This window comes from Ambystoma mexicanum, chromosome 7p (assembly GCF_040938575.1).
Source record: "Ambystoma mexicanum isolate Mex_15411 chromosome 7p, UKY_AmexF1_1, whole genome shotgun sequence".
NCBI classification, from domain to species: Eukaryota; Metazoa; Chordata; class Amphibia; order Caudata; family Ambystomatidae; genus Ambystoma; species Ambystoma mexicanum.
In genome coordinates this window covers 663,660,219-664,676,043 of record NC_090939.1, presented here as the reverse complement: position 1 = coordinate 664,676,043, position 1,015,825 = coordinate 663,660,219, and the positions used below count along the sequence as shown (strand labels likewise).

General features: G+C 46.5%; 2 protein-coding genes across 3 annotated transcripts; one reads left to right on the top strand and one right to left on the bottom strand.

Annotated features, from left to right (window-relative positions):
• Positions 1 to 42,045: 42,045 nt before the first annotated feature.
• Positions 42,046 to 684,258, top strand: LOC138526243 (arylsulfatase H-like). Of its 2 annotated transcripts, XM_069636733.1 has the most exons (11): positions 42,046 to 42,211; positions 97,342 to 97,491; positions 161,936 to 162,057; positions 164,312 to 164,434; positions 269,742 to 270,165; positions 317,743 to 317,879; positions 450,085 to 450,219; positions 470,670 to 470,832; positions 568,720 to 568,841; positions 620,838 to 620,926; positions 675,781 to 675,941. In XM_069636733.1, the coding sequence occupies exons 1-11, from the start codon at positions 42,135 to 42,137 to the stop codon at positions 675,808 to 675,810; spliced, it is 1,572 nt and encodes a 523-aa protein (XP_069492834.1). In that variant the 5' UTR covers positions 42,046 to 42,134; the 3' UTR covers positions 675,811 to 675,941. The 2 variants fall into 2 exon arrangements, with proteins under 2 accessions (XP_069492834.1, XP_069492833.1); XM_069636732.1 differs by lacking the exon at positions 620,838 to 620,926 and having other exon boundaries at positions 675,781 to 684,258.
• A 117,001-nt stretch (positions 684,259 to 801,259) lies between these two features.
• On the bottom strand, positions 801,260 to 911,147 carry IL1R2 (interleukin 1 receptor type 2). Its single transcript, XM_069636731.1, has 9 exons — positions 910,963 to 911,147; positions 907,591 to 907,729; positions 875,184 to 875,445; positions 872,123 to 872,303; positions 858,242 to 858,416; positions 855,743 to 855,808; positions 853,817 to 853,952; positions 809,222 to 809,367; positions 801,260 to 803,697 (listed from the first exon to the last, which is right to left on the bottom strand). Exons 2-9 carry the CDS (start codon positions 907,670 to 907,672, stop codon positions 803,546 to 803,548), a joined length of 1,200 nt encoding a protein of 399 aa, XP_069492832.1. The 5' UTR covers positions 907,673 to 907,729; positions 910,963 to 911,147; the 3' UTR covers positions 801,260 to 803,545.
• Positions 911,148 to 1,015,825: the final 104,678 nt, after the last annotated feature.

Sequence of the window (1,015,825 nt, the reverse complement as noted above, 5' to 3'; positions counted from 1 at the left end):
CCATCTACAAACACACATGTATTTACATTTTTCCCCACATATATATTATAGGGTATCTGGTTCAAATTCTGATCTCCCAAGGTCCACATATATATTATACATTCAAAAATGATCATGACCACTATATCATATAGGCCATCTCATTCATTAAACTAAAGACCCTCAATGCATCGTTTATGAGAAATATATTCACACTTTTAGTCCAAAATGTATCTCTAAACCACAATCATTTAAATGAGCGGGGTTGTCTTGTTAGATGTACACATTGCAGCACCCATGTAACGAGTCCCTGGAAAGATGTTTAGTGGCATGCGACCAGTAGATGATGGTTGTCGTATTTGGTTTTGTGCAGAATAAGGCTACTGTAGATGTCGATCTGTATGGGCACTATCTATAATGTCTAAAGGTATTCTCCTAGATAGATTATGCTAGATAGGATGGATTGCCCTCCTATATTTGATTGAACATGAAGACAGGGACAATTCTGTTCATGTGGCACGCACTGATTGGCTCACAGCCGACAACACTAAGATAACTCTGTTGTTGTTCTATGTGTTTTACACATAGATGGTGCCAGATGAAGCAAGATTAACTCAACTACTTATGAGGCACTTAAGTCCTCTTGCTACTGAAGGAAGACAGTTACAACTAGATTCCCCTAGAATAATTGAACGGAGCACCTTGAACTGGGGGGTGAGCACTGTGGAGGAAATTCAGTAACTAAGGTAGAGATATTGTGGTAATGAGGAGTTAGTTACTACCCTATGGTAATTTGCTTGTAGGTACTCCGTAAGTACATGTTTGGCATAGAAGCAGAGCGGAAGATTTAGGTGTGTCAGTGTGAATCAGGCGCTAGTTAAAATGATATCCATGGCATATAATGTAAATTAAAGTGAGCTCAGATAGACCAGTCTAAACTTGTCAATTTCGTTTGCTTTGTGTTTTTTTCACTGCAAGTAGTCTAATACACACGAGCCCATGTTGGGGGGCATGTCAAACAATCCATAGTCCTGATGAAGGCTGTTTGCATCTTGAGCGCTATTTGGCTTGTCGTGGACGAAACACTGGGTTTTTGACTGTTTTGTGAGCATTGAAGATTTATGTTGATGTTTGAATAATTTCTGTATGTAATAACAAAGACTTGGCATAGACGCCTGAAATGAAATGTGAGGGGTCAATTGGAGAAAGAAATGGCTCCTAGAATCTGTAACTAGATAAACGTATGTGTTGTTGTTCCTGTGAATATAGATACATTTTATGATTTACATTTGTCCCTACAGACCTCCTTCCTTTGAGGATGTTTCTGTGGGGAATTTCCATCTGGCAGGGGTGTTATAGCCCTTTTTTTATTTTTTTTTTACTTTTATTAAATAATAACATGATGTGGGCAATTCCAGCTCAGAAAGGGTGGTCTGTTGAACAAACCCCACTTTTTTCAGAAGAAAGTTCCACGCCAAAAGCATAGTGAAACCTGTGTCCTGCTGCATCAGTCTCCTGACCTGCAGCGCCTACTCTCCGATGGCACAGAGCAATTCAGAGTTCACAGGTGCCCTGTTTGAAAGCTGCTGTGACAGCACAGTCACTGTAGTGCAGATGTTTCATTTAAGGGGTATCCTACTCCTTCCTTCGTTTTGGACTTCAAGGAGAATTCATTTGGTCTTCTACTGGGAGAGTAGTCCTTCCCAGAGTCCTCCTGCATTAAGCTGCAAGGCAGAGGAAGGCTCTGCTCCCCATCCATTCTCAGGGCACATTGGGGGTGAACTGCTATTGTGGACCAGATCTGTCTCTCTCGGCCAACTGCTCTGTTACCCAGGCCCCACACTGGAGATGAAGGATTCCAGCAGGTGTTAGCTGTCTTACTCTGGTTTGGGAGTGAATAGAACAGGGACCAACCTTGTCCCTGAGCCCCTGAGTTTGGTACTCTGAGCACAAAAATTAGCAAAGCAACTGGCTTCCTGTGTTCTACAATGTTGAACCACCATCGAACTGTGATTCCACTGTGTTTGACTACCTTCAAAGCACAAGGACCCTCAGTGCTGTCGTTGACACATCTTCAAACTCTTTCAACTGCTTTTGCTGCATCATCTAACCAGCTTGAGACCACATCGTGCCAAGCAGACCTTGTCAACGGTTTGACTCAAACCACCAGCTCATTGCTGGACCTTGAATGCATTGACTTGAACCAGCAGATACAAACATCTGGAACTGGCTCGCCTTCTAATGCTGCATTTGCACCACACAGATCGAACTAACTTAACACCAGTTCACTGCTTGGACAAACATGACGTGACCGCATCTGAACCTGGTTTGACCACTTGCACAATCTTACTAAGTCTGGTTTGCCCCTGTCGAACCTCCTAAAATATGGAATCAAGTACTATTGGGAGCCCCTGTGCATTTGCCCATTTTTTTGGACTTGGCCACTGGCTACATTCCTTGTTGTATCTTTTATTCTGAAGAACATATCCTTTTGCCACTGCTATATTACCCAAAGAGCTTGCTTCATCAAAATTATTTTGTAAGTGTTTTTCTTATGTAGTTATACTGGATATAGTGTGTTATATATATATATATATATATAGAACCTTAATTGGACATGCCATTATTTTGGATTGTGTCTCTACTGATATTTGGGTTGCTACTGTATTCACATTAACACTGCTTCTATGAGAATAGCCTTCCCTTGACCCATGTTACCATTAACAGCAAATGGGGTACAACATATGACTGTACCTGTTTTACCTTTTTATCTTCATGATTGTGATCACTGTTGGTTTTTAAAATTGTGATGGCTGAGTAGACAGTTTAAGCCCTACTTATCATTGTACTGCTGTCGAGCAGAAGTTATTTTGCCACAGTTACCAACTAGGCTCATCTTCTTAAATAAGCATTGTCTTTCTTAAACACCTCCTGTGACTTTCATTAACATCAGTCATTCTGGATCTTCAGTGTGCCCATAGTGTCCTTGTCAAAGCAATTGAAGACTCATATGATCAGTAGATATAAACAATAAATGCCCAGGAATGTAGCAAACACTAATGGAAACCCCTGAACTATTGAAACTCACAATGAGCCAATTAACCTGGTAAACCACGACCAGATACACCAATCTCTTGATGTCTTTTCTCTATGAAGAATAGCAGCAGAGCTTCCAATGTGAGAGATTATATCTATTACATTGTGAGAATAATTATGAACAAATGTACAAACCTCTGATCAGATGAAGTCACATAGACCACCCTGGAGGCTAGGATGGTGTCCACTGTCATACTGTTCTTCCGTACCATAGCGCACAAAGCCACTTGATCATGAGTGATTTATAACAGAGAATATGATGTATCATTTTCTACTTTCTCCAACAGTAATGACAGCTTATGAATCTTGTCATGATTTAACTTCAAGACTACTCTTGGGATCAGAAAACACATGCTTCAGCCAATGTCTCCCATTCTTATCTAAACTTAGGGAAAGACGGTAGATTTGTAAAGTGCCTACTGGCAGGTAGCAGATAACTCATGCAACATCTTCTACCCCAATTTATTGAATTCCATCTATAGGCAGGATGTCTACAAATTACCATGGTAAGTTTCATAAGCATATGTGGTGAAAGAGAATACTTTGGCAAAAGAGGAAGACACCATTAATTGTAGCATTCTTTTCTGTGATCGGTGTATTTCCAGGTGTTGATTTCCATAAATAATGTGCCATGATTAGTGTATGCGAGAAGGCATTTTGAAGCAGATGACAGTCTGATAACAGTAGCTTGTGTTGTGGAGTGGGTCAGTAGGGGGACATTTGGTAGACCAGTAAAAACCAACTGAGAGTAATGACCAGAACAAGTTTCCCGACAGTAGGATTTAGAAACAAATGTCAAGTAACAAAATATATCTCCCCAATTGAAAGGGACTGGTGACATACACACGCCTGAGTCAATGGCATAAGTAAGGCAATTGCACACCCAGCTTTCTGACACATTCTAGACACAGGCATGTTGCAAGGTGGTTGTCACCAGTCATACTCCCTGGAAACTGTTGGACTCGTGGAGGAGCCGCCATTAGCATTCCATCACGTTTCCTTTGCAGTGCTGTTGCCGGTCTAGTTTTTAGCAGGATCTCTAAGCCCAGAAGCTTTAAATTGTTTCATTGCAATGCCGACCCTCAGGTTGCAACTCTCGTCCTTCGGCCCCTGAGTAAGACGCTAACCCCCTTGCTTACTTATACTTGCCTCTGCTGCCCGCCTATGTATTTCTCCCGCTTCTGTCCTGATATTCTTCGCCTGTGTTCTGCTCCCCTCGCGGTCCAGGCTGTCATTTAGTGCCTTTCCCTTTACCGCCACTTGTTTTTTTCTCAGAACTTTTTCGTGGGTCTTTCCTCCTCTCCTCATTTTGCCTGCCTTTCCTCCACTCACTTATGGAGCCCCTTCTTTCTATTTTATGGCAAGGAGCTTTTTGCTGTTGCAGTGCATTCTGGTCCTAAATGTACGCCTCCTGTATTCAATTTCTGCTTCAAGACATTCTATACCTTGCAGCTTATTGGGGACTATGGAGCTTTACCATCAGCTTCCTTTACACCAAGAATCTACGAGCTCTGCTGAATCCTTACTGTGCATTTTGGAAACATGGTTTTTTGGCCGAGAAGACTTTTTCCCTGTATCGGGCTGCAACCGAGGGGTGACCCCTTGCCTCAGCTGGGCATAGTGGCTTCCTCTCGGGGTAAATCCTTTCACTACGAGGGGCAAAAATCCTCAAGAAAGAAGACTGCTATCCTGAATACGGAACAACACTCCTCCTCTTCTTCAACAAGCACTTCAGGTGAGAAGGATAGCTCTGTTAAATAGAAATTCGAGAGCGGTGTACAGAAAAGTTATATTTCTCTCAATCTAAGGATGTGCATCACAACCTTGTGATGGATGAAAGGAAGTGTTGAAAGCCTTTAAAATCAATGTAAAAAATAGAATCAACAAGTATAAATGTCACATGATAAACAGTTCAGTTCTTTTTCTGGGTTATTCTTATACAGGTTTGTATATGCAGTTCAGGAGTTCCTACATACTTTACAGACTTTAGAAAGTTGATTTGTAGTAGTACAAACTCACATGTAGGAAGAACGGCAATTCCACCATAATCACAGCTTATTGTCTTGATGTGCATTTGGTGGAATATGAAACTCAGCAGTGTCTTGTATTGTTCCGCTGCACTATACATACACAGAAACATTAATATGCCAACAGTGAATAGGATTACCCCTGTGATAACCATATAGCAAGGCAGGTAAAGGTATTGTGAGCAGCAGTGTTCCTCACAGCTTCACCTATTTCTTATGCTCTCTGTCATTTCAACAGCAATCATAACACAGGCCATTTGGATGTATTCTATTGTCGTTTTGCTATCAGTATTTTCTCAAAGAGCCACAATAAATAGACTACTGTTTCCTGTGTGGACGAAAATGATACTTGCAGCAAAAAGTAGAATAAGGGCTTTGGAGGGCAGTGGCCTGCTGATGCTTGATCTCTTCATCTGTGACAGCAATCATGGGAAATGAGATGGCATTGCTGACTGGAGATGGAGTCTGCATTAAAAGTGCCTAACTATCTGGAACATCCAACGAAGTTGAGGTGACAATGAGATTAGAAATCAGGCAACTATTTCTCAGCACATAAATGGGTGAAAGCAATTGTGATCATATACGTGTAGATTGACTGTATGCTGGCAGTTCACTGAGGGATGAATCTAGACTCTGGGATTGAATCTGCCCATTCAGTGGAGATGGCCCAAACCCGAAAGCAAATGAGGATTTCTGGGAATAACCAGCTATTGCGAGTAGTGGATATTGGCTATGCTTCATTCATTAAACCCCTCCAAACTCTTACCCATGAATCTGTTCACATCCTCCTACCCAGGCCATCTGAAACAGACAAGGCTTTTGCCAGAATTAAGCAAGAATTGCCAAATGCTCTGCTCTGGGTCTGCAAATTATCAGGAATCCTTCACTCTGTTTTGTGATTTTCTCCCTGTGTGGTGACTCAAATACATGGTGGCAAGCACCGCCCAATTGTATATGTAGTGCTGCATTAGATTCTATGGCTCAGATAGGCACAGCTTCACCTCACTGATGAGGCCCAACAAGGCTGAAACACGTGTATGGGGTTGCTGTTGGTACTCTTGTTCAGAGAGGAATTGCCATACCATTTCGGTTCTGGACTGCCCATGTGGGCGGGACAAAGACTGATATAAAAATTGATATTTCCCATCTGTAAAAGGTACAGTGAGCAAAAAGTGTGTGCTGCAAACTCTCATCTCAGAACAGGTTATCATGCCATGTTCTTTCTGGAGAGGAGCGCCTGCTACCTTTTTTGAACTCTTTGCACTCTAGCAGATCTGCAATGGAAGGAGGGTTGCTGGGTCTGTTAGTAGGGTTGAGAGGGAGAAGAGCAAAAAAGCTTTGACATGCTGTTGGCAGCTTCAGTTAGGAGGAACTGAACATTGAACATTAGTTTGTTTTCGGTTTGTATCTGTCATGTGATGTTGAGGTGTGATTGTGCATGGTTTGTTTTCATGTCGGGTGCTGTGAATTATGTGTGGTTTGTGGTGTGGTAGAGGTATGGTTGTGTTTAGTTCATAATCTGAGGGTGCGTATGCAGAAAGGTAATTTTTTAGTATGGTAAGTTAGTGCCAATACTTTTCCTACATCCTACATTCCATCTAGATGTGATACATTTCCCACCCTCAACCGTTCATTCCAGTGTGATGCATTTACCTCCAGCAGCAATTCATCCAAGTGATACACATTCCCTGTCCCAAGCATTCATTCCTAGTGCAGCATGGTTTCTGCCCCTTTAATCCCTCTTAGTGCCATGCATTACACCCCCCAGCAGTCCAGGTAAGTGCAATACATCTCCCGCTCCTAACCGTTCATTAAACCGAGACACACTTCCCAACCTCAACACCCCATTGAAGTGCAATACCCTTCTTGTCTCCAACAGTCCATCTGTGTGTAATGCATCTTCAATTCCCCACAATCCATCGCGGTGCGATCTCTACTGTCCTTAGAGGGTAGGAAGATAAGAGCTGAATATCAAATCCAATTGGAAAAATCACCTATCAAAATCACCATGGTGTCTTCGCAAAAAGCAACACAAAATTTAAAAATGCCTTAAAAGGTTCAGTATCAATTGGCATTGACCATGAGGTAGCTCGGCCAAAAAAAGTAGTCCTTCTAAAAAAACAAAAAGTATTTTTGAGACTATGCAGTCCAAAAATGCAATTTCAGTTACTTCAAAATGCATGCTGAAAAAAGGAGGGATAATTCCCCCTCCCCTCTCTACATGCTTTTATGGAGAGAGTGGTTCCAGCTTGCTCTTGGGCACTTCAACGTCTGCCTCCAGCCTTCAGTCTTGTCTCGTCCAGAACTCAAACTGCAGCTCTCTGACTGGCCCCACCGGTGGACATCTTTTTATAACATTGGAGCATCATTTACCTAAGCTGTCTCCTCCCCAGACGCCTCATGTCATCGGCAAGATGCTGAATTATCTCCTACTGCTCAAGGGCAACGACAAGATGCTCTGAAGCCAGAAGAGAATGGCAAGATGCTGAATTATGTTTAGGTTTATGTTTATTGAATTTATATAGCGCTTTAAGCCAAAGCGCTTTACAATATAACAACAGGTACAAAAGTGAGAGAAGCATATTTACAAACATGAACAGGTCATTAGAACAATAAGTAGAACTATTTACAAGGAGGGGGTGGGGGGAGGGTAGAGGAGGGGGAAGGTGAAGGGAGTTATGGTGTAGGATAAGAAGTAGGGGAGGGTGAGGGAGAGGGGACGGGAGGGGAAGGGAAGGGGGAGTGATCAGGTGTCCTCATTGCCCTTAAGTAGTATTTGTTACCAATTTAACGTCAGAGGGGAAGGAGAGAGGATGGGGGAAAGGAGGGGGGGCAAGGGAAGAAGGGAGGGGTAGGGAAGGGAAGTCAGGGGGGTGAAGAAGATGGGCTTTCAGGGAGTGGCAGAAGGATGAGTAGGTAGGGGCGGAGCGGATGGAGAGCAGGAGGGAGTTCCATTGTAGGGGGGCCAAGAGTTGGAAGGAGCGGAAGCGTGAGGAGGCACATGGGCTGGGGGTACAGTGAGGAGGTAGAGGTTTGCTCAGCAGAGAGAGCGGGAGGGGGAGTAAAATGAGAGGAGGGAGGAAAGGTAGGGGGGCGCAAGGTCATGGAGAGATTTGTAGACAAGACAGAGGAATTGAAATTTCAGTTGTGAGAGGAAGGGAAGCCAGTCAAGTTGAGAGAGAGAGGAAGGAATAGAGTCTTGAGGGTCGAGGAGACATAGAATACGGATAGAGGAGTGGTAGATGGATTTTAGGGGAGATAGGTTTCCCCAACAGTAAACAATCTTCCTCACGTGTGGGCTAGCCCGGAAACATTGTTGTCCATAGTAGTCTTCTCTGGCTTTCTTATTGTTAAAGGGGACACTCTGAAAGGTTTACTAAAACAAAGAGAACAACAGGAACACATCCCAGATGATTGAAGTGCAGCCCAGAAGTATTGTTATTGGTTTGTACGCATTTGCTCCAAAACAATCAATTAGTCTGGCTCACAGCCCAGACATTCAAACTGATTGAGAAACTCTGTTCATTACTGTTAACATATACTCACTGCCTGACGACATTTCAATGCATTTTACTATGTACATGCCAGCATGCCTAACAACTACATGGCTTGAGATATCGCTCAACCCCAGGCATGGCCAAAATGCATGTCCGAAAAGCCCAGAGATAGTTTGCAATAAACTCTCCATGTATCAAATTGCAAATGCTCAGATCTGCTTAACAAACCTTTTTTATTTTTTTAAGTAAATTAATGATAAATCAAATGGTGTCTCAGTCATATTTATTGAATTATGCTCTACAGTTTGGCTACTTTTTTTTAGGTAATATTCTAACTGTACCTATAAGGTTTTATGGACTGCATTGTGAAGGTGTACCATTCATAGAAGAGATTGTCAACCTCTTACACAGTGCTTATTTCTGCCTCTGGCCACTTGCAAGATGTCTGCACCCGGCATCATTTCACATGGGATCCTCTTGCTATCAGGTGTCAATGACTGGGGAAGGCCATTCGGATGGAAGCAGATTGAGCAGGAACTGAACAACACTTAAATAAGGTGGTGGAGTAAGGGTTCATCATGAAGTGTACTGTAGATTATTTCTGTTTTGTGTTTTATGTAGTATGCCCCATGCATGTATATGTACTGTAAAAACAGAACAGGATGAATACAGATGATAAGTAATGCTGCACAGTCGCTGCTGCTTATTTTCTACCCCGCAGAAATGCCACATGTGTAAATTGTACAATTACTGAACACTCCCTACCCACTTGTAGCACGCCTGTAGCCATGGCCAGCAAAGAAGGATGTGTCTGCTTATTTCCTGTTGAATGACATGAACCCTCTATTAATGAAATGATAATCAGTGACTTGGCATGCTGTACCCAACCAATATCTAAGATAGATGGGGCTAAAAACGCTTTAAGATCTGTTGCTGATAAAACAGATATGAAACATGCACAACTCACAGGTACTGTAATGTACATTAAACTAATTACAGATATGCAGGAAAAAGCCAGATTACACCCCCATTCGACAAAAAGGCACAGTTTAAAAATAAAATGTCCATCTTAATGATTAAAAGTGACTTTCTGCAATACAAATTGATAGATAAACATCAATAGCTCCTGACCCTAAGGGAATTTAACTCTCCTCTGTTAGAAGCCCTCACACCGATGATTACAAGAAATGTCTATAGTGGTCCCCGAGACATAAGTATTAGGTACAACTTTTATTCAGTACCTCCATGCTCAGCACAGATTTTGGGCTATGCATTTTCATTGGTTCACTGAGCACTGCACAAACAATATTCTCTCTAAGGTAAGGGCTGTTGTTCTACTGCTCAGCCCATGTGCTGCTCTCTCAGAATGTTTTTATATCTGCACTTGGGGGATGACTGAGACTTTATCGATTTTCTTATTATAATTGGTTCCAGCCAACTATGTGCTATGCTACGGTATAAGCTTGTATGCATTGCCCGATTGGATCTGATTCATATTACTACCAAGTATGTATTGGTTTATAATTTTCTTAAAATCCTTTCAGCTTTTGGTGTAAACTTGAATTATTTCTGATGATGGCTTGTGTTTTGTAGTTTTCTCCCTTTGCTCAGCCTTTTGGCTGTGCTGGGAGTACTTTTGGTGGTCGTGCACATAAGGTGGTGGTTGTGCATTAGGTTGTGGGAACTGTGACAAAAATTGCCAATTCATCCCTTCTTCCCAGGGGAAGCCACCACCTTTGAAGCTAGGGAGGTAAGCCTGCTAAGCAAGACCCTCCCTAGAGTTCTGCAACAGTGGGAACTATCTGGGAGTGACTCCCCTGTAGGGGAAATGACTCCCCATAGGAACTCCCTACAAAGAACACTGTGTCTGCTTATATACTAATAGAAAAGACTAATATTATTGCTGTGGATTGGCATACTCAACATACTAACATTAATCCCATATATTTGCCTGAAAGCAATGCTTGATCCTCGTAAAGTTAACAGCTGATGGAGAACAACATGCCCTGTGGAAATGCGGCAGTGAAAATTAAGAGACAAGGACGATGGAATGGAGAGAGAAGAATCTTACGCAGAGGCAAGCCTTTGGTAGTGAGAACGTCGTAGAGGGGTGGAGCCATGGGACACTGCGGTACCGTGCGGAGCACACAGCAGCGTGTAGAGAGGCGCCAGAAGGTTGGCATTGTGAAGGGTGACAAAACAGAGACAGAGACCGGGGACGAGAGACAGACTGTCTTGCCTGGTGGCAGGACCACACAGCAGCCATGGTGGGCAAGGGTGCCCATTAACCAACACTGACATGAATCCAAAATGGAGAGACCAAATCCCTGATCGTTGTGTGAGAATTTTAGCAAATGCAAATGCTGTCAGCCAAAGGGAAGCAAACATTCCCGGGAACGTAAAGCTGTGAAAATGGACAGACAATTACGTCCCTGAGTTAAGCAAATCCAAAGACACAAGGGGCTCAATTAAAGAAAGCGAGACAAGAAGCTGGAGAAGACCAAAGAGTTATGGGAGTCTGACACACCCTATTGCCGAACGCAGGCATACACGCAAGAGAAACCCTGCTGAGTTGAGCAAATCAGAGAGCCAGAAGGCTTTCGGAAGTCCTAGAAAAATAAGTACACTTCGAAAACAGGGAACATGGAGGGTTCAATTACTCAATCCTAAACTTGAGAACAATTTGAAAGACAATTTCCAAGTTGGTGGAATCGCACTAAGAGAATCATTTCTCCTTTTAGCAAACTGGAATCATTGGATTTGTGTAAAGACTTAAATCATATTATAAAGAACCTGAAGAGAGGACTGAAAACCGTACTTTGACAAACTATTGGAAACCCATGTTAGACTGATGAACAGTACTTCAGAGTAACCTAAGTAGCTTTGGCCAGAAGAAGCCAGAGTAGAAAGGCTATTACTGTGGCTAACTATCATCTTTAGTTTTTTTCAAAAAGTGGTAGGGCTTGACAGTGGTTAGGTTTCAGACTGAGGACTATTTTTTATTTACACAATTGACTAGCACACTTAGTTTAGTTTTCTGGGCAGGAAAAATCCATCATAGCCATATGGACAGGAGGCATTTTCTCTTTAATTAAAATAAACAACCTTGAAATGTTAATATCTCATCCAACTACTTCTTCTGGTTCACCACAGAACACTTAATTAGGTTTAGTTTCTTCACCTTTTCTTTTCTTCAGGTCAGTATTGAATTGGTTGGCCTTGAAGGACTGGGTATTCAAAGGATTTCCTTTCACAAAAAGCTGATGCAGTACTAGATAGCTGGTGCGGAGTAGATGAGCTTTACTCTAAGTGTAGTTTTCTTCTTTTCACTGTAGAGTTTTTGCACCGTGACAAAGACATGCTAATAATCTGCAGTACATGTCAAAACCGGTCAGTGAGTCTGGTGTTACTTTGAGGATGTATACACACATTTCCATTACATCTTTATGCAGAGATGGTATTAAAGCTATTTGAAATGGATGGATATATTGAGAATTCCTTCCAATATTAGATGCTCTGATTCATCAACAAGTTATAAATCTATAATTTTTTGATTTCACTTTTTGTGATTGTGTGTATTAGCTTCTAACAAATTGATCGTTCATGTTGATGTGATTCCTTAGCCTGTGCAACATGCTTTTTTGACTGTGTATTTTTCATTTTTTTGATTCATTTTTTAGTTTCTTCATGTTATTATGTGCATGTTATCTCTGTGACAATGTGACACTTGTTTCTTTACAGTGTTCTCAGTTTCCTTAACTTTAGGAAATTATTTCTGCTATGTGGTTTATATTATGAATTTGTTCTAATATGTATTATTATTAAATATGTTTCTACAATTGTGTGTTTACATTTTTACCATATGTGCTATCGTTTTTCGATATATGCTGGTTAATCCCAGAGTTGCCTGTGGGTTACAGGATAGATGCCTTTCTGGTTATAACCTGATACCAGATACAACTAGAATGAATTAATTACACCAATCTCCCCTCAGCTGTAATGCATGCAAAAGAAGAAAAATGTTGGTATATCTACATAGGCCTTTCTCAAAAACTAAGGCCACCCTGACCAGATAAAGGCTAAATAGCACTGGGGCAATAACATACTTAAATGGGTGGTTATTCCGAAGCTCTCTTTCATCTCATTGACTCGCATGTTACAAAAAAAAATTAGTTCTCTTTATAGAGCATCTTCAACTGCATTTAACAGTGCACTTCGATTTCTGCCTACCCTAATATCACCGACTGCTAACTTCCATCTATAGAGTCAAAGGCTACTGTGGTAGGTCAGAAGAAGGGAGATAGAACAGGTTCTTGCATCTTAACAGTGATTTATTCAAATAAGAAGAAAACGGCCCCACTAACTCTTAATCTATGGGTTGACCTGTCTAACAAAACCTAAGGTGCACGTCGTCGATAGTGAAGTTCAAAAGTAAACAGTCTGTCCTCTGTCCCAACACTAATCTACTTTACCACTAAGAGAAAACAACCTGAGGCCCAGGCGAAAAACTTCCTTCTCCTGGCTAGGCTTCCTCAGCCTCAATAGGTGATCTTCAAATAGTTTTGGGCTATTTCTTGTATTAGATTATGTAGTTAATCAAGGGGTCTTTTCCACCCTTTTGCTGCCCCAGTCCTTCTTTTTGCCAAACATCCTCCTGCTGCTATGTTAAGGTTTTGACCCTTTTTGATTACAGTCACTCATTGGGACTCTGAAATGTTTCTTCTCTCTGTTATCCTTAGGGAACTCACGTCCCTCTTTATTGGGCTATTTATCTGTCGGTTTCTTAGACTCTTTAATTCCTCCAGAACCATATTCATTGTAATAATTGCCTTTTGATAATTTCCACCTTTCACAGGTTTAGGCCAATCACTGGAACAAGGAGGAGAAGTCCCTGAGTGTTCCTCACTCTTCTATAGCTTTGACCATATGCTGGGACGAGTATGAGCAGTCCCTGAGTATTCTTCCCTCTTTTGTCTATTTGACCATACACTGGGATGAGTATGAGCAGCTCCGGAGTATTATTCACTCTTCTGTCTGTTTGACCATATACTGGGATGAGAATGAGTAGCCCCTGGGTGTTCCTCTCTCCTGTGTTCCCACCCGGGTCTCTCGACATTCCTGTAACCTTGCTTTTTACGGATAGGTGTCACCGGGTCCATATAACAGGTCGGGATGCCACTGGGATCTTAAACGGCTTCAGCATTCACGCGTTTGCTTTCTGATTCTTCTTCTGGCTCATGGCTCTGAAGAGCCAAGGCTGCAGTGGTCTCGATGTTTTTCGAGGACGGCACAGTCCACCCTCTGCGGGTCATGCCACCACTTTGCCTTGATTCCATCTGTTGGAGCTCACGTCCCCTGCACGGTTTGGCATTTTGCTCTTCCCATGTGTCCAGCCTCTTCCAGCAAGCTAGTTCCTCACGGCAGAGGATTCCCCAGTCTCGCCTTCAGCTTCTTAGACTGACTGATTTGAAACTCCCGGGTTTCAGGACTCTCCCATATTAGTCCTGCTTTGGTTTTTATATTATGCTGCTTGTTCCTACCCAGCGGGGGATTGTAGTCCTTTCTCTCTCTCAAGTGGGCAATCTCTATTGCTCTGTTATTCTTTGTCACGTTACAGTTTGGTGGGCTTCAAACCATTGAGTGATCTATATTCATTGCTCCGCCTTTCTTCTTCTCAGTGTTCTTTATGTTGAACATTGGAGGTTTCTTTACAACACCAAACAGCAGCTGGTTCTGGTAGATTCATGATGAAGCCCGGATGTTAAGGTTGGCACAGGAGAAAGGGTTGTAGGGAATTCATTTCCGGAACTAGAGTCCTTGACCCCAGAAGGGGAGTCTCTCCCTGTGATGTACCGCTTGCCGCCACCCCTAGGGGGAATGTTGCATAGTGGGTTCACCCCTCTAGCCTGACAAGGTAGGGCTCCCCTGTGGGGGAAATGACGAGATCACATGATTCGTCACACCTCCCTCAAGTAGTCAAAGGCCAGACAAATGGGCCCTGCTTAAAAACAACATATTTCTGAATGAAAACGAACAACCTAAAAAATTAATCTGTCCCCATTTGCTCTTTCCTTAACTCCGCCTGAACTTAAAAGACTATGTTTGTTCCAGATTTCTTCATCTAAGTGGGAGAGAAGTAAGAGGGCAATAGCTGGATGGAATATTCCTATCACTCTTATTATGGATCGAGAACAGTATAGAGTCCAGAATTTTGGGATAATATGGGGCTGGCCACTCCTCTCATCCAAGATTTCCAAAAGATCTGCTTGGTGTATATGATCATAAGAATTACATTATGGGCTCGTTGACTGCATTTGAGTATGCATTTGAGGTACAAGAAGTAGTGGATGATGATAAGATGGCATGATTGCACAACCAACTACCCCATTCTGGCTGCAGTGCTATTAGGGATAGGTTAAAGGCTGACAGAAAAGACTGTGAAATTGAAGCAAACTCTAGTTTTAAAGTTTGTGAAGACTCCTGCCAAATACTTGAAGAGATTCAGAGAATACAAAATAAAAGAAGGTAATACTTGGGTTTCCTATGTTGCTGATTCCTATAGAAACGTGACTGGTTGGGTGGAAGGATACAAGGTTACCACCTTTGAGGGCATGATGTATTTAGTCATGCTTGAACATATTTTTGCTTCTTGTTCCCCTGAGCTTAAGCAGCACTTGGCTGACTTTAAGGAGATAGATCCTAAGAAATTAGCCATTTCAGCAGATGTATGGGTGTCAAACAGAGTGTCCCACAGGGACAAGCCTACTTCTGGTAAGCAGGAGGAGGGGAAACGCACATAGATAAGGAGGGTGGGATCTGACTAATCTTCCTCTGAAAAGGGCTGCAAAATTTTAAAAAGGGTAAGTCACCTGAGAAAAGTCAGAGTAGTGGGAGTTACCCTCCCAAGCATAGCTTGGGTTAGAGTAAGCCTCCCTATGTACACAGACCCAGTTGATCTTGTGTGGCTTGCGGAGCAATTGACCATCTGAACGGGGACAAGAGATGTAAGGTCAAAACCTTGGGGGTCCACTTTGTGAGTCTGGCCTTCCCATCCTATGAGGAGGAAGACATTATCACAAGGGCTTCCTTCTCCTCAGATTCATTCCCCAGTGAGATAGAATCTGAGGTAGTCTTGGTTGTCCTGGGTTCTTGGGAGCCAAGAGTTTCAGAAGCTTATGCTAGGATACCTGACAACACCACGCACTTCTATAAAGACAGTGTGCTGATCAATGGAGTAGACACTCCTGCCCTTAGGTATAGTGGAGCCAGCAGAGCTGTGGTGGATGCCACACTGGTCAATCAGGAGGTGCTTGCCAGAGCTCCCCTGATACCCACGAGTTAGCTGATGCTGCCCCTCTCAAGTCTCCAATAATGCCTGTAAATCTAACTATCAATGCTACAGTAGTGAGGATTCCTGTGAGCACACAGAGGCAGGTCTGTGGAAAGGTCCTGCTGGGAAATGACCTCTTAGGTCTTGTGGGGATACAGCAGAGAGACCCTGCACAAGGTCTCAAACAAGAGCTGCCCTGGCCAAGTCCAAGGCTGAGCCAAAGCCAAAGGGGAAACCCAAGCCTAAGGGAGTCAGAAAATCAAAAAGAGAACTTTCCCCCAAACTCACCTACCACTGAGGTGGAGGTAGTTGTCCACGCACCTGAACCTGACGAAGGAAGAGGTGCTGCCTGAAATACTCAACCCACATGACCATCCTGAATTCCAAAGTTTATTGGTTGTAGGTGGTCCCGATAAGGAAAAGTTCTGTAAGGGCCAACATGAGTGCCCATCTTTGAAAGGCCTAAAGAGACAGGCCTGCTCCCAGCTTGAGGGTGAACCTCCTGGGAAGCATTTGATGTATTGGGAAGGGGGGCTCCTCTACAGTGAGCCCAGAGAGTCTACTGAAAGTGACCATAGGAGGTTGGTGGTTCCCCTTCAAGTAAGACCTTTCCTCCTGCAATTGGGCCATGAAGTTCCCCTTGCTGGTCGCTTTGGGATCAAGAGAACCAAGCAAGTAAGACCTTTCCTCCTGCAATTGGGCCATGAAGTTCCCCTTGCTGGTCGCTTTGGGATCAAGAGAACCAAGCAAAGGTTATCCATGTATTTCTACTGACCGAAGAGGGGGGTGCAATTAGAAGGCCATTGCAGGAGTTGTGCCACTTGCCAGATCTGTGGGAAGAGTGGCTCAACTGTGCAGGCTCCATTGATGCCACTCTCTGTTGTGGCAATGCACTTTGAGAGGGTAGGGATTGACATTGTTTGTCCCCTTGACCCTCAGACATCCTCTGGCAATAGGTGTATCTTGGTGCTGGTCAACCATGCCACCAGATATCCTGAAGCCATCCAATTGAAGACAGTGGGGGTCATTACGAGTACGGCGGTAGGGGGTTAACAGCACCTGTAAGGATGCCGGTGCCGTTAACCCCATACCGCCACATACCGAGGTCCCTTAGCGGGTCCCACTAGGGCCGGCTGGTTTTACCAGCCGCCCTTAGCGGGACCCGTTAAGGGACCATGAAGCTAATACTGGGCCCGCTATTTGCGGGCCCATTATTAGCTCCTTCCACATTCCCATTGAGCCCTATAGGGGCTCAATGGGAATGGGGAATGGCATTCAGAATGGGGACTTACCGGTCCGCATAGGTCGGAATGTCCCGGTAAGTCCCCATTCCTACACCACGGACCCGGACACAGGTTTGGAGGCAGCCATGGTGCTACTAGCACCATGGCTGCCTCCAAACTCGTAATGACCTCCAGTGACTGCCAAGTCAGTTGCTAAAGCTTCACTTGGCATATTTACTAGGCTTCCCTAAAGAAGGTGTTTCTGACAGAGGCAGCAACTTTATGTCTAAGTTTATGCAAGCCATGTGGAAGGAGTTTGGGATCACTTGTAAGTTTTTATCAGCTTCTCATCTACAAACCAATAGCTTAGTTGAGAGGTTTAATATAACTCTTAAATGCAGGATTGGGGCTCTGGAAGAATCCCAAAGTAGAACATTGGATCTCCTGTTACCATCTTACTCTTTGCTTACAGAGAGGTACCTCAAGAGGGGGTTGGCTTCAGACCCTTTGAGCTTCCCTTTGGTCACCCTGTAAGGGGACCACTGGCCATGGTCAAGGAAGGGTGGGAGCGCCCCACTGCTCCAGTAACTACCAATGTAGTAGACTATGTGCTGGCGTTGAGGAAGAGGATGGTCCTCCTGATGGCTCAGGCCAGTGACAAGTTGAAGGCTGGTCAGGCATTGGTCAAACATTGGTATGACCAGAAAGCTTCACTTCTTCACTTTACCCAGGTCAACAAGTCCTGATCATGAACCCTATAAGGCCTCGAGCCCTACAGGATAAATGGTCAGGCCCTTACACAGTTGTGGAGCAGCTGGGCAAGATTAACTATTTGGTGGACCTTAGAAGGTAGATACAGGCCCCAAATGTGTTTCACATAAATAGGCTGAAGGATTTCATCCCTAGGGTTGGAATAGCTACATTGCTACTGGCATCAGATATGGAAGAGGAGGAATCAGAACCTCTCCTTGACTTATTTCGGAAAGGCCCTTCAGATGGCTCCATTGAAGGTGTCCAAGTGGCCTCTCACCTTACTTCTGACCAACAATGAGAAGTAAGAACTTTGCTGAGGCAGTTCTCCTCCTTGTTCTCACTAACACCAGGTTTGACACCTAATAGCGTAACTGTGGAAAGTGTGAATAATATCATCCTATGGTATAGTTGAACTTGGAAACTGTGAATAATACCTTCTTGTGGTGTAATTGAACTGAGAAGTTGTGAATAATATCATTCTGTGCTACAGCTGAATTAGAAAGTGTCCTTAACTGCTGTATAACTGAACTTAGAAAGTGTGAATAATCTCACCCTGTGGTATAGTTTAACTTGGAATGTGTGAATAATATCATCCTGTGGTATAGTTGAACTTAGAAGGTGTGAATAATATAATCCTGTGGTATAGTTGAATTTAGAAAGTGTGAATAATCTCACCCAGTGGTATAGTTGAACTTAGAAGGTGTGACTAATATCATCCTGTGGTATAGTTGAATTTACAATGTGTCCCCAACTGTGGTATAACTGAACTTAAAAAGTGTGAATAATCTCACCGTATGGTATAGTTGAACTTAGAAAGTGTGAATAATATCATCCTGTGCTACAGCCGAATTAGAAAGTGTGAATAATATCATCCTGTGCTACAGCCGAATTAGAAAGTGTGCCTAACTGTGGTTTAGGTAAACTTAGAAAGTGTGAATAATATCTTCATGTGGTTCAGTTGAACTTAGAAAGTGTGAATAATATCTTCCTGTGGTACAATTGAACTTAGAAAGTGTGAATAGTATCATCCTGTGCTACAGCCGAATTAGAAAGTGTGCCTAACTGTGGTTTAGGTAAACTTAGAAAGTGTGAATAATATCTTCCTGTGGTTCAGTTGAACTTAGAAAGTGTCCTTAACTGTGGTATAGGTAAACTTAGAACATGTGAATAATATCTTCATGTGGTTCAGTTGAACTTAGAAAGTGTGAATAATATCTTCCTGTGGTACAATTGAACTTAGAAAGTGTGAATAATATCATCCTGTGCTACAGCCGAATTAGAAAGTGTGAATAATATCATCCTGTGCTACAGCCGAATTAGAAAGTGTGCCTAACTGTGGTTTAGGTAAACTTAGAAAGTGTGAATAATATCTTCATGTGGTTCAGTTGAACTTAGAAAGTGTGAATAATATCTTCCTGTGGTACAATTGAACTTAGAAAGTGTGAATAGTATCATCCTGTGCTACAGCCGAATTAGAAAGTGTGCCTAACTGTGGTTTAGGTAAACTTAGAAAGTGTGAATAATATCTTCCTGTGGTTCAGTTGAACTTAGAAAGTGTCCTTAACTGTGGTATAGGTAAACTTAGAACATGTGAATAATAACATCCTGTGGTATAGTTGAACCTAGAAAGTGTGAACAAAATCATCCTATGCCAACTGTAGCTTTGTTCAAACTTAGCCACGCCATGAGTCCACCATGCCCATCACGGTCCGCCGAAAGAGACCCACTCGCGCCCGCCTCCCTTCCCCCTCACCCTACTCTCCAACCCATCTTGCCCTCCACTACATCCTCAGCCCACTCCCTATCCAACTCCCAAGACAGAAGAACTAACCCATCCCAAACCATCCCACCCACCACCACAGTCTCAGCCCACTCGCTGTTCAACCCTCAAGCAAGAAGAACCATCCCATCCCAATCCAGCCCACCCTCCACCACGCCCCCACCCCAACCCCTATCCAAGCACCAAGCCAGAGGAGCCTGATGGCGAGCGAGCCGACCATCCTAAGACCCCTGTTCATCCCATCCCCTCCACCCAACTGCCCACTATCATCATGCCTGCACCCCTGGCCCCTCCAGCTAATGGCCCACCCAGCCTTCCAGGCACCTCCAGCTTCGCCACCACCCTCTCCCCTTCCTCTCATCCACTCCCCCAAACATCCTCCTCCGACCCCACTCCTTCCCCTCTCTAAAAACTGCATGTCTCGCCCTGGCAAAACAGTAGCTGCAAACCTTTCAGCCTCCGACTCTCTCTCACACACCAACTGCAACAAAAACCCTGAAAAGAAAAAGTACCTGGTCTCCCTCAATCTCTCATTACTCCTCGCCACTCCTGTCTCGACCCACCACCTCAATCTCCCAATCTCGATTATCACCACGCTCGGCCCTTCCTCACCCTGCCTTAAACCCCTCTACCTTTGAATTCTCACCAAACACAACTGGAACTCCTAACCCCCTACACCCCGCCTTCGAGTCCCTTGACCCAAATCCAACCAACCCGACCCCTCAACAACCACCACCTTGACCGCCTGCCTACTCTTCCCATCGACCATCAACCTTCCCCCCTCTCCCACCCACCAGTTTCCACTCTCTCCCCTCACCCCCCACCACCCAACTCCCCCACCATCCCTCTGACCCACTCCCCCACTCCTCCCAACCTCCACCTCTGCAACCTCCGCATCACCCTCCTGTACCGAAGTAAGATGCATCCTTTTTAATGCCGAATTGTAGCAAGAAACAGACACAGCATCTTTGACCTCCTCACCTCAGACAAACCAGACCTAGTCTTTATCACAGAAACCTGGTTCATCAATGACTTTGCCCCTATTGCCAATGAAGCCTTCCCTCCAGACTACTCCCTCATCCCACTCAACCGACCCTCTAGAGGTGGAGGAGTATCAATCGTCTTCAAGTTACACTTCACCTCAATCATCGACAGCCAGCCAACCATCCCTTCCTGCAAATTGCTTCTCATCAAACTATCCCTCCCCCCAACGTTCTCCCACAATTCTCAAACAACCTCTGCGATTTGATAGCTACCATCCAATGAAACCATCCCACCCTCACTCTTCTAGGAGACTTCAATATCTGGCTTGACATCCCCACCAACCCTATGACCCAATCTCTGGTCGACTGCCTAGACGTGATTAACCTCCATACCCGCCAAAAGGGCCCAACTCACTATAAAGGACACACCCTTGATGTCATCTTCAGCTCCCACGACCAGATACATCTAAACTCCCCCACCCCTAGCATCTGGTCCGATCACTTCATTGTCCCTTTCAACATTCTCTCACCCGCTCCCCTCCCCGTACCCAGACAAAAACCTCCAAATCTACGCAAATGCTGGAAGAAACTAAAAATCCTTCCTGACCTAGCCGATGCACTCCTTCAGTCTCCTCCACCTACCTCCCCACGCAATGAACACTTAACCACTGAAGCTTTTGACTCATGGCTCAATACCTCATTAATCCTGCTCACGCCCACTTGCCAATCATCCACTCGCCATAGCCCATTTCCAAGATGGTTTACACCAGAACTGAAGACTGCAAAACAACTATATAAATCCCTTGAATGCAAATTGCAGAAAGATAAAACCACCCTGAGCAGATCCATCTTGGCCCGGCACCATTGCCACTACAAAGCCGAAATCCGGAAAGCAAAAAAAGGCCAATACAACTCTCGAATCCTCAAGTGGGGAAACCCCAGCAAGGAACTCCACAAAATCATCTCTGAATTCACCAAACCATCATGTACCACCACCCAATCAACCCCTTCTCAGTCACTCTGCGACTCACTCTCTCTCCACTTCTATACCACTGCTCTCGAAAGAACAAATTCCCTAATCAACAAACTGGCCCTCTTACACCCACCACACAATCCACCCACCCTACCTGCCAACCCACCGCCTGCAACTGCAACCCACCCGACTTTCGACTCGTTCACACCAATATCAACTGACCAATTTCTCAAACTTTTCTGCCCGGAAACCATCCGGCTCTCCGCTAGACCCCTGCCCAGCCTCAACCCTCAAAGAAATATTTGCATCTACCTGTGCAGGAGAATACGTGAGAACCATCATAAATGACCCCCTCTCCTCAGGAATTTTTCCCGACGCGTTCAAAACTGCTCATGTCAAGCCCCTTCTAAAAAAAAACCTTCCCTCGATCCTCTCAACCCCAAAAACTACAGCCCCATCTCAAATACCAGGTTCCTTGCTAAACTCATCGATCAAACTACTTACTCCCAACTAAATGCCTTTGTCGAAGCCAACAATCTCCTACACCCCGCTCAATCAGGTTTCAGACCCCGACACGGAACCAAACCACCCTGACCTCAATCTGGGATGACCTTAAAAACACTGCAGACTCTGCGGGATGCACTGCACTGATCCTTGTTGACCTATTCACCGCCTTTGACACAATCAACCACTCGATCCTCCTCGACCGCCTCCACTCCCTAGGAATCCGTGGAAATGCTCTCAAGTGGATAGCATCCTTCATCAACAATAGGAACCAAATAACCCTCCTCTCCTCCTTCGTTTCCGGCGCCCGACCAGTCGATACCGGAGTTCCACAAGGAGCGTGCCTATCAGCCCTCCTGTTCAACCTCTATATGTCTACCCTCCCAAGAATAATCTGCTCGCACAATATCCTGTTCTACAACTATGCCGACGACACTCAACTAATCCTAAAACTCCTTAACTCAAAACCCAGCTGCCAGCCCGACCTCACTGCCTGCCTCCTTGACATTGATCACAGAATGACCACAAACCACCTCCTTTTAAACTCCACCAAAACTGAAATCATGGTGTTTGGCAACACCAAACTTCTTCCTCACCCTCTACCCTGGCCATCATCCATGGGCAATCCCCCGACAAACTCAACCTCAGTAAAAAACCTTGGATGCACTCTCGACTCTGACCTAACCCTCTTGCACCAAGTCAACAACGTCTCTAAGTCCAGCCACTACCACCTCAAAATTGTTAGGCACATTTTTCCATTCCTCTCCTTTCCCAACAGACTTGCCACAGACCAATCATTTGTAATGTCAAGACTGGACTATGCTAACTCCCTCTACCTCGGAGTCCAAGCATACCACCTGACTAAACTACAAAGAGCACAAAATGCTGCAGCCAAACTGCTACTAGTACTTGGCCCAAGAGATCACATCTCTCCAGCTCTCAAAACTCTCCACTGGCTCCCGGTTGGACGAAGGGTGACCTTCAAAACCTTATGCATCTCTCACCAAGCAATGCATAAAGCCGGCCCTCAATACCTTCAGGATAAGCTAAAACCCTACCATCCACCACGCACTCTAAGATCAAGCTCTGCCTGCCTCCTAGTGATACCAAACAACAACTCAGTCAGGTTAGGTGGATCATCATTCTCAGCCTTGGCCTCCACTCTGTGGAACTCACTTCCACCCCACATTCGACGCATCAAAGACCTCATGTCTTTCTGCAAATTACTGAAAACGTGGCTCTTCCCTTAAAAATCGACTCTTAGCACAAACAGATTAAACAACCACAATAAACAGAAACCCAAGGTTGTTGAATCAAAGATAACAAACCAGCACAAAGACCCAACCGAACAAACAGAAAACTAAAACGCCCATTGTAAATAAAACCGATAAACTGAGTAGAACGAATGAAGCGGATGAAGTGGATGAAACGGATGAAGTGGATGGAACGGATGAAGTGGGTGGAACGGATGAAGTAGATGGAACGGATGAAGTGGATGGAACAGATTAAATGGGTAAAACAGATTAAATGGGTGAAACGGAAGAAGTGGATGGAACAGAAGAAGTGGAAAGAACGGAAGAAATGGATGGAACGGAAGAAGTGGATGGAACCGGAAGAAGTGGATGGAACCAGAAGAAGTGGTTAGAACAGAAGAATTGGATGGAATAAAAGAAGAACTGAATGGAATGGAAGAATTGGATGGAACGGAAGAGCTGGAGGGAACGGAAGAAGAGGGGGAATAGAAGAAGTATCCTGAACAGATGAAATGTAATGAACGGATGAAATATAACGAATGGATGAAATATAAAGAACAGATGAAGTAGACGAAATGGAAAAGTAGTTTGAACGCATGGAAAGCATGGAGCGGATGGATAAAGTGGATAAAGGAATGAAATGGGTGGAAAGGGTGAATTAATTGAGCCGAAGGAGTAGATAGAACACAAGGAGTGGACAGAACGAATGAAATGAATGGAACGGATAGAGCCGATGGAACAGACTGAGTGAATGGAATGGATAGAGTGAATGAAACGGATGGAACAGAGAGCTGGTTGGACTAAGTCTGCTTGTCAGAATGAATGGATGGAATGGATAGAGCAGACGGAGCAGATGAAGCAGATGAAACAGATGGAACAGAGTGGATGCACTGGCTGGAGTGGATGGAACGGAGTGCTAGCTGGGGTGGTGAACTGTCTGGAACGTGTGGAACCGACAGAGCGAATGGAACAGACGAAACAGATGGAACGGAGTGGACGTTCTGGTTGGAATGAATGGAACGGATGGTATAGATGGAAAAAAAGGAATAGATGGAACGAATGGAAGTTGGAGCAGATGGAGCAGATGGGAACCAAAGACATGGATGAAGTGGATAGAACGGGTGAAGTGGATGGAAGGGATGGAATGGATGCAGCGAATCGAATGGATACATTAGATAAAACTGATGTAATGGAGGAAACACGTATAGTGGATGGAACGGATGGAGTGTATGAAACGGATGAAACGGACGGAGTGGATGGAACGGACGGAGTGGATGGAACTGGTGGAGTGGATGGAACGGGTGGACCTGTTGGAACAGATGGAGTAGATGGAACGGAAGTGTGGATGGAACGGAAGGAGTGGATGAACGGAAGGAGTGGGTGGAATGGATGCAACGCATGGAATGGATGGAGTGGATGGAACGGATGGAATGGATGGAACAGATGTGTGGATGGAACAGATGGAGTGGAAGAAACAGACGGAGTAGATGGTAGGGACGGAACAGATAGAACAGATGAGTGGATTGAACGGAAGTGACGAACGGACAGATCGAACGGATGGAAATGAAGAGTAGTTTTAATGAATGGAACAGATGGAATGAATCGAGTGGATGAAACGGACACAGTAGACAAAACAGATGGAGTTGATGAAACAAATGGAGTGGATGGAACAGATGGAGTGGATAGAACAGATGGAGTGGATGGAACAGATGGAGTGGATGGAACAGGTAGAGTGGATGGAACAGATGGAGTGGATGGAACAGATGGAGTGGATGGAACAGATGGAGTGGATCGAACAGTTGGAGTGGATGGAACGGATAGAGCAAATGGAACGAATAGAGCGGATGGAGTAGATGGAACAAGTGGAGTGGAGTGGATGGAACAGATGAGTGGATGGAACAGATGGCGTGGATGGAACACATCGAATGGATGGAACGGATGGAGTGGATGGAACGGATTGAGTGGATGGAACTGATGGAGTGGGTGGAACACACAAAGCTGATCGAATGAATAGGAAGGATGGAACAGATAGAACACATTAAACAGATCGGAAAGGATGAAATGGGTCTACGGAATGGATGGAGTAGATCATGTGGATGATGGGTTGAGTGGATGGAATGATGGAAGGACTAATAGATTAAATGGATGAAACAGATGAAATGGATGAACAGACGAAGTGGAATAAATGGACAGAGTAAATAAAACGGATAGAATAGATGGTACAGATGGAGTGCTCGATCTCAAGATCCTTACTGATAATCACCATATCACACCACCACGCTTACCCTCTCCTATACACCACCACTCAACTAGAACACAGCGATACTATGACACATTCGGTATAGCTGTTCTCATACTAATAACCGCCAAATACTCCTCATCATCCTAATTAAACACAGCTAGCTGAGCACACACCGCTAGCTTAAGCGTCTCCTCAGGCCTAGCACAGCCACAAATCAGTCTGGGTGTCATCCCTCCAGAATGAACACATATACCTGATCTCCCAACCAGCACAACTACCGCTAAGAAGCAGCTATCATGCAACTGCCACACCGGCTGCACACATATCCAGTGCACCCACGCACATTATGACTCTCTCGCTCTCTCTACTGACTCGAAATGCGGTTCCTGAGGGTGTTCAACCTACCAGCGCTTTGAGATCATACCAATGATACATAAGGTGCTATATAAATGGCAAGTAACATAACATAACATAACATAAACACTGGAAATAGTGTATCTACCAATGGTAGCGATTCCAGAATTTCAAATAAGGTGAGACCCTACATCAAGGCTGAGGTCAACAAGATGTTGGAGCTTGGGGTGATTGAGCCCTCCAGTAGTCCATGGTCCAGTCCTGTGATTCTAGTCCCAAAAGCTGGTACCTCTGAGCTTAGGTTCAGTGTGGATTACAGTGCTCTGAATGCTATCACCAGGACAGATGCTCATCCTCCTCCTAAAACTGATGGGCTGGTGGATACCTTGGGTGCCTCCAAGTACCTCAGCACATTTGACCTGCCTGCAGGGTGGCAAATAGCCTTAGCAGAGCATGCCAAGGCGAGGGCAGCATTCCCCACTCCAGAAGGCCTCTGCCAGTTCAGGTAAATGCTCTTTGGGTTAATAAATGCACCTGCCACTTTTCAGGGGCTTGCGAACCATGTTCTAAATGGGACAGATGAATTCTGCTCAGCATATCTGGATGATAAAGCAATCTTCAGTGCCTACCTGTGAGGAACATGTGGAACACCTTAGGATTGTGTTACAGGCTCTTCAGAATTCCCACTTATCCATAAAGGCCAGCAAGCACCAGATTGGTCAAGGATCTGTGGTCAACCTTGGGCATGAATTAGGTGGAGGGAGGATTTGGCCTCTAGCCAGTAAAGTACAAGCAGTACAAGACTGGCCTACCCCCACTACACAAACCCAAGTGAGAGCCTTCTTATGACTCACAGGGTACTATCAAAATGTCATGGCAGACTATGGCACCATGGCCGCCCCCCTGACTGACCTCACAACTCCAAAGAAGCCCAGGAAGGTCTCTTGGTCTGAGGAGTGTGAGAAGGCTTTGAATGGCTTAAAAGACTGCCTGTAGCAGGCCCCTGTTCTCAGAGCCCCTGACTACAAACGTGTTTTTATTGTGCAACACGTGCCTCTGACACTGGGATAGGTGCTGTACTATCACAGATGGATGAGAAAGGCAAGGGCCACCCAACTGGATTCATTAGTCGCCAGCTTAAGGACAGAGAGCTCAGGTGGTCCACTGTGGAGAAAGAATGTTTCTCCGTCATGTGGGCCCTAAGCAAGCTGAGGCCCTACATCTATGGGACCCACTTCACTGTGCAAACTGACCATAAACCCTTAGAGTGGCTGATGAACATGAAGGGAGAGAATCCAAAGTTGCTCATGTGGTCCATAGGCCTGCAAGGGTTTGACTTCACCATTGAGCACAGGCCAGGTGTCCAACATAGCAATGCGGATGGGTTGTCCAGAACGTTAAACCGACCTGAACATGAGGCCTATCCAGGGGTGGATTAGTTCCCCCTGTCCTTAGTCTGGGAGGGGCGAGTGTTAGGAAAGATTTCATTTATGTGTAATTTTCCCTCCATTTGTGGACCGCCCCAAACTTTTTGCTTTTGTTTGGCTCCTGACCTTTACCAGTGGAGCCTGGCGTTCTGTTGAGCTAAGTTGAGTAACCCGGGTTTTCCTTATTTGGACATGCAACCTCCCGCGAAAACCGATCTCTTACATGGGCTTCTGCCCGTCACATGTGTGTGGCCAGGAAGCGGGTTGGAACTGTCTGGTCCCAATCCACACTACTGGTGCCAGGATTTCTGGAGTGTCTGAATGTCTGGGACCATCGTGGACCGTGATTGGTCCACGATTGGAATTCCTGCATGAGAGCAGATCTTCAATTGGAAGTCCTCGATTTTGGCGCAAAGCTAATCCTGGATAAGAGAAGGGGCTCTGTATCCATTCCAGGTCAATCACCTGAATTCTCTCCAAACTACAAAAGGAACCAAGCCTCCTGCATGAAGAAACGGACTTGTGAAACCACCAGAGGAGCTTTAGAAGGTTTTGGCACCCTTTGCATTCTGCTGTCCCGTTGCACCCCTGATTTCTTCATCGATCAAGAAAAACTACCAAGGGGCTTCGTCCGTTTGGAGTAGTGGGACCAACTACTCTCGGCACCCCATGCCTACCCACCGAACGAGCCCCTTCCTAAGTGTTCCTGGGCCATCCAGTGAACTGTCCAGCTCTACCTCAGGGTATTCTGCAGAACCGCCACTGTCTCGAGTTGCAACCCGAGACTTGTGACATCGCTTGCTTTCGGTCCTGTGCATTGTCTCTCCAAATTTTGCATTTTTGATGCTCAGATTTAAAATTAATGGCACCTGCTATTGTCAATCATATAAGTGATGTAACCTGAGCCTGAACTGTCAACGTTATTGTGCACATGAAATTAGTTCATTTTATTTTCTCATTACAAAGTTTTAATGTATAAGTATGTTTCGCCGGTATGCATTGGAATTATGTTCACTTCTTCAGAGGGTATTGATGTTTATGCATACTTTGGCAGTAGTTTGGTTGAAGATTAGCTTGTTTTGTTATATAGTTTTTTTTACATGTGTATATGTTAGGTGTTCCATTTTATTAATCTACAGGGTATTTGGTGTTATTATAAGTAATGAAATATCTAGTGTAATTAACATTTGTAAAACGTCATTTGATTAATAATTACAATAAAACAAATGAAAAATGAAAAAAAAAACATTTACGATAGCCTCCAATTTCCCACTCAGCCCTGCTATATTCCATGGCAGGATCTTACTTCGACTATTATTGCACGCAGATTGACGAGTCCATCTGGTGGGGGAGCAACAAGCAACACTGCTTGGGTTCCCTCCAGTTCCCACCATTGATAATACAAGGAACGAGAGAGCATTTTCACGTGTTACTCTTAAGAGGAAAACCTGCTTGGCAACTATTATGCAATGGAACCTGCGTATATAGAGATATTCTTGGCATTTTTACACTGCTATTAACCGCAATTGCAGCATCTCTTTATGCAAAACTGTGCCCGGTGTAACAGTCAAATTAATGATCGTCCCGGTGTCAGTGATCAAATTATTACCTTTTATATCACTTCTTCTCTTCTCCTTTTGGGGGGTCAAGGGTACAGAAGAGTTCAGATGTTTATCTTCTGATCTTATTATTATTATTATTTTAATGACTAGATTCGGGAGGTTCCGAGAGGCCTATACACTTTCATTCACGATATTACTACTGCTCTTATGGACAGGCATGGATGGTTGATGGTGCAGAGCCAGTTCCTTGAGTGGGTGTTATAAGTCTTCCTACTGTTTTGTCGAGGATAACCTGTTATTGGTAGGTGGAGCAAAAATAATCAACCAGACCAATCTTACCTTATTGTGGGGTAGTAAAGATAGGTCTGGTCTGCGTGGCAGCCACTCCATCTATTATATTGCTATTATTAAAGACCACAACAACGCATTTCTCACCCGCCAGTCCGAGGTAGGGTGTTACTTATCTCCTTGAAAATCCTAGAACAGAAATTCCTAAGATGTATAAATCAATTGGTAAGCGAGTCTCTACTTTTATTATAAAGTTTGAATATTGCAACCCATTAATTTATTTTTTTTAAATATATTTTATTATTATCAGCACAGCAAATACATTACATTTTCTTTGCACTATAAATCAAATACATGACCAAAAGTTTTAAAATGTAACTTGACATCCCTTTTCTCTCCTCACACCCCCTGGCCCCCAACTTTAGCTTATTGGATTGTGGAGAGAGTCTGTGAGAAGCTTCTGATCACACATCTACATTGACGTGATGTCCGATTGGGAGTAGGCCAATCTGTTGCGTCTGTTGCTCCACGATGAGCTAGGCATGTTGGGCAGCCTAATAGGGTCTTTCAGGTCTGGGTGTGGCTTGGGGCTACCTCCCCACCACCCCCAGGGCAGGGGCTCTCTCTATCGTTTAGTAAGGTTCAAGGATTCATGTGGCAGTGTTGTTTGATTCCCAAAACTAGAGGAAGGGAAGCCACTGTGTATCAAATGTGTGTGTGGGACTCCAAGAGTGCTGCAGTGAGGCTTTCCATCGCATAGATTTCTTTAGCTTTACGCAGCCAGTCCAACTTTGCCGGCAGGGTGCTACCCTTCCACTTTATGGTTACATATACACGGGCTGCAAGAAGCAGGTTTCTGGGCAGGTGGGGCAGTACCAGGTATTGTCCCTCCACTAGTTCAACACCAAACAGCACCAGGAGAGGGGTGAGTTCTCTATCAATTCCCTCTGTCTCATGAATCCAATCCAAGATCTCTTTCCAATATATTTGCATGTTGGGACAATCCCACCACTGATGTCAGTATGTGCTAATCTGTTTGCATCCGCGCCAGAAGTAGGGGCTGATACCCGCATACATTTCTGCTAAACGCTGGGCAGTTCGGTGTCATTTCGTGAGTAGCCTACAGTTATGCATCTTGTATTGGACCGCTATTGATGACCTCCAGGCCGCTCTGAATATTGCGTCCCATTCTTCCAGGTTGTTTTCCCACCCCAGCTCCCTTTCCCATTTCAACTGAGTGCAGGGGGTTGGTAAATGACCTCTTTCTATAAGAGCCCGGTACATTTTAGCAATTAGCCCTTTGGTTCCTGATTGAGTGTTCAAAATGTTCAAGAAGGTGAGGGGGTGCTGTGGCTGCACTTTCCACTGTAAATCTGTGAGGACCCCTTTTAGTTGCAGGTATGGAAGAGGCCTAATCTTCAAGCCCTGTTGTGCATTTTCTAATTCCTCCCTGGACAGGAAGACTCCTTCCCTCCACATCTGGCCTGCTCAGACTAACCCCTGTTCATATTGGGGCTGGAAGCAGATCGGACCCATGATAAGGTCCCTAATCGGTGGAGCCCATATACAACTGAGGGGAAGGGTCAGGTCGTGATCCATACATGTTCGTGTTTTTTTCCATATAGTCCATAACACCCCCAAAACTGGGTTCTCTCTGGCTTTGCGTGTGAAAGATTTCAAGGGGGCCTAAAGCCATTCTCACAGGGTGACTGGAGCGAAACAGCTGTTCTCCAGGTGAATCCACTGTTTGCTCTTGGACTCCCGAATATGATCTACAAGCTGCTCTATAATATCTTTGGAGGTCTGGGAACACCATACCTACTTTAACTTTGGGGACAATCAAAGTGTTATATGCAATCTGGGGCCTCTTCCGTTCCCATAAAAATGCTAACAGGGTGCTCTTGGCCTCGGGAAGGGAAGAGTCTGGGAGAGCAATAGGGAGTGACTGAAACAGAAAGAGAAGCCACAGTACCACATTTATTTTTATAGCTGTGAACATCCCTGCCCAGGAAAGATTTAATTTTGCCCAATTTCCTATGTCACGCTTTATGGTTGTCCAAAGCGGTTTGTAGTTTGCCTGGTACAGATGTTTCAATTGCTTCGTTATAGTGATCCCCAGGTAGCGAATACTATCGTTTGCAACTTTTAGACCCCACTTTGCTGGGCTCGAGTCTGGGTGCATGCATTTGTTCTTCAGCGACATGACTATGGTCTTGTTTCGGTTTATGTGGAACCCTGAATGCGCACCATATTTTTCCGTCCTGGCCAAGAGCGGCTGGGTGGACAGCGACGGGTGAGTCACGTAGACCAGAACGTCGTCGGAAAACAGGGGCAGTTTATATTCTTTGCCAAACTTTCTGAGGCCTATTATTGAGTCATCATTTTGGATACTCCTGGCCAGTGGCTCCATTGCCAGGGTGAAGACCAGTGGCAAGAGGGGGCACTCTGGTCTCTCTTGTCAAGGTGAAGGGGGAAATTCTGTGCCATTTACCATGACTCTCACTCTCGTATTATTGTAGAGTGCTTGCGCTCCCTATGTCTACTCAGGTCCTAAATTGGCTTTTTCCAGGACTTGCAGCATAAACCACCACTCCACCTGGTCGAAAACCTATTCTGCGTCAACAGAGATCAAGGTGGGGACCGCGCCACCTGCCTCGACCAATGCCATTAATTCTAGAGTCTTATAGACATTGTCCGTTCCCTGCCTTCCCTACATGTACCACACCTGATCACTGTGCACCAAAATTGGGAGGACCCCGCTTAACCTGTTGGCTAGGATGCTAGTGTATGTCTTAGCGTCAACGTTCAATAATGAGATCGGCCTGTAAGAGCCACATTCAAGTCTATCCCTCCCCTCCTTGAATATCACAATGATTTTAGCCTCCGTAAAGGAGGGCGGGGCCTGTCTGGTGGTCATGATATCATTGAACAAGAGAGATAAGAAGGGTGTTAGGGCGCCCCTTAGCCGTTTGTAGAAGGCCGGGTTGAAGCCATCCTGATCTGGTGCTGATCCCGCCTTTAGGTTGGAGAAGGCAAACTCCACCTCCTCTGCTGATATATTATGGTAGACCCATCGCGGTCCAAGGTTTGAATTGGGGGGAATGTGACATTGGCCATGAATCGCGCTATATTCTCATGAGAGGAGTCGCAACCTGAAGTATATACCTGCTCGTAAAATTGAGCAAAGCAAGCTGTTATTTCGTTTGGGTCGTTTAGTGTGGCACCCGATGGGGATTTGATTCTGTTGACCTCCCTTTCCGCCCTCTGCTTTCTCAGCTTGGCTGTGAGTCGGGTGTGGACCTTGTCTCCGTTTTCATAGTTTGACATATCTGAGATGGGCTAGGGCCTTTCCCTGCAAGACTTCCTTGAGCTTCTGCCTAAGCTATCTGATCTTAGCTAAGGTTTTGGCTGCTTCCCCTTCACCCTGCTCTAGGGCACTTTCTTTCCCACTTATTTCCCTCTTCAACTGGATTTCTCCAAGCAGTTTAGTTATTTGCACTGATGCCCCTTGCACTATTAGTAAGCCCCTTATTGTTCCCTTAGCTGCTGCCCATACTGTCATGCGTGGGAGATCACCTGTGTCATTCCGTTTGAAAAGTTCCTGTACCTCTTCATCCAATGATTCTCTGAAAAGCTTATCCTTAAAAAGTGTGTCGTTGCATATCCGACTGTCTACAATTCTACTAGGGCCCATGTCCAACTCGACCACTACCATATAATGGTCAGACCACCCAACTCACTCAGTGATCGTGCTTTTTAAGTAGTGTTCAAGTTCCCTGTCTAGGAAGATATAGTCTGTCCTAGAAAAATGTTTATGTGGGGGGAATATAAGGTGTATGCCTTCTGTAGCGAGTGCTGGGCTCTCCAGGAATCGACCAAAAATGTTCCCTTGTCAAATTCTGAAAGGCTGCCTTATCCCAGGGGTGCGGGGAGAGAGGTCCTTCTCTATAATATGTCCAGTCTAATGCTGGGTTCATAACCAGGTTCAAGTCCCCCCGCAAATTAGGGCTCCTGTCCTCCCACTAGCCAGTAGCACAAAAGAGATCCTGCAGAATGCTAATTGCTGAGTGTTTGCGGCGTATACTGAGCACATGCTGAGTATGCTGAGTGTTTGGGGCATATTACCTCCCTTGATCTGATTGTTCCGTGCACAATAAGATATCGTCTGTCCGGGTCTCTGTGTTTGCGAAATCTGCAGCACTAGGGATCACGGTATAAGATTCCCACCCCTCTCTTCTTTTCTGGCCCAGATGCCCATATGGCTCCCCCCAATTGCTTGCCTCTCTGGGTACATTCCTCATTGCTTTTATATTTAGTTTGCTGCACAAATAAAATATCCAATTTTGCCTGTTGGCAAGCTTTCACCACTATTGACCTTTTCTGAGGTGAGTTAAGACCCTCGACATTTAAAGATCCCATCTGTACTAGATCAGCAGCCATGGTTTTTAAGAGGTGTGCACTTTGTGTTAGGCTGAGTGCGTTGCTCCCTCCCAAGCTCAAGTGTGCTTCTGCATCTTCGATGTGGCCATAACTTAGGGTCAAGTATGTTTGGCGGCCCCGCACACAATCTGCCACCCCTTTTGTTGTTTGGTGTGTTCTGACAAACTTTTCTGTATTTTGACCTCTCACTCGTTCTGCCAATCCCAAGAAAAAGGACTCCTCCTAACATTAGAGACGCCCTAGAAAAAATCATAGGTCCACACAACTGGTGTCTCTCCTAGGACCCATTGAACCTGTTTCTTTAACTTATCAACGCATAAAAAGCATAAGAGCTTTATAACTACTCGATACATTGCCCAGCCTGGCGAACAGAGTGTGGCGGGCCCCGGGGGTGGGAGTGGGGGGGTTTGCAGTGTCGTTCTTGCAGTGTTCCTCTTTCTTTCGTTGGTTAGTCAACTCACTGTCCCCTTGCCTCTGGCAGAGGGTCCCCATTGCTCCTCCCACGGGCCACTTTGGTTGAATCTTTCTTGTGATGCATCCTTCCCGACCAAGGGGTGTGTAGGCTCTTGTATTTTCTTGTGCCTTTTGATCGGCCCCTTTTTGGCCAGGGACCTATTGGCTTCCTGGCTGGCTCTGAGGAAGCGGGCAGTTCCTGGTTGTCAGCCGTTCCTGCCTTCTCTCTCAAGACTCGCAGCACGTTGGTCTCTTCTTCCCCTGAGACCACTCTGTATTCCTCGTTTGTATGCTCAAACAGGAGCACAAAGACAAAGCCCCATCTGCATCTTATGTTGTGCTCTCGCAGCCAGGAGGTTAAGGGACGACAGTCTCTTCTGTGGGCGAGTGTCGTGGCAGACAGATTCTGATATATTTGAACTCTTGAGTCATCGAAGTCTATGAACTCTCGTTCCCTGGCTTGCTGCACTATCTCCACATTGTGCCTATAGTGGTGGCATTTGGCTAGAACTGATCACGGGCCACCTGGGGGGCCGCCGGCTCAATGGACTCTCTCAAATTCTAGCTCAGGGGTCGGGGGGACGGGAAGAGCAATCAAACCAATGCTTTTACCCTTCTTTCCAAGCTGGCTGGCGTTTCATTGGGAGCTTCCTTGAAGCCTTGGATACGTATGTTTGCTCTTCTCTCCCTGTTTTCCAGGTCATCAACTTTTGCTGCTAGGTCTGGGGTACTTTGTTCTAGAGCTTGAAAATGACTTTCCGCCCTCATTTCTATGATGAGTGTAGACTGCTGATAGTTTTCCAGGGCCTCCACTTTGTCCTCTATCTTATGAACCCTCTCCTGAAGGGTGTTTACGGTCATTGTCATACTGTTCCTGAGGGAGCAAATCTCATCTAGCAGAAGACGTATGTCCGCTTTCGTGGAGGTTTCTGGTCACCCCCGGGAATAAGTGGGGCATCCTGTGGGGGGAGGGCCACCATAATTGGAAACTCCCGGCAGAACGCTAGTAACTTCTGGGCTGTGGATGGGTCTATCCCACTCTGCATATGCACTTGGCTATACTTGTCTCCCGGGGGGGGGCACCGTGAGCTAGACGTGGTTGCAGTGAGTGCATCTCCTATCTCTTCTATGTTCTGCCAATGGCTGCTTAAGTGCGCACGTGGGTTCCAGGGTGAGCTTGGGTTTCTTTTTGTTTCTGACCTGGTTTGATCCTGTTTTTGTGATTTTGCAATATCATAATGGCCGTACAGTCATGGAGGTGAAGACTGGAGTAGCTGTTATCAACCCTTATGCTTACTCAGCTTCATCTCAGGTCCTTATTGATTGTGGACTATTTACACTGGTTGTAACATTCTCCCCCTGGGCAGTACTGCATTATGTGAATTCAATTTTAGGCAAACTATTGCTGTTGGAAAAATAACTCTTGCCTTAATCAGCATTACTTCTTGAAGTTCCCTATTTGGCCTGAAACAACCTCATTTTAATATTTATTCTCAACAGACTCTTTTGGCTTCTCTGATACACCTTTTGACTTTAACATAGATCGCTTCTCTAAATGGTATGTTGAGATTTTTTATTGTTTATGCCATTAACCTACAAAAGTGGTTGATTCACCAAGGTTCTACGCTTGCCTGACATTCAGCTCCTTTCTAATTCTCCCCATTTCTTTCAATATCTCCATCGCACTGTTTCTTAACTTTGTGCTTACTTTAATCATACTTGTCTATTTATGGAAGTGTGGGGATTCCTTTTAGGGCATTTTCCTCATCACTTGGTTCTACATGGATAGCCTGATTCTGGTTGTTATGCTCACGATCTCCTACCGCCAAAACTGTAAAAGAATGTGTGTATTCAACAGGAATGTTTCTTTTTGCTCTCCATCTGTTACTTAAGCAATAATGTTAAAGAAGAAGAGGTGTGTTTGCCTTTGGTAAATTGGTTGAGTGGCAACTCCTCTATATAAGACTGTTGTGTTAAATTTGCTGATATTAGTTGACTGATGATTGTGTACTTGGAAAACTGTAGCGTCTTGTAGAAAAGCGGATACAGCCAGAAACCGCTATTATTATACTGATGTAATTTCTCAAAACAGCGCCAGCTAACAATTCAAACCACTCAATTAGTAATCATGATTTCTTTTTTATTTATGCAATGCCCTTATGCGACACGTGTTTCGGGTAGTTCAAGCCTTTCTCGAAGCTGGGCAAAATCTAAAAAACACACATATACAAGTGCAAGCAGTTGTGCAGCTGAATCAAAAACAAATTCAAAAAATTATTAAAACCATGTTGTTTTCGAAACAAAAGATATGTGGTCATGAAAAACACACAAAGCAATTGGTTGTATCCATTTTACAATAGTCATTAGGTATCAGTCGTCATATTAAGGCAGAAAATGAGGGTTGGTGTAGGGGAGGATGGTGAGGGGTGGAGAGAGGAAAGAACACCAATATTGTCAGAAAGGAGAGAAAATGATCAATTCAATCGTATTTACTCATTGGAATTCAGTATACTATACGAAAAGGTCATAGTAGTCTTAATATCAGATTAATTACGAATAGGATGGAGCATGTGCTTACCTAGTTCATGTCGTGCTCATATTTGGTGGGGTTAAATCCCATGTTTCCTGTAAAGATTAATGGGACTAATGAATGAGACAGTCATATGGGATTTATGGTCAAATGCGGTATATCAATAGGTCTGAGCGCCTTAGTCTACAGATTAAGGCGACAAAGGGAAAGTTTGTACGCTTGGTGGTAACTGTGAGCGTCCATAATATGCAGAGCGTGCTCTGTGAAATGATTTTTCCTGTTCCAAATTATTAGTCGTGCCCTGCCTGCAGGCCACGACTAATCATTTTTTCGCACGATCAGTATGCCCACTGCAGGGCAGAATCAATTAGTATGATTTATTTGACATTCGAGTTCGCATTAAACGGTACTAAAATGAACCTAAATCGTATCACTATATCTTTACCTTACATGGAACAGGAAAAATAATTTCACAGAGCGCACTCTGCATATTATGTACGCTCACAGTTACCACCACGCTTACGAACTTTATCTTTGTCGACTTAATCTGTAGCTTGTTTTGTTTTTCTTTTTGTCATTACAGTCAAAGAGAGTAACACGTATGAATACGTTTAGAACAAAATGAGACAAACTTATTAAGGCTGATGAAGGCTAGCGTCCTCGCAATACTTATGATGGTTCTCCAAAACATTCATATTAAGAAAGTTACATTTGTCAAATATCAGTGTGTCTTTTTCCCAGGACCCACACCTCAGCAGGAAACACAACTTGTTCAATGGGCTGACATAGATTCCCCCAACGAAAGTGGGGTCAAATAAATGCTCACTGTACAGCTGCCGCTGTGGCCCTCGTCCCAAGGTAAATCTCTTGCTACAGCGTGAAGCATTTAAAGCCCATTTGAACATCAACACTTGGACACGTAATCAGTTTAATAAGTTTAATCGGTCAATTATATACAGAGCTCTCAAGGTTCGAGTGGCCATGTGTGAGAAGGCTATCCAGTCCTGTTCTGCTTGGAATTCTGGGACTTGTTTTCCTAAATGTTATTGGGGGAAAATTTCCTAAATGTTAATGGGGGAAAATTACAAGTCCCAGAATCCAAAAGGGAAAAAAATGACCTTTTTGGTTATATTTTGACTCCTTGTGTGGGTATGCCCAGACGTGGGTCCCTTGCTCGCTGCGACATAGGGAGCCAAGCTGCACTTCACTGATGAGGCCCAACAAGTCCGAAACATGTCTGGGGTTGCTTGTGTTTTTCTGCAGAGGGGACTTGGCCTAGCAGTTGGGGCCTAGCTGCTCCCATTGGTGGCAGAACCTGACTGATTTACACACCGCTGGACCCATTTTACAATGGCACAGACAGGCAAAAACAAAATGGTGGTGTGCAGTGTTGCCCAGAGCAGTGCCAATGGTTCAGATTTAGAAAAACTTTTCACATGTCACTTTTTTGGTTATAGTTTGTCTCCATGTGTGAGAGAAGGTATGCTCAAACATGGGTCCCTTGCTCAGTGAACCGTAGGGAACCAAGCTGCACCTCAATGATGAGGCCCAACAAGGCCAAAACATATCTGGGATTGCTTGTGTTTCTGTGGAGAGGGGACCTGGCTTGGCAGTTCGGGCGGGCTGCTCCCATGGGTGGCAGTACCTGACTGATTTACATATGGCTGGACCCCTTTTTGCAATGGCTCAGATGGGCTACAAAACAGTGCTGTGGAAGGTTGCCCAGAGAAGTGCCAGTTTAATTGAAAACCTTCCACTCATCACTTTTTTGGTTATAGTTTGTCCCCCTGTGAGGGAGGGTATGCCGAGATGTGGGTCCCTTGCTTGCTTTGCCATAGGGAACCAAGCAGCACCTCACAGATGAGGCGAAACGTGTCTGGGGTTGCTTGTTTTTCCATGCAGAGGGGACATGGCCCAGGCAGACCTGATAAAGGGTCTGCGTGGCATGCAGTGTTCTTTGTGCACCATTTTTGTCTGGCCTGCTGCCCTGGAGTCCCCATCACCAGTCGCCCGCAACTAACACTGAGACGAGGGGAGGATCCCACACCCAATAAGAAGCCACCATGGCAAGGTAAGTGCTCACCCTCAGACAATACCTCAAACACTATGAACAATGTGCACAGGTGGCAGGCTCCTGGGGTAGGAATGCTGGAGCAGGCTCTCCTTGAACCGTGGTAACTGTCAATGGTGCAACATGAAAGCAAATAAACTATTTCGAGAGTGGAACAGAAACTGCATGTTTCCCATAGAGGGATGGGGCAGAGAGGAGTGGAGAGGGGTGCACGTGAGGTCACGAGGAATGTTTACTTTCTGGTAAATGGGATGCCGGAATACAAAAGAACTCATGGGTCTTGTGAAGTAGTGTTAGGGAGTTTTACTAAAGTTCACCTATTAGGACTAGAGAAGACTCACTCTTAGATGTACAGGGTTCCAATTTGTAGATTTGGCCTGAACTACCCAAGAGGTTTGGTAGCAATGACTGAGCAGCCAGGCTTAGTCTATGAGACACAAGGGCTGTAGGTAAGTACACAGAACTCAGGGCACACATATAGCCAAGAGTACACGTACACACTGCGGAATTATAAAACGATGTTATTTATTATAAATACTAAGGCAACTAACATAATAGCAGAATCTCAGGTAAGCAAAGTTATTCACATGTATACAGTAAGACAGTCAAGCATTACTCAAGCCAATACTAGACTGTGGATGAAGACAGGTTAGTAGTCAGAGTAGTGAATCAATTCTTGTAACCAACATTAAGTAATGAAACACAGTCAAAGGAGGCCCAGGGGAACCAGGGACCCTGGACGACAAAACAAAGGAAGGCAGATTCTGTCAAAGTTGTCACAAATAGCAGGTTTCTTCTGTGTTGCAGGTAAGTAAAATATTTAGTTAAAGGGGTGCTCAGGGAAGTCAAGTAGACCCCCTGAAGGATTGTAGACCAAAAGACCAGTGCCCTTAAGCCTGGGAGAACATACTTGGGTTGTCCACACCAATGTGTCTCAGAAATCTCAGTAGGAGTCTGATTCAACTCAACAAGCCCAGAGGTGAGTACCTAGGAGTGGGACAGTACCTATTTTTGCAGAAAGAACAGTGCCACCGGCAGGTCGCTAGGTGAGGTGACAGTAGCTCTGTTTCAGATTCTTGGCCTGGAGGCAGAAGGAGGAACTTTTGGCAGGAGCAGATGGTCAGTTTCTTTTGATGGGACACCGAGCAGATGATCGTCAAGATACTGGCTAGTCATTAGGATTCGACAGAGGCTTTGGTTCTTACACAGCAGACTTCTTTCTGTTTCGCAGTCCCCCACTTGGGAGGAGAAAGGTATCAGGGAGGAAAGAGGCACCGCAGGTCCAGCAGGATGTCCACGAAGTTCCAGCCAAAACCGCACTTCAGGAGAAGATGTGCAGAAAATTGGTTCAGGTGCCAGGCTATTGGGGAATTGCAGCCCAGGACAGTCGCAGCTCTTCGACGGATGGCTCAAAATCCAGGTTGTTTCGAGTCTGTTTAGACCCACCAGTCCAGGGGAGTAAGTTGTCCAGTCTGGATCTTCCTTGTTGGTCAGAAGAGGAGGCTGGAGTTGTAGCAGCCACTCTGCAGTCCTTGGTGTTTGCTGGCGTTGGCTGCAGACGTCTTGCTTCTTCCTTGGATTCTGCGTTCCATGGGTTGACTATCCCTTGCTGCTCCAGGACCCTCAGCTTGAGCTTCAAGATGCAATAAAACAGCTGGCACGTCCATTCACCATTTAAGCCTTAGCATGCAAATCTGGGGGCTGGCTTGTCCAAATGGACATCCAGCCTCCCAGTTTGAACTGGATCCAGATAGCCACACTGCAGTTAAAGACCAGGGGAGTTTCGTTCACCTCCCACACTTCCTGTCCTTTCAGGCACTTACAGAGCCTTGGCAGGCTTTTGCAAGGAAGCCCGCCAAAAATAAAAGAGCTATCAAGACTTCCCCCAACCACCTAGGTAGACGAAGGCTCAAGAAAGGACAAGTCTTCAAGAGTTGGTGAAAAAAGAAGACAGGCACCATTTTAGTACAATGGTGGCCCATGTGTCCCTTACCGCAGCTGTGACAGCAGCCTGAGTATAGGTTTCACAAACATCAGTAGAAAACATCTGCTGCTATCAGCCACTCAGATGAACTTGTCACTGTAACTAGAAAGTTACAGGAGAAGTGGAAAAGGGGATACATTGGGCCTCATTACGAGTTTGGAGGTAGCCATGCCCTTAACAAGGGCATGGCTACCTCCAAACTCGGGTCCGGCACCGGGTCCCGCGAAAGGGGAATTACTGGTCTATTCCGACCTTTGCGGGCCCAGTAATTTCCCTTGCATGGGACCTGGTGCCGGTAGGTCCCCATTCCCATTTGAGCCCCCGTAGGGCTAAATGGGAATGGGGAGGATGGTAGCAGCGGTACCGTTCATAACGGTACCGTTGCTACCATCCTGTTCTAGCCGTGTGTGCCGCTCTGCACGCACAGTCTGACCAGGCGTGCAGAGCGGCCCCAGCGAACAGAACTCGTAATGTGGCGGTAGAGTGATAACGGCGCCGGCAGCACTACCGGCGCCGTTATCACTCTACCGCCAGGGTCATAATGAGGCCCATTGTGTCCTCTCAGCACTCCACATAAGGTGGGGTGCACTGATTCCCCAAAATAATAGTACGGTAGGATCATAAGTATCCCCCTATCCTTGGAAACAGTAGTTATCACAAGGTATAATAAAATGCAGATGCCTTAAAAAGGTGGAAGAAAGCATTACTCCAAAAAGGTTCAAGCAAGAGGGTTGAAAAAGGTTCCCAGATATAAAGTAAACGACTTAGTGAGCGTGGAAATAGGGTCCCACTGCCTCAGGGATATTGGTCAAAAATCCAAGAGAACAGCAAAAAGTTCTGCAGGACTCACAAGTGGGAAGAATATTGCACAAAAAAGAAGGGCAACGGGCCCACCCTTAAATGCGCCACATACCACAGATATTATGGTGTGTATGTTATTTTGTGCCTTTCCATGAACCGTGAGTGTGTTTAAAGGCATGCAGCAAACCTATTGCTTTTTCCACTCTACTAATATTTTATTGACAACTCAAAAATGCAACAGGACCATTGTCACACCAGCACTATCTGAATTGCGCAGTGTTCTTGCGCTGCATTCATGTAAGTCCGATGGTAGACATTAGGCAACCTTCGGCATTTGCTCATCCTTTTAATTGAACAGGATCGTAAACTCGGAAGCAATTATGTGTTTCGCATTAACTAGACTTTGCAGTGCGTGTATTATGCCACGTGGCCAAACTGTATAAAATTAATCCCTCAGTTAGTTTGCCCTTGAATCATTCACCTGCTAACAAGCCAGGGAGAAGTAGGAATGTAAGCGCCGTTGAACTGCAGGTAAAGAAAACTGCTCTCTAACAGAAAGCGAGTGCGTTGCGGTGCCCGCACTGATGCAGAGTATGAGGGAGAAGGCAGCCTCGGGTTCCGCTCACCATCGACACAGCTGCAGCACTGCAAGAGCAAGCATGTGAGTGCTAGTGAAACCACATCATTCAGATGCCTTACAATGAGCTGTGTGCGCGCTTTTTTCTTGCCGTTTCTCGCGTTGTGCACGTATGGAGATCCAAAATCTCAGTTTGTTCTCTGGCCTGTGTTCGCATCGCATCCAATCATTGCGTAGGTAGTTGTGTTAGTGAAGTGGGAGGTGTGGGGCACATCTTTTAGGGTGATTCTGACAGAATTCTCTCAGGCGACGCTTGAACAGCCCGAGGCTTTTGGCTTCTTAATACTAACATTACAAGCGTTCTGCCAATTCTGAAAGCATGCATGCCAAACTTCAGCAATTCCATTCTGGAGATGATACTCCAATCCTAGTTATAACTTTTCATTCTGGGGCTTGTAGTCCTGGATTGATAATGGGTAACTATAGGACTACAATGCAAGAATGCAAAAGTATAACAAGGACTGGACTAGCATCTGCCAAACGGAATGGATAATGTTGGCATGTATTTGAAATGGAGGTCTGCTACCGATACCCCGCCTTTCATAAATGCTCAATGCAGGGGAGTTGCTAGGTCTGGAAAAGACCCGGGGCTATGCTGATGTCAGAACTGTTGGGATTGGGGGCTAGCTAGTCTTTTGGCTGTAGCTCCTGAGATTCTATCCGGGGCTACAACCAAAAGATCAGGGGCTATAGCCCCCTTAGCCACCCCCTAGCAACGCCCCTGGCTCAATGCCAAAATTATAGTGCATAAATGTGTCTTTGCTGTAACCAGTCTCTTGACATTTACAGCATCAGTTCTGCAATAGAACACAACTCGGTTCAAAGGTCACATAGGCATTGATGACAGCTCCTGGGCCACAAGGTTCCATCTGCAGGCAGTGGTTGTTACGGGTGTTCCTCCCACGTGTGTTGCCCCTTTAAGAGGGCCCATGACTGTGTCATGGCCCAAGCTAATAAAAGGAGCTCCTGCAGGCACGTGAGACAGAGCGGCTGCAGACTCCCAAAGAGGAACGACTGAGTCCGTGTCTCATTATCCATGTGGGCCACAGGCCTACACGTGGAGGCGCAGGCCTGCACGCCCAGACACTGAGGGACTCGCATGCCAGGATGGCAGTCGAGGTCCCCTCGGTCAGAGGCCTGGCAGGCTGTGACCCCACGCCAGGGTGCCAGAGGCCCAGGCACCCGGGGCCATGCCGGATGTCCATGGCAGGCCCCCACCCCCACACATAGTGGGACTGCACGGCGCTAGCAGAGATAGCGCCCGGGGCCGCCCGCCGGATGACCATGGCCGGCGACCCCCAACAATGGCGACGAGGACCACGAGTCCGCGTGGCCCCCCTGCTGCCAGTAAGTGGTGGGGGGGGAAAGAGGAGCGTCCGACCCCACCGCGGGTCCAGCGTGGCCTGCGCCTCACCGCCACAGCCTCGGCGATGTAGGCCCGGGCTGCCCTGCGGTGGGGCACACACACCCCGCGGCGTTCCGCCGCAAAGAAAAGAACGAGAGCGCCGGCTGCCGCGAAGAAAAGGTAGTTCCTGTGGGGAGAGGGTGAGGCCCCCTCCCCCAACGACATCCGCCGCGGAGCGCGGGGCGCTGCCCTGGCCTTGCGAGGATGAAGAAGAGGAGGGGCGGTCTCTCTCACGTGAGAGCTGTGGGACACCCGTCCCCACCCCACCAGAGGCGGCGTTGCCTGTGCGGTGTTCCGCACCCTGGGTATGTGACACCCGACGCTAGAAGAGAGGGCGGGGAGTGCCCATCACCCCTGAGTGCCCGATTCCCTTTCCGCGACAGGGAAGAATATGGAGCGGCCGCAGCCGCGAGAACAAAGGGGAGACCGAACCCTGCTGGCCGACTCTCCCTGGCCGCGGTCCTCTGTGAAGAGATTACTCGGGCGGCCAGGGGAGGGTCGGCCTGAAGTTTTCCCCAGCGGGTTTTTTTAAAAAAAAAAAAAAAAAAAAAATGATGACGCCTCCTGCCGAAAACAGCGATCGGCGCGTGTGCGCACTGATCCCGCCCGGGAGAGAAAGAGGTGGGTGCTCGCCCCTGCAAGCCCCAAGCCAGAAGCCTGCCAGAAAGTAAATGGGGGAGAGGCCCACAAGACTGACCTCCCGATGGGGAAGAAGTCGTGCTGCCCCAGGGGAGAGAATTATGTCCTGGGCAGCCGCCAGTGAACAAAAAAAAACAACAAAAAAAAAAAACGGTGCTCCAAACCGGAGTGAAAACAGGGCGGTGGATTACCTGTGCATCAAAAGGGAGCCTGTCCAAGAAGAGAGAGGAATACCCAGCTGTGACAACCGGAGGCCGTATTGCCTGCACGGCCCTCTGTGCTCAGCTGTGCAAGGTCCCACCATGCGGGAGAGCTGCGGCCGCAGGAAGGTGAGTGGCCGCCGCCCCATGGGCGGCGGCAGGATCCTCCAGCGTGCTGCCCTGCTGAAGTCCCTGTAAAGGTCCCAGGGCAGGCGTGGAAATGAACAGCTCTGTGTCAGAGCTAAATGAAAGTGCCTGGCGGCTCCATGTCAGAGGTTGGACACAGGTTCATGCCTGGTGGTGACAAGGTGCGGCGCTCTAGGTTGGCGCTATGCGAACAGAAGCACCTGGCCCTCACAGTTATCCTGAGCCCAACCAGCGCAGAACAATGAAGTGCCATGGGTCACAACAGAGGCAAAGAAGGATCGAAAAGGGCAATCCACCAGCCCAACAGTGCCTTCGTCATTCGTCTCCTGCTGTGAACTTGGGAGCAAATCTCAAAAGAACAGAAAAACAACTGGCCCCAAGCGTGCACCCTGCGATGCCGACACTCCCGGTCTACTGGCTGCCTGTGCAGTGAAGTCTTAAAGGACAGTAAGAGGTGTGTGCATCAAACAGAAGGAGCCCCGGCTGTAGCGTGGAAAAATAAATAAATGAATAAATGCTGCCAAGAGCTGGCACGCTCTGCCGCATCCTGGAGGCGCGCAGCTCTCTACAAATGTGTCAAGGCTCAGAGGGGCTGGAGGAGTCCTAAATGGGCAGTTGGTGCCAGACATCCCACCAAAGCACCATCCCTTGTGGGCTGGATTGGCAACACTAAGTTCCTGCTGTGGTAGACCGTGGGCCACCCACGTCTGCCAACTGAGCTGAAGCGCTCTCCACTGGGGCACCCTCAAGCATATCACACGGCATGAAAGCAGGTCGCTGCATGATGGGAGGGCACTCTTCGGTTTGCCACTTCAGGGTTCAGGGACAAGGACTGTGCTTTTGCCCCAGCATATCTATGCCGCAGCTAATAAGAGGTGGTCGTTGAAAGCCCTAGCACATCAGTAAGGGGACTGGTGTCACGAGGACATCTAAAGGGGGCTGGTTTCGTTGCTGCCAGATACTGTGGGTAGCTCCAGCAGCAAAGGAGAAACAACTTTCCGTTGCCAATGCACATGGGCACTCAGACGTTGGTTTCGGAGTGTGAAAACCTAAGTGGTCAGAAGCTATCACGCGCCAATCGACTGTCGACTGCTTTACGTCTGTTGTGACTCCCTATCCCCACATCTACACCGAGGCATGCAGCTTTTCCCCCCTATACTCCCCAAGCATGGGTGGCAGAGAAGGAGCCCTGCCACTCCAACTGAAGAGTGTTCTATGTTAGCACAAGGACATTGAGGAGCCCTGGTCATCTGGACCAGGAAGCAAGACGCTGCCCGTTCCACCGGAACTGAAGGGGACATTGATGTGCCGAGCCTCCGGGTCGGAATAAAGGAAAGGACGGACTCTGCACACTGAAGGCAGCAATGGGTCACCATAAGAGATGCTGCATGCGCAGGACTGGTCAATTGTGAAGGCCCCAAGCACTGGACCACGGTTGCTCTGCACCATCTGGTAACCCGAGGACGCCCCCACTGCTGTGGAGAGACCTAAGCAGCAGGCAACCCCAATACTGGACCGCCACGGCCACCCCAGGTGGTTTTGGCACCGAGCCACAAAAGGGTCCTCAACTGCCTGCCACGGTTGTTGCCCCACATGCCATGTCGTCACAAGGCTAGTCCAGCTTGGCCTTGGGGGAAGTACCTGCCAGCCCCCGAACTCAGCAAACAAATGGTGTCCGACCAAACCACCACCCAGAAGTGGTGCAGCGGACAGGGTATGGGTTGCGGCTCATCCTGAGTGCTCGTGCGCCCTCCTGCGGCCCTGGAGGAAAGAGACACTCCTGACTGGGGGAGCAGCACACAGAAGGGGTGAGTGATGTCCTGTCACCCGTGCCCGACCCACAGCACAGGGAGCAGCCTGGACGCCCTGACACCTGCGTCTCGCTGCCCGGCTCTGAACATCAGGAGACGAAGCCGATGTGGCCCCTGGCATCAGCCAGGTGCGGCTTTGCCGGCCATGGACTGTACCTTCCCTGGACCTGGACCCGGGAAGCCCTAAACAGACGCTGGTAGTAGAAGACGAACTGGTATCCGGCGGCCCTGCAATTGCTGAAAGAGGACCCTGTAATCCCGTGTGTTTGGCGTAAAGAGGACTCTGTGATCCGGTGCATTGCCGCTGTAGACCTGTATATTAGTAACATGCTTAGAGTGTTCTCCGTAGTGAGCCATAAGGTGAAGCGGTGGCCCCGCATATAAGAGGCGTACATAGCGCCAGCCGCAGAACATGGTGTTTTGTTAATGGTGGCAGGTTCTAACCCCAGGTTAATAAAGGGTTTTGTAAACTGTGGGGAAATGCCTGCATTCTGCCGGCAGCTTACCCCGCGACTGTTTCCCATGTAGCAGGTTTAGAAGTGTTTGGTATGATGTTTGTTATCATGTTGAGTTATTTATGCATGTGGCCGTGTCATAGCTTAGCATGTGGTTATTTCGGCACGGTCTGAAGCAAGAAGTAGTTTGTCGCTCTGTAACCAGTGGGACGCAAGCAGGTTAAGCCACGTTTGTTTGTTTGTTATGAAAAAGGAGGAGTGTTACGGGTGACCCTCCCAATGTGCATTGCCCCTTTAAGGGGATGTGTTCCTCCCACGTGTGTTGCCCCTTTAAGAGGGGCCATGACTGTGTTATGGCCCAAGCTAATAAAAGGAGCTCCTGCAGGCACGTGAGACAGAGCGGCTGCAGACTCCCAAAGAGGAACGACTGAGTCCGTGTCTCATTATCCATGTGGGCCACAGGCCTACACGTGGAGGCGCAGGCCTGCACGCCCAGACACTGAGGGACTCGCATGCCAGGATGGCAGTCGAGGTCCCCTCGGTCAGAGGCCTGGCAGGCTGTGACCCCACGCCAGGGTGCCAGAGGCCCAGGCACCCGGGGCCATGCCGGATGTCCATGGCAGGCCCCCACCCCCGCACATAGTGGGACTGCATCTACTCTTCAGATCAAAATTATAATAATTATGTAATCTAGGCAGTCTGGTGTCATATAAATCTGTAAAATAAGCCATGCCTGGGTTGGCATGGTGTCTTCAAGAGTCACAAAAATTGGTTGCGGGTGGGCATCACACCATCAAAAAAGTTTGTCAGTTTCATATACAAATGTCGACAATTTGTCTTTCCAGGTGTGTACATAATAAAGCCATTTACCTGCATGTGTTTATAAAGTTGTGCATGAGTGAAAAGAGATAACAAATAATAAATACATATACACCTGCTGGTTGGCTAAATGCACTGTCCAAGGCCGTGCTGCATTTCAGTTATAACCCAAGAATGTTTTATCTGAGGGGTTCGAGTGACATATATATGGTCAATGCACATGTTTTGTTCTGTAGATTTGAGCAATCCGAATGCAGAAGCAAAAACAAGCGTACAAACGGATGTTTCTTAATGCAAGAGTGCTTCCCAACCCTTTAACTGTCAAGGGTCCCCACCACCCCCAGTGCCAAGGCCTTTTTTGGTGATTTCGGTACGTCGCCATTGAATCCATTGTAACGTTTTTGTTACATGAGATAAATCGGCCAAACTTGGCCCCTTTTCTTCCCACATGTAGGCGTTAATACCACCACCAATACATCCTACTTTTCTTAATGGGGGTGAGAGAAAATAACCAAAAAGGGAGAAATGTGTTTTTTTCCAGAAAATGCCAATAAAATGATGTACAAAGAAGCTTGTGGGTTTTTCCATGTAAGAGCTAGGAACAAATGGTTTGTTGGGCTGAATTCACCATGTTCCCGGCTTTCAAGGACACGTTGAGTTGAAACCAAAAAAACATATTTTGATATGGTTACCAGCCGTTTTGTGAGAGGTAGGCGATTTAAGCTTTTTTTTCCCATAGGGCATGCATGGACGGAATGGAAAAGGAGGGTAGGAAAGCTGAATGGGAAGACAGAAAGGCACACATTTCTGAAAAGTAGACAAAATGGCAAGTTTAGGAATGGCTAATTTGCGCAGGTCGGGCAACAACTATGTAGGGAAAAATTCCATAGTTTGGGGAAAAATTGGAAAAATGACAGAAAAACAAGGTATGTAGTGGACATAGTTGGCCCTGTAAGGCAATGGCAGCAATGCTCCACTACATTCCCTCGACTCTTACAGTTAAGAAATTACACAGTTTTAATAATGTTTCACAAAACAAGCAATACCAAAAACGGAGCCATGGTACACAGGATTTTTTTGATTACGGCCTAAACAGACGTACTTAGCATGTTATAAATAAGGAAAACAAATGTGGTGAGGAAGGGCAAGCATACATTTTGTGAAAGCGCACAGTCAGACCTTTTGATGGGTAGGCGACTTGTGTAGGTTACAAAAGCGTATAATGCCTAAAGCAGCAACTAAATGTAGGTCACATTTGGGAAATGAAAGTGTTGCGTGACAAAGTGCAGCAGCAAATGTATGAAAACGTTATGAAAACCAAAGGAACACAACAAATGTACTACCTTCCCGCGTTCCCACAGGTGTCCGATTGACAATGGTACCTCACATGTGTGGGTGCACCTACCTGCGCGAAAAGGGAAAAGGCTAAACCACTGGTAACCCCAAGTCTTTTGGCAGAGCAGATTTTGAGGGATTTTGCTCTTAAGGACAACCTATAGATTTGGGCCTGGGATGTTGCAGCCACCAAGGAAAACAGGGAACCCCATGCATTTCTGAAAAGAAGACACCTGTGGGAATCCACAGAGGTCTGACTTGCCCGAATCGCCCCAGAATGTATTACCCACAATCCCTGGCAAAGTCCTAAATTTGGCAAAAAACCCACCATTTTCAAACATTTCCCACTGCCAACCCGCAGAAACACACCACCATCAACACATGTCATACCTTCTTGTGTTCCCACAGGTGTCCCGACGAAAATGGTACCTCACATGTAGGGGTGCACCTACCTGGGTGTAACGGCGCAAAGGGAAAATGCTAAACCTCTGGTAACCCCAAGTCTTTCGGCAGAGCAGATTTTGTGGGATTTTGCTCTTGTGGCCAACCTACAGATGTGGGCCTAGGGTGTTGCAGCTACCAAGGAAAACAGGGAAACCCATGTATTTCCGAAAAGAAGACACCCATGAGAATCCACAGAGGTTGACTTGCGCGAATCACCCCAGAATTTATTACCCACAATCCCTGGCAAATTCGGACATTTGGCAAAAAAACCACAATTTTCAGACATTTCCCTCTGTCAACCCACCGAAACACGCCACCAACAACACATGTCCTACCCTCCCGCGTTTCCACAGGTGTCCCGATGAAAACGGTACGTCACATGTGTGGGTGCACCTACCTGGGTGCAAATGGAAAACACTGAACCACTGGTAATCCCCATAGGGTTTGGGACGACAACCTACAGATTTCGGCCTGGGGTGTCGTAGCCACCAAGGAAAACACAGAACCCCATGCATTTCCAAAAAGAGGACACCCGTGGGAATCCACAGAGGTCTGACTTGTGCAAATCACCCCAGAATGTATTTCCCACAAGCCCCGGCAAATTCAGAAATTTGGCAAAAAACCCACAATTTTGTGACATCTTCCCACCACCAACCCACAACAGGTCGCCAACAACACATGGCCTACCTTCCCGCAACCCCACAGGTGTTCCAATGAAAGGCAGACCTTGTATGCGTGGGTAACGTCACCTGGGTGAGAATGGGTAAATCATCTGTATGGTAAGTACTCTGGGAAAACAAGAATCACTGTGTACTACCCACTGCCACCCTGTTTCTCCTCTTCAAGCCCATTCACAGGCACCTTTGCTCACACTCCTCATACATACAGTTGACAGTGCAATAGGACAGACAGGGTTGGTTTAGCACCTGCCCCAACGGTCATGTCAGCAGTAAAGCCACGTCAAGGCACCAACCGTTTTACTGGTCATTCATACACCTTTCATGTCTGCAGTTAGTAGGCATCCATTTCAGCAGTCGCACCTCTACCAAATCATATGCTCCACAGCAACCGTATCTGCCCATTTATAGCAAGTGGACATTTGCTCACAATGCAACTGTGTCTCTAGCGATATCTTTCATGCCATTTTCCAGTACTTGCATATCAACTTTGTCTGCATTCAAATGTCATGTGGCACCAACCGTATCTGAACACTCACAGCAAGTGGACATCTGTTCACATTGCAACTGTGTCTCTAGCGATATCTTTCACACCATTTTCCAGCACTTGCATATTAACTTTGTCAGCAATCAAATGTCATGTGGCACCAACCGTATCTGCACACTGATAGCAAGTGGACATCCGCTCACGTGGCTACCTGGCCTACAGGCGTTATCTTTCACACCAACTTCAAGTATGCCCATAGCAAGTATGCCTGTATTTACCGGTCATGTTGAAAGATTCACATCTACAACCTTACCCACACTAAACACTCATCCACTAACATGCTAGTAATTTCTGCAGTGCTGGGAAAGTGCATTCACAGAAATCACATCTGCATGTACTACGCAGCTTTACCTCACTCACACACCAATTGTATCCAAGTAATTCCTGCAGAAGACATTTCAGTCACAGCAAACATGACATTAGTTCAGTTAAAAAAATAAAAAAGGCAGGGTGGTACAAGATACAGAAGACACTGCTGCAATATAGATGGTGTCCAAGTACCATTTTCATGACACTTAGACCTGAAGGGAGGGAGTCAAAGTGGTGTGTATTAATTTCAAAAGACACCCCTTGAGTGGAGGAAATCGGAATGGTGTTCCCGTCTTATCCAACACAACCCTTGAGTAGAGGGAGCGGGACTGGCATTTCTTTGCATGGCAAGCCTCGGGTGGAAGGAGCCGGAATCGCATTCCTTTCCAAAGTATGCCTGAAGCAGAGGTAGCTTCACTGACATTTCTTTTTAAGGCAGGCCTCAAGTGCAGCGAGCTGCTCTAGCATGCCTTCACAAGACACCCCAAAGGGGAGCGAACCAGAGTTGTGTTCCCTTCTTCTCCAAGGCATGCCTCAAGTGGAGGGGGCAGGAGTGGCATTCCTTTCCAAGATATGCCTCAAGTGGGTGGAGCCTGAATTGCGTTCCTTTGCAAGTCACACTTCGAGCAAAGGGTGCTAGACTGACATTTCCTTGTAAGGCAGGCCTCAAGTAAAAGGTACCGGAGTGGTGTGCCTTTCTAAGTGAGGCCTGAAGTGGAGGGAGCAGGACTAGCATTGCTTGCCAAGGCACGCCAAAGGGGAGTGAACCACAATGGTGTTCCTTTCTTGTGTAAGGCACGCCTCGAGTGGAGGGAGCTGGAATGAATTTTCTTTCGCAGGCACGCCTCAAGTGGAAGGAGCCTGAATCGTGTTCCTCGCCTCGATCAGAGGGAGCTAGACTGACATTTATTTCTAAGGCAGGCCTCAAGTGAAAGGTACCAGAGTGGTGTGCCTTTCCAACGCAGGCCTCAAGTGCTCATGAAGACACGCTAAAGTGAAGTGAGTTGAAATGGTGTTGCATTTTTATTGAATGTACGCCTCCAGGGAGCACGAATGCCGTTCCTTTGTAAGGCATGCACGCATTGAGAGCCTATGGGTCCCATTCTAGGAATGATGGGCATTTCCAGAAATCAGTCGATCTCCCAATACTTTTCTTTTGTATGATACAAAAGGAAACAAGGCTGTAGGCAGAGGGCTGGCTTGGAATCGCATTGGGGACAGTACACCATAGTATCCCTCCTCATTCCTTGTTTTGTATACACCTTACATTATCTGTATGGTTGTGTCTTCATGGGTATGGCTGGAACATAATCAGCAAAGTGTCATCCTTTCAATCAGGCCACATCTTCTACCTCTGGAAAGGAGGGAGCTTGTACATGGACAATGGACAGAGATTGTACAACTTCTTTTTCAAAGTTCATGAATGACAGGTTTTTTTGTGGAGCAGCTGCACGGTATACAACATAAGCATTGTGCGTAGCTACATCCATAATGTGTACGGCCAAATTCTTGTACCACATGCACGACTTGCGTTCAGCATGGTATGGCTGAAGCAATTGGTCTGCTTTATCTACTCCACCCATGTACTTGTTGTAGTCTAGAATGCCCTTGGACTTCTGCACTTGCTGAGCCTGCCCGCGCACATGACTAGTGAAGTACTTTCATCATGAATCATACTTAGCATGTGCACATCCCTTCTGTCGCAGAATTTTTACTGCCAACAGTTCATCCCACCGCAATGCCATACATGCTCCCTTGTCCAGCTTCTTACACACAAGTTGTCTGGGAAAGCCTTTGCGGTCACTGCAGATTGTACCGGCTGCCAGTGTGCCCACATTGTACAATTCCTTGAAGAGTGGAATTCCTGTGTCGAAATTGTCCACATACAAATGGTGCACCTTATGGAGCAATGGGGTGACAAGATCCAAAACAATCTTCTCACTTATCCCTAAATGGGCTGGGCAGCTTGGAGGTTTAAGTTCGAGTCTTTTCCAGTGTAGACTTTCATGCTGTAAGCATACCCACTGGTACTTTTGCACAACATGTACACCTTGATCCCATATTGTGATCTCTTGCTCGGCTTTGAACAATACCAATGATTCATCAATGTATATGTTCTGGGTAGGAACATACACCTCCAAAAATCGCTGAGTAAAGTGCTTCAGAAATGGCTGAAGTTTAAATAGCCTCTCACAATTTGGGTCAGTTCTGGGTAATGCTGCAGAGTTGTCATTGAAATGCAACATACGTTGCAGTGCTTGAAACCGATTTCTACTACTTATTGCTGGATAAAAAGGGGTTGGAAATACTGCTTCAGTAGAACAGAACATTGAGATAGATGGCTTCAGCGATATTCCTATAAGCAGAATGAGATCCCAACATTTTCTCATCTCAACATCGGTAGTTGGAACCCATGATTGTGCTCTGGAATGGGGTTTGAGAGTCGGACCCTGTGACGTCAAGAATGGTGCAGCGTACACATTGGTTTGCTCAACCACATATGCAATAACCCCATCATCAACAAAATGGTTGAAAAAGTCAATAGGCTGAAACCCATCTGTATTCACTGTGCCCCCTGATATTCCAGCGAAAGGGGGCACACCAGACTGAGCCATTGCTGGAGGTACCCACTGTGACTCATGCCATGTCAGGATCTGGCACATTCCTTGCACGTCCTGCATGTGCCCTCACCCTTACAGGTACCCTGCATGTGGGAAGTGTCAGAGGAGGTGCATGTACTCTTTCATCCTCTTTGTCATCAGATGAGGAGGTGGAACTAGCCTCAATCGAAAACTCACTTCCCGAATCAACTTCCTGCTCACCCTCAGGAGCAGTGTCTGTTTCTGATTGTACATCCAGCTCTGTGCCTTGCTCCGAGCCGGACTGCATCAGTACAGCCAAAGCCTCCTCACCAAACATTTGATGAGAAGCCATGACTACTGTCGCAATGGAACCCTTCACTGCCCAAAGAATAAATAAAGAATGAAACAATAAGTATCTGTACTTCTGAAAGTATGGAACCTAGTAGAGTAAGTGGTATTGAATGCCACAGACCAAGACCACACAAGTATGCCAAAATATCCAGACCTTGCTCACAAACAGTAGCAGCCCTCTGCAATGTGAATGAATCTCAGCATGCTACATAAAATGGAGTACTATTTTGCAAACACTCAGGTGAAATGCTAAGGACCAGCTCACTGCTTTCTTACAAGTAGGTAGACTGCTACAACACACCTGCACCTACAACAAAGACAACAAAGAATGTAAGCAAGATGTCATCTTCAGCTATATATTACACAAATACAAGTGTGGGGACAAGGATGGAATCCACAGAACAAATTCACAGAGAGCCACCGTGCGTTGCACCCTCCCCTCCCCCATGGGGTGGAGGTGGATGGGAAATGCAGATGAGAAGCAACCATGAAACGTATTAGTGATTGGGTGAGGTGAAAAGGCAGAGGCGATCTAGACGCAGACAGTGAAGATAAGGAAAGTACATGGCAGGCCCTTCCAGACAATTGCTGGCACACTTTCGACAAAACCCCCTACTCATTCATATAGGGTCCTGTGTTCGAAGGGGGAAGGTCACAAGGACGGAACAACTGCAAGGGCCAGCAAGTGGAATTAGGCTGCTAAAAGTGGTGGTGGTTTGTAAAGAAATAGGTAGCACGGACATATTGAATACATTAACATTCGATCAACACAATGTACTATGCAATTGCTAGGAAGGCAGAGTCTCACTGTCAACATATTTACTCAACATTTTATTAGCATGCCACTTAATCCAGTAAATCCATCAGTTACTGGGCTCCCCCACCGCCAGACCATAGCGTGTGGGCAAAGTTCATAATGTCTGCAATGAAAACGTACATGCCTCTCTTTGAAAGGTGCACTCCGTCTCGGTGAAACAGCAGTTCACCTTTGCTGAAGCCATGGTGAATTGTCCAAAATCTGTCATTGCCCTTCGTCAGTCTTGCCAGCTCGCCATTCAGTTTCCTCACCGAGAAGTTGATGGCCTTTTCCTTCCCTGAGTTCTCCAATCCCTTCTGGGAATCATTTGGGACCAGGCCACCACAGTGTTTGGGAACCTCAGTGACATCCATTCCAGTTCAGCCATCAGTAACTCCCGTACCCCTTTCCGTCCCATAGACGCCATATAATTTCATCCCAGATACACCACTATAAGGTAATTGGGGACATCTCCTTTTGCGTGGGCATCGCAGATGGCTCCTCTGAGCTGGTGAAGGTGCATTCCCTCCAACACCAATCAGTGGACCAAGAGAGCATCCCTCTGAGACCCAGATGTGCTTGGCCATTTCAAATGTCCTGCATCCCTTTGGATAAAAGAGTGCCCGATAATTCATGCAACCCTCTTCCTCACTAAGAAATGGAAAAATGAAAAACCACCATGAATGTGGCCAGACATGCAGTTTATCAATTAGCACAGCTATTGCTTCAACAAATTTCTCTTGCAACAATCCCAGACACACGCTTCCCCCAATCTTACATGCACTTCACATGTGAGAGAACAGTCGGTCATTACGCTATTGGCACATACTTTTCAGGGAAAGAGGTGAAGGGCACACATGTCACCTTGTGCCAATGGCACAGTTGCGCTGGCACAAGTGTAATCAGTGAAGGTTTCTGTTCCTGCGGCCCACCAATTCTACTGCACGGTGGTAAGGTGAGTTGCACGTACTGCACTGTGATACTTTGGCAGGGTGACTATTCTGACAGAGGACATGAACTCCACAGCAAGTGCATCGTATGCTCTGTCAATATAGGCACCCTGACAGAATGTGTGCAAATCATCACAAATGGATATAATTTTTAACATTTTCATTGTGATAGCTTCGGCCAAATCTCCAGGACCACTGGTGAACTTGGGGGCAGTCGACCAACAAAGGAGAGAAGTGCCCAAGGTCAGGCATGTCATCCCCGCACCATCCTAGACCTCTGGCTGGGCAGCACTGCTACTTTCCCCTCCAGGAAAGAATGGGGACCCTGCCAGGCCACCCTAGGACCGCCGCTGGACTTGGGGACAGTCGACCCAGATGGGAGCGGGCGCCCAAGGTCTGGGACATCACCCCCGACTGTCCTGCACCTCTGGGTGGTCTGCGTTACACCTTTGCCCCTGGGAAAGGGTGGGGCCCCTGCTGGGCGCTCACTGGGACCGCCGCTGAACGTCAGGATGGTCCTCCAACATGGGAAAGAGGAACCAAAGGCCGGGGACATCCCCACCCTCCATACAGAACCTCTCGCTAGGCTGCATTACCGCTATTCACTCGGAGATGGAGTGGGGACCCTGCTGTGGCTCCCTGGGACCACTGGTGAACATGGGCGCAGTCGACCAACAAGGGAGAGAGGCGCCCAAGGTTAGACAAATCAACCCCAACCATCCATGACCTCTGGCTGGCCAGCGCTACAGCTTTCCCCTCCAGGAAGGAATGGGGATCCTGCCGGGGCTCCCTGCGACCACTGTTGAACTTGGGGAGTGAAAGACTCACATGGGAGACGGGCACCCAAGGCCAGGGATATCACCCACTACTGTCTTGGACCTCTGGGTGGCCTGCATTACAGCTTTTCCCTCTGCGGAGGGATGGGGACCCTGCCGGGGCTCCCTGGAACCACCGCTGGACTTGGGGGACGAAAGACCCACATGGGAGACGGGCGCCCAAGGCCAGGGGCATCACCCCTGACTGTCCTGGACCGCTGGGTGGGCAGCATTACAGCCGTGCCGCCTGGGAAAGGATGGGGAGCCTGCCGGGGCTCACTGGGACAGCGGCTGGAAATGGGAAATGGTCAACCAACATGAGAGACAGGCATCAAAGGCTGGGGACATCATCCCCAACCATCCTGCAATTCTTGCTGGCTTGCGTTGCAGGTTTTCTCTCCAGGGTTCAATGGGTACCCTGACAGGGGTCCCTGGGACCACTGCTAGACTTGGGGATGGTCCACCCATATGGGAGATGGGTGCTCAAGGCCAGGGACATCACCCCTGACTGCCCTGGACCTCTGGATGACATGTGTTACAGCTGTGCTGTATGGGAAAAGATGGGGACCCTGCCAGGGCTCACTGGGACGGCCACTGGACTTGGGGGATAATAGACCAGCATGGAAGACAGGCACCAAAGGCTGGGGACATCACCCCCAAACATCCTGAAATTCAGGCTGGCCTGCGTTGCAGGTATTCCCTCCAGGGAGGGATGGGCACGCTGCCGGGGGTCCCTGGGATAGCTGCTGCACTTTAGGACTGTCTTCCAACAAGGGAAACAGGTGGCCAAGGGCAGGACCATAACCTCCGACCAACCCAAAGATCTGGCTAGTTACAGCGCTACACTCAAAGAAGGGATGGGGACCCTGTCAGGCTCCCTGGAACCACTGGTGAACTTGGGGGCAGTCGACAAACAAGGGAGAGAGGCACCCAAGTTCCGACACAACAACCCCGACCATCCTAGACCTCTGGCTGGCCAGCGCTACTGCTGTCCCCACCAGGAAGGAATGGGGACTCTTCTGGGGCTCCCTGCAACCACTGCTGAACTTGGGGGACAAAAGGCCCACATGGGAGACGGGTGCCCAAGACCAGCAACATCACCCCCGACTGTCCTGGACCTCTGGCTGGCCTGCGTTACATTTTTGCCCCCTGGGAAGGGATAGGGACCCTGGCAGGGCTCAATGGCACCGCGGCTGGACTTGGACCACACATATGGTGACCATTCTAATAAAAGAAATGACCTCCATACAAAGTGTGCATTGCATACTCAGAAGAAATGAACATCTGCATTAGTAGCGCAAACATGTTTCAGAACATGGTAGCCCTGTTTACAAACATTTTATTCATAAAAAGCAGCCAATATCCTCTATTCAGGGCACACACATCATTGCCCACATTACCTCCCCACTACCCGTTCCCACCCATACCACTGACAATCCAGCCACAGTCCCTCCCAACACAGTAACCATCCACCACCACATTACAATGCATAATAAGAAAAGCACATTTCGTACTACTTACATAAGTCAGTGAAAGCTTTCGACTAGCCACAACTGCAAAGGAAACAAAAAAGAATTACAATCTCTACTCAGCCACCAATAACACATCCAAACTTTCAGGCTGCTATCTGCAAACTTTTCGATTCCTTCAACCAGATACACGGCACATCACAGTTGTCTACCACCATGTAAGGGTGAACTGCACACTAATAGGAAATGGGAATAAGACCAATGGGCGTATGGAAACCCCCACCACAAACTAAACATTGTACAGATGGCATAGTGGCAAACTGCCCTCCCAGGGGAACAGCACTGTTCAGCAGGAATGGGGGGCAAATCGTAGCCTGCCCCTGCAAGTGTGTTTTCCAGGCCACCACAATAACTCCCCCAAGCACCCACTCCCACTCACACCACCAACACTCCAGCTTGAGTCCCACCCACCCCACTAACAATTAGCCAACACCGCATAATATACAATGTTGAAAAAATGCAAATTCCATACTTGTATAACAATGGAGAAGCTTCAACTGTAAAAGACCTGTAAACGGAAAAAAACACATTTATTACCAGTATCAGCTCAGCAAAAACCAACCCACTCTGCCATGCTCCCATCTTAAACTTCTGTTACTGAGCAGCGGGGGATAGTTGCAACATTCATTCCTTCACAATGCCCAATGCACATTTACTATGGTGCTCACTTCCCCTGTCCGAATACTGTGCACAGGAAGTAAGCAGCACACCAATGTGCCGTGCCATTGCTAGCCACTGATCCAGCGATCCTCACCCAGCAATGCACTTGCTTTCCTTGCAAAGCAGCCAGCCTCCTTCCATTCATCATAATCCCTTGTGTCTAGTTTGCCCCCAAATACCCAAAACACCAACAGAAAAAAATGAAAGTCTTGTGTTCCTTGTGCCCCTTCACCATGGGACAGATGGGCACATTAGTGTACCCATCTGCCCCCAGGGTATCCAAAATGCACTGCCCCATGCCTCGGAGGGCCTGTGCCAAGTTTTCTACCTGCCCTCTCCCCCAACCCCAAATGGATGGGGGGCATCTCATGTAGCCCTTGCTATTGCCACATACGGGCAGTAATCTGTCCCCAGGAAGGGCTCCCTGAGATGCCCCCCTCCATTTTGACTGGGGTCGGGGGAGAGGGACACCCCCATTTTCATGACATAAATGACTGGTGGTTTAGGGTGCCCCCCAAATTCCAGCGTACTTTCTCAAATGTTATTTTCTTGTTTTACCCCTGTGGCATGGGGCAGATAAAACACACTGCCCCATGCTTTGGGGGTCCTGTGCCAATTTTTCTACTGGCCCTCTGCCCCCCCACCCCAAATGGTTGGGGGGCATCTGACGTAACCCTCTCTGGGGCCACATAGGGGCAGAAATGTGCCCCCGGGTAGGGCTACATGAGATGCCCCCCTCCATTTTGGGTGGCAGAGGGGAAAGAGGGCCATCCCCCTTACAATTACAAAAATCACTGGTGGTTTAGGGTGCCCCCCAGACCCCTAAAAGCATTTCATTTTGTTTTGCCACTTACCTAGGGGTAAAAATGGGCACATTACTGTGCCCATCTGCCCCCAGGGTGCCCAAAACCTACGGCCCCATCCATTGGGTGGCCTGTCCCAAGTTTTCTGGTGGCCCTCACCCCCCACCCCAAATGGGGGGCATCTCATGTACCCCTTCCTAGGGTCAGATATCTTCCCCCAGGGAGGGCTACATGATATGCCCCCCATGCACTTGGGGTGGGGAGAGAGGGCCACCTCCTTTTCAATACATAACTCACTGTTGGTTTAGGGTGCCCCCACACCCCATCAAACCCCTATTTTTTTATATTTTAGTTTTGTTTGTTTTGCCCCTTTCCTTGAGGCAGATAGGCACATAACTGTGCCCATCTGCCCCACGGGGGTGAGGGGGAAAAACATGCTGCCCCATGCTTGGGGGGACTGTGGCAAGAATTCTAGTGGCCCTCTCCCCCCACCCCAAATGGATGGGGGGCATTTCATGGACCCCTTCCTAGGGGCAGAAATCGGCCCCCAGGTAGGGCTACATGAGGTACCCCCATCCACTTGGGGTGGGGAGGAAGAGGGTTACTACCCCTTTCCATTAGATGGAATCACTGGTGGTTTAGTGTCTTCCTGGCCAGCACAACACTTATTATTTGTTTTAAAAAGAATTGGGCCACTTCACTAGGGGCAGATGGGCACCCATATGCCCCCAGGGGGGCCAGAACATACTGCCCCATGCTTTGGGATCTGGGGGGGAAGAGGGCCGCTTACATAGTAAGCAGCCCACTCACCCCCCACATCACAAAGAGATCCATGGTGGTCTAGTGGCATTGCTCGGTGCAGATCGAGCGATCCACGCCCGATCCGTGCCCGATCTGCGCCCAGCAATGCTTCAAATAAGGTGTCATTGGAAAGAAGAGAGTCTCGGCTTTCCAAAGACCCCTCCCTCGATCTCAACGACTCAATAATGCTGGAGATTGAGGGAGAGGGAGAAGCGAACTCACCTTCTCTTTTTACCGTGGCAGCCGCAAATCACTGCTGCAGTGAAATTACTTTCAGTTTCATGTCAGCATGCGTTATGCATGCTGACGTGAAACTGAAAGAAATCCAACCCCCGCACCGTGAGGAAGAAACCTCCTCCTCATATAGCCCGGGGGTTGGATTTCACTTTTGTGCAATCCCTGCTTTGCAAAAAATGCCAAAACGGATGAGCTATCTCATCCGTGGCAATACAAACATAATATCACATCCGTGGCAACAGAAACATAATGCTAAGGATGAGATAGCTCGTCCTTGGCACTTAAGGGGTTAATAGCACTGTAGCTCCAAGCCAAAAAATGGCTTACCTGCACTTGTAAACCTAGCTCCAAACCAGTAGCAGAACTCAGAGGTGCAGAACTGCGCTGACTACTTGGCTGTACCCTACCTTCTCATTTAGATGTCGCAGGTGAGGTGACGTCATGCGTGCAAGCACGTCATGATGTCACAAATCGTCCTGCTTCCCGTACAAAAAGAATAAATAGTCTGCACGGGAGATGCAGCATAAATGGTAACATTTACTAAACAAAACCATCTTTTTCAATGGTTAGTCACCACACTGTAAACAAATATACATCTTGCCTTCCATAGGGATTGATAAACTCATGTTCAGAGATAAAAACTCCAACAGTCTTATCAACATTAGATTTCCTGCCCTAGAGCTGTGGAAGAATTAAAACAGCCAACTGTTCCTGTTGTGAATAATAGGAACAAGAGTAAATAGTGATAACAAATCCCTCCTGGTGGTGTTATCTAAGCACCATCCAGGTTGCATCTTCTAAGTATGCATTGCCTAATGCCTGTACAGAAAGAACTCTAAAATATTACACCAATTAATTGTCGCCTAAATATAGACATTACTTGTAGCCAGCAGTAATGGCATCCAATCTTTCGATTCAGAAAGTTTCTTTTTAATCCAGTCTTTTGGCTAAGTCCTCATGGGGTTATCTTCTGACAATCACAACCACCACCAGAAATCGGATCTGTGATGTATCATGTCTTTTGTCCAACCAATGTCTGCCAAATTCATGTTCTTGGTCACGATGCAAGATTGATGCTCATTCCATCGTTGTTTACATTACCTTTAAGACTTCCCAGCATAATGTACCCCACCGGGTCAATTGATGGTATACATGACATTGCTAGCATCACATGTTGCAAAACTGCACATTTTGATTTCCTCACTTGATTTGGGATGCTTTACCGTGTTTCTCGTTGTAACAAACCCACAGTTTGTACAGTGGAAGCATGGAAAAGTACCTGTCCGTTTGGTCATTAATTCCTTCTCTGCGAGTCTAGTATTAACCAACTTGTCTTTAAGAGTAGTACTCCTTTTGTAGGCAAATGTGGGCAATTCCTGAAAACGATGTTCTACCCATGTTTTGCAGGTCAAAGTCCTCCAGTTCTTTTTAATCACCGATTTGATATGCCCACTTTTGATGGAGTACTTCTATACATACACCAATGAGGGAGGTTTCTTTACCTTGCAAGTTTCAGTAAGTAGATCTATTTGGTTGACTGTGGCCAAATGTTCCAGAACCGCATTGCCCTCCTCAGGTTTGTAACCTCGGGCATAACATTTGTCTCCCATTTTCTTAATTTCATCAGTGTAATCAGGGTCACTTACAATTCTCTTTACTCGAAGCATCTGGCTAAAGGGTAGGTTCTTAATTATGCTTGGTTGATGAAAACGACGCCTGTGTAGCTGATTGTTTCTTTCTGGAAAATGTTAGTTATTATATTTTATTTAGAGCACATCCATACACAAGTGTTTCAAAGCGCGACGAGGCATGGGAGGGGACCAAGGGTGAACAAAGCAACGATCTTACTAGGCCCAGTGACATTGAGATCACACAAGTGCGGGGGAGAGGAAAGGGGAAAAGTGCTGGCGGAAGGGGAGGAGAGACAAGTGCAGGACATAGGGTCTAAACATCAAGAAACAAGAATTAAAGCCAACAGTTGGCAGTGCAAGGTTAAGTGCAGACCAGCAAGGGATAGATAGTGCAGCAAGGGGGACTGTAGGGTTACAGATGCAGACCCAAGTGCAGGGTTGCCGGGATGCAGTGCAGGTGGGAAGCTGGGAGGGCCCATAATTCAGAGGTTTGCCAAGGTAACCAGTGCATAATCAGACAGGAGATCAGCAGGGAAGAGGAAGAGAGAAGGTGGAAGCAAAGAGACAAGTCTTGAGCTTCTTCCGGAACAAGAGATGGTTCTGCTCAAGTTTCAGCGAGGCAGGGAGGCTGTTCCAGAGGCAGGCACCTGCAGAAGAGAGAGATCTGCCCCCGGTTCTTTGCTTGGAAAAGCACCTGACCCTCAAGGAGTTGGAGGTAGAGGAGTGAAGGGCTTGAGTAGGAAGATACTTCGAAAGAGAAAGCTGGAGATATTTTGGTCCCAAGCCCCAGAAGGCCTTGTGGACCATGCAAAGGGTCTTGAATTTGATCATTGCACCCACTGGGAGCCAATGGACGGATTTCACTGCTGGAGATATATGATCCCTGGGCTTGAGGCCAAGGCCAAGTGTCGGATGAGTTGCAGAGGGTGGAGAGTAGAGGCAGGCAGATTTAAAGAGACTGTTAGAGTAGTCAAGCCTAGAGAGAACCAGGGCTCTAGAAACGGTGAGCCTCTGGGGGAAGGCGAGGAGAGGGAGAATACCTCTGAGGAGGTGCAGTTGGTAGTTTGACTTCTTAGAGACGTCAGAGATGTGAGGAGAGAAGGAGAGTCTGGAGTCGAAGATAACCCAGATGTTCTTAGCCTCGCAGATGGGAGCAGGAGGAGGGCCAAGGGAGGCCGGCCAGAGGGTGAGGGAAAAGAAGGGTGTTGGTGTGCCAATGAGGAGGATCTCCATCTTGCTGGCATTCAGGCAGTAATTGTGGGTGGCGCACCGCTCTTGGATTGCAGAGAGACAATACGGAATGAGGGAGGTAGAAGAAGCAGCAGTGGGGAGCCTGAAAGCGAGCTTGGTGTCATCTGCATAGCATTGGAAGTTGGTGCAGAAAGCAGCAATGTGGTGGGTGAGAGGTGCCAAGTATTGATTGAACAACCAATGAGAGAGGTTAGACCCCTGGAGAACACTGCAGGCAGAGAGAAAGATAGAGGAGGGGAAGGACCCACGTTGGACCTGGGAGGGTTGGTTAGAGAGGAAAAAAGTTAACCAGGCTAGAGCCTGATCTGTGATACCCAAATTATCACAGAGCCGGTTGAGCAGGATGACATTGTTAACCGTGTCAAAGTCAGAGGAGAGGTCAAGTAGGATGAGGACAGACGTGAGATTAGAATAAAGGCTAGAGAGCAGTTCTTCACGGATGTTCAGGAAAGCAGTTTCCATGCTCCTGGCTGCTCTGAACCCGACTGATAATCAAGGAGACAGCCAATAGATTCACTGTGAAGATTAAGCTGGGAGATGGACAGCTTTTACAGGAGTTTGCCCAGGAAAGGAGTGATAGAGGTTGGGCGATAATTAGCCGGAAAGGTGGGGTCGGCTGAGGGCTTCTTGAGAGGAGGGTGCACACGAGAGTTCTTCATGGGGGAGGAGAAGGTACCAGAGACGAAGGAGTGGTTGCAGAAGTCTGCCAGGGCTGGGACGAGGGTGTCAGTGTGGTCCTTGATTGTTTTGGAAGACCAGGGAAGAACCTGTTTAGATGAGGTTTTCATAGATCAGACTTGTCTAGAAACCTCATCGTGAGAGACAAGAGGAAAGGCAGAGAAGGGAGGGGAATGTGGCAGGGGTGCCAGCGGAGATGAGAGTGTGGGGGCAGAAACAGCAGAAGCCGAGAGGTTGGACAAGATGTCCTGAGTTTTAGAGATGAAATGAGAAGCAAGGGCCATATCGAGGATCTGGGAAGGGACAGGAGAGGTAGTGACTGTCACAGGATTGGCCAGCTCCTTGCAGATTTTAAAGAGTTCAACCGAATTGTTAGATGCCGCAAAAACGCGGGCTTGGATGGGAGCTCTCTTCTTAGTGAGGATAGTCAGTATTGCCTTTGGAGCAGACGACAGGCCAGTTTGTTAGAGGGTGTACAGGTAGCCAACCATTTCCTCTCAGCCACCCTACAGTTGCGTATAAGGATGACAAGGTCTGAGTCATACCAAGAGTTGCACTTCATTTTAGGCTTCATGCGGATCCTCATTAAAACGGGCAGGTACGTCGTAAACCTCTTTGACATATTGGTGCCCTTCAATGTGGGTGACTACCATATCCTCTTATCCTGAATTTCTGAAATTTGAACCCAACCATCTGGCGTACCTCCTTTCTCACTCTCATATGGCAAATTGTCTCCTGCCATATCTATCCAGCCCTCAACCCCTTTACTGCAGTGTTCTTACGGGGCTCTTCCCCAACCCCTCCTCTTAAATGTTTACCGATGCCCCCTTCACTTTGCTTAATCACACCTTGGATCTTGCTTTTTACTCTTATGCTGGTGATACCCAGCAATGTTCCCTCTAATTATTTTTTTCTAAGTGCAGAAATTATTTTTCTTTTTGCGCACATTATTTTCCAGTGAACAACTGAATAACGATGTAAGCCACTTTTTGAGCATGCATAGTCAGTGAGATACCATCTCTGAAGAGTGTGGAAGGCAATTTCCCCTCTAGAACCCCACAATTCTTTACATATCTGTGCAAAAGCAGCATTTTACAACTCTTTTTCTGAAAATATAGGCTAAATAAAAAAGATTTTATATGTGAGAGTCCATCAACCGGTCCAAGACTTCAAGACTTCAAGATATACCATAGTACCTAACTCCTGCACAGAGAGAAAAAAGTGCATGCACAAAAAAATCTTTGCATGCTCAGGATAAACAATAGGTTTAGTTGTGGCTATTCATTTGTCAGCACTGTTCAGTGAGAATACAGACATTGCTTAATGCCATTGGGAAACAAATCACATTTATGATACAAAAAAAACAAGTATAGCTAATCACTGATTTGTCAGAAAACATGCCAGCAACAGTTCATGTGCCACTTTAATGGAGCATTTCAAGGGCCAGGAGAAAATGCCTCATAATTTGTGTAAGGACGATAATTGCATCAGAATAACTGCACCACAGAATATGACAGAATATGATGATTAGAATTCCTAGGCCTCTGCTCACTATCCACATTATGTTGGTCTGTGAGTTGTGACAACATTTACTCAAAACCAGCCTTACAGCTAGGAGGCATATACACCATCCATTTTACTCCCTAAAATCAGGGCAATGTGTCCACCAAAAACAGGAAGCCATGAACATATAGGAATCTACTCACTGCTTAGATCCACAAAGGTCCACTGATATCATTTTGAATCAATGACCAGCAGAGCAGTGGCATTGGTAGAAACTTGAACAATATTACTGTCCGATCACAAGAGGAATTGTAAGGGGAAAGAACATATTTTAATAATCATGAAATATCGCTACTAGCAAAGCCAACTACTTTATTACTCCCTGAAAAATCTTTTCATTCCGTGTATGGAGTAAAATCGTGCAGGAACCCTGCTTGTAACCCTGACACAGGAAGTGAAATTATACAGCACATAATACAGCTTATAGTTTTGCCCACCCTTGCTCACCACAGCCTAGGCAAAAATCAACAAGAGCCGTACTGAGGTTTCTTTTGGTGCTATGTTGAAGAAAATTACATATATTTGCCCTTTAAGTCAACAGCAGCAATTCTCACAGGTACAACATATTGAGTACCTTCTTCTTTAACTAGGGACTTCTCCTCTGAATTTCACTGTTATCAGTTGAACAAGATGCATGGGGATGCTAGAGGCAATAAATGCAAACCAATGATTATATTGAAAAGCCCTCAGCAGCTGAGCATATGCAAAAAAGAAGGTGCGGCTTCCTAGACTATTAATATTGTTTCCTATCCTTTAGCAAACAAACATTTCCTTCACTGTACTGTACTGCTAAAACATCTGATTTGGTTTTTGAAAGTTGCTGATTTGTTCTTCACCCCAAGGGAGTGTTCTCCTGTTCCCTTCCACCTTTTCCCCTCCTCTTCTCCTGTACTAGCCTCCAATATTAGTTGACAGGGCTCTGTAAAAAGAGAGGGATTGTAGCAGTAAAACACTAACTGGGATATTTACATACCTACAATACTTTGCAAGCACATCCAATTTGAAACCTCACAATGATATAATCTGGAGTTTAATAAAATGTCATGAATCTGCATGTGCACAATTACTATGAAGTACATATAAGATTGTTTGCAACATACCCCACCTTTCAATTGTTGGGTAGGATTATACAAGTGCTCAGTGAAACCATTTTTGTATAGCAGTGAGTTAACGTATCATTTGTGAAGGTCTATGTTCCATGGAACTCTGAACATGAAAGGTTGCATATTGTGTGAAAAACATTCTAGTTATCTGAATATGGTGCACTTATTTTATATCTGAATAAAGCCAGGCCATACCAATTGTCCCTTGCAGGCCAAGTAAATGATATTGCAATGTTGCGCTGCACTTATAGAGTAGTGTTAGCAATGCTAAAGTAGGAGACACTGAGCATGACATTTGTCTACTCAAAATCCTTACAGGGAAAATTCATATTTGTGTTTTATAATGCGTTAACTTGCAAAGGGGGCTTTTCAAAGGGCGTGTTTGACATATGTACAAAGAATAGAAGCATGGGATGAGGTTACACATCCTAGTAGCCTGCTTACTTACAGTCAGTATCCAATATTTAAGCTGAAACTTTGGTAACATAGTGTGGGTAATGCTTTTGCTAAGGCACCATGAGTAACAGAAATTCTTGTGATTGAACGTCATTCATTTTATAACAAACATAAAACTAGACATGTATCTAAGTCTGGTAACCATTTGCAGACATAAGGTAGACAGAGTCAAGGTAGTCTGGTAATATCTGAATGTGGTCTTGGGCGGAGTTCGAATCAGGTGCAGAATCAAGTTTAGGAGTCATGGGTGGGGAGCAATGATAATTTGGTTAATATGTGCAGGCATATTTTAGTTATATGTTCTGTTCATGGAGCCACTTTTTCATATTCGTTTTTTAACCTCTTGTCAGTGTATTCTATTTTTAGGGGTTTTAGGTTTCTAAGGTTAAGCTTATACAGTAGGGCAATGCAAAAAGGTTAGAGCAGAACATCATGAATAGTTAGGATAATTTATCTTCATTTTGAGAAAAACCAAATATCAGGTAGCTGCTGTGGCTTGTCCCTTATTACTTGTTTTTCAAAAGGTGGGAATTGTCTATGTGCGCCGCTAAAATTCTTCTGAGCGGCACCCAGAAGGAAGTTGGGTACACATGCGCACATCTTAGAGGGAACATTGAGTATCAGAGATAGCAGAGTGGAGCATGGAAAGGGCTGTGTCAGGGTGTGTTTCAGGCAGCGGTGCAGGAGGGGGAGAGAAAGATGCAGTGAAAGCCTCAGCTGACACACGCTTCATGTGTCGAATGACTGGGAAGGTGGTGGCAGCGTAGGGGTAGGCTTGTCCTGAGGGGTAGAGAGAGAGAGAAGAGAGGAGAGGAGAAAGTGGTCACTCCAGGAGAACGGAGTGGTGAGAGATTCAGAGAAGGGAGTTCTGAGGAGATCAGAACATCAAGAGTGTTGCCTGCAGATTGAGTCAGGCCAGAGGGAAGAATAGAGAGAAAGAGGGAGTCACAAAGGTCGCAAAACAGTGCTGTGGCGGGACATGAAGCATCCAGGTGGATGTTGAAGTCTCCAAGGAAGAGGAGTTGAGTGGTTGACGCCAGGAGGGAGGAAGAGAGCTCAGCCCACTCAGAGAGGAAGGAGGTGATCAGACTAGGTGGACGGTTGATAGTAGCCACTGTGAGAGAGTGGCCAGGAGAGAGAGCGAGATGTCAGACCAGGCATTCAAAGGAGGAGTAGGCCTGCATAGGAAGAGGCTGCACCCCCACAGGAATGGTTGGATCTGGGTGCAGAGAGGATCTTGTAGCCATCAGGAAGGAGAGCGTCAAAGTTCGTGACAGAGCTGGCCACGAACCATGTTTTAGTGAGACCAAGGACATCAAGCTTGAGGTCTTCCATGAGACGGCAGATGTCAGAGGAGTGTTCGACAGCTGAGCGAGAGTTAACAGTGGTGAGGTGGAGAACATTGCCATCTTTGAAAGACTTCCAGGAAGGGGTAGAGATCAGAGATACTCCCTGCAGAAGTGTATAAGGAGCCCGAGGGAGGGCAGAGGAAGTAGGAGGAGGGGGCAAGGTAATCGAGGTGAGGGAGAGGAGGAGGGCGCCAAAGTGGTGGCAGAGGGAGGTGGCCAAGGGGCCAGAGAAGGTAGAGAAGGGACAGCAGGAGAGGAAAGGAAATTGATAAGGCGCGGGAAGTGTCAATCAAAGAGGAGGAGATTGGCTTGAGGACCTTGGACCAAGACAGTGCCATTGAGGTCAACATTAATGATGACACTAGAGGCTAGGAAGGAAGCCAGGAGGGCCTCCCACTGGGTGCTACCTTTAAGAAAGAGTAAGGAGATATCATAGACATCATATGAGGAGTCCGTAGGTCTGGTGAAGGAATGACAAAGAGAATGTCAGTGAGAGTCTGTGAAGAGGAAGCACTGGTGTAGGTATCAACTATAGGGAAGCCTGGGTTGGAGATCAGGATCTCCTTTTTGAACTTTTTCCTACCAGACCTAGTGAGAAGGGTAGGATAATCGATAGGGAAACAGTTGGAGAAGATAGGAGAAATGGAGAGCACCATAGTAGATGTGGAAGAGGGGGAAGAGGAGAGAGGAAGGATGGGGAATGAAGGAAGAACGGAAGTGGGTGGTTGTGGACACTATGGGAGAAAACAGGGGGGGGTGAATGAGGAAGAGATGGAGCAATACCGGACAGAAGGACAGATGAAGCAGAATGGAGCCACTGGGCACAGCTAAGTTCAAAATTAGCAGGGCAGATCAAATCACAGTAAAGCCACTGGGCATATCCAAATTGAGAATTAGCAGGGCAGATGAAATCACAGTAAGCCACTGGGCACAGCTAAGTTTAAAATTAGCAGGGCAGATAAAATCACAGTAATACCACTGGGCACAGCTAAGTTTAAAATTAGCAGGGCAGATGAAATCACAGCAAAGCCACTGGGCACAGCTAAAAACAAAGTGCAGCCCTGGGCCCAGATGGAGGTAAGAGAGTGGAAGTCCAGGTGAGACGGAAAGGAAGAGGGAAAGACAGAGATGATCGAAGTGATGGTTAGTAAAGTGACTAACCCCAAGGAGTGAAAGTGACATGATCATCACGCTATTCTCCGAGAGAGAGCAGGGTCACATCAGTCACATTGCGATTGTGTGTGGGTGTCAGGGCAGCCCCCTCAGGCCTGGCCAGGCAGCAGACATGACCTTAGATACAGGCCTTGGGAGGCGGTCTGGCTCGAACTTGAATTTGAGTTGGGAGTGAAAAGAAAGCCCGCCTAGTGAGGTACGAGAAGAGGAGATGGAGTTGTGAGGTGAGAGAAGCCAGAGGGAGCGGATGGCAGAGTGGTAGACAGATTTGAAGGGGGAGAGGTGAGTGGAAGAGAGACCAAAGAAAAGAGTGGAGCAGTAGAAAAGTCTAAAGAAGATGAGGGAGGTGATTAAGAGTTTAGTAGCGTGAAAAGTTAGGAAGGGTCTGATTTTACGGATGTTATAGAGATGAAAACGGCAAGATCTGGCAGTAAGGGAAATGTGCTGCGATAGACAGAGGTGGGGATCAATGTGAAAACCGAGGTTATGGGCATGAGGAGAAAAGGAGAGTTGGGAGGGGGGGAAGAGAATGAAAGGAGGAGGGGAGGGAGGAAGAGTGTTGGCAGGCAAGAATAGGACTTCGGTTTTGTCAGCATTAAGAGTAAGGAAGTGAGAGGACATCCAGGATGTAATAGTAGAGAGGCAAGAAGAAAGCTTATGATGGATGTTGGGAGAGAAGGAGAATGAGAGGAAGAGCTGGGTATCATCAGCATAGAAATGGTGTGAGACACCAAAGGAGGAGATAATGGGAGCTAAGAAGGAAGTGTAAAGTGAGAAGAGAAAGGGGCCAAGGACAGAACCTTGGGGGACACCGTGATTGAGTGGATAGGTAGGGGAGGTGCAGCCTCCACAAGAGACTGCAAAGGTGCGGTTGGAGATATAGGAGGAGAACCAGTTAATAAACCACTGTCTACGAATGCAAAAGAACAAAACAGTCCTTTCCCAGGAACTCATTAACTTCTTATTAACAAGGGATTACTCAACTATTCCATGGCTCTAAGCCATAAAAAGGAAAATTACTGAAATAAATGCACTGCACCTTTACGAAGCACCAGACATTTTAAATGGCTTTATGGCAAGAAACCTTAAAAAAATAGGTTGTCAGCCCACACTAAGGATAGATGCCAGCTAGTGGAGCTCGAGAAGTGATCTAATCAACAGATTGCGATGTGCAAACATATTTACTTCGGGCTTCCAACCCAAATCAGAGAATCGTTTTAACCAGGGCAAGATTTAATTGCTTGGCACCTAGCACTATAACTGCGACTTGAACAGGCCATAATAGCACTGCCAGTCCTGCCAGTTATGTCTAGCACCAATAGAACATCTGGCACACTTTTTTTTTGTCCAGTTTCTTATCAGAAAAACAGCCCTAATTCCCTCATTTTGAGAGACTGATTATATACAATAATGCCCGGCCGGTGTCTATTGACTAGTGGCTGGGGCAATTTTAACGTTTCTAAAACGTGCTTGGCACAAACGAAAACTGGTGTTATCGTGTTAACAAACAAACCTCTTGTGACTGTTTTCTATGCCCCATAATGACATATTTCTATGCCATCCAGTTTGGGAACCATTTGATTGCTCATTGTATTTACATGCTTTGGGTTTCATCTAATGTTCTATATTGGACTTGTATTATATATTACTGCATGCGGTAATATTGTATACAGGACTGCTTTTCTGTGGCAGGAATTTCCTATGCACAAAAGCAGGTCGTTTTATAGCGCTTCAGCTCTGAGCCTCAGAATATTTTCTGGAGCAGTAGAACATCCTGCCTGTTTTCTGAAATACCAAATGCATCAGCACTATCACCAAACTCTTAATAAGGCCCTTAGGCTACAGTCGTCTAAAACCCTATCTCTCCAGGAAGGACGGTTAAATAGGTACTATGGCATGATCCCATAGTAGGACATGTCCAGACTGCTTTCACATGGCATTTCTTTCCAGGCATTAAGGGTAAAGCCAACATGATGAGTGTTCCTAAATAGCCCTGCAAGCCTACATTGTTGCAGCCAGTCTTCTGGACATGTTCTCTTACTATGGCATAATGATAGTGAGATAATATGTTTGGACTGACTTTGGCTTGGCACATTTTACCGACAACCAGTGTAAAGCCAACATGAGGAGTGTTCTTATGTGGCTGTACTGGCCTGCATTGTTGCAGTCAGAGTGACCTGGTTTCTTAGTATGTCATTGCGTTCTTTTACTGTTAAAGCTAGCATGAGTATGTGCATATGTGGGGATGCTGGTCCATGCTGGAAGAGCAATCATAGGCATGTTTTATTATTATATTACACGGCCTGCGGTAGCGGCCGTGTAGTTATGGTTAAGTTGCTCATCTCATAGGAAGAGCACTTTTTGGGCGGCTTATAACTTTGCTCCCCCTGGACGAATTCTCACCAAACTTTGAAAAAAAGTATATGGCCCGCTCTGATTTTTTTTGCTAAGTTTGGTGAGGTTTCGTCAAAGGGGGGCAAAGTTAGAGTGAGGGTTGCAATTTTTTTTTTCCATAGTGTTGGGTGTCCTGACCCACGTTTGAGCTATCATGCTGCAACATTTGGTGCTGTGGGCTTAGAAAATCCAAGATGGCCAAAAAGCCCACATGTACGCCAGAATAGGAAAACTGTGCAGTACTGGCATGGAAAACATCATGATGGCCAGAACTTCCCAGAAAATGCACAGGGAAATGCATGAAGAATAGGCTGCCACCCATTTTTGCCTATGTTGTGAGCATAGGAGGGCACTGCCTAAATCCACCATTGGGCTACCCACACAGTAGCCTGAAACCATTGCAAAAGGGGCAATGCTGATTGCCAAAAGCAACCCACAACTATTGGGAATTCATTCCTTCAACGGGCACAAAATTATTTTACTGCAGAACCACACCAGTGCCATGTGCTGAACCTGAATAATATAGTTCCATGTAAAATCTCTTGTTTGGAATGCATTCATTCAAGACTGATCCAAAAAATGGACGCAGTACCGATAAATACCTCAAGGCGGCGCTAGCGGTCTAAACTCTGACAGGGAAACTGCATGTTAGGAGTTGCAGGAGAGGCCTTTACATCAAAGGCTGGGAGTTAGTTAAAATCTTAACCACATGCTGTTCCCAGAAGACAATCTGATTTGATTAACAGGCCAAAAGGCTGGGAAACCTCTCACCTCCAGAGATTCACACCAGGAGTTAGAATCTCACATGACCTCTTGATTGATAGAAGGCAGACTGGCTGGCAGCCTCCTGGAGACCACACAATAGGCTCTTGCACTTGAATACAATATGTTGATTTTGACTGTTTCCTGTCAACAAAGGCCTGCCTGCCAGCAGAGGCATGGTTTCTGACCCACCCAAGTTTCTAGGAGGAGGAGACTAACGCTCTGAGAGCTGAATTGCAGTAAAAATACAGTTTATAAAAATACCGATAACTCTTTGTAATCAAATGACAGGAATGTATAACTTTGAGAGCCTTAATTTAAAAAATGTACCTTCGATCCAAGCCCAAACTCCAATTTGTGTGATGTTCTGGGGCAAAACCCCACTATTTATTGACACCACAGACACTGTATTTAAGCTAGAGATATGGGAATTTACTGGAGTAGGTATGGACAGCCTGTGTATATGTGTATACCTTTTAATGAAGAACCAAGGTTGCTTAACCCACTAAAATCGAAAATAAATTGCCATTTTTGAATGCAAGCCCTCAGGAAGAGCAGATTTGGGACAGAGACTACCTCATGTGATAGGTAATATGTACATGCAATGACAAACCACTATGTATTTGAAAAATGTGTATTTTGATCAAATATAGATTTGTGTGCAATTTGACAGGGGAGTGTCCTTTCTGCAGGCCATATAATGACATCGCTCTGACACTCCACTTCTTTCCCCCAATCAAGAGAGAAAGGAAAGCTTGACCAATGATAAATTGAGAGAGGGGCTGGATTAGTGATGCTGCGCACACACCCACTTTCAAAACATATAAAAGGAACATTGAAACCCAGGTGGAGGGAATTGAAATCCATTTGCTGCAACTCGCTCTGCCGGACCACACAACATCCAGAAGGCACCAGATCCAACACTTAGACTTTAAAACTCCAAAGAACTTGATCCAGAACTCAAAGTAAGGGCCTAAACCCACAGACTGAGAACTCTTCTCAGCAGGCCTCAGCATCCAGCAAACCTAACCAACTATCAACAGCCGGGCGAGCTGTTTGAATTCCCTGCCTAGAACATTGCCGGGACCGGTAGCAGTGTCCAGGAGCCGTGCAGATCAGCGCTGTGTCTGGAGAAAGCGGGACCAGGAGCCGTGCAGACCGGTGCTAGACCAGACCAGCAGAACCCAAGATCCAGGAGCAGTGCCGGTGACCCAGAAAGCAGAGCTGTACTCGGAACTGGAGACCAGATCGCTGTGAAGTGCTGTGCGCAGTGACCGGATCCGTGACAAAGTCGCCTTCCTGTCCAAAATCTCTTGTGAGTACTCAGCAAAACTCAGAACATATCCCTTAGTTTAATATAATATAATTCAATCTATTTAACCTAAGTAGAACTGTCACCTGTCATTTTCTAGCTGCAAGCTGTAACCTGTCGCTTTGAACTTTTAAAATTTCAAATCCGAAAAACAACCTTCACAAAATCGTTCATAACTCCGTAACCGTTTGTGCTAGGAACTTGATTTAACTTTCCTCTGAAAGCTTAGAATCTAGGCTTTCCAAAGACTTGCTAATCCTTATAGTGCCTCCGTAATCACGATTCACGCACTCGCGAATTTTACCGCGATTTGCGATTTGGTCTGATTTCAGCCACCTGTAAAAATCAGCAGCTTTTGCCTGAACTGCTAAAATTTCGTTTGCCTCCTAAGAACCTTCCCTGAATCATTGCTAGAGTGAGCCTGAACTAATATTAACTAGATACCACTCACCCTGAACCTCCTGAAGGGAATTAAAAGCATTTTCAGCATATTTCTCACTGCATTGTCACCATATTCAAAGCATTTTGCCTGTGTTTCAAAACTCCTATCTGTTGTATAAGCTGCTGGGGGGGAATTGAACTGAAATCTATTTGATTGCATTCCTAAGAACTGTGTGCTCTCATCTTCATCTCCTTACATTGCATAAAGGGGGGGGGGTGAATTGTCCAAGAAAGTGATTACATCGTCTTTTGCTGAAATCCTATCAAGTTATTTTCTGTACTGCATTTTCATTCCACATTGCATCTAGTTGAAACCATAAAAGTATTGTTGCTATCTTATCCATCCTATACCCACTCATCATTGATTATAAAGAAGTGTGCTAGTGCCAGACTATCCATTATTGATTACTGCTCAGATTAAGTGTGATATTCAATTATTAATTCATTATAAAAGTGTGATATATATATATATACTGTTTCATTTTTTTTCAAATAAACCTTTTAAACTTGCAAAACAGATCTACTTCTTGGCTCAGTGGGGTGAGGGGGATTCTAAGAGAGGGGTGTTATACAGGGGTTGTCATCCAGAATATGAACCTGGACATAAAGATATATCAATAAGGGTTTTTCATTCAGTATCCCAGGCTAGGCATTGACTTGGCTGTAGTGCTGGATTGAATCTTCTTACAAATTGGGGGCTCGAGCCGGACGTCTGGGTTAGATCTATCACTTGTGCAGCTTAATACAGTGTGCTAACTGACGGGCTACATACATCCGGTCGGATCACCACGCTGTTTTACGCTGTAAAGCACTCTTCAAAGGGACACTCTAAGGAAAAGGTCTGTTTTGCAAAAATAAAATACTAATTTCTGTAAGTCAGGACAGAGATCAATCTCTAGAATGACGACCTTGGTAGACATGAAAATAGCGAGGGAGCACCTCTTACATAAGCTATTTGTGAGAGGTGAGTGGACTCACCAGGACCAAACGGTCTGGTTGCAGGCCATCGCGCAACAGGTCATTGAAACAGGGTCAGACATATGGAGAGATCAGGGTCCATTACATGTGGCCCTAAGTGAACTATATATGGCTCCTAAAGCCAAAGATGAACACAATAAGATTGCCAGGATAGCAGCATACCTGTACCTATATATGGGAGACATGTAGGATAAATGTACTGAAAGCCAAGATCTGGCAAATAGGTGACAGATGGTGTTAGAGAAGGTCCAATCTGATCTGGACTCTTCTGAGCAGAGGCTGCTCAGGAGCCAGAAGTCAGAAAAGGACAGCAGACAGATATCACTAAAATAAAGGAGGACATGGATGTGCTGCAACAGGAAAACGCTGACCAGGATACCAGAATTCTGGCTTTGCAGAAGGAGCACCAAGACAGTTTGGACTCCTTACTGCATTGCCAGAAAAAGCTGGAGCAACAGATCAATTTCAACAGGGCATGCACAGAGCAGGTAGCCACCCTGCAAATCCAACTAGAAAAAGAAAAAGAGGAGAACAATAAATTGATTCTAAAAGACCTGGATACCCAGGCAGAGTTTGATGAAGAACGCCAGAAAGCTGGTTCCTTTCAAAGGCAGAGGGACGACCTGGCATCACAAATGCAGGCTCTTGGTCAGGAAAGGGATACCTTAGGCCAGGAAGTCTGCCACTTAAAAAGGAAAATGGAAGAAAATCACCTGGCCCTCCAGGGACTGGGTGACCTCCAAAAAGAACACCAGAACTTGTTAGAGCACACCAGGAGGGTGGAGGATGCTCTGGCAAGAAAGGAGCAGGCCAATAGGGACACAGCTCAGGAGGTAAGCCTCCTGCAGCAAAGACTGGCCCAGTGCTCCAGGACCAATCAGGAGGCACAGAGAGAGAATGAGGCTCTCTGTCAGCACAATGATAGGCTCCAGCAACAGGTAGCGATGCAGGAGAGACTGATAGAGTCTAGTAAGGCCTTAACTGAGGAACTGAAAGCGCAGGCTCTTGCATTGCAACAGGGAACAGGGGCGGATAGAGATGAGGTTCGCTGGGAAAGAGAAACTCCTGAGCATAACCTCAGGAGCCCTAGTACCAGAGGCCTTCATCTCTCCCAGTCTCTGGACTCTGCCACCCCCATGCTGCCTGGCGCACATGAGCACGGGGCCACAGGGATGGCAGATTACTATCCAGCTAAAAGTATGGGGCTCATAGGCCAGTACCACCCAGGAATGGAGGGGCGGGCATCCGGGTTTGGGCACCCAAGCACAGTGCAATTTAGAGGGTAACCCCAGGAGAGTAGGCCCATTAAGGGCATCCTGAAAACTTCTGCCCAGTTAGGTCAGTGGGGGGGTACCCATCAAATCCTGGCAGCAAAGAGGAATCTGAAGACTCCTCTGAACGGCGCAGGACACAGGAGACCAGGTCCCCACATTCTGCCAGCCATTCCCAGGCTCGCAGAATCCGGGAAAACCTGGAAGATCAGACAGGAACCTCTGGGAGCAGTGCCTCTGAGTCAGAGGATGAATGGACCAGGGTTACCCGAACCAAAAAGGCCAATAAGGCAAAAAGGGCCTTGCTTAAGGACCCATTGAAGCAAATAAAGGCAATAAGGAGTGTTATCATGCCTTATCATAAGAACGCCAAGTATTCCGTATGGGAACACTTGGAGCTCTATGAGCAAATGATGGAGACTTTCCATTTGAAGGACAGCAGTAGCTGCATCCAGTACGTCAAATGGACATTCTCCCCAGAATATTCCAGTTTCTTTGCGGGGCTGGAGGACCAAAATCATTTAAGATGGTCCACCTATAAGGCGGCCATCTTGAAACATTTTTCTGTTCACAGAAATCCTCAAGAGGCTCGCAAGGCAGCCTACAATTTGCAATGTGGGGAGGATCAGGCCCCACAAGAGTTTGTGCAAGAATTAAAACGTGCTTTTGCTCAGACCACCAGAAGGGTGTGCACGGATAGCAGAGAATTTATCAATTCGTTTTTCCATGCCTTACCCAAATACATAATGACCCAGCTCGTGAGAGATTTTCATGAGAAAAGATCTTTAGACTGGGTCATTGAACAGGCTACCCGGATCTATGAGGTGCAGAAGCCTATCGAAAATAAAAATAACGCGCCGAAAAACCCCAACACCAACAGCACCCCTGCTGCTTCCAAGGTGGCAGAGGTAAAGGTTGCCCCCATTTTAGATTTGGAGATGGGGGGCCTAAAAACCTGCCTGCACCAAATAATTCACAGCTCAGAAGGCCCTCGGGCCAGTCACAGACAGGGAGTCGAGGAGGTAGTCCCACAAATGGGGTCCCCCTGCTCCCCTGACTATGTAAGTCCCCGCTACAAGGGAAACCAACCAATCCTGGGTTATGTGTGGACTCCTCCAGCCCAAGGGGGGGGTCCAGCCAAGCACCTGACCCGGGGAACTTCCCTCCTAACTTCCTCCAGGAGGGCAGAAATTCTCCAAATCCTGGGCAGAACTTTTTCCCCAGGTATCCACCCAATTTCCAGCCCCAAAATCATCCATCCTTCTTTCCCCAATTCCCTGAGCCCAGACAACCTAATCTGGGAGAGGGGAGGCCAAGGGTGGAGGGGTACCAAAATCTTCCCAACCAGGGGTACTACCAGAGAAGGGATAGCTACCCTTCCCGGGATCAGCCCAGGGGAGAAAATAGAGCCCCATATCAGCCTGAGCGGGTTTCACAACTTGAGCGCCAGGTCCAAAATATGGCACGAGATCTGGGTCACATACTGAGGGCTCAACAGAACCCTCAGATGAGCATGCCACCGCAGAATGCCCCAAACTCGGGACCTGGTGCTCCAGAACAATGACGGGGGCAGCACCCCGATAACCCACCGGTTCCCAGGGAGGAGGCACAAGGGGAAGGGGGTTGTAAAGCCTTGGAGGAAGCTTCCTTCCCAACTTGTAAACAGCCCCTGGAAAACCAGGAACCGGAAACAAAATCTCCTGCCCCTGAAAGCCTGCCTCCCAAGGAGCAGAGGGGGGGTAGGAGAAACAAAGGACCCAAACAGACCCACTTTGTGGAGGAGGTACAGGTCTTCCAAGTTGAGGGGGAGGGATCCTCAGAAGATCCTGGGAAAAGGATCTTCTCCTTCAGAGATGGGGGAACTCCTCCCAAGGAAAAATGGGTCCCAAGGGATGCCAATTCAGACTGGGGAGATGTGGAGACTGAGCTACCGCCGCCCATCATCTCATCCCAGAACCGACAATACCAAAATCCCCTGGTTCAAACCCATCCTGGTGACTGCCTCCAAAAAGGGCGGGGCGGCCCGGAACCGGAACCAGGGGAACCCACCATGGCTCTGATCTCCAGTTGCCAACTTTTTCTTTCAGATTCCCAAGACTCTCCACAGAATTCTGCCCAAATCTCTTCTCTAGCAATGTCCAAAACCAGAAAGTTAGCCCACCAGTTGTCCAAAAATGTGCATTATCTGTGCCCCCTTGAGGAGAAGGAGGGAAGATACTATGCCCCGGTACAAGTACAGGGGCAGGGTACAATTTTGGCACTGGTGGACACTGGATCACAAGCTACCCTTCTGTCCAGAGGGGCCTTTGAGGAACTAAATGCAGGAAGGGGGGAGAATTACCGTATTCCTCTCACCTCTCTTCCTGGACAACTGCAGAACTTTGACGGGAAGGAAACTCCTGCCGAGGGGACTGCAGACTTGGACATTAAAATTGGGCGACACAAGGTGAAACACCCGGTCATAGTAGTGACTCCAGAGGGCACCCCTTGTTTACTAGGGAATGACCTCCTGAGAAGGTTGTCACCCCTAATAGATTGTGTAAACAAGGTCCTCTGGACCCAGACTAGCCGACCAATAAAATTAAAACAGAGTGTCAACCATGTTAGTTTAAACGGCACCTGCCACATGGTTGAACAAAAATCTGACCAAGTAGAATTTCACTTCCAGAACAACCAAACTCCAGACGTGACAGTAATAGCAGTAGGACAACAGACCGGTGATGGGGGGTCCTCTCTATTTCTGAAAATCAACCTTCCTTCCAGTTTAAGGTGGTATTCCACACTGGAAGGAAACACCCTGAAATTCTTTACTAATCCACAATCAGAAACTCCCACTCCTATCGTCCAGAAAGATGTGAAATCAGCTCAGAGCCTGGCTGATGTTCAGCAAATTGGAGAGCAGGTGTTCATCCCTGTCCAGTCAAATGATGGGAAGGACTCTGTTCTCGCTCGAGTGTGTGTGAACAACGGTAAGAGCTTCATCAGCGAAGCCATGTTCCGCCAACTCCCAAAAGCTCCAGCCATTCCCACATTCAAACTGATAGACAAATGGGAAATGGACCTGGAAGCACCTAATTCCAAACATCTCCTGCCAAGCAGGTATATGCTCAAAATCTCCATTGGCAACAAGAGCATAGTCCATATTTGTTGGGGCGTGCGAGACGTCACTGCTGCCTTTTACTTAGGCAGTGACATTCTCAATCGCTTTGCCATTAGTTTGGACCTAATAAACTTCAAAGCTTGGTCCCGATTAGTGGATAATCCCATGGGCTTTGATGATCCAGAAAAAGCATTTAGGTCAGCTCAATTGCTACCTTATGCAGTTGAAATTCAGATCAAAGAGGAAGTCACCATCCCAGAAAGGACCCGACAATTCTCCCTGGAAGTGAAAGTTAAAAGAGGACAAAAATTGCAAAACCCTGATGCTTATATACATCTAAATGCTTCTCTCCAACAGCAAGGGTTGGGGGTAAACCCAACACCATTAGTCAACATAGAACATGACACCATTCCAATAGAGGTGGATAACAGCGACTTAAAGAGTATTACTCTAGCCGCAGGCACCATTATTGGAATGGCGGTTGATGACCGACATTTTTCCATTGATTTAGGAAATGAACTGTTAGGACCAATCCCCAAGGATTGTTTTGACAGTGACAGTGATGACAATACAACACCAGACAGGATTTTTACCCGGCATGGGGGGAACTCCCTGGTGTACACTTCCTGCCCTTATGGTAAGGAAGATGTGACTTGTGACTTCAGGAGGGATGAGGTGATTTTCCAGGTCCATGAGGATTGCCTTTCCCACCTGAGGCCTCCAGTCCAAATCAGCACTCTGACCAGGGACTTCTCCACCCAGCTGGAGGAGGCCGCTGAGATAGCCAAACCAGAAGTCTTTCCAGGCTTCAGGCAGATGGTGGAAGAGAGAGTCAACCTAGCTGATGCCTGTGTGACTCTGGAACAGAAGCAAAAGTTGAAACAAGTTTTCTTGGATTTCCAAGATCTCTTTGCGGTAGACTCATATGACTGTGGTTGCACCGACATCCACACAACAACAATTCCCACGGACCCTGGAATGACTCCAGTGTTTGTGAAGCAATATCGTTTGCCTCTCGCATCCATGGAGTCCCTCACTGAAATAATTAAGAACCTTGAGTCCCGGGGAATAATTCGTCCAATACACAGCACCTTCAATAATCCGGTGCTGGGAATATTGAAGCCAAACGGCCAGTGGAGACTCTGCGCCGACCTCAGGGAGCTCAACAAACGGGTCCATACTTCCCGATGGCCTCTGCCCTACATTGACCAAGGGCTGGCCCAGATCCAGGGGTCACAGGTATTCACTGCAATAGACCTGACCAATGGATACTGGACTGTGCCTGTCAGTAGGGAGGACCAATACAAGCTGGCTTTTACCTTTGGGGCCAGCAGTACACATGGACCCGGACTCCCTTCGGATACCTCAACTCCGGCAATGAATTCAACATTTTCCTACACAAGGCCATGCCCGACCTGGGTGCAAGGGGTAACCTGGCTTATGTAGATGATGTCCTCATCAAAAGTTCATCTGTGGAGGAACACATAGCAGAGATCCGTTATGTTCTGACCCAGTTGAGGGCCGCCGGAGCAAAACTTTCCTTTCAGAAAGCACAGTGGTGTAGAACCCGTGTTAATTTCTTGGGGCATGAGATTACTCCTCAGGGTCTCTGTCCCCAGGAAAAGAAAGTGGAAGCACTTCAGAAACTGAAAGACCCTACAACTCTGCGGGAACTAAGGAGCCTCCTCTGACTGACTAATTACAGAAGAAAGTTCATTGAGGGCTACGCAGAGATCACCAGACCCCTGATTCATCTCCTGAAGGGGGGGGTCAAGTGGGAATGGGGTCCAGAACAAGCCGAGGCAGTAAGGCAACTCAAAAGAAGCCTCTCACAAGCACCCTGCCTAGCTTACCCTGTCAGAAACAAGGAGTTCTTCCTGGAGACAGGGTTCTCTAATACGTGCTTGACGGCAGTATTATACCAAAAGCATGACAAGGTCAATAAAGTAATCTCCTATGCGAGCAAAACTTTATCCTCTGTGGAGGAAAAATTCAACGATTGTGAGAAGGCACTCCTGGCAACGGTGTGGGCATTGAAGAATTACCGCCCGTTCATCCATGGGGAACACATCATAGTGGAGACTCCACACCAGCCTCTGCAATATCTCCAAAGTGACAGAATCCGGGCCGGAAATGTGAGTAATTCCCAAATTACTTCCTGGATTCTGTCAATGCAAGGCTTTCCTGTGGAGGTCAGATATGGCCAAAACAAGAAGAGTCCCCTTGCGCAAGGTCTGGCTGACTTGCATGATTGTGCCAGAGAAAACTGTCTCGAGGACGAAAGTCTAAAAATCAAGGACAACATGGAGGCATACCTTAATTCCCCACACAAAGTCTTTGAAGAGGACAAGTGTGAGGGAATGCCCACAGTTTATGTGGATGGATGCTCTTACCATGTTGACAACAACGGGGAGAAAGAACTGGTGGACGGCGTAGGGAATGCATGGGTGAATGAGTCCCCAGAACCCTCTGCTGGATACAAAATTGGTCCCAGAAGTAGTCAGGTGGCAGAATTGATGGCTGTGCATCAAGCCATCCTCACTGCTGTCCAACATCAACTCCACGAACTGGTCATAATCACAGATTCTGATTATGTACGGAACGGGTTCGTGGAGCACCTGGTTAATTGGAAAACCAGAGGCATGTTATGTGCTAACAACAAACCCTTGAAACATGGGAAGTTGATCCAAAACATTGATGATCTGGTCACCTCGAATGAGATGACCATCTATTGGAAAAAGATCAAGGGTCATTCCAAAGTAGAGGGGCCAGACAAAACTGGAAATGACTTATCTGATCAGCTGGCCAAAACTGGGGCCATCCAAGGGGATCTAATTGAGATTGAGTCCCTGTTGGGGGAAATCCAGGTCACTGCTATCACTAGGTCCCAGACAAATGCTCACAATGATCTTTCAATTGCACAATGGAGTAAGGAGACCCCTGATGCTGATTTGATTACCGCTCAGAAGGGGGATCCAATAATTGGTAAATTTTACCAACACATTGAGGACCCTGAGAACTTTCCCCTGACGGATACCGATTACAACGGGAAAGAGGACCTTAGAGTGTTGATGAAATGTCCAAAAATGTTCCGGATCCAAGACGGTTTGTTGGTAAGAAAATCCCAAGCTGGCCATGATCAGTGGGTGGTTCCTACCTCCTTCCGAAGCCTGATGTTAAGTCACGCCCATGATGCGGCTACCACCGGTCATAGGGGGTTTCATACAACACTTGAGATCTTAAGAGAGGTTGCCTACTGGCCACACATGCGCCAGGACCTCAACTAATATTTGAAGGGTTGTCTTGTGTGTGCACAATTTCAGCCAACATCCCTCACACACTGGGCGCCTCTCCAAAAGAGGGGAATGACACTCCCATGGTCAGATTTACAAATCGACTTTGTAGGCCCCGTGATTCGCTCCGCTGGGGGGAATAAGTACATGTTGACTGTGACATGCTTGTTTACCAAGTGGGTGGAATGTCTCCCAGCCCCAAACTGCAAGGCAGAAACGGCAGCTGCCTTGATGATTAACCACATCTTTTCCCGTTTTGGTCTACCTCAAAGGATTGAGTCAGACAGAGGTAGCCACTTCACCACTGAAGTGATGACAAAGATGTGGGAGATACTGGGGGTCAAGAGAAAGCTACACATTGCTTACAGGCCAGCTTCTTCTGGAGCAGTGGAATGCTACAACCGGACAATTGTGAGCATCTTAAAAAAGTTTGTGGCAGATTCGGGGTCAAGTTGGGATATCCGATTACCTCTGGTCCTAATGGCCATCAGATCTACCCCTTCATCTGCAACCAAAATGTCACCATTTGAGTTGATGACTGGACGCAAGATGGTGCTTCCTCAGCATTTGCTCTACAGAACCCAAGAGCAAACGTTGATGAATGCCTCCACAACTCATGAGTATGTGGAGAATTTAAGGAAACACCTTCAGCATGCTTTTGCCTATGCTCAGCGGAATCTAGAAAGATCAGCCGAGAGCATGAAGACCCACTATGATTTAAAAACTACCCGAAAGGAATATAAGGTGGGTGATCGGGCCTATCTATACAATTTCCAAAGGAACCAGGCCAAACAGCGAAAATTCTTGCCTACATGGAAGGGACCCTTTGAGATTATAGACAAGATCTCCCCTGTGGCCTACAAGATCCGCATCCCCAAAGGCGGTTTGGCAGAGGGGGAAGACAAGTGGGTCCACATAAACCAGTTGAAGTGTTGCCATCCCAGGCACACTTTGCAGCAACTGGAGGAGTCCTCGGTAATCCCAGAGGGTACCGCTCCAGAGTAATGCAATTCCAACCCTAAAAGATCCTACATATAGCCTATCAAATTCTGTGTTTCTCAAGTTTATGTGTTCCTGTCTCTTAATTTAAAAAAATGTGCATGTTCATATCTGTTGAGTTCTAAAATATATATGCCACCCCACTATATCAATGGTGGGGGAGAAATGTCCATGAATAGGTATTGCCGCTCTTCCTTTGTCGTCCTAGGAGAAAGAAAACCTGGAGACTGGCCAAGGAGGACGATCCGGAGACCGGGAGCAGAGACCCGAGGGGCCCGGGGTACCGCCCAATCCTCCCATCAGGACCAGCAAGGAGAACTGATTGATCGACTGGAGGGAGGAAAAGATGCTGAACTGTGCCATTGCAGAATTGGAAGAAGATTATGCGGACATACCAAACGTGGGTCAAAACCTCCTGTGCACTCGACTCCCCATCGACTCAAATTCAAAGTGCAGTCGCATGGGGGGGCTTTGTTGGGTGTCCTGACCCACGTTTGAGCTATCATGCTGCAACATTTGGTGCTGTGGGCTTAGAAAATACAAGATGGCCAAAAAGCCCACATGTACGCCAGAATAGGAAAACTGTGCAGTACTGGCATGGAAAACATCATGATGGCCAGAACTTCCCAGAAAATGCACAGGGAAATGCATGAAGAATAGGCTGCCACCCATTCTTGCCTATGTTGTGAGCACAGGAAGGCACTGCCTAAAACCACCATTGGGCTACCCACACAGTAGCCTGAAACCATTGCAAAAGGGGCAATGCTGATTGCCAAAAGCAACCCACAACTATTGGGAATTCATTCCTTCAACGGGCACAAAATTATTTTACTGCAGAACCACACCAGTGCCATGTGCTGAACCTGGATAATATACTTCCATGTAAAATCTCTTGTTTGAAATGCATTCATTCAAGACTGATCCAAAAAATGGACGCAGTACCGATAAATACCTCAAGGCGGCGCTAGCGGTCTAAACTCTGACAGGGAAACTGCATGTCAGGAGTTGCAGGAGAGGCCTTTACATCAAAGGCTGGGAGTTAGTTAAAATCTTAACCACATGCTGTTCCCAGAAGACAATCTGATTTGATTAACAGGCCAAAAGGCTGGGAAACCTCTCACCTCCAGAGATTCACACCAGGAGTTAGAATCTCACATGACCCCTTGACTGATAGAAGGCAGACTGGCTGGCAGCCTCCTGGAGACCACACAATAGGCTCTTGCACTTGAATACAATATGTTGATTTTGACTGTTTCCTGTCAACAAAGGCCTGCCTGCCAGCAGATGCATGGTTTCTGACCCCCCCAAGTTTCTAGGAGGAGGAGACTAACGCTCTGAGAGCTGAATTGCAGTAAAAATACAGTTTATAAAAATACTGATAACTCTTTGTAATCAAATGACAGGAATTTATAACTTTGAGAGCCTTAATTTAAAAAATGTACCTTCGATCCAAGCCCAAACTCCAATTTGTGCGATGTTCTGGGGCAAAACCCCGCTATTTATTGACACCACAGACACTGTATTTAAGCTAGAGATATGGGAATTTACTGGAGTAGGTATGGACAGCCTGTGTATATGTGTATAACTTTTAATGAAGAACCAAGGTTGCATAACCCACTAAAATCGAAAATAAGTTGCCATTTTTGAATGCAAGCCCCCAGGAAGAGCAGATTTGGGACAGAGACTACCTCATGTGATAGGTAATATGTACATGCAATGACAAACCACTATGTATTTGAGAAATGTGTATTTTGATCAAATATAGATTTGTGTGCAATTTGACAGGGGAGTGTCCTTTCTGCAGGCCATATAATGACATCGCTCTGACACTCCACTTCTTTCCCCCAATCAAGAGAGAAAGGAAAGCTTGACCAATGATAAATTGAGAGAGGGGCTGGATTAGTGATGCTGCGCACACACCCGCTTTCAAAACATATAAAAGGAACATTGAAACCCAGGTGGAGGGAATTGAAATCCATTTGCTGCAACGCGCTCTGCCGGACCACACAACATCCAGAAGGCACCAGATCCAACACTTAGACTTTAAAACTCCAAAGAACTTGATCCAGAACTCAAAGTAAGGGCCTAAACCCACAGACTGAGAAATCTTCTCAGCAGGCCTCAGCATCCAGCAAACCTAACCAACTATCAACAGCCGGGCGAGCTGTTTGAATTCCCTGCCTGGAACATTGCCGGGACCGGTAGCAGTGTCCAGGAGCCGTGCAGATCAGCGCTGCCTCCGGAGAAAGTGGGACAAGGAGCCGTGCAGACTGGTGCTAGACCAGACCAGCAGAGCCCAAGATCCAGGAGCAGTGCCGGTGACCCAGAAAGCAGAGCTGTACTCGGAACCGGAGACTAGATCGCTGTGAAGTGCTGTGCGCAGTGACCGGATCCGTGACAAAGTTGCCTTCCTGTCCAAAATCTCTTGTGAGTACTCAGCAAAACTCAGAACATATCCCTTAGTTTAATATAATATAATTCAATCTATTTAACCTAGGTAGAACTGTCACCTGTCATTTTCTAGCTGCAAGCTGTAACCTGTCGCTTTGAACTTTTAAAACCGACTTGCTACTCCTTATAGTGCCTCCGTAATCACGATTCACGCACTCGCGAATTTTACCGCGATTTGCGATATGGCCTGATTTCAGCCACCTGTAAAAATCAGCAGCTTTTGCCTGAACTGCTAAAATTTTGTTTGCCTCCTAAGAACCATCCCTGAATCATTGCTAGAGTGAGCCTGAACTAATATTAACTAGATACCACTCACCCTGAACCTCCTGAAGGGAATTAAAAGCATTTTCAGCATATTTCTCACTGCATTGTCACCATATTCAAAGCATTTTGCCTGTGTTTCAAAACTCCTATCTGTTGTATAAGCTGCTGGGGGGGAATTGAACTGAATTCTATTTGATTGCATTCCTAAGAACTGTGTGCTCTCATCTTCATCTCCTTACATTGCATAAAGGGGGGGTGAATTGTCCAAGAAAATGATTACATTGTCTTTTGCTGAAATCCTATCAAGTTATTTTCTGTACTGCATTTTCATTCCACATTGCATCTATTTGAAACCATAAAAGTATTGTTGCTATCTTATCCATCCTTTACCCACTCATCATTGATTATAAAGAAGTGTGCTAGTGCCAGACTATCCATTATTCAGATTAAGTGTGATATTCAATTATTAATTCATTATAAAAGTGTGATATATATATATATACTGTTTAATTATTTTTCAATAAACCTTTTAAACTTGCAAAACAGATCTACTTCTTGGCTCAGTGGGGTCAGGGGGATTCTAAGAGAGGGGTGTTATACAGGGGTTGTCATCCAGAATATGAACCTGGACATAAAGATATATCAATAAGGGTTTTTCATTCAGTATCCTAGGCTAGGCATTGACTTGGCTGTAGTGCTGTATTGAATCTTCTTACAAATGACTGAATGGAGAAAAACGTTACTCATGCCTACAGCCCAAACCGCTTGATGGATTTTCACCAGATTCACGACAGGAGTGGCAGCTTGGTCCTGAAACCGTGCCTTTGTAAATTTGGTGGAAATCCGTCCAGTACTTTTTTAAAAAACGGGCAAAATGTAGGTCCAAATAAAAATGTGATATCTGGCTCTGCTCCGCAGACCCATTTCCCTGTTCAGTTCGTGGACAGGACTCCGATTGGTCCAGAGGGCTACATGATGTCCACGGACATCGGATGCGCCCACTGATTGGATGGTGAAAAGCGTGCAGTGCGTCAGATATTTGGAAACACCTGCCATGTTGGATTCGCGGACATTCGCCGGTGTCCGCAGGCATTTCAGTAAAAACATATAAAAAAACACATTACACTTGTCAAACTTTTCAAACAATCTCTGGGGAGGTGAGGGGTGATTTGGATGTGATGGGATATGGCCATAAGAAGCCAACAAACTGGTATTTTTCACCGTAAACGTCTGCGAGCGGTCCAGATGTTTGTGAACAGTCCTGTGAAGTTCAGGGACACTTCAGATGTTCAGGAGCGGTTCTTGGATGGCTTATAACTTTGGCACCACTCAATGAAACTGCATGAAATTTTGGAATTCCATTCTAGACCTGGTACTGGACCTGGTACTGGACCTGGTACTGGAAGGCTGTTCGAAGTGTGGTGGGAAGTGGGGATGAAATCAGAGGGGGTCCCAAAATAATGTAAAGTCTTATTGATGTGGTACCATTTGACAAATCTGCACAAATGTTTCCAAGACGATTTTAAGTCTAGATATATATGTTCTTGCAAAGTTTAGTGGGATTCTGTCAAGGGGGGGGCAACATTAGAGGGGTGTCCCAAAATATTGTAAAGGCTTATTAATGTGGTGCCATTTGACAAATCTGCCCAAAACATTGCAAAACGATTTTAAATCAAAATATATACATGTCTTTGTAAAGTATGGTGGGATTTGCTCAGGAGGGGGCTAAATTAGAGGGGGTCTCAACATTTTTAGATGGCTTATAACTTTGCTGCCGTTTGACGAATGTGGACAAAAGTTTTCAGAAAGATTATAAGTCTAAATGGATTTTGTCAAGTTGGGGGCTAGGTTAATGTTGCTAACAAGATGTCAGGAGTGATTGTGTAATGTTAAACATGTAATAACTAGCTAACAATTCAAGAATTACTACACACTTGTGCTAGTACAAACAGTACATATGAAGACCCATAATGCATACAAATCAGAGGCACATACAGGGAAACTAAAGTAAGGAAGAAATGAATTGTGTGCTTGAGGCCTGCTATTGCCCCATGTATGTGCACCATGAGCTGAGACCAAACCCTAAGGAAAGTACTTTAAGAACATATGATAAGGTTAACGTCTAGATATCCAGCACCTTTTGAATTTTAATATTCTGAATGTCAGTGAACAACACCACCTGGCCTAGATATTTTAGTGAACAAAAGAAGTGAGCCACACATGTGATGTCATCATTGATGTCATCAATGATATTTGTGATGTCATCTGTGATGTCCTGGGTGTTAGTCTTAGCAATGCACACTGGTGGCGCGAGTTATGGTTGCCTAGCTTACCATAACTGGTGAATTTCTGAGTTTTTTCGGTTTTACCTGTAACCATAACGTTCCTGTAACAACGTCTTTCCATTGAACATCATAGGTTTGTATCAGTGCATCTTGACCATAACGTCCCCTTAACTAAGTTTTTTCATTGAATATATACATATATATATATATATATATATATATATATATATATATACACACACACATATATATATAGCGCATTATGGGCAAGCAAATATGAGTTTGTTTTTGTTTCGGAATACTGGCATATATTGATGGTGCCAGCAAAGACGTCTATGGGCACAGCCAGCATGAAAATATATTATATTACAGGCAAAGGCATCATGAAAATGCTTTGGCAAATGATCCTGTGGACTATCGTTGACTTGGCATCTATGGGGTTTATTTTCATGTGCTACTCTATAAAACCAATTGCAAACTGTGGGACTTTTTACACAACTGTTATCCGAAAGTGTGCTGTAAAATGCTCCCTTTTAACTTATTATTTAAAAAAATATTCATGGGAGCACCTCTCTCAATACCCTTTAATACCCTTCAATTGGTACCCTTTAATTGGTTCAATACCCTTGTTGCACTCGGTTGCTCCTGCATAATCCTGGGAAACATGTACACCCTTCCAATTAAAAGAAGCCTGATAAGGAAAATAAAGAATTATTCAATTGCTTCCTAGCTATCTTGAACCAAGAGGGTCCGAACTTGAGTTAGGGCGATATCCCCAAAATATTTAGAACAAATAAAAATGCTTTCAACATGCCAGAAAATACACATTCACCATCAACCAGAAAAAACCACTGGCATTCATAACCATATTAACAAGGCTGCCATTAAACCCATAGAAGTTTTAGAAGCCTTCAAGAAACTAGTGAACCCATCCCAAGCGACCTCGTCAGGGCAACCCAACCAAGAGCTGATGGAGAAGATGGCTTCCTTCTTCGCCGCCAAAGTAGAAACAATCAAATACTCCATCCCCATGCCAAAAATCCAGCCGATCAAGCACACATCACCCTCTCATATCAGTGCAACCTTCAAAGAATTCCAACCATAGAGGATACACTGTACAACATGAAGCAAATAACATTTTCTAAGACCCATTGCTTCCCCTCCATACCTCACCTGACTAAGACCTTGCCTCCCTCCCTGGGCACACCCCTCAATTAAATATGCAAACTATACCGATGCACAGTTAACCTTCCAGCTCTCCTGAAGAAAGCAGTAATGCCCCTACTGAAAAAACAGTATTCTATCTGAAAGTCCTTGCCAACTACTGCCCGATATCCACCCTGCATCTGCAGGAATATTGCAAATAATCGCCACCCATTCCACAACCAGTAATCTGGCTTCAGGCATAGTAAAGACAGATAGCTCATTGCTAGACCCCAGAGAAGATACTGTGATTAACCTAGATGTACACTGCCTAGCTTACATAATTCTACTGGACCTGATCACTGCCTTTAACACCCTGGACTATAACACCTAGCTGGCAAGACCAGAATCCCACATGGGAACCCTAGCATGGATACCTTATTTCCTAACAAACCACAGAGCCACAGAGAAATGGAAGCTTTTTATGTCAAATCCTTTCAAGCTGTCCTGTGGAATTCCACAAGTGTTGCCACCCTATCAAAGGCTCTGCAACATCTACACCGTCTCCCTGCCAGCAGGCATCCTAGAGTTTGTTAATATGGCATTCAGTATCTGGGCCAACAACATACTTTTTAGAATCCCCCCTGTGCCACAACTTAGCTCACACAGGCATCCAAACCCTTTGAATGCATGTTGGTGGTGTAAGCATGGATGACAGTTAGTCAACTCACGCTGAAAACTATGTTTACCTAAATTCTCATGTGTACCCATTTGCCTTCAACTGTCATCCCAACCTTTCGCTGTTGGATGCAATTCCTGATGCACTACTAGCCGCCATAATCAGATTCTCAAGGTCGCCTTGGACCAACACCTTCATTTCTCCCACCATATCTCATCCATAGTGAGTAGTGGTCACCACACTTTGAGCTTACAGCAAATGATTCTTGCAATGCTTTCAATGAGTAACAGACTTCAGCTGGTCCATGGACTCCTCTCATCATAACTCAACTTTTGCAACAGCCTTCTGATTGTTTTTTATAAGAAAGACCTGTCAAGATCCATGCAATCTCGAACATCTGTTGTTTGAGCTGAAATAATAAGTGGTTGTTACAGGGGCCCTGAAAAAAATCCATTGGCCACAGATACACCAATGTACAGTCTAACGTCTCCTATATACCTAGGAAAGCTTTTGTGGAACCATGGATCCACATATGTATCTGACAATCAGTGCAAGTACATTCCCAGGTCGATCCAGCTCAACTAACAGCTCAACGAACAACTTAGCATGAACATCTTTCACAAAGACTAAATATAGGAAGAGAAGACTTGCAGTGTCCAGCCTGATCTTTACAACTCCCTTCCCATGAATCTGAGGGCTTGAGCCAAACCACCTTATTTAAAAGAAGGGCATAGCCCTCCACGCCTTCTTCAACACGCTTACCTGAACATAGCTACACTTCACTTTAGAAATGCTTATGGTCATAAATCCTGATTGGACCCTGCATGTCTTTCAGCCTTGTTATTTGCCCCTAACGTTCAAATGATTACATTAATCTGCGATGATGGTAATCAAAACTCACAAATCAAGCTGGAATAGATTTTCTGTTCTGTTAAACGACAAATTAAGCGGGTAAATATAAGCTGTATATTTAAGAGGTGTGAGGGATGAACTGCCCATTGCTGGTCGTGGGTGACAAAAAAGTTTTTGTCACTCCACTGCTAAAAACCTAACCTATAACCCTCCTGGTTGTAAGCTACTTAATTAAAAGCTGGCTTTTCCTTTAGAATAATCAAATTCAATATTGAAGCAAAAAAGAAATCAGTCAGATTCAATCTATCCAATTTTGATGCATTTATGTGCATGTAATGTAGGTGAGAGGCGTACAGTATTGCCAGGGATTATGGGAATCCTCTTAATTTTAAGATATTGTAAAATCCTAGAAAATGTCTATTGTTTTATTAATCCTGCTCAATCCCTCCTTCCTTTTTCCTTCCCACCATCTTTGATGCTCTGATGTTTCTGCGTACATGCAGAGTGATACAAAACACAAAATAATTACATTCAGGGGCTAACGTTGTTAAACCCGTCTTCCACCATTTTGAGGCTACAAACAGAGTCATAGAGATTAAGAATTTTGCACGGCGAAAGACCCAAAAGGAGATGTGACTGATTTATCCAAAGGGAGGAAAGCGCTTAAGGCATTGATGGAACCTCTGCATACAAAAATAGATGAGGTTAATAAAACAGTCTCCACAAATGAGTCCTTACTGGGTATGATCAATTTGAGGCTGCATGGAATTTAGATCAAGGAGCTTAAATTTGCCAGAAGAGATTTGGAAAGCATAGAACCACTGCTTATGTAACATACTGAGTTCCATTATTGCATACGTCATCCTCTGCAATTGGATAGCAAGATGGAAAGAATGGAAACTGTGAGTAGAGCACGGTATCTAAGGTGGAGGTGCAATATTGGAGGCTTCTGATGATCTTCACTCTTTAGTGGCTATCTTCTATTCGCAAGAGGTGAACCTGGGTGCTGAGGGGGCTCCAATTCTTTTCACTATGGTGCTCAGGCTGCTATCGAGGGGTCCAGAACAATTATTACCACATAAGCAATACACAAGGTCGATATTGAAAATGGTGACAATAAAATAAATTAATTGCAAGGCCATTGTGTACCTTTTTCTCAGACCAGTGATGCGAGACGCTGGGCAGCAAGAACGAGCGGTAAGATTTTCAGAAAAAAAGCTTTTCAAGTTGGGAGCAGATTCAACAGCTGCCATCCGGTGAGGCTGAATGTGTCCCACAAGCAACAGATTTCTTTTGTTGTCGTGAAAGCTGTCGGACATTTCAGAGAAAGTGTGACCGAGGTGATGTCCATCCAAGTCTTGAACTGTCATGAGTAGCTGTTTTTAACAATTGCCTTTTCAACATTACGTGTTTGTCCCCCAGGGTAGTTTTGTTAAATGTCCTTGCTGTTTATTGTTCTTTAGGACATTGTTATGCACTCCAATCATTGTATCCCTATTTAGACACTTATGTAATGGCCTGACCTGAGTAGGTGTTTGTTTTTACCAGGGCTTTTAGTGTCCACTTTCAAGGTGACACATTCTACTCACACCCACTCAGGGATACTTTAGCCTACAATGGACTAATTAGGCAGTATCTTAAATGGTCATAGATTGTGGATAAACAAAGAGTGCACTGATTGTAGAAAAATGTATCATATGTCCTGTGATGGTGATTTTATAAAGATGTGATATTTACATGTGCCTTTCACCATAAAAATGATTAAAACCAGATACATACTGTGCCGGGAGTCATTTATCTACTGAAATTCCTCTGTTTGGCATGTGGTGTACTCTCCCTTAGGAGCAAACCTGTCTTAAAACTTCACTGAAACCCTTTTGCCCCCTTATTCGAATTGGACAAAGAAAAAGGTGAAAAGTTGTAATTTAAATAGAATTGAATAAACAAAGTTGCATGTCCAAAAAGAAACAAATAAGCTGACTGCAATTTTAGAGAGAGCGCTGAGGAAGCTGGATATAGAACTACTTGGCATAGCCTAGGTGCGGGAAAGGGGACACAATGCATGCTTATGAAAATGTAGGTTTTTGTTTGTGGAGTTTAGAAAAGATGTGGACTACTTCCATAGCAGTTAGGTGATTTCATGATATGATATGATAGTTTTTTTATATAGCGCCTATTCACAATGTGTTTCAAAGCGCTTCGAGGCAAGGAAAGGAACAAGGGAAAAAACAATTACATTCTTACAGGCCATGAACAGTAAGGATGTGAAATTAACTATCGTACTAGGCCTGACGACATTTCAGATAGTGCAAGAGCTAAAACATAGATAAGGAAGGGAGGGGGAGAGTGGGAAGGAAATGGAAACAGACAGGCGACTACCGTACTAGGCCTGACGACATTTCTGGTAGAGCCGGAAAAAAAACAAGAGGTGAGGGAGAGGGGTGCAGAAAGGTAGGGGAGGAACAAAACAAGCGACTATCATATTAGGCCTGACGACATTTCAGATAGTGCTGGAGAGGGTTGGGGAGGGAAAAAACCAGTAAGGGGAGGGAGGAGGAGACAGACGAGGTTGCTATCATACTAGGTCCAGGGACAATTCTGATAGAGTAAGTGCATAGAAGAAAGTAAGGGGAGAAGATAAGGAAAAGGAGAAGGGAAAGGAGGAGAGAACAGAGAGTTAGCAGTCAAAAGAGTGGAGAAGCAAGAGGGGAGAGTGAATACAATTGCAGAAGTCAGTAGTAACACATAATGTTGCAAGCCAGGACACAAGATGAAGATGGGAACAGCATGATTCAGGAGTACACCATGAGTACAAGATGCAAAAGAAGTTCAGCATGAGAGTTGAGAGAGGGTGACGCACCATGAATGAATGAAGTCCATAAAAGTCAAATCCAGCATTGTCCACAAGACGGTGATGGTGAAACCAGAATGTATCAGGACAGACTCCTGCAGAAGTAGGCTTGAGGGGGGAGCAGGGTAGAAGAATCAAGCAAAACAGCAACACCTGTGTGCGAGAATGGGGGGGCACAAAGGAACATCACGGGGGGACCAGAGGGAGTGACACATGTTACTTGTCATCTGTTATAAGATTTCCACACAACGTCTTCATTCTTCCCTAAAGATTTTATTGAAGGTTATTGGAGAAGAAAACAGGAAATTATAGGAACATAATATGAATCAAGTCATTAGAACAAGCATTCTAGCAAAATATATCATCCTACAACAGCATTTGAAATCATTCATATACATTTTATTTTAATCTAAACCCCTTCTGCATATATTATAAAAATAAAGCAAAGCTGCATACTCTTCTGACTCAATGTCAGAGATCAAAATATAAATTAAAGGGGTAAAGTGGCACAAGGGACCAAAGAGAAAAGCAAATTGAGATCATTGAAAGGGGCGAGTTGTAAGAAGGAGACAGCACTGCTTAATGTGAAATGAAAGAACACAATTTGACAATTTGATTAAAGAGAGTGAGCATCAGACCTTGACCCGTGAGTACAGGAGAAGAGACAGGACACACATGATTCAATTGAAAGGGATCTCACCTATCCGCACAACTTCCTGGATCCCATCTCCCCATCTCCCTATCACCTTCAAGTACATCTCTAACAATCATGACAGCATTTCTTGAATAGTTTTTAGACTGTCTTCCATTCCAGAAGAGACTGTTTTTACAGCACACTGGCTAAAATCATTGAGCCAAGTTTCCCATTGAAGACTCCTGTTTATAATTCAGTGACCTACCAACCCTCTCTTTGCGCGAGACACTGCCCATGGACTACACATCATCTCTGCACACTTGAAGCATGAAGTAGTCCCAGCAAGACATCTAACCTTAGTTATTTGCTCAGAATACATTTTTTCTATCAACATTCTCTTTCCAGTTGTCTTCCAGTACAAAACCAAAACATTACACAAACCCTTCAGTCTTGAGAAATCCTATTGGATCTTCATGATGGTTTGAGAGAGTACTTGTAAAGACTTGATTACAAACATATTTTAGGTAGCGAAATGTGTAAGATTTCTGCAATTGTTTTTTAAATTCTTTGCTATTGCAGGTAACCGCTATCAGCCATACCAAATGGCCACAATGCTCAAATTAAGAAAGGAGCTCAGTAGGGTCAATTCCCCACAGTCCGTTTGCCTAAAGAAGCAGTTAAACACCTATGTTTTTTTTTAAATCTTCTACTGCTGAAGTTTACCTGCGCGAATAGTTTCAAAATTGTTTACCACTACTTGCTGTGGTGGTAAATATGACTCTACTCTTAGTCTTTATTCATTGAGTTTATAGGACTCATTTTGGGATTTATAGGAGTTGGCATAGGTGATAATTCTGCCTTCAATAATTCCTCAATTCTCTAGGAGTTAAGGGGGGGGGAGAACCCAAGACATATGTTACAGATTTTAACTCCACTTCCTCAAGTCTGAATTTTGCTTAGCATTAAAGTGGTGATAAATCCATTAAGCCCCGTATGATTTCGGCAGTTTGCTGCAAAAATACTGCCAACCTCGGTTTATTGTCCTGACAGTAAATCCCCCAAGATGACAAGTGGTGGTAATGCAGTGTTGGTCCCTATACATGGTGACGATGGTCACCATAGAACCCTCTTGGGGATTTGGAGGAATGTTCACATGCCATAATCGCACCTGCGATAATTCCTTATTTTTTTGGCAATGAAGTGGAGGAAAGACCCCCCAGTCATATGTCTGGGGTCTTTTCTCCACTTCACCACCCAAATCAGAATTTGATAACACACTTAAGTGACAGTAAATCTTTAGCTGCCACTTTTGAGAGAACTGCTAAACTTGTAATTAAGCCTGGCATTTTGCAAAACATCAAATATTACGTTGTGTTACACATTGGATCAAGGATGGCCAATAAACAGCCAGCAAAGTCTGATGTTTATTTGAAGTTAATACACTCTGGATTAACTAATTGAAATGTGGAAGGAAATAGGTTTTACCGAAACTGCCCCATATGTAACAGGAACATCTCACCCTATTCCTTTTCCTGCCCATTACATGCCGTGTGTGCGTATGGGTGTTCTGATTTGCTCACTTTATCTTGATAGTTACAGTGCTTAAGTATTTTATGTTAATTCTGAAAAATGTATCATATGTTCTTATGTTGCTGTTCTAACCGTAACTGGTGGTTTGTTAAGATCATTCTGCTTGTTTTTGCTTTCTTCTGCCTGAATAGATTTGTTAAATAAAAAAGAACCAGCACCTCCACAAGTGTTCTAGCCATATTTAAATGTACTTGTCCACGATTTTGTATTTATTGATCAGGAGGATGGCGAAAGCCATGATGTTCTCAATATGGAATACGACCCTGGTCTTAATAGAATATCTGCATGTTGAAAATGGGTAAGTCATGCAAAAAAGTATTAAATCTTTGTATATTTCAGGTGTCATTCAGCCATCTTTCTGGTTTGCTGCCTTTTCTTCAAGACCTGTGGATCAACGGCTACAACTCCCCCCAAACCGAATATTTTACTGATCATAGCAGACGATCTCGGTATTGGGGACATTGGCTGCTACGGCAATGATACCATCAGGTACATGCAGTTACTACGAAGAACAGATGTATGACCTATACAATAAGACCTTTTCAAAGGGGATGAATATCGCTAAATATGAATTGTCTTGCATACGGCTCATGTAGTGGTCTCATTTCACTATATCCCTAAAACATGTGATGTAAGCATTGGACTTAAAGTTCTATATGTAATCATGTGACTAGCATCAATGCATCTTTTTCGATCTGAGCTATCCAGTTTACAGTAACTCTGCTGCTTAACCATTCATGGTTCAAAATGAGTTCAGATGTCAATCCATGTGGTTATACAAATGCTACCTCTCGCATCAATTTACTTCCATAGTTATACTTAAAAGTAAGCTTACCTTGGTTGGGACACAAAGTCATGGTGCATTGTAGCAGCTAGTATTTAGAGTACTGTTAAACACAGCCATCTTTTAGCTAGTCATTGCAAGTCATGAGATAGCATTTGAATGGTCATTTAGAACAGATCAGTGAATGTGCATAACTTTATTAGGTTGATCTAAGTTCTTATAACAATTTTTATTTTTGGTATCTGTTTGCTAAAACAAATTAATTATATTGTTTTGTCCAAACCAAAAAAATCTAAATCTATTAAAAGCCGGGAGACTGACCTGTGTCACAAAGCCAAGATGGATCATCATCAGAAAGCCACACAGTTATACTATAGTAACGTTTATTCAGATCAATTTCAATGGTGCATCAATACAAGTAAATTCCTATATCAGAGGACCTCTTTGTGATTACTACCAGGGAAGATCAAAAAGGTGGTTCCTTTGGTGATAGGCCCATTAACATCATATAGGATGACTTCTCTTCAGATTTAATAAAACGTTGTTGGAAGGTTTCATATCCCTGCCTGCAGTGTTTCTTCCATATGTGTATGGTTCTTTCTGGCTCTCTGTTATGTAGATTCACTATGTTGCTTCTTGCCCTAACCTTCATGGAAACGCCTTGCCTGGAATTTGTGTGTAATGTGTGACTGCATGGCATGCATGGTCCGCGACAGAAACTAGACTGGTTTAATGCTGATACAAGTCACAAAGCTGCCAAAAAGGGGATGTCACACTGAGCTAGCCTGAAGAGATCCTCACCCTTTCTTCACCAGCTCCTTCTCTACGGGTCCTGACTCCTATCCCCAATAACCCATCCAATCTACCTCCTTGACAAGTGATAAAGTTCTTAAGCATCAGACAATCTCTAATGCACCTCTGCTCTTCTCATTTCACCACTTCTATGCTCCCATATCTCTACTCTTCATAAACACCAGGGGGACATAGGGTGCATCTGCTTCTCCTCAACTCCTCTCTCAATGTCCTCTTCTGCCTACTCAACTCCAATGGTTTCCTCTTTTGTAATATTTCCTCCATCCTCTTACTGAATACACACTTCTCTACGTTTCTCCTGATACCACCTTTAACCTCTTCATGAATGCACTCATCCTCCTCTTATCACCTGTTGTAACCCCAAGCCTCCTTCCTTGCCAATTGCTTCCTCCTTTCCCCACCTCCTCCATGTCAAAACCATTCTAGACATTCTCTTGCTAGCTGCTCCACTGATTTGACCTCTTGCAAACTTTATACCCCTTCCTCCTTCCACTCTACCTCTAGCTCCTCCAGCCATCCCGCCCCAAGATCTCTTCAGCCTTTTCCTCTACAGCCTTTTCCTGAGCTACGTTCTCCCCACCTTCTTCAACAGCTACACGCCTTCATCTCCAGCTATAAACACACACCCTAACCCGCTCTTCCCATTATATATCACAGGGTTCTGGCTCCTCCCCTTTGGGCTGGCCTGAATGTGAGTGTATGCACCTGTGCCCCTTGATACTTTTCATAAACTGATTGTGTCTTCCCTTCTCAGATTTCTGCCTCTACTGTTTTCAATAGATTATTACAGAGAGATGTGACTACAAGGGCCAAGCTTGCTTTAGGACGGTCTGTTATTTTGTATTTCATGGCATGTCAGAGATGCAACACGTGACCCGCCTTCGTGCTGAGCCTCTGTAAAAGTATGATCTAGCAGTCTTGCATCCCCAGAATCTTCATGTCCACTCTCATACCTACACCAAGGCACAAGAGGTGAACTCTGATCAATAAATATTGCACATGCTCAATAATTGGTGCTTGAGAAAATGGGGCAAAAAGGGGCTTTTCTAACATCTGCATATTTCCACTGGGCCCAGTTTCACACAATGTGGCAGCACCTGGTACTCGTGGCCTCCCCACCTTCTCCATTAAGGAACACGCAGGGAAGTTCATCACACACAACCCTCCACTGACCTGTATTTGCCAGCACAGGGGCCCAGCAAGCACCTCTGTACAGAATGGGACTCACAATACAGCAGAACTTCTCAGGCCGATAAGGAGCAGAGTCGACACCAGAGAAAAAAGGCAGGGGATTTGCCTCCAGCTGGTCTGCATTAGCCAGCACTAGGATCCAGGAAGCGTCTCCAGATAGAGCAGAACCCACAACACAACTGAGCCATGTAGTGCTCCTAAAAGAGCAAAGCTGACACCCAGGGATGAAACTGGGAAACCTTCTCACTTGCCTGTCTCCTTTAAATGGCATTAGAACCCAGAAAACTACTCAAAGACTAGGACCCACAAAAAAGTTGAGCCACTCAGTGCTCATTAGGAGTAGACCCACAATTCATGAGGAAACCGGCAATGCCACTAGGCAAAACCCTGGCAAAGGGCTGGCATGTTTCTGGCCGTTCTGGACTGAGGAGGATCACATCCTAAATTCGTGTCCATTCATATTAGATCCCTTATCACTCCCTGGGATACCTTTAAGGAGAGTTCTGGCAAGTTCATACTACGTGATCAATTACAATAAAAGATTAATGCTAATAGTTTTGTTCCTGATACGCATTGTTTTTTGCTTCACAGTTGTTTTCATCCACATTTGGCAAGACTGGCAATTATCCAAAGGTAGATGTTGCTGATCTTTAATTATTTTTACAATAAACCACCTACCTGCTTGACCACCACCACCACCACCTTGACTTCATTCTCATGTCACTGCAGTGGCCAAAGGTGCAGATTGTCTCAGGATTTCAGATGACACCTAGTTCAACAACATCGACCATCGACATCTAGAAGATGTGGCATCCATTCCGCATGTGTGGGGGCCTAGCCATATGCGCTGGCCTTCTTGGCTCTGAAGGGCCTCAACTTGGTGCAACTGTATCATACATCTCCCAATTTCCCACAGCTACCCCTACACAAGTTGACATACTCCCACCATGCATTTAAACCTCTCAAAAATGACATTTGTCTTTATGCCTGACCTCCTTACCACCTGACCAACTACAAAGTTCTACTCACCAACCCCAGTTATCCCTTCAGCACTCATATGCCTCTACCCATCAACCAACTGAGTTGCATCCACTTCAATGCTCTCTTGGCAACCTACCATGCTATAAAGGGCAAAATCTTGATCTTGTTAAACCAGATCGAGGTAGCCCATATTGTAGTCTGATTTCTGCAACCCTGTTCTCAATGAGATGCTCACACCAACCTCAACATCATCCTACAAATTGACCCACTGGCAGGGGAAGTGGCATTTTGTTTATCCTTAAAAAAAAATCCATCCTTGTCACCTTGGACGATCTCACTTTCCTTCGCCCTGCCCGAATGTCAGAATCTCTCATGATCACATGTGCCCCCCGTGGTCCACTGACGCATTCCAAAGCCTCATCATCTGCCACCCGAGACTCGGGTGTCTGCTGACACCTTTGCTCAACTCCTGGTTTTAAATTCCAACCTCCCAACATTTGGGTCGGCCAATTCAACCCCCAGATTCCATCTCCTTACACCAACGCATAGAATCTCTAGACTTCAAAAGACTGATATTCAATCCCACACACAACACAGGATACGTTATTGAGATGCTTCTCATCACCATATTCTGAACCACCTTGTGCTCTGACCGCTTCCCGATTGCTTAATGTAATCGTGTAGGTATTGCATTTTCCATTAGCCACCTTTCCCACCTTTCTGAACAATCCAGCCACCTCACCACCAGATGCTGGAAAATGTCTACATTTCCATACCTCTTTATGCCTGACACTGAACTCTACTTCACCCTTACTTTACACCAAACCTGACTTCAAACCCTCCTCTTTGGGCCCACCTCAACATCTCTGTCCCCTTAACCCTTCACAGAATAGTCCTTATTAAAAGAAATACCCCTGAATAAAATCAATAAAATCCAAGTAGCATGGCTCACAGCACAAATCCTGCAAAGCAAACACTAGTTTTGCTCCTTTCAATGTAAATGTCTGCAATGTTACACCCACACAGCCAAAGCTACCTGCCTTTTCCATGGAAGGGGCCACAAAGACCTTATCAGAAATGCAAAGAAGCCCACTTCACTTGGAATATGTTAAGCCATTAACAAACCGAAAAAATAATTTGAAGTTCTTGAAAAACTCTCCAATCCCTTGAACTCTTCCACCCCTCCTAAGCCTTGCGTGCTAAATGTGAAATGGTCTCCATATCCTTTATTGACTCTAATGTTCCCATTATTTCCTCAAAACACTGGCAAGCACCCGCCCCTTCTCTGCTGCACACAATTCAAACTCCCCAAATTGGTCCTTCACTTCCTTCTCCTACATCCTGTCTCCTGATCACCTTTCTCTATGTTCTAAAATCAGAAACCCAGGTTCAACTTTGGAGCTTTGCCCCTACACCTTATTCAAAGAACTCCTCTTTAGTTAATCTTCTCCACCTCAAAGTTCTACCCCCAAACTTCAACAAGCCATCATTACACCCCACCTCAAAAACAGTCTCTTAAAACTACCTTCCCTGGCCCTTTTCTACCAAATAATAGAATCCATTGTAGCCCACCAATTAAGTCCTACAGGGAATACCACAATGTTCGAACTGGCTATCAAGCCAGCTTCTGCCCCCTCAATGGCACATCATCTCCCAACACATCAGCCATGGATAACCTGCACATGATTGCTAATGATGGCAGAACAAATGCACCTTAACCCTCTGCTACATGTTGGTGCCCTTCAATGTGGGCGACTACCATATACTCTTATCCTGACTCTCTGAAATTGGAATCCAAGCGTCTGGCGTACCTCCTTTCTCACTCACATATGGCAAATTGTATCCCTTCTGCCATATCTATCCAGCCCTCAACCCCTTCACTGCAGTGTTCCTACAGGGCTCTTCCCCACCCTCTCCTCTTCAATGTTTACCGATGCCCCCTTCACTTGCTTAATCACACCTTGGATCTCACCTTTTACTCTTATGGTGGTGATACCCTGATGCTTGTAAGATTGTTCAAATTCTCATACTGGGCCCTTTCTCCTCCTCCACCACCCGCTCTACCTGTGGTATACCTCAGGGCTCTATCCTATTGCTTTGGCTCTTCAATATCTATCTCACTCCTTTTGTCCACCTGATTTCCTCCTTCTCTCGTCATTTCCAGTGTTATGCCAATGAAGCACAGCTTTCCTTCAAACTTCCCTCTACCTCCCCTACTTCCTCCTCTCTCATCCCTGACACTCTGTCCGCCATTCAGGCATGGTGTGCAGGGAACAATCTCTGTCTCAATGCCAGTAAGACAGAGATCCTCCTCATCGGGACACCTGTACACTCTTTTCCCCCTACCCTTTGGCCACCTTCTTTGGGTCCTCTGCCCCCACCATCTTGTGAGGCCAAAAACCTCGGGGTCATCTTCGACTCTGCTCTCTCCTTCACCCCTCACATCATGGACCTCTCCAGAAAGTCCCACTTCCAGCTCCACCTCCTCAGAGGCGTTCTGCCTTTTTTCACCTTTCCCCAGTGCTCAATGTCTCTGAGCTCTGCTCCTCCCCAGCTGGACTACTGCAACAGCCTCTTTCTCAATCTCCCTCTCCCCTCTCTCCGCCCCTCCAGCTAATCCAGAATAAGGCTGCAAGACATAGCCTTGTCCTCAAGCAAAGGGACCGTACCTCTCCAGCCCAAAAATCTCTCCACTGGCTCATTGTGGCTGCAAGGATCAAATTCAAGACCCCTCTGCATCACCCACAAGGCCTTCAGGGGTCTAGGATCACGCTATCTCAAACTTTCCCTCCCTAAATACTCCCCTGCTAGAGACCTTCGCTCCTCCAATTGCAATTCTCAGACAATCACACGCTTCTTTATGCAGATCTCTATCCGGGCTGATGCCTCCCTTTAGAACTGCCTCCCTGCCCCTCTCAGACTTGACCCAGACCTCCTTAAGTTTCAGAAACTGCTCAAAACTCTGCTCTTCTCTACCTCTTTCCCTTCCTTGCCAATCACACCACTGCCGATGTGAACATTTACCTGATCCTCATGAAGCTCACAGGATCTCAGGCCCTTCTCCCCCAGTCTTTACCTGCACCCCCGCACTGCATTGCCAGGCGGGTCCCTGTCTGGTGGCTCCACATACCAACCTTGAGAGCTGCCTGTTCTAGCACTTAGCCTGAGGTTCTACTCCTGGCTCCTCTTAGCACTTCCCTCTTGGGCCCTCCTCCTGCACTTGTCTACTCCTCTGCTCCCCCTTTCCATCCTCCTCCCCAGCACATCCCCTCATGAACTTACACGGCTGAATCCCACAAGGCCTAGTAGGAGCATGATTATATATCATTGTTGCTCTTTTGCTTTCTTATACTGTTATTATTTACCCTGTTCTTTTCCCATTTAACCATGTGGCACTTTGAAACACAATTCTGTTGTATAAAGTGCCTTACACATGACTAATCAAATAAATAAATAAATAAATATTCTGTGGGCAACAACTTCCAATGATTGAGACATGATCACCACAGAGTTCTGGGTGAACAATAATTGGCTACAACTAAAAGGAAATAAAATGGAGGTTCTCATCAGAAACCATCACACATCTCTACTGCTCCATCTATTTGGCCTTCACCCCTCCATTTTTACTCTTAACCCTTCCCGTCTGTACAGATGCTCCCCTCTAATTTAAAAATATCTTCCACTTTATCCACCTCATCAACTCCTTGCATCCAGAATTTCTAAAAAAAAACTCTTGTTGGACCCTACTCTCACCAACAACTACCAACAACTACCAAACTGTTCTAAACACCCCTTCTCTACCAAGATAATCAAACCCACTGCAGCCTTCCAACTCCACTCCTACCTGGAAGACTACAGCATTCTGCACCACTATCAAGCAGTCTTCTGACCTCTCAGTTGCATGCAACCTTCATCATTTCAGATCTGGAAAACCCACACATGATTGCTGACGATGGTGGAAAAGTGCCCTAGTCCTTCTCAACCCATTGGCGGCGTCCAATGCGGTTGACTACCAAATTTAGTCTAACTGACTTGGGAATCCAAGCTTCTGTGATTCCCTGGCTTGTCTCCTTTTTCAAAGAGGCTAAACATGCATGGGTTTGCCCGTAGTTTCATGCAGAAGGAATGTGAACTACCAATTCGGGCTGAACTGCCCCATTTGGGTGTGCCCAATCATGATTTGTATATAGCCTTTCCCCTCCTGTAATGACAGCATGAAAAACAATGGTCTGGCGGCTTGCTCAGAGCAATGTCAGTAGTCCATATTTATTCTAAGACTTACTGCCATCACTCAGCGTTATCTCTTTTCTCACTCAACATTGCCTAACTGTCTCCCTGCTGCCCTATCAATCCAGCCTTCAACCCCTTCGGCGCAGTGTGCCTCTGGTCCTCCCTTTCCCCATCCTCGTCAATGTATATCTATGCCGATTTCTCCACTTATCTGCACCTTTGGTATAATCTTTTACTCCTATACTGACAATACCCAGGTCCTTGTGAGGTTGGACAAATCCCCATTTGCTATATTTTTTTTGTTTTGCTATGATTGTCCACCTCCATCACCATCATAAAGCACTGGATGCGCAACAGCTAGCTAAAACTAAACAGTGAAACAAACAAGGTTCTCATCACAAACCACCGCCCACGTCTCTAGCCTCACTCCATCTTGCCTTTGTTCCTCGGGCCTTGCCTTAAACCTCATCAGTAGTGAAACATGTAGACTCCAGTATCAATGCAGATCTCCCCAACCTGCCATATAAATGATGCCATCAGCACCTGCTTCTGTGACCTCCGTTCCATTGAAAGAGTTCTGTCAATTTTAATGTTACCCCACAGAATCATCACAGTGGGGAACCCTTCTAGGCGGAATTATGGGAATGGCACATTCCATGGCCTTCCTTCTTTACTACTTGGGAGACTGTGAAAGGTTTAGAAAGCAGCTCATGTTGCACCTCAGGACTGACAACCACATACCCCTTGCCCTATCATCGCTCCTCTGGCTTTGTGTGCACAAACGGATCACCTTTATATTGATCTGCATCAAGCACCATGCCTTTAACAAGATTGTTGGTTCCCCCTTCCTTTCCTAGAAATGTGATCAATATATTGCCTCCAGACATTCCATTTTGTCATCGAGTTGGCAGTGGAGCCTTGGCTGATCTAGCTTCAAGACCTGGAAATAGCCAACCACTAAGGATCAAGATCTCCCATGTCTACGTAGCACTAAGAACTAGCTATGATAGCAGCTTTTAGGATATTGACATTTTAAAATGGATACATGTGAAGCGAATATGGTTCCATTTCTTTGCAGGGTGGCACTTGCGGCACTGCATTTACTGTGCAGGTGGCTATTTCTATGAACCTACTGTGCTATTGTTGCTTAGACCTCTCTTCCTGGTATCTGTTACTTTGGAAGGGGGGTGCTACCTTCACCTCCCTCCATCCCGCCCTTTCCTATCCTCTTTGTTCAAATGGCAGGTTCCCACCTTCACCTCCGTTGCTGCACTCATCGCCTCTGCACCCCCACTAATCTTAAGCTTTGGTTCTTCAATATCTATCTCACTCCTTTTGCCCACCTGATTTCCTCCTTCTCTCGTCATTTCCAGTGTTATGCCAATGACGCACAGCTTTCCTTCAAACTTCCCTGTACCTCCCCTACTTCCTCCTCTCTCACCCCCACTAATCTTAAGCTTTGGTGATGTACTGATCTCTGCGTCCCCCAATTCCAGATGCCACCCATGCTTCTACCCTTCCTTGTCTCCTACACACCCCTAAGATCCGATTCCCTGCGTCTTGCTGCTTCACCACAAATCTCCCTCTTTGACTTGCCAATGATCTGGTTAAACCTTTTATTAAGTGGTAAAACAAGACTTTTGCTTCCAGCCATAAAACCAGGAACTTGCCATCTTTTGGGAAAAGGCTGGTGAAGGATATTTGAAGGAAGCATTCTTTCATACTTAAAATCCTGATTGGTTTTAACCCTGTTCAAAGGAAAGGAAACAGGCTGTTTAAACCCTATTCGTAAAGGGTCTAGTCCTTAAGTGGGCAATGGTCCTTCTTTGCTGCCCTCCATATCACTCTGTTCCACCAAAAGAACAGGAATCAATGAATATACATTCATCTACAGATACGCTGGTATCCTTAGCATCCTCTGGATGTGGCAACCCACATTCCTCCTCAATGTCTGTTTAGTCAACTCTCCTTGCATTCTGACTCTTCTCCCACTATGGTAGCGAAGGGTACAGAGTTGAGTTCCCCTGTTGTCATCTGCGATCAGATTGTTTACTGTGCTATAGATCTTGTTAATGGACAGCAACAGCAAACCCTTTCTAACACAGGGGGATCATTGCAGAAGCTCAGGTGGAATACCCTTGGGGATAATATGGGCTCATTGTGCGAGGATCTGTACTTTGACTATATACACATGCAACTGTGGACATGCTCTCCCCTCCGTGTATTAATGACCATGTAAGATGAGGTGATAATCATACATGTGAAACAGGCTGTTGCAGGGTTCTGTGCATTTTTTCACCTCAGCATGTGCACAATTACAAATGCATGGTGGGAGGCATTTGCATGGATTCCTGCGGTATCCGCTTGCCTTGAGCAGGTGCAAAAAGAAGGCAGATTCCATAAGGAATCCATATAATTTTACCCGCATGACAGTTGCATATGGGTGTAGATGCTGTCAGATTCCTAACATGCAGAGGTTTGGGGATGCAGAATCATCCATTCCGATTCATGCCCCCCCTGCGCCATCTTACGCATCCATGAAAATGAAATCTTTCATTAAATCATTATTTGCATGCTTTTATGATCTTTTCAGCTCCAACACCTGAGGCACTGTTTTGCAGATTGCATTGTCTAAAGTGTTGGTCGGTTCTGCATGGAGTTTATTACCATTTCTATCATATTATGTTTTGTTATTGGGCTTTGTAACTGTTTTCATGTTCTGAAGACCTTCAGGTTAATGGTTTGAGTTGGGGGGGGCGTGGCCTGCAGGCGATCGATGCGGACGTGAGCCCGTGCAGCTCCGGCAGGCGCCAAATACATCCTGCTTAAATATCCTCATTCTGGCGGATTACGAACCGACTAACGGCTTGGATCGGACCGGCGAGGCGGCGGGTGCTGCCCGACCAAATCTGCTGTTACCATCTGGCTGGGCAACCGAGTACTTCGAGAGGCACAGAGGGCCAGAGCCCCAGGGACCAAACACCTAAAATGCCCACCGCCGCCTGAGAGAGATACCCCTCCAGCTTCTGGAAGTGCAGCAGCGACTTCACGCGGCCGCGAAGCAGAGGAGGCACCAAGACCTGTGAAATAACCTCCCCCCGAAGCTCGATCCGAGGGACAGGAGGTGAGGAGCTACAAACACCCCCCCCGTGGAAAGGCGTATGTCCCCAAAAATAGACTCCCCCCGGGGTCGTGCCGGCGGCGCGGAGTGCGGGATCCAGGAGACGTAGGGTAAGCGACGCACCTCCCACGGACCCCCCTCGTAGCACGATCCCGGGGACACGAGACGGGGAGCAACAACATCCACGTACCGGAGACCCGCAGGGAAGCGTACGACCCCGAAACAGGCCCACGGAGCAGCGCTGAATATGGATCCAAGAGGCGGAGGGTAGGCCCAAAACCCCCCGCCGGAGAACGAGTTTAGCACCCGCAGCGGCCACAACTACGGGTCGCCTCTCTGTCGGAGGCCCGGAGCAGAGGGACTAATTAAGGAAAAGACTACCGGACACCCGTGTAACGGAGAAAGCGGGACTGTATCCGTAACACCCGGCAGGTAACGGGGGCCCCCCTCTCCTCCCAGCTGCACGATCCTCCTGGCTGGACCTGTGACACAGAAGAGGAGATTTCAGGGCTGGGGGTGGCCATCCCCTTTCTGTAAAGACGCACAGGTGCAATGGGACTCCACACATAGTAATCAGGACAGGACGGCCAGCGAACAGCGCGAGGAGCCGGCTGTAAGGCCCTGTCCGGGAACACCACAGCCGCCATTGGGGAGAGAGCTTTCCCCACCAACCACCTCTGCCTGGAGTGGCCTCAATAACCCGCCATGTCAATGCCCATAACACGATACCGGGACACGAGGAGGTAATCCATAGTAGAGACAGAGCACATCCCGGCGAACCGGAGAAGGGTTAAAGCAGAAGGAGGGAGAGCTGTTGATCCTTGCCACCCTCGACCTGGCGGGACCGGTGGAGTAGGCGACCTCGCACCGATTTAGCTACCAAGCTCAAGCTTCATAACCTTCGCAAAATGGTCAAAGACAGACAAAAGAAAACTTCCACACAAAGCAGGATGGACCAGTTTGCGGTCGCCTCCGCCCCAGCTCCGACCGACCAACGCGATCTAACTCCCATTTAGGAGAAGAGGCTCTTTCACTCCGTGATGTGATGGCGGCGATCGCTAGTTCCCGCTCCTCGATGAGGATAAAAATGGAAAGCATAGCGGCGGATGTTTCCTTCTTGCGCCATGACCTGCAGAAATTAACCGCCAGAACCGGGGAAGCAGAGCACCGTATCTCTGAAGCTGAGGACAACATCACTGGGATCAACAGGAAGCTATCACAAGCCATAACCCGCCTCAAAACCCTAAAAGCAAGGGTGGATGAGGGAGAGGGAAGGTCTCGCCGTAACAATGTGCGTATCCTCGGACTACCGGAGGGAGAGGAGGGGCAATGCATGGAACTATTCCTCGAACAATGGCTTAAGGACCTCTATGAACCCTATCCCTTCTCAAAATTCTTTTCGGTGGAAAGAGCCCACAGAATACCCTCGGGCAAAAGGATCCCAGGGGCTCCACCTCGAACTATAATTGCCCGATTACTAAACTACTGCGACAGGGACGCCCTCCTCCAGATGTCACGCTCACGCGGGACGATCACATATAATGGCTCGAGAATCGCAATATTTCCTGATTATACCCGTGAAGTACAGCGAGCGAGACAATTGTTCGAACCACTCAAGAAACAGCTGGCTAACATGAATGTAAAATACGGCCTGCTCTTCCCGGCGCAACTTAAGATTTACCACAAGGGAACGACGGTACATTTTTCTGATCCACAGAAGGCCTGGAAATGGGCGGAAACCCACATCGAAGGGGACTGGACTGCGGGACCAAGGAGGCAGAACGGAAGACCCCGAAACGGGCCAAGAAGGGCCTCCCCGAGGAGAGACCCAGAAAGGGCCGGTCAGGACGCCCCAGAACAGGCAGCGGAACCAAATGCGTAAGGTCCAGGCCACAAGCCCACATAAAAAGGAGAGCGTGACCCGCTGCAGTTCAAGATACACCGACCCAAGACCTCCGGCCCTATAACACGCAGTAATCCACCAAGAACGACTCTAACAGCTGACGCAGGAGAAGGGACTCCCAGATGGGCTCCTCCCACCCCCCGGTAGGAACTCTCACTTTTTTGAGCTCTACGCACCGGCGCCAGCAGCGGCACTCCCCCCCTTGTTGTATTTCCCAAAGGGGAGCCGCCTATATCCCTAATAAGTATAGCAGTACTACTTGGGGAATAGTTCTTAGTTGATGAGTTGACTGTCCTTTGACAGTGTGTTGCATTTGTATGTTCGGGCGACAGGTACTTCAAGTTGGGGTGGAGTATAGGGAGGGGGATGAAAGGGAAAGTTCTTATGTTGTTTTGTTAGTTTGGATCTATAGCATGTCCAAACACCGACCTAAACACAGCCCTCTGCACACTATACCCTGCTGCACTACGTATTGGGACCATATTCCCGGCAGACACCAGGGGGAGGCAGCTCTCCCGACCAAAGTATCCTGCACACCCTCCAACAAGAAGTTTAGATGACACACCCACAAATACACCCACCACCGCCTGACCGCCCCAGGTCCCTTAAGCTGCTCACTTGGAACGTAAACGGAATGGGCTCTGGGATTAAGAGACGTCTGATTAAGCAGCTGTTGAATAGACACTCTCCCGATCTGGCCCTCTTATCAGAGACGCACCTAGCCGGGACACACTGCACCCTTTTCCACAGAACAAACTACAGGGCCGCATTCCATGCGGGGTACACAATGGGATCCAGGGGCACCCTTATCCTTATACACAAGAGGCTCCCGTTCTCTCCACAAGTTGTGGAATTGGACCCACGGGGTCGTTATGCACTCATCCTGGCTTCGCTCTGGGGAGAAACACTGGCCATTGTGTCAATATATTCCCCGCCCAGGCTGGGCCAGGGATTACTGGAGGATGTCACCACTCTCCTAGGTAAACACCACCCAGACCGGTGGATCCTGGGAGGAGACTTTAACGATGTTATGTGCAATACCATGGATCGTACCCACCTTAGAGGGCGTAACCCGGATGCTCCCACGAAACTCTTCAACTTTGTGTCCGCTCTAGGCCTCCGAGATGTGTGGCGGGAGCTACACCCCAAGGCAGAGGCTACTCGTTCCACTCCTGATCCCATGGCTCCCTCTCTAGACTCGATTACCTCCTCGTCCCGAACACAGACCTACATAGGGCGATATCCGCAGAATTCCTCCCTCGTGGAATCTCGGACCACTCCCCCCTAATGATAGAAATGCGAACGCACGCCGTGACCCCCCCCAGAACATGGAGACTAAACAACTACCACCTTGGATTCCCAGAATTGGTGGACCACCTCACGGAGGTGTCCGATGAATACTTCGACATAAACAAACCAGCAGTGGATGACCCGGTAGTGGTGTGGGAGGCTTATAAAACGGTGCTGCGTGGGGAAATCATCTCCTGGGTGGCGAACAAAAAGAGGGAGAGACTCCACAAAATAGTAGAGGCGGAGGCTGCAATGATCCAGGCCGAAAACACACATGTTCTTGACCCCACCCCACAGACTCAAAGGTCCCTCAAATTAACCACAGAGACCCTCAGAAATATTATGCTGGACAATGCCAAGCAGGCCCATTGGGACACCAGAGCGAGGATATATGAACTGGGGGACAAAGCAGGCAAAATGTTGGCCTTGCTAGAGAGGAGGGAGGAGGGGAGACGTCATGTCCGGGAGATTGTTAACCCGAATGGTGTCGGGTACCAGACGGATGCTGAAATAGCAGAGGCTTTTGCCCAGTTCTATGCGGAACTCTACCGAGTCCCGAAAACACCATTCGACCCGACCCTACTAGATGAAGTAACACTTCCAGCACTGACACCACAACAACGCGAAGAGCTGGACTCGGATCTCTCTGAATCCGAAATAGCCGAAGCCTTAGCGCAACTTCAAACAGGGAAAACACCAGGCCCTAACGGATTCCCGGCCGAGGCCTGGCAAAAACTTGGAGGGAATAAAATAGCAACCCCCCTCTACAGGATGTTTCTCGGCGCCCGCGATCAAGGCACCCTCCCACCTGACCTATGTAAAGCCACCATTGTGGTCATTCCAAAACCCGATAAGCCCCCGGAACTGTGCGCCTCTTATCGGCCCATCTCATTAATTAACAGTGAAGCCAAGGTTCTTGCCAAGCTCCTTGCCAACCGACTGCAATCAGTGATCCATACCTTGATCCACCCGGATCAATGGGGCTTTATGCCACACAAATCGACCCGTATGAACCTGCGTTGGCTTCACTTGGCGCTAGAGCGCGCCCCGATCATTGATACCCCTCTCGCTCTACTAGCAATTGATTTTGAAAAGGCCTTCGACTCGGTCAGGTGGGACTGCCTTTGGGAGGTCATGGGTATGGGGTTCGGAGACAGCTTCTTGAGATGGGTGAAATTACTCTATACTAACATTCAAGCTGAGGTCAGGGTGAACGGTTGGCCGTCCCGATCCTTCCCACTGGGAAAAGGCACGAGACAGGGCTGCCCCTTTCTCCCCTTCTCTTTGCCCTGGCAATTGAACCCCTTGCCCTTTGGCTTCGCCAGAATGCCGCATGGACAGCGTTCAGATGGCCTGAAGGACATGAAGACCGCGTCTCCTTGTACGCAGATGACCTCCTCATCTACCTGGGGGACCCAGCTCGATCCTGCCCCAGCGTTACACAGATGCTTACCCGCTTTGGAGAACTTAGTGGGCTAAAAATTAATTGAGGGAAATCAGTACTCTTCCCAGTGAAAGGCAATGTGCAGGTCGACCCCCAGGAATGCCCATACCGAAAGGAACCACAAGGGTTTCGATACTTATGGATCTGGGTGACTACAAACCTGACCGAATACATACTACACAATTTCCAACCGGTCCTTGATAGGTTTGTCAATGACGTCCACCACTGGAGGCCTCTCCCTCTTACGCCCATGGGGAGAGCTGCACTCTTTAAGATGCTGACTCTTCCAAGGTTTCTCTATGTTTTACAGAACGCCCCATTAAAGATCCCAGACTCCGACTTCAAACGGGTTGAATCCCTCTTCCAGGAACTAATATGGGGGGGAGGCCAGCCGAGGATAGCGCTAACCACGCTCCAAAGATCGATCTGGGAAGGTGGGATAGGAGCTCCCCGCCTCCAAACCTATTACTGGGCCGCACAGTTGGCAGTGGTAAATTACCTGCTTCATGTAGATAGGGAACTCCCCCACATCAAGGCCGAAGTTGCGGCCATGCACGGTACCGACCCATGGCAACTGTTATACCAAACCCTTCCGAGACCCCTTCCACCAACGACCACGACCCATATTATTGCGGTTTGGAAACAGGCGCATAGGTTCGTTGGGTGGGAACATAACGTAACTGTGGCACAACCCCTGTGGAGGAATTGCAACCTGCCCGAGATAAAGAAACTCCAACCATGGCCCCGATGGGTAACGGCCGGGATCCTGAGGGTCGGGGATATTCTTGAGGAGGGGGATATAGCCTCATTTGAAATCATCCAGCAAAAATTCCAACTCCCAGGCACTGAACGATACCACTATGTACAGCTGGCTCACGCCCTAAGAAACCACATACCTGCAGGCACCAATGTCCCGGACTATACACCAATAGAGCGCAACATGTTGCCAGCCTTCATCCCCACCAAATGCACCTCCATCCTATATAATGCTATTACATCCTTTGCTACGCCAGAACTCACGACCCTGAAAGCCAAATGGGAGGTGGATGTAGGGGTAATAGATCCAGAGGACTGGATCCAAGTATTAATGCACCCAAGGGAGGTGGCCATTTCTTCCAGGCTTCGGCTAGTCCAATGTCCCTGCACAGGGTCTATTACCCCAGGTCGATACTATATAGGTGGGAGAGAGCCTCAAACCCAAACTGTCTCCGATGCGGAGAAGAGGAGGGGACCTTCTTTCACATCCTCTGGACATGTCCCCGAATCCGTACCTTTTGGAATGAATGCTGTACTGTACTTGGCAATGTTTTGGCGTGCCGTATACCACTGGACCCAAAGATTCTCATTTTGGGTGTTCCGGATGAGATTGCACTTGACAAATGGGGCAAACTGCTCTTGAACACGGCAGCGGGATTGATGAAGCGCAATATAGCGCAAAAATGGGGAGCCCCGGAGTCCCCAATGATGGAGCAATGGGCAACAGACATGAACATTTGTGCAACTATAGAGCACAGAGTATATACTGCCAGAGGTTGCCCTACCAAGGCGGATAACATATGGGGGAGGTGGGAAGAAGATGGACCTTAGATCCTGTTGGACCCTGTTGTATGCAGTGAGGGGATATGGTTTAATCGCACTGAAGACCCGGGGTAATGTCATGGGTGATTGATAACTGATCTGTTAATGATGGAATTTTGAAAGGACATGCTAGTCCACATATGTTGTTGTTGTTTCAATGAGAATATAAAACAATAAAACATGTTTTATCAAAAAAACAATGGTTTGAGTTGGTTAGTAGAAGAGAGGGCAGTGCAATATTGATTTGCCATTGCATTGATGCATGAAGATATCAAGGAAACAGCTCTGTGTGCGTTGCCGCTTCTAGGTGTTTTTGGCGTGTAGTCCTTTGGAAAGTTGCTAGAGTGTCCCATGAGTAGGACACATGTTGTAAATCTGGTCCATGTCTGTTATGGTAAGTTTGAGCATTATGCAGGGACTGAGACTGCCAATAACCCAGGCAGCACAAAATAGTCTGAATAAAAAATAAGAAAAGGTTCACCGTTGCGTGCCATTGTGCATGTTACATGGTATGTTTTGGGTGAAAATTGGCAAAGGTTTTAAGGGTACTTCTTCTTCTTTTGCCAAACATAAATGCATACACACAATCATTTATTTGCTATGGGCCAAAACTGAGCCACATACTGGTCAGAACATCATCCCACACTGACTTGTCATTTCTTTCGGCAGTGGCTGAATGCCAGATTGGCTACCTGCATCCTAGTAAGATTACAGTTAGCTCATGGAGATCACTACGTACCAAGGACAACTAGACCGCACAATCCCTATTACGTCTCTGTGAATGTATTGGCAGGAGTTGTATTACTCCTGACATCATTATCTCACAGTTTAACTCATGAGTTACTCTCAAGGAATCCCACTGTACTGCTGAAGCTGGAGCAAGTCTCGATGTGGTGGAGTGATGATCCAAGGGCAGATTGAGTGCAAATCATCCAACCAGAGCTGAGGTAGATTTCATATAGATTGATTCACAAGGCACATATTTAGGCAGAAAATGCCATATTGACAGAGATCAGCTTCTGTTTGGAGAATGTTACCCTCAATTGGTAGACAAGACATGCCACTTGCACTGAGAGCGGGATAGGGCCACCTGTTAAAGTAGTGGAAATAGGAAAGAAGACCTGTGTACACCTTGCCCAGGCCAGACCTAGTGCAATTTCTTGAAGTCCCAACCAACACCCACAATAATGCACCACAAGGCTCCCAGCTGCATCCATGAAATACCTTCCCATTTCTTACGCCTCCACCTCCACTGATGTTGTCCAATTCAAATGTGTGTCTCTTTCTTGATTTGTTGTCCATGTCAGCCCTCAAATAAATGTGCAGTCTTGTATATGCTGCCGTTTGAGGATACTGTGCATTTATTGATGGTTTCCACGGGTCTGGTGTTAAGCAGCTAGGGGAAATAGGTCAAAGTGGGAGGACTCAGCATCAGCAGCATTACCCCCAGGATGAAATTGATGTTTCTGAGTGCCAGCAACCAGGGGCAGAGCCAGCCCATGCAAGGAAGCATTGAAGAGCCAGGCAGCTGCGTGGGGGGGGGGGGGTGGGTGAGTGAACTTTCTCAGTTGTTGAGAGGCCTCACGGTCAAGCAGAAGAGCTGAGAAGACTAGAAAACAAGCCTTCTCTGCCCACCCTCCAAGACTATGGAACCTCCTCCCCATCAGACTCGCCCCCGCGCTCCTGCAATTTAGAAAAGAACGCAAGACCCACCTCTTCAAGGAGGCTCTCCTCCTCAATACCTAGGCCATCACTTTGTCCCCCGGTGCCATCTGACTCACTAGACGCTGCCAGCCCTTCTCCTCTGTGCCACCCAGTACATCTGTACCTCTCGTGTGTGCCCCTCTTCATCCTACCACCCGCTGTACATGTTTTCTGTTGTTACCTCTGTAAAGCTCTCTGTTGCTTCTCGAAGCTGGGTCTGCGCTCAATAAATACAATAATAATAAAAGAAGACCTTCTGAAGAGAGAGCCCTATGTGGCCCCTGATTTCCGGCCCCAACCCAATCCAGGGAGCACCCAGGCCTGGCCTAGGTTCGGGACAGTTCCCATGAAATCTCCCCCAAACCCTCTTCACCTCTTAGGCCTGACAGGTACTTTTCCTCCTACTTCATATTTTACTTAATTTAAGAACATCTACCCAGTGTTTTACTGTTTTGAAATTGTTAAATAGGCACTTTTGAATAATTAAGATACCAACCCAAATAGATGGGATGTTCTGAGCTACAGAACGGAACTATTAAGATTGCGTATATTGCACAAGTATGAGTGGCGTTCTTTGTATGTATGGGGATGAAAGGGTATGTGTGGAATGATATGAGAGATGTGAGCCTTTTTTTTTTCTTTTTTGGTGTGACAATAATGTGTGTTTTTGATGATTGGTTTTTAATAGATGTGTTATCAATGTTATTAATATACTTCTTGTAAATGTTTTTCATGATAAAAATATGATTAAGTAAATAAAATAAGTGAATTTTGACATGCTGTCTTGTGTCCAAAGCATACACTTCTTAAATAGGGTCGGTGTTTTGGACGGATTTATGCAGCGTTTTCTTTACGCATGAATTGTATGGATTGACAATAGGAGGGTGTGCACTTATCCACGGATAATTGCGTTTTTGTCTGGCCTAGGTTCGGGACAGTTCCCATGAAATCTCCCCCAAACCCCCTTCACCTCTCAGGCCTGACAGGTACTTTTCCCCCTACTTCATATTTTACTTAATTTAATAATTAAATGTACGCATATAAATACTCATACATATGTACATATGCCCTCCACCCCCCACAGTACCTTCATGTGTCTGTCCCGGGGGTTCTGGCACACTAAAGGCTGACTTCAAGGCTAGTCTAGAAGTAGAGTCAGGGCTTTAAGTGGGCCGGACCTCAGCCCAGCAAAGTCAAGAAATTGGTTTTTGAGCCTGGTCCCTGTCACTACAGAGTATCAGACCTGATAAGACTCCCACAAGTCGTGGGAGGCTTTGGGTTAATCAGCAGCAGCAAGTCTTCTTTGAAGGGCTGCCATATGTCTGCTAGTCTCTGGCATAGCCAGATTACTGTTCTATGAAGCTTCTGGCTGAGAGGGGTCACATTAAGCTAACAATGTGAATAGTCGATTAAAGGCAGTGTATGGGTGATTTTAAAAATGGTATATTTCACAAGTAGGACGCTTACCCTTGCACGTGATAGTAAGCACCCCCGCCTATGCAATTAAGATTGTTCATTGGAATGGGTATATGCTAGGCACGTAAATCAAGGGGTGCTCGATTTACATGCCTAATATACACCCCTTCCATTAAAAAAATGTGAATACTGCTCACTCGACATGTGAACTTTCAGCCGCATTTTTAAAAGGGTGGTGCGTTAAAGGGAGGTTTAGAAGCGAGGGGGCATTTTCAAAGAAGTACAGTGGAAAAGGAAAACTTAAAAGCAAGTTGTATTGTCCTTTCCAAGGCATGGGAGGACAGCAAGGTATTGACTCTGTGATACCCTTGGCAACGTATACCTGGCTCTGGATTGATTGGCCTCTCTGACTGACCTTCCCAGGTCCAACTGGGCCCTTTTCTCTCCTCCATCTCACTCTCCACCTCTTGTGTCCCTGGGTGCTCTATCCTCTCCCATGGCTTTTCAACATCTACCTTGTCCCTCTAGCCGATTTGATCTCCGCCTTCTCTCCCAACTTCCAGTGTTATGCGGACCATACACAGCTCTCCTTCAAGCTTCCTTCCACTGCCTCCTCTTCTTCCTCTCTCATTCCTCACTGTCTGTCTGCTTTTCATGCATGCTGCACTGCTAATTATCTCCTCCTTAATGCGACTAAGACTGAGACCCTTCTCATTGGGAGCCAAGCTTCCTCCTTCCTTCCTACACTCTGGCTGCACTTCCTGGGTCCCCTCCCAAATCCTTGGTGTCATCTTTGACTCCTCTCTCTCCTTCTCTCCTCACAACAGGGACATTGTCAAGAAGGCCCACTTTCAACTGCACCTCCTCAGAGGAATTCTCCCTTTCCTCACCTTCTGCCAGAAACGCAATAGGCCTCATTACGAGATTTGCAGTAAAAACCAATCCTTACTGGCATGGAGGCAATACCGCGTTGGAGTAGCACTGACACCGCTAACAGCGGCCGATTACGAGAATTACGGCATGCTGTTAACGACCCTCAAACCCCATTAGCGGCATCATGTAATGCGCTGACACCTCCTCCCCTCCGTCCACCCCTAAATAACGGGCACCATCAATAACGGGTCCGGCAATACCGGGCCCGGCAATACCGGAACCAGAAGTAATGTCATCGCGCCGGAATGGGAAATGCAACGGTGGCCATCTTGAAAAACACAATCCATTGCAATCCTCTACACACAGGACCTGGATCCCCAAACCACTACATACATCTTCACCAGAATGCCAAAGGCTATCAAGAAAGGTGCCTCCCGTCAGCGCAAGGTGCGCTTTTCTGAAGATGCATTGAATATGTTGGCCGACACTTTGACCCAGAATGCTGATGTGGATTTTGCAGCAGACCTCAGGTGACCTGCACAAATCAAGAAAAAGGAGATATGGGAGGAAGTGGCCAGAAAGGTCAGTGCGGTTGACCTGCGCCTCGTGTTAGGAACATACTATCCGCTAATCGGAGCCAGGGTCTAGCAACAGGTGGCGGGCCCATTCCCCCATCAAGCTCACCAGATGGGAGGAGATATACACCAGTACCATCGGCATGGAGGGCATTGAGGGAGTCGGAGATATGGAGCGAGGAGTACCGTCATCGGCAGATGGAGGTGAGTGTCCACCCAAACCATAGGAAACCAAAGCATGATGATGGCCAACAAATGTGCTAGTGACATAAGGCAATGCATGGGTCATCACACACACATGGACACATCCCTGTCCAGATGCTGTTCCCAGCACTGTCGCATCAACATGCATGCAGCATGCCAATGCCATACCTGAAACACACCCCACAAACAGCTAAACAGCATGTGTCACACTGCACAGAGTCCACGACACAAAGGCATGTCACACAGCATACACCACCTTACACATGTGAGAACCTGACGTATGCCTGAATAACCCCCCCAAATAGCAAGCAACCTGTATGCCACAACTCCAAGATATCAATTCATCACATGCGTAAAACTGCACCAATACCAATGTATGCATGATGCATGTACAACCATCACTGATGCCTTGCCTCTCTCTGTCCCCCACAGGCACAGATTCCGACAGCGATGGTGAGGATACTGTGGCACAGGCCAGGACACCAGCAAAAAAGGCCAGGGCAAGGGATGACGGCACCAGGACATCCACATCAAAGGCCACTAGCAAGCAACAACTGCCACCCAAACCAAAACAAATACAACATACCAAGGCACAGGGATAGCAAACAACTGCCGCAAAACCACTAGAAGGAACATAGGAGGTATCCACTGATCCTGAGGCATTGGCAGATGGGACCCTGTCATCCGCAAACAGCTCCATAGGGGAGGCAGCTGCCTCAGCACCCCAGAGTGGAGACGAAGGACATTGCCAGGTTGAGGAATGCTTACCTGAGGACGACAACCTGTCCATGGATGGTGCACGCACACCGAGCCCCCAGCAAACCCCCCAGCACACCCACTGAGCACCCCAGATAGCACACCTCTGCACTAGTCAGGAGGAGAGGCGATCCAAGAGGCCTGGAGCCCCCCAGAGGACAGACATGCATTGGGCCTCTCGGCAGTTGTCTCGTCCACCTCCACAGCCATCCGGGACAGAGAGGGGCGCATGGCCCGAATGGAGGGGCGGCAGCAGGAGCTCATGGAGCTCGTCAAGCAATATGTTGCCGATGGTGCCTTGACAAGGCAGGAGGCACGTGACAACACTGCGGCCATGACAGGGGCCATGGAGCCAAATACCCGGCTGATATGCGAAGGGCTATCAGCAGTGACGCAGGTCGGGGCCAGGATTGCACAGGCTTTGGAGGTGCAGCGTCCTGCCCCAACAGTGGAACATGCGGGCATGGCATCATCAACCAGCTCAAGGCCAACGAGCCCCGTCCGTAGATCTGCACGCACCACGCGGCGCTCTGATATGCAGCCTCCGGAGGCCGACAGAGGCTGCCAATAGCAGGGGCAGTCTGCATGTGCAGACTCATATTGCATTGAATGACTTGCATTGCACATCATGTCTGGGGTGTTGTGGGGGAGGTTGGAGGGGGTGTGTGGGTGAGTTGTGGGGGAAGAGGGATGTTGTGTGTGGGGGAGTTGTGGGGGGGAGTGGGAGGGGGGGAGAGGGTGTGTGGGGGAGTTGCGGGGGAGGGGTGTGGGTTGTTCAATACAACCGTTGTGTTAAAAAAAGAAATCACGAGTGGACGTTGGTTATTTGGCGTGTGTCCATTCAATGCATTAGAGTGTACAGTGTCCATCTACCACCACACCCTGTGTCCATATGCACACGATCCCAGTGCCCAGAGTACAGCCACCATTCCACCTTCTGCATCCCTGTCTCTCATGAGAAATTGTCAAGCACTGATTGGCCCACCGCATGTCCATCTGGTGCATGGCGCCCTGCCCGTCGTGCAACATCTACTCCCTCCTCATCCTCATCCACACCCGGTGCTGGCTGGTCAATGTCGGGTGACAGAGGTACATTCCGCCGGATGCACATGTTGTGCAGCATGGCACAGACCATGATGATTTCATCCAGCCTCTCAGGCCCGTAGAGGAGTGCACCAAACGGCCTGCTGAGGCAGTGGAACCATACCTTCAACAGGCCAATGGTCTGCTTGATAACAACACGGGTACAGGAATGAGCCCGATTGTAGTCCTCTTCGTGCCTGTCCTGCGGATTCCTGACAGGGGTGAGGAGCCACGGAATCAGGGGATAGCCAGCATCACCTGTATGGCAGCACAATAGTGTATGAGTGGGGGTATCTCCTCCATGACATCTGTACTAAGGCTGCACATTGTTTATGCTGGTACGCAGGATATCACAGTTGTCAGTCACTGGCTACACATATGCGCAACTATCTGGCCTGTTCACTACTTGGTGATGACATGGTTTAGGGCAAGTGTGACTTACAAGCCTGAGGGGCCTTCATATCGGACTCACCACGCAACCAGATGGAGTGAGAGGGACCATGACGTGGTCACATGTGAGGGGTGTGGACTGATTGCAAGTCTGACATATTGGCATTGACATTTTCAGTGTCATGTTTAGGTTGGGATGTTTAGGGGAGAGTGTTTTGCAGTATGGGCAGTGTCCAGTCACCATCCCATCCTCACCCAGGTGGAGTATGCATCTCACCCCCCCACACACTGTCATGGGCCTGTGTGCAGACTCACCCATCAGCCAGGCATGTCCTCCAGCCACGAATTTGCACCAGCAAGTGTGATCATTTTGGTGTAGGAAGATGTGTGGTGTGTGGTTGTGCTCCTTTTGTGCTTGGCCAAGCTCCATTGCCTCCACCTGTGCTGATTGTGTGCACCTGTGGCAGTTGGATGCACAGCAGTTTGCTTTTAACATATGCTCCGCGATGCCGGTGATGCCGGCATCACGGTATCCCTAATTACCACCTCCGAGATGCCGGTAGGTGCATGTCCGCGTGACTTGTAATATCCCCCTGTTAGCGGCATCCCGCTATTGCCGGGCCCAAGGGGCGTGTGCCCGCGCACATGCCGGTACGGAGGGGCACAGTACCAGCGGTGGCGCTGATACCGGGATGTCTACTCGTAATAGGCCGGAGCGGAAGCGGTGCCGGTATTCCATTACCGACATCGTTTTACCATTACCGCGGATCTCATAATGAGGCCCAATGTCTCTAGAGCTCTGGTCCTCTCCAGGCTGGACTACTACAACAACCTCTTCCTTAATCTGCCTAACTCCTCCCTTCGGCCCATTCAACTAATCCAGAAAAGGACTGCAAGATTTATCCTGGGCCTCCAGCCCATTGACCGCATCTCTCCAGCCCTAACATCGCTACACTGGCTCCTGGTTGCTGCAAGGATCAAGTTCAAGACCCTCTGATTCATCCACAAGGCCTTATGGGGCCTGACACCCTGCTACATCCAACTCTCTCTCTCTCCCTAAATACCTCCCTGCTAGAACCATTCAGTCTTCTCACTCCAACTCTCTTCAGATCAGATGCTTTTCCAAACAGGGAGTGTGGAGGGCGGGGGGAGTTAGATCTCTCCTCCGCAGGGGTCTCACTCTGTAATGGCCTCCCTGCCCCTCTCAGACTTGAGCCAGAACTCCTTAAGTTCTAGAAGCTTCTCATGATGTTCATTTTCTCCTCCTCCTTCCCTCTCTCCCTCCCCTGCTAATGTTCCCCTCTGCCTCCTTTTGACTGGCTGCCTGGTTCCTTTAGATTCTTACAGGACACCAGGCCCTCCCCGACCAGTCTACCCGTGCACTTGTTCTCCCCTGACCTCCCCAGCCCCCTAACCTGCACTTGCCCTTCCGGGCACCCTTCCCCAGCACTAGCCTGGCTGGGCCTGCACCCCTTGAGTCCTTCCAGCCCCATCCCTCGCACTGAGCCTGTGGGCCTTTCTTCCCCTGCAGCCTGTATTCTCTTGGCACTTGTCCACCTTGCCTCCCTTTGGCACTCGCATAACCCATGGGCCCTTCCACCTTGTCTGGCACTTGCTTCTCCATTTTACTTTCCTCCTCAGTCTTGGAGAGCGGCTACTTTTACGCCTACCTGAAATCTTTATGCAGGCTCAAAACCAAAGGCTTCTTGTGGAATACGCCTTGGCTAGCACCATGTAGAGGACCATTAACACATGCGTGAACGCGTTGGTGATCCCTACATGCAATTCACGTTTCATGTCCAATTATACTATTTGTGTGCTTGTTTTAGAGTTGTATGAACATATTTAGCTTGGCAATCATAATTTTTGCGTTAGAGTTATGAAAATGCAACCTGATATTCGAAGATAAACTGTGGAAGAGATTTACAGGCTAGATAACGTGCTCTTCGCATACAGATGCAGCTGTGTTATTCATCCTGGTTGGTGGATTTTGGCAGCCGTCCCAGTTCCTGTCGTGCTGTAACAGAGATTGCTTTTTAAGCCTCCCCTGAGGGTGTTCCTGCATTTCTTGGGAATGTATAAATTCATGATGAATGACTTGCCACACTTGTGTAGCACAGCTAAGCAAATTCAATCTCAAGGCGCTACCTCTCCTGTCAACTTAAATCTTCTGTGGTAATAAATGTGTTGCAATCTGGTCCCCACCCACCAAGGCAACAATACGTGCTTCTGTGTACCTTCTACAATGTGTACCTGCACATCTGTGTGCTATTCAGATTTTATGGTTGCACAGGCAGACAACATCTGTGCTACCAACCCTTAAACATTTGTATTGCAGGTAGGAGTGACAAGAAGATTCCATGTCACCAAGGGCACCCTTTTCACCGTTATCAATTTTTATTTAATTAACAAATAGATTCTGTTGACTTTTAATCTGGGATTGCTTAAATTGACAGTGGGTAACATTTGCAAAAACAGGATTAGAAAATGTATGTTTATTGACACACCATGGTTATCCATGGTTTTCCGTAGACTGCTGAAGCATAGCCACGCTTTCAAGCACACTTTTGCGTGAAATGGAAACACAGAAGTGCAGTTACTCCCTATAACTAAATACATGCTTACTGTTGAAAAGCGCTGGTACTCTTACATTAAATGTATTGGCTTTCTGCCAAGAAGTGCTTGTCCTATGTGTCTTGTGAGAAACCTGAAGGTGTCTCACTGCTAGTCCCCGCGGAGCTGTCAGCCAGGTGGCCAGGACATGGCCATCGCTTTTGGATCCAGTTCTTGGGGGTGGACCAGTACGGGAGGATCACCTGGATGACAGGTTTTATGGGGGTGTAAGTGGTACACAGGAAGGCAAGACACAGTATCTCCTTCCCTGTAACACCCTTTCCCCAGGATATCTAGGAACTCAACCCCTGGAACCCTTTCCCGACATGAACACTTTCTCATGGACAGCTCACCGTGAGTGAAAACGGACTAACACCAGTGCTGTATACCTGACATGTCCCAATACAATGGTCAGGCAATGTCAGGCAATTACTGATCATTACACACACCTGACTTCCATCACACTTCCCCACACAGATAAAAGGCGGAGTATGAAAGCACACTCTGAGCGAGGCAAAACACACGAGGAAACAGTGGTTCTAAGATGGCAGTTTAATACAAGGAGAAAGACGCCAAGACCAGAGAGGGTTGCAAGGAGGGAAGTGCCCTTGACCTTTTCAGACCGTTACTTTTGCGAACCTTGGAAAGCAAGAAACCTAAGAGCGGGAACTAAAGCTGAACAAACCTGCATTCTGTGTCAGAGGTACCCAGGGTTCTCCTGTGTCGATAACTAAGGTGGGGAGTAGCGGCTTCCGCCGTGGTACTGTCCTTAGCTCCTACAACAAAGCAGTGCCAGTAAAGATAGCATTGCCGGTGAGTCAGAGAGACTGATACCAAACCAGCCTATGTTAAAATCAAGGTTGCAAGCGGCAACATTGTATGAAGAAATCTAAGGAGAATGTGTGAAACGTATATGACGAACAACGTGAATATAATTGAAAACCAGAGAAGTGATTGAACTTTGGGAGGTAAAATAAGATACCATAGACAGAGTGGTCCAGCACCACGTGGGTGCTTACTCGAAGGTCTCTGCCAGGTATCCAATTAATTGGGAAATTTTAGAGCGAAGTGTTCCTGCAATGGGTCAAGCTAAATCCTTTGCACATTTGAAAGTCTTCGATAGTTGATTGCGTGCTACAATTGGTCTGAGCCCGGCTGAGGGAGACTAATTGAAAAGGAGAACGGATCTGAGCCTGGCTGAGGGGCATCCGTGGTGAACCGTGAGATACCCGAGAAAGAGTATTCTCTAAACATTGGGAAATGGGGGTCTGACACCAGAAGATGGGGATACACAATACTGACTGTGATATATAAAGGGATCTGAGCCCAACTGAGGGGGACACAGGGTGAGACACCAAAATTGAACACTGTGGGAAACCCGGGGATCTGTCATCCAGGTGGCCAGGACACAGCCACCGCTATTGGATCCAGTAACTGGGGGTGGACCAGTGCAGGAGGATCAGCTGGATGAGGGGTCTTCAGAGAGTGGAAGTGGGAAACCGAAGGGTGAGATGCGGTATCCCCTCCCTTTATAACACATTTTCCCCATCCTACCAGGTAGGATACCTATAAGGTCAACCCCCCGATCCCCTTTTCCGACACAAACACTTTCTCACAGACAGTTCATCGTGAGCGACAACAGACCAACACCAGAGCCGCATACCTGACATGTCCCAACACAAGGGTCAAGCAGAGTCAGGCAATTTCTGATAATTACACACACCTGACTTCATCCTACTTCCCCACACAAATAAAGGCATAGCACGAAAGCACACTCTAGGAAAGGCAAAATGCATGAGGAAGCAGTAATTCCTCGTTGGCAATTTAAACCGAGGAGAAAGGTGGCAAAACCAGAGAGGACGACAAGGAGGGAATTACCCTTGCCCTTTCCAGAGAAGGGCCGCCTCTTTCAAAAGGCCATGAGGAAGAGAAACATAAGATCGGGAATTGCAGCTGGCAAACGGTGCAGTGTGTGTCAAAAGTATTCAGGGCCCTCCCGCATTGATAGCCAAGGCGGGGAGGAGTGATTGCCGCTGTGGTACTGCCCTTGACTCCGATAGCAAAGCAGCAACAGTGAGTTCAGCACAGCCAGTGAGTTGGAGAAACTGATAGCAGACTGGACTGTGTTATGCTCAAGGTTGCAAGCAGCAACATCGTATCAAGAAAGAAAACTTGTATGCGATTGAACTTTATGAAACCGAAATAGGTATCAGAATCAGTTTGCCGACGCTGCATGGGCTCTCACTTGAAGGTCTCTGTTTGATATCCAACTGAGTGTGTGAGAATTGTTGAACTGTGAAATCGAAGTGGTCCTGCAACGGGTTAAGTTGAATCCCATGCACATTTGAAAGTCTTTCGATTGCCTGTGAACTCAAATTGGTCTGAGCCTGGCTGAGGGCGACTAATTGTATAAAAGGGGATCTGAGCCCGGAAGAGCGGGATCCGGGGTGAACCACAAATCACCAGAGAAGATATTGATGTAGCAAGCGTGAAACTGACCCAGGGATGCCTGTGAATTGAAATTGGTCTGAGCCTGGCTGAGCAGGACTAATTGTATAAAAAGGATCTGAGGCCGGCTGAGGGGGATCCAGGGTATAGAGTGAATCGTCCGACTGAATCGTTGTTTCTAATACATATAATATATTAGGCCCTCTGAATCAGGAGACTTTGAATGTAAGAGACTTGGGCACAGAAGGCTCTGATATTAGTAAAAGGAACTGTGACCTTGTGCCGAAGAAGCCCAAGCGTGTGCTGTGCTCGAGTGAACCAACAGCCTGAACATCCTGACATATCATTTTGTGACCACTTCTGTCTTTTTCATGAACACTACCCCTCACTATGTATGTTTCGAGGTAAATGATTGTCAATAGTTTTTTTTAGTATAGGTCCGTTTATTTTGATGATACTCCACTAGGCCTGCATTATTATTGTTTGATGGTCGCAGCTTACTCCCATGTGTAGATTTAGGTCGAGATAGGCGTTCATCACACCCTTGTTAAAGTTCAATAAACACCCTTGAACTGTGGTCACTTGTGTCCGTCTTACTTGTCGATACCATGCTGCCTTCCTTACACTGTCCAATATGAAAAAGTGCATGCAAGGTCCGGCAAGTACCTGCACATTTAATGCATATATGTAAAATGGACTGTGCTAGGTTACTCCTTAAGTTACATAGGCAACAGGTTATCTAAAGTCTCGATAGCTGCATGTGGTTCTTAGGCCATCACAGACACTTCATAGGCTCTGCCCCAAATATTATTTTTTGACTTGTTAGGGATCCTCTTTGACTACTTATCCCACTTTAAACTCTGTATATAATAAAGGGCACCCAGGGTACATAACTCATCCACTGCCGAGAGTGAGCGAGGACAGATCCAGTGAAGCACACACTTTGTTTTAGGGGGACTGAACTACAGGCAGTGACTTGACAGATGCAATGTAGGGCCTTCTTACACTGTGGACTGATTTACAGAGAAAGTGTGGACCGAGACGGAGAACGGAACGCTCTAAAGGAAATGAAGCGAAGGGAATGATCAGATGAAAGGAGCACTCTGTTTGGCAGGTCTGACCAAGTAGCAGAGATGGTGAGGTGGACAGGCCCAGCAGAATTGAACAGGGAGAGAACTGGAGTGAGGGCGGCACATGAGACACTGAAGTAAAAACCACACAGATGGCAATTGGTCCAGTGGCGGTACAATTAATGAGGTGATCAAGCAGCAGAGGGGGGTAAGAGTGAAAGGTCCTCAGACATCACATAGTTATGTTGCACTGCTTCTGTCCCCCATTCCCATGCTATCCCAGGCCCTGTGGTACTGCAGCTTTTCCACTTCTGTGTTCTTATGGTACAGTGGTGGCAAGACATATTGGTACTTATCCAAGCAGGATAAACACCATCAGGACTGCCCGCATGAGATGCTCATCTTTTATTTATTTAATTACTTATAACGCACCAGTAGCCACAGGCATCACGCACACATTGACACAATGGACATGACAGATAAGAACAGGACAACCCTAATCTGAGAGAAGTGGACAAAGGAAGGATACTCTACTCAAATAAGAATGTTTTTATGGACCGCCGAAAGGCAGAAGGGTTTTGCTCTCGTCTAATACTCAGCGGTATCAAGTTCCAGGAGTTTGCCACACAAATAGGGAAGGACTTGCCCAGTCCACTCTTGCGTTTGAACCCTCCACATTTCACCAGAGCTAGGTCAGAGGAGCAGAGGGTTGTGGCCGGGATATAGCTGAATACTAGAGATTTAATGTATGGAATGTGTTAGGCTGCTACGTGTCACCGAGTGCACAATGGTTTGATGTGAAAAGGTAATCTTTCTTCATAGCTGTGTTTCAGCCAGTTTACGATCATCTGCCACTCACAATCCCACTTTTACTGTTCTCTCCACTCCCTGAATGCAGAGAGATTATTCAGAATTCAAAAGTGCCCACTACGTACATACCATGTATGTGCATCCTCCAATATAGTTACATGGCTATGAAAGGATAGTGCAGCACCTCTGATTCTCAAACACTCTATGAACCTGCTACTGTACAATTATCCTCCAAAGTATCTTTGTGTCGGGCCCAGGCATTCTGCACACCATCTGCATGCTTGGCCTCTTTAGCAGATCACCAGCACTGTGCCATACAGAGCGATAGAGGCAGATACCTTCCCTGATGAAGACTGATTCCATTAATCCGTCAGCAGCTCCACTTCTGACCACCTATCTCCCTTTCTCAGCAGTATGAACATGTATCTATGAGGACACGGCCTCATGGGAATACGGTGGCCGCTGTGACCTCGCGAGATTGCAGTGCGCAAGCACGCTGCTCGGCGTGAACAACGGAGAGACATCGCGATCGAAGGAGGAAGTGGACGCTCCTATGAGGGAGGCATGGTATCACAAATAGACACTGGCACAAAGTGCTGCACGTTTCAAAACCTTTATTGATGGTTTGAAAGGGGTTGGAAAACTTCTATCTTGACCTGTAACTAAGTATTCTTGACCATCAAACAAAAAGAATATGCAGTCCTAGTCAGTCCTTAGTCAAAATAAAATGGCCTATACTTATAAACATAATGCCTGCCCTCTTTCTAATACAATAAATGTTTAAAGGGAATGTGTAATGCAAAAAGGAAAATCAGTGTTCCAAAGAAATGTCAGTATAGCTGAGGAAACTCCCCATGTTGTGTACTGTTAAGGGCGGGCCCCCTGGTCCAGATGAACCGCTCTGGGAGCCCACAGGTGCGAGCCAGTGGAAGGCCTAACTCCTTCCATTTGCCCAATCAAGAACACCAGGTCCACACAAGAGGCAAGGAATTACTGCGATTAATTATAGCCAAAGCACCACAGGGATCACATACATGGAAGAGCGTCCACGCATCTCTCAACGGGCCCTGGCTCGCAGGCCAGTTTTGATGGCATCTGACATCACGATTGGCATCATTCTTTGCAACCGTCTCAAAAACCTATCTTCACTCGGAATAGGGTGTTGAGTAGTAGGTCCCATATGGAAATTTATGGAGGTGTTGTGTTTAATTGTTACTTGAAATTTGTTAAAGTGAGCAAGCGCTGTGGTTGGTCGGTGACCCCCACTGTCCACCCATAGGGTCCTTGGCTACCATTGAATGAGCCACAAGCCCCCAAGCCTGGGACTAACTCTGTTCCCAGCCCCCGGATCACTTGTGAATGTAGTCTTGTGCAATTATGTATCTGCAAGGTGCAACTATGTGCCAATGTCATAACGGTGTGTAGCGCATAACTGCCATGAGCACGCTCCGGTTCCCAACGCAGAACTGTAATGTGACTGTAACAACTTTGTAGCAGCTATTGTCTGGACGGCGCAACAGTTTGCTCTTCTAACACAGCAATCTTGGCAGCTCCTCAACTCGGCCAGATCACATTCTTGGAGACCACGTTTCTGATCTCAGGAGCCCTGAATTATTCTGCATTTTGTCGGAGAGCACACCTCTCTTGCAGATGCTGTTACTTTGGTTCGGAGTGAGGAATGTAATTTTCAACATTGCGACCTTGATGGTGGCTTCGCTCCTGCCACAATGGTTCTACTTGCACGGCATTCTGTGAGGCTCGGGGTCCCTTTCTAAGTTGATCGTGGCCTACTAAATTTCCTAAGCCATGGCCTGGCTTCTACTGTGCAGATCTTCCTATAGTCTGTAGGTTAGTACGTTATGGCTGTCAGGTCTCGTGAGTGTTCTGACACACAATGGGGTTATTTGCATATGAGCGTCTGCAAGCATTTACATAAACTCTTCTTGCTTCTTGCGTTACTGTGGTTCTGTAGCAGGCCTAATGGCAAAATAATAAAAGTGCAGACAGTATGTATATGTAACTGTCCTTTAACTATAAAGCTTACACCTGTGTTCTCCGTGTAGTTGACTATGTGTGTGTGTGTCTGGGGTGTGTCGATAGCATGTGAGCTTCATGCCTGATGTAGCTAAATCGTCATGCTGTCTCTAAAGACAAGTGGCTTGGTTTCTTAGTGCTTAGTCGAGTCTGTCCATGTAACCGTCTCCAGCTCCGTCTTGTATCTCCTCATTCACTCTGGGTAAAATCTGGAGGATTGTAGGGTCTGCTGGCAGGGTATCTCTCGTGATAATTATCCATCGTGGGAGCAGTGGGAATGGATGCAAGTTCATATGACCAGCGGCCATATTGTCGCAGATTCTTTTTCCTGTTGAAGGGTCTTCCGGGACAGAGGGCATGTTCTGATTCTCCCTCTTCAGTAGCACGGGGTAAGGTGGAACACTTGGACCGTGCGACACTCTTTGGGTTCAGACACAAGGATGCAGTTTGTTTTGTGGACCAGGGCCCAATTGACCTTCCACGAAAAAGTGAATAGTTTATCCGCTGGACCTCTCAGCTTTCTCTCACTCCAGCCCAGGATACCTCTTAGCTTGCAATACAGTTTAACAAAAGTGAGTTTCCTTCTGGTTACCACAATTCATTACAGGTTTCCCTACGCCAGGCTCAAGCCTTTCAATCACAATGTGTGGGTGTTCCCTTCACCAAGGTTCAATCACACCTTCATAGACTTCCCTCTATCAGGCTCAAGCCTCCTTTCACTTTCCTTCCGCTGTCAAAGACTTTCGAAACTGCAAGGCTTTTGCTCTTACCTCGGCATGACCACTTCGACATTCTTTCCTCAAACGTCACTTTTTCTCTCCTGCACCAAGGCCTCTTGGTACATGTAGTTTCAAGCACAGTACTTATTTCAAAGTTCAAAGATATCCCTCACATCCAGGTTTCCCTCTGCTGGGATGGAACCTAGCACTTTAAGGTGATGGTTGTGCCCTGGCCACCCAAGTAAGGATCCCAGGGTCTAGACAGTGAAACACCCTCTGGTTTTTCACACACCCTGGTGCTCCATGAATAAAGTGGCATGGGCCCCATATAAACAAAGTAAATTCGAGACTTTCAGAGAACATATAATTGACTCCTGGAGCAGTGAAGCAACTGCTGTATGTTCTCAAGTGAACTCTAGAAGCAGTGAATCATCTACTGAATGTATATAGCTGTAAACCAATCACTCCAACTACCATGTTACGTCTTATGTGAAGCTCTATGGGCAATTTTAGCGGAATTACCGCCGCAGCATTTCTGCCGATTTTCAGCAGAAAGTGGGAGGATTTACCTCCAGCATAATGCTGGAGGTAAATCCCCTTCTGCAGGGCCATACTCCTAGTATGGCGGTGTGGAAAAAGTGGTGGTAATTACATCACCGCCAATTTGTTCCCGCAGCACCATGCTTGTAATGAGGCCCAAATACTTTTTTTAACACATAGACGGTTGGTAAAAGACCTCTTTGACACTGCTCTAAGAGAAAATTCTCTACCTAAAACCAAAAACTACGAATTTGTCTGTCAGGATATCAAAATCAAAACTGTCCTTGTGTCCAAATGTTCTATCCTGTCCCTCACACTACAAATCAAACCATTAGGTGAAAAGGGGAATGTCTTTAACCTGGTGATTGCACAAAATAGTTCATGAAGGAAAATAGAACAGCTCCAACATAAAAGTTCTCGAAGGTAAAATAGCCCTTGGATCCAGAGGGTGATTTCTTTCCCCTGGATTATTCTTCAATGCCAAAAATTCTTGGTCTAAGATTTTTTGTGTCTTTGTTGGCCCACAACAATCCTGTTAGTTGCAAAGATGCCCAGCTGTGGAGTGCCTTCTTTCAAAAGTTCCTTTTTGTTCAGCAAACACAGATGTATATCCTTTCTTGGCACTTCCTGTAGATATGCAACTGCCTGGTATGCTTCCCTGCCAGGACTTCTCATGCACTTGTGATTTCCCGGTATACTCCCCTGCCAGGACTTCTTATGCACTTGTGACTTCCTGGTTTACTCGCCTGCCAGGACTTCTTATATTCACAGTTAACAGTTCTTCTTTTACTTCCATAATTGCATATATCTTCTCGGATATTGTACTTCTGATTGATTCGCCATTTGCTCCATGTCCCCACCCATATTTTCATTCCATACACTCATATATGGCTAGGGTCTTTGTCCGTATTATGTTGCCTTGATTTGCAATCAGTCTCTTTAATGCCTGTTTCTGCAGTTTCAATGTTTACAGTTTGTATTTGGAGTGGTCGCCAGAACGCCCCAGGGTTTCCACTTTGCTTTGACTCGCCGGCTCTGTGTGGCGTCTTCGGTCCAATTGGCGCTTACGCGGCAAAGCTTTGCCACCCGCATTCCACTATGGACTACCTTCCCATCATTCCGGTTTCTCTCGCAGCTTCACTTCAGCACTGCGGTCTTGTTTCAGGTCTCAGTAGGTGAAAAATCTGCCTTCTCCACTTGCTGACTCTGCGGCACGTTCTTCTCTTGCAGCGTTCTTCTGCCCCCTTGTTGGCAAGCCCCTCGGCTTCTCTTAGACAGCAGCTAGAACCTCTTGCAGTTGGTTTTCGATCTTTAAATGTATTGCGTACAGATACATTCTGAAAACGGCTAGCATGCTCATTGAGCTTGAGACTCTTTCCACTCTGTATCGTTCCCTTCTTCCTCCCCGTCTCATTACTTGGGTAATTGTGGGAGATGGAGTCCATTGATGTTAAATGATGCAGATTACTTGGGAAATGACTTGCAATCTTTCCAAATGATGAGCCAGTTCTACATGGATGATAATTAGAACTGGAAAAGACAGTCTTGGAGCTTTTACCCTTTTGTCCAGGGATGGAAGTTTGGCCTAAAGGGTTTTGGAAAAAGATTTCTCTATTTTCCCTAAAAGGGCATATAGATGCATAGAAATAGGCCATTAGGTATTGGGTATCAAGGGGTATTCTTCATGGGCAAATGGGGAATACCATGTCTCATCCTATGAAGCCATGATATCTCCCCGGAGGCTGTCTCCTGCCATGTGATCCTCCCTCATATAGCCACCCCCAGGGTCAGGATTAGGTAGCGGCTGCCGTCCCCTGGCCACATGGGAGGAGGTTCCACTGGGAAATCCGTGATGACTCCATTGGATTCATCAAACTACGTACTTGGAGGCAGTGGGTGGCATAGACTATGCAGCTGGGAGAAAGATGGCCATGTTGCTCATCGCCATGGGGTTTGAAGGACAAAGGAAATTCTCTGGCTTGAAGCCTGAACGAGTGGATTGGGGTGATGACGATGTGTTCAAGGAGGCCATTCACAGAATCTTTAGAAGGTTTTCGAATAAGGAGAATACAGTGCTGCACAGATTGAACTTTTACGCCAGGAAACTCGAGAATGTGGAGCAAGTAGAGGACTATGCCAACACATTGCATGAGTTGGCTGCGCTGTGTAGTTTTCGTGAGAATTCTGAGAACATGATATGTGGCATGTTGGTTGTGCATACCAACTGCAGAAAGGTGCAGGGAAATTCCGTACTCGAAAAAGGGGTTGCAATTGGATAAAGCCATCCAGATAGCTCAAGAAGAGGAAGAGACCATGTGCAGGTGCAAAGAAATGGCGGGAACGTTGCCAGCCACTGATGTGCATGCAGTAAAAGGGAAGGGGCAAAGAGACAATACCTGACGCGAATTTCATGACAAAAAGGGAGGGAAGAGAGAGTCTCTGAAATGCCACAGATGTACCAGCACATGAAAGGAGTAAAGAATGTTCAAACTGCAGGAGATATGGTCTTATCGTGATAGCCTGCAAAGAGCAGGGAAAGGAAGTTACCTACATAGAAGGCGAAGGGAGACATGAGAGGAGACGATGCGGGCGATGAAGATAGGCCTACAGTCATCATGGTGAACAGTTCGAGAGTGAGAAGAGCGAAGCCTCATTGTATAATAAAAGTGGACGGCAATGAAACTCGAGTGATGGCTGACTATGGGTTAGATTTAACCATCTTGCCCATTCATAAATAGTAGGACATTGTGGGGAAGCACAAAGTATAGGTAGGAAGGACCAAACTGTGTTTGGGGGAGCCTCAGTGATCAAAGTGTTCAAAGGCAGACCATCTATAACCAGAGTTTATTTTTCCAAAGAAGATCCGGCAGTCTTGAGGTGGGATGACCCGCACAAGATGAACATTAGGCTGGATCCCAGCAAAGATGATCAAGTGGTCCCAATCATAACAGGAGGAGCATCAGGGTCGATGAGATGAATTTCCCAACCTCTTTTCCGACATGACAGGGAAAATAAAAAACTACGCCCAAAAGATCAGTCTGAGGCCAAATGCAGTCCTAATCAAGCACAAGGTGAGACCCATAACCGCAACCATAATAAGCGTTCTATAGCCCCCAACTAGCGAAAGCGGTTAAAGAAGGTACCATTGGGATGGTGGAGTCCTCTGAATGGTTGAGCCCGGTGAACCTCATCAAGAAACAGTAGTCAAACGATATCAGAGTGTGCATTGACCTGCGCAGTCTGAACATGGAAGTAATAACAGACAGTTATCCGCTACCCTGCATAAATGAACTAATTCTCATGATGAAAGAAGCCAAATTCTTTTCAGAACTAGATCTGAGAGACGCTTACCACAAGATAAGCCTGCACAAACAATCTAGACTGTCAACAGCGTTCATCACCCCGTTTGGCACCTACAAACACACCTGCATGCCCTTTGGGTTGTCATCCTCTGCATCGATGTTCCGAAAAGGATGATGGACTCCCTGCTGTGAAACACAGGCAATGTGTCATACTTTCAGGACGACAATCTCATCTATGCGGAATATGCAGACAGTCACAATACAGTCCTAAGGAAGGTACAGGTGAAACTTCAGGAAGCAGGGTTACGCCTGAGATACAAAAAGTGCAAGATCAAAGCAAGTGAAGTGGAACACCTGGGGTATACAATCTTAAACAATGGCATCAGTCCCAAGAAGAATTTCTTGCAAATCATAGTTAAAGCCCCAGTATCAACCTCAAAGGATGAGCTAATATCCTTTCTCTAACTGGCGCAGTACTATGCAAAATTCATACCCCAGTTTTCAAAAACCACAGCCCCATTGAGAGAACTCCTGAGAAAAAGGGCAGATTATGAATTGAGACAAAGCAAAAATCAGCTTTTGAGAAGCTCAAAAAGAGAATAGTAAATGCCCTGTGTCTGAAGCCGTTCACCCCATCATGGGAAACTTGTATAACCACTGACGCCAGTGCTTACAGGCTAGGAGCCACACTGACCCAGAAGAAAGGTGACACAGAGAATGTGAATTTGCATCAAAAGCACTGTCTGATGCATAAAATAATTACTCCATTGTGGAAAAAGAAATGCCTGCATGTGCTTGGACAGTGGAGTATTTCGTATTTCGAGAAATTACGTATGGGGCACAAAGTTTCACTTGGTCACGGACCATAAACTGCAGATTCACATGTTAAGCCCAGGAGGCACAAAGACGTCCACTCTGAGATTGGGTCGCATAGCAGCCAAACTGCAAGAGTACACCTCCGAAATAATGCATGTAGCATGGTGGAAGAATGTACAAGCAGACTGCCTGTTGCGTCTGCCAGAGCACAGAGAATCAGCCACCAGACTCCTCAAAGATGAATGTCTGGTGGCGTCTGCGGGTGATTTAAGTAGCAGTGATTTTTTTAGAAATGAGTGAAAATCATTGGATGCGAGAGTTGGCAAAGATGTGATCCTGAGAAGAGTTACTGAATGGGCTCGAAATGGATGGCCTAGTGAAAGGACCATTCTGGACGGATTGCGCCCATACTGGAAAGTAATAGAGGTGATGTATGAGGTGTGAAGGCACCATGAAGTAGACAGAGCCAACAGGTTCAGGTTTGGTTCGAAAAAGTTTTATTAACTTGAAAGGCAGGATGGAGTAAGGCCTAACTTGCCCTATGCTAAGGTGCTATTTCAAGGATAGTCTGTGTCAGAAAGTGCAAATCAAATGACTGTCTGTGTCTAAAACCTATACTTGCCCTCACAACTAACTGTATACAATGTGTAGGGATGTCGGCGTCAAAATGAGTAGTATTAAAAAAAAAGTTCAAAGCTTCTTCCAGCTTTAGCTTGTAATGGGCTTCCCCAAGTTCAAAACAGTTCACAAGGCATCTGGGTTCCCTTCCAGAAGAGTTCAAATCTTCCAGCTTTTTAAAAAAAACAGCACAATTCCTTGGGACCCTTCGCAGCTCTTTGGATATTGGTACTTTTCGTTAGTTCACATAGTCAGCTCTGCTTCTTGACTTCAACATTACATAAGTGGTTGTTGTAAAACACAAGCTTCTTTATGGATATTTCCAGTGGCTTTTCCTTACAGTGTGCATTATTAGAACGAGGATGTGTTGCTCTAGTTGGTCTCTTCCTTGTCCCGGGAGATTACTATTGATTATTGGGGAATGTTTTAGGGAAAGACAGGGAAAATTCTGTCAATAGCCTATGAAGGCTTGTGGGATGGAGGGTTCATTATGAAAAGGAAAGGAGAATACCATGTCTCACCTAAGGATGTCCTCTCTCCGCTCCCCAAGTTCCCTCCACCTCGGTGATTCTCCCTCGCATATCCACCCCCAGGGTCAGAATCCAAAAGCGATGGCCTTTCCCTGGCCACTGAGAGGAGGATTCAGGGGGAAAACAAGTGAGGACGCCCTCAGGTTCCTCACAGAGGCTGATGGGTTATGAATGGGAGGAGATCCAGTGATAGCTCCTCTATGAAGGAGGAAAGTGATTATGTGCAGGGCACACCCTGGTCATTTTGGTAGAAATATGACCAGATGAAGAGTGCGAGAGTCATACATGGTGGCCATGTAAGGACTAAGACATCAGAATAATGAAATCTACCATGAAAGCATAAACAGCGACAAGAGACTCAATGTACAGCCAGCACTGTTGATCCCTCACATAGATTCCTGAAGGAATATGGAACAAGTTAGGTCTCGACTTCATTGGATCCCTTGATGCAATGTCAATTGACCACAGGTATGAAGTGGTAATGATAAACTACCTGTCAAAGTGGGTAGAGACAGAACGTGTGCCTAATATGTCCATGGCTACAGTCATACAGGTGTTAAACACAGTCTTTCAGAGGGAAGGCTTACCAAAAGAAACAGTAACTGACAACAGAGTCCAGCTAGTATCGAGGGAAATTGAGACATTTTTGCAAAACCATAATATCAAGAAAATAAAATCAAGTCTCTATTACCCCCAGGCTAGAGGACTAGTGGAAAGGACAAACAGTTTTATAAAAGGTGCCCTACAACTTGCTGCGGCCTCTGAGATGGACCCTTACAAAACTGTTAAGGAAGTTGATAGCTGACCACTGCCTCAGGCCAAATGCAACCACCAATGTGTCACCCTTTCACCTGTTGAGGGAGAGGCAGGTCGTCTCCACACTAGTACCCCTGTGGTTATCCAAAGTGAATACAACAGCAATTAGGGTACCTGTTTAAGAATAAAGGATGGCCCTAAGTGTTAGGTAGAGTATCAGTCATATCACACAAGAACACTTATGGGAGCAAGCAATAGTTTCTAGTAATACTGATTTACTTTTCATTTAATGTGTATACTACCAATATCCCTAGGCGGAAGAACACCCTATCCCTGTTGGGTGTTCTTGTCCCTGGGTCGGAGGTGGTGTGCCGTCTATCTAATAGTAAAGAGAAGAAAGGTACTGTCCCTGCATATACAATGTATAGAGTTACAGTATATACCAACATTTCAAAGAATTGAACCAAGTCTGCATTGCGTCCATGGACATTTCTTGGAGGAAGTGTTTCCTTAGGACACAGAGACCATGTTTTACCTTTTATTCACCCTCCATGAAGTGTGTGCATGGTGTGCAGACCAGATGGTAATGTATGGTTCAACACAAAATCATAAAAATCAATTCAAATGATTCAAGATAAGAAGAAGAATATTTAGATGATTGAAAAAGGTGTGACAGGACCTAGAGTTTCATATAGGCTAGGTACCCTTATTTATAAATATTTGTTCTTTTTTGACACCCAATAAAATTGGTCAAAAGACCAATTACGATGAGGAGAAGCTGTGCTCTCCAATACAGAATGTTCAATCGGATCCCGTATCCTGTCTTTCCTTCAGGGATATCGTGAATTAGGATGGTCAACCGGTTTCAATTACATACTGGCTCTGGTCATCTTCTTCAGGACCTGTCGTTTGGGTGCATCTTTTCAGATCGCCTTGTCCCTCAGATGTGGCGGTGTCTCCACATCCAACCTGGGGGAAACATTTCAAAAAGCTCTTTTGGCCTGGGTATCATGAGCATCCATTTCTTTTACATGCAGATGCAATAACACTTATGCAAGATCACATGTATCTGGTGGTGGTCTGTCGACTACCCCATGGGCGCCCCCATGTTTGGTAATGTTTTGTTTTCTTATGTAGTCTCCTCACAGTAAACGTAACAAATGATACTGACAATGTTCTGTATTAAGGTTTTTACCTTAAACCCAAATATGATACGAATCCATCTGAGCTATTCTTTCAACTTTACTTCTGCATTCCGTTTCACTATTCGTGGTGAAAAAACTTCTGCGTATGGTGGTTCACAACTGCATCCCCTAAAAAAGGAAAAGGCTGGTGTACTTTAATGATTCATGATGATATAGTCATCGCCTCCCTAGTTATTTGCTGTCTGTATGCGTATATTGTGTGCCACTTTTGAGATCAGATCGCACATTATCAGTTTCTCCAAATGGGCTGCCACCACTCCATTGCTGGTGGAGCTGTCATGTTTTCTGTGGTATGACAAATAGTACTACTTGCATGCGTGGTTGGTTCCTGAGAATCTCTCAGGGAGCCGCGCTGCAGACACTACTCTTCTGCGTTCCACCGGTCACAATTCAACACCATTCTATGCATAATCAGACATGCCTGCGCTTATACTACCTCTGATGCAATGTCGGCCGAGCCGGCGTTTATCAAAGGTGTATTGCAGTTCGATTCTGCCTGCGTGCATGTTCGGGTCACAGTTTTTTTGGGATAGCCGCGCTGCACGTGCTGCTCTTCTGCACCCTAGATGACAACAGTTAAGTGTGTTCTATGCATACACATACATTTCTAGAATTTCTTTGCCATCGCCGTTACATGATCGGCAGAGGAGGCGTGCTTCTTGAGTGTTTAATATAAACATCAGATTCTACTACTGTGCGCACGCGGGTCCGGTATTTTGTTCCGGAGGCAGCGCTGCATGCAGGACTACTGTACTGTCTTGATGTCATGATTGTGACCGAATTTCGTGTCTTACTTACAGTGAGTGCTGGATGTTCCTCCGAGCGTGTCGTGCTAGAGCAGTCTAACTAGCGCGGCCAGGATAACAAAGTTGTTGCTAAGGGACGGTCTGTTGAGCGCTGTATTTATTCATCTATTTTGATGCTCTGTGCAGGAATATGCGGAAGGCCATTTTGAAGTGGTGATATGTCCCATATGTGGCAGTATTGTTTCCTCAAAATTAATTATTGTATTGCAGTGTGGAATAAGCATTTGTAACAGACCACAACCTGTGCACACACTGGGAATAAAACCTTCTCATACTTTTTGTCAGCTTTTGTGGGTGCCAGCCTATTGCACAATTAGGCAATCCAAGCCTAGCATAATGGTCATGTGGGTGGGTTCTTGGGCCTACTCATTGGTTCAAACGTGAGTGTCTATGGTGACAAGGTAGTTTAGATGGGGCTGAGTTGGTGCTTGGTGGAGGCTAGACAAGAGGTATGACAAGAAGTATGAGCAGGTTTTCTTCCCAGTGTGTGCACAGGTTGTGTTAGTCGGATAGCAGGAAGGCAGATGCATAAATCTTTGGTGTTGATGGATGCAGATCGGAAGTACCCGTTACTTGTGTGCTGATAGGAACATCTCAGTTCGTGGTTGGTACCGACTGGCCAGGTTAGCCATAGTGACAGCCCCTGTATTGTGGAGTGCAAACATTGGCAGCATGGTTGTTTATAGGCGATGGATAGGGTCTGAATCTGTTAAGTATTCTAAATTTAGGAGGTGGTAAAGGAGGGTGGGAGGTGAAAGGATTCAAGATTTTTGAAGTGACGAGTTAGTTGAGCGATGGAGGGGTGGCAAGTGGGAGGGGTGAAGTTGTTGTCACTTACTGGCTCTTGGTGGTAGATTTCATTGAGATTCTGTTTTTTGAACCGGTGCCACGCTGCTTCGGTTTCATGAATCAAATTGGTTTCCCACTGATGGTAGTGCCATGAGTTACAAAAATTGCTTGTCATAAATTGGCCTAATTTTAAGGGGCACAAGTTTTAATTAGTTCCTACTATTTTTCATTTCTTTCAAAGTGGTTGGCTGAAAAGCCAAGATTGGAGCTATTTTCTGAAAGAAACATTTGTTCACTTCCATGCAGAGAGCTTTGGGTAGGGTGTTCTACAGTTTCATGCCCAGAACAGAAAAAGAGGATCTTTTGCCATTTCTTGTTGAGGTTTTGGACTAGTCCTAATTCAGCATTGCTGGACGTAAGTGTTCTGGAAGGAGTGTAGTGTTGAAACTTACTTCTGTAGGAGGAAAACCGACCTCCATGGTATGAATGGTGGGCGATGCACAATGTTTCAAAGTGAACCCTTTTTTTGATGGGTAGCCAGTGGAGAATATGTAATACTCGTGTGATATGCCCAAATCACTTAATTGTGAGATGTAGTCTTGCTGCTGCATTTTGAACTCTTTGCAGTATCCTCATTAGGTAATATGTGAGCCTGAGATGGAGGTTGTTTGCATAGTCTAGTTGGATAGTATTAGAGAAATGATGGTCTTGGTCCTGTGGGTGAATGTTAAGTAAGGTTAGATGCAGCATGGCATGCGGAGCTGGTAGTAACCATTTCTAATGTTTGCCCTGATCTGTGGATCAAGAGTGAGGTTGTTGTCCATTGTTGTTCTAAGATGTCTTACTATGGTTGATGAGTTTGGGCAAGGGCCCATCTTGTCAGGCCAAGGGATAGTGGTGGAGTTAGAACCTGCCGGATTACAGAGCATCAGTTATATTTTGCTAGGCTGGAGTTTTAGTTTGTTTTCATCCATGCGTCCACCTGTGAAAGGCACTTTTAATGTCTGGAGCATTTGTTAATAGATGGTTCACAAATGTATACGTTATTTGTGTGTCATCCGCATAGTTGTGGCAGGAGACACTAGATTTATTAATGTCTGGTAGGGGTGTCTAGTAGATGTTAAAATATAGAGGTGGGAGTGTGGATCCCTGGGGTACTCTGCAGGTAAGTAGGCGAGGCAGGGAATTGTAGGGTGCCCGAGAAAATGATTTCTGTTCTACTGGTGAGAAAGGAGGCGATCCAGTGTAGAGCTGTTTCTCTAATACCAATATCTTCCAGCCTTTTTAGGGGTGTCTTGTGACTGATGGTGTTAAAAGCGGCTGAAATGCTGAGCAGGATGATCACACTCCATGAGTTTTCATCTGCGTTGTTTTTAGGTGTACCCTATATGAAGCACAGAGCCAATTCTCTACTCCTAGTAGGTCTAAATCTGTGCAGTTGCTCATTCAGGATATAGTTTGTTCGACGAAATCCCAGAATTGAGGATGGTATGACTTTTTCTAGAAGTTTCCTGGCGAAAGGCGTATTTGAGCGGGACATTTAGCTGGCTGGGTCATATGGGTAATTTTGGGGTTTTTTTTAAGCAAAAGTCTGATGTATTCAGATTTGAACTGAGCTGGGACACTTCTGGTGCTGATTGTGTAATAAAATGAAATGTGAATGTACGCATAAGCACAATTTCAAGAAATCGAGCAATAAGTACAGTGGAGCTGCTCTGTGACATCAAACAATAATTCAAGCAACTAATGTATAATTCCTTTCAGGTACAGGAAGTAAAGAGTTTCATTAGAGTTTATAATAGTTTCAAAGTTACTTCACACAGAAGAACAGGAAAAAGGCAATAGTCATCTCCCCGTTTATGGGTTAGATCTGTAAACATGTACTGTGTGGGGGAGCCACAAAGGAGGCAAACTCTGAGCCGAAGTTGATCAGAACCCCATCTGAATCTGAGAACCAATCAAAAGCTTGATGGGTAAGGCACCTGGAAAAGAAGATTCCATGGGTGATAAATGAATTCAGGGGCAGACGATATCACAGCCCAGTGCCTTAAGAGGGAGATATTCAGATAGCTCCCAGAGGCACAGAAGATTCACCAATGATGAATATGAGTTGAGGGATTACCAAGATGTGATGGGGCTGAAATGTGTGGCTGTAATCCAGGCAGGAAGGTGCATATGCACAGGGGTGTCCTAGGATGGGGATGTACACTGGTCGCGATTATTGTCCAAGGTCAGGGTCTGTAGGCAGCGCCCCTGGCAATGTAAGGAGGGGACCAATGGTGCAAATTAAGCTGGTGGATACCCACGAGAGACACTCGAATCAGTGGATATTGTAGTTGCAGCAGCACATCACAATGCTGACCTTTCAGATCAAGTCAGCAGTAACTCCAGTCCTAAACTTACACTAAAGGACAGGGCAGTGGTGGTTCTCTCAAAGCAAGGACAGGAGGCGAGCCTGGCCAGAAAAATGCAGAGATAAAGCAAGTCATTTTTAATGGCCGAGCCAATGCCATCAGTATGTCAGAAAGAAAACCGTGCTCCCACTTCTGGTACAGTGGTATACATGGCGTGAAGTTTGAAGCAGGCACACAGAAGCCACATAGAGGAACTAAATGTTTCCTCCAGAAACTTGTCAAAGTAGCAGCTTTGACAAACATTGTCCTTCAGGTTTTGTAGCAGAAGACCTTCACCTTGCTAAGCTTTAGGAGTCCAGCAAATGAGTTCCAACAGAATAGTGTGTGAAGTCTTCAGTCCCCGTGTTTATAAGCAGTTCAAGGCAGTTGACTAATTAAGGATTCCAGGTTGCCAAAGATATACACTCAAAGTGGGTTCTAACATTTGTCAGCCCCCTAATCAGTAGAGGCCAGCCTTACCCCTGTTTTCATGGGCACATACAGGGGAGTGAATTGTGGTGTCTGGCAGAACTTCCCATTAGGCCAGGCTGCCTTTGTGAGCTGTAATTCATAGTTCATCTAAGCAAATGTCCAAATATGGTCATTCGAACCTTAAGAAAAATATAAGAGTGGCAGCAAAGTCAGTTGCATAGTGACAACCATTAGCATAAAACGGCCACACTGCAGTGTACCCAAATAAAAGTAAGAGCTACCATATCCTGCAACATAGACACTGGCTGGCTGAGAATACTCCCCCATAGGCTTTATGGGGCTCTTTGGTAGCCATTTGGGCTAGCAATGAAGAACATAAAAAATGTCAGTCTCCAGTGAGGCTTTGGATAGAGCCTTACTGTCGACAAACATAGGTCAGGACACTTAAATCCGCAAAACTGTTATTGGGTGCAGTTTGTTTATTAAAAATATCTTTCTTATCTAACACAGAGACTGATGGATGATCTTTTGGTTGAACTTCAGAAGTATGCAGGGGTATACTTAGATGATGTGCTAATTCACAGTTGAACATGGAAAAACTGTGAATCCAAGTAAATGTTTCTCAATCAAATAGTCACTAACCTATCTAGTGGAAAATGAGATAATATAACCCACAAGATAGAGACCATTAAGGACATACTCTTGCTTAAGAATAACAATTATTGGGGGGGCATGGCCAACTAGTGAGCAATGAGGACGTGAGTTCCGTGTAGCCTCCGGGGCGGCCAGCTGAATCCTGCTAAACATCCTGAAAAACGCAGCTACATTTGCACTTGAACGATGTCTGCTTGATGGGAACAACGGACGAAACGAGCGGAGGAGGAATGGTCGAAATCCATTGAAGATTGCCGGAGACATCTGCAGTGAAGTGAAGTGACCGAGCCCGCATCCAGGTGACGGGGGAGAGTAGGGGCGGACCACCGCCGCTCACATAGAGCTTCGAGAACCCCTGGTCTCCTAACGGACCAACTGGTGCCATTGTGCTATGAACTGAAGGCCCTGCCAGAGATGCTACGTGGGAAAGAGGAGTCGTCCCACCAAGGCCATCTTCGGTGACTCAGTAGTGGCGCAGACCTGCTGAGTTCACAGAGGCACGTCCGGATGTATAATTATCGACTGTCCTATACAATGCCCACGCCAGGATAAGTGCATGCCCCCACGAGTATATGCTGAGGCTCACTGTTGGCCCCCAAGAAGTGGTGACTCAGGCAACGTGGGGAGGCTATGACTGCAAACAGCACAGCAAAGGGCAGACCCGCTCCCCCCCCCACTCCCTGAACAAGACATACACAGTTTGCATCTATTGTGGCAGTCTGATCGCCTTACAGCATTTGAGTCATGGTAAGAGGCCGGTCCACGACCGCAGAACGCCCAACGACCTCTACCGCTCTATATGCACACTGAGTGGCCCTAACTCCCAGAGCAGAGCTGTTCTGCTTATGCAGCGTCGGAGAACACACACCACAGACGACACCGGCTGCTTGATTCCCCCACAGACACTGAGGCTTTAGCAGCGTGATCTGCAGTATATCACCCTGGGCCACCATGATTAGGCGACACATCTGACGCCACCCACAGCGATAGCCCAAACCTATATACAGGGCCATGGCCGGCATTGGCATCCTGAGACAACGGAACATGGCACAACAATAGGAGGGTGGATCCACAGCCCTGGCATCTCAACAGTACAGCGCGGCCTCCTGAAGCCCCCCGCCCATTGGCCGGGCTGGAATTAAAAATCGGAGGGTGGCACGACAGCCAAGGGGGGAGACACGGCAAAATAAGCCTGTGTCTGCAACATACCCCATCCCCATACCTAACAGAGAAACAAAGCACTGCCACGTCAATGAGTGAACTGACACCCCCCACGGAAATTAGCTGGGACCCACTACCGACACCCAGACTAGAGGAGAGGGCAACGCTGGCGGTGAGTACGGCAATATAGCAACTTGCAACGTCAAAAGGCCCATACCGACTCTGCCCAACAGTCACATACTGTGATTGTGACCACACCGCACCTAGCGACCTCCATCTCACTACCACATATTGCAAGGCTCTATTCACTGGCTCTGAACTACTCTGCCTTTACAGTACTGTAAGGGAGGAAAGAAACCAAGCTGGTATGCACAACATCAAACATCCCTACGGACATAAAGACAATGGCAGCTGTGTCTACCCTCTGCTACCTTTTGTTACTATAACTAATCTACACACTCGTAATTGCCCATTGCACTAGCCCGCACCAGTGCTGACTCCTCCTGCCACGACAAAACACAGTACAATAAGAGGGCAGAGTGCACTGCGATCAGCACCATGGGGCAGCTCTCTGTGAACAGTAGGGAAAGACACGTCATCGGGAACTTACAAAAATAAACCCCTGAAGAAGACACTGTCACAAAGGGAGGAAATGAGACTCTGAGTAGGATGAACATACCGAGTACCCAGGGTAACCAGGGTAATAGTTCTGTTGCTTGTCGGGTCGCTTGAGGCACGCTGGCAAAGACATAGGGGGAGACTGGAGGACGTGATCACTAACTTTCAAAACTCAGCTAAAAGCAATATCACACATGTCGGGACAAGACCAAAGAGAACAAGAACGGCTGGACACAGCTGGAGCCACTTTGTGAGCTTGATCATCCCTCGATTAGGCCACGCTGGCATCAAGTCCACGCACACTGAAGGCCAGCCACGAGAAGACGGACAAACAACTCATCATGGTCAAAGATAAGACCAAGAAGGTAATTATCCAAAGTAAAATGGAGCAGTACGCAACACTCACGTCAATCCCCCGGTGGAACAAACAAGATCAGCGGGCATGACGGGTACGGAAGGCAATATCTCCCTGCGGGATGTGATGAATGCAATCGCTAACTCACGAACCTCCATAGAGAACAAAATGGACGAGATAAGCGCAGGTGTGTCTCTCCTACGCCACGACCTGCAAAAACTAACTTCTCGCACAGGAGAAGCAGAACACCGTATATCTGAAACTGAGGATGGACTCTGTACCATGGGCCAACAAATGACCAGAGTGATGACTCATCTGAAAACGCTAGAAGACCGGGTGGAAGAAGTTGAGGGTAGATCGAGACTCAACAACATCCGCATCCTTGGTCTGTCCGAAAAGACAGAAGGGCCAAATATGGAATTATTCCTTGAACAATGGCTGACAGACTTGTTTGCGCCCAAGACATTTTTGAACTTTTTCTCGATTGAGCGAGCCCACTGAATGCCAACTGGGCGACCCACGCCCGGAGCACCACCACGCAAGGTGATTGCCAAACTGTTGAATTATAGAGACTGAGATGCCCTGCTCCAGATGGCTAGAGCCAGAGGATCTATCACATACAATGGGTCTCGGATTGCCTTCTTCCCAGACTACACTTGATAAGTACAGAGGGCAAGACAATCCTTTGATCAACTAAAGAGACGGCTACAGACCCTCAACGTCAAATTTGGTCTACTGTTCCCTGGACAACTCAAGAGGTACCATAAAGGCACGACTGTGCACTTCACAGACCCCATAGACGAATGGAGATGGGCAGAACAGCATCTAGAAGGGGACTGGCGACCAGATATGAACAATAGGAACAACAGGCCTGGGGCCTGACCCGAGGGACCCCCACCGGAGCAACCACTATAAGACCCAGAACAGGAGGCAGTGCCGCTCATGGACAATGACTAATCCATGATGCTGACGTTCCGCTGAACCAAGGCCATCACCTAGACCAAAACTGTTTCTATTGATACGAATGTACAACTTGTCGCTGAATCGCAGTGTCAATCACCACTTTTTCTACTGATGCTGAGCAGCCCAGTGCACAAATCACCACCTCCAAACACGCGACTGCCCGCGCGATCGCAGTCACTGTTGTTGTAGTTGGCCGCGCAAGTTGCATGATTTCTCTTGAGGTTGATAGTCGACTGATTCGTCTATCGACAAGTTTCGATTGGGGCGGTTTATGTTTTAGGTTAGTGCTGACAGTGTAGTTTCCACTGCCAGCAATGTTCGGGCGACAGATATTTCATGTTGGGGTGGAGTATGGGGTGAGAAGGGAGAGGATTGTTAAGTTTTGTTTATTGTTTGAGCTTGCTGTGTGCCAGCGAGAGAAACCTGATACGTTTACCTGCCTTATCCAGAACACAAGTCCACCTAATACGGCCCTGATACCCTTACACCAATCATGGCATGCACACAAGCCCTGTTAGGGACCACTAACCGCTGCAAGTCTCTCAAGCTTCTCACCTGGAATGGGAACAGCATGGGCTCCGGAATCAAGTGGCGCCTCGTCACCCAATTTCTCAATAGACACTCCCCTGACATTGCCCTCCTCATTGAGACACATCTCGCTGGCTCGACCTGTAACCTCTTCTGCAGAATGAACTACTGCACTGCAGTCCACGCAGGGTACACTATGGGGTCTCGGGGGTCTTGATCCTAATACACAAGCGTGTCCCATTTACGCTGCTCTCGGTGGAACAGGATCCAAGGGGCCTTTTTGTGGTGCTACAGGGCACGCTCTGGGGGGAAACACTGGCCATCCTGGCTGTATTCATCCCGCTGGGACTCAGAGATTAACTTATGGATGAGATAACTACCTTCGTGGCAAAGCACCAGCCGGAAACGTGGATTTTGGGAGGTGGCTTTAATGACGTGATGAACAACCCATTAGATTGCACGTACATCCGTAGCTGTAACCCGAACATCCCCACTAGACTAGCAACATTCGCATCAGCCCTTGGCTTTTGTGATGCATGGAGAGAACCTCACCCAGGGGACAGGGGCTACTCATTCCACTCGGGAGCCCACGCCTCCCTATCCAGACTGGACTATTTTTTCCACCCACCCACCCCCAGAAATATACAGAGTAAGCATGGTGGAATTGCTTTCTCGAGGCATCTTGGTGCCTATGGACAGACCCTTCCCATCCCCCTAAGATGTGGAAGCTAAATAGCTATTATCTTGGCTTCCCTGAACTCACTGAACACATACCAGAGTCGATAGCCCTTTTGTATTGTGAGAGGCTTATAAGGCAGTGCTCAGAGGAGAAATAATCTCCTGGACATCCAATAAAAAGAAAGAACAGTTGCAGAAAGTGACGCAGGGTGAGAGGGAAGCAGAGGAATGAGAGGCCAAATATATCCTAGACACCATCGCTGAAATGCACCGGTCCCTTCTCAAAGCCAGAGAATGCCTCAGAAACATTGCGTTAGACAATGCCAAACAAGCACATCGGGAATCGAAGGCTCGTATATACAAACATGAGGACAAGGCAGGCAAGATGCCGGCTTGGCTGCAGAGGAGGAATGAGGGACACCGACATGTCAGAGAAGTTATAGATGAACGGAAAGAACGGGCCCAATTGGACCCCGACATAGCGGAAACATTTGCTAGTTTCTATGCTGCCCTCTACCGTTGCCCGACATCCTCAATATTGCGCTCCCTCAATTGTCCGAGCAGCAACGTGCACCGCTAGATAGGGACCTTACGGAAACAGAAATAGCTTAGGCCATTGCCCACTGCACTCCGGGAAAACACTGGGTCCCAATGGCCTGCCGGTGGAGACCTGGAAGAAACTGGGTTGAAATAAGATGGCAACCCCCTCTTGACAAGATGTTCCTCCATGCTAGAGAACAAGGTGCTCTCAGTCCGGACCTGAGTGTGGCCAGCATTGTGGTCATTCCCAAGCCGGGTAAACCTCAAACTATGCACCTCGTATAGGCCAATATTGTTGATTAGCAGGGAAGCCAAATTTCTCGCCAAACTTCCCGCTACCAGACTACAATCAGTCATTTCCTCCCTGGTTCACACCGATCAATGACGTTTCATGCCGCACAAGTCGACACGAATGAACATGCGCCGTCTCCAACTGCTCATGGAACGGGCTGCCATTCTCGACAAACTGCTCACCCTACTAGCTATCGATTTTGAAAAGGCGTTTGACTCGGTGATATGGGAAGGCCTCTGGGAAACAATGAGGCGAATGGGGTTCAGTGAGACCTTCCTGGGTTGGGTGAAGCTATTAATACGAAGCACTGCATGCAGGGTCAGAGTGAATGGATGGCCCTGTAGGTCCTTCCCACTGGGCAGAGGGACACGACAGGGATGGCCCTGTCCCCCCTCCTTTTTGCATTGGCAATTGAACCGCTGGCCCAATGGCTTCGACAGGTCAATGCATGGACGGGGTTCAGATGGCCGGAAGGCATAGAGGATAGAGTATCCCTCTACGCCGATGATCTTCTGATATATTTAAGCGACCCTGCCCTATCCTGCCCGGTGGTTACACAGATGATGGCACTCTTCGGCGAGTTTAGTGGACTAAGGGTCAATTGGGGAAATCGGTTTTCTTCCCGATGAAGGGGTGGGCAGCATGCAATCCCCACGGACTGCCCATACAGGGTGGAACGCAAAGGTTTCCGCTATCTGGAGATCTTGATCTCTAGGAACCTCTCAGACTACATACCCCGAAACCTACACCAACTTACTGATCCCCTTACGGACGATGTTCGACACTGGATGCTCCTCCCCTTAACGCTGATGGGCAGGGCCGCACTCTTCAAGATGATGGCCATACCACACTTTCTGTATGTGCTACAAAATGCCCCGCTCAGGATCCCTGACTCTGAATTTGACCGGATAGAAGGTCTTCTTAGGAAATTTATATGGGGAGGAGGACAACCCTGTATTGCTTTAGCTATGCTACAAAGATCGTTCTGGGAGGGGTGTATAGGAGTGCCACATCTCCAATCATATTTCTGGGTGAGCCCAAAGGCAGGGGTTAACGATCTGTTCCACGGTGATTGAGAATTACTACACATTAGAGTCGAACTGAGGGAGGCCAGAACACATCGCCACTTGACACAATTCACCAGACCCTCACTAGACCACCCCCATAGACGATGGCAGCGCACATCGCCATACTCTGGAAGACAGCACACACACACATTGTTTGGGGGAACAGGGTGACCCTGATGCAACCCCTCTGGCACAACAGCACTCTTACGGAACTCGAGAACTCACTGCGTGGCCAAGGTGGGTGGAAGCTGGAGTCACCAAAGTGGGCGACATCTTTACCGACTGCAATATAGTTCCATTCGAAATAATGCAACAGAAGTTTGGGCTCCCAAATACTGAGCAATCACATTACATGCAACTCACCCACGCCTAGTGGAGACACTTGACAGCACTTACTGAGGCGCCCGAAAGCACATCTTTGAAGCGTAATCTCCTCATAGAATGCATACCCACCAGAGTCACTTCCATCCTATATAATGCTATAACGGCCTTTGCCACCACAGAGCTCACCAGTCTTAAACTAAAATGAGAAACAGATGTAAGTGCAATCGATCCAGAAGACTGGATACAGGTCTTAATGCACCTGCAAGATATTGCGATTGCTTCCAGGCTCCGCATGATGCAACTTAAAATCTCTATTACCCCAGGGTTGCGCTGCATAGGTGGATGTGGGCTCCGGATCCGAATTGTCTACGGTGCCGGGAGGGGGAGGGCGCCTTCATACATATCCTGTGGGAATGCCCCCAGGTCAGTACCTTCTGGCAACAATGCTGTGGCAAATTAGCTGATATTCTAGGAAGAACAATGCCACTTGATCCTAAAATACTGCTATTAGCTATCCCCGATGAAAACGCCACCAATAGGGGGGAAAGACTGTTTTTGTCCACAGCAGTGGGACTGATAAAACACAACATGCCCAGCGATGGGTATCACCGGAATGCCCGACCCTGGCTAAGTGGGTGGCTAACATAGATGTGTGTGTGTGTGGCAGTGGAGCACAGAACATATACGGCAAGAGTTTGTCCAGTGAAAGCAATTAAAATATGCAGAAAATGGGAAGCGGGAGGGGACTAACAGACTTCTGGGATGTCAGGAGATGGTTGGGTGGAGACCTGATGTGATTCAACTTTATTGTTTACATGGTTACTATATACGACCAACCACAGTCCAAACATTGTATTGGAAGGAGGTGAATGTAAGTTTGTATGATTTGTTTTGCAAAACAATAAAAAAAAATATATAAAAAAAGAACAACAATTATTTTAGAACTTAATGGGCTTTATTGGCTATTGCTGGCACTTTATATTATATATTTCTAAATCTGCCTGTCTGTGCTCTTCGACCTGTACAACTCATCCAGAACAGGACTGCAAGACTTGTCCTTGGTCTCAAGCAAAGAGATTGTATCTCTCCAGCTCTGAATTCTCTGCATTGGCTCCCTGTGGCTGCAAGGATCAGATTCAAGACCCTTTGCATCACCCACAACGCTTTCTGGAGCCTGGGACCACACTACCTCCAACGTTCTCTTCCTAAACATCTTCTTTCTCAAGCTCTCCGCTCATCCACCCCCAATTCTCTGAGGGTCAGATGCTTTTCAAAGCAGAAAATGGGGGCAGATCTCTTTCCTCGGCTGGGTCCTCTCTCTGGAACTGCCTCCCTGCCTCTCTCAAACTTGAGCAGAATCACCTCCGGATCCGGAAGCAACTTAAGACCTTGCTTTTTGCTTCCGCTTTCTCTCATCCTCTCCCCTCAGGGCGCACAATATCTCAGAGACTTGGCTTTCACCCTGCTACCTGGCAACTACAGCATCTATTTTGTCTCCCAATACCTGTTTCACACACACTCCACACCTTATTGAGAGGATGGATGGAAATGGTGTTCTATATCATTTTTCTTGTGTTCACCTTCCTTCTCCTACTGGACTAACTATATTATTATTCCTCCTTTAGTAAACATGATTTTACTGATTGCATTCTTAATCTTCATCCCTCCTGATCCTCTACTTTCATTTTGGTGATGACATTGATTCTCTTCCTTCCTTTTTACTTCTTTCTGATTCTCCTATTTTTCAATATGACATACATTTCTATCTTTCTACTTTCCATCATGCTGCTTTTCTCTCTGTTCTTGACTCATATTATCTTGATCAAATTCCATCCCCACTATCTCATCTCTCTAGTTCCTCCTCGGATCTATTTGTCTCTATTATTATTATTATAATTATTTATTTGTGTATATAGTTCAAGAAAACCTTTACACAAAGAACTTATAAAAATACAAATGTAAATCATTCAATTCATTTCTTTACAACTAATAAAATAAATACCATTATAAGCCATAAGGTTTGAGTTGGACAACAACATAAAAATAAAAAAATAAAAAATTGATATAGGTTAGAAATATAATCACATTCACATGTCACCTTTGCTATACTTACAGATTAGGCAACAATTTCACATCATCTTCAAAACCTAGTAAGTGTATTCTAACACATATCCAGACCTATGTTATTGCAATTGTAAGGCCACGACTATATCCAGATACATATCTTAGCCAGAATACTTCTCTAGTAATATTGTTCATGCTCTCAACTTATTTACTCAGATATTGCACATAGTGCACTTTCATTTTAGGACAGGGAGTAAGGACATGCCTAGCTGATTCTATCCGTTGTGTATCATTACAGATTCTACATGTCCAATTTTCTTTAGGTAGGCCAAGCCATGCACCCTTTACTTCATGTACCTCCATTCTATTAAATCATAGGTCCATAAACAACAACCTTCTTGTTACTGAAGAGGGGAGGAGTTTTAGATACTTTTGGGGATTTTTATAGGATAAATACATCCTGGCAAATGTACTTAAAGATTTCATAGCGGACATTTTCTCATGGCTAGGGACCCAATTCCATTTTTCTGCACTATTCTTTAGTGTTTTTAAGACATAGGGCCTCATTACGAGTACGGCGGTAGGGGGTTAATGGCACCGGTAAGGATGCCAGTGGCGTTAACCCCCTACCGCCGCATTCCGAGGCCCCTTAGCGGGTCCCGCTAAGGGACCAGGGAGCTAATAACGAGCCCGGGGAGCTATTTGTGGGCCCGTTATTGGCTCCTTCCCCATTCCCATTGAGCCCTGTGGGGGCTCAATGGCAATGGGGAATGGTTTTCAGAATGGGGACTTACCGGGTCCTCCAAGGTTGGAATGACCAGGTAACTCCCCATTCCGACTACCCGGACCCGGACACGGGTTTGGAGGCAGCCATGGCACTAATAGCACCATGGCTACCTTCAAACTCATAATGAGGCCCATAGCCTTCTCCATACTCCCAATGGGGTTTCCATCCGATCTTATTAAAGAACACCTATTTTTTTAATAACAATTTCTGCAATGCAGTACATTTGTTTTCACGCAGAGCAGACTTCCCAATATCCAGTAGGGAATTCTGTTTAGCAAAATTAGTCTTTATATATAATTTACCTCTATTTCAATTAAAGTTGCCAGTGATATCAAGCCCATTTAGAGCCTTATAGCTTCAATGGGAGTATAATTTGTAAGGCCCAGAATCCTTCTCTGTGTACATCTTTCTAATCGATCTGCCCAATTACCTAATTCATCAAAGGACGTTTCCAGAGAATATAAAAATGCTGCACATAGTTACTGCTTGTATACATTTATAACTCCAGGCATTATGATTGCGGACAGTGCAAACAGGTATACAGTTTCCACTTCTTATTTATTATTAAATGTAATATATTTATGTGCTGCTTTTTGAACATGTTCAGTGTTTTTATTGTATGATACAATAATGAAAGATACCCCCTGAGTTTTTGGATAGTCTTGATGTTGACCGCGTCCGTCCGCGGACTGGCGCACGGTCCGCGGACATCAAAATCACTAGCAGAGGGTTCAGTATGTTCTATGTTACATGTATATAAACTAAGTTAATCCTAGTAAACACCTATCAAATGCATGCTATCTATATCTATATTCAGTGAAAAAACTTTGTTAAACAGGTGTTATGATTAGTTTGAGCTACTAAAAACCTATGAAATTCAGTGAAAAAACGTTGTTAAAGGGACGTTATGGTTCCAACTAAAACCGAAAAACCCCTGAAATTCGCCAGTTATGGTAAGCCAAGCAACCATAACTCACACCACCACCGTGCACTGCTAAGACTAACACCCAGGACATCAAAGATGACATCACAAATGTCATTGATGACATCAGTGATGACATCACATGTGCATATCCTTTTCATGAAAAGTCTGTACAAAGAATTCTTATTGTAATGTTGATGAAAAACTGTCAAGGATCATTGGAATAAATATCATGATGTACGTAGTGCATTAAGCAATGCATTGGAGGTCATTACGAGGTTGGAGGTAGCCATGGAGCTATTAGCTCCATGGCTGTCTCCAAAACCCTACCAACTCCTCCATGGTGAATGGAGCAATTACCGGTCCATTCCAAGGTTGGCGGGACCAGTAATTCCCCATTCACCAGGGCCCCTCCCCATTCGCATTTCAGCCCCCATAGGGCTCAATGGGAATGGGGAAGGCTCTAATAACGGTACCGTAAATTACGGTACCGTTATTAGCACTAAAGTCCCTTTGCGGGTCCCGTCCTTAACGCCTGCTAAAAGTAGGCGTTAAGGAAGGACCCGCAAAGGGAACTCGTAGTAGGGCGGTAAGGGCTTAACGGCACCGGTCTCGTTACCGGTGACCGTTAACCCTTACCGCCCTACTCAGAATGAGGCCCATTATAGCATTCTATTATGACATTTTTTCCAGTATACTAAGATACACATGTAGAAACATAAGCATTGTGTGCAGCAGACAGGATGGAGGTGCAATATTAATAATCTTGCCATGCTAAATACTAAAATTATAAATGCTTTCTTATTAGAGTTTTGCATACTGTAAACATTTAATAAGTACCTAATAAAACCCACTTACTACATAATAGCATTATTGCAAACAAAACACAAACAGACAACAACATATACAAATATGAGCATATACAGGGAAAGTGAAGTAAACAAAAAAACAGCACTATTACCAGACAATCTTCATAACCTAACTGATTATCTTCATTCACAGAAATGATTGCTCTGCTTCAAAACTACTACTTTCCTATGTATAACTATCACATGCTGTGACTGGACACTAAAGAAAGTAGTGTGAATACAAATATGAGCATATTTATTTATTTTTTATTTTTCAGTTTATATAGCGCTACAAACCATCAGGCGTCTGAGCATTGCTTATTACCCAAGGTGTGTGGTGCTCATTTATCGACCTCGGAAGGATGAAAGGCTGAGTTTGGCCCTGCCGGGATTCGAACCTGCGTCAGCAGGCTCTGCACCTGATGTCAAAGCAAATGCTCTACCCGCTGTGCTATCTGATCAGCATATCCAGAGAAAGTACAGTAATAAAAAAACAGCAGAACAATAAGAAAGTGTTGATAACCTTACTGATTATCTTCATACACAGAAAGCATTGCGATCTTTCAAGTCTGTGTTTTCACCTATGTATGTGTTTCATATGCTGTGAGTGGACCGCAAGTGAATTAGTGTAGTAACATATTTGAACTATAAGTCTATAAATATTGTACTTTTTGATTTTTTAGTTCCTGACTATTACTGGCCTAGATATGTCAGTAAAGGAAAAAAGAGGGAGCCAGACATGTGATGTCATCAGTGATGTCATCAATGACATTTGTGATGTCATCTTGGATGTCCTGGGTGTTAGTCAGTGTACGATGGTGGCGCGAGTTATGGTTACTTAGCTTATGATAACTGGGGAATTTCAGGGGGTTTTCTGTTTTATTTGGAACCATAATGTCCCTTTAAAAAAGTTTTTTCACTGAATTTCATAGGTTTTTAGTAGCGTAACTTAACCATAACGTCCCTTTAACAACATTTTTTTATTGAATATATATATATCTGTATATATATTCACTGAAAAAAACGTTGTTAAAGGGATGTTATGGTTAAGTTGGACTAAAAAAAAGCCATGAAATTCAGTGAACAAACTTTGTTAAAGGGACGTTATGGTTACAAGTAAAACCGAAAACCCCCAGAAATTCGCCAGTTATGGTAAGCTAAGCAACCATAACTCACACCACCTCTGTTCCCTGCTAACATTAACACCCAAGGCATCAAAGATGACATCACAAATGTCATTAATGACATCACTGATGACATCACATATCTGGGCCGCTTCTTTTAGTTCACTGACATATGTAGGCCATGTGATTTTGTTTACTGATAGAGAGACAGTTTTACCAATTAAAAGGTGTTATATATGCACACATTAAACTTCATGTATATTGTTAAGGCACTTTGCTTAGGATTTGGCCTCAGTGGATGGTACAAATACATGGCGCAATAAGCAAGCCTCAAACACACAAATCATTTGTGTACTTCATGATAAAGTCTAATATTACTGTCATTTTTTGGTTGTGTTCTTTCTTTACTCCTTACTTAAATTACCTGGTATGTGCCTCAGATTTGTATGAATTGTAGGTCTTGATGTGTATTATTTGTACTAACACAAGTATGCAGTAAGTCTTCAATTATTGGCTATTAGCTATTTATTCCATGTTTATCATTACTAAAAACTCTGATAAGGCTCCATTCATTATTTTACTATCCAAAATTACCAGATAAAAAATATTCTACTTCTATAGTGCATCCTGCAGCCATTGCCTATGTGTATATATGATTAGGTTCCTGTATTAGCAACACAACTCCAATATTATGTTTCGTTGAGATGAGTACATTCTTTAATACATTAAGTAGTTCATGATAGATCTCCCGAATGTTAGCAAGAATTTTCATTTTAGTGCTGAATTCCTCCCACCTTAGAGACCACCAACTCTTTTGCTGCACTTTAGGACTTTTAGATTTAACCATGGAGTGAGTGAGCCCTTTTCCTCACTCTCTGGTGTTTTTACCTGATTTGGATGATGTGTTTCCTTTGTTTTTGGAGTCTGACAAACTCCATAGGCACCTACTTTATGTATGGTGATACACAGCACCTTCAGTGCAGTGTCAGAGAGAAATCCTTTTAGATTTCTCCTAAGGTTTAAGTAAATTTTCTTATGCGAACTACTGTTCCCAAGAATAGCAAAGTGAAATTGACTTTACTTACCTTTTCTCTTAGTAGTTCCAGCACACACCATTTTATGTGGAATGCGATGGGGGTTGGGAGGAGGGTTACTTAGTAGCCCCTTTTTCTACCTACTCATGTAACATTTTTTATGTTACCCTCAAGACTTAAAATGACTGGTAGCAGTGGTTTAATTTTCCTACCATTGTGCTTTTCTACCACAGGCTGAATCCTCAGCTGCAGTATAGCACCTATGGGTGACCATTTTGTCAAAATGGTCTAGTCTTCTTTTTTTGCCATTTTCTGTTTGTGAGGTCTTTCTTGGGTTGTACTCTGCGCGCCAATCCAGGTTTAGGCCCTTTTTAAATTTTTCCTTTTGCAGGCTTCAGAACTGAAACCCACCTCTGGCTCCAGTGTGTCTGTAAGGGCAGGACGTGAGGGATGTTCCTGAAACTCCTCTGTCCTTTATCTTTAGGCATGCCTGACTGCACCCAGGACAACCAAACTGCTGTTTGACTGACAGCTAGGCTGTGCATGAATAGGAGAAACCTGCTTAAAAGGTGAGGGTTTTGGGACTGAAGACAGAGTCGACCACTGGGAAGAAAAACCCAACGAAGTAATCATAAATGAAGCATGCTGCACCCTCCTGGACCTTTGAACTGCCCAGTGAAGCCCTGCTGCTGTGCTGAAACTCCTTTTTCTGATTGACAAGAGAAACTCTGGAAGGGACAACTTCTTCCCTTGGGTAAGTGGGACCAACTAACCCCAAGACGAACTCCACTGGACCATACTCCCCGACTGGCTGCACTTCTTTGCTGCTGCAGGAACTGGTTGCCAGGGGTCAAGAAATCCGTAGTCGAGTGCAACGTCTGTAAGCCGGCCCGAAGCTCCAGGATCCTCCCCAGGAACCCCCAGAAGCAGAACGACCAGAGCTCGAGTCCCCTCACCAGAGTGCAGGACTCAAGGAGTGAAGGAAGCCCAACTGGTGTCCAAGATCCACAGTGGTGCGGTTTACCGAGCACTGATACCGCAAATGCTGCTGATCTGAAAAGAGCCCGTAGCTGCCGCCAACCTCTGAATTGCTGCTGCAGGAATCCTCCAGATGTCCTCCCTCTTGTGCCTATGACTGAGGCCCAGGAACCCAGGATCTGCATCACTGCAACCAGATAGAAGCCAGCTGAACCACTCTTCTTCTAACCAAAGGTACTGTTCCGACTTGGGGTACTTACCTTAGCTTTGCTCTTCTCAGATGAGACTTGAAGTAGCTACTTTGCTAGAGTTGATGTCAGCTCTACCCTTCACAGGTGTAACAGCTTGTGATCCTGCAGTGATTTTTCTTCAACAAACTCTCTAACTTTGTGCAAGACTTTGCTATCTAAGAAGTTCCTTAGCTCCCTAGACTGTCCTCCAATTGACTTTGGCTGTCCTGGTTCCCTGCAGCCTCTTCTAGTCCACTTGACTTTGATATTTACTGTCCCCAGACGTCATTGGAAGATCTAAGTGCTCACATTCTCTGAGAACCTGTTAACCGTTTTCCTTCCCTTAACCTTTCCTTTCTACCAACCTCAGAATCTACAAAGTGTACTAGTGATGCATAAATGACCGTAACTGCCCTAGTTAGTAAAGTCACCTCAGGGTGTAGGAAGTGTGTAAAAGGCAACTCTAAAGCATATATACTAGTTTTGTGTTGATCCTGGAAAAGTATTTGAAAGTACATTTGGTTGCTACATACATTGCCCTGTTAAAGAATGCTTATTTAGAAACTGCTGTTCATTAAATAAATAATTATTTATAACTACAAACCTTGAGTATAAGTGTTACTTGGCTACTTGTATTGGTGGATTTCATTGCTATATCTCTACAGCTCACGTTTACCCCTCTAAAGAGAAGCCTGCCTGCCCAGTCACATTATCAACTTGTGTAGTACAGGCCTATAACCAAAGGTGGGTTACCTAATACCAAGAGGACAAGTGTTATGTAGTTTCCCACATGCTTACTTCATCCATTCTTGCCTAACAACGATCACCCCTGACATCTTGTTACTAACATTATAAACACAACCCCTTTTTCAAGAGTTTTTATCACAATTCATTTTATATGTGATGTCATCAGTAATGTCATCAATGACATTTGTGATGTCATCTTTGAAGTCCTTGGTGTTAGTTTTAGCAGTGCATGGAGGTAGCGCGAGATATGGTTGCTTAGCGTACCATAACTGGGGAATTTCTGTGAGTTTTCGGTTTTACTTGTAACCATAAAGTCCCTTTAACAAAGTTTGTTCACTGAATTTCATGCCTTTTTTTAGTGCAACTAAACCATAACGTCCCTTTAACAAAGTGTTTTCAATGAATATGAATATATGAGTATTAAGGGTTTGCCACCATGTCAAACTTCACCCTTCTAAAAGGAGCTTAGAGGGTGAAACTTATCCCAGTGCTTAAATCCTCTGGAAAGTATTTTTTCAGTGACAAATTGTAAAAAGATTAGTTATGTGATTATTCTTGTTCTTTCATTTGTATTATATTCATCTTTGGTACACGGTATATTCCCAAAGGAACAAAATGAAGTAGTGGCAGAGCAGTTGATGGACCAGAAAACCATTTCTTGTTGAGCCTATATGCAGCCAAAGTAGATAAGCTGCTTGTTGACAGATTGACTCATCAAGACCTTTACAGTAGTGTTGAAATGGTTCAACTCATACCAGACAGAGTTCGGACAGTTACCCTGGGGCCACATGAATCTCACAAAATCCCTTTCACGTGTCGTCAGAAATCTCAGTGCAGGGTACACTACTGTTGTTTACCCACTACTTGTCACTCCATGGGGACCTGGTTCAGTATTCTGCACTGAAGCTATGCAGTTGGAAGGTAGGGTTTCGTCTACCTAGAAGAAAACAGTGTTGACACAGCCAAAATCTTTGAAACAAACCAGTAAAACCAAGATCTTGCTAATAAACCGCGCTTCAAATCAATTTTCAGAAAAATACTACCCGCCTTGCACGTGCTTCTGGCCAAGCCCAAGGAATTTTGGGGAAATCCTGTGGGGGGAAAAAAACAGCTTGCTCTCCTTATCAGCGCACATTTCTTCTGTAATACAAGTGGTGTTTTCAGCTGGGGCTGCTTGCAGGGTCTCCAAATACTTCATGGGCAGTTCTCAAATAGGCTTGGTAAATGCCCTGGTGTTATTGAGGATAGCTTTAGGGTAGTGCATTTTATCTGAGTCTTCCGGGCTATGCCATTTATAAAGTCCTGAGGGTATAGAACCTAGCGGGAAGCGGGACACTCGTGCCCTGCCCTCCGTCATTTTCGCTGGTTGCCTGTAAACCTTACAATTCAGCTTAAAACACTCTGGGCCTCATTACGAGGTAGGTGGTAAGGGATTACCGGCACCGGTAAGGACACAGGTGCCGGTAATCCCTTAGCACCCTATTACGAGGTCCCTTAGCGGGTCCCTTCCTTAACGCCTGGTTTTACCAGGCGTTATGGAAGGGACCTGTTAAGAGACTTCAGAGCTATTAACGGTACCGCAAATTGCAGTACCGTTATTAGCTCCATCCCCATTCCAATTGAGCCCTATGGGGGCTCGAATGGGAATGGGGAATGGTTCCCAGAATGGGGACTTACCGGGTCCTCCAAGGTTGGAATGACCCGGTAAATGCCTATTTCGGGAACCCGGACCCAGAATGCGGTAAGGGGGTAGCCATGGTGCTTATAGCTCCATGGCTACCTCCTACCTCGTAATGAGGTATCCTACATAAAGCCAATTACTGTTTCAAACTTGTGTTTCTAGCTAAATAAAACTGCCTTGGGCCATCCCATCACCTGGAGTATGCACTACAGACAAGAATGTTATTGAACTCCCCCATTTATTTCTGTGTTCGTTTAGGTGGTCGGAGGTTCTCCTACCAGACCTCACCATTGCGGAATTATCTTAGGCTATTTATGAGAGCAACAAGTGACCTATCCAAATTCTGCAGTCTCCTTAAATAATTTTAATGTAATGTTCCAAAGTCTTGCTCTTATTGTTCTATTTTAGGGCCGTTGCTCTTAGCTCGAACATACTGCTAGGTAAATAAGTTCCTCTTAACACATATGAACACAGAAAAAGCAAGATCACACCGCTCACGAGCCTAGGTATATAAACAAATCAAAACGTATGTCCAGAACATTTCTATTTTTAGTTGACACAAATTTGAAAATGGTAAATGTGATGGACCTAAATTTGGTTTCTGCATTTTGTAATGACTTTAATTTAATGGGGGTGGCCCTCCATATCCCCTCCAAATTTAGGTTGACCAATTTACCACTTTCACATTTGTATCAACAAAACCACAACATACCGCATAAGCCCAGCATGGCTATACAAGTGTGTTTCAATAATACATGCTGGCAATCCTTCTGTATCCACCAACACTCCTATCAAGGGCGATCTATATATTTGGGTTCATTTCCGGTCCAGAGCTACAAGTCGGGCAACTCGTTTAAAATCAAAACTTTTGGAGAATTTCAATACGCATTGATTAAATGCTCTTTCTCTACACCCTTCCAGAGTAAAGTAATTTGTTTGGGTTTCTGTTTGACATTGGCCATGCTTTTCCTTAATTACACCTTGTCCAATCCTAAGTGTTTCAGTGCAAGAATACCAATTTATTTTCTGGTGCATTTCATTTAGGATGCTTGCTTTCCTTAGAATGAAGTTAGACTGTGGCAGCAACAGACTTTATGCATGCCGTTTCTTTTACTTTGTAGGACTCCTAACATAGACGGATTGGCAAAAGAAGGCGTGAGGCTTACTCAACATATTGCTGCTGCTCCAATGTGCACACCAAGCAGAGCAGCTTTCATGACTGGACGATACCCATTGAGATCAGGTGCAGTATTCCCGGGTGTTTTTTGTGCAAACTCCTAAAAAAGGAGGGAGAACAGAGATGCGCGATCATATTCCGGTACAAATGGGCTTGCAGAGCAAGTTTTGGGTAACATGAAGAAAGCCCTTCCTTAGTACTCCTTAGAGTAGTTTGGGGTGGGGAGCGTAGCAGAGCCCTATGTCTGGGAGTGAGGCTACCACAGACATGCACTGTTTTTTATACAAGGAGGATGATACGAGAGGGATCTGGTCAGTCCTCTCAACATTATGTTAAATGTTTTGTAATTTTGATGGTTACATTAAATGATGTCAAGTGAAAAGCCCTAGTCGGATTTTCCTCAAGTCGGAACACATTTTAATTACATTTATTACCCCCAACGTGGATTTCACAATTAATAAACACATGAATAGTAAAAGAATTAAAGGGCCCGATTACTAGTTTGGCTGCAGTGGTAAACCATGTTTTGGACCTCCAAACTAAACCTGTTATTACTGAAAACCTTGTTTTACGCCTGTTTTTGTGTGGAGGTAATTACCTCATCACCACAGCGTTACAGCATGTGGAATTTACCACATACGGTGATTAACACGCGCATAAAGTACTGGACCCCATAGAGTCCAGTGAGACTCTGAAATGGGGAATAACAAAAAGGGATGCATTCTTTGCAAATGTATTTTCTAATTACATGCTACTTGTGACATCACAACTGACCTGTAAAAAGAAAATGACATCACAACTGCTCTGTAATCATAACTATGCTTCAGTTGTGAGGTCACAATGCCTGTCGCTTGAGCTAGAGCTAGCACAGAGCAGAATTGGCAGTCTCTGCATCACCAAATTAAAGCAATAACAAGCTTTTAAACTAGTTTTCTATGACACTTTTTATGACACAAGAATTGCTTTACGGTAGTTTAACACGTGTGAGCAAGAATCTGCATGTTACTGATTATTTTAAAGCACAACATGAAAACGTGTTTCAATATATGTATTAAATTACTTAGGCTGTTTTTCTGCTAAATTTTAGAAGCTGCATTTTAGTTTTCTTAAATCCAAACCTATTCCACATTGATTATATTGATTATCAAAGGGAAGATCTCTTAAATAAAATGTAGCAAGTTTGGGGTGTGCGGGCCTGTATCATAAGGAATAAAATACCCCCTAATGGACGTGAAAAATATATTGCTAGTCTCCCTGGAGTAACGTGCCATTATAAAGAAACTTGGCCTTCGGCTTCATTCCTCTATTTGGCTCACGGATCACTCTCTAAACTGCAATATCCTTGTAATGCACGAAAGGGTTACATTATCCCATATATAACTGCCTCCGTCCTGCACTTTTCTCAATTCTATTACTGATTTTAACCACCACTATTCTGATGGGCAGTCCCATTAATGTACTGCACTTTCTGTGAAAAGGAACTTCTTTATGCCAAGCAGGGATCAAGTGGGGGGCTAGGGGGACTCAATAAAATGCCAGTTGAATGTGGGGTCACCAGAAATTAGCATATCAAGGTGCCCTCTGAAAAAAGTGTGGGGGACTTCTGAAAAAAGTGGGGGGACTCTGTCCACCCGTGTATACCCTCGACTTGAGCACTGAGTAGGCGTACTAGACACCTACTATCAAGAGTAAACTCTGTCTGTTTACAGTGCCAGAACAAAAGGGGTTCGCTTATAATGAGGACAGCCTGTGGGCGGATCATTGTCTGTCTAATTAATATAAGGAGCTCATGACATTGACAGGAATGGCAATGTTGCAGCATAAGTAGAGTGGCAATGCACATCTGGAACATGCAGAAAACTGCCATGTACCGCTCGATGTAATTTGTAATACAGCCAATGGGACCCTGTTAGAGCTCCTTTTTAGGTTCTCATTGAAAACTAAAACCAGAAATTAGATGAAAGCTGTTGTTATGTGTTTATGATGACCTTGGTCCTGACAAGAGCTGTTATCTTGCACTCTGCACTTTCAACAAAACCAGAAATAACTCAGGTTATTTATCACTATGCACTTTAACTAAAAAACATGAAACAAAATTCAGGTTATCTTATTGTGAGAACTGGTATTTTGTATTATGCATTCTAAACGAATTTGTTAAGAAGTGTACATTTAAAAAATGTGTGTTGAGTGTATGACTATTGTGTACTGTACTAATTTACGGAAAACATCCGAAATAAACATATATTTATTGACTGATTGACAAGAACAAATGTTGTTTTAGCCACCCTTCAAACAGTTCTCTGTTTTTGTTTATCTTCAGGGATGGACTACAGCGACGAGCACCGTATCCTTGTCTGGTTAGCAGCATCTGGAGGTATCCCTTCAAATGAAACAACCTTTGCGGAACTACTGAGGCAACAAGGCTATACTACTGGGATTATAGGTACTGTACATTTTAAAGATTCATTTTTCATTACCCATTGACAGAGACAGCTCTGCTGGGTTTGACTTTGAAGGCAACAGTGATTTAGGTGTTCCAACTACCATGGTATAATGATTTAAGTCATTTGGTCGTGTAACATGGTGGATATGTTGTTTTTGGTCAGATTTTCTTTCTCTAAAAATACATTGAAGAATATGTGCAATTAACATTATTGAACAAAGCCAATAGGTTTTGCTTTTTCATAAATTAAAGCATTATTGGTGAATGCGTTTTGGTTAATTACTGGACTGATGGATGGATGGGACTACCTGAAAGAGACATAAGGTTAATTCAGGTGCAGTATCAGTAAGACTGATCCAAATAAATAATTTCAATTTTGCAGTGTTGCTACAACTCTCAGATTAGGTAAGAATGCTCTTTTTAGTTTGACGCCTGGCCTTAAAAGTGTTTTTTTTTTCAGCAGCTGGACATGAACGTTCTTAGCGTCCAGCTTTGGGGCGGGGGAACTGTGTGGCGAGTCACACTTGGAGGGGACATGCTACACCAAGAGAGAGCAGAATGTGGCAAGACTTCCAAAATGTTGTTTTGGTGCTCAATCCTGTTCAATGTGCCCAGTGATAGTCGAACTGCAGAGGGTTCATTGATTGAGATCATATGATTGATTGAGAAAGCTGCTAAACAGCCATGTGAAATGCATTTGGAGACATTGGAACTCCTTTAAATGACTTGCATCATTAATGTGCCTACAAAAAGGAGTTCATTATTCATGATACACTGTAGAAAAGAGATGAGAATACGGCCTGATATGTACCAAACATCCACTGTAACAATGCTGAAGGTTAATAAGCTTTCTTGGGTAATCAAGGCAGTGTTTATCATTTCAACTAAAGCAAAGAAGAAGGCGCTATCAGGCACACTAAACATAGTCATGATGGGTGTCATTTTGGAGCGTAATGGGAGACGTTCACCAGAAGGGTTTGGGGGCAGTGCTTGTTTCTGTGCACCAAACACAATGGGCAAGCAGTGATAAGTGTTGGGGTCACATAGCACCCAGGCAGATGTTTTCGACCCTTTGATCCCAAAGAATCTGGAGAAACATGAAAATGAAGGGTGCTGTGAGCTCTTCCAAAATGGCGCTTACATCCTGAAGTCTACATGTCTATGTTCCACAGTGTGTGCCTATGATCAGGTCAAATTCATAGAATTTCGCGAACAAGTAGCGCACGCGGCGGCGCACAGTGTGCGCGTGCGAATGTCTGCGCCAGCCGCGTGCGCTAAAATCGATTTCCGCGCACAGCGTATTCATGGATTTCAGCCTCCAAAACCAGCCGTGGCGCAGAGTGGCGCAGCGACCCTGCAGCAGCACCAGTTACACCCCCAAGAACACCCTCGCGCAAGGAAAAGCCATCAAAATCCCCAATCCAGCGCAAAGGGCTGCGCTAACCCTGGACCAGTTTACAGGGCTACCAAACAACAAACGCCAAGCGGGGAACGTGTATTACTGGGGTTTGCGTGAAGTTTCACACGCGAAAGGGCCTGTGCGAGTGGGGTACGTGTATAACTGGGGTTTGCGTGAAGTTTCACACGTGATTGGAGCAGGGTACGTGTATTACGGGGTTCGCGGGAAGTTTCACACGCAAAAGGGCCTCTGCGAGTGGGGTACGTGTATAACTGGGGTTCGCGGGAAGTTTCACACGTGATTGGAGCAGGGTACGTGTATTATGGGGGTTCACGGGAAGTCTCACACGCGATTGGAGCAGGGTACGTGTATTATGGGGGTTCACGGGAAGTCTCACACGTGATTGGATGCGGGTAAGTGTATTTCGGGGGTGCGCGGGAAGTTTCACACGCGAAAGGGTCTGTTCGAGTGGGGTAGTATAACTGGGGTTCGCGGGAAGTTTCACACGCGAAAGGGCCTGTGCGAGTGGGGTAGTATAACTGGAGTTTGCGGGAAGTTTCACACGCGATTGGAGCAGGGTACGTGTATTACGGAGGTTCGCGGGAAGTCTCACACGTGATTGGATCCGGGTACGTGTATTTCTGGGGTGCGCAGGAAGTTTCACACGTGAAAGGGCCTGTGCGAGTGGGGTATGTGTATAAATGGGGTTCGCGGAAAGTTTCACACACGATAGGCCCTGTGCGAGCGGGGTACGTGTATAACTGGGGTTCGCGTGAAGTCTCACAAGCGATTTCAGCAGGGTACGTGTATTACAGGGGTGGGCGGGAAGTTTCACACGCGAAAGGGCCTGTGCGAGTGGGGTATGTGTATAACTGTGGTTCGCGGGAAGTTTCACACGCGATAGGCCCTGTGCAAGTGGGGTACGTGTATAACTGGGGTTTGCAGGAAGTCTCACACGCGATTTCAGCAGGGTACGTGTATTACGAGGGTGCGCAGGAAGTTTTACACGCGAAAGGGCCTGTGCGAGCGGGGTACGTGTATTACTGGGGTTCGCGTGACATTTTACACGTGAAAGGGCCCTGTGCGAGCGGGGTACGTGTATTCCTGGGGTTTGCGTGAAGTTTTACACGCGAAAGGGCCCTGTGCGAGCGGGGTACGTGTATTACTGGGGTTCGCATGAAGTTTTACACGCGAAAGGGCCCTGTGCAAGCGGGATACGTGTATTACTGGGGTTCGCGTGAAGTTTTACATGCAAAAGGGCCTGTGCTAGTGGGGTAGTGTATTCCTGGGGTTCGCGGGAAGTCTCACACGCGATTGGTGCCGGGTACGTGTATTCCTGGGGTGCGCGGGAAGGTTCACACGAGATTTTGCTGTCAGAGTGGGGTATGTGAATTTCGGGGTGCGCGGGGAGTCCTACACGTGACTTGGCAGTGTGGGTCCTCCCAGGTGTTCCCTCTACACCCTCCACGGCCCCTGCAGGCAGCCCACACCACAGGGGACTACCCTGCACCCCTGGTCATGTCCTGCAGGCAGGCCATCCACCATCGGCATGCCCCCCAGCCAAACCACATGTCACCTTGCACTACTGATCACCAACTCATCTCCCCTTGCACCCCCACCCCCAGCACTGTGGGGCACCTGCCAGCAGACCCCCACTTATGTCCCACTCATGTCCTCCTGCACCCCCACCCCCCAGCACTGTGGGTCACCTTACAGCAGGCCCCCACTCATGTGCCCCTGCACCCCCACCCCCCAGCACTGTGGGGCACCTGCCAGCAGGCCCCCACTCATGTCCCACTCATGTCCCCCTGGACCCCCACCCCCCAGCAGTGAAATGCCGATCTCATGACACAAACCAAAAGTCAACTATGTACATCAACACATGTCGTCACACAGATACACTGGTTGGCATTGCTTGTGTAAACCCACATTTTCACATGCATCAACCCAATGAGCTAATCCCACACATGGAACTAAAAAATGAAAATGTATTATGTACATAAAATCAAAAATGAAATGAAAGCATAGCAAAATATGAAACATGAAATGAAAAGCATGTGAAAAAGATGATTGAATGAAAATGATAACCAATCCAAAAAAAATAGAAAGAAAAACAGTCCAAAGTCACCCTCCAACAACGCAAATCCAAAGGAAATGTAAAAAAAAATCTCCATTGCTTCATGTTCATAATAAAAAAAAAAGAGAAATCAATCCATAGTCCAACTATTTACAATCCATTGTCTGGAAAAAATAAATCATTGCTCCATGCCATAATGCAAAAAAAAAAAAAAAAAATGAATACATGATGAAACTATATACAATCCATTGTCCAAGGATGTAAAGGGTCCATGATCCCAACCAAACAAATGAAACCTACCTAACAAACTACCTAAAAATATAACTATATACAAATTTGTGTGGCATTGTCCATTGACCACAAATAAAAGGAAAACCAAAAGGAAACCTAACTCTAAAAACTATTTACAGGGGCAGCGGGCTAGTCCGACGGCTCACTTTTGGATGTCCCGGGCCAGGGCATCATCAAACTCCTGCTCAATGTCCTGGAGGCGGTCCTCTTCCATGGCCCCGAGGGTTCGCAGGGACAATGACATGTTCTCCTCCAACTCTGCGAATTGCCTCGAGGCACTCGGCCCGCCTCAGGGCCCTCCGCATGGAGGTCTCCGCCCTGACCATCGTGAGCCGTGCCTCTTCTGCCCGCTGCCGCTCCGCATCTATAGAATGGCCTAACCGCTGCCACACGGAAGACACTTCCAGTCCTGGGTCCTCCTGCCCTCTGGCTGATGCCTGCCCCTCCGATGTCGAAGGCCCCGAGCCATGATGGCTCCCACCTTGTTGCTGCTGCTGCTGTGCCTCTGCCTGTGCCCTGGCTCTTGCTGCCTGCACATCCTCCTCCGGCTGGGGTGCAGTTGTTGAGGTGGCCACCCCCGCTGGACATCCGACTCCCGACTGTGGCAGGGATGTGTCCTCCACCAGCCTGGCCACAGGGTCAGAGGCAGCTCCACAGGGTACCCAGGTGATACATGGGTGGGAAGATGGCATGGAGGACGACTGGCGCGTAGGGGGTTCAGGTGAGGAGGAGGTCCCAAGGAGGTCCAGCACACGGAGGAATCCAGCACAGGTGACCTGTCCAAGCAGGTCAACGTGGTCAAAGAGGCACCCAAGATGATGTGCAGTCTCACCTCACATGCCCCGTTGACGCAACGCTATCCCGGCCAGGACAGGCTCAACACGGTCCCGGATAGCCACGTCTGCAGGGAGAGGAAGGCCAGTTGTTGTGCGCTCATCCCCTCCCTGAAAACGGGTCTGGACGTAGGCATCCCTGCTGGTGCCAAATGATGCAGCGACAGGATCAGGGACAGGATTGCACACAGGAACCTCCGCGGCAGCCTGTGCTGCCTCCTGTCCCTGGGCCTGCACTGCACGACTAGCACCAGTGGAATCCCCACCTCCAGACCCCATGTGTGTCCCTTCCCCGGCCTCCTCCTCCACCAAAGCCCCCACCAACCTGGATGACTCCATGCCATCTTCCTCCGTCGGACCCTCTGGGGTCCCAGCTGCCCCATTCTCCAACCTCTGCCTATTGGACCTACCCTCGGCAGCTGCGGCCTGGGACGCGGCACCAGACTCCTCACTCCCCGACGAGATGACAATCTGGGAGGGGAGCCGGGCCTTGCATCTCCGTCTGGCGGGACGATCCCTGCCGCTGTGCTCCACAGCACCCTCTCCCCACTCTTCTTCAGTTGACGCTGCAGACAGGGAGAGATAAAACACAGGCATCAGGGCACTGTACAATGGACTGATACACACATGACAGTTGCACATGAGTGGCAATGTTTAACTTCAGACACGGCATCACACTCCATGAGACACATGTCATTTTAACTCACACACATGAACATTTCAACAGCAATATTGCACCAGGCAGCACCATCCATACACATACAACAGCATGAACAGCCAAAGGTGAGCCTGACATCACATGAAACACAAGGTGTGCACTGGACATGCACACACGCCACACTTACATGCATGTCTACATCTCCTACAACTGTTGTAGTGATGAGATCACCATACATGTCACATCTGCCATTCATCCTTCTACATATCAGTGTCACGTGCATCCATGTTGCATCACAGTTGCACACTTGTCAGATACACATACATGCACATGTACACAGTGCAGATACATGCATTGTGAACCACCATCCATGCCACAACCATGCCAATGTACATACACAGAAATTCAAACATGTGTGCTCCCACACCTGCATTTGCCCAGCATGGTTACCAACACATACACCATCAATGTGTCTCACAACTGAGAGGACTCAAATGTGGCAGCCTCACGCCCATGTTCATACACATCCCTACATGGCCCTACAGAAACACATGTGCAACCTGCACACTACTGGCACACCACGACACGCACAGCGTACTATCAACATGCATGTACACTTAACGCTCGACTCCAGACGGGTCTGCCTCTCAAGGATCTGGACGTAGAGCGCTGGGCATATGCGTTCCAGGACCCTCATTTGATGGTTCGACAGCTGGCCCCGGCACCCCATGCCATCCGCTGCCTTAGCGAGGCGCCGGGCCTTGTTGAGGGTCCTGGACCTGAAGTCCTCCCAGCGCTTCTTGACATGATGTAAGTCGCGGACTTCCACCCCCTCCGCGTTGATGGCAGTCACGATGTCCATCCAGATCCTGTTCCGTCCTTCATTGTTGGCGCGCAAACTTCCAAAGAGGGCATCATACTGCCCCAGGACTTGCTCCACCAGGACTCCAACTTCGGTGGCAGTGAAGCTGGTGGCCCTCTGCCTCTCTGGCTGGGGGTTCCCAGTGCTGCCAGATGGTGTTGTGCTGGACATGGCAACCCCAGAGGCAGGAGTGGGTGGGCAACTGGGTCCTGGGGCTGGGCCGTGGAGCGATGGAATCCCAGTCGGGAGTTTTTGGTTCCAGCAGGGGTGGTCACAGCAACTACACCCCTGGCTGACGTGCAGGCCGAAAATGGCAGGGCACGTGGGCAGCAAGCAGTCAGGCAGCAGCAGATGGCAGGTGGGAGCGTGCTCAGGGCTCTGGGGGGCAGTAATTCGGCCTTCTGGGCAGGAGCGTGGTCTTCCGTGTGTTTTCGCGTGGTCAGCTTGATACGGACTGATTTGGCACGTGAAAAAATTGCACGTCAGTGTGTAATTCGAGGAAAGGGCCTTATTGCGTAAGCGCGTCAGCACACGCACGCGATTTCATTGGACCAAAGGCCCTTAGCGCAAAAGCGCGTAAGTTACATTATGTGCGCGGGCGTTTCCCTCATAGCACGTGATGACATAGCACATGTGGAAAAACTGCACGTCCGAGTGTCATCGGGTGTAATTGGAGGAAAGTGCCCGCATACACGTGTATCTGACGTGTACGTGTGGGCCAGTTTAAAAGCTACGTGTAGGACGCCATTTCCTTGTACGTGCTTTTCGTGGAGAGCGAGTGGGTGAAATCTGTACTTCTTGTCGGTTCACACGCGATTACTTCACAGCGTTTCTAGTTCGTACTCCCTGTTACCTCTGACAGCTCTTTTCTGAATTTTTGTTGGGCCTGTTTCCTCAAACAGAGTTCACTTCTCCTTTTGTCCTGTCTCCTCAGACAGCGTACAATTCTTCTTTTGCCAACGGGCACACGCATGTATTTTTCACATTCTTTTTCCAGGCAGACGGTGAGTTCCGCACGTACTTGGCAACTGTGCTTGCCCAGTGTGTCGCGTTCCCCTTCAGAGGTCATTGTAGGCTGCGTGTATTACGCGTACGCTTAGTTTTGTGTTTCTGGGTGCCACGTCATAGTGCGGGTTCATTTTTTCACACATGTGATCTACGAAGGGTTGCGTCCATGTTAAATTTTGATTTTGGGCTGCCTGTGCGTTGCGTGACCCGTCATCTTCCCCCAGGGGTCACAGACAGCCTTGTTAGAGCACTAGGGTACGAATTCCATGTGGTATCCTACCCCTTTGACCCCCAATTGCCCAGGACAATAGTTTACTGCAACTCCCATACGCACAACAACATCAGTGCCATGGTTGGGAGGCGACCAAGCAGTAAGGGAGGCAAAGGTGGGTGTGGTGGGCCGGGTAGGGGACGTGGCCGGGATTTGCAGGGTGCCCCTATACCCCCATGTGTGGAGGAACAATCACGGACACCCATGCCCCCCCCATGGTTGAGTTAAACATGGCTGACACCATCCCAGCTCAGCCCCTGTTGGACCAGCCAATTGTGGCACCTGACCTGGCACAGGATGACTCCCTGGCTGACTTCCAGGTCAGCAAGTCTAGGCCACGTGTGGCGGTGCAAGTTGTTGTCACCAAGCCACGTGGATCTGGGGCAGCTATGTCATCTGCTGCCCCATGTATGCAGGGTGGGGAGGCTGCAGGGGCAGCTGCAGCTCCATCCGCCCCAGCTCTGACTCTCCCAGCCAGGACAGTGTCAGTCCAGGTCCATCAAACTGACGTTCCCCCTGCTAACATTACCCTGCAACCAATGCCTGCATCAAGACCTATGGTCATTGTGCATTCCCACACTCCTACTACCCAGTCCACCGGTGATTCTGCCCCTTCTGACCAGAGCGGCGTAAGCCACTCTGGCTCTGCTCCACCTTTAAAGAAGAGAAATAAGGGTGCTCTGGCACGACAGGCTGAGACCCCAGACACAGCTACACACTCCGGTACCTCAAGGAAGCCTTGCTTTAATGATCCAGAACTTGATGCACTTGTGGCCTATGTGTCAGCACATAGCCGCGAAATGGTGGTGACTGCAGGGTGCAAGACCACACCTGGTCAACGTAGGGCACACTGGCAGACCATCGCGGACCGCATAAGTGCCCTTGGATTTGTGAGGCACACAGCTGATGATTGCTACAAGTGGTGGAATGACCTGAAACGCAGAGAGCAATGAACAAGCTGGCCTCAAATCATGCAGCTACTCTGGTGACTGGCGGTGGGTCTCCACAAGAGGACAACAAACTCACTGAACATGAGTCTGTTGCTGGGGCCTTCGTCACAGAGGAACAGATCCAAGGTGTGGGAGAACTACCTGATTATGATGCATTGTCCGGTGAGTGCCCATGCATGTGTGTGTAATGCATGTGTATGTTGTTTGGGTGACGGGTTCTGATTGAGTGCCAGGTGACGGTGTGTGTGCCTGAGTGGTATGGGTCACCCATGTGCTTCATCCAAAACATTCAGCGGCCTTGGATTTGGGTGTGACAGTATCCCTTCTGCCTACAGTAGTAATTTAGCGCAACATTATGGCATTTGCCCTTGAAGTGGCATCTTGCAACAACATTGTTTGTATTTTTCAGTGTTCGTTCAGGCTGATTGTTTCAATTCTCCCACTTTTGCTACGCATTCCTCAGCCCTATTGTCACATTTGTGACATGCTTCTGTCATTGATGAACCCCACATTGGCCCACATGTGTTACCTTGTTAGGTGAATGATTTGACCATTCAGGCTGATTGAGTATTGGCCTGATCACATAAATTGTTGGGGCCTGTTTGAATGTAGAACATGATAGTTGTTTCCTGTCATGTTGAAGTGCGCAACCATTGATGTGTACATCGGCCTGCAATCACTTTATTTTTGTACACTGGATGTGTTGCAGTGTGTGGCACATGCCTATTTTGTCACACTTTGTAGCATTTTTCATCTCATCATGTCCATCTCACATGGATGGCTGACAGTATTCATTCACTGACATATGGATGTACTTGTGGAATGTACCATGGCTATGGTACATGCCATCTGTGTGATGGCATGTGCCATGTATGTGTATTGGACATGCCACTCACAGGCCAATGTGTGATGGCAGTGCTACCCACCATGCAGCAAATGTGTTGCTCTTCCATCTTGGTGTCATCAGTGTCTGCCTTTTGCCTCCCCTTCCAACTCAGTGACAGTTCATGCATGGGAGGGTTATAGTCATGTGGGACATGTGTAAATCATGTACTGGTTCTGTAGCTTGTCAGGCCTATTTGTGTGCTATGGTGCTAATGCCTGTTTCCATTTTTTGTCGTTCATGTTTTTGCAGGGGATGACGCACCTGATGCTGTTGAGGTTGAGGAGATGGTGCAGACCCAGGAGGGATCTCAGGCACGACCGGGCACCAGTGGGGGACGTGGTGTGGTGGTGGGTGAGAACCTAATATTGCTGCAGACCATTCTGTCCTGGGGTGTCTCTGGGTGCACCTCCCCAGACCTCTATTCAGGTGCTGATTCGGATGATGAGACCTATGTGCCGTCGCAGGTAAGTGTTTCTAGCAGGGATTCTGTTCTGTCCAACCCACCTGCACCAGGGGTAGAACCCTCTATGGGGATGTCAGTGTTGGTAAGACCACCTTTGGCGGTTACGGATGCAGGGTCACACTCCACAACATCTGATCCTGTTCCTGGGCCAGCAGATCAGAGGGGGAATGCAGTCCTGCAGCCTCAGGCAGTGCCGGCACAGCAAGGTGCAGATCGCTTTGCCCCAAACAGGTGTGGTGCCTTGTGTGGCTCCCGTGGGCATCCACTGTATTCCGGCTGGGCACATGCAGGCTTGTCCTGAGTTTGGGTTAGATGCTTGGGCTTGTGAGACACACACCCCTCCTGCTTCCCGTTTCCATGGGCTTGCAAAGGGTGTGCCCAAGTGACAGTGACTTACACAGTGACGTTGGACTCCCATGAGCTGTGTGGGCAGTCTGTAGTCAATACGGTGTATACATTCCTAGTGGATATTGTTGTTGTATTGTACACTGCATGGTGTATTGATATGTTCTTGTACATCCATGTCTTCCTCCTAATTTGCAGGTTCATTCCTCATGTCTTCACAATGCCGTCTACTTTGGAGATGGAGTTCATGTTGTAAGCAGTGCACTTACACATTTGCGTGGCAGCAGCACTGTACAGTTGGAAGTGGTCGATGTGCTGGCATAATCAGGTGTAAGACTAGCACTGCTTTAACTTAGTACTGTCATGTTTATGCTATGTTTGAGGTTGTGTAGCTGCATTGTATTGTTGGTAAGTATTTGGTCATGTGTGTTGTTAGTTCTACATTACTGGGAGCATATTGTGTGTGGTCAGTTTCCATTAGGGACACTGTACTTTGTGACACTTGTGTCATGTTTTGGGGATTGCTTTGTTTGCTCTCACATAGCATGACATGCCATGGTGTGTTGGGTGGCAGTGCTGGGGAGGGGTTGGGTGACATGGCACTGTTGTCATGTTGTATTTTGTAAGGGGGTAATGAATTTAGCAGCATAGAAGTGTGTCTTTTGATGACACAGCATTGGTGGTGTTTGTGTAGGTAGGGATGCACACAATGTAACACTTCCAGGTGACCAATCTCAGGCTGGTGTGGTTGTGACAGTTGACTGTCCCTTATGTCATCATCATTGATTGTCAGATGGTATGTGCCAGGGCTGTGTGCACTCCACAGGGGTGTGATTTTAGGTGAAGTAATTAGCCACCAGCTGCGTACGGGCTGCCTCACCCCGTGCCCTTTCCCCTCCCATGCGCAGTGGCCTTGCATGTGGTTGGGGATGTGGGGGCACCACCATGTCCACGGGAAGGCCCCGGCATGTTGCAACGTTGTGCAGGACACATGCTGTCACAATGATCCTGCACACTACTGGGAGAGAGTTTAACAGGTGCCCGCCAGAACGGTCAAGGGAGCGAAAGCGTGACTTGAGCACTCCAAATGTGCGTTCCACTATGCCCCGGGTTGCAATGTGGGCTGTGTTGTATCTTACCTCGGGTGGCGTGGTGGGGTTCCGAATTGGCGTCATCATGTGGGTGCTCAGAGGGTAGGCACTGTCCCCTGGGGAGGTGGTGATGGGTATCATTAGTGGGGTTGTGACATTACTCAGTATCTGACATGCATGCATGTGCTGTGGCATTTATACTCACCGAGCAGCCATGTATCGCCATGCCGCCCAGCTTCTAGGTCCCGGTTTAGGGTTGACATTCTGTAAATAAAACTGTCGTGGGTGGACCCTGGATAGTTGGCATATACTGAGGTGATGATTCCCTTGGCATCACATACTGCCTGGATGTTGATGGAATGCCAGTGCTTGCGGTTTCTATAGATGTGCTCTGATGCCCTGGGGGGACGTAGAGCCACATGGGTGCAACCAATGGCACCTAGGACTTTGGGGAATTGTGCCACCCTGTAGAAATCCTGGACGGCAGCCTGCCTTTCTGCAGCTGTTCTGGGTAGGTATATGTGCCTGCGGACTGATGGGCGTGCAGTCATGATGGCCAAGACCTGGTGTAGGCAGCGTGACTGCGTGGCCTGTGACACCCCCCCACCCACTATAGCACTTGTCTGCTGAAATGATCCAGTGGCCAAGAAGTGCAGTACATTGAGGACCTTTTCCAGGGGACTGAGTGCTTGGGAGCACAGGGTGGGTGATATGAGGTCATCCTCCCACTCACTGACCAGGTCGAGTATTATGTGAGGTGGAAATCTGTACCTTCCATACACCTGGTCATCAGGCATTCCAAAAAGGCTGGTTCTGGGTGTAAAAATTCTGGGCCTGACTATCCTCCTCCTCCTGCGGTATACCACGACCACAGCTGCTAGGAACGGTATATTCATCCTGGCGTCTGAGCTTGTTTGTTGTTTGCACGCACTTTTATGGTGCGCGGGTCCACGTTCGCCTGCTTCCTGCTGGTGTACGTGTTTCCGGATTAGCGCGTCTTTTTTGGCGCACGCGTTAGCCCCGTTTGAATCCATGAATACGTGTTTTGAACGTGCGTGTGGGCGTTCCGCGCATTTTCCTCCTGTACTTCCCCCGTGACGCCCACATTTTCACGCATTGTTCCCCATTCCGTGTGTCACGCCCTCTGTTCCTCCTACTTTTGTTGTGTGCGCCGCACTATGTGCGGTTTCACTGTGCGCGCAGCGCACGCTGTTTGGAGACGTGTGCGCCAGCGTGCGCCACGCAGAATTTTGGCACACATCCTGGGATTTACACACGCACGGACTTCCGTGAATCGCTGTGCACGGGTTTTGCTGCGATTTTCGCGCTGGCACTGCGATTTGCACGCTTTCGCACGCTTTCGCATGCTTGCGCTGAAAATTTCAGCGCACATTAATTCCATGAATCGGCCTGAAAATTGCATCAACTTGAACAGATCTGGAGTAAGAAATATGAAAAGAGCTCCTTACTTGTTTAAAAGAAGAAGCGTTATAGCTTTAAAAAATATAGTCAATAAAGCAAAAAAGAGCTATTACTCAGAATGCCTCTTTTCTATCCCTAAAGTCCTGTCAGAACTAAATACACCAAATTCCTTTACTAACAATGCTATTCCCTCACAAGTTCTCTGCCATAATTTAGCTATATTTATTTTCAGATGAAATTACTAAGCTCCAGTTCGAAATGACCTCCGCCGAGCAGGCATGCTACCTGCTAGGTATACCACAGCGGTAATGGAGTCGCCTGAGCTCCACCAGCACTTTTTACCTCCTTTCATCCTGTCTCTGAAGCTGCACTTACAGATCTTATGGCAGCTTGCCATCCATCAGGTTCTCCCCCAAGAACCTTGCCCAAGTAAGATTATTAAGGAAGCTCACTTGCTAGTGGTTCCAAGCCTTTCTCCTTTTAGTTACTCTTCCCTTGCATTGGGCACTGTCCGAGATCGGCTAAAGTTGGCTGCTAAGACACCACTCCGCAGAAAGCCTTCATTCCCAACTTCTCTATCATGTGTCACAGATGGTCTGAAGGAAGCACAAACCTATGTTCCTACTTCAAGGGTATTTAATATTCATCTCATCATTTGGCTTTTATTTGACTTTTGTCATTTTGCCAGTAACACATACAAATTCATCAAGAGCATTTTACAATATATGTTAAAACAGAATTTACACAACAAGCAATACTACAGCACGTAACAATTAAAATACAATAAGAATTAAAGGAGACCTAGGCCCTCATTACGATACTGGCACTAAACCACGACGCTATTAGCACCATGGTTGGTGCCGGTATCGTAACGAGTCCGCCAATGTTCAATGGGGAATTACCACCCCATTCCAAGGTTGGCGGGGCGGTAATTCCCCATTGAACATTGGCCCTTCCCCATTCCCATTTTTGCGCCACAGGGATAAATGGGACTGGGGAGGCGCTAAGTACGGTACCGGGTCCCGCAAAGGGACCTCGTAGTAAGGCACTAATGGGTTAACGGCGCCGCAGCCTTTTACGGCGCCGTTAAACACTTAGCGCCAGGGTCCTAATGAGGGCCCTAGTCTTTTCCAGTATAGCAAAAACATGGGCTGTTTAAACAGATCTCAGTAATTCAGGTCTATCCTGGGCATGGCCTCCAAGTTGCATCATTTACACAGACACATTTCAAAACTAGGCCCATAAGAATTGTGCACAATGGCAATACAGAGGAGAATACAGTTCTTAAATAACTTACCAACATGATCAAAAAGGAAACAATAACATCTTTGCTTTGCCAGTTTTAAAAGAGGAACAATTCTCAATAATTCAGTTATGCCCTAGACATTACCCACAGGTGACATGGTTTAGATGACAAATGTCATGTCTGGACCCATAAATCATGTGCAAAATAGCCATACAAACAGGATACAGCTTATAAATAGATTAGACGACATGCCTGAGGAGGGAAAACGTTATCTTTGCCAATATTCTCAAAGGAACATTTCTTAATAATTCAGTTATGTCCCATTCATTACCTCCAAGTTACACAATCTAGTTGGATAACAAAGGCTGTCCTTTGGCTAACCCCCAGATTATGAAGAATGTGCAAAGTGGCAGTACAAACTGAGTACAAGAACAGGACCCATTTGGGCCCAAGAATAGATGCAGGCTCAGATCTCTACGTGGTTTCCTTCCTTTAAGTTGTATACTGGATGCTCTAAAGTGGTGACCAGAGGGATTTATTCCCTGTTTCCCTAATCTTTAATGATCTAGATCTTATGCACGATGCCTGGTGAATACAGTTGGCTACACAATATACAATGTTCATATCATTGCAACGCTTGAACAGTTCTTATTTTTATTTATTTATACATGGTACACAATGTGCATTACAGATTGTTTTCAAATACCTATTTCTGGCCACTCGGTAACCATGACAAAAAAACTAAAAATGACTTAGTGACTCCCTGGCTAAGCCACACACTGGACATAGTTCACTTGCAGTTGGAAGCCACTTGCTTGTACGATACATCAGATGGAATAAGCAAGATCTAAATTGCATGTACAAGCTACGTGCCAGAGGTGGGTTCACCACATCCAAATACTTTTTGAATCCTAGACAGTGCTGACCAATCGGCTATGGGTCACCCTTAGCTAGCCAGCTGAATGCATTAGGATGCTCCATTTCAGCTGCCTCACGAGAAACTCTTTGCCAATTCTGCGTTAGCTATCATGATACCCAAGGAGTTAAACCATTGCTCTCTTAGGTTCAGTTCGATCAGGCATTTCTTAACATGTGCAAACCAAAGCAAGGACCTGCCACTAACAAAGTCTAAAATGTGGATAACTGCCTCACGATAGATTGCGAGTTCAGGAATTGTCCACACTCAGATCCAGTAAAGAACCAGCATAAGGGCAGCATCATCGTTAATCAGTCTGAGTCCCAGCTCTAGATAGAGTGGAGAACCATGGCACGCTGGAGGCATACTGAGCAGGTGTTTAAGGAAGGCTCTTTCGGTCAACCCTGTTTACTGCTAACTGCGTGCCCCCTGGTCTCTGCGGCATACAATGCTGCAGATTTTGCCTGTGCAGCGTACATGCCTTGTGCTGGCATGACAGCCCACCGACCATGACCAAGCAAGAACTTCCAGATGGACCCTCCATATGATTCTAGTTTAGAGCTTGATTTAACCAATTGGGATGTCCAATAACCCTGATCATTGAATCTGACACCCAAATAATCATAACATCGAACCTGTTCCAAAACGGCACCATTGATAAACAACTTCATTTTATTGTACTGTATGAATTTGGGCTAGAAAAGTAGGGATTTTGTTTTTACAGTATTCACCTCAAACTGGAGCGCTGTGCATTTCTCCACAAATGCTTCCATGTTGTTCTTCAGTTCCCTTGCCGATGTTGATAGAAGAACGGCATCATCTGCAAAAAGCAACGCTGAGATGGATAAAAGCCCTAGCTTTGGTTGGTCCAGACATTTTGTTCTAACTGTCACGCTCACCTGATTCCCATGGAGTCGCAGGTCTGGCTTCGAGTGCTGATGCTTCTTCAATGGTGAAGCGCAGGACTCTGAGGATGGACAGGTAGGGCCCCTCTACTCTGGCTTCTCTGGCTCACAGGGATATTCCCCTGTGCGTGAAAAGGGAGTATTACCTACTGACGGAATAATGCTCAAGCCTCCCACTCCCTTCCAACTCTCCACGATACCCTTCCACGATTCCCCGTGAAGTCTCACCTTAGGGTCTGGAAGGATGAGTTCTCCATCCTGCTTCTGATGCAGGGGCGCGTTGAAACCCAGTTACTTCACTGGATTGAGGTTTGGTGGGAGTTCAAATAAGCTTGACTATTCAGGTAAGGCGCTGTAAGAGTTCTGTAGCAAGTTCAAAAGTTCAAGCTTAATAATAATGTTCATTGTCTTATTGCAGCAAGCGCTAACGCTTATGTCTTTTTCCCCTTAGGGGCCGGGGTTCGGAATGCCGGAGATATGGCGCCGACCCGAAGTGAAACGTGCAGTTCCAGTAAATGACAGGTAAGTTCTGGATGAGCGTTCGGGTAATGTCTTTGCATTCGCTCATTCAATGTCTTTGTCTTTTTTCCCCATAGGGGCCGGGGTCCGGAATGCCAGGAAGCGGCAGGACCCGAAATGAAATGGGAATGACCCAACAGGTAAGTCTTAGAAGGAAACTGAGCTTTTCCTATTCCCTTCCTTCTCTCACCTTGTGTTCTTGTCTTTTTCTCTCTAGGCTCTGGGCAGTGGCTGCGGATCCGGATGATCGCTGCTGAAGATGGAGGTGCCCAGGAAAGGTGAGTGAAATGCAGCGCTGCAGCGATCGAAGCAAAATGCTTTTAAAAAATGATGTCTTCCCTTTCAGGATCGTCGGTGTGATGTCTCCGTGATGCAGCTTTAGCAGGTAAGGTCTTCTTTCTCTCCAAATTCTCTCTTATCTCCCCTTGCAGGTGACCCAGGATGTTGACAGGCGTGGCTGAAGTCCAGATGCAGGAGCTGACACGGTGAGTGTCCAGCTGCGAGGAGCAGAACAACGCGAAGCGTGGGTTGCTGATCGGGCATGGTTTAAATAGCTTTGGAAGAAGTTCCAGGTATGTATCCTTCCACAGATCAGGTATGTATCCTTCCCCGACCACACCCAGGTGGAAAGTAGTCCCACAGGTAAAGTAGTTCCATTCAGGCCTCAAGAGGGCCTGGATGTAGCAGCATGGTCTGCATCAGGTAAGTGCACATTAAAACACTTGAACACATGTCTAGCTTTATGAGCCTGGCGCCTAAGGCGCCAGGACAGGGGTCCAACATGAGCCTGGCGCCTAAGGCGCCAGGACTGTGTCCAAAGGGCCCCAGCTTGGGCCCGCTGGCACTTCCCTGGGGGGAATGATGCCTGCCTCTGGAGTTGCTGGGTCGGACCTGGCTCCTTGGAGGTAGGTATAATGACAGTACCCCCCCCTCAAGACCCCTCCCAAGGTTGTTCCCTCTGGGGGTTTTGGCTTGTTCGGAAATCTCCGGTGGAACCTTTGTATTAATTGAGGTGCGTGAACATGGTTACTAGGCTCCCACGATCTCTCCTGAGGTCCATATCCATTCCAGTCAACAAGATAGAAGAGTTTTGACTTTAACACCTTGGAGTCTAAAATGTCTTTAACTTCGAATTCTAATTCCCCTTCAATTTGAACTGGGTCTGGAGGCTTGGACAGTCGGGTCCCTGGTTGTACTGGCTTCAAAAGTGATGCATGAAAAACTGGATGAATACGCATGTTAGACGGTAAATCCAGTTTAAAGGCCACGGGATTGATTATAGCCTTGATGGGATAAGGTCCTATGAATCTGGGATTGAAGGTTTGCGGGCCCTTGAGGGGTAAATGTTTCGTTGCTAGCCAAACCTGGTCTCCTACTTGGTAAGGAGGAGTTTTACTTTGGTGCAAATCAGCGTTTTCTTTATACTTTTTCTTGGCTTGCTGTAAATGAGTTGCAGCTTCTTTGAAGGCTCGGGTTATTGTGGAATGCAGATGGTTTACTGCGGGCATTTCCAGGGTCAAAGGTGGATCTAGGTCAGAGGTCCGAGGATGGTGACCATACAAAGTATGAAAAGGAGTTTGTCCGGTTCCAGAATGCACTGAATTGTTGTATGCATATTCTGCGATCCAAAGGATGTCTTTCCAATTTAACTCGGATTGGTGTAACATGCACCGAAGATATTGCTCGAGAGTCTGATTGGTTCTCTCGGTTTGTCCGTCGGTCTGGGGGTGGTGGCTGGTGGATAACTGCACATCTATTTGTGCTAGTTGGCAACACTTCTTCCAAAAATGGGAGGTAAATTGACTTCCACGATCCGAGACTAATATGGAAGGGAAACCATGTATGCGAACTATATTCTCCAAAAATTCTTTGGCCAAGGTGGAAGCTGAAGGCAAACCTTTTAAAGGGATAAAGTGGGCCATTTTGGAGAATAGATCCACAATTACAAGGATATGTTGTAACCAGCACAAGGAGGCAGGTCAGTTATACAGTCCATTGACAAGGTGTGCCATGGTGCCGGTGGAATATCCAAGAGTTGAAGTAGGCCGGCTGGCCTTTTCTTTTGACCCTTGTTTTGGGCGCAAATTCCGCAAGACAATACAAAAGACTTAATGTCTTTTCTCCAAGAAGGCCACCAGAAGTGGCGTTTGATTTTTTCCTCCGTTTTAGCGATACCAGGGTGTCCTTCCATTAATGATTCATGATGATGGGCAATAACAAGTTCTTGCAATTCTTTACTTGGCAGAAACAATCGCTCCTGGAAGTAGGGTAAATCATCCTTAACGGTGTAATGAGGACCCTTTTGACTTCATTCCAGTAAGGCTGAAGAGTCTAGAAGTTGTTTTACTTGCGTTTGGATGTCCTCAATAGTTTGCAATGAAGTTAGGCCTAAGATTCTTTGTTCAGGTATGATTGGCACAGGTTCTAAACTTGAATTGGGTTCTTCCATGCCAATCCGGGATAAGGCATCCGCTTTACCATTCTTGCAACCAGGGCGATAGGTAATTACAAAATCAAATTCCGCAAAGAATAGAGCCCATCGGAGTTGTCGTGAAGATTGAGCTTTGGCCGTCTTTAAATACTGTAAATTTCTGTGGTCCGTAATTACGGTGATGGTGCGTCTTGCCCCGAGAAGGTAGTGACGCCAAGCCTTGAAAGCAGATTTAATAGCCAGTAACTCTTTTTCGGTAATTGCGTAGTTGATTTCAGGAGGAGAAAATTTCCTGGACCAAAAGGCCACAGGGTGTAGTTGGTTAGTTTCTGGGTCTCTTTGCGACAGGACAGCTCCCATGGCCGAACTGGATGCGTCGGTTTCCACAATGTAAGGGAGATCTGGGTGCAGGTGCTTCAATACAGGTGCAGAGGTGAATTTGGTTTTCAGGTCCTGAAAGGCTTGTTCGGCCTCAAGAGTCCATTCAAAGCGCTTGTTTTTCTTTAGGAGAGCTGTGATGGGTTGGACTGTTCGGGAAAATTCCGGGATGAATCTTCGATAGAAATTGGCAAAGCCGAGCATGCTCTGAACTCCCTTCACCGAGCTAGGAGATGGCCATTTGAGGATGGCGTCCACCTTTCGCGAGTCCATTCGGACTCCTTGAGGTGTCAGGATGAATCCGAGAAACTCAACTTCTGTGGTATGAAAAACGCATTTTTCGAGCTTTGCAAATAGTCTGTGCTGGCGCACTTTCTCAAGAACTGCCCTAACATGTTTTCTGTGATCGGATTCTGAAGAAGAGTACACCAGGATGTCGTCAATATAAACAATGACACAGACATCGATAAGTTCCCGAAGAACATCATTCATAAAGTACTGAAAGGCGGCAGGTGCATTGCACAAACCGAAGGGCATCACCTGATATTCGAAGAGCCCAAATTTGGTGCAGAATGCAGTCTTCCATTCGTCGCCTTCTTTTATACGCACCAGGTGATAAGCTCCTCGGAGATCTAACTTGGTGTACACACAAGCGTCTTTCACCTGGTCGATAAGCTCAGGGATCAGGGGCAGAGGATAACGATTCTTAATCGTTATTTGATTTAGGGCGCGATAGTCTATACATGTTCTAAGGTCGCCCTCTTTTTTCGGCACGAAGAACAGAGCTGAGGAGACAGGAGACTTGGACGGGCGAATAAAACCATTGGCTAGGTACTGATCTAAATACTGACGCAAATGCAGGTTCTCAGGTTCCGTAAGAGCATAAATCCTACTACAAGGTAGTTGAGCATTGGGTACCAGATCGATTTGGCAATCATAAGACCGATGGGGAGGTAATATGTTAGCCTGTTCCTTCTGAAAAACGTCTTGGAATTCTTGGTATTCTGCCGGTAGCTGTACAGGGGTGGAAGTTGCTGAGGCTAGACCCATAACTGGATTTCTTGGATAACAAGTTGGTTCACAATCAGGAAAACTTATCTTCTTTGCTCGCCAGTCAATTCTGGGATTATGTGTTTCTAACCAAGGAATTCCAAGAATTACTTGAAATTGCGGGTCCTTGATCACATCAAACACGATTGCTTCCCGATGTCCATCCTGGCCCACCAGTGTCATTTCAACAGTGGAATGTGTTACAGGCCCTGAGGCTATTTCGGTTCCATCTACTGTAGTAATGACATCTTGGGTTACTTTCGGGCGGAGAGGGAGCTTAATCCTGGAAGCCAATTCACGGTCTATGTAATTTCCAATAGCTCCACTGTCGAAGTATGCTTTTATAGCATGCAACTGCTGAGGCTGTTTTGGGTCCACGAGCACTATTGGCATGACAAAATGCGAGGTCAAAGAGTTTGTTTTCAAGCTCGGCAAGCGGACCCCTACGCTTGTCGGGCTAGGTCGTTTCCCGAATCAGGTGTCAATAAATCGTTATCAGTGGCTCCAACCACCTTCTTAGGTGGTTTAACCGGACAATTTCGAAGAAAGTGACCGGAAGTCCCGCAATACAGACAAAGTTGCATTTGCCGCCTTCTCTCTCGTTCCTTCTGCGTTAAAGGTCCTTTAACACCGCCGATTTGCATAGGTTCGGATACGTCGGTACTCTTGGAGTTAGTGTGGGTTTTGATCGGTACTCGGGTTTCATACTTGAACCGATCTGCTTTTCTATTTTGAAGTCTGTGATCAAGTCGAACCACCAAGTCTATGTAGTCTGCGCAGACCTGGGGTGGATCTACTATCTGAGCTAAAACATCCTTAAGCTCTCCGCGCAGGCCTCGATGAAACAATGTGATCCTTTTGTTTTCTGGCCATCCAGTTTCCACAACCAGTCTATTAAAGGTGGCAACGTAGGACAGGAGATCCTGATTACCTTGTCGTAAGGATAGCAGTTCGTTATCAAGGGCCTGTCCTTGAGAGTGTCGAGCAAACAATTTTTCCATGCTGGCCTGGACACCCTGAAAATTCTGGAGAATGGGATCATCGTGATTTACCAATGGAATAGACCAATCGGCAGCACTGCCACTGAGGTAAGATAGTATAAAGGTTACCTTGGCCTGGTCGTTAGGGAAGGCCCCGGGTCTGCATAGAAAGTGTAAACGATATTGGTTCATAAAGACGGCATATTTCTTGGGATCCCCCGCAAAACGTTCAGGCGGGGCCAAAGGCATGTGTCCAGGTAGATTGATTTGTACTGGGTTATTCAAACCCATTGATGTGGAAGTACCTCCGGAATTGGATAAAGGAGTGTGCCCTGCCTGGGCCTGCAATAACCTTTGGCCAGGTCATCTGTTCTTTCCTTGGATAGGATCAGTTCTCTTTTGAGAGCGTTAGTCTCCTGGCGGGCTGAGTGCACTTCTGCCCGTAATTCCCCCAAAAGCTGGGCCAGCTGATCTGTCTCGGAAGTCTCCATAGCGCCCGGGTGGGAAATTGTGGGTAGGCTTCGCATTCTGTCACGCTCACCTGATTCCCACGGAGGCGCAGGTCTGGCTTCGAGTGCTGATGCTTCTTCAATGGTGAAGCGCAGGACTCTGAGGATGGACAGGTAGGGCCCCTCTACTCTGGCTTCTCTGGCTCGCAGGGATATTCCCCTGTGCATGAAAAGGGAGTATTACCTACTGACGGAATAATGCTCAAGCCTCCCACTCCCTTCCAACTCTCCACGATACCCTTCCACGATTCCCCGTGAAGTCTCACCTTAGGGTCTGGAAGGATGAGTTCTCCATCCTGCTTCTGATGCAGGGGCGCGTTGAAACCCAGTTACTTCACTGGATTGAGGTTTGATGGGAGTTCAAATAAGCTTGACTATTCAGGTAAGGCGCTGTAAGAGTTCTGTAGCAAGTTCAAAAGTTCAAGCTTAATAATAATGTTCATTGTCTTATTGCAGCAAGCGCTAACGCTTATGTCTTTTTCCCCTTAGGGGCCGGGGTTCGGAATGCCGGAGATATGGCGCCGACCCGAAGTGAAACGTGCAGTTCCAGTAAATGACAGGTAAGTTCTGGATGAGCGTTCGGGTAATGTCTTTGCATTCGCTCATTCAATGTCCTTGTCTTTTTTCCCCATAGGGGCCGGGGTCCGGAATGCCAGGAAGCGGCAGGACCCGAAATGAAATGGGAATGACCCAACAGGTAAGTCTTAGAAGGAAACTGAGCTTTTCCTATTCCCTTCCTTCTCTCACCTTGTGTTCTTGTCTTTTTCTCTCTAGGCTCTGGGAAGTGGCTGCGGATCCGGATGATCGCTGCTGAAGATGGAGGTGCCCAGGAAAGGTGAGTGAAATGCAGCGCTGCAGCGATCGAAGCAAAATGCTTTTAAAAAATGATGTCTTCCCTTTCAGGATCGTCGGTGTGATGTCTCCGTGATGCAGCTTTAGCAGGTAAGGTCTTCTTTCTCTCCAATTCTCTCTTATCTCCCCTTGCAGGTGACCCAGGATGTTGACAGGCGTGGCTGAAGTCCAGATGCAGAAGCTGACACGGTGAGCGTCCAGCTGCGAGGAGTAGAACAACGCGAAGCGTGAGTTGCTGATCGGGCGTGGTTTAAATAGCTTTGGAAGAAGTTCCAGGTATGTATCCTTCCACCGATCAGGTATGTATCCTTCCCCGACCACACCCAGGTGGAAAGTAGTCCCACAGGTAAAGTAGTTCCATTCAGGCCTCAAGAGGGCCTGGATGTAGCAGCATGGTCTGCATCAGGTAAGTGCACATTAAAACACTTGAACACATGTCTAGCTTTATGAGCCTGGCGCCTAAGGCGCCAGGACAGGGGTCCAACATGAGCCTGGCGCCTAAGGCGCCAGGACTGTGTCCAAAGGGCCCCAGCTTGGGCCCGCTGGCACTTCCCTGGGGGGAATGATGCCTGCCTCTGGGGTTGCTGGGTCGGACCTGGCTCCTTGGAGGTAGGCATCATGACACTAACATGACTTGTGACTTCATCTATATAAATTAGGAACAACAGAGGGGATCGACGCAACCCTGCCTCACCTCTCCCGTCACTGTGAAAGAGTCTGTCAGCTCGCCTCCCAGACCCCATCACACAGAGTCTTTGTTGTTCGAATAGAGGTGCTCAATAATTTGCAGAAGATTACCTGGGACCCCCTTCTGGCCAGTACGGACCAGAATTGAGGCTGTGATACACCATTGAAAGTAGTGTTGAGATCAATGAACACAGCATAAAGTTTCATGTTTCTCAAAACTGTTTCGTATAGTTAGGTATAAATGAAATACTTGATCATAGTACTTATTTTTGGCCGAAAGTCTGTTTGTAGATGGTCAATTATGCCTCATGCAGTACCCAGGTCTGAAGGTGTTTGGAGATTACTCTGGTAAAAACTTTTGTCACACTGTCCAACAAAGATATTGACCTCTAGTTCCCAGGATCCTCTTTCCCTCCTTTTTTATATATGGGAATAATGGTGGCATTTTGCCAGGAGGGAGGCACCTTATTGGTCCTGAGAATCACACTGAACAGCTTCCATAAGACTGGGGTCGATACAACCAGTTAATTTTTGAAGAGGCAGACAGGACTAACGTCCGGCCCAGGAGCTTTTCCCCCTTGTTGGGATAGAATGGCGTTCGATACTTCGTCACTTCCAATAGCTCAAATTGAACAGGCCCCATGGTATTTCCACTAATCAGGTTTCCACAATCAGGTTGTTATTATTATAGCACACAGTAGAGCTATGGTGTGGTTCTTTAAGGCTTCATTTGGATTTCAGACCAGACAGGCATTGGTTGTACCACAAGGCATACCAGCAGGAAAAGGGTTTTTGGGAAGGTGGCACTAGGGCTGTCCCTCTCTATCTTTCAACTCCCCTGGAATTCCGACCTTGCTGAGGCATCCTTAGCTGCAGTTAGTTTCTACAGCAAGGGAACCACAACTGTCTGTTTACTAACTTCCTCTAAGCAGAAGTCGCTAAGATGCTGGCTATCTCCCGCAGGTACTTCCTACCTACTTCTACACTACCACAGATGTTGCGTGGTGTATGTGTGCCACCTAATCTTATCACTCCCTTTCTCTTTACTACTCTACTCCTCCCCATGCTCTCCTCTGTCCTACCAACTCCACCTACCTGGTCAGCAAGGCATATTATGAGACTTCAGTCTCCATTAGTGCCCACAGGCACTGTGCCATTGCCCTTAAACTAGAGGAAAAAACATGTAAGTAGCTGATTCTTAGCAGGTTTCTCTGGCTCATTGAGCCATGTCAGACATTTTATATGATGGTTCCAGATATTTCCACAATCTTCATTGATCTGTGCTACCATTTCATCGGTATAGCCCCTCATTCCACCAGCTCTACCACTCTATACCCCTGGATCCCATCGGTTAGCCGCAGCAAATGAGCCTTCGAGATTCAGTTGTACCCTACTGGTACAACGTGCATTATGTTTCTGCTGCTTAACAGCTTGTCTTGTGCATTCATCTTCATCAACAGGAATTACTGAAGCTGTAACATGCTGCCCTCTAACCCAACACAAGGCTAGTTGCACGAAAAACAGTGCAACTCGAGATTCTCTTTCATCTGGAATACATAATGTAGGTATCCCAGAAGCGTGGGAATGAGTGAGCAGATATAGCAAGATCCTGCACGTATCTCCCCCCACCTCCTTCATGTGCCCATGCCAAACATTCTCAGCATCAAACTCATGCGTGAGAACAAGTAAAATTCCTGCGTGTAGTCTTGGGTGGCCAGTATGGGTGCTGAACTAATGACTTCTTTTAAATCATTAAACTGTTTAATCATGTCTGCAGTACACTGTAATTTATGATCCTTCGTTTTTTTGTATTTCCTTAACGGCTTGTAGAAGTGGTCTTGTGTATGCTGCATAATCTAACATCCATGCACTACAGTAGTTGTACAGCCCCACAAACGTCTGCATTTCTTTAACTGAGGCAGGTCTCTGGGTGGTGTGTACTGACGCTGCCCTATCTGGTAGTATCCTTTTACCATTCGCTGATATGAACTGTCCTAGATAGAGCACCTCCTGTTGGCAGTATTGCAACTTAGCCTTGTACCCCTTATAGGCCAGCAATTGTAATGGAATCCCTTCGGCAGTGCTACTCACTGTCACTTTGCACTAAAAGATCGTCCACATACTGGATAATCATACTGGGCACCTGAATATTCCCTAAACCAGCATGAAGTATCATGTTAAAGATGCTCAGGCTCTCACAGTACCCCCTGAGGTAACCCAGTGTGTATGAAACTCATTTGGCCCTGTGTAAAGATCGTGAGGTACCCCGACTCAGGATGGAGTGGAATCCGGAGGAATGGATTCTTTTAGTCCACTACAGTGAAGTATGTAGCTTCTTTAGGGATACTCCATAAAATTGTCGCTGGATTAAAAACGACTGGGAATTCTTTGTGTACCACGTCATTTATGGGGCACAAGTCCGGAATCATTCTCCAATTGCCCCCTGTTGATTTTTTGACAGGGTATATCACCGTGTTACACAGAGACGTCAATGGCACAATGATCCCCTGGTCGAGTATGGCATGGATTGTCTTTCTAATATCCTCCTCTGCCTCCCTGAATATTGGATATTGTTTTACCCTCGGTAGCACCGCATCTGGCTTCAATGTTATACGCACAGGGTTCACATCTTTCAGTAGTCCTACATCATGTGGATTTGTAGTCTACAACTGCGAATGCATGTGTTGTAAGTCTTCGTCAAGAAAGAGGTGGTATTAGTACTGCCATCAGGGGGCACTGCATCCTTCAGTATTGTACCATTATGTCGCAGGGGATACAAATCTCTAATATTATTTCCCCATTTTTGTCATTGTTCTCAAACAAAAGTGAGCAAGGTCATGTGAAACTCACTGCTGAGGGGAGAATGGACAGATTACTGAATTGGTCTCACCGTGAAGTGGTGGACACAGTATCACACATATCAGTTCCTGACAAATTTCGACAGGAGAGTTCTGTGCACCGCAGTTAGGATTTTAATTTGTTTGCAGTGAGTGTTTCAGATACACTTGGTTTGCTACAACATAAGATACCTCAACATTTATAACATTTTCGTGGTATAGTACCCAAATGATATAGAACAAATGTTGAATATTTGTAAGACACAATTTCTATAGCTTCTACGTCCTCTGGATTTTTTGGGAAGGAAACTAGAGAACTTAGTCCAGTAGTAGCTTGATAAACAGTATACATGCATGAAAAACAATGTAGGGTTGAACAACAACAACACATAAAAAACAAGTCAACATGACAGTGTTTCGGCCAAAGGGTAAGCTAAATGAGCTTAGGTGGTGTAGGCCTTCATCAGGACGGGATATTCGTATTGAGGAAGTATCCTATGTGGTCTGTGGAGTAAACAGACAGAGAGTGTTTCAGGAATTAGTAATTTTGGGTAAGTCTAGCAGTAGAGAGGTGAATAAGTACAGGGAGACCGGAGCTTACCGGGTCTGTGGAGCGCGGTGGCTCGAAGAGTCAAAGTGTCTAGGTACACTGAGAGGATTTCAAGGTCCTGGGAGTGGCCATTCCTATCAGATAAGATCAAGGAAGGTAACAGGGCTGTAAATAGCTATTGGTGATTCTGCTGTCAGTACAAAACAGTTTAGATATAGGTGAAAGGAGCTTACCTATAGAGTGCCTGTTGTTAGGAAGGATTTCTAAACACAGGCGGCGTAGTGAATACGGCTAGTTATCGCAGAGAGATCATAACTGCGGAAAAAAGAGGTAAAAAGGCTAAAAACTGGGCCATGCAGAGGAAGTGTGTACCATGGTGCACGTGTGTTACTGTGGCGCGTGTGTGTGGAGAAACACTTAGGCTAGATGAAGGTGCCAGGGTGTGCAGCCCAGGTCACGGTAATTCCATGGCGGGTGAGGGTTATAGTGTTGCCCACCATGTAGAGATGCGTCATGCATGTGGTTAATTTATGAGTGAGGTAGATGATATGGATGCCAATCCTTAGTGCTAGAGAGTGCCTCACTTCAAGCCGACATGGAGTTTGTGTGTGCTCTCAGGTATATACCTGATTGAAGTGCTGCCAGGTCAAATGCGGCTGGCGCGTGTCATTAAGAGGAGCTGAATGGTGCCTGAATCCAGTGTCATGCTATGGTAGAAGCGGCCGCCCCGTGTGCGAGTAAAATGATTAATGGGGAGCGGTGCACGTGTTAGCCGTAGCCGTGTTTGGAACAACCACTCAGTGCGTGAGTAAAGTAGTTAATGGGGAGCGGGGCACGCGTTGGCCGTGGCCGTGTTGGAAAAACCAATGCGTGTGCGTAATCATACCTCGCTCATTGTTGAAGTGAAACGCTGCAGTGCAGCGGATGCTGGCGTTCGCGTGATCTCCCGGAGGGCTCGCAGTCAGAGCCTTAATGCCATGGACAGGTTTATTTGTAAAAGGCAGCCATTTTGGGGTGATCGCATGTGGGGCTGTCTGCGCGGGTGCCTGTGTGGGCGCAGTCCAGAATGTGACAGGCAATAAGGGGGACGCCTGCAGGGGGTTCAAAGTCCACAGTGTGTGTGAATACTGTGGGATTCTAAAGCATAGACAAGGAAACACACTTGTAAACTGTCATTGATGCTTGGTCAATCATAATAGCGGGGTGTTGCATGTCCCCATTGAATATAATAATTGTATTTTATTATACTACATTGTTCAATATAGCGACAAATTGTACACTGGATTTGCTATTGTGACACTCTCGGCAATGTGCAAATTGTTCAATTCTTAGCATCCAGACCGACATGGTTACAATTCTGCCATGAGAGGGGTTACAAGAAATGGTCATGCATGTATATAACACAATTGTGGTGAAATATTTGTAAGCCAAAGGGCTACATTCCACTGTACTGATGTCCCAGTATATAATACAGTGCCAAGCTGGATGAAAATCACAGGTGTGGTACTGATGTGGTTGTGACTGTACCCAGGGATATGGGTATTCTATTATACCAGGGTTATAAGAAATGCTTCCACTCTAGGGTGATGTTGAGGTCTTTTCTTACAGTATTGAGTTTGTGCACCCATTTCTGTTCCAATTGGGTGAGGGTTCTGTCCACATCTCCACTTCTTTTGGTTGTGGTGATTTTCTGTAGTACCATCCACTTCAGGTCCATGTTAGTGTGGTTTTTCTTAATGTAGTGTTCCACGAGTGGTTTGTCTGGTACTTTGTTTTTTATACAGGATCGATGTTCACAGATTCTAGTTTTGACTGCTCTCATGGTTTTGCCAACAAACAGGAGTCCGCAGGGGCAAGTAATGATATAGACCACCTGTTTAGTGTTGCAGTTGGTGTGATATCGTAGGGTCCACTTGATGTCATTGTGTTTGAACACTTTAGTGGTTTCGGTGAACTGGCAAACTGTACATTTGCCACATGGGTAGTGGCCTTGTACTAGGGGTAAATTCCACAAGGTGTTTGGTTGTTTGACTGGTTACATAAAAGTATGTACCAGCGATTCCTTAATGTTCTGATTCTTTTTGAAAGCGAACAACGGAACTTTCTGGAGGGATCCTGTGTTCTTTATGAGAGGCCAGTGCTGTTTGATTGTCTTTTTTATCAGGTTGCTGAGGGGACTGTAAGTTTTAACAAAGACCAATCTGTCCAGTTCTTTTTTGGTTGTCTTCGTGAGGCATACAGTTTGATCAGTGTTGTAGGCACGCTTTTTGGTGTGTTTGATGGCTTTTCTCGGGTAACCTCTATCCATTAGACGGGTTTGAAGGTATGTTCCATGTTTCTCAAAAGTGTTATGATTGGTACAATTTCTTCTGATCCGGAGAAATTGGCCGTAGGGTAAGTTGTACTTCAAGCTTTCAGGATGGTAGCTCCCAAAGTGTAGCCATGTGTTCCGGTCTGTCAGTTTACGGAATAATTCAGTTTGCAGGTGTTTGCCGGATCTGTAGGTATGCAGATCAAGGAAGTGAATGCCATGGAAGTCCCAATGCATGATGAACCTGATATGTCAATTGCACTGGTTGAGCCATAGATGAAATGCAATGAGATTTTGTTGGTCTCCTTGCCATATGAGTAGTACATCATCAATGTACCTTTTCCAGAGGATGGTGTTGTCTTTGTAGGGGTTGGTTGCTGACATGATGAATTTTGTCTCTTAGTGGGCCATGTACAGGCTGGCTATGTCGGGTGCGAAAGTAGCGCCCAGGCAGACACCTTTGATTTGTTTGTACAGCTGGTCTCTAAATAAGAAGAAGTTTTCGGTCATCGCCAGTCTCACACATTCAAGTATGAAGTTGGTGGGAACAACTTTGGTGTTGTTTCTCTTTTTCAGGAACAATTTAAGTACTTCCAGTCCTTCTTGTTGGGGTATGGATGTGTATAGTGCTTCAACATCCAGAGTGGCCAGAATGTATTCTTGTTTCATTATAATTTCATCCAGCATCAAGATGGTGTCTGTACTGTCTTTCAAATAGGAGGCCATTTGGTTGACAAAAGGTTTGAGGAAAAAATCTGTATATACTGACAGGGGTTCAAAAATGGAATCACATGCAGAGACAATGGGTCTGCCTGGAGGATTTTCAAGACTTTGTGTATTTTCGGTAGTATGTAAAAGGCTGGAATTTGTGGATGACTTTTGTTCAGAAAGCAGTGTTCATCGTCGCAAATCCATGTTTCTTGCCGAGCGTGGTTGGTCAGACTCAGGATCTCTCCTTGTAGGTCCTTCGTTGGATCTCTTTGTAAGGGTAAATAGGCTTCTGTGTCGCCTAGGAGGCGTAGGCATTCTTTGTCATAGTCAGAGGTGTTGGAGATAATGATACCGCCCCCCTTGTCGGCTGGTTTAATCGTGATGCTGTGGTTGGCTTTCAGTGAGGTCAGAGCAGAGAGGACAGCAGAGAGGATTCCAATCTTCAACTTATCCAACCACGTAATGACTCCTGCAGAACTAAATCTCCTAGAGAAAGGGTTGTCTTTCGTCCCCGCAGCAAAAGCTCAAGCTTTTAACACAGAGGTCGAACTAAAATGCTTTTTTCGCAATATTCGCCTCAAATACTTCTTCGAGGTGTATCTACCTGAACACTCAGCACCTGGAATGGATAGACCAGACACAATCAATGACAATAAAAAAGGACTCAAGGTGGAATCCACGTTTATGCCACCTCCCCACACCATCCCTTGCGAATTTGAGACCTACAAGAAAATGGTAACCCTCGCAATCCAGAAGGGTTTGTCACAGAATAACTTCTATCCAGATAATTTATCCACAGAAGAAGGAGTGCTCTGACCTCACTGAAAGCCAACCACAGCATCACGATTAAACCAGCTGACAAGGTGAGCGGTATCGTTATCTCCAACACCTCTGACCATGACAAAGAATGCCTACGCCTCCTAGGCAACACAGAAGCCTACTTACCCTTACAAAGAGATCCAACAAAGGACCTACAAGAAGAGATCCTGAGTCTGACCAACCACGCTCGGCAAGAAACATGGATTTGCGACGATGAACACTGCTTTCTGAACAAAAGTCATCCACAAATTCCAGCCTTTTACATACTACCGAAAATACACAAAATCTTGAAAATCCTCCAGGCAGACCCATTGTCTCTGCATGTGATTCCATTTTTGAACCCCTGTCAGTATATACAGATTTTTTCCTCAAACCTTTTGTCAACCAAATGGCCTCCTATTTGAAAGACAGTACAGACACCATCTTGATGCTGGATGAAATTATAATGAAACAAGAATACATTCTGGCAAATTGCAGTACCGTAATTAACACCAAGGTCCCTTTGCGGGTTCATTTTTTAACGCCTGCTAAAAGCAGGCGTTAAAGTACCAACCCGCAAAGGGACCTTGTAACAAGGCGGTAAGGGTTAACGGTCACCGGTACCCTTACCCGTGGCCGTTAACCCTTACCGCCTACCGTGTAATGAGGCCCTATGTCTTACTAACCCTGCAAAGCCGCTGCTTGTAACAAGAAAAAGGAAATTCAACCCCCACTCTTTTCCGTTCCCCTCCCCTATGCACACACACTACTTCACACAACCATTCAATGACATATCACACCACGACACACACAATTAAAGCCCCCCCAAAGCCTGCTTTTCATCCAATAGAACATGAACACAATAGACTGAAATAACAAGCTAAAATATCAACCACTACATGTTCCAGACCTACTACTTACATAACACCACTATTTTTATTTCCGCATTCCTCCTTTAAATAATATACTTTATCGTGGTACCACCTTCCCTCCCCTTCCGAGGAGGGGCTCCCTGCCTTACATTTGCCTTACCTTAAAATGTCTTAGCAGCACAACACAACCACCAATAAGAAATAAGACAAACCACATCCATGTTGCATCAATGGCCTCGCTCTCCATGTGCTCACACCTCTTACACTTCCCCATGCATCTGTCCCCTACTTGTTATTGTTTACATGAGTGTACTCACATGTGCGTGCTCACCTGAACTCCTGAACTCCTCCGTCATGGGGTTCCAACACCGGCCCGCACTCTCCTCGGAGCCGCGCCCTGCTTCAAAGAGCAGAGATTACTTCTCTTAAAATGGCTCCTGCTAAACCACCTGGGGACCGGTTGCTGTAGGTGGGCGCTGCTGCTTCTGGAGAAGTGACCTGGAAGCCTCTGGGGGTGCTGGGATCACGTTGGGGTCACCAATTGAAGGCAAGTCCCTGAATGCTCACACCAGATAGAATACAGCCCACTAGGGAAGAAAGGCCCAAATCGATCTTGTACGGATAACAAGTTTTAATCTCACACACAGATGAGAGCAACGGCAAAGGACTCTGCTGCTAAGATCGTTCTGCCGAAACGTAGCACACACAGAATCCTATAAAGGAAAAATTGTCATTGATGACATCATATATACAGTAAAAACCAGTGCAACTGGTTGATGTGCACCTATACAAACTCTGCCTGCTCCTTAAGAGATGCCAGGTCATTGGTTCCAGTGCAGTCGATCTGTCTTCCATCATGTGGGTGCTGCGGTGATCATCTTCTCACAACAAAGGTCAAAGAACAAATTAACTATACTCCTAACACACTGCTACTTTGTTATTATACTGTGCACCTGACAGATTTTAAGGTTGGCTAAAAGGAGGTTCTGGGGCACTCTGACCTCCACACACACATTTCACTCCCTTCCACTTGTGCTATCCAGCTCCAAGGTCTCCACCCTCATTTTGAACTATTATTTATCCCTCCCAGCACCTTGCAATACAAATCATACAATTGTGGTTGAAAGACATGCGATGTCCGTACCTTTGAACATTCAGGACTTGTTACTTTAGGGTTGGTGGTTGAAGGTCACCTGGTGCCATGGAATTCAAAGGTCTTAGGGCTCAGTCAGTTATATGGGCTACAACTCATGGTCGCCTGGGGATGTGCCAGGTCATGCCTTGGAGAGTGTGAGATAACATGCACATCAAGCACCCGTCTCTGGTTGCGTCCTTGTAAGGCACATTCCTCTTGAGTAAAAAACCCATCTTTACAACACTGTTAGAACAATGAATAGGAGTTGTGGCAGTTGGGGCTGTGGGCTGTCCGGGCATGGCTGGAGATTTTCCTCGTCTCGCAATTTGGGCCTAATGCATGCATTGCCGCATTCGCCACTAAGGCCTTGTCTCTTAACTATGATTGCTAAAATCTACGCAAAAATAGCAATGTTGCTCATGCCCTGCTCTACACTATGTGGGTTGACTATATTTGATTATATTGGAATAGGGTCCTTTATACTGGGAGGTGGTCCTTTCACTGTCCCCGTCCACCCTGGCCCATCATAGTGCTTCAAATGCATCTTGCCTCACTCTAAAGCACTTAGCAGGGTGGGACGGGGATGTCCCCTTCCCAACAAGCTCTTGGGTGTTGGGGAAGATACAATATGAGAGAGGTGGGCCAGTTTAGTGGGGCACAGTGATTGCTGTGCCCCCTGCCTGCGCCAAACTTAATTTGTCTGTTGCTGCTGGTTGACGGCTGCCTGCTTCCTGCTTCTCCCACAGACACTGGCAGACACCATCCAGAGCTGCTTCTGTGAAAGCTGCCCTTTGCCTTGGGGCCAGTCACCAAGGTGGCTGCAATGGGCAGAGGGTTGCCTTAGGTGTTGGGACTAAATAGGGCTTCAGGCCCAGTGACAGCACTCTGGTGGGGGCAAGATGTAGTGGACCAGTCCTGGTCCCAGACAGTGGTTTTGCCTTCCTCTGAAGGAAAGGCTAATCAGGGGTAGAGGAGGTAAGTCGGGGGTGGCAAAGAGGGCAGGGGAGAGGTTGCACAGGAAAGACAGGTACAGCAGAGACCGTAGAAAAAGAAAAGGCAGAAGAAAGATGCAACAGCAGAAAAATAATCCCAAACTGTAGCATTAATCAACCATAGGCAAATACCTTAAGAATATAAAAAAGTAATCAAAAATATATATTAAAACACATAGGGCCTCATTAGGACCCAGGCGGTAAGGGGTTTACGGCGGCGTAAACAGCGCCGACCCTTACCGCCTGATTCCGAGGTCCCTTAGCGCCATGGAGGATTTAACACCTGCTTTTAGCAGGTGTTAAAATCCATGGCGCTAAGGGACCTTGTTGTTAATTACGCCACCGTAATTTACGGTGGCGTAATTAACGCCTTCCCCACTCCCATTATGCCCTATGGGGCGAAAATGGGAATGGGGAAGGGTAAATGGGTTAATGGGGACTTACCGCCCCGCCAACCTCGGAATGGGGCGGTAAGTCCGCCAACCACCATGGAGTAAATGTAGTTTACGCCATGGTGGTACAGGTACGACCTAGGCGGTAACTTACCGCCTGGGTCGTAATGAGGCCCATATTGTTTTAAACTTTCCAAAGTGACATGCTTAACCCAAAAGTGACTTGTGCCTGAACAATATAGTATGTCAAATTCTGAACGATAGAAATGGATGATATAATCTAGGTAACGTTTTTAGTTGTGAGAAACCCCTATACTTGTGTTTTGTGTATGGTGTTATTCCATTAGTTTTTTAGCAATTTTCACATAGCTTATGATGTTAGCCAACATGTTTCATTCCCCGTACATCATATTGAATGTTTTTTGAACTTCTTCAGGGGATTTTTGCACATAATTAAAATATATATATTAAACCGTATATAAGGCACTGAACACTGTTCAGTGTTCGCCAAATGTTCTCTCTGTGCTACTAGATTCTTGTTATAAGTTCACAAGTAGTCTTCCAGTTGCCTTTAACACAACGTAAGACAGCCTAACTTAGTGCTGTGTCAGTTATATTCTTTGTGCAATCATCTCGTGAATTAACTCGTTTCATGATTACCACCAGTCTGTATTTCAAGCAGTACTCAAGTTAATCTAAAATGGTAAATATGTACAGTTTCTATGTGGTAGCACCATTACTCTTTGATTCCATAAAAATGAATCAACTGTACTCAGTTCATATGTCATACAAATCACTTAATAAAGCAAACCGACATGGGAGGAAAGCAGGTTGGTTGAAACAATAGGCAGAATGTTGGGCCCCTACCGCTAGCCACAGTCCTGTGTGAGGATCCCCCCACATGGGCAACCTGTAAAATAAAGATATAAAACAAGCCCAGTCCATATATTGTTTATCAGAGTCTTATCTCCTTCTACAATTGTTCTACCACTCAAATGTACCTGCAATAGCAGACTTCGACGTCGGGTCGTCGACAGATCCTTCTTGAGTGCACTCCCTTTAAAGCGAGAGCCACGGATTACCGAGATTCCACGAAGAAAAGGGTGAACAAAGGTATTGAAGCAACACCTTCGGTCCTGGCGGTGCTCGTAGTCGTCGATGATCGGTCGTGGACAGCCTACAAAGATGAGGCGTGCGGTGCACCTCACGATGAACGTTTGTTGCCGCAAAGAGTTACTTAAGAACTTTGGCCAAGCAAGGGCATCGGGTCGTCTGCGTCTCTGTGGTCTTCGGGTGGCGGGAAACCCACCGGCGTATTCTCTTCAGTCATCGATGACCTTGACTTTCTCTGGCAGGACGAAAGTGGTCGACGGTGAAGAGGGCGTCCTTGTTTCAAAGTGTTCTTAGGCAAAGGAGCACTGCAGCTCCGGTTGGCAACGGCGGTGGACTTCAATGTCTGGGTGCTTCACTTCGTGATTCCGCGGCAGTCCCTGTCTCAGGTCGGCAGCCTTTCGAGGACTGACTTCCAGGGCGCTTCGGTGAAGGTCAGCTTGTGCACAATTGTCCCTCGTAGCTTGGGGAGAGGTCTCCTAGCCAGATCCTCTCTTGGATCAGTTCCTTGAAGGCACAGCAGCTTTCAGATTGGCGGGTGGCAGCAGCAGCAATTCCTCTTCTTCCAGTGGGCTTCAAGGTTAAGCATCAAGTATCAACTTCAGCTTCTGAACGATTTCCATCAGTCAGAGGTTCCCAGATATACTTGTGGTCTCTCATTCATTCTGTTGGGTCACACCCAGTCAACCAATCATTCAGAAGGGCATTCACGCAGGCAGGCGCCCAATCAGACTCACAGTGCATTCAGGCCATTCTTCTCCATCCAGACACTCCCAACACAGAATGTAGATTTGGAAAAGCACCCAGCCATTCAGCACTCCACACTGCATTCATACCAGTTTCGGGCAGGGCTGTCTCCTTCTTTGTGTTACATAGCAGAATCCGGACACCCATAACATGAAGTGCATATTTGTCACACACTCCATTCACCCAGGTCCCACCCCAAGGGTGTACCCACAACATACAGTCACTGGGAAGGCTCCATCCCGTCTGGCCTGGACTTCCCCACAATACTATATATGGAACTTCCACTCAACAGCCAGTCAGGGGGAAGGGACAGAGTCAGGGCTTCCCGGGACTTTGGGAAAACAAGATAACAGGTGATAGAAAGCAAGAGGCCATGGGGCCATCTTGTCTCCTATCAGGAATCAACTGATCTCAATGGCAGGGCCTGGGTATCCCAAAATGGAGGATGCTCAGAGCACCAGTCAATTCAGCACAGAGCTGCTACAAGCCCCTATCCTGCTCTGTGGGCCATACACAGGTGCCCAAAACCATACTCTAGGGGTACAGGATTGTACCCCCACCCATGGGTGCCATAAGGGTATCCCAAGGGTTGGTTCACCAAACCAAAAAGAGGAAGAGCCACACTGCCAGGAGTCCCACAGGAACTCCTGCGTGGAAAACAAGACAGAACATACATGATAAAGCAGTAAAGGGCAAGGATACAGAGTCTGTGTCTCTCCAATGCATTTCAGCATCACACCTAGCATCTGCTTTTTGCGCTTGTTCAGCATTCTCCTTTTCTAGTCTTTTGTATAAAAATGAATAATATGTGCCTGTATTTCTGGCCACCCCTTGGCCTCTAGCGCTACAACCATATCCAAATCATGCTGACACTCTTTATGAAACCGCTTTTCAAGATATGATAACAAATCACTCTGATCTTATCCTATGCTTCTGCTGTTTCTGCTCCCCACATTTCTTGAATTGTCTCAATATGTATGGTAGGATCATCTTCCAATTTCATGGTTTTAGCTCAAATTGAATTAATGTCTGGCATATCGGTGTACATCACCCATGGTGCATTCCACACATTCACCCTACATTTATTAAAAGATGATCCATCATATTCATTTGATTCTAATTTAACTTTGGGCATCCTGCTTTCCCTCACAGATCTTCTGATTGTTCCCCAATTAAAGCTTAAAATACACATTTCATGTCTCCAGTAGCTACCATGACCCCAGTAGTATGTTTTTCTAAAGTATAAATTCACTTCCCTGCTCCTGCAGTGATCAAGGTCAGTGTCTTCATTAAATTATTCCGGTCCATGTGCGACCAGGGGACATAATGAGCCTTTCCTTGTCATTTCGAAAGCAACAGTTGCTCCTATTTTTCCTGTTCTTCCACTTTTACTTGCAACCACCATGTAGTGACCATGGTGCGCCCTAAGAACATATGGTGTGGATTCTGTGACCACAGCTATGGGGAATGCAGGAGCTGCTGTGCCCTTAGCTCCCTCTTCAGTCACATTTTCCCAATCCTCATCTTCCTCCTCTATTGTTGCAACCATCTCTCTTCCTCCTTGTTCAGATAATAGACCTAAAGCAGCACTATTATCATCAAGGTCTACCTGAACATCTTTGATGGAAGATTTATAATTTTTAAAAGCAGTTTTCCATACCTCCATTTCTCCAATCCATCCCCTCCTTTCTGTCTATTCCCTTCTTCCCTGCCCTGTTGTTGTAGTCCCATTACCTCACCCTCTCTTCGTGGCTCTGTTTATCCCCAATCTATTTGCCTTTAGTTTTCAGATTTCCTTCTCAATCTATCTTCTATTCTGGCCTTTGTAGGCCTTTCCAGTCCTTTTCCATTGGCCCTACCCGTCGAGAACATTGACCTTCTCTCATCTTATGCTCTTAGTCTTTCGACTAATCTTTTGGTCGGCGGCACATCCTGTTACCATTCTTTCCAATCAGACTTAGGCGGAAGCATCCCCCTTTGGGGCGTAACCTTCTGCTTTTTTTCTAGTTGTAACCTCTCTGCTAAGCGGGCTGACAAAGGTGTAATTTCTCCTTTACACCCTATTCTCAATCTTCCATGGCCATTCTTTGAAGGCGTTGGTTCTTGCCTTCGCCAATCCTCAGCCACTGGAGTAGTTGCTCAGGGCTCATACTCTTGATTGGAATATCCTTCGGCAGGTGCCAAGGGATAACAGCCATATTGTGGTGGTGCGTAGTGACCCTCCACCTCTATCTTAGTTAACCCTATTTCCACATCCCTGTGGTCCTCTTTTTTCATCATATATGTTCCACATTACATTGTTTTTCTAATTTTAGAACACTTGTACTGTGTAGCTCAAAAGGTATGCATATTTTCTAACATCCCTTTATCAAATGTCCCCTCCACTGGCCATGATGTAAACAGTTTCCCTTTAGTTTCTCGTACCTATTCCTTGTGGTACTTTAGAATTTTTATGTTATACCCTGGGAGCACCTGACACAAGTGATTAAACGGAGTCTCAATACTTGAATTAATCCGGATACAGCATTCTATCTCTACCAAGACTTAACAGCTGGACATGCAGCACAAACAATCTAATCAAAACCCCAGCACAAAGCCAATTCTTTCCTCCTAATTTCTTAAGATTTCTCCCAATCATTTATACACTACAATTTTTCACTAACATTTTGTATTCCTTTCCAAGACACTAAAATACACAAGACACTAAGATACACAAAAGACAGCATACTATTACACCACCATGGCCTAAAAATTCAATTCTTTTTATCTCTTCATCTCTTTTACGGTGCTCTCGACTACAGCACTGTCTTCTTCTGACTATAGAATGATGCCCATCACTACTGACTATCTCAAGAAAAGAAAATGATAAACAAAATACAAAATAGAAACAATGGAAAAAATCATACAGCATATAAATATTAATTCACTGCCGCCAAACACTCATCTCATCCAACCACCCTATCTGACTCCATACATAGGCATCCCCAATTATCATTTCCAAAAAAGAAACCATAAACAAACCTATCAAAACCCCACTTGGTTTATCCGCCAAAACACACACACTTAAACTAGACATCCTCCGAGTCTCCCCCTGTAGTGGTGCTCCTCTCAATCATCCTGCACAGCTTGGCCACGGCACCATGCCTTAGTGAGCAGACAGGCCTTTAACCAACATGGCACCTATAGGCTGCTCCTTTTAATGTGCACATTAGTTGGTCCTTTCAGAAATGTGCTGCAGCCAATATGTGCAGACAGGAAACTCCCAGACTCTTGAGGGGGCCTGGAGATCATTTTGGGGTCACCAGATATCAGGGCTGACCTCAGATCTCTGCACTCTAAAGAAGCCCACCTCTCAAAAATGTGAATGCACGTTGTCGTTAATCCAAATTTATTCACAATGGCCACTGGGGAGAGGCTAGACAACTCTTTGGAGTGGAACTAATCTGAGTCTCCCTGAACCATAGAACAGATACAGTATATATACATTTCCAGAACAGTTAAACACACTCCCACATTTCCCTCATGTTCCATTAAAAGTCATCACCCAAAATACAAATGGCTGAGCCCTGTACAAGGGAATCTAATCTCCACAGTCTCATTGGCTCCCTTCAGTCATGGAACCATCCCCTTTAGACATACAGTTTCATGACATTGCAAATACAAGCCCAACCCTCTTCTTGGGTTCCTTCCTGCAAGGCACACAACCCTAATATGGCACACAATGCAGTTTTAGTACCACTGTGTCACAGATCTACCACGCAAAAGCGGACACAAGGGGGTGACTCAGTAAATACCCTGATAATAGCACAATAATAATGAATGCTGCAGCTCTAGGAAGGAGGTCTGTCAAGAATACATTGGGTTTTTCATTGGAAACATATAATGAAAAAAAATCACCAGATGGGTAAATAAATTGCCCTTCATTATTATTTTGTTATTATCAGGGTATTTACTGAGTGCTGACTTAGTTTTGGGAAGCAAAGGAGTGCTTTACAAGTCACACGGTAAGGACACAGTGAGGGTAGCAGAGCTACAAGGGAACAGAGAGCTAACAACTGGGGAGTGGAAAGGCAGGCAATTTGGCAGCAAGGGACCTGCAAACAACCAGCCGGGGAAACAGGAGGGGGGCACAAATCACCCAGTCTCAGGTTATGTGGGGTGGGGGGTGAAGGCTGTGTAGACCTCAGTGTTAGGGAGGAGCCGTTCCTTGAAGAGGCGGTTGTTGAGCTCCTTCCTGAAATGTAGAAGTGAAGGGGCGGGTCTGGTGTTGCTGGGGAAGAGATTACAGAGTGTGGGGGCATAGACAGAGAAGGCCTGACTTCTGGTTCTTTCCGGCAACAGCGGAATTCATCCAAGCCTTCACATGTCCTTACTTCTGGTGGATTGCAGACCTCCAGTGAGATAGCTTGAGGACTTCAGGGTGACAGCCTTGTAGATGATGCAGGTGAATTTAAAGATGGATGCTTCCAGCACAAGCCAGTGCAATTTGATAAGGGCCGTGGTGATTTGGTTGAGTTTGCGGAGTCCTTTGATGAGTGGTGCTGCAGCATGGAAGGATACATGTCAGTGGTGATAATTGGGATGAATTTTAATATGGTTCCAACCCCTCTATTGTTAGATTGTTAAATCGTTACCACTATCCACAGCTGAATTTTCGGAATGTGATAGATCTTGACAAGGTCTTGCAAGAACTTGCTCTGACTGAATTATGGAGGTTTTTATATCTAGCTCAGTAGTTTACACATTGCTCTTGTGTCCATAGGTGATTCGTCTAGATTAGTTACTAGTTTCGTTGGGCCTCATTAAGAGTTTGGAGGTAGCCATGCCGTCATTACCAGCATGGCTACCTCCAAACTCATGTCCGGGTCCCAAAAAAAGGGAATTACCGGGCCATACCGACTTTTGCGGGCCCGGTAATTCTCATTGTCAGGACCCTGACCCGGTACGTCACCATTCCCATTTGAGCCCCCATAGGGCTCAATGGGAATGGGGCGGATGCTAACACTGGCATCCTGGTCTGCTCGCGGGTGCCGGTATGCACATATTCACGTCTGGCCAGACCAGATGTGCATACTGCCACCCGCGAACAAACTCGTAATGTGGTGGCTCGGTATGAACAGTGCCAGTACCTTACCGGCACCGTTCATACCGCGGTCGCCAGGGTCATAATGAGGCCTATTGTCCCTTATTCCCACTGTTAACATTGGCTCCCATATCTTGTCAGATCATTCCCCTGTATCTATGTTTCTATCTATCATATGCCTAGCATCTCTGCAAAAAACTCCATGGACGTTATATGGTCCAGATTTTGGTGACCGTATAATATGACAGGCCCTAGCCAAGATGAAGGTGGTGTTGCAGGGGGAATCTCTGAGCTGGAGCACAAACTATAACAGATTATGAGAGGCCCTTTGAATCAAATTATGGCAGGAAGTTCATGCTAAAGAACAAAAGCATTAGAACCAGGAATGCTTGAGGGAATCTCAGGGTCTGAGGATGGCTAGAGCCAAATTGAAACTAGCTTAGAAGATAGGAGGGCTCAATCCATTCTGAGGACTAAACATTACTACAACATTACTCTTTTCCTTAGCACTGTCATGCTTTTGAATCTGTGTGCTTTACAAATTTCCATAAACATAAATATTACTCCCAGGGTAGTTCAAAATCTACAAATAGTACTGATAGCATAACTGATTAAAGTGGGATCCTTTAACATGCAGAGGATTAAAAAAGCCAACATCCTCAAACATTACTTTATCACATTGTTGTTAGCAATCATTTTAACCCTCAAATGAAGAAAATATAGATTTATTCAGTGGTTGTACCCCAGCTCTTGGACCAGTACCGACAGAACTTAGAATGTAATGTTGCTGTTTTCAGAGTAATGTTTTTCTAGCCACTGAGATGCCAGGGGGCATTCGGTGTCCTTATGCCTCATGGCACGTTTGTGCTCCTGAATCCTAGATTCGATGGAACACCTAAGTGCCATTAGACACAAAGTGGAGACTAGGAACACATCCTGTGATATTGCAGACTTTCACTCAATGATACCATAGAGCGGGAAAAAGACATTGGGCCTCATTCCAAGTACGGCAGTCTGGAAATAAGGGTGCTGGTAGCAACGTACTGGCACCCTTTCTGGACCGCTGTGCTATGAGAATGCTGGTAGGGGCACAGATATGCTGGGAAATCAGGCCCCTACCAGCATGTCTCCCACTGAAGCACCGACACCGTTAGAAACAGTGTTGGTGCTTCAGTGTCCCCATTCCCATGGAGTCATGTGGGACCCCATGGGAATGGGGATTTACCGTTCTGCCGCTACTTGTGATATTATGATGGCACGGGTTACGGGGTTGATGAAAACCCGCCAGCAGCACCAGCGGGTTACTGCCAACCTCGTAATGAGGCCCATTGCGAGGATGGGAACTTCAAATGAAGGAGAGGGTTTGGGTGCTGTCATTCACTGTGTCTTGTCTTTGCTGTGTACCTGTTCTTCGTAAGCCACTGGAAGTAGTCCGTCTTCTGGCTTCCAGGATACGTGGTAGAGTGTGGTCAAGATACCGGAATATGAGCATTCAGGGAAGAGCTCCCTGCATCAAAGGATGGCTCCGCCTGATAGATCATGGTTCAAGGACAGCACAAAGTGCCACAGAGGGGGAGCCGCTTTGGTATAATGGAAGGCCTGTGGAAAGACAGAATCCACTTTGGGAACCACTGGGAAGATGATCAGAAGAGGTGCAGGATGCAGGCAGCTCTGAAGGCTAAACAGGCAGGCCAGGAGGTTCAGCAAACCAGGAAACTGAGGCAAGGAGTCCAAGCAAGGAAGCAAGGAAGGGGACCTACAGGATGAAGGGAGGCGGACCATGCAGGCTGAAGGCAAGAGGACTAGGCCGGCTGCAGTCAGGAGGACTAGGCAAGCTGAGGAGAGGTGTACCAGGCTGGCTGAAGAAAGGAGGTCCTAGCAGGCAGACAGGAGAGGAAGTAGAGTGTCTAGAAGGAAAGTAGGCTGAAAGTAAACCAGAAGGAACTGACTGCAGACGGTTGTCACAAACCAAAAGGAGCAAGGCAATAGGACCTAACTGAACTCATTAAGATGCATCAAGGTCCGGTTGCAGGGGATTTAAATCCCCCATAGTAAGAAATGGAGGCTTGCCTTACCTCAGGGAATTGGTGACAGAAGATGCCATCTGCACGGTGCATACATGGAAGCATGGTGCTGGCCCTCTGCTCATGCATGCAGCCAACCTAATGGGGGCGCCCAGGGTTTGGAGACCCTTCTCACCTCCATTACAACAGCATGGTCTGTGTGCCTGCACTGTCCTGGAATACGTTGCTGTGGTCCCCAGAGGGACAGAGGCCACCTGAGGTATAACCTCTAGGTAGGGGTTTGTTTGGGCCTATAACGGGCGCCACACAAACTCTGTGCGCGCAACAAGTCCCTACATGAGTACAGCGTCTTGAGCGCTGCCCTCCTGCCACACTCTCGTAAATGCAGATTATATACAATGGACTGATTATTGTGTGTCTGGAAAAGAGACTAGAGAGGAAGGATATGAAGAACCGGCTGCCCATGATGAGAATCCGAGAGAAACAGAAAGGGGACTAGCAGTTGTCGTCTCCTTTGATATCCACTGTATCATTTTGTGAGAACTTGGGGGTCGGGAGAATACTCTTCTCTTTGTCTCAGCTCTCCATGTCTTACACACCAGCACTCTTAGAGTTCACTATCGGTGCACCTTGTAATGTCTTCTCTGACACATATTTTGCTGTCATCCCTACATTGCCCCCTGGTGTACCTCCTCCTCAGCTGAGCACCTTGCCCACCTAACTGTTGAACCCACTGGCAACAATGCAAAAGCTTTATCAGTGCTCAATATGGGCTTGCTTTAAAATGATCATATAGAAGAGACATGTGCATTGTCTTAAATAGTACAAATTGGTAGCATTGGCAGGGTGTGTATACTGTTCCCAATTGTTTCATGACACCCCTCTAAGCGTGTGGTGGGAGGGCTACCAGGGTGGAAGTCAGATCAATTGTGACTGTAGTGGGGGAAGATCTAACCAATGAAGGACTAAAAGTTTTATTATTTGCAAACCACCTTGAAATAGCCCAACGGGGAAATGTTTTGGTCATAAGACTTGGCTTCACACCAAACCAACATGTCAGAATGTTAAAGTCACAAAGTTACTAACCCACTGCAATTTGTGATGTAATGAAACAGAATTCGCACTTACATTTGAACAATATATACATCCGCACAATGATTATTTATGATTTGCGCTGTTAACGGGGGAATGTTTTTAGAAATTCTTCACAAGAAGGCCTAGGTTGTTAGCCTTCCCCAGTGATAAGCTGCACTCAATACCTATCACTAGGACACAAAAGAAGCAGACAAATTACAAATATAGGGAGACGCTGGCAAGCACAGGCAAACAACCACTGAATCTTGCCTCATTGACCCAATGCATTGGTAATGCCAGGCAAAAAAGGGGAGGGGTGTAGTCTCCTTTATGTGTATTTTGATGCATGTAACACGTCCCGGATGGAGAAGACAAGGCGAGATTGTACCCAGGGAACTATTGGGAGAAGATCAATGAGAAAGGAAGGAGGAGGGGATAAAGCTGTGGACCGGAAATGGGACGGTGTGGGCCATTTGTGTGAGGTCTCGAGAGGAAGAGGTGGCAGACGAAGAGACCTGAAGGGGAAAGGATGCTGGACCGGAGCGTGCAGGCACATTTCAGAAAAGGTGAGGTATTGGTTGGGCGGAAAGTAGTACTGTGTTGTAAGTGGGTGTGAAAGATGAGCAATAGTGGAGTTGAGAGGTAAGAATAGTACTGGAGTGGAGAGGCGACAGTTGTAGTGGAGTGGAGAGAGGAGTTCAGGAGTTAAGGGTAGGGAGAGGAGAGAAGGAGATAGTAGTAGTGATTATGTATTTCAAGTGGCCTTGTGTAGCGCCTGTCTGCCACCATGTGTGGCCTTCCTACGTTTAGCCCTGTAAGCAAAAAGGGGGGTGGGCTTCATTAGTGGGACAGTTGGAAAAGGCAGATGTGAAACCTGTGGTATTGATGGGTGCAGGATGGAAGTTTACTCCTCAAGGCCATCAGTCGTCTCTGCGATTACCGAGCACTGATCCAGACCTAGATGTCGACTGCCTTCCAAAAACGTATCCCTCCAAGACCAAATTCTTCCTCCTCGGTCCACCCGGTAAACAACAACTTGTTCAACAATGGCTCAATGATAGGTACCTAGAGGGATTTGATCAGCAGCTCTCGGATTCAGCTAAATCCTTAGGCTTCACCATTGATGGAAATCTGTCATTCCAGAAACACATCGCCTACAAGACCCAAATTGCTTAGCTCTAAATATCCAACCTTTGCAAAATCAAACCAACCATCGCTCCATAGGACTTCCAGACTGTGGTGCAGGCGCTTGTGCTCTCACACATAGATGGGGAAAATGCACTCGTGTTAGGCCTCCCAGATGCTCACTTGGCTCCCTTAAAAGCTGTCCACCATGCTGCACCACTTCTTATAATTGGTGCTAGGAAATTCGACCGAATACAACTACTGTGGCTTCCTCTTAAACCAGGATACTGTTCAAGACTACATGCACCATCTACAAAGCAGTTACAAGTAGCACAATAGCGTACCTGGTATCTAAGCCCCACATATCTGTTGGCACATGGTGCTTGCAGAGAAGATCGTCTAACCAACTTGAATCACAACTCGTACACAAAGAAGAGAGGGCCTGCAAATGATCCTTCTCTTGTCAGCAGTCAAGTCAAGCAGTGGACCCCTTGCTCACTATTCTCAGAGAGGCACAGCTCCTCCCTACTTATGAGGTCCAACCAGACCGAAACACTTCTCTGGGGATGCTGTTGGTACTCTTGTTCAGAGGAGAATTGCCTAGCATTTCGGTGCTGGACTGCCCCAGGGCAGGACAAAGACTGATATGTTTGGGATATTTCTTCTCTGTGAAAGATAGTGAGCTAAAGACTCTGGGTAAGTCCCTCGTAACCAGGACTTCTGTCTGGCAGAGGGACTCCCAGGACCCCCCTTGTCAAGTTCCTCCTAAAGATGGTCAGGTTTTCCTCTAGATGCATTTCCCTTGGTAGCTTGTTTCAGGCCAAAACTGCTTTCACTGGGAAAGAACGATCCTTGCCCCTAATACGTTGGCTTTTTGTACATGTTAGTACCATTGAATGTGTAGTCTAAGGTGGTAGACGATCTTCGAGTGGAGACAGTTAGTCAGGAGAACTGGAGAGTAGGTCTTACAAGGCAAACCAACCTGCAGCACTGCACTGCCAGCCCTGGCATCTTGTATACTGGTTCCATTTCACTAGCTTACTCTACCCCTGTCAATCCATCTGTGTCTTCCTCTGTCCTCTTCCTCTCTGATACATTGTATACCAGGTGTAGTAAAACCAGCATTTGGGCGAAGGGGCCCTCTGCAAATTCCAGTCCATTTCCATAAGCTGCAGATAAGGGAGAACCTTTGGTTCAGAGAAAAGACTACTTAAAATTTGAGGCCACATTCAGCCATTTTGCCCATTTGTAGAGATGGCAGAGTATCTGGAGAGAAAGTAGAAAGGAGAAATATGGCTGGGGCAGGTTTTAGAGAGAGCAAGAGAGATCGGAAGGACGAGGAGGAAGAGGCAGGAGGAAAAGGGGGGTGGAGTTGGAGAGAACAGATGAGCTGGAGGGAAGGGGAGTGGCAGAGAGATACAGCGAGAGGAACATCAGGACATGAAAGGAAGGAGATACAGTGGGGCTTGAGTTTTTGAAAGGCAAAAACCCTTTACAACTAACCCGAATGTAGAGTAAGTCACACCTAGGAAGTCTCAGAAGTAGATTCTATAGATATGTCTTTTTTCTTTAGTCCCTAATACCAAGAAAGACAGAAACTAGGTAGTAGGTATAAACAATTAGTATATAGTGACCCCAGGAGTAGTGACCACTGGGCTAGGGAGGGCTCTCTTTCTGTAGATGGAAGAGGGAGACGGCCCTTACTACCAGTTCTAAGAGAATTAATACAAACACTTCAACTATCGTTGGGAGTGGGCGGGCTCAATATGAGTAAACAGCAGAAAAAAGAAGACAGTAGGATACATTGATACCACAGGACAGTGCCAGTATTGTGCACCTCACTGCACAGCGAAAGTGGATTGCCCATGGTATGATCCCAAGTAGCCCAGTACATACCTGAACCTAACAGCTACAAGGACAGAAAAGGCCAATGCTTTCCCAAGCAGAGGTGTGTTTGTAAGAGGGGGTCCACGTCACAGTGGGTTTATTTATTTATTTATTTATTACATTTAGCGCACAAGCAGCCCACAGTCATTGAGGCGCTGTTACTTGCAAGAGTTTAGTCACAGAGTTACAGAGGCTGTAGGACGCATTTACGAATCAGTACATAGATACATCAGTACATTTTTATGCAATGGGGCGGGGGTTAGTCATTCAAAGCTAATAGATGGGACCTTATGTAAAGAGAATAGTTTTTATAGCTTTACGGAAGGAGATGAGGGAAGCCTCATTTGGCTTGTGTTGATCACCAAAAGGCACATTAACACAACTCAAAGTGACATAGATCACGGATATCTACTGCTGAATGTGGAAGAGCAGTATTTTATTAATTTGTTTGTTTATACCGCGCCGTAAGCCCACAGGCATCTGGGCGCAAACATTTAGATGCAGAAAGAGGTACGGTCCAGGCCGCGGGACATACAATTAACATAAACAAACTGTCAGCGGATCATCAGTCAAAACTCAAGTTATTTAAATAAGTGAGTTTTGAGTCTTTTCCTGAAAGTCGTGTAGGAGGGTTCTAGTCTTAACTGTATCAGGAGGTTGTTCCATTCGAAAGCAGCTTTAATGTGGAAAGCTTTAGCAAGACAGTTTTATTTCCTAAACCTTACTATCACCATTTGGCCTTGTGTTTCCGATCTGAGGGCACGGCCAGGTGTGCAGCAGGCCATCTTCTTTTGTAGGTATACTGGGGCTTTCCCATGAAGTATGCAGCAATGCTACCAAAGTATATCTCAAGGTAAAGATTCAGTGTTCCATGCTCACAGGCATCATTGCACCTTACTGACAACAACAATTGTATTGTTTCATGAACACCCCAAAGAATGTATTTATTTTTTAATTTTGTGATTTGACTCATTGAGGTTGTGGGGGAAAGTGTGACTATCCTGATCATGTGCTTCCTCCTTGCAACGGATGACACCATGTCACCAGGAGACAATTTTTCAAGTTCTTGGCTTTCATTTTCAAGAACAAATACATTTTGCATGTTTTGGTTTTTGATAACTTTCAAACATTAGTTAAAGTTAGGCTTTGGGCTGGCGGACATGCAGATGTCAGAATGCACTTTGTTGGGCAAAGGTCAGTGCAATATGGAGTCAAATCCGTGTCTGGGCTTCCCTAGGCACAGGGGAGCCTTACTGTATTTGAGGGCAACATTTTGCATGTTGCTCTTACGATTTCGGGCCCCAAGTTATCCCTAAGAGGTGCTTGTTCAGAGCCATTAATGTGCCCGTTTTGTACAATCAAGAAGGTCATTCAGGTGGCAGTAAGATGAGGCGCTTATGTCGTCTAAGTTTTCTATTATATTTGAATTCTGGGTCTTGTCCTGGATTTGTCTGTAATGACAGACCCACCCTTGTGCTGATTGAGAGCTTGAGTCCGGCTGCCTCCCACAACCCAAGACCAAGACTCCATCAAAGGATGCTGGACAGTGACCATGGAAAAACCAGATCAGGCCTTTAAGGCTTCCAGATGGCCCCTCTATCCATATGACCTTCGTAAAGCATTGAAGGGTACCCAACAACCTCCCATTGGCAAGTGTTGCATTCCTGAGGAAAAATTAGCCTTTGCTTAATTTTAGATCCAGGTGCTGTGCTCTTTTCCACCGCTCAAAGACTGTGACTTCATTCGAGGAAGCCAGGAGGTGGCCATAGAAACTTGCGGCCTGGCTTTTCAGTTGGTGCCTTGCATCACCAGACACCCTGAGAGTGCTGCAGCCATCGATGAACATCTCTTAGAGACTAGATGCTGGATTCAGCCCGACTATGCGTTCTTTTGCCCAAAACCTCCCCCTCCTGTCCGGTCAAGATGATCCTACCTACCCCAATCATCCTTTTGACTATTCTCCCCAAGCCCCCTCTTTCTGGGGCATATTTGTTCTCTACCGAACAGTTACACCGCTTCTTATCCCCACTATCTTCCCAACCCTTTCCACTTCTCGCTGTCTTTTTCAAATTGCACACTGGTCATTTCTCCCATTCTATGCTGTTCAACCATAGCCACCCCACCGGTCTTTCTCTTAAGACACCAAACTCTCTCCACCCCTTGCACTTCAATCACCCTGACTCTGGGCTTCTGGAGTGCCCAATCTTGCAGAAATAAAACCTTTCTCATCAACATCACATGTGATGACTATGACTGAAACATGGATCCCCGCTCATGACACTACCACTCTGGCTGCATCCCCATACTGATTCTCCCTCCATCTCCTACTCCCCTTAACTGACTGAGCTCATCTCTTTTCAGCATCTTGCTTCCATCCCCTTACTGTCTTTCCCATTCACCGCTCAACTGACACCCTCAACCTTTTTGTCTCTAACCTTGACTTACTATTTGATACGGTTTCAACTGATGGGCCAGTCATTATCATGTGCAACCTCAAGCCAACAAAGTTGTCCACGGTCCATCCGCTACAGCTGAACTCCTCTCAATCATTAACCTTTTAACACAGAACAGATCGGGAATAAAATAACTCTTTGTGGGATTCACATGTTAATCCATCAGGACCCCTGGAAGTTTGAGGACATTAATGACCTCCTGTGTTGTAAAATCTCTATCCATGTCCATGGTATCTTCATCCATTACTGAGCTCAATTGTCCCATCTTGAGGTGGTTCTCAATTAAGTGGTTCTCAGTGAGTTTCCCAGAGTAAAGACTGCTTGAAAAAGATGTTGTTTCTTTGCACATCTCATTATCTCTAGTAGCTGAAAAGACATCTGCTTTTTTATTACACATATCACTCTAGAAACATGCACTTTCTTGATTCTATAGGCTAGCAGCTTCCAAAATGCCCCTCCTCTACCCCAGTTTGTTTGACCGAGGAGGGGGAGCTGGGGTGCTTATTCCACCTTGGCCTTTTGGATACTATTCACCACCTACTCTAACTTCTCAAGACTGACTTTTTAAAACCTTGCTTTTGCTTCCAAAGTTGTGCTCTGATTGATTCAGTTAGCTCTCCATCTCCCCATGTTTTCTCAAACTCTCCTATTTAAAGACATACAAAATAGCCATAAAGCTGCTTTGTAGGAAAAACCAGATGAAGTTTAAACATCCAGAGAAAGCTTGGTTCAACGCAAGTCCCAAATAGCTATTTGAATTTCTAATTTAACGTCGACTCATCAGGTGGAGGTATTTAGGCACCAGTTAAATTGCAACGGCCTGAGAGGTGCATTGGACAGTTTTTCACACTGGTCAAATTTCACATAATATGTTAGGCATTTTAGACCAGAAGTAATCAAATCATTTAGAAGCATCATGCACTTCAGGATAGAAGCCATAGGTTCTAGTTGCAAGGTTAAATAATCACTATTGACCAACAAACCCAGATCATTAGTAGTCTGAGGGCTGCCCAGCCCTTGACATATTCTGATGTTGTCAAATGTCACACACAGCCTCAAGAACACACCAACCTCTAGAGAGTTCAAGGGTTTTGTCTTTGGAGAAAAGGGCACTCTAATGGATGTCCCTCGCTATCTAACCATGGGATGGGAAGTCCCTCCCTAACCCAGGTGACCCTAAACTCCATGGTTTTTACTAGGGATCGGTAACCCTGACTATCTAACCGCTGTCTAGTTTACTGTGATGACCTAAAGGCAAACACCTTATCTATATAAAGTCCCTCAGGGAACAATCAAGATGTCCGTACTCGAAGACTCACACTCTATCTTATCTTTCTGTGGATGATTTGCCTCTCTGTCACTTTCCCTTTCCTAATCTACCCTCTTACTCCATCCACTACCTCTCCTCTGTCTCCCTACTACCCCTCCTCTGTACCTCTGATGCTCCTTTCTCTACCACCTACCTCCACCCTCCTATCTTACTCCCTCCTACCACTATGTTTCTCCCCCTGTACACAATTATTACTCTCCCCTCTACACACCTCTACTAGTCTCCTCTCTCCACTCCTCTACTACTCTCCCCTCTCCATACCTTTACTACCACAATGCTACACAGCGCTACTACTCCACCCACACCCTCTTTCTCAATCACTCCCGCTTTCACTCTGTAACTTACCCTCTCCCTACTCTCCCCTGCCATTCCACTCCACTAATATACTCGCTAATTGAACTCCAATTACCACTTTCTCTTCCCAACCAATGCCTCACCTTGCACACTGCTTGATTAGGGTGCCTCTATGCTCTTCTGCACTGACCTTCCACCACTTGGTCTCTTGGAGTGCCTATGCCTCCTCTGGCCTCACCTGATTTCCTGGTTCTCCTTTTATCCTCACTCCCCCTTTCCCTCCAAATGCTTTCCTACCAGTGCCCTGGGCCAATTTCCTACTACCCTTCCCCTCACCGGGAAATGGTATAATTGGCAAAAGAAGTAGAAGGGGGCTCTAAGCCCCACCCTGTTCTCGTGTGTCGGTCTGCCTGCGTTTGCCAATTAGTGGGCCACTGTGGTGAGTTAGACAGTTCATGTCGCAGTTTGTATAAGGGCCTCCCAGGCTTCTTGAACCATAATGATGAGCATCATGTTTTGATGAAGCTGTTGGAAGCTTGGCGCATACACACTGATCTCTGCTTTGTTCGTCTGTGTTGTATTGAGTATCGGCTTTGCTTCATTCTGCTGCCGGTTTGGGTGTGTGGCCCCCCTGCAACTCTTTGGAGTTTATCTTGGGCTGTTCACTTGTTCTCCTTCCACTGTGCATGGTGGATCATGTAGTTTTCTACAAAAATAGAAAGAACCTGGACAGAATCATAGTAGACAGTTATGTGATAATTGACAGTGTTGCTCTGCACAAGAATACTGCAATATAAGAAGGGACTGGGGCCCTCCCAACATCCACCTTCCCTCTCTGGAGTAGGAATGGTTCTGGCTTCCACCCTGGTAGGACTAACACCCCAGGCTGAAGAAGGTCTCCATCCCCTCCTGACAGGGTTAGCTTGTTGATCCACGTCATACAAATAACTTCTATCTAGCAGTGGATTGGGACATACGTTAAAATCACCAAACACAATTTCATTATTAACTGTGTTCACCGGAACTGTCTCTTTCTTGGCATTGCATAGATTAGTCCATCTGCGTTATTTCACAGTCGTTAACTTTTACTATGGCCAGGCGGTATCTCTCCTTCTTCATAACTGTATTTAACCCCCCTACTTGTAAATGCTGGTGGAGAAAGAAAGACAAGTTCCAGGAGTTTATGTTATATTATTATGAAGTGTATGTCCTACCCCACTTTTTGTTAGCTTGAAGCGCTATCTTCACTTAGACGAGTCTCTTGTAAGGAGGCAATATCCCATCTGTGATTTAAGTTGTCCGAATATCCCTCATCTTTATAGGTCTATTCCATTCACGTTTTAAGAGGCTATGTATAGGTTTGGTGCTGTCAGATTTTTGACAAGACTGACATATCACTGCATTATTTTTAGATGCAGGTAATTGCAGAATATTTAATGATAGTATCACCACAGCAGTTACTGATTACTGCCGTGGTACGAGATGGTTAAATTGGTAAACAATAGTGATTTATACACTAAATGGCAGGTAGCAGTGCAAGCAGGAGCTCTGTCTTACAAACCACTAATTGTAACATACTGTTAATGGGGAACAACCACAATGCATTATAATTCAACAACAGCCAGAGGCGTACTTGCCTCTTACAATTACTCTTATAATTACTTATCATTGTATCAATAGATTTTTTCAACAATGGCACATGAATACACTCTGCAGCAACAGCAAAAATAATTACACGGGCATAGAAGTACAGAGAATGCAGGGGGAGGAAACCAGGACAGAAATCAAATCTGGTGAACTTATATATCTAATAAAAAACCTATCTGATGAAGCCCCTTGAGGAATCTTGGGAACCCATGGCCGAGTGGTCAACTGGATTGGCTGCTACCCAGAGAGGCATACAGGGATACCAATAATACCCCCACTGGTCTGAACCCTTATGGTACTTTAATTGAGGTAACACATCGTACGATGGATGGGATGCAGAGTAACTTACACCAGATAATAAAACCGACTCAAGAAGTTGGCAAAATGTCTTGTAAGACTGTTTTATTTTTATTTTCAATTGTCTTAAACAGGGAGTTACAAAAGACATCAATGGACGTCGCACAGCATAGTCTCAATGCATTTCATAAAAAAATAAAAATTCATCATACGTGACGTCACACTATGTGGCAAACAAGAAAAACCTACTGGGGATTGTGGTTGGCTTAAGGGGAACATCTAAGTACACTTTCTATATAGGGACGGGTTGTGATTGGGACTCTTCGGGTCAGGTGGACAATTTATGCCCACCCCTGGTGCAAGTCATCTTTGACAGTTATTAGATACACGGTCCATCATTGGCTCTCAAACTATAAGACCCTTTTTTTTATATGGCCTTCTAAATTTGGTTGGCACGCTTGTACCCTTTCAGAATATTCAATTCACTAGCAGCATGTAAGCTGGTACCCCAGGTGTCAGTGGGTGGATTTGACCGTGTCTCCCCACCCAATTAGCCCCATATCTATCATTGCTCATGCCTTCTGCCATTCAGATTGTCTTTGAACTCGACTTTGTAGTTGCTTCTTGCTCCTGGGGATATAAGGGAGTGTGAGGATGTACTTCTCGAGGTTCAGGAATCCATGACCACTTCTATTTCCATCCTGGACACACGTGAGAGGAGACCATGAATCGGCCTATTTTATCTCATTTAATTGTTTTAAATGAATTTAGCACTCATGATATTCTCTCTTTGCAACTTAACAAGGGATTCCTCAGTGTCTCACATTCACTGTTCTTCAAGGACAGATAACCGGTTTCCCCTGCTTCAGCCCTTTGACATCAGGCCAGACAGCCTTCTTAGTTTTACTTCGAACTCCAGCTAATTCTTTGCTGCAACATCCGCATAGCAAACCATTCTTCTTTCTCCATGGGTTTGAGCTTACTTAAATTGTGACATCAAGCTACCAGACCCTATACAATGGCGGCACCACCTGCAGTCTATTTCACTATGTATAGCCAGCCTTATGATTACTTAGTCTACTTGCGTTACAGCATCTGTACATATATAAAACGGCTTGCATTTTCTGCAGTGTTCTTCACACGTGCAATCTTCAAATCCGCATATGGAAGTTTACTTGATTCTTTACTTCGTCATCAGATTCTATAAGGTCTATGCATCTCCTTCTTCGACCATTTTCCTCAGTGTGTCACGCTCACTCCTTGTAACATCACCAGCTTCTTTTCCTCTTATTTTCATATTCCTTTGGGAACCTCCTCCAGGAGACTATCAGTTCTCCGGGGATACATCAGAAAGGGTTTTCTCAGTGGATATCTTCACTCAAAGATTCTCCTCAGAATAGTCACAGTTACTGTTGTGCATTTCGCAACTTCTGGTTTCCAGCATACAGGTAGCATGGGGTGGGACTTCCTGTAGAGGCATTCGGCTCCCCCTCTACACTGCCCCCTCTGGTTGATCCATCAACCACACCTTCATCGCTCTCCCCATCTAGACATCCTCTTTTGAAGAAGTGCTTCTTCTGAGTCCAGATCTTTGCTACTTCCTTCAGGGATCCTGCTGATTTTACATGTTCGTCAGCCCTCCACGTCATGTAGCTGCACTGGCCATTCAGATTACATTAGCCCCATCGGCCTACGTACTTCTTGTGATTCCTTGGATACAGCAACTTTGTTCCCTCTGGTGCTACGATGCTGGTCCTTATGCACCTTCTGATTTCTTCCTCTGTCAACTCCTTGTGTCCAAACCCTGAATCCACATCGATCTTGATCTTCATTCCTACAGCCTTCTTTACTGTCTTCTGTGTAATGAATATCCTGATCACACAGAATCCAAACATTATCATCACTAATACTGCTTCAAGAAACCTGAAGATGTTTGTCATCCATTGTGAAACCCATGAGAAGATTGACGCAAACCAATTGTCATCTGCAATATCTTCTGTCTCATCTTCTATCATATCATGCAGTTTCATCAGCAACGTAATGGCCTCTGTCAAGGTACCATTCTCGTCATCATGAGAAGGTATGAACGTGCAACATGATGGCACGATTTTGGCACAAACTCCTCCATCCATTGCTGTGATCATATCAAGGACATATCTGTTCTGGAAGGTCATCAACCGTATGGCCCTCAATTCTTCCTTGATAGTGTTGAATCCCTTTATGGTAGTGTTGATCGTCTGCAGGAGCTCCCGGCGAGTGATTTGCAATCACTTTTTATTGCCCATTGTCTGGATACCTGGCATAAAGATAGTCGTGAATATTGCTGAAGTCTGGTTGAACAACCTGTGCTCATACGGAATAGCATCGAAGGCTTTTATTGATTTTGCTGAAAAGTAATTCTCCCTCCTTGTCCGGTTGAGGAATTCAAGTGATCTTCTCTTCCTCAAATGGGCATCTGCTTTTGGAAACTCTCCAATGTTCAGGTCACTTTTAGGAATAAGAAAAAATAAATCCAGGACTCTGCGCCAAATTATGTTGTTGTGTCATTTTATTTCCTTGTGGTGCCCATTAAATGATAACACGTGTTTCGGCTCTCCTGAGCCTTTTCAAATCTGGGCTATTATTCTCAAGAATGGCTGTGCATCGAATTTAAAATTTACCATCTATCAGTCATTTAAATAGATGAAAGCCACAAATTAAATTCACAAAGTAAATTAAATTAATCCCAATGACAACATAAACCACCATTTCGAATGAATGAAGCATATTACACATCAAATAATAATACAATTTGTCAGTATTAATAAGCAGCACAGCAACCAATTTTATAAAGACAGACAATAAGGGTTGGCATTGGGGAGGAGTGTACGGGGTATGAAAAAAGATATACAAAAAAGACAGGGATTAGGGGGGTGGGGACAATCAAACAGACAGACAAGAAACAAACATAGAAACAGTCTCATTAGTCACTATTCCTCTATTGCATGTTGTTATACTTATGCTATGTCGCAAGGTTTATAACTTACCCTATTAGAAGTTAGCTCCTGGGGGGGGGCGCTGTTGCGCACGAGAAAGATGGCTGCCTGAAGGGAGAGCTCAGGCCCGTAACATATCCTACCATAAAATTAATCTTGTTCGGGGCCACCTGCACACCAATAAACATCTGTTATTGGCAGTGGAAGACCTGCACCATCATTCCACTGATTTCCCTGCAGAAACACCGGCTCAATCCTGAGATATCGGACTGGAAACCTACACCGTGAGCGTGGTGGCAGCATACCAGGTCCAAGGCTCCAGAGGAATCACGCGACAGCCAGAGGCGTCGGCTCGTCTGCAGGCCGGAGAGGGGAGGAGCTGTGCTGCGTGCCTTTTTGCTGCCGGGTGCTTTCATGATATACTTCGGAGTTGCCAGTGAATATATCCTCAACGAGGAATCGATAGCACAACACAGCCGCGATATCGCCCAGTTAAAGGGTGACCTGCAGAAAACCCTGAATAATTGCGAGGACTTGAAATCTCGTTCCAGGAGAAACAACATCCGCCTGGTCGGAGTAGCCGAATCCTTCAGAAAAGGTTCCATGGAATGCCAGGTGGAAAACCTCCTGAAATCCCTCTTGGGCCTGATGCTGTCTCCGATCATTTTGTCGTGGAGCGGGACCGTCGTACCATGGCCCCCCCTCCCAAGCCTGGAGCACCGCCCCGCACGATCATTGCCCGACTCCTGAATTATAGAGACAGAGACGCTATCCTGAGGCTTTCCAGAGAAAAAGGCTCCCTGCATTATGAAGACAACAGGATACACATATATCCGGATTTTTCAACTAATGTGCAAACGTTCAGGAGGTCCTACGAACCGGTCAAGAGACAGCTGAGGCTACGCAAGATCCCATATGCATTTGTCTTCCGGGCTAAAATGCGCATCCAACAGGGAGGCCGAGCACACTTTTTTGAGAATCCTACGGAGGCCATGATGTATGTGGAGGCCTCAATTCCCCTTCCCCCGGGGAGCCGGGAGACTAACCGAAACTTGCCGCCCCGGCAGGTGGCGGAACCGGAGGACCATGCTGGCTGATGAGACTTACTCCGCACTGCCTTACCACAAGTTCAATAACCTGTTGACGGCGAGGTGGCCCTGTCCACCATATGTTGTCGTAGGGCCGTGAGCCCCCCCCATGGTAGTCGGTCACGTGAGTACAGCTCACACCCCCAGGAGACTTCCCAAGTTATGGTTGATGTGATACATCATCGGGTTGGGGTTGATGATGCGGGTGGGGTAAAAGTTTTTCCTGGTGTTCTGCTAGGAATGGTTGGGGATGTTACAAAGTTAAAATCAGGGGACTACTTTCCAGCAGGACTCTTCCATCACTTGAGACAATGGCGCCATACTTGGCAAACACTCCCTCCGATAGGCAACTATGGCGCAGGCTAAGGGTGGGTTGAACATTAGACTACTCTGTGACATACGGGGTCTCAACAATCCAGTCAAGGCAAGGAAAATTGCCGCATACATTACACGCCACGACCCCCACATCCTTCTGATACAGGAAACACATGCGCTGGGGAGTATCAATACGAAATTCCTTCCACAATGGTGTCCTCATAGGTACTTCACAGAGTATTCAACACAATCCAGGGGAGTCCTGACTCTTATACACCCCAAGCTAAGCTTCAGGTATCTTTCTAGTAAGATAGACCCTCTAGGTAGATACGTGTTGGTATGGGGGGAGGTGGCGGGATGGCAAATACCGCTGATTAACACATACGGTCCTAATATAGATGACCCGCTATTTTACTACGCAGTCCTTGATATGCTGTCCACATCGGAAGAGGCGCAAATAATATGGGGTGGGGATTTTAATATGATTCTTGATCACTCCCTGGATCGTTCATCTACCTCCGCCAGGGCCCCGTCCAAAGCGGCTCTTACTGTTAGACAGATGATGGAACAGACCGATATAATTGACGTATGGCGCACGTTACATCCACATGAGAGGAAATTCACTTTCTACTCATCTGTTCATGACTCCCACTCCCGTATAGATTATTGGTTCATTAGTTCATCCCTCTCTGGGGCGATCAATGACTATGCAATACACCCCCGCACGCTCTCAGACCACTCGCCGATAACACTAGACATCAGCCTAGATGACTCCCCACCTCCGGCTAAAAGGTGGAGAATGCCCTCTGCGATTCTTAAGGACCCCAATATCTGTGAGGCACTACATATTGAAATTGAGGAATTTCTGGAGTTGAACGAAGGTTCGGTGAGCACTATGCTACCCTATGGGAGGCATTCAAGGTTTGGATCCGGGGTACTATACTGAGTAAGTCTACAGGTATGCTGAAAGTGGTGAGAAGGGAATTGGGTGTGGCTGAAGCCACAATAGACGCATTACAGACGGAATATAGCGCCACATTGAACAAGGAAACTCTATCTAAGATGCACGCTTCCCTCAAGGAATTCAATGAGCTAGCTAGTAGGGAAGTATACATGGCTGCCCCGGCTAAGGCCCGCAGGTGCGGGGAGAGTAATAGAGCGGGGAGATTACTGGCCAACATGCTCAGAACAGACAGGCACCTCAACCCAATCGCTAGCATCGTGAACCCGGCTGGGGTCACGGTCAATAAAGAAAGTGACATTAATTCTACTTTTGCTGATTTCTACTCTGCTCTGTACTCTGATCATGATGTTAAAACCAGGTAAGACACGTTCAGGTACCTGGACTCCCTTGATGTCCCAACACTTACCCAAACGACACAAAACATTCTGGATCAACACGTTACTATTGAAGAACTCACTGAGGCCATTAAATCTCTATCTGTTGGCCACACCCCTGGCTCAGACGGCCTGATCGCCGAACTGTACAAAGAATTTCAGGGTGAGCTGGCCCCACTATTACTGAAAGTGTGGGAAGAGGCCATGAATTGTGGTATCCTTCCAGACTCGATGCGTCAAGCACTTGTAACGGTCCTTCTGAAGCCACGCAGACCAGCACAGGATATGGCCTCCTACAGGCCCCTCTCCCTAATCAACATTGATGCGAAAATCTTCGCCAAGGTGCTGACCACCAGAATCCTGCCTTGCAACACAATCCTGGGCCACCCGGACAAATCTGGCTCTATACCAACTAGATCTACTGGTTTAAACCTGAGACGATTATTTAATGTGCTGGCGCAAATAGATCCGGAGGCAAAAGCGGCTGTAGTGGCCCTAGATGCCGAAAAGGCCTTTGATTCCGCCTCCTGGCCATACCTTTTCCTGGTACTCGAGAGGTCTGGACTTGGGCCATATTTTATTAAATGCGTCCGGCTGCTATATACCCAACCATCCGCCAAGGTCCTAACTAATAACACCCTGTCCCCTTCTTTCCATCTACACAGAGGGACCAGACAGGGCTGTCCTTTCTCGCCCATTCTCTTTGCACTCACTATTGAACCGATGGCGGAATATATCCATCAACACCACTCGCACAGAGGTCTCAGGATGACTGGCCCTCCCCAAATTATATCATTGTACGCGGATGATACGCTGTTGTATGTCCAGGACCCACATGAGAATGTGCAACACATTATGTCTGATATACACGAGTTCTCGAATATTCAGGATATAAAATCAATGTCCCCAAATCTGAAATATTTCCATTGACCCCGAGTGGCCCTACTTAAAATGGTAGTTCTACCCAAACCCTTATATCTCTTCAACAACATCCCGATTTGGGCCGGTAAACCCTTTTTTGCAAAAATTCCTTTATTTGGAACGGGAAAACTGCTAGGCTGGGTTGGGACAAGATGGTGGAGCCATACTCCCAGGGTGATATTACGGCCCCTGATTTAGAATTACATTGTATAGCAGCACAGGCACAATTTGTGAAGCATTGGTTTGACCCCGAAGATACAGCCCCACACATTCTTCTTGAAAAGCATGCAGTCCGCCCTAATGATATACGATCGGTCCTTTTGAACCCCACTTTTGGTAACATCTGCCCTTTCGACCCGGTATACATCACCACACAAGCTTGGTCCAGGGTTTACAGGAGGATTGGCCTGGAGATCCCCTATGACCCAGATATACCCCTGTGGAACTTCTCTAGTATTTCCCCGACTTTTGACAAGGCCCTTCAGCGAACCTGGGACCCAAATAAACTCTTCAGGAAGCGAGATATATTCCCCAATGGCATGTTTTGTGAACTCACAGACTTCATAGATGCAGTGGGGGGGACAGCTTAAGCGGCTTCAATATTATCGTATGAGAACAGCTTTTGCTGCTAAATGGCCTTCCTTCCCGGCAGAACCCCAGACACATGAATGCATCAGAGCTATGGTGACGACGGATGGTCATAATAAGGGAATCTCGTCGCTATACACCTTGGTGCAAACACACTCCCCCTCACGAAACACTATCAGAGAAACCTGGGAGCGGGATGTGGGTACCCAGATTGATGACGTGAGATGGGCATGATATTGTCAACTCACTAAATCGGTCTCCATGAACTCAGGACTCCGACTGATCCAATTTAAAATCCTGAATCAGTTACATTACTCCCCGGCTTGGCTAGCTAAGTTTGTAGAGAGTTGCACAGGGACATGTTCGAAATGTGGCACCCCCGATGCTGGAGCGTATCATATGTACTTGTCGTGCCCTGTTATTGCGGACTTGTGGCTGAGCTCCTTGAGGAGATAACGGCGATCCCAGCCGCTCTGTCCCACCTGAAATACCTGCTTGGTGACATTGGCAAGGTGAAGGAAACCACGAGAAGGTTTTTAATATCTCGAGTTATTGCCAAACGCTGCATCCTTAAATGTTGGAAATCTGCCGCAGGGCCTAACCGATCCAACTTCCTGAAAGACTTATGTATGATGAATGATGATGAGGAACTTTTTGTCTTATCAGTCCCGACGCCCTGTCGTCCCAAAGACATATGGTCGCTGCTACGTCTGTACCTATGTGATTTGATGTCTGATGCTGATGTAACACCTAGGTGACAATGCCTGCCCCATTGCCACAGATGTATGTCATTGTCGACATTATGCACATGCTGTGCTGCACTGCTTATGAGAATTGTTTTGCTGTGAACCGTTCCCTTAACAAACAAAGTATTAAAAAAAAAAAAAAGAAGAAAGAAGTTAGCTCCTATTCACATCTGTTTAGAGTGGGCTGAGCTCCTGGGTTTAATCCCATAGTTGCAATCCTAATAAAATTTTATTAGCGAATGCCATTATTCTCTATGCTAATATTGAAAATATTAGATCATACACTGAATGTGCCACATATTCTGTTTGCTTAAGGTATCAGTAGATATGTATTTAGAAAGGTTAGGAATATTCCATTACCATCTTGGTTACTGTGATTACATATAAAGTAGGTAAGCCCTTTCATTATAAATGCTTCCCAAAAACTCTCCAGTTTTGCGGAAATTTACCGTAGTGTAAAGTTAATATCAATGCATGATCTCCTTGGTTATTACGCACAAAATGTAGTGTTTCCCCAATCTTTACTATTCCCTGTTTAAGCACAATCACGTCTGGAATTCTACAACTAAAAGCTGAAAAGCTCCGTATGCACGCTTACCTTGCATCCATACTATTACCTCGCGTTGGCTGCCTTCCGAACTGAAAGCAGCCAGCGCCATTTTGGGACTGTTTGTTTGTTGTAACCAAGGTAACGTGGCGTCAGAAATACTGATGTGTAACTCTGAGCCGATCTAGTTAGGCTATTAAAGAGAAACAGATAATTGTTCCCTATTGTATATTCCTGATACAAATTTAACTGCAACCCTTATACAAAGCTGCTCATTCCGTAACTTTTAAATTACAAATGAGCGGAGATCTGGCGATTGCATACGCGTGTGTTATGATGTGCTTGTCTTAGTCTGCTGAAGCTGGTCATTTGTTTAGTGATGTCATGCCAGTGTCTAGTGGAATGTTGATGTATGAGTTCATGCCAGTGTCTAGTGGAATTTTGATGTATGAGTGTAAGAATTCTGTGTTGAGTGTTCTGTATCAGTTCAGTTGGTCCCTCCCTCCCTGGGTGATGGGTGCCGGTGATCTATTGTCCTATACCTGATGTCTCAGTGTCATGTAACTGTAACTTAAGAAACTCAAGTAAACTTATAGAGAAACAACATAAATCTGCCTGGACTGTGCTTTCTAACATTGGCGACGAGGATCTCTGGAAGAAGAACCCTGGTGCAAGTAAAGCAGGAAAGGTAGTTGACAGTACAGAACTGCTGCAGGGGGTGCAGGAATCATCAGGACGAAGGAAGGAAATGGACATCACCGCCCCCAAGTAAGAAAACTCATCACCCAGGGAGGACAAGGGAGGAGAGGGAGGAGGAGGACCATAGTGGATTTGGATCAGCAGCCCATAGTTTTGGGAGTGCTGGGTCTTCGGGCATAAGCGGTGGAAGGGATCCATGTGAGAAGGGTGCCCCTGGACTGCGGGATCTTGGGGCGTAAGAAGTGGAAGTGATCCATGTAAGGAAAGTGCTCCTGGACTTATTTGGACGGGCCAGCAGGACCAGCAGCCCGTTTTCTAAGGGAGTGCTGTGTCTGTGGCTATAAGGCACCTCTAGTCGTTTGCAAGTACAATGAAAAAGGACTAGATTGAGTATGCAGCCCGGGAGTGTTCATGGCATGAGTGCGAGAGAGTGAAATGAGCAGCCCGGAGCGTTCAGTGGAAGGGTCCGTGAACTGACCGTTGGCCCCTCAGCTAGCCCTGGAGTTCCTCTGTTCATCGCTTCATGCTGACACTGATGACGTCAGTTCGGATGGTGAGGGAGTCGGCGAAGGAATGGAACGCTGTACTGTTAGCGTTCCCGGAAGGTGACTCAAGCGATGGAATTTTGCGTTGGTTGTTCCAGAACCGAAAGGGCAACTGCATCGTTAAACACAGTGTGCAGTGTTCAAGTAAATGACATCTCTTTCTGGACGCAACGTGGTGATGTCACGTGATGGGGTCCGGAAGCGATCGTATGAGACCCGGTCGTTGGATTGTGAAGCCGCTCTGCCTCCGTTAATGAGGCGCACAGAAGCGGCCAGTGATTAAGGAGAAAAGTCTTCAAAAGGAAAGACAAGAGGTGCGTAACGGCATGAAGGAGTAGTGGAGCCGTCACAGAAGAGAGGCTATTATCCTGTGTCATGGTAATGTCTTGGAACGAATTTTGTTGTATGCGTCATGAAGGAACACCCCTCTGTCCGTATCCTTTCCTATTCTAAAAGCATTTTAGAGTAAAATGTGTGATGTTGTAGTGGAGAACAATACTTTACGTTTTACTGGTCTGACAGGATGAGGATATGTTTATCTGAAAACGTCTTAAAGTATGAAGTTACATTCGAAACCAATGTTAACCATTGTAAGGAATTCTTGGTAATCATACTACATGGAACAGCATAATAATATAGTGAATGCTGTGGGTGTCAAATAAGTGCGTGAAATGGTTTGGCAGGGGTACGTATGAGGTGCTCATTTGTGTGAGTGGGCTAGATTAACCTTTTTGAGGATGTATAGGTGTTAGGTTATCAAATGACCTCATGGACTTTAAGGAATTTATTATCTTCATTACGTGAGATTGGTTTGGTTATGGGATATGAATGAGCTACATTAACAGTTTGAGGATTTGTAGGATTTAGGTTGTTATTGGAGAACAACATGGACTTTTAGGCATTTAGAGTGCAAATAGGCCACGGACAGGCCAAAGGACTGTGCTGGAGATGATGCCATTGTTTCAAACTCTAAAAGTTGAAGAAATGCCTCATGTATTATCCATAGAGTTTAAGAAGTATGGGAATGAATGCAAGGCCTAATGTGACCGGTGTGAGAGACGCATTAAAGTGTTATGCCGTCACGTGTGTAAGTCATTCCATGTTAAGTTAGGTGTGTGCCTGTGAAGGGAGCAGGTACTCTGGTTCAGTGTGAAGTTGAGAACAACTTACGTTAGTGTGTTTTAGTAGGCTATGTGCACCACTAAGGTTAGAGAGGTAGCGCCTCCGTTTTAGAGAATGAGTGCTGAAATGTACCGTTTCCAGTAGCAGTGTTTTGGTAAGGTGTGGTATGCACCACTAAGGTTAGGGAGGTAGCGCCTCTGATAGCAGTGTTGTGGTAAGGTGTGGTATGAACCACTAAGGTTAGAGAGGTCGCGCCTCCGTATTGGTTAATAAGTGCTGGGACTTAGGTAGCACCTAAGAAAGCAGTGCTTTGGTTTGGTGTGGTATGCACCACTAAGTTTAGGGAAGTCGCTCACTGCTTTAGTTAATATGTGCTGGGGGGTAGCGCCTCTGATAGTGGTAATAATGAGCTGGTTTTTGGTTGTGCACTACGTAGAGCAGGGATGATGGTGTATCCCGTAAAGAGGGGTAGTAGTGCATTGTAGGTTGAGGTAGTTGGCAATCTCATATTTAAAGGGACAGGTGGTTCTGTTTAGATGGAGTTGTGGTGCTGGTTGGGGACGCCCGCCAGTAAACATAAAGCGAAGGAGAAAGATGCTGTCCATGATTATGAGTTGTCTGGTGATCAGTTTTTCTTTCTGTGTTATATGTCAACTCTAGCCACTGTGTTTTGAGGTCAGAGTTCAGACCATTGGACTTGTTAGGGCTGCCATTGAGATAAGTAGTTAGGTCAACCACATGTTTTGGTGTCTTGGAGATGGCTGGCCAGCATCTTCAAGCTGTTGCAGGATCTGTATATCTTGGTGTGGTTGGGTGGGCTCTGTTGGCATAGTCCATATATGTATCTGTTTGTATGTTTGTGATGCAGGCACAGTTGGCGATATCTGGTAGCAGTGTTTTTAGTGGTTTATGGGGTCTCTTAACAGGTATGGTGATTCTGTTGTCATTCTGGATGACTAGTATTGCGTCAGGATTGCAAGCTGTGCTTCAGGGTGGCAGCCTGGAGGCTCGCCTGTGGCGGAGGTGAGCGGAAGGATATCTGTTATTTTAGTCATGGTTTGGTTTGTAGGGTAGTCTTGGCCTTGTGTATGGGCTGGTATGTGTCTAGAGTGTGAGTCTAGAGTCTGTTCGTGACAGGGACAGACAGAAGGTGATTTGTGTTATTATTGAGGGTGACCTGGATTTGTAGGTGAAGTTTGGAATCGCATAGCTGTTAGAGTTTCTTCTGAAGTTTGTATGGTGGGTGGTGGTGTGACTTGCCTGTATGTAAAGTGCTTGTTGTTTATGTAGGTGTTTCGGTAAGGAGGGAGATGTGTTATGATGTGCTTGTCTTAGTCTGCTGAAGCTGGTCATGTGCTTAGTGATGTCATGCCAGTGTCAGTGTCTAGTGGAATGTTGATGTATGAGTGTCATGCCAGTGTCTAGTGGAATGTTGATGTATGAGTGTAAGAATGCTGTGTTGAGTGTTCTGTATCAGTTCAGTTGGTCCCTCCCTCCCTGGGTGATGGGTGCCGGTGATCTATTGTCCTATACCTGATGTCTCAGTGTCATGTAACTGTAACTTAAGAAGCTCAAGTAAACTTATAGAGAAGCAACATAAATCTGCCTGGACTGTGCTTTCTAACAGCGTGAGCAAGTTGTTATAGCAAAATTACTTAAAGACTAGTCTTAAAGACGAACTCGCAAATTACTTATCGGTCAATTGCCCATTTCGCAAATATTAGTACATTGCTGTGACATGCTATGCTGTGACACGTATTAGCACGTTGCTAATTTATACTGTAACTCATTCCTTTTAAAAGAGCGGAGTATACGCGTTAGCACGTTGTCATAGAAACATTGCTAAACACAGGTATACTCATTAGCACGCTGCTATAGCAACGTTACTGAAGTCTAGTCTCAATGGCAAAGTCACAATTATCCTACCTACGAAATGAAGATTTTACAAATATTAGCAGGTTACTATGGTAACTTGGCTAGCAACAAATCTTGTCGAAAACTTCAAGAAGTACATGAGCAAGATGCTTAAAGAAAAAGTGTTAAAATTAGTGTAAGTTGTCAGAAATGGACCTTCCTATATTTGGACGCAAAATTTAACTTGGATTGATAGAAATTGGCAGTTAGTAAATGCGACATAGCCTAACTATTAGTTACCACGATAGTGTTATTCGTGACATATCTATGTTAATAATAACAACAAATCATCTGCATTGTGCAGAATATGTGCATTGCAAAATGCACATTAACCTTACAGGAACAATGCCATTTCAGTGTCAATATTAAGGCCTGTCACTGTTGAGTTGAAATAACAAATCAGCCTGGTCTCCGCTTGGCGTAGTGGTTAGACTCTATCCCCACCCGTTTAGGACAAGGTGACATGCTGAAGTCCGACAAACGTAATTGAAGATTTATCATCCATTTGGTGATTTTTTTGCCAATGCACGGATAGTGGTAGGGTTGGATCTTGGCTTCCAATTTTTGTGATATGCTCCCGAATCCTGGTTCTTAACTCCCTTTTGGTGCTACCTATATACATTTTTGGCAAGTACAAATAATCCCATAGACAACATAATTGGTTCTACAGTTAATCCTTTGCTTCATCTTAACAATGTTACCATTGGGACCCAGAAGTTCTTTGGTCTTGTCACTTGCAAATTTGAACATTGTGCAAAAACCACATTTTCTAAAACCTTGGTCATTTGTGGTTAGGCATGTTGGTTGCTTCACTTCCTTGATATCTGGTAACAAAGATGAGCTAATGAGTGATTTTAGGGTACTCGCTTTCTTGAAAATAATGACTTGCCTATCCCCGACAAATTTTTCTAAATGTTCATCCAATTGGAGTAGGTGTAATAAATATGTTTTCTGAACAGTGATTTAAGTAACTGAATGGTTACCTCAAGGACTCACCGATAGTTTTCTTCCTTTCCTTGCTTCCTCTTTGCCTAGGGAATATGTCCAACAGGGGGGTGAAAGCGAAGGCCTCCCTAAGTCCCTTCCTCCGCCTCTTGGTCAAGATTAGAGGAGGGGAAAGGCCTCAGGGAAACCCTCTGGGGGAGAAAACCCTGTGTCGACAGCTGCTGGAGTGATGTCGTCTAGACGGCGAAGATTCAGGAAACTGCAGGTTGAAACTCGTCTGATGGAAAAGGTAGAAGAGGATGGTGAGTAAGTGGTAGGTAAGTATGTGACAGGGAATTCACATTAGAGAGCAAGGAATACCTGTAAAAGTGAGTGGTTGATCTATCAGGCTGGAAGGGAAGTCCTCCGGTAAGAACCTGATGTGTATAGTAAATGGTTAGCTCAGAACTAAGTTCAGAATGAACAGAAGAAGAATTGTTTAGGAATATTACCTGATGGGATCAAAGACGGGGACGTATAAGGAAGTACGGCAAGGACAAGCACCGAGAGGGCGGGTTGGACCACAGGACTCAAGGCTCCTAAATCGTGTACACAGAAAGAAAGAGTCAATTTGAATCCCCCATCGGGACCTTGGAATCCCTGATATTCTATCCTACGTACCGAAAACTAGGGGGTGAAACTCTTTGGCGGACTGCTCTGCGATTTCCAGATCGTAACTGGTGAAAGTAAGAGTGGAGGTTCGGGTTGTCTGCTTTGGGAAGGAGTCGGGAGAGAGGGTCGAGTCTGAATAAGGGAAGTAAGTAGGACAGGATTAGAAGGAAGGAATATAGAACACAGAAAGGTTTAGTAACAAACTTCCTAGAAACGAACTCATGTAGCGTTGGCAATGAAGAGTAGCAACGCGTCCGCGCATTGTTGACAGGAACAGATGAACTGAATCTCGAGCAGGAGGGCGGTCCTCCCTCGGCGCTGGGCTGTTCAACGTCTAGACCCACACCTTCTGTAGTGGCGGCCATCTTGGTAGTAAAAATGGCCGAAATCTGCCTATGGGACCAACGATGCCACAGTGACCACAGTCTCCAAAGAGGCGTGACAGCCTGTCACTGTTGAGTTGAAATAAATCAGTCTGGCCTCCGCTTGGCGTAGTGCTTTGACTCTATCCCCACCCCTTTAGGACAAGGTGGCATGCTGAAGGCCGACAAACTTAATTGAAGATTTATCATCCATTTGGTGATTTTTTTGCCAATGCACGGATAGTGGTAGGGTTGGATCTTGGCTTCCAATTTTTGTCATATGCTCCCGAATCCTGGTTCTTAACTCCCTTTTGGTGCTGATTATATAAATTTGTTGGCAAGTACAAATAATCCCATAGACAACACACTTGCACTTTTAGGAATCTCTAATACTGGAACACGTATGAGTACCAAGGAAGACGTCCCTCCCCAGTCCTTGGGCAGTTTCATGTAAGTTCTGGACCCACAAGCCGAATATCGATCGATCAGGACGGCCGTCCCTGCTCCCATTCTAATAACGTCAACTGTAGTCTTGCAGCCTTTATTTCTTCCCACATTATTCTTTCCCTTTCTTTGAAAGCATAATGCCACATTTATCAATGGAACCACCATCATCAGGCCTGATTCATCTTCTAGCCATGTCAACAGTCTGAAATGGTTAGCCCATGAATTTATACAAGCATTGTTCACTCTCTGTACTTCTGACTAATATTTTGACTTCACTAGATAGCTGTGCAGGACATCAGGCCTCCTTCCCATCCTTTTGTGGATTTCACTTGTCCATAAACTAAGGCTTGTGTTCGTTCCCAACATCCAGGCCATCCTGCTACTTCCACTTTATCAGGGCAATTCAGTCTCTTCAACTCCGCAACTACTACCTCTTCATGTCCTTTCTCAGGATATGTAAGCATCTTGCTTTTCCACGCAGGTTCCTTTTCCATCTGTATAGTCTTGATATAATCATACAGGAGCGGAAATTACCATTTCGATCTCCATCGCAAAGTGGCCCAACTTCCTTGAAATTGGCCTCTTGTCATGCATGCTGCAAGATGAACGAACATCTGGCATCGTACTCCGGGATTTCTCTAGAGGTTAAAGTTTATTTTGCATCCATGGAATAGGGTCTAAGAGCCCAGACAGAGCAACTCTCCTTAGATGTTTTTTCTCCCACCCTTTTCATGTGCTGATACCACATGTTATTGCCCAAGTGTGTATTTCTCTTGCTTCTCACTACTACTAAATCATTGCTCATATAATAATCATGAAGTATATCAAGAAGAGTTCTCTCTCTGGGGAGAGCTATTGGAGTGTCTACCTTAGCGGAAGCAAATAGATCAAGAATAGTACTTGTAGTAGGAGGAATCATAGTAGTCCCTGTCTTAAGAGGAGTGCTAATGTAATAGGGAATGCTAAACAGAAGAAACAGAAAGATACTAAGTATGGTGGCACATACCTTTATCATAAACCAACATAATAATCCCCACCATTTGCAACATTTTGGATTTAGTTAAGCTTGCTCTTTCTCTAAAACCGTGCCACTTTCAACATTTCTCATGTTTGCTGTACTCAATTAAGGAAGGAAAAACATTTTTTAATCAGGCAATTACGGTAGGTCTGGTAGTTGCAGGATTTCTTCTACTATCTCTACAAGCAGCCTTCTAATCACAGGGCCATTCTTAGGATCATGTAAGAAAGTGCGACTGTTCAAATCTCTCCTTACAAGAGTAGGATAAGCTTGAAGAATGTACACAAAGACAGCAAGCAGGAGTCTATGGGCATGTCTGTTGGTCAGGACCGTAGGGCTAGTCAAATAAACGCACAGTGAACAATGAATCTGGGTACTGCTCGCTTTTCCAGTTATCGAATCCAAATTTGAAATCCAATTCAGGCATTCTATGGGCATCTCCGTTGGTCAGGACTGTAGGGCTAGTCAAATAAACGCTCAGTGAAAAATGAATCTGGGTACTGCTCACGTTTCCAGTTATCGAATCTAAATTCAAAATCCAATTCAGGCATATTCGTGATACGTTAACAACTCTCTAAAGTTTATTTTCAAAGATTCCTGTGGCTTAAGCAAAGAATTGCACTCCTGCTATAATATCTATAGAGAGTGTCCAAGCCACAGTCCAAATGCAATCTGCATTTATTTATCAGTAACTTTAACATCCTTCTTCTTTGTCATCAATCGAGTCTGCACACTAGTGGTCGAAGTGAGTGGGAGCGGTTGGGAGCGGGGCTCCTCTACTTTTTTAAATTAAGTTTTACTGCACCTATACTTTTATTTTTAAAAAGAAACCGTTCCGGAAAGGTTTCATTTTAAAATAACAGTGAAGGAAAAAGTTGAAACTTGCACTTTTAGTGCACTGCACTGAACGTTCCCTTATTTTTTTTTTTTGTAAAGTATTTTATTGGTTTTTTCAAGAAAGTGAGAAACATTACAAACTTACAAGTGTGGTAATAAAGAAACGATACAACAAAAAAAAGTAACGTGAGAACAACCAAAACAACAGCAGTCTACATGTAGCGTTAATTATGAGATGTTTGGTGGCAAGTAAAAATTATAGTTCCGATGTTACAGGAAGCGAGGGGAACAGATTCGGGTAATTCCATCTCTGTATCAGTATGAAAAATCGGGTGTTGTAGGACGCTACAGTCCCTCAGGGAGGCTTATAGTCTGCCTTGAAGCGCATGTCACTCAGGAGGGCTTTCCAGGAGTCCAGGGTTCCACTTGTGGCTTCTCCGCTGGTTGTGATCCCGTCTTGCCAGGCCCTGGTTTCAGCAGTCGTCCATCTCGCCAGTTCGCTCAGCCACCGAGCATGGCTGGGGCCCGCTGGAGTCTTCCAGGCCATCGCTATTGTTCTCTTGACCAAAATGCATGAGATGTCCATTAATTTCACCAAATGTTTAAATTTGCCCGGTCTAGGGTATATACCTAGTAGGCACTCTCCGGGCGTCCAGTCGTATCTTACCATGCCAGCTTCTGCGCAGGATTGTTTGGCTTTGAACCAGAGTGATTTCACTTTGATGCAGGACCAGAACATGTGGATCATGTCTGCCTTGTCATTTCCGCACCATGGGCACGTCGGGGGTATTTTCGGGTTGAATGAGGCAATCCTGTGGGGAGTCATATATGTCCGGTAAAGGACATTCAGCTGTATTTGTCCGAATCTGGAATTCCGGGACACTTTCTTGGGGTAGATCAGTGCTCTCTCCCATTCCTTGTCAGTAAGTGGTGATTCAAGATCTGCCTCCCATTTCGCCTTCAGTGCCTGACCTTTGGGGTTAGGCTTGTCTATGAGTCTGTTGTAAAGTCTGGAAACTGGTCTCCATCCATCTGAGAGGTCGTGCATTTCCTGTAGCAGTGGGTCTGGGGTGGGCTCTTCCGGCCAGCTGTTCCACTGCTTCTTAGCGATCTGTTTGATCCTGTGGTACCAGAGGAACTGGCCCTTGGATAGTCCTTCAATGTTCTGTAACGACTCGAAGTCCCTGAATTCCCCATCAGTGAACATGTCTCCCCATGTATATATGCCTGCTTCCTCCCATCTCCTGGGAGTGGGAAGTTCCGCCTCCGACTTGCACACATCCACCATTATGGGGTTATCCGGTGAGTACGGATGTTTCACTTGCCTCATGTGACAGGCCCTGGCCCATATCTGCCTGCCCAGCTTGACAATCAGCTGAGTTTCGGGAGGTAGCCGAGGGGGAAACCATAGAGTTTCTTTGGGGATTAAGTTTGTGGAAGATTGCCTGAGTAGTTCCAGTTCGGCCGATGTGTCATCAGACAGCCACTTCGTAATGTGACTGAGCTGGGCCGCCAAGTAGTAAAGGTGAAGGTCTGGGAGTTTTATTCCGCCTTCCTTATGTGGGAGAGACAGCGTGGCCAGTGTGAGCTTGTGTCTGCGCGGACCCCACAAGAAGTCCTTGATGATGGCCTCTAGTGTCTTGAAGAAAGGCGGGCGAACGTAGTGGCAAATATTGGCAAAGAAATACAGGAATCGAGGAAGGATTATCATTTTGGCAATCGCCGCTCTACCCACCATTGACAGTGGTAGTTTGGACCAAAATTTGATTGAACGCCGAAGGCCGGTGACTGCTGCTATAGTGTTATGTTCGTGTGTGAGTAGCGGGGTGTGACCCACATTGATTCCCAGGTACCGGAACTTGTCAGGTTGCCACTGTATTCCGATAGGCGGGAGGTCGTCTACTGCAATGCCCCTCAGGCTAGCTAGGGGGAATGCAGTTGATTTGTGTCTGCTGAATCGTATCCCTGAGTACTTTGCATAATTGTCGAGAACTTCTAGCGTTGTGGGTGCGTTGAGCTCAGGGTTCCTCAAGTAGAGAAGTACATCATCCGCGTATAATGAAATTATGTTGTAAACGTTGCCCACCTTAATGCCCGCATCAAAAAACTGTTGGCGAAAGTATATGGCTATTGGTTCTAGGCCCAATATATACAGCATGGGCGAGAGTGGGCACCCCTGTCTCGTGCCCCTTTGTATTGCCCAGGATCCCGAGACAATTCTGCCTGTTTTAACCCTTGCCATTGGCGAATTATAAAGTACCTGGATCCATCTGATGAAGCCCGCACCAAAGCCGAAGCCCCTCAAAACCTCCACAAGCCACTCCCAATAGATAGAGTCGAAGGCCTTGATGGCATCAAGTGACAGTATCGCCAGGTCCTCCTCTCGGTCGTGGGTTTCGGCCATGATGTGTTGTAGTCTCCTGAGGTTGGCCGTGGTGTTGCGTCCTGGGACGAATCCATTTTGATCTTCGTGAATTATGGATCCTACCACTCTGGCGAGTCTGTTGGCTAATATAGAAGTGAGGATCTTGCTGTCGTAATTCAGCATGGCCAAAGGTCGATAAGAATCACAATCGGTGGGTGACTTGTGCGGCTTGAGCATTGGAATAATTATGGTCTCTTTCATGGTGTTGGGCAGGATGCCATTTGTGTAGGCTTCTTGATAAACTTCATGTAGGATGGGGGTGAGAATGGGTTCGTAGGTCTTGTAGAATTCGGGCGGGAGACCATCACTGCCGGGGGCTTTGCCATTGGCGAGCGATCTGATGGCCGCTGTCACATCTTCGGAAGTGATTTCCGAGTCCAGTTCCTCCCTCTGCTCGCTGGAGATTTGAGGGAGGCCTATCTCCTCCAATGTTTCGATTAATTCTGCGGCGGGCACCTGGGACTCGTGGGCATACAATTTGGAGTAGAACTTAGCAAAAGTCTCGTTGATCTCCATCTGCGTTTTGTGTGTTACTCCTTTTTCGTCCTTTATCTCCGTTGGCAGGTGTTTAGGGTGTTCCCGCTTGCAGAGCCAGGCAAGCAATCTGCCGGGTTTGTCAGACTCGCTGTGGGATCTGGCGGTATGTGTTGCGAAGTCAAATTTCTCCAGTCTGACCCATGATTCCTGACATTTTATACGGGCTGTTTTAAGGATCTTCTCGGACTCTGGGGAAATGTCAGGGGCGGACTCTAGTCTTGCGATCTCTAATTCCTGGGCCTCAAGAGAGGACTGTAGTTGTCTGCGGGTTCCGCCCGCTCTTGAAATGATTTCTCCCCTGGTAACCACCTTCATGGCCTCCCACAGTGTGGACCAGGTAGCCACCGATCCCTTATTGATTTCGACATATTCCTCTAGCTTCTCAGCAAGGTCCTCTCTGAACTCTGGATCATCCAACGCTGCTGTAGGCATCCTCCACATGGGAATTGGAGGTTTGGGTCCACGCAGCTGCCAATGCATGGCGAGCGGGGAGTGGTCGGAGATCGATCTCCCCAAATATTCAGTGGATGTGGCCAGTGGAGATTGTTCCTTATCAACAAACAAGTAGTCGATCCTTGTGTGGACGCCATGTGGAGCTGAGTAGTGTGAGTAAATTCTGGCCTCTGGATGTTGCACTCTCCAGATGTCTACCAGGTTGAGCTGGTCGAGTTTTTCCGTCAAGGAGGTGGATGCGGGATTGCTTGGCTGAGGAGGAGGGCGCGATCTGTCCTTGCTTAAGTCCATGACGCAGTTGAAGTCTCCCCCCCACACGAAGGTCCTGCCTCGGTGTTGTGCCAGTCTAGCACTCAACGTGCTTAAGTATGACGGGATTCCATGCTGCGGAAAGTATGTGTTAATGAAGCACACTGGGGTTTGTTCTATGGTGCCCCACATTGATGTATATCTCCCTTCCTTGTCAGAATCCCAGCCTTCTAGCTGGAAAGGCACATTCGGGTTCACCCATATCAGTGCGCCTCTCGCATATTTGGAGTAAGGAAACCCCCTCATGGTCCCATCCCATCGATCTGTTAACTTAGACATGGAGTCCGCTGTAAGGTGGGTCTCTTGTAATAGCGCAATCGAGACCTTCTTCCTCCTGAGGTAGGACTGTACACGGTTCCTTCTGAGGTATGAAGCCATTCCCCTCACATTCCATGTCATCACAACAAGTTGCGACGCCATCGGATCGGTGTTCTGAATTCGTCTTGGAGTTCTGGCCCGCTGGCCCGGTGGCACAACGAACCACAGGTGGCGTTCTGCGGGCGGGGGGCCCCTGGTTCATGAAGTCTTGTGTCGTAACTTGCCACCATCTTATACTTTACCAACATTGATGATTCGTAGACTGCAAAACCAACTAAACTAATAACATAACACAAACTGGTGCGCCCAGCGACTACAACACTGTCGCGGTGCTCAGGCGCTCTCGAGCCGTCTGAACCCATCCGGGAATCGGGCGTGAGCTGGGTCGGGCGGTGAACTGGCCCAATTGGATTTTCTGCTGGGGGTAGGGTTGGTGCGAGGCGGCAGGGCCGTGCGAGGGCCGCTTCCATAAGTTAAACTGTTGTTTGGATTACCTGCTGGGGTCCGGTTACTGGTGGTGCGAGGAGACTCAGGACTTAATCATCATTCCGAGGAGGATCCTTGCCATCGGCTAGGTTATTATCTTCTAGCCACATATTGGCCGCCTCCGGGTTTTCGAGAAATATCGCTCGCCCATTATAAACAACTCTCAGGCGCGCGGGGTACAGCAGCCTGTATTTAATGTCCAGTTGGCGAAGCTTCGCCTTGATCGGGACGAATGAGTTCCTTTCCCTCTGCACTTTCTGGGTGTAGTCGGGGTAAATAGTAATTTTTGAGTCCCCCCTTTCAATGGGACCTGCTTCCCTGGAGTGCCGTAGGATGGTTTCTCTATCTTGAAAATTCAATATTTTGGCTATTATTGGCCGTGGATGCGAGCCGGGGGGAGGACGTCTCTGGAGGGATCTATGTGCCCTTTCGACCGCAAAGCCTTGGGTTAGTTTTCCGGCCCCGATCTCTTGTAGCAGAAGGGTTTCGACATAGGATGTGGTGTTTAGGCCCTCTGTTCCCTCCGGGATACCCAGGATCCTGATGTTCCCCCGTCTGGCCCGTCCTTCGGCTTCCTCCGCCCTTTCCTCCAGGAAGGCGACCCTCCTCTTTAGATCGGAGACTTCGGACTTCAGGGTTGTGTTGGCCCCGGACAGCTCCGTCGTGGAATTCTCGACGGTCGTTACCCTCTCCGTCAAGTTGCGGGCATCTTGGCGGATGAGTTGTATGTCTATTTTGAACTCATCAATCTTGGAGTCAATGTGGGTTCTCAGTGAGGCAATGGCATCCAATATCTGAGAGCGATTGTCGTTGACCTCCCCTTCGTTCGGATGAGTGTTTTCGGAGAGGCTAGGTCTGGACTGGGTGGAGGTCTTCGCCTTGGTCGAGACAAAGGAGTCCATGGTGGCGGCCCTGCTCTTGTTCTTGGTGGCCATCTTGAAGCCGCTGGACGTAGATCGCCGAGTCGGGGAGCCAAGTGCAGGCGGCCCAAGGGTGCAGTGGTGGTCAGGGGCCCACCAAAGGGTATTATGTAGGCTCACGCACCTTGAGTTTCAGGGCCCCCGAGTGCTTCGGCTGGAATCAGGTCGTTCGGGTGATGGCCGTGGGGCGGGGTGCTACTTCTCAGAGGTGGCGAGTTTCTCTTTATGTGATGCCATCCACGTGGTTCTAGTTGTAGTCCGCGTTGCATAAATTGGGCCAGCCCAGGGGTAACGGAGTCAGGGGCCTGGGGGCCTGTGTCGATTCCGAACCAGTGTCAGACAGGGGTCGCCCCCCCCGGCCTTGTTGCCGATCCCCAAAGCGCTCCGTCAGGGGACGCTGGTTCAGGGGCTGCGTGAAGCTGTGCCAGGGGCCATCTTGGATCAATGCGCGGCGGAGGGGAGGGTGGGATCCGGAGCCCGCTCTTCCTCACGGGGGCTCCGAAAATTCCAACACTCGAGTAATTCCTAATGGGGAGCACTTCCCCCACCGATGCATGCTTTTCCGCTGGCTGCAACCACTCTTGTACCGGAGAAAAAGGATCAGGAAGCGGCGTCTCGGCCGGAGCCCGGCAGATCAGCTTCTGCCCTCCATCGGCTCCAAGCCACGCCCCCCCCTGAACGTTCCCTTAAACTGCAGGTGCATGTGTTTGGGGGTTTGTATTCTGTGTGGGCGGCGGTGTGGTGATGGGGTTTGTGGGGAGTGGGTGCAGGCTAGCAGGGAACATAGTTACACTACTTCTTTTCGTACACTTCGACCACTGCTGCACACGCTGAAATTCTTCTTTTTTTCTTACTTCTGAATCGATCATTGGGGGTGCTGTGGCCTCACCTTGTGTCTACCTTCACGTTGTTCAGATGGATCCAAGCTCGTCTGCCTTGAACTTTCACTGCTGAAGGAGTAACATTCTCTACTACAAAAGGTCCATGGAACCTTGACTCCTGCCACTACCTAGTGAATGTTTTGATCAGCACGATGTCGCCAGGAAACAATCTTGGAGCTGATAAAAGTTAAGAAAGTCCGGTTGCTGAATGGTTTTCATCTGTGTTCTGAGATCGACCTCCCTGGCGCTTGAGTTGATATGAAATGACAGAGATACTAGCAGTCATACATGTCAAATACACACATAGCTTATTTCCTAACATTTCTGCGGTTCTCTGGGCATCATTACTACGCCTCAACGGAGGAGTTAAAGACATTCTCATTCGCCTTCCTGTCACTAGTTCATGGGGGGTAAGGTGGTGGTCCGAGACAGGCTGATTCCTTAGGGCATATAGAGCTAAGGTCAGGCAATATTGCCATCCCTTTGTCAGAGTTAACTTGAGCTTGGCAATTCTCTCTTTAAGGAGGACGTTGAGCCTCTCACATATCCTGTTCACTTCTTACACGTGATAAGCAGAAGAGAACTTGTGTTTAATATTTAATAACAGACTTATCTGCTCAAATACTTCATTGACAAAATGTGGCCCATTATCGGATCTCAGCACCTCACGGTATCAGGTAAAAATATCGCTGTACATATGGTCGTCGGGAACGGCCATAGGCGATATTTTTGGTGGGGATAATTTATGGGGTAAATGGATGGGGGGATTACAGGGGTGTCCCCCGCTCCCTTTTAAAATATATTGGGGTTGCAGGGGTGTCCCCCGCAGGTTCCATGGGGTAATATCGCCGCAAAAATATGGCGAAGTTTTTGTATGGCAATATTTTTGCAGCAATATTATCACATGGAACCCACCTCACACACACCCCATATTGGGAAAACTTGACATACTAAAAACTTTGCTGTGCAAGTGGCGTCAGGGTGTGTAGACGGACCTGCTTCGATCCACCTGGAGAAGGGACACTCCACCACTATCCTATACCTGCATCCATTACATACTTGCAGCATATCAACATAGTCAAAATGTAAATGTTGAAAAGGACCGTTTGGTCAAGGAATTACTCCTCTAATCATTCGCAGTGTATGCCCATCGGTAACCATTTGACATACGATGCAATTTACTACATACAATGCAAAAAGTTCTAACAGGTTTGGTACAAACCAGTCTTATGCAATTGTTGCAGAAAGACGCTCCCTAGTTACATGTGCAGGGTAGTGCAGCTGTTCAAGCGCTAGCCTTAACAAGGCTACTGGCATCACCGGCTTTCCAGTGTTGTCCTGTCACCATAATGCTTCTGTGGGGGATAAAGAACACCCCCTTCCTTTCCATAATTCCTGCTCTTTCTGTGGTGTACTGCTTTGAATCTCCATTAATTGCGCTCTTGGTAAATGACTAAGGGCCTCATTCTGGGTCTGGCGGCTTGCCGCGGGACCTGGAAAAAATAACTGGCACCAGTCATTTTGTAAGTCCCCATTACTCCATGGGAATGGGAACCATGAAAGCACCGGCACCGTTAATAACGGTGCAGGTGCTTCCGTGAAACTCTGCAGGGGGTGTGGTTCCGCCCGCCAGGTCTGACCTTGGTGGGTGGGACGGCACCCACCGGCAGAGTCGTACTGTTCCGGTCCGGTGCTGGTAGGCTTACTGGCAGCATTGGTACCAGACCGGCACAGTTGTAATGAGGCCCTAAATCCTTCTATCACCCTCATGAATGTGACTACTTTTTCCTTAACATCTGGAGCATCAAAACTTGAAATATTTGGTGAATATGCAACCCTCTTGGCCTCTGTCTCTTAAGAAATAAACAGGGTCATTTCGAGTTTGGAGGCAGCCATGGTGCTATTAGCACCATGGCTGCCTCCAAACTCGGGTCGGGGTCCGGGTAGGCGGAATGGGGACTTACCGGGACATTCCGACCTATACGGACCCGGTAACTCCCCATGCCGAATACCATTCCCCATTCCCATTCGTGCCCCGATAGGGCTAAATGGGAATGGGGAAGGCGCTAATAACGGGCCCGCTATTTGCTCCCTGGTCCCCTAACAGGACCAGCTAAGGACGTCTGGTCTGACCAGATGTACTTTGTGGGCCCCGCTAGGGAACCTCGGAATAGGGCAGTAAGGGGTTACCGGCACCGGCATCCTTACTGGCGCCGGTAGCCCCTTACCGCCCAACTCAGAATGACCCCCAAAGTTAGTTTGTTTAGTATGCGCTGCGCATTTAACTATTGCTATGGCTAGTGGGAGTTGTAGTGCCTTAATAAGCCTGTCCGATAAAGATGCGTGCTGCACTGGAGCACGTCCGCTCGGAGGTAGCCCCTCCTTTTCCAACATGCTAGCCCTGCGTGCATGGTTGACGTCACATAGGCAGAGTCACTGCACATCATCACTTCCTGCCCTTTGTGATTCTTGAGTGCGACAATGAGCGCTACCAATTCTGCCGCTTGCGTTGAAAAGTGAGACGTAGTCTTGCACTTGCTACAATCTCAAACTCGCCATTTGCTCTATACCTCACTACTGCAGCACTAGAACACCTTTCTCCACTTTTTTGATCCATTTTCGAAGAACCATCAAAGAGAATTTCCCCTCCTGGTAACACATTTTCCTTTACGTGCGGTATATCATCATAAAACTCTACATAATTAGCGTAGTCATGCACATGCTCGCCTTCAACTATTGGTTCAGCTACAAATGTGGCGGGATTCACTATTTTACATCTCACCATTTTAATCACTGGATTTGATATCATTACTTAATAGACAGAAGCTCTCTGGGATGTCAATATACCTTTGGGTTTCTCTAAAATGGCAAACAAAGCATGTTCTACAAAAAGTGTCATAGAGCAGCCCATTACAATACTTGCAGATTTCTCAAATGCGAACCCGGCAGCTGACATGACTGTTTGAAAGGAAAGTGTCCTTTCATAACTGGGTCTAATATCCCACTGTATTATGCCAGAGGTTTGTACCCTAATGTAGTCCTCTGTGTAAGCACTGCAGTCATGACTGTCCTATTCATGTGTGAAAACAAAAAAAACTCCTCAGCATAATTGGGAATTGCTAAAACATGAGCTGTACAAATTGCTTTTTTCAAATCTTCAAACCCTTCCTCCATATCCTCAGCCCATTCTATTTTCTTCTTGTTCATATGTGCTTTCTATAAAGAATGCAAATGGGGTCTTTTGTTTGAACTATAATTAGGTACCCATGCTCTTACATAATGACATTGGGCCTCATTACGAGTATGGAGGCAGCCATGCCCTTAGTAAGGGCATGGCTGCCTCCATACTGGGTCCCAGTACCGGGTTCCTTCAATGAGGAATAACTGGGTCATTCTGGCTTTGGAGGACCCGGTAATTCCTCCTTGAAGGAACCCATCCCCATTCCGATTTGAGCCCCCATAGGGCTCAATGGGAATGGGGAGGGAGCTAGTAACAGGCCCGTTATTAGCTCCCTGGTCTCCTTGTGGGATCGCAAAGGATGTCTGGTCTGACTAGGCATCCTTAATGGGTCCCGCAAGGGGACCTCATAATAGGGCATCCCGTAATGAATGGTGCATGTCCCGTACCGGCACCCTTAATTACGGGAGCGCCTATGTTGTTATGAGACCCATAGTCCCAAAAACTGTTGCATCTGCTTTACTGCATGCGGTTTTGCTGTTTTCATGATCAACTCAGCTCTTTCAGGTGTTACCCTGTTTCCCTCATGCAAAATCAACGGTCCTATATATAGCGCCTCTTCCTGACAATACTGTAACTGCTCTTTGTCTACCTTGTATCACTTGTCTGCTAGGATAGTCATTAACTGAATCGAGTCTTGCCAGCACTCATCTTCTGTCGTGCTACAAATTAAAATGTCATCTACGTACTGTATCACAGTGCTTTTCAAATCAATATTTCCTAAGTCCATACGTAGGAATCTGTTAAAGATCGATGGAGACTCACAGTACCCTTGGGGAAGCCTAGTATGTTTCAGGCGAATCTGGCAAAACGTAAATAAAGTCAAGTCTTGCAGGTCTTTGTGCAACAGGATTGAGAAAAACACATTTTTCAAATTGGTCACCGTGAAATATCGAGCTTCTACTGGGATACTGCACAGTATCATTGCTGGATTGGGAACTAAAGGAAACTCTGCATCTACAATCTGGTTAATCAGTCTCATATCTTGTATAAATCTCCATGACCCTCCCTTTGATTTCTTCACAGGGTACACTGCGGTATTACTGATTCTGATGGTACCAGAATACCTTGTTCCATCTGCGCTGAAATAGTATTAAAAATACCCTCATCCGCCTCTCGAGACATTGGGTACTGTCTTGCTAGAGCTAAAATTGCTCCTGGTTTCAACTATGTCTTGACTTCCCTATTCCCTTCAATAGGCCTACGTCATAAGGGCCTGTAGTCCATAAACCGCTTGGCACTTTCTCCAAGTCTCTGTTAAAAAATACTGGACGCTGTCGCATTATCGCCATTCGCTGTGGGATCTCCCTTTTCTCTATTCTGATCCAATATGTAATGCTCATGAAGAACACCACTTCATCATCTGTTGGATCATCTCTAAACATGTAATTGTCAGTGATGTCATTCAATCTATGCCCTTCCCCAATGGCAATCACTGTTCTCCTTGGTCTACACTCATCATCTGTTCCTTCGAGAATTGCCATTTCTCCTCGTATTATGGCTGCATCTATTTCTAGAGGGATTGTCTGTCCCCCCTATTCATCAATAGGTATCTGTGGCCTAAACAGAAATTTGTCAGGTATCCTCATAGTTCTTCCCACTAAGCCAGGAAGCCATGTTAACAGAATTCTCACCCCATAAAGGAAAACTGGCTCCATTGGTACACCTTGCAGAGTCACTTGCCCTATGAATGCCAATATAAATTTTCCCACATTCCTGTAGTGTATATGTTCCCTCTTGTATACATGAGCATGTAGTTCCAGTGTCTACTAGAAATTAAAAGGATGTGCCTCCTATCGTCACATTGACCCTTGGTTCCTCTTGGGGGTCTGGTGTTACTGATAGTACTGAATACATCAAGTCGCCCTGTGAGCTGTCCTATTGTGGATACGTGCATACCCCTGTGTCCGTAAAAGGATTTCCTCCTACCACAGTAAGAGCCCCTATTCTACGTGTCAATAGCTGTCCTGTGTTTGCATTCTGCTGTGTCTGCACGGGGCATGCTGGGACTGCCCTTGTGGTGGATTCAATGGTGGTTGCTGTGCCTGTTGCATTTGCAGCGCTTGTGCCTGATACACTTTTTGATCTTGGGCAAACCCTTCCCTAGCTTGTGAGCCATATGCTGGAGGATAAGCTGTCCCTGAAAATTGGCCGTTCTGTACATACCATTGACTCCTGCATGTGCGCACAATGTGCCCTGTCATCCCAAATGTCCAACATATAGGAGGATCCTGTCTGCCTAGTCCCCCTTGGTTGAACCCTCCATGCGCATTCTAATTCTCATTCTGCATATTCTGAAACCCACCTTGATTATTTTGAAATCCACCCCTTCCCCTGTAACCCATACCATTACCTCGTGGCACACACCCATAACCTCCTTGGTCCATCGGGCACTGGTTACTCGTATGCGATGTACCCACTGTTTGCTGTATCCCCAATCCTTCTCCGCTTGTTAATAGCACCCCTTCTATGGCATATTTTGACCATTTCTTCTGAACTAGCTTGGCGTCCTCAAGTTTTCTAGCATCTTCTTTCTTCTTATTTTTCTCCTGCAACAGCCAACAATAATACACTATTATCAACTGTGTTTCTGTCCATGGCTTTGCTTCCATTCCCACCAAATTCTTGAGTTGCCTCTGTACCTGCTTGGGCAATCCTTGATGTAAAATGTGGTAAAATACTGCCACTGTTTTTTTCCAATGGCTTGCATGTTTCAAGAGTCCAGCACTCTTGAAAGGCCTGAATGTAAGCAAGAGGATCTTCGTCTTCTTTCATTTTACATGTCATAATTGCACCCATATCTGACATTTCAGGATATTGTACCTCGAGAGCCCTACAGACATCTGCTCTACAATTATTGAAAGGCGCTCCATCATGCGCTGTGTCCTGTGCTGTCACACTCGAACAGCTTGCTCTCTTCCAAATGTCGACAGCTCTTTCCCCAAGAATGGCTGCTAGGAGACTCTTAATGTCCCCTATTGCAAAGGTAGTTCCTCCTGTCCTTTTTTCTAATTCATAAATCCATTTTCACGCACCTGCTGTTAAACTGCGGAGTTTGCACCTTAAATTATCCTTATCCATCTGTGACCATGGAATATACTGTGGTCTCTCGCTCCTCCTTTTTCCAATAAGGGAAACTGCGTAAATCGTGACCCGCAATAGGCTCCCATAATCTGCCTATCCATAGTGGGGACAATGGTTCCTGACCGCCTCCTCCCTGGCACTGACCTTAACCTGCTCACATATGGTGATGATTCTCCCTTCTCACTATACAATCGTCCTTTGGGATGCTCTGTATATGTTATGGGATCTGGCATCCTATTTTTTGGTTGTTCTAGACTGGACCATTTTACATCCTTGTCCGCTTGCAGGCTTCCCTTGGGAGCACATGCACCTCCTCCCTCTTCCCCACGGAAGGATTCTCTCTTTTTGTCTGACATATCTAGTCCCCAACTAGTATGACTCTCTTCCCCTTGACCCTTATCTAAGGTCACTCTGTTTAAAGATAAGGCCCTATGCTTGAGAATGAACAGATTTTCCTCTTTGCTCCATGATTGGAAGACCAGGGTTTGATCTCCCTTCCCTTGGCTTCCCGATTTGCTCAGTTTCCTTAACTCTTGATAGGCTTCATTGAACCTGTCTCCAATGCTTCCTATGTCAAAGTTCTCTTCTAAGGTTACTCAAGATGGCCCTGACGTTGCTCCCTGTAACAGGAGGAACTCTTCTATACCGCCCCATTATATTGCTGGACTCTGTTCCATGAACTCCTTTTGAATTAGGTTAATATCGTGCTCCCGCTGTCGTCTCTTTCATTCTAATTCTTCATCTAATTCTCTTCGCTTCCTCGCTCCCCATCTAACTCTTTCCTCCTCTTATCTTATCTCCTCTCTACTTGCCCCTGCTCTCCTTTCTTCCTCTTCTTTTCATCTCTGTATTCTTTTATCTCTTAATTTCTTTGCTTCACCCTCTTCTCTTTTCCTTTCTTGTCTATCCTGTTCTTCTATCACCCTTTTTCTATCATACCTTCTTTGTTACCCCGCCCTTTCTTCTTCTGTGTTCTTGCTGATAGATCTGTTCTCGCCGCTGTCTGCTCTTTCTTTTGCATTCGTCTTCCTCCAATCTTTTTTCTCGTTCCCTGTCCTTCCTATCTTGTTGGTCCTTATCTTCTTTTTGCCTTACTTCCTCAATGCTTTGTCCATCTAGGTTGAGTAATATGTCGCCCCATCCATTCGTGCTGTACAAGCATTACCTTGTCAGCTTTATCCTTTTCTCCCTTCCATCTCTTGATCTCTCTCATTCTATTTCTGACTATACATTCGATTGCTTATTCTTCTCTTCTTTGTCTTTTGTGACCTTAAAGATCTCTTCTCTTCTCTTACTCTCCTCTGGACTATCGTCACTGCCATAAGCAAGCGGTTCATATATCAGATTACTATACCCTGTCTCCACTTTCAGTTCTCTTAAGGGATACCACCCTTCATATTCCATACTAACGCCTAACACTTCAGGAGAGGTAAGAGGAGCAGAAGGCTCAACACCTTCCTCCTTACACTGATTGAGCATCCACTCTTCGGGTGGCGGATCCTCTCTCTCTTCCTGGTACACTTTACAGAGCTCTAAAATAGCTAACATTTTCTTCAATTTCTTCCCCATGCACGCAGCGTGCAAGTATGTGGTCATGTGTTGCAATGCCGCTTTCGACAGTGATCCCCCTTGTGGCCATGACATAAACATCTTATCTGCCGTGCCTTTCACCCATTCTGCACTACACTGTTTGAGCTTGGGCACGTGCTTTGGTAATGTCTTACATAAATGCATCACAGGAGTAATATCTTCCATTGTGACGAGTCTTAATTGACTGTCAATACTTACCAGACTTTGTAAAATACCTTCGCAAAAACAACAAATATGAGCTCACTACAACAATCCCAGCTCAAAACCTCTATATCGCAATGATCCAAATCTACCTCTGTGTTGGTACCAACAGTTTCCCTAGATAAATAATATAACCTCTTGACTTTTTCTCACTCTCCTTACACATATGTCGCTCTTTGACACTTTGATTTCAACACAAACAGACAAACTAGTCAACTCTTCACATTAATCCTCAGTGATCACTCTCATCGTCTTTGCCCCTAATCAATACTCTAATTACCGAGTTTATTAACGACCTGTCCTGAATGTGGCCTAGTTTACTTTGACTGAAGTGTATAACAATCTCTTCTAAAACCCCTTGGGTTAGGAATCTCGGGTACTCTACTCTCTATCGTTGTCTAAAACAGGGAGTTACAACGGACATCAACAGATGTTGCACAGCATAGTCTAAACGCATTTCATAAAAAAGCATTCTTATATAGAAAAAATATGTCATACGTGATGTCATACTATGTGGCAAACAAGAAAAACCTAAGTCTACGGTCAGGTGGACAACTTATGCCCACCCCTGGTGCAAGTCATCTTTGACAGTTATAAGGTACATGGTATATCATTGGCTCTCAAACTATAAGGCCCTTCGTTATATGGCCTTCTACAATTGGTTGGCACACTAGTACCCTTCCAGAACATTCAATTCACCAGCAGCACGTAAGCTGGTACCCCAGGTGTCAGTGGGTGGACTTTACCACATCTCCCCACCGAATTAGCTTCATATCTCTCATTGCTCATGCCTTCTGCCATTCAGATTGTCTTTGAACTCGGCCTCGTAGTTGCTTCTTGCTCCTGGTAATATAAGGGAGTTTGAGCATGTTCTTATGGAGGTTCAAGACTCCATGCCCACTTCTATTTCCATCCTGCACACACGTGACAGGAGACCCTGAATCGGCCCATTTTATATATTTAATTGTCTTAAATGAAGAAACGTGGCACTCATGATGTTCCCTGTTTGCAACTTAACAAGGGATGCCTTAGCGTCTCACATTCACTGTTCTTAAAAGGCTGATAACCAGTTTCGGCTGCTTCAGCCTTTTGACTTCAGGCCAGACAGACTTCTTGGTCTTGCTTCGAGCTCCAGCTAATTGTTTGCTGTGACACATTTATAGCTGCCCATTCTTCTTTCTTCATGGGTTTGAGCTTACTTAAATTGTGACATCAAATATACAGATTCTATACAATGGTGGCACCACCTGCAGTCTATTTCACTACGTATAGCCAGCCTTATGATTACTTAGTCTACTTGAGTTACAGCATCTGAACAGTTATAAAACGGCTTTTCTGCAGTGCTCGTCTCACGTGCAATCCTCAATATGCATATGAAAATGTACTTGATTCTTTACTTTGCCATCAGATTATATAAGGTCTATGCATCTTCTTCTTTGACCATTCTTCTCAGTGTGTCGTCATCAGCTTCTTTTCCTCTTATTTTCATATTCCTTCGGGAACCTCCTCTATCAGTTCTACCGGGATACATCAGATAGGGTTTTCTCAGTGGATATCTTGTCTCAAAGACTCTCCTCAAAATAGTCACAGTTACTGGTGTTGTGCATGTCGCAACTTCTGACTTCCAGCATACAGGTAGCATGGGGCGGGACTTCCTGTAGAAGCATTCGGCTCTTCCTCTACAGGTCTATGCCAGAAGGAGGCGACAGCCCCGGCGGGTGGGGGATATCCCCCACCATACCAACCCTACTTGTAGATCGAACTACAAAGAGAGTAATGACATAGGCACCCACACTCCTTTCAGCACCCATGCCCTTACCAGTGACCAGAATTGGAAGGATTTGGCGATTACCCTCACAGAAACTCTAGTTCATAAAGTGAATGCCCTTAGAGAGCCATTCAAGCTCACTAGGTAGACCTAAAACTCAGCATAGAAAGGGAAATCTATTCAGCAAGTGAGTAAATGCTTTTTTTCTTCAGCGCAGGTACCTGAGGAATACGTTTCATCTGCGACTCCTGTCTGCATAGCCTACAAAAGCCCAATGGGTTCAAAGTGGTATTTGATCAGTGAGAGTGTCATTCTAACTGAACACACTGATTGAGAAAAAAAAACACCTCATTTTCCCTGCTCCATTGGTATTACTAACTTGCACATTACTCGATTGAAGATTAAATGTGATCAACAGCCCCCCTGCTTTTTGAGAGATAGTTTGAGTTACAAACTGATGAATTAATCTTTTATAACACGCATGATACCAGAGACCAGTGTCTAAACACAGGATCAAAATGTGAACCTGTGTTGCTCTGCGTTGTCTTGCTCAGAAGAGAAATGCATTGCCCCTATGCTATCCTCCTGGCCCATACTAAGAGAACATATGAACCCTGTTATGGGTGTTATTTGCTGCTCATACATGCGCCCCTCTGCATTCCCTGAACAACGATAGGAGCCCCATTGAGGTTGACCTTCAATGCTACAACCCTCTCACCTCTTTTTGTTTTCTAGATGGTGGTTACTTGTGTCTCAACCCTTTCATGGATGTGCGCCAGCTCTAATATCTCTTCTAGCGGGAGGAGCTTCCTCAGTACTGCTGAGCATCCCTCTATAATTCTCAAACGTATGGCTTCCTCATCTGAAAATGTGTCAAATTCCTAGTGGGCTATGTTCTTCTGTAGTCTTATGACAAACTCTTCCACTGTCTCATGCAGCAGTTGTGCACAACTCTTGATGGTATATCTCTCAAAGTGTTTGTTTGTATGGGCTAACAACTTCTTATTTAGAGCTGTGATGGCCAGTTCATGCGTTGATCTCTCCTGTGTGGGTGTGGTCTTCAGCATTCCTTTCCCTCTAGGTTAGTAAATATGTCTAGGAGTGCTGGTGACTTGCTCTCTCTGATTGCCTTCACGAATTTGGTGAACTTTTCAAGCCAATCTTCCCATCGGGGCCTCCTGTCCTGTTGTGACTGGAGCTGAAATGGTTGGGGTTGTTTAAAAATGCTGATCTAGATGCATAACTATTTTGGCTCACCACTTCACTCCCCTCTTCCCTTTTAATGCTGGTTGTTTCTTGTTACTCTCCTTTCCTCAGGTGTCTCCCTTTATACTTGTGGTGTTCTCTCTGTCTGTCCTTCTGTCACTTTAGTGAGCAACCCCTGTATTGTAATCCAGATGTTGGGGTGCACCGTTGACCTCCACCACACTGGTCCTGTTGCTCACTGCAGTACAAAGTGGCCTTAATATCAGCACCACGTCAGTGTAGAGGGGACCCTTCTATATAAAGTGTATTTTACTATATAAAGAAAGATCTTGGGCAGTGGAGGAGATTATCAGAGGAAGAGACAGTTGGGAGGAGGTTGGAGGTAGAACGGATTGGCATCAAGGGGAGAAGAATTGTTGGGGTGTAGAGAAGGAAGAGACCCTCAACGGTAGAGGTAGAGAATTAAGGGCTAGAGAGGTATATAACACTACTGTTCTGGAGGAAGAAGGATGAGCACAGATATCCTTAAGCCAAACTAGGGAGGATCCAGTCAGCCAGTTTGATCTTGGAAAAAACATAGCTCAGGTGCGAGGAGGTGCTAGACAGTGCCATCTCACAGAGGGACATGGATCTTACATTGGAGAGGCTCATCAAGAAAGTGTCTCTAGGACCAGTACCGTAGAGTGGTGGCCAACTGGCGACTAACCATTTGCTCATTCACGAGAGACCAAGGGAGTGTATGTCTGCTGAAAAAACTACCCAATTGCCTGACCCTAGTGGAGGATACCTTGCAGCTCACCTCAGCCCAGATTGTACCAGCTGCAGGTGATCAATGCACTCAAACTACAAAGGTTTTTGACCAAGCAAAACCCACAAACTGAAGACTAAGACCAAGGTTATCAAATGGACTTTCAAGCATGAGTGGAAGACCTCCACTCTTGGAACTCATTTAAAGGATGTGTTATTACTTCTTGAGAAAACACGTCCCATCTAATCCTTTATTTTCATGGTAAACAAAATAAATTCTTTCCTATTACTGAAATACATTTCTGTGTCAGCCTCTTTGTTCATGCCACCTGGATACCCCATCACAAATGAAATACTGTTAATCTCATATGGACTAAAAATACAAGCATTTCGTGTAATGTCTGCATAACCATACCTTTTCTCTTTGGCTCTGAAATTGAGCCTCCAGGGTTGGTTCCTAAGTGGCACTGTGACCTGTTAGATGTCCGAGGTCTGCTTGCTACTCTACTGTGCTGCCCCTGCTCTAATCCACAGGGACATGAAAGCAGGGTCTAACACAGCAGACAATCTTCTCTTTCTGATTGATCTGTGGTGTTTTTGACAATCTGCCCATCGAGCACAAGCAAATGCTCCTTCATACTGGAGCCACATTACAGTGATCAGTATTCTCCTTTCTCTGCATGTGCAACCCACACTCAGGTGACACCTTTGTCGCCGATTCTCCCATGTACTCTGTGGTCTTATTCAGTGCCTGGTTTCTTATACATTACCTCCATCAAACACAAAAGGGGAGGTTCCAGACAAAAGGCACAACCATTGTTAACACTGTTCTATTCAGTCAAGTGGCACAGCGAGTAGAGCGCTCGCTTTGACACCTGTGCAGAGCCTGTTAACGCAGGTTCGAATCCCGGCGGGGCCAAACTCAGCCTTTCATCCTTCCGAGGTCGATAAATGAGCACCACACACCGTGGGTAATAATAAGCAGCGCTCGGATACCTGAGGGTTTGTAGCGCTATATAAAAGCCTAATTATTATTATTATTATTCATTATCACCATAAAAGAGTGCTAGAGAGGAACAGAAAATGGACAGTCTTTAATATTGCATCCTCTCTGACTGGGCAAAGTGACTCTGTGAATCCCACCCTTTACCACCTCCTGATAGTATAAAGCAGAGGACTGTGGCCCCTGGATGACCTGCTTTCATAGTTCCCAAAGACTTTCAGAGTCCTTAGAACAATTAATTGCTACCAACTTCCCTCTGCACTTTTCCCCTTTCCTCTCCCCTGCACTTGCGTGATCTCAATGTCACTAGGCCTAGTAAGATCTTTGTCTAGTCCCCCCGCTTGTTTCCCCTCCCCTGCCTCTTTGCACTTGAAACACTTGTGTATGGGTGCGCTATGAATAAAATATCATATCATAACATCTGCCCTTATTTAAGAATGCCCGTAATCCTCCCTATTTCTAGTCCATAGAACCAAACTAGCCTAGGGAGAAAGTAGAAGAGTGTGTGTTCGCCTGTTCACTTGTGAATTGGTTGAACACACCTAGGCAGTGGATAAAAGCCTCAAAGCCTGTGCTTAAGGTGTCAGTGGTCTCTGAATGCAGACCTTGCTACAGACAGCTGTCCTTCTAGAGTGTTGTCCTTAATGTGTATGTGTCCTTTGACCTAGCTAGTGTGGTGGGTCAGAATAAGGATACGCACAAAGTTTTCCCATTTCTTAGATTATTTATTAATGTCTATCTCTCCTTACTGATATCCAGGTTTGCCCTGCCTATATAAATACCTAAGGCGCTTGTCAGTCATTAATAATTCTCCAAATTAAAAAAAATAGTCAGCTGTCCAAAAACAAATTCTACCTGACTATACCACTATTCTAACCAAAGTAAAAGAAGTCAGGAGATTTACTCCATTCTCCAGACTCTCTCTTCTTAAAGAGTTTGTTCTTCAAAAGTCTTTTAATATGGTATCTTTAAATAGTCTTTTGTCACTTTCTATGTCAGACCTTGTAACACGTTTGGTGGATTTTTGGGTTTGCTGTTTGGTGACTAAACCGAAGTTCCTTTAATAATAAACAAATCGTCATATATAAAAAGATAGTGACGCTATTAGGCAAAATATTTCTTTCAGAAATTTTGCTTAGTACACTATCTACATCCCAACTTTTGGGGACCACTGCTTTCATTCAGTTTCAGACCAATACCAGAAATTAATGTTTGCCTATAAATGCCAGAAAGACAATTGGGCCTCATTACACGGACGGCGGTAAGGGTTAACGGTCACCGTTAATGGCAACGGTGACCGTTAACCCTTTCCGCCGTACTACGAGGTCCCTTTGCGGGTTGGAGGATTTAACGCCTGCTTCTTGCAGGCGTTAAAATCCAACCCGCTAAGGGACCTCGGAGCTAATTACGGCACCGCAAAATTGCGGTGCCGTAATTAGCGCCTTCCCCATTTCCATAGAGCCCTATGGGGCAGAAATGGGAATGGGGAAGGGCAATGGCGGAAAGGGGATTTACCGCCCCTCCAACCTTGGAATGGGGCGGTAAATCCCCTTTCCGCCAAGGCGGTGCCGGTATTTTACCGGCATGAGCCATAGCGCTAATAGCGCCATGGCTCACCGCCTACCGTGTAATGAGGCCCAATGTCCTTCTCAATTCTGTTTCTGAAGCAAATTGGGTCAGCTATTTCTCTGCGCTGTTTGACCACCCTTCAGATCAACAATAAATTCCGGTTTTGGTGCCTCAAACATCATGGGTCAATCTTATAGACAAAGAGGCCATTAAAGGAGTTATACTCAAGCTCAAGTCATCAAGAGAACCAGGCCCTGATGGCCTGACAAATATCGATGTGAAAAAGCACCCGGAAGAATGGGCCGCTTTAATTAGCAAAATCTTTGCTCAATGTGAGAAAGCAAAGTTGGTACCAAAATCCTGGACAGAAGCAGTAGTGGTTCTGATTTATAATAACGGATGCAGAGAAGATCCTTCCAATTACAGACCGATTGTCCTTCTGGACATAATTGGAAAGATATACGCAACTCTTTTGCTCTCCCATTTTCAGAAATGGGTTAGAGTCTCACCTAGTGCAGACACTTTCCAAACAGGCTTCCAAAAAGATGCTAGTACCGCGGTAAACATCTTACTTTTGAACATAATAAAATCCAACATCAAGTCCAGTGCTCCTAAGGTTTTCCTTGCCTTCGTCGATCTGTCGCAGGCATTCGATAAGGTATACCATTCCAAACTCTGGTCCAAATTAAAAGCCTGGGGCTGTCCTCGTGCAATACTAGAACCAGTGATAGCCCTGCACTCAAACACAACCATGCGTGTGCGTTTAAACCAACAGGGCCTACTGTCGGACGAGATTCCTTCAGAGCGAGGAGTAAAGCAAGGCTGTCCTCTTTCTCCTGCACTATTCATCGCCTTCTTGGGAGATTCCAAATATACGGAACTAAAAATCAGATCTTTCCCCAACCCCAAGTAGGTTAAGTCACTGTGTCAAGAATTTTGTACGCTGACGACCTGATCATACTAGATCAAACTCAAATTGGTCTACAACGCCAACTTATTAACTTGGCCAACTATATGGAAAACAACAATTTGGAAATTAATAAATCCAAGACTAAAATCATGGTGATGGAAAAAAACGCAACAAAAAAGGAAAAAAATCAACAATAAAGAGCACTTAACCTGGTTCTTGGACAACATAAAAATGTAAGTCGTCCCCCATTTCAAATACTTGGTATTTGGATTGACGGCTCTTTGAGGGAGACCACAATGCAGAAAACTCTTTGGGATAAAGTTAGAACCCTCACAGTTCAAACAAGAGCAGTGAGTCGATAAACAATTTTGAAGATTTTCACTAATTCCTGCAGTACACTTTTACAAGTCTAAAGTGGTCCCATGGCTGGCATATACGGAATGAACGCTACCCTGAATATGCCTAAGTCAATATGGCTACAACTGGAAGGCTATTTGTGGACCAGTCTTGGGTCTGCCGAAGTATGCCTCATTGGGCTGTGTTCGTGCTGGTAGAGAGATTCCCAGACCCCCCTTTGTTTTGAATAAATTAACTTTGGGTTATACCCTAAGTTAACAGGGCGATCCAGACGTGGACCCCTTGCTCACTGTTCTTAGAGAGGCAACAGTTTCACCTCACTGATGATGCCCAACAAGGCTGAAACACGTGTATGGGGTTACTGATGGTACTCTTGTTCAGAGGAGAATTGCCTAGCATTTCGGCGCTGAACTGCCCGTGGGCAGGACAAAGGCTGATATGCAGGGAAATTTCTTCTCTGTGAAAGGCACAGTGAGCTAAAGACTTGGTAGAGTCTCTCCCAGGGGTTATTCACCCAAGAACAGGTCATTGGGCTGTGTTCGTGCTGGTAGAGAGATTCCCAGACCCCCCTTTGTTTTGAATAAATTAACTTTGGGTTTCACCCTAAGTTAACATGGCGATCCAGAAGTGGACCCCTTGCTCACTGTTCTTAGAGAGGCAACAGTTTCACCTCACTGATGATGCCCAACAAGGCTGAAACACGTGTATGGGGTTACTGATGGTACTCTTGGTCAGAGGAGAATTGCCTAGCATTTCGGCGCTGGACTGCCCCTGGCAGGACAAAGGCTGATATGCAGGGAAATTTCTTCTCTGTGAAAGGCACAGTGAGCTAAAGACTTGGTAGAGTCTCTTCCAGGGGTTATTCACCCAAGAACAGGTCATTGGGCGGTGTTCGTGCTGGTAGAGAGATTCCCAGACCCCCCTTTGTTTTGAATAAATTAACTTTGGGTTTCACTCTAAGTTAACAGGGCGATCCAGACGTAGACCCCTTGCTCACTGTTCTTAGAGAGGCAACAGTTTCACCTCACTGATGATGCCCAACAAGGCTGAAACACGTGTATGGGGTTACTGATGGTACTCTTGTTCAGAGGAGAATTGCCTAGCATTTCAGCGCTGGACTGCCCCTGGGCAGGACAAAGGCTGATATGCAGGGACATTTCTTCTCTGTGAAAGGCACAGTGAGCTAAAGACTTGGTAGAGTCTCTCCCAGGGGTTATTCACCCAAGAACAGGTCATTGGGCTGTGTTCGTGCTGGTAGAGAGATTCCCAGACCCCCCTTTGTTTTGAATAAATTAACTTTGGGTTTCACCCTAAGTTAACATGGCGATCCAGAAGTGGACCCCTTGCTCACTGTTCTTAGAGATGCAACAGTTTCACCTCACTGATGATGCCCAACAAGGCTGAAACACGTGTATGGGGTTACTGATGGTACTCTTGTTCAGAGGAGAATTGCCTAGCATTTCGGCGCTGGACTGCCCCTGGCAGGACAAAGGCTGATATGCAGGGAAATTTCTTCTCTGTGAAAGGCACAGTGAGCTAAAGACTTGGTAGAGTCTCTTCCAGGGGTTATTCACCCAAGAACAGGTCATTGGGCTGTGTTTGTGCTGGAAGAGAGATTCCCAGACCCCCCTTTGTTTTGAATAAATTAACTTTGGGTTTCACCATAAGTTAACAGGGCGATCCAGACGTAGACCCCTTGCTCACTGTTCTTAGAGAGGCAACAGTTTCACCTCACTGATGATGCCCAACAAGGCTGAAACACGTGTATGGGGTTACTGATGGTACTCTTGTTCAGAGGAGAATTGCCTAGCATTTCGGCGCTGGACTGCCCCTGGGCAGGACAAAGGCTGATATGCAGGGACATTTCTTCTCTGTGAAAGGCACAGTGAGCTAAAGACTTGGTAGAGTCTCTCCCAGGGGTTATTCACCCAAGAACAGGTCATTGGGCTGTGTTTGTGCTGGAAGAGAGATTCCCAGACCCCCCTTTGTTTTGAATAAATTAACTTTGGGTTTCACCATAAGTTAACAGGGCGATCCAGACGTAGACCCCTTGCTCACTGTTCTTAGAGAGGCAACAGTTTCACCTCACTGATGATGCCCAACAAGGCTGAAACACGTGTATGGGGTTACTGATGGTACTCTTGTTCAGAGGAGAATTGCCTAGCATTTCGGCGCTGGACTGCCCCTGGGCAGGACAAAGGCTGATATGCAGGGACATTTCTTCTCTGTGAAAGGCACAGTGAGCTAAAGACTTGGTAGAGTCTCTCCCAGGGGTTATTCACCCAAGAACAGGTCATTGGGCTGTGTTCGTGCTGGTAGAGAGATTCCCAGACCCCCCTTTGTTTTGAATGCCTCAATGGCAGCAATCAGGCGTGAGCTTGGACTGTTATCCCTTGCGGCAGTGGTGGAGCTGAGTTCAATGCAACTATATAGGAAAACTCTGCTGCAGGACAGTTTACCAGTATTCCAGGTGGTTGCAGAAGAAATTAAGAGTGGACTCTACAACGCACTCAATGGATGGGTAAAGACCCTACAAAACAACTTAAATGATTTAGCTTTTACGGAAGACGTTCTCATTAGAAACCCACAAAGAGTAAAGTCCAAAATAGAACATCAAGATTGGATTATCACAAATGAGAAAGCTAAAGACAATAAATTGCTAAAGCATCTTCCTCTGACCTTCAACAAGTTCAAGACTCCATTAAAGTACTGCACCAAATTCCCGAATAAACCTCTGAGAGCGTGTTTGAATTTGCTTCCGACGCAGGATATCTTGGTCATTAGATCATCGGTGACCTCGAATCAGTGTTGAATATGTGAGACACCAGGTCAACCAGAAACTGTAAGACATCTGCTCATGACATGCTCATGACATGCCCTCAAATGAGTAAGGAGAGAGCTGCATACTTGGCACCACTTTTTGCAGATTCGATCATCATGGAAGAGGACATTTGCTGGAGCCGCCTAATGGCTGGTGAAAGCGCCAAATGGACTATGGCGACAGCTAAACTGCTAGAATTAGCTTTAAAAAATACTAAACAGCGAATGACACTCTCGGGACCACCAGCTTCGTGATTCCTCCTTCTTTCCAAAATTAGACTGTTTCTCTTCGAGCAAGTGGTGTTCATAGTACTAAAGAATTTTCTTCTTTTACTGTACTTGTAAAAATCTTATTGATTAAACACAAGAATAATAAAAAAAATAATAAAAAATAAAAGGTGGTGCAGCTGCATATCATGAGATGGCCCCTGTCGTGTGTCTCTCTGTGGCCTGCATTCCCATCAATCCCCAACATTTTACTGCCTAATCCGGTTTTTACACCTGCCGATCAAGAGCTGCTCTTCAGTGTCATCTTATGGCCATGTTGTTTTTTTTTAATGGTCCTCCTTCTAGGGTAGCTGGGAGAGGATTCCTCACTAGGGTTACATTCCTGCTCGCAACCCCAGCTGACTGCTTTGCAAGCAGTTCTCGTTCAGGCATGGGCTGGCCTATAGGGCAGTAGGGAAATGCCCAAAGGGCCAGGCCCCAGAGAACAGGAGGGGCCAGCTTTGTGGGCCAATGTGGGCCAGTTTAACAACACCATCTACTATTTAGTTGAAGAATCTTAATGGTTCAATGTCCTCTGGAAGACCCATTTTGCCACAAATGTGCCCAAAGATGAAGCTCATAGTATTATTCAGTTTGTTGTAAAAAGTCACATTTTGCCATTTGCAAATATATTTCACTTCTTTATGACCAAGCCTACATTTTACCGCAGTCCTACCCTACATCCCCACACCAATATCAACATCCCTACAAGGCCGGTGCCAGTGCCCTAATAGGCCATGGGATTTTGTGTTTTATTTTTGTGTTATATAACAGTAGTCTGAAACCTTTGGTCTCTAGATGCTTTGGACTACAACTCCCATCGGTCCTGGTGAGGGAATATGGGAATCATAGTACAAACCATCAAGAGTACCCCAATTTACACACCCTACCACTGCTGCCATTGTCATGGTCTCTGCAAAAAAATGGGGTTGGTTTGGTTAGTAGGAGCAGAGAGATCCATGCGAGATAAATTTCCTGTTCTGATGATGCATGCAGTTGTAAGGAAAGCCTCCATGTGTGGGCGAGTTTCTAGGTAATTTGACCCATAGTACTTTGTGACTAAAGTGGCGCCACACTGTATATCTAGTGGATGTCTGTTTTGGCTGTAGGTGCGTGTTGTGACTTGAACCATTCAATGAAAATTTGGGTCTGTGTTTATTGGTGGTTATAGTTGTGCTTAGTGTGAGCGTTATGTGATTACATGATATGTCAGTTATTAGATGGTACCTCATGATAAAGGCTAAAAGCCTGACGGGACACTTTGGTGCAGATGACACGAAGGCTGAAAGTTATGCCAGCTGCATTGAGGCTGGCACTGAAGGGGGGTGATGAGGATACTCTCGATATTGGTCATCTGAACGGTGCTACTGAGAATTAGAATGGTAGGATGCGCCAGTCTGGCTGATGGTGGAAGTGTTAGCAATGTTGTTTTTTTGCGTTTGTTTTATTAACAACTTCAGCACCACCTAATAGAAAGAAAATCAAATGAGGATATTAACACCTAAATCGACATAACATACAGAATCATTGAATATCTGATAATGTAGTTAATTTAGAAAAAAACAATTGACACAATTGTCACATCTTAAGACAGTAAAATAGCAATTTAATTAATTATTGTATACATTTTCAGCCAAAAATTCATGAATTGTACTTAAAACTTGGATGAGCGCATTTGTTAATGATATCATCTTACCACTCATCAATCGAGGAGAAAAGCTGTCACTAGCCAAGTACTCAGAACTATTAATAGCTGTTTATAAAACGGAGGTTCTCAAATTCATAGTAGCAGAGCAGATGATTAAGAGATGCTTAAGATTTTCTAGAGACCCTGCCTCACCACAAAGTCAATATTTCCTATCATGCATAGCAATTCTTCTTATGGATCCCCTTTGCAGGCTCACAGCAAATTGAAAGGAAAGCGCATACAAATGTGGCGAAATCAAGGGTTTGAAATCTAGTCAAACCGTGGTAGGGAATTAAATGGTCTGTGAATCAAGGCAAAATCCGAATCAAGTTTATATATAAAGTTTGGTCCTGATCATAACACCGTTCTGTCATTTTGAGTTTCTTATAAATACTCGCCATTGTCCAGAAGCTGTTTATTAGAATCTGTCGACTGGGAGTGAATCACATACTTGCACAACGTTTTTCATTGGTTGGCAAGATTTGTTAGTAAGTGTTAGTAACTGTTAAGTTAAGATCAACAAATAAAGAATTAGAGGGAGGATCTAGCAACTTTCGATATAATCGCAGTTTAACATGGATCAACAAGATAATATACCAAATTCATGCCCTGTTAATACAAACATCACAGAAGCAAGGAGCCCTAATACTTTTTCCAGAACATGCCCTCCAATCTATTTAATAGTTTCCAATCGATTTGACAATAACTCTGCACTGTGCAAAATTGCAGGGACCACCTTGCTGACATAGAATCTTAACAATGGCACCATTGTAAATTTAAAATATCTAACAAAATTGTGTTTGTGTCTGCTGTGATGATTCATGGGATCTCGTGGATTCTGCCCAGAGGGGAGCCCTTCTCTGTGAGGCTAAGGAGGTGAGCCTGCTACGTAATATTCCCCCTAGGGGTGGCAGAAAGGGGGATCTCACAGGAAGAGACTCCCCTCATGGGGACAAGGACAAGGACCCCTGTTCCATGATGGAACTTCCTAAACCTCTTGCACTTGAAACCATGAAGCCTATAAGATTTGTAAAGAATCAGGCTGACAGCACTAGTGTGTGTTATTGTAATACTACTTCCCTTCCTCCGGTAATATTTGATACCATCAGGAAGAGGAAGAACAAAAACATCCAGGCTTATTTTAAAACATTCTATTCAAGTACTGAGAAGAAGATTAAAGGAGTTATACAAACCACTCCATTGACAAGTCTAACAAGTACTGGGAAGAGGTAGCCCAGAGGAGGCGTGAAGAGTGCACAATCAAAACAAACAAAGGACTATGCCACTCTGCTGGGGAGGTCCTATCTATACCACATAAAAAGAGAAGATTGGCTCAATGAAGAGAGAGGAAGTGGATGTGAAACCTGGCAGAGTGTGGAAGTTCAAACCGCGGGGAGAAGACTGCATGCCGAGGAAGCAGTCTTGAAGTCTGGAGGACGCTGTCAGCCAAAGGGGACTGTCCTCAGGCTGATGCAGGGAAGGCCTGAGTATAAGCTGGAAACCAGGAGACTGTGACCTGACGTCAAGGAGGTGGACCGTGGGATTCCTTAACTGCACCAGAACCGCCTTGCCAGGAGATACGCAGAGCCAAAAAGCAGGGCCAGGGAGAGTGGAGCAAGAAGCCAAGGAAAAATTTACTGGGAATGCCAAGACCCCATGAAAGAACTGTGACATGCCTCGACCAACGCACAGATAATAGGAGCTATGGGAGATCTGGTAGGCGATTGGGGAAGGTGAAGATTACATTGGCAGTAATCTCCCTCGTCTCAGTAATTGTATTAAGAGCAACAAATGTGAACAAGGCCTCAGTAGTAATCTCCCTCGTCTCAGTACTGTATCAAGACCCACAAAAGTGAAAAAGGCCTTGGGAGTAATCTCCCTCATCGCAGTAGTTGTATTCAAAGCAACAAGAGTGAGCTAGGCCTCGGGAGTAATCTCCCTCATCTTAGTAATTGTATTAAGAGCAATACGAGGGAACCAGACCTCGGGGGTACTCTCCCTCATTGCCGTCATTGTATCCAGGGTAACAAGAGTGAAAAAGGTCTCACGAGTAATCTCCCTCATCTCATTAACTGTATCTAGAGTGCAAAGTGGGAAGACCACATCATGAATGATCTTCCTTGTCTCCGTTGTTGGGCCAACGAGACTAAAGCTAAAGAAGATCTTGGGAGCCACCAAAGAAAGAGACATTGAACTATGAGAATGCCAGGGAAAGCATCTCCATTACTCAAGTGTTAAAAAGAACCAAGAATAAGTTGGAAGTAGTTTCCTTTGGAAGGATTGTGCAATATTCCCACAATCCCTAAGAGAATGTTGGAAGCATTTGCAAGGGCTTATAGAGACTGTTTCAGGAAGTGAACCAAGGACCCACGGAACCAGGAGAAGGGAGGCATTCTCCTAGTTTTTTTTTTTTTTTAAAACGTTTGGTTTGCATTGAAACCTTTCATCTTACTTTTCTTGTGATCTTTACTCATTTTACAAAGCGAGTGCTATGGGAGCTTTGTCCTTTTTCTTACTTCTTGTTTTCTTTCCTCGTGTATATGTGTTGTCGTACTCATCTATTGTTCATGATATTGTGCCAGAATGATATTAGGCCAAACACCAGTTTTTTCTCATTCCAAGATATCATACTCGCCCAGCGATCTTCAGGTGTTAGTACAGTCTCGGTGTTCATGAACATTCTCTCGATTGTTGTCTTTTTTCATTCAATGCCGGGCATATCATGATTATGTGATGTAAACTCTCGGTCAGCTTGGGATTCTTGCAAAATCGACAGTATTTTTTGCTTATGGGGATTTGTTCTCTGGCTGCCATTATTTCTCTTGTCGGGAGGATGTTCAACCGAAGTCTCATAAATGTGTCTCTGATTTTTGAAGACGGAAATATTTGCAGGTATGAAGGTAGTTGGTTAATTCTTTTGTTATCAAATGGGTTATGTATATTATGCCGGTATTTGTTTTTCTCTTGGTTAGTCTTCATCCAGTCATTCTCTTTTAGTTTTATTTTCGCTTTTTGCGCTCTCTCTAATAACATTTCCATCAATATATCTTGCTCTTCTCTTTTCACTTCTGTCGCTGTTTTCCGTTTTTCTATGGCATGTTCTCTGTTGTAATTTTTCCCCATTCTGAATATTTCCAGAGGTGGGGTATTGGTTTTAGTCATAATTTTCCTGTATAAATCAAGTTGTTTCCATGAGGCAATGGATTTGAGCGATTGAAGTGCAAGTTCTGCTCTAATTCGTGTGATGGTAGTGAAATCGGCAGGTTTAGTACTTTTTTCCAGAAGCACCCTTCTAGTTTGTCCCAGATGTTGGAGTTGATATTTATCATGGATTCTGCTCCGTATGTTAGTATGGCCGTTACTTTTTGTTTGTAGAATATAACTACTGGGGTCATTGAGAATTTTCCGTACTTTCGATGGATTATTTTCGTGTACCGCCCATTCTTCTTCTGTTGGTGATTGGGAGATCCATATTCCAAGATGTTTTATGGTTTTTACTATTTCCATTTTTTCCATTCCTATGTGGAAAGACGGGAGCTGGCGATTGATCTTATTTTCTTTCTTTAGAGATACGACTTTCGTTTTCTTCGCGTTTATTTTCAGTTTATTCTTTGTCATGTATGTTTCTTGTTTTTCTAGTGCAATCTGCAATCCTCTCTGTGTTTTTGCAAGAAGCACTATGTCGTCAGCATACATAATGCAGGGTATGGCTGCATTGTTTATTTTTGGAGGATTTATTTGCGGTGTGTAAATGTTTATTTCCAGATCGGCCTTGTAGAGGTGGAATAGAGTAGCTGCTAATGGGCATCCCAGTTTTAGGCCATTCCATGTTCTGATTTGTTCCGTGAGTGAACCGTCTCTCGATAGTCTGACTCTCACGCTGGTATCCCCATATAAGAGTTTAATCGGTTCGATGATATCAGTTGGGCATTTCCATGCAATCAGTTTTTTCCATAGAATGCCTCTACTCACAGAGTCGAAAGCTAGCCGTAGATCTACGAAGGCAGCGTAAATTTGTATCTTGTTTCTTATGGCTTCATGTTTCAATAGATTTAGTAAAAATAGATTGATATTAGTGCCCAGTGTTTTGATGAATCCGGTTTGTCTCGTTGCGTATTTCTCTTCTTTCTTTATTTGCCCATCTGTCCAGTTTCCCTTGTAGTGTTTTTTTGCGAAAATTTTACCCAAAGGGTCTAAAAGTGCCAGAGGTCGATAGTTTCGTGGTTCTTTTGTGTCTCCATGCTTGAATATGGGTATTATGACGGCTTGTGTCCATGGGTTTGGAATTTTTTGTGTGTTTTGTATCATCTTGAAGATGCTCTCGCATTTCGCTGTCTAGACTACTGCATTCTGCTTGATTATCGTGTTGGAAAGGCCATCTGGACCTGGGGCTCTGGAGGTGTTTAGGGTATTTATTGCCTTTTCTAGATCTTCATAGTCCCATTCCCATTGCCATGCTTTTTGTTGTGTGTTATTTTATTCTTTCATTGAATCATTGTTTCCATAGAGCTCTTTAAAATATTCCGTCCATCTTGCTTCTGATACATCAGTGACCATGCTGTTCTGTGTTTGCGTTTGTTTGTGTAGTAATGACCATAGTTGTCTCGTGTTTCTATTCTTTAGTGTCAGGAGCATTTTCTCCGCGTCATCTTGTATTATCATAGCTTTATTGTTCTTTATCCAATTTCTGTATTGTTGTTTTGCTGTTTTAATTTCCTTGTATTTTTCCAATGGAATTTGTTTCTTTATCCTCGTTATTTTTGCTCTCAATTCTCTTTTATTTATTATTATTTTCTCGTTATATGCATGGGTGTGTTTCTTTGTTATTTGCTTTCGATTTGATGTATTTTGGCATCTGTATGGTAAAAGTAGCCATCCATAGTTGATTTTTTCTAGTTCATCTAATGTTGAGTTATGCATTATTTTTGGCAGTTCTTCCATTATTTTTTTTCCAATTCTTAATCTGTTTTTTCCATTGTTTATTTCAATTTTCGTTGAGTCCAGTTTGTTGTTTACCATTTTTCCAGTGTTCCACGATCTTTTTATTATGTTGTGGTTGCTTGCTTCTGTCTTAATATTTCTGCATTCCCTCAGTTCTTCATATATGTTTTCAGTCATGTAGATGTAATCAATTATGGCGATGGACTTGCCTCTTGCCCAGGTTTCCTTTTGCCTTCCAGTTATTATATTGATGCTATCCGATCTTCTTAAGTTCCTGCATAGTAGTTCTTTGGTCCAGCATTTGGCTCGGGGTGACAGATGAGATTTTTCTATTTCTTCTCCTTTTTCATTAAATATGTGGATATTTAGATCTCCACATAATATAAATTCTGTCTCATTATATTTTCCTTTGGTGTTGTCTATTGCTGATGTTACCATATCTATACATTTCTCATCCGTTATTCCTGCCGGGTTCCAATATAGGTTCATTATCGCCCATATGCGGTCCTTCTTATGAATCACTGTTGGGGATTCTTTCTCTTTGTTTCCCGCTTTGTGCTTAAGTATTGTAATTTGTATCCACGGGTTTAAGTTTTCATATTCTAATATGTCGATGTTTCGTCCATTTTTGATTATAGTTAGAAGTCCAGAGGACGGTCTGCCTTTTTGCTTTTGGATTGCGGGGTTCGTTAGTATGGTGTAGCCGTCAGCTATCGGTTGTTGCGTAATCCATGATTCTTGGATGCAAATTATGTCAGCCGATATAAGATTCGGGTTTGTTGTGTTGAATAGATGGTTATGTCCCCGGGTGTTCCATGAGCATAACGTGGTGGTTTGTAGGTTGTCTTCTTTTAATTGTTATCTTTTTTGGTTGTATCTTTCTTCTGTATTTATGGGTGAATCGTCTTGTTGCCTCCATATTCCGTATTTTCTTTAGAAGTCGTGACGGTCTTGATAGTCTTTCTTGTCGTTTGTTTTATTCTCATACTTGTCATCTTTTCTCTTGTGTTCAGATAGTGTCTTCTCATAGGCATCATACATTTCGCAACTACTTTCGTTCATCCCAGACTGACTCCAACTTAATATTTTTTGTTTTTTCCTCCACTCTGTATTTTGCAATTCTTCGATCAAGGTCACTTCGAAGCCTATCTGCTTGCAGATATGTTTATTGTCTAGCATTCTGTTCAGTGTTTTTTCAGATTCAAAGGTGATCTTCACTTGGTCCGTTGTTGTTTCATCACAAAATTCTACTGTTCGTATATCTTTCGTTGTAATTTCTGTCATATTTGGGATAGCTTGTATCAGTCTTAGCACATTGGAGCGGTTCATGATTAAGTTGTCGCTTTTTGTTGTTGTTCTCTTTATTTTATTTTCTTGTCTACTTTTTCTGTCTGCTGATTTTGTGGGAGTACAAAGATTGGTAGTTTTATTACTTTTCCTGTTTGTTCATCAGTTGTTTCATCATTGTCATTGTTATTTTGGTATTCCCTTATCGGTGTGAATTGATTATTTACATCTGCTGTTGTTTCGTTGTCATCTTCCCATTCAATTTTTGATATTTCATCAAGTGTCATTTCGTATCCGGATTCTTCCTGGTTATGGTCTTCTTCTGGGTGCTCTTCTCCATATTCATCTATCGTAATCAAAGATGTCTCTGCCATTTCGATTTGAGCTTTTTCAGATTGATCAGTTTCATCTTCCGTATAAGTTGATAGGTTCATTAGTTCATCTATTAGTATGACTTCATCGTTGTGGTCTAGACCGATCTTGCTCTCTTTGGGTTCGATGTTTTTTTGTTTGTTCTGCTGTGTTAATGTGTTCATTTTTGGATGCAGTCCTTTTGGGGGATTCGTCGATTCTCACCAGGGTTTTTGAACCGGAAGCTAGAGAAAAATATTGTTAAGCTACAGCCTGAAGCCTGACCCAACTAAAGAGGAGAAGAATGTCATACTGTAATTGTTATGTTGAATTGGATCAGAGTTGTTGAAGCTACCGCCTGGAGGCTGACCCAACTAAAGAGCAGAAGAAGGTCATTCTCTTATTGTTATGTTGGATTGGATTAGAGTTTTTGATGCTGCAGGCTGGGGTCTGGCACAGTTCAAGAGGAGAAGATCATTCTATTGTACCACAGGTTGTTGGGTTGAGACAGAATTTTTATAAGGCACTATCAGCCATATGTCAGCATACTGAACTTGTTGAACCAGGAGAAGGGGGTAATTCTCCTGGTACAAACTGCACTATTGTGAAAGACTGCCCCTGGGACTGATCCCCATTGAACAAGGAGAAGGGAATCATAACCTAAACAAATCAGTTTGGACGTTATGTTCATTATATTAAACTCTATGAGCCATTTGGTAGTTTGCTTAATCTTAGAATGTGAAGAGACTAAAATGGCAGATTTGGCAATACTCAATCATGGGTTATTATTGAGTAAGTACAAATGCAAAACGTTAAGTGCTCTTTGGAGCCCTATTTCTGTTCTATCAAAGAGGACCTTGTTATCAGCAAACAGTAACGAAGGTATATTTAGGTGGCTTATTTTGGGGGGAAAAGATCAACAATATTTTAAGTCCTCAACTAAAAGATATAAATTAGAAAGACCGGGTGCTAGCACACATCCCTGTCGAAGTCCAGAAAAGGTTTGCACTGTGCCACCCAAATCTCCAGTGTTATCAAGTTTGATTTGGGCAGTCGTATCAGTATGCAACACTGACTGGGTTGTTGTGCTGGTGCTTACAGTTTCCCCGCAGTTGCTGCCAGAATACACAATGGGACTAGTAATCGCCATCAGCATTGATAATGATGTGGCAGTGGACTAGAGGCTGCTATGTCACTAGCTACCCTCCTCTGCTTCCCTTGAAACATTAATCCTCTTGTTTGCCATTTTTATTTGCTCGGATTGGCTATTCTGTAGAGCACATACATTATTAAAATCTGAATGGCAAAATAATGATTGAGTTACTTGCATTTCATCTGTGCTTTGTTCCTGGCCACTCTTTGAAATGAATCAATAAAACTCGAATTTTTCTTCCCAAAAATCCCAAAATAAAAATGTCCATTTGGCATGGTTGTTAGGCCTTGGAGTATAATGTTTTGTAATATTTTTCTGAGCAGGCTTTTCAGCTATACCTCCCAGCCGCAATTGTGAACTGCAGGAATGTTTCCCCTTGAGAATGCATCTTTCAAAGCCCTAGTTAGTCCCCATTTAGGAGTCCCATTGGACAGCACCGTGGACATGGTGAATTACTGCATATGGCAATACTACATGGTTGAAAACTGCCATTACAGTGGGGGTGTTACTGCGATTTACAGCTTGGCGCTTTTTTGTGATGCGGGTTGCAATATCAATGTGCTGTGCTAGAAAAGCAATATTTCGAAATACTGCCTGATTTACCATTACCACACAACTCATCGCGAGATCATATATATATATATATTTTTTAAACACCTTTTTATTATATTTTCCAAAACATAGCATATCATGTTATATCGTTACAGGCAATCTTATTGATTTCGATATCCCTCTTGGGAAGGACAACTTACAGATGCACACATTCCCTCCCATACACCCTCCCTTTGCACAGCCCCTGACCCCTTCTCTCCCATCTAAATCCCCATGACAACACCAGTCCGATCACCCCCTAACAATTATTCACATCCCTAAGTTTCCGTCCCCTTGACAGAAGAGAGCCTCTCCATCCAGCAAACATGTATACAATGGGCCTTTTTGTATTTACAAATGTCCCTCCATCTCATGGGGGTTTACAGTCGCGGATATTTCTGTTGACAGAATTGCACTGAAAAAGTGTAATGTTTTTTTTTTATATTCTTTAGGGAAGTGGCACCTTGGAGTGAGCTGTGAATCCCGGAATGACCACTGCCATCACCCCTTGAACAATGGATTTACCTATTTCTATGGCATGCTCTTTTCCCTCTTTAATGATTGTGATGCAACAGCTGAATCCAAGATATATCGTATACTTAAACCTGAACTCTGGCTTTACACTCAGGTGGTGGCCCTTGCCATTCTCACACTTTTGATTGGAAAGCTCCTTGGCTTGGTGCCAGTGAGCTGGAAATGGTTCAGCCTCTTTGCCTTTTGTGGCTTTGTTTTCTTTTTCTCCTGGTTCTCTTCATTTGGATTCATGCGGAACTGGAATTGCATATTGACGAGAAACCATGACATCACTGAACAGCCCATGAAGTTGGAAAGAACCGCCACTCTCTTGATGAAGGACGCGCGTGCATTCATTGAAAGGTAACTCCTGACGATTTTAGAGTTATATATCGTAAAATATGAAAAGAACATTAAATAAACCTTGCCAAAGACAACACCCTGTTGGGTCCCTGCTTCCTAGTGAAGTAGGCCCTCGTAGCGGATCCGGCGCACGCCGGAATGATACACGGAGCCTCGTCTGGGTACAACCTTCTTTATTTCTAACTGTCGGCGGAACTGCCGTAATCCCCTTGTCCCTCCCCCTTAGCCTTGACGTCACGTCCGGGACGTCAATGTCTTGAGGACCCAAACGGGGTCCTCCCACGCAACGATGTGGGCGACCTGACATCTCCCCCTTTTTTAACACATTAGTTAACTGGTCCCTCTCTTACCCCATCTCCTCGATGAGTCGCATTGGTTTCATGCGACTCCTCTGCCGGCGGAGTCTCTTGGCCGGGGTTGGTTCCTCCCTGGCAGGTGGGGAGCAGGGCACCTCGCCTTCGGACTCTTCCCCGTCTCCCTGATACGCTTCGTCGCGGGGTCCATCTTCTTCGCTGTCTCGGTCCCATGTCCAGGGGTCTGCTGGCGTCAACGTGACTCGTTTTAAGTGCGAGCTGTTCCGGGTTATTGTTGAGTGATCCTTCTTTTGTGCCGTGACTATGGAGCCTTTCTTGTGTGTCACGACCAGCGGTGTGGGTGCGAAGGTGGCTTCCTCCTTCCTGTTCTTGGGTTGTCTTAGCCACACTTCGTCTCCTGGTTGCATTGTGTTCTCACGAGCCCTCCTTTTCCTGTCCGTGAACTCCTTGGTTTTTGCTTTGTTGGCTGTGTCGTTCATTTGCGCTTCTTGTTCCAGCGGTGTTGGTCTTTGTGGTCTCGGGTCCTCCGGTAATCGCGTGGCGATCGGTCTTCGGAACATTAGGTCTGCCGGGCATACACCCGTTGTACTGTGTGGAGTGTGCCTGTATTCTCGTAGGAGTTGATTGAGGGCCTGTTCGAATGGCTTGTTCTGTATATGGGCTATTTGTAGAGTCCTCTTTATGTTGGCCATGAACCTCTCGACCATGCCGTTGGCTTGTGGCCACCGGGGGGTTATGCGTCGATGTTGAAACCCCATGTATTTTGCAAATTTTTGAAAGTCATGGCTGATAAATGTGGGGCCGTTGTCGGACTTAATGATCTTGGGGATGCCATAAGCATAGAGCATCCCGTCTATGGCTGGAATGACGCACGTCCTGGCGCTGCTCTCTACTATCTGAGCATCCGGGTATCTTGAGTGCTCGTCCATTAGTACAACCACGTGTGTCCCATTGTTCAGTGGTCCGAATAGGTCTATTGCCAGTTCTTCCCACACTTTGTTGGGTAGCAGTGAGGGCTGTAGGGGGTTCGGGTGTGGCGGGGGTGCCACTTGAGCACAGACGTGACAGTTTCCCACTATATTTTCCACCAGGCGATCAAGTTGGGGGAACCAGACTTTCTGGCGCAGGAGGCGTTTTGTGGCGACTATGCCCCTGTGTCCTTCATGGGCTAGGTGTATTATCCTCTCCCGGAGAGTCCTAGGGACGATGACCTTGCAGCCTTTAACTATGATGTTATCCTCCACCACGGTCAATTCGTCGCAGACTTGATCTAGCCACTTGACGTCCTCTTTTGTGGTTTCCGCTTCATCCCTGGCCTGGTGTCTCATGAGGGCCGCCTTGTCCACTTGAAGGCAGTGTCGGGCGATTCGCAGTGCTGAGTCTGCTTCAGATTGCGCAGACAGCTCCACCCAGCCTACCGGTAGCGGTTGTAGGTGGTGGATGATGTAGTTAATGTACGCGTCTCCTATGGACGGGTGGGACGTCGTTGTGGGCATGGGATGGCGGGAGAGATAGTCCGCGGGGTTCTCTTCCTTTCCTGGCCGGTGCAATATGGTGAATTTGTAGTCCTGCAACCAGAGTCCCCATCTGGCAATTCTTGGTGGCATCCTGGCCTTTGGGCTGCCATAGATGGTGAGTAGTGCCTGGTGGTCCGTGATGATAGTGAACTCCTTGCCGAAGAGGAATAGGTGGAAATATTCGCAGGCCCATACAACCGCGAGGCTCTCCTTTTCCGCCTGAGAGTATGCCTGTTCCGTGTTCGTCAGGCTCCTGCTGGCGTATGCTACCACGTGAGTGGACTGTGGATCCTTGTGGTCTTTTTGCGTCAATATGGCGCCCAGACCCACGGGGCTGGCGTCCACTATCAGCTCGGTGGCACGGTTGGCGTCAAAATATGCCATGTCCTCCGCCTGTGCGATGGCGTTCCGTATCGCTTCGAATGCTGCTTGGCATTCCTTTGACCAGGTAAACGGCGTGTCCTTTCTGGTGAGAAGTCGGAGTGGATTGCTGACGGTGGCATAGTCCTTTAGGTATCTGGAGCAGTAGCTGGCCAATCCCAGGAACGATCGGAGGTCAGTGGTGTTGACGGGAGGTGTGGCTGAGTTGAGGGCCTCCACTTTTTCCGGGTCAGGCCTCATGCCTTTATCTGAGAATACGTGCCCGAAGAACCGCAGCGACCCTTTGGAGAATTCGCACTTGGCTTTATTTAGGGTGAGCCCTGCATCGTCTAGCGCCTGGCATACTCTGTGCAGAGCCAGGTCGTGTTCCTCTTGTGATTTTCCGTATACTAAGACATCGTCCGAATAGTTTAGGCAGTTGGGAACGTGCCTGATCACCTTGTGGATCTCCTCCTGAAAGATTTTGGCGGCCGATGATATGCCAAAACTGAGCCGTTTGTATTGAAATAGGCCGAGATGCGTGACAAACGTGGTGATGTAGCGGGATTCTGGTGCTATTTCGATCTGGTGATAGCCTTTTGTGAGGTCTAATTTGGAGAATATCCTCGCCCCATGGAGTAAGTGAATCATGTCGGTGATTCTCGGTGCTTGATGACGCTCCCTTTCAATGGCTGTGTTGGCTCTGCGCATGTCGACGCATAACCGTATGGACCCTTCCGGTGATTTTTTTGGGACGGGGACGATGGGTGACACCCATGGTGTCGGGCCTGACACGGGTTCTATGACGTTCATTTTAATGAGCTTGTCCAGTTCCTCTTCCACTTGTCTTTGGATGTTGAACGGGATGCCTCGGTAGTGTTGGGCTACCGGTTTGACTTGAGGGTTGATGTGGAGGTGCACTTTACGGTTGCGGAGTTTGCCCAAACCTGTGAAGAGTCTGGGGAATGATTGTTCAAGTGAGTCCGCTTGGCGAAGTACTTGTGGGCCATCAACTGGTATAGAATGTGTATCAGTCCCATGTCAATTGCTGTCCGGAAACTCAGTATGCAGCCACTGTTGGCTTCGGTGTCTAGCACATATAGCTGGAGTTTAGCCACGTGTCCTTTGTGTGTGCATGTGGCCGTGATCACGCCTTTGCATGGCAGGGGTGTCGTGGATCCGTAGGGGTATATGTCTACTGTGGCTTTCCGGATCTTTGGTGGGGCGGTCAAGGACTGATATGTGCTTTCGCTGATAATGTTGACCGTTGCTCCGGTATCCACGAGGAATTTTAGAGGAGTCTGGTTCACTTGGAGTGTCAGGATGGGGTTGTGTTGAATGGCCGTCGTGTTGTCCTTTAGGGTCCACACGTATCCTTTTCTTCTTTGATCTTCCTCTGACGAGAGGGTGTCAGTGCTGGTGGGGGATCGCGTCTCCACGTATCTTACGAAACACCGCCTGTGTGATTTTCTTGTGTTCTCGGATGACCTTTTGTCTTCGCGTGTATAGCGACTTCTGTGGTCACTGTCGTCTTTTCTGTTTCTTCGCCGTTCCCTGTCCGCTGGTGGCCTGGGCGGACTCTGTGGTGTGGGCCTGCGCCTTTCCTGGTATCGGTGTTTGGGCGTTGAGTGGGTAGGGGCGTTCTTGCACATGGCCCTGTAATGGTCCATACCCCCGCACGCGGCACACTTCTGCCCTATGGCCGGGCACGTGCCAGAGTGTGGATATTCGTAGCCGCACTTAAAGCACGTGGCATCAAGGTGTTTGGTGGTCTGACTTGGGTGGGTGTATATCTTGTTGATTGTCTCCGCGGTATCGCTGGGTTGATGAATGGACACCTTGCCGAGGTTGTCTAGTTGCGAGTCTACCGCTGCTTCCATGCGGGCCAGTGCCAGGATTTCCTCTAGTGAGCGTTGTTTTTGCAGAAGTTGCTTGCGGAACGGCTGAGAGAGGCATCCAGCTATCACTTGGGACCTGAGCGCCTCTTCGTTGGAATATCTGTGGAACTCACAGTGTTTTAGTTTGATGCGTAGGCGCATCACAAAATTGTCTATGGACTCCCCTTTTTCCTGTCTCGTTGTGTGGAACATGTGGCGCTCGTAATCCACATTGGTGTGCGGTGCGAAATATTCAGACAGCTTGAGGTGTAGTTAGCTGTACGTGACGGTGTCCACATCAAGCAACTCCCCTGCAATGTCTCTTACCGCAGGTCCCACCGCCATGAACAGGGTGTTCTTCAGCCTCGTGTCGTCTGTCAAACCTATGGCCCCGGTGTAAAATTTGAAGTCCCGTAGCCATATGTTCCATCTGGGCCCCAGGTTAGAAGTATCTCTGATCTCAAATGGGTTGGGAATATGCATGACTTGAGCGGCACCTTCTTGATGTACCTGTGGGTTGTTGTCCTGTGCCGTGTCAGCGTTTCCAGACGCTTGTCCTGCTCCCCCTGACGAGGACGCCGGGGTAGTTGCGGTGTCCGACATGACTCTGCCGCCTTGGGGTGAGATGTTGCAGAGATATGTGCCCTGTGGTCTGCTGCGTGCACCGGCGTCAGCGTTTCTATCTGGTGTGGAATTCAGCCTGTGCCGCTGTTGTGTGCCGTGGGGTGCCTCCCTTGGTGCCGGGCACACGTGTCCTGTGTGCTGCACAGCACGGTGTCCTCCGTGATACACGGGGCCGGCGGGGGGCCGCTCTCACTGTGCGCTCGTGGTCATGGGCGCGCGACTGTCGGGGGCGGGGCCACCCGTGACGAGCGTTGCATGACTTGGCTTGTTCTCCACGTGTCACGCGGGAGCCGGGGCCCGCCATGCGTGTGATGGTGCAGACTTATCCGTATTCACGGGTCACGCGGGAGCCGGGGCCCGCGATGCGTGTGATGGCGCTGGCTTATCCGTACTAATGTCACGCGGGAGCCGGGGCCGCGCTCCGATGGTGCCCCCGAATCTGCGGGAGACGACGGGCTGCAGGAGGCCTGTCACGCGGGAGGCGGGGCCTTGTCTGGTGGGCACCCGTGCCCGAGGCGCGCCGACGCGCTGAACTGCTCGGCTGCAGACCTCGGCACGGTGCCTGCGGGGTCCGCGCCCGCTCGTCGCCAGTGTTGGGTCCCTGCTTCCTAGTGAAGCAGGCCCTCGTAGCGGATCCGGCGCACGCCGGAATGATACACGGAGCCTCGTCTGGGTACAACCTTCTTTATTTCTAACTGTCGGCGGAACTGCCGTAATCGCCTTGTCCCTCCCCCTTAGCCTTGACGTCACGTCCGGGACGTCAATGTCTTCAGGACCCAAACGGGGTCCTCCCACACAACGATGTGGGCGACCTGACACACCCGAATATGAAAGTTGAGGGGATGGGGGGATATGCTGGGCATTGGTGACAGAGTTAAAGGCTTAAAAGGGTAAACATTAGTGTATAAGGGAAAATTCTGGGGACGGTGTAAGGGATCTCCCAGAATCCCCCCACCAAGTAAGGGATAGTGGTTTTAAAAAACGACATGCCCAAAAAAACTGCCACTGTGTTCAGTGTTTATCGGAACAACTTTATGCAAAGGGCCAATATCATAACGAAACATGTGAGGGGTAAGAAATGAAACCCGAACACAGAGTTGTCATGTTTTTTGTTAAAGACTTTTATTTAAATGAAAGTGGGTTGGGAAATTGCCGCTCTGACCCTATGCTAAAGAGGATATCCCTACCTAACAACCAATGTCAATAACTGAAAAGCCGTCCAACGTCTCATCCTGACCCTCACAATAAAAAGAAACAATAAAGGGGTGCAAGGAAATGTCTTCAACCTGATATTGGGAAAAGAGTGTTCACAACTGAAGATCACAATAACTCCAACAAAAATGATCTCCACAGTGGAAATCACTGGACCCAGAGAGTGGTTCCCTTCCCCTGGATTTGAAGTGAATAGCAATGTCTCTTTTACTAACAGTTCCTTTTGTGTCACTCTGGGATTCACAATGTTCCTGTTTGGCAACAAGTTCAGCAACACTCTTTCTTTAAGACAAGTGTCTTGTTTGAATAGCAAACACTGTTTCTCTTTTAGTATTTTTGTAGCCTTGCAATTCTCCTGGTATACTCCCCTTGCCAGGCCTCTTTGTGCAAGTCCAACTGCCTTGTGTACTCTCCTAGCAGAACTTCTCTTGTGATTTCACTTGCTTGTTATACTCCCATTCCAGGGCTTTTCTAGTGGTTTCCCATGCCTGGTACCATTCTCTTGCGAGGACTTCTTATGTGTTTCAATTGCCTGGTATCTTTTCCTTGCCAGGACTTCTTATGTGTTTCAATTGCCTGGTATATTTACCTTGCCAGGACTTCTTATGTGTTTCACAGTTTCTCAGTATCACAAAAATTGCAAATACTACCTTTGGTTCAGTATATCTTTCCGTGGTAATGTTTCTTCAAGCTTTGCCCCACACTTGCATCTCATTCATCCATATATCATTGGGGTTTAGTTGTGTACTTTATCTTTTCTGCATTAAAACCAGTTTCTTGTATTCTTTGATTTGGCAAACTCGGCTCCCACTTTCCTCCCTTCTCTCTGGCCACCCTCAATGGGGCCCCTCTACTTCATCTGAAGCTAGAAACCTCAGAGTCATCTTCGACTCCCTTTTCTTCCTCCCTCACATCATGGACCTTGACAAGAAGGCCCACTTCCAATTCCACCTCCTCAGAAGCATCCTTCCTTTCCTCACCTTCACCCAGAAGCTCGATGTCTCTTGATCCCTGGTACTCTCGAGGATGGACTAATGCAACAGCCTCTTCCTTAATATACCCTCTTCCTCTCTCCAGCTTATCCAGAATAGGGGTGAAAGACTTATCCTTGGCCTCAAGTCCAGGCACCGTATCTCTCCAGCCCTAAAATCTCTCCACTGGCTCCCAGTTGATCCAGGGATCAAATTCAAATCCCTCTGCATTATCCATAAGGCTGTGTGGGGCCAAGGCCCACACTATCTACAACATGCTCTCATCAAGTACTTTCCCTCCAGGTCTTTACATTCCTCCAGCTCCAACTCTGTGTGCCAAGCGCTTCTCTAAGCAGCAAGCTGGAGGCTGATCTCTTTCCTCTGCTGACTCCTTCCTCTGGAACAGCCTCCCCCTCCTTCTCCATCTTGAGCTGGATCTCCTCACATTCCGGAATCACCTCAAGACTTTCCTCTTCACCTCCTCCTTCCCTCTACCTCTCCCGTGCTAAACCCCTCAGTGCTGAGATTGGTGGCCTTGGACCTTATGTGTCCTACTGGGTCCTGGCTTTCCTCCCAATTGCCTTCAGCTCCCCCCCAGACCTACAAAACTTGCTGTTGGGCACCCGTTGAGCTGTGTTCCCTCACAGGACCGCCCTCAATGTACCAGCAGATGACCACTCTTTACTATGTGACCTTTGCCAAGCACTTACCAGTTCCCAGCAACTTACTCCCTGGCACTTTCCCCTCTGGGGAATTTCCTAGCACTTATCCCCTTTCCCTGTCCCTTCTCTCTCTCTACACTTGTATGATCCGAATGCTCACAAGGCCTTGGAGCACCACCTTGGATTCTGTTGCCTTTGTCCCATGTTCCCTCCCCTGCCCTGTGGGCATGTTGAAACACAACTTGTTGTATAAGCGTCTTACAAATGTACAATGACATTAAATAAATTACATTAAAATGATCGTTGGTGCGGTTGCCGGAACGCCACAGGCTTCCCACTTGCTTCAGGTTGACTCACTGGCTCCTTCCAGTCCTTCCAGAGTCTCCTGTCCTGCTCGTGATTTAGTGGGGTGGTCTCTGCTGCTTGCCTCCCACCTTCCAGCTTCCCTTGCAGCTTCCCTTGTGGCTCTGTGGTCTAGCACCTGCTTCCTTTCAGGTCCCGGTCTGGAGAACGGTGCCTCTATGAGCTGCAGAGTTCCCAGGTATTAGCTTGCAGATCCTGCCGTCTCCATGACTCTTTCTGCTCACGCACTGAGGTTCTCCTTCTGCCTCAAAAGATTCCTCTTCTCTGCCACACCAGTATGTGTCTCTCGCATCCAGAAGCCTCTGCATAGGAGCCAACGTCTTCTCCTGCATTTCCACACTCAGTAATGCAGTTCCCATCTTTAAATGTGCCGCGCACAGGTGATTTGGAAAAACAACTAGTCTGCACATTAAGCTTTGAACCTCTGTTACCTTAGAGCCATTCCTCCATCTTTCTCGTCCCAGTACTCAAGGGATTAAGGGAGTTGGAGTCCATAGATGTCTTCAGACATATAGTCTGTTGGTAGATTTTCCTCAGTGGTTTTACATGATAGAACCCTTTCACAGAAAGGTATATTGGAAGCAAAAATGGTGTTGTTGGAGCGTTGTATGCCTAGGTCATAAATAGGTTTTTGACCCAAATAATATAGGGAAGAGATCTCTATACTTCTTCTACAAGGGAGAACAGACAATTGACAATAGGCCATTAAGGTCTCAGGCACTGGGGGGTCTTCCTCAGGGAAAAAGGTCTTGCGTATTAGAGGGTCTTCCTTTTGGGATAGGGAGAGATACTGGGCCTCATTACGAATCTGGCGGTAACCGTAGCGGTAAAACCACCTGGTTACCGCCGGACTCGTATTACCATTCCGCCTCTGTGATTCCCAGAATTACCGGGGCATTACAACCCCGGTATCCCGGGAATCACGGAGGTGGAATGGTGTTAATCCCCATTCCCATTGAGTCCTATGGAACTCAGTGGGAATGGGGATCATGGAAACACCGGTCAGACCTGGCGGGAGTGACACCTCCCGCCTGCAGGAGTTGTGATCGCCCGGCATGGAAACAACGGTGGCGGCGGGTTTACCGCCACCGTTGTTTCCATACCGGGTGATTTGTATTGAGGCCCACTGTGTCTATCCAGTGAAGTCATGACATCTCCCCGGTAGTTGTCTCCTCTCATGTGTTCCTCCCTCATATAGCGACCCCAGGGTCAGGATCAGGTAGCAGCTGCCATCCCCGGCCACATGGGAGGAGGTCACGCCTGGGGAATCTGTGATGACTCCACTGGATTCAGCACGGCCATTTGTGAGGTGTGAGTTGGAGAAATGTGAGAGTTTAATGGCACGAATTTCCGAGTTATACTGCAAGTTTTTGAAATTCCTATATTTTCACGAGACTAAATGAGTACTACAACTGCGTGCTCCTGTGCCCCACACTTCCTAGATATCACATAGTGGAGCCTTGAACCTAGCCATTTCAGAGCTTGTACTGATTTAGTTCCCACTGCTTTAGACATTAGCCGCACCTCACTGAACTAGTTTAATCTCTGAAGCTAGAATTTAGCCATTTTAAACACTAGGGCTATACTGATTTGTTTTCTGCTGCCTTAGAATCTAGTTACACTATTACTGTACTGATTTAGTTTCTGCTGGCCTAGAATTTAGCCACACCAAAGCTGAACTGGTTTAATCTCTGCTGTTTTTATTTTTTTATTTTGCCATTTTAAATTTTAGGGGTGTACTGATTGGTTTGCGTTGCTTTAGAATCTAGCCACACTATAACTGTACTGATTTAGTTTATGCGACCTTAGAATTTAGACACACTATAGCTGTACTAATGTAGCTTTTGCTGCCTTACATTTTAGCCACATTATAACTGTACTGACTTAGTTTCTACTGCCTTAGACATTAGCCACACTAAAACTGTACTGACTTGGCTCCCACTGCTTTAGATTTTAACCACACCAAAACTAAACTTGTTCTATCTCTGCTGCTTTTGATCATAGCCATTTTAGGGTTGTATTGATTTTTTTCTGCTGTCTAACAATTTAGCCATGATAAAACTGCACTGATATTTATTTCTGCTGTCTTAAAATTTAGCTACACTAGAACTTTACTGGTTTAGTTTCTGCTGCCTTAGAATGTTGCCACACTATAACTGTACTGATCTAGTTTCTCATGCCTTAGAATTTAGCCATTATAAAACTTCACTGCTTTTAATCTCTGCTACTTATGAGTTTAGCCACCTTTAAACTGCAGTGGTAAAATCCCTTCTGCCTTGAACCCAGACACAGAAATACTGTGCTGGTTCGATTTCTGCTGCTCTAGAATTTAGTCACACTAAGGGGCCGATTCATGGAACAAACGTGCGCCGAAAATCTACGCGCAAGCAGGCGCAAGCAGGCGCAAGCGGAAAAAAACAGGCGCACGCGCATGCGTGCGATTCATGAAAGTCCCTGCGCGTGTACACCCCGGGATGTGCGCCAAACCCGTGCATTGCGCACAAGTCACAGCAACATCCCGAAAGGCGTGCGCGACGCGCACAGTGAAAGCGCACAACCTCGGCGCATACACCAGAAAGTGGGCGGGACACGGGGCGTAACACGCGGAATGGGGAACAACGCGCGAAAATAAGGGCGTAACTGGGGATGTACTGCAGGGAAGCAGACGGAACGCCCACACGCACTCGAACCACACGTATTCATGGAATCGAATAGGGCAAAGCCACGCACAGCCAAAGACACGCACAAGCCGAAACACGTCCGCCACACGAAGGCAGGCGGTAGCGTCCCTGCGCATTACAAAAGTGGCAACATACAGCAATTGGGCCTGTGTGAGCGGGCTACGTGTATTTCAGGGGTTTGCGTGAACTTTTTCACGCGATCGGGCCTGGGGGAGCGGGCTATGTGTATTTCAGGGGTTCGCGTGAACTTTTTCACGCGATCGGGCCTGGGGGAGCGGGCTACGTGTACTTCAGGGGTTCGCGTGAAGTTTTTCACGCGATCGGCCCTGAGGAAGCGGGCTACGTGTACTTCAGGGGTTCGCGTGAACTTTTTCACGCGATCGGGCCTGGGGGAGCGGGCTATGTGTATTTCAGGGGTTCGCGTGAAGTTTTTCACGCGATCGGGCCTCGGGGAGCGGGCTACGCACCGCACGAAAAGCACGTGCAGAACAGTGTAAAGGCACGCGGGATCTCCAAACCCTACCAGGGCAACGCCCATGCGCAAAACGTCACAGACGCGCTTACGCTGTAAGGGCCTTTGGTCCAATGAAATCGCGTACGCGTGCTGACGTGCTTACGCGCTAAGGGCCTTTCCTCGATTTTCACCTGACGTGCAGGATTTTCACGTGCCAAATCACTCCGTATCAAGCTGGCCACGCGAAAACACATGGAAGACCACGCTCCTGCCCAGAGGCCGAATTACTGCCCCCCAGTGCCCCGAGCAGCCTCCCACGTGCCATCTGCTGCTGCCTGCCTGCCTGCCTGCCTGCTGCCACCGTGCCCTGCCATTTGGTGCCTGCACATCAGCCATCTGCAAGGGTCCAGTTGCTGTGTCCACCCCTGCTGGAACAGAAGACTCCTGACTCAGATAACATCGCTCCACAGCCCAGCCCCAGGACCCAGTTGCCCATCTACTCCTGCCCCTGGGGTTGCCATGTCGGGCACATCCACATCTGGCACCAGGGGCAACCCCCGGCCAGAGGGGCAGAGGGGCACCAGCTTCACTGCCACCGAAGTTGGTGTCCTGGTGGAGCAAGTCCTGGGGCAGTATGATGCCCTCTTCGGATCGTCCCGCGCCAACAAGGAAGGACGGGAGAGGATCTGGGCCGACTGTGTGGTTGCCATCAACGCGGAGGGGGTGGCAACCCACACCATCCAGAAGGTCAAGAAGCGCTGGGAAGACATGAGGTCCAGGACCCTCATGAAGGCCCGGCGCCTCGTGGAGGGGGGCCGGGGCCGCATGAGTTCCATCCAGATGGGGGTCCTGGAAAGCGTACACCCAGCGCTCCACGCCCAGGTCCTTGAGAGGGAGACCCGTCTGGAGTTGAGCGGTAAGTGGCCAAGCATTGCTGTGTGAGACAGGGCATGTTGCAGTGTGCTGGTTGTCTGATACTTGCCTGTATGTGTGACATAGGCCATGTACGCATGTATGTGTGCAGGGACATCATGGTAATGCATGTGCGACCAGTAATGTGTGACCCGCACGGTTGTTGCATGTGTTTAAATGCGACATGGGGAGCCCTATGCAGATTGTACACATGAGAGCATGGCAGTCTCTGTTCCTGGACATGGGTGGGGGTGAGGGATGGGTGCTGATGCCAGGTACATATATGGTGTCCATGTCTGTGTGCCTGACCTGCGAGTCTGTGACTTGTGGATGCCATGGATGCATGACACATGTCTGTGACAATGTACAGATTCACTGATGCAGCCTAGTCATCCTTGTATCCACTGTGATTGGGGTGTACGGGGCCAGATGGATGTGACTGAGGTGAAGTGTGTGCATGTGATAGGCATGACCCATGATGCATGTGAGTTCCATTACATTGTATGTTTTGAGAGTCCATTGGACATGTATGGAAATGCCATGGCATGGACCATGACTGTCACTGTGTGTGTTTTGCCTGGACTGACACATGTGTTGTGGAGGGACATGATGGAAGTGTACTTTGACAGTGGCACTCATCTGCTATTGCTTCCTGTCTAGGGGACCATTGTACAGTACCCTGATGCTTGCGTTCTATGTCTCCCTCTACGCAGCGGCTAGTGAAGAAGAGGGCGGAGACGGCGCTGTGGAGCAAGGCGGCGGGGATGCCCCCACGGCTGCAGCGGAAGGGGTGGGTGAGCCCCCACAGGGGCCTGCTACTGCGGAAGACGGTGAGGAGCCATCCAGGTTGGTGGTTTCCACAGAGGAGGAGGAGGCTGCCACTGAGGCGCACATGGGGCCTGGTGGGGGCATCCCTGCTGGTGCAAGTGGTGCAGTCCAGGGGCAGGGGCAGGAGGCAGCACAGGTCACCGTGGAGGGGCCTGTGCATCTTGCTGTCCCTGACCCTGTGGGTGCACCACCATGCACCAGCAGGGATACCCCGTCCCAGGCCCGTCCGCAGGTAGAGGGGATGTCCATGTCATCTGACTCCCCTCTACCTGCGGACGAGGGGACCCCTGGCCGTATGGAGAAGGTCCTGATTGGGGTCGCGATGCGCACGGCTGTGATTCGTGATGCCGTGCGTGCTTCCCAGGAGGAGCACGCACGTCATCACGAAGAGCACCGTGCCGACGTGGCCCAATTGGGATCGTCCATGTTCGGGGGTTTCCTGCATGTGTCGGCCAATCTGGCGGCCCTCTCCTCCTCTGTGGAGACTATACGCCAGTCGTTCTCCTTTCCCTCTTCTGGCCCAGATGCCACCAGGGCCCCCTGTGGACCTGCCCTGACCAATGCAGCCAGCTCGGTGGGGATCCCATCCCTGCCACAGTCGGGAGTCAGAGGTCCAGCAGGGGTGGACACCACAGCAACTGTACCCCAGCAGATGGAGGATGTGCCGGCATCATCAGGCAGGGCACGTGCACGACGGCGTCAGTGGATTCCATCAGCCTGGATGCCGTCGTGCTGGCAGAGGCAGTGGTGTCGGAGGCAGCAGCGGAGTCAACGTGGGAGGCATCATGGCTCGGGGCCATCAACATCGGAGGGGCAGGCATCGGCCGGAGGGCAGGAGGACCCAGGACGGGAAGTGTCTTCCGTGTGGCAGCGGTTGGGCCAGCATATAGGTGCGGAGCGGCGGCGGGTGGAAGAGGCGCGGCTCACAATGGTCAGGGCGGAGAACTCCATGCAGAGGGCCCTGAGGCGGGCCGAGTGCCTCGAGGCAATCCACAGGGGGTTGGAGGAGCAGATGGCGTCGTCCCTGTGGACCCTCGGGGCCATGGAACAGGACCGCCTCCGGGACATAGATGAGGAGTTTGATGATGCCCTGGCCCGGAACACCACGGAGTGAGCCGCTGGACTTGCCCGCCGCCTTTGTATATAGTTCTTTAGTTTTAGGTTTCATTTGTTTCTTCTTATGATTTGGAGTCGACGGACACAGCTCCACTTTTTGTATATAGTTGCATTTTAGTTAGGGTTTTTTGTAGGTTTCCTTTGTTCAGTTGGGCTCATGGACCCTTGGATGTTTTGTACATAGTTCTTCATTGGATTGATTTTATTTTTAATGTGACTTTGAACAACTTTTTTTTGGATTTGGATTTGTAGTTTTGATTTTTTTGGACGGACATGCAGCTTATCTTTTTTTCATTGTCATTGTAGTTTGTTTCATTTCATTTGCATTCAATTTTTTTTAATACAATTTTGTTTTCATACTTCACTGTGTGGTATCATCTCATTGGTTTCATGCATGTCATGTTGGGTGTTTTCCCATTCATTTGCAACCATTGTGTGTGACGGACATGGGTTCGTTTGCTTTATGAACATTGGGGGTGTAACATGTAATTTCCATTTCCATGTGGGTGAATGGGTTACTTGGTAGGGCCTTTTGGCTGTGGAGGCTGACCATAACGCACATGATTGGGGATTGTGAGGACCTGGGTGCAGGGGGACATGAGTGGGGGCCTAGTGGAGGCTGCCCCTGGTGACTAGGGGGGTGGGGGTGGTGGGAGACATTGGTGGGGGCCTGGTGGCAGGTGCCCCACAGTGCTGGGGGGTGGGGGGGTGGGGAACATGAGTTGGACATGGGTGGGGGCCTGCTGGCAGGTGCCCCACAGTGCTGGGGGGTGGGGGGGGGGTGGGGAACTTGAGTTGGACATGGGTGGGGGCCTGCTGGCAGGTGCCCCACAGTGCTGGGGGGTGGGGAACATGAGTTGGACATGGGTGGGGGCCTGCTGGCAGGTGCCCCACACTGCTGGGGGGTGGGAGGGGTGGGGAACATGAGTTGGACATGGGTGGGGGCCTGCTGGCAGGTGCCCCACAGTGCTGGGGGGAGGGGGTGCTGGGAGACATGGGTGGGGGCCTGCTGGCAGGTGCCCCACAGTGCTGGGGGGTGGGGGTGCTGGGAGACATGGGTGGGGGGCTGCTGACAGGTGCCCCACAGGGCTGGGGGGTGGGGGGGTGGGGAACATGAGTTGGACATGGGTGGGGGCCTGCTGGCAGGTGCCCCACAGTGCTGGGGGGTGGGGGGGGTGGGGAACATGAGTTGGACATGGGTGGGGGCCTGCTGGCAGGTGCCCCACAGTGCTGGGGGGTGGGGGGGGGTGGGGAACATGAGTTGGACATGGGTGGGGGCCTGCTGGCAGGTGCCCCACAGTGCTGGGGGTGGGGGTGCTGGGAGACATGGGTGGGGGCCTGCTGGCAGGTGCCCCACAGTGCTGGGGGGTGGGGGTGCTGGGAGACATGTCTGGGGGCCTGCTGGCAGGTGCCCCACAGTGCTGGGGGGTGGGGTGCTGGGAGACATGGGTGGGGGCCTGCTGGCAGGTGCCCCACAGTGCTGGGGGGTGGGGGTGCTGGGAGACATGGGTGGGGGCCTGGTGGAGGCTGCCCCTGGTGGCTGGGGGGTGGGGGTGATGGGAGACATGAGTGGGGGCCTGGCCTGGTGGAGGGTGCCCCACAGTGCTGGGGGGTCGGGGGGTGGGAGACATGAGTGGGGGCCTGGTGGAGGGTGCCCCTCAGTGCTGGGGGGGGTGGGGGGTGGGAGACATGAGTGGGGGCCTGGTGGAGGGTGCCCCTGCACTGCTGGGGGGTGGGGGTGGTGGGAGACATGGGTGGGGGCCTGGTGGAGGCTGCCCCTGGTGGCTGGGGGGTGGGGGTGCTGGGAGACATGGGTGGGGGGCCTGGTGGAGGCTGCCCCTGGTGGCTGGGGGTGGGGGTGGTGGGAGACATGGGTGGGGGCCTGGTGGTGGGTGCCCCTGCACTGCTGCGGGGTGGGGGTGCTGGGAGACATGGGTGGGGGCCTGTGGAGGGTGCCCCTGGTGGCTGGGGGTGCAGGGGGACATACGTTGTTGGGCAGTAGTGCAGGTTGACATGTGGGTTGGCTGGGGGGCATGGCCATGGTGGATGGGGTGCCTGCAGGACATGTGCAGGGTAGGCCCCTGTGGTGTGAGCCACCTGCAGGGGCCGTGGAGGGTGTAGAGGGAACACCTGGGAGGACCCACACGTGCAATTCACGTGTGGTGCTCCCCGCGCACCCCTGAAATACGCGTACCCTGCTCACACGGGCCCAATCGCGTGTGGAAATTCCCGCGCACCCCTGAAATACATGTACCCTGCTGATATCGCGTGTGGAACTCCACGCGCACCCCGAAATACACGTACCCTGATGGAATCGCGTGTGGAACTTCCCGCGTACCCCTGGTATACACGTACCCTGCTGATTTCGCGTGTGAGACTTCCCCCGCACCCCGTAATACACGTACCCTGATGGAATCGCGTGTGGAACTTCCCGCGCACCCCTGAGATACGCGTACCCTGCTCGCACGGGCCCAATCGCGTGTGGAAATTCCCACGCACCCCTGAAATACACGTACCCCGATGGAATCGCGTGTGGAACTTCCCGCGCACCCCTGGAATACACGTACCCTGCTGTAATCGCGTGTGTAACTTCCCCTGCACCCTGAAATACACGTACCCTGCTGATATCGCGTGTGGAACTTCCCACGCACCCCTGGAATACACGTACCCTGCTGTAATCGCGTGTGAGACTTCCCCTGCACCCTGAAATACACGTACCCTGCTGATATCACGTGTGGAACTTCACGCGCACCCCGAAATACACATACCCTGATGGAATCGCGTGTGGAACTTCCCGTGCACCCCTGGTATACACGTACCCTGCTGATTTCGCGAGTGAGACTTCCCCCGCACCCGTAATACACGTACCCTGATGGAATCGCATGTGGAACTTCCCGCGCACCCCTGAGATACGCGTACCCTGCTCGCACGGGCCCAATCGCGTGTGGAAATTCCCGCGCACCCCTGAAATACACGTACCCTGATGGAATTGCGTGTCTAACTTCCCCTGCACCCTGAAATACACGTACCCTGCTGATATCGCGTGTGGAACTTCACGCGCACCCCTGAAATACACGTACCCTGCAGAAATCGCGTGTGTAACTTCCCATGCACCCTGAAATACACGTACCCTGCGGATATCGCGTGTGGAACTTTACGCGCACCCCGAAATACACGTACCCTGATGGAATCGCGTGAGGTACTTCCCGCGCACCCCAGTGATACACGTAGCCCGCTTGCTGTGCTGGTACAGGGTTAGCGCAGCCCTTTGCGCTGGATTGGGTATATTGATGGCTTTTCCCTGCGCGAGAGGCGTTCTTGGGGGTGTAACTGGCGCTGCTGCAGGGTCGTTGCGCCACTGTGCGCCACGGCTGGTTTTGGTGGCTGGAATCCATGAATACGCTGTGCGCGGAATTGGATTTTAGCGCACGCAGCTGGCGCAGGGATTCGCACGCGCACACTGTGCGCCAGCCGCGTGCGCCACTTGTGCGCTGGATTCTATGAATTACCCCCTAAAGCTGTTAACACAATTTAATCTCTGCTGCTTTGAATTTAGCCACCTTTTAAACTATACTGGTTTAATCTCTGCTGCTATTGAACATAGCCATTTCAGGCTGTACTGATTAATTGCCCGCTGCTTTAGATTTTAGCCACACCAAAGCTGAACGTGTTCAATCTCTGCTGCTTTTTTAATTTTAGGGCTGTACTGATTTGATTTCTGCTGCCTTAAAATGTAGCCACACTATAACTGTACTGATCTAATTTTCTGCTGCGTTGGAACCTAGCCACTCTAAAACTGTACTGAATTTCATCTCTGCTACTTCGGAATTGAGCCACCTTTAAAGTGTACTTGTGTAATTCTTGCTAACTTGAACGTTACACACATAAATACTGCACTAGTTTGATGTCCACTGCTCTAGAATGTAGCCACACCAAAGCTGAACTGGTTCTCTTCTGCTTTGAATTTAGCCACCTTTTTAATTATACTGGTTTAATCTCTGCTGCTTTTGAACATAGCCATTTTGAGCTGTACTGATTTGCTTTCGGCTGCTTCGAACTTTGCCACTTAAAACTGTACTGGTTAAACCTCTGCTGCTTTCATATGTAGTCACTTTAAACTGTACTGGCTTGATCTCTGATGCTCCCATATTTAGCCACACTGGGGCTGTACTGATTTGGCTTCTGCTGCTTCTGAATTTAGACAATCTAAAGCAGTACTGATTTGTTTCAGCAGCTTTGAATTTAGCCTCCCTAAAACTGTACTGGTTCAACTTCTGCTGCCTTTGAATATAGCCACACTAAAACCATACTGATTTGGTATAAGTTCTGACATTTGATTTCGCTGCTTTTGAACTTGGTCTTTGTGAACCTCCCTGAGATCACCAAAAACCCACTATTTCTCTCTTCCACACAAAACACATGTCCCACCTACAACACATGCCAACCAAGCAACAAACTCAAACACTGGCCATCAGTCTTCCACAAACAACAGGCCCAGTGCACAAAAGAAAGCACACCCAGAAACCTCAAATGCACAGACGTCATTTCCTCCTGATTCTGCATGCATCAACAGATGAGCACCACACCTGTCCTATCCCTCTTTCCCTCACTAACCAACCCAACACACCATTCCTTAGAGAGCCACCTGACCGCCGGGCGACCATGAAAATGGCAGCAATACGGATATAAATCAACTTAACATAACCTAACTAGAGAGAGGATCAGGTTGCCTGGGTTAAATGTGACCCCCATTTTATGTCATGAGAAATCTACTACGTATCAGAGGAACACAGGTCCCAGGCGGAAAGAAACAGAAACTTCCTTATAAGAATGACAAAACACATAAACTGATGATGGGTACATTTCATCGCTTTTCAGGGAGCACACCTGCAAAGTTGTGTTTAATAGAATTCTGCGCATCCTGCTCCATCATTTAGTGAATAACAGAAATGTAGAATTTGTGTTTTAAAGATGTTCCCAACTTGTCTCGGCAAAGAGTTTATAAAATGGGTGCACTTTACGTTGGGGAGACAGAGGGAATTTGTGATTGCCAATTTTAGTTGTGGGCCTACAAATAATTCTGAGGCTGTGTTGCATAACACATCGCCATTTTGTCTGAAAACGTATGAATGATGGGTGTGCAAATGGCATTTTTGAGTGGATCACTGATTCACAAGGGGTTGCGTTTCTCATGTTCAGGGCTTCCCTTACACAAGCTCTTAGCAGCTTCAAATTAATGTAGAGTTCAGAGATTCAGACCTGTGCTTGCCTTGCAGAGTCCTATACAGAACTGCTCATGCAAAGCATGCCCCTTGGTGTACAGGTTTTCCGTTCCACCCCTAAAATAGAGGTAGAAATGTAAAACAAGCAATTTTGTTAACTTGCCATTAAGGCCTGTCACCTGTTACATACTCCAAGCAACCGCGAGGTTCAAGGTATCCCGGCCTGATGACATCAGTAACCCCAGCCCTCAACCTACCTGTACCTAGGAGCCAATTCATCTATTATTGACACGCCTTGCCAGCTACATAGACCCAACCCTCCCACAACACCCACACTTCCTTTTTTAAAATCCTAAGACCTCTTCTGCAAATTGATATGGCCTCAGAGCTGAGTTGGGGTGAAAGCAGTGTTGAAAGTGGTCCTGTGTCTGTGAGTCTGCTTACAGTACCTTTGGAGTCCCGAGGGTGGAGCTTTTCCTCATAACCCAAGCTGCAACGTGCAGCATTCGCGGAGCTGATCTCAGGTGAAAGCAGTCTTGGCAGTGGTCCTGCGTACTGTGTTTGCAAGTCTGCTTAGAAGTACCATTGGAGTCCCGAGGGTGGAGCTGTTCCTCAGAATCCAAGTTGCAACCTGGAGCGTTTGCAGAGCTGAGTTGAGGTGAAAGCAATCTTGGCAGTCTGTGGCGGGCCTTGGCGGTTGGCGCTGATGGAGCACCCATCGAATCCCATGAAATTGCCCATACCCAATGGACAATGGAGGAGTTTGGTGGAGAAGTCAGCTACACCTTTGGGAAGTAAGTTGCATGGCAGCCGGGATGGCAGGGAGAGCAGAAATGAAGCGGCTGCTCCCAACGACCCAGAAGTGGGTGGGGTTGCTGTGAATGCAGAAGAGAACCTAATTGAAATAGCACATTGTGCCCCCCCCCGTTTACTGTTCTTGTACATGTAACAGCGAGCACGGCAGCATATATTGAAGGACAATCTGAAGCAAGCGATCCAGTAAAATACTCATAGTAAAGGGTTTAGCAGAGGGGCCCATAACCGCTAATGGAGGTATCGACGAATTAACATCGGCAACCTCGGGTGCCGGTATAACTGTATTTGAGCATGGAAAGATACATGTATCGAATGATCTGGAGGAAGCAAATAGCGAGAGAGACATTGGGAGAGACGCGCTAAATAAAGTGGTTCCTTCAATCAATACCCCGCAAATGGAATGGTTCCCTGGTGGCCGTATGGATCACAAAGTATTTGCCTTTCCACAGTCCACGATGAAATGTAACACAACTTGGACTCTATCAGAGATCCCATTAAGCCGCTTTACACTTTTTCGTTGGATTTAGTCAAAAAATCTAAAAGTAAAACAACCTGGCAACCAACAGTGCTGGGCTCTGACGACGTTTTTAAAAATCATTGATTTGTTTATCGGATGGTGGCTGTGGATGGCAATCTAGCACTTCCCTTGAAGTCTGGAATTCCAAATAGTGCAAGCCCGGAAGTCGAGGACTCTGATTTACTTGAATCAATAAGGCTTACTGAGACCGACTCAGGGAGTGCTGATGGAGCCAATTCGGTAAAAACAACAGATGACAAGTCCATCTTGGAGAACAATGAGATTAACAAGGACATTGCTGCCGGCGAACTTGGAATCTTTTGTTTAATTAATTAGTACTTAGCAATTATGCCTTTTAAGGGATGAACATGCAACTGTGATGAACACAGAGAGTAATGACCAAGGTATCACGAAAGAGCCTGAAAGGGTGAATTGCGCTCAGGTGGTGAAGATCATGGCGGTGCCTAGACAGCCCTTAACAAATTCCATAAACCTGGATTTGGCTTTATCTCCGTCCCTAGATAGAGGGGGGGGGAGGGCTTCAGCCAGCTGCTGCCTCCGGAAGGAGAAGGAATAAGAGGCCAAGGCTTTCGTTGGAAAGTCAAGAACCTCCAACGGTTGACGTGTGTCACAAATCACAAAAGGAATGTGTTTGTCACCTCCCAAGTCCTCCTCGAGCCTGGATCGAGAGGAAGAATGGCTGTTAAGGATAACCCACTTGGGATTGACACAAATATGTTGGCCGCTTTGAATGCGATTATAGTGCCTTTTATTAAACTGTATGAGAGTATATATGATCAGCTCAAGGACCACAGAACTTTGTTGGCAATGGTTCATTCAAAGGTGGTGTTCGTGGAGGGTTTTCTTGCAGCAATCCAAGATAATTTGGATAACAACACTGCGCTAATAACCAACATACTGCACAGTATAATAGACCCAATCATCGAGGAGAAAAACGAACAGAGATCACAACTATCTGTGCTGATCCCAACAGAACTGAAGGATGAACTCCTTGAAGATTCCAGGACCCAATTTACAGACACCCTAAGAACTTAGTCGAATAAGAGTCGAATAAGGTAGCTGCCATAAAACAAAAAAAGGACACGAAGACGGTTGGCCATCCTTGTACAAAAGAAACCCAAACAACGAATCAGACGGCAATGCAGCCATTGACCTTGGATATTGTTCAGAAGGAGAACGTTTTGAGTCTCAGGGGCTGTACAGTACCCAAGCCAGCAAGGGGGTCCCCCAGTGTTAATGAGGTTGAAGATGCAAGTTTAGATGAGATGCAGGTGAGAGAGTTGATGATCAATGGCTAAGAGATCCGATCCTTGCTGAAAGATAAGGGTCGGGTTGACCATTCCCAGCACTTGAAAGAATATTCAAGTTTCACAAAAAGAACTTGGATGAGCCATGGGGATGTATTGGCACAGATGCAGCAGGATAAGCAGAAATCAGTACAAGGAAAGCCCTCTCACAGGCAACAACCACCACAAGCGTAACAACCACAAAATAAAAAATTAAAGAAAAATCAGAAGCTGCTGAAAAAACATAGGTCAAACGTGTCCCGTTCCTTCGTATGAAATCTGTTGCTACCCGAGTGCCCAATTGAAACATGTAAGTGTTAACAAATGGGTACATGAAAGTTGGGCTAGAGAAAAGCTTGGATATGCCTTGCCAGGAGGCCAAACAACCCCAGAATTCTCAACTGAATGCTCAATTCGACGATCTCATGATCATGTCAACTTATTCATTTACCGATTAGGACACCTCTGGTGATCAGTCCTATGGTTATCAGTCCCAAGTCTTGAGGGTGAGTAATGACCAACGTCAATGTCAGAATTCCAGGCTTCTCTCCTCCTGTGATTCGGCTGAAGAGTTAACTGAGATAGAGGATAGATCTGATCCCCTAGTCAAGAGCCCTGGCATACAGTTAGATTGAGCTCCTATCCCAGAACTAGCCAAATCAAAACTAAACAAATGGTCATCTGTCTAGAATATTAACACCCCCTTTTCAGACATGGAAGGCAAACCATTTGAGTCTGAAATCGAGGACCATGATTGACACAGCTAGATTTCTAGCTGACCAAGTGGACGAGAACTTGAAAAAGGAGCTTGCATTGAGAAGACCTTCGACACCCTGCCTTTCAGACTTCGGAGGGCAAATGCCTGAATCTGAATTTGAGATCCAGGTGCAAGACAATTAGATCTGTTCCAAAGCATGTGAATGAGAACTTAAAAAGGGAGGAGGCTCAGAGAAATTCTAAGAAAGCACCCAGTGACACGAAGCGTTTATAACTAGAACGCATACTCCATATTAATGATGGTTTGATTTTGAATCGTGAAAATGTATTGATTATTTCAACATATCCCAAGGCTCTGTTTAATAAAATCAAATGACGCAGACCATAGAATTCTTGAAAGAAGGCAATGCAATCCATCTGGTGTTAAATTTGGTTAAGTATTCCTTGCTGGAGGAGGCTTCTAGCCTTTTACCTTTGGGCTTTGATTTGACAGAGTTGCCAGACAACCGACAGCCAAGGCTTCCCTCTCTGTCAAAGGGGGAATATAGTGAAGGATAGGGGTAAGGCTGTTGGTTCTTTGGCTTATGGAGGGAGGAGGACTAATGAGGTTAATGAAAGTAGAGTGGTTAGATTAGAATCCCTAGAGAATGATGAAGAAAGAGAGAGTTGGGGTTGGCTATCTGAAACTCTGGATGTGAATGGAAAATGAGCTTAACTAGATGACCTCACCCTGGGTAGGGCTTTCAAAGTTGGGAGTTGGAACACTATGGGATTTGCTCATCTATTGTGGGAGGGTGATTTGCAATTTAATTTGTATTACCCTCCACTCTTGGATGGCTATGCTATACATCTGAACCCAGCTATAAAAGGCTTTAACGGTAGACCTAGGTCTGGTCTGTTGATAGTCATCAGAAATTGGAGGGGTTTGACCATAGTGGCAACGTTCAACTTGAATATCTATATTCAAATATTAATAATACGAGTCAACTGTGTAAAGAGCAAAAAGGAGAAATGGATGGTCCTTTTTAATCTATACTGTAATTGTGAATTTGAGGGGGCTCGAAATTTTCAAACATTAATTATGTTTTTTTTTATACAATTCTTTTGAAAGGTGGGACGATTCGGTCATAGTCATTTCTGTTGACTTAATCATTCACTGCTATGATACGATGCATGTTTGAAAAAAAAATATTCATGTTTCATCTACATTGTCGGAGAAGAGAGGGTATGCCTGGAGAACATCACTAAGTACAAGAGATATTCATTTGATGAATGGACAAACAGAAGGGTATGTCACACTGTAACCTACTGGGAATAGAGGTGCTGAATGTAGTGTAATAGACTGTTTTTGTATCAGGTAATATGCTGAAACGGAACCTGTATTTTGAAATAAGTCTGATTAATCAGAGTGATCATAACATCTTGAATTAGACATGCAGGGTCTGGAGGTCTGAGGCAACAGAATTATATTCAACAGCAGTACTGTCAGCAAGTGGCCGAAATAGGCTGGTTATGAATCAAGCTTAAATTGCCCAGCTGACTGAAAGATTTGTTACCCGGGTGAGCAGTACATCTAAACACCAGTTATCGGGTGCACTGGAGCATACTGTGTTAAGGATTTCAATCGGGCGTCACACACTGGACCAGGACACTTGGTCCCTAGCCTGTGTTAGGGAGAATTTTCCAGAAGGGCTAATTTATCTTACCTTTTGAGTCCCTCAGCAGCTTTGCTGGATTTCTAGGGTTTAATTGTTTTACCTTGTAAGAGTGTGAGCCTTTTTTCCCACTCTTACATGTGTTTTGCTGTGTGCTGTACATTTTTATGCTCATGGACTATGGAGTCTCACCCACTCCATAGGCATCATCTTTTTACTGTGTGTCACCCAGCACCTTTAGTGCAGTGACACAGGGTTGTCTTTTCCGACTTCCCACTTTAAACTCCATTTTCTGGGACGGACCACTGTCTCCCAGAACATGTAAAGTTCCCATTGACTTTATTAGTCTTGTTAAATCTACAGACCCAGTAGACCCTATCTTCCAATAGAGTACTGGAGGGGTTAATGGTTATCCCCTTTTGTCTGATTCTCTTGGAACATTATTTTGTTCCCCTTTCTCTAAGATTTGGCTGATGGCAGTGGTATCTACCATTTTTATTCTACCGCAGACTATGAAAATAGCCTGGTACCGTTAGAGGCTATGGTGGTAACCACGTTTATTCTAACTTGGTTCCGGTTGTGTTCTTTTGCCATATCTTTTAGTAAAGGTCTTTCTAATGTTTTACTCTATGCGCCAAACTAGGTTTGTTTCCTTTGTTCGCCGTCCCTTATGGGGCTTCTGCACAGAAGCCCTCCTTAGGCGCCTGAGTGTCTGAGTGGGCAGGATGTGAGGGAGGGGTTTGACGCCCCCTGCACAGGGTCTCTTTGGAGACCCAAGTTGCACTCTTGTTTGATTGGCTAGGTGGCTGTCCTGCTGGGACAGCTACCCTGCTGTGTGATTGACAGCCAGGCTTTGTGAATGGGGGATTTGGTGCATAAAAAGCCAGTGTCAGGGACTGGAAGGCAGAGTCGCCACTGTAATGAGAGAACCAACGAGGAGCTGAAGGAAGATGACTGCTGCAACTACTGGACACCCGGTGAAGCCCTGCTGCAGGCCCGAATTGCCTGAAACTTCGATGAGAGAGGAGATCTGCAAGGAATCTTCTTCCCTTGAGCTTGGTGGGAACAACCAGCTCGCCAAACGCCAGACACCGGTCCTCATCATGATCGAATTTGCTGTGTGTCGCTGCAGTACATCGGATAGCCAGTGGGAAGAGAACCAGTTTGTGTTTTACAGAGCGCACTTTTTATTCAACGTTTTGCTCTGCTGCTGGCTTCTTCCCTGGGCAGAGCAGAACCCTCCAGCCGTCCTCCTTCTTATCACCACAACTGAAGCTTCAGGAACTGCAGCCTGCAGGAACTGCCAGGAACAACTGCCTCAGCTACAGCATTCTTCTTCTTTTAAGGTACTGTGCAAATCCGGTCATTCTTTCCATCCGAACGCAGTGAAAGTGCTTGAAATCTTTCACCTCTCCGAAGGCTTGTCCTTCTCTTCTCCTTTAAATTACTTTTCATCCGACCAACTTCGTTTTGAACTCTTGGCAAAGACTTAACCGCAAACTACTCTGAACTGTGTAATCCTCTGCAAAGACTCTGAACCATTAACATTGCCCCAGGCCTATTGACTTGAATCCTAGTTGTAGTAGCCTTTTCTAGATTGCCCTGTATTTAACTTGTTGGTGTTGTTGATTTTGAATAACCTTGTCCTTTCTCCCTTTTAAATTGCTGGAGTGCCATTTTGCTCACACTTCATTTTGAGCTTAACTTGTCCAGAATTGATTGGGTGTTATTGTACTATATTAAGACTGTGATTTTCTGCTGCTTTATAATAGTGAACTGTTTTATAAATGATGGTGTAAATAAATGTATATTCTTTTACTCAGAAACCTTGAGTCAGTGTTTGTTTGAACCATAGTAATTGCTGTCTTTTGTGTAACTTCTTGTACTGCTCACTTTACTCTTGAGATAAGTCTGGCTGCTCAGTCATCGCTACCACTTTACTGTGTAGTACAGGCTTGTACCAAAGGTGAAATTGTACTTACACTTGTAGTCTTAATTGTGTCTAGTGGTCCCAAATGGTACTGCTCTTGATTCTGCCTAACAGCCTGGGATGTGGTGCTCAATAGGAATGCTTTTTCTTTAATTTCAACGAATTCAAATTGAGCCGGTACCTGACCCGTCTCACACCCCCTTTTACAAATACCCCGGGGCACAATGGACCAGGAACCAGGCCGGTTGGTGAACATATAATATTTATTTATTTTTAAAATCCACAAAAATCACACAAACTTTAACATTGGGCAGCAATCACCAATGGGTTGATAATGACAATGGTCATGGAAGCAATGCACTTGGCTAACCTTGTAGAAAAAATATCCAAAGCACAAATGAATAGGAGCACTTTTTGAATTAGGATAGATAGCACCCAATTTAAGGTTTCCCCCTGCAATGTTCCCTCAACCCACGAATAATCGAATTCTGAGTGGATAGAAAGAAGCAGCAGGTAGTCAGGAATAAGAGGCAGCAAACAGAATCAAAATCCAACACAAAATAAGAAGCAAACACAGATTTTAAACCATTTGCTAAGGCCTAAAATGACACTCAGATTTTGTCAAATAATTAATTATATGTGTGTTTAAATAATGATATAAATAGTTCACAACACAGATTGAAATTAAAAACCCAGTGCAGCTGAATTCAAATGTGGAAAAGTTACATTTTTTCTAGTTTGCAGCTTTAAATGTAAAAATGATTTTTTTTAAAAAAAACGGGTGAAAAACACTGAATTCGAATGTGGTTTTTTGACTGGGGGATAGATCCATAGCACAGTGATAATGTATAGGTGAAAGGAGGGGTATAGCTGGTGAATTGAGAGAGATTTGGAAGGTAGAATAAGGTCATTTTTTGGGAAAATAAAGCAGTTAAAAATGAGAAAATTGGTTTTGAAAGAAAGGCACATTTTACTTAAACTAAATTATTTAGACTATATTTTTAAAAAGGGACACAGTAAGAGCCAAGGTTGATTTGCGACGTCAACCTTGTCACCCCAGCGTACAACTTTATGTGGGAATTAGTTTGATTACTCAAAATATGACTAAGGAGTTACTCAAGAAGATGAATGAAAGAATTGTGCTAACACTAGAAAACAAGAACAGAGTACACAGAGAATTCTATACAAGTTATCAGGGGATGGATAGGGTTGCTTAGAGAGTGGAACAAAGACAAAAGTCAAGATGGGGTAGACTATGTGTCATGGGATGTGGGATACTCACAGTCCACTTTTGAATCTGGGATTTTGGACAGTCAACCGGTTCTGGTCACAAAAGATTCTGGTCACCTGATAGCGGACCCTCCTGGCAAAAGACAGCTGGGCAAAGGTCTGGTCACCGGATAATCAGAATGTTTAAACCTACAGCTTCAGTCCCTACAATTATTTACAAGTCCCTGTAAAGAGAATCTCTCTATCCCTTAGAATTGCTATCCCTAGTTGGGCGCTGGTGTGTCGCCTGTCTAGATGTGGGGATAGTAGAGAGAGCTCGCCCTATCCTGACTCACTACTTTCCTAATACTCTAAAAAATGAGATGCGCACTGTTTGGCAATCAACAGTCGTATTTAATAGTGTTGCTGCCCCTCAGTGTGATTTATCATAAAATTTCATAGGCGGTCCACCATTCCAACCCAGGCGTTAAGGGTTTAACGGCGCCGTCGGCGCCGTTAACCCTTAATGCCTGATTTCCACGTTAAGTACCAAGGCACTAAGCGTCCTTGGCGCTAATTACGGCACCGTTATTTACGGTGCTGTAATTAGCACCTTCCCCACTTCCATTATGCCCTATGGGGCAAAAATGGGAATGGGGAAGGGTAAATGGGGATTGGGGATTTACCGCCCCACTGACCTTGGAATGGGGTGGTAAATCCGCCATCCACCATGGTGTAAACGGAGTTTACACCATGGTGGTAAAGTAGGGAACTTACCGCCTGGGTTGGAATGAGGGCCATGGTCTTATTTCCGCTATGTATCTAAAATAAAAGATGTGCTATAACCAAGCTCGCTTTTCTGTTTTTGTGAGACAAGTGGGTCAGGTCATCACCCTGAGCCAACCTATGACCTATCATTCTAATATAACAAAATTGATTCTGCTCATGATGTGTTAACCAATGTAGGGGAGGAGACAGAATCCGAAAACCCTTGTAACTTCAATTGTATTGAATTGTCACCGGATAATCAGGACAGCTGGATGGCAGGGTTGCAGCGGGCATGCAGTTAGTGGGCAAAAAGCCAGGCTGGTTTCAGGAAGCTTCCCAAAAGAATACCACAGCTTCTCCCTTTGGTCATGGGATTTTTAGTGGGGTTTCAGGATTGAGGCCTTGTTGGGATGGTCAGCTATGCTTTGGCCTTGCTGGGATAGGATCAGATATGCTTTGGCTTTGCAGTAAGATCTGGAGTCAGTCGCTGAGGGAGTCGCAGTCCTTGCAGTCATCCCTCTCTCCTGGTCCTGATCCTACCTGCAGTCTGTCTACAGTCTCTACTGAAAGGGAGTCTCTACATAAAGTCCCATGGAATCCTCCCCATTGCTCAATCTGAGGAATCTCCGGTCGGGGGAGGGAGATGGGGGGAAAAGACTTCTAAGAAGCTCCAAACCCAGCAACATCTTGAAAAAGGCGCCTAAACCCCCTTCACACTCGCCAAGTTTCCACTCATCCCAATCCTCGCCTGAGCACTGGGCGGCTAACCTCACAAACCCGAGTCCAACCTCGGATCAGAGACATGAACGGGAGATTTCCTTTCTTCTCCCTGAGCCGCCCCCGATTGAGCTTCCCCCACCGCCAAGCTGCCAAAGACTTCAAACCACTTTCGATCCCCTGGGGCCGGATCGCAGCAAAATGCCAGCAACCACAACACCGACATGCAGCACTCACCTCTCAGAGCCGGTGATAAACCCGACAGCTCCAACTGTCCAGCTGCACCCCTTGGGGATGCCGGCCATGCCCGGAGACGCGGCCTCCGAACTTCGGCTCGAGCCAGCACTTATAGGCGCGAGCAGCTCTTGTGGCTCGCTGCCGGCACAGGGCCGGGGGGGTCGCAGAGAGCGGACGACCTCGAGCGCGGTCTTCCGAGCACGGGGCTGAGTGATCCCCGCGTTGGATGCGCCCTGGGGGCTCCGTCCGCGGCCCCCCCGGGGGTGTCTGTAAGGAGTCCCATCTGCACCTCGAGTGCCTCGGGCCGCCGCCTCTGCTTGCGGAGCCGATGGAGTTCGGGTCGTCGGCGGTGGAGGGGGCGGAGGGCCCAGCTCAGGGATTGACAGAAGCAAGAGCAGAAGCAGCTCTCGTAACCACGGCGCTGATCCACGCCTCTCCAGAAAGAGCTCCCCCCACGACCAGTCCAGGTACTGCGGCTTCAACCATCCACTCAACTGGCCCACTGGGCTTTAACGGCGAGAGAATTTCGACAACAGAAGGGGAATGGGCAGAGATTGAGGAGGTGAACAGCATTCCCTCCCCTACGCCACCCCATATGCGAGGTCACCCGACACTCAAGCAGAGAGCAAAGCTCACCCGACCTTCAACAAAAAAAAAATCCAAGCCAAAAAACACGACATCAAAAAACAATGAAACCACCACAAGCCCATCAACGCACAAGTCCACATTGAACTCCTCGCAACAACAACAACTACACCAAAAAAAAAAAAAAACAAACATCAAAGCCAGGCCGAATGGCCCCGTGAAGACAGCACATGGCAAAAATCAGCTGGGTATGACGCTGGTAGACTTCTTTAACCGCTTGGGTAAAAGAAAACTTGCCATTGATGCAGAAATCTCGGACGCGGACATTTTTGAAGCAATCACTGATCCAGCGCCTTCCTCCAAACAGAGGAAAACAGAAGGAAGTATGGGCCTCAGGAAGCCCCCACGGACGGAAACCCAGCCGCTTGGCCGAAACAGCGAGAACCAGCCAATCCCGGGTTCACCTCCACTTAGCGCACCAGAGGACGCATCAACAGACGGCAACGAACGGGGAGGCCCACCCCCCCAGCTTTTCAGTGAAACCACCCCAATACCCGCGATTGAGAACCCTGGCGATGCAACCCCGAGCACCCTAAGGAACTCCCCGCCCTCCAGTACTCAGCCCGAGAAAACTCCCTAACTCTAGCATCCAGGGCGCTAAGAACGATCTACCCCCCTCCAGCACCAAACACCACAGTCCCCGGGCATCCGGGAAAGGCTGGCCCCCGGATCTACACTGGCCATCTCCGGACTTACAAAGATGCCAACCCAGCCAGAACCAAGGCAACGTCGAAAGTCCGCAGCTGGGTTACCGAGGGTAGCATCATGCCAAACCTCAGTGGAACCTCTATCTCAGTCAGAGGGGATAAGTCCAAATCCTCGGGCCCCCCTTGACAAAAAACTCCAGGAGGCAGAAACCGAACAAACATTGCGCCCTCACTCCTCACCAAGTGGCACAACAACTATCGCTGGATGAGATCTTTGCGACACCAATTAAAGCAAGAAGAACCAGCGAGGTGGCTCCACAAAGCAAACTGGAAACTCCTGGCAGGAAACATGATTCCTTAGCTCTCATGTCAGCAATAACAATAGCTCTCGCCCCCTTCTGCAAGTTCTACGAGGCATTGAGCGACTCACTGAAAGATCAGACCACCCTACTCGCAATGACCCACACCAAATTGCTTTTCCGCAGGTCCGCACAAACGAAAAGACCACACCTGTCTCAGAGTGCTCTTCAGTGCTCACGGGACAGGACAGGCAGGTACCAAAGACCCACTTAAGGACAAACACCGCCTCTCAAACAGAACCCCGTTGCCCACCGAGGGGCTCGGCAGAAAACCTGTCCACAACTTTAAAACGAAAGCGGGAAGGGAACTATGCGCTTTTCAGCGCGCCTACAATCAACCCTAAGCCTACTTCGACGTCAACAAAAGCACTGGCACCAACATCGGATAGCTCAATCCCCATAATGGAAGCCGGCAAGGTCCCGGCGGCAAAGGCAATTCGCTCCCTGGGTATCAAGAACAGTACCACAACCCCTGGGTCCAACCCTGCACAAATTGTATTAACTCTTGGAGCCCCACCAAGCTCAATCTTGGCAATAGACCGGCCCCCCCAAGAGATGACGGCTAAGAACAAAACACCACCGGACACAGCACTTGCTTCAAGCAATAAACCGCCTGATAACCAGCCCCCCTCAACATCTCCCAAATCGGTCGAAGACTTTTTGAGGGACAAGGTCGCGATGAACATCTCCCAGCACTTGAACTCAACGGCCGACTCAGACCTTATAGACCTGACATCTGAGAAAGTCTATTCTCCCATCCAGCCTCAGACGGGGAGAAACGGGAGCCCGGGACCTGCACACCCCAGGTCGAACCCCCGGGCAAGACCAAACAAAGAGACCCACCCGAAACAGCCCTCTAAACAAAAAACAGTCGCTCCCCGGGCGGAATCATCAAGAACCCGAGCGAAGAGAACCCGGTCGAGGTCCTGGGAAATTCAAAGAGTCCATAGAAGACTGAAAACAACTCACCCCCTAAACAAACAGTCAGCACAAAGACCAGAACCGCAAACAACGACGTACAAGCTTGAACAGAAAGCCTGGAATAAAGATTTTCAAACTCTGAACAGAAACACCATACTTAGAATCTCCAGTAAAACAAACTCGCTAAAAAACCTGAGGTCAGAAGATCTGGCACTGGTAGAACCGTACCACAAAAAGGCAATAGCTAAAGCATACATACACCTAAAATCGTCCTTCCAGATAAAAGATTTTGAGGAGGTCCAAAGAGAGCTACACAAGCAAGGAATCAGGATACTGGACTGGGTGGAGAACAGAGGTGATGTATCACGGAGGAGAGAAAAGTCCAGAACTCCGCAAAAGAGACGCCAACTAACTCCAAATCGGAGGAGACCTCATTCAGACTCCTACTCACGCACCCCCCGATGGAGAGCAAAGAAAACAGTTTCTCTGGCAAGTCAACATCACATAACTAACCAAGAGAATACTAACTCAGGACCTTTTCGGAGAAACCCACCCCAAAACGCCCTTGAGAACAATGATTCGAGAGAACGAGTTTCAGATCACAACTCCCACATGGAAGCCAGGGCCAAAGAAGTAAGGGTGGTATAAGCAAAGGCGACAGAGCAAAAGCGGCAGCACTACACCCAAGTCAGAGCTCGAGACTTCAAATCCCAGGACGTGCAACCGTCCTCAAAACAAATCAACGACAGAATCAGAGAACACCCACTGTTACAGGAGGATCAAAACACAAGGACTTCGTTGTGGTCCAGGCTGCCGAACGTTTTTTCACTATCCTGGAAAAAAAATAGCAACCCGAGGCCCCCGCAGCAGGGCCGGACCGGGCGAACGGAGAAGAATCCCCCGGGGCTGCAGCTAACATCCTCAAACTAGGATCTTGGAACACGTGTGGGTTCAAACATCTGACGCAAAGAGGAGGAATCAACCTAGGGCAGTTTGACATCTTGGCCCTACAAGAAACTTGGCTTACGGAGGTTCCAGCTCTTGATGGCTTTGAAATTGTGCTCGCGCCGGCTGCGAAAAGCCGCCTTGGCAAACCATCATCAGGAATTCTCCTGACGGCCCGAGCGGGCAGCGGAATCAGCATATCAAAAGTTCTAGTAACCTCGAAACATCACCTGGTCGCCACATTGTCATGGGACAATAAATCAGCACAAGATAAACCAAACAAAGACGCGGGTCTGATGGTTATCCTTGGAATCATCGTGGTGTACTGGAACCCTCAAGTAATTTCGGATGGAAAGTTCCTCAAACTGATCGAAACAGCAATCGACTCCCTCCGTGTGGATGAAAATACAGCCCACATAATAATATGCGGAGACTTAAACGCAACCTGCCAGCCAAGAACGACATGGCCAAGAGCAGCGAACAGAAAGAGCAAATCTGAAGACAGAGGAACCCAATGGAACGACTTGATGGCGTCAAGAGGGCTTCTCAATTTGGCCCAGCTATTTCCCAACCCAAACAGACTCCAGACATGGGAAAGAATGAATAAGTCTTCTACAATAGACTACATCTTCATATCCCCAGAAACTCAGATGGTGATGTCCTCTTTCGACCGAAGGGAGTGACCACAACTTACTTCAAGCCTCCTGGTACTCATTCAGAAGAAAAAACACCTCGACGGGCTACTCGGTCGAAAGCAACAACCAAGGGACCCCGCCTCAGACTAACGGAAGAACGCATCGCCCATTTAACATCAAAATATAGAGCAGGCGGTCCATCACCAGACTACCAACCACTCTTAAGCCCTTTCAAAGTCACCTCGAAAGGGACAAAATCCACGGTCGTGACCAAATCCCATAACTTCGACAAACAGGTGGTGGAAAGAAGGGCAGTATTGAGAAGACTAAGAAGGCGGATCAAAACTAACTACTCGGAAGCCATGCAAGAAGAACTGACAGTGGAACCGAAGAAATACAAAGCCTGGATAAAAAACTACCGCATAACCTTATATCAAAACGACTCAGAAGCCATGTTGAAAAAGGGGGCCGGAAAAGACGCCAGAGAATTCTGGAAACTGTTAAACCAAGCGGGCCCTGCATACCAAACAAGCCCCTGCAACGCAGTAAGTGAAGAAAACTGGAAAACTTACTTCACCGATCTGTTTCAGAAACCACCATCAGCATCGTCCTCAATTCAAGCTGAGGCTGAATCAGAGTGGGTCAACGTTTCTGATAAAGAAGACATCCAAGACGCACTCAGAAAACTCAAAGCCTCGCGAGCACCCGGCCCAGACGGGATCACAAACACTGACGTGAAAACCCACGCTGAAAACTGGGTCCCCTTCATCAGCCAGGTGTTCAGCAACTGCTCAACCACTAGAACCATCCCGAGGTCCTGGACTTCTGCCACAGTGGTCCCTATCTACAAAAAGGGAGCAAAGTCAAACCCACAGAACTACTGACCAATCGCACTCCTGGACACAATCGGGAAGATATACGGGTCGCTGCTGCTAAAACGATTCCAAAAATGGGCGAGGGCAGCTGCGTGTGCAGACCCATTTCAAGCAGGCTTTAAGAAAAACTCATCCGCCACGGTAAACATTATGCTACTGAGCATTATCAAAAGCAAGACCATTCAATCCACATCGAGAGTCTTTCTCTCGTTTATAGACCTATCGCAAGCATTTGACCTGGTGGATCGAACAAAGCTATGGGAGAAGTTAACAGCATGGGATTGCCCCCCGAGCATCCTCGCCCCAATAAAAGCCCTCCACAAGGCCACCACCATGAGGGTCAAGCTAAACCAGCAGGGCCTACTCTCCGGAGAGATTCCGACCAATCGAGGTGTGAAACAGGGGTGCCCGTTGGCACCGGAACTCTTCATAGCCTTCATTGGTGACCTGAAAGAAATAAACAAGAGTTCCAGATCATTCCCCCCCAAAATAGGCAACGTACCAACAGCACGTTTGCTATATGCCGATGACATCACCTTACTGGACAGAACAGAAATCGGTCTCCAGAGACAAATGACGGACCTGGCTGACTACATCAAGCAGGCAAACCTTCTTATAAACAAAGCAAAAACAAAAGTCCTCATACTGGAAAAAAAACCCAGAAGACTGAAGCGCTTCAACTGGAGCCTGGAAAAAGTCAACGTCGAAACAGTGCAAAACTTCAGATACCTGGGAATAATAATAGACAGCACTCCTACAGACTCAGCCATGCAAAAAGACCTTTGGAGGAAAGCCAGACTACTGACCTCCCAAGCCCGTCTTCTGGATAAAAAGTTTGGTCGCTTCTCACTCATACCTATGATAAGGTTCTACAAAGCCAAGGTGATACCTGCCTTGACGTATGGAGCGGAGGCGATGCCAGCCATACCAATGAGAATATGGAAAAAACTCGAAGGCTTCTTTTGGAAAGCAGTCCTGAATCTCCCGAACTCCACCCATATCGAAGCAATCAGGTGTGAACTGGGCCTCTCTTCACTGAGTGCCAAAGTGAACCTAGCGAGCATATTCCTATATAGGAAAACAATCCTTCCTGACGTACCCCGCCTCTACAACCTAATAGATCTGGAGATCAAAGCAGGCACCTGTAGGCTGATTGTCAAATGGGCCGAGCAGATACAATCGCATTTGACCGAAATTGGCTGCTCCAACGAAGACCTTATCAAGAACCCCAATAAAATAAAAAAAAAAATTGGAAGAAGCAGACTGGATTGACACCCAAGAGTGTGCCAAAGGAAACAAAACACTGGCTCTTTTTCCTCATTCCCCAAAGAAGCTAAATCAAACAACACAACTACTCAGAAGATTCCCAAGCAAACCATTACAGCAATTCCTCTTAAGAGCCCGCTTAAACTTGCTACACACCAACGAAATCATGTTCTTGAGAGGTCAGTCTCCCTCCAAAACCTGCCGCCTATGCAAAGCTGACACAGAAACAATTAGACATCTGCTACTCCAATGCCCTGGGACTGAACACGCTTGTCAAGCCTATCTACTCCCTCTCCTGGAAACCCACATTGTGAGTGAAGAGGAAATATGGTGGGCTCGTCTAATCAGCGGCCAGAAGACAAACTGGTCTATTGCAGCGGCAAAAATCTTACAAGTCGCCTTAGCGAAGTGCTTACAAGGGGCGTCTGCCAAAGTCACCGTCTAATCAAAGCAAAATCAAGCATTTGTTAAAATCCAGAAAGATGGATAAACACAATAATAAAAAAAAAAAAAAAAAAGATCTGGAGTCTGGCAAGATGAATGTGGAGGATCAGGAACGCAGGCGCAGGAAATTCAGGAAAGAATGTGTGTCAGAGTTTTGTCAGCCACCCGTTTTATAGAGCATGGTGACATCATCGAATTATATGGCAGGGCAGGCTTAGCTAAGCATGCATCTAAACAACTGGATTGATCAGGGGTAATGGTTGACGCTTTGCTCTCAACTGGTTGGGTTTCAAGAGCATGATGTCAGATTTATGATGTGAGTTTTAAAATGTCCAGAACCTCCCACAGTTACTTTAGCTAAAATCTAGTTTTGCCATAAGTGGCACATTTGTATGGCTGGGGCATCTTAACAAATTACATAAATAGGTTACATATTTTCTGCAGTACATGCCAGACCAGCTCTACAATTTGTAAGCCATTGTTTGGCTCTTGTAATCACTTTTAGTCATTTTTAATGTGAAATATTTGGCCTAAAATTCTATAACTTTACACTTGTGTATGGATTATCATTAGGCATGTCAGTATTAAATCTTACATTGGCATCATGTACCCTTTCCATGGAATACCCAATTCTCTGCCATTTCCGTTCCCAGGGTGGCTGTGAAGGCTACAACATCTCAAATTAAAACCCACAACATTACATTAAAACTGTGAACTTTTTACATTCCTGCAAATTTCTGTTGCAAAAATAACAGTCTTTAAAGTTTCTTAATAAAATAGTCTTTTGAAACAAATGGGCATCCTTTGTCCTTCCCTGGGCCATTTTGTTTCCCCTCAGCTACCACCAACTGTCACTTCAGCCCATTGTGGATAGGGGGTTTCCCAGTTTGATTGCAGGTTTATGACTTCACAGGTTGGTGTCCCAGAAGTTCCATTGTAAGAGGCCTCAGCCCAGACAAAAGTCTGATGAGTATGTGAACTTTCTTTGTCTTGGTCAGTCAACGTTTTCCAACCTAGTAATTATCAGCCAAGTGTCCTGAAAGTTTATGGTGGTTCCTTTTGGGGGAAGTCTTAGCTTAACCAACAGGAATAACCTGTTTTGAAGCTTGCAAAATCGAGCCAATGCAGTTTAACAGTTTTCTATTCTTTTCTTTTGTCCTGAATCACAAACAAGCCTGTTGAATAAACCAGCCCATATATGTTTCTCAAGTAACAAACCCCTTAACATTGCTTTGCACAAACATGTTTTTACTCAACATTGTACTTTTAAAACAGGCATTTCTTTTGGTTTGTAAAAGCCCATTTTGACACGTGGTAAATGTTGCTGGGATTTCTCTTCCATCTACTTCCCAAAATATTTCTGTAGCTGTAGCCAGCTTCTTTTACACAACAGTCTGTACAAGACAAAGGTCTCCTGAAATTGACATGTGCACAGAAAGCTAGAATTTCTTTTCAAGCGGTCACATTTGGCTGGCACAGCCTGTCATTTAGAGATACTGCTCTTTTCTGATGGAGCACAATATGAATATAAATGGGCATGGCAGGGTCTCACTGATGAAAGTAGTGTGATGAGGAACAGAAGAAAAGAGCATCAGAGTAACATCATTTCAAAGGTGAAATATTCCCTTTTTCAAAGGGAACTTTGAAAAGCAGCAAAGCAGCGCTGCTTTTTCACTCCCCTTATTTTGTACATGTAAACAATACACTGACATGCTTTTTCAGTGTACCCCCTTGTTCAATCCTGCCCAATATGTGCTTGGCAAGATGGTGCAGCCATCTTTTTGTAGTTGCAAAACGCAGTTTTGGTGTGAGGCAGTGGTGCTTAAAGGAGCCAGCACAGCCATTATGCTGTTTCTGCTCAAATGCAGCTTTGTTATGGATGGGAGTACTGCTGGGTGGGTCAAAGTAGCCCAACAGTTTCCCCCCCACGACTCTTCTGAGATCTTTGTCGAGGGAGAGTAGGGCAAAGTGGGCTTCATCAGTAGGGCAAAATGGGGTTCATCAGGTGGACCAAACAGGGTTCATCAGGTGGATTCCTTCCACCATCAGGGAGTGGTACTCCTCGATCCTCCTGTTGTCTCTCGTTGTAGTGCAGAGGGACACCTCCAGCTTCTCCTTGGCTCTTTCCTTTCCCGGCCCCTGAGGAGGACCTCCTTGGTTATGAATAGGCACAACCAGTACGAATCTATCAAATAAAGCACCAGTTACTACACTTTCCCACTGACTGCCCTCCCGGAAGGTTGACAGCAGTGGGACACACATACGTTTAATAATGACAATATTCAGATAACAAGACAAATGCTCACACACAAGACACAGATACTATGGATGTGGGTAAAAGTTTTGGGCATCCCTTTCGTCCTGACAATGAAGAAAAATATTCCCTGTTAAATAATTCTACCTATGAATCTATCTGTTCCCTTCTAGTTCTTCTTTGTCTTGTTCTTATTCCTCTGGGGAGTTGAACCAAAGACCGTGATGTAGAGTCCATCGCCAAGCTCATGGTACCATGATGTAGTGCCAAGCCAGGGTTTTTACAGCACTTTGGCAGGAGCAGTATCTCAAAACGTCACCTCCTGGGAATGTGGCACAATTCAGAAAGCACTGTGGGAAACATATGGATTATGACGATTTTGCACGCACATGTGCACAGACTGTTACTGCAAATGAAATGGGGCCTTTAACTATTTTGAGTAGTTGTGTTGTACATACTCACCCCAAAACCTTTGATGAAATGTCGGCCAGAAGGATCAGCTGATGCAGAGCACACCACCTTCAATTTAGACCAGTTAACATGTACATTATAATGACATTTTGGTTGTTAATTTGTCGGAGAGCAATTTAGATTTGTAAGTTAAATCCCGGATATGAAGTGCAGTAGTGACATTGCACCTGTATTGTACAGTCAAGGTCGGTGACCAATAAGCATGTTCGTCTTATGGTGATAGATATACTATGGGAAGAGTATACCCCAAGCAGTTGGGATTTTCCCTGACAGCCTGATCTATTTCCTGAGACAGTGGTGGTGGATGTCAGGTACTCAATCTTCCGCGGAGGTAGCACGTACACCTGCCTCCCCGTTGGGTCTTGGTGCCTAGATGGTAGATAACTCAGGCCTCCGTAACCCGCCAGGGAAAGAGGGTTAGGGTCCGCTGGTTTGGATAGGTAGGAGGAGTTAGGGCAACCGGGAAAAGGGTGAGGTCGAGGTGATGGATAGGAAAGGGGAGCCTCGGTAAGATGTTTCCTGTTGGCCCCTCCTGGGGCTTCTGAGGTTGATGACACTCTACCCACTCACTCTGACTCTTGTGCACACTATGCCCCCAAAACCCTGCCTAGCTTCTGTCTACTACACATTCACTTTAGAGTAGGCATTGACACGTAACGAGATACACAAAGCGTTTCTATCACGCCTTGGTTCCTATGATCTGAACTGGTTATACACTTCACAGCAGTATACCCCCAGACACAGTAATATACTTTTCCCCACAACTAGGCACAGTCAGCTTGAATAGCAATTGCACTTAGCTTCAAGTTGCGCAGCAGGCTCATCTGCCGAGGGCTGTGGTTCCGAGTTCTTTCCGTAGTGCTACGGCAGGGTGCCGCTATAAGAAACCAAAAGCAGGTATGAGTATGCGTCAGTCAACCGTGTTACAACACACGAAAGATTAGGAACAATGGTTAGTTCTGCCGAGCAGCGGTTTACAAGTCGTGTTACTATCCACGGCTCCAATTAGGCAAAAGTGGCCAGCACGGCCCATCAGCTGTCTCCATACAAGCGTTACAGTGGCATTTCCCAAACCCCGACACTTCACCCATGTGTCGGGAAACCATGCGGTATGTTCCCTCTAAGTTTGGGAACACGTTGCCCAAAGCGCGACTGCTATCAGGAAGCGTTTCTATCCGAACACTGCTTGCGTTTATAAGTTTGACATTATGGTTCACTTATCTGCTATGGTTGGTAGGGCCTGCAGCGTTCGCAGGCGGGGTGTGGCCCCACGTGTTGCTGCCTGCAGGAGCCCTCCGCTTGCACGTCCTCTCTGGTCGGCGTTCTCCAGCACAAGCGGGGATCCTTGCCCGCACCGTGCGCATGTGCAATAGATTGGGTGTCGTCCACATGTAGTCCGGGGGCTCGCAAGCACGCAAGCCTTCTGGGTATTGTAGTATTTTGGCTGCCAGCACGTCCCAAAGTGCTTTTCTGCCCACACCAAGTCCTCTTCCTGCAAATAACGCATAACAATGACTTGAAATGCAGATGCCTTCTATTTATAATGTTTCTTTTGGGACCATGTTGCTGTTCAATTCTAGCAATGCTCACATGATGCCTCTTACCCATGCCAGCCACCAGTACAGCACTGACAGTACTCCCCCTCCAAACAGGTCCTGCTTTAGACAGGTGATTTCTATGGAACCGTCGTACTAGACACGGGGGGTGTGAACATCGAATGCTGGCTCCCAAGAGCGTTCTTCAGGTCCATATCCCAACCAATCTATCAGATAGTACAATTGCCCCTGGCGGAGACGTGAATCTAAAATGGCCTTCTACAAGTATGGGTGGGGGTTTCTTATGGCGAAGGGAACTTGGGGCAGGTTTTAGCAGGGCTACATGAAACACTGGGTGTATCTTTAATTGGGGCGGTAACTCTAGGCGAACTGCTACTGGATTTAAGACCTTTTCCACGGGGAATGAACCCACAAACCTAGGTTGGAATTTACATGGACCTACCAGATGTAAATTATGTGTATTTAACCATACCCTATCTCCAATCTTGTATTCTGGGGCTCCTTGTCTTTTTGTGTCAGTGTACCCCTTGTATGTTAGTTTAGCAGCCTTTAGGTTACTTACAATGTGACGCCACATGCTTTCTAAGTGCTCCTTGAGCAAGGCGATGGCTGGGACTTCGGTGGTGGTTACGTGTGGAACTGGTTGGAATCGCGGGTGATAACCGCAAGTGCTATAAAAGGGGGTTACCTTGGTGGATGCATGTACAGCGTTATTGTATGCTAACTCGGCCAACCAGATGGTGTCTGCCCAAGTAGAATCGGTATTGTAAGTCATACAGCGTATATACTGTTCTAGGGTTTGGTTCACTCTTTCTGTTTGTTCATCAGTTTCTGGATGATAGCTGGTGGACAACCTCATATCCATACCTCATATCCATACCTTCTGTGGAAGGCTCGCCAGAAATGTGATGTAAATTGCGCCCCTCGATCAGCTACGATGTGTTTCGGTATACTGTGTAGGCGCACTATATTTTGGAGAAAGAGGTCTACCAGTGATTTTGCTGTGGGAACCCCCTTACAAGGCATGACATGCGCTAACTTATTTAGGGTGTCCACCACCACTAAGATGGTGGTGAAACCATGACTCACTGGTAAACCGACTATAAAGTCTAGAGATACAGTTTGCCAAGGTGCAATGGGAGTGGGTAGAGGCTTCAATAGTCCAGCTGGTTTCCGATGATCTGCTTTATTCCTCAAACAGCATTTGCATGTGCGTATGTATTGGAGAATGTCTTGTTTCATCTGAGGCCACCAGAAATGACGTGTCACTAATTCGTACGTTTTGGCTATCCCAGGATGCCCCACAAAAGGTGAATCGTGACACCACTTGATGGCCCGCTGACGAATGACTGGAGTGGGAAGATACAGTGCAGTTCCAACAAAAGGAAGTCCATCTTTTACTATTTGCTTCTTGCTGGGGTCGTTTCACTGGGCCAACTCCTGAGCAGTCATTGCCTTCCTGATATCGGCAAACATGTCGTCCACCATGACACTGCCTATTATACGTGCCGATGGCAGTATGGGCTTAGGTTCTTCTACTTGATCATTCTTGACCTCTGGCTCCAGATAACGGGACAAGATATCGGCTTTTCTATTCTCCGCCCCAGGGTGATATGTGACCACAAAGTCAAAATCGGCAAAATACATGGCCCATCATAGTTAGACTCAAAGCTTTGGCAGACTTTAAGAATTGCAGGTTCCTGTGGTCAGTCAGAATGGTGATGGTATGTTGGGCCCCCATCAGGTAGTGACGCTACTCCCCGAATGCTGCTTTGATGGCTAGAAGTTCTCGATCCGCTATTACATAATTCCGTTCTGCAGGAAATTATGAGCGTGAGAAGTATGCCATTGGATGAAGCTGACATGTGTTGTCTCACTGGGACAGTATGGCGCTGATAGCCTAACTTGAGGCGTCTGTCTCAAAGATGTGAGGGAGAGTCGGGTCTGGATGTAATAGTACTGGAGCTGTTGTAAATGCTTTCTTCAAGGCCTGGAATCCCGTTTCTGCCGCCGCATCCCATTGGAACACCACACCTTTCCTTAATAGATGAGTAATCAGCTGCACCTTTTTGGCGAACCCATCAATGAACTGACGGTAGAAATTGGCAAAGCCCAGCACAGTCTGCACTTCCTTGACTGACGTGGGCGATGGCCATTCCGTGATGGTTTGTACTTTTCTTTGGTCCATGGTCACCCCTTCTGGTGAGAGTATAAACCCCGAAAAACTCCTCTGTGGTTTGGTGAAATTTGCATTTCTCAAGTTTTGCATACAGTTGATGTTCCCTTAAGCGTTGTAGGACTGCCTTCACGTGTCCTAGATGTTCTTCCAAACTTCGAGAGTAAATATCCTCTATATAGACTAAGGTAAAAAGGTCCGAATAACCCCGTAAGACTTCATCCAAGAAGTGTTGAAAGGCGGCGGGTGCGTTGCAGAGTCCGAATGGCATGACTTGGTACTCATAGAGCCCATATTTTGTTCTAAAGGCAGTCTTCCACTCGTCTCCTTCACGCACCCGCACCAAATGGTATGCACCTCATAGATCGAGTTTTGTATAGATTTTAGCGTCCCGCACTTGATCTAGTAGGGTAGGTATCAATGGTAACGGGTATCGTTTTTTTATTGTTATCCGATTTATTGCTCTGTAGTCGATACAAGTTCTTAAGTGCCCGGTCTTCTTTGGGACAAAAAATAATGGTGATGACACTGGAGATGTAGAATGACGTATGAAGCCATTGCCCAAATTAGTTTTGATATACTCTCGCAGATGTTTGTTTTCTGATTCTGTTAAAGCATATATACGGCTGCATGGCAATGTTGCTCTGGGCTCCAAATCGATTCTACAATCGAATACCCAATGTGGTGGCAAGGTTTCTGCTGCCGTCTTACTAAAAACATCCCCATAATCCCACTAAACTGTTGGCAAAGTCTCTGCACTACCAATCACATGTTGCTTACTTGGTATTTTCTGGGTTTTCTGGTGCTCATGATCGTCAATTTGGGCAGAGCGGCAATGATCGGAGCAATAACTGGACGTGATACATAGTGAACCTTCGGTCCAATCTATTTTTGGATTGTGAGTCCCCAACCATGGTAATCCTAAAATCATCCCAAACTGAGGTCCTGCTATTACATCAAACCTAATATCCTCATGATGCTGGGGGTTACATTCTAAATATACCCATCTAGTTTGCTTAGTTATTAGGCACAAAGTAAGTGGCGATCCGTCTACCGATTTTTCCTCTTCTTTGCATTCTTCATCTTGTAGGGGAATGCCTAATTTAGACGCCAGGTCTTGGTCTATGGAGTTGCCGGTGGCTCCGGAGTCTATCATTAAGGAGACTCGTATACGTTGGGTCGGCCAACTGATATGGCCTGGGACTGTCACATGAGTCACTTGCACGTATTGAGTGTTTGCCAAGAGTTTCGGGGTGTTTTATGATTGGCTCGCCCGGGCCACCATCACTGGCGAGCTTTCGCGTTTTCCGGCAGCTCTCCCTTAGGTTTAGTAGGGCATTCTTTAACAAAGTGCCCCCCTTTTCCGCAATACAGACAAAGGTTTTCTCAACACCTCTTGTCCTTCTCGTCCTTGCTTAGTGGGCCACAAATGGTTCCTATCTGCATGGGTTCCTCTGGCGTTTTCTAAATTTTGCTAAGCTTTTGTTGTTGATCTAACCTCACCATTGATTTTGGTTCCCACTTTCTTCGGTCCTGTCTTCTCTCGCTCTGTCGCTGATCCAATCGCAGAGCTAGGTCTATCATGGCAGAGCAGGTGTCGGGTTGTGGGTCCACTTTTGCGATAAGGTCTTTCATTTCATCCCGTAAACCTTGATAAAATAAGGCCAGGTGTTTTTCCTGGGCCAATCAGTCTCTACTGCCAGTCGATTGAAAGTGGTAACGTAGGTAACCAGGTCTTTTCCTCCCTGGCGCAGAGTGAGTAACTCCCTATCTTTAATCAGCATTGCCGCTTTACGCTTGAAGATTTTGCTAAATTCTTCTAAAAAGGTATCCCAACTATAGAGTAGGCCGTCATCCTTAGCCACCAGAGGCGTGGCCCAGGACTCTGCATCTCCACCCAAGTGTGATATGACAAAAGCTGTTCGAGCCTGAGCATTGCGGAATATATTAGGCTTAGTGATAAAATGCAGCTGACACTACATTATGAATTGGTTATAACGTTGCGGGTCCCCATGATACCTCTCGGGGGCTGCCAAGGGCAATGGGGGTTCTGTGGAGACGTGTACCTGAACTGGGGTAGGAGGCGGTACATTATCCCTGGGCAGAGGGGTGGCCTGTGCCGTGCTCTGCACCTGACCAGCCAAGTTCACGTAATCTTCCCGGGTGGCTTGTAATTAGTTCTTTAGTTCTTGTAAGGCTGCTAATATCTCCTCCATGGTGTCGTGCTACCCAGGCGCTTGACGATACATGGGCTTGTGCTACTGTCATGTACTCAATCTTGCACGGAGGTAGCACGTACACCTGCCTCCCCGTCTTGGTGCCTGGATGGTAGATAACTCAGGCCTCCGTAACCCGCCGGGGAAAGAAGGTTAGGGTCTGCTGGTTTGGTTAGGTAGGGGGAGTTAGGGAAACCGGGAAAAAGGTAAGGTCGAGGTGATGGATTGGAAAGGGGAGTCTGGGTAAGATGTTTCCTGTTGGCCCCTCCTGGGGCTTCTGAGGTTGATGACACTCCGCCCACTCACTCTGACTCTCGTGCACACTATGCCCCCAAAACCCTGCCTAGCTTCTGTCTACTACACATTACACGTAATGAGATACACAAAGCGTTTCTATCACCCCTTGGTTCCTATGATCTGAACTGGTTATACACTTCACAGCAGTATACCCCCAGACCCAGTAATATACTTTTCCCCACAACAAGGCACAGTCAGCTTGAATAGCAATTGCACTTAGCTTCGAGTTGTGCAGCAGGCTCATCTGCCTAGGGCTGTGGTTACGAGTTCTTGCCGTAGTGCTACGGCGGGACGCCGCTATAAGAAACCAAAAGCAGGTTTGAGTACCTGTCAGTCAACCGTGTTACAACACACAATACATTAGGCACAATGCTTAGTTCTGCCAAGCAGCGGTTTACAAGCCGTGTTACTATACACGGCACCAATTAGGCAAAAGTGGCCAGCACGGCCCATCAGCTGTCTCCATACAAGCATTACAGAGGCATTTCCCAAACCCTGACACTTCACCCATGTGTCGGGAAACCATGTGGTATGTTCCCTCTAAGTTCGGGAACACGTTGCCCAAAGCGCAACTGCTATCAGGAAGCGTTTCTATCCGAACTCTGCTTGCATTTATAAGTTTGACATTACGGTTCACTTATCTGCTATGGTTGGCAGGGCCTGCAGTGTTCGCAGGTGGGTTGTGGCCCCGCGTGTTGCTGCCTGCAGGAGCCCTCAGCTTGCACTTCCTCTCTGGTCGGCATTCTCCAGCACAAGCGGGGATCCTTGCGCGCACCGTGCGCATGCGCAATAGATTGGGCGTCGTCCACATGTAGTCCGGGGGCTCGCGAGCACGCAAGCCTTCTGGGTATTGTAGTATTTTGGCTGCCAGCACGTCCCAAAGTGCTTTTCTGCCCACACCAAGTCCTCTTCCTGCAAATAACGCATAACAATGTCTTGAAATACAGATGCCTTCTATTTATAATGTTTCTTTTGGGACCATGTTGCTGTTCAGTTCTAGCAATGCTCACCTGATGCTTCTTACCCATGCCAGACACCAGTACATCCCTGACAGTGGATTATTTACTGTCTGGAAACATACAAAGAAGGGTGTGGCAACCTGGATCCTCCCAGATTTCTGCACCCTTTACCACAAGCAAGCAGACATTTCTGGGCGATTTCTACTTTGCTCTCATGCTCTCTGTGGAGCAGGGGTGTTGCTAGGTCTGGAAAAGATCTGGGGCTATGCTAATGTAGGGACTGCCTGGACTGGGGGCTAGCTAGCCTTTTGCTTGTAGCTCCTGAGATTCTATCCGGGGTTACAACCAAAAGACCAGGGGCTATAGCCCCCTTAGCCCACCCCTAGAAACGCCTATGCCGTGGAGACCTACAATGGCAGCCGTACATTAAGGCTACCTTTGCCCTGTGGATTTCACTGATTCCACTTGGCTCCAACTGGCACAAGGAAACCATGCGCAATCCGTGGGGTCCAGTTAGTCCTGGATGACTATAGTGGTGATCGTCTTACGGCATTGCAATGTCAAAGAATGAACCCCATTCGATTGAATGTACTCTGTTGTTTATTACTTGTTCTTGAAAATGTAAATAAAATATATTTTCAAAAAAAGAAGAAAAAGAAGTATGAACCGCAGTGTGGAGTTCAAACATGGGGTTCCCATCCTGGTGCAGGTAATCCTATGCCAATCGGGTGTCCCAATGTTCTTTTGATATACTAAGCATCTGTCTACCTTAATATAAGGATGTAAGCATGACTGATGTTTCTGTTGGGTTTGAGCGCGGTCAATTGTTTGAGCACGGTCAATAGTGTCTTTAATGCAGAATGAACGATTTCACTACCAGCGCTCTGGTGTGAATGTTGCATTTGTATCGCTCTAAAGAAGCAAAGCATATGGTCAACTTAAACAGACGAGAATGCAATGGCCCTCATTACAAGTCAGGCGGTGGACCATGGTGCTACTAGCACCATGGTCCATGCCGGATTCCGCCATGGTGGATGGTGGAATTACCGCCCCATTCCAAGGTGAGTGGGGCGGTAATTCCCCATTCACCATTTGCCCTTCCCCATTCCCATTTTTGCCCCATAGGGCATAATGGGGATGGGGAAGGCGCTAATTACGGCACCGTAAATTACGGTGCCGTAATTAGCACCAAGGTCGCTTAGCGCCTTGGACTTTAAAGCCTGCAAAAAGCAGGCGTTAAAGTGTAAATCAGGCGTTAAGCGTTAACGGCGCCAACGGCTGACTTGTAATGAGGGCCAATGTGTGTGCTGAAAGTATAATAACATATTGGGCCTCATTACGACCCAGGCGCTAATGGGTTAATGGTGCCGTAAAAGGCTGCGGCGCCGTTAACCTATTAGCGTCTAATTACGAGGTCCCTTTGCGGGACCCGACCTTAACGGCTGGTTTCACCAGTCTTTAAAGTAGGGACCCGCAAAGGGACCTTGGTGCTAAGTATGGTGCTGCAATTTGCCGCACCGTACTTAGCGCCGTCCCCATTCACATTGAGGCCTATGGGGCAAAAATGGGAATGGGGAAGGGCCTTGGCGGCATGGGGAATTACCGCCCCGTCAACCTCGGAATGGGGTGGTAATTCCCCATTCCGCCAGGGCGGACACCGGCATGGACCATGGTGCTAATAGCACCAGGGTCCTCCGCCTGGGTCGTAATGAGGCCCATTGTGTTTTCTTCTCTTCTTTCTTTTTTTTCTTTTTTCTTTTAAATGAGTATTACTTTTTTTCATTATTTGTGGGCATTGTCTACCTTTTAACGCTCTTGTTTTATTGTTTTTTATTGAGGATCATTTTGTAACATATGGCTAAAAAATGGTTGTACACTGTTAATGCAATAAATAAAGAAACATTTTTTTTTGTGTTGTTGTTTAGAAGCCGTGAAGGCCCTTTTCTCCTCGTTTTTTCCTTACTGCATGTCCACTCTCCACTTGTTGTTTCTGAAAAGTTTATTGGGAAGAGTAAACACGGAAAATATGGGGACTATGTAGAGGAGATGGACTGGATCGTTGGTAAGTAACCTTATCAGCAACACTTGTGTCAAAATATGACCACGGTTACCGTCTTGAATGGGAGGATAAGGATATCTGTTTAGCATCAGTACTTTGTTAAATCTTTTCCTATTACATCCAGTATTGTACATTTTTTGTACTGGGTTATTATTCACTACTTGCCACTACTAGCAATGCTATTTCAGGGAATGGCACGCCAGGCCTAGGTAAAGGCGAGCGCTCAAATCTCATATTTGAAGGAAGACCGCACCCAATTAAAATGTGTGTGTAAGAGACAGAGAGAACATTGGTGTTGAGGGTACAAGCTGAGATACTAACGCCCCCTGGAAGGTCTCTTAACGCAGGCAGCATTTCTGTTACCACCAGGGTCGTCTCAACATTGAGGTACATGTTGCCATTTGCACCCGCGAAAATCACACACTGCTGCTTAGAGCTCGTTTGAATTTAAAAAAAGAAAACAATACTTGGGTAGCCATGCCTGAAGCCACACTGTATTTCAAATGTCTGTTTTCCTTGTTCATGACCAAGACGTCCTCAACAAGGCAAAGGCACATAAGGACTATTCGCACAGATTCAGTGATCACCTTTTTATTTGATTTCATTCAAATAAGTCCTTGCAAGAGTGTGATCTTCGCAGGTGCTAGGGGTCCCTGTAGAAGCCAGCAAGGAGAGAAGGAGCCGGGCACGTGGCGCAGGCCGAGCTGCGCTCAGGCTGCCCTGAGTGTGGGCTTTATCATATCGGAGAGTACAGCCCGCATTCAGAGCTTTCTGATTGTTTATGTGTATGTGTTTGTAAAACACATGTCTGGAAGCCTTTTTATTTTTTAGTTAAGAAAATACATGTATTTATTTCTATGCGCAAAACATCTTAAAACTAATGCAAACCGGACAGCAGAATTCTGGACTCATTTTAGTTGTGATGGGAGAGCTGTCTCAAGGAGCGCATCCACGGCGGCGTGTGCAATCACTGCTTCCTCAAAGACATTTTTTCCATTCATTGCACTATGCACTGTACAGCCGATAGCCAAGCTTTCCTTGGTTTCTTGTGCTTTCCATGGCATCTTGCAGTGAAGGCCCTGGGGTCACCACCATGCATGCACCGTAGTCTTCTGTTCGTTTTTTGTTTAAATCTGTTTTTTGCACATTTTGCCAAGCTACAAATCATAGTTACGTCTTTCCACCTTCATCTCTTGGCCTCTTACACTAATTCCACTCAACATTTGCAACAAACCACTCACTTATCAACCACAGCTTGCTACACATTCACCACGAATGCCCTATGATATTGTGAAGTCTTCAAGAGAACCTCGAGGGCGTAGCCCCGCTTTCCTGCCAGTTAGACCCTCCACACACTAATGCTCGTCAACTCCATTTTCCAGCATTGAACCCCTTTCTTTCTAACTCAGTCTCAGCTCGGACTGAAATGTCACGGTCGTTCAAGGGGGCATGTCATCCGTAGGAAAAAAAACATCAACTGCACTAGTGCATTCCAGGCTGAAACATTGTCACCCCACCCTGCATCCCTCTAGACACCGCCCTATGGCATAGCACAGAATTGGACATAGACCATCAGGTCAAATGATTCCACCAGCATTCTATCTGTGGACCCTCAGGGGACTTCCATGTCATGGCAATAATAGGCTAAATGTAACATCTCTGTGACATGCCTACTCATTCGCAGATGAGGGAACACTCCCAATAGACTTGCCTCTGGTTTCCACTTAAATTTAGTTATTCCACCCCTTTTATCTGAGCGGATATCTTCAACCAGAATTGTATCGTCGTACCCTCCAGAACATATGCATCATGTCCGCTCTTTCGTTTGCACATCTTGGACAGCTAGTAGAAATTGAGCGGTGGAACTTTGCTACAATTGGGTGAATTAGAATCTGGTGTTCTTAGACACCCTCCTGGTGGACAGTAATGCATTTTCCCAGTCCTTTTCCAGAAGTTCTCTACCCCGTTCCTCCTCCCATTTGCAGTTCACCTTAAGTTCTCCTTTAAACGGTCTCGATATCATTCCCCTGTATAGTCTAGAAACCCTGTGACCTTCATCAGAGAGATCATAAAGTAACTACACAATAGCATCGTCCTCAAGGTTTTCCGGGAACCCGTGCCATCTGGCTGTGGCTTCCTTAATTAATCTCACATGGGTCAGGATTTGGCTCACATAAACCCCGCTTTCCTCCAACCGGTCTGAGAACTCCAATAGTGTGCCTTCCTGAAACAGAGCCCCCCACACGTAACTCTGTTTCTTCTCACTGGTGTCTAATAGTATGCAGATCTCTTTCACTTCTCCCATAGACCACGGCCAGGTCTACATTTGGGGAATAGAGTTCACCCACACCCAATAACGTCTGGGTTCCTGCCCATATTTTCTTGCTTAGCTGCAATATGTGCGGGCAGTTAGGGATTCTCTTGTCATCCAGCCACAGCACCTCTTTCAGTAGGTACGGTCTCACGTCCCTCCTAGTAGTGCTGTGTCTAACGTGGCATCATCCACGAGCCACCAGGCCACAAACTGCATCTTGACCGCTAGGTAGTACAATTCAAAATGCTGCTGCACATCGTGGCTATTGCAATCCTTTGCCTCCCTGTTCCCCATATGAATACATTCACCATGGTGTTCAGCTTATTAAAAAAGGCCTTGAGAATATCTAAAGGAATGTTTATGAAGTGATATAGCAAGCAGAGAAGCACCACCATCTTAGTTAGTCCTACCTGGCCCATCACTGACAAGGGCAACTTTCTCCACAGTTCCATTGATTTCTCTATTCCCCCAGTATTCTTCGTGCTTTGTTCATGCAAGGCCTGTGCTTCGTGGCGTATGTTCACCCGAAGATATCTAAATGTTTCTGTGGCGCATTTCTGCCCCAGGTCAGGTAGATTTGATTCTTCCTTGCTCACCAACCCTGCCAGGGGGAATATTCATGATTTACCTCAATTTACAGTTATCCCCGAGAGCACTGAGAAGTTATCCAGGACCTCTAATATGTACCGCAGGCATATATGGCATCTAATATATGGCATTTATCACGCACCTATACACAGTGTTTCAAGGAGTGATGAGGGAAGGGAGGGGGAACAGAGGGAAAACAGAGACAACGATCTTACTAGGCCAAGTGACATTGAGATCTTGCAAGTGCGGGGGAGGTGAAAAGGGGGAGGGGCAGTGCAGTACATAGGATAAAACAGTATTAAAATAAAAACAACAGGTTCCTGTCTGAGTTCTGAACATAGAGCAGCATGTCATCTGCATATAATGACACTACATGCTTTGTTCCATCCACCATCACCCACACCTCCCCAAATTATGATTATAAATACTCTGTCAGAGGTTCCAAGGCTAAGATAAAGTGCATGGGGGACAGAGGCCAACCTTGTTTCATACCTTTATGTATATCCCGTTCCCCTGATATGTGCTTCCCAATCCATACCCTTGCATTTGGTGCTGTGTATATCTACTTGGTCCACCCCGAAGCATTCCAGAGTAGCGTACAACCATCCCATTGGACCGAGTCAAACACTTTCATTGCGTCTAGGGAAACCACAGCACAGTGGTTACGCCAAAACGTCATCCTATTTGTCATTGAGTGTAATCTTCTCAAATTCCAGGTGGTGTTCCTGCCCAGGCCGTATCCTATCTGGTCCATGTGTATGAGGGTCCCAATTACTCGCTTTAACCTTTCCGCAAGCAGGGCTGTGAGAATTTTAGTCTTGATTGACCATGGGTAGCAGCCTTTCAGATTCACAGTTCTGACAGGATTTCCCCTGCTACAGTATTGGCACTATTACCAACTCCCTCATACTTAAGGGAATTATGCCCTGTTCGTAGACTCCCTCGATTGTCTCCAACAGCCTCTGGTTTATGTCAGCAATGTTTTCTAAATAAAATTCTGCAGGAAGGCTATCCCCCTGGGGTTTTCCCAGCAGGCAGTTCCTCCTCCGTTAGTGGGGCTCCCAGTATCTCTACCTGCTTTTGCTGCAATCTTGGTGGTTTAATATGTGACAGTGTCTCTGCAATTTCTCGTGTGTCCACTTCGGATACAGGGCTTCGTAAAATCTCTGAAATATGTTGCTAATCTCACATTGAGCCCACCATAATTCACCACATTCGTCTATCATTGAGCTAATCATTACACGTGGCTTTTCTGTGATGCATAGCCACACCAGCATCTTGCTGGATTTGTCCCCTTGGTCATGCCATCTTTCAGTGAACTTTGCATAATCATATCTACCCAGTCATTCCCAGTCTACTTTACAGCTCTGTTAAACTATCAAGAGTTCCTTCTCCTTTTTGCCATCCAATGTTGGTGAGTTTTCTAGCCATTCTAGCTGTGCCTCAGTTTTGGATAAACCCACCAGTAGTGATCTCCTAGATCCTCCTGCTTTAGCTATTGCTTCACCGCTCATCACTACCTTAAATGCGTCCCATAGAACATCCACCTCTCCAAAGCTACCTTTGTTTATAGTCAAGTATTCCTTAATTGCTATCTGCCATGTTTTCCCTAAATTCCGCCCTCCACTTCCATGTAGGTACCGGGAATACACCTATCGCCATCAGCAAGTAATGAATAATGGAGCGTGGTCTGAGTGTCCTACCCAGGTATGTAGTGTGAAGGTATGAAGCAACTCACCAGCCTTTTCTATCCCAGTATGTATATAAGTAATCTATACTTGTGTGTACCCTGTGCAGACTTGAGAAGTAGGAGGATGCCCTGCAGTCACCATTTAGCCAACTCCATACATCCACCAGTTCCAAATCCCAAATCTTCCAACAGATTCCCCAGCACTGTCGCTGGCAAGGCCCACCTCATATACCTCACATTCGACCTATCCAGTCTGGGGTTCAATGTGCAATTAAAGCACCCCTCCAAATCCACATGATCCCTCTGTAAGGCACTAGCCTACTATACAATGATTAGAAGAAGCCAGAGGCATCATGGTTAGGAGCATAGGTGTTGACAATGTACACTTACCTGCATTCTACATAGCCAAGCATAAAGACCATTCTGTCCTTTTCATCTTGTTTAACCTCCCGTAATTTGAATGGTACTGAGGGTACCACCCATATAAGGACCAGCCTTAGCGGATGTGGAGAACGTTGCTCCATATCCCGCCCCACCCCATTTAGCTACTATACTAGCATGTTTCACCGCCGTAAGGTGTGTTTCCTGTAACAGATATATCCCAACAGGTTTCCTGAACAGGTACACACTCCTCTGTTGCATTTAATAACGCTGTTCAGCCACCATAAATTCCATATAGACGACCGCGAGCGTGCTAGCCATCTAGACATCTTCAACCCTTGCCTCCCCATTGTCCTCGATATGCTACTGGCACAGCTTCCCAACAGTGGTATGAAACATAAAACCAGTATCATACCACATTTCCTAGCCCCCAATCAGATTTTGACAGTGTACTTTTTACTCTCATCCTCCCAGTTGTGTGTTTTTTACCCATTCACGCCTCCCATATCCTGCCCCCCACAGGTTTTGTGCCTCCAATAGAGTGTTCCCTTCCATTCCAGTACATCCAAACCATTGTGTGTTAGCAAGCAACTTCCCAACAATACCATAAAACCCAACCCTCACTACGTGGCCCAATAGTATCATGCTATTCGAGCCTTCCTTTCCTTCCTCCTACCCGAACCTGGGCAGCGGTTGGGCAATCCTGCTGGCCTAATCAGAACTCAACAATGAAGTGTTCCATCAGCAGGCCAGTGTTCTTTGCTCGAGCCCCTGACTTGGTGTTGCAATCTGTGTCCCGTGCAATCGGTATTCCTCCTGGCTCTGATCTCTGGGACCATACGTATTAGGAAGCTCTCTATCATCAATGGTTATTTTTCAATTTCACCATTTTATTGGTGTCCATCCACTGATTCACTTCCTCCGGGCATTCAAAGAAGTGAGATTTCCCGTTAGGAAGGACTTTCAGTTTGGCAGGGTAGAGATGCATGTATTTCAGTCCTTGCTGCCGGAGTATATCTTTCGTCGAACCAAACAGGCTCCTCCATTGCTGAACCTGAACAGCTTAATCTGGGTATATCACAAGTGTAGACAACGCTCGTATAAAACCTCCCCCTCTTGAGAATGCCAAAATCCACTCCCTATGTTTAAAATTCAAGATTTTCGCTATCGGTGGTCTCGGGGTGGTCCCGGAGGCGGCCTCTTAACCAGGGATCTGTGCGCCCTCTCTACTAGTAATCCCGGCGTTAGTGTCCCTCGGCCAACCTCTTGGAGCAGCATATTCTCCAAATAATTTGTAGGAGCCCTTCCTCTCTCTCTGGTAGCCCCAAAATCCTAATGTTGCTCCTCTGTGCTCTTCCTTCAGTGTGTTCCAATCTATTTTCCAGTGTCCTCGCTTTCACTTTCAAATCTTGCACCATTGCCCCAAAGTTCCTGGTGTCTTTCATTGTGTCCTCCATATTTTTCTCTGCTATTCCCACTCTCTCCGCCAGCGAATTACATCTTGCCTGAGCAGGCCCTCTTCCAGTATTTGATTATTTTCCTGGGAGGGGTCCAAGCTTTCTCAAATCGGGTGCCCTTCCTGGTTACTGAAGAAGTGGCTCTCCACTCTTTCTTGTGGACAAAGGCCTCAATTTGCGACTGTTTGGCCTTTCCCACTGTTCTCCTATCCGGCATTGGGACTGAGGCAGGCAGTGGTGCTTACTGTGCTTAACCCCTGTTGATAATATTCTCATAAAGTTTTCATCCCTGGACTCACCAAGACTGCTGTTCCGCCATGTGCAGATGTCCCCTGTGTGTGTGAGAGCTCTGCTGTAGGTCCCCGTACCTATGCTTGCGCTTCTCTCCTGCCCGCCTTCATGTGCGGATCTGACACGGTCTGCTTGTAGTAGTATATTAGGCTGGCGCACTCTGTACTTCTCCCAGCCACTTGCTCGCTTTCAGCTTACCCCACCGTTACTTGTGGCCCATAGAGTATTCTTTTCACACCTGGGTCTCCTACAGTAGGTCAAAGTACATGTCCCCTCATCCACACTCAGCCACTCCCTTCGCTGTGTTAGCCACATGCATCCGTCCTTCGGTCTCCCTGTCTTACCGGCAGTTAGCTCAGCCTCCTTGTGCCATCCGTGCATGCTCCGGCTGAGGGCCTGCCGTTGTCCGGGCTGATCAGCTTATGCGCCGCTGCAGCACTCTGCTCTCTCTTCTTCCTAGCTGCCTAGCTCCAGAGAGAGGCCCAAGTCGTGGCCAATATGGTTCTTTTCCCAGCACTGGTGCCTCTCAGTTTAATCCACTCTGAGCGCCATCTTGCATCCTTCGGTATAGAAGCTCAGTCTCGGTCCCCAGCGATTTCCTGCCCCTTCCTAAACTGCACTGATCACAGCAGTATGGGGTACCAGGGACCAATGAACTTTTTAAATCATGTATTACAGTATTTATGCGCACGAAAAGCTCATATTGTTGTAGTATCTGCCAGGAGTCCTTCAGTTGCACTTCCTCACTCCAAGGCTGCCAGCCACGCCCCACATGTCTGGAGGCCTTATGCCTTCCTAATAAAATCCTGCTGTCATCGTATCCTCCACACGGTTGCGGTATCAGTGTTTTTTCTGCAAAATTTACTATTTGTCATTGTGACGCTCTCTGGATAAACACGCAGCCATTACACTCATCTTTTGAATGCATATTTGCACTTTCCATTGGGGAGTGAAAATCGACTCTTAGCAGCTAGTGTGCTGTGTCCATGTGGAGAATTGAGGAGGCAGGCAGATTTTGCACACCCTTGCAAACTTGCACGTACATAGTATTGTACTCGTTACACACACCCTTGTTGTTTTTGTAGCCTGATTCTCTCCGATCATATGCTTGAGAGTTCTACCGTTTTGTTAACATTCCAAACTCATACAAATATGCATAGAACTAGTGCATGATGCTCGGAGTTGCAGTAGCTGAATGCTGCCTCCAGTTGCTCCTGATGCCTGTGTGCTTCTTGCAGCAATGAAGAGTGATGATGAAAGGTTTTGAATTGATGACACCCACGTGTAATGCATTAAGCAACACTACAAATGACTGATTTTCAGCCTGCTAAGCCATTACAGAAAGGGAAAACCATGGGAAAGTCAGGCTTGGTCCGACTCCAGAAGCCACGGTCCATCCAGCCCTTCAGCCCAAACTACTAAGTGCATAGTTTCTGTATGAGACTGCACACACGCACAGCCGCACATGTTTGGACTTCATTGAGCGCCCTCACTAAGGTCTAACTTGAGGCTCTGACCCTAGGAAGCTTGGGGCACACATATGGTCTTACCTGTCCCACTAAAGGTGACGTATTCAACAATGAAGAATCATGAAAGACATGTTTCTAATCAATTCATGCAGCTGCCAACACTTTGGACAACCATCCATATAATACATGTTCGGCTTACCGTGGTGTTACAAAAGGCAAAATACCATATACAAATCAGCCTTGGTCTTAACTCAAAAGGCAAACTCTAGCCAAAACTGCTGTGTCACATCCTTTCTGCATGTAAACGCAAGTCGCCAGAGGGATATTTTGGCGTCATTGAGCCAGTTAGGTTGGAACAAAAGGTACAGCGAACATGGGACCCCTATATGGGCATTACCATTTCACTTAGGGTGGCTTATGCAACATGAAGAGTTTTAGATGGAAGGTTTTGAATCAACTATGACTGTGGTCATTGCTCTTGCCAACCCTTCATTCTATTGTTATCCAGTACACTATGCCATTAGTGAAGAGGGGAAAACATTGAAATCAGGCTTGGTTCCGCCCCAATTGCTTACTTGCCTGCAGTCTCTGCACACGTTTAATCCTTTATTTTAACCACTTGACACAGTCAATATCTAATGGCTATATTTCTATTACTTCTTCAACATTTACACATATCATTTTAAATGATTTATGGCATTCTCGTTGTAATCTGGTTTATAGGTGCTTTCAGAAATGTTTGGGTCAGGTGGATATCTTATAAATAGTTGAGTACAAGTATGCTGGAAAGTATAGCTTCACAGAATGTTGTCAGAAGAGATTGGTGAGGTCAACTGTGAGGTGGTTGATATTGTCATTGGTGAAGACTTATGTATGTTTGAGATTTATGAATTAAGACCCCTATGGTGCTAGTTGCATCACCTCAAACTGCAAATGCCAGTAGGCTGGTTAAGAATTGGAGTCCCTTGTTGCAATTGTAGGATCCCTTTTGCATAATTCTTGACCATCTATTGGCCCGCAAGCCCTCAAGCTCAGACTATGGGATATGATGGATAAGTGGGGAAACAAGTCGTCAGGTACAACCTCCAACTACTGGGTTATTTTCACAGGACAGGTAAAATCCTGACTCCTTTTGGAGACCATAACAGGTTTCTCTCTTGAGAGGAGGCTGAAAGGGTGGTTAAAGAAGAGGGATTTCCCCCAAGTGTTGAATGGTGGGGGAGAGAGAGACATGTGTAGCTAGTGTTGGTGGAAAGGGAACATAATATCACCAGGTTCAAATGGCAAGGCATTGGGTTGTGTTGTGACGAATCCAGGAAATTCATCCTTTCTTGCCCTGGGATAGCCACCCCTTTTGAGACTTAGGTGAACCCGCAACACAAACCACTTCGTAGGGGTTTGGACAAGTGGGTGTTCACTGGGTGTGACTCCCCCGCCGCCTCAGGAGACAAAGACTCCCAAGTGAGAAAACATAATATTTCTCTTTAGACCAATGTCCCAAATGGTTGTTGCATACATATGAATTGAGAACTTTGTTACTGAAAAAGCAACCTTTAAATATGCTTGGCTTGGCTGCTGACCTTTCCTTGAAACTGGAATCCCAATACCAATGGAATGGTGTCCCTTATTGCAGGGAGAGAAATGAAAGGGACAAGACCCTTACCTGGAGTCAAGGAGCCAATGTGGAACGAGTAAATGCTGGGAAGGTGCTTGTCAGAGCGAGGCCACACAGCAGATGCCACCGCTGCAGTGCAGAGCTGATGCACCCTGGAGGCAGGACCATGATGCATACGTGGTGGGAAGAGAGCCTGAACAATGCTGCCAAACATAGGAGCATGCGGAGCCCGAAACCTCAGGACTCTAAAGGAACGAGACTGAGAAGCGACCGTCGTGGATGACCGGCGTCCCCGAACCGTGGCACTTAGAGGAAAGGGAAGGGAACTGAAGACTCCTGAAGCCCAGTACCACCGCAGATGGAGCAACTGCCTTCCCCAACGAAGGCCACCATGGCAAAGCAGACACACGGTTCTCAGTAAGGCAAGCGAGGAGGACGGATAAGCTCTGAAGTGCTCTGACAGAGAGACAGAACACTAAGAGAGCAGATCACATTTCCAATGGGCACAGTGGGCCTAAAGAAAGATTGAAACACACCAATATACCCCAGAAAAGGGAAAAGGGAAATCTATATCCAGAAGTGAGCTGCTAGAGGAACAGAAAGTAACCAAAACACCCAAAGAGGGTGTCCCAAAACTTAATACCCCAGGAGGGGTTACCAGAAGTGAGAAATAAACAGAAGCACCCAAGAGGGGTGTATTTGACTGAAAGATTTCTGAAGAAAGGAATACCAAGCAGAGTCATGAGCCTGGTCCGTACTGCGAATCAAAGCCACTCAGAGGGGGTGGAATGTCGACTTCTCCAAGTGGGACCACTAATAATTACCTATATGAAACAGAACTGCCCTGGAGCGTGAGTGAGAGACGGCACTTGCACAATTGAAAAACGTACAAATCCATAGTGCCACATTTAGCAAATTAACTTTTACGGTTAACCAAGACCTTGTGGCGGGGCAGATGACTTTTCCATTTTTGGGTGTGTTGAGAATTCAGAAACTTAACTTTAGAATTACCTGAGCAGATTAAGGCCTGAAAATCCGAGAAAACCACAGTAAGAAGAAACTTTTTCTGAGTTACCCAAGACATTGGGGAGGGACACGGGAGTCCTCCCTTTCATCTATTTTGAGAAGTAAGCAATTTGCTTTAGACTGCAAAAGGAGACCAAGGTCAGAAGTCCTGGTGGGTGCTGAAACCTCATGGAACTCGTTATAGTTATAAATGCCATGCGCGAGTAGAGGGCGCCGGTATCTCTGCTGTTTGGCTGCTCTGGGTGAAGCAAGTGACCAGTGACCACCATTAACTGTAAAGACAAATCGTAGCAGGAATTACCTGCCTTCCCTTTGCACTCGGACTGTACTTTGAGTGCGGAGTTCTTCCCGCGGTGAGCCCTGCTGGCCCCGCCCACCAGGAAGTGAAGGCACAAAAGCGCGCCCCAGCCGCCCTTGCGGCGTTGAGCCCGCGCGAGTAGAGGGCGCCGGTATCTCTGCTGTTTGGCTGTTTGCTGGGTGCGGGGTGTTGGTGTCAAAGACTGGCACCCCGTTCCAGAAAGAGGAGTGATGGCCCTGTGTCCCTGTGATGACGATGAGAAGATCCGGAGTCCCGCAGACTCAAGCACAGCTGAGGCGAGCCGAATGGGACGAAATCATGGCTGAGAGAAGAACGCTACAACTCCCGGAGAATGCGGTAAGTCCGCCTACCCCCAGTTCCCTTTGCTCCCCTACTGCCTCTAGCCATAAAAGGAGCAGTATACCACAGATCCAGCATCCCCTCAATATGATAGAGCATGCTGAGGAGGAGCGGCTCCTGCCGCAAGAATGTGAGACGAGCACGAGTGACAATCCTTCAGAACGCTACAGAGAGCGAGCACTCACTGGTGGATTAGAGAGTATAGAGCCGAGTAGAGGAGTGACAAGGTGGCAAAGCGCTGAGGACGCTGAGGAGCGGATATCAGCTCCGGAGCACCAAAAAAAGCAGCCCAGCCCCTGGAATCAGATAGGAACTGTGGTGCAGAATCCCACCAACAACGAGCCAATCCCCACCCCAACGAGCATCCAAGCAATGAGTAAGCTACGAAAAAACAAAAAGCTGTGTGATGAGACCACCCCGAGCGTGCTGAGGCAGGAACAGTGGCAGCCGATAGGTGAGTGGTGTAATGTGGATGGGGAGTTGTTACTCAAGAATAGCGAGGTAAGGACCCTTCAAAAGTCAGTCGAAGAGTCGGAGGACGAGGACTCAGAACAAAGGCTCAAACCTAACGTAAGAACTAAGGAGGACCCCGGGGACAGAGGAGACTCGCCTGATAAAACAAACATGCAAAGACCGACTGTTGTGACAAGCAGTAGCTCGAATGGTGAGGAGTCCTTAGGCTCCAATGAAGTAACAGAAACCTTCAATAAGCCTGAGTACCAGCAAAGTAACATTTGTACACTAAAATTATTAGCGTGGAAGAACGCAGAGGATCTAATTAAAAATGATATGGGAAAGACAAATTCAATTATACCAAAAGGCACCCAAACTAGATGCCACCCTATGCCTCGAAACAACCAAAATAATTCCTATAAAGGGACTGTATTCCCTAGTGACACGATTCCAAGCGGGCAAAAGAGTATGGAAGCTATTGAAGATCGATCAGAAATGTCACAAACACAGGCTAATGGCGAAATGCCAATCCACATGAACACTGCATGGGCTCCATGGAAACGAAATAAGTTGCAATGGAGACGGAATCAAGCTCACCCGCTAACAGATGAACAAGAAGGGCCATGCTCACTAGAAGAGGGTGACTCCATAGCACATGAACAAGAACCTACAGCTTCTGGGCCTGATCAGCCGGAAGATGAAATTTGGAACCCAGCTCCTGAAGCCTCTTTTACCCGTGAATTGGAGAAAAATCTCCATCAGCCTCCGCGAAGAGACTCTATTGCCATAGAAGATCAGCTAATTAGGGACCTTGCACATCTAAACGCTAAATTGGCAGTGCCAGGACAGGCCGTACCGCAAAACAGCAAGCATGATGGGAGGGTGCCTGATCAAATGGGTCCCACTGAGAACAATGCTACCTCAGCATCCGGTGAAGTCGCAAGACCCCAAATGTGGAAAAGGAAAGCGACAAGGAAGGAAGTGCAGCTTAAAAATATCCCTCAAGCAATCAGCTCTGAGTCGGAATTCTACCACTCTCAAAAACGTTTAAAAAATAAAAGGCTAGAGATAAACAGCGATCCTGCTTCCTGTAGCAATGTGCTAAGTAAAGCTAGAGCGCCCGAGCAGAAGACCCTCGAGTACTCACCAGGATCTACGGAGAGTGACACAGAAACAGAATGCGAAGCCCAGATAATAAACAAAAAAATTAAACCACCTCAGAGGAAAGCAAGAGAGGGAATTCTGACTTCAAAAGTGTCAATTGAAAAAGTGGTGAACGAACTCAGACCTATCTTGATGTCGGCTACAACTATAGCCGTAACACCACTTACAAAGCTCTATGAGCAATTAAATGACACGTGCAAAGATCAGAACACATTGATTGCACTTCTAAATACGAAAGTGATCAAAATGGAAAGCGACATGCCCATAATGACTCTCCAAAACAAGATGACATGTCACGGATACGAACATGCAACCACTTTGCTGAAAGAAGCATTAAAAAATAACGCTGAGGATAAGCGGCTGCTAGCAGAGGTTGCCAAACATGCTCTAATAACCTTAAATAAAGAACAAGATAGAAGACATGCGAATAATAAAACACAAGTACTATCATCAGAACCAGGTAAAGCGGCGCAAGTAGAGCAGGAGCGCCTAACTCAGCCAGAACAAACAAAGGAACTAATGTTACCAACCCAAAGCAGAACAGCCAATTCCGATAATACAAGATCCGACAAAGAGTTCAGTATTAAAAACACTGAAATTAAGAAGCCAGAGCGAGAAGGAAAAAGACCGGGCACCCAAGCAAAGGAAGTGCAGCAGATGCGAGAGGACAAGAATCCTGATAACGCTGAGAACAAAGTGCAAGGGTCTCCTAAAGGACGACCTAAAGCAGAAGATAAGAACAAAGGTCTAGGAAAAGAGGGGATCCCCGCAGCAGCCGACACTGTAACCCCCGTGATAAACATCGCCGAGTGTGAGGACAACATGGCAAGTGGTTTGCAAACAAAGCCGATCATAGCCAAGGACAGGAGCCCCGACCAAGAGTGGTTTGAGATATTTGATCCTAAGAATAGTGAAAACACCAAAAAAAATTGTAACATCAAACAAGGGAAATGCAAAAAAAAAAAAAAAAACATGGCCGCTCCAAAGAACAAAAATGGCAAAAGTTCTGCAAATTTTTTCAGAAACATTAAAGCCCTAAATCTGACAATAAACAACACCGAGGTGCCCAAGGAAGGAAAAAAACAAACGGGACCCAGTGAGATAAGCGATAAGCAAGGAATATCTAACACAAAAGGGAAAGAGCAAAAGAATAACCAGCCGACAAACGAACAGATTAATGAGTGCGACGAAGATGAACTGATGAACATGTCAGTATACAGCATCCAGGATGACAATGAAGAGGAGACGTCAAGTGTCGTCGAGACGCCTACATCGAAAAGAGTTGAGGGATTGAAAGAATTTACACCAAAGGCAGTAGAGAAGGAGGGCCGGAAGGTGCACTTGACAAACAAGCGAGTCATCCGCCTAATTAGATCTCAGGAGAAGCAAATCAATGACCAAGCAAGTCCGAGCAAAGAAGACACAGCGCAGATTAAACCCTTCTATACCATAGAAGAAAAACTGAAAATCAGCCTGATGAAAAATCAATTGGAGCAAGAGAAGAGTCGAAAAGGGATGCACAGGGAAGTTACACCAAGACTGAATCGACCAGAGTGCAAATCCCCAATGTTAAGAGGGTGCAAAAACACAACAACGATGGAAGAAACAAAAGTAAAAAATAAGATTATGGATAACAGCCCAAAAAAAAAAACTGGACAAAGCCAGAACAATGAGAAGGAGTCCATAACACACTTCAGACTACTGATTGAAAGGATTGAACCAAAAAAGGGCGACAAGACGCTTAACCGAAACATCGTATTAAATCTCTTTCAATCGATCGCGATTCTTCGAGCAATTAGAAGCGCAGAAGTAAGTCGCGTGGAACTGATAAATGAACATGGTCGATCAAGCGCATTGCTACACATTGAATCGATAAAGATAATTCAACTGATCATGAGGTGTGAAAGACAAATAATGGAAGCGGGTTTTCAGATCTATGAAGTAGATAATCTACTCGCAACAAAGGAGAGCCAACAGATGAATAACCCTCTGCCTTCCATCCACCCTCCCAAAATAAACGTGAGGGAGGAAAAATCAACGGTGGTAGACGAAACCTGGAGATACCCACAATCGAGAAAGGACGAGCCAAAAGGAGCAAAAATTGAAATCACAGTATCTAACATACAAACAAAAGCAGGCCCAAGCAAGCGGGACTCCAATGAAAACAGTGAAAGTTGTGTGGAAGAAGACCTGAAATGGGCATGGTTAGCAAAGGCCCTAAACGAGCCATCGAGAAGCTAACGCGAAGAAGGACGAAATAAAATAATATGGGCAACATGGAATACCAGAGGTTTCGCCCACCTTGCAAACGGATCAAATGAAATGCTAAGAAATTGTGACATCCTGTGTCTGCAAGAAACCTGGCTGTCGACTTGCCCGTGCATTGATGGATTCGAGGTGGCCATGAACCCGGCGATAGTCAAGAAAAAAGGTAGACCCATGTCAGGCCAGTTAATTCTGGTGAATCGTAGGAGTGGTTTTGAAATCCGAGAGACGAGAAATCACTCAAGCAACATACAATATACAAAAATAGAGTCAAAAATAGCAAATGGAACACAGAAAAAAAGAGTACACATATTCAATATCTACTGGAACCACCAAGACCCAAAACAAGAACACTTAATGGACGACCTGCTGGATGCGGTAGACAACGTGATGTCGACCGAGAGGGAACTGAACATGGTGATATGTGGAGATCTCAATCTAAAAATACTAGAACTAGACGGAAACAAAACTGGGAAAACAAAAATATCAATAAATGAAGCAAAAAAAAAAAGAACATGGCTGGAAGAGATGGGGGACCGTGCCCTGAATATGATGAATGGGAATAAAACGGGAGACATTCCAGCAGTGGAGACATGGGAGAGAGGGCAGCAAAAGTCAATCCTTGATTACTTTTTTGTAACCGAGGGAATGGCAGATGATATATCGTCAATGAAGGTGATAAAAACCACTCATAGTGACCACAATTTAGTCTCTCTCACTTGGAATCAACCCACTCTCAAGAAACTGGCACAACCGAATCAACCTTTTGAATTGGAGCAGGGCAGGACACGGCTGAGAATGTTAGCCAAAGATATAAAGTCACTGACAGATGGCATAAAATACCACCCTGGTACCCCGAATGGCCATCCAACTGAATATAGAGAATTCATGGAAATTTACAGGCTGAAAATTAATTGCCAAGGGAAATCGTTCTACAAGAAACATACGTATGATAGAGAAATAGCTCGGAAAAAAAGAGCTCTCAGGAAAAACTGTAGAAAGATAGGAAACGTAAATGAAGAAGAACAGAAGCGAAAGTTGAGAACGCTGAAGAATAAATACAGGAACTGGGTGAAAAGCCATAGAGCAGTGCTGGACCAAAAGGACGCGGAAGCCATGCTGAAGACCCTAGGACAACGAAATACCAGAGGTTTTTGGTCATTAATAAATGAGGTAAACAATCCGCAAAAGGCAATGACCAAAAACATGGTTACAGAAAGTCAATGGGAAACACATTATAGCTCCTTATTTGAGAAGAAGATGGCATCCAAATCACCTGAGTTTCCCAAAATCCAACCATGGGATTTAAACTTTGAATACAAAGAAATATACGATTGTATAAAGAAATGCAGTGAGTCAAGGGCCGCAGGACCCGACGGTCTATCAAATCAGATGTTGAAAGAAAATATTGAGGAATGGTCCTCATTCTGTGACAGACTTTTTCAAAACATTACGCAAGAAGCTAAAATACCACTAACATGGAAAGAAGGCATAATAGTACCGATCTTTAAAAAAGGATGCCGGCTAACACCAACGAATTACCGGCCAATCGCCCTGTTGGACGTAGTGGGGAAGATCTTTGCTACAATGTTACTACAAAAGCTAAACACCTGGCTGAAGGAAAGTAACTCAATTGACATCAGACAGTCAGGCTTTGTTAAGGGGGTAGGGTGCAGTTTAAATCTGCTAATACTAAACCTGCTCAAAATGGAAGCGATTAGATCGGGTCAGAAGGTGTACTTAGCCTTTATAGACCTGGCTCACGCGTTTGACGGAGTAGATCGTGAAATTCTTTGGCTGAATCTGAAAGAGCGAGGATGTCCTATGAGTCTCATCCTGGCAATAAGAGAATTGTATTCGGAAACGACAGTTAAAATCCGACTAGACACACAAGGCAACTACTCAAACGCAATACCAACTGCCAGGGGAATAAAGCAAGGCTGTCCCCTAGGCGCAACACTATTTAACTTCTACATATCTGAGGTGGGGAAAGCATTTGAAGAAGTGAAAAGTAGCCCCCCCCCCACATTGAATGGAATTAAAGTCAGCTGGCTCCTATACGCAGATGATATTGTGATATTAGACCTTACTCCAATAGGACTGCAACGCAAGCTATCGGCTCTGAAAGAATACACGGCGAAGATGGGCCTGGAAGTCAACACATCAAAATCAGAGATCCTGACCTTTGAAAATCTAAAAGGGGCAGCGCCAAGAAAACATCAATTCCAGTGGTCAATGGGGAAAGAAAAAATTCAAAAAGTAAAGAGCAGCAGATACCTGGGAGTACACATTAATTCCAGTCTACGTGATGATCCAATGGTAGCTCAAACGATAAGCAAATGCAAACAACTAACGGCCCAAGCATGGGCAGTCCATAATAAGTATGGGAAATTCTCTTTCAAGCCCGTGATAAACTTCTACAAAAGCAAGGTAATTCCAGCCCTTATATTTGGAGCGGAATGCATGTTTGGATGCTCAAGCGAAATATGGTCAAGGTGCGAGGGGTCGTTTTGGAAAAAGATCCTCCAAATTCCAACTAGCTACCCAACGGCATGCGTACTTTATGAAGTAGGAGTACCAACCCTGGATGCAAAAATCACTTGGAACATGCTAACTCTATACAACAAAACAATTGAGGCCTCAGTTCCACAGTTCAAAATACTGGCAGAGCACGAAAAAGAGCAGTCAAAGCCGATACTCCAACAATGGAGATTAAATTGTAAAAAGATACTACAAGAGCTAGGAGCGGAGGAGAACCAGCTGACCACCAATCCAAACGCTGTGAAAAAGAAAGTAATGGAACACGACTGGATCAAAACAATTGAGAAAAGAAACTCCCATAAATGTATGATAAACCATCCAGGTGAAGCAAAGGGAAGAGCGCAGACACTACAATATCTGGAAATGTTTCCATGCAAAATCCTAAGAAGATCTTACCTGAGATTCAGGTTAAATTTGTACGAAACAAGAGAAATGGAAATGCACAGAAAGAAACTGCTGTTCAAGGACTTAAAATGTCGTTTCTGCCAAACAGAGAATGAATCACTGAAACACTTGATCCTGTTCTGCAGTGAACTCAAAGCTCTGAGAATGAAATATTTGGCCACTCAAAGAGATTTAGTCGCAACATACAGCGAGGAAGAGTGGTGGAGCCGCTTACACTGTAGTGCACACAAACAACTGTCGCTGGCACTCACATTGTTTTTACAACAGATGGAAATCATGATGCAAGAAATGGAATAAGAAATGTAAGAAATCGCACGTTGCCACAAGAAAAAAGTTGAAGCAGGCGTGTTCCCCAAACGGGCAAGGCAGCCCAAGACAGACTCTGATGGAATAGAGTGACAGAATGCTGCTTCCGATGAATTTGTAAATGTTTTAGAAGAAATACATACTAAAAATTAGAAATTAAGTATGCTAGGGTCGAGCATGACAACGATAATGTAAGAAAGTTTTCAAAAAGTTTTCTAAAGTTTGTATAAACTAAATGAAAATTTTTTTTAAAAAAAATAAATAAATAAATGCCATATCATATCATACCATATAATTTGGTTGAGCATGAATGATTAAGACTAAGACAGCAGGAGGAACATTTTACCCTTTGTATTTGTGACAAAACCCAAGGAGCTACTTGTTCTGAACTGCATAAGAAGGCTACATCCAGGGAATTCAAATGGAAAATTTCCAGAGACATTGTTGCGAGGGGGTCATGCACCAGCCAACATAAGCCAAGCAAGGGGCAGTAAGAGCACTATGGGCAAGTTTTTTTGTTTTTCCTTTATTAGTGGTAGGGTCAGTTCGAAATATAGCACAGGTTTGGACAGACGATAATGTTGAGTTATGTATGACATACTGATGAGCACCAAATTGATTTTTACAATAGCGAATTTCCACCATAGCAATAGGGCTAGGTGGCGGTTTTTCTGTCATTTTAATAAAACTGAGTACATTGAACAATATCCAGTTGTCTGCATACTATCTCTGACCTAGCAGAACTTGTGGGATACAGAAGTGGGATACAGATGGCTGTGATGAATCATGAGAATCTGTCACTTCTCCCCAAGGGTAAAACTTTCCCTGTGAGGCTAGGTAAGTGAGCTCGATCCGCAATACCCTCCATAGGGGTAGATTCAAGTGGGACCTCACCGAGAGAGACTCCACTTTTGGGGATAAAGACTCCTGTTCTTGTGAAGAACTCTGTTGTAATATGGTTTGGAGAGTAGCTGTGTGTGTGTGATGTCATCAGCTGGTGGAATGTTTGAGTCGGAGTGTTCTACTGGGTGAAAGTTAGTGAGCTAGAAAGCTAAGAGCTGAGAAGATGGGTGTGGGGGTGAGTCCGGTGTTTCCCTTGTGAAGTTGTGTCTTCAGTGTCCCCTACCATCCCTGTATTTAACCTGATGGAGAACAGGACCAGGACAATAAAGCACCATAAACTTACCTTGGTGTCCCAGACATCCACTTTGTTACACTGGCGACGAGGATGGGATGGTAGGTGGATTGCCTCTTCAGCGGCGCTGCTGAGGGGGTGCAGCTCTTATGGAACACCGCCCCCGTGAAGTCCCCCCACACCCACGCGGGTCTGTGTATGTTGGCCTGCCGTGTAGGGTACTTGCCCCCTCACGTGTCTTGGGGGGGCACCCTGTTGGCAGCCGGGGCCTTTGGAGCTTGGGCTGCGCTCCCCTGTCCATAGTGGGATGAGCGATTTTGCTTTACGGTGCTCCAGCTGCTGAAGGCAGCCCTGTGCCTACTGTATTTCCTGTCCATCTGAGGGGCCGAGCAACGCGGCATTGGGAAGCTCCTTTGTGGTGCCAGAGCAGTCGGAAGTCCAACAGAGGCAGGACCAGACCTTGTGTTCGGCGGTGCGGGGAGCCGACTCTCTTGATGGAACCCATTTATCTGCAGGGTGCATGAGTGCAGTTTTTTCTCATAGCGTGTCACAGTGCGGACCTGCGCATGCTTTCATTGTTGGGGAGGACTCTGTACTCTGTGTGCGGCTGCAGTTGGAAAAAGCGTCCGCATTGCTGGATTTAGAGGTCTGAGTGCGGTGCCACCTGGGTAAGGGGTTTGTACTGCTGCATGGAGGATACGTGCCATGGGCTGTGGACTCGATGTGTTTCTGGCCGTTCGTTTTTTTCTGCCACTGCAGCGTGTGCTGTTGGAAGGGTTCTTGGATGTGCCTACGGTCTGTTCCAAGGAAGTTGCGGGACAGTAGTTTGAGGCGAACTGTGAGAGGCGTTTCCAGTGGGTCACGTGAGCGGTGACGATTGTTTTTCTCGCGTCTCAAGCCTCGTTCTTGGCGCGTTGTCAGAAGGAACGCGCCAGAGAGGGAGCGTATCATCGTAGTTTGGACTGGGTGTTTTCAGCTCACCATTGCAAGCCAGTCGAACGTTCTGGTGTAGTTCCTTGTGACATGTGATTATCCCGAACTGGGCACAATATTTTCAGATATTCCCAGGTTTTTGGTTCGGTTCTGGGACTTCCGGTCAGGTCAGTGTTACGGGCCGTATGTGTGGGTGAGTGACTGGAATTAGTTTGTGTTGTGGCCCATGTTAGGAGGATGGGTTGATGGCGTCCATCCTCATTTTAGGTCCCTTGAAGCAAGGTCAGGGGTGTTACTGAAGGCCGTTGTCTTGTGTCTGAGTGTGGTTTTGTTGTGGCCTTCCATGGAGTAAATTGCCCCGGTGTAGGGTTGTCTTTGGGGTGCTCCTACCTTCTTCCCTTAGGAATGGGGAGGGTAGTGGTTGGGGTTTAGGGGAGTGTTTAACGCTGTATTACTTAATGACATTTAATGACTACCGTGCATTGTTTCCATTGGGGAAAGCTGTCCCTCTCCTACCATCAGCATTTAGAGGGTTGAACTCATAACTACTCTTGAACTTAGTGTTCAGGGACATGACTTTCTTACAGCGTGGAACGTTCTTTCATGGCAGCCAGTCATCCCAGGATTTCGCAGATGGAGTTACCCAGGGTTTGGGTGAAATTTCAAGTATTGTCTGCACCTATTTTACCATGCATATTGTAATTTTATCTGCATTGCATAGCTTTGTATGCTTATGGTTTTACGTGTTGGAGTGTGGAGTGTAGGGTATAGGTGTGTGTACAATGAGTTGGCACGTGTGGGGTTGCGTGTTTATGGCTGCATTGGAGTTCTTGGTGCCTGGTTCCAGTGCCGGGGTAGGTCACTATATTTGTGCGTGAGGGCATGTGTTGGAGCAGTTGGAGTGTAGGTGTTGTCTTTTTTTTTCCATAGTGCCCAGTTCTAATGCTGGGGTAGGGTCGCTATGTGTGTTGGTCTGTGGGTTGAATTGGAGTGCCCGTTTTTGTGTTCAGAGTGTGTTTGGTGTGCCTGTTCCATAGTGTTGTTCTGTTGTTTACGCAGTCCCTGGTTCAGTGCCGGGGTAGGTCGCTATGGAGTTTTTGTATCTCAGCCATGCCTGATTACTGTTTGTTGTGGTTGGAGTTGATGTAGTGTTGTTGTGGTCATGGTGCGTAGTTCAATATCAGGGTATGTCGCTATGGGGGTGTTGCTCAGGGCAGTGTTATGCTGTTGTGTTTCATAGCATTGGGTTTAAGTTCCGAGTTTGGTCGCTATGCCTGAGTATGTATTTGATTTTCTGGGTGTTCCGTAGCGCTTGGTCTAAGGGCCAAGGTAGGTCGCTATCGTTGAGGTTCGCTATGGTTGAGGGTTTTTCGTTTTTTCCAGTGTTTACATAGTACCTGGTTTGGACTGGGCTAGGTTGCTATGTTGCATCTGAAGTTGTGCAGTTTCCCTCCTGATTCCTTGTTTGGTAAATCAGGTTGTCTTACTTATGTGTAGAGGTGGTGTAGCGCAAGGAAGAGAAAATAGCCAATGGTTTGGTTTTGTGGTAGTGGAGCAGGATTGTGAGTGCGGTTTCTTGGTGGTACTGCAGTCAGAGTTGTGCTGTGTGGGTCCCCCGATTGCTGTTGGGCATTTGTTGTTGCTCCGTTAAGGGGCGGTTGGTTTGCGCTCAGAGGGGCATCTCTGATACTGCGGGGGGCAGACCGGAGTGGAAGGTGTTTAGTGCGTAGGAGGATAAGTTTGGTTAGGTAGATGTGTTAGTGTTATCTAACAATAGTATGACTAGGGGTGGCAGTCCTAGGTTCTGAGGGGCAGCTCAGAACAGGAGTAAGTGCACAGTTTATTGTTTTTCGTCCTCATGGGTGAGAATCGAGGGACTTGGGGAGTTGTGTCGAGGGTCGTGGCATGTTGTTGTCATGGAGTTAGTGTGCCGTTGGCATTTTCTATGTGGTCTGGTTTGGCCTGTGAATGGTTCCCTTGTCTGTGGTTCCCAGTTGTTGAGGTTGCCAGGGTTCTGGGCATAGGCGGCCGCTGTGTGCGGGATTCCTGGTACCGTGTTTGTGTTTGAATGATTTAGGTTTGGTGCTGGTCGCGTTACCTTAGTCATTTTCTTGTGTTTCCCTACGGAGGGAGAGGTGTTGTAATGTGGCTTGGAGAGTAGCTGTGGCTTGGAGAGTAGCTGTGTGTGTGATGTCATCAGCTGATGGAATGTTTGTGTCGGAGTGTTCTACTGGGTGACGGTTAGTGAGAGAGAAAGCTGAGAGCTGAGAAGATGGGTGTGGGGGTGAGCCCGTGTTTCCCATGTGAAGTTGTGTCTTCAGTGTCTCCTACCATCCCCGTGTTTAACCTGATGGAGAACAGGACCAGGACAATAAAGCACCATAAACTTACCTTGGTGTCCCGGACATCCACTTTGTTACAAACTCCCCAAGAGCCATACCCGTGGTTCACGTGTAAATCCATTTAGTAACAAGAAACAGGAAGAACAAACTATGATGTGCTATTGTGATCAAGAAGCAAGAGGTATCCCTTTAAGAGACAAACTGCCTCACACTGATACGAAGGGAAACCTATGTGGAGTAATACAGAATCAAGAGAAAGAAAGGACTATAACATTATGCTGGTGAAGGCCCTCAGCAGTACCATAAAGGAAAGAGGTGGAGACTGGGAGAGAGATAAAAGAGCCCGTGAGATTTGAGTTTGCCCGTAGGCTGAGGCATCAGAGTCAGCTGACGCAGCGGAGGGTTTCTGTAAGAACCGAGGTTGCTCCCAGACGTGTATGAAGGACAGGCAGGATCCTGTAAAAAGTAGAACCTGGAAAGAAATACTGCTGTGCGTAGTCAGACTGTGAAGGGGCGGTGAGGGACCCATACGGTGGATGTGTGGCATCCTTGCCAGAAGCAAGCAAGAAGTGGTGGCGTGACCAAGAAGGAACAAAGGTGGACCCGTAGGTCCTTAAACAATGCAGAGACCACCAAAGAACTGACACAGAAGGTGACGACATACGAGAAGCTGAAAAAGCCATGGCTGCAATCACAGAGGTTGTGCAACCCTGGTGACGCTATCCCGGTAACTTAGAAGGAGGGAGACCCAGGAGGGGGACAGAGAGTGAAGATTGGAATGCTCCTACATGTCTCAGTATTACGTTTTTGAGATTGAATGAAGATGAGGAGAATCATTATTGGAACGACCCTACTCATTCCAGTTCTGAGTTAGGTATATTGAATGAAGAAGAGAATAATCATTGGAACGCTCTTCCTCGTCACAGTTTGAAGATATTGACAGTAAGTAAATATAAAAGAGCTTGAGTCCCCAGATGTGAAGCCCTGAGACTTCATCAGTAAAGATCAAGCGTGTTGTATTACTATACAGGATGCCCTCATGAATAAGGTCTAAACTCTCAAACGATCGATTGCGCAGAAACAAGTTATTCTTGCGCAACCACCTAGTTGTCAGAATAACCCTTTGGCCACTTTTCTGCCCAGGATTTTGCAACTATTATTCACTCTCTGTAGCCTACAGATTGCAAGGGATATCCATTCTCAGCTGTCAAGGTGAAGGAGTGTGTACCTGCTCTGATCTCTGTGATCACTAAATTCATCAATGTCTCCTTCAATTCAGCCAATGCACCTTTTACTACCGAGCAAGCGTGGATAACGCCTTTGCTCAAGAAGTCCTTGCTGGATCGCAGTGTTGCTACTATCGACCGATTATGAATGTTGCTTTTCTTTTAAAGATTGATAGAGTTGCATATTTGCAAATACAGTCCTACCTAGTGGAATGCAATCTACTGGGCCTTAGAAAGTCAGGTTTTAGGGCCGCTCTGTGACCAATTCCGCCCTGTTAGATCTCAAGTCTAATATGCTTCAGATTATGGACAACAGTGGGGTGGCCCTGCTGATGCTTTTGGACCTTTGAATAGTGTTCGATCTGGTAGATTGTAATATATTGATAGATAAGTTGCATTACACTGATAATTTTTCTCTTGAGACTACAACTTGGGTTCGCTCCTTTTTATTTGGTCATACAGAATGTGTTTTTAGTGAATCTGCACCAGCTCCCATGCCAATTTGGTCTGTGGCATCCTGCAGAGGTATTGTCTTTCACCTACATTATATAATGTGTTTACTAAACTCCTCTTTGAAATTCACCACTGGAGGCCAAGATTAACAATTTAAACCAGAATAGAGTCAAAGACGGTGATACAAAGTTTGAAAGGCCAGAAAATCAAGAGAAGTTTGAACTGTTTGGAAGCTTTGTCCTACAAGGGGATAAGGACAAGTACAAATAAACAGGAAGTAATAAGTCATAAGGATCAAAGGCCTAAAACTCAACAAAAGAGATGTATAGGTTTGACAGACTCTATATCAGAACTGTGTAAATTGACAGGAGAAGTTGCCCAGAACTAGTTAAAGTAACCTACTGAACTGGATAAAGAAGAATACCAGCCTGCAGAAGAAGGGATTCATTCTCCTGACTTATATTGTTGAAATAATGGCAGGGTCACAGTAGATTACAGTTGGACAGTGGACTAATTCTGAGTTGGACTTTCACTGACAACGGACGAGCACTGCAGCAAGTTTTGTTAGATAGCGATGCCTTATAGTGTAGATAAAGGTAGATGTATTAAATAAGGAAGGAAAATGCCTATCGGTGAAATGGCTAACCAGAGTCTGTGTCCTCCTTCGGACTCGCCACATGACGCAACATAATCATACCCGCCAAGCCTGTATATCGGCAAACATATTGATAAACTAGCTCCGATAGGCCAATTGGGTATTAAACCCTGCATAGGTGCAAACCAGAAGCAATCCCCATTAGACAGGAGTGGGCTAAGACCTGCCCCTATAGCCACGCCCCCTCAGTAAAAAATCTTCTTGACTCAGAAGGAAATAGGGAGAAAGACACTTAAGAAGTGGAGCTGTGTTACTGCAATGACCATCCCTTTCAAGCCTGTGAACCTGTCCAAGTCAATAAGACCTGGGCTAAAGCCCTAGTTGACTTGGGCAGCCGACAGATGGCTCTTCATGCAGGTCTGGTCCATCTGGACAACCTAGACATGGGTGAGGATGTCAAGATAACCAATGTCTATGGGAACATGTAGTATATTCAAAGTCCCACTCACCTTAGAGGCCACAGGTGATACAAATAGCCTAAAAGTGGCAGTTGTCCCAGAGTTACCAGATGAAGTCATCATAGGGACCTATTTTCCCACTTTTTTGGTCTTTTGCATCAGGATCAGGAAGCCAGAGATAGAAACTCAAAGATACAGACACCTTTATCATCCTGGGAAGAATCTTCAGAGGAAGCCAGGGGATCCTCATGGATTCGGGGCAGAGGAGTTATTTCCCGAGTAACAGCCCCAGGACAGGGGGGTTATATTTCAACTGAGCGAGCATGTGACGAATCATGGGAATTCATCCCTTCTAACCATTGGGGAGCCACCCCCTTTGAGATTAGGAAGGTGAACCTGCTATGCAAAAAACTCCCTATGGAATTGAATACACAGAATCGCACTGGCATTGCACACTAAGTTAGGGGCTAAGAACTCCCCAAGTTAGCAACTCTATAACATCTCCCTTAAGACTAATGCCCAAATGATTGTTGCATACATGGGAATAGATCATATGCTTACTGAAAAGGAAACTTTAAATATGCTTGACTTGGCTGCTGACCCCTGCTTGAAACTGGAATTCCAGGATCAATGCAATGGTATCTTTCATTACAGGGTGAGGAGCCAATGCAGACAATGCGACCTCTGGGAATGGACGCCACTGAAGCATAGAGTAGACACACCCTCGGGGCAGGACCATGACACAGACATTTTGGGCAGAGAGCCTGCAGAATGCTGCTGAACACAGAAGGGTTGGAATCCCCACACTCCAAGGTATCTGGAGGAGACAGGTCAAGCCGTGACCTATGTGGAAGACCAATGTGTCTGACCTGCAGTGCCTGTAGGAAGGAGAAGGGAACAGACAACCTGTGAAGCCCGGTTCCACCACAGAAGGAGTGATTGCCTCCCCCAACGAAGGCCACCGAGGGAAAGCAGGTATGCTGATCTCGGCAAGGAGAGGAAGGCGGTGGTGAAGCCCTGCAGTGCTCTGACAGAGAGACAGAATGCTAAGAAGGTGGATCACATATCCCAAGGGCCCAGTCAGCCTATAGAAAAACAGAGACTAACAGAGATACCCAAGGAAGGGGAAAGAGAAAACAATACCCAGAGGGGGCTAGTAGAAAACCGAAAGTAAGCAAACCACCCAAAGAGGGTGTACTGAAACGTACTACCTTAGGAAGGATTACCAGAATCGAGAAAGAACAGAAGCACTTGGGAGGGTTGTAATTGAAGAAAGGATTCAAGAATGGAATACCCGGCCTACAGGCAAGAGCCCGGTCCGGACTGCAAAACAAATCTACTTAGAGAGTGTGGAGAATCCCACTCACTTAACTGAAGGTGGGCATGCTGGTCCAAGGGGGACCACAACTAGTTACTACCTGTATGAAACTGATCCACCTGGATGGGTGAGTTGGAGACGGCACTTGCATAACTGAAAAACATACAAATCCAAGTGGCACATTTAGCAAATTAACTTTATGGTTCACCAAGACCTTGTGGATAGGCAGAAGTGTTTCCCTTTTTTGCGTTTTGAGATATACTTAAGTCAAGTTTAAATGTACCAGAACAGATCAGGGACTGAAAAAACAGAGAAAAACCTATTAGGTAGGAACTTTTCATTTTCTGAGTTACCCAAGACTTTGGGGTGGGACACAGAAGTCCTCCCTTTTGTCTGTGCTGAAAAATAGGCAATTTGTTTTAAAGAGACCACACAAGGAGACCATGGGCAGAACTCCTGGTGGGTGTTGAAACCTCATGGAACTTGTTCTTTTAGCTGATTACAAAGGATTAAGACTGAGAAAGCCATAGGAACTGTGTATTCTTTGTATTGTTGTTAAAACCTAAGGAACTTGTTGTTCCGAAATGCATGAGAAAGCTAAAGGCTGTGAATCCAAGAGGAACGTTTCTAGAGACATTGTTGGGAGGGGGTCATGCACCAGCCAGCATAAGCCAAGAAATGGGGGGTAAGAGCACTTCTCTGGGCTAAGTATGGTCAGTTAGAAAAAACAGCATACGTTTGGAGAGAGGACAAAGTTGAGTTTTATGAAGTGCTCTGACAACCACCTTTTTGTTATTTCTTTTTAGAAAAGGGAACTTCCACTATAATAACAGGGCAGCACGGCTAGGTGAGGCTTTTTCTTTTCTTTTAATAAAACTGAGAAAGTTGAACAATGTCCAGTTATCTGGGTCCGATCTCTGACCTACCACACTGCACAAGGATAGCAGAAGGGGGCAAACCTGGAGGGGGCTGGTGTGGATAGGAGCTTCAGGATACCATCAGTGGTTATGAGGTTTAAATCTGTGATAGAAGCCTTTTTACCCCTCTAACTTAAGAATGTGAACACCCTGCTAATCTTTGTGAGCAAATATGTGACATTAGCAGAGATCTTGAATTTTCAAAAAATCCAACTTCAACTCACCAGAAGTCTTCTTTGTAATATAGAAACTTTCTCAGGTAGAAATGTTGTTGAGTGTTAACAAACGGCAATAGCCCAAGTATCTAAAACACCTGCATGAGCAGTAAAAAGTAACATTTTGGGACTTTAAACAAAAATACATTCATGAAAATGATCCTGAACCTTGCTGCAGTGTTTATATGTTGGACATGTATAAGCATGTGGGAGTATAAAGGAAAGAGCACACTCCTATAGATGTGTTCACCCATCACACCATGCTTCACTGGCAGCTACTGACATCCTAGAGAAAAATGTGAACCAAATAAAATATAGACCATAATATATACCACACAAACAGTTAGAGGGAACACAGTGGACCCAGTCCTTTCTTTGTGCACACCACAGGAGAATAAACATTCCTTCCACAAATAAATAAATAAATCCATTACTTATTTAACTACGGACTGCCAACAGTCGATAACACATTTTGCCTGAACTTTCTCAAGCTAAAAAATCCCCCTCAGTCCTGCTTTTATTCAAACACAGTATGCCACATCTGTTATAGTCCTTTAACAGTTTCACTGCTGTTGGTCTGCTATTGCAGAGTGCCATCTTGTAAAGTTTTTCAATCTTTTCTGTCTTGAGCCACCTAAAGATTCACACGTGTCATTCTCCACAATTCCTTTTCCCTTCTTGGCACACGCGTTATAAACAGTATCTTTTTAATCTATTTGTTCAGGGCAAAGTCTGATTGCTTTTAAACTTTCATCGTAAATTGCTGCACAAGATTATTACTTCAAATGTTGGATGGTAGTCACATAGTGATGATAAACTGTTATAGTATATATATCTGCACTATGCACTTTATACCATGACAGTGTTGTCCTTTTAAAAATGTGAAATTAACCCTATCATAGGAATGCATTTTTGCACATGGAAACATCTATGCACACTGAAATATCTTTCAATACATTAGGTATGCACTATACACTTTATATTTTCACAACACTGTCTCGAAACTGCGAAATGAATTTTAATCATAGATATATATATATATCTCTTAAAACGGTGATACATATACGCAATGACTACCCATGGTCTGAAAATACATTCTTCAGAATTTAATGCATTGTACTATTGTTGTCTATGGTCAGGTTAGAGATACTCCCACGTTTATGCACTTGGCACTTTAAAAATTATTAATGGCTATGAACTTACCATTTTGAAAAGGATTTTATGAGCATCTCCCCTTTTTTTCGAATTGTAGAAATGTGTCATTTTAAATCATGTCCACAGCACTATACTGGCGATATTATAGCATGCACGATTGGGTTCCGTTTTTAACATCACGGATACAGTAACATGCTACTGTTCAGTTTGTAAATGCTATTATTTAAATATTAAGAATTGTGCTCTTACTACATTTTTTAAGAGTCATGTTCCACTTGTGCAATAAAAATCAACAAGGTTTAATTGGGCACAACATTACGAGATTTGTAACTAGATTTAGCAGCCCATGCCAAAATGGCTACCAGCCACTATGCCGATTTTGCAAGACACCTCTTTCATGTTTCCACTGTGGTGTTTTTTATAAAAACGAACTTCCTGTGAGTGATGAGTGACTGTGAACAAGCCACTAGGTTGTGGCGATACGCGTCAGGCTGCTGTCTGGCAAGAGACTCTCAATGGGTGAATTTGATTGATTTTTTTAAACTGCTACAAACGAAAAATAAAGGTTGTCTTACAATATACAACCAGTGTAGCAGTGTTTGTTGCTGGCTGCCCGTGATCACTATTTTGAAAATCTTTGTGTGGAGTGCTGCTCGCCTGAACAGCGTCTTGGATGCCGTTTAACATTGAAATATATATATATATATATATATATATATATATATATATATATATATATATATATATATATATATCCTTAATAAATGATCTCCTAATTGCCTTTTAACTTGGGGCTCATATACGTTCACACGGTACCTAGTCATTTTACTGAAAATAAATCAGAGTTGTACGTTTTACCGAAACCCAAAATACAGAAGAAATACTGAAAATTGTAACTAAATATATGTATGGTATGGGGTTAAAATGAGTGGGGATGGGGTTAGGGAGGGTTTAAAAGGATAGAAAAACAGGGGATTACCCCCCAAATGTAAAAAAAAATAAAATAAGTATGGTTTCAGTATTTTGACCACTCTGAAATTTACCACTCTGATCATATATAACCCATTCACACATTCTATAAACAATGTTTTATGTAAAATCCATCCATACTTCAAAATACACAATCTAAATGTGAACATAAATCACATCAATTATTTTTAACATGTCATATTTAAGTGCAATATAGGTATACAGGCTTGTTTGGAATCTCATTTAACCCTAGATATTTAGTGTGATTCTCATCGTAAATACCAATCTGTGCACCCTTTAACATGTCACTCAACTAATTGTAATATAAATGAATGTAACTATACACTCTGATCTTTAAGCATCACAATCAATGCATGCAGACCACAAATAAATGCTCTCCCCAAAGGTATCATCTGTTGCAACATAATTACACTTTATGACTATGCATGTGGTGAAACTCAATATAATCAGTTTCATACAAACACATGTAACTCCTCATCCATGTTGTTTCCATGGGGATGTTTGGTGCCCAGCTTTATTATATATCTTTCCTCACGTTGTCTCACAATTTTAAATCTATCACCCCCTCCATGAATGCATAGCAATATGGTCAATGCCAAAATATCTGAAACACTGAATTTGATAATCATGAAATTCAGTAACATGTTTGACTTAAGAGTATAGCAAAACAAAAGAGTTGATGGCTGGAAGGTTTAGAATAAATCTTGGCCTCTGGCATTGCTCTGGGCAACCCTCCAGACCATCGTTCTTCGCCTGCCAAGCCATTACAAAAGGGGAAAAACCATATGCAAATCAGGCTTGGTCCCACCCCCAAAGGGGTAGTCCAGCCCGAACTGCTAGGTCACATCCCTTTTGCACAAGACCACAAGCATCCCCAGACATGTTTCAGCCTTGTTGGGCGTCATCAGTGAGGAGTAGCTTGGGTCTCTAGGCCCAGCAGGCAAGGGACCCACGTCTGGCCATACCCTTCCCACTCGGGGTGACAATAGCAAAACAAAAGAGTTGATGGCTGGAAGGTTTAGAATAAATCTTGGCCTCTGGCATTGCTCTGGGCAACCCTCCAGACCATCGTTCTTCGCCTGCCAAGCCATTACAAAAGGGGAAAAACCATATGCAAATCAGGCTTGGTCCCACCCCCAAAGGGGTAGTCCAGCCCGAACTGCTAGGTCACATCCGTTTTGCACGAGACCACAAGCATCCCCAGACATGTTTCAGCCTTGTTGGGCGTCATCAGTGAGGAGTAGCTTGGGTCTCTAGGCCCAGCAGGCAAGGGACCCACGTCTGGGCATACCCTTCCCACTCGGGGTGGGAGAGTATGGCATTGGACCAACCTTTGCCAGATATCGAGGAAGAATGTAAAATAATAGTAACATATTAATATATAAAAAGTTATTAATAATGTGTGTTGCCTTTATTTATAAAGATTATAATTTGGCGTTAAAGAGTTATGTTCAGGATAGAGTATATCAATTGTAATTGATGCATTTAACATTTTTATTGTAAACTTAAGCATGTCTACATTTGGACAAGAACTATATTTAAATAATATTTAACTGTTACCTTTTAATATCCTGTATGCAGCTTTTAAATTCGATGGTAGTCTTTATTGTATGGTTATTTGTTCATCATTTCATTCAAATCACAGTAAATGTTGTCATATTGGTGTCACTATTTCTTGATGTTCCAAAATGATACATAATACTTAAGGTTTTATAATGTGTACCACAAACAGACACTTGAGAATGTGGTCATTAGTAATTAAAGTGTTTAGTTTTATACAATATTCTCTGAATCCTAGTAAAATAGGCACATAATAATCTGTACAATGTGTAACTTTAATTGTTTATTCCATGTATTTGTGATATTGTGTACAGTTTGTTCTGTTATATTGTTAGGAAACAGGTCTTTAAAGGTAATCTCTTGGAATGTCTGGAATGTGTAAGTAGTACATTTTCATTATTTATCTGTTGGTGTTCAGAAAATGAAAATTACTTGTCCGCCGGTCCGGACTTAACGTTGCTAGTATAACCATAACAGCACCGTTTCTGTGACCGGCAAATTCTGACCTACTATCCCGGAAATACCACCACCATAAACCGCCACCACAGAGTTAAGGCACCCGTAAACTGCGCCAGCATGGAAACCCCCCCAGTTACCGGCAATACCTAACACCGTGCGCATTACGAGTATCACGGACATGGAAACAGTGCCATGAAAATGGCGGAAAAAACGTGGACGCGGTGGCGGTAACGTTGCCACCGCGAACATGATGTTAAACAGTGCCTGGTAAGCTGAATCAAGGCCACAGGTGCACCAAATGAGCCCAGCTGGACCTAGAAGGCTACTGGGAGCCTACAAAAGGCCTCCACCCACACCAGGCCAACTCCAAACACAACTATGCGGGCAGCAGCTGTAGCAGGATTGGGACTGGGGCTTTTGAACCTACAGGCAGCACTGCACATGGTGGCAGTAATGGTGCAGAGGAGGATGAGGCGGAGGAGGTGCAGGAGGCAGTTAGCAAACTCTACACCCATGCCAAACCCAATTGTGCAGCCGGCACGACCCCGCAGGCAGCCTGCAATACCCTGCATCAGGGCCCCACCCTGGAACCTGACACCAGGACAGATCCACACATTATACCGGCTGGACCGTTGAACAATCATGTACATCACCACCATGATTGAGGATGACATCAGCAGATACATTGGCATTTTGACCGCAATCCCCCCCTCCTGAAGGTGGTGTCGGTGCTGCATTTTCTTGGCACCGGAACTTATCAGCACGCAGTTGGTGAGCTGCACAGGCTCTCACAACCCTATTTTTCTAAAATATTGGGACAGGTACTGGATGCCCTGCTGCGCCATGTGTCGGAACACATCGCCCTACCCCGTACCCTTGCCCAGGTCATTGCCACCAAGTTGGCCTTCCATGCCATTGCGGGCATGCCATATTGCATAGGTGCAGTAGACTGCACCCATATAGAGCTAACAGTAACACGTGCAATGGAGATGGTGTACCGCAATAGGAAACTGTACCACTCACTGAATGTACAGATGGTATGTGACGCCAGACAAGTGATAACACATAGCTGCGCACATTTCCCGGGGTCAACACATGACTCAATGGTCCTGCAGAATTCGACATTGCCACGTTACATGGAATGCTACGCTGGACAAAGCACATGACTATTGGGTGAGTAAAACTACCAATGCACGGGCTCTGTGGAAGGGGGTGTGTGTCCAGGGCAATGACCTGTGTGAGTGGGCTGCTACAACTGCACATGCATCACCCCCCGGCCCATGTAATGGACAGTCAGCACAACCCACACATCACAAAGCTACACATGACAGGTTCCACAGCGTGCCCGTACACACCCTGCCAAATGAGACACACAACCAATACTACCACAAGCCCATACAACTTGACCCACTCAATACATCCACCCACACTATGCACCACTACCCCCAATGCACATGATGCCTGCACATGAGACATCCTGCATCAACCACATCATCACAGTCTATTGATTGACTCCTCCATGTGTGTGCATCACTGCACAATGCCATACTTACCAACCACTATTGTCTGCAAGGGCAACTACATATGCACCGCAAGTGTTTGGGCAATGTCCAAATGCCAACTTCGACAACAATCACCCAGGAACGGTAATCACCCACCGGTCCGGCCACTGCTTGGCCCATATGAATGAATGAATGATGACACAAGATTGCATTGCATCTGATCAAGACATGAAACCACCAACACTGACATGTCCCCCTCATTTACATCTGATGTAGGTGATGCTGGATATGCACTCATGCCATAGCTGATGACGCCTGTACGGAGGCCAAGGAACAGGCATGAGGATGTGTACAACAGGGCAGACGTGCACACACGTGGCATGATTGAGAGGACATTTGGCCTACTGAAGGCCAAGTTCCGCTGCTTGAGGAGATCTGGGAGATCACTGCTCTACAGCCCAGTGAAGACGGGTAAAATTGCGCTCGTGTGTGCCATGCTGCACAATCTGTGCATGCGCAGGAACATTCCGCTGCCTCAGGCACAGAGGATGATGATGGAGTTGAAGATGGTGATGGGGATGGTGACCGGGATGGGATGGCTCCGCTCCCTCCCGGGGGTGCATAAGATGGCCAACGAGCACAGTATACACTCATTCGCATTTACTTTTGAGAGACTGCACATTGACAGCATTGCATGGATATAACGATGCCAGTTAATACATGGATTGACTGCAATTGACTTTCAGGTGATATATTTTAAACAAAACAGGAAAGAAGGTGCATTGTGTAGGGAAGCTGTACACCCATGCCCACCCACCACCCAAATGTACCCACCCCGAACCAGGCCCCAAAACACTAACCCCCTAATGGACCTCCCCCGCCACCCAAATGTACCCACCCCCAACCAGACCCCTCCAGCTGCCTTTCAACAAGCTGCGTAAGGGTAGCCTGCTGATCTTCCATTCGCTGCATGCGGGCATTCAGCTCTGCCATGGAGGGGGTTGGCGACCACATGGGACTATGCAGTGAGGGGGGGGCTGAACTGGAGGTCATAGAGGGTTGATAGGCCATCCAAGTTAGCCTCTCCCCCTTGGCCCTAATTCAGCCTGCAAGGCTGGGGCACTGTTATCACTGCATGCAGCCTCCTCCGCAGTGCAGATGGTCTCAGGGATGGGATCTGTGGCCATGATGGGTGGGCGTGGCACTTGTGTGGCAGCAGGCATCATGGGGGTGGTGGTGTTGGCTGGTGAATCCGTGCCAGATGCAGCTGGTGGCTGAGTTCCAGAACAGCTTGAGTCGTCCTCCTGGGCAGGGGTGCTGCATTGTCCACGTGCAGGTGCACGTTGCCTCGCCTGTTGGGCGTTGTCGCTGTCGCTTGAAATGGCTGTGGGGACACAGAGTGAATGCTGTTAGTTGTGTGCTGGTACTTGATGTCGATCAGTGAGCACTTGCATTTACACGCAATATGACTGTTGATGCATTCAGGTGTATGTGTCTCTGCTTGTACCCAGTCACGCACTGTGAGCTTGTCCAAGGGCCATGTACTGTGGGGGTGTTGGTTCTCACCTGGCTAATGAGTGGGTCCTTTGGGTCACTCCTGCCCTGACTAGGGGGGCGGTTATGAGTGGGTCCTTTAGGTCACTCCTGGGCTCAAAATGCACTCATGGCTTTTTAATCTGTGCACTTACCGGCATCTGCAGGTGGGCTCACTCCTGCCTCTGCATTGCCAATGCCATGTATTGCCTCAAGGTGGAGTACACTGCTGCAGTGCCACCTCTTGTGGCAGTCCTTCACGCTCCGTGTTGTGACACCGACTGCTGTTCACTTGCGTGCAGCTTCTGCCCACACCTCCTTTTGACGTTGCTGGGTTGCACGGCGCTGGTCAGCGCTGAAGAGCATTTCTGCATGCTGCACAATGTAGTCCACTAGTACTGTCAGCCTCGCTGAAGTGCTGTTTCTGCTGTCTTTGTGCAGGGATCCTGGATGCCATGGTGGTGGTTCTTTTTGCCTTCTCAGAGTGGTGATCTGGCCTGTGCTAACACTGGATGGCAGTGGATTGTGTTTTATATAATGGCCGCCTCTCTCTTTCCAGTTTTCGCGGTCATGGTATTTCCGCTTCTGGTGTTTCCGTGTCCGTGCTGATGGTGGCGATCACAGTTTTTGCAATGCTTTTTCAGGCGGTATGTCCATTTTTGTGGGTGTTTACATGGCGACGGTGACACCGTTTTCGCGTTGGTGTGCTGCGCGTGACCGACAGGCCATAATCGGCCGCTCTTTCCGCAACCTTGCGGACGTGGAAACTGTATCACCGTTGTCACGAAATCACCGCATTCTGGACAGGCAGACTCGTAATGAGGCCCAATGAGTCTTTTTTATATGTATCATTTATAGATACTATTTTGGAAAAAAACATTTCCAGCTACAATGAATAAATGAAACATAGACAATAACTCATCAGGATCTTTCTGTTCATTTTTGTGAAATATATTTGATTAAATTCTCTCTCCATTGCTGTAAGTGCTTGAGTTCTGATTTGTTTAATTTCTTGAATTATTTTTTTGATTTCTAAAACAAACTGATTGTGACGTTACTTTTCAATTTTTTAAAATTTTCTAGAAGCTTTGTATGTGTCGCAGTCTTGATTTGGCAACTCCTAAATTAATTAAATCAGATAGTAACTTCTTACTTATTATTTCTTCCCAAAAATGTTGTAATTGGCGTTCCTCAGCTTTAGTGATGTAGCAGGTTGTGTATCAACATACAGCCATTTGTCTGCTATAAAGTGAATATCCATCATTTAATTGAACATATTATAGCTTTATAGACCTTGCCCGAGGGCCCTACCGGGGCGTTATGGGCCCCAAAGACTAAGTTTAACGAGGTATGAGTGGCCATAACGACGGTATGGGCCAAAGGCGAGGTCTATAAAGCTATTGGAACCCATGGGCAAAAAGAAAAAAGTTAATTCAAAAAGATAATTTGTAACATTATTATATTGTTTTTTGGGACTTAAATATTCCTTTTGGAATATTTAAGTTTTAAAAAAACATGAAAAATAGCATGATAAAAAAATAAGACATGTTTAATTATAGTAACCTATTCTTTTAACTGACAAACTAAGGAAAAAAGACGGTATTCATAGAAAAATGTAATTTTCACCTTGGCCCCTAGAGGGGGGTGAATCACTGTTAATGTGCAACTTTCCGATCTGAAGAAAGAAAAGGACAATTTGCTGGTCATAATGAAACTGCAAGCTATACCGGTTCTTAATGCTCGCAAATTGGCCAATGGGAAAGGGTTATTAACTCACCCAGGGTTCTAATTACAATTATAAGCTAGGAGGTATTCATTTTAGTACATTCAAAATCTTGCTTTAATTCATGGTACATTTTTAGAGTTTTTGATTTTACATTGTCTCTAATGGCTCAAAAATGGTCATTAATAATGTTGCTTTCTGGGAAAGATATGCATCCATAAATTTAAAACAGATTACATGTTTAATAAGTCAGGGTTTTGCAGGTTGTTTTGAATTTTGCAAGTTACATATTTTTCCATGAAGATGCTGTTTTTGAAGTCTTTCCTCTTCAATCCATAAAACGATATGAATATGGGGATATGCTCACAGTTGCTATTTTTGTATCTAAAAGTAATGTTACTTTGCCTAACGGTAGATATTCTGAGTTAATAATTACATTTAACATTACAAGGCAATGTATTAGCATATGAACTGGATCTAAAAGAAAAATTAAGGAATTAAGGAGATTGTTTTCAAGGTGTGCATTTGCTGAGTTCTTCTCATGCATATTCAGCAAAACCTATTTACAAACCACATTGGGGGTCCAAGTTTACGAGGCCAGCAATTTAAATCAGATAAACTACTAAACCAATATCCTTTTGTTCATCACATATTTGCTAAAATGTTTGTAATGTGTCTTTCTAAAACTTGATCTTTAGCTTTTAAGTTTTAAATTATTAGGATTGCTGTCATGTTAACGTAACTCCTGAATATTGTGTATGACCAACTCCATAACATAATTTGGATAGTTCGATTTTGTAGAGTAAATGAAGCCTATATTCATGATTACATCTACATTCACGGCCACTCGAATTCATGCAGGATGTTGCATCTTTAGAGGCAAATCTCTGTGTTGGCCAATTGTCTACTCTTCCTCATCTCCTGTGGGAAACAATTGGACAAACCATATATTTCTTTCAAGTATTTATCCCATGCACTTCATAATGTGATTCTGTTTGTTTAATTTTGAATATTTGTATGGAATAAACCATAAATACTTTACAATTGAAAAGGTGGATTGGATATTCTTCGTAGAAGTTTTTCTACACTCTAGTTCCATTTTGTAAAACTGTCTGTTTCTTTCATTACTATCTCGAAGGTTTAAATTAATATGTTCTTAAATATTTACTCAAATATGTACTCATAATGTTTGTTTTAAACCATGTTAAACATTGAGGGAATTTATGCAAATCTGCAAAATATTGTGAGATATTTAATTTTTTTGTTTCTATACCATTCATTAATACTAACAGTGTGTTGTCAATTACATGGTTAACTCCTAAAGCTTGAACATTGTAATGTATAAAAAAGGTAGTAAAGATACTTTACCATTGTTAAATCATAAGTTGGCTTTTTCTAAGGCTTTGTTTGTAGACTTGCTATAGTTGGGAAAGGATGTTTTAGGTGGGCAATAATAGGTTCAAAATAAGTTTAAACATTGTGATATTTTTGGAAAGGGAAGTAGTTTAATAGTATTAGCAATGGAACACCTTTTTTATAGTTTATTTTTGTTTAAGTGTTTACAACAATACAAACTCATTTATAGGTTTTCCTCTCATGGGATTGTTACCTAGATATAAATATATATGTCCAAGCCACATTTTGTTTCTAAAATAAACATTTGAATTTGTTTGGCATTTTTAAGTACTTTGGTATTAGAATGTTATTTTATTGCACTTTGTGAAGGTTCATCTTCATTTGTGTTTTGCAAATGTTCAACTCCAAAGTATCAGCCATGTATATTTTCAGAGACATCTTCCATGTTTTAAAGTTTGGCTTTCCAAAGTTTTTTCAACTGTAAAGGTAATTCTGCAGGTTTTTTAGCTACATACATTTTCCATACTAAATCCTGCATAGCTCTATTATGTGTACCTAGCATCCGAATATGATTAAATATGCTATCTGAGTGTTTTCCAGAAGAACAGGAAATATGATGTCCTTGTAATGCTGTGCATTGTCACATATAATATGGATCAAGCAGTTGCAACATGGCTATCCTGCCTTTAAAACATTATCAAGATTAAGTAACTAATTGTTTTGACAAATGAAAATGTGGCTTGCATATTGTACAGGTTTATATACATATTCATAGTTTTGCAGTTTTACTTCTTACTTCACGATTGATTACAGTGTTTTCCTTTTTCATATTCATTTAGTGCTGTTACAACCAGCACTAAATGCTCTTGAAACTTAAATAAAATCAGCAATGTTTTCATCTTTACATTCAAAACCTTGAACTTTCATAGTGAAAGCATATGTTATATTATTTTTGACACAATAATTATCTTCTGCAAAATACCACCCAGAAGAAAAGATATCTACCCAAATCCATTTCCCAACATATTTTCTTTACATTTTTCTCCAGTGTAGCAGCTAACATTTTTAGTGGACTTTTATATTTTTGTCAAAAACATTAACACTTTTATAGCATTTAGAGGGTACTACAGAAACTTATTTTGTAGAAAGAACTCTCTTTTACAACATTTGATTTTTTTTTCTTGGTCGTGTAACAGTTTGTACCTTTTCTAATATTACATTGTTTCATTCATTTGTTGATATTTTTCCTGTTTGCCAAAAAATGTGTGTTTTTCATGGTTTCATTGTATTTTTTGTATTCACTCTTTGTATGTTGGTTTTTGTTCAAATATATTGCGCATACATTGTTTTGTTTTTTGTTCATGTGTTTATTTTCTCCAATATTGTTACACTTGTCATTGTGTTTTCATGTTGTTTTACATCCTACATTGTATACTTCCTTGCTTGTGTGTTGTGCATTATTAGTACTTTCTTTCTGTTTTACTTTTCTGTTGATGATCACTGACTTCATTTTTAATGACATTTTGATTACTGGTATTTGTTCTGTGCATTTTCTCTATACTTGCATGTCTTTTAACCATTGGTACAGACACATTTTTATCGGTAGAGTAAAATGAAAACAATAACATATTTTCGCTGTACATTATAGTTTTGTTCATGGGCCATTTTTTACATTACAAGTTACTTGGTTACTTTGGTTTTAAAAGTTGTGTAAAGTTTGTTTTTTTTACAAAACATATTCACCAATGTGTGTAGTATTTACATATGCTTTTGTTACATACAGCAGCTTATATGTATTATACTCCAAAGTATTTATATTTTCATTCAATATTAAAATGGAATATAGGATAGTCTTGTATACACATACAATACACATTAGAATAATTATCAAACATACTGTGTAACTCTTTTTTCCATACTCAAATATTTTAGTATTAGTAATTTTAATTGGATAAAGATATTTTCCGTACTTTTGTATACCGGTATAATAATTTTACTTACACATATGAAGTATGTATATGAACCAAGTAATTGTGAACTGCACTTATTAGAATACAAAAAAGAAGAGTGAAGGTCTCTGAGAGGACCACGACACTTAAGTGGTATGCTAAAATACAAATTTCACCAGAATTACAGTGTACATTGAAAACATACTTTTTAAAAAAAAATATGACAACTGCGATGAAGACAACAGAATTTTGATTTTTGGGACAAATACAAACATTCAGCACTTGAAAAATAGCAGCCAGTGGCAAATGAATGTGACTTTCAGATCCTTCCCTAGGCTATTATGTTTACACAATACATGCTATCGTACACAATCAAGCAATTCTCCTAGCCTATTTGCTCCTTCCAAATAAAACAAACACATGCATACATTGTTTTTTGAGGAACAAAATAATTAGTGGGTGCTACAGAAACAAATAACTGTATGATGGATTTTGAGATAACAGCAAAATAGGCATTTAAGTGTGCATTTAAAGAAACTGAGACAGGTGGGTGCAACTTTTACTTTGCCCAAAATTTGTGCTGAAACCTTATGGAATACAAGGAAGGTATGCTGAAGATGCAATATTAGCACATAAAATGAAAAGAAATGCATGCCTTGAACTTTGTACCCTCAGAGAATGTAATAAAATATTGCACTAAACTTATTAACACTGCTTTGCTTATACAAATGAGAACCAATTGACACGATTCTTAAACTATCGTGAGGACACATTTATTGGATGAATTGTGAGGGGAGAGCAGCACAGAGAACCATGTTTCAAGATGTAGTTTTGGAACTGCTAAAACTATGTTGTAAAAGACATGCATAAAACCAACATTAGCAAAGAGGGCTGGCACAACTCACTGTGAAGGTCTTTTTGGCAACCACACACAATGCTCTGGCATTTCTTGGAGGAATTAAAAAAGGAGCAAGGTCTACGAGAGTAGAAAATAGCCTAACTACAGTCAGGACCGGACAATGGAAAAAGCAATGGAAAATATAGTGATGCAGCAGATGGCCAATGTGTCACAATACAGCACACTAAATCCATATTATCATCTAGACGCTGTAGCAATGAAACTTTATGTTTAGTTTAGACTTTTTAATATAATTTTCAACACAGGCACATTTGAGTTTCGTAATTACTTATTCTATTTTGTGTGCATTTTCAATGTTTTACTTTTTAAATGGCGAGGCTCCCCATGAACCTCACATCATATTTTAAATGTTTGCCTTTTTAATGGGGGGGTTCCTCCCCAGGCCTCTACTCTAATCACCCACCCAACGTACCCCTTACCAGCAACCAGCCAATAATTTACTCAGCACAAAACAAAAAGGTTTTTTTTTTGTATTACAATCTACAGTAATTTCTTTGACAGCAAATTTTGTTATTGTTGTTAAAAATGTGGTAATGTTTTGAACATTTCAAAAAAGTTAATTTTTTATTTTTGTTTTTGTTATTAGAAGCTTAAGCTTAAAAGTGAAATTGAGGTTACAGCATGTCGCAACATTTACAGACATTCCATTCTAATTTTGTTGCAAATTGTGAAATGTGCCCAATACAAAGAAACCTAAGTGTTGAAAGAGTAACATGAAGCTTTCTGCTAATAACATTGGTGCCTATTTATAAAATGGTGCACACATTTTATTCCAATAAAACAGCATCTAACTTAAACAGTAGAAATAAGGTATACATGTAATCATGACATAAAAATTGTCAATTGACATAAATATGTTTGGCCTCGCGTTTCAAAGAAACCTCACTGTTTTTAATTAGCCATGTAAATCTTTCTGCAAATAATATTGCTGGGTATGTATAAAATAGGTTAACCTTTTAATCCAGTAAATTTGACTTTAATGTTATGAATATACTTTAGATGTAAACATAACATAAAAATTACCAATTCATATTACCATATTTGATATTACATTTCACAATTAAAACTGATATTATTAAATATACACACAAAGACCTATGTAATAAATACCTTAAAATACCATCTTTATTATGAATGCTGACATCACCCTGTTGCCCTGCTATTTCCCCATTATGGTGGATCCTGAAGCATCCTATAAAGGGGTCTGGAGCAGAATTCTAATCATACTGGGAGTTGGATGGCGAAAGAGGAGGAAACCAAAGACTCTGTACTGAAGTGTAGGAAGTACTGGGACATACAGGGAGAACTGCCGGAGTCGAGGAAGCACTGAGGCCATCAAGGATCATTGCAGGAGTCAAGGTAAGACTGAAGCCACCAAGGAACTCTGCTGGAGATGAGGTTAGAGGAGATTCAATGTATATTATGGCTTAGTAATTTGAGTCATGATCCAAACAGTCGATGAGGAACTATAAACCTATTACCCATGGAAGCATATATGCACAATTGTACATTTTAAGTTATGTTAATATTAAAATGATATAGTTAATGTCATTAATCTCCTTTTCAATTGTATTGTAATTTTTTTAATTAGTACTACATAATATACACATCTGTTTAGTACTTCTAAATTGTACATATGGGTTATTGTGTATATTAGTATTGCCACCAGTACATGCATAGGAACATTTATGAACACATTGCTGTCTGCATTTAAGTAAGGTTGGTGTTTATTTCAATAAGGGAATCTTTTTTTTATAATAACTGAATATAGGATTTTTTAATTAAAATATTTCTCAATTTTCTTCCAAAATATTTAATTACTGTATCAATAGATCTTTAATGCACCGCAATTTTTAAAGAAAGAGGAAAAGAAATATATGTCTACAGTATTCAATATATTTTGTATATTTTTAACTAATGGCAATGTTACACTCAAATGTAGTTTTTAATGTTACCTTACTTTGTATTGAATAGTCAGTTTGTCATGTTTCAAGTGACTAAATTGTTCTAGAATGTTACAACAGAATTATTTGTTAAAAGCCAAGCAATTTGTAATTTAGAACTATGTAAACAAAAGGAATTGTGTGATAGGTTAAATGTAGTTTTTTCATTTTATTTGTGTTACATGTGTGTGTAATGTGTTTAGTTCTGTCGTTTTTTGAGAATCTGTACATAATAATTTTCTGACAGTAAATACAAATATTTGATAAATGTATTTTAACATAAGTATACTTTTGCTTTAATATGTTTTATTCGTAAGAATACATGTGGAATACGTAATTCAATTTACATACACAAAACATTTACTAGAAAATGTAGTGTTACTGGAAATGTACTGTTGTTATTTGTGTGAAAGCTTCCTTAGCAATAAAAACATGCATGTGTTTCTGGGGGTAATTCATAGAATTTAGCGCACAAGTGGCACACGCGGCTGCCGCAGAGAGTGCACGTGCGACAGTCTGCGCCAGCTACATGCGCCAAGACCCATTTTAGAGCACAGTGTATTCATGGATACAAATATCCATAATCAGCCGTGGCGCAGGGTGGCGCAGCGACCCTGCAGCAGCTCCAGTTACACCCCAACCCCGCCCCTGTGTGCCAAAAACATCGCACAAATCCAGTACATGGCGCACTCCCTGCGCACCCCTCATAATACGCGTACCCCGCTTGTACCAGCAAAATCGCTTGTAAAAATTCATGCGCACCAAGGAATACACGTACCCGCTCGCGCCAGCAAAATCGCATGTAAAACTCCCCGCGCACCCCTCGGAATACACGTTCCCCGCTCGCGCTAGCGAAATTGCATGTAAAACTCCCCGCGCACCCCTCGGAATACACGTACCCAGCTCGCGGCAGCAAAATCGCATATAAAACTCCCTGCGCACCCTTCGGAATACGCGTACCCCACTCGCACCAGTGAAATTGTGTGTAAAACTCCCCGCGCACCCGTCGGCATATGCGTAACCCGCTCGTGCCAGCAAAATCGCGTGTAAAACTCCCCGCGCACCCCTCGGAATATGCATACCGCGCTGCACCAGCGAAATCGAGTGTAAAACTCCCTGCGCACCCCGGAATACACATACCCCGCTCGCGCCAGCGAAATCGCATGTAAAACTCCCTGCGCACCCCTCGGAATACACGTACCCCGCTTGCAGCAACAAAATCGCATGTAAAATTCCCCACGCAACCCTCGGAATACGTGTACCCCACTCGTGCCAGCAAAATCACATGTAAAACTCCCTGCCAACCCGGAATACACGTACCTTGCTCGCGCCAGCGAAATTGCATGTAAAACTCCCTGCACACCCCTCAGAATACACATATCCCTCTCGCAGCAGCAAAATCGCATGTAAAACTCCCTGCGCACCCCTCGGAATACGCGTACCCCGCTTGTGCCAGCAAAATCGCACGTAAAACTCCTTGCGCACCCCTCAGAATATGCGTTTCCCCGCTCGTGCCAGCAAAATCACATGTAAAACTCCCTGCGCACCCCGGAATACACGTACCCCACTTGCGCCAGCGAAATCACATGTAAAACTCCCTGCGCACCCCTCGGAATACACGTACCCGGCTCACGGCAGTGAAATCGCATGTAAAACTCCCCGCGCACCCCTCGGAATACACGTATCCCGCTCGCGGCAGCAAAATCTCATGTAAAACTCCCTGCACACCCCTCTGAATACGCGTACCCCGCTTGCGCCAGCGAAATCACGCGTAAAACTCCCTGCGCACCCCTCAGAATATGCGTACCCCGCTCGTGCCAGCAAAATTGTGTGTAAAACTCCCTTTGCACCCCTCGGAATATGCATACCCCGCTCGCGCCAGCGAAATCGCATGTAAAACTCCCTGAGTACTCCTCAGAATACACGTACCCGGCTTGCGCCAGCGAACTTGCGTGTAAAACTCCATGCGCACCCCGGAATATATGTACCCCGCTCGCGCAAGCGAAATCACGTGTAAAGCTCCCCGTGCACCCCTCGGAATACACGTACCTGGCTCGCGGCAGTGAAATCGTGTGTAAAACTCCACGCGCACCCCTCGGAATATAAGTACCCCGCTCACGGCAGCAAAATTGCATGTACAACTCCTCGTGCACCCCTCGGAATACACGTACCCGGCTCGCGGTAGTGAAATCGCGTGTAAAACTCCCCGCGCACCCCTCGGAATACGCGTCCCCCACTTGCGGCAGCAAAATTGCATGTAAAACTCCCAGTGCACCTCTCGGAATACGCGTACCCAACTTGCGCCAGCAAAATCGCGTATAAAACACCCTGCGCACCCCTCAGAATAGGCGTACCCAGCTTATGCCACGAAATCATGTGTAAAACTCCATGAGCACCCCAGAATACACGTACCCCGCTCATGCCAGCGAAATCCTGTGTAAAACTCCCCACGACCCCTCAGAATACACGTACCCGGCTTGCGGCAGCAAAATCGCGTGTAAAACTCCCTGTGCACCCCTCGGAATACACGTACCCCGCTCGTGCCAGTGAAATCATGTGTAAAACTCCCCGTGCACCCCTTGGAATGCACGTACCCCGCTCGTGCCAGCAAAATCATGTGTAAAACTCCTCGCGCACCCGTCGGAATATGCATACCCCACTCGCACCAGCTAAATCGGGTGTAAAACTCCCTGCGCACCCCGGAATGCACGTACCCCGCTTGCGGCAGTGAAATTGCATGTAAAACTCCCTGCGCACCCCTCGGAATACGTGTACCCCGCTCGCGCCAGCGAAATCGCATGTAAAACTTCCCGGCAATCCCGAACACACGTACCTCGCTCGCACCAGCGAAATTGCGTGTAAAACTCCCTGCGCACCCCTCGGAATACACGTACCCCGCTCGTGGCAGAAAAATCACATGTAAAACTCCCTGCGCACCCCTCGGAATACACATACCCCGCTTGCGCCAGTGAAATCGCATGTAAAACTCCTGCACACCCCTCGGAATATGCGTACCCCGCTCGTGCCAGCGCAATCGCGTGTATAACTCCCTTTGTACCCCTCAGAATATGCATACCGTGCTCGCGCCAGCGAAATTGTGTGTAAAACTCCCTGCGCACCCCGGAATACACGTACCCCGCTCGCGGCAGCGCAATTGCATGTAAAACTCCCTGCGCACCCCTCGGAATACATGTACCCCACTCGCGGCAGCAAAATCGCATGTAGAACTCCCCGCGCACCCCTCGGAATATGCGTACCCCGCTGGTGCCAGCAAAATTGCGTTTAAAACTCCCTTTGCACCCCTCGGAATATGCATACCCCGCTCGCGCAAGCGAAATCGCGTGTCAAACTCCCTGCGCACCCCTCAAAATACGCGTACCCTGCTTGCACTACGAAATCGAGTGTGAAACTCCATGCGCATCCCGGAATACACGTACCCGCTTGCGCCAGCGAACTCGCATGTAAAACTCCATGCGCACCGCGGAATACACATACCCCGCTCGCGCCAGCGAAATCGCATGTAAAACTCCCTGCACACCCCTCAGAATACGCGTACCCTGCTTGCACTGCGAAATCGCGTGTAAAACTCCATGCGCATCCTGGAATACACATACCCGCTTGCGCCAGCGAACTGGCATGTAAAACTCCATGCACCCCTCGGAATACACATACTCGGCTCGCGGCAGTGAAATCGCATGTAAAACTCCCCGCGCACCCCTCGGAATACGCATACCCCGCTCGCGGCAGCGCAATTGCGTGTAAAACTCCCTACGCACCCTTTGGAACACACGTACCCCGCTTGCGCCAGCGAAATCACATGTAAAACTCCCCGCACACCCCTCAGAATACGCGTACCCCGCTTGTGCCAGCAAGATCGTGTCTAAAACTCCCCAGGCACCCCTCGGAATATGCATACCCCACTCGCACCAGCTAAATCCGGTTTAAAACTCCCTGCGCACCCCGGAATACACGTACCCGGCTCGCGGCAGCGAAATCACATGTAAAACTCCCTGCACACCCCTCGGAATATACGTAGCCCGCTCGCGGCAGCATAATCGCATGTAAAACTCCCTGCGCACCCCTCGGAATACGTGTATCCCACTCGCACCAGCGAAATCACGTGTTAAACTCCCCGCCAACCCGGAATATACGTACCTCGCTCGCGCCAGCGAAATTGCATGTAAAACTCCCTGCGCACCCCTCGGAATACACGTACCCTGCTCGTGGCAGCAAAATCATGTGTAAAACTCCCTGCGCATCCCTCGGAATACGCGCACACCTCGGAATATGCGTACCCTGCTTGCGCCAGCGAAATCGTGTGCAAAACTCCCCGCACACCCCTCAGAATACGCGTACCCCGCTTGTGCCAGCAAGATCGTGTCTAAAACTCCCCAGGCACCCCTCGGAATATGCATACCCCACTCGCACCAGCTAAATCCGGTTTAAAACTCCCTGCGCACCCCGGAATACACGTACCCCGCTCGTGCCAGCGAAATCGCATGTAAAACTCCCTGCGCACCCCTCGGAATACATGTACCCTGCTCGCGGCAGCAAAAGCGCATGTAAAACTCGATGTGCACCCCTCGGAATACGTGTACCCTGCTCACGCCAGTGAAATCACATGTAAAACTCCCCACCAACACGGAATACACGTACCTTGCTCGCGCCAGCGAAATTGCCTGTAAAACTCCCTGCGCACCCCTCGGAATACGCGTACCCCGCTTGTGCCAGCAAGATCGTGTCTAAAACTCCCCACGCACCCCTCGGAATATGCATACCCCACTCGCACCAGCTAAATCCGGTTTAAAACTCCCTGCGCACCCCGGAATACATGTACCCGGCTCGCGGCAGCGAAATCACATGTAAAACTCCCTGCACACCCCTCGGAATATACGTAGCCCGCTCGCGGCAGCATAATCGCATGTAAAACTCCCTGCGCACCCCTCGGAATACGTGTATCCCACTCGCACCAGCGAAATCACGTGTTAAACTCCCCGCCAACCCGGAATATACGTACCTCGCTCGCGCCAGCGAAATTGCATGTAAAACTCCCTGCGCACCCCTCGGAATACAAGTACCCTGCTCGTGGCAGCAAAATCATGTGTAAAACTCACTGCACATCCCTCGGAATACACGCACACCTCGGAATTTGCGTACCCTGCTTGCGCCAGCGAAATCATGTGCAAAACTCCCCGCGCACCCCTCGGAATATGCGTACCCCACTCGTGCCAGCGCAATCGCTTGTATAACTCCCTTTGTACCCCTCAGAAAATGCATACCCCGCTCGTGCCAGTGAAATCGCATGTAAAACTCCCTGCGCACCCCTCGGAATACATGTACCCTGCTCGCGGCAGCAAAAGCGCATGTAAAACTCGATGTGCACCCCTCGGAATACGTGTACCCCGCTCACGCCAGTGAAATCACATGTAAAACTCCCCACCAACACGGAATACACGTACCTCGCTCGTGCCAGCGAAATTGCGTGTAAAACTCCCTGCGCACCCCTCGGAATACGCGTACCCCGCTTGCGCCAGCGAAATCGCGTGTAAAACTCCCTGCGCACCCCTAGGAATATGCGTACCCCGCTCGTGCCAGCGAAATCGCGTGTAAAACTCCCTGCACACCCCTCAGAATACGCGTACCCTGCTTGCACTGCGAAATCGCGTGTAAAACTCCATGCGCACCCCGGAATACACGTACCCCGCTCGCGCCAGCGAAATCACGTGTAAAACTCCCCGTGCACCCCTCGGAATATGCGTACCCCGCTCGCGGCAGGGAAATCGCATATAAAACTCCCCGTGCACCCCTCGGAATATGCGTACCCCGCTCGCGGCAGGGAAATCGCATGTAAAACTCCCCGTGCACCCCTTGGAATACGCGTACCCCACTCGTGCCAGCGAAATCGTGTGTAAAACTCCCTGCGCACCCCTTGGAATACGCGTACCCCGCTCGTGCCAGCGAAATCATGTGTAAAACTCCCCGTGTATCCCTCGGAATATGCATACCCCACTCGCACCAGCTAAATTGGGTGTAAAACTCCCTGCGCACCCCGGAATACACGTACCCTGCTCGCGGCAGCAAAATCGTATGTAAAACTCCCTGCGCACCCCTCGGAATACATGTACCCCGCTCGCGGCTGCAAAATCGCATATAAAACTCCCCGCGCACCCATCGGAATACGTGTACCCCGCTCGTGCCAGCGAAATCGCGGGTAAAACTCCCCACCAAAATGGAATACACGTACCTCGCTCGCACCAACAAAATCGCGTGTAAAACTCCCTGCGCACCCCTCGGAATATGCGTACCCCGCTCGTGCCAGCGAAATTGCATTTAAAACTCCCTTTGCACCCCTCGGAATATGCATACCCCGCTCGCGCCAGCGAAATCACGTGTAAAACTCCCTGCACACCCCTCAGAATACACGTACCCTACTTGCACTGTGAAATCGCATGTAAAACTCCATGCGCATCCCAGAATACACGTACCCGCTTGCGCCAACGAACTCGCATGTAAAACTCCATGTGCACCGTGGAAAACACATAACCCGCTCGCACCAGCGAAATCACGTGTAAAACTCCCCACGCACCCCTCGGAATACACGTACCCGGCTTGCGGCAGTGAAATTGCATGTAAAACTCCCCGCACACCCCTCGGAATACGCATACCCCGTTCGCGGCAGCGCAATTGCATGTAAAACTCCCTGCGCACCCTTCGGAATACACGTACCCCGCTTGCGCCAGCGAAATCACATGTAAAACTCCCCGTACACCCCTCAGAATACGCGTACCCCGCTTGTGCCAGCGAAATCATGTGTAAAACTCCCCACGCACCCCTCGGAATATGCATACCCCACTCGCACCAGCTAAATCCGGTGTAAAACTCCCTGCGCACCCCAAAATACACGTACCCCGCTCGCGGCAGCGAAATCACATGTAAAACTCCCTGCGCACCCCTCGGAATATACGTAGCCCGCTCGCGGCAGCAAAACCACAAGTAAAACTCCCCGTGCACCCCTCGGAATACGTGTACCCCGCTCGCACCAGCGAAATCGCGTGTTAAACTCCCCGCCAACCCGGAATATACGTACCTCGCTTGCGCCAGCGAAATTGCATGTAAAACTGCCTGCGCACCCCTCGGAATACACGTACCCTGCTCGTGGCAGCAAAATCACGTGTAAAACTCCCTGCGCACCCCTCTGAATACGCGCACCCCTCGGAATATGCGCACCACGCTTGTGCCAGCTAAATCGTGTGTAAAACTCCCCGCGCACCCCTCGGAATATGTGTACCCCGCTCGTGCCAGTGCAATCGCGTGTATAACTCCCTTTGTACCCCTCAGAATATGCATACCCCGCTCGTGCCAGTGACATCGCATGTAAAACTCGCTGCGCACCCCTCGGAATACATGTACCCCGTTCGTGGCAGCAAAACCGCATGTAAAACTCGATGTGCACCCCTCGGAATACGTGTACCCCGCTCGCAATAGCGAAATTGCGTGTTAAACTCCCCGCCAATCCGGAATATACGTACCTCGCTCGCGCCAGCGAAATTGCATGTAAAACTGCCTGCGCACCCCTTGGAATACACGTACCCTGCTCGTGGCAGCAAAATCACATGTAAAACTCCCTGCGCACCCCTCGGAATACGCGCACCCCTCAGAATATGCGTACCCCGCTTGCGCCAGCGAAATCGTGTGTAAAACTCCCTGCGCACCCCTCGGAATATGCGTACCCCGCTCGTGCCAGTGCAATCGTGTGTATAACTCCCTTTGTACCCCTCAGAATATGCATACCCCGCTTGTGCCAGTGAAATCGCATGTAAAACTCCCTGCGCACCCCTCGGAATACATGTACCCCACTCGCGGCAGCAAAACCGCATGTAAAACTCGATGTGTACCCCTCGGAATACGTGTACCCCGCTCACACCAGTGAAATCACGTGTAAAACTCCCCACCAACACGCAATACATGTACCTCGCTCGCGCCAGCGAAATTGCGTGTAAAACTCCCTGCGCACCCCGGAATACACGGACCCCGCTCGTGCCAGCGAAATCATGTGTAAAACTCCCCGCGTATCCCTCGGAATATGCATACCCCACTCGCACCAGCTAAATTGGGTGTAAAACTCCCTGCGCACCCTGGAATACACGTACCCCGCTCGCGGCAGCAAAATCGCATGTAAAACTCCCTGCGCACCCCTCTGAATACATGTACCCCGCTCGTGGCAGCAAAATTGCATGTAAAACTCCATGCGCCCCCCTTCGGAATACGTGTACCCCGCTTGCGCCAGCGAAATCTCGCGTAAAACTCCCTGCGCACCCCTCGGAATATGCGTACCCCGCTCGTGCCAGCGAAATCGCATGTAAAACTCCCTGCGCACCCCTCAGAATAAGCGTACCCTGCTTGCACTGCGAAATCGCGTGGAAGACTCCATGCGCACCACGGAATACACGTACCCCGCTTGCGCCAGCGAACTCGCGTGTAAAAATCCATGCGCACGCCTTGGAATACGCGTACCCCTCTCGTGCCAGCGAAATCATGTGTAAAACTCCCCGCGTATCCCTCGGAATATGCATACCCCACTCGCGCCAGCTAAATTGGGTACAAAACTCCCTGCGCACCCCGGAATACACGTACCCCGCTCGCGGCAGCAAAATCGCATGTAAAACTCCCTACGCACCCCCCGGAATACACATAGCCTGCTCGCGGCAGCAAAATCGCATGTAAAACTCCCTGCGCACCCCTCGGAATACGCACACCCCTCGGAATATGCGTACCCCGCTTGCGCCAGCGAAATCGTGTGTAAAACTCCCCGCGCACCCCTCGGAATATGCGTACCCCGCTCGTGCCAGTGCAATCACGTGTATAACTCCCTTTGTACCCCTCAGAATATGCATACCCCGCTCGTGCCAGTGAAATCGCATGTAAAACTCCCTGCGCACCCCTCGGAATACATGTACCACGCTCGCTGCAGCAAAACCGCATGTAAAACTCGATGTGCACCCCTCGGAATACGTGTACCCCGCTAACGCCAGTGAAATCGCGTGTAAAACTCCCCACCAACACGGAATACACGTACCTCGCTCGCGCCAGCGAAATTGCGTGTAAAACTCCCTGCGCACCCCTCGGAATACACATACCCCGCTCGTGGCAGCAAAATCGCGTGTAAAACTCCATGCGCACCCCTCGGAACACGCGTACTCCGCTTGCGCCAGCAAAATCTCGCGTAAAACTCCCTGAGCACCCCTCAGAATACGCGTACCCTGCTTGCACTGCGAAATCGCGTGTAAGACTCCATGCGCACCCCGGAATACACGTACCCCGCTTGCGCCAGCGAACTCGCGTATAAAACTCCATGCGCACCCCTTGGAATACGCGTACCCCGCTCGTGCCAGCGAAATCATGTGTAAAACTCCCCGCGCATCCCTTCCGAATATGCATAACCCACTCGCACAAGCAAAATTGGGTGTAAAACTCCCTGCGCACCCTGGAATACACGTACCCCGCTCGCGGCAGCAAAATCGCATGTAAAACTCCCTGCGCACCCCTCGGAATACATGTACCCCGCTCGCGGCAGCAAAATCGCATGTAAAACTCCCCGCGCACCCCTCGGAATACGTGTACCCCGCTCGTGCCAGCGAAATCGCGTGTAAAACTCACCACCAACACGGAATACATGTGCCTCGCTCGCACCAGCGAAATTGCGTGTAAATCTCCCTGCGCACCCCTCGGAATACACATATCCTGCTCGTTGCAACAAAATCGCGTGTAAAACTCCCTGCGCACCCCTCAGAATACGCGTACCCTGCTTGCACTGCGAAATCGCGTGTAAGACTCCATGCGCACCCCGGAATACACGTACCCCGCTTGCGCCAGCGAACTCGCGTATAAAACTCCATGCGCACCCCTTGGAATACGCGTACCCCGCTCGTGCCAGCGAAATCATGTGTAAAACTCCCCGCGCATCCCTTCCGAATATGCATAACCCACTCGCACAAGCAAAATTGGGTGTAAAACTCCCTGCGCACCCTGGAATACACGTACCCCGCTCGCGGCAGCAAAATCGCATGTAAAACTCCCTGCGCACCCCTCGGAATACATGTACCCCGCTCGCGGCAGCAAAATCGCATGTAAAACTCCCCGCGCACCCCTCGGAATACGTGTACCCCGCTCGTGCCAGCGAAATCGCGTGTAAAACTCACCACCAACACGGAATACATGTGCCTCGCTCGCACCAGCGAAATTGCGTGTAAATCTCCCTGCGCACCCCTCGGAATACACATATCCTGCTCGTTGCAACAAAATCGCGTGTAAAACCCCCTGCGCACCCCTCAGAATACGCTACCCCGCTTGCACCAGCGAAATTGCGCGTAAAACTCCCTGCGCACCCCTCGGAATATGCGTACCCCGCTCGTGCCAGCAAATTTGCGTTTAAAACTCCCTTTCCACCCTCGGAATATGCATACACCGCTCGCGCCAGCGAAATAGCGTGTAAAACTCCCTGCACACCCCTCAGAATACGTGTACCCTACTCGTGCCAGCGCAATCGCGTGTATAACTCCCTTTGTAACCCTCAGAATATGCATACCTCGCTCGTGCCAGCGAAATCGCATGTAAAACTCCCTGCGCATCCCTCGGAATACATGTACCCTGCTCGCAGCAGCAAAACCGCATGTAAAATTCGATGTGCACCCCTCGGAATACGTGTACCCCGCTCACGCCAGTGAAATCACATGTAAAACTCCCCACCAACACGGAATACACGTACCTCGCTCGCGCCAGCGAAATTGCGTGTAAAACTCCCTGCGCACCCCTCGGAATACACGTACCCCGCTCGTGGCAGCAAAATCGCGTGTAAAACTCCATGCGCACATCTCGGAATACGCGTACCCCGCTTGCGCCATCGAAATCGCGTGTAAAACTCCCTGCGCACCCCTAGGAATATGCGTACCCCGCTCGTGCCAGCGAAATCGCGTGTAAAACTCCCTGCGCGCCCCTCAGAATACGCGTACCCTGCTTGCACTGCGAAATCGCGTGTAAAACTCCATGCGCACCCCGGAATACACGTACCCCGCTTGCGCCAGCGAACTTGCGTGTAAAACTCCATGCGCACCCTGGAATACACGTACCCCGCTCGCGCCAGCGAAATCACGTGTAAAACTCCCCGTGCACCCCTCGGAATACGCGTACTCCGCTCGCGGCAGGGAAATCGCATGTAAAACTCCCCGTGCACCCCTTGGAATACACGTACCCCACTCGTGCCAGCGAAATCGTGTGTAAAACTCCCTGCGCACCCCTTGGAATACGCGTACCCCGCTCGTGCCAGCGAAATCATGTGTAAAACTCCCCGCGTATCCCTCGGAATATGCATACCCCACTCGCACCAGCTAAATTGGGTGTAAAACTCCCTGCGCACCCCGGAATACACATACCCTGCTCGTGGCAGCAAAATCGCATGTAAAACTCCCTGCGCACCCCTCGGAATACATGTACCCCGCTCGCGGCAGCAAAATCGCATGTAAAACTCCCCGCACACCCATCGGAATACGTGTACCCCACTCGTGCCAGCGAAATCGCATGTAAAACTCCCCGCACACCCCTCGGAATACGCATACTCCGCTCGCGGCAGCGCAATTGCATGTAAAACTCTGCGTGCACCCTTCGGAATACACGTACCCCGCTTGCGCTAGCGAAATCACATGTAAAACTCCCTGCGCACCCCTCGGAATACGCGCACCCCTCGGAATATGCATACCCCGCTTGCGCCAGCTAAATCGTGTGTAAAACTCCCCGCGCACCCCTCGGAATATGCGTACCCCTCTCGTGCCAGTGCAATCGCGTGTATAACTCCCTTTGTACCCCTCAGAATATGCATACCCCGCTCGTGCCAGTGAAATCGCATGTAAAACTCGCTGCGCACCCCTCGGAATACATGTACCCCGTTCGCGGCAGCAAAACCGCATGTAAAACTCGATGTGCACCCCTCGGAATACGTGTAACCCGCTCGCAATAGCGAAATTGCATGTTAAACTCCCCGCACACCCCTCGGAATACGCATACTCCGCTCGCGGCAGCGCAATTGCATGTAAAACTCTGCGTGCACCCTTCGGAATACACGTACCCCGCTTGCGCCAGCGAAATCACATGTAAAACTCCCCGTACACCCCTCAGAATACACGTACCCCGCTTGTGCCAGCGAAATCATGTGTAAAACTCCCCAGGCACCCCTCGGAATATGCATACCCCACTCGCACCAGCTAAATCCGGTGTAAAACTCCCTGCGCACCCCGAAATACACGTACCCAGCTCGCGGCAGCAAAATCACATGTAAAACTCCCTGCGCACCCCTCGGAATATACGTAGCCCCCTCGCGGCAGAAAAATCGCATGTAAAACTCCCCGCGCACCCCTCGGAATACGTGTACCCCGCTCGCACCAGCGAAATCGCGTGTTAAACTCCCCGCCAACCCGGAATATACGTACCTCGCTCGCGCCAGCGAAATTGCATGTAAAACCGCCTGCGCTCCCCTCGGAATACACGTACCCTGCTTGTGGCAGCAAAATCACGTGTAAAACTCCCTGCGCACCCCTCGGAATACACGCACCCCTCGGAATATGCGTACCCCGCTTGCGCCAGCTAAATCGTGTGTAAAACTCCCCGCGCACCCCTCGGAATATGCGTACCCCACTCGTGCCAGTGCAATCGCGTGTATAACTCCCTTTGTACCCCTCAGAATATGCATACCCCGCTCGTGCCAGTGAAATCGCATGTAAAACTCGCTGCGCACCCCTCGGAATATATGTACCCCGTTCGCGGCAGCAAAACCGCATGTAAAACTCGATGTGCACCCCTCGGAATACGTGTACCCCGCTCGCAATAGCGAAATTGCATGTTAAACTCCCCGCCAATCCGGAATATACGTACCTCGCTCGCGCCAGCGAAATCGCGTGTAAAACTCCCTGTACACCCCTCAGAATACGCGTACCCTACTTGCACTGTGAAATCGCATGTAAAACTCCATGCGCATCCCGGAATACACGTACCCGCTTGCGCCAGCGAACTCGCATGTAAAACTCCATGTGCACCGCGGAATACACATAACCCGCTCGCGCCAGCGAAATCACGTGTAAAACTCCCCACGCACCCCTCGGAATACACGTACCTGGCTTGCGGCAGTGAAATCGCATGTAAAACTCCCCGCACACCCCTCGGAATACGCATACCCCGCTCGCGGCAGCGCAATTGCATGTAAAACTCCCTGCGCACCCTTCGGAATACACGTACCCCGCTTGTGCCAGCGAAATCACATGTAAAACTCCCCGTACACCCCTCAGAATACGCGTACCCCGCTTGTGCCAGCGAAATCATGTGTAAAACTCCCCACGCATCCCTCGGAATATGCATACCCCACTCGCACCAGCTAAATCCGGTGTAAAACTCCCTGCGCACCCCGAAATACACGTACCCAGCTCGCGGCAGCGAAATCACATGTAAAACTCCCTGCGCACCCCTCGGAATATACGTAGCCCGCTCGCGGCAGCAAAATCGCATGTAAAACTCCCTGCGCACCCCTTGGAAAACGCGCACCCCTCAGAATATGCGTACCCCGCTTACGCCAGCAAAATCATGTGTAAAAGTCCCTGCGCACCCCTCGGAATATGCGTACCCTGCTCGTGCCAGTGCAATCACGTGTATAACTCCCTTTGTACCCCTCAGAATATGCATACCCCGCTCGTGCCAGTGAAATCACATGTAAAACTCCCTGGGCACCCCTCGGACTACATGTACCCCTCTCGCTGCAGCAAACCCGCATGTAAAACTCCATGCGCACCCCTTGGAATACGCGTACTCCGCTTGCGCCAGCAAAATCTCGCGTAAAACTCTCTGAGCACCCCTCGGAATATGCGTACCCCGCTCGTGCCAGCGAAATCGCGTGTAAAACTCCCTGCGCACCCCTCAGAATACAAGTACCCTGCTTGCACTGCGAAATCGCATGTAAGACTCCATGCGCACCCCGGAATACACATACCCCGCTTGCGCCAGCGAACTTGCGTATAAAACTCCATGCGCACCCCTTGGAATACGCGTACCCCGCTCGTGCCAGCGAAATCATGTGTAAAACTCCCTGCGCATCCCTTCGGAATATGCATACCCCACTCGCACAAGCTAAATTGGGTGTAAAACTCCTTGCGCACCCCGGAATACACGTACCAAGCTCGTGCCAGCGAAATCATGTGTAAAACTCCCCGCGTATCCCTCGGAACCCACCCACTCGCACCAGCTAAATTGGGTGTAAAACTCCCTGCGCACCCTGGAATACACGTACCCCGCTCGCAGTAGCAAAATCGCATGTAAAACTCCCTGCGCACCCCTCGGAATACATGTACCCGGCTCGCGGCAGCAAAATCGCATGTAAAACTCCCCGTACACCCCTCAGAATACACGTACCCCGCTTGTGCCAGCGAAATCATGTGTAAAACTCCCCACGCACCGCTCGGAATATACGTAGCCCGCTCGCGGCAGCAAAATCGCATGTAAAACTCCCCGCGCACCCCTCGGAATACGTGTACCCCGCTCGCACCAGCGAAATCGCGTGTTAAACTCCCCGCCAACCCGGAACATACGTACCTCGCTCGCGCCAGCGAAATTGCATGTAAAATTGCACCCCTCGGAATACACGTACCCTGCTCGTGGCAGCAAAATCACGTGTAAAACTCCCTGCGCACCCCTCGGAATACGCGCACCCCTCGGAATATGCGTACCCCGCTTGCGCCAGCTAAATCGCGTGTAAAACTCCCCGCGCACCCCTCGGAATACACGTACCCGGCTTGCGGCAGTGAAATCGCATGTAAAACTCCCCGCACACCCCTCGGAATACGCATACCCCACTCGCGGCAGCGCAATTGCATGTAAAACTCTGCGCGCACCCTTCGGAATACACGTACCCCGCTTGCGCCAGCGAAATCACATGTAAAACTCCCCGTACACCCCTCAGAATACGCGTACCCCGCTTGTGCCAGCGAAATCATGTGTAAAACTCCCCACGCACCCCTCGGAATATGCATACCCCACTCGCACCAGCTAAATCCGGTGTAAAACTCCCTGCGCACCCCGAAATACACGCACCCAGCTCGCGGCAGCGAAATCACATGTAAAACTCCCTGCGCACCCCTCGGAATATACGTAGCCCGCTCGCACCAGCGAAATCGCGTGTTAAACTCCCCGCCAACCCGGAATATACGTACCTCGCTCGCGCCAGCGAAATTGCATGTAAAACTGCCTGCGCAACCCTCGGAATACACGTACCCTGCTCGTGGCAGCAAAATCACGTGTAAAACTCCCTGGGCACCCCTCGGAATACGCGCACCCCTCGGAATATGCGTACCCCGCTTGCGCCAGCTAAATCGTGTGTAAAACTCCCAGCGCACCCCTCGGAATATGCGTACCCCGCTCGTGCCAGTGCAATCGCGTGTATAACTCCCTTTGTACCCCTCAGAATATGCATACCCCGCTCGTGCCAGTGAAATCGCATGTAAAACTCCCTGCGCACCCCTCGGAATACATGTACCCCGTTCGCGGCAGCAAAACCTCATGTAAAACTCGATGTGCACCCCTCGGAATACGTGTACCCCGCTCGCAATAGCGAAATTGCGTGTTAAACTCCCCGCCAATCCGGAATATACGTACCTCGCTCGCGCCAGCGAAATTGCATGTAAAACTCCCTACGCACCCCGCGGAATACACGTAGCCTGCTTGTGGCAGCAAAATCTCATGTAAAACTCCCTGCGCACCCCTCGGAATACGCACACCCCTCAGAATATGCGTACCCCGCTTGCGCCAGCAAAATCGTGTGTAAAACTCCCCGCGCACCCCTCGGAATATGCGTACCCCGCTCGTGCCAGTGCAATCACGTGTATAACTCCCTTTGTACCCCTCAGAATATGCATACCCCGCTCGTGCCAGTGAAATCGCATGTAAAACTCCCTGCGCACCCCTCGGAATACATGTACCCCGCTCGCTGCAGCAAAACCGCATGTAAAACTCCATGCGCACCCCTCGGAATACGCGTACTCCGCTTGCGCCAGCAAAATCTCGCGTAAAACTCCCTGAGCACCCCTCGGAATATGCGTACCCCGCTCGTGCCAGCGAAATCGCGTGTAAAACTCCCTGCGCACCCCTCAGAATACACGTACACTGCTTGCACTGCGAAATCGCGTGTAAGACTCCATGCGCACCCCGGAATACACGTACCCCGCTTGCGCCAGCGAACTCGCGTATAAAACTCCATGCGCACCCCTTGGAATACGCGTACCCCGCTCGTGCCAGCGAAATCATGTGTAAAACTCCCCGCGCATCCCTTCGGAATATGCATACCCCACTCGCACAAGCTAAATTGGGTGTAAAACTCCCTGCGCACCCTGGAATACACGTACCCCGCTCGCAGTAGCAAAATCGCATGTAAAACTCCCTGCGCACCCCTCAGAATACATGTACCCCGCTTGCGGCAGCAAAATCGCATGTAAAACTCCCCGCGCACCCCTCGGAATACGTGTACCCCACTCGTGCCAGCGAAATCGCGTGTAAAACTCACCACCAACACGGAATACACGTACCTCGCTCGCACCAGTGAAATTGCGTGTAAAACTCCCTGCGCACCCCTCGGAATACACATATCCTGCTCGTGGCAACAAAATTTCGTGTAAAACTCCCTGCGCACCACTCGGAATACACGTACCCCGCTTGCGCCAGCAAAATCTCGTGTAAAACTCCCTGAGCACCCCTCAGAATATGCGTACCCCGCTCGTGCCAGCGAAATCGTGTGTAAAACTCCCTGCGCACCCCTCAGAATACGCGTACCCTGCTTGCACTGTGAAATCGCGTGTAAGACTCCATGCACACCCCGGAATACACGTACCCCGCTTGCGCCAGCGAAATTGCGTATAAAACTCCATGCGCACCCCTCGGAGTACATGTACCCTGCTCGTGGCAGCAAAATCACGTGTAAAACTCCCTGCGCACCCCTCGGAATACGTGCACCCCTCGGAATACGCATACCCCGCTTGCACCAGCGAAATCGCGTGTAAAACTCCCCACCAACACGGAATACACGAACCCAGCTCGCGCCAGCGAAATTGCGTTTGAAACTCCCTGCGCACCCCTCGGAATACACATACCCCCCTCGTGACAGCAAAATCGCGTGTAAAACTCCCTGCGCACCCCTCGGAATACGCGTACCCCACTTGCGCCAGCGAAATCGCGCGTAAAACTCCCTGCGCACCCCTCAGAATACGTGTACCCTGCTTGCACTGCGAAATTGCGTGTAAAACTCCATGCGCACCCCGGAATACACGTGCCCCGCTTGCGCCAGCGAAATCGCGCGTAAAACTCCCTGTGCACCCCTCGGAATATGCGTACCCCGCTCGCGCCAGCGAAATCACGTGTAAAACTCCCCGCGCACCCCTCGGAATGCGCGTACCCCACTCGCGGAAGCAAAATCGCATGTAAAACTCCCCGTGCACCCCTTGGAATACACATACCCCGCTCGTGCCGGTGAAATCATGTGTAAAACTCCCCGCGCACCCCTCGGAATATGCATACCCCGCTCGCGCCAGCGAAAGCACATGTAAAACTCCCTGCGCACCCCCGGAATACACTTAGCCTGCTCGCGGCAGCAAAATCGCATGTAAAACTCCCCGCGCACCCCTCGGAATACGTGTACCCGCTCGCACTAGCGAAATCGCGTGTAAAACTCCCTGCCAACCCGGAATACACGTACCTCGCTCGCTCCAGCGAAATTGCGTGTAAAACTCCCTGCGCACCCCGGAATACACGTACCCCGCTCGCGCCAGCAAAATCGCGTTAAAACTCCCTCTGCACCCCTCGGAATACACGTACATGTTTTCTGTGTTCGTGGGTGCCACACCGTACTGCTGGAGGTAAAATTCACGCATGTGAGCTACCGGGGTCACGTGCACAATTCTTTTTTTTCTTTTCAATTTCCTGTTCTTATATTTTTTACATTTTTTAATTTTTTCTTTTTTTTTTTTTTTTGGGGGGGTGCCTGAGCGTTGTGTGACCAGTCATTTTTCCCCAGGGGTCACAGACAGCCTTGCACGGGCACTGGGGTACCTATTCCATCAAGTACCCTGACCCCTTCTAGCCAATTGCCCAGGACAATTGTTGAGTGAACCTCCCATAGCCTATTTTCCATCGGTGCCATGGTTGGGAGGCCACCAAAGGCTAAGGGTGGCAAAGCTGGGTGTCCTCCCAGAACTGGGCATGGTCAGTCACGTGGGCGCAGAGACCAGGGAGGACGGGGATTCCAGGGTGGCCAGGAAGGCTACAGGGGGGAGAGGCAGGGGTGCCCCTCTGGGACGGGATGCCCAGCCACGTGCTCGTGCAGACATGCCACCACCCCCTGTGGCTCCTGGTGATGCAGCTGTTGCATCACATTCTGGTGCCCATATCACCCAACAGCAATTTACATCTGCTGTTACGGGCCCACCAGTGGTGGTAGCTGCAGATGCAGCTGTGGGCACCTCCACCCTGGCTCTGGGTCAGGCAGCGCATGTTGCGTTGTGTGATGAGGACGCCCAGGACGATGTCCATCTTGTCCGGAGGTTGGGGTCATGTGTGTCAACTGTAGCTGTGACTGTGGCACATTTATCTGGAGCAGTTATGAGATCTCCTGACTCAAGCAGCCGGGTGGTTGTAACTGCATGTGCAGATGCAGGCAACACCACCCCGGCAGTGAGTCAGACCCAAGCCAGACCTTCTGTCCTCATACCAACACCCACTGCCTTGATCCAGTCCACCAGCGCCACTGCCCCCACTGATCAGGGCCACATTGCCCACTCAGGGTCAGTACCACCGTCCAAAAGGAGGAAGCGTGCTCCTGCACAAGAGGCTGGGACCCCAGACACGGCTCCGGCCTCTGGCACGTCAAGGAAGAAACCTTTCTGCAAGCAGGAACTGGACTTCCTTGTGGACTACGTGTCGGAACACCAAATCGATATGCTTGTGGGCCCACAATGCCATACAATGCATCACCCGCGTTGGGTCCACTGGCAGCATGTTGCGGATGGTGTGACATCCATGAGATTACAGGTGCGCACAGCTCAGGACTGCTACAAGCGCTGGAATGGCCCCAGACGCAGTGCTAAGCAAAAGCTTGCCTCAAATTACTCCATGTCTCTGGTGACTGGTGGTGGGCCACCACCAGAGGAGAATGAACTCATTCACCATGAGGAGATTGCTTCAGAGTTCATCCCAGAAGAACAAATCCGTGGAGTGGGAGAGAGGATGGATTATGATGCATCTGGTGAGTATTAATGCGTGTAACTCAATGACATGTGTGTTTGGCATGTGTGACCCGCCCAGCTACAAGTTGGCTCTTTCCTTTCTTCAATCTCCCTCTCTGCCTGTGTTGTGCACCAGGGGTCTGACCTCTTGGCCTCAATTTACAAAGAGCACCTGGCAGCTCTTGACTACTGCATTATCAGTTTCTTGTACGACTTCAAGTGCTATGCTGATGACAACCAACTCATTTCCTGGCTGCCCTTGGCCATCTCTTATCCCGCCCTTATTTCTGATAGCCTCATTGCCATTTGCTTTTGGTGTACTACCAACAATCTCTGTCTGAATGCCAGCAAGACTGACATCCTCCTGATCGATACACCTTCACCATCCTTTCCCCTCAATCTCTGGCCAGCCCCACTTGGCCCTCCTCCTACCTCCACCTGCAAGGCCAACGACCTCAGGGTCACCTTTGACTCAACACATTCCTTTTCCACACACATTTCTGACATATCTTGAGATGGATTAACTTCTTGATTCACCTCCTCAAGGGTACTGTGCCTTTCCTATCATTCACCTACATGCTCACAGTCTCTCAAGCTCTGGTTTACTCAAGGTTGGAGTACTGTGACAGTCTCTTTCAATATTTTACCTGCCTTCACACTCCGCCCTCCACCACTAAGCCAGTACAGGACTGCAAGACTTGTCCTTGGCTTCATGCCCTGGGATCCTATCTTTCCAGCTCTATAATCCCTTCATTGGCTACCAGTGGATGCAAGCAGGATACTTCAGATCCTGCATTGTGCACAAGTATTATTTGGGACTGGGTACAAAATACCTTCAACAATCCCTCTACCAATTCCTCCCCTCTTGAGTTCTTTGCTCCTCTACCTCACACTCCCTCCAGGTCAGTCGTTAATTGAATAAATAGGCTAGGAGCAGATCTGTGTGTACGGCTGGGACCTCCCTTTGGAATAGCCACTGCCACATTGAAACTTGAGCAGAAACATCTCTGCTTCCGGAAGCACCTCAACACCTTCCTACTTTCCTACTTTCTCCTGCATTAGTCACTCTTCTCCACAGCTAAACAGTTTCCTCTGTTGGCACTGTGCCCCTGCACATACTCTGTCCATCGGGCCAGGTCCATGCTCACCCTTCCTCCCTGCTGCACTGCCTAGAGGCCTCCCCTATCAATGGGTCCAGTGCGTGTATCCATACAGTCCCCCACTCTTCGTCTGCTCTCATCAGTTTTGCCCTATCCAAATCATCTTGCACTTACGTTTTGCTGGCTGCACTACCACTTTTTGAATGGCTATTCTATCATTGGACTTCATTTTCCTTATTTGGTCTCCTCTTTTTGGCACGTTCCCCTTCTCCCTTTAACCATTCTCCATGCACTTGCGTGTTCTCAATGTCACTGTGCCCAGTATGATAGTTGTTTTGAATTCCTTTTCTCCCTTGTTCCCATCCCTTTGCTTGTTTGCGCTCTGAGCCACTTGTGTACGAGTGCAATCTTGATGAGATGTCATATCATGTCATATACATCCTTTGTCCTTGGTGCAGTGTGTCTCACTCTGACTGTGCTGATGGCAGTGACTCCCCATGCACATATGTGCACAATCATGTTCCATGTGCATTCCATGTATGCCCCTAAGTATCCTTGACCACCTGCTCATTGTAGTATTTGTCCAGGATGATCCAAGTGTCATCTCATTTGGACAGCCATGTCATGCTCACTGTAGCTCTGTGTGTCATCACGCACGACTTTAGGCTGTGCACATCTGTATCATGCACATGGCTCCCCCTGTTACAGGCCCACTGCCTCTTTTCAACTGGTGTTGTCTTCTACATGCATGGATGTCCTATGGATGGTTCCTCACCTCTCCTCCATCATGTCCACTTTTAATCAGCTGTAGTGACATTTGAATGAGGAAATGCAATAGTTGCACGCCTACACTGTCTGGCAATGCACAGTTCTGTGTGGAACATGTCATTGGCATGCAGTGCCTCCCTGCTATTTCCCAGAGGGTGGGTGTTTCACAGAAACCATGCAACATGGTGCATGCCATTTGCACATGAATGCTGAAATTGCCGTTACACTGCCATCATGTTTGAATATTGTCATGACTATGTATGTGTTGATGTTGTAAATTGAGGGGCTACACATGCACTGCACCGCAAACACCCTCTCCTGTGCCAAGTTAAGCCCTTCAACATGCAAACACAATGCTGCTGTGTGATATTGACCTGACATGTATGTACCCATGTCCCTCCTTTCACTGTATGGAAAGGCACTAGCGTAGGTGCCTCCTGTGACACAGGTACTGTACATAGTTGATGGTAGTTGGTTGCTGAACATGAACATGCATGTTACATGTATCATGGTGTCTTTGGTTAGATTTCTAGCTGTGTCTATTTGTGTGTTCACACATGCTTATGCTAGGCACCAACTCTTTGTTCCCATCTCTCATTTTGGCATTGGATATATGCCTGCTGGAGGTTGTGTGTGATGCTGGTGATGTGCAACATGCAATACATGTGTTGCCTTCACATTTTGCACACATCCTTTTCTTCTTTTGGGATAGCCTTGCATTGCAATGCCACTGGATGCATGTTGGGGTTTGAGTTGCCTGTGACATAGCTGTTTCATTATTTGGTTGTCAATGTTGTGAACTGTATGTGTGTGGTATGTGCTACTGACATGCGTGTCCTTGTTTCATTTCTTTATGTTGCAGGTGATGACGCACTGGCGGCAGAGGATGAAGATTTCATCCCAAACACGGTGGTCATTTCATATGACCAACCAGGCACCAGTGGAGGTCGTGGGGTGGCAGCCCACGAGAACCCACAGGTGCTCCAGGCCATCGTGTCCAGACCTGACTCTGAGTCAGGCTCTGATGTATCCTCTGACCACTATGTTGAGCCGGATCTGCATCATGATGTGTCGTCGCCAGTAAGTGATCCTGTGTTGGATGATATTCTGTCCATGACACCTGCAGTAGGGGGCCAGGCAGGGTCGGATCGCCCTACTGTGGTGGTTACGGGTGCACGGTAGCACTCAACAACAGTTGGTCATGTTCCTGGGGAATCAGGTCGAGGGAGGGATGCAGTCCTGCAGCCGTGGGCGGCACCAACCCAGCCGAGAACCACGGCTCCTTGGGCCCAGCAGGTATGGTGTCCGGCAACACGGAGTGGGAGCGTTCCATGATTGCCATAGCACAGCAACAGGGGGAGCAGTTGAGATGATTGCTCAAGGTATGCAAAGTGTGGCCCATTCCATCCTCCCCTCTGTAAGGCAAATGGTGCTCCAGCAGCGGGTTACGCAGTCCATGTTCCGCTCACTCAGGCTGGGCATGGCAGTGTCTGACAGGGCGCACCAGGCTGAAATGGTGGCTCTGTGTGAACACTTAATGCTCAAGCAGAGGCACACCGTGAGGCCCTGAGGGTGGAACACCAAGCCCTCCGATCTACTCTGGATGAGCTCATGATGGACGAGGGTAGGCAGACAGAAGACATGATGGTACCATCTCAAGTGAACTCCGTGCAAGCCGGGAGTCACTCTGTTTGTCCTGTGAGGCCATGCAGGCAGAACTCTGTCTCACACGTCAGTCCTTGCAGGAGGAAGCATGTGTGATACATAAGGTAATGCATGCTGACCTCAGTCTCATTTCCAGCCAGGACCTGGCTTACCAGACCCGCATGCTTGGTGCCATTAAGGGCCAAGGCGCGGCTAGGTGTGGTGAATCACCTGAGCCACGTCCACCTTCTGATTTCTATCCAGAGGGTGACAATGACAACCTATCTCCCACATAGGTCGGGCCGTGCAGGCGCTGAGCCCAGTGAGTTTTTTTTAAAATCTCAGCATCTACACATGTGGGTGTTGAGGTGCACCCTGTACCTCCCCCCCTCCTGGGTGTCCCCCCACCCCCGGGTCATATATGGCAATTTTTGTCTTTGTTTTTTCTGCAATTTTTTTCCAGCAGTTTTTCCTTTTTTTCGGCAAATATTTTTAATTTTTCATCAAAATTGTATGGTTTTGTGTAAGTATTATTTTTTTATTTTCATATTTATTATATTTTATTTTTCATTTTACTTTATTTTGTTGTTTTTTCACAAATTATCTTTTTTTCCTTTTATTTTTTAAATTAATGTTTTTATTATTTTTTGATTCATTTTCCTTTATTTTTTACAATTATCTTTTTTTCACTTTCTTTTTTTAATTATTCATTTCATTTTTAATTTGAAATTATTGTTTGATTTTATTTTTATTTTCTGCAGATTTCCTTTTTTTAATTTTCTTTTGTTGATTGTGCATACATGTGACAGTGTGGTGCTTTGTGACATCGGAAGGCATCCACTGTGTGTTCCAGCTGGGCCCATTCAGGCTTGTCTTGTGTATGTGTTTTGCTTGGGGTCCTGACACATATGCTACTCCTGCTTCCCCTTTCCATGGGCTCGCAAGCATGGCTCTGTGTAACAGCATATCACACATGGGCATTGGGCTTCCATCATTTCTGTGGCCAGTCTGCAGTTCTACTTGTGTGTACACCCCTAGTGGATATTCCGGATGTTTTCTCCAATGCATGTCTGCACTTCACTTTGGTGAGTATTATGCTGACTGTGCATTTCATCATGTTGCATGAGATGTTTGTTATGTATTCACTGTCTATGTTAATGCACTTCCTGCTGTAGGTGGTACCATGCACCCTTTGGCTGTGTATGACACACTGATGGTGGGAGGGGTCCATGTGGTGAAAATGTTGAATAGGGACTGTTTCCCACAAGTGATTTTGATATGCCACAGGAAGGCTGCACACTGAGTTACCCATGTCACCACGCATTTCAACAACCACCCATTCCTTGCTAGCACCACTTTGGCCATCTTGCAGACCTGGCTGGTGTTTTAATGTGCCATTTGAGGTGTGACTGCATTGTTCTTGATTTGATTGTCCTGTTTGTGTCCTGGACCTGCTCCCCCTCCCACTGGTTGCACTTGGCCCTTGTGACAATCCAGCCAACCAGGATGCTAGAGCCTACCACCACTACCAAAAGCTCATAAAGGAGGCCCTATCTAGACCTGTCCACCAGCCTTCTGAGTCACTTGATTGCCCCCCTGTCTCCACTGCCCGTCAATGTCCCTCTGTCTCCCCCCCTTCATCATCACATTCCCTACTCTTCTGCACCGTCTGGTTTCCCTCTGCCCCCTGCGTGTGCTTTCTTTCACCATCTTCCCCATTATGCATTTTGAGCTTGGCCCCCTCCTCCCTTCTCTCCTCCCTCTCCCTCTCCGCCACCCTTTACCCTCCTCCTTGTACTCTGGCTGTCATTTTCCACCACTACCCCAATTGCCAACAGCCATGGTGATATGTAGGCACTTGTTATTTGCAGACATTTGCCCTTCTGCCTCTGTCCTTGCACACCCCACCCTCACATTTTTTAGTATAATTTTGCAAGTTACTTTTATCATTTGTCCCTCCACCACTGATTACAGGTTGACTGTTCACCCATTCCCTTCTGTGTTTCTTCTACCCCTCCCCAGCACTATCTTTATTCTTTGTTGAACTACCACAGTTTGTCACTTGTTTTGTTACTCTCCTCACCTCTTCCTTCCTCTTCCCTCTCACCTCCTTGTGTGAGTCCTGCACTGCGACTATTGCCGTCAGGCATAGGAATGTTGATGCTAGTTTTGTCATCCAACATTCCCTCCCTAGACTCTCCCTTATTGTTCCAGGCACTTGTAATATGTACTTTGATTTTACAGTTCATTATCACATTGTGGACTCTTTGAGGGACATGGAGGAATGTACTGTTCTTCTCCCTTGTTCCCTCCCTCATTGATTTGCTTTGATGAACTTTGTGTGTAGGTCGTATTATGAATATCTATGATTCAGTAATGGGTCACTGTCTGCGATTGTCGATGTGGGGTACTCTGTACGTGATATGTTCTGCTGGTCAATGGCTGATGCAATTTTGTGCTTTATTTTGAGGTGTCAGGAGATGGGTGTTGTTTAACACACAGGGGGGTCCTTGAGTGCTATGTTCACATGTGCTGTGTATGGGACACTGGCACTCACTTCATTTCACATGCATGTATTCAATGCATGTCCCTACTGACAAATACACTAAGGCAACGCCCCCCCCAACTCCAGTGACACCATGCACACGCGTGCACCCAGATTGCCTTCTCGAGCATGCTGTGTCACAACGATCCATGTTCACTTCCGAGTCATTGATCGTGTACATGCATGACAGGGTACTATTTGGTTGAATGCTATTTTTTCAGATGATGCTGAAAGGTTTTCGCCAATGAAATGCACACTCACTGTGCTGTCCAGTGAGCGGTGTTTGATATGCCAATTTGCAATTGTACAATGTGCATGGCAACAGTTATTCTGACGTTTGTTGTTTCCACCATTGGTGGCATGCCTTTGTGCCACCATTTTCATGGTGTGAGGTTTTGGTCAGTCATTTCTTCAGAATCCATGTCAGGTATACTTGTCTGCTGCCTATTTACATTTCTCACGTGGCACTTCATGAATATTGTGTCATGTGTTGTGCATAGGGTTTGATGTTTTGCCGTTTCATACCATGGTATGGTGTGCAGACGGGGTTCAGGGGTGTTGGGAGGGTTTGGGTGGCATACCGGTACTTTCATGCCCTGTTTAGCAAGCGGGGGGCACCTTGCATGTGTTCCCTTTGGTCATATGGGATTGGTTGTTTTTAATTAGCTAGGGATTAACACAATGTGGCACTTCCGTGTACACATTCTCATGGAGGTAAGGTTGTGACAGTTAACTGTCCCTTTCTCATTATCGATTGTGACCTGGTATGTGCGAGGCCTGTGTGCACTGCACAGGGGTTGGCGTTTAGGTGAAAATTTGGGCCACAAGCTGGGTACGGGCTGCCTCGCCACATACCCTTTCCTCTCCCATGCACAGTGGCCATGCGTGTGGTTGGGGATTTGGGGGAACCACCATGTCCACCGGTACGCCATGCTGTGTTGCAACATTGTGCAGGACACATGCTGCCACAATGATCCTGCACACTACTGGGGGAGCACATAGTAGCTGCCCGCCAGAGCGGTCAAGGGAGCGGAAGCGTGACTTGAGCACTCTGAATGTGCGCTCCACTTTTTCACGCTTGCGCCAGCTTGCGCCAGTAATTTTGGCGCACATTTATTCCATGAATTACCCCCATAGCATGTGTTTGTATGTTTTTATGTATGCATTTACAAATGTAACTTGTGTGAGTATTGGACCAGTGGAAATAATTGGTGTTGTAGAAGCAGGGATCCTTTCTGGGGAGTAGTTCACTATAGAACATTGTAAATGTTCAATAGAGGGTACATGTTGTTGTTAATGTTGTATTTTTTAAGTATGAATTTTTGGGTCTCTGTAATTCAGATAGGATGGTGATCTATCACATTCTGCACATTATTTTGAGGCACTGATGCATTTGTCGCTTCTTGCAATGCTGGGGTAATGGGGTGTGTGTTTGAGACACATCAATAGCTGAGTCTACAAAAGATATCTAAATGATTTATATACTAAAACGCATATATATTTTTGCACATATCTGTTGTAACAAGTTGTTACTAATAGCAAAGGTATGCAATAGTAAATAGTTTTCTAACATGTTACACTTAAATGTTAGTATGGTAAACATATAATATGTTAGTTAATGTTCGAGGTATGATCAAGTGTTTAATGAGTTTATAGTTATGTATATAAAAATTAAATAATTTGAGTCTATACGATTTTTTTATGTAAGGTGCTTACCATCAGCTGCATCTTGAACTAATGGTATGTCTTGAGCCACTATTTATTTATTTATTTGCATTTATAGAGCATACACCTGCACTCGGGCATCGCTGCGCTGTTAAGAAGGCTTACTTAGTTACATAGGTGCTATATGACATACAAACATACATACATACATGTTGACTAACCCCCATTTGCAGGGTGACTTACTAGGTTACACAATTGCTTGCACAGACAGAGGCCGTTTAAGTGGCACAAACATGCTGGCCATCCCCATGTTGCAGGGTGGCAGCAGCATACAAATTCAGGTCAAATTATGTGGCACAGACATGCTGGCCGACCCAATGTTGCAGGGTGGCAGCAGCATACAAATGCAGGTCGAAATAGGTGGCACAGACATGATGGCCAACCCCATGTTTCAGGGTGGCAGCAGCATACAAATTCAGGTCAAATTAGGTGGCACAGACATGATGGACAACCCCATGGTGCAGGGCGGCAGTAGCATACAGATGAAGGTCAAATTAGGTGGCATAAACATGATGGCCAGCACCATGTTGCAGGATGGCAGTGGCATACAAATGTGGGTCAAATTAGGTGGCATAAACATGATGGTCAGCCCCATGTTCCAGGGGGGCAGCTGCATACAGATGCAGGTCAAAATAGGTGGCGCAAATATGTTGCCACTCCCGGTTTCATGGTGGTAGCAGCATACAGGCGCATTGTCAGAATAAGTGGACATGGTTTTAGAAGAGATAGAGAAATGGGGGGGGCAGCTAGAGGGAGGGGGGTGGAATAGCATCAACGCGACCAAGGGGAGGTTGGGGGTACACATGTAATCACAGGCGACCATGAGGAGGGCGGGGGTACACACGTTATCACAGGCAACCATGAGGAGGCAGAGGGATACACATGTTATCACAGGTGACCAAGCGGGTTGGGGGTAGACATGTAATCACAGGCGACCATGAGGAGGGAGGGGGGTACACACGTAATCACAGGCAACCATGAGGAGGGAGGAGGATACACATGTTATCACAGGCAACCAAGGCAACACTAAAGGTGACACTAAAGGTGTCCAAATTGTTTGGTTGTCTGTTTTTTGGGGGGGTTATGAAAAGTGTCACTATTGTTTGCTTCTCAAGTATATCTTTGCCTATTTAAAGTGTCCATGTGGTTTGGTTCCTCATTTTCTCCTCTGCTGTTAACATAGATACAATTTTTCAGTTGTCTGGAGTCGTAGATTATATAGTTTCCTTTTCTGTTCTTTCCCTTTTTTAATATGTGTTTCTTTATGGTGTTCCTTGTAGTGTTTATTCTTTTTTCTCTTTTATTTGATATTTATATTTTTAAAGGTGAAAATGTATTAAACACACAAGCAAAATGTTAATGTTATAAACATGTTTTATTACATTTATACTTAAGGATTATTACTTACATTTGTGATGGTGATGTTTTTTTTCTCATGGTTTTTAAAAACCTTTTTGGTGGGAACATCACTTCAACAATTATGAATGTCATGTCTTCTTTATTTTCTCCATGATTTCATGTTTCCTCTATTCAGAAAAAAAACATGATTGTATTGGAGAATGCAAGTGACATATTGTACTCAATATTTTTTTAAAGATATAATACAGTTTATATTATAATGTGTGCTTGAAATTAAGTAAAAGATGTTGGGTACAAGTTGGTAATGTAACTTAAATGCAAATGTTTAAAAATAACGTACATGTATCACTTCATAATGAACATTTTATTTCTCTTAAATGGTTTTGGTGTTTTCATATGTGTAAAGTATATGTATAAGTTACTTTCTATTGTGTTTATATAAGTATCTTCTGTATATGTGTGTCTTATTTTAAACAGCACACCTTACAATACTGAAGTATGATATTTAACATGTGTGACCTTCACATGTAAGTGTATTTTAGTAATAACATATTTTGCATTATTCACTATGCAATGATATATGCAATATTTCACATATTATTATGTCCACTTTGTAAACTTGTACCTTTGTGTGCTTTGTAAGATAAAACACTGTATGTGACATGTGTATGAACTATACATTTGTTTTTTGCGTGTTACTTTTTACTACTGTAATGTATGTGTACTTTGCTTGGACATAACTACATGTCAACATGCTGTTTGTGGATGTACGCAGATGTGTTGATGGGGGCAGTTGCCTAAAACCTGAAGTTGGCAAACTTTGTATATAATGGTATATACATTGTATTAAAATATGATCATTTGTATATGTGTGGATGTTGACTGCATTTATTACAGTGTACTATATTTATGTATTCATCCACATAAAAAGTGAGCATATGTGTATGTACATACATTTGAGCATGAATATGGTACCTTTAAGTGAATCTGTCATTACGTAGTGGAATTTACTCATGCAGCTGTGTATCTATAATGCAATATAATGCAAAAATTCACACGTTGAATATTTTATGGCAATTTCATCAACATGCCATAAAGCCATAACTTCCATGTATGTGTTGTACTTACAAGCTATAATGCTGAATTGTTGTGTACACATAAATGTGCGTACTTGTACATACATGTGTTGCAGGGTGCATTTGGCAGTTAAACATGATTGCTTCATTTGAAAGCACAATTTGTAGCACATGCATGCACAATTTCTTACTGTTTCACTTCCTTTATGTAACTATACGTAGCCGTGTGCATAGAATACAGTAATGCATTAGTTGAATATTTGGATGAATTTCCTTGTGTGTTTCAAAGCCAGTTTTATTTGTTGTAAGTACATGCCACAATGCCATATTTCTGTATACAAACAATTCTACATAAATGTATAAACTTGTGTTTTAGAATGCCTATGGCAGTTTAACATGATTCTGTTGTAGTATAGCACTCTTTTGAACATATGTGCACGTTATATATTTTTTGGGGGAAAATAAAGTTGTATTGGCATTTTTTAGGTTATTACATCATGCCTGCCGTTTCAACCATATGCATTTCCAAACAACATTTCAACAATAACCCTTATCCCCCTTCCCTCCACCCCCCTTCCACAGCCGATGATAGAGCGTTGATTTCTGACTTGTCCAACAGGCCCGCAGAGATCATTCACAGACTCAGACTGTCAAATGGTCTTATGCACACATGTCTTGGGCTCGGCTTGTTGGTGCCCCATTGGAAAGATCATTTGTTCATTAATCATGTCTATGTTGCATCAATCTCATTATACCCTGATGACTGGGTAGGTCCTCAGGTTTGGATTTCTCCCTTCAGGTCGGGCGTTCAAACTTTTCAAAGAAGGGGAGCAGGAGTTCTTCAATATTAGACCTAGATTCATCGAGGACATGCGTTAGAAATTCCATGTCATATATGGCCCGAACCTTAGTGACCCATTCCTTCTCCTCAGGCATGCGTGGGTTCTTCCATCTTTGGGCTAAGCAACACTTGGCCGCCACCAACATGACCTGTAACATTTGGCTCTGGGTGTCCTCGTGGTCATCTCCTACCTCAATCCCAAAGAGGAGTAGCCAAGGGCACAGGGGCCTGCTCACTCCGTCAACCCACTGATCCAAGATAGGACCTCTTCCCAGTATGACTGTACCCTGGGACATGTCCACCACATGTGTATATAGTCACCTATCATTTTGCAGCATTTCCAGCAGTGTGGGTCATAGCCCAGGCTCATTCTGGAGATCCTCTGTGGAGGGTAGTGCCACCTGTGTAGCATTTATAAGGCTTGGTGTTGAAATTGGGGCAAGGTCATTGAGCAATGGGCTTGGATGCACATCTTTGTCCACCTTTTGTCGTCTATCACCTCTCCTAGATCTATTTCCCATTGTGTCCGTGCTGGTGGGGGTTCCCTCGGAATTGAGAACAGGAGGAGTTTGTATAGGCGGGATATGACCCTCTTAGAGCCCCGGGTAGAGATGATCATTTTCTCAAAGTCTGTTAGGTCCCTCCTGAGGGTATCACCCCATGAGGGCTCAGTGAGAACTCCCTTGAGCTGAACGGAACAGTGACAGTTATCCCAATCCCAAGACCTCCTCAAGGTCCAGTAGGGGCATGAAGGACCCCCCCCCACCCACAAGTGGCCCGCCCCGGTGAGGCCCGCCTCGTACCACTGCTGATAGGCGGCTGGTTCAGCCACTTTGTCTATGAATGGGGGGCCCCAAATGCAGCTCAACGGGAAGGGCCAAGTTGTGAGCCATCTGTAATAACCTCCTTCCTTCCAGATAGACCCCAGAGCTCCCAGCACCGAGTGGTCCAGGACCCGTCTGGGGATCTGTGATCTTGGGACCCATAACCACTCATCAAGCATAACCGGGGCGAGTAACCTATTGTCCAAGGCCACGCACTGCTTTTCTGTCCCGGGGTTAAAGTGGTCTACAAGGATCCTCAACTGGGCCGCCCTGTAGTATGTGTCAAGATCTGGGAACCCCACCCCTGCGTATTCCTTGGATCTCGTTAGTACGTCATATGAGATCCTATGCTTCTTGCCCGCCCAGAGGAACCTGAGTAGGGTGCATTTTATTGAAATTAAGAAGGTCCTGGGCACCTGAACGGGGAGCATCTGGAAGAGAACCAGGAATTTGGGGAGGACTACCATTTTGATCAGATTGAGGTGTGCCATCCACGAAAACCCTGAGCCCGCCCACCTCTCTATATCTCTCTTGACATCTGTCCATAGTGGGGTGAAGTTGTTAGGGAAGAGGTCAACCGAGTTGGCTGTGATGTGGACTCCCAAGTGTCGGAACCCATCTCTCTAAAGCCGGAAGGGGAGCTCCTCCACATATTTTGTCTCAGTTTCCGATAGGTGACCCCCTATAAATGCCACTGATTTGCCCAGAGTAACCTTGAACCCTGAAAGATCCCCATAGTGCGCCAGATCCCGCAACACATGGGGGACTGTTTGTGAAGGTTTAGTGGCGTAGAGGAGAGCGTCGTCGGCGAATAGGCTGATTTTGCAGTGGGAGTCGCCTATCCGCACTCCGTTAATCGCTTCATCGTTTCGCACAGAGATCGCCCATGGCTCCATGACCAGGGCGTATATCAGGGCGGATAGCGGGCATCCCTGTCTTGTACCTCTCCCTAGTGGGAAGGCCTCTGATTCCATCCCATTGGCAACTAATTTGGCCATTGGGGCGGAGTACAATGCCGACATCCATCCCAACCATCTCTGGCCCATCCCTACCGCTGAGAGGACCTCCCCCATGAATGCCCAGCTAACCCTATCGGAGGCCTTCTCTGCTTCTAGAGCCAGCAGTAGAGCCCCCTCGTCTCGTGTCACCCTTGAGTTTAACACATGGAGGGTTTTGCGCATGCTGTCGGAGGCTTGCCTGTTAAGTATGAAGCCCGCCTGATCCTTGTGGACCAGGCGGAGTAGGCATTTCTCTAGGCAGGTTGCCAGAACTCTGGCGAAAATATTGGCATCAAGTTTCAGGAGTGAAATGGGTCTGTATGAGCCGCACTCTGCCAGATCTCTACCCGGTTTAGGGATTACCGTAATGAGGGCCTGTAGGAAAGTGGGCGGGATCATGTCTTGATTTCTGATTTAGTTGAACAATTTGGCTAGGGTCTCCATTATTGTGGGCTGGAATCATTTGTAAAAGTCAGCCGTGTACCCATCTCCTCCCAGGGCCTTTCCCACTTTCAATCTCTTGATGGCTGCTCGACCTCCTCCACTGCTATATCCCCCTCCAACTCCTGCAGTTCCAACTCAGTCAGTCTGGGTAGCGGGTGTTCCCTCAAGTATGCCTGCATCTCCTCCACTGATTCCCCACCTGCTTTGTGAAGAGTTCCCTGTAGAAGTCAGCAAAGGAGTCTACTATATCTTCCTTTTTATTGCGCACGTTGCCCCCCTATCCCTGATGGGCCCGACCATCCTCTCCATTCTGCATCCGCTGGCTCTGCGTGCCAGCAGCGTCCCCACCCTATCTCCCCTTTCATAATACCTCTGCCGTGTGTATCTTAATCTCTTAACCACCTCCCCTATGAGGACTGTGTGCAATGCTTGTCTCTTCTCTCACTTTTCCGCCAGAAGGGACTCCCTGTCTTCCCCATCCTGGTTGAGCCTGGCGTGTTGGGCCTTCAACTCTGCTCGTATCTTGTTCTCGATGAGCCCTCTCTCCCGTTTACGCCTGGTGCCCTCAGCTATGAGGAGACCACTGAAGGTGGCCTTTGCTGCCTCCCACACTGTCACCATATCTGTTTCTCTGTTGTCATTTGTTTCGAAGTATGACACCATTTCATTCCTTAAGAAATCCTTGAATACTGGATCCCTCAGGAGTCTGTCATTACAACGCCAGCGTGACGATCTGGGGGACAGGGGCAGCGACCAACTTGCCACTAGTGGTAAGTCGTGGTCGGACCATGTTATTGCTTCAACCTTTGGGATTGTAGCCACCCCACACCCCTCCTCTGAGGTAAAGAGCAAGTCAATTCTTGTGTAGGTGTAGTGCAGGGGGGAGAAGGTGTATCCCCCTGGGCCCGGATACGCTGCACGCCAGACGTTTACCCAATAGTGTTCTTTTAGGAGGGTCTGCAGTGCTAGGTTGTCTTTGGTGATCCCCTTTGACTCCACCCCTCTCGCTGTCCACCAGTTTAATTTGGGGTCCATATGAGATTAAAATCGCCCCCCAGTATCATGGCTCCCTCTGTCCACTCGTCCATTACCCCGAAAATCTGGGTCAGAAACCATATCTGGCCTGAGTTGGGTGCGTATAGGGTGGCCAGAGTGACACCTTCCCCTTCGCAGGTGCCCTTGATCCCCAGGAACCGCCCCCCAGCGCCTCTCTTTGGAATGTCTTACTCAGGGGGATTCCCACCCCTTCCTTCTTTGAACTTCTATGGGAGGTCCCAAGTTGGACCCGATTTCCTTTCCTCTGATGGGTGATTCCTTCCCCTGTTTATAGTGAGTTTCCTGTAGGAAGAGCACCATTAGCTGTTGTTTGCGGAACATATTGCTAGTCAGAGATCTTTTGTTTTTGGGAGTTTAGGTCCTTGACATTTAGTGTGCCTATCCTGCCTTCAACCCTTGTCGTCTTTGGAGTCTTTTTCTCTCTGCTCCTTGGTATAGATCTGATGTGAGGCCTGTTGCAAAGCATGGAGCTCTGGATCGATCAGGCTGGTTCCCCCCCTTTAACCCCTCTTGGTGTCTCCATCCTATCCTTTTCATTGGTCATTCCACGCCCTTCCCCCTGTCCCGATCCATCCCCCACCCCCATGCCCTCCCCCACCCATTCCCCTTCATTTTAAGGCATTCATCTACGTCCCCCAATGCTCGGCGGGGTTGGTCAACGAACCACAAAGGGCTCTACCCCAGCCCCGGGTAGTCCAAGTGTTCGGGTTTCCTATTTCCTTCTTTCTGTGTGGGATGATCCCGTGCTAGCCTCGGCTCACATGTCTGAGGTGGGATCTTGCTACCGTGTCCCCCCGCCTCTGCCTGTGTCATCAAACTCGGACCCCATGTGCAGATCCACTCAACAATTTAGTTGCCATTTAGAAAACATCAACCAACCGGGTAACCTTGCGGGCCAAACATGGCGCCAACGTGGCGCGTGGCAATAATGCCTCAGGGCTCTGGCCCTCTGCTCCACAAGTGTCCACGCCTAATGCCGTTGATCACAAGAGAGCCTCGTCCACTTCCGAAGAGGTGGTGTTGTTGTCACTTCAGGCGGCCCTCAGTGGTCGTTGATTGGTGCCTGGTTTTTTGAAACTTGCGCGCTCCCTTAACCTTAGCTTTACTGCTGGGCTTTTCCAGTCGGTCAGGGCCCCGTGGGGGGTCCCGGGCTTCTCCTTCTCGGCCGCCAGAGTAGCCAGCTTGGTCGCCCACTAGGTCATCCGTGACCCGTTGGATGTCCTCCTCAGACACCAAGTGGTGTCTCTCCCCCAACCATTTGAATGCCAGGTAGAAGGGGTGGCCCCAGGGATATCTGACCTACTTTCCCTGAAGCCATATGGTAAGGTTGCCACAATTCTTCCTCTTTAACAGGGTGAGGGCTGAGAGGTCCTGAAAAATAGCTGCCTTCGAGTCTCCATATTGTATATTACCGAGGTTCCTCGCTTTGTCCAGGATCTTGGCTTTGTCCTTGTAGTAGTGTAGCAGAGCCAGCACTGAGCGTGGGCCCCCACCCCCCACCAGCGCAATGACCCCTGTCAAATTTGATCTCGCAGTCGGCATCCGCCCCCATGACAATCCTTATGATGTAGTGCACCATGCCCTCTAGGCCTTGTGGGCTTTCCCCCTCGGATTCCACTAGGCCAAAAATGCACAGGTTATTTCTTCTCTCCCTGTTTTCCATGTCATCCACCTTGAGCTGAAGTTCTTCTTCGCGACGTTGCATCTCTTGGAATCTAGCTTCCATTTGATTCTCCAGGAGCGGCGTGGAATGCTGGTTGTTTTCGACTCCCTCCATACGGTCCTCTAAGGTGGTGACTTTAGTTGTGAGATCAGCCAGTTTGGCACCCATATCGGTCCTTATTCCACAGATCTCTTCCAGGATCATCTGAATATTGTTCTGGATGGCGCCCAGGTTGGGAGGCGGGATGGATGGGCCCCCAGCCACCATGTTGCTCTCGTTGGCCACATATTGATATTTAGAAAGGGACTCTTTCCAACTCATAAGGTGCCTGTTCCAGACAAATGCTATTAGTGACCACTGTTTAGCCTGCCGCCTTGCTGGGACTCGTGGGGGTGGGGAGTAATGCGATGTTTGTAGGTGTTGGCTCCAAGGATGAGTCAGGTACACTTGGGGCGGGCAGGTACCCCTGTGGTTGTAGTCTATGGGTGCTTAGGTGAGGTTGCTCTGGTTTTGAGGTGGTGGTGGCGGTGTGGATTAGCCCCCCCGGGGGTGGGGGAAGCACTGGGTGGCTGTGCGTGGGTCGAGCGTGAAAGGCCTCCTCTGTGGTGCTCCTCGTGGCTAGGCCTCTCTCTGGGTAGCGCTCCCCCAGGAGTCTAGCTCATGCGGGGTGGATTTGGGGGTCTTGGCCCGGGGGGCCCCTCAACTGAAAAATGCAGCCTCCTGTGTCCCCCAGTCTGTTGGATTGAGGGCGCGCTCCCGTGACGGCCTGGACTGGGGGGACCCCGATGGGGAGGTAAGTGAGGCCTCTTTGGCCTCTTATGCTGTGGTATCTCCATAGCATTGGGGGCCCGATCTGGCCTTACCTGCGGGTGAGTGGTGTGGCGAAGTGGCTCAGGCCTCCCTGAGGTGGTGGGGGTCCGCGCCTGGCGCTCCAGGTGCCCCCTCTCAGTGTACACAGCAGCGGGGGACGCGCTCCCGCGTCAGCCCCGTGCTGCTCCTTTCTGCCTGACAGCGAGGACAGGCAGTCTCCTCTAGGTGGCCGCCCCCGCGTGCGTGGCTTACGCGTCTGCGGCTCGGGTGGAGGCGTTACACTCCCATCTCACTGGACCACGTTGCTGCGATCCCAAGGGGCTCACCCGGGAGTCCGGATCACGGGGCTTCAGCGTCCTCGCTGCTGTCAGCTGTCCCTTTACACTTCCACGCTGCGGCCTCCTCCTCCCTCGGGGCGGGTGTACACCTCGGCCCGCCGAGGCGTTCCTTGGCACCAGTGTGGATCTGCGGTCTTCTCAAGCGTGTCACTCGAGGCTCTGGGGGAGGGGCCTCAAGAACTTTCGTCAATGTGTCAACACGTATTTTTCATTTTTTCTTGTACATACCTGATATATCAGTGTTAAAAGGCTTTTCTATGAAAATATGTAATTGTGTACATGATGTGAATGCATACAACCTTCATGCTATGTGAAGTCCAAATTAGTGTGTGTTACATTTACAGTGCACATGCGTACAATGGTAGAAGATTTAGAATAAACTAACCTGCATAGATCCTGTCCGGCGTGCATTTGTGTGTTCGCCTTTTTTCTTAAAAATATTAAAAATATGGTGTTTTTACAGGTCTATGTATTTTGAAAGTGTTGTATATATTGTATTGCATATAAACTTGCAGGTGACAACATATTAATGTGTTGGCATTTATATAGTGAACTGTTATAAGTATATGAAATGTTAAAAAATGTAAGCCTGTTATTCTTTTTTACTGCAGATTTGTACAAAATAAATTTTGGTTTTTGGATATTCATGTATATTTTGGTTAAAAAACTATGTAAGACTAGTTCTGATGTTGTTACTGTGTCAAATGTTAGTTAATTGGTATGGCCATCACGGGGCATAATAGAAAGACTTTATGGAATATTTAGAAGGCTTTCACACAAACAGAAGTTATAGTCCAGACATTTGTCTACATGTTGGTGGTAACAACCTTGGATAAACAAAAGGAAATGAACTCATCAGATAAATGATACATGATTCATTAGGGTTATTTATTATGTTTTCAGGTTGCTACATAATCTTTTCAGACTTGGCTGTGCGTAAAACTTAAAATGCGTGGAAGTGCAGTTAATGGGGAAATTATTCATGTATGATTAACAGCGAATTGACATGTTTAAATTTATGAATGAGCATGGCATGTATTTTGTATCTCCTTATAACATTAAAAGTAACACTACAGAAAAATGGTGTTCAGATGGAGACCATTCAAATAATGTTGGCAATGCTGTACTTCTTGAAAATATAATAAAAGCATTATTTTGCTTTAATAATTAGAGATATACATTTGGTATGTATAATGTCTCTAAGTGTAAAAAAATCAAATGTGTAAACACATTTATTTTTTAACTATGAAGCCTCCCACGAAAAATGTGGATATTTTACATGTAGTTGTGGATACTGTTAGGCAGAAACCTGTGCAGTTCCCTCTGGGACCACTGTAAAAAGTTTAAGACTACAGGAGCTAGCAGTAAACCCAATTGGTAGCAGTCTGCACCACCCAGATTTACCTGGAAGCTGTGGCTGAGCAGTCAAACTTCTCTCAAGATGAGTTAGGCAGTATGTGGAGTATACAAAATAGGGCAATTTACACAGTAGAACAAGCAGGCACGGAACAGAGCTTGGGTGTAAAGATATATAATTATTTATTTAAGAACACATCTATGAAAAACACACTGGCACTAATACGGCAAACAACTTCAATCACAATTACTATAAGTATATCAATCCCCTAACAATATTTCGACAAGTCTAGGTTCAACGGCACCACTTATTTGCAGACAGAGGTGAATGCTTTAACCTAGATTGCACTCTAATATTCGTTAGAACGGGAGAGAGAAGGCAGGGTATGAAACCAACTCGGTACCAACACTTTTTCGAAGCAAATGCAAGACAAGAAAGGCAGGGTCTACTGTAGATCACAAAGTTCAGAGGCCAGGCCCACTCGGAGAGAGGCAACGCGATATGTCCCAAAAAGTATCACAGTGGAAATGCACTTCGAGTCTTTGTAGCAAAATGTCACAGAAAGGTTGGACCAGTTTAGAACGAAAAGTTAAGAAGGTCTGGAGGCGACCCAATGGAAAGGCAAGGATTTAAGACACCTCACGCTAACCATCACAAGGGAAGCCAGGCAGACACAGTACCTTCAAAGTGAAGAGACAGCTCCGGCGGGGGCAGTTGTTCCTGGTGGGACTTTGCCAGAAGAAGAGATGCTCTCATCGTGGAGGAAAGCAAAGATCATTGCACCACCAGGGAAGAGACCAGCTGTGGAGTGCTCCGTCACAAGGCACCACCTTTTGGTCGCGGTACAGTTGTTAGTGGCTATCCGGTTGCCGGGGTGCTCAGCACGGGCAATTTGACCACTACGTTCTGGGAGCGAAGAAAAAAGCAAGGGACCGGTTGTTCCCACCAGTCAAGGGAAGAAGACTCTCCAGCAGGGAGATCTCCTCTGTCGTTGGGAAGTGGTGAGTCGGTTCAGCAGGGCTCCACCGGAGGTGTCGTTGTTGCAAGTCGGCTCAGCTTTACCCTCGTCGGATTCTTAGGTCCTGTGGCGACGTCTGAAGTCCCAGTCCCAAAAGACCTACTTTTATGCAGAAAACCCCCATTCATTCAGCCTAGCTGTCAATCAAACACGCTAAGTGGTGAGCGGGGCGGCTCACCACTTGGGCCAATCACACCAGAGTGCGACTTGAGTTGGCAAGGCAACTCAGTCCAGGGTGCCTAAACCCCCTCCCACACCGCCTGTGGTACCCAGACAGAATGGCACCACTCTGGAGGGCTTCTGTGCAGAAGCCCGCCAAAAGTGGAAGAAAGGGCTCAACCTTTGGTTCGGAGTTACAGAGGCGAACACATACGCCATTTTTAAAAACCGAGTTCTGGCAGATAATACCAATCGGTGGATTTATTTAAGATAAATAAACCGGTGGTATGTTAGAGACCAATGTGAAAAAGTATTAGCCTCCAACAATGGGAAGAATCCCATAGGAATATATTCGGGTCGAATATAAAAAGTAGTTTCCACTGCCACCAGCCAAAACTCGACGAGGGGGGACGGGACAGTGCCCCCTGGAACAACAGACCCAGGGGTAATCGAATTACCCCTACCAGTACGTCCACAATAGGATGGTTTGTGCTAGTTCTGTTAGTAAATTTAGGTCTAGTAAAGCCAATGGTGACTTTACATACCGAGACAGTAGTCAGTCCCAGGGTATGGAGTCCATGGTGGGGATACTCTAGGACACCCCAGTGTTACGGCATGGAGGGTGCGGTGTAACACACATAGCAAAACACATGAGGCCCTATGGAGTAAAATACCCCATAGCCCATAGAACACATTGACATTCAACGGAATCAACCACATTCACGTCCAAGAGTGGGAGAAAAAGAGTCTCACTCTTGGCAGGATGAAAAAAACAAACTCCAGAAATCCAGCAAAGCTGCTGGGGACTCACTAGGTTAGGAAATTCAGCCTAAACAGAGAATTCTCCCTAACAGATACCTCCCATTCTACTGTGGCAATTTAATTTTAAATTTTTCCATGGAAGGGGTCAAAAATGTGGGCGCTCCTTGACTGAGAATGAACACTGCCAAATATCTCTGTTTTATGTGTGGGTTCACACTCAGGAGGGTTTAGAACCACATTTTAGCTCCCTGTATAATTCACAGAGGAGAAATATCCATTGCATATCAGTCTGGTCCTGCCCAAAAGGGCAGTCCAGAACCGAAATGCTAAGCAATTCTTCTCTGAACAAGAATACAAACGGAAACATGTTTCTACCTTGTTGGACATCATCCGTAAGGTGAAGCTGTGCTTCAATAAGCACAACAAGCAAGCAGGCCATGTCTGGATTCAATTCAGTAACCTATTATTAAACCCCAAGTTTTTCAAAAGAGACAGAATTTTGGGAGTCCCTCGACTGAGAATGAACATGGCCAAATAACCTGTTCTATGGGTTGATTTCAACTCAGGAGCGTCTACAATCACATTCTAGCTCCCATTTACAGAGGATAAATATCCATCTGCATATTAGTCTGGTCCTGTCCACAAGGAGAATCCAGCACCAAAATGCTATGCAATTGTTCTCTGAGCAAGAGTACCAACAGGAACCCTAGACACGTGTTTTCAGTCTTGTTGGGCATCAACAGTAAGGTGATGCTGTGTCTCTCCAAGTACAGTGTGCAAGAGGTCCATGTCTGGATTACCCTTAGTTATCTAGGGTTAAACCCCACAGTTTTCAAAATATACAAACATGTGGGAGCACCTCGACTGAGATTTCCTTTCCTGTTACCGGGTTCCACGATTACTTCTTCTCCGAACCCTCCCCGGCCTCAGTTTGCCCTATCCCTACCTCCAATCTGCTCTGTCTGAATTATCACCGTACTTGCCTGCTTCTCCTGGAGTCCATGGAGTATTCTGCCCCAATCCTATGACATCCCTCCAATCTCCTGTGGGGAATTTTATTCTTTAAGAGGGTTTTTCCTCTAATTTGGATCTGTGATTGGGGAAGCCCACCAATATCTCTGTAGCCATCGGGATGACAGGCTGGCTTCATTCAGAAACAGGCCCTATCACCCTAAGCCTAAACAGAGACACAAATCTGGGTTAAGTCCAGTAAGTATTCACAGTAGTGAGTGATACCCACATTTTTGTATAAGATACAAAATCCAGTCCAGTAAGTATTCACAGTAGTGAGTGATACCCACATTTTTGTATAAGATATATGCATATAAACTCATGAATATTTTCAGTTCCAGTTGATGGGACCTAAAGGTTACAAGGCTAATCCTAAACAAATGCCACTGCTTATCATCCCATAGTATCACAAATGACACCAAGAATGTCAATGCTTACAAAATCCCATAGGACATCACAAATGTCATCATTCATTAAGTTACTGATTGCATAAAACACAAGGCCACATGGTAATGTTTCTGAAGCAGGTCTATCTAATGAATGGAAGAGTCTAATGTAAACGCATGTACACAAATGCTCTCAAGTAGCAATATATTATTTACATACAAACTAGAGCACATGTGTTCTGTACATATGGCTCTGTATGCCGTGTGCCTCAATCACACTCACTGTTGCAGAAATGTCTTGTAGAGAGGGTTTGCCTATGTTCCATCTAATATCCTTTGGGTGCAACTCAGAATAGCATTGGTAGTACACACAGACAATTAAGACTTTCTAATGCATTCATGATCAACAATCCAAATCAGTTATATACCATTTCCTTTCTCTGCCTACAAAGGTGATCATATTATCTCATTTTTCAAATCATGGTCTATATCTACTTACGTTAGCCCCACTATGTGAGGTGACCGTAGAAACCTATTTATTTTGCACTCTAAATATTTTGGGTAAGCAAATGTCATGCTCCTCCTTTCCTTTTTTTGTAATGCTAAAGATCCCCTATAAAGGGAGAGAATAATTGAAATATCATTTTCGTGACCAGCGAAGTAATACTGACATAAAAATTCTCCTGCCACTACTCATACTTTGCAAACGGTTCCATGTAATAATGACGCAAAAGAAATCTCGCCATGCAAAAATATCGCCAAAAAATTGCTGTTTTTTGTGGCGACATTATTGCATGGAACATGCGGGGGACACCCCCGCAACCCCCATTTTTTTATTTTTTTGCCCCTGTCCCCATATATATGGTCACCCATATAATATCGCCACAACCTTTTCCCGGCGATATTATTTACGGCAACCATATATATGGGGATAATATTACCTGATACCTTGCAAACAGGTAGTAGCACATAAGTACAGTGTTTTTTAGGAATCTGCATACTTTCTAAATGTTCACAGTTCCTGCCCATTGGGCATAGACAATAACCAATGCTGTTGGTTTCACGTAGCACTTGTATAATACTACCCATTAAGCTTGTTTGCCCTGCAAACAATTGTGTGTATGCAGATTCATGACATTTTCTGGATCATCTTAAACTGCCCTAAAGAATCCTTATACTTCAAATGGGGATTTAAATATTTGTTGGCATGCAACTTTGTCAAGCACAAGTATCCCAGTGAGTGCTTTAGGCTGCAATCCCTCAGACAAGCCTATCTCTTTTTACAGAGCCCTGTCAAACACTATGGGAGGAAAACACAAGAAGAGGGAGGCACAGGAGCATATTCCCTGGGGAGAATCACTCATTGCCCACTTTCAAAATCCAAGTAAGATATTTCAGCAATAAAGGATAGTGAAGGACCTATTGTGTTTTTGTTTTAAAGTGCAGCCATCTCTAAAAACAGCTTAGCAAAATATAATCCCTTACCTTTCTGTGCTCAGCTGCTGAGGAATTTCAATATAATCTGGTTTTCTGTGTTTAGAGGCATCTTTCCCATTGTGTTTAACTTTTTACAGTGAATTGGTGAAGAACCCCTAGTCACATGCGAGGCTACTGCATTTGTTATCCCTCTTTGCAGCTCTCCTATTAAGATATAAGGCACATCTATGTGATTTTCTTTTTTTTTTAAGGGGCAGCTGGGGGACCTCAGCAAAGCTGGGCCAGTTATTACACTTCCTATGCTAGGGTTACATGCATTGTAACAAGGTAATGGTTTTAAGTGGGATTATTTTATACACTTAGTCTTCAGGGAGTAAAAAGTAATTTGAATTACTGTTGGGGTTCATTTTAAGTGAGTGGACATATATTTTGGTTCTAATAAAGATATCTTATTGTACTCCATACTCCATACCATACTCATTACCAACTAGTAATGCATGTCAATTAAAAGATTAGGCTTGATGTTTCACTTTAAGTCTTCTTTCTGTACAACAGCTCTGCTGGTCCACTGATTCAAAATGATCAGTGCAACTTTGCTGGGCAAAGACTGAGGTAGACGTGTTTGTGTCCATTGTTCCCTATTTTTTGCTGTACATCATATTACTTCCTAATATTTTGCTGGGATTATTTGCCTGTTTTAGGGAGTAAAGGTGACTGATCTGCTGCTTGTCTATAAAGCTGTTTATGATTAGGGGTTTTCATTGCTCTGTTCTCAGGGAAATACATGGGCTAATTCATAGAATCCAGCACAGAAGAAGCGCACGAGCCTACCGCAGAGAGGGAGCATGCGCCACACATGGAGCAGGCGCAGCGCAAAACAGGATTAAGGCACACCGCATATTCATGGATTTCCCTACCCATTTGCAGCCATGGCACAGCAAACATCTAGCAGCGCCAGTTATGCCCCCAAGAATGCCCCTTGCGCCAGAAAAAGCCTCAGAAATCCCCAATACAGCCAATGGACCGCGCTAACCCTTGACCAGCATACAGCCCCCCTACACAGTATTTGCATGAAAAAAAATGAGCATACCCCGCTCGCGCCTGCCAAAATGCACCAAAATATGCCTGCGCACCCCTGCAAAATTGCGTACAATGCTTGCGGCATCCAAAATGCGTGAAAATGTACTCACACACCCCCTTGAATACGTGTAATCCGCTCGCAGCAGCCAAACGCATGAAAATTGCATCCGTGCACCCCCTTGAATACACGTACCCTGCTCGGCCACCCAAATTGCCTGAACATCTCCTCACGCACCCCTTCAATACGTGTACCCCACTTGCACCAGCCAAATCGCGTTGAAAGTGCTCTGCTCGTGGTGACGGGTGTCCCCTCTGTGGTGTGGGCTGGCTGTGGGGCATGATGACGGGGATGGGCTGCCAGCGGGGCATGGCATTGGGTGATGGGCTGCCTGCGGGGCATGGTCACTGGTGTAGAGGGTCCCCTGTGGTGTGGGCTGCCTGCGGGGCATTGTCAGGGGTGATGGCTGGTCCCCTGTGGTGTGGGCTGCCTGCGAGGCATGATCAGGGGTGTAGGGTGGTCCCCTGTGGTGTGGGCTGCCTGCGGGGCATCAACAGGTGTGATGGGCTGCATGCGGTGCATGGTCAGGGATGATGGGTGGTCCTCTGTGGTGTGGGCTGCCTGCGGGCATGGTAACTGGTGATGGGCTGCCTGCGGGGCATGGTCATGGGTGATGGGGGGGCTTTTCCTGTGGTGTGGGCTGCCTGTAGGGCATGGCCAGGGTTGATGGGCTGCCTGCAGGGCATGGACAGGGGTATGTGTATTTCGGGGTACGCGAGAGTGCTTTTCAAGTGATTTGGCTGGTGAGAGCGGGTACGTGTATTCCGGGGTACGTGAGTATGGTTTTCACACGATTTGGCTGGCGGGAGCAGGGTATGTGTATTTCGGGGTACGCGAGTGCACTTTTCACGTGATTTGGCTGGCGAGAGCAGGGTACGTGTATTCTGGGGTACGCAAGTGCGCTTTTCACGTGATTTGGCTGACGCTAGCGGGGTACATTTATTCCGGGGTACGCGAGTGCACTTTTCATGCGATTTGGCTGGCAAGAGTGGGGTACATGTATTCCGATGTACGCGAGTGCGCTTTTCACGTGATTTGGCTGGCCAGAGCGGTGTACGTGTATTCCGGAGTACGCGAGTGAGCTGTTCACATGATTTGGCTGGTGCGAGCAAGTTACATGTATTCCTGGGTACGTGAGTGCGCTTTTCACACAATTTGGCTGTGGGGTGGACCCTCCCCACCTCCCCATGCCCCGCAGCCAGCCCACACCACATGGGATACCCCTACACCCCTCCCCATGGCCCGCAGGCAGCCCACACCATAGGGGACCCCCCATCACCCATGACCATGCCCCGCAGGCAGCCCACACCACAAGGGACCCCCTACACATCTGTCCAGGCCCGCAGGCAGCCCACACCACAGGGGACTACCCATCACCCCTGACCATGCTCGCAGGCAGCCCACATGGCACCATGCACCTGCAAGCCCCGACTCATGTCCCCACCCACCAGTGACGGGCACCTGCTAGCAGGCCCGACTCATGACCCCCGCCAGTGACAGGCACCTTCCAGCAGGCCCCAATTCATGACCCCCACCAGTCACGGGCACTTGCAAGCAGTCCAAGACTCATGACCCCCACCAGTGATGGCACCTGCCAGCAGGCCCCGACTCATGGCCCCCACCAGTGAGGGGCACCTGCAAGCAGGCCCCGACTCATGACCCCCACCAGTGATGGGCACCTGCAAGCAGGCCCCGACTCATGACCCTCACCAGTGACAGGCACCTGCCAGCAGGCCCCGACTCATGATCCCCACCAGTGACGGGCACCTGCAAGCAGGCCCCGACTCATGTCCTCCCAACAAACACATTGGCCCTCATTACAAGTCAGGCGTTAAGGGTTTAACGGCGCCGTCAGCGCCGTTAACCCTTAACGCCTGATTCACACTTTAGCGCCTGCTTTTTGCAGGCGTTAAAGTCCAAGGCTCTAAGCGACCTTGTTGCTAATTACAGCACCGTAATTTACGGTGCCGTAATTAGCGCCTTCCCCATCCCCATTATGCCCTATGGGGCAAAAATGGGAATGGGGAAGGGCAAATGGGGAATGGGGAATTACCGCCCCACTCACCTTCGAATGGGGCGGTAATTCCGCCATCCACCATGCCGGACTCCGGCATGGACCATGGTGCTAATAGCACCAATGGTCCAGCGCTGGAGTCGTAATTAGGCCCATTGTCAGAACATACATGCATGTAGCAAATGTCGACCCAAATGCCACCCCACGCTGCCCCCCCACAGTGCAACTCCACACACATCCATTGTCCCCACTTCCCAGTACAGTCCCCATGGCATATCATTCACAGAAGCACACATGCATGCACCCAAAGACATGCGACACATGGCGACACATCAGCAAAACATAGCTGAGGCAATGATGATTGACTCATGCACCAAACAAATGCGAGCCGACAAAAGAAATATCTGAACAAATGAAAATGTATTAAAAAACAGAAATGTACCAAACGCAAAACAACCATGAGAACAAAAAATTAATGAATGTGAACTGAACTGAAATGCAAATGGCAAAAAAATATGTGATCAGAAAAGGAAAACAATGCTCAAAGTGGGCCAAGTCCAGAGATCAGAAATGAGAATTGAAAGGGCAAATAAAAATTAAAAAAAATGCGTTCATGGGTGTCCAAAAAAAGATGAAAGCAACCCACAGAACCACAACTATTTACAAGGGAATTCTGAGGGTCCATGAGCCCAAAAGAAAATGATCCTGCAAAAACACAGCTATATACAAAAAGTGCACCAATGTCCGTCGACTCCAAAAATAATAATTAAACTGAAGGAAACCTATCCCTAAAAAACTATTTACAATGGTGGCGGGCTAGTCCTACAGCTCACCGCTCTTCCCAAGAGTCATAGCCAGGGCATCATTGAACTCCGAGTCTATGGCCCGGAGGTGGGACTGCGCTCTATCCTCGAGGTCTCTCAGGGATGCCGCCATGCTCTCCTCCAACTCCCTGCGAGTCTCCACGAGGATCTCTGCCGGCCTCAAGGCTCACCGCATGGAGTTCTCAGCCCTAACCAAGGTGAGCCGTGCCCTCTCTGCCCACTGCCGCGCTGCACCTATCTGCTGGCCCAACCGCTGCCACACGGAAGACACACTTCGGCCGATGCCTGCCCCTGTGATGTAGTCAGCCCTGAGTCATGACGCCTCCCACGTCAAGCCTGCTGCCACCTTGATGACATCTGTCTGTGCCACCACAAATGCCTCCAGGAAGATGGCAACACCCAGGGTCGTCATGCACGTGCCCTGCTTGATGTTGCCTGCACAACCTCCGTTGCCAGGGGTCCAGTTATTTGGGTGACCACCTCTGCTGGACCTCTGACTCCCGACTGTGGCAGGGATGGGATCTCCACCAGCCTGGCCGTGGTGGCTTGGGCAGGTCCACAGGGGGACCTAGTGGCATGTGGGTCGGAAGACGGCATGGAGTATGACTGGCGCATAGTGTGTAAAGAGGAAGAGAGGGTCCCAAGAGTGCCCAGCACATGGTGGAAGCCCCAGACAATTAACCCTCCTAACTGGTTCACGTTGGCACACATCACGAATTGCATGTGTGCGCAGCGTGATACCAATTAGGGTGGGCTCAACCGTGTCGCGGATCACTAAGTCCGCAGGTAGAGGAGTGTTAGTTGACATGGAACTCCCACCCTATCTGCAGAAAGGCCTGGGATGGGGGATCCCGGCTGGTGCATGGTGATGCAGTCTCAGTATCAGGGACAGGATTAGACACAGGCCCCTCCATGACGATCTGTGCTGCCTCCTGCCCCTGGACTGCACCACTTGCACCAGTGGAAACTCCCCCACCAGGCCCCATGTGTGGGTCTGATGTGACGTTCTCCTCTTCCTTACCCACCACCAACCTGGATGCCTCTGCATCGTCTTCCGCTATGGACAGCCCCTGTGGGGGATCACATTCCCGTACCGCTGCCGAGGAGCCCACTTCCAACCTCCGCCTCTTGGGCATCCCCTCGGCAGGCCCGGCCATTGACGGGGCACCAGTCCCCTCGCTCCCAGAAGATGACATGTCCTGGGAGGGTGACCGGGCCTTGCAAGGGGATGCCTTCTCCGCCCTCTTCCTCAGTCGCTCCATGAGATAGTGAGAGATTGAACACAAGCATCAGGGTACTGAACAATAGTCTGCTAGATGCAAAGCAATTGCACATGAGTGGCACTGTCAAACGTCACTTCTATCATCACCCTCCACAACACATGGGTCAGTGCAAGCAACACACATGCAGAAACAGGCATGGCACATGCAACAGACATTTGCATCCATGTCCAAGGCACCATTGGAACATCTGATGGGGACCTGAATGTCACATGCATCATGGGACATGCTGATAACATGCACACACACCATCGGACAGTCATGCATCTGGCCATGTCTACCTCCCGACACAGTGGATTCATGGACAACTAGGCCGCATCAGTGAATTCACACATCGTGATGGTCATGTGTCATGCATCCATGGCGTTTCCCAGTCACACACACACTACTCATACCCACGCACATGTACACCATGCATGACCATGATGGTGACATCACCATCCATGTCTCACACCCCAAACATGGCCAAGTCCAGACACAGGCATGCAAACATTTCTGCATCGTCACATGCTGGTGCACATCATGCATTGCAACACAGACACCATTGACGTGGACCAGGCTTCAGTGGACTCACATTCAGCACTGTCATGAACCTGCACACAGACATACAGGACAAGGTGCACACTCCTGCCACACATCAACATGCATTATGCTGGACAAGAACACATGGACACGTATCACTCGACTCCAGACGGGTCTGCAGCTCGAGGACCTGGTGGTGAAGCACTGGGCGTGTGCGCTCCAGGACCCGCATTTGGATGTTGGACAACTGGTCCCGGTGCCCCACTTCTCCACGAGCTGCTATGAGGCGCCGGGCCTTGCTGTGGGTCCTGGACCTAAAGTCCTCCCAGCGCATCAGGGCGCTTTGGTAGTCGCGGGATGCCACCCCCTCTGCGTTCCACAATGTCCAACCAGATCCTCCTTGGTCTTTCCTTGTTGAGGCACGATGTTGGTGAGAAGAGGGCATCATAATGCCCCAGGACTTCCTCCACCAGGATGCCATCTTCATCTGCATTGAAGCTGACAGCCCTCTGCCTGTTTGCTGGGGGGTTGCCACTGGCCCCGGATGGTGTTTGGTCCAACATGGCAACCCCTGAGGCAGGTGTGGGTGGGCAACTGGGTCCTGGGGCTGGGCTGTTGAGGAATGGTACACCAGTCGGGAATCTTGTGGGTCAGCAGAGGTGGTCTCAGGAACGGGATCCCTGGCAATGGCTTCTGTGCAGGCACCAAGTAGCAGGACACGTTGGCAGCAGGCAGGCTGGCAGAAGCAGATGGCTCATAGGAGGCTGCTCAGGGCTCTGGGGGGCAGGTAAATGGCCTTCTGGGCAGGAGCGTGGTCTTCCATGCATTGTTGCCTGGCCAGCTTGATGCAGAGTGAGTCAGCACGTGAAATAACAGCATGTGAGCGTGTAATTTGAGGAGCTTACTTCTTGTTTTGGCAGGGGAGTTGCCAACGCGCGTGTTTTTTTTGTACTTTTTCCAGGCAGACGGTGAGTCGCGCAGGTATTAATTCCACTGTGGTTGCCCCTGTGTGTCGAGTACCCCATTCACAAGGTCATAGTAGCCTGCGTGTTCCACGCGTATGCATTTTTTGTGTTTCTGTGTGCCACAGCGTACTGCGGGACCTTAATTGCACGCACGTGTGCTACCGAGGTGTCAAGTGCATGTTTGTTTTTGTTTTTGGGGTGCCTGAGCGTTGCATGACCCGTCATTTTTCCCCAGGGTCACAGACAGCCTTGCAGGAGCACAGGGGTACCTATTCCATCTATTACCCTGCCCCCTTCACCCCAATTGCCCAGGACAATTGATTTCTGCACCTCCAATTCGCACAAGTACATCAGTGCCATGGTTGGGAGGTGACCAAGTGGTAAGGGAGGCAAAGCTGGGTGACCTCCAAGAGGTGTCCGCGGTAGGGGACTTGGCCAGGATGACCAGGATGGCCAAGGTGGCAGCGGTGGGCGATGTGGTTAGAGTGGCCCAAGAGGGCAGTGTGTCCAGGACCATTCAGGGACAGCTATGCCCCCCCAGTGGGTCAGAGAGATGCAGCTGACACCATCCCAGCTCAGGCTCTGCTAGCCCGGACCGGATTGGTCACGGAACAGGCACAGGATGACTCACATGCCGACTTCCATGTCATGAAGTCCAAGCCACGTGTGGCAGTGAAAGTTGTTGTCACCAGGCCACGTGGATTTGGGGCAGCAATGTCATCTGCTGCCCCGAGCAGCCAGGTTGTGGAGGCTGCAGGGCAGCTGCAGCTCACACCACCCAAGCTGTGAGTCACCCAGCCGGGATAGTGTTGGTCCCAGCCCCTCACACCGAGGCAGTTGTGACACTTGGTCCTGGCAACAGCACCCAGCAGCCAATGCCTGCAGTGAGACCTTTGGTCATCGTGCCATTGCCTGCTTCCAGTGGCCAGTCCACCTGCGCTTCAGCCCCTACAGACCGGAGCAGCGTAAGCCACTCAGGGTTCGCACCACCTCTCAAGAGGAAGAAGCATGCTCTTGTGGAACAGGCTGGGACCCCAGACATGGCTAGGCCCTCCGGCACATCAAGGAAGCATAGTTTCAATAATGTGGAAGTGGACGCACTTGTGGGCTATGTGTCGGAACATGGCCACGACATGCTGGTGACGGCAGGGTGCAAAATTACGCGTGCTCAGCGTAGGGCCCACTGATAGTGCATCATGGACCACATTAGTTCCTCGGGATTTGTGAAGCGCACAGCTGATGATTGCTCGAAGTGTTGGAATGACCTCAAAAGCCGAGCTAAAAACAAGCTGGCTTCTAATTAGGCCTCTACTCTGCTGACTGGCAATGGGTCACCACCAGAGGAGGATGAAATCACAGAACATGAGGCTATCGCTGGAGAGTTCATCGCAGAGGATTAGATCCAAGGCGTGGGAGAACTCCCAAATCTTGAGACAATGGGGGTCATTACGAGGTTGGAGGTAGCCATGTGCTATTAGCGGCATGGCTACCCCCTTACCGCATTCCGGGTCTGGGTTCCCGGAATAGGGACCTTGGTGGACCCGGCAAGTCCCCATTCCGGGAACCATTCCCCATTCCCATTTGAAACCCCATAGGGCTCAACGGGAATGGGGATGGAGCTAATAATCCCTTCCATAATGCCTGGTAAAACCAGGCGTTAAGGAAGGGACCCGCTAAGGGCGGTAAGGGATTACCGGCACTGGTGCCCTTACCGGTGCCGGTAATCCCTTACTGCCCACCTCGTATTGACCCCCAATGTCCGGTAAGTGTCCATGCATGTGTGTCCAGACCCTGTGTATGTTGCTTGGGTGATGTGTTGTGATCGAGTGCTAGGTCAAGCTATGTAGTCATAACTGCCATATGTGATCCATGTAGTGCCTCCAAGCCATCCCCAGCCCTTGTGTTTGGGGTTCACTGTAACCCTACTAACCACTGCAAACACTTTGCACATGATGACTGCACTTGCCCTTAAACTGCCATCATGTCTTGACATTGTAATTACATTTTTAATTCTCTTTATTGACTGCTGAGGACCTACACATGTACTGCACCCGCTCACTTCTGAGCCCTGTTTCAACCTTCAACATGCCAATTGACTTGTGTCATGTCAAAGTGACCTACCATTGATGTATCCATGTGCCTCCCATCACTGTATTTGAACACACTGGCGTTGTTGCAGCGTGTGACACGTGTGTTTTGTCCCACTTTTTTGCATGTTCTGTTTGATGAAATGCATTTTACATGGATGGGGGACAGTAGTGCTTAACTCCCATCTGGGTGTCCTTGTCCGTTCTTCCATGGCTATGCTACGTGCCATCTGTGTGCTGGCATCTGTCATGTTTGTGGATGGTTCATGCCACTCACAGGCTTGTGTGATGCAGGTGCTATGAACCATGAAGCACATGTGTTGCTTTTCAATTTTAGACTAATCAATTTCTGCTTTCAGGGTCCCCTTCCAATTCATTGCAACTGCATGAATGGCTGAGTGTGTGTCTCGTGTGACATGTCTGATTAATGTATTGGATGTCAACATTGTGATGCCTATGTGTGTAGGCTATGCTGTTCAAGTGTGTGCTCATGACTTCTTTTTCATTTAGTGCAGGTGATGAGGCACTGGAAGTTGTGGAGGTGGAGGAGATGGAGCAGGGGCAGGAGTACTCAGAGCCCCAACCAGGCATCAGTGGAGGACGTGGGGTGGTGCCTCACAAGAATCCATTGCTCCTACAGACCATCCTGTCCACGGGTGTCTCTGGGTACACCTCTGAGGATCTCTATGGCTCAGGTGCTGAATCAGTCATTGACACATATGTCCCGTCGTAGGTGAGTGTTTCTGGCAGGGATGCTGTTCTGTGCAATGCACCTGCCGTCGGGGTAGACCCCTCAATGGCCCATTCAGTGTTGGAATCTCCGCCTGTGGCGGTTATGGATGCAGGGTCACACTCCACACTATTTGCTCCTGTTCCTGGAGCAGCAGATCAAAGGAGGAATGCAGTCCTGCAGCCACAGGCAGCGCCAGCACAGCAAGGTGCACGTCTCCTTTGGCCCGACAGGTGTCGTGTCCGGCAACGTGGTGGCCATGTGCCACCAGGCAATACGATGTGGGAGAACTCCATTTATGCAATTGCACAACAACAGGGGCAGCATGTGGGATGATGGCTCAGGCCGTGGAAAGGATGGCCACTTCCATTCTCCCCACCGTAAGGCAGGTGGAGCTCCAGCAGCAGGCAACACTGTCCACGTGCCGCTCACACAGGCAGGACATGTTGGCTGCCAACAGGGACCGATGGGCTGAACTGGGGGCTCTGCGCACAGTCATATCAGCAGAGGCACATGCCCACAGGGATGCCTGAGGGAAGATAACAGCTCCCTCAGATCTACTCTGGGTAAACTTGAGATGTCCCGGAGTAGACGATCAGAACATCAGCTGGAGCAGCTAACACACATCTCAGCTGAGCTCCAGGCAACCCATGAGGAGATCCGTGCATCATGTGAGGCCTTGCAGGCAGAACTCCCTGCTATACGTGAGGTGCTGCATGGGGACCTCAGGACCATCATCCTGCAGAACCAAACCTTTCAAACCTGCATGCTTGCTGCCATGGAGGAGCATGCCAGGGCTTTGTGTGATCTGCCTCCCGTACTAGGCACACCTTCTCATATTGCACCAGAGGGTGATGACAGCGACGGCAGTTCTCCCACTATTGGCTAGCCGTGCAGGCCATGAGCCCATGGAGGGATTTTAATTTTTTCTCAACATCCATGCATGTGGGTGTTCAGGTGCACCCTGCACCTCCTCCCTCCTGGGTGGTCCCCCCCAAGCCCTCTGGCCGACCATGGGCATTTTTTTTTGTCTCTCTTTTTCTGTCTATTGTGCCTTCATGTAACAGTGTGTTGCTTTGTGTTGCATCGAAAGGCACCCACTGTGTGTTCCAGCTGGGCCCATACAGGCTTGTCTTGTGTTTGAGGCTTGGGGTCCAGACACATATGCCACTCCTGCTTCCCCTTTCCATGGGCTTGCAAGGAGGGCACAGTGTGACAGTAATTTACACAGAGGCATTGGGCTTCCATCAGTTGTGTGGCCAGTCTGTAGTACAAACTGTGTGTACACCCCTAGTGGGGATTCATGATGGTTTCTCCACTTCATGGTTGATATGTATATTGTATTTAATATTGCTCATTATGCATATTTACATGTTGCTTCTTCATGTCTTACTTTGGCTGTCTCCATTGCAGATGCAGTTCATGCTGAATGCAGTACCCTGCCACATTTACCTAACAGCAACACACTGAAGATGGGAGGGGTCCATGTGGTGGCTTTGTCAGATTGTGACACTTGGGCTATTGCGATTGGTCACTGTCTGACGTTGCCACTGTTGGGTCCTGTATTCATGATTAGTCATGCTGGTAAATATATGTTCATGTGTGCAGTTTCATTTTCATATTTGAGAGGGAATTGTCTGTGGCCTGTTTCCATTTGTGATGGTGCACTTTGTAACAGTTGTGACATGTGTTGTGCATTTATTTGGTTGCTTTCACATTGCATGCCATGCCATGGTGTTTTGGGCGGGTGACATGGGGTTTGGGAGGGGTTGGTGACATACCAGTATTTGGGTGTGCTGTTTTGCAAGGGGATAGTCCTTTATGCAGCATGAATGTGTGGCTTTTGGTCAAACAGCATTGGGTTTCCTTAAGTAGCTAGGGATGAACACAATGTAGCACTTCCAGGGACACATTCTCAGGGTGGTAAGGGTGTGACAGTTGGCTGTCCCTTTCTCATCATCGATTGTCACCTGGTATGTGCCAGGCCTGTGTGCACTCCGCATGGGTGGGATTTTAGGTGAAAAATGTAGCCGCAAGCTGGGTAGGGCTGCCTTGCCAAATCCCATGCGCAGCGGCCGTGCGTGTGGGTTGGGATGTGGGGGCACCACCATGTCCACCGGTACGCCCCGCCAGGTTGCAACGTTGTGCAGGAGACATGCTGCCACTATGATCCTGCACACTACTGGGGGCGCATATAGCAGCTGGCCACCAGAGCGGTCAAGGGGGCAGAAATGTGACTTCAGCACTCCAAATGTGCGCTCCACTATGCCCCGGGTTTCAATATGGGCTGTGTTGTATCTTACATCGGGTGGTGTGGTGTGGTGGGGTTCCGTATTGGCGTCAGCATGTAGGTGCGCAGAGGGTAGGCACTGTCCCCTGGGGAGATGATAATGGTTGTGATTAGTTGGGTTTTGCCATTTCTCTGTGTGTGACATGCATGCATGTTCACAGGCATTTGTACTCACCAATGAGCCATGTGTCGCCATGCCTCCCAACTTCCAGGTACCGGTTTATGGGTGACATTCTGAATATGAAACTATCATGGGTGGGCCCTGGATAGTTTGCGTAGACAGAGGTGATTATTCATTTGGCATTGCATACCACCTGCACGTTGATGGAATGCCAGTGCTTGCAGTTGCGATAGATGTGTTCAGTGGCCCTAGGTGGACGTAGAACTACATGGGTGCAATCAATGGCACCAAGCACTTTGGGGAAGTGTGCCACCCCGTAAAAGTCCTGGACCACAGCCTGCCTTTCTGCGGGTGTTCTGGGAATGTATATGTGCCTGCGGACTGAGGGGCATGCAGTCATGATTGCCAACACCTGGTCTAGGCAGCGTGACTGCGTGGGCTGTGAGACGCCCCCAACTATGGCAGTTGCCTGCTGAAATGACACATTGGCCAAAAAATGCAGTACATTGAGTACCTTTTCCAAGGGGCTCGGTGCTTGGGAGCACAGGGTGGGTGATGTGAGGTCATCCTCCCAATCAGCAACCAGGTCTAGGATGATATGGGGTGGAAACCTGTACCTGCCATAGACCTGGTCATCAGGCATCCCAAAAAGGCTGGTCCTGGGTACAAAATTGCGGGGCCTGGCTATCCTCCTCCTGCGGTGTCCCACGACCACTGCTGCGAGGAGCGGTACATTCATTGTAGCAGTATGAGCTTGTTTGTTGTTCGCGTGCACTTTTATGCTGCGCGGGGGGGCTTACGCCTGCTTTTGGCTGGTGTACGTGTTTCCGGCCTGGGGCGTCTTTTGTGGCGTGCTAGTTTACCCTGTTCGATTCTATGAATACGTGTTGTTAGCGTGCGTGTGGGCGTTGCGAGGATTTTGCAGCGGCACTTCCCCCGTAACACCCACATTTTCGCGTGTTGTTCCCCATCCCGTGTGCTCCACCCCCTTTTTAGGTGTGTGCACTGGGCGATGTGCGCCTTCACTGGCCGTCTCGAGCACAGCCTTCGGGATGTCGCAATGACGTGTGTGCCATACGCGGATTCGGCACGGGTCATACGTAAGCCATGCGCAGCACCTTCTGTGAATTGCCAAACGGGCTCTTGCGCGGCTATCGCAATCGTGAGCTCCGATTTTCAAGTTTGCTCCCCCGTTTTCGGTGCACATTAATTCCATGAATTACCCTCATAATGTTGATAATGATGAGCATTGGCAAAAGCATTATGATTACCATTCTCTGTTGTAAAGTATCTCTGATACATTTAGTGTCCTGACACATTTTGAGAGGCATGTTCACCAGGACCCTGAATTATTCAATTTCAGTGGCACATTAACTCTTGTTGGCATCTTTTCTGGCACACTTCTTGCAGTCCATCAGGCCAACATGTCATGTCTTACGTTTTTTGCCAGTCACATTGAGGTGTGAAAATCAGCATTTGTTCTTTTTTATAACACATTTTCAGATGAGCATGTATTTTCTTCCGTGGCATAAAACCTGTTCTGTATTGCCTATCAGCAGTATTTACCACTCGATGAATGAGCAATCACAACTAAACCTGTTATTGTACTGAACATGCAATGCTTTCACTTGGTACATACATATATTTTTCTGTGGACAGGAGTACTTTTTCTTAGTACTGTGGCAGATCTTGAAGTCTTGGATTGCACACTTCTATACTGATATGACAATAATTGCTGCGGTTGGGGGTGGGGTGGTCAAAATCCTTTTCACGCTCCCTTGAGTAAAATTAACTTGCTAGCTACATATGCTCTCAAATTGCCTCTCCTTGTTGCTCAGTTGCACACACAGAAAGTTGTGTATGCATGAAAGGAAGCAGTTCCACACTTACAGAAAAATAGTTACAGGAACATTGTTTGGTAACAATGTCCTTTGTAGACATTCACACACGTACACCTTCAGGATGTATCTCCTTCTCACAAAGCCCTGTAACAATATTGTCATTTCCAAACACATTGAACTCATTGGGTGCCAAACACTCACTGCAGTACTATACATGTGCCTTCCTTCACATTTGCAGACAAATGCACCATTCATTAGACACATACGCATATCCGGAACATACATAATCTCTACAGAGGCCCCTGATGTGTATTTGCTAAATTAAACAACAAATAATCCGAATACGCTTTATTATTGCTCTGTGAAGTCACACAAGTTACTGAAAAGGAGCTGCAAATCAGTATAAATAACATGCTTCAAAATGATACTTCATGGATCTGTATTAACAAACTCACTGCAATGGAACTATTCAAAGATCTGCACATCAGCAGTTCCTTGTCTCTTCAAGTATATGAATGGCAATTGCAACTCTCAAAGTGAATAAAATGCTGGAAGAATGGGACAAAGAGTAAATAACTAGATATTCAAGCAGTCTTTTCAGTCGTACATGGTGTTTTAAAACAATAAAGTGCAGGAGTGCAGCATGAGTGCAGTCAACTGCAAGGATCTGCGAACAGTCAGAGTTATAGTTTCTGCCAGAGCACATTTCACAGCTGCACAAGCTATCTACAACTCCAAACCATGCATGGAGCGCAGTGTGCAGGAGTGCAGCATGAGTGCAGTCGCATTCATCGACCTGAGAAAGTCAGAGTTACAGTTTCTACTGGAACAGATTTCACGGCTGCACAAGACAGCTACACCCCACCCCCGCATGGAGCAGGGTGCAGGAGTATGTTGAGAATGCAGTTAGCTTCAGTCCACCGCAGGCCAAATACAATCACTGCTTCAAGACATATAACATTAAGTTGACAGGTCGGTGGCATCAAGGTAGGCAATGTCTGTGTGTATTTCAATACTATATCAGTTTTACACTTGGAATATTGGGTTTGCCTATATAGCACCCAGTGTTCGCTGCCAATGACATTGCATTTTAGTGTATGTATTGAGGAGCAATGTGGGACTCACATCCAAGGATAAAGACATTGGGGGTCATTACGACCCTGGCGCTAAGGGATTACGGGTACCGGTAATCCCTTAGCGCCCAATTCCCATAACGGCAGCTGGAACCAGCCGTTATTGCAGGGACCCGCAAAGGGACCCTGGCGATAATTACGGTACTGCAATTTGCGGTACCGTAATTACCGCCTTTCCCCATTCCCATTATACCCTATGGGCCAAAAATGGGAATGGGGAAGGGCCATGGTGAAATGGGAAAGTACCGCCCCGCCAACCTTGGAATGGGGTGGTACTTCCCCATTTCACCATGGCGGACTCGTTACAATACCGGCAGCAACCATGTGGCTAATAGCGCAATGGTTTAGCACCGGTGTTGTAATGAGGGCCATTGTAAAGTCTAATCTGAGTTCTATACCTACTTCCCTAATGTTACAATTCACTAAATCTTCAGAGAAAACAAAAAATTATGAAAAAATCACTGCTGCTTTTCAAAAACAGTAGATGAAGGACTATGAGCCAAACCACTATTTTTGTTTAGAACTTTTTTTCTGAATTCATTAGTTAAGTTTAACAAAATATCATATGAAAATGAAAGACCAAAAAGCAATTTTAAACATGATTACCTCGAAAGTCAGATTTCTAGAAGGATTTATAACAGATAAAATTATATCGTTCATGTAATACTGGACTTATCCCATGTAACAATATGGATGTGCCATCGCAACAAAAAACATCAAGTGTAGAAATCTCTAACTTAGGTTTGGTACCTACCGCTTATTGTAGGAAAGATAATGAGCAGCTGGTTATTCAAGATTTAACAACTAGCCACTGTGAGGTAGACATGGTATCAAAAGTATACACAGATACAAAGGATACCGTTCAAAACCTTTATTGAATTGGTAGTGATGGGAACATTCCTAACTGGTCCTAACTGTAAGATGGGAGTAGTCTCAGCCATAAAGAAAATAAATGGAAGTCCAAGTCTGTCAGTCAAAAGCAAAGTGTCTGTCTGTGTCAAACTGTTAGGGAGAATTCTCGGTTTAGGCTGAACTTCCTAACCTAGTGAGTCCCCCAGCAGCTTTGCTGGATTTCTGGAGTTTGTTTTTGTCTTCCTGCCAAGAGTGAGACTCTTTTCTCCCACTCTTGGACATGATTTGTGGTAAATTACTTTGAATGGCAATGTGTTCGATGGGCTATGGGGTCTTTTACTCCATAGGGCCTCATGTGTTTTGCTATGTGTGTTACACAGCACCCTCTGTGCCGTAACACTGGGGTGACCTAGGTGACCCCCACCATAGACTCCATACCCTGGGACTGACTACTGTCTCCCAGGGCATGTAAAGTCACCATTGGCTTTACTAAACCTAAATTTACTAACAGAACCCGTACAAACCATCCTATTGTGGACGTACTGGTAGGGGTAATTCGATTACCCCTGGGTCTGTTGTTCGAGGGGGCACTGTCCCGTCCCCCCTCGTCGAGTTTTGGCTGGTGGCAGTGGAAACTGCTTTTTATATTCGACCCCGAATATATTCCTATGGGATTCTTCCCATTGTTGGAGGCTAATACCTTTTCACGTTAGTCTCTAACACACCGCCGGTTTATTTATCTTAAATAAGTCCTCCGGTTGGTATTTTCTTCCAGAATTCGGTTTTTAAAATGGCGTATGTGTTCGCCTCTGTAACTCCGAACCAAAGATTGAGCCCTTTGTTCCGCTTTTGGCAGGCTTCTGCACAGAAGCCCTCCAAAGTGGTGCCATTCTGTCTGGGTACCACAGGGGGTGTGGGAGGGGGTTTAGGCACCCTGGACTGAGTTGCCTTGCCAACTCAAGTCGCACTCTGGTGTGATTGGCCCAAGTGGTGAACCACCCCGCTCACCACTTAGCGTGGTTTGATTGACAGCTAGGCTGAATGAATGGGGGTTTCTGCATAAAAGCAGGGCTTTTGGGACTAGATCTTCAGAGGTCGCCACAGGACCTAAGAATCTGACGAGGGTAAAGCTGAGCTGACCTGCAACGACGACACCTCCGGTGGAGCCCTGCTGAACCGACTCACCACTTCCCAACGACAGAGGAGATCTCCCTGCTGGAGAGTCTTCTTCCCCTGACTGGTGGGAACAACCAGTCCCTTTGCTTTTTCTTCGCTTCCAGGGCGTAGTGGTCGAATTGCCCGTGCTGAGCACCCCGGCAACCGGATAGCCACTAGCCCGTATCGCGACCAAAAGGTGGTGCCTTGTGACGGAGCACTCCGCGGCTGGTCTCTTCCCTGGTGGTGCAACGATCTTCAACTTTCCTTGGACGACGAGACCATCTCATCTCTTGGCAAAGCCCCGACTTGCATCCACCACCAGGAACAACTGCCCCCGCTGGAGCTGTCTCTTCACTTACAAGGTACTGTTTCCATCTGGCTTCCCTTGTGACGGTTAGCGTGAGGTGTCTCAAATCCTTACCTTTCCATTGGGTCGCCTCCAGACCTTCTTAACTTTTTGTTCTAAACTGGTCCAACCTTTCTGTGACAATTTGCTACAAAGAATCGAAGTGCATTTCCACTGTGATACTTTTTGGGAAATATCGCCTTGCCTCTCTCTGAGTGGGCCTGGCCTCTGAACTTTGTGATCTACAGTAGACCCTGCCTTACTTGCCTTGCATTTGCTTCGTAAAAGTGTTGGTACCGAGAGGGTTTCATACCCTGCCTTTTCTCTCCCGTTCTAACGAATATTACAGTGCATCTAGGTTAAAGCATTCACCTCTGTCTGCAAATAAGTGGTACCGTTGAACCTAGACTTGTCGAAATATTGTTAGGGGATCGATATACTTATAGTAATTGTAATTGAAGTTGTTTGCCGTATTAGTGCCAGTGTGTTTTTCATAGATGTGTTTTTAGAATAAATAATTATATATCTTTACACTGAAGCTCTGTTCCGTGTCTGCTTGTTCTACTGTGTAAATTGCCCTATCTTGTATACTCCACATACTGCCTAACTTTTCTTGAGGGAAGTCTGACTGCTCAGCCACAGCTACCAAGTGAATCTTTGTAGTACAGACTGCTACCAAGTGAGTTTACTGCCAAACACCTGTAGTCCTAAATCTTTTGCAGTGGTCCCAGAGGGAACTGCACAGGTTTCCGCCTAACACAAACCTATGCTTGCCCTCACCTCTCTAAAATGACAACGTGCACGGGGTTGGATAAACTCACATAGTGTTCAAAGTAAGACAGGATCAAGCACCAAGTTCCCCAAGTTCAAGCAACATTCAGGAGAGTTATCAAAGTCTCAAACAAAGTTCATAATGTCTTCTCACAATGTAGGCAGGCTTCTCTGGGCACCTGTCCCAGACTAAAATCCCCTTCGGTTCACACTCCTTCACTGGGTCTCTTAGACTTTCCTCGCCCAAGCTTACACCCTCCTGGTTTCACAAAGTTCAGTTTCAAAACTTCAAACTATTCAACTTTTCAGATCCAAAGTTCGGCTTTAGCAAAATACAACCCCTTTCAGGTTTACCCTTCCCCATATTTCACAAAACTTTCAAAGTACAAATCCTTTAGGGGTTCGGGTTCCTTTCCCCATATTTCACAAAGTTCTCTTAACTTGACTTTATAGTTCACACTTTCAATGGGGTCTCCCTGGGTCGTGAGCCAGTTGTCAGACCGCACGGCCCACCCACTACAGGTCGTGCAACCCGGACCCTGGGGCTTAGCTCCATCCCCTCTTTAGCAGTTCCAACTTTTATCTTCTTATTCCATTTCACACTTAACTCTTATATACTTAACTAGTATAGCACGTTTCCCAGCTCCCTTAATTGGATGGTTGTGGCTTCTTGGAGACCCAGCTCCCTCACCATGCTTTTTACTGCTGCTTCCACTCACAGACCCTCAGCATCCCGACGTTCCGTGTTCCTCTAGTCGGTCCTGGGCAGCACTCCCTCTTCTGCTCCTGCTCGTTTCATGGCTCACTCCTCTGCTCGTTAAACTGCTCCCTCGGAGTGTTAACAGGTTTCAGGTGAATGTAGCCAGTCTTAAGTGCCTGACTCTGCCTGACCTCATTAGTGGGACACATGTACTGAGAGTATAAGTAGGCCTCCATTTGAATCTTCTTCTTCTCAGTACTATTATGGTGTTTCCCATAGGAAGCCTGTATAACTCTTAGCTCCATCTTCTTCGTCTCAGTACTGGAAGGATATCTTGGGAAATGGACATTTGAATGTCAGAAAAGGGGTATACTATGACCCTCCACTCAGGTGATACTCCCTTGCTAGTCTACCTCTAGGGTCGGGATCCAAAAGCAATGGCCCTCCCCTGGCCACCTGTGTTTAGGATCCCCATGGAATAAGAAGGGAAAAACCCTTATGTTTTTTGGACCACCTTACTTTGGACAAAAGAAATCTCAGGGACACATAAATCATTCTAACACAAAGACGAAATAAAAAAAACAAGACCTATAAAAAACAGGCTTTAGAATGTTTTTAAGGAACCTACATAACCAGGTGATAGATTTGGGTGATCACTCATCGAAAGCATTGACATCTTCTAAAACAGTTCCCAATTCCATGGCACTGGATACAAAGAAACCAAAAACATGGAATAAAGATGTTGATTCTTGGCCTGAAGCCCTATCAGTTAAAGTGGCTATAATAATTATCTAATTAACATTTCAGAACAATAAGATTGATATGAAGATGACATGGCGTTGTTAGACCTTTCTACTCACTCGGACTTTGCCTATCTGGATATACAAGAAGGGGAGAAGGACGAGCTTGTAACACTGTGCAATTATTAATAAGAAGGATGATTTTCTCTTTTTGACCATGGAACAAAAGAGCCAAGATTTATCAAACATGCTTGAACAAGAGCCCAGGTTCTGATACAGCAGAAGTCTGATATTTAATCAGAGATATGGTGCAGGGGCATTTAGTACTGCAATCCACTGCACCTAAAGGAACATATTCATAATACAACATGTGGGAACTGATGCGTGTGCAAAAGGAACAGTGGCCATGTCCTGTTGCCATTGGAATTATATGCTAGAGGAGTGTTCTCTATTGCGCAAGTTGCCCGTTAGATTTTCATAGTTGTGATATTTGTTCTATCTGAATCCTATGCATAAAATTGATATGGAAGGTCATTTTCCTGAACTTCACAACAAGTGTAGTTTCATTCAACATCAGAAGACTTATTCAGAAGCCAACATGTGTTTCGACCATTCTGGTCTTTATCAAGGCCAAATGCCCCTTGACATGTCAAGTAGGGTAAACTCATAAAGTAGTTCCAAGTGATGTAGGGTGTTGTGTACCTTTCTGTGTGAGTAATGTGAGAAACCTAAGGCTGTCTACCACTTAGTGCCTTGGGATCTGTCAACCAGGTGGCCAGGACACAGCCATTGCTTTGGGATCCAGTTCCTGGGGGTGGACCAGTGTGGAAGGATCACACCAGTGAGAGGTCCCTGCCGAGTAGGAATGGGGCACCCAGAGGTGAGACGCGGTATCCCTGCTTTTGTTTCCCTGATCCCCCCCCCACACACACACTGTTACACAGACAGAGTGCTTGGGGGGGGGGACAGATTCACACCCAGCCAGTCTGTTTAGCATGTCCTGACATCAGAGTCAGACACTTGCCTAGAATGACTCACACCTGAATCCTACTATTCTTCCCCACTGGGATTAAAGGCGGAGCATGGGGGTACATAGAAAGCGAGTCGAAAGGCACTGCGAGCAAAACTTACATGGTGGCAGCAGTATCGCAAAGGAATGGTGGCAGACCAAACGGGGCAGTTAGAGGGGAGAGTCCCTTTACCCTGTTGTATGGTGATCAACTATCTCCGAATGGTCAACGAAAAGCTCAAGCAAAACCTAGCAGGAATACTAAGCAAAGCTTCAAAATATGTGCATGATATCCGGGGCCCTCCTGCACGTCTGTTGGAGACAGAGAAGAGTTACAGCTGCTGGAGTGTTGTCCTTGGCACCAGGAACGAACTCGCTGATAAAACGGCTTTGTGTAACTGGTGAATTGGAAGGAATTGTGAGATACCAGTGTGCTTTCAAGTGAAAGATTGTTGCAACGTGAATGGCTTTTTAAAGTCCCATATTGAGAGATGTGAGTGAAGGCTGAGCTGCAAGAGGAAGTTGCCGGGATACAGAAAAAGACTCTAGGATAGGCTACTGCAGAGTGGTCCGGTACCTGCAGTGATCATTCGAAGGTCTTGAAAGTGCAGAACTGAATGAACTAAATTCAAAGTGGTCATGCAAAGGTCACAGGAAACCCCTTTGCACAATCGAAAGTCTTCAAACTTGTTGTTGATCATTAAGCTCAAGAGGCTTGCGCCCAATCGAGGGGAGCCTTTACTTGTGAGACATTTGTGAGAAAGTACATGCACTTGAGCCCGGCTGAGGGAAGTACACATCAAAAGGAAAAGAGAAAGGTCGAGCCCGACGGAGGGGGACCTGAAGTATGTTTTGTTTGTAACATATAGCACGTGAACTGTACAGTAATATTTCCTAGTGGAGAGATTCTTGATCGACATGGAAAGAGGGACTTTGTTTAGGAGGACTCTGCCTTGCTTGAAGGACTTCTTCCATGTGCCACAAGCTTCGAGTGTACTCTAAGCTCGACTCCTGTTCTGCCTTGTCCCGTGCTGAAACGTGGGAAGGGGAAGCTACAGTTCAGCAGCTCTGAACTACTAAACCCCTTGGACCTTTTCATTTTGTTATACACTGTTTTTGTTATACACGTCATCATCTCACACCCTTTTGTTATATAGAGGAATATTTGGCAATATTCTTTTTAGTATAGGCCATCTTTGTTTTGACACAACATGACTAGGACAGCGTTTTCTTTATTTTGATTATTGTAGATTGCTCCCATTGGTAGCAATTAGGTTTAGAATAGGCGTTTTTCCAGCAGATGCAAAGTTCAATAAAAACATTTGAAGTACATTCCTTGTGTCTGCGTGCTTCTGATACCATGCCTTCCTTACAGTAACCAATGATATAACATGATGGTGCTTAGATCGGTACGTCTAGGTGGTGTCCAATGCATGTTGAAAGAAAGGTCATCTGTTATACTGAACTGTTCCCGTGTTCGGCATCGGTGTTCCGTGTGGTACACTTTGTTGAGTGACCATGCTTTTTTATAATGGTTGTTAAATCTAAACATCACTCTTGTGAATCTAAAATGTGCCACCTATAGCCATCAATTATGGTTAAAATACCCTGAAATGGGCTCAAAAGTATCTGGACGGTTTTACTATAAAACGTCTAGATAAGCATTACTATGAGAATTATAGGATGGATAATATGTATTTGTATTGATTGAGATTCTCTGCATTCTTAATTACTTTTGTAGCCTATTTGGTGGATGCAAAAACTCATGGTAGAACACTTCTACCGCCTCATAAATACTCGTATGGTTTACTTGTTTAGAAAAAAAGAAGAGTTGTGAAGAAATATATGTCTACTAATCACAAATGCGAATCCTCAACAGTGGAGTATGATAGCCAAATTAAAACAAGCATACTAGCTGAATCACATACAAATCTAATGCTTCAAAGGGACTTGCAAGTGATGTTGAACATCTTGGCATCTAAGTAAGATCAGCGCTTCTGGAAACTGATTAACCACATGGATACGATTCAAACATATATCTCATCAATCTTATCACACACCAAAGTGGAGGTGCCACTATTTAAACACAAATAAAAAAATCATATCTGAGAATAAGAACAATTGCTCCCGTCATTCTGACATAAAGTGGCAGTTAGACACTCCACAGGACGAGGTCATAGACATTATCACTAAGTTAAAAACCTCCAGTGCCACAGGGCCAGATGGAGTTTCCAACCTTACACTAAAAGGCCATCCGGAATAGTGAACCCACATCTTGAAGCACTTATTCTCTAGAATCATTAATACATGATCTATACCTACTTCACGAAAAACGTTGTTTATAGTTTTTATCTACAAAAAAGGCAACAGACTAGTGCCATATAGCCCTTCTTGATATCTCAAGTAAAATCTTTTGAATGTGTTTGTCATTAAACAACTTACAATTTGGAAGTAGAAGTTAGGTGTTGAGAACATTCAGGGCATAGAACGGGTTTAGATAGACTTATTCTAAGGCTATTCGTGGCTTCTTCATAAGCAACAAATCAACCTATTTACATTTTGTAGATCTCTCAATGGCTTTGATAGAGTCAATCGGGATTAACTATGGGAGAAATGTACTAATTGGGGCTTCCCAGAGTATTTAATTAACATCTTGAAACATGTACATCTCCACACTAAAGTTCAAATGAGACTAAGGGCCTCATCACGAGTTGGATGGTAACGCCGGTGCTATTAGCCCTACCGCCAAACCCCCCGGCGCTAATAGCGCCCGATCACGGGTTTGCCGGAACGGGTATTGCCCATTCCCCATTGAGCCCATTCGGGAATTCCCCATTCAATGGGGAAATGTTGCACTCTTACCGCCGGCGGATTTCCCGCCGGCGGTAAGAGTGCGAGATTTTGGCAGATTTCCCTCCAGCTAAGAGCTGGGGGGAAATCAGCCGAAGCTGTGATTTGGCGGACCCCAAATGCGGCGGAAATAGCGCTACCGCCGCATTTAAGGGTTACCACCAAACTCGTGATGAGGCCCTAAGTGTGGAAGGTTTACTGTCGGAATCGATTATAAGATACAGATCCCTATGACAGGGGTGAGTCTTGGCTCTGGCTTTATTTATCCTTTCCATCTCTGAGGTAATGGGTTTCCTAAATCAAGCCGACACCTTCCCTTCCCCGTTTAGCATCACCAACTATGCAACACCTAGTGTATGCAGATGATTTTGTTTTCTTGGATAGAACCCCTAATGGATTTCAAAGGGCTATAAACAAATTGGAATGTTATATGATACTACATGATCTGAAAATTAACATCCAAAGGACTACAGTAATGATGCTTAATCCATCAATAAAACAAGATGAAAACTAAATTTTATAAGTGGATTAACAAAAGAGAACTGAAACTGTTTCTGATTGGAACTATCTAGGCTTCCATATACACAATACAATTCAGAACGTGAAGCTCATAAGCAATTGGAAAATTAGGATATCCACATGCTTTGCTCAAATGAAAAAATAATTAACAAATATGGTTGGTTTTCCTTTTCGACACTGATACAATTTTATAATACAAAACTAATACTGCAGGTCGTCTATAGAGATCATTTACTCTTGGCTGATTAGAAACATGAGTGGCAGAACATGTAGAAGCAATAATGGCAACATGTTTTGCGTCTGGCAAATCCCAATAACCATTATTCATTATGAACTAGGATTGATCTCTCTTATTAAGTGGAGGAAATTGTTTTTATTTAGAAACATGTTATGTCCAATGGCAGACTCCTTATTTAATGAGTTACGTCAGATGTCAGAAAGGAAAAACTCAACAGAACTCAATAGCTGGACTCGTTCCACCTTGGATACATTAGAAAAATTAGACTCTGGATAATCTTACATCCAATTTGATGGAGGTAAAGAATAAAGTGTGGCTCCAAGAATGGAACAATACAGCAGATTATGTGGGGAAATACAAACTGTACTTGTATGTAAATCACGAGGAGAAACCCTGCCAAAAACGCACTCATTATTCCGTTACATTTTCAGCCCAAAATTGGAGCAGGAAATGTTTGCGATTACGTTTTAATCTTTTTCCTTCCCTGGAGATAAAGGGTGGTCTTTTAAAAATAGAAAGAGAACTACAATATTGTCAGATGTGCCTAAATAAGTAAGAAATTGAGACTTTAAAGCATCTACTTAAAGACTCTTGTGTAGCAACCTCTGAGAGTATATTGTTTTAGCTTATATGTGCATGATACTAATGTGTTATCACCTACTTTCTGGAAAATAATTTTAACCAGTTAACAAACATCAATGATAATTGCTGTTATTGGATATCTTGATACCATTTTGGGATAAATATATGAACTAACATGAATTGATATATGAATTGAAACATGTAATGAGGAATATTTTAGCAATGCTGATTGTTTTAAGGATAATTCATGTATAGTTTTAAATTGAACCTCTTTTGTATTGCAAATATCATACAAAAGATATATCGAGGTCGTCCCTTAGAGCAAAAAGTGGATTGGGACTAATTTAATAAATATCTATAAGCCAAAACTATTCACTCTGCTGAAATACAAAAAGTTAGTTTTAAAACAAATTATTTTTGGTTTAAACAACGTTAGTAGTGTGACCTAAAGCAAGGGGGTCACAACAGTTATTTGGCCACAATATTTGTACTCTGAAAACATTCCTTAGTTAGACAGAATAGTTTATTTTGTATTTTCAAAAAGGGTAGGTTTATGAATACAAAAAATTAGAAGTGCAGTTTAAGGTAACAGAAAAAGTAGTTGAAGGAAAAATTTAGGATTAGAAGGGAATCTGACAAAAAGACAAATTCGTGTACTTTGCAGGTAAATAAATACAAACAATGAATGAATCACATACAAAAACATATATGGTAGCAAGGCAAACAAAAAGAAAAAGAGGCCAAATTCAACAGCCCAAATTTTAGTATACAAGTGCCGCTGCTTTAGTAAATAAATGGATGTAGGTCTGCAACGTGTATTTTTGTTTTGACTTGATAATCATATACTTTTTGTGAAATGTTCGAGACCAAGAGACACAATAAGTGCAACTAGGGGCAGTCTTTGGTGCGAAAGAGTGTACTTTGTGCAAAAGTGCTCAAAAGGTGACGCTTCTGTGTTCCAATGAAGAGAAGCCCTCAAGAGTCGTTTGGAGAAATGTCTCTGCAGCAGCATGGCAGAGTCAGGAGATCAATACCCTAGGAATTAAAAAGCTGTTCTGCCGCAGGCAATCAGTGGTTTTCAGTTCTATTTGCTCTGCACATTGTTCAGGGACCACAGAGGTATCCAATGATGAGTGACTGGTGCAAAAGTGATGCCAAGACCCTTCGGAAGAAAGAATTTTCAAGACCCGCTGATTCTCATGTCAGGGGGTTGGGCCAGAGAAACGGAAAGGCATTTCCGCTGCAGTTAGTAGTAGACATTGATGCAGGGTACCCATATCATCCCTGAGTTCGGGGTGTCACTTCTGGGACTGGGTACATGAAATGGAGACCCGAGAAAAAGAACAATTATTTGTGATTTGCTAGAGTTGTACCAGAGAGGAGCCAGCCATGGAAGAAAGTCCTGCAGGTAGGTTCTGTGGTGTGGCTTCAGTAGTTAAGACAGCATAGGACTCGGTGCTTCTCGAGTGAGGAAACGGAACCAGAGCACTTGCTGGATGTCCTAAGGTGAAGATGATATGCTTAGTTCAGCACAGAGAGTCTTTGTAGTCGTGGTAGTGAAGACCTGATTCTGGTCCTTCAAAGCAGGCACGTTTAGGATCTTCAGGAGATGAGACCTTCAAGCGGGACCTTTGATGCAGTTGCCCCCACCAGATCAGTGGAAAGAAGGGCCATGTTTGGTTCCTGCTGGGTATTCTGGAAAGGAATAGCTGCACCTTAGGAGTATTTGGAACGTCAAAGGTTGCTGATGCAGAGCTCTGGCCTTTCCTTGAGCAATAGGCCTTTCACATCACACGTTCAGAGTTCCAGCTGTCGACAAAGTGAGTGGGCAAGGGGGTCTGTTTACAGCCTCCTCGGGAGACATTGAGTGAACAGAAAACCCACTCAAACACAAACCATAATTCAAACAGTGGGTGGTATGCCAATGGCCAGCAATCCCTCAATGAACACCTATGAATTCTTGAAGAGTCTTTCACACAAAGGAATGAATCCACACTGTCCCAGACAGGCATCTGCATATGAAGATCAAATCCAGTCTCATTCTAACTATAGACTAAATTTCTGTGACATGCACATCCAGTGGCCAAAGATATGTCCCCCCCCCCATGTCTTCTTGGCATTTTGGTGAATGGAGGGGGGATCATAAATGACTAAATAGGGCAAAAAGGATTTCACCCTGTGGAACCTGATCACACATGCGAATAAGCCACCACCAGCCGAGCCACATGTCTAACAAAAGGGGTTATCTCGTGATTAGTAAGGGATCTTTTGCATACCCCTGCCTTAGAAGTCATAAAGACTCTTCAGAAAGAAAGAAAGCCAGAAGAGCCAGCAGAAAGGTCAGGGGACAACCACAGACCCTAAAAGCGAGCGCTTTCGGCCTAACACATGGGATGCAATTTCCACACTGCATTCCTACCAGTCTTAGCTCAGGATAATGTCAGGAAACCAATATTTTGGCCTCTGATAGGCCTCTACCTGCACAGCCTCAAGGAAAGGACCTGCTTCCAGAGCACATGAAAAATGAAAGGCAGTGGTAGAGTATAGGTTAGTGATGTACTGTGATGTACTGACAGAGGTTGCAAGTCTTTTACCCCTCATGGCCTTTCCCTTAATCTTGGATTGAGGAAGATATCCGATTTTGCCAAAAGACTTGTTAAGGAAAAACATGCATTCATCACTACCCAGAAAAGGACAAATTAACCCAAAATCTTAATTTATACTGGAAAAGAAATATCATTCGATCTTCTAACTATTTCTTCCTCTAAAAAGCTTGCAGGAACTGACACCACCAAAATGATACAGCCACGTTGCTACCCTTCCCTCATTGGGAAATTCTCTAGGTTTGATTACTACAACAACATGTTGCACATTTAAGGAACAGCTTGCCCATGAAGGACAGTAATCTGATGAGTACAATTTAAGTGTTTTTTTACAAGAGGCCATTTGAAGCAGTTATTTTAATTTTACCTTGCTTGATTTCTCTGCTGTATTTAATTGTTCTGTTGTACTACATGCTCATTTACTCCCTCACCTCTGTAAGTTGCTCTGCCTAGACAGCTTGGGCACCCACTAACTATTGGTGAACACTGGTGGCTAAGAGGCAGCATGGCACGGTGTGTGACGGGCTCCCAGGTTGGGTAAGCAATCTATGTCCCTATCCTTGTGGCTCCACATGCCTGGAAGGGCAGGATGCGTTGTATTGCATTGTAGTTTACATAATCTAGAGATAAAACCTCAACGTGCACCATACAATTGGAGAATTCCTGAAGCAACCCTTTCACAAAGAGGCTATCCTTAGGATGTTCATTTCCTTATCAGGCAATTCACGTCTCCTTGCTATGTTCAGTGCTTTGGACAGAAATATTGCAGCTAAAAAGAGAGACTGCTTAGAGGGTGCATTTTCGGGTCAGCATGCTCCTTTTCAATATTTCATGGGCTGTAGTTGAGAGGACCTCTTAGATCTCTGAGCATGCAACAATTTATCAGAGCACAGCCCTGCATAACGATCATCACAAATTACGCAGAGATTAAAAGAAACTGATCCTTCCAATGGATTGTGAAGGGAGCACATCTTGCCATTTCGCAAGAAACTAATGGGCAGAAATCCATAAATCATAACCATAGCCTAAAAATGTTATTGTCCTATTTGTTTTGTTTTGTTCATGGTTTAAATAACCTTTACAAATTCATTGACATTGAGATTATTCAAATACAGAATCCAAAATTGAACAAAGCAATAAAAAAAGTAAGAACACAAAATATCAAAATATGTATACAATACCAGTTAGCTCCTTCTTATAAAATCACAAAAACACAAACAGAGCAAGATTTCAAAATTGCTAAAACTTTTCATAAACATCAACTCTAACTTTTACACAACAAAAAATAATAAGATTCATATTTTAGTTATAACAACACTTCAATGTTTATTGTCACATCCTCAGTAAAACTGAAACAAGGTACGTGCGGAATGCACACTAATTGTGTTCCACACCAGTCAGGTCTGGAATATTCGATTTTCTTTCTATTAGTTGTAGAGATTTAAAAAAGGCTGCAACTGCTAGTGTGTCTGAGATGTTACCCCCACTTAAACATCTGTGCCAAATGTGTACTTCTTGGCACCCCTCATCAACAGGGAACATTTTACCCAAATAACGAAACCTTTAATCATTTAACACTTTACAAAACGAAAGCAGATGTCCAGTAGATTCAGCTGGTTACAAAATCTACACCCAGAATCTTCAGGTGTATTAATACCACGCCATAGAAGGATTTCATTGGTTGGCAATATGTTCCATCGGAATTTAAGGAATATTTTCCTATATAGTGTCAGGGAATTTAATAAGATAAGATGGTAACTCCCCCCTTTTTTATGTTCATGTGAGAGGTGCGACATAGATACATAGCTAAGTAGTTTTTCTTTGTTCTCAATCCAATCGAACTCATTGCGCGTTACAAATGCCATATCATATCATATAATTGATGTTTTACTTTTTGTCTGATTCTGGATTAATGTATCTATGTTCATACTTATTTTTTGTAAGATCCTCTCACAATTGATTCTAATCAATCTGGCATAGTTTATACATTTCCCTCTGGTAGGCAAATTCATAAAATCCTGCAAATTCCCATAGAGAGGATTACTGACTGGAAGAAGTAGTTTCCTGAACAATGCGAATAATCTCCACTCAACACAGACATGTATGGCAATAAGACCCAATTCAACCCTTATTGCAGCTAAAGGGACGTTATTAGGTACCCCCAAAACTTTTCTAAAAATGTTGGCCTCCCACAAATCTAACCATTTGAAGGCTACATCAAAAAATAGTTCTTGACCGTAAATTAGCTTGGGAATCACTTTTCCTGCGTAATATTTCAAGGCTGGCATGATAGAAAAAGACCCATATTTATAGTTTAACACCAGAGCTTACGAAAGCAGCATAGTTGCCTTTTTTATTTAACATATGTCTCCTATATAAAGCCAAGATATGTCATGCATGATGCTGAGGAAATAACCATATTCTCCCAGGACCACAGCTGAACCCTCCTTCTCTTACTTCTTGATGTGGCTAGAATTTTTGTTTTCTTTAAATTGATCTTAAGACCATTGTCGCTCGCATAAGCAGAAAAAGCTGTGAGGAGTCTTTTTAGCCCCACTTGTGATTTATCAAAAAGTAAAAAAATCATCTGCGTATGCGAGCCAGCATACATTTAGGGCACCCACCCTGGTTGCCACTAGTGCAGCCAAACTCAAATAATCATTCACGTCCGACACACAGAGGTTGAATAAAAAAGCGACTAAAATACATCCTTGTTGAAGCCTGGATAGGGTCGACATACGATGCGACATAGCCCCTTCTCTATTCAACCTCACCTGAATGCTTGAATTTTCATGAAGACCTATAATAAGGTCCAATAAGCCACTTGGCATGCCCCAACCTTTCAATTTCCCCCAAAGTCTTGTACAATCGACACGGTCAAAGGATGATGACAGGTCGATCAATGCTATGTGCATACAGGCATCAGGAGTGAACCAAGTTCTTTTTTGGATAGGCCCGAGCACCAAGCCATTTGAGGACATAGAATGGGCCTTGAGGAAGCGTGTCTGGAATTTAGATAACCTGTACGTTTCAGCGGCCCATTTTTCCAAGTGCTGGAGCAAGATGGCTGACAAAATCTTACTATCAGCATCCCACAGCGAGATAGGTCTGTAGTTCATAGGATCAGACCTCAGACCTTTCTGGAAAATTGGGACAATAAATGAGATTTGTCACGTTTCAGGGTAAGTTTCTGTAGAGACAACACTTTCAAATAAGATAGACTGGGCATTTGCCCAGTTTTACAGATCATTTTTTAAGATGACATTCGACAGCCCATTGGGCTCCGCAGCTCGGACGATTTGCATTGGATTATTAAATCATACGCTATGTTGGCGTTGATATTAATGAGCAGATCTTGGCCCATCACGTTGTTGGATTCATCAGCAAGATTAGAGGATTTTACAGTACCCAAATTATAGAGATTCGAGAAAACCGTTAACCGGTTTAGCTCGTCTACTGCATTTAACTGGGCAGTGCACACTGACAATTCTTGACCATTTACTAGGGACTAGAATATGCCCACATCTTTTTGGGATAATGCTCTTAGCATCAGTTCCGAGTCCTGCTGTAGCAAAGCTGCACGCTAATAATTGTTATAGGTTTGTTTTATAAATTTGCATTTGACCAGTTTATCTTCCTGTGATGTTAATTGACTATTAACCTCACCACTGACCTCATCTCAGCTTTCTTCTGGCCCAACTGGTCGTCATAAGTGTGAAGCTATTTCCTATGTAAAGAGTGCCGGCCCAGATTGGAATTCCAGTCATTAGAGCATCAATTGTGCACTCAAAATTGCCCACATTAAACACTTGGATCTTCCATTCAAGTTCTGGCCGAGACATTGTTTGCCTGAAATCATTAGTTAACCTGTCCACATACAATACAGACCAACGGATGGCATTCCCCTGTGCAGTTACTTTCAACTCTGTTTGACCTATCATTTTCTTATCTGTGGTTGTAAAAGGAGTGTTAAAAGTGGCTCTTAGAATACAATGATCGCTCCATGTGGTTTGGTCAATAGTAAAATTAGAGCAAATCACAAACATCTGGGGGTCTACAAAAATGTAATCAATCATTGTTTTACTATTACCACAGAACCATGTATAATTATTATCATCGATATTCCCAATTTGACCATTAAGCAGATATAAATTCAATGAGGTCAGTGCGGTGCTCCATTGCCAGCAGCTTTGGATTTTTGATTGGAGGGGAGATTGTCGGATTCACAACTAAGCAATAGGTCTTCAACCAGCATCGGAACACATTTAACATTCAAATCATCGGCTAACAGAACATATTGTGGGCCCGTTCTCAAATTTCACCTACATGCTAGATTAACAATGGACTGCAAAAACTCATCCAGCTCACCCACTCATTTGTGCCAGTATATGTTAATTAATAATACATAATACTTATGGGTAAGTAATGACACCTCAACCGCCAAAAGCCCATACAGGAGATTCAGAATCTGGTGGCTATCCACCAAAAGATCAGATCGTAATGCAATAAACTAGGCACTGTAGGGTCTAACCATTCCACTGAATTTTGCAGCTTGGAAAAAGGCGTGATACCCATCTAAAGAGGGAATGAATGTCAGCCAGGTTTCTTGAATCATTAAACAATTAGAATTTCTTAGCTCTTCCGTGACTGCCTTGTTTGTGTATAAGTGAGTATGTCCTCTAGAGTTCCATGACAATAATGTTAGTTCCCCATCACCAGAGCAATTAGTAACCGGCACATCTCCATCATCGTCTAAACCCGGGAACCACATTATCTAGGCCACTGCAGTTTGTGAGATCTATCCTTGTAGAGACCCGTATATATTATTTCTCCATTCCACCTTTTTAAGTAGTTAACATGGCAATTATCCTTTGTCCTTGGGGTGTATCCATCCTGGGATTCTTCCTCTCATCTAGCAAGTGAGAAGCCTAGGTTGTGCAACATCGCTCTTTCTGATAGAATCAAATATAACACCAATTTAGATCGTAGATAAAGATGAGCCTGTGACACATTGTTCCTGTCTGGGAACGCAACCCTCTCAATGTCAGCTGAGGAGATTGCCGTCAATGTTGCGATTTCCGCTAGAATGACCAAAATATTGGTGTGGTTTAAGCATATAGGCATATTGTCACCAAGGAGACTAGACAGTAGTAAAACAGTATTCACCTCCTGTGCAAACCATTTAGCACTGTTATACGCTCTGGACGCCTCATCTGTACCGGATTGTATCATTGATTTGGGGTTAATTTAATCCCACCCATGGATTTAGTGGTATGTTTATTGCATTGCGGGGGAAGCTTCCCCCATGAGGTACATTCATTGTGTTCATTACATTGAACCTTGGACCCTCACAAGTATGACAGCTAGTTGTATTATCTAAGGGGATCCTGTCAACCTGTATGGGGTTCACTAGACCTGAATTGACTTCAAAGTGTCGTTCAGTTGGAATGTATAGCTTAGCATGTAGGCCACCCAGGTTGGTGTGGTTTCCATGATAAATAGAAGTATTCTCTGAACTTAAAGAAGTTGTGCACAGGTGTGGGTGTTTCAATATACCCAAACAGACTTCAGGCTTGTGTTCATGAGGAATAAATCATTTGTTGATCAGGCAGTCTAAATTTCAAAATTCTTGTTATGGTGTCCAGTAGATACCTGATCTCGCTGTAGGTTGTTACAACTGGAGAAAGGGCACATCAGGCCACGGCTACCGGCGGCACAATCCTGTGGTTTGTCGCTAATGGAATGTTCTGGTACGGTGGGATTTAGAGCCGAGTTCAGTGCTCCACTCTTTTTCTCGGCTGCACATCTGCAATTACACAAGGCCACATTCACTACCTGTGGTTTCAAATTTACGGGTGTCATTACTGATGATTCTGCTGATGGCGCAAGACATAGATCTTGAGAGAGACTAGTTGTAAGGTGAATAGCATTGTCAAAAGATACAGTTTTACGATCAGCTTTACACACCGTTTGTATACAAGCATCTACTTTTAGCACTTTTGCTATATCAATCCCTACGTGTGCAGGTGAGTTAAACGTGGCTGATCCACCACCGCAACCATTAGTTGACATTGGACCACTAGCAGAAAAGAGTGCTGACCCACAAATATCAACTGGAGCATTTGGCCCAGATTCTGAGACCAACCCAATCGGGGTGAAATGGATATTTGGAGTGGTAGGCTGAGTAACAGAGCAACTCTCTTTGTGTAACAGCGTAAGTACAGGATCTAAGCCTTTAGTTGGCTTCTTGTACCCTTTAATGGAGTCAATAATGGAGAGATTGCGTAGCCATTTTAAGGATGACGTATTACACCTTTTTAGCAATTTTTGGTTCTTTGTTTTTTTTCTCTACGATTGCTGATACAATCAATGGGACCAATTTGTTGTGTGTGGATTATCGCAGTTGTTTGCTGTGGGGATTTTCACATATGTCTATACTAGTACAACTCTCAGGCCCCTTAGCGGGGCGCGCAGATGTGTGAGTGTTGTTAGGGACAGGTGTTATTTCAATTACAGATTCTTCTATCATAATAATGTCAGCAGATTTAGGAACTTGGTTAGCGCCATGGTTTACAGGCTTTGCAGGATACATGTCACGTGAGGCCAAGTAGCACACACATGCTTCCAAGTCTTCCACCTTTGAGTTAATCGATTACAGCTTAATAGTATGCACCTTCACCTCATCCCAAATGTTGTCATACAATTTGATGAAAGAGCTTAAAACCATATTAAGGGCAGAGAGGGTAGGAGAAGACAGTTTGATACAGTCATCCGCCTCTCTGAGGGAGTGGTGGATTGCTCTTTCACTTGGTTGTGTAGAATAGTCAGGTGATGAGATAGAGTGATCTCTTTGCTTTTCTTGGGAAATGAAGTCTGTCAGCTCTATGGGAGAGCCAGTTTGATAAGCGTTACATGTTTTTTGAATGACGCTGTTTAACGTTACACCTGATTTTGTATGGACTATTGAGTCTGCATATTGAATTATGCTTAGGTCATTCAGTATGTTCATTTGAGTGTGATCTATTGTTGCAGTTTTCCTAAAAGGGGCTCTCATTTTAATCTCAGTGCTTGTCCCAGATAGTTTGGGTAAATAATCCATTATGCATTGTCCCGCTATGGGGGACCTCGGGGGAAGGAGTGACAACATGCGCCTCAATAGTAGATTTTGGGCCGCACTTGCTGTAGGTTTTTCATTTAGGCGAGAACAGGATTTAGAGATGCCTAGATTGTGTCTCAATGCGGCTACAATATCAGCTTCATTGCAGCACTACGTGCCTCCCTCCTGAGCAATTTGTCAACAAAACTGTTTGTGTTTTGAGTAGTGCATATATCAATGTCTGCGATTTCACTCTTGGGAGACGTGTGAGTTTGGGGTTAGCTTTGCAAACCAGTACGGAGAGACATGGTACTCTCTGCCCTCCAAAGTTGACAAAGGGGAAGTACACCGATCCAGAAACAGGAAAGACAACGGAGGGAATGTTTCAAAAACAACATCACAGGACATTTCATATGTAGTGCAGTCTTTGTACACACTGTGTGGCTGAAAGGGAGTTAAAAACAAACAAAGGAAACTCCCAGGACTCACCTGCACAGACAAGTCTTAATGGCAGTAGACAATCTTGAATGGCAACCAGGGAAATCAACACTGCTCAAAGGGAGTACAATACCCCCCACAGTCACCGGCACGGCTGGGTCTTTGTGGCCAAAGGGCACTCTTAGATGAAGACCACGGTTAGAAGGCAGTGCACAGCTCAAAGGGAGTATGAGAACCCCGTGGTCACCGGCACATAAGGGTTAATGATCAATTTTTTCTTAAATGAATCAACACTCCAGGATCAGCGGCACCTGGAGTTTTATGTTCCATGTGGTCTTTAACAGCCTGTGAGGCGGACTCCAATAGAGAGAGCGAGAAGAAAGTGATGCACAGCTCAAAGGTAGTGAGCGTCTTCCAGCAGTTGCCAGCACAAATTCAGTGTTCAAATAGATTTTACTGGGCGTGCACCGCTCAATACGAGTAAACAACGACGCTGGGCACAATCCCAGGAACAGGAATATTTTGTTAGTTCTTAGTGCGTGTATTTAAGATCAGACGTCACTCGCAATTGGGGGTGTACCTGGATGACTTTGTGAAATTATAGAGAACCTTTGATCCGTTGCATCAGAAGGCAACAGAAGGCAGACAGCTCTGCGGACGCTGCACGTCTGTCAAGAGGGTTTGTAAGAATCGCTCCTCCTCCACTTCAGACGACAAGGAAAACAGACTTGAGGCAAGTGGGCAGGGTAGGCAACAGAAGGCAGACACCTCAGCAGACAGCTCTGCGGACGCTGCACGTCTGTCAAGAGGATTTGTAAAAATCGCTCCTCCTCCACTTCAGATGACAAGGAAAACAGACTTTAGGCAAGTAAGCAGGGTAGGCAACGGAAGGCAGACACCCCAGCAGACAGCAGAATGGAAATAATACTTTTTGTATAGATATTAGGAGTCTTTTTCAATGCATCATCAGTCTACATATATAACAGAAATACTATCCACTCTCTAGCATTATTTATGCTGTTGTACATGTCGTTATCTTTAAATAACATATTTTCAACAAATAGGTGAGTTCCCAATATACATAGGGTAATCTGTGGTTATAACAAATGACCACTATTATACCATAGGTTTTACATGGCAACATAAACATTTTTAGACTGCAGTTTCTGTATTTATACAATCACCAAATTATATCACAAATCATCGAAGAAGTGTATCATCAGTGCATGCTGAGTTAGCACATCATTTGTAGTTTATTATGGCATTGATTCTAAGATTATCAGTGTTATTAAAAAATACATAATGGGCCTATTAGCACCATATGAACTAGTTTCAGATAGCATTAAAAAGACTGGGCCCCATAGACGGGTTAGGCCATAAAATACTAAAGCTGAAACAGACCAACAGTAAGCATTACAGGGTGGTGCTCAACCGCTAAACCCCACAACATAAGGTCAACAGCAGCTGGTAACAGGCCTCATGGTACAGGACACCTTGTGCAAGGGCCATGCCACAGAATAGAGTACAGAACCCATCCTGCAGAAGACCCCAGTCCAGGGTGTTAGTTGTATGGAGACCTTCCCCAAAAAAGCTTGAAGGGGAACAGGTGAAACTGGCAACTGGACCTACAGGTTAAAGAATTACCTTAGGAAGAGAGTCTTAAGGCTGTTTTTAACATAGCGACAGTGGCTTTTTTAATTCCAGAAGTGAGACAAGGGAGACAGGCCCCAGCAGCACCAGTGGTCCAGCCACTCAACGTTTTCCTCATAGACCAGTGGACAACAAGTTAAACGAATAAAACAGATCTTAATGGGCCTTGTCGGTCAATACTTGATCACCTTATGTTGGAGGTAACCAGACCCCATACCACAGTAGGTCAAATGTGCTCTGATGGGGATAAGGGACTCAACTGGGATCCAGTGCAAGGATTTGAGGGTGTGAGTTATGTGTTCACTAGATTCATCCCAAGGTTAATTCTGGCCTTTGTTTAACCAGAGCTAGGAAGCAAAATGGGCAGAGCGCTCCTGAAGAAAATTATACAACAGGAATTGGATGGAGCTAGGATGTGAAATCTGTTAAAAACCATGCAATTAAAAGAAAGTAAACTGTAAATGAGATGGGAACAGAAACCAACAAACAGATAAGCATTGGAGTCACGAAAGTACATGGAGGGGATTAAAAAAAAAATCCAGAATGCAGACTTGAAAACAAAGTTGGAATGGGGCATGGGAACAAATAAGAAGACCAATTAAGAGAAAGGAGTAGTAGTCCAATCATGACAAGCGTGAAGTAAGAATCAGCATCTTGGATGCAGCAAATAATATAGCAGGCCAGATGTTTACGATGTTATACATAGATAAAAGATTGGTACATGCAAGGGTCGAGATATGATAAGGGAACGAAAGGGAAGGGTCTACGATCACACCCAAATAAAGGGTAGATGAAGATAAATACATTGCTATGAGTGGGAATTAAAAGAGAAGAGGCAAAGAATAACAAACCTGGACTGAAGCAGGAAATAATGTGACTTAGTTGCATGGACTTAAATTAAGAGAGTTCTAGGACTTCCAGGAGTATATGGTAAGAACACCGACAGAGATGGGGTCATGAAGGGGTTGTGTAAACAATAAAAAGAAACTTAAGAATTTATAGCTTTGAGTGTGGAAATAACAGTAGAGCATAGACATAACATGAAAGATCAAAAGAGGAGCTAAGTGCCGAGAGGGGATAAGTGTAGATAGAAAACACATGAGGATATGCAGACCGCATTCTAGATTTGAAGAAGACTGCAGGGATTTCAGAGACAAAAAGTCTCTGGGTAGGATACAAAGGTAGGAAGAAACCCATGAATCAACTGATTCAGAAATCCCAAGACTACTTTTTATTTCAATTGATTTTATTTTGGTGTTTAGTAAAGCAGAAAAGTTGCAGGAGATCTGCTTCAAAGGGCCAGTCACGCAGACATTTTACAGTACAGAAAAACAAAAAAAGGACGGTGGAGATACAATTAAAAACCCACAGGTCAATGGTGAATAAGAAAAAGTGCAGTACATGTATGTTTTGATTAAAAAACCTACGGGCAACTTTCACCAGGATCAGCATGCTGCGTCCCCCTACAGCACATGATCATCATGTGGACAGTGCATGCACGGTGGCACATGCCGCCTGGCAGTCTGTGACGTGGCATGTGCTTCTCCAAGACCGGGGCTCAGCAGGGCTCACCCGGGGGCCCTAATTTTGTGTTGTGACACTGCTGTCTCCATTATGAATGCATAGATTTTTACTTGAGCTGAGAAACTGGGTAGTGGCAACAGCGTAGCCAGTGAAATTATATGGACGCCCCCCACAAACTACTTTTAGTATTTTCAAGTATGTGCTAATGCTCTTAACAGACTCTATGTGCAGTTAAATTAACTCAAGGTTAAGTACCGCTGAAAAAAGTAAACAGGATCAAACACTGGCATTTTTTTCACAATGTTCTTAGGAACTGGTCCAATTTCGGGGCAAAAAATATGTAATTGCAAGGAAAAAAACATCAACAAAATATAAAAGCATATTTTTTCAAACCTCTACTCATGCAATCTTTGTGTATTGGGTGAACTACTCACATGTAGGGTTTTGGTAATAGGCGTCCATTGTCAATGCATTTGAATCGTGAGACGAAATGACTGTGCATGATTCTAGGAATAAGTAGTGACTAAATGGCCTACTCCACCTCACACTACTGCTAAACCAATGGTAATCGCAGTCATAAAGGTGAAGAAGGCACCACATGAACGTTGTACTCCGCTTCTTAAGGCAGCAAAGATCGAAGGTAGGCTATTCTCTTCAGAAGGGCGGTGAGCTGGCACAGAAGTGACCCAAACAGCAATACTACAATGACAGAAAGTAAAAGAATGTCCAATCAAAGATCTAGAAAAATGGTGCCCTTTAAGTAATGTAAAAAATGCAAGCAACTAACGCCCTAGCCCCCTTTGTAGGAGAAAACACATGGTATGCAGATATTTTTATTGAAAAGGCACTCTGGGTCTTGAAGACATTTAATCAGTGGAAGGCAGGGAATCAGTTCAACAGCAATGTCTCAATGAATAATACATTTTTGCAAAAAGTTATAGGGTTTTACAAGTCACAGGGGCCTGCAGACACTTGGGCCAGGGGCTAGAAGCACTGTATATACCTTGTATTCCTGTTCTTGCTGTTGAACAACCTCAAGGCAGACTTCAAGGAGCTTTCTGAGGCACTGATTTTGTTTCCAGGGGATGTCCTGGGGAGGGTTCTTGTCTCTTAGAGGAAGGTGGTAAAAGTACACGGGGGAATAAAAGAGAAGCTTCTCGGGCCAGATTTCACATGGTGTTGTGTGTACATCCAGGCAGCTAATACACTCCTGGTCCTATCATGAATGAGACACCTCACCAAAGTGACAATGTTTTGACATCTAAATGCTTGTTGCTTTATAATTGTGCAATCTCAGTATACACTGTGTCATAACCATATATGGCATATGTATAGGTATTAACATGCCACCAGACTGCTGAGGTACACATTTGTAAGTATTTAAACCAGTGGTGCAGATGACTAAAAAGCCCACTTGCCCTGCTTGAACTGTGTGTTCCTGCAGCTGTTCAGGAAGGCACACGCGATCTTAGAAACTGCCCTGCTGCCACTGCAGAGCAGACACTGGAGATGCCTGGTTACAATCACAGCAAATTTACACAAGTGCACTGTTTTTGGCATGGAGCATTATGAACGGGGCATCTGATTAGCATGCCTCCCTTTTAGAAACAGATGTATTGCTAAAAAAACGTTTGGGCTATCCCACCATCAACAAATGATTCTGTCACAAATAGTAAGCCAGTATACATATACTTTAAGAAATGCATCATCTCTTTTGGACAAGGTCACTTGTTCAAAAATGACAAACTGCATGTGTGCAATGTTGTGATGCTTATCAATACAATGTGATTTTTCGTTATGTGCAACGTCCTGCCCACCTTGTTTTTACCTTTCTAGTGGTCATATCTATATGGAAGATTCCACATGGGAATCTGATGCAATAGATGACATTAATGGAATCACATGTTGATGAATGATTCCATTTAATTACTTACCCAGTGTATGGATGATTGATTGAATTCCCAGATAAAATATGATGGCAGTATTGGCAATTATCAGTACAAAATAGTATTCAGAAATGCACACCGAAGTTCTGAAATTTAGAAAAATATGCTACTGAAATGTATAACACAAATTTAGGTGCAGGGGGGGAATAACAGCCCTAACACAAAGCCATTAAAATATAAACATAAAGTACCCAATCTATGGACACTCCCGTCTCCTGCACACCTTCAAGCTGAAGAAGAAGCTCAATAATTTCAATCAACAACTGATTCAAATGCAAAAATAAATCCACACATCTTCTGTCACAGAGTTTTCATTAATATTCAGATGATTATCAGATGCTTAACGCATTTCAGGGACCATTTCCCCTTCTTCAGGATCCTCACTGTAAATGTGAAAATAAAAAGACCACATGTCTTTCATTATATAATTGATACCAAACATCGAGAACTGCATGAGGAAGATGGACGGAGCATAAATCTAACATCCGGACTGGTAACATCAGGTCACCAGTAAAACATCACTTCAATGAAAAAGGTCACACAATTGCACAAATGGAATTTATGATACTGGAGGTAGTGAAACCCTTAAGCAGGGGAGGCGACTTCAATACACGCCACTTACAGACAGAAATATTTTGGGTACATTTGTTAGACGCTGTACAGCCAAGAAGCATGAATGAAGAGTTTTGCTTAAATTGTTTTATTTGCATGTTGCATACCTGATGGAAAGATGAATACCGTTTTTATGATCGACTTGTTTGCAAACAAAAGACAAGGTGAGGAGTATTTTTGAGTGTTTAATACCGGATGAAAAGATGAATACCCTTTGTATGATCGACTTGTTTGAAAACATATCAATACCTAGTACATTCTAGGTAGGAGTGTACCACCCCTTTTAGTTTAGATATATTTGTAGATCTATATAACGTTGCATATGATGTGGTTATAAGTAATTGTATGCTCTGATGTTACTAGATGTCTAATGACATTTTCATGAGTAGGCTGGTTACTCCTTGTAATCGCTACTAAGTGACACCCTGTAGTGCATCTCCACATTGGTCTGACCTAAGACACTTACTAATCCTCTTAGACACATTAGGTACTAATGCTGGGGCTGTTTCTTTAACACTCACATCAGGCTTCAGTGCACTTGCTATGCAGACCTAGAGGTCATGTTTTGAGATATGAGAGACAATGGGTCTCATTGCGAGGTTGCCAGTCCGGTAACAACGTTACCGGTATGCTTGCCGGTACCGTTGTTACCGTACTGGCAAACTCCGAGTTGTGCTCGCGGGTGCCTTTCATTCTGCCAGGTCTGCCCTGACGGAATTAAAGGCTCCCTGGAGCAAATCAAGCCTGTAGCACCGGCCTAGTTATGAACGGTGCCGGTGTCACAGGCATCCCCATTGCCATTGAACCCTATGGGGCTGAAATGGGAATGGGGATATACCGGCACCCGCAAAAGGGCAATTACCGGGTCCAGCGTGGCCGGAATACCCCGGTAATTCCCCATTCATGGGTGCTGGATTTTCCTGCTGGTATGGAGGTAGCCTTGGCAGTAAAACCGGCAAGGCTACCTCTAACCTCACAATGAGGCCCAATGTAGCTACACTTTCTCTCTTACATTTACTCCTTGCTCAGGGGATATTGACGGTATGGACCCGTAGTCATGTGCATTCAGATGTAAAATAGGAGTCAGTCGACATTTGACCATGCCGACCCCTAAGAATGGCTTCTTGAGGTGATTGTGTATTGTTAGGTGTTTGCACACACTTTAGTGTCAAATGTTCCGTGAATGCCTGAGCAATAGTAATTATTGCTTGGAGTAAGGGGAGGAGTGTTAAGTATTGGGGTATCCATCACTGGTGAGATTATGTGTGCATAGATGCCCAGAATGAGGGTACGATACGCTGTAGATCAAAAGTGTAGCATAGTTAGCCCATTCCAATATGGCTGATGGAGTTACAAACAATTCTGATATGGTACTTGGGAACAAATGTATAATCACGTGACACCTCGATGAAGTTAAGTCACGTGAGCGCTATAGGAAGCGCTATTTCTATGGCAGCAGGGTCAGCATTTGTTTGAATGGGAGATCTGGTAAGTTGATGAAGAGATTTTGATAGCTCTGAAAGGCTATACCCAAGGTTGGATGGAATGCTGTTTCCACACACTTATCTAAGTTTTGTACTTGGGAATAAGGCAGAGTATGGTAGTTTGTAATTAAGGTTTTTCATCATTGCAGACACTGTGCTCCTATTTTGTGAAAGAAAGAGGCCAGTGGCAATTTGGCTAACGGCCAGCATTTAAGCTGTTTCTACATATAGTTGGCAGTTGATTGAAGGAATGTGGAACATCAGGTTTTGGAGGTGTTGTAATGGATTTTGTTACACCTCCACCGGTTCAATTACTCACAGAACTGTATATTCTTCATTTGTCTCTTTAGAATCAAGAGTGAGTGTGATTCTCCACAACATGGTTATTGCACTACTGTTTCTTAGAATACCCTACTAGTTTTGCTAGGCACTGGGGACAAGTATGTGTTATCAAGTCTTCAGTGAGAATTGATTTACACTGACCAGAGAATGCATGGGTACCCTTCTTGGTGGCACCTTTGGATCTGAATCTATCTAAGTGCAATTTGTGGTGACTCTTTTAATTGGGACACATATGGGTAGGATGCTGTGTTGTACTGGAGATTATTTCATGTCGAAGATTTGCAGTGTATCACACTTATAGAGGCTAACATACTTTACAACCATATGGTGAGGTGTAATCATGTGCATGTTGGAGATTTGCGGTGTATCGCGCATATAGAGGCTTACATACTTTACAACTATATGGTGAGGGGTAATCATGTGCACTTTCAGACATTTTATGGAATGAATAACTAGGATCACTGTGTAAACATTGAATCTACTGACTGGTTGATGGCTACTATTATTGGTTAAAGTCAAATTATTGGTATCAATTACATAATGAAAGACATGTGATCTTTTTATGTTCACATTTGCAGTTCGGCTCCTGAAGAAGGGGAAATGGTCCCCGAAACACATTGAGCATCTAATAATCCATCAGAACATTAAAGAAAACTCTTTGACAGAACATTTGTGGATTTTTTTTTTATATTTGAACTTTCTTATTCAAAATGATAATTTGTTGATTGAAATTATTGAGCTGTTTCTTCAGCTTGAAGGTGTGCAGGGGACGGGAGTGTCAATAGATTGGGCACTTGATGTTCGTATTGTCAATTATGACAGGGTTGTGTACCTTTCTTTGACAGGTCAATTTCATGTGTACAGCCTGATTTTACTTGCATATTCATCAAAGAGTGACTGTGTGCATATACCAATAATTATTTGTACAACTTGTTCAATTTAGAGTCTAGTTTATATATTTTTTCTTAATCACCATTTTAATGCATCTACTCTATAGTGAACGTGTGGTAACATAGACTAACATCTCTTTATTCTCCCTATTTTGAAACAACTGTGATCTAGACAGTCTTGTGTTTTTTCTAATGCAGTTAAATCATTCTCATTATATTTCCTGTCTCTGAATTTCTTTTTTAATTCAATACTTTTTTTAAACAAATCCAGGCTGTATAGAAATGATTCTTCTATAATGCAGAAATTGACTAAATGGAATACCCTTGATAATTCTATGTGGATGAAGGCTCATAGCTAGAAGTAAACTATTCCTATCAGTTGGTTTAGAGTAAATCATACTTTGTAATCTCTCATCTTGACAATATATTTCAACATCTAAAAATTAGATTTTTATTCCACTATACTGACATGTAAATGTTATTCTAGTATGTAACAGATTGACATATCCGAAGAATTATTGAAGTGAATCCAAAAACCCATTCCAAATTCCAAATATATTGTTGATATATCTCATAACTTTCTAAATATGTTTTCCATGGATCTTTTCTCAAAATGTCCTCAATTTCAAAATAATACATACATGTATTAGCATATATTGGGGCATAGTGGTCTCCGTAGAAGTTCCTGATATTTAAAGGAAAAATTGATCCTCATTTCTGAAAAAAATGCTGATCAATCCAGTCTTCAAAAGATTGAATACAAAAGGTCTGTCTGCTAGGAAGTTCTCAGTCCTTAAGTAACCATTCCATAGCTGTCAAACCTTCCCCATGTGATTCATCTGTATACAAATTTACTACATCTATTGTGAATAGTATATCTTGCCCCACTATGAAATTAGATTCTTCTAGTCTCTTCAAAAAATGCATCATATGTCTCACTAGATCGTAGAAGGGTTGGTCAAATTTGTCAATATATTGCGATAAAGGTTCAAGTATGCTGTTGGTTTCTGCTATTATTGGTTTGCCTAGTAGTTTTAGTGGATTTAGTAGAAAACAGGTGTAATTGGGTGCAAATTGGTCAAAGATAACTTTGTATAATGTGAAATGCAGGAGTTTGCTTCTGCTACAATCCTTAATTAAGTGCCTCACATCCAAAATTGGGTCGTAAGAAATGGTCATATATATATCATCCTGTAGTTGTCTCACCACTTCTTCTTTATAATCTCTCAAATTCATTACTACCTGTGTTCCATCCACTCTTATCTGGTGGCTTAAACATGATTTGCTCATTATACCAAAGTTTCTGTATGGACCTCTTCTCAAAGTTTGTAAATTATCATGTTTCCTATTTATTAACTTGATCTTATTCAAACCATCCTGTATATCTTTTTCAAATTCTGGGCATTACTTGACAGGTGGCCATTGTACCGCCATGGAGTGGCTGATAACACATCTATTTTGCCCTCACATCCAAAACCTGAGGTTGTCAGAATCTGTGCACATATATTTAAATGTTACAAACAATTTAATGTGAGTGCTGTGAAAAGTTAAGAGCACCAAGACCATTGTGCTTCATGTATTTAATTATTCAAGTGTATAACCCTTTTATCACAAACATCATTGTCAAATAGAAAACATAGACAAATCTGCAATCATTCAGGCTGGAACCCCACTTGTGTTATTTGCCCCAAACTCCTTTCCATAGGGATATTTCTAAAGAGTACAATAGGAGTGTACCAAACTGTCCATCCTGGAAGGATAAACAATCAGAAAATAATGCATACGATTTTTCTAGGTTTTGATTATGTGCTGTGCTAGGTGAGGAAAGGGCAACATTCTAATTATTACTAAAATATAAACTGGAAGAGGTCATTAGAATTGAACATAGCAACCTTTTCAAAAGAGCCAATTTATAATGTTAGTAATGTTAAAATAGTTTATAATGTTAGTACAGTTAAATAATGCCATTTTTGTCATAGCTGCTTTTTCAACAAACCTGCCCAATCCCCCGCCGCCTCCCGCACCCATACTGATCTTGCACATAATCAGGAGATCTATTTTTTTCCTCTAGTCTTGCAACTCTCAGGATTGACTGCGGGTTGAGCAAACGAGACTCAGTCTCGCCCAAATAGAAAAAGTCACTGCCATGGAGAGAGGGAGAGAGAGTTCTTGATCACCATATGATACACCTGGTGCTGCTAGCTACTTTTGAATGTGCTCAAATTTGTGGAAGCTAGGGCTTGCACAAACATCATTTTAGCAGACATATTAAAAAGTGGACTGTTGGCTTTTTACTATATATTTTCATTCTAATGTGTAGTACAATGGTAACCAGACCAACAATATACGCTAGGTTGACTCAGCCTTTTATCCTTCAGAAGCCACTCACATAGGCATGACTAGCCCACTCTGTTTTTTGCATGCACGGTACGTCTGGTACCTCGGCTCAATTGTTTCCCATCGGCACTACTTATTTACATGCAAAACTATGTAATATGTATCCCACCTTCTCCTCTGTGTTTCCTTACTCCTGTTCATTTGTTTATTCCATCCTTCACCTAATGTTCATTGTAGACCCCCTTCACCTCTGTGAGTTCACTGTAACCTCTCTCATGATTCCTTAACCATTCACATGTTATTTGCATACTTTATCCATTTACATTTGGTGTGCGCCCCCTGGTGCTGAAAGTGTGCCCTCCCGTGAAGTGAATGTGCTTCCTTGGATGCTGTGTGTGCTCGCAACCCCAGTACTGCGAGTATGCCACCATCTTGTGAGACTGCCTCTCCTACACTCAGTCATGTCAAAGATTGTTGTATTTGTGTGGCATGCAGATCCGTGTTGTGAAGTAATGCTGGCTGAGAGGACCAAAGAAAAATATTGCATATGATAGATGCTTCCTTATGCTTATTACACATAAGGTGATAAGCAATTTAGAGGTTCATGAAGGTTAAACGGGTCACCTGACTTGAACATGTCATTCTTTCACCAGGTCAAGTTCTTGACTCTCTCGATGAGGAAGGATTGAAAAACAGTACGCTGACATACTTTGCCTCTGACCATGGAGGGCACTTGGAGCATAAAAAAGGAAACGTTCAACTTGGTGGATGGAATGGGATATACAAAGGTGAGGACGCAGAGTTCTATTCAGGAGAAATTTTGATAAAGCACTCTATCCAAAAAAGATTAAAAATTGAGGGAATTCCTCTGTTTAATGTGAGTAATGCATAATCTAAATTTATCAATATTGTTATTAATATCAGGATATCCTGTTAGCATCATCCTCACTGGGTTTGGTGTGCACATGTGTTTACATGATCATTACCTTCTTGTTTCCCCTTTAAATATGATGTGGTAACATCACGCGTATGTGCCACATGACATCACTTTCCACCTAATTCTCTATCTTTACAATCGTGATAATAAATATCAACGCTTTGGTTTAGACACTGAGCCCTTTGCTGCTACATTATTTAACAGCAGATGCGGAGTGAATAGTAAAATAAACAGACAATATGTATCATCTTCCGCCAAACTCTTTCATTATACAAATGCATTGTTGACTGTATAGTTTACAGAGGAATTTGCTGTTTAATATGATACTTATGGATTGGCTTTTATTTAGAACATTTTACACTGCAGCATAGGAATATAATTTGTTCTGTAACAGAGGCTTCATTTATTCAGGCAATTCACACTTATTGAATTCAAATGCGCTAACCTGACAATAATGCATTAATAGCACAGTTTAAACGGACTATCGGATGAGAAATATTTATACTATCCATTCTACAGAATCCACAATCCTTGGAATGGTAGATTAGCAAGCCATAGACTAATTTATGGAGCAGTGACACTGCACAGTCAGCCTAAATAGATAATAACTTACCACATATTGACACTACTAGAGTTAGTGCATCATAGGTAGACAGGTAGACACTTGAAGGAAATACCATTAGTACTAATAATTGTACTATGATTTTGTAACCATGATCCCTTCGAAGATATAGTGAAATAAACAGATACAAAGCTTTAGCTTAACTATATGCTGTTCACCACAGTGGAGTGCGGGTGATTCGTTGCTCGATAGATCACTGTGGGAATCTCAGTAATGCAAATTAGTTTTGAATAATAAGTATTGCATGTATTGTGAAGTATTATTCATGAAAGTAAATTCATTGTATACATCACTTATGATTAGCTGCCACCTTGTTCATTTGTTCAAAATCTTTTGTTTGTTGTGTTATTAGATTGCTTTTTTTTTCGTGTACGATGGGTGTGAATGTGACGCGATTGTTATGTGTATAAGATTGAGGGATGGGATCCTTCTCCCTTCCCGTGTTTTGTGGATTTGTTTTCTGTTTATTGTCACTTGATTGCTGTTTGATTACAATGATTTGTTTTCTCTCTAAGGCATGAATGGCAAGATGAAATTCTGTTTGCATACCTGCCATATGAGTCTGTTTGTTTTTATATATATATTGATCGATGTATGAATTTTGTTTTTCAAAAAGATTAAACCTTCTCATCAAAGTTACTAATTGAAGTGGTGCTTTCTTCCCTGTGTCCAGACTGCTCGGCCTAGGGCTATACATTGTCTGAAATTCCAGATTGAGGTTCATTAATGTTGTTCATGCATTATTCATCATCTTTTCATGATTTGTGCTAATCTGTTTTTCATATTTTTTATTTTTCATTTTTTATTCTTTTATTTTATTCTCTCTTTGTCATCCCTTTTCCTTCCTTGTCTTTCTAACATAGGAATTTCTTTTTTAACAATACAATTGTTGTCTATTTGAATGAATTGGAATTGATGTGGGTTTACGCATTTAAGGGATTTTGTTGTAATATGATTATACTTGAAAAAGAATAGCCTCGAGAAAGACCAATCTTGGTGGAAACATGTGTTTGGGCAAGTATTTGTGTTTCTTTCTGTACTATAAGAGGCAAGGGCAAGGTTCTGACCTTTGTACTTTGTGTTTATTTAACTACTCTTAATAACATAACTTGAAAAGCACAATCTCCGGCTGTACCTTTGTTTGTGTAATTGTTTACATTCTGTTATATTATTGTCATCACCCATCATTCCAGCTATAAGTCAACTCTGCCATAAGCCTTTTACCATGTACTTTTCTGCTGCCTTTTTTGGACTCTGTGTGGGGTTCAGTTGCAGACTTTGCTCCATGCCTATTTGATATTATTTAAACATTTAGGCCAATCAAGAGGTCATTATCACAGGAAAAATGCCCAGCCCAGGTATTCCTTGGGCCATAGATTGTGTATGGGAAATTGCCCAGATATTTATAACTCCTGCCAAAGTGTATGATTCTCTTAGCACATTATGTTGAACGCAACACTGCTATGTGAGTTGTTTTAATGCAGTTCAATTGTTTGTGGTTACCACTGAAGATTGAATGGATACAAAATATTAAGATTAACTTAGGGGAAGTAAATAATGATTACTATTTGCTAATAATTATTGTTTTGTTCAGCTTCTACGAATTGTAATGGATGTTGTTCAATTCCTCACCTGAATTGAGGTAAACCATACAGCGCTGAACATTGAAAATGTCCCCTTACAATCATGCCAGTAAGGCTTCCCCTAAATACCATGTCAAGTTTGTACTTCTGTGCTCTGTGATATAAAGGTCTGGTCCAAGTTCTGATTGTACATGTTCCTTTTCAGTTTGGCAATGTGTATATTTTAAATAAAGACTTTAAAGAAAAAATGCTCCCATTGCTCCCTTCCTCCACTCTTTTGTCACCATCACTATCTCTGTTCCTCTTCCCTGGCGCCCCAATATGCGATTATTTGTTTGCAGATTGTTTAGAACTTTGCTGCCCTTCTTTTGGAAGCTGGCATTCAGAGATTAGAGCATCTCACTCGGATTCACTGACAACTAAACTGGTTACCTGTTAGTAGTTTAGGGGGTACCTTTTTCTCAATGTTAAAAGTGACAGGTGGCCTGCCCCTTTGCAAGCCCCTTGAAACCTCATACATTTGATTGAACCACAATCATTGATATACACATTTTCTTGACCCCCAAACTGTTTGATATAAATTTGATAAGAACCCCGATATCGGCTATAAAGAGAAAATATATTGAACCCCATACATTTAATTGAACTCCAAAAATGTTTTATATACATTTAATGTTAATTGTAAATACATTTTTTAGAAATTGGATAAGACCAACATTGTAGTGTATAAATAGATGTCGTAATGAACCCCTATACATTTTGATTGCACCCAAAAAATAACCCAATTTTGCACCCAAAAAATAACCCAATACATTTTAGATCACTTTGGCAGCCAGTAACATCAACTTTTATAAGCAAAAGTAGCAAAAGTGCTTTGCACACGCCTACACAAAAGCCCAAATGGTTGCCTTTGGCAGTGCTTGTTCTTTAAGGAATACACTGTCATTTTCACAATGGCTATACATTTGAGATCGCTGTTTCGACCGGTAACATCAAACTGTATAAGCAAAGAGCCTTCCCCACGCTTATACAAAAGCCCAAACTGATGTCTTTGTAGTGCTTGTTCTTTAAGGAATGCACTGTTATTTAACAATGGCTATATATCTATGCGCGCTTGAAGCAACCGCACCATGAAAACTTGATATTTGAAATGGAGCCTTTCCCTCATTTTTACAAAAGCCCAAACTGTTGACTTTGGCAGTACTTGTTCTTTAAGGAATGCATGTTCCTTTTAGCCTCTCTAATTAAAACAATCTCATTACTTGAAACGACCCTCAGTAAAAACAAGAAACAACAGCCGTCTGCTCCCTTTAGAGAATACAGTTTCACCAACCTTGCTTGTATTATTTTAAAATCGACGAAAAGATACATTTATAAGTCATATAATGTTTGGGGTGAAGGAATAGGATTTAAATTGAAGCTAATGAATTTGACGAGAAGCTGCGCATGGCATCCCTTTTCAGGGTGGTATGTTTGTTTTGAGGATTCAGATACCTGGACATGAATACATTATGCAACTGCCAATGACCCAATTTAAATGCAAAGCACTTCTGTGTCAAGTAACGCCCAATCGGGAAGCGAGTTTCAATACACATTCAACAAGAAAGGGAGGAGTTCTTAACTGTCCCACACATATTGCAAACATGCTTGTTGATAGTAATTCAAGCACCCGTTTCTCCTGAGCATGCAGTATAAACTGGCCATGATCAAATGACGACCTGCCTGCCCATTGCATCTTGTAAATTAGTTACAGATTGCCACGCACCTTGAGATTTTCGAACCATGGGGTGGATTTTCAAAAACGGAAGCCACGGGGCTGTGAGATGTCATTATGGGCCCGTTTAGGATGTCCTTGCACACCATAAGCTGTTGTGCCAGCTGGGTAAATAAAAAAGAATGCAACACACAGTGGATCTACGCAGATCTCCCCGGTGTAATTGTGGGGTCTTTTTAGAAACAGCAGGATGGAATTGTCGCATGCTGTGTCAGCAGGAAACACCAGGTGCTGCAGGCCCCAATGACATGATATCTGGGTGCTGATAAGATTGTATCAAGCTCTTTTTTTAAAAAAAACTGCTTGGGTTAAGTCTTTTTGTGGGGATGTGGTGCCAGGAAAGAGGAAGTCTGCACATCCCCACGCCAAGACATCTGGGCCATATAGACAAGATGTATGAGATGGGCTGGCAGGAAACAGTGAGTTGCAGGGTTTCTGGGGTACTGATAAGAAGGAGCATATTTTGAAAATTAGGTGATGTCATGCTTTTTTGATGGCACAACAGGAAACTGCTGTGGTGAGGACTGGCTATCTTGGACACATAGATAAGGTCTTGCGGGTGTGGTCATTGAGGTTTAAGATGGTAGCTGGCCCTATGCTGTCAGATTGTAGCTGAAAGCCTGTACTGTTCTGAGATTGGAAACCCTGGGGTGGAGCATCCACGCTGTGTGGCTAATTACAGTTGGCTGAAGGAGGCAGCAAGAATCTTTTGAGATGTCTTGGAGCAAATTGGTTCCCTGTGGGGGCTTGGGACTGTTGCCATGCAGAGGCCTGGAAGCCCCAGTGGGCATGCCAATATTGCGATAGACACTGCCCCAAATGTGGATGATGATACACTAGCCCCTGATGGCATGTGTCAGTTTGAAAATCACAACACTGCTTATAGCCCCCAGACAGCTGGTGAAAATCGTAATGTAGCGATAGCGGATCCTAGTATAACCAATCCCCAGTCAATAACAGGGGGTTGAAACAGCCTATAAATTCAATGGATGCCCGGAATGTTATCCAGCTGGGGGTTTCAATACTTTGACGGGTACTACTTATGAGCAGCTCCATTGATGCATCCTGTTAAAACAGACTTTGCATCCTGGTGAAACAGACTTTACTAGCCAGTCGGGGTGTTCGCGTTATTAGTATCTGGGAACACGAGTGGCGCGCAATGGTGCAAAACAATCTGAAAGTAGGTCGTTTTCTTAACAAGAAGCAGATTCCTGACTCCCCCCTAAAGCTCTGAGATGAGCTGTACAGTGGTCCTATGAATGCTTTGAAGTTACACTACTGAATCTCAGAGGGTAAGCAAATATACTACTTAGATTTTACCCTATGCACCTCTGTGAACAATGGCAAACCATATTCTGTAGGCGACCATTAGATCATCTGTGACAATATTTTGGGGATATAGACCAGCATTTCGTTCTGATCAGGTGCAGGGTCTACCCACCAAGAGGCCTCTACTTACACATGTTGCCCTATAGATGCAGCGGCAAGCTGATGTTTCCGCTTTGCCATACATGCATCGAGACAAAGCAGGCAGGGTGCGGGCAGACAGATGAAGCACGGCAGTTGACCTCTACTTTGTGTATGATAGAATTATAGGGCGCTTTAAAACAGAGCTATCACCTGGGAGCAGACACAAGATATGGCATTTTAAAACAATCACCCTCAATCTCTTGTGTGGTTATATCCAGATGTTCCTCCAACAGAAACACAAGGCCTCTGGCTTTCCGGCATGGTGTGTAGACAATTCTGCTAAACAGGCCTACATAGATGCCTATTATAAACATCAGGGCATATGCTTGCATATGGAAAACATCGAAAATTAACACACTCAGTGACTCTTGGTAAATCTATGCCTTAATTAGCTGTGGGGCAAGTTTGCACCAAGAGTTCATTTGCCAAATACAACATCATCACAGAGCCTGATGTGCTTAATGCTTATCTATTTGATCATTCTTATGATGTGAGCAGTTGCATGTTGACAGATGATGAAACAGCTTGTTTATGCTGGTGATAGGCTGAGGAATATCCAACAACTTCAGGCAATACCAATATATTTATAGCCGCATTCACGACCACTCACGCATGCTTGAAGCTGTACGATCTGATGAAGCAATTGCAAGAGCTGGTTCTGCATCACAACACCGATAGTGTTATCTTTGTTAGCACCCATGGAGATGTCGGTTTGCCCACCAGCGATTATCCATGGGATCTAACTTCGGAGTTAGTCCCTGGTGAACACATTGTGGAGTTTGTATCTGCGGGTCCTAAAACATACGCCTTTCGCACATCGTTAGGAACCGTCAGTATGAAAATGAAAGGTGTAATGCTGAACGTTAACAATACAGTCAAAAAAATATTGACATTTTGAAAGATCTTGTACAGTCCTCCATACAGAGAGAAGCATGTAACACCCCGCGGACAATTACTGTTACACACTGTTACACAACTGTGTATCGTGTGTGCTAAAAAGCAGTGGGAAAATAGCACAAATGCACTACAGAAGACTCTCAGCATCGTGTTTGATAAAAGGACATTGGCAGCGGGTGGATTGATGCATTCTTGCGGTTATTAAATATTTGGTGTCATGCATATCAGGTTGCAACATTTGTTTGTGTCTGTGTTAGCTGGCCTCTCCCGCTGTGTCAAGAGTTATTTTGTCATAAAAAGTCTAGAATGCCCACACAGCTATCTTAATGTCCCCAACTATATTGTTTGGTTGTATAGCTGTTGGCAGCCTCTTTATACCACTTCAACAACAGTTTAAACATCTTAAATTTGTAGAAGGTATGTCGCACAGTCTCAACGATGGTCATCGTGGATGATTTGATGGCACAGGGTGGCCAGAGTGCCTGAAAAAGCCTTTACTCAATATTCCCATCACCACAATCTGAGCATTTGCTATATCGTACAGAACGTATTTAACAAGGGTAAGAGAAACAGATCTATAACGCTAAATGCTAGTTATATAGTGTTATTTAAAACCTCACACTATGCAACAACCAACTGTTACAGCTCACCAGATGTACTCATCCAAAATGCATTTCTTCATGGAGGCTTTGAAGATACAACCAGTAAATCCTATGGATATCTGTGGATATCTGCTGGTTGATGATTATAGATTGTGCACCATCATGTTCCCACCTGGTCTACCACTGTTTACACTCCTAAAAAGACATCTAAAAAACATCATTAACCACTGTCTCAGTAGTTGGTCATGCTTCAACATGTTGGCAGTGTAAGGTACCAGAAGTAAGACTCACACACAAGGGTGGCATGTTTCTGTGTAAAGACGTTTATTGCCCAAAAAAGGTTGGAATAAAGGCCTCTGTATCCAAAAGTCTAAGAGAGGTTTCCCTGCCCCAAAGAAAACTAGTCAAGATGTCAGGATGTCTGTCTCAGTTACGTCCCAAAAACCTATTTCTGTCCCTCACTCTATAAACCAGCAAAATGGTTTAAGGTTAATCTTGCTCCAACAAAATAGCGTTCATCAAAATCAATCAAAATGTTCTCCGCCGGGCCATCCTCTAAGAAAGGACTCAAAAGAATGTTAAAAAAAACTGTTGCAATATTAGGGGGTTGCTCCTTTCCCCTAGACTTCAATGGTAATAAATGTCTTTTAGTCTCTTCTCATGAAACACATAAGATCAGTAATACAATTGTTAAGGTCACAGTTCTCTTTCTGTTCTAGGGTTCTCAACCCATCAGTTTTCACACTCTTATGTAGTTGCGGGTTCCAGACTTGCAATATGCTGAAATACTTGGTTTAATCTCTTGCCCAGGAATAGCCCCTTCATAGTCTGTTGTCCTTCCTCTGGCTAATGGTTTGCTTGGTATACTCTCCTGCCAAGCAATGGCCCCTTCCCAGGCTGTCTTTCTTTCTTGGATTACAAGTTTGCTTGCTATACTCTCCTGACAAGCAATGGCCCCTTCACAGGCTGGCTTTCCTTCTTTGGTTATTGGTTTGCTTTGTTTACTCTCTTCTCAAGCAACAGCCTTTCATAGTTTATCTTTGTTCTTCTGGTTAATGGTTTCCTTGCTTTTCTCTCCTGCCAAGCAATGGCCCCTTCACAGGCTGTTTGACTGGCTTGGATTAAAAGTTTGGTTGGTATACTCTCCTGACAAGCAATGGCCCCTTCAAAGGCTGTCTTTCTTTCTTGGATTACAAGTTGGCTTGGTATACTTGCCTTCCATGCAATGGTCCCTCTACAGGCTGTCTTACTTTCTCTTGTGGGAGCCCAGACCCTTTTATCTGTATTCACATTAGGCTGCCGCCTCTCATATGAATGTGCATCCCTGACTCGCAACAATGTCGCTGTTTCATCTGGTTCACTTCTCTCCCAAATGTACCATCTTTTCCTTATACCATACCCAGGGTACCAGAACCTCTAATCTCGCAATTTCTGGGGGATGTTTAACTCCTCCTGGACCTCCAACATCCCGTGAGCTGCCCACATACCAGACCTTCTGGTCCAAGTCTTCCAACTGGCATTGCTCCGCTGCGAATACCGGTGCTATTCAGCTTACCACTTCGTTCGGCAGCGTCACTGCCAATTCCTTTTTCTTCTTCTGGTTCTCGCCAGCCCCGGCGTTGTTCTTCTTCATGGTGACTCTGCCAATAAACCATTACCTCTCGGGCTGCATCCTTTGCACTGCACAGCTCCCGAGACCTTGCTATGCCTGGAAGGGTTTGTGGACAGCATGGCAAGCAGCCCCTGTTCCCTGGTTTACCATCCTGCTTCCATCCTGTTCCATGCATGGCGTTCTACTAGTTGCTCAACTGGCGACCCTGGGGCGCAGCTTGCCAGCTGATCGGCTTGTCTCTTCGCTCACAGATATTCAGAGGGTTTTTCCCTGGCCTCACAACTGTGACAGATTTGAACTTCTGCGCTGGGCAAGGGAGTTCTCGTAGACCAATCAGATTCCTTGTTAAACTAGACTGCTCACTTCTGTTTACTGGAGCGATCTTCATTCTTGCAGCCTTATTTTTCATCTCAGAACTTTGTTTAAAATATGTTAAGCCAACACTGATTTGTTCCTTGCTCGGAAGGAATGAGTCATCTGTACTGGTTTCACAACAACACATACAAGTTACGTCAGGGCAGATGGAAGGGGAATATACCTCATGGAAAGGGGTATAAGTGTTCTCAGGGGATTCATACCATGTCTCCTGAAAGTGATCGTCCCAAGTCCCATAAGGGGCTTCCCTCCCCAGGTAATCCTCCCCTAGTGCACCACCCACAGGGGGACTATTGTACACTGGATCACCACCCTGGCCCATGGGAAAGGTCTCCCTCTAGGGGAGAAGGGATGGCATTCTCAGATTTGTCACAGTACACATACAGAGGAACATTGTACTGCTCAAAGTGCTTGTTTCGCCACCCCTCAACAGCGCAAGGCCATTCTAGCTATGGCCTTTGAAGATCTGGTGGCCACTATTTCAAAAGTTACCCAGAATATTTTGAAGGGATACGTCCCCTCAACACACCATCAAGTAAGTGTTTAGAAAGAGAAAAAGGGTGTCATCAAGAAACTGGTCAATAAGTGGATATCAATACAGGCTAAAAGAAAAGTGGTCTCTCAAACAAGTAGATTCATAGGATTTCTCATAGACATAACCCTACCGCTAACCACCAGATTACTCGGAGGGTGGGGGGAGGGGTTGTTAGTGATGGAGCATGCACACAAAATGTATTTGGTGGACAAACGCCAGTTAGAAAGTCTGGTGGTCCCCACACATCTAGAGGATTGGGATATACAGTAGGTTGCCACCATGCGGCTCGACTCAGAAATGAAAAATGTTTTTAACAGGCATGATTTAGTGGCATATGATAAAGCAGCCATGTACACAGATATTCTGCATAAATGCCTAAATCCCACAAAGCACAGGGATGCAGAAAGAAACAACTAACCATATACATGCCATTCGAAGAATCTAGCGGTGTGAAGGCTGCACCAGTGGTAGACATGGTTGTGGCATATGTTTGAATACACTTAGCCAGAACTATAAACCTAATGTGGAATTACTGCTATATAAAAGGCAGCTTAAAAAAGGATGTGGTGGCGTGGACCAATACGGGAGGAGTTTATCTACAGAGATAAGGTTGTGAGGGGCTCGAACCTCCACAAACTAGTACGGGTTTTACAAGTCGTCAGTCCACTTCTATAAAAAGAAAGTCACCAGCGGCTGGAACGAGTTCATGCAGGCAGTTGCGAATTTAAATATTATAAAATCCGTTGTAGGTAATGTCACCCAACAACGCCTTCTGGAGAGGCTAAAAACTGGTGCCCCCTCCACCCCAACTCAGTCCTCTAGATACACCTGGAACAAGAACTCCTATAAACATACCCCGATCCTCCAGTCCTGAAGCGAGGTGGAATACCCAAGGTCTTTACCCACCCCCTCATGCTACTATGATGACCTTCTTGCCTATACCTCTGAAGCATCTCGGCCTTGCAGGAGACGCCTCCGTCCTAGTTGGTTGTCAGATTAATGCAAATTACCCATTGTCTGCATGTATGTTTATTTTCTTTTTGTATTGACATGTTTGTGGTATCTTTTTTCCTTTCTGTATTAAATATTCATTTTTTATAAATAAATATTTTTTCAATTATTAAAATGGTCTGGTTGTTTATTACGTTAACATACTTATTATATTGGAGTTTTCCCTCTGCTTAAGAAACCCTCTGCCGACCCCTATGTTCCAGTAAACTACTGCCCCTTCACTCACCTCTTTCCTGGGCAAACTCCTGGAGAAGCAGGCTATCTCTGAGCTCACCCTCCACACTGAAACTGCTGGTTGCCTCCACAACCATCAGTCTGGCTTTAGAGCATCAAGAGGCACGGAAACTGCTCTTCTGAACACATGTGAAATCTTGACACTAACAGTTCCTCTGTCCTCATTCTTCTTGACCTCTCCTCTGCCTTTGACACAGTAAATCACAACATCCTGATTGCACCTATCTGTGACACCCTGGGAATCACAGGTCAGGCTCTGGCATAGTTAACCTCCTTCCTTTCCGACCGCACCTATCAGGTGGATCTTGGGTCCTTTCGGTCTACTATCACTCTTTCAACCTGCAGCGTCCTCCAGGGTTCTAAGCTATCCCCCTGGTTCTTCATTGTCTACATGGATGTCCTGGCATGTGTGATTGCCAGTTTCACTTTTAACTTCCATTGTTATTTGGATGAGATGCAACTCTCCTTCAGGCTACCCTCCGCCACATCCTATACCTCGCTCATATCTGACTGTCCGCAATTTAGTCATGGTGTGCTGCAAACTACTCTGCCTCAACGCCAATAAGACTGAAATTGTTCGCATAGGGACTCCTGCTCCTGCTTTCCCATTCTCTCTGGCCGGCCGCCCTTGGCCCTGTGCCCGCACCCACCTGCAACGCAAAACACCTTGGGGTCATCTTTGACTCCACTCTCTCCTTCTCCACCACTTTACGGACATCTCTAAAAAGTTAAACTACCAGCTGCACCTCCTCAGAGGTACTCTTCCTTTTCTCACCTTCACCTAGAGACTCGCTGTCTCCAGAGCCCTGGTTCTCTCAGTGCTGGACTACTGAAACAGCCTCTTTCTCAACCTCCCTGCCTCTGCTTTGCACCCTCTGCAACTCATCCAGAACAGAACCGCAGGACTTATCCTTGGTCTCCAGCCCAGGGACCGCATCTCTCCGGCATTTAAATCCTCCACTGGCTCCCGGTGGCTGCAAGGATAAAGTTCAAGACGATCTGCATTGTCCACAAGGCTTTCTGGGGCATGGGACCCACCTATATGCACCAATGCCTTCCTAAATGCTGTCCCTCCTAAACTCTCCGTTCACCTACCTCCAACCTTCTGCAGTGCGGTACTCTAAGCCGAGATTTGGAGGGAGATCTTCATCCAGAGCAGGCGCTCTGGAATAGCCTCTCTGCCGCCCTTCCTCTTGAGCCTGATTTCCTTAAGTTCCATAAACTCCTTAAGACATTCCTCCTTTCCTCTTCCTTCTCTCTCCCTCTACTCTGCTAACTGCTCTCTCTGCTCTATCACTCTCTCCCTCTTTGTCCACACAGCATGCCGAGTGGCCTCAGCGCGCACCTCAGAGTCTCATAGGTCCCGGCACCCTCACCAGTCCTCCAGCATTTGCCTCAGGGCTTGCACTTGCCTCATTGCTATTGCACTTGGTCAATGACCCACTGAGAATGGCATCTCTTAGCACTTACCCAGTTTCTAAGTAACTGGATTCCCCCCTGAATTTGTTCTCCCGCCACCACCCACCTCCCTTCTCCTCTTCTGTATGTGCACTTGCACAATCTGAATGTACCATGCCTTGAAGATCGTCTATCTTTTCCTCCCTGTCTCCCCTCCTGCATAGTGGCGCGTCTATGCTCTTGGAAAAACTGCAGAATCATTGTCAGACCTATTTTGTGTTATCTACACTGTTAATTGTATTATATGCACTTACTCCTGGGCAGACTGGTATCATTCAGAAACTCAAGGGCTCTGAATGACTGTTGTTTTTTCTCCCCTTGCCCGCTCCCTCCTTGAGCGCTTTGAAACAGTTGCCTTGTCTATGGGCGAAAACTAGAAAGGCGCGAAGGCCTCACCATCTGCGCTTCTACCCAAAAAGTAATACAAATCCACTAGTAGTTGCAGGTAGTGCTTCTCATTTAGACCAATTAGGAGTTCAAATATACTATGACAATGCTATGGCCATTTGACAAGTTTTGATATCAGATTTTGTGAAACAAAAATTATTTTTAATTTGTCATATATGCCATCAACAAAAAGCCTTCAAAACGCCAACACTTGTTTCAACCCTAACTGGGACGTCTTCAGGGCATAAAAATGTATCACTAACATGGCAAAACCACCAAATACACATGTTTCCAAATACAAAAGAAAAACATAGATTATATAGTCATCAGCAATGTTAAGTAACCAAAAGAACATAACAAATTCAAAAGAAAAACATAGATTATATGGTCATCAGCAATGTTAAGTAACCAGAACATAACAAATTGAAAAGTCCAAGCTATTGAGACAATTCAAGAAAAGGGGGGAGCAAAGGGGGTAGGGGAGAGGGAGAAAAACAAGAAAAAGTATAGTAAGTAAGCAGTTCTCCATTTAGAACAGTTAAGCAGGAAAAAACACAGGAAAAAACGTGTGTCATTCAGAAGACATAGTTAAACAATTGCCAATTCTATGTGGTGAGTACACAGTCCTATATTTAGGAATATTTAGCAGAAGTATTATGTAGCATTCAGATATCATAGCCAGGGAGCTCAAAGGAGCGCTTGGTGAATATTCCACATCACAAAAATGGTGAGTAATATTGGCTAGAAAGGTACCTGGTCTGTAGAGCACATGTAGCTTTTAGAGTGCAGAAAACTGTGTTTTGCTGGGTGCATTATCTCTCTTAGTTTCAGAAAATCTGTTAAATAAACGAGAAAGCCAGTCTGTATGGGCACTTGTTGATTTAAAAAAAGTAATTTTATTCATATATGTAACACTATATAGAACACACACATTTTCATTTCTGGCATAGAGTAAAAACTCTGCGAGATCTATATACGTTATGTAATGTCTTGGTGTTGTTGTTAACGAACCTGGTCACCATTTGATAATTTTGCTTGCAATTTTTCGAGTACATTTTCAAAAAAGCCGACCTTGATCTCCAGTTCGACATTTGACTGACAAAGAATATACAGTGTTGTCCGCAAATAACAGCTTTAGAGTCTTGGCCCAGCGGCACAGTGGTATGACGTAAACATTTTGCAATGCTTTTCACATATTCCATTAAAACTCCAGCATATACAGGGTGTTGCGGAATATGTGCCAAACTGTCAGACACTGTTAGTATATTACCGTCCAACCAGAGACCTATCCAGTGCATCCTTCTCAGGCTCTGCAGATCGGTGTTCACCACCAGGCTGACGCAGCGATTCCTGGGCAGTAGAGTGGGACATGTATTACTGGCATACACACCATGACATTTTTTCTGAGTGTGTCTATGGTTATGCAGAAATCCTTTTATCTGTAGAGTATCCATTACATTTCAAAGAGTATAATCCCGAGAACTCTATCAAATACTCCTCACTAGCAGCGAGTGTGTAGCTGTTAAGTTCTTTCAAATGTTATCTCAGCGCATAGGTTCCCACCCCTCAAGAGGTTGAAATGCCCTGCTGATGCATTGTCAGGTCTTAAATCGAGGCCAATAGGGTATACCCGAGGGCAAAGTCGTTGCGCTTGAGTGCTTTCCCATGATAGACACCAGCCCCATGTACTCCCTGATTATGTTCAGACCTCCAAAGTTAGGAGCGTATGCTTTGCAGGGATCAAGACACTGTCCTTATACAACGCTGCAAAGTTCATGTTACAGTGTTTGAAGTCTAAGGGGTTTTTGATTGTATGTGCTGTGAGCGCCACTGTTTCAACAATCCCTATGATGATTATTTTTGGGAGCTTCCCTAGGAACAGGTTGTGTTGGCTGGAACCCCGACCTTCGATAGGAATTCTGAAGACACAAAGGTCTACCCTCTCAACCGGATACTTTATTAGATAGTTGCAATGCCTCTGCATGTGCCAGTCTAATGGTCGGAGAGACGCTTTCACGCTTAACAAATAAACTTGCTGATACGATGACTAGCTTGTATTATTCAGCATTCCCGCTCATGAGGCAGAAAGCATTTGTGTTTCTGAGTAGGTTTCACTTTAAGGTCAACGCGGTTAATCAATAGTTTATCCTGAAAGAAAAGGTCTGCATGCAGATGTCCTAGTAAATAGAATATTCTACTGGTTGTAGCGTGGCAGGCTCTCTTTGCGTACCCCGTGTTTTACCCATCCAGTGGAGTGGCATTGAACTAACCCGCAATGTCACGGTAAAAGACACCAGCCAGGGCATCCAGATCATAATTTAAAATGCTCTCTACATATGCCCTGTAGGCGTGCATATTGCCACTGCGTTATCATTCGACCGCCCAGTCTCACATCCACCTGGTTAAACATGGTGTCTATGGGGTATGCAATCATGGCCAATCGTGTGGCAGCCACGATGTAGGTGCCATCAGTATTTGTCATTTTACAGGTTAGATGCAGCAACATCTCGTTCAAATCCAGATACACGTTGGTCGATCCCGATACAAAGAAGTCTATGGGTGCTAGCGGCGATAGCGCCACCAGAGGCAAGACCTCCATGCAAAAACTGTTCTTGATGCTAGTCTGTTTTGGGGTTTGCTAAAGAGATCGAGCTCTGATTTCACACACTCCCCGGAGGATCCATGTAAGAAGGCCATTGTTCTTTAAAATATACCGCTGCCCTTGTGTCTTTTAGGGATATCACGCTTCTTCTTACTTGGCTGCCTGTTTTGGGCCCTCAAGCTTCTTTTCTTGGCAGGTTCCGGGGGACCAGACAGATGGGAAGTGGACCTCTTCCTCTTAACACTCCTACATGGTCTATAAATGAAGCTTGATCCGTCCTGGCCCTCCTTTTTCTGTTTGGCAAGACGATTGACAACCACTCTTGTGACACTCCCCATGATGTCTTTTGCAATATTGGTGGCAGCCGTTTTCATGTGGAGTATAGCTAATTCGAAGCCACATCATATGAAGGGCATTGCGCATCTGAAGAGACTTCTAAAGATTCCAGCAAGCCAAGCTTCCTACAATAAGGGGCTCCCGCTAAAATACATCTGATCACCTCGCCGGCCTGGTTCCTGTAATATTCCATATAGGCCCTGGGATCCGCATAGTTCTTCACCACGGCCATTGTAACGCTGTTTCATTAGTCTTTCAGCCGGAGCGGTCTGGAATGCAGCCGCAGCCAGCTTTTCCTGTATTTAAATGATACAAACTGTTCTTGATCATCTCATATCTGTATGTTGACAGTGTTAAAATGCATAATATTGTTGCTGTTTCCTCTAGTCTCAGTGGTTCTAGGTAATGGTGCATAGCTTTCACTGACCCTTTGATACTCCACTCCTGCTGTTCTTCACTTCTAACATGTTGCCTGGTTCCCAGTATGTTACGCAGTCTCCCCCCCTCCTGTGGTGCATGTTAATATATAACATCATAGCACCATACTCTGATAGGGCTGATTTGCCTTGGTTGATGCCTCTGATAAGACCATGTATATCTCCATAATACCCCTTGTCAAACCACCCCGGTGAGAGTCATGGAGGGTTTGTTGGTTTTATGATAAAAGTGGCTTTCCCGCTGTCTAGAGTATCCCACGAGCAGACGTACTGAACTTATGTGAGCACCACACTCCATTGTCCTTCCAAATGTAAGGGTTTGGCCATCTGCATGGTAAAGTTGGATATTTTGTTCTCTGGGAATGTATCCACAAAGCGTTGCTGGGGAGCATAATGTAAAAAGGTGCAGACTCCATGACTTTGCCGCTTTACACCCACTTTACACCTAGCGTCCATCCAACAGTTGAATTTGTCAGGCCACCCCAGCCATTTATCTACATCTTGCTTCGTAGTGCCTTGTCCTTTACTCTTTATGACTTTTTCTATTCCATAGACTCTTTGTTGGTCTTTGCTGACTTTTTTAATCTCCTGCCTATAATCGATTACTTGGGGGATGCTGTTCAAGGTTTATTTTTTGTCTGTCTATATAAAGACCTTCCCAGACAACCACTCCATCCATAAGAAAGATCTTGTCGCTGTAGTTTAGCTCATACCTCTTTGTAAAGATGGCCTTAAGTTTCGAGATCCGCTCATGATCCCTCTTTCTAGGTGGCTTTTGTGTCTCCTTTTTCAGAAGTCTTTTGCCGTGCTGTTTTTTCAAGACCGCAGGGGTAGTTGTAATAGATCTATGATGCGTGTTGTTATACACATTTATAAATGCGGGTAGCAAGTCCACATATCTACAGATGTTTTTAGCTGTGAAGAAACACCAGAGCTGTGTTTTAAAGGTATGTATAAAATGTTTTACAATAGAAACATTAACTTCGGAGTGCCTTATGAAGTGATGCACCCTGTGCTGTTTTAGAAGACAATCCTTATCATCGTCTGTCTGTAGTTTAGCCAGTACTCGTCCTTTGCTAAATATGTGTTTAAAAGCCATCAACACTGGGACCTGCCTTGTTTTTTAAAGCCTCAACATAGGCATATTTTGATAGAACGTTGATGATGGCTACAATATAGCAGAAACCATCATTGTCTCCCTGAAACTTGCTCAAATCCATCATATCTGCCTGCCATAGTTGATCGATATCAGATACCATGATCATTCAGCGGTTAAAATGTTTTCAGGCCGGCTTGTGAAGTGCATAGGCCTCCTGCTCCGAAGGCCATGTCTTGACTGTGCCGCTTGACACATTCTCACCATCAGTTTGCAGTTTATGATCCAGGCTTTCAACCCATTCATAACTACCAACACCCCCTTCATCGTAATATATTTAGACAGCTTTACACTAGTCATGTTTACCCCATAACCGCTTAACATAAAGACACAAAGATGTTTTATAAACTACAGATTTCTATTAACATTTAGACCTGCAGATTTTTTATTAACATTTACGCCATCAACATTTTGATTCACATTAAATAGTTTGGGTTATCCATGCTGTGCAGTGATCCTTTCGGCTACAAATTCTGCAGTATCAGCATTTACTTCAAACACACACACACACTGGCGTTCACTGCATCAATAAGTAAACATTCACAATAGTGATGTGGCTGATAGAAATTAATAAAGTTTGATCAAAGAGCCAATGTCCTTTAACGCAACAGAAACTCTGGTGCATGTTGTCCACCATCCATCTCACTAAGGGTCCCACAGACGGCGTTTAATCGGCAAAACTCCCTTTATGGTGCTTTTGCGAATAGTTGTCCATTGGCAGGTGGTTACTATTGGAACATATGTTCGCAATAAATAAAACATTGTTACATCCAAGTCTGTATACCTGCAGCTGTCTTTTCCAAATAACACAACACCCATGGAAATATAGTGCTTAGATCCTTTTAAAGTAAATTCAACAATAACTGCTGTACACATCCCATAGCAGGCTTCACATTAAATTGATCATTGTCCATCAAGTGCTCATTTTTTGTTTCCTGCAAATAAGCATAATACATGTAAATAATCTAGATTCTTAATGTTCATAAGTCATTTTACTGGATACCATGCATTATGTTCTGCCGTACTGTCTTAGATATGATTTAACACCCATTTGTAAACTGTTTTCTCGATAATACTTTTAGCACACATTGGACACCCCCATCTAATCTGCTTCATTTTCAAGAGGGATTTCTCCACTGATTGTATAGCCACAACATTTTAGGCATGGTTCCAATGCTTTCCTAACCCTTAGCTGGGTCAGCGGCTGTATTAGGAACATCATTTCTACAAGGCTTTTAGGGCTCCACATGTGATATATTTAACTTAGCAAATTTTCTGTGTAAGATATTTCCAAACATTCATGAGAATCCTGTTGGGGATCGTCAATGTTATGCTCTGAGCACCATCTGTAAAATTGCTGTTTTAAACACGTTTTCACCACAATGGCTGTGAAGCCCTGAATAGCTACGATATCAATCCAGCCACAACTGATGTGTCTACATGGTCTGGAACAATATCGTTCTCCATTAGAAAAACACATTCCTTGCATTATTGTGATCCCACCGAGTTTTCAATTTGGTTTGAGCAGCCAACACAATAAATATTGATAGTCTCTGCTACAGCTTGACTCTCCTCACTGCTATCCACTTTATCAGCTAGAGTCTGTAAACAAACAGAAATGCATGGTTTTAACACTGGCTACTTGTCACACCTTTATAAAATACAAATGTTTGCTTCAAAAACATGCCCACTGGCTGACATGCTGTCCGATATCCAGTCCATATGGGACCTTGGTGTCACTCTCTATCATCTTAGCGATATCCCTCTGCATGAAGATGTACTTGTATCCGCTGTCTTCAGACTCCACTCTGCCTGCAGATGACAGCTCCCAGGGGTTGCGCCAGAACCACATCATCACCCCAGGTAGCCATTTCCAAATTAGCCGTGGCTACGGCTGTTTCCTTCTTAATGTTTTAAATAAAATCTCCAACAGTCTGCCCCAGAGCCATGGCGATGATCGGGGTATTGTTGCTGAGCAAACGTGCATCAAGACTCATCAGACAATAAGGTGTATAACTATCATTGGAATCTGCTGGAACTTCTGGGGGTTGTTTTTCCCTCATCATGAGTGTAGCAGTTCATAATTGCAGTTTCCTCGACACCACGCTGAATAGCCTCTGGGAAGTCAGAAGAGCACCCATGTTTCAGTGACCTACCATAACAGCTATATATCTGCTTTATAAACTCCGCCCCAATGGCATCATCACCTTAGAACTGTCCCTAGAGCTATAACTATTTTATAGCCTGTCCAGTTTGTATATAATTAATATCAAATATATTTAAATAAAATGTGGAGGGTCAATCACATTTTTATCAAAATGATATCAAAATAATAGAAAAGTTATAGAACGATTATCGGGGGTCTTATCACATTTATATCAGAAAAGTGGGGGGTCAATAAAATGTATATAAAATGATTGGGGTTCAATCAAATTAATAGGGGTTCAGGGAGCATGGAAACGTGTGGGTCACCTGTCACTTTTAACATTTACAAAAACAGATTCCATACAACTACTCCTGTTGATTGCTGTTTTGCATTGAACGGTCTCTGTGTAGACAAAAAGACACAGATATCTTCAAGCAGTCCCACTGGTGCTCGGGGGGGGCTTTGTTTAAGGAAAATACATGTCAGCACATCCTTCTCCATCTTGGCACCATCACTATGGGATAACCTACCCCTATTGTTGTACCACATGGCTGGTCACATTGTGTTCTGTGTACTGAAAACCTGGCTGTTCCCTATCTAGTGTCTATTCTTTACTTGCCGTGTGTATTGAGATGCTCTCAGATCATGGGACACTTTAAAAGATCCTGTTCACTTAACATAATATATGACACAAGGTACAAATAAAAATATCAGATGTCATGCAGATGCCATTTGCATAATTTGTTCAGTAAGCAGCCACATGCAACTTGTCTGCTAATTCAACTTTTTACTTTTAACTCTTCACATTCAAGTCTCAGACTTTCATTTCCTTGTATCTCTTTACGGATTGGCTTCTTTCTGAAAATGTCTGCCCTGCAATAACCTTGTGTTTTCCTTTTGTTTACCCTGTCAGTTCAAATGTGACTATGCCACTCGTTTGCCATCATGAGCCGTGTTTCTCATTTAATTGACTGTCACTTAAGGAAATGCGCGTTTGTGGGACATATGGATATACCCGCAGGGCCAACACTTAACACATGTTTATGGTCTTACTAATTCTACAGGTGGAAAAGGAATGGCAGGTTGGGAAGGTGGGACTCGTGTACCAGGAATATTTCGATGGCCGGGTGTGCTGCCTCCTGACACGGTTATTGATGAACCTACAAGCCTAATGGACATCTTTCCCACAACAGTTCATCTGGCAGGTGGCACGTTACCAGAAGACAGGTACAGTATTGGATATCTATGTACAATAATTCTAGCACATTTACTTGAGATGCAGTGCAGGGCAAACATGGAAGGATTCAATGGATTAGCTGCACTCAGAAATGTACTTTAATGAGATTACATTTTTACTTATGTGAATATTCAAAAGGTTTACATTTGAAATAGTTTACACACCTATTTACACAGCTGGTCTCACCTCCAGCAATAATAAGAACTGCTGGTCCCATTAGGAACATTAAATGTGACAGTCGTATCCCCCTCTGTCACTCACCCCTTTGCATTGAGAACAAATTCTCATTGTACTCTCTCATGTGTACTCCATTGCAAGTCCCTGAGGTGTCTGGCCGCTCCTCACCACACTTGTCATACTTCCTATCTTTTCTGTGAACGCAAAGCTCTGAAGTTTTTCTACCTTCTAAATGTGAGCCAGAATGTACAAACTCTTTCCCTCCTCCACGCCTCAACTTTCTTCTAGTATTTCTTCTGCTGTCCTATACATTTACACCATACCATCACTGAAAGTGAGGAAACATAGAAGTAATCCAGACCGACCCTGTCGCATTCAATAAATTATCATTACCATTATATACTCGGCTCTCCCATCAGACCTACAAGGCCATTGCTCAGATATTCACAGGTGACTCCAATAAGTATATGAGAAACCCCAGTAATTGTAGAGGACAAATGCATCAGAGGGACTCAGAGTCCTATGTGCCCAGCAACCAGACACTTCCTGCCCCCTCTGGGATAAGCCCTGCAAAAGTGAGTGGGAAACTCATACTAATGCACTCCCGTTGCTCAGTCAATTCTCTTATTTTCTCACTCCGGGTTATGCCAGCTTTAGCAGAACGTGCTCTTTTTAATCAAATACACGCACCGCTTCTGCTCTTACTACACAACGCTCTTCAGGGATATCTCCTCCACCACAATGCATTTAATTAATGTGCATTATGTGCCTAAAAACAAATATGAGATTTGTGACTTAATTCTCAAATGTGATTTTGCTGCATCACTTCTCACAGACGCATTGCTGAAAGATGACTCTCCCCAGATCATTCAAGAAGCTATCCCAGCAGGTATGATTGTCATACTCTTCAAAGAGACCTTCTCCTTTTACTCTTTCCCGGAGCTGACTGCACAGATGTGCCAATTCATGCTTTGCAGTTGGAAAATCTCACCCTACCTTTTCATTTACTTTCTCCTGATACATAGGCCCCTGGCTACAAAGTCAAATTTGGTGAAGAGCTAGCCAACTTTATTGCAAACTTGCTTTTGGGACATCCTTATCTTGTATTCTGGGTGATTTCAATATTTGTAATTAAGGACTGTGTAACAGGCTCAGAAAAAACCTCACGTGCAACCAAGAAATTCAAGCCCTATTCTGACTCCACACAGAGGCAACAGACTTGGCAGGTCATATTCTGGATGCCATCTTTGGTCCTCCAAATCTGCTCAGTTTACCTTGGGTTGATCATGTGGCTCTATTCTTTTGCCAGTCTTTCCTCACCCAATCCACATCACTGATCCTCAGAAGCAAACCTCATTAAAAATATTGTCACTCTATCAACAAAATATAGGATCTAACTCCTTTATCAATCAATTCAATGGTCAGACCCAGTTGTGGGATTGAAAGCAGTCAATGGTTTGATCCCCGGGGCACTTAAGTCAGTTACCCCCAGAACCTGCAAAACCATCAAAATATATGCACAAACCATGTTGGATTTCTGCTAATCTTATTTGCAGGAACCCAGAGACATTAGAATTTTTTAAAAATAGAAGGTGTCCGACAAAGAAATCGGAAAAGCAAAAGCCAAATTCAGTTTCTACTTTAACAGACTGATCAATGTTTCCAACCCACAAAGGGAAGTGCTAAATTAATGGACCATGCCTCTTTATCTTACACCATAGTCCCCTCTCAAGACCTCTGTAACTCTGTGGCACCCCATTGCTATCTGAAACAAATCACAGTAGATTCAGACATAAAAGCAGAATCGGCAATAGCACTCAATCGTCCCGACAATTGATGCTCTCCCTGACCTAAGGTCCATGTCCACCACTACACCTAATGAATTCTTTCATGCTGTCTTCCCTCTTCCCATTGGAGCCTACCATTTTATTGTCTGTCAGCTCTTAGACAGCCTTTCCAACAGGCCATTGAACCCATTGTTGTTTAAGAACTCTGCTGGAGGTCCCACGTTTTGCAGAAGTTGATAGATTAATCCTAAACTTTATTCGAGTCAGGAATCATACTCCTGGATTGCAAAATACATTTCTACCGACCTCTCTTAAATTATATCTCGATTAATCAAATCTAAATCATTTCAGACCCATCTCCAATTGTAGATGTTTGCAACATCTAGCACACAAGGTAGACTGTTCTCAGCTCAGCAAATTCACTAAGGAGAATAGTCTTCTAGATATGGCACAAAAAGGGTCTAGACCAACATTGAATCAGTAGTTCAATCCATATGCAGTGACTGCAAGTTACCATCGGAGCAAGACAATGCAGCAATGTTGACCAAAAATTAAATGCAAAAAAGCGCTAAGTGCCATAAGTCACGTTATAGGGGACATGGGAGGCTCTTCCATTGAGATAATCTTATTGCTATAGTCTGCAAAGTACTTCCTCCCCTGTATTATGATATCAAGGTATGAGGATATCAGTACCTGCCAGCACTAAAAGTTTTGAAGGCTCAATGCTGCACAAGCTTTTTGAATGCCACAGGTTCTACCCATCGAATATCTGTACTTAGAATTCAAAATCAATGGTATACTGCACAACTTCTTTATCAAAGCTGTAATGTCGTATGAGCACCTGCATGTGTTACATAACGGAAAAATAATGGTACATTACTTGTGTGCATTTTTAGAACTTGAAAACTGTAAATCTTTGGGGACTCTGGGTTCACTGCTATCCAATTACTGTAGGTGGAACACAGATTGCTTCAATCGATCCGGGGGGGGGGTGAATTTATGTGGCTAAAACCCGGGTGAAACAAAAATTGTCTATGGTAAGTAAAGAACAAAATCTTGTGAACCTGTACACTAAAAGTAACTGTGGCTCCTGTTGTGAGTTTATAATCCAACATCTGTCAAAACCCTCCTGCTGTGTCGCATTTCCCAATAGGACCATCTTGAGACAATATCTGCTCCTTAAGTTTAACATCATTGTTTCTTTAGCAACTAAAGGTGTATTTCATGGTATTGAACGTGCTGACCAAGTGTTTCGTTTATGTGGTACAGGAGACATTGAAACCTTGGAACACTTATTAGCTAAATTTGAGAGCCTATCCCAAATTAGGGTCAGCTACTGAAAATCCTATAACAGTGAGTTTAACTGCGCTGACATGTCATCTCTTTGGGTCCACTTTTTAGAAGGCACAGACCACAATTTGATATTTTATATGGTGAAGTTTTATTGAAAATGTGTTGACATTTTCAACCTTTTATCTTGTTGATTTTAACCCTTATAGGCTGTTTATGATTTTATGGTATAACTGATCTAATCTGATGTATAGGTGATGGTGATCTTATTGTATGTGAATATTTTATTGACTCGAATATTGTTTTATGTGTTTTGATATATTTGCATCAGTATTGTGTTGTATATACAAAGCCATTTGGCTGTTAGTATATATAAATACATACAATAAAATGTTGAATTTGCTTGACTTGACCATGGATATCAACCTGGTGGAACAGAATGTCCTTAAAGAATGTTTTGGGCCTCAGAGATTAGGCTCTAGATTGGATATTATCCTTTCTGAAAGTCTTCTCCCAATGAGTGCACCATAATGGACTATTTTCAATTGTTTTTCAAGAAATGTTTGTTCTGAGTTCTTTGAGGTTCATCTCTCGCACCCCTACTTTTGAATCTCTATCGTTACCCTCCTCTGCCTTTATCTAATGATAAAATCCCTTCTTTAATAACAATATGGGAGATACCAAGTTAATCTTAAACATTTAAAGCAATGTATCCCTTTTTTTTTTTTTTTTTTTGCTGATTGCGTCCCAAAAAATTATCAGTGTGTGTCAGACAACCACTTCTTCCTAAGCAATGAAAAGAGCTTAAATCTGACTTCTGGAAATCTAATCCTCATTCTCTGGGAACCACTCATTCACCCCGAGCAGCTCAACCAGAGTACAAAATAGACTTTGAACTTTCTATGTGCCTTAAATCATCTCAGTAGTGAAGCAGGCTTTTTAACACCTGAAAACCCTTAGGAGAATACTTCATTGTCTTGTGTTTCTCTGAAATGCATGCTGATTATTGAAATTGTCCTCTCTAGGTTTTACTCTGCCACATAGCCAGCCTACCTAATATCAAGACTATTGCAAGTACAAAGCGTTGTTTTGAAATCTAGGGAGCTGGCTTGTGAAGTCATTAAGTCCATCTCTCAGCTCACTACACTGACTCTCAGTGTGTTAGAGAATTACCTTCAAATTCCTATGTACCATCTTTGGAGCCACCCATAGTAAAGGTCCACGTTTCCTACATGTTAAACAAAAGATGCATAAATATTCACTGAACCTTAGATGTGTCAACCACCTTGCACCCATAGTCCCTATTTACACCACAAAAGAAACTGCGTGTTTCCTTCTTTTATTGCCTTCATCTTTGGAGCACCATGTCTACAAAGAGTAAAGCCGTAATAAAATAGTCAGGTTTTAAGAAAGCAATCAAAAATGGCCTTTTTCAACCTAACTTCCTTTAGGATGGTTACATTCCTGGTCGTATCACTGTTTTTTCATAATGATGATGAGCTACATGCCATGCTGCTTGCTCTGCATAGGGGTGTATACAAGCCTTTATTAATGGAAAATGCCCTTTGCACTGAGGTTCGGGCATGGCAAGCTATCAATCCACCATCCTTAGGCAACTAATTGGACCATGTAAAACATTATGCCTCTAAGCCCTGCACTGGCTGCAGGACTGTATTCTGTTTTCAGGTTAACAGATAATCGCTTTAAACAGGTTTCAATCTAACTGACACAAACTTGTATGTTTTCAGTGGGTTGTTAGAATAAGCCTTGAGTATTTTCTTTATGTTTCAAAAAGTATGCATCTTTTGTTTCCAAATTAAGAGGAATAGCAATTGGGCAAATCCTAGGAGTGAGAGTCACCACACCAGCAGAGGTGCATGGAAACAGAGCACAACAAAATAAACCAAAGAAATAGGGGAGGCCATCACAGCATATTTTTGGAGAAATGCCAAAATGGGACTACCGCATTTTTGGGGTTTTTAGAGCATACATGTAATTGAAACAATCTTTGTTTCATATGTAGGTGATGTGGGAAGAAATTATAAACATGTTAACTACAAGCTGGTACACACAAATAATTAATTTATCCATTTTGTATTAGTTCTTGGATCACTGGCTGTCCTAGACATACAAAACCTATTCTGTATTGGAAAGAACAAGAGATGCATACATAGGTAAGAATATTAAATACATTCTGTGACGAATCTGTGGAATTCATCCCTTGTTCCCTAGGGGAGCATCACCCCTTTTGAGGCTATGGAGGTGAGCCCACTCTGCAAACCCTCCCTAGGGATTTAGAAAAGTGGGACCTCAGAGGGAGTTCCTCCCCGAATGGGGACAAGGGCTCCCATTCCCCAAAGGAACTCCTTATAAAACATGTACCTTCCACCTATATGGGAGCTGATATATTATTTGGTCAAGGTATCAGTGAATACCCTACCTGTTGGATCGCCTGTCGTGAAGAGCACGACGACTCCTTCTGAGGAATGCTGAGTTATAAAGTGCCACAGACCCTGGAATAGAGGAGGAGAATTCTGGAGGCAAGTCACCTCCCTGACATAAGACTGTGTGCAAAGGGGGGAGCTGCACAGAGCTGCACAGCCAGAAAAACTGTAAAAGCAAGAGAATGCCAGAGGGGGATGCGCTACATCCCTGAAAGAGACATGCAAGGCCGGAGGAAATGAGGCCTCATGGAGCAGAAAAAATTGGTAGGTGCAACCACTGTGATGATTCAGGGGATCACGTCACTTCTGCTCAGGGTAGGAGCCCTTCCCTGTGCGGCTACGGAGGTGAACCCACTATGCAACATTCCCCTAGGGGTGGCGGAAAGTGGGACCTCACAGGGAGAGATTCCCCTCATGGGGAGAAGGACTCTTGTTACATGATGGTACTCCCTATCCCTCTTGCCGTCTTGCCCTTCAGACCATGAAACCCATAAGGTCTGTAGCGAATCATTCTGACATGACTACTGTGTGGTAGTGTAATACTCCTTCCCTTCTTCTAAGACTTGATGCCATCAAGATGGGGAAGACTAAAATGAACATACAGTCTGATCATGAATCATCTTAATAAAATACTGACCAGAAGAAGATTGAAAGAGTTATGCAATCTACTCCCTGTATAGGCGGTATTGGGAAGATGTGGCAAGAGTAGAAATTAAGAATACACAGTGGACACAAACAAAGGACTAGGGAAGTCCACTGGGGAGGATCTTCAACGATATGTCTTTAAAGACTATATAAAACGCCCATCCGTGTATATAATACACAACATACCTTTAGATGCTGTAATAAATTAAAGTATGGTGACCCGCTGCCATCCCTCAAAACAATGTTCACAATTAAAACTGTAGTAGCCACCATCATATGCTCTGTAGTGCTGGTTGTTGGGATCAAATGCACTACCTCGAGCACCCGATGGATGACGCCTTGTTAGGCGTGTCACCACCCCAGCGGCATGTCCTCTGGTAATGACAGAACAATAGGGGCCATTACAGGTCCTTGGGATTGCAAGTAGTGGTGGTGTCCAAGAACTACTGCCGATTGTTGATGTATTTCCATGGTTTCGGCTGTGAGGCAACCTTAAAGCACCACAAAAGCCATTCTCCATTGTTGGTGACCATCCCAATCCTTTGTGGTTTGAAGACCCCCGGAAAAAACCCCTCTCCAATGGCACACTCCAAAAATCCTTACTGTGCACATTCAATCTTGTTGATTGCAAAGGACCAGAAGCCATATCCACGGGCATTCCTCGATTAGATCCCCCATGCCTTGATGTCTGCAAGATTGTACAAGCCACTGGACACCCTAGATTAATCGCATCAGTGTCTGCCGACTGCAAGGATCCACACAGCAGGCACAATACTGGAACATCACAGAAACTATATTAGCCCAGCTGGGTCTCAGACGCTCCTTTATCACTCGTTAGGGGCTCCCAAACATTTCATCGGCCCTTGCCGGGGGTGTATCCCACTTGTGCCCACTTCCAAATCTGAAGAACAACTCTGCTGCATTGGGTCCTGGCCACTCAATCAGGCCTTGCAAGAAGCTGCAACCCATTGCCACCCCCTGCTGATCTGGCAAAAACATGCAAGCCCATCCTCGGTCCCGCAATACATCCAGGGTTTGCCGAATCAGATGCACTAATGTCGATAGAGGCAACGGGTGCCTGGTGCTGCGCTCCACAGGTCATTTTTTCAGGTTCCTACCACTGTGCCATAAGCTTTTGGAGTACATGATCTCACTAAAAATACAACAAAAATCTTTTTACACAATGAGCATCATCCTGTTACAATATTCACCAACAATATTACAACTGTGGCAATGCACAGCATGTTGCAAAGACACCTATTGTGTCCTAATAACAATGTATCAGCCAAGCACAGGACCCCTAATAAATTCAAATTTCAATCTGCTTATATAAATATAAAAGAATCTCTGCTATCGCACTTCACCAAAGGAGTGACCGCTGACACATTCTGAAACCCTGTTGAGCCCAGCTGTGCAAACTATACATTCACATTGTCAATATTCTATGAAACACAGCAAAAGATAAAAACCATAAATTAAATTGCTAGCGCCCAATATTTTTACGTCAACATTTAACTACAATTACCATTAAAAAATCTGTCATGCTGACAGTTTTTATAAATTAAATTGTAGCGCCAACGTTTCAACCACCTGTGTGATGTTTGACAAAAATAAGATGTTGTTCAATACTGACTTCACATTGTCAATACTGTGGGAAAGACAATTCTGAAGTTATAACTCTATTTTCAAAAAAGCTATTACACACTATCACACAGTTTCAGAAAATACCCACCTGGTCGAAAAAATAGCTTTTTACCATCTAGGCCATGTAAAGTGTGCCACTTTGCACACATGGACCAAATCATATAATTTGTGCTGCCTAGTTAAAAATACAAAATGAATCCAGTAGATCAAATGAGGCCATCTTTTTGCCAAGTGCCTCCTTTAAATAATGAAAATCAATTCTCATTAATACATGTCGTGTTAGTCCGGTGTAACACCTTATATGCGTGGCACAGATTGCTAAGTGTTTTGCATGGCCCATGATCTGAGGTCTTCCAGATATATTTACCCTGTACTAGAAATAATGTTTTTTAAGAAGTTGTTGTGTGACATACATCTATAGACATTGGAAAGTGAACTTGCCAATTTTAGCTTAATTTTTAACTTTTTCCAATTCATGAAGAACAAAGGAATGATGAGCGGTTAAACTGCATCCTGCTAAACCTGAATAATTTACATTCTTAAAGTAAAATATGTGCTTTCTTTGTGATTTTACAGTAATGGTGTTCTCAGGGTCATGTATCCAAACAGCTGGTCTTTTGTAAAATGTTTTCAAAGAAAGAAGGGTTGCTGTAGAGGGGCTCAGGCAAAATGTTTGCCAGTTGGGCAACTGTGCCTTCTTTTTTTGTTAAATGTTGTTTTATCACTGAATTCCACACAATCATTTGGCGGGGTCCACACTTTATACATATTCTTAATAGATAAGAACAAATATGTGGCACATCAAGAATAAAAGCCCTATTGTTTTTTTTAACATTTTAATCTCTTAATATGTAAATGGCGCTTGCTTGAAAATAAATGTGGTGTAAAGTGAATATGAACCCCAGATATAAAGGTATAAATAGAGAAGTAGCAGCCTACTACAAATTTGTGCTCACATTAATCAACCCTTACCATCAAACTTTACCTATACTAAGCCTATACAAATGCACTGCACTGACATTTTAACACCAAATCTTGAGCCATGTTAGTACAGAGTCCATCACTAAAAACATATTTTATCAGTCTGCCTTAGGAAAGGTCTAAATACATTATCACAGAATTTTACAAATACTTTTTTAAACTACACGTTTGTCATTAAATGCATTCAGTTGAGAACGTTTTTTTCTTTCTGAAATAGTGCGCCTAAAAGAAAGCAGGCCCGGTTTCCAGTGAAAAGCCTTCCAGGAGGGGGGCTCCTTTGGGCCAGAGACACCAGTTAACTCTCAGATAACAGGCTTCCACGCAAAGCTGCCAGAAGTTCCAATCAATTATCCACACCACAGGGAAGCAGCAGGACTGGGGTTTTCCCGAAACTCCAAAGTGATATTTCTGCTGGCGTCCAAAGTCTCCTTTTAAACATTAGAGACATACAATCACTTGCATGCTGTTTTCTTATCAATACAGTGCAGCTTGATGTATTTTTTGCAAAAGTGTAGACCCCTCCCTGTGGAAAATCCTTATCCAGGTGCACAAAAATATATGTTTGATTCATATGCAAAAATACACCTTCATAACAAAACTAACATTACCTAGCCTCCTCTGGCCAGTCATAGATAACAATATTGTGTATTACAGAACCTCTCCCCATATGCTCCTTCCAGCTCACCAGGCCTACCAGACCTGTCATTTGTCTTTTCTGCTGCACTCGGCGAAAATGTTAAAGTCTTGCATTTGTCAGATTAAAACCCCTCCCCCAGCAGCCCTGTTTCACAGCTGATCAGCGTTGTCATTTCTCTCTGGTACACATGGCATGCCCCTGCTGCCCATTTAAACTGCATTGATTCTAAGAGAACCAGGCTGTGTGCACATACTATCCAGATCAGCAGACTTTTGTGTAACTCTAGTGAAGACACTTTGCATGCTGGCATGTATATTTTGCCATAGCAATAGTTTGGACTTTTGTGTAACTCTAGTGAAGACACTTTGCACTCTGGCAGTTATATTTTACCATAGACACTTTACTTATAAACAAACTGCTTTCATTATTTAAGAGAAACATGCATTGTCAAACTAAATAGGTTGACTTTTGTATAGACACTGTGACACATACTTTGTTTATAAAGTAAATTCACCTAGGGTTATTTTGGGGTGTCAGCCTCCATTTAGAGTCTATATCAAATCTACATCCAAGTTTAATGTCACTAGGTGATGGAGCTAACATCTCTAGAGTGTTATTTTTAGACCCTGTTGCTCGTCTGGAATGCTATGACCTCATCTATAGAATATATAGACTTTATGTCCAATTTGGGGCAAACTTGATATACAAATTGTATATTGATTTTATATAAAAAATGTAGGTTTTTTATATACATTGTTACATAACAAATAACTGTTTTATATACATTTGTAAATTAAAATATTTACTTTTATATTAATTTGCATATACATTTTATATTTATTTATTTATTTATTTATTTTATTTAAATTTATATAGCGCGCAAGTAACCCCTGGGCATTGAGGCGCTGTTACTTGCAAGAGCTTAGTTACGGGCAAAGAGGCATTCATCAGTACATTATGTATTCAACAGGCATAGAGCTGCTGTTTTGGTTGGTACAGTTGGTCATTAAAAACAGTTTATGCACTGGAACATAGGAGATGTATTCAACTGGTGCGAGGAATGTTATGTGAATAAGATGGTTTTTATGGATTTGCGGAAGGTGCAAAGGGAGGCCTCACCTCGGATTATAGGAGGTAGGGCGTTCCAGTGAGAGGGTGCGAGATATGGGAAGCTGGAACCGCCAGCTCTGGCTTTTTTTTACTAATGGCACAGAAAGCATGTTAGTATATGGTGATCTGGTTGGCCTCGTAGAAGAGACAGGGTGGATCCTTTGGGAGAGGTAGTCGGGGGCAGTAAGGTGAAAGCACTTGTGAGTCAGTGTCAGCGTTTTGAAGATGATCCTTTCTTTTATTGGGAGCCAGTGTGCTCATTTTCTGGCTTCAGAGATGTGTTCTCTTTTGGCAATGCCTTGGGCTGCCCTGAGAGCGCTATTCTGCACGATTTGTAACCTCTCTAGGTTTTTGTTGGATGTACCTAGGAAGAGTACATTACAATAGTCAAGCCTAGATCCTGTGATGGCTCTGGCTATGTTAGTGCAGTTCTCTTTGGAGAGAAAGGGCCTGACTGCGTTGATTAGTTTGGCATGATATGCAGCTGCAGAGGCTATGGCGTTGACTTGTTTATCCATGGATAGGTTGGAATCGAAGTAGACGCCAAGTGTTTTGACTGATTCTGAGACAGGTATTTTGATGGAGTCTATGGTGAAATGACTGAACTGGGAGTCTAGATTTTTCAGCGTGTCGGGTGAGCCTACCAGGAGGAGTTCAGTCTTGTCTGAGTTGAGGCATAGTCCATTGTCTGCCATCCAGGCTTGGATGGTGTTGTAGAGGTTGTTGAGGGTCATGGAGTGAGTGTCGTAGTTGCCAGTGAGGGTGAGGAGGATCTGTGTGTCATCAGCGTAGTTGGTGTATGAAATGCCCATGGCGTCAAGGATGAGAAAAAGGGGTCGTGTGAAGATTTTGTAGAGGGTGGGTGAGAGGCAGGAGCCTTGGGGCACACCACAGGGTATGATAGTAGGTGAGGCGGATGCTAGGTCCGAGAATACTTGCATGGTTCTGTCTTGTAAGAAGGAAGTGATCCATGCTGTGGCTTCAGGGGAAAATTTGGCCGTAGAGGAGAGGTGGTGGCATAGGACGTCATGATCCACGAGGTCGAAAGCCGCGGATAGGTCAAGAAGTAGGAGAAGTGCTGGTTTGCCCGTGTCTCTGGCATCGTCCATTTGGTTTTTCAGGTCAAGTAGGGCGGTTTCGGTCCCGTGTCTGGGGCGGAAGCCTGATTGTCGGAGTCCTAGGAGTTTGTTCTCTTCAATGAAATGTTGAACCTGCAGGTATGCTGCTTTGTCCAGTATTTTGAGGAGGAAGGGGACAGTGGTGATGGGTCTATAGTTGTTGGGGGAGGTGGGGTCGAGGGTAGGTTTTTTTAGGAGAGGGCGGACCCAGGCTTCCTTGAGGGAGGCAGGGACTTTCCCTGTAGCAAAGGAGGCGTTTACAAAGGCTGTAAGGAAGGGAGCTAGTGTTTCGGCGCAGTCTTTGATAATGGTGGCTGGGCATACATCACCTTTGCAATTGGAGGGTTTGATGTTCCTCATTATGTTGGTGATGTCTTTTTCTAGAATGGGTTTGAATGAAAAGGGTTGGGGGGGGTCCGGGGCTGGTGGTGGGACAGGGGTGTGTGTGTTGGGTAGGGCTTGCTTGGTGGCTAGTATTTTGTTTTGGAGCAGACTCAGTTTATTTTTCATGGCTGCTTGTATATCATCACACCAGGCCTTGTCTTTGGTGAAGTTCTGGGGGACAGGCGCGGGTGTCTCTAGCTCCCTGAAAATGGCAAAGATTTCTTTAGTGCTGGATTGGGCTTCAGAGATTCTGGATTCAAAGGATTTGGCCTTAGCTATGGTGATTGCTTTTTTATATCTAGTGGAGCATGATTTAAAAGTCATCTTGTCTTTGTCAGAATGAGATATTTGCCACTGAGTGAGGGCATCCTTTTTTTCAGTGCGGAGTGCGAGGAGGTCTGGGGTGAACCAGGAGTTGGAATGGGTGGTGGGTTTGGCTTTACGGGGTTTAAGAGGGGGCAATGGAGTTAATGGCTGCTTTGATGGCAGCTTCGTAGGCTGTTGCGAGTGTTTCTGGGTCTGTGGAGAAAGGGGGTCTGAAGGCTGGGCCTTGGAGGAAAGGCAGTAGCCTTTCCTTAGTGAGTTGGCGGGAGCTTCTGGCGAGGCAGGGTGGCAGTGGTTGGGTGGGGGGGTGGTGGAGCAGGTGGTGAGGATGCTGAAAGTGATGATGTGGTGGTCTGACCATGGGGTGGGAAGGTTTCCAGTGATGATGAGTGGGCAGTTATGTTGCGCAATCCAGTCAAGTGTTCTGCCCTGGGTGTGGGTTGGGCTAAAGATGGTGTTGTTGTAGCCCAGAGCCTTGAGGGCTGCGTCAAGAGATTTGGCTGCTAGGTCCTTCCTGTCCAGGAGACCTAGGTTAACATCCCCCAGGAGAATGGCTTGAGATTGTTTCTTGAGGTTGTCAGAGAGGAGGTGGATGAGAGAGGCTTGGAAGTCACCTGTTGGGCTTGGGGGGCGGTAGACAATGTGGACAGCAATGGTACATTGGGGAGATAGGTTAATTTTGACTTGGAGGTAGTCACTGTTGTGCAGGGATTTCTCTACCTTCCTGATAGAAAAGTAATCTTTGGCAATAATTGCTACACCTCCCCCTTTGGATAGCCAATCTTGTCTGGTGATGGAATATCCAGGCGGTAGTGCGAGGGTGAGTGCCGGGCCAGATGCATCGTGTAGCCATGTTTCAGAAATCATGAGTAGATCGAGGTCATGGGTGGTTAGGAGGTCGTGGATGTCTAAAGCGTGGGCATTGATGGATCTAGCGTTAATCATGGCGCATTTAAGATGGGGTTCGGTAGTGGCTGGGGAGTGGGTGGACATAGGTGGTAAAACATTTGGCACAGTAGCATTCAAAATGGTGGTAGAAGAATTGCAAACCACAGATTTTACACTGGGGGGCCTAGTTTCAGAAGTGGTGGACACAGGTTGTAAAACATTTGGCACAGTAGCATTCAAAAGGGTGGTAGAAGAATTGCAAACCACAGATTTTACACTGGGGGGCCTAGTTTCAGAAGTGGTGGACACAGGTTGTAAAACATTTGGCACAGTAGCATTCAAAATGGTGGTAGAAGAATTGCAAACCACAGATTTTACACTGGGGGGCCTAGTTACAGAAGTGGTGGACACAGGTCGTAAAACATTTGGCACAGTAGCATTCAAAATGGTGGTAGAAGAATTGCTAACCACAGATTTTACACTGGGGGGCCTAGTTTCAGAAGTGGTGTACACAGGTTGTAAAACATTTGGCACAGTAGCATTCAAAATGGTGGTAGAAGAATTGCTAACCACAGATTTTACACTGGGGGGCTCACTTTCAGTAGAAGTGGGCACAAGTGGTGACAAGTTTTGTACAGTTGTGGCACACCTGTGGATGTGGTACAGTACTTTATTATCTGCTTTATTGTCTGTATTCATCGACGCTGTAGGCTTTGGGCAGATGAGTCTTGCAGTGATCAAATATGGCGAGGGCGGTGAGGTGCGCGAGCTTAGCCGGGCATTGTGGGTGTTCATGGGTAGGAGATGGGAGTAGAGAGTGGCCTGCAGTGTGCGGGTGCGTAATCTGATGAATCTACTATGCAGGCATGGGTATGAGCGAGGTGAATGGTGGTTCTGGCTCTTACCTCCAGAGTGCGGCATAGATTTCTTGCGGACGGCAGACGAGCAGCAAAGAGCTGATAAGAGCATGGGAGGCCTTTCCTCACGGCCTTCCCTGCTCGGCCCTCTCCCCCTCCTTTTAAAGCAGGAGGGGAGGGGCAGGCAGAGAGAGGCAGCAAATGGGCGCTCGGGCCCGCGGCGGTGATGTCGGCTGGCTTCTTTGTTGGGATGGCGTCCATGGCAACCATGGACGCCATTTCAAGTGATTCCGGAGCCGTGAGACACGCGGCGAATGGCGCTGTGTGTGTGGAACACATGGTTGTTCCGACTTCGATTCGTTCGGCTCCCAGCTGATGCGATCGCGTTGGTCCTCGCAGCAGAGCTGATAAGAGCATGGGAGGCCTGTCCTCATGGCCTTCCCTGCTCGGCTTCGCCTCTCGGCCCTCTCCCCCTCCGTTTAAAGCAGGAGGGGAGGGGCAGGCAGAGAGAGGCAGCAAATGGGCGCTCGGGCCCACGGCGGTGATGTCGGCTGGCTTCTTTCTTGGGATGGCGTCCATGGCAACCATGGACGCCATTTCGAGTGATTCCGGAGCCGTGAGACACGCGGCAAATGGTGCTGTGTGTGTGGAGCACATGGTTGTTCCGACTTCGATTCGTTCGGCTCCCAGCTGATGCGATCGCGTTGATCCTCGCAGCAGAGCTGATAAGAGCATGGGAGGCCTTTCCTCACGGCCTTCCCTGCTCGGCTTCGCCTCTCGGCCCTCTCCCCCTCCGTTTAAAGCAGGAGGGGCGGGGCAGGCAGAGAGAGGCAGCAAATGGGCGCTCGGGCCCGCGGCGGTGATGTCGGCTGGAGTCTTTGTTGGGATGGCAACCATGGGCGCCATTTCGAGTGATTCCGGAGCCGTGAGACACGCGGCGAATGGCGCTGTGTGTGTGGAACACATGGTTGTTCCGACTTCGATTCGTTCGTCTCCCAGCTGATGCGATCGCGTTGGTCCTCGCAGCAGATCTGATAAGAGCATGGGAGGCCTTTCCTCATGGCCTTCCCTGCTCGGCTTAGCCTCTCGGCCCTCTCCCCCTCCGTTTAAAGCAGGAAGGGAGGGGCAGGCAGAGAGAGGCAGCAAATGGGCGCTCGGGCCCGCGGCGGTGATATCGGCTGGCTTCCTTGTTGGGATGGCGTCCATGGCAACCATGGACGCCATTTCGAGTGATTCCGGAGCCGTGAGACACGCTGCGAATGGCGCTGTGTGTGTGGAACACATGTTTGTTCCGACTTCGATTCGTTCGATCGCGTTGGTCCTCGCAGCAGAGCTGATAAGAGCATGGGAGGCCTTTCCTCACGGAAAAGAAAAAATATTAAACAAGTATATAATTTTGTATATAAAATGTCTGTTAACTGTATATCAAATCTATACCCATCCATACTCACTAGCTCTCTAGCCGTGTCCTTTAATTATAACATCATGACATCTATACTCTCTAAAAGTTTATATCGCTTCCTATAACATTAAAGGCCAAACCCACTCCGACATCATCGCTGTGTCATGCCGCAAAACCCTAAGTTCACAGTCCCTGTCTTCAGAGCACACTTCACCCTCCATAGTCGGCCAAGCAACACCATAACCCGCTGCTCATATGTTTACATCATTTTTATGTAAAATGTATTTTTACTTTATATCAAACTATATAAATTATAAATACTTGATATCAAATATACATTTCATATCAAATTGATATCAAATCCCTATCAAAAAAGGAGGGACTAAGGCCAGAAGCAGGGGGTGTGTCATCCTATCAAAATTTACTTGCTGTAGAAACGGGACCCCATTAACTACTTTCACTCTAAATTACTACATTCTACATGTATTCCCACTCGTTCGCATTACTACATTTTATAGCACATGTTATTAGTAAAAGAAAACAGAAAACATGGCAGGCGTTTCTCAGAATTATTAGTATTGTTGACAACTCAATACGCATAACCACAAGGAAGTTATCTTTTGATCTCCAGTGTAATAATCACAGTTTCATTAAACACTCATTAACTAGGCGTTATAAAAGATACTGGGCCTCATTATGACTCTGGCGGCACTGCTGCTGCCGGAGCCAGTTTTTTTTTCCCCATTGGACTCAATGGGAATGGGGAGGACGGATGCACCGGCACTGTGTGCAACAGTGCCAGTGCATCCGTCAAGGTCTACGAGCAGGTGCTGTTCTGCCCGCCAGGTCATACCTGGTGGGCTGAAAGGCACCCGCTCGCAGACTCGTAGTTTGCCGGTCCGGAAACAACGGTACCGGCAAGCTTACCGGTACTGTTGTTTCCAGACCGGCAAACTGGTAATGAGGCCCACTGTTTCCTACAGAATGTGCCTAAACCAGAATTACACCACAAGATTCAGTTTTAATACTTTGCAAGCCTAGGGAATATGAAGATCATTAAATTAGACTTTTGTTTTGGGTGTACAATAATATAGTGTTCATTTTGTCAGTCAGAGCCCTAGAATCTCTTAAAAGGTGTTTAAGGCTCTATACAAGGACAAGCTAATGTCTTGCTGTTGCTTGTGAGTGTTGCTAGGCTGTGAGATACGGTGTTACATAGGCAGGCTCACAGTTAGAGGGAATTTGGTGTATTTGACGTCTGGAGAGTTCTGAGTGGTTGCAACAGCAGTTTTCGATTTAAAAAACATATATTCTTAAAATACAAATTGGTTTCAATTTAAACCTTCTGCACTGTAAAACAGATAAGTACAATTGATGCACAATTACACATAAAATACAATTAAATAAGTATACCAAAAATAGTGCCTTTTCTTTCTCAATTCAAAATGTTTCTATAGATCTCTTCCCAGAAAGCCAGAACTGCCAATATCAATGAAATCAGGAAACACTTGATGTATCGTAACTAGATGAAAGTATTCTTAAGCAAAACTAGATTTACTTAAAATGTGTCTAGAAATCTTACAGGCAAATAATCCATCTCCTTACAGAAAATGTATAATTTTTTTAGGTGTGCTTTTATCTTTGCAGATCCTACATACAGACCTTTTCGTGTTTTTCCATTTTTAATCTAGGACCATTCACCTCTAAAGTACCCAATATGTTTATTTGTCGTCTTCATAAACCGCCTTCTTTCATCCTTGTTTGTAAACATGCTGCATAGGGTTGTTGTGTAAGGTAACATGGAAAATATTCTCTTTTGCTGATGTGCCTGTAAGATATTTTAAACTAGTCATCTAATCCCAGGGGGCTGCCTTATATTTAAAATCCTTTGTAATTGTAGTCCGAGGAAGAGTCCAATCTAAGGTCCAACACATTTCTTTGAACATGTTTTTGTTCTGCTCCCAGAAGCGCTTTACCTCCCTTCCCTAAATGGGTCCCCAAGATTTGTAAAGTATTTTGCTTAAAGGGTTATTGCCCATCAATTTAATTTTAATAGAAAAAATTCCGTTCTTTATTTGGGCCTCAGTGGCCATAGAAACCAATCCCAGTTTACAGCCAATGTTTTGGACTGCGGTTCCTTTTTTTAGTCAGCCATGTATCTACACGGTTAAGCATGGCCTCTAGCCCGCAGAAAATCACTCAGCAGATTTTCTGCTTATATATCGTTATGGGTGTATTCAGAGAAAAACACTGAATTTCAGGTCGAAGCCTGTCAGATCGTTAATAACTGGTAAGATTTTATTTGCAATGCCTGAATTTGGATCAGCGTCACAAATCCTGTCATGTAGGGCCATACACATGTAATTAAATTCTGTGATGTTTTTGATCTGCATTTTCACTACTTTCCAGCCGTATATTTTTAGTTTTTTTCCCCTTAGAAGACCATTATCTTTGTCTTTTGACAGTTTACCTCTAGGTGATTTTTCTCTGAAAATTGCTCATCTCATCTGTTTCTTTGCAAGCCACATTCAATCTGATCCAAAAGATCTGCATCATTTGCATAATAATACCAAATACATTAAAAAGAAAGATCTATGAACATAATTCTCATTTGATTTGCTGATTGGCAATTTCGCTGACATTTTTGGGCCAATTGTGATGGCTATCTTTGCAACAAAATGTTGGGGGAGACCCCAAGCACTACTCTTAAACCCCTAAGCCCCCTCTTCCTATATGCCTTACCCAAAGTTACCTAATTTATGTAGTAAAAAATGGACAAAAAGGGTGAAATTGCCATTCGGCAAAATTGGGTAATACCAAAAAGAAATCTGGCCCATCTATATCTTTGTTTAAGGCCACTGTTGGTTCTAATGGGCTTCGATTAGAGAGCATATGCATGCAGCATGATACTGGCCACTTTGATTTAGTGTAACAATACTGTTAAATTTAAGAGTCCCTGTTCTAGTCCCCATTCGTCCAACCTCCTGTGCAGTTTTTCTCTGGCCACTCGGTTGAACGTTGCAGAGTAGTCTACAAAAGCCACAAAAAAGTATATTATCGTCTTGTAACAATTAACAGTTTTGAGGGGAATATCTTGCTTGCAGTATATAGAAGAACAATTAAACGATAGTTTGATGGATCTTGTCTTTGTCCTTCTTAAAGATAGGAATCCGTAATCATTCTTGGCAACTTTGAGAACCCTCATAGGTCTAATTGCACAATTTAACCTAGCTGTAAAAAAAAGCCCACTTATTCAGCTGTTTTACAACTACTAAATTGGCCAGACCATCGACTGCAGGGCTGTGGAGTGTTACAAGGCCCTAATTAATGACAATTTCACATTCAAGTAAGTTATTGTGCATATCAGTTCTCATATTGTTTCTCCTAGAAGGACTATTAAGTTCTGGAAAAGCCCAGAAAAACGAGTTTGTTTGGACCATTTAACACATAAGTGAACAAAAGATGTTAAGAAATACTGAAGCTTTGATCTTTGATATCAGTTACCATCAACATTTTCTTAGGGGCAGTTAACACCCTTTTTATTTGTAAAGGGAGCTGGGCATGATCACTCGCAACAGTAGGTTTAATTAAGAAATTGTCAAATACTTGGTAATAAAGTCATTTTATAAAGAAATAATCCTGAGTCATACCTAATAAAGCCCCATATCTAGTGTATCCTCCTCATACACCTCTTGGAAGTCAACAGCATGGCGTGAGGAGGCCTCAGTCCACCCATAATTGAGCCGATTAGCAGCTTTATTGGATCATTTTTGCTTCAAGAACACATCCCGGTTTTGTCCCTCTTGATAATCTATTTCGTCTCCTGTTGCCCTGCTCTTTTCTTGAAAGTGAGCATTAAAATCCCTTACGACTTGCGAGCATACCATTCTATGAGCGTTTGAGAAAATGCTGGTGCAATGCACATTGTTTTGTGAGATACCGGGTGGTCATATGTATATTGATCAATAAAAGATAAATACCTGAATTAGACCAAATTCATTCCTGATCTGCACCGCCAAAAGATTATGCAAGGTAAGTCCCTCTGAAAAAATCGTAGATTCATAAATATTCTTCACTCCAAATAAGAGGTCGCCTCTGGGGAGCATTTAACACCCTTTTTTGCAGATTCTATGTAGGCACAAAAGCCATCAATTTTTCGGAGCCTCCAGCATTCATTAGTCTTGCATCATAAATGCCTAATGAAAGCAAACATTATTCCAAAATGCTTTTCTTAACAGGGAGTTGACAGTGACCCCGCAAATTCCACAAAAGAAAGTGCAATCCTTTAAATAATTTGGGACTCTGCATTATGCTGGTTGGCAAAAACCCATGTAGTCCGTGGGGGTCCAGGAAAAATTTCCTAGGGCAGGTAAATACCCAAGAGTCCATTTTATTGAGTTCTTGATCAGTTTTACATTTCCTTAGGAAATAATGGGAGAAGAGCCAAGGGGTCACCCGCTTTAGTGGAAGTAAGTCCACTCTACGGCGCAGGTGCAGATTCCATAGCAAACAACCCCAGTGAAGACCAGAGAAGACCTCAAAGAAGTTCTATAGAGGTCAAATGTGGAACAGAGGGCCCCAGAATAAGCAACAGAGAAGCACTCCCATTTCAATTCTATGGTGACTGTGATAGTCTTGCCTACAAAGACCCTTGTGCTTCAGCCCAGAAGGTCCCCTGAGGGTGAGTGTGATGAATAATCACCCAACCCGGGACCCAAAAGTAGGTACTTACTTTGGTGATTTTGGCATAAATGGCTCCATAGTATAAAACAACCTGGTAAGTACAGAGCTCCTTTCCACAGGTGCGGTTTCCAGGATTCGGTTTGCAGGGGATTGTAACCTGAGCCAGCCACCCAAAAAAGGAAACAAGGCTCTTCTACAACATTGTCTTCAAGCCCAGAGTGGTGAGGAAGGCTCCAAGAAGAAGTTGGAATCCGAAATGATTGCTCTCTGCGGCTAGGTGAACAGATGATGAAGGCAGCACAGCAGCAAGCAATCCCAGGATGGGAACAATGGCTGGAGAATTTGTGGATCTGGTGCAGCCTCACAACCACTGTGGACACTGGCAGTGACCCACAACCAAGCAGGAAACGGCAGTATGCAGCAATAAACGTCCCAGAAAATAGTTCCCAAGTGGAGGGTTAGACCCAGAAGATATGGTGATTCATCAGTAATCTTCAGGAAGCTTGGACTAGACATCAAGAGGCAAAAAAGAACAAACGTGGATATGCCCAAGCCATTTCACTCGCCAAGTGGGGGCTTTAAAAACGGCAAAAACATCAGACCTGGTCGCAGACAAGTCGCAGAAACAAAGCAGCATGAGAGAGAAGCTGGGGAAGGAAAAAACCTAAATACGCTTGCACAAAGCAGCCCACCAAAGGTCAGCCCACCAATCACCAAAGGGGTTTGGGGGTAAAGGGTTAGTTCACCAGCCATTCTGGCTTGTCACTGGAACTGCCACTTAACCAAAGCCAACCCCAAAGGAAGTGAGAGGAAGGGTCCAGAGACCTATACTTGCCTAAACCACGTATTACGAATATTGAGAATGGCATTGTGGGTTTACAAAGAGCCCACATGATTAGAATGGCCATTTTAAGGGCACCTTGTGATCACCCGAAGTATGAAAATGTGCACTGAAAAACAAAGGAGCATAAAGAAGTAAACAAAGGGAAATTTAAATGAACATTTTAAGGGAATAAGGTGGTTTGTGAGTTTGGTGTCAGGGTGTAAAATTCAAGTAGACAATTTGAAATGAAAATCTAGTATATAATCTGGAGAAAATGCAAGATGTTGGTGAGCTGATAATCCTGTATTGCTGGAACTAAAGTGAGCACTTTGCAAGAAGGTGCTCCACTTTCGGCAGAAGTTAAGAAAATTGTTTTCACTATAGTTCAATAGATGGATGTATCAGATGAATAGATATATGTATATTTCTTTAAAACTATAACGTATACAACGCCTGTGATTTCGAGCATTGAGGCTAATGTTTTATGGTGAATAAAGTGAGTGCCTGTGTAAGGGATTGTATGATAAATCTACAGAGTCCTAGTCCCATTGACTTATTCCCCTGCCCCCTGTCATGAGTCAATTGCTAGTGACCTCTTCCACCACCTAAAATAAACAGAGGCACTCCTTACTTACCTCTTGGGGATCTCCCGGCATGCCTGTTGCAGGATGAAAGTGAAAAGGCCACCTTAAGTGAGGGGCCACCTTAAGGCGAGGAGGAAGGACTTGACATGAGCGACAGGGGAGGAAGAGGAGGGGCTACTAGAGCCCAGGACCAGAAGTATTTAGAGGGCAATAAAGGAGGTTGTTCCATAAGATGCTCCCGTGTGTGCTTATATGCCATGGCCCCTTCGGGGCCTGTAGACACAGGGGTGCATGCTGTCACCCTACCATGGTCCAGGTGAGGACTATAACAACTGGCGACGAAGACAGTCAAACCCTGTGCTGTTCAGCTGATGGAACTACATCAATGGTACAGTGCGCGGTCGATGACAGAGGGGGGCACTGTGAACCCAGCAATACGTTGGGCGTGCAGATCTCAGCAGTGTGACAGTTGAGGAGCGTCCAGCAGAGCGGAGCGAACACGCCAGGACAACATGGAAGACGAGGATCACCCTGCAGCGTGATGGGTGAGAGGTGCTCCGCAGGAGGACAGGCGGATGTGAGGAGCCCAGCAGCACATACCGCAACCCAGGAGTGGCCTGCGAAGAGTGCCCAGCTGTGCAGGCCCCAGAGGACGTGAGTTGCGGGAGATGACCCAGCGGAGGGTTGAGGGCAGGAGGCCCAGCAGTGCGGTGCCCAGAAGACAGGAGAACGTAGTGAGCCCAGCTACGCAAGCTGCAGAGGAGGTGATGAGCACTTTCCCAACAGCATCATGCATAAGCAGGAGCGGTGCAGAGAAATTGGTGCCGACAGCGACAAGAGCCCAGCAGCACGGCACTCGACTGCTGCTGCGACAATGCTGCGCGATGCGCGAAGTCCCCAGACTGTCTGAGGATATTAGCAGAGGGAGGGACACAGAGTGCCCAGCTGAGGCGGAGCACACGACGCACCGGCCAGTGCACCGCCATCAAGAGAAGGGGCCATGTGAGCAAATCGATACATGTGCCATTCCACGCGTGTACTGATAAACACACGAGGGCAATGGAACAAAAATAATTATAAGTAATAGTAACTAATAAAGAAGAAAACTACAGTCAATGAAACGTTACTCACCAGAGTGGGACACTCCAGAGAAACAGAACTCTGCCCATCAGTGCACCACCAGCACTATCAACAACCACTACAGACATGATCCATCATGTGTGCCCGCCGCCAGAAGACTGCAAATCAAGAATCATGTGCCACATTACGCATGCACAGCCAAACACCAGAGGAGAAAGAAATCCACTGGCAACACATCACGAAGGAGAGCCCAACTACAGAGGCACACATGAAGCCACAAAACTCAGGAGCAACGCTCTCCTACGCCCCTGGTGACACTGGAAGCAACCAAAAGAATTCACAGGGACAACATTCCAGAGCAGCTATAACACTGCAACCAGCACACCCAATGTCAACATTGACAAGGGAAGCCGGCACTGCAGAGAAGGAACGGTGCGCAACGATACCCAGCGAGCACAGGAGGCAACAGCAAGCCCGGCAGCTGGAGCGGACTGAGATACGGCCTGCGCACCCAACACCGGAGAATAGGAAATCACGCTTCGGACAGAGCATGAGACACTGATGCACTGGCTGGATCATCCAGCAGCAGTAGACAGACGGTACGGAGGGTCGGGACCCCCACCGCGCACAGGAGCTGGCCGGCAATGGACTACGTACAACATAACCTAAGGGAAAATAATCACTCCCTGCACACGCCCATACGTTATAGCAGCCGAGAATGCATATGCAGCAGTGATGATGTCAGAACAATACAAATCCATTATGCACCACCCAGTCAAACCTGCTAAACCACAAGAATGAGCAAAAACAAGCTTCTACAACAAGCGAACCGCGCGTAGCACCACAAACACATGGGTTACAGACCCCGAGATATAACGCACCATGTCTCCACCGATGCCCCGGTCGGCAGTCACACCACAAGCAAAGCCCACGACTTGCCAGACTCATTGACTGAAATATCGGAGGTAGAATCCATAAACGCTGCCCACAGCACCAAACACCAGTGCGTAACCCTGGGAGTGGACATCAGCACCCAGCAGAGCTAAGGTGACTCCAGCCAAGCACACAGCGTCGCAGAGAAGGCAAGCTGAGCAGTGTGTACTGCAGAAGAGGTGCGACGAGCGTGACCAGCCCAGCAGCAGCAGTATGGTGCCGGGGAGAGAACAGCCTAGGAAACGTGCGGGAAGTTACAGTCCTGAGCTCCCGCCTTTAGTAGACCAGAGACTACACAGCGGATGACCACTGGCCGTGCACACACCTGGAGAACAATGTAAGAAGAATTTGGGCCCCCGGCCGAGCAAACACAGGCCCAATAGGGTCACGAGAGACGCCGCGCACCAACCCTGCCAGACCAACCTGAGCCACCACCCACACCAAAACATCCCGGAAAGGGGCGTAGACAGGCACTGCAAGCAACCTGGACATGTAGCGTCACCACTGCGCACTAACCCCCCCACCAACCATATCACCAGCGGCCTGCAACGCACATGAAGCTGCAGAACAACTGTGACCCATACTCAGGCAGCAACGCAAAGCTGCAAACCCAGAGACACCACATCTCCAGCCGACCCAGGACAGTGGCCACACCAAGGAGGGCCCTCAGGCAGCAACACAGAGCTGCAGACCCAGAGACACCAGTGCAAAGCTGCAAACCCAGAGACATTATATCTCCAATCACAACAAGACAGCAGCCGCTCCAATATGGGCTCTCCATGAAATAAAACCCAGGACCAAGCAATCACGAGGCCTCGAGGTGCAGGAAACATAGCCGGCCCACAAATTCAAGGAATATACACCACAACACTCCTCCAAGATGGTAGACAAGACGGCCACAAGAGAGCATTGCCTGAGGAGGGGGCCAAGGAAAGATGGAAGGAGGTGGGGCAGTCCACCCAGTAACCCGTCGATCCCGACTAGGTTACAAAGGTAGGAGGAGGAAGGGCAATCCGCCCGCAGTGAAGAAGGGGCAGTGCACCCGCAATGAAGAGGAGGGCCACAGCAGCAGAAAAAAGGAGCCCAGAAAGGAGGGCAGCAGAAATTGGAAGCCCAGAAAGGAGGGCACCAGGAAAGGAAGCCCAGATGGAAGGGCCACAGGACAGAACAGGAAGTAGTAGGACACCCACAACAAAAGGAAGCCCAGAAAGGGGGGCCACCGAAAAGAATAAAACTGCATGCTGAAGGTCATAAAGGGTCGCTCGAACACGTGACTATTGCACAGCAATCACATCAGCAGCAGACAAAGGAGTATCCTGCAAGGAAAGAATGACATCAGCAAGGAGTACTGCAGGACAATGATGGAAAGGGAGCGATCTACAAGAACGGAGAGACTAAAGGAGGAGGACACAGGAGCAACGGCTAACAAGACCAAGGCACATAGTGGCGACCACCAGAACACAACACAAGCTGCCAACGCCACAAAGATGTTAAGCAGGGGGGAGGTGCTGCAGGGTGAAAGTGACCAGGCCACCTTAAGTGAGGGGCCACTTTAAAGTGAGGGGGAAGGACTTGACACGAGGGACAGGGGAGAAAGAGGAGGGGCTACTAGAGCCTGGGACTAGAAGTTTGTAGAGGGCAATAAAGGAGGTTGTTCCATAAACTGGCTTCCGTGTGTCCTTATATGCCATGGCCCCCTCGGGGCCCGCAGACTCAGGGGTGCATGCTGTCACCCTACCATGGTCCAGGTGAGGACTACATAAATGCCCCACCTCCAGCAGCTCCTGTAACTGCCTTTCACTAATGTTATCCCCGTGTATAGGTTTTAAGGGCAGCTATGACCTTACCTCTGAATCCAATGGGAGGCAACCTTTCCACATGTTTGGGATGAAGGCAGTGCATATCATGTCATTGGTCGCAATAGCTTTGTTGTTAGTGACAAAAAAGTCAAACAAAATGTTCCTGTCTCATATTCTATCCTCAAGAAAATACACCACAAAAAAGTACTTTACCATTTCCGAGTTTCCTATGCAAGTTTGTTGTTGTCATTGCCTCTTCTCCCTGTTTGCTGTTGTGTTGTTTTGCCATTATTCTAGTGTTGTATCTTGAAATTGTGTCTTGAGTCTTCACGTGTTCCTTCCTTGTTTCTTGTCCTTTGGGTGTTGTTCTCATTTGTTGATGTACTTTCGGTTCCCTTTCTTCATAAAAGGAGGGGAAGATGGTGGAGAAGAGGGGAAGGAAAAGGAGCTGTGCTTCTCCTAGCAGGAGGAGTTCCTTTTCCTCATGATTGATGAGGCGTGCAGAACATTGTGCTGTTTGCTGGTTCATGGGTTTGGAACAAGCAGCTTCACTGAATTTCTAAGTTGGTAGGAAAGGCTGCTGAGGAGTTAGGCTGCTTCAGGAGGAGATGTGGGAGAGAAGGCAGGGAGGCCAGAAGAAACCCCGAGCACAGAGGCAAGAGACACAGCGCCAACAGTGGAGGCTCTCACATTGGCATTGGATTAGACGCAGGGGCTATGGTGGAGGACATCAAGGAGGAAGGGCCAATGGAAGTCCATCATATTGGAGGGACAGTTGCAGAAAGCACCTTGGAGGAATAGTATACTAGCAAGGCTCCTGTGCTGAGTAGGAAGTGGTCTCCATTTAGAAGGGCATAAGTGCCAAAGAGGAGGTAGTCCTTGATGTGGAACCTCATGTTGGGTAAGCGCATTAGGGATGGACCACCCTGAGGTGGTGCTTCAACTTGTTGTGAACCTACCTGAGGTAAAGGAGTGTAAGATTAAGGGAATAGGAAGGTGCTGGTGGAGGAGCCCTGTCCTTCATATGTCATTGTAGAGATGGCAACAGAGGCAGAGGAGTCCCCGGAAGTGGACACCTCTAATTCCTTCACAGCCCATATGCTGCTGGGTATGAGAGTACTTTGACCCACCACCAGGCAAGGGGGCAGAGGGTGAGAACCGGTGCAGGATAAACTGCTGTCAGAAGAAAGTGAAGTAGAGCAGAGACAAAGGTGGGGACATGGGCATTACAACCCTGTATCTATATGGAAGCAGATTGCTAGTTGCATGAAGACATGTACTGGGCAAATGAGTCCTCTGCCTACAATGACGTCACTAGTGTCCTGGCTTCCACTTATAATGCCATTAAATAGAAGTGAGGATTTAGGAGCTAGGATATTCCATGGCCTGGGTGCAGTGAAGCATAATTGGACACGACACGAAGCAGCATAACTCTGCAGCAACCAGCCAGCCCAATCAGTGATAACGGCAATAGTAGCTGCAGCCAGCAGCAGGCCTATGTTCATTCCAAAAAGATGTTGGGAGAGAAGCATGGTACTGGCAGTGCCCACATTTTGACAGAAATTCTTAGCAGAGTAAGAAAGCATGGAGGCATCCATTGCTTGCATTGCTTCGCGCTGGCTGCACGCTGGTGGAGATGGACTCCATGATAGTTTCAGCTGACATGGAGATGCACATGCAGTTGTACCATCCTTCCTACGATCCATCTCTCAAGCGGAAAGGAATACGGCAGCCACGGGGGAAGGATTGGAGTCTGTCGGAGAGGTTGTGAACTTTAATGGATGGCAGCCTCTGTGGTAGAGCCCGAGAACTTTAAGGGGTAGAAGTGCTCCGATGGAGAGCCAGTGAACATAAAAGGGTGACTGCTCCCAATGAGCGAGCTTGAGAAGATATCGAGAACATTTGGCACGCGGTGATTGTGGCAGTATTAGGATTCAAAAGCATTACTGGCACAGTAGGCAATGACATGTCTGTGTAACTCAACAACTAGTCTGGGCTACTCAGTCACTACTACAGCTATCCTTTTCGCAACCTCATGCATCATGAAACAGCACTGCTCTACTTGTCTGTGACTGGCATGTCGCTGGTGGTATATCATCATCTTTATCATGGGTACCTCTATGGTGGCGATTGGTAGTTGTTCCATAGGCTTCTGTATTGAAGTCACTATTCATGTTTATACATGCCAAGTGTTTAACATCAAGCACCACAAGGCTTCTCAGTGGCCCCAGAGTAAAGCAAACCTGAACCATGTTTGTTTTACACTTAAGGCCCTACAGGATGGCACACCAATGTAGGCTAGTATTGTCAAGTGATAACAAAATGGGCGTCAAGCGTAAATCAAGAGTCATGCTTTCTTTACTCTTGATGCCCATTTTATTATTACCTGGCAAGACTAGCCTATGTTGGTGGTCCAGTCTGGATATATTTTGTAAACATAAAATGTATCCAGACTGGCCTATCAACGTAGGCCAGTCTTGCCGTGTAATAACAAAATGTCCATCAAGAGTGAAGCGAACCGTAAGCATGTTTTCTTTACTCGTGATAACGATTTAAACATGCAGTGCCATGTCGTGGCATACCCCCCTTCACAAAAATACACAATGGACCCAATCAGTTAAACCATCACGCAGGTGCGGCTATAGGTCCTGAGCCTATGTTCAAAATAGACTGATCGTGTTTCTTGCTACTTTCTGTGTGTAACCTTAATGATCAAGCACAATTGTTAATACACTCAGAATGCTGAGAACCAGAGAGATGATTTCTAAAAATATGTTTTATTATTCACATGGTTTATGTTAGAAAACACACAATTTGAAATTCAACTAATGAATCAGAGAAAGTGACTTGTGCACACCTTTAAAGTGACCCGTACAATCATGTTAAAAACAGCATGATGAAACGCTGACTGCTAACACACTCAACCAGTTAGAATGTGTTGGTCTTAATGATGCTAACGCTGCTTAACTCTGGCACAGTTTCTACCTAATGGTTGATTATCCAAGCTGCTCAAACTGCAACTTTCTTATGCCTGACATGTTTCCTTCCACTACACAACTATTATGTGAGGGAACTTCTTCAGGGGGAGTTAAAGTTAGCTTGGCAGAAAAACTCTGGTATGAGCAGTGGTCGAAGTGTATGAAAAGAAGTCGTGGAAATATGTTCCCTACTGGCATGCCCCGCCGCTCTCCACAAGCCCCATTGCCGTGCCCCAACCCACGCACAATGCAAATCCCCAAACACATGCACCTGTCCACTGAAAGTGCAAGCTGCACTTTTATTTTAAAACGAAACCATTATCGAACTGTTTCTTTTTAAAATAAAAGTATAGGAATGGTCAAATTTAAATAAAAAAAGGTAGAGGAGCACCGCTCACAACCGCTCCCACAAACTTCGACCACTGTGTATGACAACACAACGGTCTTCCTTCGTTCCAAAGTTGTATTACAGAAATAACGTTTCCTTCCTAGTGCTGCAATTTAGAACACCCCCAATGTAATGTAAAAGAACAGCTTTAATTAATGCTATTCATCTAATTAGCTATAGCACTGCTTATAGAAATTAATAAACAAGACAAACTGCTTACCACCAACTGTATGTGGTCAGTTCGGTGGGTCAAGTGCCTACTGAATAGGTAAATGCCTACAGACAAATCACATGTATTTACTCCTTCCAGCACTGGTATTTCAGATCATTTGGTTACAAATGACAAAACCACACATGCTGTAGTGTGAACCCTGTTGGGAACAGCACTTATTTCGACACAAATCTCGTGGTTGCAGAGACCCAACTGGTGATGTTGAATAGCAACAAAATGTGCATCAAGAGTGAAGCAAACATTAAGCATGTTTGCTTTACTAGTGATGCCGATTAAAACATTCAGTGCCATGGCCTGGCATACCCCCCCCCTTCAACCTCACAGCTACAGGGGTATGCCACGACTTGACATTGCAGCCACACTTCCAACCTACCTTCTCCCTTCCCTGCGAACATACAGGCCTGGTCCCCACAAACAAATTCATTCATTAATTTCTCTCATACATCCATTCATTGATCCATTCACTTACTCACACATTCTACTAGCATTCTATTATTTAGATGCCCTCACATAAAAATGGGGACTTCATAGAATGTGGATTTACGGTGTTTCGGCCACTTTGAATCTGACAGTAATTCTGACAGACAACGTGGGGAAAATGGTATTAGTTTGCCGGTATCCGATACCAGTAAACATGTCATGAGGCCCTATATCGTTAAGAATCCGAAGTAATGTTTTACTGTTTTTTAAACAGTATGGATGTTTTGTCACTGAAGTATTGAACAATTATCAACAAATGTCAATACATGTTCTGTTATCCCTCCAATCTCACTCACAATAGGACTTTATGTGCTTTATGAAGAAAAATACCAAATGTTCTTGTGTGTGCCACATAAAGATATTCTCCTTCATTTTCTGTTCTTAAACTATCATTGTGCCACATATTGATTTGATCCTTAATCATCTGATTCAGCGTTTGGTCAGTGTCAGGGTTCTCATAACAATGTTCACTTTGTGCTTGTATTTTAGTCTCTCTGATAGTCTTTCTTCATTAAAACTACATTTCCTTCTTTGTTTGCTTTTTATTATAATGTCTTCATTTCCTGATGTGTCTAGAATATTTTTTAAGACAAAGTCAGAATTTGTTTTCAGAATCTCCATTTTTTTTTTCTTTTTATTTGAACAACTCTTATCTTCCCAACTGACTGTATTCGATTTCCATCTGATAACTGTGGACTGAACTTGGACTGTTTTTAAGCTTCTTTTGTAGCCTGGGAATAGTCATTATCAAAGTCTGACAACATTTGTTCTAAATGATCTTCTTGTTTTTCTTACAAGTAAAGTAATGCTTGATCATTGTAAACATCTGTCAACAAGAGGTATTGTCAACATTGATAATGTTGACACTACCTCTTGAGCAAAATGTTTGTCTGACATTTCCACCATTAGAAATCATTTTTTTAGTTTAAATTTGAGAGTCAATTTAAAGAGATCTGTGTTAAAGTCTGATGTCTTACAATCCAGAATAAGTGCACAGTGACGCCCATTTCTGCTTTGGTAAATGTTTAATCACAAAGGTGAATTCCTTCAGTGCTCCCTTCATCTCTCTGTCTGTATCTGTTATTTGCTCTGATTATGACACTTCTACTGGTACCTGTTTTCATTTTCTTTTTCGCGTACCTCCTCTAATTCCAATACTATCAGATTAAAACACAGATGTGTATGATCAATTTACTCTAGGGGTTCATTCATTTTTTATTTCTCTTCTGTTTCGCAGGGGTGGTGGCGCAGCCTAAACCTTTACATCCCTTCTGTTTCCTAGCAGAGTGGGTGCACACACAATGTTTCGGTCTTTCCTGTATCGCAGGGGTGGGCCTGCAGTATGCATTTGTTTCTCCTGTCTAGCAGAAGTGAGGGCACAGACACACACTCCTGTCTCACAGAGGAGGTGGCAAAGACTGGATTTTTAAGTCTCTACTGCCTCACAGGGTTCAGGGCACATTCTCAAATTGTACTTCTCTCCTGCAGCGATGAAGGCAGACACTTAATTAGTACTTCCCCCAGTCTCACCGGTGTGGGGTCACAGTCTGAATGTTTGTCTCTTCTGTCTAGTATGAGCTGAGGCACATACTGTGTTTTTACATCTCTCTTGTCTCGCAGGATTGGGGGCAAAAACCCACTGTTTGTCTCTCTTGTCTTGGAGGTTGTGGGCACAGCCTTAATTCTTTTCACACCTGTCTCGCTGGGGTGGGGGAGACACTCAATGTTTACATCACTCCTTTCTCATAGGGGTGGGGGAACACATGTTTTACATGTCCACTGTCCTGCAAGGGTGAGGGCACAAACTCACATTTTATGTCTCTCCTGTCTTGAAGCAGTTGAGACATAGCCTTAACTTTGTTAACTCTCCTGTCTTGTAGGGATGGGTACATACACTCAATTTCTACATCTCTCCTGTCTAAGAGGTGTAGGGAAAGCATGAATTTTTGTCTTTCCTTTTTCGAAGGGGTGGGAACTCAGAATTCATTTTGATAACTCTCCTGTCTCGCAGGAAGGGAGGGCGCACACTCAATTTCTATATCTCTACTGTCTCAAAGTGGTGGTGGACAGCATTCATTTTTGGCTCTCCTTTCTCAAAGAGGTGGGTGCACAGACTTCATTGTGACAAATCTCCTATCTCGCAGGAATGTCGGTGCACACTCCATTTTTATTTCTCTACTGTCTCGCAAGTGCACCCTCCCAATTTTAACAGAACAATTTCACATCACTCCGTTTTTGCAAGTTTGTGGAACAAAGTTTTTACATGTCTCCTGCCCTGCCTAGGTAAAGGCACAAACGCTATTGTATGCCTCTCCTGTCTCACAGCGGTGTGGGCAAAGCCTCCTGCAGTTGTATGTCTGTCAAACAGGTGCAGGGACACAGCCTGAAGTTTTATTTCTCTATTGTCTCACAGGAGCTGGGGCACAACCCGATTTGCGCATTACTTTCTCTCAGGGATAGGGAGTGCAACGTTTTTTCTTGTGTTCTGTCCTACTAGGGTGAGGGCACGCACTCGATTTGTATGTCTCTGCTGTCTCTCAGTGTGGGGCATAGCCTGCAGTTTTGCATCTCTCCTGCCTGTAAGGAGAAGGGACACAATCTGAATTTTTACATCTCCTCCTGTCTTGCAGGGACGGGGGCAGTCTGACTTTTTATGTCCCTCCTGTCAGGCATGAGCAGGGGCACACACTCAATTTTCATGCTTCTCCTGTCTCTCTGGGGTGGGGGCACAGACAACATTTCTGACTCTCCTGCCATGCATGTGGCACAAACTCAATGTTTCAATCTCCCCTGTCTCGCAGGGGTGGAGTCAAAGCCTGAATGTTAATGTCTCTCCTGTCTCGCAATTGTGACAGCAAACATTCAATTTGTATGTCTCTCCTGTCTCACACTTGTCAGGACATAGTCTGAATGTGTACATCTCTCCTGCCCTCAGAGGTAAGAGCACCCACCCAATTTTCACATGTCTACTATAACGCAGTGGTTGCAGTATAGCCTAAATGTGTATGTCCCTCCTGCCACACTGGAGCGGGAGCACACACTCCCTTTTTTATGTCTCTCCTGTCTCTCATGGATGAGGGCACAGTCTAAATATGTGTCTCTCTCCTGCCTCAGAGGGGTAGGAGCACAGACTACATTTTTACATCTCCTTCTGTCTTGCTGGGATGGGGTCTCAGTCTGAATGTATTTGTCTCTCCTGTCAAGCAGGTGTGGTGGCACACTCAGTTTTTAAATCTCTCCTCCCTCGCAGGGGTGCAATCGCAGACTGAATTTGTGTGTCTTTCTTGGCTAGCACTGGTGACAGCACACACTCAATGTGTATGTCTCTTCTATACTGCATGGGTGAGGGTACCTACTCAATGTGTACCTCTCCTATCTTATAGGGGGTGAAACACAACCTGAATGTGTATGTCTCACCCATATTACATATTGGGCACACAGCGTGAGGTTTCACAGCTCTCCTGTCTCACAGGGTTGGGGGCACATAATACATTTTTATGCCTCTCCTGAGTTGGGGCCACAACCTAAATTCTTATGTCTCCCCTGTCTTGCAGGTGTGAGGGCACACACCCTGTTTTTACATGTCTACTGTACCAGGGTAAGGGCACAGATTCAATGTTTGCATCTCTCCTGTCTCATAGCAGTGGAGTCACAGCCTGCATGTTTGCATCTCTCCTGTCCCAAAGGGGTAGGCTGCAGCCCTAATGTTGACAACTCTCCTGTCTCGCAGGAATGGGGGCACATAATCAATGTGTATGTGTCTCCTGTCTCAGAGGGGTGAGGCACAGCCTGAATATTTGTATCTCCTCTCATACAGGGTGGCGTCACAGCCTGAATTATTACATGTATCCTGCCTCTGAGGAGTAGATGCACAGACCGAATTTGTATGTCTCTCTTGTCTCACAGGAGTTGGAGTGCACAATAAATGTGTACATCTCTCCCGTCCTGCATGGGTGAGGGCACATATTCGTTGTGTTCATCTCTACGCTATCGCAAGTGTTGGAAGGGTGTGTAGAGGCAGAGAATCACAGGTGCACAATTTAGTGTTTTGCAGTCTTTCATGAATATAAATGCAATGTCTGTCTTTTCTCTCTCTGCTCTATGCCTGCCTTATTCGTCCTTGCCTCTGCAGCTTCATCCCTACCCTCCTTATTTGCTTTGTTGGCATCAGCTGTATTACTGAGCACCTTGTCAACTTTCTATGTGTTTTACAGCCTCTGGCTGAGCTAGCAGTTGCAAGAGGTGTCTCTCTGCAGAATTTGTTTTGTCTCCCCCAGGAGCTGAGTCTAGGAAACTTATATTATGAATTGGTGTTTGCCAACTCATTATTGTGTTCCGAGCCGGACCTCATTCAAGGCGTGTAGTCTGGAAAGGAGAGGGGAAGTGGCTCTCCCATGCATTCTGCCTCTGCTTATGAGTTTTTCAGATACAGTATGAAACAAATGTGGTCTGCTGAATCCAGCATATAATTCCTGGAAATATATTGTGTGTTCAGTGTGTATGCTTCATTACAAGGTCAGCAGTAACCCCCCAATGCTAACGGCGGATTACTGTGCACCTCGGAACACTGTTTCCACCACCTGATATCCCGGGATGTGAGGCGGTGGGAATTTTAAGTCCCCATTCCCGTGGAGTCCCATAGGACTTGTGTGGGAATGAGGGGCCAGTAGACCCCCCTGTCCCGCCTTTCCTTAGTGCAAACTTGGACCACGTGCCTCCAATGGTGGGGAGTGCCCCCGTTGCCCTTATGTGATGCCAGCATCGGCTGGCACTTACGTAGATGGGACCGTTGCGCAGGACACAGGGCATCTGTTTTGTGTCCCCTTGACTCCACCTTGGTAACTAGGCCTCACTGCGATAATACGAAAAGGCTTCTCTCCCTTTTGCAGCGCCGTGCACACAGCGCACATGGCCCCCACCTTTTCTCTCACTGTGTCTGGAAAACTCTGCAGCCCCATTCTCATGCTAAGCCGGAGGTAATTGCAACAAAGAACAAATGTAACATCTTACTCTTCCTCTGAGATCACTGCCCCGTGTGTGAACCGGCTTGAGCCAAGCGCTGTGGCTCATCCATCTCCACAAATCTGTCCATGCCCATTAACCCTCGCTATTGGAAAATTACTGCCATTGTAACCTTGTGTCCCCTCTCTCTCTACATGTGCCAGATATGTGATCCTGCCATGGTGCCCATCTAGCGGGCCCCCAACTAACATTTAGACCTCTGTAGCAGTATATTGTCTTTCACTACTAACAAACGCCAACGTTCCTAGATTCTTTACGAGTCCAGACCCTCGCTTCAATCAATGTTATCATGATGGTCAAAACCCTTAACCTGATGCCCCGTATAAGCCACAGTTATTAATGATGTAAATGCATGAATGAAATTTATAGGTTTACAATGATTTGTTCAAAAGAGTTGCAATGATCATTATTTAGTGCATGCTTCACAAAGATGTATTATGTAAGCTTAGTTAGTGGCCACCCAGCTTCACGGAAACCTGACCTTCACCCCGCCTGGACACTGACAACCGGACCACGTGATGCTCACCCTCCAGCCAAAGGGGCAACCAATCCGGATGAAATGGTGCCGGCACAACTATATAGTGCTATAATGACTGTCCAATCCTGAGCTGAATTAGTACCGTATGTTAATACAGGGAGGGCTCTTAAATTTGGTGACCCCCCGCAATGTGATTTGGGACAGGTGCCTCAAGGCCAGTGCAGTGCGGCGAGATCCAGGACGCCCCCAGTAAAACCATTCCCTCCTCGGTCCAACAGCCTGTGTGCACAACGAGAAGGGGCCAAGGGTTCCCAGTTAACGAATACCCAACTGTAAAAGCTGCTCGCTGAGGCGGGCCACAGCTTGGTTGGGGTGCAGACCAGATTGTTGATAGACCGTGAACGGTGACTCTCGGACCACCCGACTGAACACGTGAGTACCGGTTGTGAAAGTTCCCAAGAGGGAAGGGAAGGTTTAAGGAAGAAGGGGAACAGGTAACAGTGGGCAAAAAAGGTAGTTAGGGTCTGTGCGAATGATACTGAGGCTTTTCTGATCTATCCTTTATATGGCCATTAGGTTTTGTGGAGATAAAGAAGTAAGAGAAGAGTGAGGAAGCCTAACCGGATTGGGGTAGAAGGCGGTGCCGCGTAGCATTGTCTCGTCCAGTACAGATAAATAAGTGAAGATAAAGAGAAAATAGTAGGAGTCTCGTATATGTAGTAGACTCAGAGTAGTAATTTAGAATATTCTTTTTCCAGGTACAACAATTCTTGGCAAGGTATTGAGGGGAAGTAAGAGGTGGGGAGTGCATGAGGAAACTAGAACAGGGGGTGACAAACCAAACTAATTGGAAAAAGGGGAGTAAAAGCGTGCAGGTAGTACATGTTATATGCTATATGTTTTACGTTTTATGTTTTCATGTATGTCAAAGCGTCATATGTTGATCTATTGATAACTGTTTATGTGCATATAATTTGAAGAAGATAACTAAGGTTGATTAAGAAAATTGAAAATATAATGTATGCGAAAAAGTTTTAAGTAATGGTAAATGACGAATGTCCATAATTGAAATAATTTACGGTTTTAGTAAATAGTGAACAAGGGAAGAGGTTGTTGAGAATGTGTTGGTACCAAAAGGTAAGAAGGAGGTTGCATAAGAAATTGAGTTGAGAAGAGTGTCAACCAAGTGCCTGTGTGACTGCACGCAGGGAATTGTATCACCATGGGGGGAATAACACCATTAGCGCACATCTGCCAACACCTCCCATTGTATAGTGAGAAGATACAGAAGTATCATGACCAGTGGGTCACAGAGATAAAAGGAGATAGCGTTAACACCCATATGGCCAGAGGGTGGTTCTTTCGATAAAAGGGTGCTGGATCTGGTATCCACACATTTGTTGGTAAGATATAAGGGAAAACAGTTACAGAACAGGAAGGAAGTATTAGATTTGTGGCGGATGTTTGAGGAAATACCACCAGCAGGTGAGGTAAGTACAGACGAAGCGGCCGAGAAAGAGAAGGCATCAGAAGAGGTAGGTGGGGCAGCAAGAGGAGAATGTATGACAACCACAACTGAGAATGATACAACTAAAATTTACCCATTGATGACAAGGCCTGCAGTAGGATACAGCGAGCCCCAGTATGTGCCCAGTGGCAAAACCCCGGCCACCCCAGCAGAGGCAGCAGCCACTGCCCCACCCCCGTATGACAGAGGGGGGCTCTACGGCCCCACTAGCGCCCCACCAGTGAATCTAGCACGACTAACTGGGGATTTAGACAGACAGCTTGCACACGCGCAGATAGAAATAATGCGATTAAGGGCACTATGCGAGAGGGGCCAGATGCTACCAGGAGGGGGAGAAGTGCCACCATTGGCAGCGGCAAACCTCACGCCCCCCCCTCCAAGTGTCGCAGGAGACTTGGCGCCAGCAACGCCAGCACCGTCACAATCAGCGCCCTCACAATCGGCACCAATGCCAAAAGGGCAAGAACAAGAGTGGCAATCGGGAGAGTTCCTGTTCCATTTAATTGGTAAGCCTGTGAGAATAATATGCCCAACAAACCCAGATAGCCAGCGTGGGGAAAGACAAGAAGAAGAAAGGGTGCAAGAGGAAGAAGTAGAAGAGGTGTGGAGCGACCTTGATGAATATGAAAAAGGGGTAGCGGCGGTAGGAACCCCACTGCCATTTCATTTCAATGACCTAGATGAAAGGTCGCCACCAAGATGGCAGGGCAGGTTAAGACAGCCAGTGGGAAACATGCGGTGAGTAAGACAAAGAAGGGGACGGTAAGTAAACCAGGAATGAAGCACAAATTACAAATGCTATTGATACACAAACGGGCAGAAAGACATTCTGTGGGCCCAAATGGACAAGAACAATTTGTTGAAACTTCTCCCCCCACTCTCGGGTGGGGCGGGGAAATGGATACACGCATTCGAGAAGAACACAGCGGGAGTCCCATTAGCAACAGGGGACGTAAAAATGTTGTTGGTGTCCGCTGTTGGTGATCAAGCAGACGCAGTGTGGGTGAAGGCAGGGTTCCCGGGAGTGACCATGAGTTGTGACCGCCATGATGGATCACTATTCAATAACGTTAGAGCGCAAGTATGGGATGAGTTGCGGCAGACATTTTCAGACATTCCAGATTTACACTTAGCGATGCAGTGCACGATGGGAGAGGAGGAGGAGCCTATGCAATTTATCCTCCGGGTGCAAGACCTATGGAGAGGTGAAATGGGTACGGTGTGGGATCAATCCACCGCCCTGTTTGAATTTATAATTAAAAAGGGGATTCTGAAGGAGGTACAGAAGGCCTTAGATAAAATAGCTGGGATAGAAGCCTAGGGCTGGCCTGAGATTCAAAGCATAATTGTATACCACTGTAGGAGGATCAAAGAAAGAGAATAAGCGCAGAAAAGGTTGGCAGACGAAGCGAAATTAGTACAGAATAAATTAGTGAAGGTCGTAGCGCTGAGCGCAACCACAACTGATAGAAGCAGTGAAGGGGATGACGGAACAGGAAATGCACCAGTCAGAATGGCTGCAACATGGGCTGCAGGAGGACAAGAACAGTGGGATGGAGAAGAACAATACGGAGGAACTCAAAGGCAAGGGAGACCAACAAGAGGATGAGGTGGGTACAGAGGGCCACGAGGGGGGATTCGGAGGAATGGGAAACAGAGGATTCGGTGGGCCTGGGATGAGAGGAGGACCACAAGGGTCATGTTGGAATTGTGGAACATGGGGACACTATTCAAGAGATTGTAGAATGCAACCCATGGGTTACTTTCAAGGGCATCCCCCTATGGGAAATGACCAGCAATACAGATATCCACACCCAGGACGCCCCTATGGGTTACCTATGGGAGAGGGTGGGCAAAATGATCAATATTATAATGAGCCCCAAATGCAACAAAGACAGCCACCCCCACAACAGCAGCCACAACAGAGTGGAGCACAATACCTATGGCCAGACAAAATACAGTAGCGAACGCGAACAATAACATTTTTGCAACATCAGCTAATGGTGCGCTCGCACCTTTTTGCGGCACAGCGGTGGTAGGAGATAACATTTTCTCGGTGCCAGAAACTGAGACTTGTGGAGATTAGGACAGCCCACAGAGAGCACTTGTGTGTCCAGTCCTACCCACTACCCTACGTGCAGATGAGGAACCACTAATGGGAACAGAGATAGGAAACAAGCCTTTATCTTTATGGTAGACTCAGGAGCGGAAAAATCATGTCTCATAGAAGGGCGGTTTCCGCTCTCGGGAAAGTTCCTTACACAAAAGATCTTGACATAACAGTGGGGGGAAAAACAGTGCGCGCACCCTTACTGTATCACAAAGACGCACCAATCAATTTGCTGGGAAGAGATTTGTTGAGTAAGTTAAATATCTTTAACTGAGCGGGGAATAGTGTGTTCAACCCCAGGAGTATGCCCCGTATGAGCAATGCTAATGATCATTACTATGACAAACGAAGTTGCAGTAAGAGGGGTGCCCATTGACATGGATATGTTCATTTATGGTATCAGAGTGTTAGCTTGGGTAGTGCCAGAGATAACAAGAAAGGAATGGAGGGTACCCTCGGACTTAATCTTTCATCCAATTGTAAATACAGACATTGTGCCAGGAACCATTTTATCTATTGATCTAGAGGGCGTTCAGGTCTCAAGCAAACGTATCACAGTGATAGTACTGGACACACATGGATGCGAATGGAGAACGGTACTATGCATAGACCCAAACATAATGTTGCACGATTTAACTGATGAAGAGCTGTACACTGACAGTGAGAGTGATGGAGAAATAATAATAGAGATAAGTATACCATGTGACATCATGATTCAATACAGGGAGATACACAACCCACTCATGGCTAGTGTTAATGTGCCACCCACAATATTTGAGGAAGACATGGAAAGAGTACTGCCTGAGATTTGGACAACAGGACCCCATGATGTAGGATTATTGCATGAAGTAACACCCATTAAGATAACATTGAAGCCAGGTGCCATACCCCCAAGGGTTAAGCAGTACCCACTATCAAAAGAAGCAGAGGAGGGGATCCGAGAAACAATAAGTGCTCTATTAAAACAGGGAATAATAGTTCCATTCAACTCCCCATGTAATACAGCGATTTTTCCGATCAAAAAAGCAAAAGGTGGGGCGTGGAGAATGATAAAAGATCTCCGCCCACTCAATGACGTCATTCAGAAAGAGTTCCCATTAGTGCCTAACCCGGCATCAATACTGTGCAGCATACCCAAAGAGGCCACGTGTTTTACGGTGGTAGACCTGAAAATGTTTTCTTTTCAATACCACTCGACCCAAGCTCCCAGTACCTCACTGCATTCACGCTAGGGGGGAACAGATACAAACATTACAGGTTACCGCTGGGATATTGTGAAGGCCCCAGCATTTTTAATAAGATCTTACACAAAGATCTTGGAAATATTGATGTAGAGAGCACAATAATAAAGTATGTAGAATATTTGCTCATCTGCAGCAGAAGCGACGAACAGTGTAGACAAGACTCTGTGACACTGCTGAATTTGCAAGATACAAAAGGATATAAGGTAGTTAAAGTAGAATTGCAATACTGCCTAGCCAAGGTCATGTACCTAGGGCAAATAGTATCCAAAGATGGCAAAAGAATACTTCCTGACAGAGCAGCTGCTATACGCCACATGATAATACCGAAAACAGTAAAAGACATGCAAATGTTTCTTGGCATCTGTAATTACTGCAGTGCATGGATACTTGATTACGCAGCATACACGCGCCCATTGCTACAAGCACTAAAAGAGTCACAAAAGAATAATGCCCCAATAAAATGGACAAATGAAATGATGAAGCAATACTTCAAGTTACAAGACTTGATTGCCCACACGCTAGTTCTCGCAAACCCAGATTATGACAGGGAATTCTACCTATTTTCACACTGCAACAGTAAACTGATGGCTGCAGTGTTAACACAGAAAACGTCACTAGGCCATAAGCCATTGGCCTACTACAGCGGAACGCTGGATGCGGTAATGCAAGGCCACGTCGCATGCGAACAAGCTCTCGCTGCAGCGGCCTTCGCCATTGAAAAAAGTGCCACAATCATAATGGCTTGTTCGGTAACACTGTATGCAGAGCATTCACTCTTTGCCATTCTAGAGACACGTTCATTACAGAACCATGCACTGTAGAAGACATGCAGGAGCACGACTGTGCCACATACGAGGGAGAGGAAGATGATATCTCCAAAGCAAGTGAAAATGCATTACGGGAGGGGGAAATATACTTCATGGATAGGTCAGCATCTATAAATACTGAAACAGGTGAAAAACATGTGGGGATGGCAGTGGTAAGAATGGAAGAAGACAATTATAAAACGATTGTCCAAAAACGCCACCCTTCTCATTATTCCGCACAAGCGGCAGAACTAGTGGCATTAATTGAAGTGCTGCACACAGCAAAAGGATGCGCAGTAACAATCTATACGGATTCAGCATATGCCACAACAACAGTACATTCAGGATTATCGCGATGGCGACGGAGAGGGTTTCAAAGGGCAGATGGGTCACCAGTTCAGCACGCTACATTACTAAATTAACTAACAGAAGCACTAGCAGAACCCGAGGTGTTACTAGGGGGTGGCTGAGGGGGCTATAGCCCCGGGTCTTTTGGTTGTAGCCCCAGATAGAAACTCAATTGTAGCCCCAGATAGAAACTCAAGGACAACAACCAAAAGGCTATAGCTAGCCCCGTGTACCGCCATTCCCGACATTAGCTTAGCCCCTGATCTTTTCCAGACCTAGGAAAACCCCTCAGCAGAACCATCAATAGTGGCGGTGGTGAAATGCCAAGCCCATACTAACAACACAGGTGTGAACTCATTGGGAAACACGGCAGCAGACGCAGCAGCAAAAGACGCCTCGTATTTCATTGTGCCCCCAACAATTGAATGCATCATCACAACACCCACCGCACAACCATTAGAAGAAGGGTATAGCAACACAACAATAACACAAATAATGCAATTGCAGAGGAGGGCTCCAATAGAAGAGCAAGAGTTATGGGCCAAACGAAGGTGCAAGCAATCACCGACATATCTAATATGGAGACAGGAAGTGACTGGGAAGGTAGTAATGCCAGTGGAGCTATTGGAAGTAGCATTCCAGCAGCTGCATTTCCCGGCCCATGTAGCGAAACAACACATCGCAGCAGACATACAAGAGAACTGGTTTGTTCCCAACCTGCAGGAACATCTGTCCAAATTGACCATAGAATGCACCACATGCCAAACATACAGTTCAGGGATGACCCTAAGAAAATTGCGAGGCACTCTACCGCGTCCTGTGGGGCCCTTCAGAGAGCTCCACATTGATTATGCAGACATGGGGGAGAGATGTAATGAGGCAAGTATTTGATTGTAGTGGTGTGCCCCTTGTCAAGGTGGGTAGAGGCAGGACCATGCCCCCACCCAGATGCGAAAATGGGCGGTGACGTTTTTGGTGCAGGAGGTGTTCTCAAGGTGGGGAATTTGCGATGTAATAAGATCAGACAACGGCACACACTTTGTGATTGATCTCTTCAAGGAAGTGACATCGCTCCTGGGGGTAAGCACAAACTGTGTTCTATTTACCATCCAATGGCTAGCGGGATGGTGGAAAAGATCAACGACCTGCTCAAAAGTAAATTGTCAAAGTTGTGCAACACACTCAAGAAGACCTGGGTGTATTGCATGCCCCTAGCACTGTTCCAACTCAGAACGCAGCCAAGCAAAGACCACCACTTAAGCCCCCATGAAATTGTGATGGGCAGGCATATTCATATGCCACTCTCCCCAATAAGAAAGGCATCAGATACGCACCGGGCTGCCACAGTGCTGGGGGAAGAATTTAAGGAATACCTTACCCAGTTAACACGCACAGTACGTAGCATAGCACGACAAATTGCACCACCCTTTACTGAAAATGCTGCGACAGACACTGCAATGCCGGCCCCAGACAGTCCAGGTTGCCCATTTATGCCAGGTGACAATGTATAAGTAAGAAGCTTTGTTCGGCGGTGGAACTTGCAACTATTGGGTGCATCTTTCAGATGTGAGAAAGGCACACGATAATGCACTACCTCAGTGTGAGCAAATAAGCAACACTGAAATAGTCAATGAAGGGGAAAAGTAATTGCAAAAAGGGTAAAAACAAACAATGAATATGAATGTGCATGCATGCATATCTCTCTCTCTCTCTATCTCTCTCTCTCTCTCTTTTCTTCTTTCTCTCTATCTCCTGCTCCTGTGTCGTGCACTCTCCATCAAAGTGAATAAAGGTTAAAATAAATTGTGTACATAAAGAAAAGATACAAGTAGACCAGTATAAGTAAAATGTACAATGAGTAGAAAAGTGTTATATTGAAAAATGTATAGCAACACGTAAGAAGATAGTAAGGAGAATATCACAAACAGTAATGAGCTATGCAATGTAAATAATTGATGTATGCTCGTCACTAAACCATTTTATATCGCCCCTCCAGGTGACACAATGGGCATCATTACGATTTTGGCTGTAGCCATGCCACTATTGGCGGTACGTCTGCCGCCAAAATCTGGTCCGGGTTCCCAGAATGGGGAATTACTGGGCCATTCCGAGTTCCGTTCTGTGCAGAGCGGGTCCCGCGAGGGGACCTCGTAATGTGGCGGAATGGTGTTAACGGGTCCGCATCCTTCTGCGGCACCCGTTAACCCATTCCGCCACTCTTGTAATGAGGCCCAATGGCCGAAAGGAGCGCGCTCACAGACAATGGCCTAATGTTAGTTAGTGATAGGATAGCCAATAGAGCCAATAAATACAGCAATGTCGAGTGTGCTTTGAAGTATTCAGCTGTTTTGTTGTCCGTAATTTTATTCTTCATGGCCTGGTACTATACCATCCTAGGTATTGCCCATGATATGAAAAACGGGGGGAGCGGGGCACAGCTAATACGAGAAGGGTCGGTACTAATATGGATAGGGGTAAAAACAATGTGGAGAGAAAACTATTCTGCTAATGATTACGAGGCTAATACAACCTACACTATGATGCACTTTAATGACACAACAACAGCCCCCCTTCCAATTGCTGCTAAAGCCTTGTATAATGACAATGAAACCAATGAATATGATGGTGACTATTTTTGGCCAAATGAACTCAACCAAATGAATGTTAATGCAAAGACAACCAGAGAACCTACCTCACTTTATATTGCTTCTACTCATGAAACACCAGAACCACTAGCTGAACACACAATGAATAATGTTAATGACACTGCATGGGCTGGGGTGTTCCCAATACACTATCGAAAGGTTAGAAGTAATCGCAAAGGGGGAAGAAGGAGAGGGAAAAGGGGGGCGTGCGGAAAAAGATATGACATCTACCATGGCCTGGGATTAGAAGAAATAGAGGACTCCCGCCACCCCGACCATTCAAATAAATGGTACTCGGGCATGAGTGCCACAGCAAAACAAGCTACGAGTGAGAGCTGCTATGTTTGCTCACTCATTCCGCACGCATCAAGGACGCCCAAAATACTGGTGCCACAAGAAGTGCCCTTGTCAGACGCCCAATGTTTAATCCATCTCGTATTGTGTAGAATTCGGAGCACCTTCCAGGCACACACAGTGTTAGGGAGAATTCTCGGTTTAGGCTGAATTTCCTAACCTAGTGAGTCCCCCAGCGGCTTTGCTGGATTTCTGGAGTTTGTTTTTTCCATCCTGCCAAGAGTGAGACACTTTTCCTCCCACTCTTGGACATGTATGTGTGTAATTCCTTTGAATGTCAATGTGTTCTCTGGGCTATGGGGTCTTTTACTCCATAGGGTCTCATATGTTTTTCTATGTGTGTTACACCGCAGCCTATGTGCCGTAACACTGGGGCGTCCTAGCGGACCTCCACCATAGACTCCATACCCGGGGACTGACTACTGTCTCCCTGGGCATGTAAAGTCACCATTGGCTTTACTAGACCTAAATTTACTAACAGAACTAGTACAAACCATCTTATTGTGGACGTCCTAGTAGGGGTAATTCGATTACTCCTGGATCTGTTACTCGGGGGGGTACTGTCCCGTCCCCCCTCGTCGAGTTTTGGCTGGTGGCAGTGGAAACTACTTGTTATGTTCGACCCCGGACATAACCCTATGGGATTCGTCCCATTGTTGGAGATTGATACTTTTTCTCGTTAATCTCTAACGTACCATCGATCTACTTATCTTAAATAAGTTTATCGGATGGTATTTTCTGCCAGAACTTGGTTTTTAAAATGGCGTCTGTGTTCGTCTCTGTGACTCCTAAACCAAAGGTTGAGCCCTTTGTTCCACTTTTGGCGGGCCTCTGGACAGAGACCCTCCAAAGTGGTGCCATTCTGTCTGGGTTACCACAGGGGTGTGGGAGGGGGTTTAGGCACCATGGACCGAGTTGCCTTGCCAACTCCGGTCGCACTCTGGAGTGATTGGCCCAAGTGGTGAGTCTTCCCACTCACCACTTAGCATGTGTTGATTGACAGCTAGGCTGAATGAATGGGGGTTTTCTGCATAAAAGCAGGGCTTTTGGGACTGGATCTTGAGAAGTCGCCACAGGACCTAAGAATCCGACGAGGGTAACGCTGAGCCGACCTGCACGACGACACCTCCGGTGGAGCCCTGCGGAACCGACTCACCACTTCCCGACGACAGAGGAGATCTCCCTGCCGGAGAGTCTCTTCCCCTGACTGGTGGGAACAACCAGTCCCCTTTACTTTTTATTCGCCTCAGGACGCAGTGGTCGAATTGCCCGTGCAGCGCATCTCGGCAACCGGATAGCCACTACCCCTGTACCGCGACCAAAAGGTGGTGCCTTGTGATGGAGTACTCCGCGGCTGGTCTCTTCCCTGGTGGTGCACCGGTCTTCACTGTTCTTCGACGACGCGATCATCTCTACTCTTGGCAAAAGACCCAACGTGCATCCACCACCAGGAACAACTGCCCTCCACAACAAGGTACCGTGTCCGCCTGGCTTCCCTTTCGATCGGTTCGAGTGAGGTGTCTTAATCCTCTCCGTTCCGTTGGGTCGCCTCCAAGCTTTTCTCATTCATTGTTCTGAACTGGTTCAATCTGCCGATAACAATTTGCTACAAAGACTTGAATGCATGTCCACTAGAGACTTTTTGGGACATCGCGCCTTGCCTCTCTCCGAGTGGGCCTGGCCTTTGAACTTTATGATCTATTGTGGTTCCTGCCTTCTTACCGTACATTTTGCCTGTGAAGTATTGAACTGTGTTGATTTCACAACCTGCCTATCTTTTTCTCTCCCGTCCTAACCAATATTACAGCGTCATCTAGGTTGAGGTATACACCTCTGTCTGAAAATAAGTGGCACCGGTAGAACCTAGACTTGTCGAAATATTGCTAGGGGGATTGATCGTTTCGTAGCGTAATTGTGTTTGATTTGTTTGCCGTGAAAGTGCTATAGTGTTTTCCATAGATGTTCCGTTATAAATAAATACCTAAATATCTTTACACTGAAGCCTTGTTGCGTGTTTGCTTGTCTTGCTGTGAAGAATTGTCCTAAATTGTATACTCCACATACTGCTCAACTTTTCTTGAGGGAAGTCTGACTGCTCAGCCACAGCTACCAAGTGAATCTTTGTGGTACAGACTGCTACCAAGTGGGTTCACCGCCAAATGCCTGTAGTCCTAAATCTTTTGCAGTGGTCCCAGAGGGAACTGCACAGGTTTCCGCCTAACAGTGGTGTACAGCGGTGGGATTTGTATCGAGTATACAGTTTAGAGTGCTTTTCGACACTGTAGGATAACTAACCACAAAACTTTGCACAAAAAGCAACTTTCAAAAAACATGTCTACGATGGAAACTTACAGTCAAGAGTCCTTGTCAGGTGAAAATACTGAGAGTCTGCGAGCTCTCTGTAGGCAAGAGAATCTTCCTGTAAGAGGCAAGAAGTTAGAACTAATCGAGAGATTGCTGGCAAACCAAAGTCTGGGTACTGGTTCAGAGGAACCAAACTCTCCAGCAAATCTAGATAACAGTAATGGTGTTGATCTAAATCATAATTCTAATGATAGCGATGAAGAGGCTGACGAGGACGGCGAGGCTAACGAAAATGTCTCCCCTGCTCCTCTACCCGCCTTACCAGCTGTGCCTACGGGGCCCATACCAGGTCCCACGAGTAACCCTGCTTATTTTGAACTTGAAAAAATGAAGCTCGAATTAGAATATAAACAGTTCTTGGCTCAATCTGAACGAAACCAAGAGCTCGAGTTCAGACGGATGAATGCCCAGGCTGAGCAGAAGCAAGCTGAGTTAAGACTCAGAGAAATAGAACTTAATCACGAGTTAGAGATGAAAAAGTTGTCTATAGAAAATGCTTCTCTCTCCTCTGGTTCCTCTAGGAGCTCCAGTCCCAAAAGACCCCGGATGCCGAAGGAATTAGTGGGTATGTATGAACCGAGATTCGATGTGTTGGATTGGTTGAAACTGTTTGAATACAATCATGGGCTCCAGGACACCACCGGGAATGCTTTACTTCCCTGGTTGTTCTCTAGGCTCCCTCCTGTTGCGACTGATGTGGTAATGGAATTGGGGGAGGCGGGTAAGACGGATTACGAAAGTGTGAAACTAGCTTTAATAGCTAGATTCGGGAAGACCCCTTCCCAGTATCTTAAGAGGTTTAGAACCCTCAAAAAGCATGATGGTACCCCTTGGGCTACCTGGGTGAGTGAAGGGTTGAAGAACTTAGAGGGATGGATTTAGGGTTACAAAGTGAACACTTATGAGGGTATGAAGAATCTTTTTATGTTGGAGTCTATTTATGATGCCTGTTCTCCTGAGCTCAGACAGCACTTGGCTGATTCGAAGGAATTGGATTCCCGGACGCTAGCTAAGGCCGCTGACTTATGGGTTGCCAACAGGGCTACTCATAAGGATTCTGGGGCAACTCAGAAAAAGGATGAGGGAAAACAGCCTAAGAAAGATTCAAAAGAGAATTCTAATAACTCACATTCCAAAGAGGGTCCCAAACAAAACCAGAAGGGTAAGCCACTGGGAAAACCACAGCAGAATAGTGTGTCTTCTGCTGCCAAACCGGAAAGAGGTCAGAACAAGCCACCATTCCAAAAAGCGTTCGGTAAATGCTTTGGTTGTGGCTCGACTGACCACGTGAAAGGAGATCCCAGATGTAAGGGTAAACCTTCAGGGGTCCAGCTTGTCTCCTTAGCCTTCGCTCCAGAGGAGGAAGTCCAAATGGCAAGTGGAAACTTTCTACTGCTAGCTGACGAACCTGTTGGAGTCTCAGCTCGCGTTTCTTTAGTATCTCTGGGGTTGTGGGAACAACAGAATTTAGATGTCTATAATTCTATCCCCGATAATACTAAAGAGTATTATAAGGACAGTGTCCAGGTGAATGGTCAGGAGACTCCTGCCATTAGGGACACTGGGGCCAGCATAACTGTGGTGGATAAATCGTTTTTTCAGGCTGAGGATGTGGCTAAGGCACCCAAACGCCTCACCAAGTTAGCTGGAGGGCCTGTGCAGATGCTTCCCCAATTACCAGTTCTCATCCAGTGTAACAACATGACTGTGAAGATACCTGTCAGCATACAGAGTGAGGTACCAGGACGCGTACTGTTGGGTAACGATTTGAAAACTCTCGGAGTTGTATCGCATACTCCCAGACCTCCTAGTAAACGGTTACAGGAGCTAACCAGACCTGCAAGAGAGAGGACCATGCGCGGTACTCTCCAGGAGATGAAGAAGAAAGAAATCACTCCTGCTCCACTGGAATTGTCGGCCGCTGCCTCCAAGAAAACAGAAGCGAAAGGGAAACCTAAGGCTTCTATCCCGAAACCAGCAGCCAGCATTCCAGTGCAGCTAACACGGACTTCTCCGCGGTTGTCCAAAGTTACACCCGTAACTCCACCTCCAGCCGAGGCTGAGAGGGAGGTACAGCCCTGTGTGGTAGAATTAGACTCTCAGGAAGAGCTAATGGAAGGCCAGGAACTCATTGGAGATCTGGATCCTGTTGACCATCCTGAGCTGCAGAAGGTGGACCCAGCAGGGCAGACTTCAGTAAGGGACAGAGAGAATGTCCAACTCTGGAAGGTCTTCACCACCAGGCAGAAGCTCAGTCTGAAGGGCAAGAGCCTGGGAAATACAGGTTGCACTGGGAAGATGGCCTCTTCTACAGGGAACCGACCGAGTCTGCACCTGGAGACTACAAACGACTTGTAGTACCCGAAGAGAACAGACTACAGTTCTTGCAGTTAGCCCACGAGATTCCTTTGGCTGGTCACTTGAGTTTCAAGAAGACTAAGGAAAGGCTCTCTCTCTACTTCTATTGGCCAAAGATGGGGGCCGAAGTAGAAAAACACTGCAGGAGCTGCCACACCTGCCAGATCTCTGGTAAGGTTGGCTCCAAGAATGTGGCACCTTTAGTGCCTCTCCCAGTTGTGGGAGTCCCATTTGAGAGAGTAGGGATTGACATTGTTGGTCCCCTTGATCCTCCAACCTCCTCAGGCAACAGGTTTATACTTGTTGTAGTAGACCATGCTACTAGGTATCCTGAGGCAATTCCTATGAGGACTGTTACAGCTCCGGCTGTGGCTAAGGCCCTCCTTGGTATTTTTACTAGGGTCGGGTTTCCTAAGGAAGTAATCTCTGACAGGGGGTCAAACTTTATGTCCCACTACATGAAAGCCAGGAGGAAAACCTGTGGAGTTACTTACAAGTTCTCAACAGCTTGCCACCCACAAACCAATGGGTTGGTAGAACGGTTCAACCAAACCATGAAGAGCATGATAGGTGCTTTAGAGGAACCCCTTAAGCGTAAGTGGGACCTTCTACTGCCATGCCTTCTCTTTGCTTATAGAGAAGTCCCTCAGGAGGGCGTAGGTTACTCGCCCTTCAAACTACTCTATGGTCATCCCGTCAGAGGTCCATTGGCCCTGATTAAGGAGGGGTTGGAGAGTGCTCCTTCCCCCAAGCCAGTCAGAGTGACTGACTACGTGATAGGTCTACGGAGGAGAATGTCGCACATGATGACGGAAGCAAGCGATAACTTGAAAGCTGGACAAGCATTGGTCAAGCACTGGCACGATCAAAAGGCTAACATGGTTGAGTTTGCTCAAGACCAGCTCGTTCTCGTTATGATCCCAACAAGGCAGAGGGCCTTGCAAGATAAATGGATGGGACCCTTCAGAGTAGTGGGTAAACTCGGAGAGGTCAACTATCTGGTGGACTTGGGCAATCCCAAGGAGGCTCCGACAGTCTTTCACACCAACCGACTTAAAGCGTATGTCTCACGACCCGATGTAGGAACGTTGCTTCTAGCGTCATCCGAGGAAGAAGAAGAGAGTGAAGCTCTTCCGTATCTCCTCAGAGGCTTACCTTTAGATGAAAAAATTGAAGGAGTAAATCTCTCCTCCAATCTGACACCCGAGCAACAAGAAGAGTGCAAATCTATGTTGAATCAGTTTGCCTCTCTGTTCTCGCTTTCACCAGGCTTGACCCCTTGGGGCCAGCACGACATACTCACTGGTGACTGTCTGCCAGTCAAAAGCAGAGTATACCGCATGTCAGAAAACGTATGAACCCACATTAAAGGTGAGGTCAGCAAGATGCTTGATCTCGGGGTAATAGAGCCCTCTGCTAGTCCATGGTCTAGCCCAGTCGTGTTAGTACCAAAGGCCGGATCTAAAGAGCTTAGATTCTGCATGGATTATAGAGCTCTTAATGCAGTCACCACAACTGATGCCCACCCTTTGCCAAGAACAGATGAGTTGGTGGATAAACTTGGCGCCGCCAAGTTCCTCAGCACATTTGACTTGACGTCAGGCTATTGGCAAATAGCCCTGACAGACCATGCCAAGGAGAAAACTGCATTTTCTACCCCGTTGGCTTATACCAGTTTAAGGTAATGCCTTTCGGATTGAAGAATGCACCTGCTATGTTTCAACGGATGGTAAAGCAGGTTCTGAATGGGATGGAGGACTTCTGCATGGCATACTTGGATGACATCGCAGTGTTCAGCAATTCCTGGGAAGAACATGTAACCCACCTGAGAGATGTTTTGCAGGCTCTTGGATGAGCCAATCTGACCATAAAGGCGAGCAAATGCCAAATTGGACAGAGTAAGGTAGTCTATCTTGGGCATGAGGTAGGCGGTGGAGAAATAAGGCCTTTGCTCAGTAAAATTGAAGCTGTGCAAAATTGGACAGCACCGACTACTCAAACCCAGGTGAGAGCCTTCCTAGGCCTCACTGGTTATTACAGGAATTTTATAGAGAACTATGGGACCATAGCTTCTCCACTAAATGTCATCTCCTCACCCAAATTTCCTAAAAAGGTTAAATGGAACGAGGAGTGCAATCAGGCTTTTGAAAACCTGAAAAAGGCTCTTTGCCAAGCCCCAGTACTCAGAGCTCCTGATTACTGCCAACACTTCATTGTGCAGACAGATGCTTCAAATGTAGGAATAGGTGCCGTACTCAGTCAACTGGATGGGAAAGGTAGGGAGCACCCCGTTTGCTTCATCAGCCGCAAGCTGAAGGATACTTGTATGGTTCTACTTTCATCATTCAGACGGACCACCAACCCTTGAGATGGTTAATGCAAATGAAAGGGGAAAACCCGAAACTATTGAGATGGTCGATCTACCTGCAAGGGTTTGATTTCACCATTGAGCATAGGTCAGGATGTCACCACCAAAATGCTGATGGTCTCTCTAGGATGTATGTCATCGACTAGAGGTATGATATTCATCCAGGAGTGGATTAAATCCTCCTGTCCCTTAGTCTGGGGGGGGCGAGTGTTAGGGAGAATTCTCTGTTTAGGCTGAATTTCCTAACCTAGTGAGTCCCCCAGCGGCTTTGCTGGATTTCTGGAGTTTGTTTTTTCCATCCTGCCAAGAGTGAGACACTTTTCCTCCCACTCTTGGACATGTATGTGTGTAATTCCTTTGAATGTCAATGTGTTCTCTGGGCTATGGGGTCTTTTACTCCATAGGGTCTCATATGTTTTTCTATGTGTGTTACACCGCACCCTACGTGCCGTAACACTGAGGCGTCCTAGCGGACTTCCACCATAGACTCCATACCCGGGGACTGACTACTGTCTCCCCGGGCATGTAAAGTCACCATTGGCTTTACTAGACCTAAATTTACTAACAGAACTAGTACAAACCATCTTATTGTGGACGTTCTAGTAGGGGTAATTCGATTACTCCTGGATCTGTTACTCGAGGGGGCACTGTCCCGTCACCCCTCGTCGAGTTTTGGCTGGTGGCAGTGGAAACTACTTGTTATGTTCAACCCCGGACATAACCCTATGGGATTCGTCCCATTGTTGGATATTGATACTTTTTCTCGTTAATCTCTAACGTACCATCGATCTACTTATCTTAAATAAGTTTATCGGATGGTATTTTCTGCCAGAACTCGGTTTTTAAAATGGCGTCTGTGTTCGTCTTTGTGACTCCTAAACCAAAGGTTGAGCCCTTTGTTCCACTTTTAGCGGGCCTCTGGACAGAGACCCTCCAAAGTGGTGCCATTCTGTCTGGGTTACCACAGGGTTGTGGGAGGGGGTTTAGGCACCTTGCCAACTCCAGTCGCACTCTGGAGTGATTGGCCCAAGTGGTGAGCCTTCCCGCTCACCACTTAGCATGTGTTGATTGACAGCTAGGCTGAATGAATGGGGGTTTCTGCATAAAAGCAGGGCTTTTGGGGCTGGATCTTCAGAAGTCGCCACAGGACCTAAGAATCCAATGAGGGTAACGCTGAGCCGACCTGCACGACGACACCTCCGGTGGATCCCTGCGGAACCGACTCACCACTTCCCGACGACAGAGGAGATCTCCCTGCCGGAGAGTCTCTTCCCCTGACTGGTGGGAACAACCAGTCCCCTTTACTTTTTATTCGCCTCAGGACGCAGTGGTCGAATTGCCCGTGCAGCGCACCTCGGCAACCGGATAGCCACTACCCCTGTACCGCAACCAAAAGGTGGTGCCTTGTGAAGGAGAACTCCGCGGCTGGTCTCTTCCCTGGTGGTGCACCGGACTTCACTTTTCTTCGACGACGAGATCATCTCTACTCTTGGCAAAAGACCCGACGTGCATCCACCACCAGGAACAACTGCCCCCACCGGAGCTGCCATCCACAACAAGGTACCGTGTCCGCCTAGCTTCCCTTTCGATCGGTTCGAGTGAGGTGTCTTAATCCTCTCCGTTCCGTTGGGTCGCCTCCAAGCTTTTCTCATTCGTTGTTCTGAACTGGTTGAATCTGCCGATAACAATTTGCTACAAAGATTTGAATGCATCTCCACTAGAGACTTTTTGGGACATCGCGCCTTGCCTCTCTCCGAGTGGGCCTGGCCTCTGAACTTTATGATCTATTGTGGTTCCTGCCTTCTTACCGTACATTTTGCCCGTGAAGTATTGAACTGTGTTGATTTCATAACCTGCCTATCTTTTTCTCTCCCGTCCTAACCAATATTAGAGTGTCATCTAGGTTGAGGTATACACCTCTGTCTGAAAATAAGTGGCACCGGTAGAACCTAGACTTGTCGAAATATTGCTAGGGGGATTGATCGTTTCGTAGAGTAATTGTGTTTGATTTGTTTGCCGTGAAAGTGCTATAGTGTTTTCCATAGATGTTCCGTTATAAATAAATACCTTAATATCTTTACACTGAAGCCTTGTTGCGTGTTTGCTTGTCTTGCTGTGAAGAATTGTCCTAAATTGTATACTCCACATACTGCTCAACTTTTCTTGAGGGAAGTTTGACTGCTCAGCCACAGCTACCAAGTGAATCTGTGTGGTACAGACTGCTACCAAGTGGGTTCACCGCCAAACGCCTGTAGTCCTAAATCTTTTGCAGTGGTCCCAAAGGGAACTGCACAGGTTTCCGCCTAACACACAGTTACAATAGAGATGCTACAGAATGAGAGAACATGCACAAGCAGACGCCAAGGAGTAATTTGCATAAAAGAACCATTCTTCGTCATAAAAGGAACAAGATTCCCAGAAAACAAATGGCATGACGAAACAATCGAGTGCAAAGCTGAAGCACTCAGAGGACTCACTGAAGAGAACTTCCAATGGGTAAAAGAAACGTGTGCCCCCGTCTGGTCCCAGCACATTTCCAAACTAACGTGGGTCACTGCACTAGAAAAGCCAATAAAGACGCAAAAAGAAATACCACATGAACTATGCTTTCATGGAGAAGGAAAAGAGCCCATGGGTGCAACAAGCAATGCAATAAGACAATAATAATTCCAGACAGGAAGAAAGGCACGGCGGCCCTCATGGACATGTATTGGGTCTCTGGCAAATAAGCATACCTGCATCTCCCGGCGTCATGGAAGGGCACTTACGCCCTAGCCACCCTACATTCGGCTCTGATGGTAATCCCAGAAAGCCACATCCAAGGTGGAAAAGGAGAATCGGCTGGCACATCGGCAGCAGGAGAATCGGCTGGCATATCGGCAGCGCCCCAACCAATGGTAACAGAGCCTCCAGCATACGAATTGTTGTCAGAAAATGACTTAAAAAACCAACTGTCTCGCAAAAGGAGATCATCCAATTACATCTCCACTGAATCATCTGCTCTTCTTGCTGAGATCCCGCCGAAGTATAAACTCTTCAACTCCGCAGAGGCATTCTTTGCTTCACTCCTAACGCCAGGACTCCAGGCCCGAGCTGACGCCAGGTGGTTACAGATAGTCCGCTGGGAGCTGATCCAACTCGCCAACGACACTGAAAAAGGGTTCAATGTGATAAAAGTGGAGCTCCGTGCTTCGCACCTAATGACAATGCAGAACCGGTACGTATTAAATCTCCTCACGGCGATGGACGGCGGTGTTTGCCGACAAATCGGGAGCGCATGTTGCACATTCGTGCCATCTGAAGATGCAGATAATGGAACACTTTCCCATGTGATCTCAGCAGTACACAGCCTAGGAGAAAGGATGTCGAAAGAAGGAGGAGTAGAACAAAGCACCTGGTTTGACAACATGTTCAGCTGGATACCGTCCTGGTTCAACACCATGATGAAAATGTTTGTTCCTACCATCATCTTCATAATGCTATTGTTCTGTGTGTGTCAATTAGGTAACCAATGTTGCGCAAAATCTATGCCTAGTTCAACTATGATGATAGTAACGATGGGCCGACAGGCAACGGTAACAACTATGATAGATGCGCAAATGCAAACTGGGGAACCTAACCCGCCAAAATATCGCATGACAGCGGTATACCGCCAGAATGGGGACAGGGTTGACAATCTGTATTACACCACCATAAAAGAACCAAGAGAGCTGCAATGGTACAATGAAGTGTAGGTGGAACTGGATGGGGATGGAGGGATATATATGACATGTACTCCTGATGAATATGCAAGGAAAGGGCCCAGTCTGAAGAGCGTATGTAGGGCATGGAAGCCCATAAAAGCTACACCAGCCTGGGATGAAGCAATAGCTGAAGCTAAGTATTATCGAAAAGAGAACAAAAGAACTAATAGTTTGTTACTTTAGATGTAACGAAAGGGGGGAATGTGTGGGAGTGAGGGGCCAGTAGGCCCCCTGTCCCCTCTTTCCTTAGTGTAAACTTGGATCACGTGCCTCCAATGGTGGGGAGTGCCCCGTTGCCCTTATGTGATGCCAGCATCGGATGGCACTTGCATAGATGGGACCATTGCGCAGGACACGGGGCATCCATTTTGTGCCCCCTTGACTCCATCTTGGTAACTAGGCCTCACTGCGATAATACAAAAAGGCTTCTCTCCCTTTTGCAGCGCCGTGCACACAGCGCACATGGCCCCCACCTTTTCTCTCACTGTGTCTGGAAAACTCTGCAGCTCCATTCTCACGCTGAAGCCGGAGGTAATTGCAACAAAGAACAAATGTAACATCTCACTCTTCCTCTGAGATCACTGCCCCGCGTGTGAACCGGCTTGAGCCAAGCGCTGTGGCTCATCCGTCTCCACAAATCTGTCCATGCCCCCTCACCCTCGCTATTGGAAAATTACTGCCAATGTAACCCTGTGTCCCCGCAAGGTATTCTCTTGATGTGCTAGATATGTGATCCCGCCATGGTGCCCACCTTGCGGGCCCCCAACTAACATTTAGACCTCTGTAGCAGTATATTGTCTTTCTCTACTAACAAACGCCAACGTGCCTAGATTCTTTACGAGTCCAGACCCTCGCTTCAATCAATGTTATCATGATGGTCAAAACCATTAACATGATGCCCTGTATAAGCCACAGTTATTAATGATGTAAATGCATGAATGAAGTTTCTAGGTTTACAATGATTTGTTCAAAAGAGTTGCAATGATCATTATTTAGTGCATGCTTCACAAAGATGTATTATGTAAGCTTAGTTAGTGGCCACCCCGCTTCACGGCAACCTGACCTTCACCCCTCCTGGACACTGACAACCAGACCACGTGATGTTCACCCTCCCACCAAAAGGAGCAACCAATTCGGATGAAACGGTGCCGCCACAAATATATAGTGCTATAATGACTGTGCAATCCTGCGCTGACTTAGTACCCTATGTTAATTGCATCACCTATGACGATTTTTCTCTTTATAATATGATGTAAGTGTGATATTTGTCAGAGCGCTCTCGGGCAGCAGAGTTCTTTGGATGCCAATTACATAAAAATATTTTTTGAACTCTCGCAACCTATTCTCTTAGCCTAATTCCCCATCAGGGTTGTGTCTCATTTATTCTTTTCGGGAATGGGGACAAGGAAGCACTTGCACCGTTGCTAACATTGCCGGTGCTTCTGTGAAAACCATGCCGGCAGGGGCTGCTGGTCCCAGCAGGTCAAACCTGCTGGGAGCGCTGGCCCGTGCAGGCATTTTCATAGTCTGCCGGTCTGGAAAGGGTGCTGGTACATTGCTTCTGGCACCCTTCTTTACGGACTGCCAGACTTGGAATGAAGCCCTCTGTCTCAGATGCTGCGCTTCTAATCTTTCCACCGAGCAGAGTCCAGTCCATATTCAAATTGTACGTTTCTCCTGTCTTGCAGGATGCAGGTCACACTAATAATTGGTTTGTGCAGGGTAGAGGGCAGACACTCAAATTTGACATCAATTCTGTCTCAAAGGCGTGGAATAACAGCCTTCATTTTTACATCTTGCATTTCTCACAGGAGTATGGGCACACGCTGACAATTTTTATGTATCTCCTGTTTGGCAGGGATGGAGAACAGCCTGCATTTGTAACTATCTCCTTTCTTTCAGGAGGGACTACACACTTCTTTTTTACATTTCTCCTGTCTTTTAAGGGTGGCAACACAACCTGACTTATTATGTCTCTCCTGTCTTGCATGAGTGGCTGAACAAACTGATTTATTACATCTTTCCCGTCTCAGCAGGGGGGCGAGCACCCACTCACTTTCTAAACCTCTTCTTTCTTTCAGGGATGAGGGTACACACTCAATTTATACTTCCCTCCTGTTTCACAGGGGTGGGGGCACCACCTGAATTTTTACATCTCTCTTGTCTTGCAGCAGTGGAGAACACACTCAATATTTATGTCCCTCCTATTGGTCACGGGTCGGGAATCAGCCTGAATTTGTAAGTTTCTACTGTCTTGCATGAGAGGTTTTGCATACTCAATTTTTACATCACTCCTGTCTTGCAGGGTTGGGAGCACACAGTCAGTTTTTACATGTCTAATGTTCTGTAAAGTTGATGGCATGCTATCAATTTTTACTTCTCTCCTGGCATGCAAGGGTAAGGGCACACACTCACATTTTGCATATTTTCTTTTTCACAAGGTTGAAGAAATAGCCTTCCTTTTTACTTTACATCTCTCCTTTCTTGTGGTAGTTGAGGCAGTCGCACTGTTTTTATGTCTCTCCAGTCTGACAGGAGTGATGCTGCATATTCAATTTTTACATCACGCTTGTCTCGCAGGGATGAGGGCACACACTCAATGTTTATGTTTCTCCTGTCTCTGAAGGATAGTGGCGCAGCCCGGATTTCTAGGTTTTTCCAGGTACACTGGGTGGGGTCACACAATCAATTTGTACATACCTTTTGTCTTGCAGGGCTGGGGGCACAGGCAGGATTTTTACACACCACCTTTTGCACACCATTAAGGGAACACTCAGAATGTGTATGGCTCTCCTGTCCACACACCCAATGTTGACGTCTCTCGTGTCTTTCAATAGAAGGGGCACAGCTCACATTTTAAAGTCTCTTTTGCCATATATCTTGTTTTTCAGGGGGGGGGGGAACAGCCTGAAATGTTATGTGCCTGCTGTCTCGCAGGTGTGGGGCCTCAACCTGCATCTTTGTTTCCTGTCCCACAGGGGTGGTAGCACAAACTCATTTTTTATGTCACTACTATCTTGCATGGTTGGAGGCATATGCTCAGGTCTTACATGTCTACTATCTTGGCATTGTGAGGGCACAGTTTTAATTTTTAAATCTACCTTGTCTCGCAGGGATGTGGGCACAGTCTGCATTTATATGTCCCTCTGAATGGAGAGGAAGGGCTTGATGAATCATTCTCAAGACTGAGCTGTGCATCTTCAAATGGTGGGACTTGTTATACAAGATAATTATCAAAGCGTACTTTTGCCACAGGGTAGACTCGGAAGCATCCTGATTTGTTACGTTTGTTGTATTACGAAATTTGTAACTGCTACTATTTACGATGGGTTAGGGCACCTTTCGGCATTGGAGGGAGAGAGCTTGTAAAGTGGATAGAGAGACTTATTGGATGTCATATGATATGATATTGCATTTAAAACGCACCTGTACACAAGTGATTCTAGCCGCCACAAGACGAGGGAGGGAAGACAATACAAATGATCTCACAAGGCCTTGTGACATTCAGCTTGTGCAAGTGCAACAATGAGCAGTGCAGGAGGAGGGATTGGGGGGAAGTGCAAGGGAGAGGGTAGGGGTAGTGCAGTCAGGGCCAGTAAGGCTCTTGTAACTGCGACCAGGGCAGTGCAGATCTGGCTAAGTGCAAGCCGGTAGGGGGGGTTGCACAGGTTACAAATTACAGACCATAATTGTGCAGTAGGCCAGACGCAGTGCAAGGAGGACTGGTTATAGATGAGCCTGGTACCCAATGAGACTCTGAGGGTACCAAGCAACCAGTCGGCGCATCAGACAGGAAGGTTAGCAGGGGAGCAAGAGTGAGAAGGTAGAGGAGAAAAGGAAAGTCTTGAGCTGCTTCCAGAACTTCAGGTGTTCCAGCTCAAGTCTGAGTGGGGGAGGGAGGCACCTGCACAGGAGAGAGATATAACCCCCACTCTCTATCTGAAAAGTGTCTGACCCTCAGAGAGTTGGACGTAGCTGAGTGAACAGCTGGAGAAGCAAGGTACTTGGGCAGAGAGAGTTGGATGTAGCTGGATTGGCCCTAGAAAGCCTTGTGGATGATGCAGAGGGACTTGAACTTAATACTCTCAGCCCCGGAAGCCAGGGGAGAGATTTCAGGGCTGGAGATATACAGTTCCTGGGCTTGAGGCCAAGGATACGTCTTGCAGTACTGGTCTGGATTAGTTGCAGACGGTGCAGAGTAGAGGCAGGCAGATTGAGAAAGAGGCTGTTGCATTAGTCCAGCGTGGAGAGAACCAGAGCTCTGGAGACAGTGAGCTTGTAGGGGAAAGTGAGAAATACCTCTGAGGAGGTGCAGCTGGGAGTGGGGCTTCTTGGCAAGTTCTGTGATGTGAGGAGAGAAGGAGGGAGTGGAGTTGAAGATGACACCAAGGTTTTTTGCTTTGCAGGAGGGCGAGGGTAGAGGGCCCAACAATGGCAGCCAGAGTGAGAGAGAGAAAGTGGGAGCAGGAGTCCCAATGAGAAAGATCTCTGTCTTACTGGCATTAAGGCAGAGATCTTTGGAGGAGCACAAATCCCGAATTGTGGATAGACGGTCAGGAATGAGCGAGGAAGGAGAGGCAGCTGAGGGAAGCCTGGAGCAGCGCTGAGGGTCATCTGCATAACACTGAAAGTTGGAGAAGGTGGAGATCAGGTGGGCCAAAGGGCCAGACAGATGTTGAAGAGCAAGGGTGAGAGGATACAGCCCTGGGGGACATGTAGAGAGAGTGTTGGTCGAGAGGAAGGACCTGAGTTGGACCTGAGAGGGTCGGTCCAAGAAGAAGGAGGAGGTCAGCCATGCCAGAGCCTGATCCGTGATGCCCAGGTTCTCACAAAGGCGATTGATGAGGGTGGGGTGATTGACCATGTCGAAAGCAGAAGAAAGGTCAAGGAGGATGAGGACAGAAGGAAAGCTAGAGTCAAGATTAGAGAGCAGACCTTCATGGGTGTTCAGTAGAGCAGTTTCTGTGCCTCTGGCTGCTCTGAAGCCAGACTGATGGTCATGGGGGCAACCAACAGATTCAGTGTGGAGAGTAAACTGGGAGATGGCCTACTTTTGCAGGAGTTTGCCCAGGAAAGGAGTGGTAGAAATTGGGTGATAGTATGCCAGACAGGTAGGATTGGCAGCAGTATTTTCTAGTAGGGTGTGCATAAGGGAGTGCTTGAGGAGAGAGGTGAAATATCCAGTGGCAAAGGAGTGATTGCAGAAACCGGCCAAGGCTGGAACAAGGGTATCAATGTGGTCCTTCATGGTTCTGGAGACGCAGGGGAGCACCTGTTTAGATGCAACTTTAATAGGTCAGACTTGTCTTGAAACATCATCGGGTGTTGAGAGAGAGAAGGAGGAAACAGGATGAGCAGAGGGAGGGGTGGTCAAGGGGTGGTCTGAGAAACATAGAGGGCAAGGAAGAGGAACGTGAGGACAGGATATCCTGATCTTTAGTGGTGACATATGAAGCCAGCACTGAGCAGAGGGCCTGGGAGGGGACAGGAGAGGTGAAGACTGAAGCAGGATTGACCAGCTCCAATTTCAGATTCCAAACATATCCAAAGTAATTCCATCCTGAATCCTTAATTAGACTTTAAAATGACTACCTTTCATGTTTATTCTTCAACATCCAAACCATTACACCAAATCAAATTGTACACAATTTGACATGACAGTTTTGGGGTATTTTAGGTTTCCACATTTTTTTCTGTAGCTTTTTTGAATTTTCTATAAGTGAGAAAAGAAGAAAACAGAAACATAAATAGCCACCTGCAGAAACAAAAAAACACACATTATTTACACAGTTCCCCTGTGCCACACCCTCATAGAGAAACTCTCAGGATGTTCAGATGCGCTCATGGTATTGCTTCTCAAAATGATGCAGTGAACAGCCCATTAGCATCTCATGCACAAAATCTGCCTCTGTGAAGATGTTCCCACACACTAGAAACAATGACCTGATCTGACTGGCAATGTTGTCCACGGCACTGCCCTCTGGGACGTAGACCCTCGCCTCCCACATCCCCTGCAATTACACCTGGATTGGCCTAGCTCTTCTGTGCTAGGGACGTGGAGAAGAACGGTTGAAATCATTCAAGGAGAATTATAGAAGTAAGGATTCTGGAATAGGTTGTTTCTGGGAGCAATAGAAATTGGGATCCTAGTGGATTGGTTATATACGGAGGGGTTGTTGGCTTTTAGAAGAGGACGTTTATTGATTAAAGGAGGTCTATTTGGCACAGCTTTTAAAGGGTTCATAGACCTCCTCTTCTTCATCCGTCTCTCCTGTATAATACTGAATCTCACCTGGGATATCCCCCCTAGCATGATCTCAGGTTCCTCTACCCAGGTGATCCTCCCTCGCTCGTCCACCCCCAGGGTTGGGATCTGAGAGCGCCATCCCTTCCCTGGCCACATGACTAAGATAAGTGATTTGCAAGGTCTTATTGGGAGAATACCCTCAGGTTTATCACACTGTCCACTTTCTAATACAATAATGGGGTAATTCATAGAATTCAGCGCACAAGTGGCGCACGCGGCTGGCGCACAGTGTGCGCGTGCGAATCCCTGCGCCAGCCGCGTGCGCTAAAATCTGTATCCGCGCACAGCGTATTCATGGATTCCAGCCACCAAAACCAGCCGTGGCGCACAGTGGCGCAGCGACCCTGCAGCAGCGCCAGTTACGCCCCCAAGAACGCCTCTTGCGCAGGGAAAAGCCATCAATATACCCAATCCAGCGCAAAGGGCTGCGCTAACCCTGTACCAGCATGGCAAGCGGGCTACGTGTATCACTGGGGTGCGTGGGAAGTACCTCACGCGATTGGCCCGTGCGAGCAGGGTACGTGTATTTCAGGGGTGCGCGGGAAGTTCCACACGCGATTTCCGCAGGGTACGTGTATTTCAGGGGTGCGCGTGAAGTTCCACACGCGATTTCAGCAGGGTACGTGTATTTCGGGGTGCGAGGGAAGTTTCACACGCGATTTCAGCAGGGTACGTGCATTTCAGGGGTGCGTGGGAATTTCCACACGCGATTGGGCCCGTGCGAGCAGGGTACGCGTATCTCAGGGGTGCGCGGGAAGTGCCACACGCGATTTCAGCAGGGTACGTGTATTTCGGGGTGCGGGGCAAGTTTCACACGCGATTTCAGCAGGGTACGTGTATTTCAGGGGTGCGCGGGAATTTCCACACGCGATTGGGCCCGTGCGAGCAGGGTACGCGTATCTCAAGGGTGCACAGGAAGTGCCACATGCGATTTCAGCAGGGAACGTGTATTTCAGGGGTGCGCAGGAAATTCCACACGCGATTGGGCCCGTGCGAGCAGAGTACGCGTATCTCAGGGGTGCGCGGGAAGTGCCACACGCGATTTCAGCAGGGTACGTGTATTTCAGGGGTGCGCGGGAATTTCCACACGCAATTTCATCATGGTACGTGTATTTCGGGTGCGGGGGAAGTTTCACATGCGACATCAGCAGGGTACGTGTATTTCAGGGGTGCGCGGGAAGTTCCACACGCGATTTCATCAGGGTACGTGTATTTCGGGGTGCGGGGGAAGTTTCACAGGCGACATCAGCAGGGTACGTGTATTCCAGGGGTGCGCGGGAAGTTCCACACGCGATTCCATCAGGGTACGTGTATTTCAGCGGTGCGCGGGAAGTTCCACACGCGATTGGCCCCGTGCGAGCAGGGTACGCGTATTTCAGGGGTGCGCGGGAAGTTCCACACGCAATTCCATCAGGGTACGTGTATTACAGGGGTGCGCGGGGAGCACCACACGTGAATTGCACGTGTGGGTCCTCCCAGGTGTTCCCTCTACACCCTCCACGGCCACTGCAGGTGGCTCACACCACAGGGGCCTACCCTGCACATGTCCTGCAGGCACCTCATCCACCATGGCCATGCCCCCCAGCCAACCCACATGTCAACTTGCACTACTGCCCGCCAACGCATGTCCCCCTGCACCCCCAGCCACCAGGGGCACCCTCCACCAGGCCCCCACCCATGTCTCCCACTGCCCCATAGCAGCGCAGGGGCACCCTCCACCAGGCCCCCACCCATGTCTCCCACCACCCCCACCCCCCAGCCACCAGGGGCAGCCTCCACCAGTCCCCCACCCATGTCTCCCAGCACCCCCACCCCCCAGCAGTGCAGGGGCACCCTCCACCTGGCCCCCACCCATGTCTCCCACCACCCCCACCCCCCAGCCACCAGGGGCAGCCTCCACCAGCCCCCCACCCATGTCCAACTCATGTTCCCCACCCCCTCATCTCCCAGCACTGTGGGTCACCAGCCCGCAGGCCCCCACTCATGTCCAACTCATGTAAACCTGCACCCCACCCCCCAGCACTGTGGGGCACCTGCCAGCAGGCCCCCACCCATGTCCAACTCATGTTCCCCACCACCCCCACCCCACAGCACTGTGGGGCACCTGCCAGCAGGCCCCCACCCATGTCCAACTCATGTCTCCCTCCACCCCCAACCCCCAGCCACCAGGGGCAGCCTCCACCAGGCGCCCACCCATGTCTCCCACCACCCCCACCCCCCAGCACTGTGGGGCACCTGCCAGCAGGCCCCCACCCATGTCCAACTCATGTTCCCCACCCCCTCACCCCCCAGCACTGTGGGGCACCTGCCAGCAGGCCCCCACTCATGTCCAACTCATGTACCCCTGCATCCCCACCCCCCAGCACTGTGGGGCACCTGCCAGCAGGCCCCCACCCATGTCCAACTCATGTCTCCCACCATCCCCACCCCCCAGCCACCAGGGGCAGCCTCCACCAGGCCCCCACCCATGTCTCCCACCACCCCCACCCCCCAGCAGTGCAGGTGCACCCTCCACCAGGCCCCCACCCATGTCTCCCACCACCTCCACCCCCCAGCAGTGCAGGGGCACCCTCCACCAGGCCCCCACCCATGTCTCCCACCACCCCCACCCCCCAGCACTGTGGGGCACCTGCCAGCAGGCCCCCACCCATGTGCAACTCATGTTCCCCACCACCCCCACCCCCCAGCACTGAAGGGCACCTGCCAGCAGGCCCCCACCCATGTCCAACTCATGTCTCCCACCACCCCCACCACCCAGCCACCAGGGACAGCCTCCACCAGGCCCCCAACCATGTCTCCCACCACCCCCACCCCCCAGCAGTGCAGGGTCACCCTCCACCAGGCCCCTACCCATGTCTCCCACCCCCCACCCCCCAGCACTGTGGGGCACCTGCCAGCAGGCCCCCACCCAAGTGCAACTCATGTTCCCCACCCCCCCCAACCCCCAGCACTGTGGGGCACCTGCCAGCAGGCCCCCACCCATGTCCAACTCATGGCATCACACCTCCCACCCCCAGCACTGTGGGGCACCTGCCAGCAGGCTCCCACCCATGTCCAACTCAGGTCTCCCACCACCCCCACCCCCCAGCAGTGCGGGTCACCCTCCACCAGGCCCCCACCCATGTCTCCCACCACCCCCACCCCCCAGCCACCAGGGGCAGCCTCCACCAGGCCCCCACCCATGTCTCCCACCACCCCCACCCCCCAGCAGTGCAGGGGCACCCTCCACCAGGCCCCCACCCATGTCTCCCACCACCCCCACCCCCCAGCCACCAGGGGCAGCCTCCACCAGGCCCCCACCCATGTCTCCCAGCACCCTCACCCCCCAGCAGTGCAGCGGCACCCTCCACCTGGCCCCCACCCATGTCTCCCACCACCCCCACCCCCCAGCCACCACGGGCAGCCTCCACCAGGCCCCCACCCATGTCTCCCACCACCCCCACCCCCCAGCACTGTGGGGCACCTGCCAGCAGGCCCCCACCCATGTCCAACTCATGTTCCCCACCCCCCACCCCCAGCACTGTGGGGCACCTGCCAGCAGGCCCCCACTCATGTCCAACTCATGTACCCCTGCACCCCCACCCCCCAGCACTGTGGGGCACCTGCCAGCAGGCCCCCACCCATGTCCAACTCATGTTCCCCACCACCCACACCCCCCAGCACTGTGGGGCACCTGCCAGCAGGCCCCCACCCATGTCCAACTCATGTCTCCCACCACCCCCACCCCCCAGCACTGTGGGGCACCTGCCAGCAGGCCCCCACCCATGTCCAACTCATGTTCCCCACCACCCCCACCCCCCAGCACTGTGGGGCACCTCCCAGCAGGCCCCCACCCATGTCCAACTCATGTCTCCCAACACCCCCACCCCCCAGCAGTGCAGGTCACCCTCCACCAGGCCCCCACCCTTGTCTCCCACCACCCCCACCCCCCAGCAGTGTGGGGCACCTGCCAGCAGGCCCCCGCCCATATCCAACTCATGTTCCCCACAACCCCCGCCCCCCAGCACTGTGGGGCACCTGCCAGCAGGCCCCCACTCGTGTCCAACTCATGTACCCCTGCACCCACACCCCCCAGCACTGTGGGGCACCTGCCAGCAGGCCCCCACCCATGTCCAACTCATGTTCCCCACCACCCCCACCCCCCAGCACTGTGGGGCACCTGCCAGCAGGCCCCCACTCGTGTCCAACTCATGTACCCCTGCACCCACACCCCCCAGCACTGTGGGGCACCTGCCAGCAGGCCCCCACCCATGTCCAACTCATGTTCCCCACCACCCCCACCCCCCAGCACTGTGGGGCACCTCCCAGCAGGCCCCCACCCATGTCCAACTCATGTCTCCCAACACCCCCACCCCCCAGCAGTGCGGGTCACCCTCCACCAGGCCCCCACCCTTGTCTCCCACCACCCCCACCCCCCAGCAGTGCAGGGTCACCCTCCACCAGGCCCCCACCCATGTCTCTCACCCCCCACCCCCCAGCACTGTGGGGCACCTGCCAGCAGGCCCCCACCCATGTCCAACTCATGTCTCCCACCACCCCCACCCCCCAGCCACCAGGGGCAGCCTCCACCAGGCCCCCACCCATGTCTCCCACCACCCCCACCCCCCAGCAGTGCAGGGGAACCCTCCACCAGGCCCCCACCCATGTCTCCCACCACCCCCACGCCCCAGCAGTGCAGGGTCACCCTCCACCAGGCCCCCACCCATGTCTCCCACCCCCCCACCCCCCAGCACTGTGGGGCACCTGCCAGCAGGCCCCCACCCATGTGCAACTCATGTTCCCCACCCCCCCACCCCCCAGCACTGTGGGGCACCTGCCAGCAGGCCCCCACCCATGTCCAACTCATGTAATCACCCCCCCACCCCCCAGCACTGTGGGGCACCTGCCAGCAGGCCCCCACCCATGTCCAACTCATGTTCCCCACCACCCCCACCCGCCAACACTGTGGGGCACCTGCCAGCAGGCCCCCACCCATGTCCAACTCATGTCTCCCACCACCCCCACCCCCCAGCAGTGCGGGTCACCCTCCACAAGGCCCCCACCCATGTCTCCCACCACCCTCACCCACCAGCAGTGCAGGGGCACCCTCCACCAGGCCCCCACCCATGTCTCCCACCACCCCCACCCCCCAGCCACCAGGGGCAGCCTCCACCAGGCCCCCACCCATGTCTCCCACCCCCCCACCCCCAGCACTGTGGGGCACCTGCCAGCAGGCCCCCACCCATGTCTAACTCATGTCTCCCACCACCCCCACCTCCCAGCCACCAGGGGCAGCCTCCACCAGGCCCCCACCCATGTCTGCCACCACCCACACCCCCCAGCAGTGCAGGGGCACCCTCCACCAGGCCCCCACCCATGTCTCCCACCAACCCCACCCCCCAGCAGTGCAGGGGCACCCTCCACCAGGCCCCCACCCATGTCTCCCACCACCCCCACCCCCCAGCACTGTGGAGCACCTGCCAGCAGGCCCCCACCCATGTGCAACTCATGTTCACCACCACCCCCACCCCCCAGCACTGTGGGGCACCTGCCAGCAGGCCCCCACCCATGTCCAACTCATGTCTCCCACCACCCCCACCCCCCAGCCACCAGGGGCAGCCTCCACCAGGCCCCCACCCATGTCTCCCACCACCCCCACCCCCCAGCAGTGCAGGGTCACCCTCCACCAGGCCCCCACCCATGTCTCCCACCCCCCCCAGCACTGTGGGGCACCTGCCAGCAGGCCCCCACCCATGTGCATCTCATGTTCCCCATTCCCCCACCCCCCAGCACTATGGGCCACCTGCCAGCAGGCCCCCACCCATGTCCAACACATGTCATCACCCCTCCACCCCCCAGCACTGTGGGGCACCTGCTAGCAGGCCCCCACTCATGTCCAACTCATGTTCCCCACCCCCCAGCACTGTGGGGCACCTGCCATCAGGCCCCCACCCATGTCCAACTCATGTCATCACACCCCCACCCCCCAGCACTGTGGGGCACCTGCCAGCAGGTCCCCACCCATGTCCAACTCATGTTCCCCTCCACCCCCACCCCCCAGCAGTGCGGGTCACCCTCCACCAGGCCCCCACCCATGTCTCCCACCACCCCCACCCCCCAGCAGTGCAGGGGCACCCTCCACCAGGCCCCCACCCATGTCTCCCACCACCCCCACCCCCCAGCCACCAGGGTCAGCCTCCACCAGGACCCCACCCATGTCTCCCACCACCCCCACCCCCCAGCAGTGCAGGGGCACCCTCCACCAGGCCCCCACCCATGTCTCCCACCACCCCCACCCCCCAGCCAGCAGGGGCAGCCTCCACCAGGCCCCCACCCATGTCTCCCAGCACCCCCACCCCCCAGCAGTGCAGGGGCACCCTCCACCTGGCCCCCACCCATGTCTCCCACCACCCCCACCCCCCAGCAGTGCAGGGGCACCCTCCACCAGGCCCCCACCCATGTCTCCCACCACCCCCACCCCCTAGCAGTGTGGGGCACCTGCCAGCAGGCCCCCACCCATGTGCAACTCATGTTCCCCACCCTGCCCCCACCCCCCAGCACTGTGGGGCACCTGCCAGCAGACCCCCACCCATGTCCAACTCATGTCATCACCCCCCCACCCCCCAGCACTGTGGGGCACCTGCCAGCAGGCCCCCACCCATGTCCAACTCATGTTCCCCACCACCCCCACCCCCCAGCACTGTGGGGCACCTGCCAGCAGGCCCCCACCCATGTCCAACGCATGTCTCCCACCACCCCCACCCCCCAGCAGTGCGGGTCACCCTCCACCAGGCCCCCACCCATGTCTCCCACCACCCCCACCCCCCAGCAGTGCAGGGTCACCCTCCACCAGGCCCCCACCCATGTCTCCCACCACCCCGACCCCCCAGCAGTGCAGGGGCACCCTCTACCAGGCCCCCACCCATGTCTCCCACCACCCCCACCCCCCAGCAGTGCAGGGGCACCCTCCACCAGGCCCCCACCCATGTCTCCCACCACCCCACCCCCAGCACTGTGGGGCACCTGCCAGCAGGCCCCCACCCATGTGCAACTGATGTTCCAGACCCCCCACCCCCCAGCACTGTGGGGCATCTGCCAGCAGGCCCCCACCCATGTCCAACTCATGTTCCCCACCACCCCCACCCCCCAGCACTGTGGGGCACCTGCCAGCAGGCCCCCACCCATGTCCAACTCATGTTCCCCAGCCAACATGTCATCACAATCTAGATCCCTGGTCCCTATGGTCAGCCTCAAAATGCGAAACACCCACTCGAGTATTGCATCCACCCACTCATAATTGGCAATTACATGACAGAACACCAATTGCAAGTTCTGAAACAAACACATTTCCCTCACATACACCCAATGGGTGTCAGTGAATCTCAAAACCCATATCATGAAAAGCATGAAACCAATGAGATGATACTACACATTGAAGTATGATAAAAAAAATATGTATTAAAGCAAACATAAATAGAATCAAAAATAAAGAAACATAAATGTGAATGTACAAACATTAAAAGAAGCATGTCCGTGAAAAAAAGCAAAACCAAAAATCATATCCCAAAGTAATGGTGTCCAAAGTCACTGTCCACAAAACAAAATCCAATGGGAAATAAAAAATAAAGCCATTGCTCCATGGTTAAAATGTGAAAGAAAAATATAATCCAACAGTGAACTATGTACATGGGAACAAGCCAAGGTCCATTATCCCAACAAAAGAAAGGAAACCTATCTAACTACACTAACTAATAAAATAAACTATATACAAAAATGTGGCCAATGTCCGAAAGGTCCAAATTAAATCCCAAAAAAAACGAAACCTAACACTACCTACATAACTATGTACAAGGGCAGCGGGCTAGTTTGACGGCTCACTTGTGGATGTCCCGGGCCAGGGCATCATCGAACTCCTGCTCAATGTCCCGGAGGCGGTCCTCCTCCATGGCCCCGAGGGTCCGCAGGGCCGTCGATGTGTCCACCTCCAAACCCCTGCGGATTGCCTCGAGGCACTCGGCCCGCCTCAGGGCCCTCCGCATGGAGTTCTCCGCCCTGACCATTGGGAGCTGTGCCTCTTCCGCCCGCTGCCGCTCCGCATCTATGGCGTGGCCCAACCGCTGCCACACGGAAGACACTCTCTGTCCTGGGTCCTCCTGCCCTCCGGGCCGATGCCTGCCCCTCCGATGTTGAAGGCCCCAAGCCTTCATGGCTCCCACTACGTTGCTGCTGCTGCTGTGCCTCTGCCGTGCACTGCCTCCTGCTGCCTGCACATCCTCCGCCGGCTGGGGTGCAGTCGTTGATGTGGCCACCCCTGCTGGACGTCCGACTCCCGACTGTGGCAGGGATGCCTCCTCCACCAGCCTGGCCGCACCGTCAGAGGCAGCTCCACAGGGCACCCAGGTGACTGATGGGTGGGAAGATGGCACGGAGGACGACTGGCGCGTAGGGGGTCCAGTTGAGGAGGGGGTCGTAGCAAGCCCCATCATACGGAGGAATCCGGCCTGGGTGACCTGTCCCAGCAGGCTGACGTGGTCAACGAGCCATTCAAGATGACGTGCAGTCTCCTCATGAAAAGACTGCAGGTCACCTCGCATGGCCCGTTGACGCAACGCCACACCACTCAGAACAGGCTCAACCCGGACCCGGATAGCCACGTTCGCAGGCAGAGGAAGGCCAGTTGACGTGAGCTCATCCCCTGCCTGAAAACGGGTCTGGACGTAGGCATCCCTGATGGTGCAAGATGATGCAGGGACAGGATTGCACACTGGCACCTCCGCGGCGGCCTGTGCTGCCTCCTGTCCCTGGTCCTGCACTGCACCACTAGCACCAGTGGGATCCCCACCTCCAGACTCCGTCTCTGTTGCTTGCACGGCCTCCTCCTCCACCAAACCCCCCACCAACCTGGATGACTCCGTGGCATCTTCCCCTGTTGGGCTCTGTGGGGTCCCAGCTGCCCCTTCTGCTGCCGAGGAGTCCAACTCCAACCTCCACCTCTTGGACCTCCCCCCGGCAGCTGCACCCTAGGACGCGGCACCAGACTCCTCACTCCCCGACGAGATCACAACATGGGAGGGGAGCCGGGCCTTGCGTCTCCGGCTGGCGGTGGGATCCCCGCCGCTGTGCTCCACAGCACCTTCTCCGCCCTCTTCATCAGTTGGCGCTGCAGACAGGGAGAAATAAAACACAATCATCAGGACACTGTACAATGGACACATACACACATGACAGTTGTACATGAGTGGCATTGGCAAACCTCAGACATGTCATCACAATCCCCAACACACATGTCATTTCAACTCGCACACATGAGCCATACCACAACTGCCAGCACCATCCATACACATACAACAGCATGAGCAGGCAAAGGTGAGCCAGACATCACATGCAACACAGGAAGTGCACCACACATGTACACACACCACCACACTTGCATGCATGTGTACACCTCTGCCAAGTGTCGCAGTGTTCAGACGGGCATCCATGTTACATCTGCCGATCAGTCACATGCATCCATGTTGCATCACTGTTGCACCCTTGTCAAATACACACACATGCACATGTACACAGTGCTGATACATGCAGATGAAAACAACATACATGCGTGACATCACGGACATGTCTACTTACATACACATTCATCCAAACATGTGTGCCCACACAACTGCATTTGGCATGCCAGCCTACACACACAAGCACCATCCATGTCTCACACATTCCAGCCCTCGCATGTGTTAGCCCCACGGCCCTGTACACCCCACCCATACTCGACCCCATACAAACAGATGTGCAACCTGCACACTACTGAAAAATCACCACACGCACTGCTCACAATCAGGATGCATGTACACTTACCGCTCGACTCCAGACGGGTCTGCCTCTCAAGGACCTGGACGTGGAGCGCTGGCGATATGCGTTCCAGGACCCTCATCTGTTCTTCCGACAAGTGGCCCCGGCGCCCCTTGGCATCCGCTGCCTTCAAGAGGCGCCGGGCCTTTTTCAGGGTCCTGGACCTGAAGTCCTCCCAGCGCTTCTTGACATGTTGTAAGTCGCGGACTGCCACCCCCTCCGCGTTGATGGCAGTCACGATGTCAGTCCAGATCCGAGTCCGTCCTTCCTTGTCGGCGCTGGAACTTCCGAAGAGGGCATCATGCTGCCCCAGGACTTGCTCCACCAGGACACCAACTTCGGTGGCACTGAAGCTGGTGCCCCTCTGCCTCTGTGGCCGGGGGTTGTCAGTGGTCTCAGATGGTGTTTGCCCCGACATGACAACCCCAGAGGCAGGAGTGGGTGGGCAACTGGGTCCTGGGGCTGGGCTGTGGAGCGATGGAATCCCAGTCGGGAGTCTTCGGTTCCAGCAGGGGTGGTCACAGCAACAGCACCCCTGGCTGATGTGCAGGCAGCAAATGGCAGGGCACGTGGGCAGCAGGCAGTCAGGCAGTAGCAGATGGCAGGTGGGAGCGTGCTCAGGGCTCTGGGGGCAGTAGTTCGGCCTTCTGGGCAGGAGCGTGGTCTTCCGTGTGCTTACGCGTGGCCAGCTTGATACGGAGTGATTTGGCACGTGAAAAATCTACACGTCAGCGTGTAATTCGAGGAAAGGCCCTTAGCGCGTAAGCGCGTCTGCACGCATACGCATTTTCATTGGACAGAAGGCCCCTCAAGCGCAAGCGCCCCTGTGATGTGATGCGTACAGGCGTGCATGGGCATTTCAGCACGCGTGAAAAACTGCACGTCCGCGTGTAATATGAGGAAAGGGCCCATGCGCGTAAGTGACGTGATGCGCGCGTGCGTTTCCCTCAGCACGGGTTAAAGGTGAGCGTGCCCAGCAGTTCGCTGTACGTGCCTTTCATGGAGACCGACGTGTGTTGCTGCTTCCTGTTGTTTCGCACGCCATCACAACTTCACAGCTATCAAGGACGTATCTCTTCTTTTGGCGGGGGTATTAGCTACGCGTGTTTTTCTGCATCGCGCTAGTCAGATGGTGAGTCGCACACGCTCTGTTTCCCACTGCGGGTGCCCCTGTGTATCGCACCCATTTTCAATGTCATAGTAGCCTGCGTGTCCCACGCGTATGCGTTATTCATGTTACTGGGTGCCACCGCGTACTGCGGGAGGTTGAATCCACGCACGTAGGCTGCAGGGTTGCGTGCACGGTTTTACTGCAGTTTTGGGGTGCCTGAGCATTGCCTGACCCGTCACCACATCACCGGGGTCACATACAGCCTTGCAGGTGCAGGGGGGCTGTTAACATCTTGCTTCCCACCCCCTTCACCCCAATTGCCCAGGTCAATTGTGGTGTACACCTCCCACTCCATCTGTGCCAGCACTACTACATCTGTGCCATGGTTGGGAGGGCACCAAAGGTGAGGGGCGCCTCAGCTGGGCGTCCTCCTCATGGCGGGCGTGGTCGGGGACGTGGCCGTGGTGACCAGGGAGTAGGGGGACTCCAGGGTGTCCAGGGCAGCCACAGAGGGGGAAGAGGCAGGGGTGCGCCACTTGAGCACAATGTTGTGCCATGTGTCGGTGCAGCCATGCCACCACCCCCTGTGGTTCCGGGGGATGCAGTTCCTGCATCTGGCACTGGCACCCTTATGACCCGGCAGTCCGTTCCATCGACTGCCACGGGCCCAAGGGTAGTGGTAGCTGCAGGTGCAGCTGTGGACACCGCCACCCAGGCTCAGGGTCTGCCAGCGCAGGCTGCGTTGGCACTTGAAGAGCCCTTGGTAGATCTCCAACAGGCCAGGGGGGAAACCATAGGGGCAAGCCGGGCTGCTCAGACCAAGACACGTGTCCCTGGGGCAGTCATGTCATCTGCTGCCCCGAACAGCCGGGTGTTGGCAAGTGCAGGGGCAGATGCACCCAACAGCACCCCGGTTGTGAGTCTTCCAACCAGGACCGTTGCGGTCAATGACCCTGCCACAGCTGATGTTTCTGCCAGGATCCATTAGTGGGCACCCAGCTGCCACTGACACAAGTCAGGCCTTTGGTCATCCCTCCACCTGCAACTCACTTGGCTCAATCCACCGAACCCACTGGCCATACTGGTCAGGGCGGCATTAGCCAGCCAGTGTCTGCGCCACAGTCCAAGAGGAGGAAGGTTGCACCTGAGGCACAGGCGACCCCACACACTGCCACGACCTCCTGCACGTCGAGGAAGAATTCCTCGTGGACTACGTGCAGGGCCACAGCTGTGACATGCTAGTGGGTGCCAATAGTCAGACTACGGCTGCCCAACGTGACACCCACTGGAAGCATGTTGCGGAACATGTCAGTTCATTCGGCCATGAGGTGCGCACGGCACAGGAGTGCAAAAAGCGTTGGAATGACATCAAGCGCGGCACTAAGGCTAAGCGTGCCTCTAATTACAACTTGACTCTGGTGACTGGCGGTCGGCCTGCACCAGAGGAGGAAGAGCTCACTCCGCATGAGGCTCTCATTGCGGAGTTCATACCACCTGAATTGGTCGAAGGAGTGGGAGAGATGCTGGATTTTGATGCCCAGTCCAGTGAGTGCTGATGCGTGTTTGTTGAGGACGTGTGTGTTTCACTTGTGGGATGTGTTGTGCATGATTGCTGCTACATGTGACGTGTACATGGTTCTGATGTGTAAGTAATGCAATGCTTCCGTCATGCATGTCTCCTCTGCCTGCATGCGGGACTCCATGTGGGCATGCTCCCTTGCCCCTCCTCCGCCACTCTGCACCCCAGTTCCACCTTTGCACTGGTCTGCTTCAATCTTGCCAATGTGTAGTTTCTTGTTCATGTGTCCTGTGTAGATGCTAATTTCCAGCGTAGAAACTGCCAGACATATGCCGTGTGGTACAGCCTTAGTACTCGATGCAGGGTATCTCACTTGTACTGTGCATGGGTCAGATGTCCCGCAGGGACATGAGTGCCCATTCATGCTCCATGTGCATTGCACGCATGCCCCTATGTGTCCTTGACTGGATGATCACTGTAATATGAGTCCTTGGTTACATACATTGCCTGCCATCTCATCAGCCTTCCCATGTCAACTGTGGCTCAGTCCTGCGTTGCACACATGTTTAGGCTCTGACAATCTATGTGGCTCACAGGCCTCAGCCTGTTCAATGGCCAATGACTCTGTCCAACTCTTGTTGTGTCTTCTTCACACGTGGGCGGCCTCCGGAGTTTTCATCATGTGTCCTGCCTACTGTCCCAGCATCATTTGCAGTGTTGTAATTTGAATCACATTAAGCTGTTGATGCCAGTCAACACTGCCTGTCAATACACAGGTGTATGGTCAACCTTTTGATACCATGCTAGGCATCCCTGCTTTGGTACTGGGGTGGAGGGGTGCTTGGCTTCTAGATATGGTACACATTGAATGCACAATGCATGTGATGTGTGAATTTGACATTGCACTGCCTTCACATTTCCTGGCACACACCATGGAGGGGTTGCACATGTAGGTAGTGAGTGGAGTACACATTTTCTGCACTGCATAGACCCACTTCCATGGAAACTGCCACCTTTCAACAGGTCTGATCACAGAAGCTATTCAAAGTAGACCCAGCATGCATACCAGGTCATATGTTGTGTGTCACATGTCTGCCGGATGCCTTTGCTGTCGGTGTGTGTGTGTGTGTGTCGTGTGCTTCTGACATGTGTAGTGACCTTTTTTCTCTCTATTTTTCAGGTGATGACGCAATGGAGGCGGAGGATGGTGTTGTCATGCCAGACACAGGGTTGGTAACACCACATCAACCCGGCACTAGTGGGGGTCGTGGGGTGGTAGGCCACAAAAAACCCCAAGTGCTGCAGTCCATCTTGTCTTTGGCTGCCTATGAGTCCAGCCTTGATGACGACTCTGACGTCCATGTTGAGTTGGATGAGCATCAAGTCCATGTGTCAGGGGTGAGTGATTCTGATGTGGACACTCCTCTGTCTGCGACACCTGCACTGAGGGATCAGACAGTCTTGGTTCCTCCGCCCGTGGTGGATCGGGACGCAGGGTCACCCTCCACACCAGTCACTGATGTGCCTGGGACATCACGTCGACGGGGGCATGTAGTCGTGCAGCCGCAGGCGGTGCCAACACAGCGAGGACCCCCGGTCCTTGGGTCCCGCAGGGGTCAAGCCCGGCAACGCGGTCGCCGCGTGCAACCGCTGTATACTGAGTGGGAGCAAGACATGACTGCCAATTCCCAACGGCAGGGGGCAGCAATGCAGAACATCGCTGAGAGCATGGAGCGTGTGGCCCGATCTGTGCTCCCCCCTGCTAGGCAGGTGCTACTCCAGCAGCAGGCTGCACGGTCCACGGCCCGCTCGCTCAGGCTGGGCATGGCGGCCTCAGACAGGGCACGCCAGGCTGAAATGTTGTCTCTGCGTCAAGCAATTGCTGCTCACGCAGAGGCGCACATGGATGACCTGAAGGAGGAGTATACTTCCCTCAGATCCACTCTGGGTGTCCTTATGATGTCCCAGAGGCAGCAGGCAGAGGAGAGGTTTGCACAGCTTGAGCGTACCATCTCGGCTGAGCTACAGGCTTGCCGGGAGGTGCAGCGGTTGTCCAGCCAGGCCTTGCAGGAGGAACTCCGTGTTACACGTGCTGCCTTGCAAGAGGAAGCACGTGTATCACGTGAGGTTCTGCATGCAGACCTATGTCACATCGCCACACAGAACCAGGCTCACCCGTCCGGCAGACTTGCTGCTGACGAGGGGCAAGCTGCGGCTAGGCGTGGCCAGGCTACTGTGCCACGTCCTCCTTTACAGGATGAGCCAGACTCGGACGACCATCTATCTCCCACATAGGTCGGGCTGTGCAGGCGTTGAGCCCATGGAGGTTTTTTTTTTGGCTCAGCATCATCGCATGTGGATGTTGAGCAGCACCCTGTACCTCCCCCCTCCTGGGTGCCTCCCCTCCCCCCCGGGTCGTATGTGGCCATTTTTGATTTTTCTTTTAGTTTAGTTAGTTAAGTTTCTGTTTGATAGTTAGTTTAAATAGGTAATGTAGGTTTTCCATTGGTAGTGTAATTAGTTAATAGTTGATTTAGTTTAAAATTGCTAGTCTATTGTGCTTTCATGTGACGGTGCGGTGCTTTGTGGCTTTTGAAGGCATCCACTGTCTGTTCCAGCTGGGCCCTTCATGGTTGTCTTGTGTATGTGTTTGCTGCTTGGGGTCCTTGACTCACATATGCCACTCCTGCCTCCCTTATCCATGGGTTTGCAAGGATGGTTCAGTGTTACAGAATATTACACAAGGGCTTTGGACTGTCATATCTGTGGCATGTCTGGTGCTGTGTGACTTGTGTTGACACCCCTAGTGGGGATGATTTTGGTGTTATTGTCCACTGTTCAGCTTTTGCTAGATGGGGTGTGTCATGATTAATGTGTACATTGATTGCTATGCATTGTGTAGTATGTTTCATATCTTTCCTGTACACGTGCTTGTTGCAATTCATGCTGTAGATAGTGTTCCACACTTTGGATGTGAAAGACGGATTGATGGTGTGATTTGTGATGTGACTCTCTGACATGGTCAAGTAATGAGATGCCTGATGAGACACACACAGATGACTTTGAAGCATTAATCATGTGTTTCATGCCCTTTCTGCAGGGGGATGAGCCTCCAGAGCACCTTTGCCAGCAGACATGGCCCATTGGACGACGGAATTCTGGACCCGTTTGTTGGTGCCCACATGCACATGTGTGCACAAGCAGAGGCACAGTGATTGCCGATCCACATCCTAGAACTGCTGACATGTTCCAAGGAACTCCAGGCAAGGTGAGCATCACAGGGGGGCCACGACACAGCAAAGCTTGCACCAGGCGAGTTGCACATGCAGGCTTAGTCACAGCACTGAGGGTGAGCTTAGACGAATATTGGTGTTGAAGCACACAATGCAGCTGAGATGTGTTTGTGGACTGATGGCTGTTGATAGTAGGGTTGTCTGGGACACATGCAGGGGCAGTGGCACATACCCTCCGGTACACCAAGGTCCATTGAGGCACTTGTATCAACCATGTAGCCTTCCAAGACATGGAAAGGGGCAGCTCACAGGGACATACAGCAAGGGACATACTCGGGTGCAGTGCATGTCTTTTCCATGTACTTTATGATAAATGCACTGCCAACTTTGTTTCGGTCATGGTGGTACAGAACTTGCTCTGTAGTCATGGCTTGCTATATGGGTCTGTCTGCTTACCCAGGGAACATTGCATGTTGTGTGAATTGTGACACATTGGTGTTCCATTTGCCACGCACCTACCAGCGGCTGATTTACTGCATTGACTGTGTATGACCCGTCACAGGGGTGATGTTATATATGGGTACGAAGCATTGACCCCAGATTGTCTGTTTGTAGAGTAGTTTGTTGCTATGGGGCATGTTTGGTGTTGTGTTTTTGTGTAATTGGCACGTACAGGTTGTTGACTGTGGCTCTCTTTGCAGCATTGCAGTGCTCCTGTAATCGGACCTGAGAGTGCGCAGGCAGGAGGCCAGCACTCAAAACCAGAGCTACTAGCTGGGGGTATATTTCTCTCCGCGGCAGGGCCTTCCCCCTGGAACAGACTTCCTCCCTGACTTGAACTTGAGGGGAACCATCTCCAGTTCTGGAAGCACCTCAAGACCTTCCTCTTTTCTTCTGCTTACTCTCTGCCTCTCCCTTGCAGAATTCTTCACTGGAACTGCACTGGAGTGCAACTGGGCCACTCTCACCGACCGTGGTCCCTGGCCTAGCCACTCTCCACTTGCACTGCCTCCCTGGCAACCCCTGCACTGCAGTACTGTCTCTCTATCCCTACAGCCCACCCTTCCCAGCACTTGTCTGCACTTACCTTTGCAGTTGCCACCAGCCGACCTATGTATTATTTTTTTGGGCTACTTCCCCTGTACTGGACTCCCCCCACCCTTCCCCTTGCACTTTTCCCTTCCCTCTACCCCTGCACTTGCACAATCTCAATGACACCTGGCCTAGTAGTACCGTTGTCTGTCTTCCCTTGTTCCCCCCTCCCTGCCTCATCGCGCCTTGAAATACTTGTGTATGGGCCATATCATGTCATATGTCATATGTGTGCCTTTTGGTCACACAGGATAGCTTGTGTTTAAGTAGCTAGGGATGCAGACGATGTGGCACTTCCATGGCAACTATCTCAGGGTGGTAGGGTTGTGACAGTTGACTGTCTCTTTGTCATCATCGATTGTCACCTGGTATGTGCCAGGCCTGTGTGCACTCGGCAGGGGTGGGAGTTTAGGTGAAAAATGTGGCCACAAGCTGGGTCCGGGCTTCCTCGCCACGTGCCCTGTCCCCTCCCATGGGCAGCGCCTGTGCCTGTGGTTGGGGATGTGGGGGCACCACCATGTCCACCTGGACGCCCTGCCGTGTTGCAACATTGTGCAGGACACATGCTGCCACAATGATCCTGCACACTACTGGTGGTGCATAGAGTAGTTGCCCACCAGAGCAGTCAAGGGAGCGGAAATGTGACTTGAGCACTCCGAATGTGCGCTCCACTATGCCCCTGGTTGCAATATGGGCGGCGTTGTATCTTACCTGGGGTGGTGTGGTGGGGTTCCGGATTGGCGTCATCATGTGGTTGCTCAGAGGGTAGGCACTGTCCCCTGGGGAGGTGATAATAGTTGAGATTATTAGGGTTTGGATATTTGTCTGTGTGTGACTTGCATGCATGTGCAAGGGCATTTGTACTGACCTAGGAGCCATGTGTTGCCATGCTGCCCAGCTTCCAGGGCCCGGCTCAGGGCGGACATTCTGTATATGAAACTGTCATGGGTGGAGCCAGGGTAGTTTGCATAGACAGCGGTGATGATTCCCTTTGCATCGCATACCACCTGTACATTGATGGAATGCCAGTGCTTGCGGTTTCGGTAGATGTGCTCAGTGGCCCTAGGTGGACGTAGGGCCACATGGGTGCAATCTATGGCACCGAGCACTTTGGGGAAGTGTGCCACCCGGAAAAAATCCAGGACAACGGCCTGCCTTTCTGCGGGTGTTCTGGGCATGTATATGTGCCTGCGGACTGAGGGGCGCGCTGTCATGATTGCCAGTACCTGGTGTAGGCAGCGTGACTGCGTGGCCTGTGAGACCCCCCCCCCCACTATGGCATGGTCCGCTGAAATGACCCAGTGGCCAAAAAATACAGGACATTGAGCAACTTCTCCAAGGGGCTCAATGCTTGGGAGCAAAGGGTGGGGGATGTAAGGTTATCTTCCCACTCCCTGACCAGGTCTAGGATGATATGGGGTGGAAACCTATACCTGCCGTAGACCTGGTCGTCAGGCATCCCAAAAAGGCTTGTCCGTGGTGCGAAAATGCGTGCCCTGGCTATTCTCCTCCTCCTGCGGTGTCCCACGATCAGTGCAGCGACAAATGGGGCATTCATCGTAGCTGTATATACGCGTTTGTTGTTTGCGCGCACTTTTATGCTGTGCGCGGGGACGCTTCCGCCTGCCTTCGTGTGGGCGGACGCGTTGACGCCTGTGCACGTCTTTTGCCGTGCGCGGGTTTCCCGTATTCGGATACGTGGTAAGACTGTACGTCCGAGTGTCATCGCGTGTGATCGGAGGGGAGTGAGCGTACACGGGATTGGCCTGGGTACGTGTGTTTCGGGGTGCGTGGGAAGTTCCACACGCGATTAGCCTGGGTACGTGTGTTCCGGGGTGCGCGGGAACTTTCACACGCGATTGGTGGAAATCCACGTGTGTTCTGTCATCACGTGCAATGAGGGAAACACCCACGCACGTCACGTCACAGACGCCTCACGCGCTAAGGTCCTTTGGTCGAATGAAATCGCATATGCGTGCTGCCGTGCATACGCGCTAAGGGCCTTTCCTCGAATTACACGCTGACGTGCAGATTTTTCACGTGCCAAATCACTCCGTATCAAGCTGGCCACGCGTAAGCACACGGAAGACCACGCTCCTGCCCAGAAGGCCGAACTACTGCCCCCCAGAGCCCTGAGCACGCTCCCACCTGCCATCTGCTGCTGCTTGACTGCCTGCTGCCCACGTGCCCTGCCATTTGCTGCCTGCACATCAGCCAGGGGTGCTGTTGCTGTGACCACCCCTGCTGGAACCGAAAACTCCCGACTGGGATTCCATCGCTCCACAGCCCAGCCCCAGGACCCAGTTGCCCACCCACTCCTGCCTCTGGGATTGTCATGTCGGGGCAAACACCATCTGAGATCACTGACAACCCCCGGCCAGAGAGGCAGAGGGGCACCAGCTTCAGTGCCACCGAAGTTGGTGTCCTGGTGGAGCAAGTCCTGGGTGTTAGGCGGAAACCTGTGCAGTTCCCTCTGGGACCACTGCAAAAGATTTAGGACTACAGGCGTTGGCGGTGAACCCACTTGGTAGCAGTCTGCACCACACAGATTCACGTGGTAGCTTTGGCTGAGCAGTCAGACTTCTCTCAAGAAAAGTTGAGCAGTATGTGGAGTAAACAAAATAGGGCAATTCTTCACAGCAAGACAAGCAAATACGCAACAAGGCTTAGTGTAAAGATATTAAGGTATTTATTTATAACAAAATGTCTATGAAAAACACTATGGCAAATCACGGCAAACAAATCAAACACAATTACTCTACGAAATAGATAATCAATCCCCCTAGCGATATCGACAACTCTAGGTTCTACTGGTACCACTTATTTTCAGACAGAGGTGTGTACCTCAACCTAGATGACACTCAAATATTAGTTAGAACGGGAGAGAAAAAGATAGGCAGGTTACGAAATCAACACAGTTCGTTCCTATCGGATAAAATGCAAGGCAGGAAGGCAAGAATCACAATAGATCGTGAAGTTCAGAGGCCAGGCCCACTCGGAGAGAGGCAAGGCGTGATGTCCCAAAAAGTCTCTAGTGGAGATGCATTCAAGTCTGTATTGCAAATTGTTATCAGTGGATTGAACCAGTTCAGAACAACGAATGAGAAAAGCTTGGAGGCGACCCAACGGAACGGAGAGGATTAAGACACCTCTCTCGAACCGATCGAAAGGGAAGCCAGGCAGACACGGTACCTTGTTGTGGAGGGCAGCTCCAGCGGGGGCAGTTGTTCCTGGTGGTGGATGCACGTCGGGTCTTTGCTAAGAGTAGAGATGATCTCGTCGTCGAAGGAAATGAAGTCCAGTGCACCACCAGGGAAGAGACCAGCCGCGGAGTGCTCCGTCACAAGGCACCACCTTTTGGTTGCGGTTCAGGGGCAGTGGCTATCCGGTTGCCGGGGTGCTTCTGCACGGGCAATTCGACCACCGCGTCCTGAGGCGAATAAAAAGCAAAGGGGACTGGTTTTTCCCACCAGTCAGGGGAAGAGACTCTCCAGCAGGGAGATCTCCTCTGTCGTCGGGAAGTGGTGAGTCGGTTCCGCAGGGCTCCACCGGAGGTGTCGTCGTGCAGGTCGGCTCAGCGTTACCCTCGTCGGATTCTTAGGTCCTGTGGTGACTTCTGAAGATCCAGTCCCAAAAGCCCTGCATTTATGCAGAAAACCCCCATTCATTCAGCCTAGCTGTCAATCAACACATGCTAAGTGGTGAGCGGGAAGGCTCACCAACTGGGCCAATCACTCCAGAGTGTGACCGGAATTGGCAAGGCAACTCGGTCCAGGGTGCCTAAACCCCCTCCCACACCCCTGTGGTAACCCAGACAGAATGGCACCACTTTGGAGGGTCTCTGTACAGAGGCCCGCCAAAAGTGGAACAAAGGGCTCAACCTTTGGTTTAGGAGTCACAGAGACGAACACAGACGCCATTTTACAAACCGAGTTCTGGCAGAAAATACCACTCGATAAACTTATTTAAGACAAGTAGATCGGTGGTACGTTAGAGATTAACGAGAAAAAGGGTCAATCTCCAACAATGGGATGAATCCCATAGGATTGTGCTCGGGGTCGAACACAACAAATAGTTTCCACTGCCACCAGCCAAAACTCGACGAGGGGGGACGGGACAGTGCCCCCTCGAGTAACAGATCCAGGAGTAATCGAATTACCCCTACTAGTACGTCCACAATAAGATGGTTTGTACTAGTCCTGTTAGTAAATTTAGGTCTAGTAAAGCCAATGGTGACTTTACATGCCCGGGGAGACAGTAGTCAGTTCCCGGGTATGGAGTCTATGGTGGGGGACCCGCTAGGGCGCCTCCGTGTTACGGCACGTAGGGTGCGGTGTATCACACATAGAAAAACATATGAGACCCTATGGAGTAAAAGACCCCATAGCCCATCGAACACATTGACATTTCAAAGGAATTATACACACATACATGTCCAAGAGTGGGAGAAAAGAGTCTCACTCTTGGCAGGATGGAAAAAAAACAAACTCCAGAAATCCAGCAAAGCTGCTGGGGGACTCACTAGGTTAGGAAATTAAGCCTAAACAGAGAATTCTCCCTAACACTGGGGCAGTATGATGCCCTCTTCGGAAGTTCCCGCGCCGACAAGGAAGGACGGACTCGGATCTGGACTGACATCGTGACTGCCATCAACGCGGAGGGGGTGGCAGTCCGTGACTTACAACATGTCAAGAAGCGCTGGGAGGACTTCAGGTCCAGGACCCTGAACAAGGCCCGGCGCCTCTTGAAGGCAGCGGATGCCAAGGGGCGCCGGGGCCACTTGTCGGAAGAACAGATGGGGGTCCTGTAACGCATATCCCCAGCGCTCCACGTCCAGGTCCTTGAGAGGCAGACCCGTCTGGAGTCGAGCGGTAAGTGTACTTGCATCCTGATTGTGAGCAGTGCGTGTGGTGATTTTTCAGTGGTGTGCAGGTTGCACATCTGTTTGTATGGGTTCGAGTATGGGTGGGGGTGTACAGGGCCGTGGGGCTAACACATGCGAGGGCTGGAATGTGTGAGACATGGATGGTGCTTGTGTGTGTAGGCTTGCATGCCAAATGCAGTTGTGTAGGCACACATGTTTGGATGAATGTGTATGTAAGTAGACATGTCCGTGATGTCACGCATGTATGTTGTTTTCATCTGCATGTATCAGCACTGTGTACATGTGCATGTGTGTGTATTTGACAAGGGTGCAACAGTGATGCAGCATGGATGCATGTGACAGCGGCATGTGGAAGCCTGATCGGCAGATGTGACATGGATGCCCGTCTGAACACTGCAACACTTGGCAGAGGTGCACACATGCATGCAAGTGTGGTGGTGTGTGTACATGTGTGGTGCACTTCCTGTGTTGCATGTGATGTCTGGCTCACCTTTGCCTGCTCATGCTGTTGTATGTGTATGGATGGTGCTGGCAGTTGTGGTGTGGCTCATGTGTGCGAGTTGAAATGACATGTGTGTTGGGGATTGTGATGACATGTCTGAGGTTTGCCAATGCCACTCATGTACAACTGTCATGTGTGTATGTGCCCATTGTACAGTGCCCTGATGTCTGTGTTTTATTTCTCCCTGTATGCAGCGTCAACTGATGAAGAGGGCCGGAGAAGGTGCTGTGGAGCACAGCGGCGGGGATCCCACCGCCAGCCGGAGACGCAAGGCCCGGCTCCCCTCCCATGTTGTGATCTCGTCGGGGAGTGAGGAGTCCGGTGCCGCGTCCCAGGCCGCAGCTGCCAGGGGGAGGTCCAAGAGGCGGAGGTTGTAGTTGGACTCCTCGGCAGCAGAAGAGGCAGCTGGGACCCCACAGGGCCCAACAGGGGAAGATGCCACGGAGTCATCCAGGTTGGTGGGGGGTTTGGTGGAGGAGAAGGCCGTGCAAGCAACAGAGACGGGGTCTGGAGGTGGGGATCCCACTGGTGCTAGTGGTGCAGTGCAGGACCAGGGACAGGAGGCAGCACAGGCCGCCGTGGAGGTGCCTGTGTGCCTGTGTGCAATCCTGTCCCTGCATCATCTTGCACCAGCAGGGATGCCTACGTCCAGACCCGTTTTCAGGCAGGGGATGAGCTCACGTCAACTGGCCTTCTTCTGCCTGCGGACGTGGCTATCCGGGTCCGGGTTGAGCTGTTCTGAGTGGTGTGGCGTTGCGTCAACGGGCCATGCGAGGTGACCTGCAGTCTTTTCATGAGGAAACTGCATGTCATCTCGAATGGCTCGTTGACCACGTCAGCCTGCTGGGACAGGTCACCCAGGCCGGATTCCTGATGGGGCTTGCTAATGACCCCCTCCTCAACTGGACCCCCTATGCGCCAGTCGTCCTCCGTGCCATCTTCCCACCCATCAGTCACCTGGGTGCCCTGTGGAGCTGCCTCTGATGGTGCGGCCAGGCTGGTGGAGGAGGCATCCCTGCCACAGTCGGGAGTCAGACGTGCAGCAGGGGTGGCCACATCAACGACTGCACCCCAGCCGGCGGAGGATGTGCAGGCACAGCAGCAGCAGCAACGTGGTGGGAGCCATGAAGGCTCGGGGCCTTCAACATCGAAGGGGCAGGCATCGGCCGGAGGGCAGGAGGACCCAGGACAGAGAGTGTCTTCCGTGTGGCAGCGGTTGGGCCACGCCATAGATGCGGACCGGCAGCGGGCGGAAGAGGCACGGCTCACAATGGTCAGGGCGGAGAACTCCATGCGGAGGGCCCTGAGGCGGGCCGAGTGCCTCGAGGCAATCCGCAGGGGTTTGGAGGTGGACACGTCGACGGCCCTGCAGACCCTCTGGGCCATGGAGGAGGACCGCCTCCGGGACATTGAGCAGGAGTTCGATGATGCCCTGGCCCGGGACATCCACAAGTGAGCCGTCAAACTAGCCCGCTGCCCTTGTACATAGTTATGTAGGTAGTGTTAGGTTTCATTTTTTTTTGGATTTAATTTGGACCTTTCGGACATTGGCCACATTTTTGTATATAGTTTATTTTATTAGTTAGTGTAGTTGGATAGGTTTCCTTTCTTTTGTTGGGATAATGGACCCTGGCTTGTTCCCATGTACATAGTTCACTGTTGGATTGTATTTTTCTTTCACATTTTAACCATGGAGCAATGGCTTTCTTTTTTATTTCCCATTGGATTTTGTTTTGTGGACAGTGACTTTGGACACCATTACTTTGGGATATGATTTTTGGTTTTGCTTTTTTTCACGGACATGCTTCTTTTAATTTTTGTACATTCACATTTATGTTTCTTTATTTTTGATTCTATTTATGTTTGCTTTAAAACATATTTTTTATCATACTTCAATGTGTAGTATCATCTCATTGGTTTCATGCATTTCATGATATGGGTTTTGAGATTCACTGACACCCATTGGGTGTATGTGAGGAAAATTTGTTTGTTTCGGAACTTGCAATTGGTGTTCTGTCATGTAATTGCCAATTATGAGTGGGTGGATGCAATACTCGGGTGGGTGTTTCGCATTTGGAGGCTGACCATAGGGACCAGGGATCTAGATTTTGATGACATGTTGGCTGGGGAACATGAGTTGGACATGGGTGGGGGCCTGCTGGCAGGTGCCCCACAGTGCTGGGGGGTGGGGGTGGTGGGGAACATGAGTTGGACATGGGTGGGGGCCTGCTGGCAGGTGCCCCACAGTGCTGCGGGGTGTGGGGGGACATGAGTTGCACATGGGTGGGGGCCTGCTGGCAGGTGCACTGCTGGGGGGTGCGGGTGGTGGGAGACATGGGTGGGGGCCTGCACTGCTGGGGGGGTGACCCTGCACTGCTGGGGGGTGGGGGTGGTGGGAGACATGGGTGGGGGCCTGGTGGAGGCTGCCCCTGGTGGCTGGGGGGTGGGGGTGCTGGGAGACATGGGTGGGGGCCTGGTGGTGGGTGCCCCTGCACTGCTGGGGGGTGGGGGTGGTGGGAGACATGGGTGGGGGCCTGGTGGAGGGTGCCCCTGCACTGCTGGGGGGTGGGGGTGGTGGGAGACATGGGTGGGGGCCTGGTGGAGGGTGACCCTGCACTGCTGGGGGGTGGGGGTGGTGGGAGACATGGGTGGGGTCTGCTGGCAGGTGCCCCACAGTGCTGGAGGGTGGGGGGGTGGGGAACATGAGTTGGACATGGGTGGGGGCCTGGTGGAGGGTGCCCCTGCACTGCTGGGGGGTGGTGGGAGACATGGGTGGGGGCCTGGTGGAGGGTGCCCCTGGTGGCTGGGGGTGCAGGGGGACATGCGTTGGTAGGCAGTAGTGCAAGTTGACATGTGGGTTGGCTGGGGGGCATGGCCATGGTGGATGGGGTGCCTGCAGGACATGTGCAGGGTAGGCCCATGTGGTGTGAGCCACCTGTAGGGGCCGTGGAGGGTGTAGAGGGAACACCTGAGAGGACCCACACGTGCAATTCACGTGTGGTGCTCCCCGCGCACCCCTGTAATACACGTACCCTTATGAGATCGCGTGTGGAACTTCCTGCGCACCCCTGTAATACACGTACCCTGATGGAATTGCGTGTGGAACTTCCCGCGCACCCCCGAAATACACGTACCCCGCTCAATCGCGTGTGTAACTTCCCACGCACCCCCGAAATACACGTACCCCGCTCAATCGCGTGTGTAACTTCACGCGCACCCCCGAAATACACGTACCCCGCTCAATCGCGTGTGTAACTTCCCGCGCACCCCCGAAATACACGTGCCCCGCTCAATCGCGTGTATAACTTCCCGCGCACCCCCGAAATACACGTGCCCCGCTCGCACAGGCCCAATTGCTGTATGTTGCCACTTTTGTAATGCACATGGACTCTACTGCCTGCCTTCGTGTGGCGGACGTGTTTCGGCTTGTGCGTGTCTTTGGCTGTGCGTGGCTTTGCCCTATTCGATTCCATGCATACGTGTGGTTCAAGTGCGTGTGGGCGTTCCGTCTGCTTCCCTGCAGTACATCCCCAGTTACGCCCTTATTTTCACGCGTTGTTCCCCATTCCGCGCGTTACGCCCCGTGTCCCGCCCACTTTCTGGTGTATGCGCCGAGGTTGTGCGCTTTCACTGTGCGCGTCGCGCACGCCTTTCGGGATGTTGCAGTGACTTGTGCGCCATGCACGGGTTTGGCGCACATCCCGAGGTAAACACGCGCAGGGACTTCCATGAATCGCACGCGTGCGAATCGGCCCCTGTATATGTAAATGGAATGTATAAAGTAAAAAAGAAAATCAGTGTTCAAATGAAACGTCATTATGGCTGAGTAAACTCCCTTCCCGATGTTTTGTAGCACAGGGTATGGTGGCACACTTGGACCTTGCAACACACTCTGGCTTCAGACACAAGGATGCAGTTCGCTTCGTAGACCAGGGCCCACTTGGCCATCCGCTACAAGTTACTCGTTTATCCACTAGACCTCTCGGCTTTCTCTCATTCCGACCCAGGTCACCTTTTAGCTTGTAATACAGTTCAAAAAACGTTTGTTTCCTTCTGGTTACCACAATTCAGTACAGGTTTCCCTCTGCCGGGCTCAAGCCTTTCAAACACAATATGTGGTGGTTCCATTGCCCAAACTTCAATCGCACCATCATAGGCTTCCCTCCGATAGGCTCAAGCCTCCTTTCACTTTCCTTCTGCTGTCGAAGACTTTCAATACTGCAAGGCTTTTGTTCTTACCTCGGCATGACCACTTCAACCTTCTTTCCTCAAATGTCACTTTTTCTCTCCTACACCAAAGCCTCTTGGTAAATATAGTTTCGAGCACAGTACTCATTTCAAAGTTCAGCATGTCCAGGTTTCCCTCTGCTGGGATCAAACATAACAGTTCAAAGACATCTCTCACATCCAAGTTTCCCTCTGCCGGGATTAAACCTAACCGTTCAAATACATCTCTCATATCCAGGTTTCCCTCTGCCGGGATCAAACCTAACAACAGTTCAAATCTTGCATCTCATTTTCTTTCTCTTCCTGCTGCTTCTACGGCATTAGACATTTCACAGAGACTTTCAATTGGGCAATCTTCTTCGCCGGACTACTCTGTTCCTTTGTATATTTAATTTACAGTTCTTTACAATGCTTTGCTTTCTCTTGCATCTTATCAGCACAGGCGCAACTTTCATTTGTCAGAATCTGTTGCCATCAAGCTTCATTTAACACAGACCGGACTTTCGATGCTTTCATCAACTCACTGGCTGTATTAATTCTTTTTCGTCTTTCGCGGCTTTGATCCTGAAGTCAAGGTTGATATCACAACAGTTGCAGCACCTCCCCAACTCTGCCGTGCACCCAGAAGGTGGCTGGAATCCTTGAAACACAAAATAGGTTTGTCTCTTCTCTCTGTCTGGGCGTCCTTGGGCAACCTTCAAGGCCCTGGGAGGTAACAATCTCTCGCAGGGTTGTCCAAGGTTTCGCTGTACCTCGGTTCTGTCCCTCGGCCTGTCGCTCTGCTCCGCCTGGTTCACCGTCACCCTTGATGAACTGCTCCTTCTCGTGCCTTGCCTTGCTCCAAGTGTGTCTCAATGTTCCACCTTTTAATCATGTGGGAGAGCTAATAGGTACCAAGTGTATGTAATTAAGATCAAGTGATGTGTCAAATGTATTGTATGGGTGGTACTCTTATTAGCCTCAGACCTCCTCTTCCTCGGCTCAGTGTTTGTGTAGGAAAGGGGGGAATCTGGGAAGTTGGAATATCCTATAAAATAGGCTGGGACAGGGGTATTTGAAAAGGGGGGATACCATGTCTTGCCATCGGCCATTCCTCCCCCACTCCCTGAGGACTCCTCACCCAGGTGATCCACCCACACTTATCCACCCCCAGGGACTGGATCCAAAGGTGATGGCTGTGCCCTGGCCACCTGGGTAAGAGATCGCTGGGGTCTAGGCAGTGAAACACCCTCTGGTTTTTCACAGATAAAACACACAAATGAAACAGGAATTTGCTGATTCTTTATGTAGGCTCCTAACCTTGTTTTCTGCCTAAGAATTTGGCCAAGCCACGACATAATACCTAAATCCGACATCACTATGATGATGTGGACTGAATTGTCGCACAATGCCTGACTTCATGTACACGGATCCCTACCTCGTCTGATCTTGTGTTACAAATCCAGACATCACAATTCTTTGCCTGGCTCCTGCTGATTCAGGCATTTTGGGCTATTGAGTGAGCAGGGACATTGTCTAGATTGCCCAAACATATGATAGCACAGAATATGTAAATTGTAGGTTTTCTCAACTTTGAAATAGATTTAGTAGGATTGACTTATTTGACACATGTTTTCTTAGCTGCACATATACTTGGTGAGGTTCTAGTGCTCATGAGATCACTAATAAGAGAAAAAGACAATAAGTAAGCAATACATCCAGAGCAGGGGGTACATTACTGGTCAGGTAATGCCCCAAAGTGTAAGTTATTTAATGTTAGGACCAGGGCATTACCTGACTGGTAATGCCCCCACCCAGTGAGGGGTGTATTGCTATTAGTATCTCAACAATTTGTACCGCGAAACTTATCGTTTTTTGTTCAAGTTGAGAAATGGCATGTTTGCCATTTCTCAACTTGGAAAAAACTACAATCCAAGATGGACACAATGGAACATGGAAAAGGGAACTACACATAGTCCTTTCTCGCTTTCCATTGTGCCTATTGCTGCAATCGAGATGCGCCGGAAACACTAGTGTTGCCAATGCCGGAGAGGGACAAGGGAGCGCCAGGTAAGTGGGAAAGGGGAGTGGGGGGTTTAGATTTGTGGAAATGGCGGGTGAAAGGTGGAGGGAAGGGGATGTGGGGCAGCTGGTGGCACACTTACCTGAGTCCCAGTGGGGAAGTGTTAGGGAGAATTCTCTGTTTAGGCTGAATTTCCTAACCTAGTGAGTCCCCCAGCAGCTTTGCTGGATTTCTGGAGTTTTTTCCATCCTGCCAAGAGTGCGACTCTTTTCCTCCCACTCTTGGACATGAATGTGTGTAATTCCTTTGAATGTCAATGTGTTCTATGGGCTATGGGGTCTTTTACTCCATAGGGTCTCATATGTTTTGCTATGTGTGTTACACCGCACCCTACGTGCCGTAACACTGGGGCGTCCTAGCGGACCTCCACCATAGACTCCATACCTGGGGACTGACTACTGTCTCCCCAGGCATGTAAAGTCACCATTGGCTTTACTAGACCTAAATTTACTAACAGAACTAGTACAAACCATCTTATTGTGGACGTACTTGTAGGGGTAATTCGATTACTCCTTGGTCTGTTACTCGAGGGGGCACTGTCCCGTCCCCCCTCGTCGAGTTTTGGCTGGTGGCAGTGGAAACTACTTGTTATGTTCGACCCCGAACATAACCCTATGGGATTCGTCCCATTGTTAGAGATTGATACTTTTTCTTGTTAATCTCTAACATACCACCGGTCTACTTATCTTAAATAAGTTTATCGGATGGTATTTTCTGCCAGAACTCGGTTTTAAAAATGGCGTCTGTGTTCGTCTCTGTGACTCCTAAACCAAAGGTTGAGCCCTTTGTTCCACTTTTGGCGGGCCTCTGTACAGAGACCCTCCAAAGTGGTGCCATTCTGTCTGGGTTACCACAGGGGTGTGGGAGGGGGTTTAGGCACCCTGGACCGAGTTGCCTTGCCAACTCCGGTCGCACTCTGGTGTGATTGGCCCAAGTGGTGAGCCTCCCCGCTCACCACTTAGCACGTGTTGATTGACAGCTAGGCTGAATGAATGGGGATTTTCTGCATAAAAGCAGGGCTTTTGGGACTGGATCTTGAGAAGTCGCCACAGGACCTAGGAATCCGACGAGGGTAACGGTGAGCCGACCTGCACGACGACACCTGCGGAACCGACTCACCACTTCCCGACGACAGAGGAGATCTCCCTGCCGGAGAGTCTCTTCCCCTGACTGGTGGGAACAAGCAGTCCCCTTTGCTTTTTCTTCACCTCAGGGCGCAGTGGTCGAATTGCCCATGCAGAGCACCTCGGCAACCGGATAGCCACTACCCCTGTACCGCGACCAAAAGGTGGTGCCTTGTGACGGAGCACTCCGCGGCTGGTCTCTTCCCTGGTGGTGCACCGGACTTCACTTTTCTTCGACGACGAGATCATCTCTACTCTTGGCAAAGACCCGACGTGCATCCACCACCAGGAACAACTACCCCCGCCTGAGCTGCCCTCCACAAACAAGGTACCGTGTCCGTCTGGCTTCCCTTTCGATCGGATTGAGCGAGGTGTCTTAATCCTCCCCTTTCCGTTGGGTCGCCTCCAAGCTTTTTCTCACATAGTGTTCTGAACTGGTTCAATCTTCCAATAACAATTTGCTACATAGACTCGAACACATTTCCAAAAAGAGACTTTTTGGGACCTATCGCCTTGCCTCTCTCCGAGTGGGCCTGGCCTCTGAACTTTATGATCTATTGTGGTTCTCGTCTTCTTGCCTTGCATTTTTCCCGTGAAGTCTTGAACTGTGTTGATTTCGTAACCTGCTTATTTTTCTCTCCCGTCCTAACTGATATTAGAGTGCCATCTAGGTTGAGGCATACACCTCTGTCTGCAAATAAGTGATGCCGGTAGAACCTAGACTTGTAGAAATATTGTTAGGGGGATTGATCGTTTCTTCTTCGTAGAGTAATTGTATTTGACTTGTTTGCCGTGAAAGTGCCATAGTGTTTTCGATAGATGTTCCGTTATAAATAAATACCTTAATATCTTTACACTGAGCCTCGTTGCGTGTTTGCTTGTCTTACTGTGAAGAATTGCCCTATATTGTATACTCCACATACTGCTTAACTCTTCTTGAGGGAAGTCTGACTGCTCAGCCACAGCTACCAATTGAATCTGTGTGGTACAGACTGCTACCAAGTGGGTTTACTGCCAAACACCTGTAGTCCTAAATCTTTTGCAGTGGTCCCAGAGGGAACTGCACAGGTTTCCGCCTAACACTGGTGTACAGAGGTGGGATTTGTATCGAGTATACGGTTTAGAGTGCTTTTCGACACTTTAGGATAACTATCCACGAAGCTTAGCACTAAGAAAGCAACTTTCAAAAACATGTCTACGATGGAAACTTACAGTCAAGAATCCTTGTCAGGTGAAAATACTGAGAGTTTGCGAGCTCTCTGTAGGCAAGAGAATCTTTCTGTAAGAGGCAAGAAGTTAGAACTAATAGAGAGATTGCTGGCGAACCAAAGCCTGGGTACTGGTTCAGAGGAACCAATCTCTGCAGCAACTGTAGATAACAGTGATGGTGTTGATCTGAATCGTAATTCTGATGATAGCGATGAAGAGGCTGACGAAGACGGAGAGGCTAACGAAACTGTCTCCCCTGCTCCTCTACCTGCCTTACCAGCTGTGCCTACGGGGCCCATACCAGGTCCCACATGTAACCCTGCTTATTTTGAACTTGAAAAAAAGAAGCTCGAATTAGAATACAAACGGTTCTTGGCTCAATCTGAACGAAACCAAGAGCTCGAGTTCAGACGGATGAATGCCCAGGCTGAGCAGAAGCAAGCTGAGTTAAGACTCAGGGAAATAGAACTTAATCACGAGTTAGAGATGAAAAAGTTGTCTATAGAAAATGCTTCTCTCTCCTCTGGTTCCTCTAGAAGCTCCAGTCCCAAAAGACCCCGGATGCCGAAGGAATTAGTGGGTATGTATGAACCGAGATTGGATGTGTTGGATTGGTTAAAACTGTTTGAGTACAATCATGGGCTCCAGGACATCACCGGGAATGATTTACTTCCCTGGTTGTTCTCTAGGCTCCCTCCTGTTGCGACTGATGTGGTAATGGAGTTGGGGGAGACGGATAAGACGGATTACGAAAGTGTGAAACTAGCTTTGATAGCTAGATTCGGGAAGACCATTTCCCAGTATCTTAAGAGGTTTAGAACCCTCAAAAAGCATGATGGTACCCCTTGGGCTACCTGGGTGAGTGAAGGGTTGAAAAACTTAGAGGGATGGATTAAGGGTTACAAAGTGAACACTTATGAGGGTATGAGGAATCTTTTTATGTTGGAGTCTATTTATGATGCCTGTTCTCCTGAGCTCAGACAGCACTTGGCTGATTCGAAGGAATTGGATTCCCGGAAGCTAGCTAAGGCTGCTGACTTGTGGGTAGCTAACAGGGCTACTCATAAGGATTCTGGGGCAACTCAGAAAAAGGATGAGGGGAAACAGCCTAAAAAAGACTCAAAAGAGAATTTGAATAACTCAAATTCCCCAGAGGGCCCCAAACAAAATAACCAGGCTAAACCCCAGGGAAAACCACAATCGAATAGTGTACCTTCTGGCCACAAACCAGAAGGAGGTCAGAACAAGGCACCATTCCAGAGAGCATTTGGAACATGCTATCTCTGTGGGGCAACTGACCATATCAAAGGAGATCCAAAATGTAAGGGTAAACCTACTGGGATCAGCACAGTCTCCTTGGCCTTCACTCCTGAGGAGGAAGTCCAAATGACTAGTGCTCACTTTGAAGTCTTTGCTGAAGAACCTTGGGTTCTTCAAGCAAGTGTATCAGTAGAGTTGATGGACCTGGTTAGTAATCAGAATAGGATTGTGAATGACTCTATACCAGAAAACTCTAAATGTTATTATGTGGACAGTGTTCTTGTCAATGGCCAGGATACCCCTGCCAGGCGAGACTCTGGGGCCAGCAGAACAGTAGTGGACGAAAGCTTTTTCAGGCCTGAGGATGTTGCTAAGGCACCCAAAGGTCCCGCTAAGATGTCTGGAGGCCCTGTCCAAATGGTTCCAATTCTACCAGCCCTCATTCAGTGTAATGACATGACAGTGTTGATTCCTGTCAGTGTTCAGACTGAGGTGCCTGGGAGAGTCCTGTTGGGGAATGATCTAAAAACTCTAGGAGTAGTATCCAGTACCCCCAGGCCTCCCATTATGGAGAAAAACAACCAAACCAAATTGGCTAGGGAGGCCACCTTAAGGAACCACTCTACGCCTGTGGGAACCTCTACTGAGAACCCCACTTCAAGCCTTGGTGTTGGTAAGTTGACCTCTGACCCAGGCACATTTCAGGCTAACATGTTAGGGAAATGGAGCCCCAACCAAGCTCCATCATTGTTCCCCCAGCTATAGAGTCTGTGACTCCCCCTGCTTCAGAGGAAGAGGTGGATAGACCTACTGGAACCCTAACTAGGCCTAAGAGAACTGGTAATTCTCCGTGCTGGTGGAAAACCAGAAAAGAAAAGTCTAAGGCCAAAAACCTTCAGACTATTGGACCTTCCACAGAAGACTCCAACCCAATTCCTAGACTTAAGGGGGAAACTCCTAAAGTAGGTAAGGTAAGATCTCAGAGGAAGGAGAAGCATGTACCTTGCTTATCTCCCTCCCCTCCAACCAAGAGGCCTAAAACTCAGCCTTCTCTCAACAGAGAGGTAGGGAAAACCTCTGGAGGGCCCTCCCGATCTAAGGAGTTTCTTTATAAGAACCCCTTGAAAAAGCCTATCATAGGTTCAGTAGTTGTATCAACTTCTGAGGGACTGGTCAACCAGATCCCCTATAAACTTAAAAAGACTGATGTTCCTAGGAAGGTTTGTAGGTCATATAGCTTACAAAGGAAAACCTTTGAACCCATAGAACATAGGTCAAGGTGTCACCACCAAAATGCTGATGGTCTCTCTAGGATGTATGTCATCGACTAGCGGTATGAGATTCATCCAGGAGTGGATTAAATCCTCTTGTCCCTAAGTCTGGGGGTGGGGGCGAGTGTTAGGGAGAATTCTCTGTTTAGGCTGAATTTCCTAACCTAGTGAGTCCCCCAGCAGCTTTGCTGGATTTCTGGAGTTTGTTTTTTCCATCCTGCCAAGAGTGCAACTCTTTTCCTCCCACTCTTGGACATGAATGTGTGTAATTCCTTTGAATGTCAATGTGTTCAATGGGCTATGGGGTCTTTTACTCCATAGGGTCTCATATGTTTTGCTATGTGTGTTACACCGCACCCTACATGCCGTAACACTGGGACGTCCTAGCGGACCTCCACCATAGACTCCATACCCGGGGACTGACTACTGTCTCCCCGGGCATGTAAAGTCAGTATTGGCTTTACTAGACCTAAATTTACTAACAGAACTAGTACAAACCATCTTATTGTGGACGTACTAGTAGGGGTAATTCGATTACTCCTGGGTCTGTTACTCGAGGGGGCACTGTCCCGTCCCCCCTCGTCGAGTTTTGGCTGGTGGCAGAGGAAACTACTTGTTATGTTCCACCCCGAACATAACCCTATGGGATTCGTCCCATTGTTAGAGATTGATACTTTTTCTTGTTAATCTCTAACATACCACCGGTCTACTTATCTTAAATAAGTTTATCGGATGGTATTTTCTGCCAGAACTCGGTTTTAAAAATGGCATCTGTGTTCGTCTCTGTGACTCCTAAACCAAAGGTTGAGCCCTTTGTTCCACTTTTGGCGGCCTCTGTACAGAGACCCTCCAAAGTGGTGCCATTCTGTCTGGGTTACCACAGGGGTGTGGGAGGGGGTTTAGGCACCCTGGACCGAGTTGCCTTGCCAACTCCGGTCGCACTCTGGTGTGATTGGCCCAAGTGGTGAGCCTCCCCGCTCACCACTTAGCACGTGTTGATTGACAGGTAGGCTGAATGAATGGGGGTTTTCTGCATAAAAGCAGGGCTTTTGGGACTGGATCTTGAGAAGTTGCCACAGGACCTAAGAATCCAACGAGGGTAACGCTGAGCCGACCTGCACGACGACACCTCCGGTGGAGCCCTGCGGAACCGACTCACCACTTCCGACGACAGAGGAGATCTCCCTGCCGGAGAGTCTCTTCCCCTGACTGGTGGGAACAACCAGTCCCCTTTGCTTTTTCTTTGCCTCAGGATGCAGTGGTCGAATTGCCCGTGCAGAGCACCTCGGCAACCGGATACCCACTACCCCTGTACCGCGATCAAAAGGTGGTGCCTTGTGACGGAGCACTCCGCGGCTGGTCTCTTCCCCGGTCGTGCACCAGACTTCACTTTTCTTCGACGACGAGATCATCTCTACTCTTGGCAAAGACCCGACGTGCATCCACCACCAGGAACAACTGCCCCCGCCGGAGCTGCCCTCCACAAACAAGGTACCGTGTCCGCCTGGCTTCCCTTTTGATCGGATTGAGCGAGGTGTCTTAATCCTCCCCTTTCCGTTGGGTCGCCTCCAAGCTTTTTCTCATGTAGTGTTCTGAACTGGTTCAATCTTCCAATAACAATTTTATACATAGACTCGAACACATTTCCACAAAGAGACTTTTTGGGACCTATCACCTTGCCTCTCTCCGAGTGGGCCTGGCCTCTGAACTTTATGATCTATTGTGGTTCTCGTCTTCTTGCCTTGCATTTTTCCCGTGAAGTCTTGAACTGTGTTGATTTCGTAACCTGCTTATTTTTCTCTCCCGTCCTAACTGATATTAGAGTGCCATCTAGGTTGAGGCATACACCTCTGTCTGCAAATAAGTGATGCCGGTAGAACCTAGACTTGTAGAAATATTGTTAGGGGGATTGATCGTTTCTTCTTCGTAGAGTAATTGTATTTGACTTGTTTGCCGTGATAGTGCCATAGTGTTTTCGATAGATGTTCCGTTATAAATAAATACCTTAATATCGTTACACTGAGCCTCGTTGCGTGTTTGCTTGTCTTACTGTGAAGAATTGCCCTATATTCTATACTCCACATACTGCTTAACTCTTCTTGAGGGAAGTCTGACTGCTCAGGCACAGCTACCAAGTGAATCTGTGTGATACAGACTGCTAATAAGTGGGTTTACTGCCAAACACCTTTAGTCCTAAATCTTTTGCAGTGGTCCCAGAGGGATCTGCACAGGTTTCCGCCTAACAGGAAGATAGCAGCCTCCCGCTTCTGAGGAGACTCGGAGTGCAGGCTTTTCCATGTGGTAAAGACCCGTTCTGAGCCTCCTGATTGGCTGGGAATCCACCCCCACCCCTTGCTGGATACTAATAACGAATAAAACGTATACATTAATTCTAATGAACAGTTTAGATTACATGCCAATGCGCATATCCATTTCAATAGAATTTAAATCTGCATTTTATGAACTCATTTAAGTAAGGCATGGTGTAACTGAATGGTATGTCAACCGAATGGATTTTGCACTCCTGTCGGTACTTTTGCCATTCTTTCTTGAATTTACTTTTATGTATCATTCACTGCAAAAGGCCCTGAAGAAACATGCACCATGTTTCAATAATATTAGCACAAGCAGTCTGAAATACGTGTAGGCCATTTTTTCTTTCTTAAATATTATTGCTATATAAGAGTTGTGACCACTAGAAGGAAGTATAAGCCTCATCTTGTTAAACTTGTTTTAACTACTTATATTGGTCTAGGTACCTTTGACATATTCCCCATTCACTGGCATATAAACACTCTCTGGAGTTTTTGATTTTGCTTAGATGATTTAAAGCTCTACAGGTGGATTTCTTCTCAGGGTTAACTATAGTGTAGCTTTAAAGAATTAAACTTTGCAGTCTATTAAACCATATACAATATGTTTGGGATTTATGAAATTTGGAGCATTGACCCCATATTTGCCACTTGCGAAGTGTTAATACGGTATGTTAATTTATTAGAACACCTGTTTTTTACTTTTTGCAAAATGTAGTTATGTGCCCTGTTACCCTGAATGCACTATGGTAATATGTTCAACTGAATAGTGAACATTTTGACACTAAAGTGAGAAGAGTAAATGAACATCTTATTTTAAACTAATATATGGTTTATTTCTCAAATGTATTAGTGACAATGACTCCACTGAATGCTAATGTCACCTGTTTGTTTTACACCAGGATAATTGATGGAAAAGATCTGATGCCTTTATTACAAGGAAAAGTTCCCCATTCAGAGCACGAGTTCCTGTTTCATTATTGTGGGATATATTTGCATGCAGTGCGCTGGCATCAAAAGGACAGTGAGTAACTCAGCATGTCATGTCATTCCATTATACAAATGTTCATAGATGCAGTGTGTTTCTGGTAACAGTAACATTTAGATAAAATGGGATAAAATTCAATGGGAGATGCATCTAATGGTAAAATACACAGCATGATCATCTCTTTACTAATCTACAATGCAGATTTTCTCTGCAGAATTAATATAGCAATAACAAGGTTTTTCAGAACAATACCTCATTTTCGAAGTCCTGAGAGTGTAAGAGCGGTGCAAAAGACAGCCGTATATGTCTTAGGCCTGATTTAACACCACTTTTTGTGTTGCCGGTCACTTTCTTGGCTTTTGTAGTGCCAGTGATGGCATGGAACATATGTCCTGTTTCTGTCATGCAAACCCACTCTGCCTTTAAAAAAAACTCATGGTTTACACAAGCATGATATTGTCTTGTATTGCTGTGTTGCCTCTGGCTATGCCTTCCCGCCCCAGTGTGAGAGGGTTCCCAGAGTGATCTTTTTCCATTTCAGCACTGCCCCTACATGGAATTATCGTCATTTGCAATGTGACATGCACATGAAATCGCAACAGTACATTTTATTATACAAATAGTTTAAATGCTGCCTAATGTCAGGCAGCATTTAAATTTGAATTCTAGAGAATCCGTCTACTTTTAGCTGGTGCTAAAAACCTGCAACACAACAGATAAATCAGTGCCCCCAGTGCCAAACTTGCCGGTATGGTAAAATTGCCAGTGCTGGAATTACCAGCAATTATACTGCCAATTTTACCAGTCCGGCATAACTGTAATGAGGCCCTAAAACTTGCCATGACTTTACAGCCCACAAGTCTTACATTTTTAAAAGTTCATGCTATAAAAGGTTTACGTTTATAAACATGGGATGTCAGTGGTAATGTTTAACTTATTATTGAACAGAACTACCATTAACATATGCAACCATACCTCACTTTTTTTGGCTTTGTTGTTAATGTGTTAATAGTGTTTTCTTTTTAACCTGAATACCAATGTTGTATGTGTGCTTGTTTGTACTTAGCATGTTAATGTTAGTTGTTGTTCTTTTAGATGTGTTAAAAGGTTAGAAAGAGTTTATGTTGTTGTGAGCTGGTGATTTTTGTAATTGTATGTGTGTGTTGAGGTTAATTTAATATAAGGTGTAATTGTAGGAGTATATTTTGATTACTTTTTTTTATAAATTGCGATTATGGATTTATTTTTTTATGATCTAAAGTAAGGTTTCTAATCTTTCTATATGTTTAAATGGCAAGGTTGTGTGTTTGTAAAATGTATTCTGTATTCACAACGTATGTTGTTACTGTGTATTCTAAAGGTAAACCTATTTCTTTTTATTTGTGGTGGGGTATAGTTAAGGTTCCAGAAATGTTGGTTTTAATGTATGTTATGTTTAGTGGTAATGTTAGTTTTACGTTTAAGAATAGCTTTGCATGTTTTGAGGCCCTAATCCAATTACTTTTGTCCCCCCTTTATAAAACTATACAAATCTTTCCTAAACCATTCAGAGTCGGGTTTATATTTCTTTAGAAGACTCATGTAGATTAGTGTAACAGTGCCAAAGTTCTAAGCCACTCAAAAAGTGCTCTTCCTATTCGGAGTGCAACATAATCATAAATACAGAGTTATTGTCTCTGATTATGTAATACATACACATTTGTTTTCCCACATTTGTCACGCTGAACTTCCCTCAGACTTCTGACCTAGCAGCACCCGTAAAACAGAATATGTCCAGTCTGCTTAACTGTTTTTATTTGTTCGGCCATTTGCACATTTGTCCTTGTTTCCCCTCCCCTTTCTTTTGTTGTCGGGTAGCACTGCAGACCAAAAGTGTGTGCATAATGTTTTCAAGAAAGATGATAAGTTATAAGTATGTCTTAACCCTGGTAAAAGATATATGAATCTCTTCTTGTAAGTAAGAACATCTAAAACAAGTGAAAGAAATACTCATAAAACTCATTTGGAAATTGCATTATTATTGAAACAGTATAGTACCGAAAAATGCTCCACTAATACAACACAATGTTTAAATAGAACACTTATCATAAAATCGTATAATATTATTATATTTATTTTTCTTTTACAGGGCCTGCCATAGCGGCCCTGTAGTTATGGTTAAGTTGCTCAACCCACAGGAAGAGCACTTTTTGGGTGGCTTATAACTTTGCCCCCCTGGCCAAATCCTCCCAAAACTTTGCAAAAAAAGTATATGGCTCCGTCAGATTGAATCTTCGAAGTTTGGTCAGGTTTTGTTAAGGGGGGGGAGCATAGTTAAAGTTGGGTCCCAAAATGTATGGTCTTTCCCATAGACGCTAAAGAAAAAGAACTGTGGCGGATTGGTCCCAAATCAGTTTAAATCCATCCATTCTTTTTTTGAAAATGACCACAAAAAATAGGTAAAGACAAATTAGTGACATCTGGGTTCGGTCCGTGGACCAACCTCACTGTTTGGTTTGTGGATGGGCTTCCGGTTGGTCCAGAGAGCGGCGTAATGTCTGCGAACACCAGACGTGCCCACCAATTGGATGGTGAAAAGCGTGAGGTGCATGATTTTTTTGAAAATGCCCACCATGTTGGATCTGGGGCCAGTCGCGGCTGACCGCGGACTGCATGCTGGGAGAAAGTCTGGAAAACATATTTTGGCTTATTTGGTGGTGGAAAGAGGGGCCGGGAAGGGTGAAGTAGTGGACAGAAATAATATGGGGCTATTGCTGTAGGTGGAAAATGGTTGAGCAGGTGACATATTGGTCCACAGTCACCGCAGTAGTTTGCAGATAGCGCCGTAAATGGACAGCTTGGAAAAGACATTTGGGGTTATTTGATGGCTGAAAGAGGGCATAGAAATGTGGAATGAAGGTAATGTGGAGCTGTTTTTATAGGTGAAAAAGGGTTTAGACATGCCACTGAGTCCGCGGTCAAATCGTGTCTGTGGACATCATTTCGATTGCAGGGGGGTCAGGGTGCGTTGTATTAGTTGACAGTGTATGGTATGTACATATTATATAGTTAATTGTTTTGTTCTGGTTGTGGCCAGTGGACAGATTCTGGGGGGCATGGCACTGGCCATGGCCACACAATAGTAATTTGTGTATAGTAATTATAGGTAATGTAGTTGCAGTACAACGTGTTTGTAATATGGAGGAATGATGTAATTGACTGTACATGGTACTTATGACTGTAGTATATTCTTCTCAAACGGCAATAACCATGTTCTAATGGATCAAAACACACTCCTTACCACATGGATAAGACTGGTAGTATATATAAAAGAAGGTGTAAACACCGGACAATATATCCACAGGGATGACAAACACACGAAAATCCGTATATTGCCAAATATACTTCTTAATACATATATTTATTTAATTATGACACTCTTAAAATGATCATGTTACATAAAATTCATAATCAAACATACAAAATATAAAACATATAAAAAGACTGTACTTCACAAAACACATGAAAATCACAAAAATTGGGTTGATTCTGCTGATTTTTACATTTAGCTCCGTGTGGAGCTCCACACTGGAGTAATTTCTTTTTTGTCTAGGTATTATTAGTACTTTCTCAATAACCCAACTTGTACAAGTTTCTGTCCTGGAGGCACATATTAATGTGGGACATTCATCAGGGGTAACATGATATGTGTTTGTTTCTCAAAGGTGATGGTATTTCCTTCCTATCACTTCCTTGTAGCCATAGAATTTCTAAAAATAGCCTATAAAATTTATAAACGCCCACACGCTCGCCTACAACACGTATTCATGGAATCCAATAAGGCAAACCAGCGCACGGTCAAACCAGCGCACAGGCCCAAACACGTCCGCCACAAGAAAGCAGGCGGTAGTGTCCCTGCCCCTGAAATAAATGTGCGCCAAAATGTGCGCCAACAAAAAGCACCTATATACAGCTATGATGAATGTCACATACTGTGGCCCTCTAAGACAAATGACGTCCAAAGGGGTACGCGACAAACACGGACACCCGCTGTGTGAAAAATAGCGTGTGCGTGCATTCTGTACTGCGCGGAAAGTCCCACACGCGATTTGCCTGGGTACGTGTATTCCGGGGTGCGCGGGAAGTCCCACACGCGATTGGCTGGGTACGTGTATTCCGGTGTGCGTGGGAAATTCCACACGCGAATTGCCTGGGTCCGTGTATTCCGGGGTGCACGGGAAGTCCCACACGCGAATTGGCTGGGTCCGTGTATTCCGGAGTGTGCGGGAAGTCCCACACGCGATTGGCCTGGATACGTGTATTCCGGGGTGTGCGCGAAGTTCCACACGCTAATTCTGCAGGGTACGTGTATTCCGGGGTGCATGTGAAGTTCCACATGCTAATTCTGCACGGTACATGGATTCCGGGGTGCTCGGGAAGTTCCACACGCTAATCCTGCAGGGTACGTGTATTCCGGGGTGCGCGTGAAGTTCCACACGCTAATTCTGCAGGGTACGTGGATTCCGGGGTGCGCGGGAAGTTCCACACGCTAATCCTGCAGGGTACGTGTATTCCGGGTGCGCGGGAAGTTCCACACGCGATTTCAGCAGGGTACGTGTATTTCGGGGGTGCCGGGTAGTACTACACGTGAATTGACCGTGTGGGTCCTCCCAGGTGTTCCCTCTACACCCTCCACAGCCCCTACAGGCAGCCCACACCACAGGGGACTACCCTGCACCCCTGCTCATGTCCCGCAGGCAGCCCATCCACCATGGCCATGCCCCCCAGCCAACCCACATGTCACCTTGCACTACTGATCACCAACGCATGTCCCCCTGCACCCCCACCCCCCAGCATCCAGGGGCACCCTCCACCAGGCCCCCACACATGTCTCCCATCACCCCCACACCCCAGCAGTCAGGGGCACCCTCCACCAGGCCCCCACTCATGTCCACCTGCACCCCCACCCACCAGCATCCAGGGGCACCCTCCACCAGGCCCCCACACATGTCTCCCACCACCCCCACCCCCCAGCAGTCAGGGGCACCCTCCACCAGGCCCCCACTCATGTCCCCCTGCACCCCAACCCACCAGCATCCAGGGGCACCCTCCACCAGGCCCCCACACATGTCTCCCACCACCTCCACCCCCAGCAGTCAGGGGCAGCCTCCACCAGGCCCCCACTCATGTCCAAATCATGTCCCCCTGCACCCCCACCCACCAGCAGTCAGGGGCACCCTCCACCAGGCCCCCACACATGTCTCCCTGCACCCCCACCCCCCAGCAGTCAGGGGCAGCCTCCACCAGGCCCCCACTCATGTCCAACTCATGTCTCCCACCACCCCTACCCCCCAGCAGTCAGGGGCACCCTCCACCAGGCCCCCACTCATGTCCACCTGCACCCCCACCCACCAGCATCCAGGGGCACCCTCCACCAGGCCCCCACACATGTCTCCCACCACCCCCACCCCCCAGCAGTCAGGGGCACCCTCCACCAGGCCCCCACTCATGTCCCCCTGCACCCTCACCCACCAGCATCCAGAGGCACCCTCCACCAGGCCCCCACACATGTCTCCCACCACCTCCACCCCCAGCAGTCAGGGGCAGCCTCCACCAGGCCCCCACTCATGTCCAAATCATGTCCCCCTGCACCCCCACCCACCAGCAGTCAGGGGCACCCTCCACCAGGCCCCCACACATGTCTCCCTGCACCCCCACCCCCCAGCAGTCAGGGGCAGCCTCCACCAGGCCCCCACTCATGTCCAACTCATGTCCCCCTGCACCCCCACCCACCAGCATCCAGGGGCACCCTCCACCAGGCCCCCACACATGTCTCCTATCACCCCCACCCCCCAGCAGTCAGGGGCACCCTCCACCAGGCCCCCACTCATGTCCCCCTGCACCCCCACCCACCAGCATCCAGGGGCACCCTCCACCAGGCCCCCACACATGTCTCCCACCACCCCCACCCCCCAGCAGTCAGGGGCACCCTCCACCAGGCCCCCACTCATGTCCCCCTGCACCCCCACCCACCAGCATCCAGGGGCACCCTCCACCAGGCCCCCACACATGTCTCCCATCACCCCCACACCCCAGCAGTCAGGGGGACCCTCCACCAGGCCCCCACTCATGTCCCCCTGGAACTCCCACCCACCAGCATCCAGGGGCACCCTCCACCAGGCCCCCACACATGTCTCCCGTCACCCCCACCCCCCAGCAGTGCAGGGCACCCTCCACCAGGCCCCCACTCATGTCCCCCTGTACCCCCACCCACCAGCATCCAGGGGCACCCTCCACCAGGCCCCCACACATATCGCCCATCACCCCCACCGCCAGCAGGGCAGGGCACCCTCCACCAGGCCCCCACTCATGTCCCCCTGCACCCCCACCCCCCAGCAGCCAGGGGCACCCTCCACCAGGCCCCCACTCATGTCCCCCTGTACCCCCACCCACCAGCATCCAGGGGCACCCTTCACCAGGCCCCCACACATGTCTCCCATCACCCCCACCCCCCAGCATTCAGGGGCACCCTCCACCAGGCCCCCACTCATGTCCCCCTGCACCCCCACCCACCAGCATCCAGGGGCACCCTCCACCAGGCCCCCCACACATGTCTCCCACCACCCCCAACCCCCAGCAGTCAGGGGCTCCCTCCAGTAGGCCCCCACTCATGTCCTCATTCACCCCCACCCACCAGCATCCAGGGGCACCCTCCACCAGGCCCCCACACATGTCTCCCACCACCCCCACCCCCCAGCAGTCAGGGGCAGCCTCCACCAGACCCCCACTCATGTCCAACTCATGTCCCCCTGCACCCCCACCCACCAGCAGTCAGGGGCACCCTCCACCAGGCCCACACACATGTCTCCCTGCACCCCCACCCCCAATCAGTCAGGGGCACCCTCCACCAGGCCCCCACACATGTCTCCCTGCGCCCCCCACCCCCCAGCAGTCAGGGGCAGCCTCCACCAGGCCCCCACTCATGTCCAACTCATGTCCCCCTGCACCCCACCCACCAGCATCCAGGGGCACCCTCCACCAGGCCCCCACACCTGTCTCCCATCACCCCCACCCCCCAGCAGTCAGGGGCACCCTCCACCAGGCCCCACTCATGTCCCCCTGCACCCCCACACACCAGCATCCAGGGGCACCCTCCACCAGGCCCCCACACATGTCTCCCACCACCCCCACCCCCCAGCAGTCAGGGGCACCCTCCACCAGGCCCCCACTCATGTCCCCCTGCACCCCCACCCACCAGCATCCAGGGGCACCCTCAACCAGGCCCCCACACATGTCTCCCATCACCCCCACCCCCCAGCAGTCAGGGGCACCCTCCACCAGGCCCCCACTCATGTCCCCCTGCACCCCCACCCACCGGCATCCAGGGGCACCCTCCACCAGGCCCCCACACATGTCTCCCACCACCCCCACCCGCCAGCAGTCAGGGGCACCCTCCACCAGGCCCCCACACATGTCCAACAACTCATGTCCCCCTGCACCCACACCCACCAGCATCCAGGGATACCCTCCACCAGGCCCCCACACATGTCTCCCATCACCCCCACCCCCCAGCAGTCAGGGGCACCCTCCACCAGGCCCCCACTCATGTCCCCCTGCACCCCCACCCACCAGCATCCAGGGGCACCCTCCACCAGGCCCCCACACATGTCTCTCACCACCCCCACCCCCCAGCAGTGCAGGGCACCCTCCACCAGGCCCCCACTCATGTCCCCCTGCACTCCCACCCCACAGCAGTCAGGGGCACCCTCCACCAGGCCCCCACACATGTCTCCCTGCACCCCCACCCACCAGCAGTCAGGGGAAGCCTCCACCATGCCCCCACTCATGTCCCCCAGCCAACACGTCATCACAATCCAGATCCCAGGCTCCTATGCCCACCCAAATCCCACCCCACGCCACCCCAGTCCAAACACCCAACCAAGCTTTACATCCATTCAAAATGGAAATACCCATTACATGATAGATAAGAAATAAGCAGTATGCGCATGAGTACAAGTCCGTCAGACCCACACAATGGCAACACATGACTGTGAAAACCCACATCCTGACAGGCATGAAACCAATGAGAGAAGTCCACACATTGAAGTAGGAAACAAAAATGTATTACAGTGTAAATTAAGTGAATGAAATATAAACAAACAATAATGGCAACGAAAATCAAAAAGCAGCAGGTCCACAAAAATAATAAATAACGAAAATGGGACTCCAAAATAACCGAAAAGAAATTGTGTCCAAAGTCACTGTCCAACAAAGCAAATCCAAAGGGAAAGTAAAGAGAAAATCCATTGCTCCATGGTGCAAAAAATAATAAAAGATGAAGGCCACAAATCCACTGTCAAACTATGTACAAAGAGCAAATCCAGGGTCCATGATCCCAGCGATGTAAATGAAACCTACAATAAAACCTACCTAACTAATAACTATATACAAAAAAGTGGGGCATAGTCCAAGCGCCCCAAATTATAAAAAAGAAATAAAACCTAACACTAATTAACTATGTACAAAGGCGGCGGGCTAGTCCAGTGGCTCACTCCGTGGTGTCCCGGGCCAGGGCATCATGGAACTCCTGTTCGATGTCCCCAAGGCGGTCCTGTTCCATGGCCCCGAGGGTCCGCAGGGACGCCGACATGTCCTCCTCCAACTCCCTGCGGATTCCCTCGAGGCACTCGGCCACGCCTCTTCCCCCCGCCGCCGCTCCGCACATATCTGCTGGCCCAACCGCTGCCACACGGAAGACACTTTCCGTCCTGGTCCTCCTGCCCTCCGGCCGATGCCTGCCCCTCCGATGTAGATTCCCCCGAGCCATGATGCCCCTGCACCCCCACCCACCAGCATCCAGGGGCACCCTCCACCAGGCCCCCACACATGTCTCCCATCACCCCCATCCCCCAGCAATCAGGGGCACCCTCCACCAGGCCCCCACTCATGTCCCCCTGCACCGCCACCCACCAGCACCAGGGGCACCCTCCACCAGGCCCCCACACATGTCTCCCACCACCCCCACCCCCCAGCAGTCAGGGGCACCCTCCACCAGGCCCCCACTCATGTCCCCCTGCACCCCCACGCACCAGCATCTAGGGGCACCCTCCACCAGGCCCCCACACATGTCTCCCATCACCCCCACCCCCCAGCAGTCAGGGGCACCCTCCACCAGGCCCCCACACATGTCTCCCATCACCCCCACCCCCCAGCAGTGCAGGGCACCCTCCACCAGGCCCCCACTCATGTCCCCCTGCACCCCCACCCACCAGCATCCAGGGGCACCCTCCACCAGGCCCCCACACATGTCTCCCATCACCCCCACCCCCCAGCAGGGCAGGGCACCCTCCACCAGGCCCCAACTCATGTCCCCCTGCACCCCCACCCCCCAGCATTCAGGGGCACCCTCCACCAGGCCCCCACTCATGTCCCCCTGCACCCCCACCCACCAGCATCCAGGGGCACCCTCCACTAGGCCCCCACACATGTCTCCTACCACCCCCAACCCCCAGCGGTCAGGGGCACCCTCCACCAGGCCCCCACTCATGTCCTCATTCACCCCCACCCACCAGCATCCAGGGGCACCCTCCACCAGGCCCCCACACACGTCTCCCACCACCCCACCCCCCAGCAGTCAGGGGCAGCCTCCACCAGACCGCCACACATGTCTCCCTGCACCCCCACCCACCAGCAGTCAAGGGCACCCTCCACCAGGCCCCCACACATGTCTCCCTGCACCCCCAGCAGTCAGGGGCACCCTCCACCAGGCCCCCACACATGTCTCCCTGCACCCCCACCCCCAGCAGTCAGGGGCAGCCTCCACTAGGCCCCCACTCATGTCCAACTCATGTCCCCCTGCACCCCCACCCACCAGCATCCAGGGGCACCCTCCACCAGGCCCCCACACATGTCTCCCATCACCCCCACCCCCCAGCAGTCAGGGGCACCCTCCACTAGGCCCCCATTCATGTCCCCCTGCACCCCCACCCCCCAGCAGTCAGGGGCACCCTCCACCAGGCCCCCACCCATGTCCCCCTGCACCCCCACCCACCAGCATCCAGGGGCACCCTCCACCAGGCCCCCACACATGTCTCCCATCACCCCCACCCCCCAGCAGTCAGGGGCACCCTCCACCAGGCCCCACTCATGTCCCCCTGCACCCCCACCCACCAGCATCCAGGAGCACCCTCCACCAGGCCCCCACACATGTCTCCCACCACCCCCACCCCCACCCCCCAGCAGTCAGGGGCACCCTCCACCAGGCCCCCACACATGTCCAACTCATGTCCCCCTGCACCCCCACCCACCAGCATCCAGGGACACCCTCCACCAGGCCCCCACACATGTCTCCCACAACCCCCACCCCCCAGCAGTCAGGGGCACCCTCCACCAGGCCCCCACACATGTCCAACTCATGTCCCCCTGCACCCCCACCCACCAGCATCCAGGGACACCCTCCACCAGGCCCCCACACATGTCTCCCATCACCCCCACCCCCCAGCAGTGCAGGGCACCCTCCACCAGGCCCCCACTCATGTCCCCCTGCACCCCCACCCACCAGCATCCAGGGGCACCCTCCACCAGGCCCCCACACATGTCTCCCATCACCCCCACCCCCCAGCAGGGCAGGGCACCCTCCACCAGGCCCCCACTCATGTCCCCCTGCACCCCCACCCCCCAGCATTCAGGGGCACCCTCCACCAGGCCCCCACTCATGTCCCCCTGCACCCCCACCCACCAGCATCCAGGGGCACCCTCCACCAGGCCCCCACACATGTCTCCTACCACCCCCACCCCCCAGCGGTCAGGGGCACCCTCCACCAGGCCCCCACTCATGTCCTCATTCACCCCCACCCACCAGCATCCAGGGGCACCCTCCACCAGGCTCCCACACACGTCTCCCACCACCCCACCCCCCAGCAGTCAGGGGCAGCCTCCACCAGACCGCCACACATGTCTTTCTGCACCCCCACCCCCCAGCAGTCAGGGGCAGCCTCCACCAGGCCCCCACACATGTCTCCCTGCACCCCCACCCCCAGCAGTCAGGGGCAGCCTCCACCAGGCCCCCACTCATGTCCAACTCATGTCCCCCTGCACCCCCACCCACCAGCATCCAGGGGCACCCTCCACCAGGCCCCCACACATGTCTCCCATCACCCCCACCCCCCAGCAGTCAGGGGCACCCTCCACTAGGCCCCCACACATGTCCCCCTGCACCCCCACCCACCAGCATCCAGGGGCACCCTCCACCAGGCCCCCACACATGTCTCCCACCACCCCCACCCCCCAGCAGTCAGGGGCACCCTCCACCAGGCCCCCACCCATGTCCCCCTGCACCCCCACCCACCAGCATCCAGGGGCACCCTCCACCAGGCCCCCACACATGTCTCCCATCACCCCCACCCCCCAGCAGTCAGGGGCACCCTCCACCAAGCCCCACTCATGTCCCCCTGCACCCCCACCCACCAGCATCCAGGAGCACCCTCCACCAGGCCCCCACACATGTCTCCCACCACCCCCACCCCCCAGCAGTCAGGGGCACCCTCCACCAGGCCCCCACACATGTCCAACTCATGTCCCCCTGCACCCCCACAAACCAGCATCCAGGGACACCCTCCACCAGGCCCCCACACATGTCTCCCATCACCCCCACCCCCCAGCAGTCAGGGGCACCCTCCACCAGGCCCCCACTCATGTCCCCCTGCACCCCCACCCACCAGCATCCAGGGGCACCCTCCACCAGGCCCCAACACATGTCTCCCACCACCCCCACCCCCCAGCAGTCAGGGGCACCCTTCACCAGGCCCCCACTCATGTCCCCCTGCACCTCCACCCACCAGCATCCAGGGGCACCCTCCACCAGGCCCCCACACATGTCTCCCATCACCCCCACCCCCCAGCAGTGCAGGGTACCCTCCACCAGGCCCCCACTCATGTCCCCCTGCACCCCCACCCCCCAGCAGTCAGGGGCACCCTCCACCAGGCCCCCACACATGTCCAACTCATGTCCCCCTGCACCCCCACCCACCAGCATCCAGGGGCACCCTCCACCAGGCCCCCACACATGTCTCCCTGCACCTCCACCCACCAGCAGTCAGGGGCAGCCTCCACCATGCCCCCACTCATGTCCCCCAGCCAACACGTCATCACAATCCAGATCCCAGGCTCCTATGCCCACCCAAATCCCACCCCACGCCACCCCAGTCCAAACACCCAACCAAGCTTTACATCCATTCAAAATGGAAATACCCATTACATGATAGATAAGAAATAAGCAGTATGCGCATGAGTACAAGTCCGTCAGACCCACACAATGGCAACACATGACTGTAAAAACCCACATCCTGACAGGCATGAAACCAATGAGAGAAGTCCACACATTGAAGTAAGAAACAAAAATGTATTAGAGTGTAAATGAAGTGAATGAAATATAAACAAACAATAATGGCAACAAAAATCAAAAAGCAGCATGTCCACAAAAATAATAAATAACGAAAATGGGACTCCAAAATAACCGAAAAGAAATTGTGTCCAAAGTCACTGTCCAACAAAGCAAATCCAAAGGGAAAGTAAAGTGAAAATCCATTGCTCCATGGTGAAAAAAATAATAAAAGATGAAGGCCACAAATCCACTGTCAAACTATGTACAAAGAGCAAATCCAGGGTCCATGATCCCAACGATGTAAATGAAACCTACAATAAAACCTACCTAACTAATAACTATATACAAAAAAGTGGGGCATAGTCCAAGCGCCCCAAATTATAAAAAAGAAATAAAACCTAACACTAATTAACTATGTACAAAGGCGGCGGGCTAGTCCAGCGGCTCACTCCGTGGTGTCCCGGGCCAGGGCATCATGGAACTCCTGTTCGATGTCCCGGAGGCGGTCCTGTTCCATGGCCCGAGGGTCCGCAGGGACGCTGACATGTCCTCCTCCAACTCCCTGCGGATTCACCCGAGGCACTCGGCCGCGCCTCTTCCGCCCGCCGCCGCTCCGCACCTATCTGCTGGACCAACCGCTGCCACACGGAAGACACTTTCCGTCCTGGGTCCTCCTGCCCTCCGGCCGATGCCTGCCCCTCCGATGTAGATTCCCCCGAGCCATGATGCCTCCCATGTTGACTCCGCTGCTGCCTCTGACGCAACTGCCTCTGCCAGCACGACGGCATCCAGGCTGATGGAATCCACCAACGGCGTCATGCACGTGCCCTGCCCAATGATGCCGGCACATCCTCCATCTGCTGGGGTCCAGTTGCTGTGGTGTCCACCCCTGCTCGACCTCCGACTCCCGACTGTGGCAGGGATGGGATCCCCACCAAGCCGGCTGCGTTGGTCAGGGCAGGTCCACAGGGGGCCCTGGTGGCATCTGGGCCGGAAGACGGCATGGAGAACAACTGGCATATAGTCTCCACAGAGGAGGAGAGGGCCGCCAGATTGGTCGACACATGTATGAAACCCCCGACCACGGCCGATCCCAACTGGGCCACGTTGGCACGGTGCTCTGCGTGATGACGTGCAAGCTCCGCCCGGTCCCCTCGTCCGCAGGTGGAGGGGAGTCAGATGACATGGACATCCCCCTACCTGCGGACGGGCCTGGGATGGGGCATCCCTGCTGGCCCCCTCCACGGCGACCTGTGGTGCCTCCTGCCCCTGGACTGCACCACTTGCACCAGCAGGGATGCCCCCACCAGGCCCCATGTGCGCCTCAGTAGCGGCCTCCTCCTCCTCTGTGGAAACCACCAACCTGGATGGCTCCACTACGTCTTCCGCCGTTGCAAGCCCCTGTGGGGGCTCACCCACCCCTTCCGCTGCAGCCGTGGGGGCATCCCCGCCGCTTTGCTCCACAGCGCCGTCTCCGCCCTCTTCTTCACTTGCCGCTGTGTAGAGGGAGACATAGAACACAAGCATCAGGGTACTGTACAATGGTCCCCTAGATAGGAAGCAATAGCAGATGAGTTGCACTGTCAAAGATCACTTCCATCATGTCCCTCCACAAAACATGGGTCAGTGCAGGCAAAACACACGCAGTAACAGGCATGGCACATGCTATGGACATTTGAATAGATGTCCAAGGGACTCTCCAAACATACAATGTTGTTATGGAACTCACATGCATCATGGGTCATGCCTATCACATGCACACACATCAACGTAATTTCATCCATCTGGCCTTGTACACCCCAGACACAGTGGATACAAGGATAACTAGGTAGCATCTGTGAATCTGTACATAGTCACAGACATGTGTCATGCATCCATGGCATTCACAAGTCACAGACACGCAGGTCAGACACACAGACATGGATACCATACATGTACATGGCATCAGCACCCATCCCTCACCCCCACCCATGTCCAGGAACAGAGTGTCCAATCCGCATAGGGCTCCCCATGATGCATTAAAACACATGCACCAACCGTGTGGTTCACACATTACTGGTCTCACATGCATGACCACGATGTCCCTGCACACATACATGCGTACATGGCCTATGTCACACATACAGGCAAGCATCAGACAACCAGCACACTGCAACATGCCCTGTCTCACACAGCAATGCTTTCCCACTTACCGCTCAACTCCAGACGGGTCTGCCTCGCAAGGATCTGGGCGTGGAGCGCTGGGTCTACACGTTCCAGGACCCTCACCTGGATGGTACTCATACGGCCCTGGCCCCCCTCCACGAGGCGCCGGGCCTTCAAGAGGGTCCTGGACCTCAAGTCCTCCCAGCGCTTCTTGACTTTCTGGATGTTTCGGGTTGCCACCCCCTCCGCGTTGATGGCAACCACCAAGTCGTCCCAGATCCTGTTCCATCCTTCCTTGTTGGCGCGTGATGATCTGAAGAGGCCATCATACTGCCCCAGGACTTGCTCCACCAGGGCACCAACTTCGGTGGCAGTGAAGCTGGTGCCCCTCTGCCTCTCTGGCCTGGGGTTGCCACTGGTGCCAGATGTTGCAGTGCCCGACATGGCAACCCCAGAGGCAGGAGTGGGTGGGCAACTGGGTCCTGGGGCTGGGCTGTGGAGCGATGGTATAGCAGTTGGGAGTCTTCTGTTCCAGCAGGGGTGGACACAGCAACTGGACCCCTGCAGATGGCAGATGTGCAGGCACAAAATGGCAGGGCACGGTGGCAGCAGGCAGGCAGGCAGCAGCAGATGGCTCATGGGAGGCTGCTCGGGGCTCTGGGGGGCAGTAATTCGGCCTTCTGGGCAGGAGCATGGTCTTCCGTGTGCTTACGCGTGGCCAGCTTGATACAGAGTGATTTGGCACGTGAAAATCCTGCACGTCAACGTGAAATTCGAAGAAAGGCCCTCAGCGCGTAAGCGTGTCTGTGACGTGACGCGCGCGGGTGTTTCCCTCATAGAACGTGATGACAGAGCACACGTGGAAACACTGCACGTCAGAGTATCATTGCGTGTAATTGGATGAAAGTGCACGTACACGCAATTGGCATGGGTACGTGTATTGCAGGGGTTCGCGGGAATTCTCACACGCGATTTGCTTGGGTATGTGTATTACAGGGGGCGCGGGAATTCTCACATGTGATTTGCTTGGGTACGTGTATTGCAGGGGTTCGTGGGAATTCTCACACGCGATTTGCTTGGGTACGTGTATTACAGGGGTGCGCGGGAATTCTCACACGCGGTTTGCTTGGGTATGTGTATTAAAGGGGTGTGCGGGAATTCTCACACGCGATTTGCTTGGGTATGTGTATTACAGGGGTGCGCGGGAAGTTTTACACGCTCGCCAACAACAGGTATCCATGGAATTGAACGGGGCTAAGGCATGTTCGCAAAAAAACGTGCTAATCCGGAAACACGTACGCCAGCAGGAGGCAGGCGTACATCGACCCGCGCAGCATAACAGTGTGCGCAAACAACAAACAAGCTCAGAATATACCGTTCCTAGCAGCAGTGGCCGTGGGCTACCAAAGGAGGAGGAGGATGGTGAGGGCCCGAATTTTCACTCCCAGAACCAGCCTTTTTGGGATGCCTGATGACCAGGTGTATGGGAGGTACAGGTTTCCACCTCACATAATACTGGACCTGGTGAGTGAGTGGGAGGATGACCTCACATCACCCACCCTGTGCTCCCAAGCACTCAGCCCCCTGGAGAAGGTCCTTAATGTACTGCACTTCTTGGCCACTGGATCATTTCAGCGGACAAGTGCCATAGTGGGTGGGGTGTCACAGGCCACGCAGCCACGCTGCCTACACCAGGTCTTGAACATCATCACTGCACGCCCATCAGTCCGCAGGCACATATACCTGCCCAGGACACCTGCAGAAAGGCAGGATGCCGCCCTGGATTTCTACGGTGTGGCACAATTCCCCAAAGTGCTAGGTGCCATTGACTGCACCCATGTGGCACTATGTCCCCCCAGGGCATCTGAGCACATCTATAGGAACCGCAAGCACTGGCATTCCATCAATGTGCAGGTAGTATGTAATGCCAAGGGAATCATCACCTCAGTATATGCCAACTATCCAGGGTCCACCCACGATAGCTTCATTTACCGAATGTCTACCCTAAGCCGGGACCTAGAAGCTGGGCAGCATGGCGATACATGGCTGCTTGGTGAGTATGAATGCCACTGCACATGCATGCATGTCAGATGCAGAGTTATGTCACTACCCCACTAATGATACCTATCACCTCCTCACCAGGGGACAGTGCCTACCCTCTGAGCACCCACATGATGACGCCAATTCGGAACCCCATCACGCCTCCTGAGGTAAGATACAACACAGCCCATATTGCAACCCGGGGCATAGTGGAGCGCATATTCGGAGTGCTCAAGTCACGCTTTCGCTCCCTTGACCGTTCTGGTGGGCAGCTGTTATATGCGCCCCCAGTAGTGTGCAGGATCATAGTGGCAGCATGTGTCCTGCACAATGTTGCAACACGCCGGGGCCTGGCTGTGGACATGGTGGTGCCCCCACATCCCCAACCACATGCACGCCTGCTGCGCATGGGAGGGGAAAGGGCACAGGGTGAGGCAGCCCGTACGCAGCTGGTGGCTAATTACTTCACATAGAAATCACACCCCTGTGGAGTGCACACAGCCCTGGCACATACCATCTGATAAGCAATGATGACTCGACCTGACAATTATGATGAACAAAGGGACAGTCAACTGTCAGAACCATAGCAGCCTGAGATTGTTCATGTGGAAGTGTCACAATGTGTGCATCCCTACCTACACAAACACCACCAATGCAGTGTCATCAAAAGACACACTTCAATGCAGCAGAAATGAATACCCACTTGAAAAATACTACATGAGAACAGTGCCATGTCACCCAACCCCTCCCCGGCACGGCCACACAACACACCATGGCATGTCATGCAATGTGAGAGCAAACAAATTAATCCCCACAACATGCCCCAAGTGTCACCAAATACAGTGTCCCTAATGGAAACTGGCCACACATGAAATGTTCACAGTAATGCAGGACCTACAACACACATTACCAAATACTTACCAAGAATACCAATCACCTACACAACCTCCAACCTACCTTAAACATGACAGTACAGACTTAAAAAATTGGTAGCCTCACTACCTGATAATGCCAGCACTTCGAACACTTCCAAGTATACAGTGTTAGCGCCACGCAAGAGTGTAGGTGCACTGCTTACAACATGGACTCCAGTTCCAAGGTAGACCGCCTTGTGAAGACATGAGAAATGGACCTGCAAATTAGGAGGATGAGATGGATGCAGAGGCACATATCAATACACCATGCAGTGTACAATACAACAACAATATTCACTAGGAATGTATACACAGTATTGACTACAGACTGCCCACACATCAAATGGGAGTCCAACGTCACCATGTACGTCAATGTCACTTGGGCACACCCTTTGCAAGCCCATGGAAATGGGAAGCAGGAAGGGTGTGTGTCACACGAGCCCAAGCATCTGACCTAAATTCATGACAAGCCTGCATGTGCCCAGCCACAATACAGCATATGCCCACGGGAGCCACACAAGGCAACTCACTGTCCAAAAAAAAAAAAGAATGGCCATTAATGGGCCCGGGGGGGGGGGGTGGGGAGGCCACCGAGGAGGTCCGAGGACAGGGTGCACACCAAAACCCACCTGTGTGGATCTTGCGAGGAAAAAAAACACCTCCACGGGCTCATGGCCTGCATGGCTACCCTATTGTGGGAGAATCGCTGCTGTCGCTCTCCTCACCCTCTGCAGCTGCATCAGGAGGTGGTGGCACTATGGGAGGCAGCCCACGCAAAGCCCTAGTCTGGTCCTCCATGGCAGCAAGCATGCGGGTGTGGAAGGTCTCGTTCTGGAAGATAATTGTGCGTAGGTCCCCATGCAACAACTCACGGGATGCCCGGACCTCCGCCCTAGTTGCCTGCATCTCAGCTGAGAGTGTACGTGTGAGACGCTCCAGCTGCTGTTCTGTCCTTGTGTTTGTTGAAGCCTCAAGCTCAACAAGAGTCGTCCTGAGGTGACGGAGTTCCACCCTCAGGGCTTCCCTGTGGCCCTGGGACTCTATGGAAATGGCTTCCCACAGAGTCGCCAGTGCCGCCCGCCTGTCCCTGTCGGACGCCAACATGTCCTCCCTGTGTGACTGGCAGATGGAGTCTGTTGCCTGCTGTAGTCGCTCCATCAGCCTTTCGGGGGGGACAATGGAAATAGCCACCCTATCCATGGCCTGAGCCATCATCTCTGATGATGCTGCCTGTTGGGTTGCCATACCGTATATGGATTGCTCCCATGCGGTATTGCCAGGTGGCGTACGGCCACCACGTCGGCGGGCACCACACCTGTCTGGGGCAAGGCGAACTTTGTCTTGCTGTGCCGGCACTGCCTGAGGCTACAGGACTGCATTCCCCCTCTGATCTGCTGGCCCAGGAACAGGATCAGATGTTGCGGAGTGTGACCCTGCATCCGTAACCACCAAAGGCGTACCTGCCAACACTGACATCCCCATGGAGGGTTCTAACCCTGGTGCAGGTGGGTCGGACAGAACAGAATCCCTCCCAGGAACACTCACCTGCGACGCCACATAGGTCTCATCATCCGAATCGACACCTGAATACAGCTCGGGGGAGGTGCAGCCAGAGACACCCCTTGAGAGCACGACCTGCAGAAGTTGTGGGTTCTCACCCACCACCACACCACGTCCCTCACTGGTGGTCGGTCGGCACTGAGACCCCTCCTGGGTCTGCACCATCTCCACAACCCCAGCAGTATCAAGTGCGTCATCCCCTGCAAAGACATAAAAGAAAAGAAATGGAAACAGGCATTAGCACTATGGCACACAATTAGGGCTGAGAAGCTACAGAAACAGTACTTGATTGACACATGTCCCACATGACTAAAACCCTCCCATGCATGCACCATCACTGCGTGTGAAGGGGAGGCAGATGGCACACATTGATGACACCAAGATGGAAGATTAACACATTTGCTGCATGCTGCCTAGCAGTGGCATCACACATTGGCCTGTGATTGGCAGGTCAAATACACATGCCATCACACAGATGGCATGTACCCTAGCCATAAAGTGAAGAGGGCGAGGAGGGCACCAATTGTTCATTCAGTCTAGTTTGCTCATGAAATTGATTTTTTCATTGAAATGGTTCAAATGTTTAACCTGGAGCTGCCAGTACAAAATGGTCCTATAGCACAGGGACATGTCTAAACAAATCATATCCAGGAAACAAAGTCAGGCCACTGTACCATAGCCATGTAAGACATGTGACAATAGGACTGAGAAATGCCTAGTAAAAGTGGTGGTATGCAAACAATCTGCCTGAATAAACTGAGAAAAATAATCAACAATGCTGTGGCAAGATGACACCTCAAGGGCAACTGGAGTGGTGTTGGGATAGATGTCTAATGTTGCCAGAAGGGATACTGCTATACCCAAATGCTGGTGCGCAGAATGTATTGGATGAGGCACATGGGTGACCCAAACCACTCAGGCACACACACCCTCACCTGGCACCCAAACAGAAGCCCTCACACACACACCATGCACATGGATGACACACACATGCATGTGTACTCACTGGACAATGTCTCGTAATCTGCCAGTTCTCCCACGCCTTGGATCTGTTCCTCCGTGACGTAGGTCCCAGCAACATGCTCATGTGGAGTGAGTTCTATGTCCTCTGCTGGAGACCCACCTCCAGTCACTAGAGTAGCGGCATGACTTGAGGCCAGCTTATTCTTTGCCCTGCGCTTCAGGTCATTCCAGCGCTTGTAGCATTCAGTAGCTGTGCGCCTCACGATTCCAAGGGCATTTATGATGTCAGCGATGGTCTGCCAGTGTGCCAGACGTTGTGCAGGTGTGGTCTTGGATCCTGCAACAATCACCATTTCGCGGTCATGTGCAGACACATACTCTAGAAGTGCATTCAGTTCGGCCTCATTGAAGCTGGGCTTCCTTGACGGGCCGGACTGTGTAGCCGTGTCTGGGGCATCAGCCTCTACTGGACGAGCACTCTTCCTCTTCCGCTTGGAAGGTTGCGGGGATCCTGAGTGTCCTACGGCGCTCTGGAGACTAGGAGCAGGAGCCCCGGTGGACTCTGTACTAGGAGTGTGGGATTGCACACTCAGCATGCGAGTTGGTGCAGGCATTAGCTCGAGTGTGATGGTGTCAGGGGGAATGTCAGCAGGATGAACTTGGACCAACACTGTCCTGGCTGGGTGTGTGAGAGGTGGGGTGGATGGAGCCGCAGCTGCCCCTGTAGCCTCCCCAGCCTGCCTATGCGGGTCAGCAGATGACCTAGCTGCCCCTAATCCACGTGGCCTGATGACACCAACATGCACCGGCGCACGTGGCCTAGACCTGCTGACCTGGAAGTCAGCCATGGAGTCACCCTGTGCCAGGTCTGGTTCCACAGTGGGCTGGTCCAACAAGGGCTGAGCATGGATGGTGTCAGCCACGTTACCCTCAACCAGGGGGGGGGCATGGGTGTCCCTGACTGGTCCTCCACACATGGGGGGCTAGGGGCACCCTGCAAGTCACGGCCACGTCCCCTACCGGATCCACCACGGCCACCACTTGTGGCTGGGCCACCTTTGCCACCCTTACGGCTTGTTTACCTCCCAGCCATGGCACTGATGTTATTGTGCATATGGGAGTCGCTGTGAACTATTGTCCTGGGCAATTGGGGGTCAAAGGGGTTGGGTACCAGATGGTAATCGTACCCTAGTGCTCTAGCAAGGCTGTATGTCACCCCTGGGGAAAGATGACGGGTCACACAACGCACAGGCACCCCAAAAAAGGGAAGTAAGGTGCACGCAACCCCTCCTAGACCACGTGTGTGGAAAAATAAACCTGCACTACGCTGTGGCACCCAGAAACACAAGAATGAACGTATCCATGTCACACGCAGCCTAGAATGACCTCTGAAGGGGTATGCGAAACACGGGGCAAGCACAGATGTTAAATACGTGCGCGACTCACCGTCTGCCAGGAACAAAAGCGTGAAAAATATGCACGTGTGCACGTTGGCAACACCCCCGCCAAAAGAAGAATTGTACGCTGTCTGAGGAGACAGGACAACAGTAGAAGAGAACGCTGTTTGAGGAAACAGGCCCAGGAAAAAGAGGAAAAGAGAAAAAGCTGTCAGAGGTAACAGGGAGTACGAACTTGAAACACTGTGAAGTAAATCGCATGTGAACCGACAAGAAGTACAGATTTCACCCACTCGCTCTCCACGAAAAGCACGTACAAGGAAATGGCGTTCTACACGTACCTTTTATACACACGTCACAGACGCGCATACGCGATGAGGCCATTTCCACCAATTACACGCTTTGACACTCGGACGTGTATATTTTTTTTTACATGCGCCATTCTCTACGGCCATGCGCGTGACGTCATAGATGCGCCTGGGGGCCTTTGGGCCAATGAATTAACGTACGTGTGCTGACGCGCTTACGCGCTAAGGGCCTTTCCTCGAATTACACGCAGACGTGCTGGATTTTCACGTGCCAAATCACTCCGAATCAAGCTGGCCACACGTAAGCACACGGAAGACCACGCTCCTGCCCAGAAGGCCGAATTACTGCCCCCCAGGTCCCCGAGCACGTTCCCACCTGCCATCTGCTGCTGCCTGACTGCCTGCTGCCCACGTGTCTTGCCATTTGCTGCCTGCACATCAGCCAGGGGTGCTGTTGCTGTGACCACCCCTGCTGGAACCGAAGACTCCCGACTCGGATACCATCGCTCCACAGCCGCGCCCCAGGACCCAGTTGCCCACCCACTCCTGCCTCTGGGGTTGCCATGTCGGGCACTGCAACATCTGGCACCAGTGGCAACCCCCAGCCAGAGAGGCAGAGGGGCACCAGCTTCACTGCCACCGAAGTTGGTGTCCTGGTGGAGCATGTACTGGGGCAGTATGATGCCCTCTTTGGAAGGTTGCGCCCTGACAAGGAAGGACGGACTCGGATCTGGACGGACATCGTGACTCCCATCAACGCAGAGGGGGTGGCAGTCAGACTATTCCATCATGTGAAGAAGCGCTGGGAGGACTCCAGGTCCAGGACCCTCGAGAAGGCCCGGCGCCTCCTGAAAGCAGCGGATGCTAAGGGGCGCCGGGGCCACTTGTCGGAAGATCAGATGAGGGTCCTGGAACGCATATCCCCAGCGCTCCACGTCCAGATCCTTGAGAGGCAGACCCGTCTGGAGTCGAGCGGTAAGTGTACATGCATACTGATTGTAAGCTGTGCGTGTGGTGGTGTGGCAGGAGTGTGCAGGTTGCACATGTGGTTTTATGTGGCCAAGTATGGGGGGGTACAGGGCCGTGAGGCTGACACATGCGAGGGCTCTCATGTGTGACACATGGATGGTGCTTGTGTGTGTAGGCTTGCATGGCAAAGGATGTGGAAGAATGATTGGCAGGTGTGACATGGATGCTGATCTGAACACTGCGACAGTTGGTGGAGGTGTACACATGCATGCAAGTGTGGTGGTGTGTGTGCATGTGTAGTGCACTCCCTGTGTCACATGTGATGTCTGGCTCACCTTTGCCTGCTCATGCTGTTGTATGTGTATGGATGGTGCTGGCTGTTGCGATATGGCTGTGGTATAGCTCATGTGTGCAAGTTGAAATGACATGTGTGTTGGGGATTGTGATGGCATGTCTGAGGTTTGCCAATGCCACTCATGTACAACTGTCATGTGTTTATGAGTCCATTATACAGTGCCCTGATGCCTGTGTTTTATTTCTCCCTGTCTGCAGCGTCAACTGTTGAAGAGGGTGGAGAAGGTGCTGTGGAGCACAGCGGCAGGGGTCGCACCACCAGCCGGAGACGCAAGGCCCGGCTCCCCTCCCAGGTTGTGATCTCATCGGGGAGTGAGGAGTCCGGTGCCGTGTCCGAGGCCACAGCTGCCGAGGGGAGGTCCAGGAGGGGGAGGTTGGAGTTGGACTCCTCGGCAGCAGAAGGGGCAGCTGGGACCCCACAAGGCCCAACGGAGGAAGATGGCACGGAGTCATCCAGGTTGGTGGGGGGTTTGGTGGAGGAGGAGGCCATGCAAGCAACAGAGGCGGGGTCTGGAGGTGGGGATTCCACTGGTGCTAGTGGAGCAGTGCAGGACCAGGGACAGGTGGCAGCACAGGCCACCGCGGAGGTGCCTGTGTGCAATCCTGTCCCTGCTCCTGTCACTGCATCATCTTGCACCAGCAGGGATGCCTACCTCCAAACCCGTTCTCCGGGAGGGGATTGGCTTACACCAACTGGCCTTCCTCTCCCTGCGGATGTGGCTATCCTGCATCAGGTTGAGCCTGTCCAGGGTGGGGTGGCGTTGCGTCAACGGGCCATGCGACCTGACCTGCAGTCTTTCCATGATGAGACTGCACGTCTTCTCACATGGCTCGTTGACCGCGTTGACCCACTGGGACAGCTCACCATGGCCGGATTCCTCCGTTTCCTGGACCTTGTTCCGAGCCCCTCCTCAACGGAACCCCCTATGCCTCAGTCGTCCTCCATGCCATCTTCCCATCCATGTATCACCTGGGTGCCCTATGGAGCTGCCTCTGACCGTGCGGCCAGGCTGGTGGACAACGGATCCCTGCCACAGTCGGGAGTCGGACGTCCAGCAGGGGTGGCCACATCAACAACTGCACCACAGCTGGAGGAAGATGTGCAGGCACCATCGGGCAGGGCACATGGACAGCAGCAGCAGCAGCAGCAGCAGGAGGCTGTAGGTGGGAGCCACGATGGCTCGGGGCCTTCGACATCGGAGGGGCAGGCATCGGCCGGAGGGCAGGAGGACACAGGACGGGAAGTGTCTTCCGTGTGGCAGCGGTTGGGCCACGCCATAGATGCGGAGCGGCAGAAGGCAGAAGAGGCACGGCTCACGATGGTCAGGGCAGAGAACTCCATGCGGAGGGCCCTGAGGCGGGCTGAGTGCCTCGAGGCAATCCGCAGGGAGTTGGAGGAGAACATGTCGTCGTCCCTGCGGACCCTCCGGGCCATGGAACAGGACCGCCTCCGGGACATTGAGCAGGAGTTCGATGATGCCCTGGCCCGCAACATCCAGAAGTGAGCCGTTGGACTAGCCCGCTGCCATTGTATATAGTTAATTAGTGTTAGGTTTTATTTTTATTTTTTTAATTTGGGGCACTTGGACTATGCCCCACTTTTTTGTATATAGTTATTAGTTAGGTGGGTTTTATTGTAGGTTTCATTTACATAGTTGGGATCATGGACCCTGGATTTGCTCTTTGTACATAGTTTGACCGTGGATTTGTGGCCTTCATCTTTTATTATTTTTTGCACCATGGAGCAATGGATTTTCACTTTACTTTCCCTTTGGATTTGCTTTGTTGGACAGTGACTTTGGACACAATTTCATTACGTTTATTTTGGATTCCTATTTTCATTATTTATTATTTTGGTGGACATGAAGCATTTTGATTTTTGTTCCCATTATTGTTTCTTTTGATTTCATTCACTTCATTTACACTGTAATACATTTCTGTTTCTTACTTCAATGTGTGGACTTCTCTCATTGGTTTCATGCCTGCCACAATGTGAGTTTTCACAGTCATGTATTGCCATTGTGTGGGTCTGATGGACTTGTACTCATGTGCATACTGCTTATTTGTTATCTATCATGTAATGGGTATTTCCATTTTGAATGGATGTAAAGCTTGGTTGGGTGTTTGGACTGGGGTGGCGTGGGGTGGGATTTGGGTGGGCATAGGAGCCTGGGATCTGGATTGTGATGACGTGTTGGCTGGGGGACATGAGTGGGGGCCTGGTGGAGGGTGCCCTGCACTGCTGGGGGGTGGGGGTGATGGGAGACATGAGTTGGACATGAGTGGTGGCCTGGTGGAGGCGGCCCCTGATTGCTGGGGGGTGGGGGTGTGCTGGGAGACATGAGCAGGGGCCTGATGGAGGGTGCCCTGCACTGCTGGGGGGTGGGGGTGGTGGGAGACATGAGTTGGACATGTGTGAGGGCCTGGTGGAGGGTGCCCCTGGATACTGGGGGGTGGGGGTGATGGGAGACATGAGTTGGACATGAGTGGGGGCCTGGTGGAGGGTGCCCCTGGATGCTGGGGGATGGGGGTGATGGGAGACATGAGTGGGGGCCTGGTGGAGGGTGCCCTGCACTGCTGGGGGGTGGGGTTGGTGCGAGACATGAGTTGGACATGAGTGGGGGCCTGGTGGAGGGTGCCCCGGATGCTGGGGGGTGGGGCGATGGGAGACATGAGTGGGGGCCTGGTGGAGGGTGCCCTGCACTGCTGGGGGTGATGGGAGACATGAGTGGGGGCCTGGTGGAGGGTGCCCCTCGATGCTGGGGGGTGGGGGTGTTGGGAGACATGAGTGGGCGCCTGGTGGAGGGTGCCCTGCATTGCTGGGGGGTGGGGGTGGTGGGAGACATGAGTTGGACATGAGTGGGGGCCTGTTGGAGGGTGTCCCAGGATGCTGGGGGGTGGGGGTGATGGGAGACATGAGTGGGGGCCTGGTGGAGGGTGCCCCTCGATGCTGGGGGGAGGGGGTGCTGGGAGACATAAGTGGGGGCCTGGTGGAGGGTGCCCTGCACTGCTGGGGGGTGGGGGTGATGGGAGACATGACTGGGGGCCTGGTGGAGGGTGCTCCTCGATGCTGGGGGGTGGGGGTGCTGGGAGACATGAGTGGGCGCCTGGTGGAGGGTGCCCTGCACTGCTGGGGGGTGGGGGTGGTGGGAGACATGAGTTGGACATGAGTGGGGGCCTGTTGGAGGGTGCCCCTGGATGCTGGGGGGTGGGGGTGATGGGAGACATGAGTGGGGGCCTGGTGGAGGGTGCCCCTCGATGCTGGGGGGAGGGGGTGCTGGGAGACATAAGTGGGGGCCTGGTGGAGGGTGCCCTGCACTGCTGGCGGGTGGGGGCGATGGGAGACATGAGTTGGACATGAGTAAGGGCCTGGTGGAGGCTGCCCCTGGATGCTGGGGGGTGGGGGTGCTGGGAGACATGAGTGGGGGCCTGGTGGAGGGTGCCCTGCACTGCTGGGGGCTGGGGGTGCTGAGAGACATGAGTGGGGGCCTGGTGGAGGGTGCCCTGCACTGCTGGGGGGTGGGGGTGCTGGGAGACATGAGTTGGACATGAGTGGGGGCCTGGTGGAGGCTGCCCCTGGATGCTGGGGGTGGGGGTGCTGGGAGACATGAGTGGGGGCCTGGTGGAGGGTGCCCTGCACTGCTGGGGGGTGGGGGTGCTGGGAGACATGAGTGGGGGCCTGGTGGAGGGTGCCCTGCACTGCTGGGGGGTGGGGGTGCTGGGAGACATGAGTTGGACATGAGTGGGGGCCTGGTGGAGGGTGCCCTGCACTGCTGGGGGGTGGGGGTGGTGGGAGACATGAGTTGGACATGAGTGGGGGCCTGGTGGAGGGTGCCCCTGGATGCTGGGGGGTGGGGGTGATGGTTGACATGAGTGGGGGCCTTGTGGAGGGTGCCCTGCACTGCTGGGGGGTGGGGGTGATGTGAGACATGAGTGGGGGCCTGGTGGAGGGTGCCCCTGGATGCTGGGGGTGGGGGTGATGGGAGACATGAGTGGGGGCCTGGTGGAGGGTGCCCTGCACTGCTGGTGGGTGGGGGTGCTGGGAGACATGAGTTGGACATGAGTGGGGGCCTGGTAGAGGGTGCCCCTGGATGCTGGGGGCTGGGGGTGCAGGGGGACCTGCATTGGTGGGCAGTAGTGCAAGGTGACATGTGGGTTGGCTGGGGGCATGGGCATGCTGGATGGGCTGCCTGCGGGACATGTGCAGGGTAGTCCCCTGTGGTGTGGGCCGCCTGCAGGGGCCGTGGAGGGTGTAGAGGGAACACCTGGGAGGACCCACACATGCAATTCACGTGTGGTGCTCCCAGCGCACCCCTGGAATACACGTACCCTGATGGAATCGCGTGTGATACTTCCCGCGCACCCCTGGAATACACGTACCCTGCTGCTTTTGCGTGTGATACTTCCTGCGCACCCCTGAAATACACGTACCCTGATGGAATCGCGTGTGATACTTCCCGCACACCCCTGAAATGCATGTACCCTGCTGTTTTTGCGTGTGATACTTCCCGCGCACCCCTGGAATACACGTGCCCTGATGGAATCGCGTGTGTTACTTCCCGCGCACCCCTGATGTACACGTACCCTGCTGCTTTTGCGTGTGATACTTCCCGCGCACCCCTGAAATGCACGTACCCTGCTGTTTTTGCGTGTGATACTTCCCGCGCACCCCTGGAATACACGTACCCTGATGGAATTGTGTGTGATACTTCCTGCGCACCCCTGTAATGCACGTACCCTGCTGTTTTTGCGTGTGATACTTCCCACGCACCCCTGGAATACACGTGCCCTGATGGAATCGCTTGTGTTACGTCCCACGCACCCTTGATGTACACGTACCCAGGACAATCGCGTGTGAAACTTCCCAAGAACCACTGAAATACATGTTCCCCGCTTGGCGTTTGCTGTTTGGCAGCCCTGTGAACTGGTCCACGGTTAGTGCAGCCCTTTGCGATGATTTGGGAATTTTTAAGGCTTTTCCTTTCGCGAGGGCGTTCTTGGGGGCGTAACTGGCGCTGCTGCAGGGTCGCTGTGCCACTCTGCGCCACGGCTGGTTTCGGAGGCTAAAATCCATGAATACGCTGTGCGATGAAAAGGATTTTTTCGCATGCGGCTGGCACAGTGTATAGCACGGGGACACTGTACGTCAGCCGCGTGCGCCACTTTTGTGCGAATTTCTATGAATTACCCTCTAAATAATCATTGGGAAAAAAATCCATACTGGATTAAAAAAACATGATTACAATTATGTGAGTGTAAGGGTGATAGTATGTTTGTTTGAAGTAAAGCTTGAAGTAGTTTAATACCTGTTGGCGTAGTCTAACTACATTAGAGGTTAGACAATGTTTTATCATATAAGAATTGAGATAGCGTATTTAAAGTGTTTTGGAATAAAGGGTATTTCTAAAGTAGTTAGATACCTGTTGGCATATTTTAATTGTTATTGTGCTATAGTTTATTGACTAAATTTGGGTTTAAGGAATATTATGTAGGCATCTGTTAAATTTGCTGGTAACCTATGTTTTGGAGTAACAGAGGAATTATTACATTCAAACCAACCACTTATTTTTTTGACATTTGCACTGTAGTGCCCTGAAGTGGTTGTGGCACCAGTGTGGTATGCTGTACCTACTGTTGTGAAGGTTTTCTTTCCAAGAGATACTTGGCCATGTGTGAAGCCTGTATGCTCAAAGTTATTTTTGGTACCATCTGCATTGTACCTTAGAAGCATCATTATGACATATTGGCTATGTGAGTTTATTTGTATGGTGGAACGATGGTCTGAATTGCAAAATGGGCATAATATGCCATGAATTGCATTCTGAAGAAGCTGGTGAAATGGAATGGGTTTAGAATTTGGTATGGATACATATACACACCGTTCATTTGGGATGTGGTCTTGTGAAACATGGTTGCAGAGAGTGCGTGTATGTTTCCATGTGTATGAAATCTGGCAGATTTCATTTATAGGGATGTTTTTGGTTTCCAGTACTTGTAGTAAGTACATTAGGAATTCTTGTGGATCTTCCTGTGTGTTTATGGTAAATGTTATCATTCCTGCACAGTAGTCCAATGTTTGCCTTATACTTGAGACACTAAGTGTTTTCAGGATTATTTTTGGAATTTCTATAAAGGACGAGCATTTGCAAACACAACTGGTCTGAGCTGATTAAGTAAATGTTGTAAAAAATTGTGGCAATTGAAAGAGAAGATTCATTGTTACATTAGCATAACAATTTTCTCCAATTGTGTTGATGAATATCAATGGACCAGAGATTTCTGTTTGTGGATCGTTTGATGGGCCTGCAGATCTTTCTGGAGAGGAGACATTTGTGTCTTTCTTGTCTGATGGAAGTGTAGTTGACTTTGTACTAGACAGTTTTGTGGTTGTATTGTTTGATGGAAAGGAGTTGGTCGTTGTTTCTTTAGCATTATTGTTGGGAGACATGGTATAGATTCTGTTTGTATTACTTGTCTTTTTAAAGGTTTGTTTTTTTGAGGTGCAGGGTACATATCTAAAGGGGGTGTATAGTCCCCGTAGCTTGTTGTATTCCAGAATGTAAGAAATGTCAGCATTGACTTTTTTGCATCCAAATTAACCAGGAATAGACCATTGAGTGTGTGCAGATGTGAACGTGCTACCTAACTCACACCTTCTTTAAAGACTATGGCCCTCATTCCGACCCTGGCGGAAAGGGTTTACGCCAGCGTAAATCATGGCGTACCCTTCCGCCTTACTACGAGTTCCTGTAGCGACATGGAGCTTTTTTCGCCTGCTTTTTCCGGGCGGAAAAATCCATGGCGCTACGGGACCTTGATGTTAATTACGCCACCGTAATTTACGGTGGCGTAATTAACGCCTTCCCCACTCCCATTATGCCCTATGGGGCAAAAATGGGAATGGGGAAGGGTAAAATGGGGATTGGGGACTTACCGCCCCACCAAGGTCGGAATGGGGCGGTAAGTCCGCCAACCCCCATGGCGGAGTTGGCAGCTTTGCGCCATGGACCATGGTGCAAATTGTACCATGGTTCTCCGCCAGGGTCGGAATGAGGGCCTATGCTGCCAATGTCAATCAACGCTTGATCTAGGGTTAGACCTTGTGATTTTTTAATAGTGACAGCATATGCAAGAGATAGAGAAAATTGCTCTCTGTGTGACGAACATGTCTTGAAAAGAAGGAAATGTAAGAGGATTCAATTCAACACTACAGCTAAGTCAATGCCTAGTCTGGGATACTGAATGGAAACCCTTATTGATATATCTTTATGTCCAGTTCATGCGTTCTGGATGACTACCCCTATATAACACCCCTCTCTTGGAATCCCCCTGACCCCACTGAGCCAAGAAGTAGTTCTGTTTTGCAAGTTAAAAGGTTTATTTGAGAATTTAAACAATATATGTATATATATCACACTTTATAATAAATTAATAATTGAATATCACACTTAATCTGATATGATAAAGATTAACAACGGAGAATCTGGCACTAGCACACTTCTTTATAATCACTAAGGAGTTGACATGAAATGGATAAGGTAGCACACTGGTAAATAGGGACAGAATAATAATGTGGCAGAGAATGCTTTATAGGGTTCAAGGAAATGCAAGGTTGAATGAATGAAATGCAGTATAGAAGATAAACTGATATGGTTTCACAAAAGACAAGGTAATCACTTTCCCTTTGTGGCAATTCACCCCCCCCTATACAATGTAAGGAGATGGAAGGAAGAGCACACGGTTCAGGTATACAATCACAATGTAATACAGAGTTCCAGTTTCCCAGCAAGCTTAGAGGAGAATAGATATGAGTTTTACACAGGCTCAAAATGCTTTAAAATGTGATAGCAATATATTGGAAAATGTGCTAAAATTATTTGAAATACCTCTGGAGGTTCAGGTTGAGGATTAGTTGGTTTAAATAAGTTCAGGCTTACTTTAGCAATGTTCTAGGAATGATTGGCAGGTTAAACGAATTTTTGGCAAATGAAAGCAAGGAAGCTGCTGTTTTCACACGTGGAGAAATTTGCAAATCGCGGTAAAATTCGCGAGTGCGTTTTTCGCGATTGCGGCAAAAGTATAGGGAATAGGAATGCGGTTCTACATTCGTTGAAAAGCCAAGATTCCCAGCTTTCAGAGGAAAGTTACTGCAAGTCTCTAAGACAAACGGTCACAGAGATATGAGCGATATGGTAAAGGTCGTTTTTCAGATTTGAAATTTTAAAAGTTCAAAGTGACAAGTTACAGCTAGCAACTAGAAATGACAGGTGACAGCTTTGCAAATGACAGGTGACAGTTAGGAGACAGTTCTGGTTAGATTAAAATAGATTGAATTATATTATTTTAACTAAGAGATTGGTTCTGCACAGTTCTGCTAGGTACTCACAATATATTTTTGAAATAAATGGGCCTCGCCACGGATCTGGTCAACAGGTTTTCTTCACTCGCCACGGACGGTTTCTGCGCACAGCGTCTGGGTCAGCTCTCTAGTTCTGCAAACAGCGGTCTGGGTCAGCTCTGCTCTGCCTCTGGTTCTGGATACTGCTCTGCTTTCTCTGGGTACAGCACTGCTTCTGGATCTTACTGCACAGCTTTCTCTGGACCCAGCACTGATCTGCACGGCTCCTGGATGCTGCTATCGCTGTTAGGTTTGCTGGATGCTGAGGCCCACTGAGAAGAGTTCTCAGTTTGTGGGTTTAGGCCCTTGCTTTGAGTTCTGAATCAAGTTCTTTGGAGTTTTAAAGTCTAAGTGTTGAATCTAGTATCTTCTGGATGTTGTGTGGTCCGGCAGAGCGCGTTGCAGCAAATGGAATTGAATGTGCCTATCTGTCCTGACTGTCTGCTTTTATGTGTTTTGAAAGTGGGTGGAGAGGCTAGCTTTCTAGGCCCAACCCCTTCAGAGTTCTGATAGGTTGGAGAATTCTTTGCGTTCTCACTGGAGAGCAGGATTGTGTGTCAGAATGATGTCATTTAATGGCTTTCAGAAAGGACACTCCCCTGTCAAATGGCACACAATCTATATTTGATCAAAAAGACATATTTGCACAGGTACACATTTGTTTAAAATTACATGCACCCATCACATATCACAGGAGGTATACCCTGTCCAAATCTGCTCTTCCTGGGGGCTTGCATTCAGAAATGGCAACATTTGCACTTTTTAACTGGTTTTACAATATCGGACATTAACCCAAATTTACACACATGTGCGCAAGGAGTATGGACATTAATTGATGAAGTGTCAGATTTTTAACATGCATACATTTTAAGTAATACCCTCTTAACTGCTAGCTTGCCCCCAGATCATACCACCGGTTGTAAAAACCTCTTAAAATGTGGGCAGAACAATCACAAGAATTATGGTATCATTTAAATAATTTTCACAAGTCCGCTCTATGAATGATCCATCTTTTTAGAGTTATGTTCTGGCCCCAAAGGGGTGTGGTTTCCCCCAGCACAAGGTTGAATTTCTGTTTTTTCCAGTTCTGCCAAGCCAGCTTGCTCTCACATGCAGTGCTCCTCCCCTTTCCTTCCAGGAGGAAGCCACATTTACGACTCCCACCAATAAAACATTTGCCTGAGTCAGGACAGGGCTTTGTTCAATTTCCTGCAGAGCCCAGGTAATTCAATCAGAGAAGTGTCATATCCCTTTTGGTGGGAACAGCAACGGCAGCTAGGCCTGGGAACACAGCTGTTGTGCAAGTCTCATCTCCTGTCGGGGGTAGCTGGTGGGCAGAATTCAGTTCCTTAAGCCAGGCCCCAGCTAATGTCACTTTTAGTTACCCAGTTTTCTGCATTCAAATAAAACTAACCATTTTTACATATGCAGCTAGAATGCTGATTCTAAGTTTAAAACTATGACATTTAAACAATTGCAACCTATGTGACACTCAAAAGTAGGTCACTCATTTCTTTTAAACATTTAGATTTTTAGTGTCTTTCAGTCCAAATTTACTTAAACTGCTGAAATCCACAGCTCAGCCAGTCTTGTTATAAACCTTCAAGTCACTTCAGAATATAACTTTACATTGTATCCACCCCTCAGTAAGTCTTTCTTTGGCCTTCTTTGGGTTAATTTATTCAGTTTTACACAAAAAAGTCTGGTGTTGTTTTAAAACGCCGGCTTTCTGATAGTGGTGAGTACTGGTAATGCACCCATTTTTGGGATTTAAGAAAATGAATTCCCCACAATTCTAGGTTGCTTTTGGCAATCAGCATTGCCATTCCCAATGGTTTCAGGCTACTGTGTGGGTAGTCCAATGGTGGTTTTAGGCAGTGCCCTTCTGTGCCCATAACATCGGCAAAAATGGGTGGCAGCCTATTCTTCATGCCTTTCCTTGGGCATTTTCTGGGAAGCTCTGGCCATCATGATGTTTTCAATGCCAGTACTGCACAGTTTTTGAGGTAGGGCTCGGATGCATGGGTAAAAACATCCCACAGAAAGGTGCCAATTCCTTTAACTTCTGCAAGTTTGTGAAAGTTGATGTTGACAAACTGAATGTTGTTGTCATGTGGATATGTTTGGAAGCCAACAACTGTACCAATTGCTCCATTGACTAAACCTTGTTTTATGTCAAGGTTACATTTTAGAATTACTCTGCAGGTTAGAAACATAGTTATTTTCTCCAATCCAGCTGTGTTGGAGATGCATTTGTCTAAGCTATTCACTTGTACTGTTGCTTGTTGACACATAGGCAGTGGCATGCCGTGCACTTCTAGTTTGTCTGTGGAGCTGATATGCAGTATTGGTTGCATTTCTTTTTTCAGCATTGTCTCGTTGAATTGACCACAGCTTGCAAGGGTTGGCATTAAGGACATGCATTTTAGATTTTGTTGAGTTACATTTTTCCATGACATCAGGAGCAGATGTATTTCATCCATATAGCTCATGGTTTAGTTTACTATTTAATATGGATTTTGCAACTTTAGTAAGAAGACCAGTTCAAATGCTTTTTAAAATGTTATGGTGGGTGAGGTCTGCAGACTGACACATGTTTGAGTTAGTTCTCTGTAGTGAAAACGTTACCAGAGATTTACATTTCCAATGGTGCCGAGGATATTGCAGCAGTGTTTGTGTCCTAATGTTTTGAAAATAGGTTGATCTTTCACTGGTGTTAACTGTAGAAGGTCTCCGAAAACAATAACATGTTTTCCTCCAAACAGTTCTTCGTAGTTGGTTTGTAGGATTTCTTGTATTCTAAGTTGAATTAAAGCCAACTGTAACGCTCACCTGGCTCCCACGGAGGCGCTGGTCTAGTCTGGGTTGCTGTGGCCTCTTCAAGCGTGATGCGCAGAACTCGGACCACCGATTGAACAGGACCCCAAATCTTGCTTGTCTGGCCCGTAGGAATATCCTTCTGCAGATGAGAAAGGGGATTAACTGTCTGCAGAATAGTGTGCTTGCTCCCCCCTTTCCCCTTTCGTTCTTCTCTGACTTCCTCCAAAACCCCCGGTTTAAGCTCACCTTATGGTTTGGAAGAATGAACTCTCCATCCTGCTTCTGGTGCAGGGGTGCGCGTTCATCCAGTTACTTCACTGGTTTTCAGAATGGCGCTGGCAAAATCCACTTGACTTTTCTGAGCGATACGCCGTAAGTATGAAGATTCAAAAGTTCAAGTGTGAGCCTCTTTTTATGTTGTCTTCCTAGCCTGTGATCTGTCCTTTATTTCAGGTGCAGAACGAAGGCGATGCGTTGAGGGGTTAAATTGCCTATGGTAAAATCAGTTGAGTTAGTGATGAGGGCGACCCCTCTAAATGTCTTTATAATTCCCCAGTAATGTCTTTTGTCCTTTCCCCATAGGGGCCAGGGTGCGGTACCTGCCAACGAAGCGGGGCCGATCCGAAATGTGGAATGGTTCACCAAGAAAAGCCGGTAAGTATTATGGCTGAAAATTCGGCTTTCCTCCTGTGTTCCCTCTGCTCACCTTTTGTTTCTTCTTCTCTCCCCTAGGTGCAGAGATGTGGCGACCGGTGCTGACAGCCGCGATGGAGCCGGGAGATGTCTCGAGGACAGGTGAGTGAAGCGCGGCGCTGCAGCGAGCAACGCGATGCTTTTAAATGGAAGTCTTTCTTCAAGAATGCTGGCTTGAAGATTCCGGATGCAGGTAAGAAGTTTGAATAAGTTCTTGGTTTTCACCTTTCTCTTCTCTTCTTTCCTTACAGGTGTTCCAGGTTCGAGGCGGGCGTGGCTGGAGTCCAGGTGCAGGAGCAGACATGGTGAGCGTTCAGCTGCTGGGATGCAGAACAACGCGAAGCACGTGTGGCTGTCCGGGCATGGCTTAAATAGCCTTGGAAGAAGTCCTAGGTAAGTATTCTTCCACAGCCCCACCCAAGTAACAAAATAGTCCCTTCAGTAAAATAGTCCCTCCCAAGCCTCATTTGGCTTGGGTCTTCATGCAGCATGGTCTGCATCAGGTGAGTATGCAGCATGGTCTGCATCAGGTAAATGCACCAAACACTTTCCTTTATGAGCCTGGCGCCTATGGCGCCAGGACTGATGTCCAACATGAGCCTGGCGCCAAAGGCGCCAGGACAGAGTCCAAAGAGCCCCTATAAGGGGCCGCTGGCCTTTTACCCGGGGGCATGATGCCTGCTCCCAGGGGTGCTGGGCCTGGCCTGGTGCTCCGGGGGAAGACATCATGACAGCACTCCCCCCCAAGGCCCCTCCCAAGGTCGTTCCCTCTGGAGGTTTCAGTTTTTTTGGGAAATTCCGATGGAACCTTTTTACTAGCCGAGGTGCATGTACGTGGTCGCTGGGTTCCCAAGACCTTTCCTGAGGCCCGTACACCTTCCAATCAATTAGATAGAAAAGTTTTGATTTTGAGATCTTATAATCCAAAATGTTCTTCACCTCGAATTCAGGCTCCCCATCTATCTGGATTGCTTCTGGTGGCTTTATTAATCTGGTTCCTGGTTGCACTGGTTTCAAAAGTGACACATGAAAAACGGGGTGAATCCGCATGTTAGCTGGTAGATCTAGCTTGACTGCCACTGGGTTAATTATAGCTTTGATCGAGTAAGGGCCTAAATACCTTGGATTAAAAGTCCGAGGTCCCTTGAGCGATAAGTGTTTGGTAGCCAACCATACTTGATCCCCTATTTGGTATGGAGGCGCCTCTCTTCGATGCAGATCCGCATTCTTTTTGTATTTCCCTTTAGCATGTTGTAAGTGTGCAGTTGCATCCTTGAAGGCTTGAGTAATCGTAGAATGCAAATGGTCCACTGCGGGCATTTCAAGGCTCAAAGGTGAGTCCAAGTCTGAAGTACGAGGGTGATGTCCATATAGGGTATAAAAGGGGCTCTGATCAGTTCCAGAGTGTATCGAGTTATTGTAAGCATATTCAGCCACCCATAAAATATCCTTCCAATTACCCTCCGATTGGTGCAACATACATCGTAGATATTGTTCAAGGGTCTGGTTCGTTCTCTCTGTCTGACCATCGGTCTGTGGGTGGTGGCTGGTTGAGAGTCTTACGTTGATTTGTGCCAGTTGACAACACTTTTTCCAAAAATGAGAAAAAAACTGGCTTCCCCGATCGGAGACTAGTATGGACGGGAATCCATGCAAACGGATGATATTTTCGAGGAATTCCTTGGCAAGAACAAAAGCTGAAGGTAATCCTTTCAACGGAATAAAATGGGCCATCTTGGAAAATAAATCCACCACAACCAGAATAGTATTGTATCCATTACAAGAGGGCAGGTCCGTGATAAAATCTAGTGACAAGGTGTGCCAAGGTGCTGGTGGAATGTCTAAGGGTTGAAGAAGACCGGCGGGTTTTGTTTTTTGACCTTTGTTTTGGGCGCAAACTCCACAGGACATCATGAAAGATTTAATATCCTTTCGCCAGGAAGGCCACCAGAATTGTCGTTTAATTTTTTCCTCTGTTTTGGCAATGCCAGGATGTCCTTCCATCAGAGTATCATGATGACGGGAAATAACCAGTTCTTACAATTCCTTTTCTGGTAAAAATAAGCGTCCTTGGAAGTAAGGTAAGCCATCGTTGACTGAAAAGTAAGACCCCCTTTTGATCCAATCCTGCAAGGCTGAAGAGTCCAGGAATTGTTTTACCCGTGCTTGAATGTCTTCAAGGGTTTCTAAAGTGGTTATCCCCAAAATTCTTTGTTCGGGAATTATCGGCACAGGTTCTGAGTTTGTGTCCATTTCTCCCATTCCAATTCGAGATAGCGTGTCCGCTTTGCCATTCTTACAGTCGGGACGGTAAGTGATAACAAAATCGAACTCAGCAAAGAACAAAGCCCATCGGAGCTGTCGTGAAGACTGAGCCTTGGCAGTTTTTAAATATTGTAAATTTCGGTGATCAGTGATCACGGTGATGGTATGCCTGGCGCAAAGAAGATAATGCCGCCAAGCCTTAAAGGCGGACTTAATGGCTAATAATTCCTTATCAGTGATTGCATAATTTATCTCCGGCGGCGAGAACTTTCTGGACCAAAATGCTACGGGGTGCAGTTGGTTGGTTTCGGGGTCTCTCTGAGACAGGACAGCTCCCATGGCTAAGCTGGACGCGTCGGTTTCGACTATATATGGGAGATCGGGACGCGGGTGTTTCAAAATAGGTGCAGACTTAAATTTAGCTTTCAATTCCTGAAAGGCCTGTTCAGCTTCCTCGGTCCATTCAAAACGTTTATTTTTCCCCAAGAGTGCAGTGACGGGTTGCACCACACGTGAAAATTCCGGGATAAACCTGCGATAAAAATTGGCAAAACCAAGCATGCTTTGGACACCTTTCACCGAACTAGGTGATGGCCATTTGAGGATGGCATCCACTTTCCGTGAGTCCATTCGGACCCCTTTAGGTGTCAGGATGAATCCAAGAAACTCAACCTCGGTGGTATGGAAAATGCATTTTTCCATCTTTGCAAACAGTTTGTGCTGGCGCAATTTCTCTAGGACAGCCCTGACATGTTTTCTGTGATCTGATTGCGAAGAGGAGTACACCAGAATGTCATCGATATACACGACAACACAAACATCGATGAGTTCCCGAAGGACATCGTTCATGAAGAATTGGAAGGCAGCAGGCGCGTTGCACAACCCGAAAGGCATCACCTGGTATTCGAATAGTCCATATTTTGTACGGAAGGCCGTTTTCCATTCGTCGCCTTCTTTTACTCGTACCAGATGATAAGCCCCCCGGAGATCTAACTTGGTGTATACGCAAGCGTCTTTCACCTGGTCAAGGAGTTCAGGGATCAAAGGCAGAGGGTAACAATTTTTAACAGTTATCTGGTTCAATGCGTGGTAATCGATACAAGTTCTAAGGTCGCCTTCTTTTTTTGGCACGAAGAACAAAGCCGAGGATGCCGGAGACTTTGACGGGCGAATGAAACCATTGGCTAGGTATTGATCTAAATATTGTCTCAAATGCAGATTCTCTGGTTCAGTAAGGACATAAATCCTGCTACAAGGGGGTTGTGCACCGGGCACCAGATCGATTTGGTAATCGTACGATCTGTGAGGAGGTAACGTGTTGGCCTGTTCCTTTTGGAAGACGTCCTGAAAGTCTTGGTATTCCGGAGGTAGTTGCATGGAGACAGAGGTTACTGATGCTAGACTGATATTCAGATTTTCTGGGTAGCAGGTTTGTGCACAATCCGGGAAGGTCATTCTCTTCGCTCGCCAATCAATTCGAGGATTATGTGTCTCTAACCAAGGGATTCCGGGAATAACCTGAAACTGTGGAGCCTTGATTACATCAAACACAACTGCCTCCCGATGGCCGTCCGGACCTACAAGTGTCACCTCAGCTGTGGAATGTGTTACCGGTCCAGAGGCAATTTCGGTTCCATTAACTGTGGTGATGACATCCTTGCTGGTTTTAGGACGCAGAGGGAGGTTATTCCTGGAGACCAATTCACGATCCACATAGTTTCCTATAGCCCCACTATTGATGTATGCCTTTATTGCATGCAACCGCTTAAGCTGTTCCGGATCTACGAGGACCATTGGCACAATGAAATGCAAGGTCTGAGAGTTAGTTTTCAAGCTCGGCAAGCGGACCCCTACGCTTGTCGTGGGCGTGGTCGTTTCCCGATACAGAGTTTTCATGGATTTTATCAGCGGCTCCTACCACCTTCTTGGGCGGCTTTGCCGGGCTATCTCGTAGAAAGTGTCCAGAGAACCCACAATAAAGGCATAATTGAATCTGCCGTCTTCTTTCACGTTCCTTTTGAGTTAGAGGTCCTTTAACCCCTCCGATTTGCATTGGCTCAGAGGCTTCAGCCCCCTTGAGGTTAGCGTGGGTCTTGACCAACACCCGGGTCTCAAACTTGGACCGATCTGCTTTTCTGTTTTGCAGTCTGTGATCCAATTGGACCACTAAGTCTATATATTCTGAGCATTCTTGGGGCGGATTTACAACTTGGGCGCGGACATCTTTAAGTTCTCCGCGTAGACCTCTATAAAATAACATGATTCTTTTATCCTCTGGCCACCCAGTTTCCACAATTAGTCTCTTAAAGGTTGCAATGTAGGATAGGAGGTCTTGATTGCCCTGTCGCAGAGATAGAAGTTCGTGATCCAGAGCCTGCCCCTGGGAGTGACAAGCAAATAACCTTTCCATGCTTGCTTGAAATCCTTGAAAATCACGAAGAATCGGGTCATCTTGAGTTACCAGTGGAACTGACCAATCGGCAGCACTGCCGCTGAGATATGACAATACAAAGGCTACCTTGGTGTGGTCATTAGGGAAGGCCCCAGGTCTGCATAGGAAATGCAAACGACACTGATTCATGAATATGGCAAATCGTTTGGGGTCTCCAGCAAAGCGTTCGGGTGGGGCCAGCGGCATGTTTCCAGGTAGATTAATCTGCACCGGGTTACTGGAAAGCACAGGAGCGGGGTTCCCCCCGGAACCGGGTAAAGGAGTTTGTCCAGCTTGACCTTGCAAAAGCTGTCTAGCCAGGTCATCAGCTCTTTCCTTTGTTACAATCACTTCCCTCCTGAGAGCATTAGTCTCTTGACGAGCGGCGTGTACTTCGGCCCGTAATTCCTCCAGTAGTTGGGCCAACTGGTCAGTCTCAGAAGTTTCCATAGCGCCTGGGTGGGAATTTGTAGGAAGCCTTTGCGTTCTGTAACGCTCACCTGGCTCCCACGGAGGCGCTGGTCTAGTCTGGGTTGCTGTGGCCTCTTCAAGCGTGATGCGCAGAACTCGGACCACCGATTGAACAGGACCCCCAAATCTTGCTTGTCTGGCCCGTAGGAATATCCTTCTGCAGATGAGAAAGGGGATTAACTGTCTGCAGAATAGTGTGCTTGCTCCCCCCTTTCCCCCTTCGTTCTTCTCTGACTTCCTCCAAAACCACCGGTTTAAGCTCACCTTATGGTTTGGAAGGATGAACTCTCCATCCTGCTTCTGGTGCAGGGGAACGCATTCGTCCAGTTACTTCACTGGTTTTCAGAATGGCGCTGGCAAAATCCACTTGACTTTTCTGAGCGATACGCCGTAAGTATGAAGATTCAAAAGTTCAAGTGTGAGCCTCTTTTTATGTTGTCTTCCTAGCCTGTGATCTGTCCTTTATTTCAGGTGCAGAACGAAGGCGATGCGTTGAGGGGTTAAATTGCCAATGGTAAAATCAGGTGAGTTAGTGATGAGGGCGACCGCTCTAAATGTCTTTATAATTCCCCAGTAATGTCTTTTGTCCTTTCCCCATAGGGGCCGGGGTGCGGTACCTGCCAACGAAGCGGCGCCGACCCGAAATGTGGAATGGTTCACCAAGAAAAGCCGGTAAGTATTCTGGCTGAAAATTCGGCTTTCCTCCTATGTTCCCTCTGCTCACCTTTTGTCTCTTCTTCTCTCCCCTAGGTGCAGAGATGTGGCGACCAGTGCTGACAGTCGCGATGGAGCCGGGAGATGTCTCGAGGACAGGTGAGTGAAGCGCGGCGCTGCAGCAAGCAACGCAATGCTTTTAAATGGAAGTCTTTCTTCAAGAATGCTGGTGTGAAGATTCCGGATGCAGGTAAGAAGTTTGAATAAGTTCTTGGTTTTCATCTTTCTCTTCTCTTCTTTCCTTACAGGTGTTCCAGGTTCGAGGAGGGTGTGGCTGGAGTCCAGGTGCAGGAGCAGACACGGTGAGCGTTCAGCTGCTGGGATGCAGAACAACGCAAAGCACGTGTGGCTGTCCGGGCGTGGCTTAAATAGCCTTGGAAGAAGTCCTAGGTAAGTATTCTTCCACAGCCCCACCCAAGTAACAAAATAGTCCCTTCAGTAAAATAGTCCCTCCTAAGCCTTATTTGGCTTGGGTCTTCATGCAGCATGGTCTGCATCAGGTGAGTATGCAGCATGGTCTGCATCAGGTAAGAGCACCAAACACTTTCCTTTATGAGCCTGGCGCCTATGGCGCCAGGACTGATGTCCAACATGAGCCTGGCGCCAAAGGCGCCAGGACAGAGACCAAAGAGCCCCTATAAGGGGCCGCTGGGCTTTTACCCGGGGGCATGATGCCTGCTCCCGGGGCTGCTGGGCCTGGCCTGGTGCTCCGGGGGTAGGCACCATGACACCAACATGAGCTTGGAAACCATGCTTACTGCATCTAGCAGGAGGTCTTTAATCCGTTTGAGAATTCTCTGTACTTCAGTACAGCTTCTGAACATTTTTAGTATTCTAATTTGTTTTGGTGTTTGGTGTTCTATGTTGCAGGCAGCTAAACCTGTGGGGCTTGTTAGTACAGCCGAAAGGTTGTTGTTTGTTAAGTTTTGTAGAAATGTGATGATTATTTTAATTAGAATGTTTGACAAGAACCAGCTTTACCATTTGCATGCAGGAGCAGAGGCTTTCAATTTCTTCAGTGACTTCTAGATAAATGGTGAGTTGTTCATCACTTAGCTGTGATTTGAGCGCTGAAGTTTTCTTCAGATTGTTTATATCGATACATGGTATTTTCTACCTCAGTCATGGCTATTTCTGCTTCATTTCAAATGAGTGGTTCTCCAGTGGTTCTTGGCTTCTTGTAAGGGAAGGTTGACTGCTTGCAGGAGTGTCTTTGTCTAGTTGAGCTTCAATTTCTTCCTCTTGTTGGCGTTCATTGTCCAACATTTGTTTGGATTGTTTGACATTGTCATTTGTTAGACTGCTTTATTTGCTTTGAATGCAGCTTCAAATGAGTCATAGTCATCTAATAATTAGTTTTTGTTTCTCCAAGCTTTAAAAAGTTGGAGGAGGCCCATGTAATACAGTTCTCTATGATGTAGAGATTTAAATGATAACTTTATATGATTAATTAGACTGGCTTCGTCAGTTTCACTAGGCCTCCTACACAAGTTGAGACTGAATATTTGCCAGTTGTCTCATTTGGTGTGACATTGTTTTTATAGGTGTAGTTATGGGCAATGCCGTACAGACACATGTTTTCCAAAGTAGTACTTCTGTTTGGGTAGTATATGTCAATTAAATTTTTTTTTTTAAATATCCTGGCTATTGCGATCATTTGTGGCTATGTTTTCTATCTCTTGGTAGGATTTTAATACTCTTTTTCAGGATGAAGCTTGTTCAAGTTTCAGCCAGAGAATGTGTTCAGATTTGCCACATAAGGCTGTACCTGTTAAACGGTCTGCAGCTTAGTGGCACCCGCATTCTCTATGGGTTGCACTTTTATACCCAAGCTCAACAATTTTTGTAATAGGGTTTTGTCAGATGAAATGTCTCCCCAGATGTCTTTTAGCTCTGTTTTCTTCAGCTTTGGTGAGATAGGCTGTGACATATCTTGCAACTGCAGTGTAATTGTCTGCAATGTATTGTATGTCTATGTTTGCATTCCACAAAAGGGCAATTATTGCATTGTAATCATTCATGTACTTGGATGCTTCTTCCCTTTTAATGTTGTACGTATTTTTAGGGGATTCGCCTTTTACGCTGTGTCTAGCAGAAGGCATCAAGCAATTTACATGTCCTTTTTTACAAACTGGTCTAGGGAAGACAAAGCAACATATGGTATAGTATTTGCCTTTACTTTCATATCTACACCGGCTGTATTTGCCACACTTATGTTTTTGGAAGCGTAAGATTTGTGTATGTAGGTCACTATCTGTGGTTTCTAAATGGATATGGCAGGTAATGTATTTTCTCAATAAATTATAAAACAATGGTGGTGTTACTATCATTGCCAAATTTAGAAGCATGTTTTATCCACAAAAGCATGTGGATGTGTGGTGCTCCTCTGGATTGATATTCTTATCTCCAAAAGAGGTGTTGCACTTCACCGACTGGAGGGGTAGTTTTATTGCAGATAAAGTGCAGCATGGCAATGAAGCAATGGTGAAAGTACATTGATACATAAACAGGATCAAGAGGACAGGGTTCTCCTGGTGTTTTTATATCAATTCCGTCTTTATTTTGGTTTGCAGTGCATAAGAAGTTGTGCAAGTCATCCCATGCGTGCTCTTCACAAATTAATGTAACAAACCATGTGGGTGGGCCTAGGTTCCTTAGCATACAACGTACATCAGCGTGGCGTCGGAACCAGTATTCTTTTGTACCACAGATGTTTGCCAAGAGATTTGTAATACTTATCTGCAAAACATCAACCTTTTATTTTATTTTTTTAGGCAGCTGTGTAGCGGATATGTTTAAAAAGTTAGAGCCTGTTTTTAATGTGTGTACAACTCCATAACATAGAGTTGCTAGTTCACTTTCGAAGAGGAGGTGCAAAATGTATTCAACATTTTGTGGCACTCTGGGGTCTTGAGAATACATTCTTAAAGAGCGATGTTCTGATGCACTAATTTGTGTGGACCTTTCATCATATATTCCTCCTTTTCATGTAGGATAGACTAGAGGAAAAGAACATGCTTCTACACTTTTTTCCCAAATGCTCATTGGGGATCCTTTGGCTTGAAGCATTTGATATGTTTCTAATGCATCGTCAATGGTGTATTTGGAGTGCAGTGGGTGAATTGAATACTCGTCTAAAATGTTGGCTGCCCTAATAGGATCTACACGTTGAAATTGGCCAGTTGCTGATGAGTCTTGAATTATTTGGGTGGTTTCTCTTAAGTTTTCCTCTTTGTTAATATCTTTGTAGTATACATTGTTTTCTTTTAGCTATTGTAGGGCTTGTCTAGCTTTGTTTATGTTGACTAGTTGTTGCCAAATGTATTTGTCTTTTGTTGGCACACCATTAACTAGTACAATCAGAGATTGATTTATCGGTCGCTGGACTCCTAGAGTTTCTACATTTTATATCAGATCTAATGGTAAATATACAAAATTTCCACGGATGCCCTTTAATAACTCGGATGGAGGTAATTTGGCTGATTTTGGTTGAAGGCATATTATAGCTTGAAATGGGTGCACTGTTTGGGTTGCAATGATCTCATACAAGTTAAGTTGTTGTAGAGCTTTCCGAAGTGGGAATATTTCTAAGTTATTAGTGATAGGACGTGATGGAATTTGGCTATTGTCAAGCTTTGTGGTGCAGTACGTACAAACTGTTGAGGGGTCAGTTATTTTGTATTTAGTTTCTGCTGTTAGATATAAAGCTAATTGGAACCATTGGGATTCTTCATTGTCTTCTATTTTGTGGGCTATATTTGCTATTTTTGTGCTCTTTTTATAAAACGTTCAGCGACAACAGACCCATATTTGTTCTGGTAATAAAGCAGATGTGTTTTGAAACTTAGCTATTTCTTTTTTGTATGTCTTTTTTAGGACATTGGTGTTTATAAGGTTTTCGGTAATGTTTTCTGAAGGTACAGAATTTTCTAAATCGACTTCAGTTCCAAAGTATTTATGTTGGATGTGCTCTATTTCTTGAAGCAGTTCTTTGGCTGTTCCATGTAGGAAAATGTTATTTACATTTTGCAGGACTTTTTCCATAATATAGTCGATGCACAAGATTCTGTGTAGCAGAATGGTGAATTGCTAACATTTTGATGTGGTGAAAGGTGCTTTTGCAAGCAGTTCCTAAAAGGCAGGCTAATGAATGTCCTCTCAGACCAGTGTGGCTGCACACTGGACAGGAGTCCATGGTTTGTAAGGTTTACTTTGGTATTTTCGTTTCACATAGTGATTGAGGAATTGTCGTAAAGATGTAAAGGATTGTTGGCGTACATTGCACATTGAGCTGCATGTCCATTTGTACACTGGACGGTTTGTTTTGGTGAAAGGAGCATTTGGTTCAAAGTTTGTTGAGGATCTTTTTTCTATAAGGGTTTCTTTTGCCATAATGGTGTCCTCCACCATTTCATACCCTCACCCATTATTGCCTATGACAATAGCTTTTTGTTGTTCTAGTTTATAAGCTTCTGCATTGAAATATGGTTATGTGCTGCTTGTGTGACTCCATTCACCATCACAGAAGTTTGAAAAGATCTGTATATTGACACTGAGGATGTTTAGAAGTACTTTTTTAAATGTATTGCTTAATTTAGTTTGTGGTTTTATTCTGTTTAAAATCAATATAAACGATTTGCTCTTCAGTAGAAAAGTGCTGTCAGTTAAAGCTTGCAGGATTAGTCTCCTGCAGTAGTTTTTAAAGGTAAATCGTGACTTTTCAGCTGTTTTTATAAGATTGTGAAGAACTCTGCGGTGGAAAATGTTCTGTAACATACCATGTTTGTATGGCTTTACCGTGACTACATCAACACTGGTAGACACAGGCCCTCATTACGATACTGGCGCTAAACCATGGCACTATTAGCACCATGGTTGGTGCCGGTATCGTAACGAGTCCGCCAATGTTCAATGGGGAAGTACCACCCCATTCCAAGGTTGGCGGGGCGGTAAGTCCCCATTGAACATTGGCACTTCTCCATTTTTGCCCCATAGGGCTCAATGGGACTGGGGAAGGCGGTAAGTACGGTACCGCAAATTGCAGTACCGTACTTACCTCGAGAGTCCATTTGTGGGTCCCTACTTTAACGGCTGGTCTAGACCGCCCGTTCAGGTCGGGTCCCGCAAAGGGACCTCGTAGTAAGGCACTAAGTGTTTAACGGCGCCGCAGCCTTTTACGGCACCGTTAAACACTTAGCGCCAGGGTCCTAATGAGGGCCACAGTGTTAGATTCGTAAGTAGGTCTGCTTTTCTTTTTACATATTTTTTTACTTTTACTTTTGCAAGAGGGGCCTTACCTTTTTTAGTTTTTTGGAATGAGGTTACTAGCTCTTTTGTTTTAGAGGTGGATGACTAGATGCTGTAGTTGTATTCTTATCTGCACTATTTTTCTTTATTTTCTACAGAGTTGCTTTTTAGTAGGTATTTTGTTGAGTCTTTTGGTGAAAGAGAAAGTTTGGGTTGAAAAGTTGTACAACGTCTATGCATGTGTGCTGCATGGGTTTGTGGGTGTGATTATAGAGATGCTGTTTGATTGTGAGGTGGTATATTAGGTGTGGTTGGGAAGGTTGTGAGAGTAAGAGTTTGCAGAGGTGTGATGGTGTTGGGTTAGTGAGTAAGGGAGTCGTGGTGTGATGGAATCTGTAGGGGCATTGTGCTGTTTTGAGGAACAGAGTGGGTATTGCAATGCTGGTGTTTAGATGGGAATAAGAAGAGTGTGTATGGTGGTTTAGAGTGAACAAAATGTTGGTTTGAAAAGAGCACTCTGGGGTGATATATAGTGGAACTGTGCTGCTATGATTACATACATATACATGGTTATATATACTTATTTTGTTGGATGTGAAGGGTGTTCTTTTTTCAGTTCTTGTCTTCCGTAATGTGCTGCTTTCCTGTAATTGTAAAAGAAAGTTAGTGGGGATATGTGGCAAGGTTGTTATTTATAAAGGAAGGAGGAGTGGTGGGGAAAACAGTTAATAGAATTGGCGGTCAGTTAAAAATGGTTGCTTTTAGGAGCATTTTCAAGAAAGTTAAGAAATGCTTAGGTGCATTTATAGCAGCTTTGTAATGTTTTGTAAAAGAGAAGAAACATTGATTGGAAAGATTTGTAGTATACTTTTAAATGGCAGTTTGTGTGTGGAAGTTTAATATCTTAGGGGTATATGCATACTTGCCAACCTGCTGAAATGTAATCTGTAGGTGTTTATGTAGTCCTAGATTTTTTGTTTGCATTCTGGGACTTGTAGTTCCACTTTTCTCATTATAAAAGTTGGAATACAATTTTAGAGACACAATTAGGATTGCATAAGCAGCCGAAGATTGGAATGGATTATGTTAGGAAGTATACATGTACTGTCAATATATTAAAATGGCACACACTGAGTGCCAATGATATATGGTCTACATGCCTATTTGATCTGTTTTACTTTCTTTTATTCTTTTATGAAAAAGTGACACAGTGCTGCTATAAATGCAGATATGCGAGTTTTAACTTTCTGCAAAATGCTTCCAAAGAAAAATATTTTGAAAAGCACAGCATTTTTTATGTTTATTTGATATACGTGTCATAGTTTTGATTCTTGAAGTTCAGCTGTGTTTTTTTGCATTATGGGACTTATAATTTGAGTTTTATAATAGGCAAAGTGGAATTCAAAGTGATGGAATTCAAAGTGACTGAATACAAAGGAAAATATCAAGACTTAATAAGCACCTACATATTGAAATGGGTGATGTTAGGATGTATGCATATGCTGCCAACATAAGTGGCAGACACTAAGTGGCACTTAAAAATGATCTACAGATCTGTTTTATCTAGTTTTCCTTGATTTTATGAAAAAGTAGCACAGTGCTGCTGTAAATGTACATATGCATTTTTTTACTTTCATCACAATGCTTGCAAAAAGAAACATTTTGAAACAGAGCATTCTAATTGTGGGTTGCTTCATGTGAGCAAGTGGTGAATGCTGCAATGCATGGCATTTGCTAGAGTGGTTAAAAAAGAGAATATGCTTATTGAGAAGCTTATTATAGGGTAAGTAGCATGAACCCTATATATATATATATGTGTGTGTGAAAGAGTTGAAGAAAACATGTTTTTAAATATAAGCATATCTTTACTATGTATTTTAGATGCAGATATTTTTGAATCTGGAAATAGAAATCTTGGACAGTTGCACAGTAGTTTTTGATGCAGATGCCTTTCATTAACAGGAGACATGGATTGTGAGAGTTCAAGTGTACATCTGAAGTGTTGAAGTGAGATGACAGGGTTAGGTGTAGAGGTGTTGGATGTGATTGGTGGATGGATTTGTGACTCTTTGAAAGCAGCCAATGAGGGAGTGTTGAGAACATGAAAGTGGAAAGGGTAGAAGGGCTGCCCTTGTGTTACGAGGTACGTGGATGGCACATGCCACATCCGGGTGTTTTGTGGATGTCTGGCATTGAAAGGGGACTGTGGGCATTAGCCAATCAGGTTTGCTGGGTGTAGTGTACAGGAAGAAAGGGAGCAGGAGTTTTGTTTGCAAGAGTTGTGAGAGCTCTGAAAATGGCTTTGACTATGTGTTTGAGAAGGCAATGTAAGGAAGGCATGGTATGAACAGTAAGACAGGCACAAGTGATCACAGTTCAAGGGTGTTTATTGAATTTCAATTGGATTTGAAAGACACCTATCTTATCCTAAATCTAAAGATGGGAGCAAGCTATGACCATCAAATAATAATAACACAGTCCTAGTGGTGTCTTGTCAAAACAAAAGGGCCTATACTAATAATCCTATTGCCAATCCTTACCTCTAAATACAAATAGTGTGCAAAATAATTTGTGTTCAAGAAATGAAATGTCAGGATATTCAAGATGTTGGCTTCCCTTCCCCACGTTTTCAGCATGGGACAAGGCGGCACACTTCAGCTTAGCACAGTCTCTGGCTTCTCTAGCATGAGGGTGCAGTTAAATACTTCAACATCATGGCCGTCTGTGCCAAAGTCTCTTTGACATTCAAAGTCTCTTCCATCAGGGGGCCCGATGCAATAAACAATAAAGTTCCTTTCCTTTATGTATTTCACATATACACACCTTTCTTAGGTGGTTTAGTATTCACCTCGGATCCTTCTGCGCTGGGCTCAGAACCACTTTGACACAAAATCTTCAAATAGTTTCCTTCTGGGGGGCTCGGACCCATTTACCTACTTTACCACAAACTTCCTTTAACACAAAGCTTTCAATTTATTTCCCTCTGCCGGGCTTGGAACAACTTTATCTACTTTGCCATCAACTTTTTTTTACTGTAGCAGCATCAAAGACTTTCGATTGTGCACAGGCTTTTGCTTGACCCATTGCAGGACCACTTTGATTCACAATCCTTTACCACTTTTTCACTTACTCCCAGCTGGATACCTTACATAGACTTTTAATTGAGCACCCACGTGGTACTGGACCACTCTTTCAAAGGTATTGCGTCTTGGTTTCAAAGTTCAGTCACTCATCTGCAGTCCTACTTTACTCGTGTGGGTATCACAGGCGTTTCATACAATGTTCATCCAGGGCTCGCCATACAATGTTGCCGCTTGCCACCTTGCCTTCAACACAGACTACTCTTGCATCAGTCTCCCCAACTCACCGGCTGTGTTGATCTCACTGATGCTGCTTTGTTGTTGATGCCAAGGACAGTACCACGGCCGCTGGAGATTCTCCCCAGCATGACCATCGACGCAGGAGGGCCTCGTATACATCTGAGACACAATGCAGGATTCCTCAGCCTGGTCTCCTGGTCATATGCTTTCTATTCTCGGGGCTTCATGAATGAGACGTTTGTTTGTCAAGGGAACTTCCCTCTTTGTGATACCCATCTTTTTCATCATCTTTCTCCTCTTGATAAACTCCCATCTTGGAATTGCTGTTTCCTCGTGTGCTTTGCCTCACTCAGAGTGTTCTCTCATGCTCTGCCATTTATCCTTGTGGGGAAGTGTAATGAAAGTCAGGTGCGGGTGATGGTCAGTAATTGCCTGACCTTGCCTGACCATTGTATTGGGACACGTCAGGTATACGGCTCGGGTGTTAATCTGTTTTCTCTCATCACCTACTGTTCCTGTTGTAAAAGGGGAGGGTGTTAATTTCCTAAATATCCTACCTGGTCGGATGGGGTAAAGTTGCTACAGGGAAGGAGATACCACGTCTCACCATCCAGTGTCCCACTCGAACTGACCGAAAACCTCTCACCCAGTTGATCCTCCCGCACTGGCCCACCCCCAGGAACTGGATCCAAAAGCGATGGCTGTGTCTGGGCCACCTGGATGACAGATCCCCGGGGACTGGTGGGTGAGATACCTTCTGGTTTCTCACAGCAGACTTTGTGGATACTGGGGGACTCTTCTTCAATTCAGTCATTGAAGATGTATGCTGAAAATCATGGCATGTTTAGAACTATTGGATTGGCAGAAGTGTACGTTTTGTTGCGTGCAGTTTGTGGCTTACACTGGACAAGCTTGTTTTCATTCTGTGAGAGTACGGCTCACTTTAAATGTCGGCACATTGTCATTGTGCATTGTGGGGGGGACAGTTTGGGGTTTGTGACTCCAGTGTATTTGCAGGTTGCATGATGGATTTCTTTAAAAGCCTAATGGAACTGTTTCCTGCTGCCAAGAAAATTTTTTCTGAAATAAATCAGAGGCAAACATGGAGATGTCCAACAAACTTTTTCAGTCCGCAAATGGAAGAATCAAGGCAGCTTGTCAATAAAGCTGTATCTGCTTTTTTATATGCTGCAGGAATATCATCTTTTGAGAATGACAACATAAATTCTGATGGTGTGAGTTTTCTTTCTCAAGATGGAGTTCATTTCACAGATGTTGGAAATGCAATTTTCCTTTACAATGTTAGGAATGCATTGAAAAAGTTAATGTAAGAAAATTGTAAGGGAAGATGTCCTAATGTACATAAAAGCAAAAAAAAGAAAAAAGGTGTTTGTTAACAACCCCCCAAAAAAGATTATTTTCAGAGCCATCACTATAGATTAAATAACTTTAATTATGTTTAATTCCCCCCCTACTACTTTGAATGGCTGCGATGTTCAAGGACACCGTGGTAGTTTGCAGACAGCGCGTGCCACATCTGGGTTTTTTAAGGTTGCCTGGCATGGAAAGAGGACTGTGGAGGCTGTGGACAGTCGTGGGTGTCCACGCACATCGGGAGATCGATCAATCAGGTTTCCTGGGAGCGGTGTACAGGAAGGGAGTGTAGCAGGACTTTTGTTAGTAGGGGTTGAGAGGATTGAAAATGGACATGACAATGTCTTTCAGCAGACAGAGTGTTTGAATTTTGGGGTACTCTTGGGTTTATTGGTTGAAGGTGTATGCTGAGCATTGTCCAATAGCCAAAATGCTTGGATTCCCTGAATTGGAAGTGTTCTGGTATGGAGTGCGAGGCATGAAGTGGGTGGACTTGCTCCAATTTTGTGCAAATATGGTTGAATTGAAACATCCAGGCATTATTATTGTTCATTGTGGAGGGAACAGTTTGCGGCACGTGGCTGGAATTTCATTGCAGTTTTCAATGAAGGAGACATTGGGAAAGTTGAAAATTATTTTTTCATGCATTGCCTAGAGACAGATGTGGATGCGCTAGTTTTCAATGAAGGAGACATTGGGAAAGTTGAAAATTATTTTTTCATGCATTGCCTAGAGACAGATGTGGATGTGCTCGAGTTCATTTGATCAGCAAATGGAAAAAGCGAGGCTCAATGTCAATCAAGCTGCGTGTGTGCTTTTGTGCGAGATGTTGGCATGACATTGTTTCATAATGAGAACATTAAATTTGATAGTGGCAACATTTTTCAGAGAGATGAGCCCATCTAACTGATGTGGGTAATTGATTTTTGTGGAAAATATTAAAAACGCTTTGAAGCTGTTTTTGTGAAAGTGAGAAGTAGTAATTACATTCAGTAAAATGTTTTCTGAGTTCAGTTTGTAAAACCAAAAATTAAAAAAAATATAAAAGCCAAAAACACAAAAAAGGTTCTTTTAAGAGCCACCATTTTTCAATGCAAAACAATCAAAATGATTTCAATTCTCCCACCCCACGCCTGGATTTGTTAGGTGTCCGTGGACTACAGCGCTGTCTGCAGACTGTGCAGGCTGCACAGGGGCCTATGACTTTTTATTCTCACTTCTATTTTTTACCTATGAAAGGTGGCTCCTAAAGAAACTGTTTTTGCACATTTTTGGGCTTTCTTTTCAGGAGAGGCAAGGTCGGAAAGGGAAGGGGCCCCATGCACATGGACAAAGGGACAGGTGGAGAGAGGAAGATGTTGGGCAGGCCGCAATCAGGTAGGTGGCAGTGTTTTTCATGCTCCTGGACCGCAGCCTCAAAAGCACTCCGAAACTGCTCCCCCCTACAGATCGGTGCTTTACAGTACAAACATACCACTGTGACCCTCAAAAGGTAGGGGTAAACAGCATTCGGTATGGCCTGTGAAGCTGCCATTGGGATCCTCTGCCCCAAAGGAGTATCCTTTGTGGTAACGGGAGCAGATGAAGATGATGGGGTGGAGGAAGTCAACTTACTCTTACCTGAGAAAGGTATCGCCTTTCTCAGAGAAGTCAAGTGGTTAGATTTGGTGTGGCGCCTCATGAAAGTTGTCCCGTAGGAATACAAGCTAGGTTTCCTGCGACTGAGTACAACTTTGCACTCAGTGCATTGAACCTTGCTTGCACAAGCCTTCAGGACATTACCAACGGTAGTGAAAAATTGCCACACCCAGGACTCATTCCGAGTACTGGTGACAGGGACTTCCTCCACTGCATCCTCTTCTTCCTCTTGATCCTCATCTTCTGTATCAGCATGCCTGTTCCACTCTCAAGGCCCTCCAGAAGATGATGGTGGGGGTGGTTGGGGAGCAGAATTGGCTATAGCAGATGCCATGATGCTGTCCACAAAGAAGCTTTTGCAAGGTTCTGCTCTGCAAAGCAGGTGCTCCAAGATGCTCCCCCTGGATTGCCAGATTACCAATGAGGAAAAGTACTGGGTGGGTCCCTTTAGAGGAACCATCCGCATACAATCGTGCTGTCCACAAACAACAGAGTTGCAAGAAGGCCTTCATAAGGTGTAGAAAGTTGCCAGATCAATCAGGAATGGGTCAGGGAGCTGTTGAAGGGTAAGGTTTCTGCTTGAAACACCCTAGATGATTTCTGGTGTCAACACACGGGATGATTTCTGGTGTCAAGGGGGATAGGTGCAAGAAGGACAGTGATAGGAAAAAATGTTAATGACATGATGTTGAGACCAAGGTCAAGAACTACAAGATACAGGTGGGCACCACAATGCTTAGTATTATTGATTTCCACAATAATCTTGTCCTCGTATATATTTGTGTGACTTTATCCTGGAGCTCCTAGATGAAAAAGGTCCTATGGCATTTGGACTAGAAACTAACAAAACGAAAGAAAATAAGGTGGCTCCACCTTATTAAGACTAGTGCTCTCAGTTGGCTCCCATTGAGGCTGTGCAAGTAAAGAAACTGAAAGTGTTTTTGCTCAAAAATAAAGTACTTCAAGTCTTCTTAAAAAGTCGCTCATAGGAAATGTTTATTCACATTCCTGTTGCTGCATACTAATGCCGTATATTTTCACTCTAAATTGCGAGGCAAAACACAAACACATAGGTCGGCTGTATTGCATACATATGCCAATGCATTTTGGTCATGGACCATCTTCAGGCAGTACAATGTTACATCAACCATACTTAATCACCAGCATTGTTGAAAATTCAAAACAGTGCATTATATAAAGAGAAATGTAAATCACATACCCAATGTTGAATCCGGGTGCATCCCAATTATAAGGTAAAGGAAAAAGAGACAAGCAAAACTATGTCAACAACACTTTGCTGTTCAAAGGGTACCAATATCTGTGCACCTAATCTGGAATTGTACCTTTTGTGCTGTGAGTATGTACTTGAAACGTGTTTGCACATGATGTGGCTGCAGCTCGTGTCAATTCAAAGTGGAGCCTGTCAGTATTCATAGTTATCTGGTGCTTGTCTAGACAGCACGTAACAGACAGCTTGCTTACCTCTCTCCGATTTCTTATGGGCATTCCAGTTATGAATTGGTGATATGAGGGATAGTTTCCTTTTCACAAGTTGAAATGTAGATCATTTGTGGCACTGGTTCAGAAAAGTATGTAATTCTCAATTCTGGCAAGTATTGGTTCAGAACTTTGTCTCGTTCTGAAGTAGAAGAGATAAACATAAATTACTGAATTAATAGGATTGTGGTTCACAAACTATAACCAAATTAAGGATATTTATTACAGTAGGATATTAAATACAAATACTGCAAAACACACAAGAAACATAAGCAGCCCCCATATACACAAGTACACTATTTTTAGGCAATCGCATTTGGGTCAGAGAGAAAAAAAGAAAAATATATGACGATACGAACAAAATCAGAAAATAAAAAATGTGACGCCCCAATACACATACACACACACTCCCTCACACTCACCCTCACCCACACCCTCACAAACAACCTATTTATTCACGTACACTACACAAAGAAAAATGGTTGACTGGCCCAACAAATATAAAAATAAACACCCATCATATCGTCCGAATCGTAGCACAGCATAGTATCCCACAAGTGACAAGCAATAAGGATTACAGAAGATCCTTCCATTTTTTTCAAGGAGTTATCTGTTAATGACTCATGGATTACTCGTTTCAAATGTACTGCTCAATACATATCTAGTGTAACAATTGAACAGTCCGCTTGCACTGCCCTTAGTGGCTTGCTCCACAAACTAAATACTAAGGTTGGTGATCTCAACACGCTAAATGGTCACCTTTCTGATGATCAGCCCGAATTGTTTGGTGGGGACCACTAGACAAAACCCAGTGGTTGACTCGATCTAAGTGCCTAGTTTGGCTGCCTTGCCTGGTGTTTCTAAATCGTCAGACCTAACTGTAAAGCTTTCAGGAATCAATAAGAAAGCAAATAAACAAGCACAGAGGGTGGATGAACTGTTCTTTCATTAAGACCTGAAAGTAAAGGGTCTTTGAAACACTAATCATTATAGATGATTCACTGAGGAATATGAAAGCTCCTAATGTTTTGTCAGACCCATTTATAAAGTAGATTTGACATCCCAGGTCTAGCCGTTAACCAGAGCTCTGGAAAGCCCAAAATCCAAGGTACCACCAATATTGTTGTGACAGGCACACGTTCAATCCTATCCCGAAATCTCCATCTAAATTGTGGGCCAACCGGACTTTTAGCACCCCTAATTCTGCTCAGACTGGCTGCCCACAAACATCATTGCAATTTTGTAAACTTCCTCAGCTGGACCCCCCTTGTTGGTATACTGGTGGGCAGTCCCCCAATTAATTTGGTGCAGAGGGAATCTACTATCTCTCTCATTAACGAAACATCCCATTGGACTAATAGTAACATTGTGGGCTCACCAATTAATCCTTAGAACATAATCATTTTGCTAGATGTGTCCCCTGGGTTGGTTCTTCCATCAAACCTATTATGGGAGACTGCATTGCTATAATTTTTTCAAACCCTCCCACACTAGGAAACATTATTAATTTAAACCTCTGCTCAGTATTAGGAAATTGAAAGAGCAAGATAGTCCCCTTGTCTTTTCCCTATCCACTGTATGCTGATTCGCAAGCAAAACGAGATGAGAATAGTAAAGCTTCTCAGAACAAAATGATTTTACCCATTCTATCATCTCTAGAGGATTTGCAAGAAATATTTCCAATCAATCATGCAACACTGGGCCTGCTCTGATGAGAACAGCTATGCCGATTTCACTTCAATTGAAGAAATAGATTGACTTGATGTTGGTGTAGCTTTTATTTCTTCTGATAGCCATAATGTGTAGTCCATAATGGGCTTGTTTGTCTATACAATCTTTAAACCATTGAAGCAGACTATTACAACACTTTTATTGTATCCCTCTTCTATTGATAAAAGACACATTTGTGTTTCTAGTTTTCAGCCAGGACCAGAAATGATACAATGTGTTGATGCAGACTCAAGTACCAATTTCTCTTTTCGCTTATCCATATTGTCTTAGAATATTTCTGGTACAAAAGATATACTGGCTGATGATTTTAGAAGCAAGTTCATGACATGCAGTGTGATTTTACTGCAAGAAATGTGGTCTAATCATGATTTGCTCATGGATGGTTATTGTGTCAACCTAATCCCTGCTTTGAGGCACAAGGGACTTTTAGTGGGAGGTTCAGCAATCTTTGTGAAATGTTCACTCAAAGTTGATATCAAATGTATCACCATCGATTCATTGAATTTCCAAATACTTCTAATGACTAATCAGTGGGGTGATTCATTGTTTTGAATTAATTTTATAATGGTCACTATAAGTGTGGTGGTGGTTTGCCGGTTATATGTAAAATGTTCAAATATTGATGGTTGTGTAGAGGAGGTCCCAAATAAAGCCTGCACTCCAGGCACCCATTTTGAAGTACCAGGAACGTTCAGACCAAAATATGTGACGTATGAGGAGCAGTTAAATCAGCAGAGAGCCACAGTAGGGCTCTGCCCAGTACCTATTAAGAGAGCAACACCTATTGAAGTACCAATACCAAGAAAACCATGGACAGTAAGGTATCCATTAAGGAAACCTTACCAGCAAATGAGACGAAATGAAGATTGCCTAAGTACAGTCCCGGAAGAAACCAAAAAGGTCTTAATGGAAGACGATTAGTGATGTCACAAGGACCCGGACCGACGTACAAATAGAAAAAATGACAACCTGAGAATGACACACAGAGACAAAACGCCATGAATAAGGATATCGTGAACCTAAAAGGGGAGAACGATGTTGAAATACAAAGAAGCTTAAGCTGTAAACAGGATGAGGATATTCAATCAGTTTACACCTGTAAATATGCTTGGAACTGCAATAAATCTAAGAAAACAATGCAGCTTGCAATGCTAAGTAGAAGAATAGTGTGGCAAGCGCCATTATACACAATCTACCTCAAAACGAAGCACAGTATTATAATAGTAATTCCACTTTGCAAACAAAGCAGAATCAACCCAGGTTACTAAAGGCTGAATGAGCAAAGATTCATATTCTAGCAAAATGAGAAGGGACGCCTGAATCGAAACTCAGCAGATGCAACTCGTGCAAGGAGAGCCAAGGTAATACCAATAGAAGGAAGGAACAGTAGCTACATACAATTGAAACTTAAGAACAGAATATCCTGTCTCTGAAAGGTCAAGATAAGGAGGCATAGGCAGGTGGCAAGCTGAATAAGAATCAAATGCACAAATTGAAAGAAACTAGACAAATTCACGGTGTGGGAAGCACGTAACCAGCCGAGCGAGGAGAGATATCAGAACTTTTCTAGGCAGAAGATGCAGTTTCGAGGCCAACCACAGTAAAATAATTGACACATAGTTGCTGAAGCGATGATTGATGTTAACCTTAATTGGAGAAAGGCCGGGTAACTAGGGAGCACCCTGCACATGGTTGACCATCTGCGTGCTGCTAAGCAAAGTGGACATTTATGCATGGGGTTGGTGCCAACCAAATCACAATGGACCAAATAATCTAGGGTACTATAGTTAGTAGAACCAATGGGACGTCGTACTTTTAGTGACGTCTACAGTAGTCATTTTTGAAGGAAGGGCTTAGACGCCCACCTGACAGTGTTTATCCAATCCCCTCACTCCGTTACAATATACAGATATAGTACTTATTTTAAAGTTACCTTTTCCTAACCAATAGAATTCCATATTAACTTTTGAGTGTTATACGTCAATTATGACGAGTTTTCAGTATAAATGGTATGATTTTTATGAAGTTCATTGGAGTTGAAGCAAGAAGGACGATCAAATCACTGCTGATTTCCATGACTCCCTGTTTTTGTACTTGTCATTAAACGGACTCGCTTTGCCAAACCATGGAGTTGTCCTTATTTATTGGTGTTGGAGTAATAAATCTGCACCCCCATCCATCTCAAGTGTGCAGCTATCTCGTCTTAATGTACTTCTGAGCAAACCTCTGCTCTATGGACCGGCCGGGGGTCTCCGGAGTAGACTTGGTAGCAGAGATTGATGGTTATCGATTATCGATTATTGATTAGAATAGACACCCATTGACCGTCGACATAAAGTAACTCTAGGTCTTCGGCAATATCACAAGTCCTTTGCTATTCGGCTGAGTAGACCGTGAAGCTCCCCGTAGATAGTGGTAGTTTAAGAAAAACTGCAGACTAGGGCCTGAAGGGACCCGTGTACCCCAGGCTATCCATTCCCATTCCAATAGGCAGCTGAGCGGGTGAAAAGCCAAAGAAGGCAGAAACAAAAGCTGTGATCCCAAGGGTCCAGAGAAGAAATATGAGAACGGTGAGTAAAAAAGATTGAATGTTTTGGCAAAAGTGCATGCCTTCGAACAAGTAAAGGGAAAAGGTAACGGAGGGAGGTGGGAAAACAAAATATAGTTAGAAGTAGAGAAGAATGCATATATATATATATATATATATATATATATATATATGTATATATATATATATATATATATATATATAAGGGGATAATGACTCAAGAATAATTAAGTAGAAAAGGTTACCGGGGAAGACACCCGAGAAGAGAGGGGGTACTGGGGAAGACACCCGAGAAGAGAGAAGATTCGCCTTATTCCTACGCTTTTAATACAAGCGGCTAGAAGAAACGTGTACCCAGAGTCCCAACTAAAGGGGGAAGGATTAGACTACCACGACGGTTAAATATGTTGTGAAAGGGGTACGTTTAGACTCCATGAAGAGGTAATGATTAGAGGCAAAGATACCTGTGACCAGCTGGTGTTCGTCTAGTCTGTTAAGCGTCTGTCTTACATGTTTTTTGTTGTGACGTCATACATCAAAAACATTTCCTGGACAAAACTGATTTAAATTTTATGCGATTGAATAGCTAAGATAATATCGCATATGAATTTATGTTTTTTGAGTAAAATAGAAGTTATAACATTTTGTGAAAATTCAGGATTGGAGCATGCAGTGTTTGGTGCTCGTTCATATTGTTGGAACTGTTTAAGCCACACAAAAGTGTTGACAAGTGTTATAACAGAGGATGAGCATAGAAGACATAACTCCATTGAGACACTTATGCAAATAGTTACCGAAACACGCACCCAAACTGAAGAAATACAGTACAGTGTGGGTTAAAGGAACTGCCCACAAGATGTTTTTGCCATGGCCACAGGGTGGGTCCTTATCTAAAGCCGACTTGCAACCCATGACAACATATTTGCATGCCACATACACGGGCAAAAAGCTAGACAAACGCCTAGCTATTTTAGAACTTTGGAAAATGTATGAACAAGAGAAGGGAGAGGAGCCGCCAATAGATTGCATACTTAATATAAACTTGGGGGGTGAGATGTCTACCGCACCACCCGCCCCATCCGAAACAAAGGGTGAAGAAACTAAGGACAAGGGATTATACCCACTGAGAGAGCTTAAAGCAGCCACGGGTTACAGCATCCCGGAATATGAGTCACCTACGCATAATAGTGACGAAAATCAAGGGAAAGATAAGGATAAGGATATTGCCTCCACAGCCCCATAGGAAAAGGGGAGACGCGATGACGAAAGAAGGGATCAAGCACAGACAAGCACATCTCTTGACAAAGAGAGAGAAGGGAAGAGATGGAAGGGAAACAAACTGATGAGATAGCATTCGCAAAAAACTAGTGGATGGGAGGACAAATTTTATTGAAACTTGATGGCAAAGGTATTGATGACGCGAAACAAAAGTAAAGGATAGAGGATGTACAGAGAAAGGGAAAAGAGAAGGAGTTGAGAGGCAAAAAATAAGAAACAAAGACTGACAAAGGCGAGAACAGCTATATCGCAAAGAACAAGAAAGACAGCTCAATTGCAAACAAAGAGCAACAAATGATCATGACAGACAGGAACAGCAAAGGTCAAACAAAGAATACAAGAGAAAAGAATAAAGAGATGAAGAGATGAGAAAATTCAAAGGGCAGACGAACGTAGAAATGAAAAGAAAAAGGAATAAGAAAGAGTAAGAGAAGAGGCGAGGAAGAGCAGAGAATTTGATGACGACATAGAAAGTAACCAGAGACAGAGAGCACGCGATCTTGAATATCTGGGGAGAGAGGTTGGAAAACACACTCCAGTAGTAGATTGGGAAGACATAGAAGAATTCTTTCCTGCGTACAATTCAGTACCAGGCACGACTGGTGCAAATATGGAAGATGACTTTGACACAAGAAGCATTGGATAAACGATCGATAAAATATATGATGAAATGGGGCTGGAACAAACACCTCGAGGGGAGGGGGAAGACGAGCTCCTGGAGAGCACCCAGCTCTACGACACTGAGGATGTCACCCAAAGTAGTGGGAATAAGGAACTATCCCTGGATAGATTAGAAATCAGTAGAAACAATGAAGATACAAGAAGTTGCATGAATTGGGGACAGACAATGTCCAACTCGGAAAGGGAGGAGTGTGAGGCAAATGAAGAAGGGAGACAGAGCGAAAGATGACTCCATAGCGAGAAAAGAATAAGATGGTTAGACACTAGTGAATCTGTACCAAGGGCATCAGAATCAGCCACGCAGTCAGACCGGCATGAAGAAGTATCACACGGCCAGAGGGGGGTATCTTCACCGCCCTTCGTGGACAGACTTAGGTCCCTACCAGGCAGGCGTCGATGCAGCAATATTACCCCTGCCATAGATAGAAGAACAATGAGGGAAGAGCGAGAGAACTATACATCCCAATTTCCGTTACTCGAGAAAGGGGGAGTAAGACCACAATATATTCCATGGCCACACATGGATCGAGAAAATTTGAAAAACAAGCTTCCAATGCTGACATCGGGAGCCGGAAAGTGGATACACGAGTTAGAAAAAATGACAGGAGGAAACACTCTAGCCATAGCGGATATCAAAGGTCTCCTAATCGCCATACTTGGTGAGAAAGCAGACGATGTGTGGGCATGAGCAGGCTACCCTAGTGTAACCACAATGAATACCTCGCATGACAGAGCTCCATTTAACAATTGTAGAGCCGCAGTATGGAAAGCGCTACAAGTGCTATATTCAGATTCTTCCAATATGGGAGCTATATTGACATGGAAAATGAAGGAATCTGAGGATCCGTTAATTTATATACAGAATTTTCAAGACGCATGGGTGCTTGAGACTCATGAATCTTGGACGAAATCTATACCTGTGTTCTACCATATATTGTGCCAAGGGTTGCCAGAGCCGGTACAGAAACAGCTCAAGAAATTGGTGGGAATTGAGGCTAAGCCTTGGGCTGAAATACAACTGACCATCGCACAATATTGCATATTGCTGCAAGAAAAGAATCGCAAAAAGGAAGCTGCACGTAAAGGTGAGGAAGCGAAATTGGTACAGAAGAAATTGTCAAAATATGCTCTTGAGGGAGCCATGATAACTAGCACAGCTGAATCAAGCATGTAACAGGTGACTAATCCACAGCAGAATAATCAGGGCAATACAGGGTTTTACCCCAGTGGAAGAGGATTTAGGGGAAGAGGAAGGCAGAGTAATCAGAGAGGTTTCCAAAATAGTCAAGGATGTTTTCAAAATATGCAAAATGGTAATCATGATATGTCAAATGGGCAAATGATCTGACCACCGCCAGTATGTTGGTTGTGTGGAATGACAGGGCACTTAGCTCGCACATGCAGAAACCAGGGCATGATGCAGATGACCAAGGGACAGGAGCAGGCATGGCGAATCCACCTGCAGTTTTACAGCAGGGTATTGCACAGAATCACACGGTGCAACACCAGGCGCCAGGAGTGCAACAAGGCGTGCAACCTCAGAGCATGGGGAATTGTCCACAAGGACAATCCCAACAGGCACTGTTGCAACTATCGCAGACGATGAGCACAGGGCAGACCACGAACCCTGGAATGGGAAGTAACAATGGGAATGGGGGAAATCTACCAGCACACAGTGGGCCAAATTTGTATATGGACTAGGACAGCTCACTGAGAACCCTGATGTGTTCTATCCTATCAGTGACACCAGACCCTCACAGGGAACCTAGGGTGGATGTCGTTATAGGGGATAAAGAATATTCCTTCCTAGTTGACACGGGTGCAACACGCTCGTGCATACTTGAAGTTTTCCTTGTCGGGCGAGGCTATAAATACTCAGAGTTTTACAAGAGCTACCAGTCATGTTACCTTCACAAATGCACTTCCTTTCTCCATAGGAGAATGTGAAATGCAAGTGCCTTTACTATATTCACGTCAGACCCCAGTAAACATTTTGGGTCGAGGTTTAATGATAAAGTTAAACATGACAATCTCATTCACGGAGGAGGGCATGATATGTTCAGCTCCAGGAATGCACTATTCAAATGTATGCAAAATGATCAGAGCGTACGCAGAACACACAACCATGAGAGCTATACCATTAGAGCCAGAAATATTCGCATATGGTATGCTTGTGCTTTTGGCAGGATTGCCAGGCCTTGCAGACAGAATCATGAGAGCCCCTGATGAATTCTTATTCAGGCCAAGAATACTGATGCACAAGGAAAAGGGACAAGTATTTCCCTTGATGATGCACACAGCTGCAGTACGAGGGAGGGTGGCCTTGATTGACAGTTATGATGACGAGGGCCGCAGTAATTGCCATTGAAGAAGGATATCGATAGACTGAGTCACCGATGATGATCTGTTTGAAGAACAAGCAGATAAGGGAGAGACAATGGTGGAAGTGAGTCTCACCTTTTGGGTAAAAATGATCAAAAGAGAAGGACCTCAGAGAATGATGTTGGCACGAAACCGTCCTGAATATTTTGACGACAACATGGCCCAAGTGCCTGTCTCAGTATGGACTACAGGACCCTATGAGGAAGACCTTTTGAAGGGGGTTGGAGAAGTGAAGATTAAACTGAAACCAGGAGCAATTCTACCAAAAGCCTGACAATATCCCATGTCCAGAGAGGCAGATGAGGGGATTTTTAAGACAATTTCTGCAATGATGGAACAGGGCATTTTAGTGACAACAGAGTCGTCATGCAATACCGTGGTTTATCCGATCAAAAAATCAAAGGGAGGGTGTTGGAGGCTAATTCAAGATCTAAGGCCAATAAATGATATTGTTGAGGCCGAGTTCCCTCTAGTCCCTAACCCGTCTATAATTCTATGTAACATACCCGTTGAGGCAATATATTTCACAGTGATTAACTTGAAAAATGCATTTTTCTCAATCCTGATGCACCGTGACTCACAAGATCTGACATCATTCACATTTTGACAGATGTGTCTGAAAAGCACAAGACTACCCCAGGGGTATTGTGAGTCTCGATCTATTTTTAACAGAGTCCTGCAGATGGACTTAAGCAATATTGCACTAAAAAGTGTCATCCTGCAATACGTGGATGACATCTTAATCTGCAGCACAACATAAGAGCAATGCAAGTACGATTCTGTTCAGCTATTGACTATACTGGCTGAGAAAGGATATAAGGTTGACAAGGAAAAGTTAGAACATTGTCAACAAGAAGTGCTGCACATAGGCGACCTGATCTCACATAAAGGAAAGAGAGTGACCTCAGAAAGGGCTGAGGCCATACTGAACACGGCTAAGCCACACACGATAAAAGAGATGCAGAGCTTTCTAGGCCTATGCAACTACGTTCAGGCATGGGTCTTCACTTTTAGCTCTTACACTAAGCATTTACTTCAGGCCCTAAAGAAGGCCCAAGTGACAAAATAAAAGATTGAATGGTCTAAGACCATGGAGAAATGATTTGCTGAACTCAAAAGAGCTATTTGCACAGCACCAGTTCTAGGATTCCCCAATTATGCAGAGGAATTTTACCTGTTTTCACACATGAATGGCAGCGTTATGACAGCAGTACTCACACAGAGAACCACATTGTGGTACAAGCCCCTGGCATACTACAGTGGGAATTTGGACCCAGTAATGAGAGGTAATTTTCTTTGCGAACAAAGTTTAGCTGCAGCAGCGTTCGCCATAGAGAAGGCTACAACCATTGTGATGGGATGCTCCATGACGTTGTACGTCGAACACTCACTATTTGCCTTTCTAGAGAAACCAAAGGGCACATTGACATCTCAGGGAGCTTCTGATTATGAAGTGATCATTTCAAACCCATCGATTAAAGTAGTCGGATGTAAGATAGTGAGCCCTGCTATGTTTATAGCAGAGCCAGTCACTGAAGGAGAACCAATACATGACTGTGCAATGTATGAAGAATTCTATGATGAAATCCCCAGGTGAAAGAAAATGCCTTGGCAGAATGTCTTCATTGACTGGTCTTCGAGGATTGATCAAAGTGACGAACAAAGATATACTGACGTTGCTGTGGTGAAGCACAACACAAATGGAGAATTTTGAGTGCTTATTAGTGCACGAATACCATCTCATTACTCAGCACAGGCTGCAGAATTATTGACTTTGATACTCGCCATTGAGAATCACGCAGAACAGGAAGTAACAGTGTACAGTGACTCCACCGATGTGATGTCAACAATGCACGCAGGCTTAGTGCGCTGGAAAAGGAGGGTGTAACGCTCACCTGATTCCCGCAGAGGCGCCGGTCTTGACTGGGCGAATACCGTATCTTCAAAGGTGATGTGTAACACACGGTTGGCTCTTTGGGCTGGACCTCTGTACACTGTATGTCTGACTCGAAGAGTAAGATGTCTGCGGATAGAAAATATGGGATTAATGAACTGGGGTTATTGGGTGTCTCTCTCTTCTTCCCTTTCTCTTCTCCTGTAGAACCCCAAAGGTTAACGCTCTCACCTTAGGTAAGTGAACGCCGAGCTCTCCATCTGCCTCGGGGCAGGGTGCCGTAACCAGTTTCTTCGCTGGATAAGGGTGCAGGCCTCTTGACCTCAGAGGACTGCTGTCCGTCGTTTACTGCACGAACGGTAAGTTCCGAGTATTTCAAATGTCTTTAAAAGTCTTTTGTAATGATGTCTCTTGTCTTGCAGGGTTCCGGCGATGGCGGATGACGGGCTGAAGTGAGTTGAGGATGGAACCCGTGTGAGGAATAGAAGCGCCTGGAAGCACGTAAGTAAGCGCTTGTTGCCTGCTTCACGATGCGCACTAACTGTCCTTTTATCTTGCAGGTACAAGTTCGGAGCTGCTGAAGGGTGCCGGAATACCCACTGGGTTCGGCGTGGGAAGGAGTAATGGCACGTGAGTAATAAAGTTACCCAATGTCTTTAAACGCACCTTCTTTTGTCTTTCAGATGCCGGATGCAGCGCCGAAGGCCTCCGGAGCGTGCGAAGAGTTGGTAAGCTTTTGTCTTTCAGATGCCGGAATGCAGTGCGAAGACCTCCGGAGCACGCGAAGAGTAGGTAAGCCTTTGTCTTTCAGATGCCGGAATGCAGCGCGAGGCGTTGGTGACAGCCGATGGACCAGGTAAGAGAAACGCTGTCACTGAAGACCGTATTGCTAACCTGTTCTTTCTTTTCTTTATAGGTGTTGCTGAAGACTGGATTCAGGATGGTAAGCCTTTTTCCCTTAGGCCCAGGATCAGATGCAGAAGACACGATGAGCGTTCTGCTGCAGAGGATGCAGAATAACGCAACGCAAGATTCATCCATCGGGTGTGGTTTAAATAGCCTCCTGTAGTGCTTAGGTGTCTCCTTCCACAGCCTCGCCTAGGTAAGAAAAGAGTTCCTGCTTTCCAGAAGAGTTCCAGTGTTCTGAACCTAGGGAGTGGCTCCTGCCCCACCCCACAGGAAAAGTAGTCCCAAACAGAAGAGGATTAGAGGCTCAACTGGCAGGTAAGTAAGCAGCATGGTCTGCTGCAGGTAAGTCCACCCAAGCATTATGAGCCCGGCGCTTCCAGCGCTGGGACTGGGCATATTTATGAGCCTGGTGCCACTGGCGCCAGGACAGGGTCCAAAAGGTCCCAATTGGGACTGGTTGGCACTCGGAACCTGGGTTATGGGTCTGCTTCCAAGGGAGTTGGGTAAATCCTGACCTTTTGGAAGCAGAGATCATGACAGCACCCCCCTCAAGGCCCCTCCCAAACCGGGCTTCTCCGGGGGTTTGGGCTTGTCAGGGAATGTTCGATTAAATCTTTTGATTAGACGAGGAGCGTGGACATATTCTGCAGGTTCCCAGGATCTTTCTTGGGGGCCGTAGCCTTTCCAGTCAATTAGGTAAAATAGTTTAGATTTGGAGATCTTGGAGTCCAGGATGCTTTTGACTTCAAACTCGAGTTCTCCATCAACTAGGATAGGTTTTGGAGATTCAGTTAGTCGGGTTTGAGGTTGCACAGGTTTTAATAGAGAGACGTTGAAGACCGGATGTATCTTCATGTGAGGGGGCAAGTCCAACTTGACCACTACTGGGTTTACTATGGTAGTGATGGAATAGGGACCAAGGTATCTTGGGTTGAATGTGCGTGGTCCTTTTAGAGGTAGATATTTGGTGGATAACCAGACTTGATCTCCTACTTGATATTGGGGGGCTTCCTTCCGATGTTGATCTGCTCCTTTCTTGTATTGTTCCTTAGCCCTTTGAAGGTGAGAAACGGCTTCCTTAAAGGCTTGGGTGATTGTAGAATGCAGGTAGTCTACTGCTGGTGTTCCAAGATCTTGGGGTGGATCCAACTCCGAGGTTCGAGGGTGACTGCCGTATAGAAGAAAAAACGGGGTTTTCCCAGTTCCCGAGTGGACAGAGTTATTGTAGGCATATTCGGCTATCCAAAGGATATCTTTCCAAGTTTTTTCAGCTTGTTGCAGCATGCAGCGTAAATACTGTTCCAGAGTTTGATTGGTCCTCTCGGTTTGTCCGTCGGTTTGAGGGTGGTGACTGGTCGATAGTCTCACATCAATTTGAGCCGACCGACAGCAACTTCGCCAAAAATGAGAAATAAATTGACTACCTCGATCCGAAATTAGAACTGAAGGAAAACCATGCAGTCGGACGATGTTTTCGAGAAATTCGCGGGCCAGAGTTGTTGCTGTTGGCAAGCCTTTGAGTGGAATGAAATGCGCCATCTTGGAGAATAAGTCCACGATTACTCGGATCGTATTGTATCCGGAGCATGGAGGTAGATCGGTGATGAAGTCCATAGAAAGCGTATGCCAAGGGCGAGGTGGGATGTCAATAGGGCGTAAGAGGCTGGCTGGTTTTTCCTTTTGACTCTTGTTTTGGGCGCATACTCCACAGGACATTATAAAGTCTCTGATATCTTTTTTCCAAGACGGCCACCAGAAGTAGCGCTTGATCTTTTCTGAGGTTTTGGCCATACCGGGATGTCCTTCCATTAAGGAATCGTGATAACAAGAGATTACCTTTTTCTGTAAATCTGTGCTGGGCAGGTATAATCGTTCTTGGAAATACAATAAGTTGTCCTTCACTGCAAAGACCTTTCCCTGCAGATGGCAATTCTGTATGTCTGCTGGAGTTACAAGTTGCCTGGCTTTATCCTTAACTTCCTCTATGGATTGTGTGGCGATTACACCCAGAATTCTTTGTTCGGGAATGATAGGTACAGGTTTAGGGTTCATCAAGTGTTCTTCCACTCCCATCCGAGAAAGGGCATCAGCTTTACAGTTTTTTGTACCAGGTCGATAGGTAATTATGAAGTCAAACTCGGCAAAGAATAGTGCCCAACGGAGTTGTCTAGAGGATTGGGCCTTTGCGGTTTTCAAATATTGCAGGTTTCGGTGATCCGTAATCACAGTAACGGTGTGTCGGGCCCCCAGAAGATAATGCCGCCAAGCCTTAAAGGCAGACTTGATAGCCAGAAGTTCCTTATCAGTAATAGTGTAATTGATTTCAGGAGGCGAGAATTTGCGGGACCAAAATGCCACGGGATACAACTGATTGGTTACTGGGTCCTTTTGTGATAGCACTGCCCCCATGGCAAGGCTCGAAGCATCAGTTTCAGCGATGTAGGGGAGTTCGGGGCGAGGATGTTTTAAAATTGGTGCAGAGATAAATTTAGTCTTCAAATTCTGGAAAGCTTGCTCCTCCTCGGTAGACCATTCAAAACATTTGTTTTTCTTTAACAAGGCGGTGATGGGCTGGACTATTCGAGAGAATTTGGGGATAAACCTGCGGTAAAAGTTAGCGAAGCCTAACATGCTTTGAACACCTTTTACGGAGGATGGTGATGGCCATTTGAGAATTGCATCGACCTTCTTTGAATCCATACGCACTCCGCTAGGTGATAATATGAATCCCAAGAACTCAACTTCAGTCACGTTGAAAACACATTTTTCCAACTTGGCGAAAAGTTTGTGTTGACGCAATCTCTCGAGGACCATTTTCACGTGTTTCCGATGTTCAGATTCCGATGAAGAATAAACGAGGATGTCGTCAATGTAAACAACAACACACACATCTATGAGCTCTCTGAGGACATCGTTCATAAAATATTGAAAGGCGGCCGGGGCATTGCAAAGTCCGAAGGGCATGACCTGATATTCAAATAGCCCATACTTGGTGCGGAAGGCCGTCTTCCATTCATCGCCCTCTTTTACTCGTACCAAGTGGTAGGCTCCTCTAAGATCCAGCTTTGTATATATGCATGCTTTTCTGACTTGGTCCAGGAGTTCAGGGATCAAAGGTAACGGATATCTATTCTTAACGGTGACCTGGTTCAGGGCGCGATAATCTATACAAGTTCTAAGGTCCCCTTCTTTTTTTGGAACGAAGAACAAAGCTGAAGAAGCAGGGGACTTGGAAGGACGAATAAACCCATTCGCTAGGTATTGATCCAGGTATTGTCGGAGGTGAAGGTTCTCAGGCTCGGTGAGGGCATACATTCTACTACAAGGAGGAGTAGATCCAGGTATCAGGTCTATCTGGCAGTCATAAGACCTATGAGGAGGTAGAGAGTTAGCCTGATCCTTCTGGAAAACATCTTGGAATTCTAGGTATTCGGGAGGTAACTGGGGAGTCTCCGAAGAAATTGCTGCCAGTGCAACACCAGGTGGAGGGTGACAAGTAGAGACACATTCTGGAAACTGAACCGCTCTTGCTCGCCAATCGATCTGAGGATTGTGTTTCTCTAACCAAGGTATTCCTAGAATTATCTGGAACTGAGGGGCCTTGATCACATCGAACACAATCTTCTCATGGTGTCCATCTTGACTTACTAGCGTCACTTCTTGAGTGGTATGCGTTACTGGTCTGGAGGCTATCTCCGTACCATCCACCGTAGTAATGACGTCCTTTACAGCCTTGGGACAAAGAGTTAGATTCATCCTCAAAACCATTTCATGATCCACATAATTGCCGATGGCACCGCTGTCGACATAAGCTTCAATCGCATGTAATCGATCCGGATGATCAGGGCTAATGAGGACCATAGGTATCACGAAATGCGAGGTCACGGAACTGGTTTTAACGCTCGGCAAGAGGACCTCTATTCTTGTCGGGCAAGGTCGTTTCCCTGCTCAGAGTTTGTGACCTTGGTAACTGCAGCTCCTACTGCCTTCTTGGCTGGTTTCACAGGACAGTCTCGAAGAAAGTGCCCTGAGTTTCCGCAATAGAGGCATAATTGCAACTGTTTTCTCCTTTCCCGCTCCTTTTGTGTTAGTGGTCCTTTCAGGCCCCCTATTTGCATGGGTTCCCCGGAGTCTACTCCTTTGGAAGGAGTTGGTGGTTTGGAAAATACTCGAGCATCAAACTTGGAACGATCGGCCTTCCTGTTCTGCAGTCTGTGATCTATTTGAACGACTAAGTCTATATAGTCCGAACAGTCTTGCGGGGGATTCACTACTTGGGCTAACACATCTTTGAGCTCTCCACGTAGACCTCTATAAAACAGCGTAATCCTTTTGTCCTCAGGCCATTGAGTTTCCACTATCAGTCTGTTGAAAGACGCAATATAAGCCAAAAGGTCTTGATTACCCTGTCGCAACGAAAGAAGCTCATTGTCCAAGGCCTGCCCCTGTGAATGTCTTGCGAACAGTTTTTCCATACTGAGCTGAAAAGCTTGAAAATCATGGAGAACCGGATCATCTTGATTAACTAGAAGGATCGACCAGTCTGCCGCATTGCCACTAAGGTACGAAAGCACGAAAGCTACTTTAGCTTGATCAGTTGGAAAGGCTGCTGGCCGGCATAAGAAATGCAACCGGCACTGATTAATAAATACTGCAAACCTCTTTGGGTCACCAGAAAATCGTTCGGGCGGAGCCAGAGGTACATTCCCAGGTAGGTTGATTTGCACTGGATTCATAGAGGATGTTGAAGGAAGATTTGCCCCTGATGCGGGTAATGGGATCTGTCCGGCTTGTGACTGTAGCAATTGTCTAGCGAGATCGTCTGTTCGCTCCTTGGAAATAATCAGTTCCCTTCTTAGAGCGTTCGTTTCCTGACGGGCTGCATGCACTTCTGCTCTTAGTTCCCCAAGTAACTGGGCTAGCTGGTCGGTATCCGAGGTTTCCATAGCGCCTGGGCGGGAGTTTTGCGGTAGGGCTTTGCGTTCTGTAACGCTCACCTGATTCCCGCAGAGGCGCCGGTCTTGACTGGGCGAATACCGTATCTTCAAAGGTGATGTGTAACACACGGTTGGCTCTTTGGGCTGGACCTCTGTACACTGTATGTCTGACTCGAAGAGTAAGATGTCTGCAGATAGAAAATATGGGATTAATGAACTGGGGTTATTGGGTGTCTCTCTCTTCTTCCCTTTCTCTTCTCCTGTAGAACCCCAAAGGTTAACGCTCTCACCTTAGGTAAGTGAACGCCGAGCTCTCCATCTGCCTCGGGGCAGGGTGCCGTAACCAGTTTCTTCACTGGATAAGGGTGCAGGCCTCTTGACCTCAGAGGAGTGCTGTCCGTCGTTTACTGCACGAACGGTAAGTTCTGAGTATTTCATATGTCAAGTGGCACAGCGAGTAGAGCGCTCGCTTTGACACCCGTGCAGAGCCTGTTAACGCAGGTTCGAATCCCGGCGGGGCCAAACTCAGCCTTTCATCCTTCCGAGGTCGATAAATGAGCACCACACACCGTGGGTAATAATAAGCAGCGCTCGGATACCTGAGGGTTTGTAGCGCTATATAAAAGCCTAATTATTATTATTATTAATGATGTCTCTTGTCTTGCAGGGTTCCGGCGATGGCGGATGACGGGCTGAAGTGAGTTGAGGATGCAACCCGTGTGAGGAATAGAAGCGCCTGGAAGCACGTAAGTAAGCGCTTGTTGTCTGCTTCACGATGCGCACTAACTGTCCTTTTATCTTGCAGGTACAAGTTCGGAGCTGCTGAAGGGTGCCGGAATACCCACTGGGTTCGGTGTGGGAAGGAGTAATGGCACGTGAGTAATAAAGTTACCCAATGTCTTTAAACGCACCTTCTTTTGTCTTTCAGATGCGGGATGCAGCGCCGAAGGCCTCCGGAGCGTGCGAAGAGTTGGTAAGCTTTTGTCTTTCAGATGCCGGAATGCAGTGCGAAGACCTCCGGAGCACGCGAAGAGTAGGTAAGCCTTTGTCTTTCAGATGCCGGAATGCAGCACGAGGCGTTGGTGACAGCCGATGGACCAGGTAAGAGAAGCGCTGTCACTGAAGACCGTATTGCTAACCTGTTCTTTCTTGTCTTTATAGGTGTTCCTGAAGACTGGATTCAGGATGGTAAGCCTTTTTCTCTTAGGCCCAGGATCAGATGCAGAAGACACGATGAGCGTTCTGCTGCAGAGGATTCAGAATAACGCAAAGCAAGATTCATCCATCGGGTGTGGTTTAAATAGCCTCCTGTAGTGCTTAGATGTCTCCTTCCACAGCCTCGCCTAGGTAAGAAAAGAGTTCCTGCTTTCCAGAAGAGTTCCAGTGTTCTGAACCTAGGGAGTGGCTCCTGCCCCACCCCACAGGAAAAGTAGTCCCAAACAGAAGAGGATTAGAGGCTCAACTGGCAGGTAAGTAAGCAGCATGGTCTGCTGCAGGTAAGTCCACCCAAGCATTATGAGCCCGGCGCTTCCAGCGCTGGGACTGGGCATATTTATGAGCCTGGTGCCACTGGCGCCAGCACAGGGTCCAAAAGGTCCCAATTGGGACTGGTTGGCACTCGGAACCTGGGTTATGGGTCTGCTTCCAAGGGAGTTGGGTAAGTCCTGACCTTTTGGAAGCAGAGATCATGACAGCGGGGCTATCTCCGAGCAGACGGCATGCCAGTGCATCATGCAGCCTTATTGGACAGACTCATTAAGGCACTACAGCTCGCAGTGGGCATAGCGGTCATGAAATGCGCCACCCACATGAAGGGGACAGATTTTATCTCACGTGGAAATCAAGCAGCAGACATGGAAGCCAAGCGTATGGCATCCAAAAGTTATCCATGCCAACGAGCAAATGATGGTTACACGAACTGCACCTGAAAGTTACAGTAATTTGTGGCAAACACAGCTAATAGAAATCCAAGGGGAGGCACCACAGGAAGAGAAGAATATTTGGAGATGTCAGGGTGTACTTTAAACCCCTCTGACAGCTTGTGGCGACAAGACGCAAAAGAGAATCTAGCAGCAACACTCGCAGAAGACTGCTTCATACCGAATTTAACCGAGCACATTGCATTCGTTATAGTGAACTGTATAATCTGCAATTAACTGGGCACACATTAAAAGTAATGATAGGAGTCATCCAAAGGCCAAATGGGCCTTTTCAGCACTTGCATGTCGATTACGTCGACATGATTCAAGTATGTAACGGGTACAGATACTTAATTCTTGTGGTGTGTCCATTCTCTAGATGGATTGAGGCAGGTCCATTTACACACCCAGACTCTAACTGTGCGGCCACATTTTTTGTGAGAGAGGTGTTCCCCAGGTGGGGGTGTGTGTGAAGTCATGAGATCAGATAACGGAGCTCATTTTGTAAACGAGACATTTGAACAAATTAGCTTGCTGCTTGGTATAAAGCACAAGTTCTCGTCGGCGTATCATCCACAAGGTAACAGACTCTGTGAGAAGCTCAACGGCTTGTTAAAGGAAAGGATAACCAAGTTGAAGCTGACTCTAAGAAAGGGATGGTTGCACTGCCTTCCTTTGGTACTGTATGCACTTCAGAACCAACCCGGTTCTGGCCATCATCTTACGCCAAACAAGATAACCACAAGAAGAAGAATGAGAACTTGCTCGACACCCTGAGATAGAGCTAGATGTGATGCCCAGTCAACAAGGAGACATTTTAGGGTCTGAAATGCAAAACTATCTGAACTGCATGACATCTTGCCTTACTGTAATTTCAGACATGCTGCAGCAACGACGAAAAGGCTGCAGGGCAGCGCAGAACAAAGAAGGAGATATTACAACAGACCAAGTTCAGGGTTTACATGTTCCATCCATCTTCCCTGGGGACACCGTCCTTGTGAGGAACCATAAAAGGAAAAAGTGGGACAAACCAAGATTTAACGGTCCCTTCACAGTGGAGGACTACACTCCATCCGCAGTGAAACTATAAGGCAGGAGAGCTTGGATTTTTCTCGGCGATATTAAACCCTACATTGGAGAAGGCCACCTGCCTGCACCCCAACGAGAGGAATCGACGAGCGACGGGGAAGAACCACAGCACGTGCAGACGAGATCCATGACGAGGAGGAAGGACACATGACCAGCCAGACAAAAACAAATAACTTTTTGCAAGCTGTGGCTTAAATTGAACACTTGCTCTAAGCAAAAAAGGGGATAAGGACATAATAAACGGACATTCTGTGCATCCTAGTTGCAGGGTGAAGAAGAAAGTTGCACATATAAGCCACAACACAGTCTGTTGACTTTGAACTTTGGACTAAGGCACACTTAAGACTTGATGAGAAAAGAATATGCCACATTTTGACCGAGGACACTTACATTGCAAGCAAATACAGTATCCCGACTCATTCCACACCGAGACCCTATTCGGGATAACTTATGGTGTCCCGCAGTAGTGACATCGCCAAGGATGTGGTCACCTATTTTGATCTAGTGCTAAGATCATACCCGTCGTTGGTAGGGAGGCTCACCAATGTCACTGACTTTCTTCAAGATCCTGAAAACGAAAAGACAATAAGAGGACTGCTTACTGTCATTGCCAAACAATTTCTCCTACTTCCTGAGTACAGTGAGAAGGAACCAAATGTCCCAAACACAGACAGAAATACATGAGCTTATCAACACATTGTTCTTTCGCCTAATCGAAGGTTGTCCAACTCTTGTCGGAAGAACAACAGAAACACTCGCGTTTCTTTGAGACCCAGCAAATACAGAACATTTAAGCCAACTTTTAAATAAAATTGTGATCTTAGTCGCACTTCACGCGACCAGACAGTGCAGACATTGTTTACATCAAGGAGAGAACATATAACCCTGAACCTCAGCAAGACAAGACGAATGTCCCTGTCACCAGAGGACAGCAGATTGGCCCACAACGTCCTCTTTCACCTAGTCACTGACTTTCCAGAACTATTGGGCTGACCGATCGATGTTGACCTCCTCACCTTCATCAGAGATTCAGCTAACGTTACACAGATGGGCATGCTCTTGCACGGAATTGTGCTCCAAGTGGAACTCTCTAACCATCAGCAGAGCTATCTGAGGAGATTCTAAAAGCCTTCCGCCGAGGGACAGATCGAGGAAGCAGTGTCAAGGACTTCACTTATTGCATTTGTTGTTATTTTGTCCCTATTACTTCATACTGATCAGCATACACTATGTCCTCAGGACTGAAGCAAATCCGAGGAGTGGACTGGGAGCTTACTTACTTCGAACATGCACATTAAAAGGATTTACTGAAGTGTTATTTAATTTGATTTTTTCTATAGTCTAGCAAAGGAACTGTATCCTGGGATAAGAGACTATTCATCATCCGCAAGAGGGGGGCACTTATGGAGCACCTGACACCCTTAAACAAAAAACCCTAAAGACTACATTGTTTAAAGGAGTACAATAAAAAGGTAGACATTGATGATGTGAGCATGGGGATCCAGAGCATCAATCTGGTCCTCCCGCAGGAGGGGAGACATCCACGCTTCTCTGGAAGTAAATGCTGCCGCCTGACCTACAGGGGCATAATGTATTTATGTATCATATTCATCATTGTTTTACTGTCATTAACGATCAGAACTGCATTTTTTGTTGGTGCACAAAACGTTCCAATTCCAGTGCACCCACCTAATGATGCATGCATGAAACCCACAAAAGCACCCAGACCTTACATAGTCATTCCAGTCCCTAGAAGATCTGACGGAGGAATTAATGAACTTGAAATGGATGTGATTAGCAATGACACACACACTTGTGGTAACAAACAAACAGAAAAGCCGGAGACAGGGTCGGCAAGGAATGAATGAAGAAAGGTTACTGACAACCTGTCATGATGCCTACCCCCGGGCATCAGGACCAAGCCCATCAGCTCCGGGAACAGGCATCCTGATACTTATTAAAACCCCAATAGCCCCGGCAGGGGGCTGTTTGGGTTCAGTCCTGGCGCCTTAGGCGCCAGGCTCATCATAGAAATCAGTCCTGGCGCCATAGGCGCCAGGCTCATAGACTTTACTTACCTGATGCAGACCATGCCGCTAGTGAGTCCAAGCCAACGTGAGGCCTGGATGGGACTATTTTATTACAGGGACTATTTTTTACTCGGGCGTGGTTCTAGGGAACTTCTTACCTGGAACTACTTTGGAGGCTATTTAAACCATGCCCGAACAACAGCACACGCTTTGCGTTATTCTGCATCCAGCAGCGTAACACTCACCGTGCCTGCAGTCTGTATCCAGTCTTCTGCCACGCCCGCCTCGAATCTGGAGCTCCTAAAACAAAGAGAAAAGAAAAGGACAAGGTTAGAAAATCAACTATTTTCGAATTCCTCACCTGATTCCGGATCCATCTCACCTCCGGACCTGGAAAGAACATCATTTCTGTACGCGTTGCATCTCCAGCTGCAGCGCCGCGCCATACTCACCAGTCCTCGCAGCATCTTTCGATTCGGCGCTGCCTACATCATTTCTTTGCCGAACTCTGGCACCTGAGGGACAAAAGAAAACAAGGTGAGCCGAGAAAACCAACAAATATAACTCTTATCACCATAGACTTACCTGATTTACCACCGGAGGCATTATTCTATAAATCTCCACATCTTCATGTGCAGCACCTGCAAAAAGAGAGAAAACAACACGTGCAAAATTTACCGGACAGCGTCGGTTAATACAGACTCTTACCTGAGCGCCACCAGCTGCGACGAGGGCATCTTCTCACGATCTCAGCTGCAAGACAAGGAAGGAAGGGGGGACAAGAGGGAAACATCAGACATATTGAACTCTATGAACTTGATACTTACTGGACCTTGCCAGGAACATTAGAGTCAATACTCTCCGGAACTCTCCCACACCTTCCAACCAGTGAAGTAACTGGCATCAACGTGCCCCTGCAATCCATGCAGGATGGAGAGCTCATCTTTCAAGAATATAAAGTGAGATTGCTGAGGGGGCACTTCGGAGGTGATTAGTTGGGAGGACTGTGGGGGGTGCCATCACTGGAATTCACGGGTGGCTAAATCCATCTCTCCACTTGCAGGAGAATGCTTCTACGGTCACGCAGACAAGATGAGGAGGGCCAGTCCAGTCAGTCATCTCTGCACTACGCATCACGTTGGTGGAGACCGCAGCCGTCCGGATCCGACCTACGCCCCTGTGGGAGCCAGGTGAGAATAACACAACCACACGCATGCAAACACTGAATGCACACGAAACAGACCTAGTGTCAATGACTGCAGAACCACAAGCCAAAACAGTAGAAAAGAAGAGACTGCTTGCCATAAGAAACTCCACAACAGACATTGTGGAAAGACAAGAGGAATCGGAGAAGAAACCAACAGAAATAATAATGATAAACACCCCTGAGACAGCACTCATGGAGACAAAGACAAACTCAAGGAAGATCTCACAAGCACAACTAATAGTAGACTCATTATGGCCGTTCATAGCCAAAGCAAGGAAAATACAAGAGGAACTGAAGAATAAAACCGCAGAGACTGTATTGCCAAACATATATGTTCCAACACAGGGGACAAGTATCAGTTCCAAAGTACAACCATATATTAGACCAATGCCAGAATGGATATAAACATTTCTAACCCAACAGAAAGAGATGTATGAAGAAAGGGAAAGAGCTGCCAGACTCTTATGCACTCAAATGGCGCAGATGAGGAAGCCTGCACCATGCACTGGTATACCTGAGATTCCTCCAGCAAGAAAGAGCCATAAAGATGCATTTAGGGATGTAGTTATAGCAAACTACAGCAAAACACTAAGAATCAAGAGAAGCATGCATGGAGATGACAATGAACTAAACGACTACCTGGACAGCACAGCACATTTGGGAAACAACATTTGGTACCAGTATATGAAAGAAGTTGGAAGACGGAATTTAGAAGGGGAATGCTTTGTTTGTGCACTCCTACCATACAGCATGGGGAAATCCAAGATCTTCGTAGCTGTAGAAATCAATGCCCAGACAGCACACTGTCTGTCACATGTAGCAATGTGCAATACCGGAAGCCAGTTCATGGGTAGTTATGCCTCATTAATGTGGGCAACTGAAACAGCCTATCACGACGAAGAATGTTATGTTCAAGACATTAAGACAAGAAACAGACCTCATACAAGAAATCATGTGATCAGATACGAGATGACTGGGGTTAAAGGAGCAGGAATAAGATGGGAAGTGAACCCGATACTAAATGTCCAAGGAAAAACTCCAGAGGAAGCTCGAAAGTGGAAGAATAGAGCCCAAATGCAGATTTGGGAAACAGTGCTTTCACCAGATGGGTGGGAAAAAGGAATGGTGATTTGCAGAGCCTGGGTGATCACTGAACTCTACAAATAAACTGTTGACATTGTGCAGAATTGCTGCAAGCCATTGTGGCCGCAACTTGCAAAACTATTGACATAGGTCAAAGACAGAGGAGGACCTTTGCAGACCACTGCACAATGCCACTAGAAAGCCCAACATTCTGCTTCAGGAATAATGGCACTAGAAAGATGGGAGAAAATAAGAACTGTGGATGAGTTTTTGATGCTCCGGGAATGGTGCATGGAATTGCAGTAATTATGGATGATTATTGGGCATGCAGATCCAAGGCATACATCAGAGTGCCAGGAGACTGGGAAGGTATATGCACAATAGTGAACGTCCACGTTCCAGCATTAGTGATCCCGAAAAGTGACCTGAATATTGACAGTTTCCCGAAAGCAGACGCTCACCTGAGGAAGAAGAGATCTGTGGAAATGATAACTCGAATGAAGAGAGAGAATTACTTCTCTGCTAAATCAGAAGAAGCCTTTCATGCAATCCCCTTTGAACATAGGCTGTTCAGCCTCACCTCATAAGTGTTCACAATGATTTTTATGCCAAGAATCCAAGTTGGAGTAAATACTAAATGGTTGCAGACAACCAGATGGGAGTTACTGCAGACGATCAACACGACCATAAAAGGATACAATGCGATTAAGGAAGAGTTAAGAGCCATCCGACTGATGACTCTCCAGAACAAATATGTCCTTGTCATGATCACAGCCGTGGATGGAGGAGTTTGTGCAAAAATTGAAGAATCATGTTGCACATTCATACCTTCTCACGATGAGTAGAATGGAACCTTAACTGAAGCCATAGGTAAGCTAACAAACAGCTGCAGAAGCTGCAGAACCAGATGTAAACTGTAGAACCAGATGATCAATGAAACTGACGAAGTTGATGATGACAGCTGGTTTGGATTACTGTTTTCATGGGTTCCACAAAGGATGGCAGATGCATTCAAGTTCTTAGGAGCCCTGTTAGTGAGGATATTTCTAGGATTTTCTGTTATGAAGATAATAATCTTGCAATGCCAGAAGATTATGAAAAAAGCCTTAGGGATGAAGATCATGATTGATGACAAGCCAGGATGGAAGCGCAAATACCTGACTGATGAAGAAATAAGAGACTTTTAGCCTCATCACGACCTGGGTGGTAACCCTTAAAATCGGCGGTAGCGCTCATCGCGCCGATTTTAAGGGTCCGTCGGATCACGACTCCAAGTACCGCCGGCGCAATAACAGCCGGCGCAAGGACAGCCGGCTGTACAAGTGCCGGCCACTAGAGCGCCAGGAACCTTTAGCGCTAAAACATCATCGATCAGGAGTCTGGCGTAAGCGCTATTAGCGTCATAAAAGCGGCGGAAAATCCGCCGAAAATACCTCCAGCAAAAAGCTGGAGGTAACAGTACACAGGCCACAGCAATTAGGGCCCAGGTGTAAGCAATGCAATCTAGAGGCCTACAAAGGACCCACCCATGCACAACACCCCCTCCCCAACCCCATTATACCAGCAGGAGCAGGGAGGAGACAGCAATGAGGGCCCAGGTGGAAGCAATGCAATCTAGAGGCCTACAAAGGACCCACCCATGCACAACACCCCCTCCCCAACACCATGCTGCCATTTGGAGCCGGGAGCCTTGATGTCGACTTCTACCTGCTGCACCTGGAGCTACAGAGGCCAGTCAACCAGGCCAGGGCCCTGGGAGTGCAGGGGGCAGTGGGGATGAGGAGAAGGAGGAGGAGAGCAGCAGCAGCAAGGCACCCAGCCATCCCCAGGGTCAGGCCAACACCCTGGGCCCTAACTGATGGTCAGTTGGTGACAGAATATCGACTGGACAGGGCAACCATCACCCAGTTGCTGGACACAATCCAGGGTGACATATGCAGCCGCATAGCCACCAGCACGGCAGTACCTCCCCTAGAGAAGCTCGCGTCTGTGCTTCTCTTACTTTGGACTGGCAGCTACCAACATACCGTTGCCATGATGCATGGAATGGCCCAGTCCACATTCAGTGCCATGCTGGCACATGTGCTTGATGCACTGTTGAATCATGTGAACGAAAACATTGCATTGCCAGCCACACAGGCACAGGTGCACCAGCTAAAGGGTCAATCCTATGCCATTGGCCAAGTCCCGAATGTAATAGCAGCCCTGGACTGCACACATGTGGCACTTGTACCACCCCAGGCACATGAGGCTGCCTACAGAAACCGGAAACAGTACCATTCCCTCAATGTGCAGATGACATGTGGCCCTGACATTACCTTCAGCCACTGCTGTGCCCGCTACCCAGTTATCCACCCACGACTCCATGGTCCTACGCAACAGTACCCTGCCAGCGTACATGGAAAGGCACCGAGGCCAAAACACATGGCTACTGGGTGAGTGCAAATGTATACCACAAAGCATGTCAATCCACAACTGATGGTGCCTGTCACAGAATCCAACATTCCCAATGGTCAGCAGCATCACAGCAGCATACACATCCAAGCAGCTTGCACGATGAACCTTGGACATGTCCAACACAGCAGAACACACCCATGTAGGATGTAAGACATGTGGTGGCACAGTGACATATGGAAGCCCCACCACAACAAGGCATCCTGTGTGAGTAGCACCATGGCTCCCAACACTGACACAGTACAGATATCCCAGCCTGGCCATCCGACAGCAATGAAATACCAAACCATTAGCTGGCACATCCACGAATGCTCCACACATAAGTAGGCCGAGTGATGACAATGCACATCCCACAAACACTGTCTCCAAAATGGCCATGGGAATGCATGGAGAACAGTACAGAATAGTGAAGAGCAGCAAATGCAACTGTAGGCCAATGGATTAGCAATGTCACATGAAGCAGCCACTTCTGTCAAGCAGAAGTAGATGGAAGGGCCCCCTCATCCTGCGACATGTGAATGAGTACTGTTACATATCGAAACATAGCCGTACCAAGTGGAGAGTACCCCATTGATTCAATCGTGCCCATAGGACAGCGCACTCCACAATGTCATAGTCCAAATGACAAATATTGCAAAATCACACTGATGACACGGCTCTGTACACCCACTGGACTTACCTTGTCCCCATACTGGCTTTCTCTCCCCTACAGATAAATCTGGATATCGCCAGTACACGTGGCTCATTACCCCTGTGCATCACCCACACACGGCTGCGGAGCAGGTATACAACCTTGGCCATGCCCGTAAACGGATCTGCGTGGAGAGGGCATTTGGACTTTTGAAGGCACGCTCCTGGTGCCTCGACCGCACGGGAGGTGCTATGATGCATGCACCAGAAGAAGTTGTGAAATCTTACTGACATGTGCCATGCTGCACAACATCTGTTGTCGCAGAAATGTGCCACTGCCCCCTGATGCTCATGTGCAGCCGCCTGAGGATGGTAGTGAGGGCGATGAAGTGCCAGAAGGTGTAGCACATGCACAAAGGGTGGGCCTGAGGGAAGGGAGGTTGGCCAGACAGGGATTGATTGATGGATTCTTTTCGAAATGGGTAATAGTTAAATGGTGACTTCTACATTAAATTGCATTTGTAACAATCACTACTGTCCATGCATTGTGATTTTTGTAATGTGATTTATTTTCCCTCAAACAATCCCCCCTCCCCCCAGTGAACACCCAACAATCACCCCTCCCCCCAGTGAGCATCCAACAATCCCCCCTCCCCCCAGTGAACACCCAACAATCACCCCTCCCCCCAGTGAGCATCCAACAATCCCCCCTCCCCCCAGTGAGCACCCAACAATCCCCCCTCCCTCCAGTGTACAACCCCCAACTGTGCTGTTGCCTGATCAGGCCCACACCAATGATGCCATGCACCGCTATGATGGGCGCGGGCGCTTCCCTCTCCCAGGACCCTCCGGTGTGTGTGCCCTCAGGTGGCGCAAGGACCGGCGCCTTGGAGATGGTTCCAGTGAACTCACTGTTGGTGTGGTTGAAGTTGAGGGCACGGAAGCGCTGGCCATCATGTGCTGGCGTATGAGGGCATTTGCCTTGTGTTGTTGTTCTGCTAGTGCAGACACAGCCTCCGTGAATTCACGTACCCTTTGGCCAAAGCCTGTCAGGGCAGCAGTGCATTGTTGCACGACATGGCGTGTGCGTGCATTGTCCCGGGCAATGTACTTGCATCCATGCCTAATCGAATTGCTCACGGCCTTAATGTGCCGGCTCTGGACTTTGGCCATTGCTTCCACCCGGGCCTGTTTAGCTTCTATTATTGTCAGCCGGCCCATGACTGCTGCCCCAGTGACAAGGCCCTCTCCTGGCGCGTCAGGTGGTGGACCGCGAATTGGGTGCTGTCGGGGGGGTGGCTACATGGTGGCATGCCACCAGACTGGACTGGGCTTCCTGGCTCTGAACGATGGCCCTCTGGGATCCCATACGACGGGGTGTCCACATCGGGCTGGGGTGTGCTGCAGCGACGCACAGCCACATGCCGACTCCCTGCCTGCTGTCTGCTTGTGCTTGGACTTCCATGGGGTGTTGATGCCCCTTCCCCATCACTGCTGCTGTGGGTGTGTACTGCGGTGGCATGATGCCCACGTGGAGGTGTTACTCCCACATCGGGCTGCGATTCCGGCCTCTCTCCCTCGGTGTCGGGGCTCTGGATGTTGGCTTCCGGTGAGCTGCCGGTAGCCTCCCTGCGGCCATGTGGCTGCCGCTGCTGTCTGGCGGGGCTGAGTCGGGGTGAGGTGGGTGTTCCCCAGTGTTCTCCCCCGTGGGTGCGGCCTCTTGGGGGGGGGGTGCTGGTGGAGGCACGGTGTCGTGGGCACATTGCCGGTGTGGCCTCATCGTCAGCATCAACGGCCTCTTGGGATCGACGTGTGCCTGTGTGGTACATAGGGGGTGGTTTGAGTGCAATGCTACATACATTTGTGTGCTGCAGGTCATGCCAACAAGTGTGAATGAAGACAGTGACAATGACGCATTCAACTTGCATTCTGTTCAGTCAACATGTGGTGCTGGTTGTGGATGTGCATGGAGGGACACTGCATGGGAAAGCGTGGTTGGGGTGGACTGTGCTCAGGCTTTTGTGGTTGTGTTGATGCACAGTACCACTCTACGTAGCTGTCCTATGGCTATGGGAGTCTATCCCCTGCCCCTGTCATTCATGCAGTGCACGTACAGGGTCGTCTAGGCAGCACTGACGTTCTAGGGATGTGGCCCACATTTACGGGTGTATGGAGTGCCTCAGACACATGTTTTCACTCTCATTCAGATGCATATATTCGGGGATGGGACTCACCTGCCGTTGGATCAATGCCAGTCCCTGCCTCCGCTCCACCGATGCCCTCAATGGTCCCGACATCAATGAGGCCCGTCAGTTTCTCCTCCCATGGTGTGAGGTCGGGGGGGGTGGTGGGCCTCCTCCTGTGGCCCTGCTTGCACTCCTGTGCTGGGACAGGATGCCTCTCACTCGAACCCGCAGGTCATTCAGCCGCTTGCGGCAGTCTTCCCCATCCCGGGGCACGCGGCCAACTGCACTGACCCTTTGTGCAACACTTTTCCAGATTTGGCCTCTGCGCAGTGCGCTTGTTTTATGCTGCTGCAGCTCGTGATGGTGAGTCAGTGCCTCATCCACAAGGACCTCAAGTTCTTGGTCGCTAAACTTGGGTTTTCTGACCCTGTCCATGGCAGACTTGCCCGTGGTGCGCTCCTGACTCATTTTCTGCCTTCGAATCAAGTGGATGGCTTCCAGTGCCTGAGATATCCGACGGATTGTGATTTCCAAAATGGCCGCCGCTTCATTTCCCGTTAGGGCGGTGATGCGTTTCCCGCGCTCTATAAGCGCACGCGCTATTAGCGCGACGTGGTGGTAGCGCACAGTGCGCCGGATTTAAGGGTTTGCGCTAATCTCGCTAACGCCTTGGGCCGGGGCGCGTGCACAATTAGTCGTGATCTGGCGTATTATCCGCCGGGTGCCTTGGCGTTAGTGCTATTTAGGTCCGGCAGATAATCCGCCACATTTACCGCCCAAGTCGTGATGAGGCCTTTTGTGAAGACCAGTATTCACGCACCAGAAGGAACAAAGTTTCTCTATCCCAGGAAGCACAGAAATTATGTGGGAAGATGGGTTTACTGTAGCCCAAATGGGCAATGTCAAATAATGACATGGAATAAAGACGAACATGTAAGGACAGCAGGACGCCTGAAAGGAGTAATAAAAATATGGACTCCAAAGAGACACTTCTTCAAACCATCATGTATAGACCCAGAAGAGGAAGAAGGAATGAACCCAGGTGATGGAGTGAAGATAATTACAGAAGAATCGATTAGGTTGAATCCAAAGACGGAGGTGAAAGTGGTTGATGAATCGCCCAGAGGGGGGAGTGTAGAGGAGGTCCCAAATAAAGCCTGCACTCCAGTCACCCATTTTGAAGTACCAGAAACGTTCACACCAAAATATGTGACGTATGATGAGCAGATAAATCAGCAGAGAGCCGCAGTAGGACTCTGCCCAGTACCTATTAAGAGAGCAACACCTATTGAAGTACCGATACCAAGAAAACCATGGACAGTAAGGTATCCATTAAGGAAACCTTACCAGCAAATGAGACGAAATGAAGATTGCCGAAGTACAGTCCCGGAAGAAACCAAAAAGGTCTTAATGAAGATGAATGGTGACATCACGTTGACCCGGACTGACGTACAAATAGAAGAAATGACAACCTGAGAATGACACACAAAGACGAAACGCCATGAATAAGGATATCGTAAACCTAAAAGGGGAGAACGATGTTGAAATACAAAGAAGCTTAAGCTGTAAACAGGAGGAAGATATTGAATCAGTTTACACCTGTAAATATGCTTGGAACCGCAAGAAAGCTAAGAAAACAATGCGGCTTGCAATGCTAAGTAGAAGAATAGTGCGGCAAGTGCCATTATAGATAATCTACCTCAAAACAAAGCACAGTACTATAAGAGTAATTCCACTTTGCAAACGAAGCAGAACCAACCCAGGTTACTAAAGGCCGAATGAGCATAGATTCATATTCTAGCAAAACGAGAAGGGACCGCTGAATCGAAACTCAGCAGATGCAACTCGTGCCAGGAGAGCCAAGGTCATACCAATAGAAGGTATGAACAGTAGCTACACATAATTGAAACTTAAGAACAGAATATCCTGTCTCTGAAAGGTCAAGATAAGGAGGCATAGGCAGGAGGCAAGCTGAATAAGAATCAAATGCACAAATTGAGAGAAACTAGACAAATTCATGGTGTGGGAAGCACGTGACCAGCCGAGCGAGGAGAAGCACGGGTTCACACCTATGCTTGACATCCACCCAGGCAGAGATATCATAACTTTTCCAGGCAGAAGATGCAGTTTCGAGGCAAACCACAGTAAAATAATTGACACATTGTTGCTGAAGTGATAATTGATTTTAAACTTAATTGGAGAAAGGCTGGGTAACTAGGGGGCACCCTGCACCTGGCTGACCATTCTGAGTGCTGCTAAGCAAAGTGGAAATGTATGCATGGGGTTGGTCCCAACCCAATCACAATGGACCAAATAATCTAGGGTCCTATAGTTAGTAGAACCAATGGGACGTCGTACTTTTAGTGACGTCTACAGTAGTCATTTTTGAAGGAAGGGCTTAGACGCCCACCTGACAGTGTTTACCCAGTCCCCTCACTCCGTTACCATGTACAGATATAGTACCTATATTAAAGTTACCTTTTCCTAACCAATACAATTCCAGATTAACTTTTGAGTGTTATATGTCAATTATGATGAGTTTTCAGTATAAATGCTATGATTTTTATGAAGTTCATTGGAGTTGAAGCGAGAAGGACGATCGCATCACTTCTGATTTCCATGACTCCCCGTTTTGTGTACTTGTCATTAAACGGACTCCCTTTGCCAAACCATTGAGTTGTCCTTATTGATTGGTGTTGGAGTAATAAATCTGCACCCCATCCATCTCAAGGGTGCCGCTATCTCGTTTTAAAGTACCTCATAGTAAACCTCGGCTCTATGGGCCAGTCGGGGATCTCCGGAGTACAGTTGCACACAAAAAAAGGCTGTTTTTAGGCCGGTTTTGGTGTGGCCATCAGTATTCTGAAATGTCACTTTATTCACCACTCGACCTGTTTGCCCACCTATATTCCTCCTTTGCTCCACGACATGCCATTGGCTTCACTACCTGCCCGCCACTCCCCTCACACACACATACAAGCACCAACAGAAACACACACACACACACCACTTACATGCTGCGTCCATGGCTTTGGTCAGTCCTGGACGTGCTTGTCCAGGACATAAATCTGCCTAATTCAATCAATCTACACCATATGGCTAACCCTTCGCGCTCCTCCCCCCGTGCTTAAATTCGATCGGATCCAACAAAAGAACTTGAAACTCATAGAATGATCACCAGTCATTCAACCTTATTCTTAGATATTCTCGATCCTGTAAGGCCCTTGAGATTTCATCAAATTTCAATGACTTATTAAAGATTATTTTATTGTCCTTTTCTAAAATCAGTAAGCCATATACACAGACAGACGACGAAGGCTGGATTGGCAAGCATTGCCAGCAAACTAAAAGGAACTTGGTTCATGCTCTAAAAGGCCCTATTGATGCCTTGTTTAAAAAAAAATCTTAGGCAACCCTTCAGTAAAGTGATCTACCCAACACCCCACTTCACATTACATGGCAACGAGGTTGGCATTTGCCCGAAGTAAGGCCTCTTCAAGGCCATCAATCAGGCCCATGCACCAGAAAATAAGACAAGGAACACGTTTTTTCATAGTGAGATTAGTTGAATTTTACTCAAGATTTATAGTCAACATCCCAGATTTAACACGACGACTCAACCCATCTGTAACGCTCACCTGATTCCCACGGAGGCGCGGGTCTTGGCAGGAAGGTGTCTGTAACACGAAACGTGATGTGCAGGATTCGGTTGGCTTCTGGGGTCGACCCTCTCCGCACTGTGTGTCGAACTCGAAGGGTGAGGTTTCTGCAGGTGAAATAATATGGGAATTAAAGGTCTGGGTTGCTGAATGTCCCTATCTCTCTCCTCCCAGCTTGTCTGTTGAACCCCCCTCCCAGGTCAACGTGCTCACCTCAGATAGGTGAATGCTGGGCTCTCCATCTGCGTCTAGTGCAGGGTGCCGTTGCCAGTTCCTTCACTGGTGAAACGTGGGCCTCATGACTTCAGAGGATGGGTACCGTCGTTGACTGCACGACCGGTAAGTTTCTGGACACCTTTAGTCTTTATAGTCTTTTATGCGTGGCACTGAAGCGCCTGGAGTTGCATAAGTATGGCAGCGCTCTTACTGTCTCTTTCTTTGTCTTTGCAGGAGACGATGCAGAATGAAGAAATCCGGAATTCGCCACATGCCGGTAAGTGTGACACTGCTATTGTCTTTGCAGGTGAAGATGCGGCGTGAAGAATCCGGAATGCACTGCGTGCCAGTAAGTAGAACAATGCTGTTTATCTTTGCAGGTGCAGATGCGGCGTGAAGAATCCGGAATGCACGGCGTGCCGGTAAGTAAAATAATGCTGTTTGTCTTTGCAGGCGAAGGAGCAGCGTGAGACACGGCCGCTGCCGATGGATCAGGTAAGCAAACACTGCGTGTGAAAGTTCATTCTGCTAACCTGTGGTTTCTTATCTTTTGCAGGTGCTGATGTTGCTCGGATACCGGAATGGTGGGTATAATTCTTGCAGGTTCAGGATCCAAAGAAGAAAAGCTGGAGCAGACTCGGTGAGCGTTCTGCTGCAGATGCAGAATAACGCGAAGCACGTTTCATCAATCGGGTGTGGTTTAAATAGCCTTGGAGTGATGAGGCGTCTCCTTCCACGGCCCCGCCTAGGTCAGAAAAGAGTTCCTGCTTCCAGAAGAGTTCCAGTGGAGTTGTGCTGCCCCACCCAGGTAAGAAAAGTAGTCCCAGTTCACAGAGGACTTTTAAGAGTCTGGCAAGTCAGCAGCATGGTCTGCCGCAGGTAAGTCCACCCAAGCATCTTCACACCCATGATGAGCCCGGCGCTTCCAGTGCCGGGACCGAGGCTTCTGATGAGCCTGGTGCCACCGGCGCCAGGACAAGGTCCAAAAGGTCCCTGTGGGGACCGGCTGGTGCCTAGGATCAGGGTTAGGGGCCTGCTTCCAAGGACGTTGGGCTGATCCTGGCTCCTTGGAAGCAGTGATCATGACAGTATCCCCCCTCAAGGCCCCTCCTAAGTGTGTCTTCTCCGGGGGCTTTGGCTTGTCGGGGTGATTCAGATGGAATCTCTTGACCAGACGAGGTGCGTGGACGTGTTCTGAGGGTTCCCAAGACCTTTCCTGGGGACCGTATCCTTTCCAATCAACCAGATAGTATAATTTAGACCTGGAAATTTTGGAGTCTAGGATGTTCTTCACTTCAAATTCGAGTTCTCCGTCTACCAAAACGGGTTCCGGGAGTTCGGTCAATCGGGTTTCTGGTTGTACTGGTTTTAATAAGGAGACATGGAATACTGGATGTATTTTCATATGCGTAGGTAATTCCAATTTGGCAGCCACCGGATTAATTATGGCAGATATGAGGTAGGGCCCAAGGTATCTCGGGATGAAAGTGCGGGGTCCTTTTAAAGGCAGGTGCTTAGTGGATAACCAGACTTGATCTCCTACAGCGTAGTGAGGGGCCTCTTTACGGTGCCGATCGGCTGCCTTTTTGAATTGAGCTTTAGCTCTTTGCAGATGGGCAGTGGCTTCCTTAAAAGCACAGGTGATCTCCGAATGCAAGTGATCCACAGCAGGTGCTTCAATTTCTTGGGGAGGATCCAGGTGGGAGGTTCTAGGATGGTGTCCATATAACAAGAAAAAGGGAGTCTTCCCAGTTCCAGAATGAGTCGAATTGTTGTACGCGTATTCAGCGATCCAAAGAATGTCCTTCCAGGGGTTTTCTGTTTGTTGGAGCATGCAGCATAGATATTGTTCTAGTGTCTGGTTTGTCCTTTCGGTTTGTCCGTCAGTTTGGGGATGGTGACTGGTCGAAAGTCTTACATCAACTTGGGCTAGACGACAGCAACTGCGCCAGAAGTGGGAAATGAATTGACTTCCCCTATCGGAGACTAAAACCGAAGGAAAACCGCGTAAGCGAACAATGTTTGCCAAGAATTCCCGGGCCAATACTGAGGCTGAAGGCAGACCCTTCAAGGGTATGAAGTGAGCCATTTTCGAGAATAGATCCACGACTACTAAGATGGTAGTATACCCCAAGCATGGAGGTAAGTCCGTGATAAAATCCATGGACAGGGTATGCCATGGACAGGGAGGGATGTCAAGTGGCTGTAATAGGCCGGCTGGTCTTTGCTTTTGACTTTTATTCTGGGCACACACACCGCAGGAGATTACAAAGTCTCTAATATCCCTTTTCCACGATGGCCACCAGAAATGTTTTTTGATCTTTTCCATGGTTTTGGTAATGCCAGGGTGCCCCTCCATTAGAGAATCATGATAACCGGAGATTACTTGTTTTTGTAGTTTCTCACAGGGCAAGTGCAATCGTCCTCGGAAATATGGTAGGTCTTGATCTACTGAGAAATCTTTTCCCTTTAATTGCCAGTCCTGCAAATCGGTCGGAGTTAGGAGCGATTTCACCGTGGTCTTGATGTCTTCAAAAGATTGAGTGCTGACCAAACCCAAAATCCTCTGTTCTGGGATTATGGGTATTGGATCTGGATTGATCAAATGTTCATCTACTCCCATCCGGGAGAGGGCATCCGCTTTTCCGTTCTTACTGCCTGGTCGATAAGCAATTATAAAGTCAAATTCTGCTAGAAACAGAGCCCAACGAAGTTGTCTGGAAGACTGAGCTTTGGCTGTCTTTAGGTATTGTAAATTGCGGTGGTCAGTCATTACGGTGACTGTGTGTCTGGCTCCTAGAAGATAATGCCGCCAGGCTTTAAAGATCGATCTGATGGCCAAAAGTTCCTTGTCTGTAATTGAATAGTTGATCTCAGGAGGCGAAAACTTGCGGGACCAAAAAGCAACCGGATGTAGTTGGTTTGTGACCGAATCTCTTTGTGATAACACTGCTCCCATAGCAAGACTAGAAGCATCCGTTTCCATGATGTAAGGTAGTTCTCGGCGAGGATGTTTTAAAACAGGTGCAGAAATGAATTTAGCTTTTAAGTCTTGAAAAGCTTGTTCCGCTTCAGAAGACCACTCAAAACGTTTGTTCTTTTTCAACAGAGCGGTGATGGGCTGGACTATCCGGGAAAATTCAGGAATGAATCTGCGGTAAAAGTTAGCGAATCCTAACATGCTTTGAACTCCTTTTACAGAGGTTGGTGATGGCCACTTGATAATTGCATCAACCTTCTTTGAATCCATATGGACTCTGTTAGGTGACAATATGAATCCCAGGAACTCGACTTCTGTTGCGTTGAAGACGCATTTCTCAAGCTTAGCAAAAAGACTATGTTGACGCAATCTCTCGAGAACCTTTTTAACATGTCTCTTATGTTCTTCTTCCGATGATGAATAGACGAGGATGTCGTCAATGTAGACAACTACACACACGTCAATGAGTTCCCTAAGGACATCGTTCATAAAATATTGGAAAGCAGCAGGAGCATTACACAGTCCAAAGGGCATCACTTGATATTCGAATAGCCCGTACTTGGTGCGAAAGGCCGTTTTCCATTCATCGCCCTCTTTGATCCTTACCAAGTGGTAGGCTCCTCTGAGATCCAGCTTTGTGTATATACGGGCATCTTTGACTTGGTCCAGGAGTTCAGGGATCAAAGGTAACGGGTATCTGTTTTTAACAGTGATCTGATTCAGGGCGCGGTAATCTATGCAAGTTCTAAGGTCTCCTTCCTTTTTCGGAACGAAGAACAAAGCCGATGAAGCTGGAGATTTGGAAGGACGGATAAACCCGTTAGCTAGGTATTGGTCCAGGTACTGTCTGAGGTGAAGGTTCTCTGGCTCGGTGAGGGCATAGATCCTGCTGCAAGGAGGAGTTGTTCCAGGTATCAGATCTATTTGACAGTCGTAAGACCTATGAGGGGGTAGGGTGTTAGCTTGATCCTTCTGGAAGACGTCTTGGAACTCCTGGTATTCGGGAGGTAATTTGAGAATCTCCTCAGAAGAGATCGCCGCCAGTGAAACATCAGGTCGAGGATAACAAGTGGTAGAACGCTCTGGAAACTGAACCGTCTTTGCTCGCCAATCAATCTGAGGATTGTGCTTCTCCAACCAAGGGATTCCCAGAATGATCTGGAACTGAGGGGCCTTGATTACATCGAACACTATTCTCTCCCGGTGTCCATTATGACTCAACAGCGTCACTTCTTGGGTGGCATGCGTTACTGGTCCGGAGGCTATCTCCGTGCCATCCACAGTAGTGATGACGTCTTTTACTGCCTTAGGGACAAGGGGTAGATTCATCCTTGACACCATTTCACGGTCCACATAGTTACCAATTGCTCCGCTGTCAATGTAAGCTTCAATTGCGTGCAAACGATCCGGACGTTCAGGACTAATGAGGACCATGGGTATCACGAAATGCGAGGTCACGGGACAAATCTTAACGCTCGGCAAGAGGACCTCTACTCTTGTCGGGCGAGGTCGTTTCCCTGCTCAGGATTTGTGGTACAGGTATCCGCGGCTCCTACAGTCTTCTTAGCTGGTTTCACGGGACAGTCCCGAAGAAAGTGTCCTGAATTACCGCAATAGAGGCATAATTGCAGCTGCCTTCTTCTTTCCCGCTCTTTCTGGGTTAAAGGTCCTCTCATGCCCCCTATTTGCATGGGTTCCGCAGTGTCAGCTCCCTTATTCGAGGTCTGTGGTTTGGAAAACACTCGGGTATCAAATCTGGAGCGATCTGCCTTCCTGTTCTGTAGTCTATGGTCTAGTTGGACAACTAAGTCAATATAGTCTGAACATTCTTGTGGAGGATTCACAACCTGCGCTAGCACATCCTTGAGCTCTCCACGCAGACCTCTGTAGAAAAGCGTTATTCTCTTGTCCTCGGGCCATTGTGTTTCCACTATGAGTCTATTGAAAGAGGCTATATAAGTCAAGAGGTCTTGGTTACCCTGTCGTAATGAGAGAAGTTCATTGTCCAAGGCCTGCCCTTGTGCATGTCTTGCGAACAGTTTCTCCATGCTGGCCTGGAAGGCTTGAAAATCGTGTAAAACCGGATCATCCTGGGTGACTAAAGGGATCGACCAATCTGCAGCGCTACCACTGAGATAAGAAAGCACGAAAGCCACCTTGGCCTGGTCAGTTGGGAATGCAGCTGGTCGACATAAGAAGTGCAGGCGGCACTGGTTGATGAACACTGCGAATTTCTTTGGATCACCAGCAAAGTGTTCGGGCGGAGCCAAGGGCACATTACCGGGCAGATTGATTTGCACTGGATTTGAAGCTGAGGCAGAAGGGTAACTTCCTCCTGGAACGGGCAAAGGTGTCTGTCCTGCCTGCGTTTGTAACAACTGCCTAGCAAGGTCCTCTGTTCGCTCCTTAGAAATTATCAGTTCTCTTCTTAGAGAGCTCGTTTCCTGGCGAGCTGCATGTACTTCTGCTCTTAATTCCCCAAGCAACTGGGCTAGTTGATCAGTATCTGAAGTTTCCATTGCGCCTGGGTAGGAGTTTAGTGGTCGGCTTCGCGTTCTGTAACGCTCACCTGATTCCCACGGAGGCGCGGGTCTTGGCAGGAAGGTGTCTGTAACACGAAACGTGATGTGCAGGATTCGGTTGGCTTCTGGGGTCGACCCTCTCCGCACTGTGTGTCGAACTCGAAGGGTGAGGTTTCTGCAGGTGAAATAATATGGGAATTAAAGGTCTGGGTTGCTGAATGTCCCTATCTCTCTCCTCCCAGCTTGTCTGTTGAACCCCCCTCCCAGGTCAACGTGCTCACCTTAGATAGGTGAATGCTGGGCTCTCCATCTGCGTCTAGTGCAGGGTGCCGTTGCCAGTTCCTTCACTGGTGAAACGTGGGCCTCTTGACTTCAGAGGATGGGTACCGTCGTTGACTGCACGACCGGTAAGTTTCTGGACACCTTTAGTCTTTATAGTCTTTTATGCGTGGCACTGAAGCGCCTGGAGTTGCGTAAGTATGGCAGCGCTCTTACTGTCTCTTTCTTTGTCTTTGCAGGAGACGATGCAGAATGAAGAAATCCGGAATCCGCCACGTGCCGGTAAGTGTGACACTGCTATTGTCTTTGCAGGTGAAGATGCGGCGTGAAGAATCCGGAAAGCACTGCGTGCCAGTAAGTAGAACAATGCTGTTTATCTTTGCAGGTGCAGATGCGGCGTGAAGAATCCGGAATGCACGGCGTGCCGGTAAGTGAAATAATGCTGTTTGTCTTTGCACAGATGTAGCGTGAAGAATCCGGAATGCACGGCGTGCCGGTAAGTAAAATAATGCTGTTTGTCTTTGCAGGCGAAGGAGCAGCGTGAGACACGGCCGCTGCCGATGGATCAGGTAAGCAAACACTGCGTGTGAAAGTTCATTCTGCTAACCTGTGGTTTCTTATCTTTTGCAGGTGCTGATGTTGCTCGGATACCGGAATGGTGGGTATAATTCTTGCAGGTTCAGGATCCAAAGAAGAAAAGCTGGAGCAGACTCGGTGAGCGTTCTGCTGCAGATGCAGAATAACGCAAAGCACGTTTCATCAATCGGGTGTGGTTTAAATAGCCTTGGAGTGATGAGGCGTCTCCTTCCACGGCCCCGCCTAGGTCAGAAAAGAGTTCCTGCTTCCAGAAGAGTTCCAGTGGAGTTGTGCTGCCCCACCCAGGTAAGAAAAGTAGTCCCAGTTCACAGAGGACTTTTAAGAGTCTGGCAAGTCAGCAGCATGGTCTGCCGCAGGTAAGTCCACCCAAGCATCTTCACACCCATGATGAGCCCGGCGCTTCCAGTGCCGGGACCGAGGCTTCTGATGAGCCTGGTGCCACCGGCGCCAGGACAAGGTCCAAAAGGTCCCTGTGGGGACCGGCTGGTGCCTAGGATCAGGGTTAGGGGCCTGCTTCCAAGGACGTTGGGCTGATCCTGGCTCCTTGGAAGCAGTGATCATGACACCATCCCGGTTAAACACAAGGTTTGCGTTGTTCCACTCAACGCACACAAAAAATGTTATGCCATTCTGTAGAACCTCCAACAATGTTTCCTTGAACTGGAAGAGCCCTCATTGTCGCTAAGCCCAGTTGTGGTAGCATGAAATAAAAAAGGTGATCTAAACTTGTGCTTAGCTCTACACTCCCTCAACGTAAATATCTAGGTCAACAATTGTCCATTTCCCCCTATCCACAAGTTAACCTTCTCGCTAGGCACTACAAAGTTCTTCTTAACCATAGGCTTGTTGTTACGCTCACCTGGTTCCCACGGGGGCGTCGACCGGAACTGGGCCGCTTTTGTTTCCACCAGCGTGACGTGTACCGCCGAGATGACTGACTGGACTGGCCCGCTCAGCCTAGTTTGTCTGGCTCGCAGGAATATTCTTCTGCAAAGGAGAAGGGGAATTAACCACCCGTGGAATTGAGTGTCAACCCACCTTCCCCACTCCTGTTGTCTTCCCACAGATCACTCTTGATGTCCCCTCCTTAGTCTCACCTGATGGTTTGGAAGGATGAGCTCTCCATCCTGCGTCGACCGCAGGGGCGCGTTGATGACCAGTTACTTCACTGGCGTAGAGGAATTGGTGAGTTCCAGTATTGACTCTAAAGTCCAATTGTTCATAAGAGTTCAAATGTCTGATCTTCACTCTGTCCGTTTCCTTGCAGGTTGCCGATTAATCCACTCGAAGATTTCCAAATGGCAATTGGTAAGATTCAGGTAAGTCTATTGTGGTTTTCCCCTTAGGGGCCGGGGTACGGCGATGAAGCAGAGTTGACTGCGCCGACCCGAGATGAGGTGAGACCCCCGTGGTAAATCAGGTACGTTTTGTGGGGGGTAACTTGTATTGTCTTTGCTTTCTCCCCTTAGGGGCCGGGGTACGGCGATGAAGCAGAGTTGACTGCGCCGACCCGAGATGAGGTGAGTACCCCCCGTGGTAAATCAGGTAAGTCCTTGGGGGTAGCTTGTAGAGCCTTAGAGAGTCCCCTTGCTCACCTTGCTGTCTTTGTCTCCTTAGGTGTCAGAGGGCGGCCGCGAGATGGAGAGAGCGTGATGGAATGCTGAAGTACCGCCAAGCAGGTGAGTTCAGCGCGGCGCCGTAGGAATGCGAAGCGATGCTTCAAAGACTTCTGTCTTTCAGCTCCATGGCGAAATGGATCAGGATTCAGGTAAGGATTAAAGTTAAAACTCCTGTTCTAACCTTTATCCTTCTTTTCTTCTTGTTTCAGGAGTTCCAGGACTGAAGCGGGCGTGGCTGAAGACTGGAGCTGCTGAAAACACGGTGAGCGTTACGCTGCAGCAAGCAGAATAACGCGAACCACGTGTGGCTGTCCGGGCGTGGTTTAAATAGCCTTGGAAGAAGTTCTAGGTAAGTATTCTTCCACAGCCCCACCCAAGTAACAAATAGTCCCTTCAGTAAAATAGTCCCTCCTAAGCCTCATTTGGCTTGAGTCTTCATGCAGCATGGTCTGCCTCAGGTGAGAATGCAGCATGGTCTGCTTCAGGTAAGTTATCAATAATGAGCCTGGTGCCCATGGCGCCAGGACTGACTTTATCTTTATGAGCCTGGCGCCATAAGCGCCAGGACTGCACCCAAACAGCCCCTAACTGGGGCTTTTGGGCATGCTCCAAGTGGCATGATGCCTGATTCCAGGGGTGCTGGGCCTGGTCTGGTCTTCCGGGGGCAGGCATCATGACAGCACTCCCCCTCAAGGCCCCTCCTAAAGTCGTTCTCCCCCTTGGCCGTGGTTTGTCTGGAAATTCCCGATGGAACCTCTTCACTAAACGAGGTGCATGCACGTGGTCACTATGTTCCCAAGACCTTTCCTGCGGACCATAACGTTTCCAGTCAATTAGGTAAAAGAGTTTTGATCTCACTCTTTTTGAGTCCAAAATATTCTTGACTTCGAACTCGGGCTCCCCGTCTATGAGGATAGGTTCAGGTGGAGTGGTTAGCCTAGTTCCTGGTTGCACTGGCTTCAAAAGAGACACGTGGAAGACGGGATGGATTCGCATATGAGCAGGTAGGTCCAACTTGACGGCCACTGGGTTAATAATTGCCTTGACAGAAAAAGGTCCCAAATACCTGGGTTTAAAGGTCCGAGTCCCCTTGAGTGGTAAGTGCTTAGTGGCTAACCATAGTTGGTCCCCTATTTGGTATTGAGGAGCTTCACTTCTGTGCTGATCCGCATCCTTTTTGTATTTTTCCTTAGCCTTTTGCAAATGGATGGTTGCTTCTTTAAAGGCTTGTGTAATAACAGCGTGGAGATGGTCCACTGCGGGCATCTCTAAATGCTGGGGTGAGTCCAAATCCGAGGTTCGAGGATGGTGCCCATAAATGGTAAAAAAAGGACTTTGTCCAGTTCCTGAGTGTACGGAATTATTGTACGCATACTCTGCGATCCACAGAATGTCTTTCCACTTCCCCTCAGACTGATGTAGCATACAACAGAGGTACTGTTCAAGAGTCTGGTTGGTCCTCTCCGTTTGACCGTCGGTCTGAGGGTGGTGACTGGTCGAAAGCCTAACATCAATTTGTGCCAGTTGGCAGCATTTCCTCCAAAAATGTGAAATGAATTGACTGCCCCGATCTGAAATTAACACTGAAGGAAATCCATGCAGGCGGACAACATTTTCAAGGAATTCCTTGGCCAGGATTGAAGCTGAAGGTATCCCTTTTAAAGGAATGAAGTGGCCCATTTTAGAAAAAGATCTACAATAACTAGAATGGTATTGTAACCTTGGTACGGGGGTAAATCCGTGATAAAGTCTAACGACAAGGTATGCCAAGGGGTAGGTGGTATGTATAATGGTTTCAATAATCCAGCAGGTTTTTTCTTTTGCCCTTTATTTTGTGCGCAAATGCCACAAGACATGACAAATGACTTCACATCCTTTCGCCAGGTGGGCCACCAAAATTGCTTCCTAATTTTAGCTTCGGTTTTTGCAATACCCGGATGCCCTTCTATTAAGGTGTCATGGTAATGGGAAATGACAAGTTCCTGTAGTTCTTTTTGCGGTAAAAATAGCCGGCCTTGGTAATAAGGTAAATCATCGATGACAGAGTACTCTGGACCTTTCTTTGCCCAGTCCTGTAGGGCAACGGAATCAAAGAGTTGGTGGATCTTGTTTTGAATGTCCTCCAGTGTCTGTATGGATGTCAGGCCAAGGATTCTCTGTTCCGGAATTATGGGTACGGGTTCTAAAGTTATTTCAGCTTCTCCCATTCCAATCCGGGACAAGGCGTCTGCTTTACCATTCTTACAACCTGGTCGATAGGTTATTACAAAATCAAACTCGGCGAAGAACAATGCCCAACGGAGTTGGCGCGAAGATTGGGCTTTGGCTGTCTTTAGGTATTGTAAGTTGCGGTGATCGGTGATGACCGTGATGGTATGTCTGGCACCCAGTAGATAGTGCCGCCAAGCCTTGAAGGCGGACTTGATGGCCAGCAGCTCCTTGTCGGTTATGGCATAGTTTAATTCGGGGGCTGAAAATTTTCTTGACCAAAACGCCACTGGGTGAAGCTGGTTAGTTTCGGGATCCTTTTGGGAAAGGACTGCTCCCATGGCTGAACTGGATGCATCTGTTTCCACTATGTAGGGAAGCTCGGGGCGCGGGTGTCTTAATATGGGAGCAGATGTGAATTTAGCTTTTAACTCTTGGAAGGCGTTCCCGGCTTCCTCTGTCCACAGAAAGCGTTTGTTTTTTCGCAATAGCGTTGTAATGGGATGTACAATGTGCGAGAAGTCCGGGATAAACCTGCGGTAGAAATTGGCAAAGCCAAGCATGCTTTGAACTCCTTTGATTGAACTTGGCGAAGGCCAATTAAGAATGGCATCCACTTTTCGTGTATCCATCCGGATTCCTCTCGGGGTCAGAATAAATCCAAGGAATTCCACTTCCGTAGTGTGGAAGATGCACTTTTCCAGTTTAGCATATAATTTATGCTGGCGTAACTTCTCTAGGACTGCTCGGACGTGTTTTACATGCTCAGATTCTGATAAAGAGTATACTAAGATGTCGTTGATGTAAACGACCACACAAACGTCGATAAGCTCTCGGAGGACATCGTTCATGAAGAACTGGAAGGCTGCTGGTGCATTGCATAGTCCGAAGGGCATCACCTGGTACTCAAATAGTCCGTACTTGGTGCGAAAAGCAGTCTTCCATTCGTCACCCTCTTTGACACGTACCAGATGATATGCCCCCCGAAGGTCTAGTTTTGTGTATATACAAGCGTCCTTCACCTGGTCTAGTAGTTCTGGGATCAAAGGCAGTGGGTATCGATTCTTGATGGTTATCTGATTCAGTGCGCGGTAGTCTATACATGTTCTAAGGTCGCCTTCCTTTTTCGGTACGAAGAAAAAAGCTGAAGATGCAGGGGACTTGGATGGGCGAATGAAGCCATTAGCAAGGTACTGGTCTAGGTACTGGCGCAAATGGAGATTTTCGGGTTCCGTAAGGGCATAGATTCTGCTGCAAGGTGGTTGTGCTCCAGGTACAAGATCTATTTGACAATCATACGATCTGTGAGGTGGTAAGGTGTTTGCCTGTTCCTTTTGGAAGACATCCTGAAAGTCTTGGTATTCAACAGGTAATTGTATGGCTACTGGAATTACTGGGGCCAGGACTGAGTTTTGAGTTTTCCTTGAGTAGCAGGTGTGAGCACATTCTGAGAAGGTTAGTTTCTTCTCTCGCCAATCAATACAGGGATTATGTTTTTCCAACCAAGGTATCCCCAGTATCAGCTGAAACTGTGGGGCCTTGATTAAGTCAAACACCATAGCCTCTCGATGCCCATCTTGACTCAGCAATGTCATCTCTGCAGTGGAATGAGTTACGGGTCCAGAGGCAATTTCCGTTCCATCTACAGTGGTGACAACATCGGCCGTGGTCTTGCGGGTGAGAGATAGATTCATCCAGGTAGCCAATTCCCAGTCCAAGTAATTTCCTATGGCTCCACTGTCTACGTACGGCTTTACCGCGTGCATGCGTGATGGCTGCTCTGGATCTACAAGGACCATGGGTATGGTGAAATGCGAGGTCAGAGTGTCCTTCTTTAAGCTCGGCAAGCGGACCTCTACGCTTGCTGGGCGTGGTCGTTTCCAGAGTCAGATTTTACATGGTTTTCATCTGCTGCTCCTATAACTTTCTTGGGTGGTTTTACAGGGCAGTTCTGAAGAAAATGACCAGTAGTTCTGCTATATAGTCATAATTGCAGTTGCCGTCTTCTATCTCTTTCCTTCTGGGTTAAGGGTCCTTTAACCCCCCTGATTGACATAGGTTCTGAGACATCTACTCCCTTGGAGCTTACGTGGGTTTTAACCAACACCCTGTTCTCAAACTTGGTTCGGTCAGCCTTCCTGGTTTGAAGTCTGTGATCGAGCTGGACCACTAGATCTATATATTCAGCACAGTCTTGAGGCGGGTTCACGATTTGGGCCAAAACATCTTTGAGTTCTCCCCGAAGTCCTCGATGGAATAACGTGATTCGCTTGGCTTCAGGCCATTCGGTTTCCACTACTAATCTATTGAAAGTTGCAATGTAAGATAAAAGATCCTGGTTACCTTGCCGTAGGGATAAAAGTTTGTTGTCCAAAGCCTGTCCTCGGGAGTGTCGGGCGAATAGTCTTTCCATGCTTGTTCGAAAACCCTGGAAATCTCGAAGAATCGGGTCATCCTGGTTAACTAGTGGAATGGACCAATCCGCCGCACTGCCGCTGAGATATGACAGTACAAAGGCTACCTTGGCCTGATCGTTTGGGAAAGCTCCAGGTCTACATAAAAAGTACAAGCGGCATTGATTCATGAATGTTGCAAACCCTTTTGGGTCTCCGGCAAAACGTTCAGGCGTAGCCAAAGGAACGGCTCCAGGTAAATTTATCTGCACCGGGTTACTCGATGGTACAGGAGCTGGACTTGCCCCAAGTCCTGGTAGAGGTGTTTGTCCAGCCTGGCTCTGTAATAGTTGTCTGGCCAACTCATCAGTTCGTTCTTTTGACACTATCAGTTCCCTCCTGAGGGCATTGGTTTCTTGGCGGGCGGAATGCACTTCGGCCCTTAATTCCCCTAATAATTGGGCCAACTGATCAGTTTCCGAGGTCTCCATGACGCCCAGGTGGGTATTTGTGGGTAGACTTCGCGTTCTGTTACGCTCACCTGGTTCCCAGGGGGCATTGACCGGAACTGGGCCGCTGTTGTTTCCACCAGCGTGACGTGTAGCGCCGAGATGACTGACTGGACTGGCCCGCTCAGCCTAGTTTTTCTGGCTCGCAGGAATATTCTTCTGCAAAGGAGAAGGGAAATTAACCACCCGTGGAATTGAGTGTCAACCCACCTTCCCCACTCCCGTTGTCTTCCCACAGATCACTCTTGATGTCCCCTCCTTAGTCTCACCTGATGGTTTGGAAGGATGAGCTCTCCATCCTGCGTCGACCGCAGGGGCGCGTTGATGACCAGTTACTTCACTGGCGTAGAGGAATTGGTGAGTTCCAGTATTGACTCTAAAGTCCAATTGTTCATAAGAGTTCAAATGTCTGATCTTCACTCTGTCCGATTCCTTGCAGGTTGCCGATTAATCCACTCGAAGATTTCCAAATGGCAATTGGTAAGATTCAGGTAAGTCTATTGTGGTTTTCCCCTTAGGGGCTGGGGTACGGCGATGAAGCAGAGTTGACTGCGCCGACCCGAGATGAGGTGAGACCCCCGTGGTAAATCAGGTACGTTTTGTGGGGGGTAACTTGTATTGTCTTTGCTTTCTCCCCTTAGGGGCCGGGGTACGGCGATGAAGCAGAGTTGACTGCGCCGACCCGAGATGAGGTGAGTACCCCCCGTGGTAAATCAGGTAAGTCCTTGGGGGTAGCTTGTAGAGCCTTAGAGAGTCCTCTTGCTCACCTTGCTGTCTTTGTCTCCTTAGGTGTCGGAGGGCGGCCGCGAGATGGAGAGAGCGTGATGGAATGCTGAAGTACCGCCAAGCAGGTGAGTTCAGCGCGGCGCCGTAGGAATGCGAAGCGATGCTTTAAAGTTAAAACTCCTGTTCTGACCTTTATCCTTCTTTTCTTCTTGTTTCAGGAGTCCCAGGACTGAAGCGGGCGTAGCTGAAGACTGGAGCTGCTGAAAACACGGTGAGCGTTACGCTGCAGCAAGCAGAATAACGCGAAGCACCTGTGGCTGTCCGGGCGTGGTTTAAATAGCCTTGGAAGAAGTTCCAGGTAAGTATTCTTCCACAGCCCCACCCAAATAACTAATAGTCCCTTCAGTAAAATAGTCCCTCCTAAGCCTCATTTGGCTTGAGTCTTCATGCAGCATGGTCTGCCTCAGGTGAGTATGCAGCATGGTCTGCTTCAGGTAAGTTATCAATAATGAGCCTGGCGCCCATGGCACCAGGACTGACTTTATCTTTATGAGCCTGCGCCATAGGCGCCAGGACTGCACCCAAACAGCCCCTAACTGGGGCTTTTGGGCATGCTCTAAGTGGCATGATGCCTGCTTCCGGGGCTGCTGGGCCTGGTCTGGTCTTCCGGGGGCAGGCATCATGACACTTGTACTCCGTTTATCATCAAGTAGAGCTCCACCCTGATCTGCCTCTACAAACATATTTCATAACACTGGGTGGGTATTTTTAATACATGGGACTGCCGTGTGGCCTGTCCCTTGTGGCAGCCATCTTTCAATGGACCTCCCACCACATTTTAAGAGAATGAGCAAGTTGTTTTTCAAGATGACATCCTTGTATGTGGAGCTACACAGGCAGACCACAGCATGGTGTAAATCAAGGTCCTAAACAAACTCATGCATCAAGGCATGACACTCCAAGAAGATAAGCCCTGTTTCTGGTGCCCAGAGGTGAAGTACGTAGGGCATGCACTCTCCAGGAACCAGTTATTCCTCAGTGTAGACCTCCTTCAGGCCACCAAGTGTGTCATTATACCAGAATCAAGGAGCAAGCGTCCTGTGTCACAGATGGCTCAAAGAACTCTCCATTGCTCCGAGATGGTTGAAAGGTTTTTATGAAGATTTCAATGGGCCATGTGGAGGTCCCTCTCTCGCTCTCTCTCGCTCTCTCTCATTCTGCAAAGCACCTCCTCCCTTACCCATACATCCCTAGAACCAGGTTATCAGATACTGATTAGTTTCCCCAATTGTCTAAGATCTGATTGAATTGGAAGTGAAGACCCAAAGGCAGTCTTTAAACCCTTTCAAGGACTTCCTGAACTGCCCCTACCTTATCCAGTTGTTATTGGGATTATGCCTTAAAGATACTCTTTCAGAATCTGTCTCCTTTCTATCACACCCACCTATTCCTTTCGTCTCACTGTCTGTTCTCCTCTCACTACTCTTCTCCTTAAACTACACACACCTCTATTCTATTCTTCCTCCTCCTACGCTGTCCCTCTTATGTCTCTCGCTCTTTCTCATCCTCGCCTCTTCCGTTTGATATTAGTGTGCCCTCGTCTACACTACTACTCCCTCCTGCACACTACTACTCCATCCACCACACTACCCCGCCTCCACACTAATACTCCCTCCTTCAACGTACTAATACCTTTCGACCCAACTCCTACTCCTACCCAACTCCTACTCAGACACTCTTTTCAATCACACAAACACTCCCTACACTTTCTCTCCTAGCCACACTCATCACCCTCTCATGCACACACTCACAGCCCAGTACCCTTGAAGTAACTAAACAATACCTCAACGGCTCCCAAAATCACCTTTATATTCTGCTTTACCTTCTTCCTTCCTGCTGGGCTCTTTATATGCAAACATCTCCTCCTTTGACACCTCACCCAGACAACCCACACCTTCCTGCTTCCTGTTGCCCTCTTTAAGTCCCCCTCCGCCTGCCATTGGGGCACTTGCCCTGCTGAATCCCGCCCAGTCTTTCCCACCTGGGAGGTGTTACAAGCAGCAAAGATGTTAACTAATGGGCTTAGATCTGCCACTTTTCTCTGAGCGTGCCCACCACAGAGTAATGATACCGGCCCGGATAGCACAGTTTTCAGGTTTGTATTAGGGGGCCATGAGCCAGATTCACCTTAGATAAGTACAGTCTGTGTGGGCGTCTGCAGCCCTTGGCTTAGGCCCAGGGTGCTAGGAAGCTTGCCATTGGCTGTGGGAATTTGATGGCCTGGATGGGCATTGTTGCATGGTCTGGCCCCACCAGCCACATAGGCGTAGCCATGCCTTCCCTCCGTCTCTCTCCTTTTACTGGCTGTCTGCTTCAGGCATTAGAGCATGATTGGCATCGGACCATGGAGGGTTTCTCTGACTCATCCAAAACTCAGACATCCTTGCATGGACAGCATGTGGTGCTTGAGGGCACCTCTCTCTCTGCTGGTTCTTTGTTACACCGGTGTGGTGTACTGGCTCTAGAATAGATAGAAAGAATTGTGTGAGACAAAGTGTTACTGCATATAAACTGTCTGGCACAAGTGGGGCAGGGACCGGGGCCCTCTAACTGCCACTGTGTCCTCTGGGAATGACTGGCCCTGGATTTCACCCTGCTAGCCCCTGCCCCAGGTTGAGAGGTGTTCCCAACCCCTCTTGACAAGGCCACGACACTGGCCTGGTCTATCGTCTTTTTGGATTTATGAGAATGTTATTCAAGATGTATAGCCAACTTCATAGACTCAACATAACATTTAAGAAGGAGATTGAATAAGGGTGACCACTTCATCTGGGAGAAGAGCAACAGAAACATTTTGAAGAAATCTCATTTCTGCTGACGGCCGCCCTTCCCTTGAGATCCTTTGAGGATGCCTTGTGATCCTTTGAGCATGCCTTGTGATCATTTGAGCATGATGATGTATGCAAAAAAACTGTGGATTCGAGTCCCTGCGATTTTGGGGTCATAGTAACTGAAGGTTTTGTTAAACAGGCAGAATCATTGCTTTGACATCGAGGACACCTTTGCCAGGAAAAAAAACGACTCTGTAATTCACAAAGAGATGTTGTCTTGTTCCTGGGCTGTTAATCACAAGCCTCTCGTCAACATCTTGTCTATATGTGGCTAGTTGAATGTCTCACAATTCCTGTCTAGAAAAGTGGCAATGCTCTTTGGATATACTTTCACAATACAATACATTCCCAATGGAAGGAACCAGGGAATAGATGGATTGTCACGCAGGTTGCTGAAAACAGAGACAACGTTGATGTTTGCCTGGTTAACACACATACAATTTTGCAAAGTTGGGAGTTTGCTGTGCCTCGTTATGAGTTGATAAGTTCTATAAATGATGATCAAGAAATGATATGCTTAGTGAGCTGTGTGAGGGATGGTCGAATGTTGCAAAGGTAGCTTCCCACTCAGTTGCAGCCTTGCACGTAGATAACACCCGATGGTCCCTCAAAGGCTGCTTGTTGATGCATGCCGACAAGTTTATAATGCCCCCCAAACCATGGCAAATTCAGGGCACCTAGTTTCTACATGGACCAAGTGCAAGGTGCAAGACACTCATTGGGGGTCTCAACTGGATAGGTAAATACAGGAATACATGGATAGATGTGACGTCTGTCAATCCACTGATAAGTCCCAGTCAACCTACCACACTTCATTCCTTCCCATAAAGTCCCAGGAGGACCCACTGAGCAGTTAGCTGTTGACTTTGAAGAACCCTTCCCTGTTGTTTCAGTGCATGAGATGCAATATGTCATCGTTTTAGTAGATTGTTTCACGAAATGTGTGGAGGTCGACTTCTCAGCCTAACCAACTACTAAATCCGTTATTAATTTCTTGACAAAGGTATGTTTGCACAAAGGTTTTCCCCTGCATCTGAGGGACAGTGGTGTTCAGTTCATGTCAGGTGGCATGCATAAAGTGTTGCAGTCTTGCAGCATTAAACAGCACAAGAGGGTCATAGATCATCCCCAAACCAGCAGACCGGTATCAACCAGATTGCTCCTTTTGCATTAAGGCATGGGAGAAAGGCCAGAAGTAGGATGTGCTTGTGATGCAGGGCTGCAATTCGCCAAGAGGGTTTAGACAGCCATTAGGGTGAGATTTTGAAATGGGTGAGGAAGAGAAAAAATCTGATGCAGGACAAATTGAAGTCCATTTTCGAAAAGGCATCCCTATCACAATGACCATTTTCGAAAAGGCATCCATATCAAAATGGCCATTTTTGAACAGGCATCCCCACCTTAAAATGGTTGACTGGGTTAAGATAACATTTCCATGATACATTGTCATGGGCTAGTCCAAATCTAGTTACCCGTTGGAAGGAATTGGCATGAGAACCGATTGTGTGAATATACCGGATGGTTGGTTATGGAATATTAAGCGCTTAAGCAAGTGAAACGTTTGTAAGGGTCTGCTGACCCAAGAGATGGTGCGGGTTGAGGTTTGGTGATTCGGTAGGCTTGCGCTTTGGACCTCTTTCTCCATCTTGCCTCCTATCAGGCAGTGCTGGATCGGGTGAAGTCCAAGGTCCTTGGCTTTAGTATGTGGTGAAAGGGAGGATGCTTCAGTGATACCAGATGGGACAAGGATTTGGTGGCTCCTGGCCAAGTTTAAGTACTATGTCATGCATCATTAATGTTGCATTTACACTGAGCAATTACTTCCGGCACCAATAATGTGTGCTTTATATTCTTCTATTTCACCGTTAACGTCTGGTACTCGTCATGTGCAGGGGCGTCATTTCACCAAAATGCCAGGGGTAGCGGAAGTGACATCGCACGACCCTTGACCCCTGATGAGATCACAGTAAGTGATGTCATTTGACCCCACCCAAAGTGATATCGCGGGAAGCGATGGAACATGACCTTTCACCCGTTGACAAAACAGGAAATGGCATCACATAGCATTGTACACTATGAAAAATATGGTTACGATATCACTATAATGTGATCTACATTTCATACAAGAATGGATCGCCATATGAATCGTTACGATCATTGTGTGAAGGCCTATATTACCAATTTACTGTGAATACAAGAAGACGTCCATGACCAAATGAAAATGATGTGTTATTATATAGCACTTACGCTTAAGTACTTTATATAGAAAAAATATACACCCAATATCACCCAACCTGTGTTAATAGTCATTTATCGACCTCAGAAGGATGAAATGCTGAGTTGAGGCGTTTCAGCACAGACTAAATCAGTGACTCAACCCTGAGGTGGGCCTGAAATAAACCTTTAATGAGTCTAGCAATTATTGTATAGAATTCCAGAAAGACACATTGGGCCTCATCACGAGTTGGGCGGGAACGCTGGTGCTATTAGCGCTGGCGCTAATAGCCCTACCGCCAAACCCTCCCGGCGCTATTAGCGCCGGATCACAGGTTTGGCGGAAGGGTTATTGCCCATTCCCCATTGCGCCCATTCGGGAATTCCTCATTCCCCATTGGGCACAATGGGGTAAAATCACGCTATTACCGCCGGCGGATTTCCCGCCGACAGTAATCGCGCCGAAAATCGGCAATTTTGCCGCGGATTTCCCCCCAGACCAGAGCTGGGGGGAAATCCGCCAAAGCCATGATCTGGTGGATCCTTAAATGCGGCGGTAATAGCGCTAGCGCCGCATTTAAGGGTTACCGCCAGACTCATGATGAAGCCCACTATATGGTATTCCTATTCTTTCTTATTTAGGGTCAATGCTGAAAGTGTTAGACTTGTGGCACTCTTGTTCTTATTTTGCTTCTTTTTTTTTAAGGGGCCTGAACAAGAAAGCCAGCCAGTCCAGAAGTAAAGAGCCACATGGTGCTGGCCACAGCCCAGTAGCTTGCATTTAAAAAAAAAATAATAATGTTGTTTTGGTTTTCTTTTTAGAGGTCACAGTTGCGACCTCTGGCGACCCCTAAATGACGTCCCTGGTTGTGTGAGGGTCTGTGTGCGTCTGAGAGACTGCTTGGAGTGTAAGGTGAATATGCATGGTAGCGTGTGTGGTGATGCATGTTGACTGAGTGGATTCAAAAAGTATGTAGGGGTTCAAGATCATTTCAAAGGGAGTACTGAAGTCAAAGGGGTATTCAGTGGGGCAGAACTTTTTTTAAAACAGAGATCTTCCAAGCTTCATCCTGCCTCATCATTGCTTACTGTTTTAATTTTGTATAATTGTATTAGTGGAAAGTGTGGTCTCAAAAGAATTTTTGGGTTAAGACAAATTGTGTAGAAGTGATGCTTCAGCATTAGACCACCAAAGAGTTCTCGAAGCAGTAACTTTGTGGATATCAGTTTTGAAAAATTGCCTGCATTATGAATGTTCCTTTTAGCCAAAGAATTATGTACAGCTTAGAGTAATGCTAATTATTTTTTTACTGTTTTTCTTTCAGATGGTGCAACTTGGAAGGCTCATTACATGACACCGATATTTTATCCAGAGGGGACAGGAGGCTGCTATAATAAATTGGTATGCGGGTGCAACGGAGATCATGTAGCAACTCACGACCCCCCTCTGCTGTTTGAACTCACCAGAGATCCCTCCGAGGCTGAGCCGCTCTCCCAGCACACTGAGCCCCGATTTAAGGAGATAATACGAAGAATTGACCAAGCCGTAGAGGTCCATCGAAAGACAATAACACCAGTGCCACAGCAGCTCTCTGTCAACAACAATGTCTGGAAGCCGTGGCTGCAGCCATGCTGTGGTACATTTCCTATGTGCTGGTGCGATACAGAACACAAGACTACAAAGACATTAAGCAATGACTAAATATTTGAGTGGCAGGTGTTAAGCCTGAAGTTCTGGTTCTACTTTTCAGCATATGATATGATATGATTTCATATGATATCATATGTTTATATGATATCATATGATCACATCATATGATAAGTTATTTATAACGCACTTAATACCCAGAGGTTTCTAAGCGTGGACCCAAAGATCGAACCTCTGTTGCTCCGTGTCGTCTTGCTTCCAAGGTGAGCACGTTGCATCTGAGCTATCCTCCCGAGATATCATCATCATATTATTTGATGGATACAATATTTTCTGAGCACTTGAAATCTGGTAAATCACATTGTTCACACAAAGTATTCTTCATTTCATTGGATCATTCAAAGCGAAAATAAATACTCACACCATAAAGTTAAATACCTTCACGTATAATGGATTGTAGCGGAGGGATCCTGCGATAGATTAATTCTAATATGTTTGCACTAACTTGAATCGATATTCTTTAATATACATGGCGTATTGAGGCAAACATGGTGTTCATGGAGTATTCTGGTTGTAGAACTTTGATGTTTATTCGTGAACTCTAGAGGTTTCAGGGCCAACAGTTGGGAGGTGGGGTGATTAGTGGTTCACTTTTAACACACGACCCACATGCATATAGAGCACTACAATGTAAGAGTTCCAATCTTTTAATTACAAGTCAAAAAATGCAATGGCGTATCAAAAATGCATTGTAATATGAATTAATTCTATAATCACGTATAGTAAAATGCAGTTTCTTCAACCCTGTCTATGCAATATAAAACACAGCATTTATCAACAACAGTACAAATACATTATCTCAACAACCCAACAATTCACTCAAATGTGCAAGCACACATTCACACCCATTCATTCGTCTCTAAAGTGCCCCGTGCAACCTAACATCTATGCAGGGCATGTCTAATACATTCGACATCTACAACATCACCACCTTGTTGCCGCAATTTACTCAAAGAATTCTTTTATTGCCACAAGGGATCTACACACTCGCACACCCACTTCAAAACATCCAAATTGATGTACAATATCATATAAACCTGCCCAACGTGGTGAGTGGTTCACAACCTCTAGGGTTCCTGACACTATGCTTAAACAAAATGCAAACCCACTACTCGTCCCGTCTTCACGATCTGGTGACGACAAGAAACGTGAGGGCTGAGGCAGATACCCTTTGACCCCACCGGTCCAGAGAACCCGAGTTGTGGGTTGGGGCTCTACGCCATCAGACATTCCAGAGTTGTTTCTGACCCATCTTCTCCTCTGAAGTACACACATTTTTGATAAAGGGTGCTTACGCCACGTGGTTGCAGAGGGGCACCACAGCAAAGAAATGAACCTCCAGGCTCTGAGACCACACCCGGAGGAAGCGGACAAAAAGGGTGCGACAGCGGCAGCACAGCAGGCCACGCCCGTGCAGGAGAAAACAAACACATTACCTTGCAACTGGCATGGAGATGCTGCATGCTCCAGAAAAGAAGCAGCATGCCGCACTTACTAACAATAATACTGCACATCCGTCTTCCCAGAATAATGAGACACAGTGAAGATGCACGACATAGCTCATCTAAGGGCAGTCTTGCAGAGGCATGTACCTGCAGTAAATGCAGAAAGACTGCCTGACAAGAGACAGTTAGAATCCCACGGACATATTAAAGTTACTGCCAAAGAAGCAACATAAGCAGCGCCATGTAGAATGACAAGTAATGCAGGAATGAGCTCATCTGGAACCGCAATGAGGAACTATTCCTGATAAGCATGCTCAAGCAATGCAGTTCAAGCAAGCAAGCGTGCGCCCATGTAGAATGTTGGCAGGAGTGCTACGGTCAACGATGAACTACGAAAGAGCACCAGGAAAAGTAGCGACTGATCTAAAAATGCAACAGACACTAGAAGATACCCTGATACCTTACCGGGTGCCAGTCAGAAAAGTGGGCAAGATATGACTTGAGTGCTATATCAACCGCTGGCACTGGGAGCCTGCGTACTGGGTTGAATGGCGGAGATCACTCAGGCATGTACAGTGCCATTGTTGGTGCAGAGGGAGCGATGAATAATGTGACACCACTGCCCCATGTCCGGCCCTCACTGGAAGAGCTGATTGTGAAAAGAAAGTGGTGGGAGAAAGGCTTCAAAGATGACCTTAATTCCCCCGAGGAAGCCAGCTATGTGGTGGACAGAAACCTGTCATTACTGATGCGTTGTTTGGAAGTGAGAGGGCCGAATTCAGCTTCATGCGGATATATACACAATTGAAGTTCTATGTGCCCTGGAAGGTTTCCACCTCGCTGTTAAGGTGGTCTCACCAAAAGAAACTAGAGATCAAATTAGATCTCAATGTCACGGAATTGGTGATGGCATGCCGGACATGAAACAGGAAGTCACACTTAATGTTTTTGAAGTGGGGCCAGATGCCTTAAAGGCTTTAGTCACAGGATACTACTAAATGAGATTTGCAGGCCAATTGTACATATGAATCTAGAGGTCAAGGAAGAGCTGCAAAAACTGGAAAGGGAAGGTGTAATCGAGCATAGCTAGGAGTCAGAGAGGATTTTTGGTGCTGCTGTGGTGAGAAACCCTACTGGAAATCATTAGCTATGTGCAGCGCTCAGGGAACTAAATTCTTGGCTTCCTCGACGGTTCCCTTTACCCAATACCAATAAGAAGCTGGCCAAAGTGGCTGAATCGGGGATGTTCTCTTGTTTCTCTGCTTACTACCAGATATGGCTGCATAGAGCCTCAAAGCCTCTTCATTTATCGCTCTGGAGCTATTTACTAGTTATGTTATGTTTTGTTATGTTATGTTAGGTGTTCTTAAAAGCGCACGTTCGCCAAAGGCATCTTGGCGCTGCAGGAAGGAGGGATCAAATTTACAGTAACCCAGGAGTTAAAATAGATGAGCGTTTAGAGCCTTTCGAAAGGCAAGGTGGTTTCCAAGATTCTTCAGATGTAGGGGCAAACTGTTCCAAAGTCTGGGAGCGACAACAGAAAAATCGCGCACCGCACAGAGAGCGCACCAAAATGCAGGGACAAGAAGAAGACCGGCTGATGCTGAGCGCAGAGACCGTGCCGGGAGATAGCGGGAGAACTTGGCACACAGGTATTCATCTCCTTGAGCCTCAAGAGTGCGAAGCACCAGACATAGGGTCTTATAAACAAACTAGTCCACATATAGGCCATTTGGGTTGGTGTCAGCGTTTCGTTCTCAATCTTTTTTTGCACCACCTTTTCAATGGCGAGGCAGGCATACTGTTTTTTATTTTTTCAAGACAATAAATTAGTGTTTGGAGCAATGATTAAGGAACTTGTTGGCAGGCTAGATGAGGTTTTACCTACTCTGTGAGAATATGGCATTACACTCAGCAAATAAAAGCGTATGTTTAGAAGGGATTGGATTGGGCAGTATGATATCAGAGGTCATGGGACATCTTAAAAATGTATGTAACCGAGAAAGGATTTAGGGCATACCATCAAGATTATTAAAAATACAAAGAACAGGGAACTAAGATCCTTTCTAGGCAAGTTAATACAGGACTATCCCTGCAACTCTGCAAACATCAGGGCTCTTTTCAGGAAGGGCATCCCACGTGCGTGGGATGATAATTGCAAGGAGGAGGTCAGGGACGTCATTTCACCAAAAGGCCAGAGGTAGCGGAAGTGACCTCACACGACCCTTGACCCCCTTATGACATCACAGGAAGTGATGTCATTTGATCCCGCCCCGAAGAGATATCGCAGGTAGTGATGGAACATGACATTTCACCCCTTGACAAAACAGGAAGTGGTATCACATAGCATTGTACACTACGAAAAATATAGTTACGATATCACTATGTGATGTACATTTCATACAAGAATGGATCACCATATGTAGCGTTAAGATCAGTGTGTATAAGCCCATGTTACCAAATTACTGTGTATGCAAGCAGACGTCCATGACCAAATGATAATGATGTGTTATTATATAGCACTTACGCTTAAGCGCTTTATATAGACAAAATATACACCCAATTTCACCCAACCTGTGTTGGTACTCATTTATCGACCTCAGAAGGATGAAAGTTCTGAGTGAGGCGTTTAAGAACAGACTAAATCAGTGACTCACCCCCTGAAGTGTGCCTGAAATAAACATTTAATGAGCCTAGCAATTATTGTATAGAATTCCAGAAAGACACATTATTTGCTATTCCTATTCTTAGGGTCAGTGCTGAAAGTGTTAGACTTGTGGCACTCCTGTTCTCATTTTCCTTCTTTTTTACGGTGCCTGAACAAGAAAGCCAGCCACCCCAGAAGTAAAGAGCCACAGGCCAGGAGCTTGCATTTTTTTTAGAGGTCACAAGGGAGAACACAGAGGTCGCAAGGGAGACCTCAGAGATCGCAGTTGCGACCTCTGGTGACCCCTAAATGACATCCGTGGAGGAGGTTGATGAGGTAAACATGGACCTGGAGAATGCACCAGCATTAATTAATTACATACTGAGGAAGAAGACCATCATTAGTACAAATGCAAGTGGTGTGGGTTTTGACGCTGTCCTGATACAGGCAGAAGGAACAAGAGAGAAGGTCATTGCCTTTGCCTCCAGGTTGCTAAAAGGCTCAGAAAACAATTACCCGTTCTTCGAGATGGAACTATTCGTTTTGAAATGGGCCATGGAAAAGTTCTGGTCTTTCTTGTGGAGCATCACATTTGCGATCTGTACCATCACAACCCCCTGAAGGAGTGTCTGATAACCATGAGCACACAGCCTCAGCACCGTTTTGTAAAAATGTTCCTTGCGCAAAAACAAGATGGCAGATTGCTTGTCTAGGCTGACCATGGCATGCAAGATAAGGACCAAGTGTAAATAGTGGGTAACTAACAAGTGGGGTTTGAGAAAGGGTTGGCCATAGTTAGGGAAGAGAATGAAGTGATAGCAGGGAGTAGAGAAGCGTGGGGGGCCAGCAGACTCTCTAAGGTGGAGATATAGCACCTTTGATGTAAAAGATGGTGCTACATCTAGGACGAGCTACCCATGGAATATGATATTCTATGGAGGGGTGACAAAATGGTATCTCCTCTGGCTGTGCGTCAACACATTCTAGATATTGAACATGGAAGTCCACGAAGGTATTCGGAAGTGTAAACAAAGAACATAAGCAGACTTCTAGTGGAGAGAACGCTGCAAGGATATTGAGCAGAGGGAGTGGGACTGTGTTATCCCGAAGCTCTTGGATATTTTGTATTTTATTTATTTGTAGAGCACGCCAAAGTCGGAGGCATCTGGGCGCTTTTCTTGCAAGAGTATACAATATGATATGTTACGATACATGGTTGCAATAAATTACATATGATATATGAAAGAGTAGTTAGAGGATCAGGTTATATACAGGACCTGAAGACCTGAAGAGTAAGACCTGAAGAGGAATACCTCCCCAATGAGTGTGATAAATGTCTTCAACAAGGCTATCAGGGTGGCAAATGGGAGAACTTGGTATGGAGGGCGTTGCTCAACCCTGCTTGTTAAGCCTTCTGGACTCAAGGGTGGAACCCAGATCTTTCCGGCCTAGGGGACGAGCAAAGAGGCAGGGTACTTGGAAAAATATATTTTATCTTCCTTTGGGTTTCATTCCATTCATGCCTTATACATAGATTATTTCTAGTGGGAAGGCAATCCCATGGTGTGAGTGGTTGCCTCTAATGTGTTTTGGGTAAAATGTGAGATTGGCAGCATTCAGGTGTCTTTGGGTTGCTATAGTTATAGAACTATTATCCTTAGTTCTAGAATTATAGTGGCTCCAGGGCTGTAGGTTGAGTGGTGCTGTGGTGAGTGACTCCCAATTGGGGGTTCACTAGCACTATCCTTAAATATTGTTATTTGTGCTTGCTATTGCATTGATATTGTTACAATGCGCTATGCTACACGAACATCCTAACACTGATCTTTTTGTCCAGATGTTGAATCAAAACATTAAACATGTTATTGCATAGACATCAGCCTTTAGAGTCCAAAAAGATGTTTAAAAACTGTGACTGCAATATGTAAAGACAGCCCAACAAATTATAAAATATTAAAAACTGGGATCTGCTGAAATTTAAACATATTGGGCCAAGTTCACAAAGATGTTCACCTTCTACCTCCTACTTGATCTGCAAATACTGAATCCAGATGAAATCCAGAGCTGCCTAAAGCATCTCTGAGATGCCATTCAGACATTTTTTGTGGATCACATTTATGCATCAACAGCCTCAAGATGCTACATGCTGCTCCACATTTGCTCCTGTACAAATATTTGTCAGTTAGGCCAATTCTCTTAAACTTTAATCTTTGGAATCCTAAACTACTAATAATAAACACATTTCCTCACGTTTTACTATTTGTAGTAAAGTAAGAAATTATTGTAGACAAAGAAAGACAATGCATACAAAGGTTTTGCCCATCTGGGCCCTGGCCTCCTCGTGGCCTCTCTAAGATGCCCGACCCCTACTTCGCCTACAAGCAAGCACCTCCTGGTGCATTGTGACCCGCCACCCGATTGGCTGGGGCGTCATTCTTTTCAGCCAATCATAGCCGGCAGGCGGAATGCCGACCGCTCCCCAAGGCCATCCTTAAGGCCTCTGGGTATTCCCTGTTTGGCCCTGTCGGGAGCTGGAGGGAGCACCTCTGTGCCGCAGCACCTGCAACATGCTCTCCAACCCACACTGCACAATGAACAAACTACCTGTATCCCTGAATTTTGGGAGCATGAACAAAATGAGTGTGCAACTATGCTGCAACTGTAAACTGCCCAGATCACCTGCTCCTAGACCACCACCCTTTACCTGGTTGCCTACTGAATACAGCCTCCCTGGCCCTACAGACTGACTGCTGTTTCTTCTTCTCACTTGATATGTGTATCTGCCCTACACTTTACGTATATCTCGCTTTGTGCCATTTGTTTCCTTTTGCTGTTTGTAGTGATTTTTGGGAATTTCTAATCTAGGTGTGCTTTTTTAAAATCACTCCATCCTCCATTTTGTGCTGTTTCTAGTGCTTTCTGGATATTCAAATGTAGATCTGCTTTGTATTCTGTGCTCTGCTTGCCTTTCTTTGCACACCTTTCCCTCCGTGCCTGCCTGGCTGCGAGGCCACTTTGTGAATCCCTGTGCCCTGTGCAGCTCCCTTGCTTATCTCTCCCTCTCACCCTTATGCCAATCTTCATGTCTCCTATCTATTTTAACTGCTATTCTATCACTTATCCTACCTCGCTCATGAAGTCTGGAAGAAAGAAAATTTAATAAGCTCTCCTGGACTCTAATCAAGGCCTACCTATCGCTGACACCTACTTCACTGCCACTTCCAGACAGACTTTTACAGACATCCTCTTCACTGTCCCCTCTCCTGACTTATGGACCCCGTCATGCCCCATCTGGTCTCCACTCTTTCTCCTTGTATCTCACCCATTAATGTCATTTTCATCACCACAACATCCGCAAAGCTCACCCATTTCTCACTTTTCAAGCATCCAAACTTTTAATTTCCTCCCTGATCTTCTCTCGGCTTTTCTATTGTTCTACCACTCTGTTTGGTCTTCCCAGAACCTGTCGTACCTATCTAAAATCAGTCTTTAACTTTTCTATCCGTCCACTGTGTCTTCTTCCCTATCGGGTCTCGATTTCTTCGTCTCTCACAACACTTGGTTGGCTGCCCTTACACTCTCAAATTAAATTTAACTTTGCCTTGTTTTCAAATCTCCCTATGGCCTTGCTCCCAACTATCTTACTGTGCTCATATCTTTCTGCATTCATTCTCGCCCTCTCTGGTCTTCCTCCCAATTTAGACTCCTGGTTCCTCATCCCCCATGTGCTCAGTCTCGTTTTTGATATTTTTTACTTCTTGCTCCTCTCCACTGGAATGCGCTCCCACTTTCTCTTCGCTCTATTACTGCCTATTCTCTTTTCCATGGTTCTCTAAAAACACACCTACTTCAACACCCTGAGTGATTGCCATCTGGATTTAACTGCCTACTCAATTTTATTGTACCATGTTTTTATTTTAATGAGCAGTGCTTTGGTTTAAGGCGCTCTATAAAAGATAAATAAAATACAAAATATTGGTTGGCACCATGTGGGAAGTACTCCTTACATACTTCTCATCCTCTAGTTGTATCATTGCTATGATAGGTTATTTATAACACGCTTCTTACCCAAAGCTTTCTAAGTGCGGATCCGGGGATCGAACCTGTGTTGCTCAGTGTCGTCTTGCTTACAAGGCTAGCATGTTGCCCCTGAGCTATCCACCTGAGACAAATGTCTGTAATGTCTATCACAATGGCACTATCATGGTCAAAGGTTCTCAACCTACTATTCTCCTTCACGACCGGCACCTGCCTTCTCTCCTAAACTTTCTCCCTTCTCCTGCCACCCCTGCTTACTCACCCCTCACTTCTCAACCGCCACTGATGGGAGTACTACGTCCCTGAACACCAACTCTGAATAACTTCAAAAGTGCTAACCACCTTCACTTAGCTACTCTGAATGCTCACTCTGCTGTCAAAAACTCTTCCGACATCTGTCTCCTTCTCGAAGACTTTGACCTGGACGTGCTCGACCTTACTGAGATGTGGTTCAATGCCATCTCTATCACTGCTCATCATACTCTCCATCCTGAGAGCTAAAAAATCCTCTCCAAACCGAGGCCAAACAGGCCTAGAGGTGGAGTGGCCCTCATCTTCCCTGATTGGGCCCTGCTTCCATCATTCCTACTCAATCCTACTCCTCCTTTGAATGCCTTGTCTGTAGGCTGGGGGTCTCGCCTACTCTCTCACCCTCGCCAACTCCTACAGTCCCCCTGGCCCTATCTCCCTCTTCCTCTCTGAATTGGCCGACCTTGCCCCATCCCTTTCGACCGCTTCTTCCAAACTCCTCCTCCTTGGTGACTTCAACATCCACATCGACTCTCTTGAATCATCCACCTCTCAGTTCTGTGTCCTCTGTGACTCTGACTCTCTCTCTCACTATTCTTCCTTCTGGCCTGACTCACTCTGCCAGCCACACTCTTGATGCCCTCATCTCTGGTGAAATTCTTATCTCGTATCCAGTCGCCACCCCGCTCTCCTGGTCTGACAACTCTCTCCTTCCTCCCAACTGGGGTCCCTTGTGCTCTATCCGAGCCACCCCCTACACTGCCAGTCTCCTTCGCAGTCATCCAAACCAATGAAGTAAGTGTCAGTTGCTGCTTTTGCCTCCCTCTGACTCTGTACTTGCTAACCTGCACCTTGCCATCTCTAACACCCTTGACATCCTTGCCCCTGTCTTGAGGATCCACCTAAAACCTGCCTCCAAGAACGATAGCTGGTATGACTCTGATCTAGCATCTCCGAAATGCAAGTGCAGAGCTGCTGAATGGAAGTGGCAGACCTTGGGTTTATCCTCTGACAAACTGGTCTGCTGTCTACTCCAAAGGCAATACCGGAACTCTATCCGCTTCAAGAAGCAGGCCCACATCCAAGCCTGCATCTCTGGAGCCACTAATAACATGGCCAAACTTTTCTAAATCTGCCAGGAACTCGCCAATCCACTTGCAGTCGCCACCTCTCTACCTCCTCCTTTCCAGGCTTTCTGCACTTCCTTGGTTGCCCACTTCTCATCCAAAACTCAGGACATCCTGTCCGCAATCTTCTCTACCCACATCCAATCTCCCACACCTGATCCCTAGCCTCCGTTGGCCTCCCTCATCCCAACCCCTTCACTCTCCTCCCTCCTGCCACAGCACTGGATGAGGTCTCTAAAGTGGTCCGCTCTATGAAGGCCTCCTCTAAACACGTGCTCCCCTGCTCTTCCAGAACCATCAAAGACAACATTTCCGCTCTCGCTGGACTCTTTACGACTTCTGTAATCATTCCTTTGACACCGTCTCTTTCCCTCTATCCCTCAAACACTCCCTTGTGCACCCTCTCCTAAAACGTCCATCTGCTGACCCCTCCTGCCGGCTAACTCTCGCCCTATCTCTACTACCCCCATCCTGGTTAAACTCTTGGAAAGGTTGGTCCTCCCGCACTGATCTTGTTGGCTGCCTTCATGACCATCAATCTGGATTGCAGGCATTCAGAGGCACGAAAACTGCTCTCCTGAACACCCGTGAAACCATGCTTGCAAATCTTGACTCCAACTCTCCTGCTGTTCTCATTCTCCTCCATCTATCTTCTGCCTTTGACACAGTCAAACATGCCATCCTCTTACAACGATTCTGTGACAACCTTGGCATCACTCACTGGGCACTGGATTAGCTGACCTCCTTCGTAACTATATTTATCTGAAAGTCACAGGAGACCCCACGCTCTGGGTCAGGGTATTAGCATACTACTAATCTCTGAAAAAAGGATCCAGAGGATACAATTTTGAAAGAAGGAATCAAGGAATTTTATTAGACCTGATTCATTATTTAAATATCAGAATTTTAATCATGATTTAATCATAGCACTCATAACAATTTCACATTGCAGGAAAAGATTTAAGAACAGATAATTTTACATACCATTCATATCATTCATACACATGCGTCCATTAGCCATTCTCACATACACAACAGTGACAAATATAAGCTAAAAACGTTATCCTAAAAAAGTCATAACAATCAATTACTTATTGTCTTCGACAAAAAGAAAAGTATATAATCAATATATAAGAGAGCACAACAAATTGCACAAGTGGTCATGGGTTGGGATGGGTCACATCAGTGTCCAAAATCATCCTCATCTCTGGTTTCTCAACCGGTTTCGACGTATTTAACTTTAATTGAGTTACGTCTTCATCAGGAGATAAGCAATTACACTCTGAAAAGACAGGGTGACATACATACATGAGACCCCGTCTTAGAGTAACCAAGTGGGGAGAACCTCCAATTGTCAAACAATTAAGATATTTACTGGAAATAATTTGAAACAAGAAAGACAGCTTGCCCCCACCCTTGTGCCGTAACTCCAAGGGGGGCCTTTGCATGCTAAAAAGTGCCACCATTATAATTGATGCCCCATAGTGCTAGAGAGAACCCACAAGTCATGGTCGACGTGAAAGCCTATTTAGTCTAAAGTGCAAATGCATCATGGTCCCGTGGATTGGGTGGAAGACACATCTTATGTCTTGGAACCAAGAAGAAATGGTCCGAGTTTAGATAATATACTACATAAAATGAACAAACAGTGGGCCTGATTAGGTCACTGACCTTCAAAGCGAAGAAAAACAGCTGGAAGTTCCTGATACAAATAACAGGAAAAACTGCTGCACCAATATGCGGTGTCCCGAGAAATCTGAGCTGCGTAGCAGTCAGCCAAATTATGGTAATTGTCCAATCTGTAACAAGTGAATACATCATTAGGAACCCCAAAACTATTTGATTAAGTATTTTGATCTCTACCACATATAGGTACTGGTTTATACTAAACTACCCAAGTAACCCAATCAGTGTTACCTTGCAGTGTCTGATTAGTTGCAGAATAGAGAGAATTTTTGAAGGAAGATGTCAGTCCTCCAATGATTCTGTTCATTAGCGCAATGGTCTTAGAGGAGTCAAAAAACCACCACAGCTCTCACGTTCTCTATATAATAAAAGAGAGAGAGAGTTCACAAAGATGGTCTACTCAGACAATCCCAAATCCCACAAATGGCAGTGATAAATATAGGTCAGGCAGAACAAATGGGCCCAAAGTTAAAGTAATGGATCACGGAGAAAACGCCCGCCATGGTAATACAATTAATTCCTTTGCAGTGGCGGCCAAGAAATGATTAAAGGCGCAGAAGCCAGACTATACATAAATGGAGTAACAACATATTGTACTGAAGGCGGCTCACAAATGAGAAAATACTGAAGACGGCTCATCAATGAGGAGGTGCCACGTTCTAAGAGGTCAATCAGTGTGTCATAAGAAACCCACTCACCATTCCAGAAGGAGCCTTCCTGCTCAGGTACAGCCGCTCGCGGGAAAACCCGAGTCTACCGGACGTCAGAGAAGCTCGGGCGACATGGAAGCCATATCCGCGCCATGTTAAATAGCGGACCAATGTTGTCAGGTGACCGCGATGGAAAGACTTATGACCTGAAGGCCGATCATGTGACTATTTCTTGTCCATCAAGCTAGAAAAGGGACTATCAACTTCATGTCAGCATTCACTCAATGGTGTGCAACTGCTCAGCACAATCAGGCGTCTGCGCATTAAAACCCATGCACACCGGGGCAGTCTGGTACCCAGTACTAATCGATATAATCAGAAAGCAAATTCCCTGTTGTAAAGAGACAGAGTCTTTCTACGGTTAGCCATAGTGAACGTAGGCAACAGCAATAGCCCAATGGGAGTGACGAACAAAATGGTGACATTTTTGCCGCCCAGTGATGGAGGCACTTTAAAAATTCGTAACTAACCACCCGTCCCAGCTGCAAATGGGCCATTTCTCCTCCAGCACCACACTCTCTACCTGTGGCGTCCCCCAGGGCTCTATTCTATCACCATGGTTCTTCAGTATCTATCTCGGCTCTCTTGCTCACCTGATTTCCTCCTTCTCTCTTCATGTCCAGTGTTATGCTGAGGACACACAGTTTTCCTTTAAACTTCCCTCTACTTCCGCCTCTCCCTTCTCTCTTATCCCCGACTGGCTATCCGTTATTCAGGCATGGTGTGCAGCGAAGGATCTCTGACTCAGTGCCAATAAGACAGGGATCCTCCTCATTGGGACAACTGTTCCCTCCTTTCCTCCTACCGTCTAGCCGTCCTCCCTGGGCCCTCTACCCCCTCCATCTTGTGAGGCCAAAAACCTTGGGGTCATCTTCGAATCTGCTCTCTCCTTCACCCCTCACATCATGGACCTTACCAAGAAGTCCCACCTACAGCTCCACCTCCTCAGAGGCGTTCTTCCTTTTCTCACCTTCCCCCAGAAGCTCAATGTCTCCAGAGCTCAGGTCCTCTCCAGGCTGGACTACTGGAACAGCCTCTTCTCAATCTCCCCCTTTCCTCCCTTCGCCCCATCCAGCTAATCTAGAATAGGGTTGCAAGACTTATCCGTGGCCTCAAGCCCGGGTACCGTACAGCTCCAGCCCTAAAATCCCTCCACTGGCTCCCAATGGCTGCAAGGATCGAATTCAAGACCCTCTGCATCATCCACAAGGCCTTTTGGGGCGTGCCACACTGCTATCTCCAACGTTTGCTCCCTAAATACTTCCCTGCTAGTGCTCTATTCTTCTCTAGTTTCAAATCTTAATGTCAAACGCTTCTCCAAGCAGAGAGCAGGGGAGAGGTCTCTCTCCTCGGCTGGTGCCTACCTTTGGAACAGACTCCCTGACCCTCTCAGACTTGAGATGGACCTCCTTAAATTCCAGAAACTGCTAAAATCTCTGCTTGTCTCTAACTCTTTTCCTCATTCCCATCCCTACTAATCACTTAACTGCCGCTGTGACTGTGGCCTCATCCTCATGAATCCCACACAACCCCAGACCCTTCCTACCAGTCAATACCAGAACCCCCCCCCCTACTGCACTCCACAGTCGGCCCTTTCTTGGTGGTGTCACACCCCACCTTTGAGAGTCGCCCATACCAGGATTTAGCCTGAAGTTCTCCTCTGGTCTCCCCTCAGCACTTCCCGTCTGGGCCCTCCTCTAGCACTTTCCCACTCCTCTGTCCCCTGTTTCATCCCCTTCCCCTACACTTCTCCCAATGCACTTGCACGGCCGAATGCCACAAGGCCTAGTAGCACCACGACTGTATATTGCTGTTTTTTTTACATTGTTTTTATCTCCCCTGTTCCCTTCCAATTCAGCTTTTTGGCACTTTGAAACACAATTATGTTGTATAAAGCGCCTTACAAGTGCTCAATAAAATAAAAGAAATCTCTGAGTACATTGCCAAATTTCTTGTTTGCAATGATTATTCAGGACATGGGACTGTATTTCCCTGTATTTTCTCGACATTCTTTTTAAATATTAGTACAATTAAACCATTTTCCATGATTCCAAGTTTTTAGCTATTATGGTGAAAGGTTTGAAAAAGACCTGGCCACATATATATCGGGTAAACCTAGAAAAAGTCTCCAGGACCTCGTGCCTTGCTATTCTTTCAACTGCCCCCCACCCTGAATGTTTATATAGAGGGAATGTTGAAAACCGGTTCCCCAATCAACATAGTGTTCTCAACACCAGGATTAAGGCTTTTCCCAATTACTTTATATCTCTTTGAACTGGTACAAAGATACTGGAGTCCACTGTGACCACCATCAATCAGGTCCTTTGAAAGTCATATCACGGTTTACTCAAGCCTTTTCTTAAGCTCATCTTTTTTTAATTAGCAAGGAATTGTGCATTTAGGCCTGCAACATATTCGCCCTCTGACGACCTAAGTCCCATTTCTTAATTACTTCCACAGCCATGACAGTGTAGGTGTTGGCACATTGTGCATTATCCAGCCATAGAGGCCAAGAAGTACACCTTTTGCTGCCCCACTGTACTCAACTGGAGACCTCTCCATCAGACCGTGAGTTTGTTTTTCCACGCCTTACATTACCTGGATAAAGAATATCCAATTATTTTTATGATTTTCTTAGTAGCCGCCACGATTTCTGAACAATCAGAGAAATATTTTAGCCCAAAGGTAGTCCAATGTTGCCTTGAACATCTCAGGAAGATTTTCTTTCAGATTTATTTGGGGTCGTTCACAAAAACACCCATTAGATGCAACTATGTCCTCATTATGAAATGTACATTCACTGCCATGAGTCACATCAAAGTTCCTGGCTTATAGCCAAGGGCCAATGGTTGCTTTCAAGCCTTGCCTGGATTCTGTAACTAATCCAAGGAATTCTTCCCTCCTCCCCAAGGAGGATCTCCCCCGTTTGGGAACAGGGAGGTGAGCCCACTACGGAAGACCCTCACTAGGGGACAAGGAACCTCTAATTTAAGGATTGTATTTCACCTTTCTTTGCTTCAAAGTCCCAAGTGGTGTTTGGTATATGGGAATTGAACATAGCAATCATGTCTAGGGCCCTTTTAAAGTGAATGGCTTGGTTTCTGGCCTGTGTTTGTTGGTGCTAGTTTATGAAGCCCAAAACCAATGGAATCCTCCCTTTCCTTCCAAGGAGGGTCATAAAGACAGCTGGACACCCAGAGAAAAGAGCTGGATCAGCTGGAGAGCAAGAAACGCAGGCTTGCACAAGCATGCAGAGGAGGGAGTCTCTCCCTCTCAGGAGGAGTTGACCCAGAGAGCAACCCAATAGAAGTAGTGGATCGGGTTGCCACGTTTTTCCAAAGATCAAAATGAAAACAAGCATAAGCGCAAAGGCAGCACATTTAAAGTTCAAAATAATCCAGCAGTGCGTGCGGGCAAAGGAGAAGTGTGCCCTAAAGCTGTAAGTTCCTTAAAAACACATGAAGTAAATTACGTTTGGTCTCGGTTTGCATGTTCTTCCAAATTCTTGCTTAACTGGTTCCTGAAGGCCTGCTTGCACAACCTCATCCTCGCGGTGACACAGAGGGCCTGATTCACAAATGCATTTTTATAATGGCACCATCCCATTGGAAAACGCTTTGAGAATCAGTTGCAGAGTGTGTGCACAAAGATGAAAAAAAGTTGAGGCAAATTCCATAGTTTTGCCCTTTGTTGTCCTCTACAACAACATGCAATACTGCAGTGGGTGTTTTTGTTTTCTACATCAAGCCATATGACTGCAAAAATAACACTTCTGCCCCCGAATTTCAGCGTGGTGATAGGTCTGCAGGCCAGATAATGCACTGTTGTCATCTATGGAGATCTCCAGCTGCTCCTGGCTACCCAGAAGCTGCTATCTATTCTATTCTGCTATTCCGTTCTCAAATGTCTTACTAAGGCACATCATTTCACCAGAATGCCAGGGGTAGCGGAAATGACATCACATGACCCTTGACCTCTGACAACATCAGAGGAAGTGATGTAATTTGACCACACCCCGAAGTGACATCATGGGAAGTGATAGAACATGACCTTTCACCCCTTTAATGAGTCTAGCAATTATTGTATAGAATTCAAGAAAGACAAATTATTTGTTATTCCTATTCTTTCGCTGCTCAAAGTGTTACACTTGTGGAACCCCTGATTTTTTTTAAGAGGCATCAACATAAATTCCAGCCCCTCCAGAAACCAAGAGCCACATGGCACCCGCCACAGCCCAGGAGCTTCAATGTAAAAAAACAACAAAAAAAAACCCAAATACATTTTTTTTTAAACTTGGCGTATATCATTTTCAATTGTGATAAGAGAGGTCTACTCTTGCTTTTTATTAAAGCGGTCCATGCTTTAGTTGAATTTTGTTATAAGTTGTATCCCAGGTAGAAGGTGTTTGCAATGCAAGGTATCCTAGTTTCCAAAATCTTCCACTGGTATCTTCCCTGTTTACTATGGTGACCAAATTTCATGATGACTGTTTTTGCAGGATTGGGAACTAAGTTGTGGTCCTTGGCGAACTCTTCAAGTGACTGCAATTTAAGTTGAAGTCCTGCAGGGTTTGGATCAAATATTATAATGTCATCAGCAAAAGCGATCCATTTTAAATGAATAGCACCAATTCTCACAGAGAATAAATTGTTTTCTGGCCATGTCTTATTGAGATCTGCAAGATACAAATGGTCGCCGAGAGGTTGCATCCTTGTTTTAAACCCAAACGTGTGCTGATTGGCTTCGTCGTTCTTCCTTCAGCTGTGATTTTTATTTTATAGGAAGTATTAGTGTGTAATTCGATGAACCAATACAGTAACACCTTTGGGATTCCCATGTTCATCAATTTGTTCCACAGCAAATTACGCACTACATTGTCGAATGCTGATGTCATGTCAATCACGGCGATATAGATGGGGTTCGAGGTCTTTTTTTTGCTCCTGCTATTACATGCGCCATGATTGTGGCATTTAGCATAGTACTCAACCCTTTCCGGAAGCCAGTTTGGTATTTTGAGTATAGAGCATTACTTTCAATATATTTTTCCAGGTCATACAACAGCAAATTCGCGAAAAGCTTTGCCTTCGTGTCTATTAATGAAATTGGACGATAGTTCTGTGGGAGAGCCGGGTCTCCTTTTTTAAATATCGGTACGATGTTCACTGTTACCCAAGATGGTGGAATGATTCCCGAGTTGAGAATCACTTGAAATTTTGTTTTTAGGAGTGCAGCCCACAGATTTGGATCTGTCTTATACAGACATGGACGGAAGCCATCCGGGCCTGCAGATTTTGAGTAGTTAAGTCTGCAAATAGCCCACTTAATGTCATCAATTGACCAACCCAGCCAGCGAATCTCATTGTAGCACAAGAGTATTCGTTGGACATTTATGAATTTATGCGGGAGCCGAAATTTCTCGGAATTATAGTCATGCAATACCTGTTCTGAAATGCAGTTAGGCATGACTAGTGACACATGGGTTCGATTGCTTTTAATAGTGCACCATATTGTGCGCGTGTCATGTGTCGTTATGGCTCTTATAAGTGTGCAATTATCTTGATTATAGCTCAATATCCGGGCATGTTTAAGATTCTGTTTGTATGCGTCCAGAATCCGATTTTGCTGTATTTTGTAGTTCCTTGTAGTAAGCTTTTTCTTTTTCAGCTGTCTCAGGGCTTTGTGTTTTTCCCGTTTCAATGCTTTACATGCAGGGTCATATGGATGCAAATGTTGGATATTTGACTGTTTTTTACTAAAATGTATTAAAGCAGATTTTATTAGTTCGGAGTATAAACCTGCCATTTCATATGTCAATATTCCTTTTACCTGCTTTAGCTTGTCAATATGTAATGAGACATGTTTGACAAATTGATTGCATAGGACCTGGCTCCACCTAATAGATGTTTGAGGTCGATCTATTTCAGCCACCGATAAAGAAGGAACAATTTCAAGCAGTTGGGATTTTAATTTCAGGTTAATAGTGATTTAAGCGTGATCGCCATAGAATATTTGATTAATTATCATGGGTGTTTTTATTGCTGTGAGGTTGTGTGTTAAAAATATGAAGTCAAACTTTTTGTACCTCTTGCCCATGTACTCCTTGAAGTTTCTTGGTTAGAGTCAACGATATCCATGTCCCAATCACTTAGGAATTCTCTACACTTTGTTCCTCTGCTCCTGGACAATGCATTAGGTTTTATTCCTTCCAATTCATTAGTTTTTCTGCAATCACAGTTGAAATCCCCGCCCATTAGTATGTCTGCAGCTTGGTGTTCTTTTGTTATGGTTTCTAAGCAGTTATCTGCTTCGTCTAATGCATCTTCAATTGATGTATTTGCAGGGTTCCAATATAAAGTGATTACAATCACATAGAGGTACTTAAGTGTATTTGTGTCCACTAGTATCCCCACAAGACTCCTGGATTTCCATATCATCTTTGAATTGAGCATTAGGGAATTATCTACAGCTATAGATAAGCCTCCATATGGACGACCTAAAGTTGTTCGGATGGCCGGACAAAAATGTGTGGTATAACCAGACAACATCAAAGTGTCCAATTTCATAGTTTCCTGTATTAATATAATTGCTGGCCGGTCTTTATTTTCTAACATCGCATGCCTTTTCATTAAGTTGAGGTAACCGCATGAGTTCCATGATGTAACATTTAGGGGCCGATTCATGGAACAAACGTGCGCCGAAAATCTATGCGCAAGCAGGCGCAAGCGCGAAAAAACAGGCGCACGCGCACACGTGCGATTCATGGAAGTCCCTGCGCATGTTGACCTCGGGATGTGCGCCAAACCCGTGCATGGCGCACACGTCACTGAAACATCCCGAACGGCGTGCGCGACGCGCACAGTGAAAGCGCACAACCTCGGCGCACACACCAAAAAGGGGACGGAACACGGGGCGTAATGCGCGGAATGGGGAACAACGCGCAAAAATAAGGGCGTAATTGGGATGTACTGCTGGGAAGCAGACGGAACGCCCACACGCACGCGAACCACACGTATTCATGGAATCGAATAGGGCAAAGCCGCGCACGGCCAAAGACACGCACAGGCCTAAACACGTCCGCCACACGAAGGCAGGCGGTAGCGTCCCTGCGCATCACAAAAGCGCCAATATACAGCAATGATGAATGTCCCGTACTGCTATTGTGCCTGGGGTTCGCGTGAAGTTTTTCACGCGATCGGGCCTGGGGTTGCGGGCTACGTGTATTACGGGGGTTCGCGTGAAGTTTTTCACGCGATCGGACCTGGGGGAGCGGGCTACGTGTATCACGGGGGTTCGCGTGAAGTTTTTCACGCGATCATGCCTGGGGGAGCGGGCTACGTGTAACACGGGGGTTCGCGTGAAGTTGTTCACGCGATCGGGCCTGGGGGAGCGGGCTACGTGTATTACAGGGGTTCGCGTGAAGTTTTTCATGTGATCGGAACTGGGGAAGCGGGCTACCACTCACCGTCTGCCTTACATGTAGAAGAACGCGTAGCCAACACCCGCTGTGAAGTAATAGCGTGTGAACCCCAACGGCTGCAAAACACACGCACCGCACCCCACGAAAAGCACGTACAGAGCAATGTAAAGGCACGTGGGATCTACAAGCACTGCCAGGGAAACGCCCGTGCGCGAAACGTCAAAGACGCGCTTACGCACTAAGGGCCTTTGGTCCAATGAAATCGCGTATGCGTGCTGACACGCTTACGCGCTAAGGGCCTTTGGTCCAATGAAATCGCGTATGCGTGCTGACGCGCTTACGCGCTAAGGGCCTTTCCTCGATTTACACGCAGACAAGCAAGATTTTCACGTGCCAAATCACTCCGTATCAAGCTGGCCACGCGTAAGCACACGGAAGACCACGCTCCTGCCCAAAAGGCCGAATTACTGCCCCCCAGAGCCCCGAGCAGCCTCCCACGAGCCATCTGCTGCTGCCTGCCTGCCTGCCTGCTGCCACCGTGCCCTGCCATTTGGTGCCTGCACATCAGCCATCTGCAGGGGTCCATTTGCTATGTCCACCCCTGCTGGAACAGAAGACTCCCGACTGGGATACCATCGCTCCACAGCCCAGCCCCAGGACCCAGTTGCCCACCCACTCCTGCCTCTGGGGTTGCCATGTCGGGCACTGAAACATCTGGCACCACTGGCAACCCCCGGCCAGAGAGGCAGAGGGGCACCAGCTTCACTGCCACCGAAGTTGGTGTCCTGGTGGAGCAAGTCCTGGGGCAGTATGATGCCCTCTTCAGAAGTAAGCGCGCCAACAAGGAAGGACGGACTCGGATCTGGACGGACATCGTGACTGCCATCAACGCGGAGGGGGTGGCAGTCCGCGACTACCAACATGTCAAGAAGCGCTGGGATGACTGCAGGTCCAGGACCCTCTTGAAGGCCCGGCGCCTCGTGGAGGGGGGCCGGGCCGCATGAGTACCATCCAGATGAGGGTCCTGGAACACCTAGGCCCAGCGCTCCACGCCCAGATCCTTGAGAGGCAGACCCGTCTGGAGTTGAGCGGTAAGTGGCCAAGCATTGCTGTGTGAGACAGGACATGTCGCAGTGTGCTGGTTGTCTGATACTTGCCTGTATGTGTGACATAGGCCATGTATGCATGTGTGTGTGCAGGGACGTCATGCATGTGAGACCAGTAATGTGTGAGCCACACGGTTGGTGCATGTGTTCAAATGCAACATGGGTTGCCCTATGTGGAATGGCCACATGAAAGCATGCCAGTCTCTGTTCCTGGACATGGGTGAGGGATGGGTGCTGATGCCATGTACATGTATGCTGTCCATGTCTGTGTGTCTGACCTGCGTGTCTGTAACTTGTGAATGCCAGGGATGCATGACACATGTCTGTCGCAATGTTCAGGTTCACTGATGCAGCCTAGTCATCCTTGTATCCACTGTGTCTGTGGTGTACGAGGCCAGATGGATGAAACTAGGGTGAAGTGTGTGCATGTGAAAGGCATGGCACATGATGCATGTGAGTTCCAAAACAACAGTGTATGTTTCAAGAATCACTTGAACATGTATGCTAATGTCCATAGCATGCGCCATGCCTGTTACCGCATGTGTTTTACCTGCACTGAGCCATGTGTTGTGGAGGGACATGATGGAAGTGATCTTTGACAGTGCCACTCATCTGCTATTGCTTCCTGTCTAGGGGACCATTGTACAGTACCCTGATGCTTGTGTTCTATGTCTCCCTCTACACAGCGCCACATGAAGAAGAGGGCGGAGACGGCTCTGTGGAGCAAAGCGACGGGGATGCCTCCACGGCTGCAGCGGAAGGGGTGGGTGAGCCCCCACAGGGGCTTGCAACGGCGGAAGACGGGGTGGAGCCATCCAGGTTGGTGGTTTCCACAGAGGAGGAGGAGGCCGCTACTGAGGCGCACATGGGGCCTGGTGGGGGCATCCCTGCTGGTGCAAGTGTTGCAGTCCAGGGGCAGGGGCAGGAGGCAGCACAGGTCGCCGTCCAGGGGCCTGTGCATGTCACTGTCCCTGACACTGACTGCACCACCATGCACCAGCAGGGATGCCCCATCCCAGGCCCGTCCGCAGGTAGGGGGGATGTCCATGTCATCTGACTCCCCTCCACCTGCGGACGAGGGGACCCCTGGCCGTATGGAGAAGGTCCTGATTGGTGTCGCGTTGCGCACAGGTGCAATTCGTGATGAGGTGCGTGCTTCCCGGGAGGAGCATGCACGTCATCACGGAGAGCACCGTGCCGACGTGGCCCAGTTGGGATCGGCCATGGTCGGGGGTTTCCTACATGTGTCGGCCAATCTGGCGACCCTCTCCTCCTCTGTGGAGACTATGCACCAGTCGTTCTCCATGCCGTCTTTTTCCGGCCCAGATGCCACCAGGGCCCCCCGTGGACCTGCCTTGACCAATGCAGTCGGCTCGGTGGGGATCCCATCCCTGCCACAGTCGGGAGTCGGAGGTCCAGCAGGGGTGGACACACCAGCAACTGGACCCCAGCAGATGGAGGATGTGACGGCATCATCGGGCAGGGCACGTGCACGACGGCGTCGGTGGATTCCATCAGCCTGGATGCCGTCGTGCTGGCACAGGCAGTTGCGTCGGAGGCTGCGGCAGGCTCGACGTGGGAGGCATCATGGCTCAGGGCCATCAACATCAGGGGTGCAGGCCTCGGCCGGAGGGCAGGAGAACCCTGGATTGGGAGTGGCTTCCGTGTGGGAGCGGTTGGGCCAGCAGATAGGTGCGGAGCGGCAGCGGGCAGAGGAGGAACGGCTCACAATGGTCAGGGCGGAGAAGGTGCTGAGGCGGCTGAGTGCCTCGAGGGTCTTCGCAGGTAGTTGGAGCTGGACACTGCCTTATCCCTGCGAGACCTCGGGGCCAGGGAACATGCCCACCTCCAAGCCATTGAACAGGAGTTCGATGATGCCCTGGCCCATGACAACATCCAGTGAGCCGTTGGACTAGCCCGCTGCCCATGTAAATAGTTATGTAGTTAGTGTTAGGTTTCCTTTGTTTTTGCATTTTCTTTGGACCTTTTGGACAATGGGCCACATTTTTGTATATAGTTATTTTTTATTAGGTAGTGTTGTTAGATAGGTTTCATTTCTTTTGTTGGGATCATGGACCCTGGCTTGTTCACCTGTACATAGTTCACTGTTGGATTTTCTTTTCTTTTTAAAATTTACCCATGGAGCAATGGCTTTCAATTATAATTTCCCATTGGATTTTCTTTTATGGACTGTGACTTTGGACACCATTCCTTTGGATTCTGATTTTTGGTTTTGCATTTTTTCACGGACATGCTTCTTTTTACTTTTTTTACATTCCCATTTCTGTTAGTTTATTTTTGATTCAATTCATGTTTCCTTTAATACATATTTTTTTATCAAACTTCAATGTGTGGTATCATCTCATTGGTTTCATGCATATCATGATATGGGTTTGTTTTGAGATTCACTGACACCCATGGGGTGTATGTGAGGGACATGTGTTCGTTTCCAAACTTGCAATTGGTGTTCTATCATGTTATTGCCATTTCTAAGTGGTGGATGCAATACTCGGGTGGGTGTTTTGCATTTGGAGGCTGACCATAGGGACCAGGGATCTAGATTGTGATGACATGTTGGCTGGGGAACATGAGTTGGACATGAGTGGGGGCCTGCTGGCAGGTGCCCCACAGTGCTGGGGGGTGGGGGTGCAGGGGAACATGAGTTGGACATGAGTGGGGGCCTGCTGGCAGGTGCCCCACAGTGCTGGGGGGTGGGGGTGTAGGGGAACATGAGTTGGACATGAGTGGGGGCCTGCTGACAGGTGCCCCACAGTGCTGGGGGGGGGTGCAGGGGAACATGAGTTGGACATGAGTGGGGGCCTTCTGGCAGGTGCCCCACAGTGCTGGGGGGTGGGGGTGCAGGGGAACATGAGTTGGACATGAGTGGGGGCCTGCTGGCAGGTGCCCCACAGTGCTGGGGGGTGGGGGTGCAGGGGAACATGAGTTGGACATGAGTGGTGGCCTGCTGGCTGGTGCCCCTTAGTGCTGGGGGGGGGGGTGCAGGGGAACATGAGTTGAACATGAGTGGGGGCCTGCTGGCAGGTGCCCCACAGTGCTGGGGGGTGGGAGTGCAGGGAGACAGGAGTGGGGGCCTGGTGGAGGGTGCCCCTGACTGCTGGGGGGTGGGGGTGCTGGGAGACATGCATTGTTGATCAGTAGTGCAAGGTGACATGTGGCTTGGCTGGGGGTCATGCCCATGGTGGATGGGCTGCCTGCGGGACATGAGCAGGGGTGCAGGGTAGTCCCCCGTGGTGTGGGCTGCCTGCAGGGGCCGTGGAGGTTGTAGAGCGAACACCTGGGAGGACCCACGCGGCCAATTCACGTGTAGTACTCCCCAGGACCCCTGAAATACACGTACCCTGCTGAAATCGCGTGTGGAACTTCCCGCGCACCCCTGAAATACACGTACCCTGCTGAAATCGCATGTCGAACTTCCCGCGCACCCCTGAAATACACGTACCCTGCTGGAATCGCGTGTGGAACTTCCCGCGCACCCCAGTGATACACGTAGCCCGTTGCCGTGCTGGTACAGGGTTAGCGCAGCCCTTTGCGCTGGATTGGGGATTTTGATGGCTTTTGCCTGCACGAGAGGCGTTCTTTGGGGCGTAACTAGCGCTGCTGCAGGGTCACTGCGCCACTGTGCGCCAATGCTGGTTTTGGTAGCTGGAATCCATGAATACGCTGTGCGCGGAAATGGATTTTAGCGCACGCGGCTGGCGCAGGGATTCGCACGCGCACACTGTGCGCCAGCCGCGTGCGACACTTGTGCGCTGAATTCTATGAATTACCCCCTTAGTTGGTCAACATGATATGGCTATTTTGTAGTCACCATTTCTTTACATTTTAATATTGAGTTCAGCATTGGTTCAAGCCAAGGTAAGCCTTTTGTGTTGGCTACTATGTTTAACAATTCCCGAATTGCACGTTCTTCTCCACCTTGTAGCTTCTGTGATGATATTGTAGACACATTGGGCTCTGCTTCATGAGGGCTTGGATATTCAATAAATTCTTTTGCATCTGATTCGCCTTCAAAGGTGCTTAAAATAAGGCCCTCATCTTTTATTTCATCCTTACTAAACCACAGAAATTTCATAACTACCTCAGAGCTAAGATAACAAACAGCCCTGTAGTTGTTATTTATTGTTAACGAAACTCTAAGAATATCTTCCAATTTAATCATTCTTAGTTGAGGTATGCGTGTGAGTAGTGCAAAGAGAAAGGTTTGGTTAATGCGATTGGTTCCGAGAGTTGCGAGATTGCCTTCAAAACCAATTATGTGCAGTTTTTTGTTTTTATTATCAGGCTGATTATTTTGAGCTTGTCCCAAATCCCTTGCTGGTGCTTCTGGAAGTTGTGTTTCTGTCGTATCGGTCCCTTCCACACCAGTCGACCGGGAAGGGAGGACCTTTGCAATCATTTCCGCATTGATGGATCCATCATATAGCGCTTTCCTTAGAATTTCCAGTGTTTCATAATGGTCAGTCGTGGAGTTAGTTCTAGTTGGAACTTCAGGTATGGATTTGCTTAGTGCTGGACCATGAATTGATATACGTTTGTTGTCAGATGGAGTTTGCAAGGGAGTGATGCCAAATCCCTGTTTTATAGTCTCCTTGTCTTCTGTTGTAGGGGGAGGTGCTATTGCTAAATTTCTTATTTTGCCTCCTCCATTCACTACTATTGAGGGTTTTTTTTGTCGAGCGTGTCCATCCCGTTGGGGTCAATCGTTTTTCCATTTCGTTCACTAAGGCACACTTCACTATATATTTTCCTTATAGGCTACGTGGAACTTTTCTCAATGGAGGCGTTGTCAATTCCTGTACGGGTCGTACAGCTTCTGCCACATTTTGGGAACTAATTGTCCAGGTTTATTTTTGGTCTATTCGATGGAGTGATTTCTGGAGTATTTGATATCTCTGGAGTCATTTCCAACGTTTTCACAGAAGGATTATCATTCTGATTTACATTGTTAGGCATTCTTGTATCTTTTTTTTGAGTTACCTTATTTGTTTTTGTTTTTGTTTTTTTTAATGGTATTGGAATGATCTTTGGAGTTGGTATTAGAGCCTCCTGGCTTTCTTTTGTCAGTTGTTGAAGATCTATATGATCCTCATCAGTAATTACACTTGCTGATGCTTCATTAGCACGAACTGGAGGTGCATCTTGTGGTTTTTCGGCATCAGCATTGTTCTTAATTCCTTTTAGCACATCGTCCTTTCATCTTTTTGCGTATCTTTTTACTGCTCTTGAATGTACCTTTTTAGAGCGCCGTGACATGAAGCAAGAATTTTCTTCCTTTGGTAGGGCCTCCTTTTCTGCTCGCTTCAGCTGATCCAGTACTTTCAGTAGGTCTGTGGGGCTGCCCGGGCGCTCATCGGGTTGGACTAATTTCGAGAGTTGGTAGGCGATTGTCGTATTCTCCTCCACTGATGTTTTTAGTTCAATCAATTCTTTCTTACAGTTACAGGGGTTGGGTATGAGAGGAGTCAATGATGGAGCAATTCTAGGTGATTGTGTTACCTCCAGACAGCATTGGATGTTGTTATCTTTATAATCCGGGAGGATGGCCATCTTCTGATTCAAGATTGGATCATCTTTGATGTTTCTGAAGTTATCTGCTGCCATTCTGAACCCTTCCATTCTGTCCATCTTTGAACATATATGCTGTAGCATTGCTTTTATTTCCCTTAGTTCAAGATGGGTCAGGTCATGCCCTTTGTCAAGTAGGTCCAGTATTTTAATTATCACCCGGAATGTAGTTGGGGATCGCTGGTCGTCATCTCCCATTGGACTAGATCCAATAAAGAATTTAGGCTGGGAAGCTTTGATGTGTGGATCCGCTGATTCTGGGGAGTATGTTAAGTGGAGTGGTGGTAGTTCCTCATTTATGTCTTCAGCTAGCTCTTTGTTTCCCGGAGATAGCGATGGAAGTACGATTTTTCTTTTTATAGAGCCAAATACAAGGGGCGTAAGCATGCCTATAGAGCGGCTCACTTGTTCATCCAGAGCTGCCATTTTCTTCATTGTCATGTCATGTTGTTCTTTGTCTCTTACAAAGACTCCTGGCGATACTGTGCAGCTCCGAAAGTCTTCAGCCGCTCTCCGCACTTCAGGACTAATAGAATTTCCACCTGAGTATGATTCTGATAGCACTGAAATGGAAGTACTCGTCGGCTTGGTGGCATGGATTAAGGCAACATGGGATGCAAGTCTTACATGACTCAAATGTTCTTTAGATACGCTCAGCGTGAGTTCCGCCAGCACTGTTGGTTCGATGTCTGATGTTCTCCTGTGGCAGATCAAAGAGTCGATACTTGTTGAGGACAGTGGAACGGTTGCAATCTCATTGCACCTCCCACTTCTCAAACCGCTTTCCATCTTTCTTAGTTATGCGAGCGTAACAGGCTGTTGCAATTGCAATTGCACCACTTGTTAAATATATCTAGCGGTGCGTTTGAAATTGACTGAGATTACTAGATTTGCATAGCCTAGATCGTCTGATTATAACTCTAGGATATTGGCCCACAATATAAGCAGCCGGTCCGATAGCACAGCGAGTAGAGCGCTCGCTTTGACATCCGTGCAGAGCCTGCTGAGGCAGGTTTGACTCCCGGCAGGGCCAAACTCAGCCTTTCATCCTTCCGAGGTCGATAAATGAGCACCACACACCGTGGGTAATAATAAGCAGCGCCCAGATACCTGAGGGTTTGTAGCGCTATATAAATGCTTCATTATTATTATTAGTAAAGTAAGGCAGTGAGGTCACAAAGCAAGTGGAAGAATAAATCAATGTTTACCTTGCAACCAGCTAGCCAGCAAACAGAGCTACTTGTAGCGCGTACTTAATGCGCGCGGCCTGCTGTTTATGTTGGCTACTGGGTAAAGGGGGGCGGGGCCACCTAAAGTAATAGAAAGAGGGAGTAAATTAGCATTGTATCCATATATATATATATATATATATATATATATATATATGTATATATATATATATATATATATATGTATATATATATATATTAACAAGATGTAATAAGTACCAGAGTCCAAAAGTAAACAAAGTATGTCCGGTGCAGGGTCAGGATGACGTCTTGCAGGGCAGCGTGGCAGCGTGGAGGACCAGCAAACAGCGCTACTTATAGCACGTACTTAATGCACACGCGCAAATGCACGCGGCCTGCTGTTTATGTTGGCTTCTGGGTAAAGGGGGGTCGGGGCCACCAGAGTCCAAAAGTAAACAAAGTATGTCCGGTGCAGGGCAGACGTCATGGACCTGCATTATGAAAAGAGAGTAAACGTCATCCTCAATTGGTATTACTTTAGCATCCGGAAGCAATGGAACGGGAGTCTGTTGAAAATGTGGAGACAGGCTTTAGAGAATTTGCCAACTAATGTAATTTAGGAGCGTTCTTTGATGAATCAATTAGTGTCCAGTTTATGTTAAATGTTAGGGATCACAAGATAAGGAAGGTGATCTCAGCGGAGGGGGGCCCTACCTCCAGGAGCTGATAGATATCTCCAAGAAGGAGCATTGGGAACTGGGCAGGAAGGAGGTCACTGCGGACACAATGGAATGTGGTAACATTGTCAAGAATTGTTGTGAGAGGTAGGAGAGTGAAACTTAGTCAAATAATGAAAGTGTCAAGCCTGCCACAGATTAAGTCAGGGGGGGCAAACAGAAGCTGGAACCAGGACAAGAGCAAATTAACTGCTCAGAGGCCCAGAGATGTTACAGTTGTGGCACTCTATTCCAATTGGCAAGTGCACGTGGCTGCCCTGCCCAGAATTTGGAGTCTCCAAATATGGAAGCAAAGGTCATTTTGCTCTATTGTTCCAACTTTGCAGAGGAAATGATGAAGGAGACTGTGGGCTGGTGTAATCATATGGGGAGAGATGATGATCGCCAAAGTGATGAGCATGGCGTAGTGAGGTTGGGGCAAAAAGGAGAGGAGGGAAACCACATGCAGAGATAGCTGGATGGTCCAGGCCATGGTATATGTATCATGGAGAGGCAGATGTCTGCTCGGATGGTGGGTACGGAATGCCTTGAGTATTGTTATCGACGCAGAGGTCCCAAGTCAAGTGATGATATTCGAGAAAGAAAAGGAGTGGAAGTTGTAGGATAGGACACAGGGTTTTCTCCCCAACATTGGACTGCCGCAAGGAGTTTAATCACAGGATTAGGCATAAAGCGAGAGCTGATTCTTTGCCAGCCCAAGTGAGGAAGGTTTCTATAAGCCTGCAAGAAGAGCTATCCATGAAACTGAGAGAGTTGGAAACTCAAAGGTCATTGAGTCGGTAAAGGGCTTAGAGTGGGTTTCACTGGTTGTGGTGGCATGTAAACCCACAGGTCAAATCAGGTTGTGCATGGACCTGCAAGCCCCCAACTGTTACATGGTAGTAGAGTAGTTTCTGCTGCCCATCAATGGAGAAATTGTGAGCACAGTAGGGGATGCTAAGGTGTTCAGTCCACTGGACCTTTGTGTGGCATATCATCAGGTTAATGCACCCATGTGCACTTATGTATGACACTTTCATCAGGCCAAATGGAACATTCCATTTCAAGAGGAGGCCCTTCAGGCTGTTGTCATACGTGTGGTCTTCCAATGCATCATGCATGTGATGTTTGGGAGAAATTAGGGAGTTTTCTGCTTTCAGGATAACATCCTGGTGTGTGACAGGATGATGCATGAGCAAGACGTAAGATTGAACTGCATGAACAGAGACATAGAGGAGGCGAGTTTAGCTTTGCACCGTCAAAAGTGAAAGTTTAGATGTGATAGATTATCTGCGGCATTGCCTGACCGTTAATGGAGTTGAACCATAGCACATTCTCATCAAGGCCATTACAGAGGCACAACAGCTAAAGAACTACCAGAAAGTCATGTCCTTCCTGGGGTAGACTGAGCACTCTGCCAAGTTGCCAAGTATATTAATCACTTTGTGGATTGCATAGTTGCAATACGTAGTCTGTGAAGAAGAATGATGAGTTTAGTTGAACTGATAAACGTACCAAAGAGTGCATTGGAATCAAGGAGGTTATTGTCAGTCCCCCTGCACTGGGCCAATTTGATTCAGAGTGCAAATATATGGTCATGAAGGACAAAAGTGAAGCTGGTTCAGGAGCCATTAAATGAGTTCTGGGCATTTGTGTGGGATAGGAAGGACCTTATTAGGACCAATCAAAAGCCCCCAGTGGCAATAGTCACTGAAAAAGGTTTATAAAGGAGATCACATAGGATTATGAGGTGGCTGACTGCTATGCAGGGGATTGGCTTTTTGGTTGCATAGAGGGTGATAAACTGTACATGTGTGCATGGTAGTTCTACCCTCTGGTGTTTGTGAAAGAATTTTGGAGGCCTGTTGTAAGGCCCATCTAAGAATGGCCAAGACCAAGGGGAAGCTGAGAGGAGACTATTGGTGGCTTGGGGTGCATGGTGACGTGGAAGGTTGGTGAAGGGGAGCTCAATGTGCCATGATCCAACAAGGTGTTGGCGCTCAGACGCACCCTTTGAGGCCAACTGAATTACCATATATGCCATGGGAATATGTTGTCATAGATGTTTTGGGTTCTTTCGATGGGTCTAGAAGAAGGAGGAAGTTCATTCTAGTGTTGATGGACCTCTACTCAAAATGGGTGGCGACTAAGAAAGCCCACACAGTCCACTAAGAGGACACCAGGGCAGTCTTAAAGTTCCTAGATGAGGTTTTCAAGAGAAAGGCTTTTCCCTGAAAAATCATGACAGAGAACCTATATTGCTTGAAACAGAGGATTTCCTCAGGGGTATTTGTGTCACCCACATGTCATTGTACAATCCTGAGACCGATAGGCAATGGAAAGATTCAACCACACCCTAATGGAATCGGTGAGCATGGCTGTTTCGTGTGGTGGAGATTGGGAAAGTGAAGTCGGGAGAAAGGACGTGAGATATAGGTTGGCCTGCATGCTACTTTGGACCTTCTTCCTTTGAAGGTCCTGAGGAGAAAGAAGTCCAATACCAGGGTGTGGACTGCAAGGTTGGGCAAGTGAGTTAGGTCGATTGGATTTGCGATCATCTGAGGGAGAAAGTGAGAGAGCAGCTTGAATGAATCCTGGGTATGATCGGATCAAGTGCGCTTAGGATCCAAGAGTTCTGATGAAGGGCATTGTGAGGGTGAGGAAGCCAAAATTGTTTCCAAAGGTGGCCTAAGGTTTTTGTTGGGGTCGCAGAGAATTGCTGGTGTGCTGCCGAATGTCATGTTGGTGGAAGATGAAAGGTGTGAAATCAGAGCAAGGTGTGTGTGAGGGGATAACCCACCTCTCACACAACTATGCGGTTGCATTTTTTTGACTTGTAAACTATAAAGGGGGAAGGCGGCTTATATCTGCCTCCCATTAAGCCATACATTTGCAAGAGATAGTTGTGGAATTCAAAGTGCGCAGAAAATGGATTTAAGGAATCAGAATATGATAGAAACTGACCTATAAATCAAGCACAATTGACAATATAGTGGCCCACAAATGAAACAATAGTATCTAGGAAAGGCATTCCAGTAGACAATTTTTTCATCAGCCACGTGACCTCTGACAAAAGAGGGAAGAGATGGGTGAGGTGAAAGCGGTGTCGGAGTGGGAAACAGGGAAATAGATGACTTCAGTCCTTGAGGACTGGAGCATAGAGCCATGCAGTGGCAGATGGCTAAAGACACAGAGATTTCAGGGGGTGAAGGAGGGGAAGATTGAAGAAGAGGGCCCAACACCCTCCTTGATGGCATCTGTGGATCAGGCATGCAGAGTCTGTACACAGGAGGCAGAGAGGCAGAGACAGGAACCTGGACTGGTTTTCAAACATCGACTTTATTCAAACATCAGAAAACAACAGCTCTGAATTCTCAAATTCACTGCTTTTTATACATTTTGCAGTTGGCACCGTATTTCATTTCATAATGCAGTACAAGCCCTTTCCCCTTCCAGGGTTGGTTGGCTTGACTGCCACTCATCAGGTCCCTATGTCATAACTACACATGCAAGCTAATTAAATGTGTGTGAGATTCTCCTGACCTTTATTATGGATCCTTTGATGTCTTGAGAAGAACAACCTTGGCAGCCTCTTCGAGATCTTTTTGGCAGTCGAAACCCTACTTTCCTGCCAAAAAGTCTACAGCTGCAGTGGACTGTCCATGAACCCAACACAATTTTTGCTGGTTTAACTGGTCTGGTCTGCTCTAATTGCTACCTTCTCCAAACACTACCTGCCTTCCCCCGGCTCATCAATGACAACATTGCTGCCAAGAAGTTTGAACAATATGTTCCAGACATGTTCTCCTTCAGTGAACTTTTAATGACCTGCTATTAGAGAATTGTTTAATCATTTCAGCATGTCTATGTGAAATTCTGCCATTTTGTATTTCCAGCAACCATTTCAAAATCTGCCTGACCTTGTCTTAATCAAAATGTCTGACCACTTCTATTTTTAAGAATAACTCATTTTCTGTTCAGGTTTCAGCCTAGATTTTTGGTATCCATTATATATGTGTTCTACGTGAGATACCCTCTGCTGCGTGAGGCATTCTGATGCTAAAAATATATGTCACCCTACAATGTGCTTCTTTGGCCTAAAAAGCGCTACAATTCTGATTTCTGCAATGCTAGAACTATTGATCTGCCTGACAAGTTATCTGCATTCAGTTTAGGGGTTGGGGGACTTTAACACCTCCTCTACAAGATCAGAGTATCATCTGCAGTTAAACCAAAGGAGTATATGAGTATGTTAAGGGAGGAATAGTATAGGGTTAAGAGAAGTGGGCACAAGACGGTTCCTTGAGAAACACCCACTGGGAGGGGTGTGCAGGAATAGGTGCTGGAGTTCGATGAGATGAAGAAGGAGCAGGCAAAGAGACACCAGGACACACAGTTGAATACAGTGTAATTGAAGCGAAGGAAGGAAAGAGTTTGAAAGGCTCAAATGCAGCTGAAAGGTCTGGAAGGATAAAAGCAGAAGGGAGGTGGGAGCGATGGGAAGTGGTCACAGCATTGTTGACTTGGATGGGAAAACTCTCAGTAGGTGTTTGGACAGTAATCCAGATTGGAGAGGGTCAGTATGTGAGTGTACTTTGAAAGGACTGACTGTGGAGTTCAAGACAAACTACTCAATAATGAGAGATTGTTGGCAGCCACACTTGGTTTCTTTATGAGAGGTATGACTTTGGCTGCTTTAGAACAGGCTGGGAAGGTAACAGATGAGGGAGATAGAGGTTGAATAAGTTGGAGAAGTGAGCAGATGTAACCGATGCAAGTTCCTTAAAATGTTTTGGTTCTAATGGGTTAATTAGAGTGTCAAATGGGTTGGGAGAGTGAAAGATAGGTGGAAGTTCAGTGGGAATGCTGGGGGAGATGTGATATAGAGGGAAGACTGAGAGGAAGATGGAAGGATGGGAGAGTGAGGGAGGGGTGAGAGAGATAAGAGGACAAGCAGGATGTCCCATAATTTGGTGACTTCAGTAGAGACATAGGAGACAAAGTAATTGACAGACAGAGAGGAGGTATCAGATGGTTTGTTGGTGGTAAAAGCATGGCTGCAAGGTCTGGGATAATTTGCAAGGGTGTGAGCGAAGCGAGTCAAAAAGATTAGTGTAATTGGGTTATTTGGCTCGGGCTATATTGAGAGCTCTTGTCAGTGCCTGTAGAGAGTCCTTGTAGGCAATCAGGACAGAGGAGAACCAGTCTTTGCATCAGTGGCATATGGAGTGACTCAGCAGATTGATGGCTGGGGAGATCCATTTTTGAGGATGCGGGCAGGAAAGTGTAAATGAGAAGGCAGGGTAGTGATCATTGAAGGGATAGAAAGTACATAGTTGAATTCAGGAACAGTGAGATCAAAGGACTCAACAAGCGGAGGAGAGAGAGAGCTTGGAGCAACGTGTGACTGGTAGAGGTAGGGGGCGATGCAGTTGTGCTTAAATGATGTATGTCTTGTGATAGATGAGGGAAGGGGATGGGAGGGTGGATGAGAATAAAATGGTGAAGTGAATGACAGGGTGGTCAATGGGACAGGGATAAACTGTGGGAGCAGAGGAAAACAGAGTGTAAGACAGGAATATGAGAATGGATAGTTCCCTTGAGGCTGGATTCAAAGAATATGTAGGATGACGAGAGAGTTGTCAGAGAGAGTGAAAGCTGTTGGGCCTTAGACATATTCGAGAGGTTGATGTCACACATTATGGTGGCACAGACAGCAGCTGGGAGCATTTTGAGTAAAAGGTCAAAATTAAAGAAGAAGCGGTTGAGTGGGTCCGGTGGGCAGTAAATGAGAAGTATACTAAGATGGGTGGGAGCAATGAGTTGGACTGAGATATGCTCAATGGAGCAGTGGGTGAAATAAGAGAGTGGGAGAGTGGTTCTATTTTCATTCATCCCCAGTTTTTATTTCATGGCTTTTTTTGGCAAAAACGTTTTCCGAAATAAATCATCTAATTTTTTTGTGGGGGTTTCCCCAATCCACCCTTCCCTAATATTTATTCCCTATAAACCTCCCCCCCCCATATTTTTCAATGGTTTTTTTGGGCAAAACATTTCCAGCAAAAACTGCAGTGAAAAAAACATGCGATGAACGAACGTTGTACCAGAAGAGTTACCAAGGGTATGTCCTTGGTAATCAGAGATGAGCACCAGCCTTTTTGCCAATGCAAGGGGACAAGCATGAAGGTATCATGGGGTTAATCCAAATGTCAGTAATAGCCATCACTGAGAGTTTGAGGAGATGGCAATCAAAATGATTAGTAAGAAAAGAGGTTTTGTTGAAAAGGGATTAGGCATTCAGGAGACCCGGTGTGAGGTCATCAGAGGGGCATATCTAAAAGAAGTAGTTGTTGGAGAAGCAGAAGGGCTAGGAGAGATGTGGTGTCATGGCCACAATATAGCACACTAACACACATGCACAAATCAGGTATACTCACGTTCTTAGGTTAGGGCTACAGATTTACCAAGGGTCATATTATCTGCACAACTCCTTGGAGAAAGGGTTAACACCCTTCGGACACAGGAAACAAGAGTGGTCTCCAAGAATGCACACGTCGATGAAAATAATGGCAGGTGGTGTGTGTAATAATATAAATGAGACTTCAAACTCTATTTAAGAAACCAAGGACAATGACCAATGTTCTCCCGAAGTCCTTGTTGCGAATTCTGGACCACCATAACTGAATTATGTATATTTCAGAAATCTCATGAGATTCATAAAAACCTTGTAGAGCCATAAATGCAGCAGCCATCTTGAAACCAGGGAGATGTAAGGACAACCCAACACCACACTGTGCTTTGTGTTCTGGCCTCTAGGGGCATCTTGCATGCCTATATGGAACCAAAGATTTTTCAGAGCAAATAGTTAATTACGAATCATGTCAGAGAACCTTTTGAGAGAGATCAATCACTCTTGAATTTGATAACAAGCAAATGGGGGGAGAAAGACTGGAAGCAATAAACACATCTCTCATGCACACAGTATCCACATTGAATTGGGCTTGGTTTATGGTATGGAGACATATTTTGAGGATAAAATCAGTATCCATGGGTTAAATTGAAGACGAAACTTCTGTGGAATTGGACAACCCACTGCGATTTACGGAATCTCTGCATTGGCACAGGCCATGTTGAAAGGAAGTTAGGCCATTGCTGCTAATGGTCCACAGAAGGCTATGTAAAGTTAACCAGGTGTTTCCTCCAAGAACGGTGCAAGATAACGTCTTGCTGTGCAACCTCCCAAACATATTTTAAGGGACATGACCCCTCTTACCATGCATTTGGAGGATTCAGGAGGGCCCAAGGGTTAGGATACACATTGGGATACCAGACACTAATCACCAACAGGGGAGCCAATAGACTGCTCTGGAAAGATCAACGAGGGAAGAGGTGACATACATAACATTTGCCTCTTTTTATTCCCTTGTGGGTCTCCAGTAAAGAAGGATCTACCCTGGTTACAGAGGAGAGGAGGACTCCATCCAGAGGCAGGAAAGGTCGCCCCAGAAGTAATCTTGTATGGTGTGACATGTGTTTGGAGTGGGTGCTATGTGGGAGAAAGGGACAGCCTGAGTGGAATTTGGGAGAAATGTGAAGGACGGAGGACAGAGAGACAGAGGATGGGAGCATTAGGAGTGCATAGAAGAGAGGGGGTGGGGTTGGAGCCATTAGAGAGAGAGAAAGAGAGAGAGAGAGAGAGAGAGAGAGAGGTAAAGAACAGTAGCAAGGAGAATTGGGATTGGTAAGAGTATGATAGGAAGGGACAGTGGGGCATGTTTGGAACCACAAGGTCCTATGCAACCAAACACTGCAGGTTAACTAGTGTTCTAGGTGACTAAAAACAATTTAAAATATCTAAGCTTCATAGACGATCAAACACTGCAATTAAATATATATCATCCTAGGTGAATGAAAACATTTATTTATTTATTCTTAATGTGCTTTAGTTATCAACAACTTTACACATATATATATTATCAACAATAAATAGTAATATTAAAATTCATATGTCATAAAATATTCAGATTATAATTAAGATAAGCAAAAGAGCAGAAAAACTAATCGAAGAAAGAATCAAACATGTTTTTAATGAGATGCGCAAAATTTAACTCATGTGCAATAGTTCAATTTGTATAAATTATCAATTTCATTAAATAAATTCATCATAGTTACATAAAAACATGTAAAATATATCTCACAAACAGTGGACAGCACATTAATGATGATTCTGTTCATGGGATCAAGTGAGCTATGATCACTTTCCAAACTCGATAGAGTGCTATCTGGAGAGCTTTATTGTCACTGTTTAAACTATACATCCAAAAAGGCATTTCCTTGATACTGTCATAACATGCGTTGCAGTCTCTTTGGAAGTCTTATATTTCCATATTCGACCGAATCTGTCTTCCTCAGACAGCTTTAGTGAAGGACCCAAAACTGATAAAACCGGCAGTCTATTGATATATAGAAGCAAGAAAAATCGGCATAAATCCGGAGAAGGAGAAAGAATTAAGTACTTTCTAGGTTTTAGTAGATGATGATTTCTGGCTACTCTATCGGCCCACAGCTCTTTAGTTTGTCCACATGCTCCGAATTTGCTAACCGATCTTTACTATTTAATTTGCTCCCAATAACCCATGGTTCACATGGGTTATCAGATCAATTAGGAATCCATTCATGTTCGCTGAACACTGTTCGTTTGGGTGGAGAATTCACAAAATCCACTCTTCATATCTCTGCCCAACCTCAATAAGAGGGGATTTTCAGTAGACGTCAGTGCTTTGATATAAAAAGCACATCTTCTCTTCCATGTCAATGTTGGTAAGGATATTAAACCCATTTCCAATCTAATCAACTCTATTGGAACTGACAGTGATAAACCTAATATCTTGCGCCAAAATGTACCCTCTATAATTTTCAACCAATGAGAGTCCTTAAAAGCAAAAGCATCAGTGCTGTATCACATGACAGGGCAAAAGCATTGTTTATAAAATGTTAGAACTCCCATCATACTGTAAGCTGAGCATTCTTTAACAAATCTGGGGCTTCCCTCTGGAACAGCCTCCCTGCCACTATGAAATTTCAGGAGAACCATCATCGGTTCCAGAAGCACCTCAAGACTTTCTTCTTTGTTTCTGCCTTCGCTCTTCCTCTCCCCTGCTCTTCTCTCTGCTTTGGCACCGGGAACCTATACCCTCTGATTTCGGGCCCAGATCCCTGCCCTCCCAGCTGCACAACTGCACTGCCTCCTGGCAACCCCTGCACTTGGGTCTGTATCTGCAACCCTACAGTCCCCTTCTAGCACTTATCAGACACCTGTTGTCTACACCTTATTCTCGAACTTACCACCTGCTGCCCGCACTACCTGTTGTTGTTCTATCACGTGTTCAGCACTTTCCACTCCCCCCCTGTCCCTCGCACTTTCCCCCTTCGCTCTCCCCTGCAATTGCATGTTCTCAATGTCACTGGGCCTAGTAAGATTGTTGTTTTGTCCTCCCTTCGTTCCCTTCCCTTGGCTCGTTGCCCTCTGAAACACCTGTGCATGAGCGCAATACAATAAAATATGATATCATATCATCTACTGGCAAGTACAGCTAAATTGACAGCCATCCTTCGCTTATCTGAAGTAAACGCACTATAATTATTTTTCGCTCTGATCTCGACTCTGAGGTATTTATAAGAAGTAACATATTCTATTGCATTGTCCACTATCTTCCTTACTTCATCCCATATCACGGGATCCTATGGGGCCAAACACTACAAGTTAAATGTGCAGGGGCCTAAGTGACCAAACACTGCAAATTAAATACACACCATCGTAAGCAACACAATACTGCAAGTTAACTATGCTGAATCCTAGGCACCCAAGAAGTGCAATTTAAGAAATCACAGGTCGGTCCTAGGTGAACAAACACTGCAAGTTAAAAGGTCAAAATAATATATGCATTTGTGGCAGTTCATAACAGTGGTAATGAGGATGTAGGAAGTTTGACTTGTTCTAGGTCTGCCTGCATTTGAAACTGGAAGTCGAGAGAAAAGGGGCAGGATGGGTGTCCCTACGGACCTAACAGTGATGCACTGGTGCTGGGATGCCGTGGGACCGGCAGTATATAGATGGCACCTTACCCAGCTGGCCAATGAGGAGTCACCCTTGCCTGAAACGGATTGCTCCCAAGCTGGACAGGAACAGACAGGTGACCACTTTTGTAAAATGAAAGGCTGGGGGCTGCTTGGAGAGCTTTAGCCCCAAGCATGAGCAATCGCATGCTTTGGCTGAGGACTGGAGCGGTCCTGGACCTTGTGGGGCACATTGCTGAGTTATCTAACAAGGAATTCATACAGGCAGAGGTTACATGACCTTGCCAGCCAGTCAGGAGGCTATCTGGCCTGAAATGGCACCTGATAGCAGTACAGGGAGAGGCAGATGATGAGCACTGTAAAATGAGAAACAGGGTACCTCCAGCCCCAGGAATGGGCAATCATGAGCCTCTCCTGAAGCCTGAAGGAGACCATCGTGTTGTTGTGCTCACTTTAGAAGTTTGCCGTGTTTTCTACAAAAGATTCCTTCGGGCAAAGGTGAAATGACCTGGCTGACCAATCAGAAGTCAACCAGACCTGAAATAGCACCCAGGCAAGGCAGGACAGGGACATGCAGATGATAAGTTATGTATGATTGGAGGCAGGGTGCATCTTGTAGAGCTCCAGTCGCGAGGATGGGGGAGTACAGGCCTCTCTGATGCCTGAAGGCATCCGGGGTTTGTGGGCATAGAACAGATGTTTGCTGAGTTTTCTATCAAAGTGTTCATCCATGTGGAGGCCACATGACCAGACTGGTAAATCAGAAGTCAGTACAGCCTGAAATAGCTCCTATTTCTCTGTGTTACCAAGAACAGTGTTTTCTTTGAAAATAGAACAGAAATTGACAATTAACCACCTCCCTGTGGGCTATGGAAAAAAGTTATTCCACTCAAAATGTGTATCTCATTCATTCCAAGCACACATGCATTCCCAAACAACATATATAGATACATAGAGATGAATGAACAGTCATAATAATAATCCAGATTTGCACATAATTCAGGCGAGTCTGTGCGATAGTCACCTGCTTTTAGTCATTGTTTGACGCATGCAAGAATCTTGGTACTATGCATAATATTCATAACATTTGTATATCTGCAATTAAGGTGTTAAATTCTTTGCAACTGGTGACCAGTAAAGTTTCCTGTTACAGTCTGAGACAGAATTAGCACAGATATTATTGGGCTTTAGTTGTGTTTGCTTTAAGTACATTGTCTTTCTTTCCTTCAAGGAAGAGGACTCCACATAGAAAAAAGTTCTAAATATGGAGATGGACCTCCTGTGCGCTCTTGTACATAGTAGCATGAACTTCAACATCCTGCAGCCATAGAAGGGAATTACTTCATAACAATATGTCTGTCTACTCGTGTGCCCTGGCTGCATCTGTGAAAAGCCACAGCAATTGGTGAAATTATGTTATTGTATGTAATGGTGTAAACTGAGCTGCAGACAGGTCCTGGTTGCTGACTGGGCTCTGGTAGGTTCTTGATTTCTCTCGTGTGCTGTGTTCTGTTCTCTGCGAATTTGCGTCTGACCCTTTTAAGTCAGTGCCATCTTAACATATTTTGGTCACAGGAATACAGACAATTTTGCGGACTCCCCAAAGTAATAAATATAGGAAATCCAAGACTCTGGTCACACCCACCCCCACCCATCCAATGCAAAAACAACACATAGCTTGATAGTTTGCCCTGATAGCGATGAAGAAAAGAATGGGCTCTTCCTCCAACTCTCCTTGCCTGCTTAATCTGTGTAGAGATGAGAATAATAAACCCATCTCAATCCAAGGGCCACACTGGTTGTCCATGACAAGGGTACTTGTGTTGAAGCATACAGGACACATCTTAATAACAGCAGCTACCAGGAAGGCATACATGCCGTATTATAGATGTAGAACACAGATCAGAAGCCCTTTGAGCAAGTCACGCATACCCATGCAAAGGTACATAACACAGATCAGCAGCCTCACAGACTGTCCAGCTGCTGAAGCATGGATGAAGTATATATATTGGAAGTAACATGTGATATATGCATACCATGACATAGCTGGAGGATACAGATTAGAAGTTACCTGGAATTTGCACATGCCAGAACAGAGTCTCAGATTGGAAGAGGACATGTGTTTTTACGAAGTGTTGACCTGAGATTGCCAAAAAAACAAATTATGATGTACAATATACCAATGGTCACTATTATTATGTATGAAGCAACACTATTGCCAATTAAACCATGAGTGTGGATTTTTTGATGAGTGCACACTGAGAAATAAATTACTTGTAGGGCTTGGAAATTTTGAAATATAATAGGGACTGGCAATTTTGACAGGTTGGGCACTGTCAGATATAAAGAGCTGCACAGGAACATACATGTGTTGCCCAAGTCTTACCATATAGTAAAGCGCAATTATTTGTGAACGTTGGACTTTCATAAACGAAAAAAAAATACTCTGCTTTGTCCATCTGATTTGGAAAGAACCTACATTCCATGATAAACCAAATGACAATATTGTTTAAAAGATCTGGACAAAGAACACTATGCTAAAGGAGAATAATTGCAGCTTTATGTTCTCCATCGCAAGTGGAAGTCTACAAGTATTAGAATACAAACTGTTGTAACCATAACGGATTTCATCTGGTATGCCTGTTGTCCTATAAAGATTTAAACATGCCCAGAAAATGAAGTTTTGTGATAAGGTCCCCTGCTTGCAGTCATTATTTGACAGAGACTTGCAGATTGTTACTCATGATGTGAATAAGAATATTTGAAAATGTGTCAAATAAGCAGATCCTAAAATGGCTTTCTAAAGGCCTGCGACATTTGTTTGGCTCACCCGTGCATTTCCAATCAAATCGCTTGCTTGAAAAGATAACGCAGGCAATGGGCTACACAATAACATCAGAATGTGAGAAGGCAAACCATTTCATCAAGGACAGTAAAGTATTACACGACGCGATAAGATGATTATTTCCAGGATCGCAGTCTTGTCTTGTGGCAAAGTCGACGTACGGGCCTGGGCTCTTTGGATCAATTGTAGCCCAGTATGTGTTACCATCACCAATGTTTATATAATCAAGTTTATCAGCCACAGCTAGAGGAAAGGCTAACTATGCCTTGTCAGGATTCAGAACTGTAGTGCGGCATATGAACACCGATCTCTGTAAGTAACACGTTTTTGACACACTGAGCTATCTTCTGAGCCAGTGTGGCTCTCAGCTTATTGACATGCATTTCAAATGTGGTTATTGTACGTGATCAATATATCCCTCAAAGATAGGAGAACATAGGGCTTAAGGTATGATGAAGGAACCATGTGTATGTAGAACAATGAACACAAAGGATGAATTGATGAATTCGGGGTTTGGGTATCAACAACAGCCAAATAACATGCTCAGTGGCTCAGCAAACTATTACCACGGCCCAATGAACTCATGAATAGGGCAGCGTCCCACTTCACACTCTTCTTCTCCCCGGTGGATAATGTAACAGTATTGTCCCTAGGGACTCGTGGGCGGGCCTTCCTCATGCCACACCCTATTTACACCACTTACAACAGCAACACTATCAACCCTGGCCAACAACACCCTTCCTCCCAAAAGTCAAAAACTTGACAACCGGGGCACTGATCAATTTAGTTGGTTTACTACGATTAATTAATATCCAAGTTTGCACATGAAATATGCTATTCTGAGCACTAACAGATATTTTCATTTCGGTAAAGGCGTGTTTAGCTATTTCAATTTGTTCCACTTTGGTCTGATGTCAGAAAGTGTTTTCCTATTATTTTGCTTTCATTGCAACCTTTACAACTGCGATTTGGCTTTGTATGTAAATGTAATATGTATGCCAGTTGGTGGTTTTAAGCAATAAAAATGTTTAGCAATATTGTGAAGGAACATGTTTTTATGTTAGTGTTTTGAAGAAATATATGTATAACAAACGGAGGTAAGTTACTTTTCCACCTAACGTTGCCGATCCTCTTGGAAAGAATACATGGTGAATACATGGTAAATTGTGTGAATTTTAAGCATACAGCGCCACCTAGGGGTTCTGAAGATCGAGAAGCGTTTTTAAACTCACCAGAACCCTGTCATACTTGCCCTTCATATATTGCTGTGCAAATCCAAACGCCATCTGTTATGTATTTTGTGTTCATCATAATTTGACTTCATTCACAATCGCACGAGCAAGTCATATTTATTTGTTTCAAACATGTTTTAAAAACACACTAAAGCAGCGTAATATTTGAACGTACATGATTAATGGAATAGAATACATGCAGTTACGGTATACTAAAGACAGTCGGGTACGTTGTTTAATGTAAGCGAGCATATATATTTTCTCAGTTGTAGGGTCGTGTTTTATGAGAATTTTGCATGTGTTGTCTGCTATAGTATTTTAGGTTTTAAAGGAGATTTTTGGAACCTTCCGTTCAAAAGCAGTTCTAATAGCATATATTTATCATAGCATATCATTGTGTGGAGGTCGAAGTAAATTTTTTCGTGTGCATGATCTACCTCCCCATTTGTTAACACCCTCCACCCCATTCTGTGTTCCACCGGTGCACTCCCTACCCCTAAACATTCCTTAACCCAAGCATACGTATATACTAGCGGTACCACCGGCCGTTGCACGGGTGTGTAGCTGACATGCACGTGGCGGTCTGCTATAGCGTTGTGTATGTTTTATTGTGTCATAACATCCTATTTTTGAGAATCGAAAAAATCGTCAATCTCCCGAAATCGCATATACTGATAGCACAGGGCTGGACCCCGCTCAACCCCTGTGCAGGGCGAATGGGTGGGGTTGGTCAGATTTCACTATCGCCAGTACACCCCAGACTGGTATGACGACATTGTGCCCTAACTTCATATCATTGGAAAAGTCGCAAAATCAGCAATCTCCAAATCTCTCCTATACTGATAGCACAGGGCCTGACCACACCCTATGGGTGGTGTTGTCATATTTCACTTTCGCCAGTACAACCCAGACTGACATGCCGACCTCAGGACAACATTTCAGCCCACCAACTGTTGTGGGGCTCGTGCCAACAATCGCAAAACCGCCAATCTCCCCAAATCGCCCATACTGATAGCACAGGGCCTGACCCCACCCTGTGCAGGGCAAATGGGTGGAGTTGGTTAAATGTCATTATCGCCATTACACCCCAGACTGGTATGCCAACTGTAGGGCAAAATGTCAGCCCACCAACTGTTATGGGGCCGGAGCCAACCCCTAACATACAAGCACACTTTAACAAATATATATATTACACAACCACAGTTTGGCTGTGTAGTTATGGTTAAATTGCTAATCCCATAGGAAGAGCACTTTTTGGGTGGCTTATAACTTCACTCCTCCTGGACAAATCCTCACAAAACTTTGCAATAAAATGATATGGCTCACTCTGAATGTTTCTGCAAAGTAATAGGGGGGGGTCCCAAAATGTCTTTTTTCCCATAGACTGAATGGGGAAAGAACTTTACTCACGCCTACAGCCCAAACCGCTGGACGGATTTTCACCAAATTTGCGGCAGGACCAGCGGCTTGGTCCCGAAAGCGTGCTTTTGTAAATTTGGTGAAAATCCGTTCAGTCGTTTTTTTTTACAAATGACCAAAAAGTAGGTCACAAAAAATGGTCACTGATTGGTTAATCGGCTTGCGTCATATCCGCAGACATGCGACGTGTCCGCTGATTGGATGGTGAAGAGCGTGAAGTGCATCAGATTTTTGGAAAGGCCCGCCATCTTGGATTCACAGACATCTGCCGGTGTCCGCGAACATCTCAGTAAAAACATATTAAAAAACACAACATTGCACTTATCAACCTTATCAAATAATCTCTGGGGAAGTGAGGGGTGATGAGGATGGGATGGGATATGGCTGCAAGAAGCAAAAAAACAGGTGTTTTTGCAGTGAAAGTCCGCAAACAGTTCGGATGTTTGCAGACTGTCCTGTGAAAGTTCGCAGACACCACTGCATTACTGGTTTGGAGAAAAGCAGTTCTTGGATGGTTTATAACTTTGGCGCCACTTAATGGAACTGCATGTAATTTTGCAATTATATTCCTAACCTGATCAGGAATGAGTTTGTAAAGTTTAGTGGGATTCTGTCAAGAGGGGGAAAAATTAGAGGGGGGGTCCCAAAATAATGAAAAGGCTTATAAATGAAGTGCCATTTGACGAATATACACTTAATTTGGCAAACTGGTAATACATATAGATATAAATGTTTTTGCGAAATTTGGTGGGATTTTGTCAGGAGGGGGCAACAATAGAGGGGGGTTCCAAAATAATGTAAAGACTTATAAATGAGGTGCCATTTGATGAATCAACACTTAATTTGGCAAACTGATAATAGATCTAGATATAAATGTTTTTGCGAAGTTTGGTGGGATTCTGTCAAGAGAGAGCAAAATTAGAAGGGGGTCCCAAAATATTTTAAAGGCTTATAAATGTGGTGCCATTTGACAAATCTACACAAAGGTTTGTAAAAAGATTATAGATCTAGACATAAATGTTTTCGTAAAGTCTGAATGGATTTTGACAAGTGGGGGCTATGTTATATGACGATTGTATGTGCATACATTTGACACTTTTGAAAAAATAAAACATGGGTGGATTTCCAGCAAACTTGCGTAAGAGCATTGACAAGGACCTACAAGCATGGTTTTGGAAATGTGCCAGTGTTTTATTTTTTGACAAGTGTCATAATGTAGCTAAGAAAAATAGCAGTATACCTTTAGTGGCTGAGGGGTAGCCTGTGGCCATGGGCAGTGGCCAGATTGTCTGGGTCATGGATTAAGGTCATGATCCGGACAATCTGTCTACTGGCCATGACCACAAGGGACCAAACATAGGATTAAAGTGGCATGTCTACCTGGGACTGGCTTTGTGGTAAAGTTATTCGAAATTAGGATAGATTTAAAAGGGAAGAAAAATGTGCTTGTGGTAATATGGTCATAGGGTTCTCTTTTTGCCTTCTGCATGCTGCCATGGAAAGCGAAGAGGGGCCCAATATGGAACCCCCGCCTTCACTTTCCATGGTGGCCATTTTGGAAAACAATTTTCCTTCCTACACCGGGATGCCAGAAAATAAATCCTCCTTTTTAGTACCCCGGGTTCCAGCTTTGGGAACCTAGGCTGCTAATGGCCTTCATCCCCCATTTCTGGGGCTGGAATGTGGTGATAATGGTCCGGAGACCTTGTTATCCACCCTCGCTTCACTTGGGCTGATAACTTGGGCTGCTGGGCCGGTATAAGGGACATCATTTAGGGGTCGCCAGAGGTCACAACTGCGACCTCTGAGGTCTCCCTTGCAACGTCTGTGGTCTCCCTTGCAACCTTTTTTTTTTTTTGTTATGCAAGCTCCTGGGCTGTGGCCAGCACCGTTTGGCTCTTTACTTCTCGAGTGGCTGGCTTTCTTGTTCAGGACCCTTAAAAAAAAGAAGAAAAATAAGAACAGGAGTGCCCTAAATAAGAAATAATAGGAATACCAAATAATGTGTCTTTCTGGAATTCTATACAATAATTGGTAGACTCATTAAAGGTTTATTTCAGGCACACTTCAGGGGGTGAGTCACTGATTTAGTTTGTTCTTAAATGCCTCAACACAGCCTTTGCACCTTCTGAGGTCGATAAATGAGAACCAACACAGGATGGGTGATATTGGATGAATATTTTTTCTATATAAAGCGCTAAAGCGTAAGTGCTATATAATAACACATAATTATCATTTGGTCATGGACGTCTGCTTGCATTCACAGTTATTTGGTAATATGGGCCTATACACACTGATCTTAACGATACATATGGCGATCCAATCTTGTATGAAATGTACATCACATTATAGTGATATCGTAACCATATTTTTCGTAGTGTGCAATGCTATGTGATGCCACTTCCTTTTGTGTCAACAAGTGAAAGGTCGTGTTCCATCGCTTCCCGCGATATCACTTCGGGGTGGGATCAAATGACATCTGTCATCAGGGGTCAAGGGTCGTGTGATGTCACTTCCGCTACCCCTGGCATTTTGGTGATATGACGTCCCTGGCCGGTATCCAGCGTTCCAGTCCCTGGGATGGAGGATGAACGCCCCAATATTGCCATTAGTATAACACAAAATGCAAATGGAAATGTTGGAAAATCTTATTGAGTCTATGTACTTTACTGAGAAATATAAAGTAGATGGAGTCTATACGTTTTTTTTTTAGTTCTATTTTTTAACTGTGAAAGATGGTTCCTAAAGGAACATTTATTTTGTTTTTGGCTGCATTTTTCGGCAGGAGAGCTTAGAACGAAAGGTGGGGAGGGAAATGAGGGAAGAGGCACCAAACACTAATATGGAGGGGCAGGTGGACAGGGGAAAATGTTGCGGGTGTGTTATTTCTAAGGTACGGGGCAGTGTTTCTCATGCTCCTTGATTACAGCAGTGGTGGTGTCTCTTGGGGAGGAGAGATGGCATTAGCTGATTCTATTTTAAGATAAATAGCAGTTTTGCTAAAAGCATGTACTGGGTACTAGATTGTTAATGGATGAGTAGGAATAGGTGTTGGAGCTGTGCAAGGGAAATTTTGAAGTTGAAAGTTCCTAGATCAGTAGAAAATGCAGTTCTGCACTGTCCGCGAAGCACAGATCTTATCGTGAAGTGTGTACGGGTTCTTGGACACGTCATCATGCCACGCGCCAGCATATGGTCATGTGGCACTCTCCGGAAGGTCTGCAATGAAGTCAGATGTTCGTAGACATTATGGTTAAGTTGCACTAATAAAAACCTAGGAAATTCAATGAAAAAACTTTGTTAAAGGGACATTATGGTTCCAAGTAAAACCGAAAACCCCCTGGCATTCGCCAATTATGGTAAGCTAAGCAACCATAACTCGTGCCACCACCATGCGCTGCTAAGACTAACACCCAGGACATCAAAGATGACATCACAAATGTCATTGATGACCTCACTGATGACATCACATGTCTGGCTCCCTCTTGTTTCCTTTACTGATATATCTAGGCCAGTAACAGTCATGAACAAAGTACTATATTTGTAGACTTGTACTTCAAATATGTTCTTACAGTAATTCACTTAGGGTCCACTCAAAGCATATGAAACATATACAAAGGGGAAAACACAGACTTGGAAGACAGCAATGCTTTCTATGTATGAAGATGATTAGTGCGGTTATCAACACTGTCTTATAGTTCTGTTGTTTATTTTTTACTGTACTTTCCCTAGATATGGTCATATTTGTACACATTGCAGTTACACTACTTTCCTTAGGATCTAGTCACAATATGTGATAGTTATACATAGGGAAGTCGTAGCTTTGAAGCAGAGAAATCATTTCTGTGCAGGAAGATAATCAGTTAGGTTATGAAGATTGTCGGGTAATACTGCTGTTTTTTTGTTTACTTCACTTTCCCAGTATATGCTCTATTTGTATGTGTTGTTGTCTGTTTTTGTTTTGTGTGCAGTAATGCAATAATGTAGTAAGTGGGTTTGATTAGGTACTTATTAAATGTTTCACAGTATGAAAGACTCTAATAAGAAAGCATTTATAATTTTAGTATTTAACATGGCAAGATTATTAATATTGCATCTCCATCATGTCTGCTGCACACTATGTCTATGTTACTACATGTGTACCTTAGTATATTGGAAAAAACTGCATAATACAATGCTATTTGGATTAATGCATTACTTATTGCACTACATACCTCATGATATTTATTCCAATGATCCTTGACACTTTTTATTAACATTACAATAAGAATCCCTTGTACAGACTTTTCATGAAAGGTAAATGCACATGTTATGTCATCAGTGATGTCATCAATGACATTTGTGATGTCATCTCTGATGTCCTGGGTGTTAGTCTTAGCAGTGCACGGTGGTGGCGCAAGTTATGGTTGCTTAGCGTACCATACAACAACCAAATAGAGACATGGAACCATTTTAACGACGTGGTGACCGGGCTCCTAAGCTCAAATTCAGGACAATCCTTCGACCAAAGATCTACCCACGTTGACCTGTTACCCTCTCATGAATTCCCCAGGCAAAAAAACCACTTAGTACTTTTAAAAAATAGGACCTAAGTCGTAATTTATACATCACAATTTTATTTTCATATAAATCACAAAACATTATTCCACTCAGTATAAAAAACACTTAAAAAATTGCAAAAACTCCTAAAAACCTTTTACAAAATTTCTCATAAAACAATTACCATACCTAAAACAACCTGTATTGTGCTCAACCCTGTAACATCCTGCCTATACAAAACTAAGTAATGTACAGTACTAAGGAAAACACTCTACCTCAAGAGACCAAATGGTCAGTAGCTAATGGGTTCCATTTCGCTAAAGGATACCACATATCATGTAGTTCATCTGTTTAGTGCATTCCTACCCCATTCAGTGCTACCCTGGGAGGGATTCAAACCCGATATTTTGGAATAATTCAAATATTGTCACTAGAGCACAATATGTTTAATTGCCCAACATGTTTCGTTCTACACAATTTAATTTAGCAAAGTGTAAAAGAACTTCATCAGGGGGACCATGTGTACTCTTAAACAATCTCTCTTCACCCACAGTAGCGTACCATAACTGGCGAATTTCAGGGGTTTTTCGGTTTTACTTGAAACCATAACGTCCCTTTAACAACGTTTTTTCACTGAATATATATATATATAATGTGGTCGGCATGAACAAAAAGTAGCGACCAAATGTATATCAACCAAAGACAGGTCAGTGTTACAAGGCATACAGGAATGCTTATATTTTGAGACTGGGTGCGGAGGGAACTGGTCCAACTGGTTCCCCAATACGAGAGATTGCCATGCTTAGAGTACACGTGGCAATGCCTGGCTTTTGAGAAGGTGTTTGAACTAAGACACTGGAGCCCGTTGGCGGATTTTGTGCCATGGTTAACCATGAGTTATCCTTATAAGTTATACCCGAAGCTGCCATAGCATGGGAATGCCAAGCAAAGCACATAATTAACATCTTATACCAATCACCAAGCCAGATTCAGAAAACAGGGCATCCAGATGAACTAAGCATGAACCTGTTTGTGGATCATAGTGTGTGCGTGTTATACAAAGTAAACACATCCTGTATTGCTATTTGTGCAATAGTGTACCTCCACAGTTGTGCAAATCATCAATGCCTATCTGCAATGCACGCAAATGCTGCTCACTCTACACAACAATACTTTATTTCAGCACACAGCCTTAAAATGCCAGAAATACAAACACACAATACACATATCAATACATGATCATTAAAAACATTCATGCAATTTCATATTAGAGCTACATCTTTCGACCAGTATGTGATATATAGGCAGCTAGGTATTCTCATATGATGACATCTACACATACATTAACTCTAAACTATTAAAACTGCATAGTCTAAAAATGGATCCCTATCGAGTTAAAGTGCAAGTGCTTTCTAAAATACTTGGACCTTTTATTTTATTGTTTCACAAGCAATCCCGCTGTTATCACCTGCCTCTATTTTGAAGGTATAACAGGCGACACTTTAGACATATTTCCGGGTAGATATGATCTTTTCTTATTTAGGTGATATCTGCCATTGTTTCTTTAAACTAGATCTTCGACAAACGGCTTATACTAAAGCCCTATTCGGAATGAATAAGGCCACTACAACACGTGATCAGGCCACCTTTACACGAACTCGTTTGCCTCTAGGCTACTTGGGCAGATTGAACTGTTTATCTCACGTGAACCCTGGCTAATTAAACGTGGACGTTTGTGCAATGGGCTGTTCCTCTGCCGGATCTTCTGAAGCTTTTTGTGAATAGACCAAGCATGAGTCAGAAATGGAGCTGTTTTTAAAGTAACGCTGAGGCCGTCAGAGGATCTGCATAGATTCTCCGTCCCTGATACCAGCTGACCGAAGTAGAGGTTTTGAAAGATCGGCCCAAATTTGACTGTATGTGGGACAAAGAGACATGACATGTTGAATATTGTCTACGATATCAATACAAAACGGGCAGCAGAGGTTCTTGCGTAGATCCCATATATTGAGGATACATGCCATAGGTAGGACCCTGAATCTAAATTTCAGGTATGTCACTCTTTCCCCTACTGGGTGGATGTTATCCAGGTAGAATTTGAAGTCTCCTGTGGATTTTAAGGGCAAGTACAGGCGGCCATCAGTGCTTGCAACAGCCTTGTGCACTAATCAAACTAGGTAAAACCCCTTCAGGGCTTACTTGACCATCTGCCTGGAGTCTTGAGCAATCAATTCAGGTCTAGACCGGGAGATCCGTTGCTTTAACTTGTGTGGTTCAGTAAAAACGATCAGTGTTCCCCATGTCAGTATGTCTGTGTGATCCTCTTTAAATGCCTGCAGTGATGGTGTGCTCCACAGACGTATCCACTATACTAGAGGTTAAGGGCCTGATTCACAGAAAAGTGTGCATTGATTCCGCAAAGTCCCTGCGCCGAAAACAAGTCTATGCGGCCCTAGGTGCAAAGTTTCCGATGCGCACTCCACCTATTCATGGAATCCAAATTGCTAAGTAACCTGCCCGCAAAGAAAACTGAGCTGCGCGAGGAACGCCCACAATCCGCCCCCACACAAACCAAAACCATAGACCAACATTTGCGCAAACCTCCACGTCCACCTCTAACCCACCAGTCAGCACCCATAAGTAACGGCTGCACCCCAGCGAAACTGCACAAGGTCCCCCGTAAGTAACGGCTTCACCCCAGCTAAATTGCGTGACTTCCCCCGTAAAAAATGGCTGCACCCCTGCGATTCTGCGTGAGGTACGTCGGAAGTAACGGCTGCACCCTTGTGAAACTGTGCGAGGTCCCCCATAAATAATGGCTGCACCCCTGTGAATCTGCGTGAGGTCCCCCGTAACTAAAGCCTGCACCCTTGTGAAACTGTGCAAGCTCCCCTTTAAGAAATGGCTGCATCCCAGCGAAACTGCGTGAGCTCCCTTGTAAGTAAGGGCTGCACCCGAGCAAAACTGAACAAGCTCCCCCGTAAGTAAATCCTGCACCCAGCAAAACAGCAAACCGTCCCCCCTACTCCCAAGGCACCCAAACTGCTGGTATATACCCTTACTGCACAGCAGCCCCCTCAAGCCCAGATACCGCCCACAAGCCCCCTCAGCTCCGACACTACCCCCAGGCAACCCCTCCCATCCTGACACCACCTACCAGCCCCCCTCACCTCTGACAATACCCCCAGGCAGCCCTGACACCACCCACCAGCCCCCCTGTGCTCCGACACTGCCCCGAAGCAGCCCTGACAACACCCACCAGCCCCCCTCAGCTCTGACACTACCCCCAGGCAGCCCCTCAGGTCCTGGCACCACCCACCAGCCCCCCTCACGTCCGACACTACCCCCAGGCAGACCTGCTACTACCCTATGCAGCCCCTTCTGTCACATTGCCTGCCTTCAGTGATTTACCTGTGAGGTCCACTTGTGTGGCACATTTTAGCGTGACTTTCACATCACTGTCTGCTGGCCCACAGAGCCGTCCGAGTACTTGCATGCAGGGTTTGAATGTTCGACACATGTGCAAATTGCAATACCCCATGACGTGCACCCCTGACAGACACACATCACCCACAGGGCACACCTCTGTGTCATGCCAAACAATGCTACATCCACATGTATCGTTCATTGCCACAGCTTTGGTGCCTGTCCAATTGCACTGTACACAAAGTACGTGTGATATACATCAACCACACACATCATTTGCTGCTGAGTTTAATGTTTGTATTGCCACCTGCTCTTACGGGACGCCTTGTCAGGATGCATGTCAGAGCTTCTTGCCATGACACTCTGTGGCGTGACTAGCCTGCCAAGGAATCAGTCCCCACAGACCACTGCCCTGTGTAGCAGGTGTTGTGAATATACCACTTGACTTGTGTAATGCAACGGCCAATACTAAATAAAACATGGTGAATAATAGCCGGTGGTGGGTCGTCATGTTATGTTATGTTATGTTATGTTATGTTATGTTATGTTAGGAAAACCTGTAAAGCCCATGGTCACCTGAAAATATCATGGCGCTGAAAGGGAGGAAGGACAGACTGGGCAGTGCCATCTAGAACAGGTAGGTCTTCAGGATTTCTTAACAAAAGATGGTTAGACAAATCTTTTAATGGGCACAGCAAGTCGTTCCACAGTTGGGCCACAGCCACAGAAAATGCCCGGCCTCCAATGCGAGAGCGACAAAAAGACGGCATGCAGAGCAGGCCGGCAGAAGCAGATCGTAATGATCGATTAGGAAAATAACAGGTGAATTTGGCCCACAGATATTCCTCTCCTAAATCGTACAAAGCACATTGGACCAAAAGAGTGCCTTGAACTCAAAGCGCTGGGTCACAGGAAACCAATGAAGGGATCGCAGAACTAGCAAAATATGTGCCCCATAATGGGATCCAGTTGCCGCTCATGCAGCCAGATTTTGCAGGCTCGCTGAATGAGACTCTTATGCTGGGCCAAGTATAGTGAATTACAATAGATCAGAGCTGCCACCACCGGCGGCTTAAGTTTCAGGGGTAGAAAAGGGAGTACCTTTCGCAGTATTTTACGATGATAGTGATAGCTTTGCACACAGCGGACACCTGCGCATCCATAGAGAGAGTAGAGGAAATGACCACTCCCAAATTCTTAACTGTAACAACCGGAACAGGAAGCAGGCCAAGAGAGGACGGCCAGAAAGAGTGAGTGCAGGGTCACCGGGAGAGCCCACCGCCAACACCTGCATCTTGTCTCCATTTAACTTCAGCCAATTGTGGTGCATCCTATCTCCCACGGTAGACAGACACTCTTGTAGGCACAATGACATCTCAGCCTACTCACGATCTAACCGAATCAGGATCTGAGTGTCATCGGCATATTAATAGCACCTGATACCGAAAGTAGAGGATGAGACACACCAAAGGCCAAATATAGATGTTAAAAAGAATAGGAGACAAGGTGGAGCCTTGAGGAACCCCACAACCAAGAGGACAAGAGCATGAAAGGGAGGGAGTGAGAGTATTTGGATTCTGTCTGCCAAGAAAGAGGTAAACCAGGCCAATACTTGGCCAGAAATTCCGACCTGTGCTAGACGAGCCAGCAAGGTAGGGTGGTCCACAGTGTCAAAAGCCGCTGATAGATCAAGTAAAACTAGGGCTCCAACCCCCCCCTTCATCGACCAGCCTGGCCATATCGACCTGTACTGACAACAAGACACTTTCTGTACCTCAGCCAGGCCTAAAGCCCAACTGAGCAGGGTCAATTAGGCCAGTTTAAGCTGCTCAGAGAACCAAGGTTCAGACAGGAGCCTCTGCGGCTGGATTCGCCTTAAGGGGGCCTCCTCATCAGCTTCCTCTCGCAGAGAGTGGGACAGCGTGGAGATGCCATCCCCCGAGGCCACACCACATTTTGCTCTAACTGAGGACTCAAGTGCCTGACGGTCAGCCGAATGCCAGCTACACTGCCAAACTCTAGGGGGAAGACTCTTCGGCTGCGTCAGTACCGCATTGAGAGTAAAGGCCAAAAGGTAGTGGTCAGTCCACAGTACAGGCTCAGCCAGAAGAATAGTTAATTGTGTATTTTTGGCCAAAACCAGGTCAAGCTTATTCCCCAGCTTGAGTAGGTTCGGGTACGAATTAATGAAGGCCTAAATCGGCCATGCTGTTAAAAAAGGAGTGTAGGGCTGGGGCCAGGAGGCTATTAAATTTAAGATTGACATCTCCCAGTACAACAAGATGTGCAAACTTTATCTGCAACTCAGCTACTAGATCTAAAAAGGATTTCAAGAACCCACTGTATGATCCGTGAGGACATTAAATTATTAAAAAGTGACACGTATGCTATAGCAACATGACACATCCCAGCAATAAAGCTTCCATAGCCATGGTGTGAGAGAACAGCAGCTGAGTGACCACTAGATTGGACTTAAAGGTCAAAGCCACCCCACCCACTGTCTGGAGAGAGGCTCGGTCAAAATGAATATTTCTGAAATCAACAGGGATTGCCTGCACCAGTGCAGGTGCTGAGCACTCATGCAGCCAGATCTCAGTCAAACAAAGCAAATCTGGCTTTTGGTCAGACAAAAAAAAGCTGGAGGACTTCAGCAGCATGTACTGTGTTAGGCAGAATTACATGCAGCACCCTTTGGGAACACAGCACACAATTAAGACTACAGGTGTAAGCGCAATCTCACCTTTGGTACACGCCTGTACTACACAGTTATGTGGTAGCAGTGGCTGAGCAGCCAGACTTATCTCAAGAGGGATGTGAGCAGTACAAGATGTTACACAAAGGACTTGCAATCACAGTAGTTCAAACAAACACTTACTCAAGGTTTCTTGGTAAAGGAATATACATGTATTTACATATTTAGTTATAAAACATTCCATTAGTAATAAACAGCTCAATATCACACTATAATACGCTACAGTACTCAACCAATAAGTTTCCCAAACAAGTTAAGCTCCCCTGAAGTGGGAGCAAAATGGCACTTCAGTAACTTTCAAAAGGGCTATAAAGACAAAAGTTATAAGAATCAAAACACAGTTACTTTCATAGGCAGGGCAAATAGTTTCAGTTCACTACAAGAGGCAATTAAATTCAATAGGCCTGGGCCAACGTCAATGGTTCAGTCTCTTGCATAGGATAGCACAGTTCTGGTAGTAAATGGTTAAGTCTTTGCCAATGTCATTGGAAGTAGTTTGCAAGAAGAAGAGTTATATGTCCGATTAGGAGTGAACAAGACTTCAAAGTTGGGAAGGTTTCACAAACTTTCACCGCGGCAAAGAGGATTTCTCTACCGCATGAAGAAAAGCTGTAGCTGAGGCAGTTGTTCCTGGCAGTTCCTGCATATCTCGTTGTTCCTGAGCCTCAGTCGTGGGTACAAGAGGTAGGATGTTGGGAGGTTCCTGCACCGCACAGGGAAGAAGCCACAAGCTTGGCAAAATGTCAATTTAAGGTGTGAGTGCCTTAAAGTCCACAATCTGGTATCCTTCTCACTGACTATCTGGTTTTCAACAGCACTCTGATGAAAATTCAACCAGTATGGAGATGGTTTCCAGGTGACTTGCGAGTTGGTTGTTCCCACCATCTCAAGGGAAGAAGTCATCCTTGAAGGGCTTCTCTGTCGAGGGAGTTTCAGGCAATCCAGACCTGCAGCAGGGCTTCAACGGGCAAACCAACGGTCCAGGAGTTGCAGCAATCATCTTCCTTCAGCTTGTCTTCGGTTCTTTCGTTCTAGTGGTCGATTCTGTCTTCCAAGTCCCAGAGACCTGCTTTTAAACAGTTTTATCCCATTCATTCCAGCCTAGCTGTCACTCACCAAGCAGGGTGGCTGTCTTTGCCGGACAGTCAGCCATCCAATCACGCCACAGTGCATTCATGTCTCCTAGGAGACTAAGCACAGGGAGTTTCAGACACCTCCTTCGCACCCTGTTCACCCCAGACACTCAGGCACCAGAGGAGTGCTTCAGCGCTGAAGCCGGCCAAAGGCCATTGAAGGGATCAAACCTGGTTTGACGTGCAGAGACCAACACTAAAAGGACCCTTCCAAAAAGAAATGGGGGAAAAAGTCAATCAGAACCTGTTTTTACAGAGGGGGCTCAGACGCCATCTTGAAAAACATGGCTCTGGTGAATTTTAGCTACCGGAGCATTTAAACGGGTTGCAGTTGGGGAAATCATGGTCATAACACTGCCACCAGCCATTCTAAGAGGAAAGGGTAGCTTTTGAGGGCTGCATGAGTTCTCCAGCACTCTGTTGTAAGGCAGTGTGTGCTGGGTCTAGCAATTTAAAAAGACTAGTAAAGTCAATTTAACTTTACATTCACTGGGAGACAGTAGTCAGTCCCAGAGAAGGTATTTAAACCTTGGGAAGTCTGAAAGACATCCCAGTGCCACTGCACTGAGGGTGCTGTGTGACACACAAGAAAAAGATGTGTTTTGAATAGCCAAAGAACACAAAAGTAAAACACACATCAAAATACATGAAAGAGTGGGGGGAAAAGGCTCACACTCTTTCCAGGTGTAAATTAAAGTCCTAGAAATCCAGCAAAGTTGCTGGGGGTCTCAAAAAGTAAGGGGAATTAGCACATTTCTGAGAATTAGGGTAGGTTTTCCTAAGGAGGTTATCTCCGACAGTGAATCCAATTATATGTCCCACTACATGCAGGCCATGTAGAAGAACTGTGGAGTAACTTACAAGTTCTCAACTGCCTACCATCCACAGACAAATGGATTGGTAGAGAGGTTAACCGTACAATGAAGAGCATGATAGGTGCTTAGGAAGAACCCCTTAGAAGAAAGTGGGACCTTCTACTGCCATGCCTTTTGTTTGCTTATACAGAGGTCCCTCAGGAGGGAGTTGGATTTAGTCCCTTTGAGCTTCTCTATGGCCATCCTGTTAAAGGCACCTTGGCCCTGATTAAGGAGGGGTTGGAGAGTGCTCCTTCCCCAAGCCAGTGAGAGTCACTGACTATGTGATAGGTCTCCAGAGGAGAATGTCACACATGATGGCAGAAGCCTCATATAACTTGAAAGCAGTTCAGGCTCTGGTGAAGCATTGGCATGACCAGAAGGCCAACATGGGTGAGTTTACTCAAGACCAGCAAGTCTAGTTATGGTTCCTACAAAGCAGAGGGCCTTACAGGACAAGTGGATAGGACCCTTCAAGGTTGTGGGCAAACTTGGAGAGGTCAACTATTGGTGGATTTAGGCAATCCTAAGGAGGCTCCCAGAGTCTTTCACACCAACCGTCTAAAAGCTTATGTCACAAGACCAGAAGTAGGAGCTTTGCTTCTAGCTTCAGCTCAAGAGGAGAAGGAGAGTGAACCTCTACCTGACCTACTCAGAGGACAGCCTTTAGATGAGAAGATGGAAGGAGTCAATCTCTCTTCTAATTTGACACCTGAATAACAGGAGGAGTGCAGGTTTCTGTTAAATCAGTTTTCCTCCCTGTTTTCACTTTCACCAGGCTTGACCCCTTGGGGCCAGCATGATATTCTCACCGGTGACTGTTTGCCTGTTAAAAGCAAAGGTTACTGGATGTCAGATCATGTAAGAACCCACATAAAGGACGAGGCCAATAAGATGCTTGATCTTGGGGTAATAGAGCCCTCTACAAGTCCATGGTCTAGTCCAGTTGTACTAGTGCCAAAGGCAGGATCCAAGGAGTTGAGATTATGTGTGGACTATAGAGCTCTTAATGCTGTCACTAACGGGGTCATTCTGACTTGGGCAGTAAGGGATACTGGGCACCGGTAAGGAGACCGGTGCCGGTAAACCCTTACCACCCAATTCCGAGGTCCCTTAGCGGGAGCCGCAAAGAACGTGTTGACAGACCACACGTCCTTTATAGGTCCCGCTAAGGGACCAGGGCACTAATAACGGAATGACCCGGTAAGTCCCCATTCAACCAGACCGGACCCGGACCGGGTTTGGGAGGCAGTCATGGTGCTAATAGCACCATGGCTACCGCCCAACTCGGAATGACCCCATAAGACTGATGCCCATCCTTTACCAAGGACAGATGAACTGGTGGACAAGCTTGGTTCAACAAAGTACCTCAGTACATTTTATCTCACTTCAGGCTATATATTGGAAAATAGTACTGACAGACCATGCCAAGGGGAAAACTGCATTCACAACCCCAGAAGTTCTCTACCAGTTTAAGGTAATGCCTTTTGGACTAATGAATGCACCTGCAACATTCCAAAGGATGGTTAACCAGGTTTTGAATGGGATGGAGGACTTCTGCATGGCATACTTGGATGACATTGCAGTGTTTAGCCCTACTTGGAAAGAACATGTTGACCATACAACCACCATCTAGAAACATGGAGCCATTTTAATGACGTGGTGACCAGGCTCCTAAGCACAAATTCGGGACAATCCTACCACCAAAAGGTCACACCACGTCAACCTGTTACTTCTTCTTGTATACCCCAAGTCAAAACACAACTAAGTATTTTTAACAAATAGGTACTCAGTCAAATTCACAATTTATACATCACATTTTTATTTTCATATACATCACAAAACATAGTTCGACTCTGTAAAACATCGTTTTAAAATTGTAAAAATTCCTAAAAACCTTTTACAAAATTTCTAATAAAACAGTTCACATGTGTACAATAACCTGTGTCGTGCTCACCCCTGTATCACCTGCCTATACAAAACTCACTAATCAATAATGTGCAGTGTTAGAGTGACCACTCTACCTAAAGAGACCAAATGGTCAGTAGCTAATTGGTTCCCTATCACTCAAGGATACCATTATACACGTAATCTATCTATTGGGTATATTCCTACCCCCTTCAGTGCTACCTTGAGGTGGATTCAATTCCGAAATATCGGAGTAATTCCTATATTGTCACTCAATCACAATACCCTTCATTGCCCAACATGTTTCTTTCTACACCTTTTTATTCAACCAAGTGCTAAAGAACTTCATCAGAGGGACCATCTGTACCCTTAAACAATATCTCTTTGCCTGAGGTAGATCCAATTTTTGTTAAAAAAACTCTGTGCTGTGCACGATTAACTCTGTGCCACACAATTCATGACCTGGGGAAACACAATGAGGGAAAATAACAAGAAACAACAGTTAGTATCTTCAAATTCACTGTCATCCCACTTAGCCAGCACCTAGGTTTGCTGAACCAAGGCTTACCGTGTCACTCTTTTCAATAATTATTCCAACAACGGTTTCTGTAGGGGAGTATCCAAACATATATGTCGGACCGCTCAATTCCTGAAAAACAGAAGACATGCCAAACGACTAAACCCGGTGTACAGCATTCTAATGGGACAATATACCACACATTCACAATTTGCCAGTGCACCATATACTCCTAATGTGAAGATCTAATTAAATTAGTTCAACATCCTCTTTACTTCTACCTCCTTTCACATGGGTCACCAATAGATAATACCATCTCTTTAGGTTTCTTTATCTACGAATCCGTTCCACTCAAAATGTTTACTGGCTCTACCACTGTATTGTTTCGACCATTCCAGAACAGGTGCCTTTATTCTTAGTCCAGTCATTCTCCAGTATCAACTCACAGGTGTAATCATAACCTGCTACTGGGGGGTCACATTCTTCTTAAAGTAGAAATTTAGTGAACCACGGACCCGATTATTTTGCCGCTATTTTCGTATGGAGTGGTTCTCTGTATGCGTGGTAGCGTTGAAAAATCAACCACTACCAATTACTTGCACCAAGGAAACCTATGTCAATGAAAAACAGAACGTCACGCTTGCGGTTTTCAAATATACCCGTGTCTACAGTTTCCAACACCGTCACTGGCTGATCAAAACCGTTCATAATCAGACGAAACAATGGACTTACCCCTTTTGTGACCGGTGTGCTCACTATCCGTCTTTCACCACTCTCTCTCTGCGAAACCGCGAGATACCTCATTGCTATCGGAGTGTTCTATTTCACCGTACGTTTCTGTCACGTGAACCCAACTCCTGTCACGTGGATGCGTCACGTGACTTCATCCAGTGTAACGTTATACGCAACACGTGTTTAACGTGAAAACACACAGACTGTTCGCACGCAAAACGTGCTCCGAGCGCACAACTCTCTCCAACTATCTGAGCAACAACACAGCGTAACAACCACACTCCACTTTGGTAAACACATCTCAAGCACTATGGTGTCACTCACAGTTTTAATGACATCCTCATTAATCTATAGGCGACCCACCACCGTGGAACAGCTAGTGGGTTAAGAATTACATATCTTATTAACACCGGATGATACTCATAGTCAATTCTCAATCGGAACACCTACGCTTGAGAACTTCGGGGACAACATAATCAATGTCTCCAATTAACCTCTTCATTGAGTCCTTTGACTGTTGACCCTGTTAAGAAAATCAAAATCAACCACTGTTCTTTGTACTGCAGTTTTCTTAGGTCAGCATCCGCGTTACTTGTTCTGTCCAATCGCCACAAGATAGTCCATTTCAATTGGTCTGCATCATGGCCCAACGCCAAAAAATGACTTACCATCGGGGCCTGCACCTTCTGGTTGCGGATGCAACTCCTGTGCTCCCCTATACGTATGGTTACTTTTCGCTCTGTCATGCCGATATAAATTTATTGGCAAGGACACCACACTGCATATACAACATGTGTTGAATTGCAATTTGTAAGACCAGTTTGTTGCCACAACCTTTTGAGTCCCAAGTCGACCTCTCTTGTTCTACTTGTGTATTTACAGTTAACGCACTTACCTCAAGGTGTGTGTCCTACTGCTGAGGGTAAACCCCACGCTTGTGTGATGCTAATTTGTTCTTTCCCTTTCAGAGCGAAATCATTTTTGGTCAGTAGTTCTTTCAAGTTGGATACTCTTTTATAGGCACACATTGGACTGTCTAACGGGCTTTCACCCCCTGCCAATATGTGGCAGTTCTTCTTAATGATTTTGATTACCTCATTAGTTCTTTCATTATAAGTGCTTACAAACATAATGTTATTACTGTCCTGATTTTTTGGACGGTATTCAAGCAGTGCTTCACGGTGATTGTTAATCGATCTTTTATATGCTCTTTTGACGATTTTCTTAGGATAATGCCTATTGATCAACTTCATTTTCAGTTGGTCAGCTTCTGCGTGGAAGGTGGAATTCAAAGTGCTATTTCTTTTCAACCTAAGGAACTGTCCGAATGGTAAATTTTCACGAGTATGCCTAGGATGGAAACTATTAAAACTCAACAGGGCATTCTTATCTGTCTTTTTATGGAAAGGTTTGACTTGTAATATCCTTTGATCTTTATCAACCCAAATTGTTATATCTAGAAAATCAATCTTTTCTGAGCTGTGGGTACAAGTAAACTTTAAATATCGATTCTGTTGGTTAATCCACACAAAAAACTCTAAAAATGAGTCCACTGTGCCATCCCATATTATCAGGATGTCGTCAATAAATCTACGCCATAGGGTGATTTTCGAAAAGTACGGATTAGTAGTCTGATAAATAAACTGTAACTCAAAATTTTCAACATAAAGGTTCGCTGCCGTTGGTGCCACTGGTGAACCCATGGCCGTACCATGAATCTGATGGTATAATTCTTTGTAAAACATGAAATAATTTTCCGTGAGGGCCATCTCGGCACACCACAGAATGAAGCTATTAGGTGTCACTCCTGAGTTTCTTTTGGCAAGCAATACATTCTCCAGTTCCTCCAGTATGTCCTGTTGGGGTATGCACGTGTATAGTGCCACTTCATCCAAGCTGACTAACAATTGGTTTCCTGGATCAAAGGACATATGTTCTACACTGTTTATCACTTCAGTAGTGTCCTGTAAATACGAAAACATATTGAGGACAAACGGTTTTAGGAATTTGTCAGCAAATTTTGCAAGTGGTTCTAGCAGTGACCCTGTACCAGAGACTATAGGACGACCAGGGGGTTTGAGTAATGTCTTATGAATTTTAGGTAAGGTATAGAATTTGGGGACAGAAGGTCGAGGTACAATGAGATAATCATGTTCCTGTTTACAAATCCATTCCCTCTCTAATGCTTGTTCGACTTTCTCTCTGATGAGTACTGATAGTCTTGCGGTTGGATCATATTTCAGCTTGCGATAGTAAGAACTATCACCCAACTGTCGTTTGCATTCATCACAATAGGCTTCCCTATTTTGAATCACAACTGCCCCTCCTTTATCTGCCTTGCGGATAATAATACTCTGGTTCTTAGCCAACGATGTTATAGCTTTCTTCTCAATGTTACTTAAATTCTGAAATTTGAACGGAGTATCATGTAACATGTTGACCTCCTAGGATATGTTTTCCAGGCTCTTGAGCAGGCCCATCTGACCATAAAGGCGAGTAAGTGTCAAATTGGTCAGAGTAAATTGGTCTACCTTGGACATGGGGTAGGGGGAGGTGAAAACAGGCCATTGCCTAGCAAAGTGCAAGCTGTACAAAACTGAGCTACCCCTCATACTCAAAACCAGGTGAGAGCCTTCTTAGGCTTCACTGGTTACTATAGGAACTTCATAGAGAACTATGGGACAACAGCTTCTCCCTTGAATGTGATCTCCTCACCCAAATGTCCTAAAAAGGTCAGGTGGAATGAGGAGTGCACGCAAGCATTTGAAGGATTTAAGAAAGCCCTTTGTCAAGCTCCAGTCCTAAGAGCTCCTTACTATAACCAAACCTTCATTGTACAGACAGATGCTTCAAATACAATACAGGTATAGGTGCAGTTCTGAGTCAGCTGGATGAGAAAGGTAGGGAGCACCCCATTTGCTTCATCAGCAGGAAGCTGAAGGAACCCGAGACAAGGTGGGCAACCATTGAAAGAGAATGTTTTGCTATTGTGTGGTCACTGAAGAAGTTTAGAACATACTTGTATGAATCTACTTTTGTGATTCAGACTGACCACCAACCCTTGAGATGGTTGATGCAAAAGAAAGGGGAAAACCCTAAACTATTTAGATGGTCAATCAGCCTGCAAGGTTTGATTTTACCATTGAACACAGATCTGGGTGTCACCTCTAAAATGCTGATGATCCCTCCAGGATGTTTGACCGACTGGAGTAAGGAGATTCATCCACGAGTGGATTAAATCCTCCTTTCCCTTAGTCTGGGGGGGACGAGTGTTAGGGAGAATTCTCAAGAATGTGCTAATTTCCCTTACCCTTTGAGACCCCCAACAACTTTGCTGGATTTGTAGGATTTTTAGTTTTTACCTGGAAAGAGTGTGAGCCTTTTTTTCACACTCTATCACGTATTTTGATGTGTGTTTTACTTTTGTGTTCTTTGGATATGGTGTTTTAAAACAACTCCATAAGCATCATTTTTTTCTTGTGTGTGCAGTGGCACAGGGATGTCATTCAGACTTCACAAGGTGTAAATACCTTCTGTGGGACTGACTACCGTCTCCCAGAGCATGTAAAGTTAAATTGACTTTACTAGTCTTTTTAGATGTACAGAGCCAGCACACACTATCTCCTATAGAGTGTTGGAGGGGTTGCCTAGCATCCCCTGAGTCTAAACACTCATGTGACAGTCAAATGTTACCCTTTAGAAATGGCTGGTGGCAGTGGTTTAGAACAAACTACAGTGATTTTTCCTGACCGCGAACACTGGTAGCTAAAAATCAGGGCAGCCATGTTTTTCAATATGGCACCCAAGACCTATCTGTAAAAACAGACTCCGGTCAACTTTTTTCACTGTTTATTTTAGGAAAGATCCTTCAAGTGTTTGTCTCTGCATACCAAACCAGGTTTGGTCCCTTAGTTGATTGGCCTTTGGCGGGCTTCAGTGCTAAAGCCCTCCTCTGGTGCCTGAATGTCTGGGGTAGAAAGGATGTGAGGGAGGTGCCCGAAACTCCCTGTTCTTAGTCTCCTAGGAGACCTAAATGCACTCTGGCGTGATTGGCCGGCAATGACAGCCACCCTGCTGGGTGAGTGACAGCTAGAGAATGAATGGGGGAAAACTCTTTGAAAGCAGGCCACTGGGACTTGGAAAGCAGAGTCGACCACTGGAATGAAAGAACCAAAGATGAGCTGAAGGAAGACGACTGCTGCTACTCCTGTTCCACCAGTGAAGCTCTGCTGCAGGTCCGAATTGTCTGAAACTCTCCCTTGAGTTTGGTGGGAACAACCAACTCGCAAGTCACCTGAACACTGTCTCTATACTTGTCGAATTTTCTTCAGTGTGCTGTTGAAAACCGGATAGCCAGTGAGAAGGATACCAGTTTGTGGTCTTTTAGGCACTCACACCTTAAACCGATGTTTTGCCAAGCTTCTGGCCTCTTCCCTGGGCAGTGCAGGAACCTCCCAAAGGCTTCTTTCTTGTCTCCACGACTGAAGCTCAGGAACAGCGAGATCAGCAGGAACTGCCTGGAACAACTACCTCAGCTACAGCTCTTCTTCATTTAAAAGGCACTGTGCAAGTGTGGTCAAGAAATCCTTTCTGCCACAGAGAAAGTTTGTGAAACCTTCCCAACTTTGAAGGCTTGTCCTTCCCTAAACCGACATATAACTTTTCGTCTGACCAACTACTTCTAAAAACCGTGGCAAATACTTAACCGTTTACTAGCAAAACTGTGCTATCCTATCCAAGACTCTGAACCATTGACTTTGGCCCAGGCCTATTGATTTGAATTGCTGGTTGTAGTGAACTGAAACTATTTACCCTACCTCTGAAAGTATTTGTGCTCTAATTCTTTTAATCTTGTCTTTTTACCCCTTTTTAAAGTAACTAAAGTTCCATTTTGCTCCCACTTCCGGGGAGCTGAACTTGTTCAGAAACTGATTGGTTGCATATTGTAGTATATTAGATTGTGATATTGAGCTGCTCTTACTAGTTGAATGTTTTCCAACTGACTGTGTAAATAAATGTATATTCTTTTACCAAGAAACCTTGAGTAAGTGTTTGTTTGAACCACTGTGATTGTTGCCCCTTTGTGTAACCTCTTGTACTGCTCGCTTTACTCTTGAGATAAGTCTGCCTGCTCAGCCACTGCTACCACATTACTGTGTAGTACAGGCTTGTACCAAAGTTGAAATTGTACTTACACTTGTAGTCTTAATTATGTGTAGTGTTCCCAAAGGGTACTGCATGTGATTCTGTCTAACAGCCTGGCTTGTGGCCAGCACAGTGGGTGCTGCACATGGCCTTGAAGGTTGCATGTTGGCTGATGGGTAGCCACTGGGGCACCTGGAAGGCAGGGGTGATGTGTACCCAGTGGGCTAAAGGAAGGATGAGCCTAGCTGTGTCGTTTTCGGTATGCTGGAGCTGACTGAGGTGATAGGCAGGTGCACACAGATAAAGTGAATTGGCATAGCCCAGGCAGGAGAGGATGATTGCCAACAGTGTTGTGACTCAGTGAGTGTATGAGAAGCAATGAAGGAACCTCCTAAAGATGCAGAGGTGTAGATGACAGGATGTGCACACAGTGTTGATGTGGTGAGAGTGTGTTCTTTCAGATCCATGGTGTATCCCAGGTTCTTTACTGAGCTTGATGCCATGGAGGCGTTGCCTTGGGAGGATGGCCATGGGTGCGGGTTGAGGGGGAAGAGTGCCGTTTCCCTGCAGATCAGGATCACAGTGTACCAGGACTGAGGTAGAGGTGGTCAGTCGTTATGCAGTGGCCTATTTCTGTGATGCACGAGGCACGGTCATAATGTGGACAAGTCGGGGTCTTGGCGATCTTGAGGATGAGATGGGTGTCATCTGACTTGATGTAGCAGATCAGGTCATGTGAGCACATAAGGGCAGAGAGTAGGAGGGTGATTCATGGACAATCAGTGAGGTAAGAAGTGAACCATCTTACTGTCCCTGTTGCCTGAATAGAGGAGTCTTTCCTTGAGGATGCTGTGTCAAAGGCTGCCGAAATGTTAGGGAGGATAAGTACAGAATAGCCTTCTGTATCTGCATTACTTTGTGGATGTGAAACCAGTAATCCAAAGCAAACGCATGAGTGATCGAGGAGACATGCACACACATAGACATGTAGGCCAAATCACAAATTCAGGGACAGTGACCATCACCCAAACATCGCCAAATCACATCCATGCAAACCCTTCCAGTGCTACCGCATGGCACTATTCAGGTGCAAACATCACCAGCCATCAATATGATTGACAGTGCGCAAGCTCACTTGCTGGTACAGCAGTTCCGCTGTGAATCCTTCACCACCTTCACCTAACACTTTGCCTACTCATTGGGGCATGGAGGGCCTGTGTTCAGTAGACGGAATGGAGATAGGGTGGAAAAAGGGTGCTGAGTGGAACCCTCTGGGAAGGCGGCACAGGATGAGGCAAGATACCTGTAACAACATAGGGCATTGGCCTGGTCCATCTGAAGGACCCAGTCATACAGACTGCACCTATGATGATAATGGTAGGTTGTGAGGTGCACCTGTATGTAGGCAGCTGTAGCAGTCCACCAAACCATGGCAGTTTACTCCACTGTACATGTGCACTTATCCAACCCCCAATGGCCTCAAAAGGGCAATGGCCCATGACATGGAACAAAGAAACACAAAATGAAAAAATGTCCTGGATGGGGGTCAAAATCCAAGAATGAAGTCCACCCTGGACAAGGAAACATAAAAATGAGTAGGAGTCACAACAAAAAATAGTCCACCCTGGACAGAGACAACAAATACATGAGAAAGGCAATATATTCAAGAAATAAAGAAGGTGTCCACCCTGGAGGAGGTGCAGGGGCAAACAACAATTTAAAAAAAGAAACCCCTCCCTCCATGAGCTCAAAGACACCAGGACACAGGTAGGAGAGGTGGCGTGGTTCTGCAGAGAACGCCATCCTGCGGTGAATCCTGATATGGGGCATCCTTTTCATGGAGTGTCGATTCCTGGCCTTCATTGACGTCAGCCAAGCATGACAGGGATGTTGCAGGCAACCACCCAACAGTGTCTTCATTGGCGTTGGCCAAGCATGACAGGGATGCGTGCAGGAGGGCCCAATCACGACACTGTCCTTCTGTTGTTCCTCCCAAGTAGCCACAGTGTCATCATGTGACTGTTACGCTCACCTGGTATCCACAGGGGCGCCACCCAGCCGGGTTACTCGCTGGTAGGCTTCTCAGCTTTTCCCTGATGTGGTCTGCGGGGAAGGTTCTGCCTTGTGGTAGAATTAGGCGTGCTCTCTGTCCTGTCTTCTTTGCAGGGGCTTGTTGTCTTTCATGGGCGAGTGCGGTCCAGTTAATTCACTGACGCCGGCCCGTTTGATATTGTTCAGGTAGGTCTTATTGCTGTTCTTTAGTTTTGTTGCTATCCTGCATGCCTTTCTTTGTTTAAAATGTCTCTTTTTTTCTCTCTTAGGTATGCAGAGCTTCAGCGCAGCGAACTGGCTTGGTTGAACCCCGCTGGTAAGTGATGGCGCATTAAGAGCGCTATGATGCGGTAAGCAAGCGCTATGCGCAGCGCTGCAAAGTCTTGCCTTTGCTAATCTGTGTTTTCCTTCCTTGTAGGTCGCGGTGTTCTTCAGCGCAAGTGGAATGTCCGGAGTGGTGCCAGCCGAGAGGCGACCAGCCAGGTAAGCCTTTTGAGCAGTTCGTAATTTGTAAATGTTTCTACTGCTTTCTTTAATGTTGCCTCTATCTTCCTCTTTCAGGTCGTTCTGTCCGGGAGGCGTGCAGATTCGAGGAAGCTGTTCTCAGTAGCTACAAGTGTTTAAAGATGAAGACTGCAGGTAAGATGCTGCTGCTAATGATGTTCCATTTGTCTCCTTGCAGGTTCTGCTTCTCCGAGGTTCGAGGGAATAGCTGGACACAGTGAGCGTCACGTTGCAAGCTGCAAAGTAACGCGAAGCGTGTTGTCTTGCTCGGGTGTGGTTTAAATAGCCCCAACAAAATAGTCCAGGTAAAGTAGTGCCTAGGCTACCACACCCAAAACACTAGACCGCATAGCTTGGCTCTTAGGAGCCAAGCTATGTGGATGCCACCATGTTGGCTGACAATACAATAAAGTAGTTCCCAAGCACATTGTTTTTCATGGTGTATGAGCCTAGGGCCATAGGCGCCAGGACTGGCCCCATGAGGGCTTTTGAAGAGGATGCCAGGCTCTAGAGGCCCAAGTCCTGACTCCACCTGGCCAATGGGTTTGCAACAGGGGGTTTTGGGCGAGGGTCGTGACAGCACTCCCCCCTAAGGCCCCTCCCATGGTGTTCCTTCTGTCTGGCCCAGGTTTGGTTCGGAAGTTCCAATGGAATTTCCTGATTAGACGTGGTGTGTGGATATTCTCACTGGGCTCCCAGGATCTATCTTGTGGTCCAAATCCTTTCCAATCGATGAGATAATATAGCTTGGTCCTAGAGTATTTAGAGTCCAAGATATCGTTGACTTCGAATTCTGGTTCTCCATCAACAAGTATGGGCTTAGGTGGTGTCCCAATCTGTGTGCCGGTTTGCATTGGTTTCAGGAGGGACACATGGAATACCGGGTGGATGTGTAGATTAGGTGGTAAATCCAGTTTCACGGCTGCTGGGTTGATAATTGCCTTAATGGGATAGGGTCCTAAGAATCTGGGATGAAAGGTCTGGGTTCCCTTGATGGGTAAGAATTTAGCGGCTAACCAAACTTTGTCTCCTACTTGATAATCAGGGGCCTTTTTCCGGTGTTGGTCGGCGAATCTCTTTTGTTTTTCTTTGGCATGAATAAGGTGTTCCTTTGCCCTTTTGAAAGCCTGAGTAATGGTTGTGTATAGAGGTCTAGTTCAGAGGTACGTGGATGTCCGCCATAAAGGGTATAGAAGGGAGTTTGTCCCATGCTTGAATGTAAAGAATTGTTATATGCATATTCGGCTATCCATCGTAGGTCTTTCCAATTCCTTTGTTCGTGGTGCAGCATGCACCGTAAATTTTGCTCGAGTGTCTGATTGGTTCTCTCGGTTTGGCCGTCCGTTTGGGGATGGTGACTGGTAGATAGCCGAACGTCGATCTGCGCCATTGCACAACATTTTTTCCAGAAGTTTGAAACAAACTGGCTGCCTCGATCAGAGACCAGAACCGAAGGGAAGCCATGTAGCTTAACCACGCCCTCCAGGAACACTTTTGCTAAAGTGGCTGCATCTGGGAGGCCTTTGAGAGGAATAAAATGGGCCATCTTCGAGAATAAGTCCACAACTACAAGGATGGTGTTGAACCCTTGGCTTAGAGGTAGATCACTGATGAAGTCAAGGGAAAGAGTGTGCCATGGAACTGGAGGAATGTCCAATGGTTGTAGGAGATCAGATGGTTTTTGTTTCTGTGATTTATTTTGTGCGCAGACACCGCAGGACTGAATATACTGAATGATGTCCTTATGCCAGGTAGGCCACCAAAAGTTCTGTTTCACCTTAGCTAGGGTTTTGGCGATCCCAGGATGCCCTTCGATCAGTGATCATGATAGTTTGAAATAATATGCTGTTGTAATTCCTTATTGGGTACATATAGGTGATCCCTAAAAAAGGGTAGATGGTCCTTGATGGTATATTGTTCTCCTTGAGTTTGTCATGCGAGGTAGGCATCAGGATTCATTCTCCGTTGGATTTCTTTTTGTAGTTTTGCTTGTGTTAAGGCTGTCATGATACCAAAGAGTTTGTCTTCAGGTATAATAGGTACTGGGTCTGGAGTTGTATATACTATTTCATCTATGCCCATGCGAGATAAGGCATCCGCCTTTCCGTTTCTGATTCCTTGTTGAAATGTGATTACATAATCATACTCGGCGAAAAAAAGGACCCATCGTAATTGGCGCGAGGACTGGGCCTTGGCTGTTTTGATATATTGCAGGTTTTGGTGGTCTGTGATGACTATAATGGTGTGTATGGCCCCCAGAAGGTAGTGCTTCCAGGCTTTAAAGGCGGATTTGATAGCCAGGAGTTCCTTGTCCGTGATGGCATAATTAATCTCTGGAGGTGAGAACTTTTTCGACCAGAATGCCACAAGATGTAGCTGGTCAGTTTCCGGGTCTCTCTGTGAAAGGACAGCGCTCATTGCGAGACTGGATGCATCAGTTTCAATGACATAAGGGAGGTCTGGACGAGGATGTCGCAGGATTGGAGCGGAGGTAAACCTTTGTTTAAGTTCCTGAAAGGCTTCTTCTGCTTCTTCAGACCAAGCAAACTTTTTATTGTTTTTTCGTAATAGTACTGTGATTGGGCGCACAACCTGAGAGAAGTCTGGGATGAACCGGCGGTAGAAGTTTGCAAATCCCAGCATGCTTTGTACCCCTTTCAGAGACGTAGGTGAAGGCCATTTCAGAATGGCATCTACCTTGTGCCTCCTGGAGTAAGAACAAAACCAAGAAATTCTACTTCGGTGACGTGAAAAAAGCATTTTTCAAGCGATGTTGATGGAGCTTGGTGAGGACTGAACGAACGTGCCTGACATGATCTTGTTCCGAGGCTGAGTATACTAAGATGTCGTCTATGTACACTAAGGCGCACACATCAATTAACTACCTTAAGACGTAATTCGTGAAATATTGGAATGCCGCAGGAGCGTTGCATAACCCGAAGGGCATGACTTGATATTCAAACAAGCCTTACTTAGTACGGAAGGCGGTTTTCCATTCATCTCCTTTTCCGAATTGGACCAGGTGGTACGCTCCTCAAAGGTCCAATTTGGTATAAATCTGGGCATCTTTAGCTTGGTCTAGCATCTCAGAGATAAGTGGCAAGAGGTAGCGGTTCTTCACAGTGATCTGGTTCAATGAGCGGTAGTCAATACAGGTTCTCAAGTCTCCTTCCTTTTCGGTACGAAGAACAAAGGACTTGGTCATGATTCCTGCCCCTCGTGTCCCCAGCCCTCCAAGATGTCAGGCTGGAGCCAGGCCACGATCACCTACATGGCCCTCAAGGGCCTCTCCATCCCTCCAAAGACCCACTTGGATTCAGACTTGGCGCTTGTGGCACCAGACTCACACACTCCCATAGGATAACATTGGGGATTGGACTTGTAGTGCATTGATGGGGACAAGATGGATGCCCCCACATATTTTGGTTCCCAGAACTGCATGTGCGGTCTAGTCTATTGGGTGTGGTTCAGCCCAGAGGCACCTGGGATACCCAGAGACTATTTGCGCCACATCCAGGCTGAGAAACATGCTTTGCCTTTTCTGCACCTGCAGCGTGACTCACTGTGTTCGGATCGGTCTCCAGTAGGCCTGCATCTTTCTTCTGCGCTCAGCTCCTGCAAGAACAAGAACACTGTTAGGAACAGCCTTACCTTGCAGTGCTTCTGCCCATCAGTCATCGCTCCTTCGTTTCTGCGGGCATCTTCGGCGGAGCCATTCCCATCCCGGCACACCGCTTCCTAAGAAAAAGGGAAAAGAACAGAAAAAAGGCGTTAGTAAGCATTCTGCAAACCTTCGCTTATATTTAAATACTGTATGAGCTTCAAACGCTTACCTGAATCCCAGCCGCTCTAGGAGAACTCTGTCTCCGGAACTTCTCATCCATCTGCAAGAGGGAAAAGGCACTCCAGGTTAGCGTGGAAACATCCAGAGGCGCTGCATACCGCGCTTACCCACCGTATTTGTTCTTCATAACCGGCATCCACGCTGAAAACGTTGCAGCACCTAAAAGACACAGAAAAAGAACTCAGTTCAATGCAAATACGAAAGGGTACATCACGCATCGCGCTCTCACTCACCATCAGCGCTACTCATCTCAGCAGCATGCCGCCATCCCCGGATGCCGGCCATCATCTAAGGAAGGAAAGGAACAAAGTTAGAGAACTGTTCGAAAGACTCATTATACTTACCTGCTGAACTCTTGCCAGTGAAGTAACTAAGCACCAACGAGCCCACATCAAACAACGCGCCCCTGCACTGAAGGCAGGATGGAGAGCACACTATCCAAGAAAACAAGGTGAGCTGTGGATCAAAGGGAAGGGTTGGACCCCGAGGAAGAAGGGGTTCAAGCACACAGAGACAATAGGGAGTTAAACTCTACCAATCCTGTGTTTCAGGCCCAGTCTCCAGTCGAATAGCCTCCAGGGAAGGTTTTGAGGTTGTAAGAGGTCAGAACAGGCTGAGTGAAGTCCCCGTGGATACCAGGTAAGCGTTACAGACTGGCTGCAGGGGACTTCGAAGGACAGATAAATCCGTTTGCAAGGTACTGGTCTAAATAGGATTTCAAATTAAGGTTTTCTGGTTCTGTGAGAGCGTAGATCCTGCCGCAAGGGATTTGTGCACCAGGAACAAGGTCGATCTGACAGTCATAGGGCCTGTGCGGCGGCAATGTATTGGCTTGGTCCTTTCGGAAAACATCCTGGAAATCATGGTATTCACTTGGCAAGGTATTAGTTGCTCTCAGGGTTGATACTGTCGCTCCGGGAGTCATGGGGATACAGACGTCGGGTTTTTCTTCTTGGTAATAGCAGGCAGGGGAGCAGTCACCGGGGAAGGTTAATTTTCGTGCCCGCCAGTCTATCAAAGGGTTGTGAGCAACCAAACATGGCATCCCTAGTATTAGCCTGAACTGAGGTGCCTTGATGAGATCAAATGAAATAGACTCCCGATGTCCATCCTGGCTCGCCTGAGAACTTTTCTGGTGGTGCCAGGGGCACTGTTCCAGGTAACGTGATCTGTATCGGAGTGGGTGGTATGGCAGGGTTTTGCATCGTTGGATTGTTTCCAGGTAGAGGCGTCTGTACTGCCTGTGATTGCAAGTATTGCCTGCTAATCTCTTCAGTGCGTTCTTTGGTCACTATTAGGTCTCTTCGGAGGGCATTAGTCTCTTGTCGGGCAGAATGAACCTCAGCACGAAGCTCTCCTAGTAATTGGGCCAATTGGTCAATTTCTGATGTCTCCATGGTGCCCAGGTGGATTTGTTATGGTAGGCCTTGCGTTCTATTACGCTCACCTGGTATCCACAGGGACGCCAACCAGCCGGGTTACTCGCTGGTATGCTTTTCAGCTTTGCCCTGATGTGGTCTGCGGGAAGGTTCTGCCTTGTGGTAGAATTAGGCGTGCTCTCCGTCCTGCCTTCGTTGCAGGGGCGCGTTGTGTTTCATGGGCGAGTGAGGTCCAGTTACTTCACTGACGCCGGCCCGTTTGATATTTTTCAGGTAGGTCTTATTGCTGTTCTTTAGTTTTGTTGCTATCCTGCATGCCTTTCTTTGTTTAAAATGTCTCTTTTTTCTCCCTTGGGTATGCAGAGCTTCAGTGCGGCGAACTGGCTTGGTTGAGCCCCGCTGGTAAATGATGGCGCATTAAGAGCGCTATGATGCGGTAAGTAAGCGCTATGCGCAGCGCTGCGATGTCTTGCCTTTGCTAACCTGTGTTTTCCTTCCTTGTAGGTCGCAGTGTTCTTCAGCACGAGTGGAATGTCCGGAGTGGTGACAGCCGAGTGGCGACCAGCCAGGTAAGCCTTTTGAGCAGTTTGTAATTTGTAAATGTCTCTACTGCTTTCTTTAATGTTGACTCTATCTTCCTCTTTCAGGTCGTTCTGTCAGGGAGGCGTGCAGATTCGAGGAAGCTGTTCGCAGTAGCTGCGAGTGTTTAAAGATGAAGACTGCAGGTAAGATGCTGCTGCTAATGATGTTCCTTTTGTCGCCTTGCAGGTTCTGCTTCTCCAAGGTTAGAGGGAATAGCTGGACACAGTGAGCGTCACGTTGCAAGCTGCAAAGTAACGAGAAGCGTGTTGTCTTGCTCGGGTGTGGTTTAAATAGCCCCAACAAAATAGTCCAGGTAAAGTAGTCCCTAGGCTGCCACACCCAAAACACTGGACCGCATAGCTTGGTTCTTAGGAACCAAGCTATGTGGATGCCTCCATGTTGGCTGACAATACAATAAAGTAGTTCTCAAGCACATTGTTTTTCATGGTGTATGAGCCTGGCGCCATAGGCGCCAGGACTGGCCCCATGAGGGCTTGTGAAGAGGATTCCAGGCTCTAGAGGCCCGAGTCCTGACTCCACCTGGCCAATGGGTTTACCAGAGGGGGTTTTGGGCGAGGGTCGTGACAGCGACCTCACTCATGAGGTCTCCAACTGCAAAGTGAGAGTGTTCCGCAAGGTGGCTGTCTCTGAATGCAGAGTCTCTGTGAAGGTGTCCACCAACTGCCGCTGATGGTCCCTGATGGCCAAAGACTCTGCAGCCTGTGTAGTTGGCAAAGAGATGATGTGGTAAATCAGGCGATGAAAGTCCCTGGCCATCTCCCTGCCAGACTTCACCCTGCTGGGTGGTTGCCTGCAGCATCCTTTGCTCCCACTCACAAAATCCAGCATGCATACATCCACCACATGTGCAGGGCCTGCAAAGGGGGGATGCTGGATGCATGGGCCATCGTAGTGGTTGCCCCTGTTGGACACCAGCCCCCACTGCTAATGCCATCACGGGCAAAGGTGATCTTGCAGACCTAAAAACCATTGAAGCTGGGGTTGCCAGGACAGGGGTCCCCTGAATTCCCACTCAAAAGCCTCATACATAGCCCCATTGAGGTACCCTCCAGGTCACTCACCATGTCCCCAATATCCAGTTTGGCTGCAACATCTGAAGTGTCTGCAGTCATACTGACGACCAATTGCAGCAGACGGGGATTATCACCAAACTGAATTCCCCCGGCTGCACTGGTGGATGGCTGTACATCCTCCTCCTCCTCCTGCCCCACATCTGCTGCATCATCACCTGGACAAAGACAAACAACAACATTCAGAGGTATGAGTACCTGGCAAAACATGAATATATGAAAGAAAATGCATGCAGACACAAAACTGACAGCCACTGATACATCATACATTGTTACTGAGCACATTGTGATCTGTGAGGAGCAGATGAATGGCACTCGAGGTCCTGTGCAAAAATGTCGGGGCTAATTAAACTGTGTGACATGCATGGTTTGTAGGATCAGGAGAACATACATGCACACAGACATGATTGAGAGTGTGAATCCCACCAGTTGATGGATTGAGGTATGTGCATTATCGGTGAGCCTCTACTCTAACCTTGGCTTATTGCAACATGTGGGAGTGTGAACTAAAATGCCAATCTGCTAATCTGCGGACCCTGGTTGCGTGCAAGCATATGTGTTGCCATGATATCCCCAACCGCCATCGCCACATTGCGCTGCGCCAGATACGTGGTTAGTCATGATCACATGCATCTCAACCATGTGTGAGGAGAGTGTGACAGGGAAATGACCAGTGGACGCTAGCATGGCTACTGCTCCATTCACACTCCAAATGTTGGATTTACCACACTGAAACATCTATTGGCCATCCACATGTACTCCTGTCTGGAAGAAGGCCTCATGTGTCTTTGCCCTGACATTGTTGTTCATCCATGCCCACCGGCAGCCAGGGCCAGGGATTGAGTGACTCTGACATCATGCACACATTGCAGTCATTCTCTGTGAGTCATGACTAGCATTCACGATTAACTATACACATGCATGACGCTGTGAATGTGTCCAATAAGATGTGTCTGGCATGCCATTGACACACATCAGTGTATTGGCACAGCTGTGACAGTGATGTACTCTATGCCAACACATGTAAATGCACACATGGCACTCACCAGATGTGTTGACTTAGGTGTCCACGCCACCCACATCAACCACCTGCTCACTGCTAAACAGTCCACTTGCGACCTCTTCAAAAGGTGTCAGCTCCTCCTCCTCTGGTGGACCCCCTCCAGTGGCCTTGGCAGAGGCCAGGTTCCCACTGAGCTTATCCTTTGTCCTTAGCATGAAGTCATCCATCCACTTGCAGAGCTGTGCAGCAGTCAGACACTCCTGCTTATAGCGATTTTGCAATACCGCAAAATGCCGCAAAAACGGCCGTTTTGCGTAAAATGCCACAAAAACGGCCGTTTTGTGCAAAAACAGCATCTTTAAAAAAAAAAACGTTTTTTTTAAAACTTTTTTTGTAAGTAATCTGCAAAAATTACTGTTTTAAGAAAAATTATACTCAGGGTGCCAGGTTCTCAATTTTTTTTTGTACACAAGAAATGAAATGCGCTAACACATCTCATAACTTGTGCCCCAAAAAAGTGCAGCCCAATTCACAAGGGACACATGAATGGGCACATTTTATATGCGCGCGCATTCAGATGGCCTTTTTCACCTCCTTGATCAAATAAAGTGGCGTTTTTTGTCAATTGAAAAGCACTTCCCTCATTTCCAAGCAAGATGCACTTTTAAATGTGTAGAAATTGTAGGCAACCCTACGCGCACGGGATGTGCGGCTGCCACTGCATGATAGGGTCTTGCCTGACCCTGTCATGCATTTCTTTTAAGGTATGAACTGCTGCTGTGTCGCTTGAATTTCTGTTCCTCAAACAGGATATAAATGCATTTTTTGGGTCGCATTTTACAGCGGCAGGCACCTCGAGGGCCTGTCCCTGTGAAAGGCGCTGGGAGCTTGCAGAACACTGTCGGGAGAGCGATTCTATTCAAAGTACTGCCAATTTTGATGACAAAAATCTATCGAATGTTGCAATTTGACCTATTTCGTCCAGTACTATTCGGTCGATTTTTATAAATACTGAACATGTGTTGTGGGGGTGTCATCCGCTCCCATGTTCAGTATTTTTGGTATATGGTGGTTGCAGAAGTGTTTTCCCCTTTTTCCTCAAAATTGGAGGTGGGGACAGAAAAAAAGAAAATAACGAAAAAGGGACCCTGCGGAGTGAGATCCGACCTGCGTTAGAGGGACGGATCTGGCACCGCAGGGTTGCCGGGGAAGCAGCAGCGACCAAGCAGTTAAGTAGGGGAGGGGGTGGGGTGGTGGTGAAAGGTACATTTTGGCTTGTTTGGCTGAAGTGCAAATCAATTTGCAGCGAAATTGACTACGGTCAATTCCGCCGCAAATAATTACACTTCGGTCAAACAACCCAGAACACCATTCAAGGCAGCTAGCCAGCGCACAATTTGCGCTACAGCTCAAGCCTGTGGAAATGCGCCAGTCACCTTTGAAAATAAGGTGACCTGCTCATTTCCAAAAATGGGTTGTCTAAAAATAGCATATCCTCTGTTCTTTTTTTAAATGCCCCATTATTTGAGGAACTGGGTCAAAATGTACATTTTAAAAAAGTTGTTACACTATGAGAGAGAGGAAGAGTGATGGGTGAGATGTGAAGTGATAGGCAAGAAAGCAGAGGGAGAGCAGTGGGTCAGAGGAGGAAGCGCTGCAGAAGAGAGCAGAGGAAGCAGTGATGCGGTGGGCCAGAAATCTGAGAGCGAGCAGAGGTACAGAAAGTAGAGGGAGCGTGTGGTCAGTGAGCCAGAAAGCAGAGAGGAAGCAGTTGGCCAGAAAGAGGCAGTGAGCTGCAGATTGGGAAAAAGGATGAGGGAAAAGTGCAATAGAATGGGAGAAAGGATGCAAGATGCAGAAGCAGAACAAAAGAATGAAGGACTATATATTGCGGGAGGAATTGTAGAGTGTAAGGTGTGTGTTGGGAGTATGATTTGGAGTGTGGCAGGGGCTGGGCAGTGCAAATTGTGACTTGACAGTGTGACATAGCACATGAGTATTTGTATGACAGAGTGAGAGGTTAAGGAATGCAAGTTGTGATGGAGAGTTGGTAAGATGTGTTTTGGTGAGAGAGGTGTGTGGGTGTTTGGGGGATTGGAGAACATAGAAGGGGAATATTTTCTGCATTACAATTGATAATGATCAATTTAGTTAAATACTATTAAATAGGCATGAACATTAAACTAGAAATGTAGCCAAATCAAACACTGTTCTCGCCAAGCCAGAGACATCTGGGACTCTTCCTATCAAATGAATACAAAAGATACATAATAATGATACCCAGGCTCTCTTGTAGCCTTGCACTCTGCCTATGTCCTGCAATGTGGCAATCTTACACCCTCCTGTTAATACAAAATGTCCTACAAAAATGCTGCAATAAATAAAGGTTTGTGCCGCAAAATTTGCCATTTCATGCCGCAAAATTTGCCATTTCATGCCACAAAAGCCTGGAAGGTCTGAGCAGTGCACCTCTCCACACCACAAGCGTTAATGAGGCCAGTTACTTCCTGCCACATCTTCTTCCACTGAGTGGGAGTATGGATACATGATGGGTAACATTAACTACAAGGCTCTGCAAGGCACCCCCACAAAAATATAAGGTACACGATGCATAAAGTTAATTACAAGGTTCTGCAAGACACCCCCAAAAAAGGTAAGGTATGTGATGCATAACATTAAGTACAAAGCTCTGCAAGGAAACCCCCCAAAAAATAACCTTTTGTGCACAACTGGAAATGCACGTTGCACCTCTTACATATCCCGTCCTTGTATGGGCCGCGTAAGTGTGCCGCGTAGGTGTGCTGCATAGGCATGCTGCATGCAGCGCCGTGCACATAAATTACATGCTAAGGCCCCTTACTCTTATCTCCATGCTGCCTCATTAGTACATTAGACACAGAAGTTCCTACTGCCGTGTACCTTATTATTTGCCTTCTCCTGCCCTTATTGCCTCCATACCTCACCATCTACTGCTGCCTCGTAGTGTGTGAGTGCCTGCTGACCAACATCACTGCCTTGGAGACCCTGCATTGCCTGTTCTGCTGTGTTTAACCTGTAGGGCTCTGTGACCACCTCATCTGCTATCTTGGGACTTCGACCTCTCTGTTCCACCATCACAGCACATCGTCAGAACCCAGCCGACCCACACCTGCCTCAGAGGTTACCCTGTCTGCTCCATCCTTCTCTCCAACTATGATGTTCTCTTTGACCCAGCAATGCAGCTCTGAAAGGCTGGCTGTCTGAGGATCTGAGAACATTTCATGGCTGCCATCAATGCGGGGGGGTGGCAGTCCATACCGTGGAAACTGTCAAGAAGCACTGGGATGACCTCAAGCATTGGAGCCATGAAATTGTGAACATGCACCATGCAGGCTGCCATCGATGACACCCTTTGAGCGCTGGGTCCTAGAGAGGTGCTACCCATCGCGCCACACCCAGATCTCTGAATGTCATGCAGAGCTGGAAACTGCTGGTGAGAACCCATGGGGTGCACTGCTCTATGTGTGTGTTCTGCATGGTTCTGCATGATTTCAGGTGTTCCCTCCTGTACACAGCATGTGTGTTGCACTTATCTACACTGGCATGCAGCCTCATGCCTATGCTGGGCATATGTAATGGCAGACATGTGTGATGTGGACAATCGTAGGTATGTTCACTGTCATTTCATAGTAAGTTGGTGCACTAAGTTCACATGCAATGTGAATTGGTGACAACAAGTACTCTGACAGGTACAGATGCCAGATTGCGATATTGGGGGCATGTGAGGGACATATATGCACAACACCACTATGGGTTGCACATTTGCAATTAAAGATTACATCATTCACACTCAGCAGCTGAGACTGACACATGTCTGGATTTCTGGAAATTACATGTTGGTGATTAACCTCTTGGGATGGCAGTGTGATCTGTCAGCCCACTGCTGCAGGTTGCTAAATTTATTGGATGTACAAGTGTCCAAGCAGCTGCCACGAGACCTCTCCACCCACTTCCATGGCCATGCTGTGCGTAATCAATTCATGACTGGCTCGGGGGTCTTGCATGGAACAGTTTGTCTCAGCAGCTATGGTGTACCCAGCAGTGCACTCTGGTTGCCCAGGTAGGTCCCCCCAGACCAGCTATGCTCAAATGCATTTAGTGGTTGTCCACCCTACCAAGAGACCCACTGCCCACCTCTCTACCCCTGTGCTCTGCCACCTGGGGCAACGCTGCAGGGGATGTGGTCTTTGCCAGGAGGCCAGGGCCATGGGCTGCCTATCATGATCCTTCACATTGCCAGTTGTCCGCTCACCATGCCCGGTCATCTGATGATGGACCTAAGATATGCATGGTAGTTCCAGAGGGCTGGCCATCTCAGGAGGTCCGGATAGGCTGCAATCTGGATTTTACTCCTGTTGTGTCATTATTCGGTCAAATTACTTTTATCTTACTGATTTAGAAAGAACGCTCCGTGATCACACATTTTCTAAATCGAAGTGTCGGCCATGAGTGCATGCAGGGGCTGACAGGCACGGTGTGAGATGAAGAGGACAAGCTGCGGGGGGTCAGAGGTAAGTGTTATGTGATGTGTAGTGTGTGTGTAAGTGTGTGTGTGTGCGTCTGTTTGTATGTGTTTCAGTGTGAGAAAACGTGTGTATATGCATAGGGGGAGGAGAGGGCGGGCAGGAGCAAACAGGAGATTTGCATGGGGGGGTGAAACCCCTGAATTAAAAAAAATCAGAGGCAATGTCCCTTTCCATTTTTCTGGAGGTTGCACGAAATCGACCAAAAAATAATCAGTCATTTTGAAATGCGACCTTCAGAAAACGGGAAAATGACATAGAACTGTTGTGACTATGAGAAGGCATGGCACTTTTGGCCAGTCTTCCTATCTGTCACATAGGGTACACAGTTTACAAGTAAGCATAGTTGCCTTCCTCTGGCTTATTGTTGACAGTGTGTAAGGTTCCTGTCTGCCCTCCACTTGGTTCTCGCTGACACACCCAGGCTCGGCACATTCCCAAACAGACAAGGGCCATGCCCCATGCAATGTGCCAACAGAGCTTTTCCTACTGGGGGCACTCTTCTGAGTGGCCAAGTTCTTTTGTGGCCCAGCATGGTGCCTGGGTGATGAATGAACCTCAGATGACTTGCACCACAATGGCAGGGCAGCCTGTCAATCTGGCTTGTGGCAATCCACAGGTTAATTTTTGCACACTTTGTTCAACTTGGGTTGTACTGCTTGTCCGGCCATGGCCTTGAGACAGATATTTACATACCACCTGCGATGGGACAGTGTTGATTGGGGAGCATACTCCCTCAGGGAGTGTCCCTTACATGGGTGTCTCTCCCCTCCAAGCAGTGCAGGGGCAGTACAGGCCAGCAGTACCCCAGTGGTCATGTTAGAGTTCAAGGATGGGGAACTGACCACAGGACCTGGCCAACAAACAATGGGTGTGGGCTCACATGAGGCATTCCCTTGCTCTTCTCAACCAAGTTTGTTTTTCAACTGTAGTCCAGGGCAATGGCAGTTCCAAAGGGTGGCAGCCCACCCTTCCACACACTGATGGTGTGGGTGTGTGCAGCAGCAGCCCCATTCTCGTAAGATTTGTGCCTGGGCCCAGGCTCTCCCTCCCACTCAGCCCTTGGCCCATGTGTGTCCAACAGAGCCTCCCAACCTGCAGAATTGGGCCATCCACTGACACTGAGGTCACACGGACAGGCACAAGGGTATGAAGCTCATCCCAAGGCCAGATACCTGGGCTCCTGTCACCTGGCTACGTACTCAGATCAGATGTGGCGGACTGCTACATTCAGGCATATTACTTGAGTTGATCATCATTACATGTCCAGGCCTCCCTCAGTCACATCGAGTGATGTGGGAGTCCACAGTGCACAGTGCTAATTTTACATCCAACAGCGGGCACAGGAAATGAGGTGTAAAGTGGTCATCTTCCCAGGACCGTGTAGGGGGCACAAGTCATTTTGAGGGAGCTCAATCCACACAGTGTTGTGCCACTAGCAGATACCAGCACAGTGTTGGTGGTTTAAAGCCAGACCCTGTATGGTGGCCTTATGGCTAGCCTTCCCTCATGGCCTCACATCCATATGTTCCTCTTGCCAGTTCCTTCGGCCAGGACCAACTGCTCATGTGGCCAGCCAAGGCCCACCAGATGGCCTGAGCGGCAGCTGGACCAGCTGTGCCCCACATGTGTCTGCAGCCGAGCTCCATGGACCCCACTTTGTGCATGCATTGGCATTTGTGGTAACTTTCTCCCTGTGTGACTGATATGTGACATGGGAGCGTGCAGGTACTGGGGCACCAGAGCAGGTGTGTAACTACAGGCCTGGCTGCGGGAGTGGCTATGCAAGGCCAGCAGTTGAAGGGTCAGGGAGGACATGGGCTGCAGTAGGTGTCCCAGGGAAGTACTAGTGGGGCTACATAAGGCATTTGGAGTCCCCAAACCTCTCTGGAGGGTACTGCTCTGGGGTGTCAAAGGCATAGCTCTGGTTGTGCACGTTGTGGCCCCACACTTGTGGTACACTATGTAGGCCATGGCTGTAAAGTTTCCCTGTCCCATGTGTGACTCCTCATGGCCATCCTGTTTGTAGCCTTTCCTACTCTGTATGTCTATGCGAGCAGACAAGGTGATAATTTGTGCCATGCAATGGTGGTAGTGCGACAGGTGCCCAAGTGCACTTTCCATGGCCCTGGCTTTGGTTTGAACTTGAGTCACTTTGGCATTGATATTCTGCCATGTCATGGTTTCTTGCAATGTGTTTGTGCCACTCGTCAATGTGCTGGTTTGACATGTGCGTGTGTCATGTCTGTGACTCCTCGTTGTCCCTACACTTCGAGAAGGGAACACATCACTGAGGATAGAAAGTCCCTTTGTTGGTTAGCACTAGAAGACTGCATTACATATAAATCAACGTCTATTGTCCATCACTGCCTATTTGGATCCGCCCCGCCTACCTAAAAGATCAAATCACCTTATACAAAACAAGCCGTGTTCTAAGGTCAAAGGCCCAAGGGCTAGTGAAAGTCATGCATTTAAAAAAAGCCAATGGACTTGGTGGTCTTTCCCCACCAAAGCGGCTTCCAAATGTAATGAGCTCCCAATCCACCTAAGGCTAGAGCCCAACGGATCTATGTGATCACTGCGCCCCCTATAATTGCGACGGCTGAAAATGCCGACACCAGTTACGGCGCGGTGCAGTGATCATATGCATCACTGTGCCCACTTCCCCTGGCCTGCATTACCCTTCTACACCCCCCACTCCACTTACCTTTAGGGTAGCACACAAAGAAGTGTGCCGCCCGCACTCTGTGATCCCTGCGGTGTCAGCTCCTCCCACTAACGTGGGTTGGAGCTGACACCGCAGGGTGCTTTTCTTTCTTTTTCTTACGTGTCCCCCACTTTCCGAAATGGTAAGCGGGGGACACCCCCGCAACCCACAACCCCCATTACTGCACCCAGGTAAAGCAGGGGACACCACCGCAACCCCCGCTCTGCTTGGGCGCAGTAAATGCCACCCTCATTTTGTGCGCAAAGTCGCAGTGACTGCGGGGGCGCCCAAATGAGGGTGACATTTTGGTACATTACCAAGCCCAACAATATACAGTTTAGGAAAAAACTGAAAACACTGCTGTTCAAATTAATGACTGACTAAATATTGAAGACCAGCTAAATGACTTAACCAGGTTATACTTATGGCATGCTGTCCTGTCACTTCTTTTTTTTCCTTGTCTAACTCTAATGTGCCCTGATCAAAATAAATAAATAAATACAAATAAAATAAATAAATAAATAAAAATACACTTGTGTGTCAATATTCATGCTGATTGCATGGGCGTGTGTGCGTGTGGCTGTTGCTGGTTGACTCATGCTGAATTCATGGTACTGTCACAGTTGACTGACGTATATGTTCTTTGTCCCCTTATATGTTCTTTGTCTCCTTTTCCACAGTTGCTGCAGCTGGTGAAGAGGGCGGAAGCAGTGCTGTGGAGCAGAGCAGCAGGGACAGAGCCTCCAGGCGCAGGTGCAAACCCCAGCCACTCACAGTTGATACCTCCTCTTCTGAGAGCGATGTGACTGGGGTAGCACCAGGACCATCAGGCAAGGCTGCTGAGGGTGAGTTCCAGGTTGTGAGTGTTGTTGGGGACACCCCAGCAGTGGTGGGACAGGGTGCTGCCACACAGGAGCCAACAGGGACAGAGGGATCTCTAGAGGCATATGGATTGATGGAGGTGGATGTGCACGAGGAGACCACTGCAGCCCAGCCCACGGGGTCAGGTGGGGGCATTGTAGAGGGTGCTCAGGCTGCACCCCTGGCCCAGTGACATGAGGACATACATTCCGTCGTGGAGGGTGACCTCCTTCCGCGATACCCCTGAAGCGGGCTGAAACCCAGCGGTTGGCTCAAGGGAAATCCCCCATGCCCAGGAAACGAAGGAGTCCAAAAACGTGACAAATTGCTGCTTTAAAAATACATTTCAAAAGCACGGATAGACACACAGACTTCTGCGGATTCCAATCTACTCTCAACTCATTACAGGTTTTTAATGGGGTTTTATTACACACTGACATCACAAGCAAAGGATACATTCCTGAACCTCAGATGAGATGGGATTGATTGAACAGTATCGACAGACATATATCCTGTAGGGGATAGATGATCTAATTGGCCTGGCCATATCGGGTGGCACCGCCTGGGACAACCCACAAGAGGCAAGCGTAAGCCTGCTCAGCTTGGTAGAATTATCAGCACATGAGCACAATGAAGGGTGGGGAGAATGGCCTCAAAGTACCTCCTTTTCCCAATGAGGTAACCACTTCCCTGACTCCTCTGGCCTTGTGCAAGGACATTCTAGCTTTCAACATCATGCTGTGTTACCTTTCGTATCTTCTGTCTTCCGTTTGGTGGTAACAACAGTCTGCCTGCCTCAAATAAATGGGCCTTGTTTCCCAGGTTCAGATCATGTGTGATGGGACCGTAAATGTGAATTTATTGCATTTATGAAGAATTTCAGATTCCTGTCGGTGCAGGTGTTCTATCTTTTCTGTTGACTCAAAACACTCTCTCTCGGCATCCTTGGCACTGTTGGGCACAATAACTGTACTGCCAGCCCTGTCTGCAATTCTCTGGGAAATCAGTATGCCAGGCCTCTCCGTGTGTTTTTGAGCCTTTCCAGTGCCTTCCATTAATTTCAATGCAGCTGTGTCTTCCACCTTTATTTTCATGACTGTTCATGTTAGTTGCTTTTAGGCATCAGCTAACAGTTCATGTGTGTTCTTGTGCAACTAGCTAAGTGAGTTATAAGCATGTTCTTCATGCCTAAGAGTAATGCGGCAAACCGATCCCCCACTTGAGGACGATAAGGCCATCAAAGTTGAGGGGCAGCCCATGCTGACGTGTATTGCGAGGCAGACAGCATCTATTCATGATGCCATACATAAATCTCGTGAGATTCTTGTTCGGTATCACAACCAGATGAGCTGCTTCCTGGCCCATTTGGCACATGCACTGCTTTCGGATGGTCACTCTGTGTTGGCCACTGCAATGGCCCCCTCCTCCACTTCCTCCTCTGTGGCCAAGTTGTCCTCCAGTCTGCCTTCCATGCCACCTACCACCATGGCCCACTGTGCAACATGCCCAACACCACTGCCCAGTCTCATTGTGCCATCGTCCCTGTCTGAGGTGGTGGTCAATGAGCCTGCCCAGCTGCACATACATGGACATGTGATGGAGGAACAGTAGGCACTTTAGGGCAGTGCAGGTGCCATACTCCCCCAACAACAGTCATCTTGTCGGAGGACGTACCTACCAGCTTGCACAATGCTCAGCAGCAGAAGATGCCGACCGCGAGGAGGCAGTCAGAGCAGTTGTAGCATCCATGCGTGATGACCATGGGTGGTCTCTTGTAAATGTGGGTAGGTGAGGTACTTTGGGATTCACATTTCTGACAGCTTTGTCACACCCATCTGCTGTTTGCCTACATGCATGCTTTGCAATACAGGCATATTGATGAATTGCATACATGGGGCCGCATTACAGGTTTGGCGGTAAAACCTGCCAGTAGGTGGTGGGTTACCGCAAACCCCCTAACACCATTTCCGCCACCTGAAATCCTGGAACCACTGTGATATCAGAAGCGGCGGCGGCGGAACGGTAAAGCCCATCGGATCCATGGGAATGCAGACACTGAAGTACCGGCACTGTTGGTAATGGTCCAGGCCGGTCCAGAAAGTGTGCCGGTACGTTGCTACTGGCACCCTTATTTCCAGACCGCCAAACTTATAATGAAGCATTGCGTTATGTGCTTATGTGTGTTTGGTGATGTTCTGTGGTGCTGGTGCTTGACATGGTGGTATTCTTTGGATTGACTTGGACATGTGAACATGTGGTTCACATGTAGGAGTGGGGCCATCCGACGGCTGGAGTTGCCCATGGCTGTTTCTCTGATGCCATTACTTGTGTAGGGGCACTGTGTGTTTGTTGTAAGTGTGTTGGTGTTGTTGGAGTGACTTTTTTGATGTGTCTTTAATGGTGTGCATACAAGGATGGTTGTGGTGTGTGTGTCATGATGGTGTTTGGGAGGTCTTATTGAGGATGGCTACTCACTCATTCATGTGTATTGTCACATGTTGTACATGTTTCAGTTGTTTGTTGTATCTAGTGACGGATCATTCACCTTTGGCCATTTGTTACTGGGGTTGCGATTATTATATGTTGAGTTCCTTCCTGCTCTACTGATGTTTAAGTGTTACTTTGGCACTTGGTTGTCAATGTGTATGTCCCCACAATTCATTCAGTTGTATGGGTGTTTGTCATTGTGGGTGTTGAGGTGAGATGTGACCTCACTGTGGATGAGTGGGGTACACTCATCATTTGTGCCCTCAATTGTAGATTGCTTTGTCACTCCCAAGGTACAGACACCCACCAGCACACATCTGCAATGACCCTGTTCTCATATCATGCATCACCTCTGCCACTAGAATGCAGCTGAGTCCCATGATTAATGGTTCAGTCGAACTGGACACATTATCAGTCTCTTTGAGTCGCAATCTCTCTGACAGGCTAGTGGGATGTGTCAGGACTTGAGGGGGCTGCTGAGCGGTTGGGTTGGAAGTCAAAGGGGGTAGTGGGAGGAGGCAGGGCATGAGTGGCTACCTTGGGTTGGGGGTAGAGGTCAGTGGGGGTAGTCGGAGGAAGGCTGACTAGCAGGGGGCATGAGGGGGTTAGGGTGGAGGTCAGTGGGGTACTGGGAGGTGTCAGGAATTGAGTGGGCTTCCTGGGGTTGGAGCAGAGGTCAGTGGGGGTAGTGGGAGGAGGGTGGACTAGCAGGGGGCTTCAAGGGGTTGGAGGGGAGGACAGTGGGGGTAGTGGGAGGAGGTCCAAAAAGCAGGGGATTCAGGGGGTTGGGGTAGTGGGAGGAAGGCAGACTAGCAGGGGGCATGGGGGGTTAGGGTGGAGGTCAGTATGTGTAGTGGGAGGTGTCAGGAATTCAGTGAGCTGGCTGGGGGCGGTGGTCAGTGGGGATAGTGGGAGGAGGGCGAGAAAGCAGCGGGCTTGAGAGGGTTGGGGTGGAGGTCAGTGGGGGTAGCAAAGGAGTCAGGGCTTGAGGAGGCTGCCTGAGGTAGTGGGCAGTGGTCAGTTGGGGTAGCGTGAGTAGGGCAGACTAGCAGGGAGCATGAGAGGGTTAGGGTTGAGGTCAGTGGGGGCACTTGGAGGTGTCAGGAATTTAGTGGGCTGCCTGGGGTTGGGCGAGGTTAGTGCGTGTAGTGGGAGGAGGGTGGACTAGCAGTGTGCTCCAGGGGGCTGGATGGGAGGACAGTGGGGGTAGTGGAAAGAGGGGGAAAAAATCAGGGGATTCAGGGGGTTGGGGCAGAGGTCATTGGGGGTAGCGGGAGGAGGGGGCTGTCTGAGATAGTGTGCAGAGGTCAGTGAGGGTAGTGGAAGGAGGGCAGACTAGCAGGGTGCATGAGGGGGTTGGGGTGGAGGTCAGTGGAGGTAGGGAGGTGGCAGGACTTGAAGGGATGTCTGGGGTTGGGTGCAGAGGTCAGTGGGGGTAGTGGGAGGTGGGTGGACTTCAGTGGGCTGTCTTGGGTTGGGGCAGAGGTCAGTGGGGTTAGTGTGAGGTGTCAGGACCTGAGGTGGCTGCCTGGGGTTGGTCACAGAGGTCAGTGGAGGGAGTGGGAGGTGTCAGGACTCGAGCAGATTGCCTTGTGTTGGAGGTCAGTGTGGGTAGTGGTAGGATGGCCGACTAGCAGGGGGCTTGAGGGGGTCGGGCAGAGGTCACTGGGGCTTGTGGGAGAAAGCACGGCTTGAAGGGACTGCCTGGGGTACTGGTTAGAGGTCAGTGGGGGTAGTGTTAGGAGGCAGAACTTGAGGGGATGGCTTGGGTTGGGTGCAGAGGTCAGTGGGGTTAGTGGGAGGTGGCTGGACTCGAGTGGGCTGCCTGATGTTGGGGTGGAGGTCAGTTGGGGTAATGGGATGAGGGCAAACTAGCAGAGGGCCTGAGGGGGTAAAGGCAGAGGTCAGTGGGGGTAGTGGGAGGTGTCAGAACTTGAATGGGATTCCTAGGGTTGGGGCAAAGGTCAGAGTGGGGGTAGTGGGAGGTGTCAAGACTTGAGTGGGTTGCCTGCGGTTGTGCATGGACGTCAGAGGGAGTAGTGGGAGGAGGGTGGATTAGCAGGAGGCTTGAGGGGGTTGGGGCGGAGGTTGGTGGGGGTAGTGGGATGAGGCAGGACTTGAGGGGGCTGCCTGAGGTAGTGGACGGTGCTCAATGGGGGTAGTGGGAAGAGAGCAGACTTGCAGGGGTCTTGAGTGGTTTGGGGTGAAGTTCAGTGGGGGAAGTGGGAGGTGTCAGGACTTCAGGGTGCTCTCTGGGGTTGGGTGCAGTGGTCAGTGGGGATAATGGGAGGCGGCAGGACTTGAGTGGGCTGACTGGGGTTGGGGCAGAGGTCAGTAGGTGTAGTGGGGTAAAGGCAGACTAGCAGGGGGCTTGAGGGGTTGGGGCAGAAATCAGTGGGGGGAGTGGGAGGTGTCAGAACTTGAGTGGGATACCTAGGTTTGGGGGGAGGTCAGTGGGTTAGTGGGAGGTGTCAAGACTTGAATGGGTTGCTGGGGTTGGGAGTGGAGGTCAGAGGGAGTAGTGGGAGGAGGGTGGACTAGCAGGAGGCTTGAGGGTGTTGGGGCAGAGGTTGGTGGGAGTAGTAGGAGGAGGCAGGACTTGTGGGGGCTGCCTGATGTAGTGGTTGGAGGTCAATGGAGGTTGTGGGGGGAGAGCAGACTAGCAGTTTTTGAGTGGTTTGGGGTGAAAGTCAGTGGGGGTAGTGGGAGGTGTCTGGACTTGAGGGTGCTGTCTGGGGTTGGGTGCGGTGGTCAGTGGGTATAGTGAGAGGTGGCAGGACTTGAGTGGGCTGACTAGGGTTGGGGCAGAGGTCAGTAGGGGTAGTGGGAGGTGTCCAGACTTGAGTGGACTTCCTGGGTTTGGGGCAGAGGTTAGTGGGGGTAGTGAGCGGAGGGCAGACTAGCAGGGGATTTGAGGGAGTTGAGGCAGAGGTCTGTGGGGGTAATGGGAGGTGTCAGGACTTGAGGAGGCTGCCTGGGGTTGGGGCAGAGGTCAGTGTGAGTAGTGGGAGGAGGGCATACTTGGAAGGGGCTTGAGGGGGTTGGGCCACAGGACATTTGAGGTAGTGGGAGGAGGTTGGACTTGAGTGGAATGCCTGGGTTAGTGGTTGAAGGTTAGTGTGGGCAGTGGGAAGAGGACAGACAAGCAGGGGACTTGAGGGTGTTGGGGCAGAGGTCAGTCAGGGTAATTTATTTTATTTATTTGCATTTATCAAGCACGCTTGCAGCCCATAAGGCATCGAGGCGCTGTTACAGATGATAAGCAGACTAGATTTACAGGCGGGTGCCCAATGGGCTCATGGTTACACGGTAACGAACAAATATGCAGGGAATTGTTCAAACCAACTCGTGATAGATATTCTGTTTAGACAAAGAGTCTAGTTTTAATAGCCTTACGGAAGGCTAGGTGTGATTCAATCAGTCTTAGGTGAGGTGGCAGGGTGTTCCAGTACGTGGCTGCTTGGGTGGGGAAGCTGGAGCCTCCAGCGTGCACCTTTTGTGAAGTGGCTGTGACAATCGTGTTGGCATAGTGTGATCTTAGGGGTCTGGTGGCCGTGTGCCTGATGATTCTGTCGGTCAGGTAAGGCGGGGCGAGCTCGTGGAGGCATTTGTGGGAGAGGGCAAGCGTTTTAAAGACAATTCTCTCTTTGACAGGGAGCCAGTGGGCTTGCCTTCTGATTTCAGAGATGTGGTCTCTTCTGGCGGTACCTGTGGCTGCCCTGAGCGCATTGTTTTGAGCTAGCTGCAATTTGGCAACGTTTTTGCTGGAGGTCCCAGCGAGGAGGGCATTGCAATAGTCTAGCCTTGACCCGATAATTGCCCTGGCAATGGTGAGGCAGTTTTGGTGGGCCAGGAAGGGCCTAGCAGCGTTGAGGATTTTAGAGTAATAGGCTGAGGAGGTGGCAATAGCATTGACCTGTCTGTCCATGGAGAGGTCGCAGTCAAGGTAGACTCCGAGGGTCTTAACATGGTTTGAGACCTTGATAGGAATGTTATCGATGGTGAAAGACGAGTACTGGTCTCCAAGGTTGCCCAGTGTGAAAGGTGATCCTATGAGGAGGAGTTCAGTTTTTTCACTATTGAGGCAGAGCCAGTTTTCTGCCATCCAGGATTGGATGGTGGAGTAGATAGTGGTGAGGGTGTTAGTGTCTGCTTGGTAGTCGCCCAAGAGTGGGATGAGTACCTGTGTGTCATCCGCATAATTGGTGTAGGATATGCCAAGGGAATCCAAGATGCTGAACAGGGGCCTTGTGAAAAGGTTGTAGAGCGTAGGTGCTATACAGGACCCCTGGGGAACACCGCCGGTGAGGAGGCTCGGGGTGGCGGATGCAGACTCTGAGAAGACTTTCATGGCCCTTTCTTGGAGGAAGGAGGTGATCCATTGACAGGCTTTCGGGGAGAAGTTGGCTTGGGTGGCTAGATCGTGGCACAAGGTGTTGTGGTCCACGAGATCAAAGGTCGCGGATAGATCAAGGAGCAGTAGGAGAGCAGGTTTGCCTGCATCTCTAAAATCATCCATTTGATTCTTAAGGTCTAGGAGGGCCGTCTCGGTGCCGTGCCGTGGGCGGAATCCAGATTGCCGCAGGCCTAGGAGCCGGTTATCCTCTAAAAACTTCTGGACTTGCAGGTAAGCTGCTTTGTCCAAACTTGTGCAGGAAGGGTACATTGGTAATAGGTCTGTAATTACCAGGGACTGTGGGGTCAAGTGAGGGTTTTTTAAGGAGTGGGCACACCCAAGCTTCCTTGAGTCTGGACGGGACAAGGCCTGACTGGAAGGAGGAGTTGATAAAAGCTGTAAGGAAGGGGGCTAGGATGGGTGCTGCGTCTTTGATGAGGCTAGCTGGGCAGGCGTCGCCCTTGCAATTGGAGGGTTTGATGGAGTTGAGCAGGGTGATGACCTCTCGCTCAGTGACATCTTTGAATTCAAATAAAGGGGAGGCACTGGTCTTGACTGGTGGCTCAGCGTGCAATTTGGCGATGATGTTGGAAAGGGCTTATTGGTGGCCGCGGATTTTAGTTTGGAGGGTGTTGAGCTTGTCGAGCATGGCCGACTGAATGCTATTACACCACTTGTCATCTTTGATGATTGATGGGGGGGCAGATGGTTTTTCCAGTTCCCTAAAGATGGTGAATAGTTCCTTGGACCCTGACTTGGCTTCAGCGATCCTGGTGTTAAAGGAGGCGGCCTTCACTAAGGTAACGTTAGTCTTGTAAGATTTGGAGATTGTTTTGAACTTCAATTTGGTGGCCTCAGAGGGGCTGGCTTTCCAGGCGGAGAGGGCCGTCCTTTTTTGCGCACGTTGTTCAAGAAGTTCTTTGGAGAACCATGAGTTGACTTGTTTGGCTTTTTTTGCTTTTTTTAGGGTCAATGGAGCAATGGCATCAAAGGCTGACGTGATGATATCCTTAAAGGTGTCAGCTAAGGTTTCGGGGTTGTTACAGGAGGGGGCCTGGAGGACAGGGTTGAGAAGGTAGGGTGCTAGATTCTCAACTGTGAGAAGACGAGAGCTCATGGCGTAGGGTGCTGGGCACGGTGTGGGGAGTGAGAGCCGCTTTCTTGGTTCCGAGGATGAATTGAATGTAGTGGTGGTCCGACCAAGGGATGGGGGTGTTAGCAGTGATGTGAAGGGAGCAGTTGTGATGACTGATCCAGTCGAGGGTGCGCCCTTTTATATGAGTGGGCTCGGAGATGGAGTGTGTGAAGACGAGGTTAGACAGGGCTTTCTTGAGGGATTTCGCAGGGGGGTCCTTGGGGTCGTTCAGCCCTAGGTTGAGGTCACCCAGAAGTAAGACCCGTGATGTTTTTTTGATGTTGTTGGACAGTGCGTGGATAAGGGTGTCATGAGTCAGAGGATGAGCCTAGGGGTCTATATACAATGTGCAAGGTTATGGTGCAGTTGGGAGAAACGTCAATTTTTAGAGGGAGGTAGTCGCTATTGGTGTCAAGCAGGCCTTCAACTTCTCTAATGGCAATGGCTTCCCTGGTGATGAGGGCAACGCCTCCACCTTTCTGCGAGGTGCGGTCTTTCCTGAAAATGGAATACCCAGGTGGGATGGCAAGGGATGAGGCTGGGCCTGACGTTTCATTGAGCCAAGTTTCAGTAAGGATGAGGAGGTCGAGGTCGTCCTTGATGAGCAGGTCGTTGACGTCAAGGGCGTGTGCGGGTATGGATCGGGCATTGATCAGTGCGCACCTGAGTGTGTAGGCAGAGAGAGGTGTGGAGGTGGGCGGGCTAGCCGGAGTGGAGAGTGGCTCGGAAATAGAGAGTGGGGTGGAGTCAAAGGTGGCCGTGGGGGCGGCAACTGCATGGGCAGTAGGCATAGGCATAGCATTAGGCAACATAGTACAGTGATTGGCCATGGGGCGGCATCAGCATGGGCAGTAGGCATAGGCATAGCATTAGGCAACATAGTACAGTGATTGGTCATGTGGGCGGCATCAGCATGGGCAGTAGGCATAGGCATAGCATTAGGCAACATAGTACAGTGATTGGCCATGTGGGCGGCATCAGCATGGGCAGTAGGCATAGGCATAGCATTAGGCAACCTAGTACAGTGATTGGGTATGCGGGCGGCATCAGCATGGGCAGTAGGCATAGGCATAGCATTAGGCAACATAGTACAGTGATTGGCCATGGGGGTGGCATCGGCATGGGCAGTAGGCATAGCATTAGGCAACATAGTACAGTGATTGGCCATGTGGGCGGCATCAGCATGGGCAGTAGGCATAGGATTAGGCAACATAGTACAGTGATTGGCCATGGGGGCGGCATCAACATGGGCAGTAGGCATAGGCATAGCATTAGGCAACATAGTACAGTGATTGGCCATGGGGGCGGCATCAGCATGGGCAGTAGGCATAGGCATAGCATTAGGCAACATAGTACAGTGATTGGCCATGTGGGCGGCATCAGCATGGGCAGTAGGCATAGGAGAGCCAGTAGGTTTGGGCATTAGCGGAGGTGCAGAGTTAATGTTAATAGAGGTACTTTTGTTTGTGGCAGCCATGAGGTCTTGTTTGGTGGTATGGACAATGAAAGTCAGTCGTAGCGTTGCCACTGAATGAGTGGCATTACAAGGGCTGGGGTTGGCCTTAGTGAAGCAGCGTGAGATGCTTGGAGGCTGGCTTCTCACGCCAACCTTTGCATTCCGGTACCCTATATTGGGTGTGTAAGTGAGGGGAATGGTAGGCAGGGTGCGTGACCGTAGTCGTGCATTCCTGTAGGGACAATGCGTGGTGCGCATGGCAGTGACCTGGGTAAATACACGCAGGGGGTGTGACTGGTAGGCGAGGAGGCTGGAGGCCTTACCTTGTGTGAGCATGAGCGAGCGTGGAGGCGCCATCCGCACCGTCAAGCAGCGGAGAGCTGCAGAGAGTGAGCTTTGCCTTTTCTCCTGGCCTTCGCTCCTCTGCGGCTTCGCCTGCCGGTGAGCCCCCCTCCATTAGAGGCAGGAGGGGAGGGGCGAGCAGGAGCAGGGGACCAATTGAGGCCTCTGCGGAGGCTTGGTGATTCCTTGTTGTTTTGGCAACCACGGCGGTGGCCATCTTGGCCTCTCCGTGTATCTCGTGGCCGGTTGTGGCCGTGTGGGGCATAATTAAGCACTCCGGTGCTGTGGCAGCACGATTACCAGCTGATGCTGATGTCGAACGTTGCTGCAAGACTGGCGGCATTTCTGGGCACTCCTGCGCGACAGCTGTGCGCGACACGGTCATCCTCCTGGAATCAGCTGGTGGATGGGGGATCAGCTGGTGGATCACTCGCAGCGGAGCTGCAGAGAGTGAGCTTGGCCTTTTCTCCTGGCCTTCGCTCCTCTGCGGCTTCGCCTGCCGGTGAGCACCCCCTCCATTAGAGGCAGGAGGGGAGGGGCGAGCAGGAGCAGGGGACCAAGTGCGGGCCTCGGCGGAGGCTTGGTGATTCCTTGTTGTTTTGGCAACCATGGTGGCAGCCATCTTGGCCTCTCCGTGTATCTCGTGGCCTGTTGTGGCCGTGTGGGGCATAATTAAGCACTCCAGTGCTGCAGCGGCACGATTACCAGCTGATGCTGATGTCGAACGTTGCTGCAAGACTGGCGGCATTTCTGGGCACTCCTGTACGACGGCTGCGCGTGACACGGTCATCCTCCTGGAATCAGCTGAGGGATGTGGGATCAGCTGGTGGATCACTCGCAGAGGAGCTGCAGAGAGTGAGCTTGGCCTTTTGGGAGGTGTCAGGAGTTGAGGGGGCTGGCCTGCAGTTTCAGGGCATGACGGCCCACGGTTTGGGTGCCTCTTGAACTTATGGGTGATGGTCCATAGTTTGGGTGTCACTTGGAGTTAGGGGTTACAGTCCACAGTGGGGGACGCTTGAAATTAGGGGTGGCCGTCTGCAGCTTGGGTGCCACCTGAACTCAGGGATGATGATTCATAGTTTGGGTGCTGCTTGAACTTAGGTGTGATGATCCATAGTTTGGGTGCTGCTTAGGGGTGATGGTCCACAGTTTTGTCGGGGTGCTGCTTTCAGCTACGGGGGATGGGCCGCAGTTTCGCTGGTGTGCTGCTTTCAGTTACAGGGGATGAGCCGCAGTGTCGCCAGGGTGCAGCTTTCAGTTACAAGGGCCTGTCTGCAGTATCGCCGGTGTGCTGCTTTTAGTTATGGGGACCGTCCGCAGTTTTGCCGGATTGCTGCTTTCAGTTACAATGAGATGGCGTAATGGTGATTACTTGCTGTTTTTCATTGATTACTTTTTGCAATTTGTCCGGCGCAAAGGTTGTTTGCTGGCACTAATTTTTGCTTGCGTGTGGGCATTTTGTGGGCATTGCGGTTGCAACTTGGTTGAGCTGCAGGTTACTTTGCGCTTGGAAATCCATGAATCAGTTCCCGGCACTAATCTTTTTGTCGGTGCAATGTTCTTTCTTGTGCTAAGTACTTTGCCATAATGTACCGTATAAGCAACCAACATAAACAATCCTTATGCAGTGACACCCATGTCACACAAACAGCCCAGACTACAGGAATGCTGAGCTGTGCAGCAATTGCACATTCTGTCAAGGGTAGAGCACTGCAAAGACATAGCACTGAAGCATGTGGCCTGTACAAAACATTCTTGACATCAACATATGTCTGTTCACATACTTCCACTCCACTCATTTCACTTCCCTTTTACTATTTTGAGACAACATAAGAACTATGGAGGTGTATTCCTGCACCCTCTGTTTTCTGCCTGCTTTCCATTCCTCAGCTGCCTCCATTCCATTTCCACTCAGCATGTCACACTGGCCAGCTCCGTGGAAAATAGTCAAGTGCGCATGCTCACTGTGGCACTAATTGTTCTCCTAAAAGACAGGGCATAGCACCTTAAAATAAAAAATACATTATCATCTGATTGTTCACTTGGGTGGATGCAAATGTTGCATTTGAGAAGTGTGTGGGGTGGGGGGAGGTGTGTTTCTCTCTTGTCAAATACACAGAAGGGACTACGATCCTCCAGGCATCCATCAAAAACCCTGCAAAGTAAAAAGGGTATTTAGAAATATTTTGAAGTAATTCAATTACAATTCTCTATTTCGCAGAGCCCACAGCAACTGTCAGTTCCCTGACATAACTAGATGTGATCCCAATTGGCCTCGCTTGTGTCTTTTTTACGAACAAAACAAGGGGGGTTCTGGGAGTTTCTCAACTACCGGCCTATACCCCGGGATAGAGTCTCAACCGGAGTCTTTAGCTCACCATCCTTTCACAGAAGAGAAATGTCCACTACATATCAGTCTTTGTCGTGCCCAAGGGCAGTCCAGCACCGAAATGCCAGGCAATTCTCTTCTACTAAACAGCAACCCCAGACACGTGTTTCGGCCTGGTTGGGCCTCGCCAGTGAGGTGGAGCTTTGCCTAAGGACAGTGAGCAAGGGTTCCACATCTGGATTACCCTAATAACTTAGGGTGAAAACCCAAATCTACTTAATATGCGAAAACAAGGGGGTTCTTGGAGTTTCTCTACTACCAGCCTATATCCCGGGTTAGAGTCTCAACCAGCAACATCACAAGATTAACTAAACATGCCATGCTCATGTTTGATGCCTCACTCACACGCACACTATATATTTGAATATAAGCAAAACAATTCACACCTTATCAATCACCTAATTACTACTGTGCATAGTGTTGTTTAATCTGTAAAGTAAGCCCTGTTCACTTGCCATGTTCGTTTCCCTGGCTCCACTGGCTTTGTAGCAAGCCATTGAGCCAGGTGAGGGAGGGGAGGACACAGAGAGAAGGGATAGTACCTTGCTGCCCTACTGCTGAAGGCCGGAGAGGAGTGTAACACCCCCACTCTTCCCTGCTCCAGTAGCTTGAGGAACATGTCTTGTATGGCAACATGTGGTAACTTATGTGATTACATGAAATGATGCCAATATCTGGTAAATGGGTGAAAAGAGGGGCATATCATGGTAAAATGGTAAAACCTGGCCTGTGATGTGAGGTACTGGATGTTTGATGGCATCAGCAGATAAGTATGTAAGTAGCTGCCCACGAGATCGCGCAAGCTTTTTAAGACTGTCAATTCCCGGGAGGATAGCTCAGCGGCAAAATGCGCGCCTTGGATGCAAGATGACACGAAACAACACAGGTTTGATCACCGAATCTGCACTTAGAAACCTCTGGGTCTTTAAGCGCATTACAAAAACACAACAAAGACAAAAACTATTACATAACTAAAAAAAAAAAAAAACATTCCCGTAACAGTGCCTCGATGCCCGCGGGCTGTGTGAGCGCTTTAAAAATGTAAAATAAATAAATTACATTAAATTAAAATTCTTGTAGTATGATGTGAGTACCTCAGCTCGAAGAGGGAGAGAGAGAGAGAGAGCCTCTCTCTCACACACACACATTTAACATTCTTAATGGGTGCCTAGAATAGGATTTGGACAACAGTTACCTTTGCTCTGGAAACACTGTTGGACTGAGCAAAAGAAATATGCCCTTGGGTGAGGGAAAGGAAATGGGAGCAGTCAGAAGGATATGCTCACATTTTTTTGGCCATGAACTCTAGGTCCCCTCGAAGACAACTTGGCAGCAACGTGTCATTAAAAACAAATTGCACGATAGCTACTTCGGGGAAAGATTTAAAAAGCACGCGTTCTGCCAAGAAGCTCACCATGTACCCATCACAACACGTAAAGGCATGTCTTGATTCATGTGTTAAGTTATCCCTTACAATGTGCAGACACCTATGGCACTTTGATTGACAGGTAATATGCAAACCCCATGTTGCGTACTGAGTGACAAGCGCGCCTTTTTACAACAAAACAAAAATGATGGATTCGACATCTCTGATGAAATGTTGTACTACTAAATGTTTGCTTAATATTGCAAAAAAAAACAGAAGCACATAGGTTTTAATCCAGTTTTCAGGACTAGGCGGTTGGCTTCAAAAATAACGCTGGAGGACGATCCTATCAATATACAGGTTTTCTGAATGTATTTTTCGTGGAGGTTATGTTCTGTAGACTTGTAGACTTGTGGCCAAATTACCGACCTTGCTACCTGGAAACACGGTTTCCAAACATAGCGTCTGCTCGTGTTTCTGGGTGATTCCTTTGTTTCCCTGTGCCTTGAATGGTAAGTATGTGTAATGTTAGGTATCTCTACAGTGCTGTCTAGCGGCACTGTCTCAATTACAGGTTCTCGCCCTCACCACTGCATGTTGGTTGCAGCACTCTGGTTTAAAGTAGATGCTAAGACACTGTAATCGTATATTACAGTACCTCCTGTTTGGGGCGCTTCTGCTACAAGTAAATCAGCTCAGTGAACTGCTAGCAAGTGCTAAATCTTGGAATGTAGCCCAACCGTTCATTTTGTGTGAGAACATGCCACAAGTTATTCCACTTTGAAAATATGTGTGGGGCGCATTTGCACATTCCGTTGACCAGGGAGACATTATTTCCCTTCAAAGAAAAGCACATCTTGGGTTCACAAACAGGATACACTTGTACACACATTCAATTGTTATCATTCTAAACAGGTGCAGGGGAATGAATGATGCACAGAAGAGTTATTCTGACCCTTCTCTGCATTTTGTATTTGTATTTATTGATTTATAGAGCGCTTTACACCAAAGCGCTGCACAAATGAACAACTTAATACATGAAAACAAACAATATAACGGTAGAAGCAAATTACAATATGAATCAGTCAACAAAACAGTGAGAAGAGCAATTAACTGAAGGAAATAGGGAGAATAGTGGAGTAGAACTGTGTGGGGTAGGGGTGATGATGAGTAGGAGGAGGGAAGGGGAAAGGTGAGAGTGGGGAGGTAGGGGAGGGGAGGGAGATAGTCAAGGGGAAAGATAAAGGAGGGAGGGGAGGCAGGAAGGGGAAGGGGGTTTCAAGGAGGGGAATGGAGAAGGAGAGATTTAAGGGAGGTGAGGAATGAGAAGGTTGGGGGAGTGCGGATTGCAAGAGGAAGGGCGTTCCAGAGAAGGGAGGCTAGGAGTTGGAAGGAGCGGAAAAGGGAGGAGGAACAGGGGGACTGAGGTACAGTGAGAAAGAAATGGTCAGCAGACCGAAGGGAACGGGAGGGCGAGTAGAAAGAGAGGAGGGAGGAGAGATAAGGGGGAGCAAGACCATGGAGAGATTTGAAGACAAGGCAGAGAAAGTTAAATTTTGCAATCCCTTCAACCAGATTTAAATGCAATGATTTCCCTTTGTTGACATTTCATCATATATATTCCAGCCATGGCAATCAAAAGCCCACACACTAACATCATTGCCATGTTTTGCCATAAAAAAACAGCATACTCAGATCATTGGCAGATGTAACTATCAAATGGTTTCTGTTCACACCAGGGCCAGAGGGTGCCACCAAATATCCAAGTAATCACACCATTGTTAGGGGCTGATAATAAATACCCAGGTTCGCATGCCTTTGCCATAGATTGCCATCAAATGCTCAGGTACTCACACCATTGGCCAGAAGTATCTGTGAAATGGCCACATAACCAAGCCAATAATGTGTAATGCCATCACTATTCTTGATGCTCACCCTCATTGTCAAGGATTGCTATAACTTGTTGAATTGTGCCTGCCATAGATCGAGGCCTGTGAAAATAAGTCATAAGCTGAGGTTCTCAGACAGGGTCCCCGTAGCTTTGTGCTTTTGTCTTGCCTGGTTCATATTGTTTTCTTTCATGAGTGCCAATGTAAGAGCTCATCAGAGGACCCAATACTGTTTCTTCTCCCTGATTCAGCATAAGTGCCATAGGGTCTGGCTACACAAGGTCAAGTCTGAATCCAAATCTGAAGAGTTTGTCTGGGCAAAGGCCCTCCAAGTTTACTTATGGTCGCCTCCAGTGATTGTCAGGATGCACATATACTCCAGTCAATGTGGCCCTGTGATAGTAGATGGCACCACCACCCAAGCCTCAATTCTACAGACTAGAAATATATACTTCAGTTACTTATAGAATCAGGGTCTGCAACCTTTGGCTCTCCATGTGTTTTGCTTCACAACTACCATTAGCGCCAGTCAGCATAGTCAATGGTGAGGGATCATGGGAGTTATAGTCCAGAACCTATGGCGTGCCTCAGGTTTCACGCCTCTGTAATAGAACAATTGGAATCATAAGATATGCTGGCCCGTCTACTGGATGTAATAAAGCTTTCCTTGAACCTGCAAACATTCAAGTCCCACTTGAAAGAGTGGGCAATTGCCTTAATCATGAATTAATAGAATTATTAGGCCAACAAATAGTTATCTAAAACAGATGTATATAGCAATGCAAGTCAAAACTATATTCCCTTGAGGTCGAGTTTCTGGCTCTCCAGACATCCATTAATTATAGGGCGGTGGTTACCGCCCTATCTTTAAGTTAAGACAGACTTAAATAGGACACCCAAAAACATAATTGCTAATAACCTTTGACTCGTGCGACAGATTTGGCAGAAATTCTGAAGACAATTAGGTACGCCTGGGCTGCCCAGACCTGAAATTTTCTGGAAAGATTTGTCAAAAAATAGAAGTTTTTAAAGAAAAAAAAATAAAAATAAACACAGCTTCAGCCGACAACCCATTCATTTTCCTATACACAAAAATGACAATTTTTGCCGCAACACACAGCTCAAACCACTGGACTGATTTGGACCAGGTCTGAAACAACTTGGACACAAAGCATTGATTTGCGGTCCTTTTACGGTTTGGTGTTATTCCGTCCAGTACTTTTTAAAATATTGATGGAGAAGGGGGTGCCCCCTTCTACAAAATATAAATAGCTGTATCTTGGGTAGATTGAGAATCCAGGGGTTTATAAACGAAACAGCCGCCATCTTTTTTTTCACTCAATGCAAGAGATAGCCGTGGTTATGGTTATACCCCAGGTTATAGCCGAGGGTATCGAAAAATTAACACAGAAAAAAGGCTTGTGCAGGTCAAAAAACATGCATATGCAATCAGGCTAGAGGTGGGGGGAGGCAGGAGGGCACCTAGTGAAATTTGGGAGTAGTAGAGGGGCTAGGGACCAAGTTTGCAACACACGGTTCAAACATTTTTCCCATACCCTCGGCTATAACCTGGGGTATAGCCATGAACACCCAACGTCTCAAAGCAAACTGCATCACACAAACACAGAGTTTTGTGAGGGGACTGGGAGAGGGTAGGGGAGGTGTGGAGGCATTCATTGGAGTGGGGGGAGCTGGCAAAGATGAGGGCGGTACTTGGTCAGGGCCTGGGGGGGCAAAAAAGCATTTTCTTTGGTTAGCCATTGTTCTGTAGTCCATACTAAAATAGGGATCCGATACTCCCATCCATGCACTAACAGACCGACCCTGCTTAGTGTCAAAGCGGGGAAGGGGCCCCCTCAGGCCGTGATGCCTAATAAATGAGCAGAAGTAACAAGACCACTTAGAGCAACATGGCCTGAGGGGGCAGGCCCCTTTTTCGCTTTGAAGCTAAGCAGAGTCGGTCCCGGGTTACTGCACAGATGAGAGACAGTCCACAGTCCCAGGTGCTGTGTGTTTTCTTAGTATTAGATATCTCATAACACACTAAGGAAACACACAGCATTTGTTTTTAAACCGTGTTACTCTCAGTCCTTGAAAGTATGCCCTGAGGCCCACATGAAAAGAATAGCTATGTCTGGGTATGGAGCTCCTAATACACGGTGAATTGCAAATCCAGCTTGCATGTGCGAGGAAAACTAGAATAACCTTTTGTTATATATATGTATAATATTACATAATATGGTTTAATGATCTTTTATGTTGCCAGTGCTCTCTGAGAGCTGGGAGAGGCTATTCTTTTGCCTTTTGCTTTTTGCTGAATTGCATTCGGATATTTGTAGTTTCCCAGTCAAGATGGGATGAATAATGCCTTAATTGTACACTTTTTGCCTAATAAAGTTCTATAACGATTTATATATTTGAGTGACACTAAGGCATGTGTATGTTATCTTTATAAAGCAGGGTATTGTTGAAAGCCAGACATGGGGTTGAGGAGAGGAAATGGTAAGAGGGCAATTCAGTCATGAGTATTTGCCCAGGATGTGGCAAGAGAGGTTACAATCCTGGACACTGGTGCAGTTATTTCCCCATGATTGTGGCTTTCAGGGCATAAGTAAAGGACACATGTGAGTGGACAGTGTAACTTTTATTTCAGATGGCGGACACAACTCTTTGGGTTTTTTGAGGTTGGCAAGCTTACTCAAGTATTTGGCTACCAGGATTTTACTGAGGTGATCATGTTCCTAGTGCAGACATGTACCCACAAGACCACGCACACTTGTTATGTTTTGGAATTTTGTTTTCCAGGGAATATTTCGCTACAGATTGCTGGGTTTAAAAGGTGAGCACCTTCTACACTTAACCATTGAACATTTCCTCTCTCAGGTTATTTTTCTAGTGTTCATTACTTTTTTCAAAAGTCCACTGTTTTGTTGTCTTGCACTCTTTCTTTTAAGAGGGACGTCAATTGAAATACATGTGAATATTTCACTTTAAGATATATGTTCGCTTACTGTGCATATATGCATGGGTGCTAGCTTTTGATTTTCTCTATGGGGCAAAAGTACCTGGGCTTATGTTATTCTTGCAGCCGGTCTTTTTTTCCCTTTTCCTTGCTGTTTAAATGTGGTTAGTTGGGGTCATGCGATGTATCACAACAGTCACCAAGAGACCAGCCAGAAAACAAGGGGCTTGCAGTACGCTGCTTAACCAAAGTGTGTTATCATAAACTAAAGTTTTTTCGTTGATTTAAGAGTATAAATACATTTATTTCAGAGCTCTTTGCATCTCAACTATTGTTTTCTTGTGTAGGTTCACTATATTGGTCTAAAGACACACTCAGAGCAATATTACAGTTATTAACAACAGTGATAGGTTTGGGAAACTAATTTAGTGCGTCTGAAAGATGATCAATTGGCATGGAACCATCAATATTTGCAAACCATACAAACTATCAGAACAACAATAGCACACCTTCAATTATCACTATAGATGCTTCCTAAAACTTAATTTGATTTTTCAGATACAAGAACAGTGATTGATTAATAGTTGAAGACTATCCGGGACTAACACCACAGCTAAACTTCTTTGGACCATCAAGATGTTTCTGAGACTCTCCCACTGACATATTAAATACATTTGGGGGGATATCTAGGACCATTTACATAACAAGACATCAAACAAACATGCCTGTCTTGCCTCACTCCAGGACCTGTGTTGTATGGTCAATTAGAACACCCAAGCGGGTGTTTCACAATCCTGATTGGACAAAATCTTCGGGCTATACAAACTGGTATAGCCCACAGATTAATTACAGCCCGGAAATATTTAACTGGATCTAAGCCCCGACGTGGCAGCGCATTCTAGTACGGAATGCAATTAGAATTAATTACCGCCGCCGCCTATACTGCCGTGAGAACTGCAAACAAACACGGCACACTGAACTGAAACAGTTAAAGTTCTGTGTGCCATGTTGCCATTCAAGCGTGCCTGGCATGTGCACGCCCCTTCAAGGGAGTTAACTTCCTTTGATTTTCGCTGGGATTGAAAGTGTGCACATAACGTGCTCACCAACAAACAGCAGTAATTCCCCTATGTATGCCGCTGCAATAACGTGGCTTGTAAAGCACTAATTATCCCGTCAATACACGTCTTGGAGATGGCTGGCACTCGAGCTTCACAATACCCATGCTGTGGAAGCATAAAGTTGAGGAGAGGAACACGTTGGGCTGCAATGTAGCACACAGCCAAAATGTACGTAGGAAACACTTATTTAAAAAAAATGATTTTGTAGTGTAAAAAAACAAAAATAAAACACCTGAAATGTGCTTAATTAGAACACTGGGCAGGCATGCACACTCCTGATTTCTTCTCAATTGCATAATCCTCCCACCCAATCACCTTCCACCACCCTATAAAAAAAAGCAGAACCAAGGCAATGGCGGCAGCATTGTAGCACTTACAATTTATTCTACTTTAATTAAACATGTCTCATTTATTCTACTTTAATTAAACACTGAGAGTGTTCTGATAGCTTGTCAAAGGCCCTCGCTTCGCTCGGGCTATTAACTCGGTCTTCAGGACCCATAACGCCCGGTACAGCTCTCGCTGCAGGTCTATAAAGCTATATTATTGACCAGGAGAGGATATGATCATGACCACCGATTTAGAAGGCAAAGCCAAACTTTCATACTTCTTTTTCTTTTTCAAACACAATGGCCCACACTTGTACCCTGACCTCACATTAGCATTGTGTGACCCTTCGGTATTTCATCTTTTTCATGTCAAAATATGTTTTGTCATTTCACTCTGCCCACGCAGCCTCCTATCTCCCCTTCCTGAGAGGACGTCCTAAAATGTTGGCTCTGTCCCTTGACAACCCCGGTTTTAGGCTTAAGCTTGCATTTTCCCAATCTTGTTTGACATTGACTAACCCTAGCTCTTTGTCATGTAATCTGCCTCTTTTTTCTTTTTTTAACACTTTTATTTTCTCCATTATTCAGTGTTACATATATAAAGTGAACATTATACACTCAAATAGGGATTTCAACAAGCACACATGATGGTATTGTAATGAGCAACAGATTTCTACTAGGTATATAGATGGTAACATGTAGATTTACACATCCTTCTTAACCCCACACTGTCCAATGTATACTTTCCTATAATTATCCATTAGTGGTGTCCACAACTACAATATCATTAATGTTAGAGTGACCATTGAGTATTTCAACATAACCAAACGTATCCGTACATGGATCTAGCAAAGTATAGGCTAAGCAACCTAATAGGAACACAGTCTGGACAACCAGAAATGGCATGAACAACAAAATAAGAGCAACCAATTCTAAAGTGCACAAATGTCAAATATTACATCCATGCTATTTACATAAACTCACTCCTATCATGGTTCCGCTGCATACAAAGGTATATTCGAAGAGAACACCAGAAATCTACCATGTGGGGATACCATTTCCCTATACGTGTCCTCCTGTGCATTTGACCAGGCCAGGTCCCTCAGCCAGTCAGGGGAAAGTTGGGTCCACCATGTCATAGCCACACAACGCTTGGCCAACTAAGGAGCTATGCCCAGAAATCGGCGGACATCTCTCAAGAACCTGCGAGTGTGACTTGGCAAATATATATTGAGGCTCGAGTAGAACATCACAATTGGCAATATTTCTAAGGGCTTTCTGAATCTCCAACCAATATAGCATGGTCTTTGGACAGCAGCAGGCAATATGAAGAAACTCAGTGCCCAGTGACGAACCTAGGGAGGTCGTATCATACTGATTTTTCTTGTAATGATATATGCTTCATGCATAAACTTAAAATGAAGCAGTTTATGTTTGTAGTTCATAGACACTTTCCTAGTTTGTTGACAAGTACATTTCCAGTCAGCATCTTCTATACTGTTACCAAATGAATTTCCCCATCTCCATCGGGCCTTGCTGGCTGTACCCTTGTGCCATTCCCGCACCATAGTCTACATACGAGATTCAAGATGTTGCGTCTGATCTTTGGTTACAAGTAGTTGCAGCATATTTGTGGGTTGTAGTAAGTGCAGGAACGTGCCCAGCACGTCACTAATTTCACCTCTAACCCTGTGACATATCATCTGCAACTTAAGCGACGTTCCTCTTATATCTCTAAACATTTCAGCCGAAATAAATTCACCTTCCCAAAACCAGTCACCAACTCTCGTAATACCAATTGCACCCAGCTCCCTACGTAATATGGGGTCAAACGTACAACACAAGCCTCCTATTCTAAAAAAGTCCACCTCCAAAGGTTTGGGCCCAGATTTGTCATACTGCTGATGGCGCAGGCGCGCTGCAGCGAGGGCTGCATTGACAGTCCTCAACTGTTTTTGTGAAACATGCTGTCTGCCCCATAGCGCTGGTGAAAGTCTGTGTGGTGCTACAATGGCCCTCTATAAGGCTATGCGATGTCCATATGGGACCACCTCACACTAGCCCTTTACATGACTTGCCTGAGCCACCAAGAAGTAACCTTCAAAGTCAGAGTCCCCATGTCCGCCCTCTTCAAAGGGGAGTGTAAGATCTGCCCAGGCCACCCTGGCTTCGACGACCAGTCCAAAGAAACCTAGTCAACATAGAATGTAATTGATCAAAATATGACTTAGGCGGCCTGACTAGTACATTCAAAAAAATATACAGAAATTAGGGAGGACTACCATTTTAATGATTGATATGCAAGCAAATCACGAAAGTGGTAGTTAACTTCAGTGCTCTAGCTGGGCTATACTGGCATCAACTTCTGCAAGGTAGTTCTCTTAAGCAGTTTACCCACATTCACAGAGAAAAACCCTGCCAGATATCTGACACCCTCCGGACACCTGTCAGAACTTGAGTCATGCTGGGTGTAAGTGGAAAAGGTTCAGACTTTGTCCAGTTGATCCTGAGTCCAGAATATCTCCCATAGGCCATAGCAGCTTTGACAATGGGATCAACATTATGGTTAGGATCCCAAATATACAAAAGAAGGTCATCCGCGTGTAACGAGACTGGAATTTTCCTTGTATAGAAAACAATAACGCTGTGAATATGTTCTGTGCATAGTAGGCTGGTTAGGGGATGAGTAGCTATCGCAAATAGCAGAAGCACTAGGGGCTGCCCTGCTGTGTGCCTCTGTATAACTCAAAGGGGGCTGATGTCTCTCCATTCATTAATAGCTTGGATATAGGTTTAGTGTACAACAGTTTGATCAGTGACATTGGATAAGTTTCTAGTCCCATGCTGTGCAAAATGGTAAATAAAAAGGGACAACTGAAGGAATCGAAGGCTTTTTCGGCATCCTATAGCATTACCAATGCCTGGGATTTTGGGTCTATCTAGAACAGTTCTTCGAAAGGTCAAAGCAGGTTGTATCATGTGGACCTGTCTGGTATAAACCACATTGATCTGGCAAAACAAGCCTGCTCAACAAAGGAGAGACTCTACTCGCCAACAGTGTTGCCAATATTTTATTATGAATATTTAGTTGCGAAAGAGGCCATTATGAAGTGCATATGCAACCCTCCTTCCCTGTTTTGGGTATCAATACAATGACAGCTCCTCTATCTCTGGATGGTAACATCTGCTTTTGCAGGTCCTCCTGATATACCTCTACTAGCAATGGTGCCAATGTGGTTGCAAATTCTTTATAATACTCAGCGACAACTCCATCAGGGCCTGGTGTCTTTCCTTTAGGGAGGTCTCTGATAGCTCTCACAACTTCATCCACTGAAATATTAACATTCAGCAGCTCCCTATCTCACTGGACAGCCCAGGCCAGCTCAGCTCTCTCTAGATAATAGGACATTCCAGGACTAGAAACATCTTGTGGTTTACTATATAAGGCTGAATAGAATCTTACAAACGCCTTCATGATGGAGTCTTGATCTCTGAGCAACACTCCGTTTTCCTCTATCTCCAAAATCTGGGTTAGTGGCTTCTCAGCTCGCAGTGTCCAGGCCAGAATTTTACCAGGTCTTTCACACTCCCCACACGTGCAGCTGACACTTTGCACCCAATAAAACATATCTCCATGTTGGCAGCATCTCGGAACTCATCCAGTTTATCCTTGCTGGCTGCAAGTAGCTTGTTGGAATGACTTTTCCTATATTCAATTTCTAGAGTTTTTATTGCCATCTCGGTCCTGTCAAGGGTCCACCTCAATGCTCTAAGCAACCCATTTTCCTTAGAGATACAGACCCCCTCTTAAGTATACCTTATAGGTTTCCCAAAGAGTAGTCACCTGAGCTATCGAGCCCTTGTTAATATCAATAAAACTCAACATTTCAGTTCAAGAGAATTGCCACATTGCATAGCAAATCAGGCTTAAGCTTCCAGCTTCTAGGCATACCAGGAAGGGGTAACGCCAATGGGACCGGGGAGTGATCAGAAAGCGTACGTGGTAGAATATCACAGTTTTTCACCCAGAATACCATTTGTCTGGAGATGAGCCATCTGTCTATTTGGGAGTACTCCTCCATGTGCCCAGAAGGGTATATTAATCACGTAGAGTTTGCAGCGCTCTTGCAGCATGACTCAGAGGTCTGCCCTGTCCGTTGACCTGTCTAGCACAAGGTCAGTTACTGTGGTCATATCACCTGCAACAAACTCTGCGTAATCTATACATTTTTGTTATTTAACTGAAATGTTTTTTTTTAAACTCAGGGTTATCAATGTTATGGGCATATATGTTAACAAACAGAACGCGATGTCCAGCGATACAGCCAGCAAGCATAATACATCTTCCGTTAGGGTCGAGAACTACTTTGTGCAGGTGGAAGTCCAATGCAGTGATCATAGTGTCATGTCCCTCCATGAGTATGTTGTGTATGTTGAATGCCATTTCAAAGTAAGCGTAGACTTCCAGAATGTAGCACTACTCTCCCGGGTGAGCTGTGTCTCCTGCAGCATCATTACGGAGGACGTATGTCTTTTCAGGTATGTTATGGTTTTCTGCTGGTTAGTAACATTATTGAACCCCAACATCCCAAGTTAGAAGACGAGATTGGGTCTCACAGACACATCACTAAGCGCCATAGTGGTTCTTGACCCCATACAGTACATGGTCTACAATTCTCGAACAAAGCCCTATCCAGCATGCATAGGCCAGCTTGTCATTCGCCCCTATGTAATCATTCCAGTAATACTTTAATAGCAACCTAGTTAATCCCACATACCAGCAGCCACGCCCCAACCCCCTCCCCCTCACTGGAGCATCCCCAACTTCCAGTGTGATATGGAATGATCCCCCTACTAACAGCAATAACGCAAAAAAGAGAAGCCTCAACCCCAAAAATAATACAACTAGCGTATCTCGCTATGTGGGGGGAGCAGGGGTGCACCCGACGTAAGTCTGTCTGGAGAACCATGCACCAAATATATAACAAGAGAAGTGGCTGCTATCAGTGGGTGTCAGCCCCAACTGCTACATACATACAGCATTATCATCTGACAAAGAGAGCCATTTGAGAACATACGTAGTTGCCATTGAATCTAAATAATTCCATTGCACTTCTGGATGTTACCTCTTAATGAATTCATGCGCCATGAAAAAAGTCAACTCCACACACTTGTTGTGATAATAAGTGGTGTTTTAGTATTTATGTACAGTTGCCCTTTGTGATAACACGTGTTTCGGCGGATGCCACCGCCTTTTTCAAATCAGGGCTGTTGTAGTTTCAACATAGCATTAGTGCATACACATACAATTATAGCCGAACAAGGCCCAAATCATATGCATGGTGTCCAAGTGTTGCAATGTTTCAATAGCACATCATTCACATAAATAAATCCATCCCATGTGGATAAAAACATATGTGGTAAGTGTGTGTGTGACCATTCACCATTTTCCACAGACATAATTTCATGCCTCTTCCAAGGATGTGAAAAAAGTGGCTTTCCCCCTGCATAACTTGCAGTTTGTCAGGAAAAAGAATTTGATGCTTCCGGTTTTTCTCCCTCAATCTGCACTTAACATCGAAAAAGTGCATCTGGCGTTTTGAACTGCAACACTGAAGTCAGGGAATATAGAGAGACAAGCCTTTTCAACGCATAGCTCCCATTTTCCCTGGCATCCTTGAGAATCAAATCTCTGTCTCTATAGTTTAATACATTGGCAATCACTGTACAGGGTGTGCATCTCGGGGCAGGTCTCAGCTCATTCGCCCAATGTGCTCTCTCAATCAAAAAGCGATCAGAGAAGACGGGATGTCCCAGTATTTGCAGCAACTGTTTTTCTAGGAAAACTTTGTGGGTCCTTCACTGCAGTCTCTGGGAGGCCAACGATTCGAATGTTGCTACGGTGTGCTCTGGATTCCAAGTTGTCATTCTTTTCCCGTAGTGTCTTCATGTCTTTTTCCAGGTGTTTCATCCTAGTTTCAAGATCGACAACTGAGTCTTCAGCAAGACCTTTCTGAGTCTCTGCCTTCGGCTTTTGTGAACACAGCTGCTCGATCTTGTGCTGCAAGCTCGCCAGTCTGCTTGCAAGGGTATCCATTTTCGGATGCAGTCTGCCGAGGGTACCTTGCATGTCAAGTATAATATTGTGCAAATCATTTGTATGCTGATCCATGCGATGATCTGGGGACGAAGTAGACTAAGGCGTTCTGGCAACAGCTTTGGTGCTGGAGGAGCTCCTTGCAAACACATCCAGTCTGCTCTGTTTTTTTGGAGGAAGTCGCAGGCATTTTCATCCCCTTGCCAAACAACAAAGCACAGGCCCATAAGTCTAGGTATCAGTGAGAGTACCACCACAGATCAATGGGTCTCCCCACTCCCAGCACTGTAACAGAAAGGTAGCAAGGACAGCAATTAACAGGGGCAGACCACCCAAAGACCCTTTTAGTAGACAATAAAGCACAGAGGAGTTTGCAGAGCAGTCAATTATATAACCAATAGAGAAGCAGATTAGCAAGTTTGATTAAACAAATGAGGCGCATATCAATCCCAGTAAGTTTCAGGAATCCCTTGAACGCATACATTACCACATTGAAAAAGAAACAGCCTGACTCTCCAAACAATACTATTTCATGTGGGAGGGCAAACTCACCGCATCCGCACACTGCATCGCTGGTTCCAACAATTCTCAGAGGATTCTGCACATCATGACTACCAAGTCACTGTGCACTGCAGTGTAGCCAGTGCTAAAGCTCCTTCCACTCCCTGAGCAGTGTTACATCCCATCCGAACTCAGTTCATCAGGAGGACGCAAGCAACATCTGAAAAGGTTCTCCTAAGCAGCACTATATTCCCAGTGATTTTTGCATTCACTTTGCGGTGACTCCACTGCAGCGTGAGGATCTCCATAGCACAAAATCCAAACTAGGACCAAATGGGCCACTCTATCTGGACCAAAGACCCGTAGGCTGAATACACATAAGAGTTCAGATAATGTTTTGCTGAAGATTCCTTCTAAGAGCCATCTAATTAGGCTACAACTTTCCTTCCAACAAAACTAACTATCCCTCTTGGAATTATTAGACCTAGTGGGAGCTGGTGTGTTGCCTATCTAGGGTTAGGGGATAGAAAGAGAAAGCTGGCCCTCAACTATTCTGGACCAAAATCCTCATGAAAGTGCAACAACACAAACAATAGGGTTATTCAATTAGTCCCTCAAATGTATCAAATCCAGACATGCCGTAACATTGAGCATAGGTAAGGGCGTGTTGGGCTATTTTAATACCCCCTACTCATCTTTTCACTTGTAACACCATTAAAAACACAAAGAGAAATTCTTCATGGATTTCTGATTACTAGTCAGACATTCCAACGTTTGAATGCTCGACCGGTTTCCGTGCGGTCTCAATTTCTTCTATCCCAAGAATCTTAAAGAAAGGCAGCCATTGCTTCTTGCATTTAGAAGGATTATAGATTCTCCAGGCAGAGCAGAACCTTTAGGCAGCCATTTACATTCGCACTGTCTAGCGCCAATCTGCCTCTACATTTAACTAGTGTTGCAGTTGAATTTGTGTGGAGGAGGCACAGCTTCAATGGGTTTGCTATCTTGTCCCAAACAATCCTTGATTTGTGCTGTATCTGCATTTGTTTCTGATTTCACATGTGGGTCTGCCTGGTCTGCTTGGCCTCAGGAAACATTTGAGATTGCACCTGAGGGTAATAAAGGAGCCATTCGTTTCTGAAGCTGATGTCTTTGTGATCACAAAGGGATGTAGAGTGCAGATATTTGCTTGATTACCAGCGCGTCTACTACTCAAAAAGAAGCAAGGAGTTTAGGACAGGCCAAAGGATGCAGCAGTCTCATGAAATATACAATGCATATCTGTTTTAAATCTTTAACCTTTTCATACCCAATGGTTTGGGCGTGTAATCAAATGCAATAAATAAATAAATAAAAATAAAAAATAAATCCTAGTAGTGACAGTGTTAATAGTACTTTTGTCACTTTTAAATGGTGTCCTGATATTGCCTGGGTGCTAACCTCGGTATCATTCCGAATTGCAGATTCACGCTTTATTCGGTGAAAATTAGGCGACCTGGAATATACAGGGCCTGATTCACAAAATGTTTAGCGCGGCACAAAGTGACTTTGCGCCAAAATCAACTACTTTACACGCAGCGTAAAGTCTGAGTGAGATTAACAAAAAGCACTTTGCAGTGACAAAGCAGCCCGTGTGCCTTGCCCAAGGACATTGCGCCCTAACGCGTTAGCACAAATATAGGGCCCACACTAGGGTGAACATTCACGAAGCCACATTACATCATGGACATGAGTAGGTAGGTACAGGCAAACTTGCAAACACACCCAGCAAAGGTAAAAAACGACCTAATCCACAAAAAATGTAGCGCCGACGCACAAAACTCAGATGCCCTGTAACGTAGTGCATATCAGGAGCCGGGGCGAAGTACAAATGCACCGTGCAAGCATAGCCAAACCTTCGACCAATGTTCAATCACGAACGGCTCACACTTGTGCTAGCTCACAATGCTAGAAGGAGGAGGAAGAAGTGGCTCGGGGTGTTCCACAACCGCACCATTATATTCAGAATGGCAGATGAGAATGTGTATGACACCTACAGATTTCCCCCATTTGTCAATCCTGGACATGGTGATGGGGTGGGAGGATGATCTAACACCATGCAGCATGCCCTGTCATGCTGTACCCCCACATGTGAAGGTATTAGTTGCCATTAACATTTTTGCCACTGAGTCATTGCAGCATCCCACATCCATTATAGGGGCATATACCAGCCCACCCAACCCCAGTGAATGCATCAGGTGCTGCAGTGCCTGCACAACCAGATTGACATGCCCCGGACTGTGCAGGCAAGCAATCAGTTGTCCAGGACCTCTATGCCATAGCACATTTGTCCAGCGTCCTTGGAGCCATTCACTGCACACATGTGACATTGCAAGCCCCCAAACACACAGAGCACATCTACAGGAACCGGAAACGTTGGCCTTTGATCAATGTGCAGGTCATCCGCGATGCAAATGACCAGATCATAGATGTGAATATCCATAACCCGGGATGGACCCATGATAGCTACATCCTCTGCCATTCACATCTCCATAAGGCCCTGCCATCGATAACCTTTGGTAACACGTGGCTGCTTGGTGAGCATGACTGATCACATGCATCTTACCACACACAAGCATATGTAAGGATCAGCCTTACTTGACCTTTCATGCTATTAAATCACTCAACTCCTTTCTTGTTATTTCTCACCTTGACTATCATTTCTCTCTTCTTCTTATTGCACTACCTGCCTTACTTTCATTTCTGCTGTCTGTACCCACTGAGGTCTTTCGCCGCACATGTCTAATTCTGCATTTTATATTACTTTTTCATTTTCTCTGTATTATTTTCAAGTGCACTCACGGTCTTTGCCCTGCATTCTCTACATTCTCAATCTCACGTTATTCTCTCTGTTTCTAGACCTCCTTGTGCTTTGTCTCGTTTTGTGCTCTTTCTCACTTCTTGCCCCAAAGCACTGGAACTCACTTGGCATTAGATCTTCCTCGTCTCTTCATCATTTCCTCTCTTGTCTTAAAATGTTTTTTCTTAATTCTGACCACTAATCTTCTGATTATCTGGTTCATGATTTTAGTATTGCTTTGATATAGTGTTCACTGCTAGTGTGAAAAAGCTTTATAAATCAAATCAAATACAAAGGCAAAATACAAATACGTTTAGTCAATTTCTGATGAAGGCTACTATAGTCTGTCCTCCAGCAGTAAATCTTGGCTAATACATGTGTATTACATAAGCTCTCACAGGTTTTCTGGGATACTGAAAGCAAGGTGGGCAGGCAGGAGTCTGTGAACTGTAGGTGTGAGAAACCTAGGGGTGTTCTCCCAACCAGACCCCCAGAGTCCTCTATTCAGGTGGCTAGGGGAGGGTGGTCGCTCTTGGATCCCAACCCTGCGGACAGACGAGCGAGGGAGGATCACCTGGGCAGGGGAGTCCGTGGTTGTCTTGTTGAGAATGCCCCAGGCGAGATGCAGTATTCTGACGGAACAATAGAGGGGGAAGAGAAGGTCCCGGATGCCTTCATGGAATATGCTGATTCCTTTAACTCTTATCCAGGTGTCATGGGTTTGATTCCAATCCTATCCTTTATGACCCAAGAGGGAGAAAGAAAGGAGTTAGTTGCCCAAGAGGGGGAAGGAAGAAGACCCAACTCAAACAAGGACAAAGCTCTTGTGTTGAGATCCATTCATCCTCTACCTAAAATACACAGAATACCATCAATATTCCTTTTTTTGTAGTCAACCCGCAGACATAAGGAAGGGGCAACCATTCCCTTAGGTAAAGACAAGATTAGAAGATCTTCCTATACACAATGTCAACTCCCTAAAAAAGTAACAGGAACTCAATCTAATCTCCAATCCCATTACACTTCACATCCCTTCACATTCCTCTCCCTCAGCTTTCACATGGCATTTTCAATCACACCCCATCTCTCCCTGCCCATTTCCAACAGATACTGAGACGAGGAAGATGCAACTAAGATCAGTGATGATTACCTATAGAAACAACATGGGGAAAGTAAGGGAAACCTACTATGGAAAGGATTCCAGTTGTCCCACTAATAGAGTCAGGCAGGGTCAGGTATTTGATAATGACCAAGCACATCTTGACTGTTTGTTCAACTATAATAGATGTGGTTTTTCACAGAGGAATGAGCGAGCTGGGGATGTTATCGGGACCAGAGAGGCAAAGGAGCAGAGAGCAGCAGGACCTGAAGCCTGGAGAAGAATGGTTTACCGAGACGCTGGCCTGGTGTTTGAAAGGGGCTGCAGCGTGGCCACAGGGCCGGTGCGAGGCACCCTGCATGCTGCTGTTGGCGGTCAGAAAAGTGCTTGTTCCTTTGAGACTTGTGCCTGTCCCAAGGGTGTCTGAGGCGCAGGTGGTGAGACCCCGAACTCATCCCCATGTATCCAGAGGCACTGCTCGTCGATGTGATGCTGCCTGGTGAGTTTCATGTCAGTGAGAGAGAAACTTGGGAGCGTGCGATTGACTCGGGTGGAACAGGAGGAAAAACACAGTTCATAAAGTGGCACACAGTGGAGAAGCGAGAGAAAGCTTGCAAAGCGGCATGGAGCGGAAAAGTGAAAGGAGCAAGAAAAAGCTTGTAGAGCGGGAAGGAGCAGAAAAGTGAAAGGAAATATGAGAAAGACAGAAAGCGCAAGGTATAGATAACAAAAGCAACCAAAGGAAAAGACGCTAGCGGTGCAGACAGAAAGTAAAGATATTAAGAAGGTGCAAGTGTGCCCAAGAAAGCAAGTAAGGTGCAAATGTGCATGAGAAAGCAAGGGAAGTGCAAGTGTACACAAGAAAGCAAGAAAGGTGCCTGTGTGCATGGGAAAGCAAGAAAGGTGCAAGTGTGCACGAGAAAGAAGCAAAGGAAACAAAGAGGAACAAGAAGGGGTGCTGGAAGCACCTTAAAATGAAAGGTTAAAAAAAGAAAGAGCAAGGAATAAATACAGGGGCTAAAGAGCTGAGTGACCTGGATTTTTCGAAAGTCCCTGATGCTACCCCCTGAATGGATTATATGTGAAAGAACTGTATATGAGAGAAAGGTACATTTTATGAACTGTATATAAGAGAAAGGTACATCCTGACAAGCTGAACTCGTATTTAAAACAACAAAGGTGCCTAAGCTCGGGGAAGGGAACTGTGAGAGGCGCAAGATGAACTTGTGTTGGTTTGGTTGTTAAAAGACGGAAGAGGCCTAAGCATGGGGAAAGGAACCCTCAGAGGCCTGACAAGAGTTGTGCAAGAGACATTGTTGAACTGTGTAATGTGTAAAGAGAAGCCTACACTTGGGGAAGGGAACCCTGAGAGGCCAGGAAAGGTTGAATACTTATTGGGTTTTGATGCTAAAGGAGTTAAAGCTTGGGGAAGAGAAGCCTAACAAGGAACTGTGTATATTTCTTTTGGTTATATTTTGAACTTGGAAGAGTTAAAGCTTGGGGAAGGGAATCCCAAGGAACTTAAGGCATTGAAAGTGGTTGAGACGAGTGCAAGAACTGTGGAGAAGGTTGTGTGAACAACCGTGTTTTGATTGAACTCATTTTTGTGAAACTGATCAACCTACACTTGGTGAGAAGACCACCTAAACCAAACTTGGTTTCCTATTTTCTGTTGAACCATTATATTTTTTTATTTTAAGAGACTTTCTAACACATTTTGTTAAAGAGTGAAGGCAAGCATAGGTTTAGACACAGGCATATTTTTACTCTGGACTTTCATACTTCAACAGCCCTTAGAAACATCAGTTAAGGGAACCATCCCTTTAGAGTTAGGGCCAGTTTGGCCTTAAACCAATCCATGAACCTTAGTAAATAAAGGTTTTGAAACTAAAATCTGTGAATCTGTGTCTCTCTTGATACTGTGCCTGTCTCACAGAGGTCCAGTGAGCATGTTCTCATGTGCCAATCCCATTACACTATCTCTCTGCAGACATGAATGCAAGACATGCATCACCAAATGTCACCGTTTTCAAAAGAAATCTGCACACATTCTTACAGTGATGTTTTTCCCTTGTCCTTCTTTTGAAGTGTCTGAAACTGCTGAAAAGAAACCTTCCACTGAGGAGGGGCTGCACAACAGGGATAAGGCCTCCAGATGGCATTGTAGATCCTGGACACCCCCTCTTAAATTGTGCACCAAGGAGGGGCCTGTGTCTGGGGCATCAGACTCCTCTGAAGGCACAGATGCTGAGGATAAGGACATTGACATCTTCTATTTGGTGGACACTTCAGCAGCCGAAGGACAGCGAAGTGGTTCACAGGGGCCACAAAGCTTGCAAAGCTCGATTGTGGTGTCAGGGCTTGTGGTGTGCGTGAAAGGGGAGGAGGAGGACTTTGAGCATCTTCCCTCTGTGCCTGTTTGAGGATCTGAAGGGGATTTGCACGCTGCAGGCATGGGTAAGAGGCAGGGGGTGTGAAGGACACCAGGGAGGTGTTAGCACGGCCTTCAGTCCCAGACTCATCAGCTGTAGGCCTATGTATCTTCTCAGATGCCTCCAACAAGGCAATGCCCAGTTCATCGGCAGAAGAGACTATCCAGGCCACAGTGATGCCAATGCTGTTTGGATATTACATAGGACCAATGCACTATGTGATGCTTTTCTTGACACTCAACAGCAGGCTGAATAGCATCACAGAGAGGTGGCCATGATTTTCGACCACCTGGCGGCAGCAGTGACTAGGGGTGGTCTCTTTAGACAGGCCACTTCTTCAACCTCCACATCTGAGCCCCAGACTACTTTAATTGGGGCCTCCTTGCCTGTCATCAGCTCTGGCTCCTCTGGTGCTGTCCTGGCACCTGCCAGTTTGGAAGTGTGTCTATCCCTGGTGAAGGTGGAGGACCATGCAGAGGCAGACAAGGTGGCATCTCTGGATGAACTGAAGGGGCAGGTGGAGGACTCTGGCCTTTGCAATGGTACCCACTGGAGGACAGGCAGTGGTGGTTCAACAGACAATCCACGACAGTGCCAGGACAGGTTTAGCTCTGCAGCTGATCATCTTCCCAGAGGGAGAGCCAGCGCCTATAATGGATTGCTGGGCAGCAGGAGCTGTTCCCACAGAGAAGGCATGAGATTAAAATCAAGGCAGATAGGAGGGCACAACGAATTCGCAACATCAAAGGGTATGCAAGCATGTGGCAGCTCTGTGTACACATGTGAGGGAGCAGGAGGATGAGAGGAGAGGCATGCTACCCATGCATTAAGCTAACTTGAGTAGGGGTACAAGTGTTGGAAGTTCATATTAGTGTCTGCTATTTATTATTTGTGATGGGTAGTTTCGTTTTCGTTTGTGCAGGTGTCATTTATTCTTTTGTACCTACTTTTACAAATGTTCATATATGTCTGCTTTTACATTAGATTTTAACATTTTAGATGCCAATCCATGGTGTTGCATTTTTGTATTGGAGCGTGTGATGTCTTGCTGTAGAATGTGTGTCTCAGTGGGTTAGTGACCATGTTAGTTAGTGACAGGGGCCTCTCTCTGGAACAGCCTTCCTGCCTCCCTGAAACTTGAGGCGAACCATCTCCGGTTCCGGAAACACCTCAAAACCTTCCTTTTTGCTTCTGCTTTCTCTCCTCCCCTCCCTTGCTGAATTCCTGACTGAAATTGCACTGGTTACCTGGCCACCCTCTTCTGATCTCTGGTCCTGGCCCCGTCAATTGCCCACCTCCACTGCCTCCCTGGCAACCCCTGCACTTGGGGACCGTTTTTCTGTATCCCTTCAGTCCCCCTACCAGCACGTATGTCTGCACTTCCTTGCACTTGCCACTAACTGGCTGTTTATTTGTCTTTTTTTAAAATCTTATTTATTCCACTTTCCCATGTACTGCACTTTCCCCTCTGCCTTCCCCCCGTGCACTTTTCCTTTCCCCCCTTCCCATGCACTTGCGCGAGCTGAATGACACCTAGTAGGATCGTTGTCTGTCCTCCCTTGTTCCCCCCCTTGCCTCGTTGCGCCTTGAAACATTGTGTATAGGTGCGTTATAAATGCCATATCATATCATATCATGTCACAAAGTGTTTGGGGTATCATCTTCATGTTACATGGTCTGTGTAGGTATCAGGGAAGTGTATGTAAATGATGACTGAGTATTGTTAGCAGCTGACACACTGCCATTTATTCCTGCTATGTGTGACAGATGCGTAGGATTGAGCATACATCATGCACATGGCCAGTGTGGCATTGGGTTCACATTCATCTTACTATCATGCACATTACATGTAGGGGACCCTACATTGTCTGCCACATGCTGGTCTCCATTGCTTTTTGTTGGAGATTAATCCACATGTGTGATGTCAAGGCTTTATTTAGTACACATTTTGTCACACCATGGACTTTGTCCTGAGCAGTCATTTTCTGACTGTTGGTCATAGTGGCCATTGATGTTCATGTGTAACATTGATAAACCCCTTAAATGTAGGAGATTCTTGTATTCTGGGCTCACGCAAGCGCTTTCATGAGTCCCTCTTTTGTTTGCTTTATGTCGATGTCTGGGCTCCAATTTGTCTGTGTTGGACTCAAACATGTGTCCATGCAGCTATGGGTGCCTCTGTGCAGGTGTGTGCTTGCATCATCATACGGTGTGCTTTGCATCACTAAGAACTAATGTTGACTGTAGTACCTGCTCAGGGCCCCCCTTTTACATATCCATGTCAGTGGCTAAATGCATATGATGCAGGTCAAACAGTATGGTTCACTGCATGCATGTTGTGGTCTAGCCTTTGCGGGTTGTAATCTGCTTTTGTGCTTCTATTAAGTTGCAGTGAATCAGATGATCTACATGTGCCATGTGGCAGGGTGTGATGCCATGGTTTGACGGCTTGGCGCTGAGTCACATCTATGGTTTAGTTGTGGGGGTTGTCCTTGCACACCTTACGGGCCTATTCAGCTGTTGCTCTGTAGATCATACACTGTGATAGTGCAGGTTGTGCTGGTGGCATGCACATTGTTTAGGTAGTGAAGTATAGCTTGCACGCGGCACACGGTGCAGATGATATGTGAAGGATTGCCCTGGGCACATCACGTGTACTCTGGTATGTCACATGCATGGTCGGGATTGTCATCCAATGTGTGCTCTTGTGTCATTTTGCATGAGGGCCTTGTATGTATGCATTTGTCATGATTAATGCGTACATTTTTCGGAGTTGTTTTGTGTGTTTTGTTGTTGGTGAGTGTTTTATGGTTACCCTCATTAGCATATGTCTTGGCTGTATGCTTTTCTTGTATGTTCCCTACTGATATGGGGCACTGTTTTTGGTCATTCCAGTTGCATAGTGTCTATGCCGTTTTTTCCCATGGCATCAATATGCGATTTTACAGTGTGAGTTCTGTATAAAGATAGTGAGCTAAAGACTCTGGGTAAGTCTCTCGCAACCAGGACTAATGTCTGGCAGAGAGACTCCCAGGACCCCCCTTGTTAATTTGCATATGCAAGTAACTTTGGGTCTCACCCTAAGTTACTAGGGGAATCCAGACGTGGACCCCTTGCTCACTATTCTTAGAGAGGCACAGCTCCTCCCTACTGATGAGGTCCAACCAGACCGAAACACGTGTCTGGGGATGCTGTTGGTACTCTTGTTCAGAGGGGAATTGCCTAGCATTTCGGTGCTGGACTGCCCCAGGGCAGGACTGCCAGACATTAGTCCTGGTTGCGAGAGACTTACCCAGAGTCTTTAGCTCACTATCTTTATACAGAACTCACACTGTAAAATCGCATATTGATGCCATGGGAAAAAACGGCATAGACACTATCTTTCACAGAGAAGAAATATCCTAAACATATCAGTCTTTGTCCTGCCCTGGGGCAGTCCAGCACCGAAATGCTAGGCAATTCCCCTCTGAACAAGAGTACCAACAGCATCCCCAGACACGTGTTTCGGTCTGGTTGGACCTCATCAGTAGGGGGGACTGGTGTGATGCTGTGTGTTGTTTGATAGCTGTGCAGTGTGTCCAGGTTCCAGAAAGGTGCATGTAGCCCATTTGAGTAAAAGTCCAAACTCAGGGTGTGTGGGAGTATATGCTATGGAGCAGCCATTCCTTGCAGATGAGGGTCTTTTGGTTATTCCTCAGAGGGAGAACTGAGCTGGCAAGTCTGATGTTGAGGGGGGAGGAGATTCCACAGTCTAGAAGCATTCACAGAGAAGGTCCTTCTACTTGCCCTTTACTCCCTGGCCCAGGAGAGTTTAGGTCAGCACATATTCTTGCTGCAGGTGCTTTGTAGGCCTCAAGAGATGCAGATGTAATATGCAAAAACCTTCACAGCTTCAACATTCCTGGAAAAACAACAAGCAAGTACCAGAAGGAAGGTCTCCACTGCCGTATCAAAACACTAAACCTAATAAAGTACACAATAGACACAACGCTAAGAACAAGTTATCTCCTTGTCCTCATCATCAATACCATACACACCCTCCACCATAGCTCTTCAATCACACTCAACTGGTGTGACCATCTGACAACTCACTTTGACAGTAGTCACACTACCCCAGTGACGCACAGCTACGAGAAATCCAGTAGCAGGCCTTCAGACAACTAAAGACCTTCCCAATGTGAGAACTCATGTAATACCTCTTCAACATCCACCTCACATGGCCAGATGTCAATGAAATACGCTCACGTGAACGCTCTTGCAATCAACATCAACCACCATGCCCCAATGAGAAAACTCCCTCTCACGACTTGACCTTCCACACCATGGCGCAATGAAGTGCTCTCTCTCTCTCTCTCTAAAAAGTGAGCATCAGTAAACAAGTTCTGACTGGTGAATTAGCCGGCACAGCATCCAGGCTTGCCCGCCTCACGGAACTCTTTGCTTTCTACAGATGACTGATCAGCACTGTCAATGCCAATGACTGCCTATCAACATAGTCGCCCCCAACAGGTGCAGTAGAGCCCTCTTCAAAGTCATCATTCATTGCATCATGCCATTCTCCAACTCACACATACCATGCTACAAGTACAAATCAAAAAACAAGAAATCTATCATCTTCTACAAGATCATCTGGATCCACCAGCATTGGGTCACCAACACCACAGCAAACAGCACAACACACATCCCAATTTGCACACTAAATACTGAATGGACAACTTTCACTAAACTCAACATGGAAGACATGACAGCAAGTCAATATTCACCCATGGCCACATCATACATGGTGGCCATCCTCACGGCCACCGTACTGAAGTCCCTTCCAACATAGCACTGCTCCCTTAGATGGAAATCATCCACATCTAGATCACTCAAAGCACTATTTGCTTGGTACTCAAGACTGGGCGAATGTTGGTGCTTCTCAAAAAACCAAGAGTGTGCCCCAGCTACTTCACAACTACCGTCCCATTAGCCATCTTCCCTTCATAGCTAGGATCCTTGAGAGAGCAGTAGGCACAAATCACCTCCAACACTTTGAGCCCGATAACATCCTTTAGTCCTACAAATCTTACTTCAAACCCAGATGCAGCACATACATTGGTGCCATGAGGGTGATAAACAATAACCTTTGGATCTTCATCAATGAACATCCTTGACTCCTGGTTGCAGCTGACCTCTCAGCCATGTTGGATGCAGTCGTCGACCGCACACTCACCAACATTCAACATCGCTGCAGTCCAAGCTCAATGATTGCCACAAAATTGCCATTATGTATTCCTCATGATCATCAACTGTGGAGTTCCATAAAGATCCTTCCCCTCCCCATTTCATGTTAAACCTTAACATGTTTCCACTCAAAACCCTCCAGTCTGCATACAGCATCCACATCCACCAATACCTAGATCACATGCAGCTGTACCTCAGCATATCTTTAATTTCAGAATGCCAGTATGATATGATATGGCATTTGTAACGCGCCTATACACAAGTGTTTCAGTAGCTGTAGGTTTGGGTCAAATTGATCCCACCCAGGAATCTGAAGCTCAACCCCTCAAAGAGCACAATGATACTGCTGACCTACCTCACAGAACACCCTGTCATCCAGACCAGGCTATCTAATGTGCACCTCCAAAGCTTCACACAACTTCAGTCCACCAGGGCAAAGTCCCTTTAGCTGTACTTCGACCAATGCCTCTCCTTCAAAGAGCCCATAACAAGGGAGACAGGAACAGATTGGCACAAACCATCACTCCTGAATCAAATGAAGCACTTTATTCCCCCAAACTACTTCTGATCTGGTGTCCAAGCTATTGTCCACTACCACCTGGATGGTGACAGTGGCCTCCAGGCAGGCCTTCATTCAAGCACCCTGCCACCCTTCAGATGTGTCCTAAATGCTGCAGCATTCCTCATGAAAAGCAGTAAGCAACATCTGCCTCATCCTTCTGACCCTCATGGGACTGCACTGGCTTAGTACCTCTCACCTGTGAATCCAGCTTCATTTTCTAAAAAGCCATCTCACCCCCATCTCCAAGATATCTAGCTGATACGCTTTGCATCTCTTGAGGCCTAAGATCCACCAGATGCAAAACCATGTGTAGACTTGATCCCTACTGGTGCAGAAAATGTAGAATCCAAAGTCAGGTCTTCTCTGTCTATACCCCAGACTCTGGTACCTCTGCTACATTGGCATAAGGCTAGCCCCCTTGCTTCTACATTTAAGCCATGTACTACAGGCCCTGTGCTTCAAGCAATGCTTACTCCCTGATGCCTAGATGAACAGTACCTCCAAACATGACCTGTGATTTGACCATGTTACCCCCATGTTTTCTCCTCTGGTTTCTTGCTGATGCATGGGCGCCTAATTGCCCACCCTTACCCTCCCCGTTGCCGGCTCCACACATATTTATTTATTTATTTATTTATTTATTTATTTATTTATTTATGATGATAGCGCCCAGACCCTGAGGTATCTTGGCACCAGGGTGGTTGCATACAAAGTAATGCAATGTGATTTAGGGTTACAGTGAGGTCACAGTCAGGAGAACATTTCTAACAAACATAGAGGCAGCAAGGTTGCATTAAGTAACAGTAGGTATAGCTACCAATATTGTAGCAGTGAGAAGTGGAGAAATAGGTGTGGACAAGTAGAAGCCAGTTTTCATTGTAAGCAGTGCAGGGTGGAAATGGTTATGCATATTTGTTGAAGAGAGCAGTTTTTACTTTTTTTGGAAGCTCTAATAGGAGGGTTCATTTTGGGTACGGGGGGAGGGCAGTGTGTTACTTGTATGGCTCCCTTGCTCTCTACTTCCCTCGTTGTGTCCTTTCAAATATGACTTGTTAAGCCCTTCCTTGCTTCCAGGAGGTTGGTCCTTACTCTATTTCTAATATTTGGTGATGGTTTTGTAGGATTTCAGCCTCAAGGTGCATTGTTTCACAAGGCCATTGTGGCTGATGGTGTTTGCAAGAGTGGTGTTTAGGTCTCGGAGAAATAAGTGACATTCCTGATTCATCTCAGGTAGATTGGCCCATGTACGGTTCATGTTGGCTAGGTATTCCATGTGATCATCCTCCTGGGACTTCTTGACTGATCTGAAGGGTCGTTTGCTTGGTTTGCAATATGTGTCTTGGAGTTGTATGGGTGATGTCAAAGGGGATTGGCAAAGGGTCTTACCGCTCCAGCGTGCTTGTGGAGGTATAACGAGAGTGCATATGTGTTTGATGATGAGCACATAGATATGAGTGTTCCTGTGCATTGTGTGGTTTGTGTGTCGTTTGAGGGTCAGTGTGTGGAGGAGGCAGTGGAGAACATTCTCCATGGTAGTTGTTGGTTGTTTGTGGTTTGGGTGGGCATGTGCCTCCATGCCCACCTCAATGGGATAGTGGGAGGTGGTCATGGCAGCTGGCACATGGATGTTGTGTGTGTTCCTGCTGTTGTTAGTGCAGTTTCTTTTTCTATATAATTTCAATTACTGTTGGTGTATGTTGGGGCCAATCACACTTGGCTGTCCCTCTTTCAGGCACGCTTCATGTGGGTATAATGAGACGTTGCCTATGATGGTGCGACTCAGTGGCTGCATTGGCTTTTTGAGGACAAGTTACTTGGTGAGGGGGCAAGCAGTGACTGCACTGGCCTGTTGGAAGCAGGTTGTTTGCTTGAGTGGTTCACTCAGTGGCTGTGTTGTCCTTTTGGGAGCAGGTGTTTAGGCCAATCAGCCAGTCTTAGACTGCGTTGGCCTGTTGGAGGCGGTTTGTTTGGTGAGGTATTATCTAGATAGTGCCACTCACTCGCTGCTTCACCGATTAAGCGCGTCTGTCATGGTGCAATGTGAATTGTGGATCCATAGCGCATCGTTGTTAGCACCGACTTTTCTTTGTAAACCAACTTGCAGCGCAGTAGTTTTGCATGGCACATTGTTAGAGGTGGCGCTAAACCTTTGTGCTATTTTTGTGTTTTTTTGTGGATCAGGACAAAGCATATTTGGGCAGTACCCCAGTGTTGCCAGGGCTGTCTGTATTCCAATTGGAACATATGGCAGCTTTGTCACCCTCTGTAATATGCACAACAACCTTACTCCACGTCCCAAAATATATTTAACTGCCAATGTTGTGTTGCTTCCTCTTATCCAGGATAATGGGCAAACTGAAAACAGTGGCACAGTAACAGACACAATACCGGAGAGGTCTGACCACACCGGTCAGAGCAGTATAAAGTTTGTTTCTATTTACCCAGTCGAGGGTACACGCGGAGGGACGGAGTCCACCTACTTTATTCAACGGGGGGACTCAGTCCCCCCAGCTAAAATGAGAAACATTGAATGTCCTCTTTGAATTTCTGAATTAAAGCTGAAATCAGGGATCAAACCGCAGTCGCCAGATTTGTAGGCCGGACACTCCACCACTGAACTATATAACTTGATGAAAAATAACAAACAAGTAAAGGTGAAATGACCCATTTCGGTACTGCAAGTCCCAGGGAAATATTTGTACTGGTTCTTGGAGTTTAAAACATGCACACCTTTTAATGTTTTCAAAAACACTATTAGACGAAAATATCCTCTCTTGTTTTTGTGTAGTTTTGTGTGTGTGTTGATTTCATGAAAGGCAAATGCCATTCGTCCTGTTCAATTTGGGTTGTTATGCAAAGCCAATTTAATGAAATATGCATATTTCACCTGGATATGCTAATTTCTGGCGATGTCACATCCCATTGCGTTTGTTGATGAGTCCCCCCGCTTTAATTTTTAGGACTTGACCCCTGTATTTACCTTTGCATTTGCAGATGTCCCGACGTCGCTGATGCCACCAGTGCCAACCCAGCAAGTTGGCACTTTGAATCTAGCTTCAACCATGGCCAGCAGGATTGCCTGGATGAATTCCGAGGGCATCTGAGAGTGGCCACATGTCCTTCGCATCCCATGGCACTCAACGAATGCCTCCCGTGAAAACTGTGACAAGGGCATTTTACCAGTCGCCCTGCTCAGCACACACTCACCTGAACATAGCACACCCTGTTTCCCATTGAAAAAAACGCTTTTGTAAATCATGCCCAGGGTGACTACTGCCTGGCTTTTAAAAATTACAGTCTTGACTCGAGTCACAATTTTATATCCTGAGGTCCCTAGAATGAGATGTCCGAGCACCCCTGGTGCCTTCAGTAAAGAACACAACCAGCCAGTTTCAAAAATGCAACACTGATTTATTACACAATCCTAGGGTCATCCAAAGGGCACTTTACAGCCTCAAAACAAAGAGATCCCATGCAGAGACCATCACAAAACGTATGTACATTTATTTAGCGCAACATATATACAGCCAAAATATCACTGCTTTTTCTTTTTATTATGCTCTAAAATGATTACATCTATTACATCACATTTTAAAGCGGGAGCTCCTGCCCTTTTATTGTGCAAAACAGTTCCATTGTCGCGACCTTAACAATGTTAACTAGTTAAGTAACACCATCTTCTGTGAGTCACCAAAAGATTGTAGATAACCCTGAGCTGAGGTATGCATTAAGGTTGTGAAACAGGGGCCTGCTCTGATCCTGTCCAGTATCCGGGGACCATTGCCCTTGTTTGCAGAATGGGACCCCTTAAAAAAATGTCAACATAGAATTATTTTGGGCATTTTGTCTGAAACACAGCATGCTTGGGTTATATAATGAGCAACGTGCTACTGAGAGCATGACAGCAGTGCATGCCCATTGCTTCCAAAGGAACAATAGCTCCATTACAGAAGGAGAACATTCTGCCAGGTGATAAAATTCCACCAGCGGTAAAATTACTGACAGAGGTAAAGGGATTACCACTGTTGGGATTGCATTTCCCCTGGTAATGCCCATTTTAGAAAAAATACCACCTACAACTCTGTTGGCCACCTGCTAGGGGTAAAGAGACTGCTGCTGTTGGGGATTGCAATTTCACCCCAAATGCCCATTACCAAACAAATACCACCCGGAAACTGTTAACCCCATTGGTTCTGTGTTATGCTGCTATAGGTAAAGAGATGACCACTGTTGGGGAATGCATTACCACCCATAATGCCCATTATAAAAAATACCACTTGAAAACTGTGTAACCCCACTGTGTTCTGCTGGTTGTATCTTGACCACAGGCAATATTTAGCAACTGCGATATTTCCCCTAATTAGTAATACCACACTGCCAGCAGTAAAACCCAATCACAAAGCTGAATTTACCACGGGATAAAACTACTCTCAGCAGTCATTTTCCATTGGTGGATTATTTTCTTTCCTTAGGATGGCAGTCTCCCCTGAGCTTGCACTGTTGATTCTATTACCTCAAGGACCCAGTCTTGTTGCTATGTTCTGCCCACCGGAGGCTGTGTGTTGGCTCTCTGGGTGTTCTGGACAACAAATCCCATCAGCCCTAGGCAGCACGGTCAGTGGTGTTGAAACATGAAAATTGCAGTCTACACATCTGGAGAACCACACGGTTGAAGACCCAGCAATGACGTGAACAAAATTAAAAACCCTCTGGTGTGTTAGAGACATCCTTTGCTCTTGGAGAGACATCGAAAAATGGGTGTGCTCAGATGTATTCTGGAAAAGTATCTAGGATCATTGAAATCAGAATATCTCTAAGAACCAAAGCATCAATTTTCGGTAACACAGCAAAGGGGACCGATATTTTCAATTGTTCTCCCAAAGTAGCTCATATGTTTGAGCGATTGAGTTCAATAAGTAAATGGAAGCTCCAACATACTACATTTGATGTTTGTAAAAGGCTACATTTCGGGAAAGATTGGCAACAAAACATGAAACCGAATAGGCATCAACATATCTAGCCATTATTTCTATAATTTTGAAATCCAAGACACACTTCAGAGAGATTTCTTCTGTTATTTCACATTAAATGCCACCGTCAATACAGCATCCTAGAGAAACGGCTTATCCTCCGTGCAGCATTTGCAACGCATTTCTGAATCGGCAGAGTACATTCACTGGCATTCATTTCTGATTCACTTTTTAGAAACATGTACAAAAATTGAGTTGGGTTGGGTTGTGGAATGTGACTGAAAACGAGGGGCTATTACTAAGGCAAAAGCTGGGACACCAGTTTTCTCCAAATGAGCAGTTCACACAAAACATATGTTGGTATTTTTTACACATGTCAGAGTTCGGATCAAATCTTAAGCAAATACAATTTACTCTAGTAAGTGGAAAATTGGTTCATGTCAATTTTCAGTTTTACAACGCAAGCAAATGCCTTATGAACAAGTCACGCATGATCGTGGAATCGTGGAATTCTCATGAGTCATTTAACATTTGCAAAGTAGTTTGGTTTGGAAAAAAACATTTATTTAAGTTTCTTGTATGTTTTTATCCTCGAGGACTTGAATGTCTTAAATACGCCAGTCCGCGTATGAGGTCTTCCGTTGCAAAAATGATGCTTCCTTGGCAAATGTTTTGGCATTCTGGCTGGGTTCTCAGTAGTAAAAATTCAAAGACTAATTGAGTTGGCCATTAAGCTTGAAGGTAAAGCATAGCCTTTCTGCGATCTCGCTCTACCGCACCTGTATATGGCAATGGCACTAACAATCAGGAACACCGCTGCCACCGGAACGGCTGCCACGTACCAGGAGATAGAGGACTCTGGAAAAAGAAGCAAACCGCAATGTTGGCTTAACATCATAGGCATTTCAGGGGTCAAATAACAGAGTTGAAATAAGTGTCTTCGTTCAAAATGCAATAGCACCCCAAATAATTGACTCGGGTATTAATAAAATGGTTAATTTCCAAAATAGGCAGATACATTGAAATGACAACATTAATTGCACATGTATGAAACCATGTGGCAAATTAAATTGCTAGACAGCAGCGGAGTCACAGGAAATTGCCTTAATGGAATTGCTGAAAGGACCTTTAAGAATTAGGAGGGACAGGCTGAGGGCAAAAGAAGCCCCTCCTTACACGCCGTAGTGTTGGCCACATTCTCCACCTCGGTGTTCATTGGCTGACTCACCGTACGTGGGGGAGGTGCTAGAGTCAACCCTCCACCCACTTGGGGACTAATTTCCAATGACATCTTTCATAAAAAGCGTGAATAAATATCATGCTTAAAAGGTGAATGCATGCTTTCAACAAACCATGTCATGTTCCTGGATTTACATGGTGGAGCAGCGCTGCGGACCCTATATTATAAATCCCACAGCCCCATCCACTCCACCGCAGAAATTCAAAATCATCTCCACTTGCATCGGTTTTGATGCAGCCAGAAATGCAATGGATTCCCATGGAATTTAGTAGCTTTTTGCATCTAATCAAACCTGGCAAATGCCAAATTAGGAAACATTAGCACCCGGGCGGAGGAAGCTAGCCAATCAGGTGGCTAAGAATGCGGCCTTGAACCTCCAATGCAAGCCCGCGTTCCAGCCAGCCTGATGACCGGCTCCCCCGCCACCATCTTCCCCTCAACATCCGTCCCCCTTTTTTTTCTTTTCCCTTCCTATCTCCCACTTATTTTATTTCTGCGGCAGCACTCCCTGCCGCCGCTCCTTCCTCCCTGCTCCTGCAGGCCGCCATAGACATGGAAGAAGGGCTCCGTACGGAGCCCCGCTTTCCTTTCCATGGTGGCCATCTTGGGTACATTGTTTCCTTTATACAACCTCTATGTTTTGGGAATAGGGATCCTGTTGGTGTAGGCAGTGTTGGTGTTGGTAGGGTTAGTGGGGGTAGGCTGGGTGGGGGTAGAGATAGTGTAGGTAGCATGTGGGATAGGTGTAGACAGAGTTGAGGTAGAGTGGGTGAGTGAGGCTAGAGAGGGTAAAGGTAGCATTGGTGGGTGGGGGTACAGAGTGGAGGTAGGGTGAATGGGTGGGTGTAGAGAAAGTAGAGGTAGGGTGTGTGGGTGAGGGAAGAGAGAGTGGTGTTTGGGTGCATGGGTGGGAGTAGAGAGAGGGGATAATGGATGGGTGATTATGGGTAGGCTGGGTGAGGGTAGATAGAATAGCGGTAGGGTGGGTGGAGTAGAGAGAGTGGGGTTAGGGTGAGTGGTTGGGCCAGAGCTAGTGTGGGTAGGGTGGTTAGTGTAGAGAGAGTGGAGTTAGGGGGTTGAGGGTAGATAGAGTATATGTAGCATGGGGGGTGGGTGGAGATAGGGTTGGTGTGGGGGTAGACAGAGTGGTGGTAGGGTGGGTGGGGGTAGAGAGAGTGGGGGTAGGGTGGTGGGGTTAGAGAGAGTGTGGTGGGTGGGGATTAGAGAGAGTGGGGGTAGTTAGGGCAGGTGGGGGTAGAGAGAGTGGTGGTAGCGTGGGTGGGGTGGAGAGAGTGGTGGTAGTGTGGGTGGGGTAGAGAGAGTGGGGCAGGGTTGGGGAACAGAGAGTGGTTTTAGGGTGGGGGTAGAGAGTGGGGGTAGGGTGGGTGTTTGGGGTAGAGCAAGGGTGGTAGGGGGTAGAGAGAGTGGGGATAGGGTGGGGGTAGAGAGGGTGGTGGTTTTAGGGTGGGGGTAGAGAGGGTGGGGATAGGTGTGGGTAGAGAGGGCGGGGATAGGGTGGGCAGGTGGGGGTAGAGAGAGTGGGTTGGTGGCATGTGGGGGTAGAGAGAGCGGTGGTAGGGTGGGTGGGGTTAGAGAGATGGGGGTAGGGTGGGCCAGTGGGGGTAGAGAGAGTGGAGGTAGGGTGGGGATAGAGAGAGGGGAGGTAGAGTGGGTGGGTGGGGGTAGAGATAGAGGAGGTAGGGTCAGCGGGTGGGAGTAGACAGAGTGGAGGTAGGGTGGGCGGCTGGGAGTAGAGAGAGTGGAGGTAGGGTGGGTGGGAGTAGAGAAGGTGGTTGAGGTAGAGAGGGTGGGATAGAGAGAGGGGACAGGGTGAGAGGGTGGGTTGGAGTGGGTGAGTGATGATAATTAGTTGGGGTAAAAAAACATGATGAACAAAGAAGCCTTGGGAGGACTTGTCAAAAGTAGCCCAGAGCAACCCAAACAAATCTCAACCAGCACACGTAATGGGGGTGGGGTTGGTGGTGGAGTGAGTAGGAGGGGGTGGGTGGGCGCTGTAGAAAGGCAGCCTCAGGAAGAGAACAAGATAGAGCTGCCATCACAAATACCCCAAAATCAGCCCAAATGCGTACAAAAATAGCCCAGCTAACCCAATGTGAAATCACTGCACAGCTGGGAAATGGAAAGCCTGGCACACAACTTCCTTCTTCCAAAGTTGTTGATTGGAGCAAATATTGTTAGGGAACTTCTCATTGAGTAGTAGGCGGACGAGTTTGGAAAATTAGATTGTACTGATTTTGCCGTTTTGTGCCATGGCATTGCCCATTGCTATGCCAACCAGATATTCTCAGTTCAGAATCCTCATCCTCTGTCAGGCATCACAAAAATTCGGCAAATACAAAAATGAATGAATTGCCCTTTGCGACTGTGGCCCACTTTTTAATTGGTGCCTGAGACATTTGTATGCCCCAAGCCGACCCTGATCTAGCGTGAACTGTTTGAAAGGCATATGTGCAAGTAGGTGGGCAGAAAAGGGCAGTAACAGAGAAGTTCCCCAATTTGCATGTGCCAAATAGGAATGTCAAAAGAACTGGCCATGCAAAGGTGTTGAAAATAAGGGGCACATCTGCAAATAGAGCAAACCCTATGCACAGCATGGCGATTCTGCAAACCGGAACCAATTACTGGCTCCCTTTTCCCTGGACTCAATCGTGTCCTAGTGCCAACCTGGCAGTTGTCCGACCAGGAGGTGTAGTTCTTCTTTAAACACTGATTAACACCACTTTTTAAATTACGTGTGTAATTAGATGATGTTTTTGCATTTTCTGGGAAAATTACCCTGAAAAAAAACTCATTCACGAACAGCACACTTCACAATAGGGGTGGCTTTGGGGATCACCATGGATATCGGTTTTGCAGCGACTCCCTGGCAGAACATGTGCCGGCCAAAATGTGTCCCTCTTTTGAAATGTCTTTCTGTATTACCATACTATACTCAGTATAGTGCCTGGTTTCACTACCCCAGACATAGACGGTTGTATTGGCCACTGTAATGTAAGCAAGTGCCGCACTTAGAATTGTGAATGTTAGCAAGTGCCACAATTAGATAGAATTGTGAAGGTTAGCAAGTGCCACACTTAGAATTGGGAACATTAGCCTGCGTCACATCTAGACAGGATTGTGAATGTTAGCAAGTGCCACACTTGGATAGAATTGTGAAGGCTATCCGTACTTTGTGATGGTCGGGATCATGAGGGTGTTCCTTTGCAATGATAAAGTTGGACAGACCCTCATCAAATGATACAGATTTTCTATTGACTCTGGATACTGACATAGTCTACAATTCAGGGGCGCAGCATGATTTCGTGTCCGTGTAGTTTCTCTTGCTTTGATCAGGTTAAGTCGAAATCGGAGAAATAGATCTCTGAAATACCAATGGGGAAACAATTTCAGGTAGTTAGGTAGGGAATTTGGTTTTTTACTGTCTTCCCCTGGTTTCCCATAAGTTTTGCAGGTTAGCCATTCATTCTCAGTCCTGAACCAATCACAGGAATATAGCTTTTTTTTAACTCTGTCCGGGTTACTGATGAGAATGTCCACTTGCTCTCCTGTGATGTTAAGAACAGTCTGACATTCGGCTTTCCATGCAGTCAGAAGTGGGTCATGGTCTTCCAAAAAGGCTTTTTTTAGACATTTAAAACCCCCTTTGGGGTTTTCCTCAATGCATTTTCTGTAAAAGGACAATGTTTTCCAATCTACAATGGCTAGCAAAGAGGTTAAACCCAGTTCTCTACGGATTGCCTGTATTGGCATGCCTTTCGGAAGGCGCAGGGTGTTTTTCCAAAAATGACCTTCGAGAATTGCCCAGTTTTTAACTTTGAAATTGAAAGAAGTTTCAGCACCATAGGTGAGAATCGGAATCACCTTGGCTTTATAAAATGTAATCAATGGAATTAGACTAAAGCCACAATTGCGCTTCAAAATGATTTTTCCTAAACCTGTGAGGTTCATCACTTTCTTTCTTAATGTTTCCAGTCGTGGAGCGTCGATCTTACTTGTGTTGATACAAACTCCTAGATATAGAAAGGATTGTACTACGGGGATTTCTGTTCCCAGTAGCGACCAACACACCGTTTTTGTTCGCAGCTGGCTCTTTTGAACCCCAAAGGGTAAGATGGCAGATTTGTGCGGATTGATTATAAGTCCATTGGTTTCGACGTACAGTTGTAAAGCATTCAATTGTCTTTGAAGACCAATTGGGGTCTGGTCTATAAGAACCACATCATCTGCATAGACTAGGCAGCTAACTTGGACGTTTGCTATAGATGGTGGAAAGCATCTTATGTTTTTAGCAGAATTGTGAACATTAGCCTGCGTCACATCTAGACAGGATTGTGAATGTCGGCCAGCGCCACATCTATATAGAATAGCGAATATTAGCCATTGCCACATCTAGACTGCATTGGGAAAATTACCAAAGCCACATTTAAATAGAATTTTGAATGCTAGCTTGCTTCGCATCTAGACAGGATTTTGAAGGTGGCCCAGTGCCACATTTGGATATAATTGGGAATACTGGCATGCGTCATATATAGACAGGATTGTGAATATTAGCCAGTGCCAGATCCAGATCCAGATATGCAGAGATAGTCACGTGCCACATCTAGAAAGAAGGTGGAAATTTAGCACTTCTAGATAGCAAGGCCAACCAAACACAGCCACAACCCTAAAGCACAACAAACCGCACAAATGTCACTACACCGCAACAACAAAACAAACCACACATAGTTTCGTACAACAGCACACGATGGCTACTGACGGGAAAGCACCCCCAAGCTCACTGAATGGCATTAACCAAACTGAAGCTGCCAACAGCACATCATGGCTCTCTCGCACTTATCCCGCTCGTTCCCACTAATTCACCCCCAACCCCTTTCCTTTTCAGATCTGCCGGAACGCCAGGGGACCACTCCGGTGGTGAGAGTGCGTGATACAAATATCCTTTAACATTAACATAACTGTGATATTTTACATTATCTGAAACGGGGTGGGCAGTCTTGTATACGCAACCCAAACAAAACAGAGTTATAGCCCAGGTCTCGTATATAAAGACTTGTTTCTTCCTATAGCTCCTGCATTTCTCTCCAGGGCCCCCAACACCCCTTTGTGCAACACAATGTATACCTGCTGGTCTGAGCTGGGTCGGAAACACGTGAGAGCCGTAGTCATTGGTAGCGTAACACTTAAAATCTGTGATAAAGTCCTCTTCTCGCACTTCATCAAAAACAAGCTGCACTTCAACGTAGTTGGCATCATTCTCTATTGTTGTCCTAGAAAAAAAAGTATAAGGAAAAAAGATTCATCTTTAATACAGATGCGTTGGTTTTACATACATGTTTGTATGACTTTTCCAATGAAGCAAAATGTATCCATATGCTTATGCATTTTTACACGTCTCATTGGAAAGGCTTCAAAATGATGCTGTCTAATAGAAAATCAGAAATGTGCATCAGCGAACACTAAGTAGTAACCCCCCCTTAGGATCGAGATGTGTGTGTGTGTGAGAGAGAGAGTTTTGGATACATAGAAATGCATAGTGTAATTGTAATGGGTTACTTATAACGTGTTTAATAGCGCAGACCTGGGGAATGAACCGGTGTTGCTCCTCGTAGTCCCTCTTTCAAGAGGAGCGTGTTGCCCCTGAGCTATCCTCCTAAGACTGCCCCGGAGCTATCCCCCCGAGGCATTGTGCTAAAGATCTAATTGACTCTCTCAGAGGACCTGCATATGTCGAGAAGAGGAGGCTAAACTCACTCCGATCTAGCTAATCTGGAAAGTGCCAATATGCCATGTTCGAAGCAGAGTGAAGAAAGTAGGGAGCTCAGTAGCTATAGGACCAGCCACCTTTGCGTCTAGACCAGAGGACGTTGAGCAGACCCCCCACCCCCATCTGTTTTCGTTCGAATCCATGGTTTCTCAAACTGTTCTTTAATGTGGCCCCATTTTCCTTTAGCAACCCCCTTTTGAACAGCATTGTTACCCCAACCAATTGTTTTTGGCTTTAAGTTGATTGATTGAATGCGACCAGATGTACCCATCCCAACTTTCTGCCAAATCTGATTGGATGCCAATCCACAAATAGATTTATTTGGGTTAAAAACTCCACCTATAATGAGACAATGCTTTGGGGGTTGGAGGTCATACCTGGGGACTCAAAAGATGAAGGCACTTGCATGGGACGTCAGTCTGCCTACAAGGGTTCAAATTAAAGGCATTTACACCCAGGGAAGTGTCATTAACCAATCAGGTGACTGGAACAGCGGCTGAGAATACACATTCTCCACCTGCTGTTTCCAGCCACTCGCGACCCTTCCCCGGGTTGCGCCATTTAAAAACAAATATTTGTTTAATGTGGGGAGGCAACAGGGATCCTCTCCCTGTGGACTCGCCATCCCCCTCGCCCCAAAACAATCCATACACCATCCCCACACACTCCCTCCCTCCCCACTTACCTGCTGGACCAGAGTGTTGTGCTCCAGTCCTGGCTCTCCTCCCGTCTCCCGGCTACCGCCATAGAAATGGACAAGGCACTTTAGTGCCTTTTCCCTTTAGCGGCAGCCAATATTTTTTCATTTTGTTTTCTTCCTCGGGTAATTGGCTGCGCAAACAACACCAATCTCCCGAGAGGAAAAAAAACATTGACACCCCGGATGAACCCTGGGGTGCGAATTACTTTTACCCCCGCTGTAGGGGGCAGAGATTGCTTGAAGATTAGTATAAATATATACGTTATTACTAATTCACACAATATCTTCTCTGGGGCACGCCGTCCTCCCTTGTGCCCTTGAGAAGTGTCCTGCATGCAGATGCACACCTGATCAAGGGTCTGCGCAGCTACGACCTCATCACCCTGACCATCATCGACCTTCACTGGCTCCCACAAATCACCTTTAAGTCTTGCTGCATCACAGAGGCGTTGCTGGGGGGGAGGGGCTGAGGGGGTTATAGCCCCGGATCTTTTGGTTGTAGTCCCAGATAGATGCTCAGTGGTTAAAATCAAAAAGGCTAGCTACCCCCCAGTCCCGACAGTCCCAAAATGAGCATAGCCCTGGATCTTTTCCAGACCTAGCAACACCACTGCTGCATCATCTATAAGGCAGTCGCCCTCAAGTCACCCAGCTACCTTGCAGAGAAACTCAGCATCCCCGGCGGACAGCGGCCCACCAGAAGCCAGAACATGTGCAGACTTGAAATCTGCTGCTGCTAAAAATAAAGGACCAGAAAACAAGCCTTGTCTGCCTATACCCCAAGACTATGGAGCCTCCTCCCTGTCAGCATCAGACTCACCCCCATGCTCCTACAATTCAGAAAAGAACTCAAGACCCACCTCTTCAAGGAATCTCTCTGCCTCAACAGCTAGGCCATGACATCGTCCCTCGCGCCACATGTCTTGCTAGCGGCCACCCGCCCCTCTCCTCCCTGCCACCCAGTACAGCTGTACCCTTCCTTTGTGCCCCTCCGTTTACCACCCCCACTGTACAGCTGTTCTGTTGTTACCTCTGAAAAGCGCTCTGTTATGCATCTGTATTGTTATATTCCTCTGAAAAGCGCTCTGTTATGCATCTGTATTGTTATATTCCTCTGAAAAGCGCTCTGTTGCTTATCGAAGGTAGGTCCATGCTCAATAAATACAATAATAATAATGATAATAATAATCTTACATCCAATTCACAAAATAATGTATTTTTGGGGCTCCACATATGTTTCGGTACATGTAAATAGCAACCCTCTCCCGGGGCGTGTCAGAGAATTTTAGTTGTATCGCAAGGGTGGCTGAATTTAGAAGAGATAAACACCCACAAAATGTAAACTGTCTGGCCATTAAACGTCAAAGTTTTTTCTGAAACTTTTATGCACACTCTAATATTACGCAAATAACAAGGGGGATCCTGGGAGACTCTCTGCCAGACATGAGTCCTGGTTATAAGAGCCTTAGCCAGAGTCTTTAGCTCACTATCTTTCACAGAGAAGAAATATCCCAAACATATCAGTCTTTGTCCTGCCCTGGGGCAGTCCAGCACCGAAATGCTAGGCAATTCTCCTCTGAACAAGAGTACTAACAGCAACCCGAGACACGTGTTTCGGTCTGGTTGAACCTCATCAGTAGGGTGTAGCTGTGCCTCTCTAAGAATAGTGCGCAAGGGGTCCACGTCTGGATTCCTCTAGTAACTTAGAGTTACTAGGGGAATCCAGATGTGGACCCCTTGCTCACTATTCTTAGAGAGGCACAGATCCACCCTACTGATGAGGTCCAACCAGACCGAAACACGTGTCTGGGGTTTCTGTTGGTACTCTTGTTCAGAGGAGAATTGCCTAGCATTTCAGTGCTGGACTGCCCAGGACAGGACAAAGACTGATATGTTTGGGATATTTCTTCTCTGTGAAAGAAAGTGAGCTAAAGACTCTGGGTAAGTCTCTTGTAACCAGGACTAATGTCTGGCAGAGGGACCCCCAGGACCCCCCTTGTTAATTCACTTTAATATTGCACCCGGATATTTTAGGTTTCAATGTTAGCTGAAACATGTGAAGGTAAACTCAAGTGTATGTAAATGTGCAGTATGCCGCAAGGCAATAAGGTAATGTTGTTCGAACACAATTTGAAGACAGAGAACTAAAGTTTATATGTGTATTTTGTCCATGTTCTTTTCCTGCCTGGCTTTGAGTAAGATTACAGCGGAGCCAGGCTACACATGTCTAAGCCGTCTTTCTGGACATAACCAGCAATTTTTGTGAATCCGCTATAACTCACAAGGCCTTTCTGACATTACTATGTTACCACTGATTTTTTTTATGAATACCGCTTTCACGTATAAATCAGAGCCATAACATAATCTTACGTTCAAACTGGATTGCTTGTGATTTGGTACCACAGCATCAAAATTGGGACGACCAAATAATGCCTACAATCTCCACACTGGGGTTATGTTTTACAGATACAAGAAAGAATGTTGATTATGATCATTAATACTTTAAAACTACAATAATGGAAAACTATCCACACATTGAGAACGTCGTTGGTATCAATTACATTATCGTCAGTCTTCAAATATGTTGACATCGTTGATGATATTTTAAGCTCGAATGTCTCCTAAAAAGCCTATCAATATGTGTGAGCTTATCGCAAAGAAACAACTGGCCCCAGTTCACAATGATCACAACTTGCACCTGCACCCGATATTCACAAAGAACAAAGAATGGGCAACCTTTAAACTTACCCGCCAAATTATAGAAACGTCATCAGTGTACCTTAACCAACACTTACCTCAAGTCTTACATTCTGTCAAGGCGAATATCAAATACGTTGAAAATTGTTCATGAAAGAATCTGCAAAATTTGCTGCAAATAGCTTCCATTGAGAAACGCAGTTGTTTTTGATAAAAACACATTTATGAAATGGATTATAGCTGTTGTATAAAGTGTAACTGGAAATGACAGAGAACTCGCTGAAGAGAGTATGAAATAAGTGAAGCGGCCATCCTTGCAGTTGGTTCAGTACATTTCATCGCCCTGCAACGGGCAGGGTTTTGGGCAGTTTGGACCTCATTACGAGGAAGGCGGTAGGGGGTTAATGGGGCTGGTAGAGCTGCTGGCCCCCTTAGCCCCCTACCACCTCATAATGAGGTCTCCTTGCGGGACCCGCTAAGGAGGCGATTCCCGCGAACAGACCAGTATGCAAACAACGGGCCCGCCATTAACGGGCCCGTTGTTTGCATCCTCCCCATTCCCATTGAGCCCTATGGGGGCTCAAATGGGAATGGGGATGTACCGGGTCTGGGTTCGGAATGGCCCGGAATTTCCCCATTCAGGGAACCCGGACCCGGTACCCGGAATGGGGGTAGCCATGCAGCAAAAAGCGGCATGGTTACCTCCAGGGTCGTAATTAGGCCCTTTGTGTCTGACCTCGAGTCCACTTCTCACAGCCCTTATAACCATTTGCCCTCCTTTATGCAGAGTTCCTCTGCCGCTTCTGTCTGCTAGAAGTCACGAGGTCGGAATAGGGTCAGGCGCGTGTGTTTATATATGTTTGTGTGCATGTACGTGCTTGTGTATTGTGGGTGGGTGTGTGTGCGTGTTGCAATACAGGCCTCATTACAAGTTTGGCGGTAGCATTGCCAGTAAAATCGGCAGGCTGCCGCCAAACTTGCAATTTTTTCCAGCTCCCGTAAATGGACAATTACTGTGTCATTACAGCCCTGCCAGACCCGGTAATTACCCATTTGCGGGCGCTGGAAAAAAGATGCTCCCCATTCCCATTTGACCCCATACGTCTGAATGGGATTGGGGAGGTCAGATGCACCTGCACCGTTTATAACACACACGCCAGTGCATCCGACAGGCTGTGCTCGCGGATGCCTCTCTGCCCGCAATGTCCAACCTGGTGGACAGAAAGGCACCCGCGAGGACAACTCATAGTCTGCCGGTCCGGGAACTACGGTACCGGCAGGTTTACCAGTACCGTAGTTCCGGGACCGGCAAACTTATAATGAGGCCTGGTCATGTGGCGTTATTTAGTTTTTTTGTTTTCTTTACTAGGGCATATGCTTGCAACGCTTGCCATGCATCAGGTTACTTCACAGTTTGATAGCAAATCAGCCAAAGGCGTGACCAACTGGGCATATCATGGCAGCATATGGACCATGGTGCTTCTAGCTGGGCATATAAACAAGCATCTTGCATATGGTGTGAGTACCTGCCAATGGCATGGCAGTACAGTATCTGCTATGAGACAGACGGACCAGTGAATATTATGGCCTCTTTTAGGAATATGAAGGCAATAGATGGTACAGAGTGATGGAAGTTGGGTATTCGATTGCATTACCTGGCATGTGGGCACACCTCAATGGCGTTTGCCAATATCGGGAATATGCGCATAATGTCGGATCATAGGATGAGCCTATACAGGTATGTGCAGTTTTATTCTTAACAACCCTTTATAAAACAATCCAGTTAATTCTTCAACAGACTTTTTTTCAATGGGTTTTTGCCAAAATGTTTCCCTAAAAAAAACATTGAAAATGTATACTTTTATTGGGGGGGCACCTCCAAATCCCCACAAACTCTATTCATTTAACACTAATCCCGAACCCCCACGGCCCTTATATACCCTTACCCTCAACCCCCTAAATTTTTCAATGGGTTTTTTCAAAGAAAAAATCTGCAAAAAACCCATCAGAAAAAAGACTATCGAAGAATGAACGTCGTACCCTTCTCTTGCAGCCACACATATCTATCATCTACCCAAGATTCCATTCTGCACACCTTATCCACTGACTTCCCACCACCAAACCATGTATCTGGAGACTATCAAACACAAGCACTTAAAACGTGAGACCATTTGGCTTTGGCAATGCTTGTCTACACAAGTGTGTTTATCCCGGAAGACTAGAGCACCATTGATTTGAGGGCGGGGTGTTGGGGGCGTTCCCTGAAGCGGACCATCACACGTCTAGTCTGAGGGACGCTATTTCCAATAATCCGAAATTCTGAAACCTCCAGGGTTCAGGTGGCCAAGGAATTGCGTGATTCTTTTTCATGCATGTGCCATAGCACGTGTTTACAATGGGCAAAGATTAGTTGTCACAACCTCATATATTTTGCGTGTTGCATGTCATTGTACTGTGCTTCCCAATAGCGTAGCAGTAGCACAGGCCTTTTTCAGTCCAAAGAGTAATGCTATTTACTAAAGGTGGTCTCCATGCGATTAAGGAACTTGCTACTTTCTGCCACCACTGAGGTGGCACAGCGCAGAAGGCCAGGTTTCTAAGGGGTCACCCATAATTCAAGTGGGAAGCCGTGGCCAAATCTGCCAAAGTGTACTTTTGCGAAGGCCACCCGCCAAAGTCACGTCATGTTTAGGAGCTGTCCAAGTTGGCACGTGTGTCTTGCAGTTTACTGGGCCTGATTATAACTGTGGCGGTACAGTGATAACAGCGCCGGTAGTGATGCTGGCGCCGTTATCAATGTACCACCACATTACGAGTTCTGCTCGTGGGTGCCGCTCTGCACGCCTGGTCAGACCAGATGTGCAGTGCGGCACCCGCGAGCAGAACAGGATGGTAGCAACGGTACTGTAACGGTACCGCTGCTACCATCCTCCCCATTCCCATTGATCCCTATGGGGGCTCGAATGTGAATGGGGACGTACTGGCTCCGGGTCCCACGAGGTCAGAATGGCCCGGTTATTCCCCTTTCGTGGGACCCGGTGGCGGACCTGAGTTTGGGGTTAGCCATGCCGGTAGAAAAACGGCATGGCTACCTCCAAACTCGTAATGAGGCCCAATGAGTTGTCCCCTATGAGTTTGGCAGGTACTGGAATTAGCAGAAGCAGAATTACCATCAAAAACCAGGGCATCTAGCGATGAAAAGAAAAATGCTATTTCCACCACACTGCAAGTTGAAATGCATCCACGTGAATGAAATTAAGACACAGGTGCACCCAATTGGCCCCATGAATGATATTTCCTAAGTGCATGATCACTATCACAAAATGCACAAGATTATCAGAGCACATGAATGAGTGTCCAGTACTAAGATCCAGAGTACAGATTGCATGTCCATTAGGAATCCAGTTACAGCATGATGTTTGAGATGGTGGATTGCCCTAGTGGCACTTACCATTTCCCCCTTCCTTCTATGTGGCATGACATCATGTAGGGACAGAGACCAACAGTGAAACATACATTTTGCCATATGTACGTTACCTGTCATTTAGACAGCCATGACTACTTGGTACACTTGCTGATTGTTACAAAACCAAAACCTACCCCCATTACATTTGCAGAGACTCAGGCTATCCCCAGCTGCAGTGGCTGATGGCGCCTGGCATACGCGAGGTGGGCTACAATGAGGAACACATAAGGGCCAGGCTTTACCTCAAGCATACTTTTGGCATGCTGAAGGGACGGTTCCGGTGTCTCCATCAGACAGGAGGCTCCCTAATGTACGAGCCGGACAAACTGGGCAAAAATGTGTAGCTTGTGCCATGCTGAGCAATTTGTGCATTAGGAGACATCTGCCCCTACCCCAAGATGCAAGTACATGGCCCCCATAGAGAAGAATGATGACATCATGCTGGGGATAACTTGCTGCCACGCAGTGTCCGCCATAAAGGCAGGGACAGATGTCTCATGCAGCCAAAACCTATTGAGAATTTATATTAGGGACATTGGACTTCACATGCCTCACAAATGTATAGCGTCACATGGTAACTCTTTCACTCCCACTCAAATATGACTGTGATCTCCTCTTTTCATGTTTATATGTGACGTTTTTGGCAGGATAAACAACACATTTGGCCTCCCACCTGCCTGATCCCGATACACTTGCCCTCCCACCTCCCTTATCCCCAGCAGCCTTACCCTTCCAGCTCCTTCTTCCCCAACAGCTCTGCCCTCCCTCATCCCCAACACCCTTCCCCTTCCACCTCATCATTCCCAACACCCATGTCCTCTCACCTCCCTGATCCCAAACACCTTTGCCCCCCGACTTTCCTCATCCCCAACGCCCTTGCCCTCCCACCTCATCATCCCCAACACACATGTCCTCCCACCTCCCTTATCCCCAACACCTTTGCCCCCTGACTTTCCTCATCCCCAACACCCTTGCCCTCTCACCTCTCTCAACCTCCAACACCTTTGTCTTCCCACCTCCTTCATCTCCAACACCCTGGGCCGCTCACCTCCATCATCTCCTCCTTCCCCCACACCCTTATTAAGTTAAACAAGTATCAATAGATGACCCATATAGCTATTCGCAGGAAATATCTGAGGACATCAATGTTATTTGAAAATTACAAACAATTGATCTGTAGATTCTTATAAATAATCCACACCAACTACTGATCAGCCATCCAATAAAGTTGCCATCTATAATACAATCTTTGAAAAATGGTAAAACATTAATTGTTGTCTCCTGCACAAACAGGTTACCCAACTGATAATCCACCTTCCAGAAACGTCATCAGCACCAGATAACTTCTGAATTCCTTTCATTTCAGTGAATTCCTCTTGCTAACCCAATTGGTTGATAGGATGTCAAAATCCAAGTGCAGAGCTTTTCTTAAGACAAATGCGAAGGTACAGATGCGAGTTTACCCCTGTTTATTCCCTCCTTTAGAAGACCGTAACCATCTCTTATTTCCTGCAGAGATTTGTGGACCCATCTCCGGGGTTTCCAAAAGAGTTCTATGGATCTCTATGTCAAAGGTCACAAAGAAGCCAGGAAGCAGGGGGAAAGCGACGTGTCCATGGACCTTGAACTATATAATATGTGGATATTATCTAATACATATTTCAGGGCTCATTCTGTGCAGTTTGCTGGGCCAAACCGGAAATTGGCGCTATTTAGAAGGAAGGTGTTATAGACTCGGTAGGCTGGAATGCAAGCATTTATTTTCTCATATTGGCCATCCCACTAAAATGCATTCATGAATATGCAGCGTTTAGAAAAAGTACTCTGCTTTGGGGCACATGGCATCAAAGAACTGGCCTTTATTTTGGGGGTGAACATGAAACATTAAGCCAGTACTCTGATATCCACCCCAAGACCCCATTTCTTTTTATTTACTTATTTTTATTTATTTGTATTGTTTCATTGCGCCTCATTATGAGTTTGGAGGTAGCCATGCCCTTAATAAGGGCATGGCTACCACCAAACTCGGGTCCGGGTCCAGGTCCCGCAAAAGGGGACTTACCGGGCCATTCCGACCTTGGAGGGCCCGGTAATTCCCTTTCGCGGGACCCGGACCCGGTACGTACCCATTCCCCTTTGAGCCCCCATAAGGCTCAATGGGAATGGGGAGGCTGGTAGCAGCGGTACCGTTCATAACGGTACCGTTGCTACCATCCTGGTCTGCTCACGGGTGCCACTCTGCATGTCTGGTCTGACCAGGCATGCAGAGCGGCCCCCGCAAGCAAACTCGTAATGTTGTGGCATGGAAACAACGGCACCGGTAGCACTACTGGCGCCTTTGTTGCCTTTCCGCAACATTCATAATGATGCCATTATGAACCTTTACAAAAACATATGACATACACAACATATCGAACATTCTTTTCTTAACAATAAGCATCCGGTCACACCCTTGATTTACTTTAATGTGAAGATCCACAATAGCCTTATAGACCCTCCGGGACGCCCTATTGTGTCCTCTATTGGCAGTCTCCTGGAGAACACATCCAAGTATTTGGACTTCTTTCTTCAACCCTTTCTTTCCAGTTTAAGCTCGTATTTACGAGACACGCCAGACCTACTTATGAAGTTAAACAACATCAATTGGGAGCCTAATTACATATTGGTGTGCCTTGATGTAGTATGACTTTATTCTTCTATTAAGCACACTGCAGGCAGTGCAGCAGTTAGATTTTTTCTAGAAAGCAGATCTGTTAGTTATCGTGAACCTAATGGAATGCTTTTAGAAATGTTACAATTTTGTCTTGAACATAATCACTTTCTCTATGACAATCAGATCTACAAGCAAACCCAGGGAACAGCAATGGGGTCTTGTATGGCCCTTTATACGCCAACTTGTATATAGGATGGTGGGAGACTCAAAAAGCGTGGACAGAGGAGATGGAATCTTTCACATAACACATAGTTGTATGGTATCGTTTCATAGACAATTTCTTTATCATATGGGACAGTACTGAGGGAGAATTGAACGAGTATGTTGAAATTTTGAACAATAATGATTTCAATCTCGAACTTACATCAATTTACAGCAAGTTGGAATTAGTTTTTCTGGATGTTAATTTCACAGTGGTCAACAATTTGTTGATCTCAAAACTATATAGAAAAGTTACTAGCTCCAACTCGACTCTCCACACTAAGAGCCACCACCCTAAAGCCCTCATTAATTCTATCCCATATGGAGAATTTCTAAGGGCCAAACAAGCTTGTAGCTCTAACTCTGATTATCAAAAGGAAGCAAAACATATAGGTCAGAGGTTTATCACAAGAGGCTATACTAAAAACACTGTGGCAGAGTGTTATGGGAAAGCTGAGAAAGTTGATAGACGGAATTTGTTTCAAGCTAGAAATGTTAAGGGGGACAAGATTCATCACAGGCTTTAATCATCAGGCCAATAAGATTAAGGCAATAATGAAAACCCATTGGAAAGTTTTACTTACTGATGCAGATCTTCATAAAGTACTTGAAGAAATACAGAGTGTGACCTGTCGGAATGCTCCTACTTTGAAAACATTATTGTCCCCTAGTATGGTAATTACCAAAACTGCTGCACCACACAATTTTCTTGTCGAAGAACACCAACCAGGTTTCCAAAAAGTGTGCTAATTGTAAAATGTGTGAGATTATATAAGAAAAAAGTTTGTGAGTTCAAATGGACTCACATGGAAATACAAACATAAGATCACATGTCTGACAAAGTTTGTTGTTTATGTCATAACTTGCACTTGTGATTTCCATTATATAAGTTCTACTATAGGACCTATCAAGTTATGCATATTGCAACACTACAGGGCAATTAAGAATGGAGACTTGACTTATCCATTAACAGGACATTTTTTGGAGAAACACTCTGGCAATATCAAGGCGATGACATTCATGGGCTTAGTCCATGTGCCCCAACATAAAAGGTTGGGCCATAGAGAACTAAAATTGCGACAACTGGAAGCCTCTTTGATTTGCAAATTCGATACCTTACAACCACAGGGTCTCAACATCGATTCAGAGATGTATGTGTTTCTCCAATGACTTTTATGTATACATTGGTTCGGAATTGGAATGGCAGAGCTCTACATGGTTCTCTATGCGGCATGTCTGGTTTGGTCTCTTAACATACTTATGATGCATCAGCACCTTATTGGATATAGTAGCATGTAAGGTGTTGTCCTACATGAGTACGAGAGCCAGCATGCTGTTCATGGCACCTTATTGGTAATCATCACCATAGCACTAGCACTTTAATTAAGGTTGCATCTATAGAGACTTCCTCATTGGTTCATTTGACCCTATGACTAGATACATCTGATATAGGATCCACATAATTTTAGGTGATCAACAGAGACACTATCTAGGGCTGCTTGGGAACCAGGGGGCACCTTGCCGTTCTTCCTTTTGGAACTCTGTGGGTTCATACATGAGTCACACAGTTATAAATATATTGGCAATGGCATTCTCTGCCGCACTGACATGTTGCTTCAGGATATACATATGCACTGGCACTTTATCAATAGGTCCGCATTCTGTTATGTGAATGCAATGTTGAAAATTGACTTAACCAAATGTTTTTAACTTCCTAGACATGTGGAGAGTTTAGGTACGGCATTATTGATTCTGAGGTGTGCTACTTGCAAGGGGATATGCAGCTGCCGCCTGCGAGGCTTCACATAGCACTCTTTTCCCTCCTTCTGGGCCGTATGAATCTGTGCAGCTATTCAAAGTTGCACCCATTCTACTTACAGCAACTGTAACACATGAGCGCTTTTATGAACACATATTCTTTTGTAAAAAGATAATAGTTGAAATGGGACTTCCATTAAACGGCACGCTCGCCGCAGGTCCTTTAGAATTATGTCATGCACGGAAAACTGTTGTGCATTTGTTTAATATTGTGCATCTAACCATGGTGTAAGAGCGAGGCATAGCTATTCCAATATGGAAGCATTTTTTACAGTGGCATTAGCCCGGAGTGTAGTGATCATGTGATCACAAATCATATGATCTGTGGGAGGAGCCTACCATGTTAGGGAGCCGTTTTTTTACTTTAACTTGGGAGTGTTTATGGCAACTTTTGGATTTCAACAGCCTGACAAAGAGCGGTATACGAGTGGAACGCGTGGCGCTAGTCCACCTTGGAGGGTGAGTGACTTTTAAACATGTCTGTCATGTGGGATGGCACACCATTTGTGCGTGCCTACTATGTTGTGTGTTGCACTTTAATGTTAAAATAAAGAAGACTTGATTTTATCAAGAAGGCAGCAGGGTCTTGTGTGCTTGGGTCATTTTTGGTGCATTCCATCTGGGTTTTTCTGCAGTGTTACAACGTTAGAGGAGTGTGTGCTTTGAAACATATAAAACATATAAACCTTTTTTTGTCTCAGGTTACGTAGAGTCCTCACCACTCACATTATACCATGTCACACTTCAAAAAGGTGGCCACTAAAACTAATTTTCACAATGGATCTACAACCTGTTATTAGACAGCTGAAAATGCATACTACAAGTTAAAAGTTATTTATAAAACCCTTAAAAACATTGATGATTAATATGTAAATTTGTTTCATTTGGGTCAGAGATTTTTGGAGTGAAGTTTGTGATGTGTGTGTCAGGATTGCTGGAGGAGGGCCGGTCCTTGATTTTAGGACGGTAATCCTGGGTGATGATTCTGGGTTGGATGATGTCAGCTCCGCCCACAAGAAGTGGATTTTTCGTGCATTCATTTTGCCCAAGAGGCTGATTCTCCGTAGGTGGAAAGGGCGGGTCCCTCCTTCTTTCGAGGAGTGGATCCAGGAAATGCATTGCCTGTCACGGACAGAAAAATTGATTCACTAATTGAAATGTAAAATGTTTTCATATGAGAAGATCTGGAACGTGTTTAATGACTACTTTTAATTTTTGTTTTTAATTTTGTTTTTTTGGTACATTCGGTTTCTGTAATATTGCTGGTTGCTGATATGTTGTATATATTGTATATATTAAAAAATAAATAAATTTAAAAAAATAAAAAATTGTTTCATTTCATTTCATTTGGCATTTTCTGTAAGTCTTAGTTAACAGAACAATACAACAACAGGCCATCTTCTCAATTATGGCTGCTCGCGATGTTCAGATACTTTAATATATCACCCCAGATCATACATAGTGTTATATGGACAGATTGGAGATTAGAATTTCAACAAAGGTTCCAAAATTCATCACTTTTTATGGCAACATACCTGCACACAAACCGACCCAGGGTACTACTATAAACTGTTCCCATCTTAAGACATAAAGTCAGGACATGGCTTGGTGAGTCGATGTTCGACTGCCACTTGCAAACACGGCATATTCTTTGTTCAAGAGGGATGTTAGTATAGCTACCTTGTAAAGCAATCACTGGAAGTTGATTTACTTGTAATTTCATCCTGAATTTACAGACAGCCAGACATAGACATTTCAAAAGGTACTGTTGTGTTTTGAGGTAATGATGGCTAATATTCAATATGTATTTAAAATTGTATACTGTCTGGAGATGCAAATAATTATTAATCCAGTCACACTGTTCAAGTTTATGTTTAAAAATAGCCTTCAATACTACAAACGTTGTACCCGTGTGTAATCAGGAATCCTGTCCATAAAACATTCATAATTTAATTTTACAAAATTATTGAATGATTTCAAATCATAATTTATACTCATGAAATGTAGCAACGGGCATTGAGGGAAACAACGAGATTTAATATATTTAATATAGAGGGAACCGCTACGTTTTGGACCCTGACTCTTAAGGGAAACCAGTCCTAATTTGAGGTGGAGATAGGACTTTGGGGTGGTTGGAGACAGGTGCAACAGCTTCCTCCAGAGGATTCCTTCCACTACATTAAGCCATGTAAGATCTTTCATGGCTAATGTTTCAAAGCTGTACAATATGGCAGGTGTAAAGCTTTGCTTATACACATTGAGGATACCTTCAATCGAATATCCTGCAGTCTGGTTCGCAAATTTGCCAATCAAGCAAGTCAGCTGTCTTGCCTTCCTTTTCTTACGCTCCACAATGGATTTATGCTCCCCATCCACCATCAGCTTGACTCTTAGGTAAGGGTATCTATCTACATACTCTACTCTGTGAGAATCAATCTGAAAGTTTACTCTAGCAGGCCTGCATCCTGATACTAACATGATTTTGGTCTTGTTCATGTTGATCACCAGATCATTCTGTTCTGCAAACTCTATGAGGACCTTACATTTATTGTTGGCTCCCCTTATTGTGCAATCTAACAGAACAAGATTGTCAGCATAAAGCAGGCTCGCAATGTGTCTGGAGCCAAGCTTAGCTGAGCATCCATCAACAGCAAGCAACTTTGCTGGAAGATCAGCTAGATATAGATTGAACAGAAGGGCATCCAGGATACAGCCTTGTCTAACTCCTCTGTTCACATCCATATGAGCGCAACTGTACCAGAGTTGTCGAGTCGCACCTGAACACTGTTAGCGGAGTATAGATGTATAATGATTGATAATAGCCATTCTGGGCAGCCCCATGATCGCAACTTCATCCATAAATGGACCTGATTCACAGAGTCGAATGCGGCACTAAAGTACACAAATTATGTACAGAGCAGGATTTCCCTTTTGTGCAGCTTCGTGGATCAATGCCTCTAATAACCTGATGTTATGTGTAGTCACAGAACCACGACAAAAACCGTTTTGAGTGTAGTGTAAAATATTGTTTTCTTCCACCCATGAGTGGAGTGTTTGTAGTACAAAGGTGGTGAACAGTTTACCAGCGACATTCAACAAGGATAGCAGTCTGCAATTCGCGAGGCATAATCTGCCAGGAGAATGGCCATCCGCCATGTAGTGGGAACAATTTTTACTTTACCAAATAGGACATACAACCCTTTTGTCTATGCTTCCGGATCACACCTAAGGACAGCGTTAGATAACACATTTGGTCCGGATGCTCGTGGGCTTTTCGAATTTACAATCGGCATGTGGATTTCACTGACACTAAGGGCTAAATCCAACTCCCCACATAATCATTTTCAAAAACGGACTCTTCAATAGACACAAAATTTGACAAAATATATTCTTTCCACCTATACTCTAGTATTGGATTCACCATTGTACATCGAGAAACTCCTTTGGCTCTGGCCAGCAGTTGCCAAATGGATCTCGTATTCCCACTACAAAATAAAGAGCACATTAATTGCCACTGTCCATTAAGGACAGAATGCCTTCTCCTTCTTAGTCAACTCCTGTACTCTTTTTTTATACGCCCAATTTTGACTTCATGTAGCCAATTACAATCTAGTGCTCTCCTAATTTGGTGCTGCATTAAGCGCTTAGCGTTGCATACTTCGATGTCAAAGGCCTTTTTATGTTTATCATCACTAATGGCAATTTGATGGTGGCCTACTTTCCCCATTTCATGGGCGAGTGTTTCCAACAGACAGTTAATGTGTTCAACTCTCCATCCATTCCAAAAATCAACTTCATCTAAGATGAGAGCATTAATATATATAGTGGCCTTGCTGAGATTTTTAGGTGTCCACCATATCCTATTGCCCTCATGATTAACTTCAACGTCAACGTGGGCTATCAGATTTTCATGTTCAGTATACATATTCAAGGTGAGTATCAGGATGTTATGGTCGCTAAAATCATTACCACGAGATTCCATCTGTAAAACTCTCTCTGAGCAGTCGTTGGTTCCAAAGAAGTAATCTAGGGTGGAGGAACAGGCACCAGCAGACCATGTACACTGGCCAGGACTATCTTCTGAGGTATGTCCACTGTACATTAAAATAAATACACTCCCTGAGGGTATCAATCCACATCTTACCTTTTTGAAAGCAAGGATTAATTCAAGACCCTTTGCATTGTCCACAACGCTTAGCATTGTTCACAAGGCTTTCTGAGGCCTGGGTCCACATACCTTCCCTCCCGAGCTCTTCGATCCTCCACCTCTAACTCCCTCAGGGTCAGTCGTTTTTCAAAGAAACAAGCTGAGGGTAGATCTCTGTCTTCGGCTGGGGCCTCCCTCTGGCACAATCTCCCTGCCACTCTGAAACTTGAGGAGAACCATCTCTGGTTCCGGAAGCACCTCAAGACCTTCCTCTTTTTTTCTGCCTTCGCTCCTCCTCTCCCCTGCTGATATGTTCTGTCTTGGCATCATGCACCTGGTTACCCTCTGACCTTCAGACCCAGGTACCTGCTCACCCTGCCAACCACCCGCACTACCTCCTGGCAATCCCTTGCACTGAGGTCTGTATCTGTAATGCTACAGTCCCCCCTTTTTTTCTGCACTTGCCAGGCACACCCTGTCTGTTGCCTTACACCTAGCACTTGCCACTTGCTGGCTGCACTACCACCGTTTGTTGCTTTCATTATTTATTTATTTATTATTGCTATGCCTTTGCTCAGCACTTTCCACTTCTCCCCCATGCACTTCCCCCTTCCCTCTCCTATGCACTTGTGTGTTCTCAATGTCACTGGGCCTAGTAAGATCGCTGCTTGGTTCTCCCTTGTTCCCCTCCCTTGCCTCATCACGCTCTGAAACACTTGCGTACGAGTGGAATACAAATGCATATCAATTCCCTCTAGGTTTTCCCATAATACTCTTCGGCTTAACATTTCCATAATTAGGGCCATTGTCATGGTCTCTACATGCTGCATTAAGATCCCTCCTATCAATGCAAATGGTTGTAAGTAATCATCCAAGTCAAACGGATCACATCAATTGCCTCTAGAATTTCATCTGGGATATCAACTTCAGGAGAAATATATACATTAATAAACAATATCGAGACCAAGCTACTCTCTACATTTGCCGGTATTTCAATTGCAAGTATGTTATCTGTACTAGCAATTATATTCAAATTGCCAATTGCAACAATGTGTTTCACTCCATTAATCAAACGACCAAATGGACGGCCACAAACACCACTAATAGCAAGTTGTTGAACTCATGTATAGTCCTCAATTTGAATCTTTGAACATAGCCAGGTTTCTTGCATGAAAAGAACATCAAACTCAGAAAGTAGAGGAAGTGATCCTTTTGGATCAAGAAGATGGGAGAACCCCCTTCTATTACAAATGGCTATCTTTAAAGTTCATTTTGTCTCAATCAGTTGGCAAACTAAAGACTTCCTAAACCAATCCAAACCAGTAGCATCATCAACGACATACTTGTTGGCAGTACCTACCATCCTACTCACCATCTCTACCTTAGAAGATGGAGTTGCCACCAAGGGGCCCTTGACTACCGGAGGTATAGGAAAATGGGAGGGGCAATCAATAACATATCCTACATTCTGAATAGATGTCTGGTGATTACAGATGAGAGAGGTCTCTTCAGCAGATGAGCAGTGCACACGACCATAATTACCACCATTAACATTCACGGGTTCCACAAAACTAAAATCAGAGGAGGACAGTACTTGCAGTGGGAGTATTCTACTACACACATTAAGGACATCAGACCTATTTGTGGGACCATCAGAAAATGTCTAAGGTCCCCTACTCAGAGTGAAGATCTTTAGTTCCCTCACTACGGGGGTAGGAGGGAGAAACGTTGAGGACACACCGATGGCCGTTGATGACACACCGATGGCTGAGACAATACAGGTTTAACTTGACACATGTCCCCAGAGGCCAAAAGGGCATGTTTTGCCAACAAAAATGTCAATTATTTGTGCACTGAAACAGATTGAGGTACCGGTAATACATTGTCATGTGGTCTAGCCAGTGGTTCGTCAATCAACAGCCAATTTGTCAGGGTGCCGGGAGCACTCTGGCCCTTTGGTCATTTCTTCTTGGAATTCAATTATTTTTTACCAGTGACGTTCGCTCGGGTAATATAGAAGTAGAATTGAGGGGGGCAGCAGGTTGCATATGGATTGGAGTAGCTAAATATCTATTAGCAGTTTGTTTTCCGCATTCTGGCATGTTTTGCCGAGTCCCTCTCTTTACGAGTTTTGTACATAGACAACTCTGCAGCCTCATCCTCACATGTGTCCAAGACCAGAGGGGTAGACCTTAAATCACAAGCAACACATTCAGAGGCAGAGTCAATGGGAGCCACCAGATCATCTCCGACTGAACATTTTGGGCTAAGCTATTCACGTTGTGTTCTCAGGTTTAGCTCTTTAAGAATTGCTCCATGTGTTTTCACTTCCTGAAGTATAACGCCACACAATTTTAGCAAAAGCTTGACTTCAAATGATAAAACATCTTCAGACGTATCCACATTCTTGAGGCAGAATCATGACCAGTATGCGACCTAGTAGATCGGCTTTCTACAGCATCAGTAGTTCACCTAATAGTACTTGGGCAGAGATTAGGTGAGCCTGGGTCACAGGACTCTCTAAAATGTCAGTTAGGGCAATGTTATTTCCATGAAAATCAGCTTTTGTTACAAGAGTGGAGCCGGCAGGTTTAACCTGTGCATTGGGAACAGACACAGCACACGTGGCTTCAGTGCCTGACAACATATAACACGTAGCTAGCAGTGAATTACTATGTCCCTGTAATTGGTGTTAGATACTTCAAATTGCAGCATATGCACTACAACATCTTCTTGAGACTCCTCACAATTCACACGTGTGCTTGCTGGTTGGTAGAAGGCTGCAATTGTTCCCACTTCAGTCACATTGTTTTGAGCGTTACGACAGCTTGCTACATCAGAGTGAGTAGATATTCGAAGTAGATCAACACACTTTCCAGATGTATTCACACCCTCTCTTTCCGGGGGTAGTTTTTCACATAGTTTTCCATTCTAGGATTTCTGAGATCTGGTTTTCATTATAGCTTTACTCGGCATGTTTCAAGTGTAGGTACTCTATCGGCGTGCAATTAAGTAAATGTGATAATCCTCTCCAGTCACAGCCAAAACACAGGACACTCTGCTTTGTCACTTTTCAACCATGCAACCAGTCAGTACTTTAGCAGGCAATAAACACAATGGAGAAGGGCTATGTACTACTAACCGTAGAAAACACTCCCGACCCGCCTGTGAATCAAACAACTGGAAATACAGTAGCACGGGCTTTGAGCTATATTCTGGCACTCATACTCCCAATACTACTGAGTGCCAACGAAAAAAAGCAGACAGGGGTAAACAATTCTAGAAGTAGCCATGAATTAGGGACCAACGAGCTGCCTCGTGTGGGCAGTAGACTGAAAGAAAGTATTTGGTTCAAAGGGCAACTATACACAGGCTTTAAGGTCACTTTCACAACCAGAGGTAAGGAAGAAATCGCTCACCGATATGCTCCGTGCTCAGTGCTCCAAGCCCCAAACACAAAACACACTGCCCGCACACCGCAACGTGCTCCGCAGTGGATTTATTGAAGGTCCGCCTCTCAGGACAAGGAAGCAAAACTGCTGTTTTCCACATGTATCCAAGGAAAGGTTTTAGAGACTTGCTGCCACCTCGCCACAAAGTACACTGTCCGCACACCGTGCTGATTTTATACCGAGCATACGACGTTACAGCCCCAAACATGAGAGCCACAGATCTAGTGGAGTAAGAAAGATGTACATGGGGTAGCACACGGTAGACCAAAGCTGTTAAGCATGTATTGTATGGACCCGAACTGCAGAAATACTGCTCATTGAAATTGCCCAACACAGACCCGCTTTGTTGCCATTTGCCAACAGAAATGTTTGCACCCAATCTTCTTTCATGACAATTACAACCAGATTAAGCTGAGCTCGTAGAGTTATGATATGATATGATACGTCATTCATAATGCACCTGTATTGCAAAGGGACTACATTTACAGATTTTCCCTCCTTCCTCTCCCAACACTCTATTTAAGACATACAGAATGGACAAATCGTGTGTATTACCTGCCGCTTAACTGTGAGTCAATGTGTAGGGAAACTATAGACGATTAATTCAGAGAAATATTGAATCATGAGGGTGTTTCACAACAATGTAATTCATCTGTTAATCCCGAGGCAATGAGACTGTGATTCCTAGTGAGATCGTGTTTGCTTTCAGGGAGCTGAAACACGTGCCTAAATGTGAAAGAATAAAATGTAAACAACATCCACAATATTAAAATGCTGCTTCTTTGAATTAAAGGGCACAGTAAACCTAGCATATGCCTTTGTGACAGCATAGCACCACAGAGTTAAATCAGGTGGAACTTCTGAGCAAAGATCAAGAAATTATCAAAATAAGTTGTATCCTATATTACATCACATTTAAATGCTAAGCAGTCGCCTGACCATTTGTTCCAGGGTGGAAAACTATCCCTTCCACTGGTGGTTTAATGCAAGGATTAGAGATTAGGACATATTAGCATTGTGTAAGATTCTGCCAGCAACACACCATGCATGACCATGCAACCTATGGCAGGACAAATGGGAGCATTCAAGGCACTGTGCGACTCAATGATTGTTTTGTGTCTGATCAACTAAAGACATACCATGCAGAGGGCTTTTAGAACCAGAGTGATCAGGACAGGGTATCTTTTACCCAAGGATAAAATGGGTATATAATATGTCAAGGGTTAAAGAAGTTGAAGAGGAAAACTACAATGCCAAAAGAAGTGCAAGTTCTGCAATCCAGGTGAGGACCGATTTAACCCTAAATAATGGTGCTGCTTTTTTTCCCCCCAAGAAGCAGAAGTTTTGTGTGCTTGCTACAAAAGAGACCATTTTCTTCTCTTTAGTTTGCTCCATTATGTGTTAAGCCAAAACTATTGCATTAGAGTACAGATAGGGAGGGGAGAAATGGCATATCAGGGACACACAGCTTGAAGGTGTTGTTTGGCCATTTGCTCACTCATTGACTTCCCATATCCATGCTAATCCCTATGGCCATCCCCGTCCAGTTCTTGCCCCTCCGCGCCCAACACACCTCCTCATGGGTACTCTTTGAGCTCGCTTTATTCATGCCTTACAATCAAACTTTGCACTCGAAACGCGTGCCAGCCAGAGGTTTTTCAGAGCAGTCTTTGAGAGATCACGGGCTTTATTAGGCACCCTGGTTTCCGGACCGGCAAACTACAAGTCTGCTTGCCGGAGCCACTGTGCGGAGGTTACCGCCAGACTCAGTATGAGGCCCAATGACTTAATTGGAGTTGTAAACCTGCTACTGGTGTATTCAAAATATCTCAACCTGGTCTGCCCTCAGCCTCTCGATTTATGTCCTTCGCTGAAGCCCTGTTAATAACAAGCAGTGGCAATGACAACAGTTTCGGCTTATGTATAATTTGCCAGGCACTTCTATTAGATGCCCAGGTATTCACACCATTTTGCACCTGCTACCATCAATGGTCAGTTAATAGCACCAAGGCAGTGCCTGGCATGCGCCTTTCCTATGCCTACGCAAAATCCCAAATGGTTGGCATTGGCATTGCATGTTTTGTTTGTTGTTTTAGCATGGTCATATTGCATAAACGATTTTCTATGTATATCATGGCATGCTTGACGAGCCAGACACTTGGTATTCATTACCACTCTTGTTCTGCCATCTGCCCTAAACAGAGACAAATAACCTGGTGTGGTGGCCTCACTTAAGCTAGGCAATAACTACTTGACGTTCCAAAAAGAAATATTTGACTTTAAAAGGCAGTGGATGTTGCCAATTGATGCGGTGGCGTGCAAAGATCCAATTTCCTCAAAGAAGTTGCCGTTCAGAAGCTGACATTGTTTGTAAACTCGGCAACCACAAAACTAAGAAAATGTATGACACCAACTTCCGGTTGGCAGCCGCTTTGCTTTCAAACTTCCTTAAAAGTGATGCAAAGATGTACGTGCACGTCAGCGGAACGGATGCTTGTAGATCGGGAGTTTTGTACTTATTAACCACTGTGTCTGGTCTCCTATCGAGACTTTGGTGGCGTCACTGGAACATTTTCACAACTGCCCAAAACAATGCCTTACTTAGATTAAACTGCCATCAGTTGTTATATCAAAATAATATTGTACACGGCACCACACCCTGTTAAGGTCATTCTAAAAAATGTGGAATGCTCTTGAGAATAACATGATAATTTGCACTGAACTACAAACGGTCCCCCTCCATGCGATTTCCTTTGTTTCAAAGAAATTGTGTAAATGTAAAGAGTAAAACACAGACAGGATCGCATTTATGCTTCACTTTTCCACTGCGTGCTTGGGAAAGTCTAAATGCCTCCTGCATTTCCCATGATAGTGGGAGGCATTTGCAATGGGCTACTATGGAATCTGTCTGCTTTTACCAGGTCATAACTATTAAGGGGATTCCTAAGAATACACTGCATTACCGCAGGCATAGAAATCACATGATGGGCATTATGCTGTCAGATTAGCGGGGTGGACCGGTGAAGCTAGTGGACACGCTAAGCCTGGTACACCTTACCAATCCGCATGGCAAATCTATTAAAATCTGCCGCATCAGTAAAAGTGGAAATAGAAGGTGGTAACCAATATTGCCACTTTCATTAGCACATAGCACCTATCACGGGGATTGGAAAATGACCAACAGCGTCTTTAAGAAAAGATGTTTGTACTGCTTGTAGAAAGTCAATTTACAAATTCTCATCTTTTTTTTCTATGTTTATATATAAACACGTATATAATGCTTCATGCTGGATTACACTGACTTCTTAGCACTGTAAAGCAGACAGGTGTTATAATTACCCAATGTAAAGCACTTTAATGGTACACAATGTGTCAAACTCAGAAGGATGATGGTTAGAGTTGGCTCAGCCAGGATTCAAACTTCTGACTGCTGGTTGTACCAAATATCCAAAGCGAAAGCTTAAATCGCTGAGTTATAGCTTACTGACTACAATGTGAGAATGTGACTGTAGAAAACGACCATTGAGCCCATCCAGTCTCCACATTTCCGCACCTAGCTTTAGCACAGAGGCCCTTAATGCTCCCCAGATGTGCATTTATGGTACCCAATGCTTTTGCTTCCTTGAGTCTGACCCTGATCCTTGTGAATTTGTTTAGCACATCTGTCTCTCCCAATATTGCTAGCAGGTCGGTCCATGCATAAATTGCACTACCTATTCCTTGAAGAAAAAACATATATATATGTATATTATAAAGTGGCAAATGAATTGCTAATAACCTTTAACTCGTGCAACGGATTTGATTGAAATTGTGAAGACAACTTGGTACACCCGGACTCCACCAGACTGCACATTTTGGGAAGATTTATTACAAAATAGAAAAGTTATTGAAAAAACAATACAAAACCGCATTTTCAGCCTACTCCACCTTCATTTCCCATAAACAAAAGAGGTACATTTTGGCAGGATTGCACAGCCAAACCACTGGATGAATTTGGACCAGGTGGAAAAGAAATTACGCACAAAGCATTGACTCGCTGCCCTTTTGTGGTTTGAGGTTATTCCGTCCAGTAGTTTTTATAATATGTGATGGAAAAGGGGGTGCCCCCTCTCCAAAATAGATAGCTATATCTTGGGTAAATTGCCAAGCAACACGAAGTTTGTAAATGAAACGGCCGTCATCTTGTTTTTTTCTCAATGTGAGAGATAGCCGCAGTGATAGCCGACAGTATCAGAAAATGAAATGCAGAAAAAAGCCTTTTGCAGGTCAACAAAAACGCAAATTCCATCAGGCGACAGGTGGGGGTCAGGCAAGAGGACAGCAAGTGCCATTTGGGAGTTGGAGGGCGTCTAGGGAGTAAGGAGTCAGTTTGCAACACAAAGCTTTCCTGTAACCTCCGTTATCGAACAGAATAGCCACCAATAGCCGACATTTCAGAGCAAACTGTGTCACAGAAACAGCAAGTGTTATGGGGGAATGGGAGAGACCAGAGGCGGTCAGAAAGCCATCAAGGGTGTAGGGTAAGCAGGCGCACAGAAGGGGAGCACTTGATGAGGACTGGAGGGGCAGAGAAGTACTTTTGGGTTTTTCCGTTTTTCCCGATAACCGCTGGTATGATGACTACAGATAACCAAGTGTATCTGTAGTTCTGTTCCCGCAAGTGCAAAAAAAAGTTTAAAAACCAAAATAGATATTTTTACAGCTACAGTGACGTCAGGGTAAAAAATCACTGCCCATGGTCAGTGACATGATAGGCATCTAGGGCTCTCATCCATGCAGTAATCAGGACTGACCCTGCTTAGCTTCAGAATGAGGAAGAGGCCGGCCTTTCCTCACTTCCTCTGACAGGTTATTTTTCTGGTGTTCAAGTCCAATGCTATTTTGTCTTGCATACTTTCCTCTAAGGGGAAGCTCAATTGAACTACATTTGTATATTTCACTTTAAGATATATCAAGGCATAAAATAAGCAGTGATGCAGTGCAATTTCCTAGGCAATTCTGAAGGTTTGCTAATTAAATTGCCACTTGTGTAGCAAAGTTAGTTATTTAAGTTACCCTGTTCGATGAAAGCTCAGCTCACCCTGCATTCCTCTCTTGCCTTCAGAGCTCTCTCCACCCTCTTTTCTCTGTTCACTGCAAGTTCAAATGGACTAATGGAGAGAGAGTGCAGCAGTAATCATCCCCTTCACTCATGTGGCAAAAGACCTGTGTGGGAGTGCTACGCATATTTTATTTTTCAAATAATTGCAAACCAGAAGTAATCGAGATAATACTGTTATTAAGCTAAATGTGTCCCGTCTGCCAAAGACCAGTATGTGTTATTTTGTTTCAAAAAGGCTTTCAATTCCTTTTGTAAAAATGTAATAGGTTACATAATGCATAATTAGTTTTGCTACTGTAAAACACTATATTGTCTCCATGCTTTACAGCAAAGTGTATCTAAATCTCAGTGCCAACTAGATTTCATTTTTTGGGGGAAGATGTATCATATTGATGAGTGGACCCTTTTGAAAATGTGCATGACCACACAGCCAAATGCTTCGATGGAAAACCTAGTCCTGTGGCCTGCTGGTTACATACAGCTTGCAACTGGTGCTCAACCCATGAGCTGATAACATACTCCTTGACATTCTATCTTGCCATGTTGGTTTATACCCGCTACCCTGAAAGTGAGATGGCTGCAAACTACAATATTCTGCCTAGTTTGCCCAGTTCTCTGCCTGCTATGCCATCCACTCTGCTTAGTCTTTTACATAATTAATACACAAAGCTAACTTGATATTTACTCAATGTAGCGATCAATAGTTTCATCCTACTAATGGGGGACATCAATCTGGGCTTCAAGTACCCTGATAATAAACATGCCCAATCAGCAGCTGCCCTATTGGTAGATCATGGCCTCATTCAAAGAATCCTCTCCCCTACCCACATCAAAGGTAGGACCCTCGACTGGGTGGCCGACCTGAATTGCAACATCTCAATCACCAACATTGACCCGCAATAATGGACGGTCCACCAACCTAAAACTAAAGCCATGGCGCCACCACTTCCAACTAGAAGTAAAAAGGACATCACAGCCGAAAATGTACTCCTCCACCTCCTCCCTTCCATTAATGACCTTGACAGCAATACTGACCCTAACCACCTAGTGGAGGTCTTTAACAATTCCATGACCAAAGGCCTGGACACTATTGCACCTGTCAAACTCTGCAAAAGCGGACAGAATTCACATCTCAATGCCTGGTTTACACCATAACTCAAAAAACTAAGACTTCATACGAGAAAACTCCAATCCACCTGGCGCCACTCTCCCACTGCTGAGAACAAAGCCAAGCTAACTGACTATGCCAATATGTATAAAAAAAGAAATAATCCGCACAAAAAAATGTGTTCAACGAAAGAATCTCAAAAGCCAACTCCAACACCAAGGAATTATTTACTATCCTCCGGGAAATGGAAGCACCTAACCTACTGTCTGATAATGTCCCCAAAGATAAGCAATGGTGTACTGACATACAAAATGCCTTGTCTAATACAATTGCATCTCTCCAACGCAAAATAGCCAACAAAAAAGTGTTGCTGCTCCCATCTGAGCAGCAACCCACTTCTCAGTCCTCACCCGACATCACTACCTCACCATTCAGATTCACCAAAATCTCCATCCATTTATCTCTAAGCTCATCAATGCCTCATTCAAGACCAACACGGTGCCCAACAATTTCAAAGGATCTTGGGTCCTCCCACTGTTGAAAAAGCAAACACTAGACCCTTCTATCCCGACTAATTATAGACCCATTACCACAATCCCCTTCCTCCTCAAAATAATTGACAGAGTAGCCTACCTTCAAATCCAGGATTGCCTTGAAGCCAACCACCGATTAGGATCCCGTCAGTCCGGCTTCCGTCCTCTTCATGGTACGGAAACAGCTTTAATAGACCTCAAGATTCAAATTGGCGAACTGAAGGATAATGGGAAAACAGCTATGCTACTCCTCCTTGACGTATCGGCAGCCTTTGACCTGGTGGATCATACAGTCTTATGTAAACATCTCAGGTCAGCTGCCCATTTCTCAAATGATGCCATAACCTGGGTCCAGTCCTTTCTAGCTAACCGCACAATGAGTCTTCTCAGCCTCAGCGGACCCCATACAAACGTCATGCGGCGTGCCTCAGGGATCATGTGTCTCACCTACTATGTATGACAAGTTGGACAGACTGGGTGTCGCCTACACTAACTATGCAGACGATACCCAGATCCTCATTTCCCTTTCAGGCAACTTTCTCGAGGACACAGCCTTGGTAAACAATATATACCTCCTCATTCAGGCATGGATGGCATCCCATGGCCTCTGCCTGAATAATGACAAAACTGAGATACTGATCCTGGGCTCAGAGGTGAACCTAAAAAAAACGGAGCCCTAGCTACACCTCATTAACATTGACAATAACACAATCAAGGTGATGCCCGTAGTCAAAACCTTAGGCTTCTACCTTGACTCCACTTTAAATCTCAAGAAACAAGTCAACTCTCTAGCATCCTCAACTGCCTACACTTGCAAATGTATCCGTGCTGGCAGACCATTTCTCTCCGAAACTAGCTGCATCACTCTGTCTAACGCACTTATAATGTCCAGATTGGACTATTGCAATGCCCTGTATCTAGCCGCCAACAAATATATTCTTGACAAAATTCAAAGGCTTCAAAATAATGCCTTAAGAGCAGCCCTGAACATCCCCCACCATGAGCATATATCCAAATTCAGAAGAGATGTCCAATGGCTAAATATAAACAACAGGATTCTTCCCAAAACAACTTCACTCACCTCTAAATGTCGGAATAACATAGCACTACCTTTTCTCTCAGAAAGAATAAATAGGAGAACTTCAACACGCCCTACCAGATCTGCTAACGCCCACCAACTGGAGATCCCTAAATCCAAGCGAACCAAAGCAGGTGGTTCCAGCTTCCCGGTTAAAGCAGCATTACCCTGGAATGCTCTCCCCACAGCCTTAAGAATGGAACAGCCCTACCCTAAATTTAGATGTGACATGTTAAACTGGCTACAAACTAACAACCATTAATATTTCTCCCTACTCTGGCCTGGACTCCGTACGATACCCGACACCCTCTACCCTGCCTCACATCCAATGCATCTTTCTTATAGCAGCATCGGCCAGGGCGCCACCGCTATCTCTGTATCTATGTGCATCTATGTGACCCTCTGCACTACCTATTGTTTTATTTATTATGTGACCTACGTTTTCATTGCCTCACTGTAACCCACAATTGGCAATGAAACCTGTCTCTTCATGTTTTACCTACTGTTCTTCTTTGTAATTAAGCTTTAAGTATACTTGTTCTGTTGCGCGCAGCTACCGAAGGGGTCGGTGCGCATTACCAAATAAATAAAAAAACAAACATCCAGTCTGTACATCTACAGACCTACTGTAACCTGTAGTTGGCCTCCAGAACTCACTTTGCGCTATGATTATGATTGCATTATATATTTGCACCTGCAGTAGAGAGAGCTGGCCAAACTGTTTTAAGAGCCGATTTATCATATCTATTTAGTTGTTTCCATTCACGCAGCTAACCTTTTTACAGCCACTCATCCAGGGCTTGCAAAGTATTTTCGCCCACTCGCATAGTAGAGTAGATTTTAAGAAGGGACAGTACCATTTGCAGGGGTTGTTGGAAACTTTTATTTAAACTTTACTTTGCAGTAAATGTCAGATAAAAGTTTCACTGTGCATGGCTGGCCTCTGGGTGGGAGCAGTGTGCCAAACTAAAATGGGTCTGTGGTGACATGCACCATTTTACATAATTTGCAAGGCCTGACTTATCTCACTAATGCTTTACTTCAACGGTATACAAAACTGTGTATTGTTGCCCATTTTATATCTTGGGTACAAGTATCTTCTGGTGGCATTAAAAACATTAGTACAAAATTCTAATCAACTAATTTTTGCCTTCTATATGTTCACTTACTGTGAGTATATTCATGGGTGCAGTTTTTGATTTTTTCCATATGGGGCAAAAGTACCTGGGCATATGTTAATCTTGCAGCTGGTCATTTTTTTCCCTTTTCTATGCTGCTTAAATGCAGTTAGTTGGGGTTGTACGATGCATCACCAAGAAAACACCCAGAAAATAAGGGGCTTGTAGCACGCTGTTTAACCAAAGTGTATGATCGTTGGCAAATAATTGAATCTCACTCACCAAAAAATTGCGAGTTCTCAAAGCCTGCCATCTTTTACATAACAATACCACTGTCAAAACAGGTCAAAATCCATCTGTGGTTGATGAACGTCTTTGACAGATGGGTTGCAAGTGTTATAAAATATAGAGTGATGTCCATGGCCAAAGGCCATGGCTAGTGGTCTGATAGTGTTCTAAAAATATACAGTGGGAACATCTTTCATGGCTAGTGGTCTGGTACTGTTTGAAAATGGACAGTGGGAACAGCTGAAGGCCATGGCTACTGGTCTGGTAGTGTTCTAAAATATACAGTGGGCACAGCCAAAGGCCATGGCCAGTGATGTGGAAACAAATGGATGAAATACAAATCTCTTGAAATTCAGGAAAAATCTTTAGTTGCAGGGACATTAAGGTGAGAACTAAACGCAGCAAAACCCCTGAAATTCTGTTAAAGCCACCTTAACTTTGCACCCCCTGTTGTGCAGCCTGTGAACACAGGCTAGGTGCAGTTGACATACCATACGGTCCAGCCATCACAGTTCATGCAACCAATACCCCTTTTCCATCTGCTTTATCAACCATGGTTAACTGCATTCCCTTAACATTCTTGCATCAGGTTTACTTTTCTTCCAACTCCTTATGGTGGCTGCCTTGGCCACCATTCACTTAATTATGCTCTTGGTACTTCTCTGGCTTCTTCCACTACAGGTCCCCTTCTAACCTGTAGTCCTTTGACCACTTGGCTTGTGTCAATGCTCTTCTCGCACCATTCTTGGGATTGTACTGGCTTTGCCAATACTTGTATTTTCAGTCAATTCATTCTGTGGTACTTGCCACCTGCACAATGTTGCTTTTTATTCCATTCAGAATATGCTCATCATTAGCTTTCTTTCTGTGCGAAATTAAAAAATGTGTATTCATTCATCCTTGTTACCTGTTTTCATTCTGTATGGTATTCAGTAAGGCTTTCAATTTGTTTGGTATTCAAAACTCACATGTTTAGTAATGCTTTCAGTTCGTGCAAACTTGCAAACACTTGCCTCTGTATTCAAACGTGTTAATAACAGTTTCTGAAACGTTTGGTATTCATGAAAGACGTATTGCCGTTTTTCAGAGCTCACTGGTATGATTGTTCGCTTTCTGCATTCACTGGCTTCAGGTGACAGCTCCTGTCGGCTTTGCTCTCTTCCTCGTGTGGCTTTTCCCACCTCCACGGTCTCGGCTCTTCTCTCACAGAGGATGGGGAGAGCGCTACTTGCTCTCCTGGAAGTATGCAGGAACTGGAGCAATTCGGTGCCCCGCAGCTTCTGCTTGAATCCGACATGATGAGGGCACAGGACTTCCCGACCTTCTCTGGGCCTTCCCGGTCCTGGCATCTCTGGCTGTTTCACGACACGGCTTCCAACACTCGCGTCTCCCTATTCTGTCTCTCCGGTACACCTACTTCTAGCTCCAGCTGTTTCCACACTCCAGCCTGCTGTGCAACCTCTCTTGCTGTGTATAAAGTCTGCATTATTATATCCATTGAGCTTACTAAGTGGCCACTGGTGGTGGTCACTTAGTCCAATTGCCTGACCATAATTAAGGTGACATGCCCGATCTTTAAAAAACTCTGTAGGCCTTTTCCTCATCTCAGTACTAGAGTGGTGAAATTACCTACAAGTTGCCTCTTCCTCCGCGTGAGCTCTAGCACCCATGGTCCCTGAGGCGACCTGAGCCCCGTCTCACGACCCCCACACCAGTTGAGAAGTGCTGAGGAGCTGTATGAGGGCCCCCCCTCACCTGGGAGCAAACGCAATCAAAATCGGACCGGTAGAAGCGGAGATACCACCGTGTGAACATCTAGGCCCGAAGGTGGCCCAGCAGCGACAGTGAGACCGCGCCCTCGCGTCACGGCAATCCGGCGGAAGACTTCCCGCTGAATGTGGATGGATGTGCCCCTCGGGTACGGAACGTAGTAACTAAGGAGGGTCCAGCCACTTTAGCACGCTCGTTCCCCAGGAACACCGTGCCGTCAGAATCCCGAGCGGAAACCCTCGTTCTTGCCGGTCATAGACTGTGGCCCAACCCTAACATCAGGCTACAGGGTGAGGATCCGAGTTAGTAGTTGGCACCCTGCCTTGCCGCCTAGAATGACAGCCTTGTATCAGTGTATGAACGCCCCCAGAACTTAATCGCCGGTGACACACTGGAGAGGGTAAGGCCCCCGACTCAGGGGCGTGTGCCTCCTCTCACCCCGGCCCAAGCCCCGATTGAGGAGCATGAAGATCTACGGCACCACACTACCATCGTGCCTTAGAGCCCCGAACTCAGACACTATTAGGCCCCACATTGAATACGCGTGAGGAGCGCCTTTGCGCTTGAGTCAACGGCCTGAGGAAGAGGAACCGCGGCCTGGTGATACGCAGAACCCAAGCCGCACTGAAGACCATCCAACATCACAAGCGAAGCATCCGAATTTGTCCTGTGCTTAGGACCCCACGCGACCCCGCAGAGGGCAAGGCCCCCGATCCAGGGGCGTGTGCCTCCTCTGACGGTGGGTTCATCTTATGAATGTGCGACATAGACTTTCCAGATTCGCATACACCCCATCCTCTCCGACACATCTCCACCATGTCGCTGGAGGCCTCGGAGGTGGGAGCCGCGGCCACTAGAGGGACATTGCGGCACTACTAAGTGAGATCAAAAGCATGGGCTCCAACCTTGGTGGCAAAATCGATAAGATCACACAGAGAATGGACAGCTTCGAAGAAAGATTGGAGGGTGTTGAAAACAATCAGACGTCGATCGATACACTCGAGATACAAATGGACATGAGGATACGGAACATTGAGAAAAAGGAAGAGGAGATGCGCCTTAAAATGGACGATTTAGAAAATAGGGAAAGAAGGAATAACCTGCGCTTCTTTGGAATCCGGGAACGTGAAGGGGAAACCGAAAAGGATCTCAAGGACACGATCCACAATGTCATAAAAATTCTAACGGCCGATGAAGAAATCGATGAGCCCAAAACTGAAAGAATACACCGAGCTGGTGGACCCCCCAGTGTCCCCCGCTCGGTCCTTGACAAATTTCATAGATACCAGGACAGGACTAGGATTCTTGAGAAGGCCAGATCCGGAATCCCACTCACGATGGGAGGGGCTCAAATTACAATCTTTCAGGACCTATCTGTGCTTACGTTAGCACTTAGACGCCTTTGCAGCCCCCTGACAAAATGGCTCAAGGAACAGGGCATTCAATACAGATGGGGCTACCCATTCTCACTAACTTTTGAACTCGGAAGTAGGAAAATCATCCTTAGATCAGAGGATGACATAAAAGAATGCATCGCCGACCTTCTGAATACAGGCACGAAAGACAACGAAAATGGGGATGACGGACGATACGGAATGCAATGGGAACAAGAGGGACCTAGGCGCAAAAGAGTAAAAGGATCCAGAAAATACTGACGCCCCAATAACACACCTGATAACGAAAAGTGAGGATGTTCCTCCTGAATGCCATGACCAGAAGCACTAGTACCCATGGTTGAAGCACTGGGCACTGGTCGTATGGAGACTGAGAGCTGGGACGTCAAGTGCTCGGGGGATGATGGAAGTAGAATACCCCTCTGAAGTAAGAGGGGGTAGGAACCCGAGTGAGACGACCCCGGGAATGCACGTAACGTTATATTGTTATATCTTTGTATGATTATTGTTGTTACCACTGTTGTATTACATGAAGCGAGGGGGGGGAGTGGAAATGGGGCTCACCCTTATGTTGCGATGGAAAATTTGAATGGGACCGTGAGGTAACGGTCCCCATTGATGGTCCGACAATGGACGGAACACTGTCACCAAGTCTGTTTTGGACGCCGCCAACAGCTGCTGATGCAGCACCCTCAGTTCTTGGGCTTCCTTGAGCCTCAACAACTTATGAGGGAAAGGGATGTGGGAATAATGAAAGCACCATTTGGATTTGTTTGCAACACCAACGTTGATATGGGCCTTGAGAAGCGAGCAATTGTCTGGCCAACAGTCTTGAGAGACACCTCAGAGACACTCGAAGATGGCGTCTTTTGATAACCCAAAAAAGAAAGACTCACTCAGAGTGGTGTCCATTAATGTAAAAGGGCTGAACTCTCCAACTAAGAGGTCATTAGTAGCAAGGGAATTCCGCAGATCCTACATTGACATAATGCTTGTGCAAGAGACCAAGTTTGCCAAGGGGGTGGAGAGAAGCATCATCGGGAAGCGGGGGGGTCTGGAATTCTGGGGCTCAGGCCCGCTGAGAAAAGGTGGGGTTGGCATCCTGCTCAAGAGGGGCATCCAATTTGAGGTAGAAAAGACATTGTCTGATGTGGCAGGTTGGGCCCTCCTGATCACGGAGAAAATAGCCAGAGTAAAAGTGACTATTGCCACTGTATATGCCCCAAACATTGGTCAGACTGCATTCCTACAGAGAGTAATCCCAAAAATAATGATGGAGGCAACGGGGCACGTAATTCTGGGGGGTGACTTCAACCAATGGGCAGACCCAGGTATTGATTGGAAACCGGGGAATCCAGACACAAGGAGTCAGATTAAAGAGGGACGTACCGACCGTGTCGAGATAATGGACCTGTACAACATGTGGGACATATGGCGAATAATGCATCCCTGTGTAGTTGGATACACCTTCTATTCAAATCCCCACCACACTTTTATGCGCATTGACTAAATATACATGTCGAACAACCTCATACCAACCACACAGCCTCAGATATTATTCCAATACCCTGGTCGGACCACGACATGGTGCAGGCTGACATTTCTTGGGCGGACTTACCCACCATGGGAGGGAAATGGCGGTGCAATGAAACCCTCTGGAAGGACCCGGTTTTCAAAGCGATGATGGAGACCGAAATCGAAGAGTACTTTAAAATTAATGACGATGGGGAGGATTCCAAACAAGTGATCTGGGAGGCAGGGAAGGCCACATGGCGAGGGACTCTAATACGGGAGGGGGCCACAAAGAAAAGGGAACGGAAAATTATAGAGCTAAAGTTGAGGGCCGATATAGGTCTATTAGAAGCGGAGATGAAAAAAGAACATAGAGTTGACCCTGACAAATTGAAAACTGCGCAGTTGAAAAGGGAAGAATTGAGGCTCTTGGAGCACAATCAAGTGGTGCGTAAATTGCAATTTTTAAAACAGAAATTTTATGAGAAAGGCGATAAGGCCGATGCCTTATTGGCCGCCAGACTTAGGGAACAGAGAGCTGATCGTAGAGTGAACAAAATCATCGAGGACCCTGTCCCCCCTCCCCATACCCCTCCTAATATCCCAGAATCCTTTGCCAAATTTAATGAGAAACTCCACACCTCTGAGATAATTCCCGGCCAACCTGACCCATCAGCCTACCTATCTTCAATCCCTATGCCCACGATAACGACCGCAGAAACTGAGTTTCTGGATTCCCCGATTAATGAACAGGAAGTGCACGAAGCGATCAAAAGGCTAACACTAGGTAAATCCCCAGGTGAAGATAGCTATACCACCGGTTTCTATAAGACCTTTGCCAAACAACTAGCCCCCTTCCTCTTGGTTCTATTTAATGTAATATTAGAGACAGGGCAGGCCCCGTACTCCTTTAAAAAAGCCTTGATAACGGTGATTCCCAAAGAGGGTAGGGACCCCAAAAGCTGCGGATCTTATTGCCCTGTTTCCCTTCTCAACCTTGATGCCAAAATTTACTCCAGGGTATTGGCGGCTAGATTTGAAACGCTAGTGCCCCGCCTGGTCCATTCAGATCAAGTTGGGTTCATACTCGGGAGACAGGGAGCCGACTCCATGCGCAACACATTGCACCTCATTCATGTGGCCCGCGACCTCCCTGTGGACCCCGTCCTGCTATCAATTAATGCCGAAAAGGCCTTTGACAGAGTCGAGTGGGATTTTCTGGGAGCCGTTCTGCAGAAGGTTGGAATAGGCCCCAAAACTAGGAGGGGCATACGGGCGATATATATATCTCCTACAGATTCAATAGCCGTAAACGGGGAATACTCCTGTTGGTTTGAATTAGAACGAGGGACTAGACAGCGATGTCCCCTCTCCGCGATCCTCTTCGCCCTTTCATTAGAACCCCTAGCACAAAGGATAAGATCTGACCCTGCGATAGAAGGGATCCGACTATGCCCGGTGGAATATAAAATAGCGCTATATGCGGACGACATTCTCTTACACATGACCAATCCCACAGAGTCAATTCCCCAAGTCCTTAGACTAATGGACGAGTATGGGCAATTCTCCGGCTTTAGAGTGAACAAGGCAAAATCCATTCTCTTCCCCCTTCAGGGAACTAGGACAGAAAATGACCCTAAGTTTCGCCCGCTAGGTCTTAAGCTAGAACACCTCACTCTACAATACTTGGGTATACAGATCACTAGATACCTGAATTACTTATTTGAAGCTAACTTCCCTCCACTCCTCCAGCGGTTCACTGCGGACCTTACGAAATGGGGAAAACTTATGATCTCTTGGCTTGGCCGTATCAACGCGATTAAGATGACATGCCTCCCACGCTTCCTGTACCCATTCCAAATGCTACCAATCGAAATACCCAAATCGTTCTTCAGGGAAGCTAAGAAGATCTTGATGAGATTTATATGGCAGGGTAAAAAACCTAGAATTGCATATACCACATTGATACTCCCCAAGGACAGAGGAGGGGTTGGGCTCCCGGACTTGAGATCATATTACATCGCCTCCCAATTACGAGTCATGATTCCCCACCTCAGAGAACACAATGGCCTCCAATGGGTCCAAATGGATAATCATTACTTTGCACCGGCCACAGTATCAGAATGGCTATGGACCCCGCACAAAAGGATACTACGGAAAATCAAGGGCCATCCTATACTGAGCACGATCTGGAGTGTATGGCGTGGGAATCGGGAGATGCACGGGATCACCACCTGGCCATCCCCTCTCAGCCATCTATGGTCTCCTGGCATGAACGATCGCATACCAGAGGTTGGCAGATACCAATCCTGGTACGAGGCTGGCTTAGAGAGAGTGGGCCAGCTCCAGAGGAAGGACTCCTATATCTCCCTCCCGGAACTGACGGAAGCATTGGGCAAAGGTACACTATCCACATTCCAATACATCCAACTGAAAGGGGTCCTGATGAAGGCTGAATGGAAGGATAAACTGAACAGAGAATTGACCCCATTCGAGAAAATATTGGACTCTAGAGTGGAGGGGAAAGGTCTCATATCAAAAATGTACCAGGAACTAATAGCAGTGGGAGACAGCTCCACTGATCCTCTGAAGGCTAGGTGGGAAAAGGACTTTGGGGAAGAAATAGACCTCGAGCAATGGAACCTAATGTGCAGGGCTGCCTCTAGAACATCGCTATCGTGTCAGTACAAATTGCATGCCACCAAACTTCTGCATAGGTGGCAATACGACCACCTCAGACTATCCAAAATGTCTCAGTCTGACATGCTGGAGGAAATTTGGGCAAACGGCTAGTTATTGGCATATGTGGTGGGGTTGCCCGCGCATCAAAGTTTTCTGGAACAAGGTACTGGGGTGGATCAAGGAAATTGATGGTATTCAGAGAGATGCTGACCCCTACCTGGTGCTCTTTGCCTTGGAACGAGATGCGGACGAGTGGAACAGAGTGACAGGCCTGACCCCCCTACCTACTCCTGTCCGCCAGGGCCCTCCTGGCGATCAAATGGAAATCCGGTACAGTCCCTAGGAAGAGTGAATGGATTGCCCTAGCCACCAACATCTACCTGATGGAAACCATAACGGCCGCTCTGCATGGAAGGGCAGACCAATGTGAAACCCTATGGATGGACTTTAAAAGTCGACACCTAATGCCAGATAATGAGTCCCTATCAGATGAACCTGAGGAGACCTAATGGAAATCCAATGCCCAGGTAGCAGTGACTGGAAAAAAAGAAAAAAAAAGGGAAAATCTCTTGATACAAGCGAGCACTGTGTGGTCAGACACTGGAGTCGGAAACATTGCCCTATCAACGTCTCGACGCTCTAATTGCGAAAAACGAACTGGTGCCAAGTTACGTGAGGTGGTAAGGGGGAAAGGGGAGTTGTTTTTCTTTTTTCTTTTTGAGCATTAGGAAATGCACCTTCATTGAGAACTGAGATAACTGTATGACACTGAGCTGACATTAAGCTTTTTTTAAAAAAAAATTTTAAATTTATTTTTATTTATTTTTTTCTTTCTTTCTTTTCCATACCTATTGTGTCAACCGGTGCATTATTTTGTATGTATCTTGATGTTTCTTCATTGTTCCTTTGTGTTTCTTTTCTTTGCTGTGCATGATAAAACCAATAAAAGCAAATTTTAAAAAATAAAAATAAAAATAAAAAATGATGAAAACTGGAAATATCAGGTATTTGGCCCAAGAACATGAACAAGAGTGTAAATGTGACTGCCCTCTGACATTTGACAACCAGAAAATATTGGCAGCCAAACAGCTGATAATTTTAGGATTAAGAACAAATTGCTGTTTGAGACACAGCTCACGCTATTTGAGTCTTTTTTTGTGAGTGTGCTAGGCTCCAAATTATGTCTTGGTGCTATAGCCTTTGCCATATTCAGAGTCGACTGGGGGAGAAGGTGCTATTGGTTGGCTTTTTTGCCCTTTCAAAAGGTAAGATGTATTTCACGTCTCACTTTTTTACCCACTGTGCACCACTGCTATGAAAAAACGGCTTCATTGTGCCCTGAGGACAGTGGGTGTTGGCATTTGCATTGATAGCATTTAGGCATATGGATAAGCCACTTGCTAATATAAGGCCTTTGCAGTTGGTCAGTGGTCGAAGTGTACGAAAAGAAGTAGTGGAACTATGTTCCTTGTTGGCCTGCCCCAGCTCCCCACAAATCCCTTCACCACATCCTCTGCCACGCGCAATCCAAACCCCCAAACAAAATACCTGCTGTTTAAGGGAATGTTCAGTGCAGTCCTCTGAAGGGCAAGTTTCAACATCTTCTTACATTTTTATTTGAAAACGAAACCATTCTGGAACAGATTCTTTATAAAATAAAAGTATAGGAACAGTAAAACGTTATAAAACAAAACTAGAGTAGCACTGCTCCCAACCGTTCCCACCCGCTTCGACCACTACAGTTGGTAACTATCTTAAGAGATCATGGCTTAAAAGTTCTGGACGTCTTCAGTTTGCTGTCCAGTCTACAGCTATTCATATGGAGGCTTAAGATTTGCCAGGCAAATATTATTGGCTCCCTAATACGAGTAGAGTATTTCAATGAGGTACATTATTATTATTATGTACTGCAGTCAGGTTATTAGATTTCTTGCTATTGATATTAGCAAAATCAATATCAATATTGCCCTGTGACTACTGATTCTATTGATTCTTTTTATGTTATCTTTTTATGATCGTGGTGGTGGTGGTGGTGGTGGTGAGGTTGATGATGATGCGTTTATTATTAGCCACTGAAATTGCACTGAAACAAGTGTGTAACACATTCTTTGAAGCCTGTTCTTTAATACTGGAGGTAGACATGAACCCGAACTGCACGGTTGGCAGCGATATCTGCATGAGAACTTAACATTTAAGAAACAATATCACTGATGATGTGCACAATAGGGGCATAACAGGACTGAGGACAAGGGTCCGGTGATTTTGATTTTTTAAATTTTTATTTTGAAGTATTTATATAGTGCACACAACGAACCTAATAGAATCCTGTTGCCGATAGAACACTGGCTGAGTAGAGTAGAAACGTCAGCCAGATGATTGTTAATCCCATTACAATTCACTGATAGGGCAAATGAGACGATACCTATTTGAATAAATAGGTCTTTAGTCCTGCTCTAAAGGTCGGTAAAGAATTTGCCCTTTTTAGATTCAAGGGAAGGCTGTTCCATAATCTAGGTCCAGCAACTGAGAAGCTGCGTTCTCCTCTTGTAACACAATTCGCCCTCGGAATAATGAGCAGACATTGATCTTCAGACCTTAGAGCCTGCGTGGGATAGTACCGCTTCAGTTTCTTCGTTAGATAATTTGGTGCCAATCCATGTAGGCATTTGAACACCAAACACCCAATTTTAAATGTTATGTGGTCTTCTACCGCAAACCTTGTGCTTTACCACTAGCAGATGTGTAGAAGGAACACAAAAATGAAGCTTATAATTTACTCCGCAGCAGCTCTATGCATATCAGTCCCCCATTTCAAGAGCATCCTCATTGGGGGCCGTTCTTTTTCCGTTGCTGCTGCACGGCTTTAGAACTCTCTTCTCTTCATCCTCTGAGCCATCCAGGACCATGTGCTCTTTCGCCGTGCACTAAAAGCTTTTCCGTTTCAGTCCCCTTTCCATGTTGCCTTTTCATCCCCTCTTCTTAGTGCCATGATGCCCTTGCCGGTGTAGGCTGTGCTTTATAAATGTTATAACACAACATAACATAATTCTCCAACTGATTCAAGCAAGGAAAATGAAAGACCATCGGAGTGCAAACAATGTCATATCAAAGCTCAACGTAGGCTCTGTTATGGACCGAAATACACATGTCCTCAGACGTGTAACCCGGCACCCTTTTGGAACTCATATCCAGAAAACACTGCAAGGCGGCCCAGAATACTCCAGCCTGATCCGGTACCTGCCCAACTCACAGCGGCCATTTTACTGCATTATGTGAACAGCCGTTTCACTGCATTTGTTTGTTGCATTTTTTAGGGGGGCTGTGGAGTCAGTGTACCATTATAAATGGATTTTAGTGGGGGTAGGAAAAGTGTGGAGGGAAGTGGAATGGAGGGCTGGCCTCCACCGCCACCAAAAAATGCAGCGTAAAAATGTGGTGAAACAGCACCACAATGAGTTTGGCCAGATCCATGTGAACCAGCGCCATCTGCTGGTGGCCGGCCTGCTCATCCATCTATGCATATTTCTCAGCGTAAATATTCATCATTGATTACATGTTATCTCATAGGCATTTTTCCAATTATCAGTGCACAATATAATGTCCGGTTTGGGTCTGTCACTAGATCATTGCAAGCCCAGTTAATAAGCATGACTGACACCCAGCTCAAGGATACTCCAATCCCTCAACTCCACCCTCATGGTGCGCCTGCTGCATGCCGCTGGTAGGTTCACTCCCTCTACGAAGGTGAATGTTTTGCTCATACATCAACTGTCCCTCCTGCTAGAAAGTATCTGCTTCCCCTAAATCACTTTCCCTCTGAGCAGCATGAATTGGACTGCGCCAGAACTAAGGTCCCAAATCACAGACATTTTACCAGACCTATTTGTGACTTACGCATGCGTAGGTTGCACCATTTTCACGAAGCCAGCGACACATGATTTATAATTTACAAACCAAGTTGTGACTATTGAACATGTCTACATTTTTTGCATAAGTCATTCATACTTCATAAAGTCCATTGGATGCCTTAAATAATATCATCGTAAAGCACTGGGGCTCACAATATCCACAAGCAGAGTTTGCAATAGTCCCCTCGTGCTTTAGGACCCGAGCTGATAATGAACTTACCACAGATGACTATGAATGAAGTTGAACCATGGAATTCCTATCACTAATAGTGAGAGATCATGGGAGTGGTAGTCCAAAACATCTGGCGAGCCAAAGGTTGCAAACCCCTGCTCTAGGAGAACGTATTATCTGGTGATGAGAAAGCCACGCCTGCACCATGTAAATTTTGTATATCATAATGTGAAATCTTGTTAAGGTCATATACTGTATCCTAAGCTTAACGTTGTCACGTATTGCTTGTGCCCAGTTACCCACGGGTTTGGTGCGCCATACAAATAAATAAACAAACAAACACGCTGCGCTTTGACCTTATTTCATTGTTAGCAGACTATGGGCCTCATTACGAGGCTTGCATTGACGGAATGAAGGGGGCCAGTACGGGACCGGCCCACTTCATTCCGTCAGGGCTGATTACAGGCTTCCCATCACAGGACCCGGATTGGACGCCTGGTAAACAACGGGACACTTATAATGTGCCCGTTGTTACCTCCATCCCCATTCCCATTGAGCCCTATAGGGGCTCAAGTGGGAATGGGGAATGGTTCCTGCCAGGAGGAATTACCGGGTCCTCCAATGTTGGAATGACCCGGTTCTTCCTCATTGCAAAAACCCCGGTAAATGAGCCCGGTTTGGTGGCAGCCATGGAGCTAACAGCTCGTAATGAGGTCCTATGAGTATGATTTCTGCCAAAGAACTTGCATTTTCTCTGTTCAGTTTTGGTTCTGTTATTCGCAAACTCAATTCAGAGTTTCAACATCAAGAAAGGATCTGTGCTTAAGAGCTTCACTGATGTTCAAAGTAATGTTCCTAGCATGCCACCGATGCGACAGCTAAGCAAACTCCTCGGATGTTGATGGGACACGCCAAGTGCATGGTCCAAAGTCCTTATACGGCGTGTTTTTTCTCGCTCTTGCCGTATCATTCATTCTATTTGTGTCGTGCTCTCTCACTTGTGATCAAGGGGCCTCAAAAAAGCATAAACCGCAGTTGTGTCCATTGCAAGACATGGCAAAACACTCAACCAAAATATAACGCATTATAGGCTTCATTTCAGCAAAAGAAAGGAAATGCCATCTCAGCTGTGGTGAACAGAAATTAGCATAATCAAAAAAAGCAAATCATCTCTTTAACACAACCGGCAGATAAGTCACCCAGTGTTGTTTGCCAATAGCGAGGCAAGAGGTTCATAGTCGCCTGGGACTCCTATGTGGCCTGTCATCCCCTGATATGATATGATAGGTTATTTATAACGCGCTTAATACCCAGAGGTTTCTAAGCACGGACCCGGGGATCGAACCTGTGTTGCTCTTTGTCGACCTGCGTTCAAGCTGGGCACGTTGCCCCTGAGCTATCCTGTGCACATGGTCAGATACATATGGGCCTGCATGCTTCTGCAAAACAGAAATGTGCAGCTTGAGTTCTTGTTGCATTCTGTTATTGCTGTTGCCACATTGGTAGTCATGTTGCTATGGATGATTCCATAAAAATGGCCTGCTCTCATTTAGATGGGGGGAGCTGCGAAGCGTCTCGTTAAGGCAGTTGGAAAGGACTCTTCGCCGCGACCAGTGCCTGTATCAGTGCAGGTGACCCCTGGGAGCGTGCAGTGCAACAGACGTTGTGGGGTTACCCCACCGCACCACACCACACTGCATGACTGGGATGGATCCCCTCGAATCTACCAGGGGAAGAATTCCAGATGAAAAGATTAAGCCCTGCTGGTTAATTGGGAAGTGGGAGAGGCATCCTGGAACAGTAAGGAAGTGGGTTTGAGGGTTTTGGAAAAACTTGCTGCTGGCTTGATGCCCACAAGGCAGTGAAGGACAAGAAAAGGGATGTGGGTAATTGAGTCCGGGTTAAGTTGCTGTATACCCTTCCACCTGGGTAGTTCAGAAAGTTCTCTTTGCCCCTATGGATAGAATAGGTAAGAGAGTCCTCGGCATGAGCAAATGATGGTAGGATACGGAACATGGATAGGTCGGTTCTAGTGCGTGGGGTCCTCAGATGTGAAGGAAGTATGGGAAATGGAATTATCCGAAAGGGATGGCGAGCTCGCTGGGCGTCAGTACAAGCAACGGTGAAGGACAATCCTGCAGCGATTCAGATAAGTGAGTCTTTGAGAAGGGGGGCTACATTGAGGTATTGCTGTTACCACGTTGTTAGTTATGTTGCTATGGAGGAGTCCATAATAATGATGTGTTTGTATTTGGAAATTGGGTGCATCGAAGAGTCTCTGTGAGGTACTTGGAAAGGACTCTTCGCAGAGACCACATGCTTCTCTCCATTTCATTAATAAAGAACCAAACTTACCTGTTGCTGGCAGGTGTCATCTTATTTGTGTTGTGGGGAAGGAACCTCACAATGAGACACATACACAAGCCCTTGGAGAGCAGGGCATGCACATGTTGCACCTTTCCTTTTAGATTGTGTCTGTGCAGAGCGCTTACAAGTTAGAAGAAATGTCCCAAATGTGGTTCGAAGAATGCAGTCATCTCCAGCTTATGTAGTAGCTAAGGTGACAGGAGAACATTTGTGGTTGGTATTCTGAGGCATGATTATGCTAACAATAGAAGTGGACATGAGTGGTGAACAGTGGCCGAGGGAGATAAGGACCCTGCATTACGTCAAATATAGTGCCTTCTTTCAGTACAGGAAACTAGCCCACATCCAAGATGGTGGAGGGTTATTCTAAACTTTGGGCACTGGTGTCTCTAAAACCTGCAAGACTCCTGACTCAGAATAGCAGATGATAAAGCACTGTCACCTTTGTAAGACTTCTATTTAACTCCCACAATACCCCAGTCTCATGATGGCAGCCATTGAGTTATGGGCCAGAGTGCTCCACACTTAGATGCAGGTAATCTCAATAGGGTTAACCCTTTAGCTTTAACAGCGTATAAATTCACCCCTTCTGTGATTCTTTTCCCTTTTTCCATGCTATTGTCTCTAGTCTTTTCCGACTGTAGTGCGTGAAGCCCAGGTTGGCCTGAAGAAAGGCAATTCAAGATTGACAACCTAAATGTCAATGTGGATATCTGCACGATCCCTCTCTGTATATATTACTTTCACTATGTAGAGCGGGATTGTATTTCTGATAAAGGATTATGGGTAACGGAAGAATTCAGATGGAAAATGGAGGTCGAAACAGGTTACATAAATGATGTTGCTTTCACCTAAGTGGATAAATGTCGGTGAGATAATTATCAACAGAATGAGTTTGTATGAACAGCTGAGTCAGTAGAGTCTCTGCCTATATGATCCTGCTATTTAGAAAGTAAATGTGCACTGTTCCAAGGAAACGGGACGAAAAGTTCTAAAGGGCACGTAAAATGATGTAGCCATTTTATGAATCATATTAGGAAGAAAGGTGTTTGTGGTGTAGTGTATGATATGATTGGTTATTTATAACACACTTAATACCCAGAGGTTTCTAAGGACGCACCCGGGGCTCGAACCTGTGTTGCTCCGTGTCGTCTTGCTTCCAAGGTGAGCACGTTGCCCCTGAGCTATCCTCCTGAGACTATACCCAAGTGTATACTTCTACACTGGATCGAACCTCTCTGCTGTGCCCTGCCAAGTAGGGCTATGGCCCGTTGTGGCCCTTAGGCAAAGTGATCTGGGCATATGGAGCTTATGCAGGATCCCTTTCCCTGTGTGTGTGAGGGGTCCCTTCACTTACAGTGCATGTCTATGAATGGCATGCAGTATCTCCCTCGGGCCAGGTGTCTGGCCGACTTCGGATAAGGAATTTCTGTGACTGCACGCGTCTGTGAACATGCAATGTGTTGCTGGTATGCGGTATCTTCGCAATGTGCCATCTTTTGCCAGCTGGCTCTGTGAACATGGAAACTCCTCCAAAACGCACATTCTCACAACTGCAGTCTCTCCCAGTGTGTCATTCAAAATCTGGCAAGCGCTCTTACTTACGCTAAATGCTGCTACTGCGTGTACATGGATTACTGCCATCTATTGGTAAAAGTGTGCCCATGCAAACAATTACCACAGACATCCTTAACCTTTTACATATAGATAATAATATAGAAACTTACTCAAATTGCCCCTCCTTGACACGGCCATCTTGGAAGACCTCATCAATATAAGAGTCATTTGCCAGCCACCAAACTACAGTCATAGAGTTGCGCCCATATCCAGTGAAAACTTTGCATGGAATGATTAGTCTTGAACCTGTTAAGGAGGCAGGCACAAATGTCAATATCTCCATTTGCATCACTGCACGTTGGTATATCTCTGAATACTCGTTTGCAGGCAATCGTGTGAATCATTCAGTAAGTTCTTTGGAGGACCCACACTTTATCCATATTTGAACAGTAATGTTATATTAAAAGAAGTTATACTTAATTGATGGAAATCACCATTATGAAGTGAATTTTCCCCCAATGAAGTTCACATGCTTTTTCTCTATGTTGGGGGGGAGGGGAGCAAGTACATAACACAATGGAAGCAAAGCTACTGAGGAAGGGAAGCGGTGAACAGTCTTGGCTAATCCTCCATTGGGCCTGGATATCCACTTCAAGAGAAATATCTAACGAAAGGCCAGGTAACTTAAACTTTTTTACTGTCATTACAACTTGTTTGCAAAAATCATTTAGTCATGGCAAGCAGAGAAGAAAAGTTTTTAATTTTCTCTGATGCATTTGGAAATTTCAAGATCCTTTTAGCATCTGGGCATGGAAAGCCCCAACAAATAACCGAACAAGTTAGGAAATGTGTATTAAAAGGACACTCTCTATTTTGCAGGAAGTTGCTGTATGTTTTCTCAATAGCCCCATATCCAACCACATTGACCAAATTCACTCATACAATTCAAGGCTCGCGGCACAGATCCGTGTCCACCTACGCGGAACTGGTATCAGCACGCACAGATTCAGTAATGCTTATACAGACTTGGGTCTGAATGCACCGGGCTCAAAACCGGGTGTAATTGCTGAGACATCCTTCTGCCTTTCTCAAATCTTAGTAAAGTGTCTGAGCCCGGGTCTTCCGATCTGAAGACAGATCGATCGATCTACTTAGATGCAGACATTTGCATATACACATATGTGTTTTATGCACCAGAAGAAATATAGATTAATATGTAATACACATGGCTGCCTGCAATATCCGTATAAATGCCTGAAAACAATGCTATTACAGGCTAGTTGTGACATCACAACTCGCCTCTAATTAAAAAAAATGAGATCACAACTGCTCTGTAATCAGGTATTGTGCGTCAGTGGTGATGTCAGAATGCCTGCTGCTTGAACCAGCAGAGAGCAGAATTCCAGCTGTCACTGCAGCACTTAATTAAAGCCTTGTCACGCTTTTCAAATTCCTTGCTTATAAAATAGTTTTCTGTGACACTTTTCAGCCATTCATTGACAAGAAACTGTCTAAAGTAGAATGTTTCATGTGTGCACTGCTGGAGTGTAACACATGTGAGCACAAATCGGCATTTTATTTATTAATTAATTTGAAGCAGACAATAAAAACGTTTTTTTTAATGGATTTCATTAAACTGTTTAAACAATTTTTCTGCTAGACACTGGGAGCTGCATATTAGCTTTTTTGCATCCAAATAGATTCTACATCCATCATCTGGATCATCAAATGGACAATCTCTTGCACTAGATTAAGCAAGAGGCCTGGCAGTCCGGGGGATGCCAGTGCGTGGCCATGTATTATAAGGAATAAAATACCCCTACCCTGTATAAAAAGGGTATTGCAAGTCACCTCAGAGTTCTGTGCTCTAATAAAGGAACTCAGTCTTTGGCCACCTTCATCTGTTTAGCCACTGCACTCCTCAGTCATTTGCAATATTCTTATAACGGACGGTAGGCAGTACTGTAATCCATATATTACATGAAGACAGCACAGATTACAAGGGCAACAGACTGATGGAGGGTGAAATGGTTATTTAATCCATCAACAACATCATGCAATTACACTGCTCAAAGTTAACACATCCCGTGCCTTACCAAGTGCAGCCGCGATAGTCTTGCGATTTGGGTAGACTATTATTGGACGGTTTCTCTTCTCTTGCTCTGGATTAAAAATAAAAGCGAGACATTCACTTAAAAATGGAAAACGTGTGTCAATGAAGACAGAACACTGAGCTGTGCCAAATAACTTTCTAATTCAGGTGGGTCAATTTTCATTGAAAAAGATCATAATAACATAACAACTTGATCAATAACGATACTAGTAATGTACTAATGATCTATGCACTTTAGCGATAGTTCACCTTTCCTCTTGCACAATGACAACATTGCACAGTATTGTTTTCGAAGATGTTTTTAGTATATGTTATGAAGAGAGTACCCACAGCTGCATACGTACTGCACAGTAACTAAAGTGGTCCATGTCCTCATGAACTTTTGGTTGCCAATAGTACTGGGTAAATATACTTTTATAAATCGAAACTAGTTGAATTTTGCAGTGTTTCTGCGGACCTCGAATCATTGCCCTTTTCCAGCAATTCAGCCCAGAAATGTCATTATCAGGGCCATTCAGGGAGGCCATGCTGGCACCTCCAACCAACGCGTAGGGCAACTTTTTCTAATCCCTGCGTGCTAGAAATAAAAGTAGTGTTTTTTTTGTACTCTACCGCGGGCAGGCCTTGCTCCAGAAGTAAGAAAAATACTTGTTCTTGCGCAAGATCTGTCCACATTGCAAACAGGGGAAAACATCTAGCATGGGGCACCATCACAGAAGATTTCCAGCACAGATGAAACAGAAGAAATATTCCTGGAATGGCAGACTATTGGAGCAAAATCAGTCCTTATGATAAATATATTGGGCCTGATCCATGGAACATTTAGCATGGTGCAAAGTGACTTTGTACTGCCAACAAGCACCCTGATTCACAGAGCGATGCAAAAATACACCTTTCAACGCCCTGTGAATGTTGAAAAGGCTTTCAAGTGTGTAATTCAGCAAATGTACACAAAAACATGCTCAGTTGTGGCCTCTAATTAAAGGTAAGTATACACAGTGTTAATCATGCCAAGTGAGCCAACATCTTCAGCGAAATTCCCTCCAAGAAAAGTTGCCCAAAATGGATATCCAGCAGGGATTTGTATCTTCTCACAATAATCTCTTAGGTGCTACTGAAAATACTACAATAAACAAAAGCTGCCATGCTTGGCGGTCCTAGGGGACGTGCTGCAAGATATAGGACCTGATTTATAGAAGTGTTGGCACAATCCCATAGGAAAACGTTCCATGAATCAGGCCCATAGTGTCAACCGTTCTGTTCAGTGGTGCTTTTTTATTAGCACATTGGTCCATGAATATTGGCAAAATGTGTCTAGTTTTCTGAGACACTTGTGAAATGGCTGAAGTAGTCTCAGAGCTCCTCAGCCTCCAACCACACTCTGGGCCTCATCACGACTTTGGCGGTAACCCTTAAATCCGGCGGTAGCACTATTACCGCCGGATTTAAGGGTCCGCCAAAGCAGGACTTTGGCGGATTTCTCCCCAGCTCTGAGCTGGGGGGAAATCCGCCGAAAATTCGTGCTATTACCGCCGGCGGGAAATCCGCCGGCGGTATTAGCACGAAATTTCCCCATTGAGCCCAATGGGGAATGGGGCATTCCCAAATGGGCTCAATGGGGAATGGGGATTGACATTACTGCCGAACTCGTGATCCGGCGCTATTAGCGCCGGGGAGTTCGGCGGTAGGGCTAATACCGCCGGCGGTAGTACCGCCGGCGTTAACGCCCAAGTCGTGATGAGGCCATCTGTCTCCGGAGGATAGCTCAGTGGCAGCGTGCTCGCCTTGGAAGCAAGACAATATGCAGCAACATAGGTTCAATCCCAAGGTCCACGCTTAGAAACCTCTAGGTATTAAGCACGTTATGAATATCATATCAGAGTGATCCAAGCTCACACTTTGAAGACCACTGGTGTAGGACCTTTATATTTTCACACCCAATGTGCCCTCCATGTTTACTGGTCAGGCGTTCTTGGGTCTAAAACCAAACAAGACAGTCACACACGGCACCCAATAAACAAAATATTTTGGGATAACCTAAACCTCAATTAAATATACAGACAGACCACTCTCCAGTACTATGTACCCACCCACATGGACACTATGGGGCTAATTCACATAGTGTTTTCCAATGGGGTTTTGCCATTATAAAACGCTTCTGTGAATTAAGCCCTATGCACCTAAGGACCACAATAAGACCTGGATCCAATAGGCATTTTACTTTGGACAGTTAGCAACCTGACATGAACTCCACTCAAGTACTCCATGTTCATGCCAGTCATAGGTCCGCGGAGAGAGAGAGATGCACGTACATGTCAATGAGCTTTAAAAATACAACATAACATAAGATAAAACCTGTAACATATGGCGTTGTGATTATTATGATGCCACTATCAACCTGTATGTTTCACTGCATATATGTTATTGCCATGCAGCGCGAGTCACGTCATTGTACTAAACATTTTGATTACTGCATATTTACCAACAGTTTGGAGCTGTATGATTCTAGTGATGGCATATTGCGTCCCCGTATGCGTGAAAGTCATTTCACAGGTGAAATAGCCTTCATCTTCCTCCGTCACATCCTCAATCTGGAGAAAGGTTGTGTCTTCAAGATATTTGAATTTGGTGTTCCGATTTGGCAAAATTATATTGTTCTAAAATTAAAATAAGCAATAATTACAATGCGCCAATACACACAGATTTCGAGAGCTATGCTTGCTGATGTCATATTCTAAAATCTTCGTGGTTTGGCGTTTGCAGGGTTTCATGTGCTCTCCATTATCCTCCTCCCACATCAAGAAACTTAATCCCACATGAAGCAATCAACATGCATGGGCTGAATGCAACACTGTCAATGAATTGGAGTTTTTCATGATTTTATTGTTTTGCCTTTACGTCAGATACTTTCATCACATTGTTTATCAGCGTTTATCACCCAATCACGTGCCACTAGAAGACTTGGCATTTTTCGTCACGCTTTCAGAAATACTAATTTCCACAGTTTGTGGGAGTGCAGGCTGCTTGTTCTTGTGTGTGTGTATAGATATATATATATATATATATGTATGTACACGGGGCTGTTTACTAAGCTAAAAAAATAGTGTAAGTGGAACTTAAGCCATTTATTGGCTTAAGCTTTACTTATGCTATTTTTTTATCTTAGTGAATATGGATTGGACTGATGGCCAGCTTCAAAGATCCCAAAAAGTTCAACTTTCACCACTCTTTTGAGCTTTGTAAATTAGCCTCACATGTATACACACACACACATATGTATATATATGTATGCACAATTCTGAAGCCAGAAAGAGAGTGATAGATATATTGGCATTTAGACATAGAGATCTATTAAAATTCAAAACCAGTTCAGATCACTACCTACACAGAGTTAAAACCTATACACATTGGAAATACCAAAGTTAAGGTTTAAAAAAGCTTCTTACAAGAAAATAAATATGACAAGAAAAAAATCAATATCTACTTTGAAAGGACCAATCCTGTAATCTTAACTCACTCCACACTTAATTCATTTTTTTTTTCTTTTTGCTGATATTTTTGATTGTGTTAATTTTTTACTTTTTATATTATATTTGACTTTGTGTGTGTGTGAGGTTTTTGCATGGTTATGTTTATTTAGCAACTTTTATTATGTATCATTTGTCATTGAATGGTTTAACCGTACTTCAGCTTTGAGTAAGTAATCAGACTGATTCTGGTTGAACAATAGCTGTTCAGCTCTGGCGGACTAGCTTCTTGCTATTTGGTTCTAGCCGAATATATTGTCTTCTCATTTTAATGAAATGTAACAACTCAGAGAGGCAACTACTGATTGTTGAGTGCAAAAAGAATTGGAATTCAACTTTGTCTGACAGCATTCCTGATAAAATATAGAATGACGGTGCATATGTTTTTGTATACGAGAGAAGGAATGGAAAGAGATTGGTGAAATTGGAATTTGGGGAAGAAGGTAGAATGTATCCTCTTAAAACTAAAGGCCGAAGGGTCCTTTTCTGCCAGATGGGAGAGCGAGCACTGAATACAAGATACAATATTTTAATCTTTGCTTGCAGACACAAAACTCTAGCTCTAAACAGACGGGCTACTGGACTTCATTGCCCTGAGCCGCCAAGCTCCATAGATAAAACATGCAGTTGCTTTGGTGATATTGGTATCCAAGTTCCCCAAAAGAAAAGACAAGGCAGCATTGGGGTTATCCAGAAGTCCTTTGCTACTTAAAAAGGAAAGGATGTGTTGTGCCGGAATAGAATCATAAGCAGGGCATACAAGAAGAAAATGAGGCAGATCTTCTCTCTCAGGGTACAATTTAGGTTCGACTCCCCCTTGCATTTATTTCTTTATTTATTGCTTCTTTAAGTTTAAGCAATAGGGGCCTATAACGGTCTATCAATTGGTTGTCTTGATCCAGAATATAACTGAAACCCAATTCAGTTGGGTCCTTCGACAACTTCTTCCTGTGTGGGGAAATGGAGGATTGGGAAAATTGTTTGTGTCACGCCCAATCGACCAGCTCTCTTGCAAGGGAGGCCGCCCTCTTAACAGGACTATCCTGGACCCGTCTCTCCTGCCTCTTAAAATCAGCATCTGCATATAAAGCAGCCGATGGAAAGCGTTTGTGGAAATAGAGAAGGCTCTTCCAAAAAAGCTGTTCGCAGGTACCTACTTGATTAACAGACTTCTCAAAACCCTATAGCTCAGCGCCATAAGCAACGGTGCTTCCAAACTTTGCACAGTAGACCTGTGTTTCGGCAGCAAAATGATCCCTGTGCTTGTGTACCAACCTTGTGACGGTTCCGCCTGCAATAGAAGCTTTTCAGGAGGCTAACTCTATTTGGGCTTTCCAGGAGAGATCTGGAGTAAATTCTACCCACCAATAAGAAACACTGTCCACCAAATCAATTGTTTCCTCATGTATCCTAAAGCTAGACTTTGATCTGACCCTATTCACATTATTGAGGAGCAATACTTTGGACTTAGCTTTGTTGACGATTCGATGATTGTGGGAGCAATAAGAGGAAACTGCATGTAGTTGGGCTGTGAGGGCATTAGGTGTTTTAGCAAGAAGGACAGAGTCATCTGCATATAAGGGCATGGGCACAGGCCTCCCCTTATATTAGATATGTCTCTTGCAGCTTCCTCATCAAATTCTGGCATGTCATTTATGTATAGACAGAAAAGGACTGGGGTAAGTAGGCAGCCTTGTTTAACGCCTCTCACGGTTCCAATATTTCTATGTCAGTTGGCCGTGAGCGCCAAGCCTTATCTGTACTGTGGTGCTGTTGTATAGGGCACTAATAATGTCGAGTACTTGCTTTATGCGAAACCTCATGAATAACGTTATAGGCCAGTCTGTCCGCACAGGAAACATGTGAGAGAGGACAGCGAGTGGACAGAGAAGATAGAGTGCCCTATATCTGATGGTGCTGTGCGATGGCTGAAGAATGAGAAACATACAACATGTCATAGAGCCTTACTTCCTCTCGTGTGGTGGGAAATAGGAAGGGTAAATGGACATTGATGGAGACTTGGTGGAACTGAGTGACTACTGAATGTGTAAGGGCTTTCTTAGAGCTTGTAGCATTTTGGCAGATTCTGTCAAAAGTCAGACCTTCCTACATGTGTTTAGCCCTGCTCCAGCCCTATCTGCCCTTCTGGGAAAGTACCCTCCCTTGTTTGAAGTATGGGGAGAGAGTCCACTCTTTAAACTAGAATGGATTCAACTTACCTCACATGTACTCTGATCTTGTGTCCTACATGCACAGTCAATAATCATTTATATATTTCTGTATGAGCTGGAAGTAAATTACCTTGCAACTTGAAAGAGATTGCAATGTATGTGATTCGCAACCGCAGTTCTAAATTGCAGTACCCATTTGGTTCACTGCACCCTAGTACCTTTCATTCATGAAGCCTCCCACTTTGAGTAGCACTGGTTTTGCATAATATGCAACACCCTTCCATAGAAATGTTCCCTGTTTTTTTGTTAATGTGTTCTTTTCTAGATTGCGTCGTTCATCACATAAGGATGAGATGTTGCTTAAAATTCGGAAAATAAATGAAACATGGGAACACATATTTAAAATAGGGCTATCATTTGTTTAAAAAATAATTTTTCAAATTTGGAATATAATGTATTAAATTAAACAACTGTTTGCCTTCAATTTAGGCATCAGATGAATACCTGACAAACTATTAGGTATTCAGCCAAATACTAAATATGCTACTTAATACACCCTAATGTTCATATTTATATATTTTGGATTGAGGATAATTTTGGTTTTGCTCTATTTTGTGAAGGATGTAATATTCAACACTGCCAGCGTGGTTAACTAAATGGATGGTTCAGTAGTACAGCTCCTGTATGTTTTTTTTAATGTAAATGTTAAATACATTTTGCATTCCTGATTTTTTTATAGTGGGGAGTTTTTAATGTGAATGATGGCATAATGCAACATATTTATTGTACAGATAGAGAACTATTTTCTATCCTGTATTTTTGGCACTTTTTATAGGGTGAGTTAAAATTATATCAACTGTGGCGGGTCAGGAGAAGGAGTCGGACACATCAAGGACATTATGAATTCTATTTAATGAAATGATATGGAAAGGCTTAACTTTTCCTATCGCTGAAGGGATCGCCATGCCTATCTAAAGAAACTAAGGGTGCTTGTCTGCAGTCAGGAAGTCCCAAAGTAAAAATGTCCTCGGTCCAAACCTAACTCTATCTAACCCTACCACTATTAGTAGCCAAGAGAAGGTCTATCTTCTCCTGGGTTTCTCATAGTTTCTTATAGTCTCTGTATGTAAATGTCTCTCTCTTACACTTGTGTTTCCTAATACAATCTTCTTTGGTAAGCTCTTTTAGGTTATGCTTCCTACAGCTTTTTTTGCAATAGTCTCTCACACTCGTGTCTTCACTTGTGACCATTTCACAGTCACTCTATTCCTCCTTGGCTACTTTGAATGGTACTTGATCCCCTTTTAGATTCCCCCCCTCGTGGGTCCTCTCTTTATTACTCTTTCTTCTGTTATCTGGTTCTCTTAATAGTCATATCATATTCCTCAGAAGACATGCTTTAACCACTCTGTGTCGCTTTGTTCACAAGACCTTCTTCCCCTTCTTCCAAGGGAAATGGTCTCCAGTGCCTCTTTATTCTCTTCACAGGATTATTTGTTACTGGCTTTATGTGCCTTTCACGTTGTCAATCAAATGTTATTCCTTGTATCAGGTCTTTATGACTGGGACGAGTCAGACTCTTCATGTGCTCTTGCCCTGGCGGCCTCCCGCTTTTCCCATTCTCCCTGTTGCCTTCATCTGCACAGGGGAACATTGTAGGGCTCGTCTTGCGCTCGAAAATATTTCTCCATTGTCGGTTTTCACGTTCTGGATTCCTGGCAGTGTCTCAACTTCCCATGGGCTTTCTTTGCCAATTCAAAAGTCACAGGCTCAGTGGCTTGGCTCTGCTCTACCACTCCAAGGCACGATCACGTCAGGGGGCTTCCTCTGAATACCATACTCTATGCTTCACCTCCCTCCACTCATCTCAGTTAAATACAAGTCTCGTTTTAAAGAGACATTGTCCTTTGCTTTTTCTGATAGATTTTCTTCACCATTGCCTGCAGTCAAATATAAATATGTTATATTCTTCTTCCCAGCAGGCAGTCCCATATATGCCGATATGTTGGGCAATCTAGGGAGTTCCTCATAGGAACGGGAGTCGCTGTCCCCTAAGTGGGAGTAGCTCCCAGTGAGGTCCCACATTCACATACCCCTAGGGAGGGTATCACAGGGGGGGCTCACCTCCCTAGCCTAATATGGGGTGGCTCCCCCTCAGGGAGAAGGAACAAATACCCTTGTTTCATCACATACCCTTCCACTTACAGTGGTGACTTCCCATCTCTGATGAGATGCACTCGTCTCAGAAAGTTCAAGTTTCATTGTTCCTTTCCTTTTCAGTGTTCCATGGTGAAACCAAAAGGTGTAAATCCAGGAACCATCTCATTACTCTCTGGTTTGTGTCTTTTCTCAGGCTCATCCAGGTCAACGGTGAGTTGTCTGTAATCAATCTGAATTTCCTCCCTGTTAAGTAATACCTAAGATGTGAGATGGCCCACTTGATGTCTAATGCTTCAAGTTCTACAGTAGCATATGACTGCTCTCTAGGAAAGATCATCCTGCTGGTGTATAATACTAAATGTTCCATCCTATCATATTCTTGAGAGAGCACTGCACCCAAGCCAAATTTAGAAGTGCCAGTCTGTAGAAGGAACTATTTATTAAAATCTGGCATCTTAAGAACTGGTTCCTGAAAAAAGGAGGGTTTTCAGCCCCTCAAAGCTAGCTCAGTCAGTCTTATTCCCAGTTAGTTTCTGGGGGTGCGAGTTCTTTAGCTACTCAGTGAGAATAGCCACCAAGGTAGAGTAATTTGGGATAAACCTTCTATAATATCCGGTTAATCCCCAGAAGGCACAAAGATCGTGTTTTGTCTTAAGGGTTGGTATTTGCTGCACCCCCTTCACTTTTTCCACTTGGGGTTGAATAAGGCCATTCCCAACTAAGTATCCCAGATACTTTACAGCCAACTGGCACTTTCGTGGGTTTGCTCTTAAACCTGCTTTCCTGAGAGCATGGACTATCAAATACAGATGTTGTATGTGCGCTGGCCAGCTGTTACTATGGACCACTAGATCATCCAGGCATGCTGTGCAGAAAGTAGTATAGGGTTTTAATATTTTGTTCATCAGCCTTTGAAAAGTGGCAGGAGCTCCATGGAGACCAAAGGGTAAAACTGTAAATTGGAACAGGCCTTGCAGTGTTGAGAAGGCAGTCTTTTCCCTTTCCACTGGATTTAATGGAACCTGCCAATATCCTTTTGTCAAGTCGAATGTCGGAATGCAGTTAGCTGTACCAAACTTTTTGATCAGGTCGTCAATCTGGGCATTGGTTAAATATCAAAGATGGATATTGCATTTTGTTTCCTAAAATCAATATAGAAACGGCAAGATTGATTGGATTTGGCAACTAGGACAATAAGGGAGGACCAGGGGCTCTCAGTGGGTTCGATGATGTCAGCCTTGAGCATCTCCTCTATCTCTTTTTCAATGATTTTTCTCCTTGCCTCTGAGATCCTATATGGTCTTAGATTGATCGTTTTTGCTGTCGGTGTTCAGGTGTAATTGATGAAAAGTATGACTCTCCCTGGTTGTTCTTAAAACATTTTGGGGAATTGGGCCAGTAAGTCACAAAGGTCTTCTTGTTGTGAACGGGTGACATAGGGGAAATCCATACAGTTAACACAGAGAAGTGAACAGGCCCAGTGCCAGTGCTAATATAAGGCAATTCTAAGCCATCAGAGGGGCACCGGGGCATCATTTTCCCTAGGAACATCGAATCTACACACAATATAAGGAACGGGGGATGACAAAATGGCACTTTGCCAAGAGCAGCATATATCCTTGCAATAGCTCTGAGCACAGTGAGTGCATAGCACAGAGCAAATGAAAAGGGTGGACTAACATTTTTATGGTGAATCATCAGCATGACAACTGCTATGCAGCCTCCACTTAGGGTGACCAGACGTCCCGGTTTTGATTGGAGTGTCCTGGGATTTGGCACTCTGTCTGCTGTTCTAAGAGTTTATGCAATTTTAAAACCCTGTTCAGGTTTTGGGGAACGGGAGGCTGACAATTTAATTTAATCTGCAACAATTATAAAGTAAATAAATATTATAACAAGCGCCCCTAAATTCAGTATGGCAGGTTGGGCTCGAACTGATAAACCTTTCAGGTATCAACCACATGGATTAACTGGTTGTGTCACAGAGACCCAGTGAGAAATGACTAAACAGCAAGGCCTGTCCTATCAGAGCAACAGCCCGTTTTTTTGTTAACAAGCATAAATCCAAAGTCAAAATCGCACATTTTATTACCAATCAGTGCTGTAAATACTGTGGAAGGGGCAGACTGGAATTTGGGGTTTGGGTGGGGTGGTGGGAAGATGGGGCTAAAGTCTTAGGGGTTTAAGAGGGTAGCCCCTCATTTATGTTATTGGCTGTCCCAATTATTCTTCTTGAAAATCTGTTCACCCTACCTCTACTCGGTAGAGATGCTTAAAGGGATGGTCTAGTAAAAAATTTTATTTAAAAAATAGATAGGCAACATAAATAAAATACTAACATTCTCCGTTTTAAAACTTCCTATGTAAAATTTTGAGCTATTCAAGCTCAAAATTCGCAAAAGCAAGCACATGGGCGTATCCATTTTGTGAAATGGAGGCCCTCCTGTGCTGGCTTTTGCTTTTGCGGCACTAATGAAGGAAAAGCCAGCCAGCTGTAGTAAACAAAGGCTACCGCTGGGTGGCTTTCCCTTCATTAGTGCTGTAGGAGGAGGACGGGGACTGGAGACCAGAGCAGGAAAGCTGCAGCTGAATCTCGGTAAGTGCTATTTATTTTTTTTTAAAAAAAATAAGCACTAGCTGCGTTTTTTTTTCTAAGTTTTCTGGGCTGGAGGAGCCCGGAAAACTTAGAAATAAAACCACAGCTTTAAAAACGTTGTATTTATGTTTGCGGTCGCTTTTGAAGCGACCGCAAACATAAATACAACGTTATTGTGTTGGAAAACGCTGCGATTTTTCTTTCCGAGTTTCTCAGGCTCCTCCGGCTCGGAGGAGCCTGAGAAACTCGGAAAGAAAAACCGCAGCGTTTTCCAACACAACCACGTTGTTTCTGCCTGAATCTGCTTTACCATTTGGGGCTCTCGGGCTCCCGAGAGCCCCAAATGGTAAAGCAGATTCAGGCAGAAACAACGCGGCATTGCGGAAAACAACCGCGTTGTTTCTACCTGAATCTGCTTTCCCATTTGGGGCTCTCGGGCGCCCCACGGGGAGCCCGAGAGCACCAAATGGGAAAGCAGATTTAGGCAGACAACGCAGCATTTAGCATTTCCCATTTGGGTCTCCGTGCTCCCCACGGGGAGCCCGAGAGCCCCAAATGGGAAATCAGCTCCAGGTAGAAACACTACGCGGCATTTAAACATAACCGCGTGTGTTTCTGCCTGCTGTGTCTTTCACTTTGGGTCTCCGGTGCTCTGAGAGCACCGGAGACCCAAAGTGATAGCCACAGCAGGCAGAAACACACGCGGTTGTGTTGGAAAACGCTGCAGTTTTTCTTTCCAAGTTTCTCAGGCTCCTCCGAGCCGTAGGAGCCTGAGAAACTTGGAAAGAAAAACTCCAAGTTTCTCAGGCTCCTCCGAGCCGGAGGAGCCTGAGAAACTTGGAAAGAAAAACCGCAGCGTTTTCCAACACAATAACGTTGTATTTATGTTTGCGGTCGCTTCAAAAGCGACCGCAAACATAAATACAACATTTTTAAAGCTGCGGTTTTATTTCCGCAGCCCGGAAAACTTAGAAAAAAAAACGCAGCTAGTGCTTATTTTTTAAAAAAAAATAAATAGCGCTTACCGAGATTCAGCTGCAGCTTTCCTGCTCTGGTCTCCGGTCCCCGTCCTCCACCTACAGCACTAATGAAGGGAAAGCCACCCAGCGGTAGCCTTTGTTTACTACAGCTGGCTGGCTTTTCCTTCATTAGTGCCGCAAAAGCAAAAGACAGCACAGGAGGGCCTCCATTTCACAAAATGGATGCGCCCATGTGCTTGCTTTTGCGAATTTTGAGCTTGAATAGCTCAAAATTTTACATAGGAAGTTTTAAAACGGAGAATGATAGTATTTTTTTTTATGTTGCCTATCTATTTTTTAAATAACATTTTTTACTAGACCATCCCTTTAAGACCAGAAATCTCACCAAAAGCAGGGGCTGTCATCTTCGTTTAATGTCCACAGTCTTAAATTGCATGAAGGGGATCACGATTGTTTGCTCTTCTGCGCAAAAGGTCCCCACTGTGAAATTTTAAAACATTCCACCATGTAATGGAAAAATTAAGAAAGACATTCTCTAAACCCTTACATTGTAAAAGCAAAGTGTAAAAGAAAGGTGTAGGCTCTTCACTCTTTGATTTTACAATCTGGGAGAATTTAATGCAATTTGGAGGATGAGCGGCAACACGGAATTGGATATACATTTCAGCTGTGCATTCCGGCTCCACCTTCAAGGGTCCCCTTAGCTTTCTACTAGCATGCATGTCCACCTTCAAGGGTTCCCTTGTCTTTCTGCTAGCATGCATGTCCACCTTCAAGGGGCCCCTTGGCTTTCTGCTAGCATGCATGTCCACCTTCAAGGGGGCCCTTGGTTTTCTGCTAGCATGCATGTCCACCTTCAAGGGTCCCCTTGGCTTTCTGCTAGCATGCATGTCCACCTTCAAGGGGCCCCTTGGCTTTCTACTAGCATGCATGTCCACCTTCAAGGGTCCCCTTGGATTTCTACTAGCATGCATGTCCACCTTCAAGGAGCCCCTTGGTTTTCTGCTAGCATGCATGTCCACCTTCAAGGGTCCCCTTGGATTTCTACTAGCATGCATGTCCACCTTCAAGGGTCCCCTTGGCTTTCTGCTAGCATGCATGTCCACCTTCAAGGAGCCCCTTGGTTTTCTGCTAGCATGCATGTCCACCTTCAAGGGGCCCCTTGGCTTTCTACTAGCATGCATGTCCACCATCAAGGGTCCCCTTGGCTTTCTGCTAGCATGCATATACTTGCAGGTGGAAGAACGATGGCTTACTGGGAAATTCAGCTCACTTTACCACCTGGTAAAAGCAAATTCTGACAGAAAAGCGTATTTTGCAGGCGACATAAAAAGGTTTTGCAAAACGCATTGTAAATGTGAAGAGTTAAGACGATTTTACCTTTTTTTTAACTCTGCATTTCCAAACTGTTTTTGGAAATGACGAAAATCCTAAGGAGGGGATCTTTTGCACACGTGTGCAACTAGACACAATCCATACCAGTGTCATTTGGGAGACATGTAAGATGACCCTCACAGTGTAAAATACAGACAACATTTTGCCTCCACACTTTACTTTTCCACTACTTGTGGAAAAGTTTAAATGCCTCCCACCATTAACAATGGCAGGGGCATTTACAATGTATTCCATTGGCATCCTCCCGCTTTTACCAGGTGAAAGATTCAGATGGATTCCATAGAAATCCATTGGTTTAACGCCAGCAAGAATATATGTGCTGACATAAAACTATGTTGTTTTGAGGAAGAGCAGGGTAGCATGACGAACATGACGATTAGTCTGTTCAGTAACCCAGTCCACCTCAAAACAAACAAAAATCCTATGGATCGTTAAGGAAGGTCGTAAAACGGGTCGTACTGCATTTACGCCAGTCTTAAATGCCTTTTTAGCAATCGGTGAGACTCTTAAAACGACCATCCCTGGGTTTCATTTGTGGCAACGTTCAGGAAGATCAAGGGCTCCCTTAACGCGAGCGCAATGCTTTCCTCAAAGGTCAAGCGAATCATGTGAAACAGATCAATACAATTCCTTCCGTTAAGGAACAAAATGAGGAATTCTAGATGTGAAAATATAGAAAATAGAAAACAGTTTTTTAGCTTGAGCACCTTAAAAATAAAAATAGACAAACAGGGCTTAAAATAAACTAACCATGCTTACAATCAAACAAGTAGGAAAAATGATCAACAAAGATGAGGCTGAAAATGTCAGTAAAAGAGATAGCCATTTTGGAGGGTGTAAAGTGTTTAACAGGCCAGACTCTCATGGTTAGTGCAACCGAAAAAGGTAACCTGTTTGTTGTGTGGGTAACTACATTCACACAATGAAAACACTGAGACAGTTCTCTCACGTCTTGCTTCTATATTTCTCCTAGGCTACCTGCCAACCCACACCCCGCCCTGCCCCTTCCTCCCTCCACCTTCCAGTCTCCTTGTGCACTGTCCAGTTTCCCTTCTCTTAAAGGGGCCATGTTCTGCTAAGCCACAACACTGGTTGGATTCAGAGCCAGTGAAAGACTTTGTTCTGCCCCGAGCACAGGGCCATTTTGTCTCATTCCTTCCTTACAATGGGGGCACATGGAATGTTTTTTGAGTCCATATTGTGTGCACATGCTGCCTCTTTGCTGGTGGCATATTACACAGCTGTGTGTAATTGCCTCACGGTAGCGCATGTCATGGGAGGTTATGCTAAGTACAGTTTTACTCAGTGAACTCAGCTTAGTTTAGCTTTCTTTGGAGCAGGATCTTTGCACAAGTGAAGGTTTCACACACCCCCTTCAGATGCAAGGTAGCCAACCATACGGTGAAGGATTCATCCAACATGAAAGCTATGTTTAACCAGAGTCTGGCCAAAGAGTATTAAAGAATCCAGACAATCCCTCTTCCGGAGGTGAGGGGGAGAGTCCTGCTCGAGCTACATTCAAGTTGGTCAGTGTCGAGAGATTTCTCCATTGAAACCTCCCTTTTCATACTTAGCCTCAAGTCAAGTGTGCCTGATTCTCGATTAAGCTATGCACCTGGGAGGTGATGTTGCCCAAGAATGGAGAACATCATTGGGGTCATCTTTGATTACTCTCTCTCCTTCCTCCCTCACACCCAGGATATTGCCAAGAAGTCCCACTTTCAGCTCTTCCTTCTCAAAGGAATGCTCCCTTTTCTTACTTTCCCCCAGACGCTCAACATTATCTGAGTCCTGGTTCTCTCTAGGCTTGACTATTGCAATAGCCCCCTCCTGAATCCACCTTTGTCCGCTCTGCGACCCCTCCAGCTAGTCCAGAATAGAGCAGAAAGACTTATCCTTCCCTTAAGCCCAGGGACTACATCTCTCTTGCTCTAAAAAGTCTTCAATGGCTCCCTGTTGCTACACGGATTAGACTCAAATCCCTCTGCATGATCCACAAGGCCATCTGGGGCCAGGGACCACACTATCGTAAACTCTGTTTTACTAAATACTCTCTCTCTAGACCTTTACATTCCTCGGGCACCAACTCTTTGTGTGTAAAGTGTTTTGCTAAACAGAGGGCAGGAGGTCGATCACTTTCCTCGGCTACTCTCTCCTATGGAACAGCCTCCCTCTTCCTCTTTGTCTTGAGCATGACTGTCTTAAATTCTAGAAGCTCCTCAAGACTTTCCTCTTTACCTCCTCCTTCCCTTCGTCTCTCCTCTGCTAATCTCACAGTTGCTGTGATTGGCGTCCAGGGCCCTTAAGCATCCTCGATGCCCTTGTCCTCCCACACCAATCGCCCCAGCTTATGTCTACCTTCAGCACTTGCCTCGGCTCACCTCCACCATGGAGGCTCGCACTTCCAACCCAACGCGACTCCAGACCGTGTAGCACTTACCATTCCTTGCACTTCATCTATGGCTTACCCACGAGCACGGACACTGCAGCACCTACTCCCACGGCCCTCTTCCTTGTTGCACTTGCATGCTCTGAATACTCACAAGGCATAGTAGGTTCATCCTTTTTCCCTCCACTGTATTTAATATTTGTGTGCGTTTTAATGTGCTTCATTCCCATGTTCCCTCCCTGTTGCCCTGTGGGTGCTTTGAAACAGAATTTACTTGCCCGTATAAGCGCCTAACAAGTGAACAATAAATAAATAATTTAAATAAATGCAATGAGCCCAGGTTGACCACCAGCCAATAGCATTCAAACAATGGACTTGCAGCAAGCAAGCGGGTGATGGAGATCTTGGTGTTCCTTGCAGTTTCTTGTTCCAGTTCCTGGGCCAACTCATGCAAGGCTTTGCAAAATGCAGAAAAAAGGAACACAGAGTAGCCCACATTTCTGCCAAGGCATGCAACACAGTAACATCACATGGTCATTAGTGGAGCATCCTCGCAGAAAGTGTCAGCTGATTCTTAGATCCCACAAAGGTACAGGTTGATAGCAGTAATCCATGAAGACTTGGTAGGCGGAAAGTCTCATTGGTTCCTTCAGAGCTCATTGGTGGCAGTGTCTTAAAGAGGTCTGTGGCCCTTGCAAGTACTGTGCAGCTTTTGTGCAGAGGAGGGCATGCCAAACAAAAACTCTAACAGATTGGGGTAACTTTGCAAGTCTCGTGTATATTATCCTATCAATAGAAATAGGGATTCCCAGAGCACATACATACACAATCAGGAGATCACATTTGCCGTTGATCAGAGATAAAATAAAGGCAAGACTCCTAATGGGCGCCATTTCGTTTGCGCCAACTCAAATTTCCCATCTTGTCACACTAACGAAGAGATTGGGGAATAGGGTTGGCTCTCTTACATTATTGCGCCTCCCACTAAAAAGCAAACACTACGAAGGAGGCGAGGCTGAAGGGGAGGCACTGTGAGTACATGTTACGCAGATCAATGTCCTATCTAGAGACACACAAATTGGAAGATATGAAATTATACATGGTCTATAGCAAGGATTTTTGTGAAAAGCAAGTAAGATGTGTACCTTGTACCATTTCAGCTTCCAGTCTGTGTAGCGCGTGGTAAAATCGCTGAGGTCTGGGCAATAGATCTGCTCACTGGCTAAGGTGAAGACGTGTTGCTGATATGAAATATCAGGCAAGGAGACATCCTGACGCCGGACAACTGAGAAAGAGATGATCACTTCCAGGCAGTAGGAAGAGTTCCTGAAAGCAGAGAGAGCATGTCACAATTCATGATTCTAGTTAGACAATCAGAACAAAGAGAATCGTATAATGCCCACTGAAAACCAATTAGGAAATAGAGTTCAGATTGTATGTGTGATCCTAGCCTATCAGGAGATGTGCCTGCTGCAATGTGTGGGCTAGGAAAGAAGGAACCTGACTGCACGTGCTACTACTGGAATTTGGCAGGGGCTGGGGGGGACATGCATGAAGATGGAGAGTGAGGGGTTGAGAGAATGTCCTTGGATATTGTGCAAAGCGTGTTTGTTACCTTTTTCTGGGTACTGATCATCTGAAAGCTGAGTGGTGCCTTATGACTGGAGGGGCTTGGGCATCTATTCGAAATGTAGATGTTTGGGTTCCTTACATATTATTGCTGAATGAAATCCCACAGTCTTGGGGTCCCCTTTGAAACAAACTTCGGGTCCCTGCAGGACCAACAACCTATGGGTGCATTTTGTGGCGAGGATCGTTTCTCTGTGTTTATTTGAGGAAACATAATGCTTCAGGCAACAATACTGTATATGAGTTACAACAGAAAGTGGGGCCTTCCCATTTGTGGGTCCTTTGCAATAACAGAGCATTGAAAAGTGGACGGAACCTGCACTAGGTGGTAGAGGGGAGCATTGGAACCATTAAATGAGAGAAATATGAACAAACAAATAATTGATATAAAAAAGCAATGTATTTTTTACAAGTACTTGCTTCTTAATCACAGTCTTGAAGCCCAGTACTGTGGTAGTATTCCTCATTTTAAAGGGTAAGGCATTCCACTGGCATGGTGCAAGGAGGACAAAGGAGCAGATGCGAGATGTGTGCACTACACGGTGGGAAAAGAGAGGCTGAGCAGGTCCTGAAATACCAGGGTGTGGGGAGAGTACCAGGAGATAGGGTTAGCTATCTGGTGGGAGCCGGCATCCCATGAACACCATTTTAGACCAGGAATAGTAATTTGGAGTAGGGTGAATGTTGCATGCAGAGCCGTCCTGAACGGAGGTGGCGAGAAGCGGTGCGTGAAGAGAGTGCTGGTGGCAAAGTTCAGTACTTTGTTGAAGGAGGTAAAGTGGTAGAGTGAACACCTCATGAGTCGGCTGGAGCAATAGTACAGTCTGCTGAGAACATGAGTTGAGATCAGGGCTTTCTGTGGACTGATAGGAGACACAGGGCCAGATTTTGTAGATGTTCAGCTGGCTTAGGGTGGCGGTCTCCACATTGTAGGCAATGAATGAACTCTTGGCGTTTCAGGTCACAATCGAGGAGCCACTAGGTTACAAACCTGAAGTAATCAGGTGAGATCTGAAGAAAAAGGTATGGGAGAAATGTGACATATTAACAGAAAGGGGGAGGATAAGTTCTGTTTTGGAAGAGTTTACCATCCAGAAGCAGCAGGCCATCCAGTGACAGATGGCAGAGAGTTAGTTGGAGAAGAAAGAGGACAGTTCAGGGGTGAAGGAGTGCAAGGAGAAAAGTTGTGTTGTCAGCTAATAAATGATAGGGAGGTGCCAAATGAGAAGATGGATTTGCTGAGATAGGAGGCATAAGGATTGAAGAGGAGGAGAGGAGACCAAGAGCAGACCCATTATGAACCCATACTGGAAGCGGCGTGGAAATGGAGGTGACAGTACATTCAATCGATGTAGAATGAGTGTTCGGAGAGGTAGGAGGCCATCCATTCAGGGCGATATCTTTAAAGTCAATGTAAGAGAGCATACAAAAGAGAGAGGGATGGTCGGCAGTGTCAAACGCGTGAAAGAGATTGAGGACAATGAGGATGGCAGAGAGTTTAGAGTGGTGAGCAGCAGTGAGGCAGTTGGAGGTGTGAGCGAGTGCCATTCAGTCGAGTGACCGCTGTGGAATCTGGAGTGCCGGGGGTCACAGCGTCAGTTGTATTTCACGTGCCAGACCTTTAGAGCAGGGGTTGAGAAGGAATACAGGACTGAGTTACTGTGTGTTTGGGAGGTTTCTTCTGGAAGGGCAGAAGTAAATTGGGAACGTTGCAGAGGGGAGAGAGAGATTGAAGAGAGGAGAGACCAAAGAGCATACGAGTGGTACCCGAGCCGTGTTCGCCCTGCCAATGGGTTGACAGGGACACGGGATGGGTTGGTAGACGGAAGAACGGATTCCAGACCTTCTAGGCAGGCCGTGTGGTTGAACGTAGAAGGCAAAGGGCCGGGGTGGAAGGGATAGTGGAGCAGCATGGATGCCCACGATTGCGATGAGCTTAGAGGAGAAGTAGCAGGCAAAGTCGTCAGCAGAGAGAGATGATGAGATGGAGGAGGGATGGGAGGAAGGGCAGCTAGGAGCAGAGGATTCAAGATAGATTGCAGGATGGAAGTGAAAAGACAACATGAGGTTGTTGTCACAGTTGATTTAGAGGAGTGGACAGCAGTGGACAGAACAAGATGGACTCTGTGTAGGAGGCAAGAAGAAAGGCGGCGTGGGGCCTAGAGGGGATGCATCATCTATAGTAGAATTCGGTATTTTTAAGGCAATCTTTAAAACAAATTCAGGAAAGGAACACACTTTTAAACTGGAGGTAAATAAAATGTGTGTTAAAACTGTTTCTTTTTTCATTCTGGAATTCCACAATGTCTATTCTCCATAAGCACTCATGCCATTCTAAGACAACACATGCCATGCTAGTTGCTTGTTTCCTTTCACCATCATGTACTGTTTCAAAATTGCATTCTCCATGTTGACGTTCATTTTTTATGATAAAGGGATGGTTATCATATTCTATAAACCTTTACCCTGAAATTATGATTTCTTGACATTCAGGAATTTTCCATGAAATGCAAATATTAGCTCAAGACGGTTTTAACACTTCATGCCTGGCTACTTTAGTAGTAAAGTGTCCCTTACCTCAAAATGCAGTGGTAGTGTCCAGTGTCCTCTGTTGACGTTGGAAAAAACCACAGGGCGCCCTCTTGCACCTGAATACGTAAATCGTCCTCTGGGAGCAGCTTTCGCGACTCATTTTTATACCAGGTCAGATTGAAAGCCAGTCTGGATGCCTTGGCGTAGTCCAAGTGCAGGTACTGTAAAGGGGGACATTTCAGCACTGCGGGCTCCCCACTTTGGATGTAGTAGCTTTTAAAATGCATGAAACTCTTCCGACATGTTTCTAAATGAAGCATAGACAATATTCGGTTACATCAATATGCATGTATTGTCAATGAGCTGCACATTGGACACACTGAAGTAGGAACACGTGACTTCAAGATTAGCAGGGTAGTTTGAACAGGGGGGTACACTTTAAGCATTGTTGCTAGGCTTTCTGCACACGTTTTAAGGTGCCTGCTAGTAACATTTCATGATGCAATTAAAGGCATACTCTAGTAAAAAATGTTATTGTCCCTATGGGTCGGCCATGTTTTTTTAAGGCTAAGTGGGTCGATTTTAGAAAACTTTCCTATGGACCTTACCCGAGTTTTCGTCCATTAAACGCACGCGAAAACAAGCACCTGTGAGCCGCCATTTTCTGATAATCCTATCTTTTCCCCGATCGCCCTGGCAGACCTGCTTTTGCGGCACTAAATCAATTCCCACGCCCCTGAGCCTGTCATCAACAGACTCGTACCGCCCATTTCCCAACGCCAAAGCACGTCTCGTGTCAACATTCGCTGCGCTTCAGCTAATGACATGTCGCCATGGAAATGGCAGGACGCCTCTCTCCTCAATAAGTATAAACAGACCGTTTCACAACACACAGCAGCCGATTTTCGATTCCATTCCTCTCTCTGTGTTACTTTGAGTATTCTGTGACTCGTTTCAGTGCTCTGGTCAGCTACCTTCGTCGCTTGTAGCCCGTGTAAACACCTGTACCATCTCAGTAAATTATTTTACTCTGTTTACCACACAATGGCTACAATAATGCCCTACAGGTACGAGCCCGAGTATACCGAGGAGGAACTACTGGAAAGGGAAGCACGCGAAAACGATGGGGATTCGGACGGCAGTTGGGAGGACGATTCAACAGATGAAGAGCCTGGGCCTAGTCGCATGGACGGCGTCTCCACCTGGTGCACATGCAATCGGTGCAAGCTAATGCCAACCGAGGCCGAGAACTGCTGCTGCCGAGAAAACTCGGGATGCCTGGCGTACATTTCGGAAGGCGAGCCATGACCGCAATGCATCACCGAGCTGCCAGACTTCAGGGCAGCCTGCCTCACACGGGCCGTGTTGAGAATCTTGATGGTGCTTATGCACGAACTTCGAGCAACTGTTCGTCCTCGTAATCCGAGTAACGAGTAAGTATACTCTGCATGTCATGCCACTCCTATTTCATGTTCTTCTACTATATCCAAAATTACATCTACATATCATTGTAACGCATGTAAGTCGTTCAATAGTGTGCATTGTCTAGATAGCATTTGTCCGTGTAAAATGCCATTAGTTACAAGAATTGTCATTGACAACAAACTTTTATTAAACTTATCTGGGTCATTTAAAAACAGTTTGTTTCATTCCTTTTCACAGGTGGTACAGGCTGGTGGCCTATCGTTCCTGTACATGGTGGCTTCACGGGAGGCTTGGACACCGCGTTCGAAGAGTGATACCCGCCTGTGCCGTTCGTGCCATTAGAGACACGTTCCCGAGTGACAGCGGTCAGTACAGGGGATTTTCTCTCGCTGTGCTGCAACCTGACCTGTATAACCTTTAAAGTCTTCTAATTTTTTTTTCATGAAAATAAGATACAAAATAAAACACCACATTTATTTTAACAACATTTGTCTCGATTTTTTAAATGAATCACATATATCTATACTATCAATTACCATTGGATTATACAGGCCTTCGGGTCTTGGCCACTATAATACACTGGTTGAATTGTGGGTCTGTGCTCACAAGAATCTGCGGTATGTGGCATTTGTTATTGATAATCAACGATATACTATCATTCATATAAAGGCGATATACTGTATATTCATGTAAAGGCGGTTCGCGCCGGTGGATGCTCGCTGGCATGGAGGGGGCTGTCCGGGGCGCGAACGGCCAAGGTGCCAAAGTACATGTACACTTCAAAAGGTGTCCCACGCCAAGGGGCCATCGGTCACATGGCCTACTCAGACCCCGTGTCTCCAGCCAGGCCTCCCCTTGAAGCAGGCCGCCCCCCTGCAATCCACATAAGTGTGTCTCCATTCAGCAGTCTTCCTGTGCCTTATCTGCACGCCCCAGGCCCATCCATCCCACCCCCCTATATCAAAGGCGGTTCGCGCCGGTGGATGCTCGCTGGCATGGGGGGCTGTCCGGGGCGCAAACGGCCAAGGTGCCAAAGTACATGTACACTTCAAAAGGTGTCCCACGCCAAGGGGCCATCGGTCACATGGCCTACTCAGACCCCGTGTCTCCAGCCAGGCCTCCCCTTGAAGCAGGCCGCCCCCCTGCAATCCACATAAGTGTGTCTCCATTCAGCAGTCTTCCTGTGCCTTATCTGCATACCCCAGGCCCATCCATCCCACCCCCCTGTATCAAAGGCGGTTCGCGCCGGTGGATGCTCGCTGGCATTGGGGGCTGTCCGGGGCGCGAACGGCCAAGGTGCCAAAGTACATGTACACTTCAAAAGGTGTCCCACGCCAAGGGGCCATCGGTCACATGGCCTACTCAGACCCCGTGTCTCCAGCCAGGCCTCTCCTTGAAGCAGGCCGCCCCCCTGCAATCCACATAAGTGTGTCTCCATTCAGCAGTCTTCCTGTGCCTTATCTGCACGCCCCAGGCCCATCCATCCCACCCCCCTGTATCAAAGGCGGTTCGCGCCGGTGGATGCTCGCTGGCATGGGGGGCTGTCCGGGGCGCAAACGGCCAAGGTGCCAAAGTACATGTACACTTCAAAAGGTGTCCCACGCCAAGGGGCCATCGGTCACATGGCCTACTCAGACCCCGTGTCTCCAGCCAGGCCTCCCCTTGAAGCAGGCCGCCCCCCTGCAATCCACATAAGTGTGTCTCCATTCAGCAGTCTTCCTGTGCCTTATCTGCATGCCCCAGGCCCACCCATCCCACCCCCCTGTATCAAAGGTGGTTCGCGCCGGTGGATGCTCGCTGGCATGGGGGGCTGTCCGGGGCACGAACGGCCAAGGTGCCAAACTACATGTACACTTCAAAAGGTGTCCCACGCCAAGGGGCCATTGTTCACATGGCCTACTCAGACCCCGTGTCTCCAGCCAGGCCTCCCCTTGAAGCAGGCTGCCCCCCTAAGACCACGACATACATACGTCATTCAACACACCCATGTTCCAAATACTTTATAAACCACTTGATATGTCTCATGAGAACATCTTTGCGCTTTGCAAGTCAACTCCTGAACGTGTTACCTGGCAACCACCGAGATCTACGCTAATCTGGTCGTCGTCGTGCTATCCGTGAACTTATGTGACCGCTTAGAGCAAACCCATCAGTGTGCTACCTGTGGCCATCCACCTATTCTCCTGCAACATACTGCTCTGCTTGCTGAATCCAACTGTTTGTTGGTCAAGGTAAGGCCATGTATCCTAGTCATATTTCGCAGATTTTTAAATTTCTATCTATTTGCGAGTAGAGTACACAATAGTCCTATGTTTATTGGTCTCATTGCTATTGACTAGAGTTTCCATTGCTATGCTATCAATAGATCTATTTATTTTCATCTGTGTCTATTGTCATCGAATTGCATCCTTCGGGGGTCCAGTCTATAATGTAAGCATGTTTCCTTCTCGTGCAATACAGAACAGCCAAGGGATGAGTCACATGTTCAGATTTTAGTCACATCATTTATACATTTCTGCAATTTATGCAAATACTAAGCTGCACATAATGAACTGCTACAGTTCCTGCGACCAAAACAAACCTTGCATTGATCATTGTATGATTCATTTACTTTTGTATCAAATCTTTATTCTTGAAGATTGTATAATAATGTCGATATTTACTTTTCAGATTTATCAACAATGCCTGCCTGTTCGATTAGCGGTTGCCCTTCGAAGACCCATGCGAAATCTGAAGGAACTACAATGCATGTATTCCCGAAAACTGTTGATCGAATAAGAGAATGGGTCAGACATTGCGGATTTCCACTGGATGAGCTGGAAAGTAGAGTCCAACAAGTCTTACAGGACAAGAGGGGCGATCGATACCGCATCTGCAGCCGGCACTTTTCCTTGGACATGTACACAACTTCTTGGGTAACAAAGAAGAATAAACGGCGAATTACACGGAAATTGCCCGAAAACGCTATTTCCACTCTATTCGTCCACATTCCGCCACCGGTGAGTCAAGTGTCCGGATTTAGCTTTAGGCCTTGCGGTAGTGTGTAGTCGAATGGACTAATAGATATTGTAGGTGTCCTATCCCTTGTAATAATTTCGATATTGATATGAGTGTATAGTTTTTGAATAATGACATTTATCAATATATTCTCTTTCGATTTCATAACCCACAAACGCAATGTATATATATGGGAACAGGGAACTGTGCTGTATTGAGCATTTTTCAAGTATTCTGTCGGCTTACGTGGCTATTTTTTATATTGGCATTTCATTATCAATCATTGATTGGCCTTTACAACTTCTTGACTATCCCTTGAATCTGAAGCAAGAACATTCTACATCCTTGACGTGGTCGCAGTTATCAACCACTTCTAGCGCGTATCAGGTAGTCTTACTAGGCTAATCCGCTACATACTTGTGTTATGCATGTCAAGTAATAGTTTTATTCTATCGTGTAATTATTTTACCGAATGTTTGGTTACTGCTTTCCAATTAATATACACCTTAGTTACCGTCCACTGGTGTTTGTTTTCAGTTATAATTAGTGTTATCCATACTAATGCAAGTACTGTCTTTCAGGGAGATGCTGAAGCGTCCGCCACATCTACAACGTTTCTAGATGTTCCTCACCAGCAGGAGGTATGGATACTGACAAGCTCCATCGAGCGTCATCTTCAGAGCCGGAATTCCTGTCGTTTGATTGTTCTACTCAATGTTTCATTCGTGGTTAGCCGTTGATATGTACCTGTGCTGTCGACCCCAGGTGTATGTTATGTTTTCACAATTGTAATCCTCACTAATGCAAGTGCTGTGTTTCAGGGAGACGACGGAGCGTCAACCCTACACTTGATGCAGAGCCTGACATTCAAGTATACGAATCAGCGCAACAGCTTTCGGAAGTGCGCACTACATTTGCAACATCCATAGATATTCTTCAGCAGCACGAGGTATGGATACTGACAGCTCCATCGAGCGTCATCTTCAGAGCCGGAATTCCTGTCGTTTGATTGTTCTACACAATGTTTCATTCGTGGTTAGCCGTTGATATGTACCTGTGCTGTCGACCCCAGGTGTGTGTTATGTTTCCAATATTGAAAACCATACTAATGCAAGTGCTGTGTTTCAGGGAGACGACGGAGCTTCCACCACAATCAGAACATCTCATTTAGATGATGCAGATGTAAAGGAATCATTGAAATAAGTCGATGAAATGTGATCATATTTGGATTTTCCTTGATTCTTTTGGACAATGCATCTTTCGCGGTTATCTCTTTATATGTACCTGTGCGTTCGAACACAAGTGTGTGTTATGTTTCCAATATTGAAAACCATACTAATGCATGTGCTGTGTTTCAGGGAGACGACGGAGCTTCCACCACAATCAGAACATCTCATTTAGATGATGCAGATGTAAAGGAATCGTTGAAATAAGTCGATGAAATGTGATCATATTTGTATTTTCCTTGATTCTTTTGGACAATGCATCTTTCGCGGTTATGTCTTTATATGTACCTGTGCGTTCGACCCCAAGTGTGTGTTGTGTTTCCAATATTGAAAAGCATACTAATGCAAGTACTGTGTTTCAGGGAGATGCGGATGCCTCCTCTCCAATACAACCATTCATGGCAGTCCATGCAGAGCCAGAGGTATGGATACTGACAGTTCCATCGAAATAGATCATCACTGGTCGAATACTTGTCGTTTGATTGTTGCACACAATGTTTAAATCGTGTTTGGCTATTGAGATGTACCTGTGTGTCCTCACGTGTTTTATGCTAACAATATTTTGATACATAGTAATGAAAGTACTATGTTTCAGGGAGACGATGGAGCCTCATTCCTTGCTGTCTATGCGGATACAGAAAATATAGTCCTTGCAGCGCAAGCGGAAGGGAGGACAAGCGGAAACGAATCGGAGCTACAGCGTGTAGATGTTGAAGGTCGAGTCAAAAAAGTTGCAAAGAAAAAAAAACAAAAAAAGGTTAGTTACAAACAGTTAATAACTTTAAAACAATTGTTGTGGTGGGGACTATTTTATGTTTTTTTCTATTCAATTCTACTACACTCCATCTTGTGTTTAAACTGAACATCCCTTTTCCAATCTCTCCTCCAGTTACCCGTCGGCGTCAGAACTATACACACACAGACAGTGAAGCGAATGAGAGATGTGGCTTGCCAGACCATGTACACTATGGAGGAACTATTAATTGAGGCGAGGCGTGTTCAGGCTCGAGATGCTTATGTCCAATGGCCAGAACATGAATTAGCTCTGTTTGGAGACTACAGCAAAGTTGCATTGGACCATGGCTACTGTGCGACCGGACCACCACAAGAAGATGTTATTGAATGTTTTGGAGATAGCTCGGAAGTAGTTGCAGATCAATTTACACAATCTACACCAGCCAAAAAATTGCCACCAAAAAACATGTCGACATTGTTGTGTTCTCCCATCAATGTTGAATTAGCAGATGTTGAAATGAGAGAGAATGAACCAGCCGCAGCATCCATAGACGCAACAATACTTGATAGCAGCGATATTAATTTCCAATGTGTTGACATCTCCACAACGTCAAAGGCCGAAACAACGTTGACGCAGGATGACAGTCTAATGAAAGAGAGCAAATACATTGTATTCGACAGTTGCTTGATGGAAATTATAAGTATGCTGAAATGTGTGCATTCCGTTAGAGGGAAAGTATGTGGGAAGCCATTCATTAATGTGACTCGTAAAATGAAAGGCAGTAACCTTAAAATAAATGCCGCCTATAGATTAAATCATAGGTTCTCATGGTCTGCACAACCAATGCTGGGGAAACTGCCAGCAGGCAATTTACTGTGTGCAGTGGCTTTACTTTTTAGTGGCTCAAGTTTTAGAAAGTTAGAGGCTTTCTTTCAGTTTGTGGGACTCCATTTCATTTCAAGTGCGCTGTACTACACATACCAACGTGATTATCTGTTTCCGGCCATTAGTGATGCTTGGAGAATTGAACAATTGTCTCTAGCAAGTACATTCGAAAGCAAACGATTCAGGCTAGCCGGCGATGGACAGTGCGATAGCCCTGGATTTTCTGCCAAGTACTGCACCTACCACTTTCAGGACATGGATAGTAAGAAAATTGTGAGTTCGGAGGTCGTGCAGGTAACACAATGTACATCCTCAGTGGCCTTGGAGAAACTAGGATTTATAAAATCAGTGGAAGATCTACAATCGAGGGGGATGCACATCGACCTCATAGCCACGGATAGACACGTTTCAATTGCCAAGACAATGAGAGAGCAGTTCCCACATATTAAACATCAATTTGACGTATGGCATCTTGCTAAATCAATCAATAAGAAAATCTCGGCTGCAGGAAAAAAAAAAGGTTTTGAAAGTATTTTGCAGTGGTCACATTCTATCACCAACCATCTTTGGTGGAGCTCAAAAACTTGCGAGGGGTCAGTGGAAATACTACTTGAAAAATGGCGGTCACTGATGCACCACTGTACCAACGTTCACCGCTGGACAGCAAATGAACATTTCCACCAATGTGAACATGGCCCTTTGTCCCCAGAGGAGGCACGGAAGAAGAAGTGGTTGATTCCATCATCACCGACACACAAAGCCATTGAGAAGATTGTTTTCGACAAAACTCTATCAAGAGATTTGAGAGGACTGACAGAATTCTGTCACACAGGAGATTTGGAGGTGCTCCACAATATGTGCCTAAAGTACAGGCCAAAGCGCTTGCATTTTAGCTTTCGGGGCATGAAACATCGCACCCTACTAGCGGTCTTCGCCCATAACAGCAATGTCGGACGAGAACAATCTAGGACTAGGGGCAAAGTAAGGATGCCTCGCTACACCAAGGTGTTTTCAAAACGAAGTAAGCAATGGGTGATCAAACCAGTCTATGATGAAATGCAGTTCGACTTTGTGAAAGGCCTTATTGTTGCTGTGTTAGAGAAGCACAGATATGGAATTTTGGACGTTTCTGTACAGAGCAGTGATCCATTGCCACCAAACATTGCGACTGTGCCATGCCCACCCGATGCACAGCTGATTGTGAAGTACAAATCCCGGTTTAAATAATTGCAATACGATTGTCTTTTTGTAAATAAATGTTATTGTACAGTGTACCTGTAAACCTAACCCCTAACTTCACCATCATGGGTGGCGAACAAGCTGGGTGTCATCTTTGAATTCTCTCTATTCACCTCACATATGTGTATGTATATATTTTTCTCATGTCTCATCTCATGTAAATGTAAATGCTGCGCACTGTTAACGGAGGGGCGGCTTGCGTATTGCAAAAAATAAAACAAACAAACAATAAATCTCACTTTTAACTCAACTCCTGTGGTACTTTATACTTTCCCTGACCTTCCGCAAAAAATTAAATGTCTCAATTTGGCCTGCAAAGCTCGCAGACAACGGGGAAATAATTGGGGCACTTAGAACGCGCCAGCCAAGCAGGCCGTGGCATTTGGGAGAGAAGCCAGTTTGCATTTGCACATTGAGGCGCACTACATAGACGGGTTCAAAACTTCAAGTTCTCATAGATGCCTATACTACGTGATGTTGCAAATAAAGAATGCGAAGGACAGTGCACAGATGAGGCCCACAAGTCGCACTGGAAGTATAAGGGTCTATTGTTTTTTGACCTTGAGACAGGGACCATGCAGAAAGAACTACATTTGAAGGGAGTGCGCAATAACGTAAGAGACGATAAGGCAGAAAATTCAGAAACTAGACCGAGTTTCAGTTTTAGGTCAGTATACGAAAAATCATTGTCAAGAGCACGGTCCGTTTTACAGACTGCATTACGAAGAGACACAATGGAAATTTCAAATATAATGTAAGTAAATCTTTACACGCTTTTATACCAGAATGAAGATTTAATGAATGGATGCATGAATAAATGAATGAATGAAGACTGTAAAAGATGTTAAAACTATTCGTAGTGGGCACATCGGCATGCAGGATCACTGGTGTCACCGATCTCGCTCCTTGGCCCAGCCACTTTTCCCTGCAACACGGGACTGTCTCTGTACCCTTCAGCCCCTTGTCCCGGCATTTACCTTGCACTTGCCAACAGCTGGCCCAATTATTTAAATTGTATTCAACTAACCATGTACAGCCCTTCCCCATGCGCGATCAGAAAGACACCTGGCCCAGTAGGATCGTTGTCTGTCTGCCCTTGTTCCCCACCTGCCTCGTCACGCCTAGAAACATTTGAGTATACGCGCGTTACAAATGCCATATCATATATCATATCATTCCTCATGCATGTAGAGTGTCGTTTATCATTGTGTGTTGCCCTCGATTTATCTCGTTACTTTTCGCATTTATGTTAGAGAACAACATACTCCATTGAACTACCCTTGCAAGCAAATAGTTTCTGATCGGTCGTAATAAATGAAATGAGTAATATTAATGAAGTTCGGCTAGCGAGACTAATTATCATTTATTTGTTTTCTTAACAGGTATTTGATCCCGTTCTGCAACTGCCACCTGTTTGAGACACCGGCGGACGGATTCTTCAGCAGACACCTGCAGCTTCGTGTCAACAACTGGAGCACGATCACCATATTATGGGACGATCGCCAAGGGCCCACATGCCCTTACGCTGTACTAGTGGCTAGAAGTAACATAACACACTTTAGGCTGGACTAGTGCCTAGTTGATGCAACAGCCTTGCGGTTCACCGTGCTTACAAAGTGATTCTTTTTACGAAAATGAACACCTTGTGTGCCATAATGGAACAGCGCGTGACTCAAGATGAAACGGAACAGTTATTGCGGATACAGATAAAAGAAAATAAATGGCTTCCGGAGTTCATATGAATAATCTCTAAACATTTGATGCCAAATAAATGTACTTTACCAAATGTACCGTGTTGCTGTTTCATTGTAAAGTACAGTTTCATATTCTGAATTGTGGCGCGCTGTGTTGTGAGTTGATCTGTGTTGGTTTCCGGGTTCTGTGTGGAGTCGCGCAGAAGACGACTGGGCGCGTTTGCCTACGCAGCACAGAAACGTCACAGAGAGAGGCGGGGAATATGAATGTTTTGATAATGTCAGGCTCAGGGGCGGGGGAATTGATTTAGTGCCGCAAAAGCAGGTCTGCCAAGGCGATCGGGGAAAAGATAGGATTATCAGAAAATGGCGGCTCACAGGTGCTTGTTTTCGCGTGCGTTTAATGGACGAAAACTCGGGTAAGGTCCATAGGAAAGTTTTCTAAAATCGACCCACTTAGCCTTAAAAAAACATGGCCGACCCATAGGGACAATAAAAATATTTACTAGAGTATGCCTTTAAGGAAATAAGGTTTTTCTTTACTGCAAACATAGCTGAGAAACACCAGGACACTGTACTACTAATGGAGTGGGAGGATGTGGTATGCAGTGATTATATCGAATACAAAACTAATTAAAAAATAACGAATGAAAAAACAACTCATTCAAAAATAACTCATTTTGAAAAAAACTAAAAATGCGGTTGGGAAAGGTAATAGTGTTTTAGGGGTGGAGGAAAGGTATTATTTTTTAAAAAACTGGGTGCTTCAGGGAGGGAATTGCCCCCAAAGAATTGATTAGTTATTTTGGAATTAGCAGAGGGTAGTCAGGCCTACCCCCTAATGCCTTTGATCTGCAGATGTCTTGATGTTGTTTGAATGGTAGAGGCATCAGTTCCACCTGAGCATTCACGGCCACTGTGCTGAGGTAGGTATGTTGCTCCACAGAAAGATGTGTGGTTTCTCATTTTCTCCTTCCTGCCCTTTTTATTTTCCAGCCTGGCAATGTTGTGGCTTCTTGGCTTGCCACAGCCTCTGAAGATGAGGATTTTTGTTCAGCCCGCATTCTTGAAGGAGATGCGGGTTTCGCGTGAGAACCAGTGAAGCCTGTGGAGAATGGGCGAGATGTGGTCTTCACACTGTTGATGACCCGTGCTACAGCGTGCAGGGCCGCGCACAGGTGGGCCACGGAGGAGGCTGAGACACCTTCATGGGGGGCTTCGCAACCATCCAGGTGGGAGTGGACGAGGCACTGTATGATGGTTCTGAAGTTTAAGGTTGGGATGAAGGGCCTGCTCTAGTACATACAAGTCACTGGCACCAGCTGTTTGTGCTTCTTTGGTGATGGAGCCATGAAGAATTGGCCGCCATGAATCCTAGTGATTTTGCACTGGAATGGGACTCCTGGGTGTATCTGCCGAGCTACATGTCATTCAGCCAGTTCAGAACTGAGCTTTGCTTGGAGGAATCTTTAAGGAGCACGAGTTCCATTTGCATGGAGTTTAGCATCTTACAGGTTGTTGGCATGCAGACCTGCACAGGCAAGAATCAGGCTATCCATCGAAGGATGGCATCGACTCTGCTGACCTTTTGGTAGAGCTGCATGTCATCAAAGAACCGTAATACTCAAGTCTGCCATCCAAATAATGAATGACTTTTATGTTATGAATGATGATATGATGTGTTATCTTATGTCATATCATTCTATATTATTATAAGCTACATTACATTATGTGATGATATGCTGTGCTTTGTTAAGCTATGCTGTGCTATTTTATATTATGTTATTCAATGTTATGTTATGGTGCGCTATTCTATATTATGTTATGCAATTCTATGCCATACTGTTATGCTATTCCGTTTTGTGCTATTTTATGCTATACAATGTTATATTATGTTATGGTGTCCTATATTATGCCACACTATGCTATGTGATGCTGTTACACCATGGTGTGTTTTGTTGCCATGTAATGATATGCTATTCTATGACATTATGTGTAATGCTATTCTATGACATGAAAGGCTATCATATTTTATTCTATGCTAAATGGTGTTATGTTATACTGTGCTATGTTTCAAAGGATTTCTAGAGAGCTTGTTCAGAATTCAAATGCTCTCTTAATGCTAGGACTTTACAAGAACAAACCCAACGCATCACAGCCGTTGCCCTAATGTGGGAATAGTAAGTTATTTGAGATCTTTCTCAACTATAGATGGTTTTCATTGGATCTAACAAACAGTACAAGTGTGATCTAGCTCCTCAATGTTTCTTCAGAGGCGATGAGGTGTGCTTTACACATCTATTACCATACCATGTGATGATGTGCCAGAGAAATCCTATCCACGGGAACATGGGGGCAGTACTGGTTTCAGAGGATCTGACACGTTTTGTACAAGCCCCTGACAGTGTTGCCATCAGTACGAGTTCTGGTTGCATTACAGGTTTGTTCTTTTATTAACAATGTCTCTGCCTCTTTGGAAGTTGAAGATTGTACCAGCGAAACTGGGCCAATGCTCCACATCAATATTGGACATTATCTCTCTCGCCTGGATATTTGTAGCCTTGGAGAAGCGTTAGACAGCAAATGTACTACAGGGACATCATTTCACCAAAATGCCAGGGCTAGCGGAAGTGACATCACACAACCCATCCCTCCTCTGATGACATCACCGGAAGTGATGTCTTTTGTCCCGACGCCAAAGTTATATCACGGGAAGCGATGGGACACAACCTTTCACCCCTTGACAAAACGGGAAGTGGCACTACATAGCAGTGTTTCTAAGTAAACTATATAAAATATCGTTACTATATCACTGTAATGTGATATGCATTTCATACAAGAATGGATCACCATATGTAGTTTTAATATCAGTGTGTATAAGTCCATATTACCAAATTATTGTGAATGCAAGCAGACGTGCAAGGCCAAATGATAATGATGTGTTATTATATAGCACTTACGCGTATGCGCTTTATATAGAACAAATATACATGCAAAATCATGAAAACCTGTGTTGGTACTCATTTATTAACCTCAGAAGGATGAAATGCTGAGTTGGCGATGTCAGGATTCGAACCTGCAGATCACATACACATAGCAGCAGTGAGCGCTCAAACCACTGAGTTAGTTATCCGGCTACAGCCATCTTACCGGCTACAGTAAAATGAGCAATTACATGTCTGAATATTCTCAAAGTCAGAAAGCAAATTACACCCTGTAGTGAATGCCATTAAGCTGGTAACTCAGATGTAACTGCAGACCAGTTAATCTGCAGGTCTGGTGCAAAGTTGGCCATATGTCAAGCCTGCGTGGATCTACTTTCAGGCTCCAGAGGTTGGCAAAGTACATACCACTGGGAGTAGCACAGGGAGAGCGGTGCACTCACACGGTATCCCGTACTCGGGCACTCGTTACCTCATACATGCTAACAAACATCCTGAACAGCATGCCATCGAAATAGGAAAGATAGACACATTACAAGAAAGCATTAATTGTGGCACAATGAAATCAAGGGCCACTTTATGTGCTATGGTCAAAGATTTCTACACTGTACACAAGCATTTAGGCACAAGGATTGTGTCAAGTGACCGAGGACACCGAGATGGAATCTAACAGAGAAAAAAGCAGAAAAAAGCATGCTATAACTGCAACTTGCGAAAAGCAACATACATAGTCTGAAATTGATGCTTATTCTACTCTAAATGCTTTTTGGAAGTTTTTGTTTGCATTGTGAATTTGAGGTGTTTAAGAACAGACTAAATTAGTGACTTTCACCCTGAAGTGTGACCAAATAACTCTTTAACAAGTCTAGCAATTATTGTATAGAATTCCAGAAAGACAAATTATTTGTTGTTCCTATTCTTTCTTATTTAGTGTAATTGCTCAAAGTGTTACACTTGTGGAACCCCCTGTTTTTTTAAGAAGCCTGAACAAGAAAGCCAGCCACTCCAGAAACAAAGACCACATGGTGCGGTTCACAGCCCAGGAGCTTCAATTTTGTAAAAAAAAACAATGTACAAAATAATGTTTTTCTTTTTATTTAGGGGTAGCAAGGGAGACCTCAGGGATCGCAGGTGCAGCCCCTGGCAACACCCAAATCACATCCCTGATGTACTGCTTCTCAGAGCTGTTAGATGACCAGGCGAAGCAAACGTTAAAAGAAGAACACTGAGTGGAGGTAATCCCTGACCGACAGCCATCTTCCATATCTATGGATTAAATCAACACAGTCATTGAAGCTGTACGAAATAGATACTTCTCAGCAGAGCTTAGGAGGGATATTTTCAAAGGCAGCCAATAAAAGCAACCCCGCACAAAGCATTTCTGACATGCTTTTGCAAGCAACACCTCAGAAGGATGAAATGCTGAGCTGGCGATGCCAGGATTCGAACCTGCAGATCACACACACATCGCAGCTGCAAAAGGACAAGCGAAAAATCTTGTGGCACAGCCATGTTTGACAAGTAGTTGCAGTTATTAGCCAAACATGGTAAACGCGGTAAGGCAAAAACGAAAATTGCCTAAAAGTGGGAAAAATTCACTGCTGCCACCAGATTATCCTTTTAGTACACCTAGAATAACCAACAATCCTCTGAGTGCTAATCTAGGGCAAAACAAAAATGCACCCCATGGAACTGCAGTTTAAGCTGCTGTGCACAATGATAAAAATTTACGACAAGTGATAAGTAACCAAAAGTAGTAAAACAGTAACCCAACTAAGGGAAACAATGTTTCCCAGTACTAACAGCCTGACAGCCTGAAGGACATGTCAGTTTCCCCATGACATATGAGCAAAAACCAGTGCAGTGAAGCTTAAGGCTTCACTGCACTACAAAAAGTACAAGTCAGATTAAAAAATAAAAGCAACAAGTTTAGAGGTTCCATAAAGATGGAAGGAAAGGTGTAGTAAAGAGAAATCTTTCCTAACATGGATGCGTGGTCCAATGTCAGGAAGGTGGAGAGGGTCGGCAGATCAGCATTTTCCCTCACATACTCCATGCCTTTAGCTTAGGTGCTCTTGATGTCAATAAAGTCCCACCTATAAGCCAAAACTAAAATGTGCAGTCCAAGGAGGCCACGGATAACTGAAGTAGACCTTATTCATCATTGGTTAAGAAATATACATGCACTTCGGTGGTAATTCACTTAAGACTGTGACTGCAGCATGCAAGGTGTAAAGTGCCACTTGCATTCCGCGGGCACAGTAACATGCACACATGTTAACTAATTACCACAGGGGACATGCTGATGGAGGGGCTGGCTGTGCCCACAGGGACTTGTAGGCACCCCCTCCATTAAAAAATGTTTGTTTTTTGGCAGTTCACACACATGCATATCCATTATCCTCCTACATCCACAACTTTCGAGGAACATAGTCTCTACCCCACCCACTAAAGAGGAGAAAATGCATTTGCAGTGGCAGGTCTTAGACCTCCTGCTACCACAGCTGCAATTCCTACATTTCCATCCCTGATTTAGAGAGGGACATGTAATCATGAAGAAAACGTCCATGCACCCTTTGAGTGTTTCCATCAGTGGCTGAGCAGTGCATGCAGCCCCCTGTCCGCATTACCCTTCCAATGCACCTGCTCTCCCACAAGGGAGATCAGTACGAGAAGCAGATAAGGGGAGTGGTGCAGCCAAAAGCGCATCCACTTGAGAATGAGAGATGTGGCAGCAGCTCCTGTGGCAGCCCCTCAACCCACAGATTCCATGTGTGTGGATAATCCACCAGCACAAAGTAATCTGCATGGTGTTGAGAAGGAACTAGGGTCTTCCTGCACCCCCGAGCATTTTAGAATTAGGCAGACTTCTTTTAGGCACTATAATGGGTAAGGAGGGCACTGGGAAGGCTCTCTCAAGCAAATATAATCATATACACAGACATGGCAGGCACTGAAGAAGGACATGAGCAGACACTGAAGAAATAAGGCGCAATTAACTATTAGCTGAATACATTTGTAATGTCAGATCCTACAGTAAATATAAACTCCCCCTCCTTCCCAAGAATGTGTCTTGGGCTACAAATGGACTACAGGCTTCCGTGGTGTTCGCTAGCACTGGCAGCACACACAGTGGCATACCAGCTGTCTACTGTCCGTCAAGGGTCCAGGCAGGCTAAAGAAATAGTGGATTTACATGCTCGGTGCACAAAATGCAGAAATGGGACATATTATGAGTATTAAGTCTTGGTAGAACCTAAAGGTCCAGATAACATTAATTGAATGAGTGAAATATGAAGAGAATGACTGGAAAATGTTTTTATACATAAACTAGTAATAGGTAGCAAAATGAAGGAAAGCATGAGCTACAGGGTATTCTCGCATCAGCTAGCAAAATGTAGAGCAGCACTTTCTGACAGAAATCATTGACAATGAAGAAAGGAAGGCTTTGGAGCATCCCTTATATGGAAGAAGAATGGATTGGGATTAAGCCATAGCCTGTATCACGTGACACTACTACAGCAAAACCGGGCTATATAAACTCCTGCCTGGGACTACTGTGACAGGAGAAAGGAATGAATGAGGGACAGGAGAAGACCATTCAGGCAGCAGAGTCTTTTGCTACCATCCTCATTTTTGTAAGATTAAACTTGTTGTCCTTACAAAAAACACTTTTGCCCTTATTTCCATATAGGGGTGTTTTTATTCTGGTGTGAGCGTAATTAGGGACACCCTTACAATGGGCAGATGCTTTTTCAAGATTCACCGCACCTACAAAATATGAATTCTTCTCTTCTATTCAATTGGAACGCGAAAGTGGAGAAAAATAGTGTGCAGCTGGCCCTTTGTAACACTGCAGTCAATGTCACATTGCTGACACTGGAAGTCCTCTTTTTGATTAGAGCTCATAGTAAGAACTTCAACACCACCAAATGAGGCACACATATTGATGCAGAGGAGAACTGGCATAGAGGAGGCTGAAAAGTCCTCGGGAGCCTTTAGGTTGCTTAGTTTTGGCTCAAGTGGGACTTTAGCTTTACTGGGAGTTTCAACTTATAGGTGGTGATTTAGCACCACCATTAGTTTTGGCTCAGGTGCTGTTTTAGTTCCACTGTTAGTATTGGCTCATAGTTGGTTCTTTAACTATATCATTAACTTTGGCAAGAGTGATACTTAAAGGGCACAATTATTTTTGGACTATAGGTGGTCCTTTAGCGCCACTATTACTTGTGTTTCATATGTAGGACTATATCACTATTCTGGGCTTTTTTAACATCAGATAGTGCCCGTGCGACTCCATTCCTTGTTCCCCAAAGTTAGTCAGTCGTTACACTAGATTATAACGTATATACCCACTCCGTTGTTCAGCAAATAATTAGATATGCTCTTATGGAAGCGCCAGACACTCCGTTTGTTTTACTTATTTTAATTGCATTTTTGTCCTTCTAGAAGGAAGGGCTAATAAAAGAGGAAGTAAAAATATATATAAAATAGAAGAAGAATGCAATTAAAATAAGTAAAACAAACTGAGTTCCTGGCGCTTCCATAAGAGCACATCTAATCATATGTAGGACTAGTTCCAAGTAATTTCGTTGGTGTAAAGACTGACATTAGTCTTTACATACGTGCAATATTCATTTCAATATACTGTCTTTTTGGAGTGGTATTTACTAAGAACAATAGCTTTACTATGTAACCTTTACACTGGAGCAAAGACATACCTCTTTTCTTGCATCATTGTAAGAACATGATACTGTAAGACATTAGAACAGCATAGTGAGGTCACATAGTCTTGGCTCACAGGTGGTGCTTTAGTGTCACCATGTGTGTTGGTCCTTATGAGGCACTGCAGGACAACACGGTGTGACTAGGTAGTTTGGCTCCCAGAAGGTGCTCTCCTAGCAGCATTCCTTGCGGCCATTAGTTGTGGCTGGTGGGTCACCCTGGACCACCAAACAGAGGCAGCTAAGGGTGTTATTGAAGATATATCTGATGTCACATGCAACATACACTGTACACAGTGACGGGTGAGGCTAGGGCTATGCAGGATCAGAGGACTCCCGTCCTGTAATATTGCACTTCCTGCGAAGCAGACTGCATGCCCTGTCTTTCTGCCGATGAACTGGGAAGAGTCACGTTTATTAAATCCAAATTCGTTGGCTTTGTCAATGCTTGTTTACTTATTTGTGTACGTTCGGCTGACCAGTGCGTGCTCCTCCCACCTAATTTCCCACTAAAAATCTCCCAGTATCCTAGTCTCAACCCCAAAATTACCCAGTGATATTTCTTTCCCATTACAAAATGGCTACATCGGCCATCAAGCAGTCATCCTCGCCTGTCCGAGGGCTGGGCACATGGACTATGTTAACGCTGTCATACAATGACCTGGAGGATTGGGGGGGGGAGTCCTGATAGGTTTGGGCAATTCTATTCAAATTAGCGGCAGCGGATGGAGCTATCAGGCGCACCATGCCATGATAACTGCTAGAATTGCTTACAAGTTGCAGGCAGGTACACGTGCATCACATTATTCAAATACGTGTTTTAAATGAGCCATTGCTAACCGGACCTCGGTACCTGCACTTCTTATTTCTGATGGTACCAGCACTCCTCTGGAGAAGACTGTACTCCACTATGGGGCGACGTGAAAACGAAATACAAACGTATATATAAAATTGGTTGTTCGTTAACGCGCTTAACAACGAATAGATTTCTCGCGGACCCGGGACTCGAACCAGTTTGCTCTGTGTCATCTTGCTGCCAAGACGAGGGCGTTGCCACTGAGCTATACTACCCGTGCCTGTGCTTTTGTTCAACTTCACCTTAGTGAAGTACAAGCTCCTGGAGCCTTTGCTGGGGACAGCAGAACCCTCTCCCTCCTGCAGTGTCCATAATGAGAGCCAAACATGCAGCTTCTTTGCTGCCAGCACACCAACCTTGGAACACAATTTCGCAAATCGGGCTTTAGCTGTTACCTGTGGCATCCCTTGAGAGTTTCCATCTGGAGTGTGGATTGATTTCTTTGGGACACCACTGCACGGGCAGAAACTCAAGAAAGCCTGGGCAATTACTTTTTCTAAACGTTTCTTTGTTATTAGGAGTGTATTTTCTAATATGGTAATGTTTAAGTGGGTGGAATTGTAATGGACGTTTCAGACTTAGGCCTTACTGTTAGACGACGAAAGCTTGCAACAACAAAACTCCCCCTTTTTTTTTAACTTAGTTTAAATATAGGGCGGCTGATTTACAGAGCCTTTTTGAGTGGCGTTTTCCCAAAAACCCTTCTGTAAATCCGCCCCATGATTTCTGCAAAAACGGAAACTTTCTGGGTGTTCACATTTTCAAACACCATGCACAACAACAAAATGGAAGTTTGTCTGAATGAATTCCTGCTTTACCATTTTACCAAAGAGTCCAAGTCTTGGCAAGTTCTTTAATCTCACCTCACCTTAGCTGTAAATATAGGGTTCTCTCAAAGCCTGACGACTTTTTCACACCACAATACTGTTGTCAAAAAAGGCCCAAATCCGTCTGTGATTGATGAAGGTCTTTGAGAGATGGATACATTAGGTTGCCAGAATCAAATTTAAAGTTAATGACCTCACAGCAAACAATGATACTGAGATTTTGTTTGGAATCACTGAGATGCTTCAGAATGGCATGCTGCCAAAGCCCAGGCTCTGGAAAGATAAGGATTTTCACAGAGAGTTAGAGAGTGTGAGAAAATGACTTGTGGGGGGAGAGACAAATAGAGAATGGGTTTTGAAGAATGAGACACATTCAGAAAGTGAGACAAAAGGGGAACTGCGGAAATGGAACGGAACCCACAGTGTGAGAATAATTGATATTTGTCAATGAGCCTCGGCTGGGCCCCAGCCAAGAGCAATTTTAAGAGCCTTCTGGGGCTGAGCTCCGGCCCACTTGAAGGCTCGATTGGTGAGTACCTGCACTTCTTTTTTTTACATTTAGAGCACTGATTTGTAGAGAAGCAGATGCAGGCCTCTGCAGGAAACCCCGTCCCCATACCTCCTATATGTTGGAAGCCTGAGATCGTCCCGTGTTTGACACCAGCAGTTGTGCCAATACTGTAATGTATATTCGAAAGAAGATACCCATTGAGAGAACCCTATCGAATGTATCCCCGAAGGGACAACAATCTGAGGGAGGAACTCCCTGAAGGAATATGAGAAAAGAGCAAAGAAAAAAGCCCGTGACACCATAAGAGAATATGAACGACATCTCAGGATACTGGCTGAAGCAGATGTATGGATCCAATAGAAACCAATGACGAAGTAAAGCGTCAAATGAACTTTTAAATTACGAAAAAGAAGATTACACTGTCAGAAAGTGCTACAGAGAATCAACCGCTCAATAATTGTACAGACGCTGAAATGCGAGGTAAACTAAGTCATCATAGAAGCTGGCTATATCTATTGAAAGGAATTCAGGCGAAGCCGCCACTTTATAGAAGTGCCAGGACCCATGAAGAAAAAAGGGAAAATTATGTTGCAGTAAGAATAAGCTGAATAGTGAAGCTGCACAGCGAGGTTGTCCGTCCTGAAGTCAAGACTGAAGCAGTCAAGGTCGACTATCTATTCTGGAAAGCAGTGAACATGCGAAGGATGAATCATCTCTAGTTAAGGTGCAAAGAAAGAACACCAAGAGTGCCAAGTTGTATTCATTTAAAGTATTTAAAACCTACAAAATGGACAAAATCGTGGTCTCCTGTCACGTGAGTCAAGGATGAAAATAGAGTTCGAACTCGGAGTCCCAGAACAACTATAGGGAGTGCCTACACTCCCATGTATTCCACGAGACAAGGATTCTTTGCAAGGCCAAGTTCAAAGAAAATCTTCATGGCAGAAGGCTTGGGTGATGGGAGATGCTGTGCTAATTGGGCAGGGAGGTAGAGTCAGCCCCCATCTCCTTGCACCTGGGTCTGGGCTTACATGCTACTAAATGAACCAAATGTTCCAGACATGGCACAAGCGTGCCAACCAATTGCAGTCTTCCATGTAATGAAGGACCTTATAGTTTGAAGGCCAATGAGAAACTGTGTATGTATTGTTTTTGAAGATTACATGTTTTAGAGGTAGGCATATATTGTCCACCTGACAATGGGCAGCCGATTACAATCTTAGTTTCTATATAATGTGTACTTAGATGTTCCCCTTAAGCCTATCCCGATCCCCAGTAGGTTTTTCAGTGTTTGCCTCGTACTTTTACATCCCCTGCGACGTATTTTTAGTATATAATCATGTTTCTATGAAAAGATCGTTGAGAGAAATCGATCGTACGTCGTTTGATGTTCGTTGTAAATCCCTGTTTTATATAATTGATAATAAACCAGTACTTTGCCATCTTCCTGAGTTGGTTCCGTTATTTGGACTCAAAGTTATTCTGTGTGAACCCATCCATTGCATGCACGTTCCAAAAGGGCTCTAAGCTCACATGGTAGCAGTGCGGATGGTTCAAAAAGAGTTTCAAATGATCGGGCATCCTCCGCCATTAGCTGGAAGATCACAGAGTTTCCTTTGGAGATTGGTCGATAGAAATAAACTTGCAAGAAGAACCAAGATGGTGGCCAGGTCCCCCTTTGAACAAAATCCCTGTCCGGTTTTCACAGGCACTCTGTGGATGTAAGGCGAAGTGGTCAGATTGGAGGAGGAGTCGATGCCGAAGGCCTCAAGTCAATTAACGAATGGTGTGTGGCCTAAAGGGAATGGCAAATAAGGGGATGGGATTGTAATAATTTTGAGTAACAGGAAATAATTGTAGAGATAAGAGAGACCACCTAGGAAAACCTGATTTAAGAGAGTCAGAGGGAGACATTTCAAATCCCAATGGGGGGAGACTGAAACATAAGACGCGTAATCAGGATTACGTAAGGTGACGTCTCAAACCCTGTACAGGGTACAAAATAAAGGTGAGGGAAGAGGTGATCAATGTGTTTATAATGTGTAATGTTGGACTAGTCTGAATGTTGTTTGTTGAGTAAACTATCGAAGAGCGATAGAGATTGTGAAAAATTGTAAAAGTTGAGGCGCAATAGTGATGAGTGATAGCAAAGTGATTGGCACCAATCAAGAGGATAGATATGCCAATCAAGAGAATAGAGAGGCTATTGAAATAAGGGATGGGTTTGGAAGCCCGTGGCTGAAATGTTTGAGGGAGAAAAGACCAAAATTGATTATTCCGAAAACATTCAGTCTTTTCTCCCCTGAACATTGCAGCCACGGGCTTCCAACCCCACCCACACCCCACCCCCTTACTTACCTTGCGGCGGCACACTTTGCTGTGTGCCGCCGACTCGGTGTGTCCCTGCAACGCCTGTTCCCTTTCACCTCTGTGCTCAGGAACCGGCGCCACAGGGTCCTTTCCTTTTTTTCTGTTTTTTAAAAACTTTGTATGGGATCAGCTACGGGGGACACCCCTGCAACCTCCATTCACTGTATAGTGAACAAGGGTGCGGGGGACACCTATGCAGCCCCTGCAGCCCTTGCCACCGAATGGGGGATTTGGTCAAACGTTTTGACCATTCAGAATTTTCGAACAGTGGAAATTCAGCCAAATCTCTGTTTGCGTCTTTTATTTTAGGTCTTTTTTGGACGATTCCGAAACAAGAGGGTTGAGCAGCGATTGATGGGGCTTGCTCATATTTATTGTTTTAAAACATTGAAAAGTGGTGATTTAAGACAAGGTAAAAGGTGTATTTAAGAGTCTGGTAAGTATCGACAGTCAATTGAGACTTGTCGTTATGGGAGATACTCCTCTTATGCACCTATGCACGACACTGTCAAAGCATATGCCCAAGCTCAAACAGTATACTGCAGAATGAGTGAAGGGCACAGCAGAGAAAATGTTCATACCATGGCCACAAGGGGGATCATTGTCAAGAGTGGTATTGCAACACATGACCACCTACTTGCACGATACATACCCAGGGAACAAATTAGAGAAAAGATTAGTGATTTTAGAGCTCTGGAAGATGTATCAAGAGGAAAGAGAAGACCCGCCACCTGTGGAGTGGATGCTTAACCAGCAAAAGGGAGAAGGTGTTGAGTCCTCAGCTCCCCTTACCTTGCTTGAGGCAAAGGGTGTTGCTACGTAAGAAATAGGAGTATTTCCTTTAAAGGAATTGAAAGCACTGGCGGATTATAGTACTCTGATATATGAACCCCCCGCTTACAGTAGTGATGATAGTCTGGAAGAGAACAAGAGAAAAGAAGAGATTTATAAGATCATACAAAATAAGCAGGAAAAAAGTGAGCAGTTTAATTTGTTGACAGAAATAGACAGGGAGCTTAAGGAATGGAACGGAGAAAAGGATAAGGCTGATGAGGTAGCGCTTGTGCAGAACGAATGGAAGGGAAGACAGTTATTACTCAAGATAGATGGTAAAATGATCAAGGAAGTTAGGCAAAGAGAAGATAAGGACGAACAAGAAAGAAAAGATAAGGAACAAGAGAAGAGATTAAAAGAAGATGAGCTGAAAAGGAAAAGCAGGGAGCGATGAGAGCACATATATCAGGAAGAACAAGAGAAAATAGAGGAACAAGTGGAAGAACAAAGAAAGTATAATAATAGACAAAGGGCGATAGAAGAAAGAGACAGAAAGGAAAGAAAGAGAGAGGAGGGAGAAGCACAAAGACTAAGGGACAAAAGATTACAGAGACAAAGGAAAGAAGGGAAAGAGTAAGGCAAGGAGAAGAATGAAGGCAAGAGAAAGAAAGAATTAGAAGGGATGCAAGTAAGCAAAGGGAAGTAGACAAAGAAATAAAAAGGAAAAGGAGACAGCAAGGTCTCGATGCCAGTCTCATTTCTAAAGAACAAATGAGGCAGAGCCCAGAAATACAATGGGACAGAGTGGAAGAGATTCTTACGATAAAGGAAATAATGCCAATAGCATCTAGAGTAGTGCTAGAAGAAGAAAGATTTGATGTGGAAAGCATTGGAGAAAGGATCGATTAGGTCTATCAACAGTTAAGACGAGGTAGCGAGTATGGAACTTGAGGGAACGGTGATCGATCCCCAGTATCTCAATCACAAAGTGAGGAGGGAAACCTGGTCAGTGATGAACGTCGAGCATTGTCTTTGAGCAGACTGAACTTAGATAAGGGGGAAGGGGATGACAGTCACACTAGTTGGGGACTTGACACGTCAGAAAAGGAAAGAGAGTCCGGTCTTGGGGCAGAAGGAGGGAGCGGGTGCACCCCTCAAGGAAGTCTGCAGATGGATAAGGAAGTGAGATGGTCGGATCTGTAATAGCTTAAAGAAAGAACGCCAGACCCCATAGCATATCCTGAACATCCCCGATGTACGATTGTGTAGTGAGAAGGGAGAGTCAGCACCATATGTTAGCAGGTTATGGTCATTGCCGACAAGGAGACAGACAGGGACGATTATTCCTGACATGGATAGACCAATGGTGGGATCCGACTATTGGATGGTGTTTATACAGTTTCCCTTATTGGAGAAAGGGGGAGCAGGACTGCAATACATTGCATGGCCACAGATGGACAAGGACTATTTAAAATGCAAGCTCCCTAATTTGACTTTGGGTGCTGGGAAATGGATATACGAATTACATAATATGACAGGATGAAATACACTGGCCATAGGGGACATAAAAGGTCTCCTAGCAGCCATTCTTGGTGAGAGGGCTGATGACATATGGAGGAGAGTAGGATATGCAAGTGTGACTGCACAGAACACAGCGCACGATGGAGTGCCATTTAATAATTGTAGAGCAGACATTTGGAGGGCTCTCAGTGAGCAGTATCCTGGCACATCCAATATGGGTGCAGTTATGACACGGAAAATGAAGGAAGATAAAGACCCTATTGCTTATATTCAGGATATTCAGGAGAAATGGCAGCTTGAAACTCACGAAAAGTGGGTAAAGACAGTGGCGTTATTTTACCATATTTTATGTCAGGGGTTGCCTGAGCCAGTACAGAGGCAGATGAAACAACAAGTAGGGATGGAACCGAAGCCATTGGCTGAGATACAGTTGACAACAATACATCACTGTAAGTTATTACAAGAGAAAAACAAGAAGAAAGAGGAGAATAAGAAAATCGAGGAAGCTAAGTTAGTTCAGAAAAAATGGTTAAAATTTGCCATAGAAGAGCCGGTACTGACAAGCGGAGAAGGATTGGGAATGCAGAAATCAATGGGTGCATCGCAGACAAATAATTCACGCCTGATGGACCGAGGTGGATATGGGTTTACACCATGAGGAAGAGGTATGGGCTATAATGGAAGAGGAAGAAGATTTCAGAATAACCAAGGTGGGCTTCAAAATATACAGAATGAGAACCAGAGTACTCATACCCCCAGTGTGTTGGAATTGTGGAATGACAGGACATATTGCGTGCATATGTGGGAGCCAAGGGAGTGTACAAAATGGCCAATTTTCCAGAGGGGGGATTGAGGGGGGACAGCTTATCCTTCACATACAGCTCACAGACCCTTCACATACAGCTCACAGACCAGAGAGGGCTTTGCCCAAGCTCACACATCTTATCATACACAAGCACCACGAGTACACAGGTACAATGGCAGGGACAAGTACAAATGAATCTATCACAAGGGCAGTCACAACAAGCCCCTATGCAGACACTGAAAGCCAGTGATGCCAGTAACTTCATTGAACGGCGCGCTTGAACAGCTGCATTACCCCACGCATGTAACTAGAGGAAGACTTGCTGCTAGTATTGAAGAAGACTGGTTCATTCCTAAATTCATGAAACACGTTGCATTCATTATGTTAAATTGCATCGTGTATCAAAGGTTTACTGCTGGGTATACACTGAGAATGATTAGAGGAGTAATACCTCGCCCGAATGGTCCATTTCAGCATTTACATATCGACTATTTTGATATGCTGCAGACATGTAGTGGACATGGGTATCTATTAGTGGTGGTGTGCCCCTTCTCCAGGTGGATCGAAGCAGGTCCATGTGCACACCCTGATACCACTTGCACAGTGAAGTTTTTAGAGCACCAAGTGTTCCCGAGGTGGGGTGTGTGTGAAGTGCTAAGATCCGATAATGGGCTGCATTTTGTCAATGAGTTATTTGAACAGATAGGGCTTTTATTAAACATAAAACACAAGTTTTCTTCTGTTTATCACCTGCAAGCGAACAGAATATGTGAGAGACTCAACGACCTCCTCAAAGAAAGGATTGCCAAGATTAAAGGGGTGGCTGTATTGCCTGCCCCTAGCCTTACATATCCTTCAGAATGAGCCAGGATCAGACCACCACCCCACCCCGCATGAACTAGTGACAGGGTGTTGAATGAAAATGCTCCTTACACCTCCGTCGAGGAATAAGAGCGATGCCCTTAGTGTAGTGAACATTTTAGGTGATGAGATGCATGATTAATTGACATATATAACCTTTAGTATTTCTTTCATTTCAGATCAAGCCAAGCGCAAATGGGGGTCTGTCTAAAAACACAGAAGAAGATCATTCGGCAACCAATCCAAGTGAACTATTACCACCACCTAAGTTATATGTTGGGAACCTAGTGTTGGTTAGATGTTTTACCAGGAAGTGGTATGAGCTATGTTTTCATGGCCCTTTTATTATCGAAGAAGTGTCCCCTTCTTCTGCTAAGGTACAAGGAAGAAGAGCTTGGCTGCACCTGGGTGATGTGAAGATTTATAAAGATGAGACCTTCCCTCCCACTGTTACCGATCCAGGAACAAGACAAGAAGAAGAATGTCCACGTGTGCAGACCCGATCGATGACTAAGAAGAAGGACGTTAAAGCAACAAGTGATTAACATATACTTTATTTGGACTGGAATTCAATAGACATTCCTTATAGATATTTTAGCAGAGAGAGCAAAGACTTGTGGAGAATTCCATGACCTTTTGAAATTAACTTTCAGAAATACATATTGAAGCAGAAAATAATGCATCATAGTTATACCTAAACATCAGTTCTTTATCCGAAATTGGAAACAAGATCAGTATCCAGATTCATTTAGTGGAAAATATTTGTTTTAAGTGATCAAACATATGGTACCTGCCAATAGTGACGTTCATCGGCTTGTGCTTGCTGTCTTTGTGTTCATACTTCAGTCTTACCCTACTCTTGTTAGAAGAGACGTTAATATTCACCCTTTCTTGCAGGATCCTAAAAACGGTCCAGTGATACAAAGTCCCCTTATTGCTTTAATTGAACAAATTGCAGAGTTGCAGATGTAAAGAAACTTTATGATTGTATTAAAAATGATTAATGAAGAAAACGGCATGGTTGTAGAGAATGAACAAATTCAACAAGAAGTATGGTGGCGCGAGAGATGGATGCCCAGATTCTTATGTATAATATATATTTGCATGATTGTTCTCATTGTCTTTCTGGTCCTCATCTTTCACAGTCTCTATCATCTTAGTACTTCTGCTGAAGGAAAGGTCCCCATGGTTCTCCCCACTATGAAAACGATACATGACAAGATGCATGATTAGTATAGGTATTTTGGGAGACACAGAAGAGATGCAGAGGAAGATAGTGAAGGGATAAATACCTATCTAGATAACACAGCTCACCTGGGGAATAACATGTGGTACCAACACATGAAAAAAGTGGGGGGGAAGCATCTAAGGAGGGTTGCTACGCCTGCTCCCTCATCCCCTATGCCATGAACACAGTAAGGACTTTCATTGCAAGAGAGGTTCCAGAGCACGATGCAAAGTCCCTCAGTCATCTTCCAAATGTACAACTTGAGGACAATTTCAAGGAAGTTGGGCGACTTTGCGATGGAGATCAAAATGGTCATTTCCATACCAAGATGACTACATCAAGACGCTGCAAATGGAAAGAGAGCTTGGATGGAAGAGCAAGATGCTTGTGTATCCTGCTGCAGGACCGGATGAGGTAATCTTTGAAGAAATTAAGAGAATGAATTGCCCTAATGTGACAGAAATAGCCGGATCACCTGGATGTTGGGAACAAACTCAATTATTGATCTATGGATGAGTGAATTCCAAGAAGGGGTGGGAAGAACGAATTATGTCCTGTGCAGCACATCTGTTGAAAACAGATTACGTACAAGAAGTACAGAAGGTGAATGATGGATGCTTGAAGTCATGGGCTAAGCATTCCAAACTGTTGACATGGGTAGAAGACAAATCAGTCCCAGTAGTTGTAATCCCATTTGTTAATGCGACACTATGCTTCCGAAGACACAGAAAGAATCACGTGGGATATAACAAAGAATGCAAAACCACAATTGATGTTCCTAGGATGTGAGAAGGGCCAGACATCCTTATGGATCGTTATTGGGCTTGTAGATCTAGAGCCTATATGAGGTTACCCAAGGATTGGGGCATAGTATATTCCTTGGTGCTCATCCATGTTCCAGCAGTAGTGATTCCTCAAAGCGACCTGAACATTGATTTCCAATGCCCATTTGAGAAAAAGATTGCTTGAACTGCTCCGTCGGACAAAAAGAGAAAATTATTTCTCTGCCAAATCGATAACAGCGTATGACTCCATTCCTGAGGAGCACAGGTTGTTTAACAAGACTGCCACAATACTGATGACTATATTCATGCCAGGGATCCAAACAGTGGCAAACGCTAAGTGGGTATAGATCACTAGGTGGGAACTTTTATAGACAATCAACAATGCTACCATAAAGGGATTCAACCCCATTAGGGAAGGGCTGAGGGACATACAACTGATGACCCTCCAGAACCGATATGTCCTTGATATGATCACAGCGATGGAAGGAGGAGTTTGCGCCAAAATCAGGCCATCATTTTGCACATTCACACCTTCTCACGATGAAAAAAATGGAACCTTGACAGAGGCCATAACGTTGTTGACAGACCTGTATAACAAAATGGAAGACGAGACGGATGACATTGAAGATGACAGTTGGTTTGCCTCCTTGTTCTCATGGATTCCCCAGTGGTTGGCGAATATATTCAAAATTCTTGGAGTAATATTGGTGCTGGTAATGTTTGGATTCTGTGTAGTCAGGATAGTGGTTGCCCAATGCAAGAAAATGGCAAAGAAAATAGTGGAAATGAAGATCATGATCGATATCAAACTTAACACCAAGGAGCTGACTGATGAGGGTGTCGGAAAGTACATAGAGGACAGTATCGTAGCACCTGAAGGAATGAAGTTCCCGTATCCGAAGAATCAAGAGAAGGAAAGAGGGATGATGGGTCTATTGTACCCTGAATGGACAATGTAACTACATGACCTGGAGTGTAGATGAACATGTCAAATCATCTGGCACCCTGAGCGGGGTAATGAAGATATGGACACCAAAGAAACATTTCTTCAAGGGAAAATATCAGAATGTGGAAACAATTGAGGTGGTGGTTCGAGGACTCGACCAGAGAGGGGAATGTAGAGGAGCAGCTTCATGCCTCTGCAGGAAACCCCGCCTCCTTACCTCCCATATGTTGGAAGCCTGAGATTGTGCGGTGTTTGACACCAGCAGTTATGCTAATACTGCAGCGTATATTCGAAAAAAAGATACCCATTGAGACAATCTTGTCAAATGTATCCCCAAAGGGACAACAATCTGAGGGAAGAACTCCCTGAAGGAAAATGAGAAAATAGAAAAGAAAAAAGCCTGTAACGTCATAAGAGAATATGAACGACGTTTCAGGATACTGGCTGAAGCGGATGTATGGAGCCAATAGAAACTAATGACGAAGTAAAGAGTCAAGTGAACTTTTAAATACGAAAAAGAAGATTGCACGTGCACAAAGTGCTACAGAGTATCAACCGTTTAATAATTGTTCAGACGCTGAAACGCAAGGTAGACTAAGACATCATAGAAGCTGGCTATATGTAGTGAATAGAATGCAGGCGAAGCTGCCACTGTATAGAAGCTGGACATCGGTATCATGAATTTTAGTAAGCCAGGACCCATGAAGAAGAAAGGGAAAATTGTGTCTCTGTAAGATAAGCTGAATAGTGAAGCTGCACGGCGAAGTTGTCTGGCCTGGAGTCAAGATTGAAGCAGCCATGGTTGGCTATTTATTCTGGAAAGGAACGAACGCGCAAAGGATTAATCATCTCTAGTTCAGGTGCAAAGAAAGAACACTAAGAGTGCCATGTTTTATTCATTTAAGACATTTAAAACCTGAAGAATGTACCAAATCGTAGTCTCCTGTCACGTGAGACAAGAATGAAAATAGAGTTTGAACTTGGAGTCCCAGAACAACGATAATGAGTATCTGCACTCCCATGTATTCCCAGAGACAAGGATTCTTTGCAAGGCCAAGTTCAAAGACAATCTTCATGGCAGAAGGCTTGGGTGATGAGAGATGCAGGACTAATTGGGTGGGGAGGTGAAGTCAGGCCGCATCTCCTTGCACCTGGTTCTGGGCTTACGTGCTGCTACATGAACCGAATGTTCCAGACATGGCACAAGCGTGCCAACCAATTGTAGCGGTCCATATAATGAAGGTCCTTATAGTTTGAAGACCAATGAGAAACCGTGTACTTAATGTTTTTGAAGATGACATGTTTTAGAGGTAGGCATATATTGTCCACCTGACAATGTGCAGCCAATTACAATCCTAGTTCCTATATAATGTGTACTTAGATGTTCCCCGTAAGCCTATCCCGATCCCCAGTAGGTTTTTCATTATTTGCCATGTAGTATGACATCACCTATGATGTATTTTTAGTATATAATCATGTTTCTATGAAAAGATTGTTGAGAGAAATCGAGCGTATGTCCCTTAATGTTCGCTGTAACTCCCTGTTTTAGATAATTGATAATAAAACAGTACTTTGCCATCTTCCTGTGTTGGTTCGGTTATTTGGATTCTTGAGTTATTCTGTGAACCCATCCGTTAGATGCACATTCCTAAAGGGCCCTAAGCTCAGATTCAAACAAATCAAGACACGTTTTGTTAAAAAGCAATAGGTAACAAAATGAGAGCAATGCTAAAGAAGAGGCTGAATTCTTGAGCGACAAATGCTGGTGCCACATTCGCCAGTAGAGTGGCAGACATTCTGATATCTGCGCCCAGTGCAGCAACATCTGCTAGCTGATGAATTAGAGCATCCTTAATTATAACTTTGGTTTTCACATAGCGCTTGCTACCACAAAGTATCCATTTTGTAGCGCTTTTATTATTAGGTGTTAGTGTTTTTCAACTCAATACGCTCCTTTTTTCAACCTTGCACTAGTCTTGGGAGGATAGCTCAGGGGCAACGTGCTCGCCTCGGAAGCAAGACAACACGGAGCAACACAGGTTCAATCTCTGGGTCTGGGCTTAGAAACCCCTGGGTATTAAGCGTGTTGCAAATAACCTATCATAACTTAATAACATCATAAAAGGCTGACTTGACTCTGCTGGAATTAGACATGGACCTAACTACTCATTGGTTTCACCTAAATTAGAGCAGCAATCAATTTCCAAACAGCACTGATGTTAGCCTAGGCGAGCCAGTCACCCTTAGAATGTATGCAAGTTTAGGAGACTGAGAAAGCCTGTCAACTGGAACTCTGGTGAAGAGGGCCTCTTTAAGGCAGGTCTTTGAACTCTGCCCTGGTGACTTTGTTGCTGATTCAGCCAGATCAAGCTGTGTAATTGCTTACACTTTATTGCAAACATGGCATTGTGCGCGAGGGTTCATTTTGTATTGTCCCTGCTTTAAAGAACCCGCTTTTTTAGTCGATGTTTAATGATTCACCCACCTCCTCGCTTTGGTATGCAGTGATGTTATCGAATAGATAACAAAGAATGCAATTTTGGACGAACCCAAAAAAACGGGAGGAAAAATTACGAGTTATAGAAGGTTAATTAAATCTGGTTGGGAATGGGGAAAGTGGTTTAAGGGGTGAGGGGAAAGTATTTTTTTTAAAGGGTGCTTGGGCATAGGCCCCAAAATAACGAAAAACAAAATGTGTTATTTTTTTCTCAATATTTTGGGTTCTTTAAAAAATAATAATTTATTTATCCAATAAAATCACATGTTTCCGCCCTTTTAACCCCCTTTAGGGTTGTTGTGTTTTGGCATATGTTGTTTAATAAAACTGAAAAGAAAGGTATGGCCCCATGTGACATTCTGCATGGTTGAAGTTGCACAGCGATTAGAGCACTCGCTTTGACATCTGTGCAGAGCCTGCTGACGCAGGTTCGAATCCCGGCAAGACCAAACTCAACCTTTCATCCTTCCGAGCTCGATAAATGAGCACCACACACCGTGGGTAATAATAAAGCGCTATATAAATGCTAAATTATTATTAATATTCAATGTTGAGACACATATTGAAGCTTTCATTCTTTATTGTAGCAGAATGAAAAAGTACCTGCGTTTTCCAAGCGCTGCACTCGGAAGGCAGACGCATGCAGCAGCCACGGGGCAATCAGAGCGCACAGCGGCCACAGCATCGTCTCAGAAGCTCCGAAAACGCTCCGTATGGAAGGCAGAAAGCCGCACCTCGAACCCTAGATGGAAGACAAATGTTCACATGGCGTTAAGTACAACACTCGATAGTAGTAAGGCGATGTATTTTCTTAAACACAGGGATATACAATTGCGTGACCAAGAGCCCTCAAACAGGGTGCCTGAAATCTAAGGCTAGACAGATATGTTGGACTACAAATCCCATGATCCCTCACCATTGACTATGCTGGCAGGGTTGCTGGGAGCTTTAGTGCAAAACATCTGGAGAACCACAGGTTGCAGACCCCTGACACATCATAGTTATGGTTTGGGGTGGCATTTTCTCACTGGGTGTGGCAGATCAGCCTTCTCTGACCAATCAGTATTAGATTAGGTGTTAATGGGAATATGGCATGAGTGTCTTCCATTTTTTAGCCCCGGAACTTGCACGGCCACGTGACATCCTGACAAGTTTTCGGCGCGTGCTTTTTTGTCCCGCCTTCTTCTGGACCGGCTTGTACTTACGTCGGGATGTGCATTATTATGCCTTTAGAGAAGTAGTGTCATCAGAAAGTGTGATGCAGAATGACTGCTTGGCTGTAGTGTGCGTCAGTCCCCTGGTGCCAGCAAACTTGATGACATTATAGTAAAGTATACTGCTTCTGTGGATCCAGCTCAGTGATAACACTAAGAAGGCGCGCACTGTCGTGCAAGACAGGCTTTCCAATTCAAAGGTTACCCAGTGGTCGAAGTGTACGAAAAGAAGTCGTGGAACTATGTTCCCTACTGGCCTGCACCGCTCCCCACAGACCCCATCGCCAGGCTCCCTCCCATGCACAATAAAAAACCGAAAACACGTGTCTGCTCTTTAAGGAAACGTCCTGTGCAGTGCACGGAAAGTGCAAGTTCCAAACTCTTCCTATACTTAAACTTAATTAAAAGGAGTAGAGGAACACCGCTCCCGACCGCTCCCGCCCACTTCGACCACTGGGTTACCTAAATCGTCACCAAGCAACTGGAGAATACATTTTAAAGAAGAAGTCGCGCACTGTCCAAGACACATTTTCCAGTGTATGGGTTACCCAGAGTGATATAAAAGCCTCTTATCAGATCCGTCAGAGAGCCAGGGGACCACTAAGGTGCTGATATATTAATATCCTTCAACATAACGTAAAGCAAAAACGAGAAGAATGAATGAACATTGTGCGTACACAGTGCCTTGCAAAGGACCGTATAGGTCGAAACACGTGTTGGCTAGTCTTAGAATAGTAATTAAAAAAAGAATTGACTGCAATCGTCAGGACAACTTTGGAAGGCCATTCCCTTTTTTTAATGTTTCTTTGAAGCAATGTTGGTTTTGTCTTGAAAGCTGAGCATGATGCACAGAAACATGATACTTTAATGTGGCAATTGCAGTGGGTTAGGGCATAAGCACAGCCACTCACGCAGCGGCTGCTATTAAGGGCCTCATTACGACCCAGGCGGTAAGGGATTACCGGTACCGGTAAGGGCACTGGTGTCAGTAATCCCTTACCGCCCTATTCCGAGGTCCCTTGTTTTACCAGGCGTTAAGGACAGGACCCGCAAAGGGACTTTGGAGGTAATAATTGCGGTACCGTTATTACCACCTTCCCCATTTCCATTGAGCCCTACGGGGGCAAAAATGGGAATGGGGAAGGGCCATGGTGAATGGGGAACTACCGCCCCTGCCAACCTTGGAATGGGGCGGTAATTGCTCCATTCACCATGGCGTAATCGGTAAGGTTCCGGCGGCAACCACGACGCTAATAGCGCCATGGTTACCGCCTGGGTCGTAATGAGGCCCGAAACTTTGTGCGGTTAACGCTATTGAATTCCCCAATCCTTTCCTTTTAATCCTATTGGTGATGGGAGGGGTCCGCCCCTTCTGTTCACTCATGCCCGCCTTCACCATGCACTCGCTCATTCATGCAAGCACATTCTTTGCACACATACATTTATGATGAGCTAACATGCAATGATACTTCTTCACCTCTCTGCTTAACTGTAAGCAAGTGCGCACGTCAGCCCCTTCCCCTTGGGTGTGAAAGAGCCCATATGTTATAGGTTGGCTGGCATCCGTTTGGAGGGGGCTGGCTGATGCGTGCATTTCATTTTTGTTAGGCAGGGAGGTGAGCGAAGCCTTTCCTGAACCTAGCAGCTTTTAAAAGTTTAGCTGCATTTATGCATATCCAATTTTCGGTACGAACACAGTAAATCTTGAACAGTGCACGTTTCAGGAAAGGTTTCCCTCACCTCTCAGCTTAACAAAAAGTAAGTGCGCACATGGGCTCCCTCCAGGGGAGCACCTAAGCTAACATGTTGTGGGGGGGGCGAGACCCTTCAAATACTGGGAGAAGCGCTAACTTCAGAGCCTGTGGGGGAGGGGCAAACTTGCTTGAGTGGGGGCATCCGACTTCTCTGCGTATTCTAATGACACTAGCCTAGCGCAGCATCCATGTAACAAGCGGTTACTTGTCTTCTTCACATCTGAATCCACACACTTAAGGACTGCTGTTAGGATGAGCTTTCCCCTGCCCCCCTGACCCACGGCCCCACCCCCAATTCCAATCATTCCTCTGGCATGCAAGTACTAATCCCACATCCCCATTTCAAAAGCCTAAACATGCATGCATATGAATGCATGTGCCCACACTGCAATGCTTTGACTGCTGGGCCTTTGTTAACATGGAAGCCCCTGTTTAAAGTGTGTGTCCTGCTCTGTCCCGCCATGGCTCTGTAGGTCAGCAGGTCCCGTCCACATAGCCCAACATTTCGGTGGGGGGAAGTGTATGGGGGGAGGGCTGGGGCTACATCCCGATGAGCTCAATGGTGTTGCGCCACTGGTGTAGGCCCTCTGTTCTGCAGATAATGATAAGTTATTTATATAGCGCCTGTGTCCAAAGCGCTTTGCAGAGCACATATTTGCATACAATATCACCCAACCGAAATTGCTACTCAGATGAAGACTGCCATGGGCGCAATTTATCAGCACACTGTCAAATAACTCTACATTTGTTTTTAAATCTGCAAACCCTTCGTCCTCTATCTAGCACACTATTCTCGCTGACACCCCTTTAATCGGAGTCACCCCAGTCCAGTTCTGGCTATTCAATCAACTGCGCTTTCCATACCAGGAGCCACAGGCCCACATTTAAACAGACTACAATTCCCATGCTGCAAAGCAATGCTGGGTACAAAGTCCGTAGTGGCTCAATGTGCACCTGATGGCACAGGGCTGGTTGGTCCTTCTGGACATCGTGGGACTGCCCCTTACCTTGTCTGGCCCTGCCTGTCCTGGAGGAGGGCTGCTGCCTGTTGGACGCTTCTCTTGTTAGTGCTGAACTCCCACTGCCCTCTGATTGCCCACACTCCCCTGGTCCCGGCGTGCACGTGTCCTGCTCGCCCACGCCAAGCTCGCGGGCTGTCACAGGGAGAGTCGCTACGGGAGTGAGGAGCAATCCCCCGCGGGCCTGGCCTCCGGCTTTTATGTCCCCGGCTCGCATGGAGTTTCCGAGTATTTCCCAATGGGTTTTGTGTCAGAAAATAGGCCGCTGTCTCTCGATTGACACACCTTTTCCCCTCCCGCCGGCAGAGCGCATCTTACCCAAATGAGGAAATGGCTTTAAAGTTAGCGAGGCAGTTTCCTTATGTGTGACTTGCTGACCCTAGGATTTTCCACGTGAATTGGAAAACGAACCCAAAAGTGTTAGGTTGACATCGTACCCGTAAAAAGGGACCTACGCACGGAATGTCTGTAACTCTCTGGGTGCTTATGTTTATTTGACTACCCGCTTTTTTTGCAGCCACGTTGTTCTCAGATGGACGATTTTCCTTGGTTACGATGTATTCTTTACTATGTTTTGTCGCTTTGACGTTTAGGAAGGCAAGGAACGGTGCCACGGCCTTATGCAACAGGAAACAGGGCTTGTCCTTAAAGTTCTACTTCCATTGTCGCAGTGACTGCAAGAGGTTTGGGTTTGACAGGGTGTACACGGCCAAAGGAAACGGCAGCAGCATCACACACCATCACGCCTGGCTGCAATATGGCTCCCGTGCACGTATGCGCCTGTGTCGCGTCGCTAGAGGAGGGCAGGGGGCGCGCCACTCCTCTGAAATCCCGCGACCCCTTGCGCCCCCCTGCCTGGGATACTCTCTGCAGTACTGCCTGGCTTGCGCCCGCAAAGCACACACGCGCGCGGCCGTAATGCTGCCGCACAACAGTCGAAACCATCAACTTGCAACAACCCTCCCATCAGAATGTGATGCGCGAAACCGCTAATTATGGGTTATTAGTGACTTAATGGTTTCGTGCCTACATTCCGATGGGAGGGGAGGTGCAGTGGGATGTGATAGTTGGTGTGCGTGTGACGTCACACATTGACTTTTGGGCACCCCCTTACTTTTGTCTGTAGCCCCACTACTTTTGTCTTTGGGCCCCTCTGTGCGCCACCTACATTTGATTCGTGGCGACGCCACTGGGCTGTGTGTGCGTGCGTGCGTGTGAGAGACAGAGATACTGTGCATGTGTGAGATCGAGGGACAGGGAGAGTGTGCGTCCGTGTGTGTGTGTATGCGCGCGCAGGTGTGAGTGTTTTCTGGATGTTCTTCTCACGGCAGAGCTGTGAACACAAATCATGAATAATTCATTGTTATATGTCACGTTGCCTGGGACATACTCTCAGGGCGGGAAATGGAAAGAATTTACTCTGGGAACCCACTCCTTCGTGGGAGGGGGCACAGGGGTGGGAGGGTTCGGATGGGGCGGGGGGGGGGGGTGATGTGTTAGCGTCAGGACAGGCCCTGCAACACAGTATCACTTGTTGAAACCCAATCCTGGAGATTTGTATAAAAGTAAAGAACATTTTGAGAAAATAAGAATGTCCACAATTTAAAATTGAAAACATGTCTGTGATAGTGATTCAGGAAGAAACCATTTTGAGCGAGCAATGGAAGTTGCACTCTGTTCTTTTCATTGGTCACAATACAGACCTTAACAAGTCATGAATGTCAGTTTGGACAGCTCCTGAACAGGGTGCGAGGCTTCGTCTGTTTCTGCCTTTAGCCTCCAGCCAAGTGCGTCCTCTGAAGCGCGCGGCTTAGGAGCAGATCTGGCAGTTTGCGGGGGCTACTTACTAGCCCTGTGCATGTGGGAGTTTCCTGGGCTAGCCTCTGTGCCTCGGGCAGCTCCAGCGAGACACACCTGGCAAGAGCTCTGGCCATTTCCCACCATGCATATACCTTTATATGCATTTTGCACTCTGGTGGTGACCTCACAGTTCATGCCAGCCAATCAGAAGTCTTCTGAAGGCGGGCCATATTTGTGGCTTGACCCGCAACTTGAGTCCCCTGATGGGCGAGGCACATGACTTGGAAACTTCAGACAATTTCCATGGCTGCATGTCCTAGCTTCCTGGTGCCCCCCTCCCTATGGTGTCTCCTATCATCTTCATATCATCCCTCTTACTCCACCCCCAGTCACCAAAACACCTCTCGTATTCCAGACTTTCCCCAATCAACTATTTGTGTTTGGGGACAGTTTTCGTCACCCCACTGCCCACTACCATGACCACCTACGGAAATAGAGAAAGGACTTCCAGTAAATCCCTTCTCTATTTCCATGGGTGCTATCTTTTTTGGTAGGTTGTTTTTCACTCGCGAAACAGCCAAAGTACCCTTTCTCAACGTAAAAGAAAAGTGCTACTAGCAACCTGAAGGGCAGGCCAGGGTGCTAATAGCTATAATCAGTGGTGGAAATGGAAAACATGTAAAGGGGGATCCCGCAATCCCCGGGGTGGGGATGGAGTTCCAAGGGGACGGAGTTCTGAGGCGGCAGAGCTCGCAGTTGGGCTCCGCTCAAAGGAAATGTTCAAAATAATAGTTTTAAAATGATGCAAGTTCTTGTATGCTGCTTCTTTCCAAACTCCACACTGTAAATCAGTTCCACTTTAAATCACTTCTATGGCAGTTGTGCACCCAAAGTAATGTTGGCAATGCAGTCATTTTTAGTACAGCTATAAAATCCTGACACGAAAGGGCCAAGGTAAAAGTGGGGAACTTTTGAACAACTGGAAGGAATACTGGTGTGTCTACTTAGAAGACATCGACTCAAACATAACTGAATTAATAGAAAATCCCGAAAGAGTGAAAAGAAAGATAAAAGTTTTGACTGGATAAAAACAAGAGAAATCAAAATGTCATACCAGCCAACGAAGAACGTTGATAACACCAGTCGCAAAAGAGATACCCTGCCAGACTACTTGCAAAACTTTCCAAGTAAATTTCACAGATACAAACTTCTTCAGATGCGAATGGACGTCTTTCCGACAAATGGCTTCTTACATACCAGAGGACATCGTGGAGTGAATAATGGAAATTGCCGGTTCTGCAATATGGAAGATACACCGGAGACAGTAAAATATCTTCTCCTAGAATGTAAAGCAGTCTCAATTGAAAAAAATAAAGTATTGAGTAAATACCCAAGGCTCTTTAAAACAAGAACGATAGATGACAGGTGGAAAGAATTCCTGCACGGCAATAACATAAGACTAACGTGCAGGAATAAACTTAATTGAGAAAATATTGGGAGACCTTGAGAGAGACGAAGACAGGAAGGAACAGACTCAATGATTACATGTATTAACTATAAAAAGGAAAAGTTCTTCTTTTTTATGTTGGATGAACGGATTTTAAGTTGTGTAAAAAGTATTATTGTATTAAACTAAATCACAATAAAAAAAAATGTTAGTACATTAAGGGCTCCATAGATCCACTCTACAGTAGAAGGCTACCAGGGTAGCTCAGCAAGTTGACAGACCATTGCTGAGATGTTACATATTAAAAACTTGTAGTTAATCATGTGACTTTTTGCAATTCCTTATTAAAAAAAACAAGTGCTAAAAAATTATAAAACTCATTTGTCCAGGGGATGGGTTGGGCTGGTCGATAGGTTGGACTGGGGAAGGGATGGGTTGCTTATATTTAGGGCAGAGTTGGGGGGTATTTCTGCCCCTGTAGTGAAAATCAAAAGTTGGCACCCATGAACCCACAGTTTAATTTCCTAATAACTGTCAGCACAACCAGGGGAGTGGCTAGGTCTGGAAAAGACCCGGGGCTAAGCTGATGTCGGATCTGTTGGGACTGGGGGCTAGCTAGTCTTTTGGCTGTAGCTCCTGAGATTCTATCCGGGGCTACAACCAAAAGATCAGGGGCTATAGCCCCCTTAGCCCCCCCCTAGCAACGCCCCTGAGCACAACAGAAGCATTTATTTGTGATTAACCAGTTAGACAAGCATATGCCATCTTAATATAACCTGTGATAAAAACACAAAGCAAAGGGCACACAAATTACAGAGCATGTGCGTGGTAGTCCAACAAAAACACATTTCAAAGAAAACTAGTGAACTAGTGAATGCAAGTTGCATTTTTGAGTTTGGAGATGACTTTGGTTTCTATGAAAGTGTAAAATGCACATTTGGAAAACAATAGTGTTGCCAGCATGAAGAATGCCATCTTTCAACAGTGATGGCCCCCACCCCAGTGATAGTCATGGCCCATTGATTCCCATGGTGTCCCTTTCAGGACAGAAGAAAGGAAAAACAGGCTGAGCAAATAGACCCAGGAAACGTGCGCATGACGGAAAGGAGCATAGTGAAGATAGGTCACTGAGCCCCTAGCTTCCCTCGACAGAGCTGGGGGCTCGGTAAAACCCTGGTCAGGGCTGAGGCAGGACGCGTCCCGAGATCCAGCAAGACATCTGATGCCAGATCTCGGACCCAGCAAGAGCCGGCCCATTGACCATCGCTGGCTATAATATTTATTTATTTAAGTGGTTTTTTAAAACGCACCTAATACCATACCTGAGTTTGGTTTCTAAGCGCGGATCCGGGATTCGAAACTCTGTTGCTCTGTGTGGTCTTTACCAGTCGGAAATGGCCTTTGAGACCTTGTTGAATGTCTTTTCACTTGGTATCCAAGCAATTACCACCCACTATGTGGGGATTATTGAAACATATCAATGAGCAAAACAAGTTTTAAAAAAGAGTTAAGGTTCCTACCTTTAAATTGTTTTAAATTTGTTGAAATCTACCATGGGAATGGCAATTTGAGGATAAAGCCTAACGTGCCAACATTCCTGAAAATTGAATCATACAACTTCAAGCTATGTGCCGGCAAAGTGATTATACAGGCTCTTCGGAAATCATAATGCAAAAAAACATGATTTTTCAGCAATTAATCTTACATGGAAATTGTGATGAAACCTCATCGAATTTTGCAATTCCTTCTGAAAGAGAGAAAGAAACCCCTTTGGGGTTAGTGCCCTACAAATGACATGTTCTGTATTTTTGTTTTCATTCCAGGGGCAAATCAAGAACCCAGGTAAATGGGGAAGGTGAACACGTTAGATCAACTAAAACAAATTAATTAAATTTGAAAACACACCACTGGCACCCGGAGCAACATATAAAGGAACCTATAGCGGCATGGTGCCAACAATTTACTGGAAACATTTCCCGGTCCTCAGGTCACACAGTGAATTCGCCATTGACATATAGCATTCGTTTTAGGGAGATAAATATTTCAAGTGACAGTCCACTTATAGATCGAAGGCAATTATTGTGTTTACTTCATCTTGTTCCGGAACTTCAAATAATCACCTCACAGGATACAGTGTGCATGGATTTGCCCATATGGGGAAGTAGCAGTAATTGGGTAATTGCAACATTTGTGCCACTGGTTGTGGTGGAATGTATTTGCATATATGATAATATGATTGATAAACTGGGCTTTGAAATACAACATAAGGAGATGATCCACGCAGCTGGCCTGACATTTGAAGTTCTGCATACTGTAAGAGGAGTTGATTGCAGCCACGCCGGGTACACACAAAATCTATATGTACCAAGTCGGCCATTGACCCGAGCCTCTCACAATATGGAAACAAAATGAATACTGCAATAATGACACACAGTGAGTAACAAACGCAAGACAGAATTGGCAACCGTGACCGACGAATACTGCACAAACACTCCAACTACTATCATGGAATACAAGGGGTGTCAAGAACCGAGGCTTCCTCCCCCAACTCCTCACCTGGTTCTTCTGGGAAGGATTCCTTAGGGTTGGCCTCTGGCTTCTTCTGATCCCTTCTCCTTGAGGGAGTCTTGTCCTTTGGAGTTCAAGGAGAAAAGGCAACACCACGTGATAAGTGACAGAAGATGATATAAATAGGATTAGGGCGAAAAGAATATTCTGAGCAGGTTGTGAAAGGCTGACTGAAAGGAAATGTATACGGATATAGTCCAATAAAGCAAGAGCTAAAGGTTCCCAGGGTGTAGTCTGAGCAACAAGGACCCAACAAGTGAAAGGCAAGGGCAGCGCCGATAGAAGTATGAAATACCGGCGCCTACAATACAAAACAAAACAATAAAGGAAAGGCAGAGTAGCGAATGGAACGAGAGCTAAGGAAGACAAACTAAGGGCAAAGGCACAGAACCAGGCGGCGCTGAGACACCGTGAGTAGAAGGAAAAAGAAGATAAGGCGGAGAGCAAACAGAACAAACGGACAAAAGAGGCACGGGCAGGAAGGAGGAGAGAGACTAGGGTAGGATTCAAGGCGGTAAGTAAGTTCGCTGTAGGAACGGAAGGATCCACAGAAGAAACTCCAACACACGAACCGAGCGTTGACAAACAGATACAACGCACCGGCTTGTGGGAGGAGCCAGCCTCTTAAAGGTACGGTGGCCATCTTGGGTGAGGACTGGAGCGCGCGTTGATCATAGCCTCCAGCGCTTCCACAATCTCCAGTTCCTGACAGTATACCCCTTCTTTCTCAGGGCACCCCCAGGTTTGCCCGGATGAAGTCGATGGAACATCTGCACCAGACGGGGGGCATCTATATGGCTCACAGGTTCCCATGTCCTCTCTTCTACTGGATAGTTCTTCCAATGAACCAAGTAGTATAACCGCCCTTTGCGGTAACGGGAATCCACCAAATGAGACACTTCATATTCTTCGGGTGTCGGGGTCACTCGGGCACGTGAGCGGTTCACCGGTCTCTTGAAGGGATCCTCCTTATATTCTTTGAGAAGGGATACGTGAAAGACCGGATGCACCTTCCTAAGATAGTCTGGTAGCTGGAGCTTATATGCAACCGGATTGATCTGTTGCAAAATGGAAAAAGGTCCAAGAAAACGAGAGGAGAACTTCCCACTATGAACACATCTAGGTAGATACCTGGTGGATAACCAGACCAATTGTCCGACCTTCCAGCTGGGATGGGCGCGACGACCCTTGTCAGCCCACCTCTTCTGCGCTAGTTGGCTCGCTTGGTGTGCTTCCTTAGCGAGCTTGTGCACCTTCTGTAGGTCTTGTAGAATCAAATCTAGAGCCGGGATCTTGGTAGAAGGAGGACTGAGCCAGGGTAGGTGTTGAGGATGGTATCTGTATGTACAATAGAAAGGGCTCATCTGGATCGAGGTATGAAGGGAATTGTTATAAGCGAATTCCGCTTGTGAGAGGAAGCGATACCACTCTTCCTGTTGTGGACTGCAAAAACACCTAAGATATTGTTCTAAATTGGCATTAAGTCTTTCCGTTTGGCCGTTGCTCTGTGGATGATTTCCTGAGGAAAGAGCCTTGTGAATCCCGAGAGCTTGGCAAAGGGAGGACTAAAACTTCGAGGTGAATTGGGGTCCTCTGTCAGAAACAATGGTCTTAGGTAAACCATGAAGACGAACAATGTCCTGAAGAAAAGTTGCGGCCATCTCAGAGGCTGAAGGGATTTGCTTGAAGGCAGAGAAATGCGCTAGCTTGCTAAAGGAGTCGATGGTCACCATGAATGTGGGCATACCATAGGACGGAGGGAGATCCACGATAAAATCTGTGGATATATGTTCCCAAGGACGGTCTGATAGGGAGTGTTGTTGCAACAACCCCAGCGGCCTTCCTGTTCGGTTCTTGTTGGAAGCGCATACCGAACAAGCAGACACATACTGGTCTACATCTCTTCTTAAGGTAGGCCACCAGAATCCTCTCTGGATAAGATCAAATGTCTTCCTAATACCGGAATGACCAGATAGAGGGGTGTCATGACACCGAAGAAAGTATCTGCCTTTGCAACTCCTTAGTAGGAATGTAGAGAGCTCCTTCATGATAGAACAATCCATCCTTATCCTGGTTAACAGATAACGGAAGTTTGGAACACCTCTGATACTGTGGGATTAGGTCTTGCAGGAACGAAACTGTAGAAGCTAGGACTGTGAGATGCGGAAAAACCAGTTCGTGTTCCTTATAGGAACTAGATGACTCTCCTAGGCTTCTGGACAAGGCGTCCGCCTTCCTGTTTTCTGTTCCTGGTATGTAAGTAATCATAAAGTCGTATTGTAAGAAAAAATACGCCCATCTGGCGTGTCTGGCGTTAGAACATTCCAACTGTTGCAAAACCCGAAGGTTACGGTGGTCTGTTCTAATGGTGAATTGATGTGTGGCTCCCTGTAGGAGATGTCTCCATTCTTGGCAGGCCAATTTTATGGCCAACAGCTCCTTTTCGATTACCGAGTAGTTGCACTCACTACTAGTCAGTGTCTTAGAGTAGTAAGCAACCCGATGTTCATAGCCGTCTTCAGTCCTTTGGAGTAAGACTGCCCCTACCGCTCCTGCAGAAGCATCCGTCTCCAGAATGAAAGGCTTGGCCTGATCCGGTTGGACCAGGATGGGTGCTGTAGAAAAACATTCCTTTAGGAAACTGAAAGCTCTTTGGGGTTCATCTCCGAATATGAACCTCACGCCCTTCTTCAATAAGGAGGTCAGAGGGAGTACCTTCTTGGAGAAGTTGGGAATAAACCTCCTGAAAAAGTTAGCCAGTCCTAGAAACCCTTGCAGTTCCTTGACATTGGTAGGTTCCTTCCAATCCCTAATGGCCTTTACCTTATTAGCATCCATCTCAATACCATCCTTGGACAGTATGAAACCCAAGTAGGACACAGTTGCGGATTCAAATGAACACTTCTCTGGCTTTACCAGTAAATGATGGGACTGCAGACGCTGTAAAACTAGTCTGACCAATGATCGGTGCTCAGATAAAGACTTGGAAAAGATTAGGATGTCGTCCAGGTACACTACTACCGACAAAAACAACATGTCGGCGAATACCTTGTCCATGTACCTCTGGAAGATGGCTGGTGCGTTTACGAGACCGAAGGGCATCACACAGTATTCAAAGAGTCCGAAGGGGGTACGAAACGCCGTCTTCCTCTCGTCACCTTGCCTGATTCTCAAGAGGTGATAGGCGCCTCTTAGGTCAAGCTTAGTAAAGTACTCCGCCCCCTGTACTGTCTCCAATATATCCCGGATAAGGGGCATGGGATATCTATCTCGGATGGTAATCTTGTTTAGACCCCTGTAGTCTATACAAGGGCGGAGCTCTGTCGAGTCCTTCTTGGGAATGAAGAATAAGGAAGCCCCACAGGCGGACTTGGACTCTTGGATTAAGCCGTTCTGTAAATTAGCGTTGAGGTACTCTCTTAAAGCCTTCCTCTCTGGTAGCGACAAGGGGTACATTCTTCCAAAGGGTACTACTGCCTCCGGGATTAAGTCAATACAGCAATCCTCAGTTCTATGGGGCGGTAGTTGTCTGGGTATGGTGTCCATAAATACCTCTGAGAAGTCTTGATAATGAACGGGAACTGAGGCCACAGTGACAGGTTCCTGAATCCCACGCCGACAGTGTTCTACGGTATTAGGAGAAGCAGACAGGTTCATGCAGTGGGACTCACAGAAGGTCGAATTGAAAGAGACCCTGTTGGCAGTCCAATCGATGTAAGGGTTGTGTCTCCTTAACCAAGGAATCCCTATTACCAACTGAAAATGAGCAGCAAGGATCTGGTCAAACACCAAAAACTCTTCATGTTGGCCTAGCCTCATCCTTAATGGAATGGTCTCCAGCGTTATGGGTCCGGACGACAGGGGCCTACCATCGACCCCTTCTACTGGAATCGGGGTGGCCTTGGGTATAGTGGAGATTAGATGCTCTGCCGCCCACTTAGAGTCAATGAAATTTCCAGCAGCCCCGCAATCTAGCATTGCGAACACCTCTGTGGGGGAATCCTCGGTCAACCACAGGTTGACCCGAAACACCATAAGGCTATTATCTTCCGGGGTGCTCACTGCTCTTGTGTAGTAGCAAGGGTGCTTGTTACTTCCCCCGAAACCTCCCTTGCTGTGGATCGGGGGTGGAAGTTTCACTGTCGTCGAGGTGGGACCTCAGGACAGTCTCTCAATAAATGCTTCGATGAGCCGCAGTACATACATAATCCCGCCTCTCTCCTTCTTCTTCTTTCTTTCTTGCGTCAAGGGACCACAAGCCGCCCCAATCTGCATAGGTTCATCCGTACCAGGGTTAGCTCGAGGTGGAGGAGCAGGGGATGGTTGACTGGACTGTTGTGGGAAGCCTCTGGTTCTTCTTCTTTCGGATCTTCTTTCTTGGAGACGGAACTCGATCTGAAGTGATAAAGTCACCAATTCCTGAAAGGATGCCGGACGAGCCACTCTGGCTAGCTCGTCCTTGATTTCTTCGCGAAGACCCCGTCTGTAGATTGTTTGCTGGGCGGAATCAGGCCAATCTGCCTTGGCTGCCAGCCTCTGGAAATGGGAGAGATAGGTCTGTATGTCCGTGTTTCCCTGTTGGACATCAAGTATTGCTTCCAGAGAAGAATAGAATACTTCTGGTCTGTCAAATCTTTCACCAAAAACCTCTGTAAAACGATCATAGTCGCTCAAAACGGGATCATCCCTGGTAACCAAGGGTGTGGCCCATGCGAGGGCGTTTCTGATCAGATTGGCTATGATGAACCCCACCTTAGATCTGGCAGTCTCATAGGCGTGAGGTCGGAAGGCGAAATACACCCTGCAGGCATCCAGAAATTCCTTCAGACCTCCCGGGTGACCGTCATATTTGCCAAAGGAAAGGGGCATAGTGGGCAGGTCTCCACGATCATCCCGATGTAACACTACCTGCTGCCGGAGGGCTACGTTCTCAGTCCGTAAAGCCTGCACCTCTAAAGTAAGGTTCTGTAAAGCAGCTACCAACTCCTGATACTGCTCTAGTGAGGCCATGCTGGTTATTGGGCATTGTATGCTGTCAAGAACCGAGGCTTCCTCCCCCAACTCCTCACCTGGTTCTTCTGGGAAGGATTCCTTAGGGTTGGCCTCTGGCTTCTTCTGATCCCTTCTCCTTGAGGGAGTCTTGTCCTTTGGAGTTCGGACCTTCTTATCGTGTAGGTAGGGTCTGGCCCCTCCGGAGGCCACCTTGGCAGAGATGTAACTCTGACCTCGGGGATCCCCAGAGGGCCAGTCCTAATCTCCAGGGAAAAAGCATGAATGCAGAAAAAACCCTGTTTCCAAATGGGCTCTGATGGGGGACAGTCGATTCCTCTCAATCGACAAGGAAGGCGTTGTTTGCTCCACACCAAAAGGAATGCTGGTTGAGTAGATGTCTGATTCCACTATTGTTCAGACTGTAGGGAGTTTAAATGGAAGAGAACACCAGAAGTTCTCCAAATTGAATGCTGAGATGAGTAAAGGATATAAGGAGAAAAGGCAACACCACGTGATAAGTGACAGAAGATGATATAAATAGGATTAGGGCGAAAAGAATATCCTGAGCAGGTTGTGAAAGGCTGACTGAAAGGAAATAGAAATGTATACGGATATAGTCCAATAAAGCACGAGCTAAAGGTTCCCAGGGTGTAGTCTGAGCAACGAGGACCCAACAAGTGAAAGGCAAAGGCAGCGCCGATAGAAGTATGAAATACCGGCGCCTACAATACAAAACGAAATAATAAAGGAAAGGCAGAGTAGCGAATGGAACGAGAGCTAAGGAAGACAAAGGGCAAAGGCACAGAACCAGGCGGCGCCGAGACACTGTGAGTAGAAGGAAAAAGAAGATAAGGCGGAGAGCAAACAGAACAAACGGACAAAAGAGGCACGGGCAGAAAGGAGGAGAGAGACTATGGTAGGATTTAAGGCAGTAAGTAAGTTCGCTGTAGAAACGGAAGGATCCACAGAAGAAACTCCAACACACGAACCGAGCGTTGACAAACAGATACAACGCACTGGCTTGTGGGAGGAGCCAGCCTCTTAAAGGTACAGCGGCCATCTTGGGTGAGGACTGGAGCGCGCGTTGATCATAGCCTCCAGCGCTTCCACAATCTCCAGTTCCTGACAAGGGGCTTTAATTCTTTTGTCACTCACCCAATGGGAAAACTCTTAGTAGCAGAATCTGACTTAATGTGTTTGCAGGAAACCTGGATAACAGGAGGTCTAGCCATAAACGGATTTACTATCTTAACCCGTGAAGCCATTAGAGGTAAAGAAGGACAACCGAGCATAGAACCCAACTGCATATGTTTCAATACAAGCAAGAATTTTCTGATGAGAATTATCTAACACAATAATATACAATTTCCCTTATTCAAATAGTAAAACCATGGCAATTGTATTGTATAACCCTGTGGATGGGTCACGCACACAATTGCTGCCGAAAAAGCTAAAAAGGAGACTGGCATTATGGCAGAAAGTGATGCTGGCAGGCGCAGCTATCATTGCTCGCGATTTCAACCTGCATGGCGTCTCTGAAGAAGATCTATCGGAAGAAGATCTTTGCTATGACTGTAGAGATGGAAAAGATGAAAACTACAGTAAAATAGTAAAAGACTATTGCATAAGGGGAAAATTTGGACAAATGTGCTGTTGGGTATGACCTGTTACCTCTAGCACCCACTAATATTCATTCATTAATCGAACTAAAAACCTGGCGTTGTGGGCAAAATACAGCTTGCTTGGATACAATCTTTGCCAAGCAGCAAATTTGAACACAGTTAATGACTTATAATGTACAATTTCATCCAGTGAGTGATCATGCTGCTTAGATACTAACGCTCCCAATAGAAAAATGGGGAAAGATGGAGAAAAATATGGCTACTGCTACAATAATATTCAGGGTAACTCTATTAGCTGGTCCTCCATAAATGTCACAGGGCAAATGTTATATTGAATCAGATTGTGCTAAGAGAAGCCAAAAAGTTAAAAGGATTTTTGCCAGCTATGGCTAAATCGCTGAAAACCATCATTGGCATGCTTAGCAAAGGTAGAACAAGTATCACTATCTCTGGATAGAGAAAACAATCAATATCGATATCCAAAAAAAATGTCACTTTCTCCAACACCTCCAATAGTAGTGACTCGGATTCCACTAACAGAGGTGCTTCAACCTGAGGGAGAGGCAGACAAAGGGGACAGCAGCAGATTTGTCAAGGGAAGGGAAGAAGAGGCAGGACCCGCCAGCAAGGGCCCCACAGTATGCAGATCAGACAATGGATACCACTGCCACAATAAATGAGGTAATGTCAATCTTCAACTTGAGTGATCACATACTGAGGATGAAATCAGCATCCCTAGCAAAGGGCTTAGCTTTATTCCTAGCACGAATGCTACTAGATTTACCACAGAAGTGGATTCACGTAAATCCTTTAGGACTATCCACCTTAAATATTTTTTTCCCGATACAGCAGAAAAAGATCCACCGAAGACGACTAGGCTTAAAACTCCACCAGTATTCACACCCTTTCATCAATGTCTCCCGGCTAAAGCATGCAGAGTGAATGAGCCTACATATATGGTCAAAACACAAAATTGTAAGGGTGTGACTGCACCTATATTGGCCACTTGTATGCGCTCTTTGATGACTACAAACAATGATCTTGATAGACCAGTAATACTCATAAATAGTTATAATAAGGAAATCTCAGAAATGCTAGACAAACATGCCCCTATGAAAGATAAAACTGTTAGAGACCTACCAAATCGCCATAAATGGTATTCCCCAGCTTTGGCCGCGCTCAAGACGAATAAAAGACAGGTGGAACACACCTGGATTAAGGATAACTCCACAGAGAACCTGTTGGCCAGGAAATCTAAAGAGAAGTACTATAAGATCAAGATCATTGAAGCAAAAAAAACTTTTACAATGATCAAATTAGCCTGGCTGGGGATCAGATGAAAGAACTTTTTCATCGTTTCAGAACATGGAAAAAACCCACTGTCTCCAGTCCCTCTATTAAACCTACAGTCGATGATTGCTATAGAGTACATAAGGCATTTGCTGACAAACTATTGAAAGCACAAGATAAAATCAAGAAGATAGCTCTGGCATCCTCACTACCAGCTCTGATACCTAACCAAAGCCAGATTGAGACACATGAAACCTCTGTCAACCCCCTAAAAAACTTGTCAAACCAGAAATCTGAAACTGTAACCCAATTAGATCAGACCACAGGCTTCAGATTCAAGGAATCTACCACAGTTGAAATGCTTGACATACTTAAAACTATGCACCCTACCAACCGTCCTGGAGAATTGTGTCCGTTAAAATACATATTAGAACATAGGGATTTGTTTGCACCCTTCCTTTGCAGATTTGTGAATTCCTCCTTCCGAATCGGTGTTATTCCTCAGTCAATAAAGAGCGTAGCAGTCACACCATTGCTGAAAAATGTAGAACTGGAACCTAATGACAGCAAATTTAAGGCCTATCACCGACACCTTATTTTTTCTTAAACTCATCAATAAAGCAGCCACCATACAGTTACAGCCCCATGTCCAGACCTCCGGTATACTACACGTGAAACAGCCATGTTCAGGAGTTATCATGGCACAGAGAGTGCTATCCTGGACGTACAGACGCACATGCTTTCGAAGCTGGAGCATAGCAAGTCAGGGCTGCTGATGTTATTATATGTATCAGCAGCTTTTGACTTGCTAGACCATAAAATACTGCTTGACTGGATGATGGCTGTTGGGGGACTCTCTATGGATGCTATTTCTTGGCTTAGATCCTTCTTAGAGGGCCACCAGTCATGAGTGCATTGGGGCAACAGTGCTTCTGTGTCTCAAATCATAACATGTGGAGTGCCCCAGGGGGCGTGCCTTTCTCCCTTGTTATTTAACATGTAAATCTTCCCCCTGTGTGGTGACCTAGAACTATTTCAGATATTTTTCTGTAATTATGCCGATGACTTCCAGTTGGTCCTAGATATTACTGGAGATCATGAGGAGGAACAACGGATGCTGGACGCCGTATATCACATCACAAAATGCTAGATGTCTACTAATTGGCTCTGTCTGAATGCGGGTAAGACGGAATTTATGTTATTCGGCCCTCAGCAGGCCCAAATCAACCTAGGCTAGAGGTATACAAGCTTCACTGTTGACGGTTGTCAAATTAAGGTAGTACAGAAGGTAAAGACGCTAGGCACTTACATGAAAGAAAACCTGGATTGTGAAGCCCATGTAACAGCCATTACTGCCAGTACCAATTATCATCTTAAGGTACTTAGGCAAGAAGCACCGTTGGTCTCAATAGAAAATTGCATCAAACATGTGAGAGCGGTGATCCTGCCACGTGTAGATTATTGTAACGCACTTCTAGGAGGGGCTAATAAGGCCGATGTCCAACAATTGCAGAAAATTCAGAACGCAGCCATACACATCATCTTTCAGATGAAATGTTCGGAGCCAACAACTGAAACAAGGAAAAAGCTACAATGGCTCCGGGTAGCAGCTAGAATCCAGTTTAAATTGATATCCACATGCCATATGTAAATTTTTGGTAACGCCCCAGCCTACTTGAAGGACAGGGTTAATATCTACCAGCCTAAGAAAAATGTAAGATCAGCTGAGGGCTCCCTACAAGAATTACATCGGGTAAAACGAGCCCGTTGCTTTGGCCAGGCATTCCATGTTCAGGGAGCCAAGGCATGGAATGCCTTACCCCTACAGCTATGTAAAACAGAGAACCACCTTGCTTTACGGAAGCAGTTTAAAACAATCCTCTTTAACTAGAATGAAGGTTTCCTGAGCACTTCTTTTTCATCTACCTATATGTCTCTCAGTGCCTGGATGCCCATGGGCTTTGGCGCGGTATAAAATTAAATAAAATAACATAACAATAGTATGCCCCAAAATTCTGGCATTTGAGAACCAAATCCTGGCAGAAGTGGACATGATGTTCACCAAGAAGATTAATTTTACGGATAATCTGACAAAACAAGAGAGAATAGCACTCAAAAATCTAGAAGAAGAACACACGTTCATTATAAAACCGGCTGACAAGGGTGGTGGCATAGTCTAATGGTCCATACAATTGTATGAAGAAGAAATCAAGAAACATCTATAAAATGATAAATTCTACAAAATAATTGATACCAACCCCACTGCTCACCTACCAGCTTAGATTGACAGTCTAATGACACGCCTGGAACGAAGGGTGGAACGAAGGGATAGACGATGATGAACGGTCCTTCCTGTTCAAAAGACATCTAATCACACCAATATTCTATCTTCTACCCAAAATCCATAAAAACAACATCCATCCACCAGGTAGACCCCAGGTAGACCCATCATCTCTGGTATTTGGTTGGTGCTTGAATGGTTTATGGTCTTTCCAACTAAAAATTTCCAACAACATTTTTTGGCATCAAAACCTATCCATCGAAAATATTTGCATCAAATGCATTTTTTGGGGGGTCCCCCAAACCACTGTTTTTTACCCTTAAAAACCCACCCCAATGAAAATGAACCCTTTACCCTACACATATATGCATTCGATGCATATATTTTCAATGGATAGGTTTCAATGGAAAAAGTTTTGTTGGAAACCTTTTCGATGGAAACACTAGATACCTGCTTGAACCATTCTCAGTCTATGTAGACGTGTTCCTTCACCCTTTCATGGGTAAGATGAGATGTTACGTACAAGATACCACTGATATGATAAAAATTCTAACTCAACTAACCATCGAAAAGAAGATCTTCTTGTAACCCTTGAAGTCGAGTTCTTGTACACCAGCATATCTCAGGAAGAATGTATCGATGTTTTAAGTACATATCTAGACCAAAGAACCAACACAGAAGTACCTACAAACTTTCTACTTGAATGCACCTTCCTGGCCTTGAGGGAAAATGTCTTTGTGTACAAAGATGTATTCTACAAACAGCACCATGGGACCAGCATGGAGGCCACTTTTGCCCTAGACGTGGTTAACCTCCACATGGACGATTTTGAACATAAATCCATCTATGATGCAAAAAACATATTTAAAAATAACCTCATATGTTGGCATTGCTACATAGACAATGTTTTTCTGATCTGGAGAGGCACTGCAGTACGACTTCACAAGTTCCTTGTGGGCTAAATTTCCAGAATGTATCAATCAAGTTTACCATACACCACGTTGAAAAACGCATACCATTCCTTGATCTGGCAATCTATAAAACAGACCTCAATTTGCTAGCAACCGACTGCCAAAAACTCCTATTGGCTTTCTCCAGTTTTCACCCTCTGAGCTTGAAAGAAAAGTTACCTTATGGTCAATTCTTGCGCCCACGTCAGAATTGTACCATGCGCCTTCACTCTCCCCTGTCTCTCCTACATGCCGGAGCAGGAGCTCCCCAGCAGAACCGTGTAGCCTGCAGGAGCAGGACCCCACCCCCGAGAAGCGCCATGCTACGGAGGTAAGGCCAAGGCATATTGAGATTTGTGCCTGAAGCCCCTCTAATCTGAACAAATCTGCGGCATAAATCGGAGTGCAACCGCCGAAACCGTGATTTCACCCAGATTCCCTGTTTGCATTTACACCGAGATACCGCCACTAATCTCATGTGTAATGCAATATAAGGGAACCCGTCCCAAGATGGCCGCCGCTGCATTGTCTCCATGCCTGCCTGTTCACTGAGCATCTGCCGGTGCCTGTCCCTGCCAAGCTCTGATTGGCCTGCAAGTTTGTTTTTGACCCGGACCAATAGCCGCAGGCTATCAGGCAGCCTACAAAGTAAGGCCTTAGAAAGAAGGCCTACTACTGACCAAGCTGACCTGCGCCTTCACTGTCCACCGTCTCTCCTACATGCCAGAGCAGGAGCTCCCGAGCACAACCGTGTGGGCTGCAGGAGCAGGACCCCACCCCCGAGAAGCACTGTGCTATGGAGGTAAGGCCAAGGCATATTGAGATTTGTGCCGGAAGCCCCTCTAATCTGTGCAAATCCGCTGCATAAATCGGAGCGCACCCGCCGAAAACCGTGATTTCACCCAGATTCCCTGTTTGCAATAACACCGAGATACCGCCACTAATCTCATGTGTAATGCAATATAAGGGAACCCGTCCCAAGATGGCCGCCACCACATTGTCTCCATGCCTGCCTGTTCACTGAGCATCTGCCGGTGCCTGTCCCTGCCAAGCTCTGATTGGCCTGCAAGTTTATTTTTGACCCGGACCAATAGCCGGCAGGCTATCAGCCGGCCTACGAAGTAAGGCTTTAGAAAGAAGGCCTACTACTGACCAAGCTGACCTAGCGCCACCGGAGCAAGACGAGGACTCTACGCCCCCTACTCCCATGCTGCACAGACCTGAACTATTGACACTTGCTGGGAGAATCCTCATTCCATGGGTGAGATTCTACTCAAATAACTATTTCCATTCCGTTGCTCTGCCGCTGATTATCACGATTGTGGTACTCTTGCCCACCCTTCCGTGGACTATATATATATATGCTATCGCTTTTTACTCAGTCCATAAATATTGGCTGCACTCTCGACTTACTGCACTTGGCGAGAGAATGCAGAGAATCTCAGATTAGTCTAACCCAGTATGTGAAAGCACATTCCACCGCTACTGCAAATATCCTTTAAATGCTCACATTGTCCTTTTTGCATCCGCCCATCGCGGACCTAACAGTTGTCAATGTTATTTCTAACCCATGCTTTTATTGACTGCTCTAACCGTCCTTTGCTGCACAATATCCCTAAGCGCTCACTTTGCCCTGTCTGTAAGTGTTTACATTGCCATGCTGCGCCACCTCTATTATGGTCATAGCGATACCTATGCGTACACTTTTGGCCTGCATTTACTGCCTGCTCATACTGTCCGCTGCCTTTAACCACTGAGGCCCTAGTGGTGCCTGCATACCTCTCATTGTGAGCATCATCGCCTTGCAATTGCCTATGTTTACTGTTTCTGCAATGCTCATCTAGTGTCCACACTGCCCTCCGCCTATTGCAACTTGAGTAGGTGCCTATGTCTACTGTTACTGCAATGCTCATCTAGTGTCCACACTGCCCTCCGCCTATTGCAACCGAAGTAGGTGCCTATGTCTACTGTTACTGTAATGCTCATCTAGTGTCCACACTGCCCTCCGCCTATTGCAACCTGAGTAGGTGCTTATGTTTACTTTTACTGCAAACTTTAACTGGCTGCAAAAATTACCTCTCAACTCGCTAAACCTTGCTGCCACCCACTACCACTACCACCCAGAGCCAAACATCCCATGATGGCCACACTTAGAGGTGCCACACTAACCATGGCAACGCTCCTCCCTTTGCTCCACAATATCTCACCTCAGAACCGTACCAACATAACCTCGCCACTTTACACAGACTCACTATCCCCAGTGGACTGGATAAACACATTCGCTCGACCACCCACACCTCTCACACTCTGTCCCACACCTCTCAGAAACACAAGACTAGGCTCATGCCTCCTCTTACCTACCACCACCTTCCTGAACGCAGCCCCACCGACCAAGATTAGAAACGCAAGACTCAGCCACCGCATTAGACCTGACCTAAAACTAGCTAGAATGCTCACCAACCACACTAAGAACTTTGCGCAGTATACTGCGCACACCGACCCCTCATCTAGTCATAATCCCATAACACCCCACACTCCATCACACACGAAAGTCAACCTCTCATCCATCTCCATTAAGGGTGCTCTCATCAATGCCCGCTCACTGGTAGCCCACGCCGCTGATGTCGCCGACATTATTTCTGCTAACCACCTCGACTTTATCGCTATCACTGAGACGTGGCTCCACCTAGCAGCTGGTCCCACACTAGCTCTAGCCATCCCGGATAACTACAACATTATCCAAGCTGACAGAAAAAACGGAATAGGAGGAGGGGTAGCAATTATTGCTAAATCCATCCTAAACATCAGAGAAGTAACTAACACAAACCTACCATCAGATATGATATGATATGATATGATATGGTATTTGTAACGCGCCTATACACAGGTGTTTCAAGGCGCGACGAGGCAGGGAGGGAGGGAAAACAAGGGGAAGACAGACAAACGATCCTACTAGGCCAAGTGTCATTCAGATCGCGCAAGTGCAGAGGTAGGGGGAAAAGGAGAAAGTGCAGGGGGAGGAGGTGGGGGGGAAAGTGCAGTACAAGGTAAGTAGTGTAATAAATATTAAATAATAAATAATATATAAAAAGGGCCAGCTAGTGGCAAGTACGAGGTAAGTGCAGAGCAAGTGCTGGGAAGTGCAGGGAAGGGGGCTGTAGGGATACAGTGACAGTCCCACAGTGCAGGGGGAGCCAGGGAGGCAGTGCAAGTGGAGAGTGGCTGGGTCCTGGACCGAGGTCGCTGAGAGTGGCCGAGATGCAAGTTTAGTGCAGAATTCAGTGGGGAGTTAAGCAGGTTTAGCAGGGGAGAGGGAGAGAGAAGGCAGAAGCGAAGAGGAAGGTTTTGAGGTGCTTCCGGAACCGGAGATGGTTCTCCTCAAGTTTCAGGGAGGCAGGAAGGCTGTTCCAGAGGGAGGCCCCTGCTGCGGAGAGAGATCTACCCCCAGCTCGTTGCTTAGAGAAGCGGCTGACCATGAGGGAGTTGGAGACGGATGAGCGAAGGGCTCGTGAAGGAAGATATTTAGGAAGAGAGAGTTGAAGGTATTTAGGCCCCAGGCCCCAGAAGGCCTTGTGGACAATGCAGAGGGTTTTGAACTTAATCCTCGCAGCCACTGGGAGCCAGTGAAGAGATTTCAGTCCTGGAGAGATACGGTCCCTGGGCTTGAGGCCAAGGACAAGTCTCGCAGTTCTGTTCTGGATAAGTTGCAGAGGGCGGAGAGTGGAGGCAGGCAGATTAAGATAGAGGCTGTTGCAGTAGTCCAGCCTTGAGAGAACCAGGGCTCGGGAGACAGTGAGCTTCTGGGGGAAGGAGAGGAAGGGAAGAATACCTCTGAGGAGGTGCAGCTGGTAGTGTGACTTCTTAGAGACGTCAGATATATGAGGAGAGAAGGAGAGTGTGGAGTCGAAGATGACCCCGAGGTTTTTAGCCTTGCAGGTAGGGGCAGGAAGGGGGCCAACGGAGGCTGGCCAGAGAGCTACAGGGAAGGAGGGAGTGGGTGTGCCGATGAGTAGAATCTCAGTCTTACTGGCGTTAAGGCAGAGGTCATTGGCGGCACACCATTCCTGGATAGCAGACAGACAGTCGGAGATGAGGGAAGGAGAGGAGGAGGCCGAGGGTAGCCTGAAAATGAGCTGGGTATCGTCCGCATAGCACTGGAAGTGGGGGCAGAGAGCGGCGATGCGGTGGGCAAGGAGTGCCAGATACTGGTTGAAAAGCCAGGGAGAGAGGTTGGATCCCTGGGGGACACCACAGGTGGAGAAAAAGATGTCAGAGAGGAAGGAGCCCATTTGGACCTGGGAGGGTCGACCGGAAAGGAAAGAGGTCAGCCATGCCAGAGCCTGACCAGTGGTACCCAGGTTATCACGGAGACGGTTGAGCAGGATGGCATGGTTGACAGTGTCAAAGGCAGAGGAGAGATCGAGCAAAATGAGAACACAGGGAGTGTTTGAGTCGAGGTTCAGGAGCAGGTCCTCACGGATGTTCAGGAGAGCAGTTTCCGTGCTTCTGGCCGCTCTGAAGCCGGATTGATGGTCATGAAGATTACCAACAGATTCAGCATGGAGGTTAAGCTGGGAGATGGCCAGTTTCTCCAGGAGCTTGCCCAGGAAGGGAGTAATGGAGATTGGGCGATAGTTGGCCGGGCAGGAGGGGTCGGAAGAGGGTTTCTTGAGGAGGGGGTGCACAAGGGAGTGCTTGAGGGGGGATGGGAAGACTCCAGAGGCGAATGAGTGGTTGCAAAAGTCAGCCAGGGCAGGAGCCAGGGAGTCGATGTGGTCCTTGATGGTTTTGGAGGAACAGGGGTGAACCTGTTTAGACGAGGCTTTCATAGATCGGACTTGTCTGGAAACCTCATCAGCAGAAAAAGGTGGAAAAGCAGAGAAGGAGGGCAGAGGGGCGGCTGCAAGAGAGCAAGAGGAAGAGCCGGGAAGAGAGGGAGGGAGGAGAGAGGAGGAGAGCGAGGACAGGATGTCCTGAGTTTTTGAGATGAAGTGCGAGGCCAGTGCAGTGCAGAGGGCCTGGGAGGGGACAGGAGGGGTAGAGACTGCGGCAGGGTTGGCCAGCTCCTTGCAGATTTTAAAGAGTTCGGCCGAGTTGTTAGATGCCTCAGAGATGCGGGCTTGGATAAGGGCTCTCTTCTTGGTGAGAGCCGGTATTGCCTTTGGAGCAGGCGGCAGGCCAGTTTGTCAGAGGATGAACATGAAGCACGCCATTTCCTCTCTGCCACCCTGCACTTGCGTTTTAGGGTGACGAGATCCGAGTCATACCAGGAGTTACATTTGGCTTTGGGCTTCAGGCGGATTCTCATGACGGGGGCAAGGATATCGAGAGTATCAGATATAGAGGAATAGAGCATGGAGAGGGCTGTGTCAGGGTTGGAGTCAGCCGAGGGGGGAGGAGGGGGCGAGAAGGTAGCAGCGAAAGCCTCAACTGACACGCGCTTCATGGGTCGGATGACCGAGAAGGTGGGTGGCAGTGAAGAGGGTGGCTTTGCCTGTGGGGTAGGGAGGGAGAGGTGGGAGGATAGGAGAAAGTGATCGCTCCAGGAGAGAGGAGTGGAGAGAGGGAGGGAGAGGGGAAGGTCAGAAGAGATCAGAGCATCAAGAGTGTGCCCTGCAGAGTGAGTAGGCCCAGACGGGAGAATAGAGAGTGAGAGAGAGTTGCAGAGTTCACGAAAGAGACCAGTGGGGGGACAGGAGGCATCGAGGTGGATGTTGAAGTCACCGAGAAAGAGGAGTTGGGTGGTTGAGGACAGGAGTGAGGAGGAGAGGTCAGCCCACTCAGAGAGGAAGGAGGAAATTTGACCAGGTGGCCGATAGATAGTAGCCACGGTAAGGGAATGGCTAGGAGAGAGAGAGAGTCGGCAGACAAGACATTCAAAAGAGGAGTAGGTCTGCGTAGGAGTGGCAGTGGCAGGAATCCACTCAGGGAAGATAAGGGCAACACCACCCCCTGAACGGTTGGGCCTGGGCACGGAGAGGATCTTGTAGCCGTCAGGTAGGAGTGTGTCGAAGCTGCTGGCAGAGCTGGCAGTGAACCAGGTCTCAGTGAGACCGAGGACGTCGAGGTCCAGTTCCTCAAGAAGGCGACAGATATCAGAGGAGTGCTTGATGGCAGAGCGAGAATTTAGAGTGGCAATGTGGAGAAGGTTGCCACCCTTGAAAAACTTCCGGGGAGGGGTACAGATCAGAGGTACGCCCTGCGGAGGTGTTAGAGAAGGAGTTGAAGAGGGAGCAAGAGAAGGGGCAGGGAGGGAGGGGAGAGGCAAGGTAGCCGAGGACAGAGGAGGGGGGACAGCGGGAGCAGAGAGGAAGTTGATGAGGCATGGGAAACGTCTATCAAAGAGGTGAAGGTTGGCCTGAGGGCCTTGGACCAAGACGGTCCCGTTAGCAAAGACATTAATGATGGCCTTAGAGGAGTGGAAAGGGGCCAAGAGGACATCCCATCGGGTGCCACCATTAATGGGAGAGGTGGAGAAAGGAGAGAGCACAGCGACCATGTGAAGGGTCCATAGGTCAGGTGAAGGCACGAAAAAGAGAATGTCAGTGAGAGTTTCCTTGGAGCAGGCGCTCGTGTAGGTGTCAGCGATAGAGAGGCCTGGGTTGGAGACCAGGATGTCCTTTTTAAACTTTTTCCTACCGGATTTAGTGAGGAGAGCAGGATAGTCAATAGAGAAGCAGTTAGAGTAGATAGGCGAGATAGAGAGCACCATGGAGTAGGAGGGGAGGCGGACGTCACGAGTATGCAGACAGGAAGTGAGTGGAGGGAACTAGTTTACCACAATGCAGAGCAAACAGTAATGCGTAGTAGGTCAAGGCCACCTAAGTTTGAGAATCCTGCGAGGGGAGAAAAGCACCCTAGTTTAACACAGTGCAGACAAACAGTGATGAACTCCTATCCATCAAACTTCCATTATCTAACACCCAAACCATCCTTCTTCACATTATATATAGACCCCCTGGTCCCCTCTCCACCTTTGAAGAGGATATCTCTCTCCTACTCACTACAAACACTAGACCTAAATCACAAATCATCATCATGGGTGATTTCAACCTGGGACTTAATGACCCCAATGACAATCACGCCACCTCCCTTAATGACACCATTACTCATTTAGGCCTCACTCAACACATTAATAAACCTAAAACACAAAGGGAAGATCCCTGGACTGGCTTGCAGATGCCAACTGCAACCTTTCACTGATTGACATCATTCCTTGTGCTTGGACTGACCATCACCTTATCACCTTCTCTCTACCCAGATCCATACCCATAACCACACCACCCACCAAGACACCACAAATAATCTCCAGAAATAATCGCAACATCACCATAGAGAACCTTAGACCACTCCTCAAGCCTATCGATAAATCCAACCTTCCTACTCAGAATGACAACCCATCAGCTCTTGTAGACCTATACAACAACACTCTGGAATTAGCTCTCAACCAGATAGCTCCACTTAAACAACGAAAAGCCAAATCCATTGCCCACTCCAACAAATGGTTCTCAGCAGAACTAGAGGCTCTCTGCAACATGAAAAGAACTGCAGAAACCAGCTGGAGAAAAGCCCCATCTCTCTCCACTAAAGATAAATTCACCTCAGCAGCCTCCACCTACAAATCTGCCATCTTAAACGCTAAAAAAGAGATCTATAACACGAGAATACACAACACCAAATCTGGCACTAAAGAATTATTCTCTATATTAAGGGAACTCGAATCACCACTGCCACCTACAGAGGACTGCACCAAGGACAAGGCCTGGTGCAATAATATTCTGCTTGCCCTCGCTAACAAAATGACCCTCCTACAAGCAAAGATAGAAGCCAAAAAAGCCAACCTTGCCGCCAAAGATAACCCCAACAGCAAAAAAGACCATACCATCATCAATTGCCCCCCCTTCCACTTCTCACCAGTCACAGAGGAGGAAGTAGTCAAGATAATCGCCAGTCTCAAACCTTCCAACTGCAAAGGTGACTTATGTCCCGCCTCCGTCATCAAAGATGGAGCTAATGAGCTAGCCCCTCTCATCACTTCATTGATCAACTCTTCTTTCAAAAACTCAGTGGTCCCCAACAACCTCAAAGAAGCGTGGGTCCTCCCCCTGCTCAAAAAACCCAACCTAGATCCCAACATCCCCACGAATTACAGACCCATCACCACAGTCCCATTTCTCCTCAAAATTTTGCACAGAGTAGCCTACCTCCAAATACAAAAACATTTGGAAGACAACAACCTCCTAGGCCTGCGACAGTCCGGCTTTAGACCCAGGCACGGGACAGAAACTGCCCTCCTGGATCTAAAAATCCAAATGGACGATGCCAAAGACAAGGGCAAACTGGCCATTTTACTCCTGTTGGACCTCTCCGCTGCCTTCGATCTGGTTGACCACCAGACCCTCACACAACACCTCTCCTCGGCTGCCGCATTCTCACAGAATGCCACCAACTGGATTCAGTCATTTCTATCTGACAGGTCGACTAGGGTCTTCGCCCCTTCCGCGGCTGCTGACCCCATCCCAATCCAATGTGGAGTTCCTCAAGGCTCCTGCATTTCTCCCACACTTTACAACATCTTCACTAAGCTCCTCTTTGACCGTCTTGACGATCTGGGTGTCAGCTACACTAATTACGCAGATGACGCTCAGGTCCTCATCACTCTCACTGGCTGCTATGATATGATATGGTATTTGTAACGCGCCTATACACAAGTGTTTCAATGAAGAAGATGTTGCAAAGCTCAATGAAATCTATCTAGAAATTCAAGCCTGGATGGCCACACATAGTCTTTGCCTCAATGACGATAAGACGGAACTGCTTATCGTAGGCTCCCAGGCCCGCCTCAATAAATTGGACCCCAGGTACCAATCTTTTACCATTGATGGCAACGTTATAAAAGTCTCCAAAGAGGTCAAAACACTGGGTGTGTACCTCGACTCCACCCTGTCGCTAAAAAAACAAATAAACACTACCATTTCAACCACCACCTACACCAATAAACTGATCAATGCCGGTAGGCCTTTTCTTTCCCCCTCCAGTTGCCTCACCCTATCTAGAGCACTGATTTTGTCTAAATTAGACTACTGTAACACACTCTACCTAGGAACCACCACAAAAAATCTGAATAGATTTCAGACTCTTCAAAATAATACCTTAAGATGTGCCCTTAACCTCACGTGCAAGGCTCACATATCTACAGCTAGCAAAGAAGCCCATTGGCTCCCTATCCGGGACAGAATTAAGCTAAGAACCCTGGTCATCACACATAAGTACCTGTCACTTACTGCCCCACGCTACCTTTCGGACAAATTCACTAGACACTGCTCCAATAGACCCACCAGAACTCCCTACCTGCACCAACGAAAGGTCCCCAACTACAACCTAAAAACAGCAGGAGGATCCAGCTTCCCAGTTCTCGTAGCACAATGCTGGAACTCTCTCCCTCTGACTATCAGACCGGAAGCTTCTTTCTGGCCATTCAGAGCCATGGTGAAATCATGGCGCTCAGCCTAAACACCTTGTCATCCTCCCACACCTATTCCTAGCCTCATCTCTCCACCATCTAGAAATGTATGTCCTATTTAAACCTGAGTCGGACCACCTTGTAACTCGGTCCTCACTCTCCACTGTAATTATTTTATATTTCTATATTTTGTAACTGTTCGGATTTTGTATTAATGTATGTACCCTTTTTATTCCTGTGTTCGTGTAACGATATGTAACTATGCTGTGCACATGATTATGGGCCCAGCTACCTGAGGGTTCGGACGCGCTCTATAAATAAACAAACTAAACTAAACTAAACTACTTGACTTTGACAACAACAGTAAAGACCTCACAAATCGCTTGAAAGAGTGGGGTTATCCAGCATGGAGCACACAGAGAGCACCAAAAAGAGCTTGGAATACGAACAGACATATGTGTCTTACTAAACAACTGAGGGAGCAAAAAGCAGAAAAAACACTTGCGTGACAACTTTCACTCCCCTCAGTAATCAACTAAGAAAAACTGTACTACGCCATTGGGATATCCTCAAAACCGAAAATGTCATTATTGCTTTTAAACGCAGCAAAAATGTAAAAGATTGGCTTGTACATACCTATGAAGAACCTAAAACAACACCCAATGCATAAATGACCTTATGGAACATACCGCCTGTGTTCAGACACTACACATGTGGAACATGCTCCGTCTGTATCCTCACACAAGACCAAAAAGAAATCGACCTATATGGAACAACATGAAAATACAAGTCCTTCACCAATTGCAAAACCAAATGGTCAATATATGGGATAAAATGCCCCGTGGACTGATTTACATTGGCAAATGTAAAAGAGAAATACGTCAGCGTATCTGTGAACACACATCATGCATTAAAAATCAAGTGGAAGATAAACCGATGGTGGCACACTTTAAGGCAAAGAAACATAAACATTCACATATGTTCTGGTTTATCATCCAAACAGTCAGAAATCCATTCCGAGGAGGAGACTCAAACAAAAAGGTATCACTCTGTGAACTCTGTGAAGAAAAGCTTAAATGTATGAATCGAATGGAATTTGTTTTTCAATAAATAACACTTCTACACATTTTCCAGCATACGCTCTTGACAGATCAAATGACATCTTAGCAATTTCCAGCTATCTTGCACAGATCCATTCCAACACTGACTACCCAAGTATTGTGGTTCCCGTTTTTGCCATAACATTATGCCCATACTAGGTCATCCACCCATAATTTTCAGTGCCCTGTGAATAGACATATTAATTTATTTAGATTTTTATCTATTCTAACACTCATGGAGAGATTTCGCATTACTGGACTGTCTTGTGCCAATACACGCTAATACAGTAGCATTTGATCATCGACCGGTGCAATCAAAAGACCTGAAATAATGTCAAGGGTGTTGTGTAAGAAACCATTTTGTGTGATATGTATATATTTGTTGTGATATTTGGCCTAATGTTGCAACTGCAAGAATTAGCCACCTCCAGTAGAGAACCTTGTACTGACACGTTTGTCCAAAACAACTGTTGTAAATTTGTAACCCCTTTTACTTTTGCAGCACTCCGTCTGACATAACTTCAGGTTGCCGTACTGTTCTGTCTCCCAAATCCGAACGGCATAAATGAGCATTGTGCAGTTGGCACGTAAAATACATGTCAATTGTGGAACATCCTGCCCTGAAAATTTTAGTATTGACCTATAGATTTGCTTCCATGTTAAGCACACTGGGATTCCAGCCTGTGAAATACGTTACATGACGTAACACAGAAGGGCTAAATGTGAATTTCTTTCCTTTTTGTTTCCCTTTTCTCCTTGTATAGCACAGTAATAATTTTTTGCGAGACCAATCAGTATTTGTCTGTTCTAGCAAACTTTGTGCACTATCGTTATTCTAAACAGCTCCTCAGCCGACCTATACTAACCGTTGCCAAGCAACTACACGGGCGCTTTCACTGTTAAAAAAGCTGGGAGCACACACCCAGGGTCCTAGCCAATATGTATATGCAGGACGCGACCACTCCCGGATTAAATGTACGGAGCGACCGAACAGTAAGTATGCTCCTTGGAGCTCTGCTGCAATATGCTGGTTTTTAACTTAAATTCATGGCGCCACTCAGTCGCTATCCGGTGTGATGGGGCTTCCTGTGCCTCGGGCCACCCTGTACTAGCATCAAAGCATACGCACACAATGAAACTCGGACACGCACGTCTGATCGTTCCAGGGTCCCGGCGGCAACTGACTTGCGGGCCTTCTTTATTCGTTATGCACATGCGCGGCCACAACGAGGCTAGCACATGCGCACATGCATTACGGACGTAACATCCCTTTTTTTCTTCAAACAGAAACAACAACAACTTACAACTGCAACACATTCACAGGTCAACCATGAACGTTACAAACATTAACTTTCTGAATAGTGTCTCATTTGCCAAGGACAGTCACCTGTTCAGTCACCTGAATCTAGAATGTAATCTTTGAGCCGAACAGGTATGGTGCGGCCTTGTCGCGCCGGGTACCGCCTTTCCGCCTGCGAGCTGAGCGGTGGGGTCCCGACCGTCAGTGGTGGACCCACGGATGGGTCATCTTCCGGTACCTCTGCATCTTCCTCCTGCTGCATAGGCCTTGTAGGATCAGCGTCTGGTGGCCGGCTGTCAAATACTGAGTCTCCAACCGCTATGTCCTTTTCTCGCCGTCCTCTCCATTCATTCTCCTTGGCATTGTGGGCTTCTCGTTCCCTTCTCACCCGGTCATTGTCTATGATCCCCGGCTCACGACCTTCCACCTCTGGGAGGAGGCCCCTCAGACATCTCCCAAACAGAGCCTCGGCCGGAGCCACACCTGTGGATTGATGCAGTGTCGACCTATATTCTCGAAGAAACTCAAATAGGGTTCTCTTTAGTTCCACCCCACTGTTGGCCGCTATGCGGAATACCTTATTAAGTGTCCTCATGAGCCTTTCGGCCTCCCCATTCGCCCTGGGCCACAGTAGCAACACCTTCCGATGTAGTATGCCCCTTTCTCTCAGGTACTGTGCAAATTGGTTCCCAGTGAATGGTGGCCCATTGTCCGAGCAGAGGATTTCAGGGAGGCCATGCGTGGCAAACATCTTTTCCAACGCAAGGATCGTGTGATCTGTGGCATGTGAGTCAACTAGTTCCACCTCCGGATACCTCGACCTTTGGTCTACTGCCACTAAAAAGTACATGCCCCTCCCGGTTGACCCAAAGTCAGTGTGGACTGTGCCCCACGGCTTCTCACTCCGTTCCATAGAATTTATCGGGGGTGCTCTTTCTACGGGGCTGGGCGCCTGGCACGACAAACACCCTTTTACATGCAGTTCAACTAGGGTTTCCAGATCTGGGAACCAAACCTTTGTGCGCAGCCTCGCCTTCATCTTCGCCACTCCCTGATGTCCGGTGTGAGCCAGTTCCATGACTCGGGCTCTTAGCGACCGTGGTACACCTATTTGCCGACCTCTTAGTAGCAACCCATCTTCTGAAGTGGAGAGTTCATCACGGATTTTCCATAGTGCCTGAAGATCCCACTGGGCTCTGTCCTCCCTCCTTGTGTTATTCTGCAGAATGCTTCTCCAATCGCCACTCTGAATTGCAGCTCTGATGATTTTAAACACCTCGTCGTCTGCCGACTCTTGTGCCATCTGATTTCTGTCCAACGCCACTGGCATGGCAACTGCCACGACATTGTGTACAAATTTTTTGCACTCTGCCACATCTCCCTGATCACCTTCCCTCTCCCTATTAGGATGACGGGACAAGTAGTCCGCTGGATTGTTCGTCCCTGGCCGGTACACCAATTTGACCCCATATTCAATGAGGGCGAGCATCCACCGTTCTATCCTGGGAGGAGGTTTTAAGGATACACCCGCTAGGATTGGAAGAAGCGGTTTGTGATCCATGATGACAGTTACTGGTTTCCCAAGAATGTACAACCTGAAATGTCTGCAGCCCCATAAGATGGCCAGGGCCTCTCTCTCTATCTGAGAGTAGCGACGTTCAGTCTCCGTGAGGGCTTTACTCGCATATGCGATAGGTAGCATCTCACCTCTCACGTCCTTCTGCATCAGCACAGCTCCTAAACCCACCGGACTTGCGTCTACAACCACCTCGGACTCGGCTGCGGGATCAAAATACGCCACTGTGTCCTGATCTGACAATGCCTTCTTGATTTCATCGAACGCATCTTGTTCTTTGGTACCCCAGACCCAAACAGCGTCATTTTTCGTGAGGGCCCAGAGTGGTTTAGAGAGGGACGCCAAACCCTTGATGAAGCGGCCGCAGTTATTCACCATCCCCAGCGAACTGCAGACTTCTGTCGGCGATTGGGGGGGTACAGTCTCGCGGATGTCTCTGACTTTGTCCGGATCCGGGGATACACCGTTGCCATGAAACACAAAGCCAAAAAACCCAATGTGATCTCTGAAGAATTTGCATTGCTCCCGGTGTAAGGAGAGTCCAAGATCTTTCAGTCTCTGTAGGGTTGCTTCTAGACACTTCAGGTGTTCGGCATGTGTAGTGGCAAAGACCAAAATATCGTCACTCATGTTTATTACTCCCCTTAGACCCACCAAAGCACCCCTGATGGCATTCTGAAACACCTCAGCTGCTGAGGATATCCCAAAGCTGAGACGCTTAAACTGGTACAGACCCTTGTGCGTTGTAAAAGTAGTAATGTACCTTGAGTCCGCATGCAACTCCAGCTGGTGATATCCTGCTCTTAAATCAAGTTTCGAGAATATCTTGGCACCCTGCAGTTCACTGATGATATCATCTATAGTGGGGGTCAGGTGGCGTTCTCTCTTGATGGCCGCATTGGGCAACCGCATGTCCACGCAGATGCAAACCTTGCCCGGTTGTTTGGGCTTAGGTGCCACCACGATTGGCGAAACCCAAGGAGCCAGCCCTTCCACCCTTTCAATGATATCCATATTGATCAGTGCTTTGAGTTCCTCTTCAACCTGGGACCGAAAATGGAACGGAATTCGTCTGTGTTTCAATGCTGTTGGGCGGATCGTTTCATCTATGTGCAGCCGCACTGGTTCTGCTTTTAGTCGACCAATCCCTTGAAACGTACTCTCAGATCTCTCCAAAAGTGAGTCTACGTCCCCTTGATAAATTGCACACGCAAAGTGGACCAAATCTAATGCTTCCGAGGCCGCACAACTCAACAGGGACCGCGGGCTAACATCCATGACGAAAAACCTTGCCTTAATTGTCTTTCCTTCACGGGCTACAGGAGCTACAAACACCCCTTTGAGTGTCACCCCCGAACGTGAAAATCTTTGCCCTCGAATGGTCCAATGGAGGGGGGCCTGGGAGGGCTTCGTAATGTTCGGTAGCCAACACACATACTGAGGCACCAGTGTCTATTAGTACCTGCGTAGGGACTCCTTGAATGTTAACCATACACATCAGTTGTCTGCGTTTTCTCGCCCCGGTAGCCAAATTTGAAATTAAAAAGACCTCTTCATCCTCTTCCTCCTCCTCTGCGATGTTGAGTCTTTGGACATCCTGTTCCACTGCAGCGACACTTCGTTGTTTTCTATATCCACCGCTTACCCTCGCGGGTCCCCGCTCTGTGGCAACTGGGGCAGCAGCTCGGCACATTCGGGCATAGTGCCCTAGCGTGTTGCATCTTCCGCAGGTCCTCGATTTGGCTGGACAGTCTTCCGAATGCGGCAAATCATATCCACAATACTGATAAATGACCGCATTGCCTTGGGGAGATGTCGGTTCCTGCTTCTGTTGGCTCCACCTCGACTTTGTCTGGGACTGTCTCCCAACCGCAAAAGCTTCCTCGAGATTGCATGGGTGTGCAGCAGCGTCCATTTTAGCCGCTCTACTCTCGGCAAGTTCGTGTACCCTTCCACTGTCCAAAATCTGCGCCAGCGACATACCTGGCTCTCTCAAAACCTGCCTCCGCAGTTTCCCTGAGCTGCACCCTTGGATCAGTTGGTGTCAGACCATTAAATCAGCATCCGTCCATCTGCACGTGGTGGCTAGCTGTCTCAAACGTGCACAGAATTGATCTAATGTCTCCTCATCGTGCTGCTTTTCTCCACACATGACAAACCTGTCAAAGTCTACATTGGATAAGGGGATAAAATGATCCCTTAGCGCTGTTTTGACCGCATGGTAGTTTACCACCGGTAAGGTGAGAGACTCATAAATGCGCAGTACCTCTGTGCCCGCCGAGTACAACAGCATCGCCACTTTGGCATCATCATCTGTTTCTCCGGTGGCGGTGAAAAACATGTCAAGTTTTTTATCCAGAGGAGCCATCTCGGGCCTAGTTTCGAGGGAGGACCCGAGGTGTCAAATTCTTGCATTGGTTGCCTTCTCACCACCCCCACTGTTCCAGAGGCCTCTCCCTCGCTGTCCGTCATGTTCACAGGTCGCACAGGCACCTCAGACCGTGTTAGAGGCCGCAAACCTGGCTATATCCGTGTCTGACGTGGGGAGAATGCAGAACATCCAAAAATTCAGGGATTGTCTACCTCAGTGTTTAGACAGCGCACGAGCACCCTCGCGGGCCACAACCGCCTTAAACAACATAAACAAAATGGCCGCCGTCACTCGTGTGAGGATCGTGGCGCACGTGAGATGAAATACCCATAACAACACGTTTGTACGTGCCGGGCGTTTCTCTCCTCGTGTCCCGCCTCGTCCCCTGTATGATGGGGCTTCCCGTGCCTCGGGCCGCCCTGTACTAGCATCAAAGCATACGCACACAATGAGACTTGGACATGCACGTCTGATCGTTCCAGGGTCGCGGCGGCAACTGCCTCGCGGGCCGTCTTTATTCGTTACGCGCATGCGCGGCCACAACGAGGCTAGCACATGCGCACATGCATTACGGACGTAACACCCGGCACTGAGCACTTGTGTTCAATAGTTCTGCGAGGCACTGGGCCACAATTGCACAGTTTCACTCATGCAATCAGCACGTGGCGTGTATAGGTTGCCTAGCAACCTCTGCCTCAGACGGCTTTGCATATACATATGCATTTAGTCTGCCTTTTTCTGAAAAATGAAATTTCTCCTGAATGTCATGCCGTTGTACCTGGAGCTTTGCGGCAATACGCTGGTTTTTAACTTAAAATCATGGCGCCGCTTAATCATGACCCGAAACTGAGCATTTGTGTTCAATAGTCCTGCGAGGCACTCAGCCACGATCACACAGTTTCACTCATGCAATCCACACGTCGCGTGTATAGTTTGCCTAGCAACCTCTGCCTCAGACTGCTTTGCATATACATTAGACCGCCCTTTTTCTGTAAAATAACATTTCTCCTGAATTTCATCCTGTTGTACCCGGCATCCAGCAATTTGATTAAACAATGTTGCAACTTACTTCGACATTAGCTCACCTGTGCAGGCCGAGTTGGCAGATGTCCTAGAAGGTACTCCATACTCAGCGTACTCCCAATAACACACAGTAGTAGGAGCTGTATTTTGCCATTTTAACTTGCATTCAGGGTAGCGTCCCAGCTGCAAATTCTGAAAGTTTGACCATGCAGCGCATGCCCAGTTGGCCTTTTAAAGGGCATTGTGTCTGCAATCTGAAACGAGACTAAATTATCAAAGTGAAGTTTTGTATATAACTCTATGATGGGCCACCTATACCAGAGAGCCCGCGTTTACACCCCTCTTAAAACTTTGCGTTCCAGATAGACCGACAGCGCCTAGCTGACCGAGCTCTGTTGTCCCCGAACATTTACTGCTTTTACAGCATTCTGCGTGACATAAGCACCCTACCAGGTAATTTCACATTTATTACCTTGCCTGGTTTAACACATATGATTCCAGTGGTCAATGAGGTACAATAAGCCCATTTTGTATTCTCCTGCAGTAACCATCAGAGCAAAATTGAAACACGTGACTGTACAGATGATAGCCTGTTCTATTCTCAGCCCAAAACGCAGAAAATAAATATTTGGTAGGTCACAACCTTCAGTTACCAGAGTCCTAAAGTAGGGTTCTTTTCATTGATTCAATGAACACCATTTCGATACAATTTTCTTTGTTTTTACTTAGAATCATCCATCCCCAATCGTGTGTTGGCAACACCATCCCACTGCCTGTAACACCAGTCTCCTGAGGAAAGTTCAGAGGGTTTTTCAAACTGTGACAACCGGAAAAACATTTTTTCTGCATGTCCCCCGAACTGGAAACATGCAATACTGTTGACAGATGAAATGTGCTGTTATTGTTCTCAGTACATAAAAATCACCCGTTTGTTACCAACCTCACTCTTGTAGAACCAAATGTTGACTTGTTGCGAATGACAACTCAAGTCATATGTATATTTGTTTTTAATGTGATACTTGATTTAGAATACATTTTGTTTTAACAGTACATTACCTTATCAGTTTGATCATGAATGGCTAAGTAAAATACATCTTAGCCCCCTGAAGGTAGTTTACACTGCCTCTGCGGTGAAGGGAGGGGTAGACTTTACTAATTTCTTTTGCTGAACTTGCACAACCCTCAAGAGTTGAGCCCCCCACTAACAAAAAAGAGGGTACTCTCCCATTTCTCTCGATACATTGATAGGACCTTCATAAAGGGGAATGCCCCAAGAGAAGTCAACGGTATCTCTGAAGAGTGTTGGCGGGGACATATCTGTAGGCTGTATTGGGGGAAAAAAGTGGGCTGATAGAAATTGTTGGACAAATGAAGAATGCAGAGTGGGTGCTATACCATTTGATGAGGAACACATTGTACACATCTTCAATAAACTTAAACTCTCGAGAGCACCTGTTCCCGTTGGCCTGCCAACTATTGTAATCAAACAAAATCTCCTTTTATGGGCAAATATACTGTTTTCTTGCTTTAATATGATCATCGAAGGCTTATTGAGGGGAAAAAACTAGAGAGCGTAAACACATAGGTTTACTTAGGACAATGTACTCACACCTATCCAGCAGCAGAGGCGTTGCTAGGGGGGGGCTAAGGGAGCTATAGCCCCTGGTCTTTTGGTTGTAGCCCCAGATAGAATCTCAGGAGTTACAACCAAAAGGCTAGCTAGCCCCCAGTTCTGACAGTTCCGACATCAGCGTAGCCCAGGGTCTTTTCCAGACCTAACAACACCCCTGGCCAGCAGCATTGTAAAGAAACCGTATATGCAAAAGTGTTGGGGCTTTTGCAGGTGATTAAGAATTTCATCAAACAGAGATATGGGGGGTTAATTAAAGCAATGCTAGAGGTTGATACCAAGAGCATTGTCCTGTGCATTTTCTATGCTCTAGAAACTTTGCAATAGAAACACGTTTATTGGCTAAATTTGCTACAGGGAAAATTGCTTTGTTCTATTTTGTGCCTTCCGAGCAGTGTGCCGGTGAAAGCACTACGCTTGGAGTTAGGGCTGACATCACTGTCTACACTTTGGAGGATTGCACAAATGATGTGTTAAATTGCAAAATAGACAGAAAACTAGTGCCACATTAATGTCAGTGATCACAGAGCATGTAAACATTTCAAAACGAGGGGTGAGTGAAGAGTATCAAAATACAGCTTGTGGAGAGCTAAGATTGACAGCTTTCCAACATCTTGCAGAATTAGTCCTCGAGATTCCAGGTGAAAGTAAATTGGGTATTTTTGAAAAAATGCTTAAACCCAAATCACAGGAGTGGGATAAGATCAAAAATATAGAAACGATATATGGGGTACACAGGCAGGCTCAGTTGATGGGCATTCCTAAGGGATATCTGACAAAGCTCTGGAGTTCAGGTCTTCGATGCTTTATTTGTTATTTGCGGTTAAACATACTGCCAGTGTTTGAACACACAGAAGCATGGAGTGATGCGGAAGAGAAAACACGATTATGTAGGCCCTGTAGATTACACCTTGAGACAGCAAGACATGAATTAACAAGATGTACTGAACTGAAACTGCACTATTGGAAGGGCTATGGAGATTTCTGTGGATCAGAAATAAATATTAATTCTGATAAATGTTGCTCCACAATATATGCAGCCGAGTCAGTATTCATTACAGCAGCAGCATATCATGTCTGGCAAATTGCAGAAAAAATAAGCTGCAGTGGAGTAAGTGGGTGTGATTTTGATTTTCTTGTTGATTTTTATTATTGTTATGTAACAAATGTGAAATTGAAATAATGTGTTTTTAAGAATAGTTGTATAGTTGTAATTTAATTTAAAATTGTGTGTTTTTATTGTTATTATTGTGTATGATATAATTGCATTTGTATATTTTCTTTATATTGTGCAAAAAGCAAATAGCTAAAGGCACACCAGTAAAATGTTTTAAAAAACAGGAGTTTTTCTGAATATTTGGGGTTTGTCGAAGGGTGTGATATTTTTAAAGAGTAGTTCACAAAAATAGTAAAATCAATAGTAATATGTAAAATGAGGATGTTAAAATGTATTTATATCTTAATAAGTGGGTCATGAATGTTTTTTTAAAAATTAGGCCACCTTCTTTTAGGCGGGAAGGATTTTTGATATATGTGAGTATAAAGTGCATTTTGAGGTAAAAGTTGGCTACCTAATGTTTTAACATAATGAGGGTATGCTGAATTCGATTTACCAGGTTCCCAAGCCACATTTTGAGTGTTTGGCCTTTTAATTAGCATAAACAAAATGACCACCAAATTGCATTATTATGATAATATATTATAAGCTAATGTTCATGTGATCCATCTCACCTGCATTATAGTGCAGTCCACAGTTAAATTGGATTACGAATTTTTGTAATGTATTGTTGTTTTGTAATTGTGGCTGTTTTATGTCTCTTCTCAATAGTTGTATTAAACTTTGTCTATCATGTTGTTTCTTCTCGACAGTTGACGATGGATCCAGTGGTTTCCTTGAAGATGTAATAATCCCTTGTGTGGATTATAGCTTGTACCTATTCTGCCAAACCCATAAAGACAAAGTTCCCATTAGTGCAGCAAGCGATTATGGACTTAGTACAGTAAAGGCAGCTGCATGTACCAGAAGGAAATCAACAGGCTTGAAGAATAAAGATTTGATTGATCATTTCGAAAATGTGTTATATTCTGCTGCCTCCGTAGCACTTGTGTGGCACAAGTTGTGCTAGGCTCACTTCATGGACAAGAGTAAAATCAAACACTTACAGATAACTCAGGCACAGTATTCGAAGGAGGAAGCAGGTTGCAGTAACATTCGTGTTGCAGTTGGTGACGGGCCTTGTGAAAAAGGGGTAAAACCCTTCAACTGAGAAGCATTCATTTTCTTCCAAATCCCTGATAGGAAGCAACGTCTGAGCTCAGAAATGACAAAATACATGAGTGATAATATTCTTCTAGCTTCTCATCTTGACTAGAAAGTCAGCATTCGCTTGGCTGGAGTAATAGACCTCATGGCAGTTGAAGCCAAGTATCACCACAGCTCTATAAGAACATTCACCAGATCGACCTAAAAAAGAAAGCAAGAATCATCCAATACAGACTTTGCTATTGTATGGCTACGTTAGGAGCTATGTCAAGTAGCTGATAAAGGTCACATACATCTTCTTGTGGATGTCTGGGAAAGGTGTAAGGAGCTGGCTGAGGAATCATCTAACATGATACAACAGTCCTACAGTAGAAGCACCACATTCAAGGAAAAGTTGCAGTCACAGCTACGTAATCTTTTCACCTTTTTCCAATATCTTGACCGGTGTCCACCAGAGCATAAAATGATGCTGATTCCCACTGCTGACCTGGAAATGAAAGACAATACCCAGGACACTGCGGAAATGCTGCCACTGCCTATATATGAGCCTCAAGATGTTTTTCTGTCATTGATTAATGTAGCATTGACAGTTTGTGGGGATATGATGGCAACCCCTGGCCACCAAGGTTATTCTGTATGTGAAGATCAGGCAATATCTTTGGCGATCAAGAGTCCCTAAAACTATAATCGCGTGCAAAACGAGGAGGATCACGTCCCAAGTAGAGTTCTGAGTGTAGCAAAGGATACTTGTCAGTGGGGGCAAAAAATGAACTCCTAAACACATTGGCCATGACAGTACACTACACTAGGCTACACGGTCAAAAGATCTGGTGATGCTTTTCAACAAAGCAGGACACTGCGTGAGCTATGAGCAGGTCTTGCAATTAGACACCTCATTGGCTGAGAGCACTCTAAAATCATTCGATCAAACAACTGGTGCCATAATTCCACCAAATCGTATGACTAACAAATGTATCCACTACACATGTGACAATATTAATATCTTGGATGAGAAGGTTGATGGGAAAAATACTTTCCATGCAACCCAAATGACTGCTTGGCAATGGGGCCAAACAACAGGTGCTGCTCTGTAGATGCTTCAGCCATCTACCAGATGTACTTTCATTTCCCCAATGTCTTTGAGGTGCTGCATCCTGCCAATATCACTCCAAACATGTGTGAGCTAGTATTCACTGCCCCTGTTGATATAGCCTGGTTTAAGAAGTCTGAAGAGAATAATGTGCCTTCGAAATGAGCAGAAGCTACAGACCTAGCTTTGTTTCTGAGGTATTACCCAAATTGATAGTTTACAAACTATTGTGTGCTAAATCTGGCCGAATTCGTCCAGCACCATTCAATCGTTTGTAAATTATCAGTTTGGGTAATCACTACCAAACATGGGGAGTGGGCGTTGTGGGGTTGTCCCTCGCTCCCCATGTTTAGTAGTGATGGCTTTTGGGGGTAGCAGGAGTGTCCCCCGCATCTGGAGGTTTGGAGGCTAGGAATGGGAAGAAATAAAAAAAGAAAATTGGGCCCTGCGGCATCAGACCTGACCCGCGTAGGAGAGATGGATCCGACTCTGCAGGGTTAGAAGATGAGCGGACGGCAAAAAGATAGGTAGGGGGTGGGTGGGGGAGTGTATGGGGATGGGTGTTTTTTTTAGTTTTGGCGGGTTTGGGCGCAGCAAAATTGGTTAAGTGGGCCAAATTGACCACGGTGGAACAATTGTGTGCCGCCAAACCGTATAAATCTGTTTCTGAGTCGTCAAGATTCCGAGACAGGACCTTTTTGGACACTATTCAATCAATCAATCTCTCCAGTAGAACCAGAGCAGACAGCAGCAGGATACCTGCCCATAACCTTAGCTCCAGCTCATAAATTGAATACTATATTTATAGTTGTGAAGAGATGCATGGAAATGGCCGTGCCGGACTTGCCGGATTTACCAGGGCATTACAACCGTGGTGGTACGGTAAATCCGGAGCTGCCAATTCTGTACATCCCCATTCCCGTGGAGTCCTATAGGACTCCACGGAAATGGGGACCGCAGAAACACCTGCACCATGTCGTAATGGTGCCGGTGTTTCCACGTACGTCTGCGGGTGGTGCCGTTCCGCCCACCAGGTCAGACCTGGCGGGCAGTACGGCACCCGCCCGCAGAACTCATATTTTGCCAGTCCAGAAAATAGTGCCAGTGCGGTTTTCACAGCACCGCTGATTCTGGACCGGCAAGCCTGTAATGATGTCTTTAGATACAGTCATCATGGTGGACCAAGCATTAAACTGCAGACTAATGCAGCTAAAGTAGTCCAGAATACCAGGAGAAGTTAAATACACACCTTGGTGGCCTTCATATCTCAATGAACGTTATAAATCCTATAGGATATCATATGGGTGGATCTGGATTAGCTGAGGTGTGGTTGGAAAGCAGACTGTAGGGCAATGTATCATGGAACTTGTTGCAGGAAAGGCATACAACAAGGGTATGAGGGCTCACAAACTCACCTTGCGAGCCCTATGGAGAATTCTGCCAACCTTTCTTTCAAATGTTGTTGAAGCTGATAAAGAATACCACGCTGAGGTTTCCACATTAATAGTGAACGACAAACCTGACTGAATTCCAGAGCTGTTATGACTTTGCTGGCTTCATGTTTTTGAAAGATGTGTTAGTAAAAAGACTGTAGCATCCTCTGTGTTGTACCTATGCAATTGTAGTCAGCAAGGCGCATGGTTTGATCTTAGACCTGGCAGATCATATTGATTTGAAGGAAGACGTGTTATGTAGACTTGTCCAGTGTACAACGTTTTCCAGGACTTCATTGTATAAGAAGAGACACAGGTTGCAGGTGACGTTGCCATTGCCTGTGTTATGTCTAACCGACTACTGGTACTGCATGCTCTTCAATTGGGTTCACAGCCTTGGCCTGCAAGAGCTGTTTGACCAAGAAGGAGGCCAGCTGCACCTAAGTCAGAAGAGAAAAGTGCACAGATACCTCCAAAAATGTTTGATAATAGCTGAAATATGCCCATGCATTGCACACAACTGCTGAGTATGCATTTAGCAATAAGTCAGGACAAACTTTCCTGGTTCAAATGGCAAGTCTGATGAAAACAGTAGATAGAATTGTGATGCATGCTCTCTTTGGTGGAACAAACAGCTCCTCAAAGTCTGATTGAGCGAGAACCAGGTATGGTGCATAGTTATGTCTAACCGACTACTGGTACTGTATGCTCTTCAATTGGGTTCACAGCCTTGGCCTGCAAGAGCTGTTTGACCAAGAAGGAGGCCAGCTGCACCTAAGTCAGAAGAGAAAAGTGCACAGATACCTCCAAAAATGTTTGATAATAGCTGAAATATGCCCATGCATTGCACACAACTGCTGAGTATGCATTTAGCAATAAGTCAGGACAAACTTTCCTGGTTCAAATGGCAAGTCTGATGAAAACAGTAGATAGAATTGTGATGCATGCTCTCTTTGGTGGAACAAACGGCTCCTCAAAGTCTGTTTGAGCGAGAACCAGGTATGGTGCATAGTGCATCCTCAAATTGGGATCTGATTTGCAGAATTGTCACACAGCGCCTAATTTACTGAAAACTCAGAACAGGACACTCATGAATTTCTGATGATGATATTGACAATACTGGAAAAAGGACACGTGTCTGTGGATTCTTTCATTGGTTTGTACTTTGAATGGGTTTGTGGATGCTTGTACAATCACCATCAGTTTGTCTCTACAGAGAGTTCAAACTGGTTTGTGTATCGTTTCGTAGCTGACTATAATAGTGTGTAGTTTTCAACCTGGTTGCCAATGCATATTAGGATGTAATTTGCAGTCAGTTCTATGCTTGTTGCAAGTCCTCACTAAGAAACGTACAGTGTCAATAATATTTGATAGTGATGTTTAAAAGGTGTGTATATTTCAATACAAGCCCAGGTGTTCATTTCTCAGAGGACTTTCTTGGAATTCTATCCCATGAAGGAGGCAGGATCCACAGTGGCCTTTATGCAACTTGGCTGCAAGAAGAAGCTAATTGGCTTGTGTGCAATGATTCTGTACTTTCATACACGTCTCAATTGCCAAAGATATTAATGGATTCTTTTATTATGTTACTGGAAGCAAAATGTTGAAGTTTGTTCCAGTCATTCATACATAGTTTCCTTGGATTGTTGAGTGTGTTCTGTATGTTAAATAAGTGCCTTTTTTGGCATGTGAAGTTGGGGATTTAATGGTGCGTTGGGGAGCCAGTTACAGGTAGAATATTTTTGGTTTATCAGGGGAAGACCGCAGGAATCTCACAAGATTATAGCAGCAACGGCACAAGACACGCTCAGAAAGAAATGTGCTTCACACGAAGTGATGAGTAATGGGGGCAATGGGAGAGGGATAGGGAGGGAAAAAGCAATTGAGTGCAGTGTGGGTACATGGAAAAAAGAAGGGGGACACATTTTGAGTGCCTGTGAGGACGTAGAAGATTTTTAATTCTGAGCAATTTTTACCGGTATTGTGGGAATCGCCGATCCGCCACTCTACCGCAGGAATTTCTGTGTTTGGAAATGATTACTGTGAAATTATCACAGGAATAAGGAATTCAAATTAAAAAAAAGGTTTAACATTTTCAATGCCTACATCTACTGGACAGGGGGCAATGGGTGTTTGGTAACAAATTAATGGTGTGACATGGCTGAAGGCCATGGCTAGTGGACCCAAAAGTAAACAATTGGTACAACATGTACAGTGGCCACAGCAGTAGGCCATGGCTAGTGGATCCTGAGAAAACTAACATATAGCAAAACCCTTGAAATTCAGTGAAAACCCATTTGTTAAGACATAGTTAAGGTGATCAGATTTAACACAACAAAACCCCTGAAATTCAGCACTCTCATTTCAATCAAGTCCACCTTGGAGAAGAAAATATGTCACACGAACCAAACAGTTATGTGGGTAATGGTCAGTGTGAGGCCCAGGGAGGAAAAAAAGCGGTGGGTGTACGGGGAACATGGAAAGAGGAGGAGGCACTTAGTGAGAACCTGTGTGAACAGGGAAGAGTTTTGGATTTCCGAGCGTTAGCAGGGGAATAACAGGGGAATCCAGCAGGCATGGGAAGTTCAATGCCACTGTGTGTGTAGTTTAATACCATTATCAAAGGACTATTGGGGAAATCCTGTGGGAATGGGGATAGAGTGAAAAAAAGTAATTTTACACCTGCAGTGATCACAACTCCTAGGCAGGAGGTAATGGGTCTCTGTGCAAAGGTCACGGCTAATGGCCCAAAAAAAACCTATTGGTGTAAAATGTACAGTGGCCATGGCTGAAGGCAAGAAACCTATTGGTGTAATATGCACAGTGGCCAGAGCCGAAGGACAAAGAATTCTATTGGTGCTACATGTGCAGGGGCCTGTTTCTGACGTCTTCTCCTGCCATTCTTGTTGGGAATGACCTCAGTGGAAGTTTTGTCTTCAGCGAGAATCCTTTGTATTTCCCGCCCAGGCTCCAGAGTGTCTGAGAAGGCAGGAAGCAAGGGAGTAGTCCAAACCTCCACAACCCTTTGCCTTCACCTTACCAGAAAGTAACCAAGCCCCAGTGGGGGGCTGGATTTCCCGATTGGACAGCCAAACCGTCCCTTTCTGTAAACTGCAGGGAGAGATTGCAGATGTTGTGCTGTTGTTCCTGATATATACTCTGAACCTATAAGCTGCTGACAAGTCAACCACTGAAGAGGAAACCAAAGAGGAAGATAAAAAAAGATGGCTGTAGCAATTTCCAGCAACCGGAGAGCCTGCTGTGTGACCAGAGCCTACTGTAACCTTTCGTTCCAATCAACCTGGGGGTCCCGAACACGATGACTCCTACCCAGAGGCTGTGAGATCCATTAGTGTTAAAAAGGACCTGCAGTTTGAGCCATCCCACGACATGCTGCAACCTTGCTGGGCTCCAATATCCCCAATACCCTGGGATCTCAATCCCATGTTTGGTGCATGATCGTCCGTAGTCTGAATCAGTCTGAAACATTGGTGGCCTCCTCCTGGCTCTCCAGACTTCTTTCAAAACCCTGAAGTCCCCTTAACAGAGTGGAGGACCGACAGAGTGAAGAGAATCTGACCAGCAACATTCGTTCTTCGTCTACCGGTTCTAAAAAGACACCACATCCACAGAGCCACGAGAATCCATGAAGTGTCCATTGCTGGAAGCCTCCTCTGACAACTGCTGCTGCAAGTTCCCATCCACTGTCCAGTTCTTTCGTCACTAGATCAAGAATCCAGGGACCGAGTCCTGTGCTGCTACATCCTGATTATGACCATGTTGTGAGAATTTGAATTGTGGCTTCAGTCTGCTCTTTATCTGTTCTCTTTTCAATATGTCTGCCAACTTTTAGGCAGGTGTTGTTCAAAAAAACTATTTAACACTAAGGGAAATTAATCCCAGATCATTTGTGACACCAGCTGAATAAATAAGCCAACAGTCACCTGTGACATTCTCTTGCGTATCCTTGCACTTACCAACTATGAGTACTCAGCTCTTCTGATACTTAGCATGCGTAATGTTATAATCTTTGCAGCAAATGAAAATGTAAAGAACAATTGACATAAATATAATTGGCAGGACGCCACCCCTTTGGTTTAAAAAAAAAAACTGCTACATCCTGAAGGCATCTGCTATGAATCTTTTCTTTTCTCCTAAGGTACTGTGTGAGCTTGGGTATAACTTACCTTAAGTCTGGTGTGCATCTTGTGAGGCTGAGGGGCTGTGAGTTTGCCCATACCACTTGCCCAGGCCTATTGCTGGAATACATATAGGGAGTCCCTGAACACTTTAAATCTGAAAGTGAATGCTTACTTGTTTAAGAAGATCGTCTATGGAACCTTGACTTTCCTGCAACTGAACCCTATCTCAACCTGCCTATATCTGGCACCTAGACAATTAGGGTCCCTCTTCTGCCTCTGAGAAAACTCATACCATAGACTAGAGGAGGACTCGATAAGAAAAGTCTTCTGTCTTGAAAAGTATAAGAAGTGTAACAGTACTGACTTGCTGAAAGAATCAGTGTGGTAACTGTATCTCTTGAAAGAAGAAGTTACAAATTGTCCTTAAAATGTACTCACCTTTGAGATGCACCGTGCCCTCTAAAAAGTATATATGTTGCTTTACTTGCTTTGAATGGTCTTTACCCCTTCTGAAAAGTAATAGGTGTTGGTACTGTTTTATCATTGGTTAACTGAATGAATGTAAAAACTTAACAATAGGGCTTACCCACCTTGAATAACATTGTGTTCTTCTTAAAGTGTACTATAGGGTGTTACTTTACTTTCCCATATCTGCTTTACACAGACCTAAAACAGTCTAGAAGTTAATACGTGTCTTATGAATTGCTTGAAGCCCCTCTTAAAAAGTATATGGTTACTTACCTTGAATAGCTGCTGCTATTCTAAACTTCCAAAATAGTCATAAGGTCCATTACATACCTTGAAATACCTTGGGTCTTTCATAAAGTGTAATTTGGTTTTACTTTCCTTGGATTGTTGAGTGTGTTCAGAAATAGTTATTGTGTGTTAATACTTGTCATTGAGTAGCTTAAGGCTTCAACAGAAAGTATATGAGTTATCTTTTCAAACTCTGAACTGAGTTCCAAAATGTAAGGTTGCAAGGAGTATACTTGCAAGAGGCTTGGTTTATTAAGTGATTCTTAACTGAGTGTCACTGCATGACTGACATGGCCTACTACCCTTGAATTACTGACTGTATTCTAAAAGTAAATCTAACTTGGTTTTACTCCCCCAAGAATAGCTGATTGTATTCTGAATGCGTAATAGGTTCGACTCACCTTGAACTGCTGATTGCTATTCTTAATAAGGTTATACTTTGGGTTGTATCCCCCAAGTATTGAGTTAGTTTTTATAACTGTGTTTATATGATATGCAATAGTACTTATTTCCCCAAGATTTATATGGGCCTACTTGTATTTAAATAAACCATTTATTTTTACAATACATAGGACCTCATCACGAGTTGGGTGGTATCCCCGGCGGTATTACCACCGGGGCTATTAGCGGTACCACCAAACCCCTTTGTGCTATTAGCGCTGGATCATGGATTTGGCGGAACGGTAAGTCCCGATTCTCCATTGGGCCCATTCAGGAATTTCCAGTTCCCCATTGGGCATAATGGGGAATCCTCTGCGCTACTACCACTGGCGGTATTAGTGTGGCGGTAATAGCACCGAAACTTTGCAAAATCACGGCAGATTTGCCCCCAGCTCAGAGCTGGGGGTAAATACTGCCAAACCCATGATTTGCCGGACCCTTAAATGCGGCAGTATTAGCGTTACCGCCGCATTTAAGGGTTGCTGTCAAACTCGTGATGAGGCCTCATTACAAGGTAGGCGGTAAGGGTTTACCGGTAGTGGTATTTTGCCGGTACCGGTAAACCCTTACCGCCTTACTACGAGGTCCCTTTGCGGGTTGGGGAATTTAACGCCTGCTTTTTGCAGGTGGTAAAAACCAACCCGCAAAGGGACCAGGGAGCTAATTACGGTACCGCAATTTGCGGTACCGTAATTAGCGCCTTCCCCATTCCCATAGAGCCCTATGGGGCAAAAATGGGAATGGGGAAGGCCAATGGGGGAAGGGGGAATTACCGCCCCACCAACCTTGGAATAGGGCAGTAATTCCCCTTTCCACCAAGGCGGTGCCGGTATTTTACCGGCATGGACCAAGGTGCTAATAGCACCCTGGTCCACCGCCATCCGTGTAATGAGGCCCATAGTGTTTCTTTGGACCATGGGCCTCATTACACGGTAGGCGGTGAGCCATGGTAAAATACCGGCACCGCCTTGGCGGAAAGGGGATTTACCGCCCCATTCCAAGGTTGGAGGGGCGCTAAATCCCCTTTCCACCATTGCCCTTCCCCATTCCCATTTCTGCCCCATAGGGCTCTATGGGAATGGGTAAGGCACTAATTACGGCACCGCAATTTTGCGGTGCCGTAATTAGCTCCGAGGTCCCTTAGCGGGTTGGATTTTAACGCCTGCAAAAAGCAGGCGTTAAATCCCCCAACCCGCAAAGGGACCTCGTAGTAAGGCAGTAAGGATTTACCGGTACCGGTATTTTACTGGTACCGGTAAATCCTTACCGCCATCTGCGTAATGAGGCCCCATATGTATGCTGCAATTTATTTGTACGAAGCTACAGCCCTCTCGCCCTCCTAAAATAAGCCTGGCTGCTGTGTCCATGCTACCCCCATCCTCCGCTGGTACAGCCTTATAATGAGAGTGGAGATTCTGTACTGCCTCAGATATTTTTTTTAGGAATTCTTGGTAGGACTTTAGAAACATTGTCCTAACACTGTTGGCATGCAGTGGGATTTGTCTAGATTGGATTACATTGACTATTGAGATGCCTTGTCTTCAAGTGAAACCATCCAGTAGATTTGGTTTAGCCAAAGTAAAGTATACTAATTATATTTTCTATTTAAAACTAACCGTGGGCTTCTTTAAGTCTGAGGCATTCCTTAATGTACCAATGCAAAACTTGTTCACATTTTGTAAGGAGTATGGCCTCTCCTGTAAAGGATGTAAAGGAAGTTATCTTGAAATAATACAGAGTTGTGGGATCTAAAAGGACTCCACAGAACCTGTGTCTTCTTCTAACCATAATGCTGAAAGTGAGGATGAGGACATTTTAGGTGCCAGTCAAAATACCTCTGAGGATGAGTATGAAGGTTCTGATTAGGAGGATGATAGCTTGCCGCCTCATCCCCTCCCTCTCATGTCCCTACCTTGCCCTATACCATAAATCATGTAGTGTTCATGGAATTGAATCAAAGGAAACTTCTAATGGACTATAACCCGTAGGTCAGAAAAATGGAAAGAGTGTCTAACTCATCTACGGAAAAGGATTATGCGGATTGCTCTTATTTTTCAGGGTCAGGTGAGTCTGAAGCTTCCAAGATCCTAGAGTTGCTGAGTCTGTACGACAGGAAGGATTACATTGTTGTATGGCTGAAAATGTTTGAACTTACTTGTAAAATGTTTGATTTGTGTGAGAGGGATCAGATCCCTTGGGTTCTTTTTAGGCTTCCCAAGAATGGCTACCATGTGATCTTGGATATTAATGAGGCTGCAAGAGTTAACTATAGTAGGGTGAGACAAGCTCTCATAACTAGATATGAGAAGAAACCTTCTCCATATCTAAACCCCTTATGGGAAGGTGAGAATAAAGATAGGCCTGTCAGTCCCATCTCTGTGTACACCGTTGGGCCTGTTGCCAGTGGATGTAGCAGGAAAGCTGTGGCCTTAGACTCAGCTGAGCCATCTTATAAAAAGGTTGGGGCTCTTGAACTGGGAGCCAGAGAGATCACCTTAGGGGACCCCTCCTCAGGGACCAAAGGCATAACCTGCCATTCTTATGGGCACTTGCGTGGTGGAAAACCCATAGCTTCAAATAGGGGCCAAGCCCCTAAACCCACAAAGCTGGAGGTCACTGCTGTGACCCCACCTCTACTTCACATTGAGGTAAATGAGCCTCTTCAAAACCCACATACTGTAGAAGTGGTTCATAATTTAGACAAAACTTAAATGTTTATGTCCCATTCCTAATATGGTGTAAGACCATTAAACAAGTCACTGATGTGACCCCACCTTCAGCTAACACTAAGGTGAAAGAGCCCCTTGAAAACCCACAAACTGTGTAAGTGGTTCACCCAGTCGACCAGAATGTAAGTGTTCCTCTCAACCCAATAACATTGTGCAATAACTGTTATGGTCACCAAGGTTACCCCACCTTTAGGTAACACTGAGGTGAAAGAACCCCCTTGAAAACCTACCTACAGTAGAAGTGGTTCAACCTGTAGACATAAACTTAACTGTTTACGTCCCATTCCTAAAATGGTGCAATGCCATTAAGGAGGTCACAGTGGTGACCCCACCTTTAGTTAGCCCTAAAGTAATTGAACTATCTGAAAATACACATACAGTGGAGATGGTTCACATAGTTAATAAAAACGTAAGTGTTTCTATTAAACTGATACTTTGTTGTACTACCGCAGTACAGGTCACTGATGTGACCCCGCCTTCAGCTGAGGCTAAGGTGGCTTAATCTCCTGAAACCTCACACGCTGTGGAGGTAGTCCTTGAATCTAAAAACCTTGACCATCGCTCACAGCCTGTGGAGGCAATTCAGAGGGCTGACAAGAACTTAGTTGTTCCTGTCAGAAACCAAGAGTTGTGTCATACCCTTGACACAAAGGCACTTGGCCTCATTTTGAGTTTGGCGGTAAGCCTGCAGGGCATACTGGCGGCTTGCCACCAGACTAAAAAAAAATTACTGGCGCCTGACATCCCGGTAAAACCGGGATATTACAATCCCGGAGGCCGGGAAGTGCAGCGCCAGTAATTGTATAAATCCCCATTCCCATGGGGTCCTACAGGACTCCATGGGAATGGGGACCACAGAAGCACTGGCACTGTTTGCAATGGTGCTGGTACTTCTGTGAAACTCTGCAGGTGGGTGCCATTCCACCCGTCAGGTCTGACCCTGGCGAGCTGGATGGCACCCGCCCGCAGAGTCGTAGTGTGCCGGTCCGGTAACAACGGTGCCGTTGTTTCCAGCACACTCATAATGAGGCCCACTGTCAGTTAACTCTGAAGTGGCTAAAACACTTTAAGCAGCAGGCGTGGGCACCGGGAGGTAGGCTGCTTGGCTGCCGCATAGGCGGCTGCCTTCCTCAACGAGATTTTGTCAGTGTGGTTGGTGTGTGCTGCGCATTTGATGATTGCTACTACAGATGGTTCTGCGGGGGCAGACATTAGTGTATTAAGCAGGGCGGCATGTTGCACTGGTGAGCCGTCTGCCCGCCTGAAGCCCCTCCTTCTCCAGCATGAAAGACCTGTGTGCACCGTTGTGGTGATGTATGCAGAGTCTGAGTAAATGGTGGCATAACACCCCTTTGATGCCTGAAGTGCTTGTTTGAGTGCTACAAGTTCTGCTGCTTGTGCTCAGTAATGCATGGGCAGCCTTTTCATTGCTAGTGTCTCATTGTCATCTCCCTCTAGGCGCACCACTGCCACCCCAACATGTCTCTGCCCCGTGTCCTGGTCAATTGTCGCTGACCCATCAACAAAAATTACATTGCCTTCCCCTGAAGGTCTGTCCTTAGCTTTGGGGATATCTTCTTTCTCACCCTCATAAGTTGCATAGTCATGCTGTTGCAAATCTTCGTCGGTGAATGGCTCTGTGAGGAACGTGGCCGGATTTACTGTTTTACACCTCACAACATGAATATGTGGGCTTGAGAGAATAATCTCGTATGCTGATGCCCAGTGGGTAGTGAGAGTGGACTTTGACCGGTCTAAAATCGCAAACACTGAGTGTTTCACATACAAAGTTACTGAGCACCCCATTACAATTGTGGATCTTTTTACAATTGCAAAGGCTGCATCAGTGATAGCTTGTACGCATATAAACTGCCCCTGCATCACCGAGTCTGGCATGCCCCTGTAGTAGGTCAGTGGCTTGTGGCCCATTGTGCTCTTTTGTCTCAGTACCGCTGTCATGAGTGTGCCATTCGAGTGTGAGAATATGTAAAACTCCTTTGTGTAATCTGGAGTGGTAAGGATGGAGGCTGTTGAGATCACTTCCTTTAGATCATTGAAACTCTTAATCATAGCTGCGGTCCATTCTATTTTGTTGTTCTCTTTTTGTCCTTCCTTGAGGCCCTGTAAGAGTGGCCTCATGTATGATGCATAGTGAAGAATCCATGCCCTGCAGCAGTGGCATAACGCCAAGAATTTCTGCATGTCTTTAAGTGGCATGGGAGTGGCATGCACTGTTGCGGCCCTGTCAGGGATGATTGTTTTCCCGTCTGTAGAGATAAGTTGCCCCAGGTGAAGTACTTCCTGTTGGCAGTACTGGAGCTTGGCCATGTCTAACTAGTACCCTTTATGTGCTAACAGTTGCAACAGTGAAATGGAGTCTCTGCAGCAGTTCTGTTCACTGTCACAGCATACCAGTAAATCATCTATGTACTAAATTATTGTGCTGGGTACCCGGATGTTACCTAGGTGTTCGTGCAGTATCCTATTGAATATGCCTGGGCTTTCGCAGCACCCTTGGGGCAAACAAGTGTGTTCATAGCGCTTTCCGCCAAAGGTAAATGCTGTGAGGTACTGTGAGTCTGGCTGCAGAGGTACCGAAAAGAAGACGTTCTTCAAATCGACCACTGTAAAATGGGTTGCTTCTTTGGGATTACGGCACAAAATGGAGAACGGGTTAGGGACAAGTGGAAACTCTTCTGCACTACGTCATTGAGGGGGCAGTGATCCTAAATCATCCTCCAACTGCCCCCTGATACCTATTTAATAGGGTATATGGCTATGTTGCATAGTGAGGTGGAGGGTACTATGATCCCTTGGTGCAGTAAGGCCTGTATCGTCTCTCTGATCCCCTCTTCTGCCTCTCTCAACAATGGGTATTACTTCTCCTGGCGTAACACCACCCCGGCCTTTAGGGTGATTCTCACATGTGGGTTGGTAGCCATAAATGTGTGGGAACCTGTTGTAAGTCAGTCTGGCTGAATGAGGTTGGTGTGAAAACAGCCATGAGAGGCTTTGGACTCTTCGGTACTGCACCATAATCACACAGGGCATACACATTTCAAGTATGATTTCCCTGTCATTGTTGCCATCCTCAAAAAGTTCTGCATTGGTCAATTCTTTAAGGAGCACAGTAGGATTGATGCACAAGACTGCGTGCCACTGGCATCCATGGGGGTCAGTACCTAGAACTACAATTCATTTGGACGAAACTAGCAGACCCTCTAGGTCCAGGGAGAGTATTGTGCCTGCAACCAACTCTGGGGACATCACGGGCTGAAAAATTAAATCAGTGGGTACTCTCCAGCAAGGTATGATAATCTGGGGAACGGCTCGTGCGAACACAGTAATGCCGTAAATTAACATGTCAGAGTTGAAGGGATGCCTCGTACCACTACATCACGTACCATGGCATGTATCATGAGCATTGCCCTCATTGAAAACATGCCAGGTGGGCAGCAGATGATACCACTGTCTGTAAATGAGATTGTCATGTTCAGCTTGCTTAGCAGAACCCTACTGAGCAAGTTGACAGGAGAGCTCTCAGAGTATAAGAGGGGGGTCCTTATAACTTTCACTCCCACCTTTACATTTAAGTCTTTTGTGTATGGAACTGTTAAAACAGCCCTAGAGAATCCCTGCGTGTCAAGAATTTTTCCTTATAACAGGAAGTCACCTTCACTGATGCACGACTTCTCGGCTCCTGAGTCCACCATAAAGATTAATTGTTTGTTCCCTATCTCTGCCTCCATCAATGGTTCCGCTTCTGTATTTAGGGTAATTGACAGGACTGGACATGCAAGTGCTCTCTGTGGGCTGTCCTAGTCATGATATGTGTCTGTCCCCGGGAACAAGAAAGGGTTTTCCCCTACTACTGTAGCGCCTTGAAACGGAGCCACTGTGCCCTTAGGTGTGCTGCCGAAGGCATTCCTGTTCTCTACTTGCTGCATGTTACTGCACGGTTGATAATGCTGAACTATTTGCTGTGGGTGTTGCGGTTGGCATGGGCTGGGACCCTGCGGGGTAGCTGTGTGTAAGCTTTATGGATCTCATAGGGTATCAAAGTCATTCTGGAAGGTGGCCCTTGGGGAATCCCTTGGGGTGGACACCATAATTCTGCTGAATGTAGTTGTATCCCACATCCTGCCTACGCCGCCATTCTCTGGAGAAGTGCCCCCACCTCCTGCATGTCCAGCACTGCCCTATTCCCCCTCCACTTGGCCGTGGATCCCCAAACCCACGCCACTTAACCCTCAGAACCCACCTTGCCCTTGATGCTGTCCTCCTTGCCACTATGGCTCCAGGAATTGTGAGATGCCGCCCCGCTGTCCTTGTCCTCCTTCAGCCCACACTGCAGAGATTCTTGCATTTGTCACGTTAGGGGCGTACCCTCCCTCCTCCACCTGTGCTGACAATTGCCCTGTCACTACCACAGCTACTTTCACTAACTTATTTTGGATCAGTTATGCTTCCTAAGCCTGTCGCCTCTGAATCGTTTCTTTCTCGTGCTCTTTTATCCTTCTACAATGCTTTGAATTTTCGGGCCATACTTTTGCTTTTATCCCTGCTATTTTGTAGAGTGTCTTCTGCACTTCTTTGGGTAGGCCCTGTTTCACTATAAAATAGAAAAGCACGGTTGATTGGTCCCAGGCGTTGTCGGTTTCTGCCCTCCACATCTCTTGGACCCTGAGAATAAACTGGGCAGCGTATTCAACATCCCCCATAGTACACTGCATGATGGATTGTAAATGTGGAGTGTCTGGAAATGCCCACCACAATGCATCCCACACTCTGGCCCTAACCTTGTTGAATGAGGCCCCATCATGGGCATCATTGCTCAGTGTTACTCCTGGGTATCCTGCTTTCACCCACACATTTTCAGCTTGGTCCGCAAGTGTGGCCACTAACAGGCTTTTAATTTATCCTATTGCTAAGGGCACCCCCGCTGTGTTCTTTTCAAAAGCATATATCCATTTACCTGCTACCGCCGTGAGTGGTGGGAGTGCCTTAAGGAGGTTATTCTTGTTGATCTGTTACCAGGGTACATAGCATAGTGAGACCTCCCTGCTCCCTTGTGTATCAGTGGCATTTGCATTTTCATCTTGCCTTTTCCGCCTTTAGTCACACTTCCCTTTTTTCTTTCTAATGCTATCCTTCGAAATCTCTCCCTCAATCTTCCGTCCCACAAACTTTCTAACATCGGTGTACGCTGGGGTGCTTGCTCTGTGTCCCTTTCCCCATCGTCCTCGGTCTCATCAAATTTACTCCAGTCTTCCTCATCCCATCTCCGAGACCCTGCATTGTCGTAGCCCAAGCTGTCCATATCTCTATCACGTTCTACGTGAACGGTTTTTATGGATGCATTGTCTATTGCGAATAAGAAATCTCCAGACCCCCACTCATCCCCCCCTGGTTGTGCCAGTGCCCCCACAGGTAGCACAGCTGTATCTGCCTTGGTTACATGGCATGCTGCCCTTATCCTGGCTAACTCTGTCTGTGTCAATTCCATTGCTATTTCTAAGTCTCTTGCGCTCACCCCGGTGTAAGCAGTAACCTCTGGAGGTGAGGCACACGGGGCAAGTGGGGCTGTGGCTGATGCTGCCACCATTGTGCCTGCTGATTCATATGTTGGGTTAGAATACCCTTCCCCTGGGCGAGTTGCTAGCAGATATATTCCTTTTATTCCCTTCTCCTTCTTCCCATTGTCCCCTGCGCCTGTCATTTTACTACTGCTGTGTGTCGCCTCTTCCCACTTAGGATCCTCTGTATCCTCAAACATTTTCCAGAGGTTCAATACTTCCCTTCTATTCTGCAATGGTGTTCCCTTGTAGTTTGCTGTCAGGAAGGAAGACATATGTTCCAACACGCTTTTGTCAAAAGAGCCCTTATCTGGCCAGGAGTCGGGCATTCCTCCTCCTCTAGTCTCAGTCCCCCCCTGGGTGTGATACTTCTTAATCTCTTCACAATACAGGGGCAGGGCCTTGCATATGTGGTCTAGGGGAGTTTCTCCACCAATTATTGCTTCTCCCTTGTGCCTGGTCATTGGGGCTACACCTATGCTGCTGCACCACAGTTGTTATACAATAAGTTATTTAAAACATATACAGTTCACTATTGTCAACAATGCAACTTTATGTCTTCAATAAGCATCTCGATATACAAACATCTGTCCAATAGCCCCACCCTTTTATTCCCAATTAAAACTTTGTAACATACACCCACACCTCACACTCAACTCCCACATCCACACTCAACACATATGCGCCCCTCCTGGGCCTCCTCCTTACACCATAAAATACGCTAATAAAACAAACTACAATAACAAGCTAAAACAACAACCACTACTACTCCCGAGCACTCTAATTATACAGATCTCCTATATTTATCCTTGTATTTTTCCCACACTGTTTAAACAATGCACGTGGCGCCACCTTCCCCTCTTACTCAGGGATGTTCCTCTCTTCCATTTTCCTTTTCCTCAATATCCTTAAAAAATGTTTATAAAAACAAAAAACCAACACACTCCACAAATATGCCACACTGTCAATTTCAATCACCACGTCTTCACACTTGTCACACTGCTCCATACATCAACCCCTACTTTGTTATCCCTTGCAGGCCATACTCATGTGTGCGTGTTCACCCGAACTCCTCCATTCACGGGGTCCCAACACCGGCCTACACCTCTCATTGGCGCTGCACCCCGCTCCAAAGAGCAGGCAGGATTCTGCGAAGACGGCTCCCACAGGGCCACTCGGGGATACGTGTTATGGGACTGGTCACTGTGGGTGGTCGCGGCCCTTCCGGAGAGTCCACCTGTCTACCTCCACAGGTACGGGGGACGCTGGGATCATGTCAGCAGGGTCACCAAATGAAGGCCAGTCGCTGTTTATGCTCACGCCAGGAAGAATACAATCCTCTAAGGAAAAAGGCCAAGAGATTGCTTGCAAGGATAACAAGGTTTAATTCTACAGAATACAAATGTATCAGCCAAGGACTCTGCTGCTTGAGAACATTCTGGTCCAATTTAGCATAAGCAGAAGCTTATAACGCGATACATCATCATCAATATACAGTAAAAACTAGTTCCACCGATTGTCGAGACCATATACATGGGCCTGCTCCATAAGGGATGCCAGGCTGCGAGAGGTTCACATTTCCAGCATCTATCAGTTCCCATGTGGGTCAACTGGGCTCATCTCTCCAAGGAGTGAAGGTCAGGTCCCTCGTAAATTACAGTATCAGAACTGCTATGATACACTAAGCCTACTACTATATCACTGTGGTATTCACCTGGGAGGCTCGAGGACTGGTGACAGGGGGAAGGAGGAAGAAATACAGTCACACTCACCCACACATTCTGTGCTTTGTTGATATTGCACCACTCGCATCCAAGGCCACCACCCTTGTTTTGGTCTATAATCTACCACTCCCTGTACCTTGCACTACAAAGGACATATTTATGTGGAAAGGTGAAACGGCCGTACATCCTCAGATCTTTTATGGCCATTTATTTCATGGTTGGGGCTGGGGTTACTCACTATCATAGAATACAGGGGTCCATGGATCGGGTCAGTGGTGTGGGCCATGGCTCTGGGTAGGCTGGGTGGGGGTGAGCGGACTGCTGGTAGTTTGGCTGTGATAAATGGGCACTGCGAGGAGCCTGGTGTTGTCTCACAGCCTTGCAGGGTGCATTCCTCCCAGTGATACTAAGTAATTACAACAGTGAAGGGACAAGGGGAAGCTTCTCTGAGAACTGGCCGTGCAGGCTCATCCCGTCTCAATGATCTGGTCCTAGTCGCGATCTTCCATGGAGTTTAAGTTGTGCTGTGCGGCCATTCAAGACTATGCATCTACCATAATTACAAAATGGCGTTCCACTCTAGGCACGCACTGGATCTATGCATCTATCATTCTGCTACATCATATCTGTGCCGGGTTTCTTAGCATGGTCCTTTCTCCCCTAGCACTCTACGTGGCTTCTTATGGGATGCGCATCACTCTAAAGCGCCTAGTGGTGTGGGATAGGCTAATTTCCATACCAACAACCCCAAGGTAGGAATTATGTTGTCTCCTATAGTTCAGAGTGCCCATAAGAAGGAAACCTCCAGGTCTGAAAAGCAAAAAAAACAAACAGTTATAGGAAACCTAAACATAGCCTTCTTACTAGGCCTTCTAATAAAAAAAAACCCTGTGACTCCAACTACTTCTACAGGAGAGATGGATAGGTGTTCCGAAAGTGCTAGGGTCTGTGTTTCAAGAGACAACTCTAAACCTGTGGGATCCTCTACAGAGGACCCTACTATAAGTCATAATGTTAGCAGGGCAACCTCTAACAAAGGCAAATCTAAAACTAGAGTTAAAGGGAAATGGGGGCCTAAACCATGCTCTACCATTTCAATTCCAATTATAAAACCTTTGAGCCACACTGCTTCTGAGGAAGAAGTGAATAAGAAAATAGGAAACCTCTATAGGTCTTTGAGGACTGCTAGTTCCCAAAGCTGGTGGAAAACCAGAAAACATAAGCCTCAGGCTAAACATCTTGAGACTGTTGGATCTTATCCTGGAGACCCAATATTAAATCCTAGTATTAGGAGGGAGACCCCTAACCACGGTAAACTGAGATCTCAGAGGAAGTGAAAGCATGTACCATGCTTAGCCACTACTCCTCCAACTACAATACCTGGGACCTAACCTGCTCCAGAGGGAGAGGTGGTGAGTAATCATGGAGATCCTTCTAGGTCTATAGAATTTCTTTATAAGTGTCATGATGCCTACCTCCAAGGAGCCAGGTCCGACCCAGCAACCCCAGAGGCAGGCATTATTTCCCCCAGGGAAGTGCCAGCGGGCCCAAGCTGGGGCCCTTTGGACACAGTCCTGGCGCCTTAGGCGCCAGGCTCATGTTGGACCCCTGTCCTGGCGCCTTAGGCGCCAGGCTCATAAAGCTAGACATGTGTTCAAGTGTTTTAATGTGCACTTACCTGATGCAGACCATGCTGCTACATCCAGGCCCTCTTCAGGCCTGAATGGAACTACTTTACCTGTGGGACTACTTTCCACCTGGGTGTGGTCGGGGAAGGATACATACCTGATCGTTGGAAGGATACATGTCTGGAACTTCTTCCAAAGCTATTTAAACCATGCCCGATCAGCAACTCATGCTTCGCGTTGTTCTGCTCCTCGCAGCTGGACGCTTACCGTGTCAGCTCCTGCATCTGGACTTCAGCCACGCCTGTCAGCATCCTGGGTCGCCTGCAAAGGGAGATAAGAGAGAATTGGTGAGAAAGAAGACCTTACCTGCTAAAGCTGCATCACGGAGACATCACACCGACGATCCTGAAAGGGAAGACATCATTTTAAAAGCATTTCACTTCGATCGCTGCAGCGCTGCATTTCACTCACCTTTCCTGGGCACCTCCATCTTCAGCAGCGATCATCCGGATCCGCACCCACTTCCCAGAGCCTGGAGAGAAAAGACAAGAAAACAAGGTGAGAGAAGGAAGGGAAATAGGAAAAGCTCAGTTTCCTTCTAAGACTTACCTGTTGGGTCATTCCCATTTAATTTCGGGTCCTGCCGCTTCCTGGCATTCCGGACCCCAGCCCCAATGGGGAAAAAAGACAAAGACATTAAATGAGCGAATGCAAAGACATTACCTGAACGCTCATCCAGAACTTACACTTCGGGTCTGCGCCATATCTCCGGCATTCCGAACCCCGGCCCCTAAGGGGAAAAAGACATAAGCATTAGCGCTTGCTGCAATAAGACAATGAACATTATTATTAAGATTGAACTTTTGAACTTGCAACAGAACTCTTACAGCGCCTCACCTGAATAGTCGAGCTTATTTTGAACTCCCATCAAACCTCAATCCAGTGAAGTAACTGGGTTTCAACGCGCCCCTGCATCAGAAGCAGGATGGAGAACTCATCCTTCCAGACCCTAAGGTGAGACATCACGGGGAATCGTGGAAGGGTATCGAAGAGGGTTGGAAGGGAGTGGGAGGCTTGAGCATTATTCCGTCAGTAGGTAATACTCCCTTTTCACGCACAGGGGAATATTCCTGCGAGCCAGAAAAGCCAGAGTAGAGGGGCCCTTCCTGTCCATCATCAGAGTCCTGCGCTTCACCATTGAAGAAGCATCAGCACTCGAAGCCAGACCTGCGCCTCCGTGGGAATCAGGTGAGCGTGACAGAACGCAAAGACTACCCACAATTTCCCACCCGGGCGCTATGGAGACTTCCGAGACAGATCAGCTGTCCCAGCTTTTGGGGGAATTACGGGCAGAAGTGCACTCAGTCCGCCAGGAGACTAACGCTCTCAAAAGAGAACCTATCCTATCCAAGGAAAGAACTGATGACCTGGCCAAAAGGTTATTGCAGGCCCAGGCAGGGCACACTCCTTTACCTAATTCCGGAGGTACTTCCACATAAATGGGTTTGAATAACCCAGTACAAATCAATCTACCTGGACACATGCCTTTGGCCCCGCCTGAACGTTTTGCGGGGGATCCCAAGAAATATGGCGTCTTTATGAACCAATGTCGTTTACACTTTCTATGCAGACCCGGGGCCTTCCCTAACGACCAGACCAAGGTAGCCTTTATACTATCTTACCTCAGTGGCAGTGCTGCCGATTGGTCTATTCCATTGGTAAATCAGGATGATCCCATTCTCCAGGATTTTCAGGGCTTCCAGGCCAGCATGGAAAGATTGTTTGCTCGACACTCTCAAGGACAGGCCCTTGATAACGAACTGCTATCCTTACGACAAGGTAATCAGGATCTCCTGTCCTACGTTGCCACCTTTAATAGACTGGTTGTGGAAACTGGATGGCCAGAAAACAAAAGGATCACATTGTTTCATCGAGGCCTGCGTGGAGATCTTAAGGATGTTCTAGCTCAGATAGTAGATCCACCCCATGTCTGCGCAGACTACATAGACTTGGTGGTTCAACTGGATCACAGACTTCAAAATAGAAAAGCAGATTGATTCAAGTACGAAACCCAAGTACCGATCAAAACCCACGCTAACTCCAAGAGTACCGACGTATCCGAACCTATGCAAATCGGCGGTGTTAAAGGACCATTAACGCAGAAGGAACGAGAGAGAAGGCGGCAAATGCAACTTTGTCTGTATTGCAGGACTTCCGGTCACTTTCTTCGAAATTGTCCGGTTAAACCACCTAAGAAGGTGGTTGGAGCCACTGATAACGATTTATTGACACCTGATTCGGGAAACGACCTAGCCCGACAAGCGTAGGGGTCCGCTTGCGGAGCTTGAAAACAAACTCTTTGACCTCGCATTTTGTCATGCCAATGGTGCTCGTGGACCCAAAACAGCCTCAGCAGTTGCATGCTGTAAAAGCATACATCGACAGTGGAGCTATTGGAAACTACATAGACCGTGAATTGGCTTCCAGGATTAAGCTCCCTCTCCGCCCGAAAGTAACCCAAGATGTCATTACTACAGTAGATGGAACCGAAATAGCCTCAGGGCCTGTAACGCATTCCACTGTTGAAATGACACTGGTGGGTCAGGATGGACATCGGGAAGCAATCGTGTTTGATGTGATCAAGGCCCCACAATTTCAAGTAATTCTTGGAATTCCTTGGTTAAAAAACACATAATCCCAGAATCCACTGGCGAGCAAAGAAGATAAGTTTTCCTGATTGTGAACCAACTTGTTATCCAAGAAATCCAGTTATGGGTCTAGCCTCAGCAACTTCCACCCCTGTACAGCTACCGTCAGAATACCAAGAATTCCAAGATGTTTTTCAGAAGGAACAGGCTAACACGTTACCTCCCCCTCGGTCTTATGATTGCCAAATCGATCTGGTACCCAATGCTCAACTACCTTGTAGTAGGATTTATGCTCTTACGGAACCTGAGAACCTGCATTTGCGTCAGTATTTAGATCAGTACCTAGCCAATGATTTTATTCGCCCGTCCAAGTCTCCTGTCTCCTCAGCTCTGTTCTTTGTGCCGAAAAAAGAGGGCGACCTTAGAACATGTATAGACTATTGCGCCCTAAATCAAATAACGATTAAGAATCCTCTGCCCCTGATCCCTGAGCTTATCGACCAGGTGAAAGACGCTTGTGTGTACACCAAGTTAGATCTCCGAGGAGCTTATCACCTGCTGCGTATAAAAGAAGGCGACGAATGGAAGACTGCATTCTGCACCAAATTTGGGCTCTTCGAATATCAGGTGATGCCCTTCGGTTTGTGCAATGCACCTGCCGCCTTTCAGTACTTTATGAATGATGTTCTTCGGGAACTTATCGATGTCTGTGTCATTGTTTATATTGACGACATCCTGGTGTACTATTCTTCAGAATCCGATCACAGAAAACATGTTAGGGCAGTTCTTGAGAAATTGCGCCAGCACAGACTATTTGCAAAGCTCGAAAAATGTGTTTTTCATACCACAGAAGTTGAGTTTCTCGGATTCATCCTGACACCTCAAGGAGTCCGAATGGACTCGCGAAAGGTGGACGCCATCCTCAAATGGCCATCTCCTAGCTCGGTGAAGGGAGTTCAGAGCATGTTCGGCTTCGCCAATTTCTATCGAAGATTCATTCCAGAATTTTCCCGAACAGTCCAACCCATCACAGCTCTCCTAAAGAAAAACAAACGCTTTGAATGGACTCTTGAGGCCGAACAAGCCTTTCAGGACCTGAAAACCAAATTCACCTCTGCACCTGTATTGAAGCACCCGCACCCAGATCTCCCTTACATTGTGGAAACCGACGCATCCAGTTCGGCCATGGGAGCTGTCCTGTCGCAAAGAGACCCAGAAACTAACCAACTACACCCTGTGGCCTTTTGGTCCTGGAAATGTTCTCCTCCTGAAATCAACTACGCAATTACCGACAAGGAGTTACTGGCTATTAAATCTGCTTTCAAGGCTTGGCGTCACTACCTTCTCGGGGCAAGACACACCATCACCGTAATTACGGACCACAGAAATTTACAATATTTAAAGACGGCCAAAGCTCAATCTTCACGACAACTCCGATGGGCTCTATTCTTTGCAGAATTTGATTTCGTAATTACCTATCGCCCTGGCTGCAAGAATGGTAAAGCGGACGCCTTATCCCGGATTGGCATGGAAGAACCCAATTCGAGTTTAGAACCTGTGCCAATCATACCTGAACAAAGAATCTTAGGCCTAACTTCATTGCAAACTATTGAGGACATCCAAACGCAAGTAAAACAACTTCTAGACTCTTCAGCCTTACTGGAATGGAGTCAAAAGGGTCCTCATTACACCGTTAAGGATGATTTACCCTACTTCCAGGAGCGGTTGTTTCTGCCAAGTAAAGAATTGCAAGAACTTGTTATTGCCCATCATCATGAATCATTAATGGAAGGACATCCTGGTATCGCTAAAACGGAGGAAAAAATCAAACAGCGCTTCTGGTGGCCTTCTTGGAGAAAAGACATAAAGTCTTTTGTATTGTCTTGCGGAATTTGCGCCCAAAACAAGGGTCAAAAGAAAAGGCCAGCCGGCCTACTTCAACCCTTGGATATTCCACCGGCACCATGGCACACCTTGTCAATGGACTTTATAACTGACCTGCCTCCTTGTGCTGGTTACAACACTATCCTTGTAATTGTGGATCTATTCTCCAAATTGGCCCACTTTATCCCTTTTAAAGGTTTGCCTTCAGCTTCCACCTTGGCCAAGGAATTTCTGGAGAATATAGTTTCCATACATGGTTTTCCTTTCATATTAGTCTCGGATCGTGGAAGTCAATTCATCTCCCATTTTTGCAAGAAGTGTTGCCAACTAGCACAAATAGATGTGCGGTTATCCACCAGCCACCACCCCCAGACCGACGGACAAACCGAGAGAACCAATCAGACTCTCGAGCAATATCTTCGGTGCATGTTACACCAATCCGAGTTACTTACACATACTTACCGTAAGTCTGGTGTGCATCCTGTGAGGTTGAGTGGGCTATTCGTGTGGTTGAGAGTTTGCCCTTACCACTTGCCCAGGCATATTGCTGGAACACATACAGGGAGCCTTCTCAGAAGTCCCTTAACACTTTAACTAACTCTGAAAGTGAATACTTACTTGTTTAAGAAGATCTCCTATGGAACCTTGACTTTCCTGCAACTCAGCCCTATCTTAAACTGCCTACAGCTGGCACTTAGACGATTAGGATCCCCTTCTGCCTCTGATAAAACTCATGCCATCGACTAGGGATGGACTGGATAAGAAAAGGCTTATGTCTTGAAAAGTGCAACGAGTGGAAAAGTACTTGCTTGCTGAAAAAATTAGTGTGGTTACTGTATCTCTGTGCAAGAAGAAGTTACAGCCTTGGTGGTTTCCAGGTGGTAATTCTACTGGGATACCGCCAATGCAAATAGCTTTACTGCTAATCTTCCCAGCGCAATTTGTGTCAGATCCCGAGTAGTGGTAAGGGTGTAAATCCCCATTTATTTTAAGAGTTCACAGGACTCTATGGGGATTCTCTGCATTATTACTGCCGGTGGTAATTGCGCCTCTGGTAATAGTGCCGAAAACTGCAGAAAGTGGTGATTGTATCCTCCATCAAAAAGCTGGAGACAAAGCTCCAACTTTCTGCCCAACTTGTGATTGGGCCATCTCTTAAATTGGGTGGTAATAGCATTACTGCCACATATAAGGACTACCGCCCAACTTGTGATGAGGCACAAAGTGTCCTTAAGCTTTACTCACCTTTGAGTTGCATTGTGCCCTCCAAAAAGTATATAAGTTGGTTTACTTACTTTGCATGGTGTTTCCCCCTTCTGAAAAGTAATAAGTGTTGGTACTGTTTTACCATTGCTTAACTGAAGGAGTAGTGTAAAAGCTTACCAATAGGATTTACCTACCTTGCATAATATTGTGTTCTTCTTCAAGTGTACCATAGTAGGGTGTTACCTTCCCTGTTCTGCTTTACACAGACCTAAAACAATCTAGAAGTTAATACGTGTCTTATGAATTGCTTGAAGCCCCTCTTAAAAATGATATGGTTTCTTCATTGAATAGCTGCTGCTCTTCTAAACCTATAGCACTGGGTCGTGCCTCTCCTAAATCTGCTTAGAGCATTTCCAAAATAGTCATAAGGTCCACTACTTACCTTGAAATACCTTGGGTTTTTCTTAAAGTGTAATTTGATTTTACGCTCCTTGAATTGCTGAGTGCAATCAGAAATAGTTATTGGGCCTCATTACGAGTCCGGCAGTAGCCATGCCAGAAAAACCGGCAGGCTGCCGCCGGACCCGAAACACCATTCCGCCTCAGTGATTGCCCGAATCAATGGGGCATTACAACCCCGGTGACCCAGTAATTCCGGAGGCGGAATTCCGTAAATCCCCATTCCCATGGAGTCAAATAGGATGCCATGGGGATGGGGACAATGGAAACACTGGTTCCGTCTATGACGGAGCCAGTGTTTCCATTTCCACTTGCAGGCGGGTGGCGTTACTCCCGCCAGGTCAGTCCTGGCAGGAGAGACACCTCCCGCCTGCAGAACTCAGAATCAGCCGGTCCGGAAACAACGGTGCAAGCGGAGTTACTACCACCGTTGTTTCCGGACAGGCAGGGTCATAATGAGGCCCATTGTGTGTTATTACTTGTCATTGAGTAGTTTAAGTCCACTCCAGAAAGTATATGAATTGTTTTTACTAACTCTGAACTGAGTTCTAACATGTAATGTTGCAGGGAGTATACTTGTAACAGGGGTGATGTATTAAGTGATTTCTTAACTGAGTTTTACTGCATGACTGACAGGGTCTACTACCCTTGAATTACTGACTCTATTATAAAAGTATATCTAACCTGGTTTTACTCCCCAAGAATAGCTGATTGCATTGTGAATGCGTAATAGGTTTGACTCACCTTGAACTGCTGATTGCTGTTATATTATGTTAATATAATTTGTAGAGCGCACAGTCGCCCAGAGGCATTATGGCACTAGAGAGGCAAGGAACCAGAAACCGGGGGGACACAATCAGCCCAGTATGCTGAGATGTGAGAACAGATGGGTTTCTAAAGCCTTCCGGAATAGCAAAAGATTAGATAATGATTTTATACGTAGTGGGATAGAGTTCCACAGCTGTGCTGCAGGAATCATAAAAGCACGCCCCCGCACCATAGTCAATCGAAAAGGGGGGACCAGAGCATGGCCATATTTGCCGACCGCAGGGAGCGGTTCGGGACATAGCGCACAAACTTTACGATCAGATATTTAGCTCCCTGATCATGGAGAGCACAGTGAATGATACACAGTGCTTTAAATTGAATGTGCTGGGCCACTGGAAGCTAATGGAGGGAACGCAGAACAGAAGAGATATGGGACCCATAAGGGGTACCAGTTGCCACCCGGGCCACCAGATTCTGGTGACGTTGCAGCCGGCTGACCAAGCCCTTAGGCTGAGCAAGATAAAGGGAATGACAGTAGTCCAGCCTACTCAGAATCATGGCGGCCACCACTGGGGGGCGAAGCGTTGCCGGAATCAGGTGAAGCACGTTTCTTAAAATGTTCAACTGAAAATGTCCCATCTGGCTTAGCAGATACCTGAGTGGTCATGGATAGATTGTCAGACATAATCACCCCAAGATGTTTCACCTTACTAGAGGGCACAGGCAACGGGCCCAAGGAAGGCCAGAAAGAAGAAATCCAAAGTGAGGGATCAGGAGAGGAACCCACCACCAACACCTCGGTTTTGTCACCATTCAATTTCAACCAGTTGTGTCCCATCCACTCCCCCATGGCCGGGAGGCACCTATGTAGGCACGACGATACCTCAGCCTGATCAAGGTCAAGACGGATCAGAAGCTGGGTATCGTCGGCCTACGAATAGCATCTGATACCCAAGGAGCGGATGAGGTGCACCAACCAACAGATGTAAATGTTGAAAAGAAGGGGGGACAGAGCAGAACCTTGAGGGACACCACAACTGAGGCAACAGGGCTTAGACGTAAATGGGGGAATAGAGAGAGTTTGAGATCTATCCAACAGAAAAGAAGCTAACCAAGCCACAACCTGGCCCGAGATACCAATCTGACCCAGGCGGGAGAGCAGGGTGGCCTGATCTACAGTATGGAAAGCCGCTGAGAGATCCGAAAAGATAAGGGCCCCGACGCCCCCCCTGTCAATCAGCCTGGCCATATCGTCTTGTATGGAGACAAGGACACTCTCCGTGCCCCTGCCTGGACGAAAACCAGACTGGGCCGGGTCAAGGAAGCTGGAAGATTTGAGAAAAGATGACAGAATGGGGGAAACCAGTGATTCCAGGAGTTTCATTAGAAATGGAAGAAGAGAAATAGGTTGACGATTAGAAGGCAGAGCAGGGTCCAGAGAAGGTTTTTTCAACAAAGGGATGAGCAAAACTGCTTTGACCTCAGGGGGGATAAACCCCAACTAGCAGGAAGTGTTAACAGCAGCTGTGATTTCATCTAGGAGATCAGCTGAGATCTCCTTCATCACTCCCAGCGGAAGTGGATCAGAGGGAGAGTTAGACTTGATCCTTTGCATGGCATTCCAGTCCGTGTCCTCAGAAAATACAGGGAAGGACATCCAGCTGGAACAGGAAGTACTCAAACCTTTATTCGGAGGAAGATTACTACACGATATTGGGGTGGAGACCCGGGAAGCCAGGCTCTCCGCAATATTAGAACAGATGGTCATGACCTTACTTATAAAGAACTCAGATAGCGAATGGCACAGCTCCTGAGTAGGTCTAATGCTAGGGGCATATTTAGTGGTGGAAGATAATGACTTGATTACAGCAAAGAGAGCCTTTGGCTGATTCATGGCAGCCTCAATTTTACTGGCAAAGTAAAGTTTCTTTGCTGTTAAGATAGCCTCCGAGTAGGTGGATAGACAAGCCCTGTATTGAAGTCTATCAGTAGGATCATATTTAGTACGCCATTTCCGTTCCAACTGCCTCACCCTCAACCGAGCCGATTTCAACTGATCTGAAAACCAAGGTTCAGAGGGGAGCCTACGAGGTTGGAAATGGCGCAGAGGAGCAACTTTGTTGGCAGCAGCTGCCAGGGCGGTGGTTAGGAGAGACATTGAGGACATAGTGGCCCCTACACAGTTTTCTTTAACCAAAAGAACAAGGTTCTGTAAATTGGCCTCGCGCCAGAAGCGCCGCCAAATCCGTCCAGGTAAAATCTTAGGTAATCCAGAGGTTACCAAGGGTGAGCAGGTCACCAATAAATGATCAGTCCAGACAATGGGCTCGACAGACTGAAAAGAGAGAGTGGCTTTATTAGCAAATACAACATCCAGACTGTTACCCAATTTGTGGGTGGGCCCGACAACCTGCTGTGGAAGATCTAAGTCCATCAGGCTTTCATAAAATATGTCCAAGTCAGAGGCCCTCAGAGAGTTGAATTTCAAATTCAGATCACCAAGTATCATCAAGTTAGTTTACTTGCAGATCCACTATGAGGTCCACTTGGGGTTCCAGTAGTGACACATATAGGTTGGAGAAATGACACACCTAAATAGTAGGGACTCCATGCTAAGTAAATGTGGGCAGCACAGCTGAGTACATGTGAGATCAGATTTGCAAATGAAGGCGACCCCACCTATTCTTAATAAGGTTATACTTTGGGTTGTATACCCCCAGTATTGAGTTGGTTTTTATAAGCATGTTTATATGATATGTGATAGTATTTATTTCCCCAAGATTTATCTGGACCTACTTGTATTTAAATAAACCATTTATTTTGTACAATACATAGTGTTTCAGTGAGTGTTTCTTTGGACCATATGTATGCTACAATGTATTTGTACCAAGCTACAGCCCTCTCTCCCTCCTACAATAAGCCTGGCTACTCTGTCCATGCTACCCCCATCCTCAGGTGGTACAGCCTTATACTAAGAGTGGAGTTTATGTACTGCCTCAGATATGGTTTGTATGAAGTCTTGTGAGCACTGTCTCTACATGTCTCTGTCCACAGTGGAGGCCTGCACCAGGATGCAGGTTCCCCCCACATACAACATTGGTGATGAGGCTGTCATCTGGGCAGTGAGCTGGCTCGGCCACCGACTGACAGAACCCTGTGTGCCTCCTGATATTCCCCTCTGCGCACTCGGCAACGCACATGGCCCAACTCGTGTTGTTTGCCATCGACCTTGCGGCAGAATGGAGAGTGGCATAGAAGGACGTCTGCCCCTTAAGGGGCCCACATGTCATTCAGGTATGACCAATCATGCCTGGAAGGTCACAGCTCGTATTTGGAGTGCTTCCGTGAGCCACGGTACGCTCAGGTGGATGAGCCCCTCCCCCAATAACTCCAAGGGAGATTCGGCTCATCTGTAGCCCACACCCTGTGGTCAGCATTAGGCCTGGTATGGCAGTGAAGAACATGTGTATTGACTCTAATAATAAGGGGGAAGCTGCCTGGCCTATCATTGTGGCAAAAACATGGCAAATTATGCTGCGGCTGCACCAGCAAGGCACTTTTCGACGCATTACAGGAATTTGATGTGTCAGGGGCCCCATCAACTCTAGGACCACCTTGGTCTGTATGGATTAAGCATCTGAAGATGTTCCTTGATGCCACTGGGGAAAGAAGCAACCATTCAATGAAGTCTGCTATACTCAGTCGGCCCGCTATGCATACAATTTTCAAAAAGCTATCCCGTCGACAACACGTAGGCCACAGGTGTTCCAAGATTACTTCACGCCTATGGGGAATTTGGATTGTGAAAGGTTTGTGATGCTTTCAGCTACAGAAAAGGAATGGGAGGGAATCCCTGGATGCATTCTTAGTTTCAAGGTGGCTGCCGACATGGGGCTCATCCACATACTATATAACATTATGGTCCACAAGTACATTGACCCGGTCGAGATGATTAACAACTCTATCCCTGAATATTCAAAGGCTTTGGAAAACTTGAAAACAGGCAGGTGAAACTCCACATAGACGAATCCATATGCCCCGTAGCACAACAGTATAGGGGGATCCCCGTCAACATCTAGAAAAAGGTGGAAGATGAGTTGAATAAACTGCTTGAACAGGACATAATTGAGCCTGCCACAGGCGTCACCACCTGGGTGTCCCCGATAGTGCCTGTCCCCAAGAAAGGATATGACGCGATTCGACTATGCGTAGATATGAGGCGACCCAACCAAGCCATACAGCGGGAGAGGCACTTGGCCCCAGGCATAACAGACATGATCCACCTAATGAATGGAGCCATGGTGTTTTCCAAACTAAACTTGCAGAAGGGATACCATCAACTCATGCTGAGCCCCGAGAGCAGAAATATCACCACCTTTGTCACCCACCTAGGGCTATTCCGCTATAAGAGGCTGAGTTTCGATGTGTCCTCGGCAGCAGAAATATTTCAAGCCGAGGTGCATAACGTCATCAAGCACATACCGAACTGCCTCAATTATAGTGATGACATCTTGGTCTTCGTCATGGATGTCAACAAACATGATGAAGCTCTAATGAAAGCCTGCAAAGCCCTGGAAGCGGCCCATCTCACTCTGAACTGCGACAAGTGCAAATTCAGAAAGAGCACACTACGATTCTTTGGACATATCTTCTTGGATACCAGCATGACACCCGATCCTAAAAAGGTAGCCGCTCTGAATGACACCTCACTCCCAGCAAACGTGTCAGAGCTGCGCTCATTCCTGGGGCTCACCAGCTACTGCACAAGCTATATCAAGGACTTCCCCACAGTAAGTGAGCCCCTAAGACTGCTAACCAAACAAGGTGCCACCTTTCACTGGACTGACGAGTGTCAGAAGGCCTTTGAGATCATCGGAGAGAGAGTTGCCAAGGCAGAAAACATGTCTTATTAAGACCCCAACCGCAAGACTGAACTAACAGTGGATGCGAGCCCAGTGGGGCTGGCTGCCATACTTGCTCAAGTGGATCCAGGAGATCCCTCTCAGACCCACATTGTGGCATACACCAGCAGGAGCCTCTCCGCCATGGAGCAGGCCTACTCTCAGGCTGAGAATGAGGTTTTGGCGGTAGTGTGGGTGTGTGAGCACTTGCACCTCTTTCTATATGGCAAACCCTTCAGAGAAATAACGGATCATCAAGCACTGCTATTTGTGTATGGCAACACGCAGGCGATGATGCCACCCCGCATAGCCAGATGGGGGCCACAGGACTAATCCTTTGAGATCACCCACCGGCTGGGGAAAGGGGAAAATCCAGCAGACTTTCTTTCCAGGAGGCCCCAGGGCAGGTGCACGCCGGAACCATCCGTAGTGGACCGATACCTCTGGTATCTGTTACGCTCACCTGGTATCCACGGGCACGCCACCCAGCCCTGGTTGGATGATTTGCACTCTCAAACCCTCTCCCGGTCCCTTGGTAAGGCCTCTGGTTGAAGATGGGTCTTAATATTGTAAAAGGTGGATTCTTCATCCTGCTCCTCGTGGCAGGGGTGCGTAGATTTGGGGGGTGCGTAGATTTGGGGGGCGAGCAGCGACCAAGTTACTTCACTGGTGCAAGCCCCCCTGTGGGAATCCAGGCCTGCTGCGACTCCATAGGTTTGCTGCTTTAGTCTTTATATGCAGTTCTTATGTTCCTCTTAGTTCGAATAATAATGTCTTGCTTCTTTTCTTTTAGGTATGGAAAGGTATTTTGGTGTTGTCATGCAGTTTGAATGTGAGCATGGGCCGATAGGCGAAAGCACGATGTGCGCGATGCTGTCGGTGAGTAATGCGCTATGCGCTGCGCTGTTTCGCCTTTTATATTGCTAACCTGTGTCTTTTCTCTCCTTGCAGGTTGTGATGTTCCTCGCCGAGCGCCGTAATGTTCCAGCAATGATACTGACCAGGCGATGACTACCCAGGTAAGAATTGTGTGGCTTTCTTCATTTGGGAGGAAACGTGAGTAAACGCTTACTAATGCTGTCTTTCTTTCTCCTCTTTTCAGGCTATGGTATTCCAGGATACCTGAGATGCTGGATGATGGAGGTTGTACCTTCAGGTGAGTGGAACTGAAGTCAGCGATGGATTGAAGACAGGATACTGTTCCAGGTAAGTTTCGTAGTGTTCTTTCTCTCTCTGCCCGTCCTTGGTTTCAGGTAAGCTGGCATCAAAGAACTGGACATGGTGAGTGTTACGCTGCCCACAGCAGAATAACGCAAAGCATGTTCTACTGTTTGGGTGTGGTTTAAATAGTCTCAGGTAAAGTAGTCCAGGTAAAATAGTCCCAGGACTGCCACACCCAAAGTAGTCTAGGTAAAATAGTCCCAGGCCTGCCACACCCAAAAGACTAGACCGCATAGCTCAGTTCCTTGTAACTGAGCTATGTGTGTGCCTCCATGTTGGCTGAACCCCCACAAGTTAAATAGTCCCAAGTAAATAGTCCCATTCTAATGTTGGTCTTCATGGTGGTTATGAGCCTGGTGCCAGGACTGACTCCAAGAGAGTCTTAGATGAGGTTTTAAGGCATTTGACCTGGCCATAACTGGAAGGCTGACTTGTCAATGAGGCCCAGGGGCAAGGGTCATGACAGTATCTTATACATCATACCACCCCGGAGGGGATAGACACCCAGATGATAGCTTGTGAAAGGGAAAATGACACTGCCTGCAAGATCATCTGTGAAGGGCCTGACTCTGGTATGTGGAGGAGGGCCAGAGAGAGAGAGCGAGCAGCAGGGGAAAAATTGTTGCAGGTGAGAAATGAAGTGACACTGTCAGAGGATCATCTCCTCTTGAAGGACTGTAAGCTGGTAATTCCGTCCTCCCTGCCGAAGAAAGTCATTGATCTAGCCCATTAGAACCACAGGGGAATTGTGTCTACCAAGCGCATGCTTCGCCAGAACGCCTGGTTTCCCTCATCACCCCCAACAGGCACCCGGAGCCCTTGAACATGTCTGAGCTCCCGGGGGAATCTGGCAGGCCGTAGCTGCCGACTTCTTTGGGTCCATCGAAGGAGGGAAGTACATACTAGCAGTGATGGACGAATACTCCCGATATCCTAAGGCACAACTTATATCAGCTACGGCCGCCCAACACGTGATACCCGAGCTAGATCACATCTTCTCCAAGAATAGGATTCTGCAAGTGCTCAAAACAGACAATGGACCCCCTTCAGTGGACACCAGTTTGAGCAGTTTGCAAACTACAAGGGTGTTTCATCACAGGAAAGTCACTCTCTTCTGGCCTCAAGCGAGCGGAATGATAGAGCGCTTCATGGCCAACCTAAAGAGAGCCTACAAATAGCCAAGCTCACAGGGCAGCCGTTTGGGCAGGTCCTACATCAACTAATGAGGGACTATAGGGGGACTCCCCATAGCACCACTGGAAAACCCCCCCTGGAGTGATGTTTGGGAGAGATATCCAAACAAGAATCCCTCAGGCCAAGAGGGCAGACAATCGACCTGACCTGGACCGAGAGATGAGAGAGTGAGATGAGGCTGTGAAGGAACGCATGAAGACATACGCGGACCTGCACAGAGGGGCTTGTGTGCCCTAGAGTGAGGTGGCCGATGCCGTTGCAGTAAAACAACCACAGACTCATAAGCACACCACTGTCTTCCACGAGGAACCCCTACTCATCACCACCAAGAAGGGCTCTAGGGTCACGGTGCAAGGAACCAGAGGCTCCTTCACTCGAAATTCGTCCCATTTTAAGGTGATCCCAGCTCTAGGGTCCCGCCGATTGAGTGGGTGAGTGATGGTTCCCATTGACTACGCATCAGATGATACCTATCAAGGAGATCACGAAGACAAAGAGGGATCTGATCAAGAAGGTCACGTGGACTGTGAAGCCAGTGGCAGCCCTCCTGAACCAATCAGCTCACGTCCCCAGCGAGCTCGGAATAAACCTTGCCGCTTAATCGAGGAGATGGGATAGTACCCCATCCTAGACGTCCACCAGTTGTGAAAGTTTAGTAACTGTTTAAAAAGGGGGGGGATTTCACGTTGATGTATCCATGGACACGGGGAGGCGGGAGGCCAAGGAAAAGGGAAGTTACATGGAAGGAGGGCAGGGTCGGGTAGTTGTTGTATGGAACAGAATAAAGGAAGACGTGTTCGGAAGAGCTCCGTATCCGACCCTCATTGTGTGTGTGCGTCACTGTGTGAGAGCGAGGCCTAACCCACACCACAACAAATACAACAGTAGTTCATGCCTGCATTACTCATTGTGGTTTGGTTGCCGCCGCCCCTGCCAAACAAGCTGCTGCTGTGCCCTTCAGTTCGCTGGGTGGGCAGGGCCACTGCTGGCAGTCTGGTAATCCTTACAGATGAAACCATTCTGCTTTTAGCAAATGGGTTGCACTAATCACAAAAGCAAACTTTACCTTTTTAAAATATACTACTTTTTCAAAGGGTGGCAGCCCGTCTACTGAAAAGGGAACATGGTTCAAACAACCAACTCTATGGATTGCTTGCTCTTCAATCAGGAGGGTCTACAGACACGTTTTAGCACACCTCACCCTTCCCCGAGCAGAAATGTCCATTTGCATATCAGTGTGGCCCACCCAGAAGGGTAGCCCTGCAATGAAATGAGAGGCAATTCTCCTCTGAACAAGAGGAAATATGCCACAAAACCTCTGAAACAAATACCACTAAAAATGCACACAACGCAACCCCCACCTGCCACTCCTCGTCATTGGCCTGTAGGACTAATTGGTGTTAATGATTTATGTCCGCTGACAATAGCACCTCTGTTCCCAAGAGAGACACATTACATGAATGACGAAACTCTTGCTAAAAAAACAAACTTGTTTGCAATCCTGATGTATAAGCTCACGAGGAAGGGCATTCTGCATGTTTAGTAAATACCTAACCTTTTGCTATTTTAATAAGAATAAATACCACAACATGTAATTTTTCCCCTTTCTTGCTGGAAAATGTTGGAGCCAGTGGCACTAAATCCTGTGGGGTTTGCTTACAATGGCACTGCTCTACCAGAAATGTCGTCAAGCCTAGTACGGTAGTCGCCTGTCTGTTTCCATTTCCTTCCCACTCTCCCCCTCCCTTCCTGATCCATGCCTTAGCTCTTGCACTATCTGAAATGTCGTCAGGCCGAGTACGATAGTTAATTTCACATCCTTACAGTTCATGGCCTGTAAGAATGTCATTGTATTTTCCCTTGTTCCCTCCCTTGCCTTGAAGCGCTTTGAAGCACATTGTGCATGTGACGTCCCAGTTGTGTTTAGTGCGCATGCGCGGGCCTCGTTACGGTCCCGCGCATGCGTAGTTCAATAAAGTGCGCCCGTGCGGCAGTTCCCGCCGGGACGCGGAGCAAGCAGCATCGCGTCCCGCGTCTTCTTGTGTGGGTTGTGTCTGCGTGTGTGCGAGGGCCCCGAGGCCATATACAACATCTGGCGACGAGGCGGGATCGGCGCCACAGCGCTCGCCCCACGAACGGGGGCGTGTGACACACGTCTCCGGCAGCACGAGAACGCAGGACGAAAACATTCGGTTGTTTCAAGGCAGTAGCGGCCTGCACAGGTGCTCGTGCGCTGCCACGAAAAAAAAAAAAAATCAATTTTTGGAACTCTTGTTGTTCCCAGCAACCTGGGGACAACCCGAAAAAAAGAAGAACCGGACACGCGGCCAGTGACGGGACACAGCGGAAGGTGTGCGGAACAGTGCGTCAACCAGGTTAGCGGCCTCTATTACACCGAGAGGTGCCTGTGCGACCTGTGAAAATGTCAAGCAGTGAGGATGAAGCAGAAGTGGCGACAAGAGTGGTGAGGACACAACGGGGTTCGCTGCTGCCCATGCAGGAGTTCGACATGTCGGGGCCCCCGTCCAAGTTGGGTTCCAGGTGGCTCCTATGGGTCAAGAAGTTGGAAATGTACTTTACTGCGACGGGGACGTCGAATGACGACGCAAAAAGGGCGACCCTTCTGTATTCAGCTGGCCTGGACGTTATGCGAATCTATGAATCATTTGCCCTACCGGTGGTCACGTATGACACGGTCAAGACCGCGCTGGAGAACCACTTCATCCCACAATCAAACGTCGACTACGAAAGATTCCTCTTCTGCAGGGAAAGGCAGAGGGAGGAAGAATCTCTCGATCAGTTCTGCGCCAGACTGAGAGTGATTGCCAGCACATGCCGCTGGGACAACGACGAGCTGATGATAAGGAACCAGGTGCTCCAGGGCTGCAGTTCGGGCAAATTGCGACGTCAAGTGCTGAGGGAGCCAGGATGGTCACTACAACAGATACTTGACAGTGGGAGGACGTACGAGCTAGCAGAGTACAGAGGTGCGAGCATGGACGCAGCGGTCAGGCCAAATGTGAGGGAGGAGGCCTTTGCCGTATCCAAGAGAACAAAGCAGAAAGAGAAGTGGGCCTCGAAGGCATCGGAGACCAGGCATCCGTCCGTGCCTGGGACGATTTGTCCGGACTGCGGATATGACATACCTCACGTGGGGGAGTGCCCTGCCAAGATGAGGTCGTGCGGGCGATGCAATGGTCTGGGGCACTATGCTCGAATGTGCCGCGCACCGGCCCCTGTCCCCACACAGAGAGGTCCCGCAAGAGCGAGAGGCGGCGGATTCAGAAGGCAGCGCAACATTGCTGCCCTCGAACAGGAGATACGGAAACTGCAGCTCGCGGAGGAAGAGGAAGAAGAGGACGGGGACGAAGAAGAGGTTTTCTTCATCTCTAACATTGCCTCGGGGAACAAAAGGAGGAGGCAGCCCAGGTGCGTGGTGGACATATTGGGTGTGCCGACCCAGATACTGATAGATACAGGCGCTTCGGTGTGTGTGCTGGCTGAGGAGGACTATCAGAAACTTCCAGGCCCGCCGCCACTGGACATGTCCACGGCGAAGATATTTACTTTTGGAGGGGACACCCCGCTACCACTCAAGGGTGTGTTCATGTCACCGGTGTCAAAAGGGGGCAGGAACATCAAGGCCAAATTCTTTGTTACGGATGTGAGTCCCCACTCACTTCTCAGCTGCGCGGCGTCGGAAGCCCTTAACCTGGTTCATTTTGCATATGGGGTATACCAGATTGACATTGAAACACTGCTGGACAGGTTCTCGAGCATCTTCGAAGGCATTGGGAAACTCAAAGCACCCCCAGTGCGCCTCCACATCGACGAGTCGATCAGACCGACGGCCCTCAAGCACCGCAGGATCCCGTTTCACCTGCGGGAGAAAGTGGAGGAGGAGCTCCGATCACTAGTGGAGATGGACATCATTGAGAGAGTGGAGGGGCCAACGCCCTGGGTGTCCCCGATAGTGGTGGCCCCCAAGCCAAAGCAACCAGGGGCCGTGAGAATCTGCGTGGACATGCGCCTCCCAAACGCCGCTATTAAGAGGGAGAGGCACCTTACACCCACTCTGGATGACATCATCGGAGAGCTTCAGGGGGCGAGAGTGTTCTCGAAGTTAGACCTACGAGTGGGCTACCACCAGCTCGAACTACACCCGGACTCTCGGTTCATAACTACGTTTACAACGCATGACGGCCTCTTCCAGTTCAAACGGTTGAGCTTCGGCATCTCATCAGCCGCCGAAGTTTTCCAGAACACCATTAGAGGAGCGTTGGCTGGTCTCAAAGGGGTGCTGAACATGAGCGACGACATTTTAGTCTTCGCGAACTCGGAACGAGAACACATGAAGAGGTTGGAGGACATGCTCCGGAGGTTGAAGAACTTGGGGCTCACCCTCCATCGGCAAAAATGTGAGTTCTTCAAAGACCGCATTGGGTTTTTCGGGTTCATATTCCACGCAGCTGGTGTGTCGCCCGACCCAGCCAAAGTGAAGGACATTAAGGAAGCCCCCGCCCCCCAGTCACCTACGGAAGTGAGGAGCTTCCTGGGGATGGTAACTTATTGCGGGCGCTTCATCAAGGGGCTGGCGTCGCTGGCGGAGCCACTCAGGGTGCTAACAAGGAACGATGCTGAGTGGAAATGGGGGGCCAACGAGCAGGAGGCGTTCCAGACTCTGAAGAATGCTCTGTCGGATGGAGACACCATGGCCTATTTCAACCCCAAGGTAGAGTCCGAGGTGGTGGTTGACGCTAGTCCGGTGGGAGTGGGGGCGGTGCTAATGCAACCTGACGCACGTGGAGACATGCGCCCCATCGCGTATGCGAGTAAGGCCTTTTCGGACACGGAAACGAGATACTCACAGATTGAACGGGAAGCGCTAGCCATCCTGTGGGGCTGTCGCCATTTCCGTTTGTACATACTGGGCAAACCCGTAGTGGTGGTGACGGACCACAAGCCACTCCTGCCCATTCTGGCAGGGGGAGCCTCCAAACCCCCCCCCCAGGATCGAGAGGTGGATGCTGGCCCTGATGGAGTACGGGGTGAAACTCATATACCGACCAGGCACAAACAACCCGGCCGACTACCTGTCGCGCCATCCCAACAAGGAGAGCGCTGTCACCGACATCGGTGCGAATGAGTGCCACGGGCTGCTGTGTCAGGTGGTGGAAGGGTCTCTTCCGATGGCAATATCCAGGCTAGAGATGGCAACGGAATGTTCCAAGGACGAAGTATTCACCATTGTCAAGAATGCCGTGAGAAGCGGCGAGTGGAGGGAAGTGCTGCAGGACAACTCCCGCCGGCGAGCGGAGGCGCAGAGTGACCTTCGAGCGCTCTGGAGGGTCAAGGATGAACTCTAAGTCGCGGACGATGGACTCATTCTTCGAGGGCGGCAAATTCTAATCCCGCGGGCACTGCGGTCAAGGATCCTCGAACTTGCCCACATTGGACATCAGGGGATTGTCAGAATGAAGGCTCGGCTGAGAAACAAAGTCTGGTTTCCGGACCTGGAGGGGCGAGTGGAGAGTTTCGTAAGGAGGTGCATCGCATGTCAAGCGGCGGCCCCGGGGGACAGAGCTCCGCCGATAAGGTCGATGGAGCGCAGTTGCCGTCCGTGGGAAACCGTCCATGTGGATTTTGGCTCGACTGGTCGGGGGAAGTACTTTCTGGTGGCAGTGGACCAATGGTCCAGGTATCCCGAGGTGGAGGTGGTACACTCGACGGCGACAGAGTTTACAACGAAGGCACTGGACAAAATGTTTGCCACCCACGGATTCCCAGACCTCCTGTGCTCGGACAATGGACCACCTTTCACTGGCAGCCAATTCGCGACCTACCTCCGTGTAAGGGGGATCAGGCATCGCAGGGTGTCCCCGCTCTGGCCGCGGGCCAACGGGGAGGCCGAAAGAATGATGAGGACTCTCAACAAGGTCCTGAGGATCTCCGCCTGCGGCGGTGAAGACCTGGAAAGGAAGCTCGTGGAATTTCTGAGGGAATACCGCACGACGCCCCACCAGTCCACGAGAGTGGCCCCAGCCGAGGCACTGTTTGGGCGATGCCCAAGGGGAATGTTGCCGGAGGAGGATGGCCGGCTGCCCGGAGTAATAGACGATGATGGTGTCCGGGACGTACGGGCCAGGCGCAATGATAAAGAAAATGAAAGGAGGGGCCTGCAAGAAAAGGAGGTGCGAGTAGGGGACGCAGTATTGGTCCAGAACAGGCACCCCGAGGGGAAGTTGTCCTTGCCCTTCGAGCCGCGCCCGTGGAAGGTAACGCACGTCAAAGGCACCATGGTGACGGCAGCCTGCGACCGAGGGACAGTCACGCGCAACCGGTCGTTCTTCAAACGCATTGAAAGACCGGCAGAGAATGGACCAGCAGAGGAAGGCGCAGGGCAGGCTGGTCCGCCAGAAGATCTGGAGAGCGGGCAGGCGGCCCCGCCAAGTGGTCCGAAGAGGGGGAAAGATGAGGAAACATCGAGGCGGGAACATGACGATTCTCCTCCGCCCCCCGCCTCACCAAGGTACCCCACCCGCCGTGAAAGGCGATTGCCCGGGCACTTCAAGGACTATGTCCTGGACTCACGTGACTGGACTGAATGAGGCAAGGTGAGACTCAGGCGGTCATATGGCCGCCCGGAATACCTGGCGTGCAAGGTGATGCGAGTTTGAACTGTTTACGTTGTTCTGGTTGAAGTTAAAAAGGGATGTGACGTCCCAGTTGTGTTTAGTGCGCATGCGCGGGCCTCGTTACGGTCCCGCACATGCGTAGTTCAATAAAGTGCGCCCGTGCGGCAGTTCCCGCCGGGACGCGGAGCAAGCAGCATTGCGTCCCGCGTCTTCTTGTGTGGGTTGTGTCTGCGTGTGTGCGAGGGCCCCGAGGCCATATACAACAGTGCATAGGCGCTATATAAATAAACTATCATATCATATACACATAATGACATGACTGCTGTCATCTCTCCAGGATGCAACCCTGTGCCGTTTTCTCAAACGCAGCCACTTGCCTCCCACCTGTTGGTGTAGTATGCCAAAATAATGCGCTAGCAAAGTTGGATGTGGATACCTGTGCAAGTTCGCCTATCAACTTTGCAGGGTGCTGAATGTGGGGGAGCCAAGTAGCTCGTTACATTTCTGTGAGGTGCCCGGCTTTTGTGATAGGCAGACTTTCTGAAAGGGGAAGATTTTGCATCGCTGGACTCCAGACTGATGCATGTAAACACTGGCAATACGCCCTGTGTCCTCTACCTACATAGTGAAAGAAGATCGGGGGTCATTACGACCCAGGCGCTAATTGCGCCAACTTTACCACCATGGTGTAAACTGTGTTTACACCATGGTGGATGGAGGATTTACCGCCCCATTCCAAGGTGAGTGGGGCGGTAAATCCCCATTTCCCATTTTCCCTTCCCCATTCCCATTTTTGCCCCATAGGGCATAATGGGAGTGGGGAAGGCGCTAATTACGCCACCGTAAATTACGGTGCCGTAATTAGCATCATGGCAGGTTAGCGCCATGTATTTTAACGGCTGCTAAGAGCAGCCGTTAAAATCAGAATAGGCGTTAAGGGTTAACGACGGCGTTAACCCTTAACGCCTGGGTCGTAATGAGGCCCGACCAGGGTCACACATTTTTGTTGAGCTGGGATTTGAGGACTTCCGGTATTGTAGGCATTTGATCATCTGTTCAGCTCAAGTTGCTTCCAATAAGTCAAGATCTGTCTTTCAAGGGCTAAAATAATACCTGCTTGTATGGAACCTGAGACACATCACATAATACACCAACCTGCTAATTGTAGATATCCTTACTTGTTAAACAAAAACGTTATACCTGCATTGTCCCCATTATGATTGGAAGAATACAAGTATGAGAAAACAAAAGAATATGAGCCTGAATAATTGCTGGGGTTTGCAACTGTATTTTTAAGACTTAGACACACGACAAAAGAAACCGCTCTGTAGACCCCTTAGAGGGGTCAGGCTTGCTCTCTGCACTCACTTGTTTGCACATTTCGGGGTACACACTTTACGCCCAACCACCATGCAAAGTCACCAGCCGCTGTCCAAAAAACTACATGACCATCTTGGTTTTCATCATTTTTGGCCATTTAGTCATTGCATTCGCAGCAGGTAACACACTACCCATTATTGCATAGATATTACAACAGTCCATTCGGAATTGGCCGATACGAGCAGCTTTAAGATTGCTCACAGGGATGTCTTTCCTTACATCTTTGTTATATTTCGGTGCTTGAAAACATGATGCTTATATTACAGACAAGTAATTGTTTATGAGGTACTGTAGCGCCCTATGTCTATGCCCATGAATCCCCGCAAAGGGACCTATCCTCTGTTTATGTTTGAGCGCTGAGGCACACTTTAAAGGGCAGGGTTACCGCCAAAGGCAGTTCATATGATTGCTGTTATTAAAGGAGACAAGACATACCGCTTTGCCTTCGTGTTTTATGATCAGGCGGTCTCTTATCTTGTTAGCAAATAACAATGGCGACATGGTCATAAGATCTGCGCCTGCCGCGGAACGTAACATTGTTCACCTAGCTTCCGGTGTTATTCCTGACACCCTGCAGCACAATGCCCGCCAGCGCTCCCTCGAAGCTAACAGCCTGCCTGAGGTGTGAGGAGCTGATCTGGTCAACGATGGACGTCCTGTGGAGAGCATGTGTGCCCCAGGCTCCAGTGCTGCATTACCAAGTAAGGTCAGCCCACCTACTCGCTTCTAGAGCTGTGGCCTTCACTCCTGGAACTTATTTTGCTGCACATACCGCAGTACCGCTACAGCCCACACTGCAGGACCTGCCACAGACGGAGCAGCTAGAGGGCAGGTGCCCCACCCTACCCCCGGTGAACCCATATTTCGTTTTCAACAAGCACTTATGTCGGAGGATGAGGCTTTTGGTAGCTCGTCCACACAAGCTCCCCCACAACCCCCCGTTTCTGCACCACATGATAGAGATCCGACAGGGGTCATGAATCCCTGCAACTAAAGGCGGTCCCGCCTTTTGACATCACAGACACCAGCAGTTTGGCGCCAAGATGGCTCCAAGAACTGCACATATACATTGATGCAATGGGGAGAGGGAGGAACGCCACCTCACAGGAATTCTAATGCACTCGCTAGGCCATGTAGTGTGTGACATTGTTATTGAAATGGCAGAAAATAACACCACCACGTTTAAGGGCATCATTGATTATCTGAACAATTATTTTGCGCCACTATGAAACGTGGATTATGAAAGGCACATTTTCCACACCTCCACACAAGAAAAAGGGGAAACGCTAGACAATTTCATCATTAGGCTCTGCAAAAGAGTAAAATATTGTGACTTTGAACACTACTCAACGGAAGAGGCACTCAAATCACAAACAATTGCTGGCTGTGAATCAGCCAAATTTTGCAAGAAGTTATTGCAGAGAACTAGATCGCTAGAGGAAATACTACAACTAGCAAGGCCATGCAGACCGAATACCTGGAAAATATCACAATTATGCAGACATCATCCATCGCGCCCCTATGCCAGCCGGGTGTCTGGGAGTGATGCGGTCTGTGACCCTATCTGAACGTGGATTGACATATGTCCCTTACGGGATCAATAGGGGTGTGTCATTTTTTTTTCAAATTAAACTAGTCATTTTTTCGTATAACTTCATATGTTTTGAATTTCAAAACTAATACATGTACATCATGTCTAGTAGATTCACACCAGCCACCCTGATGCATTAAACCATGCCCTGAGGAAGGCTGGGCAAAGAAATTATATAGGCCCCATCAGCCGAAACTCGAGTTGGCAGAAAAAGAACTTGAGTGGTGAACATGAGTGTGTAATTTAGGTTCATTGTTTGTATATTCAAGATTATAGTAATAAGGAGACACATGTGAAAACAAAAATGTGTTTGTATTACATTAACATTTAATAATTTTTTGTATGTCATGCACTCGTTGTCTAAATGTTAGCCATGTTAAATAGTGTGTCATTTTATTTTGTTCTCTTTGTGTTAATTACCTTGTCTGGACTCTATGTGTTAGGGTGTTGCATTCATATGTTGAGTTGTGTTGATCCGATGGACAGGTCAGTCACGTTCCCTTATAGGATCGTACATAATATTTTATTTTATTTGAAGAGTTATATTGAAATATGTGTATATTCACATGACCATTTTTTGCCTAATAAATTGGTATTTTTTGAATATTGAGGAAGTAAAATTGACCTTTAAATTACATATAATCACCTCGAGTCCCCACTTTTGCACATGGTCAATTTGTATGTTTATGCAAATTCAATTGAATGAAATGTGCATACTTCACCTTGACATGCTAATTTCTGGTGACATCACATCCCATTACATATGTTAATGGGTCCTCCCACTTTTTTTAAGGACTTGATCCCTGTTGTACATCCTTGGTTTAGTTTCCGTTGTAGCTCATGCGCAGTGGTAGGCTTTACTAATGCATTTTAAATTAGTTTACCCTTGTAACAATACTATCTTTGTTGATTTAAAATGTACTTTGGACAAGTTGTGGTTGAAACCACTGGGAAACTTTGGTACTAGATGTTCTGAAATTGTGAACAAGTTGGGTGTAGATAAAACCTTTTTTTTAGGAAATATGAGGAAACAAGTAAACAATATTATGGCAATTGGACTGGATAGACACCCATGGCGCAATCACCCAATGTAAGATGCATCAGACCATGTCAGATACAGTAAAAGAAACTAGGTGCCTTGCCAAAATATATGACAATGTTTCCTAGTAACAGGTATTGAGTAACCTATATTCCAACTACATTTAATAATTTAATATCTGTCCTACCACCAAGGTATTGAGTATGAAGAGGGGCTTGCCACGAGTCAGCTGTCCCTGCAGGTTTTGTAAAAATGTGTAGGAACACTGAGACTCTAGAGCATCTCCTAATGTAATGTGATGGGGTTAGTGGCATACACTTAAAACACTTCAATACATTTGTCCAATCACCATTGCTCATTTCAACAAAGTATTTTTGGTTTAGGTTGATGTCTAGCAACTAAGTCCATTATTATGAGATGTCGTAAGATTTATGAACGAGTTTCCAACTGAGGAGTCAAACCATTTATACTGGGATTAGACAATATTTAACCATTGAATGTAAAAATGAACAAGTCACTGAATATTCCTATTTAGTGTGGGATGGGTATGGAAACTGATTGTGGTTATGCACTTATGGAAATGTAATTAATTAGATCTTAAACTGCTTTTGAGATTGTAAAATAAGTATTAATGATGTTTTATGTATATTTGTGTATTATGTATTGGTGTGAAAGGTTTATATTGAACCAAAACACAAATAAAAGTAAAAAGTAAATAAAGTTCCAAATCAAAATATAAGCCTGTTAAAGTTTAATAAATTGCAAGCCAACACCTGTTTCGAGTCTCTTGACTCTTCTTCAGGGCTAGACAACTTCTTGTGGTGTTAGTAATCGGGAATAGTAGATATCAATCAAAGAAGGAAAACAAGTTATCCAATTCACTTAGAATATTTAGCAGTGATATCTACAAATCAACTATATAATCCTTTTTCACAAATTTCTCAAGGTTTAGGTGCCTCTTATTTTTCCCATAACAGCCTTGTTCTCCTTTTGCTAAGGTATCACCTTTGATTTTCCCACTTTCTCCTGTAGAGATTGTTTTTAACTGGGGGTACCTATGTAAGTCTTCTTCACAAATAATGTCTGGTTTGGCAGTCTCTTATATTTCCCATAACAGCCCTGTTCTCCTATTGTTCTCCTTTTGCTAAGAATAGTAGATAGTATCAACCAAAGAACAGAAACTAGTTATACTATATTCTATCCTACGTACTGGGATATTATCAAATACTGTTACTTAAAGCCACATCCACCCATAAGGACCTCATCCTGTGGGATGTATTTACCCATGCATCCGAGCCCTACCTCAAAACTGTGCAGTACTGACATGAAAACATCATGATGGCCAGAGCTTCCCAGAAAATGCACAGGGAAATGCAGGAAGAATAGGCTGCCACCCATTTTTGCCGATGTTATGGGCACAGAAGGACACTGCCTAAAACCACCATTGGACTACCCGCACAGTAGTCTGAAACCATTGGGAATGGCAATGCTGATTGCCAAATGCAACCTAGAATTGTGGGGAATTCATTCTTCAATCCCAAAAATGGGTGCAGTACCAGTACTCACCACTATCCAAAAGCCGGCGTTTTAAAACCACCCTGTGTTCCTCTGAAGGCAAGCCAAAGTGTCTATTTTAAACATTGCAACATGTGCAAAATATTCACTGAACACCAGCAGACATTTGGCAGAATGAGGTTTTGTGTGCTTACAAAATCTGGGAAATGAAGAGCCCAAAACAGTGCTTATAACAAAACTGCTATGGAGTCAGCAGTTTAAGTTGCACTGGATTTAAAGACACTAAAATCGAAAATGTTTAGATTAAATGAGTGACCTATGTTTGGTGTCACATGCCTTTGTAACTGTTGAAATGTCATAGTTTTTCACTTAGAATCAGCATTCTAGCTGCATATGTAAAAATGTTTAGTTTTATTTGAATGCAGGAACTGGGGAACAAAAAGTGACATTTTATCTGAAACCTGGCTTAAGGAACTGAATTCTGCCTGGCAACTACCCCCATCAGGAGTGAAACTTGAGTCACAGCTGTGTTCCCAGGCCTAGCTGCCCTTTTGCTGCTCACACTAAGGATATGCCATCTATCTGATAATTGAATTACCTGTGCCCTGCAGGAAAGTGAACAAAGCCCTGTCCTGGCTCAGGCAAAGGTTTTATTGGCAGGAGTCGTAAATGGTCGTAAAAAGTGGCTTCCTCCTGAGGAAAGGGGAGGGGCACTGCCTGTGAGAGCAAGCTGGCTTGGCAGAACTGGAAAAACCAGCATTTCTACCTTGTGCTGAGAGGAAACCACACCCCTTTGGAGCCAGAACATAACTGTAAAAAGATGAATAACTCATAGAGCGGACATGTGAAAATTTTATAAATGATACCATAATTCTTGTGATTTTTCTGCCCACAGTTTAAGAGGTTTTTAGAACCGGTGGTATGTTCAGGGGGGTGTTAGCGGAAAAGTGGATATTACTCTAAATGTATGCATGTTAAAAGTCTGAAACTTCATCAGTTAATGTCCATACTCCCTGCGCACATGTATGTAAAGTTGGGTCAATGTCAGAAATTGAAAAATCAGTTAAAAAGTCAATTATGTGCCATTTCTGAATGCAAGCTCTTAGAAACAGCAGATTTGGACAGAGACATGGCTAAATTCAGCCACACCCTGTATATGTAATTTCAAGCAACTGTGTAACTGTGAAATATGTCTTTTATTATCAAATATAGAATGTGTGCAATCTGACAGAGGAGTGTCCTATCTGCAAGCCATAAAATGACATCCCTCTGACTCACAGTTCATTCCCCAATCAAATGATAAATGGAAGTTTGACCAATTAGAAGCTGAGAGAGAGGTAGGGTCAGTGATGCTAGAACACACCCACATTCTAAACACATAAAAGCAGACAGACAGGACAGATAGGGACCTTCAATTCCATCTGCCGCTGGAAGCTCTGCCGGAAAAATCCATACTTTACCTCCATCAAACCTCCGGAAAGCCAAACTAGAGACTTCAATCTATCCAGAACTAAGAGACCAGACCAGAGAGAAAGCAGTGCTGTACCCAGAGAGACCCAGACCAGCAGAGAGAGCTGACCCAGATCACTGTGAAGTGCAGAGGCCAGACCAGACCAGACCAGAGTCTAAGATCTGACCAGATCCGTGGCGTGGCCCATTTCACTCAAGAATATAGTGTGAGTACCTAGAAAACTGTGCAGATCCAATCTCCTAGTTAAAATAATATAATTCAATCTATTAACCTAAGTAGAACTGCCTGATAGATCCAAATCTGTCACCTGTCATTTGCATAGCTGTCACTTGTCATTTTCTAGTTGCAAGCTGTACTTGTCTTTTTGAACTTTAAAATTTCAAATCTGAAAAACGACCTTTATTTAATCGCTCATATCTCCGCAACCGTTTGTGCTAGAGACTTGCATTTGGAAGATGAGATCCTAGGCTTTCCTAGGACCCCAAAACGATAGAGATAGTCCTTGTGGTTCCTCTGTAATAGCGCTCGGCGCATCCGCGAATTTTGCCGCGATTTGCAAATTTCTTCATGTTTAAAAACTGCTGCTGCTTGCCTTCCATTTGCCAGAAATTCGTTTAACCTGCTAATCATTCCTGAATCATTGCAAGAGTGAGCCTGAGCTAATATTAACTAGATACCATTCACCCTGAACCTCTGAAAGGGAATTAAAAGCATTTTAGCATATTTTTTTAATTCATTGCCAGCACATATCAAAGCAATTTGGGCCTGTGTTTTCAAACTTCTGTAGTCTAAGCTTGCTGGGGTGAACTGAATCACATTTGATTGCATTTCTGAGAACTGTGTGTTTTCCTTCCATTTCCTTGCCTTGCATCAAGGGGGGGAGGGGATTGCCAGAGAAAAGTGATTACATTGTTTTGTTGAAATCATATTGAGTATTTCTATACTGCATTTCATTCATTCAACCTTGCATCCATTTGAACTCTATAAAGCATTTTGTACCACCTTCTTCTTTTGTTCCTATTTACCAGTGTGCTACCTTATCCATTTCATGTCAACTCATTAGTGATTATAAGAAGTGTGCTAGTGCCAGATTCTCCGTTGTTGATCTTTATCATATCAGATTAAGTGTGCTATTCAATTATTAATTTATTATAAAGTGTGATATATATATATTTTAAATTATCAAATAAACCTTTTAAACTTGCAAAACAGAACTACTTCTTGGCTCAGTGGGGTCAGGGGGATTCCAAGAGAGGGGTGTTATATAGGGGTAGTCATCCAGAACGCATGAACTGGACATAAAGATATATCAATAAGGGTTTTCATTCAGTATTATAGACTAGGCGTTGACTTAGCTGTCGTGTTGAATTGAATCCTCTTACAAATTGGGGGCTCGGCCGGACGTTTGGGTTAGAATACCACTTGTGCAGCTTAATACAGTGTGCTAACTGACGGGATACATACATCCGGTCGGATCACCACGCTGCATTACGCTGTGAAGCATTCCTCAAAAGGGACACTCCAAGAAAAGTTCTGTTCTGCAAAAATAAAATACAAACTTCTGTAAGTCAGGACAGAGACCAATCTCTAGAATGACGACCTTGGTAGATATGAAAATAGCCAGAGAGCACTTCTTACATAAACTATTTGTGAGAGGTGAATGGGCTGAGCAGGGCCAGGATGCCTGGTTGCAGGCCATCACGAGACAGGTCACTGAAACAGGGTCAGACTCATGGAGAGATCAGGGTCCATTACATGTGGCCCTGAGTGAACTATATATGGCTCCTAAGGCCAAAGATGAACACAATAAGATTGCCAGGATAGCAGCATACCTGTACCTATATATGGGAGACATGCAGGATAGATGTGCTGAAAGCCAAAATCTGGCAAATAGGCAACAGATGGTGTTAGAGAAGGTCCAATCTGACCTGGTCTCTTCTGAGCAGAGGCTGCAGAGGAGCCAGGAGTCAGAAAATGACAGCAGACTGTACATCACTAAAATGAAGGAGGATATGGATGTGCTGCAACAGGAAAAGGTAGAACAGGATACCAGATTTCTGGCCTTGCAGAAGGAATACCAAGAAGGTTTGGACTCCCTACTGCAAAACCAGAAAAAGCTGGAGCAACAACTGGACTTCAACAGGGTATGTGCTGAGCAGGTAGTCACCCTGCAAGGCCACCTAGATAGAGTGAAGGCAGAGAGCAACAAACTAATTCTGAAAGACCTGGATACCCAGGCAGAGTTTGATCAGGAGCGCCAGAATGCTGGTGCCTTCCAAAGGCAAAGGGACGACCTGGCGGCACAGATGCAGGCTCTTAGTCAGGAAAGGGATACCTTAGGCCAGGAAGTCTGCCATTTAAAAAGAAAAATGGAAGAAAATCACCTGGCCCACCAGGGGCTGGGTGACCTCCAAAAAGAAAACCAGAACTTGGTAGAGCACACCAGAAGGGTGGAAGATGCTCTGGCAAGAAAGGAGCAGGCCAGTAGGGATGGGAATCAGGAGGTAACCCTCCTGCAGCAAAGACTGGCCCAGTGCTCCAGGACCAATCAGGAAGCACAGAGGGAAAAAGAGGCCCTCTGTCAACACAATGATAGGCTCCAGCAACAGGTAGCGATGCAGGAGAAACTGATAGAGTCGAGTAAGGCCTTAACAGAGGAACTGAAGGCACAAATGCAGGCTCTTGCATTGCAACAGGGAGCACGGGCGGATAGAGATGAGGTTCGCTGGGAAATGGAAACTCCGGAGCATAACCTCAGGAGCCCTAGTACCAGAGGCCCTCATACCTCTCAGTCCCTGGACTCTGCCACCCCCATGTCCCCTGGTGCACATGAGCACAGGGCCACAGGGATGGCAGATTACTATCCAGCTAAAAGTATGGGGCTCATAGGCCAGTACCACTCAGGAATGGAGGGGTGGGCATCCGGGTATGGGCACCCAAGTACAGTACAGTTCAGTGGGGAACCCCAGGAGAGTAGGCCCATTAAGGGCATCCTGAAAACCTCTGCCCAGTTAGGTCAGTGGAGGGAGTACCCATCAAATCCTGGCAGCAAGGAGGAATCTGAAGACTCCTCTGAACTGCGCAGGACACAGGAGACCAGGTCCCCACATTCTGCCAGCCATTCCCAGGCTCGCAGAATCCGGGAAAACCTGGAAGATCAGACGGGAACCTCTGGGAGCAGTGCCTCTGAGTCCGAGGATGAATGGACAAGGGTTACCCGAACCAAAAAGGCCAATAAGGCAAAAAGGGCCTTGCTTAAGGACCCCTTAAAGCAGATTAAGGCGATCAGGAGCGTCATCACGCCTTACCATAAGAACGCTAAGTATTCTGTTTGGGAGCACTTAGAGTTGTTTGAACAAATGATGGAGACTTTCCATTTGAAGGACAGCCAAAGCTGTATTCAATATGTAAAGTGGACATTCTCCCCGGAATACTCCAGTTTCTTTGCGGGGCTGGAGGATCAAAATCATTTAAGATGGTCCACATATAAGGCGGCCATCCTGAAACATTTTTCTGTTCACAGAAATCCTCAAGAGGCTCGCAAGGCAGCCTACAATTTGCAATGTGGGGAGGATCAGGCCCCACAAGAATTTGTGCAGGAGTTAAAGCGTGCTTTTGCACAGACCACAAGAAGGGTGCGCACAGATAGTAGAGAGTTCATAAATACGTTTTTCCATGCCTTGCCCAAATACATCATGACCCAGCTCGTGAGGGATTTTCACGAGAAAAGATCCTTAGATTGGGTCATTGAACAGGCTACCCGGATCTATGAGGTGCAGAAACCGATAGATAGCAAAAGTAATGCCCAGAAAAACCCCAAAGCCAACACCACCCCTGCTGCTGCCAAGGTGGCAGAGGTAAAGGTCACCCCCGTTTTAGATTTGGAGATGGGGGGGCCTAAAAACCTACCTGCACCTAATAATGCTAGGCCCAGAAGGTCCTCGGGCCAGTCACAGACAGGGAGCCAGGGAGGCAGCCCCACAAATGGGGTCCCTCGCTCTCCTGATTATGTAAGTCCCCGTTACAAGGGAAACAGACCCATCCTGGGTTATGTGTGGACTCCTCCAGCCCAAGGGGGGGGATCCAGCCAAGCACCTAACCCAGGGAACTTCCCTCCTAACTTCCCACCGGAGGGCGGAAACTCTCCAAATCCTGGGCAGAACTTTTTCCCCAGGTATCCACCCAACTTTCAGCCCCAAAACCATCCATCCTTCTTTCCCCAATTCCCTGAGCCCAGACCACTGAATCCGGGAGAGGGGAGGCCAAGGGTGGAGGGGTACCCAAATCTTCCCAACCCGGGGTATTACCAGAGGAGGGATAGCTACCCTTCCCGGGATCAGCCCAGGGGAGAAAACAGGGCCCCGTATCAGCCTGAGCGGGTTTCCCAGTTAGAGCGCCAGGTTCAAAACATGGCGCGGGATCTGGGTCACATACTGAGGGCTCAGCAGAACCCTCAGATGGGCGTGCCGGCGCAGAACGCACCCAACTCTGGACCTGGTGCTCCAGAACAATGACGGGGGCAGCACCCCGATAACTCACCGGTTCCCAGGGAGGAGGCACAAAGGGAAGGGGGGTGTAAAGCCTTGGAGGAAGCTTCCTTCCTCACTTGTAAACAGCCCCTGGAAACCCAGGAACCGGAAACAAAATCTCCCGCCCCTGAAAGTCTGCCTCCTAAGGAGCAGAGGGGGGGTAGGAGAAACAAAAGACCCAAACAGACTCAGTTTGAGGAGGAGGTACAGATCTTCCAATTTGAGGGAGAGGGATCCTCAGAGGATCCTGGGAAAAGGATCTTCTCCTGCAGAGAGGGGGGAACTCCTCCCAAAGAAAAATGGGTCCCTAGGGATGCAAATCCAGACTGGGGAGATGTGGAGACTGAGCTACCGCCGCCCACCATCTCATCCCAGAACCAACAGCAAGAAAATCCCCGGGTTCAAACCCATACTGGGGACTGCCTCCAAAAAGGGGGGGGCGGCCCAGAACTGGAACCAGGGGAACCCACAATGGCTCTGATCTCCAGTTGCCAAATTTTTCTTTCAGATTCCCAAGACTCTCCACAGAATTCTGCCCAAATCTCTTCGCTAGCAATGTCCAAAACCAGAAAATTAGCCCACCAGTTGTCCAAAAATGTACATTATCTGTGCCCCCTTGAGGAGAAGGAGGGAAGATATTATGCCCCGGTACAAGTACAGGGGCAGGGTACAATCTCGGCACTGGTGGACACTGGATCTCAAGCTACCCTTCTGTCCAGAAGGGCCTTTGACGAACTGAATTCAGGAAGGGGAGGGAATTACCAAATTCCTCTCACCTCTCTTCCTGGACAACTCCAGAACTTTGACGGGAAGGAAATTCCCGTTGAGGGGACTGCAGACTTGGACATTAAAATTGGGCGACATAAGTTGAAACACCCGGTCATAGTTGTGACCCCAGAGGGCACCCCTTGTTTACTAGGGAATGACCTCCTGAGAAGGTTGTCACCCCTAATAGATTGTGTAAACAAGGTCCTCTGGACCCAGACTAGCCGACCAATAAAATTAAAACAGAGTGTCAACCATGTTAGTTTAAACGGCACATGCCACATTGTTGAACAAAAATCTGACCAAGTAGAATTTCACTTCCAGAACAACCAGATTCCAGACGTGACAGTAATAGCAGTAGGACAACAGACTGGTGATGGGGGGTCCTCTCTATTTCTGAAAATCAACCTTCCTTCTAGTCTAAAGTGGTATTCCACGCTGGAAGGAAACACTCTGAAATTCTATACCAATCCACAATCTGAAACTCCCACTCCTATAGTCCAGAAAGATGTGAAATCAGCTCAGAGCCTGGCTGAGATTCAGCAAATTGGAGAGCAGTTGTTCATCCCTGTCCAGTTAAATGATGGGAAGGACTCTGTTCTCGCTCGAGTGTGTGTGAACAACGGTAAGAGCTTCATCAGCGAAGCCATGTTCCGCCAACTCCCAAAAGATCCAGCCATTCCCACATTCAAACTGATAGACAAATGGGAAATGGACCTGGAAGCACCTAATTCCAAACAGTTCCTGCCAAGCAGGTGTATGCTCAAAATCTCCATTGACAACAAGAGCATAGTCCACAATTGTTGGGTCGTGCGAGACGTCCCTGCCGCCTTTTACTTAGGCAGCGACATTCTCAATCGCTTTGCCATTAGTTTGGACCTAATAAACTTCAAAGCTTGGTCCCGATTAGCGGATAATCCCATGGGCTTTGATGATCCAGAAAAAGCATTTAGGTCAGCTCAATTGCTCCCTTATGCAGTTGAAATTCAGGTTAAAGAGGAAGTCACCATCCCAGAAAGGACCCGACAATTCTCCCTGGAAGTGAAAGTTAAAAGGGGACAAGAGTTGAAAAACCCTGATGCTTACATACATCTAAACGCTTCTCTCCAACAGCAAGGGTTGGGGGTAAACCCAACTCCATTAGTCAATATAGAACATGACACCATTCTAATAGAGGTGGATAACAGCGACTTAAAGAGTATTACTCTAGCCGCAGGCACCATTATTGGAATGGCGGTTGATGACCGACATTTTTCCATCGACTTAGTAAATTAACTGTTAGGACCAATCCCCAAGGACTGTTTTGACAGTGACAGTGATGACAATACAACACCAGACAGGATTTTTACCCGGCATGGGGGGAACTTCCTGGTGTACACTTCTTGCCCTTATGGTAAGGAAGATGTGACTTGTGACTTCAGGAGGGATGAGGTGATTTTCCAGGTCCATGAGGGCTGCCTTGCCCACCTGAAGCCTCCGGTCCAAATCAGCACTCTGACCAGGGACTTCTCCACCCAGCTGGAGGAGGCCGCGGAGATAGCCAAACCAGAAGTCTTTCCAGGCTTCAGGCAGATGGTGGAAGAGAGAGTCAACCTAGCTGATGCCTGTGTGACTCTGGAACAAAAGCAAAAGTTGAAACAAGTTTTCTTGGATTTCCAAGATCTCTTTGCGGTAGACTCATATGACTGTGGTCGCACTGACATCCACACAACAACAATCCCCACGGACCCTGGCATGACTCCTGTGTTTGTGAAGCAATATCGCTTGCCTCTCGCATCAATGGAGTCCCTTACTGAAATAATTAAGAACCTTGAGTCCCGGGGAATAATCCGTCCAGTCCACAGCACCTTCAATAATCCGGTGCTGGGAATATTGAAGCCAAACGGCCAGTGGAGACTCTGTGCCGACCTTAGGGAGCTCAACAAACGGGTCCATACTTCCCGATGGCCTCTGGCCTACATTGACCAAGGGCTGGCCCAGATTCAGGGGTCACAGGTATTCACTGCAATAGACCTGACCAATGGATACTGGACCGTGCCTGTCAGCAGGGAGGACCAATACAAACTGGCTTTTACCTTTGGGGGCCAGCAGTACACATGGACCCGGACTCCCTTCGGATACCTCAACTCCGGCAATGAATTCAACATTTTCCTACATAAGGCCATGCCCGACCTGGGTGCGAGGGGTAACCTGGCTTATGTAGATGATGTCCTCATCAAAAGTTCATCTGTGGAGGAACACATAGCGGAGATCCGTTATGTTCTGACACAGTTGAGGGCCGCCGGAGCAAAACTTTCCTTTCAGAAAGCACAGTGGTGTAGAACCCGTGTTAATTTCTTGGGGCATGAGATTACTCCTCAGGGTCTCTGTCCCCAGGAAAAGAAAGTGGAAGCACTTCAGAAACTGAAAGACCCCACAACTCTGCGGGAACTAAGGAGCCTCCTTGGACTGACTAATTACAGCAGAAAGTTCATTGAGGGCTACGCAGAGATCACCAGACCCCTGATTCATCTCCTGAAGGGGGGGGTCAAGTGGGAATGGGGTCCAGAACAAGCCGAGGCAGTAAAACAACTCAAAAGAAGCCTCTCACAAGCGCCTTGCCTAGCTTACCCTGTCAGAAACAAGGAGTTCTTCCTGGAGACGGGGTTCTCTAATACGTGCTTGACGGCAGTATTATACCAAAAGCATGACAAGGTCAATAAAGTAATCTCCTATGCGAGCAAAACTTTATCCTCTGTGGAGGAAAAATTCAACGATTGTGAGAAGGCACTCCTGGCAACGGTGTGGGCATTGAAGAATTACCGCCCGTTTATCCAGGGGGAACACATCATAGTGGAGACTCCACACCAGCCTCTGCAATATCTCCAAAGTGACAGAATCCGGGCCGGAAATGTGAGTAATTCCCGAATTACTTCCTGGATTCTGTCAATGCAAGGCTTTCCTGTGGAGGTCAGATATGGCCAAAACAAGAAGAGTCCCCTCGCGCAAGGTCTGGCTGACTTGCATGATTGTGCCAGAGAAAACTGTCTCGAGGACGAAAGTCTGAAAATCAAGGACAACATGGAGGCATACCTTAATTCCCCACACAAAGTCTTTGAAGAAGACAAGTGTGAGGGAATGCCCACTGTGTATGTGGATGGATGCTCTTACCATGTTGACAACAACGGGGAGAAAGAACTGGTGGCCGGCGTAGGGAATGCATGGGTGAATGAGTCCCCAGAACCCTCCGCTGGATACAAAATTGGTCCCCGAAGTAGTCAGGTGGCAGAATTGATGGCTGTGCATCAGGCCATCCTCACTGCTGTCCAGCATCAACTCCACGAACTGGTCATAATCACAGATTCGGATTATGTACGGAACGGGTTCGTGGAGCACCTGGTTAATTGGAAAACCAGAGGCATGTTATGTGCTAACAACAAACATGGGAAGTTGATCCAAAACATTGATGATCTGGTCACCTCGAATGAGATGACCATCTATTGGAAAAAGATCAAGGGTCATTCTAAAGTAGAGGGACCAGACAAAACTGGAAATGACTTAGCTGATCAGCTGGCCAAAACCGGGGCCATCCAAGGGGATCTAATTGAGATTGAGTCCCTGTTGGGGGAAATCCAGGTCACTGCTATCACTAGGTCCCAGACAAATGCTCACAACAACCTTTCAATTGCACAATGGAGTAAGGAGACCCCTGATGCTGATTTGATTACTGCTCAGAAGGGGGATCCAATTATTGGTAAATTTTACCAGCACCTTGAGGACCCTGCGAACTTTCCCCTGACGGATACCGATTACATTGGGAAAGAGGACCTAAGAGTGTTGATGAAATGTCCAAAAATGTTCCGCATCCAAGACGGTTTGTTGGTAAGGAAATCCAAAGCTGGCCACGATCAGTGGGTGGTTCCTACCTCATTCCGAAGCCTGATGTTAAGTCACACCCATGATGCGGCCACTGCCGGTCATAGGGGGTTTCACACAACATTGGAAATCTTAAGAGAGGTTGCATACTGGCCACACATGGGGCAGGACCTCGACCAGTACTTGAAGGGGTGTCTTGTGTGTGCACAATTTCAGCCATCATCCCTTACGCACCGGGCGCCTTTACAAAAGAGGGGAATGACACTGCCATGGTCAGATTTACAAATCGACTTTGTAGGCCCTGTGATTCGCTCGGCTAGGGGGAATAAGTACATGTTGACTGTGACATGCTTGTTTACCAAGTGGGTGGAATGTCTCCCAGCCCCAAACTGCAAGGCAGAAACGGCAGCTGCCTTGATGATTAACCACATCTTTTCCCGTTTTGGTCTACCTCAAAGGATTGAGTCAGACAGAGGTAGCCACTTCACCAGTGAAGTAATGACAAAGATGTGGGAGATACTGGGGGTCAAGAGAAAGCTGCATATTGCTTATAGACCAGCTTCTTCTGGGGCAGTAGAGAGATATAACCGGACAATTGTGAGCATATTAAAGAAGTTTGTGGCAGATTCTGGGCCAAGTTGGGATATCCGATTACCTCTGGTCCTAATGGCCATCAGATCTACCCCTTCATCTGCAACCAAAATGTCACCATTTGAGTTGATGACTGGGCGCAAGATGGTGCTTCCGCAGCATTTGCTCTACAGGACCCAAGAGCAGACACTGATAAATGCCTCCACTACTCATGAGTATGTGGAGAATTTAAGGAAACACCTCCAACATGCTTTTGCTTATGCTCAGCGGAATCTAGAAAGATCAGCTGATAGCATGAAGACCCATTATGACCTGAAAACTTCCAGGAAGGAATATCAGGTGGGAGACCGGGTCTATCTATACAACTTCCAAAGGAACCAGGCCAAGCAGCGCAAATTTTTGCCTACATGGAAGGGACCCTTTGAGGTCATCGACAAGATCTCCCCTGTGGCCTACAAAATCCACATCCCCAAAGGTCCTTTGGCAGCGGGGGAAGACAAGTGGGTCCACATAAACCAGTTGAAATGTTGCCATCCCAGGCACACTCTGCAACAACTGGAGGAATCCTCTGGAATCCTAGCGGGTACTGTCTCAGACTAATTCTGTTCCAATCATAAAACATACCACATCTAGTCTCTAAAATATTGTGATTTGCATGAAACTGTCTCTTAGTTATACTGTTTTTTTTTTTTCAAAATAAGAATGTAATGTTTCGTGATGATGAAATGCATATGCTGCCCCACTATCTCAACGGTGGTGGAAAAACGTCTATGAATAGGTATTGCCGCTCTTCCTTTGTCGTCCTAGGAGAAAGAAAACCTTGAGACGGGCCAAGGAGGACGATCCGGAGACCGGGAGCTGAGACGCAACGGGCTCGGGGTACCGCCCAATATTCCCATCAGGACCGGCGAGGGGAACCGATCGATCCGACCGGATGGAGGAAAAGATGCTGAACTGTGCCATCTATTGGAAGAAGATGAGGAAACATCCCAGATCTTGCGAGTCCCATCAGTGAAACCAAGAGGGGGGCTTGTGGGATGTATTTACCCATGCATCCGAGCCCTACCTCAAAACTGTGCAGTACTGACATGAAAACATCATGATGGCCAGAGCTTCCCAGAAAATGCACAGGGAAATGCAGGAAGAATAGGCTGCCACCCATTTTTGCCGATGTTATGGGCACAGAAGGACACTGCCTAAAACCACCATTGGACTACCCGCACAGTAGTCTGAAACCATTGGGAATGGCAATGCTGATTGCCAAATGCAACCTAGAATTGTGGGGAATTCATTCTTCAATCCCAAAAATGGGTGCAGTACCAGTACTCACCACTATCCAAAAGCCGGCGTTTTAAAACCACCCTGTGTTCCTCTGAAGGCAAGCCAAAGTGTCTATTTTAAACATTGCAACATGTGCAAAATATTCACTGAACACCAGCAGACATTTGGCAGAATGAGGTTTTGTGTGCTTACAAAATCTGGGAAATGAAGAGCCCAAAACAGTGCTTATAACAAAACTGCTATGGAGTCAGCAGTTTAAGTTGCACTGGATTTAAAGACACTAAAATCGAAAATGTTTAGATTAAATGAGTGACCTATGTTTGGTGTCACATGCCTTTGTAACTGTTGAAATGTCATAGTTTTGCACTTAGAATCAGCATTCTAGCTGCATATGTAAAAATGTTTAGTTTTATTTGAATGCAGGAACTGGGGAACAAAAAGTGACATTTTATCTGAAACCTGGCTTAAGGAACTGAATTCTGCCTGGCAACTACCCCCATCAGGAGTGAAACTTGAGTCACAGCTGTGTTCCCAGGCCTAGCTGCCCTTTTGCTGCTCACACTAAGGATATGCCATCTATCTGATAATTGAATTACCTGTGCCCTGCAGGAAAGTGAACAAAGCCCTGTCCTGGCTCAGGCAAAGGTTTTATTGGCAGGAGTCGTAAATGGTCGTAAAAAGTGGCTTCCTCCTGAGGAAAGGGGAGGGGCACTGCCTGTGAGAGCAAGCTGGCTTGGCAGAACTGGAAAAACCAGCATTTCTACCTTGTGCTGAGAGGAAACCACACCCCTTTGGAGCCAGAACATAACTCTAAAAAGATGAATAACTCATAGAGCGGACATGTGAAAATTTTATAAATGATACCATAATTCTTGTGATTTTTCTGCCCACAGTTTAAGAGGTTTTTAGAACCGGTGGTATGTTCAGGGGGGTGTTAGCGGAAAAGTGGATATTACTCTAAATGTATGCATGTTAAAAGTCTGAAACTTCATCAGTTAATGTCCATACTCCCTGCGCACATGTATGTAAAGTTGGGTCAATGTCAGAAATTGAAAAATCAGTTAAAAAGTCAATTATGTGCCATTTCTGAATGCAAGCTCTTAGAAACAGCAGATTTGGACAGAGACATGGCTAAATTCAGCCACACCCTGTATATGTAATTTCAAGCAACTGTGTAACTGTGAAATATGTCTTTTATTATCAAATATAGAATGTGTGCAATCTGACAGAGGAGTGTCCTATCTGCAAGCCATAAAATGACATCCCTCTGACTCACAGTTCATTCCCCAATCAAATGATAAATGGAAGTTTGACCAATTAGAAGCTGAGAGAGAGGTAGGGTCAGTGATGCTAGAACACACCCACATTCTAAACACATAAAAGCAGACAGACAGGACAGATAGGGACCTTCAATTCCATCTGCCGCTGGAAGCTCTGCCGGAAAAATCCATACTTTACCTCCATCAAACCTCCAGAAAGCCAAACTAGAGACTTCAATCTATCCAGAACTAAGAGACCAGACCAGAGAGAAAGCAGTGCTGTACCCAGAGAGACCCAGACCAGCAGAGAGAGCTGACCCAGATCACTGTGAAGTGCAGAGGCCAGACCAGACCAGACCAGAGTCTAAAATCTGACCAGATCCGTGGCGTGGCCCATTTCACTCAAGAATATAGTGTGAGTACCTAGAAAACTGTGCAGATCCAATCTCCTAGTTAAAATAATATAATTCAATCTATTAACCTAAGTAGAACTGCCTGATAGATCCAAATCTGTCACCTGACATTTGCATAGCTGTCACTTGTCATTTTCTAGTTGCAAGCTGTACTTGTCTTTTTGAACTTTAAAATTTCAAATCTGAAAAACGACCTTTATTTAATCGCTCATATCTCCGCAACCGTTTGTGCTAGAGACTTGCAGTAACTTTCATTTGGAAGATGAGATCCTAGGCTTTCCTAGGACCCCAAAACGATAGAGATAATCCTTGTGGTTCTTCTGTAATAGCGCTCGGCGCATCCGCGAATTTTGCCGCGATTTGCAAATTTCTTCATGTTTAAAAACTGCTGCTGCTTGCCTTCCATTTGCCAGAAATTCGTTTAACCTGCTAATCATTCCTGAATCATTGCAAGAGTGAGCCTGAGCTAATATTAACTAGATACCATTCACCCTGAACCTCTGAAAGGGAATTAAAAGCATTTTAGCATATTTTTTTAATTCATTGCCAGCACATATCAAAGCAATTTGGGCCTGTGTTTTCAAACTTCTGTAGTCTAAGCTTGCTGGGGTGAACTGAATCACATTTGATTGCATTTCTGAGAACTGTGTGTTTTCCTTCCATTTCCTTGCCTTGCATCAAGGGGGGGAGGGGATTGCCAGAGAAAAGTGATTACATTGTTTTGTTGAAATCATATTGAGTATTTCTATACTGCATTTCATTCATTCAACCTTGCATCCATTTGAACTCTATAAAGCATTTTGTACCACCTTCTTCTTTTGTTCCTATTTACCAGTGTGCTACCTTATCCATTTCATGTCAACTCATTAGTGATTATAAGAAGTGTGCTAGTGCCAGATTCTCCGTTGTTGATCTTTATCATATCAGATTAAGTGTGCTATTCAATTATTAATTTATTATAAAGTGTGATATATATATATTTTAAATTATCAAATAAACCTTTTAAACTTGCAAAACAGAACTACTTCTTGGCTCAGTGGGGTCAGGGGGATTCCAAGAGAGGGGTGTTATATAGGGGTAGTCATCCAGAACGCATGAACTGGACATAAAGATATATCAATATGGGTTTTCATTCAGTATTATAGACTAGGCGTTGACTTAGCTGTCGTGTTGAATTGAATCCTCTTACAATCCGATATTACACAAGGCAGTCACCCCTGACTGGGGAGCCAGCGAGAAATATACTGCATGGGTGGGGAGAACAAGGCTGCATTCTAGGTCCCAGATCATAACTCTGTGATGCCACAAAGAAACCTAGGAGAAAATCAACCCCAGAATCAGTGTTTCACATTCTACGTAAGTTATTGTTCACACAGTTCAGTGTTCTGTCACAAGTGAAGTCGAAGATCAGTGGATGATGGGTGTGCAAGCTCTGGCCTGGGCCTTGACCAGGAGACAGACATAAATTACATGGCAGACCTCAAAATCACACTTGGCAAATCCTTGCAGGGAGGAGAGAAAAACACAAGAGTGCTGCCATGTTAGCACCGTTGATTCCAACAAGAAGCTTAATTAGAGGGAGAAAGACAAGAAGAAGGGGAAGAAAAAGAGCAGAACATGAGTTGACCAACTCAAGATGGTCAACTAGACTCAGAGAGTGAGAAATTGAACTTGATGAACCAATGGAGCCAGGGTTTAGGAGACACGCGGCTGAAGGGAAAGGATAGTTTTAATGGCCTGCTGAGAACTTTGGCTCAGATACCTGTAGGGGAAACACCCTGATATCCCTGAAGAATTTAGAGTTAAGTTAAAAGGTGGCTGCAGTCCAGACTCTTATGGGAGTGTTAAGGCCACCAGTCAAAATAAAGAACACTTGCTAAATCTTTGAGAACTCAGGTAGCAGTGAGTAAATCACGCTGAAAGTACCCAGTAGTGTGGATAATGGTATTAGCATACTTGATAGAAACAAATTGACCTTTTACATTTGACCACATTTTTTTGATTGTTTTTTGGGGGAACATCAGTAAAATGTAATTAAATATATATATGGGGTGGGGGGAAGGGGGTCTAATAGGTTAAGGTGGGGATTAGTGTGGAGTGTGTGAGGGGGGTCCCTCCCGTATTTTAGAGCAAAGAAACGACCAAAGGAAATTCGGTCAAATTGAAAAAAGGTCAAAACATTTCTATCAAGTAGACCGAAACCTGGATAATACCTAATAGATATACCCACAAGGAAATCTCTGTTGCTAGAAAAGAAGTACCATACAGGGCTTACCGAGGTAGCTTTTGTGAGGCCATTGCCTTATCCTACGATCCAGTATCAAGACGGAGGTCAAGACCAAGCCAGAATTATGCCAACCAAAGCCATGATAAATACCACAAACTACAACATAGGTGTTGTCATAGAATAATAATCCTGCTGGGACACTTTAAAAGCCCTGTGATTGTGAGTTACTTCTGGGACAACGTCCTGGGTGGACACCCATGGGTTTTCTGAAACTAGACAAGGAATTGCACTCCCTGATTTCAAATAGACTTATACATGTCACATTATTAAAACATGCTGTCCTTTTATTATTGTAAAATGCCTTTTAGAGCAACATCTATGAGGGAATATGCAATCACTTTACCAGCCACCAATGACGATATTGTACACTGACTCTTAAGTGTGAGTTTAGTTGGTCATGACAAGTAACCCTTAAATGATACTTATTATCATGAGGTTTACACAAATACAAACTAGATCAATTCATTCACTGTGAGCTGATTGCATTAGTCATGAATGTGTGAAACAGAACACACATTTGGATTCTGATCCAAATGTCGCAATAACAAAAATAATCATAGCATTGCTTGTTCTAGGCTTCTGTTACATTTTCTTTGTTCACATCTAGACAGAAAGAGTTTCAGTGAATAATAACAAAGTAAGTAGCCTTGTCACCTTTGAAGTATCTAAGGATTTATTTTAATAAAATCAGACATTCTAAGGCCCATTCACTAAAAGGAAAATGCTCCTGATTCATAAAAAGGACAAGGCAGTGTGTATAATGTGCGTAGCACTCATGCTTAGCTTACTCACACTTAAATTGAGAAACTGTGTGCGTGTATCCAGGGTAGAGATCAAAGAGTAGCAAATGGCAGTCAATGCTAATGAAGGTGTGTGGACCCAAAAAGAATGAAACATTCCAAAGCAGGTTTGATGATTCACAACCCGAAGATGAAGTTGTGCGCTTGTTTTGCCTGACTTGACAATACTTTTGTTTTGATCTCGCGGGAGTCAAACACCTCGCTGATGAGCTGTGACGAATGAATTGGTGATTTTGTTTTAACTTAGTGTTCCTAAATGTAATGCTTGGACCGTTGAGGAAACTTTTCAAAATACTTTAAATTGTTTCTCTTTGCATTTGGCCATGTACAAGTTTCCTGCAGTTGCAGAACCTATAACCTAGAAACTGCTTTTTTCTATGAATCACAGTTTTTCAACTGGTAGAGCTACACCATTTATTATGTACTACTGGGGCATCAGAATTACAATCAAGAAGCTTTATTTTGGGATATAACACCATAAAAGCATTCACATAAAAACATATTTCATAAATCACAATTTAAAAATACAGTAAGAGGAGTCTTACAAATCAAAGGTAATCAAATTGAATAACTCATAAAATATACTATTGCATATTAAGTCTGATATCATAAAATGAATACAGTACAATTAAAATGCAAGCCAGAACATTTCTGCAGAAGGCTTAATTTTGCCAACAATGCTTTACTCAAAGCCACAGCATTTAAACAAAAAGTCATGTTCTACCGAAGATAAAACCTTATTCGATGGCATGAGAATGTACAATGAGGTAGGCTTATATTGCCTTAAACCTCTATTTTTCAAAATTGGTACCAACACCCCACTCCTCCTTTTAGCATACGCAGGAAAAACCCCACATAAGACGACTTCTGGTTTCTATGGAAATGGCGCAGAAAGGATTTTGACAAGGATTTTCAGATTCAAGATTCTCCCTTCTCCCCATGACCAAATTGACTGGGAGAAGATTTTATCTCAGCCATGTCAAATAACAAGGCTCAGAATAGGACAGACATCACCCAAGAAAAGACTGCCAACACTTTGGATTTGATATTTTCATAAGTTCGTTGCTTGAGGACTTTTGAAGCTCAACATTTTCAATGGATTACTCCAGTTGGTTATTATTCTGGGGTCATTACAAAAGTGGCGTGCATTAATCAATGAATGTTTCTCCTTGACATACTGTAGCCAATTAACCCGATCCTCACCTCCACCTAAAATAAGGCTCTCAATGATATTCCTAAATAAAGCATTCATAGGAAGTGCCCAAGCTGGCATGCTGCAAAACAGGGTTGGAGCTTTGGTCACTATGTCATCCAGATTGGCAAGAAATAGTTCAGTATGGACAGAAAATACTGGAACCCTTTGTTAGAGTGACAATAATTTGCACATTTATTTTCAATCATTTGTAAGGCATTCACTGGGTCTTGAACCCACAGTTCTGCCCAAAAGTGGGAAGGGAGCCCACCTCGGTTTTGTAAACCTTACTCATCATCGAGGGGCGTGGCCAGGCAGGGCGCCATGCGGACGTGCCTGCTGTAAGCTATAGGATGGGCCCCAACTTAAAGGCTACTATATGCTCTTAATCCCCCTTAACTGCTATATGGAAGCCGCTGAGTGTGTTTGGCAGTACGGCGGAGAGCAAATGTGGCATTGGTAATTACCTGTAAGCTGTTTTCCTGAAGGTTTGAGCTGCGAGAGGGGAACCCGAAGGCACGCAAGATGGTGGGCGCATGGGAGCTGCTGGATATGGACCCGGCTGCACGGTCTGAGGGAGTGCGCAGAGGCTGGAAGTTGTGACAGGACTGCGGGAGAGGAGCGCTGCTGCGGGTCGAGGTGTGCAGACACCGGGAGGTGCCAGTTGCGGAGCTGTGCCCTGCGGTCCGGTGACGCCTTCTGAGGTGGTGGCAGAGGAGCGAAGAGTGCCGCGGGGAGAGGAGGCGAGCTGGCCGGCGTGCCGGGGGAGAGGTGGAGACCGAGAAGCTGAGCCCCTTCAGCGAGCTGCCCGGCGCACTGGGGGAGAGGCGGAGACCGAGGCACTGAGCCCCTTCAGTGGTCCGCGGGCTCGGGACATGCGGTGCCAGTGCAGAGGGACAGGTCTCCTAGACGGCAGAAAGTCGATATGAAGGAGCTGTGGGAGGAGGAGCGAAGGTTGAGACGGCGAGCCCGAAGAAGGTTGGTGCACTGGCTGTGGGCGAACGGAAGGCCCCGGAGCGGAAGGGGACGCTGGGGCGGGCAGCCTGAAGAAGCCTGGTGAGGTGGTGAGGCACTGTGGATTTGGAGCGTGCCCCCCCGTGATCCACTAGCTTGGGTGAAAGGTTGGGGGAAAGAGCCCCGTGTGGCTCGGGGCGGACTTCACAGGGCTGTGGAGCATCTATGAAACTGAGGAGCAGCGTGGTGAAGCGAAGGCACGGCGGATGGGGGAGTGGTGCACTGATGCCTAGTCTGGGAGCTGGGAATTGGTGGAGCAACATTGGCAAGCCAGCTGAAGAGAGGCAGAGGACCCCAGTATAAATAGGGGCTAATGATGGGACTCTAATACTCCTGAATGCTGCATCATAGCGGCACCAGTCTCCCACATGCTGTGGTCTGCAGATATAGCTCTTGGGAGCACTCCTGAGGGCGCATTACCGAGTTGCGCAGCCTCCCCCGGTGATGCCCAAAATAGGGAATAAGAACAAAGGGAGCAAAATCACAACTTTCGTGACGACATCGACACTGACCCCGCAGAAGATGGAGGCGGTTGTGGCGGAGATCCATGCCTCACAGGGGCCTGACTTGAATCTTGATCTGGCCATATCCAGACACGAATTGGAGGGAATGCTGAGGACACTTAAGCAGGACATCACTACAGCAATAACATCAGAGATCCAGTCTTCAAAAGCCTCATTGGCACGGTCTATCGCGGACATAAGTTCCAACTTGACTGGCCTTGAGACCAGGGTTGATGAACTGGAGAACCTGGCATGTGAACACGAGCGGGTCAACGAGGACCTTGCCTAGAGAATGCAGAATGTGGAAGATAGACTGGAGGAGATGGCGGCAAAACAGGCGGACTTGGAAAACCGCTCAAGGAGGAATAATATTAGGATTCGGGAAGTGCCAAGACAGGTTCAGGACCAGGATCTTGCTGAATATGTGCGTGACCTGTTCAAAACCTTATTGAAAATGGGAGACTCTGACAAGCTGATCCTGGACAGCACTCATTGGGTGTATTCCTCCATTCAGCAAAAGCGTAATCTTCTCCCGGATGTCCTGACTAGGGTCAATTTTTTCCGGCAGAGAGAGGAAATCATGTCGGCAGCTAGAAGAGTAGAAAAGGTGGAATTTCGCGGCTCTGCAATATCTTTGTTCCAGGACCTCTCACCATATACCTTGCCAAATCACAGGCGCCTCCAGAAAGTCACCTACTGGCTGCAAGCGAAAAAGATGCGCTACAGATGGGGATACCCGTGCAGACTACTGTTCGAATACCAGAACCGCTCCTGCATCATCGGCTCCGAGGGAGAAGCAGAGGAGTGGCTGCGAGGAGTTGTGGGGGAGTCAAGCGGCGCAAGTGCTGGAGTGGAGAGTGAGTCGGATGTTAGCTCCACGCCGAAGGACAAGAGGCGAAGGCCCAGGGGTTGGGCTTTAGCTAGAACATCCAAGGGACCAGAGGATGCGGCACAGAGGAGCACCACCCCCCCTGGAGTGGGTGGCGAAAGTTAATATGATGAATCCACATGCCTAAGCTGGAAGCTTAGCAAGACTGTAGCAGTACAGGTGGCTGGAGGTTGGCGGACCGGTCCTCTTCTCAGCGGCAAGTATTTGCCTGAATATGTGAAAGATGTCAGCAAGGTGACTGATGAGAAGCGAATGGAGGCGGACGTTGGGCGCCTCCTGTGGGGCAATCATTATAATGAGCTGAGATAAAAAAGATTTACATTCGCCCTGTTCTGGGTATTGCTCAGCTGATGAAATGGAGCTATG

Excerpts from the sequence above, each read along its gene's own strand:
- LOC138526243 (XM_069636732.1), top strand. The coding sequence starts at position 42,135 with ATGCAGAGTATGAGGGAGAAGGCAGCCTCGGGTTCCGCTCACCATCGA. Across the intron at positions 270,166-317,742 it reads GCGCGTGCATTCATTGAAAG|AAGCCGTGAAGGCCCTTTTC; the intron begins GTAACTCCTGAC and ends GTTGTTGTTTAG. Across the intron at positions 450,220-470,669 it reads ATGGAATGGGATATACAAAG|GTGGAAAAGGAATGGCAGGT; the intron begins GTGAGGACGCAG and ends CTAATTCTACAG.
- IL1R2 (XM_069636731.1), bottom strand. The coding sequence starts at position 907,672 with ATGCTGTGGCCGCTGTGCGCTCTGATTGCCCCGTGGCTGCTGCATGCG. Across the intron at positions 875,446-907,590 it reads GCAGCGCTTGGAAAACGCAG|AAACATGTCGGAAGAGTTTC; the intron begins GTACTTTTTCAT and ends TGCTTCATTTAG. Across the intron at positions 809,368-853,816 it reads GTCAAGGAGGGGCAATTTGA|GACAACAATAGAGAATGATG; the intron begins GTAAGTTTCTAT and ends TTTTTTTTCTAG.